A 1,069,633-nucleotide genomic window follows, 5' to 3' on the forward strand; every position below is an offset into this window, starting at 1 on the left:
AGCTCTCCATGCTCTGCTTCCATTCCTGGAGTTACGTGGATGCCATGGAATGGAGACAGAACAGTCACACTGCTTGTTTCATGTTTTGTTTTGGTCAGAGACATGGAGATCCTTCACAAACATTTACCAATCCTCAAAACCATCCTAACAAAAGGTTGACAGCAGTGTAGAAAACATATTCATCATCTCTCAGAATCAGCCGCCTCATAAAGCAGAGTGCAGTTGTCACTTTAACATTGTACAGAAACTGCAGAGGGTTTCATAAAGGATGTTTAAGAAATAACAGAAGTATTTGAAACTACAAGAGCAGTTTATTTTGGCACAACAAAACCAGCTGATTTGGAATGTGACCAGAACATTTGGTTAACACCCTGCTTTGAACCAAGGACTCTGGTTTTACAGCTTGTTGAAAGGAACTCACTTAAGCAAGGAACAATTCCACAGGGTGGACAGGTTTCCCTTTCTACCATTGTAAATCCTTTCCAGCTCATGTCCTTTGGTGGCAAAACCAACCACCAACCTAAAACCTTCTCTGTGGGTCAGGTAGGCAGCTTGAGCCATCCCATTCTCAGCAGGAATGTGCCTTTGGAAAAAATTTACTAGAATCTGCCAACAAACCCATTGAGAAAACAAACCTAGAAATTTAATGCTGTGATGCATCCCACCCATCCAGGCAGTATTTGTACTCCAGCAGTGTTAATGAACCAGAAGGTCAACATATTCATAATTAAATTTGTGTGCCAGGAGGGCTGTAGATCACATTTATGCATTTCCTGGAAAGCTGAACTGCTTCAGAACAGCTACAAATGCTTACACAGGAAGAGCAGTGCATATCAAAAGCAGTGCTATTGCTATGGATACTGAAAGGCCTCAGTGAAAAGCACTTTTAAATAAAAACTTGAAGAGGGTAGAGTGGCAACAAGTTCAGATTGGAGTTTCATCTCTCATTTGGAATGGTTTTAAATTATTTTTAATATCACCCTTCCCTTGCTGTTGTTTAACACTGACCTGGGGGATTTTCAGCATGCTGCTGACTTTTCATGCTTTGAATCAAGTAGTAGCCAGTCTTCTGCTCCATTCTGTGAGTGTTAATCCCATTCCAGATGCAGACAGTTATGCATTGAGATATATAGGGACATTTTTCAAATTGTGAGCAGCTCAGTTGCTTCCTGATATTTCACAGAATGAACATTTTAAGCAGCGAAGTTCTTGAAATTGTAAAGGGATTATTATTTTACAGTGTGATCTACAACATCAACATTATTGTGTGAGCAATTGAATCACAGAATTCATGGTATAGGTTTCTCCTTTCTGTAGGAGCTCTGCTGACCCATGCACCTGTGTCCTTGCTACCTTAACAAAATGTCCAGAGCAAAAAATAGTTGCCACAGTTGAAGTTAAGCAGTTTGTGGGACAAGAACAAGATTCCTCACTGTTCTTCACAGCCTCAGAAAAGCTGAAGCAGAGGAAGCATGTAGAGGAATCTTGCTCATGGGTATCTGGAATTTTCCATTACTTGCTTCCTTTGTCTCATATCCACTGGATTTCCTGGAGGCAGGGAATGGACCTAAACAGAAATGATGTGCTGGGGGTAAGAGGATTCCACTGGTTGGAACTGGGGGGACAAGTTCCAAGCCCTGTTCACTGATTGGTTTTTGAATCTCTAAGTGACCTGGAATTAATCATTCCCCTTTTGTGTCTCAGTTTCTTCTGCCCTAAGAAAGGAACACATTAATTTAGTTGCTCTGTCTCCAAGGGCTGTTGTGATACATAATTAATCTTTATAAATCATTTACTGATCTTTGAAGTAAAGGGTCTGTATTTATTTAAGAGTACCAAGCAGCAGTAACAGAATAAAAAAGGAACATAGAAAAAATATTAGTTAATGCCTAACAATAGACTCTATTCCTGTGTCACCTGTTAGGGCACTGCTGCATCTTTTGACATTACATAACAGCTCCTTTTTTTCTGTGTCACAGCAATTGAGGTATGGCTGCTCAGCCAGAAGAATCAGCCCAGTCTGCAGATCTACAAAATCCTGAACTTGGACATAAGGATGGGACTGCAACAGAGATGCAAAGCAATCAGGGGGGTCATGAACTGCCACATCCTCATCACTACATTTCCTGGAAAGAGTGTTTTCATGAAAAGGTACAGCAGAGGTGTCTGAGTCTGCAGGAGACACAGATGAGATTGGTTCAAGCACAAAAGGCAGAAGAGGCAAAGGTGAGGAGGAGAGAACCTGGGGACAGCCTGGCCAGAGATTGGTACAATGAGGAGGAGAAGACACTCGACACTCGCCTCTATTTGCTCGACAACCTCCTCCCTACATTAATCCCAGGAGCAGAAAACTTGTTAATGGCAGTGGAAAGAAACCATGTGCTTGTATCAGACCAAGACCCAAGCAGATTTAAGCCCACTAATTATCTTGCAGAATACCTGATGAGGCACAACCCTCAGTACAGTGCTCCTACAAAACCAGGCCCATACCTGAGAGAAATGGAGGCGGTCTCGGAGGAGCTCAAATCTTTGAGGCAAGGTACAACATCACAGAGGTGAGAGCACTGACAGGGTGGCTGGGCACAAGGCCACAGCTGGTGTCTTGGTCTCTGTTTTACAAAGGAATGGTGTCCCTGCAGCCTGGCTGGCAGAATCTTGAGCAAAACACACCTTGTGGGGTGCAGTGCCAGGAATTTATTTGTCTCATAAAACTTTGAGAAGCAGGACAAATACCAGAACGTGGCACACAAAATGAAACACTAGTTATTCCTGTTTAAGGCAATATTCTGCCCTTCACAAGGATATCATTCCTCCTTAGCCTCTATCTTAATAACACATGAGCAATGCAAACTGCTTCCAAACTGGTCTAGCTTAGTGACAGCAGCTCTTTGGGACAGGTGTTAGTATAAAAGGTCTGGAGACTCTTCAGATAGTTTCTTCTCTAGTCTTCCAAACTTAATAAAAACACAACCTTTTTTTCCTCCTTCAGGATGATTTCTCTTGACCAAGCCAACAATATTGTCCTGGCATATTGTAGAAACTCCTTCACCCAGGTTTACATTAGATGAACAATAATTTATTTCCATTGCTCTGTTCAGGAAAATATAGATGTGAACTTTTCAGTTCATAGAAGATCCAGAGGTGATTGTGATTAATGTCAAAATTACTCATTCACTACTAGATCACTTTATTCTGTATCTGTGTTTGTAGAATAATGACTTCTGTTTGAATGACTCTCTATTTGCATAAATAGTGCATACACCTTGAAAATTGGTTTCAGTGTCAGGAATTAGGGAAGTAAAATGTTGACATGTCTTATGCAAAAACCCTAAATGAAGATAATTAAAGTTCCCAGTATTATAATGCTTAAAAGGATATGTTAAGTCTCTCTATCTGAGCTTCTGTCTCCACATTTCCATTAAACATACTGCTGCAGTTTGTAGGAACATGCCTGATGTGAGTACAACAAAGCAGTGTGAGAAGTGAATTTCATACAGTCACTGATAAAAGAATTTCAGTTTCATTTTCTATTTTTTAAATGTTGGTCCACTATAACAAATGAGCTGGGGAAATATGTCTTTCAGTGAGTTTTCACTCGAGCACAGGCTGTTCTGGGGGGATGTTTAGGATGTCAGCCTTGCCACGCCTTTGCTTTGGGAACAGTTTTATCATTCCTGTTGCTTCACAGAGGGACACCTGGATATCTCTCTTTTATTTTGAAAAAGTAATTGAACTAAAATGCATAAAATCTCCTGGGGTTTTGGAGTGGGCTTTTGTTGAATACAAAGTGTTGGCTACCCATGACCTGTTATCTTGACCTTGGCTGTTAAGCCCATTTTTACATTTGGAGACAGGTTCTGCATTTGTAGCTCTCAGAACTGAGTCAAAGGAAGTGACTGTCAAGACTTACAGAAATAAATATCTCCATAGACAGCATTGCCAGGGGGGTTCTGTAATCATGGCTGTAGCAGGTTTTGCATATCCACTGGTAGTAGTACCACGGGATTTGCATTCACAGCAGCTCAGGATTTACATATTTGTGATGACTGTATTGTGGGATTTGCATGGGATTCTTAAATCACAGCAACACAGGATTTTAACAGCACCACACAGCAGTGAGACTCCTCATGTGAGTCACTGGATTTAAACAGGCTGGAATTGTTACAAGAGCAATGCCAGTCTGTGCTTAACACCTCTCACATAAGCAGCAGAAAGGTGAGGAATGAAATTCTGGCCCCAATGAAGGTCCTGGGAGCCTTGGCATTATCTTCAGGCAAGGCAAGATTCATCACAGGTTCCCATCTAACACTTTTCCATCCTCTCTGAGCTCTCTTGGATTTCCTCCAGTTTCTCCTTAGCTGCCACCTGACTGGGAGTCAAGGCAGGAAGGAGAACAGATGGAAGAAATTCCTTATGCACATGGACTGATACCTGAAGCAGAGCCTTTGTCCAGGGATGGGAGTCCTTCAGGCTGAGTCACCCAGCCCTGTGTGGGAGGCAGGCAGCTCTCTTCCTGAGGAAACATGTTTGGTTCTGCAGGGAGAAGTCACCTCGCTGCCATCTCATCTTTTCTGGAAATGTCTGATCCAAAATGAGCTCACTTTGCAATGGGTGGTGCCTGCTACTGTTACCCCTGTTTTGCCATTTTTGTCTGGGAGACACCAGGCAGAGGATGCAGCTGCCCAGTTTTAGGACCCTAGAAATGAATGCAGAACTGCAGCCCAGTGCAGGGGCAGCACAGGATGTAACTTGTGCTGGACACTGCCCAAATTAATCACCAGAGCACCTGGGCAGCCCTGGGCACAGCCCAGGCTCTGCCTCCAGTTTGCAGACAGAGGAGGATCTACCTCTTCAAATGGTCTGGTTTTCTCTTTCTGCTGCATTGGAGAAAAATCTGTTTGTCCACTTAAGTTGGTACCTGCTGCATTCCTTCTCTTCTCCAGCTCTGGGAGGGAGTCAGAAGTTGGGAAAATATTTTACCCTTCCCCTGCTATCAAAGTGCCCAAGGCTGAGCTGCCTCAGCAGCACTTGTGCAATGCCCACCATGGATTAAGGAACCAAATGATTCATTAAGAAACCTCTGTGATAAATGGCCATGAAGAACAAGGACCTTGTGATAAAACTGACTGTGATCAAAGTGTATTGCTGTGACATGTAAAACAGGTCTTTATGTTCATTACAGAAAATATTGATGGGTTGTAATTTGTAGGATGACCCCAGAGGAAAGGAAAAGGGCAGGGAGAGGATCAGCCCATTTCACAGCATGTGACACACAGGGGGAAGAAGGGAGCAGGAATCCTTAGCTAAAATGTAGTTTTTGGAGTTGTCAGGTACAAAAGAGGAGCAATTCCCCTTTCTCTGAATAGCTACAGAGGGTGTGAAGGCCATGAAGAGGAGCAGCTGCCTCAGTGCAGAGAGATTCCAGCAGCCTCCATGAACAGGAGCTGTTCTCTCCATATGAACTGATCATCTGGCTTTAAGCATTTTGACCTTCCTAAAGGGTTTTTTCCCCATTTCATAAATTAACAAAGTCGAAATCAAAGCAGATGAGTTCAAGATCAATTTTATTCACTTCTTTTGTTGTGTGAAATGGAGGATTGGGAAAAAAATATGGCTAGGTGTTTAGAGAAGCAAAGAAAACAGAAGCAGGAAGAAAGGGAGCTGACTGCTCCAAACCTGCAAACTCCATGTGTTGAAAATGATGGAGAGGCTGAGGTATTATCCCTGTCCTAAGGCAGTGAGGGCTCTATTGTGTGAGGCTGATTCAGAAATTTTATTGAACATTGTTCTTTGCCAGTGAAGTGCTTGTGTGAAAAGGTACTTGAGTTTGGAGACAATGAAGACTGATGCAATTTTGTTGGTAAATCAAGCATAGCAAAATTATGCACCTGTCTCCCTGCTAGAATTGAAAGGAAATTGAAGGACATCTACACAATAAACGATGAATGTCATTATAAATGTGAAGGTAAAATGTGTCACTGTTGAAATGACACAAAACTAGGAGAGCTGCACAGATGATTTTCCATTAAATGTCTTCCACATAGACAGGAATTTCAGCAAAGAGTTGCTTCCTTTTGTTTTGTTCTTTAGGGTAGGCTTAATCACTCTTAAGTATGCCTGTGATGGTCTCTTTCTAATCCATGTTCCCATGTCCTACAGGCTGGTCCAGATGAGGGCTGAGGCAAAGAAGATGTATGAGGAAAGGGAGGAGGTGGAAAGACAGAAGGCTGAGGAGACAGCAAGGAGAAAGGAGGTGTTGGCAGCTCTGTTGAAGGAGTGGACAGTGGATGCCCATGAAAGAATCCCAGGAGCCCTGGTAACTGGGAGAGATCCTGCTCTGGTTGTTGCAGACAGGATGAAAAGGACATTTGTGCTGGTGCCATGTGCCCTGGCATGGCAGCATGGGGCACAAGTATGGGTGATGGCTCTGCCACCACAGGATCAGGGGACAGAGCATTGTTCACAAATCTTATCTATGTGTAAGACCCATGACTGGCCCATATATCTGATTATTCTGGGTGATTTATTTTAGTAATTGTCTACTGTTGTCTGCATGACACAGGCTATTACCTTGATTTTTAGGTTCAGAGTGCCTTGAGGTTTTTTCCAGATGTCACTGATTCTATTCCTGAAGATATGAGAAAAGGCAAGTTTTCAATGTGTCTTCCTTAGTTTTATTGCTGTGATCTGAATTCTGATGTGAACTATGAGCGAACAGCAAATGGATTTGATAACAGAGAAAGGATCTCCAAGGGTAGTTACATCAGGATGTCAAATCTTCAGATCGATTGGAAAGAGACTGAACCACCATGTAATTCATTAATATGATCTTGAAAAGTATGGAAAAATGTTTAAAAAATCTTTCAGGGAGATAGAAAGACCAGATGCAGACCTTCTCCATTTACATCCTCTATTAGCCACACATTGCCATTTGCTTACTGCTCTTTTTAAGAGTCACTGTACCAACCTCCTCCTTTTTGAGTTTGTCTCATGGGAGGTCTTGGAAATACTGGCACACTGGGAGATATGGAACAAAGGTGGGATCAACAAACTGACAGTGTTGTTACCTGTGATGGTTTCAGGGGAGTTGCTGAGTTTTACCTCATGCTCCACCCAATAGCTCATCTCAGCAGCCCTTCCCTTGGCCAGTCCCTGGCATCCAGTGACACCCAGCCCAGGGCCTCTGTACCAGAGCACTCAGCTCAGAAAGATTTCCATAATTCCTGTCCACTTTATACAGCTCACACTTGACCTCCCCAGATGATGATAATTGAATAGAACCAGGAACACTGAAGTGGCAACAGGAGCCTGCTGCCAGCCCTTTACACTGAGCGCCTGTAATGATCATCAACATAACAAATGTGTCTTTGCTGATCTGGGATGATAAACAGGACACTGCAGAGTGTTTCTGTGGCTGCTGGATCACCTCTGCCTGGAGCTCACCCTGTCTGTATTACAGAATTGTTCCTCTGAGTAATCATCCAGTGTTGGTAGGATGTTGTGTGGCTGCCAAACAAAGCCCCTGTGCTCCTGCTGTGGAGCTGTGGTTCCCCAGTGCAAACAGACCCTGGGACATGAGATTGTGAAGGAATTTCCTGCCCAGATATTTGCTCACCAGATGCTGGGGGTGCTCCCTGTACTATTTCTCTAATAGTCTCCATTTCTTAATTTATTTCACTTAATAGCATTCAATGTACATTAACAGAACATTACACTCTGTTTTATAGTTCAATAAAGATAATGTACAGTTTAGGAACATATCAACCAACAAGAGATAAATGCATTCTATGATGAATTTTCTCATTATTACTGATATATTTAGAAGAAAGAACAGAAAAATAATGCCAACAGAAATAGCATGTCTGTTCTCAAAGAACTCATTCAGAAACCTATATAGATGTTTGATGTCTCTTGTCAGTTCCATTATAGCAACCCAGAGGCTGACCAAAACATACTTTTGAATATCATCATCAGTTAAAATATTCCCATATTCTTGAGAAAATTACTATGATTTTCAGATTCTTCTCTTGCAAAGCAGAATCCATGTCTCCAGAGTTCTAAGGCAGTTTTATCTGTTTGTTAAATCAAAAATCATTTCCTCCCTCACATAATTAGTTGTAAGTACTGTTAAAATCATTGCAATTTGCACCAACTTATGTCAAGAATAAATATGACTCTACAGTTTGAATAGCTAAATGGAGATTCTCAGCAAGAGAAATGCAAGCAGATTTAGATGCTCTGTATACAGTCAGATGGTTCAGCTACTGTGGGATAACCTCAAATAAATGTCATCCAACACGAGAAGAAAATTAATGTAACAGCACATCCTGCAAAAATATGTGTACAATATGCAAAATCACAACTGTTGCTTTCTAAACCAATATCCCTTCATTTTTTTACCAGCAATCCATGACAGGAAGATGAAAATCTTGAACACATTGGAAAAACCAGTATACCTAGATAAGTTCACAAAGGTGAGAAATGAAATAAGTGCATTTGGTTCAGAATGTGGCATTTATCACAGAGTGTCAGCATTTCCCTGGGGACAGCCTGGAGGAGTCAGTGAAGGGCTTCCCTTCTCCAGCAACCCAGGTAACTGGCTGTGTCTGGACATTTCACATTCCATCTCCATCCTCTCCCCACCCCTCCATTCTGGCCAGCTGGAGGGAACTGCTTTGCTTTCCTCAGAGCTGCAGCCTTGCTGCTCTTTGGGAGGTTACTCCTGGAGCAGTGGTTTTTAGGACACCCTTCCCCATCCCTTTCTAAAATGTCAAAGCCCTGAATCACTTGGGAATTCAGACTCACAGGAGGTTTGGTGTCCCACTGCAACCATTAGCCTGGGGTAATTAGTAACATCCTCACAGTATTGTTATTTCTGACTAAGTTCCATTAACCAGGATGAACCAAGACATGAAGATCTGGGATGAGAAGCCTTGTCCTGAACTATCACTGGTCTGAGCCATAACCAAACTGAAACAAGTCTCATAAATATTCCTGAAGCATAACCAAGTAGTTTTAAACTCAAAAACTGTCATTGGGAAACACCAGAAGTGTGGTTTCAACTCATCAAAATCATAAATGTAGTTGGAAGTTTCACCCCATTACTCTGCTGTTCCTCAAGCTGAAAACAACCAAATTGTTTCAAACTCTATTTATTGAAAACTGTCCAGGCCAAGGCTTTGCCAGCAATTTTTACCTGAAACAGAGCTGGATTTTATGGCTGGGTAATGAGACCTGTAAAAAAGGGGGGTTTAGAATAGGAATAATGGCAGACCCTCATTGCAGCAGTGCTAGTGGGTACTGTTGTAATAATTAAAAACAGAGTATAAAGCAGCTGTGCAGAGACTAATTCCAAGCAACCATGTGTGATTTTTTGTGCCTTCTTCCCTCTCAGGAGACTCACATGTTTGGTATTTTGCACAGAGATGCATTTTTATGGTAACTTGTTGAAGGATTTTTTAAGCATGAAATGAGATATTTTTGAATTTAACCTCAGAATTATTGCATCTAATTAAGAAGACTATTGTGGATAATGAGAGCCCAGAGAATTGCTTTTGTCACTGCAATGAAGCATCAGTCCATAACCCCTATGGTACATATATATAATCACTGAATGAATTCATGCTCCATTAGCATTAGAAAACTGTTTAAAATGTACTTTGTGTACTCTTTATTTTAACTCAATTAAAGATATGACAACAGAGATCAGAAGCACGAAAGACATGGATTGTCAGGCTGTGTGATTTGCCAGGAATGTTCTCTCAGAACATATTCTCTGATTCTTTTTCCAGTCTGGTTTTAATTGAATCAATTGATGAGGCTTTCATCACTTCCCTTGGGGACTGTTCCATCATCAGGACAGGGCTGCTTCTAATCCTCAGCTACAATTTACCTTTGTTCACCCCTTTCCATCATCCACCAAACCCAGAAAGAGATGATCTTCCTCCACGCTGGTCACGGCCCTTTCCCATGTGGAAAGCATTGCTTTTAATGGACCTTAAAATTAAAAAGCACATTTTTTTTTTCTTCCTTGAATTTAGTGCAGTTTTGGGTTACTTAAAAGCTGTTAGAAACTCAGTAGAGAGACCTCACACATCATTGTTTTTCAGGTTTGGAGGTTTTTTTCAGAAATGCAGAACTGTGGCTGTTGTATTCTTACATCCTTTGTGACAACCTCGTGGGGTCTTTTATATGAAAAGCATTTAAATCCCAAGGACCAGCCCTTAATGGTTTATTTCACAAGCTTTGTGCTCTAACACACAGAACCCCCAGCAGTCTGGCACAAAGCTATTGACACCAAGGGAAATGCTCACATTGTCTTTGCAGGGTCAGAATCAGGCTTTAAAGGTGAGATTATTTTCCACGATTGTATGAGGCTTTCTCCATTTCTGGTGAGATCAGCAGGAACAAGAACAGATCCATTGTTTTCGATGATAATGTGGTCACAAACTACACCAAGGACTCTGTGTAGCAAGGAGGAGGCGTGCCAGCTTTCTTTGGAGAGGTGTCAAAATCTCTCAGTTAATAACAAATTAATGTATGTTAATTATGTGTACAGTAATTTACACATCAGCCAAGCAAGGCTTAAGCCTGTGATGGTGCCCACATGGTGCTTGTAAACAGTGTCCTGTGAAGCTGTTAGACAGTATTAGTGCAGGAGCCTTTGGATGTGTCATCAAGGTGACATTCAGAATAACAAACTGCTTGTCCAACCTGCCTGACCCCAACAGCCTCACCTTTAATGTTCCTCTGTCACAGGGCTCTGGGTTCTAGTAACCCCAAGAAGCTGGTGGATACTCATAGCCCCAGATGTGCCACCTCCTCTCCAATCTACATCCTTTTTTATGCTGAAATGAAGAAAAAACCCACATTGCATTGGGAGCTCTTCTTTCCTACCAGCCATCCCTCAGGCCATTGCTTTTTTTCTGTTCTTCCTCTCTTCTCCACTTGTCCCATATATTTGGAAATTGCACAATATAGACATGAATAATAATAACACATATTAATATTTCAGCTGGTTATTGCCTGTGTGGCATTTCAACAAGCCCAAGATATTTTAGCACTTATGTCAGGTATCCATACTCTCAAAATGGAATAATGGGAAACATTCTGTGCTTTGGAAATTCCTCCTTTTAACTGTATGAGCTCCCTGTTAGTGTGGCTGGCTCAAGAAACCTACTGTAATAATTCAGCCCAGGCTCTGGGATTGTGGTTTGTTCTGATGGCCATTATTATTTATGTCATGCACACCACATTTTTAGAACCATATTGCTTTTGCTCATAAAAGCCACATGGCTATAAATCCAAAGTGTTAAGGTGTCTCCAAGGCTGGAACATAAAATCAATCTCAAGTCAGGAGTATTCCCAGTGTCAGAGGACTTGGGTGACAGTAGGCTCATTTTCAAAAGGATCTTCCTTTTTTTTTATTGTATCCAACTGCTTCTCTAAACACTGAAATTGTAGGCAATGCTCCTTTTGTGGCATTTGAGAGTTGAGTGACTGTCACTCCTGCAGAATGTAATGGCTCAAAATGCCTCCTCGGGGGTGAAGTCAAGAATACTAAATGCTGCAGAAAACCATGGAGAACTTAAATCCTCCACAAGAAAATTACTTTTCATAGGGGGGATCTGATCCAGCATCTCTGCTTGAGCTTGATAAGTGACCTCTGGACCAGGACAGGAACTGTTCAGGGTACATTTCTGCAGTGTGCCAGGCTTGTTTGGAGAATATTGTTTCTTCTGAAGGGGAGAATGAAGTAGGCACCAAGTCTGTGTCGTGTTGGCAGATTAAATGACAAATTCCCAAATACTTGATTGCATGTAATAGATTTTTAGGAGTTCAGCTAAAGGTGAAAATGCTTGAAGAAAGATAACCATGTCCACTGCTGCTTTCTCTCTGTAGCTTATCTTTTCCTATGCTGAACATGTTTCAAGTGCCAAGTTCCAAGAAATTGTGGAATATCTCCATAAGTGTGCTGAGGACTTCAGAGAAGCAACAAGACTTGATGCACGGAGGCAATTTTTTATTGACCTATTCCAAGTTTGTGATCGTGGCAAGGTAGGCAAAGCAGCTCAGCCTAATTTCAATGTGGGCAAGCTCCCAGTTTGGTATTTCTCTGGGTCACTGCTTGCTTTTTCTTTTCCTCAACTCTAGATCCTCTCTTTGTGCTTACTCAGCAGTATTTTAGAGAACAATAGCTGCTGCACTGTTGTTAAATTCATAGTTCTTAGACACAGAAACATCCAGCAGCCTATTAACTGATGGCTAATTATAGACTGAATTACCTAAACTGATGACTTGGGACTGAAGTTTGGTGATTCTGGAGAAAAAATTAACCATGGCCTTTAATTCTAAAAAATTACCTGCTTCCACAGCACGTTCAGAATATTTGAGTGCTAATTTATCTATTCAGCCACATTTCAGCAAAGCTAATCTGACGTAGATTGACTTTAACAAATGTGCACATTACTTCAATAATTACATATATTGCATTAATTATGTTGCATTACTTTGTAGATCAGAAGGGCTTCTATCAATAAATCTCATAGTTAAAATTTAAAATGCAAAATAATCCACCTTTACAGCCTCTCTGAGAACAGTACTGTGAACTTCAGCCACAGTTTATGGACAGGAAATTAAAATATAGTAAGTCAGTTACAGAGCTGGAACTGAAACTCAAAAGCCATAATTTGGTTTTCAGCAGCTTTAAACTCTATCTATCATCCTCTCAGTACACCTGCACCTCCATTAAAAAGCAAACAAAAAATGTGCTAGACTCATTAGAAAACCAGTAAATAGTAAGAACTGAAGAATCAATGGCATAAACTGTTGCTAAAACCTTGGGCTTCATCCAAAAAGTGTGGTACTTGTTATGAGTACCCTCAGTTTGGCAGTTGCTGCCTGCTACAGAGCAAGCAGTTGCCCTAACCTCAGTTTTCTCCCCAACATAAATTTTATATTCCACCCAGCACTCCTCCAGCTATGCTTGCAGAGCCTACCCAGAGTGAACTGTGCTTTACAATGTCATGCTAATAATGTCATTACTGCCAAGAGAAAGGAATTACAGGGCTCATTTCAACACCAATAGTGTGTTGTAGAGAATAGCAGGCAAGCTGCTGTTTCAGGGATGAGGGAAGAAATGTGTCTGCTTCCCAGCTAGGAGACATTTGACTTTCCTAAGGCTCTGTCAAGAAGGGCTGGGATGGATCCTCCTGGCTACAAGGATATAGAAACCTGAGTCCTGTCTTTGCCACGGATTTCCAAAGGATCCCTTCTTTCCTTTCATGTTTTAAAGTGACTTTCTTCCTATTATTTCTGTGGCAGTAATCACCATCTCCATGCTGCTAATCCCAGTGGAATCTCAGGGGCAAAGAGCCAAAAGCACTAACACAACAGGAGTGAGCAGCTATCAGCAATGACGCCACTGCTGCCGAAAAAAACCTGATCAGAGCACAGAGCTGTGGTTTCCAGGCTCCGAGGTAGCCCTGCCCTGCAAATTGAGTTCACTCAAGTGTCGTGTGGGCCACGCAGCTCTTTTAAACATGGCCTGGTTTCTTTTGTAAAGTTCTACTGTACCCACAGGAGAGATAAAATGCAAAGTAACCCAAGGACTTCTACCACTTGAATGTGATCCATTACCTGTAGAGCCCATTCTGCAAAGCACAGCAAAGCAGTTGTTTCAGTTCCTAATTTCCATTTGTTTGGTAGCAGGCAGTTATTCCAGTCTGCATGGTGAGTGTGGCTGGCTGCCTCAATGAGCTGCAATTAGGGCCAGGGAGCTGAGAAAGCAGTGTTTAAATTACAGTCAAATTAGAAGGTATCCACATGATCATTATTATGATTTCAAATGCATGCATCCAGAAGGATGGCAGCTCAGAAGGACAGCCTGGACTATCCACTGCAGCAGAAAATTCCCAAGACAATCCCAGAACACAATTGGATCACTGCTATAATACCCCAAAAGGCAATGGCTCTGTGAATTTTTAACTTATTGTCCCTGTGCTCACTTGTATCAGTTTATTTTATAACTCTTCATTAATTTCCAAGGATGTTTTAAACAAGGGATTTTAAAATTAAATTTAATTTAGTCAGAGATTAGTTTTCAAGCCAATGTAGTTTGAGACACCCCTGATTATCTTTCTTGCCATACAGCAACAACAAAGTCTGCTTTCTCATGACCTTTTCTAAGTGTCTGTTCTACCCTCTTGCTCCCTAACAAGCTCATTGTAGGGTTCAGGATACACACATCACATTTCCAGAAAAACAATCAAATGGTTAAACACTGACCTATCCCTGATTAAATGGCAAGTCTGGTTTAGTCTGTGTTGCCAAAGGAATTACTCACAGGTCACAGAACATTGCTGAAAACAGCTGAGAATCATCACCTGCCAATATCTAGGTGACAAAAAATTAGGTCAGCATGTTTCAATTCCCTGGGCACTAAAGCTGCCCCGAGTTTTGGGCAGCTGTACAAACACAGATGGATTTCTGCTGTGGACAGGAGAGGCTGTACCTGCCCTGCTCACAAGGTGCAGCACCAAGGGCAGCTGGGCAGGAATCTGTCATCAGCCTCCTTAGTCACACACCAAGTGCAAAGGAAAGTCACCTTTTCTACTAAATTTAGGAACTGGGAAAAATAGCACAGCTGGGGAGAGGAGTTGGAAATGGTTCCTTGTTGTAGTGCTCCTCTCTTCTATAGGTGGCTGTACTGTGACATTTTCCTCCCAGGGTAAGTTGTAAGGAAAAGTGTCCTGAAATAACAGGAACCCCTGCTAAAATGGCAAATCTGTGTAAATTGGAAATGTTTAAATAATTAACTAAATCCCTATTAATATTTGACAGTTTCAGCTGTTTTATCTATTTTTATATAAAAATAATTTTTTTTGATCCAAAGAACAAAAAACCCTTCAAGAATTTGAGTTATCTAAATCCTCCAATTATATAATTTTAATATGACAAAAAGGTAACTGAATCCCAAAACAACATCCTTATTTTCTTTTTAATAGTACTTCATTCATCTATTCCCATTTTAATGAAGTAAAATTATGCACTACTACTGCAAAGTTCAGGGCAACCAGCAGATGATTGTGACGAGTAACAGCTGAGGAAATTTGAATGGAAAATTAAGTGTGTGTAATGGAAATACTGAATGGAGGACCCAAATATTCCACAGTGATCTGGGAACACCTTTAAAACATTGTGTGTTTGTGCATCTCCTGAATGGATCAGAGCATGATCTATTTAACTGAAAGACAAATAACAAGAAGAAATATTTGCACAGGGGTGTGCAAGGTATCTGTATGTTAATGTCAAGATGCTGGGAATGAGGACCTACATCTTGTAAGGTTAGGGACAGAATTCTGTGATGATATTTGTTGTTCCAAACCCACCCATAGCTGAAATTCAACCCTGACTTCCAGCATTATTTTTACCAGCTGGAATTAAATTACCAGATACTGAAGCACTAAAATTGTACCAGATGGCTTCTTACATTTCAGTTCTGGTCCTTTCTGCAGAACTGGCAAAACCCCTTCCTTGTAGAGGAAGGTGCTGCTGTACCAGCAAATGTGATGTGTTCACTTAGCTCCAGAATTAACTTCACCAGTGGGTGAGATGTGTATCTCTGGGTTGTTTCCATATCCTCTGTTTTTAACTATTGCTGCCAATAATTACAGTTTCAGGTTATAAACAATGCAGTCATCTTGAGCTAATTTCCAGAAAAGAACAGCAAACTTCTTCCTTTATTTCTTCAGTCTAAGGGCAGGCAAAGTTCACAAGGAATTAAAAGCCTGGTGAAATTTACATTTTGCAGTTTTTAATCTAAGAACAAAATGTGAAAAGGAAATCAATAATTCAGATGGAAAGCTATTCACTACAAATAATGAACTTAAGTAAATCTGTTTCCTAGTTAGCTACTTTATTTCACTAATGGGAGGGAGATTACAAAGGTGACAGGATTTAAATAATGACAATGGGAATACATAATAAAATGGAAAACTTGCAATCATTTAGTTTGCTTTACTTTTTAAACCCCACAATTTCCTGATTGGAAATGACCCATTTCATTGCCTTTTCCTGGGTTTATCATCTGTGTACACTCACCCTGAGCAACAAGGATTTAATAAACTCTGCACTTTCCTCTGTACTGGAACTGCTGATGCCTCTCTCACCTCTCTGGTCAAATGTCTATGAATTTTTAAAGGAAATTAGGGAGGTTGTCATAATAGCTCAGATTTTTGGACTAATTATGTTTCCAGGCCAATACATCACACTTCAAAGGAGATGAAGGGGCACAAAACCAAACTCCAATGTGCAGTCACTAAGGTAACACAGCACAGCCCATAATAGATGGAAATTCTTCCATGGTACTGTCAGGCAATCAATATCTGTCCTGAGAGTATGAAGTGTTGAAGCTTTGATCTTTACACCAAGAACTCCTTTGGCAGAACAGTTACAATTATCTCACTGTAATTTGTCAAGGACATGGAAAAGGAAGAGCCTGCAAAGTAATATGTGTGGAGAGTTCCAGCTCAGCCCAGAAGAAATTTTTGCCTCTATGAAATAAATGAACTTCTTTGGAATTTGTAGTGATGTTCTGGTAATGGATAATTATCAGCCACGGGTAATTCTTGGCTTATGGTGCCTTTGTAGTGCTGCAAATGTTGATGTAAGTCAAAGAACCAAGGAAAAACCCAATAATTGTAATCTTTTTGCCTAGGTTGGTGTCTTGAATAGAAAAAAAATACTGTCCCTGCTGAGACACTTCTATGACAGAAGGTCCACGAGTCATAAGTTGCAACTCTGGAACCCCAGAGAATGTGAGCACATGGAATGTTTCAGTTGTGGTTAAAACACTGGGAGTCCACACAAGGCTGGATGGTTCAGATATGTTTTATAAGTGTTACCAGATGTGAACAGAGCCCAAAAACAGGACCAAAATGACTTCTATGATCTACACACCAGAATTTGCAAGCACATTTGGCAAACTGTGATGCAATGTTCAGAAATGCTTCAGCATCCAAAAGTTTTCCTTGCTACAAAATTCTGAAGTACTTTTTGGGAAATAGAATTAAAGAAAGACTCTTTCTGAAATGATTATTAGAAGTTAATTTTGGGTTTGCACTAAAATACCTCCAGAAAGAAAAAACGGAGGGAATCATCTGCATGAAAGTAAAATATTTTAAAGATATTGGACATTTATTAATTGCTGAGATCAAATGCAAGGTGAATTACATCCCTCCTTCTAAGTGTAGAGAATGATTAAATATTTATTTCAAAGGAAAAGTGGTGTAATACTTAGCCAGAAGAGTAGATCTCTGCAGGCAAAGACATTATTCTGAAGTTTTGTATTCCTGAGATGTGTCTTTGCAGAAGACACTTTCTGGTAGTTTGTATTTACTTGGCATTACCTTTTTTCTTTAAATTTTCTTATGCAATACTAGAGAAGATAAAACCAGTAGACACTATCAGCTTACACACATTTTTTCTGTTTTAGGGCCAATAATTGAGCTGCAAGATATTAATCTTATTGATTTCTGGGGAAGCCTTGATGGCCAGGAAGTTTGTGAGGAAGCCAGTGTAAGTTTGATCTGGTCTGAAACGGAAATTTCTGAGACAGAGAATTTAGAATATGAATCTGTAGATGATGATAGGCAAGAGACTGACAGAATGAGCACCAGTGTTACAGAAGGAGCTGTTGAAGAAAAGGACATGAGTGAAACTGAGACTGGAGGAATTTCCAAGGAGGAAAATGAAGCAGCAGAGCCAAGTGTTCCTGAAGTGAGCAAGGAAGGTGAGGATGCCATTTCAGCAGTGGACAGCACTGGCCTTGAAGCTGCTGATTTGGATGGAGAGCCTGGATCTGGAAAATCAGAGGAAGCCATCCTGGGTAGTGAGCCTGAGACAGAAACGAAAGCAGAAGAAGGTTATACCTCAGACAGGGAACCTGGATCAGAAGGGCACGTGAGTCGAGAGGGCAGTGGAGTTACAGGAGCGTCACATGAAGGTACAAGCACAGGAGCCTCAGGAGAGGGAGCTGTGACAGACACAGATGCCACTGATTCCCAACAGGCTATGAAAGAAACCTCTGCAAGCGAGAGCCAGTCTGACCAACAGACAACCTCAGAGACAAGACTGCATGACCAGGGTAAAGTATTTTCTTTTTTCTGATAGACTTTAATCAGATTCTATGTATATGTTTAGATTGGTTTAACTACAGGATGTTTTAAATCCATTTCAAAACCATGTGAGTGATTTTTGAGTAGAGAAGACCATAAGCTTTGCATGGTGTTTTCTGCCAAGGTTTCAGAGCTTATTCCTCTCACAGGAGGCAGGTGAGTCACTTTGCTGGTGATCTGTATTCAAGACCCTGAGCAGACACTTTAATTCAAGTAGGGACATTGTGAAGCAGCAGCATTTTTATAATAAGGAGAAACTTTATGTTCTGTTTCACTCTGTAATATTACCATAGCAAGACAGGAACCTGAGCACTTTAAATCTAGAAATTACTTAAATAACTTTTAGACTGTAACTGCCTACAGGGAGATGAGCTATGAGATCATCTAGCAGGAACCTTTTATTTTAATCTCTCACTGTGTTTCCAAAGGATGATCCTACTTCATTGTCTACAAAGGCCTTTGTTCTAGGAAGGCTGTGATCAGACAACTGTGTTTCAAAGAGATATTTTCTTAAACATCCTAGAAGGGCCAACCTCCTTGCTAGCACTCTGTGAACACTCTTGTGTCTCACATTTAGAACACTGCAAGAACTGGGCCTGCATTGTCTGAACAACCCAGTGACAGGTTCATCATGTAAAGCTGATGGTACAGCCCCCTGGGACCTACAGCTTTCTGTGGTAGCTTCCAGTGCTCAGCACCACCCTGTCCTTCAGTCAGTCCTTGGGTGTGCATCCTGTCTGTCTGGGACAGCAGTCCCTTTGTCTCAGACAGCCCCCTGCTGAGTAACAGCCACTCCAGCTCACCTGCAGTCAGGGTTTGACCTGGCTGCAGGATGGCATCCATGCCAGACTGGGTCTGCAGAGCTGCTATTAGAGCAGTATAAGCAGATTAAGGCCTTTACTCAGCATGGAGTCAGTCTGTATTCAGCTGTAATTTCCCTGGATAGGAAGTGCAGGATTGAGGGCTGTGTTGATAGCTGCCACGTGGTTGGCTTTAGGGCAGCATTTGGCTTCCTGTGACACACTGTGCTTTCTGCCTTTCAGACTCAGCTTCCAGTGTGGCAGAGATTCAGGACCATCAGGATCCTTGCAGCTTTGCTGCAAGCTGCCTCACCCTGCCACAGTTTGTACAGCTCATGGACAATTTTGTTGGTGAAGACATTTCTCTGCATACTTTGAAGAGGCTTATTGCATTTATGAAAAGAGAATTCAAACAGACAGCAGAGGAAAAAATTAAACAACGAGAAAAAGTAAATATATAAAAGTGATAAGTTTTTTATAAATATATAAAAGTGATAAGTTTTGCCGATCTCATGTCCAAACAAAAACCAAGCAAATGCCCACAAACACTTTGCAAAGTCAACTGTTAATCTGATGCCGGCAGAGCTCTCCACTTGCAGCCTTGCATCCCCTGCTCCTTCAGGAGACCTTTTACCCCTTTGTCTTGATAGAGATGCTCCCTCCCTAGCCCTCAGCTCTGGAAGTGATGACAGACTCATCCTGTTAGAGGTTGTCTGTCTGTCCTAGAGCTGGACTCAGTGAGACAACAGTTGATAGTTAATTGTGAAAGAGCCCAAAACATTCCATTCTGCTTATTCACCTTTATAATAGCCAAGAACCTGATCTCTGACCGACTGCGCTGGCATGTACATAGAAGGTTGTGGATGTTTGGGGAGGATGTTAAAACAAGTGTGTTTGGGTTTGTTATGTGCATGGCTGGATGTGAATGGGCACAGGCTTATTTGGTTTTAAGTTACAACGTGCTCTTGCCATGTGTTGTAAAAAAAATATTCTCCTTCCTCATGCCCAGCATCAGTGTGCCTCATATCACTTCAGGTCTGTTTTGTGGTGCATTTCTCTAGCTGTGTTTTCCCCAGACCTCCTTCTGGTTTCCCTCTGTGCTGCTGACCTAATTTGAATGAGATATTGGATCTGACGGCTCCATAGTCCTCACTGAACACAGCACACACTGCCAGGATTTTGGCCTTTGAGAGAATTCCACTCCAGCCAGTTATCCCTCCATGCTGGGTTTAGAGGACAAATGGTAACATGTGTTTGCTTGGAGCCCACACACTTCAGGGCAGCACCAGCAACATAACAGTGTACAGAAATATGAACTGTCACATCTCTGATGTCACTGACAAGGCTGTGGTTAGCTCTTGCTGGGGAGACATTTGTGTTCTGGGAAACTTGCACTTACCTGAGCTGACATCACCTTAAATCCTACCTGGTAAACTGAACTGTCACCTGTGTTTAGTGTTTCTAAGTTATCTCCCAGGTTTAATGATTCATCTCTTAAGTTTGAGCCCTGTATGTACAGATTTGGCCTGGCCCATAGGAATGATGTGATTGGCACAACCACTGCAGAATTTTGAATTTTTACACTTGTGTAGTGTCCCCATTTGTGTAGTGTCCAGCACCAGTGTCCAGGAGTTACCAGCTGTTCCTCTGTTGCAGATTCACCGCTTCTCTCACGTGGCCCAAAGGAAACATCTTTTGGAGGCACTGTTTGAAAAGTGGGACAGTAAAGCATGTGGGTCCCTGGACCTGGAAGAGGTGATTACTGTTCTGAGCACATTCAAGGGACACAAGGGAAAAGAGGCCTTGATGGAGGGTAAGGAAAAATCTCTGCTCTGTCAGAACAACACAGGAGGCTTCAGCCATTCAGTGACAGGGCTAATGAGGCTGCTGCAAGCACCAGTTTGGTTTTGCAAGCAGTCATAAGCATACTCAGTATGAGGTGTAAAATGGGAAGGAACAGTTACCCAGACCTATTTGTTAATGCATTGCTCCATCCCCTCCTCCTGTGCAAGATTCCCAGGTAGATAACTAGCCCAATGTTTTAATGACCTGGGATGAGTTGAAAAATTATTTCAGCTGTAACATGCAATGTATACATGTGATATGGCAGTGAAAAAGCACACATAAAGCCTGAGGATGTGTTTGCACTTTTAGTCCAGTCCATCTGTGTAATCCAGCTATTTTTAATTGATACATTTTGCTGTGCTTCCAGCAGGAATGTACCTCACAGGAGAGAACAGCTTTCCTTATAGATCTCAAATAGCCTGTAGTTATTCACACTGTCACACAGCTCTTATGAATTACAGAGCAGCTTTGAGTATCACTTCTCTGTTGGTTATTTCACTGCATTAACTTAGCACATTTGGTCCTTGACAGAAAAGACTTTAGTCCAGCAGAAATGCTGCAGGTTCACCTGAACCTGTCTGGCAGCCTCGTGCATATTAACATGTGGGCATAAGGTGCTCTGAAACACTGTATTAGCAATTAAGAACATCTCTGCATGTGTGCTTGGGTGGGCAGGTCTGGTTTTTTCATCTCCATGCTCATCTTCATGTTGCTTGTTCTGCTGCAAATCACTAAAAATGGCTCACTTTGGCAACCACCAAAATCTCTTTATCCTTTAGCTCACTGAAGGCAGCTGGTGGGGTGGGGAGCACACCAGTATGTCACTGTAAATAATCTCCAGGTTGTCCAGCCAGGAGAAACTGGCAGCTCACTGCTCTCTTGTATTCAAAGCATGCCAGAACATACCATGGAAATATGGAAGGACACAGTCCCTTCCATGAAGGGCTCATAAACTAAAGGACAAATAAATAGAAAGGGAGAATAGCAAAATCAATACCACCTAGCAGCAGCATGAATTATTTCTAGCAGCCTCAACCTAATGTCTCAAGGGTGTGGGACAAGCAGGTTTGGGGGAAGGGTTCACAAATATTGCACTTCTCCTGGATGGAAACACAGAGTAAAAAGTGAGTAGAGTTATTTGATTGCCCTTGCAAGTGAAAAGTGTAACATTGGATATAAAGGGGAAAATAATTCATTATGCTGTGGCTCAGTAGTGGAAGAAGTAATCATAGCACATTCAACTTCATGTCTATTTTTTTCTGTATCCCTTTCTTCAAAGTGAGGAGAAAGTGGAGGTAAAAATCCAAATGTTTTATATGATCAAAAAATTCTCCATCCTAGTTCTGTCAGAAAATCAGAAATTAAATTAGAATACTGAATGTTCCTTAGATGATGGGCTGGATAAGACAGCATTAAGCATCATGGCCCCACCGTAATTGAGGCCAAGTTAGTACTTGCTGCTTCTTCAGCTAAAATCTGTGGCGATGATAAAATGGTTTGGATTGGAAGGCACCTGTAAAGATCATCTATTCCAACACCCTGCCATGAGCAGGGACATCTTCGGGTCCAACAGAATTTGAAAACAGGATGCAGAAAGGACGCTGGAAGCATCAGTCACAGAGACAGCATGAATCCCGTTCTCCCGGAGCCAGGCAGCGCCTGCACATTGCTCAGGCTGTGCAAGAGCACCCCCGTGAGCCCAGAGCCGGGCTGGGCAGAGCCTGCCCGCGCTGGGACAGCTCTGACACACCCGCTGGAGACTTAAAACCAGGGCTGTGCGGGATTCTTTGTCATAGGAGGGAAGCAGGCATCTAGAGAAAAGGATGCGTCCAGTCTGGAAACTGGAGATTACCTGCTAGTGTGCCCACTTCCATGTAGGAGTCGGCTAAAAGGAGCCTAGAAGGATGGGCTGCATAGACTCCACCCAAAGCCTGTTTAAGTCTTGTTTGTTTCCTATTTTGCAAAACTGATTAATCAACTAAATTTTCCCTCTTATTTTCTGTTTTTCTTCTTTTCTACTAGCAAAGGAAGAGATTTGCTCCCGATACCCACAGCTCAGTAAAGTGGGGAAGATAACCCCAAAGGCATTCCAGATTTTCCTTGAATTAATTGCTTCCAAGTTCACTGGCAATGAGGATGAAACTATGGATAACTTGGTGAGTTTCCTGACCACAAGTGTGGAACAAAGTCACATCAAGAGCTTACAAAGCTCAGCCAGGAGGAAATGGCTGCAGGATATCCAGAAAGCGGCTGAGACCAGCGGAACAAACATGGAACCAGTGTACAAAGCAGTGATCAAGGCCCTGTACCAGGTAGGCATCCTTGCTCTCCCAGTGCTGAAGGAATCTCAGGGATAATTTTGTCTCACTTATGGAAGAGCTGATTCAGGGCAGATCTGGAAATCCATAGTTGTAGTTTTGGAGCTTCTGAGATGAAACACACCAGAGTCAGTTTGGGAAAAGATGGTTAATTTGTAGTGGAAATAGTTTCATTTTTAGTTTATAGCTGCAACTTTAGCTGTTTTTCTCAACATTAAAGCCCTCCTCAAAGCCAAACTTCTCTCAGTGTAGCTGAAGTGTTCTTGCAGTATTGTCTAGGTTTGTAAATGTGGCAACTCTGGTACTTGTTTGTTTTTTTCTTAACGAAATCTCCTATTGGAGAAGAAATCCATAGGACTTTTTCTTAGGCACAGATTATAGTTAGGGATTATTTTTCTATTTACTCCTTCCATTAGCAACAGGAAGAAGGAAATCAGTTTCCCTTGCCAATCAAAATACCAAGTGTTTGTGCTTGTCACAGAGACACAGCCACGTCATGGGGTTGGTGACACACAAACTCGGTGACCCAGAGCAGCATCTCAGCAAAAATTAAACAATTGCTAAGTGCATTAATTAAGTGCCAGTGGCTAATGTACAGGCTGTAATGGGGAACATTTGGTTGCTAGGACATGGAAGCCCACGGGAATAACAAGACAATCAGTGCATACATTGCCCTTTTGGAGGAGAACCAGCTCTCCCCAGAGCAGGGCCAGGTTCTCCTGCGCTACATGGCCTGCACCGCAGACAATGCTCCCTACATCCTCAACAGAGTACTGCACAGAGAGATGAAAGGAATCAGGTAAGAAAAGCTGCAGATACCTGTTCCTTTTCCTCTAAACTGCTTGGAATGGATAGGGCAGTGTTTGGGATGCTCTGGAAACTGAGGTTGATGGAGTACTCCAGAGAGGAAATCTCCCAAGAGACTGTTGTGGAATGATTCAATATCCTATACATATTCCACATGGTCTGCTTAGAACTGCTCTGTTTGGGATTTCACTCCTTTCCTTGGGGAGATTACCTCACAGTCTAATAAATCTCATCCTTTAGCAAATGTCTGTGGCATCGGGCCTACATTTTCTTCTTTAAAAATTAATTCCCTTATGCCATTTTATATCCACAGGATATTTTTGAGAACAACGCCTTTCCTTCCCTAGTGTTTATGCTATAAACAGCTTTCATGCTTCTTCATTTGTCATTTCCAAAAGCCAGATGTATTTGTCTCTTTAAACATTGCTGCCTCTAACCTATTAAATGTAACTGCTGCTTGCTTCTGTATTCCTTCTCATTCCATTCATTAGCTGATGTTTTTAAAATGTCCTAAGGATGAAAAGTGCCTCTTTATTACCACTGCCTTTGGGATGCAAGTGGTAAATGTGGTATTGCTGAGTATGGTCAGGGTATGGAGCTCACACCTTCCTTCTTTGATGCCAGAAAACAGGGAGAGATCAAAGCTGCAGTATTTACTGTTTCACTAAAGGTTTTCTGCTCCTCCTGACAAACTCGTCATAAATTTATATTTCAGCTTTGCAGTGATTGACCAGGGAAAGCCAATCTATGTTCCAAGAGTTCAGCACCACGGAAACATCCACTTCTGGAGCTCTGATGACCCTGAGGAGGAGAAGAAAGGTTCCCTCCTGGTGCTGCCCCTGCATGATACTCATTGGAGAGTTTTTGGCATTCTAGGACTTGACACTCTTTGGGACCAGACTCATACATCCATCTTTCTGACCCATGAGATCACTTTCTATGAGGTGGGCACCATCAGAAAGCAGTTTGTTACTCCAGCCTGCAAAAAAACTTGTGAATTTTACATGTTTGTTCTGAGTAAATGTAAGATGTACAACTAAAAACATATCTGTGGGTCCCCTTCTGCAGTATAAGGTAAAAGGAGAGCACCTTATCAGTATCCTCCTGATTAGCATCTTATCTGAAATTTATTATGAGGTATCACTTCATCAATAATTTATTTCATCTTCTCCTGACTAGGATGTTAATTGACCTGTTGTCCAAAGGTAGAAGCTTTTATTTCCTCAAGCTCTCGATCTCATATTTGTGTTCGTTTCTATAAAATGACACAAAACCTTACTTTTTACGTGGTGGAATAATTAAAAGTGACAGCTCCCCGGATTTCTTTGGGATGCTCTTTGGGATCAGCCTCGCTGTGGATGCATCATCTGGGCAGCAGGGAGCGCAGCAAGCCAACCTTAGCGGCCCATTTGGCTATTTCCACTAAAAATCAGCTCTGTCTGGTTAAGGACTTGGCCGTGACTGGGTACTGAGCACTTCAGGGCATCATTTGATAAGGGACATTTCACAGTCACTTTTCCACTTTACAAATTCTGACTAAAGCAATTTGTTACAACATGAACATTTCCCCAGCTTTTTTCTCCAAAATTGTGTGAAATTGTCTGGCTCACTTGGAGGATTCTGCTTTCACAGGGAGTTTGCCATGCATTCAGCAAAGCCTACCACCACATCTGCATGAGGGAACATGTCCTCCAAGTGGCTGTCACTGCTCTGGACTGGCTGTATCCCAGGACACCCAGCATCCACTCTGTCACCATCTATCTGGTGGAACCTGGCACAGACAAGGTACTGCAGAGAAAAGCTCTGGAATCATCAGGGGCTCAAAGGCTGCTTTAGAGAGGAAATGCCATCTCCAGCTGCCTGTGTTTTTCCAGTGGTTTTATCATTAAAGCTGAAGCCTGCACAAGATTCTTGTGCCTGCTCATGCAACAAAAGGGCTACAAAGGTAGATGGAAGGTTCCCTCTGTAAAGGAGATCCCTCTTCATTCTTTTCATCCTTCCATGTAAAAGAATTCAAGAGCACTGCTAGTATAACCCTTTCTCCATATGAAAAGGGAGTATTCTCCTACTTCACTGCTCGCTGCTGCATAGCAACCAATAGAGCAGAACCCTACATCCATCCATCCATCCACCCCTCCATCCATCCATCCATCCATAGCTTTGCTGTCTGGGACTTCCACTAGGGAAAATGCTTCTCTCTGGAGATCCTGTGCATGTCAAAATTATGGTATTTTATAGGGACAAGAGAATGTTCCAGCTAATATATTAGCTTTTTCTCCTGAACTTATGTCAGCAGCCAAGATATAAATACAGCTCAGGAAGTGACTGGTTCCCAATTAGCCAGCTTATAAAGGCAGCCCCACTCCATGCAGGTCATATTCCAGTTGTTCTGCAGGCACTCAGGCCCTGGGAAGCTTGTCACTTCATGTACCAGTGAGTTAAGAACACAAAAAGTATATGCAATATTTAGGACTGATCCCGTGTCATCCCAAAGTCTGTATGACATCTGCTGCAGTCATAATTCAGCTGCTTCCTCTGATAAGCATGGTTTATGTTGGCAGTGTCCTGTTGTCATTCCAGGCTCAGCACTGTTCCCTTGTTAGCTGCCTGATAGCCAGGTCACTCAGCCCCCTCTGTGCTTTCCATGTGTCAAGACACACTGACACAAACATGACATGAGAGAGGACTCAAGAGGATGGCAAAAAGAATGGAAACCTCTAGGCCTGTGGGTGTTCCTCAGTGTAGAGCCTGGGGTGGATTAAATAGTCTGGCTGAGGGAAGTCCAGGGCACATTCTTCACCCATCTCTGGGAATAAAACTTAGCAGTGTTGGGAGATGTCTTTAAACAATGCCATTGCTCTTGAATGTACATGTGAGTTTCCTATAAGAAATCATTTCCTCCCTCTCCAAGCTTCAAAATGTCTGTTCCTTTTTTGGATACAGCTAAACATTTCTTTTGTCCCTGGCAGAACTATGTTCTGTGCAAGATGATCACTACAGATAACACAGGACAAAAGGAAATCCACAAGTCTCCCGTTGTTCTCCTCAGAGAGGAAAACATCCTCAGGTAGGCTCCAGCACCTGCAATGGGGCTGCTCCCCTCTGCTCCTTGACCAGCCTGCACCAGGCTGACCCACATTACCTGAAGCCCCTGGTACAGCAGCCCTGAGCATCTCAGAGGCTGCAGCTCTCTCACTATCAAGGCTTCTGGTGTGTATGCACAGGGCACTGAACTGTGAAGGGCTGAGGAGTATTTTCTCTTTGACTGAAGGCTGCAAAAACTCCTGATTTAATGTTTACCAGCTCAGCTGCCAAGGTTTGCAGGATTGCAGCTTACACTGAACCATTTTGCTCTTTAGAATAATCTGTATTTTTTCCTGGCCATATTAGTGTCATTTCCTTCAATTCTCTGCTTCCTTCCACTGCCAAGATCCTCAGACTTGTCTTTTAAGTGTATCATCCTTGTTGTCAAAGTTGCCTGAACAGCCATTTGCAGTTCCAGCAGCTGTTTTTACTTTTTATAAAACTGTCTAGAACAAACGTCAATGCAGTTAGAAACAGCAAACTGCTTTTAAAGCAAGATTTGTTAAATTCTCATGATTTTCAGCAATCACCTTGACTAAGTCATATCATGTTCCCAATGCTATTTTTTCCTTTCTGTACATGCCTTGAATGATACTTAGAGCTGTGCAAATTCCAGTTCAAGCAAACAAACTATAATTTAGTAATGTAATACCTTTATTTTAACAACAAGAGACGAATGGCATCTTATATACACTAAGTGAATCACCAAAAGAAACCAGGATTGTAAACTCTAGCACATTTCATTTCAGAGGTTACCTGTTCAAGTGCACAGACAGTTCAGAGGTCACTCTCACTTCTATCTATGGAGAACACCACATTGCAGTACCCCTCCATGACCTAGCAAGACACACTCTCGGCATATTTGATATCAGCATCGGCGAGAACAAGAAATTGCCACCTCAGGAACAGAAAGACCTGCAGAAAATGCTAAAGATGGCCCAAGCTGCCTGCTCAGAGATCCTGCAGAGGTTTCTAGAGGAAAGAGAACCAACACAAGTGCTGGGTATTGTGCATACAGATGTGAGATAGTTTTTTGGGGTGAAATTTAGGAATCTCAGTAAAACTATATTAAAAGTATCCTTCCTACAAGTATGAAAAGACAAATACAAATCCTTGGTATATATAAACTACTCCTGAGCAAGCCTCAGAGCTTAGCAGAGTGGATTTAGAGAGAATGGGCAGATTTTAACTCTGGCTCACAGGGTACTTGGCGCTGAAATCAGAGGTGTGAAGCAGACACCTTGTTGCCCTCAGGGATCTAGCACAGTGACTGTCAGTCAGTAGTGTAAGTCCTCAGTAGCAGATGTTTCTGAGATGTTTCTGAGCAGCTTCTCGGGAGGTTTGTTTTTGATTGCAGAGGCAGAACATGTGACAAATGTGAGGCACGCAGGGATTCTGTTCCACCGGTTCATGCTGCAGGATCTGCGTGAGTGTGTCCTGAAACTCGGTGCTGAGAGCTTTGATGGAATAAAGAGCTGGGCAGAACCCCCAGCTCTGGTATACGAGGTGCTTAAGGCAGTGCTGCTGCTTTTGCATCCAGACTGGAAGGGCTCACAGGACACTGAGTGCTGGACTCACTGTAAAATGGTGAGAATTCAAATTCTTTAGAGTTTGCTTTCTATTATTCCCCCTCCAGGAAGACGCAGTGGAATTTGCCAAGGGGGAAATGGCAGTGAAATAATTAATTGCCTATAGATTTCCTATATGTTTCTCATCTATCTTTTATTCTGTAAGCTTTTCACAAACACCCTAATCTTTTTGTTCTCTGCATTGCAGAAACTCGATGACAATTTGATTCAGGAGATTTATTGCTTTGATCCAACTGCTTCATCTGTGCAAGTTGAAGCAGAGCTGCTGCTGGACCTCATCACTGGTAAATATCATAAAATCATTGGGAGGTTACCAGGCACAGTTCAATAACGAAACTGTGTCAATGGCAACATTCAGCTGAATGCTTTTATGGGCCTTACTTCAGAAATTAACTTTGATTTCACAACAGATTAAACAACAGGTAACGGGTCCTCAATATCAGCAGTGTTTTTTGGTCAATAGAAATCAACCTGTTAAATTTAGATTCAAAATTCACTGCCTTCAGGAAAGAGGAGCAGATCAGCTTTGAAACCTTCCAGAACAAGTGATCTCATTGTAAAGCTCCCGATAAGCATGAAGAATGAGGGTTCTTTTGGCAAGCAGCATGTAAAGACATATGAGGAATGATAGTTCTTTTGGCAAGCAAGTCTGCTTCAGACCTCTGTGCCCTGCCCTGGGGACTGACCCATCTCCAAACAGGAACACACAGTGTGAGCCCTCCTCTTCATAAACACCATCTGCCAAGTGCTCAGTGTACTCACGGGCCATAGACAGGAGCTCTTTGTCAGTCTCTCTTTTTCTCCTTTAATGAACGTGAGCTTTTTTGGTGCCAGAGCAGTCAAGAGGCTGTTATTGTTATTTGCAATATCTCTGTAAGAGAAATTACTTGTTCTCATTGAGATCTCTCTCTTTGTGATCTAATACCAGTCTGAGAGGCCTGTTAAAAGCCAAACGTGGACAAGAGTTATTGCTTTAGCCGGGGATATTTATCAACAGTACCCTGCCTGCTGATAAAGAGTAAACACTTGAGGCAGTGATAGTTCCTTTTCATGTGTTCTCCTCATATATATTAAACTAATTCACTGGAAAGAACAAAACAGGCCTAGAGCATCTGGTTTTCCGACAGTTAGGGATGCTGATGTAATTAGATTAAAGAATGTAGCTTTGGGAACTGCAGATGTGCTAGGAGAGGTTGGTTTCCCAGGATGGAACCTATTCTGAGAGAGCAGTGTCAGATCAGGGGTGTGAATGCAGAGTTATGGGAATTCCTTTAAAATGAACATCAGGTGATGTCCATATATCTCAAATATAAGTGCTGGTTTAGCATGAAAATATAGCAGTCCACCCACCACAAAATAAGATAATTTATAGTGGAAAGTCAGCACTTGACAGGTCACTGTCACAATATAGCTGTGTGCTTTTCAAAGCATCTCCATTCCTGGAATTACTGGATTGAGGGTACTCTGCTGAGGGGATGACTTTCTGTTCTTGTGGCAACACTGCTCGTGGTTTTGACTTTCCCTGTTGTATTTCCAGCTGGTTTTTTGTTCCAGGTTTCCCTCAAGCAGCAGAGTGGCAGCAGTTCTCTCTTCCAACCCAATACCTGTACCAGTGGCTTCACACCTGCCTGGCGCTCATGGAGATCACAAAGACCCAACACGCTGAACAAAACCATCCTTAGCCCCTTTTGGTATCTACAGTGCCTCCAATTAAATCTCTTAATTTCTCATCTAACCCTTGTGATTCTGGTGTTTCACATCTTTTATTAAATTAACTGTTGATATTTTTTTATTTTTTATGCATAGGCACTAGTATTTGTTGTTAAAATGGCTTAAATCTGTTAGGGATTATTAGTTAAGATGGTAGGGAGTCTGTTAAGGATTACCAAGAAAAAGCAATAAAAACATTAAAGGGAAGAATTTTGCCAGCATAGCTACCGAATTTTAAAGGCTTAATAAAAGTTTTACAGGTTTTTAAATTAATTCTGATGGGAAAACGAGAAGAAGGGACATCTTTATGGGCCCCAAGTTACAAGGCTCATAAATGATACAGCATTAATTTTCAAGGTTCAGTCTCCTTAAAGGACCTTTTAGGAATAATTTTAAATAAAGCTTGTTAATCAGCATTTTGTAACGTTCTTCTGAACACGTTGCAGAAAAGCCTAACACTTAATAAAACACAAAAAGCTTTCTTATTGGGATAAAGCTTGAGATTACAGCAACTGCACTGTCTACAGTGAGATTTAATCTTTCCAATAACGTCCCTTTTGGCAGAATCACTTTTTTAATAACATTTTGGGAAATTAAACTCCTCTTTCAGTCTTTAGCGGGAAACAAGCGACAAGTCGGTGATGGAGGGGAGGAACCAGCGCGGCTCCTCAGCCTCGGCCCCAGGAGCGTCTCGGGGGCTTTTCCCCCTCAGGGCTTCTCCCTCCTCAGAGCCTTTCCCGCCGCTGCCCTCAGACGCCCCCGGCTCCCTCAGGCAGCGCCCGCCATCTCCCTTCCCTGATCAGCACTTTCGCCCCTGGAAAACGAGCTGTTAAAAAAAAAATCCCCCGCCGCCTCCAGCCCCCTCCGCAGGCTCTTCGCTTCCCTCCCGGAGCGGGACCGCGGCACGGTGCCGTGAGGGTCTCCGGGGCGGGCGGGGAAAGTGCGTGGGGAGCACTCGGCCGTGAGGAATCTGCGGCCGCGGAACGGCAGCGGCTGTGAGGGGGAGGCGGCCCGACAAGATGGCGGCGCTGGGAAAGCAGTGAGTGCCGGCAGGGCCGGGGCGGACGGGCCCCGCTCAGCCGGGCTGGGGGCAGCGCTTGGGGGGGATTCGGGGCCGGCACTGAGGGCAGGGGCGAGCGCTGGAGAACTCTTGCCCAGGGACTGCTTGTCCCAGGTGTCCGCCCTGAGGCCTCGCTGTGTTGGCCTGACTTTAAAACTGTGTTTATTAAAAACAAGCAGAACTCGAGCAGGCGCTTGAGGGTGCGGGGGTGTTGCCCGGGGGTGTTTTTCACTCTTACGGAGGTGAACTCCTCAATGTTCCCTCACAACTCCCACCCTCGGGCACAGCCGGGGCTGCTGCTGGGCCTCCGCGGCCGGGTCAAACGGAGCTGAGGGCGGGCTCAGGGAAGCGAACAGTGCTCACAGGAATTGTGTGGTACCCCCAAAATGTTGAGGTGTACCCATGTATGGTACCCCAGAATGTTGGGGTGTACCCATGTGTGGTACAGAATGAGGGAGTGTTCCATTCGGTTCAGCCTTACACCCTGTGGCGAGCTATTGGCTCAGTGATGGACTCAGGGAAAGGCAGCTTTACCCAGTGTATGTTCCTGCGAATCGGGCGAGAAACCCCCGATTCAGAGGTTGCTCAGCACCGAAGGGAAGTGGTTTTAGCATAGAGATGGACTTTGTCAGCAGAAGGGTTGTTTGTGTAGTTAATTAATTGCAGCGCGACACAATCTGACTGTAAATCTTGTCCTTTGCCATAGCACCTGTGGTTACATTGCCAGCAAAACATGAAACTACAGCACTGCAAACATAGGCATGGAATAGTGCTTGGTATAGTCTAAGACTAAATCTTTTCAGATTAAACAGTAGTTTGCATTAAAAAAAAGTTCTTACTTCTCTGAGAGAAAAAAGAAAATTACTTGGAGAGCTCTGGACAGGAGGGATTTGTGTCCTAATTTAGGACAATTATTGCATCCAGAAACTTTGCATGGGAAGCTGGCTGGTGTGCCCTGCTGCAAAGGCTGCTCACATATAACTTCCATACATTATGTTGATGCTGACCTTTTACTTCTCAAATGATAAATGGCAAATTTTTGGTTTGTTGCTGTGTTGTAAGTGATGCTAAAGGTAACTTTTTTTCTCTCTCTCTAGATATGGGCTTATTATGCCCAAAAAGTTGCCACAGAAAAATCTTGCTTCAAAGAAGCTCTCGGTGTTTGCAGATGAGTCAGATGACGAGGTCAGTTCAACAATTTTCTTCTGAAATTTGCCCTGTATTCTGCAAATTTATTTGTGTCCAACCCTTAATGGCTGCATCAGGTTTTGGCAGTCATTAGGATATGTGTCATCATTTTGGATTTGAGTGTGAAATATGATCTGTATTTTCTTTAGTACACATTACATGGAAGTGATGATTTTTTGTTACTTTCTGTCAACTCTTCCAGAAATTCAGCACATGTGACAATCTGTTTGCCAGAGTTAACTGTAGCTTGTAAAGAGATTTGTTTGCTGTCACTGGTGAATACCTGCAAATAGAAAGACCAGTAGTAATCAACAGGTCTCACTCAAATACTGAGTGTGGTAGTTGTGTGTGTTTTATCCTTTAGCCCATTCCACCCAAATTTGATGTAATTGATTTTATGACGTTCATAGTGGGAGCAAATCAAAGCTGTACAACCCAAAAGTTCTACAGCAAGAGAAGGTGTATGATAATTGTGTGAGGGTGTTCATTTCTATCATCTTTAATTTTTAGTTTCTTTAATAGTATGAGATTCAAAATACTCTGTCTGTACCTGCCCCAGCAGAGGGCACTGTGTGCTGTGTAAATCCCACCTGGATGTGCTGCTGGAAGCAGAAGTGCCCAGGACAGGCTGGGATATGGCCACGTACAGAACCCTGTGCTACAAACACGTTCTTGCCTCCCTAGAGCTTCACTCCATGTGGTCGAGAAAAACAATGCTAATAAAGCATCAAATAATTTTGGTCGATTTCTGACTCGCCAAAATATTTACTTTTAAAATCTGTTTTTATTTTAATGAACTAGCAGTTGTTAATTTTATGCCACAGAAGGCCTGAATTCAGCAATTCCCAGCCTGTGTGTACCTGGTTCCATTAGAAAATCTGCAATGTTGCTGTTGAAGGTGTCTGAGCTCACGATTTACAGGGCAGGAGAGGGCTGAGGAGCTTTCTAGTGATGAAAGCCTCAACATGAAGCTGCCTCAGTGCAGCTTACAGGACACAAATGTGTTTTAAATCCCATCTCTTCCCTCACTTAGCTGTGATGCTCAGAGGTGCATCCCTGTAAAGAGAGGCTTTCCTTTAGGTTCACCTGCTGGAGGTGCTAATGGAGCACTTCCCCTCTTAGATGGGGTTTGGTGTCTTTCTCTGCATCAAAAATCTGACCCCACATTTTCCAGATCCCAGGAATAAATTTCATTTAATCTGTTGTCATTAAATGTTGTGTGGTAGGTTTGGGAACCTCCCTAGGGGATGTCTTGTATTTTTTCACTTCTTCATTTTTTTCTTAATATCTAAAGATTGAAACAAAAGAATGAATGTTAATAATTCTAGTAAAAATAATAGATGATGCTGTCTGCCAGCTTTTAGCTTAACATCTCAAGTATCCTCCCTTTCAGAAAAACTGACAGATTCACTGTCAAAGTCTGTTATAAAACCTCTTAAAAGTTGTTGTGCTCATCAGTATGGTACATACCCAGCAAAAAGTAATAATCTCATAACTGCCTTTATCAAAGAAGATTGTTTTTTTTTAAAAAATCAGAATTACTTTATTAGTTCAGTAATGATTTCAGAGCTTTTCAAGATAAGGAGCAGCATCTGGGAGGGGTTTCATTTCCTGTCTGCTACTTTATCAGTCAGAACTACATCTCAAATGTCTGGAGATTATGTATTTTTAACTGAACTCTAATAAAGTTTGTGCTGGGAAATCTGCAGACCTGACTTGTCTGTGATTATATATTAGATACCAAACTTCTGCTCCTTTTTTTTTTAGCGTTACTATGCATTTTTCACTCAGATTTTGCCTCTACTCTTGCTGAAGGAATTTGGATTTTTTTTTCCCTTCTGGTTAAGTGCATTAATGGCTGTTAGTTGCTGAAGATGGTCTTTGTGTTAGTTCATAAGAAACAGAGCATCTGGGATGGGAATTTTCTGGAAATACAGTGTTGAATGGAAGAAGTTGGCTTGTCAGTCTGTGTGGTGTTCATTGTTCCTTTTTATCTTTGGAGTTTAATTGAAATTATCTCTGTGGTACAGCAAATAAAATTTCTGGTTTGTGATTTACATACACAGAATTACCCAGTGTATGTTCCTGTACTGTACCAATCTTTCAAAACTGATTTGTTAATAAAGGATGAAAAAAATAACTGCAAATAGACCTCAGTAGGTGCTAAATTTGGGAGGGAAGTTGTGGAGCCAGTGTGAACAGTTCTGTGAATGTATCAGCTGGATTTGGTGGGTGTTTAGTGACCACCTACAAGATAAATGGAGTGTTTAAGCAGGCAGAAGCTGAAAATAAGCAGAAAACTCTATATTCTTGTAGGCTCAGATTTTTGGTTTTGCTAATGGATATTTCCATTCCTTTGCAACTTTTCAAAGGAAAAGTCTGACTGTAAGGATTTGCTGAGTAATTGATGTTGGTGCTGACCAGAGTTTTTGCAACAGTTTGCATGCAAAATAAGATTGGGTAAAGGGGCTCCTAGAAAAGAGTTTTCTGAGAAGGAGAAAGTGGAAAAGAACCAAGATGATGTATGTAAAATCAAGAATAATTCAGAGAAGTGAGGTGATGTTGCCATTTCTCATAATATGAACACTGGGTTGTGTTATGGAATCACCAAGTAACTGGTTTAATCTAACAAAAGGAAATTGTGTAGTTAAGGTGTGGAACCCCTTGCCACAGGATACTGTGGCATGGCCAGAAATAGAAATGGATTGAGAAATGGATTAGTCAATTAAGGGATGCTCTTGGTGTCAGACAATGGTTCAGGTCCATCCTTCAGTTCAGGAAGTCCTTGGTCTGGTTTCTGGAAACCAGGATGGAGTGCTGAGAAAGCTAATTCTGTGTACCTGACTTGTTTTTCATGTTCATTCTCTTGATCTTCTGCTAGTAGCCATGGCTCATACTGTCTGTGAATTGAGAGGAATCTGTTGCCTGGTGTGATTTTTGGTTTTTAACTCCATGAAGGCTGGAGTCTCATGTGCAGGTTGTGCTTGCATTGTACAGTTCTCTGTGAGGGATTCACTCCTAAATCCTTGTACATGAGGGTGTAAGTGGCTCATTTTAGAGTGAGAAGGAGCTGAAAAATGGAGAGAACCATGAGAAATGTTAGCAGATTGGTGCAATTCATTGTTTGATTTTTTTAATAACTTTCACTTGTGTACAAGCTGTCTCCCATGGTCTGGTAGCAGTGCTGGACTGGAGAGCCTCATTTCTCAGAGTTCCTTGATTTGCATGGATTCTGTGTCCTTTCACAGGATAGGGTTAAAATGTTTTCTCCTTTCAGAAAATATTGAACTATAAGCTTTGTGCTCCAGAAGAATAGCTTGACTAGAGGGAGGGAAAAAGTATGAGACAGATTGCTGAGCTTACAGGGCCTTTAATAAATGGGCAGTTGATAAGTAAAACAATACAAAAGGACGGGAAGTTCTCATCTGTCAGAGCTCACAGCACAACAGGAAATTGTCCACCATAAACCATTGGGGAAGGTGTTTGTTTTCTGTAAACTTACTGCCAGTCTGGAGAAATGGCAGATGGGCTTCTTTACCATCATGTGTCCAATAATGAGGATTATGTATTATGTTAGTGTTTACCTAATCTTTGTAGATCAGTGCATTTATTACCTGTAGGCAGACAAGGAAAACATTCTAAGCGGGTTTTCAGATATTTTGGTGGAATAGAGCTTATTCTGTAAATGTAACTCAGAATCTGTTTTGTTTTTCACTGAGCCCCTGCTTTCTGGAATAGTGCAGGGGAGATTCTTCACTGCTGAGGGACCTTTTTGTTAAAGCAGTGTAAGAGTTTCCCACAGAGGAAACCTTCAGGGTGCCCCTCAGTGTGTCAAACAAAGGAGCATCTTCTTTCTCAAGAACCTGGAGGAAATGGAGGTTTTCTGTGTAATGCTGATGTGTGCTCTATGCTAATTTAAAATGGCTGTTTATGGTTTATCCTGACTCATTTATAGCCTTTTCAAAAGATGTGTGTTATAAAATTAACTACAGCATTGTAAATTATTTCTGAACATTAGTTCTTCAGAACTTCATAGTTTTTCAGTGTTGAAAGCAGAGGTAAACATGAAATGAATGAAGCCAGGATTCTTGTAGGTTTTAAACTAAATAATCCACTATCTACTTCCCCCAGTCAACCAACCATCCAACCAACCAACCAGCTACATAAATAAATGACTGTATCCAATTCTAGTCCAAATAATCAGCAACCACAAATTACAGAATCCCTTTGCCTTTTTTAAATGTGACACAAAGCATGTATTAGTCAAAGTTGCAAAACTTGGGAAGTTGCCAAAATGCAAAAGGATTTTTCCTTCCTATTTCTGCTTTTTAAGATTAAGAGATATTTAATTACATAAACAAGGATACAAGTCCTGCCATTATAGTGGATCTGTTTAATAAACATTATCTATTATCTATTGGTTGAGGAAAGATAGATATGTAGTTTAGGTCAAAACTAATTAAAAGCAAAAAAGTAAATAAAATGCAAAGCATTTTTGTTGGACAATATGATTAGAAAACATATTTTCAATAGAGATCTGTTTCTTCTTAGGAAAGATTAGAATGGCTGTTTTGTAGCATGCTTATCTTGAGAAATGAAACAGTAACACTTGAAGTACATGCTGTTTAGCTGTGTTCTTATTTCTGAAAATACACAACTGATGATACAAATGAGACTTGAAATAAATACCAAATCCTTGCAGAATTTTTATTTAACTGTGAATACAGATTTTCTTTTTTCATGTGATTGTCAGTATCTCTGCTTGTTACTGCTGACATGCAGGAAGAATTCAATATTTTCTGTATCACACCTGTCTGTAATTGGACTATTATATAGTTGTTCATTAGAATGGTACAAAAAGAACCTGTGTTAATGTAATTAATTTTGTTTCTGCAATGTGTCCTTCCTACAGCCAACTGTTGGGGAAAGTCTTCAAAAAGAGGCATTGAAAAAGCAAGCAATGAAACAGGTAAGGGACTATTTTTAATTTACTCCCAATGTTCTGATGGGTGAGTTTATACTATAGATATGTTTAAATTATAATATAGGAATCAAATATTTGAAAATAGTAAAGATTTCATTATTATTATTTTGACATCTTTTCTTCTCCTCCTCCCTGTTTTTGTTTTAGACTAAACTGGAGATTCAGAAGGCTTTAGAAGAAGATGCTACAGTGTATGAATATGACAGCATTTATGATGAAATGCAGCAGAAGAAGAAAGAAAGCAGTGCCAAATTGCTGGCTGGAAGTGATGACAAAAAGGTCAGTACCTGAGGATGTATCCTGTCTGTTGGACTCTGTCTGCTTGGGGTGACATCAGTGGTTACTTTGTAAGCTTCAAAGCAGTGCTGGATTATCCTGGCCAGTGACACTTTCATTGTTATTTATTCTAGTGCATTTCAAGGCTCTTGTAAGGTTCTGGATCAAAGGAAGCCTCCCAGTCCTTAAAAGAAAGGCAAGGCTGTTACAGCTAGGAAGACATAGGGATGAAAAATCAAAAAAACCATTTATTTTCATTTAGAGTAAAAATCCTCCTAGTCAAAGATGGGATGACTGTTTTGAATGAATACAGCAGCCTCTCTTGGAACTGGGAAACCTGCTGTGTTAGGGGTCTGAGAGGAATGGCAGCTTGTTTTGGACAGCTGTCAGTCAGAGGGGGAACATTAGAGCAGCCCCTGACAGTTTTCTTCCATTACCAACTTAATTCAACATCTCCATCAATCCCAATTTGTGTTTTCTCAGCCACCTCAATTACCTCTCAGCATGGTAACTTTTTTCCCTTCTACCTCAGCCCAGATACATCCACAATATCCTCAAAGCAGCTGAGATTAGGAAGAAGGAACAAGAAAGACGAATGGAAAGAAAAATTCAGAAAGAGCGTGAAATGGAAGGAGGAGAGTTTGCACACAAAGAGGCTTTTGTGACTTCAGCCTATAAGAAGAAGCTGCAAGAAAGAGCTGAGGAGGAGGAGAGGGAAAGAAGAGAATCAGCTCTCGAGGGTGAGATTCATAGTGAAGTAATTGTCCTGAAAAAGAAGTAGGGCCTTGTACATGATATACAATATATTCCTCTGGTGGTCTCTATGTGAGAGTTGATAACTAAAATCAAAGAGAACCAGATTAGCAGATCCTGAATCAGATCAACCTTGGTCTGTTACTTTCCTTTGTATGTGTTACACATGGAACAGAGGAAGCTCCTCTGTTTGTGTGTCAGCTCTGTTTGGGTTGGTGATTTATTTTTTGAGGGAGGGTCAGTTGTTGAGGGAAAACTCATTAGCCTGGGGTACAGTGCTGCTTCCAGTCCTTACCTCAGACATTCTGGTCAGCATCAGGAGTAGGTGGGAAGCACAGGATGTGGGATCATTAGCTAGTTTGGGCTGGAGTGGACCTCTGAATGTCACCTGTTCCAGCTGCCTGCTCCAAGCTTGGTCTGCTGTGAGACCAGATCAGGTTACTCTGATTTTTCCATTTTCTGGTTTTTCCATTTTGAATTTCAAAACCTCCAGGGTGGAAATTGCAGTTGTGAGTTGTGTGTGACGAGTATTTGTGACACAGTGAATCCAACCTCCCTTTCTGTCTCTCAGCATACCTGGATGTGACCAAACAGAGGGATCTCAGTGGATTCTACAGACATCTTTTAAACCAGCGTGTGGGGGAAGAAGAGATGCCAAAATGCAGCTTCCGTGAAGCCAGGTAGGATGTGATTCCAGCAGGGTTTCAGGTATGAAAACCAGCACTGGCTGTTTGTGATTCTGTATTCACTGGAAGATTAGACAGAGCACTAAAACTGTGGTAAGGTAAACTGGTAATTTTACAGCTGATTAACTGAATTATTTGGTAAATAACTAATGATCATCATCAGTGACACAGAAATGAAACAAACAGGACAGGGACGCTGTCTGAAAGGTATCAAGAGGACAGTTATGGTTGTAATCCTGCTTGGTATTATTATAACCTACATTTTCTTTGGTTTACATAATGTTTAGCAATCTGTGTAAGTTACACATTTTGAATCATGAGGAAGACAAGAGGTAAAATAGTGAGCATAGCAGTAAGTCATAGGAAATGAATATGCTGTGAATTTCCTGTAAAGAATGTTCTCTTCACTTTGTACTTACTCCACATTTAGTTGCATAAAAACTAAATTGAGTGTTGATACTGTGGTGAAAGGAAATGAATCAAATATATAGGAAATCCAGTGGGAGTATTTTGAAATCTGAATATGTGCACATTCCAAAGCAAAGTAATGAGATGAGACTGAATTATTTAGGTGTTTAAATGGTAACATTCTGCCCTGTGGATACGTGTGATGAAGGGGATATTTTTTGTATGCAGCAATTGATAATTTGAGACAATTAACTCAGGTAAAACTTCATTTGATAGATCTTTAAAGCATGGATGTCACTAGTTAAGTGTTTGCTATCACAAATAAAATGCAGCTTTCATCAAGAGATCTTCTAGGTCTGAGATTGTATTGTTAGAATGTAAACTCTTAGCCCAGGTGGAGAAAATGATCACTGAAGTTTCTCAGCTGCCTGAAGGAAGGGAGTTCTCCATTAAGTGTTCAGGATGATGTGGTTTTGTATTGTATAGAGAGCATTTGAAATTATGTTTTTTAGTCTTACAAATTAAGGAAATTTCCTTTAGTGGCACATACAATTAATTCAGAGGAAACAAATTGTCCTGTAGATGGTTTTTCCAGCAAGGCTTTCAAATAAACTCAGGTGTATATTTTAATTTCATTCTTATTCATGGTGATACAGCAGGATACAGAGAGAAAACAGCTCCATTTGTAGATCTCAGAAGTGTCCCTAAAGTGAGCCCCACCTTTGAGTTGGATTACTAAGTAAATTACCAAACTTTTCAGTGTAATTTTCAGTTGTTGTTGATAGGCTGTCCATGCCTTCAAGCACTCAGCAGACACAGAATGTCACTGGTGGTGTGCTGACTCACGAGAGAGCCCCACAGGCTGTTCCTGGAGCTGTGTGGTTAAATGGAAGAGACGTGGTTTGTGTGAGGGAACATGGATTTCCTCATCAGCCAGAGGAGAATGGCAAAGCACAACCCCCTCAGCTTTTTGAGTCAGCATTTTGCATGTAAGAATATTTGAGCTGTAAAAAGTTACTAATTTCTGTCCAGCCACAAGTGAGATCTTCAGAAATATTGGATCAAAAAAAACCCACGTTCCTCTCTCTGTCCACAAAACACACAACCTGCTTCTTCTCTGGATAATTATTTGATGTGACTAGAGGACCAAACACATAGGAAAACCTGTAACTTGCCAGCAGGCTTACACAGGAACACAAGTTAATGTTGTTTTCCTTAGATGGAGGCTGCACATACTTTACCACAGTCATACTCTTTTAGATAAATTCCTCAGCTCACATTCACCAGTGAGACAGATATGGACACTTTGTGCTGGAATCCTGGAACCTGAGCCACAGACAGATTTGCTTTCTTAGACTTTTCAGCAGCATCTTTTGCCTAAGTCCTGACCAGCAGTCAGTTTGTAGAAAAGTCCAGAAGTTCAGGCTTTTTAATTTTGTTATTCTTTTCTAATGTAAAAAATGTAGGATAAAGGAAGAAAAACCTGACACTGAGGAAGAACCCAACGAAAGGAGCAAAAGCCCTTCAGAAAGACAAAGATTGAAGCCCTCTAAGAAAGAAAATGATCCAGATGCTGATACCGACCTAGAAACTGATAGTAGTGATGATGACAAGAGACACAAGCACAGTAAAGTAAACTTGAAAAAGAAGAAAAGAAGGGAGAACTCTGTGAGCAGTGAAGAGGAGGTGAAACATCACAAAAGCCAGAGGCATTCCAGGTCACCAAGCTCGTCCAGTGTGGAGGAAGAACCACGCACCAAAGCCCAAACAAGTCACCAGAGGGGAGAGAGCAGGCCAAGCAAAAGGGGAAGTGATGAACAGTACAGGGAAAAGGATTATGAGAGAAGCAGGACCCATGAAAAGGATCACCAGAGGGAAAGGGAAGAGCGGCACAGGCATGGGGATCACACTAATAGAGATCACCACAGGAGGAGGGAAGATCAAGATGATAAACAAAGGGGGAAGGAAAGAAAAGAGAGGGAGGGGCATGGCAGAGAATGGAGGAGGGCAAAGGAGAGAGAGGAGAGGGGCTCAGAGAAGGAACGAGAGAAAGAAAGAAGCAGAAATGATAAAGATAGATATAATGACAGAGAGAAGGAGAGAGGAGAGAAATACAGAGAAAGGGAAGATCATGCAAAGGAGAAGAGAGAGAAATATGGCAGTGAGGAAAAGAAATACAGAGAGAGGAGAGAAGGTACTCCTACATCTTTGGAAAAAGATGGAGAGAGTGATCTGGGAAAAGAGAGAAAGGGAAAAGACAGAGAGGTGGATGAGAAGGGAAGCTCCAGCTCCAGAACGTCTGAGCAGAAACGTAAAGCTGGAGAAGAAAGGGAGAAGGATGAGAAGGAGCAAGCACAGAAAGCACCTGAGACCCTGAGCAAGTTTGCCAAAAGGAGCAATGAGGAGACGGTGATGTCGGCACGGGACCGGTACCTGGCCCGGCAGATGGCCCGGGTCAGCAGCAAACCCTACATCGAGAAGGAGGAGGATTGATTGAGGGCTGGGCACAAACACCTGGGCTGGCAGCCAGGAGCAAAGGCCACTGCTGTGCAGATCCTTGTGCAGAAAAGGTTATCCTACCTGTTATTCCTGGCTTTCCTTTGAGAAGTTGTGTGTCCCTTAAGAGAACAACTTTTGGGGTGGATCAGTGGGTGTCTTGACACACCCCCTTAGTGTGTCTGTACAGGTGAAATGTTAAATGTGGCTGGCTGTCCACCCTGCCCTTCAGTAGCATGTCCTTGGTACAGAAGATTTTGGACAGACCTGGGAGTGTTAAGCAGTGTAAGGTGAGAATGCATCCCCCTGCTCCTTTCAGCAGCCAAAACAGTGAGCTCTGCTGAAACAAAGGTGTTCTCAGCCCTTAGGAGGGCTCACTGCCCACTACTGCTCTCAAAAATGAGCAGCAAACCTGTAAAAGTGGGTGAAAAAGCAAGAAAACCAGCCTGAGTAATGATCTAGGAGATTTCTGTATGTAGAGTGGAGTTCTGTAAGATATATGCATATTGAGGTATGAATTTTGTATTATGTGTGGGTTTTGGTCTGGGGACCTGATGTACAGAAACAGTTAATAAAGTGTAAGATATACATTGGATCAAATGTATGGGTCTTTTTTCATGTGTAGGTTATTTTACTGCATTTTTTTTTTTGCATGGAATAAGGTAGGTGAGTCTGTTTTCATGTATTACAGTTGTATCAGTTTGTTAAGTGATATTTTAGATTTCAAAGGTTCATATTCAAGAATAAAATTATCTTCCTACTAGGTAAGTAGGATGTCTGACAGTGGGTCATATCTTTTAGAATACATTTTCAACACTTTTATAATTGTTTCTTTGTTTTGTTGTAAGTTTATCACTTTTATGCTAGAGTAAGTTGTACTTCTATATTTAGAAAAAAAGATTTTGAGATTGGTGTTTCCCTAATGATTTTTTCAGCAGACTGAGAATGATACAAAGTGTGAGTAAAATTAAATGCAAATGCAGCCACTTTATAAAGGCTTGGAATGAGTTTTATATGTCAGCTAATCAAGTAGTTAAGCACATACTCCAGTGTGGAACAGTTTGGTTTTGCTGTTCTGTGTAAACAGCTCTAATGAGCTTTGGTTCTTCTGTTGGAATGCAGGGGTCAAACACTGAGGGAAATCCTCTGCTTTTTGTCAGAGGCCTTGCTGGACTAGATATTCTGCTGTTACTTAGAATTGAGATTTTTATCTTTGCTCTTCCCAGAAGAGAGAGGCACAAGAGACATCTGCAGATGGTTTATGAATATTAAATTTATTACAGTAACAGTTTACAGTACAAGGCACATACTGATGACTTACAATCAGCTTGCAACACTTGTAACTAAACAGCTGCATAAATTAATACAGGTGCATCATGTACAAGTTGGAGGGAATACTTAGTTCTGTACAGCTAAAACTCCAGTTTAATTCTCTTTAAAAGGCAAAGATGGTCCTAATTTACCATTTTCATGACTCCCTTTTCACTGTTCAGAACAGAGGGTAGGATATACTCATGGTAGATGGAAGGTGAGCTGAAGAGAAGGAATTTTTTTTGCCTCAAAACACTTTGTAACTGCAGTGCAGTTCATTTGGTATCAATAGAAGCAGTTTTTGTACAAAACCAGTGTTTAAGGTATGGCTGCTTGCTGAGCTACCTGATAAATATTGGTTGCTTTACATGTTATCAGATGGGTATGTTAAAAAAAAGAATTGTATAAATAAATAAATTTCTCAATATTTCAACCACTCAGCTAAATAGAAATACTAAAAAATGAACTTACCATAATAAGGTATTTGAACCAGTACAGCATGTAACAAAAAGGTAATGAGGACTAAACTGCCTTTCAAGTTCAGCATTTATAGCATGAAAACATGGATGCATTTTATCTTTGTATTATTCAGGAAAGGAAAAGCCTTTTTAATCTACATTGCTTTTTGTATCTTCAAATAGTTCTAAGAGTTTTCATCCTCTCTCAGTATCTCGGGACTCAGAGCACATTGGTCTCACATTTCAGCTGCTGCAGGGCTTGTGTTACTGTCAGGGCTTCCTGGCTGACTTAATTCACTGGAAAATGTGATATTTCTTGGGAAATCTCTCTGAAACCTCCCAGCAAGCCAGTGTCTATCCTATGTCTTAAAAATTACAATTTTTTTGTTAGCTGAACCCCTGTCTGAAGAGGAAAGAAATGGGGTAGGGTTTTGTCCTTTATTTCCCACGCTTTGCTGTTGGATGTGTGCAAATACCTCATTTGTCTTACATTGACATTTCATGTGTGTGTTTTTTCAGTTAATGAGCTCAGAAAATTTAACTCTTGGAAGTGGGTTTCAAATACACTTGAGGCATAAGCTACAAAACTTTCACATGAGTAACTGTCCAGTAAGACAGATTTATTGTGTTTTTCTAGTGGCAATTAAAGAACATATTCCCTTTTATAAATAGTTCAGGAGTCTAGTTCTGAAAGAACAGTCCTTGTCCCTCTTCAGTTATTTCCTCATTGGAAGCTGGGAGTGAGACTTAGATTAATTGAAAACTCATTATCCAGAGTGGAAGAGGAAGTGGAAGAGGCGTTTCTCCAGGTACACAGAGGGAGAAAACTTTGGCAGAGGTGGTGGAAATGTTTTCAGAATGCAAACACAGCATCCCTGCTTCCCTCTCCTCTGGCAAGTGCTTCATTCCCAGGTCAGCTCCCACAGGTTCCTTGATGCCCCAGCTCTGGCTGCACAGGGAACCATGGCAACTTTATAAGGGATACAAAAGAGACTTTTATCCTCTATTTTATTTTACTTTCATCATAATCTGTGTGCCAGAGTAAAAATACAGTGCAGGTTAGTACAGGAATGATGCTTTCCTGCGTTGGTCTGCACTCCCACTGCAGCACAGCTCGTGTCCTGCAGGGGCCAGGGCAGCTGCATTTGGGGAGCACCTGTGTGCATGCCATGGAAAGAGCTTTGGATGGACATGGGGGTTCATTTGTGTGTCAGTGCCTTGAAATTTAATATAAATGCTCTGATGAGAATCAATCCTGCTGAACTCTACTCAGCTTCTTGCTAAGAAAAAAAAATTCCTCTCTTTTTCTTCTTCAGCTTTAAAACCCAATGGAGTCACATCTGAGTATGAGCTACTAACGCTTCAGAGTAGGTTTGGATAGTTGTAAATGTACTTTTGTCAGCCAGCCAAAAGGATTATTCTAAATGTTACTTCTGTACTAGGAAAGAGGAGGAAAACCCCACAGGCTGGCTCCAGCAAATTTTAGGTGTGAAATTAACTGTTAAAAAAAGGGAAGTGAAACAGAGAAAGAGATTTTTAAGATTGTACTTTTGGGCATCAGAACTCAAAAAGATTCATTGTTGGTCTTTAGTTTCTGTAGCTCTGCCAGGACAATGATTGGTTATGGAAACAGTACAGTAAGTGCTGGCAGCTTAAGTGGCTTGTCAAGTAACTCATGATGAGTTTTTGTGGCTTGATTGGGTCTAAAGGAAAGTGAAGCCTCAAACATCACAAAAAATTATTTTTTATAATTTTTTTATGCAAGAAACAATAGAAATTGTTACCACCTACAAACCAGAGGAAATGAACGTGAGGCCGGTGCTACCAGCTGTGTGTGCTGATGTGTGCAGAGCTGTGCTGCTCAGCATTTTTCCTCTCCCTCTGTCTACTCCACCACAAACCTAGGGAACTTCCTAATTTTGTTTTCCTAGTGTATAAACCCCTGCGTTACTCGAGTAATGTATGGCTATCAGAAATATTTGTGCATTTTCCCACGTAGTTGAAGCAAGTAGAGAACCTTAGAAGCGAATACGACACTGCCCGGTACGAACGATCACACGGAGGGAGGAGCTACAGGAGCACTGCCACACACTGGGGGTCTACACCTGATCCTGCCGTGCCTCGCTCGTCCTGGAGGGGCTGCTGCAGGCGCTCGGTGCCGCTCCCGGAGCAGGGCTGTTCCCTCGTGCTCCTCAGTGAGTGCTCAGTTCAGTAAATGTCCTTGAATTGCTTGGATCAATGTGCTGGAGGCATCACCTTTCCCAATGGTGCCAGTGGTGCAGCCTCCCTGGAAAACTCTGTTTGTTGTCTCGGCTGGAAAGGAGGTTCTTTGGGGGAAGAGGGGGAAAAGTGACATTTTGTGCTCCTCTTCCTCCCCCAGAAGCAGGGCAGCTTATACTGCGTTCATGCGGATGTCTCCAAAGGGAATTTCTGTGGCTGTTTCTGGAGTGATGCTTTTCAGAATACGCTATTGGAAAGAAATCAGAAATGGATTGATTTTAGAGGCAGTACAAATCATCTACCCAGGGAGGTGGTAGAGTCACCATCCCTCGAAGAGTTTAAAAAAAGACTGGATGTGGCACTTGGTGCCATGATCTAGTTGAGGTGTTAGAACATGGGTTGGACTCGATGATCTCAAAGGTCTCTTCCAACCTAGAATTTCTGTGATTCTGTGATCTCAGCCATTTAGAAAGAGATCAATAATAAAGTATAACTTTGAGTTACACCTCTGGAGCTACTTAAGTGTTGCCAGCCTCTGTTAGCACTATGAAGATGGAAAGTGCTATAGAAGTACACAGCAGGATTTTAAAAATTATTTGTAACATAATTGGAATCAAAGCTTGACAGATCATATTAATGCTTTAGGACTTTGCAGTTTACTTGGATACCCTGAGCCTACTAAATATTTTCTTATGAACTGGTATTTATTTAAACTTAGAAGAAATCTCAGTATTGTCATTAGATTTATGGCATTTACTAAATGTGTGAAAGAAAAACAAGCTTTTCTTACAGATACACCCCAGGAAATCAGCCTTTCACTACCTCATTTGCTTGACTGGGGGATTTTGAGTGTCTGGGGTGAATTTTAGGAAGTCTCCAGTTCATCAGAGCTTAAAAATTACTTGATGTAACATTTTATAAGAAATTGTCAGCAGCCTCAGTAAGAACTGGGGAGATTTGTGAGAATCTGGGAACAGAACAGCCAGTCATGATATTTTTTTAGGGATCACCTCCTTCCTAACAGTGAAACAGAAGCAAGAGAGCATCAGGGATACCTCCTTGAGTGTCCCTGGGGTGATGACCAGGCGATAGATCATGTAGATGGGAATGAAGATGATGGAGGAGGTTCCTATGCAGTACCCCACAACTGTGGTCCAGTAGGGATAATCATAATCAAAGAGCCTCAGCTCAGGAGGGCTGGAGAGAAAGCTGCAAGTGACAAACTGAAAGAGAAAAAGAGCAAAGTGTGAATATGTGGATTTTCATGGCACGCACTTTGGGGAACTCTGTTGACACTGAAAAAGAATCCTAAATTACATGAGTGTAGATTTAAAACAAATCAACAACAAATCATGAAACAAACACCGAGAGGATCCTTCCCAAAACAGATGCTCTCCACTCTACACTGCTCTCTGTCAGAACAGGAAAAGGAAAAATGTCAGCTCAGTTACTGCTGTTGGATCATCTTCCTGAGCATATCATTCATGACTGAAAAATTCCTTAGGAAACAACAAACACTTCTAGTTTTAGGAATATTACAGGAATAATATTTGTGACTGTCCCAGGAAGGATCTCTGACTGTTTTTTCCAGAGTATCATCAGAAGCTCAAGATTTACCAGCAAAACTTCTATACAGAAATGACATCCTTACATCCTGAGCTTTCCTGATTTTAGGTGGGTTTCCACAGGGAATACAAATAGCTCTGCCTGGTAACCACATCCCCAGAGCTCTGTGCCTCTCCATTTTGCTGGTTTAGGATTACAAAGGGGACAGAAATGTAAAAATTACTGTGGTGTGACATTTTAATTTGTAGATTTCTCTTTCTAGGGGTAATAAAATCAAGGTCTGATAATTATGCCTTGATCATTCCAAGTGTTTTGAATTCACTCTGTAGGTCTTAAATCTACATTCTGTGCTTCATAAACTCCATCTTGACCTGCTCTGCTCCCACTAAGGTCAGTCAGAATAAAAGATAGCATGGACTAATTTTGAATCAGGAAATGAACACTTTATGTTCAAATGTTATTAATAACACTGCCAAGCCAAACACTGGGACAGTATTTCCAATTCTGAGCTATAGATTTATAATGGTTCCAATTAACTGCTGGAAATTTTAAGTGGAATATTCTAAAGTTGTCCATCAGCAGTTGCTGAGACAGTGTATTTACTTATCTTGGTTTTCCTCCACTGACAGTATGTTTCATCAGCTTTTATTGCTACATTTTGCTGAGGTAAACATAAGGCAGCAAAACAAAGTAAATTTGTTTAGCAGAGGGCAGGGGGGGAGTTATTCAGAATCCAGACTTATTCCACTAATTAAAAAATCCTTAAAACTGTGATTTGGTAATAAGACCTTGCAGCATTGTATTGGGTTTTTCACTAATTGAGCCTATTTTGTTTAACAAAAAATGTTACTAAAGAACTTCAGGAGAGAATTCTGGAATTAAGCTTTTAGAAGGAGCTGCGTTGTTCAGTGGTGATTTTTTTGGTGCTGGAAAGAAAAAGCTCTAAAGAAAACTCACCAGAAGGAAAAGTGGACTAATTGCAACCCAGCAAACCCGCCAGTACCAGCCTGGGGCAGAGCCCAGCATTTCTTTCACATCGTTGCAAAACTGGGTGATGCCTGTGGACACAAGTGGGAGGAGAGGGATGACAGCAGGTCTAAGATTTTCTTCAGTAGATTCTCAACACTTTTTTATGCCCAGCAAGTAAATTCAGAATCTATCCTAGAAGACCATTTTGTTCCTATAATTCTTAATTTTACTAAATCCTTAATTATTCTGAATTATACCCCCTGTTACTTTTAGCTATCAGAGAGCAATTAACACTAATTCTCACTGCTTTAGTTATCAGTGAGTCTGTAAAAAGCTTTTGTAAGCTTTTTTCTGGGGAATGGGTGATGTTGTCTGCAGAAACTGAGGCCATGCTGAGCTGCAGGAGCTCAGAGGGTGGGGTGGGGTGTTTGGAGGTACCATAGAACCAGGACACAGCCACCGCCTCCAGGAACACGACGGTCAGGACAGCTGGACCCGTGGCATATTCCTCAAACAGCTTCACCACATATGCTCCTCCCTGGAAAAGAGACCAAGCTGTCAGTGTGCCCAGGATGCTGCCCTGCAGAACGTTCACAAGTGGGGAATTCACCCAGTTCTGTCCCTTGGTGGCCGTTCCTGCCAGGGAAACCCTGGGGAGCTGCTCACCCTCTGTGGCCACCCCTCACCCGGGGGTGCCATGAAGAGAAGCTAAAATCTAATGGCACTTCTGGCTGGATTTTAGTGAAAAAAGGGGATTTTACAGCATGGCTTTGTGCATGCCCTCCTCTCCACCAGGGATCATGGCTACTGAACAGCAAATAAATAAAGTGTTGCTTTGCTTTCTTTCCATTTGGGATCTAGAACCACGAAGGAGGAGACCTCTTGCAGAGGAACTCAGCATCCTTGTACAGCAAACACTTCATATAAGAAGGAAGTTACACATAAATGAGCAAGTGGAGTGAAACATGACAGGAAAGCCAAGTATTTCTTTCTATTTCCCTTGTGATCATTACACTCATTATTCAAAAATTGCTTGTTGTGAGAATGAAATCCACAAGCTCCATGGGAACAATTTGATGTGACTAATGGTGATTTCTGCCTTGAAACAGTGAGGAAGATCCAGGAAATTCATTACTAGATCTTTTTTTAAATTCAAAATACATTTTACACATTGTGAAGATTATAATAACTATTCATGTTATTTTTAAACACAGAGCTTTGGGGAATAAGAAATAAACCACATAAAAATGTGGCTGGTTGTCTGCTGACTGATGAGCAGCACCATTTATGATGTGTAGCACATAATGAATTGCAGTATGATCATTTTGCAACATATTTCCTAGTGAAATCTAATTCACATTTATTCCAAGTAATAGATTTCTAATGCATAGAGAAAACAGCCTGGAGGTTCAATCTGATTTCTTGAAACTCTCTTCAAAAAATTACTGCCCTGTCCAAGGTGTTATTGGCAGGAAGCTGCCAGTGAGGGAGGCTGAGGTGAAATACTCACAAATGTCAGGGTTGCCAGCGACCCCAAAAAGCAAAGGATGGTCAGACCAAGCACAAACAATTCCCTGCGTTTGCCCCAGACGTGGGGGAATTCATCCAGGACTCCAGTAATCACTCCCTCTAGTCCTGCAAACTGAAAAGCATGGAAAAGTCACTGGGAAATAGAGGGCAGTGTAACCTGCTCAAAAGTATGTTCGAGTGCTTAAAGGAGCATTGAAACCTTGGTGCTTTATTCTGCTCTAGAGTTGGTGTGGGGTTTTAGACAAGTCTTTCCTCCTAACTTTTTAAAACTCTTTAGGGTGGGGATTTAGTGTTCAGGTGTCTGTGGGGATGCACTGTCATCCAAAGGCACCAGGATGTGGAGAAATGAGAGGTGGCTCAGTAGGATGAAGACTCTGAAATCAGCTGAGTTCAGCCCTGCTGGAAGGAGCTGATTCTCCACCTGTAAAACCAGACTCACATGACAATTTCTTATTGTATCTCCAGTTCCCACCTTTTAAATCCAAATTATGTGAAAAAACTCCAGATTTTCATAGTTGCTTTGTAAGTTTACAAGCAAGAAAGGAGACTGGAAGACTGCACTCAGCTAGGAATGTATAAATCAAGTTGCTTGTATTTCAGGGTCTCATTAATTGTCACAGCATGACAGCGATGAGTAATTGATTATATTCAAACCTTTTCAGATAAAAATTGGAGTAACAGTTGCTGTCTTACAGAAGGCAGCTGGCACTGCAAACCCCTCAGTGGCAGTGCAGTGTTTGTAATTCTGTTTCTGTGGTGTCTGAGGGGGCCAGGCTGTGTCCCCTGCTGGCCACTCACCGTGCTGTCCAGGCCCAGCGTGAGCAGCATGAGGAAGAAGATGATGGCAAAGAAGGTGGAAGCTGGCATGTTGGCAATGGCCTCTGCGTAGGTGATGAAGAGCAGGCTGGGTCCTGGAGCAGAGATGGGATCACTGTCAGGACATGGTGTCTCCCAGGGGAAAACTTCTCCCCCCAGGCTGCTTTGCCATGTCTGTGAAACTGCAAATCTGAAATCTGCCTTTTATATGTGATATTTATAGGCTAATTTTTTTAGCTGTAACAGTGCCCAATAAAGTCAGCATCCTGAATAATATATTAAATATTTCTCATCACTTGGGCTGCTCTCGATCTAGAAGTACATATACAAATCTATTCAAATCAGAAGCAATTTGAGATGTGTATGAAATGTTTACCTACCTGTGTCTTTGGCAACCTCTGAGACATCTTCATTCCTCATCTCAGCCATGTAGCCCAGCACGGTGAAGATGACAAACCCAGACACAAAGCTGGTCAGGCAGTTCACGGTGCTGGTGACCAGAGCATCTCTGCAACAGAAGACCTAACTCTCATCAGGGACCTGACTCATTTGCACCTGCTAGAAAGGGTTTACAACCTCTTGATCCACAATCTAGACACACTCCTAGAAAAACTAGGGCAATACAAGGAAAAAATGAGCAGCAGATTTGAAAGAAAGAGGAAAAAACCCCAACAACCCATGACTACTTTTTCTTCTCAAATCCATACAGGTGCAGTAACATCAGTCTGCCACTGGATTGGATGCTGGCTGCATCCTGCTGTTTTAAAAGAATAGGAATTACTACATGAATATTAAAGAATTGAGAGTTTTATTTTAGAAGCTAGAAATAGATTTTTTTTCAGGTAACAAGGAAAAAACATAAATTGCCTTTCTGCTTGAGACAATGAAGTTATTTTTTAACTGACTACTGAGATTAAATAGCTACAATGTGATGGTTTGGCAGGGGTTTAGTCCATTTTGTTGTGGCAGGTTTCTACATTTTAGACCTCTTGCTGTAAAATTAGTAAAAATCATCTTACTTTAAGTGGGCAACAGAGGAGAAATGCTTGAGATTGCAGGTTCTCTGTTACTTCTGATTTCTATGTACACAGGTCTGACAATTTAGTGCCTTTCACCAACACCCTGTTTCTTTTTCATAAATAACCAGTTATATTTTTAACTCGATTTTACTTATGGAATAAGGTAGAACTCACTGGTAGCAGTTGTTGTGGAATTTGTTGTAGCTGGAATAAGCCAACAGGACCCCAAAACCTGGTCCCAGGGAGAAAAAAATCTGAGCTGCTGCATCCACCCAAACCTGAAAAATATTGAAGGCCAAGAAGAAAAATGCCATGAAACAGATTGAATGAGTTTGGCATATCCAGAATATCACTTAAATCACAAAAGGGCATTTCACTGTTCTGCCTATGTCCTAGTCCTGGTCTAACAGACACTCTGTTGAGAGAGATGTTGAAATATGAATGTTTGTTTAGAGCTGTTGTGGCTGTTGCACTTCTGCCAGCATCTTAGATTAATTCAGTCAATTGCCTGTAATCAATTTAACACAAGTTTTGCAGTGTATGGAGAACTTTATACCCATGATTTTGAAGTCTTCCAAATGTTCCACCAAACTGTGCTGTTCAATAGCTCTGTGCTTGGCAATGTGTCCTCCAGGCTATGTAGACTTTTCCTGGATTTATGGAAATCCATTTGGCTGTGTGGATGCAGTTCTGGTTCTTGGGGCTCAATTCAGCTTTGTTGTAGCTGTGACAGATGCAAGTGTGATGATCTTGTTATGAAAAGCTTGTTGTACTTGAAAAGTGGCCAGAGCCCTAATGAGTAATGTTCTAAAGTACAATATCAGCTCTCTTTCTGAAGGTGAAAGTCCTCATTCATTTATTCTCTTTTGACTGAAACATGGAGTTCATTACAACTCATTTCTAATATTCTCTGCCATCGTGTGAGGCCATCCTGTATCACCCAGACAGAGCTCTGTCATCACCCAGCACACAGATTGCAATCTGCTGTCCTCACTCCAGATACATCCAATACAATATCAATGCCCTTTATTGCTTTTTCAGAAGATGTGGTTCCTTATTGGAGATGCTGCTTTATCAGGGACTGGTGTCTTTTCATTTCCTCTTCATTCAAAACTCTCCATATCAGCTGGGCAGCAGCAGACTTGCAAACATTGGAAATTTTTAATCTTTGTGTTTGTAGTATTTATTGCACTGGGTTTTTTTCTATCACCCTCCTCACCAGACACTTTCACAGGCAGTGAAGTGAGCACAGCCTTGAGCCTGATGGATTGCTTGTCATCCACAGAGTGCAAGGCTGGATCAGACACTGGAGGGCCTGGGCTTTGTTGGTTAGCTCAGTTTGTCCTCATTCCTGCTTTCCTGTCAAATTTTGGTGGTGCATGCAGGCCTGACTGATTTATTCCTCCTCCACAGGCACTTACATGAGTTACTGGGCCAGGGTTTAGTTGGTGTCTGTGGGCTCCTCTGCCAAAGCTTGTTACAGGATGGAGACAGAAGTTTCTGCTCCAGTAACCTGCACTATTTAAATAGGGACAGCTGTGGATTCTGTAGGGCTGTACTTGTCCCCTTAAGCCAAAAATCTGCAGTTCCATCACTTGTTAGGCTTTAATAAATTCACTTTTCTCAGTGTGACTCTCAGAGGGGAAGGATTTTGTTGCAGTGTAGGAGCACTCACAGCTTCTCACTCAGTGTCAGCCTGGTCAGCATTTTCCTGGTGAAAAAGTGTTTGGTCACTTGTTTCTTCTAATCAGATCACTCATTCTGTTCAGCCACTGTATGGGAACTCTGCCTGTAGTTCAAGCTAAACTGAGGGTAGACTCTAGCCTTTAAAATTCTTTATAATTATGGAAAGAGCATGGGCTCAGGCTGAGACATTTGTTCAGTCATGCTCTATGCATCTATGGTGATACACACACAGATAGGCTGAAAGCAAATCTCCCTTTTATAAAGTTCTTTACCTCAGTGGCCAGGAGTTTCTGCCAGTCAGGTTTCAGGTAGTAGAGGACACCTCTCCAAGCCCCAGGCAAAGTTGCACCTCTCACGAGCAGGATGAAGAGGATGATGTAAGGGAACGTGGCAGTCACCCAAACCACCTGTGGGGGAACGTGGTGAGAGCGTTTGCCATGGGGAGAAAGGTAGCAGGGATAATAAAAGTTAGTTAATCATATTATATGTCTTAGCATTTATAGCATCTTCACATGAGCTTCTCTGCAGGTCTGTAAAGAGGCAGTTTGCACATCTGAACCCTCTCCCTGGCAGGGCTGGTCCTGCTCAGAGAGCAGTGGTGTCACTTATTTGATTTTGCTGCTTAGAGTAGCAGTCACTGTACAGCAAGTGCTCCCCCAGCACCTCAGCCCATAATCCTGTCATGAAAACAACCTGAGCTGATCCCCTGACAATTAATTGGCTCAGGTAGAACTGCCTCTAGACAAGCTGTTGTGTCTTGCTTTTGCATTCACCTTGCCAGATGTTTTGACCCCTTTCCAGATGCTGAAGTACACAATGGTGAAGATGAGCAGCAGGCAGAGGGTCAGCTGCCAGCTAATGCCCCCCAGGTCATCCAGCCCATTGGACCTGTGCACCTGCAGAACCTGGCGGCTGCAAGGGGAAAGAGAAACACAGCAGAGATATTTTCTAAACAAATCCTTACATTAAATGTGCATTTAACAGTCCCATACTGTGATCTGAGCATTACAAGGAATCTTGAGATCTTGTTAAGCAGCCTTCAAAGTCATGACATTTTGGATTCATTTTATTTTACTTAAAAGTTTGATATTAACAGCACACCAGTGATGATAAGTGACAGCAGACAGCAACTGGGGAGCTCCTAAAGCACAGAGCACCCCCCATGCACCCTAAGCTTACACCCCCTCCAAAAATCCAGTGATTTGAAGAGTTTGCCATCAACAATCAGCCCTGCTGCCCTGAGGAAAACCTTGCTGGTGTTCCAGCAGTCTGGCTACCACCACCATCCTCACTTACATGCACTTACGTATAAAATTCTTCTGCAGGAGAGATGGAGTGCAGGGACCAGCTGACATTGTCCTTGCTGAAGTAGTTGGTGCAGTTTCCTGTGTTCCAGGGGTTTGTGCAGCTGGTCCAGGGCAGCTCCGCCGTGAAGGAGGAGATGAGGTAGTAAAAAGCCCAAGCCATGATGGTGTTGTAGTAGGAGGCTACGTAAAGATCTATGATACAGATGGCAAAGCCAATTCCTGGAGAGGCAGGAAAGAATTGCATTCAGTCAGTGTAAGTTTTAGGCAAAAAAAAAAAAAAAGAGAAAAATCTAAGGCAGCTCTGCAGGAGGAACACACACCTTCCCAAGTGTTTACAACATTAGGATTTCTTGTGACTTCAGAAATACTCTGATTCCAGCAAAGCATCCTTAATCAAGACAGAACATTCTTATAAAGAGATATTTTCTATGTATTCCTGAATTTCTACAATTTAGAAATAGGCATCTTGCAGTCTCAGTAAATATAAAGAGAGGATCAGAGCTACAGCACTGGGAGCAAGAGTAAGTGAGGATATAGAACAGTTCCTTTTATTCTTTATCATTTTAGGCTTGGTCAGCCTCTCTCTAATCAATTTGAGTTGCAAAGTGTATGTGTATACAAGAGTACACGCACGTGTGCAGGTGTACCTGGAGTTATGGGAAAGCTTTCTTTGTAAAGCCAAATCTTGTGTAGAACAAGTCTTACTTGGCTTTATGAGATTTTCTTCCCCCCCCCACCTTTATAGGAAAATTTTCCAGTTATTCAGAAAGTTCCATTTCCCTTTGTTACCTTTGAATATAGGACATATTTTTCTCCAAATGGAAATACAGCCATTCCTGTGGTACTGTCCTAGTGCTAATTCCATATAGAAGAGAGGGATCCCTCCAAAGAGGGCCATGATTGTGTAAGGAATGAGGAATGCTCCTGCAAGAGAGAAAGCAGATGATTGTAACTCTTCACAGACTTCTCTTTCAACATTACCAGCGCTCCATAAACAGGAGTTCCTTTTATCTCACAGGGAAAATGCACATCCCCTCCCTAGCCAGCACACCTCTGAATTACTGTGGGGTTTCTCATGACAGTAACTCCTCAGCAGTGTGAACAGGAAGCAACACCCAGCCCAAACTTCTCACATTTCTGCAACACAGGATTCACCAAGGCTCCACTGACTCTCACAGCAGTGAGATGGGCTACAGATAAAATTATTATTTTCTCCAATAAAATTCCTTTGTTACATCAGAGAGACGAAAGTCCTTTCTAAGATCTCTTTGATTAGATTTTAGATTTGTATTTTGTCTCTTATGGCAGTGAGTCAAAGACCCAGCCTTCCTCATGAGTTGGTTTAGACATGTTGGTTTATCAGATTTTAAAATGCTCCTTGGGAAAGGGATTGAGGTGTTGGAGTGTGGGTCTGCACCTACCTGGTTCTCAGCTTCTGGTTGTGCTGTGCTAAACAGCTTTTCTGTGATTATCCTATCCCAATATTTAGGTTTTTCAGTGAATAATTTCTCCTTGATCATTTGTTACACATGATATTCTAAAAGCCACTAAATCATCCCTTTATAAACCAAGAAATTCAGCATTAAGGAACAACAAGTGGGCACTGACCTCCTCCATTCTGATAGCAGATATAAGGAAATCTCCACACATTTCCCAGATCCACTGCGTATCCAATGACGGAGAGGAGAAAGTCAATTTTTTTACTCCAGGTCTCCCTGTCCTCCAGCTCCATCAGCTGCTGCTGAGCCTCAGCCCCGCAGGTGGTGGACGTGGTGGTGGTGGTGGTGGTGGCTGCTGGGGCCGTGCCCTGGCCATCCTCCCCCTCTCCATCGCAGGGCGCCGAGCTCTGAACCCCTGAGTAGCCATTGGAGATCTGCGCTGCCTCCCCTTTGTCCCCCCGGCTCGCGTGGGCTTTGGTGCCGTCCTCCACCAGCCGCAGGGCAGGTTTGGGGTTCCTGACCACAAGTCCGTTCTCTTTGCAATCTTCTCCTTTGCTACAGTCTGAGGTGTCTTTCTTGGAAGTCAGGGGCTCTGTCTCATTGCTTGTGGTCTTTTTTTCCATTTTTGCTGAGATTTGTTCTGGTCACTTGCAGACAGGCAGCACCACAGGGCCCCTTTGGGGTTTATCTTCCTTTATTCCCAGCTCTTTTAGAATTCCTCTTCCATACTTAAATCCATCAGATTGAAGGCACAAGCACCATCTAAGAAATTAAAAAGAGTTGAAAAATCCATTACAAGCTTTACTGGCGCTGGTAATTTTCAAGTTACAGCCAGCAGATTCTGTGATTAAAATACAGAGGTAATTAACCATCACAGCATGCAGTGTGGATCACAGAATAGATAATCTGGGATTTTGTTCAGAGGAAGGCAGGAAGAAATCATCCTCTTTGACAGCAGAACCTGGTGTACCTGGATCACACCCTCTCAGGAGGATCTGCTGGACTTTGTGCATTGCTGGACACCTCACACCCAGTCACAGTCCTGCTGTCCTCTGGCATCACCTTCTCCTCTGAGCACTGCTGGACTCTCAGCTTGCAAACTGAGGGCAGAGCTTAGTGGGACTTTTATTGACATTTTCCTAAGTTCATCCTGCAACTCATCCACTCATCTCGTGGCAATTTCTAGATTCACCCGGTACGAAGGGAAAAGAATTCATTAAACAAATATGAGATAACTAAGGATATAAAAATTACATTTCACAACCACCTTTCTTGAGAAATCCCAGTGTCTGCTTTGTTTAGCAGCAGATGTGGAAGGCTTAAATGAAACTTTGGAAAAATATTTAAATCTCAGTGGTTTTGCATCAACTAACTTTTGAGGCTCAGTCAACACCTATAAGAAAAAGAAGTCGTAGACTTCAATTTGATTCTTCTCATTGAGAACTGACATGTGAGTCTAAAGGACAAAACTTGTCCCCGGTTTTATCTGACTCCCTGGGCAAATAAAAGCATCTTTCACTCAGTTTGGATCTGTGGTGCCAGCCCTGGGAAGGGTGGTGGGCACAGCTCCTGCACTGGGAGGATCCCTGGCTGCTCTGCCCTCTTCTGGTGTGTAAAAACAGAATCCAAGGGAAATAAACCATCCTGAAATAAAGTACAGCACAATTAACTTTTCCTGCAGAACAAAGATAACAGAGAAGGAGTTGTGATTCTGGGAGCAGGTCATGTTTTGTTTTCTGCTGATTTGTTCAGGTAAACACCCAGCTGCCTTTACCCAAGAAAACCTTGGAACAGGAGCTGTAAATTCCCCAGGGCAGTAACCCTGCTTTATTGCTAGCAAAGAGTCACACAAGCTACACCGTGCCAAGATTAAATTGTTACATCTAATTTTTCCCTTTCAAAACATTTTATCATGGTAGTAAATGTCATTGTCACATCCTAGCAGAAAAATAAGCATTATTTCACTTAGAACTAACTGCAGGAAAAAACTAAAGCAGAGAAGGGATATCACTTGCTTATTTCTAGAATTTGCTGATTATCAGAGCTATTAAAACTCAAGTTTTGCCCAGCTTTCCACCTTTTACAAAGACAGTTTGCTAAACCTTTTCTAAACATTTCTCAGTGCAAGCAGAAAGAGAAGGAAAGTTATTGAGCTGCAGAGCAAACAGGAGGATGGCTTTGAGATAAAATTCACTTGAAAATATTGCTTATAACTTTCAGAAATATTTAGTTCTTCAGGTTTACATTCTATCTCTACTCAAATACTCTCTTTTTTGTCATACAGCAAGCAGTGCATCATTAATGTGAATTCTTACAAGAGCAAGTGCTTTGCCGCTATTAATTAATTATCCACAAAGATTGAAACATCTTCAAGTTCCAGAGAAAAACACCAGGGCAAAGAACAGGAGGTTCTCTTTTACCTGCAGGACTATAAAACCTGAATGCCTTTGGAGTCCAAAACCTTCCAAATGTCCCAAAAGAGGTTCTGGAGATGGAAACAGCCCTGGTGGCCACAGAGGAATCCAAGGGAAGGCCACAGCCAATCCTCCCCTTGTACAGAGCATGGTAAATACCAGGTGGGAATGTGGAAAAGTAACCTGAGCCCTTCTGAACTTTACACCTCTCACTCATAAATGGGAACACAGTAAAGGATGTTGATTTAACTGCATTATCTCATGGGACTGATTTTTTCATATCTGAGGCTTAAACTCTCACTGTGTTTGTAAAACTCTTTATTTCTGCACATTTTTAGTGCTTTCTTTACTAAGGGGTGGTCAAGGAGTTATTGTTGATATCCAAGATTTGTGACAACCAGGATTGTTACCCATCCAGACCTAAACTCCTCCTCCTGCACACCACAGGAAAAAAAATCACATTATTTGAAATACTTTGGTTGAATTATCAGTAGTTCGAGCCTCAAATATGCAAAATTACTTGTGAATTTTCAGGGGCTCCAGCTGAAATCAGAACTATTTCTTTCTGAAAAAGGAATTTCAGCTTGTCAGCTGTCCTGGGAAATCTCTGCAGTGATGGAGTCCACGGCTGCACAGTGGAATTCACAGGGCATAGTTGGCACATGCAAGCAGAACGGTTTCAGATTATTTCATTACACCATAAAAAATTGTGGGAGAGTGTACATTTTTCTTTGCTTTGCTACACATCAAGGAAAAAAAAAATAGGAGGCACTGTGAACACTACAAAGAGTGTAAAGAGCTGCAGAGAAAATTGGAGTGGGAAATATGCTCGGACACAGGGAAGATATCCAGGGGAAAATGATCCCAATTTTGCCCATCTCAGCCTCCATCACTTCTCTGCACAGATCCCCAATTCAGGTGAATGAATGATGGCAGCAGTGATTTTAGAAATAAGTTTATTACCTGTTTTCAATCCGAGCTGTGGCAAAGGTTGCTGTTACATAACTGCACCTTGGCTCCTTATCAGCCCTAATTAGCAGCAGGAGAAAAAGAGATAAAAAAGGGAAGAAGACGGAGCCGTGTGCTTTCGTTTCCCTTGGATCTGTGCTTGGCAGACTTGGTGACTTTGCTGCTCTGGGAGCCTGAGCTGGGGCTGTTCCCTCCAGGAGCACGTGGAAGGTGCCAGCCCTGGCAGTGTCACCTCCCTGAGCAAAGAGTGACTCAGGAGGAGGGACCCTGCACAGCTGTCCCAGCTTTGCTGAGAACATTGGGGTGATAACTGAGGACATGTGTTCCCACACGTGCTGCTGCAGCCGCCAACGCAGTTCACATCAGTCGGACATTAATTAAATTATATTTACTTATCTCCCTCACGGAGATGAGCTTGAGCACTGCAGAATTAAAATCCCTGCATATTCCTTGATGCACAAATCCGGCTCTTTAGCCTGTACCAGAGCAATCCTCGAGGAGCATCCCTGGCCTGGAGCCCGGTTCAAGTTTTAAGTGTTGGAGCATCTCCTGTTTATTTCTGGAGGCTCGCAGTGACCTCTCCTGGCAGTGCCGGAATCCCTCGCCTTTCATGCTCTGCCCCAGAGTAAACAACTCTTCCCAGCACCACAACAACGGGATTTTCCTGCTCTCGGCACTTTTTAAAGGAGGAATTGGCTTTTAATGTGCCTGGGAGAGCAAAGCGATGGGGCAGAGGAGCAGCAAAGAGCAGATGCTGCAAGGGAGGCAGATCCGGAGTCACCGGGAATTGCAATTTGAGGTGGGGCTGCAGAGCCCTCACCCACCCCCTGTGCCTCCCATTTTAACCCTCACAGCTGCAAAAATGATAGATTTGTACAAATATAACTTCACACCAATGATGTTCTTATTTCATGCGCCAATTCCGGGGCAGTGGGGAAGCAGCACTCGCTGGGCTGAAGGAAAACTCAGGTCCCACCTTCCCTCCCCTGCTCCTCCATCCTCCAGCCCTTCACATGCAGGGAATTGAGGCTTTGAACCTCAGGAAGAGTCAGCCCAGGGTGCTGGCAAACAGAATGAAACCCTGGGATGATTGCTGTTAACTTGACCTAAATCTCACATTTATCACAGAGAATTTGAGATGGTTGAAGTTACAGCTGCCTGACTCACCTGACACCGTGCAGCTCACCCAGGCCGTTGTGCAGAAATGGAAGGAGTCCAAGGACATTACTTTTATCTCAAATATCAAGCAAGAAGCTTGTGTGACAAGATAGAATCACTCACCCCAGGCAGGAGAGGGCTGTGCTGTTTGCCTGGACCTGTTCTCACCTCTGAGCCACAAATGAGCCAGAGAGGTTTCATGATTTTCCTCTGAGTTTGCACAGGTCAGGAACAACCCTTAAATCAAAGTATCATGGAATAGATGTCCCCATGCTGTGAGGATTTGTTAAAAAATTTAAAATTTCAGCCAATTAAATTGCATTGCTCTCAATTATGGTGAATTTTGCCTGCTGTGTGTCATACACAAGTCATATTTAGTAATGCTAAAAAGAATTTGGTGCCTTTTGATGTTGAATGTGTTCACTTTTACTGATTTCTTTAAAAAATGAGTACCCAGAATGTCCTTTCCTGTTGGCTCATTAGCAAGTGTGACAGTCTGTATTTCAGATTTCAAAACCTGATAATCAAAACTGCTTGGGAGCCACAGAATTGGGGCATTAGGTGGAAAGCAGATCTAAGCTGATATCTAGACCATTCCTCCATAACTGAAAATTGATTTATTCAGGGGATTTTATTTTTTAGAAATTCTTTTCTAGTTTAAGAGAATCAAAATAAAGAGTGATCAAACCCCACTGGAATTAATGGTCCAGTGAATTGTAACAGGTTTGTGCCAATGATTTTAAATGTTGCAAAAGCTGGGTACTGTGGCACAGCACTGTGACCTGGGAGTGTTTTAAGAGGAATCTTTGAGCATGCAGGTGACAAAATGGACAAAATATCCTTTGTGTGGATATTTGCAGGGCTCCAAGGGCTCCCTCAAGTTCCTGCTGGAGCAGAGTGAGCTCAGCAAGCCCTGCTGGTGGGACAATGGCCCTGAAAGCCCTCGAAGGCTGCTTCCCAAGGAGAGGCACAAGGAGAGGTTAACTCCTGTGTTCCCAATAAGGCTGCACACGGGTGGGATGGGAAAAGGATTCCTCTGAAAGCAGCACTTTGGGGGAAATACAGACCTGCACTGGGAGTTTTACATCACAATCTTGTCCCCGTCTCAGGCTGAAATTAAAAAGTCATCAGGAAAGAGAGATTTTTACCTTTACAATTGTGTAGAGAAGACAGGCACTGCACTGTAGTGGGAATGCTGCCAAGCTGGTGTCAGTCATGTAAAGAACAGGCAGGAGGGGAAATGCTTTTTTTTGGCTTGAGAGTGTCTGTGTGTAGTGCAAGGAAACAGATAAGCTTGGAGGGGATGATATTGCTTTTGTATTCTTCCTCCAGTTATTTATATAAACTTGAAGGAAGGGTCATAACACAGCAAGCTAAATACTAAATAAATGGGGCTCCATCCCTTGGTAACAGATGATGTTTCTCTGAAGGGGATTTGTTAATGGCTATTCCAAATTACAGCCCTGAATTCAGGCTCCAAGTTCCACTCAAGTTCTGGATGGAACATTTACCCCACAGGCAGGGCTCATTGTGTTCTGTCAGTTCTGTAAAATACAGAGCTGCAAACACACAGGCTGGGAAAAGACTTCAAACATGGGCATCAGGAAGGAGATCGAGACACAGAATTAATATTTCTTTAGGCTGTTACTAATGAAAACTCAGCAATTTATATTTCCATGGAGGAAAGCAGGAAGGAACTTTAACACACTGCACGTTTCTATGTGTGGGAATAATTTTGTGTTGTTATTAAATTCTAGTTTTGGGGCAGTTTTTCTTAATTTAAGCTGAAATTCATCACACCCTGTCCAATTAGAAAATGGTCACAACAGTCATTTGCTATATGAGAAGTTTGCAAAGTATTCTCCAAGAAAATTATGGTTAATTCACCATCAAAATCACCAGAAGATGCAGCCCAAGTGTTTGAGCCCTTCCCTGGTAAATGTCTGACAACCCACATTAAAAAATGCCACAACATTTTCAAGAATCCAAATCCATTAAATGCCTGATCCCTTTTCCCCCAGGCTTTCTCAACATATCAAAACATGTTTTCCTTGCCTATTTATATATTCAGTTGCATTGCATTCCTTAATTAAACTCCATATTTCTTATGAACTAACCCAGCAAGCCAGTTGGCTTCAGTAAACGTGATTGACTATAAATATATGTAGGACATACACTTCAGATTTATTACTTGCAATAAATCTGTCCCATTGAGTTCAATAATTTACTGTGCTGGAACCATTTACCTTTTAAAATACAACTTAATATAGTTAATAAAGCTCACTTCACCCTTTCAGAATAAATAACAGCCTAAATTGCCTATTTTTTTCTTCTTTTTCCTTCAGATTCTGCTGCTTTCCTTCATTTTTCCTTATAGATTAATGCTTTTTTGTAAGCTTTAAATAACTTTACATCTGTAATGCAGTTATGTGGACTGCCAAAACTCTGAAGTTTAGATTGTCAGAACATGTTCTGCTACAGGCATTTGACTCCCAACATTCATAACTGCTGGACAAGTGCCTGAACACAACAGAGCAGAGCATGGAACAGCAGGAAAGAAATAAAAAGCACTAAAAGTTTTAAAAACTCAAGGAAAACTCAAACTAAAATCAACGTATCTCTGTTTGCCCCCAAAGCTTTGTTAGATGAAAAATGTTTTAGAAATTGTCAAAGCCCTTAAAGCTGATTTAAAAACAGCAAAACCCAGAGTACAGATTTTAGCCTGTCACTCGTATTTCAGATTTTATAACTGAAATGCAACGAGGAGGGAAAGTTAATGAAACTCTGCTGCTGCTGCAGGGGGGCAGCTCTGAGGAGCAGCTCTCTCTGTGCCTGCTGAATTTCATAAAAGTGTGAAAGTGCCCGAGGCACGGCTGTGTAGAGGCAAAAGGATCAGGTACCTGTGTGCGGGCTGGGTCCCAGGCGCTGCCCTCGCGGAGATCCGAGCTCGAGTCCCCTTCAGCCACATTGACCTCAGCCTGTGGCCACCTCAGCATCCCGGGCAGCTTTTTGTACCCCAGTCCCCCTCACATGGTCTGATTGCCAGATAATCTGCTGCCAAAGAGCTCTTTAAGAATTTTTGCGTCACTTTAGTCAAATAAACTTTATGTTTCACCAGGGCTGCGGCTCAGTTTTCCTCCTAGAGGTGGGTGGCTACATTTGCCTGCTCTGATCTGTGCTGGCGAGCAGGATCCAATGAAGGCAGAGGCAGAAGGAAGGGGAGCTTTCCTGGGAAGGGACAGCTTTGCTGGGTGTTCTTATAAATATAAATAACAGGATGGGGATGAGGATGGGCACAACGGAGTCAGTGAATGATAAATTTGTGTAGATTACAGGGGGATAGGAAGGACTGGGATATTATCACAATAAAAGGGCTTGAAAAGAATAATTTCAATTCTCTTAAATTCTTGAAAAGAATAATTTCTTTTCAATTATCCCGAATAGCTACATTATTTTAATAAAGAAATAAGGTTTAGTTTGGTTCTAAAGCTTGAAGCACAAATTCTTTACAAGCGTTTTGCTGCCTCAATAAGCTCAACAAGTAATTTCCTTTCTTCCTACCACTACTTCAAATACCTCACTCCACTTCTAACACGTTTTTTTCTCCAGTGTTTTTCATCCAGGATTTCTTCATTCCTGCACTCCACGGCTTGTTTATAAAAGGTCATAATCACAGGTCAATGCCATAGTTTAGGGGGCAGATTTAGGGGAAAATAAAGGTGGAAAAGCAGAATAGGGGCAATAAGTAGGAGTAGCTGATTGTTAGAGCAGCAGCAGCTTTGCTGTAAGCAGTTGCCAGTTTTCAGAGACTTCTTCCAAACAATTGAAAATAAAATAAACGGGAAACTGAAGGCTGCAATTTGCACTGTGCTGTCCCCGGTCCCTGGCGGAGCTGTGGGCAGGCAGGGCGAGGCTCCTGCACCATCTCAAGGAGAGCTCGGGCACTGCAGCTCCGCACACGGGGAGCGCGCTGAAATCAGCTTTGTTTCCCATTTACCGCCCTGGGCACTGCCTTAAGGCCGTTTCGTTAAATTGAGCTTTCTTCATTTGCTGTAGAAATTCATTGATCTTTTCGTGCAAACAGCAGCACTCACCTGCTGTCTGCTGGGCTGGATTTCCCTCCTGTGTCCTGCTTTCCAAAATCATCAGGATTGGCGCTCACCTCCCTTGGCTGCAGGCAGGAACCCCCCAGTTCGTGTCCTTGCCTCTGATATTCCTCCTCTGTTTTGTGCTATTCCAGACGGATTGCGAGGACGGATCCTGCCCTGCCTCACCCAGCAAACCTTTCTGGAGGTCACAGCACAGTGTTCAATGTGCAAATATCCAGCTGTGGGTCAGAACCCGGGCTCTGAAGAGCAGAATTTTTGTTTCTTGGGAGGATGAGTGGCACAAGGAATCTGCACCTTTACTTTCCAAACAGATTTCCAGTTCATCACTGCTGGGAGACTGGAAGGGGTTTTCCAAATTCACTTTTTCTATCTGCTTACAAGAAATGAATTCTCGCTGCTGAAAACCCTTCTGCTCATTACATAATTATATCTTGGGTTTTAAAAAACTTTAGAGGGATTGTGACCTTTGCCTGATGTTTTTCTCCATCTCAGTCTCTGCTCAGAGTAGGTTCTTTTATGCCTTACCCAGGCCTTTTGGTTCAGGTGTTTTTTTCATTATCTGCTGCAGCAGTTAGTGGGTTTAGTTTTGTTGTGCTGGGTTTTTTCATTTTGAATTTCTTGCCAAACAGTCTGGAGCCTTTGGGACATAATAGAAATAACAGACTGGAGATGTCAGGCAAAACCCCTTAACCTTGTAACACCTTATTTATCTCAGAAGTGAAAAACTTCCAGGGGCTGTGACTGAGCCATATCCGGACTCTCATGAAATCTGGGCATTGCTGGGTGAAATTCTGATGGCTTAGGGAAAGTATGAAAAAAAAGAGAAAGAAAATGGACTTTGCACAAGACACACAGATAAAGCAGCTGCAGATTCCAGCACAAGGATGGGAATCATCATTTAAATGACCTCATAAAAGTAGTACCAACTGTTCTGTGAGATCAGCAATGGCTCTGCAAGTGGCTCTGATTCACTGCCAATAAAAGGGTTGGAATAATTTTCCAAATAACACAAACCAAACAAATCCTGCAATATTTGTTTGTTCCTATCTTTCCTTAGTTAGCAATCAGACTACATTTAGAAGCTATTACAATTGGCTTTGGGAGAAAAGAAATTCTGATTGCCTTTCCCTGCTATTTTCCACACTGCTGGGACGCACATCTGGCAGCGGGATGAGTTTTGGAGAGGTTTTGTTATTTCCACTACAACTGCTTTAAGAGCACATTCCAGTGGGGAAATCTGATTCCTAGAACCCACAAAGCACCACTACACAACCTCTCCTCAGTTCCCTCATTAGGAATTGTTGTTATTTTCTGCCACTCTATTAAATCTGAAAGAGTTGACTTTCATAATATTATCTGTCAATATTTACCACCTGTCAGGGGAACTGTCTTTGAATTCTCACATGAAAACTGCATGGTTTTGTTGACAAACTGGAAAAGGAAACTATTAAGTCAGCTGGTTCCTCAGCAATCTAAAGATCAAGCTTAGCAAAGGATAAATATAATGTATAAACTAAGGGAGGAATCAGCATTGAAATACAGTGGGCATTAAATTTTTTTATTCTAACCAAAGCATCTTTTTAGTATGTTAACTTTTTCATAGTCTGGATTTACAGTTCAGGGAGCTTTCTTTGCTGAGTGACAACAAAGCAGCAAGCCAGGCTTATTCCCACATTGTTTCCATTCCAACCTTTGGAAAGCTTAATTTTTTATCAACTCTGAACCATCTCCTGTGTACTGAGAGGGGTTAAGTGGCTTGGTTCCTCCAGCACACCCTCTGGAGAAGTGCTGGGACAATTCACTGGGAGCAATCCCTGGCTGTGAAGTCTCTCCCACACACCTGGGAGAGGCTGAGGCTCTCCTTGGATCCAGCTGTGCCTTGTGCTGTGCAGGACCCTGAGAATTCCTCAGGCAGCTCCATCATCACCCAGCTGCCTCCTGCCTTAGCTCAGGGCTGCTGGTCTCATCTGTGAGCTCTCCCTCAGGACAGAAGGGCAGAGTGACCACTGAAAGTCACATCAGCAGGGAATCACTTCATGGGGAATCATTTCACCCACAGATTTTACCCACGTTTCAAACCACAGGTTAAAAGCAGCCACCTGGAAGGTGTTTATGGATAAAGAGCCTGCAGGCACCAATCCTTACCAAAGTTTCCATGGCTGTCTCCCACAGGCAGAGGAATGTCCTTGACTTGGTGGCACCAGCACAAACCTCAAAACCTCTTTGTTCAACTGTCCCCAGAGGAAAAACCACAGCTCTCACCTTGGCATCTGCATTTCCCCCTTCCCCTTCCCAATTCCACCATGGAAAGAACTTACAAAAATCACAGGGCATGAAGGCAAAGTGCTGCTGCCAGATTGGCTTCGTTCCCCATAATGTGTTTCAGCCATGTGGATTTTCTGTGCTTATTTGAAGGAAAGGAAAAAAAATCACAGCACTATTGTATAAAGTGTACAGGGAAATATCTGGGCAAGAACTGGGGAGATAAGCACAGGCTGGACAATACCTTAAAACACTGAAACCAACAAAAACTGGCTTGGAATCAGTTTTGAGTTTATCTAGCTCAATCCTCATCGGTGCTAGCACCAGCAACAAAAATGTCAGTTAAACTCTGGAGAAAAAGTTAATTCTCCTTGGCTGATATCACACTCATAGATAGCACAGAGGAAACAGAAGAACTGGTGTTAAAGTCATGAGTAGAAAGATCTTGAAGGACTAAAATTACTGACCTTTTGGAGGAGGAAAAAGCCCCCAAAACAGCCCATGCATTAGTCATAATGAAAATATTGTGCATACACAGCTTTCCAAGAGATCTGGCTCCGTGTCAGATCCACCAGGGAGTACAAGAACTGTTTGCTTGCCTTCACTCAAGTGACAGCACAAAGTGGAGATTGCATGAGACCCCAAATGTGTCCCTGGAGGATGATCTGCCCATCCCCCTGCCCAAAGGAGGATCAGCTCCACCAGTGCCATTTCTGTCATTTCTGTACCCATTTCTGCACCAGGTCTGTGATGGAGGCACCACACCCTCATTGCAGCTCACCAACATTTTCCCATTCCATCAGCTCCATGCACTTCTTTAAAAAAAGAAACCAGAACTGTCCCAGTCACTTTACAAAGTGTTTATTCAAAAGCTTCATAGCACCATCTTGTTTTTTAAAACAACCAAATAAAATGCAGCAATTAAAACGTTGGTTTTTCTGTTGAGCATGACACTAACTCCACCTGTGAACATATTTATGGTTGTTCTTGCTAAAATAACTGAAAAATAGCGCTCCTGTGCACACAGACATAGCACTGGCCCCTGGGGGGGTTATCCAGTCCCGGCTCAATAATGGAAGAATAAAACCAAGTGGAACTGGATACCTCAAGGAAACCATTCCCCTTCCCAATTCTGCTGGAAGAGAAAGTTTTCTAAAGGTCATTTTTAGCAGTTTCAATTCATACATCCCCTCCAAAACTTCAGCAAAACTAAAACTGTAAATATATAAAATATTTTTGGGGAGTTTTTATAGGACAAGCCAGACCATAATTGGTTAATTATCTCAATATGTTTGCTCTAACAATCACCTAACTATTAATTCTAAAGGGCCTTTAATGCCCATTTTTCCTAGGGAAAACATCAGTCAAGATAATTCTACTACATTACTACGCTGATTCGCATTAAAAATTTCAGGTAAAATCAAACTGCCATTGACAGCACTTATCATCTGCTTTCATTGTGAGGTTTTTTTCCTTTTCCCTTGTGAGTTTTGGAGCAGCCTGTCTGAGAGCTGGGATCAGTGAAGCGCTATTTCCCAAGGATCCTTAACTTACATTTCAGGAATAGGGACCAGGCCGAGGGCTCGGTCTCGTTATCGTTTGGCTATGGCTTCCGACCACTGGAATTCTCTATTGCAGCTACTTCTGATGGCCATGGCGAGGCAAATGCTCCCCTGCTTCACTTGGCCAAGGCCCCCATGGGGTCCCAGGCTGGCAGCACGATGGGCTCCTGCTGCATCACGGCCAGGATCTCCTCGGGCACGTGCTTCTTGTCCACCACCACCTCGTACACGTACTCGGAGAACCAGTCGTCGGTCATGATCAGGTAACCTGGGGGAAAAGAGCAGCACAGCTCAGAGGCACTGCAGGAAAGCAGCCACAGACAAGCCTCACCTGTGAGTGAGGCATTAAACAGGGCCTGGTCATGCTGGTTATCTCTCAAAACACAGCAAAAAATATCTCGAGGAAGTTAACATACAGGATGTACTTTGTGTGCACCTCAAGGTCAGGCAAGAAGGCCACCAGGAAAAACAAGAGCCAGAACATCCATAATTTATGTTTTCTCTGTTAAAATGGGCATTGAGAATACTCAAGGGAATTACAAAACCTTTAAGACAGAATATGACATTTTAATCTATTTGAGGCTTTAGAATTTTTCAGGTGAATATCAACCTGTTCTAAGAAAACTTTCTTAGTTTTGTTTTTGCAGTAAGAGGTAGCCACTGCTTTCCTCAAAACCATTTAAATCACACTTAGGCTGAAGCAAGTCCTAATTGTCTCCCTTAATATAAAAATAACAGTGAACACCCTTGAACTGGGAGTGAGGGAAGTCACTTCAGAGGTTTTAGCAGAGAACTGCCTCTGGAAACAAGGTATTCCAGGTGAAATGGGAATAAGAGTGGCTGTGAGAAAGGAAACATTTAGGAGAGAGATGAGAAGGCTTTATGTAATAAAGTTCCTCGTGTCCTTATATTGTATCATCCACAATCAAATGAAACAAGAAAATGTCCAAAGAATATGGACAATAAATGCATCTATCTCCACCATCTTGTTTCTAAAGCAAGAGATCAGATAATCCCATAAATTAAAACCCCTATCAACTGTAACCCGAGCTAGAAGCCATTTTGGAAACACTGCCAAAGGGAGCTGCCTTGATTATCCTCTCTTCAGGATATGAGTTCTTGGGACACACAAAAACCTCTCACTCCCAAGAGCCAACAAGTAATTGCACCCTGAGAGGATTAATGAACTCTGCCTCTGACGTCCTGTCCCTCGCGGCCGATTGGGATCGCGGCGTCTGAGCGGGAGGAAGCGCCGAGCACGACTGCAGAACGTGCAGAAAACTCAGCTCTGGGGAGGCCTGGGCACTGCAGACCCACACCCACACACCCTGCACACACCTGGGAACCCCCTGAAAGCCCCCAAAGGGCCTTGGAGCCGGAACTCCTGCCCAGGGACAGCAAACAAACAGCATCTCTGTCCCAGGGCACTTTTGGGATGAGAGATGCACACACAGACACGGGGTGTCTGTTCCTGCAGGGGAGCAACAGCCAATGCAAGACATGAAAAGCCCAAAGGCTGCTGACTTCTTGCTGGAGATGCAGCCTAAAAAAGCTCCTCTCATGCCAAAACAAACAGATGGACCCCTCTCCACAGTGTGATTTAGTACTCTCCTCTTCCTTGCTTTTAAAAACAGATATCCGATGGGATAAGCTGGGTTCAAAATTAGGTAATAACTTCCTGTGTGTCTCCAGAACAAAGGACTACTCAGAATACTTCAACTTGCCTGTGTGGCTGAAAAAGAGCCAGTAAAACAGAAAGGAAATATTTGATTGGGAAGTGATTTTTTACCTCAGAAAACAAACCATGTTTGTCAGCAGCTGTGTTCATTCCTTGAGAAAAAACACACAGGGTTCCAGAAACACTTATACAACAGATATAAATGTAATTACTAAATATTTAGGAGAGGCAAAGCTGGGCTGGTTCACAGGGGTTCCCTTTCTCCAGGACAAGCCACAAGATTCCATTGTGGAGTGTGAGCATAGAACTGACACCATCCCATAATTCCCAAACCTTTCCAGTCTTGCACCATTCCTGTCAGGGGAAACAGGTGGCACCTGGCACCCTGGACTGTACTTGGGAAAACAGGGAACCCCACATGAAAAAAGCCTGCTCTTTCCTCACAAAAAAATCATTTCTTTGCTCATTGTTCAATGACTCCAGTGCAGTCCCTGGTGCTCTGTTGCAGGCTGGACCCTTGGGCACCCTGTCCAAGAAACCCTGGGAGCTGGGGCTCACTCCCATCCCCACACCCAGCCGGGCCCCAGCTGGGATGTGCCAAGTTCAGCATCATTCTTGGCTGACTCTTCACTGATGTGGACTCTGGTTTCTTGTGCTGGACTTACCCAAGCACAGCTTCCCAATTCCTTAACAAGGCAGATAAGATAAAAATCTTGACTTTTATCACAGTGAGACACAGACTCAGTGGCACTAAAAGACAGCTCAGGCAAACTCTGAGTCCTCACCCTCCTACACAGCTACTCCTGGACACTGCAGAGTGGAAAATCAGGGTAGGAAGGAGAAGAAGCCCCATCAAGTTGAGTCACAGTCCCTGAAGGGATTTAAATGATGTGTAGATGTGACATTTGGGGACCATGGTTCAGTGGGGACTTGGCAGTGCTGGGTGAACAGTTGGACTCTTTTGGACCTTAAAAGGGCTTTTCCACATCCTAAATGGTTCTGTGACTCTCAGTTGCCTCTCCCAGGGTTTGGGAAGCAGCCCTGCAGGACACATCCGATTGTCCGATTGCCTCTTGCTCCTGAGCAGCTCATTTGGTCATACCCAAGAAAATCATTCAGGGATTCAGTTCCCTGGAAAAAAAAGCACTCTGAAATAGAGGCAAGCATCCTAATTCTGATGGGATTTTCTGTCAAGGCTCTTTTCCAGGGAACTCCCAGAGCAACACAAAGCACAGTCAGGGAGCAAGACTTTCCAGAGAGCAGGGTGTCCCCTGGTACATGAGGCACATAAGGGACAGTGACTCACCCTGCAAAGCCACACAGATGCCATGGGGACAAGATAGGGCAGGGTTATTCAAGTCACTCTGGGCTCCTATTTTATTTATTCTATTTCAAAGGAACAACCAGCTCCTCTTCACAGCTCTAAAGGTCATTCTGGAGAGGTGAGTGTGGGTTTGGGTGCTGCAGCACAGCAGTGCCACAGCTCAGTCCCAGCCCAGCAGGCACCACCTGGAGCAGTGTCAGGGCTCAGCTGCTGCCCTGAGCCATTGATGTTACCCCTCAGCATTGATTTGGCTTCTTCACTTCATCCAACATTCCAAAGAACATTTCACTGCTGTCATATTGCTGAGCCTTGAAGGCTGAATGTCAACAGTTTCATTGTTTTGTGAAGTCTGAAGATTTTATTGGAATACTTTGCTGTGAATGGATACAGTTAACTCAGAACAGAAACTACTGCAAGACCAAGAGGGCACAACATAAATTAAGACACTTCCTAGAATATTCTATGTTTTCCTCTGAGTTGTTCATGTTATTGAAAAGCTTATAAATAAAACCACATCCTAAAACAGAGTTCTCCAAAAATAGTCTATTCCCAGAAGAAAGCCAAGACATCCTGGGAAAGTTCTGCCACACCAAATCTTACAAGCACAACATTTGGGATTAATGTGCAGCAGAAAAACGTGGCCAGCAGTGACTTATTCCTGGGGACACAGAGTCTGGCCTGGCACACTCACCACTGAGGCTGTGCCATGGCTGAGCCCACATCTGGCCTTCTCACTCAGGAGATAATAAAAACCATGGAGTTCCCCTCCACTCCACGTAGGAAAAGCTGCCTCACTGTCCTTGCCACATCCTTATTTCCAAACATTCAGCTTTCTGCTCTCATGACTATAAATTACCTTTATTGCCACGGTCTTCACCCCAGGAGTTTTCCACTCTCCATTTTTCAAATGCATCTTCTTGCCCATCCTGTACCAAAACAAGGCCATGACAGTCAGTGGTGAAGGAGAGGCCACACCTGAGCAGGCAACCCCTTCCAAACCCAGCACCAGGAACACACAGAGCTCCACTCCCAGAGTCCCAATTCTTGCTAATGCCATTTTATAAAATACTCATCTACCTACTTAGATAAAATGTGGTGAAGAAGAGAGTCTGCAATCAATATTTATTTCATCAGGCAGCAGAAATTTAAATTCTAGTTTGGACTTAACTGACTCACAGATTTTCAGCTGCTGTCCCTGTCTCCCATCAGGGAGTGAGGGAAATTAAACACAGGATGCACAACTTGCCTGAACTGGGAATCAGAGGGAAGGAACAAGGAACTGTCAGAATGCAGAACAGCATTGGTAAGAGCAAGTGCAAACCCTTGAAGAATCCAGCTGAAGGACACAGCTCCAAGTCTGGTGCTGTGCAATTAAAATATTTTAATACAAAAAACTAGCCTGAAAATCACCCCATAAATCCATTTTTAATATTGAATGGATTATTGCTGTACTGCTTCTATTCTCCCTTGAAAAGAGAACACTCCTTAAGGTGGGACACTTGAGAGCTCCCAGACCAAGGATGTCAACTCTGGATGCTCTCAGAAATTGGGAAGAGCACATTCATGTACAGTAACTTTTTAACAAAAAGGTGTATTTAATCCACATCAATTTTTGATGATGTAAAAATGTAATTTTTTTTTAAATCTTCAAAGCCTTTTAATAAAAAAGTAAGTAAATCCAAAATATTACATTTTACAACTCAGATTCTCAAAGCACCTTCAGGTTAAGGTTTTTAAGCATCACCTACAAAATTTTCCTTGTTTTTCAGTTAGATATTTACAGAGGTGTTTGTGCAATCTGATACATGGTGGAAACATTAAGAGCTCAGAATGCAGAAAACAGGAAAAAATTGAGCTGTAAAAAGTAACTTGGAACATTCTTATGACTCAGCAGTTCCACCTCAAGTCTCAAAACTCCACAGCTCAGGCAAACTCGCTCAGTGCTGTGCAAGCTGCTGTTTCTCAAGCCAAGGTCAAGCTGGACAGGAAGAGATCACTTCAAAGCAACTTTAATAATGACAGCTTCTGGAAATAAATGGAAACATCAACCCTGCAGATAACCCCAAGTTGTAAGTTTTTGAATGCTTCTTTTTACTTCATTATGTGCTTTGTTATGGTGCCAGGAGCAGATCTAGCTGTGGATTCATCTCAGCCTGCTGTTTGCCACAGAGCTATGCTGGACACCATTTCCCCTCCCTAATTAGAGGTCAGAGATCACATGCCAGGGAGCTGCAGGGGATTAACCCTGCTGCAAATGCCTCCTGCCAGCATCTGAACAGCAGCTTCAGGCTCTAAACCAGACTGGACTAACCATGCAGTGGTTGTCCAATCCAAGTTTGTGGGTAAAAGGAAAAAAAAGTTCTTTGAGATGTCTAAAATTCTTCCCTCCTTGTTAAATATTTATAGTTCTGAACAGTCAGACACAAACAACACAAAGGGAATAAACAACCAGCCTTGTGCACCAGGGGGTTGTGGCACACTCTGAGTGAGCCCAGGACACAAAGAAGCTCCCAGGATATTCCAACACATCCCTGCCAGCACCAGAACTGCAGCAGGGAGACTCTACCTTCTCAGTGACAGCTGTCAGGACCATGGCATGGGTCATCAGGGACTCCCCAAAGATCAGTCGTTCTGCTTTGTTCATGTTCTTGATGGAGACACCAAACACCAGCTCATGATTAAATCTAGCAGGAAGACAAATAAGCCAGTCTGAAATAAGCAGACAAATAAGGAGTCTGAAATAGAGGCAAGCTTCCTAACTCTGATGGGATTTTCTGTCAAGGCACTTTTCCAGGGAACTCCCAGAGCAAAACAAAGCACAGTCAGGGAGGAAGACTTTCCAGAGAGCAAGGTGTCCCCTGGTGAGAGAGATGAGAAAGGATGCAGGGGGAGTTCTGACAAAGTCAGGGGATAAGGAGACTGCCCTGTGCCAGGAGCATACGAGTTCAACCAATTTTAATGTCAGAATAAATGCAAAACCCGATCCCTTTAGGAGTTTCTCTCACCATATATTAGACATTTAAATAAGTAAGAATATTTACAGCTACTCATAGTGCATCTTTATAGGATTCAGACTAAACTAACAAGTAAAAAAAAATTCTTCTGCTGCTGAATTACTTAAACATACTCTTTTGGGGTTTATAATCCAAAGTAGAAAGAACTAAAGCACTGTTCACATCCTCACTGAGGATCCCAAATGACAGCCTGGTTTGATTCTCTACTCACATATTCAGGTCATTGATTCCCAGCTTGCCATAGAAGTGCTTTGCCACATCACAGCCAAACCACACAGCCTGCAAAGAGAAGGAAGGGTCATGTCTGGGCCAAATCCCAGGAGCTTTACATGCCATGGGCTGCACTGTGCCACCCACAAAGAGAAACCAAACCCACCTCGCCATCCTTAATAGAAGCTGCAGCCAATTTCTTCAGGACCTCCACAGGCTGGTTGTTGTAGAGAGTTTTCCTCCCTCCAGCCATGTTGCCCAGGTACTCCACTGTGTAAAGCCTGTTGTAGGGGTTCTGGGGTCGAGGATCATTCACTAGACAAATCTGCCAAAAAAACAAGATGCCATAAAATAAGGTGGAGCATAACTGAAATCCTTGAAGATTGAACCTAGAAGGACTTCAGGGAATGGCTTTTGTCCCAGCCAGCTGTCTGCCCCATTAGCAAACAAGCCACTTGGCTGAAATAAGAGGTTTCTTAAGGCTGTGCTTGTTGGCTTTTTTTTGCTTTGTTTCACAAGTTCACCTCATAACTGTGGCAGAGCAGCTCTCTGTGTTATTCCTTCTCTAATGCCTGCCTTATGACCTATTACAACTGATTAGATCACTGCATATTTTATCATTACAAAACCCTTGTGGACTGCAACACAAGATCCCAGATAATTGAGGGGTAGAGCACAAACAGCACAACAGGGAGAATAAACACACTGACTTGGGCAAGCTGTGCCCATCCCAGGTGCTGCAGACACTGGCAACAGTGGAAAACAAATGGCTTAGCAGCAAAACAAAAAGCCTTGGAAAGTTTTCAGCATGCCCAACCTTGTCCTCCATGTTGAAGTAAGGCTTCACATGCTCGTTGTAGAACTGCACCGGGGTCATGGGGCCGTACTTGTGGTAATTCTTCTCCTTGTCGCGGAACTCCCAGCAGAAAGTCTCCGGAGGGCTGCCCAGGCAAGTGCTCACTATTCTGAATACCTGCCCAGAGAAGCAAACAGCTGTGAGCCTGCTGGGACATGCAGCTGTGCCCCTCCTACCACAGCAATGCCTCTGCAGCGGGGATTTCTCCATGTGAGAACCAGTGAGATCTTAACGGTCACCTTTGAACACACACACATCAATATCTGCATTCAGCTCCTGAAATCTTGGTGGTTCAGCAGTTCAAAACCAATCTGAAAGGCCTCAGGAAAATCAACAGAGCTTCTTTCTCCACCCTCACACTCCATATTTCAGGTAAAACCGAAGCTGACTGATTCCAGGTTATCCTAGGAATGCAGCAGCCCAAAGCAAAAACATGACACTTCCCAGCCTTGTTACAACATTTCATCAGTAATTCTGAAGCTCCTCCAACACTGCCAGAGAAACTTAATCAAATTGATTCTCTAAAGGCTTGATCATTCAGCATCACCTGCTCCACCAGCTGGTTTGCCCCATGCAGAGACAAACCAGACCTTTTAACGTGGGCATTTTATCCCAGTGTTTCCCTTTACTAATTTATTTTTTATTGTAATGTTCATTTGGATTTCAAAGATGGGCCTTTGCTTATTTTCAAAACCCCAGAATAATCTCCTCATCTCTTTTAATACATTTAGCATCTGTTTAGGGCTGAGCTGGCAGGTTATGCAATTTAATTCCATCTCCCTGCCTGTGCCTGTGACATCCTTTGCAGCTGGCAGCTATCTTTGGATTTTTAGCACAAAAAGCTGACCAGATTTCAAGTCATCAGCCTCCCTGAACATCAGAATATAAAGCAGCACTTCAGAACCACTACTGTACTTTCTCACAGGGCTTGTCAGAAAATGTGCCAACACTGGCAGTGTAACCACATGAGTGTCTTTAAAGATACAGGGCAGGACCTGCCACAGGTACTCTGGGGACAGGGAATTCAATCACAGTTAAACAGGTTTGAATCTGTTTTATTTCAGCTGATGCTGATCTTCAGCTCTGTCCATGTCTGAGCACAAGCCTCTTCCTTGCAAGGAACCTTCAGGTTATTTTAAATAAGAGGAGAGGGAGTCAAATCTCAGCTGCACCTTCTGCACTGGGATCCAGCTCCTGTGGTCTGTGCCAGCCTGCCCAGCCTGGCAATCTTCACACCTCCACAGCAGAACAGACACAATACCTTCCCAAAGCTGATTTAACTCTTTCTGGAGCTGAAATAAGTTCAGCTTAGGAACTGGTTGTATGTTAATGTGCTCTTTGTGCTGGCAGCAAAAGGAGTGCAATGCTCCTGCTAAATAAAGGTGTTCTTGCTCCGAGCAATTTAAGAAAACAAGTGAAAAGATTAATTACAGGTTGAAACCAGGGTGTGGGCATAAGGCTTCTACTGCAGGAACTCACACATTTCTCAATAAATATGGTAAAGAGCAAATATAAACCCCTGAACTACTATAAATATTTAATTTTGCACAGACTGCACAAAAGGCACCATTTGCTGTGGCTACACCCACATTACCTCAGATAACTGCAAGCACTGAGAGATGAGGCCGTGAACACAAAATAAGCAAGAAAATGCCTGAAAGGAGAGCAGCAACCAAGCCAGAGGAAGGAAAATGATGGAGACAGAAGTCTCCAGTGAACAGAGGCACTGGAGCCTGGAATGGCCTCCCTCAATTGTTTTGCCACCACACCCAACATAGGCCCTCTCTTCATATCTCACAAGCTTCCTCTGCCAATAAATAAAATAAGCATATTTAAACTAAAAGGTGACTTACATTGCCCTAGTGACAACTAGAAGCAAGATAAGGCAAAGATAGAGTGGCTTGTGCTAAACCCCAAAACAAATGAGGAGGGGAAAAGGAGGACACTCCTGATAAGGAAGAGTCTACAAAGAGAACAGCAAAGGAAGAAAAATTCTGTTGCATGAACTGCACTGATTTCAGCTTCTGACCCACTGTGCACTGGTTTGATAAGAATGTTTATACAGTTCTGGAGTGAATATTTAATCCCATGTTCACAACAATTGCCCCATTTCAGCTCGAGTGCTGCTCCCAGCAGGAGCAAACCAAGGTTTGCTATGCAAATAGAACCTCCCAGAACAAAACCAAGCTCTGCTTTGCCACACAAATACAGAGGCAACACCACTCATACACATCCAAACACATGCAAACCACCCCTACTACTGCAGGAGAAAAGGCTGTGCTGACCTCAGGGAATGAAGCACAACCATTTACAGAACAGACAAACCGCAATCAGTTCAGAACCTTTCATGGCAGCTCCAGCACCTCTTGTCAGAGGGCAAGAAGCTCTAAATAAATGAGGAAATATTTAGCAGTGAACTGTGTGTCCATGCCCTAAGAATGACCATCTCTAGGAAGCTTTTGATGTTTGCTGCAGAATCCCCAAGGGCTTTTGGACACACACTGCATGTAAATTATGTTAATTCACCTTTGAACCAAGTGCAGATTGGCAACATGCTGGGGTAGGCTCAAAGCACAGCATTCTTAAGGCATGAAATTCACAACAGTTTTGATGAAACCCAAGGAACACAAATCAGTTTTCTTCTTTTACCTTAACCTTAAAATTAGATAAAAAGAAGCTACATAATTTTACATGAGGTGCAAAGATGAATTTTCAAAACCTAAACCAACACATTACTATGGAACTAAAACTCTACAGAGAAAGCCCAAGGTAGGTTCTGCTGAACAGTGATCTTCAGTGGATTGCAGAAAAAGCTAACACCCAACACAAAAACATTTGATTTCTTGACTCATCCAAAGACATACATTAACCACTGGGTCACTTGGCAGTGTATGTTTGAGAAACAAATTAAATACATATTTTTTTAAAATGTGTGGACTCAGTCACACTAAAACAGCCCCAAGTTTAAGTTATTTTTGGCAGCTTAAGAATCAAGTATGAGCAGCACAGGATGAGAAAAATGATGCGGGTTTGTGTGAGCAGGGGGAGGTTGAGGCACTGCAGGCACTGACAGGGATGGAGTGAGCTCACAGCCAAAGCCACGCTGCAATTCATTGCTCTGCTGCCCCCCAGGACCAGCCCTCAGCTGGGCTCAGCCCTGGGCAGGCACCTCCCTTTTGTGGTTCTTTTCTGCTCTCTTGTGGGGAATCCTTGCACAACACTTGTGCTACAAGATTTGCATTCAAAGCCATCAGAATGCAAATTTCAACCTTTCCTGTTATTTCTAAGAGCCAGACAGGGCAACCTTTTTATCTCTCAAGAGACAAAATGCTGCTTTTCCTACAGCAAAGGGCAAATGGCTGTAAAATATCATCATTCTGAAACCTATGGATTGAAAATCTTTGTCTGGAAGAATTGGAAAACTCAGGATGAAGTAAGCAATAAGCCACTGCAAAACAAATTCACTTGAACAGCTCCAAAAACACTTTGTTAAGCAAAAAGAGGCACTTGCTTTGGCTACACAATGAAAGTAAGGAATCTCATCCATTCCAGCCCTGTGTTCCAAGATTCATGTCACACCACTTTATTTACCTCTTCTATCATCATGTCCATGGCAGCACAAAGTTCTCCTTTGCTTCCTCCACTTTCCACCATATTTCTTAGCCTCAAACAGTATTCTCTCATCTGTTTAAAGAGAAAGTAACTTTGTTACAAAGGGTGTGAAAGGTGTCACCTGACCACTTTCAGGACTTCCTATCTGCTTGTTTCCAGCACCTATTTTACTCTTCACATGTTTTCAGAATGAAAAGACCTTTCAGAAGCATCATTACAAGATAATTGAATGCTGTTGAAGTAAAATACAACTAAAAAATTAACAAATAGTCACAATTCAATCACCATTTCCAACCACTGATGTGAGGCTTGCAGCCATTAAGCTCTCAAAGCTTGATTTCCCTCAGTCCCACAAGTGATGCCACAACATCCACACACACCAGCACGTCTGTGACTCACAGAACACACTTTCCTCATCCTGTCACATTTATTTTGCAATTCTAATGCATAATTGATCTCCTGGCTGATGAAAAGAAAGGGGCATTTCCCCACTGCAGTCAAAGCAGCACAAGCTTCCCATTAGTGTCACCATCCATAAGGCCAGGAACAGTGATGGGGCTCCCTCAGGAGCAGCTGCTTTGCCATGCTCAGGATTAGAACAACACTGACAACATTTAAAATGTCCAAGCTCATTCCACCACGTATTTTGCATTTTTTATGTGGATTTCAGCAGGCAGTTTTCCCTGAGCATGCAGCATATGAACTGGAAAAAATGTTTTAATTGCCTTTTTCATCTAGCTACCTACACCAGCCTCTTCCCAGGCTAATTCATTTCTGCAGTTCAGGGCGGGAGTTAACACCTTCCTTCAGACAAAGCTGTGCACTTCTATACTGAAAGCTGATTTTGAACATGCAGTGTTTTTAAAATACATTTTTTTCCTCCATCTTTTTCACCACATTTGGCAGTCATCTCTAGAAACCCTGGCACACAGGGAGATGAGATACTGAAAGGGTGGGAAAGAGACACTTAGACACCATGTGCTGGCTTTGCAGAAAGAGATTTTAGCAGCCACATGTCAGGAAATCTTTGGAAATCTGAGGATTAGGAATAACTGCTACTAAAACCACAAAAGGTACTTTCAAGGTACTGAAGCCTGACAATGGACTTCTCCCATGATCTCACCTTCCTGCTCCATGTTTCAAGATTAACATCAGACTTTGCTGAGACTTTAGGCTGCTTGTAAATAAATTTAAGTTGCTGAATGCACTTAACACTTTGGCCAGTAAGGATAAGGTGGTTAGGAACATTTGGAGCAGGTTCATTCCCATCCCCTCCCCTAAATTTTATGATCTAAATCAATTTTACCTTATGATTCAAGATCTCATTCATCCTTCTGGTAGCCTCTGTGGTGTGAGACTCTGGGAAGTATTTCTTGGGGACAACACCATACTTCTCTAAAAGAAATAAAACTACAGGTTAACAATTGGCTTTTTCACACAGTAGATGCTCCTACTGCTCATACCTATATGAATGATAAAGAGTCTGGGTTTGTGCAGAGATTATAACAGAAAGGCTCTTGATTAAAGGTTACAAGTACCCAAAGTTTACTTTTTAATTTGTGACTGAATCTTGACCTCTGAGCTGCATTCCACAGGGATCCCAGTAAGTGGAATCCCTGAACTACTCAGTATTATTTAACTCAACAGTTAAAAGTTCTGAATTAATTAGTGCTTTAAGAAGTCCTGTTCACCAGGAAAAAAAAAAAACACACAACAAAAAACCTTGATTGCTTTAAAATTAATCTCCTGAAATACCTTCTAAAGAACTGGGCCTCCTGTGAATCACTCCATGTAAATTATCTAAGGTTAAAACTGACTTCCCAGTCTCCTTTCCTGCCCAACATTTATAAAACACCAGCAGCAGCTCATGGCTTCCTACATTAGAGCACCACTCACAGATCTCACCATGCAAGGCTCTGGATGTAACAGCAGCAGCCAAAATCTCTGCCCTGATTAAGTATTTATAGCAATGGGAAGAGGAAAAAAGGAACCTCCAGGCTTCAAAGAAACAAATTCCTTTTGTGATTCTAAATTTGTATTATTGCCTTGTTGATTTACAAAGGTGTCACATTGTTTCACAACACAAATGAGAGCAAGTGCTGCTGTAATTAAGTATCTCCAGCAGCGTGGGTTCCTCCTGGAGCTCTGTAGGACCAGCAGTGCCACATTCCACATCAATTCCTTCTCACTGATCTTGACACCAACTTCAGGCTGCAAATCCAAGTAGTTTTGTTTTGTAAACACACCTGGGTCCAGCAGGGGCTTTTCCCTTACCATGTGCCCTAAAGACTGTGCATGGCTATAAATAAATGAGGTTGAGTGGATGGCTGCAGGAAAAGGGTGTTGAACCCTTTTATTAAACTGAAAGTCAAGGCTATCTAATTATTTGTTGATCATCTGAGCTTTTATCATCAACAGGACTATGCAAAAGTGATGCCAGACAAGATTTAAGCCCAATACTTATAATCTGGCCCCAAAAAAAGTCTTTGATTAAAAAAAATACAGTGGTTAATGGCATCATGTTCCTTAGCCAATTCCCAGGTCTCAAGCTCAATCTTTTACTCTATTCCATCCCCCATTTCTCAAAGCAGGCTGCAGTTTCAGGAAGGGCTCCCTGTGAGCAGTTCTCTCACCAATAATGTTGACCAGCATATCCCACTGTCCACCATCATTGGTGGGGTTGGAGAGCAGGAACTGCACCAGTCTCCCTTCCACTGGCTCCTTCTTCTGAGCTGTTTCCACAAAGGCATTTAAAAAGTAGTAACAACGCTCCACCTGAAACACACAGATAAACAACCCCAACCCTTTAAAGTCTGATATATTATGCACTAATTAATTGCTGAGTATTCAGTTCTTTGCAAGCACAGAATACATGAAGCAACTTTCTGCTCATCCAATGAAATCCTCATTTTCCTCTCCATCATTCCAGGGGCTACCCTATAAAGTTCTTTGTTAGAGCAAATATTTAGGAGTGACTTCACACAGAGCTTGAGGACAGGGGAACAGGAAATGGGGAGCAGAAGTTATGCAATGAAGCCTGACCCAAACTAGCACTAGATTTGCTTAATTTTCCTAGGGGGAGGAGCAGGCACACAGCTCACGAGCACAACTGAAACCTCAGAGCTACAGTCATGTTTCCCCTGAACTACCAACAAGTAACTGCTAAAATATACAGAACTCTTGACAAAAAAGACTTCTGCTACTCCGAAACATCAACATCTTGACAACTTTCTTCTCAAGCTGAAAGTCCCACTGTGCTCGACCACCTGCATTTAAAACACATTTTGAAGGAACTTTTGAAGTTTCTTCTCATACATGCTAAAACAATGCAGCCTAAAAGAAGCTCTGTCCCAACACTAACACCTGATTGCATAAGCAATCCTACAACAACCTACACGACTGTACCTTATCCCAGAAAAAGAGATAGGACTGGCTGAACTCAAACTCTTCAATGTTGTACTTCTTCATGAAAGGAAGACGCATTGCGTTGAGGCAGGAAAAGATCCAGCATCTCCCTGAGAGATCAAAGGAACAGGAATTAAACTGGAACACCTGTGCTCAGAAGCTGCACAACAATTCCTTTTGCCACGAGATTCATGACACAGTTCTGCCTCGAGCCTTTGGCAACACCAAAGAGCTCTGAGGGTGTTCTGAAATCTTTCATTGCAAGCACATCTCCCAGTTACACCATGCAGGAGGGAAAGGAGGCAAACGCTGCGGGTCTAACGTGTGTTATTAACTCAAGGGGATGCTGCAGGAATTCGACTTTTCCCCGAAGCCCGGACAAAGGGCTCTGGAGCACAATCAGCATTAGGAGTCATCCCCCAAACACCGCCCCCGGCCCCGAGCGCCCTCACCGGAGTTCTTCTGGTTGGTGACGGGCTTGCCCTCGTTGGGCACGGCGTGCTGGAACACCTGCACCGTGTCCTGCACCACCTGCCGCTGCAGGCACACCTCCAGCGGGTCGTTGCATGTGGCCACGTTCTGGGCCAGCAGGAACTGCGGCTCGGCCCGCAGCCGCCGAGTGAAGGCCACGGCCTTCTCCGTGCTCAGCCCTGCGGGACAGCGGGGCAGGGTCAGCGCCGGGGCACCGGCACCGCACCCGGTAACACACACACACCCCCACCGCTGATAACGGAGAGCCTCCGGTCCCGCAACAATGGGCACGTTATCCCTGCCCACAGCCCCGGTAAGGTCCCGGAATGCCTCGCTGCCCCCGGTAATTCCCCCCCTTCCCCCGCCCGACTTATTGCTGAGGTATCCATGAGTCTCCCACCCGCCGGTAATGGCCGGTAATCTCCTCGCTACCCCAGGAATTTCCGTTCCCTGACTCGCTGTATCGTACTTGTACCGATGAGCCCCCCCAACCCCCATCCCCGCCATGGACAAAATCCCCCCTCCCCGGTAACCGCCCGCTATCGCTGAGGTGCCGCTGTGCCCCCTCCGCTCGCACCCGCCCCTCACAGACGGACCCCCGGCCCCCCCTCACCGCGGGCGTTCATGGCGGCACCGGCAGCACGGTTCCGAGGCGGAAGCGGCTCTTATAGCGCCGGCACCGGAAGCCGGAAGAGGGGCCCGGGGCCGCGGCCGGGGGCGAGGGGGGGAGCGGCGGCGGGAGGGCGGACGGCGAGAGGCGAGGGACACGTTTAGGGCCGGTGGGGCGGCCCCTCACAGAGACCCCTCAAGCCGGCGCCTGATATCGGTGCATGGCGGCGATCCCTGACAGCGACCCCTCACACGGACCCTGGCAGCGATCCCTGACAACGACCCCTCACACGGACCCCTCTCGGCGGCCCCTCACAGCGAGGCCCTCACAGGGACCCTCACACAGATCGCTCACACCGGCCCCTCACAGGGACCCCTCAAATGGACCCCTCGCAAAGATCGCCCACACTGTCCCCTCACATGGATCCCTCACAGGGGCCCCTCGCACAGATTCTCACACTGGCCCCTCACAGGGAGCCCTCACACCGACCCCTTACATGGACCCCTCACACGGGTCCCTCACAGGGACCCCTCACACCCACACAGCCCCGGCTCCAGAACCTTCCACGCTTCCTGCAGTCCATGATCTCCCCGACCCACAGAGGGCCAGTGCTGGGGGCTGTTTGTGGCACAATCTCATGTCAGTGCCAGGGGCACAGACTGGGCACACTGTGTCAACAGAAAGGTTTGGGACGGCTCTCCACAGCTCGTGGTGTTGAGGCCAAGAGCCCAGAAACATGAGATGGCACTGCTGTGGCACCTTGAGGGACCTCCCTGAGCACTGGTGAGTCAAGGACAGGCTCTGGATCACACTCCAGATCAAGCTGCTGAATTTTCCTCTTGAGGAACTGCCTGCTCCTCTGAGAAGAATGCTGGTGCTTCACTGTCTCGAATTGATTTACAGCATGCAGTGTTTATTGACAGTATTAGTAATGGACTATTCCAAGGCATGATGAGGCCTCAACAGCTTGCCAGGACCTTGAGAAAAGTGCTTGAGTGGCACATTTGTTGGGGGAAGGGATGGATGGAGATGTTTTCCACCCATCGTGGCGCTGGAGCAATCACACTGTAACTTCACTGTGTGTCATGGAGCACTTGGGGCTGCCCCAAGCCCAGGTGATCCACAGAGACATGAGGTGTAGCAGCAGTGCTGAGTGCCAGGCAGCTTTTGCCCTGGCAAGAGAAGCTGAGATGCCCACAGGATCATTGGGAAGGGGCAGAGAGTTGGGTGGCCATCACCCCAAGTCCCTGTGGAACAGCACTGAAGGACAGAGAGCAGCTGTCAGCACAACACCTCACTTAATTGTGTGCATCACAATGCAGTAGAGATTGCTCTGCAGACTGATCCACAACCCACGTGCCTGTCTGCACATGCATTCCTTGTTGGAATAAGCTTGGAGGGCAAGAGCTGGCATCACCTCATGAATGGTGCTCCAAGGAAAGGTTCCCAGTGACCAGTTCTAACAGTTCTGACCCACTAAGCAGCAGCTTAGAATCAACAGATGCAAAGAACCACTTATATTTAAAAAAAAACATATAAACTTGATCCCAAAAAACCAGTTTCAGTGCTTTATCTCATCATCTCACACAATGGCTTTGCTTGACCACTAGAAATGATGTTTTCTGGGTGTTCTTTACCTGCAGCAAAATGAACAGAAGAAATGAAAAATCACCTCCTAGAAAAAAATAAAAAACACAAGTAAGTTGAATTCATCTGGGCTGTGTTCACCTCCAGAAAGTTGCCAGCAGGCTGATATTAGGGATTTTTCTCTTCCAGTGGTTACACACAGAAAAGGGCAGGATTTTTGTGTGTCCTGTCATGTTCCCAGGGACCCCTCTCTGCTGGGACAGGGCTGATGTTCACCAGCCAGAGCAAGAGCTGAGTGGGTTTATTATACTTAATTTTAAAGAAGGAATTCATTTGGAATAAGTGTGAATAAGCAGTGAAATACTTACAGAGCTGTTTCTTTTGGTTTCTTGAAGCACTGAAAAGAAAAGAAAAAAAAGCAGCCCTGTTATCATTCACGTTTCCTGGCCGTGGGAATATTGTTACAAATGTTGCAAGTACATAATGCCTTCCACATGAAATATCTAATGCTTGGTTTATCTACTGGTAATTCTAAAGCAGGAGGTAGTTTGTAGCAGTTTTCTAACTGTGAAAAGCAACATTATGAAATAGAATAGAAAAGGTAGAAAAAAAACAGGGCACTGCAGCAAAACTATACTATTTTTTTTCTATGAAATTAGAGCTTTCCATACCTTAAGAAATTTTTCTATTCGAGCCACAATTCCAAAAAGTATTGTGATTGTAACAACCACGACAGCAGCAATAACAGCCTCCTTGGGAAAAACAGGTTTTTTATCTGTCAGGAAAGAAGTAGTTGGATATGTGAGAAATTTGTGCAGTCACATAACCCAGAACACTTCACAGGACTGTGGAAAGACATTTCCCACAGCTGTCACTGCTGAGTTAACTGTTGCTCTCCCTGCTGTCCACAGACTGACTCTGTGTGTTAGTCCCCTGGAGAGGAGGGAGCTGAGCCTGTGTTTTAGTGAACTGAAGAAGGATTGAAACATCAGCTCCTGAAGAAGATCCCCCAGGCAGTGTTATGCTCAGGAATAAGGCAGCCCAGAGGTACCACTGACACAGGTAACATTGCTTCCCTCCCTGTGCCAGGAGGACAGAAATGAAAGAGGTCTGGACTGAGGTGATTTAGTGTCACCAGTCTGAGCCCTGAGCACCCAGCCCCTGGAGTCACCTCTGGAGCACAACTTCTCTTGCCTTCAGCAGCTCTTTGGGCATGACAGAACCCTGTGGTTCACAAGACCTGAGGTGCTTTAACCCACACTTGAGTGTGCCCTGTCAGCGTGGGAAGAGCAGCAGTGGGATGAGCCTGCCCCAGGTCACACTTGCCAAATGCTTTTGAACAACAGGTAGGGCAGGAGAGGCCCTTCCTGTGCTGTGGTCCCAGGCACAGGAGCAGGGAGAGCTCCTTGCTGTTGCTGTGCCCTCAGAAATCCACACAGGGAATTTTCACACACTCCACTTACACTGCACAATATTGTTGTCATTATAAAAGAGAACAGAGAGTCATTTGTAAAGCTTATTAATCAGCAGCAGCCTTGCTACCTTCAACTATGAGGTGGAAATCCCTTGTCCCATTTCCCAGGCGTGATTCCACCAGGCAGGTGTAGGTCCCATTGTCAGATTTCTGCACTTTGCTGATGGAGAGCTGAAAGATCTCACTGGTCTGGTACAGCTTGTGCCGACTTTGCTGCAGGGTCAGGCTCTGGCTGTCCTTTAACCAGGTGCTTTGGCCTTGAGGGTTGGATTTGGAGTTGCAGGTCAGAGTAACATCTTTCTCTTCTTCCACGTGCAGGGTCTCCTCTCCACTCAGATGGGGAGGGACTGTTCACAGGAATGCAGTTCAACAGGTCGTTAGTAATGCTGCTCATAGAACCACAGAACCATTTAGGCTGGAAAAGCCTCTTCAAATTGAGTTCAGCTCTTAACCCAGCACTGCCAGGGCCACCACAAAACCATGTCCTCTTGTGCCACATCTACACATCTTTTAAATCCCTGCAGGGATGGTGTCTGCACTGCTGCTCTGGGCAGCCTGTGCCAGGACTTGCTGACCCTTTCAGTAAAGGAATTTTCCTTAATACCCAATCTGAGCCTCCTCTGGCACAATTTGAGGCTATTTCCTCTTATCACTTTTTACCTGGGAGAAGAGACTGACCCCACCTTGCTCCAGCCTCATAGAATGCCCACATTTAACACAAAATAAGTTCCTTTCTCACATCCCTCATGCTCCTTGTTCAGTAGTCTAACAGATCACAGTATTGCAGCCTTTCCTGATCCCTGGGAACGAGGAGGGCAGTCAGTGGCAGAGACTTTCACTCCAGTATTTCCTCTGCCCTGACTTGTATCCTTGGGAAATAACCTAGGTGGAGGCAGGGACATATCCAGAGTATCTTTCTTAAGGTACCCACCCACTCCTATAAAAGAGCCCTTAGATCAGCCATAAGCACCAGTGCAGGAAGGGAGTGCCTTATCACGTGAGTTATCTCCTCCTAAACACATTTTTTCTCGGTGAAGACAGCGTACAAGGGTGCAAAACACCGCCCAGACAGAGCTGCTGTGCCCAGGACTCCATCCCACCCCAGCCCTTCCACACAGGAATCAACTCACACTGCACATCCAGGGTCACAGACACCTGCACAGCCCCAGACAGAGCTGCTGTGCCCAGGACTCCATCCCACCCCAGCCATTCCACACAGGAACACACCACAGCAACTCACACTGCACATCCAGGGTCACAGACACCTGCACAGCCTTGTCCCGTGCCAGCCTGCATGTGAAGGTGACCCCATTGTCAGACTCGTTGACTGGGGAGATGCAGATGTTGCTGATGTTCACTTTATTCCCATCCTTCAGATCCACTTGCCCATTCCCGCGGTACCAGAGCAGCTCCTCGGCCTGGCTGCTGTTGTGCACAAGGCAGGAGAGGGAGATGGCAGGGCTGAGCCCTGTGGACAGGGTGAAGTCAGCAGCCTGGTTATTTACAGACAGCTCCACACCTGCAGAAGAAGGAGGACAAGGACATTTAAGCATCCTGAGCCATACTCTTCCCACAAAAGCTGCCATGCTCACATCTCCATGCCTCAACCTTGGAGGAGGGATGAGACTTTCAGGTTTCAATCTGTTTTCAGGTGGAATGTTAGTTTTTGAGACAAGAAGCTGTTTTCATCTCAAAGCTCCCTCAGTTATTTAAAACAAAAATCAGCCTTTTGCAGCTGACTGCCAGAACAAGGCCTGACCTGTGACAACAAAATGTCTGAAGCCAGGACTTGTGACACCCAGCAAAAGGTCATTCCCATCCCATCACCCTCCTGCTGCCAATCACTGCTGCAGCATCACTGTGCTCACTGTTTGATACTCTCGTTTTTCAGTTGGAGCAGGATGCCATTGGGAGTGTAAATGAGTTCATCAGCCCCTCAGCTTTTTCCTGGCTGCAATTTGTCAAAGGTACAAACCTCAGGACATCCTAAATGAACAACCAGTATGGGAAATAAATTATTGTAATGGGATGAAACTCACCACTGCAGCCTGGGCCATAGAATAATAAATTAAAAATATAGCTCAGATTATAAAGGTATTAAGGTCCTGTGAATATAAAGAAGCCTGAAGGTCCCTGTCTGAAGGTGTTCCCAGGTGGCCAAACCTATCACACTTATCACTGCTTAGAGCAGGTTTGGAAACTGTGGCTTCATCATCCTGCTGCAATAATGCTGGAGAACACTGACATTTCCCCATTCCCTGCTCTGCTACTCTCAAATCAGAGGTCAGTTTTCAGACAGTCCTCTGGGGATGATCTCCAGAACACCAAAATGCTGCTGTGGCACATCACCCAGCCCTGGGCAGTTTCAGTAATTGGTGTGATGGGGCCTGGACAAAGGCAGGATGGATTTTCCATTGCTTACCTGTGGCCACCCATGCCAGGAAGGAAACAGCCAGGACGGGCACTCCATGGGAGGTGCTCAGGCTGCGTCTCTGCACCATCTCGGAGCAGAGCTGGCTCTGTTGGAGAGAGAACCACAGCACTGCTGCCTCTGCCCAGGGCTCGCAGGGGTTAATCCCTGCAGCCACCAGAACCCCGGGGAGAGCCCCACAGCAGGCACAGGGTCACCAGGGAATGAACTGAGTCCATTGTTGCAGGGCATTTTCCAGTTCAGAGCAGATTCAAGGGGTTTTATGTCTCTAATCTCCATTACATGAGTTTGTTGTCCCTGATCACCTGTCAGGCAGGGGAACCCGTCTCTGGATCAGGTAGCACTGGACTTACCTTGGGAAGAGTCTCTGGAGAGGCTGCTTCTGCTGGGAAATGCACAGTGCTTTCCCCTCCTTATTTATAAGGTCTGAATTTTAATATTTTATGATCGTTCAGTAAGAAGTGAGTCTATAAAATGGGTTCAAGGCCTCGTTCAGTTCCTGGATTTCTGAGCTCCCACAAGACTGAAGTATTTGCTGGGCTCTGCTGGCTGTTTTATGAGACTTTCTGAGGCAATGAGTAACTAATGAGAGAGTTCCTGCATCAGCCATAAAGACTTTCAGCCAAAAATAATACCTTTTTCCCCCCAGCTTTCTGTGTGCTCACAGCACTATTTCAAGCCACAGGGATTTTATTCTAGATTATTCTAGAGCAGGAGTAGACTCCGATTTGTCCCTTTCTGCCCAAAGCTCCATTGCCATGTTCTCCTTTGAGTGGAAAATGAGAAAATTCACTGATTCAGACTTTGAACTGCATGTTGGCAGAGGAGAGAGCAGACACTGTCCTGCTCACCAGTGTGTACCCCCAGGCTGCTTTTGTGCTTGGCTGAGCCCTGGGCACCCCCAGCCCAGAGCAGGGGGGTCTGTCCCTGCTGTCCCCTCTGCTGGGCCAGCTGTGCCTGGGCTGTGTGTCCAGGGCACAGCTGAAGCACTTGGCTATGTGGAAATCTGTCTGAGGTTGCTGTTTGCACCCCAGCAGGGTGATGGTGACATGGGCACAAAGCACGGGGTCCTCACAGCCTCCAAATGCGTTGTCACTGCTGCCAGTGTCCTTGCAGGCACATCACTCATCAGGAATGGGCTCAGCAGAGCCATAAAATGCATTTCATGAGCAGGAGGAGCCTGGGATGTGTCCTTGGTGTTTTCTTGGCCTGTGGACGCCGTGTCCCAGCTCAGTGACACAGAAATGGGCAGGGAGGGCTCCTGCTCTGGGGCTGCTGCCTGCACACACAGCACAGGAGAACACAGCACTGCTTATTTGTGGGGCTGCTGCAAACAAGGGTCACCTTTGAGTGTTTCTTAAAAGAATTCTTCCTCTGTTTATGGGTTTACCCTTAAAACCTACAGGGAATCAGTCTTGGTTAAGAAAGTATATGTGTACAAAAGTCCCTTGAAGAGAGAGCTCTCAGTCCCCTTTCTAAAAAAACTGTCCTGTCCTTGTAGAATTCAACTAAATGTTGGCTTATGATTCAGTACAAATTTTAATCCAAATGCTCTTCTAGGAGTAAAGTGATCCCTGTGGTTTAGAATTAAGCTGAATTGAAATAGAGAGGGATTCAAAGGAATGGACTGGGAAATGGCTCGTGTGCTCCCACCACAAGGTGAACCAAAGGCAGGAAAGTGAAGTTTGTGCTCCCTCTGGTCACTGCACTGATTGAGACTCTGGAGAAGAAGGAGGTGGTTTGGAGTAAGTGAGGATGTATAGAAGGAAAGGGTGGAGTTTGGGAGTTTTAATGTAGAAATGACAGTAGGGGAAAAGATTTCCAGACCACAGCTGTTCTGGGGGGGTTTGTTATGATGTGAGACCCAGCACCAGCTGGGACCGGGGTCAGATTCTGTCCCAGCAGGTCCATGACAGGCACTGAGGTGAGCTGAGGTTTGTCTGGAGCAATGGCACTGTCCTCATCTGCAATGGGCTCAGGATCTGCTGAAGGAAGAGGGACTAGAAAATCAAGGTGTTACCTGGCCAGAGGCACTGGAAGGCAGCTGTTTAGGCCAGGTAAGAATTACTTTCGCAATGGCTTTTTACACTTTTCTTTTCATACAGGGTGTAATTAATCTTGTGGGTGTCTAATTACTGAGCTCTAGAGTTTTGTGGGTTGCATTCTCCACCTTTCCATTACGTTTTTTGGAGGGACACAAACCTCATGTTCCAGAATGCAAAGCTGCCACTAATGACTCAGACTGGGAGGAACATCTTCAAGGAGGCAAGAACTCCATAACTCTGCACAGCAAAGGGTCCAACCCTCACATTTGGGGTACTTGGATCTGCACAGCCAAGGCTGGATTAGACAGACCATGGGCTACAGTCAGTAATCCACCACACCAGTTCCTGCTCATCATCCTTATGGCAACGCTGCACCAACAAACCCAGAACAAGACTGTTGTTAAATATGACTCTGAACAGCCTCAAAGGAATTAATTAATAAGCACCAGTCTATTCCTGGGTGTAATCCAAGCCTTAGAAACCTGAGCAGAGAAGATTTAGAACATGATAGAGATTGAGCAGAAGTTTTTTTTTCCATCAGGTCTCTTAACCTCCAACTCCAAACTTCCCAGCAGCTGGTTCAGTGTGGATCTCCTCAGTGCCTGCAGGAGCAGGAAGCACAATTCCTAATCCTCCACACTCTCACTGGCAGGTGAGATCTTGATTTATCCTCAGCAGTTGTGGGGGTTGATGGTTGCTCCTGGAGTCAGGGGCATGGCAGGAGCTGCACAGACGTGTGGAAACCCAGGGTTGTATCTATGGTTTTGTCAAGCAAACAAAGGCTGGAACGTGGCTGTAATCCTGCTCCAGAAAACGTTTCTGCAATAGTGCCTGAGGCTCTGCTCTAAGGCTGTTCCTGCCTTCCTACTCTTTGTGGTTCCCCACTTCTAATCCCATCTTAATATGTGGTGATACATATTTTGCAACATTTCCATTGTTGGAGGATGACTGTAACACCAAATCCAGGGCCTCTCCTTGCCAGATAACTGGGCTGGAAACTGAGGCTGTCCGGGAATGCTGCTTGAACTTACTCAGCACTCCTGTTCCCTCCCACAAACCTATATTCCCAATGTTTTTTAAAAACATTATGGAGGTGTGATGTGCCCTGATTTCTCCCAGCCTAGATCCAGCATATTTCTCACTAGTGAGATGGACAGATCTCAAGTATGTTTATCATAAATTTGATAGTAAATCTATTTCCTGATGATCTTTAAATAAAGGTTCACTTGCCATGCCACTGAACACAGAGGAATTATGAGTAAACTTTTTGGGAAGGAATAGGAGTAACTAAAGAAATACTAAATCAGTGAATATTTTGAAGTTTTGAAAAAAAAAATCAAATGGAAAATAGGCATTAATGAAAAAACAGATCCTGGGATCCATAAAGTGGAAGAGAAGCCCTCAGAGAGGTGAGGCTCCAGCACAAGTGTTGGACGTGGATGCCACCTGCTGGGTACCCACCCACGGAAGGGAAGCAAAATCACCTGGGAGTGCTGGAAACCAGCTGAGATCCCTGGGATCACCTTGGCAGGAGCTCAAAGGCAGGAAATCCTGTAGAAAGCTGAAGCCACACTCATGACTGGGGAGGCTGCTAAACCTGGTGCCTGCTTCATGCTGATGGCAAGTACAGGACATTCCTGAGCAGAATTCCCAGAGCTGCTTCTCTTTCAACACCCTGTTCTGCTGTGGCTCTACAGCCTGGACCTCGGATATTTTTGTGTACCTAGGAACTTTCATCACCAGTGGGATTTCTTGGAAGTGCTCTCTGCTGGAAAACCAAGTGGTGATTTGATCTTGTGAAGTGCTGCCAAACAATATTAGCAGCTTTAACTTCCCTGCTGTGGGGTCATCCCTCGCTCCCTCTGTGAGGAATCTGCCAGGACTGAGCTGCTCCATCTTTCCAGTTCATGGGGGACCATTTGCTGCTGATCTCCAGGAGAAAATCACATTCCTGCTCCATGGTTGGAAGCGCTGTGGAGTGTGGTGAGGCAAAAGCCCCAGCTCCTGAGTAACCACCTTTTGAGTGCCACAGCACTGGCACAAGGCAGAGATGAGGAGGAGGAGGGAGAGGAAGAGGAAAGGGAGGAGGAAGAGAAAGAGAAGGCAGATCCTGCATATTTGCTCACTCAGGGATGTGGAAGTCTTGGGCTGGCCCAAGGAAATGTGGAGAGTTTGCTGTTACTGGCTGCTGAGCAAATGAGCTGGTGACTCATCAGCCTCTGCCACATGTTGCTTTTACAATTGGCCTGCAGGAGTTCCAGACAACTGGGCTTTTATCAGCTAAAAAGGGAAATGAGCTCAGTTACTCTGGGTAAATCCAGAGCAATCCATTTGTAGACTGAGGACTTAAATATATATCATGGTGATCACTTCCAAGAGAGCCACGTTCTCTCTTGGCATTCATTCTCCTTTTTGGTTTAAGCACATCCTGCTGACCAAGGTCTTTTGGCTTTTCCAGTTTAATTTTATCTGGGGTATCTTTTTGATGGATAACCCCTGTTTCCTGCTTGTTGCTCTCCTAATGATTGTGCAGACCAGATGAGCTCCAAGAAAGCAAAGCCAATTTACTCTCCCTTTCCTGGGAGCCCTTCTGACGCTGTACCATGCTTGGCTCACACATGAGTTTGCATCATCTGATCTCCTGCACAAAGGATGCTGGAATGCCATGAGATGAAGAAGTCACACCACTGATGGTTCCCCTGAAAATCAGTTTTATGTGCTAGACTTGGGGCTGGTGTCTCCTACAGGAAATGCCAGAGCTGGGAAGCAGATGTGTACATGAGATACTACTGAAAAGTTAAACAGCAATTGGCAGGAAACTGCTGTTGGAGATGGGCACTTCCATTGTTTTATGGACTGCAAAGTGATGCTAGCAGAGTAAGCTGTCTTGCCTTTAGTCCTTATCATCTCACCTGCCTCTCAAAGGGAATTTGATGGAGGAGGCCCCAAAGTACTGCTTATATCTCCTCTGAGGCTCATGGCTGTGCAGTCACAGCCACATGCAATGCAAACATCGCACTGTTAGAATGTCTTTAATCCCCAGAGGTCCGATCTGAGCAGGCAGCTCGCTCTGGGCTGGGAGGCACCAGCAGCAACACCTTGTGCCCGTGACCCACAACTTGTCACCGTGCCCAGGCAATGTCCCGTCCTTCCTCCCCCGCCCCTGGCTTGTGTTCCAGCTTTATCCGCTGGAGACGTGGGGCCTGTCGTGACCCCTCCGAGGCACCGGGGCATCGCCCGGTGCTGCTGTTTGTGCAGCACTAACTCCGTGCTGGCTGATCCGCCTCTCCCGCAGCGGTGAGCGCCGTGGAACCGCTCATGCAGGGGCGTTCGTGGGGGCAAACAGCGAGGGCGAAGAGCGAGAGGCCGCACTGTCCTGAGGGAGGGCAGAACCCCCGTGCCCTGGGAGCCCCTCGGAGCCCGAGTGACCCCGCTCCGCTCCCGCTGAGCCCCGCACCGGGGCCGGCCCGGGGCCCGCAGGGGGCGCCGCAGAGCACGGTAACACCCACCCCGTGACGTAACGCCCGTACCGCCTCTCATTGGTCCCTCACCGCCCCGCCCAGACGGCTCCTCCCCCGTAGCTGCCGCTGATTGGTGAACACGGGGATAGGTCCCGCCCCCCGGGGCAGCGCCACCGCCCCCCTCGGCCCGAACCCGGAGCGGCGCCGCGGGACCGGGGCGTGCGCGGGGCCATGGCGAGCGTGGCGCGGGGGCTGCGGGCGATGCCGCGGCTGCTGCCGCTCCTCTGGGCGCTGCTGCTGCCGCCCTCGCTGCAGAGCCCGGCCCGCTCCCCCCACATTAAGAAAGCGGAGGCGGCGGCGGCGGCGCCCGGCGAGGCGCTGCGGTACCTGCACTCGGCCGAGCTGGGCGAGGCGCTGCGGGCGCTGGAGGCCACGGCCCCGCCGGGCCTGGTGCGGCTCTTCAGCATCGGGCAGTCGGTGGAGAAGCGGCCGCTGTGGGTGCTGCGCCTCACGGCCGGGCTGGGCCCCGAGCGGCCCGACGAGCCGGCCGGCGGCGCGGCCCTGCCCGGGCGGCCGCAGGTGAAGCTCGTGGGGAACATGCACGGGGACGAGCCGCTGGCACGGCCGCTGCTGCTGCGCCTGGCCTGGGAGCTGGTGCTGGGCTGGGCCGGCGGCGACGAGCGCATCGTCCGCCTGCTCAACACCACCGACCTGTACCTGCTGCCCAGCCTCAACCCCGACGGCTTCGAGCGCGCCCGGGAGGGCGATTGCCGCGGCGGCGGCGCCGAGAGCGGGCGGGAGAACAGCCGCGGCCGCGACCTCAACCGCAGCTTCCCCGACCAGTTCGGGGACGCCGAGCCCAACCTGGAGCCCGTGCCCGAGGTGAAGGCGCTCATCGACTGGATGCGCCGCAACAGGTGAGCGCTGCCCGGCCCCCTCTGCCCCGTCCCCTGTGCCCGTTTCCCCTCGGATTCACTCCCCGACGGTGTCTTCCAGCTTCCAGCCCTTCCCGGTGCTTCCCAGCAAAGCCTGGGGAGAAAAGGAGAAGTAATTTCCCCACCTGTTTATCCCCCTGTTTATCCCCAGCCTGCCTCCCAGCAGCCAGGACCATCCTGCACTGGGGGAGCATTTGGTGGCCCCAGGTTTTGTGCAGCCCCGCGGGGCACAGCCCGTGTGCCCTGCACACACACCCAGGTGTTCCGGCCTCCATGGCCATCTGCAGGTCTCCCATCTCGCCGAGTTTGTGGCTGGAAACTTCTCACCTGCTTCGTTGTGAGCTTGTCAGTGGGTCTTGCTCTTAGGGCCGATAATGCTTACTCCACAAGCTGTGGGATGCTGGAAATATTTGGGGTTAAGCATCTATGTATGACCATGTTAACAAATTGTGTTGGACAGGGCTTCTTCCCCTCATCTTTGTGTTGCATGGGAGATTCCCTGGATTTAGCAATAATGCTCTGTGCAGCAGCATTGCCAAAGACAGGCCCTGTTTCTACAGCCACCTTCCCCAGGAGTTCAGTTGAAGCACTGAGCCTCAAGCATCCCTGCTGACCCCTTGGTCTCTCCTCAGTCTAAGGGGTAGCCCAGGGGGAAGCTGCTGTACCTGGAGTGCAGCAGCCCAGGAGAGGAGATGGTGCCTTTAAAGCCCAGCTCTGGTGTGGGGATCTGAGGCAGCCCCAGAAAATGCAGTGGCCAAGCTGGGCACTGATCCTTCACTTGCCATGTGTTCTTCAGGGAGCTCTGTAAGGTCCAGACTACAAAGGTCAATGCAGCCAACTGTGGGAAATTGTGCAGAGAAAGCAGCAATGTGCTGCAGCAAACTGTGGCCCTCTTCCCAAAGTAGGGATAGAAAGAGGTGAAGAGGGGGATGACAGTGCACTCCAACCAGCACAAAAAGCATTCAGCATCCCGCAGTGTTTGCTCATGTTTAGGAAACAAGATTTATGTCAACAAATGATTTTCATTAACCCTTGGTGGATGGCAGTGCCCATGGGGATGGTGCTGCAGAGGAATTGCAGAAACTTCAGAAGTAACTCTTGTCCTGAGAATCCTTTAGGACAGCTCTGGTGCAGCACTTTGCACTAAAATCCCTCCAGAGTTGGTTCAGCACAAAATTAGCTACTGGGGAAACTCATGTGCATTCTTTATATAATTTTGGAAACTCCTTGAACTTTTTTTATTTTTTTCTCTTAGTGTGTGAGGTGGGATTTGCTCTCCCACCTATATTTGCTATCAGTCTCAGCCAGGGTGCAACAGGAAGAACATGGTGCTTTGTGTGTCCCTCTGCCTGGCAGCACCAGCTAATACTGGTGTAATTGTTAGGCTAACATAACTGCTGATAGAAAAATGAATGGGTAAACAGAACTGTTTGATTAAAAAGGGAGATAGTGGGTGTAATGCAATTTGTGTGCACTATTTTAAGCAAGGTGGAGGTATTGGTCACATTACCTCTGCTTGGAAACCAAATCCCATTTGAGCAAATGCACAGGGGAGCTTTTTCCCTCAGTGCTGTGTTTGGTGGGAAGAGAAGAACAGAGAAAATTACCTTTGGGATTCACTGAAATGCTTGTGCAGCCTGTGATCAGACAGAAGGGAAATGTGGGCCATGCCCTGTTATGTTTTATGACTTGAGGTTTTAGCAACTCTGTTTCACATCCAGATTTTATTTGTGAGTTAATTCTGCTGCACATACCAGGTGTCCTCAGAGCTTGACAAGAGTGCATTGCTGTGTCTGTCGCCAAGTCTGGGGCCTTGGCCTTAGGCTGCAGAAAAAAACCTGTTCAGAACTGATTCCACTCCCAGTGTGTGCATTTTGCCTCATTAATCCAAACCAGACTTTGGGGGCTCCAGAGAGTGTGATTTAGGTGGGGAAGCAGCAGAATAACTGGTTGGGTGGCTGTAGCCAACTTCCTGTTGCAATATTTCCAGTCTGACTTTTTGTCCCTTCCCTTTCCTCCCCAACCCCAGGTTTCTGCTCTCTGGCAATCTCCACGGGGGCTCTGTGGTGGCAAGCTACCCCTACGATGACTCACCCACGCACAGGCTCACAGGAGTTTACAGTAAATCAGCTGATGATGAAGTCTTCAAATATCTGGCAAAAGCTTATGCTTCACACCACCCCATCATGAGAACTGGCAAACCCAACTGCCCTGGAGAGGAGGGAGAGACCTTCCCAGATGGCATCACAAATGGTGCCCAGTGGTATGACGTGGAAGGTAAGCTGTGCTCACCTCAGAGCTCCCATCCACACCAGTGGTGATTATCACAGAGGAAAGCACTGGGGGTTAAGTGATATTTTTGGCTTTGAATGTGTTCTAGCAGCTTGAAATGGAGAGAGGTGGCATTGTGGGAACACCAGCTGATGAGTAACAGCCTGGGAGGTGTTTGTAGGGAAGAGATCACAGCAAACTGAAGGGTTCTTTCTGACCCTATTATGTAGTGGAGAGTTGTCCTGCACGTGGGAGGCTTCATGTGCCAAATGAATTCTTGTAGGTCTCTTGACAGTTGCTAAATTTTGATACAGGAAAGAGGAAATGATTCCTAACGGTATTAAACCAATACCAATGTTCTGTGAGCTCTTTTAACCTCTGAGCTTGTAATTTTGTGATTCTAGAATAACCTGCTGTAAAACTGTGTGAAATTTAGATGTGTTTTGAGCTAACCAAGGAGTTCTTGGCAGCTTTTCCATGGGCTGCTCTGCTCGTAGACCTGTGTGGGAGGTGACAGCCTGCATGACCTGTGTGGGAGATCTAGAAGGGATCTGAGATTTGCCCTGCAGGGGCCTCTAGGAGAGCTCCTGATCCCTCCATGGTGCAGCTGCCCATGGAAATGAGCTGAACAGGAGCAAATGACCTCCTGGTGCCACCACTCTGCTGTGCAGGTGGAGGTTACAGGCCTGGCTCAGCCACACAGTTGCTCTGTGTGTGTTGGTTTGGTTGAAAATTTAAATAATAATTCATGTGAGGAGGAGCTCTCATGGAAGAGAGAGCTCCCAGGTTACCCCATTGCTGCGGCTCCTTGGTGGATGTTGTACAGACAGGGCAGGAACTTCTGTGGTGAGAACACAGCAAAAAAGTTGCAGAAATGATCTCAGAAGTTGTGTTGCTGTGCTGCTCTGGTTTTTTCCCTTCTGCTGTGGCTGAGGGATGATGGCAGAAGTGCTGAGCAGGCAGTGACAGGCAATGCTGTTTATCCTTCAGAGCTTGCAGCTTAATGATTTCTGGTAAGACAGTGTGTTTCTGGAACATGGCTTTGCAGCAGAGTCCTGTGTTAATTCTGCATCCAGCTTGCCTGGGGAGGCTGGAGAGGGATCCATTACAGGGCCTGAACACATCATCTCAGCTGGAAGAGGAAGGCTTGAATTTTAGCAGTGGTTGAGTCATCCCCCAGGGTTTCACTGGGCAAATAAGATGTTGTGTTCAAATAAGATGTGGTTTGATCTCTTTCTCTACCAGCTGTCTCCTTCCCTCTACCCTGCTGTTTGCAGGCTCAAGGTTCATTCTGCTGCTGTGAGAAGTCCAGCAGGAGGAAAGTTTGTGTAATCTGGTGACTTGGCTTGTGAGGGAACAGGATATCCTGGATGATCTGGGCTGCCTTGTTGTGGTGGCTGTTCTGGGCAAACACCTTGGATGGGAAGTTTCTTTGCTGCAGCTCTGTCCTCGTAATGAAGTGGGGTGGGTGTGCTCTCAAAGCAAAGTTATTCCAGAGCTTTGGGTCTGTGTTCTCCTGACCCCAAAGAGCTGCATTTTTCACTGCAGGGATGAGTTTTTCATCCTCCTGTTTGGCTCTGAGGCTGGTTGGTGGCTGTGGCACTGATGTGTGAACCTTGCAGGCTGCCTTTGCTTTGCCATCAGTACAGAGAATTGGTATCATTTTCTTTTCACAGGAAATAAAAGGTGTGAACTGCAGACCAGATTGCTCTGTGCTGCTGTCACTGTGATTTACATCTATCCAATAGCCTCCAGCACCCAGCCTCTGCAGAAATAAACCCTGTCTCTGTGACAAACCACAGGCTGGGGCTCAGCACTGATGGCTGCAGGGCACTCAGGGGCAGAGATTGCAGGGAGGATGCACTGACTGCACTCTGAGAGTGGAACATTGCTCAGGCTGACAGCAGAGTTCCCCCAGAGCCAAGGGATTCATGTAACATGTAACCTAGGGAGAGCATGGGTGAGCTGACCAATACCATGCATGTAATTTGATGTTGTGTCAGTTCACCCCTTTGGGGCTGTAGGTTTTAATGTTTATTTTTAGTAGTGGACACAGAGCAGGCAGAGGGGAGTCAGTTGTAAGTGCTGTGACAGAAGCACCAAAACCATCAGAGGCTGTTTTGAGTCATCTGAGTTGCTGAGCTCTGTGCCAAGGACTGCAGAGGCTCGTGCTTGGATCAGGAGGCCTTTCCCAGGGATTGCAGCATTGAAATGTGTGGTGAAGTGAGGCTGGGGAAACCCCAGTCCCTGAGCTGAGCTCTGGAGGTGGATAACCAGAGCTCCTGGTTCTGTGAGCTGTGCAGGGCACCTGCTCAAGGCCTCCTGATCAGGTTGTGCCAGGAGAGATTCCTGCAGGCTCCAAGTGAACCAAAGCCAGGAAAAACAAAGAAATGGGAACACAGTGTTTCAACAGGTGGAAATTTTCCTGCCACATTTTATCATGTGAAATCAAACATGCTGGAGAGCAAACTGCCACGGGATTCATTGTCCCACAGTTACCAGCTCAGTTTTATGCTGGTGCCAGGCTCCATTAACTTCCATTTGAGTTTGCAAACAGCCTCTTACATGTGTCAGACCGAGGTGGCAAGTACAAACCATGGGAGTAATTGCTGAGGTCAAGTGTGCACAGAGGAAGATGGATCTCTGCCAGACAGCTGAATTTGGCTCCTGCATTCCAGCTGCTGTAGATAAGCACATTGGTGACTGGGATGCTTTTGGAGGCTATCTCTTGCATGCTCTTTCTCTTCCTTTTTAACCTCTGAGGGTTTTAACTACCAAGTGGCTGGTTCAGATCAAGGGAATACATGCAGAGTTGGGCTGGAGTATGGAGAGCAGTTGAGAAACCACTCTGAGCTGTGGGCAGGATGTGCTTTGCCTTTGTGTTGTTCAGAGATCCAGATCAGAAACTAAATTCAGCATTGAGCATATTTTGTGGGCAGCCTTGGAAGGTTTGTTTTTACATGTAGTCCCTTCCTAAAATACATTTTCTTGCTGGTTTGTCCCTCTGATGTCCAGGTGTTTGAGGTGTTTCTGGTGTCTACTGAGAGGCACTTCTCAGGCTGAAAGTGGGTTTTGGTTACCTGTGTGCTTACTGGGTTGTTTTGATTGTGGTTACCAGCCACACTGAGCTTCCAACCAGCTTTTGGGGGCATCCAGCTCAGTGCAGTTAAAACAACTGCTGAGAACAGTGTGGCATCACTGTAGTGGCCTCTGTTTCCTGGGCATGGCAGAGGGCACTCACACTGAGTGAGCTCTTGCAGAAGCTCTCAGCCATGTCTTTCTGCACAATTTGCTGCACTTATGTGCTTGTATTTTCATGAAAGTCTTGCTGCAGTTAGTTTTCTTCTAGAGAGAAGTATTGGCTTGGTGGGGTGAATGTCTGAAGGCCTCTTTTCACACCTGTCATGAGCTGCTGGGCAGGGCTGTGCTGGTGCAGCTCCTGGGGAGAATCTGCTCTGGGTCATGCAGCTGCTGCAGTTGGAGGCCCAAACCTCACCTCCTCTGAGTTTAATGATTGCAGACTAATGGACCAGAACTTTCTTCTGCCTGCTTGGTGCTGCTGCTGGTGCTCACTCAGTCCCATGCTATGAGAAAATCAGTTCTGAGCAGAGTCAGCAACTTGTGCCATGTATTGAGTCATGTCTCCAGCTTGCTTGGTGCCATCTGCTCTCTCTGCAGAGCAGACATCATTGTTTCCCTGCTTTAACTTAGCTGCAGGTTCCTGATCTGCTGGTGTCTGTTCCAGTGAGAGCTGGAATCAGTTTTCTGCATAGTGCAGTTTGAAAATAGAGCCCTTCTTGGCTGGCCTGGCAGGCTTCTCCTGGCACGTGGAGTATTTATGGTATCTGGATCCTCAGGCTTGACTCTGGAGAGCTGCATTCTGCTGGTTTGAGCTTGGCAGGGAGCAGAGGCCCCCCTGTCAGCGTGAGCTCTGCAGTGTTTGTGCTGCTGGAGCCTGGGATCCCTGCCTGAAGCGCAGCCCTGATGCTCAGGGAGTGGGTCAGAGCAGGGGAGAGGTTTGTTCTGAGCATTTCTGTGATCTGCTGCCAGCCAGGGGCTGACTTGCTGTGCCACTAAGCTGCTCACTGGTAAAAAGGGCAGTGGTGCTTCATGGGGAGGCTGAAACTTTTCACAGTGTGGGCTAAAAGACACCCCGTGGTTAAAATGCTGAAGTAAATCCAAGGGGTTATCCCAGACATTACGCAAACAGAGTAGAAGCACGATAGCCTGGCAGTTTTTTCCCCTCAGGTGTGTATTTTCTGCTCTGCTCCATGAATGCAGTGCCCTGCTCATGGCAGGCTGAGTACAGAGCTCTCTTTACCCCTCTGGGTCTCTGCATAGTCAGGGGAGGCTGTGCAGATGGTATGTGGGAAAATACGTAATTCCACATGCTGTAAAAATAACTGTCCTGCTCTGCAACAGAGCTGTGTGAAGGCCAAATATGTGCAGTGGATACAATCCAAATTTTCAAGAATGCAGTGTACTACTTTCTCCAAGAGACAGTTTTACCAGAACTGATGTAGCAAGCTCTAATTTTGTCCGTTGCTGCTCTATTATGGGTGAGCATCTGTCCTAAATTTGCTTGAATGGCAGATGAAGCACTAAATATGTTTCATAATGGCTCTGGTTTACGTTTTTGGGTGTTTTCAAGTGCATTAACGTCCTGCTAGGAGCAGATGGTTATGGGCTGGCAAATCATTTGGCTCGGCGTGGTGTTTACTGGTGAGAGAGCAGCCTGCTGTGCCTGCCTGCTCTGAGCCTGCTTACAGGAGCTGAATGAAGCTGAGGGTGGATCAGACCCACAGCCCTTGTTTCTCTAACCCCTTGAACTGAGTCTGAGAGTTAGAAAGTCCTCCAGCACGTTGTGACCCCCTGTGCTGGACAGGAAAGTCTCTTTCCTGTTTTGATGTCAGCACAAGCTGCAGTGCTCTTCTGGCTGCGAGGGACATTTGGTTTGTTACAATAAAAGCTCCATGTTCCCTTAGCTGCACACTCCCAGGAGAACTGAAAGGAACTGGGACATCTTTGTGGTCCCATCCCACACATCTGCCCAGGGGCCTGTTCTAAATCCTACTTTATGGTGTTAGTCCTGCTTTACCCAGCTGCAGTGGGGCTGTTGAATTCAGGGCTGTGGACTGTGACCTTCTGGGCCAACACCTCTGCTAGAAACCTCCTCTGCTTGGTCAGGTGCTGCTGGTTTTCAGCTGTTCCTGCCCAGGCATTAACACAGCCCCTGCCAGTGCCAGGCAGTGCATTTGCATCAGGATATTGATCCTTTCTGGCTGGTTGATTGGCCAGTGCCATGGAGGGCCCCTCACTTCAAGGGGCTTGTGGATGATTAGGAAACTGCTCTAAGGAAATGAGGTCTATTGGCAGAGCACTGATGCAGTGTTTCAGTGGGCCAAGCAAAGGATGGGTGCACAAAATCTGCATTTCTAACAGACCTTCCTGCTGGGGCTCTGCAAATCTGCCACAGCTCTCTGCTTTCTTTCTCCTGGACTTGACATCTGCCTTCTGTGCAGAAAATGCATTGCTGTTCTCTGAGAGAGGGACTTCTGAGGGTCACTTCAACTCCCTCAGCTCATGCAGAAGAGCCTGTGGGCCTCTGTGTCCAGGTGACCCTTGTAGGAGTCTCTCTGTTGGTGTGGAGGCTGCAGGTGCTGCTGAACAGGTTGGGTTGGAGCTGTCTAAGAAGTGGTGGCCAAGGCTGTGAGCCACCAATCTGTCTGTGTTATAACCAAATAAGTTTGTGTAAGCCAGAAGAGTTTGTCAGCATGCAGTAAACAGTGTGGTGTCTTTCTTACTGACACAACTGCCTGGTTGGGTGGTGGGAGCAATCCTTTCATGTGGTCATCTGGCTGCTGTCTTGTGGGGGGGTTTAGCAGGGTGATTCTGACACCTGTTTCACAGACTTGTGGTTTTGCTAAGAGGCTTTTGGGAGAACAGTTGGCCTTGAAACTGATTCCAGTGTGCAGATTTGAGCTGCCAGCTCCCAAGTTGATAGTCTGCTATTCTTTTCTATCAAAGGCCTCAAACTCATTTTGAGTGAAGTAACCTCTCTTGCAGGCAGACCTCACAAATCCTGAGGTAGCTTAGAATGCTCAGGGAAGGACTTGGCAGCTGGGATGCTCAGAATCTGGTGTGCCTGCCCTGGCACACGGGGTTTGTCATGTCTGGAAATGTAAAATGAACCTGTGTGAATTCCCAAGAGCTGTGCTGATGAGTTCAGCTGGTGGAGCAGTGGGACAAAAGGACTGTCACTTTGAGCTGCCTGTGGCTGATTTGAATGGCCCAGTGTTCCAGTTACAGCACAGGGTGTCATCATAATGTGACCTGACTTTTCTCCTTAGGCTGCTCACTCTGGAGCAGGGGCAGCATCCTGGGGAGGTGCTGTGTGGGGCTGAAGGACAAGGAGAAAGAGCATCCTGAGGTGGGACGTGTGTGCATTGCTCTTGGGACATCTCTGCCTCCTTTCCTCAGGTGGGATGCAGGATTACAACTACGTGTGGGCCAACTGCTTTGAGATCACATTGGAGCTGTCCTGCTGCAAATACCCACCGACCTCTGAGCTTCCAAAGGAGTGGGAGAACAACAGGGAGTCTCTCCTGGCTTTCATTGAGAAGGTAGTGAGGGCTGGGCTGGGTGTGGGGTGGCAGCTGTGAAACCTGTGCAGCCCATCCTGGGCTGGGAGCTCCATGTTCAGGTGCCCTCATGGCTTTGTTTGCTGTGTGAGGTAACACAGGTGCTGCAGCTTTGTTTGGAGGTCAGTGGCTACAAAGCTGCTGTGTTTCTCTGTGGCTCTGCCACAGCTCCCACATGCCCCACAATGACAGAGCTTTGCTCTTGTGGGGTGCAGCATTAGAGGGACTGATTGGTGCAGGTCTCCATAAGTCATGCAAAGTCCTGGCTGGTCTCAGTGCCATGAATCTCCAGTGATGTTCACAAGCATCCACACTGCTCAGAGCCTGGCTTGCAGAGCCCTCTGCCAGGCTGTCTCCAGATGCTGTATGTATGAGTTGAGTAGGTGACAGATCAGAGGGATCAGAGGCAGCTGAATTTGGCCTGTAACCCTGCTGTGTTCATATTGCAGTTTCCCAATGTTGATGAATTAGAGTTTGTTAGGGAGGGTGAATTCTGAGATCCTGCTGCCTTCCCAGTCCATGCTGGAATTCCTGTCTGGCTGAGCATTGAGTCCTGAGCAGCTGCCCTGCTCTGCTGCATTTGGGGAAGGGTGAGGGGGTATTGCTGCTTTAGGACATTCTCTTTCAGATTCCCCTGATGTTGCCTGTCTTCAGCCAGGCCCTGTCATTGTTTTCCTCAGGTGCACATTGGTGTGAAGGGCTTTGTGAGGGATGCAGTCACAGGAGCTGGCCTGGAAAATGCCACCATTGCTGTTGCTGGTATTGCTCACAACATCACAGCAGGGAGGTTTGGTGATTACCACCGGCTGCTGGTGCCTGGGACCTACAACGTGACTGCTTTTGTGATGGGGTAATGTCTCTGTGGCAGCCTGTGCCCACACTGCCAACTGCTCCTATTTCTTCTCTTGATTTCCCTCCCCCAAAACACCCTATGTATATAAGGGGCTTGGCTGGAAGCTGCAGCAGTAAATGGTTCCAGCTCAGAGCTGCAGCTGCGTTTGCTCCTGCAGCAGGGTGCTGTTGAGTGCACAGAATTCCTGTCAACTTCTGTTTGACTGCTTGTATCAAATTGCAACTTCTGTGCAAAGGGAAGTGGAGTAGGGTTACCCCAACAGGAGTTTGTGTTGTCCCAAGCCTGGGTGTGGATGTGTAACTTGCCTTCTGAGATAGACCTGGGGCTTTTTCCCTGCTGAGCCTGTGGACTCTTGCAAGGACAGCAGTGGAGCTGGGTTTGGTGGCAGAGGGTGAGTCCCTGTGACTCTCTGTCATTAACATCCCAGTGCATTTGGGCTGCGGGGATCAGGCTGGAGGGAAAGCAGGGAGTTTTGGCCTCTGCTCTGCAGAGCCTCCTTGCTGAAACCAGTTGTTTATTCCACAGCTACACACCAGTGACCAAAGAGAACATCGAGGTGAAGGAGGGAGATGCAGCAGAAGTGAACTTCTCCTTGCAGCCCACTGCGATGCCACCAGCTCCTAACGTCACCCAGCTGACAGCAGCTCCTGCCCCTGTCACTGCCATCACCCCCACCCCTGTGCAGGCTGAGGCCCCAAACCCAACCCCTGCCCACGAGCCCATCCAGCCCGTGGACTTCAGGCACCACCACTTCTCAGACATGGAGATCTTCCTGCGGCGCTACGCCAACGAGTACCCGGGCATCACCCGCCTCTACTCCGTGGGCAAGTCCGTGGAGCTCAGGGAGCTCTACGTCATGGAGATCTCTGACAACCCTGGTGTCCACGAAGCAGGTGATGTGGGAAATCCTCCTGAGCAAGGCACAAGTGTGTGATGGGGTTTTAGGATGAGGGAAGAGACGAGGATCTGACTCCATGTTTCAGAAGGCTTGATTTATTATTTTATGATATATGTTACGTTAAAACTATACTAAAAGAATAGAAGAAAGGATTTCATCAGAAGGCTAGCTAAGAATAGAAAAAAAAGGAATGATAACAAAGGCTTGTGTCTCAGGCTCTCTGTCCGAGCCAGGTCACTTTGACTGGCCATTAATTAGAAACAACTCTATGAGACCAATTACAGATCCACCTGTTGCATTCCACAGCAGCAGATAATCATTGTTTGCATTTTGTTCCTGAGGCCTCTCAGCTTCTCAGGAGGAAAACTCCTAAGGAAAGGATTTTTCATAATAGATGTCTGTGGCACAAGTGCAAGTGACCCTTGGGAGAGGCAGAGCTGGCGCCTCTCCTGAGAGACTGAGCTGCTCCTTTTGGTATCCTTTATTAAAGTGTGAGTGCAGGGGTGTTAGAGCATGGCTGGGGACATCTTTTCTGATCATGGAGCTCTGGGGAAGAAGGACAAAGACTTCCATGAGACATTGTTCTTTTTGGGGTTGTGGGAGCAGAAATGTGAGTTTTAGGTAAATGCCCTCCAGCTAAGCTTGCAAGAGCAATGCTCAGGGTGGTGAGGTGGCTCCAAGCTGTAACATAGTGGCTATAATTGTTTCTGTGGTGTAACCATGTGTCTGCAGGTGAGCCAGAGTTCAAGTACATCGGTAACATGCACGGGAATGAAGTTGTGGGGCGAGAGCTTCTCCTGAACCTCATCGAGTACCTCTGCAAGAACTTTGGCACAGATCCTGAGGTGACTGACTTGGTGCAGAGCACACGGATCCACATCATGCCATCCATGAACCCTGATGGCTATGAGAAGTCCCAGGAAGGTACTGCTGTCTGTGCCAAAATCTGTGGGGTTCCTAGCTTTCAGAACAAGCCTTTGGGTTCATGGAGTCCCTGGGAAATCTGGAAGCCTTGCTTGGAGCAGGAGTGCTCTCCACACAGGGAGGCTGGGAAGGGAATTGGTGTGTGCTGTGGGATGAGTGGGTGGATCCTGATTGATGGATGCTGGAAGCTGTTGGGGAGAGCTCTTATACTTCAGCTGTTCTGTGAGCTGCCCCTGTTTGGGTCCCCTGATGGTTTGTGGCAAATCCAGGGCTTTTTTTAAAAAAAGACATTTCTTTGACACAGCTCTTGCTTGCTCTGCTCTGGTCCATTCTCTTAGTAAATGCAGTGTGGGAGCCAGGCTGTCTGCAGAGCCCTTGTCCAAGGATAACACAGACTTTCACCATGAGGTTGAAACTGGCAAAAACATCCTTCAGGGAAGTCTTAGAGCTGCGTGGCTCTTGCAGATTGGCAGAACAGCCTTTCCAGAATCACATTCTGGAAGCAGAGCTCTGCTTGGGTTTAACAAAGAACTTGTCTGGCTGGTTTGAGAAGGTGAGCTCTGAGGTTTCTGTGGTCGTGACATCCGGCTGCAGAGATTGTTCATGGTTCAGTGCCTTGCTGCTGGTCTGGCTGCCCTGAGAGCCTGAGCAAACACCCTCTGGAAGGGCCCCCAGGCATTGCTGCACAGAGCAGGCCACTTGCTGGGCAGGGCCTGGGTGCAGGGGGCCAGCACTGCTGTGCTCTCTGCTCTCTTCACCAACAACTACTTGTAAACTCTGTAATAAGAGGTTGACACCTCTTCACAGGGCTTGAACTTGTGTTTCATTTTCAGGAGACAAAGGAGGCACCGTTGGCAGAAACAACAGCAACAACTATGACCTGAACAGGAACTTTCCAGACCAGTTTTTCCATGTGACAGACCCTCCCCAGCCAGAAACTCGTGCTGTCATGGCCTGGCTCCAGTCTTACCCCTTTGTGCTCTCAGCAAATCTGCACGGAGGTACCACATCCAAACCAAGCTCCTTCCTCTGAGCTGGGCTCTGTGGGAGTTGCAGGGAGGTCTCCAGGGTGTTCTAGGTGTGCACTGGGGAGCTCTCATGCTGCAAGATGGAGCAGAAACAGGAAACAGAGGGTGAAAATTGTGTCCCCAGACATGTTTGTAGGGAGTTGAGGTGGCTGCTGGGAAGATCCTAACCACTTCTCTGAAGGGAGCATCTGGGAGATGGGGATGGACTTTCTTGTCAGCAATTGCTCAGCAGATGGTCTGGGAAAGGGATATAGAGCTGTGGCTGTTAAGGGCTTTGCAGCATTTATGGAGTGAATGCAGTTCCTGAAGGTTCCCTGCCTTGAATCGCATGGCGGAACTATGAAATTTGCAGTAATTAAATTATCCTTTTGTAGTGTTCTAAATTAAATCTCTGTGTATTATAGTTTACTCCCTAGACAGTTTGTCTGCTGGCTTGTAGCTGTGGTAACTTGCAGGTGGATGTTTTGTTGCCATTGTGTTTGGTTTGTAGAGCAGAAGTGTCATGTGTGGGTGTGAGGGGGCTGGCAGGTCTCCAGCTGCAGTGGTGTCTGGGGTTTTGTGGTGCTATTAGTACAGCTTCCTTGGGGAAACCTTCAGCAATAAACTCCAGAAAGCTGAAAAACTGCATCATTTGGGTCAAAAGCACCATGCATGTTCTGGGAAATTCTTCCCCTTGCTTCCACTTTTCTGTGAAAGCAATTATTATATGGTTGTGTTCAGCCCTGCTTCATGTAAGAGCCAAAGCTTTGATGTTGTTGTGGCTTTGGTTCTCCTTCCTGACTAGGTGTGGTGTTATCTCTTCCTGTGCTTCTGTCTCTGCTATCCACTGGGCTTAATGCTTTGTTTAATGCCAAGTCTTGAGAAACAGAAGGCTTGGCACTTGCTGAAGAAAAATTTCCACTGTTATGCTAAGGGATCACTGGGCAAGCACCCAAGTATGAGCCAAAGCTTGCTTTGCCTGCAGGTTCCCTGGTGGTTAATTACCCCTTCGATGATGATGAACAAGGAATAGCCATATATAGTAAATCCCCAGATGATGCTGTGTTCCAGAAGCTGGCACTTGCCTACTCCAAGGTAAAGCTCTAACAGGAAAACGGGCACATCCTGCTGGGTTGACTTCTGGGAAACTCCTTTCCAGCTCCCAGGGAGCCTCCTGAGCAGCTGATGGAGGTGGGTGCAGGCACTGTGGGTGAGGGAGGATCCTACAGGAGGCTCCCATTCCATGAGTGATGCCCAGCTTGCTCTGTCTGCAGGCACTGAGGGAGGAGAGCTCTGTGCAAGCTCTTTAAAGGGTGGTGGAAAATGCTGCTCATGGGCTGGGAGGAGAGAGCAAGGATATCTGGGCTGGGATTGGGTGTGGGAGCAGCCAGTGCTGCAGTGATAGACACACATCTGTGTTTGGTAACCCTGAATGTGTGACTAAGGGTACAACAAGAGTGCCTGTGGCTGTGGAGTGCAGGCTCACCTTCTAATGTTGCATCTTGTTTTATAGGAAAATGCAAAGATGTACCAAGGAAGCCCTTGTAAGGATATGTACCCCACTGAGTACTTCCCACATGGCATCACAAATGGGGCTCAGTGGTACAATGTTCCAGGTAAAGCACACCTGAAATCTCCTCACTGTTTGTCTTCAACTTAATGCATGTGCAGCTTAAATAATTTAGTCTGCTCAGTCAAGAACTCTGCACTGGTCAGCTCAGATTAATGGGACTCAGGTTTCTTTTATAACCTCCTAAATAATGTACCCTAATAAAGTTATTCTCAGGGGAAGGAATTTATAGTGTAGTTTCTCTGCCTATTAGCAAAACAGCTTCATAAAATTTTACAGCACTTTATTAGCATGAAAGGTATTTACAAGAAGGAAGGTTATTTGTCTGCTCTTTTGGCATCCCTTTGAAGCTTGAATCCTGCCCTGTGTAAAAGCCTTTTCCCTTCAAGTCTGTGCTTCATCTTTCTCTGATATCTGATTTTTTTTTTTTTGAGCTGTGGTACTTCAGAAGTCAAAGCTTTTGCATTCTTGTTGTAGGTGGGATGCAAGACTGGAATTACTTACATACAAACTGCTTTGAAGTGACCATTGAGCTGGGCTGTGTGAAATACCCCAAGGCTGAGGAGCTGCCCAAGTACTGGGCACAGAACCGGCGCTCACTGCTGCAGTTCATCAAGCAGGTGAGGTGCCCTGACCTCAGGCCAGCTCCCTCTGGGTTTGCTTTAGACAAGTCAGAATGAACAGGGTGATCTGGCCAGCTCTCCTGGCTGCTTCCTGGCCAGCCTGGCTACCTGCTCTACAGAAATCACCCCCATCAGAACCTATCTTAACTACTCTCTCTTCTCAACATACTAAAAATCTGTATGGGAATAGCATCCACATGATGCAAGTGGGGGCTTTTTATGTAGCACTACCTTGAGTTTCCTGAGGCTGGAAGGTCCCTCATATTCTATTCCTATCTAAGTGGGGCTGGTGCTGCACACCTGGGGTGTGCAAACAAAGGTGTGGAGCAGAGAGTGCCATGCTGATACCCTGAGCCAAACAATTGCTCATTGTACTCATCAGGTGATCCTTGTCCACACCAGCTGCTGGCCAGTCCAACCTGAGCCCTTTTGGAACATCTGGCTCCTCTGGGAATGCTGAAAATGTGAGGGATGGGAGGCAGAGCTGGGGCTGGCACTCAGCAGAGCTCCTTTGTGCAGGTTCACCAGGGTGTCTGGGGCTTTGTGCTGGATGCTGTGGACAAGAGGGGCATCCTCAACGCCACCATCAGCGTGGCTGACATCAACCACCCCGTGACCACCTACAAGGATGGAGACTTCTGGCGCCTGCTGGTCCCAGGGACGTACAAAATCACAGCGTCTGCCCGAGGGTGAGCAAGCCCCAGAGGAGGAGCAAACTGCTGCATGACTGACTTCCCACTCAGGAGTATTCCAGCACCTCTGCCTGCCTACAGCACACGTAGGCATGGGTGTTCCTCCTGCCCCCTGGCCTGTGCAGAGATAGCAGTGTGAGATTCCTGTGGTGTCAGACTGCTCACCTGGCACTGGGCAACAATCCCAATCCTCCCTTGTTAGGAGTGGATAACTTGGTGTCTTTGGGGGGAATCCCTTTCCAGGCAGCTGCCCACAGAAGTGACTTGATCACTTCAGTGCTGCCAAAATTCTGTGTTAAAGCAGCCTGACTTGTTGTCTTGCCAGTCTGCCATGTAACCCTGAACACCTGAGCCAAAAGCAGCTCAATGCCATGTTGGGGTCTGAGTTGTTCCCTGTCCTCCTGCCATTCCCACATCCCTTTGAGCTGTTCTTGCTCCTCATTTCTGTGCCTCTCACTGTGGGCAGGGAAGCAGTAGCAATCCCATGTGGGTGTGTAGTCAGGAACAGGACTGGCTTGTTGTCCAAGGTTTCAAATGCCTGATGTTTTCTTGTGCCTTCTCTTCCCTGGGCAGGTATGATCCACTCAGTAAGGTGGTGGAAGTTGACAGCAAAGGTGGGGTGCAGGTCAACTTCACCCTTTCACGGACAGACAGCAAAGTGGAAGAGGGGAAAGGGCTGGTCTTGAACACTCCAGACACCAGCAACCCCAACGAGAAGGAGTTTGAGACCCTGATCAAGGATCTCTCTGCTGAGAATGGTCTGGAGCGGCTCCTGCTCACCTCCTCCAGGGATGTGACTCCCTACAGATACCGGCCCTACAAGGACCTCTCCGAGTTCCTCCGGGGCCTCTACCTCAACTACCCCCACATCACAAACCTCACCAGGTGAACACAGAGCAGCAGCCTGGGCTGGGGATGTTGGGGAGTTGTTAGTCATGAGCACAGTGCTGAGATGGGGGGCTCACCCCTCCCTTCCCTGTGCTCTCTGAGGAGGGGGGAGCCCCATGTGTAAGGACATGGTAGCAGAGCAATGGCTGCAGGGCCTCACAGGTGCATCCATGTGCTGTTCCCTGACTTAGTTCCCCAGGGATGCTTGGGACTGGTGATATTCCCAGCACTGATATCCCAGATTTTTGTTCCTTACTATTTTGTCTGTTCTTTAAATCCTTTCTGACATCCACCCTGCTGCAGAGTCCCCAGCAAAAATGACCAGCTTTGACTTACAAATCTCAGATGGCCTTTTTTTCATTGTCTGCCTCCAGATTTTATTTCACTAGTGCAAGACACTTTTGTGTGAGTTTGCCCTGGGCCAAGGTCTGTGCCCTCCTGCAGAAGACCAGCTGCTGCCATCCTCTGCTTTCCTTTGTGACCTGTAACGCTCACCCTCTGTCAGCTTTAGAAAGCACAAATCCCTTTGTCCCAGGGCCTCATTTGCTTGTTGTAACCAGGCACAATGTGCTCATGTGCTGTCCCTGCTGGTGCCAAGGCTGCTTTGCTGATCTGTAGCCTCTATTGTCCCTGCAGTTGCATCAGCCCTGAGCCTGTTCCCTGCTTTCCCTGCACTCAGTTTGCCAACTTAGCAGCATGGCTGTAGCAACAGCTCCTGCATTACTGGGAACAGGCCTCTTTTGTCCTGCTTTGTAAATTAGTTTGATGTCCAAATGTGTCCTGCTCTGAAGGGAAAAAAGAAACAGAACAAAACCCACCACTGGCAGCACAGAGGATCCAGCAGTTCCACATTTATCATGATCTCATAGGCTGTATGGAGATGTATGGAGCATTGGATATTGTGTGCATCTGAACCTGGATACACCCTTACCCAGATGCTGGTGCTCAAACTGATGTTCAGGGTGAATTCTGTTCAGTGCTGCTGCAAATCTGCCCCCCTGATCTGGTTGTATTTCTCTTGCTTTTGTGGCCTCCCGCTGGAGGCTGGCAGCACTTCCTTTCCACACTAGGATTTCTCCATGGGGTCAGGCTGGAGCTGCAGCTCTCTTGCTGAGCTGACACTCCCATTTCCCATCTCTTGGCAGCTTGGGGCAGAGTGTGGAGTTCCGCCAGATCTGGTCCCTTGAAATCTCCAACAAGCCCAACGAGTCCGAGCCTGAGGAGCCCAAGATCCGCTTTGTTGCTGGGATTCACGGGAACGCTCCCGTTGGGACAGAGCTGCTCCTGACACTGGCAGAATTTCTTTGCATGAACTACAAGAAGAATGATGCTATCACAAAGGTGAGAGGCCAATTCAAAAACATCCTTGGAGCCTTCCAGCTCTAGCCTGAGATGACAGTGCTCACTGGGGGAGACTCCTGCCTTTGTGTGGGGCTTGTGGTGGTTCTCTGTGTAATGGGGAGGTGTGTAATCCATAGGATGAGAAGCTCAAACTGCAACTCCTAGCTTAAGATGCAGGGAAATGAACGCTCCTAATTACACTTTGTGCTGTTTCTCCTTTTGCTCAGCTGATAGACCGGACCCGGATTGTGATTGTGCCTTCCCTGAACCCCGACGGGCGTGAGATCGCGCAGGAGAGAGGCTGCACCTCCAAGATCGGCCAGACCAACGCTCATGGCAGAGATCTGGACACAGATTTCACAAGTAAATAACTGCCCCATGGCTGGCTGGAGTCCTTGGGTTACAGGGTCTGCCTGTAAACAAGGCAGTGCTCCAGCCAGCACAGCTGCTGGGAGGCTTCCAGAGCTTGGATCTTCTTTACAGACAGCAATTTGCAGTCTCTTATGTGCAAGAGACAAAGCAGAGTTATTTAGGAATAGGAGAGGTCAGATAATACCTGATGTATTCTTACTCTTAATGGATTTCTTTCATCTCTGAAAAAATGCCCTCTGTTCATGCTGCCCAGAAAGAGTCTCCTTTTTCCATGTTTTTCTGGTTTCCATGTAACTGTATCCATAGCACTGTATCAGCCCACCCTTCCTGAGCAGGAAATGTTCTCTGCTCAGGTTTGGCTGGGATCATCCTAACTCCTTCCTTAAGAAAATGTCAATTGTGTGACATTGTTGTGAGCAAACACACATGAAATACCTTCTGCAACACAAAGGAAAATAGCTTGGGGAATTTGTGGTGCTGCATGTTTGTTTAGCTTTGCAGATGAATCCCCCCATGCATAGAGTAGGCTGGGTGCTTTACTTGATTGGTCACTTCATCTGCAGAGATCTAACAAAGGCCTTTTCATACCTGCAGCAGACCTAATTTCTGACATAAAGGATGTACTTCTGGCTTCTCAAACAGCAGAGGAAACTGTTCTTAGTTCCTTTTTCTATTTGTTATTCTGATTTATAGGCAATTACACCCGGTACTCGGCGGCGCGGGAGCCTGAGACTAAAGCCATCGTGGAGAACTTGATCCTGAAGCATGATTTCAGCCTCTCCGTTGCTCTGGATGGAGGATCTCTGCTTGTCACTTACCCCTATGACAAGCCAACACAGTCAGGTGTGACCAACTGCCTGGTTCCCCTCAGGCTGGCTCTGCAGAGGTTCATGTGACCACGTGCTGTAAGGGCTTTTTGTGCTCGTGGTGTTCTGTAGCCTCCTTTGTGTTCAGCCCTTTGTGTGTGCAGTTGACAGTCTGTAAGTAAATCTATAAAACCTCACAGGGTTCAGCTAGGGATCAGAACATTTACAATTTCTATGCCTACAGCAGTATTTCAACTTTTCCTTTGCCAGAACTAGTATAAAACCTGCTTTTGATACTGCCCCTTATTGTTAGGGATAATAGGAATGCTCCTGAAACATTGTGTCTCTGTTTAGTACAGGATCATGGGGTTAAAATGGGAATATTCCCCATGCAGGGAACGAGAGTTGCATGCTCAAAGTCTCTCTTTTCCTGTTGCAGTGGAGAACAAAGAAACACTAAAGCATTTGGCATCTGTGTATGCAAACAACCACCCAGTGATGCATTTGGGCCAGCCAGGCTGTCCAAATAAGTCAGGTATGTTTGGCTGAATCCTTTAACCCCCTGTCAGCTTGTGGCAGACTCTGCTGGGCAGGCTCTGGCTGACAGCTGTGGTTTTGCTCTTATAGATGAGAATATTCCTGGTGGAGTGATCCGTGGCTCAGAGTGGCACAGTCACCTGGGAAGTATGAAGGTACTGCTGCATGGCACAGGGCTTCTCATCTCTGCTAATAAAAGAGCATGTTTGTCCTGATGTCTGGGCAAAGCTTCTCCCCCTCTAGCTGCACTTTGCAAAGCTTTTTTTGTTACCTCTTTCCTTGTAACTGTGGTTTTGTTTTGTGCAGGATTTCAGCGTGACGTTTGGTCAGTGTCCTGAGATCACTGTTTATACCGGCTGCTGCTACTTCCCCAGTGCTGGACAGCTTCCTAGCCTGTGGGCAGACCACAGGAAATCTCTCCTTAGCATGCTTGTGGAGGTGAGCTGCAGGCTGTGGGAGGAAATTCTGGCAGGGACTGAAGTGGTGGGGAGGGGGAAAGGAAGAGAACAGCATGGGGAGTTTGTGGTTTGGTTGGTGCTGTGTAATTACAGATGTTCATGGCTTAGGCTGTGTGAGGAAGGCAGCAAGTGACCAGGGCACAAGATTTAAACATCTGTGCTGTTGCCTTGCGCTGTTATTTATTGTGAGGGTTGGGGATGGTGACTGGGCTGTATTTTAGAGATCTCATTTTAGTTACAAAAGCACTGTAAGCTTGGATCTGAATGTGAAGTGTTTGAAATGCTTTGTTTCAGGTCCACAAGGGAGTGCATGGCATTGTCCAAGACAAGAGTGGCAGGGCAATTGCTAAAGCTGCCATTGTTCTGAATGAAGGCCTGAGGGTGTACACTAAGGAAGGTGGCTATTTCCACGTGCTCCTGGCTCCAGGTTTTCACAGCATTGATGCAACAGCCAGTGGGTACCAACAGAAACATGTCAAGGTATGTGAATGTTCATGTTGGAGATGTTTCCCCATTCCCTGTCACATAAAATCTTCCCTGTTTGGGCTCTGCCTGGCTGTGCCTGTGTTTAGCTGCTGATTAGGTGCCATCAGGAGCTGTTTTCTGCCTTGACAGAATGGATGGAGAATGACTTTCCAGCACAGCAGGGTGGTTTTGGGAGTGCCTTTTCTTTGCATGGCACTTTGATCAGGGCAGGACCAGGCAGATGACAAATGTCTCTCTTGTCTGGATCCCCAATGATGATCTTACCTCTCATGTCTTTCTGCAGGTCTTTGTACGTGATGATGCACCCAGCTCTGTGTTCATTGTGTTTGACACAGAAAACAGGATTTTTGGGCTGCCAAGAGAGCTGGTTATAACTGTGGCAGGTACAGTGACATTTTTTTATCAAAGCTTGGAGCTTTGCTTTCTGTACCAGCTCATGCTGACAGAGACTCTCCACTGAACTGGGAAAGCAGCCTGCAGGCTTAAGCCATCTCCTGCTTTCCCTTCTGAACACACTCTTGTCCTTGCAAACTCATCAAACAGCCCTTGGTTCTGCTTGGTAGGAGGGAGGGAGGAAATAAAATGTTTTGCAGGGATTTGGAGGGTCCAAAATGTACTTTGAGATCTCTGGAATAGGGAGAGCTTGTGTGCATAGGAGATCTTGCTTCTTCAAGGCTTTTTTAGGTGACATCAGGTAAGCATGAAGAGATTATTTTATTTTCTCAAGGTGGCAGCTGCTGGGGAGAGGTGTGTGGGAGTTTAGACCCAGAGGTCTGTAGTGCAGCTTGGTGATAATCTCCTAGATGTCAAACAGAGAAAATGGAGTGTGTCCTGTTCTGGGAGCAGCTCTCCTGTCCTCCATGGCCTAGGAGGAAGGAGCAGGGTCACAATGAAGTGAAGGAAGTGGTTGTGACTGCAGGAGGGAGGAGAGATGCTGGCCAGCCTGGGAGCCTCTGGCCTGGTATTGTAATTAAAGAGCCCTGATGAAGGCAGGAATGATGCATCTGACTCCATGTTCTCTGAAGGCTAATTTATTACTTTATTAAACTGTATTATATTAAAGAATACTATATAAAGAATACAGAAAAGATACTGAATGCTAAAAAGATAATAATGAAACTCGTGACTTTTTCTAGACACAGCTTGGCCATAATTGGCCAATGAGTTAAAACAACTCACACTGGAATCTAATCAGGCAATCACCTTTGGGTAAATAATTTCTAAACACATTTTACATGAGCACAACACAGGAGAAGCAAATGAGATAAGAATTGTTTTCCTTTTCTCTGAGGCCTCTCTTGCTGCCTTTCAGCTTCTCAGGAGAAAAACCCTGGGCAAAGGAATTTATCAGAGAATGTGAATGCTACAGGAAGGGGGAAGGTGGCATTAACTTTGGTGTCCTCTCTCTGGCAGGTGCCAGCATGTCTGCCCTGGTGCTCACAGCCTGCATCATCTGGTGTGTGTGCTCCATCAAGTCCAACAGGCACAAGGATGGCTTCCACCGCCTCCGGCAGCACCACGACGACTACGAGGACGAGATCCGCATGATGTCCACTGGCTCCAAGAAATCCCTCCTGAGCCACGAGTTCCAGGATGAAACAGACACTGAGGAAGAAACACTGTACTCCAGCAAACACTGACACCTCCAGGGCAGGAGAGGAGGTTCCCATGGACCGGACCTGGTGGTGGGGGGCGATCCCTGTGGGTCAGTTTTGAAATGTTAGCTTCAGGATGTGTCCTCCAGAGGGGTGGGTGGCAGCTGCCAGCTTCCCTCTGTTTGCTCTGTTCCTATGTGCAGGCACTCAGTGGGTGTTGGAGGCTGTTTCTGAGGTAGGGATGTGGTTTGTTACATTTTTGGGTCAAGATCTGGAGGTTTGTATGATGTGGTTTGAAAGGCAGCTTTAATAGGGCGGCCAGCAGAGCTCTTGGCATTTCCCCAACATCTCAGCACAGGGAGCAGATGGTGGGGAAGTGCCCCAAGACCTGCACAGGGTCGTGGTCATAACACTCCAAAAAAGATCTCTCTACCTGTTTTGATTTCATGTTTTCCACTACATGCTTGGGGGAGCCCAGGTCCTTCACGTGACTCTACATTCTGCAGAGCAGCCCTCAGAAAAAGCCCCAAAAAACAAAAAATCCTTTGATTCTCAGCTGTTCTCTTGGAGCTTTTCCCACCATGGGTTGCTGTGGCCTGCAGTGGTTGTGGAGCACCTCTAATGTGTCACTACTTTCCCCCTCCTGAAGGCTGGGGGAGATGACATTGCTCTTGATGTGAGCTGGAGAGAGTCAGAGCTCCAGTGAGCCCTGACAGAGCTCCCCTGCCTGCCAGCTCTGCCATGCTGCTGTTCCTCACTTCTGGGGAGCAAAGAAACTTTATCCCCATCACCCTGGTTGTGTTTTGTTTGTGTCATAGGCTTGGCTTTGGGGTCTCATGTTCATCTTCCAATAGCTCAGTGCCTGAGAGAGCAGCTGGAAGGTTGTTCTAAGCAAATTGATTCACTGATCTGTAGAAAACCTGATCAATTTTGCTCAAATCCACCACTATTCAGGAGGAAACAGTGAAATCTGACCACTGCTTTATATTTGAGCATTACTGCAGCAGCAGGGAGAGGTCATGGGAGTATCCATGGCCCAACTTTGGTGCTAAATTCTGAAGAAAACCTGCACCATTTGCTACTGTCCACCTAATCACCAGGCTCTGGTGATGGCAGGCAGCAGATTTTCTGCTGGCTTGGCTCTGTCCTGCTCCTGGAGTGTGGAGCAGGAGCTCCATCTGTGTGTGTGGCTGCAGCTGTGGTGCAGGGAGTGAGGAAGGGCTGAACTGTGCAGAGGGAGAAGGGAAAAGCAGCCAAATCCTCTTGTGTAGCAGGAGCTTGGAAAGAGGAGCTGCAGCACACATCCCCAACACACACGTGGGATTTGTGGGGAATAGAAGAGGTGTCCAGAAAAAAAGAATGGTTGAAATGTTTGATTTCCAAAGCCTTTCTGTATCTCTGATGTTCCTGTGTTTTCTGCAGAAGCAGAAGGCTGGGGTTAGATAGGCACTTACTTTCTTGCTCATTTTCTTTTTTAATTCTTGCCCCACTGACCTGGTTTCTGAGATACAGGAGCCTTAGGCCTTGAGTTTGCCCTGAGCTGCTCTGGGGCTGTCCATGGGTGAAACCTGCACGTGGTGTCTGTGGGTGGAGGGGTTGCACCCAAAACTCTAATGGGGTCTGCAGGCTCTGCAGGGCTCTGACTGATCTCCTCTGGGGGAACAGCCCCACTGCAGTCCCCTGGGCTGTGTCACCTGGGGCAGAAGCTGTTCTTGTCCCCTACCTGTGGAAATGCCCTTCCAGAGCCACGTGGCTGCAGCTGTGCTGTGTCATCATCTCATCTGGTTCTGGGCAGGGACAGAGAGAACCCTGAGATAGCAGTGCACCTCATTCCCTGTTCCACAGGGAATTCCATTGCAGGGAACACAAGGTGTGGCTGGGGAGGTGTTCTGGGAACAGGGAGATGATGATGCTGAGCACTCCCCTGCTCCTGTCCCACATCTGCTGTGACAGGACTGCTCTGGTTGCCTTGTGCAGGAGCCATGAACATCTCTGTGCTGAGCAAGGAATGGGGTTTGGTCCTTTTTTGTCCCTTTTCCACCTGAAATGGGCTGCAGGACACCAGCACACAGTAGCATTAATCCTGCCTCATCTCTGAGCTGTTTCTCCTTTAACCAGAGACACAGTAGGTTTTATTTAAAGTCGAGTTTGCAAATGGCTCTTGGGGCTGTGTTTGGGCTTTCTTTGCTCTGGCAGCAGGAAATGGACAGAGCTGGCCCTGCTTTGTCCCTGTAGCAATAAGTCCTGTTAGGAACTGGCCCTTTCCCTCAGAATGCATTCAGAATTAGCTGTGGGATATAGTTGTGTATATTTAAGGTGAGTGGATTTGAGATATTTTGCAAACGTGTGAGACTTTTCTACGCAGCAGGACCGAGGGAGGTGCCTGGCTCTGGCTCCAGATCCGCGTTTGGAGCTTGGCCGGCCCTGGGGCTGTTCCCGGGCGCTTCGGGAAGGCAGGAGCGGCTCCCGTGCCCTCGGTCCGTCCGTCTGTCCGTCCATGCAGCCGTGCCCCGGGCCGAGAGGAGCCGGTCCCCGCGGGCACCGTCCCTGTCGCTGTGGCTCCGTGCACTTGTGCCTTCAGATAAATAAATGTAATTTTCAAAGGGACTTGAATCGCCGTTCCGGGCAGCGGGAGGGGAGGGGGCGGCGCGGGGCTGGGCCTGGCTCTGCCCTCGGCCGCCGCCGCCTGTTTTTTACCTGTATTCCGAGATCAATAATCTGTATAAAACTATTTTGATGTCCACGTGCGTTCTCTCGTTCTTCCTTTACAACGGGGGGGCGGGATTGGGATGGGGATCGGGGCTGGAGGAGCAGGATTTTGGTGGGGATAGGGGCTGGAGGAACGGGATTGGGATGGGGATCGCGGCCGGGGTCGTGGGTGGGGGAGCGGAACTGGGATCGGGGCTGGAGGAGGGAGATTGGAATGAGGATCGCGGTCGGGGCTGGAGGAGAGGCACTGGGATGGGGATCGGGGCTGGAAGAACGGGATTGGGACGGGGACCGGTAGCGGTATTTCCCCGCCCGGCCGCTGCGCGGCGCTGCCGCGGGAGGCCCGCCCGGCCCGGCTCGCCCCTCTCTCCCCGGCCGCTCTGCCCCGCCCGGCCCGCGCTGACGTTGGACAACAAAGATGGCGGCGGGGAGCAGCAACTACTGGGAAGGCGAGTGGGGCGGGGGGCGGCGGGCACGGGGCGGCTGCGGGGCCACCGGAGCACGGCCTGGGCACGGCAGGGCGGGGCCGCCACCGAGACCCCTCTGCTCTCTCCGGGGCGGGCGCGGGCGGTGCCGGCCTGTCAGCCATGAGGCGCCGGTGCTCGCTGAATGAAGCCCGCGGCCCCGCCGGACCCTCCCGGGCTGCGGGTGAGGGGCTGCGGGTGCCCAGCCGCGCCTCCCATCGGCGTGAGGGCTGCCCCGGCCTCGAGGGTCCCCTGTCCCCTGTGGGTTTCTTTACGGGAGCGCGGAGGTGCGGGGTCCCCGGGCTGGTCCGTGACTGTCCCCGGGCCCTGCAGATCTCAGGAAGCAGGCGAGGCAGCTGGAGAACGAGCTGGACCTGAAGCTGGTCTCCTTCAGCAAGCTCTGCACCAGCTACAGCAGCTCCCGAGACGGAAGACGCGACAGGTATAGGTACTAGCCCGTTTCTTTATGTTTCTTTTATGTTTTGAACGCTGCCTGTGGTGCTTGGTGCGGTTTTATCGTTTGCTGAGTGCTGGTCCCACCTGTGGCTCTCAAGGCTTGGATTCCTGGGGAGCTTTCAGCGCTTCTCGCTGCTGGTGCTGCTCTGGATGTGATGTTGGTGTGTGAGTCAGGCTGTGGGTGACAGGTCACTGGGGAAAGCTGGATTTTGGCCTGTGTGTGCTCAGTGAGCTTTTTAATGCTTGTTACACTGGCTTAATTCTGAGTTTTTCTTGTATTAAACTAACAGGAGGTTTTCAGGGAGTTCAGTATTAGGGGAATTTAGCTTTACACCTCCCAGGTGTGCTGGTGTAATCCCAGTTTTAAGGGAACTGGAGCACTGAGCAGCTGTGCAGGGAACAAGCCCTCTCTTCAAAACCAGTGCCTGTTTCTTCCTGTCGTTCTGCTGAGGTGAGTAATAATCACAGAACAGCTTGGGTTGGAAGGGATCTCAAAGATCATTTTGTTCCAACCCCTCTGCCATGGACACGTCAGTGTTAATGAGAATAATAAGAGCTGCACATGTGTTTTTAGATGTGTGTATATACACGTGGTCTCTGTGTATATACAGAGGTAGTTTCTGTTTGCTTTAATTACATTTAGAAGAATTAATGTGGTAAAACTCTTCAGGTGTATCTTGTGAGCCAGAGGTGAGCTCTTCCTTGCAGTTCCACAGCAGGAATTATCGACCTCTCTGTCCATTCTTTCCTTATTAAATGTATCAGTTGTGTGTGTTGCTGCTTTAGGTATGTGTGCTGATATTTTTCTATTTTATTTAATAACTGAATCAATTTTGTACCTCTCCCTCAATTTACAGTTTTGGAAGCCTGAGAGCATCTCAGCAATGATAATTTTGAACAGTTTTAGTTTCACTTTTGTTTCTGCCTCTGTGCTGTTACTTCCCATGTTATCCAATTGTTTCATTATTTTTGCTGTCCTGTGCCAAACCTACTTCTCTCACTCAAGGCAGATTACCAGAGCCATGAGTAATCTCTGAGGGGTATTATCACAGATCTGCAGGCTGGTCTGGGATGTGACTTTTCCTTGTGGTTTCAGTTTACAAGCAAGCAGGGAAGGTGTGTGAAACTAATTGTGATAAATGGTGCGGTGTGTGTTGCTCTGCGGGGACAGTGATTGCTTAATAGGTCACAGGTTGTCCTAACACTGTTACTAAGCTGTGATTGTGTTGCTGGAGTAACATGCTAAGAGTGCAGTGCTCTCTCCTGCCAGTAAATAAATAAATCAAGATTAAAAGCTGGGGGAAGGAGGACACTGGTACAGACAGGTGTCAGGCATTTCTTTCTAGGAGAGGTGGTATTTATTTCCTGCAGGTCATACTGTGTTATCTGTTCAGGTAGGAGTTAAAGCCATGCAGAATAAGAAAATGTAATTTTTCAGAGCTTATTTGATCTCTAGCAGACCTGGGTATAGTGGAGCTTTCCAAACCCCTGTCACTGGTGGTTCCTTATTTCTGGCACTCATGAAATGATGCAACTTTGCAGTAACTGCTCCTCCTCCTCTCCTTAGCTCTGACACAACTCCTCTACTAAATGGATCAAGCCAGGACAGAATGTTTGAGACCATGGCTGTGGAAATTGAGCAACTTCTGGGAAAGGTAACTCGAGTTACTTTGGGTTGATTTCAGCGTTTAGGCAGTATCACAATCCAGATTCTGTGACGGATATTAGGAAATCCCAGTGTGGGTATTAAACAAGCTGTGCACGTCTAGCTGCTTCCTTCAGCTTGTGCATTGTAGTTTTCTTGCAAGAACAAGCCATTTCTCATTTTCTGGGTGCTTTTCCTCCTGCAGCTGACTGGGATAAATGACAAGATGGCAGAGTACACCAACAGCGCGGGCGTGCCGTCGCTGAACGCGGCGCTGATGCACACGCTGCAGCGCCACAGGGACATCCTGCAGGTAACCAAGGGCCTCCTCCCTGCCTTTCTGCTCTTTCTTTGGCTAAAATTATTATTGTTATTATCTCTGCTGGTATCACAGAGTGTCTCGCCAGGAGGTGTGAATGCCACTGATTCCATCTCGCTTCTCTCCAGGCACCCGCTGAACTCTGAGTTGAAGAAAATTGTGCTTTTTATGTCATGTTGGTGACTGGAACTTAGCTGAGAGAGAACAATAAAGGGTGCTGCCTTGTGTGGGTGGGTTTTATATAGCAAAAGGGGAAATGTAATGAATTACCTTGTCTGTGTGGCTTGTCATGTAACAGTGTGCGAGGGAATGTCACACTTCAGAAAACATGATTGTAAAAGCTCCTAAGCTTCTCAAGGGAGATGAAGGAAATGTGATGGTTAAAGCTACCAGTCAGTGCTATAAATTAACCATGTTTTCATGGTGTAGTAGTCTTCAAATGCATATTTTATTTGGCTGGTTGTGTACAGTTTGATTTCTGTTTGGTATCTGTGCAATCCATACACAGTGTGAAAAGCAATAGCATTTGTATGAATGGTTACAGTGGTTTAGGTGCACTCCAGCTGCCAGTTAAATTGTGTTTTGAGAAGTACCACCTGCCTGAAATGGTTTGAAATGTAAAATTGCATCTTAAAAATAGCAGTCATCTTTATTTTTTTATTAATCTGGTATAACAACAGAATAAACTCAAGAACGTCTTCACCACACCAAAGAAGTAGGTTTTGTTAGGGCTTCTGATGGGAAATTTCAACACACACCAATTCATCAGGAAGGTGAGGATATCTGAAACTGGGAGAAGGAATTGCAGTGGATTTCCCTCCACAGCTGTGACTGCAGCCATCAAATTTAGCAACTACTCTAAGAGCAGTGATTTTAAGAATACTTTGGATTAACTTCCAGCATTTTTGCTGTTAAATTCCTGAATTGGTCTTGCATTTTGTATTCGAGAACAACTGACAATTTTAAAGGTGGCTGGATCTCCTGTGGGTGTGTTGTGTTGCTCAGTTGACCTCAGGACCCTAATTTTGGGATAACTGTTTGTCATTACAGGATTACACACACGAATTCCACAAAACCAAAGCAAACTTCTTGGCAATACGAGAAAGGGAGAACCTGTTGGGATCAGTACGGAAAGACATCGAGTAAGTTGTGTTGGTACAGCAAAGGTGTGGGACTGTCCTCAGGGGGGGAATGTGCAGAGAGTGCTTGGCATAGCTCATGTGTCTGTGCTCTGAATAAAGCAGAAGTTCCTTGAAGTCACAATTCTCAGTGAGGTTCTGTCCTGTTGGATTTCAGGTCCTATAAAAGCGGCTCTGGCGTGAACAACAGGAGGACAGAGCTGTTCCTGAAGGAGCACGAGCACCTCCGCAAGTAGGTGTTGTTTCCTCTTTGCTGCCTGACTTCTCTGAATTTCACTCAGCTGGTTAAATGTTCATGGCTTGGCAGTGTCAGTGATTGGGGCTTTAGGATCCTGTCAGTGCCAGTTTTGTGTTGTCTTCAGGGGCTTTTGCAAGTCACTTGTGACTCAGACCTCCTCCTCCCAAGGGAGTGCATGCCTTTCATTCTGACTGGGGTAAAGCTTAAGAAACTAAATAGAAACTCTCATGATTTGGCTGGTTTTTCCCTCTCCTTTTTTTTTTTTTTGTCAGTCAGACAGAGAAAAACCTTTTCTCCTTTTGTCTCTAGACAAAAAGCGATGGAAGAGATTAATTCCTGAATTACCTATGCACTTAAATATTTGCAAATTGATTCTAGGTTAGCAGATGAGCCAAATAGAAAGCACTTTGTTTTTATTCCTGTTGCAGAGAGGGCATTAAGTTATGAGTAGCTGCTTTGTGTGTCCTTGTTCAGCAAAAACAGCACAGGTGAGAGCAAAGAGCTGGAGGGTTTGTGGTTTTTAGAGAGTCAGGAGACAGTTCAGGTCTTCCTGCCTCTCTCCTTGCCTGTAGTTGTGCTAAATCTCAGGCTCACACGAGAGGGCAGGCTTGCATTTAAAAAAACAAATAAATAAATAATTACATGTGGCTTTCTTATGTTTAAGTTTATAGCCAAAACAGCACAAGAAACATCTACAGGAAATTAAATCAAATTTTTTTTCAGTTGTGGCTTATCACCAATTCATCCTCAGTTTTCTGTAATGTATTTAAAACTTAATTGACTGAAAGCTTGAATTAGGACTTCTGTTAAGCATGATCTTGAAATAGAATGGTTAAATATTTCTGGAGTTGTAAAATACCCTTTTAAGAAACTGATATTGCCCTGAGTCCATTGCTTTGAAAAGTTTGCAAAAATTAAGAGCAGAAAAGTTACAGCATTTTCTAAACATTTTCTGGCAGATATCTTCAGAATTTGAGTCTAACATTTATTGAAGCATTGATGATTTGGTTTTTTAAATATACTAAACTCTGCAGTATGTTTACAGGATTAAAATGCACGAAAAATAAAGTTAAGGCAGTTTTAGAAATAGTTTAAAACCTTCTGGGTCATTATTTGAAAATGTTAAGACTTGAAAAAAACCCACCATAACACTGAGGAAAAGAAAACCAGAAATAACTGTGAGTTGAGGGTCTTTAGTAAACAGGGCCAAATTAATCATGGAATACTCTGCAAGGTGGAGATAACTGTAAGGGCTGTGAAGAAATCCAGTGTAAAAGGAGAAGACAACATTGGCAGGAAATCAAAGCTTGCAAAACTTTTGAATTAAGAATCAGTAAGCCTAGAAAAAGATACTGGCAGAGGAAATTATTAGAGAGTTTTAACATATTTGTCTTCAGAGGAAGCAGTTAATGAGCTATTCATGCCAAAAAGCTAAGAAAAGGTCCCAAGAATTCACCAGGAGCTGGCAAATTACACCAAACATGCTCCTAGGATAAATTGACAGGCTTTGTGTGAGTCATGATGCTGAATATTTGTAGTGCAGTAAATCCTGGTGCCAGACTAATTGACAGAAGTAGATGATGAATATATTTACATGAAGAGACAGGAGTAAAAATCCAAATGTTTTCAGTGGAGTGAAATCGATGAAAAGAGCTTGAAAAACAGACACAGGAATATAAACTTTGCAATGTATTATTATTATATTCTCTAAAGCACTGTAGTGATGCCACAGGAATTACATATTCATGTCAGATATTGGAGAATTCACTTGTTCTTGACCCTGCCTAATTTATTATATTAAGTATTTCAACCTATTACATATTTATTGCATGATCTGATAACAGAATGTGTGAGCTGCTGCCCCAGTGCTGAGTGCCAGATATTCTGTCAGCCTTTCCCTTCATGCACAACATGTGAGACAGGATAAACACAAACTGGGCTTTGCCCTGGGCTGTGTTTTCCATGAATTCCCTTCAAAAAGCTGCAGGCTGGGATTGTTTGTGGGGTGTCTCACTGGGGAGCAACAGGAGAGACAAGAAACTTCTGCTTTTTGCCTAAATCTGCCTCTTTCATTTTTTTGTCACATTGTGAGCACCACAAAGAAGATCCTCTTAATGCTACACATGTAGGTAATCCTAAAAAAGGAGAGGAAGTGAAAGATCTGTGAGTACCAGATGCTGATGAATCAAAGGTTCCAGCACACATTAGGCAGCAGGGAATGGCAAAAAGCACTGAGGAAACCCTGCCAGTGCCTGGCTCTCCATTAAGCCATGAGGATCCTGGGTGCATTTGGCCTCCCTTTGCCAGGGAGGGGCTGGCTGCTGTGTCAGTGCTGCTGGCAGCTGTGCCATTTCCAGCCTGGAATCCCCTGGAGCTGGGGCACAGGGGGCCCTGTGCTCTGCTCCCCACACCAGGGAGGGTGACACAAAACACATCATGTTCTCCTCCCTTCAAAAGCTTCAATGCTGCTCAGTCCATTGTGTAAATCAGCTTTTTGTTGGGAAAGGAGACTTGTTTCTCCTTTCCAGAAAAAGTTCTGCTGGCTGTGGATAGGAGGCATGAAGTGTCCAAGTCACTCAGTTTCTGAGTTCTAGACAGGTAATAGCTTTACCAACCACTGGAGATATGAACAATAACACCTAATTTTTTAAATAAAAAATTAACTCCTGTTAATATAAATAAGGTTGGCAGACAGATGTTGGTGAGTACTGATACCCTAATAGTAATACATTTTTTTGATATTTTTACCTGATACCTCAGATTTCTTGGCATGTCAGATGCTTAAAGAAATACCCAATCTATCATGGTCATGTTTGCTGATCATTTTTGAAATCCTGTTTTTTTGGGTCTGTGCCATTCCCTGAAGGTATTTCATCTTCTCTGTTTGTGTGCTTTTGGCCAGGGGTACAAACAAGTCATCCTTTTTCCTCTAATGCTGTTTTCCATCTAAAGAGAACAATTTTGATGAATAGATCTAGCTTAGCATTTTAAAACTGCTCTGGAAAGTGCTGCCTCAGAGGAAACAATTCTGTTAACTTAGAGTCTGCCCTGAGAAATTCTGCAGTTATTGATGAGTTATAGTCTAAGTCAGCAAAGAAGGAATTAATGTCCTTGATTAAATTTGCAATATTGTGTGTGTATGCAAGTGAAAATCTCCCTTGTGTTGTAGGTGAGTGATAGCAGGGGGTGATGAGTTTGTGTAAAAATTGATGAAATCTTCAGAAGTTTAGCTTGAAATTACAGGTGTTACTACCCATAATGAATTCCTTGTAAAACTGGGTGAAAACACACCAGTTCTGTCATTGTGGGGCAAGTCTGTGATTATTGCTTTATTACTCAGCATCAGCACTCAGAAATTAGTCATTTATCCCTTTCTAAAAGCAGTGGCTGGTGGTGAAGCAGGTGCCTGTGTGGTGCAGATCTCATTAGCTGTGGTTTTAATTGTTGTCAGGTGACTGCATGTTTCTGCTGAGTGTTGCTATGCAGCCTGTGAGTCTATCCAGTAAAAATTTTTATAAATCCTCTTAGTTGAAGTGAATCTATACAATAAAAATTTTTATAAATCCTCTTAGTTGGAGTCTCATGTGTGAATGGTGCAGGTAGATGAGGTGAACCTGCTGCAAGAGTTCAGACACCCCTGTGTGTCTTAAAATATTCAAAACTGGCACAGAGAGGGTCAAAGTGCCAGAGTAGGTGGGTGAGGAACTTTTTTTGAAGGAGGAAAAAGAGGAGAGCAAACAAATCAGAGGGGACTTGTGCTGCATGGGAAAGAGAAAAGAGGAATAAGAGGAGTGAGCAAAAGAAATAACAGGAACCTGCAGCAGTTGTGTAATGGTGCTGATTAATAATACATACCTGAGATGATGAGGAGAAATTAATGTTTGTGCAGTGCTTCATGTATGTGGAGTACTCTGGAGTAGTAAACATTTTTATTGCTTTCATTATGGGATTTTGTTATCAGCAGAGCTATTTGAAATTTCCTGCTGTTGTTTGGGCAGAAATGGGCACATTGAGTAGAGAATAATCACCAGGAAAACTGCTTCCATACTTTGGTGGTGGTACAGGCAAGATCTTTATGGAGGGAGTGCCTTAGTGACTGTTTTTCCTCGAAATATTGTCTTTCCTGACAAATTTTCACTTCAGCCCTGATTTGCAGAGAGAAATCAGCTCAACAAAATGCAGAGACACCTTGCAGGGTTTTTGATTACAGGTGATTTGATCTTTTGGGAGGAAGCTGCCAGTTTCCTACCTTAATAGAATTTATTTTTCTTTTGTTGTCCCTGTTCTCTGCTCTGCATGCCCTGATTTCCATTCACTGTGCTGTTGCTGCTCAGCTTCCTGTGGATTTCAGTGGAACTTCAGGGTTGGATTCAGACCAGAGAGCTGTGCTTGCCTCCCTTCCCATCCCCTCCCCAATTTCCAGTTGCAGAGCACACACAGTGACTGCTCCAGCTGGGACTCAGATCAGTCCTTCATCTCCTTCATCTCCTCTTGGAAACAGAGAGTTCAGGAGAACCAGCTCATTCACCAACTCCTTTTTCCATCCCAAGGTGCTTGGAGAAGCAGCAGGGAGGGAGGAATGTGATCAGCCCTTCCCTGGGAGCTGCTGCCTGCCTGCTCTGCAGCCTCAGAACTGCTGAGCTCCACTTTCGTCAGCCCTAGGAAGGGTTTTATTTTTTTTTTTTAATTACCAAACTTGCCTCTTAATTAAACTGATTTTTTGTTCATGTCAGAGCAGAATGCAGTGCTCTTGTGGTTCCATTCTCTTAATTTGAATGCAGATTTTAACTGAAGCAGCAATTGGTGAATGAATAATCTTTGCTCTGTTATGAAAAAGACCCAACCAGCTCTGCCCTGGGAGGACAGAGGAGCTCTGCATGGCCCTCATTTGGAGGGTTTGGATCTGGGGCTGCAGCACTCTGCCCATTGAACTGGAATTTACAGTGCAAGGAGGGATGGGGAATCTAGGTTAAAGCATCTCTCTGCTGGCCATTAATTGCAAGAGCTCAGGCAATGGTGTGCTGCTGTTTTCCCAAACACTCTTGGCTTGTTTTCTTTGTTTCTGGAAGAAGTTTGAGAAATTGCTGCATTAAAAGCGCGTGCCAGCGCCGTTTGGCTGTGGTAATCACCTCCCTGCCTTAGCACTGAATAACTCAGCTCTGGGGCAGGGCTCTGTGCTCTGTCTGAGCAGCAGCACAAAGAAAATGCTTTGCAAAGAAGGGATTTGAGCAAAGGAGGATTTTTGGTGTTGCAAAGGCTTACTTAAGGATGCACAACAGCTTGTCCTGTAATCCTGTTTCAAAATACAATTCCAGTCTGTCTTTCTGCTCTGTCTCCTATTCTGTGGCTGCAGAGTTTTCTTGATTGCATCAGTGATTCTTTGCTTTAGCCTTATCTGTGTCTGGGCTTGAATGGGTTTTATCTCCCAGGCTGCTGGCAGAACCTCTGTCTCCTGAAAACTCCTGGCACTCTGGAAGTGGCTGGATCAGCTTCCCCTGTCACAGTCCAGACTGAAAATGGCATTTGGGCACATCATCTGCTCAACTGCTGGCCCAGACTGAGAATAATTTGCTGTTTTCTTATTTAATAGTAAATAATGTTCAGAGAGGGAGACAATTTGTGTCTTCTGGGAAAGGAGAAACTTCACTATATATAATTATGTGACTGTATGAGCAAGTTATTGAAGTAGTTTAATGAGAATTTGGGGAGGTTCAAAGCTTCCAGGCAATGAAGGAAGATGCTCTCTTGGGTATTATTATTATTTATAAATAACTTAATAAAAGATCATGAAAATCAGCCAAGCAGTTCAGGATTTAAGAGGTTTTTTTCTTCTAAAAATAGTTTGAGCTTCATTAAGGTAAAATCAACTATTTCTTTTAATCTTCCTGTGCTGTATTTAGGACTTAGAAAAAACCTCTACCCCAAACCACTAAACCAAAGCCTCTGTGTCTCAGTGTTTATTTGCATGCTTTCCTGATAGTTGGATTGCTTTAACAATCAGCAATCAGTAATTTCCCTGGCACTGATGACTGTTGTGACATTTTTATACCTCAATATGTCTAAAGTGATTGGGACACAAAATGAAAAAAAACCATCAAACCCACCAGATACAGCATAAAACTTAGTTTGGGAATTTCCTGTGCAACTCCCAGTACAAAACTGAATTTTATTATTATCCAGGTGGCAAAGGATGTAACCACATTGACATTAAGAGCTTCAAGCTCATTGTTTGCTTTTCATCTGTATAAAAAGTGAAGGTTTATGGATGAAATTCCATGTACCCAGGGAAAGTGGCTGTGGAAACTCTTGTAGGTGTTTATGAATGTCTGCAGGAGCTAAAGAGCAAACCCTCACAGAGTGAAAGATTGCCTGAATATATAATGGAAAAAAAAAAGTGTCTGGGAAAAAACTCTGCTCTGGTTCTTGATTCTGGGCTTCCCCTTAGAGACAGCACTTTGGTCTTAATCTGGGGAAAGGGAAGGATATAAAACCACACTTCAAACTTCAGGGCTCTGTGGTTTCTTCTGAAGTTTTTTTGTTCCTTTCAGAAATAAACAAGTCACTGATGCATGTTTTATTTGTTTTTAGCTTTCTTTTCAACGTTGTTTCTTAACTAGGACAGCTTCCCCCCTCGAAGGTCTGTATTGAAATTAGGGCTTTCAGGAGTGCTGAAATCCTTCCTGCATGGTTCTGAAAAGCAGGTGCAGCTTTTCAACAGAATCAACAATTGTGGAGTTTTATAGAATTCCTTTTGTGCAATCTCAGAATCACTTTTATATTCTAATGCAGCATGTCATTTTTTTGTCAGTGTGGCTGTGCACTTCATTATTCCTTAGGGCCAGAAGTGCTTGCTCATTATTTGCTATTGGATCCTCCAGTAAAAACAAGCTGTTGAACTCAATTTGATGTGTATGGATATGTTAAATAGTGATTATTTCCATTTTCTCATATGCAGAGTGTATCTCTGGAAAGTTACCACACTGCTGCATAAATGTCATTCTTGAGTTTTTATTTAATTTCAACCTCTCCTAATGCATCAGAATTAGGTTCTCATTCTTGGCTGCTGAATGATTGCTGTGCAGATTCCTTTGTGTTCCATCAAACCCATGATGCTAAGCAGAACTAGATCCAAATTACCCTTAAAGCATCCCTATTTTATCCTAATAATAGAGTTCTGTTTAGAACTTTTCAAGGACTTCAGTCCTGTTGTAATTTGAAAGATGCAGAGTGTTTTCCTCTCACTTGAGAGCCTTGTTTATATCAAGTCTAGTTGCACTTCTGGAAGAATGCATCTTGTTCAGTCTCAGATAAAAAGCCCTGAGAACCCTGGGAAATTGGGTCAGAAGAAAAATGCTGAGATCTTTACCCATTAATGAATTGCATCCTGGGTTTGGCTTGTGGATGGTTGAAATGTTGTGTGCACTTTACATTTTGAACCACAAGTGTTTGTTATGCTGCATAGTTAACTCTGCAGCTTTAATTAACAGGCAGGTAGAGAGTTGTAAATCAGGTACCTCAGCCAAGCCCTGCATGAAAGCCACAGAGCTTCTCCCAAAAACCCCTCAAACCCACAGCACTGAAAATGCAGTTAGGGAGCAGAGCACGTGTCTGTCAGTGAGGATTTTAGGGTTTCATACTACATTGAAGTTGGGCTGTCATCCTAAGGATAAATCTCACTTCATTTCTGTGTTAGCTGGGCTGGGAATTAAAAAGATATTAATTATGGAGGTTTTTATGTGATGGGTCTCTTGCAGAAGACATTCCACCTTGTGTTTTTCTTTTACTTAGGAATGTGTGAATAGTAGCATGGCTCTTTAGCCTTGCCAAGCTTTAGTCAAAAAACACTGAGCTAGAAAAGTGATCCCATCTATTTTGTTACAGCACAGATTACAAACAGCTTGTGTTTGCTGTAAGCTGAGCATCTCCTGTGTGTGTGTGCCCAACAAATCAGCCGTGCCAGGTTATCCTGGGAGAGCTCCACTGCACTCAGGTCATGGCAGACAGCAGAGCCTGAACTGCTTCCTTTGGAGGGGTTTTCCCTTTGGTTCAAGATCCCATCCAAATTCCATGTTTGAAACCAGGGGAGTGGTGCAGGCAGCCCTGCCCTGGCTGCTGGCAGAGCGTGCAGATGTAAAATTTGAGGAAATGCCGATGGAGTCCATTAGGAAGTTACTGGAATTGTTCTGACAGTTGTGGTTGCTGATAATGACTTACAGTAAGGCCTGCCCTGCTCACTTCATTTCACTTTGTTCCTATGGGTAATATGGAGCAATTATAGGGGAGGGTCAGGCTCTCCAAGAACTTCTCCCACCACCCTGGTGGTGCCACCCTGGCACTGCTTTGTGCCCTTCATGTGCAGAGCAGGAGCTGCCCTCATTTTTAAAGTTTTTACCTGACTTCTTTGGGTAAACTGAACCCTGCAGGTTATTGAGAAGCTCTTACTCCCTTATAGATTTGCTCTAAGGGAAGGAGTATTGCTGCTGCTCACCCTCTTGGGGCTCTCAGGCACTTTCCCAGTCGTCTGCATGCCAAAGAGCTTTCTTGGCTAACTCCTCTTTTAGAGAAACAGTTCTTCCACTCTGACCATTCCCACTCCATGCAGTTCAGGGGAGGTGCAGGCTATACCCTTTGGAAATCCAGGAGAAACAGATGTTGTGAAGGTGGATCCCTGTTTTAAGGGAGAAAATCCCTTGGTACCTGTTTGCCTCCTTTAAACTGAGTTGGAACAACTAATCTTTTTATTGCTTATGTGTTTACAGGTGTTAGCTGCAAAGAAAGTGCTTTTCTTAGTGTATCTAAACTCCAAATGGCTGGAACTGATGAGCTGGTGAGGTATTTACTCAGTGATGTAGCTAGAAGTTGGATTTTTAGCTGAATTTGTGTTACAGGGTTGCAGTTGGAGGAGGTTTCACCAGATTATTTTCCTGGAAATCCTTTGGCAGATTTTTCCCTGCAGTGAAAAGAGATGCCTTCTGTGTATTTTTTGCCCTCATGTACGATTTCTTTCCATCTGGAAAGAAATTCAGCACCAGCCAATGTTGGTTTACTCTTGCCTAGAGCAATGGATTCTGTTCCAGTGCCTTTCATTCTAGATTTAACAAACTGCTTGCATTGATGAAAAGCAACGTGATATTTTGCTTTTCTCTTTTCCAATTTTGCAACTATTCCTCATTCTTACTGAAAGTGATTTCTGAGATGTGCAGAAATAAGCTCACTGAGGTGTTCAGAGATTGTAGGTGTGATGATGTTGAGCAAATTTATACATTGATTAATGCTCACATTTGTGCTGGGTTTTGTGTTTGATTGTTGCCTTCTGCAACAGACAGTGTGACAAAATTGCATTTCTTAAGCATCCTGATTTGTGCTTGAATTAGCACTCAAAGAAAACCAACAAAAAAGAGCAGTTTGGGTCAGTATTGGAACCTTTCTTTGCTTTTGGAGTGGTTTCTGTGGGGAAAGTGTTCATCCCTGAAAATGCCTCATGCCTTTGGTTTTGGCCAGCCAGGTTTTCTCATGCTGGAAGTGGAAGAAGTGTGCTTCATGGTCAGATATATTGCTCTTAATAAATAAGTACACTTTACACCAATTCTTGTCTTCTTTAGCAACTTTGAAACTAAATTGAATCAAACTTGGGACAAGTCTTACAAAATCTGGAATATCACAGGGAGGGAAAAAAAAAAAGTGTTCTGCTTTACATTCTTCTACTTAAGTTTTTAAAGAGCTTAATGACTTTATGAATTTTTAATATGATAAGGAATGTTGATGGCAAGCAGAAAAAATGAGTTGGAAATGTGGTTTTTTTTTGTGTGTGTGTGTGTGCACCGTGGTTTTTTCATTATTATTCTGTTATTATGATGATGGAAATAACTGAGTGTATAAATCAGATTTGCCTCATACCTGTAGATTTATATTAGAATGTGTTTTGTAGGATTTGCATTCCTGGAAGCTCCACATTGCCTGGTGATCCAGGAGTGTGAAAATCTGAAAGATTTATTGGAAGCACTTTGAGAGAGCAGAGACTTAGTGATTTATCTTGCTGTTAGAGAAAGAACAAAGTAAAATTATTATTTCTGTAGTTATTCTTTCTGAAAGGAAGAAAATAGTTATTAAGTGCTATATTAGTTTATTCTACAGGGTTTTCCCTATCCCTTTTAAATTATTCTATGTGATAATATTGCCCTTAATTTCATCTGAAGGGTTTAAAGCATCTTGTGAGATGAGTTGTGTGCAGATGAGTTTTACTCAGCTAAGTATTCATCTCTATTAATGAATTTTATTGAAGTACAGACACACAGATTTGCCTTACAAACAACATAAAATGCTTTCTTTTAATTCTCAAAGCCTGATATTGTGAGCAGGACTCTTTTCTATCATGGGGAGCATATTTCACTTAATTTCTCCTTCAGATTAATTTACCTGTGTGCATATTTAAGGGACAAGCTGTGCCACCCTCTGCAGACAGCAGTTGCACAGAGGCCTGGCTGTTCCATCTGCATGGCTCTGCTGGGCTTGTGCCATTCCTACAGGAGCTGATTGCCTCAGCAGCTTCCAGCCTTTCTTTCCTGTAGGATTTTTAAAAAGCTTTGTCTGTCTGGACAGGTGAAAATGCAGAGTTTATTGAAACAGATGGCAAGTCAGATTAATAATGCCCAGAACCATTTTTTGCTTGGGTGTTCATGAGGAAATGTCCACTGGGTTTGTTGTCTTTGCTTGGACAGCAGAAGAACAAAGTCAATAGATTTTCATTTAAGAGCTTCTTTTTGTAGTGTTTTGAATATGTAAGTTAAGCACAATTGCCTTGTTCTATGTTAGTTTTTTATTCTGGGAAATGAACATTATTTTTAATTGTGAGAACAGCTTCTATTTGTGGAGAGCAGGTTATTAATAGTCAGAGATCTGCAAACTTCCCTTGTGTCTCTGGGCCCTGTTGTACTTTGTGTTCCTGATCTTCCTTAAATCTGACTTATTTTTATGGTTATGAGCTGTGAAATGAATGAAACAGATGCTTCTGTTTGGGTGTCACTGTGAGTGAACTTTACAATCTGCATTTGCCAAGCAATCCAAACCTGCAGAGCAGAATCCCTGCCATGTTCCTGCTCTCTGTGCCTGCCTTTACCAGGGAGTGCCATGGCCATTCCTGTGGGGTTTGTTCACATGGCAGGGAGGGATGAGTTTGGAAATCCTCTCAAGAGCTGATTGTTCTTGTGCTGGGAGGAACACTCTGAAAGCTGTGCTAATAAATCTGTGCTTCCTTGAGTCTGCCCTCACCTACACATCTTCATGCTGAAGAAAACTCCTGTGCACCTCATCCTTTTAAATATTTGGGGTCACTCCACATCAATTGAGACACATTTGATCCTGAGGTTTCAGATGCCTGCTAAATGCCCTCTGTTGGCATTTGCAGCTCATGCCTGTTTGTGCTGGTGCTCAAAACTGGTTTTTACATTTTTATGACTTCCTATCATCATTTTACAGGTAACCACATTCCCAGAGTTAATTTTTGTGTGTGTATGAACATACATACACATGGAAAAATAAAGCAGTGTCATGCAATCTGAAGCTTTTAAGTCAGTTTTTGTGTTTATGTGTCTGACTAAGGAATAAAACTGCCCATCTACAGCTTTCCCTAGCATAAAAAGCAGTGAGTGTCCCTGCTGCACACTGGCAAGCCTAATTTGGGTGTTCTAAAAGCCTTGGAGGACATCCTGGTTCACTTGAGGTCTGTAAAAGTGTTCAGCTTCTCTGTCATCTTCAGTTCATCAGCATAAAAATTCTATCATTTCATCAGTTAAATGGACAAAGAGCTGGTAATGATTTTTCTAAGGGAGGTTTTTTAATAGGGCTGTTGTAACGTTTTCTTCCACAGAATTTTTTTAAGTGTAACCTGTTACCAGCAAGGATTTAATACCTTTTCATTGATATTTTTTAAAAAGAATTGAACCTTTTCTAAAATGATTCATTCTTGTGCACTGCTCTTGCTGTTTTCTAATGGTTTTGCAGTTTATTCTGATTATGCCCTGCCCACATAACACACTAGTCTGTTAGAGACTATCTATGAAAGGCACATTCTCAGCTGGATTGTGTCTCTGGGAGTCTCAGTGATTACAGAAATCTTTAATGCATTGCTTTCCTGTTCTGCCTGCCTTGGGGACATGGGGAGATGCTGTGAGACTGCTCTGTGTACACAGCCAGGGTGTTTCCCTTCCCTGTGCCAGTGGAATAAACACCACACTGTGAATAAAACTGATTTTATTTGCTTAAACCAACGTGCTCACAGCTGATGTGAATCTTAGAGTGCAGCTCTGTTTGCTGCCCCAGTCAAGTCCCTGGCAGCTTAAAATTGAGCAAAATATTTTTAGTGCTCTGTTCTGTGTCTGTATTTCTAACCATGGGCAGCCTGAAATAGCAACCTTGGTGTTTTGAGTTCTCTGCACAGAGGAATAAAGTCATTGTGTTTGCCTGTCCCCCTCCCCAGCAGGTCACACACGTGGCCCAGCACGTTCCTCCAGCTGGAGCTGTGGGGGGATCTCCAGAATTCCTGTGGGAAGGAGAAAAGTTCCAAATCAGGCAGCTCAGGCTGAGTCAGAGGCAGAGCTGTGCTGCTCTGGGGGCTGGCAAAACACTTGGGATGAGGAGGGTGCAGGATGGAGGTGGCCATGCCCTGCTGGCATCTTGGAGTTTGGAAGCAATCAGTTCTGATTTACTACTGGAAGCAGTAGCCAGTACAACATCACACTGCTTTTCTGTCAGGCTGATTTCCTCCTCAAACTGCAAACTGAATTTTTTTTACCATTTTCCTCCAAGAATTTGTGTGAATCTGTGGGATAAACAGAGCAGTTGTAGGGGTGCACTGTGGGAATGATGCAGGCACCTGTTCCATGGCAGGGTTACATTGCAGATATTGATTGCTGTGACAAGAGGGTTTTTTTTGTGACATTTCACAACTGCCTGCAAAGCAGTGATGAAAACCCTGTGTGAAAGCTGAGCACAGAAAAGGGGAAATAGCTGCACTCCTCCAAGGCTCTTGTTACTCTCTTTAATGATGTGTGTTGGGTTTTTAAATGAAATGTCCTCTCTGTGCTGTGCTTGGGGCTGCCCTTTCTGCACAGGGCTGGATCAATGTGTGACAGGCAGGACAGGGCCACTGTCACCAGGGCTGTGTGTGACACATGGGCTGGGCTGAGTTCCATCAGCCCAGCTCTCATCCAGCTGCTGTTCCACAGGAGGATTCTGCCAGCATGAACCAGGCTCTGGGGAGCTCATCCTGAGCAGGGTCTGGGATGGACCCAATCTCAGCTTTTTCATCATTAATGATATTTTTGAAGGGGTGGGCAGGATTAAAAAGCAATAAAATTAGCTGCTCCTCTCTCTAATACTCCTTTCCAAACAGACCTCCATAAATCTCAGAGCTATTTCCCCTTTTCTTGTTTTCTCAGTGTTTTGTGTTCTCCTGAGCAGCTGCTCTTGCTACACTTAGGAAGTGCTCCTCTGTCACAGACATCTTTTATGAAAAATTGAAAAATCTTTTATGAAAAAGGATTTTTCCTCCTGAGAAGCTGAGAGGCCTCAGGAACAAAATGTAAACAATGATTATCTGCTGCTGTGGAATGCAACAGGTACATCTGTGATTGGCCCCATGTGGTTGTTTCTAATTAATGGCCAATCACAGCCAGCTGGCTTGGACAGAGAGTCCGAGCCACAAACCTTTGTTATCATTCCTTATTATTCTGTTCTTAGCCAGCCTTCTGATGAAATCCTTTCTTCTATTCTTTTAGTATAGTTTTAATATAATATATATAATAAAATAATAAACCAGCCTTCTGAAACATGGAGTCAGATCCTCGTCTCTTCCCTCATCCTCAGACCCCTGTGAACACCATGACATTCCTCCAGTGCATCTTCTCCAAACTCTGTATAAACCAAACCCGTGTAGCAGCAAAATATGACAACATCCAGAAATAAAACATTCTAAGAGCAAATTTATTAGGATGATGATTGGGATCATTGATTAGTGATCTAAAGTAGTACTTAGTGCTTGTTACTTTCTTTAACTTGTTTTTTTCCTTTTGGCTTTCAGCTCAGATCGACTGATAGAAGAAACAATAAGGTAGGAATGAATGTAAAAATTTTCATTATTTTCCATACAATCAGCATTTCCATTAAATTGTGTCTAAATATATCAGTCCCTATATTTATACAGTAACTGTATTGTTTCCAGCTCCTTGGCAGTACTACAATGAATTGCTGCTGGGTTTGGTTTGGGTTTTTTCTATTCAATATTGACATAGGAATGTTGCTTAAATATTTTATTCACCCTAGCTTAGACAATTTGGGTGAATCACCTTTGGAGCAGAGTGAATCCCAGGCTGAGCTGCTGAGGGCTATTCCTGTAGGGAAGATGTTCCTTCTCACAGTGACACTCCTGTAAAACCTGATTTCTGTGCCTTCCAATGTATTCAGAATATTCAGCACCCAGTGTGCAGCTGATAGAGGTGAGGGCTTTTACCACAACTGCTTGAGAGGTTATTGCTGTTGTACATTTATTTATCTTTTCTTACATTGTTTGGATACTTAAATGATACCTTCTCTAACTAATCTAGACATTATGGAACTGCAGCAACACAAATTTTATTATCTGTGCCCTTTCCAAGCCAACCTTTTGCAGACCAATAACTCAAACTGTAATAATGCCCAATTTAATGGCTTTAAATTTTAGATTATTGCTTTAAAACAAAAGAGAAGAAAAAAAAGGTAAGAAGCCAAGTAAGATACGCTTTCAGACAATGCATGTAGTGACATAAATGATCAAGAAGAATAATTAGAGCTGCAGCAGGGCTGTGTCCATTAAGGGCTGGTTTAAGTGCACACAGTGGGCTCAGGATAATTAACATGGAGGAAGAATGTGTTAAACCTCATCAGTGTGCAGGGATGAGCCAGATCAGTGCAATAATACCTGAAAATGTGGTGCAATTTTACCACAGCCTCACAGAAATATTTCTCCAGCTTAGCCCAGCTGTATTTGTTTTGGGTTCTAGTCCTTTCCTCTCCTTTATTGCCCTGCTTGTAACCCTATTTTTCCATCTCAGAAATGCTCAGTGTTGGGTGAATTTCTTTTTTGCTGCCACTCCAAGTAAGCAGAACATTAAGCAGCATATGGTGATTTATTACTCTTAATATCCTGCAAAATTACATGTAATTACTGGTAATTATGTCATTGGCCTGGCTTCTGGATTCTGTGTCATCAGAGGAGCTCAGAGCTCTCAACCTTGCACAGTTTGTTATCTGGAGTAAATTCTTGCTTGAGTTGTTGCCAGAAATGTTTTACAGTTTTTTGGTACAAAAAGAGCTTGTTTGGTAACGACATGGAGTAGGAAATGTAATTCCACTTATATCTGAGTTGAATTCTGCCTCTGTTAAAACCAGGGTGAATTTTTTGTTGAATTTTTTTTTCCTTGTGGTCCCAGTAATGGCAAATGTTTGGGTGTGACATTAATTGATGGCAAATCCTGCTGCCTCCCAAGTGAATTTACCAGATGGGAGTTTACCCAACTCACCAATTGTTTTATCTATTGTAACCCAAATAAAAGAGGGAATTGTGCAGAAGAAGCTGTTTGAGGACAGATTCCTTGAGATGTAATTAGCTTATTCTGGCTACTGCTCTGTCTTCAAGGTTTACATCTGCTGCAGTTCATTACTCATTTTTTAATTAAGCCAGTCAGGAAATCACGTTTTATTTCCTTCACACTTTTATTTCCTTAGGCTTTGTTACTAAGCACTGATTCCAAACATTGAGAAGCACATTTTGGTGTGTGCAGAGGCTTTTGTTGACGAGCTGCAGGCACTAATTGTGAGCCCTTGCTCTGATTTTCTGTCATTAGGAGAAGTGAGGAGTCTGACTCTGGCTCTCCACGGAGCCAACATCCGTGCCAGGGCGTGCATGGGCACCTGAGCTGAAATGATTCAGTAACCACAGCACTGAGCAGGGCTGTCGCTCCAGATGTGTCATTATTACTAAACTTTTAATCAATTTTTAAATGAATTACATGCCATGGGTTCTTACTGCAGCATATTTCTCTCCAGAAGCGAGTGGGATGTGATACTTTGTACTGCAGTTCTTTTGGAACAGCCTTCACTTCTCTTGGCCAGATTTAAATATAAGCAGAGATTTTGCTTAATATGTTTGGAGTTCTCAGGTTTTCATTTTCAAACATTTTCACTCCTCCAAAATAGCAGACCATTTATTTCTTGTTTTCTAACAATTTCTGTTTTTATGTTGGCTCAGTTGGAATATTTTTTATAGTTTTGTCTGTACAGTGTGACAAGTTCTCAGCATTTTATTGTAATTCTGTTTCTGAGACCTGATCCATCAATGTTTGTATATTGGCAGATTGGACTGAAGCCAAACCAAAGCCATAAATTCTATTTTTTTAAATGGTCTCCTCATGTATTTGGTCTATCTCTTTAGGTAGTAATTAGGATTTAATAAAAGGGAAAAGCTCAGCTGCACTGAGTGTTGACTTTTTAAAGACATGAGCCACGTTTGGAAGAATTCTCTCATTTCACAACCACCTTGCCAGAGTGTCCAGGCAAAATCACTTGTATTCCTGGGGAAATGTTTCTTCTGTTCTCATCTTAGGCTTCATTAAAGGAAACAATGGAATAAATAAAGGAATAAAGGAATTTGCCAGGCTGTGAGTGTAGGTATGCATTGATGCACACACATATGTGTATATTTAGAGATACAAAGATAGAAATGTATCTCCAGACAAAGAATAAGTGATGCAATCAGAATTTTTACCAATTTAAACCTAGAGCTTTCATTTCTATGCACAGTCACAGAGTCCATTCCCTAATCATAGACCTTGTCATGAATTTCAATGAGCAAGTATGATTCATGGCATGCAAAATGAAGCAGGAGTTCCAGTAATACGTGAATTATTTGATTTTTAATAACACAACTTCTTTCTTTAGAGTTTTGTTTCAGTTCTCCAGCAGTGTAGATTTGACTGATGTGTCTCAATGGGTGAAGCCAGGAGTTGATTTTTTTGCTACATTTCCCTCAGTGGCCCTGGATGGATGTGGCTGCAGCGTGGGGTGAAATAACAGCTTAAACATTAATTTAACTCAAAACTCTTTGCTTCCAGCTCAGGCAGCATTAAAAGTGTATTTCTGCATGTTAGACTTGTCCATCTGGGATAATGCCTGGAAGTGTTTATTACCCTGAGGGTTTGATGCCAGTGAAAAGAGCAGACTGAGTACAAATATCAGTTGGGTTTGCTTTGGAGGGAGGTTTGGCTGCTCTCATACCCACGGCACTGCTGAACAATCAAGGGCAAACTTGGAATGTGGCAGAACTTTTGAGGGAAATATGACTGCAAGCACAGGAATTTGAGCTTCTCCTGCTGCTCTGGGGAGGAGATAGGTGGGGTTTTTATGGCTGTGACCTTGGGCTTAGCTGGGAGAGGTTTCTCCAGTAGTGCAGCAATGCTGAGCATTGTGCTTGAGCAGGGCTTTAATATTAAATATAGAGAGCAGGCCAGATACCATCTGGTTTTAGAAACTTGGTTTACACCCAGCTCTGGTAGTTCCAGCCAGTGCAGCACTGAGAATAGTTCCTGCTGGCTTCCAAGTGAAATGTGGAATTGGGGTCATCCCTGTTCCAGTAAGAAATGTTTCATCTTGTGATGGGAAAGGTCCACACGAGTTCTGGAGCAGCAGAACCAGGTCCTGAGATCTGGGCTTGGGCTGGGAGTGACTAAATGGGGCCAATCCTGTGAATGGCAAGGATGGGATTCCTTTTTTAAAATCTGCATTTGTCAGTGAGGCAATGGCAGCAGCGAGTCAATGAACATATGTCAGGGATGGGAATGGAACCAAAACTGTCTGATGGAGGATATGAGGAATCTGCAGTGCTCAAGATGCAGAACCAATCTCTGGACTGGTCCCCAGGAACTCTGATTTCTGCTGCTTCTTAGATTTAATAATCTCCTTTACAGATCTGAAGGCTTAGATAAACCAGCTCAAGGGTTGAATAATCAAATTATACGTGAACAACATTGCTTTTTGCTTGAATTTTGATTTGTTAATAGTAGCTGGAATCCAGTTAAGCTCTTGTTCATGAATATCACAATTACATTTCATTACTAGACCATATCATATTAAAAATTATAATTACCCCAGGTTTTTTTCCTTCAGAGCTCTCCAGTAAAACCCAGCCCTTTGAGCTAAATTCTTGAAAATACTGGATAAAAAAAAAATTAAATTGGTTTCAATCTCTTAACCCTTTACATGCTGCCTTTTTATATGAAATGGACAGTTTCACTCCCCAGATGTTAAAGCAGGAACCTTGTGTTCCCTGAATAATTATTTCTAAAGGCATTTTGGAGGTGGCTCAGGAGCACTTTATATACTGGAAATCATTTTGTGTTTTCACTTCTGTAAATGAATGGATGTTTTAATGAGTCATTGGATGCATCTTACAAAAATATGGGACTTAATTCAGAAGTGCTTTGAGAGACACTGTATTAAAAACTCATCTGGACAAATATCAAGTCAGTGTGGGGGTGGGAGATGGGAATCTGTAGGTTACTGAACAAACTTTCCTGTGTGCAGATAGGATTTTTTTTTTCCTAACTCGATTCTTAGTAATTCAAAATTCCCTGAGTGCTCTTCTTAACAGCAAATTTTTAGTGGTTTTGTGAGTTGGTTGTTTTTTTACTTTAGAGGACTAAAATACCTGCATTGAAAAATTGTATGTTTGTATCAGGTAAAAGCAGCATTTCACATTTTCCTCCCTCTGAAATGACAGCTTTAGTTTCCTTTTCTATTTTTCTGTAGTGTTTTTCCACTTAACTTTTACTCCTCCAGAACATTTCCCCTCCATATTTAAGGCTCTTACACTCATCCAAGGACTTATTTTAATCATTGTTATTCCTGTAGATGAAGTCAACAGCAGCAGAGGTGACTTTTCTGAGTTATTATGAAGCCTTGTTGTATTTCTGTCCTGCTTTATGTATTTTTGAAACACATGCCAGCAAGGAGAGCAGTATTTGCCATATTTTTCTTTCTCAGGCACTGTGTCTTCAAGCTTTGTCAACTGAACAGTTCTTTATAATCTTCATTTAATATCTTGTTTTTAAGAGCAGAGTTGCTTTTTTTCTGACCTTCAAAACATTTTAAATTTGAAATGGGAAATTCATTTTTGTATTGGTAAAGAAACAAAGAAAATGAAAACTTATATACCATGGGGGATATTCTTAATTAGGACCAGATCTCAGAAACTGATTTTTTTCTGTGCTGTGATGGAAGCATCATTTGGGATGAAACAAACTTCTAAATTTAAAGCTTAAGCCATGAGAGCATAATTCTTATGTTGCTTGTAAGGTAATACCAGTTTTCATTTGGGCTGGAGGAGAAAAGTCAAACCCTGCCTGTTTCAAGAAATCTCAGAGTTTCATACTGTTAACAGTTCACATAAAACTGAAATCATTTAACTGTAAAAGAGAGAGATTAATGGGAAAATTGTGGTTTCATTCATGTTGCTTCACCCCATTCATTGGCCTCTGCAGAAGCATTCCCTGCTTGTTCTCCTCTTGTGGGAGCTGTGGATTATTCTTAGCACCAACAACTTGATCCTCTTTCTTTCCCCAGCATTGCCATGGCAACAAAAGAAAATATGACTTCTCAGAGAGGGATGTTGAAGTCAATACAAAGCAAGATGAATACCTTGGCAAGTATCCTTTTCCCTAAGTATTGGTGCTGCCTGTGCCTCAGGAGAGTTGTGGCACAATATTTCACTCTGTCATCAGCAGTGACAAACAGGTCAGCTTTTTATCAGGCTCACCTGATAACTTGACTGAAGCATCTTAATGGGAAATGTGGTGAATAAGTTGGTTTTGGTCAAATTTCAGCACTGCATATAAATGAACAGGATTTATTTTCAGGTAGAGGCCTGCAACAGCGTTTCATGGCCTTCCTTCCATGCTGTATGCTGTTCTAGAAGTACAATTTCATTTCAGGTCCTGCTTTTTGCTTTCAAAACAGCTGAAGCTTGGTGTTCCTCACTGCTTGCTGTGGTTTACAGCTTAGAGAAGTGAGGGCCTGAGCATCCTCTTGTCTGTCACACTTTTGTGAGATTTTGGCTTGTTGGTTTCTGTGCATGTTCTGTCTCAGGGCTGAAGATTGTGCCACGTTGTCAAGTCAGGCACGTTTGTGGTTTTCCCACTAATTCCTTCCCTTCTTCAATAGACAATGTCAGCACTGTTTGGTCAGACACATGACATCCTGGAAAGATGCATCTTGGTAACCCAGAAATTTCATTACAGTTCTTAGCAGCTGGCAAGAACATTCCAATAAAATCTCAGTAAGCTTTGGCCTTAAAAAGATTCTCGATTCCAAAGACACGAAGCTCGGATTGTCTTGTTGGCAGTTGTATTTTGTACATTAAGAGATAGATTTACACCCTGGTGGTTTTACAGAGCTTGCACAGTGTGTGGGTCATGCAATGTGCAGGATTTTCTCAGTCAAATGCCTTTGGTTGTTCTCTTCACCAGTAGCAGAATCCCATTGAAGAAATTCCTTTGGTTGTTCTCTTTACCAGTAACAGAATCTCATTGAAGAAATTCCACAGATGTTTTATGTAACCACCCCATTTTTTTTATTATTCTCATTTAAACACAATTAATAAAAGTAACTAAGCCTCACATAGTGGAGATTAAAATGCTGGTGATTGAGGTTGCTGCTATAGGGCATGAAACAACATGAGCACACACTGCTGCTCTCAAGGTGGAGAAAAGGGAAGTTTATTTTCTGACTCCAACATTTTTAGTTTTCCAAAAGTGACAGTGGATTGGAGGGTGAAAGTGCCACCTCTCCAATGACACTGGACAAACCAACAGTCCATCAAATTTCTCCTCCTCCATAAAAGAATGCAAACCAATGAGTTATTTACAGAAAGTGTGTGAGAAAGTTTGCTACAAGAATGTAAACATCAGAAGGCTTGGAAAATCTTAAAAAATCAGGGTGACAGAGGTGGTCAGGTGGTGAATTGTGTGTAACTGTGAGCTCTGGGCTGTTCCCTTTCTCTGCTGGTCTGCAGTCAGTGGAGTGCAGTTGTAATTCTGCTCCCTGTCCAGCAGCCTTTGCTGCTCCTGCTTCCCCCAGCTTGGGAATGGTCCCAGTGTTGGCATTTCCCCATCCAGCCTTTGGGGCTTGTTGGTGAATCCCTGTTTGTGCTGTGCCCTTGACTCAGAGCCCTCCCAGACCGTTTTCCAGCAGTGAACAGCCTGATCCAAAGGATCAACCTGCGCAAGCGCCGCGATTCCCTCATCCTGGGCGGCGTCATCGGCGTCTGCACCATCCTGCTGCTCCTCTACGCCTTCCATTGATGGCTGCTCCCCCCTGGACTCTGCCAAACCTCAGCACACCCTTCCCTCCTCCCAGCCAAGGAAAAGGGACTTGGGGGAAGCATCAGACTCGCACAGCCTGCTCCTGGCTGGGGCTGTCAGCATGGGTGTCTGGAGCTTCTGATGCTACACACTGACACTGGGCTTGGGCTGAAGCCGCAGTGTTTCTCCTCCCCTGCTGTTCACCTTCCTTTGGGTTAAATTTGGTGGGATTTGTTTGTCTTTAATTCCCTTTCTCACTGCAAGGTAAGTGCCCATGGGATGCTTAACCAGGACTGGGGGAGCAGTTCCAGTGCTCAGCAGTGCTGGGGAGGTTTGGTGCTGGCTGGGGAGTGGGAGAGGATTAAGTTTGCCTTGTATGGAAGCTCAGCAGGAAGGCTTTTCCCTCTAATCCCAGCCCAGTACTGAATTTCACCCTGAGAGATGAATATTGCAGCTTTAAGCCTTCAGGTTGCTTTACTACTAAATACATGTTCTGTAATTCTTTTTAACTCCTGGTTGAGATTCTAGTTATTTCTGCATAATTCATGCTGTGAAAACTGTGCTTCACACAAATCCCTCAAAGTTAACAAAAAAAAGGGGGTTTGTGTTCACTTTTTGCACAGAACATGAATATGAAAGTAGCCTCAGAGGGAGATCATAAGATTTTTTGTGGCTTTAAAGGGACTGACAAAGTCCCACTGTGTAAAAAGGGAGCACAGTGTCCCAGCAGCTGTTTACTCAAGTGTTCAGTCATCTGAAAAGTGACCAAACATGAGTTCACCTGAAGGAATCTTTTGGGTGCAAATACTTTCATTTTGGCTGGCATCATAAAAGATCTTTATAAAGACACAATAAGCAGTTTACAAAGCCTATACTGTAATTTAGGTGAAGTTATTCTGATAGTGCAGGTAAGAAGGATATGATCTAAACTGTTGATTGGAAATGAAAATGATGATGGTTATAGCAAAGGTTTTGGACATAACTCCTCCTAGCAAAGAGCTGTATGAATAGTGAAACAAGTGTTATTTACCATTATCTGGGGGGGAAAAACTTTTTCTTGGTCTGGACAGGCAAAAAGAACCCTGTTGTTTGTCTGTAAACAAAGCTGACCTCTGCAGCTTCCCAGATCACAGCTTTTTCTGCTCTTTCAACAACACTTTTCCATCTGTCATATCAGAACCCAATAAATTCAAGCCTTGGCACTGAAATACCTTTCTAAGAACTTGATTAACTCTTTTCACAATCCACTTAGAGTGCTCCTAACAGATTCCATGTGTTCCATCACCCACAAATGTCACACAGTCCCCAGGTTCTCCTCTGGAGCAGAGTCCAGCGGGATGGACACAATTTTTTACTTCATTTTATAGTGCCTGTGAGCTGGAGGGAATGGAGACTTGTGTAGTGTGCAAACCCACACTGTTACACCCAAAATGTCTGGATTTAAAGGCTTCTTTGCAGACTTAATAACCCTGTGCTAAAAAGTCAACAAGGGCTTCTAATCAGCCATCCTGCCATTGGGATTTGGAAGCATTTGGAATTAAGATGTGTAAAACTGTGGGGCTTGAATTTGAAATAAAGGGTGATTATTTGGTTGATTTGGGAATGTTCCCATTTGGAGATGAAGTGTTTATTAAGGGGGTTTATGAAAAAGCTTGATGGATAAAGGAGGGTTATTAATGGATCTGTGTGTTGGGAGATCAAACTCTCCCTGTTGCCTTTTTTTTGATTCCTCCTCCACCCTAAGGGACCCTGATCAGCACTTGTGCATCTGTTTAGGATTTGTAGGATTTGGTTGCTCTATAGTTGGCAATATAAGATCTTCAGTACCATAAATAAATTCATTTATTTAATCTTATAACAAGTCTTTTTATTGGACTTAACTGATTATTTGGTGCATATATTTAATCTTATTGTGAAAAAGCTGCTATGGAAAATATGTAGATTATAATAAATATGTAAACATAATTGATTTTTCATGTTATGAAAATGTTCTGGAGGAACTGATATATTTTAGTATAAAATAATGGAAATATGCTGAATTATCTCTGATAAAGCTTTACTGGAAACGGTTTCAGTGTTGGCAGCCCCTCCATGGTTTCTGTTTGTGCTGGTTTTGAGTCAGTTTTGTGTTGAAAAATACATTTAATTATCTTTGGAGTTTTCCCTTCATCATCATCTGGCAGAGCGAGCGGGTGTTGTGCTGTGCTCCCTGGAGGGATGTGTTTGCATCTGGCCCAGGGAAAGGCTTCCAAATTCAGGAGAAATTCCAAATTCAGCCTCATAATTCATCTCTAACAGCCTGGACCTGTGGTCACATCAATGGACTGGAAAATGAACACAGTGGATTGGTAGCATTCTGCCTCAAATCCCAAAATACAGGTTTGTGTGTCTCCTGTTGCTAAATGTGTTCTTGGAGTTTTTCATTCTGTGTGGTTCCTCCTGCTCTGAGGAGAAAAGATGTGGTTAAAGAATCCTCATTCCTGCAATTCCTGCCAAAGTGGCGGTTTCCTAACTCAACCCAGCAGAAGTGTGCTAAGAAAATCATTGCTGAGCACTGGATTGAAGGGGGGAAATCCAGGGTATTTTACAGGATGTGTTTCACACACACAGACACTCTTTTTCAATTTCTGCTTCATTCTTCCCAGCAGATAAGCAGCTTCTCCAAACCTGGCCAGGCACTGGAGCACAAAGGATGGTGTTGGTAATGTTGATGCCACACTTCACATGGGTGGGAATATTTTTATCCCTGTTCTTTAGATTATTTTTTAGCTGTTCATCAGATCCTCAGTCTCTGGTGCTGCAGCAGAGCAATGGCATTTGGGCAACACCCAGAACTGTGCCCACAGCTGTGGCTTCTCCCCAGGGCACTGCCAGGGCTTTGACTCTCCTGGGTAATACTTTTTTCTTAACCAGTATTGATTTCAGGAGTTTTGCATGTCAAAGTGAGGTATAAATTACTGCTGGATTACTGAGTAATCAACAAGAATTTTCATTGGTAGCTCACAAGTCCTTTTGTTGCGTTGTCTTAAGATAAATGTGAGAAGAGTCAGTTCCTTGCTGGATGTTGGAAATGAAAGGGCAGAAGTAGATTTTTAGGTGATGTGCAAGTGTCAGGTGCAATGTTCACTGCTGTCCTGCTGTGTCCCCTGAGGTGCTGCTTTCCCAGAACTGCACAGGGAGCTGGGGCTGCTCCACCCCTTCTGATGGTGCAGCTCATTTAGCCACGACTAAATGAGAGTTTTAACTCTCTAAATGTAGCAACTTGTTTCCCAAGATCACCTGAGGCATAACCTTTTCCTATTTTTACTGGTTTTGTCCCAAAGCTTTCATTTGAGACAGGAAGGAGAGGGTAACAGCTGTCAGTGCTGAAGGAGGAAATTCTGGAAGTCCTGAAATTCCTTATAGCAGAATGGGATTGTGGAATGTGCAGGACAGGAGAATGCAGTGGGAGGCACAGTGAGCCACAGCTGAGCCAGGTCACATCTCCAGTGCCCCCTGTGCCCTGCACCTCTCCTGGCACTGCACATTTGAGTGGGGATGTTTTAATTCTGAGTACAGAAGCAGCTGTTGGTCAGTGTGGTACTGAGTGAGGAAAGCAGTTCAATAAACACTCTACACCCAAAACAAAGCCCTTTCTCACAAAACATCCCATACCTTGTAAATGAGTTTCTGATTGCACTTTCTGATTATTTTTTTTTCTTTTTCACACACGTTCTTGAAACTTCTATTGTAACTGTAATTATTTTTGTTCTCACCTATTGTGCATTCTCTGTATGTATTAAATTTAAAAAAAGGCTTTGATATGTAATTTAATAATAAATTAGAATTCTAAGCAAGGTGCTTGCTTCTTTCTCCCCTTGACAAATCTCTGCCTACCTGAACTTGAGGGAAGATGCAGAGGGGATTCATCCCACCCCTTTGGAATTGTCTCTGGACATACAAATCAGTGTGTTCTGATACAAAACCTGTGTTCTCAGGTTTTATATCAAATATCAGATGTGATGGAACCTTTCCTGACCCAAAATGGTTTGAGGGCTGTGTTTCTCCTGCCTGGGAGGGGGCTGGTTATACTCGTGGTGGTTTTCCCTGGATTTATTTTTTTGGTTTCTTCACCAGCTGGAGCAGGGATGCTTTCCTTTAGAGGTAAGTGTTAAAAGGAAGATCTCTCTCTGTGGCTTTCTGTTTTCAGGGCAGAGGGGACTCTGTTACCCTGAGGTTTTCCAGCCCCACTGTGCTCTGGTCTATCTCCCTCATTGTTCCAGCCAGGCAGCATTGTGCCTGAGGGATCCACCTGTGCCTGATGCTTTTGCAATCAATGCTAAATCTTTCAGTGCCACTCCAGATCTGTATTCTCAGAGCAGCAGAGCTGCCTGCTGTTGTGGTACCTGGGAGTGAAGAGAGGGATTTCTCCTTGCAGAGCTGTCGTGCTGTGCCTGTAAACGCTGCCTTAAAGCAGGGATGCATCTCTGTATCCTTAATGCCTGCTAAATATTCAGGAGTGACCAGATGCTCTCCCAAGGGAAGGCTTTGACTGCATGGCTCAAGCTAAAGGGAGAAACTTCAAAAAAACTTCTGAAAATGGAAAGGCAGTTCTGGTTCCAGACAGTGAGAGTGCAGTGAGTTTTTCCAGTTGCGGCGCTGGTAATAAGTGGTGCATAAAATTCCATCTTCGTTTGGATTAGAAAGTAAATTATTAATGGCACTGAATCCTTTTTTCCTGCTCCCTGTACAGTCAATAATTTATAGTGGCACAGGCATAGGATATATATTTTTAACCATCCCCCTCCCAGAGCAGCGTTGCTGGCGTTGGGAGCGCTGTCCTCGCTGTCAGCCTGGGCGCAGTGGCTGTTCTGCATTATGGATGAGCCTTTCCCCAGCAGCTTCCCTGCTGAAAGGGAGCCGAGCCCTCCATTAGAAATTCACACCAGTGCCTTTGTTTCCTCCCTTTCACCGAACGTGGGCGGTGTACAGCGCCGTGAACTCGATTTTGGAGCGTTTTAATAGAAAACCTCAATGTTTACAGTTGGTGTTGCCGTTTCCCGAATGCCAGCCTTTCATCCACCATCTCCAGGTAGAAAATCCGTGCTGCCAGCGCCGTGCCTTGGCAGCTGGGCTGTGCTCATTAACACTGGAGCCTGCTGTCGCCTTCATCTTCCCCTGGCTGCAGCTCTGCCCCGCTCCATCCGCAGCCCTTCCCCTGTTCTTTGTTCCTAATGGGACCCTGAGGCTTTGCTAACCCAGATTCCAGAGCCAGGCGGGAGGAGCCTGGCTGGAAATCAGAGCCCCTGCACCCCTGGAGCAGCGTTTGCCATCCTCTCCTCGCGGGTTGTGCTCTGGTTCTCTGGGTTTTGGCACCCGGTGGGTTTGGAGAGGTCTCCTGCCATCGGGGCTGTTCACATCTTACATCTTGTGCTGCTTTGTCTGCACTGCCCGTCCAATTCTCCCTTCATTCCTGTTCAGACATTTCAAACACGTGGATTTTTTTTTTTTTTTTGGTTTCATAATTTTTGTTTCTTTCTTAAAAATGCATCCTTTTGAACTCCAGAAGGGTTGTCCAGGGTGATTGGAGCTTATCAATCAAAGGCAAACCTGAAGGAAATTCACTGATAACCCCTGAGGTGCACAAGCCCAGCATGGGGCTCTCCCACAAATGCTGAAACAGGGATGGTTTCAATGTTTTATTTCTTTTCTTATCTCCCTTGCCCATACCCCTCCGTCTGATGCAGGGTTCTTGGAAGTGGGGACAATATTCTTCATCCTTTGTGTTTCTAAAGCTGCACTGAAAATAGAAGCTGCTCTCTGCAGGTTGCAAAGCCCCATTGAGCTGCCAGCTGTACAGTGGAAACTTCCCCAAGATGTTCGTGGTGCCTGTGCCTGGGCATGTCATCTGCTACAGAGCCTCCTGCTCCAAGCTGTGCTGAGCTGGCTCCTTCGGGGTGAAATGCTGCTGAAACCTCAGCTTTTTAAAGGGAACTTTTCTAAAGATGCTGCAGGATGCTCAGGAATGTTGCAGGTGTAAAAAGAAATCGTGAGTAGCTGGGAAAGTGCTGATCGGGTGGCCCTGGCAGGTCCAGCTTTAACACACAAACCACAATTTATCACTTTAAAAAGTGACAGGACCCTGCAAGGACCTTGTCCCCATTGGAAATTGGTGGGATCCTTTGTGTGTGCCCCAATTTCAGTGTCAGGGGAGGCTGGAGTGACCCTGGGGCTTGGTCAGCCTTGATGTGGGACAACACCCGAGTGCAGGAGGGGGCACATGGGGATATTTCCCTGCTGTGCTGGAAATGCAGCTCCCTCTAGGTCAGGCATGTATCACCAGGGCTAAATTTACTTCAAAATATTACTGAGGTGGGGAGGTTTGTGACTCAGGCCTATAAAAGCATGCAGTGCTTATGTAAAGAAATAAGTTTGGAAGGAGGCAGGAGGGGTTCAGGCTCCAGCAGGGACCATTCCTGGTGTGTGTCTGCCCTCTCTGCACAAATAAATCTTTGTACTGGCAGCAACTGCACCTCCAGGCTGTGTGTTCCTTACAGCAGGATCTGCTGGCCTGCTCTTCCTGTGTTTGCAAACATTTCAGCAAATGTAAATAATTCCCAAGCCTACGCTCTGGCTTAGGTGAAATTGTTTTAAAATGAAAACCGACAAACACAGTGGGATGAGAAGTTATTGTAATAGTTCAGGGTGATTTCAGATCGAGCTGTGCCACCCTGGGAGGGCAGAGGAGGGATTCTGCTGTGGGGATTTTGGAATTTGGATCTTTTCCATTCACTCAGGTGTGTGTTTGGTCTTGGAAAACCTGAGTTCCTGCAGTCGGCTTTGCCATGGCAGGCAGGGTTGGCCATCCTGCAGTCCCAGCAGCATCCTCAGGTCTGACCACAGCCTCATCCCAGGGGAATGAGCCTGTCCCACTCCTCCTGAGGCAATGGGGCTCCTTAACCCAGCAGCCCCTGGGAGGGGAGTGCTGCTGGGCTGGGGGTCTGGGCAAAGGAAGAAGAGCTGTTAACTCCTTTTTTAGGACAATTCAGCTGTTAACTCATTTTTAGGACAATTCAGCTTATACCTACTCTATTTTGCAGTCAAAAATCAAAGTAGAAATAGAGCATTGCTTTAAAGACAGGAGCTCCTTTTGTTTCCCTGCTGTTTGCTGCATACCTGGGCCAGCTGCTCCAGACCAGGGAGGAATTACAGCACAGGGTGTCAGGGACTGGCTTATTTTCCTGCCCATCTGGAGCTGATGAAATGATCCGTCTGCATTGATCCTTGCTGGGAAGGAGGATAAAGCAAGGGTTTTATGAAATTATACCTGAGATCAAATAATTGGAAGAAAAGGCTTTGGAATCCTCAGGCTGTAATTAAAGATTTCCAGGAGGCAGCGAGGTGCAGTGAGCTCAGCAGAAGGAGCGTTTTGCTGGGAAGTCTTTGCTTTGCTTCATGCTGTGTGCTATTAAAGCAAACAACTTCACAAGCTTCAGAAGCACTGGCAGCTCTTGACCAAGAATAGCATCTCACATCACAGCAAAGCTGGAGACAATGAGGGCCAGCAGTTGTCGGTTGGTTGGGCTTTTTTAGCCCATAAACGAGGTAGCTGAGCTCATGGAGAAATCCCCATTTCTCTATTTTAGGTGTTCTGAGATGTTTCACCTTCTGAAGGATCCAACACTAAAGCAAAAGTCCTGATTTAAAGCAGATCTGCTGCTGCAATTCCCACTCACCTGGGCACGCCAGGCTCTCCTCCAACACACAAACCCCAAATCCTCACCGCCTAACCCAGGCTTGTGCAAAGTCTACCAAACTTGTCAATTCCTAAAGAATTCCTCTGAGATGTGACAGAAACAGCCACCATGTGGGATCTTGTGGAATCCCCATCCCTGGGAGGCTCAGAGGCACAAGGAGGTGGCACCTGGGGACGTGGTGGCACCTGGGGACATGGTGAGCATGGCAGGGCTGGGCTGGAGGATCTCAGAGGGGTTGGTTGGGTTGGAGGATCTCAGAGGGGTTGGATGATCCCAGAGTGGTTTGATGATCTCAGAGGGGTTAGATGGTCTCAGAGGGTTTGGATGAAGTTGGATTATCTCAGAGGGGTTGGGTTGGAGGATCTCAGAGGGGTTGGATGATCCCAGAAGGGTTGGATGATCTCAGAGGAGTTTTTTTCCAGCCCCACTGATTCCATGCTGAGCTGGTCCAAGGGCTCTGTGGGGATGTGGAGCTGTGGCTGTGTCACTCCCACTGTGTTTGCAGGGACAGCTTTGGACTGGGTGCAAAGTGCAGAGCTGCAGAGCAGCTCCTGTCTGCAGAGGGGAGGCTGGATCTGGGTAGGGAAATGGGGAGATGGAGCCTTTCAGCACCCTCACAAAGACAAATTCATTTTTTTCTCTGCTCTTTTGTTGTTGTTTACCAGGAGTGTGTTTGGTGAGCTGCTTCAAATACCGAAGATGTCCACAATACACCCAAATTTAATCTTTTTTTTTTTCAAATCTCTGCAGCTAAGAAGCTGCTCTGTGAGCAGGGAGAATTTGGGGTGCAATTTTTCATTTTGGGCCATGCTGGGGATTTCTCCTCTGCACACCAGGGCCAGGATGTTCATGTGCTGCTCATCTCTGCAGCCCAGGGCTCCATCACCTCCCCAGTGACTCCTGAGAGGCTTTGGAGAGCCCAAGGAGTCCCTGAGCTGCTCATCCTCAACAGCAGCCAGCATTAGGAGCCAGAGAGAAAATGGAAATGTTCTCCCTGGGTCTTTAATTCCTGGCTGGAACAAAGTCATGGAAACCAGTTGAGGAGCTGGTGGCCAATTTTCTGTCCTCTGCCTGAACCCCAAATTCATTCAAATTTATCAGAGAAGAGAAACCCAGGGAGGGGAAGGGAGAGCCCAGAGTGCTCAGCAGAGAACGTGGAACGTGGAAATTGGACATGAACCTCCTGCTGTTCCTGTGTGGATCTATTATACATGAGCCCATCAGAGCAGGGTATTAATAAAACAGGAGCTGAAGAACTCAGCCCTGCCTTGTTCCAGGGAAACATCAGAGCCTGGGCTGCCCTTTGATGTCTGGGGCTGCAGCTGGTGACATGGTCAGGGTGGGAATCTCAGCACTGGAGGGGAATCTCTGCACAGCCTGGGGAGTTCTGTGGGATTCAAATCCTCCAGGACAAAGCCATTCTTTTTTTTTTCATTTTTCTTTTTTCTTTTTCTTTTTTTTTTTTTTTCTGCTCAGTCTTCTGGCTTGCTGAATGCTTTCAGCAATGCACAAAGAAGGCTGAAGATGGTTTAAAGCAGCCTCAGACTCAGCATCTGTTCCTTCAAAGCTCTCCCCACCAAGAGCCCTCTGTGCCTTTTGTTGCCCACAGGTGCCACCACCCCAAACCCTCTTGGCTTTGCTGAATCATGGGGAGTAACTCACACTGGGCTTTCTAAATATCTACATTTTGTGTCCCCACCAGGACAGATGAATGTGGCTCTGCAGCCCCAGCTGTGCCCACAGTGCTGCCTCTGCGTGGGGAGATGCTGGGCTGAGCAGCAGAGGCTTTGTGCAAAGCCAGCCCTGTGTAAAGCAGGAGTAGCTGCAGTGTGGTGTGAGCCTGGACCTGCCTGGGTGAGTAATGAACTTAGGGGAGGTTTGAGCAGCTCCTGGGCTGTGAAGCTGAGCATCAAGAGCATTTTTAGGTTTAGGGGCTGTTACAAGGGGAGGATGTTTGCCTTTACATATTATTTGCAACCCACTGCACCCAAAGCACCAACTGGTTGCTCTCAGAGTGTGAAGCAATCACTGAATGAATTGGATTATTTTTTTTTTAGCTTAGATTATTTTTTTTTCTCCTCATTTAGACAGAAGAAACCAGTGCAGCTTTGACCATGCATGTTACATTTTAATTTTTTTTTTTCTCATGCCAAGAAATACAAAGAAAGTATATAAGATATACCATACCATCCTGCAGAAAAAGAAACATTTGTCAGCAAAGAGAAGCACCCAGCTGCAATTCCTGGTGTGTTCATGCTGTGTGTGAGCTGTGGCTCTCCCAGTGGGGGGATGGACCCTGCAATTCCGTGCCAAGGACCAAACCCTGGCACCTTCCAAGGGCTCCCAGGTGGTGCCAGGGCTGCCTTGGTGAGTCCTGCACACGTTCCCTTTCTGATGTTTCTTATCCTGGATGGGTGTTTATAGCTTGGGATTTTTTGCTACCTACTGGTGTCAGCAAATGCTTTACAAATATTCCCACTTTGAAAAGGCTGCTATCCCCCCACACCCCCTGGGACTGGGCCCAAGCAGGGGAGTTCTTCTGTCCAAACCTAACTGTTTTTTTGCCAAAAATTAAAGGCTGTGTACTGAAAGGAGAACGAGCTTAAATCGGAATAATTTCATTTAGAAGGGCAACCCTGGCTGTGGTAACACAGCAGGGCAAGGGTGGGTGCAGCCTCTCCCTGGGCTTGGAGGGAACAGAAATTGAGATTCCATTTTATAGAACAGGCAGGATCTGCTCCCCTTGTCTGCATGGAGAAATCTGTGTGGGCTGGAGGGGGTCAGAGCTCCCTGAGCCCAGAGATGAACCCAGAGATGGGATCCCATTGCAGCAGGACCTGTCCCAGTGACAGCAGGGGCAGAGGGGGCAGGAAGGGCTGAGGGGCTCAGGAGAGCTCTGGGATGGGGATGCTGAGGGGACAGGGTGGTAAAACCAGCAAAGAGCAGGTAGAGAGGGGAAAATTGGAACAGGGTGAAACAGCTGCCAGAAAAAGCAAATCCATCCTTAACACAGCAAATTTGGGGGTGGGATGCTGAGGGGACAGTGTGATAAAACCAGCAAAGAGCAGGAAACTGGAACAGGGTGAAATGCCAGCCAGAAAAAGCAAATCCATCCAACTTTGAAGTGCTTTGGTGGCTTTGTTTCCCCTGCTGGGGCTCAGATCCCTTTGGTGCTGCTGTGACCCCACTGGCTGGGGCCAGACCTTCCCTGACCCTGGGTCACTGGGGCTGCTACAAAACCAAGAAAAGTTTATTGCTGGTTCAGCTTAAAGCTTCAACCCAGCCTTGATGCAGCCAGGAGCCCTTCTGTGGCACCCCATGAGCCCAGCTCTGCCCCAAATCCTGGCACAGAAACCCGGGGACAGCAGTGCCAGGGAGGTGCCAGCAGCCCCAGCTCCATTTTTTCCAATCCTTCCCCTGGATTTCCATTTTTCCCAATCCTTCCCCTGGATCTCCATTTTTTCCAGTCCTTCCCCTGGATCTCCATTTTTTCCAACCCTTGCCCTGGATTTCCATCCCACCAGGAGCTGACACTCGCTGGTGGCTCCCACTCCAGCTCACATTTAGAGACATTTCCCTCCTTCTCCATCCCCTCAGAGCTCTCCTCCTACCAGCTCAGCTGCCCTGGGCTGGGTTGTCACCCTGCTCTCACCTTTCCTTCACCAGGGGGGAGGATTTGGCCAGGATTTTGTGCCTGTTTCAGCTGTAACCCTGCTCAGGTGAGTGCTGAGGGCTGGGGGCTCTGCAGGCTCCTCCTTCACCAAAATGAGCAAATTCCACCCAAAAAGAGCCAAAGAGGGAGCTGGACTGGGATAAAACCATGGAGATAGGGAGAGCAAAGTGGCAAAACTTTGCAAAACAGGCTGCAAAATGTGTTTAGAATGTGGTGGGGGAGCAGGGAAAGGGACTTTGGGGTGTTCTGGAGAGTTTGTTCCTCCAGCACTGCAGAGGCAGGTTACAAACAGAGTAAATATTTTGTCAGGGGGCTTTCCTCTGGATTTAAATGCAGGATAAGAAGAAGGGAAAAAAAGCTGAGTTCAAGGGTGTAGTACAATTGTATCTATTCAGGAAGATTTTAGAATGAAAGGGATTTAAGTGTCATAGTTCTTCTCTTTTGTTAGACTTGACAGTGAGGTGAGAAGCATCACCTGAGCTGTCCAACGGGACAGGAGGCACAAACAAATCATCACCCTGGGGTTTTTGGGGAAATCTTCTGCCTCCTCCTGCATCCAGGGGAATCCTGGTGCCTCCAATGCTCTGTGCTGCCCTGGCCTGGGATTGTCCTGGCAAGGAGCAGCTGCCTCCCAAACCCCTGCAGGGATCCCATTTGGAACCACATTTGTTTGGATCCCACTGAAAAAGAAAACCCAGATTCCAAGGAAATCTGTGCTCAGAGATGGTTCTGCTAAGGAGGAGGATGAAAAGAGAAGAAAATGGGGTTGGTTTGGGAGCAGCTCAGAGCCTGAGCTTCTGCCATCCCTGCAATTAGAGCAGTAATGTGAACCCCCCTCGTGGGGGGTGCCAGGGTTTGATCCTTTGGATGCAGGGAAGCACTTTAGATGAAAGGCTTTATAAAATGATAAAAGAGCATTTAAATCCTTACTTAATAAACGCTCAGCGCTCTCAAGTCCTAGAACTGCCTCCAGCACTTTTCCCTGAAAAAAGGGCCCTTCCTGCTTCCTGGGCTCTTCCCATCAGCTGAATCCCAGCAGCTCCAGGGGCAGAGGGCAGGGAATCAGGGACAGGCAGCACTGCCCTTATGTAGCTCCAAAAATATCCTACATGTTCCCCATCAAGCAGCTTTTGAGTCCAAGAGTTAAAGGAGGAAATATTTGGGGGTTTGATGGGGTTTCAATAGCCATAAAACGAATTTTGACCATCCAAAGGAGGGTTTCTGAAGGGCTCAGGAGGAAAAGAGGCAGTTCCTGGGCAGAGGATGGAGGAGGGAGCTCCCACCCAGCAATGCTCAGCACTCCCCGTTTGCTGAACTCACAAAAGATAAATTGCACAAGAAGAAGTTGCAGATTTGGTCCATTTTAGGTGCCAGCATTTTGTGATGGAGTGCTGGCAAAGGGGTGGATGGGAATGGAGCCCAAGAAGGTGCTGTAGTGATGTGCTATTGCTGTGAGCCCCTGGCATCCCTTCCAGTGGAGAGGAAAACGTTGACAGCGTGTCTGGGGGATTTGGCTTCCTCACCCCCTGGATTCAAACAACATCTAGAGGGAAAAAACCATTTGAAAGAGGAGCAATCAAAAAAGGTGACAGGAGAATTTTCACAGAGATGCAGTGGCTTTGCACATTAGTTACTACAGAGTAACTACAGCGTGGATTTACATCCACCCCTGCCCTGTGCTAAGCCAGGTGCCCACTCAGAGCCCAGGGCAGGAGGCAGTGCCAAGCAGTTTCCATGTTGGGAGGTTTCTTTTGGTGGATTCTCCATGTAGACAAGCCAGGGAAGCATTGAATTTGGTTTAAATTTGGGGTGTTAGGGAGCAGAAATGCCCTGCAGGACATCAATTCTGAGTCAGTCCATGCTCTCAGGCTGTGACACAACAGAAGGGTCAGGCAGTGCAGCTCTTGGTGGTGTGTCCCCAAAGTTTGGATCAAAGAGCCTCAGGGAGCCAATGGACGTGGCCAGAAGTCACAAAGCCTGGCTGAAACAACAGGCAATGGAGCTTTGCATAGTCTGGGTGGGTGGGTGGGTAGAGAAACAACCCCAGGGAGGCCCCACAGCAGTGAGGAGAAGGGCTGGGGCTGGATGGAGCCTCCAGGGGCATTGGGTGCCACAGGGATGGGCTGGGGGAGCCAGGGGCTGTGGAAGACATGGCAGGGCCTGTGGTGCCTGCAGACAGAGTGGGAGGAGCAGAGTCTGTTTTCTTGTTGTGGTAAATACAAAACATTAAAAAATAATACAACGACTCCTGGAACTGCCCCCAGGCAGCTCCCGGGGCGCCGGAGATTTTCAGAGCTGTGTGAGAAACGCTGTGTGAGGGGTGCAAGGAGAGGAGCAGGAGTCTAAAACTCCTCCATGCCCCTGGAAATCTCCTGGAAGGCCCTAAGCTGAAGCCCCAGAGGGTTTGGGGGTGAGCACTGGCAGTGCTGGGGGCTGGATCACGCTGAAGCCTCTGCGTGCCGTGGCATCGGGGGGTGAGTGGGTGGAAGGGGCTCTCCATGCCCTGGTGCTGCTGCTGGGCATCAACCAGGCTCTTGTCTCATTGTCTCAGTGCCAGGGGTGCCAACCTCCCTCTGGGTGCACAGAGAAATGGGGGGGTTCACAGGGAACGCCTGATTTTGCCTTCCTTTAAAAAGCCCACCTTGGGATGGGGGTGAGGAGGAGTCCGGGGTTCTCATGCAGCAACATCCTCCTCTGCCAGCTCTGAGATCTGCCCTAAGTGATAAAAGAGCTCGTAGGAACAGACATGGAGAACATTCCCAAAGGCATGCAAATGGTCATTGTCTCTTTTTTTTTCTTTTTTTTTTCTTTTTTTTTTTCATCAAAAATACAAAAGCACCCACCACATCCTCCAGCTTTGGCGGCTGCGTTTCGCTTGGAGCAGAGCCGTGGTCCTGCTGCAGCTCTGCTCTCCCTCCTCCTCCTCCCTGGAACAGCTCTCAGCTCCTGATGGCAGTTTGAGCTTTGTTTTTTGTTGTTTTGTTTTGTTTTGTAGAGACAGAGAATTTGACGATTTAAAAACCAACAACCCCCCAAAAAATCCAGTGACTTGTGCCAGAATTCTCAGGAGGACTCCTCAGAAACGTCCCGTTCTCGCCTTGTGTTTTCCTTCCACAACCAGCTTCCTTCTGGAGACTCTCTCCTCCTCTTGCACGAATGAGGTAGTGGATTTCCCCCTTCTCCTCTCCTCTCCTCAGTGGCCTCTCCCATTGCTCCTCAGGGTGATTTTTATCCCGTCCCTGGCCCAGGCTCATTCCCAGGAGGCGGTGAATTGACGCATGCGTTCCTTCCAACGGCGCTCCAGAGCAGACTGTCTAGGGCTGCCCACCTACACTGTGACAATTTTTGTTTTGTTTTGTTGCAAGGCTGAAAGTAAAAACCCCAAAAGGAAAGTTGTCTTCCTCCTCTTCAAGGTATTTGCATGCTGAAACGTCTTCTAGGAAGCTGCAAAAGAAAAAGCGGCTTAGGGCAGCTCCCAGCAGGCAGCAGATGCTCCCCTTACTCTCCTTTTGGGTGGTTCTGAGGTCCCCGTTTGCCTGAGCTGTGCTGATTTTGGGAGATTCCCAAGATATTTTGGGATTGTATTTTTGGGCAGGTTGATTTGTGTCCTGAAACCTTTCTGTTTTTACAGCACTCCACTCTTCCAAACCCAACCACGGGCTTTGCCTTTCACCAGGGAGAGCTTGTGTGGTCACCAGGGCACTTTGGACAGCAGAGAAAGGCTTTCCATGCTGGCCATTTGGGCAAAAATCCTACTGGGCAATTTTTCCAGTAGAAAAGTGTGTTCCTACTGGAAGGAGCCCATTCTCTGAGGTGTTTTTAAGGTGTTTGAGCAGCTGGTGATGGCCAAACCAAGCTGGAGTCAGCGCCCTCCCACTGCACTGAGCTGGGCATGAGGGGCAGATCTATCCTATGCCCTGGAGCTTGAGCCAGGTGAGGCTCCTGCAGGAGCTGGGCTGAGGGGAGGAGAGGGCAGGGTTACCTCCGATGCTGAGTGAAATGTAGAGCACGATGATGATGGTCCCCAGCACGATGGAGACGATGCTGAGCAGCCTGGCCATGCGTCCCAGCCGCCGGGCGCCGTCCGTGTCCCCCTGCTGGCCGCTGTTCCTCGACTGGGGAGACACAAAAAGAGTCCCTTGAGAGGGGCAGCAGCTCCAGGGGTGACTCCCTGCCTGTAGAACCCCCAAACTGAGCCCCATTTTCTATCCTGCTCCTTAATTGGAGATCACTTGGTTCCTAAGTAAAAAATGAGGATTCCTGGTGAGGGAGCAGCATCACTGCTGGGGACAGGTCCTCCTGATCCTGGTCCTGCTGGAAAGGATCTCCTGGGCATCCTGCCCTTGGCTGGGGCAGCACCCAGCACTCAGCACGGGGCAGCTGTGAGAGGGTTTGTGGCGGAATTACTCACCGTGCGTCAGCATTTGCTGCCAGCCCGGCCCGTGGCACCAAAAATCCTCCCTGGATTTGTGCAGCACCCTTGTGCCACCCCCAAAACCCATTGGGAAGGGGGTTTGGAGGCAGGAAAAGTGGGTGAGGGGGTTTAAGGCCTCTTGGCGACATTTTCACCTGGTTGGGAAAGCGTGGAGTGAGGGGAAAGGGAAGCAAGGTGGGATAGGGGGAGAAGGGAGCCCAGCATCCCTGATGCAGTGGAGGAGTTGGGAAAAATACCCCTAAACTTCACTGGGAGTGGGGTTTTATTGATGATTTAACTGCTTTGAAGCAGATATTCCTAATTTGGAGTTGCATTAATGTATTCAACACTTTGATATGGGTTAAAGGCTTCCCCTGGCCCATCCATCCCCAGCCAAGCTGCCTTGGAGGAGAACAGAGGGGTCTGGGGCAAACTGTGGGGCAGCAGCCCCCAAAGCCCTGTGCTGTGTGACAGCTCCTCCCTTTGGAGCATGGCTGCTAAAACTGGGGAAATTCTCAGTGTAAAAAAAACGAGTGTACTAGATAAAATGAGTTAAAGGTGGAAGTGGATTAAAGCAACTCCAGTTTCCTTTCAAAAACTGTGTATCAGAAATAGCTGTGATGGAAAGGATCCCCTGCCTCATGTTAAAAAAAAAAAAAATAATAAGAGCAGGGAGGTCTTGGTCAGCTCTAGCAATAATAATGAAACATCACAGAGACTCTGAACCAATAATTGATGTTATTGTCCCATTTCCCATTCACCCTGCTTTAATTCCTCTGCCTCTTGGCAGCACCAAAACATCCCAGGCTGTGCATGGGCAGCTGCTCCGTAGGAAAAGCACAGCTTTGGAGGTTTCCATGTGCTCCTTCGAGTTTGTATCACCACGAAAATAACCCAGCAGAGCCCCAAACAGGGGGTGGCTGCTGCCTCTGCCCCCTGCCCACGTCCTGCCCCGCTCAGGAGCCTGCCTGGGCATGGCTGTCCCCAGCAGGGACACGGGAGTGCTCAGGACCCCGCTGCTCCTGCTCTCACCAGCAGCTCTGCCAGACCCACTCTGAAAGCAAAGGGATGCAGCCAAGAGCTATTTTCATCCCAGAACAGGAGGTGACAAAATGAAGCCTCATGGGTTGGTGGTGAGAGATGGGGAGGATGCAGGAGCCCGGGGATCCACAGGATCCCTGCCCTGCTCACTGACAGCTCCAGCTCTGGGGATTTCAATTTTCAGGCTCTGGTTTTTGTAACAAATTTTGCAACAATATTTTGGCGGGGTGTGGGTTAGATTGCAGAGAAATATGCAGTTTTAGCTGTCTTCCAGGCAAAATTCAATATATTTATTTATCACTACAGCTTCTGGAAGTGTTTACTGCTCATTTATCCTCCACAGTTATGAGAAACACATCAGCATTGGCATGGGGTGTTTAGCAAGAACTTGGTACTGTACATATATTATTAATCAGAGTGGAACAGTTTGATTATAGCTCTCTAGTACCACTAATCCCCTGTTTTGCTTTCCACATAAAAACATTAACATCTTGTTTATTAATCGAGGCTCACCAAGGCAGAACATCTCCAAAAAGCTCGAGGGCTCTGGGGGAGTGAGTCACTGTGAGAGTGCCAGGGGACTCCCTGCTCCAGGAAATCTGCAGGGCCTGGGCTGTGGGTGCTGTTCTGCAGCCCCATGGGCCAGGTGAGCCTGGGTGACTCAGGGATTATTAATTTTACCTCTTTCCCGCTGCTGTCTGCTCCTCTTACTGCCCAAAATGGGTTTTTCCCCTAAGTGGCCTTGTGTAAATGAAGGCAATTACTTTGCTGTGCTGGTCCCAGGGATGGGGAAGACAAATCATCCCATCCTCTTCCCTGCAATCCCTCCCAGCTGATGAACTGGCTTTGGATGCTCTCTGCTGCCGTCCACCAATTACCCAGAATAAATCATTAATCCTGGACACTTGGGGTTTTTGTTGAGGGAAACATTCCAAGAGAGGCATCAGTCAACCCCAGAGTGAGGCAGATGATGGGTGAGGGCAGCCTGACTTCTCCCACATCTTCTGGCAATGACAGAATTTATTTTGGATACCAAGTGCCGTGCAGAAGTGCCCTTGATGTTACTACGTGGTGCTTCTGGATGGATTTTAAAATTTTCCTTCATTTATTTGGAGTTTTGGGCTCTGGGATGTGGCTGCTCTGCACTTTGGTGGGAAGAGGAAAGGATTCAGAGCAGGAATGCAGGGTGGGTGTGTGGTAGCCAGCCCTGCCTGCACTCCTAGGAGATGGAACATCCTTGTCCACCAGTCCCTCTCTTGGGGAGTGACCTGAACCCTCCAGAACAGCCAGATCACCTCTTGGTGACAAAAACACATCCAAGAGTCCGTGGAGAAGCCTCCAGGTAATTAATTTCTATGAAATCAGTGTTAGCAGGAATGGGCTGGGGATGGCTAGAGCAGGGTTTTTTCCACCTCTGGCCATAGGCCCTGTTGGGATCTGAGAGCAGCTTTTGAAAAATGATTTATGAGACACTAAGCTCAAAAGCATTCATTTACTTTCCTCTCTGGACGCTGCTTATTACCCAGGAAGAAAAAAAAAAGCTTTCATGTGCAAAAGCTTTGACTGAGGAAAGAAAAGCACAATTGCAGAACCAAAGGAATGTCAGCACATTGTGGAAAGGTGCTCCTGGTTCCCCAGGCGATGGGAATCACAAAAACCTGGTTCCTGCTCAGACCTGGGCATGATCAGGCACACCTGGGCTGTGCTCTGAGAGAAAAGCTGAGCCTGGGGGGGCTCTGGGAGCTCAGTCCCTCCCTGCTGTGGGCAGGTGAAACATCAACCCCTGCCCTGGGAGCTGCTCCAGATGTTCCCTGGCTCCTCAGGGAGAGAAGGGGGATGGATGGATGGATGGATGGATGGATGGATGGATGGATGGATGGATGGATGGATCGCTTCTCATCCTCAGCCAGGTCCCTGGCTGCCAGGTGGGTGTGTGGAGGAGGTGATGGTGCAGGACTACAGAGAGCTGGAATCATTAATTAAAGCACAGGACAGAGAGTGCAGGGGTGGCTGTGCAGGGGCCAGAGGATGTGCACTGGCTGCTGGAGTGCTGCGGGTGCCATGAGCCTTGTCCTCAGCTGAATTCACCTTCTGCCTCCCTTCCCCAGCTCCGGCTGAGCCCTGGGCAGGGCTGCCTTGGAACAGAGGGCAGCCCAATAATCTCATTGCCTTGCCGCTCCTGCCTCCCCGGGCTGTGACAGCCACCACACCCTCTCAGCCTGGCAGGAGAACCAGCTCCTGCTCTTTTCCCACTGTTAACTCTCCTCCTGGTGTGGCCCAAGGCACATCCCCACGCCTGCAAGGGACAGCGTGAGGATCTGTTCTGCATGGAGGCCAATGTGGCTGGCAAATCCCCGTGAGAGCCCTTGTTTATTACCATGGATATGCAACACCCAGCTGCTTTCCCTCTCCTTGCAGTGCAAAGCCAGACAAGGCTGGCTGGCTTCCCTGGCTGCTGCCTAAACAGGCTGTGCCACACAACTGTACTACGCAGATGACAGCTGGCACTGGCAGGAACGATGATTCCTCCTCAAAATGGAAATTGGTCTCCCTGGAGGGCTTTTTGTGGCAAGTGCCCGTGCCTGCCTTCAAGTTGTTGGTGGTTTTTGGGGGGAAGTGCTGGCTGCGTGTGCCCCTCGGTGTATTTCTGTGTGGTGAGCAGGTAACGGAGCTGATTGTCAAAGAAAAGGTTTGCCTTTGTTGCAAATCAAAGGCATGGGAGGTGCTGGGTGTGTACAAGAGAGCAGCATCTGCTGGGGAAGGGGGTGGCTCTGCTTGTAGGGCTGTGCTGGCTGAGCCACCTGTACCCGAGATGGGTGGGAGGCCGGGCTGCCTTCATCTCCCCTGCTCGGCTCTTGGTGTATTTGCTGAGCTCCGGGGGATGTTTAATGGAGGAAAATTGCTTTTCCAGGGCGCTAAAGCAGCTGCAGGTGCAGCCTGTCCCTTTGAAGTGCCTGAGGCCAGGCAGGAGCCTCCAGCCAGGGTCTCCCCGGTGCTGCAGGGCTGGGCTGGGCTCGGAGGGAGGTCCCTGGTCAGCGCTTTGCCCGCAGCTCCTTCCCGGGGAATCCCGCCGAGTCCTGGAGCGCTGCCGGGGGACGGGGACCGCGCTTCCCGGAGCCTGCCCTGGAATCCCACCCCCTCTGCATCTCCATCCCGCCGCCTCCTTCTCCATCTCCATCTCCTTTTCCATCTCCATCTCCATCCCGCCGCCTCCCCGAGCGCTGCCCCGGGCTCGCCGCCGCTCCCCGCCCGCCTCCGCCCGCCCGCGCCCCCCGGCCCCGCACCGGAGCGCGCTGCGGGAGCCGAGCGGGGCGGCCCAGCCCGGCCGAGCGCTGCGGGAGCCGAGCGGCTCCTCCCGGGGCTGCAGCACCGCGGACAGCTCCGGGGCGCCCGTCGGGGCGGGGGAAGCCGGAGCGAACCGGGCGGGTCCGAGCGCGCCCGGCGGGTCCCGCACTCACCATGATGGAGAAGACGAGGGCCACGATGTTGATGGGCCAGACGGGGCAGAAGCAGGAGAAGATGGCGAGCACCAGGTAGTCCCGAGGGCGGCCCTGCTCCGGCGCCGCCGTGCTGGTGGCCGTGGACGAGGCTCTGCCCAGGCTCAGCCGGGACGGCGACAGCGGCGGCGCCTCCAGGTGCCCGACCGACACCGACTTGTAGCCGAGCCCGTGCCCGTTGCGCTCCGTCTCGCCGGGCAGGGCTGCCGTGAAGGATTTGGAGCCGCGGAGGCCCTTCTCCTCCCGGCCCTCCGTCGCCGACAGCAGCTTCTCCGTCTCCTGGAAGCGGGTGGGCAGCGCCGTGCCCGAGCCCGGGCCCGGGCCCCCGGGCGCGGAGCCGGTGCTGGCCATGGCCCGGCGGAGCGGAGCGGGCTCGGGCAGCGCCCCGCCGCCGCCGCCGCTCTGCGCTCGGGGCCCGCCGCCCCGCGGGAGGCCGAGCCGGGCTGGCCCCTCCTCCGGCTCGGCCCCCGGGGCAGGATCGGGGCCGCGCACCGCCCCCGGGGTGTCCCCGGCCCCCCCTGCCCGCGCCGCCTTCCCGCGCTCGGCCCCCGCCCGCCCCGGTGCGTGCGGCCCCCGGGGATGCGGCGGGGCGGAGCCGGGGAGTCCCCGCCGCCTTCAGCCCAGCCCGGCCCAGCCCCACCGACCCCCGGCTCGTCCCAGGGGCTCGCACGGGCTCTGCTCCGCTGCAGCGGGACGTGAGAGCCCAGCCCGAGCCGGCTCCGCCCGTGCCCGCGGGGCTCGGGGCCGCCTCCAGCCCCGGAGGCGCGGGGGATGCCGAAGGCAGCGCACACACAGCCCCTCTGCCCCCGCTGCCCCTTCTGTCCCCGCTGTCCCTGCTGTCCCCGCTGGCTGCCAGCCTTTCCCCAGGCAGGTGGGGGACACGCGACACGGAGCAGAGCCACGAGCCCCTCATCGCTGCAGAGAGAGGCTGGAGCTGCCCTGGGCAGGGTGTGGGAGCCCTCGGGCTCCAGCCGCTCTGGGAAAACATCGCCCCCGGGCACAGGGTTGGGAGAGGCTCTGGGCACCCCGTGCTGAGCTCGCCCTGCCCTCGCTGTGTGTGGGTGACCGTGGCGACACCACAGCTGGGGACAGGGACACCAGATCAGTGCCACACCACGGCCCTACACAGGACGTACAGAGCAGAAAGGGTGCTGGTGCAGTGTGAGTAACTCTTCTCCATCCATGGGAGCAGGGATGATGTGAGGGACAGGAGGGAGGGCTAAAACAACCCTCAGAGCCTGGATGCCTGGAAAAAATTGATGTTTTCCATCCATTGTGCATTATGCTTCAGTTCCAAATTTGCCAGGGGTTTCCCTGGCAGTGAGTGCCATCTACGGGGCACACCCAGCACCTTCTGCCTCCCCGAGAGGTGCCCAAGAGCCTCCTGCCATTCGGGACCTGCTGCCCACCCCTCCCCGGAGCCTTTTCCCATCCCACAGCCTCCAAACAGAATGAGGAGCTGCAGTTTGTGAGTGTGGATCTGAGAGCAGTGGGCTGACCCTGCTCGGGGGGTTTTCACGGGGTTTTGGTTCCCTTCCACTCCTGCCTCTGGGACCATCTGTTTCCATCTGCCTCCCTTGGGCTGACCACCAAAGCTGGGGTGGGAGAAACAGGGAGATGCAAATTCGGGAGGAGGGTTCCTTCCTGAGCTAGGGAGTCACTGAAACATTCTTTGCATGCTGCTCTTGCTGGGCTCTCACTCCCCGTGTGAAGGCTGCTGGCAGGGCAGGGCAGGGCCATGGAAGAGCCCGAGCAGGGAGATTCACCCAGATCTGCAGGGAGAAGCAGGATTCCTTCAGGGATGTGGCTGCAGGCCTTCTTCTGGCCAGGGGAGCACCTGTCAGAACCAGGATGCCTCACACCATCAGCACTTCAAAGAGGCTCCTTTGCTGAGCAAAGAGCTCTCTCTCCTGGCTGCCACCAGTTTTCCTCTGCTCCCGGACCAGCTCCCCTGTCCCACCAGGGATTAGGGAAGGAGGAGGAGATCCAGGTACTCAGCAGCAGGAGGTTGGGGTGGTTGTTCCAGCACAGGTCCCCGGGCAGGGAGAGAGCTCAGGCTGCCCCTGGAATGGTGGGAGCAGAGGGGCTGAGGGAGCTCTGCAGGGCTCAGCACTGTGGGAATCCCACGGTGCAAAATGTCCTGCCCAAAACGCTGCCAGCTGTGGTGTGTGTGGCTGTAAATCCCTGCCTGATTCCTGCAGCAACTCCAGTTTGCTGAGCCTCGGGCAGGAGGGAGCCCTCGCAGCTGCTCCAAGCTCTCCAAGCCAGAGGAATGGGACAAAAGGGACCTTTTCAGTAAAATTCCCCCTTCTCCCCTCCACCCTGCTGTTGGCCCGTCCCAACAGAGCCACTTCCCTGGCATCAGAAGGAAACCCCAGTTGGATGGGTGGGTTTATGAAAGCCGACATCTGTCTCCCCTCCCGGCCTCGCAAATCTGCCAGGCACAAACGTCTGTACCAATGAGCTTAGCGTCAAAAGTGGCGGGAGGGCAGTAACCTCTGCCTGCTCCTGCTCCCCTCCTTCACCGGCGGCAGCAGAGCCACCGCCAGCCGGGGCTTTAGCGTCATCCCACGGCCCATCTGTCCATCCCACACACATTAACAGCCGCTGCCCTGCTGCCGGGTTTGCAACTCGTGTTTTCTCGCAGAGCAAGCCACAGGGAATAAATAACAGCGGCGATCAGCAGCAGTGAGACCTCGCTGTAAGGAACACAAAGCCGGCACTTCCAGAGGAATTCCCACCTTCCCGCAGAGGGGAGACACACAGCAGGGTCCTGTACAGCGTGTGGGCGCTCTCTGAGCCCTCCAGCTGGGCTGCACATCCAGCAGCTCACCTGCTGGATATGCATCATATTCCCTCCCTCACCCTGCAGTCCCTCCCGCTCCCCCCAAGTGTCCCAAGGCTCCGTTACCAATCCGGGCACGGCCCTGCGGGTCAGTGCGAGGGGAGGCGCCGCTGCTGTCCCCAGCCCTGGCAGTAGCCCGGCTGCCAGGGGACATTCCCGGCCTGGGGCTCTTGCAGGCTGCCCTGAATCTCTGAGCCCGTGAATCGCTGCTGGCCGGGCTGCGGGATCCCGCCGGAGCCACAGGCGCGATTCTCCTTGGGGCTCTCGTAGTGATGGAGCTGCCGCTGAGGGGTGAACGTCGTGCTGAGAGGGGACGGAGGGCAGCGTGTCCCGGCAGGAACGGGCTCCCAGGGGCGGCTGCCCCTCGGCCCCGGCTCCTGCGCGGGGACCCCGGCCCGGGCGCGGCACTCGGGGTGGGCGCAGGGCCAGCAGCAGCCGGCGCCGCGCAGGGACAGCGACAGAGCCGCGATCCGGTTGATGGCCCGCCGGAGGGTCGCGATTTTGGAGAGCCTTTTGCCGCCGAGGTCGTGCTTGAGGGCCAGCCGCAGGGCGTTGAAGGCTTGGTTGTAGTCCAGGATCCTCTTACGCTCCCTGACGTTGGCAGCCATCCTCCTGGCCTTGGAGCGCACCGGCCGGCTCCTCTTCCTCACTTTCATCCCGTCCGTGTCCCCCGGGCTGGCGTCTGCTCCCCTGCCTTGGGACACCCACAAACCCGGCCTGTAGCACGCCTGGGGTGCGTCCCTCCCGTCCAGCTCCTCCTCGGAGCTCTCGGGCCCCCCTTTCCCCGCGGCTGCTCCGGCCATGGCAGCGGCCAGGGCAGCGGGAGAGGCGCTGCTGTGCTGCTGCCTCCCGAGGGTGTGGGTGACACCTGCAGGGACAGGAATCCGCCTCTAAAGCCTTCAGCGGGCTCGTCACGTGTCTGCCCCGACCCTCCTCACCTGCCGCAGGTGAGGCACAGGGAGAGATGAGGCACCAGCGTTGGGGTGGTGGGATGCTCACGGGTCTCTGGGAAAGCACCTCCACTAAACACACGCTGCTTTAGTGTCTGCTGATAATTTGGGCACTGCAGGAGCTCCCCCGTGCTGCTCTGCCCTCTCCTCTGCTGGCCAGAGATGGCTCACCCTGGCACAGGCCATGCCAGGGTTCTCATGGTGCTGTGAGGCAGAGAGAGCCCTGAGGGGCATCACCAGCCTGGCTCTGCCTTCCCCCTGCTCACGGGTCTGAGCGCCTCTGGTATTTCTCAGCTGAGGGGAACTGAAGCACGAAATGGTGCCATTGCTGAGGAAAGCAGCAAGTCTTGTGCTTGGTACAGAAGACACAGGAAAGGAGCAAGTCTTGTGCTTGGGTAGAGATCACAGTGCTGGTGAGCTGGGAGCATCCCTGGGGACAGGGGGAGGTGGGCCCGGAGCAGGAGGTCTGAGGTGGGTCCTGAGCAGGATTAGAGAAGGTCTGAGGTGGGTCCTGAGCAGGAGCAGGAGCTCTGAGGTGGGTCCTGAGCAGGAGCAGACCCCCGCAGGAATGTGCAGGGCCTGGCACGCCTCTGCCCCGCGGAGCAGGAAGCAGGAATGTGGCAGGGGGATCATCGGGGCAGGTGATAAAAGAGCTGAAGTGCTGCCTCCTCCGGAGCCTCCCTGTCCCTTCCCGCAGCCTGGGGGCAGAGCTGTCTGGCGCTCCCGGGCCTGCCCGGTGCTTAACTTGGGGATGGCGCTGCTGAAAGCAGCTCCTTGTTTCCTCATCCCTAGCTGGTGGGATGAGGGGCTGGCCAGGTGCAGCAGGTCCGGAGGCCATGGGCAGGGCCGGGTCCCCAACCCCTGAGCAGTGGGGGACAGCCACGTGTGTTTGCACATCATCCCATTAGCCAGCAGTTGTTAAATGCCTTCCTGTGCCAGGGGTAATGTTTGAAAAATGGCCCGGGAGTGTTTCTGACAAATTGTTGGGGTGTCTGGTGCAAAAGCAGAGCCCTGGGAGAACGTGCCCCTCCCTCCTTGATCCATCTCTTCCTATCTGATCATCCCAGCTCATGTTTGATCAATAGCCACCATTAGTGGGGGGTTATTTGTCTATTGCCCTTCTCCTCTCCTGGCTCTTTGAAGCTGGAGCTGATTTAGGTGCCTCTGCTTCAGGAACCCAATAAATCAGGAGCCAGGGCCTCGGGGACAGGGGAGGATGAGGCAGCAGGACTTCAAAGGCAGGTGAAGCTTGCAAATATCTTTGAGCACTCACCTGTGCTCACTGTGGCCCCTTGTTCTCCCCAGCATCCCTCTCTGCCAGGCTTGGAGGCTCCCCAAGCACTGATTTACCCAGAGAGCTCAGCTCAGGAGCCAGGGGGTGTTTGGAAAGCTTGAGTGCCAGCAGGACATGGATGTCAGAGCCATCTAGAGATGTGCCTGTCTAAAACCCAGCTGAGCAGGACAGATCCCTGCCATGGGGGTGTTTTTGCTGGTGTTGCTGGTTTGTTTGAGGTCAGGAGTTGCAGTCCAGAGCAGACACAGAGCTGGCTGAGCTGGCACAAAACCAGTCCCAAAGCTGTCCCCATCCCACCCACAGCCCCTGGGAGCTCCTTGGGAAGCACTGCCAGGCTTTATGGCTCTCTGGGCAGCCCTGGCTGCAGGGATGCAGCCCCAGCTCTCAGAAGGAGGCAAGGCCAGACCATAAATCACAGGAAGTCTGATGCCACCTGTAATTAGCACATCCCTGGGCCATCCCCACCTCGTCCTGGGCGCTTCCGACCCAGGTGCCCATTCCAGGCTGGGAGGTCAGCAGGAACGCCCCCCAGCCCTGCTCCTCCGGCCCCTGCTGATTTATCACCGTGTGCTGCAGAGATTTATGGGCTGAGATGGGGAGCAGAAATGTGTTGTGCGGCTCTGCCGGGCCCATCTGCCTGACAGATGATGAAAGAGCAGTAATTATCTGTCGCCACACGTAGATCAGGCCATTCATGGCCCTCCCCAGCCTCCAAGAAGGGGTTTGGCCCTCGGGGACTCCCCAGCTCCCAGCCTGTGTCACTCTGGATGGAGCACTGCTGAGTGCTGGGCACCTGCCCGTTGTCACAGCTCAAAAGGTGTGTTTGGGGTGTGCATCCCTAACATTGCTGCTGAGCTCCTGCAAGGAGCCCTGGGCTGGCTGCTACATCCACCCAGCACCCCCAAACTGCTGATGCTTCCAGGTGGGAGCTGCTGGAGTCACCTGGGAGCACTGGAGGTCACACCCTGATGGGCTGGGGGGCTGCCCAGCTCCCGGCACTGTCCCAGCACCCTCCATCCTCCTTGGGAAGGCTGCACCAGCAGGAATGGATGTGCCAGAGCAAAGCACGGGAGGGATGAGAGGCGGGGCAGGCAGGGAGGTGCCCATTCCTGGTGACAGGGGAAGGAGGAGGCGGCTCTTGCGACACTGCCCGCGGGCAGATAAATAGGGTGCTTTGTTCCTGCTGGGGCACGGCCAGGTGGCACACGGGACACGGGCTGGTGACTCATCCACAGCCAGGCAGCCACACTGCAGGGCCTGGAGGCGCCTGTGGGTGAGATCCCTGCGCCAGCACCAGGGAACAGCCCTGGCACAGGGCAGAGAGCCACATCCTGTGGGGCAGGAGTGAGCCATGGGCACGTGCTTAAACACATGTGGCAAAAGGATTCACAGAATCCCAAAGCCATTCCAGGTGGAAAAGCCCTTTAATCAAACCCAAATGTTAACCCAGCACTGCCTTGTTACCATTAAACCCCTAAATGCCACATCCATGTTTTTTGAACATTTCCATCACTTTCCTGAGCAGCCTGTTCCAAAGTCTGACCATCCACTTTTCCCAACATCCAATTTAAGCCTTGAGGCCATTTCCTCTTGTCCTGTCCCCGGTTCCTTGGGAGCAGAGATAAACCCCCACCAGGTTTCACACTCCTTTCAGGGAGTTGGAGGCCTTCATTGCCCACCACAGGAGCCTGTGCCTGCTGCTCCATGTTCCAGGAATGGCTCATCCATCCTGACACCAGCAGGCCTGGCACAGTTTCCCTGGCCAGAGGATGAGGATGGGACACACAGAGCTCTGCAGTGAAGGCCAGGACACGTGGAAGGCAGCTGCGGAAGGCACAGGAGCCACTCCGTGCCACAGGAACATTTAAGGCTCGGTCTTTCCTAGCTCGGGGATCTCCTGGAGCACGTGGGATGGGTTCTGGCATTAATTATCGCCTCGTTACTGCCCTGAGCTGCCGGCACCGGGCATTCCCTCACCCGCAGCTCCTCGGGGAGACCCGGAGAGCGCACTGGGAGTGTGCGAGCTGCAGGAGCGCAGCACCCGCGCCCCGCTGGTGTCCCCATGGTGTCCCCACCCCATCGCCATCCCCTCCCCGCCCGCTCCCGCAGCCGGGGCCGAGCCGGGGGGCGGTGGCAGCGCTGCCCCCGCCCCGGCGGGGCCGTGCCGAGCCGAGCCGAGGCGGGGCGGGCCGGGGGCGGGCACCGACGTCAGGCCCCGCGGCGGCGGCGGCGGCTCCGGGGGGCGGAAGGCGGCGGTGCCGGGGGTGGGTGGGGGGAAGCCCGGCTCGGGGCGGGGGATGGCGGCGGGCGAGGCGGCCCGGGCGGACTTCGCTCGGCACTGGCAGGCGCAGTTCCCGGGGGAGCCGGCGCCCCGCATGGAGCTGGGCTCGGTGCGGGCCATGGAGCGGGAGCTGGAGCGCTGCCGCCGCCACCTGCGCCGCCTGCAGCGGGCGCTGGCCGAGGAGCGCTTCAAGGTGGGCTACCTGGAGGCGGCGCTGGCCCGGGCCCCTCCGCCCCCCGCCGCCCCCCGGCCCGCGGGCAGCTCCCCGGAGGGCGGCAGCGCCGGCAGCTCGGACGCGGAGGACGCTTCCTCGGCAGGTGGGTGAGGGGGAGCCGTCCCCAGCCCAGCGTGTCCCCAGCGTGTCCCCAGCCGGCCCCGCCGCACGCTCAAGGGCGAATGTGCACGGCCGAGGGCATCCCCGCTCCTGCGCTCCTCCCGTGCCGAGCGTGCCAGGCTAAAGGCAATCCCAAGCCCCTGTGCCATCCGTGCCACCCGGCTGGTGCGGCCCGTGCTGTGACTCGGCACGGGAGCCCCAGCGTGTCCCAGGAGCACCCCATGCCGAAACGTAGTAGAGGATGCCCGAGCTCCTTCTGCCATCCCCATGGAACAGATAATGCCAGCCCTTGTGCGGTCCCTGACCAGCCACTAAGGTCACCCCAAGCCCCTGCTCCTCCCTGTCCCGCTCCCAGGGACATCCCATGCCAAGGCCCCGTCCTTGGGTGTGCCAGGAGGGAGGGTGGCTCTGGCCCGTCCCCTGCAGCTCCCGATGGTGGCCCAGTGTCCCACGAGCCACCTCTGGGGCTGGCACATTGCTCAGGAGTCATTTCCTGGCTCAGGGAACACCTCTGCTCAGGTGACACCCTGTGACCTCCCGCGGGAAAATCCTGGAGGCTCCAAAGCAGAGCCTTGCCGGGGTGGTGACATGTCCCGGGGCGTTTTTCCAGGTGGATTGAGGACAATGCTGTTTCACAAGTGCCTGGCTGTGTGGTGGCACTGGAGGCACTGTCAGCCGTCACACTGTCCTACTTCCCGCGGCCTGGAAGTTGTTATTGCATCAGCATTAAACCCGGTTCAAACACAGTCCTGGCAGCTAGGGAATGTCACTTTTAATGCTGCTAATTCCACAGCTGACTTGAGTTAATTTTGTTCTCGCTCGATTGTGTGGGGTGGTGGTTTCCCCCCGAGGCCGTATCGTGCTGGTTTGAGATTGCCTGGAGAGCAAGTCCTCTGATGTCAAATTATGCTTAATATTTAGTTCATTTATATTTATTGCATTAGTCTGCAGTGCTGGAGGAAGTTTCCACTTCACCTTCCTGAGCTGCCTGGAGGTGAAATGTCCAAAGTATGTGGCTGCTCTCGGTGTTGTCACCGTGCTGTGCGTGTGTGAGTGTTTGTCCTGCTCTCCAGTCAGCCGTGGGAGCCTGTGCCCAGGAACAAGGACCTTGGGAATGCTGCCTCCAAAGGGCTGCTCCAAGCCCCTCTCCCAGCAGCAGGCACGGGCTGTGGTTCTTGGGGAGCTGCTCTGTGGCTGAAGTGGCTCGAGTGCATCAGAGCGACCAAGCACAAATCTCTGATTTACACTCAGACCTGTGTTTTGTTATGTCTGGGTTATGCTCCTGGATGTTTCCAAAGCCAGGATGGTGCAAGGCTGCTCTCAGGTTAAAGAGGCTTCCCTGAAGCACAGCACAAGCCCCTGAGGGTCCTGGCTTCACCGCTTGGAGGGGTCCAGCCCTTTGCAGTCTTTTGGCAAGAGTTTGAAGTCCTAAGTTGCATCAGCTGTGGTTGAATGACGCCTTTTCCTCCTCCTCCTCTTCCTCCTCCCGTAAATGGATCTTCCTCAGGGTCAGCAGCTCCAGCACTCATCAGAGGAGGAAGCATCCCCCTGCCCCGTGACAGGGCTGAGCTCAGCCCTCCCCAGCCTGTCCTGAGCCTGTCCTGGGCCTTTCCCAGGCATCAGCATTTTCTTTGTTGGGCGTTCTAAGGGGCCCCGTGTGCTCTGCCTGGGCTGACATTTAAGAGCAGAGTTTGAGAGTGCAGTAGAGGTGTGCAGTCATTGCCTGGATCCCCCTTTCATGGACAGTTGGTTAACCCAGTGCTCCTGTTGTTTTCTTCTCACTTCTCTATGTTTCAGATGCAATTGAAAATTCATGATTGTGGTGCTGTTTGCTTTTCCTGCCAGCACTCTGGTGGTGTGTAACCCGGTTAGTGCTGCTCTGCCTGGGTCCCTCAGTATTTTAATGTGAATTTTGGAGCTCAGTGCTGCTGTGGCTGTGGCTGAACGCGGTCAGTCCCCAGCTGTATCAGCCTTGGGAAGCACCCTCTGGACAGCCAGTGAAGGAGTGTTGAATATCATCTTTATGGGAATTACCAGGGAAACGCAGTGCTTTCCTTTAAGTAGCTTGTGATTAATCTGATTTAAAGGGAGGAAATCTGCAAGATGCCCGTCTGGGGCTATCGCACCAGAGCGGCGCGTGCGACAGCCAGATACACCATCCTGGCATCTGAGATAGCGCCTGTGCCAGCTCTCCTGGGACCAGCAAAATCTGAGCCTCAGCGAGCAGATGGCTCAGAATGAGGCGTGGAAAGGGCTGAAATTCCCCCTGTCTTGGCCGTCACCTGTCCCTGTGGCTGAGCACACAGCTGAGTGTGCAGTGCGGGCTCGGGCTGGCTGCTGCTCCCATCTCCTGTTTGCCACGGAGGGATGGAGGTCTGTGGGGTGGTGGCAGCCTGGAGAGGGTGGGCTGAGCAGGAGGAGGTGCTGGTGGCCCAGAGGAGGATGAGGTGATGCTCAGTGGAGATGCTTTGTGCCCACAGCCAGGTAGTGCAGAGGTGGGAGTGACTTGGTGCTGGGTTTCCTCACTTTGTCCTTGGGAAGCAGAGAAAGAGGCTGGCTTTGCCATGGAGCTGAAGCTCCTCTGGAAGGCTGTGGGGTTTAGGAGCCCCTGAGCTGCCCTGTGCAATGCTCTACACCCCACAGATATGAGCTGTAGGGTGGGGAGCGTTGGCATAGCTGGAATAGTCCGTGATGGCGTGAGCTGGTGGATCTGGTTACAGCAGGATGCTGAGGCTGTGAGATGTGCTGTAAGTGAATCCCCAGCCCTCTGTTTAGCTGGAATTACAGTTTCTCTCAAGGAAAGATTCTGGAGTCACGTGGGCTCTTCTCCCCACTCTGCTGCACTGCCTTCACTGGGACCTTGGGAAGGGCAAGGGAGCTGCCAGCAGCAGCAGGTCCTGCCTTGGAGGGTGGTGAGCACAGAAAGGGGGAAAGGGGCATCTGGAGTTCCTGTGGCATTGGAATGCCCAGATGGGGGCTGGATTGGCATGGGTGTCATGCTGGGGGCTCCTGACATTATTTGAGTAAAGTCAGGGCTTGTTCTTGTCACTCCCTTCTGCTGCTGCTGCAAAAGTGGCACCTCTGTCTGTCCCAGAAAAACTCCCTGCAGCTGTGGAGGTGATGGGGCAGCTCTGTCCTGCTGTCCCAAGCTGCACTTAGACCCTGCTTGTTCCTCATCCCTTTCTTGGAATATTCTGCAGAAGCAGAATGGAAAATAGTGAGCAAAGTCCAGGGTTTGTCCTGGTGCATCTCATTCTGCCTGGGGCAGGTGATGGTGTGCAGGAGGGAAGGAATGTTGATTCCACAGCCCAAGGAAGGTGAAATGTTGCATGGTCTGTGCATCCACCTCCCCTCCTTTAGCACCTGGATGGGATCTTGGCACCAAATCAGGGAGGTGCAGTGGGGGCAGCTGTGTCTCCTCAAGAGCCCACCTCTGTGTCCTCGTATTTAGTTTGTAAATTTTTACTTTGTTATATTTCCCCATTGTTAGAAAGTGTTTGTTTGGCTCTGAAGAGGCTGAGAGTTCTTCCTCTGGCCAGGGCAGGGCAGGCAGAGTCTCAGTGTTTAATTTTAGCTGCTCAGGCAAGGACAAAACCACAGAGTGTCTGTGTGTGTGTGTCTGTGTGTGCGTGTCTGTGCCTGCTGGGGACCTTTGAACTGTCTCCATCTGCTCTGGGGCCCGGCAGCATTTGGGGAGGTGATTTCTGCCCACAGCCCCCCTGGTGGCATTGTGACAGCAGCCCCTGAGTGCTGGCAGGCTGAGAGTGGTGCTGCCTGAGATGGGGACTGCAGGGTTAACTCTGGAACACACTGTCACTGTTAAAGAAGATCATAAATAAATGTAAAGTTTATGAGGCTGAAAAGCCTTTGAGTAGAAGAGTTGAAGTTTAAAGCTTTAAGTGAGAGCAGCAAGTGCTGCTTGGGCAAATAGTGAGGGGTTTGTAAAGGAGCTGCAAAGGGGAGATCTGTGATCAGCTCTGCCCATGGGCACCACCATGGCAGCAGCTGCATCTCCTGGCTGGGGGAGCTGCCCTTCCAGGTGCCAGGCCCTGCAGAGGAGCAGGAAGGGTGCACAGAGGGCTGGGGTTCCCTGTCTGTCTCATTGGTACTCCCCTAGCATTGCAGTGGTTCTCTCATTATCACAGAGATGCCAACATCCCTCCTGGAGGAGCTGGGTCTGGATGCAGCACCCCTGTGCATCCCTGTGTTCTGCCAGCTGGGCACAGCCCCACTGAATGGGTTTTGGCCCCCAGAATTTGGGGCAGAGCCCTGAGCTCCCCCAGCTTGGCAGCACTCAGGGCTGGGTGATGATGCTTGGGATGGGGTTTGCCCTTCAGTGCCAGCAGTGCCACGGGCTGTGCCCACCATGGGCAGCACAGAGATGGCGCCAGGCTCACAGGGGCTGGCTGTGGGTGATCAGCAGCCCCAGGAAGAAGCAATGGCAGCAGCAGGGCAGGCAAGAAATCCTCATTAGGTGGCTGGATAGAGCCAGAAGTGCCCTGCGGGGCCTGCATACATTTGCATTGTAAGGCCATTGAAATCTGGTTGGGGTTTGTTTTCTTTCTGTTTCCCTGGGAAGACACTTCTGTGCGTGGAGGCTCTTTGTTCCCCGGGTTCCTCCTCCCCTCCTGCCCACAGTTGGGATCCCAGAGGATGCTCTGCTCTTGTCTTCTGCTGTGGCACTGATCACAGGGAGAAGCTCTGCTCTGTGCTGCCAGGGAATTCATGTTCTCTTGGGTTAGAGAAAGGAGCGTGGGCTGGCCAGGGCAGCTCACTGAGTGTCCATCCAGCCCAGCAAGTGGCACCTGAGCCCCCTTGGTTGGTGGCATTGCTGGATTTTCCTCCCACTGAGGTCACCTGGAGCAGTGGTGGGAGCCAGCCCGAGGGAACACAGAGAACTCAGCCCATCCCCAAGGGACACCTTGGAGCAGGCTTGGCTGTCCCACACCAAATGGCTTGGTCAGAGTTTGCTGAGCAGGATAGCTGCTCTGTGTGAATCAGGAGCAGGATAACTGCTGTGGATCAGGATAACTGCTGTGTGTGGATCAGGAGCAGGATAACTGCTGTGTGTGGATCAGGAGCAGCAGCCCCTCTTGGCTCCCTTGGCTGTACCTGACTCCCTGGCCAGCCCAAGCAGAATCCCAGAGGATTCTCCTGCAGATCTGCCCCCAGATAAATCCCAGCTGTAAAGTTCAGGGATTGTTTGGAGATCTGGCAGATAGAGAGACCTTTGTGCTGGGATGGGGCTCTCTGCCATGGACAGCTTTTGTTCCATGGGTGATTTTTGTTCCGTGGCTGTGAACCAACACCTCCTCCTCCTCTTCCTCCACAGCTCCTGTGCTGGGGAGCAAACCTGGCCCAGCCAGCTCAGCACCAGGGCTGGGGGCAGAGGAGCAGCTGGGGATTTTGGCAGACACAGCCACAGCTGCCTCCCTCTCAGTGCAATAGCCAGCCCAGGCCTTCACCTGAACTAAAAGGTTTTTTCTGACCAGCCACCACCTTTCATTCCTTGTCCATCTGGTATTTTGGGAGGCTGGGGCTGTGTTTCTGCCCTCCTCCCCATGCTTGCTTGGCCCTGGCACCCTGCCTGGCACTGCCCTGAGGGCAGGATGCTCCAAGTGACCTCCCTGCTTCCCAGGCACCTCTCAGCTGTGCCCCGGTGAGCGCAGACCTCAGGGTTTCAATTCCACTGGGAAGTGATGCAGGAAGAGAAGCTCAGTGCTGGACTGAGGGCCTGCTGTGCTCCTTGGCAGGGAGGCTGGAAACATTTCCATTTATTCCTCTCTGCAGCCTCTGGCAAGGGGAGAGCTGCAGGGTGAGCCTGGACCTGCTGGGAGCCCAGCAGAGCAGCACTGGGGGAGCCAGGCTGTGCTCTGGCATCTCCTGGAGCCTGCCTGTGCTCCTGCCATGGCGCCAGCACACAGAGGTTCTCCCTCTCCCAGACCAAAGCACTCTGGCTGCTCTTCCAGTCCTTCTTTAGCCACTTTAGCTCCCCAACCTCACTCTCCCATTCCGCTCTTCCTGTGGGAAAACACCCCCAGTGCTGGAGGCGTTTGTAAATTTTTATTTTATTATATTTCTCCATTGTTAGAAGGTGTTTGTTTGGTTCTGAAGAGGCTGGGAGTTCCTCCTCAGGCCGGGGCAGGCCAGGCGGAGTCTCAGTGTTTAATTTTGACTGCTCGGGCAAGGACAAAACCACAGAGAGTGTCTGTGTGTCTGTGTGTGTGGCTCCAGGTGGCTCTGGAGCTGCTCTCTGGGTGCCCAGCAGCAGCCCTGGTGCCCAGCAGCAGCCCTGGTGCCCAGCTCTGGGCCAGCCCTGGGGCTCCTGCAGCTCCCGTGGCTGTGACTGGAGGGCTCTTGCACAAGAGCCCAGGAATAGCGCGGCGTGGGCAGGCGGGCAGGGGCTGGGCAGATGCCAGGCAGACAGCCAGACACCAGGCAGGCTGTGCAGGGCTGGCTGCTGCTGGGGAGGGATGCTGGAGCTCTGCTTCTCCCGGCTCTTGCCGCAGGGATGCTCCCAGCTGGAGCTGGGGGCGGTGGCGGGGGCTGAGAACAGGGATGGCAGCATCTCCTCACCCAGAGCCCAGGATGGGCTCTGTCACCCAGGGCTGGGGGCTGAGAACAGGGTTGGCAGCATCTCCTCACCAGGACTAAACTCTGTCCCCCAGGCCTGGTGGGTGCCAGGCTGGGGTGGGTGCTCCCCCCAAGCCACAGGGCAAGGAGGGAGGTTCAGCTGCTTTGCAGGTTTTGAGGTTTTGTTGTTGTTGTTGTTTTTGCAAAGGTGAAAAGAATATGAAATTAAAATACAGCCCAGGAGTTTGTTGTGGGCTGTGCAAGGCCACCTGGCTGGGTCATAATTATTTCTTTTTTTCTATCTCCCAAAGTGAATGTATAATCCACTTCTTTCTGATGGGATTGTTGATGTATTTGAGCCTTCCTATTTGGTATGAAGACAGCATGCTTGGCTTTCTCCAAAGACACTTCCCAGGACACTCACCCAGCTGTGGGGAATTGCCTGCCTGGTCCTCCTGGCCCTGGCACTGCCAGGACCTACTGGGTGATGCCAGGCTGGGGGTTGCCAGCCTGGGGAGGGCTCCAGGAGCTCTGGCAGCTCATCCAAGTGCTCACTGATGACCTGTGTTGGATAGAGGAGCAGATGTGCAAAGGGGGCATGGAGAGGTGGGCAGGAGTGGCCAGGAAATGTGTCTGGCTGAGGGAGAAATGTGGAAAAGCCCCTCCCTGCCTGTGTGCAGGGAAAAGCAGCTGCCCCCACGGCTCTGCAGCCATCGTGCTGAGGATGAGCAGCTGCATCTGGTGCTGGTGCTGCTGCAGGGCTCCCCAGGGCACCAGCGGACTGTGTGGTTTCCTGCCATGAGCAAGGTTGATGCTCTCAGCTGAACCACCACCACCTTCCTGGCTGAGCCTCGGGCTCTGGGGGTGCAGGGCTGGGTGTGGGGTTTGCTGTGGAGTGTGCAGGAAGCTCTCCATCCATTCAGGGGCAAAGTGAGGACGTGCTCAGCTTGAGCCAAAGCAGGAGTGAGTGGGGGAGTTGCTGGGGGATGGACAGCAGCAAAGGCTGTCACATCCTGGCCACCCTTGGGCACTGCCTGTGCCAATGCCTTGGGGACAAGGGAGTCTCAGCTCCCCAGAGCAGCTGGGATGGGGCAGGGGAAGGCAAATGGCAGCTGTAGGGTTGCACCCTGACCCACAGCCCGTGGGTGCAGCAGGCTCGGGCTGTCCTTGCCATGCCAGGGCTGGATGCAGCCCCCGGGCAGGCAGGGCTGTGCTGGGGCAGCAGTGCCTCCTCATCCTGGATGCCGGGTGCCAGTGGCTCCCTGTGCTCCAGCCATGCTGAGCCACAGCTCTGGCATTGCTGTGCTCCCCCAAAATGCTGCACCGAGCCTGCCGTGGACATCCCCGGCAGTGGCAATCAGGCGGTGGCAGTGCAGGGTCCCCTCAGGTGTCCCCCCTGCGTCCTGGCACTTCACGCTCCGCCTTCCCCGTGTGCCCGGCAGAGCATTGTCCCTCCTGCCCGGCTCCATCTGGCCGCTCCGGGTCCGTGCCCACCCCGAGCCCCGCGGGCAGGACGGGCCGGGGATGGTGCCCGAGGTTGGCACCATGGTGCCCGGGGGTGGTGCCCACCCTGCCGGGCACAGCCTGAACCAGGGCAGTCTTTGCACTTGAACGCTTGGCTGGCGCCCTGACATATTGGGGTTGATGACTCTGGCACTCCGTGTTTCCTTTGGCTACACGCGCCCGGGGAGGGCGGTTTAACCCCTGCCTGCCCACGTCCCGCTCTGGCAGCCCCAGGTGTGTGGGGCAGGGCTGCTCCCGGCTCCTGCAGGCCCTGGTTGCCAGAGCCAGCGGAGCAGGGCTGGGAAGAGCCTATGTCCTTCAGCCTCAGGTATTTGAGGCGAGGTTTTGCTGTGAATTTGGCCCAGCATCCCCAGGTCACAGCGAGGAGGTGAGGCTGTGCTGGAAGGGGTGATGGAGCCAGCTCCCCCTTTCGCCCCCGCTCTCCTTGGGGGTGCAGCCGCACACGCCGCTGTGCCACCCCCATCCCCTCCTCATCCTCCTCCTCCTCCTGGCCGGTGCCCAGACCCCTGCGGAGGGTCGGCGCGGCTGCTGCGTGCGGGGGGACGCCGAGCTCGGCTCCCCCCGGCGAGGCGAGGCAGGGGCGGGAGGCGGGACGCGCTGCCATTGCCAGGCGGCACCTCCTTCGCCGGGCACCCTTGGCAGGAGCGCGGCCGTGTGCCCGTGCCCGGCTCTGCCACCCTCAGCCCCCGCCCGGGCCCGCGGCCCCCGCCTCCCGCCCGCCGCCTTTGTTGTGCGATGCGAGCGGGCTGAGGCGGCGCAGCGCTGGGAGGATGGAGCCGCTGAGCCACCGCGGCCTGCCGCGCCTCTCCTGGATCGACACCCTCTACAGCAGTACGTGCCCGGGGCGGCCGGGGGGGCGCGGGGGGCCGGGGGCTGCCTGCCCGCTACCTGTTGTGTAACGCTGCGGCGCCTGGGCAGCGATGCTGCTGCGCTGTCCCGGGCGGAGCCGAGCCGGGCCATGGGGCTGGTGATGCTGGCTGGGGGTTCTGCTCCGCTCCGCGAGCATCCCGCATGTCCTGGGGGTCTGGCCGGGGTCTGCCCGGCGTCCCCCAGGCTCTGGGGGCTGCATGGGCAGGGTGGGTGGCGGTGGTCGCGGCTCGGGGGTCGCTGAGGTTGGAGCGGGTTATTCCCCACAGCCGGCACTGCCCGCGGGGGTTTGGGGATGGGGATGGTTTTTGGCCGCAGGTGCCATCGCGGCGGTGGGAGGGCACCTCTCCCTCTCTCCCTGCATCCCTCCCTGCCTCCCTCAGCCGCGGCGCTCGCAGCGAGCTCCAGGCGCGGTGCCGGTGCTGTGGCAACGCGCTGTCGGTACCGGGGGCTGGCAGCCGGCGGGGCCGGGGGCGTCCTGCAGCATCCCGGGGGTGCGAACCCCCCCGATCCCATCGCATCCCATCTCACGGCCGGGCGGCAGGGAGGAGGGAGCCCCGGAGCCGGTCCTGGTCTCAGGGCTGATCCAGGGGATCAGGGGCTCGGTCACAGGGTCCCCGTGTTTTTTTGGGGGCTGCGGGGGCACCCCGGGGTGGGGTTTGGGGCGCAGTGCTGGGCTCGGAGCCTGGCGCTGCTGGGGCAGCGGGGTTTGGCCGGGTGCGTGGGAAGGTGGGATGCTCTGGAGCATGCTCCATGCATGGAGCTGGCATCTGCCATGCCCTGGAGGGAGCAGGGCCGCCAAGGGGCACGGTGGGCAGGGCTGAGCCCCCTCCCCAGGTTTGCCAGCCCAAAACATCTGATGTCCACAGCCAGGGGCCACATCCAGCAGCTCCGGGGGCTGGGGTGGCTGTGCAGGGGTTTGGGCTGGAGCCCTGGGGCCACCTGGGTCAATTTTCATCCAGCCCCAGCCTCTGTATCCTCCTTCCCAGCCACCCATGGCACTCTCCTTCCCACGGCTCTGCATCCCAAATCCTGCTCCAGCCACCCTCCCCAAGGCCTGGGGGAGGCTGCTTGGCATGCCCATGTTTTGGGGGATGCAGGGGAGGGTCCAGCCTTCATCATCATCACACTGGGCAAGGCAGTGGTGGTGTGGAGGAGATGCTGTTGTATTGAGCCACGCTTCAGCAGAGGCCCAGGTCCAAAGGCAGCTAACACATCTGTGTTGTCATGGTGAATTTTCACCCAGGCACAGGCAAACCGTGGCGTTCCCCCAAAATCTCACAGGCTCTGTGTGGATGTTGGGCTTTTCTTGGAAGTGGGATGGATTGGGGAAGCGTTGGGCTGTGCCCACACGCTGACAGAGTGTCAGGGAACAGCTGGGAGTGCCACCCTGAGCTGCTGTGGCTGTGCTCTGTCCGGGCTGGGCAGGAGCAGCTGCTGCCCTGGGCTGAGCTCCCTCATGGGGAACATCCTGCTGCCAGCAGCCTGGGAAGATGTGGCAGAGCAAAAACATTTCCCTGGGGAAAATAATCCCTCATGGGGATGTGTTCCTGGCCCTGTCACCCTGCTGGCACCATGTGCCAGCTCACAGGGCCTCTGCCCTGATGGTGTCAGCATCCCTTGGTGCAGCTCAGGGCCCTGGGGCTGTCTGTGGGCTTGGGGCCACAGGGCTGTTTCAGATCAGGGTGTCCTTGTTCCCCAGAGTGGCTCCCCTGGGCCAGGCTCCCTCCCTGCCCTCCATCTCCATGCCTGGGGTGCAGCAGGAGGATTTCCACTGCTGCTAAAAATCAGGAGCAAAAATAACTCTGGGTTTTGGCACAGGCACAGAACAGGCTGCAGGGGCAATGCAGCTGTGGGGGAGGAGGGAGGGAGATGCTGGGTTTGGGTGCCTGGGTGCCACAAGCACCCCAGGGGACAACCCCTCTGTGTCCCCTCGCCCATCAGTGTCTCCCTTGCCTGTCCTGGATGGTTGGTGGTGCTTGGTCCCCTCCCTGTAGCAGCTTCTGGGGTTGCTGGGGGGGTTCCTGTGCCGTGGCTCCCCACGTGAGGCCCCTCAAATTCTGCACAGCCTCGGGTGGCACAGCTGGAGCCTTGGGGACATGGCTGTGTCCTGGGGACAGCTCAGGGTCCCTCTCAGTGTGTGCCTGTTGGGCACTGCCTGTAGATCCCATCCCCAGCTCTGGTCTGGGATGTAGATCAGCTCCAACAGCTACCAGCAGAGCCAGGACATTCCTGCATCCCTGCAGGCCCTTCCTTCTCCATGGCACCTCCTTCCCTGCACTGCTGCAGGTGTCACCTCCCAGGTCCCCAGCTGCCTCGTTAACGCTCTGTTCCTCATTACTTGGATGCTGATGAGCCCCACCTGGGCTGCCAGCACTGCCTCGGTGACAGTGCCACTCTGGGTGTCCCTGTGGTGCAGCCTGGAGCTGCAGACCTTGGCTGTGGTGGAGGGAAGGTGGTGGCACCTGATGGTGACCATCAGCTTTGTCCCCTCTCTGCTGCCTTGGCTCCCCCTTAGGAAAGGAGCTTGGGGGAGAGTTTTGGGTTGCTCTGGGGCATTCCCAGCCTGGGGACAGTCCCTGGGTGAGGGCAGCTCTGAGGGGTGGTGTCCTGGGGAGTGACCATCATGGGAGACACCAGTGCTGGTGAGCCTTATGCTGCTGTGCTCCTGGATGGTGCTGGAAGCATCACAGCTGGGACTGTCCAGGACAGGAGATGATGAACAGCCCACCATGAGGAGGCAGAGCAGGTTAGAGCCAGGGATCCTTTTTTCCTGGAAGCTGAGGACCAGTGGGGTGCAATCCACTCCGCTCCTGGGTTGAAGATGGGCTGTGGTGGCCCACTGAGGGATTGTCATCAGCAGATTGCTAGAGAAATAAGGTCTGAGAGGGCTGTGGTGTGCTGGCAGAGATGGGGTGCATCTGGCCCATGTCACAGCTCTCCTCCAACCCCTCTCAGGTGCAGGATGGGACTCCCCATCCATCCCTCCCCACTGGCACTGGCTCCTGGCCTGAGCACACTTTGATTTAAAGATTTATCCACTTTCCCCAGGAAGCAGGATGTAATATTAATGTGCTGAGTGGTGTTGGTGGGAGCCAGGGGAGTCCTTGTCCAGGATGGCCCTGGGGACATGGAGTGGCAGCAGTGTGGGGTTTGGTCTGGGCTGGCTGCTCTGACCCCAGCGCACCCCGTTGTGCCCAGGTTATCAGCTGGGCTCTTATCTGGGCTCTCCCCAGTGTCTGTGCCCAGGAACCCTGTGGGGATGTGGCTTCCAGGGATCCGTGGGGGTGGTGTTGGACGAGCCCCCTCCCTCTCTGGGGGCTGCCGAGGGGCTCCTGGCCGCTGCCTTGGGGTGGGGGGTGCCGGGTGCACCCCCGGCCGGCCCTGCCGCAGCCGGGCTCCCTTCCCCCTCCCCTTTGTAGGCATCTCGGGGCTGCTGCAGCCGCCACCGAGCCGCTGCCGTTCCCATGGAAACGGGTTCGGATGTACCCCGGGCCCCGCTGCGCCCCTGGCCCCTCTGCAGACCCCCCCCCGCCTCCCCCTTGGGGCTCTGTGTCCCCCAAATTCCTTCCCCCAGGCCTTGGGTGATGGGGCACTGTGGGGCAGTGTGGGGCACCCACAAATGGGTGCTGTTCTGGCGGGGGGGGCTCATTCCCAGTGCAGGATTCATTCCCCCCTCTCTGTCCCCCATCGGGGAGGGAATGCCCAATTCACCCCGCGGGGGTGGCACTGCCCCCCGAGCTGGGTATCCTGGCATTTCCAGCTCCGAGGAGTGTGGGCACGGACAGGCGAGGAGGACGCGGCCGTGGGTGCGAGCCCAGCTCGTCTGTCCCGGGGGGTGGCACAGGGATGGCACAGGGATGTGGCCGGCGGGCAGGCAGGGCACAGCCACTTGCACGGGGCCGCAGCGTCTGGCAGAGCAGCTGTCCCTGCGCAGACGGGGCCGCCGGGCCTCTCGGTTCCGTTAATTATTCAAATATAGGGAAGTGTGTCGAGCAGAGGATGCCTGCGGGGCCGGGGATGCTCGCTGTGATCTCTGATGTCTCCGTGCCCGCTTGGCTGAGCAGGCAGCGGGGCTGGCCCGGGCTGGCCCTGAGCGGCGCTGGGACGCGGGGTCAGCTGCCCGCGGGTGAGCACGGGCTGGGCTGGGTGGCCGCGGTGCCACCCGGTGTCCCCGAGCCGTGCCCGGTACTCACGGCCACCCTCTCTCACCCCGGCAGACTTCAACTATGGCGCGGACGAGTACGACGCCGAGGGCAACGAGGAGCCCAAGGCGCTGCCGGAGGGCTCGGAAACCATGCCCTACATCGATGAGTCGCCCACCATGTCCCCCCAGCTCAGCGCCCGCGGCCAGGACAGCGGGGACGGTGTGTCACCCACGCCCGCCGATGGCCTCGGCACAGGGGTAGGTGCTGGGGGCGCGGGGGTCTCGGTGCCAGCGGTGTTTGTGCTGCTCTGACCTGGGGACTGTGCCTGGCAGCCCAATTTTCTGCCGGCCGCGGCAGTCTGGGCTCCGGGGAGCAGCAGTTCGGGGGATGCTGTGCCCGTGGGACACGATGTGTCCCTGTCCCGCAGTGCCACGCGGTGACAGAGCCAGGAGAGTATGGGCTGGCCGGGCAGCGGGTCCCGGGGCGGGCGTGCTGGAAATGGGGAGTGCCGGGTCCCCATCTCCGGGAGCCCTTGGGGACAGGGCACAGGAATTGCCGGGTCCCTATCCCTAGGAGCCCTTGGGGACAGGAATTGCCGGGTCCCCATCTCCGGGAGCCCTTGGGGACAGGGTACAGGAATTGCCGGGTCTCCATCTCCCGGAGCCCTTGGGGACAGGAATTGCCGGGTCCCCATCTCCCGGAGCCCTTGGGGACAGGAATTGCCGGGTCCCCATCTCCCGGAGCCCTTGGGGACAGGAATTGCCGGGTCCCCATCTCCGGCAGCCCTTGGGGACAGGAATTGCCGGGTCCCCATCCCCCGGAGCCCTTGGGGACAGGAATTGCCGGGTCCCCATCTCCCGGAGCCCTTGGGGACAGGGCCAGCGGCTCCGCCGGGCTGCCGGCTCCATCTAGTGGCACTCGGGGACCAGGCGCCAGCAGGGCTGGGGACACAAGGTGCCCCCCCTCGCTGTGCACGGTTTAAATGTAACTCCTGCTGTTCGCGGCGCATCCTCGGGAAGCGCTCTGGTTTTCCGAAAGAGGAGGAATGCCCGGAGAGCTGCGCGGGGCGGGATCCAAAGGGAAAAAAGTGGGGATTTTTCCAGAATGAAAGTTTCCATAAGGCCCGGGAGCGGTGGGTCCAGGCAGGAGCTTTGGCCCCTCGGGGTTAATGCGGGGAGCAACCGCACGGCCCCGGGCTGGGGGATCCCCCGGCGCTGCCGCTGCTCGGGCTGGGAAAAGTGAAGTTTTATTTTTGTCATGGAAAGAGTTAAGCTCCTGACCCGGATGCTGAGGCAGAAGAGGGAGAGGTGTGGCTTCCTCCCCAGGGTCGCCCTGCGCAGCATCGCCGTCCCAGGGCCCCTGGGGAGGGAGAGGAGGGTGCTGCCCTCTGCCACCGCCTCCGGGGCTGGCTCTGAACCACTCGGGCTCCTTGAACCCCCAGCACAGCCCTTCACCCCACCCTGGCACTCGGCGCTGGGCTCTGGCCCCGAGGCGGGCAGGGACAGCAGAGGGTGGCTCTGGGGACAGGGCTGGGGGGAGATGCTGCAGACGGGTGTCCTTGAGGGCACGGTGGGTTTGGGCACAGGCAGGGACATTGACATGGTTGTGACAAACAGGATTGGGAAGTGTTGGAGCCCGGTGCCAGCTCTGCCTCCCTCTCTTTATCTGGAGCTGCTTGTGCTGGGGCTTGGCAGAGCTCCCTCCAATGCCAGCACAGTGTGTGCAGCCCTGCGAGGGGCACAGGCTTGTGCTTGGGTGGCACAGGGTGCCAGGTTCGGCCCACTGCTCTCCTGCAGGGAGGCAGGACTGGTGGCACTGCCTTTGTGAGAGCTGGTTTGAGGAGGTTTCTGCTGGGGCATCTCGTCGTGCAGGCTCCTGGGGCAGCTGTAACCATGTCTGCGGCCTGTGACTGCTGCGTGCAGACACATCTTAACCCTCCCCATCCCACCGTGGGATGTGGTTGTGGTGTGGAGTCGGTGTCGCACCCCTGCTTGGGTGCTGCTGGGTTTGGCACTGTGGGCAGCATTCCCCTGGACAGGGACCATTCCCCACTCTGCCATGCTGGGCAGGGTTGTGGTGCAAAGGCTGAGCTGTGGCATGGACACAGGGCTGGACACAGGCTCTGGAAAGTCCCTGTGTCCCCACATCTCACAGCAGGAGTTTGTTGCAGGCTCAGATGGGTGCAGGGAGAAGAGATGGCTCCTGTGGGCAGAGCACATGCAGCCACTGGTTCCCCTTTTGCTTCTCAGGAGCCCGGGGGAAACTGCTGAAGCAGCTCTTGCATGAGTGTCCCCTCCTCCAGCCTGCTCTTGCCTTGTTTGCCGAGGCCTTCAGTGTCCCTCACAAGCGTCACAGCCGCGCTGCTGTCCCCATGTCCCGCTGCTGTCCCCATGTCCCGCTGCCCCGGGGCTCAGCGCTGAGGTGCCAGCCGGTGTGGCAGCTCTGTGTGAGCACACCCGGCTCGGTTCGGTGACACTGCCCCGAGTCCCCTCTGGGGCACGGAGAGCTCTGGTCCCTTCTGGGGGTGCCCAGCCGGGTCCCCGTGTGGCACTGGGTGATGCTGCTGCCCTCCAAGCTCACTTCTCGCTGGCGGCGAGGTTCTGCTGCTCCTTCCCACGGGACTCGGGGCTCCAGAGGGCTACAACAGAGGGGATGCTCTCCCTCTGCCGGGGTGGGGCTGGCAGCGGTCCCCTCCCCGCGGCTCCTGCCGGAGCCACCTTGGCGGAGCCCACGGGGACGGCTCAGCGCTCGCCCCAGCCTTGCCCACGGGGCGGCGGAGCGGCCCCACCTCCGTAGCCGGGAGAGCATTTCCTGTAGGAGCGCAGGGCGGAGCGGCGGGGCCGGCTGGGGCTGGGGCTCTGGGGCTGGGGCAGCGGCCCCTGCAGCGCCCGCGGCCCCGGGGCCGAGCGGAGCCGAGCCGAGAGCGGGGCCGGCCCTGCGCTCGCAGCGCTGCCGAGCCCGGAGCCGCCGCCGGGAGCGCCCGGGCCGGCGGGGACTGGACGGGGAGGCCGGAGCTGGGTCAGGCTGGAGCAGCACCGGGGATCCCATAATGGCTCCTTTCATCCCGCGCTGGTGGCCGGCGTCCAGGGCTGAGTCAGGCTGGGACAGCCCGGCCGCCTGAGCGCCTTGCCCGGAGCCTTGTGGGGTGCCCTGTGCGCCCCGCTGTCCGGCCGGCCATGGAGGAGGAAGAGGAGGCCATAGGGTACCTGGATAAAGTGCTGGAGGATGAAGATGACTCTGAGCCAGGAACCCCCACCAGCCCCGTGTCTCCGTTTTCGGCCGGCGACAAGGTGGGCAGCGGGGGGACCCTGCCCGTGCTGGGCAGTGGGTGTGGGGACGAGGGGCATCTGGCTGGTGCTGGTGATGCCTGGGTGTTGGAACAGTCCTGGGGCGATGCGGTGGGAGCTGGCGGGGGGCAGAGCTGGCAGCGGCGGGAGCATCACTGCGGCCCCACCGCAGCCCCAGGGCTGCCTGTGCCAGGGCACGGGGCACGGCTGTGCCAGGCTCCAGGTGTGGTGGGCTCAGCGTGGGGTTGAGCACCCAGCTGTGCTTCCAGGGGGAGCAGAGCCACACGTGCTGCGGGGTGGGAGCTGAGGGGCTCAGCAGAGCGGCACCGGATGCTCAGGAAGGGGCTGGTTTTACACTCTGACCGCTGCTCGGCTATTGGCCGATTCCCACACTCGGCCACCAGAAACCCCTAAACAGCCCCAAAACAGAGCTGAGGGGCGACCCCTGTGCTGGCAGGTGCAGCTCAGCATCCCTCTCATGCCCACCCTCATGCCAGGGTGCCTGGGTGCTGGAAGAGGGCCCTGGCCCTGCTCTTCCTGGGGTCTCCTGCATGGGGCAGCCACAAGGCCCTGGCTTGTGTCACTGCTCTGGGTCACGGGGGTTGTCATTGTCCCCGTGGGGTGCGTGGGCCCCGAGCGTGGGAGGGCCCCTTATCTGCTGAGCTCCTGCGCAGGGCCCAGGCTGGGGAAGCAGGAAGAGCCCGTGACTAATCTGTGGCAAAGAGCCCACGAGCTCCTGGTGAATAAAAGTGGCCCCCCCGCTCACCCTCCTGCTGCTCTGTCACCGTGGCCCAGCCTGAATGGCCCAGCCTGGCAGGGGGGACACTCTGTTGTCACAGCAGCCCCCAGGGCTTGCTGATGGGCACTGGAGTGGGGCAGAGAGATGCTGATCCTGATCCATGCCCACCTCGGGGCTGTGCACAAGAGCCAGGGCTGGCATGGGCAAAGGTGAGACACAACCAATGTGCCCCCCAAACCATCCTGAATGGCCCAGAGTGACGCCCCCATGGCTCTGCTTGGCCCCTGTCTGGGAGGCAAAGCCTGGTCTCAAGTGTGATTTTTAAGAGGAGATGCCAAGGTGTGACCAAGGATGGTCCAGGGGCTGGGGTGTCCATGCCTGGGCACTGGCAGAGCCTCGCTGAGGGTCCCAGAGCCCCCCCAGCCCTGCCATGAGGGTCACACCACAGGAACATCAGTGCTGCAGCAGACCTGGGTGCTGGGCCATGCCCTGGTGCCACTGGGCAGTGCCTGCTGGGGTGGCACTTCCCAAGGGAAACCTCAGCTGAGGGAAAGGGTGGTGCCCCGTCACGTGGGAGCCCATCCAGCGCCAAGCATGATTTCACTGGGCGTCTCTGGACTCTGCCCTGGGAGAGTCCTGCCATGCTGTGCGCCATCCTGGAGCGCTGCCAGTGGCACCGGGCCCGTGGCCAGCCCGGAGCAGGGAGGGGACAGCAGCCAGCACAGCTCGTGGCTTTCCCAGCTGGCTCCAGACGGGCTCTGCTGCCCACCGGGCACAGCCCAGGCCTTGCCACGGAGCTCCCCCGGCACTGGCAGGGATTTGTGCCCAACCTGGTGGGATGAGGGGTCTCCTCCTGTGCCACTTGCTGGCTCAGCCAGGCTCCTTGCTGTGTTCTGCAGGGCGAGCGGGACGCTGGCAAAGGCCTGGAGATGCGGAAGTTGGTGCTCTCCGGTTTCCTGGCCAGCGAGGAGATCTACATCAACCAGCTGGAGGCCCTCTTGTTGGTGAGCATAGCCCCTCCAGGGATGGATGGATGGATGGATGGAGTCATTTTTTCCTGGGTGCCTTCCCCTAGCCACATCAGCCTGAGTGGGAGCAAAGCTCCAGGAGCCACACCAGGGCCAGCTTTGCTCTGTCTACCCCCATCTCACCTCCCCTGCTGCCCATGTCCCTTTTGGGGACATATTTGTCACCCTGTTTCCTTCTGTGGCCTTGCTGACCTTCATGGCGAGACGCTGTTGCACAACACGGGGTCACTGCCGCTGCGGGGAAGCCCGAGGATGCACCAGCCTGGAGTGCCCCATGTCCAGCTGCCAGCCTTGGTCCATCTGTCCTGGGCAGCCCTCGCTGCCAGCTCAGATCCTCCTCACCCCCAGTGTTCTCCTCTTAGCCCTCATCTCAGGCTCTCCCTCCTTTGGCAGCCCATGAAGCCACTGAAGGCCACGGCCACCACGTCGCAGCCTGTCCTCACCCTCCAGCAGATCGAGACCATTTTCTACAAGATCCAGGATATCTATGAGATCCACAAGGAGTTCTACGACAGCCTGTGCCCGAAGGTGCAGCAGTGGGACAGCAATGTCACCATGGGCCACCTCTTCCAGAAGCTGGTACGCACCTTCCCTGGGTCTTGCTCCACTTGGAAGAGGAGCAGGGCTGGAGTTGTGATGCCCACAGGGGCTGTGCCCATGGATGCCATGACCGTGCCGGGGAGAGGAGAAGGAGAGGCCAGGTTGAAGGGCTGTAGCTTCAGCTTCTGCTGTCCAGGCACTTGTTATCTCTCTGCTGGATTTTGGAGGTTTTTGGAGGCACAGGCTGGGCAGGAGCTCCACCATCCTGCCCTGAGCAGGAGCCAAGCTGGCTGAGTGTCCTGCCAGGAGGGGACAGCTCTGGGCAGTGTCACCTCAAGGGCTGCCTTGGGTGCTGTGGGGGGCTTCAGCACCCTGCTGGTGCCTGGCTAACCCCCACTCCCCACAGGCCAGCCAGCTGGGCGTCTACAAGGCCTTTGTGGATAACTACAAAATCGCTTTGGAGACGGCAGAGAAGTGCAGCCAGAGCAACTACCAGTTCCAGAAGATCTCAGAGGTAAGCTGGGATGGGGCTGTGCCAGTGGGACAGGGCTGTGTCCCTGCACAGGGCAGAGAACACTGTCCTTGTGGCTGAGCTGACTGTGTTTGCCCCGTGGAGATGCTCTCCCTGCCCTGGGGACTTGCAGGGACTGTCCCCAAGGGCTGGGCCACTGGGGCTCTGCTGGAGGGCCGTGCTCTTTTGGGCATTGCAGGAGGTTGTCCCCACCTTGTGCAGGCTCAGGTTGGGCTCAGCCTGTGCTGTCATCAGTGCTGAGCACCTGTGGCTCATTCCTGCTGCCTGGAGCTCCGTGCCTGGATCCTCTTTAGAAATTGGGACCTCCATGGCTACAACCTGGGCTCCCTGCTCCTGTTCAGCTCCGTGGCATCACCACCATGTCCCAGCCACTGGGCACAGCCTGAGCTGCTCCCAGCCAGGCAGGAACCCACCCTCCTTCACCCAGCACCCGTGTGTGCCCTCCAGCACGGCCGGGCTGGGGCCAGGGGGTGCGGGAGCGGTTGGGGGGTCCCCATGACCTTGAGCCACGACCTTCCCCCCACCCCAGCTCCCACGGGCTGTGCTGATGGGGCTTTCCCTCCCTAGGAGCTGAAGGTGAAGGGCCCCAAGGACTCCAAGGAGAGCCACACGTCCGTCACCATGGAGGGTACGGGGGACGCGGGGAGAGGGACGCGGGGAAAGGGATTCGGGGAGGGGTTCGCATCCTTTTGTGTGCGGGGCTGAATTACCGAGCCCTTTGTGTGCCTGGAGCCGGCGGGAAGGGGAAGGGGAAGGGGGGGTCACAGGCGGCTCTTTGGGATGCGGGGGGCGTGCGGCAGCCCCCAGCCCCTGCCCAGCGCTCCTCCCCGTGCGGAGCGGCCGGAGCGGTGCCGCAGCCGGGCTGAGCTGCTGCGATGGCTGCGCGGGGCCGGGGCTGCCATGGAAATCCTCCTCATTGTCCGGCTCTGCTGTAACTGCACCTACGGTGAGGCCAGGGGGGCGGCTCCGCTTTTGGGGGGCCGGCAGGGAGCGGTGCCGCCGGGGGGTGGAGGCTGCGGTCGTGCTCTGCAGGATGAAGTTGGGAGCGTCTTTGTTCCAGGCTCGGTTGAATCATCTTGGCTCCGGCACACGCAGCCACGCGCTCGCTGTCCCCGCCGGGCATGGATATGGATGGTGCCGCTGATGGGACACAGGGAGCTGCGGTGGGCAGGGGGTGCTGGGCTGGGGGAGCCGCCCCCCGTGCCGGGCTGTGCTGTGGGGATGGTGATGGGGAGGGGTCCCCGTTTGCCCCGGCATCGTGGGGATGGAATGTCCAGCTCTCCGTGGTTGGGAGGAGAGGCACCGGGCATCCCTGCCTCTGCTGCCTGTGGGTCCCAGGCTGGCAGGGCTGTGGGCACAGGGAGCTCCTTGCTCCTCTGCTGTGCTGGGACCACCCCTCCAGGGGCTCCCCGGAGCTTTGCATGTTCCTGTAGTGATGGCAGCAGGAGGGTCCATCCTTCCTCATGGTGGAAAAGGGGGGGACATCCTGCCTGTCACCTCTATCCCAGAGCAGGGTTCTGGCTGGCTGTCACAGGGAGCAGGGCTCTTGTTTTACCCTCTGGCATGGAGCTGCGGGGTGCAGCCTCTGGATGTCTGCCCGTGGAGGATACAGGGCTTAGGGATGTCCCTGCAGGGGCCTGGGGGATTTGGGTGTCACTGCAGGCACTGTGCTTGCTGTGGCAAAGGCTGCCTTGGGGATAGCCAGGGGTTCAGCCTGGCATTGTCACCTCCTGAACAGAGACCCCCTGCCCACCCTGTCTCAGGGCTGGGGGCCATGAGCCAGCCCCCTCTGGGTTCACAGGGATGGGAGCCCCCCATGAGTCAGCCCAGGCTGAGGAGGTGGCAGCTTTCCCTCCTCTGCCATGGCCCAAATCTGTCTGCTCTCAGCCCTGGCAGTTTGGGGAAGTGCTCCAAAGTGAAGGGAAACCCCAGAGGCATCAGCAGCCTGGGGAGACGTGAATGTGGCCAGGCACAGGGAGCAGCACTGTGAGTGGGCTCTGTGCCTTTGCCTGCCCAGAGAGGTGGGCAGGAGGAGAAGGGTCTGTCTGCTTCCACTGAAATGTGCCCCTGAGGAGCCTCTGGGGCTGTTTCCTGTTGGGAGGGCGTGTGGCAGGAGAAAGGGGGTGTCTGTACCCCCTGTGTGTGTTGTGTGGTTGTGTGTGAGGCAGCTCTGCCCTGGATGGAGCCCCACAGGCAGTCAGGGGGGCTGCAGGCAGGGACATGGGGCAGGGCTGTGGGGCTGAAGCCTCGGTATTCTCTGTAGTTGGGGATTTTGCTGCTGCTGGAGCAGCCTGGGCCCCCTTTGCACCCAGGGCTGCCTGGGGTGGTGCAGAGGGGTGGGTACAGGGTGTCCCATGGCGTGGCAGAGCTTGGTGAGAGACGGGACCCAGCGCTGAGCAAAAAGGGAAACTGAAAAAGCTGCTGAGGGTGAGGAACGGCTCTTCCGCTCCTCAGCCACAGCACAGCAAGTGTGGGTGCAGCCCTCCGGGGAGGCCCTGCCCTCAGAGGGCTGTGCCAGCCCTGTGCTGCCACAGGTGGGGTGGGACATCCTGAACCCACTGCCCAGGACTGCACACCGGCCTGGCTGGGGCTCCTGGTGTCCCCAGAACTGCAGGACATGGGGCTGTGGCAGTGCCAGGACACGGCGCTGTGGCAGTGCTGGCTCCCCCCTGCTCCTGCCACTACCACCATTGTGCAGGACAGAGATCAGATGCTTGCCCTGGGCACCTGGGCTCCCCTCCTTGCCCCTGTGCTCTCTGTGACAGTTGGGAGAGGGGCCAGGGCTCCTCTGTGTGTCACAGGTGGCTGCTGACGCTTTGTCTCTCCCCTCAGCGCTGCTGTACAAACCCATCGACCGGGTGACACGGAGCACCCTCGTCCTGCACGTGAGTGTGACACCAGAGCCACCACGGGGATGGTGGTGGCCTCTGTCTTTGCTGCTCCTGGGGAGTGCTGATGAGGGCACTCCAGGTTGGGTGATTTCGAGCTGCTCACCTGTGCCTGTCTCCTTCCAGGACCTCCTCAAGCACACCCCAGCTGACCACCCTGACTACCCGCTGCTGCAGGACGCCCTCCGCATCTCCCAGAACTTCCTCTCCAGCATCAATGAGGACATCGACCCCCGGAGGACAGCGGTCACCACCCCCAAGGGCGAGGTGAGCCTGTGGGGTGGGCAGTGCCCGGGCACAGGGTGAGGGCTGAGCCCTCTGCCAGCCCCCTGCCCCGAAGAGCTCCTTAGTACCTGTGTAGGAGTTGGAGGGGCTCCTCCAGATACAGTTCCAGGTACAAGGTTAGGCCTCTACCTGGTCCTTGCTGCTTGCTGGACATAGAGGACATGGACCTTTCCATGCTCCTGGTGGCTGAGCCACAGAGAGGGACAGGATTGTCAGCCTTTCCCCATGGATTGCTGCCCTTTGCTCCCTGCCTGCTCTCATGGCAGCCCCTCTGTCCCGCAGACCCGGCAGCTTGTCAAGGATGGCTTCCTGGTGGAGCTGTCAGAGGGCTCGAGGAAGCTGCGGCATGTCTTCCTCTTCACCGACGTGCTGCTCTGTGCCAAGCTGAAGAAGACAGCAGTGGGGTAAGGAGGGCGCTGGGCGCTCTGCCACAACTCCCTGTCCCTCAGTGGGGTGGGAGGTGTGCCAGGGAGGGGTCAGGCGTCAGTCAGCACCGTGCCCTGGCTGCAGGAAGCACCAGCAGTACGACTGCAAGTGGTACGTGCCCCTGGCCGACCTGGTGTTCCCCTCGCCGGAGGAGTCGGAGCACTGCCCGCAGGTGCACGTCATCCCCGACCACGAGCTGGAGGACATGAAGATGAAGATCTCAGCCATCAAGAGCGAGGTGCAGAAGGAGGTGAGAGAAGGGTGTGTGTGACGGTGTTCACAGGGGTCCGAGGGTGAGGGAAGAGACGAGGATCTGACTCCATGTTACAGAAGGCTGGTTTATTATTTTATGATATATATTATAGTAAAACTGCACTAAAAGAATAGAAGAAAGGATTTCATCAGAAGGCTAGCTAAGAATAGGAAAAGAAGGAATGATAACAAAGGCTTGTGGCTCGGGTTCTCTGTCTGAGCCAGCTGACTGTGATTGCCCATTAATTAGAAACAACCACATGAGACCAATCACAGATGTACCTGTTGCATTCCACAGCAACAGATAACCATTGTTTACATTTTGTTCCTGAGGCCTCTCAGCTTCTCAGGAGGAAAAATCCTCGGGAAAGGATTTTTCATAAAAGATGTCTGTGACAGGTGTGGGACTTGTTCTTGGGGTGGGTGCCTTGTTCTGGGTCAGGGATGGGTCCTGGGGGACAGGGGCACCTCTGGAAGGTCCCCTCTGCTCCCCGTCTGCAGAAAGCCAACAAGGGGCAGAGCCGCGCCATCGAGCGCCTCAAGAAGAAGATGTTTGAGAACGAATTCTGGCTGCTGCTCAACTCCCCTGCCATTCCCTTCCGCATCCACAACCGCAACGGGAAGGTGAGGAGGGCGGGCTGGGGCTGGGGCTGGGGCTGGGCTCAGCCCTGCCTGCACACAGCCTGCCACATCTCTCTTACAGAGCTACCTCTTCCTGCTCTCCTCTGACTACGAGCGGTCTGAGTGGAGGGAGGCCATCCAGAGACTGCAGAAAAAGGGTGAGTTTGGGGCTGCTGACACCCTCCTGGGGCTCCTGGTCACCCCAGAAACCCTATAGGATCCCAGCCTGGTGCTCTGCAGTCTCTGTGACCAGCACTGGCTGTGTCCCTCTGAAGTTTCTGTCCTCTCCCAGACCTCCAGGCCTTTGTCCTGAGCTCAGTGGAGCTGCAGGTGCTCACAGGATCCTGCTTCAAGCTGCGCACCGTCCACAACATCCCAGTCACCAGCAACAAGGACGGTGAGTGGCCACTGGGTCCTGCTGTGCTCGGGGTGGTGCTGGCAGCACTGCGGGGTCCCTGGGCTGGAGCAGGGACTCTGCTGTGCAGGGGACAGCTTCCCACCAGGTGGCACTGCTGGAGCAGCGTCGGGCTCCCAGGCTGAGCAATCCCGGCTGCAGCATGGGGCTGATTTCGGGCTCTCGCCATCCCACACCGTGGGCTGGGCAGGAGCAGTGTGCCCAGGGTGAGACCCAGCCAGCCACACTGAGAACATCCCCAGGGCTGTCCAGCAGCAGGAGAGCTTGGGATGTGTGTCAGTCTCGGATACAGGACTTAGGGATGTCCCTGCAGGGGCTTGTGGGGGTTGGGTGTCACTGCAGGTACTGATTGCTGTGGCAAAGGCTGCCTTGGGGATGACCAGCCTCAGGCCCTGACAAAACTTCTGTTCTGCTCTCCTGCCACAGATGACGAGTCCCCAGGGCTTTATGGGTTCCTGCACGTCATCGTCCACTCTGCCAAGGGCTTCAAGCAGTCAGCCAGTAAGTGTGGTGCCCACCCAGCCTGGAGGGGCTCAGAAGAGTTGGGATCCAGCACGTGGCCCTGCTCTGCCCACCGTGGTGCCCTGGGAGATGGTGAGGGTGTTCTAGGGTGCTGAGCCATGTCTGCTCCCCCAGATCTCTACTGCACACTGGAGGTGGACTCCTTTGGCTACTTTGTCAGCAAAGCCAAGACCAGGGTGTTCCGGGACACCACGGAGCCGCAGTGGAACGAGGTGAGGGAGGGTGGCCTGCAGGGAGGGGCTGTGCTCCCCATTTCCCCAGTTCTGGAGCTGCTCTGGGGTGCTGGGGTTGAGCCACCCTCCCTCCACACCCCAGGAGTTTGAGATTGAGCTGGAGGGCTCCCAGTCCCTGCGCATCCTCTGCTACGAGAAGTGCTACGACAAGACCAAACTCAACAAGGACAACAACGAAATTGTGGACAAGATCATGGGCAAGGGGCAGATCCAGGTATGCTCTGGGGCTTTTGGGCATCCTCTCACCCAAAGAGGGACTCCTTTAGGGCCTGGCACCTGGGCTGGGAGGGTTGTCCTGGGGTGATGCCTTGGCATGGGCAGCTCTGCTCTTGGGAGCGGGGTACAGCAATTGTGGGGTTGAAGGCAGTGAGGTGGGTGGGCATCAGGCATAGGGGTGATGGTCCTGGGGCACAGTGGCTGCAGGAGAAGGTGGGAAAAAGTGAGAGGGGCCTTTGTGGAGGTGGCAGAGGTGCATCCAGCCCCAGCTGGGCTGGAATTGTTTCTGTTCTGCTGCTCTCTGTGCTGTGGCCCCGGGGGGCTGCAGGGAGGGGTTGGCAGCTGCCCTGGGGAGGGCTCTGCATGTGCAGCCCCCTGTCCCTCCTGTGTCCCCCTCTGCCACCATCTGTCTTGCCTGTGCCTCCATCAGCTGCTGTTATGGCAACGGGGGTTTCCAGGGCAATGGCTGAGCTCCTCTGATTGGTGGTTGCCAGGCAGGCAGGATGGAGGCCTGGGCTGCCCTGAGATGCTCCCAGGTGAGCAGGACCAGGAGCATGGAGTGGAAGGCAGGCAGACCCCCAGCCCTCCCATTCCCCCTGCAGCCACCTTGGCCAGGCTGCAGGGAAGCTCAGGGCAGGGGAGCACAGTTGGGGCTGGGGGTGTCTCTGTGTGTTCCTGGCTGTGCTTGGGACAGGATCACGCCTGGGACACTTCAAAGGGCCCCTCAGGGCTGCCTGCTCCGTGGGAAAGCAGCTGAGGGCAGGTCCCAGGGGAGCAGAGAGCAGCAGGGAGATGCTGCAGGGAATGGAGATGCTGTGGGGAAACAGCACTGGAGGGGGCACAATGTGGGAAGAGGAGGCTCAGCCCCACCAGTGGCTTGTCCATACCTGAGATCAGCCCTCTGTTGCCCTCTCCCCCAGGCAGCAGCGCTGTGGGGGTGGCACTGGGCCAAGGGGGACGGCCAGGGCAGGGAAGGGGCTCGGTGTCCCGCGGGGATCAGTCCAGCTGCGCTCTCGGAAATAGCCTGGATCAACAAACATGAGTCATGCTGGGAGATGCGGGGGTCGGGACAGGGACAGCACAGCCCGTACCCGCTGTGCAAGAGCGCTGGGGGAAGAGCAGGAAAGAGAGAAGGCCCTGGGGCTGCTTATCCCAAGCAGGATCTGGATGGGTGGATGGAAGAGCGACAGGGTTGGGGCTGTCCTGGTGTCACCCGAGCCACAGGGGTGGGCTTGGTGGCAGGGCAGGACAGCTGTGAGTGGGATGGGCAGTGCTGCTGCTGGGGCTCTGGGCTGTAGTCAAGCCCCAGGGCTGCCCCCCTGCCCTGTCCCTGAGGCATTCAGGCAGAGATGCTGCCCTGAATGTTCCTCACCCTGGCTGGTCCCTGGGCTCATCATGGGCTGCTGCTGGTTCCACATAGCAGCGCTGGCTGCTCAGTGGGAAGCTGTGACTCCTGGCTGGCACTAACCCTGTTTTGTTGTTATTAACCCCATTTTCCAAAGCTGGAATATGCTGTGGTCGGGATGGGGCTGCCCTGTTTGGCTCGTGTCCCCATGAGGGTCCTGTGTCCCCTGCAGCCCTGCTCTGAGCCGTCCCAGTTGCTCCCAGCAGCTGGGCTGTGTGTGCTGGGTGCTGGCAGGGGTGTGTGCTGCTGTGCCAGGATGGCAGCGGGTGTTGTGGTGGGCAAAGCAGGCTGTGAGTGCTCGTGCCCACATTGCAGGGGACAGAGGCTGGATGTGCCCCCCATGCCCTGGAGGAGAAGGCAGTGGGTGCATAAGGGGGGCTCAGGACCCCCTTCCTCAGCCCATTTGATGCACGGAGAGATTTGGCTGCTGGAGCAGAGCCTGTGTTGTCATGGGCACGGTGCCTGCTGTGCCCTCAGGGAATAGCTGCCTGTCTGTCTGTCTGTCTGTCCTCTTCCCTGGGCTGGCGGAGTCTCTGGCAGGGGAGATTTGTGATGCTGAGGCACCCCTGACCTGCAGGGACCCATAGTGACCTGAAGGGACCCCAGGGGCTGCTGAGGGATGGACTGGAGGACACTCAAATCCCCCCAAGCTGCACCTCAGCCTGTCCCTCAGCAGACAGGGACCCTCCAGGGCTTCCCTGCCCTGCTGGCAGTGGGGCTGACAAGGGCCAGGGTACACAGAGGGAGGACATGGGGGTACCCAGGCATGACAACAGACCCCAAAAGCCTCAGCAAGGGCAGCAGAGCCAGCCTGGCTCCTGCGGGGAGCCGGGAATGCTGCAGCCGCCAGCGGCCGTGCCTCGGGGGCCGCGGCTGCCGCTGGGGCTGCGGGGCGGAGAACGAGAGAGGGAGAACGGCAGGGGGATAACGGGAAGGGACAAAAACAGCGGATACCGGCGGCGGGGAGCCCGGGCAGCAAAGGGAGAACGGCAAGGGGATAACGGGAAGGGATAACAACAGCGGATAACGGCAGAGGGATAAAAACAGCGGATAACGGCAGGGGGATAACAGCAGCGGATAACAGCGGATCCCGGCGGCGGTGCCCGGGCAGCCCCCCCAGCGCTCCCGAGCGGCAGGGCGAGGGTTAAACGCGTGGGGGCCGCCGGGGGGGGGCTGCCTTTGAGTCACTTCCTCGCAAGGGGAGGGAGAGAGAGAGAGGGAGGGAGGTTTTGGGGCTGCCTCGCCAGCCCGGCGCGCAGCCTGAGGATGAGCCCCGGCCGCTCGCCGCCCCAGCCGGGCTCCCCTGGCCCGGCCCCGCTGACCGCTCGGATGCCGATGCTGCGCTGAGCCAGCCGCGGGCACCCTCGTGTCGCCTGCCCGGAGCCGAAGCGATGACGGAGGTGTTGGTGCAGCCCGAGGGAAGCCCCGGTATCAGCCCCGGTACCGGTACCGGGGGCGAACGCGGCGTGGAGGAGCCCGAGGGGAAGCGAACCCCGAACACGGGCGCCCGGCTCTGGGGCAGGGTGCGCAGCAAGCTGCTCCGGCAGAAGGTGCTCCGGGTGCGGGGGGCAGTGCTGGGCGCTGGGGTGGCTCTGCCGGGCTCTGCTCTGTGCTGTGGCCGCTGGGTTTGTGGGGTGGGGGGCGCTGATATGGGGGGCTGTGTTGTTTGTGTGCAGAGTGAGCGTTGCGGGGTCTGTGCGCGGAGCAGGGAGATGTTTGGGTGCTTTGGGAGCTCTCGGATGCACTTGGCAGCCTGTGAGGTGTTTGTTTTGCTCTTCCCTCTCCCTATGTGTGCTGGCGGGCTCCCACAGGCTGAGCTGCTTGCACCGGGGGTTCTGCAGAGCCCCAGGGAGCCCATGCTCGGCCCTGGAGCTTTTCCAGGGGGCAGCGATGCTCCTGGGCGGGCTGGGGACACTGCCTGCGTCCCCTTCTTGCAACCCGGGTCCATCCAGGCTTTCCCAGCTGTGTCGCAGCCACATCCGCCAGAAACACAGAGTGCGGGGATGTGCGACAGAGGAGGGGGACAGCGCCCTTGCAGGCTGTCCCAAAAGCCCCACGGGGCACTCTGGGGGTTTCCCTCGGCGCAGTCCCCCTGCCCAGCCTGGTTTGGCTGTGTGTGTGTGTGACGCAGCTGCATTAACCTCGATTCAGTGCCGAGCCCAGGGGATTAAGGGGCAGCAGGGCTCTCTGGGGAGGCTGCCCGGCGGCTGCTGCTGGCTCACAGCATGGAGGGGTTTCATTTCCCGTGCTGGCTCTGGCTTCCCTGGGGCTGCAGGGCTGGATGTGGCCCCGGGGTCCTGCTGGGTTGTGGGTGCTGCTGCTGCTCCTCGGGTCACTATCAGTCAGGGCTGTGGATTGCTGATTTTTTGGCTGTGCTTGGCCACTAATTCACAGTAGGGGCTGTGAATTACTGATTTTTTGGCTGTGCTTGGCCACGGGCAGCATTTGCTGGTGTGGGGGGCTGCTCTGTCCCACGGTGCTGGGGGCTCAGGGACTGTCTGTAGGTCTGCTGAGGGATCTGCTTGCCAGGGCAGCCATGGAAAGCCAGGCTGGTGAAGCTGTGGGTGCCACGCTGATGGGAAGCAGCGCTGGCTGCAGTGGCTCCTCTGAGATCCCACTTCCCAGGGCCCTGGCAGAGATGACCTCAAAGGCTGAGTCACAGGTTTGCTCCCAATTGCTTCACCCCAGGCTGAGATGGGGTGACCTCATGGGCCTGGGATGTGAGGAGGGGACATGCCCAGCCTGACAGTCCCTGCCCCACCACAGCATCCCTGGGGAACCACCCTGAGGATTTGGAGCCCTGCTCCTCACCTTGGAGCTCTGTGCACTGGGTCTGTCACAGTGCCACGACCTGGAGGTGTCTTGAGGACAAAATTCCAGGATGTGGCCTCATCACCTCAAGTCTGGAGCTGTCCCATGGACAAGACAAGCAGAAGGAGGGGAGGGTCAGCACCAGCAGGACCTCTCCAGAACACAGAGAGTGCTGCAGGACTGCCTGGACTGCTCATTGTCTGTTCCTCCCCAACTTGGGGCCTTGTCCTACAAACAAACAGCTTTGGATAATTTGGGAAGCCAGGATGATGGCAACAAACAGAGAGTGTTTCACTTTGCCATGGATGAGAGCAGCACCACAGTGGATGCTGACCTGGGCATGGATACCACCATGGCTGGGAGTCCCTGGGATGCAGGATGGAGCAGCCTGGAGACGTGCTAGTGACCTGGCTGAGGTGTTTCCCCAGGCACAGAGGGGTGTTTGAAGCCATCTGATCTTCCACAGAGGAGCTGACATCTCATCCTGCCCACTGCTGGCTGTTCCCCAGGAGTTCCCCACTGACCTGGGATGTCCCTGATCCTGCTGGAGCAAGGCAGATCCCTTCAGAGGACAGGGAGATGGTGCTGGGAGCTGGACAGAATGTTTGCCAGTGCTGTGTGGGCAGGAGCTGCCTCTGGCTCTGTGGGTGGATGCTCCTGTCCATCCTCCCACGCCTGGAAATGAAGGGTTGGACATGGCTTTGCTTAAACTGGAGAGTGGCAGCATTGTGTGCTGCTGCTGCAGGAGGGTAATAGAGCACCAGGGCCAGGCCACTGCAGTGCACAGGGACCTACCCTTGCTGCAGGGGGGCTCAGGCCCATGGTGCTAGCAGAATTGAACCAAATTTGGACCCTGCTGGCTGTTGTGGGTTGATTGTGCCCATGCAGGGGCTGCAGGGGAGTGATGTGCTCAGGGTAAGGTCTGCAGCACTGGCAGCAGCCAACCTGGCTTTAATAAAAGCTTTCTTCAGAGCTCTGCTAAAGCCCTTCCAGATGTGAGCTGCCAGGGCCATCGGGGCCAGAGGGACCTGAGGGCTGGGGAAGGGAAGGCAGGCATGGTGGCTGCAGATAAAATTGTGTTGCAGAGCAGGGAGGCTCCTGACCTGGCAGGGGGATGAAGGGGCTTCACTGCCATGAGTGGGGAAAGGGTAGAAGTGCCTGGGACATGGTGTTGGCTGTGGTGGCTCCATGGCAGTGCCGTGGGGGATACAGCCCTGCAGGGGAGCACAGAGGAGCTGGGGCAGCAGGGCTGGGCTTGGCTGTGCTCTGGCTGCAGTCTCGTGATCCCAGTGTCCAGACCTGCTGCAGGGTCCCATGGGAGCCCAGGGCAGCTGCAGCTTTCTCCTCCTCCTCCTACTGCTCCCCAGCAGCCGCAGGGCTGGCACAGAGGGAGCAGCGTGGCTCTCTCTGGGCTCTTCCATGTGCTGGGCTGGAGCAGGAATGTCAGGAACCATTCCTGGGCCATGCTGGGGACAGCAGCATTTCTGCCTTGCTGGGGAATCACATTTTTCCCATGGCTAAGGAGCTGTTTGGGCTCACAGGGCTGGGCATGTGGCAATGCCAGTGTGCTGGGTCTGTGCCAAGAGCCAGGGCAGCTCGATCCTCTTTGGGACTGTGACGATTTGGTGTGCAAGAAGGGACATGAGGGACCCCACAGTGCCCCCCATCATGACATGCAGTGAGTTTATGGGCAGGGGAGCAGCAGCTCCGTGGCTGGAGCAGCAGCTCTGAACATCTTGACACTTGCCCAGAGCATCTCCTGACCCAGCAGCTGCAGGGAGCTCCCGTGTCCTTGCAGGGTGACCCCACGTGCCTGGTGCCAGTGTGGCCTGGCAGCTGCGTGTCCCCAGCCCTGGGAGCCCCCCCCAGCTCCCAGATCCCATCCCCTTCCCCAAGGGGACATTAGGGCCAGGCTGCCCGCCCCGTGCATTACAGGGATCGATGGGGCTGGATCAATACCACCAGCTGGGGACCAAAGAGCCCCAAAAGGCAACTGCACCCAGCTCTGCACAGCCCTGGGGCCTGGAAGCCACCAGGGCACGTGCCAGGGCCTTGGGAATGCCAGCACCTCTCACTGCACCCGGGGCAGCGTCACCGAGTCCCCCGCTAGCCCCAAAGCCAGAAATAGCAGAGCCTGTCATTCCCAGGGGTTAAAAATAGCCTTGGCTATGGGGAGATGTTGTTTTTCTGCATGGAAAACGCTGCCCTAGTTCTGTTTCATCAATCTGCCGCCAGAAATAGTCCTAATTTCTTGGAAGTTTCTTGCTTCGTGGGTGTGGGTTATAGCACTGCCTTGCAGGGGCTCTGGGGAGAGGGCAGGACAGGGGGGCTGAGCCCACCTGGCTTCAGGGCACGGCCAGAGGGACCCCAGAGCCCAAAGGGATGGGAACCTCTCCATCCTCTGGTCTTGTTGCACAGGAAAAGCATGTCCTGTGCCCTACCCCATCTGCAGATCAGGGGCTTTGGGGCCACCAGGTTGGGATGGCAGCAGGGCTGTCACGAGGCTGTGTCCCCACAGAATTCACAGAGCTTCTCTCCCCACAGCTGGACCCACAGGCCGTGCAGACCAAGAACTGGCACATGGATGTGATTGAGATGAACGGAGTAAGTGGGGTGGGGGACCCACAGCCCCTCGCTGTGAATGCAGCCCCTTCTTGCCTTCAGGGCAGCCAGCACTCACCCCCTGTCTCCCACAGATCAAGGTGGAGTTCTCCATGAAGTTCACAAGCAGGGACATGAGCCTGAAGAGGACCCCGTCCAAAAAGCAGACTGGTGTCTTCGGGGTGAAAATCAGTGTTGTGACAAAGTAAATGATGCAGGGCTGTGGGGCTGATCTGCTCTGGGTGTGGGGCTGCCCTGCGTCCCCTTGCTCCCACCAGCACTGGGGAGCTCGGCCTTTGCTCTCTGCTGGGGATTTTCCTGTTCCCTCTGCCATTCCCATCCTTCCCTCGTGCATGCAGGGCTGGGCGCTGGGTTGGCAGAGCTGGGCGCTGGGTTGGCAGGGCTGGGCTGGCTGCCAGGGTTCCCCTGGGAGTCTCTGGTGACAGCTGTGCCTCCCGAGCCAGGCGCGAGCGCTCCAAGGTGCCTTACATCGTGCGCCAGTGCGTGGAGGAGGTGGAGAAGAGGGGCATTGAAGAGGTTGGCATCTACAGGATCTCTGGAGTGGCCACTGACATCCAGGCATTGAAAGCTGTCTTTGATGCAAGTGAGTGTCCTGGGGGAGCCCTCTGCAAGGCTGGGTTTGGTTATTGCGCTGCACTTGTGCCACATGTGCCATTCTGCACAGGAAGGGGCTGGGGGTGAGGAGGGACAAAAACACCCAGGGATCCCAGCCTGTTTGTGCCTCTGAGCTGGCTCCTGGCAGACACTGAGTCAGGGAAATGTTACAAATGGATTTGCACAAATCGTTGTGTGTCCTGTTGCCCAGCCAGGCGGGAACCACTGGGCTTTTCCCAGGCTCAGCCTGGCTGATGGGGCTGTGAACCCAGCAGTGCTGTCCCTGCCCTGCAGCTGGCAGCCTGTCTGGCTGGCTGCAGTGACACAGAAGGGATCAGGAGGGCAGGAGTCACATGTGGGTGCTCTCTGGACAGATAACAAGGACATCCTGGTGATGCTGAGTGACATGGACATCAATGCTATCGCTGGCACGCTGAAGCTGTACTTCCGAGAGCTGCCCGAGCCCCTCCTCACTGACAGGCTCTACCCTGCCTTCATGGAGGGCATCGGTAAGGGATGGGATGGGAAGGGGATGATGCACAAACTCTGTTTGGCATTGCTTGCTCTGGGATGGGGCACTCCCAAGGGTCGTTCCCACTTGGTCCTGGCTGTTTTTACTGGTTCCAGGCCAGCTCTGCTCCCCAGTGCTCACACAGTGGCTGCTGGGAGGTGTCTGGCTGTGGTGGGTCCTGCTGCTGCAGCAGACCCTGTCCTGAGCCCTCTCCCTCTGTGCCTCCAGCTCTCTCAGATCCTGCTGCCAAGGAGAACTGCATGATGCACCTTCTCCGCTCGCTGCCTGACCCCAACCTCATCACCTTCCTCTTCCTGCTGGAGCACTTGAAAAGGTAAAGGCTCAGGGGCTACCTGGGATGGGTGGGAGGTGCAGGATGGGTCTGTCCAACTGCTTTGCTGTGGGGATGGGACATGAACAGAGTCAGAGCTGCTGTTTGGTTCCTGTAGTGCCTGCACGGCTCCAGGCTGATCTGGAGGCTGTGCTGGTGCAGAGCAGGGCAGCAGCCAGGGCCAGCAACAGCAGCTTGGGTCAGGCATGGAGGAGTCCTTTCCCAGCCCTTCCAAGAGGGTACAGCTCCAGGTGTGCCCCACCTGCCCCATCTCTCTGGGCTCTGGAGTATTCCCCAGGCTGCAGCTTGCTCAGACCCTTCTTTGATATCAGTGTTGGCTTTCCACATCTCTCCTTGGGCCCTGTAGGATGCTGGGGGGTCCTGGGGCTGTTCTGCCCCTCCAGAGCAGCCCTGGTGTCCCAGGACCACCGGCTGTGGTGCCATCAGGGTCTGGGCTGTGCCTGGCCAGTGATCCAGGTCAGCTCTGCAGGGAGCACACGGCCTCTGCAAACAAGGAACACTTGGCTGCTGCAGCCGGCGTGCAGCTGCTTGGATGAGCTCTGCAGGGAGCAGCTGGCCTCAGCACAGGGCAGGAGTCAGTTGGGAGCTCTGCAGTGTCCCCCTTAGCAGGAAAACAGCTCTGTGTCCCTTCCCACCAGTCCAGCAGTAGTCCTTGCAAAACAAGATGCAGCAATCCCTGTCACCTGTCAGCAGCGGGTGGCCAAGAACCAAGGACACTCAGCTCTGTGGAAATGTCCCAGAACTGCAGGTGACACCTCATATCAGCTATCCCAGGGTGAGTGCAGCAGTTTGTGGTTTCACAGGCTTTTCTTGGCCCAGATGAGGTGCATCCAAACCTGGGGACACAGGGACTGGGGGTCCCTAGGACCCCAAAACCCAGGGAAGGTACAGGGCTGTGGAAGGGCAGCAGAGCAGAACACAGAGCCTGGCCAGAGCTGGGGCTCATGGCTCATGTTACTTGCATCATTAAATTTTTTTTTTTGTTCCTCTGGTTTGGCTAAAACCAAACTGAAAAAGTGATTGATGCTGGGGGATGGAGAAGGAAAAATCCATTTCCATCCTGAGAACCGGGCACAGCCAGTTCCCACATCTGCTCCCCTGGCCGGGGCTCAAGCGAGCAGCCTGTGCCGGGGAGCACAGCTGCCTCCTAACATGGCAATGTTGTGGTCCTGCTTCCCTCCGTGCTGGCAGGGCTCCCACAGGGCTGTTGGGGCAGGGAGCCTCGAGGGGAGTGGGTGCAGGGGGCAGGGGCTGTGCAGGGCTCCCATGCCCTGCGGGCTCAGGAAGGGTGGAGGCCCCGCAGTGCAGGAGTCAGGGCTTGGTTGCTGCCACATCACACCCAGGGCTCCCAGCCAGGCCCAGCAGCTCCAGCAGAGGCCGTGAAGGGGGCAGAGCTCCCTGCCCTGCACCTGGCTTTTCTGAGGGCTGCAGAGGGCAGTGGAAAGCTGGAGGTGCCCCACTGCTGCTGGGAGAAGGGAGAGCAGCCCTCGGCCTCCTCATCACCCCATGGATCCCCACTCCTGAGCATCGTTAGGGGCTGACACTGCCTCTCTCCTGTACCCCACAGGGTGGCTGAAAAGGAACCTATCAACAAAATGTCTCTCCACAATCTGGCCACGGTTTTTGGGCCAACACTTCTGAGACCCTCAGAGGGGGAAAGCAAGGCGCACCTCACCTTGGCCTCTGACATCTGGTCCCACGATGTGATGGCCCAGGTAAGAGCTGGGGACTGGAGGGGTTCACCTGCCTGTCTGGGTAGATTTGTTACTTTTTGCTGGATGGGACAAGCTGGGAGGTGGCAGCTCTTTCCCCTTCTGTAGTAACACCCCCCATTTACCTTCTACAGGTCCAGGTCCTTCTCTACTACCTGCAGCATCCTCCCATCTCCTTCAGCGAGCTCAAACGCAACACACTTTACTTCTCCACGGACGTGTAGCCTGCAGGCAGAAGGCACCAGCTGCAAACACTCCAGCTCCCTGCTGGGGGACACGGACTGGACCACAGCCCCCAAGGGAGACCAGCCCAGACCCAGGACGGTGCTGCCTGCAGCTCCTGTACAATCATGTTCCAGTGGCCCGGTCCCAGCAGGTGCCAGGCCCTCTCTGTAAAGTAGTCGTGTCTTATGTCCCTTCTTGTGTTCAAGGATTGTTTTTATGTATATTTGCTCAACGGAAGAGGTAGTGACTGACAAGGGCTGTGGACACAGGCTTCCCCCTTGGCTAGTTTTCTCCTGGACTCCTTCCCGCCCGCTCACTCCTACAGGCACCCCCTGCCTGAAGCCTGCAGTGCCCCACGAGTGCCTGTTTGCTGCCCAGCTCCCTGCCCACGCCTGCATGTGCAGCACTGGCTCGCTCCGAGGCCGGGAGCTCACGGGCCTCCCTCCCTCCCTCCCTGGTGACGGTGACACCAGCCCCGCTTTGGCTTCGCTGCCTGCGCAAACGTCGGACCCTGTGCCTGGATCCTGCTCCGCTCTGAGCAAACTGCGACCCCGAGGGCAGAGGAGCAGGGTGCTGCTTCTTCCCTGCCACAGCTCCTCTGGGTGTTTCAGGCCAGTCCCCTCTCCAGCCCTGTGCTTTGCCTGTGTGTGTGTGGCGTGGCGGTTCCTCCCCTCGCTGGATTTCGCCTCTGAGTAGTTATGGGGTAACCCCTCACACAAGGCTGGAGCCAGAGGTGCTGGGCTGGTCTGGATCCACAGCAGGCTGAAAGGATGGCCAGCCAGAGGCAGGTTTGCTTTCTGCACCATGGGCTGACCCCACGTCTGCTCTGGCACTGATGTGGTCGCAAATTTCCCCAATTTGGAAGTTTGGTGGGGAGCAGGGTATCTGCTGTACAGTTCTGTCTGCCATAGTGAGGCACTCACGCCCCTGCCAGCCCAGCACTGCCATGAGCACTGCATGCACCCCGTGGCACAGCATCCCTCCCGTGGCCACGGGGACAAGGAGATGTTTTATCCCTTCCTTGGCCTTCCCTGCTGCACTGAGCACATGGCAGCACATGGCCCTGCCTCGGTGGCAGCCTGGCTGCCAGAGGCAAGTGCTCTGCAGCAGCTGGATGGTCACCCAGCCTGGGAACCAGCACAGAAGGATGGGAGGAGGAAAGCCTTCATGGCCTTGTGACTGAAGGCAGAAGTGCTTTGTTCTGTCTTTCTCCCAAAGTGGTTGCTGCTGGATTAGCCGTGCCCAGCCAGCTCAGGTTTGTTTGTTAGTGGCTCCAGTGAGCCCTCCCTCCCAAGCTGATGGCTGGAGCTGTCAGGCCATGTCCCAGGGCAGGACAGGCTGCCCCAGTGCCTGGCTCCTGGGATGTCCCCCACGCTCCCACCTCCCAGGTAGGTGTTGGTACCTGTTGGGACACAAAACCTTTCGCTCTATGAGCTGAGTCCGTGTTCTTGTGGGAAAAGCCCCCCCATGTCCCCGACTGCGTTGGCCCTGTGCTCTCTCCTGTGCCAAATGGAGATGGATGAGAAGTGACCAAGCCTGTCCCCCACAGCAGCGTTGCCTTTACCCTCCCAGCTATTGGACTGTTCCAGGTAGAGCCCAGCCACCGATGCACCAGGTATGTCCTCAGCCCCCTCCCTGGGGAAGGCAGCACCTGCCAGCCCTGCACCAGCAAAGCAACCAAGGAGGGGAGGTCTCAGTCCCCCTCCAAAGGGCTCACACTCCAGACCCTGCTCCTCCTGACTACCAGCTCAACAGAAGGGAAACAGCATTGCAGAAAATAACCAGGCGTCTGTCTTGGCCCTGGACCCAGTAAGGAGGCCGAGCTTTAGATCTGACTGCACAACAGATCCCTGTGTGTGTCTGATTTGTTACATGTGTCCAAGTCTCTGTCCACTCTCTGTCATTCCAGATGGAGACTCTGTACAGCCAAATCTCCCCCTGTGACAGTGGCTGGAGGCCCGGTCCCCACAGCCCAGCACAACAGGCTGTGGCTGTCCCCACGACTGGCTTTTGCTTGTCCCTACAGGAAGGAAAAGAGGGGGGTGGAGTCTTGCAGCTACAGGTAGAATAGAACTGTTAATTAATATTTGACTTTCAAAAGTTGTTAAGGATATATTTTTGTTTGTGTTCTGTTTCAATTTCTGTAGATTATAAACTTTAAATGGCTGTAAAACCTCGTGAGGAGAAAAAAAATGTTAATAAAAATGCAAAGCCCCGATATTTGCACAAAAGAAGCCCTGTGGTGTTGCTGTTTGCACTAACTGATCACTTTGGCATCACAGCTTCTTCATTCTGTCATGGAATTCTTGCTAGTTGCACTTCAAGCCAGTGGTATAAGCACAGGCATTGTGCCAGGCAATCTTTGAAGAGACTTCTTATGGTTTGGGCTACATCCTTGCATTTTGGAGGAAAAAACCCTGGACTGTCTGGAGCCAGGCTGTTTAATCAGCCTAGAATTACTCAAGCTTAAAATTCAGCTGACTTGCACAGCTTCTGGCCTGAGGATATTGAACAGGCACAGCAAGGAACATCAGGAGATCTGGAAACCTCATCTGATAGATCACATGGTGCTTGCTGTCTCCCCACTTCTTTCCATGTGGGAATGGGAGCCAATGAGCCTCCAAACTGACCACTGACCACTGTATCAGACAAAACACACTGCTAGTGCTGCTCTTCCAGGTCAACAAGGGCTGTCACTGTTCTGGGATGTCCAACTGTGGATGCAAAGGAGGGGAGGTGAGTGGGAGGATCTCTATTAGTTGTGTGCACTGCATCTGAAATGCCACTGCCTCAAAAAGATTAGAGGGAGTGTTTGCCTTTATGGAGCGGCTCAATGAAGATTAAAAATGACCCTCTGAGGTCTGAGAACAGAGCTTGGTTAGAAGAGCAGGAGGGCAGAGAGAACACCAATCAGGGAGGCAGCAGCTCCTTGAGCTAACAAACATATGTTTTGATTTCAGCACCAATTTTGGGCTCAGAAAAAACTGAGCTGAGAAAAACCACTCACTTCTCCCTGTGTAAGTAACACTGGGGCACTTGGAGGTGGCACAGGGATGTGATGGGAAGCAGGCTGTGTGCTGAGTGAGTGCCCAGTTATCTGTCAAACACTGGTTTATTCTCACAGCTCTGCTTTCTAAGTCTCACCATCAAACTGCTGGAACTAATGGGGTGAGCCTGGGGCAATTAAAGCAGTAGCAAGATTGCACTCCCACAGTGAGGTTAAATCAGGCTGGCCAAGTGGCTACAGAGAATTATACTTCAGCAACAACCTCTTTTTTTCCCTTAAACTGTTCTGTTCATCTGCCAGTAACCACAGCTCTAAGGGTAAGGATTCCTTTCTGCTTTTCCCTTTAAAACATGGTAAAGAAATCTGGCGCTCATCTCTGTACTTGAAATAACACAAGTTGTACAGATGGTGGTTTGTCTTCAGATGATATTTTAAGAAAAGCCTGGAACAAGCTTATTTCTCCACAGGATCTTACCTCTCCCCAACAGAGTAGCAAGCTGCAAACTGGTGACTGTTAAAACACTTGCAGCACCTTCAAATATGTGACAACCTAAATCGCCGCATTTCTCATCAAAGATTGTCCTCCTGCCTTCTTTTGATGCCAACAACAGACTTAATCAAAATCAGCCCCAAAGGATCGAAAGAGCTCAGAGTCCAGGCATGTTTCCTGGAAACTGACAGTCAGCTGATGTGTCCTGGAGATGCTGCTCTGTGCCTGGCTCCATGCTCCCCTGCTCCCGCAAGCCTGCCTGCAGCAGCTCGCCAGGGCTCGCAGCCAGGTTGCTGTTAGTCATTCACACAGTGGCCAGCGCCACCCCGACTCCAGAGGCAGTGGAAAGGTAAGCCTGGTGCTTGTGCCGTGGTGCAGGCTCTCAGCAGCAGCACTGGACAGGGACTGTTGCTCCTGGCTGTTACCGCAGGTAGTAATCGACTGCGGCGGAGAAAGCGGCGAATCCTCCGCAGCCGATCACGCCGGCCTTCAGCCCCGCTGCAAGGCAAGGGTGGGAAACCATGAGACAAAGCAGGGGAAATATTCTTATGCCCAGTAACTTGTGCTGGCTCAGAGCTCACAGCAGCAGGAACCTGGCAGTGCCCTCCTGGGAGACAGTGACACTGCCACTGCCTGATGTACAAACCCTCCCGTGGCCACTGCTGACTTTACTGTGCTCTCATCTGAGCCCTGCAAGTGGCTTGGTGGGGTTAGGAGGGAGAGGAAGAGCAGCCACTGCTCTGACAGCTCTAAGAGGATTAGGTCTAGGACAAACACAACTTAACAAGCTCAATTAGAAGCACTTTCAAGAGCTTTCTTTTCGTTTATGCTTGTTAAAACAGGACTGGTTTTTTTCTTAAGGAGAGTGAGAGAAGTTTGATATTTCTGATGAGCAGAGCAGCTCTCTCCTACTTGGGCATTTTCCCAGATGTTACCACTAAAGGAAAATCTCCACTAGTGCTGCTGGACTAAAACCCCACTCCTCATTCACATGTAAGTAGAATTGTCTGTTTGAACTGATACATGAGAAAGGAGAAAAGCATTTTACACATGGTACAAAAGAAGAGAGCTCTTTAGTTCTAATTTCAAAGAAGAGTAGCAGAGACAGTGAAATGGCAGATGTGTAAAGCTCAGTTAACAGCTTCTGTTTGTATTTTTGGCTCTCTCCCATGATACCACAGAAGAGTGTGGACAGCCACCACCACCTCCTGACTTTTCTTTCAAGTGAATTTTGTTGATTTTCCTCTATGACCAACCCTTCCTTATCCACACTTATTCTTGGAGCTGGCAGCTCTGCCACTCCGGAGCACACTCTCACGCTGGCCTCACCACATCCCCATGCAAGGAGGTTTGTGGTGTGTGTGCTGCACTGAGAACATCGTGTGCTGCTTAGCCAAATCCAATCTTATCACAGAAACAGCTCCCAGCAGGCACCACCAACCTCTGAAGCCGATGGCTCCTCCCGTGATGCAGCCGCTGATAACGCTGTTCTTCCAGTCCGACTTCCCACGATACTGTGGAGTTACAAATCACAGCCAACAAGGAAATATGGAATAACACTCAGCATCTGTGCTAACAGCAAGAAAGGTTAAATGCCCTTCCATCCCCTTCTCAGCTGAGGGTGTTCTTCCCTCTGCTCTCAGCAGATGGCCCTGCACTCCCAGACTCGCAGGGCAGGGAAGGGAGGAAGGAGAAGGGAACTGGCAGAGGTGAGACAAATCCATGTGGTGCAATGCAGTGCTGTGGGAAGGATCCTCAGGTGAGGCAGGACAGAACACAGCCCTGAGTCTAAAAGTGCAACAGCCACATGAGAGCAGCCCTGAGCCTGGCCATGCAGCTGCTCCTTGGCACAGTGAGAGTCACAGCACTTGCTGACAAAGATGGACTATTTCCATAGCCAGGACATGCTGGATTTTCACCAGTCCAGAGATCTCTCTGCTCTGCAAGCAGATTCACTTTTCTTCTAGATGAGTTACACTTCTTAACTCATTGTGCCTTTCAATTAAAAGGCAGGACTCAAAATCATAACAGGGTAATTTTTCTATTAAAAAAAAACAGATGACAGATTTACCACTGAGCTGCAAAAGGTAATTTCTGACTGTAAGAGCCAGATGAAAATGGGCCTGTTACTCAAGAACTTTCATTAAATGATCCCTTTCTGCATATGGAATTTTTAGACACTCAAATTACCATCTTGCAACTCACAGTTTGACATTTTACACAAGCACTTGTAGCTAGGGTTTTAAAAAGTAATGCCTATGCTTGCCAATACATTTAGGACTTAAAAATGAAAAGGACTTTGCTACTGCAGAAGAGTTCTTCATTCTGTCAGAGAACAGCAGCTCTGAAGACAGATCTCAAAGCTGAAAAGCTTTGCTGGCCAAGAAAGAACAAAGCAGCCTACTCCACTGCCCTATTACAAAGAGGATATATGTACTTATTTGGATCTAGTAGAGGATTCTAAAGGGTACCAGAAAACATTTCTTAATGGTTGAGAGGCTCTTACTCACAGATTCCACCACGCATTCCGTGCAGGAGAACATGGCCCCCACGATGGCGAAGTTCTTGGCGTAGGAGATGCCTCGCTGCCCCATGTCCTTGAGCACCTCTTTGGCCGTGGGCGTGCGGTAGGGATCCTTGGGATCAAACCCCACGTTGGTGTCGATGCCAGCTGTGAAGATACCGAACGCACCTCCCAGAACAAACCCTGTGAGAGATAAACAATGAAATTAACTTGGCTGGGCTGGAGCAGCGCATTCCCCGCAGGCAATGAAGCGGCTCTGCCCCGCTGTCTGTGACAGGGCAGGAATCCCTCGGTGCTGTGGACACCTGTGACAGCCCGTGCTGTGTGAGGAAAGGCCACGAGCACCTCCAAGGAAGGCAGACACAGATCGCTGCCTGCGACATGCGACAGGCACTGGAGGAGGCTTAGGAGGGAAATTAAACTCGGGGACTGCAGCCTCTTCTCCATCCGCCCCTCTCCCGACGCCACAGGGACGCCCGAACAACCCCACAGCCGCCGCACCTCCTACACAAGCCAGCGCCGCCTTGAAGGGGCAGCTCTCCATGACCCGCTCCACCATCTTCTGCTCCTCGCTCTTGGGCGGGCAGGGGATTCCGCCGAAGACGGCGGGGTCCCAGACGCGGGGCTGCCGCTTGTCGCCCACGAGGTGCTGCAGCAGGAGGCTGTACTGCAGCGGCTGCGGCGGCGGCGGCGGCGCCGGCTCTCCCGACGCTGAGGGCGGCGGGGCCGCCATGATGGCCATGCACACCCACGGCCGCTCGGCGCCGCGTCCGGGCCCGCTCGAGCCACCGCAGCGGGGGCGCACGGGAGTTGTAGTTCCACAGCTGGGAGAAGCCGCTGCGCACCACAGCTTTTTGACTACATCTCCCAGTCTGCCCCGCGCCGACGCCTCAGGGAAGAACTACCACTCCCGGCACGCTCCGCGGCGCTCAGCGGGGATGGGCCGTCCCAGGCAGCCAGGGGACTACATTACCCGGCATGCCGCAGGCCAGCCCCCTGGTGGCCGGTGCGGCCGGTGCAGGTGAGGTGAGGGCTCCTGCTGCGGAGCATCCCCGAGCGCGGCGGCGGCTGCAGGTGAGCGCGGGGAGGTGCGGGCAGCGCGGGGGCACCGGCTGGGCTGGACAGAACAGGCAGCCTCGCGCCGGGCATCCCGCTGCTGGGGGAGCGCTGAGGTGCCGCAGTGCGGGACGACTGTGCCCTCAGTGGCTGAGGTGCGGGCAGCCGGTGAGGTGTCGCGGTGTCGCCGCCGTGTCCCTGCATCCTCCCCGCCGCTGACTCCGGCCCCGCGCCGGTTTCTGAGGGCAACAGGTCCCGCACGGGGCGGGCGCTGTTCGTGCCCGCAGCGTCCCGCCGGAGCCCAGCCGGGGCTCTGAGGGTAGCGGGGTTCCTGCAGCCCCCGGGGGACTCTGAGGACAGCGGGGCACGGAGGGCAGCGGGGCTCTCGCAGCTCAGGCAGGGCTCTGAGGGGCAGCGGGGCTGCCGCATCCCCCCGGGGGGCTCTGAGGGGCAGCGGCGCTCCCGCAGCTCCGGCGGGGCTTGGGGGGCAGAGCGGCTCCTGCAGCCCATGAGGGGCTCGGAGGACAGCGGAGCTCCCGCAGCTCCGGCGAGGCTCGGAAGGGCATCGGGGCTCCCTCATGGCACGGCCCGAGGCACCCGAGCCTGGCAAAGGTGTCCTCGCTGTGCCACGGAGCACCGGGACATCCCCGGCTGCTCCCGGGGACAGCTGGGTCCCCTCTGGCGTGGGGCAGCGGTGTTGCTTCAGGACATGTAGCTCAAAAAGGCTCTGAGAATATCCACAATATTCCGTCGCAAAATGCAAACTGGGCTGGTGTCAAATAATGCACGAACCTTAGCTCTGGGGAGGTGTTCTGTTTGGTGATAAGGTGAGAATGTTGCTTTTCCTTTTGGTAAATAAGAAGCTTTTTTTTTTTTTTTTAAATCTATGTTTCCTGCTTGTGTTGCTTTTTCTTCACCTGTTTTACTTTCTTGTTGATTAGAACCTGTTTTCATCTTCACAAGTAACAATATGTGTGCCTTAAAAATACCGTTCTTCTTATTTGATATTTTTCTATTTCAAGTTACCCATAGGTCTTAAAACCTATGAGAAATAGTTGTCTTGGTTTCAATAAGATGCATGGAATTATTGTATTTCAGTAATTGAAAATTACTTTCAAAATTAAGTAAATGATGCATTGGTATGAAATCTTCCTACCCTGAAACACGACTTTTTAGAGGTCTTAAAGTAATAAAATTTCGTTTCTATTTTGGTTCTTTTTTTCTCTATCCTGCCTATGTCTTAGTGTAGGTAGGTTCCAATAACGATTTAAATGGATAATTTTCTTATCTTCAAATACTTCATTAGACGAAGTTCAACAACTTTCCTCTAAATCCCACCGCCCTCTACTGGCTGCACCACCTGCCCGCTGCTATTCCCTCTTTTTCTTTTTTTTTTTTTTTTGTCCTTGGGTTTTTTTAAAATACGGTTTTTTTGTTGTTTGTTTGGGAATTTTGCTTGTTTGCTGGGGGTATTTCCCCCGCTTCTTTTCATTTTTAAGGTCAAATCGCATGCAAAAGCACGTGGTTAAAATCTACTACAGCAGGATCTTGAGGTTGCTGGCAGGATGGTCTCCCTAAGGAACATTCAACTTAAGATTTCAATCTTCTTGAACCAAAATAACCTTGCTGGGCTGAAGTCTCACAGCAAAGCCTAATTTCTAAAGGCCTAAAGGGAAAAAACATATATGTTGGATTGGGAATTTCAGCACTAAGAGTTTAATGTATAGTTGAAATATTGCTTTGACTTTCTTTCCTCTTTCCCTGAGTTTAAGAGAAAATGCTAGGTTACTATTTGTTTGTAAATAAAATATTTAAGCAAGAATTTTGTAAATATGATCCTATAAAATATACTTATTTATGGATATTAATGAGTAATTAGATTTTTTTTTTCCTTAGATATTTAATAGTTTTCTCCTCTCCCCATTCTGTTCCACATACGAACAAATTCCAGTGCCTGGGTATTTGAATAATCTCATCTGCCTGAACAGATTTTTCGTGTGGGTGAAATCAGATGGAGGATTAGGGATTTGAGAGGGACTATGAGGGTTCAACATCTTTGATAAACAAGATGTTTAAATGAAACTTTCAGCTGTTTCTTATTTCCAAGCCTGTGAACCTGTGCATCCGACCCTGTTCTTGTTCCATCCACTCCTTTATCCTGGAGCTGTTCAGTCCAATGCAAGAGCTCGGGTTATTTTTATTTCATGTATTTCACGGTCCCAGGAAATGAAACATTGTGAATTCGGGTGAGTGTGACGGCAGCAGCGGGCACAGATGATCCCGAGCTCCTGTGCTGCTCCGAGGAGCTCGGTGGCTGTTTCAGCAGAGGGCAGCACACGGTGACACCGAATCCTCGCGTCTCACTTGACCTTTGCAGTGACTCAGTGACTCCCACGCTTCAGGCTTCTCCAGACAGGATAAATCTTGGAAATAATGAGAGGTTTGTCAGAAATCCTGGTTTTGCATATGTGTCTTGGTTGTAGGGTTCCCAGGTTTTGAAGAGACTCTAGCAATGCTATTAAAAAATTAAAATAAGTTTTCACAGTTTTTAGTTCTATTTTGTCAAAATGCCAGTTCCAGAGTGTTTTCTGAAGTTGTTCAGCTGGGCAATAAGTGACTGAAGGTGGAACTCAACAAGAATTAGATCAAATCCATTCTTTTTCACTCATTGGGCACTTTCTTTTCCTTATCAGAACTGTCCTGATGTAGGGGTGAATGAGGAGGAGATAAATCAATGAGTATTTTAATGAAAAAAGGAAAAGCTTTTAATCAGCATAAGCAGAAGAAAGTGGGGCTGCTTTGCAGGTGGTCACACGCTGATCTCACCTGTTGGGAACAAAGAGCTTTCCAGTGGCTGCAAAAGGGAAGGTGCTGGGACCTGCTGGGCTTTGTTTCCACCCTGTGGTGTTCTCATCTATAGATTAAATTTAATCCTTTCCTACCTCTCATTGACCTTGTGAATGTAGGTTAAAGTGTTTTGGCTTTTTTTTCCTTAAAAGACTTTTGGTTGGAAGGGGCGCTGGAGAAGTGAAGTGCTTTGTGAAATAGATCTCATTTCAATGAAGGAAAGCTGCTTCAGCTTCTGTACTTTCCATGGCTTTATGAGTTTAGCAAATTTATTTGGTTGAGAGTGCAGCTGAGTTGGTTTTTTTTTCTTTTAAAGTAGCTCTCAGTGTTGGAGAATACTGTGTCACTACCATGGCAAACAGCTAAAGTACTAAGAAAAAGGTTAGATTATAGATAGGTGGCAGGTATATTGGAGTTAAAACTCAAAAAGTATCCTGACTCACTGATTTTCCATTTTTTTTTTTTCTTTAAGTCAATATAAAATAGGCTGCAGAGAGAGATCTTGGACTAAAATCTCCTTTTAGGATCAGCAGACTCGTTCCTTGTGACTGAGCTCTGTAACTCAGAGAGAAGGAACAGGATGTGGCTTTTCAAGATGAGTCTTTGATCCTGTCTGCTCTCCCTAACGTTTTAGATCTCAAAGTCTGCATCCCTTTTGAAAATAAGGTGGTTTCTTTGTGTTTGTTCCACTTCAGCAAGGTACTCCTTCTCCTCTTCCCAGTTTGCCCAATATTACACAGATTTTTGTTTTTACCTATAAAATTTAAAACACACTTGCGTGGTCTAAAAAAAGTTCCAGGCATCATTATCTCCCAGGGCTTTCAGCTGTTGCTATAGAAGCCTGAATTCTCTTTGAGAGACCTTTCCAAGAGAAAGAAGTTGATACTGCAGGAAAGTTGTCATGGAAATATGCAGCAAAAAGAGAAAGGAAACCTCAGTTTGATGACTGTTACACAGGCTCAGCCCGCCTGGAGAGGTGGCTCCCTACCTGGAGATCAGCTTCTGCAGATTCTCTGGGTTGTGTCCCAGTGGGTTGGAAAGCTGTGGGCTCAAACCTAAAGAAATAAATTATTTAACATTTCTATAACCAAACATATCTCTTCAACTCAGAGAGCTTTATCCAGATTGGAGTTTCCAGGTGATGGCAGACCAGGAGATTCCCAGCAGCCTGGCCCTAATGGGAGATGGAGCTGTGGCACAGCTATTTCTTGTATTTCTGGTAATGCCCACTCTGAAAGGATTAATGGAAGTACCACCATTGAAATGAGGCTTTCAGAACCAATTTTTTAATTGACAAACTAAAAATAGTTTATTCTGCAAGCTTCAATGCCATTCTAGATTTGGACAGGAGCCCCTTGTGTCCAGCTAAATGATGGGATAAGCAGATCCCTCCCCAGAAATTTCTTACACCATCACCAAGCCTGGTTGGCTCCCTGGTTTCAAGCTTTTTGTGCCTTTCTTACTAAAGCCTCCTGATATCTAATGAATGTGATTATGAGTGAGCTGCCTTTAAATATCTATTACCAGAGTCGCCATGGTAACTGCTGGAAGAATTTCTTGCTGGTAAAAGGTTTCCAGCTCCCCGAGATACGGCAGGGCAAAATGCTTAGGCTGTTGTTTTCACGGTTTGAATGAGATCAAAGGGGACAGAATAACATATTCCTGATTTCTGATAGCAGTGGATGGCAGTGGAACTGAAAGGAATAAGATTTATTCTGGAGCCTGCCCTCAGATCAGGGAATAGAGGGCAGTTCCAGAGGCAGGGACAGCCCAGGCTTTCCTTGGGCAGCAGGCTCCTGCAGGAATGGAAGATGTCACTCCCTCTGGCTGAGCCAACACTTGGCCTTTCTTTCAGCACTGTCAGCAAATGAACTAATTAACCCTAATGAAGGATGCAAAATGGTGATATTCCACCTGCCACAGGAGCAGGAAGGGCTGCTGAGTGATTCAGTGGGGAGTAGAAAGAATTGACCTGGCTCATGTGTTCTCTGTTCATTTCATGGTGTTCTCAAACTGCTCCATTTTCCTCTTGGCCTTCAGTTGCTCTGTACCAGGGCAGTGGTGTTAGCTGGGCAATATTCAGAGTGACTTCCCTGCTGTCCTCATTTCCAAACCTTCCTCTTCCCTTCTTTCACATCTGCTTTCTCTCCCGAGTTCCTGTTGTGTGGCAAATCAATCCCTTGCTCTGTAATGACAGTTGTTTCTATAGGCTTCCACATGACAGAGTCACTAATGTCCCTCATGCAAACTGTCACCTCAGGGGCTTGTTTTGCTTTCATTTATTTATTTACTTATGGTAAACAGGTCACAAACTCCATAGGGCACTTCTTCCTTTTCATGCAATCTGTTCTCTTGCTTCATTGCCCTCCTACTATAGGATCTGCTGGAGATTTTAAATTATCACTTGCTTTTATAGAAACATGGAAAACTGAGCACCTAATCCTGCTGCTTTCCCTGTGCCTCCTGCTTCTGGGCATTTAGGGCTTTTGGTAAGGGGGGTTCTGCCCTGGTGTGAGCTGTTTGGTGCATGAGAAAATGAGACCTTGAGGAGAGGAGCAGTTTGCTTCCACTCTGTGTGGGGGGAACTCTGGCACAGCAGAGCCAGCACGAGTGGCTCTGAGCACGTTTGATGGGAAGATTGTGCCTGCAGGATGAGCTCATGCTGGTGAAGTGTTGATATTTGTCCTTACCTGCCCTGGAGGCAACGTGAGCCACATGCCAAGATCTTTTTTGCTGAGTTTAAGGATGCTTCTAATTCATTTTAGTTATGAGGTTTATTGAGTGCCAGATTTGCACCGAGAGTTTAAAATCTGAAGGGATTATGATCACCAACCAAGAGATCCAAGGAAATAGTGTTGTGAGAAGCCTTGAAAGCAGAACCTGGCTCTCAGAATGGAATTTGCCTGCATTATACCACTACTTGTTTTTTAATGGTTCCTCTGTAGCGTTGTGGTTAATGCTGGGAGGGTCTCAGCATTTGGGCACTTCAGATTTCAGCTGCTTGGTTCCATTTCTCAAGGCTGCTAAGCTGATTTAAAAGTTTAAGCAGTAGCAAACATGTTTGTTCCTACAAGCTGTCTAGAAGAAAGGAATTATTGAACTTTAATTTAGATACTCTCTTTTTTCTGTATTTGATTACATCAGCATAGAAATTTGACTTTGGTGAATTTCTGGGCGCCTCTGTGTGCATGTCTGTCAAAACTGCTGATGTAGATGGGAGCTAAAATCGATGAGCACTGTAGACCATTGCTAAATTGTGATATTTATTCAGTAATTTAGGTGCTTTCATTTGCTGACCTGTAAAATAGATGAGTTATTAAGCTACTGCAATGATGAACTAACACTGATCGGGTGTCTGTAAAAGATGCAGAGAGGAAACCCGAGGTGGGCACTCCAGGGCGTTGCTGTGTGGGGAATCAGATCTTGGCAGGAGCCTTTTTTCTGTAATTCTGATCTGCATTAGAGGGCTCGTTCCTCTCCTGGGGCCTGAGCTCCTGGTGCTTCCTGAGTTCCTCTGTGGGTTTGTCCTGGTTCGGTTCCCCCGATGCTCCCGTGGGTCGGGGGGATCCCAGAGCCCCTCTCCCGTTCCGGCTGTCGGCACTTCCAGCGGGAATCCCTCCGGGACAAAGCCGACACCTCCCATCTCTCATTTGCATCCCCTGAAAAGCACCGAGAAGTTCAAAGCAGTGGGACTTTGCTCCAAAATCGCGTCGGGGTTTTTAATTCCAAGGCAGCCTCCAGCACGCATCTCCAGAGCTTCGTGTTGCTGCTCAGCTCTGCATTGTCAGGGATTTAATGGAATGTTTTTCTGTTCCGGGCTCCTTGGAGTTTCCAACCTGTTGGAATTCCTCTCCCGTTAGGTGACAGAATGCCAGCTCTTCCAGCACGAGATCCCTCTGGGACAATAAGTAAAGGCAGCAAGCAGGGCTGTGCAGGATTTTGCCTGGGTAGGTAGTGAAAACTTGCTGTGCTACTTGAATATGGTAATTCTCTATGAATTGTTAATGAGTGCCACATTATAACCTATATAGCAGAAAACTAACAGCGAGGAATAATAAAATAGAAAGTTAGTCCCTTTCCCTTAAGCCTTTCTTGCTTTTAATCACTGAAATTAAAAAGAAAATCAGTTAGTAAAAAAGAACAGGATAAGTCTTATGGTCCTCTTTCAGGGATGAGCACTCAGTGTTGCCTTTTTTGCATGTTCAGATTTATCCACATTTTGAATAACAGAGTGACTGCAGGAAAGCTGTCCTTGGTTGTAGATGATGCCTAAGGAAGTAGAGACGTTTGAAAATTGCAAAGAATAATAAACTTTGCATAAATGTGTGCAAAAGTGATCAGCAATTTTAATTTTAAGTATATGAAATATGATGAGTGTTTCTTTGCTACATAGATTTCCTTTCTCATTTTGACTTTTTCTGTGGGTTGGCTTTTTTTTTTTTAGTAGATAAAACACTCAAGTGTTAACTCTTGAGTGTTCTACTTGGAAATTACAGAAATACTGAAAAATGCTGGCACATCTTACAGAGTTACTTTTGAAACAGGCAGTTTCCTAATTCTATTCTTGACTGACTCAGTGGCTGTTCCCTTGGAAATTCTCAAGTTGTTGTCTGGTCTTTTGAAATTTTGGCAATAGGCACCAGAGGAAGCTGTTTTTCTTGTCTCCTGTAGCACTCCATGTTCCATAAGACATTATCTGCCTTTTTTCACCCAAATTGAATTATTCTAGTCTCTCCCAGCTACAAACATTTTCTCCACTTGCAGGTCAAAGCTGGTAACCACAGGCTGAGACCTTCAGGTGTTGGGTAGGAACACGAAACTGTGAGTAGTCCCTTAAGAATAGGGAAGGAAAAATAAATCCCAGTTCTCCAAGGCAGCTCACACAGCTTTCTTGTGCTGGTGGAGCCTTTTTGGCAGCAGTTGCAGGAGTTCCATGCACCCATTTGGTCAGCAGCATCTTGTTGACTGAGCAGCAGTTGTTTTTGTCAAAATGGAAAGTGGTGCCCCATGATTCACTCTGCAAACGTCCAGCAGCAGCGTGAACTTCCTGACATCTGCACTGCAACTGAGAAAATAAAGGAGTTTGGATCAGTTATGTCCAAAAGGGAAAAAGCAGGGAGTAAATGCTGTCCCAGAGCCATGGCCTGGCTCCACTAATATCCACTGTCTGATGCAGGCCTGCCTTTGTAATTGCTTTTGGTTTTCCAACTCCAGACAGCAACGTCCTGAGCCTTGCATCCGAATTAGAGACTTGCTTTAAAAAGACATTGTTATTGACATAATAGCCTTGTTTATGGAATTTCTCTCCTTTGTAATTAAGATTGTTTCATGCACAAAAGCAGTTAAATATGGCATAAATATCTGTAAATGCAAAGATATTTTAAACCTTGTTGCTTATGTGAGCCTTTTTTCCGCACTATGCATTTGCTTCTCAAATGAGCTGTGCCACCCAAAATTCTGCCCTTTGCCCATTTCATTAAGTTCTCATCCACACTTGTTCTTGAGGAATTGTACCATTAATGCAGCATAAAACCTTAAAATTCCTCAAATGCAGTATTTTTAAGGTGTATTAATGGTGAGATTTGATCTTATTCTCTCATACCTTGTAGGGAAGTTGTGGGAACAAGTGCATTGAGCAGAATGCAGGCAATATGTTCAGTGTTATTTTGTCTGTCAACCAATTTTACCAGCTGGGTGAGAACCTGGCAGATACTTGAAAAAAGTTTATATTGCTACTTGAAATTGTTTTCTCACCCTGGCTGTGTGAAAGTAATTATGGTTAAGGCCCTGGCTTTCTTTCAGCCTGGCCAGCTCATTTGAGCTGTTTGTTTCTGGGCTGTTTTTTCATTTAACAGAAAGGCAATTTATCAATTCAGAAAGTTTTGTGCTGAATAACTCTTTGGTCTAAGTAAAGAGATCAGGTAATTATAGCCATAAAGGCTACCAGAAAACCTCTAAATAAACAAATATACTGTCTGGTCTCCTTGGGTTTGGGGAAATTCTCCACCACTGTCCCAGGCTGTCTCCCCAAGCTGAAGTATGTAAATGTTGTGACTGTCTCCTTACAGCCAAGTGTTTCATTTTTAGGTTTTGGTCAAGTTATATTTATCAAATGCATCCCAAAGATATTTGAGAGTGCAATACAGGAGCTCATCTTGCCTCCCCACTCCCTCATCTCAGTTCTGTATTTCTCTTGGCTGGAGGATAGGAAAACCTCTCAAGCTGCCAACACTGCTCTCCCTCTGAGCCCAAACAAACTCATCAGCAGTGGCAGAGGGGCAGAATGCTGCTCTCCAAAAAGGGTTGGGTTTCTTCAGCCAAAGAATCTTCTCAGCAAGGTGTCTGCACCTGATGTCCCCCTCACTGGTGAGCTCAGGGTCCCTGCAGCTCTTTGCCCTGGGCTGGTATGTTCAGTTGTGAAGGTGCTCCATGAGCAGGGGGATGAGCTGCAGCCCCTCCCCTGGGTACCAGGTGACCTCATTGCCTGTGCCTGCATCACATGTGGGGTCACTTCCTCGGGGAGGAGGAACTCTGCACTCAGACCAAGTATCTACAGCAACTTCCTCCTTATCTGAGCTGTGAATCATCTCAAGAGCTCTGAATGTGCTGTGAAAATACAGAATGGGTAAGTTCTACCCGTGCTCACACAGCCTGACCTTGGGCATTGAAGGAACTGTCGAAATGGCCTGGTAGAAGGATTGGTACATTGTGGATGTTGGCAAAGCTGGAACAGCACCTGCCTGAATGTAGGGACTTAGAACTAATGTCTGCTTGAGACCTGCCAAGCATGGAGCCTTATCCTGTGCCAAATAAGTCATGGTGTGCTCTTTTGTCTTGTTCTGGCATTTTAAGATAAGGCAAGAGCTTGTTACTCAAGAATATCAGAAAATTGGATCCCAAATCCATAATCTTCAGAGGAGATTTGGCTTGACTCAATCTGTTTTTAGGGTTTGGTTACTCTATGATAGCAGTAGTGCTGCCAACACTGAGCTAAAACATAAATTTACTCTTGGCATAACATCAGCTTCCTTCAGGCCCCTTTGGCACCTCGAGTAAGGAGGGTGCAACAAGGTTGGAGTATTCAGATCCATCAACATCTACTAGAAATATCTACTGTAGTATCAACATTACTTAAATACCAGCTTCACACTGTTGAGAGGGAGAATTCCTGATCTGTAGGAATTCTTTGGTCAGGGAGACCAGAGGGTGATCAGACCCTCTCTAGACAGAATTGGACAAAAAGCCCTGTTTAAAACATGTTAGTTTTCTGTTTGAAATTTGGATTTGATGTCTTTTCATCCTCTCTGTCTCCTTCAACTTGATACTATCTCTGCTTGCTGTAACTCTGTTAAGACCTCCGGCCTTTTTCTTCCTGTTTTCAATCATGAAATTCTTTTCAAAAATCTTAAGGAAGAGGTTAACGTTCTCAAGCATTTGTTCGCTCTTGTCCTTTATTTGCTCTTTTCTAAATAAAGAACAGATTGACCCTTCTTGGGCAGCTCAAGTCACTCAGGACTGATTCTGGTTACTTTTGTAAAAGCTTCTGTCTTAGTGCACCTTCCTTCCCTACACCCATTTTTCCACTTTGTTGAAGCAATGATGGAGGCAAGGGAAATGCCATCAGGTGTTCTGGCTGTGATTGCTGGCACTCTGGGGGATGTATTCTTGTGGAATAGAAAAGCTTCTGAAAGCTGCTTCTGTGTTTTCCTCTGAAAATGCCTTTTTCTGTGCCACCTCCTTGCCCTTTCTCTGTGCTATGTGCTGCATGTTTTTGCTTAATTGGATCATCCAGACCAGTTTGTGGTTTGTGCTCTGCCCAGTGTCCAGTCCTGCAGCTGGGGCTGATGGGACCCTGAAAGAAACTCTGAGTCTGCTTTAAGGATTGAAGCATCTCACTGCTCTGGACCTAGGCTTCAAATTGCTTTCTTGCATAAATCCTCCTTGCTTTGATGAAAATATAATATTTGTCATTCCCCTGAGTAAGCGAGTGCTGTGTGTGTGCTGAATGCCGAGGCGCCGGTGGAGCCAGCTCGCTTCCGTGTGTGAATCATTTCTCAAGCAGCTCTCTGTGTCTCTCTGCAATGTGGTTTTCCTCTCAGGGAAGCACTCAAGCCCTGAATTTTCAGTCTGGTTTGCACATGCTGTCAGAAGCTAGTGGGAGACACTTTTCTTTTTAACGCAGAAAAGAGGACGAGCTTTTACTGTAAGTATTTTATTATCTTTTATTTCTTTTATGATGGGAACTGTATTATCTCTAGAAGGATTCTTGGGCCAGTAATGTATTTGTAGAGTGAATGACCCGGCTTTGCTCAACAACACTTTTTTCATAGCATCTCAATGTAAAACTAAATTGAATTAATCAAAAATAGGGTAAACACAGCTGTGTTAGCTGAAAATGGGCTGGGGGTGGTTGAAAAGCCATTACAACCACAGAAAAAAAATCCCCTCAGGAGAGCTGGCTACTGTATTTTCCTCCTGCTCAGCCACATTGATTTAGTGACAGAAGGGGTGAAGCTGTTTCTGTTCCTGCTTTTTCCTCTGGCAATTTACGGTTCTTCCCCGACAGTGAATCGAAGCAGGAGCACAGCAGAGTTTCCTCTGCTGCTGCATGTGCACACAGTCCAGTGAAGGAAGGGCAGAAGGGAAGGGGCTGCTGAGCCAGGAGCTTTGGCAGTTTGTCTGTGGGAGCAGGGAGAGTGCTGGGCACTCCAGCAGGCACCTCTGGCAGCCAGGGCTGCTCAGGTTCTCAGCAGGACCCTTTCATTACTGCACCCCCAGTGTTGTCTTTAAAATTGTGCTGGGGATGAAGATTGGTCATAGAAACAATTGCAATAATAACAGCATTTATAGAGCAGGTAATATGGCAAAGTTGTAGAGATGTTAATTAAGCCCTGTGTGTGTAGCAGTAAAGGATTAGTGGTAGAACTGGTTTGAAAACAGGGATTCTCTACCTTTTTCTCTTCTGTACAGTTCTAGAAATCCCCTACTGATCCTTTCTGGCTTGCATGTTTCTTTCTAAATTCAAGTGTTCTTTGCTGCTGTAACCTTGGCAGGAGGGAGAATACCTCATTTGCTCAGTGTTTTTTCTGCAGAATTTCTGTAACTACCACAGAAATTCCTCATCCTAACATGCACTTGGCTATGTGCTACCCCTTCCATTTCTTGTGCAGCTCTAAACCAATTTAATTTCATTGTCAAGCCCACCAAGGTGGCTCATCCAGTCCATCAGTGGCCCTCAGTCACAGCTGCAAACTGCTGCTTAGGTCTGTTCTGTTCCTGTTCGTTATGAATATTTTTAAAATGCAGAAGTCCTCTGGTGTCTCCTGCAGCTTTGGAGTTATGTCCCCATCTTTGCAAGGAGCCCTTTCTGTCAGAAGTTAAAACTGTCTCCCATAAACGCTCAGAAGTTCCCAGTTTATGAACTTCAAGTGAGCTATTTTGCTCTTTAATGGGAGATAAATATCTCCTTAAGGGATAGCTTCCAGATCTCAATTATTTCTCTGCACTGTGATGGATGGAAAACGGGAGTCAGGGAAACATCCCAGCATGTGGCAATCTGTGAGGCTGCTCGCTTGCGTGCTGTGTGACAGATGTTGATTTATCTAATTTTTGCTTTTTTTTTCTGTGGGATTCCTTTCCAAGGCAAACGAATGAGTCCATCTTCATAAATATCCTATTTAGTGAGCAGTTATTTTACAAATGGAAAAACTAAGGCATGGGAAGATTGCATGGCTGAGGGGGTATGATGATTCTGTGCTGAAGCTGAGGATGGAACCAGGTGGAATTCCATGGAATGCATTGCCTCTGGTATCATCCTTCCATGCTCAGAGGGGGCAGGGAAGCTGCCACTCTCTGTTCCAGTCAGGATGACCATGTAGCCACATGCTGTCCATCTCTGCTGTTCCAAAAAATCATCATTCCTTTTCTTTCTTGTAGTTGTGTTTACCTTCTATGCTACCGAAAAACGTAATGGCAGGTAATTATCAGGCAAACCACTTGTAATTATTCTTAATTTCTTCAGCAATTATATAGCTCTTGCTCTATCTGAAATGAAACCTTCTTCTCTTCCTTCTTGTGGGTTGGCAAAACATGAAGTGGCCGAATGTGTCACTTGCTTTGTGCTGTATTCACTGGGACAGCAGTTGAAAGAACGTGGATTAATGAGCAATAGCTGCCTTGAAATGACTCTAAAACATTTTTGTTCTCAACCTGAATGTATTGAACATGAATTAAACCCATCTATTCAGGACAGAGTCATATTGGGGAAAGCCCAGAGTGACCTAATTCCTCACGATTATAACATGGTTGTAACTTCAAAAAGGGAGTTTGGAGTCAATGCATCATTTTTAGCCTTTCTGAATCTTCCTGTGCATCCTTCAGTAACGTGGTGTTTGTGATTCAGAATTGCCACATCATGTAGAAAATTACAGCTGGGTTGGGAGTTTTGTTTTTATCCTCTCATTTATAAGATCAGGGGTCATAGGGAGGTAGCAGCATTTCTCTCCTGAGCTGTGTAATGGTGACTGGTTAGATAATCAGTGTGAGGAAGGAGGAGGGGATGGAGAATCCATGGACAAACAGTGTGATTCAAATACAGGACAGGCATGTTCCCAGGCATCTCCCAGTACAGCCTTGGCTCAGTTTGCCAGCATCAATCACTGTGCTGGATGACAGCAAAGATCTCTGCATTTTCCTGTCTCATAAATGGCCAGCAGCATGGAACAAGGACAAGGGAAATGCAGCTGAACCAATTCCTTGTCCACATGAGGATTTTGTTGTGATTTCTGCATTTTTCTCATGTGATCTAAGGATGAGTGAAAGGCTGACAAATCCAAAACTCCAGGGAGAGCTTCTGTGGAGGAGGGTGGGCAGAAGGTTTTGCAGTGCTCTCCATGCCTGAAAAAGTCATCAATGACTCTAAAGGCTGCTGTGGGAAGAGGATTTTATTTTGAATGATGCTGACATGAAGTTTTGCTGTTGCTGGCCTGGCCTCTGGCAGCCTTTTGGGGATGGTTTTGGAGGCTGAGTTGATGGCTGGAAATCTGTCACATGTGGCGGCCTGGACCTGTCCTTGCCTGGGCCATCTCTGATCTTTGGACATCCTTGGAACCCTTCAGTACATTTGTGTGCTACTCAATAAACACCAATTGTAGGGAATTCTTGGAAAGACACTAAGGAAATAAGCAAGAAAAGCCAAACACAAAAATGTGAGCTGCTCCCTTACCACTGTGACCACAGATAAACTTTGTCTTTTGGAAGTTGAAGGGATTTTCCATTATCTGTTTGCATCTCTTCTTTCAGAGCTGGTTCTTTCATAAAACTTTATTTCTAGAATTCTAGGGGTTTTTTTGGTTTTTTTTTTCCAGTTTGAATCCTGGTAGGATGTTTTAGGCAGCTGCATTTTAATCTTTAGCATTAATCACCTTTGCGACAGCCGCGCTTTACGGCACCTTTTACGACAGTTGCGCTTTACGGCACCTTTTTCCGACAGCCATGCTTTACAGCACCTTTTACGGCACTTTTACAACAGACGCATTTTACGGCACTTATTGCGACAGTTGCACTTTATGGCACCTTTTACGACACTTTACGACAGTCGCACATTTACAGTGCTCTCCATGCCTAAAAACGTCATCAATGACTCTAAAGGCTGCTGTGGGAAGAGGATTTTATTTTGAATGATGCTGACATGAAGTTTTGCTGTTGCTGGCCTGGCCTCTGGCAGCCTTTTGGGGATGGTTTTGGAGGCTGAGTTGATGGCTGGAAATCTGTCACATGTGGCGGCCTGGACCTGTCCTTGCCTGGGCCATCTCTGATCTTTGGACATCCTTGGAACCCTTCAGTACATTTGTGTGCTACTCAATAAACACCAATTGTAGGGAATTCTTGAGAACACACAAAGGAAATAAGCAAGAAAAGCCAAACACAAAAATGTGAGCTGCTCCCTTACCACTGTGACCACAGATAAACTTTGTCTTTTGGAAGTTGAAGGGATTTTCCATTATCTGTTTGCATCTCTTCTTTCAGAGCTGGTTCTTTCATAAAACTTTATTTCTAGAATTCTAGGGGGTTTTTTGGTTTTGTTTTTTTTTTTTGTTTGTTTGTTTGTTTTTTCCAGTTTGAATCCTGGTAGGATGTTTTAGGCAGCTGCATTTTAATCTTTAGCATTAATCACCTTTGCGACAGCCGCGCTTTACGGCACCTTTTATAACAGCCGTGCTCTACGACACTTTTACGACAGTCACGCTTTATGACACTTTACGACAGTTGCGCTTTACGGCACCTTTTATGACACTTTACGACAGTCACGCTTTATGACACTTTACGACAGCCGCGCTTTACGGCACCTTTTTCCGACAGCCATGCTTTACGGCACCCTTTAAGACTGTGGCGCTTTACGACACCTTTTACGGCACTTTTACAACAGACGCGTTTTACGGCACTTATTGCGACAGTTGCGCTTTATGGCACCTTTTACAACACTTTACGACAGTCGCACATTTACAGTGCTCTCCATGCCTAAACACGTCATCAATGACTCTAAAGGCTGCTGTGGGAAGAGGATTTTATTTTGAATGATGCTGACATGAAGTTTTGCAGTTGCTGGCCTGACCTCTGGGCAGCCTTTGGAGGCTGAGTTGATGCCTGGAAATCTGTCACATGTGGCGGCCAGGACCTGTCCTTGCCTGGGCCATCTCTGATCTTTGGACATCCTTGAACGGTACAGCGTTTTACGACAGTCGCGCTTTACGGCACTTTTACGACACTTTATGACAGTTGCACATTTACAGTGCTCTCCATGCCTAAAAACGTCATCAATGCCTCTAAAGGCTGCTGTGGGAAGAGGATTTTATTTTGAATGATGCTGAGACATGAAGTGTTGTAGTTGCTGGTCTGGCCTCTGGCAGCATTTTGGGGATGGTTTTGGAGGCTGAGTTGATGGCTGGAAATCTGTCACATGTGGCTGCCTGGACCTGTCCTTGCCTGGGCCATCTCTGATCTTTGGACATCCTTGGAACCCTTCAGTACATTTGTGTGCTACTCAATAAACACCAATTGTAGGGAATTCTTGGAAAGACACTAAGGAAATAAGCAAGAAAAGCCAAACACAAAAATGTGAGCTGCTCCCTTACCACTGTGACCACAGATAAACTTTGTCTTTGGGAAGCTGAAGGGATTTTCCATTATCTGTTTGCATCTGACACCATGGGGGGAAGGAAAGCAACTGGCTCTGCAATAGTTGCTTCTAGAGGAGAGGTAGAGCTGTATCCTCTGAAAAGAAAATTCTCATCTGATGCCACATTGAAAGTGCTCTTTTGATGTTGAAGAGTTCTACAGAAGAATCATTAAGCAAAAATGCAAAGCAAGCTTCAACCCAAGAGTGACTAAATGGGTCACCTTGGCAATGTCTGTATCCTCATTTCTGTGTAGTTCTGTGGCTAAAATTTAACAGCATTTTTAACTCCTTGCAAGATCATTTCAATTCTACAGCTGCCTTGCTGTTTTTATTATAGTACAATCTTCTTCATTGTTTAAAGTTGAAAAATAATAATAGCACTAAAACCATCTTTCTTGAGGCATGAATAAAACCAGCAGAATTTGCCCTGCTGTCTGGACATGAAAATTTCCAAGTGATGTCTTGTCTCCTGGTCCTCTACCAGCAAACCACGAAAATTCAGCTGCAAATGAGATTGGAAGGAGAGTCTGCTGAGGTAGACCAGAGGAAACTGTGAAGTGTCTGGGGTGGGGTTTATAATTGATTCTTTTTGGACAGCAAAAGCAAGAGGAGCATTAGAGATGAGGTTTTGGGAAGTGGGTATTTTTTTTTTGTCTGAATTGTGTTTGGGTGGAAGCAAGTGGTCTGGCTTGGTGGTTTTTTGGTTTTTTTTGTTTTTTTTTTTTTTTTTTGCTGGGCTTTTTCATCCAATCCTAATTAAAGCTAAGCTTTGTACAAGCAAGAGTCCAGCAAGTGACTGCTTGGAGGAATGATGGAGGAAGGTTGCACTGAGAGCCTCAAATACACCAAAACCAAGGTAATAGGAGTTAAAGCAAAGAGAGACTGGATAGATACAGAAATTCTGCTGAGGTTAAAGGAGCAGATGCCTGAGGAAATCTGTTAAAGGTGACCAAAGGACTAACAGTTTGTTTTTATTTTTTAGCCTGATCTTATTTCTAAATGGAGTTTTCTCTATGCCATCTATCTCCACATTACCAATTACTGTATTTGGACTATCAGCTTCCCTGGTTTGATTCCTAATATCAGTTAAGAAATCAAGATGAGTCATATGGAAGCATCTGTCAAGCCTAAAAATTGTTGTTTAAAGTTAATTGATGTGAAAGGCAGAAAAGAATTCTATTTTAGCCCAGCTGTCTATCCTGCCATGCAGCTTCCTACGTGCCACTAGAAAATGCTTTACAGTTTACTGAACTTGTTAGATATTGCTATGTTCCAGTTGATAGTTTCTCTGAAAATAGCAGAAGTTGATTAGAGGGAAAATAGTAGAAGCATGATGCAGATTTTACAAAAAAAAAAAGAAAATCGTGCTTTGAATTCATGAGTGTGTGTTACAAAGCTTCTGGAATAGTCTGACCTTGGGATGAAATGAAAAGTAACTGAATTACAGGAAAATGGCACTGGGGACTGTGGGGTTTGACCCACCAAAGTCACACCTGTGTCCTTTGAGGGCCTCAGGTGCAGAGTTGGGACTTTGGCCTCATCCTTCAGGACTGCTGGGCATTCCCAGGTCCTGGTGAAGCTGCCATCTGGCACATTCCTCTCCAGATTCAGTAATGAGCTTTCATAATTCTTTATTTCTTTCCTTTTCCCAAAGCAACTTGTGCATGACTCTGCTTTAATTTGAGTGTCCTGCTGAGTCCTGACACACAGACATGTGCACCAAAACCTAAATTGTATATCAATTATATGTGGGGTACAGATGCTTTCCATCCCCCAACAGGGATTTTCCTGGGTAATTTAATTTCTACAGATATGCTAATAATTTTTATATATTTACTAGTGCAAATCCTAGGTTTCTTGACTGTGAAATAATATTGCTTATCACTCAAATCAACCTATCTATTTTCTTTCAGAAAAAAAAATAGCCTTTAATAGTCAGCAGAATGTGTGTCCTAGAAGTTTATTCCCCAGAACTGGTGAACTCCTCTTTTGATCCACAGCCAAGTCTAAAGATCCTGGAGCCCTGGTGTTGCTTCTGCTGATGCTGACTGCCTGTGAGTTAGGATAAATTCTTAATCCAGTTTTTCTAGCCATAAAATGGGAATCATTCTAGGCTAGTTCTAAAGACTTTTATTAATAAATGCATGTAGACTGACTAATAAAGAAATGTCTGTGTTCTCAGCCTTTAATAAAACAGTAAAATTTCAAGTAAAATGGACTGCAGAACTTCTGCCAACTGCCAAAATAGTCCTCATCAACATATTGCAAACATCCTTTAAAATACCAGTAAAAAAGGATGAACTGTATAGCATGGCCTGAATTTTTAAAGGCTGATGCCTGTAGGGAATTCTGAGGATTACTGAGACAAGCAGCTCTGTCAGGACCAGCTTTACATTTTTGGTAAACCTGATTATCATTTGCAGTACCTGTTGCAGAGGAGGAGTGTATTCAGACACCACTTTTGGGTGTAAAAGATTTTTAAAAACCCAACCCCAAGCCCCTGCAGTCTGGAAGTGCCTGGCAATAGAACCAATTTTGCTGAAGTTACATCTTGCTGAGTCCTCATTTATTTCAGCATGGGGTTGTTTCCTCATTTTCAGAGTCCAGCTCCAAGCAGGGCATGCTACAGGGATTTAGTCTGGCCAGCTGAGTGCCCTGCTCTGGCTGATGCCCAAGAAGGAGTTTGAATTTCAGGCTGGCAGTAATTCTGTTTGCTTCCTAAGAAAAATTCCCTGTGAAAGGTGCAAAAATGAAAACTAAAACCACAGAGCTTGAGGCATTGCTTAAAGCAAGTCATTTTCCCATGAGAATCAGCTCTCATTTGAAATGTATTGACACAGAATGGATGTAAAACAGGTGATTTTTGTCCCTGTGTTTGCAGGAACAGCTTGGTTGTGTCTCTTGTGGAAAGCTCCTTCTCTTTAAAGTCTCCCTGGGGGTAGCCTAGAGATCAAATCTGTCTCTCTGGGGTCCTTGTGGAAGGCTGATATTTAGTGAAAATACAGCAGAGTTACTTCTAACTGTAGGTGAGAGCTGGATTTGATGTTTTTAATAAATGTGCTGTTTTTACACCAGGATAAGAGAGACCTCCTTGTCAGTGCTGGGTGTCCTGATTGCTGCCCTGCTGCAGACACTGGGGGTAGCTGAGTTAATATTTGGGTTCACTGAGTTAAATTTTGGGTTCAGCTACCATAAGTTTCTTCCATGAGCAATTTCATGATGCTGAACTCCAGGGTTTTCCATTGTCCCCACTGCTCACACCTTCCATGGAGCTTTTTATTTTGCTTGTTTCATTGTAATGCAATAAATTGCATTTGGAGGAGGGAGAAAGCTGATGGTGACTCTGAGAATGGATTTTCTGCTCTCATCAAAGAACAGCAGGACTTTTTTTTTTCCACTTTTTTTTTAAGTACTTTTATTTTGCACTACTGAAGCAGTACTTCTAATAACTCAAATATGTGTCACCTACTTAGGAATGAAAGCAGCTTAGGATGTGCAACCTGGCTTGATGCTTTGAAGTACATATAAGGCTTGTGGAAAGTCCTGGAATCCCACTTCAGAGATGGAAATCTTTATCTACAAGGCAAACTCAGGTTAGCCAAATACCTGAGAAGTCTTAACTCCATCTTTTACAAATGCCAGTTCTCCTATAAATACATGGGAAAACTAATAATAAACACTAATAAATCCAGGTATTTCTTCTCAATTTTAGTTTCATCTGCTTGGTGCAGTAAAATGTTATTGAATCCACATGGCAAATAATTCAGCTCTCTTTACATGAAGAAGCCAGTTTGCCTTAGGCTACTGACTGGATTTCTTGAATTGTGGTTTGGGTTTTTCTTTCTTTAAGTACCTCTTCCTTCTACTCCTAACATCATGCTCTAATGAGCATATCACTCCACTGCAACTTGAAAATGTCATGGATGACTCAAAATTAAATTCCTTTGGATATCAGGAAAGCATCTGTACAGCTTAAGGCAGGAAAATATGAGGTACAGTTATGAAGAAAACCAGAGGGTATAATAAAGCAGTGTATGTGCAACCACTGGATCTGCAAAAAACCTAAATCTGCATAATTTGGAGTTGTAATCAGCAAGAGAGTTTGCATGTGTAGTTGCCTGTTCACCCATATAAATACAGTGAATGTTAAAAGGATTAAGAGCCTGTAAAAAGATAAGTTTTTAAATATTGTAAGCACCAAAGCTTGCTAAGGTGGACCATGAGCTGTGGGAATGCTAAATTATATCATCTATTGTAATATAGTTTACATATCTGTCAGGGCTTTAAACCAGTGATCAGCATAATCATCACCAAAGGCTCTTAATGAGATCAGTGGATGGCTCCTCACTGGATGTGTGAAGAATTTTAATGGGTTAATGCCTGTACTTAGCAACAACTACTAACTTTTTAATTCCTTTATTTAGGAGCTGATAGGGAAGTGCTGTGGAGAGAGCAGACAGCCCCCCTGCAAGAGGCAGCAAGGACAAATAGAGGGAATGTCACTTGCTGGCTTTGTTCTCTGTGAGCTGCAGCTGAGCACTTGACATTCCTTCACCTCCGTGCAGAAGCACTCCCTGAACAGACCGAGGTGGCACCTGCAAGGTGCTGTCACTGTCACATCCACCCTGGGCCCTGACAGAGCTGAGTCCTGGGAGTTCACTGAATGCTCTCATTTATGAATGTGAAATCAGGTGCAAAGCAAATTATGAGATGTAAAATGTGACCAGAGCCCCTCCTGACTCAGCCAGGAATAAATTGCTTCAGTGTCTCTGTCAAGGTGTTGCTGCCCAAGCTCACTGTCCCTCTGAGCACCTTGCCAGGCACTGGGCACTCTGTGGGTGAGGGAATTGCCTAAACTTTGAATATGAAGAAAAACAAATGGCAAATTTTTAGTTTAGCTGATAGTTACACATGTAAAGAAATTCAAAGAGATTTATTAATGAATTTCCAGCGTTCCATCCTGTGCCTGTGGATATTCTGGTTACCTGCTTAACAGACAAGTTACCCTCTGCCTACACAAGGCTGAGCCACAGCTACATCCTGTGTCTATTTTGGAAAATGAAGAAAAATGTTGCTCATACGCAGTGGGGGAGGACAGGAGATATCAGGCCACCTCCCCTCCCTCACATTCCCAGCCCAGCAGGCTGGTGGGACTTGGAAAAAACATCCAAATAATTCTTTTATTCTGCTCGTGGTGTGGATTGGGCAGTGGCTGGTGGAAGTGAATGGGTTCAGATCTCCAGGAGTGCAGGGAGCTGTTTAACTGGCAGCTGTCAGCCTGCTGAGGGAAACAGGCTGCTTGTTCCTGCTGGCAGCTGAAACGTCTTCAGCTACATCCAAAAAAAGGAAATCATGTCTGTTTGCTGGTTCCTGGCAGGATTTCTCTCTTGCATAAGCTTATCTCTGAGGAATAGTGGATCTGAATCTTTGTTTGCAAAGAAGTTGGGGTTTTTTTCACTATGTTTTGTGAGTCGTGGCATTGTGGAACGTATTTTTATCACTGTGGCAACATCAACTGCTGCTCCTCTAGAAGACTCTGATAAGGTAAAGATATATTTTCCACCCATCTGAGGAAACTTGCTTCTCATGTGACTTTCTAAAAGTGAATGTTATTTCAGTTGAAGATGCTGGACCTAATGGTAAAATAAGTATTCTTCCTTTTATCCCAAGGTTGCTTTAAACTGCTGTGGGCTTCAATGTTCTCAGTTGCTCTTCCATTGTGCTTCAGTATTCACAGGTGTTCTGCTGTGCCTGAGGGAGATTTTGGGACTTAAATAGTCCCCCAAAAAGTTAATGTTCCTTCTGTGGTTGGTATGAAAAGTAAAAGTGGCTGTGGCCTGCTCTGAAGGTTTCTCTAGGCTCAGTGTTGATGTTTGTGAGAGAGGGAATCAAGTACAGCATGGCCTTTTCAGCCCTTTAAACTCATGCCAGATATCACTCTTGCCTTTCAGGTCACATAAAGATAAGTTATATTTTTGTATGAGTGCATAAATACATATAAACTTTTTATTTTTTTTTTTTTTAGAGTCTGTAGACTGAATTACTTGGGAAGAAAATGAAGAGTAGTGCCAGGCCTTGGAGTGCAATAGCAAAGCAAGGGAGCCATGGAATTGACAGAGGGAAACCTCTTCCCACCACCTCCACAGGAATGAAGACATCAAAGTCCTCCACTTCCCTGGCCTTTGAATCCCGGCTCAGCAAGGTACAAATCCTTGGAGACTGTTCAAGCATTCCAGTCTTGATCCAGGTTAAAGCTTTGGTTTAGTCCTCCAACTACCACACCCACTGTGTTAAGTGCAGGGAGATTTAAATTTTGTTGTATATTAAATTAATACACATTTCTCAAAGTATTTTGCATGTACTGAATCTGTACACTCTGTGTGTGAGGGAATTGGCTAAACTTTGAAGTTGGGGAAAAACAAATGGCAAATTTCTAGTTCAGCTGATAGTTACACGTGTAAAGAAATTCAAAGAGATTTATTAATGAATTTCCAGCATTCCTAAAAACCTGTGCCTCTCCCTTCAAGGCAAAATATCTTAACAGAAGACATTGCAATGTAACAAATGCATTTTATAAATCCTATTTTTTTATACAGATATGTTTTAAAAAATAACAGAAACTTCTGTCCAAGTAATGTTTTTAAGAAAATGGAGTAATACACCTGAAATGCTGCTGCATCTGCACCCTTGCAGCCAGCAAACAGAAATAACCTGGTCACCCAAACCCAGGCCAAGGTTGTAACTTTCCAGTAATAAAGTTTAATGAACAGTACATAGCAGGGTACAGTGTTTAGATCTTCTCTTGATTAAAACTTCATTAATTGTCACAGTTTTTCAAGGAAAGGATTAATTTATTGAACTTGCTGTGCAGACTCCAAGATGCAGTTACCAATAGGGTACTTCAGTGCTCCAGGCAGGTTCTGCTGTGTGGTTGAGGCAGCATCTCTGAAGGAATGCTACTGAGGACACTAATCAGGGAATCTGATACGATTGATTTGTTAAATTTAGTGTTAATTGTGGAGAGATTTCTTCCTAATGACAGCTAATGACTTCAAATTGTATCCAGCTGCAAATGCAAAATCATCAAAGTGGCTTGCTTGAAGAAAGGGAGTTGAAAAGGCGCTGCAGTTGCTGCTGTAGGGAAGAACACATTGAAGGAATTACTTCAGAGAGACTGCAGAACTCTCTGAAGGTCAGAAAGTCAGGTTGTTCCATTCTCCTCCTGAGAGTGAGCTGACAAAACCTCTGCCAGAAGGAAAAATGTTCGTTGTTTGGTATCCTGGAGCACCATCAACACTTGAGCTATTGAAACTTATGGGCTCACAGGGTCCAGGAAACCACAGGCTCTGAGTCAGAGGAGGAGATTAAAGGGAGAAGGAATTAGAGTTGAAAGATTTCATTTTGCTTAAATATTTCACATTCAGGAACTACTAAATAGGGGCAGTGCTTGTTGTGTGCTCTCTTTTGTCTTAACCCAGGAGTGGGGTTCAGCCTGAGCTTCAGGGACCCCCAGTGGCACTGGACAACTTCAAAGGAAGTGGATTTTCATTTGAGAAAACACTTTTGGTGCCCACAAACTCAAAAGTATAGGAAAACTACTGCTCTAGGGAGATTCTCCAAAGCTTTGGTCTTAAAATACTTGAAGTATTTTTCCTGAAATTAATTAGAAACTGTTACTAGAGGTACACGAATGGGAAATCAGCTGACCAAAGTTCTGAGATAAACTGTAACTCCTGCTTGCTGAAGCAAGATAATTTCAGTGTTTCTCTTTGAATCTTACCTTGTGCTTGTGTTCCATGGGTTTCTTGAGTTGGCACTTAGAGCAGACTTGTGTCACCAGATTCCCTCCCAAAAAGTTGCCAGTAGACCACTCCTGTAAACTGTTTTCTCCTTGCCTTTTAATTATTTTCCTTTTTGAACAGTCTTTCCCATTTTCATTCCTCATTGTTGGAACAGTGCTTTATCCCTTAACCCACTTCACAAAAACCTGGAATGGAATGCAAATACAAAAATAATATACTCCAGTAATCAAGGCAATATTCCCATGGGGCTACTTTATGGAAATGTTAACTTTTTCCCCAAGAAATCTTGCATGTTGAACTAACTAAGGGGAATATTCAGGGTCCTGACCTGTCCCCCCTCTGTGTCACAGCTGAAGCGGGCGAGCAGCGAGGACACGCTCACCAAACCCGGGCCAGCAGCAGCTGCGGGAGTGTCCAGGCTGAAGAAGACAATCACAGCAGGAGCCATCTCAGAGCTTGCCGAGAGCCGGCTGAAGCCCAGCACAGGTAGGCACCAAGACGCTGTGAGCGTCACTCGCTTTGCCAAGGTCCCAGCAGTGTCCCCTGTCCCCCTTGCAGCGCAGCCGTGTGGCAGTCGCAGGACGCTGTGCTTCGCATCCCGCACCCCCCGAGTATTGGAATATGAATCCCAATATAACCAGTTAGATTGTGCCTGGGTCAGTGTGACCCTCGCTGCTGAGCCAAAGGCGGCTTCTGTGGTGCTTTACCCCAGAGATACCTTGGCTGCTGGAGATTGCAGCAGGGCACTGAGCAAGTCCAGGCTTGTCAGGGACTCCGTTTACCTCAGGAGAGAGAGCTTCTGGCGATGGTGAAGAGAAAAAAGGAGAGGATTCTGCTGGAGGGTTATATCCAGATGTTTATTCCATGGTTACAGAGGTCTGAACCGGGGCAACTGCTCCAACCAGAATGGAGGCCACATGGTCTCATTAACCTTTTAAGCTCAGGACAGGGGAAGGGGAGGGGACAGGTGAGCTACCAACCAGGTGAAAGGGGCAGGGTCTCAAGGGACTGGGGACACCTATCCAATGTCCCCCAGGCCTGAGGAGCATCCTTTGAAATCAACCAATCACAGACTGCCTTGCTGGTTTGTTAGCCTGATTGACAGGGCACACTCAGCAAGGGGCGAGGGGGAAGGGAGAAGGGAATATTGGCACACCTGAGGAAGGGACCCGGAAGCTAAAAACACACCACAACACCCGAGCCAGGGATACGGAGTGAAAAGGGACGCACTGGGTGGGTTTAGGAGCCGGGGCAGCCCCAGCAGCCGGGCGGTGGCGCCGGTGCCCCGCGGCTCCGGGCAGGATGGACTCAGCCCCCGGCTCCAGGGCAGGACAGCATCGCTGTCTGAAGGTTTCCCCATTTATCAATAGCAATCTCTCTTCTCTCTCTACCGAGTGAGCAGAGCTGCTTCCCCGCTGCTCCTGGGACTCGGCAGAGGTGTGAGAACAAAGAGCAGCCCTGGGCATCCTCTGTGCAGCCTGTGCTGCTCCTGAGCTAGCCCGGGGCACGCTCTCCCCAGCAGCCTCAGCCCCATCCGCTTGTTCCCATAGGTTTCAAACCTAAGCCTGTTTCCAAAGGCAGCGACACCATCTGCATACCAAGGGCTCTGCTTTCCCCCAGGAGCTCAGCAAATGCTTGCTTTTGTCTGCTCCCTGGTGGCATTTCCAAGGGAATGTGAGCCCTTATTAAATTTGACCATGACCTCCCTATTTGTCACAGCCTCTGCAGGTTTTGACTGTGTGACAGAACAATGTTACTAACCAGAGAGAGATTTCTGTTCAAAAAAAATGAAATATCAAAACCTTTATATACCCTTGGAAGAAAATGATGTGCCTTGTAACAGCACAAATGTTTCATAGTAACCCAAAGACAGATCCAATTCTGCTGTTAATCAGTGTGTAAATCCTCAAATTTAATAGTGACTAGCTGCATCCAGAGGAATTTGGGATTCACAAGCCAATAAAGAGGCATGATGCTTGGGAGGAGCCAGGCAGGGAGATGAAAACCTGTACAGATGATGCAGCACAGGATCCTGGGAATGCAGCCAGGGAAACAGCACTGCAGGGAGTCCAGAGTGGAATATGTCTGTCAGACACCAAAACACAAGCATGGAATAGAGAGCCCTCTTCTGCATGCAGCTATAATAACTGCCACTGGAGGAGGGAGATTTATGATGAGGACTGCTTTAAATACAAAGGCTGGAATGGTTTATGGAGGTCAGGTTACATCTGGGTATTGCTTTACCACTTTAAATCACATCATTGGATATAACCTCATATATTGCTTTGCATCTGCATTTGTAGAAGCATGAATGGGAATATTAATGCTAAATGAAAAGAGAACAAGTGTATAGATAAACACTAAGAATGTATGTGTTACCACTCTAAAATGGTTTTTAACCTAGAGAGAACTGTCTTCTTACATGTCTGTTTTTACAGTGGTTCCATAATCTGAAAGAGTGTTTGAAAACCCAGCTGTATGCTGAGGTGTCATTGTCAGGGCCACTGGAAGGTGCTTGATCTTATTGAGCAAGATTAAAGAGCTGAATGCTTTGTCACACTGAAAAGGAAAATACCAATAGTCCCACTAAAATGGTGCATTGTTGCTGAGAGAACTGACAGTGAGCATGGCAGAGGGCACAGCATGTTCTAGGAACAGAAGCAGGAAAGGAGAGAACGTTTTCAGCTGCTGTGTTTTATTGCAATGGCTTCCCAAAGAGTCTGATTGTGATCAAGATGCAAAGCTGACTGTGGAGCTAATCCAAGTGAGAAGGTTCCAGTAGCTGGGGAATGCTGATGTTTGTGTAGGTAGCCAAATGTGTAAATCTAGAAATTTATTCCAAAATCACTTTCTTTTGTTTATTTGATGGCCTTCATCTGTTCTGTGTTTTCCTTTAATGTCTTGACTGTAGGCATTATCTCTCCCCCTTGTTTGGGCTTTTTTGTCTGTTACTCAAGTGAGTGATTTGAGTATTTTACTGAAATGATATTCTGTTAGCTCCAGCCACACTCTGATGGTACACAGTTGGTATAATAGTCCTGTGTGAGAGAATTTAAAGTGAAAAAGGAATGGAAATACAAAAGCTTAGGTTTCTTTCCTCTTTGGGTGTGACTGTCCACCATTTGTGTGTTGACCTTGAGCAGGAAGACATGTTCCAAATGCTGCAGATGATAAATAATTGACCTAAAGGTTGGTTGTTTAAATAAGGTTGTTTCTGTGCTGCCCTTGGTGGAGTTTCAGTTATTTATTCCAGCCTTTTATTGATGGAACTACCCCTGCTTGCCCTGCTGGGAGCTGACACAGTAAATCATAAACAACTTAAAGGGGGATGAGGCCAAGCCCATGGATCCATCCTTGGCAAGTGCAGTTGAGCAAATGGAGCTGGAGAGTGATTCTGGCTGGAAGTTCTGAGCTGTGCTGTTTGGTTTTGTAACTCCTTGGCAGTTTTGAAATCCCAGGCAGTGGGAAATGACACATAGAGAAAAAGAAATGTCTTGTATTCCTTATCCACAGTGTGATGTCTTCCCATGTGCTGTCCTGAAGTGGCTGTTTGGGTTTGTTCAAGCCAGGCTTACAGAACTCTGGCATTGTTTTTAATGTCTCAGTAGATGAAAAAGAGCAGGGAAATTGTAAAACATGAGCAAGAGTGCACTAATCTTGGAATATATTAATGTTAATGCATGTACTTATAAAGCCATCCAGTCTTTGAAGCCACATAGCAAAGAAATGATTGTAAAATATATTAATAGAGAAGTTTGTGTATTCATGAGAAACTAGGACTGTCTTCCCCTAAGGTTCAGGATTGTAGGAAATCAATGACTTCAGATTCTGCTCCTTTGAGGTCTGCAAGCCAAATAACCTTAGAAAAGCAATTTCACAGAGAATTTCAAAGCTTCTTATGTGATCACATACCTCTCAGGAAGGGCATTGCGTGGCAGGACTGGTATGCAAATAAAAAATTTGAGGTTCAGGCAGATGAAATTACTTTCTCAATGGAGCCTGGAAGTCATTCCAAATCCTTGCTCTGAGTTCTGTCATTCAGTCCACACAAACTCCCAGTTCAAGCACTTTCTGAGGACTTTCCTGGAGGCTGTCTGGGTTAATCATGTTCCTGTGCTGCTTTGATGTGATTTCAGTGGCAGCTGCTATTATCTGTCAGCTTGGACAGGAACCAAAAAGAGTCTGGACATAGCCAGGATGTGGGCATGGCACAGTCCAGTCACACATCATCCAAAAGCACTCAGACCATTTCAGCCCTTCCCATTTCTCACAAATATATTGATTTTTATATCAAGTGCTGCCAGCTCCAATATGAGATATCAGTTATTCCTGAAATGTAATTAAGAATAGCTCGACTTTTTCTCAGGCTGCTTCATCAGCTTATTTTTTATAGCTAAATAAAGGCTAAATCTCTTTAGACATGATTTGCCTCAGAAACAATAGGAAACTGTCAATAACAATGTTATTATCACCTACCTTGGCATTTATAGAAATTCTGGCTATTTTACTGACAAGCTCAGGTTCTCTCTAAAGGCCAAAGCAGGAGACAGGTGCTACATCTTTGGGGGCATCAGAAGCCAAGATGCCAGCAGGACTGTGAGGGGTGGCCTGCTGTGTCACCCCCTGCTCCATCAGAAATTACCATTCATTATTATGCATAAAATGGGAAAGTCAATACTTGGCCTGAATTTTCAGCCCAAATAACAAAAACCTGTTGCTTTCTGTGTGTTCCTGCTGAGTTGATTCACATCCAAGGCTGGAGATGGTGCCAATCCAGGAGCACAGAGGAGGGAAGCTCAAAGATATTGAGAGTTTCAATTATCTCCTCAGCATCTCATGTCGAGGCTCTGAACTCTGCAGGTTACCTGGACAAAAGCTGCTAATCCCAGAATGGAACATTGCCAGCACTGGAAATGAAGCTGCTCTGCAACACAGGCTGTTGTAATAAACCCAGCAAATTAAATAGGGAAACAAAAATACCAAGAGATTTGGCATAATCAGGGAAAACTGTAGAAGCACCTGAGGCTTATATTTTGTTGTGGCACAGTTTGGGTTGAACAATCTTCAGCTCCAGTAAGGAGGGGCTTTGTTTTGATGAGTTTTTCTGTGATTTGTCATTCACATTCCTGCCAGTTAATGTCCCAGTGACTAAATGTGATACCTGTGTATCTTCAATTCCTTCCTAGTGCTGGTAGAGCACATACCATTCCTCCATTTGTCCATCATTGTTTTTTCATGTAGTTTATGTGAAAAGAAAAGTCTTGATTTCTCTCTGAAACAGCTGCTTGCAGCTTTTCTGTGTAGATAGTGCTGGTATTCAGAAAAGAAAGCTTTTAACTAAATGAGGCCAACTGGTCCCTGCCAGCTCTGGTGTTAGTGCTGGGAAAGCTTAAATATCACTGGTGAGACTTGTTCACCTGTGGCTGATTCCAGAGGGGAGGCTGGTGTGTGGTTTTATTGCACATAGCACTCATTAGATATGCTTCTTTCCCAGCAAAATTGAAAATGTGCCATGCTACAGATTTCAGAGATTCCTGCATGTTCAGAGAATTGTAATTTTCAGCTTGCTATTTGATATTAATATAGGGACTCTATCAAATTTATTGTCTTCTCTCAGCCAACTTCTCTGCTTGTGATGTGGGGTAAAAATTTAGGTTAATGTGAAGCTAATCCAGACCAGAAGCTTTCCCTCCATGGTCAGAATATTCAAGGAAGTATCTTTTTATTTAAAAGCTTTCTTTAAAAAAGAAAAAATCCTTGTGAAAAAAAAATAATCTGACAATTTAGCAGTTCATAAGATGCTAATGCACCCCAATTAGGACAGGAAAAAGGAAAGTGATTTCTATTGAAGGACAGCTCTCTGACCTTGGGGCCCTTTTACTCTGCCATACATCAGCTTTTGACAGCGCCTGCTTTTTGTGATCTGCCACATCAAAGCACTGCTATAGGTTTGGGAGAGGTGGCTGCACTTTGCATTCAGGCTCGTTACTGTCTCGTTTTCCTTGTGAACGATGGTGCCAAGTGTGAGGGACACTAATGAGATCGGTATGTTCTGTTCCACCAGGCTCCCCTGCAAATGGCTGAGCTCATCTGGGCTTTCCCAGGAGCTCTAAATATGCCTCAAAACCTCATCTGGAAAGCCCACTTGCATTTTGCTCCCCCTTCCAGGTACAAGACACAGCTCTTGCATAATTATTCTATCTCCAAAAGTGGTATAAAAAGGAAAAGAGGACTCAGGATATTGCTTTGTTAGGCTGTGATTCAAATTGGCAAGAAGTGCTGCAGGAATTTAGCATGCAAAGCAGTGGGAATGTGTCTGCATTTACATCCAGAGCTCTACATGCAGCTGGCTGTGCATATTGACATCTACACACATCTATAAATATCTGCAAGTATGTTTAACATATTGCTACAACCATGAACCTGAGCCTCCCTGGCATTCCTTAGCAAAATGTTTCCTCTGTGTGTGATTTCCCCAGGTGTCAAGTAGTCAGACTGAGTTTCAGAACCAGTTTAGAAGATTTCACCCACTGTCCTCTGAAGGGAAAGCTCAAGATTTGAAGTGGATCAAATTTGGCATTCCAGATTTAGGTTATGGCTGCTACTTGTCAAGTTTCTCTTACTTCTTCTTACAAGGATTTTTTTTCTTGGCACAGCCTGCAAATACAGTTGTTGATTGCTGATGCCTTTGCTGAAAATATTCTTGTATTATTTTTATTGCTGTGTTGTTTTTCATGTTCTTTGGAGCTTTGCTCTTTCCCTCTGTAAGCCATGGGCAGTTGTGCATCCTGGAATGGCTGGGAATGGGGCTGCTTCACATGACTGCTCTCCAGGCCTCTTTTTCCTCTTTGATAACTGGCAGTATAGTGAGACCAATGCATTTAGAGGCTGTCTGGTAGGATTTCTGATACCTGATCCTGTTATGGATAACAGGCTTTTTGAGAGGCATTCACAGGCTGGCTGCAGTCATCTTGCATTATTAAACAAGTAGGAATTAACTTCTGCTGACAACACTGTCTGCAGAATGTACCTTTTTCAAGCTTTCTTGCTGTCCTAATCTACTGCAGAATTTACATGTCCTGTGCTGGATCTCTGTTAACACATTCTGAGATTCTGCATTCAGCCTCTTGTTAAAACCACCTGTGGAAGAGCCCCTTTTCTGGGCTGTTCCCTGAGAATGACTTTGTTGGCACACGTGAGCCCCTCTGGGAGCTGAGCCAGCTCAGAGGATTCAGTGTGTGGTAGGGACACTGAAATGCTGAGTCCTGAAGGCTGCAATGACTTAACTCATTAAATTGTTGACAGTTAATTGGCTCAAGGCAACATGTATAGGGAGGATTCATTACAGCTGTAAGGGAACTGTGGTGATCCCAAAAGCTTTTCTGGGGACACCTGAACAGAGAGGGGAGCATGCCTGGATGCTCCAGGAATAGCACCAATTTAGGATCTCCCAGCTTGTTTTCATTTCTTTCCAGGCTTCTTTACTGAAGTTGTTCAGCAAAGTCAACACAACCCTGCTCTGACTACCTGCCCTGGGTTAATTATCAGCTTTCCTTCAGCTGGTTTGAAGAGAAATGATCCTTAACACAAATTCTCTGGGCCTCAATCTATTGCAGCCAGAATGCCTTGGCACAGGGCCATTGTGTTTGCACTTAAGGAATGGGAGGGAGAAGGAAAGGAACGCAAAGCTGGCCTGGTCTGACAAGTATGCAGATCAGGGGAGGGCTTGGCATTCCTTGTAGTATTTTTTCCCCTGTTTTTTTTTTTTCAGCAGGTTTTGGCTTATATTAGATTTTAGTAGTGTAGAACAAGAGGGGAGGGATTGACAGCTCCATCTCAGGTGGGTTCCTGGAAGGCTGTGCTTCTGTGCCATGAACTGTGACCTCACCAATTATCTTTATTACAAAAAAAAATGTGTTTCTAGCATGGTTTAAAAAAGCTTTTGTTCATCTGGGGTTCAGCTCTAGATGTTATATTTCTAATCCTTTGAGGTCCACTATTGGGAATGATGCACAGATTCTGAAGATTTATTTTCCCTGCTACTTATGTACTCGGTGCTTGTAAAATCTTCAGCATTAATAGAAGAGAAGAGTGTAATAGTGTGAACTCTGATGGTTATGATGTCCACGCTTAGGGCCCATTCAGTTTAATATCTGTAACTTAGAATTCAGCCTTCTGGAGAGACTGTCACCTACCTGGCCACTGCAAATCTCAGATTTGGTCGCATCTTCACACTCGTTCTCATGAGCATGGATTACAATTTCAACAGAAATTCCACTCATTCATTTGCTGTGCTGTGAGTAGGATGCAAAGAAAGTTATGCCTGGCAAGCAAGTCCTGTCATTTGACTAAGGAGTTGAAAGAGTTATGTACATCACACCTTCAATAATTAATTCCCATTCTCACTATATAGGAAAGGAGTGTTTGTGAAGTTTTGTTGGCATTTCTACAAAGAGCAAGGGGGATGAGTCAAGCTTCATGCTTAGGAAGAGACTTTGTAGAGTTGAAATGCATTCATTTGTTTTTATACCTTTATTACTGAAGAGAGAGGGAGGTAATGTAAAATGTTCAGATAACGAATAGTTGCCTAAAGATGCATCTGTTCTGATTTGTTACCTGGTCCCCATGTCATGCTTGCTGCTACTCCTTTTTCCTCAGCTTGAGCTGCAAGCTCCATAAGCAGTAATCTCTTATCTACACCTCCTGCTCAGGCTGTAGCTGTATTTAAAAATTTGTGCTTTACCTTTCATTTTGGACCTGGGCTAGAAGTCTTTGGCCTGACATCATTCTCCTTATCATGGTGTTTGAATGTTCTGATTTATATTTCATGCCACTGTCAAAAATAACAGATTGGTTCTTCCAGTCCTGACTCTCCTCCAGTGCTCAGATTTCAGGTGTGTGTGCTCTGAGTCAGTGATTACATTTTATAATTGCTCCAGGCTTGCACCAGCGCTGCACTGGGACCTTGTTATGCTGTTCCCTTTTGTGATTACAGAAATAGAAAGCAGGTGATGAAGTAATAAATGCTCAGCTTCAGGATTTATCAGCCCAACAGACTCTCACAGCTCATGCAGCCCCTCAGGTGAGTCCTGTTGAAGGAAAGCAGACGTCACTCCTTGGTCTATAGTGGAAGAAAATCTCTGTGGGAGATACATTCTAACTGCATTTGGAGGAAGATTGCATCTGTACCTTGGAAAGGGCAGGCTGAGTACCCACCACAGTAAGATACCAGACTTAAGAGATCATAAGATGACTTTTAGAGAAAGAATGTACTGTCACTGATTCCTTTTTGATGGCTTATTCATTAAACAAAGCGTTTTGTGTTTGACATGTCATGAGGCAGAGGTAGGCTGGAGTTGTTTAATGTCATCCAGATAAAGACAGCTGTATGAAAACTTTTCACTTCATCTATAAAGTGTCAGAGGAAGAACAATGGAAAGATGAAGACTGACAATGAAGTCATCCTATTGTACTGAAATATTAGCAAAATTCTGCTTCTATTATATTGAATGGTCTCCAGATACTTTATCTGAAGTGATGGATTCACAACTAGATAGATTAATTCTCCATGTTTTATTTTTCAGGCTGTTTTGAGCCTAGGAGACACACTAGTTTATTATTTCTGAATTTGTTTTTAACCCTCTTGTTGAAACCAACACTCAAGAGGATTCTGTTAATTATCCACGTAATGGAAACTGATCACTGGAGTCATTCAGTATCCTTGTTTCCCATGTACATCAGGGTTCCATGACTGTGGAGCATCTTGATTTTTTGGAAAGATGTGCTGTTGGTGAGCCTCTGGGTGAGCCTGTCCTATGCAGCTGCTCTTGCAGTGCCAGTCACAGGCAAAATTATTGATGATAGAGATATGGTGTGAAATCTGCTCCTGTTTGTGGCTGCAGGTCTAGATGTGCTAGTGGCTGTCAGGTTTGATTGTTGTTTTATTGGCGTAAGGGGAAAATTGGAAATCACTGTAATAGACTTTTAGGAATAAAATACCACATCCTTACATCAATAAAGAGAAATAGATTTCAATGGTATTCATTGAATGCTGTATATTGTTTAATATAATAGGGATGTGAGCCTGCTGTGCTGTTATCAGCACCAGTGGAGGCTGAGAGCAGCTGGGGGTGTTTGGCTGACCCAGGAATAGCCCCAGAGGATTTCAGAGCAGATCTGATGGATGGGACTTGTCAGAAAGGGCTCATGCTCACAACCACGGTCAGGTTTTCAGAGGAGCCTGGTCTCCATTTCAGCATCCCTTGGGTATCTCTGTTTTCACAAGATGCTGAGCATCTCTGAAATTGGGTCCTCTCATTTTTATGACAGTTTGGAGCTGCCCTTGCCCAGACATGTCAGTGCTGTGCTCAGCAGTGTACTTAGATCTGTGGGCAGGCTCTGTTTGCTCCATGCTAAGCATGGTGGAACTGGCTAAAAATTAATGTTGGCTTTGCTTTGGAGACATGTGGCTCCTCAGGTCTCTGCTGAGGGTCCCTCTGCCCTCCTTCACCTTCAGCCGCGTTTCGCTTAGAAACACCGATACGGGACGGGCTCCATGGTGTTCCCCTTTCCGCCACGGCTGATCCAGGACAGGGAGGCTCCGCTCCAGGCGGTGCTGGGGGAGCATCGAGGCGGGTGCTGGGGAGCATCGAGGCGGTGCTCCAGCATCTCTCCCTCCCGGAGCCGCGGCCCGGCCGGAGCTGCAGCTCCCCCGGCGGCCGCTGGGTGTCCCCCGGCGCTGCCCCGCTCGCTGCCGCCCAGCCCGGCCCGGAGCGGGGCCGGCTGAGGGAGGAGGCGGCGCCGCAGCCGCCTCGGCGGGGCCGCAGCGCGGCTCGGCCGCCAGCAGCAGCTCGGGACGCGCTCCCCGCCGGGGCTGCCTGAGCCGGGCACGGCCAGAGGCGGCTCCGCGCCCGCACCGGGCATGAGCGGGGCTGCGGCGGCCTGAGGGGGCTCGGGAGGAGCCGGGCGGCCGGAGGAGATGGGGAACCAGCCGGGCAGGGCGGAGGAGCACGAGCAAGGTGTGTGCGGGCGGCGGGGCGGCGGCACCGCGGGGATGGCGTTTTGTTCTCGGGGGCTGAGGCGGCTCGGGGCTGTTGTCACAGCAAATGCCGGTGGCTTCCAACCTGCCGGGGACACTGCTGCTGTTTGCCTTGTAGATGCGCTTTATTGGCGTTCCATACCTGAGATCACAGCACCGTCCTCACGGGAGCTTTTCTGAAAGGAATCCTTTGGAGCAGAATGCCTGCAAGGGTGGAACCCTGTTCGCTGACAGATTTTTTTCTTTTTCTTGGCATGGTCTGCATGATGCAGCTAAAAAGTTCCAAAGCCAATGTAGTGATGTGCATAGAACTTGTCAGGATCTGCAGCTTGGCTGTGTTAGCCTTCACCATTGTTCGTGGCCTGAGGCCTGAAATTTTCCAGGCCTTAGAATTTAAAATGATGCCTTTGTGGAAGGTCTCCCACCATTGTCCTTTCAGAAGTGTAGTGCTCTGCATGTTAATCAGGAGCAGATTTCATAGAAAGCTGAGAGCTGGTATCAGGTAGATCGCATTCCCGTGTGCCAAATGTCTGCACCGTACACCAGAACCGCTGCTAATTTGTTCCTGATGCCGTAGAGCTGCTTCGCTCCCCTTCTGATTTATTTTGCTTGTTCCTCAAATGCTGAGTGAGGGGGGAAACCCGGAGGTCCACTATTCTCTGCTGCTGATTTCTCAGTTTCTTTCCAAATTTAGAACCCTCTAACACACATAAAACCACAATCAGTTGTATTTCCTAGCACTCTGTTTCTTGCTGTTGCCATGGGAATTTCATTCACAAAATCCCATTAAAGTTGTTATTGCTTGAGCAGGGGTTTCTATGACTTCGGGTCGATATGTAGGTATTGTTCTAAGAGCAAACACAAATGTACCTGATCTCTGCATTGCTGCTCGGGGATCTCACGACAGATCTGCCAGCGAGTGCTGGAACAGCGGCGAGGTGTAGTGAGAACTCTCTAGCACTATGGTAATCACCGGGCTAATGAAGAACACAAAAGCTGCCAGTACCCAGTCACCAGAAGAAATGCTGCCCTAAGGGAAAGTTAAACTTTAGGCTGGAGAATGTGGCTGCCGACATCCCCAGCCCCTGAAATCCTCTGGCTGCTGCCAGCCAGCGAAGTTTTGCTGGAGCTAAAAGTGTTATTTAAGAGGGGTTGTACTGATAATAAACTAAGGGAGAGCTGGATAATGGCCCGGGGAGACACACTGCTGACTTCTGATCAGCTGGAGCAAACGGACTCTGATTTTGCAGGGCCATTTTGAACAGCTTATTGCTGTTAACACAGATGATAAATGAGTGTTCAGACCCCTTGTGGGTTTGAAAAATCTCTTTCATCCTTTGTTTTCTCTTGATTTATTTTTTTATTGAAGAGGAAAGAGTTATGCTTGTGTTGCACCTAAGCAGTTTTTAAACTATTCTCAGTTTTTAAGTGTAGGCTGTACTAGGTCTTGTTTGAAAGTCCTCACTGTACATAAGGTATGAGTAAAGCTGAAAACCAGTGTTTTGTATTGAACTGTGTTTTCAAAACTCAATGTTTAACCATGAAAAAGAGTCAGGAACATTCCTGCTGACAAAAAGAAAAAAATCTGACAACGTAGTCCTTACTGTGTGTGAGAGCTCTGGCTTTGGAGCTCAGAGTTTGTGTTTTTGACAGCTGGATGCAAAACCTGCTTCTCACATCAGAATGTGATACTTGTAGTATCTCTGAGTTCTGTTTCTGCTTGAGTGAACTTAGCTCAGCTCTCATTCAGGAGCACCAACTCCTTGAACAACTGTGGTACTTGTAAGCTTGTGTTTGGAACAACCAGACTAAACCCCAGGAATGGATTTCTTTATTGATCTAGCTCATGAGCCAGCTTTAGTGACAGACAACCCATTTGACTGTTCCCTGAGCACGACATTCAGGGTTACCTTGTCTACCTTCTTAGGAAACTTTATGGACATCTTATGGCTCATCTCTAAGTCTTTCACCCCAAACTTCCCATCTTGGGGTGCTGGGGGCAGCTCTGTTCCTGCTCTTGGTGTCAGTGGGCACTGAAACCTTTAAAAATCTGAGCCTGTTATGATATAGGTTGTCATTTCAAGTAAAATACTGATTTTCACATATTTACAAGAGTATTATGTACCTTAATGTGTCTTCCTATTAAGTGTAAATTCTGGGTGGGCTGTTCAGTGCTGTCCAGGAACAGGAAGGAGATTATTGCCTCCAAGCTGAGCAGTTGAAGGTTAACACATTAATGCAGGAAAATCAAAGAGCTGGGACTGACAGGGCAAGGGACTGTGGTGAGGAGAAGACAGGAAAGGAATCCAGTGCTGGTGTCTGATGGGAATGTTTGGAACAGAAGACAAGACCCTAACAGCCCAGTGTCATCTCAAATTAATCCCCATCTTCCTAAGAGTGTCTAACAAGGATTTGAGAGGATTGCTTGTAATAACATTAAATTCTATAGGCTTTTCCTAGCTTCTAATTTAAAATTTACTTTAAACAGCTTTTACAATCATTTGTGAGAACTTTGTGGTGAGTGACCCAAGTTTGCATCACTTCTTTGCCAAAACTCTGCTCCTTGCAAGTCACTGGTTTCCCCAGTGCTCTGAATATTCATATTTTTTAAGCCAGTGGAGGTTTTAGAATGAAAACACCTATAAAATAGTACAGAAAATTATGTGAAAGGCGAGTGAATATTGCAGCACTTTGTCAGCAGAATCAGTTTTCTGCTTTTGAAACTGACTGCCCAAGCTAAAGGAAACAGTGTATACAAACAGAGGCCAGAGCACCTGTGGAATAGCTGGAACATTTCCTGGGAGCTATGGAAGAATCCAGAATTATCCAGTGCACAGTATTTGTTGGGAGAAAGCTTTTCAAACATAGTTTGCCTTGGAAACAGGGAGGCCTCCTGTTATTCTGAACAGGAGCACTGATGTTCTTTGACGCTGGTTGACACGGTGATGGGGGGGTTGTTTATCCTCCAAACATCTGCAGGTGATGGATGATGAATATCTTTGGGAAGAGGTGGAAAAAAATGACTCAATACCCACAAAAACTCAATACCCACAAAAAAGAATCGCTGGAATGGGAAATGTTAACTTCTCTTGTTGGAACAAGGTGACGGGTGGGGTTATCCAAGGGTTAGGCTTTTTTTGGGATTGTGTTTATTTGTAAAACATGCTTACATGGCTTGGATGAGAATATCAAGTGTCAGTGCGTGCACTGAGTCAGTATTGATCTGTTTTCTTATGTCTGTTCTGTCCTGGCTCAGGCGTGGCTTCATTTGAGTTTGAGGAAGGGATTTTTCAGTGTAAAACATAGGAGACTTTCAAGATAAATGCTTTTGTAGGAATACATGTTCTTGTCATTTCTGTTCCTTGTTTCCAGGGTGTGTAGTCAGATCTTTCCTGGGTGCTCTCTTTAGTCTCCCTCCTTTTTCTCCCAAACATGGGAGCCGTTCATTTTAACTCTGCTGGATCTCAGAACACCATTTCTGCCAAGCAAGAGCTCGAGAGACCAGATGAGTTTAATGATGGTGTGGGGGGAAGGGAGGGAGGGGAGAGGGGCCAGCAAAGCTAATGAATCACATAACAGCTTTCATGGAAATACCGACTGCAAGTCATGTCCTCTTGCAGCTCGGGCAGCCAGCCACAGACCTTTTGTTCCCAGTGGAGCCAACAAACCACAATTTGCTCTCCACTGGATAGTTTAATTCCTTAGTCACCTCTTCCTCCCACAAGTCATTCTTGCATGGGGGGTTTGCAAATGCTCTCATTTTTCAGAGTAGTAACACACTGCTGATTAAACTGGTATTGAAGAACTTTATTTCCCCCTGGAGAGCAATTTTTACTTGACTTCAGCTTTTCTTCAAGGCCAGTGAGGGCCAGCTCTGTTGATGGGTCTCGTGAGGTGACTTGACAGGGCTGACATGATGAAATCATTTCAGGAGGACTGACAGACACATCACCAGTGGCAGTGTCCCCTCTGCTCCCAGAGCAGTGAAATGGGAGCAGCCACTGCCACAGTCTGGAGTGGCCTCCTAGAGGAATTTAGTCATGAGTGTGAGTAACTTACCTCTGGAATTATCTGAGGCACTGCTCAGTGATAATCTGAGGCCCCCTGATTCCAAGTTGAAGGGCTAATGAGAGCTAAATTAGTGCAAAAGATCATCAATAAGCTCTCCTACACAACAGGGCCTTCCCAGCACTTTTCTGCCCTGCCTGGGAGGATGTCTGAGTGGGAGTGCTTTCTCCATGGACAGCTTTTACAAGAAGAACTTTTAGGGCATGGCAGGCAGCAGGATGTGGTTTATGCATTTTGTGTCAGATTAATTTCCATCAGCAAAACAAAGCCATTTTTGGATAAAGGAGGGAGTTTCTGGGAATCCTGTTGAATGAGCTGGTCAGCAAGAACTTGTCCTGTGGGTCCAGAGCTCTGCATTGTGTTTTTGCCCCACTGCTGGTGGTGATTTAGGACCTACCAGTGATAGATCTAACATGATAATAAATGGAAAAGCTAATTTTCTTGATGATTGTTTCATTAGTTTAGTTAATGTGCTTGACAGCTGCAGAGTGACAAGGGAACAGCCAGGGGATGGCTGTGGCTCTGACACAGCATTAAATTACCTGAAAGAGGGAAAAGGGTGGAAGGAGAAAGGAATCATGCTGGCCTTGGAGAAAGAGAAGTTTACTTCTTTTTCTTTGGGATATGTTTGGCTCCTCAAGTTCTTGAAGTTGTAAAGCTGGCCAAAGAAACCTGAGCATGTATTGCCCCTCTGTCTTCCCACTGAGAGCTGCCAGAGCCCTGGAGGTACTGAGGGATTTATTTGGAAGCAGTCCTGTGTTCTACCAGCATTTCAGCAAAGTAATCTGTCTTATTTTTTTCTCTTTTCAATTCCTCCCCAATTTTACTAATTTACTCTTCATAAAATCTGATTTCCACAGGGAATGTAGCTTTCAAAACAACATGAGATTCTAAAACTGAGGCAAGAGTACTTCTCTGATTTTGTTTGTACTGCACTGCTTGAGGAGAATTTAATTTGATTTTTCTGTGATTCTCACAGACTGACAGTAGAAGATAGACAAATATTGATATTTTCATTATTTTCTATTACTTTCCCATCTCCAAGCAATTTGAGCATGATGATTGAAGATGATCTAAAACTGAGATCTATGATGATGGTAATAGACACTGTTAGATTTTCCATGCATCAACTCTTTTCTTCCTGTAATCCAAAGCAGGCTTGTGTTCACAGATCTCTTTGGAATGTTCCATCTATTATATTTCATGAATTGTTTTTCCACAAGCATCAATAGGTATGGATTGCATGTTCTGAGGCAGAGCACTCTGCCCTTGTGTGCTGGGTGCTCATGGGTTGGTTCTGTCAGGCTGTGAATTACATCAGAGCTGCAGCTTCTGCCCTTCTCATCAGGCTCTGGAGCACACAGCTAACAAGCTCTGTATTTTTATCAGCAGCAAAATTTACATTTGAAGTTCTTACAGGCAAATTTCATATTCATCACTGGAAAAATGCACTGTTGGGAAAGCAAAGGGCTGACATGAGTTTTCAGGGTTTAGTTCTGAGCATGTGTAAGGGATGTGTTGGCTGAAATAAGGACATATATTTTCCATTTGTTACCAGCTCTGTAGGTTTTGTATCTTGGGTGGAATTTATTCAGTTGCTTAGGAAAAATGTTAGGAGCAAGGGAAATGTGTCCACATCCCATGAGCAGAGTTCTGTTCCTCTCACATTCCTGCCCTGATGGATGATTTGGTGCTAAGTGTTAAAAATCATTGCTACTCAGGCAATAAGAATTTTACCATATTTATGAAATCATATTTATTAATGTATGGAATGAAAGTGGCTTTAGGGGCAGGGTGCAGTTAATCCTCTGACACATTTTACTTACGTTGGATGACTTTTCTTTCTTCCCCAACTGAATTAAGAAATCCCATCCTGTACTAAGGATAGAAATCTGTTTTAATTACTCTGAAATGTGCAGAATGCAAAGGTGGCTTCTTCCCTGCATCTGGAGGATATTCTTTTGTATTTTTCACACCCTAAAGGTCTTCTGCATTTTGCCATTGCAGCATTTATACTGAAGATGTAGAAATCCTTGTGATACCAAATAATTACGTTCATATAATCCCTTTTATAGGAGTTGTTTCCACAAGGGTGTGGATAATGATAAATTTATTGGCAGGAACTGAGTTCTCTGCAATACAGGAAAGACCTTCAAAAGTATAACAGAATACTTATTCTCATAGACAAAAATGCTTATGATTCCTGAAATAAAACAGAGGTAATTCCCTGTGCTTGTGCAGAACAGAACCACCTCAGCATGAGGTTCATTAGTCATAATTAACAGCTGGTAAGAGGGGATGAGGTTCCATGAACAGGAGTCATTCCAGGACTGGTAATTCTCTGCTGGGAAAGCTCCCTCAGAGAGCAATAGCTCTGGTGTTGTCTCTGCAATAATGTGAAATAGTTGCTGAATTGCAGCCTCTAGAAAACCTTGCATTTTTTTCTTATTTAAGGCTAAATTGTCAAAATTCCGAGGATTTTTTCAGAAAAGAAAAAGCATTTAAAATTCTTTGACCAAAGGGAAGTGGTTCAAAGTCTTGTTCCCCAGAGCCTGTGGTGTCAGCTGTAATGCTGGGAGGGGAGAAGGTGGTGGTGTCATGTCCATCCCAGTCTGGAAACATTCCTTGGATGGAAAGAGTGTTCCAGAAAAGTGGTGCAGTTCATTTAAACCTTCAAAGGCTTTTAGTCCTCTGTCTAATGAAGGCTGGGTGCTCACACAGCCTCAGTTTTCAGCTGGCTAGAGCAATGCACAGAAATATTTCAAGCCAGGCCTCCTAAAGTCCATGGCAGTAACTTTGCTTAACCCAAAGCCATGGGTCCTAAAATTATATTTTGCCACAAAGTGAGAGGCACAGAGCTCTAAATATGTTTTTCAAGGCTTTTCAGGGCAAAAGCTGATCAGGATGGAGGAGTCAGAAGGGAAGAGCCTCTCTTTGAGGGGCTGAGGATATTTCCACAATCCTTCTCTTCTAGGTCTTGAGAAATGCTTTCATAAAACCTTGTTGAGTTTGAAGAATGGACTAATCATGTTAAGAATTACTCTCAGCCTCCTCCACACATAGTTTCTTTGAGGCTGCTTGACTGTGGAAAATCTTTGACTGATCTTTTAATTAAAAGCTCTTTTTTAAAAAAACCAAGGAGTTCAAGCTCTTCCCGCTTTGAAGTGGGCAGTGTTTTATAGATAAATATCTCATTATGTTATGAGCTTTCTCCTCTCCCCTTGTGTCTCATTTCTTTTCCTGATGTGTCTCATCCTGTGTTGATAGTTCTGATGATTTCAGCCCAGCTCCCAGGATTGGCTGTTCTTAGCTCTGTGCTGGGCTCAGCTAAAGCTCTGGATGAGCTGTGGAGACTAAACTGGAGTCCTTTCCCCACCCCCTCACAGAAGCAGGCTGGAAATGACAATAAAACTGGGTTTATTATGTGGCCATCACATTTCAGTAAACAAAAGGCAGTTGTAACACCAGTGCAATGCAAACTGGTTATTAAGCATTAAGCAAACAATTTTAAAAATAAGCTTCTGGCTTTTAAGTTCTGCCCATTGAGGGAAGGAAAAGGAACCTCCTTTCATGTTTCCATTTGTGATCCCTTTCCCCCCTGTCTTTCTGGATTAGCAGGGTTTGGGAATTCATGAGGACAGAAGTTCTTTTGGCCGAGTGTGGGGCAGCATTCCTGAGCTGGAGGGTTGGGATCATGGATTCCTGACCCCACTGCTTGGAGAGGCATTTTCAGCTGCTTTTCCTCTGTGATGGCTCTGCTCAACGGGAAGGACAAGGAATTAGAGCATTCTTTACAAAGGAGAAGGGTGATGAAACCCCGTGCAGGTATCTCTGTCAGTTCCAGCTTCAGTCCATAGCGTGGTCTCCTGAACAATTAAACAGGCTGAGTAAATTACCCTGCTAATTGTGAAAGTGTTGGATATTAAACATTTCCCCTCTTACAATGTTTGGTTATCCTTTGTGCTTGTGGAGAAATATCAGATTTTGATGGTCAGAGGGATCCACAGCACCTGACTTGTCTGGGAGGAGCAGGAGCAGGGTTCTCACTGTTCCTTCCAGCTGGATTCTTGGTCCAGGAGGTTTTAGGAAAGTCCTTCATGAACTGGAGCCACAGATCACATTCAGTTGTGACAACCACTGTGCATGGAGGAGCACAAGTACTGACAGCCACTGCTAAGTGAGTTGGCATGGTTGGATTTAGGGCTGGTTAGTTTTGTTTGCTTTTTAATTTCCTGTACTTCTCAAAACACTCAGCACTGGTATTTTATCCGTTATAATTGTATTTTCCAGAAATGGAAGAACAGCTGTTTTATCACCATGTTAACCCAGCAATGGCTGAGTGAAGGACTTCTGGGCCAGATTAGCTGGAAGCTGCTTCCTGAGCTGAGGAGAATTATCTCCTTGTCTGCAAGCTAGAATCAAGGAAAACCCTGGGATTCTTAGTGTAGCCAATGGTCATTTATCTCAGGAATATTCCTAGTACAGCCATAAGAATTGAAAAATTATTTCTCTGCTTTAACTTCAAGAAAATCCCTGCTTTTTCTGAGCACCACATTCTGGGGGATGTGTTATTAACTCCAAGGATGTTCCCCACAACATTTGTTATAAAAATCTTCTGGAAAGCAGAAGCCTCAGATCTAACAGGTAGGAAAACAAAGGAAACTCCAGTCTTACCAACCATATCAAACAAAAAATCCTTTGTTTCAGTGAATTCAGTGATTTGTCCCTCTTCAAAAAATAAATCATATTTATGGATTTTCTTTTTTAACAGCTGTCTAAAAAACTACCAGAATAGAGTTTGGCTTAAAATTGATTTAGCTGTAGATATGAGATGATTATACCTGATCCTATCTTGTTTTTACAGGTGCATAGGCAGGAAATGTTCCAGAACAAACAAAATCAGGAAGTGTCATAGTACACAGAAATCCCAATAATTTTGGTGCTTATGTCACAGGTACATAGAGTCAAGTCCCCCTTAAGGAATATAAAAATTATGTATTTTTTTAAATAATGAGCTATGATGGTTGTGGAAATTACAAATTCGCATTAAAACCAGCAAGTAGGGGTACTTCATTTTAAAAAGGGAGAATTCTCCATTTCTGTAACTTTCACCAGATTAATTTTGAGATAGTGCTACACATTAATTGAAGGTTTTACTCATTCTTTTGTGGGGGTTAGACAAGGGGTATAACTTGGAGGTGACTGAAGTTTTTGGCAGTCCCAGTGGTATTAACAGCTCCAAAAAAAGTAGTGTTGAGTTTACCATAGGGATATTCCAGCAAGTGCAGGATATAGAATTTCCCTGAACATTTGCTTTGGATGGCTCAGTGTTTGTTATGCCAGGTTGCTGGGTACTCCAGAAATCCAAAGCAGCTCCGGGGTAGATTCCATTTGTGTTATTGCCCACTGGTGTTGGTAATTCCATGGGGTTTGTGTCCCTCATTTTGGGGTGAGCACAGCAGCACCTCGTGATTCTCTTGGTGCCAGAGCAGTGGAGCCCCTTGGGTGCTCCTTGACTCTTGAGCAGATCAGAAAGAGAAGTTTGTGTTTGTGGCAGCAAAGACTGGGCATGCACAGAGCAGTTCTTGTCCCTCAGCTCAGCCAATTCACTTTTCTGATGGATCTCTGGGAGGAAAAGTGGCCTCTTACAGTAGAGCCTGCGCTGCTTTTGTATTTCTGTACTTTAACTCAAAACAGGGATATCCAAGCTTGAGTTTTCATTTTCAGCTTAAAAACTTTCAGGAGACTCAAGTAAACAGCATCAGAAATGTTCAGAGGGACTCTTTTGTTGGTTACTGGCAAGTCGCTCAGGGTAAAGAGATTTTAACTACTCTTGCTGTTTTTCAGAGAGGAATTGTCTGTGAACAGGCCCATAAAGAGCAGAAAAAGTCAGCTGAAATTCACAATGAGACTTTTGTGAACAGGGTTTTGATCAGATCTCCTCTCATTTACCTTCTGAATGCGACCTTGTTTCCACTGTAATAGAATTGAGATGCGACAAAGTGAAATTGAAATTCAGTTCTTGTGGCTGTGCTGAGCTTGGAACCACCAGATACTGACTAGAGTTGATCTTTTTCTGTTTTCATTTTAACACTTTTCTGGAAGAATTAAATGTGACTTTCTCTGCAAGGAGAAAAAGACAGAGCTATTGATCAGGGGAATCCAACAAGCTGAAAATAAAATGTGTGTGATCATTCCTTAATTGTGCAGCAGACATTTTTCTCTTTTAAAACCACTTTAAAACTTACTGGGACCTTTTCTGGATTCTTAGTACTTGTTTAGATGCTAAAATTTGAACTAAATGGTGATGTTCAACTATAAGGTCATCTCTACTATTGGGTTACATTCCTGCCATGGGAGAGTCTCTGGTGGTGGCCACCCTTGGAAAGAATGTCCTACCAATAGTTGATCTGCAGATTTAAACCACTGGCAAGTAGTTGTGTCATGGCTTTGTCTTTAAATTACCAAAAGTGCTTTTTCTTGGGTGCTTTTTGCACTCTAGATCTCTAGACTAGTATTTCTAACAAAAAAAAATCAGCCAATCTTTACCAAGTGTTCAGCTTAAATGTCAGGGGTCTGTAGTCTTAAATTAGGAATTACTCAGATCAAGATGCTTGTTGCTGCTTTTTCTTTTCTAGTGTAGCTTTTTCAGTACAGACATCTGTTGTTCCCTAGTACTTTGTAATTTTTATTTCTCTTTGGTCTTACTCTTATCCTCCATCTCAAATATTAGTACCTGAGTTGCTTTCCTACGCTCTCCACCATGATTACATAGATGAAAATCTTTGCATTAAGCCTTTTAGCTCTTTCCTCCTGTTGCATATTGTGCCTGTTCCACAGACAATGCAATCAGGGAGGCCAGACAGTCCAACAGGCCATTAAATGATTCAGGAAAAAAGCTAATGTTTTAATTACTCCTAGTCTGCATTTGCTAAGTGAGTAAAAGGCCTTATTGGAGCTGAAGCTTCAATATTTAATTAATGCTGGATTATCAAAACCACATTTGTTGTTCTGGAGCCATCTCCTTGTGTTTTTGTAAAGCTAGGTGGAGTACAAATGAACCTTCCCAAGGAGGTGCTGGCCTGTGAAGGTGTTGGCTCTGTGACTAACACTCTGCAAACAGACTGATTAATTCAGAAAAGCCACGACTGGCCAAGCCTTGCTTTGCTTTGTTTGCTGCTGCATAAAGAGCAGGTAGCAGAGAGCACTGTTTTTCTCTAGGACTACCCTGGAGGAGATGGAAAGTGGTGTGCTCCTCTGAGTTTTTGAGAGTTATTCAAAGGAGTATCCAGTGCTGTTGTTATGGAATAATGGGACCCCTTCAGCTCATTCCCTTTGTGTACCAAGCAGATCAAGCCATGATACTTTGCACAGTACAATAGTGCCATTCTTTATCCTGACTTTTGCCTAAGCTGGTGGTGGAGCAGAAGTTTCAGCCATTTCACTCTCAAATATGAAGTTTTAATCAGCTCAAGCCGTTTTGAAAATATCAGTAAGTGCTGGGTGGTGTCTCTTGCCACCTGCATCTCTTTGAAATTCCAGCCTTTTGCATCCCACTCACATTTCAGCTCTCAAGAAGATTCAAATCTTCCTCATGGCTTGATGTACTTGTGTGCATCCCTTCAGTATTTGTTACCAAGCTGTCCTACCGTTCCCAGAGGTTTAGGGGTAGGGGGATTAAGCAGTGGGGCAGAATGTGCAGGGATTTTGTCTCTGTAGGTGTTGGATGATGTAGCCCAGCAGTGCAGGTAAAGGATGCTGTTCTATCTGCCCTACTTCTCAATGTTTGCCTTTCCTCATGCCACTGTGAAATGTGTCAGTGCTGCTTCCTGTTAATTTGGATATCAGAAGATCTCTGGTCAGCAGGGAAGTTGTTTTTTAACTGTTTCATTTGCTTTAAACAAAGGAGGGGGGGAAAGGCAGGAAAAAATAGGGTGATTCAATGAAACAGATGTGTACTGAAACCTTTTAATGAAAAAGTACTTTAAAGGAGTCAAGTGTACAGCAATCCTTCCTCTGTGCTGTACAGCCTCCATTTCCCCAAGGACATCCCTCACTGGCTCTTAACCAGTCTCAGGATCAATCTCAGGATCAATGCTGGGACAGGGTGAAAGGGATCTGCCAACTCCCCTGGGCTTTCACTTAAGCCTTGAGGTCTTAGTGGCTTATCTGCTTTTGAAAAATGGATTTTGAGCACCAAGTTAATTAGGTTCTTTAAAACTTTACTCTGAGTTGACAAAAGAAGTCAGAGAACACGTCCAGGCTCCCTGTAACATGTGCTGCTTTATCACAGTGAGTCAGCCCAGAGTGTGGTTGGTGACTCCAAGCTAATGCCATCTTTTGTGACTTGGCTGTGACTAAATTCACATTGATGATGTCATGAATCCCATATTAATCCATTGTGTTAAAGCATTCATTGTGTAGCTGGAAATTAGCTAAAGGTGGTTACTAGGGTGCTGGAGGAATTCTGAACGTAAAAAAAAAGCTGCTGTTATCTGCCTTCTAACATTGTTTGTATATCTGTGAAGAAAGTCTGACTGTTCAGTTCAATGTCTGGTGGCACTTCAGGTGTCTTCAGACATCCCAGTTCCTCTGTCTGCCTCTGGAGCAAGGGACAAGTCTCCTACAGGTGCTGCCAAACCTTGGAGTGCAGTGAAGGTATTGTAAAAATACCTAAAGGTCATCTGGAATGGCACTAGGCAGCTGTGTTTTGGTGTCATAAACCAGGTGAAATGAAGATGCTCCTGTGAGGCAGGTTTGTTTTACTGAGAAACTGCAAGTGGAGCCAGGACCTTTCCCAGGGTACCTGCCTGCCTTGCCTGGCTGTTGCTGTGTGTTCCTGGTGCTGCTCTGGATCCTCAGCACATCCTGGCAAAGCCTCAGGAAGGGCTCTCTGAAGTCACAGCCAGAGGATGAGCTGAAAGCCAGAATTGATAAGAAGGACATATTTCAGCTAAACCACAAGTGCTAGAGCACAGTAAAATTGTGTGGGGTGGTTTAATAATTCTTTTTATTTGGTGTACAAGTGTGGGCTGTTAATATTCCCTTTACTCAGCCATGGTGCTAAATGCTTCCAGCCCATTTGATTTATACTGACCTTTCCCTCAAGGAACCTTTTCTATCTGAGGCTCAGGAGTTCTGTTCAGATGGGAAATTTTATTAAAACATCCTGGCATGTGAGGACAGAATTCCAGAATGACAGAGCCACCTCTGTCTTCTGCTTCCAGGGAGGCTTTGAGTAGTTAGTCCTTAATTTCTTTTTGTAATCTCTTGTTGCACTGTCCTTTCTGAGGAGGATTTAGGGATGACAGACACGGGACAGCGAAATTGCTGATCTGTTGCAAAAGCAGGAGCTGGAATGAGAGAGCTTTACCATCCCTCGTGAGAGGACAAACTTGTCTGCAGGCAACAGTTTGCCTTTCTGAAATGTATGACTGGAACATTGCAGCGTGCTATGAATAGCTTTCTTTTAGTTCTTGTTGGTTATCCTGCCCTTGCAATTCAAATAAGGTATCCATTGTTTCAAAACATCACACCAAAGCTGCATCTGTCTCCGTGCTTTAGCCTTACATGACTGAAATGCTTTGTGGGTGATCAGTGCTTAAATTACATCCATGGTGCAGGAGGCTTGGTACCTACTGCAACCATGGAACAGTGAATTACTGACGTGGAATTTTGAATATGTTGAAGGAAACAATGTGTTTTTATTGTTGTTTGCTTAAGAGATGACAGGATTAAAATCGAGGAATAAGGTAGTAAATGGAACATTCCCAGTTAACTCCACTGTGGAACAGCAGAAGGCCATGGCATTAACCTTTGGGTTATTAATATGTTGATGGAGGGGAGGATTAAGAAAAGGGCAGGTTGTGGGACACAAATGGGACAAAAGCCAGAGGCAAATAATTTTGTATTGACTCCAGTTCTATAAAATAGATTCAAGGCAGAAATTAGAACATTTTCAAAGGTGTTTAGTAGTAAAATGCTGTCACTTCCCAAGTGAGATTATTCCTCTGCTCTGGGACTGGGGAAGCAGGTGTTTGAACTGGTAGTATAATTAAGGGTCAAGTAAAATAAATGTAAATTCAAGGGTAGTGCTTTACTGCGGTGATATGTGTTATCTCAGAGCACATGAAATGTAAAACCAGATAAATGTATTGAATCTTCATTCCATAATGTCACATGTGTCTCCCTGTGACTGGTAAAATGTTTGCTTCTACTTCCCCTTACCCTGCTAGCAGTGTAATTACATTGGATGTTACCTCTGAGCAACAATCCTGTGTGCCTCACCTTGGAGGATTGGGAAATGTTTTCCTCCATTCCATAGTCCATTTTCTCCTGGTTATGGATGTCCCTGTGGAAGCTGCTGAGAGCTCAGATCAGAAATGGATCATGATGTGGAAAAAACTGAGCAGTAATCCTGATGCTTCTGTGAGAAACATTGTAGTTGTGTTGAGAATGGGATTAAAAAGCCAAAAGATCATCTCAAGGGGTCAACTTTTATCTCATTAAAGTGATACTTTGGCTTTTGACACCGGTGGGAAGTCAGGGAGTGCTCCCTGGCAGCAAGTGGTGCATGGAAAGCTGCACAGCAGGGTACAAACCCTGGTCCTGATCCTGATTTAGTGTGACCTTGGGTGAGGTGTCTCATTTCTCTCTGCTTCCCTGTCCTGTAGCTTAAATTTAATTATGTGTTTTAGAGGATTTGAGTTCAATAGCTGGTAATTTTAAAGCACTTGGGGCATTATAAGCTCTGTGTATTGTCATGGGTTAATGCCTCACGACTGAAAATGGAGAAGTTGTGACTGGGCACCCAGGTGAGGAGCACGGTGTGAGGTGACCTCCGCTGAGATTCAGGGCTGGGTGTTTTTCTGTCCCCTGCTCAAAACCAGCAGCACTGGCCAGGCACTGAAGTTGTGTGTGATTCCTGCCCCTGAAAGCAGCAGCATAAATCAGGGCTGTGTTGGGTGCAGCAGTGGGAGGCACGTGTCTGTCTGGAGTGTCCCACAGCCCATCACAGACTGGGGGCCACTCAACCAGGTCACCAGGGGGACTTGCACACCCTCAGTGCAGCTCCTGCCTCTGGAGCCTCGGGCTGTGGCTTGGCAGTCATTGGCAACCACTGCTCTGCTCAATTCCAAGGTCATTCACAGGGGGCTTGTCCATAAAATAGACTTTAAAGTGGTGTTTATACTTGATTTGGTGTTTTGTGATCAACATATGCACTTAGAACTTTTGTTTTGGAGGCTCCTTGTGACTTTTTAGCGTGGTGCCTGTGGGGAGTGGAATGAGGAAAGTATGTAAGTCTTTCTATGTTAAAAAAACCAAGTTGGTTAATGGTTATTGATGGATAGCAAATGCCTTGTGATTTATGACAGAACGAGTCAGCAGAGCGTGGAGTCTTGCAAAACACAGGAGGCACATTGGGTAAGCTCAAAGCCTGCACAGGTTGGCAAGCTGGTGGAGTACAGATAATCCCAGTTAAATATCATTAATTGTTATCCTCATGTATATGTCTTCCACTGCTCAGGATCATGTTGCAGTTGTCATCTGGTGGTGATTAGAAACACGCTGGCATCACTACAGGTGCAGCACATCTCCTAGGAAAAGGTGGTTTCCTTAGTGCCAAGCAATTTGTACTAATGTGTAATTGCCTCATTATTTATTGCAATGTACAGAATACCACCCACTATTTATGGAATACTGCTTAGTCATGTACTGACCAGTTGACAGTCATGTTATTGAACTGGTTTGGGCATTAAAAAAGTTTTTCAGAGCACTTGATTTTGTCATAAAATTTTGTGTGAAAGGTAGAAAACCCTTTCAGATTGAATAAAAGCCCAAGACACACAGAAGGCCTTAAATCACCCCTTAGGCTCCATTCAAGGACATCTCTGATTATTTGTAATGTGGATTTTAAATCATAAAACTGTAGTATGGTTGCAGCTTGGATGAAAACTGAGAAGGACATTTGTTCTTCTCAATGGTCAGGATGCATTCAAATGTTTCCCACCTGGGGTTCACCTGTGCCTGTGTCTGAGCAGGGAGGGGCTGTGCTGAGCTGGGATTTCTCTGCTGGCAGTCACATCACATCATGGTCCTTTCACTTTCCCTCCTGTCCTTCATCTCCTGGTGCTGGCTGCATGGACACCACGAGCTTTGCTCATGTGCTGAGCTCCCTCTGAGTAGGTTTTATGGGTGCCAGGTCCTGGTGGTTGGGAATGGGATGATCCATGAGCCGGGGCTCTGACAAGGAGAATTCCCAGCTCTGCTTTCCACCGGAGACCCCGGAGCTGTGCTGTCCCCTCCAGCTGTAGGTGACTGAATGAAGCTGTGTGGGCCTGGCTGTCCCTGTATCTCTTCCCAAAAACACTGGAGCCTTTGTGTCTGGCCTCACCGTGCCCCTGCCGTGACAGAGGCTCTCTGTGCTCTCCTGCCAGCGCTGCGCCGGCTTCAGGGGGCTTTTCTTCAGCTGCTCTTTGTCTGGGGTGTTTATTGTGCTGCTGCTGCTGCAGAGTGTGTGTGTTTGGGGGGGAGAGGAGGGGCTCCTGTTTGTGTGGGCTTTATAAACCCAGTGCATTCTTCAAAAGAGATGCTGAGCAAACGGGGTGGTGTTAATGTTAACCCTTCCGTGCCCTGCTCTGCTGTGGGAGGGTGATGAGGTTGCAGGGTAAGGAAGGGAGTCTGCTCCCCTTTGCTCCTAATGCTCTTTGATTTTCTGTGGATGCTGCACATGTGTGTCAGCAAAGAGCCTCCCAAATGTGGGGAGATGGAATTCATTCTAGGATTTCCCCCCAGAGTCCTTCTGGAAGTTGTTTTTATTGCAAACACTGGCTCTGGCCCTTTCTGTTTGCATAACTCGTTCTTGCATCCTGTTTATGTGGCTACATTGGACAACATCTCCTCATTGTGCCCTATCCCCACACTTCATGGTCCTGTACTTTAGGGCTTTTCCTTTTGAATAAGGTCCTGAATTTTCAGCAGGATTTTCTTAAGTTCACAGTGTTTCAGTTACAGTGCCATGTCATACCTGCCCTTTGAACCAGCTTCTTTTCTTTAACCAGCTTGTTACAACTTCCATGGTTCAGATGGCTCTTATTGTTTCTTCAGTGCCTGGGGTCCTGTATTTCAAGAGAGCTTTGAAAGATGAAAATCAGCAACTCATAAACTTCATTTCCCTTGTAGTCACATAATGCTTTGCATTGTTGGTTGGTGGGGAAAAAACCCAACCAACAACTGAACAGAACAGCATCAACTCTCTAAGCTCCTTTTACTCTTCTTCCATAAGAGGATGGGAATTTAGAACATGGAAAATCTCTCATCCATCTCTGCAAGAAGCTGGAGCCACACAATTGTCTTAGTGTTGGAAGTGCCAGAAGAGTTTTATATTTCACTGAATCTGTACTTAGCATAAGTGTTTCAGTTCTTCTTTTGTGATGATCTGCTTAAATAGAGTATAATGCAAATAGTTTTATGTGTGATAAAAATACATTTTTATCTTTTCTTAAGTTACTGAACGTTTCCTCAGAAATTATTAGGATTAGATCCAGCATTTTACATTAAGATTAGATGCAGCATTTACACTATTTTACAGTAGTGTGAAGAACTTTTACTTTTGAATAATTAATATCCTTATATCTTTACATCAGTACAGTTAATAGGGGTTGTGGCTCACGTATTGCAGCATTTACATATTATATTACCACACTGGGGAAAAGTTTACCAGGCTGTGTTCCTTTGCAGGGGATGGGAAAGGAAGAAATGCGGAATAATACAAGCCTTTGAAACATGAATCCACACAGTCAGTCATGACTAAACCTATTCAAACACTCAGGTGTTTTTTCCCAGGGCTGCTCTAGATTCCAGCATTGTTGTTGTGAAACTTGTTTTCTCCATGCACTAACTCCAAATTCCTCCATCCCTCGTTCCTCAAGGAGCGGTTTCGGCTGCGAAGCGCACGGGGATCCCGGCGCCCCGGGAATTGTCCTCGTCCGTGTCCAGGGAGAGAGCTGTGCTGCGAGCTCAGGCCAACCCCAGGAAAACACAGCCCAGCCCCACCTCTTCTGCTGCACCAACTCCCACCAAACACGTGCGCCCCACCAGCAAGTCCAAGCAAGAGAATGAAGCTGGTGACAAGGCTGTTCTGGAATCTCAGGTTAAAGAGCTACTGGCAGAAGCAAAGACGAAAGATTCGGAAATTACCAAACTTCGTTGTGAGTTGAAGAAATGCAAAGAGAAAGGGTCACTCAATGCTGAAGGAATGGGGGCTTCCAACCAAAATTTAGAAACAGTATCACCTGTTGACATAGATCCATTAATAAGAACCCTTCAGGAGAAAAACAGGACTTTCCAAAAAGAGCTTGCTAGCCTGGGAGAAGAAAACCGTGCTTTGAAAGAGAAATTGCTTTACCTGGAGAACTCCCCTCTCTCAGACACAACCACAAGCAGTGGAGGCGACAGCAGCCTCCCAACCCCAACCACCCAAGAGTCCAGTTTTGGAAGCCCATCCAAGAGTGTGTCCAGGGGTGAGGCAGAGGAGCACAGGCAGCACCTGAACGGGGCTGCCCTGCGCAATTCCGGCTCCTCCAGCAGCGATGTCACCAAGGCCTCCCTGTCCCCTGATGCCTCTGACTTCGAGCACATTGCAGATGTGCCTTCCAGGCCAGCATCTGCCAGCAGCAACCACTTCAAAGGCTCCAAGTGCTCCACTGCAGGAAGTTCTCCAAACAATATTAGCGACCTCTCTGTGGCGTCTCTTACAGAGAGAATACAAAAGATGGAGGAGAATCACCACAGCACTGCAGAAGAGCTGCAGGCCACTTTGCAGGAGCTGTCTGATCAGCAGCAAATGGTGCAGGAGCTGACAACAGAAAATGAGAAGCTGGTGGAAGAGAAAGCTCTCCTGGAGACCTCCTTCCGTCAGCACAGAGACAGAGCTGAGCAGCTGAGCCAGGAAAATGAGAAGCTCATGACTCTCCTCCAAGAGCGATCCAAGAATGAAGCTCAAGAGGAGAAGGTCCTTGAACTGGAACAGAAATGTGCAGAAGTTCTTGAAAAAGCACAATTTGAAAGGGAGAAATTGCTCAACATTCAGCAACAGTTAACCAGCAGCCTGAGAAGCTTAGAAAGGGAGCATCAGGATGCCCAGCAGGTGATAAAAAGCCTGAGAGAAGAAAATGAGAAGTTGCTTAAACTTCTAGAAGTGGAACAGCAGAGCAACAGCACAGTGACAAAAAATCTGGAGGACTGCAAAATTGCCTTGGAAGGTCTGAAAATTGAGAATGGCTCTCTCAAAACTCAGCTGGAGAATGAGAAACAAAAGGCTGCAGAAATCAACGTGATGGGCTGCACCTCTGACAACTCTGAGGTGCAGGAGATGCTCAAAGTAGCCCATGCAGAAAAGGCCCAGTTCGAAGCCTCTTGCACTGAGCTGAAACAAGAGCTGCTGAAGGCAAACAGTGAACTGAAGCACATTCAGGGGCTGCTGTCTAAGGTAAAACAGGAACAGCTCTAAAACAAAGTGGTTGGTTCTGTCCTTTCACAAATAGGTTGATCTTTACATTAATTGTAAGTTTCCAGGATTTAAATTGTATGATTAACTCTTAGTAGAAGCTGGGATTATATGATATTTTCTCAATTTCTGCTGCACTACCCATATTTTCTCAGAAATAACTATTGGCATATCTGTATTTATAAATTGATAACTATTTTGTCCTAATACTTTGTATAGAATTTACTCTTTCAGCAAATAGAATTGTGCCTGTCAGAATTGGAGCAAAGAGCAGATCAATAAAAAAGCACTTTGATATGGTGTGAACAAATAGCGGAAATCACTTGCTAATCAGATGAAGAGAAGGGCATAAATAGTTAGCTGTGAATATTAAATTCTGCATAATGAATCACAATTAATTAGCAGTGAAGTATAGGTGTCATTGGTCATGAGAACACAAGGACATGAATTAATGCTCAGGGAAGCTGATAGGGGCAGCAACAAGTCACAGCACAGTCAAGCTCCAGATGAGATAATTTTCATAAAACAAATGTTTTTACAGAAAAAAAAAAATTCTCTGTTTTGAGATAGGTAAAGTAACATAAAAAAATATTTTTAGAACAATTTACCTCATTAGTGAGTTCACAGCTTTGCTCCAAACAAGGTTAAGCAAGTTAGTGTCCCTGTGTTCTGTGTGATCCTGGCTGCTCAGAGGAGCTGCAGCGTGAGCCATCGTTCAGCAAGTGTTAATAAAGCACAAGCAGTGATTGTGTCCCAGTGCTGCAGGAGGAGTGAAAGTGTGCAGCCTTTCCTGTATGGGGAAGGGAGCATGAGGAGAATGATAAAATTGGCTGCAGGGGAAGAGAGCATTGCCAAAAAGCACCTCCATGGTTTGAGTGATTTAGAAAATCCAGATGTCCTTTCAGCTAAAGTAGGTGACCACAGCAAATGGAGTTAGTAGAGGAAGCTTTCCTCCACTTTTCCCAAGTGCTTTCTGGAGCTGCAGGTCATGAAGAATAAATGAAAAACTGCTGAGTGCTCAGACTCTGTACCAAACTTTTTATTGCTTGGTTTGGAAACCACAGATTTCCCTCTTTTTACTCTTCCCTTCCCTCGAATTAAGCTGTTTTGAATCATTGGCTATTTGTGACACCCAAGCAAGACCACAGGCTGCTGTAAGGCTGCCCTGCAGTGGGGCTGTGCCAGTGCTGCTCACTGAATTGGCAGCCTGCACCTTTTCCATAACTTGTTCCCAGTCAGAGAGCTCCCCCCAAACCTGGAAGCATTGATCAGTGGGCTGAGCCAGCAAACTGAAGTGCAGCAGATTCCCCCTTCAGTAATTCCAGATGTCCCATATTCAGAAATACACTTATCTGCAGTAGCTGGCTCTGCTGTGTGTGTTTTCACAGCCCATTGAAAATGCACATGGTAAAAGCAGCAAATTGTTAATGTGGATGAGCTGATCATCAGCCTGGCCCTAAGGCAGTGATATCACTTTCATAATGTTCTACAGAAATAGAAGTGGAGATTTCTGGGAATATAATTCCTCTCCATTCATTAACTGCAGAGACTGGTTTGGAATTGTGGTCATCATATAGAAAATGTCATTTCCTTTGCAGCATCTTGTATTATGTTTATTGCCAGGAAAGAAAACTGACATTCATCTCTCATCTCTGCTTCCTGAGACTTTCATTTTCATTGAAAACTGGGTATACACAATGTTTAAATCCACAAGTGAAGTCTCTAATGAGTGAGATCTCCTAAGAAATAAGGACAAACTTTCAGCTTTTTTCTTCCCTCCCAGGCTGAGATTGAGTATGGTCAGCTGAAGGAGATGTGTGACAGACAAGCTGAGCAACTGAGCAGAACCAGCCAGAAGCTGCAGGAGAAGACATCAGAGAATGAAGCAGATATCAAAAACCTGAAGGAGACCATTTTTGAGTTGGAAGACCAGGTGGAACAGCATCGTGCTATAAAACTGCACAATAACCAGCTCATCAGTGACCTGGAAAGTAGGTGGAGCTGGAAAAAAGGATTGAAGTGAGCTTATGTGGGGGGCTCAGTTAGGGCTGCAACAGGGAGGGGGAGATCTGATCTTTGCAAATATTCCAGTTTTGGATATTCTATTCATGCATAAAAGTACTATTTTAACAGAGAGTGCTGTAGATGGGACATTAGAGGCAGTTTCCAAGCCTCATTCTTCAGTGAAGGAAGTATTACCCATTCCAGAATTGGGATTTCTGGATTTCTATTAAAGAGTTTTTAGGGCAGAGCACTGGGAAGAGCAGTGAAGTCGAGGTTGCTGAAGATGAGGAGCTGCCACCTGGTGGAAGCAGTGGCTGTTCCTCACATCAGTGATCCCCGGGGATCTGTGTGCTGAGCAAGGGAATCCACGGGGGATTGCTTAAATTTCAGTCTGGTTTAATACCTGAAAATAATGACATATTTTAGAGATATTTGAGTACCAGATCTACTGTTGGTTCCATTCCTGATCATTGGCAGTGCCTTAATTCAGTTTAGTCTATTTTAGTGGCATTACCAGAAGCAAAATCAAATCAGCTGCTCTGCCCTCACTTTCACTGTTGCCCTTATCTGTTTAACGAACTTTTCACGTTTTTTATCATTCCTAGGTAAAGCAATGAAGCTGGAAGAACAAAAGCAAGATACAGAGAGGCAGCTGAAAGCTCTGACTAAGCAGATGAAGGTAAGGTTTAAGCTCCAAGACAAAGCTAAGCTGAGCTTTTATTGCAATACTGGCACTGTGTTTTCCTGGAACAAAAGCAGAAATGTTTTCTGCACCTTTAAGCCCTCATTCTCTTCACTTTGGACTTCTTGGCAATATTGGAGTGGAAAGCTTAGCATGAGTTTCTTTGGCAATAATTTTAGTAACATAAAGAGGTGAGTGTTCAGTTTGACCCAGCACCACCTTAAAATTGGGGAGAAAATCCTGGTTGCTTGTGATCACTGCAATAGAGATCAATAACTCAGTGCTCAGCTCGAGTGGGTGCATTTTCACAGCAGTTTGGGGTTCTCATTGCTCTTGGCAGGAGGACACAGAGGAGTGGAGGCGTTTCCAGGCTGACCTGCAGACTGCAGTGGTTGTGGCCAATGACATTAAGTGTGAAGCTCAGCAGGAGCTCCGTGTGGTGAAGAGGAAGCTGCAGGAGGAGGAGGAGAAGAGTGCCAGACTGCAGAAGGAGCTGGATGAAGTGAAGGGCAGCAACAGGTTGGTTGTTTTCCATTCCCCAAGGCCAGGACTTGCTCTGTGTGCCTGCTAACACGCATGCAAACAGTGCTTTGTCAGTAACTATCTGCTGGCTTGGATGTGCATCTCTTCTGTTTGTAACTCTTCTGGCAGATTTTGTTGTCTCTTATTCTAAGATGTTTCTGTTCTTTTTCTTTTTGGCAGTCTAGTTCTGTCAACTAAGCCATGAAGGTTTTAATAAGCAAATATTAAGTAGTAACAATTGTCAATATCTTCTGATAGCTTTGCTCTCAATATAGTCATGCCTTTATAATTGTGCAGCTGTATTAAACCATCTGTGGAAGGATTGGCTGGGTACAGATATTCCAGAAGACAAATTCTTAACCTGAGGGAAGTGAATGAAGGGAGACAAAGTAACACAAGCAGTCATCTGTTCATCAGAAATATGTGTAAATTAATTTTACTCCTCTAGATTTTGCCTTTTAATCTCTCTCCTGGTAAATTCATGGCCATTGGCAGAATGGCCACAAGAACAGGGTGAATGCTGTCATTTCTTTCAGGTGAAGTAACAGTCCAGCTCTACATTGCACTTATTTACTCACTGGTTTCCATTCAGGAGTTTCCACAGCAGCTGTACAGTAGGTGGGACTGAAAACATGGGAGAGCTTTTTTGTGGAGGTGTAGGATCAGAATGCCTGGATTGAACAAACAGAAAAACTTCTTTTCAGAAAATAAAGGAATGTTTTTAGGCTCCAGTTTCATTAGCAGAGTCCCAAGTGGATGCAAAGAAAAGCTGTTACAGACCATGTACTCAGACAAAATGATTACCAGACAGTACTTAAGGTTCTGGGCTCTGTTTCCATTTCTAATTTGTTCTTAATGAAATTTCTCTTGTTGAAAGCAGAGTTCCTATATGAGGGTGGGGAATCATATTCTCATAGTTTCCCCTCTGTATTATTTTGGCTTTTATGATATATTTGATAGTACTTCACATGAATAGAAGATGACCTGCTAATTTGCAAACTGGAATATTTTTCTTCCATCTATAAGGAACATGATCAGCTCCTACAAATGCTCCTTTTAAATTGGAACTCCAGAATCCATACAGCTGTAGTTCCAGGAGGAATTGTTCAGACATGTATTTAATGAAGTCACTTTTGGCTTTTGTGTCTCCCTCTGTGTCACACACACATGGATGTCTGTCTCTGTGTCATGTTCACTCTGTGTAGCTTGCTTTGAGTACTGCCTTGGTCATGGAGCCAGATGTGCTGTCTGCAGTGGGCAATATTGATTCTCTTTCAAAGACAGGTAATGAAACCAAATTTTGCATCTGTCAGGATAATTAATTTGACTCTCAGAGTGTCAAAATGTGTGTACTGAGTGGTATGGGGAACCTAGTGAAGCCTATGGAAATCCCTGTTTAAACACACCAAGGATCAGCATCTAAACACTGCAACTTTAAAGCTCTACTGACCTATGAAACAAATTCCTGAAGCTGCCAAAGCTCCTGCTGAGAGCCAGTTCTACACTTCCAGATATTTTCCCATTCCTGAGGTCTCTGTCTCCCTCAGCACCTTGGCTTCTTTCACCCAGGAAGTTCTGGGGGTATTCTCATCATCACTTTGTCAGCTTTCACAAAGCCACTGCTCAGAATCAGCAGTGGATTCTGGGGCCTGTGGAGATTTTGATGTGTGCTCAGCACTGGTGGAAGCAGTTTGTAGCATGATACTTTAACAGAGCCTATAAAATATTCCTCATGTTTGCTAATGCTGAGCAGCTGCACGCTCAGCTGAATGTCTGACAGTCCCTAGTGAAAGTTTCTTGTCTGATTTTTAAGCTCTTATTGGAAAATGTACCTTCCAAAGAGCTTGCTACTCAAAGGTTTTTGGCAAAATCTCAGCCATCTCTTGAGGGTCATTAGACTCCACCTCATAAATTCATCTTGAAGCCAATTTATCTCCTACGACATCCTGCCATTTTAATGTTTGCCTGTGGCTGCCTGAGTTCCTGCCTCCAAGTTTGATTTCGCCGTTACGTTCTTCTAATCAGACAAAAAGTCATTTTTGGTTTAGGAACAGCCCAAGAACTTGCAGAAAAAAATCCTGATGAGGTCATCAGAGTTCAACTGAATGAAGGTAAGAGCCTCCCAAGGGCATCTTTAACACAGATTAAATGTCTAATTCTATGACTGAGAATGTTGGGGGGGAGGTTGGACAAGCATCAACCAAATGGAATAAGGGAAAAAGGAGCTAACATGTCCCAAGTTAGTACTGGTGAAACTACAAAATTATTAACCCGTGCTTCAGGCATTCTTCTATGATATTTTACATCCTAATTAATGTTATTTCTCTGCAGTAAAATGCAGAAACTTACAATCCATTGTTGTGGAGCTGTCTCCTCACAGGTAGTGGAAATGGAAGTTAAATATTCTCCATCCTTGGAGGTTTTCAAGGCCAGGCAGGATAAGATCCTGACTAAAACTTTCAAGGTTTTGCTTTGACTCTTTGGCTTCAAATTGTCAAAATTATTTTGGCACTGAAGCATTTTGTGCCTCGAACTAAGAACATGGAGGGAAGACAGTTGGGCCAGCAGTAGTACTTAGAGAACTTAAATCTGTAATTAAACGAGCAACTTTGTAGAATAATAAAAAAATTAACCAGATCTGCAAACGGAAGCCTAAACTGAAGATTGTGATGCATCCCACTAATTTGCTTCTGGTTTTCCTCCTAAAGTCTCCAATGCCACAGCATGGCAGTGTCACATGCTTTTCTCCTGGAAATGAGCTTGTAGTGTGTGTATTAAACCCTGCTGTCAGTCTGTATGTGCTGATGTGCTGCTCATTTGTGCCTGTGTTTGCAGCTGTTCTGTCTCAGAGCTTTGAGAGCTCACTCTGCTCTCACAGCAAGCAAAGGAGGATGGCAGAGCAGGGCTCTCAAAGCAGTGTTTGTGTGCTCCTCAGAGTTGTTTGGGGTAAGGGTTTGGGTTTGGTAGGGAGTTCCTGGTGGGTGTTTTTTACTTTGGATGAGGTTATTCCATCCCCTCGAGTGCAACTCTGGCTGAGGTAGAGCAGCTCAGCTGCCTGGCTGGGTCCCTGTACCCCTTTTGAATAAATATTCTGAAATGAGCTGAGGAGAGGAAGGCCAGGAACCATCCCTGTCCTACATTGATTCCCTGGCTGTAAATAATTAATTTCTTCCTATCTGAGCAACACAGATTTATTCTGTGTTTTGTACTGTTGTTGTTCATCATGTCTCAAAGCCAAATTAGTGGAGTGTTAAGGTGCTCCTTTGCCTGTCCCAGCCACCCCACTGGTGTTTCCCTGGCTCCCCCTAATTTAGAAATTATGGGATTGTGTAAAATAGAGAGCTGTACCTCAGGGTGGGCGTGGTGTGGCTTTCCATAACCTCCCCAACTGCTGTGTGTCTCTCCACAGGTGCCTGATCTCTGCCAGCTAACACAGCCCTGAAAGGAGGCACAGCCAGGCCTGTGAGACACTGCAGGACTTGCCTTCAACTCCCAGCTGGAAAAGGGAAGTTTCAATACAAGAAAGCACCTCTGGTTTTTTTTTATTACCCTGCAAAATTCAAGTGTATTGCAAAGTGTGAATGCTCAGGTCCACCTCTTCCCCATGGGCAAGAGCTTCTCTCTTTGTTTCAGAAGGCTTCTCTCTTCAGAAGACACCAGGAGGCAGAAGAAGTTCTGAAATACTCTAAAGCCAGCTAAGCCATAAGAAGTAATCACAGAGATCTGGGGATCTGAAATAACTGAAAGCTTTTTTTTGGAGGGATAAGGCTATTTTCCTCAAAACAGGCATTCAAACATACCATTTTAACCTTAAGCAAAAATTACACTGAGTGTGTATGTCTGATTTGTAAAATTTAATGACATATACATAAATACTAATATTGTATTCTGTGATCTATCTCTGTGTGTCTAAATACATGTAAGAGAGCAGATGGTTTATACAGACACACAGACGTGGGTTTAGGTCACTGAAATCCAGCAGCAAACACGGATTTAGTCATTCTCAGCTGCTCTGCTGGTTTGATTTCCACCCCTGCATTGACGAGGCACTCACCACTGGGTGGCACGGCCGACCCGGTGCTGCTGGGAGGGGACAACCACGAGCGTGTCCTGCTGTGACCTTCCCGGGGACAGTTCCCTGCGAGCTTTGTCCTCCTGCAAGAACTGCAGATGGAGAGAGCAGAAGGAACAGAAACGAACATATCAAGCCCCTTGTAAACACCCTCTCAGAAAGGAGTTGTTCTCATGCCTTTAACTCAGGTGAAGCATTTGATGATCAGGGAGAACTTGAAGTTCAGCTCTGCAGCCGGAGACACCTGGAGAGAGCTTTCCATGGATGCTGAGGAAAAACTCAGAGATCACCACCTCTACCAGGAGATTCTCACTCTTTGTTCCAGAACTGGAATTCTGTGTTTTGGCTCTGGGATTTCTGTCCTTTTCTTCTGGATGTGAAGACCTAGCAAGGGCCTGGTGTGGGAGCAGGCTGAGCTAGTGGAGAATTCCACAGGATGTCCTGGCTTTGGCATGGCCCCACCTTTGTGCCGTGCTACTGGAGTGTTTGCCTATATGCACACTTGTGTTGCCTTTCTCTGCTGTGCTGGCAGCTGTTGAATGTTGGTTTTTATGTTTAAGAAATATACATTGAAGTGCCAAATAAATGTTTAAGTGTTTGGAATTGTCTGCTGCCTGCCTTTGGCCTCTCTTCTGTTCTGTGCAGCAGTAGCTCTGTGTCTCTTCTTGGTGTGCATTGGAGTTCAGGATGAGTCACAATGACAGGAACTGTGTCAAAGATGAGGTTGGGGAGTCATCATTTCTGAAAATATGGTCCTGTGGTCTTAGGCCTCCTGTAAGAGTCATCAGAGCAGATTAGAAATGTTACAACCATGAGAAGGCTGAGTTTGCCAAAAATCTGAAAGACTTGCACCTTGTTACCAGTCAGTTATCCACCTAGAAACCAAGGAGGCTCACTCTTGCTGTTAGAGAAAAGCTCTCTGCATCTATTTCTCTCACCAGTGAATGAATGAAACTCAGCAGTGGTTTTGTGAAAGGGACTGCACGTTTTAATTCCTTTGTGGCTCCAGTGCTCTGCTTCCTCCTGGAGCTGCTCCACTTCAGCCAGCTGCACGTGCAGCATTTATCTGTGTGAGCCATTCATTCATTCCTGTTCCCAGGAAAGCATACTGCACTTGGTGACATTTTGTTCAGATCCCTCATTTTTGTAGCAGAACTTGTGTAGTCTCTTGGATGGCCTAAGATGTGCTAAGCTGAAGAAATTCTGTGCATGAGGAGGAGTCATTTTGGGTTTGAAGTTGTGGCTGATTATTAATCTTTCTAGTTTGTGCTCTCTGCTGTTGTCCTGAATTAGCTACTGCAAGTTAAGCTCTTGCTGTTCTGCTTCTCTCTTAAGAAACCCATCTCTGTACACACATCCCCCTATCATACAGATTTTTCTTTTTAAGGTTAAGTGCTCACCAGTTTCATCTCTCCATTGCTTGTTGGCTGGCATGTGTTGTTTTAGTTGAAGCAAGTGGCTCTCAGGACTGTTGTTCTTACCTTTTATGCCAAGGTTTGCAGCAAGGGAGGCCTTGGTTTTCTGTTGTGATTGTGTTTAATCAAGGAGGTTGTTTCAGGCTGCCTATTACAAATATACAGATGGAAGATTACAGGAAACATCCTAAAAAAAAAAAAAAGGAACTAGTTGTAACTGCAGCACTTGAATCCTCATAATGACAGAATAATGGCACCTAAATTCTCAATTGGCTCTTCTGTGGCACAGGGGCTGGTCTAGATACTCTGTTTAACATGTTTGCATCCTTCTGCAGTCAAAGGCCAGACTGAAAGTGAAATAGATTGCACTGGGTGGTTTGGGGTCTTGAGGCAGAAATTTGTCCTTCCTCCACACTTTGCAGGGCTCTTTCAGCTTTTGTGGTTTGTGTAACTCAGGTGCAGATGCTGTCACGTGCTGATTTGTTGCTCATGCTTTATGAACCACAGAACAAGAAGTCAAGGCTGGAACTTAAGGCTAGCAAAACACTGGCTCCCTCAGAGCTCAGTGAATCTCATCCAATCTGCCTTTCCTCCTTATTGGATTAAAGGAGAATGGAACTGAAATGGCTTTTTCTCCAGCCATCTGCCTCTGCAGGCTCCCCTGGCACACAAGGAGCTTCAAGGAATTAAAGAAATAGCAAAGTCTGCTTAAAGACAGCACCTCCTTAAGCCCTGCCAGAAATAGAAACTTGAGTCACTCTTATTCTCTTATTCACTGACACCCTTTAGCCTTTTTCATTTTCTGATGGCTAAAGGGAAAGGCTCTGACTTCTATTTTTGGCTCACAGAAGTTGTTCAGCCCCATAGGCACTTTCTGGATGGAGTCCTCCAGGAACCTTATGAAATAATTTCTGGTTTTGTGTTCATGTGTGTATCAAGCACTGTAAATACAGGGAGGAGTGGTGGCAGCTCAGGACCTGCTGCTCAGCAACTCATGTGCAGGTTCTGAGCAGGTAGGAGAGGTACAAATAATCTCTTTTTACATTGCTAGACTTTATTTGCTTGCAGCTTTCCTAAACTAAAGCTAGATAATTGCACTCCAAGTCTACCTGAGAAATACAGGTAAGTCACTGAGCAATATAATGTAAAATACTTGACTAGAAGCAACTTTCACTGTGGGATTATATTTGATGTTTAACACAGCACTGGGCCTTCCTGTATGAACTCCTGTAAGTCCAGCCCCTGATCTTGACTTCAGAATTTCTTTTCAAAGAGTAACTTCTTTATCCTTCCTGTTGAAACATGAAACATCTTCTATTTGCTTTGTCTGTCTTCATTCTAGCCATTGGATTTTGGCCATCCTGTGTCTGCTAGGATGAAGCACTTAAGAGTTTATTCCCTGTATAAGTGCTTATTAATTGTGATTAAGAGTTCATTTATTTAGCAGATGTCTCTGTTGATAAGTTTAAAGTGTTGAGTTTTTACTTTAAAGAGTATTTGCCTTTTGGTTATTTCCTCACTATAAACTGAGAGCCACAGCAGCCCCTCTGCTGTATTGAAAGCCCATCTTCAGGTAATTATTGATAATTACTTAAAAATCTCATCAAACTGCTTTGTTTTTCCTATGAAAATCCTCCTTCCTGTGTGAGGCTTGGGAATGGGGATGAAATGGTTAACAATGCAGAAAAGTTTGTTAGACTCAGTGATTTAGTGTTTGCTGGGCATTGCAAGAAAAGTGCCTGAATATTCTAAGAGTGCTCCATGTTCTGGGCGATGCAGTAAAACCTGCTCATTGTTGGATTTCCCTCACTATCAGTGAAGACCTGTAATCTGTGCTTGCACTCCCTGACTTTGCCTGGTTTGTGCCTTGCAGGCTGGCAGCTGACGAGGTGGATTCTGTGGAGTCAGACACAGCCAGCCGCTGGCAGGGCGTCTGCCTCAGCAGAGCATCTCCCACGCCTCCAGAGTCTGCAGCCACTGTGAAGTCACTGATAAAGTCCTTTGACTTGGGATGCTCAGGTATTTGGACATTGTACTTTGCAGTAAAAATATTTCTAGCAGTGAGCAGGATCTGCTTCTTGCTTCTGGATGGGTGTTTTCTGTCAGTGGTGCATAAAGATGGAATGTCACTTGAGTTTGAAATCCAGATGTTTCCATGGTTTTTCCTTGCAGGTAGCAGTGGACAAAATATCCCAGTTCACAAGGTGCCCAGGAGCCCTCTCAGTGGAATTCCAGTGAGGACAGCCCCAGCAGCTGCAGTTTCCCCAATGCAGGTACAAGGAGCTCTTCTATCCTTGGAGATTGAAAAGAGGTGGACACAGTGCTGGCTCCAGCATCTGCTGACAGGGGGAAGGGGAAACTCATCTGTTTGTTTGCTGTGGAACATCAAATGCTGTGGTCACAACAAAAAGGATCAAAGTGAGTTTGTCTGGACTTGGGCTTAGAGGTCTTGGTGGACGGATGTGAACTCTGGAAGTTCTGAGCTTTTATCACCATGGACCAGAAAAGAGGTTTCAGTTATTGGGAGTGAGATAGGAGAAACATCACACTGAACTAGGGAGCTGGCACATGAGCTGGGACACAAGGGATTGAAGTTTCCAAGATGTGTGCTCCCAGTTATCCAGTGAGGTCTGGGAATTTGTATTAATGCCTGGTGATGGGGTGTTCATTGAAAACTGCTGCTGGGGCTGCAAGAATCCTCCTGACATATGGCCCAGGGTGTTGGGAGCTGAATCAGGTTGAGAACATCCTTACTTTTGGTTTGTGACTCTAAATTGTGTTTGGCAAGAGAAAAATCATACAAATAGAAGTGTGAAATAGTTGAGAAACCAATGTATTACCAGATAAAATATGGTTGCTTTGTCCTTCTATTTTTCACAGTTACTCACCCAACTCTAGGTGCAGCTGATACCACTGAAATGTTTCTGTATCCCTCTACATGCTTTGTGCTCTTAAAATAGCAGAAACTTCTTTTTGCTCACCTATGTAAGCATGATGGCCAATACTTCTTCAGTTACCTTTTGCACCTTTGTTTGACAGAGACATTCTGTGTACAACAATGCCAAGCCAGCCAGCAAGGGCATTGCCAGACATGCAGACCTGTCAGACCTCCCTCTGGCAGGTAAGTTGTGATCAATGCACAGACATTGCCTCTTTCTGTTAACTGAACTTGTTATTAACTGTTGGCCTCAGCCTGAGCCATTTTTCCTCTTCTTACATGGTCAAAGGAAACCTGGGAAGTGCCTCCAATATCTTTGTTTTACAGAGCTTATTAATTTTGTTGTGCTTCTATTCCCATCTTGATTATAACTAAAAAATAGCTGATTTATTGTGGTTTGCCAACACAAACTCCCCTTCTTTGTTCTGAAGGATCCATGGCACCTCTCTAATCCACACTGTGGAACTGGAGAGGGCTGGATTTTGTTCAACATGTATGTCTCTGGAATTAGCCCAAAGCACTGTCTTCTGAGGGTTTATTTGTTTTTAAATTGAGCTTCATTTGAAATACATCAAACATTTCAGATACTGATGTGACTGTTTTAGGAGCAGTCATATTTGGGCTGGAAATAGTTTGTTTTGAGAGTTCTCAAGAGATGAGTTTGTTTTCATTTCACACTTTGCTTTTGTTCTCTTGTCATTTAATATTCTTTCCTACCAGTGTTTGTTTCTCATTTTCTCTAGGGCCTTTATTTTGATTATCTGGTCCTGAATGTAGTTGTTGCATTGTAATCAAAGTTAGTAACAACAGATTCTTGAATTTTTAAGATGAAATGTTATATTCCTGTAGTGAAACTGCAGGAAGGGACAAAAAAAGCCCCAACAATCAGTCACAAGTTCTTGATGGCTAGACTGGATTTTCTGCAATAGTTTGCTAATACAGAAGAGAAATTAGAGCATGGCTAAGCAAGCAGAAGTGTCTGCTTCTGTCTGACAGGGTTTATTTACTTGTATCACTTGGTTTCCAGGAAGTCTTGCATGAGTGTGTAGATCCCAAACACAATGTAAGACCTTTTTAATCTCTACCAGTTTACTGTAGAGTGAAATAATCTATCAGCTATGTAATATGATGCCAGTCCTTAAAAATAAATATCCCACTCTGGGCAATGGATAATTTCTGTTATTACCCATAGACAGTTCTGTGAAAATCTGTTAAAATCAACAGATATTTTATAAGCCATTGTATGGTAAAAATTTATGGTTGCTTATCTAGCAAGTTCCTATATTTACAGCTTCTCTTTGTACCTGGATTTAATTTAGTTCCAATAATCCATAGCAAAGGCTTACTCACTGTAAAGTTGTAACAGCTCTGGTTCCAATCTAAATAATCCTAGAAGGCAGTTGATCCTATGCAAACAACACTGAATCAAAAATCATCCCCAAGGAAATTCAGAGTGAAGTAGTCTCCATAATAAAAATCTTCTGGCTGATTCCATCTGACCAGTGTCACAGCAGGGCTCTGTGATGTCCCTAATGTGACCCAAATGTTGCATAGTTGGAGAGGAGCATTGTTTACTTCACTCAGAGCTGGTTTTGGCTGTGATCTTTGAGAGTCAGAGATTTCCTGGCTCCATCTGGACTTTCAAGCACCCAGAAATAAGTTATAGGGAGCTGAAGCTGAGATAAGAAGGAATTCACACCTCAGTGATTGGCATTAATTGGTAATTATCATAGGGATGGAACTGAAAAGGAGGTAGAAAAGTTGAGTTCCATATCCAGTGATTTCTGATAACATGATGTGCAGTCCTAGCTTGTTACATCACTATTTATTATTATTATTATTATTATTATTATTATTATTATTATTATTATTATTATTATTATTATTATTATTATTATTATTTTATTTAATATATATTGATATGCAGTGATTTTCTTTTGACTATATAACTATATATATATAACAAATGCATTATATAAATTACATAATATGTGTAAGAAAAATACAGATGCATCTGCTGTGAATATATTGAGCCTTCTCCAAGTTATGTCAGAGTGGATGTCAGACATCATGAGGAGTGAGAAGTGCCTTTCCCTGGCTGTGTTCAGGACACAAGAGGCTTTCTTGCTACAAATCTGCTAATGGCAGAAAAGAAATCCTTGTACTAGGGCTGCTCAGTCATCTGGTGAAGATATCTGTGCTCAGCTTTTGAACCTTGGAGACTGTAGATGTTGGTATTTCCCTTCATTCACCTGAGGCCCCTACCCCCCAGCAGGAGTATCAATCACAGGAAACCAGGCAGCCTGTACTGTTGAAATCATCAAAGCCATTCCTTGCTGTGGTCACCTCTAATCTGCCCAAGGTTTCCTAGCCCCATGTGTGTTTAATGAACAAATGAGTACATTTGTTTAGAATCAAAACAACAGACTGCATATTGTGTGCTGGGGTGGCAGGACAGTGATTAATCAAATTCTTCAGGCTGCAAACTTGACAGCTTTTTGTGAATTCCCACAGACCTTCTGAAGGGGAGGAATGAAGAGCTGAAACCAGACCATTACCTCCGCAAAAGCCCCTCCCTGGAGTCCCTGAGCAAACCCCCCATGGCCTTCAGCAGCAGGATGCTTTCCTCCACCCCCAGCTGCTTGAAACCCCAAAGCAAACTCAGGTATCAGCCCAATTTCCTGGGAAAAACAGGGCAGCCCAACAGCATCACCGGAACCAAGATAAATATTTTAATCTGGAGGATTTAATCTGGAGGATTTCTTGTCTCCAGAGCAGACTCTGCTGGCTGGTCTTTGGGAATTACCAGGCTCTGTTAGATCCAGATATGAAAATTCAGATTGTAATGATCTTTAAAAAGGGAAATGAGGATAGCAACATTTCAGGAGCCACTGAGTTGTGCACAAGAATTCCATCATGTATACATGTGGTCAGCCCTCTTTATCTTACTGTCATTTTCCGTGTTGTGGTGAGCTAAAAGCCAGAGGCTCTGAGGGCTGAAGGAAATTGGACACATAATTTTCTTCACTCTTGAGAAAAAACATACATTTTCCTCTGATCTCCACTGTTATTTCCACCAGTAGAAGCTGTAGAGTGGAGACAATGTGGGTGTTTTGATTGCTGGCCTTTAAATGTCCTCAGCTTTCACACTTTTCATTTTATTCAAGAACTTGTTTTGCAGCACCTCAGCTGGGTGTGAATTTACTGTTACAGATTGTTTAAGCAGTTTTTTTCCATTTTACATCTAAATCCTAGTTTTCAATATATAAAATAAAGAGATTACTTGAAAATTGTACAAGCAAAGCTGATGACAGTAGTAGCAGAAATGTTTGGTTAACACACACCACTGCCTATCCACAGGTTCTGTTTTTACAGCTCTTCATGTGCAGTGACACCACCTTGTGTAAAGGAAAACACTTATTGCAAGCTCCAAAACCTAATTCAGTTTGGTTTATGTTCATGTTCTCTGCTGCCAATCTTTATCATACAGATATTTAAAAAGAGATGAAAAAATTAAAAATTAAAGAGATTTCAAGAGTATTTATTGTCTTCTCCCTTCTTCCCTGTTTCAGTGTGGAGAGGAAGGACCCCCTGGCAGCCCTGGCCCGGGAGTATGGGGGTTCCAAGAGGAATGCTTTGTTGAAATGGTGCCAAAAGAAGACTGAAGGTTACCAGGTAAGAGAGTAGGTACCTTTTTACTTTAATCACATTCCTAAAGTATGCAGTAAGCAGTCACTTCAAAGAAATGTGAATAATATTGTATGTTGATTTTTGCATGTTTACTTTTATGGGCTGTTTCCATTCTCTTCAATCAGATTCTCCTGTCAGTGTTGCCCTTTTCACTGTTAGAAGTGTTCTCTGAGCATCAGCCTGTAGATTTCTTTCTCTGATTTACACCCAAGTTGAACTAAATATACTGATTTTAGAAAAAAGGATGTGGCTTTGCAAATATAGAGGCCTGTGTGAGATCTCAGGGTAGATATTAAAGTCAGAAGAACCAAAGCTCAATCACAATATTGATTTATGGTGAGAATTTTGCTTCTCTATCTTCACTGCTTTGTTTAGAGGAATTCTCTCTTGGACATTCTTCCTCAGCCTCTCATTCCCATTGCACTCTCTGCTGTGCATTCTCTAACTCATCCTGAACTTGCTTTTCCCAGCCCCTTGCACTCCCATGGTAAGGCTGATGTTGAGCTCCACAGGGAGTTTTTATCATTCTTGAGTACAAGAAATGGAGTGAAGAACGTCATCCTCCTTCCTGCCTCAGCCTCTGCAAGGGTGGGATGAGGTAATGAGCTCCTCAGAGCAGAGCCCTGGTGACTTCTTTTCCAGAGATAACAGCCCTGTCTGTGAGGCATCATCTGTGCAAATTCCAGGGTGATCTGTCATGTCATTCCTCACATGGAGCCAGAACCAGGGGGAAGTTGGGATGCAAACTCTTTTCCTGTGACACAGCAGAATGAGAGCATTAAAAACTTGCTGCTTGGCTGCCCAACTTCTCTTTTTGGTGGCAAAATGTATGATAGCAATTCCTCATCTGAGCTGGGGGAGGAAGAGGGGATTCCTTTCTGTTTAAATTAGGATTTCATTAAGCAGTATGAGCAAAATGGATTAGAATAATTGATATTCTCAGTAGCAGCTACTCCCCATGTCCCAGATTCCCTGAGGAAAGCTGGATGAGTGACCTAGGAAGGTATCTGGGGATGAGACCTAGGGACCAGCACACAGGATTCTACTTTTTAAATGCTTTAATTCATACAAAACTTATGTTAGAGATAGAAATTTTCATCCTGCTCCTGGCAAATATAGACTCACTTAGTTTAATTTAGTTTAAGATCAAGTCCAGCCATAAACTCTCCTTGCATGGACTACAGTGGGAACATTCCCTGGCCTTGAACTTCAGCATGTTCCCCAGGAGGCAATCTCATAAAATAAACCAGGGACACCAAGGGGAGTTGGGGGAAGTGCAACACAAATTAGCAGTGGCCTGGAGGGTTTTGTTTGCTTTTTAAAAAAAGAAATTGCATGAGTTTACAGTAACTGAAGGGAAGCATGAAAGCATCTATGTTTCTGTAATTGGCTATGTCAATTCTAAGATCCTTATTTAAACAGTGATTTGATATCAGAAAGATATGCATACTGAGAAAAAATATTGAGAACATGAAAACAGAATCACTGGAGTGAAAATAAAGTGGGAGTTCAGTTTAAGGACTAGGAGAAAAGCATATGAAAATGGGATTGCATAAACTGTGGCATGATAGATCATGTTATTTCAATTGTCATGTTTTGGTGCCCAGATGAATGCTATGTGGCATTTTGGCCATTGATTCTGAATAACTATGCAGGGGAGGTGCAAAAAATCTCAGTAGGAGCAAGAATTGTGGTGAAATCAGGCTTTAGACTCAGTGTCTTTGTGCTAAACTTTGGTGAAAAATCTCCACCTTAAAAACCAAATCTAGTGTATGGTTCCCTATAGGAACTGTGCAGTCAGATACACAATTCTGTGTTCCTTCTGCCTTTCCAAGTTTCGTTGACATCATGGTGTGTAATGCAGGGCCATGAGGTGACCAGGCTTGAGAAATGCTTTTGTGGCTCTGAAACTCATTTACCACAAATACTTTAAACCACAAAGCCTGCTGAGAGTAAGCTATTTGTGTTAAAATAGCTTTTTCTCTGTTGTCTTGTGGCTTTTTTCCATCTATTTAAAAAGATGATGCATCCTAGCAGCATTGTGAAGCAGGAACTGGGTGCCTCTTCTCTAACAGGCTGGGTTCCTGTGAGCTGGAACTCCTGGAAGCTGCTGAGAGTCATTCTTGTTGCATTATCACCTCCCATAATCATGTCATTAGTGACTGTGGTGTCATTTAAGTTCCCTGATTCTCTTTGCTCTCTGTGGAGACCATTTGTCAAGGGGCCAAACCTCTCTAAAGTCTATTGCTATTCACAGATGTATTGTGAAAACACAGAACTTTAAGAGGCACTTAACCCATGATCATTAGAATTGAGGATTATTGTTTCTGCCACACATGCTCTCTCCAGAGAGGAGAAGGAACTGCCATCATGTTAATGAATATGGAACTATTTTCATGCTCTTTTCAACCACTACACACCCTTCCTGTGGCCCAGAGGAAAAGAGGATCTGAGAGTGGCTCTTTCCTCCAATACATTTTCATGGTTATTCTTTGTTCCAAGTGATGTTGGGTTTAACAGGACCTATTTTACACCCACCACTTGTTGAAGATCCACCATCTCTTACAGTAAAGCTCTATGGTTGTTTTAAACAGAAAAATGCTAAATAGGAGCAGACAGGGAATGTCCTAGAAGTGATAAAGGGAAGTGGCAGCTGTACCTCTGGAAATGTGTGTATTTCATGTATTCTTGATCTGTGTTTCAAGACATTGAATGGGATCACGTCCCTATGGCAGTGTCAGTGCATCAGCTGTGGATCAAGGCAGCTCTTCATGGAGCAGAGATACAAAAGCTTAGGGAGAAAAATAAAGCTGTTGCAGTATTTGCTGTTTGTCAAGTAATCATAGCAAGAGACTGCTCTGCTGGTGGTTTGGCAGTGGATGTAATATAAAGCTCTTTATCCTTTGTGTTCAGTTGAAACTCAGACTAATACCAGCTTTTTGTTTACGAATTTGTGGCTTTCTTTTTCTCACAGGAATTTGCATTTCTTTTCTCATCGTGCTAGGCAGTATTTCCTCCAAATCCTCCTTGTTCTCAAGCCCTATGCCATGCTGTTAGCCCCTGCTCTTTCTGATGCTTTTTTTTTGCCTGTTTTGCTGTCTGGATGAGATCCAGCATGGATTAAGTGTGACCCAAAGATGCACAAAGATGGACATGACATATTCCCTTTGGTGAGATGGTCTTGGGATCATTCTCCTTTGGGAGAGGGACTCTGCTGGGACACAGTGCCAGGATGGCATTTTTGGGCTGCTGATGCATCAACCAGGTGCATTCCTGGGGTTACCCTTTGTGAGGATCTGCTTTATAAGACATCCCAAAGCTCCTTCATGGCCAGTTGTACTTTTAACACATCCATGTTTGAAAGTTTCTTCTTCTTTATTCTGGAAAATAAGGGCTATTTTTAGAAACAGGAAGTCTGTTACTTCTTTGTATGTCATTAGTGTGAGTAGTTGGCATTTTCTGTCTACTGAAGCATTAATCTTTTCTAATTGTCAGCTGAGCACTTTACCTCACTGGCATAATCTGGGACTGCAGAGCTGTGTAAATAATGTTAAAAAATATATATATATAAAATATAAATGCTGCCACAGTCCTCAGGGTTGGTACTCAAGCTGGCAGTTCCAGCAGAGCTGATTCTTAGTTTTAAAGCCTTGAGGATCCCAGCACAGCTGTGCCTTGTCCTGAGGAAATACAGGAGAGAACCCAGTGGTTTCTTAATGACCAGATGTGCCCTGCCCAGACCCAGGATTGGTGTCTGGAATTAAAATGCAGTAGCCAAATCACGGCATGTGAGGAATAACCAGGTTGATTACAAATGTAATCACTCCTTCTCAATAATGCCACTGCACAAATGTGCTTCCCCAGTGGAACCAAATAACTTGAGCCAAGCTCTACCTTTTTTCACATAGAGGGCTTTATGCTTTAAACAAACACAAGTCTCTTGATTGGAGGGATAAAATAAATGCAGCTCTCTCAAGCGTAGCTTTCTATCCTGCTGGGTCATTTTAAAAATAGCATTTACATTCTGTCCATCCCAAAGTCCAAGACACTTCCCTTGTGTTGCCTGGATGCACTGACAATCAGTGAAAACACTGAATTGATTGGTCACCAGCTGGAGCAGCTCCAAACTGGGAGTTGAACTGGGAGGGAGCTGGGCCCTGCTGCTGGTCCACCAGTGACCTTTGCTGGTGGGACCTCTGCCCACCTTGTTTCCATGCTCCACCCTGAGCCTGCTGCAGTCTGCAGCCTGCCCCTCCACCCAGGAATTCCAGGGCATGCCTAATCTCTGGATGCTCAATACAGATAATTAGAAAGAGCTGTGTGAGCAGCCAGTGTGGTCATTAGCAATTCTGCACCAGGGCTCCAGGCAGGAAGGAGCTGTGCTGCTGTCTTGGACACAGAGTGGAGCTCGTTCCTCCCCTCCTCTCTCCCTCCCTCCTCCCCAGAGTATCTGTGTGGTCCCTGAGCTGTGCTGCTGCATCCTCACTGCTGCAGCCTTGGGAATGGAGGGACCCAGCCCAGTCTGCTTCTCCTCTGTGGCATTCAGCCCTGGTGCCATTTGTGGGAGCTGCTGATGGAAGTGGCAGTTGTGTGGCCAGCAGGGAGTTGCCTTTCAGCAAGGGAGCCTAACAAGGGGAATTCAGGCTGAAAAGAGACATGCAGAGCAAAACTCAGGACTGATCAATGTCTAATTGGATTATTACAAGAGGGAGAACTCCTTAGTCCCTGCTTTTGGTGTGTAATCTACCTCTGCAGACAGAAGTGACTCCTGCTCTGCCTTCTCACGGAGTGTGACTGGTGGAAATTACAGAAATACCACTCACACTTGATAAATACCTCCTGTCACCATTACCTCATCTCTGAAATGACCCAGACACATCCATAAAATTGCTTCTGCCTAGACCAGCTCTCATTTGGTCCTCTGTGTTTAACAACCCACCAGCTCCTTGTGAACTTGGTTTTATACATTTTCTGTCTCTCTTGTGCATAGCAATAAATTAAGACCCAAACTGAGGAATATGTACAAACTCCTGTAACTTTACTAACCTTTGAAGTAGGTGACTTTTAGTAATGAGGATGCTGTCATGGGGTTATTTGCATTCAAAACAACTCAGATTATTTGCTAGGAAAGGTTCAAATTCATCCACTGTGTGTTATAAGCTGTGCCAGCAGCTACTCTAGCCTGTGTTCATTAGAACTTGTTTTCTTTATAAAATCTCAGTCTTTATGTATAAAAATGCAAACAAAAGGAGCAGTAAAAGGCACCAGCAGAGCTGTTTGGCTCCTCAGGCAGCTTGGTTGCTCATTGCATGGTTGCAGGGATGGTTTCAGTGTCAGTAGAATCTTGCCTTGCAAGCAAAGGAAATAGGAGGCTACATAATTACTTTATTACCTTAGCTGTCTCCCATTTGCTACAACTTTCATTTTTTATTGTCATGAAAACTTCAGCCATTTCAGCACCACCTCTCCCTTGTAACCACAGTATCAGAACTAAGCTGCCTTGAAGAGGTCCTGAACCACAGGAGCAAAGAGCTGAGTCTGAAGAGTGCAGGATTGTTTTAGAATGGCTTTAGAATTTACTCTGAACAATGTCTGTAGGACAAATCCTGTCCGGATGAGCTTGTTTTAAACACAGAATTTTAGACAGCACCATTCCACCTATTCTTGCCAGTCTGCCATGGGTAGGAAAGTTAATATAAGAAAATTGGATCTGCCTGACTTTTTGGTATCTTCTCTGGGTTTTGAGATGGAAATAGTTGGGAGCTGAAACATCTTTGTGTAGGATGCATAATATCCTTTTTAAATTTCCTCTGTTTAAATGTCTCTGCTCTATGTAAATTCTATAGCAAATTGGTGTTTGATGCTTTTACAAAAAAAAAAAAATACAGCCATAAATCCTCTAATATCTTATCTTTGCTAAAGAGCTCATTAATTCACAGTTACTGAAGCAAATGATAAATGGTAAACCCAAAGCAGCACCTGTGGCAGCAGTGGAGAAAAGAGCAAACAGAACCTAAAAATGTGATGGGAAGCAGGGATTCTTTATAAAAAGAAATGCAGTAAATGGCATGACTTTTAAAGAGCTGGCATCAGTTCCTTTTCATTTCATAGTGCTGCTATGGCATGATTTAACTGCATTTTCAGAGAGCATTTTGTGATCTGAGCTCTGCTCTTCCATGCATGTGTAATCAGCAATAAGATACATGACTAACTGACATGCTGAGAGAAGCTTTAGAAATATGGATTATGGGATAAAAACACAACATTTTAAAGAAATTTAAAGCAATTCTTTTGGAGACTGCAGTTGGCTGGGCCATTTGAAGCAGGGATATTAATACAGGCTGGAGGATAGGAGGTCACCTGGCTTCCTTCCCAGCCCTGGCTACTCACTTAATCTCTGTGCAATACATTGCTGGTTTGATTTCTTTTAATCACAAGGCATTACTTCATTTTGGATTCCATTTAAGAGAAAAAGATTGGTGAGAGAATTGAGAAAGCTTCCTGGTAGTAGATGGACTAAATGTGATGTACAAATCACTTCAGACTTGCAGCTCCCCATTGAAAATAGCTGTGTGCAGTTGTCATCTGGGTGTACCCTGCAATTACAGAAGAATCCAGGCAGCCTCTCATTTCAGGCATTCATGCCTTTCATCCCTGTTAACTGGACCTGACCACACTTCTCATTCACCCATAGTTCCAGTAGATTGCCCAGATGTTCCATATCTTTGCTGGAGCATTTCAGATGAACTGGAGTGTTTTGTTTGTTTGGAAGGCTGAAAGGAGCCATCCTTTCCTCATATTGATTCTTAGGAACTGTTCAAAACTTGCCCAGTGAGAGCCTGAAGATTCCTTTGAATAAAATCTCTTTGGCTGAACCCTGTTAACCTGGCCCAGCCAGTTAGGGTGTAATAAATCAAATTAGAGCTGCAGTTTTGTGCAGCTGTTGTTAAAGATGGGTAGGTTTGGGTCCTCTTTGGAAGTTGCCTGTTGAGGTACCTTGATCCATTTTGCTTTAGAAAGGTCAGAGTTCAGATGTGCAGAGCTGTGGCTTCTGTTCAGACCTGTGTTTAAATATATCCAATAAAACCACTGAGCTGTTCAGGAGGAGCTGTGGGGGCCTGGGTAGTGATGAGCCACTTGAGGGAAGCTGCTATTAAAAACAAGGCAATTGAATAGATTCAATAAATTGAATCTATTTACTCAGTAGATTTATTTTCAGGTATTTAATTTTATATTCTGCATGGGCTGCACCTCCATGATCAGCCACTCTGGCAGGTTCCTTGTGTGCCATTCCATCCCAATAACTTGGGAGAGGCAGGAAGGGATGCTGGATGGAATAATGATGCTCAGCTTGTATTTCTTGCAGGCCTTCTTCCTCAGATTCCAGGCTAGATTCAAGCTGATTCATGTCTGTAATTGATAATTCTGGCTCTCAGGGAGAAAATTATGACTCAGAGCCATTGCTGTGGGCACAGTAACACGTGCATAGTGGGAATATCTTGTATCAGGATTTTAACCTACTCAGACTGTACTGAAGAGTGCATGATGTCATTGTTGCTTTTTGCTTGGAGTCAGAGATCGAGTGAAATCTAATGGGGTGGTGGTTTTTTCCTCAGACAAACAAAGAATTGTTTTTAGTGAGAACAGATCACACAGATTTCCCTGGGTGTCTCTAGCAGGGCTCTCCAAGGGCTCTGTTATCTGCAGGAAAGGTCCTGTTCCTGGAATGGGGGCTAAGGTCAATCACTTCCAGGTGGTTTGTGTCTTTTAGGCTTGACCTGACACTGATATCCTAGATTGTACATTTGTTATCCAAATAGCATTGCCTGGATATTTCTCTTTTTTCAAATTTTGCTTTAATGTTCATAAAAATAGGTCTTTCTGGACACTTTGGTACTTTGATAGCTGTGCTCCCTGGTGTGCTTCCAGATCCCAGTGTCTGAACATTCCCAGTGATGTAGAGGAGTTCACTTGTGAGCTTGAAGAGAATTTAGTGTTTCCACTGATTGGTGACCCTGCAGGAGTGCTGAGGACAGAGCCTGGGCTGCCACTGACCACAGGATGTGCTGTGGCCATTTGACAGCAAATTTTTCCTCCTTTCCTGATAAATGCTGCAACTCAGTTTGATCTGAATCCCTGCTCCATTTTCCCATTTCTCCCTGCACTCATTGTGATGGCTCAGAGTGTTGCCATCCTTTCTGGGTGTCTCATGAGAAGCCACATGCAGCTTTTCAGAGCTCGGGGTGTCCAGAAATGGGACATAGAAATGCAGCTTGGGGTTGTGCATGAACAACCAGCATGGACACAAATAGCTCCCATATATTCAGGGACTGAGCAGGGAGAGAGGTGTGGCAGCAAGACTGAGACAGGCTCTGCTGCCAAAATAATCAAGAGAAGGGAATAGTTTCCGAGGTGTTCATTCCCTAAATTGTTTTCTTTTTTTTTTTAATTTTTTTTTAATGGCTTCAGGGGAGCCAGAGATCTTCCGAGAAATCAGAGTTGTCTCTATTTTGACTTAATTCCTCTTGGTGTGGTGGAGTGGGGAGTTACTACAAATAAAGCTGCAGTGTAGCAAAACACAGATCACTTTTCATTTACCATGTCCTTATATCCCAAACTGAAAAGTATCTAACACAGAAGCCAAGATGAAGTGCCAGGGAGAGGAGTTTGTACTGTGTATGAAATGGAAATGCATTTGTTTAGAGAAAAGAAACCAAAATTCATTGATTCATGTTAGATGTAAAAATGGAACTAGGTGACCTTGAGTATGCCTAGGTATTTTTTATTGTACTGTGAACTGAACGGTTGAGCTGAACCTTTGAATGTTCTTTTTGGGGTTGCATTTAGGACAAAAATTCAGAATTGAGTTCGTTTTGGCCGTTGATTGTGGCAAACCACTTTGCAGCAAATTTCATCTGTGGTTCAGAAATGGTCAGCAGAATCCCATCCTTGAACTTTTGCTTGTTTGTAAGACTTAGATCCAAAAGTTACTGAGCATGACTGGCTGGACAATGCTGTTGGGGAGGTGAGGAGTTTTGAACCTAGTTTTGGTAGACATGAGCACTTCTTATGTGTAGATATTGTGATTTGGGAAAAGGAGAAGAGCTTTAGGTGTGTTTAAAATTGCAAAGGTAAGTAAAATTATTGAACTGATTTTGGGATAGTGAAATACTGTGTGAAGGAGCAGTTTTGTATCTCACATAGTAGCATCATGAAAACAAGGATAGATACAACGTTCCTACACAAACAAGCTTTCCCTTTTTGTCTGGTCCTGTTGCATAACTAAGGCTCTGTTTGTTCCTGTTTCCATGGCCTTTGGGAAAGAGGAGGAACAACCTCCATTTTCCATTTCCATCCTACAGTATAAAATGAGAATATTGGCATTTGCTGATAAGCTATTTGCTGATAAAACATATTGGCCTCAGTAAAAACACTTCTGTAACTTGGCAGTCACTCCTTTCCCACTAACTGCAGATTGATAAATAGAAAGGAACTTGTTTGTCTGAAACTTCAAGAAAGCAGAATAATCCAGCTCAGCCAATTCCATACACACAAAGTTGGACTTACAACTGAAAACTTGCAACTTTATGGAAAAGGCAATGCCAAGGCAGCTTTCAAAGCAAATTTTTTTTTTTTGTGATGGTGTTCAGCCAGTGCCTCATTTTTGTATTGTCTTCACTGACAGATGTTAATAGAGCCCTGCAACGTGGTGGCTGGGGCAGTGTGGGGATGTCAGCTGCTCTCTGAGCTCATTAGAGTTGTAGATTTATTACAAAGTATTTTAACCTGAGATATTCACTACTGCTTCAATTTGAGTCATGTTTGGTTATGGACATTTATTACTAACTGGAAATTTTGTCTGACTGGACCAGGTCCAGGTTGGATAACTAATCAGTGAGGTATCAGGAGCAAGGAGCACATGCTGAAATAATTCCTGTCTGGGTTTTAGTGTCTGCATCAGCTGTTGTATGAGAGATGTAGTAAAAGCCTTGTCTTTGGGGGAGTCTTGAAAGAAACCAGAAAACAGCTAACTAAAGAGAATGCAGGGGTGGGGAGTGTGAACTGCAGCTGAGCACAGAGGAGGATGTGGCTGCTGAGGGGGTTGGAGGTGACTCCACACCTGCAGGAGTGTGGGAGAGGGTGCAGCTCCACCGTGCCCCAGAGCCCCCTGCCCCAGCAGCTCTTGCTCTGGAGCAGTTCACTGCTCTGTTTTTAGCTGCAAGACTTGGCCATGGGAATTCCTGAGTGTGCTGGTGTGGCCAGGCAGTGCAGACAGGAGCATCAGAAAGGTCACCTTGTTCACAGGGGCAGAACTGGGCCATGGGGCTGTTTTAACTGCAGCTGTGCCTCGTGAGAGCACCCAGGGAGGAACCCCCAGTGCACTCTGTATCCCCAGAATTCCTGTGGTTTAAAGGAGCTCTCTGCAGATGGGCTGACTTCAAAATACCATTTTCTGTTTCTGTAGTCACTGCAACCCCCATGGTTCTGGACCTCAGCTGTCATGAACAGGGAAACTGGGCTTGCTCTGTGCACCTGGGTGCAGCCTTGTAGTAAGAGGCTGGCACAGAACAATCCAAGTGTCTAGAAACAAGGGAAGGAAGTTTATATTTGTCCTTATAAACTCCCAGCTCTATTAGACTATTTCTTTCTAAATTTTTCTTCTTCACCTCCCTCCTTTTGGAGGTGACAGTGGTGGGAATGTCACCACAGATATTTCTAGCTCAGCTCTGGGGTTTTGTTCAATGGCTGCATAAAAACTATTGTTTGGAGATTCTTTTTGTTGTTGTGTAGCACTGTTCAAGGATGACTCATGTTTTCTCTTACAGAATATTGATATTACCAACTTCAGCAGCAGCTGGAGTGATGGGCTGGCCTTCTGTGCTCTCCTGCACACATATTTGCCTGCACATATTCCTTACCAGGAGCTCAACAGCCAGGACAAAGTAAGTTGTGTTGTACATTTGCAGAATTCACAGTGAACAGAATGGATGAAAAGGGGAAGGAAACCAACGGTGAACTCCCAGAGAGAAATGCAGGGACTGCTGGGTGATGAAACAGTGACAAGTTGGCTAAATCCAGCAGGTGCTGCAAATAAACACAAGGACAGTATCTATCATAGTAAGAATTATACTATCTACAAAAATGCCTTATATTAATTAAAGCCTCTGCAGAAGCCTTTCACTCATAGTAAAGACAGAACTTCAGTGGTTTTTTTTCCCAGTTGTAAGCAGTTTCACAACAACCTATTTGTCGAAAACAGAGGGTGTCACTCAGGCAGAAGTAGATGAGCTGTTCAAAGACAAAGAACTTGTGAGTGAGAAAGATCAAAAAAGAGTGAGACTCAAAAAAGTCTGCAGGCAAGTATGGAGTCCAGGGGTTTAGTTTTCAAATACACCTGCTCATTTAAACTTACTGGGTAACCAGATGCAAGGAAAGGTTCAGGAGCAGTGCTTTGATGTTAATCCTTTTGAACTTTATTTTTACAGAAGAGAAATCTGCTGTTGGCATTTCAAGCTGCTGAAAGTGTGGGCATCAAACCCAGTCTGGTGAGTAACCTTTGAGCAAGGGGACATTTGCTGCAAACACCATTCCAACACCTTTCCTTGTTGCCACGTGGCCAGTCAGTGACCTTGCACTCAAAGTGTCACACAGTGCTGGGGAGGGCTGCACCACCATCAGGATGCTGTTAGGAGAACTTCCAGAAAGAATTTGTAGAAGCACAGAATAAATATAATTTGGAGAAGCTGCTGAAAGTCATCCAGTATTGAAATGAGGGAATGGATTATGTTCTTATTTTAGATGCCAGCTGCAGATTATTCATAATTTTATGGACAGACTTGCCATATTACACCATTACATTAATGGTTGCACCATTTTGTTTCCTGTTGTTTTAGTGCTTTAAGAAACAGAAAGACATTAAACTGTTCAAAAAAACTTTTCCAAAATTAACTATATGACAAGGGAGATATAAGTTTAATATGAAGGGAAAACTATTATGGGGTTCATGAGCTAGATTCAGAAGCAAAGGAGCATCAGCTTAAATGAAGTTGTATAGAGAACTGATCTTTGATTGCAGATGGCAGAAATATTTTAGGTTGTAGAATGCATGAAGAGATTTCAGAATTGCACTTGGCCAGTGGATCATTGCAGTGGTCCTGATGGCTGTGGGGGGCTCAGGAGTGGGAGCAGAGGTGCTGAGGGGCTCAGGGAGCCGTGTGGGGCTGCCTGAGCGTGGTGCTGTGTCCGGCAGGAGCTCAGCGAGATGCTGTACACGGACCGGCCCGACTGGCAGAGCGTCATGCAGTACGTGGCCCAGATCTACAAATACTTTGAGACCTGAGCTGCAGAGCAAGAGGTGGACACGAGTGGGGAAGAGAACAAAGAATGCTACAGATGCACTCGATCACTTTAAAAGCCTGCTTGCTCCTCTTCCACAACCAACTGAAGCTCTTAGTGTGAAAGGAGGCTCTTCCGTAGATTTGATTCCATCTGGGACTGCAACCAAATAATTCCCTGTTGTCCACCTTTGCAAACCAAATCCATTGGTAAGTTTGCTCCCACATGGAAATTGCAAAGCGTTCTCAAGCACACATGGGATATTTCTGAAGAGGATCCCTTGGGCTAACAACGTTTGCCTTGACAGGAGACCTGCTACACAATGAAGTTTGAAGTCAATGTGGACTATGCTGGCACTCAAGGGAGGCTGGGAGATTAATGTTCATACAAAAGCTCACAAAAATGCTCTTCTTGCCAAAAGATGCTTAATTCATCCCAAGTACATGTTGTTTTCTTGCCTCCATGTATTTTATAAAACACCTTTGACAGATGCACTTAAGTTGTAGAACCTTAACATGAGTTACTCTTGCAGATCTCACCCAATAACTGCACTAATTTACTCATAGCAGAACCAGCAGGATGGTAACAGGATCATTTGTAACTCAGAAACCACCTTCTGTTCATCACCAGCTAGTGAAATAAGTCTGAAAGGTCCTGTTAGGTGCTGGGACTTCATTTCATCTCAAACAGAAATAATGTCTTTGAGGAAAAATAGGTTTATTACTCCAGTTTCATTACTTGGTTACTCCGGGAAGCCAGAGCTTGGTTTCCTGGCTGACTGTGCAGGCACAGTTATCACAGGAACATTGCAAATGCAATTTAACAGCTTTAGCTTGAAAGGTGCCAGTAATCAGGTGAGCAATACAGTGACATCTCATATTTTTTGTGGATTGAGTGGAGTAACTTCTTCCCTATGTGTTGCTCCTGTCTGGTCAGCACAGCTGTGTCATTGCTGCCTGGAGGCAGGAATCTGGAGACAGCCTGTGCCCTGTGCCATGAAATACAGCCCATGGGGCACTGGGACATGCTTGGAAGTGATGTCATGCTGTGAAGGAACAGTCATATATCAGCACCAATGGAAGGTGCAGCTTTGCTCCACAGATGACAAACAGTGTAACTGGAACCTGTCTGTGCCAGGGAGATCGGGCGCCAGGGAGCAGCTTCCCACCAGAAACACTGTTAGGAAAATGCCTGACAGACACTGTGAAGTGTCCATTATTCTGTGTCTCTCATTTCACCTGATGAAATTAATTTTTGTGTTTGTCTCCAAGGATGGAAGCATCCAACAGGCTGCTGGATTTGTTCTAGGAGCATGTAAAGGCATGCTGGTAGGAGAAAGTTGGTGTTTAGTTACTGTGCTTAACCCTGATGCTTTGTGGACATTAGTCCTAGGGAGCTAGGCATCATTTCTCTCTTGCAAAAATTACTAGTGCTCACTGCTCCTGCCTCCTGGAAAAAGGCTCCTGAAATGGAAACAAGAGATTTCACAGAACAAAATTGGTTTCAGGCTTTCAAGGGCTTTGCAGGTGGCTGATCTCAGCCTCTGATTCCCCATAGTGCTTTGTTGTTTGATTTGATTTTACTTTGTAATGCTATTTAATTAATAAACAATGTATTTCAGACTTGGTGTTCTCACAGCAGAATACAGGATTCAGGAATAGATGGAAAAGCCCAGGGCTGGGGAGTGGTTTGAACAAAGAGGATGCTGGAGGAAGGCAATGCCTGTTCTGGGGGAGGACAAAATCATCTCTTGCTCTTGGTTTTAGTCTGAAATTAATTCTAATCCATTGCCTCTGGGAAAGGCCAGTTGCAGTCTTTGGAGAGGCTGTGTGGTAAAAATGGCCAGGGGAGAGCACAGGCAGATCCTGCCCTGTGAGCAAGCAGCTGAGTGCTGCCAAGGCAGCTCCTTGCAGGGGATCCCTTTCTTGGTGGAATTCACTCTGGAACTTCTCAGCACACCCTGCTGTCCATGGAGAACCCAAGATGAGTTACGCTAAAATACAGGATGAGATGGAAGAGGAAAACTGTGCTGAGCAGAGTTCCTTGAGGCATTTGCACTGCAGGGCCCTGTTGCCTGTGGATCAGCAGCTCTTTTCCCTGGAGGTGTCCCCTGGCAGGGATCCCAATTCTCTCCAACGGGCTGGAGTTCAAAGCTGGAGTGAAGTCAGCACAGAAAATTCCATATTCCTCAGTGGGCTTTGGATTGGGCACTTGCAGGGATGAGAAAAACACTTTTAATTCCCAGTGTGTGGTAAACATCTCAAAGTCAGAGTAAATGATGTAAAAAAAGGGAATTTTAACCCTGTGGTCACTGGAAGGGTTTGCAGTGTCCATGGGGTGTGTGTCACCTCCTGTGTGAGAATCCTCTGCTCCCAGGGCTCTTCTGACACTGCTCTGGCCACCAAGGCTCACTTTACCCTTGCAGACCATTCTGTGGGGTCCAGCTGCTTTTTCTTTTTTTTTTTTCCCCCAAATGATTTGTGCAAAGCAATGTTTGTCATCTCTTTGCTGCTTCCTCTCCTATGCTCCTCCCAGCAGCATAGTCCAAACACTAATTCTACCCAATTCTAGTGGTGTATTCCTAATTTTTTTACTTAGGTAGGAATTACAACACAGAGTTGTAGTAGGGAAGAAGACACTTGATTTTATCTTTTCTTCAATGTTACTGTTCTGTCCTCAAACCTGCAAAACATCTTATTTTGATACTTGGAGAGATGGTTTTCCAGATTATTTTTTAAAATTAAGAATATTGTTTATTTGTTCATTTAACTGTTACAATATTGGGGGGTTTCTTCCTTTTAAACATTGCACAGTTACATTTCTAGACTTTGATTTTCACAAGTTGCTCTTGTTTTTTCACGCTGCCTTAAAATTTCAATATGAATTTAAATTTATCCTATATGAGATGCTGCAGGCCTGGTTTTCAGAGACTCTTCAGGCCCTTGTGAGACATCTTAGATTGGAGCTGCAAAATTTAAGTTCCAGCTGCCTTTAAAGTTAGGGAATTTAATTAAGTTAAGCAAGAGAGCATGTGGGTAGTCTTTATAGATGTTCTGAGAATTCTCTGAAAATGTCCTGAATGTGATGATGTGACAGGGATGGTGTTGAGCAGGAGCTTTGCCTGAACCTCCTAAATCCTTTCTGACTTTGCCTCTTAGGAGTAATGGCTCTTTCCCTGGTGTGCAGGCAGATAAATCTTGTCTTGTCCCTTGCTCCTTGAATTGTCACTCACAGGCACCACCTGGGGAGTCTGGGGCTGCAGGGGAGCCAACAGCTGGTTTGGGATGAGCAGGTGAGCAGAAGGGTTGGAAGGGGGTGCCAGGGACATTGCAGGCAGGGATGGTGGTGTGTTGTGCTGCAGTGGAGGAGAGGAAAGGAGATTGGAGTGTGGGAGCTGCAGTCCTGCTCCTGGGAGTTCAGGTGAGACAGAGAAGGTACAAATTGTTTCATGGCTTGGGAAGGTACAGAGGAGTGAGGAGTGAGCCCAGAGTCAGCCCTGTGAGGAGCTTTTCCAGAAGGGCTGAGGAGCTTTTCCTGAAAGTTCCTGGTGAGGCTGAGGGAGGGCCCAGAGTGTGAGGAGAGGGACAGGGCACAGACACACCTGGGGCTCTTTGTCACAAAGGACATCAGAGGGTCTGTGTGGGCTGTCAGCTGGAGGGGCATTCCTCCTAAGAGAGCAGCCAGGGGGTCTCAGCAGGTGAGGAGAGGACCCAGCACAGCTGGCTGCCCTTGCCAGGCTCCCCTTCCCCTGCCAGTCCTGGTAACACAAAGGGGACAGAGACTTTTGTTCTTCCTGCTCTGCAGCAGGGCAGCTGTGCTAAGCAGAGGGATTTGGGGCTCATGCAGAGTCCCTTTGAGGTCTGGCAGTTTTCTTTCTGTGATTGGAAGTTGGTTTTGACAGGTTTTCTCTCTTGTTTTGTACGTGCAACCAGTTCTGTGCAAGTTTTCTGACCAAACCAAGTGCACACAGGCAGAATGATTGGTTCTTCCCAGTTTGATTCCTGACCTGGAACTCTTCAAAAATCCACCTTTTGGCTTCCCTGACTTTCCCCCTTCCTTGGCAGTGACCACACGAGCTTGGGCTTGTTGGTTTGTTCATACCTCCCTCATCCTGCTGTGCTGGGGGTACCAGCAGCGAGGATCTGACCAGGCCAGCTCTTGGCAAAGCTGAGCCTTGTGCATCTGATCACAGGCAGGGGCTGTATGGGATGAGATTATGCATTTTCCTGTCACAAGAGGGCTTTTTGCCTAAAAAGACTCAGGGCATGGAGCATTAAGACATTTTTAAACCCAGCAATAAGTTCTACTATGCTCAGCTGTGTTGGTTTGTACCAACTGCAGTGCCATCGACGCTCGCTCACCGACACGGTGCAGAAGCAGCTTCTCACTGAACTGCAAGTAACTTTATTTTCTCAGCTGATGGTCTCTCCATTTTTGACTTGCACGTGTGCCAAGTCCCATTGGGCAGTGCTGGACACAATGTTTTTATTGACTGTTGGTCCAGGCTTGAGTTTGTCATATGGGATGATCACCTCGGACAGTTTTAGCTTTCCCTGTTGGGTACAGATGTTCCATCGTAATCTAATTTATACAAAGAGCACATTAGAATGTACATACTAAGCATTGCAGATTTGGACATGCTAATATTTAAATATTAACATTATTAAAATGTATGATGCAAAATCTGTGTAATATTTCTAATAAATCTTTTTCTGTTTCTGAGGTTTGTTGAAATGTTTCAGTTACCTACATACAATACAAAATCCAAAGTATCCCTGGAAGTGTTCAAGGCCAGTTTGGAGGCAGTCTGGAAGGTGAGATGACAGATCCCAGAGTTAGAAGCACCTGGGAGGCAGTGCCAGAACATTGCAGAGGGTGAGCAGTGTGTGCACAGTGCCAGAAACATCCCTTGGAGTCTTCTGCAGCCACCACCCCCTCCACCCACAGAGCTTTCAGAGGTGCTGAAATCAAATTCCAGAACAATTTCACAGAGGCTGCTTTTGTCTCACCAAGGCGGTGACAGCAGTACCAGAACAATCCAGCTGCCAAGTAAGCCAAGAAAACTGAGATGATAAAAGAAATGGGCATTTAAAGCTCTTCAGGCCTCTCAGGTGTGTTTGTGTCCAGCTGGGCAGGTGAAACCCTGTGGGAAAAGTTGTCATTTACATAACCCAAGCTACTTTGCTTTTCCCCACCTAAGTATTGTGTTTCAGCCCTGGGTTTTTATTGCTGGGCCTTAAGTGATGCTCCCAGGCTCTGCTGTCTCTTCAGAGTACACTCCTGGTGCTTTGATTCATTTGTGGGGAAAGCTGGATTTTCTGTGGGCATGGCCAGTGAGGGAGGGCCATGGACAGGTTTGGTTCAGCAAGAGACTGAAATCCAAAGCCAATAATTTCCTGGGGGGATTTGTGGGTGGTTGTAGGTGAGGTGGGAGGACAAGATCCAGGGCTGCTCAGTGTGCTTTCAGTGACTCCTGGTGCTTGGAGAACATGGATTGGCGTGGAAAGAAGAATTCCCTTCCTGACTGGTGAAAGATGGAAGCCAGAGCAGATGGGAGAGAAGCATAAGAAATGTGAGTAGAATAAAGAGTCTTCCAGATGGGCTGCAAAGGTCAGAAGCAGGTGGTTGAAGCCTCACAGAATTATAAAGTTTAATACTGGAGGGCTCTGGAGTAAATGTCACCCAGGAGAGTCAGGTGCTGGGGGAGTCACTGGTTTTATTGAGCTTAACAGGAAGAAAATGAGGCTGTAAAATGTCAGCGTGGGTAAATATTATTCACACATCCAGAAAGTGAGCTGCTTTCCCCTCTTAAAACACAGCAATGACCGAGGCTTCATCCTCAGACCCTCAGCAAGAGTTTAAGCTGGTTAAAGAGAAAGTAACAAGATTAAGAGAATTAACGTGGGAGCAAATGCCTTTCTTAACCTGCTCCTCACAGCTGCACACCTTCTGTGCAAAGCCCCGTTAAAACTTCTCTTGGCTTAACAAAAAAAGAATTTACAGCAGTTCAAACCTTTGTTCCACCTTGATGTGCTGTAACTTTTGCCTGCTCTGTCAGCTCATCCTTTGTCTCACAGGAAGCCACTCCCAGGCTCTAATCATGGAGACAAAGGAGCACCCCAGGTGAGCGATTCCTCAGGACATTCCCAACATTCTCCCAACAGGATGAAATTCCTGGGAAGTGAGGCTGCAACCATGACTTGGGTTTTTTTCAGTTATGGAACATTTGTTACTTTCCTTACCCATATTTGAGCTACAACCAGGACAGGCCAAGTGAAAGCAATGAATGAAAGTGTTCAGCCCAGGCAACCCGAATGTGTCTGAACAAAAATAATTTATTCATAAATAATAATCTCTGCACAGCTCAGCCCTGGAGAGCCCTTCTGGGAAGGGAGAGTTCTGTCTGAGGCTTGCAGAGGGGTTAATAATATTAATAATAAATAATGTGCCATGGGATAGTGCAGGGCAGTTCTCCCTTTCAGCTGTGATTGGACATTGCTTTCAGAGGGTTTCTGGTGGAGTCCTGCAAGGATGGAATCCACATTAACCAAATTCTTGGGCTTTAACAGCACCAGGTTTCCTTTTGCCAGTGGTTGGAGCGTGGATGGAACAAAACCCTCATCTCTGATGGAGCAATCCAGCAGGGGCTGTGCAATACCGACCTTGGGGCTCAGACAGGCTTTGGGGGCAGATTCAGCTGCCTGTGCACAGGAAGGTTGGTCCTGCCCCTGCATTTGCTCATTTGTATTTCTGTGTGTACTCTGCAGCTTCCCTTTGCCACAGCTGAGCTGCTCTGTAACCCCTGGGTGCCCTGCCTGGCCCTGCCTGTGAAAGGAGCCTGATTTTTGGGGATCAGAAGTGGTTTTCAGAGCTCTGGCTGGGACATTGAACAACAGAGGTTTCTAAGTCCTCTGACAGCCACAGATAATCTCAATAATAATAATAACAGACACTTATAAATCATGAGCTCATCTTGCAGAGAAAGCCAGCTGAGGGATTTGAACTAAATCTTGCTTTTCTCTAGTATTTGAGCATAATTCCATATTCAGAGCTGTTGTGTTGCACCCGTTCAAGACCTTTCACTGCATTCATTTGGAGCTCCAAATGCCACATCTGTACATGAACCTGAATTGCTTTAAAGGCTGGGGCTGAGGACTCATTTCCCTGATGTCAGGGAGCAGAACCACTTCTGCTTTTGCTGTGCAGTGTTGATTGGGAGTGAAGAGGACGCTCAGCAAGCTCTGGGCGTAGGAACTCGTGAAGGTTCTGCCCAGGAAGCAGCTCAGCTCTGAATGAGGCAATCACAGGTTGTTTGAATTGCAGAGGGCATCAGTGCCTGTCCAGCTTCTCCGGAGCTGATGTGGGCCTGGGAACACAACGCTTCCCATGGATTTCTCGGGGAGATTGGCTGGACCAGCTCCACCAGCACAGAGGGGACACTGGGCCCGGTACCCGCTGGGAGCCCCGGGCAGGGCTCAGCACCGTGGGCATTGAGCAGCAGCTTTGCTTCACAAATCCTGCTGGAACAGGCACTTGGCTTTCCACCCCAGAAGCTGGTTAGTAAACAAAACCGAACACAGAGAAAAAAAAATGAAAAGTTTTTTCAAAATTATGTTCTCATACCTTGGACTCCGCTCAGCCAAAATCCTTCCTTTTTAATTCAACCCCTTTGGTGGAGCCGTTTATGGTTTATTTTTTTTTTTCAGTCCTGTGGTGACTTCTTTGTTTTCTAATGAAACAATTTCTAAAGAATTCACACACCTGCATTGTTGTGAGATGAGTTCTTGCAGATAATTGAAAGCATCAGTTTGAGATTCCAGGATAATACACATTTATTATCTGGCAATGACCCTGGGGACTAGGAAAATCCAAGTTTGTTCATCCACAGTTTACGATCTTAACCAAGTTTTTCTGTTTGGTTTTCCAAGGCTTTTGCCGAACGATTGAAATCTCCAGTATGGAAATAGCTTTCCCTGGAATTTCACTCTTTGTTTTCCATCTCTTCCAGCAAAATGCCTGCAGCCCTACAGTTACCAACCTCACCTTGGGCCATTCCTCTCCTCATCATTTAATTCAGGGCTCATCAGGAGCCTTTGATGTGCTAATGCTCAACACAATGTGGGCAATAAACTTGCAGAGGTGCCTGCAAGTTATCCAACCCCATCCATTCCTTTCAGCTGGCTCGGGCAGACCGGGCAGTTCAGCCTGACGCTGGCAGCTCCATTTCAAAGGCGGTTTTGGTACCTGCTCTGCGTTTAGGGGTTGCGTTGTGCCTTGGGAATCCTTTCTTGGAGTCAGGCTCAGGACAGGCTCTGTCTTGTCCAGGAAAACAGCTCAGAAGAACCAGTGGAGGCTTGAGTGGGGGTGGGGATGGGTTTGGGTGGCAATGCCAGGCTGGTGGCAGTGCCAGGCTGGTGGCAGTGTCTCTGTCTCTCCATTCCCCCGTGTCGCAGCAGTTTTGGGGTGGAGCTGTCCTCCACGGGAAGGGAAGGGTGGCAGCTCCTCTGCTTGCACAGCCACCAGTGCTGGGTTTGATGCCCTGCACACCCCAGAGGCAGCTCTGCCCACTGCTGCAGCACTCACAGGTCGGTGCAGGACTGCCAAAGCCACTGTGATGATGTGCCTAAATCAGCAATCAGAAGGATTTCTTATATGGCATCCACCTTTATTTGATAGCCAGACAATATCTGTGTCCCTTTGCAGCAGAGATTCTCCCACTTCGGTGTTTGTTCTTCAACTCTGTGGGCTTAGAGAGGAAAATTTGTTGCCGAGGTTGCTGAGGAGTGTCTGAGCTGGCAGATCTGGCTGCGGGACCAGCAAGAACATCTCAGCTGTCCCTGGCTCGGGAGTTTCTTGGTGCTCGGAGCCGTGTCCCCGGGCCGGGTGTGTGTGCAGGGATGTGTTACTGGGGCTCCTCCCCAGCTCTTTGTGCCTGGGCCAGCAGCGCTGGAGGTGCGAAGGCACCGCTCGCTCGGGAAGCCCTCGGAGCCTGCTCAGGAGAGATCACAGGGGCTGCAGGAAGAGCTCGGCCTGCGAAGCGGCAGCTCCGCTCCCCCGGGGCGCCAGCGACAGAGGGAACAGCACGTACGAGGCTGGAGGGCTCCTGCCGAGGCCGGGACAGCGGCCCCAGGGCGCCGCTCGCTTCTCCCAGCGCAGCTCCAGCACAACGTGCGATCCCTTTCAATCGGCTTCCCTCGAACAAAGGAGCCCGGGCAGCTCTTGCACTTGAAAGCAGCAGATCGGGGCTGCTGCTGTTCCCTACGTGAGGGTTGGGAGGCCAATCCCTGGAGGGAAGTGGAATCCAGGAAAATAATAGCAGTGGTGATTCATCTGCGTCTGACATCGGAGCATCCAGCGGGGCTCCGGGGCTGCCGTGGTGCTGCTGCACTCCGATTCTTGAATGGGTTCATCACCCATCGGGCTGCCGGCTCTGGGCTGGGTTTGCCTGATGGTTCTGTGGTTTCCTTGCTCCTTTACAGATTCCAGAAGATCAATTTGCAGCCTCTCACCTGTGGAGCCCCCGGGAGCTGCAGGGTTTCTCAGTGCTCAGCTCGTTCTCCAAGGGCAGCAGAGTTCAGTTGGTGTTTCATGCAGGGTTTGTGGTGCCAGGTATTTAAAGGGGGCTCAAAGAGCACAGCTGGAGGGCAGGATCTGGGGCTCATCCTGGTTTTCCTGCCAGCAGGATTTACCCAGGTTTGGTGGAACAGAGCTGAGCACACTTGTCCTTGGCTCCCCTTGCAGGAGTTGTATTGGGAGCCAGCTCAGTTGCACCAGTTACTGCCAGAATAAACCACTGGACCTTGGCACAGCTTCTGCTGCTTTGGAGAGCCATGAATCTCCCTGTAATGCAAAATCCACAATTTTCACTGCCTCACTACCTGCCTCACAGAGACCTTGCCCAAACAGCCTATTCATCAGAACCTGAAATAATGGTTTTTCTGTTCATGTCTGACTTGACAAACCACAATTTCCCTGGGCTTAGTCTGTAATAAGTGCTTCCATGATCACAAAAGCAGATCTTTCTCTAATAAAATGTGTCCAGTGCAGAAAGTTAATTCTGGTTTTGCTGAGGTGCTGTAAAGCAGCAGAAGGTGGCTGTTGGCACATGTTCCTGCACTAGGAAAACAATGTGTGTAAAAACCCTCATGTAAATCCATCCCTCTGGGGGGAAAAGTACTTCTCTGTGATAGTTCACATGGTTATAACAGGCTCTGAACGAGGGAAGCTGCACTCATCCCAAAATAATAAATAAACCAAACCAGTGTGGGCAAGTTCAGGATCCAGCCAGCTCTGATGGAGCAGCCAGAGCTGGGGCTGTGAACCTTGAGCTCACCTCAAACTGCTGCTCCTTTCAGGGCACTTCAGGCAAAAACTGAGGTTTGAATCCTGGGATTTTGGGGCTTCCCTGTTAATGCCATCGTGGTTTGGTTCTTTCCTGTGACAGCAGAGTGCCTGAATGCAAAGGTCCAGGTGGGAGTGCAAGGGGCAGCAATGCTCCTGTGTGCAGATCCTTCTGTGTGTCCCCATCAAATGAAATGTACCCTGGCACAGCTTTCTTTCAGCATCTGGAGATGTCCAACTTGATAAAAATTACTTTGTTCAATATAAATTAAGAGTCCCCCTTTGTATCTGTCTGACCCAAAGTGTTGCTGGTCAACAGGAGTGTTTCCATTTGCACTACACCCAAAGGAATAGTTTCAGTCTATTTTTCCCATATGTTTTTTGCTCTGATTTAACTCTGGATCCTCAGAAAACATTCCCTTCCACAGGACTTAGTATACAACTTTGTTAAAAAAAAAAAAAAAAAGGAAATCAATGTCAATATCTTACTTTCTGTTTGCTACAGGAAGGTTTATTTTCTTTAATTGTTTGAATTTTTTCCCACTTTCTACCCTGAGCTATTCAGTGCTGCTGGATGCCTCAGCAGTGGTGTGAAGTTCAATCCCTGTTCTGTGTTTTGATGGTGAACACAATATAAAGCATGAAACCTGCAATGAAAAGGTAACCAGTTATTAAATTACCTTCACCTCCCCTGCTGGTTTAATATCCACCAGAGTATACAACCCCTTCAGGTAGAACTTTTTTTAAGCTCCTTAGACTGAAACTCAACCACTTCAGCCCTGTGAGTAACAGCATTTGCTAATCCGTGCTATTTTGCCATTTCTTACATCAGGAAATGCCCCGCTGTGCCACAACCATACAGAGACCGAGCGCTGCCAGGATTTTGTGAAATCTCCTACTTTGGGTCAGCGCTCTGCTGGTGGCCAATTTTATTTTCGGTGCTGCAACTCCGCTCTCCCGGAGCAGCAGCAGCAGCAGCCGGAGTCCTCGAGTTTGGGGACAGCGAGGGCAACTTTTTATTCCGAATTGTGCAAAGCGGTGCCCAAAACCTCGGGGGAGCCTCACACCGAGGCCGGGGGTGCGGGAACGGGGTCGGGGTGCAGGAGCGGGGCCGGGGGAGCAGGACCGGGGCCGGGGGAGCCGTGCCGGTGTCGGGGGCTCAGGAGCGGGGCCGGGCGCTGCGGGGGCGCGGTGCCGGTGCCGCCGGGTCCCGGCCAATGGCTCCGCGCCGCGCACTCCCCGCCCCGCTCGCCCCGAGCAGAAATAGCCCCGCCGCCCCGGCAGCGGCTTTTCCGCGGGCAGCAGCGGCAGCGGCGGAGCATCCCGGGCAGAGGGAGCATCCCGGGCGGAGCAGCCCCGATGGCCCCGCGGGTGGCGGCGGCTGCGGGCGGGCGCTGAGCGGACCCGCGGATGCCGGGCGGGGGCCGGGCGGTGCGGGCAGCGGGCGGCCGCCACCCGGGGCTCGCCGCGCCCCTCCGGCCCCCCAGGGCCGCGGGGAGCCCGGACATGGGCGTTCGGCTGCCCCGGGGCGTGCTGGTGCCTGCGGGAGGGCGCCCGGAGGAAAGTCCCTTCTTCCCATGAGCAGCGCCTGCTCCCGGCGCGGGGCGCTCGCCATGGACACTGTGAAAACCACCTACATCGTGCTGGAGCTCATCATCGCCGTGCTCTCCATCGCGGGCAACGTGCTGGTCTGCTGGGCCGTGGCCATCAACAGCACCTTGAAGAACGCCACCAACTATTTCCTGGTGTCGCTGGCCGTGGCCGATATCGCCGTGGGGTTGTTGGCCATCCCCTTCGCCATCATCATCAGCATCGGCTTCCAGGTGGATTTTCACAGCTGCCTCTTCTTCGCCTGCTTCGTGCTGGTGCTGACCCAGAGCTCCATTTTCAGCCTGCTGGCGGTGGCCATCGACAGGTACCTGGCTATCAAGATCCCCCTGAGGTAAGAGCTGGAGTGGGAGCGGGCAGCGGCATTCCCCGACAGCCCGGGGCTGATATTCCTGCTCTTAGCGCTTCTAATCCCTGGTGCTGCCCCGAAAGTTTCACTGCTGGCAGGTGGTGGAAATAGCAGAGGTTTGTCTCTCGCTCGCTGCAGGAATGGGATCAGTGTCCCACTTTTGCTTCGGAACACACCTGGAGGTTCAGTTTCTTGAGGATGTTTGCCTTGGGAGGGTCAGAGGTTTCCGGGCGGGCCCGCAGCGGTGTAAGGCTGTGTTTGGGATGGTTGTGGCTCATCTGCGCAGGTATTTATTTATACAGGCCCTTTATTGCGGTGTCCAGGCATCTCTCAGGTGATTAAATAGATTAAATAGAGGAGCAGTCACTCTTTCTCCTATTTCCTACTGTGAAAGGAAAAAAGGGGAGCAGAAAGGTTCACAGGGCAGATTTTAAGTTTTACAGTTCAGTCTCATCCAAGACATGAATTGTTTTCCTTCTAATTCATGGGAATTGAATTAAAATGGAGGGAAATGTATGGAATAGAAGTTACAGGCGCCTCTCCAGTGGGCTGGTGCAGCAGCTTCCTTAAGCTGAAGCGCACCAAACCCCGGCTTTGCATTGTGTTTGTTCATCTCGGTCTCCTCCGTGTCTCGGTTGTCCTTCCCTGGGAACTGGACATGGATGGAGCCCCCGGGAGTGCAGGACAGCTCCAGGGGCTGTGGGGAAGGAGGGCAGATGTGGAGCAGGGACCTCAGCTGAACCCCGCAAAGCCGCAGCTTCCCCGGACTCCGCTCGTCCCCGTGCACGGCAATGAAGTCACCCTGAAACGGCTTCAAAAGAGAGAAAACCCTTTCACCCTGTTCTGGCACCCTGCATCTGACACCTCGCAGAGTTGAGCAAATATGAATTAGTCATCGGGCCGAGGAGGAGAAGCACAGCCGTGTGTCTGTGTGTCCGTGTGTCATGCGAGCGCGGCACACGGAAATCCCGGGGGATGTCGCGCAGGCGGGAGCGGACCTGCAGCACACAGGGACGGGGACAGGTGGTTTCCAGCATCCCTGACCCTGTTTCTGACCCTCACAGAGCCACCCCGGCCCCGGAAAACGCTGCCGTGTCTTTTCCGTCGCTCGCTCGGGGTTTCCCCGGGCTGCTGGGGCAGCGGCAGCTACAGAAGCAGGTCAGATTTTTGAGTTTCAGTTTAATCACACCCCTGGGCACAAGCTGTCAGGCAATAACTCTGTTTTTGTTCCACAAGCACTTTCTGCAGCTGAGGAAATGTGGTGAGGGGTCTGTGCTCTGCTGGAGCCGGGGGGAGGCAGAGGATCAGAAATGCCCTGAGGGATCGTTCCTGTGCTCGCAGAGGAAAGTGCCTTTGCCAGCTGGTGAAACTGCCAATATTTCCTGCGCTCCTTTTCCCCCGGTCCTGCTCTCGAGCAGGTTTGCTCCACTCTCCATCAGGGCAGTTCATCCCAGGGCAGTTTTGCCTTGCTTCGGGATTCTTTCCCAGCTTTGCTTTCCTCACCCCTTCTGCCGCCAAATCTTTTTTTCCTTTTGCACAAAATCTTTATTCCTATGAGTCCTTTCAGGCTGGACACAAGTGGAGACCAAGGAGTCCCATCCTGGGCTGGCTAAAGTGTGAAATTTGGATTTAACTCCATCTTGGCATTGAGGCCTCTTTCAGTGCTCTCAGGAGGGACCAGCAAGCAAAAAACTCCTTCCAAAGGAGGGAGGCTCTCCCTGTGAGGAGCAGGACAATGGACAGGAGATTTAGGGACTGATACTGAAAGGCTTTTTTTAGTTGTGCACCAAGATCAAAAGGGGACAGAGGAGGTTATAAACCTCCACAGGCAAAACCCTTCTGGACTGCAGCAGGGCTTTCCCAGCAAGGCTTGGTTGGAGTTTTCTCTTCAGCATCATTATTCCACAGTGCTGCTGGCAGGGAGGGGGGAGGAAACTCTCCCACCACCCTCTCTGGGCAGGAGCATGTGCCATTTCTGGGCTGTGCTGTGGGAATGGGAAGCTGATCATCAGTTTCTAGGAATGGAGACTGTAGGAAAAGCTTTTCTCATTTAAACACCAGTTCTGGAGGCCAGTGCAGAGGCTGAGACCAGGCCATGAAGTATTAAATGTTTAAGAAAATGATTTGTGCCCAGCCCTGCCCAGCGATTACCATAAATAATGTGGTTGTTGCAGAGCAGATGAGTGTCCTTGTCACATCCAGTGCTCCATCAGCTCCCTGTGGGAAGCTCAGCAGGGACATTAAGGACTGGCTGTGCCACATTATTTAATACCCTTTCAGAGCTGCTTGAGAGGCTGGGCAGGCCTGTGGGCTGGGGTGCACAGCAGAACTTTGCATTACAGCCAGGCTAATAATGGATTTTTCAGCTCTGTGGCTGAACCAAGAAATCCCATGGGGAAGAGGAAAATTGTTTCAGTGAAACTGGAACAGGGATGTTGGGAGGTTTCAGTGAAGCAAAGTGATCCTGACCAACCTGGCAGATTTTGGGCTCAGTTGCCCAACCCTTCCGATGTGGCTGTGCTGCTTTTTGAGGTCAGGACCTCCTCACTGGGGAAGGAACTGACAACTTCTCATCTGGAGAACTACAGAACAAACAAATCTTATTTTAAAAATGGTGGTTTGGAGCCCTCCCTCTTCTGGCTAAAAATATTTGCTGAATTTGACCCAAAGCCATGAATTCTTTGTGTCCCTCGAAACTCATATTTCGCTTGTTTGCTTTTGATGAATTTTCTGTTTGTGGAGAAGCCCCCACCCACATTGCCCATTCTGTGCAGCTGCAGCTCCCAGCCCTTCCCTTGGCCATCCCAGGATGCAGCTCCTTGTCCTTGTCCCCTTTTCCTGCCCCCTCCTGGCTGCTGCCAGCCCTGAGTGCCCATCCCTGTGCCCAGCTCCATCCCAGCCAGGGAATCCAGCATCTCTCAGCAGCAGCAAATCCATCCTGCACACAGCACTTGGCACAGAGGCTTTTTTTGCTCTCTGGCTTCCTCCAGGGCTGGATTTCACCCCACAGTCCCGTAGCCGGGAGCCAAAGAAGATTTGTAGGTGGAATAAACCAGTTTCCTTTTATTTGCATTAACCCAAATCCTTTGGCATGGAGAAGAATTGTAGGTAGGGACGGATGCCTGGAACAAACGTGTCAGGAATTAGGGAGGGAGAAGAGAATCTGTATTTAGAGAGCCAAAGGAGAGTGAAGCCCTGAGCAGCAGCCCAGTGTGTGCCCCTGTGCACGGGTACCTCCTGCAGGACAGTGACTGTGCTGCTGCCTGGCAAACCCCAGCTGGGACCTGCCCTGGGAAAATCATCCCCAGTTCCTTGGGATTTGAGCTGATCTGCTCCTTGTCCTGGGTTCGGTTCTGCCCCATCTTCAGCTTCACCCCCTGCAGATGTGCAGGGCTGATGTTCCAGGGAAGCTTTGCTATGAACTGGAATCCCAGCCACATCCTCTCCCTTTCTGCACATCTTTGAGCCTTGCTGCCCCTCCTGCAGCCAGAGGATGCTCCCGTGGATTCCCAGTCAGTTAATGGGATCAGGATCTGTTAATGGTGCTGCCCTGACCTGCCTCTGCTCTGCCAGTGTCCCACAGGAGCTGCTGCTCCCTTGGCTCTGACATAGGAAGGCAGGAGTGCAGCTCCTTCCTTGTGGGACAGATTCAATTTGGGTTCTGCTGTTTTTCCCTCATCCTTTCCAGAGGTGGCCTGGCTGATGCTGAGGCTCTGTGCTGCAGAGGAGAGGCTCACTCTGAAGTGTTCCTCTGCAGGGATCTGTTCCCAGATCCCTGTCAGATCCCAGCTTTGCTCAGCAAAGCAAACTGCTGGGGTTTGATGTCAGGTGGGACTGGAGCCACTGGGGGAGCAGAGAAAATCCTCCTGGTGTTCACCTGGCACCCTGTGAGTGCCACCAGCACACAGAGCTGCTCTTCCTCCCCATGCCCTGTGCCCTTGCCTCATTTCCCTCTGTCCTTGCCCTGCCCTTCACCTGAACCCTGGTGAGTTCTGCTGCTCCCCTGTGGCTCCTGTGCTGTGCCCACTCCTGAGCATCCCAATTCCGCTGCCAGAGCTGCTGTGCCTGGCCTTGGTTATCCCTGAGTTACAAACTGCAGTGCCACAAACCCAGCAGGGGCAGGAGGGCTGGGGTGTTCCCTTGAGCAACCTTGAGGGAACTTTGTGGCTGCCGAGATGGGCCCAGGGGGTTGTGAGGCTGCTCCAGCCTCTGGGTGCAGCCAAAACACAACAACAAGATCAGGAATAATCACACGTGCCCTCGTGGCAATAAAGTAGAGAGGGGAAATCACAGCTATTTTTAGCTGTGAGCAGCTTGGTTTCCTTAAAATGCACATCCCAGATTTTTATATCTTTTCCGCACCTCCGAGGCCACTTCCCAAAAAAACAAAAGTCCTGACAGGAAAAGGAATTGGGGCCTCTTTGGGACCTCTGCCCCCTCTGCAGCAGCTGGGGGACAGCAGGGATGCCAGGGAGCATCGGGGGTGTCAGGGCTGGCTCCAGGCTCTTGGCTGAGGGCACTGATCTCCAGTGGATTGAGTCAGAACCCAGATTTTTGAATTTAGAAGGTTTTTATTCTGTTTTGGCCAGCTCAATCTGTTAAAAAAATACAGGTTAATTTTAAGATTTTTTTTTAAAAAGGAACTTTTGAAATCCAGCAGAATTTTGCTCCAGAAGATCTTTTGACCTCTCCCTGCAAAAAGTACACGAAACCAAAATGTTTTGGCAGAAACTGTTTTATCTTGAAGTTGCAAGTTTTTGCTTTGTTAGTTATCAAGCTGCTGCTTGGGATTTTTATGAAATTTGCTGTTTGCCAGAGCAATGAGAGTCTGCCCTGGCCCTGGGCTGCCCCAGGCAGTGACCACGCGGGGCTTGGGGACTCCTCTTACTGTATTTGATCCACAAGATGCCAGGAATTGGTGACTCCAGCTGTGCCTACAGATGTGTCAGTCCTCAGGCTCTCAGGCTTGCAGAAGGGACCGAATTTAGGGAATTTGTGCAATCCAAGGAGAGGATTAACTCCTAATCCAATGGATGACATCAGGCCTGGGCAGGAGCCACAAATAACCTGGGAGTGCCTCAGTGGGGGTGTGTCCCTGTGGGTGTCCCTGCCCTGCCACCCTGCAGTGCCCTCTGGGCACAGGTGTCACTGGGACAGGGGACAGAGCACAGTCCCTGCAGGAGCAGCTCTTGGCCATGTCCCCCTTCTGCTCAAACCTTGCATGGGATTGTGCCCCTTGTGCTGGCACAGGCTGGGGGCTCTGTCCAGCCTGGCAGTGCCCAGGCAGGGAGGAGAGGATGAGGATGGGCTGGGGGCTCTGTCCAGGCAGGGAGGAAGGACTGGATGGGCTCCTGGAGCTGCTGGGATGAGGCTGGGAGGGCTCGGGGCTGACCCTGCCCCATGTCCCAGCCTGGGCTCTGCAGCCAGGGCAGTTGAGCAGCAGCTCGGTGGGGCCGCTGGGGGGAAAGGCAGAACTTTGGGATGAGGGTTCCTCCCCTTTCATTGCAGAAGGAGGGTCCAGCAGGGATCTGCCATCCCCCTTATCTGCTATCGCTTGAGCCGGCGCTGGGAGGGGCAGCTGCCCCTGACCCAGCCCCTATCTCACCTCTGCCAGGCACCTTAAACTCTGCACAGCCAGGCCTGGCCCTCGGGGAGCCTCGGGAGGACAGAAACCCCCAGCAGGCTGATAGAGCTGATAAGGCTGGGCTGCAGAGCCCGGGGTGCAGAGGAGGAGCTCAGGCCTTAAACGGGGGAGAACTGCGGGGCTGTGCTATAGGGCTGACCCGGGAACAGAGAGCACCGGGATCATACTGGTTCCACACCAGGATCACACCAGTATCACACTGATTGCACACCGGTATCATACCAGTATCACACGCTGATTCCACACCAGTATCACACCAGGATCATGCTGATTCCTCACCAGGATCACACCGATCCCTCACCACTACCACACAAGTATCACACCAGTACACACACTGGTTCCACCCCAGTATCACCCCAGTATCACACACTTGTTCCACAGTCCCGCTCTCCCCTGCAGGCACGGCACCGTTTTGGGGCAGCTGCTGCTGTTTGGCTGCCGGGGGCTGCTGGAGCGTGGGAGCAGCGAGCAGGGCGAGGGGCTGAGCTCATTTCCTTCCTGTGCTCCGGGGCTCTTTGGCCTCCGTTTGCCCCAGCCCCGCTTGGCCCAGCCCGCTGACACCCCCGGTGTCTGAGCTCGGCTTTCAGCCGCTTTTTCTCACCCTGCCGAGCAGCGAACGCGGGCAGCTCTCACCTGCAAGCCCCGAGAGACGAGAGGCGCCTGCCCGGCCCTGCGAGCCCCCGCAATCCCCGGCTGCAGATCCCGTGTGAACCCCCCGATTCCCAGCCATGTGCCATTTGCGGGTTTTATATCTCTCGTGTTCCTGCCTCCCACATCGCTGCACAGCCCCGTGGCTGTCCCCTGTCCCTCTCCCGGCTCTGTCACCACCCAGGCAGGGAGGGCTCGCAGCAGGGATGAGGGCATGGATGAGAATGTCCTGGGCAGGTTTTAAACCTGCAGGTGTCTGACAGCCCCGGCTCGTGGCTGGGGACACGGGGACCAGGGAGGGGACACTGCCTTCCACCCGGGAGGGCTGGGGGTGCCCGTTCTGTTCCTCTGGGGGTGCCCCCTCCTCTGCTCCTCCTGCTCCTGACCCCTGAGCTCACCTGAGCCGGGCTGGCAGGTGACAGACACTGTGACAGTGTGGCAGTGTGACTGTGACACTGTGACACTGACACTGTAACAGTGTGACTGTGACACTGTGAGACTGTGACACTGTGACTGTGGCACTGTGACACTGTGACTGTGACACTGTGAGACTGTGACAGTGTGACTGTGAGACTGTGACACTGTGACTGTGACACTGTGACACTGACACTGTGACAGTGTGACACTGTGACAGTGTGGCAGTGTGACTGTGACACTGTGACCGTGTGACTGTGATATTGTGACACTGTGATTGTGACACTGTGACACTGACACTGTAACAGTGTGACTGTGACACTGTGACACTGACACTGTGACAGTGTGATTGTGACACTGTGGCAGTGTGACTGTGACACTGTGATGTGACACTGTGGCAGTGGCAGTGGCAGTCCCGCCCAGCGGAAGGCCGGCAGTGCTGCTGCTGTCCCTCACAATGGGGACAGATGCAGGAGGAAGTGATTTGTCTGCCCAGGACAGGGACACTCGCAGATGTCCCACTTCCCCAGCTGACAGCGTCACCACTGAGCACAGCTCTGGCCGCCAACTCCTTCCTGCCTCAACAGAACAGCTTTTTCTTTTCATTTTTTTTTCCTTTTTCTTTCTTTTTCTTTCCTTTTCTTTTTCTTCACCCCCCTCCTCTCTAAGGTGCAATTTATGATTCATTTAAAATGTCCTGCCAGGACATTTCAGCTGCTGTGTGATCTCCATTTCGTGGCTGTGCATGGAGCACAGAGGCAGAGAAGGTGCTCATTTTGTTATAGCTAAAAAAAAAATTAAATCAATTAAAAAAAGAGCAAGATGCAAAGTACAGCTGTGAGGAGGTGACAAGGACACAATGCTTGGCAGCCGAGCTGCTCTCACCCCTTGTGGATGGAGGTGTCTGTGCATTTCCCTTCACACTTAAAATAGAAATATATGCTAGAGCACCTGCCTGGTCCCAGCCCTGCAAATTCCATCTGCTCCTCTCCTGCACCCAGCAGCCTGGGCAGGGGCAGGGTGGGGAGGGAGCTGGGGAGCACAAACCATGGGTGGGTTTGGGGTTGAAGCTCTGGAATTGTTCATTGGGGACTGATCCTGCTCTGGAGGCAGTGGGAGAGCCCAAAGTCCCTGAGCAGCCTCTGCTGTGACCCAGGGCCAGCAGGGACAGGCCAGGGCTGTGTGGCACCCCCAGGCTGTGATGTGGGACAGGCAGGGCTCTCCTGCTCTCTGACATAAACCATGTGCCCATAACCCCCTTCCAGAGTGTTTCCTCCAGCTGCCCCAAGTCCATCACCCCAAAATCTGAATTTCTCCTGCTGTGCTTTCCTTGTCTGACCGAGCCCAGGGGCAGCAGGGCTGGGCTGGGCTCCCCAGGGTCCAGCAGGGGCTGGTGGCAGCTGCCAGGGACGTGCAGGACATGACTCAGTTCCTGCCAGGCCGGGCTGGCAGCGTGTCCTGCTCTGTGCCAGCTGTGCTCAGCACCAGCCTGGGCACCTTGGCTGCTCCCCAGCCCCAGGAAGTGGCAGCAGAAATGCAAAACCCCCAACCCCAACCATCCTCCAACACACAGAGCGAGAGTTCTGACCAGAATTCACTCCTTTGGTGTTTGCTGTGAGCTCCTCCAGGAAAGCCCTGGGGTTTGGAGGGGCCATGGGGACGCTGCTGTGGGAGGGCCACCAGGAGCAGGGGACACCTCGTGGAGCCCTGGCTGTGTGGGTGAGGGCACAGCAGGGACAGCCCCAGCTGCCCAGGGGACACTGCAGGGCTGAGCTGTCCCTCAGGCAGCCCCTTGTCCTCCTGCAGTGACACTGTGGCCAATGCTCAGCCTCTGCCTCAGGACAGGAGCCTGAGCCACCCCACCATGGCCTCGGGGTGGGAGCTGGGGTCATTAAAGCCTTCATGCTGATTGCACCAGCAAAGAGACTTCAGAAGGAACTAACACATTGCCAGGTTATTTAATTCCAATAAATCATTTGAGAATATTCAGCTGTTATTTACATTAAGGCAACATTTGATGCCTCCGGGGGAAGCACAGAGGTGATTCAATATTTGTTATACATTAGTTGAGCAGACTTAGGTGAGTAAATTTACTTTAATGGGCCTTTTTTGTCTAATAATATTAAGCCTAAAGAGAATGAAGGTTTGCTGGAGAATTCTGAGCTGTGGAAATCTGTGGGTTCCTCACTGTCTGACCCTGTTTTGTGGAGCTTAGGGAAGAGCTTGGGAGACTCCTCATACCTGGATCTGGTGACATTCATTAATTTAATTTTTTAAGCTTGTGCTTAACTTGTGTTGACTTAAGGGCAATACAGGCAGGGTCCCACCAAATAAGTGTATTAAGGTAATTAATTAACAACTCTAGGACATCAGGCTATTCTCAGTTTCACCTTGGGCTCTTTGGGCTGCCCACAGCAGTGACCACCAGCTGGATGCAGAGATGGTGGGAGGGCTTTGCCATGCAAATGCTGGGGAAATGAAGAGCTAATCTGAGCAGGGCAGTTGTGCCCTGTGAAAAAACATCTCCACCTCTGTCCTGGGCCTCCAGCCCTCCCCACTGCTCAGCTCTGGCTCCTCAGCCCGGGATGTTTTCACATCTTCCCTCGGGGGATATAAAAACGCACGTGCCATGGTCCCTGTGCAGCTCTGCTGGGAGGAGCCAGCAGCTCCAAAATAAACAGGACACCAGGACAGCCCCTGGAACACCAAGTGGCTCCTTGACTGGTCGTGTGAACCTTCAAGCCAAGCCTTATCTTAGCAGAAGAGTTCAGGAGAAGAACAGATGGAAGAAGCCTTTTTTGGGGCCAAGTGTTTCCAGCAAGAGGCACCAAATGTCACCACCCTGGGACCTCAGCATGGCCAAGGTGGCTCCTCCTGCTCCTGAGCACACAAACCCCTCCATTCCTTCAGTTTCTGATTCTAAACAATGGCCCTTTGGCATTTTCCAGTCTCGCCATGGTAGGTTTTGGGATGGAGCACCTGGAGAGTGCCAGAGTTCCCTTCCCACAGCAGAGCCGAGGGAGCAGCAGCTCCTGGTGCCTCTGCAGCACTGACTGAGCTGGGCCAGGGCTGCAGCTCAAGACTCAGACTTTGCCAAGAGATTGGATTTCTGTCAACTTCTCAAATCTCAATGATTTCAGGTCCCACAAGCCCAGACCAGCTCCAGCTTCTGAAAACTTAATGTGGGGTCTCAAAGCAACAGGCTTGGCCTCACTGATGGCCTGTTTGAGAACTTCTCATCTTCTAAGTATTGGAACTTATTAATAATGAGAGAAAAATGCAGGAGAAGCCCCTCAGTGACTGGATCTACCCTTCAGACACCAACCCATGGTCTGTGTCCACAATTCAGCAGCACCTAAATGTGGCTGCTGCTCCTGCATCCTCCCAGCCAGCCCAGCCTGAGGGAGCTGGGGGCTCCCCCAGCCCCTCTTGGACCCCCAGCGTCCCCCATCCTTGCAGAGGAGCAGGAGCTCACTCACACAGTGATTCACAGCACAGCTGCAGTTCTGTGGGAATAAAACCCTCCCCTGTTCACGGCCGGAAGAAAATCAGAACAAACGTTCTTAGGGAAGGAGGAGCAGGGCAGCCCAGCCAGAGTAAACAAGCACTGAGAGAAGGGTGTGGGAAGGAGGGGACGTGTGGCAGCCAGCAGGCTCTGCCTGGCTCTGGAGAGGACAGCAATGGGTTTCTCATGTTCTCTTCTGGCACCTGCAGGTTCTTCCTATCTCCAGACAGGGATCTGACGGATGCTTTGATTTTGGCAGCTGCTCTGGGTGCTCCCAAAGCAGACTTTTGACTTTTGCTGCTTCAGGTTCCAGCTCTGCTTGTGTGTCTGAGCATCTGAGGGCTGGAGGGGCCACGAAGGGACTCAATGGGATGAGGAAGGTGTGGGGCAGCACCAGGCTCAGCTCTGCACCAAACTGTCCCTGGGCCACAGCAGAGCTTCTTCATAACCCAGGCGGGACTGCAATGGAGAGCTGGGCACCAGCACTGCCCCAGCTGGACGGGGTCAGCCCAGGAACTGCCCAGCAGCTGCCCCAGCGTGCCCAGCAGGGGCTGCTCAGAGCCAGAGAGCGCCAAGGAGCCTCCCTGTCCGTGCCCTGCTGGCCGTTGGTGCTTTAGGATCACGCAATGATAAAGGTTTTTTTAAGCCTCCGAGTCCCTTCCCTCCCCTTGCAGGGGGTTTGTGGGCTGGGGCAGTGCTGGCGCCTCTCAGGAATAGTAAATGAGTCACGTCCCGAACCACGGCGGGTGGGTGGAGACACAGGTGAGAGGTTTTGCCCCTCGGGCGATCAGAGAGGTGAGGCCCCCTCGTGGGTGTGGTTTTTGTCTCATTAACCAAAACACGATGCCTTTAACTGCAGGGAAGTCACCAGTGCTGGTTTATGTAACATTTGCTGTGGTTTTGTCCCGGGGGCTGCAGGTACAACAGCCTGGTGACCGGCAAGCGGGCGAGGGGACTCATCGCAGTGCTGTGGCTGCTGTCCTTTGGGATTGGACTGACCCCTCTGATGGGCTGGCACAAAGCCATGAGCAGCTGTTCCAACGCCACCAACGAGACAGGGACGGAGCCCCGGGGCTGCTTCATCTCGTGCCTCTTTGAGAACGTGGTGACCATGAGCTACATGGTCTACTTCAACTTCTTCGGCTGCGTGCTGCTCCCGCTCGTCATCATGCTGGGGATCTACATCAAGATATTCATGGTGGCCTGCAAGCAGCTGCACCAGATCGAGCTGATGGGCAACTCCAGGACCACCCTGCAGAAGGAGGTGCACGCAGCCAAGTCTCTGGCCATCATCGTGGGCCTTTTTGCCTTCTGCTGGCTGCCCCTGCACATCCTGAACTGCATCACGCACTTCCACGAGGGCTTCTCGCGCTCCAAGCCCGAGTGGGTGATGTACGTGGCCATCATCCTGTCCCACGCCAACTCCGTCATCAACCCCATCATCTACGCCTACAGGATCCGGGAATTCCGCTGCACCTTCCGCAAGATCCTCTCCAAGATCCTCTGCAAGGCCCAGGAGCTCCCCAAGTGTCCCTCAGAGCACAACCAGCACCTGACTGCCATCAACATCAGCTCTCCTGCAGCCTCAGTGACCGTGTGAGCCCGGCCCTGCTGCCCTGGCACTGCCCTGGCACTGCCCTGGCACTGCCAGAGGGCTCAGACATGACCACGATGGACTCGTGCAGCTCTGGGTTTATTTTGATTTTTATTTTTGTAATTAACGTCGTGCCTGGTGGAGGAGTGACCTGAGCAGGGACACTGAGTGCGGCTCGCCCTCCTCTGTAGCCCCTGGGCTGTGATCCCGTTGTGTTTCCCTTCCAGGTGTTCCCTTTCCACATTGGACACTGACTGGGGAAGACTCACCTGCTGGGGGGGTGTTTCCCCAATTGTGCTGCTCATGTCAAGTCATAGGATCTTTATTTTAATTATTATTATTTTTTAATATTTGGATTCATTTAGGAGTAATAATTTTGTGTCTGTTTTTTGAGTTGTTCTCCAAGTTCATACTTGACAGCACTTTGGTAATACCCTAATTATTCCATCAATTGTTTGATGCAGCTTGTATTCTCTGATGGGAAAAAGTCTTACTTAGCCCAGTTGCTGGTGTGAAACTCAATCTGTGTTCCAGGCACTGAGGGGAGGGACTGTGAGGATGGGAAAACCAGGTCAGGACTGGCCAGCCCAGCATGGAAACCCCATTTACTGAAAGATTTGAGAAAAGACTTGACCAAGGTTTTAGCGCAGAGGTTTTACTGCCTTGAAACCACTCTGGTTCACAGGGCTGACAGCCCAGGTTTGCTTCCCGATGTGTTTGCAGCTATCAAAGTGCAGGAAGTGCCCCAATGGTCCTGGCTGCTCTGAACCAGAGCCACCAAGGCCAGTGTCCCTCTGCCTTGGGGACACGAGCCCCACAGGTGGGTTTTTGCTCTGCCAGCCTTGCAGAGCCTCCACAAGGGCAGGTTGTAGCTGTGAGAGGTGGATGCTGCAGCTTGGTCAGGCTGGGACACCCCTGCAGCTCTGTAACCCCCAGAAGATGTGAATTCTTCCCCCACCCCAGTAATTTTCATATTTTTATCCCTGAAAAATTGTACTTGAATCACACAGAAACCAACTCTATATTTTTTAAAATTCTGTTGCACTAAAAGTGGGGTACAAGACCCCAAGAGTTTCATTTCTCTGCCATATATAATGACAAATATGGTGTAAAATCAATTGATAAGCTGAAGAAATCTTGTTCCTGCAGCATCTCCTGTGCCAGCTGGCAAGAGCTGCAGGAATAACTCTGAGCCCACCATGCACAGGGAATGGTTCCCTGGGAGTGCTGGATTTCACTGCCACTGGAGCAGCTCAGCCCCAGAGCTGGGTGAAATCACCAGAGAGCTCTGAATGGCTTTGTAATGTCCAGTCCCTGTCCCAGGTGCTCCCCCTTTACCAGCCCCACTCAGCTTTGCTGGGCCCAGCTGAGCCAGGGCCACCTCCTGCCATCAGGGCAGGGCCTGGCTGTCCTCCCTCCATCCCTTCTCTTCCCTCCTCTGTTATCTTTGGCCCTGTTCCTCCTGTTCAGGGCTGGAAAGCAGCAGGGTTTCACCTGCAGCCCTGGCAGGGTTGCCAAGTGGTTGCAAGCCACATTTATCCTCACAACAAAGGATGGAATCTCTGCCTTTGGCTGCCTGAAACCAACCCAAACTCTCCCAGCAGCAGCAGAGTGAAACTCTCAGTGCTGTAACACCCAGAGAGGTCCCAGAACATTTGTGCACATGTCAGAGCTTCCAGTGCAGCTCAGCACCCACCAGTGCTCCCTTCCCATGAGCCAGAATTCCTGCAGCTGGATTGGAGCTTCCTTAGTCCAGCTGTGCCTTTGGGCTGTCAGGCAGGAACTCTGGCCCAGGCCATGGTCCCTGGGCACAGGAAGTGCCTTTGTGGATCTGAGCCAAACATATTTCCAGGCAAAATAAAAATAGGACACCTCCCTTGCCCTCCTCAGTAAAAAGCTCATTTCTCATGAAAATGTGAAGGAAAAACAGCAGAGGAACTTTTGTAGCCAGTGCAGCTGTGGCCATTGAGCTGTCCCTGCTCTGCTGTACATGGTTGAAGTGTTCTCATGTTGCTGAGATGCTGTATTTGCAGGAACTGTTATTTTCATCCCAAATGCTTCATTTACCACCCACAGCACCTGGCTCAGCCTGTGCCCCATTATTTCTGGTGGCTGATGCAGCAGGAGAGGCCACACTGCCCTCAGGGAGCACAGAGCATGGACAGGGAATCCCAGCTGGCTCCCAGGGCAGCAGCCTTGAGCTGCTCAGTGTGTCTGAAAATTTATTTAAGGCACAGCAACCACATAGATACTTCCAAAGATCCTGTTCCAGTGGAGGCACAGAGTTTCAGGGTGTTGAGGGGTCCCCCTGGACCAGGTTTGCCACTGCAAAATCAGAAATTGCTCTGAGCTGCCACCTGCAAAGAGCCACAGCAGCTCTTTAATCTGTGCATCACTGAGACCTGCAGGACTGTTTGCATCCTCACATCACAATCATTGCAGATTAGCTTAAACATCTTCAGAAATCCCAAAACCAGCATAAATAAATAAAACTGAAGTCAACACAGGCCTAATTAATTAATTTATCAGTGCCAGGCTGCTAATTAATGTCACACTTGGCTGCAGCACAGGAAGAAATCTGCCAGCCTCAATGAGCATTTGACAGCTTTACAGATATTAAAAATGCCAGTAACACATCCAGGAGTGATCCAAATTCTTCCTCCTTCATCCTTCATCCTCTTCCTCAGCCAGGAGGATGTTTGTGAGCTGCTCCTCAGACACAGGCAGCTCCTGGCAGGCTCCCAAGGCCTGGCTGAGGTAGACAGCCAGGATGTGTTTGCACTGCAAAGTTAAGGGCAGGAGCAAGGCTGGGGTGCCAGGCTCAGGAATCCATCCTGGCCAAAATGTGTTCAGTGCAGGGCTGAGCCCCCCAGGAACGTGGTTCCCTCCTGGCACAGGTGGGGCTCAGTGTCCCCTGCTCTGCCACCAGCACAGTGCCATGCAGGGAGCTGGCACACAGCCCCTGGCACCCTCCCCACCTCAGATGACCACCAAAAGCCCTCTCTGCACCCAGCACCCAAAATCTGGGGCTCCCAGAGGCCACCCAGGGGTCAGGCTCAGCCTGCATGGCCAGCTCCACTCGTGTTTGGGGGAAATTTGGGGTTCAAGGGGCAGGGCAGAGCCTTGTCCCTCCCCATGGCAGCCCCAGGCTGAGGCACAGAACTCACCAGAAGGCTCTCACTCTTCTGCAGCACAGAAAAGCCAAAGGCAGGGCAGGTGCAGAAGTGGCAGGAGCTGTAGCAGGTGTAGAGTTTGCCTGAGCTGCCAAGGACCTGAAACAGAGGCAGAGGAGGAGTCAGGGCAGGATTCACTTGAATTTCTGTGACTCAGGCTGGGTGTGCACTGCCCCAGCAGAGAGGGGAGATGTCACAGCACAGAAGTGTCCCCAAGCACTTGAAGCTCCTCAGGTTTCTCAGGGTCTCCCAAGCTCCTCTCCCTGCAGGTGAGGCTGTCCTGTAGCTGTGCCTGCAGCAGATCCCAGCCCCAGGGACCAGGACAGGGGTGGTGGCTCCACTCCCTGAGCTGCCACCGAGTCCCAGCCCCTCCTGTGAGCTCCCCCAGCCCTGCAGGCTCCCAGGTGGAAACGAGAGGGACTCTTGTCACAGGTGTGAGCCCAGGGCCACCACGGGCTGGGGACAGGAGGGAGCAGCACTGAGCCCTTGCAGGGAGGCCTCTCTTTCCCAGCCACTGAAGCTGTTCTGCTCTCAGAACCAGCTGCAGCTCCTGGAATCCAGATCTGCCTGAATAAACAAAGCTGAAGTCTCCAGAGAAGCTCCCTGCTCCATCTCTGCTTTGGGAACAGCACTGCCTGCTTTTCCCACATGCTGCTCCCTGCAAGGCTGCTGCTGAGGCACCAGGCTGAGCTAACAGGTGAGGGAAGCATTTTTTCCAGCATGGAGCAATCTGTGAGCTGCTGGAGCTGACTGCAGGATATAGAAAAACCAGCCTGGGGATTATTATTTCTCTTTTGGTCTCCTCAAGAATGGAAAATATCTTTTAGGAAATGACTTTAAGGGCCCAACCTATGGGAAGGGAAGGATCTGCAGGAGCAGAACACACTTGCCCAGGGCCCAGCCCTCTCCATCTGCCTGGGTTTGTGGCACACACACCCCCAAATCCAAAGATAAACCCAAAAAGTGAAAAGGCAGAGGAGCTCTGCAGAGTGCTGCTCCCCTCCAGGACAGCCCTGGCATCCCAAGCCCCTCCAGGGGAACATTGTCCCTCCTGTCCAAAGCTGCACTTCCAAGGGGAGCCTTCCCCTGTCCCTGGAGCTCCCCCTGCACCCTCTGCCCAACAGGGAACACCCAGAAATGCCAAGGCCTCAAAGTGCCCCTCACTCCCAGCAGACCCAGGACACAGAACTCACATTTCCATTTCAGAGCAAACCTTTTTTTTTCTTTTCTTTTTCAGTCTGGCCTTTACCCTGGGTCCTCCTTTTACAGCAGGCTGAGTTTGTTTCACTTGTGATAAGTTTGTTTTCCTGCAGCCCCTTTGATTGCTTTTTCCAAGATGAAGGATTCTGATGGTGCCTTTCCTTCAGAAGTGTTTTCCTTTGGGGAGGGGGGGAGCCACAGACAGACAGACAGAGCCAGATTTGGGCTGAGCTCAGCGTTCCCAGTGCTGACCTAGATGGCAGGAACACAGTCTCTGCCTAATAAAGCAAAATCTACAATCCAAAGACAGAGAAAAAGGTGCCTCTGTTCCTGGCCAGCTGCAGCCCTGCCAAGCACTGGGTGCTCCCCTGGCCCTGAGCTGAGATTTCCCTCTGCTGTCCTCATCCCTGGGCCTCAAGGAGGAAAAATCCCCCTGGAGGTGTCCCTGCCAGTGTGGGGGGCACAGGAGGCTCAGCTGAGGCACCAGCACAGGGACAGACAGACAGACAGACAGACAGCACCACAGCCTGTGCCAGGGCCTGCTGCTCAAACCCTTCACCGTGGGGCATCTGCCACACAGTTCTGGGAAACGGATGAAAAAAGACAAAATAAAAAAGAAGTGAAAGTGCAGGATGTGAGCAGGGCAGGTGCCAGCTGGCAGGGCTGAAGCTCTGCCCTCCTCCACTGCCACAGCTCAGCATCTCTGCCCCAAATGCTGCCAGGCCAGCACAGCTCCAGCACCATCCCTGCAGCAGGTGGGATTTACCCTGAGCTCCCAGGGCAGGGATTTACCCTGAGCTCATCAGGGCAGGTGCCATCCAAGGGCAGGGATTTACCCTGAGCTCCCAGGGCAGGGATTTACCCTGAGCTCCCAGGGCAGGGATTTACCCTGAGCTCATCAGGGCAGGTGCCATCCAAGCTCTCCTGGGATGATTTCAGCTCTGAGGCACCCAGCCCTGGGACCCTCCATCAGAAGGGCATTAAGGGACACATCACAGCTCTCATTTGACTGAGGGCTCCTCCTTCTCCCATCTCAGCTCCTCAGGGCAAGGGCTGCCCACACCCCAGGGCCTGTCTGAGCAGAGCCTTCCTCCCCTGAGGCAGGACCTGAGATGTGCTGGCTGATAGGGAATTATCAGCAGCTCAGATTTGGCTGTAATGACCCAGAGGAGTTTCACAACAGAACCAGCCCATGGCCTCAAAGAGCTCTCCAAGGCAGCTGCAAGTGGAAGCAGCACCTCACATTCCAGCTGAACCACATCTGGGTGCCAGTGGCAGGGGGATAATAGCAGGGATGGCTGTGCAGTGTCCAAGGATCTCCCTCTCTCCAGGAGACATTCCCACACATTCCTGCCCAGGAATGAAGAGCCAGTGGCTGCAGTGCCCTGTCCCACCCAGGGCTGGGTTTCTATGACCCCAGATGTGTTCCTGTCACTGCTCCAGCCCCAGGGCAGACTCTGCTCTTTGTTGCTGCATCTCAGACAGCTGTGATGAGGGAGAATTTCACAATGGCACCAACCTCACACCCCCAGAGAAAATATCTCTTCAGATTCCTCTGTTAATGAACTCATCAGCGTGGCCTTAATCAGCAATCAAGCTCCACAGAGGAGGAATGCAGCTGGAGGCACACAGGAATCTCCTTCCTGGAGCTTTGTCCTGCATTAACCCTCCTGGCCAGGGCTTCCTTCTCCAAGGGAAACCAGAGGCTCCCTCTCCCTGCAGAGGCAGGAGAGCAGTTCTGACACTTGTTCCTTTTCACTGTGCACCAACTGAGCCCTTCATTAATATCAGATTAATAATTGATGCCCAGCAAAGCTCTGCCTGAGCCTGCAGGGCCTGACAAAGGGAGTGTGACCATTCTCTGCCCAGTGGCATTTCCAGACAAGCAGCAGTAAAAAAGGGAAAGGCTTTGAGCATTCAGTTAATCAGGAAGGCAGCTGCTGTCTAAGGGTGTCTAAGGGAAGCTTCCTAGGCTTTACCAAACATCCACAGGCAAGCCCTCAGCTGCAATCCAAGGCTGTGCTGGAGCCCTGGTTATGATTCATGTCCCTCTGGAGGGGCTGTGTCCTCTCCATGGCCCCACAAATGATAAAGGCTCCACGTGCAAACCAAGCAGGGCAAGCTCTGAACACGTGGGAAGGGTTTGTGCCAGCACCAGGCCTGACTTCACAGCCCTTTCTCACCCTACAGGACCCCAAAGCACCTCCAGGGGAGGGGAAAAGGTCCTTGGCAGAGGGGGCACTTGGAAATGTTCCTCTTGGGTGCTGCAGCACTGAGCAAAGACATTTCCCTTTCTCTGGTGTGTGAACAGCACAGAACCAGGCCCAGCTGTGCTACCTGAGGGTTGGGAGTGCTGAGGAGAAGGAATTGGTGCTTTTTGACCAAAATCTTTGGGACACAGGGTTCTAATGCTCAGCCATGGGCTGGATGCAGCTGGTCAATGGCTCACAGCATGGACAGATTGTCCCAAAAGAGACACCACCAGTGCTGGGGACCACAGAACAAGGAAGTGTGCACAGTACAGGAAGGTGAGAATGAAGCACCAATGGCTCCTCACCTCACTCCCACCCTGTGCTGAAACTGATCTCAGGGCTGAGGTGAGCTCTTCTCCCCAAAATGCCATTTCATGGGATTTTCTGTGATTCACAGCCTTGGCCACTCTGAACCAGAGTGAAACCCACAGGTTTGGCCAGCACTGCTCCCTCCCAGGCAGCAGAGATCTCCTGCCAAGCAGAGGTCATGACAGGAAAGAAACAGAGTGAAGGCAGATAATGATGAGTTGTGTACAACTGGTCAAGAGGAAGAACTTCCTCTGCTGGATAGGATGGGAGTAATAAAGCAAAATTAGCAATCCCTGGAAAACTTCCTCCTGACTGTGATGCCCACAAACACATAAATTGTCTCTGGCTGGCTGGGAGCCACAGAGAAAATGGTTCTGAACTGTGCTGCTCTAATTCCAGCCTGTGGCTGCTGCTCTGCAGTGTCACCTCAGGAGTTTGTAAAGCACTGGTGTCCTCCCTGTGTTTATCCATGCTCTGCAAGTCAGGAAAACACTGTCTCAGAGGGCAGCTGGAAACCATCAGAAAGGAAAAGCAAAGAGAAGCTGTACCTGGTAGAGAATCCTCCCACTGGGGGACCTGAGCCGGGTGACAGAACGCTGATCCACCAAATCCAGAGCTGGCACTGCAGATGGGCCAAAAATGAACTTCAGCCTGGAAGAGAAGTGTCTCTGGTTAGGTCAGAGCACAAAGGGAGAGCCCCTGGCTCAGCTCAGGGACAGAGGCAGCCCTGAAGGAGCCCATTGCAAAGGAAAGACTTTTTTCCTGCCCTGGATTGATCAGTTGGTCCTGGATCCCACCTCCAGGCATGGAGCACACATGGAGCTCCCTGGAGAAGGGGCAGTGCAAGGATGATCCACAGCTCCTGGAGCAGCAGGAACTGGGGCTCCTTCCTCATCCCCTGGAGATCAGTTCAAACCCTGGGAATGAGTGAATCATTTTGTAGTGATCACATCTCCTCCATCACAGTCACAACTGAGGGGTAAATGATCCTTTCTCTACCCACCAAACTGCATCAGGAGGAAGCTGGAGAATATCAGGGAATTACTCAAGACACTCCATGTTTATGGAGACACCAGATAGCATCAGTTTTACATCTGTGACCCAGCTAGGGGCAGTGCTCAGAGACAGCCAAGTTATTCCAGATAAACACCCAGGGGCAGCACGTGCCTGCTGTCCCTTCACTCTCCCTAAAACCCCTTTCCCTTTCAGGGATGCACAGCATTTATGGGATGAGGATCACTGTACATCCCAAAGGGGGGTTTTGGATAAGGTGTGTGTTAAATATGGACACCTGCACCTTCAGCCCACTGTCCAGACAGCTCAGGGGCTCCAAAGTCCTTCTAGACCAGTAAATCCAGCTGCTCTGAGTGTTTCCAAAGAGCTCAGGGGCAACTCAGTTAACTTCACAGACCTTTCACCAGCTGAGAAAAATCTGTGTAGTCTAGATTGGTTCCAAGGGTAAACAACAAGGAAATCAGCAGTGATGAAGAGATAGCACCAAACACGAGCAGGAGCCCACGAGAAAGGGGAAAGTTTCCAAGTGCAGGGAGGACAGAGCAAGGCAGAGCCCCAGCAAGGCTGAGTCAAGCTGACTGATAAGCAGCCAAGCAGACAGACAGATTCCAGGAAGACCAAAACTTGCACAAACTCAAGGCAAGAAGGGCTGGCTCCATCTGAGGAGGTGGGTGGGGAACATTTAAGTAAGACATTCCTTCATGATTAGGTTTGGGACTAGAAGGGGGCTGAGTTCAGTGAGTTTCAGGAACTCTTTTCAAATCTAGGGAATTCTTTTCTTGTGTATATAATTTGATCACTTCAACAGGAAATGCCCACAGGAAATTCGAGGACTTTGTAGATTTGGAAGAGATTGGGAAATTAAATCAGAACACTTCTGAGCTGCTGGATGCAGGGAATTGATGGAAATCTGGCTGCCAGGAGTTACCACCATTATTAAACTTAACAAGGGAATTTCTCTTTTATTTTCTGAGGAGAAGGAAACAAAAGCTTTCAAATCTGATCCCACCTTTCAAAGGCCACTGTGGTCCCAGGAGAGGGAGGCAGCACACCTGTCACAGGTGGTGTGTGATAACTTGATGTTAAAGATAACTTTAACACAAAGGCACCAAGGCCTGGAGGGTTCCTGGTGATCTCATCCCCCAGCAGGCAGGAACACATTTTTTTTCAGATTAATCTGAAAAGTTTCTTTCACTGTGACAATGCCCCTTCTCCACCTTCAGCACCAACTGGGGAGGGCTGAAGTTGTGAAACTTGGATCTCTTAGGTCACTGCTGGGAATGATTAAAGCATTCACAGGGTGACAAAGCTGACCTGAGACCGCCCCCAAACAGAAGAAAACTCTCAGTCTCCAAGTCAGCATTTCCCTGGAGCAGGGTGATGCTCAGGACACCTCTCCCTCTCCACCACACGTGCCCATGACTCAAAGAGCAGCAGTGAGCTCAGGGGGCTCACAGGGGCAGGAAGGCAGAGGGATGAATCACCCTGGAACACTCCCAGAGCAAACTCCTTCCAGAGCTGAGGCTGGACCCAGAGCTCAGGTTAAATATTCTGGGTTTAAATTACAGCAAGTAATCACAGGAGATGCAGTGATACAGAGATAATTTTGTGAATCTCTGGGAAAAACCCTTCAGAACCTTCATTTTCAGTACCACCAAAGGCACCAGCATTTCTGTGTTTCAGCAGCACTGGGAAAACCAGGATGAGAGCTGAGCTGACCACCAGCTGCCCTTCAGCAGGACAGGGGCAGGAACTGGAGCAGAAGACACTCACCCCAGCAGCAGGTCATCAGGGACTGCAACAGAAAGAAAAGGAAACGTGATTTTGCAGAATTTCACATCACAGGGGGGTCACTGTCCCCCCAAGGTACCCCCAGAGGCCACACAGGACTGCAGAGCTCTCAACACCCTCTCTAGCCACCAAAAAAGCAACAAGGAGCAGGGAAATGATCCATGATGGCAGTGCTGAGGCACAGCAATCACAACCAGAGAGATTAATTTTAAAAAGAAAAGCAGAAGCCCAAATGCACTTTCTTTTATGACATCCTATTTTAAAAGCACCCAGGAGGCCTCAGCATCTTACTCTGTCACTTTAAGAAGCTGGTTAAAAAAAATATATATTGTTTTCCCTGAAAGTCTCCTGGCATGAGTTGAGAGCTCAGGCCTCACAACTTTAGAAATGTTGTTCCTTTCCCAGCACGGTCTTGCAGGGCGCCACTGGTTTATGGCTTTTACTGCAGCCCACTGAAACATTGTGTCTCCATTTATTGGAACTTCTCCTTAAGATGGAAAGTTACACTCCAGCAAATTGTGTTTGTTGGAGCTGACAGCTCGGGCTCTGCTTGTCCACTCTGATCTTTCTGTTATCACCCAGGGGACACAGCGTACTCTGTCTCCATATCCCACTGGAAGATCTGGATTTTTGATTTTAAAATAATTCTCTTCTGACAATTCAAAACACTCTCTCTATGAGCTGCACTGTTGGTTTGAATTTTCCAGCTTTATTTGAGTTTAATCCTGCAAAGGGATCAATCAGTTTGTCCCCATAGCCCTGTCTCCATGTGTGCTCCAGTACCACTCTGCTGCTGTAAGAAGGACATTTTTAAAGGGATGTGAACTTCTTTTTTTGCTTAGTTTACAACAGGATTTATAAAGCATTTAGAAAGTCCCATGAAGATTTTGGATGTACCCTAACCTGACAGGAGCCATAGTACAAGTGTGCCAAAAAGCTGTCACTGGGGTCACTCTGACAGTTTAGACACGAAGTCTCTGCCCATTCCTCACTCCCACGTAGTGCTCAAGACAGATTTATCTGAATTCTTATTTGTTTGGGTTTTGTGCAGTTAAAAATATTCCTTCAGCACATCCTTTCCTTGGGAAGAGCCATTCTGTGCAGCTCATCCAGCAAACACAAACGCTGATATTCTCTCAGCACAGATCCAGCAAAGGTAATTATCCTTAACTAGCTGCTGGAATTGGCCGGGATTTCAGCGCTGGCGGGTGCTCCTCGCACTGAAGCGCTGGGAAGTTGTTCCTGGCCCTGGGAGCAGCAGCACACTCCCTCTGCCGGTCAGCCAGGACACGGCTTTGGGAAATTCCCCTTCCCAAGCCCAGTTTTGGGATTGGTGAGTCTGTAGAACCAGCAGAGCAGAGGCACAGCAGAATTCCTGCCCGGAGCATTAATTTATCATCCCTCAGGTGTGACCACGGGCACCAGGAGCTCTAAGAAGCAGCAGAACCCATAAGTCACATTATAAAGAGTTCAAACTGGAGTGATTTTTGAATTTGACTTGGAGGAGGGGCTGCTCCTCATTATCTGTGCTTCTGTTGTCACAAAAAGGGACATCGAGGTCCCTGAGACAGCAGGGTCAGGTGGGAAAGGGGAGGCACAGGGCTCTTATCAGCACTGTGTGAGGTGTGGGCGCTGTGTGATTAGTTTAAAATAAAAAAGTTTTATTCTGCATGTTTTCTAGCTTATATACTCTTAAAAAAGCATAATTTTAAGTTATTAACTACATTAATAACTTATAATTTTCATTAGTGCAAAGTAATTACTGTTAATATAATTACCAAAAGTTTTACAGAAATTTAATAAGGCACATATACACATTTACTTATGCTAACGTAGGTTAGCTTACAAAAATTTAAATCTGTTTTTATACTAATGGCTTTGTCTTCTTTTTTGTTATTGATATACTCGAAAATCACCAATTGTTATTCCTTCTATTAACAGTTATTTCTTCTATTGCAGGCCAGCTGTGAGGCCCGGGGTGTGACAGTGCCTGGCCCCTCCTGCTGGCATCCCCCACATACCCTGCGAGGTCTCCTGAAAAGCCTTTCTGATCTCTCTCAGGAGCTCTTCTGCCACTGCGGGCAAGGTGCTGCCGTCCATCCCTCAGGCACGGGCTCATCCCTGCAAACCAGACAGTGGGAAATCCTTGGGGTCACCATGGACACTGAGCATCAGGGGGTTAGCTGGGCACCCCATCCCGACCAAGGAATGGCATCCTTTAAGATGCTTTAAAACAACTCCTAAGATGTTTTTTTTACACGTTCTGGGAAGGGGGTTCCCCACAGACACACGGGTGTCTCCGGGATGTCCCCACACGGACAGGTCCCGTGGGAAGCACGGCTCGCTGCCCACAGGATGTTCCTCACGTTCCTCGGGACGAGCAGAGCGCGGTGCAGGCCCCGGCACCGTCCGCAGGCATTCACACACACGGATCAGATCCGCTTCTGCCCCCCGGCTCCCTCAGCCCTTCCCGGGGGCTCCTCCCGCCCCTTCCCCATCTTTGTGCCCCGCTCCGTGTCCTGAGGAGCCCGGCATGGCGGGGGCGCTGCTCACCAGGGCGGGCAGAGCGGCGGGATCCGCTCCCGCCCCGCTCCCGGGGCTGTTCCCGGGCACGGCCCGATCCCGATCCCGCTCCAGCTCCAGTTCCAGTTCCCGCTCCGGGAGTGACGTCATGACACCGCCCCGTGCCCTTGCTGACGTCACGCGCGCTCTTAAAGGGCCCGCAGGGGATGGCGGCGGTGGCGGGCGCGCTGCCGCGGGCGCTGTCCCGGCTGTGCCCCCGGCGCCGCCCCGCCCTGCCCCGGCCCCCCTGGACAGCGGCACACCGGGGACACCGCGGGGACAGCGGGACCGGCACCGCGGGGCGGGCGCGGCCGCGATGGGCACGGCCGGCCGGCGCTGCGCTGGCCTTCCTGGGAGGTGAGCTGGGCGGCGGGCACGGGCGCCGCGGAACCGGCACCGGGCACCCACCGCGCTGTCCCCGCAGGGTTCTCCCTGTTCCCGCGGGACGCCGAGGAGGACGGCGAGGATGCCATCATCCTGCTGCTGAAGAGAGCCAAGGTGAGGTGCGGGCACTGTGCGGGCACTGCCGGCTCTGCTGGCAATGTGCGGGCACTGTGCGGGCTCTGCGGGCACTGTGCGGGCACTGCCGGCTCTGCTGGCAATGTGCGGGCACTGTGCGGGCTCTGCGGGCGCTGTACGGGCGCTGCGGGCTCTGTGCGGGCTCTATAGACGCTGTGCGGGCTCTGCGGGCGCTGTGCGGGCGCTGCGGGCACTGTGGGCTCTGCCGGCTCTGCGGGCGCTACCGGCGCTGACCGATCCCGCTGCCCCCGCAGCTCAGCACCATGAAGGGGGAGCTGGCCGAGGCCGAGCATCTCCTGCACCAGGCCCTGCGGCAGGCACACCAGCAGGAGAACAGGCAGGCCATCATCTACACCTACAGCATGGTGAGAGCCGGGCTCGGGGCACAGAAGGAAAAGCGGCTGAGGCTCGTCCGCATCACCTCGGTAGAGCTTGAGCATTGTCTGTCTCTTCCAGATGGGGAACGTGGCCTACATGCAGGGACAGCTGGACAATGTGAGCAACTCTGGGTTTTCCCAATGAATTTTTAGATGTTGACATCTTATGCATGATGTCAAAGGTGTGGGGTGCTGGCACAAGCTGCAGACTCGGAGCTGTGGGGCAGAGATGTCCCAGTGCAAAGCAGAGTGATCTAACTCAGGACTGCTGTCCCATGAGCACAGCAGGTTAAGAAAGATGCTCTCACAGGTAAATGCTGAGCTCCAACACGGTGTGCAGGAGAAGGAATGCTTCTTTCTGTGAAATGCTGCAGTTGAGCACTGCAGTTGAAACTGAAAGGAGCCACTGGTTCAGTCCCACTGGGCTCTGGTCAGCCTTTCTCTCCAAACTGCTCTTGGTGTAGTGTAAATGCAACAAGTTTGAGCCAGGTCCCTCTATGCAGTTTGCCTCTGTTTTGTCTTAAATGCCATCATTTCTCAGTATCCTCTTCAAAACTCTTGTTGCAGGCAGAAAAGCTCTACAAAGCAACGATGAGCTACATGCTTGCAGGGGACACAAAGGAGGTATGTTCTGAGACAGGCTCCCAGTGGTGCCCTTCTCTTTGCCTTATTTCTTATGCTGTAATTCCTCTTACTGGAAATTGGCAGTATTTATTGGATGGTAGCACTGGAGGCAACAAGATGGGGATTTTTGAGGTCTAAACTCTCTGACAAAGTAATGTTTCTGTTGAGGAGGTACAAGAAGAGTAACAGTTGCATTGTGTGTTCTCCTGGCAGGATGACAACGCCGTCCTTGAGGTGTCCCTCAAGCTTGCCAGTATCTACGCTGCTCAGAAACAGTGAGTTCCCACCTGGAGGTGTCACCTCAGCCTTGCAGAGCTGGTGGGGAGGCCAAGCAGAGCCTCTTCAATGAGGGATCCTTCAGGAACAGAAGGAGCTTTGCTTTGCACTTTGCAGGCACAAATTAGCTGTGGCTGGCTACCAGTTCTGCATCCTGACCTTAGAGGAGAAGATTGCCAAGCAGAAGGACTTGCCTGAGGATGTCTTATCAGGTGGGCAGCCTTGTCTGCCAAAGGTTTCTCATCTTTTCTCCATTTCCCTGTCGCTGATGTTATTTCTGTATTCCTAAACACCATCTTCATGTCAATCCATTCTCTTCCCACTGCCTGAGTTTGTGCTGTGGTAGGATGGATGCTGGATCCTGAGGCAGTGCTCACCTCACTCCTCTCTGTTTGCAGCTGAAGAAAAGGCCAACACCCAGCTCCTGCTTGGGATGAGCCTGGACTCCTATGGCCGCTACCTCCTGAACATCAACGAGCTCCCAGCAGCACAGAAAATGTATGAGAAGGCTCTGCAGATATCCAGTGATGTTCAGGGAGAGACTCATCCACAGGTGATTTGTACAGCAGTAGGGCTCCAGGGAAGGAAAGGCTGATCTGCAGGGAATGAGGCAGCCTTGGAGCAGCTCTGCTGCCATCAGACATCAGCACTACCTGAGGCTGTTTTCCTGCCAGGAAGGAGCATGCAAATACAGAAATAACAGGACACTTCCTTACTGAACGCTTCTCTGGGAAATACTTCTTTAACTGGTGTGGCAGGGGATGAATGTGGTGCTTGTGCTGCCCCAGAGTGCTCCACAAGCTTCCCTTTTCCCTCCTGGTGCAGAGTGTGGTGCTGCTGAGTGACCTGGCCACTGTGCTGGACGCTCAGGGATGCTACGAGGAGGCGCTGGCCCTCAGCAGGAGGGCAGCACAGCTGGCACGGGACACACAGCACCCCGAGGAGCACATGGTGCTCAGCAACCTGGCAGCAATCCTCATGCACAAAGGTCAGTGAATAACGCCCAGCCTGGCACTGAGCTGGTGCTGGCTGCAGAGATCTGGATCTGGGTTGTAGGGCTGAGCTACAGTGCTGGTTTGGGGTAGTTAGTTTTGGCTTAAGCAGTAGGTCTGACTTTGAATTGATTTCAAAACTGACCCAAAAGGTTGCCAGGAGGTCTTGTTTCCCATGTCCTTTGTGTCCAGTAACTTTTCCAAAAGGACAGAAGACATGCATACGAGATTTGTTTCTGTGACAGTTTAAGCAGCACCAGGTCCCATCATCACTGCTGCTCTCCAGCTCTCAGAGTTGGCAACCTGGCAGGATGGTTTCTGAGCCTCCCTAGATCTTGATGTCTTCCAAGCAGTCCTTGTCCTTTGCATGTGATCAGCATGAGGAGGGGGCTCTGAAAATGGCTGATGGAACTGGGTAGCCAAGCCTCTTTTCCCTCTTGCTACAGAAGATTTCCTGCAAGCAAAACAAGTGTACAAAGAAGCTCTCAAGCAGGCACAGCAGAAGGGAGATGCTGCTTCTGTCCAGCATATCCAGGAGGAACTAGCTGAGCTGGCCAAGAGGAGAAAGGGCTCCAAATAGGTTTGGGCACAGAGTCCAGCCTTGAGGTGACTGAAGGCAGCGAGGGTTGCTCAGCACAGGCAGCCTGGGAGCAGCTCGGTGCAATTCTCCAGAGAAACAGCAATGAGGAGTTTCAGGACTGTGTAAGAGGAAGGGCTGCCACTGCCTAACAGCCCAAAATAAAGGTGTGAAATCTTAACTGTGTGAATTTGTGGTGTAGTCTGTGGTTTGACTGACCTCCTGTGCTAAGTGATTTAATTTTGGCTGCCTAAGTGCAAGTTTGGTCTGGTATTAACAGTGTGTTAAAGTCAGTTTGCTACTCCTGCCTGCCCACACAAGTGTTCAGGTTCAAAACATGGCTGTCCTAGAGCAAGTCTTGAAAAGGAACAGGCAGGAATTGTCTCACTCTTTACATGTTGCACAGCACAGCAGGGCAGTACTTTTCTCAGTGCTGCAGTTCAGCCTGTTTGAATTGCAGCAGAGCATCTCCCAGGCTGCACCTGTCCTGCAACAGAGCTGCAGCTCCTTGTCCTGGGCCAACAGCTTGCCTGAAGATCAACATATTTCTTCATTTCTTTTCATTTCTTCTTTTATCCAAAGATAGAAGTTGTCTTCTCAGAGGAGGGGTGAGGCTGTTAGCACACAGAGCTGCTGTCAGAAATAAAACACTTGGCTGCAGTGGAGAGCACATGGAGTGCCAGAGTTGTCTTCTCCCTTGGATAGGTCAGTGCTTGAATGCTGATGGTTCCTGTTGGAAAAGATGCTGTGTACAAACCCAGCTTTGTCAGCTACTGCCTTCATGTGAATCAAGTATCAACAGCTGCTTGAGACAACAGAATTTCTCAGTTCTGCCCTGCCAGGAAGCCTGATGTTAAAGAAAGAGGAGAATTAAACCAGAAATCACCAAATCCTTATTTAGTTAGGATAGTATAACTAATTCTGTCACTGTTTTAACCTCTCAGCTGTCAGAACTGCAGCTGGTTGGTACAACCCTCAATGTAATTACATCATTATTAATTTACTTACAGTAGCAGCTTCACCTCTGGACTCTGAGCTAAGAGGAGGAAGCACACAGGTTTTCTAGAGCAGAAGTTCATGGAAGCTGGAAAACTTCAGTCACATACAGGGCTTTGTTCTCAGCAAGCTAGGAAATAAAAACAGGGCTGTACTGACAGAAAGGCCCTGGCACATTAGAGCCAACCTTCCCTCAAGTGCTGGGTTTGGGGTTTGAAGCAGCAGAGCTTGGGGGGCAGCAGTGTCACCTGGAACCCTGCAGCACCCTGGGAGCAGGGTCTTGCCTGATGCTGCAAAACAAAAGGGAGACACAGGAAAAGCAAGTGGAGAACTGATCCCCTTTATTGATTGGTCTGAATCCAGAAGTCACTGTCTAGTGAAGACATTGTGTGGAAATTATGATGCATGGGTTTTTCAAGTCTTAAATGATTTCATATCAGAATCACGAACCATATCAAGATGAAAGCATTGTGAAAGCGCTGATCAGAAATCAGGTAAAAATTTGTAGTAAACTACACTTTGTAAACATGACTTACAAACACCTTCCTGTCTGAAACAGGGCAGATGTAATTCCATACTTGAAGATTACTGGAATTGTGGTAAACCCTAACTTAGGCTCTGGAGAGGTTTTTACACTGGAGAAGTTAAAACTCGGATAACAAACAAAAAAAAGCAGCAACATTTTATGTGCAAATGCCACTCAAACTGTATCTTAGGAGATTGTGACTATCCTACTTTGGATATCTTGCTGCTGCTGCAGCAGTAACATGAAGCTTTGCAATGAACATGCTATACTTACTGTACAGGTAGCAAAGACATTTGTCTGTACATGCCTCTTTCACATTATATTTGTTACACTAAGAAAGTGAGAACAAGTGAGTTTAAGAATGGAACTTAACTCTCCACTCCAAATTTAAATCTACAAAAAGGGCAGATCATTTTCCAGTATATGTTGCTGTGGGAACCAAAAAAGAAAGTTAAAATAAGAGCACAGGTCTACAAACAGGATGAAAACTTCACTGCTTCAAGCCAGAAGGGTAAAGGAAGGGAGGATGAGAGAAATCTTTCTCAGAGAAAGACTGCAAGGAGATTTAAGACTGCCAACAGATCTATTATGATGCAGTGTTTACAAAAAGTAGCAAAATAGTTCTGTATTTTCAACAGTGTCAAGTTTCCAAATGAGTTCCTTTGGAATTTTGTTTCCCACACTTGGGGCAAAAAGGCTTTCCTTAAAGGACTGAAAATAAATTTGCTATTGATAAATAGTTCTGTGCTTCTTCCTGTTTGTAAGTGGACCACGGCAGTCCCTGGGCTGCAGAGCTCACAGGACTCGAGGTTACACACTGCATTACACCTTCCAACAACGCATCACAAATACAGCAAATCCCAAAATATTTCTCACTGGAAATAACTCCAAGGCAAAGACCCTGTTGATGAATGAGATGCAAAAGCAGTTTGGAATCTGACAGACCACGCCCCCTCCCAGCTCAGTGCTATCTGTCAATCAGTCCTTCTACCCCAGAAGATGTGAATTCACTTCCTGAGGTCAGTGCAGCGTAAAATGAAGATGCTTTTGGAGATGGATGTCAGGACAGCCTGTGCCATCACTGCCCAGATGGATGGATGTGTACATGAGCTACAAGCACATCATAGCAAGCATTGATAGATGAACGATTCAGGAGACTCTCCTAGTACCATATACAATTTAAAAATAAAAATCACCCTAACAAGTATTGCACACTTCAGGAGTTAAGCCAAGCATTTGTAAGGACTTCCACCAAAGGCTTGCTTAGAGGGACAGGGACTGGGACGCAGACTTCAAAATAATTATTACATAAAGATTTTAAAATCAGATTGGAGGAAGGAAAAAATCACAGTACCTATTTCAAACTGGTTGTAACAGAAGCCAAGTAGTTGACTCGTGTGTTGCTCAATTATTCTATAAAAGCACTTTGTTTTATTTAAACTTGGGATGTGGAGCTTTTTCTTCTTAAAGGATTTATCAACCCACCCAGAGCCTCTGTTCAGAAAAGCCATTTGCTGTGGTTAAATATGACAGTAAAATTTAGTAGCCTGTTTTGACTGCATACAATGCAGAAACAGAGAACACTAAGAATAGGCTTTTAGGGCACAGTTAAAATTCCCAGTGTGCATAACAGTGAGGTATGCCTCCAGAAGCTGTTCTTTTTTTGTTTCTTTAACCTTTTAAAAATGAACCATAACATACCCATGCAATAATATTTCTGCAGTGTTGCTAAATAAAACCAACTGCACCAAAAATTTACAATGTGGCAGAATTTCAAATTCCAAAGAAATATATCATCTTATTCCAGCGAACTGGAGTTATGTTAATGTACAGAATTCACTAAGGGGTCAGTCTTAAAAATCAACATTTTCACAAGAGCTTGAACACCACTGAGAAAGTGTGTCTAGGGAAAAAAAAATTATATAAAAGCACAATGCCTGCAGGAAGTGGCACGGCATTAAATGGGCAATGATGGTTGGGAGATTGGGGTTCTGGTTAGGTTAGGCTGAGAGGGAGGCTAGGGTTATGAAGAGTATTCTACACTGGAGAAAATGCTTAAAAAAAATTACAAAATGACCCCCAAAGTTTAGGCAATGATTTGAACATAAGTACACCAGATACTATAGCAAGGGAAAAAACACTGCAAAAAGTACTCTCTATTTACAGAAGAATGATTTAAAAGACATTATGGTTTTCTTTACAAATAGATGTAGAGCAGGAATAGTCCACATTTTTAAAAACTCTTTACATATTTATCTTTAGTAAGTCAACCTTCTCGACCACAATCCTCCAACACACACAGCCTGTGCAGAAGGCATTTCACGGACTCTCCAGCAATTCTTCATTGTGTGGCCCTTGCTCTCTTGGAAAGTCTCTGTGGGCACAAGTCAAAAATAGATTTCTTTTTTTTGACCCGCAAATTAAAAAAAAAAAAAAAATAATCTGCATAGTTCAGTCATCACTGTCAGACAGAGTCTCATATTGTGCTGAAAGCAGTGGTGCAGGCTCTCGCTCCCAGATCCTGTTCTGTGGGTGAGTGGTTGCTTGGCTCATGGACGGGGGGGCACAGGCGATGGAGGTCGGGGGGGTGCTGCTCAGCATCCTCATGGTCAGAGGGTTGTATGGAAACTGGGTGGAACCTGCAGCAAAAGGCAAAAACATGAGCTGTTCTGAGAGATGTGGGTTGGCCTGGGTTGTGGCAATTAGCAGAAAATCCACTGCAGAAAACCCCCATTGCTGGGAGCTTCTGGCCAATATCCAGCGTTACAGTGCAACATCTGAGACTGCAAACACCTCTGAAAGAAGCCCCTTCCTCACCTGTTGATGAAGGCCTGTCTTCCCAGGCCCACACTGGAGTCTGTCTGTGGTAGTCCCCTTCTGAATGTACAGATGAGACAGAAGAAGGTCTTTCAGTTCCCAAATATCCCTGCCCAGGAATTGGAGATTTTGACTTCCGACTGTTTGACTTGCCGATGAGCTTCTGCTTGCTGACTGCCCCACCTGGCAACACAAGGGACAGATTTCACCAACCACATTTTAGCCTCTGTGTGTTTGTTTCTAGAAATTATCAGGTAGCACTGAGAAGCTTTAGGTATCCAATACAGCCTGTTCTTCTTTTCCTGTTCCATCAGTGTTGTTGGAAAAGCCAGAACAATAAATGCAAACACCACCTCTGCCAGTTACAGAGGAAAGAGTGATTTTTCAGTGATATCACGTTATTCAAACCCTTGATTTATTTATTTTCTTTGAGGCCCTGGGATATGTGGGAGCTGCAATACCTGAATTTGGAGATGGATTGGCTTCTTCCCTCCGTGTCTCGTTAGTCGGCGGCACCGCGGCGCCGGAGCTGCCCGGGGCCACGGCGAGAGGCTGGGACATGACCACCCCGTGCTCCTCACTCTTGTCATCAAAGTTCCCCATCAGTGCTTTCCTAATGATGTCCTCCAGACCCAGATTACTGGCAGGATCTGCAAAGGAGTGACCCCTCGAACTGACTGCACCTGGGAGAGAAGAGAAAACACAGGGAAAGGTGGGAAGGGAGGCAGAAAGTGTATCTCGGAGAAATTACAAAGGGGTGTGGGGAAAGATTTGGTCATTTTGCTTTTCCTTATGGTGCAAGAGATAAGTTTTCATGTAGAATATTAGCTTTTAATTTCCTCTTTTACTGGACTCCCCAAAGAGTATAAATTCAAAGTATTAAAGACATTACATTTTTCTGGAACATAAGTTGTTTCTTTCATTGAAGAACTTACCTGAGGTAGTGACTGCTGGCAAATTGAATATTTCAGTCCCTGGCTGAGCAGTTGCTGCAATTAAAACAAAACATTTCACTGAATTTTTCAGTAGTGATGATCACTAAGTGATCAGCAGTAGCCCTACTGCACAAAAAAAAAGCAAAAAATAGTTCTAGTATCATATTCCATAATGTCAGTGTTCATTACTGGAATTATATTAAAATGCTGTTTAAAAGACATAATCATAAGGGCTAAGAAAACACAAACTATTTCATTTCAAGACACCTTTCCAAATAGGAAAAGGTGTAGGTATTGATACAAAGCAAATTACAGACACAGTTAGTTAGAATAATGTCAGGTTTTGACAACTCTCTCATTAATTATGTGGTTTGCACCTCTTAAGTATTAAAATGATGTGACAGTCCTACATACAACAGTATATTAAAAAAATCTAACCTTCTAGTTCTATGGTCATAAATTATTATATGTGTTTTATATTAATAGATTTCTATTAATTTGTATAATTTGATCATATTCAGGTCAGGACATCTGCAGGTGAAAGTCACATGAAGCTTAAGCTGGAAAAATTGAGTGAAAAGGCAAGTCCTGCATACCCATGTCAGAGTCACCTCCACCAGATGAGTTCAGCTTTCGAAATATCTCCTGTTTCTTGGATTTGACCATTGGTGAAGTGTTCTCAAGTTTGGTGAAAAACGAAGGCAGGTAACTGATACTGCCTGGAGAGCGAGAGTCAGTCCTGCCAAGACCAACACGTGTCAAAGAGACAGAACTTGTAAGATGCACATTTAAATCTTCCCCAAAGTACTCAGCCAGAAACCACCAACAGTCATCTGAACACTGGGGGGCCCAATAATAAATGAGTGTGCTTAAGCAGCAGCAATCTGACAAATAAGCTTCAATTAAAAAACCAAACTACTTGTACGTAAATTAAAAAATAATCTAAAAATGAAGTAAAAAATAATCTACATCTCCTAGCCCAACATCCTTACATTTCTAAAAAGTGCAATATCCCCTGCCATGTTTCTGGAAATCCCTTTGCATCTACCTAACATCCATCATGGACTGTGACAGCCCTGCAGCAACTGCAGAGTTGAAAATGAGAAAATGAGAATCAGTTTCACCAGCATGAGGCTTAAATCAGTACTTTGGGTGCTCTTCCTTGCTCAGCAGGGCAAATACAGGAGCTCCCACTCCAGTGTGCATCTCCCACATGTTTGCAGACACCAGCACTGCCAGGGAGCCCATGAAGGTTCTGTGCAATTTTGGGGTGCAGATCTGACAGACTGGGACAGGGCTGCCCATGCATGGACACCCCACTTCACTTCTCCTAGAACCTCCTTAGCTGAGTGATATTTCAAGTGGTTCCTCCCCTCTCCACCAGGACAGTAACCAGGAATCCAACCAGGCAGGAGAAGAGTGAATGATTTAATAAAATCAGTGACCTTTCTCAAAACTCACTTCAGTTTTACAGAACTGGCAACCACGAGGAGTTTCACTCTAACATTCTCTCAGATGTGACACAGAACACTCTGCTTGCACCAAGAAACTTAAGACAGAGCACCAACATGTGACCTTTCCCTCAGCCTTCCCACAGCACCTCCCAAATTGCAAGTTTTGGATGTTAGTGCAGAAGGATTGACAGTGATTAACAACCTGCCTGTGGCACCAGAGGAAGGTCAGTTGAATTGCTCTTTAATAAAGGCACAGTTTGCAGCACAAATATTCAGAATTATGTCTTTAAAAGTCAGTTTTACACCTACCTCTGTTCAGTAGGCTCAGTTCTTTGGGAAAGCAAAAGAACATTTTCCTGTTTCTCGTGTACAACCGGGACCTGAGGTGGCGAGATTGGCTCGTAGGGCTCTGAGGGGACATGACTCCTCTCTGGAGATTTTCCAGGCCTACATCCACGATTCAGAGACAGGTAATTACTCCCAATGCATGTACAGCAGTAGTTAACTCATGTAATTTTACAGTTCCTACATAACTGCTTATGTGTAGTTACATGTTACATGCTTTAGTGAGCTTAAAAGGATGACAATGCATTGTCCATAACAACTCTGGTAAATTTTAAGTTATTACATGTTTTCAGCTGTCTAAAGACTGGAAATTAGGAGAAGTAGCAAAGGGAAAACAGCTATAAGTTATGTTATGGAGCCAAGCAATTGGTGAAAGAGTAGGAGACAGACTTTGCCTAAAAGAAAGATCAAAAGGCACCTTTACTTCCAATCTCCACCAAGATTACTGCACTATATCATATCTGGGCATCAATTAAAGTTGCAGTTAGACTGAATCCCTGGATTACCTTCCCCTGGCCTTGTCAGAGAGGTTCTCAGGGGACACTCTGGCCCCTGGCCGCTGGTGGTGCACGGGCTGGGGCTGCGCCTCGGGGCTGTAGCGGCTCGAGGTCTTTGCCCGGCCAGAAGCAGGAGTTGGAGCAGGGCTGGAATTCTGGAATGTAGTGGTGGGAGGCTGCAAAGAGGCCTGAGAAGCTGCTTGGTTTCTAGCAAAGTCTTGTGTGATAATTTGCTGGATGTCACCAAAAGAAATAGAAAAGAGATTTTGATTAGACACTGGCCACAGTTTAGGTATTCATGAACTAGACAAGCCTGATGGCAGTGAATGAGGTTATAAATTCAGATACAATATTTTGTAATACTCTCAAATAAAAGCCATAATTATAAAACCTACACAGATGTGATCAGCAAGGGTGATGAGCCGATGGGTCCTGGGCACGTGGGCCATCCCCTCTGCCTGGGAAGAGGGAGGTGGAGGTTGCTGGGGTGAGGGGGGCTCCTGCTGTGTCCTGTAGCGGTGAATGGGGCCCTCGTAGGGCCTGCTGGGGTCAGCTGCTTGGAACAGAAAAGGTCACTCTGTTAAGCCTCAAGGTTTGAAACTTCTGTGCTTACAAATCTAAGAAAGGTGACTGTGAGAATATTTCCATGTAGATGAACTTACTCTCTGCCTGGCTTGGTTTGGGTGTCTCTTGTTGATAGGACTGCAGCTTTTCTTGAGCAGGTACAGGTGAATTTGCAGGGCTGATCACCTCAATGGCATCTCCAGGAGCTTCATACCGGTGTGAGGACACTGAATATCAAGCAAAGGTTGTGGAATAAGATGTAAATATGACAGAAAATTTTTGTTGCCTATACTTAGCAACACCAGTAAAATGGCACCAGTGAATGAAAGTCAAAACACTGTTGCCTTCTCATGATAACCATGGTGATACAAATACTTCCATGAAACAGTGTTCCAACATAAACAAAGTAATTTTCAGTTTCCTGAATTCTGAAAATGTTACTGTTATGATCCTGCATTCCTGCTGTAGCATGGAATCTGAATAAAGCAAACAACTCTGATTTTGCAAGAGTAACTACATGCAAAAACTGTATTAGTCTATCAAGTGTTTCTGCTTTGCAGAGCTGAATATTTTATCATTAAACATCTGAATCATTTCACATCATTTCCCTAAAGGCTAAGACAGACAGCAAAGAAGTAGAGAGTTACTAAGATACGTACAACTACTGGAAGAATCTGAACTTTGAGAGCCCCTATCTCGAGCATCCTTGTCTGAAGCAATCTGGCGAGTGATGATCACATCTATGAAGTTAGCAGCAGTAATTGTGGTCTTTCCTCGAGTTCTCAGCTCTTCCTCGTACCTGGATTTAGGAGGAGGTCCTTTCTCTTTACCAGCCTCTGAATAGACTACTGATGAAGTCTGTCCCTGGGACTTGCCACCAGAGTAATTGGCAGAGGTATAGGGGCACTGCACAGGCCTCTTTTCTACCTCCAGGGTCTTCTGCTCCATCTGCTGCTGCTCAGTCACCACAGCTGACCTGCGGCCCATGTTCTCCTCTATCCTGGTTCCTTCGTGCTTGCTCTCCTTTGCTTTGGCAACTTCCATCTGAGGAGCAGAGGCTGCAGCATCCACGAGGGCTGCCAGGGCATCAGCAGCAGTGTTGTAACGGGAAGCTGGCAAGCCTTGAGTGATAGAGGGAGCTCCAGGGGTGAGCTGCCTGTGGGCAAACATTGAATAGCCTCAATTACATCACATGGAAAGAACTAGAGCCATGAACACAATAAAGCGAAGCTTTTCTGACACTAATTTCTACCCAAAATGCACTGATGAAAATGCTTTGATATATCCAATAATCCACTATATTTCATATAGTGAAATACATTTAACCCTAAATGCACTTTTTAATAAGCTGAAATATTAGAATATATATCTGTGCCACATTAACTTCTAACACATACATGATACGTAGCTGAGCAGCAGGATCCAAAGGTGTGATTACACTTGTCCCATTGGTTCCTTGGAATATACTTGGCCTTTGCTGCAGAATGTTTTCCTGGCTTCTGACAGAGGGGGATGGGGACCGGACGTATCCGTGACTGCCGGGTCTGCCAGGCTGCTCTGCACCTGCAGGACAGAGCGGAGGGGAACAAACCAAAAGAAAGGATTACTCTTACAGCAGTGTAGCACTGTGAATCAATGCTCCCACATCCCTTCCCAGCTGTCTCCACCACTCTGGATACTCATAACAATGCAGGACTATGTATCAATGCTGCCTCCTCCACATCCCTTCCCAGCTGTCTCCACCACTCTGGATGTGATTTAAATCAGTTCACAGTGCTCTAAATGACATGCAAGCTGTGCCAGTGACAATGAGGATTCACTCCTCTTTGGGTGCTACATTGCTTTGAGAGAAAGTTGCAGAAGTTGCAATTATGACCAGAACTGCTGGGCAACAGGAACCTGCCTAAAGTGCAGAGTAAAAGCAAACTGTAAATAGTATTTGCTAACAATAACTGCAGAAAATGAGCAGTTACAGTGTACAAGACAAGTGATCCAAGAGTATCCAAGTGCCCTCACCTGGTCGGAGATAAAGTTCAGCAGGGACTGAGGTGATTCTCTCCCTCTCTCGTTCCCGTTCTCTTTCCCGCTCTCGTTCACGTTCCCTCTCTCTTTCCCGCTCCTTCTCCCTCTCCCTTTCCCGTTCCCTTTCAGCATTTGCAGCTGCAGAAGCTGCCAGGTGTGTGGGGTGTCCTGGAAGGTCCACAGGGTAAAATGAAGGAGCAAAGAAATTTACTTAAGTGAAGCATGGCAATGTAAACCTTGCCTATGTATTTTGCCATACGCTTACAGCAAAATTTCCCAAATACATTTTAATTCCACTCAAGACTATTCACTTATCTAGGAAGACAAAAGCTTAACACACAGTGACAGTGGAAGGCTCAAAAGCCTTTTACTAAAGTGGTTCTATAAAGTTACAGCTTCTAGACCCCAATTCTACCCTTCAACACATGTAGAGTGGGGTTAGTGAATTATAATCAAATTACTACAAATAAAGACCTGACAGAATGAGGCAAATTCACAATTTGACAGTGCTTCTACTGCAACTACACAGGATATCATGAAAACCCCTTTGCTATCCAAGTGAGAGGTGCATGCAAAAAGCATCTCCTGAGAAAACATCAAAAGATGGCATTAATGAAAGGTGAATAAAGATGGTCAATTCCCTCAGCATGTCAGACAATGAAAGTCATCACCAAGCCATGAGAGCTCTTACCTGGTGACAGAGAAGCAGGGTTGTAAGGCCTGGGAGGGAAGGTGAGCTGGGTGCCAGGGATGTACGTGATTCTCTCCATGGGTGGGGTGCTGGTTCCTCCAGGATGAGGCACTAAGATCGTGGGGGCCATATTGTTCAGGTCAATGATTCCTGTCAGGACATGACACACGTGAGAATGGCCACTCCAGGACATGGTCTACACAGTCAGCAGTGAATGTTTGGTGGAGAAAATACAACAATAAGGCAAGTGTAGAGCTATATTCCAGCTGGTTATACTCTCTTAGATCTGCCAATCAGCAATTTAGGAACACAAAATATCAGAATTTGCATTTGTAGCACTCCCTTTAATTGCCCTTTGGGAAAATGCACTTTACTTCCACTCAATAATCTCATCTTTTAGCAATTTTGGGTATTACCCAAAAAATAAAACAATCAGCATTGTTATCACAAACATTACACTTCTGGCTGTTGCCTTTATATTCCTTTTGAATAAGTTATCATTTTGATATAATTCTATTTTCTGAAGTTTGATGGTGAGCTAAATATGGTTCTGATCATCAGTATATATGAGTAGAAAACAATCTGGTTCTTGAACACCAGTAACTCTCAGAGACTTCTCCTTAAAAATATTGATTATAGAGGTGCTTTTCCTTTCCACAAAAGGCAGTTTCCAAATGAGCTGTGAGACATCCATGATCACAAACACATTTATACACACAGCCTTACATGAGTGCATCCAAACCACAGGTGGCACAGCCAAACCACACTTTTGACAGGATTACAGAAAGAGAGGCAGGCCCACCTCGTGCTCCTGCATAAGGGAGTGCCAGAGTTTGCTCCCTGGGGGACAAGCCCCTGGTGACATCGGGCCGCAGGTTGACCTGCATCTGCTGGGAGGTGATGTAGTCGTTGAGGATGGTCTGGCGCGTGTTCTCCATGGCGTACAGCTGGTACTGGCTGGGGTACCCCGGCGTGGGGGACAGCTGCCTTTGGAACAGGTAAGCAGCAGCAGCTGAGGGTGACAGAGGGAAAAAGGGGCATTTAGGAAGCAGGATGATGCTGGATTGAATAAAACGTTCAGCTGTTGTCACGGATGTATTTTATGAAAATCCTTTCATTAGGATCTTTTCTCCTGAGAAGCTGAGAGGCCTCAGAAAGGAAATGTAAGCAATGGTTATCTGCTGCTGTGGAATGCAACAGGTGCATCTGAGATTGGTCTCATGTGGTTGTTTTTAATTAATGGCCAATCACAGTCCAGCTGTCTCTGACTCCCTGGTCAGTCACAAGATTTTATCATCATTCCTTGTCTATCCTTGCTGGCCTTCTGATGAAATCCTTTCTTCTATTATTTTAGCATAGTTTTAATATATAATTTTCTTTTAATATAATATATATCATAAAATAATAAATCAGCCTTCTGAAACATGGAGCCAAGATTCTCATCTCTTCCCTTGTCCTGAGACCCCTGTGAACACCACCACAAGGTGTCTGTAAAGCTTCCATAGAGGTGCTATTAAGCCTCTCTAGTTGGTGGCAAATGAGTGAAAATAGTGTTTTAATACTGGTGTTTTACTGAATTTCTGAACTGCATGCACACTGAAAGTGCTAAACAATCCAGATTAGAGAGATGACTTTAATAGAACTATAAATCCTGAAATTCTGAAAATGTAAAAGGCTGAAATAGCTAAAGAACTTGGAAAATACCTCACATAAGTAAACTGAGGGATAGGTTAAAAGGAAGTCACTGTATTTAATATCACCTGATAATCCTCCAGTGAAAATAATCAGTCTTGAACAGAGGACTTATATAGAATATATAAGTCTATATATAATTATATAGAATTACACTTTAATTCTCTAGCCTCTTCCACATCCTTCTTTGTAAAGCTTTCCTGAAGGCTTTTAATAAAAGCATTCCATGAATGCTTTTCTATAAATACTGTGAACTTTTAAACCAAACAGAAGTAAGTTGGCAGCTCTGAAGGGAAGTTACAACATTATAAAATACTAATTTAGGTATCTTGGTTAGATATTAAATCACCACTAAACTGATATCAAATCACAGCAGTAAATACTTGTATCTTTATAAATGATATCTGGCCATTAACAACTGCCTTATAAAGGTATCCTTTCTGTATATCAAAGCTCACAGTATTTTTAAAACTAAAAAAAGCCAACACAAATGTATTTACCAGGATCCAGAGCCCTGTGAAATGGCATAGCAGGATCTAAATGGGGAGGGAGGTGACCCCTGTAGACTTCAGGAGTTGCTCCTCTGTGGTGAGGGTCAAAAGGGCTGTGAGCCACTACAGGATCAACCCCTGGCACTGGAGATTTTGCTGGCACACTCTCCCTCTGTGTTGGAGTGAGTGTGTTCTTCCTTTCATGATTTGTTGACTTCCCAGAAGATACTCCAGCTAAAAGCAATGAAAAATCCAAGTTAATAAAATGCTTATTTCTCTATTGAAAATTTAACTGTAAAAATACACTGGTTCCCAAGGAACATTTTCAATTACTGCAATACAACAAAGCACAGAGAATATTTTATATCACAAAAGACTTCTGCTGAAAGAATTGTACTTTAAAACTAAGATTGTTTACACTTCACTAAAACATCTTCCTCATCTAGCTATTTTAAAATCAGGAATAGCTTCTGCCCTTAAAACATTATCCTTATAGATACAACTTTCAGTGTGATCCATAATCAAATGCAAATTGAGACTGAATTCCATTCCCACTTCCCTCTTCTATTATGGCAGATTTTCATTTCCTTATTTCAATTAACAGCTTACAGCTTTCTAAAATTCATTCTAGCCAACTTCCAAATTAAGACAAGCCACTAGAATAAAATAAAGAAGAATGGAGTAAATAAAACAATCAAATAATAAAACCATTTGTCTGACTGTGGACAGGAATGACATACCCTCACTAACTCTATTCATCATGGGTGAACTCCTGGACATGGGACTCTGATAGTTCACAGGTGTCCTCCGAGCATTTGTATCATCATAAATCCCAGGGCTCAGCTGTGATTTGGGAGTTTCATGAAGGGTTGACCTGAGAACAGAGGGACCAGAGCTGACTACGGACGTGTGACGGGACCGCACGGCATCCCCGGTCTTCACATCTTCGTATTTTCCTCGCTCCACCACCTTCACGTTTTCTGGCACCATTTCCAGCTGAGGCATTCCCCGGGGCAGCTTGCTTGGTCCAGTGATTAAAGATTTTACATTGTGTTTGATGGCAGACTGGCCAGAGTTGCTTTCATATTTTATGGGTGTGCCCTGAAGAGGAGGAAAAGTTCAGGTTAAGGTGATGTTGTGGAATAATCTCACACAGCCTGAGCTGATTGACTCCTGTGTGTGTAACAGTGTTTTCTGTATTTACCTGAGATATGGAGCCTTCTATGATTGGCCTGCTTGTCTGCACCATTTCAGGAGTTTTGCGACTCTCTTGGCTTAGGAGGTCCTGCCTGGGGATCTCGTGGATGGAGCGACCCATCTCCTTTATGGTGGTGACCCCATCGTAGGGCTTGCCCTTGGTGATGGCTCCTTCAAACGTCCTGATGGGAGGTGACTCCCTCTTGATCTGCTTGGGGTACTTCAAACCTTCTTCAAAACTTTCAGCTGTTGCCCTTGGTGTGCCTTTTATAGAAAGAAAAAGTCACATGAATGGTAATAATAGCTGCTAAGTTTTTTTCTTCATAAGCAGAGTAATTAATTATATATAACAGTGAAGCTTTGGTTTGCTGTAGTCTGTGGTAAGATACTCAAAGTCTACAAAAATCATCACAAAAATAATACTGAAAAATATACTACAGAAAACCTCCTGTTATTTCAGGTGCTGAAACAAAAGAAATAAATCTGTTCATTTTTTCAAAAGTGCTGATTACCAAGTATTCATATTAAAAAGTCTATTTTCCAATAAGAAATAAAATCTATGTTTACACACTAGCTTTGAACACAGCATATCAAAAAGCTGCTGATTTATGCTCTGAAAACTTTTCATAAAATAAGCTCCACCTTTAACACAGTTCCCACAGTTAATAAGAGCTTTAAGGTTCAGAAATCCAGATTTTTGAGGATTAATTAATGCTCCCCTTTCTTAGCCTGCAATACCTCACCTTGCATTATAGAGCCAGACAAAACTGTTCTCTCCTTTAGTTCAGCGTGTGGGCTCCCCCGAGGCAGCGCTCGGCAGATTAAACCTAAAATTAAAATGAAAATAATTTAGGGAATTAAACAAGTGTTAAAAAAAACCCCAACCTCCAAACCAACAAACCCCCTCCTTCTCACACATGAGAGATGGTATCTGTACACCCTGGCAGTGCCCAGAGGGCCAAGCCTCAGTATGCCAGGCATTGCTGCAACATGTTATAAACACCTCCTGCCCTAAAAAAATAATCTTTCAGTTCAAATATTTGTGCTGTTGCATAGTTGCAAGTTTTAACATATTTAGAAAACAGGAGGTGTTTTTTATAATTAAGCTTAACCTTTGTTTCAAAAGCAGTCACTGCTTTTCTCACACTCCACTTTCCCTGCCTAGAAAGAAAGGTGCTCATGGTGGGAAGTGGAACCAAGAGAAAAAAATTCCAAAATATGCCTCAGCGTGCTCCAAATTATCAAAGTTCATACTGAATCATTGGGGAAGAGATGAATTTACTGTGCCTACAGCAAGAATCTAAAAGTGCTTAAAACACTCAAAATTTTTCAGTTTGAAAACAGAAAATGTGTAACTGATGAGACAAAGCATGGAAGTACCAGAGCAGCAACTTAGAGGCAACACTGGATTTCTGTGTGCAGCCTACAAACCTCACATTCACCTTGTTCCATTGGATGGACATGTCCACAAAATAGTCTCCAAGGGCTATCCAAAAAAATGGGACAAAATGTTTAAGGAGCCAGGCTCCATGGTTGAGGTAGAAAACATTTTCTTGTGTTTGTATTTTCACAAAACAATCTGAAAAGTTATATAAATGACCTGCCTTGGCCTCTGCAGGCTTTGTTTGATTACAGTTTATTAAAACACCACAGCACTAGGGATGCCCTGAAGCAGGATCCTGCAGTTCAAAGAGGTTTTTTGCAGGAATGCAAAAGGTCAGGGCAGTGTGATATTAATATTTAACCAAAGGGTGTGGCAGAGGCTGTGCTGGTGTGACCCAGTGTTTGAGCTCCACAGGACCCCTGGGATTGTGCAGAGCCAGGGACATCTGTCAGATGTGCTGAGAGCAGGAAATGCCACCTGCAGTAGCAGCAGCTGTGGTAAAACAGAAAAGAAAACTGGGATCTACTCCAGTCCTGTTTCCAGCATGCTCTAACTGCAGTGCTATTGCATGGATTTGGTCATTAGTGTGATTTAAATTTAACTTCCCTGTTAGCCTGCACCCTAAGAAAACTCTAAATGCTCTTACATCAACGGATAAAAGATAAAACATCTTGCAAGCAGCTGTTTTTACCTTCCAGTGGTGCAGACCCTGGAGACTCCCTCAGAGACATCCCCTGCTTTATATTTCCTTCCATTGTATCATAGGTTCTCTTTAAACCAATTTCATGAGCAGTTCTGGGACTCCTTGTTCCTTCACGGACATTTTTAATAGCTGGCAAAATGTACAAGAGTGTGGTCAGGAAATGTGGACAACAAAAAGGACACATGAATATTACATTAATGAGACCACAGGTCATTAATATTTAAACAACACATCTTCAATATAATATTATAACATTAAATATCAATCTTAGAAAGATGCTTTATAGTTTGTCAAAAAGGTACTTGTTAAGTTATTCATTTATCAATATTTCATTGAAGTTTAAAGTTATGTGATACATTTAGTTTTATTTTAATAAGGGTAATTTTATTTACCCTTTCACAATATAATTTAATGACAGATAGGAAATAAATGGCAAAGGAGGAGCTGAACTATATTTTAAACACGCATCTGCTTGGAAGCAGAAACACTTCAGCTATGGGTTGTCAAAGCAGAACCTGTGATCAAGTAGAATACACAAAGACTCACCATCATAAGACAGAATATGCCCACTTTTGCCTTCATAAATGACATGGCCCTTGGCTGAGGCCTCCTCCCTGCACTTCTCGGGGCTGCTGTCCTCGGTGGCCAGGCGGGTGATGGTTCCCTTCAGCAGCGCGTCGGCGGCGATGCCGGGCTGGGCCAGAGCTGGGGTACCCTGAGAGCAAAGCCAGCACAGCAATCAATTCACAGCCTCTGAGGCTTCACAGAACAGGGGGAGTGAAGGGGAAATACAACAAAACAAAAAAAAATTATTGGGTCTATAATACCAACTAACTTATCAAGTATGGCTTAAACTTCTGCTTCTGTTATAGACACTTAGCAGAAATAATCTCACTCATATTTAGGTTATCTTGTTAAACAATATTACCTGTGTATTTACAACCTAGAACATTTAACCTATAAATACCATCTGGGGGGAAGATAACATATACCACATGGTGCCATTAGGTTTTATTTCTGTCCAAAGCAATGAAACCTCCTCCTCTCATCTCAAAGCAGATTGTTCTCTGTACAGGGATGCCAAACCAACCAAAACAGCAGCATTGAAAATGGTAGGAACAAAAAGCCTGATTTTCCCTTCTTGGATTTAAATAGAATCTACACGAGACTGGTTACAAAGGGATGCCAAACCAATCAAAACAACAGCATTTGAAATAAGACAAAAGGCCTGAATTTCCCTTCTTGGATTTAAAAGAATCTGCACAAGACTGGTTACATTTGGTTTGAATATTTGAACTCAGGTGTGATGCAATTTTCAGGAAAGTTGCCCTCAGTTAGGTTTATCAAAGGCTCTGGTATTATTTATTTGAAAACTCATATATATGAAGATGAAATCATGGTAATGCTGACTTCAGCAGTAGTGGGGTCTGAACATCTGATTGGATTGGAAGCTCCTTTCCCAAGGCAGTTCTTATCCTGTGATAATAATTTACTTTTTCAGACATGCAAATACATTCACAGTGATAGTCTGAAGATGATGATCTGTTTTGCTACAGCCTTCCCAGCAGTGGAAGGTAAAATACCTGAGTTATGGAGCCTCTCAAAGAAGGAATGGTCTCAACTGAAACTTTATTGGTTGGAGTTCCTCGTGTTATGCTCCCCTCCTGTATTGTTGTGGTACCTGATTTGAAATAAAGACATCCTGATAAATCAGAGAATAAAAAAATATCCACTCAATTTGAAATAATCAAAAATTCTATTGAGAACTGTTAGTTTACATTAAAATACAGGGGAAATTTCAATTTAACAGCTGGCAAATGAGGCAGTTAGGTTATTTCCTCTTTTAACATAGCCTTTTACAGACTGTAAGTATTTTATAGCATTAACTTACAGCAGTTGATTTATTTTCTTTTGATGAATTCGCTGTAGTGAGCAGTTTTACTTCAAAACTGGCATGGCTCATAACAAATATTTTGAAGTGAGCAATGCAGACAGGAGGAGCCAGCTACAAATACACATGTATTGGAAAACAGGGAACAAATTAACCCTGTAGTCTTATGATTCTTATATAATCATAGAATACTTTAAAATAACACTTCAGCAGTTAATTCTCTTGGTTTTCTCAGGCTCTGACAAGAGTTTTTTAATCTGTGTGACTTTCTTTACCTCTCACCACACTTTCATGCTGTGCCCTGACCAGGAGTCCCTCAGGTTGGGAATTCTGGCTTCTGGGTGAGAATTCTTCTTGCTTGATATAGGGCAGAGAAGCTATTGAGGAGAAGAAAGAGAAAAAGGTTGAGGTTTTTAAATTTTCTTTAATTATGGATCATTAAATAGTCTGTATAAAACATGTCAGCTTTTCTTTCCTTACCAGATTTGGCTGACTCTTGCTGCCTTGGCAGCCCAAGGGATATTGAACCCACTGATGGCTTTGCAGTTTCTTGGGCGTAGGAAGCTTGACTGTGGGATGTTAAATAAGTGCCAGGTGTTCCCTGAAACAACAAATAGATGTTAATTCTTGTTTCTGGAATGAGGAGTCACATCTCTCTTTAAAGGAGAATGCTAAAACTACTGTGATCCTATCTGGAAATGCTACAGTGCCCCACTGCCATGTCCCAAAGCACAGAGCAGCAGGAGTGGAGTGCCACTGGTAGTTTGGAGATGCAGGTCACCTAAACTGGATATCCATGCCCTTAAATGTGGGTAAATGTTCCATTTCTAAAGCTCCTTTGGACTTTTAGAATGATATGTACAGGTAGGTCTTAAGGGTTAATGCTGTGACTCCATAAATGAGTACAAAAAGCTGAAGATTGGAGAAAGGGCAAAAAAAATTAATATAAGACAGATTTTCAAATAGTAATTCTCTTACTTGTGAGATTGAGCCTCCCATGATGAAGGAAGGTTTTTCTGATGGCACACTGGTTTTGGAGGATGGAATGAGAGGTGGTGGAGGTCTGGTGGGTCTGGTTGTGGGCAGGCGAACTCCTTCAGGAATATTGGTTATCACCTGGTGAGGGGCTGGCTGGAGAACTTGAGGGGAAAAATTGTACATTAAACACTGCAGTGTGAACAGAAATAACACAGTACAGCCTCACTGGGCTAGAAAAACACTGAGCACCTATTCACATGCACACAGAAAATTATCTTCCTTCTATTAACTCCAAGTGTTTAGAGAATAATTTGGTGCTCCAGATCTTTACCTGGAGGGACACTGTAGCGAGCTGCATTCATCTCGGGCTGGGGAGAGGCTTTATTGACTTCTCTTGGAGATAACCTGTAGGGTGATGCTGACCTTGTGGCTGCATTTTGCACTTGTGCTTCCTGTTCTATTCTCTTGACCTCAGCATAAGGCATATAGGCCACTGGTTTTCCTGGGAGGGTTGAAGCAATCAGAAAGAGAAGAACCCTGGGTTAGAAACTGGAGTCAAAAGGTCCAATTCACAGCACAGTTTTAGAGAAGGGACTACTCCAATGCCAGACACACCCATCAGCTACAAACAGTGCAATTAAAAAGAAGTATTAATGTGTTCCAGCAAACTTTTGTGTCCATGCATGAGCACAGTTAAGATGAATGTTTTACTGCATGGAGTACATTCTCCCACCTACACCTTAAGCTTCTGGAAAGGCCTCCCCTAGAACAGAATCATCTGCTCTTCTCACCCTCATGCTCCATCTTTCTCTGTAGGAACAACTCATTTTTGGGTTTGACCCAACTGGAACAAGTTTTCTGCCTTAACATAAAGGGGCAACAAGGCAGCTGTTCAACAGTAAGTGCAGCAGAGGGGGCAGGTCCCTTCCAGCAAGTTCATTATCAGTTCCTTATCACACTAAACTGCCACTCTCCAACGAGCAGCAGTGTAACACACAGACACAAAGCACAGCTGAGGGAACACCAACCTTCCCACTCCACACTGGGGCTCTTGGAGGTGCCACAGGGGCTCACAGCACTCCGATATTCCATGTCCAGCTGCTCCTGGCGCTGCCGCTGCTCCTCCAGCAGGGCTGACTCGTGCATGGCCTTGATGTGCCTCTGGTACAGGGCATAACCACTGACTGGGGTGCCCACAGGGACAGAGCAGGGGCTGCAGGAAACCTGGGGACAGCAAGGGGACAATGCCAGGGACACCCTCAGAGGCACTGCCTGGAGGAGCTGTGGAGCTCAGCCACCCCCTGCAGTCTGGGTGTTTCAAAAGGTTCATAATGGTTTTAAGCTACTTGGTTGTACTTAACCTACCTTCCCCCTGAAAAATACAATAATAAAGCAAATCCTATCTTTCTTCATTTGTTTAACATTTTTCTTCCTGACTAGATTAAGGGGTAACAAACACTCTTTCAAACAGCACTGAAAAATGCCCATACCATAGGTGGGATGACAGCAGCTCGGTGGTGAAGCTGTTGCAGGTCCATCTGCCCTTGCTTTATTGTGGATGATACCAGGATTGACCCAGTGGGATTTAACAGTGAGGGCTTTGACTCCCTGCTGAAGATACTGGAAAAAGAGATAGAAGGGAAAAATATTACCAAAAGTAGCAAGACTATACATCTTAAAAAATGTACAGCCACAACTCTTAAATTCAAAAAACCAACACAATTATCAAACTGGACCAAGAGCTGGAAAGTCAGAATCATGTTGTGTTTTGTCCCACAGCACATATGGTAGAAGACGCAACAGATGCTGCTACATTTTCATAATACACAGAAATACCAAAATATGAGCTCAGAATCTCCCACATCAGAAATTTATGTGTGCAGTACTTACATCAATGCAACCTTCTTTCTAGAGAGTGCTTTGGAAAAACACCAAGGGTAGGAAGGACTACATGTATTTAGTGCACAGAAAATAAACCGTAGCCTACAATAAAATGATTTCCCATGGAGGGCTAAGACATTTGTGGAAAGATGATGTTTGAAGAGGCAAGGGAGTGCACAAACACCATCACCTGCACTCTTCCAAAGCCCACATGCACTCCATGACACTGGATACTTTTGACATTTAAACATCTATCCCTGGCACTGTGTGTATATTAAACCACTGAGAGGGAGGGGGGCACTGGCTCCAGTGCCACAGGAACTGCACCAACAGAACACTGAAAGGACTTCAAATACCCTCAGTGGTGTCAGCCACTCCCAAAAGAGAACCAGCTCCAGAGATTGTCCATCCAAAGCTCTACTCACCCCTGCCTGTCAGGTTCTCCATCAACTTCCTCATCAGCACTGCAGGTGGCACTGGAGTCATTATCTGAATGGGACTCTGGTCTGGCTGCAGTCACTGGCTGGGACAGGCTGTAGTCCATTTCCTCCGGTTCTGACTTTTCCTTGGGTTTCTCCATCTCTCTCTCTTTGGTATCACTCTCTATTTTCACTTGAATATTCTCTGGTAGCCTCATTTCAGTCTCTACAGGTTCTACTTTGGTATGAACTGGAAGAGTAATCACGGGCTTAGCTTCAGCTGAATGGCTCCTACTGTCCACCTCCATAGGCTCCTCAGCCTCAGGGTTTATTTCTTCCTTGACCTGGGGCTCGGGGTTCTGAGTTTCAGCTGCTGTTACACTTTGGGCTGGTAAGGAGGGAGATGTGCTGGCTGCAGGTTTAATGGCAGATTCCTGCTCTGCTGGGGCCTCAGTGGTTACTTTTGGAGCAGCAGGCTCAGATGGAGTTTCTTCAGTTGGTTTAGCAGGTTCTGCTGGAGTTGGAGATGGAGCACTTTCTGTATCAGAACTATTTTCAGCACCTGGGGAAAAAATGTTTTGCCATGGAAGGTTGAATTAATGAATTCTGAAAAACTGGGTGCAGTAAGGATCCATCAATTTTAACCAATCCGTCTGCAACAACAATTTTGACTTATTATAGAAATGGACAATTGGCTGAATTACAGAAACACTGCAACTAAAAAATACCAACTACTCAAAACCAACACTTAGTCATCTTCTCTCATTCATTGTTTATGAATTCTATTGCCTTTTGCTCTACAAAAGACCAGCCAAGATTGACTGATGTTGAGTGTCTATAAATAAGCAGTTGCAACCAAAAAATATATATTAAAAAAACCACAACAACAACAACAAAAAAACCCACTTGAATTTGCTTGTCTGAAGCTTTACTGAGATTACCGACTACCAAAGGTTACATTTATTTGATTCAACTTGTTTCAGCACTCCAGATGACAGCATAATCAAAGCATCTCAAAATACTAAGCAGTAAACATCTTTAGGCTGCTAAATTCTAAAAATGCTGCATCCCCTTGAGTGAGTTCAAGTCGCTGAAACTCAACTGAAAGAGCATTTGAACAACAACAACACCACCATGAAGTGGAACACAGCTTTCTGAGCATATGATTAGCACAAACCATGGGCTCCTTTCTGTGCACACACCAGTTCCCTCCCCAGAAAAGTTACCTTCACTGTCTTCTGGGTTCTCTTCTTCATTCGATGCTTCAATGTCCTCATCCTCCTGAGCTGACACAGTGGAAGCCACGCTCTCACACTGGGACACATCTCGCTCCTCTCGGGGCCTTCGCGAAGACTGAGGAAGACACAGCATTGACAATGTACTGAAAATTCACAATTATTGCCTTTTACACATTCCCATTTACCAATCTGAGGTGGAAATGAAGGACAGAGAGTCTCTATTTAGCACAGTCATTCACAAGGGGACACTTTTCCAACTTCAGGCCAACTTTTGCTGCTCCTGACCAAAACCAAGCTTGGGAACCAGCCATGGTCTCACACAGCAAGTTTGGGGGAGAACAGAACAATTGCAGCAAACAGACCCTGATGTTCTTCACCTCAGTGAGAGAAGACCAAGGCAGCACTGCAGCTTAGAGGATTCCAACACACAACATTCTACTTTCAATGCCCCCAAACCTTCAGTTCCTGGACTTCTGCCACCTGTCCTGCCCTGGTTGGTAAGGTCAGTGCCTGCTGTGTCTCAAGGAGCTGTTGTACAGCTACAGCTGCTCGTGCACTGGTGAGGAACGTGGCTTCCAGAGCACTGAAGAACTCTTCAGCCTCAAGTGTTTTACCCAGTACAAAACCTTCTCTTGCATTTTAAAGCAAGATGTGGTTACTGTCACAGGTCAGTGAGCCTTGGCCACCCTTTGTAGGAGATTTATGTCACAACATAAAAACAAGTAGAAAAGGAAATCAGTGGAGATTGCAAAACAGCCTTAGTGAAGTGTGATGCATCGCTTCAGAAATAACCCAAGTTTTCTTCTCAATGTCCACAGCACTCACCTTCTGTTTGTGCTGCTGGAGGAGACTGTCCAGGTTGTGTCTCCTTTTGTAGTTGAAGTAGAAGTTCTTACACTGAGCTTCACTTTTCGTCCCAACCATTTTGGCAATCGCTGCCCAGTTTCGCCCGTGTTCCACCAAACCTGGTCAGACATAAAAGAACCAATATTTACTGTGATCAATAACTCAGCTATCCAAGCCTCAATAAATGGAACAACAATGCCTATGGGAAGGCAAGATAGAGAAATACTGCTGTCCAAACAGTTCTAAGTAACCCACAGGAAAAGAGTCAACAAACGATGATTTTGTCTGTTAAACCTGCTTGCTTTTTCTTTTTTTACAAAAAAACCAACAGCAATTTTCAAATCAGCATATGTTGGCAAAAGTCACAGCAAATATATTCAGTGATTCAGTGAATCCTTGAAATTTTGTAAATGCAAGTATCCAGAAGGAAATCAAAGGCTTTACAAGGGTTACCTTTCTTAGCAACCTCCATTTCTTCTTCTGTCCAGCGGGATGTCTCCACAGGCTCTGTAGAAGCTGAAGGAGAAACAAAGACACTGAGCAGAGAAAAGACCAGGATTCATTATCATGGCACCAATTATGCATCCCATAGTCCAGAAATCTATTTACATTATGGCTTGCTCAGGCCACTGGGGAAAGCTCTCTTGTCAGAGGGAAGCACTCAATCTCCATTAAACCAAGTCAGAGATACACAAGGAACCACCAAAAGCTCAGCTGAGAAAACTCTTCAAAACTATTCTGCCTACAAAACTGAGATTAATTCTCTGTCAAGGAAGATTTGTAAGTAACTTAGATGCATTTATCACTAAAATTGTATTTAAAATGTCAGTAATTACCATCAGCTACTAAAATCAGCAATCCAACATGCTCTAAGCTAGTTCAGTGCTGTCTCACTGCTGGAATGGTTATTTATTGGTTAGTGGCTGTCATAAAATCTACTGTTCCTGTATCAACTGAGTCTCCAACTGGATAAATGGACAAAAAGAAAAGAAAACAAAAAACCCCAGTAAAAGTAAGCAGGAAACATGAGTATGATTCAATACAAAGTGCTTTTAGTGCTTTTCATTCACTCCTCTGGATTTTGTATCATTCTGTTTAAATTTCTGAACAGCACTGAGCTGCACCAGCCTCCATTTCCTCTCTATAAAATCTGCCATTACACACAGCATGTAACAAAGACCCTGCAACAGCTTCCATTAACAAACCACAAAAATAGGATACTGTAAAGTATCTGATCCACTGAAAAACTATTCTAGGTTTTTCAGAAAACCCTGCAAAAATGGTTTAAAAATAAAACAAAAGCAAAACTCACTATTGCTTCAGACTTATAAAACCTCACTGTATCAATGGAGCAAGAATGTTTCTCACAATCTCTGTTGTTTACAGTTATACAAGACCTGATGAACTCACTTTGTTCTTTATAGGCAGAACATCTGAGTAACAGAAGAGTAGTTACAAGCTCTAGAATAGCAGCTGCCTGTAACTACCCAACTGAAGCATGAGGAGCAACAAATTTTGCCACTGCAGAGCACCACAAGAAAAAACCACAACATGCCCTGCCATCCTGGATAATTATTTACCAGCCACAAGATATTCTGGTATTTCTGCATCAACACAAAGTAGGTCAGCCTTTTCCAAAATACACTCAGAGACTGCGTCGTCTTTTTTAATCACAGCAGCCAAGAAAGTAACATTTCATTTTAAAAAAGCCTCTTGCCATCTAATGCAGAAACAACAACTTGCCAAGATCTATTTCAGCTTATGAAACTCCCTGAAGTGCTCAAATATCAGGGCAATTATTTAACAGCATCCTCAGTGAGCTGCAGCCTGTAAGTGAATCTGTGTCACCTGGATCTCTGCAGCCCCATCATGAACCTGCCCAGGGAGACAAGGTGTTACCACACAAGGGCTGAGCTGCCTTTTCTCCCCTCACATCATTCCAACAGTCAGCTGATTGCACATGCACTATTCATGAAGTTACACTCGGGAAGTTCAGCAGTTCCACACAGTCACAAAATTATAAGCAGGGCTAAGAATAAAGCTGAAATATTAACCAGGAAAACAGAAGTGCACTGCAGTGTCAGTGAGGAGCCTGCAGCAGCTGGGAGTGCTGGAAATGCTACTCACAAGGTTCTGGTGGGGGTGGCAGAGGTGGTGGTGGCTCTTCAGTGGCTGCAGCTGCAGCAGCATTTGCCTGTGCAGCCTCATTTGTCATTGACCTGGTGATTCTGCCCTTACGCCGCCCTTGGCTGTTGGCGGTTTTTCGGCCCCGAGGAGCTGCCTGCTCCCTCTCCTCTGTTTCCTCTGCTGCAGCTTCAGTTTTGTCCTTTTCTTTGGTATTCTCTCTGGGAATAGGTAAAATAGAATTCAGTCACATTCAGAGAGCCATTGTGAGCAGATATTCCTGATTATCAACGGACACAAACAAAACTCCATAAACCCAAAGGATGCCTTTAGTGAAACAGAATTCACTTATTGCCCACAACTTCCAGCTGCCAGACAGTGACACAGATTTTGTCAAGTTCAAAGAAAAGATGAATACTCCATGTGTGATAGAATATATGAGAAAAGCCCAAATCAACAAGACATGGAAATTATGACATGTGTAAAATAATAATTCCATTACTTTTTCCACTGATCTGATGAGCTCAACAAGACAGAGAAATTTGTATGTCCAAAAAAATTGTTTCATACACAAAAGGAATAGTTTTCAGTTCAGATTTCACTGGCAGGCAATGCAAATCCTATTCTGATCCTTGCCAAAACCTGCAGTCTAGGGTCAATTCATGCATTTCAGCACATACACACTTACTTAGATTCTTCCTTCTCATCCTTCTCCTCCTCATCTTTCTTTTCCTCCTCTTTTTTTTCTGATTTGTCTGATTTTTCCTCTTCTACTTTTTCTTCTACCTTTTCTTCTTGAGAAGGACGAGCAATCTGTTGCTGAAATGAAATAAGATTTAGATGAACATTTGATCACACATAGGTGCAGCATCTTGTCCTCAGAGCAGCACAAAAACTGCCTTACTTCCCACTTGATAATATTTTAAGTTACTGGCACTGCACAGTGGTCAGCATAAGAACAGAATAACTCTGCTTTGTATCATATAAATCCCATGGAAGTACAGGAGGTTTCTGCAGCATGAGCATGGAGGTGGTTGTGTACAACCACACACTGGCTGCTGTGTGTCCCACTAAAAATGAACAGCTGAATTTAAAAGTGCTTAGGGAGATTTGACCCATGTAGTGAGGGTGTTGCTCCTCTCAAGTTTTATTTTTAACTTTGTGCATTTTATAGTGAAACATGATCTTACAACTGGGGAGCAGAAGGTCTTGGAGCACGAAAGTTATCAGGCTTTGTCAGAACTGTCGTTAATATTTAAGACATATAATTGTTTAAAAAATTGGCTTGGGAATTTTTAGACTTACATTTCTAGTGAGTTTACAGAAAGAATTATTAAAAGAATCAACAAAAGCTCTTTTCTCTGCTGAGATGACAGTTTTACAAGCACTGTGCTTGTCTCAAACAGATACCCAGAGTACATTTGGCAATTCATGGAAACACAAGGACAGAGAATTACAAGATTGCTGTTCTAGCACTTCATGAACTCAGATTTTACAGTCTACTAAAAAATTCCCCAAAATAGCTTTTCTTTTTCACAGAGGAAGCAACTTCCCTATGAGTGCAGCAGCAGGTGTCACTGTTTCACTAACTAAACTGAGGCTAGAAATAGTCACAAACTGACTTGGTTTTGACATTTTATAATGTGAACTGGAGCAGAAACCCTAAACACTAACCACTATCATCTTGCTGCAAATTATTAGCAATTAAGGTGCTGGTTATTGATTATGCAAAGACTTCCTTCAAGAAAGATGTCAGAGACATGCTAAGATAAATTATTTCCACCTTGCTAGACAGACTGACCTGAAAACAAGGAGTTAAAACTGCATTTAAAAAAATTAAAGAAAATTATTTTACATATAATCTATTTAGAAAATAGTTGTTGACAATCCTGTTCTTAGTAGGACAAGTTAACATCACTTGGTTGGTTCTCTGTTACCCATAACTTTATTTAAGCTGCAGAATCAATGCATAAACACAAACCTTGAAGGAGTCGAAGCCTCGGTCAGCGACGTTCCTGCACATTCATCTGCTGATTGAAACTTTTACTGTCCACACAAGGGGATGGGCTTGAGCTCAGGGCACGGCTCAAAAGGGCAAAACCCACCCAGCAGCACCATCCCAGAGCTCCTTAGCAGAGGCTGCCTGACCCAGCAACGTGTTTATTCCAGGAAATGGTGTCATTCTGCCACTTAAGCTCCTGCAGCAGCGCTGCCCCTCTCACACAGCACCTTCTAATCTGCCCGGAGTCACCAGAGGTGATCCCCGTCACACACAGCCTGAATTTCTGGCTGCTCACATCACTGCCTCCCACCTGCTGCCAGCCACACACCCTGCAGGGACACAGCCAGCCCTGAGTGCTGCTGGGCCACCACAGTCACTTAAAACTTCACTCAAAGAAACCTTCTTTCAATGAGGTGTTTAAGGAATTCTCTGGAATCACAGAATCATAGGGTGGTTTGGGTTTCAAGGGACCTTAAAGATCATCCAATTCCAAACCCCCTGCCATGGGCAGGGACATCTCTCAGCAGACCAGGCTGCTCCAAGTCCTGAACATTTCCAGGGATAGGCAATTTAAAACACCATGCAGCCATGGCTTTCTCTCAATTCTATGTTAAAAACTTACTCTACATTTGACAAGCTTTGGTTTAAGACACATTTGTTCAGTTGCCCCTGTGACACTCTAGAACAGTTCTAGAAAGAACTGTTTTATAATATATAAACTGTTTTATATAATTTTATAAAAAGCCCTTTCCAGACCTATTTGAGGACAAACACACATCAGAATTTTATTAGCCTTCTTCACATCCTTGATCCAGCACTCAGTTTCTGTCATGTGGAACCCCCACACTGAAACCTGAGCCAAGCTGTGCTCACTGCATTCTCTGAAGGACTTCCACGTCCTTACCATGATTAATATCTCCTCCACTGCAATATTCCACTTGCTCGCCTTCTAATTTACAAAAATATATGAACTATTAAGAGTTTAAGCTGAAGCACCTGTTATTGGCCTAAGCCCATCCTGGAGCACCTCATAAATCTTACATGACTTGTGTTTGCCAATCAGCAAGAAAGTTTCAAGTTGCTACTGAGAGATATGAAAAATATCAGCTTCAAACAAAGCTGGGGCACGGGAGGGGGAAGGGGTGAGCTGCTTTCTGCAACTGGAAGATAAAGTTCTGGCAAGCCAGGCAGTTCAACCCTCTCAAGTTCTTTTTACTAGCTGTTATAGATGTTGCTAATTAATCATTAATAAAATTATAATTTTTTTTTTGTACCATGTAGTTCTTTACTATTCACATGCTAACTGCAATACTTCTGAATTCAAACTTCCAGAAATGGTAAAATTTCCCTTTGAGAGTGCTGAGAGTATTTCCTTGAGTTGGCAAGTCCAGCTCAACCCTCTCCAGAGCTAAAATCCTGGCACTTTCTTGCATCCCTCCCAGAGCACACATGAAGCCTGGCCAGCCTTGCCCAAAGTTTAGGGATCTGCTGCAGCACTTGGATCAACAACCAGCAATTACAGAGTACAACTCTGCCTCAATTCCAAGAGCAAGTAATCTGAGCTGAACAAACCCTCAGTGCTCCAGCTGATGTATTCAGTTACTCACATATAAATCAGCACTCACAGGAGCAGGCACAAAGTCAGGCAGAGCACCTTGGGCTGAGCTCACCAAGCAAATCCATGCCCTTGTGTCTAAAGCTGGAATTAAAATCTTTCTGTTCTATATACATTATCCAAGGTAAGCAAGCATTTATGGATAGAAAAGTCCATCCAAATTTTGAATTCTAACATTTCCAATATTCTGAAGTTTAACAATGTGGAAAAGACATTTAAATATACAGTAACGACTTTCTAAATATCTCAGAATCTCCAGTTCCACTGCACTGGGCTGAGCCAGTTCTGTCTCCTCACCCCTCAGAAGAGCACCCAGCAAAGGCACCCTCGCCATGTGACACTTCCATGGCCACACCAACCTCATCTCACAGTGGCACAGGGAGCTGAGCCACTCCAAAAGGCAGCACTGCCTCTACACAGTGACTGTCCACTCTGATTTCCATCTTCTTTTCATTTGCCACACACCCAGACTTCAACTGCAATCCTTCCCCAGTCACTACTCCAACAGCAATAACCCTTCCTATTAAAAAGGATTATAAGACACAGAAATTCTAACAGAAGTCCTGGCAAAATTTGTTGGAGATTTTTTCAGAGATGGCCTAGAAGGCAGCTGTGAGGAGCAAGTTCTCACAGCCTGTTTCTGTGAACAGCAGAAGTTCTCAAGTTATTTTTAATTACAGGTAAAAGTGACAAACATGAAGGCCTTGAGAGCCTTGCACATCAGAGTTCTCAGGCAGCTTTCTCATAACAAGTAGATGTTCTATCTTTGGCTGTTTTGGGAAAGCAAGAATAATTTTGAGAACCCAAATCTTGGTATTGGAAACATAAGGAGGGGTTAGTGTGTTATCTCTGACCTGTTGTGAGCTCAGATTTTGCAATATGCATGAAGTGAATTAACACTGTTATAAAAGGTGCCTGATTGATGAATAAAGTAGAGTCGATGGCTGACCAACGCAAGGTGGGTCGTCTCCCCTCTAACTTCAATAAAAACTGAAATGATTTCCAGTGATTTCTCCCATCAGAGCAGAAGCTCTGTGAAATCCTGTGCACAATGACAATGCCCTTATCCTAAGCACTCCATCATTTGTGGGGTGCAGCCAAGGTGCTCTGCCATGACAGGACTCCCCTGGCAGAACACCAGCCCATCATTCCAAAGGTTCAAGTACAAAAGCACCACAGAAGCACGAGCCCATGGCTGTTTCTACTGAACAGGATCCACTCCTCAGCTGAAGCTGTTTGCAACAATTTTATATCAAAAATATCCTTTTGCTGGGACTCCTAGAGAACGTTCATTGTGTATTTCAGTGCAATATTTACTGGCTTGCAGAGCAGAGCTGTGCAGTCCCAGAGTTTCAGGGTTATTTTTTTCAGGTTTCCCAATACCCACATTAACCCTGCTAGCCCAGCACATGTATTTAGAAGCTTTTGGTACATAAAATGCTGTTCTTTTCATCTCTGAAGACTTCCAAAAGGACACTTCCTGAATCAGCAGGATTTTTTATTCACATGCATTAAATTGGTCTCTTCTGGCTCTGAAGTTCCACTTTGACTTTCAGCCTGACCACCAAATAAAGACCACTATTAATTTCTGCTTTTTGACAAACACTGACATTATGAACTGATTATATATTTTCCACTGCAAGTCACATGCTAAACCTAATTTCTCTTGGCTCCAACATAGGATTTAGGGATGGATTCAACCTCAATATCTGTGGCAGACGCCTCAAAGAAAATGAAATGTCATATTAAACCAAGTAAGAAATGTGCAAAGGAAGAAGATATTTCAGAGAATTAAAACCAAACTAATCAACAACACCCTTGAGGTCAGGATCACTTAAATTTTACAAGGGCAACAATACAATAAAGGAAAAATAATTATTTCCCCTCAATGGTTAAAATATGTTGCTATCTCAGATAATGAAACAGTTGTAAATATGAAGCAATAAAATAACAATACCCAAGTGATGAATAAATTCAATGTACCTGGTTTCTTCCTCTGCGTTTGCCATAATTCCTTCGCACAAGGGCTTTATAATTTTCATTTTTCTTGGTCAAATAATAATATAATACACAGTCAGGAACATTCTAAAGTGAAAAAAGCAGGAGAAAGTAGGGTTTACTCCTAATGAAAAGATTTGAGTTTTTAATTTCTCCAAACACTTAAAACTATTCAGCCCCCAGACTAAAGTAGAAAAGTTTCTATATATTATATATATCCAATATAATTTATTATTATATTGGAAAGTTAGGGATCTCATCCTAAGTTATGTTTATATCAAAAAATGCCTTACCTTTCGTTCCAAGTAGGAAGCAATTAGACCAAAGTTCTTGGGATGTTGGACAAACCTTTAAGAAATCAGAAATTATTTCAGTTTAACAACACAATCCATCATCCAACAAGCAAAACAATCTAGCAAACAATCTGTTCCATCAGCAAGCCCTTCATTTACACAAATGAAATTAGCCTAAAAAGCCCAGTTTTCAGATTGTGCAAATTTAGAACTGAGCACTGAAAATGATAAAATGAAATTCCTTATCTACAGTTCTCATTTTAATCTTAGCACAGAACTAAAGAACTTTTGAGAAAATTTTGCATTTAAGGACTAAATGCATGTGAGCACACCCAGATGAAAAATAGTCTAAAACTTTTGCAATGTTCATGACAGCCAATGAAGAACATTTTCAAATATTATTGCACAAAGGCTTCAGCATTCCTGATTTAGCTTTATGGGGTTGGACATTTAACTGTTATTCTGTCATTTCAATGCCATAAAAAGAACAGATAAGAAAGGCCATTACTTTTCCTTAAAAATCTCCTTCTCATGGTCTGTCCAGACATTCATGAACTGCCTGTCCTTATAAACCTTCATGGGATCCTCCATGAGCCCGTTCATGTTGATGAACTTCACCCTTCTCTGCTCGGCATCGAACATCATGGGAGGGATGACAGAGAGCTGCCGCATCTGCTTCTCATTATTCTGCAGAACAAAAGGCAAAGTAAAGAACACCCAAAATGCTGCTACTGATGTTTACAGTTCTTGAATTACACAGCTCTTCAAGCTCCACGTTCACAGGCAGCTTGGAAGTTCTCTTGCAGAAGTTGTCACTATTGCAATGAACGCTTCTGGGCAGCTAAAGGAAATAGTGTCACAACTGGTGAAACACCAAAATAATGGAGGGTTTGAGAAAAGGAAGAGTTTTCACATGTTTGTTACAGCTGTAAAAAACTAGGTTGCAGCAAGCCTGCAATGAACAGCCACAAGAGAAAAATCTAGGGCAGATACAATTAGAAAGCAAAACCCTCAAAAGAAAAGTGTTGGTAAGATCTGCTTCAAGCCACACTTCACACAGATTCTCTTCAAGAGAGAAGAGCTTTCTCTTCTCAATGAAACAAACCCTCTACAAAACACCTTGCACTGCCAGTGAAAGGAGATTTATTGGCTGTGCTTCTCCAGCAAAGCACAGCACCAGGCTCACCTCCTGCTCAGAGAGCCCATCGATGATTTCTGAAATCTCGTGCTCACTTCTGGCAATGGTTGCTGAAAGGCCAGCCCCTCTTTGGCCAACTCTGAAACAACAGGAAAAAAGATAAAGTGGAAATCACCTCTATCTGCAGCTTTTGTACACCACAACAACCTCCAAAATGCTTTACAATGCTGTTAGCAGTCTCCCAAATCAGCTAGGGCTGGTCTTTCTTAAGGAGAGTCAGAGCACAAACTCTGTCATGTCCTGCTTGGCTTCACAGAGAGTTTGCAAAGCTCAGCAGAAAGGGAACAAAAAAAGCGTCACCACCAACTGCACTGCAAAGTAGGTGCTGCAGATAAATGAATTTGCTTCTGCTGAGCACGAGAAATGTTCATCAGTGGCACAGAAATATCCCCTTAATTAGTACAACTGATACACCTTGAAAGAGAAATCTTTTTTGTTTTTTTAAGGAAACCACACTAAATTTGCCTTTTATCAATTTGGTCAAGTTACTAATACAGCATTGAGATTTGTTACAACAAAACAAAATTTTCCACCTGTGAATTGATGGGGAGGAGAGCTGTAATTTGGAAGAATTTTTCACCTTGTGATCTTTACCCTTAGGAATTAAAAATACATACTACAGCATGTGGGTCAAAAAGCACTTCAGAGGTAAAAATCACTACTAAATGGAGAGATAAAATACCTCAAAGATTTTACTGAATTCATCCATTTGCACAAAATCTGAGGAAAAAACCCTTCATTTTTACATGGCTTAGAGCACAGCTATAGACAGAGAGGCCATTATTTTACAGATGTAAATATAATGTAAAGAGATGACCCTTCCCCAAGTAGTTTGCAATTACAAAGACATGAAATATTCTTGAAGTGAAACTTCTTAGGTATGAGTGCTGTTCCCATTCTAACAGTTTACTTTCTTTTCTTGATTCCAAAAAATTGTGCAGCCTTCACAGTGTATTGCAAAGTCTCTTCTTTCCCCATGTTTTATGACAAAAAGGTGATGCAGACAGATGGTTACAAGAGATGAGATTAAATCTTTATGGGGCTTGAACTCTCCAAGGTGTATTGAAATGATTTTGAACATCAGATAAACAGATTTCAACACAACTGAATCAAACTTGACCTAATTCTAATTTAAATCCTATCTCTCTACCTGCAGCACTGCAAGGTGAACTCTCAAGTGAAGTGCATTTCATTCCTTTGAAGATTCCTTGTAGTTTCCATCTTACAAATGTCTGATAGATTAAAATTAAATAATAGGGCCTTAATTGTCACACCTTGAATATTTTAAAATGCAAAACTGTCTGGAATAAAATTACCTGGCAAGTACAATAAAAGATCAGTCAAACTGTTAATTAAGAAGATAAATGGTTTTTAAGTGTGGAGGCTAATGAATACAGGGATTATGAAACAGAGGAGTAACACAGACAGTGATAGAAAAATACCAGTGTAAATTGGGGTGTGTGCCCAAAATGAGCAGGCTGATGGGAAGCTGATGCTCCAGCTGCCTTCAGAACTCCACAAAACTCTTTTTGAGCAGCTCAACTCTCCTCATCTCACTGACACCACGACCTCAGCAGCCTCTGCTAACTGGCCCTTTGCCTGTGTTCCTTTTGGAAAATGTGGGGTTTGACAGCAGGTGTGCAAAGGGCCATGGGAAAGGAGCCCTGTGCCATCACCCCAGCCTGAGACACCAGGGATGAGGCTGCACTGCAGGGGAGGGACAGCAAAGGGGACATTTGTGACAGTGGACAGATAAAGTCATGGACATCCTTAGGATGGGAAGTGAAACTTGAGCTCAATGCCAAGGAAACACAGTGAACAAAGGGAAGAACATTTCACTTTATACTCCGTGACACAAAGCAATAAAGTCATGAACATAAAACTTAACCATTAAATTAACTAATTTTATTATAAATAATTGTAAAACTTAAGGCTGAAGAGATATTTTGCAGGAATATTTCAAATCTCCAGGAATACCTTTGGAATCTTTCTTGCTGTTCTCTCTGCTTCCTGATTTCTGGGAATTGTTTCTCATAGTACTCCCGTGTTTTGCTCTCCTTGGCTTTCCTGCGTGGATTATTTTCTATCCTGTCCACTTTCTTCTCCCACGCCTCCATCAGCTGATCATAACGTTGGCAGATTTTCTGTTCCTGTTAAATTCCAAAAGCAAACCTTGAACTAAGCAAAACACACCAAGTGATCAGTACCTCTCTCATGGGCAGGCTTCTGGACTGCACAGATTTTTCCTGCTCCAGTCCCTGCCATGCTAAAGATGACTTATGCCAAATTTCCAGCACAGAGAAGGTGAGGAAATGGATACAAAAATTGAGATTTTTAATATTATTCACTATTTCTCTGCTTTACACATCCTAGTGGTATTTGGTAATTGTCATTACTGCCTTCCAGAAATATCCCACACTTGTTTTAGCTTAAGGTCTTATTTTCCTAATTAGTATATTTGCAAATGTAAAACAAGGGTCCAGACAGAAAACCAGCCACATGCTCCTTTTAGAAAACCATGGTGCTCTTACCCGTTGTTTTCTTGCATGGTTCCTTCTTTTAAAGAACAGGATCAGCTTTTTCCTCATCACCTGGTTTCTGGAGAACAAAATTAGGGGAAAAAAAGTGAACTATATAAAAGCCATCACTTCAAAACTACTCAGCAAAACCCATCTCAATTCCAGGTGCCAGATCTTTATTATGAATAACAGTTTCAGGGTAAAAAATAGGAAAAATTCCCAATGAAGTTAAGATACCTAAATCACCTAATACTCTATTATTTCAGAGAGGAGATTCTTGAAGATGGCTGGAACAAGCAATTGAGACACAAAATGTTCCAATTTCAAGGCAGGTGCTTTCTTTAACCACAAGAGAAATAATATGTTAAAATGAAAAAAAATTGGTTTAAGCTATTATGCTTTTATGGGGGAAAAGTCTTTGCAATTCAGCCCTAAAGCTAAATTTTCCAATATATTATTCAAGAAATAAGTACTTTGGAAGTGCTATACAAATCTATTTGATAAAGTGGAGCAAGAATTACTTTTTTTAAGAGAAGTTTTTAAAGGACAGCCAACTTAATATTTATTATTTATTTTTGTCTTTCAATGAAGATGGAAAGCCAGAGCTTCCCTCTGCCTTCAGCACATACAATGCACACCTTGCAGAAATGTTTTACAACAAAGAAATCAGAAAGTCACATGGACTGGAAGCTTTTAATTATGGTTTAACCTCACACATCCCACAGCAATGAAAAATGTCAGGGAATGTTCAAGTCCAGACCCCCAGAATGGGACAATGAGAGGGAATTAAAGCACTCACGTTTTGATGTTTTCATGGTAGACCTTGGTGTCTGAGGGTTGGTTGTAAAGTGGCTGCAATTTGGGATGAGAAAGGAACACTCAGCACTTGGCAATGCATGGAACTGTAAATGTGTATGCACCACATTTAACAATATTTTAGTATTCTGAGAACAGTGCACTCAATGATCTGAGATGCAGCAGAGCTGAAGGGACTACAAGATATTCAGCAGAAAGCACAAATTTCATTATTTAAAATTGGATTATAACTACTTGGGTATATAACAGTACTTCATTTCTTCATACTTCAAACTGTTCTCTCAAATAGATTAAAATCTACTTTAAAAATCACACTTACATGGCAAATGAACTCACTCAAGCCCCAATCCACCAATGCATTCAGACACACATTTCTTCTATACATACAGAACCACAGCTGTTCAGCACAACAGAATTAGAGCAACTGGCACCACAGAAAATAGTACAAAAGAAAAAAAAATGAATTCCACAACTTACCAATTCAACTTTTGGACCAAGACCTTCAAAAATCTTGTGAGCTTCTTCTGCTTTTTTCTGCAAATAAGATTTTTTTGGTATAGTCTGAGTAAATCCTCTGAAGTTCATGTCAAATGTGGATCTGAACTCTATGTTCTCTGCTAAACCCCTGCCTGAACACACAAGATCCTTCTTAACCTACTTCTGCAATGTTGCCTCAGCAAATAAAGAAACCTGTACCTGAATTGTTTAGTAGTGACTCTGATCTCCCAGGCTGGAAGCTGATAGAGCATAAAAGCAGAAACTGACCTCTGCATTTCATAATACAGCAAATAATTATAAAAAGGAATAAAGGTGTCCAGTAAAATAAAGTACACTTAGTTTTGAAAAATGGAATTAAGAGACTAAAATTCTCCAATTGCCAAATCAGGGAGTGTGAATCCATGAGTACATAAACACACAAAGTGTGTCAAAGGTCCTTCATTCAAACCAAGTGAAAACCACAAAATAATTCTGACCCCTCCTTTCATGCTTGAATTCTTGGGACACAGTTGTACTGTACAAAATCTAGCATTGTTATGCCTAAAAAAACCTCCAACCTATTGTAATAGAAGTTAGCTGTTCCTCTAAACTACAGAACAAAATTGGGAAATTAAACAAACATATACCACTCACAGAAGATCACAATACTTACAAAACCCCCAGATATCTGACTCCCTAATCTCAAACTACCATGGGAAAAAAAGGCAGGAAGCATTTTTGCTGTTACTGTTGGCAATATTACTGAGCTCCTGAACTTTTCTCACCACTTAAACAACACAAGCTCATAATTCACCCACATATTACTACTTAAGATTTGGATAAATGAACAGATACGAAGTGCCAGAAGTCAGAGTTTATAAAGAAGGCACAAAATCCTCCAACATATGCAGTTTTTTCTCTTCAGCTCATTTAAAAGTAGAGTCTTCAGCCAAGTTTGCCAGCTCATGTGAGGAATTCCAGATGAATTTCTGAGGCATTCTTCATATCACACAGAGGATATATATGTGTGGATATATAAGAGGGTACACATATCACACAGAGGATATATATGTGTGGATATATAAGAGGATACACATATCACTTCAGAGGATATATATGTGTGGATATATAAGAGGATACACATATCACTTCAGAGGATATATATGTGTGGATATATAAGAGGGTACACATATCACTTCAGAGGATATATATGTGTGGATATATAAGAGGGTACACATATCACTTCAGAGGATATATATGTGTGGATATATAAGAGGGTACACATATCACACAGAGGATATATATGTGTGGATATATAAGAGGGTACACATATCACACAGAGGATATATATGTGTGGATATATAAGAGGATACACATATCACACAGAGGATATATATGTGTGGATATATAAGAGGGTACACATATCACACAGAGGATATATATGTGTGGATATATAAGAGGGTACACATATCACACAGAGGATATATATGTGTGGATATATAAGAGGATACACATATCACACAGAGGATATATATGTGTGGATATATAAGAGGATACACATATCACTTCAGAGGATATATATGTGTGGATATATAAGAGGATACACATATCACACAGAGGATATATATGTGTGGATATATAAGAGGATACACATATCACTTCAGAGGATATATATGTGTGGATATATAAGAGGGTACACATATCACACAGAGGATATATATGTGTGGATATATAAGAGGATACACATATCACACAGAGGATATATATGTGTGGATATATAAGGGATACACATATCACTTCAGAGGATATATATGTGTGGATATATAAGAGGATACACATATCACACATAGGATATATATGTGTGGATATATAAGAGGATACACATATCACACAGAGGATATATATGTGTGGATATATAAGAGGATACACATATCACACAGAGGATATATATGTGTGGATATATAAGAGGATACACATATCACACAGAGGATATATATGTGTGGATATATAAGAGGGTACACATATCACTTCAGAGGATATATATGTGTGGATATATAAGAGGATACACATATCACACAGAGGATATATATGTGTGGATATATAAGAGGATATATAATTCATGCATCTCAGCACAAGGATGAGACCCAAGGAAGATTCCCTCAAGAATAAAAATGTCATTAAAATGTCTTTCATTTAAAGAAGGCAACAAATAGCCAAAGAGGGGTGGGTAAATCAGTAAAACAGAGAGATTTGCTCCATGGGAGTACATGACACCTAATGAATGTGAGCTGAGAGGCAGAGGAGGCCTGGGGGAGGGGCGGGGACTCACGCGGTTCTCATCGTAAATGATCTGGACGATGCTGCGGTGCTTCTGCTCCACGGGAGGGGGGGACAGCGGCCGCTCCGGCTCCGGAGGCTTCGCAGCTTCCTCTTCAAGTTGTTGCTAAGAGACCAAAGAAAGCAAATCAGCCATCCATGTTCCCCCCACCAGTAATTAGTCACCAGAGATAAAATACGCAGCTGATCAGTCAGCACTGCCTCTTGGTTCGTTTTGCACGGACAAGGAATGAATGAAATGGTTTTAATGCCCTCAGGGACAATAACAAGACTATTTTTTGGACTATTGGTAACTCAAATTACCTGTACAGACTCACCTGCCTTGAATCAGACTTGTTTCAGCTTGACAGTTAAAGCCACTGTCACTTTGTAATTTATCATTATTTAACTTTGGAGAACAGTTACATCAGAGCTGCCTTCTCACAGTGGAAATAAACCACAGAGCTGCCTTTCTGCACTGTAGATGTTCAAGTGTCACCATAACTGCTGTCTTATGGCTTCAAAAGGTACAAAAGTCCTTCTAACACGCCACAGAGAACATCATTCTAAAGGTACTTCACAGCAAAAATAAACCACTCCACATGCATTAAAGTTCCAGGACTGTTACAATACCAAACAAGCAAAGAAAAAAACCAAAAGCAAAAAACCCACCCTGTACTCCTTTCTTAGCTAACTACTACCTTTCCTACTAAATCTACTGCTGTGATTTACTTTTACATCAAATAAATCTGGTTCAGTGACATCTTCATTTTTAAAATATCCTTCACCTGTGCCTGCCACAAATCTACAGCAAAGAGCAGCAGGGATCTATCCTGCTTTACAGTCCTGGCTAGAATGTGCTACATTGCTGTGCAAGAATTCCCTAAAATTTGAGCAGAATGCCCTAAGACCTGGGCTCAATTATTTCAACATCAAGTTTGTGGTTTTTTTAAGTCAAATCACAGACAAATGTGCACAAATGACCCTTCATAGATGAGTTGCACAGCACTTGCTGATTTTGTGGAAAAGTGCACAGAGAGATAAGCATTATTACCACACAAACAGGTACTCAGTGACATCCTTTTTTGTTTTTCTGCTGGAGGTCACTTTACAGCTCATTAAAATTCAGACATAATTAAACACTTCCAGACCATAAATTGTCTGTTTGTTATCCTGGACCTATAAGTTAACAAATCCTACAAAGTAATTCTCATTTCCTCCAGAGTTCCAACTAGAAAAGTAAAGCTGGCACTTTTTCTATCTGGATCTTTGAAAGTCAGAAAAGGAAAAGGAAAAGGACTTTGTTTTTGTCAATGACTAACAGATGCCTCGATTGAAGGGTGGGTTTGCTTGGCCACAACAGCTCCTGGGAAAGCAACAACTTCTGCCAGCAAACACTTCCTTTGCTTCCAGTGGCTGAAGTGCAGATCTCTGATGCAAAGCATGGCCAGGGCCATACAAAAACAAAGTGATATTTCCTTTTTTATTTCTCTGCTCTCTGTGTTTGTTTGCACCTCTCCTACTGCACTTTCCCCCAAGGCTGGCCTTGGCTCCAGATGTGAGGATCTCTTGCCCTTAGGGAAGCAGATGATCAGGGGCTTTTGTACAAGCTCTGGTTTTGGAGATGCATGCAAGGGATTCTCCCCTTGCACAGACTGCAAAAGAAGAAAGATGATCCTCCCCTCAGCCAGCAGGCAGCTCTGAAGCTGAAATTACAGTCACAGTGCCCTTGTTTCACAGCAGTTTCAAATATAAACCCATCTACTGCTGCTCTTCCTACGTGGCTTTCTGCTGCTTTCAAAAATGTTTAGAACTGTGTGCCATCCAACTTATTTAAAACAAAATCACACATATAACCCTTCCTTTTCAACTTCTTCATCTGATTCATTGTCGGATCTCAGGATCTCAGTCCTGAGGTGCTGAGCCACCGAGACCACCTTGGGGGGCTCGGGAGTCCTGGAATGTTCCAGAAGTGTCTGGTGGCTGGACTTTGATCCTACACAGGAGACGACAAGGATGAGGGCTTCACCAGGGTGAATGGTGAAGGGATTAGTTAATTAGAGGGTGAGACACAAAGTTTAAGATTTATGTACAGGGGGGTTTAGAGAAGTAAGATGGAAGAATTAGGATGTGTCCTGTCCTTCTTCTTCTTCTTCTTCTCCTCCATCTTCTTTAGCCATGGTGGCACTTTTAGATTAGTTATTACTAAAAGTGCACCCAGCAATAAGAATAAATAGTATTGAAGAAAAATGATAAATATTGTACACGTAACAATGAGTATAAAGATACGTGGCTACCCCGGAGGGCAGCACAGTGTGCTCATGGCTGACTGCTGAGCAGATCTCTGTTCAGCTGAAAGAACATCTTTTAGATAAACAATTAATAAACATAAAAACCGAAAAAAGAACTGAAGCCTCTTCTCGTCCTTCGATACGCGGGCTGTCCCAAAGCCACCCCGGGCCTTTCTAAGCCCCTCAAACAGCCGAGAAAACCCGACAATTCATATAACCAAAAAATTCACCATCACCAAATGAGGTTTTTCCACACCTCTTTCACTGGCAGAAAACAAGAGCAGTGCCTGCTGTGCTTACTTGCTTTTTCTTCAGTTTCAGGATCTGCTGCTCCACTTTGGCGATTTCGCGATCCACGCGGTCCATGCTCTGGATCAATTCTTCCTTTGACAGCTTGGAAGGTGAAGCATTTTGGTCCTCCCCACAAGGCTGACCAGAAATTGGAGAAGATGGTCCCTCATGCTTTCCTCCAAAAGCTGGGTCCTTCCATGGGGACAGGAGATGGGGGGAGATAGAGAGGAAATCAGTCAGAATTTGGGAATGAGTGCCCAGTAACCAAACACCCAGGAATTAACAACAATTTCCAATTATCTATATCTCTGTTGAGAGATCAATAAAGTTTTCATAATGCTCTAAATCTTTTATGATACTGTAATTTCAAAGTTTTATTTTAAAAAACACCACACTGCAATATTTACCTTGAATACAAAATAAGACCCAAACACCTTCCTTTTAGAATACATCTTCATAAATGTAAATAGTAACTTTGATTTTTAAAGGGAGGGTTACTTGAGAGCCACACCTCAATACTCTGCACCCATACTGAAGAGGATATTCTTGAAGATAATCATGACCAGCCTGATAAAGCATATCTGGAGTTAGTCATGGTTATAAATGTGAAGTTCTCTTGAATTTAGCTCTAATATTCAATATCTAAAATAGAAAATACCCACCCCAAACTAGATTGTCCTAGATTTAGCCAAAATGAGACAGTGACAAGTATAATTAGTGTTATGTAAATAAGCAGATTCATTTCAAATGCTTAGAAAGGAGAAGGGGGTGGAAGGAAGTACTTTGACTATTCAGTCTCATGTTAATTACAGGAAAAAATGGACTTGCATGGATTTGCCAGCAGCTTTCAGCTGAAAAGCAGAAATATTTCATGCACTATGCTACAATCATTTTACAACTGAGGTTTGAGTGACTTAAGAGAGTAGTGGCAACTCAGAATTCCAGTCTATTTACTGTGTTTGAGTCAGACTGTGTAAGAGAGTAACACTGACTCATGATCACAGCTTCTGATAATGTGTAAATTTTTGGGATTAAAGAAAAATGTAAACAAACAAAAAAATTACCTAAGAGAAAAACTCTGATTAGCAACACAGAAAGTTAGACCTTCAGCACTGTGACAGCAAATGGCTTTACCTTCTTAATATCTGCAGACCTCAACCCTTCCTGCAGAGGATGCACTAAAGGCAAGACAGTGGCTGCACTGACACGCTGGAAATGGGAATCAGACACTTGCTCAAGACGTGGTCGCTTGGACTCCAGAGAATCATGATCAGTCTGAGATGGACCTGGATGGAACTGCTGTTCATATCCAGTTCTCCTTTCCTGAGGCCTAAACAGGAGAGATTCACTGTTAAAATATACATTTTTGATATGAGAAGAATCTTCAATGCTTTTTAATTTTAAAGGAGATGTCATTTGGTGAAGCTCCTTCTAAACAGTAAAGCAGATAAATGTTTTTAAATATGACTTCAAAAATACAGCAGTTAAAATCCATTAGAAAATAGGAAGTGAACTTGAATCTCAAATTAAAGGCACTCCTATCATTAAACAACCTTAAAGAAACTCAGCTCTGCTACAAGGATATTGTTCAAATCAAAGATCCGATTCAAAGTATAAACCCACCAAAAATCCATGAGAAAAACACAGTACTATATTTCACTGAAGATCACCACAACAGCTCCATTATTGAATTTTTGCAGCCAAATAATTTTTAAATATACACAGAACACTTGAGATGAGCCATGAGTCTGTTTGGAATTTGATCTCTACTAAAATGCTGCTCTGTGACAGAAGCAGTCATTGATTCAATCCATGAGTCATTTGAAGACTCCTCCTTCTCAGAAAAATGCCCAACAGTTATCACTTGGTGCTCCCAGAGCAGTGCACAGGATGCCCATAAAAGACTCTCATATGCTTCAACATCTTCCTATGAAGTGCCACTGAAGAGATGACAGCAGCAGTTTCCTGCAGTTTGCCAGAGCTACCAAATAAGCTTTTACAAATTTACAGTCTGGGGGGGGGTATGATTTACTACTGCTATAAACTCAATTTTGAGAACTTTTAAAAGCTGCTGTGATTCTCAGCACTAAAACAGAGCCTTACTGACATTTTGCTGACACGAGATGAAGGCAATATGGGAGCCCCAGATTTCACTATCATCAAGTTATTTCTGGGAATATCCTAATGAGATTTTAAGCCAGAGCAGTATTTACATAACATTCATCATGGGTATTTGTTCAGAAGCAGATCGGTCAGTTACAGCCAAAATAAACCTCCAGCAGTAATCCTGCATATAAAGTTGCTCCTAGCAGATATACTCACTAAGAGTCCAAGGCAAAGGAAGGTTTGTACAAGCAGTAAGTGCAAGAAAAGAAGAGGCTGTTACAGGCCCTAACACTTACTTATGACTGTACACCAGCAGCCTAACACACTAAAGAATTGAGGGCACAAATCATATTTTAATCTCTTCCCTAAAGAGAAGCATGTTCCTGCTAATTTATCACAATCTAGTTAATATTATTCTGATCTGCAGTGGGATTTTAATCTCCGAATTTGATGTTCAGGGAACATTCAGTGGTCTTCCAATGAATGCTTGACATTGGAAACCTTCTTGAACCTCCCAGCAGTGCAGCAATGATGATGCACATTGACCATCCCTCAGCATCCCCCATGCACTGACCCGTTTCCCTGGGAAGGAAGATATTGGCAAAGTGAAAGTAAACTCCAGCATCTGATTCCCTGCTGCTGCCCACTCTGTGTCCTCAGGTAACCCCAGAGCAGCTGCAGGGATGATGTCGGATCTCAAGATTTCAGTCCTGAGATGCCGGGCCATCGAGAGCACCCTTGGGGGGGCTCGGGACTCCTGGAATGTTGCCAGAAGTGTCTGGTGGCTGGACTTTGACCCTACACAGGATGAGGATAGGAGGACTTCACCAGGGTGAATGGTGAAGGGATTAGTTAATTAGAGGGTGAGACACAGGGTTTAGGATTTATGTACAGGGGGGTTTAGAGGAGTAAGATGGAGGAATTGGGGTGTGTCCTGTCCTTCTTCTTCTTCCTCTTCTCCTCCATCTTCTTTGGCCACGGTGGCACCTTTGGATTGGTTATTACTGAGAGTGCACCGAGTTATAAGAATAAATGGTATTGGGGAAAAATGATAAATATTGTACACGTAACAATGGGTATAAAGATACGTGGCTGCCCCGGAGGGCAGTCAGTGTGCTCATGGCTGGCTGCTGAGCAGATCTCTGTTCGGCTGAAAGAACATCTTTTAGATAAACAATTAATAAACACAGAGACCGAGAAAAGAACTGAAGCCTCTTCTCGTCCTTCGATACGCGGGCTGCCCCAAGGCCACCCCGGGCCTTTCCAGGCCCCTCAAACAGCCGAGAAAACCGGACAGGATGAGATTGGAGCTCCCACCCCTCCAGATCAGCCTCCTCACCTGTCAGAGCCCGGGTGGAACTCGGAGAGCAGCGAGGGCCGGCGCCGGAGCTGCTGCTGCTGCTGCTGCTGCAGGAGCTGCGTGGCCTGGCTGACCTCCAGGTGAGAGGAGCGATAGTCGGGAACGGCAAATTCCTGAGGGGAACACCTCTGGTGTTAGCAGGAACAAAGGCATCCACTGACCATCATTTCCAAAGATATTGAATACAGAGTGACTCCAGATTGAGAAAGTCTTATTCCGGCTCAAAAAAATGTTTGCGAATGGCAGTTCTGAGGTTTAAATAAACTTTAAAGAGACTAAATATTTATACTGGGAATTCCACCTCATTTATTAGCAACTTCTAACAAAACATGGATGAGTCAGCAGCAAGCAGATGAATAGCCTTTCAAAAACATCCTTTAAAATCAGTCTTGCACATCCAACTGCAAAGTGGTAAAATGAGAGCAACCTCGAGGCAATTTCTTTTGTTACCACCTCAAGACATTTTTATATCAGACATTATTAATCAGGACTAAGAGCCACACAAGATGCATCTTCCAATTGCTACAATTTACAAGCAAAGTGAAGAACAAGATTATTTATTTGTATTTTTGTGTGATCAACTACTTGCTTTTAAAAATTACATGCAGCTGGCACTGACTGAAGAGAAGCTCTACAAGACATGTAATAGATCATTACCCATGAGATGCAGTTTTCATAAATTATCTAAAAATAAACACAGAGCAAACCAAAAAGCTTCAGTTTTTGAATTTCTTTTTGATAACATGGAAGGAGAAGAAAGTATCATCCAAAGAAAGTATCATCCAAAGTATCTGCAGCAAGAGGAGAATGTAATGAAAATGAGGGAAACCTGAACTGTTGTAAAGCCAACAGCTGGTCCTGCACAGCACAGAGCACAGGATGGCAGAATAAAAGCTTGGCAGAAATGAGCAAGTAGGATATCCTTAGAAATCCTTTACTCCCATCCTGGCCAGCAGAACTCAGCTGGCAGCACTTCAGAAAAAAAAATCAGTGTAACACGAGTTTTTACACATTCTCCACCTTGCACACAATGTTGACAAGTACCACACTAAACTTACAGAGATTCCAGCCCAATACTGCAACAGAAGTTTAGGAACACAACTCTTGCTGAATTTATTCAAACCATGAGAAAGCAATGATAAAACCAGGATGTTTATATTAATAAAGGGCAAAGTAAAACAGCAGAAGCCACCCCACCAGTGTTTAACAGAGCAGCTCTCCCAACAGGGCACACTGATGTGTTTTCAGACGTGGAGGAGTTGTGTTATCTCGGTATAAAAAGCAGAATGAATCCCTTTTTTGGCAGGGCAAGGCCTTGCAGAGCAGGCTGGCCCAGGCCAGCTGGGTGTCCTTACCTGCTGGTGGCGGCTGCTGGGGAAGCTGTACTGCACCGAGTGCGGCGGGAACCGGCTCTGCTCCGTGCTGAAAGCTCCTTGGTTCGGAGGGTAGCCTGAACTTGACATTATCAGGGAAGGAGTCTCCACAAAGCTGCGAGATCAAGACCAGCAAGCAATCATGTTTCTAGGAAACCGCCTAAAGGGAAAAAGATCGCTGATAAGCACTGAAGTACCAGATGTACTCACAATACATTACAGCCATAGTCACCTAAGCAAAACAACCATTACCAGTAAAAGCTTTTTCCTGATGTATTTATTTAATAGGTTACTCCAGTCTGAAACATGTTAACGGGTCTTAAATGGGCTCAAAATGAGACGTGTCAGCATTGTCTACACAAAGATTTGAGGATTATATTGTCGGAATACATCCTTTTAGCAGTTGACTTCGAATTTGATAAGAAAAGTAGGTCACTTTAAATAAATTTTAAAGAGCTTATAAGTCTATAGCTGGATTCTGCATTTACAGTAAATTTCCTTAGCACAACATGAAGTTCACTTTTGTTTCTTCTGCAAAGTTTTTGGGTTCCATGAAGTGTTGGTGACTTTCAGATCCAGGTAGTGTTAGGGCTGCACTCAGTGTCACTTACAGTTCAATAAATCCCAGTGCTTTAGCCAGGCCCTGAATGCCATCACCAACCATCCAACAGCAGCTTAACTCAAGCAGGCAGGAAAAAAAGGCACTCACAGAGCAGAGAACCAGCTCTGCTTCAAATGCCAGCATAGTTTGGCTCCTACAGGATGCCAAAAACTGAATATTACTACAAAGCCTGAAAACAATCCTGCTTAGTTGACAATCAATGGCTACTCTGCCTCTGCTGCATTCTCCAGCTGCAGATGGAGAGCAAACACTGATTGGGGAAAGATTTTAAATACTGCAGATTTTAAATACTGCAGCAATCCAGACAAGTTCCCTAGCAAAGTCTGAGCATGCCTGAGGCTGGGTATAGCTCCAGCTGCTGAAGATCCAAATAAACTCAAATAAACTGATTCAATCCTGCTCCCCCATCAGTGTTTTGAGTGGGTAAATTATGGCTCTAAGCAAAAAAGTGGGACATAAATATATTTTAAACAGAAAATATTTTTCTCTGATAGTTCAAAAGATGCAGTTCCAGGAGCCTGTGTATTAAATCCAGAATTCTATCCAATGTGGAGCAAATTCTCAACCTGTTGCCCAGAGCCAGCAGACACATCAGACCTTCAAATAAACTGTTGATCTCTGCCTCAGTGGCTGCATTTCACAGCACATTAATCCACAGCATTTCACAGACATCACCTATAAACTGCATTTTCCATTATCAGTCAATAGGCAAAACCAGCTCAGCAAAGAGCAAGCTATACAAACAGATCTTACAGTATATCTGTAATATTTTATCATTTCCGTTCTGGTCAGGGATTTTTCCTCCTTAACTCTCCATCAAACAAAGCTTTACATGTTAGACTACCAAAATAATGAGACAAATTTACATTTACCTCTTAAACCTGATTTTCAGCTATGAAAAATCAAAGAAAAAGACAACAGTTTCTCTCTCAAAGCAATACTACATCACTAGTAGTGTGCTTTATAGTACACTATGGTGGCTATACACCTATTTATAGTAGCTATACATCTATTATAGTACCTATAATTCATAGCCAAGTGACAAGCTGTAACAGAATGCTGCACCATTAACATTTATTATCCCTCATCATTCACACTGCATTCATTGGAGCACAGCTTTACCTGCTATGTGATGCTCTAATGGCTCTGAGTCATTTGATTTCCATTTAATCAAGGCCCAGAGTCACAAAGGCAGCAGGTTCAGCTGCACATGTGAGAGCAGAGAGCTGTCCCTGAGCCCCCCACAGCCCCCTAAACCAGAGCCAAAATAAAACCTCTGGTTTGCCTTTCTTGCATGGAGTTTCACAGGAATGAAAGTGTGGGATCTCAGCACCTCAGGACTGAGGTGTCACCGAGAGCACCCTTGGGGGGCTCGGGAGTCCTGGAATGTTCCAGAAGTGTCTGGTGGCTGGACTTTGATCCTACACAGGAGACGACACCTGTATGAGGACAGGAGGGTTTCACCGGGGTGAATGGTGAAGGGATTGGTTAATTAGAGAGTGAAACACAGGGTTTAGGATTTCTGTACAGGGGGGTTTAGAGAAGTAAAATGGAGGAATTGGGGCGTGTCTTGTCTTTCTTCTTCTTCTTCTTCTCCTCCATCTTCTGTGGTGATGGTGGCACTTTGGGATTGGTCATTACTAAAAGTGCACTGGTCAATAAGGGTGAAAGGTATTGGGGAAAAATGATAAATATTGTACACGTAACTTTGGGTATAAAGATAGGTGACTGTCCGGAGGGCAGCACAGTGTGCTCATGGCTGGCTGCTGAGCAGAGCTCTGTCGGGCCGAGAGAAAATCTTTTAGATAAACAATTAATAAACACCGAGACCGAGAAAAGAACTGAAGCCTCTTCTGTTCCTTTGAAACGCGGCTGCCCCAAGGCCACCCCGGGCCTTTCCAGGCCATCCAAACAGCCGAAACCGGACATGAAAGCTCTGGCACAGAGCTGCCAGCTCCATCCAATGCTTGCTGATGGGATAACTCCTCCTGTCCCAGGCTGGGGCACGTTCATCAATAATGAACCGGCTCCATGGTATAAAGATGCTCAAACTCTTTAAGGTTATGGAAATACAAATCTCAGTTTGATGAGTTGCTGAAGCCCCAGCCTGTGCTCCCTCAGCAGTTTCATGTGCAGAGAGCTGAACAATCTGGGGATGCAGAGGGGATCAGGAAAAGTCACACACAAATATAGGTCAACCACTGCAGGATTCAAGGTCCTTCCCAGTTTCTCTCTATCCAGTCACATCTGCTCCTTATTCCCACAATATTCAGTCAACCCCCAAGTTGATCATTAACTCAGGTGCTGAAAGTTCAAGCCAGGCTCACTTTCTATGATGCTGTAAAAGCCATTTCTCCACTCACAGGGACTTCAGTGGACACAGAGTTAGGTTGGGGTTATCTTGAAATCTTTCACAAGCAACTGCAATGAGAGGGCCTGAGCATCTCTCCAGATTCTGCACTGGACATGGAAAGATGAGAGAGAGGGCATGGAGTACAAGAATGAGCATCCTGCATCCATCCAAAAATGTCAACCTAAACCCCCTGATAACTGCAAGTTTTACATAATAAATAGGACAACATTGAATCTGATGACTTTCCTATTGAAAACTGCAAGTGTGATCATGTTCATAGTGGAATTTTTTAAAAAGGGGAATAAATGAAAGCTGCCAGCAGAGGAAGGCAACAAGGAGCATTAGAGATTACAATCATGGTAAATATGAGAGGTGAGAACCACAGAGAGGAGAAAAAAGAAAACATGAAGTTATCAGAGGTGGGGGACCATTCCTCCTGCTCCCTGAGGGAACTGGCAAAGCAGCAGCAGAGATAAGGGGGTAACAGCACAGGAAAACGTGGCCACATATTGGCAATTCCAAGGTGGGGAGGGAGCTGAAGGATGGGGATCCTGCATGGGATCTCATTTCTTTCAAGATAAAATCAACCCCGGAGTACAACCACGTAAAATGACACTGAAGTACAACATTCCCTCCCTCTAAGCCTCCTTTTCCTGCTAGACACATCCACATGCCTGCACACTCTCCTGATCTGACCCCTCATCTCCCAGGCTCCTACAGCATGAGCTTGTTTATCCTCTCTGCTGGGAGGGGAGGGAATTTTCCCCAATTTTGCCAGCAGAATTACCACTGATATTCTGCTCATTTCTCCCTGGCTGCAGTTGGGGATGGAGGTGCTTGACTTCCACTCCTATTTCTCTGCAGGCAACCTCTGACCTGGCAGCCAAAAGCATCTGCCTCTCTCCCTCCAGCATCTGCTCACACATTTGCAGCAGACACAGATTATTCTTCATCAATCCAGTTCCTGGGCAGGGAGGGCAGTGCCAGCTTCCTGCTGTAACCTCTCCAATTTCCATACATCCAGATTATGTTTAAATACAGCCATCCTTTTGCATAAAACTGTGACTGTGTGTGCAGACTGTAAACAACCCCATCCGGGCTTTCCTCCCTGCTGTATCCTTTCATTAGTCATGACAAACCTCCTCTGGCTCTACCCAAAGCCAACCAGAATCCTCCTGGAAAGTTCTCACTGTTTATTAACTCTCTCTGCCTCTCTGGTCCTTGCACTGCTTTCCTCTCCCCTGCCAGAACAGAGGCTGCTCATCTTCATTTTCAGCACCCCTGATAAATTACAACACCAGAAATCAGCTTCCAACCCTGCTCAATGACAGCAAGATTCTATTTTTCAGATCAGTATTTTTCATATTATTCTGCAAATTTCAGAGGTTAAATATATAAACGTTTAAAAGAGCTGTTACAGACTCTGGAATTCTGCCTCATGTCTCACAAAGATAAAGTTGGGTCATGAATATTTTCATACAGCTGCCAACCAGGCTGGCAAATTGTCTGTCTCATCAAATATTGACAATTAGAAGGGGCAGAAAGAAATATTTCTTGTTTTGCAGTTCAGAAGCCAGAAATTGTGCTATAATGTCCCATTTCACTGACACTCCCAGACTCTACAGCAAAACAGGAAACCCAGTAGCATCAAATGGATAATATTCAAAAAAATAAAAATTACAGCACACATAGGAGCAAAGAATCAAAAAAGAAGCAGCTAAGGGAAGATACCCAGGGGAGAAAAAGCAATGACAAGAGTAATGGACTCAGGAACAGTGAAGAGATGCTTGGCCTTGTGTTAATTTGAGCTTCTCGGGCAAGGAAATGATTTAACAATGTTTATTTCTAAAGGTATGATGATATTTCTGTCTTTGGCCAGCTCAAACTACTGAACAGATCCTATTCAGAATTCCCTTAAAAGCTGCTGTTCACACTTCCATTCACCATATGCAGGGAATTTAGAGTAAGTTGGAAATAATTTGGAACTGAATATTTTAATGGCAACAATCACGGCGTAATTTCAGCCTGATCTCCAGAACTCAAAATGCTTCAGAAGCAGAAGTACAAACTATCTTCAGCAGACATGTGGGAAAATGAGTCACAGAAAGGTTAAAAAATCTATCAAAGACTCCCCAGGAAATAGTCAAAGCCTGAATCAGAAATAAGACTGGATTCTTGCAGCACTTTGAAGGCGCTGCCTGAGTGAAGCAGTTCTCACTTGGAAAAACACAGCAGGTTCAAAACTGGACTATTTTTAGCAGGGCAGTTCCCCAAAGCCTTCACTGTGTGGCCACACAGACCTGGGAGCAGCTGGCCCAGGGCAGGGCAGGCACCTGCTCCACTCGCTGGCACATCCTGGCTCCAACCCTCACCTTCATGGACAAGGACCAGCCTCATGGGGAAACTCAGCTTCCAAAACAAGCTGACATTTCTGCATTCAGAGTCATTTTTGTGCCATCTTGAAGTGCTTAACCAACATTTGCTAATTAAATTTCACATCCTTTCGGGAATTTTCCTCATCTTGTTTTTGAGTAAACTAAGTGTGATATAAAGAGTGCAAAGAATGAGATTACAGTCTAACCCCAGTTGGGGGATTTTGGTTTGAAATCAGCAGCTTTAGTAAATGGAGCTCTGATGTAACGAAGCCATGGCACAGCAAGGGAGGCTCTGCCTTGCACAGGGATCTGCAATCAATCACCAAATGAATTCAGGGATATTTATTCAAAGTTTACTCTGGCTGGAGAATGAAGGGTGAAGGGAGTGTTTTAGCAGTTAGGCCTTATCCAAGGCATGACAACATTATTGTGAATAATTATTTCTGTGATTTCATTTCATCAAAAGGTAATGAAACTACCTCATGGAAAAAACCAAAATCAGGCTGTATTTATGGACCAGCCTATTGAATCACACTGAGCAGACTTCAGGAATTACAGACCCTTCAAGACACAATGCTTCAAATGGCATAAAAAAATCAAAATTACAAGTCAAGAGTCACATAAGCAAAATCCTTCAGTGTATTGCTAGCTTTGCAAAACAAATCTTCTCATTAATATTTTGTTTTACCAGGCAATCATTAACCTGTTCAGACACCCAAATAAAAATATCAACTCTGCATCCTGGGGATATGTCACACACCAGAAAACACTCATGTGCCCATTCAAGACAGATTATTAAAAATAGCTCAGTGGGTCCAATTCCACATAAAAGTTATTTCTTTGAATTGCTGGTCACAGTACAAGGCTGAGTATCATCTCCCAAACATCACCAGTAGGGCTGCAAGCTCACACTGCCTGAAGAGTCTAGAAAATCTTCCCTAAAAACATCACCAAACACTGCCTGAGCACTCAGCAGTGCTTCAGTCACCCCTCAGTGCCCACTCATCAGCAAAGCCAAATGCCATTTATTCAGATGGTGAAATTCAGTGACAAAGTAAAGAAGTTAAGGTTCAAACTGATCTGTGTCAACCCTGAAGCCTGACTACAAAATTCTGCAAAGTGGGGTGGGATGGGATGGGTGGGATGGATGGGATGGGATGGGATGGGTGGGATGGGGTGGGATGGGGTGGGATGGGGTGGGATGGGGTGGGATGGGGTGGGATGGGGTGGGATGGGGTGGGATGGGGTGGGATGGGGTGGGATGGGGTGGGATGGGGTGGGATGGGGTGGGATGGGATGGGGTGGGATGGGATGGGATGGGGTGGGATGGGGTGGGGTGGGGTGGGGTGGGGTGGGATGGGGTGGGATGGGAAGTGAGCTCCAAGATCAACAGGACAATCCTGAAAGGTAGAAGGTTTTCATTCAAGAACTCACCAGAAGGTTGATGTCTGAGCAGATTTAAGATAATTCTGTGCTTTAAAACTGAAGGACCTGAATTCCAGCTACAATGGCCAAGCTTACAGATGAGATGAAGTGCAAAGTATAAAAATCTGCTGGGCATACCCTTTAAAAGATGAAAAATTCGTTGTGTGCTACAAGCAAGAAAAAATGTTCAAAGGTCAAAACTAAAATTAAAGACAACTTGAGTAATGGTCATTTAAATATGCCCCGAGTCCTGTGCTTCCCATTTCTGCAGAACACAGGCGCAACCCCAAAGCTCAGGGCCTCTTCCACACTTTTTCTAATCTTTCTTTCACTCCTTTTTCACTCAATTTTATGCTGCAGAATTCTCAAAAGCTTGTAGTCAAAGCACAAGGACATATGCTATTGGAATGAACAGAAACAATGAATGTATTTTCTCCAAGTTGAGAACAACTCAGTGCTGAATTCTCCAAGACAATTCCACATGTGCAAATGCCTTTTCTTCTTCTGTGACAGACAGAACCATAAATTCCCCAATACACCATAAATTCCCAAGAACTTTAATCTCATTCAGTTGTACTCACAAAGTTATTGATGGAAAAATCATTATTTCTATCCCTGCTAGAAATACAGTACAAAAGTTACAGATTTAAGGCTGTGTTTTACTACCAGCACTGAACAACATTCTCCCCATTAATTATTAACATCATATAAATCAACCAACAGGAGTATTTGAAAAGTAGATGCTAAGAAAAGTCCAAAAATCTGAATTCAACTCTTTTCACACTCTGAAATTTCCATTAATGTACAATATAATCTGATTTCTGAACACCCAAAGCTCTGCAGTGCCTGACATATTCTCCATGACACATGGTAAACTTTAATTTAGCCAATTACACAAGTTAAGGAGCATTACAGCTGTCAATTCAAGATGTCACACTGACTCTGCACTAGGAGACTTTTCCATCTCCATCAAGGGAGCCAAAACAATTAAAATAGGTTTTTATACTCCAGATTTTAATAGGAGAAGATTCCCCATTCACAGGTAACCAGCTGCTTAAAATACTTCAAGTAATAATTTTTGAAGACTAAATATTAAATAAATATTTAAGAGTCATTCAAAGCAATTTTTGTTGCCATTCCCAAAGGTGAAAATTGGGAATTTACATGTAATTTAGATCCAAACTCTTGCCAGATTTCAGGATCACATTGTTATACTTCATCTTAAATAACAGGTTTTTTCTTTCTCTCCTGCTACAAATACAAACAGAATTTCTGCTTATCAAAATGGGGTTGATCAAATTCAGCTGACAAGATACTCCTCTCCTGGAAATTCTATTTTAATCCCTCCTGTAATTTATGATTCAAAGAAAAGTTGCTAATAGATGATTTCAGGTCCCAGGCCATACACAAGTTTGCTGCATTATAGAGGGGAAATAACAGGAAAACCTGAGATCACATCAACATCTTTGGAAGTTTCTGATCAATTACTCACTTGCCTACCAAAAAATAAAATAAAATAGAGGGAAGCTGAGCACATCCACTTCCAGATCTCCAGCATCCACCCAGCAGTTACCACACAACGCCCTGGGATGCAGAGAACCCCTGAGGGAGGAAAGCTCCTCCTGGATTTCCATGGAGGAACAGCTCTCACACCCTGCCATGGAGCTTATCCAGATCTCTTCTGCCAAGGAGGGTCACAAGAACACCAAAACCAGCCAAAAGAGGTAGGAGGAAGTCCTCCCTTCAGAAATGGAAATTAAGGATGTAGACATTTCCTTGACTAAAAATACCACAGAGCGATGACTTAAAACTGAGAAGGGTACAAACATTACAGGGTTTTCTTGTTTAAAAGTATGTCATAGAAACAAAGATAGCTTCTTTCCTAAAATCATTTTCCAAGGAACACCAGATTCCTCTGCTTGTCCCAATATGGTAAATGGCACACAGTTAATGCACACCATGAAAAACTTTCGTGAGCCAAAGAACCCAAATCTCCAGACCTGAATGTGCAAAGCAAACCCCACAGAGCCCAAGCACTGCTCAGGGAAGGACTCACCTTCCCAGGAGGAAACAGCTTTTGTCTGAGGTGACTCTGTGGGGGCCTGAATATATGTTGTATTGTAAGACCTGTGTGGGTCTGAGTTGCTCCAAACGAGCTGCAGCTGCAGGGTCCTTAGTTGGGCAGCAGCTGTAGCTCGTGAAGGTAACTGAAATAAATAGGGGTGGGTCAAGAGCCCAAGAGGAGCCCCTGAGAAGATAGAAAGGACTGTGCTGCAGAGAATGGAGAAGAGCCCCAGCAGAGAGGCAAGAACAACACTGCAGCGAAGGTTACAACATGACTCCAGCATTCCCAAACCCCAGACATCTCCCTCACCCCTTCTGAAGGGCCCTATCCCTGCCAGGGTAATTCCACTGGTTCTGAAACACCAACTGGAGCGTTCAAACCTCACCCTGAAAATGTGAAACAGAAACCAGCCCAGGCATCCTCCAGTGCAGCAGGCAAGAGACTCAAGAGGTGCTACACAAACCACAGAGACAAGAACTGCAAAAAGCCTTCCTCAGCAACTCATCCTCACTCACAAGTGTCCAACAACCCACTGAGGTTTGCTCCATTTCACCTCTCTCCTCACGTGTCACCGATGACAGAAACAGCCATACCTCAAACTTCATGTGCATCACACACTGTGCATAAAATATTCTCTCAGAACAACCATTTTTCTTCTCCTTTTTTGGTCTGAAAGTGTAGACAGCTCAAGAACAGCTCCTACACATGAATTTATTCCTTCACTGTTAATCCACCTGCAGGTAAAATTCCTTCTGACATCACCTAACAGCCAAGAAATTCTGTGGTCACAGTTTCGAGTTTCCAGGATCTTCTTGTAGCTCACTGATTATCCAAAGTGGATCTGCAGTGACAGCTTTTAAAAGCAGCTTTGGTTTGGAAAAGGAAATATAACCTGACTAGTCCATACTGACTAAATCCACAAACTATGATGGATTGTAAGAAAAAACACTTCTAAAGAAAGGGTCAGGGCAAACCAAGTGTCAGCCTCATAATTCCCCTCAGCTGACTGGGTTCAGATAAAATCAAGTCTAGATTTTAACTAAAAAGTACAGAAAGGCTAAAATAACATTTTTTTAACTGTATCTAAGAACAATGACTTGGTCAATTCTGATACTCCACAGGAAATGCACCAGGGCCTTCTGGAAACAAAGTTTGTTGCTACTACATTTAGGATTACATTTAAGATACTCTTTTCACAGGAAATGCAACAATATATAAAGATAGAACTCCACCTGGGATTGGTACAACTGCCTCCAAGTCACAGAAAAAGGCAGGGAATTAAAGAGATCTTGAACTATGAGTGGTATCAATAAATAATCCTTTAGATCTGGGGTAACAAAACCCAAAACCAAGCCAGAACTTCAGGGTTCTGGATATGCTTAAATCTGATCTTTGAGGCCATAGAGAAACATCAGCACCTATATAAATAATGGCTAAAATGGAACAATTAAGTGACATTTATTATTCCAGGTTCTGGATACAACATTCCAAGACAGCTAAACCATGAAGTTGCAATGATTATATGGGATTTAATTGCCACTTTGCAAACACCCCTTCTCTGCAAATCCAGCATTTCAGACAGAATTAGAACAAGAGTTGAAAAATAGGAACCTGATGAGACAACACTCTATAGGGTATCCACAATTTTTTGACTTACACTAATTCATCATTTTGCCCCAAAATACTGTTAATGAGGTGAAAAGCAGCAGATCTGAAATCATACACCTGCCTCACCTGCTGAGCAGCACTTGAACTTGTCATGAACTTGTGTGTTAACTCTGTACCACTGACAAACAGGGCAGGAATCAGTCGGGTTTGCAGCTGATTTATATTCACATTTGTTAGCTGTGCTCCCTGAAACGTGAACACATTTTAATCCCTCCAGGAGAGCATTTGCTCCTGCAGGCAGCCCCGGGCTGTGCCCAGCAGAGCTTCAGGGGAGCTCTGTGCCCCAGAGCCAGGGAATGCTCTGGGCTTGTGCAGCTCCCACAGCACCAGAGCTCTCTGGCATGGTGAGGGCACAAAGGAGAATCAGCCAAATGTCCTTTCCCTGCAGCACACAAGCAAGGTAAAGCACATTTTACACTGAACATCATCCCTTCTCATTTATAGGTGTCCTTTTCCCCAACACCTTTGTGACTGTATTTTCATTTTCAGTTTTACCCAAGAGCAGTCACTCAACATGCAGAGAATTTTTAAATCCTGCCCAACAGTTTGTCCAGGTAATCCATCTGCATGAAACATTCATTTCTACATTTTTTTTACTGCTGAAAGTTATGAACAACAGGATTTTTCAGAGAGGGCTGATGCATCTTTGTACCTTCAATTTTGCAATAACCTTTGCAATCCTAAGGAGGTAAAGTTGCTGACTTCAAAACCACATAGACCAACATCTTCCTCGAGCCTGAAGAAAAAAAGAAGGTTTATCAAGACAGTCTGGGAGGGACAACACCATGAATGGTTTAGATGTAGAGCTGGGCAAGAACATGGGAATATCTCTTAGGATAATGGGAAGAAACACAGCTCCAAGGTAAGGCTGAGCCCTCTGTCTCACACAGCTCACTGAGCAGAGCCCAGCAGGCCCAGGCTGGATTCAACGGGGGCTGGGAGAGCACTGAAGGGGCATGGAAGGGAAAGGAACCTCAGAGAAGGAGCATGGAAAGGGAAAGGAACCTCAGAGAAGGAGCATGGAAAGGAATTCAAAGAAATTCATTCCTAGAGGGAGAATCACTGAAGGAGAGAGACTCTGAAATGGAAGATACATTCAGCACTGCCCTGGTTATTTGCATGATTTAGAAGTATCACAAAGTAAATATTTACAGACAGCAGTGCTGCATAGGTCAGAATTTTTATCTGGACCAGTTGCAGGAGGGAGGGAAGGTACCACGTTCAGTTAATAGCCCAACACTGAAACACTGATTCAGATTTGACTAAAGAACATAAATGACTTGAAGAGCTCAAGCCTGGCATCCAGGAAACGTTTGCTTGCATTATGAAACCACTGTCTGGTTACAGGTCTGTTCTGGAGATTGTTCTGTGCTGCACCTGCACGAGGAACAGACCCCTTCCAGCTCCACAATTGTTAAAATCTTCAATATAAGTCACTACACACACCAGAACTCTAAACAGTATTTTCAATCAGCCAAGAAAGCCTTCATTTAAATCATTTCGTAGGCAAAAGGCCATATTGAGGAATAAAACCTTTCACCAGAACTTTTGCAGAGAGCTTTGAAAGAGCATAAATTCCTTATTTATAAGAAATATTGTTCTCTACTACAGACAAATTTTTTTCAGTTGCTTTCATGCATTTAACAGCAGCTGAAGCAGAGGCAGCTTCCCTTCCCTGTGAGCATCTCTCATTCATGCTACAACTGAGAAATGAAACAACTCAGAAGATGCAGCCAGAGGAGCACAGGGGCTGTGGAAAGGGACTGGAGGGAGGAATTGGGAAGGAGCTTTAGGGTCTGTCCCTACTTCTACCACAGCTTTTGAGGGAGTTTTGTAGATCCTTTCAGATCACAATGGAAAACACGTCTGCCCTGACAGAGCAACTAAAATGAGTGGTTGTAGGAGACAAAGTGTATTCAAAACAAAACAGCAGCAGCACAATGTAGCAAAATGAATATATTCTGATTCTGTGCATGTCATTTCAGTCTGGAGAGCTGCTTTTAATTGATGGCTGCAATGATTAAGAAGCTAGAGAGAAGCAGCACATGTGGAAGCAAACACTTGTAACATCCTCTCCACACGTTAAAAAGCACACATTATAACTCCTAGAAAGAAGATCCCAAAACCCTGCTCTTCCCCACATCTCAGCAACAAGTTTGGGTATTTTAGTGGCCAACATCAAACAGTGTATTTCAAACAAATTACCCTGCACATGAATCACAAAAGAGCTCTCTTTCTTCAGCAGCCCATACCATATCACAAAGAAAAGCGACGTAAAGAAAAAATTAACCACGCTTTCACAAAAAGGGTCACTGCAGTTGGCTCCTTTCCCCTGAACTTTTGAATCCCTGAGCTAGGCACGAAGCTCTTTCATCCCCCAACACAAGACACCACATTTCAGCTAACTAGAAATCCACTTCAAATATTCCAGACTTCCTTTCCAAATGTCAAGGTTGTTTAGTTAATCAGGAATTACAACAACATGCTGCAGAATAAAATTCCAGTGCAAAACTGCAACAGAGCTGCACAGTCCTTGTGTGCAGTGACATAACTGTGACCACTTCTTCAGGCACTTACACTGTGCCATCCCACTTACCAACACCAGCTTTTGTTATGATTGCTCTGGATTTTACCTCTCAAATCATCCTGCCTAGGATAAAAATCCCTATCTGAGCTCAAACAGTTCATAACTATAGAAAATTAATAAAAGAATACTGCCATAAAAATCAAGTATTCAAGACTAGACACCTCCACTGTAATAAGTTGTCCCAGGTTACACCAATATTTAGAATCATGAAAAGGTAACAGACTTGTTAAAACCACATCTGTGAAACAAGAAGAAGCAGATTTTGGACAACAGATTGTTCACAATATCTACTTGCTTATTGGAGCCTGTCTGCCACTGACAGTTCATACATCCACCTCGAATCCTGCCTAACTGCAACCAACTTGATACACACAGCTTTTCTAAGCACAGAAAAATCAGCAAGCACGAAGTTCTTTACCATCAAGTCAGAATAATTCTAGCAAAAGCCACTTCCATTGTGCCCTGCAGCAGCCCGGAGATGACAGAAGCCGGGGATGTTTACAGGTCCCATATGAATAATTCAGCGTCAGCATCAGCAACAACTCCCCGGCACTGACAGCGATGCTCGCCCGACACGGAGCTGCGGCCGCAGCACATCCTCAGCAACCACCGCGCTCCTGGCCGAGCCTCCGAGGGGACGATTTTGAAGAACTGACCCTTCTTTTCATTTTTTTCTCCTTTTTTAACTTGCACTCCTCCTGCTCACAGCGCAAGGATGAACGCCCAGCACGGAGATGCTCTGGGATTTCTGCACAAACTTCCCAGCGAGGGCCAGCGCTCGGTGCCCCGCCATCCCCGCGCACCCTCAGCGTCAATGGGGGAGAGCCCCGCGGGCACCGGGCACCCCCCGGCGCTGAACCGCCAACCCCCCGCACCCCCGGCGGCTGCCCCACGGGCACCCCCGGCTCCAGCGCCCTCCCCCCGGAGACCACAGGGCTCCGTCCCCGTGAGGAGGGAGGAGGACGGGATGGCCGGGCCCCCGCCTCTTCCCCCTCCTCCCCCTCCTCCTTCTCCTCCTCCTCCTCACAGCGGAGGCGCTCAGCCCGCTGCCCCCGCGCCGCCCCGCCGGGCTCCCCGCGCTTACCGAGGCGCGGCGCGGGGGCGGCCCGGGCGGCGGGTGCCGGCGGGTCCCGGCGGGGCTGGGCGGGCGCGGCGTCTCACCTCACCCTCAGCGCCGCCGCCGCCGCCATCTTGCCTCCCCTCCCCCGGCCCCGCGCGCTCCGCCCCCTCCCGCCAGGTCCTGCCAGATACAGAACAAACCGCGGCACCTTTCACGGGTACCTTTCACCGGTCACGGTGGCTCCCCCCTTCCTCAGGCTGTGCCGCTGTGTGGTGAAGCACAGGCAGTAAAATGCCTAGAAAAGCCACCGGAGAGCGCGGCGGTGGGAGGGCGGGGTGCTATGCCTCTTCCAGGACCGCTGGCCGGTGCGGCGGGGAGGGGCTCCTTCCCCCTCCCGCTGAGGGCCGGGGGGGGCGCGGCCGCCATGAGGCGAACGGGGCCGGGCCCGTGAGGGGCTCCCGGGGCTCGGACCGCCAGGGAGCCGCAGCGCCCCGCTGGCCCCCGCCGGATCGGTGGAAATTGATAATAACCCATAAGGGGCCCGGGCCGCGGCCGTGCCGATTAACGCGGCCTCACGGGAGCATCGCCCGGAGCCCGTCCGGTCCCGCAGGGCTCTTCCCGCCCCGTCCGCGGTGCTTCCCGCGCTGTCCCTGAGCTCAGGCCCGAGTCCCGGCGACGAATGACTTCCGAAGATGTGAGAGAGGTTTAAATCTCGTTAAATGTCTGATCATTCCTCCCCCGGAATGAGGAGTGTGTAACTCGTTCCCTGCGTTCTCAGGAGTTTCAAATCTGCACGGCGTCGTACGTGCAAATGTGCAACTCAGGATGCGCTAAAATCGCAAATTAGTCTCTAATCAGGTTTACTATGGGAAAGACAGCATTAGGCAAGTTTAGATTACTTCATGGTCACAATTTCCATTAAATGGAGAAGTCGTGCCCACATTTGCAGGATGGGTGCCCACACAATTACTGGTTCAGACTGAAAAAGCTGGGGCTCACCCTGTGGCGAGCAGGATCGCTCAGCAAACACGTGTTGTACCAAGGGTTGGGTTATTACCGTGGTTAAAAGTGCCACGCTATAGTGACACGGCACATCTCCAGGCTGATGTTCACAGTCTCTAATCCCAACACCAGCCAATGATTCTCACTTGGAATCACTTGGAAGTTAAAGGTGTCCAAATAAGAGCCAGGGGAGACCAGTCAGGCATACACCTGCTGAGGTCTGAGCTGCTCCTTAGAACTCTAATAAATTGTATTCACCTTTTATGCTTTAACCCACCCAGCTCCCACACTCCACCATTGCTCTGTACACTTGTCTTCCATCTTGCCTCTTAGGAAAAGCAAAGTACCCACGCCATCGTGCATCTGCCTGACTGTTTCATGTTTATTTTAATGCTTCCTGTCTCCTTCTGCTCTGTAGCTTTCTCCAGTGGTTGACTTCTCTTCTAAACCATACCCAAAAGTTTCCCCCGTGTGCAGCCACATTGGGGATAGCCCACAGAACGTATCTGAAGACAAGCTCCTCCTGCCCTGTTTTTGAGCTTCCCCTTAACCCACGTCTGTTCCACAGCAGGAATAAAAGGTACCACACGCTGAACAGCTCGACTTTTTCACTGTTAATCACTGTGGAGGCACCGATAGGGTCAATACGGCTTTTGCTCAGGGGCACAGCCGGTGTTCAGCGCACACCCTCGGGCCTGGCCAGCGCAGGGTCCCGCTCCTCACGGAGCAGCAGGAGCGGGACACGTTTCCCTAGAGTGGCGCGGCCCGGGCCCCGTTTCCGCGGCAGCGGCCGAGCGGCCCCGCCCCGAGGCGGGGACGGGAGGGCCCTGGGGAGGGTGGGACCCTTTGGTGCGGCGGAACCTTCGCGCGGCGGCCGGCGTTTCCCGGCGGCGCGGCGTTGGCGCGGGGCGGTCGCCATGGCAGCGGGCCCGTGGGGCTGGGGGCCGCCGGCGGCGCTCTCGGTGCTGCTGCCGCCGCTGCTGCTGCTGCTGCTGCTGCTGCTGCTCGGGGGCGCGCGCCGCCTGCGCCGGGGCCGCGCGGGGTGCCGCGGGGGCGCGCGGGGCGGGCGCGCGCTGCTGCTGACGGCGCACCCCGATGACGAGGCCATGTTCTTCGCCCCCGCCCTGCTCGGCCTGCGCAGCGCCGGGGCCGCCCCCGCCGTGCTCTGCTGCTCCGCAGGTGAGCGGGGACCACCCACGCACCCGCACCCCCGTCCATCCCCGCCACCCCCCGGGGCACGGGGAGGCCGCCGCGATGGCTCCCCGCGTGTGTGGCCTCTCGCTGTGACGCTGTGGGGAAACTGAGGCACGGTGCGGCCATCGCCCGCCCTTCCCCGGCCCTCGCCCCCCTCTCCTCTGCAAGAGCGTGGCGTGAGGGAGCAGAGGGGAACGTGCTCAAATTGAAAGCTGCGATGCTGAGGCCCTTTCAGGCTGCGGGGCGGTGTCATTGGGCTGTCAGAGGTGCTGCTCAGCGCGGCCTTTTGGCATCTCCCTGTGATTCTGTTGTCTTGCTCAAGACTTGTTGGGATGGTCCAGTTTTAATGTCCACTGTAACACACCTAAAGCAGCACTTGCGTTACAATCCGATCATGGAGCAATAGCCCGGAAGGGAATGCGAGGTCGGGCTGTCCATCAGTGCTGACCTGCAAGCAGCAGCGATGTGTCTTCATTTGCTGCAGACAAATGTTTGTTCTCCAGGATGTCCGGGGAGGTGCCTCAGCCTGTGGGGTCTGTGTCGGTGCTGCTTTAGCTTTCCCTCAAATCACTTTTCCCTGAGTCACTGGTGTAATTTAAGCTTGTTTGTTTATTTTTTCATGCCTGGCAGGAACATAGAAATCAGAGTATCCCTTTGTAACAGCCTCTTACATATTTTAGGACTGTTATCTGCCTCTTCTGCCTTATCTTCTCCAGACTAAACAACCTGATTACTTGCAGTCTTCCCTCATAGATCATGTTTTCTAAACCTCTAATCATTTTCATCACTCTCCCTTGGACTCTTCCTTTGGTTCATGTAATTTTTGGAAGGGCAGTGATGACAAACTGGAAGCAGCACTGCAGCTGGGGCTGAATAGAGAGGAGAGATTCTTACAGGCTCCGCTATTTGCCCAGAACAAGAACTTTCCACAGCACACAACACTTTTGTGTTTATCTTATGATCTGCTGAAGCTCCAGATTGTTCTGCAGAACTGACACCCGAGCAGTTATTGCATTGTTCAGGTTTCTGTGCATGAGAAACAACCTGGTTTGGGTTGATCTTTCAGACCACATTGCAGTACCAGAATTCTTACAGGAATGGGACACGTTCTGAGATCTGCTTAGCTTTGGGAGAGAGCCCCCTGTGCCTTTGGCAGCTCCAGCCAGTTCAGTGCCAACATTTCTGTCATTTCCAAAGCTTCCTGTCCTGGCAGACCTTCAGGTGAGAAGACAGGGACTTAACTATTGAAACCCAGTGGTTTTACTGATGCCTCTGCACCTCCCATTCAAGATTTAGTGCAGAGCTTTCATTGTCTCTGCTGAGGGACAGAGGTCTGTGCATCTCCACAGCTGTGGGGAGATTACTGAAGTGCAACTCTGCCATTTCAGTTTTGGGGACTAATTCACTGCTGCTGGTAGAGAACTTTCCAAAGAATGTTGTGTTTCTGTTTATTTTGTTGAATTTTCTTTTCTCTTTACTCCTGATTCAGTGGCATGACACATTCAGGGTGTTTGCTGTTTCCTTCTAGGTACTTTCTCACTTGTAAGGAAATGTAGGGGAGAGCACCTTTATGAGCTAAGAGATTTTTATTTTAAAAGCCTCTGATTAGTCTTGTGGGTGATTCAGATGGTTCATCCCCTCATTGTTTGAGTGATTGATGATGACAAGTGAGTTGATCAAAGGCACTGCAAATTGTTAATACCGAGACAAAATCATTACTTAAAAACCATTGTACTTGCAGTTTTCAGTTATCAATCAATTTGACTTAGAAATGAGTTAGAATTACAGCACTGGGAAAAAGAAATCAGTCTTTGACACACTGAATAATCTTAGATTGAATTAATAACTCAGTCTAAATGTGCTTTGCTCTCTGTAGTAGCTGGCTCTGTTGTGAGAGCTCCATGGATGAGGTCCAGCAGCATCAGCTATTCAGCTGGGCTTGCTCTCAGCAGCTGCCCATTCTTGCTGGTGAGCCCTGACACACTCCTGATGTCCTGACACATTTCTGCAGCTGTGGAGCTGTTTGAGTTCAGCACAAGTCAGGGGTTTTGGGAGCAGTGGGAGTGTTTGGATAAAGCATCACCTGCATTCTGCTGTGACACTGCACTGCAGCAAAAGCTGTTTATTCCCAGCCCTGTGTTGGTAATGGCCTGGTAAAAACCACTCTGAAATGAACTCTCTTGTACTCCCTCAGTGATTCCAGACAGGCTGCACCCTTCAGTTCCCTCTGCTGCAGCTGGAGCTGCAATCCAAGGTGCATCCCACTGTCAGTCTCCCAAAGTCATTCAGTCACAGCTGTGGGAAGAGGATTTTTCCTTCTAGTTACTCTTTCTCTCTTTGAAAATTGTACAAAGCTAGAGATGGCTCAGATTGCAACACTGCTCCAGAGAAATGCTAGATTTAGATGACTCACACCCACAACAATAAAAAGTTCTGCTGTAATTCAAGACAGCTGACTACAGACTTGAATCACACATTAATACTCAACTGTATTTTTTTCATTTTATTACTTCAAAGTTAAAATTGAGTTGCAAGTATTGCCCTGCATAGAGCAACGTTTTGGAAGGGGCATCACAGCTCTGGCAGGGACTTTGCATGGCTGATGCCAAGAAAAAATAAGGGAATGTCAGGGCAAGATGAGAAGAAAATAATTCAGTGAAGAGGGAGCCAATGTTTTAAGATGATGAATCCCATTTCCCTGTTAGTTGTTGATCTCTGTTACAACTTTTCCCAGCTGCCTTTATCTTGATGAGGTTTTCTCTCTTCTTTTGCCTCTCTAAGTTTCTGCAGTCTTGCCATGTCAGTTCTGCCTTAATTTCCTCTGTGAATGGAACAAGGAAGAAGATGCTGAGCTGTTTGGACCCCTTGATCTGAACCTAAAGTGAGTTAGCTGGTGTTGCTGTGTTTGCTGTTTTCAGGAAATTATTACAATCAAGGAGAGATTCGTAAGAAAGAGCTGGAGCAGAGTTGTTGTGTCCTGGGCATTCCTGCTTCTGATGTCACAGTCATTGATCACAGGTAACTGGGTTTCCTTTCCAGTAGAATTCCAGTTTTAAAGGGGGTTGAACTTCACTTTAACATTCAGGAGAGCTGACTGTGTTGTTCTAAAAAGCCTTGAGGAATCTCAAGAAAGACAATATCAGATATTTTTGTTAATTCTTCTCATAAATCTAATTAATGCAGAAGACAATTCTTTTGCATGATGGGGATCACAGTTCCTGGGTGAAGCTCTGTTCATACAGCATTTGGAATAATGGTAACCACACTTGCTGGCATCTGGCACCCTGTCTGGGCAGCATGATCACATTTTGTTGTGTAACAACTGTAGACAGACAGAAATTCTCTGGATTGCCTGGGGCAGGTTTGTCTGTAGGTGGTCTTTTCAAGGTTAGTGTGGAATTCTATCATATTTACAATCTGCTTTAGTCCTGGCTAAAGACAAAAGTGAAGTGCAGAACTAAAGACAGTCCACAGTAACATGACAGTGAGATTCTTCAAAATTAAGCCATGCAAGATCTGTTTTCCTAAGGTGTGGTGTTGTTTCAGCTGTGTGTAGCTGCAGAGGGTGGCAAAGCTGACACTTCTCTGTGCAGGAGCTCTCCTCTGGGAGGGTGATTTAACACTTTGAATCAGTGAAACTTGGAGCTAATGTTGTAAAAGCCTCTCAGATTGCCCAATCACTGTCTGTGTTTAAGATCTGAATGAGACACTGATTGCTAGGAAACATGATACAAGTGGTTGTTTCACTTGTAAACAGCTATCACACAGCCCATAAAGAATATTTCTGTTTATGAAGAAATAATATCAACATATTGATTTAAAGCCACTCCAACTAGAACAGCCAGAGTTGGAAAAAACTCTGGCTCCAGGCAGGCCCTTTTCCCATGAACATATTTTCCCTTGAGCTAAGGCAGCAGAAACCACAGTCCAGAATATGAATCTTTTTGAGTTCTTTGCTTTTTTTAGCTTTAGGTTTCTCTCCAAGTTTTCAGCTTGCTGAGGAAAACAGCATAAAAGTTGTTTTTCCTTTGGAATGGAAAGAGATGTTTCCGTTCACTTCTCATGAGCTGGCTCTGGGTAACTGCAAGTTCTGTACTACAAGCATATGACAATGCCCAAAACATTCTGGGGAGGAATAAGGAAAAAGCTGCTCAGCTTTGCTAAGCAGAAAGTCTGCTCAATGAACCATCTTTGACATTAAAGCCCTGAAGCCACTTGGCCTTTTATCCTCTGAAGCAGTGTGAGCTTGGCTGGTGAGTGATGCAAGTCCTGATGCTGCTCAGTCACCCCACACACAGCCCAGGGAGCTGCTTGGTGTAAATCAGTCTTTGGAAGGTGAGGCCTTTTCAGAGAAATCTCCTGGCTGATGCCTCTTACTTTATTTATTTATTATTATTGCACACATTTCTGTCCTGATCCGTGCTCCCCCTGTGAAGGCAGTGCCTGAGGTGACAGAGCCATCCCATTGCCCAGAGCTGGGCTGGAATGTTCATCATTGCTCCAAGAAACAGGTTTGGATTTGAGGTCTTTACCTCTGAGTTAGATTGCTGTGAGATAACCATCAAACCCTTCAACTTTGTTGTGCACTCAGGGAGTAAATGAAGTGAAGTTCTTGATGAATTTTGCTCCGAGCTTGTTTACACAGCAAAGTTAAATGTGTTTACAGTGCATTATTTACTGTGCCATCACTCACCATGTGGATGCTCTTTATGAAAAACATCTGTGGATCAGGTGTTAGCAAACTGGTAGAGGATCAGGTTTAATCTCTAGACCACACTGAATTTCTAGTGTAGCTGATTTTTAGATACTGTTTTCCAGTGGTTTAGACAAAAGACTGGGACTCAGGGTTCTTGAAACTTTCTCCAAGTTCTGGGATTCACTAAAGTCAGTAGTTTTCCTGGGTGTCTTGAGACTTATGTAATCTGCAGATTATACAAAAATATTTGCTGGTATGGCATTGTGTGGAACTTGCTAAAGTAATTCATTATTTACCACTAGATTTCAGTGTAAATTCATGCCTACAGAATACAGCTCAGAGGCTGTTGCTCCTTAGCATTTTAACATCAGAGCCCTTTGGCTCTTTGTTCCTTGCTGAACTCTCGAGAAGATGATTTGCTATCAATGTAAAGGAGGAGCACATTGCTCTGGGAGAGCTGCTGGCCTGCTGCCCATCTCCCATTGCTTACACAAACACTGCATGCTTTACATTAGCCAAGCTGCAGCTTTGTGTTTTGGTAAGGAAAGCCCAAAGGATTGCAAGGTCTGGATCTGCTCCAGCCATTGTAGTGTGCAGCTGAGTCATGCTGCTTCCTCTTTCTTTGTGTGATCTACAAGTGAGTGAGTAGAATTTGCAAGATGTAAAAGGGGAAATAGATTTTCAAAGCCAGGTGATTGACTTGCTCTGTCATCTCTCTGGGCAGGCAGGTATAAAACCAACATGACTTTTGGGACTGTGTGTGAACTTGTGAAGAGAAAGCTTCAGTCAGCCTATGATGAAATCTGTGCTAAACACCAAATCCTTCTTAAGCAGTGCCTTGCCTTAAACAATGCCTGTCTCAATTCTATCCAGGAATCCCAGCAGGACCAGCTCAGTCTCTATCACACAACTGCTCTGCCTGGATCCTTCAGGAGCCATTGTGTTTGTTATCTCACTTAAAGACAACTCAAATCTGCACAAGTATGGCCCCAAACTGTTCCCACATTTCAGCCCCAGAGGTCTGAGATCACCACACATTTCCTGCAGGAAAGTTCTTTTCTCTGTGGGACATGTCCAGCAGTGGGAAGGGCAGGGGTGTCTGGGCATGCACACATATTCCAGACTAATTTAGATTTCAGCTCTGGACTCTTCCAGCTTGTGACTAGTACAGGTCAGGCACCAGATCTGCAGAGGTGTTCCCTGAGCTGCCATGTCATTATCACAGCTCCCACACTACACCAACCAGCTGCATTTAGGGGACAAAAGTTTCACAATCCACTTTTGTTACCATTCCCACACAAAGCTTAACACTTGGAGCAGCCCAGCTCAGAACTTGGGCTTGTCTTGTTCAAAATTAATTTCTGGACTGTCACAATTATTCCTGCTGCTGGGTAAGGGAGGAGTAGCAAGAGAGTGAGTTCTGAAATTCATGTAAGATAAAAGTCACTTCATTAATTTTATAAATGTGAATGTAAACTCTGTGCTTTTGGTGTATTTTTATCATCTTATGTGTTTCAACAGCAGATTTTCCTGTGAGTTAAGCTCCCATTTACAGTGGGCACATCTGCCAATGCTCTGGCTGTCTATTAGTCTGAAACATTGCACATAAAGAGGAGATGATTTCTGATCTGCCTTCTCTTTCTGAAGAGAAGCAGATAAAAGGAAGCCCAAATTATTCTTTTTGCTAATGTGTGTTTTGGGCTCATGGAAGGATAAATATCAGATGTTTTACTGTGGATTCTGAAGCTTTTGTGCACAGTTGTTCTGGACAGAAAGTAAAACTGAATATTAGCATCTTTAATATGACAGAAAATATTTGGCCCAAGTTTGCACTGCAAAGAAAATAATAGCTGGGATCTGTGTAAACTGGAAAATTTTCCATTCACAGTCGGACGCTTACGGCAAACAATGTTACATCTCTTTCCAAGTTTCCATGGAAATTGCACTCCCTTTGCTGTTTTATTATTATTGTTTCACTGAAGTCCAAAAGGGCTCTGATCAGACAGAGAGGACATCTGCCCATGCACTATCACTGGCTATTTTTATGAGGCTGCAGAGAGGCTCAAAATCTTTTATTTTTTTCATTTTTTTATGTAATAATTCTGTGCTGTTTGACTCATTTTTTCCTCCTATAAGATAAATAGGCTTTATTGCACTTCCTCATATTTGACTTCTAACAAACTTCCTTCCATGACCTCTCCATGACAGAGAAATGAGTCTGTAAGGTCATGGGAAAAATATATCCTTAAATAAATAGTGTGTGTGCCTGCTTGTGGTGATCACAGAGATACAAAAACACTCAGGCCCTTCAGAGAACAAAATAAATCACTGGAAATCTGAGCCTTTTTTAAAATTAGAATTTAGAAGCACAATCATTAAGTCCATCCCATTGATCCAGTTTGGATTTGCTGTCCTTGGGTTTATTGATGGGGGGTGCTGAGGGCACAGAACTGTGAGATTCTAAAAAATGTGTTCATCTTACTTATTATGTGTTTCTGTCACAAAGGTGATATTATTCCCTAATATTTCTTCTTTCCTGTTCTATTGTTTCATATTTTGGGATCAGTAGTTAATAGTTTTAATTCTGCTGGAGTAATTGTGGTAATGAGTTACATTTTGTCTTCCTAAGTTCCCCATGGTATCATAATTTGACATTTTATTTTATTGCTAATTCTAAAAAGCTGATCTGTATGCTGATTAAAATTGCTGCCATGCTTTATTCTGGAAGAGCTGCATATTTCAGGAGTGAGTGATGGGATTTTCTTAATCTTCCTTATCCCAGCAATGCTGTAAAGGCCTTTTTTTTTTTTTTTTTCTTGTTCAGAATTTTCTGTAATTAAGAACGACATCTGTGGGACCAGAAATCTGACATGTAAATTGATCACATGCTCAGTGTGTGTTGCAGGGAAATCAGCCTACATCCCTTGAATCAGCCAAACACACTCCAAATCATCCTCAACACTAACAAGCTTCATCATGACAAGAGGGCACTTTGTCAGTCAGGTGGGGATCTTGGTATTTATCAATCTGTAGCCAAATTTCATTTCTGTTTAGGGTAATTCTGGAAATGTAAATGGTTTTCTTTCTGAGAAGACAATAAAAGATTTGGCCACCTATTTCTATTTACATCTCTAAATTGATAATTTTTTCAAAGTGCTTTCCTACGTGGCAATTCCTGCTGGCATTTTAGGACCTCAGAACACTTTATAAAAAGGATTATATCAAAGTCTGCCTTCAGGCATCTGCTTTTATAAGTGTTGCTCTATGCAATAATTTAAGAGGAAATTCTTCTGGGGGTTGAGCTGTCTCACAGCCCTCCAGGAAAGCTGCTTTCTGAAACAAAGCTTTGTATTTCACTAAGTGAGGTTTAGCTATTTTGTCCTGAGTTAGATATTTTTGTCAATAAGGAAATCTGCCCCTTTTTTCCCCTCTGGAGCTGCATGAACCAGGTCCTTCCTCAGCTTTCCAGCAAAAGGAACTTTCTTGCTGTCCACCAAGGGAAAGGTGGACAAAGGAAAAAGGCCCTGGCTTCCCTCAGCAATGGTACCTTTGGAAACACTGAGGATTCTCCCTCAGATGCCAACAGGGACCTGTCCCAGCCCATCACTGAAACCACAGCAGGGATTAAATGAGGGGAACAGCCTGGCCAGAGAGGCTCAGAATAAATGCAGGGGGAAATGAAGGAGCACAGCTAAAGGACAAAGTGGTTTATGGAAATCAAATCAAAATATACTCTGCACTGAAATTTATACTTTTAGTTCTCGAGATGATTTTAGCAGAATAAAAACTATGAAATACTGATCTCAAAACATGAAAGATGAGAAGAGGGATCCCAGCCATCCCCTGAAGCTGATGAAAGTTTGATTTGACTGAAAAACCATCAGCATTGCTAAGCTTATGGTAAGAAAAAAATAAAGCTGTGCATAATGGCAGCATTTCAGGAGTCTGGGGCTGAAGATAGGGACATGCAGAGAACAGGAAAATCCATTACAAGGATTTTTTTTCTTTTGTTCATGCTTAGTTCATTCAGAGCTGCCTTTTTCTGTTCTTTCATGAATGATTTTTAAATGTCCTCCACATACATTAAAGACAGGCATCATCTTCAGAGCAAAGAGAGCTCCAAGGAGCCATCCTGGATTTGCAGATGGTTCTTGTCCCAGCTCTGCTGTCTCCTGGGAACACAGATTTCCTGGCTGGGAGCCATTCTGTCACTAGAACACTTGTGTCCAAGCAGAAGGAAGTGTCTTTGAGTTTGCTGATTTCCTGTTAAAACATTTTGAGTGGACTTTCTTCATGCTTGCAGGAAGCTATAGAAAGATACAGCCTTTAGATTAAAGCTATTTTCAACAGTTATACCCAGGAGTCCCTTTTTAAGCACAGCAAACTACAACAACCTCTTTATTTTGCTGGTTACATGTAGAACAATTCAGTGTATTTTGCCAACACTGACCCTGAGGAACTAATGGAGAATGACAGGCACTTTTCCTTTTGCTTCTGAAGGTTCCCTGCTTTGATACCCAGCAACTTCTCTGTTAGTCCCTCATTTGAACCTGCAGCTGTTAATTAAAGGCAGACACAGGTCTTTTTTCAGAGAAATGCTTAACTCTTACCCTTAAAAAGTAACAATTATGTCAAATAATCACAGCAATTTAAAAATGAGGAACAAACAGAAAAAAATCTAGTGGGGATTCTGCTTAAGCTTTTGAATCTCTGCATTCCTCCAAGCTTACTCAGGGAAAATATATTCCTGTTTCTGCTGGGAATGCTCTTAAAAGCCTTCTCACAATAATGGATCAGACATTAACACCTTGATCACAAGAACTGTGTGGTTTCTTTGTGCATTCTCATCATCTTATTTTAATTGTAGCTACAGCAGAAAATGTAAGTACCTCAGTTAAAGTAAATCTGTGAGAGCTGTGACATGCTTTGGAAACATCATCCTTTGCATCTGCAATGGACTTGCATTTCTGCAGGTAATTACTGTATTGGAAAGCAGAGGAAGGGATTTGCAATCTCTCTTGAGCAAACTCCTCCTTGGGATCCAGTCTAAAGAATTTCAGTTCCATCAATTCCAGTGAGAGTTGGCCATTGACTCCAGCACACCCAGGAATTGTCACTGAAAAAGTCAACAAGAGAAGACAAAGTCTTATTTAAAAAAAAAATGTTGGTATGGGGAAAGTTGGAAAGGGAACTGTACAATGGGTGTTGTGTAAAATGTGTTTTCTCTTAATGACCTTCCAGTTCAGATTGGCTCTGTTTACATACAAATCAAAAACTGGTTTGTCTCCCTGCCAGCACAGCAAAGCTCAGTCTGGGCTCTGAGTTTCCAGCTGTGTCTTTGCCTCTGACATCCTCCCAGTAATAAAAGTTGTGTGGCTGGGATTTGGCTGGAATTGCAGATGATGTGTGAGCCAGAACTGAGTTCAGCCTTCTCTTCCTCTGCAAGACAATAGAAGTTAAAGCTTGTTTGTGTCAATAAAAAAAGCATGTACAACTCCTAAGCCCTCAGGGAGCAGATATGATGAATAAGATGCTCTTTTTCCATCATCATGTTTCTAACCCTGACCAATGTTAGTAGTAAGTCTGTGGGAACTCAGGCTTTTGTCTTCCTCATTTCCAAGGTGGAGCAGAAGCTGTTGTGGAGTTCACCTGAGAAGATGCAGCATCCAGAGAGCAGATATAGTTACAACAACCTTTCAGTGTTCCCTAATCCAGGTTTTCTGTTCTTCACTTCAAACTCCCTGGAGGGCACAGTGTATTAAGTGCTGTCTTTACTCTGTAAGCCTTAACAGCTTCCCTGCAGAGAGTGACAAAGTGGCAGAGACAGGAACCTCTCCTCAGGTGAAGTGGCATTGCTGACATGCCTTGTAGTTGTCACTTTCCTGTTTCCTTCTGTTTTCAAAAGCTGTTGTAGGAAACTCTGGAGTCATTCCAGGTCCTGGGTTCTGTCTGGATGTGGGCAAAGCTCTCTCAGTTCATCCAGGAGCAGCAAGTGATTGAATTATTCAGTGCAGGGTCTTTCTTACAGCAACTGAAAACTCTGGCTTCAGTCAGCAATTCCGCTTGCAGGTTGCACATTGGTCACCTCGTTGTAAAACACCCATTTGTAATGCTCTATAGCAGTTGTTAATCTCCACTCTTGTGTTAATTAAACCCTCTTTGACACATGACTGGAAACTCCTCCAGTTGACAGTGTCAGTGGGAGCCAGCAAAGGTGCTCTCAGCACTCTGGAATCTCCCCAGCTGCTCCTACCTGACTGCAGTGGGTTCTGCTCTGCAGCAAGATCCAGAGCTGCCTTTGAAGCATCCTACAGCCAAAGAATTCCCATTCCTACGTCCTTGGCTGAGTTTGTTGGGACATGCCCTGTTATTTTTGCATTCTGGGTGCATTGTGCAGCTCCCCCAGGCATCCCTTCAAATGAAACATTGCATCACTGAGGAAGTGAAGCCATTACAAGGGAGCACTTTCCCCAGACACACAATCAGCTCTCATCTTCCAGAAAAGGACTTGCAAGTTGACATTGCAAAATTTGGGAAGAACAATGGTCCTTTCTTGAGTGGCTTGATGCAGTTTTTAAAAAGGCAGAGCTGTGCTGTTGGTTTTTTGCCACATGAACATAATGAACAAAGGTTTTATATCTGGGTAGAAGAAATGTTACAAACAAAGCAGTTGGAACTTCAAAATCCTTTGGAAGGAAGAGAATAAGTTCTCTGCTGAAGTCTGCTGAGGTCTCTGACCTTCTCTGGGGCTTATTTCATCCTGCAATAACCCTCCCTGTTTGCAGAGCTGTGGGCATGGAGCATTTGTTATTGCCATGCTATTCTCATGGTGTGAGATGCTGAGGATCAATATTAGAGTTTTCCTTGCTAGTCAAAGGGTTAATTTCGAGATCTGATTTAGGTTTGGCACAGGAGGAGGGGAGACAGAGGATTTTGTTGTGCAGGAAACTAGGTCAGCAGGTTTTTATTATCGTGCTCCACAGCCAATGTGGTTTGCATTTAGGAATGAACTGGGCTGATGTCAGGGATGGTCGTGGATGGTTTTCCCCTTCCCAGGACTCAGCCTCAGCCACTGCTGCATGCACTGCAGCTTTCCCAAATGGAATCAAAGGGAATACTCAGCTGAGGAAGCTCAGGCCATTGTGAGTTTGTCAGTTATCCTTTCAGAGCTGTCTGTCAGAGTGCTCAGGAACACAGGATGAGGCCCAAGATGTTTTGGAGAGGAAGAACAATAGCACTGGAATATTTTCAGTCACTGAAGGGCATTGGAATCACAGAGGTCTCCATTGCCTGCACACCCCATGGACTGCTGATTGTTCTTAGAGCCTGTGGCATTGTTTGGTTTTTGTTTGGATCTGGTCAGATTCTGGTCTTGGTCCTGACAGTGTAAATTTGCAGTAATTCCCTTATTTTCTGTGCAGATCCTGCTGTGTGTGGCTGAGATCACTGTGTGGTCCTGCAGATAACCCTTTGGTGTGGGGAGTTTTCCATTGTAGCTTTTGGATCAACATGACTGATGGAAGATTTGGATAATGCAGAATCTTTGTCACATCTCCCAGCTTTCTTGGCTGTATCTCCTGTTGTGTATTCTCTTCCCAGGTAACTGAGAATACCTGTCTGTTCTTTACCTCTGCCTGTTGAAGACCAAATTGTGGCAGCCATCACCTATATTGGACAATTCAGGCTGCCTTGCTTTACAGATTATTTTCACTTTACTGAATTATGAGAATCCAAGTGGTTACAACTTCAAAAAATATTCCACATTGTTTTTATTGTAAAGATCAGATGAGGGTGGTGGAGCTTAAAAAGATTTAAGGTGGATCTTAAAAAGACATTACCAAAAAGATTGGTAATGCCTTGGAAAATTTCTGAGTAATAGGATTTAAGGCTGAGCATCTATTTCCAGTTTTATGCTCTTGTTGTTTTGCAGACTTTCATGTGAGTTAATGGCTTTTCAGCATAATAAAACCATCTAATTCTGTCCTGTTCTACTCTTTATTCAGTTCTGGCATCAAGAAACCCAGACATTTTTGCAAACCAAGTTTGGCTTTTAAGGCTGAACAAGGAAAATACAGGCAATACTGAGAAGAGCAGACAGCAGTAGGTTTGCCAGCAGTTCCTGGAAATAATGGAGTTTCACAACCATTGCCTGCAGATTGGACATTTAAGGAGGAAAAAAATCCTTGTGGCTTGCATGGCTAGAATAATGAGAATGCAAAGTCTGTTGAGAAAGTTTATTATGGTAAAAATTCAGATGCCATTTTTGGGTTTAAACCAAAGAGTAGCATATCAAATGCCTCAGAATGATGACAGCATAGAAATAACACAGGTCAGAAAATTGCATGTGGTCTCTCCTGGATTGCAATTCATGCTGTGGTGGGCTATGCATTTTTATTGTCCAATTTTGAATCTCTATGAAACAGTTTCAGCTGCAAGAAATGTGCTCACAGAATAATCTTTAAAATGTGAATATGTTAAAAAGGGATGAAGGAAGGAAGGAGGAGTTTCTGCAATACCCTTGTGCTCTTCCCCTGCTGTGACTGAGCCAAGAAAACGCCAGCGTGTGTCAGAGTGAGAGGCAGTGACAGCACTTGTAGCAGGCAGACACGTCCACACAATAAACAGCAGAGCTGAGGCAGCATTCTCAAAATTGCCTCCTGCATAATGAAACAGAGGAGTTGTGGCAGAATCTCCACAGCTTCATTCAGAGTTGGCAAATTATTTCATTCAAATTTGCAGCAGCTCGGGAAATGTCATTGTGCTGCTGGAAGGCTTGGGTTGTGTTTCCTATTCCTAAATTGAACTAAGTTCAATTGAGCTCTCGGCACAAGAAATGAGAGATGAAAAGCCTCTCTCTCCCCTGCAGTGGCTCTCCAGAATGTATATTATATCTCTTGAGGCTGTCAGCCATGTGAAGCCTTCAGGATGTGACTCATAGGATAAATAAGTTTGGTCATTCTTGCTGTGAATAGAAAAAGGTAAAATCTTGTATTTTTATAAAAGCTTTTTCTTCCCTACATGAATTCAGAAAACATCCCAAGTTGTTAACATGCTGGAGCTGTCACTGAAAATCCAGTGGCTTCAGGGTTGAGCAGAGCTGTTAATAGAGCTCAGTGATGCCATGTGTGTGAAATGTGTGCTGCTGAATATTTGTGCTCTGTCAAATGGATGAACTCGAGTTCCCAGCCTGCAGACGAGGGTGATGATGCAGAGGAGCAGCTCCTGTGTGTCAGCAGGGGAGCAGATGCTGCCAGGAGAGCGGGGGATCAGCAGATGCCCGGGGATGCTGTGGAGGGAAGGAGCAGTTTGTGCTCTTTGGGAGCCCTGCTGCAGGGAGGATGCAGCCTGCACATTTAAGTAGGTTATGATGTTCTCCCCTATGGCCGGGCTGGAGGCACAGCCAGTTAACTGCAGAGTGTCACTTTGTGGTGCAAACATCAAAAAATCATCTTTCAGAGAGCAATGGCTTCAAATGGGTGCGTTCCTTTTTTGTTTTTAAATGTAACCCTATCTTTACCAATTAAAGTAACTATTCAATGGTTAGAATATGATCTCTGAGCTATGAGCACAGATCTTGTTTATCCCTTTTGTGGGATAAAATATATTTAGCCTTGCTGGATTTGTAGTTACTATTCCTTCTGTGTTTTACGTGGCAGTTAACCCTCTCCTTTGGTGGCTGTTTACAGCTGGGAGCAGGATGACAAGAATGGTGCTCTTTGTTCTGCTGGAGCAGGGAGCTGTGCCAGGTATCCTGTATCTGTGTCCCAAACTCAGGTAACCTTCTCCTGGGGAATCCCAGTACCAGGAGAGAGGGAACAGCAGTATTCTTTAACATGGCTGCTCACTGCCAATCTTTTCAGAGAATGGAATCAGCTGATTAATTTTATTGACAACTTATTGCAAGCAAAAGGTGCCAGGCTGGATGCTCTGGTGACTGGGAAAGGCTCCTCACAGTAACCCTCACACCAGGATGTGTTTGTGCTCTTCATCATTCCTGCAGGTTGATTGCTTGTATCTGCAAGGAGATTACTGCCCACTGCAATGCAACTTCTGGCCTCTTTCCTTGGATGCCAACAAGAAGATTAATTAGAACTGGGCTAAAAATCTATTAGTATTTAAGGGAGATATATTTCTCCTCTGCTGCCTCATCTCTTATTCCACCCCAGTCCATTACATGTTGTGCTCAGGGTCCTGATGCAGTTCTGCTGTGTAGTGCCCTCTGTACCTGCAGGGAGGTGAGGAAGGACCTTCTGTCTCCATCCTCAAACTCCTTATTCCAGGAGAATGTGTGAGCCCTGGCAGGAGCAGTCTGGAGCCAGCACAGGATGTTGGACACAGGACACCCTCACCACCCCTCCCTGTGGGGCCAGCACCCAGCTCACCGGTGCTCTCTGCTCCCACAGCAGCTCTGAGGCTGAACTCATTTCCATCCAGGCTTGGCAGTTGGACTTTCCCAGTGATCTCTATAAACCAGAAGTGTCTTGGGAGGTTTCCCAGTTGCACCATGCTGCTTTTGGTGTTTACAGCTACAGTAACCAACTTCTGACATTTATCCCCAGCTGGTGCTCTGCTTGCTGAGCTGGTGCCTGTTTGCACATGGGGCCTTCTGATAAGGCAGGCATTTGACCTTTCTATTCTTAACCCATTAACATTTAGAAGAGTTGCTCCCCTCACCTCTGGGGCTGTGTTCCTCCCCCCAACCCCCCTGTTCCTGCCAGATAAGATTACTCCTGGGTTATGTATTGATCTAAAAGCAGAGTGCCAAATGCAGCCCACACCAGTTCAAGGGCAAACACTGAACTCACTGAGTCCCTGTGCTCAGCTCACTGTGGGAAGGAGGTGACCAGAGGCTCTTTTTGCCCACTCAGCAGAACCTGGGGACAAGCACAGGGCTCTCAGTTCTGTTCTGTGACCAGCCCAGTTTGCTGAGGCTGCACCTTGGTGCTCTTCCCTCTCCTCCCTTTGCCTGTGGACAGAGGAATGGGTTGGAGGTGTCCATCACACACTCATTATTATTTTACAGGATTATCACACACTCATCTGCTGGAGGCAGAGTATTCAGGAATCTGAGTGTGCAAATTACAGCCAGTCCTTTGTTTGGGGCCAGGCCCAGCCCAAGGAGTGCTGCCCTGTGTCCCCTCACCTGTGCATTTGTTTTTCCCAGTTTTTGAATATCAGACAGGAATAAGCTGTTATTGCATCTTCAGGTGTTGTTTGAGATTCTCTTGTTCTAGTTCAATATCTTGGTGTAAAATACTTGGAAAACTGCCACCAGAATGATGAGAGAAGTGGAAACCAGGCCTAATAATGGATGTTTAAAATGCTTGAGCTGTTTGCTTTATCCATGAGATGACTTGATGGTCGTGCAGGAAGAGCAACATCAGGAAGAGATTTGGTGGGTGGGGTCTGTTGAGCTGTTCCACACATTTTGTATGAGAATAATGACCATAGTGGTCCTGCTGGCTGTAAAAGCCTATGGCACTGTTAATAACTACAGTCAGTCACAAAAATTAATTAGCTGACAAGCCTGATTATGCCCTGTAAAACCAAAAGCCACTGGAGCAGCATGGATCAAAATTTATTGCAATTATTAATATTTTATTATGTTAAATTAAATGGTTTAAAATAAAACATTGTGATTTAATGTGCATTTATGACCATCTGTTCTAAGAACTGAGATTCATGTATTCTTAACATGATAACTTACATGAAATTTAAGAGGCAGGCACTGTGCCTTTTCCTGCCACTGTTTAAGAGAAAGTAAAAGCACAGAATGGATGGAGCCCTCTCTCTTAGCTCTAGACTATTTCAGAGTGAGAGACTCCTTTTGAGTTGTCTTATCAGACACTCAGTAATTCAGAGTTGAGAAGCTCATTCAAAACTGAAGGAGGAAATCCTTTTTCATCTTGTGGTCTGTGAATAAAAATAGATGTGAAAGCCTGTTCTAATTTTTTAGATGCCTCAACAGCATGTGTGATCCAAAACCAACTGCTTTATCTCCTTAACTACAGTTAATATTATCTTTGTTTACTGCATGTGTTAGTTTTTAATACTGTGTTTTGATAAGCTTTTCCATTATTTCTAAAATTCTGATATAATTTACCCAGTTGTTTGGAAACAATTATAAAATACTGTTATGATTTGGAGCTCCAGCTTCCATCTCAACTCAAAATTGCACAAACCATGACTAAAAGTTAATTTAGTGAGGAGAAATGCATCATTCCATCCCTATTAATACAACAAACTGGAGAAATTAAATTTTATCCTTAGTGAGAGAGTTGTTTTAGAAAGAACTAAATGACTTTTTTAGTGAATGGGTTGACACCCACCTGTCCTGGGCTGCAGGAAGAGGTGGGCAGGAATTTTGCTGGCTTGGTTTGAATTTTCTGTGTGGCACTGTCACTGTTGTGGTGTCCCCAACACCCCCTGCCCTTGGAGCAGCTGAACTGGCAGGGACAGGGCCCAAGGTTGGGAATGCTCCTGCCAGTTCTTTGAGTCCTGTTTTACAGGCCTGTTTTCTTTTTCTTTTTTTTTTTTTTTTTTTTTCCCATTTCAAATGTTCCATGAAGTAAATTTTATATCAGTGACTCAGAGCAAAAGAAAAGTTCAGATTTTTATGATAAAATACTTGATGTCTGGGCAAGCCTTCAACTGAAAATGATTTTTTGGCTTATCTAGCATACTGTACTTGCTGAGATGGGAGTGTGTGAGCCTCTAGTTATGATTAAAACACCAAAAGCATGAACTTAGGAAGCAATAAAGTATTATGTAGGAGAAGATTGATCATTTTTGTGACTTTGTTTAAAGAAAGCCCAGATGTGGGAGCAGATACCTACTGAATCAATCATTTTCTAAGCCACAGATGACCAGAAAATTAATTAAACAGAAAGAAGAGGTATTAGAAAAATAAACCTGCAGAACTTAATGTTTAAACACTGTTGCCCAAGGTCTTAGGGTGATGTGCATGAACAGTAATTGTAATTTATTTGGGGATGTTTAACCCTCAGGATGTGCATTCAGGAGATTGTTCAGTGTTTCAGGGACTGGATTGCTCCAGTTTGCTCCTGCTGCAGAGTTTGTGTCAGGAAAAAGAATTTCTGCCTTTGACTGCAGCTCTGCCAGGGTTTTCCTGAGGGTATGGGGTGGGTGAGGGTGTGGGGAGGATGAAGATGTGGGGGATGGATTGAATGATTGGATGGGATGGATGGATGGATGAGATGTGGATGGAGTGGGGATGGGGGATGAGTGGTGTGAAGAGTTGTCAGTGTGCTGATACAGCAAGACTGCTTTTCTCACAAGAGCCAATAATGCCATTACAGTGCAGATCTCTGCACCTCCCTTCTCTGTGAGCTTTATACATATTCTGTGTGGTCTTGTGTGTCTGAAACATGCTCAGAAAATGTTCATTTTTATGTTGTATTAGCAACAGGTGACCAGAGAAATGAAATTCTTCACAATACTCGGACTTGCAGAACAGCACCAGGGTCAAGGTATTTCCTAAGAGCTCAATAGAATCTCCTTTAGTAATACCTAATAAACTTCCCTGGCTTCCTGGCCTCTTTCCAGTCCTTGTCCTTAGCCCTAATCCGTGTCAGAAGTTGTGTTTCCATTTTGACTCAGGGATTGCCCAGCAGGACATTTGTCTCAGCACACAGGGACAGCTGTGTTGACAGTCTCAGTGGCCTCGGGGCATTACAGGCTCTCTGTAATCAGATGAGACCTGAGCATGCTTCAGTGCCTTCCAGTGAACTGAAACAACCCTGCTCTGCTTGGGATGATGGAGGAAGTGACCACATTTAGGGGTTTGGCTGTTGTTTTATGAGACTTTCTGAAGGATACATAAACTGCAAAAGCAAGTGAAGGTCCAGGAGTCAGTGAACTGCAGCAGTTCATCAGGCAGCATGAAAAAAGGATGGTTAATGTTGGAGAAATACATACAAGAAATGCAGAGGATTCAAACTTAACTTGTAATTACGTCAAGTAATTTTTTATGTAATATCTGTCCCCTAGATCCCTATCCAGTGTTAGCCATTGCACATAGCTATTTTCCAAAATGTTTCCTTTTCTTCCCTTGTACTGTGTGGCAGAGATAAATATGCAACTCTTTCTATTTGAGGAATCCTAGGAGTTACTGGCAACAACAGCAGGTAAAAGGCAGAAATGGCATTTTTCAACTGCTGGCACACCATTTAACATGCACTTTGCATAGCATAACAATGACCAAATAAATCCCTGTTGAACACTGGCCAAGAAAATCCATCAGCATGTTTTATTCATGTGGTGTGACAGTGCAGTTAAGTCTGTATTGATTCTGTTTATTTCAATTTAGAGAACATCTCCACTGAGCATTCCATGTAATTATTATACAGACAAGGAGCAACATCTAGAGCTGACAGCCAAGCATAGAAATACAAATCTTTTGCAAAACATTCTGTCATGCTGGTTCTGCAAGGAGAACAGGTCCGACTTAAACAGAAGCAGATTCTGCTGTCGAGATTTTTGCTGAAATTGCCTTTCCTCCAGCTATGTTATGATTATATCAGGGCACCATTTGTTTTAGTCTCCCAGATGATCTCCACAGCTGCATTACTGTACAGAGAGAGAGAAAAACAGCTTAAACCCACTGAGTGGGTAAAACATGCACTTTACATTGTAACTAACAGTAAAATCCTCTATATTGACACAGTGTAAATAGGAGTTTATAACCTGCTGCTTCCTGAGCCCCCAGGGAGTGTGTGGGTGTGAACAGACACAGAGCCATGGTACAGTGCTGCAGGTGACTCGTGCTTGGCCCAGGGAGGGGCACAATCACAACTGGTTGAATGCCGAGGCAGGCCAAAGGTTGTGAACGTGAGGCACGGGCTTGAGGAAGTCCATTCAGGGAGGGAACCTACAGTAATTAGCTCTCCACTTGTTGCAGTTGTTTCCTTCTTAGGATGATTAAGTCACACTGATCTGGTCAGCCCAGGTCAGCCACAACGTTTCCAAGACAACAAAGTAAACTGGCCCCTGCCCTTGGGGCTTGCACAGCTCCTGAAGTGGCTCACAGATCCCTGCTCCTGATGATGGAAAGGTGATGTGGTGGGACACAGCCTCAGCTCCTTGTACAAACAAACTCTGATACAGCTGGAGTGTTGTTCAGGCTCCTCAGCAATGGGTGAGATACTCAAAACTGAACTGGACACACTCCATCCATAACAGTGCCCCATTGAAACATCCCTCTGTAACAGTCCCAGTTCCTGCCTGCCAAGAATTTGCTCAACATCTACTGTTAGACTGGAAGGGGTGGGGGAAGGAGAGCCCTTGCTATCATTAAAAAGGGAAAAGAAAAAAAAGTCTAATCAAATAAATCCCTGTAGTTCATTTCCTCTTACGAGCTCTGTGCTCTGTAATTATATTACCAAAGAAGTCTTTCTTCTCTGAGCTCACGTGAAACCTTAATGGTTTTATTCCCCTTGGCCCCAGTTCAATCAGCATACATAAAATGACAAAGTTTTTCAGTTCCAGTATAAAATTGAATTAGAAGGTGGTGGGTGTGGTACTTCAGATTAGAGCAAACTGTTAAAAAGAATCAATTCCTTGAAGGACATTTGCTAGGTTGGGAGTACATTTAACATAACCCCACTACCAAGTAGGAATTTTGTTTAAGAGAACCCAGCTCTACAAACAAAGAGTGCCAGCAATGCAGAATGCCCAACACACAGCAACTGTGAATAGAATAAGATATTCTGTTAGCAGGTAGGTGATGCTGGCAAATGGTTAAACACTTCCAGATATTTTCATATAATGAGCAAAAGAGTGTAAAAGATATTCAGTATCTCAAAGAATTCAATGAATTTTACTTGTTTGCTTATGGAGTTTTACTGTTGCTGTTGGTGGAGATACTGAAGCCAGTTTTGAAGACTTTAGATAATTTGTTATGAAGGAAATGCTGTTCAGGTGATGCAACACCAGCTTTTTTAAAAGAGAAAACAGAACTTGATGAAGCAAGTAGGGAGTGAATGTTTTCATTTGTTGCACATCCACCTTTTTGCTAATGTGCACTAGATTAGCAAATGTGGGTGGTGTTTTATGATTTCAGTTTTATTGCATCAGAAGAAGGGAAATGAACTCTGTGCTGGACATCATTGAGCATCTTTGACTCTTGTAGCTTCTTAAACCCATTTTAGTTAAAATGAAAAAAGTATTTATACTGCAGTGCAGGGAACTGAAATGCCTTTTTAGCAAGTGAAATGGGATTTGGGGTGAATATTTTGTTACTTGATCCTTCTATGCCAAGTGAAGCATTAAATGGAAACATTTTGATTACAGCTCCATGCCAAGTCATGCCCCCTCTTCTAACCAGTCACATATTAACTCAATCTCATTGTAGCTGCAGACTGCTTGTACAGTAATTTCAGGGTTTCTCATTTCAGCATTGCAGTCTGTTTCTCTGCAATTGCCATTTGCACTGAAATAATTCATTTCTCATCCTCCCCTCCATGCACATACATTCTACATTCTTTATATGTGACTGTAAGCATAACGAATTTGTCTGAGTTCCATGCCATTTTCTCATCTTTAATTGTTAATAATTAACTGAATTTTGTTAAAGGTAGAAGTGCTCAGTCTCTTTTAGGATGAAGGATGGATGTTTTCCTATCAATCAGTTTTTAAATCTGAGCACTGAAAAGTCTGACAAACAATGCTTGAAAGAAGCAAATGTTGTTCCTATTTTGGGGTACAAAATGGCAGGTGATAAAAAGAGGCAATTCAGAATTGAAGTTGATTGAATTCTTCATTAAGTCCATTCTACTTCTTGTCATTACATTGCTTCAGCAAGATTTAAACCCTTCATTTTGGAGAAGGGTCACATCTGTAATAAATTATGGTCTCCATTATTTAAACAGTAGCATTGTTATAAATATTTTCTTCCTGTATTTCTGTCTCATAAGCCAAATACTCAGCATTTCTCTTCTTCTTGTAAGTAGCCACACGATGGGCTGCCAAGGCTGGTTTATCATTTGCCTTGGGAAAGGCACTGTATAATATTGCAGGATAAAAACATTTGCAGGCAGAGGTTTGACCCGTGGGGGAGAGAGGTGAGGGCTTTGCAGGATTGGTGCCAGGAGACTGAGGCTTGGAGAACTCCCACAGCTGCTGTCACCAGTGAGGGTCAGAGAGCTGCAGCAGCCTCTTCCTGCAGAAATGAGACTGAGCCTCTGATTCAAACTGAAATTTGGGAGTGGCAAGATTTTTAGCCAGATGTAACAAATTTCCTGTCTATTTTTTCTAATGCAACTTTTATATTTGGATGTAGGGATAACTGGGTGAACATGTGAAAGGCAGTTCTGGTGTCAAGGCACTGCTTTTCAGAGCTGGATCTGCAGGGCCCATTCTTGTGACAAGGAACTTGTCATCATAGCAAAGAAGAGAAATCCACACAAACTCTTACTGAGAGCAATGAGGTTTTACTGGAGAATACAGTATTTTAGGACAAGATGTGAGTTTTTTCCTAAAAGGAAGAGCAGCCAAGAGTATTGACACAAGGAGTCACCCAGGGCTGTGCCATACAGAGCACAATTAGGTGATGCAGAGGTCACACTTTGGCCCCTGGCAAGTTTTGGGGATATGTTTAAGCAGCTCCTTTGATGTTGGTGGTAGTGGTGGATCATTTGCAACTGTAAATGTGTTTTCTGCTCAGTCCAAGTGCCCAGGAGTACAGGAGGCTCTGCAGAGCACGGGGAGAGAGAGGCCTGTTGAGGATTGGGTTTTTGTTTGCCCCAGGCAGTGCAGGATATTCCTGGAGTGTGTGTGGGTGCTGCAGCCCAGGCTCTGCCCCTGACTCAGCTCTGCTGCCTCGGGCTCTCCAGGGAGAGTTACCTGAGCTCTTAATTCTCTCATTAGAAAATGGGGAGGTTATTATTCACTCACTTCCCCATACCAGCCTCACAGGGGTGTGAGTTAATGAACATCTGCTAACGTGTGGAAATAAATACTGTGGAAGTGCCGGAGCAGTGGCAGCGCTCACACAGTGCATTGGGAATCTGCAGCTTTTTCCTGTGGGATTGTGCTGTAAGACTGAATCACCACTTTAGCAGGCACCTGTGGAGCACAGCACCCCTATCTCCAAATCCTCTCTGTGCTCTGGTGAGTGCTCCCAAGCCAGGGCTGGGACAGCTCTGTGCCACTCTGGGAGCTCTGTGCAGCCTCGTGTAACCCAGGTACGTGCAGCTCTTGACCAGTGCCCAGCTCCAGTTCATTATCTCACTCATCTGCCACTCATTAAGGAAAGAAAAAAGATACTGTTGTCTGCAAAAATCAGATTTGTTACCCGGTGTGCAGCAAGCCAATAATGGCACACTCGAGACAGACGTTGATTATTTATTTCAGAGCTGCCAAGCCTGGGTGTGCCAGGTGGAACTCCACAAATCAACCAACAGAACTTTTTACTATTTATACATTTAAGCAAGCAAAGGGATTTTTACATATTCCACACTTTGCAACAATGCAGTTCCCTTCTTTAAAGCTTCATGATGTTAGGAAAATTAATCCACAAACACTAGAGATTTATGTCCAAAAAGCAGACAGAGGAGTCCTTTTTGGCTTTATTCCAATAAAGGGAGAGGCCATGGGGCATTCCACTGGGATCTCTCGAATTTTTGGAGGATGCAGCCTCCTTTATATCCCGATTTCCCAGCCTCATTTCCCTCCTCTCTTCCCCCATTGGCTGAGGTACTTGAGAGATACAGACTCACCAATACGCCTAATACCAAAGATTTCCCTCTAATGTATAACCCTCCCTTTCAATTCTTAGGGAATTTAGGAGTTTTTCTTCCCCATTGTTTCTTTCATCTTTCAATGTCTAATTTAGTTTATCAGCAAACCTAAAGTTTATTTGTAAAAGCAAATCTCTTTTTCCATTCATCAATCAGTGGAATCCTTCCCATTATTTCTTTTATCTCCCAGTGCTAGTTTTATCTTCCAGCAGACCCACTGTAGCCATGATATTTTCTGAAAAATCCTTTCCTTAGGATTTTTTCTCCTGAGAAGCCGAGAAGCCTCAGGAACAAAATGTAAACAATGGTTATCTGCTGCTGTGGAATGCAACAGGTGCATCTGTGATTGGTCTCATGTGGTTGTTTCTAATTAATGGCCAATCACAGTCCAGCTGTCCGGACTGTCTCAGTCACTCACAAGCCTTTGTTATAATTTTTTTCCTATTCTTAGCCAGCCTTCTGATGGAATCCTTTCTTCTCTTCTAATTGCAGTTTTGCCTACACAGTGTGGTGTGTTTATCATTCCAAGAGCAAACAGATTTAATATTAAGGTTGTGCTGAAGGGTCACCAGGTTTATTTGGCATATGAAGGTTGTGGCCTTTCATTCATTTGCATTTGAAAGATTTTGCTGGCTGCTGTGAGAGACTTTTTGTTCCTTCCCCTTGGGTTTGTACCTTTTCCCCTGTGAGGTCCTGGGCATGTTAGGATGCATGTGTGGCAGAACTGCAGAGCAAACCTAGCTAAGAGCAGCAGGGTATTGCCTTCTACCTATGCTCTTACAGCTCTTCTGCCAGGACAGTGAGACCATTCTTTTACAATAGTTTTAATATAATATATATCATAAAATAATAAATCAAGCCTTCTGAAACATGGAGTCAACATTCTCGTCTCTTCTCTCATCCTGAGACCCCTGCAAACACCATCACAGTGTCCTGGCTGTCAGAGTTCAACTGATCATTGTTCTAAGATCTTCTTTGATGAGGAGGCCTTATTGGCATCTTGGGCTTGTCACAGCTCAGTTGCTTTTTAGTCTTAGCTACTTGGATAACATGTACACTCCTTGTTTGTAAAGACAGACCCACAGCTTGTTTGGAAAGACCAATCTGCTGTTCCTCTCGCTGATTTCCCTCTTCCCTCGCTGGATGCTCAGTGTGGATGTCGGGAGGACCGAGCCCCGCTCGCTGCCCGGTGCCCTTCCCTTCTCCGGGGCTCAAGATCGAATGGCTGCCAGCCTTTGGCAGTGCTGGCCGGTCCTGGAAACGCGGCTGGTGCTGGAGCGGCTGCCAGGAGCCTCCCTTGGCCGCGATGTGAGCAGTGTAAACACCGGGCCGCGGAGTGGGGCAGAGTTCAGAGCCTGCGGCGGGGTTACTGCCGAGCGCCCGCGTTGCCATAGCGAGCATTGCATAACGCTGGCAGCGGCCCCGGCCACAAAGGGCCCCGCGTTCCTTCTGCTCGGCTTGTTCATTGTTGCCCAGGCCCGCTCTGCTGTCGCAAATGGAGTTCCAGGCATAGTTCCTGGCCGGGCTGATGTGGGAGGTTTCAGAGGGAGCAGGGAGAGAGGAGATTGCTGATGGAGCCCTGGAACTTGGGCACTCTCAGTGCCTGCAGGGGACACTTGGTTCTGTTTGCATGAGCAGAGACTTTGCATGCTGGTAAAATTTGTGGGAGTAAGAGAGGGGTTTGACTTCCTGATACATTGTCTTCTAAAAGGAAGTTATTTAGTGTAGGACTCAAATTTGAAATTTCCCAGATAGCCCAGGGCATCAGAACATCAGCATTTATGGGTACAGCATGACTGCAAGAATTAATGCTGCCATATCATTGCATTGATCACATGGATTGCAGGAGATGGGAATTGGTGGGAGGCTGAGAAGTCAGGAAACTTTTTTTGGATAGAATTGGTAGAGGGAAGTTGGAACGTTGCAACATGGGAAGCTGCACTTGGAATCAGGCCATCATCCTCTGGAGAGCTCTGCTGAAGTTGCATCTGCATTTACATAAGTTTTGGCATAAGAAATCAATGTCCATGAAGCGACTATTCTGTGCTTTCCCTTTCCAGATGATTAATTAAAGTGGCTGAGGGATTGATTTGGCTACAAGCTGTCTCCTGAGGTTTCTGACTGTAGTATTTTTGTTATGTGGGATAGACCAAGATCTATCTCTTTGGCTGGAGTGATTATGTTTTTGGCTCTCCTGCTTTTTGAGGGTCTGGCCATTGAGTCAGTGGCAAAGTCCTGTTTGATTTCCATGGGCCAGGATCAGAACTGCAGTTTTGCCTACGCAGTGTGGGGTGTTTATCATTCCAAGAGCAAACAGATTTAATATTAAGGTTGTGCTGAAGGGTCACCAGGTTTATTTGGCGTATGAAGGTTGTGGCATATCAGTCATTTGCCTCTGAAGGATTTTGCTGGCTGCTGTGAGAGACTTTTTGTTCCTTCCCCTTGGGTTTGTACCTTTTCCAGTGTGAGGTCCTGGGCATGTTAGGATGCATGTGTGACCTTTTGTGTGGCAGAACTGCAGAGCAAACCTAGCTAAGAACAACAGGGTATTACCTTCTCCCTGTGCTCTTACAGCTCTTCTGCCAGGACAGTGGGACCTCCTGGCCCAGATTAGAACTGGAATCTGTTCTTGAGCCAGTGGTGCCAGGACATGGCTTCTCGGTGAATGGCTTAACACACCCTGTCCCAAGCTCGGCCCCACTGAGCTGTTCCTTTCTTCAAGCATTTTACAAAACAAAATAAACTAAGGGAGGAGTGAAGTCCTGTGGTCTGCTCCTCAGAGGCTCCTGGTTTTGCTGGTGATTTGTGTTTCAGTTTAAAAACATCAGTGGTGACTGTGGGATTGCTGGGCTTTTTGTTCTCACTCAGGGCAACTTAGACTGTCAGGGCCCAGATGAATTCTGAGGCTCTGTGGCAAAGCCAACAGCAATAATGAGGAATGATCTGGGAGCTATTCTGGACATTCCTGATCACTTCATCTGGGGCTGGTGGTGCTCATTCCTCACAGTGCTGATGGTGCTTTGTGCTGTGACTGTCTGAAATACCAGAGTGACCAGAGACATCCCAAAGGGTACATCATGGAGCCCAGGGAGTTTGCAGAGACCACTCCACCTTTTTTGGGCTCAGGTCAGTCTGTCCCTCCCCTGGGAGCTGCCACAGACAAGAGCAGATGGTTCTGAGAGTGTGCTCTGCAATTCCCAAAGGCCACCAGCTGCTGCAATCCATGTCTGCTGTCCAGGCTTTCCCCTGAGCATTTCCATCCACCTTGCTGGCCTCAGGAGGGAGCTGAGCTGAACTGAAATGCTGCTTTGCCCAGGAGCTGTCCCTCCTGGAAGTGGTGTCCCTCATTGTGAGGTGACACCTACGTGACCAAAGCAAGGTGCCCAGTGGTGACACACCCAGCCCCTGTCACATGCTTTGGCACACAGGGTCTCCATTGTTGGGATGACATTTGGCCCAGAGGTCTCAGCTTTCTTATCTGAGAGCCTGGGGAATTTTGGACTTTAAATATGACTGTGTTTTCTGCCATAAAGGACAGGTTCCCAGGAGCATTCCTGGTGTTTGCAGTAGAAATCAAAGCAGTTTGTGAGTACTTGATTTGAGAGCCCGTTCAGTGTTTGGCACCAGCCTCTAAGGAAGTCCTGACTGCTTGAAATGTTATCATTGTTGCAGAGCTCCTCGGCTCCAAATGGACAGAACTGTTCACCATACTATTAATTTTGGAGTTTTATGCAGTATTTTGTATATTTTGGGTTAGACCTTCAAGTCAAGACCAAGATGTTGAACTTGATTCAATACCCCATGGGAAGACACTACAAGGAGTAAAGGACAGGTTTGTGAGGTTCCCAGTACCTGGGTCTGCTGAGACACATCTTAGATTTCCATCTAGAAATCAGAGAACAGACAGAACACTTTCCTTAGAAGGATCCCAAACTTCTTTACATAGGGGTAAACACATAATTATTTCCATTTCACTGGTGTGAAGAGCAGAAGATAAAAATACTGTGACTAAATACCAATTCAGAAATAATTGAGTTGAATTTTATTTCCTGTCTTACACAGCAGGGCCTGATGCCCTCTCCAAACTATTTTTTTAAAGTTACTTTTTAAAATTAGCTTTAGCCATCATAGCTTCTATGTATTTCTGGTCTTGAAAGGAACCATCAATTGTTTTTGTTTGAAGACATTGAATATGAACTTGTTCCTGCAGAGCTTTGTGCTGTAATTTATCAACAAGGCACTGAGGCACAGACGTCAAATGAATACCAGATTTCAAATTATGATAAGCAATTGTGTCATCCCTGTGAATAGACATCAGTCTCTGCTGAGAAATCATCAATAATTCATTAAAAAAAATAAATCAGTTCAGGGCCATTTGGATAGGTCTTTGCAAACAACCAGTCCTGTGCTCTGTCATAATTCCTGTGAATTTAAACCCAAAGGATGCTTATTTTTTAAAGAGAAACACATGGTCATGCCCAAGTCAAAAAAATGTGTTCCCTCAGGACCTAATTACCTTTGTCTTTGGGGAGGGATGGAGGGAGCTGGAGTGTCACCTGTCAGAGCCATGGGTTTGGCCATGGCTCAGTGGGAACATGCAGAGCTCTCCCAGAGTATTTTACTGTTAAAATTCCAGTCATTACATCTTCCCCACTTCCTTTACCCTCTACCTACACCAAACCCTAAAATTATTATTTCCAATCTTAGAATACAACTCTCAGAATAATCAGTATTTCTTTACTATGAGGAGAGGGAGGATGGTGCTGGTTTAAAAATTTCTTGAGCTTCCCTGTCGTAGGTGGCTTTTCATTTGACAGTTGGCATCCTGCTCCAGTCCATTTCTCTCCCAAATTGGAGGTTGTTACATTCCAATAAGCACACAGCATCTGTTCTCTGTAGAACATGATGTTGCAAGATGCTGATCATTTATCTAAGTGGGCTATTTTCAATTGAATCAGAGATGTACATGCAGCCTAACAGCAATAATTCCCTCCTGTCTGTAATTGCCCATTATAGGAAGAAGAATTTATAAATAGTTATAAAAGTCAGGATTTAGAGGCTGTGCTTCAAGACCTAGGGCTAGCCAGTCTTAGCTTATCTTAGCATAATCTCAAAAATAAAATTCTCCTCTACTTTGGAGAGAAATAATTTCTGTTTACACATTTTTTTCAATTACTTTGAAGCTGTGATATAAAGGTCACTGATTGCCTCTAGTCATCACATGGCTTTTTCACTAATTGTGCACTCACCTCATTCTGTTCTGTGGGATCTTTTGCTTCTTGATCCACTTTCATTGCCCAGATGTTCATTTCAGACAGTTATAACTTTATACAAAGGGCATCCTCTGTTCCAACAAACACTTTGTGGTTGTTGTTCCTGGCTGGGAGCCTCGTGCACAGCAGCTCACCTGCTTCCACCATCAGCCCACTGACCTTTGGGCTGATTTAATGGAAAATCAGGCACTGGGGATAAGGAGAAGTCATGCCAAAAAGTTTCCTGGTCCCTAGCCTTGGACTGATTAAAGTTGAGCAGGATAAAAAGGCAATAAGAAATGGGAAAGCTCTTTCATGCTGACCCTTTTGGTGTGTAGTGGGATGGAAAATCACATGGGCACCTTGAAAGTTTGGCACTGGTGTCTTGGAATGTGGAAATGGAGACCTTAACATCTCCAAGAAGTCACTCTATTGCCTGCTCCCTGTAAAAGCCACCCACAAAGGTTTCATGTCAGGGCAGAGAGGTCCCTGCTGTCCCATGGCGTGACTCTGGGGCCTGGGCATTTCCCAGCTCACAGAGGGTCAGGTCTCAAGGTTATCCCACAGCCCATTTGCTGTGTGTGGAGCCACGTGGCCATCACACAGACCAGCTGCTGGCTTCAACTTAACCTTTAGAGCAGTCATGAGAGCTTAGTTCATGAGCAGAATAAATTACATGGAAGGCTTCAAGAGAGGATTGTCCATCTGAACGCCCTGGCTGCTGCTGAAAGCTCTGTGGAAGGGGAGCAGTGGAAAATTGGACAGGGACTGAGCCATCTGTCATGTAAGGAGGGTATAACTTGGCAATATGTATCTGTGAGGGCTTTGAAATCTCTACCTTGGCCAAAAGTGACCTCCCAAATGACAGGAATCTGGTCATCTTGAGCACAAATGTTCCTAGAAAGATGAGCCTACAAAGCTGTGCTGGCTGCTGGCAGGGCCAGCAGGGCTGGCAAGGTGCAGAGTGTTCCAGGCTGGGGTGGGAGAGCAGCTCCAGCCCAGGACAGGCAGAGGAGAGCCCTGGGGAGGAGCTGGCACCAGGCAGAAATGATTGATGATGATTTTGGACATCTCTCATTCTCAGGCTGCTGGGCCAAGCCTGCACAAGGTGGGATGGTGCCTCATGCTGATGTGATTTGCTGTGGGCACTCCCAAGGGAGCTGCAGGACATCCAGGACATTCACTGCCTCCTTCCTGGGCCAGCCTTGGGAAGGGCAGCTGCACATGCCAGTGTCTGCTCTGCTCAGCTTGGCAGGGAGGTGGAGAAGCCAGGGCTCCTGTCTGGTTCTTGCCACCAGTGGATGGGTACAGAGGAAGATGCAGGATTTTGTTTTCTGAGCATGCTGAAATCAGTGAGCAGAGACAGATCCTTCTCCACACTGCAGCATAATTCTCCATTTCCCTCTCCTGAGGCTGCAGATCCCTTGGCACAGCTGTAAATTCCCTGTACAGTGCACAGCATGAGTTTCACTGAAAATTCCTGGGAAAACAACTCTTCTGGTGCCTTATTCCATTAAAAATATTTTTTTCCTCCTATTCATCTCCCCATTTTTCCCTGCATCCAAGCAGCCACCTGCATTCAATATCACACACGTGGAATCCCATAAACATCCCTTCCAGACCATAATAGTTTGATGGAAATATGGCCAAGTGCCCAAAGCCCTGTGCCCTTCCCACAGCCCCCTCAGGATTTATGTCTTGGTGTGTGGCAGTGACTGACAGCAGCAGCGAGGAGCTCTGTGGGGCAGAGGACAGGGAGGGGAACGGTGTCTGCTGGGACCAGCTCCAGTCTGCTCCAGGGAATGTGCTAATTTTCACTCCTTTATAGTCCTTTATCTCAGCCCTTCGACCTTGAGCTCAGAGGCATTATCAGCCTTAGCCAGAAAGGCAGCGTGCAGTTAACCACTGAAATGCTGAATGTTTCTCATACAAGGTCCTGAAGGTGAAAGCAATGAGTGCAGCTCATTTTAATAGTGCAGCACCTCGGGGGACTGTGCAGGTTTGGGCAGAACCTATTTATGATATTAGGAAAAATATTTTTTTCATGTATGATTTTATGAGCAGTTTTTGAGGTTTGATGTCCCTTCAGAGTTCCCTGGGCATGTGGAGACCTCGTGTAATCCTGTCCTGTGTGCCAGGCTGTGGATGAACTCAGTTTTCTTCATCACCTTTTCATCCTTATTGTACCCAGTTACTGATATCCAGAGCACAGGCAGAAAATTACAGCTCTCATGTTTTCTGTGGGTCCCTTGCTATCATGGGAACACATTTCCAACTTCATAAAGTATTTTACAAACTCTTACAATGAAAGAAGTCACTTCCTGGAGCAGTCTAGATGAATGTATTTATTGCTGAATGAATGTAGTTCTGCTGACTTCCCTGGGTGCCTCTGGCTTTGTCAGTTAGCTGTGTGTGAGTTTTTGTGTTTGCAGAATGAGCTGGGAATGCTTCCATGGGCCATCGTGGCTATTAATGAGTCAGGAATGTGCTTCTGTGCATGTGTCTCTTGTTTGGCAAGATCAGCTTCTCTTCTGTACCTGACAAATGTGATGCAAGAAGAATATTTGCTTTTCCTTGCTGGCAGTAAATGGTCTCTCTATGACCAGCAGCAACTGGGTAGAAGCAGAATTTTGGGTAGAATATTCCTGCTCAATCAGTTCAGTGTTGATGGAGTTAATTTGCTCATGCCTTCAGATTGTTTTGTTTCCAGGGATTCTAAACCGTTGCCTCCAGCTGTTCATTTCCATTGACGAGGATGATCTTTATCTGTCTAAACTAGTTAAAACCTGCTCCACTACCCAGCAGCCTTTTTGGAAACAGCCCAATAAAGCTGAGTGCAGTGGCTATGACACCAAAGCCTCCTGGACATCATAAATTCCAAGCCCTACTTTTTTTTCCTGACCTCTCACTGTTGGAGCACCCTTCCTGTTTTAATAGGACTCTTCACTTCCTCCATTTAAGCCCTGTCCAAAAACAGGAATGATATTTGCACTGCAAGTGATCAGTGGAAGAATCCCTGTTGGATAATTTGCTGCTTTAATATTATCAGGTTAAGGCTTGACAGACCTGGAAGGAATCATTCAAACAACTGAAGCCCTGTCACACTTGCACTTGGACTCAGTGTGGCTGTTTCTTGAGATGTTTTAGGTGAATCATATTTATAAATGTGCTCAGGTTAAAGCTTGTTGTGACATGCTGGGACTGCTCATACCTTCAGAGTCACCTGGGCCACTTCCTCCTCAAGCAGGAGGTGTGAAGGTTGGTGTGAAAGATGCAGGTTTGTGAAGCTGCTGAGGCAGCCACCAGATGCACCAGGGCTGAAATTCAGGTGTCTGGTGTCCATCACCAGAGGTGCTGTCTGTCCCACAGGGAATTGCCAACAACACAAAACTTCCTGTTGCTGTAGTGCTGCTAGAGGGACCTGAGCTGGATGTGCAGCCTGGTGCAGGAACTCCTTCCCTTGTGCTGGGGTTTCTAATTCACATTATTTGAGCCTGAGTTGAACAGGAACATGTAACACAACAGAAAATCTAATGGTCAGTTTGGACATAAAGTTGTTCCTTCCACTCCAACTACTGTTAACAGCAGTGGGAAAATCTGTGGCCAGAAGATCTCTCCTGGAGACCCAGGCTGAGGTTTATTTTGGAGTGTGCCAAGGAGACTTTCCCTGTAGTTTTGTTGCAGATGTTGCTGTCCCTGCAGCAGGGAGGGAGCAAGGCCTGAGCAGGGCTGGGATGTGGCTGCAAACAGCTGGAGAGGTTCAGCTGCAGCCCCTGGCTCTGTGGGGGAATGCTGTGCTGTCATTTTGCTGCTGAACCACCTCACAGTGATTATCAGACTTCCAGAGCAGGGAAAAGGTCTGAGAACAAGCCCAGTTAAACATGTCATTATTGGGTTTTAGCAGCTGTGTGTTATCCTATTGTTACTAATAACCTTTGCAACTTTGTGAGCAATGTTTTCTTGGCATCATTCAAACATAATGACTGGGGGGTCACATTCAGCTCTCAGTTGTGTAAATATGGAATGTTCTCTTGGCTGTCTGGTGCTATTTTGCATTTGGCTCATGGTCCCTGCCCCTAGAGTCCTGCAATCCAAAATACCCAGGCAGGGAGTTCAGTCACAGTGTGCTCTGCATACCAGCTGGGTATGCAGAGCACAAAATAAACACATGAACAGCTACTATCAAATCCAAGCCCTATAATTACAACTCTGCTGTCCTCTGGTTGTGGTTAGTGGATTATTCCTGAATAAATGACAGCAGGAGTTTGCTTGGTACCTTCCCAATGTAATTCACCAGTAGATTATGATTGGGAAGTCTTTCAGAAAAATGTGTTTTTAAAGGGGTTTTAAATTTGATTGGGATAAATCAAGAAAAAGAATTTACAAAATAGATATTGCTTGAAGTAAAGTAGTCACAAAGTCTGCCTTGATGGTAAGAGGAAAGGGAGACCTTGACAAATCCATGAGGAGGGTGTTGGAACTGCTCTTCCTCTTTGAACCCTCCAGTATCCAAGCTTGTAAGACTCTTAAGCTGGTTTTATATTGTAAATAAATAGATCTTGATTTCATTCTGTGATTAAGATGATCCCTCTGTTCCAGAGTGGTCTTTACAAAGTTCTCAGCAGTGAAGTGACTGATGGCCCTTCTCATTTCCAGGGATTTTCCTGATGATCCTGCTGTGGAGTGGGACACTCAGCTCCTGGCCACCCTTGTCCTGGAGCACATAGAAGCCAAGAACATCAACCTGGTAATGTGACACTTTCTGCAGCACTGGCAATTGCCACATTGCTCCTGAGCCAGTGTTCTGGGCTTTGCCTTTCCCTCTGGAAGCTTTCTGTGGAGTCTCTGAGGTTAGGATGTATCTTCTCTCTCAGGAGAGCTTTCTTTGCTTCCCACTGAAAAACAAACAGTGGAGGAATTTCACTTTTCTAACTCTTCAAATGGTTTCTGTATTTTAAAGTAACCATGTGAAGGAGAGAGCCAAATTGGGCTTTAGACTTTGGTTTAGGCTTAGATTTGAAGCCCATTGGCAGATGTGTGTTAGAGAGGTTGATTAGCAGGGTTATAGGTCAGGATTGAAGGATATTAAACTGGAGACATTTCCTGGCACTGGAATAGTTTGGGGTTTTTTCCCACAGAACAGGAATAAGGGCATAAGCATGGAAAGGGTTGTGTTCTGTTCTTCTCTGTTGAACCCTGCTTTGATCAGGCATGGCACTGTCACACACTGATTAGCAGCAAAATCACCAAACTCTCAAAGCCTTTCAGCACTTCACAAAACAAGAAACCACATCTCCTGCAGCATGAAAGCCCCACGAGCACAAAACCAGCATCATGCATCCAACTTTGTATTGATTCTGAGGCTAATTTTCCATGAAATTCATTGCTGTGCACAGAGACAAATGCACTTTTCCTGGACTCCTTTTGTGCCTTTTGGCCCCCTGAATAGATAGTTTTTAATCTAATCTGAAAGCTGCAAACACAGGCAGATTTGTACTGCATGTTTGTGACTCTCAGGGGCGCAGGGACAAGTGCACCAAAACCCCAGAAGAAATTCTGAAAACACCAGAGCTCCTCTGGATGGTTAGGAAGGATTAGATCTCTGCCTGGGGGAAAATTAAACTCCAGCTGTTTGTGCTGGGGGAGCCTGGGGTGTGCCACTGACAGGGCTGAGCTGGGCAGAGAATGTGGGGTTTGCAGAGCAGGAAATGTGGGGTTTGCAGAGTAGGGAATGTGGGGTTTGCAGAGTGGGAAATGTGGGGTTTGTAGAATAGGGAATGTGGGGTTTGCAGAGCAGGGAATGTGGGGTTTGCAGAGCAGGAAATGTGGGGTTTGCAGAGCAGGGAATGTGGGGTTTGCAGAGAAGGAAATGTGGGGTTTGCAGAGCAGGGAATGTGGGGTTTGCAGAGCAGGAAATGTGGGGTTTGCAGAGAAGGAAATGTGGGGTTTGCAGAGTGGGAAATGTGGGGTTTGCAGAGTGGGAAATGTGGGGTTTGCAGAGTGGGAAGCATTCCTGGGCTTGGTGCTGGCCCTGCCAGGATGGGAGTCCCTGCATTGCCATCAGCTCTTCCCTGAGCACTGAGCACAAATCACTGCAGCAGGACACAGCAGCAGCAGGGGCAGCTGGTAATGAACTGCTCTGGAAATGTTCATTATTTGAAGTGTCCCAAGCAATCACACAGGTCTCAGCTGTTTGCTGTAATACCATTCATTTAGGAGCAGACTGAATTTGCCAACAACAGTGAGAGAAGTACCTAAGTACCTTTGTTAAACATTGTGCAATTTAAAACTTCAGAGCTTGCTCTCTGTGATGTCTCTGCTGTTCTAACCCAACAGCCTTGCCTTGAAAGGTAAACTGAGTCCATTTATCAGTAATGTTGAAATTGATAGAATTGGCTGAGCATGTTAAAAGAGCCTTGAAAAAACCAAAAACTAACAGAGTTTCAGACCAGCTCAGTGCAGTCAGCATGACTGGAGGGTGTGTATTGTTGTATCTATCCCAGTGGGAAAACTTTCCCCAGTTCCCCCAGTAGTCACAGCATGGACAGTGGTATCTTTATTATCTTTATTTCCAGAACATGCTGTGTGCCATCTGGCAGTGGAGCAGGGGCTGCAGTTCCAGCATGTCTGAAAGGAAGGATTGCAAGGCAAGGAGTCCCTCATGTTCTGTGTAGTTTCCTTCCATTACATGGTTACTCATTTGTTCAATTGCCCTGGAAGTCCAGGAGTAGCTCAATCATTTTGGGAGCTACAGGGACATATTTCATCCAAGCTCTACATTAAATAGTGCAGACACAGAAATTAATGATGTACTCAAAGCCAAAACTAATTTATAGACTTTGGGAATTATTTCCTGCCTGCTGGATTTCCAAGCAAAAGCCAGTATTGCAGGGAGAGGCAGCCAAGGCTGCTCTGTCTTGATCCAGATTAGAAAGTGTTTGGTGTGGAAAAAAAGAAGTTACACAGTATTGTGTGAGCTCCAGGCAGGCTCTTGTTGGTCCTAAATCAAACACAAAAGACATCTCCAAACTCAGAAGGGACTCAGAGGGAGTTTGTGCCTCCCTGGGCTCTGGGAATGCAAGGAGAGATGCTCAGGGAAGGCCATGAGAAGGGGAATTGCTTGCTGTGGCATTTTAAGGGATGGTTCTTGTTAAAAAGGAGAGACCTTTGAACAGATGTCTGCTGTGTTTGAATCACTATGTGACACCAGAGAGAGGAGGAGAACCTGAGCTTTGAGGTGTGAGGAGGGATCATGGACTCCAGGGCTCTCAGGAGTTTTCTCTTCTGCTGGTAATTGAGTAATTTCCTCTGTGCTCTCCCCTCTCCGGAAGGGATTTCTGGACCTGTTTGTCTTGGCTGCTGCTCTGGCTTCCACCAGTGAAAGCTCCATTTCCTGAATACCAAGGTCACCCAGAAGAAAAACCAGCAAGAGCAGCAGCTCCCATTTCAGAACAGGTGTGGGGAGGGAACTCCCTCTTGCCCTAAAGATTTCATTGAGCAATAATTTCCACATGAAGTATATTTACTATCCCAGCCTTTCGCTCCCAGAACTGGCTAAGCCTGTTTTTAAGCCAGACACTTTCAAGATGTTCAGGTTTTCTCATCCTGTCCTGATTATTTGCTTGATTTCATCATCAGCCTGGTTCAGGTTGGGAGTTAAAAGGCAGCACAGCAGGAGCTGCACCGTGTGGAAGGAGCAAATGCTCCCGTGTGAAAATATCTTCAGCATGTGAGAAAGAAATTCAAATTCCTTATCAATGAAATGAATCCCTGAAGCCAGAGGGATTGATTTACATGTGATTGCTGCCTGCTTCAAGTCATGAACAGCACAGTGGTGCTGTGGAATCAGAGCCCTGATTACTTATATAGATATTTAGATGATATATGGTATATTTAAGGTGGGAGATCCCTGCTGTCCCAGAGCCAGATGTGTGCTGAGAGGGATCACACACAGCAATGCCACCTTGGCCAAGTCACTGTGCAGATACCTTGGGAATTGAACTTAAAAATCCCTTTATTTGAAGAGACAGGCAATTCAGTAAACTATAACAGTAAACTGGACTACAGCAAGTGAAAATGGGCTCTCTGTAATCTCTTCAGCTGCTTCAGATGTTACATAAGCTCAGCAGCTTCTGTTTCAAAACAGATGTGGAGAAGGAAAACCTCCAAAGGTGTTTCTGAACAGATAATTCCCATGTCAAGAATATTTCCTAGCCCAGCCTTGTTGCTCCCACAGTTGGCCCGAGCCAGTTTTGTAAAAACAATGATTAGTTTATTTAGTCTGCTCACTGAAATCTCTTATCTCAGTCCTCTGGTTTGTTCTCTTGTAACCTCCACAGAAGAAAAAATGTGTGTTTTGGCTTGTCTGGGGTTTTTAGTTTGGTTTCCTAAGGAAACAGGAATAATGCAATTGTATTTATATGTATGTGCACATGCATGTTTCAAAAGCCTTTAGAGCCCATTGGCTAATTTCAACCACGTTTGACAGCAGGGTGCTGCTCTTAAAAATGTTCTGTTTGTACAAATTACATGAAAATCAGGGAGCAGGCAGAAGAGACAAACCCTCCCTCTGTCCCCATTGAGTGAAAAGCTGTAGTGCAAGTCCAGCCCTTATCAGAATCACACTGTTATTCACCTGAATAGGAATTTATTCTGCATGCAGTGAGTGGGGGATGTTGTCATCTCAGGGAAGTACCACTCTAAGTAGCAGTGACTCCAGAGTGTGTTTTTTTCTTATCTGTAAAGTCCAGGGTGCTGTGCTCACCCTGAGCTGTGCTGAATTTCATGATGAGCTCCTCCACAAGCTGATGTCCACAAGGAGGGCTCAGCCCCATGGCCTGCAGAGCTCTCTGCCAGTGCTGATGTGCAGCAGCAGCCAAGGTTAAACACATCCTTCTTCTCCTTATAAAATAGAGAACAAAAAATGCTTTTTTGTATGTGAATGAAACCAATTTTGGTCCCACCAGCTCCTGCCAGCAAAAAGCAACCTGGGGCTTGCTGGTCACTGGGCAAAGTCTGACTGTGGGTGGGTGGGTTTGTAAGCAGGCTTGTGTGAAGTTTGTGGGGTTTGAAGTATTTCTCATCACTGCCTTTGTGTTTCCTCTCCCTCCTGACTCAATATCCCCTGGCTGGGAGGGCCTCTCCTGCTGGAGGAGCAGGTTGCAGGATGGGCTCGGTGGCTTTGATCTTCCCCTGATCTCTCACCCAGTGCTCCAGGCCCTGCATATAAAATAGATTTTGGGAAGGGAGGTGCTGTGAGTGAGCAGGGCTGCAGCATTTCCTTCCCTGAAGAGAGAACAAGCTGGCAAGGAAGCAAACATTGCCTGAAACGTGGGAGTGGATGATTTCTTCCTGCTCCCAGAGAAGGGAGCTGTGGAGAGCTCTGCTGCTGGGCCTCTCCCAGGGCAAGCACTGAGCTTTGCACTGCCCAGGGACTGGCACTGTCACTCCCTGCAAAGAGCATGGCACATTCTCTGTCCTTTCCACACTCTGTGCTGCCACTTCGGCTGCCTGGTTGGCACTGGGAGCCTTTGAGTGCCCATTGCACAGAGGGAGGGCTCCCAGGGTGATGCCTCAGCCTGGCACACTGTGGGTGGGTCTGAGGGCAGGGAGCCAGGGCTGTTCTGGGCTCTGGGCAATGCTCTGTGCACACATTACTTCTGCATTTTGGAGTTCCCATTTCTCCCTGCAGAGAAGCAATTAACAATACAATCTAACTCAGTGAAAAGCCTGATTTGGTTGTACAAAAGTGCATTCAGATTGTTTAAAAAGGCTGCTTCTCCTGTCAGAGCCAGGACAGTCATACATGCTTGTGTGGCTCGTGTTGCAGCAATGTCCTGATTGAACCATGGCTTCCCCCTGCCATCCACAGGCACTGGAGGATGTTCTCAGGTCCAGGGGAGAGTGATTCATAGAGCTGGACCTCTCGGGTCAGGAACACATTTGCAACAGATCACTCTGAAAGTGACCTTTTGCCCTGGTAATAAGTAACAAGTGCATCCTGCCAGTGGGGACACGATCTTTGTCATCTCTCTGTTGTTCAGGCTGCTGGGCTGTGCACTCATCTGCTTCCAGAGTGCCTTGTTTGTTTGCTTGTGTTTCTGTGGCATGAGGAGTTCACACACAAGGCCTCATTGTGCAACACATAAACAGCTCGTTAGACACAACGGGCTGGGGCAGGGCTTGGATGTCAAATTTGGGAACTGCTCAGGCTCCTCCTCCTGCTCCTAAATGCTTCTTGTTGTGTGTTTGTTGCAGGTGGTGACGTTTGATGCAGGAGGAGTGAGTGGCCATGCCAACCACATCTCCCTCTACAAGGCTGTCAGGTACAATGTCTGCACACTTCTCTGGGCTGGGCTGGTGCTGCTGAGGAAACAGAACCAGGGCAGTGTTCACTTCACTGTTCCCACTCAGAGCCAGGCTGTGGGACGTGACACTGGCTGGAGAAACTGCCACAGCTCTGGAAATGACCTACAGCATCTTTAGTGTTCCATCAGCTGGGGCCTTGCCAGTCTCCCTTTCACTGGGCCCTCTTTGCTCTTCCCGTCCTTGATCCCACTAAAATATGCCACAGATCACTTTGCACTCTGCTTTGAGGAGTGTGGGAATACCTGATGCCTGAGCTGGTGGCTTTTGGAAAGTTCTTCACCAGAGGATGTTGCCATCTTGTCCAGGTGCCTGAATTTACCTCTCTGCCCAAGAACATTGCTCTTTCAGTGGCGCTGTCCCTACTCCCTTTTAGGAATAGTCTGTTAGTTCCTTCACCATTTTATCCCTTACATTTTGAGACCCTGTGTCTCCATATTGTGATGGTGAGGTTAATATACAGAAATCCCTTTATTAAAATCACTCAGATTTTGCTGGCAACACAGCCACTGTGTTTTACTTTAACCCTCTGCTCATTCAGACCTTTCTGTGTCCTAGAGAGATTTCCTCCAGAGCTGCCCCTGCCTTTCCCAGGCATGAGAAGAACTCTTTGCAAGTACAGCTTTGTATTTATAGCACCCATTTGTTTTCTGAATCATCTGTGCAATTCAAATAAACAAATTCTTCTGGCTGTCCTTGCTGACAACATCACAGTGATTTTCCTTCCTCACTTGCCTAGAGAAAGCTGCAGTGCCACAGAACTCATACTGGGACCTCTAGCTCCTCTGGGAAGATGCTGAGAGCTTTTGATGGCTGGAATTCAGTGTTAGAGAGGGATCGTGGCTTTTCCCAGCAACTTCTGGAATTGCCTAACAGAGGAGAGGGGGTGGGGTTAAAGCAAGCAGTGCTGTGTTAGGGCTGGGTGGGGAGGTGGGTTCAGGCACAGCTTGAGAAGTGAGCAGAGGTTGGGCAGAAGCTGAACACTGAGAGCAGAGGTTGGGCAGAGGCTGAACACTGAGAAGAGAGGTTGATGACTGAAGAGCAGAGGTTGGGGAGAAACTGAACACTGAGAGCAGAGGTTGATGACCAATGCTCACACCATTGGCACAGAGGGCCTAAAGAGCTTCCAGCTGCCTGCAGCTCTGTTTGCTCACTCAACTGCTCTATGACAAAGAGGAATGAAAGGCAGGTTGTTAGGTGTCCTCCTCCACCCTGAAGTGATCATGGGAAAACAAGTTAGCAGCTGAGTTATATATGAAAATTTTAAGGAAAATTCTTGATTTTGACCCCAGTTCTACTCTTGTCTTACTTTGTGGCTGTGCAGAAATCACTTTCCCACCTTCATGCTTTGTGTTTCCTGTGTGTGCAGTGAGGATCTAACCCTCCTCTTGTCTCAGAGCATGTTACCAGGAAATGCTCATTGTCTACAATTCCCTTGAAGCCAGAGCTTTGCATTGGTGCTCAGCTGGAGCAGAACACTCTGGGCTGATGAGATCCATGCTGATAGGGACACCAGAGCACGAGCAATTCTCATTAACTCAGGGCTGCTTTGTGTCTTGTCTCCCTTCCAGTCCTGAATCAGCAGAATTAATCATGGTAGCCCCATCATCTGCATGTGGCAGGAGTGATGCCGTGGCTGCTGAAAGGTTAAGTTTATTTTTAGTGGCTTGCTTGCCCTCATTATTTTTCAGTTTGTGTTATGGAGGAAGTAGAGCGTGACTGTATCACTCCTGACTCTCAGTGCCCTGATGAGTTCTCACATGTTGGCCAGTCCAGGCAGCTCTGGGAGCACAAACTGAGGCTTCTCCTGTGCCCCTGTGCCAGCAGAGCTCTGCAGAGCAGCAGTGGCTGCCCCTGGGGCCCCAGGGCTGCATGGCAAGGGAAAGGCAAACGACCTCTCCCCTCCAGGTATCATCTGCAATGTATTTATTAACCTTCTTTAAACAAGTCCTGCAGGGCTCTGCCTCCACTGTGAAAACTGGAGGAAAGGATGAAGCTGGTGCAGTGATCCTCAGCTCTTTTGGATGCTCCCAGTCTCTGGGGGACAGGCTTGTGCCCACTTCCATGAGATTAATTTCTGCAAGAGCAGGGCTGGAATGGGCTCTGTGACCCTCCTCACTTCAGGAGGTGCAAATTATTGAAGAGCTTCAAAAGGAATAAAGCAGTTCAGGAAATGGTCATAGTGAGCAGATGCTCAGTATTGTCTGCTAAGGGCATAAATATTCTTTCCAGCGTCTGGAACAGAGGTTATGTTCAAAGGAGCAGGAGCTGCTCAGAAGAAATGAGCTCTTTCCCTTGCAGCAGCCTTCCTCCTGACAGCTTGCAGGAGTCCAGCTGCTGCTGTGTGCCCGCCTGGCCTTCAGATCTGGGAGGAACTGGGAAATGCCAGGGTTCAAGGATGGATTTGTTCTTCTGCAAGGGAAAAAAAAGAAAAAACAGGATGGGAGAGAAACACAAATTACTATTTGACTTCAGTCTCCCCTGGGAGTATTTCAGTTCTGGCTTCCAAGCAGAAAAAAAAACCCAACCCAAACCCAAGAAAAACCCACTGCAGCAAAGCAGAGAGGACTGGAAGCAATCTCCTGTAGCTTGATTTGGCAACATCATCCTCTTTTATCCCCCAAAACAGGAGCTTTCCCTGTTGCCATGGGAGGTTGGATCCTTTACACTCATCCTCAAGGAAGAGCAGGTTTTGAGTGACACCCAGGTCACTCTATCCCTTAAGCATTTGGGCAGTCACAAGGCACTGTGTAATGAGCTTGGTAAATACTGTGTGGCAGGAACGTTGGAGAACCTCTCTTTGCTGCACTCTGAAATGGCAGTGCCTGCTCTGAGCTCACATGTAACATCAAGGTGGTTTAGTTTTGCATGAGTCACTGTGCATTTTGATTTTAAACAGCCCCTCTTGCCCAGGAGCCTGGCAAATGGGGGGCTGTTGGGTTTGTTGTTTGCTTGCTTAGGATGGAGAGGAATCATCTTTGTGAGGAGGAGGAGGGAGGACTGTACCACTTGTTTTTATTAGTGAGCTTTCAAATCCATTTTATCCCAGCTAGAACAGAAAAGAATAGTCTTGTCTGCTTAGGGCAGAGCAAACTGAGTGGAAAATAGGAGCTGCTATATTTAACCACTGTGCATTATGTTGTTATAGCAACTGCATCCATAAAACTTCTATCAATGATGCCATATAAAAAGCTACATCAAGGAATCATTAGCTGAGCCTATTCTCGTCAGTTCCATTTGGAAAAACACCTCCCAGTCCTGCAGGATGTTTGTGAACATTCACCAGCTCTGTGGCAGGTTGTAAATGAGGCTGTGCAGAGATGATATTTGGGAGCTTTATCACTCAGCAGTGGATTGAGATGCAGCCTGAGTGCCACCAATGCCTCATGGCACTGCCATGTCCCAGCCTGGCCACTGAAAGCCCCACTCCTGAATTGCCAATGCCAGGGACATTGTGCAGAGGGCTGCACTGAGCCTCCTGGAAGGGGAGGGTTGGGTAAATGCCAGCTGCAAATCCATGGAAACAAAGAGGAGCAGTGTCCAGCCAGTCCCACTGGGTGGGAGCCATTCTCAGAGGCCACCAACTGCATCCCACCCCAACAAAGCTCAGTTCTGCTGCAAGCTCTTGTGGAATTTCCAAGGCCATGTCAGGGAGGAAGCTGGGTTTGGGTGATTAGCTTAATAAAAGTGAAGGATATCCCATTTACCATTTTTATTTGGTGCCTTCTTACAGTGGGGGGCTGGAAGATCTCTCTCTCCTTTCAGCAGCTACAGCCTGTGCATTTCTCACTTGTTTTACTGATATTAAAAGTCCTGGGGGAGCTTATGAGTGATGGCTGTGGTTGCAGCCAGACTGTCCCCATAAGGCTGAGACAGAATTGTACTCTGCTGTCTATCCCTGAGACTTCCCTCAAAGCTCTCTGCCCTGGCATTTATCCCATAGCTGGGTGTGGAGTTCTAGATTTTATCTCTTTCCTTTATCCCTTTCCCTCATTCCTTCGTTTGACCAAGTTCATTCATCCCAGTGCCCTTCCATGACACTGTTGAGAACCATCAGGATTAAAGCTGAACATGGAGCACCAGCACAGAAGGGATTCCCCCTAAAGAAGGTTTTTTCCCAAAGAAGCAGCCTCAGGGGGTGTCCTTCTCTGTGTCACAGTGAGGGGAGCAGTGACACTGCACATTCCTCTCCCAGACAGTGCAAGGCCCAAAGCACAGAGCCAGGACAGCTCTGGCAGCTGGAACATCTGGATTGTCACTGGCAGAACCATCTTTTGCCACTGCCCCACGTGTGAGCACAGAGAGCCTGAGCAGTGTTGTACAGAGTGCTCCTCCATGGTGTAGTTCAGGGTGCATGGAAATGGGGCCAGAAAATCCAGCTAGGGAGGGAGGAGGCATTCCAGAGAGCAAACATCCAACATCTGGCAAGGATATCCTTCTAATGTCTCTGTGATTCCTAGGAGACTGCCTGTTCTTCCTCCTTCACATCTGTTTCATCAGATTAATTGGGCAGATTAGAGGTTGGGATCTGAAATGGAGCCCCAATGCAGCTTTAAGACATCCATTCTTTGCCATGCTCTTCAAAACTCTATTTCCCCAGTGCTCCACAGCAGCCAGCAGTCAGTTCAGTGAAGGGTTTTGCCTCTGGCTTGGGAAACTGTTTGGAGAGTGAAGTCATTGAATTCAATGAAAACTTCTCATCAAACAGAAAATCACCCAAACTGTAACACACCCTCGTGGACATGAGCCCCAGAGGAGTTCTGTGCTCTCCAGCACTGAAGTTTCAGCTCCATCTGGACTTGTTCCTTCTTGGGAGGTTTCACTGCTCAGTGCCACAGAGGAGCTGACCCACTCACGCCTTTCCTGAGCATGCCTGAGTGAAGACAGGGAATTTGGGAGCCAGCTCAGTCCTGCAGTTTGGGCCATTTCAGTGTTTCTGCTGAACAGATGGAGCTGGTGGCTGCAGAGCCTTCAAAGCAAGGCCTTGAGGGAGGAGCTGGGGCTGAGATCTTGCAGGGCAGAAATGGTTGGAGCCTTGGGATGTCTCATGGTCTTCCCAAATTCTCCACTGCAGAGGGTCTCACACTGAACCTGAACCCACCACAGGCATTGCAGGAGAGGTGCCCTGTGACCACCAGGCTCTGGCACCTGGGCACTGGGTGGGACTGAGCCACCTTAGGTCACTTTGTGTTTAAAAAAGATTATAAAAAGTCTCTCCGGGAAGAAAAAACAAAACACCCACATGGAAAAATCTCCTGAAAAAGAGCCTGTGTTTTACTTTTTGAGATTTTATGCCAAACTCTTTCATTTCGACCAAACCACAGCAAGTCCAGTCTGTAAAACAACATTCCCAAAATGGCAACAACTGAGAGCTGCAACCTCTCCTCTACTTGGAAGTGTCCCATGGATACTCTCCAGCAGGGTGGAGATGGGAGTGAGAAGATGGATTTGGGAGAGGATTGGCTCATTTTGTGAACGTGTGCAGGAGGTAGAGCTTCGTGTTTCTCTCTCTCTGCAACCACAGAGAAATACAAATGAGCAAGGCTGCAGTTCCTCTGCACACAGAGCTGGGTGGAGCCTGTTCCCAGGGCTCTGCACTGAGCCTTGCTGAGAATTGAAGCACTTGGATTGGGACAAAAAGGATGAGGAGCGATGCAGTTTCTTCGTGCCTGTTCCTCCAGATGAGTGACAGATCTGCTGGCAGCAGCTTTGAGGAGCTTTCAGTAACCAAACACAGTTTGTGTCTCCCTGAACTTTACACAAGCACAAACTCCTTCATTTACTGCTGAATCACATTTTTCTTCCCTGCTGAAGATGCTCCCTGCTCTTCTGAATCGTTTCCACTTGAGCTGGATCTCTCACTCCTGTTTCCAGTGACAGGATGGTTATTATTGGTTCCCTCCTGGAGTAGCTCAGGGCTTTGAAGGTGCCTCCATGGCAGAGCAGCACACCCAGAACAGACACTGGGCTTTCAGAGTTTGCCAATTTTCACAACCACTCACTGCTTTATCTCTCCAAGCTTATTCTAAAAGTTTCCCACCCTACTAACTGAACCAAGTGCTGAATCATTTCTTTGGGGGCCAGATTCCATTTGTGGGGGAAGAAACCTCTGGCAGAAGAGCAGAGCAGATATTAATGGAGATATTTAAATTTCAAGGCAACATTTTACAGTCTTTGTCAGAGTAAGGCTTGAGTGGTGGGCCAGGAGGTGGCCAAGTCACTGTTCCAAGGCCATTGTTTAGCAGGAAATGGCATTGCTCTGGCTCTGGAGCAGAGGACACCACTGGCAGGAGAATCTGTTTAAATATGTTTTCTGGTTGCTGTTTGAGTTCTGTCATGACCTGCATTTCTGGCTTGACTTCTGCTTTGTATTGCATTGGGTATTCATCACTCCGTGCTTCCTATTTTGTCTAGGCCTGTGTAGCTAATCCTTTTCCTTGAACTTAACCAACAGCCAGAGATAATCCTAGTTTGAAAGTGACTGGAGAAACACAGCAGTTTACATATAATGCATGTTTTATCCTGGCTGATTTACACATGAACTGGCACATTGTCCTTTGTCAGATACACCACTATTAGGTGATAACAATCTCTTTAAATATTACACAGGGTTAAATAACTTTTTTTTTATTATTATTTCCTTTCTCCTTTTGGCAAATGTTCCATTGTTTGGATGTCTTTTTCTCCTGGAAGAGCAGGGCTGGGTGTGGGACAGCCCTGAGTGCCATCTGCTGGAGACCTGCTGCTTCCCAGCCCTGCCGTGGGCCAAATCCAGGATGGCTCCAAAGCCATGAGCAGGGAAAACAAGAGAATTAAGAAAGGAATTGAAATGAACACCCCCTGATGTCCTCACCATCCCAGGGCCATTTGCTTACACTTCCTGATGGAAGTGCCACCACCATTCTCATCTCCCATCCTTGGTCCTCCTGTTCTGTTTTGCTGCAGAGACTTCCCAGGACAAAGTCATGAAGGGATCAAAGTCTTGGTGAGCAAAAAGCCAGAGCTGCTACTCAGATGTCCCAGGGCCAGCCTGGGTTAGAAACAAAGAGCTGGTGCCCAAAGAAGAGCAGCCACTGAGACAATTCCCATGGCCAGCAGAGCCAGAGGTGCTTCCAGGGCTGAACAGCCTTTGGCAGCCTCTTGGGTTTCCCTTGGGAAGTCTGAGAGTGAATTTGATTTATGGAGCTAATTTGTGGTGTGTCCCAGCAGGCAGGATGAGGGAAGGAGTGGCAGAATAGTGTGGGGAATGAGGCTTAGCCCTGCCTGAGGTGCAGCCAGTGTGGGCTCTTGGAGTTTCTCACAAGTTTGGCCGTTGTCACTGGGTGTTCAGTGAAAAGTCGTGGTTTAATGTGCAGGTTTTATTCCTGTTAAATCAGAGGTTGAGTCATTCCACTCAAATGTTGACCCCTTGTATCTCTTCTTTCACAGGTACCTGCATTCAGAGGGGAAGTTACCTGAAGGTAGGAGTCCATCACCGCCCCTCCACCCCACATCCCCACCCTGCAGTCCTTGACATCCCTGCTGTGTCCAGGTTCCAGCTGCCCAACTCACCCCTGCACTGCAGATGAAACCCACAGCTAAACTTTTGTCTTCCTGCAATTTTTACCAGTTCAGGCTTCTCTACAGTCACTTTTCAGTCCCTTGGGGTTGTCCTGTCCTGGTGTGATGCAGTGTCTGGCCTGTGCCTCTTGGGTGAATTTGAGTGCTCTCTCCAGGTCCCTCAGCTTAGTCACAGAGTTTTTGGTCACATCCTGCTTACAAACCTTTTTCCTTTTCTGTGACACAAGCTTCAGAAATGATTGCCCACTTAGCCAAAAATATTTGCATGTAGCAAGTTAAGCCTCCACCAAACTCAGAAAGGAATCTGAAATCTGCAGTGGCACAACAAACTGTAGTGGCTTCTTCCACCTGTGAGCAAGAATCTGAGAAATTCTCTGTACAAGCAGGGAAAGGAAAGAAACAAAGTACAGAAGGAGGTTGCTCCTTTTCTACAGCAGAGTTGCAGCTCTTATATCCAGCAAACAGTGCCTGCCCAGGGACAAATGTGTGGGACCTTTTTGAGCACAGAGCTGTCACTCAGCTGTTTGGACAGAGCATAGGAAGGTGGCTCAGCCAGGCCCACCCAGTCATTCTCCTGCTCCCTCAGCAGCCATCCAGGCTGTGTTCCTTTAATGCTAATTCCCAAATCATTGTAGGATTTGAATGAGTCACAGCAAATCAGTTTTAATTCTCTGCTAGCAGGAAGTTGCAGGCCTAATGAGACAGCATGAGCCAAGATGGCAGAATGCCCTTAAGCTGAGCTCTGACTCCAGTCCCTTCATTCCCCAGTTCATGAAAGAGGAGTGTTAGTGCCAGCTTCATTCCTGGGACCTTTCCTTTGTTCAGCCTTGGGCTGCAGCACAGCTCTGTGTGCAGCACAAAGGACAAGGGGCTGCAGTGGCTGATGTCACTGCTGGCTGTCAGGCTCCATCCACACTGAGCCACTTTCATGTGCTGCTCATGCAGGTTTCACTCTGGTCCTGAATATGGGCTGTGCCTCAAATCCATTCAGGTTTGACACAGACCCACATACAGAGAACATTTCCATTTCTCCAGCAGCATCAAGAGGCTGCTGGAGCTCTGTGCAAGCCTTGCTGCTCTGATTACATCACATCTGACATGACCTACAAACACCAAAGGAACGGGGAGCTCCCATGCTGCTGCTTATGCTAAGCCTTTCCAAATATAGTTCCAGTCTCATTGAAATTCCCAGTATTTATAATTTGATCTGGCAGGCGTGCAGGGCTGTGCACCAGAGGGGCTTAATGAAACAAGGGTGATGTGGGATTGAGGCTGTCTGGATGGAGCTGAAAGGCATGTTCAGGCCATGCAAAAGTGCTGTGCTGCTCTTGGGAAGAGGGAGCTGTTTGTGGGTGAGCCTGTGTAAGCCCATGTGATCAGGGAATCCACAGAAAATCTCCCTGCAAATGCAAAAGCCAGCTAAGCCTTGCCTTGCCTCAGTGATATGCAAATGAGCACCCTAAATATCCTGCTCTGCTTTCTAATGCCTTCAGCCAGCACAAACACAACAGGCTTTTTATAATCTGTAACCGAGTTCTCCAGCCCAGGCACAAGCAGTTGTTTCAAGGAGCCAAGAGAATGCTGGATGTGCTCCCACCCTGCCACTGGCCCTTCCAGCTACACCCAGTGCTCTTCCAGAAGAGCCTGTGCCTCCTTCCATCAGGAGCAGTGCAGGCCTGCAGCACACACAGTGCTCACTCAGGAGCTCATTCTAGGCATCCTTGCTGCCTGAGTGATTTGGAAGTGGAAAGCCAAGCTGAGCAGGCTGCAGGCTTCACTCACTTCTATTCTCAGCCTAATCCATGAGCTATATTGATCCTGCCCTTTCTGCCAACCTGGAGAGGTTGCATTACACTGCTAATCCCATCCTGCCCAGGTCACAGGCACAGCAGGCTCTGCAAAGCTTCACCTGCTGGTGTCACAGGACTCCTCAATGGCAGCACTGCTCTCACCCTGCTTGGCAGGGAGCAGCCTGTCCCTCTGAACCCTTTTCCATCTCTCCCTGGACTGTACATTCCTTCCCTGCTTCATTTCATCTCACATTGCCATGCAGAGCAGGCTTTGCTGTCAGCACATGGAAATCCTGCTTGGATCAGTGTCACAGAGGGCTCTCACAGTGCCCTTCTTTTTGGGGAGCTGGATGCCACCACTTCACCTGATCTGACCGAGGAGGGCCCAGCAGGTCAGAGCCATCCACACTGAAATCACTTGCCATGGTTTTGAGTCCTTATTGCTTATTGAGTCCTTATTGAGCTTTGGGCAATGAAAGGGTGCAATTGCTGCATGAATTAATATTTTTCAGGGGAAAAAATTGAGGAAAGGGAGAGCACATTTGGTTAACAGAGCAGCCCAAGCTTCAGAGAGTGGTGCTAGGCCTCTCTTCCCATCACTGTGAGTAGGAATTGGTGTGGCATTGCCAGAGTCCATTAAAGCCATCCAGGGTAGGAAAGATGTTTGAAAAGCAAACAGGTGCCCCTGAGAATGCTGACAGCAGCACTGTGCTAATTTTTCCTCTGAAGCTACCCCAGCAGCAGCCCAGAGGATCTCTGCAGAGCAAGGGGAAGAACGGTTCCCCCACTCACAGCACATCACAGGTTTCCTTCCACGTTTGCTGTTTGCAAACAAGAAATTCTCCAAGTGGGATTAAAGGAGTGTCAGGGCCCTTCTGTGAGCGACTGCAGCACTTGTGCCTGCAGAGCATCCCGGGGAGAGCAGCTGGGGCCGGTGGCAGCCCTGCCTGTGCCGTCTGTGCCTGTGCCGTGTCCCGGCGGGCTGGGAGCGGGACGGGGGCTCCGCTGGAGCTCAGGAAGTGCCCGGGCCGTGCCGCTCCCAATCCCCGCATTCCCGCACGTCCCAGCGCTGCTCCGTGACCCTGCAGAGCGCTGGGGACACGGCTCTGGGGACAGGAGGGGCTGAGGGCAGCGCTCCAAGGGATGCGGGTCCCGCTCCGGGTCCCTCCCGGCCGGCGGACGCCGCCACCTCCCGGCGGCTCCCGAGCAGCGCCCGCCGCTCCCAGCGCGGATCCTCCGCAGCGGATTGTCCTGAATGCTCAATCCCTGCCCCACGGCAGGAGGAATCACTGCTGTGATGCTCTGTGTCACCTGCTGGGAGCCAGCTCCCCCCGTGTCCCCTCGATGGACAGCCCTCTGCGGTGCTGAAATCAAGAGTTAGCCAGGTAACTTTGGAGAGGCTGTTGAAAAGTTGGAACAACACCCCTGGAGAAAAGAAAAGAAAGAAAGGAATTGAAAGATGCTGGTGATGTGCCAGAGGGGATCCATGAGAGCTTTGTTCTGTCTCTACTGTGTAATTTCACTGTTTCAGGGCTCACTGGAGGAAATCTCATTGCAAATCGAATTGCATCTCTGCCCACCTGTGTAAACTGTGACTTTGGCCTCTTCTGTCAAACTTTAATACAATGTGGGAGGTGTGGAACATAATCACAGCAGCTGCCAAGCCAAGGAAATCCCAAAGCAGCTCCCTTGAGAGCTGCAGGCTCTTAACAGGACCATCAGTAGCTCTGAACTCATCAGTGAAGACAATTTAGCCATGGTAAAAAAAAAAAAGCAATTAACTTTTGAGTTCAGAGGGATCTTTGAAACAGAAAAAAAAAACCCTACAACATCAGCAGAATCTTGAACCATGTTACCTTCATCTGCTTCATCACAAACATCTGAACAATGAATTCAGGAACTCTGTTAAAGTGTTACTGCCTGCCTGAGTTAATATTTTATTCCTGAGGCTTGTAAATACTTCTGTAGCTAAGAACTGGAGTAGAAAGATGGAATTTCATTTTGGTAGCTGAACCAGAAACTACTGTTTTAAAATTCTATTATATGATACAGTGTCAGCATTCAGAGAATCATCTACACCTATTTTTTTGAGCCTAATTATGCAGGAAGAATTTAAAACCACCCAGTTTTTGGGATATTCAAAGCTAGCTTTGCTTTCCACAGGCTATTACAGAACAAGAACCGGTACAAAGGGTCACATACAGAATAACAAGCAATACAAATGGTCATAGATGTGCACTGGGCACAAAAAATCCTGGTGGGAGCATCAGAAGTTGTTCCCCTTTACACAAAAAGGATTCCCAAGGCCAGCAGCACAGGGAAGCTACAAAGAACTGCTGAGCCTGGAGAAAAGGGCACCTTACAAGAATTGCTGCTGGTTTGAAATATTTATCCTTTTCTCTGTGTAGGGTGCCGTGTGCTCGTGCTGGAATCAGTAAATCTCTTCAGGAAATACATTTCCTTCCTGGATGTCCTCATTTCCTGCCTCCTGCCTAGGGATGAACTCTTCATCCTCACAGAGGAGGAGACTGAACAAGCCAAGGTGAGATGAGTGGCACCTGCCTGACCTGTTTGAGTGGCTCATCCTCATTGTGAGCACTTTAGTCACATTCCCAGGGGGTGCCAGTAGTGTCATCCATGGGTTAGAAATGTCACTGAGGAATGTCTGCAGTGATTTTAGAGACATGGAAAAGCCAGGTTACCTCATGTCCTGTGTGACAGGACAGGGCTGAGCAGATTTGCAGCTCAGATAACCACAGGGCACTGAGTTTTGCACTCCCCAGGATGTAGGATGCATTTCAAAGGAAACTGGATCCAACACAGTATTCTGAACATGTGAGTGGCCTGTGAAAGCCTGGCATGACTGCATGCCAGGAACAGCATCCTTGATCACTAAAGATGGAGACAGCCTGTGAACTTGTGGCCCAAAGCTCTTCACAAGTTCCTTTACTGTACATTTTTAAACTATTTTGCTGCATAGGATCTCACACATTTACTCCACAGTTCCCTATATCAGAATCTGATTAGCAGCATGAAAATATTTACCCAGCAAGCAGTGCTGTTAATTCACAAATTACAGACTTTTCCTGCTTCTGAGGATGTTAAAAGATAAGAGTTACTTATGGAAACAGCTTGGATAAAGGTGGTGTTCATTATTCCCATGTATTTTTGTTCCTGAAATCCGACCTTTCCAGGCTGGTGCACTATAAATAGGCTCAGATGCAGCTGGCAGTGTGTGGTCAGAAGGAGCAGAGATGTTCCCAGACACACTTACCAGGTTCCTGCTTCCCAACATGTGAACACTTCCCCAGGCCTGAGCTCACGTGGGGAGGAGGAGTTAGAAGTGACAGAAGTGACACATGAAGTGTCCTTTGGAGCAGGACCCTCTGAGCGTCAGGCAACACAACAGCCTCGGGGCAGGCCCAGAGCTCAGGCAGCCTGCCCTGCCTCTCCCTGCTCACTGAAAACAGGCTGTGCTGTACATGGGCACTGAGCCCCACAGCAGGAGCAGGAAGTGCCCCCACAGCAGCTCTGGAAGGTTCTGTCATGCTCTGTGCCCTGTCTCTCCTCCTCCTAGAGAGCCATGCGGTGCCATCGCAGCCAGCTCCTCGGGTACCGCCAGCTCTACCTGCTCTTCTCACGGTACCTGGTGCTCAACTCCCTGCGCCTGCTCTGACAGGAACCGCCCCAGGATGAGCAAAGGATGAGCAAACCCAGCACTGCCCCAGGCCCAGGACTCGGGAAAGCTCCTGTGTTAGGCATTTAACAGGATGGGGTGCTCCTTGTGTGGCGTTATCCACGCTACAAAACCCAGGCTGGGTGAGCCTCCTTCTGAGCACCTTGTTGCCTGATACACTGAAAACAGGGTTAAAGCCTGGGAACAGGCTGTAGCTACTCTATATTCTCATCATAGAAGCTTAAATAAGATGAGAAATTTGGATTAATTTTAATTGGGAGCCAAGCTCCAGAGGATTCTGCATTGGAGAAGATATGGCACGAACTGTTTCCCCAACTGCAAGGACTGCTTGGCAACTCTCCCTAGGTGCTTTTGTTAGATCCAGCTATTGGGAGTAACTTTTCAAAGCTCATGCTATCTCCACAGATACCACAACCATAACATCTTTGTTATTCAGTCAGAACTTTAAAAATCTAAAGCTATTGAATAAAACACCAGAAATCATGCAATTTTTTCTAATTGCACTGATGTTTGCTGTTGCTTCTTTTATACACATTGTGTTGCGGGCTCCACCTTCACTTTTACCTCCTGAAATATGAGCTTTTCTTCGTGATTCAGAACAGGGCTCAAGGTCAACTCACAAGAGTCTCAGCAGGACACAGAAATGAGGTGCAAGTGATTCTAATGAAGTCTTTTGTATTGTGATTTAAACTTTAACACAGCTAAAGGCAAAGTGCCAAACCAGCAACCCTGGAGTGGTTTACAGAGCAGAGGCAGTCTGAAAACTGAAGGTCACAAAGGAATGAGACAATCAGCATAGAAAGATTTATTTAAGAAACAGAGAACAGGTAACAATAATTAGAGATTGATTTCACCAACCATCACCCAGGAAAGCCCAGACTGCAGTTCCATGGCAGTGCTCCCAAGGCTGCTGGGAGGGTGTGTCAGGGTTTTGACATATCTCTGATGGTCTTATGTTCCCTCACTGCTTTCTCCCACTCCTTGCCATTGATATCCTCTGTGATAATGGTCTGCACAGTGCCATCATCCAGGCAGTGGGGAGCGATTCCTGAAGAAAAACAGAGACACAGAAACCTACTTTTCATAAAATGTGGGAGATGCCTGCTCCACTCCATGGCTGAGGCATCTCAGGGAATTGAAAGTGCTATTGCTGTAAGGCTGAGGAACCTGGATGAGAATCCTGTCACAGGAAGAAGCCCACACATTATAGGTAAGATTGTTTTTTTGGAGAAACTACAGGTTCAGACTGCATTTCCTTTAGGAACAAACTCTTAGGACACATGCTGCTCACTGCTGTCATGTCAGCATCCAGTGGAATCTTTATCCAAGGTTTATTTGGTGGTTAACTCTGGTTAGCACAGAGTTTTGTACCTACCATAACCATCAGGGTTGGAACGAGGAGTATAAAAGCTCTGAACACCACAGGTCTTGCAGAACGTGTGCTGGGCACGGTGTGTGTTGAAGGTGTAAGTTGTCAAGTTGTCAGCACCCTAAGGAAAGGAAAAGCACTGTAAATTTTCCATGGAAATAGATGGATTCATTACTTTGGAAAGATTCAATGTAGAAATGTACAATTTAAAATGCCACCTTCCTGTCTTTATTTGAGATACAGAGCTGTGCATTCCTGCTCCTTTCCTGAACCCCTGTGCTTTGTAAGGACACGTGTCCGTAACAGTCAGGCCTGGCAACTGCAAGAGCTCTAAACTAGATGCACTAACACAACCACCCCAGACAGCTTAAAATGCAGCCATTTCACCCAAATAGCCAAACTTAGGGCAGAAAACTGCTTGTTCTTGGCTCTGTGAGGGTAACAGTGCTCGTGCTCATGGCCATGCTCTTACTGAGTTCTTACTCTACCTTGAGCAGCTTGAAACGCGACGCTGGCACGATGAAGTGTCGGTTCTGTTTCTTTGTGCAAATGCTGCAGCTGTAAAAGGAAAAACAGACCTTTTCTAGAAGTGGGCAGGTTGTAGAGCAGCAGTCTGAGCTCTTGACAACAGAAATCCCACTGACAGCTAGAATGGCTCAGAGGAAAGTGGCAAAAGTGGATTTGTGGTGTCAGTGGTGTTTGTGAAGCACACCCATGAACAGACTGGCCCTCACAGGTACCCCAATAAGATATCCTCACACACAACTCCTGAGGACAAAGTCTAGCCCTGAGAAAGCCACTTAATGGTTCAGAGCATGCTTGGGCAATTCTGCCAACGTTCATTACCTGGCAAACAAGAAAGTAAAGTCCAAAAGTTCACCCATGAACTGGAAGCAAACGAGTTGCAGGCAAAGAGGGGTCACTACTGAAACCAGAGAGTGTTTTAGTTTGAGGCACATGTGGTCAGGGCTGTAATGTCACTTGAGAAGAACAAGTTAAAAAAAGACCACTGTGCTTTGAGCCCCCTGCATGAGAGGAAACAGAAAGCAGATGGCTGAGCACCTGGACTCATTAGATGTCTCCTGACACTTTCTGTGTGAGCCTGGCTGAGACACGAAGTCCTGCCCAAAGCAGCACCTGAAATCACCAACACTGATCTCATAGTGGATCAGGACATAATTAGGGGTAAATCCTGTGGAAACAGCTCAGAGGGTGTTCTGCAGCTGTCTCATCTTTAGCTCTAAGGTTGGAAAAGCAGAGAGCTGACATTTATCTCTGGGAATAGGGAACAAACCAACTCACTTGCAGTTGAACACGTGCAGATCTGCTGAAGCCCAGACCTCGAAGCGGACGGCTCCACAGTGACAGCCTCCAGTGTGCTTCACCAAACCCCTGTATTCACTGCAGAGACACACAACAGAGCTTTTGGGATCCTCCTCTCTTGGTTTCTGACCAAGAGAACAATAAGGCTATACATGACATTCATGTATTCATTATTCAGTTCTGTCTTGAGCTGTTGCAGAACACCAAGAAATATATCCACTCAAATGTATTTAATAACATGTGTCAGAATGAGGTGGAGGATGGGTTTTGTCCTCTGCAGCAATTGCTTTTGGGGTTTAATTAAAATGGTGACAAGGAAAGAACAGCACCACTTTGAGGACTCTGTACAACCCAGCTCCCCACCACACTCCAGTGCTGACCCTAGCGCTGTGTCCACACAAACCCTGCACAGAAACCAGGGCTATCACCTCAAAACAAACTGCTTGGAACTGAGAACTGAATTTCCCCACAATTTTCCCCACAGTTCCTCCAACACCATTAATATTCCTCCATTTAAGAGCTGGGGAAAGCAGAGATTTGTGGGTTCTACATAATATTTGAAATGTCTTTTATTTTGGGTTGTAATTGCAAAGGAACTTTATGACCAAGGAATTTCTGAGCCTGTGCTTCTCCCCCTCCCCGAGCCGCCTCCACAGCAGCTGGGCAGTCACCGTGCAGGTCAATCGCTAAATGCAAAAGAAAAAAACATTTTCCTTCCAGATTTTGCCTCCCACGGACGGCTCTGATGTGCACGGAGCGAGCACAGGAAATGGGTGGAGATTTAGCAGCTGAGCCTGGCGGAGCCCCCAAGGGCATTTTCGATGGGGAGCCGTAAAACACGGGCAGCTTTAGCACAGAAAGCCGCTTTTATTCCGTGGTGCGTGCGCCCCGTCCCCATCCCACCCCGGGGCCCGTTCTGGGCAGCTCTCGGGACCGCGGTGCAGAGAACGCTCCGGTGAGCGGGACTCGGGTGGGAGCGCCGGGCCCCGGCCCCGTTACTCACTACGCGTCCAGCAGCAGCCGCGCCGCCTCCTCGCAGCTCAGCCGGTGCCGCTCCTGGAAGGCGGCCCAGCGCCCGCTCTGCGTCCCCAGATCGATGACGGCGGGCCCGGGGGGCTCCGTCTTGGCCCCGGCCGGGCTTCCCCCCGCATTCCTGTTCCGGGCCCGGCGCGTCCCGCCCGCGGCCACGCTGGCCCGCCGGGAGCGCCGCGTGCCGCCCGCCGCGCCGCGTCCCATGCGCCACCTCCGCCTGCGCCACCGGAGGGCGCCCCCGCGACGCGCACGGCCCGGGGGGCGGAACGGCGGCACCGGGGGGACGGGCGGGCTGAGGGGACACGGGAGGGGGCTGAGGGGACAAAGGAGACGGAACAGGAGGGGCTGAGGGGACACGGGAGGGGGAGAACGGGAGCGACTGAGGGGACCGGAAGGGGAAACAGGACGGGCTGAGGGGACACCAGAGGGGCTGAAGGGATACGGGCGGGGCGAGAACGGGAGGGGCTGAGGGGACACAGGGCGACCGGGAGGGGCTGAGGAGACACGAGGGTGCTGAGGGATTACGGGAGGGACTGAGGGAACACGGCGGAAACGGGAGGAGCCGAGACACGGCGGCACTGGAGGGTACCGGGCGCCACTGGGACACAGCGGCACCGGGAGGGGCTAGGGTACAACGAGGCAGTGAAGAAACCTTTTCCTCATATCCATCCTAAAACTCTCCTGGCACTCATATCCTCTCATCCTTCCTTGTTACAGGGGAAGAGAGCGATCCTGTCAGGGGGCTGTAGAGAGGGAGAAGGTCCCCCTGAGCCCCTTTGCTCCAGGCTGAGCCCCTTTCCCAGCTCCCTCAGCCCCTTCAGCCCCTTCCCAGCTCCGTTCCCTTCTCTGGACACGCTCCATCCCCTCAGTGTCTCTCGTGCTGAGCTCAAAACTGACCCCAGGATTCGAGGTTGGCAGTGCCCAGCACAGGGACAGTCACTGCCCTGGCTCTGCTGCCATTGGAACAGGCTGCCCACGGAAGTGCTCCAGAAACTGCTGGATGTGGCACTCGGGGACAGCGGTGGCCTTGGGGACAGTGGTTCAGTGCTTGGCAGTGCTGGTTAACAGCTACACTTGATGATCTTCAAAGCTTTTCCCAGCCTGAAGGATTTGATGATTTTCTGATTCCAGAGCTGAGGCCAGGCATGCCAGTTATCCACAAGCATGAGCCCGAGGTTTCCCCTCATTCTGAGCATGGTGCCTCACATGTTCATGGATGGAAGGTGCTCAGCAGAGCCGAGGTGCTGCTGGAATTGTGGTGTTTCATTTCTCTGCTATGAACAGCCCGCATTTAGACACAGCATTGCTGTGACAGCACAGGATGTGTTCAGGCCTTCCTGAGGTTTGAAGTCATTGTGGCAGCTTTGCAGAGAAATGGCTTCTAACAGGATTCCCACTTAGCTTTTCACTAATTCTGTTACCAAAGTCATGAAAATAAGAGAGTACATACCTTAAAAAGCAAAAAAAACCCAACCCAACCAAAAAAAACCAAAACCAAAACAATCAAGCAAATAACAGCAGCAACAAAATAGGAAAATGTGAAATCACCCCTTTGGTGGTAAATGTCTTACAAAAGGTTATTCTTGAACACTGAAATCCAGTGCTGTTTCTCAGGTAAAACTATCAATGCTGGGAAAAGCACAAAACTTGGAGATGTCCAAGTCACACTCAGTTGGGGAAAATAATAGTCACTCCAAACACAAACCTTTGTGTCCAGTATTGCAAGACTGGAAACTTCTTTTGTTTGACATATAATCAAGAATTTGTAGTCAACAGAACTTAATGTCTTGTTCTTTCCAAGAAGGGGAAAGATGTAAACAAGTGAGCTGAGTCCTGAGAGGCAAAGGGTCCTGTGGCAGCCAGGAACATGGCAAAGCAGGAGGACAGTAATGAATAAACATTCATCAGCACTGTCTGGAAAAGAGCTTTAAAAACATGTGACTCTGTGTTCAGGCTGCCTCCTGAGATGGCACATGCCAGGATTTGCTGAAGAATCCTGTGGCTCAGCAGCTCTTGATGATAGGAAAGGGCACTGAGTTACAGTTTCCTGTTATCCCTTATGTGAGCCTCTGCTCTGGTTACTCACTAGATACACCCTGTGTGACAAATTCACATGGAGCTGCTGATCTGAGCCCCTCCCAGACCTTTGCTCCAACCAGATTACATGTCAGTCACCTCGTGTTTTGGGAGGAAAAAGTCACTGAGGTGAAACTGGGGAGGCACCGAAACGGAGCCCGTGCTGGCTGCAGCAGGGATTCACCTCCCCTCGGGCATGGCCAGCACAACTCATGGTCTGTCCTGTCCCAAAAACACTGAGCTCAGCACACTGACAGCCAGAGGGAAATTTTGGTAGCTCATTTTAGGGGCTCGTTATGTCAATTCACACAAACGACCCTCTGTAAGACAGGAGCCACCAGCACTTTAAAAAGCAGCTCCAGGAGAAAACTGGAGTGAGTTCTATGTAATATCTGCAAATCTGTCACTCTCCGTGTGTCTCCACAATTAGTTCACTTTATTTTAAATGCAGAAGCTGTTTTGAGAAGCTAAATTCTGTTCCCTTGTGATATCTCAGAATAAAGAAGCAGAGGACAAAAATGGAAGTGCAAAATGCCATAGTAAATAAATTTCTCTTTTTTCATTCGTTCCGTATTTCATCACAAAGGACTCAGAACACAAAACTGAGTCTCACATAAATAATCAATTCCAGAGCTTTACAGTGGAACTTGGGATGATGATAAATGTCACAGATATTCTGAGCTGAAAGCCCTAAATTTCAGTCAATTTCAGTCAAATTTCAGTCAAATGTTGTTTTGTCAGTGTACCTGGGCAGCACCTGGGCAGTGCCCAGAGTTACCAGCTCTCATTTCACTGCTTCCAGAGCTGATGCAATGTTTGCCAGGCTTTAGGAGAGACCAACAGCCTGATGAAAAATCCATTTGCTGTTAAGCTTGAGAGGCAAAATGGAAAAGGAAGAAATATCCAGACAGATGACAGCGTGGATGAGAGGAAAAGTCCAGTAAATTACAGTTGGTTCTGTGTGGGTGTCTTGTGATGCTGAGAGGCCAGCAGGGGCTGACGTGTTCGGTGCTAAAGTACAAAGGGGCTTTTCTGTGCCATCCCAGCTCTGCTTGTATAACAATGACTCAGCTCTGCAGCCCTGGCTCGCAGCCAGCGTTGAAATTCTGCCTGCCAGAGCATTTTTATCCCCAAAGCAGCACTGAAAGCAGCTACATGTTTGTGGGCGAAAGAGAATTAGGAACTGTGGATGTTTTTTTATATCTCATAAGCAGGGAACTAGGAGTTCTGTACAGCTGACAGCACACTTTAAAAAACGGAGGTGGTTCAAAGTACGTGGTTTGTTCAGGGGGGAAAATGGCTGTGCTTGGGTTTTAGTCTCCCTGTGGTGGAGGGGGAAACATTCCAGACGTTTTCCTCACCATCAAAGGACCAAGCTGGATCTGAAAACAAAATGCAGGAGGTGACACCCCCGGCTGCTCAGAACGGCCTTGGCGGTGTTTGTTTTTGTTCACTGTTACAGAGCTTCTGTTGAACATACTAACAATGATTAACAGTGGTTTAGGACTGTTTCTTCTGCATGTTTCTTTGGCCATTTCTTCTTCTGTCTGCCTGTTTCCCAAGGAACCTCTCTGTTGTTTTGCTGGAAAACCTCGCCCCAGAAAGCTGAACGTGCTCAGAGGCAGCAGAGGAGGTGAACAAAGCAGCTCCCTCCCTGCACTGCAGCTTGGATGGGATCCAAACCATCCCCGGGCAGGAGGGAGATGCAGACAAGGAGCTGCAGAACAGACCCAGTTATTAGTTAGAGCTGTTGCTTTCACTGGCACACCACGCCGGCACAAACCTGTGATTTCAGCCCTTTGCAAAATCCCCTTTGGACGTCTCCTGCCAGCAGAGCTGTCACATGTCCCTCTGGGTCACCCAGAGCTGCCCAAGCCTGTTTATGGTGGCAGCACAGATCTGAAAGCTGAATCCCATGTGTCCTACAAAGCTAAAATACCCTTTAGACAGACAGGGGGACAGAGGAGTATCACTAATTTTCATCCTTTTACTGCCAATCTATTTGTTTTTCTTAATATCTATTTTTCTTCTTTCAGCTCCTCAAGTCGGTGGCTTCTTAAAAACTTTGTTTGGTGAATTTATTTTTAGCATAAAGCTATAAAAACAAAACCGAGGGAGTTGTCTTTTTTTGGTAATCTCAGAATATCACAGTCGATCTCACAGTACTTTGAATTCTGACTCAGTGTTTGTGTAACCCTCCAGGCTGGCAGCTTGGGGACAAGCAGTGACATGCCACGGGTCTGTTTGTCTCGTGGCTGGAACCTGAGCCAAGCCTGGACCTTCCTGCACTGCTACAGGGAGACAATATTTATCTCCACAGCTGTAAATATAATTAAACTGCATCATACACCGTGAGAGGCAGGTGTGAGTAATGTTATGAGATAGGAATATGTATATGTATATAAATATTTTTTTTTCCCTGTGGCAAGCAGTCCTATTTTTGTCTGAACAAAGAACAGTAACTGGACTTGCCACACACCCTGTGATGGCCTGGCTGGCTGTCCCAAGCTAAACCTGGTAGCTAAAGATAAACAGATTGCCTCATGTAAAAGTGATACCTCGTTGCTAGGACATTAGCCTACATAAAAACCAGACCCAGCTTGTGTTCCAGAATGTACAGATTCCTTGGAAACATTTCCCTGACCTCAGATTCTTCTCTCCTGAAAGTAGGTTGCTCTGTACCACTGCCCAGTGACCCACTTCTGAAAAGAAATGTCTGTTCCCAACTGCAGGCCCCGTGGCCTGGCAAAGGCTGCAGCCACCTGTGGTCACAGCAGTCACAAGATAGAGATTTCTGGGGTTTTCAGCTTTGCATTTATTTATATACAGTTCACAGTCAGCTGCTCAATGGTTTTTATTCACCAAGAGCTACCAGAGGCAGAGTGGAATGTTTGTTAAATGCACGTGCTTTGTACACCCACACCATAGATACAGCCATATTTAGGAAAAAAAAAATACAAGGGAGGGCTCCTGTGCTTTCTGGTTTACACAGAAAGGAAAGAAAAATTACAGAAATTCCTCCTTCTCCATTTAGAGCAATGTTAAAAAGAGAAATATGCACCCTAAAATTCTTAATAAATACGTGATGTGCTTTAACACTGCCCAGGCTTTACATTAATCTCCAGCTTTACAGATGTGGCCTTTCATATTTGTAAATATTAGTCACTCGTGGCCTTTCCTCTGGGAAGAGTGCCTGGGATGTGCAGCAAGCCCAGGCCAAACCTTCAGCCACCTTGGCACTCCCAAACAAAACCCATGCTGGAGACACTGAGCAGAGCTGGCAGCACAAAGCAAACCTAAGGACATTGCCCAACTCTGCCTTTTGTCCTAAATTTATGTAGCCAAAATAATATTTCCAAGGTTGGTTATTGTTATGGAGCTGTCCGAACTTTCCAGTTACCATGTTTCCCTCTTCCTGTTCCTGCATTTTTGAGTAATTACTGGTAGGATTACTTATTTCCTTTTTACTGTAAATCAGGAGGTGCAAGAAACCCTGTTAGGAGAAAGGAAAGCAAAAGGATTTTGTTATTGGGGTTTGTTTTTTTTTTTTTTTTTTTTTGTGGTTTTGTATTTTTGTCTGGGTTTGAGGTGTTTTTAGGGGGGAACAGAGCAGCTCTGTAGTGAATCTGGGCAGTCAGACACGTGCTGATGCTTTGTGAGTGGAGGATTTAACAAGGTCATCTGCCCTCACTGAAGGAGCAGCAGAAAAAAACACAAAAAAACCACAAAACCCATCTTGTTTTTTGCTGAAAAAACACAAAACCCATCTTGGATTTTGTGCACTCCATCTTTAATACGACACAAAATTAGTTCAGAGCCAGTCTGAAAGGTATAATGAAGTTTAATTAACCCCAGGCACGTTTCCACATCACTTCACAGACAGTGGCTGCTTCATAACCGATCAAAGCTTCCTGTTCTGGAGGCGAGTAAACAACCATTTGAATTTCAAATGTCAGCATTTCATCGCAGGGCTTGTTTTGCAGGCTCACATCAAGAGCATTACCTGCTCAGCCAGCTCCAGCCCGTTCCAGGGCAGCGCTGGAGCTGGGCCGCGTGAGGGGACGGCTCGTGTCACACCCAGAGCCTCCTGTTTGTCATAATCCTCCTGGATTAAGCTGTTTTTCCAACCCTGCTAACTCAGTTCTGCTTTTTCTCATAGATTTATAGGCCAGCATCAGACCTACAACCCGTCCTGGGCTTTTCCATGGAGAAAAAGCCGTTTTTTCTTCCATCCTGGGCAAAGGGCTGGCCAGAGGCTGCAGTGGGTCACAAACCACAGGCACTAAGGGTCACCCCCCTTTTTTAGGGCACTTCTCCTCCAAGTCTGTGCCAGGTTGTTCCTTGAGCACTGCAGGAGCTAAAGAAGCCCCAGTATTGTTCCTATCACCGTCATTAATCCCAATCCCCATCCTAATCCCCCTCGCTGTCCCCTCACGGCCTCTGCTCCCCCCCCCGGCCGAAATCTGCCCCGCTGAGCAGCTCCCCCTCAGCAACAGCGTGACCTCACCGCGGACCAATCAGCGCCGAGCAGCGCCGAACCTTCCAGAGCTTTCCCTGCCTCCGCCGCCCCCGCCCTTCGCCAACTGCCCCTGCCCGAGCAGCCAATCAGCGCCCCCCCTGCAGCCAGGCCCACCAATCACCGCCAGACTTCCCGGTCTTCCCACCAACGCATGGTCGCAGCGCCAGGGCGAAAAACGGTCCCAGATCCATCCGCGCCCTCAGAAATTTGCCGGTTTTTTAGGGTCTGATCCCCCTCGCTGAAACTCTGGGACCCCTTTGCCTGCGGAAGAGGGATTGGAGCGGGGAAAAGGCGAGTGCGCGCCACAACAGGGAACTTTGCGTGGGGACTACTTTGGGAGGCGGAGGGACACATCGGTTTTGGTGGGCGGGGCCTGCGTGTACAGCAGCCCTATAAATAAGGGCGAGTGTGCGTCACTCGGCAGATTCCAGGATTCGCACCGCTGGAAACATTATAGAGATTTATCGCTCAGGGCCGCAGACGTGAGTGTGCTGAGGGGAATGGGGGATACGGGGAGGGGGACGCGGGCCCGGTGCTCTGGGCGGGACCGCGCCGGGCGCTGCCGGGCGGTTTGCGGCAGGGTAACGGAGGGAGCCGCTGGCGGAGTTTCGCAGCTTTTGTGTAGCGCGCTGGGCCGGCCGTGAGGGGAGCGGGGGGGGGGGGGGATCAGGCTGAGGCTTGTACGGGGAGGAGGCCGCGCTGCGGGGAAGATGGCGCGGGCTGGGCCGCCCGTGCCGGAAGGCGGCTGTGAGTCACTACCGGGGCGGGGGAGCGGCGGCGCTGCCGCAGGGCGGGTCCGCGGGGCGGGCCGGGCCCTCCCTCGGTGCCGCAGTGCGGGCGGTCGGGGCTGCGCTGCCGCAGCCCTGCCCTCGGGCGGGCCCTGGGGGTGCGGTGCGGCCCTGCCGGGGTGAGGGGGATTCAGAGGCTCCGGTGCTGCTTTGCTGCACTGCGGGCATGAAGGAGGGGCGGCCTGGCGGTCCTGTAATGAGAGTTATCTGATTAAAAACCTTAGCGGACTTTTTCTCAAGCCAGGTTTAGTCAGTCAAAATGGAAAAGGGTTTTTTAATTTCACGTTTCCTACAATCAAAATAAAAAATTCAAACTGATGGGAAATAGCAACGTTAATATCTTTGTTTAGGATTTACTGAAGGCTTTATTTGATTAAGTGGCTATAGCTGAAGCATGTGTATGTGTTGCAGGTCAACATGCAGATCTTTGTGAAGACCCTGACTGGCAAGACCATCACCCTTGAGGTGGAGCCCAGTGACACCATTGAGAACGTGAAGGCCAAGATCCAGGACAAGGAGGGCATTCCCCCAGACCAGCAGAGGCTGATCTTCGCTGGCAAGCAGCTGGAAGACGGGCGCACCCTCTCTGACTACAACATCCAGAAGGAATCCACCCTGCACCTGGTGCTGCGTCTGAGAGGTGGGATGCAGATCTTTGTGAAGACCCTGACTGGCAAGACCATCACTCTCGAGGTGGAGCCCAGTGACACCATCGAGAATGTGAAAGCCAAGATCCAGGACAAGGAGGGCATTCCCCCAGACCAGCAGAGGCTGATCTTCGCTGGCAAGCAGCTGGAAGATGGTCGTACTCTGTCCGATTATAACATCCAGAAAGAGTCAACTCTGCACCTTGTCCTGCGCCTCAGGGGTGGGATGCAGATCTTCGTGAAGACCCTGACCGGCAAGACCATCACCCTGGAAGTCGAGCCCAGTGACACCATTGAGAATGTGAAGGCCAAGATCCAGGACAAGGAAGGGATCCCTCCTGACCAGCAGAGGCTGATCTTTGCTGGCAAGCAGCTCGAGGATGGTCGTACCCTGTCTGACTACAACATCCAGAAGGAATCCACCCTGCACCTGGTGCTGCGTCTGAGAGGTGGGATGCAGATCTTTGTCAAGACCCTGACTGGAAAAACCATCACCCTGGAAGTCGAGCCCAGTGACACCATCGAGAATGTGAAAGCCAAGATCCAGGATAAGGAAGGGATCCCTCCTGACCAGCAGAGGCTGATCTTCGCTGGCAAGCAGCTGGAAGATGGTCGTACTCTGTCCGATTACAACATCCAGAAAGAGTCAACTCTGCACCTTGTCCTGCGTCTCAGGGGTGGGATGCAGATCTTCGTGAAGACCCTGACCGGCAAGACCATCACTCTCGAGGTTGAGCCCAGTGACACCATTGAGAACGTGAAGGCCAAGATCCAGGACAAGGAGGGCATTCCCCCAGACCAGCAGAGGCTGATCTTCGCTGGCAAGCAGCTTGAGGATGGTCGTACCCTGTCTGACTACAACATCCAGAAGGAATCCACCCTGCACCTTGTCCTGCGCCTCAGGGGTGGGATGCAGATCTTCGTGAAGACCCTGACTGGCAAGACCATCACTCTCGAGGTTGAGCCCAGTGACACCATTGAGAATGTGAAGGCCAAGATCCAGGACAAGGAGGGATCCCCCCAGACCAGCAGAGGCTGATCTTTGCTGGCAAGCAGCTTGAGGATGGTCGTACCCTGTCTGACTACAACATCCAGAAGGAATCCACCCTGCACCTGGTGCTGCGTCTGAGAGGTGGGATGCAGATCTTTGTGAAGACCCTGACTGGCAAGACCATCACTCTCGAGGTGGAGCCCAGTGACACCATTGAGAACGTGAAGGCCAAGATCCAGGACAAGGAAGGGATCCCTCCTGACCAGCAGAGGCTGATCTTTGCTGGCAAGCAGCTGGAAGACGGGCGCACCCTGTCCGACTACAACATCCAGAAGGAATCCACCCTGCACCTGGTGCTGCGCCTCAGGGGGGGCTGTTAAGTTCTTGTGCATCTTGCTTGACACCAGGGTTGCCAGTGGCACTTGTGTTTGCACTGTAGTTCTTCAATGTCTTAATATTGAGTTAATGCAAGGTTAATGCAAGCTTGAGTAACTGCTGAACAACTGTCTGTTGAAATGCTAATAAAGTTTTCTGTTGCACATTACACCCTGTAGTTTGTCTCAGTTCAAGCAGGTCAAACGTGTATTCAGTGAAATGCTTTGGCTTCTTACCATGGCAGTTTAAGCCTCTGTGCATGTATGATGAGGACCAACCTTGTGGTTAAAATGGATCTGGATTAAAATCTTAATGAAGTGCTAATAATACCCTGTTGTTTTTTTGTTCCTAGAGTTTAGCAGTACTCTGCTCCCAGGTGGGATACAAGGACCCCACTAAATGGTGGGGTGGCCACTGCACGGGGTGGGTTTTGCTGCAGGTCTTGGGTTTGGGGTTTGTTTGCTGGTCCTGGGGGTGGATGTGAGGGACGCCAGTGCCTGGCACTGCCCTGAGGGGACTCTGGGGTGGACTGGCCACAGTGGGAGTTGTGTGCTGGGTGGGGAGGTGATACCTGAGATGGCGGTGGGTGACAGAGCAGTGTAAACTGCCTGGTTTGGTGAGTTCTACACCAGGGAGGGGGCTCCCAATGAAGTCTGGGTTGGCTGAGTTCGGGTTTGTTTTTTATGGGGTGGGTTAAGGGCACTCAGACATGAGGGGTTGGGCTGGGTTGGTTCAGCTGCAGCGGTGGGTGTTTCAAAGGGGATGCAATACCCACCTGCCCTTCCCCAAAATGCCCCTGGGCTGGGGGTGGTGTCACTGTGTCACCTGCTGGGTTCTGGCAGCTGCTCACCCTGCGAAGGGGCACAGCCTGTGCTGCCCTGCCCTGCCCTGCCCCCAAAACCGTGTCAGGAACCACCTTGATCCACTCTTACCCTGGAGTGCTGCTCTGGAAGCTGGTTTGTTCCCTCTGGATTTCATCACTGAGCATCTCTGGTAAGTGCTGCACTTCATGGGAAATTAAACCAAAAATTGCTGTTTTCATAGAGAACTGCACACTGCAGGTTCAGTGTGGGTTTGAGGGTAACATCCATTATTAGATTTTTTTCTTTTATTTTTAGGAGCTGGGCTTGCTTTTCTGCCTGCTGAGCTAGCAGAAATACAAAGTTAAATAAACATTTACTGTCTCTGCCACAGGAGACTTCTCTTAGTTTGAATTTCCTTGTAATTGCTTTTTTGATTTTTGCAGTTTAACCCCCTGGCAGGGTGCCCAGAGAGGCTGTGCAGGCATTTCCTGTGAGGGACTGAAAGGCCATAAGGGAAATAATTTGTGGCAGCCACCTCAGGGTGACCTCCAAATGTCCCTTCCAGCCCCAGCCATTCCTGGCCTGGGCGTTTTCAGCCCTGCCTGGAGTCCCTGAGCAGTTCACAGCCCCACAGGAATAAAGCACTGAATAAACATGAATAAAGTGATTTTCCTGCTGGGGTTTGGGGTGGGCACCGAATAAGCTGACATTCTGTGGGAAATAGAATTGTAGAAAATTATTTTAAAATTTGATGAAAGGTTTGTATAGCATGTAACATCTGTATTGTCTCACCCTTCTAAATGAGACTTAGAATAAGAGTTTTTTAAATGCCTCTCAGTTGCCCCATTTCCAAGTCCCTCTGCTCTGGTTTTTGGCCTGAGCCAAGCTGGTGTTGAACTGTGGCCCCCTCTGGTACCTGGGGTGCTGCAGGAAATGACTGCAAAGATTTCTTCATTAATAAGAAAAGAATCCCTGCAATTTAAGTAAATTAAGAAAATGGATATGAATCACAAGGAAATGTGAATATGAATTTGTATAATATGCAGTGTTTACACCAAAGTTATTAGCATAAAGCAAAGTAAGGTGCCAGGCAATACAAATGACATTATTTAAATACTTTTTTTTTTTTTTTTTTTTACTCCTACAGAATGGTGGTACCTCCAAAGTTTGCTTAGAGACATCTATTCATAACTAAAATAATAATTCAATATGTTTTAGCCAGAATCTCTATGCTATTAGAATTATCTTAATGCTCCCATATTTACAACAAATTCTGGTAACATCTTTTAATCCAGCTGTAATCTGAGTTTTAGGACTGGCCTTTGAGGTTTTTTCTTATTGCTTAAGGTAATTTCTAGTCTGTTCTCCCTTTAAAAAAAATTAAAACCCCAAAAAGACAAAAAACAAAAACCAGCCAAGATTTTGGGGTTTTGTCTTTTGTGCTTTAAAAAAATTACTTATACCTATAAAAAGAGAAATTAAATAACCCATTATACTGGGTTTGGGTACATTTGGGGTTTTCTCCTTTCTCAGCTGCCCCACAACATAATCCTATAGGATTGGGAATATTGGAATAATTCCCTCAGTATTTCTGCAGCCTTGCCCACAGTAGCCAGGGGTGTTTTTTAAGATTTTGCCCAATTTGGCTGTTTGAAAAGCAGCAGGAATTCGGCTCCTCGGTGGCCACAGGATGTCACTGTTCCTCCACAAACCGGATTTTTCCATCTGGATTTTCCTCTGCTGCTTTGATTGTCAGCAGAGCATTCCTGCAGGCTCTGATCCTACAGAATGGGATACATCAAGTAGAAAGAAATTTCCATTTTAGGGATGAGAGCTGGATGGGCCCCTCACAGAATATAGATTGGGGCTGTAAATGTTATGGTGTGGAGCTTGCAGTTCCAAAAATGCTCTTGTGTGATTAATTGGGTTCCCTGGGCTATCAGACAAGTTCTGACAAGGGATTACATTTAGGAATATTTATGTTCAGATTGGGCACTGGCCGAGGTACTCATTTCCATCTGTAACTAAGAAATGGAGCTGCTCACATTCATCATTTCAGTGTGGCTTTTACATAACAGTTACACGGAAAAATAAAATGGGCCTTGCAAAAATACTTGATGCTTTCCCAGGTGTGAAAATACAACTTTAAAAGAAATTATGTTTTCTTTTGCTGGCTGTCCTGTTGTATTTTTATTCTCCACCCTTGCATGTTGTAATTGCAGGTTTTCCTCCTCCTGTGAAGATGATTTTGAGCTGCTACACCTGTGTGGCCACAGATGAATCCTGTAACTAAATTACAAGTGACTTTGAACTTCTATTTACAGCATACTGAAAACATGGTATCAGTCACGGGACTATTATGTTTTTCAGTATTTGGTAAAAATGGAAACTTTAGTGAACACAGAATATATATTTCAGGAAATATTTTTGTTTGCATCTTTTCCAACCACTACCATGATCCTCATGCTTCCTTTAGCTTAAGCAGGTTTCAGTCATTGCTTTTTCTGCTGTGATTTACTCATCTATAATTATAATATAGATAAGATATTTTAAATATTATATATTAATATATATTAATATTTATTATATATACTATATAATATATAATATATATTATATATATAATATACAATATATACTATATATTACAGTATATATATATACTATATATATAATATATATAATACGTATATATTATGTATTATATTTGCATATAATATATACTATATTGTATATAATATAGTATATATTAGATATTATATGATACATAATATATAATAAAGCATACAGTATATTATATTTTATAATATATAACATATTATCTATAATTATATCTATTATATATTAATAGATATAATAGAATAAATTATATAATATATAAATTTTAATATATATCAGTATATTGATTAGTGTATGATATTGTTAATATTATATTTTAATATATAATTATATATTATATACAATTATATTTATATATAGTATATATTATATAAATATTATATTAATATATATTATAAAGATTATCTATTAATACATTTTATTATATTTATTATTAATGAAAAAAATTATAATATTATATAATTTGAATTAATAACACTTGACTTGAAATTTCACTTGGAGGTTTGATTTCTCCCTTCCCAGATTTCCACAGGACGTGCCTCTCCTGTCAGGAGAAACCCAGACACATTTCATGGGTAAAATTAGCAATTGTGGGATTCCCACAAAAGCCTCAGAAAACAAGAGGTGGAGTTAAATTGCTGCGTTTCTCCTGGCTGCTCTGTGTCCCCCTGGCTCTGTTTGCCTGGGTGAGCTCCCAGCTGGCCGGGATTCCTTTCCCAGCTCATTCCCTCCGTCCCTGCAGGATGTGGCAGCAGCTGTGCAGGCAGAGCTGTCCTGGTGCTCTCCTGAGGGCTGAGCTCATCCTTGGCTCCAGGGCGGGGATCCCTCCCAGGACAGCTGGAGAAGGAGCCCAAAAGGAATTAAACCCAAAAGTGTGAGCTGAACTCATTTTAGTGTCAGAGCAAATAAAGTGGGCTGGGGGGACATCCACTTAGATTTCACAGAATATTCTAAGTTGGAAGGGAACTCCAAGGATCATCAAGCCCAACTCCTCATCCCTGCTCTCAGGGGAAGCCTCTGTTGGTCTTTTCTCCTCTGGAGCACACCCAGGCCCTGGAGCAGAGGGAGTGAGCAGTGCCCTGAGAGCCTGGGGCTGCTCTGGGCACTGCCCTGAGCCCTGAGCAGCAGCTGGCACTGCCTGGTGGCACATCAGTCCATGTCCCTGGGGCTCTGCACAGCTGCCTTCCCACACCAAGCTCGACCCAGCTGTTCCAGGCACTTCTGCTCCTGGGCAGCTTTGGGGGGCTCAGGGGGAGGCCGAGGCTCTGTGCATGCAGGGGTTAAACATTCTGAATTTGCAGTAGGCAGCAGCTTTCCCATATAAGAGCACTGCACTCATTGGCTCTCCCCTTCAGTGAGAAACCCAGCCAGTCATTTCCTGTGCAAGCCTCCTTCACTCTGCAAAAAGCCACACGTTGGGTGAACCACAGGGTGGTTCTGGGGCTGCTCCTTCCCTCAGGGTTCTTCTGGGGCTGCTCCTTCCCTCAGGATCCCTGGATTCCCTCATGGACCAGCCCGGAGCTCCACGCTGTGCCTCTGCCAGATGAGCATGGGCTTCCCTGCACGGCTTCTCACCCATGGATGGGAATAATTTTGGGTCTGCCTTGATGCCAATTGACACCTCTTGGTGCCTGACTCGGTTTCTGCTGGGAGGTTTTTCCCCTCTGAAGGACCCGTGGGGATCAGATCAGCTTTGGGTGGAGCTTGCAGCAACTTCTGGTAAGTGCTGAGCTCTTCTGACAGCAGGGCTTGGGGAGGCTCAGGAGCAAGAACTCAGCTCTTGGCAAGTGCCAGTGGAGCTGGGGAGCAGGGAGAGCCCCCAGGGATGCACAGAGAGGGGGGATCCCTCTCAGGGTCCTGGTTTATGGGACCATTTTGCTCTTGGTTTTAACCCAGAGGCTCTGTCTGTGCAAGACTGGCAGTAAATAACTCTCCTGAGCGCTGTGAAGGGATGGAAACTGCAGCTGAGGAATGATTTTTGGGGAGAGGAAGACAGAAAAGCACGAGCAAACTGTTTTGGAAGTGCAAATTTCCTCCTAAAGGATTCGGCAGATGCACCAGTAAGTGTTTGGGGAGGGAAGCAGGGCTGAGAGGATTAAAGGGTGTGTGCAGAGGAATGTTTGTCACTAGAGCCAGACTAAACGGAGTGTCTGCATTATCACCAGGGTTTGACTCCAAACCAGCCCTGGGGTTTCTTGCTATGAGCTGCATGAGGATGTTTGCTGGCTGTTTTCTGCCCAGATCTGTGTTTTTTCACAGCCTAAATGCTGATGCTGTGTCCATTTACCTCTTTGCTGGTGCAGGCTATGGAGTCAGGCTGTAGCAAGGGAGATTTCTCCTCAGAGCAGACCTGTTAACCCTTTGAGGGAGTGCCTGGCAATGAGGAGGAGCTGCTGAGCTGAGCTCTGCTGCAGGTGGGTGCCTGTGGATGTTCAATTTCTGCCTCTCAAACCCTGTGAGACGCTGACCTGGGCTCTGTGCCCTGGGTGTGGTCTGAGCTGTGCCCACAGGATGTGGAGAGATGTCCCCAAAGAGCCAAAACAGCTCAGGAAACTCTGTTTGACTCTTCAAAGCAGAATATCCTCTTCAGATGAGAGAGGGGCTGGCTGGGGGCTCTGCTGGTGCTCCTGGGCAGAGCTGTGCTTGTGCAGCTCCCAGGGCTGGGAATGTGCTTGCCTTGCAGCTGGGAGCTCCAATTCCATCCTCACATGGACAACCAGCAGCTCCAAATATCCAGGAGATCATTTTGCCCATCAAGGATAAAATGCCAGGCACTTTGTGCAGGTGTTTTTCCCTGTAAACCTCCCCAGCAGGGACTGTGGGCAAACCCATCCCTGTTCCAAGGAGGGCCCCCAGTGAACCTTTATCTTTCTGGCCACTTGGTGAGCAGCCTGTGCCTGTGCTGGCTGCACTGAGACAAGAACCACGATCTCACACTCCTTTCCTTGCCTTTTATGTCAGGAGCCTGTGCTGCTGCCAACAGGTGAGGTCATCCCACACAGGGGGCTCAGATGTGCTGCACACGAGTTGCCTGTGCCTCATGAACTGCTCCTAAACCTCTCCTCCACTGCAACCCCACTTGGGACCCTGATCCTTTATTCAAATCCTCCTCCTCCATGCAGAGTTTTACCAAATCTCCCTCTCAAGGGACCCATGGTCAACCTGGGAATCTCTTTGAGTCCAAACACCTTTGGGGTTGGTGAAGAAATTGTGTTAATTGTCCCCATCCCTTGCAGGTTTAGTGCCCCACAGGGAAGCTCTTTGTGACCTGCAGGACCATCTCTCCTGGCAATGGATAAATTCACAAATGGGCAGCCAGGCCCAGCTCAGAGGAACAGGCTCATAGGGCTGCTGGAAACAGATGACAGCCCCCAGGAGGAGAAACCTGCCCCGAGCAAAAAGGAGGAAAGGTCAGGGCCTGGGAGGAAAGGAGAGCCACAGCCCTTGGAGACACCTTACCAGAAGGAGAGCAGTGACTTTGCCCCTAAAATCAAGATTAATCTGAATTATCGGCCAGGACTCGTCAGCAAGTGAGTAACTGGGAGGTGTTTAATCAATTTGGGTTGATCCAGGTGATCCACACTGACCCTATGGATTTTCCCAAGTCTGCACTGAAAGAATCCATACTAAATCCCACTAAATATAAAATAAATCCCCCCAGGGATGGGCCTGACCCTGGTCCTGGGCTCCTCTCTCTGCTCTGGGTTCCTGCCAAGGCTGCACATCAGCCTGGCTCTGGGAACAGCTCCAGCTGATGGAAAGAGCAGCCACTTAGCAGAATTCTGGGAAATAACTGTCTCTATTTTTCCCTTGACTCAAAAATAAAACATTTATGTGGGTTTTTTTCTCCCCCCAACAAAATATCATCCATCCCCCTCCTTCCTTCCACTGTCCCACTGGAGCTTGTGGCACTTTCCTGTCCCTGCTCTCCAGACCTTCCTGTGAAAAATGTGTAATTTATAATTGGCTTTTAGCAAATATTAAAAGTAATATTATATGTGTTACGTTAGAAAGTTATGCTGTATTAATTTTTTTTAAAGTAGTGTATTCAATATAGTTTTAGGTTATAACAAAATGTTAAAATAGTAACTATGTATGTGGGATACTTTTTTAAAAAAAGGAATTAAGTATTCACACTCGATAGCAGCCACAGGACTCCTAAATATTTCAGAGAAAGATAATAATAATAATAATAATTCCTTTATTATATTAAAATTATATTTAATTATTATATTATAATTATATTATAGTTGTATTTAAATTATATAAAATTATACACTTCTTCCAACTTTCTTCAGCCCTGAAGATGCTGTCAAAATTAAGAAGCTGACACTGACCAGACAGAATTCTTTGTTTAAATAGAATTTATGCATCATGTATGAAGTGTATTAGATATGCAACAAGCTATTGTTTTTAAAAGTTAATCCTCTGTTAACATGGGTCCTTTTTTTGGGTTTATTTTGCCCGGAAAAGCCATCCATAACTCTGTTTTTATTGCCTTGTATTGTGCTAAATCCCAATTATCCAAACTTTTATCACTCTAATTCCATTACTATATTTATAACTATTTTATTGCTATTAAGCTATTTTAAATTTTTTAAAAAATTTAAACCAATACTTGGCGTTTTCCCCCCGAATCCCTGACTGTTGGCCGCCTCTGTCCCGCAGCCAGAAGGACCCGAATCGCTTTGACAGGGAGCGGCTGTTCAGCGCCGTGGTCAGGGGCAGCCCGCAGGCTCTGGAGGGGCTGCTGGAGTATTTAAGGAGGAACTCCAAATTCCTCACCAACTCCGAGTACACAGGTAAATCCCCGCTCCTGGGATGGTTTATTCACAGGGAATGAGCTCCTGGTTCTTTGCTTTCCCTTTGCTTTCTCTCTGCCCTCTGTCTTCTTTTGTTTTCCTCGTATTCACCCCAAGGTGGAAAATAGTCGCTGACGTATTTTATGAAAAATCCTTTTGCTAAGATTTTTCTCCTGAGAAGAATCAGAAAGAAAATGTAAAAAAATAATTATCTGCTGCTGTGGAATGCAACAGGTGCATCTTTGGTTGGTCTCATGTGATTGGTTTTAATTAATGACCAGTCAAAGTCCAGCTGTCTCTGGTCAGTCACAAGATTTTATTATCATTCCTTTCTAACCTCCTGATGAAATCCTTTCTCTTTCTTTAGTATCGTTTTAATATATCATTTTCTTTTAACATGATATATATCATAAAATAATAAATCAGCCTTCTGAAAAATGGAGTCAAGATTCTCACCTCTTCCCTCATCCTGGGAAACAAACACCACCACAGAGAATGCCATTAATTGAATAAATCCTAAGGTTTTTGCCTTAGGACTGCTAAAAATACTGATAAAAGCCTTGAAAATGGAGATTGTATTTGATCTCTGAATCAAGCACCACAGCTGTGTGCAAAGCACACCCACAGCCCATTCAATCCTCTCTCCCTGCCAGATGCAAAGACTGGGAAGACCTGCTTAATGAAAGCCCTGCTGAACTTGAAAAATGGGAGGAATGACACCATCCCAGTCTTGCTGGAAATCGACCAAAAGACACAGAACCCCAGGCCCCTTGTCAACGTGTCCTGCTCTGACTGTTTCTACAGAGGTAAGGAAGGATTCCTGTGACATGAGCAGGAAAAGGGAAAAGAGGGGACCAGGAGCTCCTGCAGCCCCAGGCTCTGTGTGTCATACACAGCACATTCACCCTTTATTTCTGATTCTGCTGCTGCATCTCCTCCAGCCTTGAGTTATACCCTCCTTGGTCTGTAAAACAGAAATGATACATGCTTTTAATAACCCAAGAAGAGAGATTATTTACTTGGGAAAGTATAAAAAGCACTTGTAAAAGTGAAGTGGTCTGTGCTTGTTGAATGAGTTTGTTTGGCTGTTTGGGACCTCAGTGCCAGGCAGGGGGAATTGCCTGCCCTGGTATTGAATTCCTGATGGTTTGAGGATCATGGAAAGCTCTCAGCCCTGCCCACCCTGAGGCTGTGCCATCCCTGCTGTCCCCTGGGGTGGCACGGTGACAGGGTTGCTGTGCCCCAGGCCAGACTGCCCTGCACATCGCCATCGAGAAAAGGAGCCTGGAGATGGTGAAGCTGCTGGTGGAGAACGGAGCCGATGTCCACGCCAGGGCCCACGGGGAGTTCTTCAGGAAGAAGAAAGAAGGAGTTTACTTTTATTTTGGTGAGTCACTGTGGAACATGTTCCTTTGGGGGTTTTATTGCCACGCTGTGTGTGATGCCACTAATTCTGGATGGGTTCGCCCCTCTGGTGCCATCTTCAGTGCCCTTTAATCAAGCCCTTGACTTATTTAAAAAGCAGATTCCTTTCATATCTGGGGTGTTCGCTGTGCATTTCCATCATCCTTGGGTTTATGTGTTTAATCCTGTCTGAGTGGCTTCAGACAGCAATACTTGGCTGGTTCACATTTGAGAGATCAGTTTGAGATGTAGGAAAGTGTTTCAGTTGCCCCAGAAACAGAGTAATTGTTTATTGTAAAACCCTTTCAGAATCCAGAGACACTGAGGCAGAACCTGTTCTGTGTTTTAGTGATAAAACACGGGGATATTTTTGTAGATTTTAAACATATTTAATATATTATTTTAATATATTTAATATATTATTTTAATATATTTAATATATTATCTAATATATTTTATACATTATTTTAATATGTTTTAATACAATTTTATAAATTTAAAATTTATTTCTATATTTATATATATTTTATATTTTAATATACTTAATATATTATTTTAATATATAATTTTAACATATTTTAATATATTTATGTACTTAACAGATTTACATTTTTATATTTTATATTCTATATTTTAATATATAATAAGTAATAAATTTTAATATATTTTATATTTCAATATATGTTTATATATTTCTATATATTACTTTAATATATTTTTATACATTATTTTAATATATTTTATACATTTTAATAAATTTTCTATTTTTATATATTTTTATATATTTAACATATTTTATACATTTTAATAAATTTTCTATTTTTATATATTTAACATATTTTTCCAGGATTGCTTTCCCCCCTTTCTTTGATCCTCTTTCACTCCTTCCTGCTTTCCCTCCAAATGCTGTGTCCTGATCTCCTCAGGTGAGCTCCCCCTCTCCTTGGCTGCCTGCACCAACCAGCTGGACGTGGTGGATTATCTTCTGAACAACCCCCACCAGAAGGCCAGGCTGCAGGAGCAGGACACCCAGGGCAACACGGTGCTGCACGCCCTGGTGATGATTGCAGATGACACCGAGGAGAACACCAAGTTTGTCAGCAGCACCTACGTGGAGATCCTCAAGGCGGGCGTCAAGCTGGACCCCACCTGCAAACTGGAGGAGATTGTCAACTATGATGGCTTGAATCCCCTGCAGCTTGCTGCCAAGACAGGCAAAGTGGAGGTGGGGACAGCCAGAGGGGTGCTGAGGAGCAGGGATGGTGGGATTTGCACCTTTGGTTGGTGAGGAGCAGGGATGGTGGGATTTGCACCTTTGGTTGGTGAGGAGCAGGGATGGTGGGATTTGCACCTTTGGTTGGTGTCCAGTGAGGTTTGGGGTTGGAGCTTCTCGCACCCAACCTGTGCTGATGCTGCTGGCAGGGACAATGCCACAGGTGACCACAAAGGAGGGCACCTCTGAGCCACCCAGCTGTGTCCTGCAGAGCCTCAGCTGTCCCTGCTGTCCCTGCCCTGTCCCTGCTGTCCCTGCCCTGTCCCTGCTCCAAAACAACCAAACAGATTTGGTTGTTTCCCTGCTTTTAGCCAGACCCAGCTGCTGGATGATCCCCAGCCCCATCTGTGCTGCTCTGGGTGTCCTCCTGCAGCTGCAGCACAGGAACAGGGTTGTGTTTGTGTCAGATCTTCAGGCACATCATCCAGAGGGAGATCCAGGAGCCCCCGTACCGGCACCTGTCCCGCAAGTTCACCGAGTGGACCTACGGCCCCATCCACGTGTCCCTCTACGACCTGTCCTCCCTGGACAGCTTCGAGGAGAACTCTGTGCTGGAGATCCTGGCCTACAGCAGTGACACCCCGGTGAGCCTCTCACTCAGCTCCAGGACAGGCTTTTCCTCTCCTTTTTCACAGTGGGGAGCCAGCGGGGTATTTATGGTGGCATTAATTTGAAATTGTGGCATTTCAAGTTCAGGTGGGCTTTCTGGTGATGGTTTCTCTGAAGAAGGAGTGATTAGTGGAGATGTTTGCAGATTTTGTTGTTTGGAGGCTGCTTGGCATGGCTCTGACCATCCATAATTTGAGAGAAATTTTGATCCTTTGGCTGTCTTAAGCCTTGGTCTATTCAAACACTTCGATGAAGTGACTTCTATGCAATATTTGTTATCTTTCACACTGAATAACCCCTTAATGACTCCCCAGTTGAATCCACACAGCTCCACCCTTTAAAAAGACCATCCCCGGGAGAATTCCCATTCCTGGGGCCACACAGGTGCACTTTGGTTCCCTCTTTCCCCACAGAACCGGTACAAGATGGTGGTTTTGGAGCCGCTGAACAAACTGCTTCAGCAAAAATGGGAAACCTTTGCTTCCAAGAGGTTCTACTTCAGCTTTGCCTGCTACCTGTCATTCATGATCATCTTCACAGCCATTGCATACTATCAGCCCTTGAGGGTAAAGGTAGGTCCAGCCTTTTTGTCTGGATGGATGGAGCAGATTTAAAAGTAGTGGGTGGTTGGCATCACTGTCCCTGCCCGTCTCCACTGCTTTGGGTGGTTCTGGTTTTGTCTTGCAGCCTTCCTTCCCAGTGGAGTTCACAGCTGGAGGCTTCCTGTGGGTCTCTGGACTGATCATTATCCTGTTGGGAGGCATTTATCTGATCTTTGCTCAGGTAGGGGGATCTCTTGTCTGGTTCCATGGTAAAACAGGGGGAAAAAAGGAACAGCATGGAGCATCAGGATCTGTTCTCCTGACACCAGGATGTGCAGGAGGGAATCCTGCTCTGGGACCCTCACTGTGACCTGGCAGTGGCAGGGGCAGCACAAGCCAGGTTGCTGGGCAAGGGGGATCACAGTTCCACAACAGCAAATAATTCTGAGAGACTTCTGTGATTTATGGCATTAAAATGCATCCCTGGCATTTAATGCAGGCTATTAATAAAGGCATTGGGCTGAGGCATGATTCAGCCCTTGTTTATCTTTGCCCTTTATAAATGAGGGCCTTTTATCATCTGAGAGGGATGAAACTGGGGATCTTGGAGATGAAAGGAGGAGCACATGGAGCAGAGCCTTGCCTGGGGCAGGGCAGGGCAGGGCTGCCTCCCTCACATGGCCTGGCTCTGATGAATGCTGCATTGATTTTGCTCCCCAGAGCCTGTACCTGAGGAGGAGGCGCCAGTCCCTGAAGACCATGTGCTCTGACAGCTGCATCGAGATCCTCATGTGAGTCCTGGGCTCTGCCACAGCCTGGAGCTGCTGCTTTGTGCACTGAGCTGCCCCAGCACTGCCACAGAGCAGGAAAAGCAGATTCTCTTCCCCTCTCTTTGCACCCCTGCTGCTGCCTCTTGTCCTGAGCCTGGTTTTGTTGCTGGGTGGGCTCTGTGTGCTCCTCTCAGCCTCCCCAAACATCTTTCATTGCAGAGCAAATCTGCAAGGGCCATTTTTGCTGAGATGAGCCACTGCCAATTCAGATTTTTCTTTCCCTTCCAGCTTCATCCAGGCCTTCTCCCTGCTGCTGTCAGCAGTGCTGTATGGAGCCAGCTCAGAGAACTACGTGGCAGTGATGGTGTTCTCCCTGCTGCTGGGCTGGGTGAACACCCTCTACTACACCCGCGGCTTCCAGCGCACCGGCATCTACAGCGTCATGATCCAGAAGGTATCCAAAAAACCCTGCAGATCCAGCAGGTATCAAAAAAAGCCCTGCAGGGAGAGGCTCTGGGCTGGTGTTGCCACAAAAAATTCAAGATGTCTTTTTTTTTGGTTCCTGAGTAACGAGAATTCGTCATGATCCAGAAGGTCAGAGCTGCCCAAAAAACCCTGCAGGGAGAGGCTCTGGGCTGGTGTTGCCACCAAAATTTCAAGATGTGTTTTTTGGTTCCTGAGTAATGAGAATTGGTCCTCAGGAACCAAAAAAACACATCTTGAAATTTCGTTTTTTGTGCAGTTGGTAAATGAACAGAGAGTTGACAGAAACACTGGTATTGGAACAAATTGTGTTTAGAGGATGCCTAGAGGCAACTGTTCATCCTACAGGAGGATTTCATCAGAGGATGAAAGAGAGCATTTAATCATGGAGTTTGGAATGAAGGGGAAGTAGATAGGGATCAATACAGCTATTAACACCTATTAAAAACAACAGTCATTTTGCTTCATTGCTCTGCCTACCTGCAAAATTTCAGTTACTTTGCCTGCAGTGTTTGCAGTGGTCACAGTAAAATTAGCACATGCAAAAAGGAATTAGCTGGGATTGGTGTCCTTGGAAGCACAGGTGCTGCAGAATGAGGCTGGGTCAGTGTCTTCATCTGCAGCTGCAGCAAATCACTCGTTTGGCACTGCTGAACATCCCAGGTGGCAGCAGCTGACACCTGTGTGCCAAAATCCAGCTCCAAACACCACTGAAAACCAATTTGGGCTCCCTGGAGCTGCTCAGCTCAGCCTGAGAGGTGTTTCCAGATCCACAGAGGAACCTGGGACTGGAAAGGCAGAGCAGGGGTGAAAGGAGGTGCCAAGGAAGAATTCTGGTCACCATTTGTGTAAAGCAAATGGAGGTGGAAAGGAGAGGGGGATATGTTGAAACAATTTGGAAACAGCCATAGTGGGAGCTAATAGGATATTTATTTGTTCATACTAACAAAGCAACAAAGAAGTTCATAGCACTGTCAGATTAACCCGCCAGTGATATTATTTACCTGTAGAAGTAATTTAGCACACATTAGCAGCTTTTTACACTGGATAAAAGGTGGAAACCTTGCTGTCAGAGTTCCTGAGGGCTGGTTTGTGATGTGTGAGATCATCCTGGTGATTTCATGTGAGATAAATCCCAGCGCTTCCCCTGGTTTGTGTTTCAGACCATCATGAGGGACCTGCTGCGTTTCCTCCTGGTCTACATGATCTTCCTCTTTGGCTTTGCTGCAGGTGAGCCCTCTGTGGGTGATCTGTGTGGGCTGGGCTGCACAAATCCCTTCCCTGAGGGCTCAGGTTGTGTTTTCCCCCAGCCCTGGTGACGCTGATGGGCGATGCCCCCTCGGTGTCCCACAACAAGTCCCTGGCTCCCCTGGAGAGCTCGGGCAGCCACGCCATGTACGGGGGGCTGCTCAGCGTCTCCCTGGAGCTCTTCAAGATCACCATCGGCATGGGCGACCTGGACTTCCAGGAGCACGCCAGGTTCAGGTACTTTGTCATGCTGCTGCTGCTGCTCTTTGTGATCCTCACCTACATCCTGCTGCTCAACATGCTGATCGCCCTCATGAGCGAGACCGTCACGGACATTTCTGGCTACAGCAAGAGCGTCTGGAAGCTGCAGGTGAGGCCCCAAAACCCAGCTCAGAGAGGCCCCAAAAACCCAGCTCAGAGAGGCCCAAACCCTGCTCAGAGAGGCCCCAAAACCCAGTTCAGAGAGGCCCCAAAACCCAGCTCAGAGAGGCCCCAAAAACCCAGCTCAGAGAGGCCCAAAAAAACCAGCTCAGAGAGGCCCCAAAAAACCCAGCTCAGAGAGGCCCCAAAAACCCTGCAGGTGAGGCCCAGAGTCACAGGTGCCACTGCCTTCCTCACAGAACAGCATTTACTTCTTTGGTAACACAGAGACATGAAATTGGTGCTGCCTTGGTACCTCTGCCAGCTCTTACCCTGCTGCAAGTCCTGAGGAGAACCCTTCATCCCCTTCCCTCACCCTCCTCACAGCCACAGCCAGGGAGCCTGGGATGTGTCCCCACCCTGGTTTCCCAGCTGGGAACTCCTTGCAGCCACAGGAAAACACATATTAACTAAAGCTAAATATATAATACTGAATATAGAATACTAAACTGTACTATGATATGGAATACTAAACTAAACCATACCAAAGAATACAGAAAGGATACTTACAGAAGGCTAATATAATGATAATATGAAATAATGAATAAATAAATAAGATAATAATGAAAACTCGTGAGTCTTTCCAGAGCCCTGACATAGCTTGACCCTAATTGGCCAATAAGTCAAAATAATTCACAGCAGAATCTAATTAAACAATCACCTGTGGGTAAACAATCTCCAAACACATCCCAAAGGAGCAAAGCACAGGAGAAGCAAATGAGATAATTATTGTTTTCCTTCTTCTCTTAGGCTTCTCAGCTTCCCAGGAGAAAAAGCCTGGGTTAAGGGATTTTTTCCCAGAAAATATGAATGCCACATGTCTGTCCAAAGCTCAGCTATTATTGTGCCTTTTGTATAAAGTTGTCACCCTGGGAGCGCATTTTTAGGTGTATTTACAGCTGAATTTTAGGTGCATTTTTGGGTGTATTTACAGCTCTCTGCAGGGGTAACCTGGGGCAGTACTCCAGGAGCATTTTGGGGTTGGTTTCCCTGGGGGTTCTCCAAGCCCAAGGAGTTTCTGAGTGGGGAAAGGCTGGGTTGGGCTCTGTGCCCTGGTTTCTCTCTGATTTTGTGCATTTTGTTCTCTCAGAGGGCAATTGCCATCCTGGAGATAGAGAAGGCCTGGCTGTGGCGCCAGGGGGGGAAGAGGAGATCTGGCTGCTTCATGTCCGTGGGGCTCAATAAGAAGGATGAGAGGTGGTGCTTCAGGTAAGGCAGAGTCACCATTCCCCCCTCACACTGCAGCTCCAGTGGGGTCACACCCTGGGGCAGCACAGGGAATTTCAGCTACATCCAAATTTTTTGGTGATTGCCAAGCTAGATGTCTGAGAATTAATTGTTCCTCCAGCATTGCCACCTTTGTATTAAGAACATTCCCTGAGCTGGAGAATTTTAAACCAACCAGACCAGTGGACAATATGCAGGGGGAAAAGATAATTTACCTCATGGAGCTTTGATTATGGAAGATCTTTGCTCAAATAAAAAAGCTCTGTAAGGTGCTGCTGCTGCAGGCAGACCATCAGGGTGGTGTTGGCAGGGTGAGCTGGGCTGGGAGGCTGCAGAAAAAGGAGATTTGCCTTGAGATGCTGCATTCCAGGCATCAGTGTCTTGTGTCATTTTGTCTCTCCAGAGTAGAGGAAATTAAATGGACAGATTGGGCAAAGGATGTGGGAGTTCTGAAGGAAGAACCTGGGAGCACCAATGATTCAGAGCTAAATCCAGAAGGTAAATTTAATCATGAGGAAAGGTCTGCAGTTCCCTTTCAGCTTCCTGCTCAGCAAACTGCTCTTGGCATGATGTTGTGTCTTTGGCATTCCAGGCAGGCTGACTTGAAACAGAGAAAATAAAGATTTAGTGTAGGTCTGGGGCTGGCCAGAGTTTGGGAACAAACTGAGGCTGAAGGAGATGCCATTCCTATTCAGCTCTGGGAGAAATGGGCAGGAAATGCTGCTGAGGAAAAGCAAGGGCTGCTCTTGTTTTTGGCTCAGTAGCCCAAATATGTGATGCTTTTCCTAGGAAAGGTAAAATTCAGGCTCATTAATCCTGCAGATGTTAAAATCACAGGGCAGGGCTTTCAGAGCCTGAATCTGGACATTAACTCTGGCAATGGTGTCAGATTCTGCCTGAGATCTTTGTGTGCTTCCCTTGGTAGAGCTGGGAAGGAGCTCTGTGGAAATCAGAGCTGTTTCCCTGTTAGAAATCAGAGCTGTGGAAAACAGAGCTGTTTCCCTGTTAGAAAAATCTTGTTCAGCCTGGCAGAGCCTGGCCAGGAGCTCCAGTGGATTTGTAGTAGATTCCCCCTGGGTGCCAGTTTGCCAGAACTGGGGGGGTTGCAGTGCTTAGGGGATTCTCTGTGTGTGTTGGGTGTTCCCTGAGCCTTCACCCTTCTAAAGCTGGGTCCCTTTGTCAGCTTCCTGCTGACGAGGGGCTGCTCTGTGTCCCTGCTGCAGACACCTGGAGACCAGCCCAGAAACCACCCCGAGCAGCTGCCCCCGAGGAGCTGGCCCTGCTGCAGCCCCAGGCCCCTGGCACAGAGATGGTTCCTCTGCACAGACAGCCCAGAGAGCTCTGACAGCTCCCCTGAATCTGCCTCCATCTCCAGAGGAGCTGCTGGGAGAGCTGAAGGCACTGTCAGCAGCAAAGTGCATTTTTTCGTGGAGGATTGTGGCTCAGCCTGTGGCTTTCAGTGTTGTCATGCACTTTAATGATTCATTTCCTCTGAAGAAACTGTTTTTACTCGACTTTTCTCTGCCTGACACTTTCTTATTATTATTCCTAAAGATCCAGTGTGGGAGTGAACTGCTGGGGCAGTGGGAGAGGCAGAGCTCTCTGACCTGTGCAGGGATAATGCTCATGAAATAAAGTGGATGATGCTCATGGATAATGCCCATGGACGATGCTCATGGATAGTGCCCAAGGAATCACCTGGCTGAGGATGGCCCAGCCTGTTCTCCTGTCACAAGAGACTGCACTGAAGTGCTTTGGAATAAAAACTGTTGTAGACTCCTAAAAGCTGCAGAGGGTGGAGTTGTCTCTCTGCTGGCGTGAGATGTGAGTGGACAAACCCTCACCCTGTGCAGCACCTGCAGGGCTCTGTGGTTAATTCACATCAGGATCCCCATTTCACACTTGCAGAGTGAAATTCTTTGCCTAAAAGAAAAGTGAAGTGGATTGTGGAAGTGGTGTGGATTTCCTGGACCTGAAACTTCACTGGTGGATTTCTGGGACTTGTGTTTTTCATGGGTTGCTTTGTCTCTGTAATAAACAGCAGCAGAATCCTGCTCGTGGCCCCTGAGAGACTGATGGGCCAACATTTGTGTGTGGTTTTTGCTTCCTCTTACTCATGTTGGCCATCCTGTCTTGCTGCAAATGTCTGCAAGGACTTTGTTCCTTTTTGTGACTTGCAGCCTGCTGTAAACTCTGTGGGAAAAGAGATAACAATGAGCTGTCTCACTTTTCACCCTGTTCAACAGTAATAACATGTAAAATTTCTGTAAACAATACAGCAAGTGTACTTAACTGAAAAAATGTTCATTTTTGGATGCACTTTTAGAGCTTTGCCTTTCTCAGCAAGGGAGAGGAGGTGTTATCGGTGTGGACTGTAGGTTCTTATCAGATTCCTGATTGCTGCTGTGGGAGTTAACTCTTGTTTTTCACAGCCTCCTGTCAGTTTGTGCAGCCACATCTGAGCCTGGAGCAGCTGGGGCTGCCCTGGATGGCCCTCCCTATCCAGGGGAATGTTGGTGAGAATCCCAGGAAAGGTTTATCTCACCTTCCCTTCAGTGAGATAAACCATGCAACCTGAGATGTCTCAGTTCCACTCTGAGTGAGCCTTGGAGGTTTTCCTTTTGGACACCATCACCTTAATCCTCACTGCATGCATGTGGAAGGCAGCAAAATTTTGTTTTAAAACTCATTCCCTGCACTTCAATGGGTTCTTCCCCCTGTGCTGGGCAATGCCCCCTCCAGCCTCACTGCTCTGGGACTCTGAGTGGGAACTGACTTTTCTTGCTCCACCTTCTGTTGTTTTCTTGCTTTGTGAAGCCTTCAGCTGCTTTTTCCATCTATGGCTTTGTCCTAAGTGTTCCCAAGATCTGGCAAGGTGCTCATCAGGACTATGATAAATCTATTGCTGTGCTGGGTGCTTTGCTGTGGCAGGGGCACTTGGGGATTGTAAAGAAAGGCAGGATCAGATCTGCCATCCCTGGCTGGACTCTCAATAAATAACCTTGCTGGTGGTTTGGGGAGGCTGTGGGCACTGACAGCTTTCAGCATCACCTTCCTCTTCTGCCCTTCCTTGGACCTGCTTCTCTTTTAAAGCTTGGCAGTGCTCATTTGTCTTTTGATCTGCACCAGGAATGTTCTGCTGTGAGGCAGGGCTTTGGCATCCCCAGAGCTTCCCAGTCCCACCCCAGCCCAGCACTCATGGATGAAGGATGGTGGTTCAGAGGCCCCAGAGAATTTTGGGGTCCACTCTTAACAGATGTTTTGTCAGGAAACCCTTCAGTCATTAACACAAGAACTTCTCCACAGGTGAGCTGTCCTCTCCCTCTCTCCCTGGCAGGTAAACCCCACTGAGAATTTTCTGTGCACAGGGGAGGTTTTGCAGGGCTCTGACTAAACAATAAAACCTCTCACAAGTGGCAGTGGAGGAGCAGCTGCAGTTTCCCTGCTCTGCCTGAAGCACAGAGGCTCTGGGGGCCCAGCCCCGCCATGGGGAGGCACCAACAGCTCCCAGTGCAGCTCCAAGGCTGTCCAAACCCTCTGGGTGTGCTTTGGTCAGAGTTCCTCAGCTCTTGGCAGGTGAGAGATGAACCTTGGGCACCCAAACCCCTCCTTTACCCCAGCACACTCTGCCTGCTCCTTGCTCCCTCTGTGGAAGGCTCTGAGTTCTCTGCAATTTTCCTAAAAAAACCCCCCATCTCTGCTCTGTTCCTAATTCCCTATTTTCCTCAGGAGCAGAGATGGAATCAAACCTTCCTTGTTCTTCAGATGCTTTGCACACTTTGGTGAGTTTCCCCCCCTGTTTTTCCAAAGGCTGCTCTGAAGCTGGAGCCAGCACTGGGAGCTGGATCCACGAGCTGGTTCCTCCCTCTCCATCTCCCTGTGACCCCACTTGCAACTGAGCATATTTTCCATTGCCTCTGGAGCTCGCAGAGGGAGCCTTTGAAATGTGACAGCCGCGGGGCTGGGACAAAGAGCAGATGCTTTCTCTAAGTCCCAGGAGCTGCCCAGGGCTGGGGCTGAAGGGCTGCAGCTGGTGGAGTTTGCAGCTGGACTCCTCCTGGGGCTGCCTCTCACTTTTTGGGCTTTGCTGTACTCAAGAAATTTCATTTCTTGCTCTGGGATTAAAAGAAAAATTACAATGGGAGAAAAAAATAATTTGAAAAGAAAACTTGCACTTTGCAACCTCACTTCTGCTTCTGCAGCACAAAAAACCCCAAACTTGGGGCTAGACAGCAGCAGGCAAAGTCTCAGAAAATGTGGCTGTGGCTGCCTTGGGGGTGGAACAGAACTCTCACTAAATCTGAGTGCAAAGGGGTTTTTCTTGCTTCCTCTTTTGCCATAATATTTTCTTTTTTTTTTTCAGCTGAGATTTGTGGTATGCGGGGTGTTACAGCATTTCTGGTCTGTGAGGATGTTTGTCAAAAGTTGAACACACAGAGAGGAAAATGTCCATGGAGTTTGTTGCTCTCTTTCCTCAGAATCCTTGGAAAATTTAGATTTTCTGGGCAAAGAGAACCATGTCTGTATTTCACTGGGCAGCAGAGCCATCCCCAGCTGGCAGTGTTGGTTTTGTTGCTGTTCACATCTCCAACACTGAAGTCAGGGACTCCATCATTGCAGAGAAAATAATTCTGCTATTTTGGAATCCTCTGGATGAAAACCTTCATCCATTAGGACAAGAATGAATCTGCTGAGTGCCAGAACCATTTCCCTTTGTTCATCCCAAGCTTGCAGTGCTTTTACCTCTGCAGCAAATACATTGGAAGGAATCATGGAATTTGGAAAAAGAGTGGGAAAAAGTTCAGCTAACTGGGCTGTGCTGTATTTCTGTTCCACTCTCATGGGTCACAGGGAGGGAGGTTGCCAGCTGTGCTATTCCCTTTTCTGCTGTCAGATTGTTGAATAATGATTTTGCTGCTGCTAAACTGGTTACAGGATCCGTCCCTGAGGATGGCTGGAATAAAATAAATAATAAGAACTGATCCACATATAAGTAGATATGTGATGTTTTGTTCTAAAAATTGCCCTTCCTGCTGCAAAGGACGCTAATTCTCCAAAGCTATATATAGAGAATTCCAGGGAAAGGGCTGCTTGTCTGCTTCTGGAGCACAGGTTGGGTTTTGTTTGGGGTCTGAGCTGTGCCCATGGGTGTGCAGCCTGCTGGGCTGACTGATGCTCTCCTTGCTGGAGCTTTGGGAGCTGCTGGGTGCAGGTTGAGGGAAGAGGGGAGGGTTCACTCCATCGCCTGGAGACAGAGGTGCAAACACTGGCAGCGTAAACACTCCCTGCTGGGGATTTTCCAACCATGCCTGAGCAGTGACAAATAAAACATTCCTGCTTTGTGCTCCCTGCTGCATGTGCTCTCCCTGTATGGTAGAGGACTGCAGAGCTCCTGGCTTGCTCAGTAGAAAATAGGGGAGAAATAAAGAAATAAAGTTATTCTGTCCCTTTTTGTCCCAGTGAGGTAAAATTCTGATTTTTGCCTATGTGCAGGGATTTGTTGGTGCAGCCCTTGGCAACACAAATGCGCTTGGGGAGTTTTCTGCATGTCACCTTTGCTTCTAGGGCCAGGCAGAAAACAAAAGATCCTACAGGATCCCTGACATTATCCAGGATTAAAGTGAATTGTGTCACAAAGGAAACCCTTTGGTGCCCTGCTGGAGTTTGCTCGGGTGCTTGGGAGCAGAAAGCAGCAGCCTGGGCACAGCAGGGCTCACACAACGGGCACCCTCTCGTGGCTTTGTTTGTCACAGGGTGAGGACAGGGATGGGTCCAGCTCTGGAGCAGGCTGGGAACCCCCTCAGCTCCTGCTCTTTTCAGAAAACACCATGCAGTACAATTTATTTTATATTTTTAAATGCAAGAGTTCTATGTTTGTTATAAATCCTTCTCTGATGTTTTCTAGGCTGGTTCATCCACCTTGAAAAGCCACTTCAAGATGCAGGTTTGGACCTCTGCTTGGGACAATCTTTGATTTTCCTGATGGTCTCCAGGACTTTGCAGGATCTCTGGAGGACGTGATTGCGCTCTGGTAGGTAATAAATGTTGTTTTTTAGTGTGCTGGGGAAATGCTTCAAAGACAAATATAGAATCTGTGTTCCATGCAATGTGTCATTATTCTATTTTTAATTCAGCATCAGAGGGGCATTAAAAAAAAATCTTTCCCAGTGATAGAAATTATCTAAAATATAAACCCTTCAGTCCAAGTTACAAAGGGTTTTGCCTTGTATGTCTAAAGATTTGGACAAGCACGAGATAGTGAACATGAATTAACTCAGATGAAGGTCTGAGAAGACCTTGATGTCTGCAGTTCAGCACTGATAATTTAGCTTATTTATACAAAATTTAATTTATTTACATACTGTCCCTCGTTCTCAATCAGACCCCTGTCAGCTGAGTGACCTGTGGAGCTCACACAGACAGAGGCAGAGCAGATGGGTTTGATTTTCTCTTTGCATTTTGGATTTGAAAACAAACTCCAGATAAAGGATTGGAACTGCTAGATAATGTGTTTATCTAATGGAAACATAAATACCACGTTTAATCCTGAAGCTCTGCCCATAGTGGTGTATTTTGGCTGTCTGCTCCTTCAGGCTCTTGGGATTTTGTGTGTTCTGAACATTCCCAGCAGAAACTGGAACTTCTGTAAATAGGCCAGCCTGCTCCAGGTGACACAGCATGGAAACACTGAGCAGTTCTTGTTCTTGCTGCCAGGCTTCCTTAAAACGTTTTTCCTGGAATATTTCAGCTCCAAATTTATATTTGATTCTGTTCCTGATCTGCTCTTCACTGACTAACTCAAGACCAGCTGTCCCCTGTCTCACCAGCATGAGATTCAACCCTGAGAGAATCCTCATTTTCCAAAACAGCAAAACTGTGTTTTGATACAATAATCTCAGTATTACAGTGCCTTGGCAAGGCAAAAACTGGGAATTCTGGTCAAGTTGAGATGTGTTGCTGCTTTAGTAGCAATTAGGAGTCCTTGCCACAATTAAATATTTAATTAGGTGTTCATAAAGCAGAGGACACAGAAGTGGGGACAGCATTCAGTAATGAACACTAATGACTGTGGCTGCAGTGCCCTCAGGGATTCTGATGTTGTTGTACATTTATTTCCTAAGAATAATTCATGAGATTCTGGAGTGTTGGTCAGCATTGCTGAGTACCTCTGCACACAACATCTAATTGTTAATTATCATTGAACTTCTCCAGGAACATCAGCCACAGACAGGAGATATTTATTGGTGAGTAGAAAAAGGAATAAATCTCATCTGTGCCCCTCAGCTTGAATATTTAATCAAGAAAAACTTCTCATCACTGGGGAAAAAATAATATTATTGTCCTGTGGCAATCCAGGGGTAAAGAACTGGAGTTTATTTACCAAGACCTTGTCCATGGTGAAGATTATTTTTTATATTGTTGCTTATAAACCTTTTCCTGGGAGCTGAACTCATCACTAGAGAATCTTTTAGTTTTAATTCTCCATTGAGGTGTTGGGAATTTTGTTTGTGTGCATGTAAAGACATTCTGAACGTGCTCCCTTAGGAAATGAGGATGGTTTGATGTGAGCTGATCTGTGTTTGCTCTCAGTGCCCTCCCAGGGGCTGCAGCCACAATCCCACCTGCACTGCTCATCTCCCTTGGACTCACAGGAGTTGCACTCTCCAGATTTTGCATTTAGAGTTTATATAAAACATCCTCTTTGTGCAAAAAGTGTTTTCTTCAATCCCTCAGTGGTGTTTTTTGACTTTCCCTGCAATTCATCCTTCAATAACCTCCCATTCATAGAGTGCCTCATCTCTGGGGCTGTCCCAGGAGATCCCAGAGCACAGGCTGAGGTTTAAACAACAAGAATCATCCAAAAATCCCAATTCTGGCATTTCATTAGGAGCAGATGAACAGCAGAGCACTGCAGCAAAGAGCTGCTCAGCTTGCATTTGACAGAAGGCAAATGTTCATGGTGAAAATCCACCCTGGAGATTGGCTGAGGAGCTGAACAAGTGCAACAGTGCTTAAAGTCACCCCTGAATGATAAAATGTCACACAAAGCATGGAGTGGTCTCCTTTGAGATTGAACAGGAACCATTTTCCTACAGACCCTAAAGAATATTGAATAATTAATTGGGCTGTTGCATTGTCCTGTGTGTGAATTTGGAAGGAATAATTCCCCCAAATTCCAAGCAGGATGCTGCAGGCCTCTCATTAAATAAACTCCATTTTCTGTCTGCTCCTAGGAAGGATCAGTGGGGGCCACACTGAAGTGACCATGAAAGTAACAGTGACAGTGGAGATGACTCAGTGTGACAACTCTGCTCCCAAACTACCCCAAAAATCTGCATTTTAGGTGAGCTTGTAGAACAGCCCCAGAGCTCCCAGCAAAGCGCTGAGAGGAAACCCAGCCCAGCCACCAAGTGATTTACTACCCAAACAAAGCTTGCAAGGAGCTCCAGGGAGGGCAAGGAGCATTTCACTTGTTAGGAGGAGAGCCTAAATACTGGATTTATCTGATTCAAGAGTCCCAAGCTTTTATTGGGCTATTTGTACCTAATTTGTTTTATGGGAGCAGTCCCAGGCCGAGTTGAATTTCCCAGTGTTGTTATTCAGCTCTAAGGAGAATTCCTTCTCCCTTGGCAGCCTCCTCTCCTCCTGGGCACCAGCACCACCATTAACTGCTGCAGTCTGGAACTGCAGAATTGGGCAGAAATTACAATTTTCCCTTTTTTCCTGCCTCTGAATGATATTCTGAGCAGCTGCTCTTCATTCTCTTCACACTGAGGCCAGAGCTGCTCTTCCTTCTCATTCAGCTTCTCAAGGCAAGAGATCATTTTCATATTCCTGCACTTCATGTCTGGTTTTTCCAGAAGGGAATGAGCAAAAAAATACAGGTTTTAACAGCAGCCTGGTGAGTTACAGAGTATTCACAGGTAATTAATATTTTATCTGTCTTCTCCATCAAAATAGTAAAATTTTCAGAGATTTGGCACTTGGATGAAAGCATATTCCAAGTGAGGGTCGCTGGTTTCACCACAAAATCCACTTTACCTGGAAACACCAGAATTCCTACTGGAATCCATCTGATTTACCAATCACACAAAACCAGGCTTGGTCTTTTCACTCTCCTAAAGCCTCTGGATCCATGTGAAAAATCTTTCCCTCCCTTGGGATAATTTAACTTTGCTCAAACTTCAGTAAAGGCTCTGATTTCAGTGCAGTATGTATTAAAAAAGTTGTGTTTTCTGAAGGGGCAAACTGGGTTCTGGAATCCTCTTTCCTCAACAGGGAGAGCAGATCTCTAAAATATTTAATCCAGCTCTGTTCCAAGTAAAGCTTTCACTCAGATGAAAACATGTTCAGGGCATTTAACTTGATTAGGGGAAATTTACTATTCCAATTCCTTTTTTGTCACCATCCTCCCATTAAAATTTATGAGGGCTGATTAGTACATGATATTTTTTTCTGTGTTTTTTTTTAATCAGAGAGCATCTTTAAAAAAAGAAATGAGGGCTCAGCTCTGGCAGCTGCACTTCCTTGCAGGCACAGTTTAAAGGAATGGTTTCTAAATGAATTTAATGTCCAGTTTTGGGGGGAGGTAGAAGCTTTACATTTTGATTAATGAAAATTACTACATGCTCACAAATCAGCAAATTGGTTTGCAGGGAAACATTCTGAGGTTTCAGCTTTCAGAATCTCCAAATTCCTGCACCAGGGGCTGTCACCTCTCCTGGCATTAATTCCTGCCAAAGCCCCATCCCTCCTGTACAGCCAAAATCAGTTCTCAAATCAGAAACAAAGCACCAAGGCAGGCAAAAAATAACGTGGTTTCATCCATCCTTTTTTTTTCTTTTAAAGCATAAATGAAATTAGCACCATTGTGACTGAGGAACACTCCTTGATGTCAGATAAGCATTCACTGCAGGCCTTACCAAGTGGGTTGTAAGACCATTCAATTACAGTGCATGATTTTATTTAATTAGAGAGGGGGAAAAAAAAGGTTGAGAGGATGCCTGGGAACATTCCAGCACAATTTCCATCTTAATAATTTGCAGCACTGCAGATTGTCAGGTCACTTTCTGCAGTGTCTGGAAGCCAGAACAATAAAACCACCCCAGGGTCTCCTTGTTGGGTTTGTAAAAAGGAGACTCCAAGAGAGGGTCCAAGATGAATCTCTGAGATGCACAAATTCAACATTTATTCACTGGACTGCATGGAGAGCACTGCAGTTATAATGAATTTGATGATGCTGCCTCTTAATTTCTTAATGCATCTGTGTCATTGGATCAGAATGTAATTCAATTTTCACTTCACTTTGATTTATTGTTCTCTTTAGCCCAATTTCTTTAATAAAGAGGAATGTTAGCAAAGGACTTCTTGAAAACAGGGAATTGGCATTTAAATTAGGAGCCTCCAGTTTGGGCACCTGATCCACCAGCAGTCAGGGCTTAAGGACATTTATTACCTTGGGCATTTTCTTCTGTGGATAAAGGAAGAAATTCCTTCAGTGCTACCACCAGGTTACAGATTTGAGTTCCTATCAGTGCACAAGACCACAACATTATAACCATTAAAAATCAGGAACACAGGTACCTCTTCCTTGGTCCTTAAGAGAGGGGGAAAGAAAGAACAGATAAGTGCAGATTAGTGGGTTTAAAACCCTTTACAGAAATGTCACATATTTACATTTTATACTTTCATTCCAAGTATAAATTTAGCCAAAATTAAATCAAAGGATGGATTTTCCCTTCTGTCTCCAGTGAGCCAATGATATTCAACCCTTGTCCTTGCTGTCCAGACCTGAAGAGCTTTTACCTTTAAAAAAAGAATCTGTAAAAAAGACAATACAGTAAAAAAAGAACTTTTAATAATCTAAGGCTAAAATGGTAAGAAAATGTATGTGAAATTCAGAGCATTAACTGTGTCTGAATTAGTCTGTTTTCCCCTCCTTTCTCCAAAGTCAGCTCTGTTGTCTCCCCTCAAAACCAGCAGGTATGGAAATATCTTGGAGCAGAAGACATTGGAGGGGATTTTTTAGGATATTTTTGATAATGTATTAAAAAATATTTGGAACTAATCAAAACACATCATTGTGCCAACACATACAAAAAGCAGAGAGGCAGCACCAGTGGCTCAGTCCTTGGACCCCTGCTCACTGGAAGAGGCTGCTGTGGTGCAGAACATCAAGGGCAGACTCAAAGGTCAGCACTTCCTTGTGGAACTTGCTGAGCTGCATCTTGATTTTCTTCAGGGCAGGAGTTGTTGCCTTCCTCTTGTAGCACATGGCTTTCAGAAGCTTATCAGCCAGGTAGTGCAGCCAGAGGACGTTGCTGTGGGGGTGGTAGTCAGTCCAGCTGTTGGAGTTCTCCTCCTTCATCTGCCTGTAGATGTCAAACTGGGGGTCCCCAGCGCCCTGGAAGAGCACCAGGTCCGTGGAGAGGTCGCAGAAGACGGTGAGCCCGTCCTTCTCCAGGCGGGACAGGGTGTAGTCGATGATGTTGACGTGGAGGCCCGCGGTGGGGATGGAGCGTGTCTGTCCATCCAGCACGTACTGCAGCTCCCTCAGCTCTGTGCTCCTGACCAGCACGTTCCCCCAGTGCAGGTCCCTGTGCTCGAAATGCAGCTCCTGCTCTGCCACCGCCAGGGATGCAGTGACCTGGTGCAGGATGCTCCTGGCTGATGCCACCGAGGAGAAGCTGCTCCTCATGCGCTCCAGGTCCCGGCCCCCAAACTCAAACTCCAGCACCATGAACAGCTGCTGGGCCCCAAAAAAGTCTGGCCGGTCGTTTTCCGAGCCTGTTTCTTCGTGGAATTTGTCCCAGGCTTGCAGGAGATACCTGGGATAGGCCCCCTGGACACAGTGCACAGAGTAGAGGCTGATGAAGCCCACAGTTCTGTTCACAGAGCCCTCAGACAGGAGACTGAGCTCTTTAGAAATGATTACCTCAGGCAGAATCTCCCCAAAGCTCTTCTGAGCTTCACCATTTACTTTTTCAGTCCCCTCAATGGGAATTATTTTTAAGGCCACAGGTCCTCTCTCGCTGTCAATCTGGAACACCTCTCCAAACACCCCTTCTCCAATTTTCTTGCAGTCTTTCATTTTATTTAAAGGAATGCAGTCCTCAAAAGCAATAGGGCCCTCCTGGTTGCATTCTCCAAACACTTTCTCAGCATCTGTAAGGAGCAGCTCCAGGACAGAGGAGGAATCCCTGGGAGCCAGCAGGACCATGGAGGAAGCAAACCAGGAGCAGCCCTGAGCTTTGCCAGCAGACAGGCTGGCTTGGTACCCCGAAAGCTGGGATTTCCCTGAGGGGGTGCAGAGGCTGCTGCTGCAGAAACTCTCATCTGTGGTCACTTTCTTCTTTTTATGGAAGGACAGAGACGCTCGAACTCTAGCCCAGGAATAAGAGTTATTGAGGAGCGAAGAGTCATTGTCTCTGACACCTACAGACATCTCCAGAGCTCTCCTCCGAGTTAGTTTTTGCCTTGTCTGGAGTCTGAAAAGGGAATTATTGGGCTGCTGCTGCCTCTTGTTCTTGCGCCTCCAGGGCCGGAGGTGGGTGTGCCTGCCCCAGCGGCTGGCACTGAAGCCACTGATACAAGCTTTCCTGCAGGTGCTGCCCTCCCCAGGGATTTCCTTGGTCCTTTTGTGCTTGTTCTCCAAGATCCCCTGGCGGCCCACGGGAGATCCTGTCTGCAGGCAGGCAGGTTGAACATCAGCCTGGTTGTTGAGTTTCATGCTCTTCAACCTCATTGGCACTTCCAGGGGGTCCAGGACCACCACTGGCACAAGCTGGTACTTCTTAGCCAGGTCTCTCTGACAGCTCGAGCTTATTTTTGCCGAATCTCTTGTGAGATGAGATGGGACCTCAGAGGGCTCCTCACGAGTGCCACTGTCACAGGACACAAGGCGCTGTGGCTCCCCCTCCAGGGGCGGGGAAGTGCTTGGGGCTTTTAGCGGGGTCGGGACAGCCTGGGCCGGGCAGGGTCCGCGCACCGCCGACCTCAGAACACGGCGGGACCCGCGCAGCCCGGGCTGGGGCTCACAGCTCCGAGCCGAGCCTTGCGCTCGGAACCACTCCGGCACCTCCTCGCCAGCGCTCAGCAGCGACGGCCGCTGCCCGGAGCCCCGCTCGGGGGAACCGCGGTGCTGCGAGCGGGGCTCGCCCAGCGCCGAGCCGCCCTCGATGGTGGTGCTGAGCAGGAGCGAGCTGAGGCGCAGGGGCGAGCGGCGGCGGCGGGGCACGGGGCTGTCCCCGGGGGCCGAGGCGCTGTCGGCGGTGGAGCTGAGCAGCAGCGGGGCCCATTGCGGGGTGCTGCACAGCAGCGGCGGCCGCGCCGCGCACAGCGGGCCCTGCCGGCGGCGCCGCGAACCGCGCGGCGGGGACGGGGACGGTGACGGGCACGGGGAGGGCGAGGACAGCGACGGCGGCGAGCGCCGGGGCTCCTCTCTGCGCCCGCGGGGCTCTTTGCTGTGGCTCCGCTTCTTCTTCCCCGGCGGCTCCCGGTTCTCCTTTCCCCGGCCCCGCGTCTCCCGCCCCCGGTTCTCCGGCTTCCGGTTCTCCTTCCCGGCCGGTTCTCGGTTCTCCTTCCCAGCCGGGCCCCGGTTCTCCTTCCTGCGGGTCCGCAGCCGCCGGGCCCAGGCGGGGAGCTTACCGAAGGCCTGCAGAGGCCGCTTGCCGGGCGGCGAGAAGTCGGGGTCGTCCGAGGGGGTGGAGGCGGCGCTGGAAGCGGAGAGGGCGCTGGAGGCGGCGCTGGAGGCGGCGGAGGTCGAGCTGAAGAGGCGTTTGCGGTCCTGCGGCGGCGAGATCCATCGGTCGGGCTGCGGCAGCGGGCGCAGGTAGCCGGCGCGCCGCGAGTAGGTGCGGAGCAGCCGCGGCTGCTGCGGCATGGCGGGGCCGGGCGGGCCGGGCCCTCGCAGGGAGTCCGCCCGCCGCCCGTTCGAACGGGTATCGCGAGAGCGCGCGAGAGCGGGGCCAACGGTCAGGACACGCCCCCGGGGCACGCCCCCGGACACGCCCCCCGGTGTTCTGCTGTCGTTCCCGGGACCTCTCCCGGTGTCCCGGTGCTGCTCCCGGTGTCCCGCCGTGTCCCGGCGCTCCGCAGCGTTTCCGTGGCGTTTCAGGACCCCCGGGATGATCGGTGCCGGCTCTGCTCCATCCACACTCTGAGACGCGTGGCAGCGACGGCAGAATTAATTAATAATTAATTAATTAACCTGTATTGTACACCTCTGCACGGAATACACTTGTATATGTGTGTGTTACACCCATATACGCTCCAGCGGGAGCCTCGGGGACACCGGCGGGTTTCCCGGGGAGGATGTGGGTGCCCCAACCCAAAGCCAGGTTGGACAAATCCTTGAGCAGCCTGGGATAACGGGACGTGTCCCTGCACATGGCAGAGAGCTCGGGAATACACGATCTTTAAGGTGCCTTCCCACCCCGGCATTCCATAATTCTGTGTGTGAAAATAGGATTTATTTCAGGTATTCCCACCGCAGGGAGGCTCCAGGGCGCGCTGAGCTGCCGTGCCCGGGGTCAGGGTGTGCCCTGCCCTGCCCTGCAGGACCACGGGTGATGCTTTTCCTTATATCCATCTTTTATCCATCTTTTTTCCATGTTGTATCCATGTTTTATCCACGCCCGGCTCTCCCAGGGCTCAGCAGCGATGCTGCAGCTCGATGTGGCACCAGGGCTCCACCAGGAGCCTATATAGACCCTTTTATTAAAGCAACATGTTCCTTTATAATTTTACAGGATATTTACATTTGCTTAACAAACACATACACTGCCCATCGGGCATGAAAAAGAAACAAAACTCTCAATAGGTAAAAGGAGCCACTGTGACCCAATTTTAGTTCATATATTTTTATTTTCTCTCTTTCTTCACATTGCCATAGTGACAGCCTTGTTACCTTCCTCGAGAGAGGAACTTTCCTTATCTTCAGAAAGCCTTCTCTGGCTCACAAGAACAGCACAAAAATGTCTTTCCTGCAGCTCTCCTGCTCCCTCCAGCCGCTGTTTGACCCTTCCAGCCCTGCAGGTTTTGGTGTCGCTGTCGCAGCTGTCGCTCGGGTTGGGGACAGGGACGCAGCTTGGTGGCAGCACAGCACTGGGATCCTGCAGCTGAGCATGACTGGAAAGCTGCTGATGGTTGGTTCCTTTCGTTTCTGTTTTCTGCTGTTCTTAAAAAGCTTAAAGAGCTGTGCTGCTGATCCCTGGGGGAAAAAACAACACAAAAAAACACCCCACCAAACAAACAAACAAAAAAAACCCAGAAAAACCAACCAAAATCCCCCCAAAAACCTCAAAAAACAAAACAAAAAACCCCCCAAGCAAAACAAAACAAAAACAAACAAACAAAAAAACCAGGGGGAAATAATCTCCAACAAAGAGCTCCCCCTGCAAGAGGAGATCCTGTCACACATGCAGCCTGGACCTTCCCTTGGGACAGCAACAAGTGGAACACCCAGAGGGGTTTGCTGGGCACAGAGAAGCAATCAAGCCCCAGAGTTAAATTCTGCCCCTTTTGTTCTGTTTAGTGAAATCAGGTTTTGGCTGTGGGGCAGAAGCAGAGGGAGGATGTTTGTCATTGCAGAGCAGAGAATATTCAGGGTTCTGTGTGGAACTCTTGTACTGATGCAGATAAAGCAGAGGGCTCCTGTTCTTTTAGCAATTTTTATCCTGAATGCTCCCCTTTCCCCACTGAACACAGGGAAATCTTTAATTCTGTAATCTGAGAGACTGACTCTGGTGATTTATCAGCTGTAGGTCATCAGTAATTGCAATTTGGAGGGTTTGGAGAAAGAAGATGCCTGGCCAGGCCTTGTGCTCTCCTAGTGAAATGATCTCAGTTCCCCCTTTGTGGATTCCAAAGTCAAGGATGGACACTTGGTAATGTTCCTCTCTCTGTCTCCTATTCTTGTGGTTGTTTTATTTATTTCTGTCCTCTTTGGTTGACCATAAACCTCACAGACCTAATGTGAGTTTGTAGACAGCAGCAGAATAAACAAAGATTTCTCATTCAGACCTTCAGAAGACAAAAGGGCTCCTGTCTCCTTTGGCCTAACCAATATTGCCTGGTGCAAAAAGAACAAACAATCCTTCTCTCCTTTATTTTTCCAGTTTCTTCTCTGAATTAATCTTCCTTCATTACTTGGATGCCTTTTGTTGTCCCTCATGGCTCTCAAGGAGGTCAGCTCTTGCAGTGGGTAATGCTATTTTCCTTTTTAGATGTTTTTTCTCCTAAATGCATTACAGGGCTTCGTGATTGTAATTTCCGGCGAGTTCCATCGACCATTTAATTCTTTGCCATCACTGCAGCAGATGCCAAACACATTTGCAGTAATTGGATGGCACTTAAGGGATTAGCCAAGAGTGCCAAGACCCACCTCATCCAAACCACAGCTGCCTTTTTGTGAGTTTCCATGGGAGCCTGGCTGTGTCTGCTGCTAAATTTATTTACAATCCACATTTTGAATAAAGTGCCCTGTGCAGGAGCCTGCCTGACTTTGTGGCACGGTTGTGGCGTCTCCCTGAGGGACAGAAAATTGGCAAATTTTCAGAAAATTGGCAAATTCAGGGTGAGGAGCACTGTGTCCCCAGGCAGGTGAAGGAGCAGGCAGCACCTTGGGGCCAGGTGTGGTGGCAGAGCAGCTGCTGCAGATGTCCCAGAGCAGCCTTGGGGCTGCCAGCATGGTTCATGACCTCTCCTTCTGCCTCATGCAAAGGTGGCAGAGGGTTTGCAGAGCCACAATTTCCTGCTTTCATCTCTGTGGGCCCCCTCATTTATCCAGCTTTGCATTTCTTCACAGTTTTGTGCCTCCCAGAGGAGGACAGGACGTGTTTTGTGATGCTGCTTCATTTGGGGGTGACACCAGCTGCTGGTGGCTTTGTCGCACAGCAGGAACATCCCCAAACTCTGGGTTTCCTCAGTGTGCTCAGGAGCTGCCAGGTTTGTGGGCAGAGCTGGGCAATGCAGTGGACCTGAGTGTTTGCAGGGAAAAGGGAGCTCAGATCAGCAGGAGAAAGCCATCAGTACTTCAAATAAAGCACATGGCACTGGCATTGATGCCTCAGGTTTTATATTTTATATTTATTTTATATTTTATATTTTATATTTTATATTTTATATTTTATATTTTATATTTTATATTTTATATTTTATATTTTATATTTTATATTTTATATTTATTTTCCAGATTCTCTGCTGCTTTAGTGTGTAGTTCTTAGTTTCATATCAGGGCATGGTGAGCTCTCTGCACAGAGCAGGGAGACAAAACAATTCCTGCTCCAGCTGGGGACCAAGGACAAATGATCCAAACCTCAGGCCCAAGAACACAAACACCGTGGGCTGGAGAGAGAAAAGAAGGATGGGACTTCCTAACCTAAAGCTGGAACTGGACAATTAACTCCAAGATGCAAATGGAGCAGAACTTAATAAAGGTGAGAGACCCTGTGAGCGGTCGTGCATTTTGTGCCCATTTTGGTTCATCTTGGATTCATTTTGTGCCCATTTTGGTTCACCTTGGATTCATTTTGTGCCCATTTTGGTTCACCTTGGGTGCAGCCCTGGCTGGCTCTTCTGCTGCCCAAGGTGGATCCATCAAGGAGATCCTTTTAATAAATCTTTATTTTATTCCTTAGCTCTGTCCAGCCTCTGTTCTAGGCCGGCCTTCACAAGGCACCAGGGTAAGGGCATCAGAGAGGAGCCATGCAGAGCTTTGCTGGGCTCCAGGGCCTGCTGGGGCAGCTTTGTTTGCAGGGTAATTGAATTGCAGCTCTAAAGAGACCTTTCCTGTGCTCATTGCAGCAGGCTGAAGAGCTGAGTGAGGCTGCAGTGCCACAGACAGATTGCTTGGGCTCCCCCAGGCCCAGCTTGGCTAAGCTGGGCCCAGCTGGTCTGGGAACACCTGGTTACAGCACCAGGGCCAGGCTCAGAGCACACCTGAGGGGAGCTCAGGGGCCAGGCTGACACTTTTTCCTCTGGGGGGTCAGGTGTGAGCAGCTCCTGTGTTTTCCTGTGGCTGCAAGGAGCTCCCAGCTGGGAAACCAGGGTGGAGACACATCCCAGGCTCCCTGGCTGTGGCTGTGAGGAGGGTGAGGGAAGGGGATGAAGGGTTCTCCTCAGGACTTCCATGAAGGAAGGGCATGAAGGGTTCTTCCTCCTCAGGACTTGCAGCAAGCCAGCACCAATTTCACGTCTCTGTGTTACCAAAGAAGTAAATGCTGCTCTGTTGGGTGTATTCAAGAGCAGGGTTTCACCTTTAAATCAGTGGTTAATGTGAATACACTTTTTATTAAACCCCTTCAGCTTTCAGGGCTTGATTCAACACTCTTTTATTTCCCAGTGATGCTTTTATTTTCTGACCTTAGGAGGTGAATTCAGGGCAACACAGCACAGCTCTCCTTGCACTCAGTCTCCCAGCAGTGTTTTATGTGCACTTTTATTAATTTCTCTTACCTGATCCAGTGCCAGCTCCCTCACAGAACAGGGCATGATGGCTTGGTTTCATTAGATGTGCACTATTTTTCCTTCTCCTCTGATCCTCTTCCTCAAGAACTTTCCCTCCTTGGGTAGGGGGAGAGCAGTGGGTGAATGTCCCAGCTAATAATAACAACATTCCTGCACTCTGAATGGGAGATTCAGCACTTGGGGAGGAACATGGAGCACATTCAAAGGCTGAAAATGGCTCTCCTGGAAATGGAGAATCTGTTCTGCAATGTCAGCACTCTCCCCTTTCCTACAGGCAGCTCTGTGGACTGGGACAGAAGCTCTCCCCTCAATTCCATTTCCATTAGGGCTGGGTGTGCAGCTGTGCTGATTGACCCAGCCAAAGATTACCAGAGGAGCTGAACAGAGCATTTTTCTCCATGGGCTCCACACATTTCATTTCTCTGTTCTTGCCTCCAAACCCCTCACCTTCAGAGAGCAGCTCCTGCCTGGTATTGCTGATATCTGTGGCCACAAGCTGAGGTTTGAAGAAACTTCCTCTCCCAACTTTGATTCCCCACCTTGTTTTTCTGCAGATATTTGCTTACAAGCGTGACAAGAGCTAAATGACTGATGTAGAGAGCTGACCTCTGCCTTTTCTCTGTTCATTTCCTTGCCAAATCCCCTCTTTCCTTCCTCTCCGTCTCTGCTATTTCAGGCTCTGCTCTGGCGCCTGTTTCTGACACAAGATGGATCTGCACCACTCAAACGTTTGCTGCAGGAAATTTTCAGTGCTGGAGGAACATCTCAGCATTTCTGAGTCAGGGTGGGGATCAGTGGGTGCCTGCAGGGAGCATTTGGCACTGGGAATGACCAGGATGAGTGCCCAAAAACCCAAACCCAGCCCTGGTGAATCACAATGTCCTTCCCAGGGCTGTCTGCCACTGCCTGCAAAGCACAGGCTCTGTTTGGGTGTAATTTCAAGATATTATTGGGCTGATTTTCAAATCTTTCCAGGGTCAGATGTGTCCTTGCAGCGTTTCAAATGTCCCTGGGTCAGGGCAGAGGTTGAAAGTTTGATTTTCACAGTCCCTGCAGGTGGCATTTAGAGGCTGAGATCAGCTCTGGGGCAGCTGAGCAGTGACAGGTGGAGGAGAAGGAGATGAGGAGCAGCCTGAGCAGGCAGGGATGTGCATCCTGTGAGAATTTGTGAATTATGAGGAGGCAATCACTGTCAGCAGTGTGAGGAATTAAATACAGGTGTGACATGGCAGGAATTGAAGGGGGGAAAAAAGAGAACGGAGAAGTTTCGGTTGTGGAGGAGAAATCCTCCCTGGGAGAATTCCCAGGCTGAGAAAACAGCCCTCTTGGGAATGGAGGTTTTTGGGGTTTTTTGGTTTTTTTATGGGAAATTCAAGATGTGGAAGTCAAAAAGGGAAATGCCTTGCACAGAAAATTCAGCCTCTGTCCCTTGAGAAGAACTGAGAGATTCTACATTATTTGCATCTTTACCTGGTGACAATTAGCCTTTGGGTTATTTAGTCCCTTGCTATGAACAAAGCTGCTTTTGTTTGAACATCCACAAATTCTTTGACAAACCCAGCAGTAGAATTGATTTCCAGGTCAGGGAAAAAGCCCTGAAACTCAAGGTTGTGAAAACCAAGTGACAAAAGCAACACCCAAGAATGTGCCACAAAGTCCCAGCTAAATTGTTTTTGCAGCTCAGTACAAGTTAAACTTCTGCAGCAACAGCATTGTCGGCAAAAATGGAGCTTGTGCTGAGCCGTGTTCTGAGGCACATTTGACACAAATAGAAACTTTTAATTCCAAAACAGCTATTCCACCTGTGCCTCTGCTGGTGCCTCCAAAACCACAAGAAAATTTCAGTTTTGCATTCTAATTTTATTTTCATTTCAGTGATCAAACGTGGTTTACACCTTCAGGCCTCGCCTAGAGCAGAACATTTCTCACTCTAGGGATTTTTTTTTAAAACCTGTTTCAGATTAATTGACCTGGAAAATAACTGCAAAGGCTCCGGGCAGCCACCAGGTTTCAAGGAGGCCACAGGCAGGTCTGTGTTCTAATTTTGCAGAGAACAAAGAGAGAGAAGAGAAAGGTTTCTTTCCCTTTGCAGGGAGAAGGTTTCTGGTGAAAAGTTTCTTTCCCTTTGCAGAGGAACTCCAGGGATGGCTCTGGGATGAGGGATAAAAGGAGTTCTTCATTCCTTATGATGCTGGTTGCGATTCTCTTGTGATTTGGAGTAACTTCATTAAAAACCAGAACCCTCTGCTCAAATTTGATATGGAATTTAAGGAGGATGAAGGATTAACAATTTCATAAAGTCTGAGATCTTCTTAAGAATGATTTTCCCAAGGAAGGGATTTGTGCAGTTTCTTCATTTTTCTGCCTAATAGAAATAACAGGAGATACAGGAGCACAGTAATTGTTATTGGCAAACAGAGGTCAATTACAGGAAATTATGTTTCTTGAAATGAGTTTAGCAGTTGCTGGCTCCCTGTGTAATTCATTCTGCAGGGAGCAGAGGCAGCTGCTGTGTCACTGCCCCTGCCCTGCTGCTGCTCCTCATGGCCCAGGGTGGAATTGGGGCAGCTCAGAAGCCTCATGGAACTGAGATCTGGAGCTTTTCCTGCTCCGTTTGGGGCAAGGTGAGACAGGCTTGGCTGGGAGCTCTTGCCCGCGTTTTATCCTGAGACAAACCCAGGTTTCTCACCCTCTGTGCTTGTTTCCTCATGTCCAGTTCCTGAAAAGCACTGATTTATCCTAAAGCACCTGGAGAGTTTATTAATGAGTTACTCAAGTTGGGGTTTGGTGGGAAGGAGTGGGAACCAGGCAGGTTCTCAAGGACTCTGCCTCCCATTGCTCCTGCAAACGTTTCAGCCATCAAAAATGTACCCCAATGTGTTATCCTGTAAGGGCTGAATAAAGGCTTTAATCACTGAGAAATGGTGAGAGGCTGTCCCTGTGTCCCCTGGGTGCTGCAGAGCTCTGGTGACAGTGACAGCACCCAGGGAAGGGCTGCAGCTGGGTCAGGGTGGATCAGGAAAATGCTGAGCATCCTCTGCTCTGCCAGGCTCCACAGCCTGCCAGGGCTCCAGGAGTGTTTGCAAACACTGGGTGGGATTTTTGGGCTGTCTGTGCAGGGCTGAGGGCTGGGCTGGCTGGTTCCTGTGGGTCCCTTCCAGCCCAGCCCATTCTGTGCCTGTGGGAGCATTGTGACACAGGCTTTGTGCTATTTAATTCCAAACATTTCCCGGGGGGCAGAAAATGAAACCTGGAGGGGGCCAGGGGCTATCCCCAGGGATGAATCAGCTGGAAAGCAGCTCAGGAAGGATGTGACAGTGCAGCTGCTGGCTCCTCACCGAGCTGCTGCCGGAGAGCAGCTGAGGGAGGAGGAAGAGGAGGAGGAGGAGGAGAGCAGGGCTGCTGTCTCAGGTTTCCATGCACTGCACGTGTGGGTGGTGCGAGCTGAGCCTGCTCCAGCCACCGAGCGAGCGGGGAGCATGGGGCAGGTGGCTTGGAAGGCTTTATTTCTGTCTCTCTTCGATTATAAAACCGAGAAATACGTCATTGCCAAGAACAAGAAGGTTGGGGTCCTCTACCGAGTGGTGCAGCTCTCCATCCTGGCTTACCTGGTGGGGTAAGGATCACACTCTGCTTCGTGTTTTGCTGTGGTAAAGGTGGATTTTGCTGTGATATGGATGGGTTTTGCTGTGATAAGGATGGGTTTTGCTGTGATAAAGATAAATTAGGACACTCTGCACACAGTGACAGCCTGATTTCAGTGCAGTTAATCAGACAGGTTTATACAGCTGCATTTTGTAGTGTCTAATAGGTCGTGTCTGATTTTTCACCTGCTAGGGATGGCTAGATTCAGCTCTACCCTTCAGATTAAGGTTGGGTTAAAAATAGACCCAGTGTCTATGGCTTTGTGCTGCATTATTTATGCCTTTATTTCTATATTTTGTGGGAGTGGTGCCAAACCCTGCTGTGTGACTCCTCAGCACAAAGGAGCATTATCAGCCCTGGTGCTGAGCCTTGGGGCACACCTGTGCTCTCTGCACAGCACCAGGACCTGCTCAGGTGCAGATGGGAGGGAAAAGCAGAAAATGGGGGATTTCTGTGCTGGCCTGGGCTGCAGCAGCCAGGCTGTGGGGGCTGAGGCAGCAGCAGCAATGTCAGCTGCTTTGCATTCATTTCAGAGCAGGGCATTGGCTCAGGGACAGCCTGGGAAAGGCCCAGTTCTGCAGCACACTGGGCACACTGGTGTGTGACCCGTCCCTGCAGGCTCACACTTGGAATTACCCACCCTGTGCTGTTGATTCCTGAGTTTCTGAGGCTTTTTAGATGGTGACACCTCACTGTCTGTGCTCCTGGTCCCGTCACCTTTCCCACACCTCGTGTTTCCACTGATTAAATATAGCAGAGTCGTTTTTAGGTGCTGGGGGTATTTATAGAAAGCTGTGCAGTCCCAGGGAGCAGAGCAGCTCCCCAGCACGGGCTGGCAGGAGGAGGAATCCTGTGCAGAGCATTGCTGAAGGAGATACAGCATGGACAGGGCAGGGCTCTGCTCCTCCTCTGGCATCTGTGGCTCCTGCAAACCCCTGGCAGTGTCACTGATGGTCCCTGCAGTGACCCCTCCGTGCCTGGGGCTTGCAGGAACACGTCCCTGTTCACAGCCTGGCTTGGGGTGGGGATCAGCAAACCCTTCTGGGCTATTTCTAGCATGCAGCTGCCATTGATTCATTGATTCGCTGCAGAAAATGCAAGGATCTGCTTTTGAGCCCTCCTGGGAGAGGAGAAATCAGTGTTCTTGGGAAAAGGGGAGAGTAGGAAACTCCCCAGGGTGGGTGTGAAAAACAGAGTTGACTCTCCTGTGAAAATGTAAAAGTTTAATAACGGACAATAGGAAACAAAGTCAATAAAGAAATTGGTTTAACGGCCAGGTGCCTCTTGGCATTCCACCAAGAGCACCCGGGCCATTTCAGAGCCAGCCTTTATGTACCATTCCTATTGCATCAGCCTGTTGCATGTTCATAAACAATTAGGATATGTTAATAAACAATTAGGCATATTGAAACTTTCTCCCAAACCAGTTAACATGTTCCAAGGATTGTTGAGCAGGGCTCATCCTCAGGGCTGCCTTTTCAGAGCATCTCTATTCCTTGGTTGTGGTTTTATCATTCTTATCATCACCTCCAGTTTGGGCTTTGGGCCATATTTTCTGTTGATGGGAAGTGCTGACTTCAGCAATATCAATAGCAGGGGTCTTCTTGTGTTCATTGAATGTTATCCCAGCACAAAAATACTTCTATCAGCTACTTCACCACTCTAACAGAAATATAAACTATATCTTTATAGCAAAGTTACTTTGACATTATACATATAGCATCCATTTCAATATTTGTGAAAAGCCAATATGATAATATGTGTTTATAACAGTGGGGAGTGTTCATGTGCAGGTTTGTCACACGTGGCAGGTGAAGGGCTGGGTACCACCAGTGCTGCTCAGCCCCTGTGGGCAGGAGAGCCTGAAAAGGGGAGCTGTGCCACAGATTCAGCCTCTCTCCCTCTCCCAACCTGCCCCAGCACCTTCAGCTTCATCAAGGGTGATTTACTGTCCTGACAGGTGATTTATTGTCCTGGCAGGTGATTTTAGCAGTGTTGTTGGGGAGCTGGAAGTGTTTCATTTGAGCCAGAGGTTTTCACCCAGGGCAATGGAATTCCTGCTGCTTCCAGAGGAGAGGAGGGAGCGAAGCTTTCCTGGATGTCTCAGCAAGGCACCAGCTGTCCCAGGGTGCAGCCAGGCTGTTCCCATCTCCCTGCTCACAAAGGAGCTGGGTCCAGCTGGGAACATCCCTGCAGGCTCCTGCCAGCTCAGCTGAGGGGTTCCCTGTCCCAGCCTGGTGTGCGGCTCAGGCTCTGTGTGCTGAAGTGAGAGTTCTGCCCTTGTGAACCTGCAAAAGCCTCTCTTGTTTTTCCTCCTGAGAAAGGCACAGCCCTGCTCCTCCTTTCCCTTTCTGAGGCTGCTGAGTGTAGCACAGATGGAGACTTTGGTTTCTTACCTCATGACCTGTTATTACACATTCCTCCACTGTTGGCAAGCACAGCTCGTGTCCAGGACTTTATCCTTTATTAGCAGTGTCAGAGGGTTTGGTGTCATTGGCGTGTTTTGATTTGACCTCGGTGTGAATTTCTCTGTCTGACTCATTCCCTAACGCTGCTGTGTTCACACAGGTGGGTGTTTGTGGTCAAGAAAGGCTACCAGGACACAGACACGTCCCTGCAGAGCTCTGTCATCACCAAGCTGAAAGGGGTGGCCTTCACCAACACCTCGGAGCTGGGGGAGAGGATTTGGGATGTTGCAGACTATGTCATCCCTCCCCAGGTTGGCAAAACCCCCTGTGGGTGCTGAAGGGATCGATCCAGCTCTTCCCTGTGAATTAGCAGGAGCTGGGATACAGGAAAGCGATGCTGGAAGGGGTTTTCTGCTGTGAGTTTTTTATTGGAGATGCTGGGGGTGCTCTGCCTCCCCCCAGGACCGTGGGCTGGCTCTCATGATTGTGTTTGCACCCACAGTGTGAGGGAATTCATCCAAATACCCCCACAAAGGGTGGTGTTGTATCTCAGCCTGAAAAGCCATGGGGAGAAGGGGTTGCTCTCTTCTGAAGAGAGCTTCATGCTCCTTATTTACAAGTATTTTGAGAGTAAACCAAGTTTTCTGACTCTTTTTTTATTGCAGGGTGAAAGTGTCTTCTTTGTCATGACAAATCTGATTGTGACCCCAAACCAGAGACAAGCCACGTGTGCTGAGGTAGGAAGAACTGAGCCCCTTGACCCCCAGACCCCTGCAAAACCGGGGCTAAGAGCTGACAGAGGACACTTCTGGAGCCACAAAGAAAGGAAGGATGAAAGACAAGTATTTTTTCCTGTAGTGTAAAAGCTAATCTGGGAAAGTACTGTAAATCTGGGAGGCTCAGCTGTCTTAACTTCCAGAGGCATTGATCATGCAGAGACTTCCTGACTTTAGGTGGTGTTGAATTTCTGCCCAGCTGGAGATGAGACCAGGCAGTGATTGCTCAGGGTTAGAAAAGGCCCTGGGAAAACAAATTTGATGTGACTTGTGGTAATTATGGGGAGAGGAGACTTTTTAAGAGCCCCATCCTGGAAAGTGCTGAACATTCAGGCTCTGGTTTCCTCCCAGACACGGGGTGGCTGCTCAGCACCTTCCAGAACACGCCAAAGGCATGAGGTGCTTGTGGAATATCCTCTGTGGGCATGTTTGGAGTGGGTTGGAGCCCAGTGTGTGGCTGTGCAGGGAGTGCTGTGCATGGAGCAGATGGATTTTTGTCCATGGAGCAGATGGATTTTCCATGTCACACCAGGAGCACAGCTGGCTTGGTCAGGGCACTGCTGTCCTCTGGTGGCCAGGACAGGGGCACATTGGGCCAGAGAATTTTGTGGCTTAGATCCAAGGTAGGGTTACCTTAAAGCAAAGAGGCCTCCTGCCTGGTTTTGGTGAGTCCTGATGTTGGCTTTTCCAGACTGAGCAGAACCCAAAACTGGGAGGGTGTGGCTGAGTGCTGGCGCTCCTGGTGGTGGGATATCTGTGCATGACCCCCAGTTACCACTTCAGCTGTGTGGTTTTAGTGCCCTCACAGAACCCACCTCACTTTCTGTGTCTCTGGTGCCCTGTCACACTGTCACCTGTGTCCTTTCCCCTCTGCAGAGTGCCAGCATTCCTGATGCTCGGTGTGACAGGGACACGGACTGCCTGGAAGGGGAAGCAGTGGTGGCTGGCAATGGTAAGGGACATGTCCCTGTCTGAGCTGTGTCTGGTGTCCTTCAGAGCCCTCAGCCTGGGTACACCCCCAGATCTCTGACTGCAGAGAGCATCAAGGCCTTTCCTTTTGTTTCCCCCTTTCCCTTTTCCCCCTTTCCCTTTTCCCCCTTTCCCTTTTCCCCCTTTCCCTTTTCCCCCTTTTCCCTTTTCCCCCTTTCCCTTTTCCCCCTTTCCTTTCCCCTCTCTTTTATTGAGATCCCTGCCTTGCTCACAGCTCTGTGCTGGCTGGGCCAGGGATCCCCAGGCTGCTGAGAGGCACAACAAGAGGGTGTTTGTTCCAGCTGAGAGGCCCTTTCACAACAGGGAGGAGAGGGAAAATCCTGAATTCTCACATGCCCTGTGGGCAAGGAGAGGAGGTGCCTGCTGTGTGACCTTTTCTGTGCTGTCTGCTCACAGGGGTTAAGACTGGCCGTTGTTTGAAAGACAGGGGCAGCACCACAGGGACTTGTGAGATACTGGCCTGGTGCCCAGTGGAGAAAAGATCCAAGCCCAAGTACGTGTCTGCTTTCCAAGCTTGAGTGCTTGGCTTGTGTGTCACCCAGGGCAGTTCCTGCGTCCCCTCTGCTTGGGTGCTTGCTGGAATGTTGGCTGCTCAGTGCAGGAGGGGGCTCTGCAAGGCTCCCCCTGGCAGGACTGGCCCTCTGCTCCCCCTGCTTCTCTCCCTGGCTGCTCCCAGCTCTGGGGGTGTCCTCTGGATCTGCATGTCCTCACCAACCCCTTGCTGGCACTGTGGGGGAAGTGGCACAGCTGGCCTGGTGCCATCCAGCCTACTGGATAAAGCTGCTTCTGAAATGGCAATTGAAGATTTCACATGTGGGCAGGGGACAAAGACAGAGAACAAACCCTTCTCTTGCAGGAAACCACTTCTGGGCAGTGCAGAAAACTTCACTGTTTACATCAAGAACTCCATTCGCTTCCCCAAGTTTAAGTTCTCCAAGTAAGTGCCACAGCTTCCTGAGCTGCTCCTGCTCAATAGACATTCCCCCTCCTCCAGAAAAATAAAGTGCCTGGACAAGGCTGGCAAAAAATGCAAATTTAAAAAATATTAGTTTGCTGATGCAATGTGAACAAACTAAAGCAGTGTAGAAATGTGCATGTTCTGGCTCTGGTCCTGGGCTCAGATAGGCATTTATAGAATCTTATTGTTTTCCCTTGAGAAAAACAGGTCACCCTGGAGCAGTCTGGCAATCTGTTCTGTGTGAGTCCTTTCTTGAGCCCAGATTCAGCTGGCCAGGAGATCATTTTTGGGGGACAGGCTGCTTTCCCCAGCAGCAGGGACACCCTCAGGGTGCACAGAGGGTGTTGGAGAAGCCTCTTGTCTCTGCAGTGCTTCTGCAGGCTCTGAAGGCAAGGAAAGGGGGAGCCAAGGTGGATTTCCGTTTCCAATGTGCAGGATGAACGTGCTGGCCACTGACAACGAGTCCTACCTGAAGAGCTGTCGGTACAGCCAGGAGCATCCCTACTGCCCCATCTTCGTGCTGGGCAACATCGTCCGCTGGGCTGGGGGCGACTTCCAGGAAATGGCCTTGCAGGTAGGAGTGCCCGGGGCTCCTGGGTGTTCCCAGCTGGATCACTGCTCACCAGGAGGCTCTGAGAGTCACTGCCCTGCGAGCTGCCTCCTGCACTGCACTGCACTGCACAGGTGCCTAAAGTCAAGCTGGTCTCATTTCTCCTGTCCCCAGGGAATGAGGGTTCTCTAAAACAGCTGGTTGTGTCAGTTATCTCCTATTCAGAGTTGCTTCTATTCAAACTGCTGCTCTGCCAGCAAGGATTCTTTGTTTAATTTCAATATTACTACAGTGCTGGTTTAAACCCAGAACTCTGGAAATCCATCCCTGCATAAAAGATCATCTTCCCCACTGAAGTGTGGAATGGAATTAAATCAATGTCCTGGGATGAGAAACCTCAGGGAGAAGTGGGGTTGTAGAGTGATACTGGGATTAATGTCACACACCTGAACTCAGCCCAGGCAGGAGTGTGTCCCCCTTGTTTGACCAGAAGTGCAGCTGCTTCTTGCCCCTGGGGAAAACCTGCCCAAGGGTCTGACAAACTTGAAGACACTTTAACTGAACTAAGCTTAAACAACTCCCCCTGTCTCTCTCTTTTAAGGGTGGTGTGATAGGAATTCAGATTGAATGGAACTGTGATCTTGATAAAGCCCCTTCTGAATGTAATCCTCACTATTCTTTTAGCCGGCTGGATAACAAGTCTGCAGAAACCTCCATCTCTTCTGGCTACAACTTCAGGTGGGTACAGAGGAGGGCACAATGCAGTGCCACACCTGGGCTGGGCTGTTTGAGCTTGCAGGTGCTGGAGGTTGGCAGTGGAGTGGCACCAGCCTGTGCCAGGCCCTGCTGCAGCCGAGCACAGAGCGCTGCAGAGGAGGGAGGGAGGTAGAAATTGCTCCTGGCAGGCTAAAGCTGGCTTTGATAAGGGAACAGATCTCTTTGGAAGGATGAAAGGCTTCAGATGGGCAGGTGGAATTAAATCCAGCATTGCTGTATTCCAGGTTTGCCAAGTATTACCGGGATGCTGAGGGGGTCGACTACCGGACGCTCATTAAAGCCTACGGAATCCGCTTCGATGTGATGGTGAATGGCAAGGTGAGGGCCAGGCCAGGGTGGGCCAGAGCCTGCAGAGAAAGGAAAGAAGTGGGGGGAGGCAGCTCTGAGGTGAGGACAGCCTCTCTGGCTTGCTGTAGAAAGGGTTTTTCCCATCCATCCATGTGAGCCAATCCTCATGTAAGAGAGATGACCTGCAGTGCAGCTGGGCCTGCACCTCCTCTACTTAAAACCAGGCTCATGTCAAGCCCAACAGAAATAAATGTGCCCCAGAGACTTGTTTTCCATGTGCAAGCACTGCAGAGAGAAAAGGAGCCTAATCCAGGGATGATGCAAGCTCAGAAACGCAGCCAGGGACAGTCAGACCTAAGACACACAGACCTTCAGCCTCCAAGATTGCTCAGTGCAAATCCCCCCTGGTTGTGCCTGGGAACAAAACACACCCAGGGGCAGCAGCAGCTTCCCCAGGGCAGTGCCACACCCTTGGGTTTGTTTTGTGGGTTGTTCTCTCAGTGGTGACTTCATGACCTTTGTTCTTCCAGGCAGGGAAATTTAACATCATCCCCACCATTATCAATATCAGCTCGGGGCTGGCACTCATGGGAGCTGTAAGTGAATGTTTTGTGTTAAAGTAATCCCAGGGGACCCAGATTCCAAATGGGATGAGAATGGGATGGGGGATTTAAACCTTCTCCAGCAGAATCTTTACTACTCGGATTACTCAGCCAGGTGTGTGTCTGTGTCCTATCTTAAAACCATTTGTTAATAAACCTGGTAGTCTAAACATCCACACAGGCTATATATTATATATACATACCCTGGAGAATGAAGGAAAACACTGCTTCTACAGTGTTCATAAATTATTATTTCATTAATGTTTATTTCTAATGACATCAAGAACACTTCCTCTTTTGTTTCAAAGATTAAACAAAAGTTTTATCCCTTTGCAGGGAGCTTTCTTTTGTGACCTGGTGCTGATATACCTGATCAAGAAGAGTAACTTTTATCGAGGCAAAAAGTATGAGGAAGTCAAGTAAGTAAGCCTGGCTTTGTGTTAAAAATCATGGTTTTTTGTTAAGAGAGATAGAAAAGAGGAGATACAGGAGCACAGTTCCAGAGAAATATATTCTTCCAAATGATTTTGGCCAAGTTCTTGGCTTCCTCTGTAATTCCTTGCTGCAGTGAGCTGGGGATCACAGGCAGCTGCTGTGTCATGGTTGGACTGGCAATGGCCTCGTGCTGTTGGTCCCTCATGACCGAGGGTGGAACTGGGGCAGCTCCAGGAGCCTCGTGAAACTGCAGTGTGGAGGGGCCTTTGGGTAAGGTGAGACAGGCCTGGCTGGGAACATTTTTGCCTCCTGAAACAATCCCAGGCTGCTCATCCTGTCCCTGTGCCTGTTTCCCCAGGTCCAACTCCAGGAAATCCTTGTCGAGCCCTACGCTGAACGGGAATCAGAGCCCGGAGCAGCTCGATGGGCTCTAGGCACAGCAGAGGCTCTGCCAGCTCCAGGAAACCCACACAGGTGTGGCACCACACCAGCACTGGGAGGTGGACATAGCCCAGATCGGGCCTGCTATGATCAGGATTCCCAGAGGAAAAAGCCTTCTCTAAAGACTGCCTTTCTTCCCTGAGATCTCTCTGGGATCCTGAGCTCGCAACACGTGTCGTCACTATGGATTTATAAAAGGATTTTTATAAAAGGAAAAAGAAGGCACCAAATGAATGTTTTTATATCCACTGGTAGATATATCTGTACTTATACCAATAGCCAGCGTTGTCCTGTGGCTGTGCTTTGCTTCCATGTGGAGAAAGGCTGTGATGGGAGCACTTTGGGAAGGGCTGAAGCTGAAACCCAACTGTGGCAGCCACCGCCTCCAGCTCCTGCCTGGGTGATGCTGTGACATCAGGCGTGAAGCAGCAGGACTGCTGTGCTCAGGAGAGGCAGGGAAATGTGGCACTGGAGCTGGGGCTGTGCTCCTGCAGGGCCTGAGGCAGAGGGGACAGTCACTGAGCAGCAATGTGGAACCCCTGCACAGTTCCTGCCTCCTGTGCCTGCTGTCATTTGCTGGGACTGTCCTCGCTGCACCACTGCCTGATTTCTCATGCTGGGCAGGTCTGGATGGGCACTCAGTGCCTCTGTTCCTAACAGACTAGAGGGGCAGCTCTGCCAGGGCCACAGGCTGAGCCAGCCTCCTCCAAATGCACCAACAGCAAGGAAAGTTAGGACATATCTGCCTGCTACTGCAACACCAGTGACCTCCAGGAAACACAAGTGCTTGTCTCTCAGCAGAATCACTCTCCCTGCAGCCCATTTTGTCCATTTATCTCATGTGAGGATGTAACCAATCTCAGAAAAGGGCTTAAGGAATTTCATTGTGTTCTGTACATGCTGCCCCATCACCACAGACTGGGAGCTGTCCTGATGAAGATTAAATGTTTCTGTGCATGCTTTGAATACCAAAAGTTAAAGATGCTCCTGCTGCAGCATCTGAGGGTGGCATCAGGGAGCTGCTGCCATTGAGTGTCTGCACAAATGGCACCAGCAGCTGCACCCACCTCTGCTTCAGCTTCTTTAAGGTTGTTACTCTGAGGTACAGGTTCATCCTAAATTAAAATTCACCTGTTAGTGGCAAACTCTGAACCCAGTCACTGACAGCAAACCCCACCCAGTCTAGTTCCCTCTGCTTCTGTGTAGTGAGCCAAAAATGGGACTAGAAAATAGAATTAAACACTGGAGTTCATTTAGGATAAGCTGTGTACCTTTGGTGCTCTGATCTCACCCAAAACCTTCTCTCCATGTCAGAAGTCTCTCCTCAAGGCAAACAAGAGTCACCACATAAGAAACTGCACAGGAGCTCCCACCAGGCTTTTGACTGCCAGGGTTTAATTGGAGTTGAGCAATTTCTAGATGGTGAAACACAGAGTGAACCCCCTGTGTGACATCAGGGCCTGGCACAACTCCTGGCATGCAAGCAGCTCCTCCTGACGTGCAAAGCTGACTGTGCTCTGCTGAAACCATTGTTTTAACTTGCCAAAACATCCTCCTGTGAGAGGACCAAAGCTATTTCCTGAATCTAAGTCTCCAGGCCTCCCAGATCCCCTAGAATGTTTCCTTTCTTTAGGCTGTGTAACACAACTCCTACAACCCCTGCTGTTAATAAAACATAACCAGATTCCTTCTCAGGAGCTGTCTCTTGACTTTGACTCTTTTTTTTTCTCCTTGTGTTTCATGTTCAGCAATAAAATGTGTCACTTTAGGCCAGTGCTCCCTGGGAGTGTTCTGGAAGTGTTTTTTCAGGTCAAACCACCTGGTGTGGTGATAGTGATGTGAGCAAATCAATGAGTCACTTATTTTGGCAGGAACAGGGCTAGAGGAAAGGCATTACCTGGATGGTGGGTGATGGATTTATTCCCTTTTGTGGCTTTTCTGGAGACCAGTAACAAGCACCTGTGCCAGTGCCATTTACTGATGGCAGTCAGGGAAGAGAACATTTGCATGTATGTTTCTGTACCAAACCTTTACATCAACTTAATTATTTTCTTGTGTCAGTGGAATTATTTTAAAATAATTTGGTTATTTCAGAATGCTGTGTTACTACTCCAATATTTGTGTGTAGCACATCCAGAGGGGATTGTAATTGGTGTGTGTATCCAAACCACAAAGGATACAAGGGACTATATCAATCAAACCCCACAGCTATGCCTGTTTCTAGGGACAGAAATTATCCTTTAAAAAGAAAACAAATACAGGAGGCATCCAAACGGTGCTTCACATTCAGTTTAATTAGAACAGTGCTACTGATTAATTCGTACTTGGACATAATTTACCAACAGCATTAACGACACGAGCCACGGACAACAGTTGGGAAAGTGAGCTGGCCTATGGTGTAGTGACTTTTGGCAAGAGTCCTGCAGCTCCGGCAGCGGCGAACATTCCGTGCATCAGTACACGTGAACCATTCCGTACAGGAAAGTCCAGAACAGGACGTAGGTGAAGAGCCCTCCCACGAGCCCCCCCGTGAACAGCGGCCTCCGCGACTTGAAGTACTTGTTCCACCGCCGGCCGGCCTTCAGCACCAGCAGCACGGACAGGAGGACGGAGGCCAGGAAGTAGAAGATGAAGCCGTGCAGGCCGGTGAGGCCGAGGATCCCGGCCGTGGCTCCCGACAGCGCGGACACCGAGGTGCGGCAATAGTCCAGGATGGCCGCGTTGCCCCGCACCGCCGCCTCGCTGATGAACTGCGGCCCCTCGCGCTTGGCCACCACGGCGGCCATGGCTCCGCGCCGGGCTCGGGCAGCTCCTCGCTCGCACCGACACTGAGGTGAAGCAAACACGCGCTGTACGAGCCCGCCCGGCCTCCCTCAGGCCGCCGGGAGAGCCCCGCGGGCCCTCCCGCCCGTCCTCCCCTTCCTCTTCTTCCTCCATACCTCTCATCCACGGCGGCGCGCAGCCCCGCCGCTCCGTCAGGCCTCGCAGCGCGCCGAGGGTCCCCGCACAGCGCCCGTCACCGCGGGCCGCCCGCCGGGCCCGGCCCGCCCCAACCGCGCCGCCGCCACCGCCCGGCCGCCATCTTGGCCAGGGGAACGACGGGATGCGGCAGAGCGGGCGGTGCGCCGTGGGCGGGGCGGCTCCGGATTGGCTGGCGGGGAGAGAGGGGCGGGGCCGGATTGGCTGGCGGGGAGCGAGGGGCGGGGCCGGGTGAGGCGCTTTTGTTCGGACGGCGGCGGCGACGGCGCGGACATGGCGTTCGTACCGGGACAGCCGGTCACCGCCGTAGTGGTGAGCGGGCACGGGAGGGGCGGGCACCGCTATTCGGGGGATGCCGTGCCGGGGGCTGCTGGCGGGGATGGGGAGGGTTTGGGGAGGGGAATGCCGGTGGTGCCCGGGGGCCGCTGTCGGGGATGGAGCGGGGGATGCCGGTGGTGCCTGGGCGCTGTCAGCGGGCGGAGGTGCCGCCCCGGGGCAGCTCCGGTTCGCGGGTATGTGGAAGGAGCGGGCGAAGGGCGCAGGTCAGGACGGGGACACGGTGTCGGTACCGGTGGCGGCCGGCAGCGCCCTGCGGGCTGTGGGAGGGCGGAGGTGCCCGGGCTGCCCCGGTCCGCCGGCGAAGGGCGCGGCCGCTCCGTCCGCAGCCCTGCCCGGCCCGGTGGCCGCTCCCCGCTGTCAGATTGTCCGTCCGCGATACCGGGTGGGAGAACGGAGGGGAAACTCCGTCAGGCGGAGGGACCGAGGCTGCTCGAGAGAAGAGGGAGCGAACCCGGCGAGACGCGCGTCCTCCCGGTACCGGGACCGTGCGGATCCCCCTCTGAGGGCAGGATAAGCACCTGCGTGTCTGGGTGGGGTTTAGGAAGCAGAGCTTCACAGTGAGATAATGGCTTTAATCAGCGCGCAGTGCGAGGGAGGGATTCTGTGCTTTCCCCTGGCTGTGCCTGCGTGGGTGCTCCCGCTGAGGACGCGGATGTTTGGAATCCAGGGAGTTTGGAATTCAGCGGGGCAGTTCAAGGTCTGTGTGACAGGGCTGTGAGAGGAGCATCACTGGATGGTTTGGGTTAGAAGGCACCCGTGAAGGTCATCACATCCACCCCGCTGGAACGAGCAGGAACATCTTCCGTTAGATAGGGTGGAAGCACCTTTTGAGAGGTTTTTGTGTCAGTTAAGACCGTGGCTTTTCACCCTGGCTCAGGAATTGCAGCAGCTGGCATTTCTACAGTGCTGACATAGTGCACAAAGCTGCTCAGATGCCTTTGTGCATCGGGCAGTGAGGAACCTGCCCCGGGTTACAAAAGTTATCCTGAAAAAGAACCATCCTAATAATAGGTTGTTATTTCTGCTGATAGGACTAGCAGGAACATAAGGCATGTGGGTAATGAGCAAGATGAGGCTGGGCATGAGTGACTGCTGCTTATCAAGGCATGAGTCATGTTTACAGAGATCTGCTCTGGTTTTAGTGTTGTTCCTTTCTATTTCTGGGCAGGCAGGACAGCTCTGAGTAATTGAGGGGCTGGGCTGTGTTGTGGGATATCTGTGAAAAACAATCTGACTGGATCTGAAGTACCAGTGTTTGAAATGCACTTGAAATTTCTTCCACTTGTCACAATGCTCAGCTATTTGATCTCTTTCTCTTTCCAGCAAAGAATTGAAATACACAAGCTTCGTGATGGTGACAATTTGATTCTGGGATTCAGCATTGGGGGTGGCATTGATCAGGACCCTACTCAGAATCCTTTCTCTGAAGACAAGACTGACAAGGTCAGACAATCTTTTTCTGTAGCAATTCCCTCTCCCAAAGGCTGAGGTGCCCAAATCATCATCTGCCCTTTGCCACAGCTGCTCTCTGCCCCATTATCACTTGCAGCCTGAGTTATTTAAGTGACTTCTCCACCTTTTCTATTTTCCAGCATTGCACTGCCTGTTTTTAACTAAAATCTCATAATACACTATGGAGTTTTTTTGTGTTGTCAGTCAAATGGCTCTTGAGTACTGAATCCTCCCACATTTAGTAAATGAACTCTCCATTTTTTTTCAGGGTATTTATGTAACAAGAGTGACAGCAGGAGGCCCGGCAGAAGTTGCAGGACTCCAGGTTGGAGATAAGATCATGCAGGTACACACCAAAATAAGACAGTACTGCTGTAGTACCAGCTGCACAGTGCAGAGAAACATCTGCTGGGGAAAATAATCTTCTGGTCACTTCCCAGGACAGTTTGTGGGGTTTATAAATAAACTGAGCTGTGGCATAACCATAACCACTACGTGGTTCTGACAGAACAGTCACAGGACACCTGTGAGTCCCTGCACCTGCCTTATTTTATGGTTTTTTTCCAGGTGAATGGCTGGGATATGACAATGGTGACCCATGACCAGGCCAGGAAGAGGCTGACCAAAAGGAATGAGGAGGTGGTCAGGCTGCTGGTGACCAGGCAGTCCCTGCAGAAGGCTGTGCAGCAATCCATGATGTCCTAATCCATCATCCAGCTGGGGAGGGGGTGGGAGGGAGATCTTTAGACTGGTATCAAAGAAAGAAGCAACTATTAGACTGGAACAGGTTGTGTGGAAGGAGTGCATGTTCCTACCTGTGGTAAACACTACTTTTTTTTAATTTTAACTTCTTCTGGTGTAACTGGCAGTAGTAAAACAATACTCCCCTCAGCAGAGTGCTTCTCCAAAGTCTGCCCTGCAGGTACATGGCAAGACTTTTGTAGTCATGGCTTTCAGGACAGGACAGACCCAAGTTATCTAAGAGCAATTGGAAAAGCCTTAACTTGGACAGGATTCTTCTGTAGCACAAAAGCCTCCTATTTTAGGAGGAAATGTGGTTTCTGCTATGGGAGACCCGAGGGTTTGCTGTGCCTAAGCTTTTAGAAGGGAGCTGTCCTGTCCCTCACAGTGTTACCAAATTGAAATGCCAGAGTTGAGAGCTGCACAGTGCTGTGGGGAGGAGCACTGTACTAATCAATCACTGTGTGCAAGATAGAGAGTGGCTGGAGGGTTTGGGGCATTGCAGTTTCCTGCAAATATTCCCTGGATAAAGCAGCCTCTTCAGGCAAGGAACAACTGAGGAACACACAAGTGTTAGCTCAATGCCAGTGAAATACACTACAACTTCATGGTCACTACAGTTCAACCTCACTGCCAGGCTAAAACCTGGATTCTTGTTCCCAATTTATACCATCAGATGAATTGAGTTTAATTTAAGGGAATATGGAGCAGGAAACAAAACAATGTTCCTGAACTTACCAGAAATGCTGCTTGTAACTGTAGAGTTTTCAGTCCTTCATTCCACTTCTATCAGATTTGAAATGGGAGGGATTTTGGTTTGTCTTTTAGAAGACTTTGCTTAAATCAGTGATTTATTATAAATTAGGATGGAAGGGATAAATATGCCAGTAATTTTGCAGAAGTGCCTCTTGACCAAATTTAAACTTCTAGTGGGACACTAAGTGGTTTAAATCAACATGCCACAGGGCTGAAGATCCTTGCTGCAACACTAAGTCCATGATCTAGCATCCTGTGGTTTGTTAGCCAGTCAGCTTTACAGTTACCCAAAACCTGGAGTTTTTAATCCTCTTCAGTTGATCTAGACATATCTATAGTTTCCTTAAGCAGCCTTGGGGTAAGCTGTTGTAAATAGAGCACGAGGAGGTGGCAGACTAATTTATTCAGTACCTGACTGCTGTGCCATGGACCTTGTGATTGATGCATCTCAGACTGTTCTGTGCACACCAGCAGATGCCTACTTACCAATTTTGTATCTCTGGAATTACTACAATCCTGCTTTGGAATTTTGTTACTTAAGAATTCAGTAGTAAATTATAAGTCTTTCGAGTTGGAGTTATTTTTGTTACTATAAAGATACACTGCTATTTGTACTGCTTTTTTTCACTTGATTTTACACAATAAAACAAAGTTGGTTTTCCTGAGCTGTTTCTCCTTTTATTTAAGAGTGCCACATCACTTGGGTGCCTCTAGCTGTGACCATTTTTGGCTCAAGGGTAGATTTTGGAATTACTGAGGTTGGTAAAGTCTGGTTTCACTGGTGGGAAGCTGTCAAACCTCACTTGGGATCTAGAAAGATTGCATTAGGTTCTAAGCATTCAAGTATAAATGCACAGATTCCCTTCTAATTACTTGTCTTAGCACCTTTGAAAGAGCTTTCAGTGAAAGAAGAATACAACTTCTGGTTTTTAGAAATTTTTTTAATAAAGAGTTCAAATTGTAGTATTTGTGCATTTAATACCAACTCCATTATTGTGATGTACCACTGTGGCCAGCCTGAGTGGTGGTGGAGTGTGAGCTGTCTGGGAAAGGTCAGCAGCAGCACTTGGATCCACAGTCAGTCTTCAGTCATTACTTAAAAATATGAAGTGGTTGCTTAAACATCATCTCAGATTTTTGGAAGACAGAACTGCTCTTTGTGCTTCACCTCCAATCAGAAAGACATCACTTTGGTCTTTCTCTTCCCTGTGGTTGGTGAAAAAAGAGCCATGTGTTGCTTGGACAGCTCCCTCTGAGCTGTGTGTGCAGCTCCAACAGGCACGAGTCCCCCGTGTGCAGCTGAGGGCTTGCTGTCCTTAAGGCACCTGGCAGCCAGTGCTTGGCAAGGCAACAGTTTGTGTTTGTGTTCCAGCCCAGAGAGGATCAGGTCACAGACATCAGAATCAGCATTTCTGGTAACTGGCAGCAAGAATCTTGAAAGCCCTCAGAGAGGGCAGGGCCAAGTTCAGTGTAAAGTTTGAGTCCCCACAAGGGATGTTTGTTATTCACAAGGTTCATACCCTCGGCTCCTGTACAGGCAGTAGTGCTGGGCCATGAAAACAATGTCAAAGATGATGGAGAAGACACCCAGGCCAAACTTGGTTGGATCTCCAAAGATTAACCTCCACTCATCTGTCAAACACAAAATCAGAGTTAACTCTGACTCCTCAAGTGTAGTCTTGTCTTAAGACCCTTTAGAGAAGTTCATGTCTATTTTCTGGACTGCTCAGACAAACCCAAGACTGACTGCAGTGCACTTCTTATGCAAAGCTAATTAATAACTGTGGTTTCTTCAGGATGGCTACTTCATTTTATATCTTGAGGGAATATGAACAGATCCTTTATCCTTCCTGTAAGAACAGCTCCCCACAACACAGCACAAACATCATTCTTCTGAGACAATCTGCTTTGTAGTGGGACTTCCCACCCCATTAGGACAGGCTCCAGCACCTCAGTTCCAGGCTTACCATTGTTGTAAGACTGCAGAAACATCTGGAGAAGGCTGAAGCTTCCCCCAGTGAAGTCCAGTAACACATTTCCAATACTCCATCCCTCAGTGCTCTTCCGACGGAAATTCATGTAGGCCTGGGGGTGTGACAAGCAGTCAGAGTGTCATGTCAGCATTTAGGATTGACTTTCAAGCAATTTTCAGTACAACTCTACTGGTTTGTCACTATTAATAAATAATCATTGGTGGTTTAGTCTCTTCAGACTTTCAAGAGCACACACTGCAGGCTTAGGGTGGCAGGGATGTGGAATGCAAGCAGAATAATTCAGATTTACCTGTGGGAAGTATTTGATCAGTGTGACTGCTAACTTAATGTAGGAGAAGCAGAACAAGAACTGCAGCCATGTCATCACCTCAGCTGCAGCCAGGAACAGCGTGGTGAAGGTGAAGATCCATGCAAGTGCCAGGAGTCCAACAACAACTTTGGATACTTTCTGACCTGCTCTCTGAAACACAAACACAGATACATTTTGGCCAGGTCACACATCCCCAGACACAAAGATACAGTTTGCTCAGGACCCTGCAGCACTACACTCCAAACCTGTTTTACCAGTCAGGCTGGTACCACAAGGAGAACTTTAAAATTAAGCAAGGGTTACAGCAAGCAGCTGGAGGTTTGCAAGAGCTGATGAGAAATATTCATATCAATCATTTAAAACACTGCTGTCCCTGAGCAAGGGGGAACAGTATTCTGGAGTATTTATGGTGCATAATCTGTAACAAAGCTCCAAAATTCAATCTGATGAGATCATGAGTTCCTGTATGTGCAAAAGGCTGATAATATCATTATGGTAAAAGATTTATGGTTGCTTTCTAATTCTTCACTAGAAAATTCTGTAGTAATTCTGTCATCAATGATGACAGATGGGCTGTTACAGTTTTAGATTTAGCATGACCAGAAGAAGAACCCAAACAGAGAAAAAGTTACCATCTAGAGAAAATTGGCCTGTTCAGATGAGAGGTTTTTACAATGAAAATCAAACAAAGAACCACCTGACTGGAACAATCAATGGGATTAAGTAAGAATCACTTGACTGTAACCATTAGTGTCACTTGAAAAGGTGTGAATTATGAAAGGGCATTTACAGCTGTTTTAGGAAAACAGCTGAAAAAAATGTGTTTGAATTGCAGGGAGTATCTAAAGTCCTATCACAGCTTGAAGAATGCTCCAAAGAAACAGCAAAGCATTTGTGCTGTGAAGAGCTGTAATCTGTGTGCTGGCTAGAGATCTGTTTGGGAACTTTATGAACCTGGCTGTTTGCCTCAGTTATTTTGAGTCCCTAAGGAGTTTACTTATAAGCTCAGAACATCCATGAGGCTGAAGTAGATAAGGTTAGTGGAGGTGCTCCTAGCTCAGGAAAGCTGAAGGCAGCTGGGCTGTGCAGGGAATTTGGGATTTTGGAGCCCAAATGGAGCAGGAGGTGCCCGGCAGAGGGAGCTCTGGCAGAGCCCACAGGTGAGCCCAGCACCCGCACCCACCTCGTAGATGCAGCACTGAATGATGGTGAGGAGGGTCAGGGCCACTGCGTGGAGACTGAAGAAAACATCATTGATGGCCACAGGGTTCACCCCGCTGGGATAACTGACCAGGAACTCCTCCTAAAGGTAAGAGAAAGCAAAACCAGGCACGAGATTTAACTCCTTTCTGCACATACCCAGCCCCCAGCATGTGTTAAGAGAGAATCATGCTCACCTTAATCAGGGGAATCCAGAAGAGCCCAACATTAAACACACTGTATGCTATAAAGCCAGTAAGGTTTAATGCTATGAAGTCAAAGCTTAGTCCAACAACACTAAAGAAGGGGGGATAAAATGAGAAACATGCATTAGAGAGTTACAGGGACAAATTGACCCTGGAATGTATTGATTTATAACAGTTTCTGGTGTAAGCAAAAGCTTCAGGCATTGTGACCACACAATGCTGTGAGTTCATCAGGAAGCTGGGTGAAATACCAGAGCTCTCATGGACCAATTTGTGTCTCTGCTCTTTAACTGCACCCTTCCATGAGCTCAGCCTGTCTGATAAAGCCCTTCCAGCCTGAATCCATAAAGCACAAGTGCATCATTGCCAGATCAAATGGTTTCACTCTCATATATGATAATGCTCCTACTCAGAGTCACTTGGCTCAAGGGGAGCTGGCCTAATGTGACACTACAAGGAGGTGTCTGAGAAACAGCTCTCAAGGCTGGGAATCTTTGACAGGGATCATCACAGCTGCCTCAGCCAGGTGATTTACAACATGGCACCAAAAGGAATGGGGAAGTCTCCTCTATCACAAATTCACACTGGATGCCAAATCTTAGGATCAGGCGTTTGTAGGATGCACTTGGTTTCCCTCCAACCTGCATGTATAAAATCTCACTGGGGCTGCAATTATTCAGACCCTCCCTTTGCCTTTTCCCCATCTTTCCATGGATAATTCCCAATTACCAAGACAGATGTAGCTGAAGCTATGAACACAATTTGCAGAAGTGTTTTAGTGACTTGCAAACACATCTCTTTACCTTTTCCTTCGCCAGTTCTCAAAGAGTTGAGGATAAAAGGAGATGGACCAGGCAACGAAATAGATCCAGCCAATCACCTCATCAGCATATCTCACTATGATGCTGTGAATCACTTGAAATTGAATCCTAGGCCTGATGGTTAATGCAAGAAGAATCAGTCAATTCAAGCTTTTTTCACAAGACTTTATTTTGTTCTGCTCTGAGAGAGGAAATAGAGTCAACACTGAGACAAGACAATAAAGATTCGGTTGGGTTCAGCTGAGTTGCTCCCCTTTTCATCTGTGACCTTGTTATGTTTGGGACACCTCCCACTCCCTGAGTCTTTCCTTTCCATCCTTTTGCCCTGGGAATGCTCCCAAAGGTGACCATGTGCCTGTGGCTTCCCCTCTCTCAGCACAGGGTCTGTTGGGCAAGAGCAGAGCTGCATCCTCACCCTCGTGATGGTGCTGCCCTGCGAGCATTCCACGTGCTCGCCTCTGCCTCGAGTTTCAAAAGCAGAAGCAAAACAAGGAAGTAAAACAGGAGCACTCTGCTGCTCAGTAATATCTGAGCCACAAGCAAGTACAGTCCAGCTTTTTCCATCTGGCTGGGCTCTTCCCAGGAGGGAGAACTGGCATCTGTGAGGAGAGGGCTCCCCTAACTGACCCACCCCAGGAACTCCAGAACAAATCCTGCACAGCAAGAGCAGCATCCCACTGGACACTGGCAGCCAAATGCTCCCCAGAGCAGAAAAGCTGCCATGTGATCTTCATACTTTTGGGAGGCACTATTAAAACCAGACTAAGGAGCCGTGAGAACTCAGTTATCTTGTAATTAAATCTAAGACACCACTCTGCTTCTGTGCCCTCTATTTATCTGAGCACTTGGGGATTTGCTGCAGGGTTACCAATCTCCTTAACTGCATCCCACCCCTGTCCCAATTAACTCCTAGGAATAGTTACCCCAACTTTTAGGAAGCTACAGGATAGTAAGTAGAACAAACAAACAAGTTTCTCACCCAGTTAAGTTGGAATTATTGGGATAAAGGTAAACTGTTACTTGTCCCACATCATCTGCTTTCACTTGGAACTCTGCTTTAGTGTGACCTGCAGGGAACTGTACCTGTAAGGCAGAGCAGAGGGAACAGAGAGGAGTTGCACCAGAATAGCAGGAGCTTTTTGCATATGGTTACAAGTCTGTGCTCTCACTCACCTCATCAGGAAGTTCAACAATGGTGCTGTGCTTTGAGGAGTGTGTAATATTAAGAGTTATCACCAGTGTCTCGTTTAGTGGAGCCCTGAGAAGGCAGAAAAAACAAGTTAGGCTGGTACCTGAGCTCAGGGGTTGCTTTGGGGCTGCAGGGGAGCATCTGCTCATTCCTTTCAATGAGCAGCCCACACTCAACAGAAGCTGCCTCACATTCAGAGGAACCAGCACCAAACTGGGGGATATTGCACTGGTTCTTTTATCTGATCCAGTGATGGCCACACTGTACCTCCCTCTTCTCAACACAAATGGCAAAGTCACCAAAAGACCCTGTCCTGTCCTGGTGCTCATTACCCTTTGCTGAAACAAGGCACATGTACTTGGGGTCATGAAATTACAGCAGAAAGACAAAACAGAACAAACAAAACCTTTCCAAGTGACACAGCCCTGCACAGCTTTCTAAAGAACTCCACTGAGCATCCGTCCAGGATGTGATCCTTCTAGGAAATTCAAGTTTCTCTTAAGCATCAATTTTTAGAAAGGGAGGAACTGTAAATTCACATATGGAGGGCAGCCCATGTTCCAAAGGGAAAGTAAAGCTGCAATAATAATTTTACCTCAGAGAAATAGTGACGTTTGTTGAACTTCCACTTTCTAGAGAAACCACTTCAGGGACTGACAACACAATGGCTCCATCTGTGGGGGGGGAGAAAAACACCCACACAAATCTCAATTACTATGAACAGCTCCTTGAGAAGAACAACCTACTTTTTTGTGCCATAAACATTTTACCCATTGGTCTCTGCAGTATCAGATCAATCAGATAAGTTCATACAAGAAAAAGCAAAGGGGGAAACCAAGCAACTTAAAAAGAGAAGTATATAACTGTCACTTGAATGTGTTGCAAGGAAGTAATTTAAATGCTTGAAGTGTAACAAAAGTTCATGCCAAGGGAAGGTTAAAAGGTACTGCAAACCCACCCTGGTTCTTTATGTGATCCTGGTGATCTAGGAGTCATAAATGCCCCAAATTTAATAGAAAATTGTTTCTTAGGCCACAAATTCAATCCAAGTACCCAGATGTGCAAGAGAATGTACATTTACAGAAACAGAGAGAGACACAGGTTGCACAGGTTGGCCTGGACACTTTTTTTTTCTGTTGCCACACAGTGTTTGTAAGAAGTTATGAGCAGAGGAGCTCCCAGTTTATCACTGACTGCAGCCCTGGCACTCTTCAATCTGCAGAAGTGATTATGGAGCACGAGGTGCACAACCTCAGCACAGTGTAGGAGCACAAGAACCCGAGGTAAGGAATGAGAGCAGAGCTGATGTGAAGTGTGGCACGGGTATCCCGGTAAGATGTAATGGGATAACTAAAGAGCTGCCCTTTTCCATCTCTTACTGATCCGGAGCCCTGTGGGCCCAAGCTGCGCTGACCAAACACTCACCGCCAGGCCCCAGCAGCGCCAGCGAGAGGCTCAGCAGAGCGGGGAGCACGTACCGCGTCCTCATGGTGGAAAAGCTGCGGAAAAAGCAAGGGAGAAGCTTTCCTCAGCACCCACACGGCCACACAGCCCATCCCCTCCGCTGGGAGCCGCGGCAAGCAGCTCCCTCCGCAGCACCACGGCCCCCAGCCCGGCCGAGGGACCCTCAGCTCCACTCGGAGGGCACCGCTCTCCCCGTCCCGGCCACATCTTTACCTCAGCGCTGCTGCCGTGACGGACCCGCCCCACCCCAACGCGCGGGACTACAAATCTCGGCAGCCCCCGCGCCCCCGCCAGACCCTCACCGCTGGCGGCGCGCCGCGGTGCACTCTGGGACTTGTAGTCCTGCCGCCCTTCCTCTGGCTCTCCGGCGGAGCGGGGTGCGCGGTGCTTTGGATTGCGCCGCTGCCGAGGCGGCGGTACCGGGGAGCGGGTGGTAACCCACCCCCTTCAGTGCCCCGCGCCGTCCCGGTTCTTCCTTTTTCAGCTCTCACGTGAGGCGATCGCCTGTGGACTCCCCGCCCAGCGCCCACCGCGTCGCTGCGGCCGCCCCCGGGGGCCATCTTGGGTGTGGCGGAGCGGGTTCATGAGGGGGGCAGAGCCGTGAGCGGGGGGATAGGGCGGGCTGCGTGCCGTGGTGGTTTGGTTTGGATAAAAAGCGTGGTTTAAAGCAGCGCAGGTTAGCTGGGGGAGGGGCACTTTATCACTGTCACAGTGTAAAGGTAGCGACCAAGGAGCGCTGAGGGCAGGGAGCACCTCCAGTGTGAGGGCGAAGTCCAGGTCGCGCTCCTGGACTTTCAGGTTCCATCCCTGGGAGTCCTCAGGGCGGCACGGGAGCCGTGAGGGGCTCAGCTTGGTGGGTGTTGTTCCGCCTGTGACAAGGTGACAGCCATCCATCCCCTCATGGCCGCGGCGGGCGGGCCCGGGCCCACCTGTGTGCTGGGCATTGACCTGGGCACGACGTCGGTGAAGGCAGCGCTGGTGACAGGGACAGAGCGAGGGCTGGCGCTGGCACAGAGCTGCTCCAGGGAGACGCAGGCATACAGCGATAGCCCCGGAGCTGCAGCGCAGGTAAGGGCTCAATTGTCCTGCAGTTTCCCTCAGGGAGTGCTGAGGGACATTGCAGGACACCGGCCTTGCCTTGCAGTGCTTGGGTTGTTTGGTTCATTGGGCAGAGTGCAGTGGATTGTTTCCTGGATTGTTTTGGTGCCCAGATTGGCAGCATGTCTCTGGGTATCAAAAAGCAGAATTAAAACACCCTCTGCTCACCGTTCAAGTAAGTCAAGCAGAGCTGCTTGACTTAAGAAGGACCCAGGTTTTGAAAAATTGCCTAAAACACTATAAAACTATTCTCCCATGAGCCACCACCTTATCTTTGACACTCCCAGTAAGCAAACAGCAACCATTTGCCAACTGGAAGGGAATTTTATTTTACACTTCAGTGTGAGGTGGAATTATAACTGGAAACTCCCTGTGGAAATAACCAGGAAGAAGTGTTCCTGTTAAAGCTCTTTACATCCATTGTGCTGGTCAATCTAAAAAAAGGATTAATCAGAATCATAAAATACGTGCACTGTTTCTGATACCAAGGATACCAAACAGGCCAACCCTCCTCCTGCCAGTTTATGCTGCCTAAAGTACCTATGCACAAAGTTCACATTTATTTGTAGACTCTGTTGCAATAGTCTTGTAAACATCACACTAATCCGTCACAAAGTAACCTGAACCTTTGAAAGTGTGAAAGCTTCTGGGGAACTGATGGGTCAGTTTGCTGGGTGGTTCTAGGAATAGAATATCCAGAAATTGAATATCAGCATCATCAAAATCATCAGTGAGTAAACAGGGAGGAGCTTTAGGAAGAGGCAGGGGAGACTGCACACCTGCCAGAACACATGGATTTGTCTCTTTGTTAGGAAAATGAAGAGCAATAGATAAGGTGAAATAATGAAAACTTGTAGTCAGTGGTCATGGATTTTTATAAGGTTAAGGTTGAGTGTAGTTATTTAGGAAATTAAAAATCATTTGGCCTTCAGTTTAAGAGGCTCAACTTGGTAGTATTGATTTTTAGTTTTTGTGGGTTTGTGGGATTTTTTTTCAATTTTTCTTCTCTTTTTTTGTTAGAGTTTAGTAACATAATAAATATTATATCTAATAAATGCTATTAAACTAAATGAATTCTGTCCTTCACTTCTGACTAAAGCAGCCTTGTTTAATAAATACACTGAGTGAATCCTAATGGCTTCATGCTCAGGATAATGCTTTGTGATTGCAGGGAATGGAGCAGGATGTCCAGAAAATCATAAGAGCACTGAATGAATGCCTTGCTGCTCTGCCTCAGCAGCAGCTTCAGCAAGTCACCCACATTGGGATCTCTGGACAAATGCACGGGGTTGTGTTTTGGAAAAGTGATAAAGGTAACATTCATTCTTTAACATTCCTGCTCACTGTATTACAATGCAGAAAATCAAATTAACAGGGAAGTGATTCTGTGATTAAATTATTGCATCACATCTTCTCTAAACCAGAATTAACAGAAGAGCTCTTATGGGAATTTTGCTTTTTTAACTGAAATTTTAGCTACTCACTATTGTTAAAGGATTTAGCCTAATGACATCCCTGCAGATTCAGCACAATTGTTAATATAAAGGAGGAATAGCATATTTGTGCCTTGTTAATTGTTTCTCCATCACATGCTATCTGCTGCCCTTTGAAAGAACTTCTGCATCCCATGAATAACTTGCAGGGGGATTTTATTCACCTCACAAACCCCTTACCTAGATGCTGTCCAGCATCTCAATAACTCTGGTTTTTCCCAAAATCCCAAGACTTTTTTTTCCTAGCAAGTCATGCATTAATGTCACGTTGCATTCATTTTGTTGCTTATGCTTCTGTCAGTAGGAGCTGGGAAGGACTGTGGTCAGGATTGTGGATGCTCAGCTGCTTGCCAAGGCCTCAGAGACAAAGTCAGCTGCAGTGAGGTAGTCATGTGGGGCTTGGTTGTGCAAATACCCAGATAATCCTTGTGATAGGGAGGAGATTTGAAGAATCCAGGCCTTGGACTGCCAGCCCTGTGAGATAGGGATGGATTATCTTCTTGGCTAATGCCTTATAGACCAACCAAAGTCTAAGGCTTCCAGAGAGTGGGTCCATTTCTTCTTTTCACTTAACCCTGTAATCTGCTCATTTGGACAATTATACAAGTCTAATTAACAGGAGTTATGCAGATGAAGTAAAGATGTATTGTAAACCACAGAGCAGATTTCCCAAAAGTGCTGGTCACTGCCTCTCAGAAGTTGTCAGGATCTTAATTGCTTGAAGAGGCACTGTCCTATTCATTACTGGCTGTAATTTTACATTAAATACTAAAAATGATTAGAAAGAAAGAAGTCCAAGGGCTGATGGACTGGAGGAGCTGTTGTTGCTTTCCAGCTGTCCCAGGAGCTGCATAACAAAGCCTTGTGTATTCACAGGCACAGATTCTTATGTCATGTTGGTAAATATTTTATGTCCTAAAGCCACATGCCACTTTAGTTTCATTTCTATCAAGTGAAAGAGGGTGTTTGCTCTCATTTGTTTTGAGTGGACTAAGTGAATCCAGGACCTTTGGGACACAAATAAAAATTTTAATAGCGTCCTTTAGGGTTAGATTATGACTAATAATATTTCTTAGAATCCATTTAAAATGAGAAAAGCAAGCCAATTGGAAATTCAGTTCAAACATATTTGATAGAACAGGGAATTGAGGAAACAAGAAAAAGTATGTATTTTATTTTGCATGTTTCTCATGGCACCTCCCAGCCTCCAGGGCTGCTTTTTGCTGTGTGAGTTCCAAGCCCTGTATCCAACCCAAGAATTAAATTTTTAGCTATACTTGTGTGAGTCAGGAAGCTGAGTATTTTCTCTTGACTCTCTGCTCTGTGGCCAAAACCCAGAGTTTGCCTCAGCTGCAGAGTGAGTGACCTGTGCTGTCCCTGATGGCCTGGGAGGGGTCAGAGCTGGGCCCTGGAATGTGCAGGCAAACAGAGCTTGAGCCCAGCTCTCCTCTTCAATGGAAGAGTGGGAAGGTTTCCTCAAAGGTGTGGTGTTCTCTGCTCAGGAATGGGCTGGGCTGGGAAACTGAATTAAACCCTGAATTAAACCCTATCCTACCCTTGTTGTGTAGTACATGAGGATTTTGCTCTTAGTGCACTGCTAAATACTCTCAGATGCAGGTTTCTTGTTGCTTGGGCTCCAGAGGTGATGCAGCTTTGTGCTGCCCATCCTGGGCAGTCCATTACTGAGGCAGCATTCTCCAGGTGGTGATTTAAAGAAAAAGACCCAGCTGAGGTTTTTATGTGAGACCTCACCTCCCATAGCAGGCTGTGGTTGGGTTTTTTTGAGGCTCACCTGGTGTTTAAGTTGTATCCTTAATATCTCTCTTCAGGAGAAGGAAGGCTTTGGATACCATTCTCTGTGCTACAAAGGATAATTTGCATTATGATGTTATCTAGGGCTGGAAACTAAGACTAATTTCATTACAGTCTCTACTGGCTCTGTTTGTGATATATTTAACAAATTCTCAGGTGTGTCCAGAAGTGAGGAATGCCAGGCAGGCTGTGCTGCAGGAGTCACTGGATTTCTTGGATTCTGTTGTGTTTTCAGGGTGCAGGTGGTCAGAGGGTGGCCCAGGCCCTGCCTTTGAGGCAGACAGGGTCAGCAACCTGGTCACGTGGCAGGATGGGCGCTGCAGCCCCGCCTTCCTCTCCTCCCTTCCTCTGCCTCAGTCACACGTCAGCCTGGCTACAGGATTTGGATGTCCCACAATCTTCTGGTACTCAAAGAACAGGTACATTGCTGCTCCAAAGGCTGCTCTCATCTTGAGTTGATGTGACAATTAGTATTCTTGTAACATGTTAGTGCTGCTACAGCTGAGGGCTGTGCTTCTCTGTAATCATAATCTTAATTAAGTAGTCAAAGAATATTTAAAATGGCAGTATTTAATATAAACTACATGCAATTAAGCATGCAAGAGTCTCTGACCTCATAAAAATACTACAGATCACTAATAAAAGGGTAAGCTTTTCACCATATAGGAATAGAAGCTTTAAAGTATCATAGAATAATTCTGGTCTGGACCATGGCTCAGAGCAGCTCTGCTAGTGCAGTTTGACCATTGTCATTTTGCCTTGTGCTGCTTTGTGGAAAGTACAGACATGCCTAAAACAGTAACAGAGCTGCTTGGTCTGGTTGCTGCCAGATGCCAAAACAGAGTCTCTAAATGAATTTCAGTTCCTTCCTTCCTCAGACACTGAGACAGATCCTCATGGGGTGACACAAGTGCTCTGCTTTGTTGTGGTGTGTTTGCAGAGGATATAATTTTTCACTTATGATTTGGCATCAGCAAGATTTGCTCTTCAGTTTCATATTTCTCCAAGAGCCAGTCTCTTCCTTTGCAATGAGTTCAGGTTCAATAAATGGGGAAATTTTATTAGATCTTGGTTTTTTTCACTGTGTGCCCAGCAAATCTATAGAACATGGTGTGATCTTTAGAGTTGCATAAGTCATGAGCCCAGCTGCTTTGTTTTACTTCACATTTGATACATTTCCATCAATGTGATTTGTGGATCCCAGAGCAAGTGGGAATTTGCCTATTTTTCAATAATACTCTGGGATCAACAAAGTATTATTTATTTCACACAAACAATTACTACTTTCCTGCTAATTTTTTCCGTGCTGTGCTTTTGAACTTTGACAACCCCTTCCTTAAAGCTGCCCTCTCTCCATCTTCCATCTGCAGATAAGTGTTGCTGCAGCTTGGATAACAAATTCCATTTAGAAAAACCAAACCAAACCAATAAAATTCAGGTTGATCACTGAGGTGGCTGTTTGATATTTTAATGGACCCACATGTCTGAAGTTCCCCCTAACAATGAAAATTGTCTTCTCTCACTGTCTTAAAGCAAAAACCCCTCTTTTAAATTTTTTTTTCAAACATCTTGTTTAAAAGTCCAGATTTTCTGAAGGCTTATGATGCAGCTGGCACCATCCAGGACTATGTGGTGGCCATGCTGTGTGACCTGAAGAAGCCCCTGATGTCTGTCCAGAATGCTGCCAGCTGGGGATATTTTAACTGCAGGAACAAGAGCTGGAATACTGATATGTAAGTGCTGAGCCATTCAGGGGGGTTTGTGCACTGCTCATGTCAGCAGTGTGAGCCCCTCTTTGGGCCCTGACTGTTGATGTGCTGCAGATAAAAAGGGATTGAAAGTTATTCCTAATTAATTGTGGCCTGTACTGAGGAGCTATTGAGAATTTGCTCTATTTAATCTGATAAAATCTGGCCCAAAATCTACACACAGCAGAGCTGAGAGATTTATCAGGGATTCCAAGCTGTTCTCTCCCTTTCTGTGGTGGGGTGGGATGGACAAGTGCAGCCACAGTGTTACCTGTGCCATGGTAAAGAGTTACCACTCTAGTTCTTTGAGTTGAGCTTCATAATTTCTAAGATTTATTTATGATAATACTTAAGAGCTATTAAGCTACAGAAAATCTTAGAAAGAATCAGTTTATTTATTTACTTATTTATTTTAATGATTTGCTCTTTCAGGGCTGAGTGCTAAGGCCTTATATATTGCAGGGCTTAGGTTAGGCCAGGACTCCAAGGTGAAAGATCTTCTCATCAAGGTATGAAAGAGTGACAGAAATTTGCATTTTGCTGGCTGAACTGAACTGTTACTAATGTGGTGGTGTTGCTGCAGCACCTGCAGCTGATTATGTAAGGAGTTTGTTGGACTTAACTCTTCGTGATTTTGTTGTGAACTACTAATTGCATGACAACTGAAGTTTTGACATTTAGCTGCATTTTTTGCTGGTTTTGTCCCTTTACTCTGGACCTGCTTGTCCATATGACATCAGTAGGTTAAACTGAAGATGCAGTGTATAATCTGAGGTGCTCAGATTGCATAGAAAGGAAAACAGTTTATTCTTCCAGACTGGTTTACCCAGCCCACTGGACTGGAATGCTGCCCCTGTCCAAGACCAAGCTTTCTAAACTGGTGAAAGCATCCATAAATGCAGCAGCCACAAATGTGTGGCCAGGTTCATCTGTGACTTCAAAGAGTTTTTTGTAGCAATGCCTCACATTCCCCAACTGCTTTATTCCAATAATGTTGTTCTACTTCCAGACTGAAAAAATCTGGCTTTCCTGTGCACTTGCTTCCAGAGGTGGGAGACCCTGGCAGTGTTGCAGGCAGGACAACCTGTGCATGGCATGGAATACCCAAAGGAGCAAAAGTGGGAATTGCCCTGGCAGATTTCCAGTGCTCTGTTTATTCCTGTCTGACTGAGAGGACTGATGCAGGTATGGTCATTTTGGTATCTGATTTGTTTTTCCCATTGTTCTCCTTTGGGGTAGCTTAGTAAAACACTGATTGTTTTCTTTTTTCCTCTTTTTTTTTGGGTGTGTTTCAGTTCTTAATATCAGCACCTCTGCTCAGCTGACCATCTCAATGCCCCTGGGTTTCCAGCCTCCAGAGGCACCAGATCCTTCCTCAGCTGTCACTTATTTTCCCTACTTCAATGGTGACTACTTGGCAGTGGCAGCATCACTCAACGGAGGCAATGTGCTTGCAACATTTGTGGGAATGGTGGCACAGTGGGCACAAGAGCTGGGTGAGTCATTTCAAGGAGAGTTGAAGCACAAAACTGGGGTTGATCATCAAGGTAAAAGGAAGCTGAAGCAAAGGGACAAGCCTGGAGCTGTTCCATCATGCCATAAAGGGAACAAGGATGGAATTCCTGGGTCATGCTTCCCAGATCTCTGGAATTTCCTGCTGAAGCTTTTGAACATGCTGAGACAGTCATGCTTGGACTCCACATTCATATTCCCTCTAGGCCTTCTTTTGTTTCAAGCACAGAGTTATTTTGTGCCAGTTGATTTTCAAAAGGCAAGGCTGGCAGATTTGAGGACTGCAGCCTGTAATTTGGTGTGACTGCAGTCCAAAGGAGTCCTCTTGGTGCATATTTTGCAGCACTAATGGATTTTAAGACTCAAACTCATGGAATATCTTTAAAGTGCTTTAAGCATGGCATTGACAGGTTTTTTAATAATCTCTTGGGTTTTGCACTACAGAAATCAGCTCTGAAATTGTTCTTTCAGTTAGTTCTCAAGGTGAATGTTGCATTCACGTGGAATCCAGGCACTGAAGCTGAACCCTGCTGCCAGTCCCTTTAAAGACATTGTTTTGTGGGACAGTACAGGCAATGAGGAGTAGCTGTTGTTGTCAGGACAGGCAGTTGGGTAATCAGAAAAAGGTTTCTGCTATTGCACACTCTGGGTTCAATTGGATGGGAGAATTATGGTTCATAATCTTGGGCACACAATTACCTTTGAAAAAGATATCCAATATTTTGCTAAACAGGTGCATCAGTGTCTGTCCGGTTATCTCGGCTGTTTGAGGGGCCTGGAAAGGCCCGAGGTGGCCTTGGGGCAGCCCGCGTATCGAAGGACGAGAAGAGGCTTCAGTTCTTCTTTCGGTTTTTATGTTTATTAATTGTTTATCTAAAAGATGTTCTTTCAGCCGAACAGAGCTCTGCTCAGCAGTCAGCCATGGGCACACTGTGCCGTCCTCCGGACCGCCACGTATCTTTATACCCATTGTTACGTGTACAATATTTATCATTTTTCCCCAATACCATTTATTCTCATTGCTGGGTGCACTCTCAGTAATAACCAATCCAAAAGTGCCACCATGGCCAAAGAAAATGGAGGAGAAGAGGAAGAAGAAGGAGGACAGGACACACCCAATTCCTCCATCTTACTCCTCTAAACCCCCCTGTACATAAATCCTAAACCCTGTGTCTCACCCTCTAATTATCTAATCTCTTCACCATTCACCCCGGTGAAACCCTCCTGTCCTCATACAGGTGTCGTCTCCCGTGTAGGGTCAAAGTCCTGCCACCAGACACTTCTGGCAACATTCCAGGACTCCCAGGCCCCCCAAGGGTGCTCTCGGAGGCCTGGCATCTCAGGACTCAGATCCTGAGATCCCACAAGTGTCTGTTGTAACTGTCCACATGTGAGATACACCAGACCCTTTCAGACTGATAACAAAATATTTCCCATCTGCAGGATTTCAGGTTCAGGAATCTGCCATCTACCCAAGGATAATCCAAGCAGCCTTGGCTCAAAAACACAGCAAGCTCTCAATCCACCCAACCATCTTTGGAGAGAGACACCTTCCTGAGCTGCTGGCATCAGTGAGCAGCATTGGTGCCTCTGAGCTGTCCCTGGGCCATGTCAGCAGAGCCCTGTGCCGTGGCCTCGTGGAGAACCTGAGCTCCATGTTCCCTGTGCAGCACCTGCAGGAGCTGGGGGTCACCAGGGTCCTGGGCAGTGGCACTGCCCTTGCCAGGAACGAGGTGCTGAGGCAGGAAGTGGAGAGGATTTTTCCATTCCCTGTGGTTTATGGGAAGGATGTGGATGCTGCTGTGGGGGCAGCTATGGTGATGTTCCATAGGAAATAAAGTCATTATTTGGAATGGCCTGATGCAGCTTTCTGGTTTTTTCCTGACACACTAATGTTTGTTTTTTTGGTTTTTTTTTTTAACTTTATTCCACATGCACTCTCACTGCTTCTCCTGGGTCTGCACATTTTGTTGCTCTGTCATTCCCATTTGTGAAATGAGGAGTAATTATCACATTAAATTTATCTGAGTGACTGGGAAAGATCCATTAACTTTCTGCATAAAAAGACACTTCTTGTGAGGCTCATTTTCCTGGTAGGAAATATGTTGGAAAGGGCTGGGAGAGATGAGCTACTGTCTGTAACTTGGTCTGATGCTTTTGTGCACTCCCTTAAAATTTCCAAGTTTTATCCCCTATCTTATGCTCTTAGAAATTATTTCTTCTCCTAGTCTTTATTTTAATGTTAAAATATTTATACTTTCTGTCTACATGTACATTGCATTATTATAAATATATTTTTATCAACAGGTCTGCTTTCATTTTTATTGAATAACAGGCAAGAGCTGATGATGCTGTTGCATCAAAAACCTTTGCAGCATTTTGGATGCTGCTGAGGAGCTGCCTGTTGGTAATCTATATTTATGCATTAATAAAGAGCCTTGTTACTCTGAGTACCACAGATATGAGGAGTTTAATTAGTTTGCTATTAAATAGGTAAATACATAATTCTTTTATATATTCAAGGCAAGACCAGAGAGACAGCCACTTTTTACAAAACAAAAGGCTGATAATTTCATTGAATAATTTCATATTCTACTCAAAATCTCAGGAAGTTGGGGGGTTGCTCCCAGCCTAACAGCCTCTGGAAGAGCTGTTTCTTCAGCTCAGTTTCTGTCAAAAAAATCTTATGTAAATTATATATTTAGCAATATATGACACAGCTCTGAATTTTTGAGAGTGTTAGATCCATCCAGGGTTAGATAAGTTGGGGTTTTTTCCCTCATAACAGTAATATTTAGAGGCTGACTCTTACATACATATATATATACAATTCAAATAAAACCTAGGAGAAGCATGAAATAATAAAAAGAACTTTGGACTTACTGGCTCTTCCTCAACTTTGTTCTGAATCAGCTTATTGTTAAAATGTTTATCTTTAAATCAGCCACACTTTACAAACATTTTACAAACTTTTGTAAATGGAATTGAAATTCAAGAATTGAAACTGTGACCCCCCCAGAAACAGTTGCTGTCTGGTGGTTTGGATGCTTTTTTTCTTTTTTTTTTTTGGTCTTTTTTGCAAACTTGAGTGTATTTACGAAGAGGAAATCTGGAGAAGAATATCCATTACTAAATGCAATTAAAGGGGAGGGAAAAACAACAGCAGCTTACTGCAATTCTTGTAAAGCGCTTTGCTAAACCTCTGGGAATAGAAGCCACTGATGCTTCTGGTTCCAGAATTGTTCTTAATTATCTTATTGCTCTATTCTCTGTTTTTCCAGTGAACTTCCCTTGGTTCTAAAAATCATCACATTTTGCAGACAAATGAAGTGGAGAAGCAAACTCTGAGGGCTTTGCAGTCCAGGCACCTTGGAGGAGGAATATCTGGCACCAAATTCCTGTAGATCAGGGGGTGTTCACTGAGCCTGGACCATTTCTCAGAAGAGAGGATTTCTGTCAATATTTGTAAGTTCTGCATGTATGTTTGAATAGCATGGCTGGTTATTTTTAAACTCTGTTATTTGTGATGTGGCAAGGCATTCTAGCCAAAATATTTCCTTGTTCATTGTATCAAACTTCTGTGTACATGGGTTTCAAGGAGATCAAGTATGTTGTGTATTTTTTGAACTAGATAATGCTTATTGGGGTTTTTTGATAATCCTTCCACAGATTTGTGAAGGTTATTTCCCTTGCAAATTCCTACTCATGAGGAAATGCAGCTTTGTCTTCATTATCAAATATATTACCAGGCTTTAGAAAGGAAAGCATGTATAATGTAGGTTTGAGCAATTGCCAGGGAGACGAGATTGAACCTATTCTGCACATTTATATTTATTTTGTGGAAAATAATTGATTGTGTGTTCTGTAGCCACACACTGTTTGGCTCAATCCACATGAGTTTAAATAGACAAAAAATTAAAATTATACATTACTATATTCCCACTGTATTTTTCTATATTTTATAGAACTGGTTTTATTCCTTTTTCACTGTAGTAATAGTTCTTCTGTAATTTTAGTATCTTGTTCCAAATAGAAATATTTTTACTTCTTATTTATAGGACAATTCAGTTAATAAGATATTATGTTATTTTTTCAGAGTGATTCTAAGGAGACAAAGGACTTGAAAGGTGAGCAATTTAAATTGCAGTCATTAGCATTTTATCTGTGCTAAGACAGATTGTTTCCAGTAACCCTAAAGGTGCAAGTTTGCAAATTGATGTTTTATTTATGTGTATATTGTACAAAATGATAGAAAATGCAAATGACAAAATTTTCTTCCCTGTCCTGCTTTCACAGAAAAATGTGATTCTTGATATAAACATGAATTATTCCTACAGAACTGAAAATCCAGCTTCAATGCAGGTTTGCACACAACCCTCAGAATGTTTCTCTTCAGAAGAGAAACAACCTTGAAGTGTGTTCGTGTTGTTTTCACCCTGACTGTACAGAGAAAATTACTGACCACCCTAATGTGGTTTATTATTTGAGGCTTTTTAAAGATTCAGTGACATTCCTGTGCTCAAAGCTGTAGGATTTCCAAGCACTGTGGGGTTTCAGAGCATGTCTCAAGCCAGCTGTGCAGCAGCTCAGATCTGTGTTCCTGTCTCCACTGCTGGAATTCCAGGCTATTTTCCATTCAGTGGCAGGAGGACAATATTTGTCTGATTAAAATATGTTGATAAGGAACCAAACAAAGAAAAGGCAACTTGTTTTACCTTCAGCAGTGTGTTATCTGTGAGGGTGGGGAGGCACAGGCTGCCCACAGCAGCTGGGGCTGCCTCTGGATCCCTGGGAGTGTCCAAGGCCAGGCTGGACAGGGTTCGGAGCAACCTTGGATAGTGGAAGGTGTCCCTGGCCATGGCAGAGGGGTGGAATGAGATGAGCTTTAAGGTCTCTCCCCACCCAAAGCATTCTCTGATTGTGTACTTGTTGCTTGTGTCAGGTTCTGTGTGGTTGTGAATCAGACAAGATCAGCTGTGGTTGTTCTTATCAGTGCTAAGCTCTCCTCTGTGTTTCCGTGCCTCATGGCTGGGGTGACAGTCACCTCTCAAGGATCACACACTTCAGTTTCCATCAGGCACTGCCACAACTCTGGCAAAGCCCTTAAGGATCATTTTCCTGGGTGCAGGAAGCCCTCTGTGCTCAGCACCCCAGAGATCAGGTTATGGCACAAGCAGGGATTTTTTCACATCCCTGATAGAATCATGAGAATGGTTTGTGGCACAAACCAGTCAGAAAGTAGAGAAGAAAAGCAGAGATTTTGGGGGTTTGAGGCTGTTCAGGGTTTAGCAAGGACTGGAGGATGAGGCAGTGGTTTTAGGCAGAGGTAGCTGAGGCTTAGCTCTGCAGGGAAATGGGCAGGAAGCTCTGGGGTGCTCTGGTTTGCTTTCTGCATTCTGGAATGGGTGAGGGCAGTGGGAACAGGAACAAATGGAATAAAGACCCTACTAAACTCTTCTGGCTGTGGGCACAGTGAGAACGTGTCCATCTGCCTCATTTCTGGGATGAGAGCAACCAATCCACTCCCTGCTGCTTGTGGAAAACATTCCTGGCCAAAAGGGGACTCATGGCCCTGTACGTGCTCACCTGAGGTGTTTGTGTCCTTCCTCACAGCCCGCTGGCTCATCATGTCCTCCATCCTTGGGAAAATGAAGAAGTTTGGCAGTTTTGACATGGAGGAATCTGAAGTGACAGATGAACACACAGATGGGGAGGACTCTGTCCAGGAAGCCCCTGACAACCCCCAGGGCCCCCTCAGCTCCAGGGTGCACCCACCCAAAAGCAACATTTTTGCAAGACGGGGCCGCTTTGTGATGGGGGACAGTGACAAGGACATGGCTCCCATGGACTCCTTCTGCCAGATGGATCACCTGATGGCACCTTCTGTCATCAAATTCCACGTGAATTTGGAGAGGGGCAAACTTCACAAGTAAGTCTGCCTGGTGAGATTTGGTTGTAATGAATCGTTTGACAGCTGCAGGCCATGGTTCTTAGAGCAGCATTTGTTCTCTCCACTTGAGCATGACCATTTTTTCAGTTTCACTGTTTTCTATGCCAAATTAAGGAGTGTTGCAAATGAAAGTGACAATAACTGTTGTCTCTTGGCATCTCTAAAAATCTCAATCTCCATGGATATTATGCCCAAAATTGGCAGTGGGCCTCAGTTCACTTGCTCGAGGCTGCTCAGTGAATGGACCTGGTTCAGAGTGAGAACAAGGGATTGCCTGGCTCCAGGCTTGCAGTTACACTGCCAAGCTTCAATGCCTCTTTGATCACTTGTTCTCAGCTTTTCAGCAACAGAATTGTAATTTTATCAGGAGAGTTGCTTGCAGACTTTGTTCCTTTAGTCTTTGCAGAGGTACCTATTCTGATCTGCAGCATTTACTACTTCACCTGAGCAAATGAAGAGCAGTTCTGGTAGTTGATAAAAAGCCTGCTAAATATCTGACTTTAGGTAACTGACATTTCCCCTTGTTAGGCTCCTGTCTACAGATTCCATCACAGGCTGCTCAGAAAAAGCTTTCAGATTTTATGACCGCAGAAGGATCTTTGATGCTGTAGCCCAAGGCAACACAAAGGACCTCAGTGACCTGCTACTCTACCTTAACAGAACCTTCAAGCATCTCACAGATGAGGAGTTCAAAGGTACCTTTTAGTGTCACATACCTTGAGTTGCCTTCTTCTTCTCCCAGTAGTGCTCCTGAGATGAAAATAAAAAAGATAATTATGTTCCATGTCTGCAGGAGGTCCTTTAATAGCCCTATTGATTGGGCAACCCATTGATTGGAAGGTTACAGGAGCTGAAATTTTCTGTGAAACACTAAATGACGTTTCTTGTCTTTTGAAAAGAACCTCATTAATTCCTGCTTGCCTGAGTATAGATGGTGGGTTTGTAATCACTTCTTATACCTGCAATTTTTTGTTTTACAGAGCCTGAAACTGGCAAAACCTGTTTACTGAAAGCCATGCTGAATCTACATGATGGGAAAAACGATACCATTCCCTTGCTGCTGGATATTGCAAGGAAAACTGGAACTCTGAAGGAGTTTGTTAATGCAGAATATACTGACAACTACTACAAGGGTAAGGGAAGCAGCTGCTGCAGTGAATGCTTAGGGTGCTGAGACTGAAATGGGGTCAGGCAGGGCTCTCAAAGCCTTGTGCATGAGGCCTTGTGCACCCCAAAGTTCTGGTGTGTTACTGACAATCTGTGTATTTGTGCTGGGGCTGTGCCCTGTTAGGTGCAATATTCTGCCTTTTTTGATATACAGTGATTTAATGACTTGCATTTGCTGTGTGTGTGGTTTTTTTCCTGTTCAGTTGTAGAGCTTTTTAGCCTGCAGAGCTCTCAGTTCCAGCATCTTACATGGAGCTGAGGGAATTGCAGTGCTGAAAGCTCTCAGTCTGTACTAAATGCTGAGGATTTCTGTCTGATGGGTGTCTCTGCAGGCCAGACTGCTCTTCACATTGCCATCGAGAGGAGGAACATGTACCTGGTGAAGCTCCTGGTCCAGAATGGAGCAGATGTTCATGCCAGAGCCTGTGGGGAGTTCTTCAGGAAAATCAAAGGGAAATCTGGCTTTTATTTTGGTAGGACTGAGCACAGTATGGTCTTTATTGATGGAGTTGTCCTAGCAGCATCCCAAGTGCAAGCTGTTAAATAATCCTGTTTATGTGGGACTGGAGGCTCAGAAGTACCAGATGGGCTGTTCCACCTTTAGGCCAAAATTTCCTCCCAAAGACTGAGCTTATAAAGAAACACAGTTGGTAGCTGTGTTCAGTGTGAGCCTGGTGTCAGCTTTCCTTTGTTCTCTGGGCACTGTATCATTTGTAACCTGCTCCTGTCCTGGCAGGGCTTTTTAAGCAGCTGTGTTTCTGTGATGTAGTTAAACTAAAGAAAACCTATTTTAACAGCTATCACAAGAATTGATGCTGTTCCAGACAGAGAAATTAATCTTTTCTCATGGTGAAAGATGAAAACAATGTGATGTTTCTGCTTATGCACCTCTGATACTGGGCTTTCTGACCACTCCTTCCCATTTCTTGCCATAGGAGAGCTGCCTTTGTCCCTGGCTGCCTGCACCAACCAGCTCTGCATTGTGAAATTCCTCCTGGAGAATCCCTACCAGGCAGCCAACATTGCTGCTGAGGACTCCATGGGCAACATGGTCCTGCACACACTGGTGGAGATTGCAGATAACACCAAGGATAACACCAAGTTTGTGACCAAGATGTACAATAACATATTGATCCTTGGTGCCAAAATTAATCCCATCCTCAAGCTGGAAGAACTCACCAACAAGAAAGGGCTGACTCCTTTAACTCTGGCAGCCAAAACAGGGAAGATAGGGGTAGGTGAACAAAGGTGTTTGACTGTCCCATTGCTGTGTCACATTATAGAGAGAACATGTAAAACATTTATGCAGAATGGATTTTAGAACTTCATTATTGAGGTCTTTTAGTTAAGAGGAACTGATGCTGCTGTTTAACTGCACAGCCCTCAAAGGCTACAAAGGGTGAGTGTGTCTGTGCCCAGCTGGTTTATTCACACCCCACTGGTATGCAAGGCAGCCCCAGAGGAAACACAGTGAGTCTCTGATATCATCTGAACCACTGGAGCTCTTTTATTTCACACTGGCTGATGTAACTCATCTTCTGGCAGTCCCCATTCAAAGTGACTGCTCAGAGATGTGTAACATCTCTGCTTTTCTCTTGCAGTTTTGAAACAGATAATTCCAAGTTGTAAGAGGTGTTTGTATTTCCCATCTGCTATCACACAGTGAGAAAATTACTGTGTTTATTTCAGACTGTGATCTCTGCAGTGCTCCAGTGGTTGGCTTCAGCTCAGTTGAATAGGGAGAAATGACCTTTCCTGTGTTGTGGAGAGGCTGAGGAATGACAAGTCCATTTAGCACTGAAACCTTGGTTGTATTGTTCTTTTGCAATTAGATTTTCGCTTACATCCTCAGACGGGAGATCAAAGACCCCGAGTGCAGACACTTGTCCAGGAAGTTCACTGAATGGGCCTATGGACCTGTCCACTCCTCTCTTTATGACCTGTCCTGTATAGACACCTGTGAGAAAAATTCAGTGCTGGAGATCCTTGCCTACAGCAGTGAGACACCAGTGAGTACTGCACCTCCTTGCCTGGGGAGAGCTTCATGTTCCACACAGAGCAGCTTTTCCCTCATTTCCATAAAACACCAACATCCACCCTGAGCTTAAGGGAACTAGAGGGATCATTTGCTGAAGATTTATAGAATATGGTTTTTTTCAAAGTCCAGTATATTCTGGTCCTAGCAAAATTCTCGTTTTGCTCCTGCACAGAACCGTCACGAGATGCTGCTGGTGGAGCCCCTTAACAGGCTGCTGCAGGACAAGTGGGACCGCTTTGTCAAGCACTTGTTCTACTTCAACTTCTTTGTCTACACCATGCACATCACCATCCTCACTGCAGCTGCTTACTACAGACCTGTACAGAAGAATGAAAAGGTACATCATCCTGTCCTGTGTCAGGGGAACCACCCACTGCACGATATCCCAATTTGAATGCCTGCCCTTAGCATCCAAATTTTCCCCTTTCCTAAAAGTGGGAGAGAGATTTGACCCTGCTTGCTTCCCAGTCTTGCCCCCTTGCTGCAGCACATTGAGACACTTAACCACTCCCTGTTCCCCCAGAAATGGAGTTGTTTCCAGCAAGGCCAGCAGTTCTGCTGAACATTTCTGTTTTTCTGTCTTCTACAGCCTCCCTTCACCTTTGGTTACAGCACTGGGGAATATTTTCGAGTAACTGGAGAGATCCTGAGTGTACTGGGAGGCCTCTATTTTTTTTTCAGAGGGGTAAGATATTTGAAAATTTTCCTTTTGCTGTTTGGGTAGGTGTAGGAGAGAATCAAACAAGCTTTTCCTATTAGTGAGCATTGGCTGCTTAGATAATCCATGTTTTAGTCAAGAGGTACAAATCATTTTCCTTGACTTGATGTTATTGGAAGAGTCCTCCCTAGATCTTACACCAGTGTTGGTTTTGAGGTGTTTTATGGGTACCAACTCCCTGATACAGGGGTCAGTGCTTAGTTAATTAATTCACAGGGGATATTAATATTTCCTTGATGCAAACCTGTCCTTTGTTCCCTTTTCAGATCCAGTATTTCGTGCAGAGGCGCCCATCACTGAGGACCCTGATAGTTGATGGCTACAGTGAGGTTCTTTTGTAAGCTCCAATATCTTTGATTGCATCTCAGTGTGTGGGATCTGTGATAGGAGCTTTGCTATAATTCCCTGGGTCTTTAGAGTTGCCTGTGGATATCCTTGAACAGATGGGTCTGGGTCAGTGACCTCCAGTGGAGGTAAAGCAAATTAAGTGTCTGAATGTTCAGTGTGTCATGCAGGAGTTAGGAATAGATCTCCAAGTGGGATTTACACGTTGTTTATGCAGAAATCCTCCCATTGCTAAGGGAGCTTTGCCTCTCCTAGGCCCTTTCTCTTCCCAGCTGGACAATCCCTTGTTCTGTTCTCTCCCCCATGGGGCTGCTCTGTTCCCAGCACCTGTGGCCAGCTCAGCCCTCTGCACTCACACCACTCTTGTCTTCCAGCTTTGTCCACTCCCTGCTCCTGCTGAGCTCTGTGGTGCTCTACTTCTGTGGCCAGGAGCTCTACGTGGCTTCCATGGTGTTCTCCCTGGCCCTGGGCTGGGCCAACATGCTCTACTACACGCGGGGCTTCCAGCAGATGGGGATTTACTCGGTCATGATCGCCAAGGTCAGTGCAGGGAGCGCCTGAGGGGGCAGCAGAGCCTCACCCGAGCTTCTGCAGCAGCCCCACTTCCAGGCCATGCCTGCCTCTCATATGACTCTGCTGGCCTTTGTTATTATTTTCTGAGTGAAGTGATAAAATGTGATAAAAAAAACCCCCTCTGCTCTTCACCCATATGTTTTATAGCAGTCTTGATAGGATGATGATGATTATTATTATTTTTATTACCTGCCATGCTTCAAAATAACTATAATTGGGTAGGCATGGATGCAAGGAGACTGAGAACAGCCTCACCAGTCTCTCCAGGCTGCTCTGGTGGGAGACGGCCCAGCTTTCTACCAGCTGGAAATTTCTCCAGGTATAAATAAAATGTTGCCAGAGCAATTAGCAAAGAGGCAGTAGCTGGCTAATAAACCTCTCTGTGATGTAGCCAGCCAGCCCAAGAGGGAAGAGAGATGGAACTGCCTTTATGTGGTTTGTGCTCACAAAGAGGAAACTGTTCCCATGTGTATGTGTTGCATTTGGGTGTAAATTGTTGCATGGAGAAGAGAAAAATGTTTTCTGTATTAAAGTTTATTATCTCAGCTGGATAATAATGCTTAATGCATGAACAGCCAGTTCAGAGCAAATGCATTCTTGAGCCAAAGTAGTATTTTCTACCAGTTTTTGTTGCAGTTTACATTCAAGTTTTAAAATCTTTTCATCTGTTTCCTTGCTACAGATGATCCTTAGGGATTTATGTCGCTTCATGTTTGTCTATCTTGTATTCCTCTTGGGATTTTCCACAGGTAATATTCTACTTGCAGTTACTTTTTTTAAGCTAAAAGAATCTCAGAAAATTTTATTTTTTAAGTTGCTTAGATATTTTTGTTCACAACTAAAAACGAACAAATGAACCTAATTAAAAAAATGTAAAAAACCAAATCTCTTCAGAATAACGATTGTTTGTAGTAATTTCATACAGCTTTTCAAAGTTGCAAAGCTGAATAGAAAACCAGTCATCCTTTCCTATGTGGAGAAAACTGAGGCAGCACCTGCTAAGAGGGTGTCAGCTCTGGGGAATATTTTATAGGGCAATTTCCCTGGGGTCAATGTGCCGTGCAGGGAACGTGTGTTACCTCTCTGCTCCTTTGCACTGCTGGCTATGAAGTTATGATCTCAAACTGTGTTTCCACTGTGTGAATTCTCTTTTGGCCACAGCTGTGGTGACTTTGATTGAAGATGACAACGAGGGGCAGGAAACAAATATCTCTGACTATGCCAAGTGCTGCCACTTGAAACGAGGCCGCACCTCCTACAACAGCCTCTACTACACCTGCCTGGAGCTCTTCAAATTCACCATTGGCATGGGGGACCTGGAGTTCACAGAGAATTACAGGTTCAAGTCTGTGTTTGTCATCCTGCTGGTGCTCTATGTCATCCTCACCTACATCCTCCTGCTCAACATGCTCATTGCACTGATGGGGGAAACTGTCAACAAAATTGCACAGGAGAGCAAGAGCATCTGGAAACTCCAGGTGTGTTGGTTCTGTCAGGCTGCTGTCCAAAAAAAAGGTGTGGGGAATCAGAAGAGATTTCAGAAAGAATCCTTAGGAGATGACATCTAAATAGCAGGTCATTGCTTCTTCCTGATTCACCTGAACAGCTCCTAAAAAAAGTGTATTAGCTCCTTTTCCATGTATATTTGATGTTTTGACCAAGCAGATGTTGCCAGTGCTCTACAGATTTTCATAATGTAAGAAAAGAAGTATTTTTGTAATTGGATTAAATTATTGGGCTTTGTATGATGGAAAATCCTGATCAGACTATGAAGAGAGAGATTTTGCAAGGGGAAAACCAATCTTTACCAGAATCAGTTTTTGTTGGAGGTAAGAAAGGAACTTCAGTTTTATTCTCAGGGCAGTAATTCAGCATTTTCAGTGACGTATTAACAAAGGGTGATGCTGCAGAGTTACAGTGTCTGCTCTAAGATATTGATAATAATAAGATATCAGGGTTTTTAAAACAAAGAAAGAATTCAGGATTTGTCTGACTTTGACCAGCAGCCCCTCAGTGCTCTGCTTTCTTTTACCTGGCAGAGAGCCATCACAATCCTGGACATTGAGAACAGCTACTTGAACTGTCTGAGGCACTCGTTCCGCTCTGGGAAGCAAGTCCTGGTGGGGATCACCCCTGATGGCCAAGATGATTACAGATGGTGCTTCAGGTAACCTCTGTGTTTGTGTATCAAGCCAACAAGCTTTTGTAGACAAACAGCTTCAAGTATCCAGTGGTGGGAAGCAGAACATTCCCCCTGGAGCACTCTGAGGAATAGTGCACTAATAGTGTCTGCAATGGTCAGTTTAATCTGGGCTTTGGGTCAGATCTCAGGCTTGAGAGGGGACATTTTGTGGTATAAACTGATTCTTAGAATAGATCATGGGTTTGTTGTTGCCTCCCCAGGGTTGATGAAGTGAACTGGTCCACGTGGAACACTAATCTGGGCATCATCAACGAAGACCCTGGGTACTCTGGGGACCTCAGACGAAATCTCAGTTTCTCCATTAAGCCTGGCAGAGGTGAGGCTTTCAGGGACCCAAATCCTGCACTCTGGTGAAAGCAGCAGCATGGAGGGCAGTCAGTGCTTTGCACTTAGTGATAATGCAGTGGCTGAGCTGATGGCATTTTCAGCCAGCACAAAAAGCAAAGGATGAAATGGGCTCACTTCTCACAGTTAGACTCTCTGGAGTAAAAGAGACTCAAAGCCCCAGCCCCAGAGTTTGGGAGCTCAGCATCCAGCACCAAAGCATTTCACTGTGCAGTCAGTACTTACCACCTGAAATATGGAAAACTTGTGGAACAGGATGGGGAAGAAAACCACAAAGTCATTTCTTCCTGTTTCTTTCTTCTTCTTTCAGCAGCTTCCTGTTCAAACCACTTGAATATTTTATTCTGTTTCTCTGGAGGGAAAAAAATTAACCATTCCTTTGCTTTTTAGTTTCAGGGAAGCACTGGAAAACATTGGTTCCACTTCTAAAAGATGGAGAGAAGAGGAGAGAAGAGCCTCACAAGCCACCAGAAGAAGTCAAATTAAAACCTGTTTTGGAGCCTTATTTTGAGGCAGAAGATTCTGAGGAGTTGAAAGAGTCAATTCCAAAGTCAGCCTAATTCTGATTGCTTGTGCTGGTCCTCACAAAAGGGACAATAGAGCACTTCATTTACAGGAACAGGGACTTCTGGAAAAAGGTCAGAGACTTAGGGAATTTCCATGTGCAAGGATTTATTTATTACACTAACTGTGCTAAATAAACTATTTGTTGTTTAATCTCATGTCTTCATGGTTATTTTTTAATACAACCTTCTGTCTGTTTTTAGAGTCTCTTGTATTAAAAAAAATCTTTTTTGTGAGCATGCACAGGCCCTGATTTTGTGGCTTTGCTGCCTCAAAAACCAACCAACCAAATTATTATGACAGTGGAAAAGCACTCATAAAAGAGCAATAAAAGTCACCAAGATGTTCCTGTGGGGAAACTTTCTTGGAAAGCAGATAAATAAATGGGGACATGGAAAGAATACAAAATCATTTTCTCATAACACAAGAACAAATACACTCTGAAATTTTAAAGGTTGAATAGTCAAAATCAATGAAATAAATGTTTCTTTTACATTGTCTGAGTAAACTCCAGAAATTCACAGTTATTTTACTGAAGCTAAAAGCTTAACAAGATCCCAAATTTGACATTTATTTAGATAACAGATGAACTTTGCACAAAGTAAGAGATTGTGGTTGTAGACAATATATGTTTCAAAGGTCAGATGTATAACAATGTACAACAATAATAAGCTTGAAATTAGAAAGTTTTTCTTCTTGATTTTGACAGCAACAGGGAAAAATCTGGTGCTGAAAATCCATCTGGCTGGATCTATAAAGAGAACGAGGAAAAATATCAGAGGGAAAATAGACAGATGTTCTGAAAATACAGATGGGAGCCTTGGAAAGAGAGGAAAGAATAAGAGGAACTTTGGCATCTTCTTTAAAAGTGAGTGGGCATAGAGGAGCTAAGGACAAGAAAATTTGTTTTATTGACAGCTGGCCCCATATTTCAGTGCTGGGCCACAGTGCAGCTGTGCTGGGCAAGAAAAGATAAATGGTTTTACCTTCTTTCCTTATATCCCTAAAGCACTTGGAGTAAACAGCCTTTAACAGAGAGCACACCCAACTCCCTGAGTCAGCCAGGTGTTAAACCAGGGCCTGCAGCTGTTCCTGGGCTTTCACTGAAGTGCAGATCATTTTCATCAGTAAATCTTGTCATTTTGCTGCATTTACTAAATCCTGGGACATCCACTGCTTTGAAAGAGAAGCAGCCAATGTGTTTGTGCACAGGCTGCCCTGTGAGATGAAATTTTGGGTTGTGTGACATCACTTCTTTTACTGGAGTCAGGATTTCTCACCATGGTCCTTTCTCATGGGGCACTACAGAATATATTTCAAGGAAATCTCTAAACATCCAGCTGCTTTATTTGAAATAGTAGCACCATCTAGAGGACTAATAATTCTTGTTTCTTTGGTTAACAGCACTCAGGACAAATGTAATTTTATTTTCACAGAGTCATAGGTATAAACAGAGAAAACTGACAAAGGATTTGAAAGAATTGCTTGAAGGAAGTCAGAATTTGAACTGGAAATAATCAGAATTCAGTGTCTGGTGGACAAGGAAGCCACAGAAGATGTTTAAAGTAGGTGTGTTCAGTTTCCTATCTCTAAACCCTTGGTAGCAGTCTCTAGGTGCCACTCAAGGCTTCATTATACTCCACTCTGAGCATGGCAAGAGACAATGCACATGTAAAACAAGCACAGCTGAGTAGGCCAGACAAGCTGAGACAGTGAAATTATTTATTATTTAAACTACTAAGAATAAACATAGAAAGGAGCTGACCAGAAAAACACGGTTGGTTGTCTCCATGCTTTGTATGCACAGCAAATTTATGCTTGGAGGGACACCAGGATTATGATATAGCTGGAAAGTATTCATGAAATTTCTGTTTTCCCTGGGAGGAATCCATTTTTCATAATTATCAGCCTGGGTAGAGACCTAATTCACTGCTTCCAATCCACCCTGATTTCCATGAAGAGCCAGTCCAGAAGGGGTTGGTCACTGCCCTGGGTGAGCTGAGCACATCCTGCACCTCTGCCTTCCTGTCCTTCCTGCTCCAAAAGATCACCAAGACTGCAAAGGACTTCTGACAACCAGAAAGGCTGAAATTCAGCCTGAAAACATCAGAATGATGCTGCGGTTCAGAATGTAAATGCCCTATATTTGTGGGATAAGAATGTAAATGCCCTATATTTGTGGGATAGGGTGGTGCTGGTGGGGTTTTTGGTTGCATTTCTAAAATCCCTAATCTTCTCTGGGAAGCAAACAAAGTTATCCCACTTTTCTAGAGGGAGTTATTACCAAGCTCTCAGAATTTCCAGCTAAATCATCACTTCAGTTCCTGCAGTGGGCACAGATTTATGTTTATTTCCCACAGATGGGGAGGTTCAGCTTGGCAGTGACTCCAGTTCAGGAAGAGTTTGTCCTTTAGGACCAGCACCTTTCTGTTCCCACTGCTGACACCTCCACTGAGGAGCAGCATGGCCCTGCAATAAATGATCTTTATTTGGGCTCTTCTGTGGAGGTTCTGCTCACCTTTAGCTTAAAGTTTGTGCAATTATTTCACACTGAACAGGGTTAGAAGAAGCACATGGCTCCTGTGTTGTTTTTGAGGCTTGCAGGGGTAAAAGTCTGTCTTCTCACGGTTATTAATTACATTAATTTGTGTCTACACTTAATAGGAGATGATCAGGTTGGACAGCTGTATATAAATATATATATATATAACCCCCAGCTCCCAATAACCACAGTGGAACTGGAGCAAAAGAAATGGAGGCTGTTGATGGGTTCCCCTCCCATCAGAGGGTGGCAGCTGTAATGAACAATGGCTGCAAATGTGTGGGGATGGAGATGGCAGGAAGGGGTGAGCTGGGCTCAGCTTCCCTGGGAGGTGAGGAGGGATCCATGAACATGTGGAAAAACAAAACACAATCTCAGTATTGTCAGCATTCCCATCCCTGAGATGCAAATGGTCGAGTCAGCCATGAAAACTGAGCTGCTTTTCAAACTCCAGTAATTATTTTGTTTTCTCCTGAATTATTGAGAAAAACACACCCTGCCTGGAAACCTTGGAGCCACACATCCTGTTGTTCATGTGGCCTCTGCCACATTCACTGGAGTGTGAATATCCGAATTAAACACCAATGTTAATCCCTTCTGAGGCAGCTTTTAGTGGGATCTGTGGCAGGGCAGAGCCCACAGAGGGGGTCCCACACCATGGGTGAGGCTGCTGCTGTCCCCCTGGCCCCAGGACAGCCCCTCTCCCTCTGATGCCACTGCCCTGCTTTGCTGCTCCGCTCAAATTCATGGCACACAATCAGATTTTATTTTTGTAAATAAATTTGTCACATGCTAGCTCATTCTGTCACTCTTCTGTGGCCTGGATATCAGACTCACTCAAGGATCTTTGATCTTTGCTTTCAATACTCAAATATTCAATACTCAATACTCAACACTCAAAACCCCACAAGGTGTGTGCTCAGCAGGTGCTGCTGTGCTACAAAACACAGGGGATCTGCCAAGCCCAGCTTTAAGGGATAAAGCCAGTGCTCTCAGCTTCTGAGGCTTCAAGTGTTCAGAATCACACCAACAGGAATTTTATTCCTATTGTTTCTGTTCAAAACTATGTGGTAAATCTTCCAATTTCAAAAAAATTGCATTAAAAATGCCAGGCAAGCTGAAGATCAGACTTTTGATTTTGATCAGGCTGATTTGAGAACCCTCTTCCAGTTAAAAATGCTTCCTACAAGTCTCCCTGTCTGCTCCACTGGGCACAGGCATGGATTTACCAGGCCTGGGGAGGAAGAGGATTCCATTGATGCTGCCAGAGTCAGCACAGACACCCTGGCTCTCCTTGATGTGGTTCTAGGGCTCTGAAGTTCTTCCCATCAGCCCCACCATGCAGGCTGGGATTCCTTCTCACCCTGGAATAGCTTCCACAGAGGAAATATGGATCCAGTTTCTCCCACAGCAGATGTTAATCTCCTAAACACATGGTGGGGAGCATTTATTTCTCTGGGAAGGAGGAGAAATCATCCAGCTGAGCTCACTGGACTGCTCTCCTCCTGCTGTGCTGGTGATGCTGTGGCTCCATCTCCATCTGAAACATTCCCTGTTCCTGTGGGCAGGGCAGGAGACGCCAACACTCACAGCATCATCAAAGTTTGTCAGGCTCCATCATCACCCAGAGCTGTGTTCCTCACTCATTGCTGTAATCAGCCTCTAAAATCAACATTTTACTCACCTGGATGTTGGGATGGAAGGGGGAATTGCCGTGTCAGGCAGCAGGAGCAGCTCCCAGTTCCAGGAACTGGAGGAAGTGTCTGAGTCACTGGGCAGACAGAGCAGTTTCCAGCCATGCCACCTCTCTCCAAGCTGACAGAGGAGGTTCAACCCAGGCAGTTCCCCTTTTTCCAAAGGAGAATGCAGATAATGACCCACCCAGGAAAAAGGGAGCTCCTGTCAGAGGGGGAAAGCCTGGAGGGCTTTAGGGGCAAAGAGGAACACACAAGGAGCACAACATTCCTCATTTCAGGAGTTTAGGGCTGGAAAAAGGTGAAGTTTTCTCTAGAGGATGATTGCAGGGACTGAGAAACAGCTGGTTTTGAAATATGCACAGAATAACTGAAAACTGGCAGAGGAGATGATTTGCATAATGAAAGAGGTTTTAATTAGAATAATGGGCTGAAACTGAGGCAGGGAAAATGTATTCTGGAAAGATGCTGGGGCACATATGATACATGTCTGCCCAAAGAATTCCCTTTGGAATCACTGGAAGTTTCAAACACCAGATTTGTCCAGTGCCCTCCTGACTGCAGCAAGGAGGGATCTGCAGGATTTGGAGCTCTTGTTTTGGGCCCCCAAAGCATCTGAAGGTTTATTTCAACTGGAAGATGTTCACCTTCAATTCTTCATTTATTTATTTATTCTTCAGAAAGAACTTGACAAAAAGTGGAAGGGGCCTGCAGGGACTTCAGTTTGTCACAGCTCCTGAGCTGCAGCTGATACAAAGCTTAGCTCTCAGTTTAAGGCCTGTGAATTTTTCTTCCCCTCCTGTGTTTTACAGGTCTAAACAGATCTTAGGAGAGGGAATGGAAATGAACCATTCCCCAGATTTAGATGGATGAGACAGATAAAAATATCCCCATAAACCTCTTAAGAAGGAAGGTTTGATGTTTTAAAAAATCAAATGACTAAACCATTATTTCAACCTGAATTTCTTAGAACATGAAAAAGTTCCTCCCCAGTTTTGGTGCTCACCCTCCAAAAACTACTTGAGTCAAGCAGTGGCAGCACAAACCTGAGCCAAAAAAAATGCAGCATTTAGGTGGGGCCCTGCTTTCCTCACTGTGCATTCCTTGAGGCATTTTCATGTTGCCTCATTCCCCAGCGCTGCCCAGCGTTACCAGAAACTCTGCACCACAACTGAGGAGTCCCAAACTCAGCCTGAAACAGCTGCAGAACAGCCTGACCTAGTTGGGAGAGTGAGACTCAGCAGCCAAGAGAGGTCTGTGCCCTGGGAGACCTCTCTGAGCTGGGATGTGTCACACAGGAGGCCTGGCTCCCTCAGCCAAAAGGCAATTGTAGGAAAATCACCTCTCTCCTGCTCCTAAAACTGGTTTTATTTTTTCCTCCAAAGGTTTTATGGCCTGGTGAGCCTCCCCTCTGTGTGCCCAGGCTGTGACCCACAGCACCAGCAGCAGGACATGCTCACAGGACAGGGACAAGAGGAGCAGCCACCACCCTGCACATCTGGACCTGCACATCTGCCCAGTGAGGGCTGGCAGAGGAATCTGTAGGTTTGGGCTGTTGGGTTTTGCCTCAGGAGTGGCAGGGGACACTGAGAACAGCACAAATGCAGGAAAACACACTGGGAAAAAAAATAACAAATCCATTCTTGCCATTGCTTATCATGATCTCATGCTTAGGTGGCCCTGACACTTTGCCAGGAGAAGGGAGAACTGTGGCCTGAAGTCAAATATTGATGCCACTAACATCAAGTGGGGTTTTACTGCACTTATCTCAACTTAATCATTACTGAGCCCATGCCTGCACAGGGAATTGGCCACAGATGTGGGAATCAGCTGCAGGTGGGAGTGAGAGCTCTGTCAGGTGGGAGAGGGTATAATAAGGGGGAAGGGAGGGTATAATAAGGGAGGCAGTTTTGGGGGTTTTTGGCTGGAGGGAGCTGGTAGAGGTTGAGATAGAGGCTCTTTGATCTTGCTGCAGGGCAGTGCTGAAATGCAGAATAAAAATGTTCATTTTCTCTGCTGCAGAAAGGAAGAAACCAGCAGGGACAGACTGAGGAGTGCCATGAGTGGAGCTCTCCCTGTGCTGAGCAGGACTCTCAGAGCAGCAGCTGCAATTGGGTCCAGGATGTGTAGTGTGGAAGAAAAATAGAAAATAATTGGGATAACAATTTTTTTTTGCCCAAGCAGAAAGGATAAACAACACAGTGCCACAGTTGCAGGGAATATATTTGTGATGGAGGCTACAGCAAACCCTCTCCATCCCCTTGTGCATGGGGCTGTTCTTTTCTGGCAGGGATCTCTGGGAATCAGATCTCCAGTGCAGAAATCCATCCCAGCATTGCTAAAGAGGCTGACTTGTCCCTGCAGCCAGACTGCACCAACTGGTAAGTGATATCCCTGGAATGGATTTTCCTGGAATGACTTCCCACAAGGCTGTCTCCTGGTAGGTGACAGTCACACACTTGCAGGCTAATTCATTTTCCTGTTGCTCAGCTGCATAAAGCAGCCTCTTATCTTGCAATTTATGAGCATCATGTATAAATATTTGCAAGTGCTACTCAGTTGTCTGGAGAGGTGTGAAAAGCTCTTTGTGTAGCAGCACACAGAGGTGATCCCAGGACAAGTTTAACTCTGAGGGGAGGGGTGAGAACAGCACAGTGAAAAATCATGGGAGACTCCTGTAAATCAATTAAACACTATGCTATGGGAAGTGGGATGCTACTGGTATGCTCAATGTTTTACTTCTCATATTTTGGATTATTTTTAAGGAGCTTGGTGAATGGAATGATGGCAACAAGTAATTTACAATTATTCTTGATGTTACCCAAGGTCAAAAATGCATTTAGAGAGAGGCTTTTCCCCTAAGTGACTCTGTTGGGTACTGAAAATCACAGAATTAAATATAAAATCTGAATAACTTCTAATGTGAGTTTTCCTGGGATGGTGTCCTGTATCAGCAGAAGAGCAAATGCTGCTCTGACTCGCTGATGTCAGATGGAAGATCTCCAAATGTTCGTTCCCTCCCATCTGGGCTTTCCTTCATCTTGTTCATTTTGGTTTCTACTGAGTCTAACACTTGCTAGGAAAACAAAATAATGCCACATAGGGCTTCTGCTGCTTATTTGTGCTGCACAGACTGTCTAAAGCTGGAATTTTAAAGTAATTTTTAATAGGAGATGCATGTTAATAATCTTCTTGGCCCTTCTGGCATCTCTTCAGTAGCTGGAGCAGCTGGTGACTGCTGTAAAACTCTATAAAATAGTCATGACAGATCCTCTTGCAAAACCCTCCATGGCTCCTGAAAAATGCTGCCCTTGTCAGAAACATCAGGGTGGAGCAGGGAACAAAAAGGCTGAGCAGGTTAATGATTAAAACTGGAAGAAAATGTTTGCACAGATGTGACTGGCTGCAGCTCTGCCTCTCATTTCCTGCCCCTCAAGTCTGCCCAGCTCAGGCTCACAGCACCCCAAAATTCTGTTTGCAGGGAGATCAGCCAGAGCCAGGCAGGGCTGCTGCTCCCCAAATCTGAGAGGAAAGGCCACACTGGGGTTCAGGGGGTCCAGGCTGCCCTGCCAGCACAAGGAGCAGCTGCTCCCAGGAGGATGGAGAGGAGCTGCTGTGAGCTGCTCCCAGCTCCTGCAGTCCCTGCGCCTTTCCTGGGCAGCTTGGGAGCAGGGCTCTGCCTCTCCTGCTGCAGCTTGTCCTGGTTTTTCCTCTCTGGATGACTGCCACAACATTATAAATAGACCTTGCTGCTAGGTGCTGTGTTCTGCTAAACCCCACAGATCTGGGGGCTTTCAGATATAGCTGCTTTCCGAATTCAAACTCCTGCTTGCTGCCAAACTCATTTCCCCTCCTTAGCAGAAGGATTTCTGTTACTGTGGTTGATCAGAGGTAAAGCAAGAGTCCTCAAATGCACCTTCACCCAGATTTCGTGTGGCTTTGCCTATTTCCACCCTCAGAGTGATTTCAATTAAACAGTTCTTTGCAGTTTGTGTTGAGAACCAAGCTGGTGCAGTCCCAGGCAGGAGGGAATGGCAGGATCCCATCCTTATTCCAGGTTCTTACACTAAAAGGCCATCAAGGCATCTGCCCCTGGGTTGTCACAGCTGAGCTCAGGCATTTGGCAAGGTGTGAACAAATCTCCTGGCACAGGGTTTGGAGCAGAGCAGGAATTTTCAGGCAGAGCTGGATGGGTGCTCAGCCCCTCCAAGCAAAGGGATCCCTGGTGCCAAAGCCAACCAGCCCAGGCACAGCCCTTTCCCCACGCAGCTCCTGGGAGCTGATTGATGAGCAGGAGCTGTGCAGTGCTCCTGGCATTTCACACCAGGTCTGAGGCAAATGTAACACCCAGCAGACCTGGTTTTAAAGATAATTTATGATCAGGAGGAGCTTACCTTAAGTGTGTAGATTAATGCCATAGTCTTTGGATTAAAATGTCTGTGTTGTAGTATCCAAAAGTTTTGCTTCCAAATTTTTACCTACCTCCTATCAAAACTCCTCCACCCAAACTTGACTTTTTTTTGCCCTTGTGTAGACAAGCTGAAAAAAGATTCCTGTTTTGCTGCCTACATAGTTATGCCTAAACTCCTATCTAATAATTAACTCAAGACCAGCAGCTGTAAATACACCTTGCAGATCTGACTGCAGAGACATGAGAGTTTTTCACACCCTATTTCTGGTGACAATGCAAAGATTCTATAAAAAGAGCAGAGGAACTCCTGGTCACTCTTCTGGTATGTCCCAGGCAAGAATTCTGCATTCACCATTGCTCAACAGCTCCAAAGTAGAAAAGCTGAGAAAAGCCATCCTGTGACAGGGATGTGAAACCCACCTGGTTGTGTTCCCACAGCCCCTCTGGGGACAAACTCATTAAAAACTTTTACAGGTAGGGAAAAATTTAAATCCACCCACCACCTTTTCCCTGACAGCATTGTGCAATTACAAGATTTTCTAACATAGTTTGTAAAACTTTGAAGTAACAGCAAAAATTTTTGCTTGCTGGAGCACTTAGGATCATTTCCTTGTTTTTGCTTTCTGCCTCTTGAGTAGGTCCATGCTATGTAATAAACTGAGCATGACATAAAGGTGTCATTTACAACCCAAATGCAGCTGCACAACCATTTTCCTTTGCAAACAGCGTGTAAACTGCAGAGCAGCAATCACCTGAGATACTCCACTGCTCCATGAAGTCACCTGTGAGCAACCCAGCTTTAGTAACACCCCGGTGTGTAATTACTGCCTGTGTGTCATCCCACTTTAGCAGCTCTGAAGTCAGGAGTTGTTGCCTGGCCAGTTTCTCCCTGTTCCCTAATTTCAGATGGAGCAAACTCGGCGCGGCCGCGGCTCCTCGGTGCTGTCCCGGCTCTGCTCCCCAGCCGAGCACACCAGATGCCTGGAGCAGGGAGCTTCTGTGTTTTTGGGGTAGTCTGGAGCCTGAGTGTGGCTTTGCTCCTTTGGCAGATGAGTTTTGGATGTTGTCAGCGGGGCCTTGGTTTGGTTTTCGCCGCCCGGATCCGACCACGCCGACATGGAGGTGCTGTGAGCAGGGTGAGTGCTCCGGGGGTGTTTGGGGTGAAATCTTCCAGAGACAGAGACAGAACCCATCCTTCACACTGACAATGTGTTTCTGTTGGGCTTCTTTCTGTTCTTCTGGTCTGTAAATGGCTCTGCTGAGCTGGGCTGTTTCCTTGGGCATTCAGGAGTGAAGAAGGACAGGCCTGATTTAATTTGTGTTTGTCGGCCTGGAACACTGTGGCACTTCCTAAGTCCTGTGCCAAGGGGATCTAAAATGTAATATCAGGACTTTATACATTCATCATCTTTCACCAAAACTTTCAGCTACTGTAGTGACCACTGAAAGTCAAATATATATGAGGTGTAGAATAAGTTATTTCAACTCAGAATCCCCCCTGCCCCTTTTTTTAATTTCAGAAATAGGCAGGTAAATAATCTCAAATCATTTTTCCTCAGGGGAAAAAATGTTGCTTTTTAGAGTTTTTTTAAATTTCTGTTAGGAAGAACCTTCATAGGAAAGTGAAAATTTCTCACCAAGAAGAGCTTTCTTGGTATCACCTGAAGTCTATGAATGACCCTCAAAAGTTTAAAAAGCTTACAGGAAGATGAAGCTCTTCCTACCAAGTATAACTTTCTGCTGATATGATTGATCATAAATAATGCAGAAAAGTCAGAATGAAGCTTTATCAGCTTTCCCCTCGGGGAGGGGATTTATTTTTTATGGGCCAGTAGGAATTGGTTTGTAGTGCCATGGTCTGTTCTGAGCAGCCTGTGAATGAAACAGCTCTTGGAAGTCACTTCCCCTCCTCTGCCCCCAGGGAAGGGGAGACCTTTGTGCCACATCACAGCTGAGTGTAGGATTCTCTCTTTAGCCACGTCCTATGAACTGTTACTGAGCTATAAAGGTACAGATATTTGTGATTTTTCTTGTTCCAGATAAGCAGAAGGTGACTCTGTGATAATGTGTAGCAATGGCAGAATGCCATTCGCCATCACTGACAAATTCCCTTTTCTTACCCCGAGCACACTGGAGGTCAGACACCAACTTCTCAGATCCTTTCAGAGTAATTCTTGATACTATAAATCAATGCAGGGCTTTTGTCTTGCTGGCCACTTCAAATAAGCCACTTCTCTGGTGGCCTGGAAGTGACAATTAAGGAGATAATGGGAGTAGAAAATAGTTACAACCAAACACAACACTCTGTATCAGGTTACATAAGCTACACTGCTCAGATCTGACACTTTTCAGGCTGCTGCACTATTTTTCTCTTTCTGTCAGAGATTCCAGAAAATGATAGTGCCCTGGAAGCTGCTGCTGAGAGCCCAGCTTAGCTTTCATCTCAGCACACAATTAATTGTGATTAAAAATGAGGCAGACGCTGCCTCAGCACTGTACAAGGTACTTCTGCTCTGGTGCCTGCAGTTATTTACTTGGCAGGCTGATTAAAATCTCATTTTAAATAGACTTTTTGGCTGGGATACAGTCACATCTCCGTGCTTTTGAAAGTGTAGTCCCTCTGTACTTAAGGAAATCTGTCCTCTTTTTCCTTCCCAGTCTGCTTCCTTACCTCACTGGTGCTTCAGCAGTCCCTCACCATCCAACACAACTCCAGGGCTAAGTTTGGTTATTTCCCACCTCTCCTCAGAGGTGCAGCCTGTTCTCGAGTCACTGCTAAAATCTCTGTGCTGAAAACCAACTGCAAATGGGGCTTGGAGCTGCTGCCCTTGCAGGGAGGTGTTGCCATCTCTGAGCAGCTCCAGCATCACTCACAAACAGGAGGAATTTAGGAATTTAATCTTCATTCCTCCAGCTCTTCATTCTGCTCTCTCACCCCTCTGACTTCACACCCCACCCAGCCGAGCCCTTCTCAAATTGGCAACTCCTTTTGTTGGCTTTTGGACTTTTAAAATCTGTTCCCAACTGTTCTCCTCCTTTAAAGTCACTTATTTTGTTAGGCTATTTAATGTCCATCCCCACCGTGGTCCCCTTTTATTTGATTTATGTCAAGAATCCCATTTTCCTCTTCCTCAGGATGGGAGATGTCTTTGCCTCACTCTGCTGTGTATTCTTTAAGTACTTGTAAGAAGTAAATAGCAGAATTATTTATGAACTAAGCAGGACAGTCATTTGTTTTAACTGTGTTTAGAGTAAATGTTTATCAGTGTGTTCAGTGACACAACATGTCCTGGGGACTCTGTGAGTGGCATTTCCAGTGGCACAGACCAACCCCCTCTTCCCAGCTCCCCTGTGCCATCTCCAAACTCAGCTCTTCTCTGCATTTACTAGAAGCTGTGCTGTACTTTGTATGCAAGTAAAAATATTTTTCCCTTTATAAATTATTTCTATGAAAGCTGTGACATGAATTCTTAGGGTACTCATCCAAGCTAGGAATGTTTCCTAGTGTGAACACACCTGCCAATGGGAGAAAACACAATAAAAATTTATTTTCATGCCTGTTTCTTCAGCCAGCCTTTGGAAGGTAAGGAGTCCTTTCCAATATTTCAAGTTCCTATTCCACAGAGTGCCAAGAGATTACAGCTGCACTTAGGAGTGTTTGGACCCTGTAAATTCTCAGCTCTCTGTACTTGGGATTGAAAATTGCCATAATTAAACATTTGTTGTTTATGCATTAATAGACTTTCACTCCAATACCAGTGTATTTGATATTCTTGGCTCCTCTCTCACACCAGGTGTCATGTCTTTTCAAACACACTGAACAATCTGCTTTCTGTATCTTGATATTCCCAGAATGAAGGGATCCTGGTGCTAAGGCACAGTGACAGCACTGTGACAGGAGCAGAAAATTTGTGTGTGTACATTTGTCACATCAAGGAAAGTGGAGTAGGAGGGGGAAAAATGTGTGGTTCAAACTTTGCAGGCAAATTATTTTTACCATTTGTCCTTGGGTATGGAGGCCACTCCCCTGATTTCCTTGGGAATGGATCCCTGACCTCATAAATCTTCCTGGGTGTACCTTCAGTGAATTTTAATGTATCCTGAATTCACCTTCTTGCTTTCAAATTATCCTGGGCCATTTAAAATGATGCCCTTGAGTAGTAGATTGAGAAACAGGGAGATAGTTATTCATTATTCCTTACAGAATTCATGCTGTGGGTGTTCCTAGGCAGGTAACTGCACCAAGATCCTTTTGTGTCATGTGCTGGTGGTCATTCCCTCCAGCAGAATCAAGGGGATTTTTTTTTTTTCTTGAGGACCTGTTGGGAAATCACCAGGACACAAATCCTGGATGTTATCCATGTGATAATTTAGCTAAGCTCACCTTGGGCATCATTTTCAATCTGCTGCTTCTGCTGTTCCAATGCAGTAGAAACTTTCAGGGATTTTTCTTTGTTCTTTTCACATCTGGAACCTTCCTTTATGTGTTTACTGTTGCACAGACCTTCCTGGGATTTACCACATTTCTGAAATGATCTTGGTCAAGAGCAGACTGCTCAGATAACTGAAAAGATGCCCAATTTTAAGGCTGCTTATAAAAGTAATATTTTTTTCCCTCTAAATAACACACACTGTTACTGGGACTGACAGGCTCCTTTCAGTTTAATTTAGGCACAGGCTTGAATTTATGGTTGTCCTGGTACCACTTTTAATGGCACTTGTCATAGACTGAAATTTAATGAGTCATGTGTGGAACCCTCCAGATTTGACACATGAAATGGTGGAGGTGTGTCCTTAACGGCTGAAAAATGAGAAACTTGGGGGAAAAAAGAATGAATATGTCAATATTTGTGTGTTTACATGTGAAGAAACTGTAAACAGGTAATTTGGTCACCACACTTCCTTCAAAGGAACAGGAATCAAGTAACTGATGTCTCTCTACTGCAGAAACATGATTAAAGATAACAACGAAATTCTTCCACTAATGGGCAAGAAAACAAACCCACCTGGAAATCCCCCTGCAAACCAGCAAGAGAAAAAGGTGACTGAAGGCACTCCCACCAAGAAAAGGTAGGACTCAGCTCAGTCTGAACCACTAAAATTCCCTGTTTAGCTCCTTTGGGGCATCTTTGCACTGAAATACCACCAATATCTTTGTTCTGTGTAACCTCACAAAAATCTGATCTAATGATGGTTAATGTTTGGTATAAAGTGATCTTTTTTTTCAGAGATCACGTGGAAGAACACACCAAGTTTTATGTAAGAGATGCTGGCCTGAAAAAAGGGAGCATTTCAAACTTAATCTGTCACATTTCCATGTGAGGCTATGGAGAGACAGAGGGCAGGGAGAGCAGGATTGAAAAATTCCATCACAAACAGAAACCTAAATTCACTCTCTTTTTCATTAGTCTGGTTAATGAGACTTTTTTGCTGTTTTATAAAATATTCACTTTCATTCATAATTGATATTAGAGAATTAATAAAGGGATTGAGGGTTTGTATTTAATATGAATGGGGAAATATGAGCTGTAATTCCTGCCTGATACTATGGAGTCAACTAAGTTACTGTAGAGTGAGGATGAATTTTTATTCATAAACTTTTCATTCTGAATAATTACTGGTTATTATGGCAATTTCTGAAACTCTGAAGGCCTGGCCAATTGTGGCTGTTCTGACATTTATAATTCTCAATAATCAGAGGAATCACTTTTCACAGGAATGGTGCCATTAGTTATTTGAGATCCACTGACTGGGTGGTCCAATTTCTCTTTTTGCCATTAAATTCAAGTAGAGAAGCTCTTTGGTGGCATATGGGGGGAGACAAAGTGTCTGAACAGCTCATGATCCACCCAGCACTTCAAACAGGGGCAATTCCCTGGCAGATTGTGGAGTTATGGGAACACTGCCAAAGCCAAGCCCTCAATCACTGAGCCCCAATCTCTCACTGCTCGTGGCCTCAGGAACAGGAACCCTGGGGTTTCTCCCACCTCTCAAACCAGAGCTCAGGGTGTGGCTGGCAGCATTCCTGCAACACACAGCACCCACATCACGTGGATTTTAATGAGGGCTTTAACATATCCTATTAATTAAATGTTCCAACGCTGCTCCGTGCTGTTCCTTCAAAACTCCCTCCCCTACCCCAGCAGAGCTGCTGCACTCCCAGAGTGGCATTTCTCACTCTCAATATTCACTTTCTGACAGACAGTGGCATTCCCTGCTGGAATCCCCTGGAACTGGGGTGCTCTGGGGCTGGAATTGAGCACAGGAAATGCGAGGGGAGGGTGGGGAGGAGGCTGCTGATGGCTGTGGGCAGAGCCACGTCAGCACTGGGCTATTTGATGGCACCCTGCTTTGCACAGTGGCTTTGGGGTGTCATTTCCCTCCCATGACATGCCCAGGTAAGCCCCAAGGCAGGAGAGGTGAGATCTGTCAGCCCCAAGAGCAGGGTGCCCTTGCCAGCTGCTGCACAGATGTTGGGTGCCAGAATTAACACCTGGATCATCGAGCCATTGGAGAAGGAGGTGAACTAGATAGATACTGTTATTTGGAACTAATAGATACTGCTATTTGGAATTAATAGATACTGCTATTATGAACTAATAGATACTGCTGGTTTTAGCAAATAGCAGGTTATTCACTCGTGGCCTAATAATGCCATTTTTAATAACACCTTTTTATTTTTGCATTTTCCCATCAATGCAACTGCTTCATCTTCCCCAAAACATCTTGTTGGAAGTGCAGTTAGGTAATAAATGCCCTATGGACAAACCCATAAATATTAGGTGAATTGGAAAGGTTTTCCAGGTGACTACTGCAACATTTTAGAAATGTATGGCAGTTTGTGAACAACAGCCCCTGTGGGAGTTGCTGCTTCCACCCCTGAAACTCCTCAGTCTGTGGCAGCTGTAGCAATGTTTTACTGAGATCCACTAAAACCAAACCATTGATTTTTGCCTATCAACTCTGCAGGCTTTTAAAAGGTGAAATCTTTCTTTTCATATCACTTTGTCTGTGTTGTTCCAAATTTTATTTCTTTTCACTACAAATATTTATATATTTATAGGGAAAGCAATTAAATGTCATCCAGGGAAGGGGACACACTCAGCCCTGGCTGGTGGAAGTGCCTGATGTCACTCAACGTGTGACCTTTCAAACTTTCTGATTTAATCACTATCAATGTTTGAAATGATCCATCCTGATGGCTCCTGGCTGGAAGAGCAAGGACTGGGATTTTAAAAAAACATTTTTGTGTGGCTGGGCAGTGACAGGAACTGGGTGCAGGGCTGGTTTAGAGATTGCTGCTCACACATGTCAGGATCTGATGCCATGTGTTCCAAAAATACCTTGGGAATTTTGCCCATCTGCCAGCCTGGCAGAGCTGGGCACAGGCTGGGATCCCCTCAGGGAAGGCAGATAAGCCTCAGCTTTAATGCCAGGAGAGATAAATGATCAAGCTTGCCCTTGGTAGTTCTTTTCTTGGTTTAAGGTTGGGCTTGCCTTTTATCACTGATGTTTCTTTAAATGCACTGTCTTCAACAGTTCCCACTTTTTCCTGGAGATTGATGGTTTTGAAAGCAATGCCAGTCCCAATAACACCTCTCCCCCTGTGTTTTCCAAACCCATGGATTCCAATATTCGCCCCTGGTAAGTTCCAGATGCACAAGCAATGATCCTGCTGCAAATAAATCTATTTTCTTCCAGCACCTTCCCCTCAATTCTCCTTGGGCCTCAGTGCCAGGATTTTACATGACTTTTTACAGCTTTTGGTCACTTCAAAGACAGAACTTCACTGGAGATTTATCTTTGGTTTTATCTACTGCTGTTGTTTCTATGGAATAAATCAGGCCTCAGATCTGAATAAATTTAAAATCAGGGTTTTTTTTTAATCTTAGCTTCTTATTAGAACAAACTCCATGCTCTCATTGGGTGTTTTCTGCAGTGTGAAGACCACAGCCTAATTTAGCTGTTCCCAGCTGGCTGCTGACGTCTTCCCTCCATTGCTCATTAACAATCAAACGTGGAAATGCTGAATCTGAAATATTTAAAGCAGCCATTTATGCTGAATGAATAGAGAAAAATTATGACTGGGATGAATACATTTAATTTTAAAAAATATGTGAGGTGCTAACAACCAATAATTATGAATAAGTGAAATGTGTCACAAATCAGGCACAGGCCCAGAATGGCCAAAGGTTTTTGTGGCTGAGGGTGCCTGGTCAGCTTTTAGGAATTGGCTGACAGGCTGATTTTGGTTTCAGAGGAGAGGTGCCCAAATTTCCCCCTGTCATTGAGGAAGTGACCTGCACATGTGCTTTGTCACCACATTACTCAGCTTTCTGCAGAGGAGACAGATGGAAGGAGAATGGACTCAGAGCTCCCAGATTTATTTCAAAGACAAGGGAATACCTGCACAGCAGTGCTGTCCATGCATCTCTTTTGCCAATAATTAATAGCTCAGGTTCCCTAAATTATTAACCTGAGGTAGTTCATCCAATCTGAACCTCAGAGAAACAAAAATACAAGTAAGAAACTCATTTATCTTAATTTTTCAAAGTCAGATCTGCTTTTAGGACCGTGTGGAAATTATGTACAGCAATTACAAAATATCAATGCCATTGAAAATCCTTTAAATATATCACCTACACATCTATTTAGGGCCCAGTCCTCAATTTCTTTCATTCAAGTCAGCCACAAAACACTCCTGAATTGCCTCCAGTGTTCTGTGTAGTAAATCTTTAGGTAAATCTTTCATTGTGGGCTTGCAACCCCCTCACTGCTACTGATTTAGCACTTGTTTTGTGCCAGATGACAAATTAAGCATGTGAAAAGGGAGAATGCAAGCTTCAAGCATTCAGGGTGAAGCATAAAAAGCAGTGATCATTAAAAAGAAAAAAAAGGAAAAAGTTCCCACGGTTTTCAGGATCTGTAGTGAAATAATAAAACACAAAGCAGATTGCTTTCCTAATGTGGTCTTTTTTTAAAATATAATAAAATCCTGTGAGTCTCTTCATTTTTATCACTCACTTTAAAATCCATGTGGGAGATAAAATGATAGAATTAAAAGGCCAATGTCAAATTGGACTAATTTAAGCTCTAGTGCAGATACTCTAACCTGCCATTGACTGGTTCTTTGTGCAATTTGCCAAAATACCTGCTAATACTTGGTACATTTGCTTTTCTTTCTCTGCAGTGCATCTGCAAATGGGGAAGACATGGATTCCCCCCAGTCTCTTCAGGATGATGCCACTGAATACAGCCCCAACGTGGACAGCTGTGGGTGAGTGGAGATACAAATATTTCTCAGCACATTTTCAGCTGATTCAATCTGTCATAGGATAGATAAAACCTATTTTTCCTGCCATGTTTTAGAAAAAAAAGATCATGTTTGTACATGCCTTTTTAATCCTTCAATAATTAAATGTCAAAAGAAGCAACTCTAATATTTCAATTTTCATATTTAATGTGAGGATTCTTTATATAAAATGGGTATTTTTTAGATGGCAACACAGGGCCCACACACCACAACCAGGCATGGAGTATTTCTGCCTGGGGGAAATATGAAATCATTCTTTTTCCAGAATAAAGGATGATCAGAAAATGGTGTAAGATGTGAGATTAAGAACTCTGTTCTGCTGTGAGAGCAGCCCCAGGTAACCTCAGCACTGCAGTCAGTGTGGCAGAGCAAAGAAGTGTTCCTTAGCCTTTATTCTAGAAGAATGGATAAACTGAATAAAACACAAAATACTTGAAAAATGAGCTGTTTATAATAAAGCAGCCTCTCAACAGCCCACTTAGCTGCAGATAAGCAATGGGAGAAATCTTCTGCGCTATCCATGGCAGCAGGGCAAGTTCATCCAGTCTGGGCTCAACAATTATATTTGGATTTACTCTTCTTAAAAATAAAATAAACCAGGATAAGTTGCAGCAGCTGTTTCATGAATAAAGGATGATCAGAAAGTGGTGTAAGATGTGAGGTTAAGAACTCTGTTCTGCTGTGAGAGCAGCCCCAGGTAACCTCAGCACTGCAGTCAGTGTGGCAGAGCAAAGAAGTGTTCCTTAGCCTGTATTCCAGAAGAATGGATAAACTGAATAAAACCCACAAAATACTTGAAAAATGGGCTGTTTATAATGAAGCAGCCTCTCAACAGCCCACTTAGCTGCAGATAAGCAATGGGAGAAATGTTCTGAGCTATCCATGGCAGCAGGGCAAGTTCATCCAGTCTAGGGCCAACAATTATATTTGGTTTTACTCTTCTTAAAAAAAATAAAATAAACCAGCATAAACCACACCAGCAATTTCATGATGATTTCTTACAATCCAGTGCTACCACATGCCAAGGGCCTGAGCTGAGGAGTGCCAGGAAGAAGCTGAAGAGGAACCTGTTCCGGGCAGTGTCCGAGGGGAACGTGGAGGAGCTGCAGCGGCTGCTGGCCGAGCTCAGGGAGCGCTCGGGCGCCTGCACCTCCCTGCCCGTGCCAGGTGAGCCCTGCAGGCACCTGGCTGGTGCCTCAGCTGGGAGATTTTGTGGTTTGTAGGTTCTCTACTGCTTTCGTGTGCAGTTCTGAGCTTCTTATTAGGGGGTGGTGAGCTCTGCACAGAGCAGGGAGACAAAACAGTTCCTTCTCCAGCTGGGGACCAAGGACAGATGATCCAAATCTCAGCCCAAGAGTACAAACAGTGTGGGCTGGGGAGAGAAAAACAGGAAGGATGGGACTGCATGGGCTAAAGCTGGAATTGGACAATTAACTCCAAGATGCAAATGGCACAGAACTTATAAAAGTGAGAGACCCCGTGAGCAGCCATGCATTTTGGGACCATTTTGGTTCATCTTGGGTTCATTTTGTGCCCATTTTGGTTCATCCTGGGTTCATTTGTCACTATTTTGGTTCATCTTGGGTGCAGCCCTGGCTGGGCTCTTGTGCTGCCCAAGGTGGATCCATTGAGGAGATCCTTTTAATAAATCCCTGCTTTATTCTTTAATTCCATCTAGACTCTGTTCTAGGTCAGCCTTCACAAGGCATCAGGGGAGACCTGCCAGCTCTTCTGGCAGCTCAGGGGCAGCCTAAACCTGGGAATGGTCTTTAATTCCCTATGAATGGTCCTTATTTCCCTGGGAATGATTTTTATTTCCCTGAGACTTTAGGAGTTATGGCACCAGGATGTCCAAGAGGAACACCAAGGTTGCCTTGGTGCTCAAGAACAAAGTGAACAGGATGGAGTCATGGTTTGGGAAATGGTTTGTGTTCATCTATATCCATCAGGTTTCACCCCTAATGAACAGAAGTTTAATAAATTAAAAAGATTTAATCTCAAAATTCACTCTTGTAGATTACCTGATGAAGAAGTTCACGGCTTCAGACACTGGCAAAACTTGTCTGATGAAAGCTCTGCTGAACATCAACCAGAACACAAACGAGATAGTGAACATGCTCCTGTCCTTTGCAGAGGAAAATGGCATTTTGGAGAGATTTATCAATGCAGCATACACAGAAGAGGCATATAAAGGTATTGCCATCTGATAGCACCTTCAGGTATATGGTTAAACATAACCTATATAAAATAATAAATCCCTTGAACCAACTTTTACTCATTGTTACTGGTGCAATATTTTGTGAAACATCATTAATGTTTCAGAGTGTGCTTGAGAGACTCAGCCCTAAATTCCTGTGTCTGCTTTTCCAGGCCAGACAGCTCTAAACATTGCCATTGAGAGGAGACAGTATGAAATCACCCAGAGCCTCATAGAGAAAGGAGCTGATGTCAATGCTCGTGCCCAGGGAATTTTCTTTAATCCCAAACACAAGCATGAAGGCTTTTATTTTGGTAAGTGGAATTGAGATATTTCTGGAAAAGTTAAGAAGAAATACCCAAACTTCCATAAATCAAGAGCTTATTCCAGTACAATCAATATATAAATGTGCTTTCATATATTAAGGTGGTTAACACAATATTTTCTGTTCTGATGAAATAAACCATGACCACTTGTTGCATTTTGTGATGCTGCAGGTGAGACTGCACTGGCTTTGGCAGCATGTACCAACCAGCCAGACATAATTGAGCTGTTAATGGACAATGCCAGGACCAACATTTCCTCTCAGGATTCCAGAGGAAACAACATCCTCCATGCATTAGTGACCGTGGCAGAGGACTCCAAAACACAGAATGACTTTGTGATGAGAATGTATGACATGATCCTGCTGAAAAGCAAAGACAGAAATCTGGAAACAACCAAGAATAAGGAGGGTTTGACACCGCTGCAATTAGCTGCAAAAACTGGGAAATTAGAGGTGGGTGTGATTTCAGCAGCATCCAAGAGAAACTTGTGCTCTGACACATCTCTTTCCAGGCTGGTTTGTATCAGTATTAGTGAGCTAATTTTGTTCAAAACACAAATATTTCCATTGCAGTGTTGTTTTAATGCTTCCAGGTTTCTCTGTAACTCCCTCCCTCTGTACAAACCACACAAGCTGTTTAGAACCGGCCTTCTGTTGTAGAGAAATTCTGCATTTACCACCAAACAATTTCAGAAGACTGCATAAATCAACTGCAGTGTAAAGAATTGGCAATGGGATGATTTAGAAAGTAATTAAGTTCAAGGAAGGCATAAATGAACACATGGAAAATTGTGCTTTCATCCTTTAGAAAAATATCTCTGACAGAAAATCAGAAGGCATTAAAAACACTGAACTTATTTCTTAGAGGTTTTTCACCTCCAGCACCCCTCACTGAATAACAAAATTACAAGTACATTAAATTGAGCAACTGCACAAATTGTTACAGATAAAAGGTGGGAGTTTGGGCAAGTGTATTCTTGTGTTTCTCCTTTCCCTGGACAGCACAGCTGCTGACAAATCATCTGTTCATGTTTTAGATTCTGAAGTACATCCTGAGCAGAGAGATCAGAGAGAAGCCAAACAGGAGCCTGTCCAGAAAATTCACAGACTGGGCTTATGGTCCTGTTCAGTCTTCTCTGTATGACCTGACAGAGCTGGACACCACTGCTGACAACTCAGTGCTGGAAATCATTGTCTATAACACAAATATTGGGGTAAGCTGCCTATTCTTATATAAAATAGAATTTTATATTATTAAAACATAAGAAAACCATTCTTGTAATAAAATTATTAAATATATAAGAATACTATAATATAATAACTAATAATCAACTATTATAATTTTTTTGAATATAATTTTTTCACTAGCACTATCCCCATATTAGAATTGTGAGCCTTGCAAACAACTGAATTACTTGTGAACAGTAATTTTTGGTTCTCAGTTATTCTATCAGGAGCAAGATAAATTTTATCTGCTGCTGCATAATGTCACCTGTAAGTAAATCTGCATTCAGCTCCTGCACCACATGTCAGTTATTTTGGGAGAGTCTTTTCCATCCCAGGGAGATCTGGCACATCCCTGAGCACAGAGGTGTTTCTAGAACAGCAAGGATAGCATGGAATGAAATACACAAAATTCACACCTAAAATTCAGTTTCCTTACAGGCAGTGAGTTGAAATATTTAACTTTTTTTTTCTTTTTTTTTTCTCCTCAGAATCGTCATGAGATGCTGACATTGGAGCCTCTGAACTCACTGCTGAGGATGAAATGGAAGAAGTTTGCAAGGCACATGTTTTTCATGTCCTGCTGCTTTTATTTCCTGTACAATGTGACATTAACATTGGTTTCCTACCACAGGCCTAATGAAAATGAAGTGAGTACAGCAGCTGAACCTCACTAAATTTTACTGACTTAAAAGGCAATAGCATTTCCTGAATTGTGTTTAAAATGCTAAAACAAGGCCAGATATTGGAATATCTGTGTGTAGAGAGACCACGTTCTCCCACATCAGTGTGGGAGCATCAGATCTGCATTTTCTGGAAGTGACTTAAAATACAAATAAATGATACAAAGACTGTGAAATTTCTGAAGGTGGGAAGAGAGTATTTGGAGTTTTTTAAGAAAGAAATTTCTGATATTTCAAACATCACTCTTAGAGGGTTGATTGTGTAAATACATCAAGAAAATTCTCCCTGGAAGGGGAGAAATTGAGAACCCAGAGAGTTACAGGTGGGAGGGTTTCTGCTGCTTTTCCTTTCACCCTTCAGGGATGGAACTGAGATTTTCCTTCTGGATTTGCTCTGCAGGCTCCTCCTTATCCACTGGCTCTGACCCGAGGAGTGGGGTGGATGCAGCTGTCAGGACAGGTGATGGTTATGTTAGGAGCAATATTTTTAGCCATAAAAGAGGTAAGATTTTAATTTTTTTTTTAGAAACAAATATACAGCTAATTTGTGAAGAGCTTCTCTAAATTTATAAACATGCTGCTGCTGATATTGGCAATACACATGGAGTGTCTTTGATATGTATAACTTTCAAATCATTGACACAATCACTTATTCAGAATGACCCTGGTTATACAGTTGATTACAACTGTGAAATAAATATAAGGATATTTGCTTTTCAAACTGATCTGATATTTGTATAATATCAGTTTTGTCAAATTATTTGCTTTAAGGACAAAAGAATTTCAAGTTGTAATGAAAAAGAAATCCCATGGTATAACTTTGCCATGTAAGTAATTAAAAACAGTAACTTAAATTGTGCCAGAGATGACAGAATTTTAACCTTTGAACTTACAGATATTAAAAGTATCTGTAATATAAATTACAGAATTTACAGAGCCCTATAAAAAATTAATTCTAGAAGTTACTATGTCTTATCAGTAGATGGATTAGTTAAGAATACCAGTTAAATTATTTTGAAAAACATATTTTGAGGTCTGTTTTCTCTTCACCATGCCTGCATTTTTTGTTTCTGCCTGCACAGAGTGTGGCCATCTTCCTGCTCAGGCCCTCAGACCTGCAGTCCATTCTCTCTGATGCCTGGTTCCACTTTGCATTGTAAGTCTGTCATATATATTTTTTTTTTCTACTGTATATCAAATTCTCTATCTCATGGTCACAGAGAATGTGCTCCTGTAGATATTCACTTTTTCCCCCTCAAAATTATCAGTTTTAGAGGGATGGATGTAAGTTTGCCTGCAGCTATTCCCTAACACAAACTCTTGGCTGCACTGTCAGTAACAATACCAGGGTTGATGTGCATGGAGTGGATTTTTCCCACTTGCCAGTGGAAAATCTCTAATAATTCTGTCAATTCATTAAGCTAAAGCTACAATTAAATGTCTTCTAAGATATCGTAAGGATTCTTACAATTCTGTCAGCATTATCTGCATTGAGCAGCTCTTTTGGGGAGAATAGTTTACCTAAATTAAATTTAATAAATATAATCCTTATATGTTAATATACTTATACTGCTTGCACTGACCTATTTTATCATTAAACTATAATGCCAATTTCATGGGGAGAATAAAAAAGCAGCCTGAAATTACAAATTAAGCCTAAAGAGCAGAGAAATCTTGTTTTCGTATTTTGCCATTCTGTTGTTGGTTTTGTGCTAGTAATTTCTCTTTTACGTATATGTTTGTTTTTTAACAGTTTTATACAAGCTTTGCTTGTGATCTTCTCTGTCTTTTTGTACTTGTTTTCCTACAAAGAACACCTGGTGTGTCTTGTTTTGGCAATGGCCCTTGGCTGGGCCAATATGCTCTATTTCACCAGAGGCTTCCAGTCCATGGGCATTTACAGTGTGATGATTCAAAAGGCAAGTTTTTCTTTTCTTTTACCTGCCTGATGATACTCCATAGTTCTATAATCTAAATTAAGTATATTTAGCAATTATATGTATTTTATAGTTTGTTTTTTAATTCCTTATTTCCAGTTTTTATGCATTATTTCAGCAGAACACAATATTTCTTCTTCTTCAACAGCAGGAACTAGTTTGTACCTTAATATTGACATTTTTATTACATTAAATATATGAGTAGCTTGTGTTTTTTCCAGCTAATGTAGTTCTGCAATTTAATAGCATCATAATCTGCAATGTCTGTATTGTACAGAATTAGTCACTCTCAGAGAGCACAGCAGGCTTGAGATAAAAAATCAGACCTTTGGGTTTGTTTGCTCAAGGAGAGCAGTCTGTGTTTCAGTCTGTGCCTCACCTGTGTCCCTGCAGAATTCAAAAGCACAAAGCTAGTTCTGAATTTTCATTTCTGTCAACTGTTCCATTTCATTTTCAGGTCATCCTGCAAGATGTGATCAAGTTTTTGGTTGTGTACATCGTGTTTCTGCTGGGATTTGGCGTAGGTAAATATTACCGGAGAAAAGCACTGATGCTCTGTGTGGGTAAAAATTTCAGCATTATTATGAATAAGAACCCTGTTTGCATGAGAGCTCATGTTGGGGTTTATTCTGGATGTTAAGTTTAGGTGTGAATAGATTTGCCTTGGTCTCAAATCCCTGGAATCTCATTTGGATGTGGGCTCTGTCTGCTGGAGCTGTCACCTGGCTGCTCTGTGTGGCTGGGCAGCTCTGGCTCTCATCTGCAGTTTGAATTCTTTGGGATGAAATCCCTGTATTCCTAAATAATGCTTCTGTATTCCTGAATAATGATTGTGAGTGAAACTTCCTTGTGCTTCCTTCCCAGCTCTGGCTGCCCTGATTGAGACGTGCCAGGAGGGTGGTGAGTGCCACTCCAACAGCAGCCTGGGGCCTGTCCTGATGGATCTGTTCAAGCTCACCCTGGGGCTGGGTGACCTGGAGATCCAGCAGAACTCCAAGTACCCCGTGCTCTTCCTCCTGCTCCTCATCACTTTCGTTGTGCTGACTTTTGTTCTTCTCTTGAACATGCTGATTGCATTAATGGGAGAAACTGTGGAGGATATTTCTAAGGAGAGTGAGCACATCTGGAAACTCCAGGTTTGTTTGGGAGGTGCCAGGGCTAAAACCCTCATGCTGACACGGCAGGTTAAGTGTTAAAGATAATCCTCATTTGGTTTTGTGTGTGAATAATAGACATAAATAGGTCCAGTATTAGAGAATTGTAGGAAGTTTGGAATTAACAATCCTAAAGGTTTGGATTTCCAAGTCATGCACTGTCATGACTTTCATGTGGATATGTCACAGGAAGATGTGTTTCATGATTTTTCCAGGACTCTGAATCCCTTTTTGCACAAATTCAGTGATTTTGATGGTTTTGGTGTTGGCTGTGGGTGGAGGCTTGACCTGTTACACACTGCATGCTGTGAAATCAGACCACAGCTAACCATTCTCATTTTACTATTTACTGCCAACAGAGAGCCAGGACTATTCTGGAATTTGAAAAATTCTTACCAAAATGCCTGAGGAAAAAATTCCAGCTGGGAGAACGGTGTAAAGTGGCTGAAAATGACACCAGGGTGTGTTTAAGGTAAAGCAAAGCTGGAATCATGTGCTATCAATTCTGCTCTCTTTATGCTGCTTCAAGGTTATTTCTCCTCAAAACCCTCTTTAAAATATTTCTATTATCTCTACAAATTATGCACAAAAATATAATTCTTTTTTTTTCAGTTGTAACCAGTTGTTTAAATAGGAAAAATGTATAAATTTTTATGTAGGCAATCTTTTGATGAGAAAAGATTTTCATCTTCATATGTTTTGACTGTAGAAGCATCAAATCTGTTTGCAGTAAATGTCACTTTATCATAATCTCCTTTGAATGTCAGCTTAAAAGCAATCACAGTTAAGTTGATTGGTAATTGATGATTACCATATTAAAGAACTGTGCTGTTTAATGAAAAATACTTAAATATTTCAAGGCTGTACTAACAATGTGTGAAATTATGAAGTAGTCTTGATGTAATTCTCACCTTCATATAGTGCAAAAGACATTCAGGCTTTAGTGCCAGCAAAGCAGGTGGTCAAGTGTGACAATCCCAGGAAGGAATCAAGGGGGAAGGTCAGGGATGTAGCTGGGGGATAATTCATGCTGATAACACAATTTATGTAAATGTAAACAGGATTAATGAAGTGAAATGGACCGAGTGGAAAACCCATGTTTCATTTATTAATGAAGATCCAGGGCCAACAGGTACAGTGGAATTTCACGACACCCTATTTGAGAATCTTTTTTTAGAAATGCTTTTTGATCCAATTTTATACCTTTAAAAATATAAACTCTTATATTAAACCACATATTATTGTTAGAGAAACTAATGTTTAATATGGCAGTGGTGTTAAATTATTTTTATAAACTTGGAGAGAGGGTTGGTGACAAACAAGTTTTGTAACACATACAGTGGATGAGATAAATGTTGGCCAGGAAATCCAAGATATCCATCTGCTGCCAGAGCAGGAGTGTCCTGGAGAAATGGAGAAATTTTTCTCCCTCTGAGGTGAAAAATTTCTGTAGAAGATATGGTAGCAAACTGAGAGCTTGCTGTTTAAATAAATACATGTTTTTAACAATAACAACAAAAAAAAAAATAGGTGCAAAACTCTGATCTTGCCTATGCAGTTTCTACCATATCCTGTTTTGTTTACAATGCATTTTTTTGCAGATCCAAGCAAAATTCAAGATGATAATTCAAGAACTAATAGCAAAAACACCCTGAATACGTTTGAAGAAATGGATGATTTGCCTGAAACCTCTGTTTAGTTGTGCTGGGCTTGACGTGTGGCTCTTCTGAAGGTTAAAGCATCAGCAGTGGATGCTGAAAGTTTTGTGGCTCTTCTGGACAGCTGTAGCCAGCTGGAACACAAACTTTCAGTCACACAGTCTGATGGCTTGCACCCATTTATTCAGAGCAGCTGAGCTGAAATAAATGGGATTATTTCACAGGGTCAGTTCTGAGCCTCTCAAACTGTTGCTGTCCAAGTTTGCCTGATGCTCCTCAAACTTGGCCTGAGATGTTTAACTGGATAAAAAAAGATCAAATGTGAGATATTTCTTCTTTTTGTGGAAAATTAAGGTCATTGTGATCCCAATCTGCTGCTTTTTGGAATGCCTAACTCATGAGAAACTCATTTTGTGCACTGAAACAAAAAAGTTCTTGTTGTGGAGCAAAGCAAAGCATTTCAGCTCTGAAGATGACTAAATGAAGTATGTCATTTTGAAGTCACAAGGTTCTGGGTACATTTGCAGCTTTTGCATTGACTGTCAGTGTTACTGGGGGCTTGGGCCCATGAGTTGGAAAATCAGATCCCAGTGGCTTTGCCTGATCTGTTTTCCTCTGTGCAGTCCCCAGGGTGTAACTGGAGTTTATTGCTGTTTATTTATTTTATTATTGTGTGTCTGTGCCTCCCCATGAAATAACAGGGCAGGAATAGAATTCCTGATGGAGGATTTTTGCTCCAGTCACAACATTACTTTTCCTCCTTGACCCTTTTATGCTGTTGCATCTTCCTACATAAAGAGTTACCACAGTGGAAGTTCTTCTGAATTAATTTTTGCATTTAACCACTTCAGAAAAATCAGAAGTCAATTTCTTCCCCAGGTGAACAAAATTAGTTCAGTGCAATGCAATTCCAAACTTTTTTATTCAGAGGACTCTGTAATGCATTTCTGTAGCTTTTATTTAATTACCTGTGATGACCAAGTGCTATGAATTATATTATTAGTTTTCTAATAATATAATTCATAGTATTATGAATTTTATTATTTATATTTTTAGTTTTCTATTTTATGTGTGTATATATAAGGAGAAACATTTGTTCTGTGTGCTTTTAAATTTCAATTAACATGTGTCTCCAGTGTCATGGCTTTTCATCAGAATTATTCATGTGGTGCCTGTTTTAAAGGTGCTATTTTAGGTGAGACTCAGGGGAACTCAGTTCTGTGTTTGAATGATAATAAGAATTGCATTGGATTTTGCAGCTGTGGGCAAAATGATCCAAAAGACTTTCTTAAGACAGAAGAGAGCATGAGGGAAGCCTGCAGTGGGAAGGAAAATGCAAAATATTTACAGGGATGGTGCGAGAGGGTCCTGCTGCCCAGCCTGCCCCTGACAGACACCGTGCCCTGAGATTCCAGCCTAGCCTGCAGGGATGGATGGGATCCACAGGAGCCCTGGGCTGTGTTCTGGGCACAGGAATTGGAGGGAAGGACATTTGTGTACCCACAGACCTCGTCACACCCCAGCACTGCTTGGCTTCCTCAGCAGGAAATGTGAGGATGAGAAGTTCCTGTGGTCTCGGGATCTTGGATTGTTGATTTTGCACCAAGGCTGCCAAGGAAGGACATTGCCTCAGCACTGCTCAGCTCTGCTTGGATCCTTTCTGTGCCAGTTTTGTACAAAGGGAAAAAAAAAAAATACCTCTTCACACACACTCAGGAACTAGCCTGGGCCGTGAGGCCACTGGAAACACAACGAGGCCTCTGCGCTGTGCTGAGGCTGCTCTGGGCTGTGAAAAAAGCAATAAAATCCCTACAAGAAACAAAAAAAACCCCTATAAGAATGTGCTGTGCCTCTGCCCAGGCACAAACCTGTGGGTGAACTCAGCATCCAGCTGGAGTCTGCTCCTAAAAAACTCTCACTGAGGAAATCCCTCCTTGTGTGGCCACAGAGCTTGGCCGCCTCACACCAACCACGTGCTGTCTCCAGATACTCTGAATAATGACTAGAGCAGGTAATTTTATGCTTTTTATACCATGTTTATTTAAGTTAAGGAAATAAAACTTGTCAATCAACATTGTCCTTTGTTTTTTTTTTTTATTTTATTGCCAGAGGAGTTGTAAAAAGGCAAGGAAAAAATAGGCCTGCCCACATTTCCTTATTTGGGTTTTGCCTGCCACATTCCTATTGCTTAGCCCCCACATTCCTTATTGGGTTTTGCCTGCCCACATGTCCTTATTTGGGTTTAGCCCTGCCCACATTTCCTTATTTGGGTTTAGCCCTGCCCACATGTCCTTATTTGGGTTTAGCCCTGCCCACAATTCCTTATTTGGGTTTAGTCCTGCCCACATTTCCTTATTTGGGTTTAGCCCTGCCCACATTTCCTTATTTGGGTTTAGCCCTGCCCACATTTCCTTATTTGGGTTTAGTCCTGCCCACATTTCCTTATTTGGGTTTAGCCCTGCCCACATGTCCTTATTTGGGTTTAGCCCCCTCCCACATGTCCTTATTTGGGTTTAGCCCATTCCCACATTTCCTTATTTAGGTTTAGCCATGCCCACATTCCTTTATTTGGTTTTTAGACCCACCCATATTTCCTTATTGGATTCAGCCCTGCCCACATGTCCTTATTTGGTTTAGCCCTGCCCACATTTCCTTATTTGTTTTAAGCCCTCCCACATTTCCTTATTTAGGTTTAGCCATGCCCACATTCCTTTATTTGGTTTTTAGACCCACCCATATTTCCTTATTGGATTCAGCCCTGCCCACATGTCCTTATTTGGGTTTAGCCCCTCCCACATTTCCTTATTTGGGTTTAGTCACTCTCATTTACTATTAAATTTAATAGTAAATGAGGGTGACATCACATTTCAAAGGTAGAATATAGGAGTTATCTGGACAATTAATCTTTCAGTAAATAATTAATGTGTCTTTTTTTAAAATTCTTAATGTTTATTACCTATTTGTCAAATGTGTAAAAAACAACTTTAGAAAATTAATTAAACCCCCATTTTTTAATCTTTTTAAGACGTTGACAGGCTTTGTCTCCACAGATACAGAACAAGTCTCTCCATGTGGAATTCTTCTTAATTTCCATTCTGGAATACTCAGGTATGGTTTGTGCATTGCTCTTCATCAAAACAAAATAACTGTCTAAATCTTGCCTTAAATCAGAAGCAGCTTGAATTTATTCTGAAATACACTAAAGTGAAATGTAAAGCTTTTTAGAGTATATTTCTCTGAAATCCTGTTTTAGCTTCTTTTAATGTTTGTAAGTATAAAAACAAAATAAGCCCCAAGGCTTCCACTTCAGCACAGTGGGGGTCAGTCACATATGCAGATAACATCATTTATTATACACACCCTCCTCCCATTTCTCTCTGCCCAGCTTCTCCTTTGTCTCACATTTTGTGTGTTTACCTGAGGAATTAATTTAAAGGATTAACCCATTGTAAAAAGTGTTGGTTATTGAGGGTTGGGGTTATGAAGTAGAAAAGCTGTAATTTTTGTATATAATGTAGTACTGTGGAGGAGCTTCTTCATAAAAACTTCACAAAATATTTATAAATTCTTTGCATCTATAGGAGTCTATTAGAACAATAAACAGTCATAATCAGCATTATGACAATAGATCTCGAAGTGCTCAGCAAGGTTAATTAAATAACAATTTAAAATTAGATTCTGCATTTATGTATCCCACAAGTAACTACTGAATGACCCTGGACTTCATAAGGAAACTCACTTTTTATATGAAAAAAAGCTCTTAAGAAGTGCTCTGCTCTGAGACTGACAACCTGAGGTGTTTTGCAGTGAGTTTGATTTTCTCTGTTTTTACAAAAGCTTGTTTCTTTTCATAATATGCAGCTTCATTAATAAATGTTGGATAGACTGTACAGTTGCCCTGATATGGAATTACTTCTCCATCAAGAGTCAAAAATTGAGGATCACCATTCTTCAGTGGCTGCCAGTCTTGATCCTTAGGGAAAGAAAATAAATGGAATATATTTACTTTCAGGTTTTTGTATATTTTATGTGATTCTTGAGTTAATGCTAATTATGCAAATTTCTGCAGTTTATGGCAAAAGCTTTTAAAGTAATTGTTTAATCTTAATACCTCATTTTGTGTGTCTGGCCCTCATTTTCAGAATTCACTGGTAAAGTGAACTAGAAGGAAACTGCAGATGCTCACAATTGATTGAAAATTGAAAACAGACACTCGTTTTAGAATTAAAAATCAGATTTATATTTTAAAATATAAGCTGTCCTATTGGCTTTTTCTTTGTAGTGATTTTAGATTCAGTGATTCCCAAGACAGTTCCTGAAATAATGAATGTATGACCTTAGTGAGAGAACTTAACCCTAGGGGAGGTCTAAAATATTCAATAAAATCCTTGACAATATTGGCATTTTAAATATTTATTACTAAAATATACAACAATATAGCAGAAGCAACACAGGAATAAGTAGAAAATGTCACAAAAGGAAACTATTCTAGAAATTACCTGTAGTTTAGGATGAATTATTGCAATAATTTCACCATTCTTATTCCTGGGATAATCTACTTTCTCCATTATTTTAAAAACCTCGATTGTGCATGGTGGAAATTCTTTGCCTAGAAAGAATAAATGCAATTTAATGTCAAGATGAAAAACTGCCTGTTAAAAAGAACATTGCATTATTTATTCTCTGCAGAATGGCTCAAATCATCAGGTTGTCCCCTCAAAGCCAAGCTGGAGAAAGATGGCCCAGTCACGTATTGGGGCATATGAAGTTCAAATCTAAATTTGTTACTGAAATGTTACTTTTCACATAAAAAGATCTATTTTGTAGATGGGGAAATCAATGAAAGGTCTGTTTACTAGTGTTGCACAGCACAGAGTAATATCAATGGTATTTAATCTTTACTATTCCAGCGCAATAATGGAAATTCTGACATGCATAACTGTATTATTTTCTTTCTACTTCAAAAAAAAACCCAACCTACTGACAAAATATACTCTGAAATAATGAAAACCACTTATTTTGTCAGAGTGTGTTTTAGGTAGTGCACAGGTCTGACTTTAATTTTTTAATTCTCCCCCACCTATAAAGTGTCATTTTTAAAAATACTCTCCAAAAAATAGTCCCTGACATGACACAGGATGTTGTGACCTCTCATACCTTCATTAAAAAGTTGCACAAAATCAAGGCCATGTTTGACAATCTTCCTCATTTTGTCCAAAACATCAGCTCTAGCAACACCTTGTGGCTGGGGCCCCACCTCGACACCTGTTTGGAGATGAGGGAGATCATTAATGTCACTTAATGTCACCATCACTCATCACATGCACAGCAAAAATAAATGTCTGCTGGGCCAGTATTTCATGTTTAAGAGGGATTGTAAGGCACAGAATTATGTGGGGTTTTAAGGCAAGCAAGTCCTTGTCTTTTATAAAAATATATATTATAAATATATGGAGGTTTTTAAATAAAAAATATAAATATTTTCTGCAGAAAGTGGGTTGAGTTTAAGGATTTCTGTGTTATGTAATGATTGTGTAAATCAGAGCTCTTCAGAAGAATGGATAATCACATCCATTCATTTTGGTAAATATTGCCAGACAAGCAGCTCCTGGTGCTCAGAGCACTCTGTGAGCACACCTGAAAACAGCCACATTTCCAACTCACTGCTGCTGGGTTGAAAGAGCCTTTAGGTTTGATATTTACCAACAGGATGTTTTGCCACAGAGCGAGTTGTTGCATATTTCAGGCTGGGATGTTCAATCAGCAGAGCAGGACAAGGTTCTGGAGCCAAAGCGTTCTGTGGAGATGGTTTAAAAACCTTTGTCATGCAAAAGGGTTTCAAATGTTGTGCCACAAAAGATTACTGATGCAGAAGTGATTTACACAATGTCTTCAATATGTTGCCTTTATTTCAGGGCCCTCGAGGAAGTAGGACATCTTTAGAAAATGCACAAAGCTGTGTTTGTTGGTGTCTGTCCCATTAAGTGATGCCAGGCAGCTCCACTGAACCAGAACTGAGCACAGCTCTAGCCTGGAACTGCCAGCAGAGGAAAAAATCTCCTCAGCATGGCTCCAAAAGGGAGAACTGAAATGCCATAAAGCAGATTTCAACTCTTTTTTATTTGGAGTTAGACTATAGTTCTCTTATGGGGGCACAAATTGTGAATTAAGCCTCGTTTTAATCTTTATTGGCATTTTTGCTACTTGAGGTTTCTTTCTTGATGCCTGCCCATCATTACTCTTCATATAATTTTTGTCAAAAGCTTTTTTTCATGTATTTTTATAACCATTTAAAAATAATGTGTGTAATAAGAAAAAAAAGTTTGAAAATACCTTATTTCTAAGGAAAAAAACAACATTAAAATCCCACACCATTGGCCCAACTGGATTCCATCAGTCACTATCCAGGCCACAAGAATTCAAGCAAATTATGCTTAAAGCATCACTTCTGCAAACCTCTAGCAAAACTTCTCAGCTTTAGGAACAGCAGAATCAAACAGCTTCTAAAGACACATCACTGATAAGGAAACGTTGTCAGTACCTACTTCCATTATTTGTTACATCTCTTTATTTAATGAAATTAATGTTTAACTATTTAGCATGTCTAACCCAAATTTATCCAAGTTCTTGACAGATCAGTGTGAAAGCAGATTAAACTACATTAATTTTCATAGATGTTATTCTAAGTATTCCTCTTTGCCCATCAGTCTTATTAATGCTCATTTTAATACATGAAGATATGATGAGTTTAAATCTGAATTACCTGATATTATAATCAAATTAATAGTTGCCTCTAATTAAAAAAATTCATCATATGAGTAATGAAATATTTTAAACACTTTTGCAGAAGAAAAAAATAGTATATTTAAAGAAACTACAAAATAATATATAGTAATACAACATTACAACTAATAATGTATTTTAATAGTTCATTAAAATTAGTTTTACCTTGATATAATGAACCATTTGAATTGTAAAGTCATCCCTGGAGTTTTCAAGAATAATGGTACCACCCATGTTAGAAGTGGTGTTGTGAAGGTCAAAAATAAGGTCATAGGCATCATCACTACCTTTGGGACCAAATATATGATTGATTTCCTGAGCCCTCCTCACTTCATATGGAATATCTTCCACCACTGGCCTGCTGTTAATATCAGCACAAAGAAATTAGTGAGCTCATTCCATGGCTTTACAGTCAACAAAATATGTATTAGCCTTTTCTTTTTACTTTCAATCCAAAACTGACTGGAATTGAAATCACCTGTTTAATTACCAAACTTAAAATTGACTGAATTTGTTGAAGAAATCAAGTAGGATTGTCTAGTAATTGATTTATTATTCTGAGTCTTGTGCAGAAGGGTATTAGAATTATTTAATCAATGTTTGGTTGGAAAATATTTCTTCTTACATCCCAAAATTTCCCCCTATGCATAAAACTAACTAAAATTTTGCAAAAACATAGAGCACTTCCAAGATTGGATCCCCTTCTGTTGGAGACCATATTGAGACATCAGTCCATGATGTTTTGCCTTGGACATCACCCTCAAGAGTTTTTCTAACTTGTTTTATTTCTTCTCATGATCTGACCACACTTTTACAATCTATTCCTTAAGGATCTTTAAAGCTCAGTGAAGATTTTGCTGCTTCAAACCTGTTCCTCAAAGTTTTAATTCCTGGAATTTCAGGAGACTCTGTGTATCACATAATCCACCTTTCTGTTCTTTAGCTCTGCCTTTGAAGTTCAACATTTCTTCACATAAAGCTGTTAATTAATACTTTTTATTGAAGTTAATGAGGTTTACACCATTGCTTTCAGTAGCATTAAAATTTCACTCTCCTTTTTCTTATTTTGTAAAATAATTTATGATTTTGAATGTTCTACACTTAAGGGAGCAGGGTCAGGTACTTCAAACACTCAGTAGAGCTGAAATAGGACCAGTCAAATTCATAGTATTTACTGAGAAATAGTAGCTAAATATGAAGGAAACCTGCAGGTGTCTTATTCTTGTGTTTTTTCAAGTGTTCTGTGTTCAAAGCAGCTGGAACCAAACAAAACTACCTTTTTTTAAAATGGTTTTCCAAAATAAACAATTATAAGAATGGCCTCAATACTTATGTGCTAACATCTGCTTATCTTAGATGTAATAATCAACAACAAAATCCTAAGATGAAAAGCCAGATGGAAAGAAGTGTAGGTTAAGAATAACTGCCTGAAAAATATATACAGTAAGTATTCCTTTCTGTGATATTCACCTTTGCCATTAAAACTTTTCTGAAACAAAATTACCTGGTGAGCAAATATACTAAGAATGTTTATATAGCAAAGTAAACCTCTGGAAAGATGTCTCAAAAGCACAGAAACATCAAATCCTATTAAAAATGTAAAATCAGTTACTATTTTACAGTAATTATAGACTATTTATTTTAAAGTCACAAGTCAGTTAAATTATTCAGGTTTTTGGCTGTGCTTTTGCCTTAGAATAGATTATTTCCAGCTTCAAGTTTTTCTAATTTTAAGTTTTCACCTTTTGCTGTATATAACTGGAATTAAACACACTTCTCTGATTTCTGTGCCATTCTTTCAGATACTCAGATGTCCATGTTAAATTGCTTTTATCTGCTATTTCTTGGAAATATAATTGTATTCAGAAGAGCTCCCAAACTGAATTGCACAAGACATGAGCAATGATGACTGACTCAGAACAGTGGTACTCCAATTCACACAAATGCAGCTCATCTAAAGCCAATTTAAAATTATGTTTAAGATAATGTGTTGGTTTGAGACTGATTCTACCAGCAATAGGAGTGAGTCTGTTAACACATGCAATTTGTTCTTTTTTTTGGGTTAAAGGTCAGTAATTTCAGTTATGTGACTGCACTGTTAAAGTAGTAGGGGAACTTGTGTTCAACATTTTAATCAGGAAAGAATTTTAAAACCCCAGAAAAAGCAGAACAACAGAAAGCACAGCTGCTCTTACCCAAGGCTCTCGGGGTCAAAAACGCGGTTGAGATCACAGTCAATGTACCTGGTGCACCTCTCCACAGCCCTGGGGTTGGTGAGGAATGGTTTCACCTGCACTCCTGCCCTCTGGATCTCGGCTCCATCCTGCTGCCAGTGCCTGACCAGCAGCACCCCCGATAATTCATTGCCGTGAGTGCCCCCGAAGAGCCCGACCCGCCTCACCCGGGCACACGGGCAGCTCATGCTCCAGCAAAACTTTTCTCTCTGAGGGGGGGAAAAAATAAAATAAATTCTTTCCAGTAGGAGAGCCTTTCTTCTGGTTAGGTCAGACGCAAAAGAAAGTGAGTGGATTTCTCCCAACAGTTCTCAACTCAGTTTTGAGGCGGGATTTTCCAGCCTCCCTCCCCAAGGAGCCTCCCCTTCGGTTTCTGTATTTAGTAACATCTCCGAGGCTGTTAATGGCACTGTTCCACAGTCCAAAAGTTAACTCTGGGCACTCTTTATAATGTAGGATCTATAGGGAAATCCTGTGCTAAAGAACAGTGGAAAACACTGGTTTTACACTTAAATATCAGGCATTTTTGCACTGCAAATCGGTGTAACAGGTATTTTCATCTATGTTTGAAGTTACATAAGGATCATATTATATAAGGGCAGATTGATTTAAAATGAGGAAAATAAGAATTGTATCTTGGCTCTGGTCCAGCACACAATGCTGAAACATCAAGTATTTTCATCTAAAAAAAGCCAAAGAACAGCTAAGTTCCTCAATGCACGTCGTGGCTTGTACGACCTTTTTTGTTTTAGAAATCCTACAAACAGTGATTAGAAGGAACATGAGCTGAAATTACAGTGCAATTTATCCACGACTGACTTGCCCAGAGTTCTGGCTCCAGTTCTACCTCGGGATCTGCTAACACAGACCTCTAACACATTGAAACAACTGTGCCAGGGACAACCCTCTAACTTTTTCAGTCTTATTAAAAAGGAAACAGATCTAGACCACGATGGGACAATAGTTCTGTTCTCTACCCCAAAAAACTTTAGTCAGCAACTTTTCTTCCATTTCCAAAAGCATTCAGAAAGGCTTCTGAAGCTTAAGCCAAAGACCAGCTGTAACTTCCATCCTGAGAATCAAAACATTTAGAATAAAAGGACTATTAATAGAAAAATAAGCTTTATTGCTGTAAACGACAGAAGTATTTGCAATTGGTATATGACTCATGATATAAACATAACAAATATTAGATTGCAAGAGAATAAAGAATGTTTATTGAACAATTCCTTTTTATTAGAATTATACTCCAGTGACTGAGAGAATATTTGGCTGAAAGGCTTTATATCCCAGGCTGACAGACTGTAGGTCTAGGAAAAGCTGAGCACAGGATTTATCTAGAATAGTTCTGCCAGGAATATAATTTCTACAGAAGTTTCTCTCTATGTTTCGGTTCACGCGTTCAGATTTTGCTGAAGCTTAAAGTGAGTTAATACAGATAGACTGTTTGCTTAAATATTCAACTGTATTGCTCTGTACTTAGGAGCTGTCAGATATTTAATCAGAATAAGTAATTTATTAAACAAAGCAGTAAAGTTGCATTTTACAGCACTGGACAGTGTGTACTGTCCTTTGACCCCTATCTCTCTTCAGTGATGGTGCCAGAATGGGGAGTGACAACACCCAAAAACACAACTCACACCCTGAATCTGGCTTTGTTGAATTTAAACACAGCACAAGTTTGAAGAGTAAACAGCAAAATGCAAACATGCAGGGCTGGAACATTTAGTTTATCTTTTATTCCTGCTGGCATTGTAATGGTTGTAATTCCTTCCAAAGCACTGAATGAAACACAGAGATGTCTGTGCACTTAATTAACATGCAAGAAGTTTGTCTCCTAAGAGAGTTTTTAGGACAGAGACAGTGAATTTCCAAACATGAGTTTAGGAAATAAACCCATGGAAGCTTCTTTTATCCTCTTAAAGGAGTTCGCATCCAAACACTTTAACTCCTGGTGTCCCAGGACCTGCCCATTTGGGAATTAGTGGAAATTCACATGGAAAGTTTTCACTTTTCAGGGTTAAACACTGGGACCCATCCCTTATTCCTGTGCTTTGCCAATACTCACACTCTTAAAAAGGAGTGGGATATTTAGTTTAGTAAGAATCCAGATTGGTTTCATGTTCTACATACAGATATTTGGGAGTGCTTCTGAAGGAAAAGGTTTATTAAAACAGGACAAGATCCAGTCGTGCCAAGCACTCAGAGTTCAGACAGGATCTAGCCATGTGTAAAAGCTGAAGAGACAAACAGGGTGAAGAATGCTTTTACTTTTATTTACAGCCACTTTTGTGTTCACACACTTCTGCAGACTCAGCTCCTACCCCGGGCTTTCTGAGGATGACACTACACCGGTTCCTCGGGGGCGGGGATAATTCATGAAATCCCACCGGGGGTTGATTAAAGGGTTCTTGTGTCTCCCGGCCGGGCACGGCCGCTCCCGCCGTGCCCTCAGCGGCTGGGAACGGAGCTTCGCCTTCCCGCCATTTCCGCACCGCCTGAGGCGCGAGCGCGTGGACCAGTGACCGTTATTTTTGGCGGGCTTCGCCTGAGGGCTTCGCCTGAGGGCTGACCCTCAGCCCCGTCCCTCGCGGCTGCGCCGTCAGGGCTGACCCTCAGCCTCGTCTCAGCGCTGACCTTCAGGACTGACCCTCAGCCCCGTCCCTCACGGCTGAACTGTCAGGGCTGACCCTCAGCCCCGAACCGTCAGGGCTGAACCGTCAGGACCGGCCCCCAGCCCCGTCCCTCAGGGCTCAACCCTCGGGGTGACCCTCAACCCCGTCCCTGAGGTCTCTCCCTCAGTTGGGTAAGTGCTGACTCTCAACATGGCCCTGACCCTCAGCCCCACTCCCTCAGAGCAGTTGCATCTTAGGCGTGCACCTGTGGATCTTCTAAATTCAATACAGCTGGTTCTGTGTTTTAGGGCTTGTGTTTGAAATTATGCCAATCACTGCTGCTGCAGTGTTAAGAGGAACTGCCATAAAATCATGTGAAATTTGGATGTGTTTGCAGCACTAATTATTTTGCTTTGTTTATCCGACTTTCATACAGCAAATTTGGAAAAATCATTCCATTGCTGCCTGTTAAGATTCAGCAAAGAAATGAAAAGGAGTTTAGCTGATACTCCAGCTCGGAGCACAGCAGGTACCAGCCCTTCTTATGTGCCCTCCTGTTCACACCCCATTATGCTTTTATAGAGACATAAAATACATTTATGTATGTAGTATTCATAGAGGATATTCAGTATTTAGCCCTAAATCCCCATTTCCTAAGTGGACTTGCATGGGTTACTTGTTTATTGCAGCACAGGGCAAGATTTTAGATGGATTCAGGGAACTGGTTTCTGAGGGAAAGGTTTCATTAATGGGATTATGTGCAGGACAGAGGGCTGGGAGCATAAATTCTGTGAGGGAATGGCCTTTTATGTGTTTATGAAATGTAATTCCTATTTGTAATGTAAAAAAATGAAGAATTATTTACTTGTTTTAAGTATGGGTTATGTATAATTTTGCTATTAATATAGCATTACTTAAATTTTAATTTTAGGTTGTCTGCCTGTACCATTGTTCAATCAGAAAAAAAGAACTAGACAGCCCCTCACTTCAAATCCACTTAAAAACGAACCAGACACTGGTTCTGGGACTCATAGTTATGACTTCTCTCCCTCATCATTCGGTAAATAAGACATTTTATTCTTTTTTTACTGCCTCTAAATGCAAATCAATCTTATCTTACTGATCGTACTCCATGCAATCAGACATTGTCTTTATCAAGAACTATATGCATCCTTTATATCTAATTCTGAAAAGTTCATTATGTAAAAATTGTCCTCCAGGAAATTTCTTTCTCCTCTGTACAATTGAGCTTTTTATACTTCTTGCCTAGAGGGAGTTTGACTCTTTGTGTGATGGAGAATGAAGTAGCACTGGCATTTAAATAGAGTCTCTTGAAACTGACCTTTTGTTTTCAGTTGATTTCAATCAACATTCAAGTCCTGTGTTACAAGAAGAAACATTTGTAAGATGTCGTTCTTGTAGTTCAGAAAGGAACTTCTGTTCTTCAAATTGGGCTTGGAAAGAATGGTGCAGAACTCCGCTTTTAGTGCTTTCATTATGTTTTATTTGTAATAAAGTTTCAAAGTTTTCTCACAATAAAATCTCTGTTGCTAATAAGTCTAATGTTTGTAACTGAACTGTTGTCTAGAGAAGCAACCTACTTGTTAGAAGTTGTCTTATAATTACAAATATCAAAGGATCACATTCCCCTTATTTCTTTTTTCTTCCTCCTTCCTATGTGAGCCTGTTTGTGGGAATTAAGCAGAATTGTAAGCCTACAAAGACTTACTAACTTTCAGTCTTTTTCATTTTTACCAATATTCCATCCTTTGTCTTTTGAAAATTAGGCTGGGGAGCTGCAAACCCAGAAGCGGATGAACTGCAGAAGGCAGCAAACAGTGGGTATGTAAAAAGCAAGTTATTTGTTGCTTTTTTGATTTTTATTTGGATGTTGTTTCCTGAACAATCCATGTGTGTGTTACAATAAAGCTGCTGCTGTGTCACTGATACTTTAACCTTGTCTTTGAAAGCCAAGCAGAACATCCGATGGCTCCTTCCCTTATGAAACCACCAAATGCATCAAAGTTTAATTTAGCAAATGCTGGAAAAAACGTGTCTGCCTGCAGGTTGGTGAAGCCTTTAATGTCTATTACCCTTCCTTTTTGTTCTTATGTGAAAATGCATCTCACATTTTCCCATATGCCTGTAGCAGTCAAAGAAACCCTTTTAATCTCACACTCAGAGGAAACCTTGTTTGTTTTATTTTAGAGTTATGAAAATATGTGAATTTTGGGTCAGGAAAGATCCCTTACCCAGGGCAGGACAATAACTGAGCAGGTTTTTGAGGCCTGTTGAACTCAGATGGATTTATACACAGGTGCAATCACTGCCCTGTATATGGATAAATTTGGTGAAAACTCAAATGAGTTTGGAGATATTGAAAGCTAAAACAACAATTTATGCATTGCTTTTATATTCTTTAATCACATAGCTCAGTGTTGAGAAGAGGTACTGTGATACTGAACTGTTGTATTGCAGGAACAGAAATGAATATACTCCTTTAGGTAAAACAGCAAATTCAAGATCTAATAATGGAACTTCTCAGAAGTTTGAGAACTTTCCAAGCAGTTTGAAAACTGTCCAGCAGCAAAAGCACCCTGACAGTCGTAACCCATCCCAGCTCATCAAAACAGACACACCCAAAGGAAAGTGGCCAGTGAAACCCAACACTGTGGCAAGAAATCTGCAGGATCAGAGTCCAGCATATAAATTTAACTACAAAACTCAGCAAAATAAAATGAATGAAAACCAATTTGGTGGTGTCCCAGAAGATAAAAGTCAGGTAAAACTTATGGGCAGGGTTAATAGGAAAGACAGAATGAAGAAAGTAGTAAAGAAAGAAAACTGGTGGAAGATGAGGTTTTCATCAGCTCAAGCTGCCTAAGTAAAACCTGGAGTTTCTGGAAATTTAGAATTGGGATTTTCATACTGCAATCATCTATAACCCTCAGTAAAGTGGCAGGGAGTTGTTTGTATATTCTGAACAAATGCCCTAATTTTAATATAATTATTGCATATTTAACCTAATAAATAAATAATAAATAAATGCCTATGTGCCCTTTGAAATTGCAAGTGTGCATATCTAACTTAAGCTTTTGTCTTCATCTGAAAGGAAATTTCATCATCTCAAGTGAAAACTAAAATAAAAAAGAATTCTTTGCGAATCCTGTCTGCAGTCATTCAGAGTGTGAGGCACTGGAGCCAGTATGCCTATAAAACTGCACTGCTGTTTGAAGTTTTAGGTAAGCATCATAGATTATAATAATATAATCTGATAATAATGCTAGGGCAACACAAAATGAGAATTTTTCAATGGCTGAAATACTTAAACCCACAAAATACTGACATGAACACCATCTAATTTCCCTTCCATTCAGCTATCAAAGGTGACTGAAACAGGTACAAAATTTACACTTCATAAAAAACCATAAAATTTTTCTATCCTGTTTCTTTCCTTGTTTTTAGAATAAATTTTCCTTTTTAGTAGGAATCTTCTGTAAAGTGATACAGTTTTACAATATTTTAAAATATAATTAGTCCTGGAATGATTAATTTTTGCTTAATGGGACAGGCACACTGGATTCTGCAGTCACACCTGGAGCATATGGAGCAAAGAACTTTCTTCTGAGAGATGGAAAGGAGACCCTGCCTTGTGTGTTTTATGAAATTGTGAGTATTCTGTGGCCACACATAACAGTCACCACTGGCTCCAATCCTTTTCAAAGAAAACATAAATTTACAGTGCAAAGGGCAGTGGGAATGTTTTTATCATATTGTTCCCAATTTAGAGCAATAGTCACTACTTAGGCATCCTCAGACTTCTGTTTCAGAAAAACAGGTGAGACTTTGAGTTTAGTTTTTAAGTAGCTGATAGGAACAAAGGTGATGTCGAGGTTTTCTGTTTGATGTAGCCCTCAGAAGCAGCCGTGTGGAAAGGTTCTTTGTGAGGTGATGTAATTGTTTTGTGTGTTTATTGTGCTTTGATGAAGGACCGTGAGCTTCCGCGACTCATTAGAGGTCGAGTGCACAGGTGCATGGGAACCTATGATGCAAAAAAGAACATTTTCAAGTGCGTCTCTGTAAGACCAGCAACTGCTCAAGAACAGGACACTTTCCAAGACTTTGTTAAAGTTGCAGATGTTGAGATGACAGCATATGTGAAAACTATGAATGAAATGTAAAAGTCAAAATGGTTGTCCAAATCCCAGTTTTAACTAATTGTTACCCATAAAGGCTGGACATGCTACAACATTTACCAAAATTACCAGTGAAAATCTGGTTAAACATTTGAAAATATCACTGTGCTGTGTTATCCAGCAAATGCTGTGTTGTGTTCATTGGGTTGCCATTTATGTGTTACCTGATTGATGTTTTTTTGAAAAAATGAATTATCAGTATAATACCTGTATAAAATAACAGACCCCAAGGCTGTGGGAAGTTTCCCAAGGACACAGAGGAAGTAGAAAGGAAAGAATTATTAGAACACAGAACTTCCTTGCCTTTGCCATGGAAATGTCTTTCATGACAGATGGGCCATGTACATGTTTATGTGCCTTGGCCTTCAGACATTACCTTTCATAGGTTGTTCCTGCTGTTCCTATTTCCCTTTCCTCTACTTCAGAAGCTTTGTAGCAGATCTCTTGGGAATTGCAAAACAAAAGAGTTGTCAAGAAAACAGCAAACAATATGGGGATTTTTTTTATTATTTTATTATACAGTGTTGGCAATTGGAAATTTCACATTTAAAATAATTGAAATATTGTATCCAACAAGTCAAATACAGAAAACAGTTAATATTCTAAAAAGGAGCCAGCTAGTCAACGCAGAAACACATTAATGGAAAATACAGCTTTTAGTTACACTTAAAAAATTATATATTTAGAATAAAACTTGAACCTGGTCCAGCAAATTGTAACAGGAAAACGCTTTTACACAGTTTAACGCGTGGACAGTCTTTATTTCAAAAAGTGATCTGTCAGTGTGAGCACAGGCAGTGCCAGCAGCAGGTGAGATCTGAAGGATGTGCTTTACCAACTGCTGCAGGGATCACTGGAATTATCACCACACCTGCAGAGTGAGGTGGGCTCAGAGCATGGGTGCTTCAAGGAGGGTTTTGCCACTTGCAGAGGTCATGTACACGTGTTGGATTTATTTAAATATTATAAAAATGTTATAAAATGTTAAAGGAAGCTCCTAATGGAAGCATTAGCTTGACTCATAAAAGGTGCAGAATTTTGCAGGATGCAGAGGTTGATGATTTGCACAAGAGAAGTTGAGCTTTAAGAAGTAAAGGAATTGGTACAGGAGTGTTGTGAATTGTGAGGCTCTGCTGTAACAGTAATTTAAAACAGCTTCCAGTTAAGTGATTGATGCTTCCAGTTTTGCACATGTGAAACTTAGGTTAATAAGTAATGACAGGAATAGGTCCTTTGTCTACTAGGTATGTTATGGCTGTTAATAAAAATCTAAATTAATTTTTCTTTTCGGGAAGTGTTTAGATCTTTGCAAAAGAAGTTTCTATTTGACACTAACAAATCACTTTTTCTAGTGAAACATTAAGTGAACAGTCGTAAACATTACACAAAACAGAAAAAACCCTACTCAATACAGTTTATACACACTACTCAACATTTTTCAGTTGTTGGGTGATTTTTTTTCTTGACCATATTGATCCTGTCTTGTATAATGGTTCTAGTGTAAAGGCACAGGTTGGTTAGGAAAGAAAAGCCTGCATCTCTGTCTTTCTACTATGTGGTGATTCTTTTCTTTTTTGCATGTTGTTTGTTATTCCTCACTTTTCTGACTCTCACATGAAAATTATCAATCTCAGCCATTCTTTAAAAAAAGTGTAAGACATCACTGAAAAGCACATTAATATACAAAGTGACTGAAATTTATTCTTCTTACTTTAGGGCATTACTTCAGCCTATTTTGTTAAATATGTGGAAGATTTAATTTCTCAGTCCCTGTGAGCAGAGGTGCAGAGCACTCCTGCTCTCTTTCTCAGTGTACTCAATTCTGCATTGGAATCTGCATTTTCAAAGAACTTGCTGAGTTTCTGTGCAGAAATTGCTTTTAGAGTGCATGGAACTGTAAGAACAGGACAATTATTTTGGAAAACAATGCAATGTTCCATTGAAGTTTAGAAGGGTGAGGAATGTAAACAAGACTGCAGAAGTCTTTGATGTATATTGAAATAACACAGTGATTGTTCTGTTTGCATTTTCTTATACATCCTCAACATGTCTCTGTCTGTCCCTTCATGTACACCTTCCATTAAAAAAAATAAAAATTCAGGAACCAGTTGGACTCAGCTAAGTGAAGAATAATAAATTTGATCACCTGGTTTGTGCCAAAATACAAAACTAAGAATTACACCTCTGAATTAAATATAATCTATGTGATTTTTCTTTTTAATAAATAATAGAAAATAAAAGATGAGAATAGAATTAGAATTAAAATTTTATTTTAAACGAAAAAACACAACAGTGGTGTGAGATTAGAACCCAATGTTTCTTTTGCTTAAGGCAATCAAGTGCACTTATTTCAATGCTTGATAATGAATTCAGTGCTGTTGTGGAAATCAGAGCTCACAAAATTCCATACAGACTAATGAAATATGGCCATTGGTGCTTCTGACACAGCAGCAGATTTTTGCTGGTCATGTTCAATAGCATTTCACTTCACTTTTTTGTTTTACAATCTGGACTCTCAATTGCAATGGAAATACTGGAATTAGTTCATTCTGGCTTGTGTTATCACTACAGATAAGGGCCTTTGGGCACAGACATTTTTGTAAACTGAGATTTTTTCTTTTCAGCCTTAAACAACAAAACCCAAAGTCTATCGCTGTCATATTTCAAAACATTTTGTTAAAGTCCACTTAGAATTATCATTTAGGAAATACTGAGAACAAATTCTTAGGGATTTTTTTTCCTGTTGTTAAAGTCTTAAATCATCATGAAGCCTTTGGAAGTAGTTGAAGTTCTCAGAAAAAAAGAAATTTCAATTTTACCCAGGACTTCATGAAGATGTCTCTATATCTTGGCAATTGGAGCAGAAGTAAAAACTGTGCCCAGAATTTACAATATGCAGGTGCTGCTAATATATATAAATTAGGAAGAAACTTTTCTTGAATACAGTTTTTTTAGCTATCAGTCTTAATTTTAGGCTGTGGGTACTCGTAGGTGCTTTTTCACTAATCAAAATAATTGTAACAAAATATCATTATTGATTTTCAAGTCACTGGGTTCATAAAAGTTCTGACATTTCACAATATATCAAAAGTGAATTGAAGCTTTTAAAACTCACAATTTTGAGACACAAAAGAAACTGGGAGGTAGACAGATGTTTTGAGGATAAACTGATTATTTTTTTGTCTAAGGCAGTATGCCATGGTGTGGTTAGAGCAGGGTGAAGGCTGCTGATTAATCCTATTTCAATTCCAGAGCGTTCGCTGCTCGTGCTTACGGAAGACTTTCAATGCACTTTTGGTCTTTGTCAATGTGACCTTCTCTTCCCCATCTCCTCTCCTCTCTTTAGCAACACAGCCAACTGGAAGTGCTTCAAGAATTTCTGCCCCTTAGTGTAGACAGGAATGTTCTGTTCTTAAACAGGAATAAAATACTATAAAATAGTAGGTATTGGAGTTGGAGATATGTGCTCTTTTGGTGCATATTTTGCAAAGAATGGTAAAAAGACAGACAACATGACCCCAACAATTGCCAGCATGTACCCCCATCCAATCTGGCAGTCTCCTGCATAGTAGATGTCTGAGTTCTCACAGAATCTCTTCACAGTAGCAGAGTTGAAACCAAAAGGGTAAACCAAAAGCCCAGAAGCCATTATGAACACTAGAGAGGAGAAAAAAAAGAAATCACACCAGTTATTATCAAGCATTAATTCCTTTGGAAGAAAAAATCCTAATTTTAGAAAGGCAAATATCTGTTATATTAAAATCAATGGGAAAAGGCATAGCTTATAAAACCCCCTTGTGATTGGCAGATTATCCTCCTTTTCATAATTACCTCTTGTGAACAGCAGTGGTGTGACAAGGCAGCAAGTTGGGATTTTTTTCATGAGAACTCTTGCCATTAAATAACTTCAGAAACGCTGTGATCCAAATTATGTAGCCATGTAAAAAGTAACGTGGTTCAGATATAATGGAATCCAGAGGAGAAGAATTCCTAAGTTGGCAGATTCCAAACCAGCTTCACTTTCTTCTCAGCAGCATTTTTGTGCTTGAGACAAACAATTACTTTGTTCTGCCAAATAGAAACTTTCAATGAAAGAGTTCAAATACAATTTTTAGATTCTGCTGGTGAGGTTCTGATAATGTGAGATTCATTAGTACCGACTCAAATTGTTTAAAACATCCTGCATTTGAACAACTGATGAAAAACAACACCATCTATCTTCTTTTTATTTATTTATTTTATGTCTCTTGCCATTGGAAAGCCAGGCTTGCCTCCTGCAATAACCCTGCATTACCCATTGGCTTTTAATAGAACTTCACAGGTTTTAGTCTTCAAGGAATCCATGTCATATTCAAATATCAATTTATGCAGGTAATTGAATCAACAGCAGAACCACTTTTGCAACTTTGAAAATAAGACTGCCCAAGGAATAACTCATGAGTGAGATAAAGCTGCATGAAAATCCCCCAGGGACAACTCTTGGAAGCTGATTCTGCCCAGTGTGGAGCTGGAGAGGGGCTGAGCCAGCCTGGGGAGAGGGGTTACAGCTCCTTTTGTCTCAGACAGCACTGAGAAACCACATTTTCTTCTCCATCCCTTCTGCTAATCAATTACCACTGTATTTAAAATCCCTACTCCATTTTAAAAGGCTTTATTTTATGTACTAAAAGGATACCATGGAGCAGTCCCTTTTCCTCTCTTCCCCTTTTCCAGGGCAGTGATTTGTTCAAATTCAGGGAAGTGATTCAAGCAGCACCCAGAATTAACAGTTATGTTTGAGCTGATAGATAATTCATAACCAGCAAACATCTAATGAAACATTAGGAGTATAAAACAAACACTGTGTGCTGTTCTCTGTGTTTGTGATTGCCTTTCAGGTAGGGCATGTGCATATTACTCCAATTATAATATTGGAGAGGCTTAATCTAAAAAATATCCACTAAAAAAAGGGCAATCACTCATTAATCTTTTTTAATTAAAAAACACTTTAATTAGCTGGGGGCTAGATGAAGTCCAAAAATTTAACTCACAGCCTGTTGAGTCTCTGAATAATCTGAATTAAACCTTTGCTTCTAGTCCAAATGGAACTGCTGAGTTAATCCCTTGTTGAAAACAGTAAGGTGAAGAAAATGGAAATTAAAAGGAGAGAAAGTGGAGCAGCAGCAAAGTCTTGTTTCCCTCTGGGTATCTCACACACGGGTACAAAGAGAAGCTGCCTGCCAAGAGGGGGAACTGTGAGCACCAAGTGTTCCCCTGCTCCAGCAGCCGCCCTCCTTCCTTCAGACCTCAGGGACAATTCTGCAGTGGTTGCTGTGGCCTTTTCCTCTTTCCACCTCCCCACAAAGGGGGTGCAAGGTGCTGCGATGCTGTGGTGTGTTCTTAAGTTCGTTAGTTTGCTCCCCCCATTTTCTGTATTACTTCCTGCTGCTACCCTGCCAGTTATGTTGCTATGGAAATGAAACTGCTCCTCCCTTGGTTTCTCTTATAAAGTGAAAGTTGTTTCCTCCTTGGGGTCAGTCAATCACTCTTTTTCTCCTCCCAGGTTTCGAGAATTTTCCTTTCTCTGGGAGGTATGGTTGGCTGTAGCCCCGGAGCCCCTCCTATGATTTATAACAGTTGGTTACTTTAGTATATCAGTTATGTTTCGTACCTCCAAATATGTATTTCTATTGGATAGCCAGGTTTCCCTGCCTTCTTCCCTCCTTTTCCCTTAAAACCCTCTCCTGCCCCTTGTTCGGGGCCATTTGCTGGGTGTTTCCCCTCCTTTGTTGGTTCTTCTGTAATAAACCGACAGTTTACCCCCAGTAAGTGGTCGCCTCCTAATTCGTCTCTCACCGCGCTGCTCCGAGCTCTCCCCCAGCTCAGCCCAAGGCCAAGATGCCGAGGGGGGCTGGCTTTGGATGCACAGGGGCCCTGGCCTTCCCCCTCACCAGATAGCCGGATTCCAGGGCCGTTCACGCCCCCGCGCACTGCTGCAAGAGCCAGAAAGGGAAAAGTCCTTCCCAGCACAGGCAGCACCCTGAGCCAGGCTCACAATTGCTGATCCTCCACCCTCCTGGGGGTGCCCAGGGCAGGGGGAGCTCCTGGAGCTGGGATTTCAGCAGCTGTCCCTGATTTTGGGGCCTGATAATCACCATCCATGCTGCACCTGAACACAGAGAAGTTGTGTTATGCAGATCTCCCTAACTGCTCATCTGTGACACCCCTAAAAACAATATAAATGAAAATACAGTAAAAATGAGGCCAAACCAGATAAGGACAAGGGGTGATGGTTTTAAATTAAAACAGGGTGAACTCTGAGTAGATAGAAGGAAGAAATCTTTCATGATGAGTGTGGTAAAACACCAGCACAGGCTGCCCAGAGGTGGTGGATGCCCCATCCCTGGAAGCACCCAAGCTCAGGTTGGACAGCTCTGAGCAATCTTGTCTGGTTGAAGACATCCCTGTTTGCTCCAGGAGAACATTTACAGGTCACTTCCAACCCAAACTATTCCATGATTCTGTCATCTTGTTCAGTAAAGGTCACTGAGCTTTCCCAAAAGAGCTGAGGGGCCAGCCCAGCCTGAGAGCCACATGCCACTCTTGCACACCCAAGAACATTCCAGAACATCTCCTCTGGGGGCAGAAACATGGGAAATATCTCCAGAAAATGAGATTTTTCCTACTGCTGTTTACAAGAGTGTTAAACCATAACCTAAACCTGTTAATCCCTGGGCCTGTGCAGTTGTAGGTTCACAGCTGGGATGTGGAACAGGGGCTGCCCAGAGCCTGTGGTGCCCAGGGGGTGCCCAGCACAGCCCCCCTGCAACCCAGGCTGCTCCACTGCACCAGGAATCTTGAAATAGCCCGGGGTGCAAAGCTTTCTGTGAAATGTTGGGAAAGTGAGCCAGTTTTACAAGAAACAGCCACTGCTCTAAGCAAGAAGCAGGTCTAAAATTAAAATTTCAGTTTGTTCATCTTTTCAAAGCCAAAATAGCATCTCATTCGATGAAGGAAAAAAAAGCAGCAGAATTGGAAACAATCCTTTCAGCGATAAAATCCTTTCCTAACTGTTAAATTTCACTGTTTTTCTGACACTGTCTCAACCCCTTGCTCTGTTTCACATATCTGTTCCATATATGTTGTCTTTTTGATTGGGTTCCCCAGAATTGTTTTGAAGGCTGTGTTTTACAGTGTTTTGATTACCACTTGGTGCTGATGTTGCGTGGTGTGATTTAATGGAAGCAGCTTTATTTTTTTCCCAAGGCTAGAAATAATCTGTCACAGCTGAACGTATACATTCACATATCAAACGAGCTAAAAAGTTACCCATGGTTTCATATCCTCAGGCATGTCACTGAATGACCTCATTATTCTCATTTAGGTGCCCTCTTTCTTACAAAGGCTCCAAATATTGAATAGCCCCGTTATTAGCGCAGAAGCCGAGCTTTCAGGCGTGGTGCTAATGACGGCTTAATGGTGCTGTCTGTCAGCAGCACAGCGAGCTGGGACAGCGCACAAAGGAACACCGGGGCTCCATTTAAGCTCCTCGTGTAACGCTCACGCCTCTGCACGGCTTTCCAACAACAAACATCACTTTCAAAGGTGTCAGAACCCAGCAGCGAGTGCATCTCACCGTTCTGCGTGCTGTAATCGTGCTGTCACACGAGGTGATGAGGCCACACAACATATTAGGGTCTGTTCTGCAGCATAAACCTCTGGGCTGTGAGAGGACTTGCTGGTAAAATATATAGTTTTATACTTTAACTCAAGTATAGTTGAGTTATTTTTTAACGTGGTTTGATAATTTGATTAATCTCCCATCAGCTATGGATGGCTAAACGGTTTTACTGGTTAAAAAGTGCTCTCTGTTTTGTTCATCATGGGCCACACAGGTGTTTGTTATATGTTGGTGATGAGGCCACGCAACATATTAGGGTCTGTTCTGCAGTATGAAACCTCTGGGCTGTGAGAGGACTTGCTGGTAAAATATATAGTTTTATACTTTAACTCAAGTATAGTTGAGTTATTTTTTAACGTGATTTGATTAATCTCCCATCAGCTATGGATGGTTAAATGGTTTCACTGGTTAAAAAGTGCTCTTTGTTTTGTTTATGTGCCACACAGGTGTTTGTTATATTTTGGTGATGAGGCCACACAACATATTGGGATCTGTTCTACAGCATAAACCTCTGGGCTGTGAGAGGACTTGCTGGTAAAATATATAGTTTTATACTTTAACTCAAGTATACTTGAGTTATGTGGTTTTATAATTTGATTAATCTCCCATCAGCTATGGATGCTTAAATGGTTACACTGGTTAAAAAGTGTTCTTTCCTTTTTTGGTTTATCATGTGCCACACAGGTGTTTGTTATATTGGTTACACTTAAAAATGGTTAAAAAGTGCTCCTTCTTTTGTTTATCATGGGCCACACAGGTGTTATATGTTGGTGATGAGGCCAAACAACTTATTGGGGTCTGTTCTGCAGTATGAAACCTCTGGGCTGTGAGAGGACTTGCTGGTAAAATATATAGTTTTATACTTTAACTCAAGTATACTTGAGTTATGTGGTTTTATAATTTGATTAATCTCCCATCAACCATGGATGGTTAAATGGTTACACTGGTTAAAAAGTGCTCTTTGTTTTGTTTATGTGCCACACAGGTGTTTGTTATATGTTGGTGATGAGGCCACACAACTTATTGGGGTCTGTTCTGCAGCATAAACCTCTGGGCTGTGAGAGGACTTGCTGGTAAAATATATAGTTTTATACTTTAACTCAAGTATAGTTGAGTTATTTTTTAACGTGGTTTGATAATTTGATTAATCTCCCATCAACCATGGATGGTTAAATGGTTACACTGGTTAAAAAGTGCTCTTTCTTTTGTTTATCATGGGCCACACAGGTGTTATATGTTGGTGATGAGGCCAAACAACTTATTGGGGTCTGTTCGGCAGCATAAGTGAGAGGACTTGCTGGTAAAATATATAGTTTTATACTTTAACTCAAGTATAGTTGAGTTATTTTTTAACGTGATTTGATAACTTGATTAATCTCCCATCAGCTATGGACGGTTAAATGGCTACACTGGTTAAAAAGTGTTCTTTCCTTTTTTGGTTTATCATGTGCCACACAGGTGTTTGTTATATTTTGGTGATGAGGCCACACAACATATTGGGATCTGTTCTACAGCATGAAACCTCTGGGCTGTGAGAGGACTTGCTGGTAAAATACATAGTTTTATACTTAAACTGAAGTATATTTGAGTTATTTTTTAACGTGGTTTGATAATTTGATTAATCTCCCATCAGCTATGGATGGTTAAATGGTTTCACTGGTTAAAAAGGGCTCTTTGTTTATCATGTGCCACACAGGTGTTTGTTATTGCTGGGTTCTCCCCACCTGAGCCCTCTGCAGTAACTCACAGCCTCTGCTGATGGCAGCCCAGAGACAAGGCCAAGCACGCTGCTCCCACAGTAAGTCAGATTTTATTTCTACTTTCTAATCCCAAACAGTTACAGTCTCATCCTCTTTGCTTCCCTGGTGTCCTACAGGCAGATGGTAAATGGCATTTTCTCCTCTGAAGGGTTTGCCAGCCAAAACCTGGTTTTATTTTAAGAAGTATATTTCTGAATTGCTTGCTTTTTAAATAACTTTAATAGGAATAAAGTATTATTTGAAAGGAGGATACTTCTCTTTAGGGAAAACAGGGCTTTTTGTAGGAAAAGATTGTAAATTGTTGGTGAAAATACTGAATCAATGACACTTCTAGTTTGGAAAAATAGCATTTTCTGCTATTTTGAAATTAATAATATATAACTCTTTGTCATTGCAATGGTTTATTCATTTCATTAAGTCCCTGTACAAGTGTTTAATTATTTAAATCTCTCACACCATTTTCAAGTTGATTTTAAACCAAAGCAAAGCAATGCAGTTCTCTGGAGTGTGTGCAGAGGGCACCAATGTACAACACTCTCAGATACCATGACAGAACAGGCTGTTTCCATTCCCCTTCTTTTGGCAAGACTGATGGAGTTTCCAACATCTGAAACACAATAATTGAATCGTTTTCTGTATAGTGAAGCAGGAATGTTTAAACTGGACTAAGATTGTGTTTATCTTCCATACTAATGATGAAATGGATGGAAATCCAAAGGTGGCTCACAAACAGAGAGAACAGAAAAACCTATTTTATTTTGTTGTGTTTGTTGATGTGTTTATGTGATGTGTAGTAGTGAAATATGCTGTGTGCATGAGTTCTCTTCCTGAAATTACCTGCTGTAGGATTAGTTTGTCTTAGAAATTTAATTTGCTTACTTTAGGAGTGTATTATATTGCTGATACTTATGACAATGATGGATTAATTGCAAGCTTGTGGGACATATCAGATAATCATTGGAATTGGGGTTGAATCATAGGCAGGCATGGGTATTATTCCAACCCTATTACAGATTGTCACAGTCTTGTGTCTTCTTGGAAGATTTCTATTGACAGAGCTTAATCTACCAAAGCAATTTTCACTCATCTCATCAAGAAGTTTCCCCTTACACATAATCCATTACCTTCCTTATTAAACCTGGCAGTTCTTCATATGCACAATCAGTTGACTTGGAATAACACATTTCCTCTCAGGTTCATACATTTTATTCACCTAATAATTTTATTAGCTGCCCTCCAGCTTTTCATTACTTACATGATCTTAAATGAGAAAGCAGGTGCTGATCCAAAGCCACAGACAGCTTAACACCAAGCAGAAACACAGGTAACAGGGAAAACCTGGCAGCCAAACCAGCCAGGCATCTTCAAAAATCACCTCTTGTCCTGCTGCCCTGCCTGCCCTACACTCAATCCTTCCCAGCACTCTTCACAATCAAATGTTTTTGTATCATTTCTACATTTGGGGTATTTTGGATAAATTCCCTTGTACAAAAAGGAGGTACCTATATTTCTTTTCCATATCTGTCCCTTGAAGACAGTGCTAAGTAAGATCCAAGGTTTTTGTCAGTAATAGCTGCACATCAGTGTACAAATAGAAACAAGATGGAATTCTGGGCTTATCTGAAAATCAGTGATTTAATTTTGACTACTTCAGGAAAGGAGGGATTACCCAGAGTAATTTGGGGAGAGCTGAAATATATCTAAAATCAGCAGGCATAGTTTAAAATGACTATTACATATAAATAAAACAAACAGGAAAGTGACCTCTCAAGATAAACCAGACTAAAATCCTACTTGTTACAACAGCTGAACTTTGGAGGGTGAGGCAAACAGGGACTGTGAAATGCCATTCTGCTCTGCTGAACTCCTGGCAGGTGCATGTCAGGTACCTGGAGTTCAAACTCTGGGAAGCAGCCCTAGCAATTATTCCCTCCAAGGAAACCAAAAGGAAGAGCAGGAAAAAGGGATAATAATGCCCATATATTGGTGTAAAGATGGAGCTGCCTTCCTTTGTAACTGAATAAAGAGCTGGAACTCCTAATAATGGCCCAGCCACTTCTAACATATCACACTTTAGCTCTTCTTTGTAAAGAATTATTCCAATGGCATCATTTCAGTCAAACATGTTGTGATTTGAGGAGCTTCTATCAGTGCTGGACTGGTGCCAAAGGAGTAGATTATAGCAGCTCCTTTTCTGGCTTTTCTAAATGGTGCAACTCACAAGTTAGCACTTAGCAGCTGTAATAGAAATGTAGTTATAGCAAGAGCTGTGCAGCTTGTCAAAGCCCTTTGTAGCTAACAAAGGGAATGAGTTCATTTGTGCAATGTCTCCAAACTCTGTGTTTAAGGAAATGCTGAGTCTGTGGCTCCAGCTCACAAGCTAAGGAGCTGCATCAGATACAGTAGGTTGTATTTTCATGTATGTACATACATGCAAAATTATGGGGAAATATGTGTGTATCAAAAGCTGGGCAATGTTTTCAATTTTAATTTATTTGGATTTAGCTGAGGTAGAATAGAAACACATTATTTTGAATAAAGTTAGCACTGAAATAAGGGTGTCCATGCACCTTTTTTACACAAATATTTTTAGTGCCACTAACACACCCCACCCAGGTTCTGTTGGCACAGCTCCCTCATTCTACAAATAGCCTGTTTCAGAAATGTCTTAACAATTGTAGGAATAGCTGAATCTATCTTACTTATTAACTGAAGGGAGTGGAACCTGACTATCTAGACTTTGAAAAAGAAATTCTCTGAAGCCATCACAGAGGTAATTGGGCTTGGTAATTACTGCATTAGCTGCAAGTTTATTAAGGGCCACAAAAGGAAATGCCATCCTGGTGACCTTTGAGGCTGCATTTCACAGCATGTTTTCTACATGAGAACAAATGATGAAACTTGACTATTTCTGCCAAGTGAGTGGTGGCTCTGGTGAAGATTTATAGCTGTAATCTGGTAATCTATGGGCCTAATCACACAGTTATAGAGCTGCGTGTCATTGACTCGGAAAGCCTGAAATGATCTAGCTCTGTGTGGACTGTGCTGAAGGAGTGCATTTTGTCATCTGCAAGGTTAGGAGAAATACAGCCTCTTTAGCAGACTGTAAAAGAGAGACAAGAGCTAATGTTTCTCAAAATAGCAGCCTGTTACACGAAATTTTACAAGAGTCAGAGAGCTAAGAAATGGGGACTGTCAGATTGGAAACCATTATGATTTTCCTCTTTTGTACTGCTTCAATAATTACATAGATTTTCTATTTATTTTTTCTGGAAATTATTTAAGTCATGCTCACTTCATCTCTCTCAGAACAGCAAACACAGAAGCAGACTAATAATGTAATATTGACATATTTAAGTGTTGGATTCTTCAGCTGAGAGCAGCATGTTCAGAATGTATCATGCCTGTAATGTGCCTGTGTTCCCTTATCTTTGTGTCACATTTTATTCAACAGTCAAGAAGTGCTAATAAAAAGTGCATATTTCAGTTGTTCTATTTTAGGTAAACATAACATGGTACACATTTTCTAAGCAATGCACATTTCTACAAATAGAAATCAGGGTGGCAAACGCTTTGCTTCTCCTCTTAATTAACCTATCCTTGCCAAAACTGCTATGTTCTTCAGCATGAGCAAGGAATGAAACTGATGACTGAAAATTTAAATTAATGCTTTTTCTTGTGATCTTTTGGCTGAGAACAAGAGCAGCTTCCACCTGCCATCTGATGCATTCCCTAGCAAAAGAAGCAATGTCAGCCTGGGTCCAAAATTCTCTTTCATGTGAGAAAAGCATCAGTGGAGAGCCTTCCACGAGCCTTGTGCAGCTGCAGGGGGTGAGGGAACAGCCACATTTATTTGCCTTTGCTTTGGAGCCAGCTCACCTGGGAAGGGGAGATGCTGCCCAGCCTGCAGCAGGTCTTGGCTCCTGCTCTGCCTGTCAAATCCAAGCTCTTAAATAGCTATTTAGAGCAGGGGCTGAGGTCCAAAAGACAGGCAGTGATGTGTAGATCACCTGAAATGTCATGATTCCACATGACACATTTGCTCCCTTCTCCTCCCCACCTGCTCAGCCCACAGGTCTGTTTTAAATCAATCTTTTCACCTCTCCCAAGACTCACAATTTAAGCAGAGCAGACGCTGACGAAAACAGATTTATAATGAAGCTGGTGGCCATTAAATACCAGCCTTCCACCAGAGGTGACCTTATTGTAAAATGTTGTACAGTGAATTTATTTTGACTTTGCCCATTCTCTACCTCATCTTGCACACTGGCAGCCAAGGCAGTGGTGGTGGGAGGTCTCAGAATAATGCCCATGTCTCCCTTCATTACAGCTGCACTTCACATCCCAGCAGCCTCCCAGCCTCAGGGATACCACATTCATTACCTCTTTTCAGAGACATGTATTTTACATATATGGCTGAAAGGTGATTAGAATCCCTGACACAACAGTGCTTTATCTGGAATGCAACCATGAAAAATACATGCCTAAAACAAAAAAAGACATCCTACATCCTTCTCCTAATTGATTTAAGCTACAAAGACCAGCTGCACTTTTCCCAGGGCACAGGAACTACCAGGAAGACACAAATTGCATGTTTTCAAATCTCCTCAGAAAAACTGCTTGACAGGGGGTTGAAAGCAGAGTTTTCTGTTTCTCAGATGTCCTAGTCCTGTGAATGTCATCAGTCAGCAGAAGCTCACGTGCCACCCCCTGATCATAAAGAACAGTTCTGTAACAACCCTCATTTCATGCTGCTGATTCCAGCCCACCATAAATCAGCCACACCAGGAGTAATGTTGGAAATAATTGTCTGCTCCAGAGCTCCTCTCTCCTGGCCCAGGTGCCACACAGCTGCAGCCACAGGCAGCCCTGTCCTGCTGAAGTGGGTTAGAGCAGCTCCTCCAGCAGTGATGCTCCCTGAGTGCTTCAAAGATCTTTCATGCTGCACACTGGAACAGTGCAGTGGTTTTAAAAACATTATAAATGGAGTCAGCTCTGCCTTGAGCCAGATGCTCTCTGCAGATGGAAAATGGGATAGCAACTGCTACTTCACTGAAAGCTGCCTGGAAATGCAGCAGGTGATCCAGCACTGATCCTCAGATGCTCAATGCACTCTGACCCTTTCTCTCCCACCCTCTTTCTAATATCCAGCTTTAATATCCAGGGTTTGCTGTCCCTGATGGCTGGTTGTGCAAATGAATCAGCACAGCACATCTGATGCTCTGACTTCAGCCTTGTTTGACCCCTGTGTTCCTCAGCCAGGTCTTACACAGCAATTTTCAATAATGTCCTCTTAAAACCTGTGGTCAAAACTGTCCTGGGCTGCTTGTGCTGCTCCAGCCACCCTCAGTTAACAGCAGACAAATCAGCCTTAGAGAACCCCAGCCACATCTCACACAGGAGCTTCATTCAGTCCAGAGCTGCTAGAAGGAAATAGTAAAACAAAACAAAAAGAAAAATACAGTTGTGTTCTGATGCAGAGCTACCTAGATTAGAAAAATCATGTTGAAATCCAGAGTAGTGATAGAAATGTCCCAAATTCCCAGCTAAATGAAAGTGTTTTGGGATATCTGATCCTTCTTATCAGGTTGGCCCAGCTGCACAATTTCCCAACTCCAATTATACCAAAAGGCTCACACTTCCTCCTTCATTAATGCTTTTGAAGGATTTAATGAGTTACTTCATCAGGTTAATAAATCCCTTCAATAATTTTATTACACTTTGATACAGTTATTCAAGAGGTGCAGCTAACAAATGATCATCATTTATATTTCTTTGACAGAATAACTTAGTTCATAAATTTGGCCCGTGAAATTCAGAATTCATAAATAAACTATGGGGAAAATGGAATGTCTGTGTGGAGGAGGGGTTTTTCCTATTTCTGGTTAAGGTTCTGTTGGAAATCCTCTGTCTGTGTGCAATAACTCCAGGCTAAGGAGAGCTGCAGGAGGTTGGTGCCTTTTGGCAATGTTCTGTTTCCCACTGAGTGCTGAGGGGAGCCCAGCTGCTGCAGCACCTGTGCCACGGGACATAACCCACATTCATTTGCTCCAGCACTCCCTCAGCTTTAAAATCCAGCTTCATAAAGGCTGCTCCATCCTTGAGGCAAAGCTCCTTAGCTGATTTTCACCAGGTGCAGTGACACTGTCAGAAATAAGCATTCTATTCTGGAAATTATTTTAAAACTGAATTGAATTGGTTGCCATGCCATTTTTTTTTTCCTGTGGCGTTATAGTAAATGACATCATCAACAAAATAACCTTAGGGGCAAGGGTGTTTTCAGAATCTTAACCTCTGGATGGCCAGCAGTATTACAGCTTCCTATTACCAGATTAATAATATTTATGGTAGGTAGACTGCAAGAGTGGGATCATACTATTTATTTACTTACTGTTGAAAGCCACCTCTGGCAAGAACAAATTTCCCATTAATCACCACCTTATCTCTGTAAGAAAGAGTTACTCTCAAGGACATCTGTATTATTCCCATTGTTTTATTAATACAAGAATAGCTCTGCTGTGGATTTTTTGACACTGGACTTTATTTATTTTCTAGATTTTCTTTTTAAAGGGGAGCTGAAATGCTTAAATAAACATTGAACTTTCTTAATAAATGAACTACTTAAGACTGCAACTGTAGTGATAAGATCCCAGTATTTCCCTGAATATATTTTTATGCAAAGAAATTGCAAATCAGTATTTTTTCTTCTTCTTTTTTTATTCAACTGAAACTCCAGTTATGAATTTTGAGTTTCTTCTGGGAGTGCAGATGACCTTGTTAAGCTGTGAGAGTGCCAGAAAAGTGGTGCCCTCCAATCCAGGGTGTCAGAGAAGTGAAACCAATTTCTAAGCTCAGGTCTTGTAATAAAAAATGCATATTTCTCTCTCCTTTCACATAGACTTTAGCCAGCATTTGAAACATTACTTACTGGACTGTGGGATGATTTGTTTTTCTAATTTTTCCAGAGCACTACATCATATATTTTCAACTTTAAAAAGAAATCATTGTAGACCCAGCAGAGGACAATATCAAAATTCTCTTTCATGTGAGAAAAGCATGAGCTTTTGCAGTACCAGAATGAGGTGGTTGTGCCAGTAGAAGGGGTAGCAATTAATGTTAATTTGCTGTTTAATTAGGTGTCCAGTACAGAACAATGGTGAGAGACCTGTGTGGGTGGGAGGAGCCCCAGACTGTCAGGGGGACAGAGCCACTCCTGCCCCCCAGACTCGGGCACTGCTCCCACAGCAGTGACTGCAGCCTGTCTGGGGTGCTTTAGGCAGTCATGTGTTTGCAGAGTGAAAGGTGTGCTTGCAAACACAGCAAAGGCCTCTGTCCCCTGTCCTGCTGCTCAGCCCAGACTGTGGGGTGTGAGGATGCTGTGGGAGCAGTGCCAGCCCTGCAGCTGGGTTTGTGTGGCTCCAGCAGCCAGCCCTGCTCAGCTGTGCCCTGCTGAGGGCTGGGACCCCCCTTGCCAAACCCACCCAGCAGTGAGAAACACCCCAGGGACAGTGCCAAAAAACCCCACAGCATTTCCATCCTCCTGCATTTAAATGTTTGACTTAATAACATCTATGGGGCAGCATGGGAAGATGAACTTAAATACATCATTTGTCCACTCAGGATACTGAATTACACCATTACTGAAAGGGATACAGAGAAATGTGTCCAATAAACAGAGCACAGTTTGCACAATTTGTTTTGCATTTCCCACATCCTGCAACAAGAACAGGGCAGTCAGGCTCCTTAATGATCATAATGTATGTACAGAAAGAGCAGCTCCCTGAGGGCTCCTGATTAATCAGGAAAATGCTCATTTGTTCTGGCAGAAGTGATGTGCATCTAGGCAGGGCAAATGATGAACCCTAAGTGCACACATCAGCCATCAAGGCCCCAAAGTTTCCATTCACTGAACTCATTTTCCCTCCAAGAAATAACACTCCACATCTCAGCACTGGTTCTTGTCCCAGTTCCATTAGGGTTTGGTCTGACAAAGGCAGAAAGAGGCCCCACATCCATTTCTGGATGAGGCTCTGAATGCATTGAGCTCCCAAATGAAGACATTTCTGCTGCTTGCTCTGATCCCCCATTCAGGGGAGGACAGGAGACCCCAGCTGCTCTATCTGATCACTCTGCAAGAGACTTGGGAACAAGTTGGAAGATTTAAAGGATTTTTCAGCAGCTGATCTAAATCCCTGCCTGTTTTGTAGTCCCCAAGAAGCTGCCCACTGATTGCAATCCTTCCTCCACTCCATCACAGCCATATTAATTCTGTGGTTTGGCACAGCTGTTGCCATCTAGAAGTTTGCAGTGTGGCATTTGAAATCTTTATTTCAGATTTTATTTTCTATTCTGAGTTGGAAGTTTGCTAGTAATGAGGTGAATCCTCTGTGCCTGACACGTATTTCCCTTGGTGTTCATTTTTAAATTAGCCACAGAAAGGACAAACTAAAAGCAGATGTGTCATATTTTTCCTCTCTGTGTTTGGAAGCTCACTCATGGAAATATCTTTGTCAGATAAATGAATTCCAGGTTACTGGGATAAATAGATGCAATAAAATACTCATGTGTAGGAGAAACCCTTACAAAAATGTGATCCAACAACTCTTCAAGGAAATTGCCATGTAAGAGATCCAGCTTTGAGGCTTACCTCAGGCTTTTGCATAACATGATAGTTTGTACTTTAAACTGGAGAAAATGTGATGGGATCTTTTGATATTTTTCCTCTTGCTTTTGCAATTTCATGGGATCAGCAGAAAGGGAAGGGAACCAATGCTGTGCTTTTGCCTCCACCACTGCCTGAGCACATGGCTGAGAATCTGCCACCCTTCTTATGGGCATCTCACAACTGCCAGAAAATGTGGATTTTGGACTTGTTTTCAGCATAACATGAGAAAGAGGAGGACCAGAAATAAATGTGAAGGCTGAAATATAATCAAAAACCAGTAGTTATTTAGTTTGGCTACTGATTTATTAATGTATTACAGTTAAGCACTGAGGAATAAACCCACACTTAAAAATGTTCCTCAGCTCTAGGCAGGATTATTTACAGGAAATAAAAACAGTTAAAGAATTAGAATGAAATCCTGCACGTACTGAGTCAACAGAAACGTTGCCACCGACCTCATTAGGCCAAATTTTAGCCCCAGATATCTACAAGGAACCACAATTCTCTTGCAGTGTGAGTGGCAGATTAATATCTGACAACACCAGTTTATCTTTCCCTACAGAATCCTTAATTTTTATGCAGCCAGCCTAAAAACTTTACTCCACAAGTTTGTGTTTCATTGCAAACCAATGTTCCCTGCTCCTTTCTGGCTGTTTGCTCACTGTCATCATTCCCATTTGGCTTAAGCACCTCCTGAAATTATTATTTTGCCTCCATGTCCCTTACAAGAATATTTTTCCTCTGAGGTATCTGCTTTCTCAGCAGCAATTTTAAGGCATTTCAGGCTACAGAAGAAATATAAAATAAACCCTGTGCTCATCTATATCATGAAGAACATGATCCTTTAACCCTGTCCTTGGAAAACCCATCAGCATTTGCTGTACTTCAGTGATTCTCCATATGCTTTTGCAAGGAACATTTTGCACCTGCCAGCACAACACAGGACAAGCAGCAGCATTGCAGGAGGAAACATTAACTAATTTACACAAAGCCTTAGGTGGTCCATTAGCCCTTCATAAAAACAGGAATGTGTAATTACTGCATCCACGGACAGAATTAAATTTGATGGACTACAAAGAAGCAATGAGTGAAACAATTTACAACAAAGGCTGAGTAAACTGCTCTGATGGGGAGCCCTGGCCTGGCTGGATGGGTCTGGCAGCTCAGGTTTCCCTCTGCTGTTCCCAGGGACGTGCCCACCCCAAACTTTTCACTCAGTGCAGACAGGTGAGCTCCCGTCAGAGTCACTGCACCTGCTGATCTATTGCAGGTCGTGTAAGATACAGCCAACAGCCAAACAACCTGCTCAGCACAGGAGTACCCTTCTAGCATCATTAATTCCATCAATCCGTTCTTTCTCCTGTGTCTCTGGACAAATGGTTGCTCCTCCAAGCCTGATGCCGTTTTTAGGAGGATGCAGCTCAGTGGAGCACCACTGCCAAGGGGGCAATGCAGCAGATGCTGTCCCAAAAGCCTGATGGAATAGTGTCCGATTTTCGGCTGTTTAGATGGTTTGGAAAGGCCCGGTGTGGCCTTGGGCAGCCTGCACTTCAAAAGACGAGAAGAGGCTTCAGTTCTTTTCTCGGTCTCGGTGTTTATTAATTGTTTATCTAAAAGATTTTCTCTCGGCCCGACAGAGCTCTGCTCAGCAGCCAGCCATGAGCACACTCCCTGCCCTCCGGGCGGTCACCTATCTTTATACCCAAAGTTACGTGTACAATATTTATCATTTTTCCCCAATACCTTTCACCCTTATTGCCCAGTGCACTTTTAGTAATAACCAATCCCAAAGTGCCACCATCACCACAGAAGATGGAGGAGAAGAAGAAGAAGAAGAAGAAGAAGAAGGACAGGACACGCCCCAATTCCTCCATCTTACTTCTCTAAACCCCCCTGTACAGAAATCCTAAACCCTGTGTTTCACTCTCTAATTAACCAATCCCTTCACCATTCACCCCGGTGAAACCCTCCTATCCTCATACAGGTGTCGTCTCCTGTGTAGGATCAAAGTCCAGCCACCAGACACTTCTGGAACATTCCAGGACTCCCGAGCCCCCCAAGGGTGCTCTCGGTGACTCGGCACCTCAGTCCTGAGGTGCTGAGATCCCACAGAATAGCTGCTCCACAGGCTTCAGTTCATTAAGGTAATTGCCACTGCTCTGTGGCACAGTGCACAGTTACATTTGGGATGGCAAAATCCATCCAAAAGAAAAGCATCTCCCCTCTGCACTCTCCAGGCAGGCAGGTTAATTGTGAGTACTTTGCAGTGCCTGTGGTGAGGCAGGAGCCTGGGGGCTCTGTCACAGCTTCCGTCCACAATTTGATTTAATGCCCTCCATGAACAATTGCATCTCAGTGCTTGTAATAAGGAAATGTCATAAAGGTACCTGCTGCCTGCTCCAACATCTTTTGGCTTTGACAGGTCAAATTTACAGCTTTAATTCAGCAGCCTGGAAGCTTGGTATTCTGTACACACACAGGGAAGGGCTGACAGAACAATATTTTATAAAAGTTCACCTGTGTTCAGCAACTCATGGAGGATATAACCCCTTGGACCTTGTGAAATGACTTGCAGACAAATTCCCACTCCAGATTGTCCAGGGGCAAATTACAAAGTTCTAATCAAACCCCAGTGGGCCTGGATGTATTCACTGGAATGTTTTGCTTCTGTAGCATAGAGAGTTGAACTTTCAGCAGCTTGAACAAGTTCTCAGTGGGGTTCTCTCAGCTGTGAGCATCCCCAGCAGGAGGAGGAAAGAGCCCTTCAAAGCAAGTCTGATCTCCCTGCTCCTGATACCCAGGTGAGATAAACCCCCCAAAGCAGCACAGCTGAAACACAGAACTGAATGTGTCCCTGTGGGAGACTCTGGACAAGCCAGCTGTGGGATTTCTGTGCTGTGCCAGTGGCTGCCATGCCCAGACAATGCTGAGCACAGCAGGTGGGCAGGAGCTGTGCAAGGGAGGAGACCCCCAGGCCCTGCCCAAGCTGCTCTTTGACACTCTGCTCCTTTTCCATCCCCTGCTCTGCTCCTGCTGTTCCCAGGGGTCACGTTGGGGAATGTCACAAACTGCAGGCACTGCAAACGTCCCCAGACTGGGCAGGAGATGCAGCTGTTTAATGAGCTCTGCTGTCATTACAGCAAAATGACTCAAGGACTTCCTTAAAAAAGCCTCTTATTTGTAGTATCATAGATTACCTTAATGTCTTTTAACTGGGAATACTGCATTAATACTACAAGATAGTCCTGAAATGACACACTTTGAAATACTGCACAAATATTACAAGATAGTCCTGAAATAATGGGAATTTAAACAGATTCTAACAAGGGAAACATAAATATTGGATGGAAAGAGAAAAAGCATTGGTTTAAATCTTTGGCAAAAGGAATATTCTTAGGTAAAGGAGTTTCACAGCACATCTTGCACACAGGAGTCAGTGCAAGTGTGTGCTCTGGCACAACTTTTGCATTGTACCAGTCTTTATTTTATGGCATTAGTTTTTGTGCTTTAATCTGTAGTGGAGAGATGGGAAATTTGGTTTGTACCAACCTCTGTGTGTGTCAGTTCAGGCTTTCTTGTGCTAGATAAACATGGTCTAAAAGAACTACAGCTTACACATCCCTGTTTGAACAAGAAAAATATTTGAAGTGGTGAATAAAGGAGGTATCTGAGGTATGCTGATTTAAACCTGGCCAGGTCCTTGTGTTCCTACAGGGGATAATTATAGGTGAAATCTTCAACAGATTAATCAGAGTGGGATCATCTGCCAGTGCCCTTCCCGTCAAAACTCAACCAGCAGCAAGGAAATGAAGCAGTAATGACAGGGCTTCCATTTAGCCACTAAATATCTTTTCTTAGGTATCCATATTTTAATCAGATTTGCGTGCTTTTTAAAGTAGGAGACGTTTTGATGATCTTAGATAGTCTCTAATTAAAGATTCTGTAATTAACCATGGTTTATCTATGTCAAATGCCAAGGAATTTGAGCAAGCCAGGTTAAGCCCTGCTTTAAGACATTCAGGGAAGCCAGTGTCTAACACCAGGTTTGTAAAGCAGGACAGAAGGATGTCCCTGCAGCAGAGATCCCTGCTCTGTGGAGCACAGCAAGGGAAGCCCAGGCTGGTGGTGCTGTGTCAGGGCTGGAGGGCTGGATGTGCTTCCCCTGGCTTGCTTGGAAATTCTTGCCTGTCTTGACTCATTCAATTTTTCCCCAACCTTTGATGAGATTCCCATATGGGATGTGGCATCTGTGAGCCACAGATTACTTTAATCTGAAAAGAATGGTTTGGAAAACATACAGACAACATAAATATACTGAGTTTTGAATGTCTTCATTCTCACATGACAATGTATAACGTTGCATCCCAGAAAAATGCATTTAAAATAATAATTGTAATGAATTTGTAGAGGGTCTGGCTCCTGTTTCACAGACAGATCTATGCCATATTCTCCCTTGCTACATCTGTGAAACATCCTTTATTTTTCCATGGTGTAAATGATCTCATTTCTGTTGCTTTCCCTGCAACACAATGCCACGTTCATTCCTCCTTCGAAAATTTCAGGAAGAGAAGCAATTTGTAAGAATGACAGGAAAATGGCTTCTCATCTGTGTACACCACAGCAATCTGACACACAGAAAGAGGCTCTGGTGACTTACACAAATCCTAATTCCCACTGAGTTTCAAGCAGTCCAGATTTAAAAAGAAAAAAAAAAAATCCAAACTGACATCAACCAATTTGATCATAAAGATTCTAATTCAGCACAGGTTAATTGAGAAGTCAGATTTGCTGCTATCACTTCTGGAGAGGAGGGAGATAAGGGAACACAATGACTCTTTATCAACAATATGGGACTTCATTTAAAGAGAGAGCATTAGGTTACAGGCTGGAAGATTAGTAGCAATCAGGCTGCTCTCAGAAAAGAAAATGCACTGGGTGATAAAGATAGAAGGCAGGAAGCTGGGTGCATAGAAATGAGGTTTGATGCCAAATATTCCTGGTCAGATCTGAGCTATCTGTCAAGCTGGCCCTGATCATTGCTGATGCACAATTATTATTACTCACCTGTGATCAGGTCATTTACCACTACCAAGCCAATGGCTCCTCCCACCCATTTCATTTGTTAATGGCATTTTAATGAAAAAAACTCCATCTAATATCTCTTTGAGATGACTAACCATTGTGTAATAGTACATAATGGTATATGAAATACATTTTCTTTTTCCCAATCACCCATAAAAGATATCAGCTGTTATTCTGTTCCTTAGCCACAACCCCATAAATCTGAGTGCAGTTCTGCCTTTAGAGGTGGCAGGCTTATTTTTCCTTTTTCTTTGTGTGCCATGTGTTTTCCATACCAAAAGTGCCTGTTTTGTTGCAAGTGACAGAAGGAGAATTTAAAGGGATGCTGGAGGATCATAAAGACTCCTCTCTATCCAATCCCAAGCATGCATTCACCTTACTGTTCTGCTGACTAAAGAATTAGAAACTATTAATATTGTCTCTGCTGGCAGGTCAGAAAAATACTTATTCTGTAGTAGAGCAGATTAATCCAGAGGGGAAAATAACCCTGCAAAGCCCTGCAAAAGCTGCTGTCTAACCAATCCACTTTCCAAAGCCAGATGTTTCCAATCTGTTTCAGTGTTAATCTCATGATATGTCTTTTTATGCCCACTGAAATGATTTCAGCATGTATTGAGCTATTAGAGAATTCATATAATTAGGGCAGCTCTTTTTTTTATGGAGGAGCTTTTTGGATGAAGCCCTGTCAGTGTTTGTGAGCTTTGTGCTCCTGTTCATTATTGAGGCACGTTGGGACCTCTCCCCATGAGGTTTTTGCTGGGCTCTGGATTCTGCCCAGCTTTGGGTACTCTTATAAAGACACTCCTGGTGAATTCAGAGGCAGGATAACAGTGGGGAAGTGGACTGAGGTTGAGGTCAGAGGTGCAGTTTTTTAGGACCTGAGATGGGTATGGAAAGCAGCTTTGCAAATGAAGGCACTGCAAGCCAGGCTGACCATGAAAGGTGGTTATAACTACCCTGCAAACCAGGGTAACCATGAAAGGAGGTTATAGTTACCCAGTGGTCCTGAAAACTGGAGGGATTTTTTTCCTTCTCACACACACACACCTCCTTAGATCTTTTCCTGGCCTGACTTTGGTCCCCCCCTCTGATAAAGAGCTGGTTTGAAATACAGCAGCCAGACTGTGAGTTCTTAGCCAAGAGCCCTTCCCTGGCAGGTGCTGATGGGCTCTGCTGTGGAGAATAATGGCTTGTGAGAGGAAGGTCACAGGAAGGGTCAGGAGGCAGCTCAGAAAACCTTGCATTTCATGTCAAGGATCTTAAAGGGTCTGGGAGGGCTGCAAAAACTTTCCTCTGGGGCTGCTCACTGACAGATCAGTGTCTTGGTTATAAACTGATTTTGATAAATCATGTTGATCTGCTGTTTGCATGTGGCTTTATGAGAGCAGGTGGTGAGCCATGCATTCCTGTGGCATCCTAGAGGAAATCCATAGGGAAAAAGTGGATTATGCCTTGCTCTGTGTCCTGCTGGCACACAGGGCAGGGGAACAGAACCATCTGAGAGCATCACCCCCACACCAGGAGCTGCCCAGCCTTCCAGTGCCACTCTCTCTTCCCATTTTGTGAATCTCCACAGACATCCCAGCTCCCCAAGGGCCATTTAACCCCTGAATCCTTCAGCAGAGCCTCTCTGCCTAACAAGCAGGCAGCAGATTCTGTCTGTGGGAACTGGCTGGCACAGAATACGTGCAGTATTCTGCATCTGTGCTTCCCCACACAGGGTGAGGAGTTTATCGTGGGGCTTAAGGATGATTCCTTTCTAAGTGTGGTATGAGATGAGGAAAAGGAATCAGTTTGAAATTAAAATGAGGATTTTTCTACTTGTCCTTAATATTTATAAGGCTCCTTTTGCCTTACAGACAAAATCCTCAAGGAGAAGATGGAAAGCTGTTCATCCTTATTTCTTGTGCCTTTAGTTCAGCTTCTCATTGTTTATATTATTCTAAGCAAAATAACAGTTCTGGAAATGCAGTCATTTACAAAATCCAGTCTACTAAGCCTTAAACAGCAGAGACATGTCCTGCTATGTTTGTCCCTTTGTTGTTGCTATGGCATTACCACACATTTTTCCATGTAGGAAAGGAAATCCCGTGGAGACCAGATAATAAAGGCTTGGATTTCCAGGGCACAGTGTCCCTCTCGCCTCTTGACCTGTTTGACACCCTCTTTCACCAAACCTGCATTCACTGAATCCAAATAAACAGCCAGCCATCAAAGGAAATACTTAAAAAGGATTGTTCATGGTTAGCCTTGATGAAATATACATTGGAAAACCTGCATTTTAATCACGTTTGGAGTTCTGCATTTCAAAAATGGTTTTGTTTAACTACATCAGACTTGTCATTCAGGGAAGTTTCCTTCCGTAGGATGCCTGCATTTAAAATTCAAGTTAACCAAACCCAAACAAATTTCCCAGGAGGCTGCAACAAACCAGACAAGCGTCTCACACACTCAGCTCTGACCTCTGTGCTGTACCAGGTGTATCCCTGCTCTCTGCAAGCCTCCAAGATGCTGCATGTTTATCCAACATCCCCAGTTCTCAACAGGGTGTCGTGAGGATTCATCAAAATCCCTGCACGTCACTTGTTGGAACAAGCTGTGGCTGGAACTCCCCCCTTGCAAAGATTAATCCTGTGCCCCAGTCAGCCTGTCCTGCCCTGATCATCCTGGCCTGCACAGAATTGTTGTGCCTTGTTTTATCTCAGACATGACTATTGCATGGTGTTACCTGAGATTATCCTTTGCATGTAAGGTAGAATTGATGCATGAATATGAGTTTGTTAAATGCTCCAGGACATTTATCCTGGGTGAATTTTTCAGTACTATCATCTTCAGCTTACTTTAATGAAGATCTAGCTATAATCTGAGCAAAGTGTCACCTGTTGATGCAGTAATTAGGGAAAAATGTGCACTTCAGGACTGACTAAAGAGCACATATCCCAGACAGAATTGTTTGATGCAAAATGATGAGGTTATTTTGGGCCAAACTTCTTGGGCATCATTTGGTGTGTCTCCCACTGCTGTCATTTTTGTGTGACACAGTTCAAAGGCACAGTAGATTGAAAGGGCCTTGTATCCTCTCATCTCTTGGAGCCACACATCCCTGTGGCACACAGGATATTGCAGCCAGAGCACACATCTCAGGCAACATGCAGCTTGTGGCCTTCCAAATTCTTCAGCCAGCACAGGAAAACAAACAGCAGCCTTACAGACTTAATGGACTTCTAATGCATTTGATGGATTCTGCATCAGCAGTTTCTAATGGAACATCTAAAGAGGGAAAATTCCCTTTCCATGGAGATTCTGAGGAGAAAATGAACTGACAGTGCAAAGGGTTCTCTTTGCAGCGTTGGATGCTGTGCAGGAGAACTCAGGGGTCAGACCCAGAGTGTTCATCTCTTCTGAAACATCCCTGAGTTCTCCAGGTCAGAACTGAGCTGTGTCTGAGGCACAGGCTGCTCATGTAGCACAGCATTGGCAGAGGCAAAGGGCAGCAGGAAACTGTGACCTCCTTGGGCAGGAGCACTGAACTCAGCTCCCCAGAGCTGGTGAGGAGGAGGCTCAGAAACTGGGGCTGGAAATCTGAAATCTGCTCCCATGGCAGCTGTGCCTTTAGACAGAGTTCTGCAGTTATCAGGAGGAAGACAAAGCTTTCAATTCCTTTGTTGAATCCATATAGGCAGCAGTGTGACACATTCCTCCTGGTCACATATCCTTGACTTTCTTACTTTTGCATAATCTTTGAACTTCAGCTATTGATAAATAAATTGGTTTACAAAGCAGAGTAAATCACCATTCAGTGCTGAGCTGCTATTGTGCCACTCATTTGTAAGGCAGCTTTCAGGCTTTTTTTAAAAATCAGTTTGGCTTGACATTTTGTTTTCCTACTATTATTTATGAGCTCTATCTTATGAATGGATTATGTAAAATAGTTTAATTCCAGTTGTTGCCATTTCTCAGATGTCATCACACAAAAGCTTGCTTTGAGTAGAACACTCAGGTCCAGATTTTGTTCTCAGCTGTGCTGATAACAAATTAGACCATCATCCACAGGGATCAGAAGGGTTTTCCTCAGATTTACAACTATTATGAGCTTTTTAGGAAAAACATTTGAGCAATGCTCTGCTCAGAGAAAGCAAAGGCACATTGCTGCCTTTCAGCAATGTTCTGCAGGCAGGGCCAACCCACTGAGCCACTGTCCTCAGCTCAGAAACTGCACCTGGGGATTCTTCCTGCAGGGAATTATGAGCTGCATTCAGCTGTGACTTGACTGCTTTTGTTGTAATGGCAGAAATGGGGATGGGTGGATTTTAGAACAGTTGCTTTCTAAGATTTTTGGATGCACTCAGTCACTTCAAAGCAACTAAAACCTCAGCAGCTATTTAAAGCAAAGCACTTCAGTCCCCTTTTGATGGCAAGTGTTAGCTCTTCTCTGAGACAGCAGGCGACTGCTGGAGTGAACCAACAGCTCTTAAGCCTTTGCAGATGACAAAAATTGTGCCAATTATTACTCTCCATTTCACAGGTTTCTCTGATCTCTCAGCATCTGACTTTGCACCTGAGTGTGGAGCAGAGCCCATGTAAAAATGAGTAAAACCTCTCCTTTTGTTGCTAAGGAGCATTTGGGATGTACTTTTGCTATTTATTTCCCTACACGAAATGCTCCTTCATTTCCTGAGGTGAAAAATGTGATGTGGCCTGCAGCAGGTGCAGATGAGGTGAAGGATCATGCAAAGCAGAGAGAAAGGAGAGTAACTACAAATTTCTGCTTTGTGTGGCTTGCTCAGGCTGTTGCTCTGTGCTTGCCTGGACTCAGCCAGGGCTCAGCTCCTGCACTCAGTGTTTGATTGGAGCCCAGCCTGGCATCTGAGCAGGAGCTGTGAAGCCTCACAAGGAGCCAAACAGGTGACATTTGTCATCCCAGCACACAGAACTGGGCATGGCTCATTTCTGTGACATCCTTGTGACAGCACAGAGCCATGAAGATGACAGATGTCACCCAAAGCATTACAGGGCAGTTTTTCAATGGCTGCAGACACAGAGCAAGGCAATAGACACCCAGTTCTGAATGTGTAAATGAAGCAACTCCAACCAGAGGCAAGGAGACTGCACCTTTCAATCAGCTCCCTTGGCAGCCCTTCCCAGGTGTGCCTGACTTTGCATCCAGGCAGGGAGAGCAGGCAGGACCTGATGGCCCAGGCTGGTGCCTGAGGCCTCACCCCTGTGGCCAACGAGTTTTGCTGCTGCTCTGCTGCACCCAGCACAGCTCTTCCCTCTCTGGACCACAGAGGGCCCAAAGACCTGTTCTGGAGCTGGGAGTAATCCTGCACAAGCCCTTTAAGAGTAATTCATCCTTATTTAGACAGGCATGTTATTCTAATGTCATCCCATGCCAAGCATGATACAGTTTAAATGTTCCTCACTGGTTACAAATGTGACCTTCATTAACTCGTCTTTGTGCACGGAGTTCTACAGGAACAGCTCATTGCATTTTCAATTTAATTTAATTTGAATGATAATTTAAAAGTTGTTTGATGCAAATGCGACCATCTGCATGCTCGCAGCTGACACAGTTTTTAAAGATGGGTTTGTCAGCAGGGGTGGGGGGAGCTTGATGGGGAAGAGCCACGAGCTCCCAGGAGCAAACTGGGAGTGCCTGGAGGGGAGAGGAGCTGAGTCAAGCAATTGCTGGTTATCAAACTTGTAGGTGACTATTAAAGTCTGGAGTGGTGATCACAAGTCATCAGACCATGGCAGCTCATGGCACTGCTTGTCTGAGCCCAGGTATGTGCTGATCAGACCTGCTGGGACACAAAACACAGGAAATTCAGCGGCCAGGAGGGGCTGAGCCAGGCTCAGCCCTGTGCACAGAGACCTGTGCCTCTTGTTATGGCTTTAATTACTGTCAGGGACAAGGCTGTCCCCAAACTGAGAGCTCACAGTGACTGTGATGGAGGGAGGGAGGTGAGATGCACAGAGAAGCTTTTGTTTTGCTGTGACTAAATCTAAGCAGCAGGTTCCTGAGGGCAAGTGCCAGCCTGTTCCTCCCCCCTGCAGTACTGCATGCTTGAGGGCAGTAAATAATAATAATAACAACAGTGTTAATGGCTGTTTGTTCACACTTGCTACTTGGCTGCCAAACTTTGGACTTTTCTAGAACTTGGTCTAGGCTGACTGCTGATTTCATCCTAAGTAATGTGATAAAATGGGCTCTGTCCATTCCAGGCTTTTGAAAAAGAGCCAGAGGAAACATTTTGCACCTAATGCTTCCCTGCTGGCAGCCTTGGTCAGGCTGGATGGAAAGGAGCTCCTTGCTGAGTCCTCACTGTGCAGCAGCAGTGCTCCCACCCCAGGGAGCCCTGCTGGGAGCCTGGGCATCCCAGGGGGCTCCAACAACCCCACCTGAACTCTGAACCCTGGAAATCTCCTGTATTTCAAAGAATGATTGCTTTGGTACCTGGGTGCTCTACAGTGGTGTGCTGGAAATGTGGCTGAAAGCTTTGAGCTGAATTTGGAAGCAACAACCCCTTTGCCAGTGTGAGTGTGAATGAGGGAAATGAGAAAAATTACTTTTCCTAGTATGGGCTGACACTGTCTGTGGCTTGGGAGGTCTGGTTTGAATTCTTCATCTGACCCTGTGCTCCTGAGAGCTGAATTCTCTCCTGATTTCCAGTGGAACTCAAACTGCTCCTGCACAGCAGCCCTGGCACTCCCAAGGCAGATCCCTTATTAAGATGAGTGTGCAGAGTTTATTGTTTCACACCCAGGAGCTGCATGAAATACTGTTAGAAAAACAACACTTTCTGTTGCAGACACTTAACTACTGGTGCATTAATCTAACACTTCTCACCCTTCATGTAAAACCATGTTTTCTGCTATTTCTCTTGTGTCTCTGAACTGGGACATGAGAGATCACAACATCTTTAACAGCAATTGCCTAAAAGTCCCCACAGGGCTCAGGTGTTTTATTTTGTGGTGTTTCAGGTGCCCCTGAGAGTGTGTTAGCAGTCACTCAGGAACACCAAAGCCTGGGGACACTTGTGTGCCTGCATCTTGGGGAGAAGGATGAACAAATGACTCTGTTAAAACTTGGTCCCATTTGAAGTTCACCTGACAAGCAGCCTGGTTCTCTGTCTGACAGCAGAAAACTAAATGTAGCAACCTGATTTTTAATGGATGGCTTTTTCTGCAGATAATATTTTACCTGTATTTATGGGCATTAAAATATTATTTAAGTCAGTTTTTGGGAGCAAGCATGAGAGATCAGACTGAGTGGATAAGATGAACCAAGCTGAGAAGCAAGTTGGAAACAGGAGCTTTACATTACCTCTGCAAGGCTGATTTCTGCTCCTTCTGCTCTGTGTCAGTGCTGCTTCTCTCCAAGCCCATTAGAGAAACACTTAACAGAAAAAGGCAACCCCTTGAGAGAGCCTTCCACCTCCTGGAGAGATTTGGAGGAGAGCTTGCATCTCTACCCATTAGAGAAAAAGTACTTTTAGCTTTTAAGTTCAAATGATGGATCCAAACAACATATGCTAGGAGTGAACACAGTCTTGCTGGGAGAGGCCTTGCCAAATCTAAGGCTGCTCTAGCAATAAATAATAATCCTAATTAGGCTCCTTCCCTCAGGAGCACCCAATTCTGTGATATTGATACAACATGGCATTGGAGCCTCTCATCTTAACAGCTACTCAGAACACCACTGAAGTGTTAAAAAAACCCCACCACACACAGAAAAACACTTTTCTTGAAAACAGACACTTAGAGAAAGTCGCATTACTTGTGACTGTATTTTCCTATCGCTGTGTATCAGCTACTCCTGAAAATTAAGGGGAGAATGAAACAGCAGCTGGTCTCACTGCTGCATTGCTATGCAAGGCAGGGAAAGCAGCTATTTTACAGGAATACTGATTGCAGTGGGAGAAAACCATGGACACTTTCATTTTCTCACAAGACTCAGTTTCCTGGTATCACACATCTCTGCAATAGAAACCTTATAGTTTGGCTTTCAAGAGGCTAAATCTCCTTAGAAGAGATCTCTGGTGTGTTAGAGGGACTGCAGATTTCATCTGTCACTGAAAATCCTTCTCTGCTTCCTCTACAAACATACAAACATCAAATGGTGGAGCCCATCCAAGGCTGTCAGCTCAAATATCCTTTCCTGGCCTGGAAGATGCTTAGGAAGGGAAGTTTCAGAAACAGATGAGAAAACTCCAGTCCCAACTTCTCCATGCTTGTTACAGAAACTCCCACTACATGCACTGCCCCTTGCTGCTGCTTCAGCTGCAAGGCTGGGAACTCATCTCTTTCTTCCCTCTGGATGTCTGAGCTTTGGCTCTCTGCTCCAGATGAACCTGGAAAGGAGTGAGAGGGAATAAATGGTGCTTTTCCAGCAGCAGTTCTGCCAAGGCCAGCCAGGAAGCCACGGCTGACACGCCATGAACAGCCAGCAGTGCTGCAGCAAGGGGGCTGGTAGTGCCTTTGTTGTAGAGAATTTCAGCCCTGCTGGGGTAGGAACACCCCAACAGCTTGGTAACTGAGCCTTCACCCCCTTGTGTCCTCATAAATGAAACATAAAGCAGCTCCTGCCGACAGCAGTGCTCTAATAAATCATGTAAATAGGCTGGGAGATTCACTGCCCTTTATCCCACTGGAGTCCTGTAACTCAGCTGTTAATTGGATCTGGGATAAAAGCTGGTTTACTGCAAGCAGGATTCTGTAAAGTTCTTTCCAGACTCACAACCCATAGCCTGCCTGCTTTGTTTCGCTCCTGCCCAGCACAAGGAGGAGAGCAGGAAAGCAGCACAGCCAAACTCAAGAGAATTTTCCTTGTGGCTCTCCCAGGCTGTTCCTGTTTGCCCTGGGAGTGTCCCAGGAATGGCTCATCCTGGTTTTTGCAGCCCCACAGCTGCTGACACAGGGCTGCTTCTGCCTCCAGTCCCAAAGCAGTGGTTCCCAAAGGGCCTGGCAAAGTGAAACCCCTTTGGAGCAATTATCCAAGGCTGTTCTAACCAGCAAATATTTTATCCTAATAGTCTTTCAGAAAGGTCTTGGAAAATTCTGGTGGTTTAATTGACATGATGCACCTTTTCAGCTGGCAGTTTCAGCAGTGAAACAGATGTGGGATGTACAACAAAAAAGGCATTTGAAGGGGTTTTTTTCCCTTAGGAAGGTGAACCCCAGATCTGTTTGTTCCTTGGCTTCCACTAATTGCATCACAGAAGAAATTTGAGGCTTTTTAAGGACAGCTGGTTAAGGAAATGACTAAAACCTGTACCTATGGAACTGAGGAAAGATCAGGTGGTTTTTTTTTTTTTTCCAGTGTTTTCCCTCAAAACACAAATCCTAAAAATTTTAGGAAGAAGGTTTGCTGTGAGGTCTCTTGTCTAGAGGTTGTCACCTCCCTGGTCCTGTCCTGTTCTGTGTGTGTGGCATCAGCTCAGGATGTGGCTCCTGTTCCCTGGCAGCATCTGCTCTGTGCACAGAAAGCACCCAGGGCACTGCCTGGCTTCATTGTTTACACACCTAACCTGAACCAGTATCTAGGAGCAACAGCAACATAATTAGCTTTAGCAATTAACACTGCTTAACTGAAGCTGCTGTAGGACCAAAGGCACTTTTTTAGTCTGCAAAAGCAGCAATTAGCATTTCATTAAGGTAACAAGCCTGGCTAAGACTCCTGAGCCTGCTGGGGTCTGCTGATGTAATTTTGGGATCCATCGATAAGCCCTGGGGACATTAAAGTGAGATGCATCAAGGCTTTCACCAGCAGCAGGCTGGAAAAGGTGACTGCAAAGGGCTGGGAAGGTTTTGTCCCTTCTGGCTTGGTTAACAGGGTGGCTGTGAGGTGTCACTGGGCAGCTCTGGAAAGCACACAGTGCAGCCCAAACACTGAAACTGGGGCCTCAAGGGACCCCAGGAAGCACAGCTGGCTCAGGGAGGCTCTTCCATCTCCAGCTTTCAGGTTTTACCTCCAATTCCCTGTCTTATCCCTATCCCCAAGCATCCTTTTTGTTCATTTTCTGAGGGAGGATCTATTTCTGCACCAGTTTCACATTCAGTTTTTGGCTGGCTTGGTTTGAAACATTACACATGTGTTGGGAGAGACACATCTTTATTTTTGGTGGCTTGTGGGGTTTTTTAAGGCTTGCCTGCAGCTGTGGCCTGGTGGTTTGTTCACCTTAAATGTGAGGTCAGGGAAAGGGGCTGGTGCTGTGGGTCAGAGTGAGCAGGAACAGGCACTGCTGCTCTGCCCTGGACATGGGGAGTTGGGATGCTGGGCATGCATCACATGCACTCACAGCTTTAGAGCACCAGGTTTCAAAAACCAGGGGCTGTAATACAGTGCACATCCCTCCCTCCCATCATTCATGCACATTAAACTCCAGCAAACAGTGTTTAGTGGTTTTTCCAGGAAATACCACCACAGAATCAGCAGAAAATACCTTTTTTTTAACTGCTCTTTGGAACAACATGGGACTAAACCCATCAGTAAATTCCAGTAATCTGGAGGTTTGCTAAAAAAGTAGACACAGACCTGTACTTCTGTGAAAGAGACTGATAGGATAAAGTCAGGAACTTTCTAAACAGCATTTTCATTGGAAAGTGTTTCTGTAGCAACAAGCAGGGCTTTGGTGTCTCTCTTCTGAATCAAAGCTGTTAGATTTTGGAGAAACTTTGCTATAGGATATGGACTTTGCATTTCCATAAGGGCTTTCTCAAAACAGTTTCTGGACTTGCAAGGAAAGTACAAATCCTTTCCTGTTTCCTGAAAACTTACCAAGGAGGACAAAGTGTGTTCCTCTATTCACTCTTTACTTTGATTACATGCAAAGTTTTATTTTATGTCTGGCTATATTTTGGGATTTTTGAGGGGGAAGAATAAGACAAAGGTCTCTGACCTGGCTTCCAGGGAGTTTCTGCCTCTGAGCTGCATGCAGGAGAAGGAGCCTGGCAGTGGGACACCATTCCCAAACTGGGGACAGGCTCCCTCCTTGTGATGTTGGTGTTCAAGGCCCTCTAAAACTCTGTGACCCCTGGTCAGCAGTGTTTGTCACAGCTCATTACACAGCAGGAATGTGGAAGCTCAGTGACCTTTCCCAGAGGGACAGGCAGAAAAGCAACAGCACGAAAGAGGGAGGAAAATGTTGTACACTTTGGAAGATAAATAACTGAATGTTATTGTGATGGAAAACACTGGGCTGACAATGAGCAGGGACAAAAATGTTCCTTTAAGGGTGTTGGTTCTGGGTTTGGAGTTCTATTTGTTCAACTGGGTGCAGCTTCCCCTGCTGCCCTGCTTGGCTATCAGGGAATTTCAGCAGGCTGGGGAATGACTCTCAGGTCCAAGTTAAAGTGGGATGTGGGGAATCTGAGCTCTTTGGTGATGCTCAGGAACTGGGGATGTCTTTCCTGGCCTCCTTCTGCCAGGCAAAGGAAGGAAGAGGCCCAGAGTGACATTTTTAAACCTATTAAAAAGTCAAGGCAAACTTTCAGCCTTTGTTCTCAAAGCTCTCCAGCCTCTGCAGTGGGGGAGTGGAGCCCCTGGGACTGCTCCCAGCTGTGACTCCAGAGTTTCTCCTTCAAACAGGTCCAGCTTTCCAACCATCTTGTTCCCCCTTTCATTTTACTTCCAGTTTTTATTTAATCTGACTTCTCCACTCTCCTGAGACAAACTGATTAATTCTTTTCCCCTTCGTAGTCCCCTGAGTCCCTTGTTCAATCTTTCCTGCCTCAGTGAGATCTTAATAAATGCTGCCTGTGGCTGGAAGTGGGATTGGGTCTTGGCACTGTAATTAATTCTTTACTTCCTCCATGGCTTCAATATGCTATTTACAGCTGTCAGCCCCTGCAGGAGCAGAGCTTTGCAGACTGCCTCCAACTTTTCCCTCTGATTAATGTGTTTTATCCCCCTTGCCTTCTCCTTGCTCTTTTGCATCTCTTGCTTTGCCCTGTATCCAGTTTGGTGTTGACACAGGAAAACACTGATGGACTTCCAGGCAAAATGCAGTCTTGGAGACAACAATTGCCAGGCTTTTCTGTTTGCTTATGCTCTGTTATTTGAAAGCCTCTTAGTCCAGGCTGCCTGCTTGTGACAGGACACCCAGACCCCTGCAGCAGCATGACTGTAATCTCCCTAATTGCTTTCTGTAGCCTCCAGAAGCAGCTTGGGGGATTTTAACCAGCACAGGGACTGTCAGGCTGGATGGAAGCAGCTTGGAGGGAGGTGGGTGAGACACAGAAATGAGCTGGAGGACTGGAAGGTCTGAATGAGGGAAGGGTTTGTGGCTGTTGGCAGATCAGCACAGGGGAGCACAGTGAATGCTTGAAGCCTGCAAATACTACAGAATTAAGTAGGCTGATACCACAAAATATAAATAGGAGTGGATTGAAATTAATCTGGGGATAATTGGGTGGAGTGGGGGAGCTGCTCCTTGCTGGCTGTGGGAGGCTCCTCCAGCAGGGAGGGAAGCCCCAGTGCTGGCCCTGTGTTACCCTGAGGGAAATGCCTCAGCCTGGGACCTGCCCAGGCCTTCAGCACTGAACTGGAAAGCTGCATTCAATATGCCAGTGAGAAAGCAAATGCAAATTTCCTCCTTCTCTCTCTTTTGGGTGAGATTTATGCCACCTCCACATGCACAGCCTCCTGGCAGCAATAAATCACAGAGGGGGAGGGAATGCTGCAAGGAAAGGGATACCCTGCAGTCTCTGTGTGCAGGGCAGGGAGAAGGGATGTGTGGGGATCAGCAGCTGCTTCCAGGCATCCCAAACCTGGTGCAGCACAGCTCCCCCTCCTTCCCAGCACTGCCCTGGAGACCACCCACCAGAACCTGGGCATTTACTTTCTAGTCATCCCTTCCCTCCCTCCTGTGCCAGGGCTGTGTGTGCCCAGTCTGGGATGGAGCCACCAACCTCATCTTGGCACAGGGGTCTGTTAGAGATGAGCCCTTCCCCTGCTCCATGCCAGAGTTCTCTCCAGCATCTGATGGATCCCCCAGGCTCCCAGGCCTGGGCTGCATTGCAGACCTGAGCTAAGGGTGTATCCCCAGCCCCCTCACCCACTGGAAAATACACCTGGTGGTGGCTGGGTTCAGCCCAGGGAAAGCACAAGAGCCACACAAACAAAACAAGCAAATGCATCCTAGGAATATTTCTCATTTGAGGGAGCTCCAGCAGCCCCCTCTCCTCAGCACTGTCAGTGGTGTTGGCAGCTGTGCTCAGCTCTGCCCTGCAGAAAAAGGCCGGGCAAAGCCAGGGACGGGCACTGCAGGGCAGCAGCTCAGTGCTCTGCTCCTTTGCACTCCTGAAGTGCCCAAGAAGCTGAGAAATCTCCCTGCCTTCCCCCAGCAGCCTCAGCCACCTCCTGGCCTTACCTTGCAGCTCCTGGGCTCTGCTGGGCAGCTCTCAGCTCTGGAGGAGCTGCTGCATCCCCTCAGCTGCCACCAGCAGCAAGGACAGCAGGGCACAAGAGGAACAGGTCCCCAGCAGTGCCCAGCACTCCTGCAGCTCAGCCAGGGCAATGAGCCCTGCTCCGGGGAGCTTCAACCTCTGGGAGAGGCATTTGGCTGCTGCCTGCAAGCACCTGACCATGGTTTAATCCCCTTTCAGTGCAGAGCTCTGACAGCCCCCAGCAGAACTAGGACAGCTAAAAATACTCAAGAGCACAAAGGAAGCAGTAATTTGGGTAGGAGTGAACTGAACTGATTGATCTCAAATCAAAAGGTTCAAGAGGTGCAAAATGTGGTCTCATCAGGACAAGCATCAGAAAAGGAGCAAAGATGTGGCTCAGCCACAGAGCTCAAGAAAAGCAGCAAAACCAAAAGATTTTGCTGAAGTTCACAGCAACAGCAGCAGAGCCTGTAGCAGCAGTGCAGGGAGGTGCCTGCTGATTCCCCACCATATGCTGACTTTACCTTTACTGTCAGTCTAAATTCTGCCAATTATTAAATTATCCAACTTGCAGCAGGAATGCAGTTAGATGTGATCCAAATGGTGTCACTACAATTATGGTAATTATCTGAAAACAAGCCAATTACCTCCCTCCTCCTCGTGCCAGTTGGTACCAAGATAGCAGCTGTTCCAGGCAAATTTGTTATCACGTTACTGTACATTTGTTAAAGGTTGAGGTTATAGATTCTAGCCTTTTAAATATTAAAGATGCTATAAAGTCATGCAGTGTATAACATATTAGGATTTTTTTTAAATGTCGGGAAGGGAGAAATTTCTTTTATATGCCAGGAGAACCAGTGGGAAAGTGATTTACTCATGGTGGCTGAGTGGAAATGTGTGCTTTGCAATCAGCATACAGCCAAGCTATAAATTAACCTGTGTCAGCTTGTTACCTCTACCCATACAAAATGAACTAAATGGAGAAGTTTTCTGAGAGTCTTTTACATTTTACACCTTTCTTCAGAATTGGCATTCAGGATGTTCCACACATCCAGAGGCATCTTGCAGGCTTGGCCCCTCTGCTGGGTGCATTTTCAGCAGTTTGTTCAGTTTGTCAGGTGTTTTGGCTCATTTAATTTTGTGAAAAGCAGCACCACTCCCTCAGGGGGGCTGAAGGCAAAGCAGGGCCCAGCTGTGCCCCAGGCAGAGAGAGTTGGGCCAACGTCGGGCAGAGCCATGGGAAACCCTTCACCCCTGTGAGAGCCTTCTGAAAAGTCATGTTATCAAGGCATCTTCCATTTTTTAACCTGTTCATATTAAGGACAGCCTTGCTTGAATTGCTGAAGGTGTCAGACACACAAAGGCCACCACTTGCAGCCCCTGCCAGGTGCAAATGAAGCACCCTCAGAGCACAGGCCTCTTGTTTTGCACAGACTTTCCTTGTGAAAACCAGAGTCTTTCATCTCATGTCAGCCACCATAACCTCACTTGGACTGACCTTAAGTTTTTTTCCATGTGATGTTTTGAAATCTTTGCCTTTGATGTGGGTAAAATACTTCTTTCAATAAATGTCAAGAGCAGATTAAAGAAAATTAAATGGCAGAAAGAAGAGATTCTGCCTTTTGGCTGGAACAGCATTTTCATGACAACTGAATGAACAGGCTATGAAAAATGTGAATTTTCCTCCCTGTGCTCCAGGTAGATGCCAGTGGGATCTGTTTATATCCATGAGCTTTACACACACTCCCATGCATCTGTAATTCCCTGCAGCCACAGAGCCAAGGCAGAGGGCAGAGCTCAGTCCCTGGGAGCAGGTTAGTGGCATTAGCCTGATGCTGTGCTTGAAATAATTAGCCATGCTCACAGATGACCTTCTCAGCAAGCCCTAAAGGCTGACAGATTTGGGTTATACTGGAGCAGTGAGGGAAGCACATTGCAGAGAGCTCCTCCTGCAGAAATCCAGGAGCTGCAGTGGGCACTGCAGCCCCCACACACCTGCAGTCAGGGGTTTCTCCCTCCCACAGACAATGGATGCAGCCACTGGGCTCCATCATTTCCCTGGACATCCCTGGTACCTTCCACTCTTCTTAACTGATGCCATCTGCTTTGCTTTTCCTTTCCCAGAAAGTTCCTGTGGCTGTCAGAGCAATGTGCCAGGACTCTCTGAATTTGGAGTTGTATCCAGTCCCTACTCCCTTGGCAGCACATGAAATACACCTCACACAGGACAGCACAGGTTTTCTATTCTCTCCTGATCACCACTTGATTCTTCTTTGGTGGCATTTAAGACGTACTTATTACCTTTATCCTTTTCTTCACATCATTTTCATGTTTGTTACATGTTAAAACTGCCTAGTTCAGATTTCTCCCAGTTAAGCAGCAAAACATTCAGCCAACAAGGATTACATTGGATAATGTTAAAAAAAAAAAAAGAAATTAAAAAAATAATCTAGGCAGCTGCCTGTCCAGTTGGAGCATTAGATGAGAGTGAGTGTGTAAACAGGTTTCTGCTTATCAGTCCTGCTGCTATCTGCTGCACACAAACTGCTCAGCCCCACAAAATCCAATTTCCAAGAGGTTAGAGGAGGGAACTGTTTGCAGAAACACAGCAATAGAAATCTCCAAAGCCACAGCCCTCATTACACTGACACTGAAGAAAGAAATGATGCTTGACGACTCCTGGCACCCAAAACTGACATTTACTTTTGTGGCTTTGATTGGAATCGGCCCAGCTTTGCCATGGGATTGTTTCCTCTTGTTTTTCCCTGCTTGTGTGGTGGGTGGCAGAGAGCAGCTGAGCAGGCTCTGAGCTTGGGGGGTCTGCAGTGCACCCTGGCCCTGCAGCACACCCATCACCTTCTGTTTCCCCATGAAAAGCTTGGGAACACGCTGGCAGGAGGGACAGGGACACAGCTGCTGCCTCCTGTGGGGTGCCTGTAGCAGGCATGGAGGGCCAGGGCCAGGCTGTGTGTCCAAGGTACAATTTGGAGCCTTTTCCCAAGACCTGGGTGTGGACAGAGGCTGCAGCTCAGTCCTGGAGGAGCTGAGCTCTCCCTGGCACTGGGGAGGAAGGAGCACAGCACTGGGGATGCTGTGGGCTGGACACTCTGTGGGTGACTGCAGGAAGGATGCAGCAGCATCCAGGGGCAGGAGGGAGGTGAGATGAGGAAGGAAAATGTCCCTGAGCCCCTGTGACAGGCAGGAGCTCTTTGTTTATTCCCAGATAGAGTGATCAGGAGCAGCCCACCCACCTCCCCTCCCACACCTCCTGCCCAGAAGTTCACTGCTTCAGTAAAACTGCAAACTGTGAGCTGATTAGATATTCATAGATACTCTTTCTTGATTAGCTCACCATTAATATTTCAATGGCAGGACTGGATGCATGGTGCCTCTCTGCTCTCTTCCTTCCTGCTTAATTAATTTTGACCATCGCCAGCAACAGCCTCCGACAGATAGCAGAAATTGAAGTGGGCTGTTCTGGGATTTTGCTTGCTGTAAACAGCTATTTGCAATTCCTTTTCATACATCACCCACCCGTGACAAAGAGATCACAGCAGCAGAAAATGAGTCTCCCTCATAAGGACTTCAGAGCTCTGAGAGAACATTTGCTTATTCAATAAAAATAATCAAATAGACAATGCAGTAAGCACAGCTCAGCAACACGATTGGTGTCTCACCTAGTAATCAGCTGGCTGTTCTGCTATTAAATAAAAAGAAAGGGAGAGAATTGTTAATTTATCTTTAAAAAGAAAGGGCCTTTGATGTAGGGTAGCTCATAAAAGCTGTGGTGTGGCCCAGCTGTGAGGAGATGTGATAATCACTGCAGCCCCAGCAGTGGTAGGAGCAGCACTTCATAAAATGCAGGTTGCACGATGCCCATCCATGGCTGATAACAGGACGTGCTGCTAATAGTCTGTTTGATTTTATTGATGTGCTCAAGATACACGGGGGCAGGAGGAGCAGTGAGGCAGAAATGATACAGCTGTGTTTGCTCCCCAGCCCAGGGGACTGTCTGCCTTCATCCATCCCTCCTCCCCCTGGGCCTGCAGGGATGGGGAGCTTTCCTGTGTGACACAGGGACAGTTGTCACCTCCCAGCTCCACAGGCTCCTGACAGTGCACTGGGATTGCTGTCAAGATGTGCCTACCTGGCCCAAAGCAGTACTGGATTGACAGAAATAACATTTTTGCATTTCTGTTCTGCCAGTTGAGCTACAAAACAAGCCCTCTGCTGCTTCTCTCTCCATCCATTGCTGCAAACCATCTTGTCCCAGCACCAGCCTCTCCTTTCCCGGAGAATACCCCAGGATGGGACCCAAAGCAAGCAGGAAGGCAGGAGCAGCAGGTTGGAGCTCAGCTCCATCCCCTCCATGCCATAACTCAGGCTGTTAAATGCCTGGCCAGAGCTTGCCATCTGCTTCCAGTCTTCTAGGAATAACCACTGAGTAATTCAATCAAAAAGGAGAAGATTCTTGTTTCACTGAATCGTAAGTCACTCCTCAAGTAATTATAATTTTATACCCCTATCAGGAGCAACAGGGGCTGTGCACTTTATGGGCTTTAGCAGCCAGAGCTCTGCTTCTGCCAAGGTTACAGCTGGGAGGAGAACCCAATTTCACATTTTCTCAGCCATCCAAGGCTTATCCATGTTTTTAGCTTTTTGGTTAGGCAAGTGAATCAAGCCCTGCAGGACCAAGCCTTTGTTCAGGAGTGCTGTTAGTGTAGAACATAGAAAATGTGCTGGTTTGGAGCAGCAGAGCTGACCAAACCATCATGAACCTGATTCCACTGGTGTGAACATGCCCTGTCCTCCCAGGGTTCTTGCAGCACAGCAATAGCTGCAACCAGGGAGGAAAATCCTGCTCATCCCTCCCAGGAGCTGGAGGATGTGGGGCTGCATCCCTCACATGCTGCCCTGGAGAAGGCAGATGAGGTTAGTCCTCACAGGGCTCAGAAAACTCTGAAGTCTTAAAAAGATCCATAAAGGAGCCTCTTCTCCTTTCTGTTATGCTCTTTGGGGTAATTTCTCCACTTAATTGTGCCGTTTGTGCCCTCTGCTTTAGTCCCACTGTCCTTTCTGGGGTTCTTGCTCCACCTGCTCTTTCACTGCCCCAGATGCCCAGCCTTTTAAACAGATTCATTCCCTTGACTTTGGAAAGGGCTCCACCACGTTTCCATCTGTGTTTACACTCGGTGCAGGGTAAATTTCTCCTCTGAGCAGATCTGTTCCTTACCAGCAAAGGAACCCAGCTCAGCACAGGCTCAGACAGGAAGGCAGAGCAAAACATTTCCGAAGCAGAGCTCGCCTGGGAGCTGTGCTACGTGCCCACAGGAGGACAGAGACCTCTGCCAGACTCCCTGCATTGTCAGCCTGTGCAGAAAGGAAGTGGGGCTGGCCCAGAGCCACTGCTCCTGTGGCTGTTCCCAGGGCTGCCTCCCCAGCTCAGCCAGCAGCACCTCCCATTATCCAGGACACTGAAACCAAATCAGAGCAAGCAAAGTGGGACTGGAAGTGCCACCAAAAGGTCTGTGCCACAGTCAGCAGGATTGTAGGAGGTGGAAAGACCCATTTGTCAGATTTTCATTGCTCCTTTCTCAGGGAAATCTTCTCTGTGCACCCCTGCTCCTAAAGCCAGGCTGTGGTGCACAGATGCAGAGTTTTTAACTGCCTGGGCAATCTGTGACACGGAAACCAGCAAGCAGCTGCCACCCAGATTTATCACTGAGTTCACCAAGGCTGGGCCAGCCAGGGCCTGTAGTGACCTCCAAGGAGGATCCACAAATAGCATGAGCTTCATCTAATCCCAGCAAAACAGTTTTTGTAGGCATTGAGGGGCTCACTGCTGCACCCTAAATTTGATGTCAGCCTTTAGGTTTTGGGGCAGCATGTTGGTGATGGCAGACAGGATGGCTTCTCTATAAACTGCCCTGCTCTGTGTCCTGACAGGTCCTTGTCCCCACTTTCAGATGCCTTTTCAATTACAGCCAGCATCCAACCAGCAGGCCAAAAACTTCAGCATTTCCAGAGCCAGGCTGGGCACTGGGGCTGACCTAAAATCCCTGAAATGCATCCCTGGGCAGACTGAAGTGCAGAATGCACCTGACAGTGCTGAGCTCCTGCCAGCATCAGAGGGGACAGGGAAGGTTTTTTCTCAGCATTACACCCTGCACTCAGTGCAGATGGATGAGCCAATAAAGATGATGTGGTGTCTACACAATTGCTTCAGGATGCATGAAATTCAGCTCTGAGCTCTCTCTCCACAGCAAGGCAGGACATTCAGGTGGCCTTGGAGAGGGTTGCAGGGTTGTCTCCAACAAACATGAGCTAAGCAAGGAGGAGGAATGGGAGAAGTCAAATTGTTTGTGAAAAGAACCCTCAGCTGAACACATAATTACACAGCAAGGAGATAAGAGGACGTGATCCTGCTCAGCACTGTGGGCATGCAACAAGCAGGCTGGGCAGCCACTAATGACAGCTGTGAAATGATAAATGCTCTCAAGCTTTTCAGGATCTGGTTTATTACACAACCTGAACTTGCATGGGAAGGGGGACCCTCTCCTGCTGTTGGTCTCTGCTGCAACAACCAACAAGATCAATTAAACTTCATGAAAGACAAGTAATTATCAAGGCCATCCCTCACCAAAAATTCAAGAAGGAGCCTGCTTGGAGAGATTGAGGAGCCTTCTGGTAACACCCACAAGCTCCACCCTGGTGCCTTGAAAATGTGAGAATCCAGGTAAATGTTCTGCCTTATAAAGGAACAACTGCCTGTGAACTGAAGGGAGAGTCACAGACAGAGGGAATCAGGTGAAATATGGATTTTCCCATCTGAAACACGTGACTCTGGCACAGTGCTGGGCTCCTTGGGGCCTGTATTTCCTCAGGGGCAGCAGTGCTGGAGTCCCAGTGGCACTTGTTATTTGTAGTTTCCATTTATTACAAAGCACTGTTATTATTTACAGAATCTACTGTTTTATGGACTGTTACTGCATCCAAGTGCAATAACTGGTCTGAGCTCAAATCCCTGGGAGAACTGTTGAAAGAGAAGCAATTCAGACACATATTAATATGACAAGGATTTCCCCAGGTTTAAGGAAATAAAAAATATGTTTTGTACAAGTGAAATAGTTCTTTCTTGCAGTATAAAGCTGCTCTTTTCTGATGATAGCAATGAAAGAATATTGCTTCTGTCACTGATGCCACTGGAAATGTATTGCCCCTCTCCAAGAAGCCAATGAAAGGACATGGCTGGTTTATTCTCTAAATGAGGCTGCTGAGAAATGCTGTGCTCCTGGCATTAGCCCAGCACACTGCTGCTGCTGGGACCTGGCCTGAAGGGAGGGCAAAGGCACCAAGTGCCAAACTGCACCACCCACCCTGGAGAGAATCACAGCACACCGTGAGAAGTGAGCAGAGGAAATAAATCTGTCCAAATGTCAGATGGAAATGAAGCTCTGTCATCTGTCACTGGAGTGGAGCAGGGCTCAGCTGCTCCACAGCACAGCCAGGTCTGGCCCCTGCTCCTTCACAGCTCTGCACCTTGTGTGAGACAAGCTGGAGCCTCGGCAAGGATGATCTGCACTTAACCTGTGGCAGGGAGCCTGGCTGTGAGCAGAGCTGCCAGCCCCTCCCCTGGCACTGCTGTGTGTAATGGCCTGCCTCTCCAATGGAGATTTTGGGGTTTGGAAGTGAAATCATGAAATTGTTCTCAAACCAAGATGATCTGTCACTGGAATGTATGCACTGGAGTGAGCACAGAGAAATTACTGTTTCAGCAGAAGTAAAAATTTCCTGAAAGGCTGAAGTTGATGTTTGTGGTTCCACTTTCATGCCTGTCAATCTGCAGATCTGACAAGTTCATTTTCCCCCTGCAACATCCTCCCAGACAGCACCTCCCAGCTGGGAGGGAAATGGAAAAGAAGTCAGTTGGTGCTTCTAACACAGGAGTTCATCAAATTCTTAAGCACACAGAGACTGATGGAATAACAACACCTGGGCTTGGTGCTGGTGCCCAGCATCTCCACAGGGCTCAGGGCAGTCCCTGCTCCAGGACAAACCAGCACAAGGCTCAGGATGGTTGTGGCTTTTACTGAGCTGAATTCTGGAGGAAATTAGCAAAATTGTAACAGAAGAGGAGTTGCATCAGTGCAAGTGAACAAAATGAGAGCACAGAAAAGTCAGGCATGAGCAACACTGACCCTGAAATGAGCAGTGGGGCTGGGCTGTGACCGAGCCCCTCTCCAGCTCCTGGCAGTGAGCTCCCACCTCAGATATTTATTGGTTGTGTCAGGAATTAGTGAGAGTTCACTGACTGAATAATAACGTGCCAAAGGCAGTTTTTGACTTTGCTAATGTAATTAAAGAAAGCAGGGGGAAAAGCCTTACACCAGGGGCAGAATCAGGGCTTCCAACAGTGTGAGTGCTGTCTGTGGCAAGGACAGGATGGGAAATGTGAGGGGAGAGGATGAGGATGGCAGTGAGGACCTGAGCACTGAGGAGGATCATGCAGCTGCTCCCAGCTTTGCTCTTTCCAGAGAAAGACAATCAATCTGCCCTTGCAGTTCAGAGCAGGACACATCTCCAGGCTCAGGTTTTATGCTGCTGTTTTGCTTTTGCACCTTGCAGGAAGACTGGACTTTGCTTATTTTGGGAGCTTCTCTTGCAGATCTGAGGAACCTTTCCTAAGTGGGGAAACAGCTTTATGGCAGCATTTCCTTAATGCTGCTCTGATGATTGAGCACATCCAGCAGTGTCAGTGCATCAGGACTGAGCATGTTTTTCTGCCACGAGAAGAGGGACGGCGTGGGCTCTGTGATAAAAGCCAAGCTGCTATTTTTAAACAGGGATGGGGGAAGCTTTGGGTGATTTGAAATCAAATCAATGCCTGGACAGCAGGGCGCTGCTTCCCCCTGCCTCCACTGCCAAGTTCCTCTTCCGAATGCCAAGGATGTTTGTGACAAACAACCCTCGGGCAGCAGGACGGGGCTCGGGGCTGCCGCAGCCACAAGAGCACTGCTGGGTGCGGGCTGGGAGCGCCCCCAGCCTCGAGCCTTGGCCCTTCCTGAAGCCTTTTAGTTAATTCCCCTGCTTAGAGAGGGGCCTGCCCCAGTTCTGTCCCCTCAGAGCCGTGCTGGGACACTGAACCCAGCAGCAGAGCCTGTCCCCACTGCCTGGTGGCCTCTGCACCATCCTTGGTGCTGCTCTCCGGCATCCCCACAAGTGCATCGGGCAGGGATGCTTGGCAGGGTGTCTCCCTCATGCCATTGTTCCAATGGGGATGTCTGGGAGAGGGGCAGGATGGGAGGGACCCCAAAGGCAAGGGAAGAGTTTCAGTGACTCAGTGACCAGGCAGCCACCAGCCCTCTGTTTGCTGCTCCATGGACTCACTGGCCTGGCAGCTCCCTCCTGGTGCTGTTTTTATCTAAGTTACTAATTACACATTACCTATGTGTCACCAGGCTGATGGATGGGAGCCTGAGGGATCAATAGTGATGCAGATGATGGTGCTGTTTGCCATGCAGAGCCTGCACAGGCTGGGACAAACAGGGCACCATCGATCCCAGAGGTGGGCTGGGATGCAGGGAGGTGCAATGAGGGAGAAGGATCATGTGCTGCCTTCCTAAATAGCATTGTGACACTGGGACAGTGTCCTGGCCAGGGACTGCTGGGGCCCTGCTGCCCCAAACCTCCCACCCATCCTGCTGCTCTCCCTTGGGAATGGCACAAAGCATTCTAATCTGGGTTGGTTTTCAGTCCTTGGGAATTGATACATTTAGAAGGTTCACACTGATCTGAAAGTGAACAATTCTCCCTCTTTCTGTGTTCTTACTGAATGATCAGTGTCTAAAGAACAAACAAAGGTATTTTGCTCTGCTGCTTAACTGACCAAAAGTTGAGGCCATCTCTGTAATGCCACCGTGCTGCTGCCAGTAAGAGAGATTTTGGCTGCAGAATGCAATCACATTTTCCAGGAAAAAGCTCCTGGGACTACCATGAAACCTGGGATTACAGTGTGGCTAAATTGCATAACTGAGGGTTTCTGCCTGTCTTGCTGGAGCCTTGTGACTGCTCTGATTCTGTCATGGCAATGCTGGGAAATTGCTCTTTAAAACCAGAAGAGCCTTAGAAAGGCACAGGCAGGTCAGGATCATTTCCCCCAGCACTGGGTTTGAGCAGTGAGTTGATGGTGGTAGGATGGGACAGAGAGCAGTGTGGGGTGAAAGCAAAGCTCTCCCTGAAGGCTTCTTGTGCTCTGTGCCTCAGAGAGGTCCCAAGCTCTGCAGCTCCTCCTGGAGCCCCAGAGAGCAGGGGAAGGAGCAGCAGCCATGGGGCCACTGCAGGTTGGATCAGCCACCCCTGCCAGCAAAGCAGGAGCCCTTTGACTCAACAGCACACAGGGAAAAGCTTCCCAAAATCAGCATAATCCTGCCTTTATTGAGGCTTTTAGGGATGAGGGGGGCTCATCCTGCCTGTGAGGGCTCATTCCTCAGCAGCAGATGGAAGCAGCTCCAGTGCTGGAGCATGGTCACCTATAGTCCTTCCCTTAGTACCACGAGCCCCAGAGCAGAAATCTGCCCAGATTTCCTGTTTGATGGGGTTTACTGAGTGGCAGTCTCAATTGTCACCAGCCTCACTGCCCTGGGAGGGCCATTCCCATGGGGGTGGGGATGCTCTGGAGCACGGTCCCTGCTGGAAATCTGTCACAGGCTGCTCTCAGCTCCCCCAGGCTCAGGACACTCCTGTGAGGCATTTGCTGGGGCTGTGTGGGCTGTGACAGCTCAGAGCAGAGCCCTGGGGCTCCCCAGGGCATCACCCACAGGTGCCATGGGTGAAGGCACTGCCTGACACACTGGGATGGCCCCGAGCTCCTTCCAGCAGCTTCCCCCTGCCAGTCACTGAAAATCTGCTCTGAGAGCCTTGCAGGGCCCTGAGCAGCACCTGGCAGCCCCCAGAGAGGTTGCACAGCCACAATCAGCCCTGGAGAACATTCCCTGGGCTTCCCTTTCAGCCCCACACAGCAGGAGACATTTCTTCCTGGAATTAACTCCTGTTTTTAAAGCCCAGCAAAGAGGCTTTTGCTGAAGGACAACTGGCAGGGTTTCAGCTGTGCCCCCATTTGCCCTCCCTGTTCCTGGGCTCAGCCCCAGGACTCTTCTCCAACCAAGCAATGGGTTGCAGCTGAGGACTGGGCCACCCCACAAATAAAACCCAGCTTGACTCCCTCAGCCTCTTTGGAGGTGCTGCCTCCAAAGGTTTGGGAGGAAGGATCCCCCAGAAATTCCATTTCAGTGAGCTGACACCACGAGCAGGGGGTGAGCCTCATCTCTAATCTCTCAGAGGCAGCTTTGACTTTGTAGGGTGTGAGAGCTGAGCAAATGTTCCTTTATCCTCCTTCCTCCCCCTGTTGCTCATTAACTCTTTCATTAGGGACCATCCTCTTGTCTGTTGTGTGGATATGTTGGGTTTTTCCTAAGGATGGATGCCAGGCATCAGGACTCCTGTTCTCAAAGCATGGTGGCAATTAGCCCGGCTCTGAACCCTGGTGGCCTGTCTGCATCTGCAATTAGAGCTCTGCTCTGTCTGCCTGAGGTTTTTATCTTCCTCCTTTCTGGGCTCCAAAGGCACAACTTGGCTCTCCAAATGTACAGCAGGAAAGTGTTAAAGCTGTAGCTTGAGCCTGGCTGTGGGGCTGCTCTCAGGATTGGTTCCTGTTTGGTTCAGGGATCAATCCTTGGCCTCTGCACCTGGATTTATGTGAGTGCAGCTCAGGGCATCCTTCTGAGACAGTGCAGAGCCTGTGGGGGCTGATTCTGGCTCTGCTGGTGCCTCTGCTCCTCACTTCTGGCATGTTCCATGCTCCTGGCTCAGTGCACCTGGCTCTTTATCAGCATACTGGATTCCTGATTCAGTGTTTCATAGAATTGAGCTGATTTATTCATACCTTTGGTGCTCTAAAAGAATACCTGAAGTTGGCTTTGTGAAATGGGAAAAGGAGAGCAAAATTTGGATTTCAGTGGGAAAATGTCTGGTCAGACAGAGGAAAGGTGACTTTAGGACCTGGAAACCTGGGATTTGAGAGAAACAACTCTCACTGCTCTGCCAGCATCTCAGGGGGTCCCCCAGCAGAGCTGCCCCCCATCAGAAAGCTTCTGTACCAAACCTCCAGGCTTGCTCTGCTTTCCTTCCCTCCCCCATAATTCCATCTATCCTGAAATCCCTGTTTTTCTCTGAGATAATGTGATTTTTGGGGAGGAGTTTCTGTCCCTGTCACCTCGCTGCAGCTGATTTCTATTGAAAAGCTTCTTCCTAGGGAGGGAGGGGGGAACAAGGAGAGAAATTATGGAGGGGCAGCATTTCTGAATCCAAATACATTAAACCATTTAATTCTGTTGACTCAGGGCTGCCTGGCTCTGAATGGGAATTAATCCACAGTGCACAAAATTAAAAAGCACAAGACAAAATGCTTAGCAGGCAATGCCAGGGTTTAAAGCAACCCATTAGCTTGCTCAAACGTCCCCAGTAAATTTTCATTTGTCAATAACGCTTAGAGCCTACAGTTTATTTACAGCCTGTTCAATATTACCAGAACCCCTGGCAGCTCCTCATTTGTATTTATCTGCCACAGTCAGTTTCCTTTCCAGGGACTCTTCCTAATCCTTTGCTTGGTATCTGCTCCAGACACAGCAGGGATGTGCCACCCTCCAGGCAAAGGTAATGTGGGGTTACCCTTTTCCACCCCAGTTATCCCCTGCAAGGGACCATCCCTGGAGCTGGATCTGCCATGGAGCTCCTCCAGCCTCTGTCCCACCCCCAGGGGACACACTGGCCAGCAGCCAGCAGAGCTGGGAATCTCCAGACTGGGAGAAGGGGATGTGTGTGGCCCCACAGCCTGGCTGAGCTGGAGCAGCATGGCTGAAATCTGTCCTGCTCCATCTGTCCCAGATCAGATCCCAGGGGATGAGCCCTGCAGAGGAGAGCGTGTAACAGGATTTCCCCCCAGAGCAGCTTGAATGCTTCCAGGCAGAGAACAAAGCCTGGCTGGCCCTGAGAATTTCTCCAAGCAAAGGAGTTTATTCTTGGGCACAGACACGAAGGGGCATTAATCTCCTGTGGTGGCTCATGGCCAGCTGGGGAGGTTTGGTCCAACCCTCAGGGACGTGGCTCCCTGCAGGGGTGACAGTTCTCCAGTGGGGTTTGTCCCTCCCCAGCTTCCTCCCCTCTCTCTCTGCACTCCCCCAAGGCAGAAGCACAGGAGATTGCAAAGGAATTTTAAGTGGATGCAGCATCACCAGGGCTGCCTGGGGAGATACAGGACAGGCTGGGCAGCCCCTGTGTCAGGTGTAAAGCTCAGAGAGGGAAATCCCTCCAGGGGCTTAACCACAAAGATGGATCTGGACACTTCAACAGAGGCAATCACTGAACTGAAGGGACACTTGCTTTTCTCCCACCCTTGCTTAGGGTTTGCGATCTCCTCATGCTGCTGAGCCCAAGATGGCACAACAGGACACCCCACCTCCCCCCAAAGAGCAGAGCCCCATCACTTGCCTGCTGCTGTCTGCATGTAGCCAGCCAGGGTGCAGAGTCGGCGCTCGCAGGCTCCGCCGGGCAGCAGCACGGCCACGATGGCCAGCAGGGAGCTGAGGGCCAGCAGGGCACAGCCGCCCGCACACAGCACTGCACTCGTCTGCAAGGACACAGGGGCTGTCAGAGAGGTCACCCCACACCACACACACCCCAGAATCCCCCTCTGCGAGTGGGCAGTGCAGCCCTGTCATGGGCGGCTCTCCCACCTTTTCCCTTCCACCTTTTGTTGCTTCACCACCCGAGGTTCAGCCATGCCCTGCTCCCAGGGCTCACTGGGGCTGCAGTGACAATTGTGCTAAACCAGTGCCACTAGATGTGTGTGCTGTGTCAGTGCCCCTCCTGAGCACTGAAATGGGCCCATGGCAGCCCTGCCCCAGCAGGCCTGGCAATGAGCAGGCATTTTGGGGATCCCACTGCAGCTCTGCTGACATGGCAGGCTGCTCCCACCCCCAGCAGCCTAAAAACAGAGAAAAGCATTAATTCATGACAAAACAGCTCGCCCTTGGGTACAGGTGTTCAATCACTGCACTGCTGCTGTTTCTGTCCCCATTGCAGGTGACAGCGGGTGGCACTGGCAGTGAGGTGGCCTCTTCCAGCAGGGACATGCCAGCCCAGCCAGGGGCACAGAGGGGACCTTCCTGCTCCAGCACCCAGCTGGTGACAGCGCTCAAGCAGCGTGAGGACACCTCAGGCCCAGCTCTGCATCAGCCACGGCAGCTCCTGTCCCTTCCAGCACATTCCAGGAATGCTGCTGGCTCTGGTGAGTCCCCCTGCAGTGACACCTGCCTCAGCTCCTGGAGCAGCACAGCTCCCACCTCCCTGGAAAGCCTGGCTTCTATAACCTGTGTGGGAGCTGCTCTGAGGGGGTCAGGTCCCACTGCCACCCTTGTCCAGCCCTCTTGTCCTGGTGGGACATTCTGGTTAGCAGAGCACAGTTTGCCTTTTTCATCTTGCCCCCTCTACCTGAGCTTTTAGGGGAAACAACCCCAATACAGTTTCCATTTACCTCCCCAAAGAGGTCACAAACAAGCTGCTACTGTTTGGAATAATATCATTATAATAATAATAATGTAAATTATTCTGCAGGAACCCCAGGCAGGCTGAGCAGGAGAAGAGGAATTGGATTTACCCTGGGATGCCCATGGGGGGTCCCAACAGCTCAAAACCCCCTCCCATGAGTGCTGCTGTCCCACAGGTCTGGCACTGCCCCACACCCACCCCTGTTCCTGACTGCTGAGCTGCACTGGCTGGTGCTGGGTGACACAGCCACTGCCAGCTGTGCCCCAGCAGCTGCCACTGCTCCAAGGGACACCCTGGTGCTGGAGAGGGACAGGCCAGGCACACCTGACACCCTGGTGTGAGTGCTTCTCCTGGGGCTGTGCAGTGATTGGAAATCAGCATCTTATTTATAGCCTATTTATGCACTGAGCAATGCAAATGCTGTCCCAGCAATAAATGAATTCCTGACATGCAATGCAAAAGGAACAGCAGTGCAAAAACTACCCAGGGAAATGGAGAGGCTGCTCCAGCAGGGAAATCTGCTCCTCTCCAGAGCCTGCCAAGGCACTGAGAGCTGGACAGACAAGAGCTGCTCCAGGGCTTAAGGTACAAGGTTGGGACACCCCCAGCAGGGCCCCCTGCCCTGTCCCTACACCAGGAGGGACCCATGGGATTTGGGATGGGATGGGATGGGATGGGATGGGATGGGATGGGATGGGATGGGATGGGATGGATGTCCCCACTGCACAGACACTCCCCCAGCCACATGGGGAAAGCAGCCCCAGCCCTGCTCCCCAGCTGCTCCCAGGGCAGCAGCATGGCCAGGAAATCTGGATTCATAACAAAAATAAAAGGATTACTCTGCCTGGCGTCTGCATTTCACCTTCTGCCCAGCAAAACCATCCTCCTTTGCAAGGACCATTAATTATTTAGAGCAATGAATTTTTCAGCAGAAAGGGGTCTTGTGAAGCAGGCTGGCTCTTCTCTTGTGTGAAGCATATTATTTTTAATGATCTAGGTTCTCCTTAATTGTGGTGGCTCAAATCTCCTAAAAACTCACAGTTCCTGCTGGAAACAAGTGATGAGCTGCTCCGACTGTTAATCCCTGTGGAGAAGTGTGAAGGTCTTTTTCAGGACAAAATGACAGGGAAAAGGCACAAACAGGCTGGGTGCAGGTGAGTTAAAATGACAGGGAAAAGGCACAAACAGGCTGGGTGCAGGTGAGTTAAAATGACAGGAAAAAGGCACAAACAGGCTGGGTGCAGGTGAGTTAAAATAAGAAAAAGGCACAAACAGGCTGGGTGCAGGTGGGTTACACTGGCAGAAGTGCTGCTCTGCTTTGGGAGCTGCCATCAGGGTTTGGCAACAAGACTGAGGGGTCTCAGGGCTGGCAGCACCCTGATGTGCACAGGGGTGCCCAAAACCCTCCCAAATCCAGCCAGGCCCTGGCAAAGGGAACAAAGATCTTGTTGGATAAATGGGAGAAGATTCAATGAAGGTGATGGTGAGGTTTGGGTTCTGCCATGTGGGCCAGGAATGCTGAGCCACCCAAGAGCTGCCAGGCAGCTCCTGGGGACAGAAGGGGTGGCAGGGGCACAGCTGCCCCCAAAACCAGGTGACAGTAGAAGAGGGCACACACTGCTCTTGGCCTGGCTGTGTGCTGACATTACCTGCCAAAACACTGCATGTGCTCTTGGGAAACAGAAATTTTGCTTTTGTCATAACCTTTCCATGGCCCCAGCTGGGAATTTCTCAAGTGCTCCTGCCCTGTACTGGGCAGTTGCTCCTGCACAGATCAAAAAGCTGCTTTCAAAGGGAAATAATAAGGTTTAAGTTTGAAGAAGTCCATGGAGCAAAGGCATAGCAGTTGAAATTCTCTACTTCCCACTGTGCAGCACCTCCCTCTCTCCTCCCTGTTTGTGCCTGTTGCATCTTGAGCAGAAAGGAGAGGATGCAGGAAACAGATGCAAGGGCTGAAACCCAAAAATAGACAGGGTGGGGAGGAACAGCAGGGATGCAGGAGGCTGCCTGTGAGAGCCCAGCTCAGGCAGGGCAGGAAAAAACCCATTTATCCCAGGAAAGAGCAGAGCTCCCAGTGCAAACCCTGCCAGGCTGCCCAGCCCTGGGCATTGCTGACCCCTGGCAGTGCCAGGAGATGCCCCAGGGAGGCTGTGAGCAATCCTGCCTCTGCCATGCTGGGAAGAGACATAAAACCATGTCAGATTTTCTGCTCCCACTCCCAGGGAGATTAATTGTTTATCCCCAAACAAATTAATCGTCCCCTGGTGGGACTGTAAATATGCCTTTATGTGGCGTAATAAATTCTGATTAACAACAATCCCCTGCCTGATTTTTAGTGTTTTACAGGTCTGACACATGCCATGGCTGGGCCATTCACTTAGCAATAAATCTGCTGAAGGTGTTGTTTCATTCACCAGAAAAATCAAAATTAAAATGCCACATAATGGCTGTCCTGGGAAGAATTCCTTAATTTCCCTAATGAAAACTTTTGTAAAGTTAGCTCATCTTTGAAAGCCAGCTTTAAAACAGGAAAGGAGAAGGGAAACCACTCTCCAGTCCAGTTTTTAGTGCTGAGAAACAGTACCTGGTGTTTGGTTCAGCAGAGATAAACCAAGCTGGCAAAGCTCCTGCCATCACTATGAACTGGGTCAGGATGCACATTAGTTTATTAATGCAATTTATTAATTGGCACTTGACCATCCCCAACAGCTGCCATCCTGGATGGGGCCTGTGGTAGCCAGGGCAGCAGGCTGAGGGCCAGGTTACAGACTGCTGGGCTGTCCAGCCCTGCTCAGATCCCTCAGCATCTTTGGAAGTGGGGGCAGAAAATAAATGCCCTAAAAAACTGGGAAACAAAGCCACAGGCTCAGTGAGAAAAAGGTGAAAGTCACAGTGTGTCTGGCTTTTGGGGGTATCTGTTGAGAGAAAATATCTAAGAAACCCCAAATGAGATCAAGAAGAGCTGTAAAGTCAACTGTAAGAGAAGAGGTGGCAAAATCAATCCTGCTTTTGCAGTAAATTCAGCACCACCTCCACTAAAACAAAGCTCAGCCAGTCCTGGCCTTCCAGGCAACTTTTCCAATTCCCAGCTCAGCAGCATGTTCAACAGAACACCAGAGGGGTTAATGCCCAAACTGATTCAAATGGGGGGAGAGGCATTTTTTTAATTAGAGAGAAAATAAGGGACAGATAATACGTCTGATGAATTATGGCTGTCTCTGTTTCGCTGCCATTGCATCTGGGGATGCTGCAAAGCAGTTCCTAATGGCACTGCTTTATCTAAGAGGATGATGGATAGTAGTGAAAGGCAGAAAAAAAGGGGAAAAGTAAGACATTAGCACATCAATGGTGTGCCTGTGACCTCCATCAAGGGATTCGAACCAACTTAATGAAATTTTAATTAGGCAGCAAGCAGTGCACGGTGCTGGGTACCAGATCAGCCCTGCTTCCCCTCGCTGTCATTATCCTTCCCTGGGATCGGCCCTTTCCTGGCGCTGGCAGCCGAGCCCTGGCCAGGGAATGCCCGCGGGTCACCCCCGGAGGAGGAGCCCGGGCAGAGCGGGATCTGCAGCCTCAGGAGGAGCAGGGAATGTCCCTCTGTCAGAATGTCCCTGCCAGACTCTGCTCTGGGCCCTGCAGAAGGGAAACGCAACATCAGAGTGGCTCTGCTGAGCCCTTCCCGAGTGCAGGGTCAGGATTTGCCTTTGAGGAGGGGGCAGGCGACCCCTGTGACCTGACCATCCCTGCCAGGAGTGGCCAAGCAGCTTCCCTGAACCTCTGAGGGCAGGGACAGAACTAATCCTGAGAGCAGCCTGGCTGCATTTTCCATCAACCTGACCTCCCAGGGCCCACCCTTAAACCGGGCCTGCCTCAGCTCCCCTTCCAGCCCAGCTTAGCTGAGAGCAGGTTGGTGAGTGCCAGTGGTGGTTTGTGACTTGGGCACTCAAATGTGGGACCACAGCCCAGGAATTACAGGTTCCCTCACCACCCTTCCTGTTAATGTAGGTCAGAAAAGTCTGGGTGGCTGATGAAAGCAGATAAATCTGCTCCGGGGTAATGTGCAGGAAGGTGGTGATGTCAGGAATTCCTCACATTCAGCGCTCACAACTCTGGCCAAGGTTGTGTAAGTGCAATTAAAAATCAAATGGACTGGCAGGCAGAGTCTGCACTCTTGGGAAGTTCTTAGGATGAGGAGCTAAAAGTTGATTTCCTGATAATCCCAAGTTAATGTGCTGGCCTGGTACAGGACTCTGGAGGCAGAGCAGACGCTGCCTGAGGGGCAGCACACACCGAGTCCCTGCTGGGGTCTCTCTGCATCTCTCCCTAATTCCAGAGCCTGTGCTAGAAAAGGAGGGACAGATTTCCACAGAGTGACAGATTTCTTATCTCCATGAGGACCCCATCAGGGCTGCTGATCTGCAAACCTGTCCCAATGGGCAAACCCCAGATGGCATCAGGGACCCAGGGCTGACCTGGTGCAGTGAGAAACCAGCACTGAAGATTTAATGCAAAGGGTGAGCAGGTTTATTGTACATTTTCACTAAGCTTTGCTGAATCTTTTCAAGTCCTGCTTTAAAGCCCAGGAAAAACCCACTCAAGGAACTGCTGGGGTTGGGCAAAGCCCCCCCCATCCTGAGCAGGTTATTTTGGGCTCTGCTCCAGCATGGCATCACTGGCTCCATAGGCAAATGGCCCATGTGGCTTTAACCTGAATATCATGGGCTGATCAGCTTCTTTGTTATTTTAGATTACATGCTTGGCAAAGCCTGAAAATAATTGGAGACTATCTGGAAAAATAAAAATAGAAATCTGAAATGTGGCAGCAGCAGCTTCCGAAGTGCAGCACTGAGACAGGAACCCATGAGCCAAATGCTCCCACTGAAAGAGAAAATAAATTAGCTGAGGATGAAGCACTATTTTGCACATACACAGTGATCTGGCACCAGGGAAAAGAAAAGAGAAGTCATCAGAGGCAATGAAACCACTCAGAGCTCAAAAATTCACCTGTTTTTTTTTTATTTGGCCTCCCAAGAGCAATCTCCTCTCCCCAGGGTATGTGCACACCTTGGGATGTCCCTCTGCAGCCCTCACAGCTCCAAGTCATCCCACAACAGATCCTAAGGGCCTCACTCACAAATTGGGCAATATCACCATCACCATCCTTTCTCCTCTCTGGCTCCAGCCAAATCCTCTCCAGTTTCCATCAGCTCCTGCAAGGTCTCAGCCTGTCCACAACGTCTGCAGCCACCAGGGATATTTTATTATATTCCACCCCATCAAATAACCATCATGATGCTGAGCTCAGTGCCAAGCCCCAGCAGCACTGACAGGGTTAAATTAAAGGTACCCATGATATTAGAGAGCTGCAAAGTAATTATGAAAGGAAGCAGAAAAAAGCCAGCAACTCCAAGCAGAGATGAAGGCCCTCTTAAGAGAAGAAAGGCATGTTAATTAACCTCCAGACATGATTCAAAGCATCATTTGTAGCACGATTAACATAATCCCCCAAGTGCATACACAACTGGCATTAACGATCATTGCAGGACTGAGCGCTCCCCCACCCTTGAACAAATCGGCACAAGGGAGCGGGGAAACACCGGAACGGCAGCGAGACAAAAAACCCCCGTGTTCCCCAGGGATGGGCATCCCTGCTGCGGGTGGGCATCCTTCTAGCTGTGCTCAGCATCCTCCCAGTGTGCTCAGCATCCTCAGGTGTGCTCAGCACCCTCCCAGTGTGCTCAGCATCCCCAGATGTGCTCAGCACCCTCAGATGTGCTCAGCATCCTCAGGTGTGCTCAGCATCCACCCAGGTGTGCTCAGCATCCTCCCAGTGTGCTCAGCATCCACCCAGTGTGCTCAGCATCCTCCCAGGTGTGCTCAGCATCCCCAGGTGTGCTCAGCATCCACCCAAGTGTGCTCAGCATCCTCCCAGTGTGCTCAGCATCCTTCTAGGTGTGCTCAGCATCCACCCAGTGTGCTCAGCATCCACCCAGGTGTGCTCAGCATCCTCCCAGGTGTGCTCAGCACCCTCCCAGTGTGCTCAGCATCCTCCCAGTGTGCTCAGCATCCACCCAGTGTGCTCAGCATCCTCCCAGGTGTGCTCAGCATCCTCAGGTGTGCTCAGCATCCACCCAGGTGTGCTCAGCATCCTTCCAGTGTGCTCAGCATCCCCAGGTGTGCTCAGCACCCTCCCAGATGTGCTCAGCATCCTCAGGTGTGCTCAGCATCCCCAGGTGTGCTCAGCATCCACCCAGGTGTGCTCAGCATCCACCCAGTGCTCTCAGCATCCACCCAGGTGTGCTCAGCATCCTTCTAGGTGTGCTCAGCACCCTCCCAGATGTGTTCAGCATCCCCAGATATGCTCAGCATCCCCAGATGTGCTCAGCACCATCCCAGATGTGCTCAGCATCCCCAGCTGTGCCACCAGCTCCACTCTAGAAGAGCTTCTGAGCCCCACATCAGCTTTGGCCCCTCTGCCCCTGGCATCCCCAGCTCCCACCCTCCTGCAGCAAACTCCACTGGAGCAAACACTCGAGGCTCTTTTCAGGAGCTCCCAGATTCCTGTCCATGTTCGGCTTTCATTTAAAGAGAGAGCTGCCCATCAGATCGCTGAAAGATTGGAAATGAACGTCACGGCTCTGAAAGCAAAGAAAAAAGAGCCACGATTTCCCCATCTCTCCAGAACGGAGAGAAATCTCCTGCTTGAACCCGTGGATGGGGTTCGGAGCCGTGCTGAGCACCGAGGCGTGCGGGCTCCGGGCTGCTCATGCAGGAAAGCCAAAGCTGTCGCCTGCCTCAGCAAAGCTGTCAGGACTATTTTATTGCATTCCAGCCCATCAAATAACCATCACAACAGGTATTCTCCCCCTCCTCACGGCAGAAAGATGGTGAGGGAGCACTTCCCTCTGAAAGCGTCTGCACTGGCTGCTGTTCATTAATTATTTGGGTGGTATTAACAGAGGTGACACGGACATGTCACCCAAATGCCCTGCAAACTGCCTTCGGTGCTGTGATTATTCATCTCTCCCTCAGCCCGAGCTCAGGAACTCAGAGACTTGTGCTACATCATGTTCTGGATCTCAGTGTTTTATATTCTGGATCTCAGTGTTTTCAGAGGCTGAGGCTTGTTCAAATGAGTCACTGCTGAGCTTCCTTCTTATCTTTAAAGTTTGTTATTACTTGGAATTGTTTATCTGCATCACATTTGCAAAAACATCTGAACAAAGGCCAGCCCATGGAAACAAGAGCATTTTTGCACCTTTTTATGTAAATAGTTAGGAGTTTATACAGCTGGTTCTTTTCTTTGCAATTCACAATATTTGTCTCTAATGCCAATTTTAAGGATCGCGATGGGATTTAAGCAATCACACGCAGCCCTGGTGTCCTGGCAGAGATAACAGCGCAGCTCCATGGCAGGCTGAGCAATCCAGCAGCTGACAGCCCCCCTTTGTGCCCGGCACGGCCCCGAGCTCCGGGGATGCTGCCCCGGCTTGGGGACCCTGCCACAGCGTGACCTGGAGCGGCTCCAGGCTCGCGTGTTCCGAGCAGAGGCGGGGATTTCACACTCACAGCCTCGGGGTAAGGACGGAGGGAGAGGAGGGAGGAAGGACGGGGCCAAGCGGGCGCTGGGATGCCGGGGCCGGGCTTTGTGCGCTCCCTGCACACACCCAGTGTGACCGGCGGCTCTTTGTCACCCCGGGACACCACAGCAGCCCCATGGGGCGTCTGGGCCTCCTGCCTTCCCAAACCCTGGCACGGGCATCGCCAGGGCAGCCACGATCCCCCACATCCAGGCTCGATTTCTGCATCCACGTGTCCCAGGAGCAGCAGTTTCAGCACCTCCCCGCTCCCTCCTGCACAGCAAACTCAGCCGGGAGCGATGCTCAGCCCCGCTGGAGGCACAGAAACCTCTGCAGCTTCCCCGAGTCCCTCCCGCACACCCCTGGAGCCTGCCCGGGCCGGGCGGGGGATCTGGGGCTCCGGCAGGGCGGGGTGGCCGGGTCAGCCCCGCGGCGCTGCCGGGACCGGCACCCGGGGCTGCACTGCCCACCACGCTGGCACCGGGGTTCAGGCAGCACCCCGAGAACAGCCCAGCATCCCAGAGAGGGACGAGACCCCACAGGGATCCCGGGACACCCAAGGGGTGCTGAGGAGATGCTCGGAGGCATCGGGTGGGATGCAGAGGAGGGAAGGGATGCTGGAGAGTGCACGAGGAGATGCCGAGGATGCTCGAGGGGGATGCAGGGGATGCCTGCGATGATCCGGGCAGGATCGGGATGCTGGAGCAGCTCTGGAAGACAGGACGAGGGAAGCTGGGGTGATGACAGGAGGACCTGAGGGACGTGAGGAGGACAGAGAGATAGCAGAGAGCCTGGAGCAGGTCTGGGGGGAGGCCAGGAGGTGATGGGGTGACGCCGGGGAGCCGAAAGCAGGCAAGGGGAGGATGCCGGGGAGGCGATGAGGGATGCTGGAGAGCCAGAAGCAGACACGGGTGATGCCGGGGAGGTGACGGGAGCTGCCGGGGAGTGCAGGGAAGGGCAGGCGGGATGTCGGGCAGCTGCCGGGAGATTCCCGGGAGCCCGGGGGAGGCGGTGGGGGTGCCGCGGCGGGGAGGCGCTCACCTGCCAGGAACCGGAGGGGATGTCTCCGAAGCCGCCGGGGCCGGCGGAGCCGTGGCAGCCGCGGGGCGGCCCCGCGCAGCGCCAGAGCAAGCCGAAGCCGGCGGCGGCGCGGCCGGGCGGCAGCAGCCAGGCCGGCGAGAGGAAGGCGGCGGCGCAGGCGGCCAGGAGGCCGGCGGAGAGCAGCGCCCAGAAGCAGCCGACGCCGCTGCACATGGTGCGCCGGCGGGGCAGGGAGCCCGCGCCCCGCGCCGCCCCCGCGCCCGCCACCGGCACCGGCACCGACAGCATCGGCGGCGCGGGGCGGCCGGCGGGGCCGGGCGCGGGGCCGGCAGCGCTGCCCGCGCCCCTGCGCGCTCCCTGCGCGTTCCCTGCGCGCTCCCTGCGCCGCCCCCCCCGCGGGGCGCGGCTGAGCACGGGCGCGGTTGCGACACCCGCGGCGGGCGGGGGAGCCGGGGCGGGGGAGCGCGGTCACCTGCGCGCTCCCTCCTGGGCTGTCACGGCGATTCTCCGCCCGCTGCCGGAGAAAGGGTCGGGCTGTGCCTGCCGTGAATTACCGGCGGTGCTTTTAACCCTCCCTCCGTGCCCGCGCACGGCGATGCTGCCGCTCCGCTCCTGCAGCTCTCCCGGACGGGGACACTCGTGGAGAACGCGGGTGCGGGAATTCCGCGGTGGCACCGTGCGGGGGATCGAAACCCGCCGGGGCAGGGAGGTTTAGATTGAAACCCGCCGTGTCAAGGAGGTTTAGATTGAAACCCGAGGTTTAGATTGAAACCCGCCGTGCAGGGAGGTCTCGGGCTCGGGGTCCGCTCGGGGCTCGGGCTGTGTTATCCTCTCATCCCGCAGGTTTCTCCAAGATGCTGGAGGCACAGCGGCTGCCCGGGAGCCTGCGCTTGTTTGAGGTGTAAAAGCTGCGCCTCCCAGTGCAGATGGATTTTTATAACAGTCATTCTAAAAACTTCACGGATCGGGTTTTATTCCTGCTAAACCTCACGGCGCAGCACGGATTGATGGTTTATGTTTGTGCCTCGCAGATCTTACGGGTTTTCTCGGTCTCCTGGAGCTCAGCTGTTCCCCCGAGCGGTCCCACGTCCATCAGCCGCATAAAGAACCAGATCCTTTTTAAAATGTAGCAAAAAATGTCTTTATCCTGCGCTAATGTCCTCGGGCGGGTTTCGGGCACTTACTGCCGATAGCGCTGAAACAGGTAAAGACATTTGGGCAGCTTTGGTCAAAAAAAGAGTTTTTCCTTTAGATCCAGGGCGCGTTGGTTGGTGTTTAAAGCGCAGCGCTAGGAGAGGGCTCCGAGCCCTGGGAAGCGCAGATCCCGCAGCACAAGCCGGGGGCTTGGCACCCTCTCCTGGTGCGCGCCCGGAGTGCTGCGGCAGCGACGGCAAATCCTCAGCTCCCACAGCTGAATGAATGCACGGGCAAAGCCCCGGAACGCTGCGGTTCTGTCCTCATGCAGCCTTTGGGCTCCACGGGGTGTGTCTGTGTCCTGCTTTTAGAAATGCTGCTCGTCCTGGGACCTCGGGAAATTTCTGAAGGGATAAAATCCCTTGTTTTACCCCTATATCCCTGGCTTAGAGAAATACCCGACTGCTGTCATGTGCTGCATCGCTTCTTGTACTCCTTGAGGGATCTAGAAAAGCAAAAGGTGGAGGAAAAAAGAACGGAGAAACAGAAGATGGTGTTAAAATAAATTATTATTTTCCAAGTATTTATGATGCCATAGAATGGCAAGAACTGTGGATTGGAGGAAGGTCATCTGAGGTGAGTCCCAGAGAGCGCTGGCGGTGCCATCTGGGCAGGGTGGAGGTGCCAGCGAGCCCCTTTGCCTTCCCTGATCCAGAACAATTCCTGAGCGGCTCCAGCCCTGCAGGAAAGGTTCCGTCCCTGCAGGAGCAGCCACGGCAGGGCTGGGAAGAGCTCATGACGTGGAGAGGGAGATTTTCTGCTTTTGCTGCTCAGTGCTGCTTCAGAGCTCTGTCCAGCACACCTGCAGGTCACCAAGCAGCTCTTCCTGCTGGGAGTGAACCTTTTTTGTACCTTTTTACCCCATTTTACACTTCAGACCTCCAGTTTTAACTCACCCACTGGGAGTCAGGCAGAGACTCTTCACCCCTTGCTTGAACAAACCTCCCTCCTGGGAATGTGCCCCGTGGAAGGAAGCAGGGAGGAATTGCAGTGTTCTAATAAAAGCAGTTAATTTTCACCAGGCTGGGACGTGGGAGAGTTCCCTGCTTTGAAATGCTCAGCACAGGTACCAACCCTCCTGTTCCCATGAGGTTCATGGACTGAGGTCAGCCACAGCCAAACCTGCCAGGAATTCTGTGTGTGCATGCAGACACTTGTTTTCTCATTTTAAAAAAAAAAAGAAGATTAGGAGTAAAATACAAGTCTCTAATTGAAGGTGCTGTGAGTTTCTGTGCAAAGACAGAAACTTTGACTCCTGATGTGTTTAGGACATTATTATTTATTCCAGAGTAAGATTTCAACTGTTAAAGTCCTTTCTCACATAATTTTTAGTATTTGTGTTCCCAAAATAGTAAGAATTCTCTATATGAGAGAATATCAACATCATGGGAATAAATGGACTGTCCCAAAGATGGGAGATATGGGAATGGCCTCTAATGTGTGTTAGATTTGTGTTTTTGTGCTGTAATTGAGCAGAGCAGTGCCCTGTGATTAATTATCAAAGACTTGTTCTGTTTTATTATATCTGTCCAAACATGATTATTCAATTCAGATCTTTTCAGATATTAAAGTTTACTTCTTTTTCTAGCTGTGGAGAGGAAAAAATCAAGCACTGAGACAGCCTTTTTTTTTTTTATTTTAATTTGAATATTTTCATTGAGGGAGGAGTCCCTCAGCTTCTCTGACGTTGGCCAACCCATGTCCTGAAGTCATATTTAACTGATTGCTCAGATAATTAAACTGTCATGTTCTGTTAAATGCTCCAGCACCTGCTGTCACTCACACTTCCCATTCAGATCCAGGTCCAAGGCTGAGGGAGCAGCTCTGGATTGGAGCTTCAGCCCTTCTGAATTCCCAAAAATGAGAGAAAATTTCGGTCCAGGGAAGGTAATTCATGTCAAACTCTTGTGTCAATCATTGCATCTTTCTTCAGCCCCCCTGTATACCCTGAAACCCAAGAGGATTGGGTGCAAAGTTTTGGCAGAATATGTTAATTTAGCGTTCCCTGAGTCATCCCATTCTTTCCAGTTTGCTCATCTTCAGAATGTTTTAGTCTATTAGCAGTCTCTGAGGTTATGTGCCAATTAAATAATTCCATTCATTATGCAGAAACCATATAGAATAGTTCATTATGCTTCAGCCAGCCTCTGGGCATGTGTACAAAACTGTATCAAAGAGCACCAGTTAACAAAAATAATATCAAAAGAGAAAATGCAATTGCTACAGGGTGTTGATCAGCGGCACCATCCCGCCCAGGAGACGGCTCCATCCCAGCCCTGGAAGATCCCCGTGTACCTTTTATGCCATTTACAATTTATGAGTCTTAATTACTGAGTGTTTGTAAAGAGCGTTGGAATGCTCGGATGAAAGGAGGCGCAGAAACTCAGGCAATGATTATTAATTACATCACTTTGGCAGGGCTCAGGCAGCAAGGGCAGGACAGTTACACGGCACAGGGTGACACTGCATCGATCCGGGGTGACACGGCCATGGCAGAGCTGCCCTCTGGCTCCGTGCCTCAGTTTCTCACACACTCACTAACCAGAATTTATAATAACAGTCATTACAAAGTGTTTGCAAAGTTTTTAGAAAGAGATCTCAGAGATCAACCTGAGGAGTGTCTTCTCAGAGATCAACCTAAGGGCCGTGTGACGGTGACAAACGTCCCGGGCAGGTGAGGAAAGAGCGGATTTGCCTCGGGAGGATGATTAAGAGGATTTTTGTGGCAGGATTCGGGGCGCAGACGGAACTGACTTATGGGACAGCGATTCCGCAGGTGGAGAGCGGCCTGGCAGGGATTTCTGGCTGTGCTGGACTCGGGCTGCCGTGGGATGAGGGAAGGAGCCGCCGTGGGATGAGGGAGCGGCCGTGGGATGCGGGAAGGAGCCGCCGCATTCCGGCACCGGCCGCGGCCCCGCGTGTCCCGCACAGACAGAGCCCACAGGGCTGCAGGACTGGGACCGGCTCTGCAGAGCCCTCACACGCCGGGCGGGGCTGTCCGTGTGTCCGTCTGTCTGTCTGCCCCTCTGTGCGGCCCCCAGGGCTGAAGGGGACATTTGAGGACACGTCCCTGAGGTCTCTCTCCAGGACGCCTCGGCTCTCACGGCCCTGCACGGCGCCCGCCCGTCATCCCCTGATTTCGGGAATCTGTCCCCTCCTTTCAGGGCTCTGTCCCCTGCCCTCGGGCTCTCTGTCCCCTCCTTTCGGGGCTCTGTCCCCTCCTTTCAGGGCTCTGTCCCCTGCCCTCGGCGCCCTGCTGCCCCTCCCCGGGTCTCTGTCCCTCCTCAGGGCGACCGTCCCCCCCGCCCGGGCCCTGTCCCCTGACTAGGCCCCTCTTTCGGGTCTCCCCCCCCCCCCCCGTCCCCCCCCCCCCCCCCCCCCGGCCCCGCCCCTCCCCGGACCCCCGCGGGCTCTTTGCCCTCACCCAACATGGCGGCCCCGCCCGGCCCCATTGGCGGACGGGCGCGATGCCGGGGCGGCCATGTTGAGTGCGGCCGCATCCCGCCGTGCCGCGCGGGCGGCGCTGCCGGAAGCGGGCGCGGGGCCGTTGTTGACAACATGGCGGCCGCGGGCGCCGCCGCGGGAGGAAGAGGCGGAGGGAGCGGCGGCGGCGGGCGGGCGCAGCAGCCTCATTCATAGGACCCGGCGCGCTGCCTTCCCTCCCTCCCGCCTTCCCCCGCCCCGGCGGCCGCCTCGCCCCCTCCCCGGCGCTATGTCCTTCTTCAGGCGGAAAGGTAGGGGGGCGGCGGGCGGGCGGCCGCCCGGCTCGTCCCCCGCGCGGCTGCCGGGCCCCGGCCCTGCCCCTCCGGGCACCGGCACCGCCGCCGCGCCCCGCGAGGACGCGCGGGCCCTGAGGAGCGGCGTCCCCGCCAATGACGGTCAGTGCCGGCGCCGCGTCCTCTCCTCCCGCGGGGCTGGGAGGGCTCGGGGGGCCGGGGCCGGGCGGGGCTCGGCCGCCTTCGGGGCTCTCCGGTCAGCGGCAGCGACCGCCGGGGCTCTCCGGTCAGCGACCGCCGGCTGCGGGCCCCGGCTGCCCGCGGCTCCGGACGGTGACCGGGGCGGGAGGGGGCTGGGGCGCCTCCCACGCTTCGTGCAGGGTTGGAGCCTCTGAGCCCTTGCCGGATGGTTTTTCACAACGCTGACATAGCCGGCTTTGTATAAATTATAATGAGAATGTACAGCAGCAGCTGAAAATGTCAGTGAAAAAGGGACCTCATGGCACCGAGCTCTCCGAGAAAGCCAGAGCAGTCCTTGGCTGTTTATTCTGCAATGGATTTGGTAGGGAGCACAAGCTGGGAAATTGAGGGCTGCTGAAATATTTATAATACTCCAGCAGCACAAATGGGCGCAGTTTAAGTGTTCTCTGGGAGTGCAGCGTTCTGAAGCACTTTGTGCTCGTGCTGCAGGCAGGGCTCTGCACTCTCAGCCTGCCCAGCTGTGGTTTGGGTGGTTTTTGTTGAAAGTGGCACCTTTTAGGAAGGGCCCTTGGGAAAGTTCTGTTTCCTCGTGATGCTGCAGCTCGAGCAATGCAACCATTGATCTCCTGATGCAGCGCTGTCCTAAAGCCTCTCTGGGTTGCTGAACCCAAAATGCACATCCTGGGAGGCAGGGACCTGGTGCCTGGGCTGATGGAGATGCTCTTGGCTCTCACATCCTCTGGATCTTGCTCAGCCAAAGCAGCAGCACTGAAAATGTCACTCGTTGGGGAGGTTAGTGCAGCAGTTGTGCAAGAAATGAATCTAAACTTAGCAGATCTGAAGAGTCTGGAAGGCACTGAGGGCTTTGCAAGTGCCATAATCCTTTTTGGGGTGTTTATATACAAATGTTGAGCTGCAGAATAAAACTTTGATAGTGGTTATGAGGTCTTCAAAAGGAGCTCCTGCTGCTTCATTGAGAATTGTGGAGCTGAGGTTTTATCCTGACGTGGGATCACAGGGACAAGGTCAGCCTGTGAGGAAACTTTCTCAGGGAGAAAACCATGAAAGCTCTGATTATCTGAGAAGTGTAATTGAGGATCTGTGTTTCTTTGATTAAAGGATCTTTGGTCAGAGAGGCAAATCAGCACTAAATGCCCGAGAGAGAGACGCTGTGAAGGAGAGGAGAAAAGCAACCTTTCATCAGGGCTGTGCATGAAGCACTGCTCGGTGTGATCTCCGTTTTAGGTGTGGCTTTTAGAGAACATTTGAGCTGGAGCTGTGAGAAAAGCACATTAAGGGTTAGGATAAAACTCTGGCCACGTGCAGGCCACAATCCTACAAACACCAATGTTCCTGGGGTGAGCTGTTGTTGTTTATGAGGATATTGCAGTGGGTAAAAATTAAAATTAATTTTAAATTAAACCATAGCAAGGATCATAAAGCAACTGACCTGTAGAAAAATCAAAACCAGGGGTGAAGTGTTTTTATAGCCTGGGCCTTAAAATAAAGGTCTGGCAGACTGAGGGTGGATAATGGGTTGAGAAATCAAAGTATAGCAGGTGAGCTGGGTGCTTGAGGGCAGGTTATGAAACTGCTGCCAGTGGAACAGCTCATCCCTGGGGATATCTTGGGAATAACGTGCAGTGCCACAGCCTGGCTGACCTCAGCAGGATCTCCCTGCTTTTTGTGTGCTGTTGATGCACTGTGAACGCTTTTTGAGTTTGTTCAGAGCATTTCTAGATGTGAATTGAAGCTCTGGAATGTCACGTGCTGCTTTGGCACCCTTTGGAATGGGATTGGCCACGGGAAATGTCACCCTCAGCCCTTGTCCTGTGGTTCCTTCTGGTTTCACACTGGCACCACGCAGCATCCGCTCTCTGGGGGAAGTGAAAGTGAATTCTTGTAGTGAAACTTCACCCTCTGAAATTCGGGCTTGTCCTGGATCAGAGCTGGGTTTGTCCCCTCCTGTCACTGGTGTCGCTTGGTCGTGCTCAGAGCTGCTGGGGACAGAAGCAGCCTGTGTGGGAAGGGTTGGGACACGAGCCTGGAGTTGGTATTTCCAGTTGTAAGTAGGTATTTAGGGAGGAACTGAGGTATTTAAACTGAAAATAGGCTTATGGAGGGCAGCTGTGTGAAACCCAGGAATTGCTGCCGGCAGCTAGGAACTGGTTTGGTGAAATATTGGAGTGATTTGGGAAGGATGAGAGCTCACAGAGGTTGATTTCCCTCCTGTCCATCAGCTCAGTTATGTAAAGGCTGGTTACCCTCCTGCTGCATCGGTGCAGGTCAGCGTGGGGAGGGAGAATCCTCCTCGTTTGATGTCCCCTGAGCGCTGTCACACGCAGCGAGCGCTCCTGCAGCCGCAGCTCCCCGCCATGTGCGGCCCTGCAGCGCTGGGGCTCGCAGGGGAGCCCGGGGCAATTATGTAACCCGAGACCGGAGCGCTCCTCTGAAATATTTCCCGTGCCCAGGTCGGGCTGGGAGCGCTTCGGGTGGGTTTTGGGATGTGTTTTGTGATGTGAATGCGGGATTGTGCTGGGCTGTGCCCTGTGCTTACCTCAGGGATGACCTATTTGTAGTAATAATCCTTGCCTGGAGCAGCCTCCCTGGTAGATCACATTCTCCAATTTGTTTCTCTGCCATCCTGTTTATGTGCTGCTTGGGTTTATTTTTGTTTTGAACAGATCTCCTCCTTCACTTCCTTTAGGAGCTTCCTTTAACAAATAGTAATATTTTAAAAAAATAAATCCTCAGGGCGCTTTTCCATCACAACTTTTTACACTGTTATCTCCCATCAGTTGTTCACCCGGGGTTTCATGATGATTAAGCAAGAATATTTGTGAGAGAATTAACTGTTTGCAGGGAGTTTCCAGAGCATTTCTGTGGTGCCCATCGTGTGCATGGAAGCAGCTCCATGGAGCCAGAGCCAGCCCACATCTCCTCAGTGTTGGGTGTTCCTGGAACACAAGGGAAATGTTGTTTTTAGGTGATTTTTGGTTCACAGAGAGCACCTGCCAGTGCTCTACACTTAAAACACACCTTTCCCACTCTTCCCAGTTCATGCTGTTTAATAAAGTCACCCTGAATGTGGCTTTAATCTATAGACAGCAAACATCTTCCTCCATGGAAATGTAACAGACTGTATTTCATGGAACTTAATTAATGGATGATGAGGTTTTGCTTTTGAAAGTCAACAGAAAAGCTTTGAAAGCCTCTGTCAGTTACTAGATGTGCAATTTAAATGAGAAATCAGCTTTAACAAAATTATAGTTTCTGTCTGCCTCTGATACTTGCTGATGTTGGGGATTCTCTGTCCATTCTCAGGTGAATGCCATTAGTTACCCAAAATAGCATTAACATTTTCCCTTGTGTTTTACAGTGAAAGGCAAAGAACAAGAAAAGACCACAGATGTGAAAGCAATTAAAAGTAAGATCAAACTTTTGTCTGTAAATTCAGATCTCTGCCATCATCCACCATTTTTATCTTCCCCATCAGGATCATTCCTTACTCCTGAGCACAGATCTGACCTGTGCATCAAACCCACAACTTAATTCTGTTTCTGGCTATTTATAGTATCTAATCTTTCCTCCTCCTCTTGCTGAATCTGTAGGTGCAGGAGGTTATTAAGTTATGTCAGGCATGAGCTTTAATGCAAAGTGATCAGGCACTCCAGTCACCTTGCAGTGCTTGTTCCTTATCCAGCAGTTCCTTGCTCAGGTGCAGTGTCCTTTGGAGTTTGCAAAGTGCAGCTTCTCTGTGGCTGATTTGCAGAAGAAGCTGGAGATTTAACTTTGGGGTTTGTGAAGCTGAGGATCCCAATCCTGAAGGAGCCATTCCTTGCTGCTTTGTGGGGTGCAGAGGTCTTGCTCCTAAATCTCTTAGGAAAGGAGAAAAGATCTTGGTGAAATAGAGATTTATAAACTGTAGGAAAACAAGTTTGCTGATCCTTTCAGATTTTCTTGCAGTACTGAAAGGAGATGAGGTAAATGCCAGAATCTGATTTGTTACTTTTATACCCTCTGACAAAATCTTGTTTCTGTGCTGGTAATGTGTTATCTGCACATCAGGAGAAAATGACAGGCTTTTTTCACCTTGGTGGTCTGTCTTTCAAATCAAATGCAGGAAACAGTGAGTTGCATCCATTTCATAGCCACACCTCACCTGTCAGTGCAATTACTGGTATGGTCACCCTGAAAATAAAAATAAACTTGAAAATTTATAGTACTGCATGTTATGAGCTGCTGCAGCACAGAGCACCTTTGTTTGACCCTTCGAGAAAATAGAACATTTTTTTCTCAAATGTCTAAAATATAAAATTAAATTTAAATCTAATAGCCTGTAGCATTATGAGGAATGTGACTCTGGCTCTACACAAGTGACCTCCACCAAATTTTCCCACTGCTGCCATCCCTTGGCCTTGGAAAAAAGATATTTTCTCTATTATTGCTGGTATGAAACACCCAGGGGCTTTGTAAGAAGCAGCAAGTGGTGTCTTGATGTCCAATCCTGCAGCTGCACAAGCACTGGGCAATAATTTAAATGTTTCCATTGCTCCTGAGGTATCTGTGACATCTAAGTGTGAAATTGTCAACTGCTGTCATAAAATTGGGAATAAAAAGAAAGTGATGCAGCATGGAAGTCATGAAGCCCAAGGTGCTGACACCTTGATGGGACACATCCCTGGAAGTGTGGGATCAGCTCACCTGATGTGCTTTATTTTTGAGTCAGAGGTGTGAGATGTCCCTGCACGACATCCTTGTCCAACACAGCTTCCTGAGAGCTTTGGAATCTGCTGTCAGCATGGTTGGGGTTTTTTCCAGCTCTGTCATCAATTAACAATTAGCAGAGTTCTGTGTGAGGAAGTTCTTGTTTGTTCTTTTTTGTGTCCTGAAACAGCCAGAGGGGGTTAAGTTTATAACCTGGGTTTCATCACAGGTATTTCCTTATTGCTTTTTTTTTTTCTCTGGCAACCAAGCAGAAGCAACAAAAATATTTTTGAGAAATAACTCTTACTAAACCTCACAGATAGCTTTGTAGCTCAGGATTTTTTAACACATTTTAGCTTTCAAACAGGCATGAAAATGGATTGGCAGGAGCATTGGAACTAAATTAAACTGTTGACAGAGTATAAAGTTGTTACAGTAGTGGTTATCAAGGAAGCAGGAAGATTCAGGAGTATTTCATGTGTAAACTTGGACGTGGCATCTCTTGATTTGCTGCTGAATAAGGAAAATAGAGGTGGGTGGGAATGAATTTATTCTTGCAATAATAAAACTCGTGGTCTTTAATCAGACCCTTGATCAAAGATGACACCCAGTGGTACAGTGAGGTTCTAATGAGACTGACCCTTGCCAGCTCCCTGGTGTATTTTGGGGTGCTCAGCATTGGGCAATGTTTAGAAGAGGTCTTGGGGTCCTTGTGCTTTACCAGTTCCTGTCCTGATTGCAGCTCCAGTCCCAGTACATTCCCCCCAGAGAAGCACCAGGAATCATGCCTTGCTGGAGGCTGCAGGACCAAGCCATGTGGCCATCAATGCCATCTCTGCCAACATGGACTCCTTCTCCAGCAGCCGCACAGCTGCCCTCAAGAAGCAGCCAAGTCACATGGAAGCTGCTCACTTTGGAGACTTAGGTAAGGCTCTAAGAATGCCAACTTTTCTTTTTATTTTGTGTATTTATTTTGTGGTGGTGTGCACTCACCATCCCTTGGTTTTCAGGTAAACAAATAGGTAATAAAAGTGTGGCTGCTGTTATAACAGCATCTGTGTTACCCTGGGAGGGAATTGAAGGGAACACACTTTAATTCCTGTGTTTTGGCATTGTGTTGGAATTGCCTGACAGTTGCATTACAGGACACTTTTGTATCCCACCCCCACATCTGTGGTACAATATGGACTCACTCCCTTTCATGTTTTCCTTTAGGCAGATCGTGTCTGAACTACCAGGCTCAAGAGACCAAATCAAGCCTTTCCAAGACCCTTGAACAAGTCCTGCAGGACAGTGTAGCCCTCCCTTACTTCATCCAGTTCATGGAGCTGCGCAGGATGGAGCACCTGGTGAAATTCTGGCTGGAGGCCGAGAGCTTCCACTCCACCACGTGGTCCCGCATCCGCGCCCACAGCCTGAACACGGTGAAGCAGAGCTCGCTGGCAGAGCCAGTGTCCCCCTGCAAGCAGCAGGAATTGGGCTCCTCTCCCCCTGCTGCCAGCCTGGAGGAGAGGCTGGAGCTCTCCAAGCCCCACAGAACTGCCAGCAGCCAGAACCATGCAGGGCTGCTGGGGCAGGACAGCCACGGCACCAGGGCTCTGCCCCGGGGCACAGCAGAGCCTGGGACTCCCCCTCTTCCAGATGATCAGCAAGAATCTTCCAAGCTTTCAGTATCAAATAGAAACAGCCCCTCCTCTGCACTAAAGGACTTGTCAGGAAAACTCATGAAAAGTAAGTGCTGTGTGTTCCCTTTGCTTGGAAAGGTGGGAAATGAAGGTTTTTGTGCAGGGAGCTGCCTCAGTTCTCAGGCTCTTAGCAAGCCTGATGTTGCAAGGAAGAAAGTTTTATGTATTATTGATGTTAACTGATGCTGGTCAGTTTGAGCTGTGTATTGTTTGACTTGTTGAAAAATAAAAAAGCTGCTGAAGAGACTTCAAAATTATTGTGTATTCAATGAGCTTAGGTTGGTTCTGTTCTTCCATGTGTAATCATAAGAAATTGAGTGAACATTGCTATGTCCAGTTCTTCCCTCACCCATCCATCTCACCTTAAAAGAATTGCAGAAGGTTTGGATGGTGGGGCTGGGAATGGATAATTCATTTGTCATGGAAGGTAAATATCCTGTATTACATAAAGTGACATAAGTAGTGGTTGCAAGAGACTTGTGGAGATTTATGTGTGGAATGTACTGTTTTTGTTCTTGGATTTATTTGATAGAGTTCCTTCCCTTGTAACTGATTTGTTGTCATTTGGATTCCACCTCTTCAGAGGCTGCTGGAAGTAAGGATGAAATTAAATATTTCCTTTTGGTAGTGAGCTACATGCACAGTAACATGTTTCTCTACTTTGCATCTACTCAGTCCTCCCTCATTTGTGCAAGTCTGCAGCCAGAAAGGAAACACTTCTTTCTTCATATTGGTTCCTTTTGTTTGCCCAACTGTTTCCTTGTGTTGCATCCCTTTCTCTTGCTGTTTGTCTTTCTCATGTAGTTATTTGTCATGTGCCTCCACAATACATAACCTCAGCCCCAAAGCCACTTAAACAGGGAAAATGATGTTTTCATCATCAAAGCATCTCTGCTTTCTGATGTCTAAAAAGAATTTGAAAACACAGGGTCCTTATTGAGAACTCTGAAAAGAATTTGAGTGTAAATTTTTGCAGAGTCCCAAGTCTCAAAAGATGATGTGAAAAGAACACAACTTGTTTGAGGCATATCATTTTAAGATTTTTTTTTTCTAGTAATTCCTGTATAATGCAAGTGATTTCTCTGTGATGAGAGCTAAAAATTGGGAATTTCACTTGCCTGAAAGCTGTTGCTTCTGGGACTGTGGTGTGCAGCTGAGGAAGTGGGTTCTGCCTTGTGTGCTGGTAGGGAAAATTTGGAGCTGTGTTGTTTTATTCCCTCTCAGTCCATGCTGGGTTTGTTGTGACCTGACTGGAGATCACACAGTCCCTGCAGCTGGTCAGGGGCAGAATATGAATATCCTGCAGTGGAAACATCACTGAGAATTAGACAGCTGCTTTTCTGAAGAGCCAATATTTGTTACTCACTCACTCCAAGGAATTCCAAGTTTAATTCTGTGTTTCTTCCCTGCAGGTATAGAACGGGATGCAGTTAGTACTTTTACCAAATATATTTCTCCAGATGCTGCTAAACCAATCCCTATTACAGAAGCAATGAGAAATGACATAGTTGGTAAGAATTAATAATTGTTTCCTCATTTCAGAGCTGCTCTGTCCCCATAAAAATGTGTCTTTAATATGTCACATATTTGCCTTTATCTTTATTTTTATGAATTTTAAAGGCAGCCTTAAAAGGGTAGGAGATTACAAGTGTCAGTGGATCTGACCTTCAGCAGTGCTGTGAATATCCTCATGAAAACTTTCAGAGATTTTGTTTAAATTAGGGAAGGAATTCTTGGTGATTATGGAGGGGATCCAGATGAGTCTCAATCAAATACTTTAGCCATGTTATTATTATTTGGCCAGCCTTGAAAGCTCTTTGCTCAGTCAGAACCAGCAGATTCTGGTGGATATGAACTGCAGTCTTTCATTAACCAGTCCTTGCTCTGCCTTCCAGCTCCATCAGCCAAATCCATGTTAAAATTAACCTGCTCTTTCTTTGCAGCAAAGATCTGTGGGGAGGATGGCCAGGTGGATCCCAACTGCTTTGTTACAGCCCAGTCCATAGTGTTCAATGCAATGGAACAAGAGTAAGTTGATGCCATGGTTTGGGTTCTTGTGTCTCTTGTCCTAAAGGTTCTGTTAAGAATGTTTATGGAGACATGACCATATCAGCACTTTCTGTGCTGTATTTTATATTTGAAACTGCTCAGATCCCTTCTCCAAATCCATTCTTGCTGAACTTGGCTGTTCACACTCTTGTGTTCTTTATCTCCTTCTTGTGCCATTTACAAACCTGCCCTGTTTCTTGCTTGTTTGGCTTTTATCCATCCAAAAGTATCAGAGTTCTGGGCAAGGGCTGATGGGTTCTGAGGGTGCCTTGGGTGCTGCTGACCCTGTTTAGTGACTGTCCCTTGTCTGTGCAGGCACTTTAGTGAATTCCTGCGGAGTCACCATTTCTGTAAATACCAGATTGAGGTGCTGACCAGTGGGACTGTGTATCTGGCTGACATTCTGTTCTGTGAGTCAGCCCTGTTCTACTTCTCTGAGGTGAGTGGCAATGTTTGGGTTTGCTTTTAGATCCCTTTCTAGCAGATGGAACAAATCTGTTCATTCCTGATGGCTTTGGGTTGGATTTGGGCAGGAATTGTTCCCTGGCACAGGGTGCCCAGAGCAACTGTGGCTGCCCTGGATCCCTGGAAGTGTCCAGAGCCAGGCTGGATGAAGCTTGGAGCAGCCTGGGATAGTGGAAGGTGTCCCTGCCATGGAACTGGATCATTTTTAAGGTTCCATTCCACCCAAACAATTCTGTAATTCTATGATTCTAAATACAATAAAAAGCCCAAGGTGTATTTTTTTCTGAGAGAAAATTCACTGAACTTTTTCCTGCCCTCACATAGAACTAATTCTAATGTTCAAACCTGTCCATTGTGTTGTGGAATGAGTAGTTGTGATTTCCTCTCAGTTAGTGAGTGCTTCTCAGAGTCCCTTTGCTTTGTAGAAGCTTTGACATTATCTTGATCTTCACCTTGTAGTGACTGTAAAAGCCTGGATTGCAGATAACAAATCATAAACAGTGCTATGGGGAGAGGGCACCTTTAGTGATGTGATAGGTTAAATAAAAGATATCACAGTTTCAGGCTCCTGCACCTTTAAGGAGTCAGCTCTTGACACGCTTGTCCTGACAGTCTGACAAGCTGATGTAGTTTGAAACTGCAGCTTGGGAAGCTGAGACAATGTGCTGAGCTCAGTGTAAGCTAAATGCAGCATGAAAATGGTGCTTCCTGTCCTAGGACAAGACAAATAGTTTTTGGAAACTAAGTGTAAAAATAAGTACAGAAAAGAAATGTCAGAAGTTCTCTTTTCTCTTTTTTTCCCCCCCAAGCAAGCTAAATCTGTCTGAAACAGAAATTCAAAATACTGGGCCCAATTTTGCATCGCTAATATATGGCCTATGTTTCTTCTTCTAAATGGGAAGAAGGAAGTTAAAAAAAATCATTAAAAGTTTCTTGCTAAGACTTCTTTAATTTCCTCTTTTTGTGCTTTCCCTTGCAGTACATGGAGAAGGAAGATGCAGTTAATGTACTGCAGTTCTGGTTGGCAGCAGATAACTTCCAGTCTCAGCTTGCTGCCAAAGAAGGCCAGTATGATGGGCAAGAAGCACAGAATGATGCCATGATTTTGTATGACAAGTGAGGGAGCTCAACAATCCTTTCTTTCTGTACTTGTGGTTTTGTGTTTGCTGTGCAAAAGGAACTTCTCTGCATTCTTGGGCTGGTCTGCTGAGATGCATTTTATCAAGGTGGCTTTTGATGTGTTTGCACACATGAACTGATTTTTTTTGACATACATGAGGAGAAATCCTTACAAGGATTCCATTCTTAAACATAATTCAGGATTTTCAGGACTTGATTGCTTGGTTTTGTTTGGTTGGGAAGTATCAAAGCTGATGGGTTGATGTTTGAAAATGGAAGGGGTTTAAGCCTAGCAGCAGGAAAACCTTAATGTTCAGATACTGTTATCCATATAAAGTAGGCTGTAGAAACTCTTCTCACATGTAATAAAAGCCAACTACTGCTTGTTGTTAGTGTTGTGAAATATTTCCTTTTTTAAGGAAGCAATCAGGTCCTTTTTAACATCAGACTTTCAGGAGAGGAACTTTCTTCCTGCACTTTGTGCTTCACTTTAGCAATAAGACAGCTGGGAGACAGACAGCACAACTGCTTCCAGGAAATGTTTGTTCTTAAGCTGAAGTGTGAGGCTCTACCACAGCTTATTATCCAAGGAAGAAATAATAATTGGAGAGGAAGCAAATGCTTCACTCAGAGGTTCATCAGTCATTCCCCCATCCTTACACTCAGTTTGCAAGGATGTGAGCAGCAGTGAGCAGCAGTAGAGCCAAAGCTGCTTTGGAGTTCTGGGTGTTTCCTGCTCCATTCCTGTTTCCCATTCTCTGTTTTTCATCTGTGTTTCAGGGCAGGGCTCTCAGACTGTTTCTGTCTCACCTGTAGTAGTGAGGACAGTGTGTTTGCAGTGTCTGGGGTGGGCACTGAGCACTGCAGAGATTTGCAAATCCTGTTTGTGTTGTTTCCTTGCCCTGCCCAGGTACTTCTCGCTGCAGGCCACGCACCCTCTGGGCTTTGATGACTCTGTCAGGCTGGAGATTGAATCCAACATCTGCAGGGAGGGGGGGCCTCTCCCCAACTGCTTCACCACTCCCTTGAGGCAGGCCTGGACAACCATGGAGACGGTGAGAGATCCTCCAGAGTGGGCTGGGGTTGATCCCCCTTCAGAATGGGGTTCACACTCAGTGAGGGTGGTGGGGGCTCCACAGTGTGCCCTGATTTGTGCTGTTCCTTTACTGATTTCCTGTTTACCTGGATAATAGAACAGCTTCAGGAGAATCTGCCAGACTCTTCCCCTGCCTGATTTGAAGATACCACCCACTGCTGCTGTTAATGCTCTGTTTGTCTCATTGGGTGATTATTGCAGTTTAATGGAAGTAACAGAATTTCCTCCCATGTGAATTGCTATCAACAGCTTATTTTGTATCTTTGGAAAATTTTCCTTCCTCTTAGTAGGAGTTGTTTGCGAGTCTAATACAAGTGCTGTGGTTAATAATGTAACTCTGGGATACCCAGATACCAGAGATGAATTATTTGATTCTGGAGCTGCAGAGAATTGTGCACAGTGGAACAGAATAACTGTAAAGCCTGTTGGGCTGTCAAGCTTAAGTTTCTAGAGGAGGAAAAAAGCCCTGAACTTCAGTTCCATTTTCTGGGGGATTTCATTAATAGGCAGTTGGGTTTGTTCATTTTGCAGTGTAGGATTAAAACTTGAAGCAATGTTGTTGCTAATCCACAGTAATTCCATGCATGGATGCTTTTACTTGTGTTCCATCTACACAAGGACTGAGATGTTTGTGTGCTCTTCTCTAACTATGCAGACCAGCCTTAATTAAAGAAGACTTTTCCCATCTCTCAGGTTTTCCTACCTGGATTCTTGTCCAGCAACCTTTACTACAAATACTTGAATGACCTCATCCATTCAGTACGAGGAGATGAATTCCCAGGAGGGAACATTGCACTGAGTATCCATGGCCCTGGCAGCTCTCCTGACAGTGATTCCATAGGGAGCACGGATGGCTCTGCCTCCCAGGTACCACCTTGGGTTTCCTGTGTCAATATCCAAGGAAAAAACATTCCACTTTCATTGAAAACCTGTGCTGTGTTAGGGTGTGTTTAATCTACCTGCAGCTCAGTTCTGTCAGAAGTGTCTCTGCTATTTGTTGTACCCACAGCCTTGTGCTGCTGTTACTTCTTTACATCAGTGATGTCTTTATTAAGTTGCTGCTTTACCAAAGACTTTTTATGATGCCATAATACCTAAGAATGCTTGCTACTAGAAATAACATTATTTTGTCAATGCCATAGTTAAAAACTTCAGGTAAAAATTGACACTTGTGAATATGCTATCAAATTTAAATATAAATATGCTAGTTTTGTGTGCTCAGTTCTTTTAAAGCGCCAAATCTTCTGTCCTGAAGAGTAAACTCATTTCCAGGGCTGAAGGCATCAATCTGCTCAAACACAGAGCAGATTCTGGCTAACCTGTAACCAGGACAGCTTGGAAACTGCAAGCCCAGCTGAGAGCAGAGGAGCCAAGCGACTGCTGCTTTTATTGAACTCTGCAGGGCAGCCCTGAGCTTCAAACCCAGCATCCACACCACTGTTAGTCATGTCCTGGCTTTCCAGCAACTTGGAAGCTGTACCACCTGCTTGTGCTATTTTTAAACCTCCTAATTTGCAAGGAGGGAATATTCCTCCCCTAGCTGTGAAGTGAGGAATAAAATCTGTGTTCTTGCAGCCTCCTGCTGCTTGAACCTCTGAGCAGGAGGAACTGCTGGTAATTGGCTGGGCAATTTAGGAGATGAGGTGCTGCTTTCTGTGTGAGCATTCCTGCTTGTGTGAACAGGAGAATCTCGGGCTCTCTGCATATTTTTGCATAAAGAGCAGCAGGAGAGGAGCTGCCATTGGTGTTCCTGTTCCGTGCTGAGGCGATAATGGAGTGCTGTGTGTTGTGCCCTCCCTGCTGTTGCTCTGATGTTTCCTTGGCTTTTTATTCATAATCTTATATAAATACTCCAGGCCAGAAGATAAATAATTTGTTCTCTGTGCATGGGGGAGGCATCTGTGTTTGGGAATTGCTTAGCAAGAGCAGGAGGGATGTTCCAGACTCACAACAAATGATTTGTGAGCACACACGGATCTGCTGAGCTGATAACTGAGCAGCGTGTGCTGACCTGAGCTTTGTGTCTTTGGCTCTGTCCACAGAATTTTATCATCCTCTGCTAACAACAATGTCCTGTGAGTTGGGAATTCAAGGCTGTGTGGACACACTGATTCTTTTATGCTCTTGCTTAGAGACTTGATGGAGGTTTATCTGTGTTAAAAGCACTAAAATTGCAGGTTTTTGTTAAGAAGCTGGTAGTTATCTGCATTGGGCACTAATACTTAGAATTTTTATTTGTAGTCCAATGTCAAAAAGGCTAATGTTAAAATCCTGAAAAATTTTGATGAAGCAATAATTGTAGATGCTGCAAGTCTGGATCCAGAATCTTTGTATCAACGAACATATGCAGGGTAAGGTTCATTTTGGTGTATTGTTTCCTTTCTGGTTACATGTTTCACCTCTGTTTCATTTTTGCTGTGTCCTCCTGCATGGAGAGTAGGCCTAAATACAAGATCTTAGTCCATGTCTTAATATTTGACAGTAACTTTATTTCAATAGTGTGATTTAACACCCAGTGAATGTTTCTTTGACCAAAATGGCAGACAGAAATATTTTTCTAATTGATTTTTCTCTTCCTCTTAGTTATTGTTCCTCTTTATTCCAAAATGTAGCCAATATATAGCCAAATACAGCTTTCCATAATGCCAGAGTTCTTTTGATCACCCACATGGTTCTTCACTCCTCTCCTCAGGAAGATGACGTTTGGAAGAGTCAGTGACCTGGGGCAGTTCATCAGAGAATCTGAACCAGAGCCCGATGTCAAAAAATCAAAAGGTTTGCTTTGCTCTTTCTCTCCATTTCTGCAAACATCTGCAGAGCTGCTCTCTTCCCTGCTGGAGTTAAGATAGGCAAAGTGTTTGACTCTTTCCAGATCTGTTTTAAGCTAAATAGAAATTCTGTGGGGATTGGCCTGTAGTGAGGCAAAACCCATCTCTGGCCCAGTTTCCTACCCAAATTCTGCTTTTCTGGTCCAGCTGGACTCCAGGGAGGATGAGCAGCCTGTGGGAGTTGGAGCTGTCGGTGGAACCTGGCAGGGATGGAAGTGTCAGCAGCTGAGCTGGTGATCAAACCCTCCAAGCTTTGGTCTTGAGATGAAAAAGAGCTGCAGCTCTCCACAAGCTTCCCACCCAGGCTGGGAGCTGCTGCTGGTGCTGCTGTTGAGCTCTGGGGAAGGCTCAGGCAGTCCCTTGTCCTTCCTGCCACCCCTCCATGTCCTGAATGGCAGCAGAGCAAACCTCAGAAGGGTGACAGCAATCAGCTTTGTGCCTCACTTTGCTGACATACCTTGCTTGCTGTTTTTATCTCAACCAGGGTCCATGTTTTCACAAGCAATGAAGAAATGGGTTCAAGGAAATACAGATGAGGTATGTCCCCTTTCATGTTCTTCTTGTGACTTCATACTTCAGAGAAATAAAGCATTGATGTTCTTAATCCTGCCTGTTATCTCTGAGTATCTTTTTGCTGCACCAAGAACAGGGAGACTCTTTGTGCTAAAGATAATTTGATTGCATGTATGTGTGAAACTGGTTTGCTCTTTGCCAGTGCTTGTTGGTTGAACTAATTAAGTGTGTGCTTGCAGTCAGGGTTTTTCTTGTTGTGGTTTTATTTATCTGTAAGTAGGGGTGGAAGTGCTGTTTGAGTGACCACTGTACATGGATTCCAGGCTGCATTTTTCCCCTCTGATGGGCTTGGATAAATCTAAAATCTCCACTAGCTCTCTTGGAAATTGCATCAAGCCTTAGGTACAATAATTGAAATTAACACTTGGAAGCCAGGTGCATTTCCATTGAGGGAGGATATGTTCATACAGTTATGGAGTTGTGAATGTTTCCCTGACTCCAAGGCTGTGCTGAGAGCACTGTTTGTCTTTGAAGAACCTGAGGCTATCTGTGTTTTGGGCTGTGTTTTTCAGGCTCAAGAAGAGATGGCTTGGAGGATAGCAAAGATGATTGTCAACGACGTGATGCAGCAGGCGCAGTGTGAGCAGCCCTTGGAGAAGGTCACCAAGGTAGGGGGTGGAGAGGCTGCTGCCTTCATCTGGCTCCAGCCAGGCTGTGGGAGGAGCAGAGCTCTCTCTTGCCTTCCTCCTGTGGCTGAAACCCACGCTGGAAAATGTTCAAACCAGCAGAGCATGAGAGGAAGAAACAAAGGTTGTGTTTGGGCCTATGTGTGATGTAGGAATTTCTTAGCAGATGCCTGTGGTGGTTCTCCTGTGCAAGCATTAAACTTATCTTGGTTTGAGTCTCCAAACTGCCTAATTAGTTAAAAGGGTGATCTGTGCTGCAGGATGAAGTGTGATTCCTGCCTTGAGCTCACATTTGCTGTGTCCTCTTAGTCAGTAGTGGCATTTCTGCTTGAAGTTCAGTAAAAATTAGCAGCTGTGAATTTCTCATTGGTGCTCTCATTTGCACACTTCTGTCTCCAGACTTTCACCCTGTGCATGGTTTCTGTGTTGTTGCTTAGTGGCTGTTGTTGTACAGCTCATGTGTTCTCTGTGTAAAAACCCCAGTTCTGAAGCAGCAGTTGGATTTTGTGAAATATTGGTGACAGCAGGTTACCAAGTTAATGTCTGGTACTTCTGACTTTCAGGCATGTAAGTTTGTAAAAATTAACTTGCATTATTTTCAGTTACTGAAAGTGCACATGTGCCAAAGCCCAGATTTTGGGTCCAAATGGGTGGATCCATAGTTTCACTGGGAGTGAACACTGATTATTTTCTTTCTAATAGAGCAGTAACATTTAAATAACTTGTACAATGACTTTACTTGATAGCTTGGCTGCAGTGATACAATTCCAGTTTGCCTGGATGAAAAGGTCACTCAGCACAGTATTTAGAATTCTCAAATGACTGCAGATGCTCTGGATTCAATTAAGCAAGTAATCAAAAGGCTGAGTGTGTTTGGATTAGGTTTGGAGCTTTTTTCTCCCTGAAACTCAAACAAACCTGGCTTCAATGTTTTTAAGCACAAAATGTCTTTCTATTGAACAGTTACCTTGCATGTTTTAGGGTAAAATTAACTGGTTTTCCCTTTTCCAGCTATGATTTTAGAAACTCCAGGACAGGAAATCTGGTTTTCCACTTTGAGAACGAGTGAACTTTCCCTATTGGTGGATTCTTTAACACAGCCAATAAAAACAAAGCACTGTTACTCCAACCACTGGAATCCCTCTCATTTCTGAGGAAGAATGAAGAAGAAGCAATCCTGGACCTCCACTGTAGAGAGTGAAGAAACACTTCTGCCTGGTGTATGTGGCATTCACAGAAATGATGGTTCTGAGATGAAGATGCAGTTTACAAATGTGTCACTGAGGAACTGTCATTGACTTCACAAATACTTGACCCTGTCTCAAAAAAAGACTTTCAAGCAAAATATCTGCAATGGGACACAGAGGCCATAACAGAGGGGAAGGTTTTGCTGTAGTTTCTGGTTCTACTGCTTGTAATTTTTAAACACAGAGTTGGAAGGGCTGTGGGGCAAATCCATGGGCAGTGAATGACCTGGGAAGTTCAAGTTTAATTTTCCGTTACTTGAAATAGATGAGTATTCAAGTGTAAGATAAATGTATTTTACTTCATAACTGCATTAACTCTGAAGGCAGTGTAGAAGGGTCAGGAACTCCTCCTTGTTGAGCTCCTACACCTGCACACACACACATCTCCCCTGCTTCCACCTCGGGGCAGAGCCAAGGCTGGTCCTGCAGCCCCTCTGCTCCCACCTTGGACCCTGCAGTGCTCCACTCCTGTCCTCACCATCCACGAGCAAGGAAAAAAGGAATTGCTGCCACTCTCCGTCGCTTGTTGTCCTCCACCCAACGTAGGATCTAATTCCAGATGTTTGGTTTACAAAGATAAACAGTTTTTAATGACCTCTGGCCTTCTTCCTGACACTGTCCACACTTACCATGTTACACAGCACCTCCTTTTTTCCCCCCAGCAAATCGATTTTGCAGGGTAGCAGAAGTACTCAGTGTCTCACCCTTATGTTACTGCTGCATTTTTAGTATACAACACTTTTATTTTGGGTCTTTTTTTTAACTCTAATGATTGCTTTTCTCCTCAAACTTGTGCAAAGAAATCACTATGCGAAGAACTCAAATCATTTCCAATGTTCAGAATATCTTGATTGACTAGAAAGTGTTATTCTGTTGCAATATTTGATTGTATAGAGACACACTGTATTGTTATGAAAAAGCAAAAAAGGCTGTGTATAGGTTTTTGGTACTATGTACCACCTCTTATTTCTCTCATACCCAAGCATTCATGTACTTAAAACATACTATATTTAATTGTGTTTTGATTTAAAATATATAAATATTAAAATTTGTGTTGATTTTCTGTTTTCATGGGGTTTGAAGTTACATGGGATGCGTTTTTTAATGTAAGTTTTAGGGGAAATTTTGCCCTCATTTCTTAATAGATTATGTTAATGGCAGTGTGGTGAATAAGATTAAATCTTATTTAAATAGTAAATAAGTTGTTCAATCACAGGACATGGCAGAAGTTGGGCTGGGAAAGGTGTAAAGGGGCAGAGGTTGGTCCTGAAGTATTGAACCACACTAAACTTACCTATTTTAGTGCACCTCTGCCTCAGTTTCCTCCTTGGGCAGGATCCCAACTAATCCTGGGCATGTTCAGGGATTACAGCTCCCAGATTTGGATATGGATATTGCTCAGGGCTGCGTTTCCTTAAACTCTGGGCCAGATTGGATGTGAGAGGCTCGGCCCATCTTGAGTCGTTTTGGCACCAAACCCCCCCGAGATTTTGGGAAATTTTGGACCCGCGGGAGTTGTCCCTACCCGGTCTCGAACCCGCGGCCCCAGGGCAGCGCCGCGCTCACCGCCGGCCGCCAGGGGGCAGCAGCGCCGCGCTCGGCGCTCCCCGCCCGCTTCCGGCGCACGTGGGGCGGGCGCGCACATGGCCGCGGTGAGCGGGACCGGGGTGGCCGGGGCCGGGATGGGCAGCGCCGGGAAGCTGCAGGGGTGGGAGTGCTGCGGTGCTCCGGGGGCTCCTCGCCCTCTCCTGGGGTTCCCCCGCGCGGCTCCTGCTCGGTGCGGGCTGTTTCTCCCTCCCGCGGGGTCCCCCTGTAGAGGTTCAGAGGTTCCCTGTCCCCGGGCGGGGATCGCTGCCGGGGTGGGAGCTGTGCCCGCCGCCCGCTGGGGTTCCCGGAGCTGAGCCCGCTGTCCCGCAGAACATGTCGCCGGACGAGGAGGATGTGCAGCGGCTCCTGATCCAGTTCCGCGATGAGGCAGGGGAGTGCCTGGGCTCCCCTTTCGACGTGCCGGTCACCATCACTCCGGACAAGCTGCAGCTGGTCTGCAACGCCCTCCTGCAGAAGGTGAGACCCTCCCGAGCTCCCCGGCACCCCCAGCCCGACCCGGCGCCGCCCTCGCCACCTCACCTGCCTTCCCTCCCGCAGGATGAGCCGGTGCCTCTGGCCTTCTTTGTGCACGATGCCGAGATCGTGGCGTCGCTGGAGAAGACCCTGGCAGGGCAGAGCGTGGAGACAGAGAAGGTCCTGGACATCATCTACCAGCCGCAGGCGGTGTTCAGGGTGCGGGCGGTCACACGCTGCACCAGCTCCCTGGAGGGACACACCGAGGCCGTCATCTCGGTGGCTTTCAGCCCCACGGGAAAGTACGAGGCTGTGGCTGCAGGCGGGGATCAGGGCAAGGCGGCAGCTGCCATTGTCCTGTCCTGGGGACACTGTGCTGAGCTGTTCCCCCTCTCCCAGGTACCTGGCGAGCGGCTCTGGAGACACCACTGTCCGCTTCTGGGACCTGAGCACGGAAACGCCGCAGTTCACGGCCAAAGGTGGGCGCTGGGGAGTGCCAGAAAGGCAACCTGTGACCCCTTCCCTCATGGACCCCTGTGTGCCTGGGGGACAAGCAGGGCAGAGCCTGCTGCTGTCTGAGCTGGGAGGGAGTAACTCTCTTTGGCAAAGTGGAGAAAGAGGGGCTGGCCAGGAGGAGCACAGAGTGGCTTCCTGCTGGGACACCAGGGACACTCCCAGCTCTCCACTCACACCCTCTGTGCTCTCTCTCTCTGCCAGGTCACCGGCACTGGGTGCTCAGCATTGCTTGGTCACCTGATGGCAAGAAACTGGCCTCGGGCTGCAAGAACAGCCAGGTACACCTGGGCTCCCTCAGCATGGGGCTGGGGGGGGATTAGGGGTGTTCCTTGTTTCTTCAGGGGTGTGTCCCATTGTTTGGAGCAGGATTCCCATTCTCCAGAGGAGCTCTGTGTGTGGATGTGTCACGGTGTTGTGAGAAGCCTCTCTGTGCCAGGCAGTGCTCTGGCATTGTCACCTTGGGGAGCTCTTGCTGCTGAGTCCTGGTGTCTCGTGGCAGACGCTTTTCCCTCTGTCCAGGAAAGAGTCCAGGCTTTGGATGTGGTCCTTGGCAGGCAGCTCCATCACGAGGGAGGTGTCTGGAGTGAGGACGGGTCAGGGCTGCTGTTGGCGTGATCCAGCCGTGCTGCAGCAGCAGCCTGGTCACAGTGTTCCCACACAGACACGGCCAAATTCCCAAATTACACAAATGTGAAAGGAGTTCAGCCCTCCTGTGAGGCAAAACTGGTGTGCCTGAAGTGCAGAAATGCCTGGGAAATCAGGAGTGTGTGGTTAAATGGGAGCTGAGTTCCTGAGGGGCAGTTTCTCTCTCTGACCTTTGAATGGTCTGGGAGCAATGACAGCACTCACAGAGCTGCCAAAGTTGTGATGCCAATCCCAAGGAAATGTCCTGGGCCAGGGCGGTTCAGCCATGGTTTGGTGCTGGTCTGCCTTTAATTGAACCCAGAGAGCTGCTTGTCCTCCTTTTCCCTATTTCTCCTCGGTTCTTAAGTAGGAGATGACTAATGCCTTGGCTCTTAAGATGAACATTTATGTAGAGAGAGAATCAACAAGAGAAAACCAGCATGTGTCCCACCCACAGCATCCGATAATCAGCAGCGTTTAGCTGTGGCTTTCACTGTGCTCTGCAAACACTCCCTGAGTTTCTGGCACGGGTGGCTCTTGGGGGACTGTATCCTTTTTGGGTTGAGTCAGATAACTTTGTAGCAGCAGTGCTGCAGGCAGACAGGAGGGCAATCAGGTCTCATTCTTTTGGGTGTCAGCTGATTGCTGCAGGGATTTGGAAAGGCATCCAGCCCCCTTCCCCTGCTGCTGCCTGCGAGTGCAAACACGGTCCCAAGGACACCTCTGCTTTCTAAATGGAGCTCCAACGTCTGTGGGATTCACATGATGTCTGTGGCCTGACGTGACCCTCGTGCTTCCTCTCTTGCCCAGATCTTCCTCTGGGACCCGGCCACTGGCAGCCAGATCGGCCGGGTGCTCTCTGGCCACTCCAAATGGATCACATGGCTGTGCTGGGAACCGCTCCACAGGTGAGTGAAGGGCCAGCTCAGCCCTTCCCCTCTGCTCCTGTGGAAAAGAGCAGCCTGACCTGAAGGGCATTGCTCCTGTTTGCCTTGCTCCTGTTACGGTGAAAAGCCCACGTAGAGCAACTCCCAAGGTGAGCTGGGAAAAATCTGGGAGCCAGGAGTCCCAGGTGCTGCTCACAGACCCTGGGAGTTGCTGGGGAATCACTGCCAGGCTGTGTCTCTTTTCCCCTGGGAATAAAGACACACCTGCTTCTGTGGTGCTGGACAAACCCTGATGTGCTGAGGTGGGAGCAGGGAAGCCTGGTGGTGTCCAAGGGCAGAGCTCTCCCTTCTGCTCTCCTGACCCTGCTGGCCTCTGTCATGCTGTTTGTTTATCATCAGGGATGATTAACTGTACAATCCCCTTATCCCTTCGATCAGCTAAAGCTCCCTCTGGGAGAGGTGGGTGGAAGGGGGACAGTTGTAGCCATTAATCCAAGATGTTACAGAAATAAATAAAAAAAGAAAGAAAAAGGGCCCCTTCAGAGCAGAGCCCTGCAAATTGAATTTGCCAGTAGGAAGCTCCAGCTATTTGCAGACAATTAACTGGATTAGCAAAAAAATGATTGTAAGGAAGATGAGGAAATGGGGAGGAGAGACATGACCCTGCCAGGACTGCAGTTCTCCTTCTTCAGCCAGTTCCAGTGCAATGGGAGGGGCTGTGCTCTTCCTCACTGCTGGTGCCACCATGCAGAGTGATAAAGACGTGCAAAGAACAGAGGGCTGTGGCTGCACTGTCCTTGCTGGGTTGTGGCCAGCTGCTTCCAGATGTGTTCAGTTTGTCCCCTGAGCCCCAATGGATGTGGATGGACAGTTTTCCTTTCAGCTCTGTCCACAGGCTGGAGGTGAAGCATGGCAGAGGCAGGGGAACATCCAACACATTCCCAATGCCATGGATCTGTGCTCTCTGTGTGAGGCTGATCCCCTGCCCAGGGCTCTCTCCAGCCTGTGCCCAGGGAAGGTGCCAGTTTGTGGTGACCTTGTTAGCCAGTGGGTTAAAGTTGTGCAAGCAAGGTCACTGCCAAGGCCTCAGCTGCCAGGTTTACCCTGGATTGATTTCTCCAATGTGCAGCCCAGGAGTTGGTTTGGAGGAAGCATTTGTCTGCCTCTCCCCTGCCTTGTGAGACCTTGTTCCCTGTAGGTCAGTGCTCTGCCCCTGTCTGGCCTCTCTCTGATCTTGAGGCAAAAGAAAGTTGCATTTTATTGCTTGCTGAACCCTCTGGGGCTGGTGGGAGGGTGCTCAGGGGAGCTGCACAAATGGATTTGATCTCTTTGCCAGAAACCCAGAGTGCCGTTACCTGGCCAGTGCCTCCAAGGACTGCAGCATCCGCATCTGGGACACGCTGATGGGCAGGTGTGACAAAATCCTCACGAGCCACACACAGTCCGTGACCTGTGTGAAGTGGGGGGGTGATGGCTTGCTCTACTCCTCCTCCCAGGACAGGACCATCAAAGTCTGGAGGAGCCAGGATGTAAGTGAGGGACTGCCCTTGGGCTGCTGGGCACACTGTGGGGTAGCTTTGTTTGCTCTTCCTGGCACAGCTTGTGCCCTGAAAAACAGAGCTGCTCTATCTTCCTGACCTGTCAGACCTGTTGCTTGGCACCATTTGCAAGGGGTATCTGTTGTGAGATGTTTTCATCCTTAAGAGCATTAAATGGGGCTAAAAGCTGGAAACATCCCTGCAGCAACCTGAGCTGGTGGGTGTTGTGCAAGGGAAACTGATTCCTGAAGCTCAACAGCGTTCTGCCTTCCCTGCTTACTGAACCTGCCTGCAGCAGGTTTGGAAAGTGTGGGGTGTATCCCTGCAGCCTGGTGGCTGTGTCCTGTCCCTGTGTGAGGGTGGCTCTGTCCCCAGGGTGTGCTGTGCCGCACGCTGCAGGGCCACGCTCACTGGGTGAACACCATGGCCCTGAGCACCGACTACGTTCTCCGCACCGGCGCCTTCGAGCCGGCCGAGGCCACCATCAACCCCCAGGATGTCAAAGGCTCCTGTGAGTGCAGCACCCACCTTGGAGGCTGGGGGAGGGCTGGTCATGCTGGAAGTCAAGATTTTTCTTGTCCATGCCAGGGTGGAGCAGTCTGGGGGATTGGGAGGTCACTTTGGCAAATTGAGTGGTGACAAATGCTCCTGCTAAACCTGCAGAGCCAGGACTGGACTTGGCATGACAAGGTTATAAAATTTCTTTTCATCTAAAGATTGCCAATATCTCTTTCACCCTCCTTTTCCCTTTTTCAGTGTCAGAACTGAAAGAGAGGGCACTGCAGAGGTACAACCAAGTCCGGGTAAGTCCCTGCTGTCACTTCTAATGCTGTCACTGATGAAAGCAGTGGACACCCCAACACCGGTGTGCTTCCAAGCTTTCCACACCTGGCTTGTACAAAACTTGGGCTCTTTCACCTCTTTTTCAGGGCCAGGAACCAGAAAGGCTTGTCTCGGGGTCAGATGATTTCACCCTGTTTCTTTGGAGACCAGCAGAGGACAAGAAGCCACTGGAGAGAATGACAGGCCACCAGGCATTGATTAACCAAGTCCTGTTCTCACCAGACACCCGGACCATCGCTAGTGCTTCCTTTGACAAGTCCATAAAGCTCTGGGATGGTAGGACAGGAAAGTGAGTTGGTTTGTTCTGTTAGAGATGGTGCTGCTATGGAGTCTGTGTGTAATGCTGTGGGCACACAGGGCTGGGCCCAGTTCATTGCCAGCAGCTCCCTGGTGTGTTCAGCATCTCTATGGCCTCAACTCATACAAAGTGACTCTGCTGCCTCTGCATTTTTCTGCCCTTGAGAAGTCTCTTGTCTGGCTTTTCTTGTGTCAGGGTGTCTGTGCTTGTCTCTGAGTGTGCAGCCCCACTGTGACTCAGCCACAGCACTGCCTGGCACCTGTTTGCACACCCTGTTGCTGCAGGGTCAGTTCTGCGGGGCGGGCGCAGCTGTGGTGGGATGGGATGTTCCACTCCAGTGATCTCCTGAAGATGTGTGTGTTGGGAACTGGAGACTGACCCAGTTTAAACAGCTCTTGTGCCAGAGAACAGCTTGTTCTGGATGATGCAAATTCTTGTAGTTACAAGTAGTGCTGTTGGTGTTTGGATGCTCCTGTAATCCAGCTTTTAACTTTCAGCTGCAGTACTGGTGAGCTCTTGGAGGCAGCAAACCAACCTTAATGCTCATGAGCTTGGCTTTCATGTCAGTGATTTTAATGGTCCTGTTAAATCTGGGCTACTCAGCCAGAGAGGGAAGGACACACCTGTGCAGGTCACATCACACCTGAGGGCTGAAGTGTTGCCTGCTGGATAAAGGTCTCTTGTCTGAGGGCCTGGGATGGGGAGACATCCTCTAGAAGGTTCTGAGCCCACTTGGGAGAGTTTTTGGATAGACTCCGTCTAGCGATTGACTGCTTGGAGTGTGCTGGGCATCCTGTGACTGCTGCTGGAGAAGAAACATGAATGCAAGGGCAGGTTAGGAACAAAGCCTGCTGCTCTGACAGCCTGTCCTTGTCCCAGGTACCTGACGTCGCTGCGGGGCCACGTCTCGGCCGTGTACCAGATCTCCTGGTCAGCCGACAGCCGCTTGCTGGTGAGCGGCAGCAGCGACAGCACCCTCAAGGTCTGGGACGCCAAGACAAAGAAATTGGCCATCGATCTGCCCGGCCATGCAGATGAGGTGAGCTGCCTGCTGGGGCTGGGGGCTTTGGGAGGCAGCAGTGACCCCTCCTCCCAGCACAGCTGGCTGATTTCCATCACACCAGGTGTATGCAGCGGATTGGAGCCCAGATGGACAGAGGGTGGCGAGCGGAGGGAAGGACAAGTGTTTGCGGATGTGAGTAACCTGTTTGTCCACGAGGGTGTTGTAGCTACTCCCTGTGTCCCTCAGAGCCACAGTGCCCTTGCAGAGACCTGTGTGGTTAGAGCATGATCTCCTTGCAGAGAGCACTGTGTCACATCCCAGCTGGGGCACTGACTTCTCTCAGGGCAGGAACTGTAGCTGGGAGATAACTAGAAAGCAGAGCCCCTCCAGCCAAGGGGGCTGGAATTTGACTCAGGATGAAATTTGACTCAGATATTTTGACTCCTGGAGAGGGAAAGGAACAGTTGCACCAGCTGGTCAGGTCTTCCTTTCTGACCTTCTTCCCTCTCCCAGTTATGCAGACAAATTCCTGGGAGCTGGCTGCCTTTTGCCTGTGGCTGGTGACCCCAGTCCCTGTGGTGCTGCTGTTGCCTGGTGCCTGCTGGGCAGAGCTGTGCCCCACCACAGGGAACAGGGACACAGCAGCTCTTTCCCTTTGCAGATGGCGTCGATAGGAGCAGTGACATGGAGCTGGTCCTGCCCTCAGCACAGTCCTGGGACATCTCCACGGTGATGGATGAAGAGATTGACCCAAACCCGGCTCCGTGTTCCCGTTGGCAACTCTCCCTCATGGACTCTTTCCTTATATTTATTTAAGGAAATTTTAATTTTAGTTCTTATTAAGAGCTGTGCATTGTAGGATGATTTCCTCTGAACATCACAGGAGGGATATCTCATCTGCCTCCATCTCAACTGGCTTTTTATTGGAATTTCAGCCTCACAGTAGCCATTGTCCTGAAAGGGGCAAGCAGAGGGTGGAGATTGCTCGTGCCCTTTCCTGCTCTGTGAAGAATCCTGTGGAGAAGAGGGTTTTAGTGGGAACACAGAGGGTTGTCCTTTTGTGGCCTTCAGAGAGAGAGAAAAATGGGAAAATTCAGCACATCATTCCATTGCAGAATTGTGCTTGGCTGCACAATGTCACAATGTCTGGGACAAAGATCTGCTGAGAATGAGGACTTGGGGCTTCTCATTATTCCAGTAAGGTTTTGCCTTTCCACACAGCCCCATTTCCCTGTGGGCTGTGCTGAGCATTATCTGCCAGTGATCCTCTGCATCCACAGCAGATCACTCCTTGGCTAATCTGTTCAGGTGCAACAGGCCTGGACTTCAAATTATTGCTGGAGCTGTGCTTAGTTTTCAGATTTCAGGAGCTCTTGGGAATGGGAAAATGAGACTCTGAACAGGGGAGAGAGTGTCCATTTCCCATCCACCACTGGCTCAGGGGGAGGAAGGATAGGGGGGGAAGAATGGAGCAGGAATTCTGTGTGCCACTTGTCCCTTGCCCTGGATACGTGCTGACAGCAAGGCTGGGACAGACACAGAAAATAGCAATGCTTCCATTGCACAGGGCTGGCTCCTTCTGGAATTTCTCAAATGCATTTTCTTGCCCAGTGGGTGAGAGGGATTCACACTGTCAGCTGGGTATTTGTAAGTTTGCTTATGAGCCCTTTTATCAGTCAGTTCAGGCTTCCAGCCACCATGAGGTGAATAGACCTGGACGAAGTGTTTATTTCCAGGATGCTTACGAAACAGAGAAAATCAAGATGTGATTAATAAGGAGCAGAAGTGATACTGTCAGATTTAGTTGCACTGGGTTAGCATGAAGATCAAAACATTCTCCATAGCCCTCATATGCAGTGATTACTACAACTCAGAACAGGAGTTTGGGTCTCAGATGCTTCCCAGCTGCAGAAGATGCATTTTAGGACTTTATCTCTGCTTTGGAGGATTAAGATGGTGCAGTAATGGCCTTTTGTTTGTCTGCAAGTGTTCAGGTGAGCCACAGACCAGAACTAAGGGTTAAATGTTTAATATGATTGAGAAGGCAATTTGTAGTTCCTGTGAGTGTCTCCTCCTGCCAGCCAAGCCAGCAGGGATCTATCTCTATGGGATCTTTTGGGAAGAGCTCAGTATCCCATAGCTGCTCTTTCATTAGGTGCTTCCTCCAGCTGGTTCCTCCTGACAGTGAAGGCCAGGTTGCATCCATCTGCATAAACAAAACCTTTTGTAATTCCCTGAGGTAAATGTGGGATAGGGTGGTTTAAAACCAGCTGATCAGTCTGCCCCTGGGGAGAAGAGGAGCAGGTCACTACTAACAGCCAAGAAGCCTGCCTGGTTTCCAAGCCTTTTGGCGTGCTTGTGCTAAAGGAAATGACCCACCCTTGGAAGCTCAGCTCTGTCCCCAAGTCTGACTTGCTGCAAGCAGCTGCTCCTGGTTGCAAGTGGCTCTTCCTGAGTGAAGAATCATTCTCTGCTCCTCCCCTGGAGTTCTGCTCAGGGTCACTGTGCCCTGTCAATCCATGGTGTGTGTTGTGTTGGAGGCAGGGATGTATCAGAGCTCAGGGACACGATCCTGCCTGTGGGAACTAGGCCTGGCTGTGCATGTGTAGGTGTACCTAAAATATCAGTGTACCTTGCCCACTGATTTCCAAACCAAAGCAATCACTGTGCCCTTTGACCATGCTCTTGTCATCCCTCCACACTCTGCTTCTGTGACATAAGGCCTGATTGGAACTCACCTTTCTAATGCTGAGCAGAAAGGTTTTCCAAGGGGAAGTGAGACCTCCTGAAGAAAGAGAGGGCCTTGCAACAAAGTTCACACCAAAATAAGCTCTCAGGTTTAATCTTCCTGTGATCTGATAGCAGGTAGATTTTTGAGCCATGCTCTGTGATGGCTTTGCATGTAAACCAAATTGTATTTTCTTATCTAAGCATCTATCTGCTGCTATTTTTACCATTCATGCAGCAGCAGGCTCCATGCATACTAAGAGCTGGCCCTGCTCCAGCTGGATTCCTTAGCAATTCCTGCCACTCCTCCTCCCAGTTTGATTTGAATGCAGCATTTCCCGGGCCTGGCTGCAGTCAGAGCCTGCTCAGGCTCTGGGGAAGGAAGGAAGGAAGGAAGAGCTGCTGCCCTTCCCTCCCGAGCTGCCTCTGCCTGGCAGGAGCTGCAGGAGCTCGTGACCTCCCTGCTCCACCACACTGGGGATGGGAGCTTTAATGAGCTAATTTGGGCAATTGCAGATGCAAATTTGGGTTGATGGTGTTATTAATGGGGGAGATGTTACTTTGTGTTAAAGGACAAAGCTAGGAGGCAGGCTGGAGCTTTGTGATTGCATTTCTGGGATCAGCAGCCCCAACCTTACTGAAAAGCCTGAGCTTTCCCAGTGCTGTTTGATTGGAATCCTGGGATCTGCTTCCACGTTTCAGTCCTGAGTTACTCATTAAGCATCCCACACAGGTTTTCCTACCACAAGGGTGTTATTTTTCACTGGTAAAACAAGAATCATTTTAAGCATAGCCAGAAACTGTCCTGCAGAGCCCTCTGACACTTTCTCCTTTAAAAGCCCAGCTGATGCCACCATTAATTTTGTTACAAATCCCAATGGTGATAAGGACTGGGAAGTGTGCCAGTCCTCTGAGGAAGGGTTACCTGTCTAATGAAATGCTGAGTATGATGGAGGGAGGGAAGGAAGGATATGGTAAGAACACCTGGAATGCAGTAGATCGCTCTGAGGTGAGCAGGATGCTGTCAGACTCCTACCTTTGGGAGCTGATTTAGATAAGGGAGGCCTTAAAATCCATGTGAAAACTCTTACTTGGGGCTGTGTCCTGCTTATCCATGCAAGTGGAGTGTGTGTTGTGTTCCCTGGGTCCTTGGAGCCACATGTTCCTGTCCTGTTCAACTCAGATGATCTCTTGAATATTTTCCCAGATCTGTAATTTAATTTCCATGTGCAAGTTTATAGCCTGGGGAGAGAGAGAGAGAGAGAGACAAGAAAAATCTTTCAATGAATAGGAAGAAAATGAACTTCATTCATTGTTCTGCATGAAAAGTAGGAAAAGCAGCCTTGTTCTGTTTTTTTTTTTGGGTCAGCCCAAGCATTATTCAGGTGATGTTTCTACCTCAGGGCTGCATTTTGGTGGTGTGGTATGGCAGAAAACAGCTTGCTGTAAGTCCATTAGTAGTTTTGAGGATGAAAGGTGTTAAAAAAAAACTCAGGGCCGTGATGTCTGTGTTCTGTGGAGCTGCTACCAGATGAAAGCATCCTTCTCTGCACTCAGACAAGCAACCTGGAATTTGCTAATTCCTTCCTTGATGTGTTGCCCTTGTGATCAGAAATGCTGGCTCACAACTGAGGGACTAATTTGAATCAGGGTGGTGCAGCTGGGAAGGAGCCCCAGAGCCATCTCCAGCACTGCTGTCCTGTTTCCTTCCCTCTCTGAATTCTGTGAATTGCACACCTGTGGGTTGGGGGTGGTCTCTCAGTGGGCTGCAGCTCCTGCAGAGTGGGATGCTAAAAATGAACCAACCCAGGACAGAGTGCTCTGTGGTTTTGAAGGATCCCTGGGGTGGATCAGGAAGGGGCACTGGGTGTTTTGGTGCATGGTTGGAGCAGAGCAGCCCCGGGTGCTGCAGGATACAGGTAAATGCTGGATTTAAGGTGGTTTTGAAGGATCACTGGGGTGGATCAGGCAGTTGCATTGGGTGTTTTGGTGCATGGATAGGGCAGAGCAGCCCCGGGTGCTGCAGGATACAGGTAAATGCTGGATATAGGTGGTTTGAAGATCACTGGTGGATCAGAAGGGCACTGGTGTTTGGGCTTGGATAGGGCAGAGCAGCCCCGGGTGCTGCAGGATACAGGTAAATGCTGGATATCCGTGTGTGGGAGCAGCAGGAGCCCCATGGGGTTATCCTGCACCCTCTCCCAGCATCTCCAGCACCGAGGCTCCCTTGGGAAAGGTGAATCCAGCCCGTTCTGCCTCTGAACTCCTCCAGCACCCAAAGCCAGTGACGGTGCTGTCTGTAGGTTCTTTGTGGTGTGGATGCCGGAGTTACCGACTCGCAGCCACTCACGGCCCCAGCTGGGAGGAGTGACCCGCATGCAAATCCCGCAGCCTGCAGCCCTCGGGTGCCGCTCGCCGCGATCCCAGCGCGGGGTGTTTTGTTATTCCGGTCAAACCTCGCTGCCGCTCCTGCCTGCTTGTCCTTGCTGTGCCCAAACAAACCTGCTCCAGGGCTCCAGCCCCATTAGGAGGACAAAAAGGACGTGAGGCAGCGCTGCTGCCCAAGGGAAATGTGTCGGGAAATGTGTCTCGGTTCGCAAGTGTGATGCAGATTGGGTGGCTTAGTCATGGCTGTGGTGACTTTTACCTGCTCAAAAGGCATCTTCTGAATGAATTTGTTTTTCAGCTTCCCTAGAATGTGGCTTGTGACATTGATTTTGGGGTGAGGATACACGCTGACGCTGAGAGGATTAATACTGAAGTGAGAATTGGTGGATGGCAATAAACAACCGGTTCTGAGGGAAATTATTTTTATGAATCAGAATATTTAACACATGGAGGCTTGTGGGCTTTTTCCTGGTTTAAAGGGACACTGTGAAGCATATCACAAAGTGTCTGTTACTACCAACACTTCAATTTATGATTAACTTGGAATATTTTTACATCTCATTTATTCTTTCCAGAGGGGTGTTCTGAGCTGTTGAAATTATTGTCAACGCCACTTTCTTGGTGCTGTTTGTTAGGGTAGTGCCATGGGTGGGTGGATTTTAGATGGGAGCTCAAAACTTCACCAGATAAAGGGGGGGGATTCAGTTTTGAGGGGTTTTAAAGCCCTCACAAAAGAAATTTCTTAGGATTCCTCTGATAGCTTAAAATGCCCTTCATAAAACTGTCAATCCTTAAGAATCTCTTGCTGGATATTTTTTACATCTAAGTTCATTGTCTGTGGAGAAGTCTTTAGCTGAGGAGGTCCTGACATGGTGCACAGCTCCTGGTTTGGAGTGTTGGAAAGCCAAGGGAGATAAGTGAGGAATGGGGAGAGGCCCAGCTGCAGAGCTATTCGCTCAGTCTCTATTTTGATCTGGTGACACTGAAAGCAGAGCCTGGGTCACGCCAGGGAAGGGACAGCACAGCTGTGTGGGGTCACACCCTGCATCCACTGGGGATATTGGGGAAGCCTGAAAGGGTCTGGGACTGGGATGTGGAGGTGGTGTGATGGAGAACATGGGAAGAGAGCAGTGAGGAATGAACACAGAGGAAAGGAGCATAATTATGTGGACCTGGAGGTGAAGGTCAAAGGCTTCATGTGACTGTTGTTCGGTGGCTGGTTGGGTTTTTTTAAATGTTTGTACGTGCTGTAAACAGCTCCAGGCTGATCTAAAAGTGCTGGGAGGCAGGGGCTGTAAATTACAGGCGTTGTTCTCCTTATAAAGGGAGCAAACAACTCTTAAGTGTTTTGGCTCACAGCACTTTGCATGCCTGTTCCTCCATTGCTTCTCCATCCATTGAAACTCCTTGTTTCAGGTTTGAGGGAGAGTCTTGTTCACTACTGGAGCAGGGACAGGACCGAGGGTGTGTGACCTGGAGCAGGGACAGGGCTGACAGTGTCTGACCTGGAGGTGCTATGCAAGCAGTGCCACTGCCTTGGAAACCTGGGATGATCCCATACCTGACTGTCCCAGCTCTTGTCCTGTGCAATTCCGGTCCTCGCTCTTCCCCTGGTGGCCCCTCAGCGTTGTCCTCACCGCCGGGGGCGCCTGAGGCGGCCGAGGGAAGGGCTGAGGTGATGGCCGGGCGTGAGGGCTGAGTTTGGCCTCTCTGCCCCGGCGTGAGGGCAAGGGTGGGCCCAGGGGCTTGGATCACCGTCCTCACTGAGAAAACGACCACACCGACCCCCGGAGCCCTGACGGGACGGGTGCGGGGAGGGCTCAACGGGGTCCCTGGAGAGCTGAGGGCAACGGCCCCGCTCTGAGGCGCTGGCGGCGGAGGGACCGCCAGGTTACCCGGGGTGAGGCACTCTTTGGCCGCCGGCGGAAGCACCCGAGCGCCCGGGCCTGCGCACTGCGGCCTATAAGAGCCGCGGGGCGGTGCAGAGGGCCGGGCACTCGCAGCCGGGGCTGGCCGAGTGCGGGTCTCTGTGGAGGAAGTGGTGGAACGGCAGGAGCCCCGGGAGGCGCTGGCGGCCTGAGAGACCCCCGTCCGCACCCTCATTGCTTCCTCCTCTCTCGCGAGGGCTGCGGCGGCGACAGCGACAGCCATCCCCGGAGCCGTGGGCCGCGCCTCTCCCCGCTTCGCTGGATGCTCTGGGGTTCGGTCCCTGAGCGGGGCCGCGGCGCTGGCAGCCCCCGCTGTGGCGGGGCCATGGGGCCGGGCAGCGGCAGGGCACGGAGCCCCCTTCCCCACTGAGAAGGCCCCTCGTCCCGGCGCCGATGCCGCGCTATCCCCTCACAACCGACCCTTGAGATTCCCCTCTTTCCCCTCCCCATGCCCGACGGAGCCCCTCGCCTCGGTGACGCCCTGCAGCAGCCCCGCCGGCCCGGGGGTCTGCGGCGCTATGAGAGGAGCTGCCCCCGCCGCCGGGGGCAGCCAGGACCGGGGCAGGCTCCCACCCCGCCGCCGGTTGCCGTGAGGCGGCTGTAGCTGCAGGAAGAGCCCCTTTGTTTTCCCTCCGTCCTTCCCGGGGGCTTCATGCCCCGCTGAGGGATGATGGAGGTGGTGGGGGACTTTGAGTACAGCAAGAAGGACCTGATAGGACACGGAGCCTTTGCTGTGGTCTTCAAAGGTCGCCACCGCAAGGTAAACAGCGACGGAGCGGGGCTGGTTACACAACCTGGGGCCCACAGGAGCCCCTCGGGTGGGTGACAGCTGCGGTGGTGGTGGGAGGGTTGTGTCCTCTGCGGAGTTTTGACGTGGTTTGGGAGAAAAAAGAGCCGAAGGGAGATGCGGGCTGGGCTGCGGCCCGCGGCTGCCCCGCGGCCCTGAGCCGGTATCCGGCCCCGGCACCCATAAAATCTTTATTTTTTCCTTTCCCTCAGCCCCACCGGCCTGTCCGCGCTCCCACCGCTCCTCCCCTGTCCCTGCCATAGCGGCGAGGGGAGAGTTGCAGCTGTAGGGGAGGCTGAGCCCTTTGTTTGTCGGGAGGGTCATGTTTATCTCGCTGGATAACGAGGGATCTAATGGAAAATTGTCTCCTTTGGGATTGGCTGAAGATTTCTTAAATTCAGAGGTGTCTGGTTTCCTGGCGTGACTTGCTCATCGCCCCGGATATTCATAGTTACGTTATGGTTTCTTGATGCTGGGAGTTTATTCTGGTGCCTAAAGAGCTTTGCTTTCCAGAAAACAGCCCTTGAGATTTAGCATTTTGGAGGATTAACAGTGCTCGGGGCTTGGAGAGGCACAGTGCAGTGATTTTGGGGTTAAAAAAAAAAGAGAAATGGAGACAGAAACTTTAAAGGCCAATGGAGGTGCTCCCACCTCAGAAATAAATAATATAATATATATTATAGGATAATATATAAATAGACAATATATAAACTTGCTTAAAACAGAGGGGGTTCTGTGCAGTTTTCATCTGCAGAGTATAGAAAAGCTGAAAATGAGAAGTCCTTAAAAAGGACAGTGAAAGTAACTTCATCATTGTGAGAAGTCTAAAAAAGCAGATACATAGCACTGCTACCAAAAAATAAATGGAATATGATTACTTAGGTTTTACTTTGTTTTGTTTTTAATGCATTGGAATCCATTAAAATGCAGTGTAGCCAAAGCTGGATTTTAATAGCTGTGGAATTAAATACTTCTTGATGGTGTCATGTGATGTAGTAATAACTGGTGGGTAGAAGGGGTGATCTTGCAACTTTTTTCTCTGTGTTTTCCTAGATAGTTGTTAGAGAATAAAGTTTAAAAAAAAAAGTAAACTAACAGTACTTTTTTTGTTCACTTCCAGAAAACTGATTGGGAAGTAGCCATAAAGAGTATTAACAAAAAGAACTTGTCAAAGTCACAAATCCTACTTGGAAAAGAAATAAAAATCTTAAAGGTATGTTAATTTGCAGTGATTTTTAAAGCTGCTTTGCTTGAAAAGGAAAAGAGACTTCTGACCTAGTTCATTCCAGGTCATGGGTGGTGTCACAGTAATTGCTGCTGTGATGTTTCTTTGTTAGGGATCCAGAAATAAAAATACTAAGAAAAACAGAAAACAAATTCAATCTTTAGTTCTGGAAATGTCTCAGAGCAGGTGGTGAACATGATTTTGCAGTTAAAAGTAGCAAATTGTTGTGGAAGCAGTGTCTGGGCTCTGCTTATTGCACACGTGGAAGAGTTTGTCCTTCAGGATGGCCAATGGGGCTCCTTTTCCCGGCAGATCACAGCTGAGTGAAGCATCACTCTTTGATCTTTCTTCATCTTTTTTGCTCAAAGCTGCCTTGAAAGCTGTAACCGGTGAGCTGACTTTAATTCCTGAAGCAGCTGCCCACTTCTGACTTGTGATAATTACCTTAAATGTGCAGTGTGGCTCTAGCAGAGGAAATGCAATGGAGCATCTTTCAGCTTTTCAGTGTTATTTTATGGAAACTTCTCCTTGGGTGGTCATTTAGCATTCCCTGCTCTCTGGATTTCACATCTCATTTCACACAGCTTTGCAGTAATACTGAGTGCTGCTTTCTTCCCATGTTTCTGAGCTTCTTGAGATACATCACTGCTTTATATACTATTATATTATATTATACATCACTACTTTATATTCTATTATATACATATTCTCATTTATTTATTATATACCAGAATTAGTGTTGGGTGTATTAGTGTGCTGCAAGTACTTAACAAACAAAAGTTTTTTGAGCAACTACAAATAATTCATGAGGTGTCCTGTGAGTTTTATTTAATGTTATTTGGTTTGATTTTCTTTGTATTAGAAAAGTAAGGTTGATTTGAACATGGTTGAGTTGGTTACTTCACTAAGCAAGGAATTATGTAAGAGTAGGAAATTAAATCTTGTCAGTTTTCAGTGCTCATTAGAGGATCTTGTGCTCTGGTACTTTCTGTAACAAGTCATTGACATAAAGTTCTGGAACCAAATGTTTTTATGACCTCTCAAGATATTGCCTAACTTCCTTATCCTTTAAAAATTGTCTAAACAACTGGGATTTCCTCTAAATTCCATCTGATCATCTTAAACAGATTCTCTTTGATTATCACCAAATCAGTATTATCAGCAAATTTAATTGATAATAATAGTAGTAATAGTAATGCTAGTAACTTTTTTCCATAATACAAATATTTTGTTTTACAGGAACTTCAGCACGAGAACATTGTAGCTCTTTATGATGTCCAGGTAAAATAAATTTTGATGCCTTTTTAAAATGTAATTTATGAAAATATAATGGATATATTTCATGTATGCCAAGTGGAAGATTTTGAATGGATTTATTTTGAATGGATCTGTTTTGTTGCTGTCATCAGTTTGCAATTCAGCAGAAACAAGCAAGAGCAGCATCTTGGGGATCTGTGTGACCGAAATGTGGTGTTCAGCCCTGTGTCAGTGAGGAGGAACTGAAGAAAGCAGAAAACCACAGTCACATGTATCTGTTGTCTGTGTGTCCAGAAGGGCAGGATACAGAGAAAAAAGCCAAGCAGACACTTGGATCTTTTCAATTAAATTCCTTCAGGTTGTTTTCCTGCCTTTATTGCCTGGTGAGGTGGAGGAGTTGCTCTGCAGCCTGGTTAGGGGAGTGTGCTCTGCTTAGGAAGGGAATTTTTGTATCCTAAGGCCTGGCAGAGTGGAGCAAAGCTAAATAAGACATGAGGCAGCTTGTGCAGCCATTTGTTCTGCTGGAATAAGATCTATACATTTATCTCCTGGGCTCAGGCCTGATTTTAAATACAGAGTTACACTGTTAAAAAAAATAAATTATTGAGAAGCACCTTTGGGGCATTGCATAGTCAAAGCAGCACAAAATAGAGATTGTGACATTCAGTCCTTCCTGTCTTTACACATTCACATGCTAAAAGCTTTCAGTTTGTGTGGATTTGTATCTTTTGCTGTAGAAATCTGTGTTCATGTGACATAAATTAGGTGAGCTCAGGATTTCTAGGGCTGTAGTACTCAAGTCCTATTCACTTTTGAGTCCTACTTACTCAAAAGTAATTTTCAATTACTTTTGGTACCAAGCTGAGGTGTTCATGTAGCAACTGAGTGTGCATCAAAACTTCTAGGTTCAATCTAGAGACTGTTTGTTTGTTTTTCCTAGATCTTGACTTCAAAATTCTTAATTTTGAGTGATGTTGTCTGCTCTGAGAGGGAAAGTATTGTCTGCTGTGCTTCTTGATGAGACCAGGCTTTCCTGAGCATTGCTAAGTGGAAATCATCTCTCAGCTCCTAAATTTAGTATGTCCAGACATCTCAAAAGCAACTGGAATTGTTGACTGAGGGTGTTGGTGTGTGAGTAAGCAGCTGAATTTCAGATTTATCATTTACAGTTGTTTGTACATGGAGGTTCCTTAGTCAGCTCTGCAGCTCAGTGTGGGGGTAGTGGAATAGTTGGGTGTTCTGATGGTTTAACATCTGAGCTTTGGAGAAACTTTGTTTTTTTGATTTATGCACAAGGAAAGAGACTCCAGAATCCTACAGTTGTCTATGGTTTCTTTAATAACTTTTTGACTTTTTTGTTCTGCCCCAGGAAGGGGTGACAGAATTTCTTGTATGATCAGTGCTGCTCCATTTGAGAGGGAGATGTTGCTGCTTGTCACCAATTATTGTGTTTAAATAAAGTGAGCAGTTAAAGCAAAGAGAAAGGCAAACCTGTGTCCTGTACTCTGATATTTCAAATACATTCATGGCAAACACAAAGCTTGGCAGCAGGAATTGCTTTGCAAAATAAAATATAAAGAGTGTGCCACTTGCACAAATGAGCTTTTCCCTTTCTGCTCTTTGTGAAGTGGCAGACATCATTAACTTCTGTGATTACATTTAATTTATAACCCAGCAAGAATGAACACTATGCAAGGCATTCACATGTCTAGTAGGCTGTTCCACCTACTAATTTTGTGTAGCATTTCATGTTCTAGCATGTGTGCCCTTTTTGTTTGCCAGGCTGTTGTGAACATGCTGATATAGTCCAGCAGATAAGACTTTAGGATTTCAAGCTATTTCTAAGTTTACAAAAGATTTTTTTTTCCCTCAGTGCTGGAGCCAGTGGAGTCTGTGTCACAGTAGGAAGTTCTCAGTGTGAATGGGAGTCTGTTTTATTTTTGCAGTTCTGTTGGGCTGAAGCTTTTCTTAACCTTAGACAGTTTGAAATAAGAAAATGCTCCTGTTTCAGTTGCAGTTTGACAGATCGTGTAACTGAATATGCCAAGAGCTGATTGTTGCTTTGAGTTTTCAGATAGAAAAGATGGAAGTGGCAAAACTAAGTGAAAAAAGTGTAAATTGATTGTGATCAAGGATGAATACTTTCACTCTCATAATAATAAATTAATGGCAGTACTTTAGATGAAAGCATAGCAATTTGGAATGCATCTTTTGAGAATAAATGTACAATTATTATTTTATATATTGCAAAAAGCTTCATTTGGATTGATTCTCAGGAAGTTGTCAGATTCCCTCTCCTCCATGTCTCTTCATTTCTGGTTGTGTTTTTGTTGCATGACCACTCACACCAGTCAGCATAATAGAGACAGATACACCATGGAGGTTTTAATGAAATCCAAGCAGAACTCATGGGCCATTCTGCTGATTGTGCATGAACATTTTCAGCCCTTGTCCAGTGCTCATCCTGCATCTCCTGGGAGCACCATTGGATGTGTTGTCAGTGTGTCTGCACTTCAATTACTAGAAGTGCCCGTTTGTCTGGGGCCACACCCCGGTGAACTGCTGTGTGTTAATGGTGGTTAAAAATGTTTTGTTCTGCAGGCAGCAGGATAATTGCCCTTGATTTCCATGAGGTGGACGTGCAGCTCTGGCAGGTTTGAGCTGCAGATAAGCATTTTATGTAAGCAGGGCACTGCACTGCTCTTGGTGCCACCTCCCAGGGCTGGCAGCTGCACACACCAGGGTGTGGAGGCCTTGGTGCTGAGGCTGAGGAAACTTGTACAGATATTTCAATAAAAACCCTCCATCTGGGAGAGACAAATGTTTTTCAGCAGTAGGGCTCTGGAAAATAGCTCATCCCTACAAGTGAAATGATTTTTTTTTTAAAAATCCTTAAAGAAACTCAGATATGATAGATGGATAGCAAGAGACACTTCTCACTTATCTTCTTGGGCAAGTGTTTGATTGTCTGTCATTCAAGAATAATCTCCCAAATCTCTAAAATGGTTTAAGGATGCAACTGTTTTCCCATGGTGGTGCTGTGGGATGTCATTCATCCTGCAAAAGAAAATCAGTCTTGGATCCTGTTAATTGGAGCAGTGGAGCCACTGTTTCTCAAAAGTAAAAGGAGTCTAAAATAGCTTCTAATTTACCAGTGTGAAATACACTGAGATGCTTGGATAAAGTATTCCACTGAAGTGGAATGAAGGTATCAGTGAGTTATTTGGAATGTTCTATATTTAGGACATGAGTTTACAGTTTTGTGCAGTTCATGATCCCAAGTGTGTGCTGAGTAGAACTAAACTCTTCCACAGTGCCAGACAGTGCCTGTTTTAGCAAATAATTTAATTCAAAACCTCTCTAGAATGTCAGCTCTCAGAGTGAAAGCCTGTAATGTATCTTGGAGATAGCATTTTAGGAGAGTGAATTAATGTCCTCACTGTATGGAGTCTGAAGTTTGCTATTTGAACAGTAGTTTAGGGAGAACTAATTTCCAGAGTGTTATTGGAGAAACAGTATCTGGATAAAAATGGTTTCTTGTCTTAGCTTGTTGCTGCAGAGCAGACAAAAAACCTGCAGCTGCTTCTGCTGTGCTTGGAAGCAGAGAAAGCCAGAGGGAATGGAGCCAGAAATCCTTGTGGGACCTTCAGCTCAGCTTTGTTGTACACACAGAGCCCAGGAGTTCTTAGCAGGGGTGCTGAGGGGAGGAACCGTTGTTTTAGCAGCAGGAATTAAATACTTCTGGTTCACCCAAGGCCTCCAGTTGGTCTGGTGCTGTTGCATGTGTTTCTTGAGATATTTGCTGCAGGCATCCTGTGTGTGCTCCTGATCTCAGTGTCTCACAGCTTTCATTGCCTGCACACTCCCAGCAGAACAGAGAGTGTCTCAATATCTTTATTTTTGTTCCCTCAGCTCCTTGCTTAAGGCCTTTGTGTTTGTCAATATCCATCCCCTGTGTCTGTGTGGAAATAATCATAGGAGAACATGCTGTTCAGATAAAAGAAAAATCCTGCCCTGTAGCAAGTGTAAAGGTTTTGAAATGTTACCTGGCAGCTGATGCCAGCTCAAGGTTGGTTATGACAGTGCAGGAATGATGCCAGAGTAAATGCTGGAGACAACCAGGATTAGAATTTGTTGTGACCCACAGAACCAGAGCTGGAGTTACTCCACAGGCCTTGCTTACCTGCTGTGCCTAAATCCTGTAATTTGAATTTCAGAACTGTTTCAGAAGAGTTTCTACACAGTCTTTTGCTTACCTGCTGTGCCTGGATGCTGTAATTTGAATTTCAGAACTGTTTCACATGATTTTTTTAGTACAAAACTGTGCTGAACCTTGGTGCTGGGAGCAGAGCAGCCTCTTTCCCCACCTCCCATACATTGGTTAAATCCAGCACTTCACTAACAGCAAATGGATGATCCAGTTCTTGTGCATTTCTCCATGGCTGATTGCTCTTTTTTATGTGAATAATTGGCAGCATGCACCCTGTTTGAATCCTACAGGCACATGTCAAGTGACATTTAGTCTGAGATTTAATATTTTGTCAGAATTAACAAAATGTTCAGTCCTTGGGGTGATAGGAGCTGAACACAGAAGTTGCTGCTGTGTTGCACTCCCAAAGTAAACCAAGAATGTCCAATACAGAGAGAAACAGCCTTTAAAAGATCTGGACCTGTCCTTTTCCACTCTATCATTAGAATTTTTGCCAAATGTATTTAAAGCCAAAAAAAGTGTGTTCCTGGCCAAAAAATGATATCCAATCTAGCACAAATAAACACAGCAGAAAATGAATCAGCTAACAGCAGTGCACAAGCTGTCAGGTTAACTCTCCTGCTTTGGGGACTCCCATCATCAACTGCAATGAAAGAAAATCTGCAGACCTGAAGTGAAAAGAGAGGAACTGTTTGTCACAGCTGCTGCTTTGGGAGCTCACTCAGCTCCTTGCAGACCTTCAGCTTGTTCTGAAGGAGGATTTGTGAACCAGAATGAAATCCAGGGAGTGTTTCTGCCAGTACCCCAGGGATCTAGCAACAGCTCTGGGAAGTAACCATGGATGTTTTGACTTCTTTTTCAATTAATGTTTTTTTAAATGGAACTACTTTGCTGAGACTGTGATTCAAGTTGGATTTTGCATCCCCCAAGACAACTGGTAGAAGCCTTGGATTAAAACACAGCAAGTTTTGGCAAATATGTTACCTCTTAACCTCTTTCCCTTAGGTTTATCTGTTTACCTTTCAGAATTGTTAATTGGTTTCCAATTTGCCTTTGCTTGCAAGTGAAACTTAGATTCAGAATAAAAAGGAGCAAAAGTAGGTTTTTATCAAGAAAACTTTCAGTGTGTTGCTGGGCAGAACTGCTAATTGTTGCAACACCAGCAGATGTTTGTTGTACTTATTTATCTAGGTAGAGGTGTAGGTCAGAACAACTCCAGCTGCACTAATTTTGTGATCTGTACATCAATACAAATTGCTGAAAGCTTTGTTATCTGTTTCAAGAGGCAGTTTAGAATAACTTGCTAGGTCAGCTTTATTCCTGAATGTTAGATGTGAAACATGCTGCTTTTCTAATCTTTCCTTTTTGAGCACTTTGCTCTGCAGAGCCAGTCAACAGAAATCACCAGTCTGGGGAATGCTGATAGGGAGAGCTTTGTTGTTCAGCAAAATCATTTAGAAGGGCAAAATATATCTCCAGAACTGTCTTGTCTGCTCTGAATTATTCCCCAAATGGAGATCACATTCCCAGTCAGGCTGGCCAAGAACTGGAAGGCAAAATTTGAGCAGATCTGAAGGGTTGAACAAGTTCAGCTGTTTTGAAGTAAAGCTTGTGTTGGTGGGATATTGAAAAGTGTTTGTGAGTTCAACTTGGGACAAGTTGTGGTTGGGGAGGTTGGTATCAGTTCTGTGCAAGCCATTACTTCCTCACTATGAGCTGGAGAGGACTTTTGAGTCTGGGAAAATGTCTTTGTGAAATCTCTAATCTGCTCTGCTGATTCATTAAAAAAGGATTTTCTAAGCTACATTAAGGAATCATGCTCTACTTCTTACTGGGACTTTACTTGGTGACTTGATTTGTTATTTTTCATCAAGAACATAATTTTTTAAAAAGGAGTGATTCTCTTTGAGGGCAATCCAGTATGATCTGCAGCAATTACCTTCCAAACAGGTGAAGGCTGGTACAACAGGGCAAATCATCAGCTCAGTGTTTCTGAAGAGAGCAGTTCATTGAGAGGACTTTGTTTCCAAGGGAATCCAGCACACACATCCTCTCAGTTCTGTGATGAATAAATGTAATAAATGTCAGTCATGAGCTGAGCATTACCTGCTGCCCTGAGCTGCTGCTTTGTGCACTGGAGGCTCTGACACTGTGGAACATCTTTGTGATTCCTGGCATTGCAAAGCTGGGCTGGAAATCCAGGAGCTGAGCTGCTTTCTTGTCACTGGAGAATGGAGTTCCTTTAGCTGGGTTCTTCTGCTCCACATCACAGCTATCCTTTAAGTGAAGTGATCCTCACTTGGCAGAATTTTCAATTTGATAAATTGGGATCTCAGATTCCTAAAAGACAGCTTCTGTCTTGGAAGGTGTTGTTGCAAAGGAACAATGAAGAAAGGAACAATTATATATTTCCAGTAATTTGCAAAGCAAGTAATTACTAATGGGTTTTTTTTTTGCTTTGCTGTATGCACTGAGGTTTTGAGGTGTTTGTAGGAATGTAAATTATGGTTCATGTTGGCCACAGCTATTGCAGAAGCATTGAACAATTGAGGCTTCCTGAAATGTGATCTGCTGCTGCTTTAATATTCTATATTGCTTGGAGTTTGCCTGCCATTCCCAACAGATTTGACTCATATTCCTAGAAACTTGCTTTCTTCGAAGCTAATTTCCAAATGTAAACAAATCTGCAAAATGTACTTGATGTTTTGGGCTGGAAAGAACCTCAGATGCATTTCTGTAACACAGACATGAGTGACTAAATTCTTCCCAAAAGTGAAGCAGGCTAATACAGCCTTGAATTAACCTCAAACCATCCAGTTCATCTTGAACTGTAATTATTTCTGTTATTTGGAGTTGCCTGGGTGTCGGTGTCTGTGATGGGCTGTGTTTAGGGGTCATTGGTTTCTCTAGCCCAGGCCTATTTTTGCTTTTATTTCTCTTTTTCAAGCTTTCTAACATAAGTGAGCCCTTGCCAATGGCACCCTGGTGGCAATTCTTGCCAGAGTGGTCAAATGGAGCATCTGCTGAAGTGGCAGTGCAAGCACAGGGGAAGGTGCCTGAGTTCACAGCATTTGTTTTGCTGTGCAATTTTGCTGTCCCTTTTGCCTTCCTGGTGACACTTCAGCAGGATTGAGTCAGACTGTCTGCAGCCCCACTTCCCACTGGGGCCTGTGCCTGCCCTTGTCTGGTGCCATCTCACTTTTTTTCCTTCAACTGCCTTAAAAAACCATATTTTCCCTCAATCTGTCAGCCCTTGTTTAAGTTTATTTTTAAAGGGAAAGGGAGGTAACACACTGTGTAACTAAAAGCATCATCCTGTTTACTGTACACTTCCTTTAGTTTCCTTCCAGTTCTCTTTGTGTTCTTTCCTTTCAATATTAATCAGCTCAGAGAGAGGAAAAAATACTTTTGCTTTATAAAAACTCTCAGAATCTTCAATTTTGTAGGACCAACAGAAGTGTCTCATGCAGGAGACTGTGGAAAACAATGTTGATTATTAGCACAGACAGATCAGGCCTTTCTTCCCTCACACAAAATAAATATTTGGAAACAGGATGAATGTTTTTGTTACAGTCAGCTTTAAGCAGGGATTTATTTTTGTAACTGCATTTGTGAAGGGTGTAGGTAATTTACAGTAGAAGTTGGGCAATCTGCCTTTCAGGAACTTTTCCCCAGTTCCAAGAGAGGGAATTCAGGTTGCAGGGAGGTCATGGGAGGTGAATGCTCTGGAAAATGTGAGGAGGATGGACAGAGCCCTGAGGAGCAGGGCAGGGATTGCTGCTGCCAAGGGAGCACTGCATGGAAGTATTGCCTGCTGGTTTTATGGTTTTGCATATGAAAATATGATTGGAAATGTAAAATATCTCATAGTGGAAAATCTACACTTTTGCTATGCTCTGAATCAGTGACTTTAAGGTGTCTCAGTGATGGGAAAATCCCATGTTGCATTTGGTTAATGCACTTTGTATTCTCACATTCTTAAATCATTTTTCTTCTCTTTTAGGAAATGCCCAATTCTGTCTTTTTGGTCATGGAGGTATGTGTTAACATGTATGTTTCTGGTTGTTTTAAAGACTTCTAGACAAAACTGTTCCTTTGCACAGCTGCAAATAACCATGGCTTGCTAAAACAAACTCTTTTGAAAAGTAAATGATGAATTTCCTATGCCCCATTAAATTTATCAGCACTGTTTGTTTCATAAATTATTCAGTTTCATGTTATACTGTAAGTATTGATAAAGGGTGGAAATCAAATTATTAATTACAAATAATTGACAAAATTTTAAGGCAAACAGCTGAAAGGGATCTAATTTTCATTAACAATTACACAGTAGCAATGATGTAGCAGGTGTTTTAGTGCTTGTATTTTAAATATTTTAAATAAAACCCTTTGTTTTTTTTAACAGTACTGCAATGGTGGGGACTTGGCAGATTACTTACAAGGTAATTGATTCCTGTATTTCCCTATTATTTTGCTTTATGTGTTTATTTTCTGTCTTCCTCACATCCATTGGTGTTTCTGTGGGATTTTTTGGCTTGTGCTTTAAATGTGGGTAAATGAATGTGGTAATTCACAGACAGAAAATGCTTTTTTATTTTTTGCCACAGCTGAATGTTACATTCCCTTATTTGTCAATGAGGGAGAAGCTGTAGTTAACCATCAGCAGCATGCTGAAAAGATGTGTGGGTTTCTATTTCTAAAACTACATTTTGGGGGTTGTTCCCAGTGTTTTGATTCCACCTGTTTTTCTTTTCCAAGATGAGAACTTAAAACCACTGATTTAATTATATAATAATGCTCTGAAAAAGAGGCAGTGCTGGCTTAGGAGAGATTTTCCATGGCTCTGCCCAAAGTGAGGACAGAATTTCTAAATCATGACAAATGGATTCTTATTCCAACCAAAATTTTGAGCAGAGATGTTAATCTTCACATTTTTCATGATGAAAATCTTCTACTTGCCCTTGTATGTCAGCCTGTTGAAGGAATCTTTTTATGCACAGCTATTGTTATGGTAACTGTGTGTATTAAAAGCCTAATTCACTTGCCATTAAAACCTTTGGAAAGACTCAGACAGTGAAATCCAGCTCCTGTGTTCGGTGCTTTTTTTGGGCTGCAGAATGAGGTAATACCTTCAGAAGAGACTTTTGAAAGTACATCTCATTTTTTTTCCTTTCAAAATAAGTTTTGTCATGGATGAAATTTCGGAGCAGAGTGGTTCTCAGCATCTCCATAAAGAACAATGATTTTTGGTTATACTTAATGTGAAGTTCTTTTATTTTCTTGCTTCCTTTGCCTTTTTTATTTCAAAGTTTAGGATTTCAAAGAATTACTGGGTTGGAAGAGACCTTAAAGATCATGGAGTCCAACCCAGCCCCAAGACCTCACCCAAACCCTGGCACCCAGTGCCAGTCCAGGCTTTGTTGAACACACCCAGGGGTGGGGACTCCACACTCCCTGGGCAGAACATTCCAGAACTTTATCACCCTTTCTGTGAAAAACTTTTTCCCAATATCCAACCTAAATTTCCCTTGACACAGCTTGAGACTTAATGAGATTTAATTTGAGATTTAATGGCAATTGAGAAGTTTTATAATTACGATGCTACCGAGTTGAATAAACCACTGGAAAAACAGATTATTTAGAGTTCTGTAGCTGCTGTAAAACTATGGTGATGTCAATATTGTTGAAAATATTTACATTTGTAGAAAAACACAGGAGACTGGATTGTAATTCATGATGATTAGATTATAACTCACTATGTTTGCAGCTGATCACCATGAAGTTGATTGCTTTTAGCTGAAGTTATTGGTATTTATTCTCCCCCCTGCTCCTGTGTGTGTCACTGGCAGCTAAGGGGACTCTGAGTGAGGACACCATCCGGGTGTTCCTGCAGCAGATTGCAGCAGCCATGAGGATCCTGCACAGCAAAGGCATCATCCACAGGGACCTGAAGCCCCAGAACATCCTGCTGTCCTACGCCAGCCGCCGCAAATCCAGCGTCAGCGGCATCCGCATCAAAATAGGTACAGCTCCCTCTGTGCGAGGGAAATCTGCTCTCTGTCCGGTTTTCGGCTGTTTGGATGGCCTGGAAAGGCCCGGGGTGGCCTTGGGGCAGCCGCGTTTCAAAGGAACAGAAGAGGCTTCAGTTCTTTTCTCGGTCTCGGTGTTTATTAATTGTTTATCTAAAAGATTTTCTCTCGGCCTGACAGAGCTCTGCTCAGCAGCCAGCCATGAGCACACTGTGCTGCCCTCCTATCTTTATACCCAAAGTTACGTGTACAATATTTATCATTTTCCCCCAATACCTTTCACCCTTATTGCCCAGTGCACTTTTAGTAATGACCAATCCCAAAGTGCCACCATCACCACAGAAGATGGAGGAAAAAGAAGAAGAAGAAGGGCAGGACACACCCCAATTCCTCCATCTTACTTCTCTAAACCCCCCTGTACAGAAATCCTAAACCCTGTGTTTCACTCTCTAATTAACTAATCCCTTCACCATTCACCCCGGTGAAACCCTCCTGTCCTCATACAGGTGTCGTCTCCTGTGTAGGATCAAAGTCCAGCCACCAGACACTTCTGGAACATTCCAGGACTCCCGAGCCCCCCAAGGGTGCTCTCGGTGACACCTCAGTCCTGAGGTGCTGAGATCCCACAGCACTCCTGGGCTGTTTCCCCCCTCAGAAATGGCTCTCCAGTTCAAGTCCTGCATGTGGAGTGTGTTCAATTGATGCAAATCAGACAGCAAGTCAAGAATGATGAGCTTCATGCTGTGCTGTGCTCTCAGGATGAAAAAGGATTGAATCATAAAGACCTGTTTGATTAAATCTGCAGGACAAATCTATTTAGCTGATGTTTCTAGTACTGAACTATTTTAATTATGTATAAATCTAACTTTTGAAACTTGGAGTAGCCTTTAACCCATTTCAAAACTCTGTGTATGCAAGACTCCAAATGCATTTCCAGCTGTTTTCTTTTGTAGTGGTAGATCCTCCTAAGGGTGATTTGAGAGGTTTAGAAATGAAGGTTATGACCTGGTTTTGGCATGGCAGAAGGGAGGTTTGGCCTGGTAACAGGGGAGAGATGTCAAATATTCATGATACTACCAAACTCCTCTGCAGAGGCCACTTCAGGAGTTTTAATCACTCCTTGTTATCTGTTAAGTGTCTATTTTAAGCTGCTTTGTTTTAAACAAGTTCATTCCTGTGCTTTTGCTCAAAAACTGCACAGGGGAGATCAAACTTCTTCCTTGCTGTCCTTACTTGATAGCTTCTGATGCTTTTACCTGCATGGAAAATTCAGGCACCTGAAACTTGACTTCTTCAGCTTGTACCTGATGTGATTTCACTGCAGGCAGATTGTATATTCATCACTCTTAATGAGCCATTTATATTTAGCCAGTGACTTTAATCCTTTCCTGCTGATGCCAGACAGGCTGTTCTGCAGCTGGGGAGGTGCCTGAGCAGCAGTTTGTGTAAATGATGTCACTGCTGCTTCTTGGCTTGCTCATTTGAAAGATAATCCATTATTCTTTCAGCATGACAAGGATTCTAGTATTCCATGTAGCTGGCTAGATATTAAACCTGTATTTTTTTTAATCTTTCTGTTAATTGTAGCAGATTTCAGTCAGAGACAGGTGATTTCTAGACTGTAAAAATTTGAAAATGATCTTTCTCTTCATTGACCAAGGTTGTTCTTTACACAGCTGACTTTGGGTTTGCTCGTTATCTGCACAGCAACATGATGGCTGCAACTCTCTGTGGTTCCCCTATGTACATGGTAAGGGATATTTCACATTTTCTTGCTTGTCTCAAACATTCTCCTGCCAAAACAAAATAATTGACTGCTTGCAGATTGGCAAATGCCTCGTGTTGCTTTACAAGGATCAGGGACAGAGTGCAGTTCCCCTTTCCATGGTTTTACTACCTTTTTTTTATTTCCTTGGGATTTGGAGACCATGATTGTTATAATCAGAGAGACATCAATCATTTCTTAGTGGTTCTTTGTCCAGGAGAAGAACTGCAGAAGCCAAGTAAATAACATGTCCCTCTTCTTGCCAGGCATGCCAAATGCTGGATGCTTTCTTCAGAACATCAGCATTTCAAATTTCTTTGTGATTTTGAAACTCAGCTTTCATTTTAGATGGAGCTGGTAGCTCTCAAGGCATGTGATGCACATGAAAATGTTAATTTTCTCTTACAGTGAAGTGGTCTCAGTTAATACTGCTCTGACAGTAGATTTGTATTGCTGTGGCTTTCCTGTTGTTGTTTCCTCTTCTGAGAATTTGCTGTTCTTTCCAGGCCCCTGAAGTGATTATGTCTCAACACTATGATGCTAAAGCAGACCTGTGGAGCATAGGAACTGTGATTTATCAGTGTCTTGTTGGAAAACCACCTTTTCAGGTAATTCCTTTCCTTTTCCCCCTTCTCAGTGTGAAGGACACTCCTGGGGCTCTTGCTTCTGGTCAGGAAAGCAGAAGCAAGTGATGTCTGAGTGTTGGGGCTGCACAGGCTTGGGAATGCCAAGGGAGAAGTTGTTTGTGCTTAGTGTGCATGATGAGTGTGTTCAATCCAGAGGAAATACATAAATAAGGAGCCTCAGTGCTCTGCCTGGTGTTTTCTCCTTTAATGCCCATATGCAAAAGTCTCCTTTTTGTGTATGTGTGCTTAGGAACAAAAGCCATTTCCTCCATGAAACCGAGCTTTAATTAATGTACATTTTTATTTGACAGGCCAATAGTCCTCAAGATTTGAGAATGTTTTATGAAAAGAACAGGAATTTGATTCCTAGGTATGTCACCATGGCCTTTCCTGTCACTTACACTTGTTGATTGAACACTTTTTCATCTTGGGGAGTGCCTGGGATTCATAAAAATATTTGCTGTTGCTATCTTTGCAAGGATGTAGTGTGATACCTGTGAATCATGTTGCACCTTGCTTTGTACCCAGCTGAAACTAAATGGACTGAGGCTGTAAAGCACAGATAGTGATGACTTAGGGGTGTGGCAGAATGCTGCTTTCCTGAAATTCAATGTGCTATGCATTATTCAATGCATGCATTACATTTAATGCATGTTTTACTTCCTCTTGTGTGCAGCATTCCCAGGGAAACATCAGCTTACCTGGCTGACCTGCTCTTGGGTTTGCTCCAGAGAAACCAAAAGGACAGAATGGACTTTGGTATGTATTTCTTTTTTCCTTTCTCTTGCTCTTTTGACTTTCCTTGTTAGTTGTATTCATGTGACCAGAAAAATTATCTTGACCTTTTGTCCACAACCAATTACATGAGAAGTGAAGTGGTTTTTTTTTTCTCTGTTTTCATAAAGAAAGCAGAGTAGCTAAAACAAATCACTGGATAACTACTGTCAGTATTAAGTGATGCACATAAATCACTTTGGTTTTGAGTAGTGAAATATAAATCACTTTAATTCTTTCATTTGTGCCCTTTCCTTCAAGGATTTACTGCTATACCTTAAATTTCATGTTGAAATCTTATTTCTGTTACTTTAAGTGATGTTTTAGCATCAGCCTGGGAGGAAACATTTCTGATTTCTTTATTTCTGTTACTTTGACTGCTGTTTTAGCACCAGAATAGGAGCAAACATTTCTGATTTCTTTATTTCTGTTACTTTAACTGGTGTTTTACCATCAGACTGGGAGCAAACATTTCTGATTTCTTTATTTCTGTTACTTTAACTGCTGTCTTATTTCTGTTACTTTAACTGCTGTTTTACCACCAGAATAGGAGCAAACATTTCTGATTTCCATGTACTGGAAGAACCCCCTTTGGAAAAACATTATTGAACAGTATCTTGATTAATTCTTCTTAGCTGCATCTTGTATGTCATGATATTCATGCTGCTTATTTAAATTTTATAGCACTACTTGTTAATGCAGTTTTATCATAGCTGCCAGGAAATGTTAATCTTAAAATTTTAGTTCAGATCTGGAAAAAGCTCACAATAATTGGGTAAAATGTCACAAATTATATTGGTCAGTATATAAATCTCTCCATGTAGGAGAAATAATACCTCACAAACATGGACTGTGAGTAATTGATTCCACTCTGGGTGTGCTGATCCCTACAGTTTTTTCAAACATGGGAAATTCACTGTATCACTTGTGGTGGTGGGAGAAAGCGTTTGTGCTTCGAAAGAAAAATAGAAAGCAGAGTGGCAGTGCTGAAAGTCGTGTTTTCCTTGGCTGAGCCACTTCAAGGGCCTCAAAGGGGCTGCTCTGGAATGTGCTTAGCAAAGGGAGTGAAAGGGAGGGTTTCTAGCAGAGCCCTGTTGTTAAAGTAAAAATAGCCCTGGAAATGTTGTTGAGCTTCCAGCAATATGAAGTAGAGCAGCAGGTGTTGGACCAAAGCTGGAGAGCACCTGATCCCTGTGTGTAAGTGAAGAATTGCATTGTTCAGGCGTTGCAGCTGGATTCCTTCCCTTATCAGGTCATGGGCAAAGTGTTGCTGAAGGAAGGGACATAACTCCAGGCCTCAGATTCTTTCTCTTTTTTTTTTTCTTGTTATTTGCTTATGTCTGAGGCACAGCATTGTTTTTCCTCCAGTGTTAGGACATTAACGTTCACCCAGCTCAGCAGCTGGCTCCCACCAACCCTCAAATTCCCTGAACCAGCTGAACACTGCTCCTTGCAGAACAAAACTTTCCATGGAACTTAGTGGCCAACTGGTTATGCTCAATTAAAAGTGCCTCAGCATATCCATTTACAACAAAAGCAAAATATTTCTAATGGAACAACAGTGAGTTCACTGAGGAAATTTTTAAAGAAGTGGTGTCTAATTCTGCTTTATGCCATGAATTGTTGTGTTCTGCTGTTGGGAAGTGGAAAGGAGAATGGCTCTACTGTGATTTTCTTTTTTGCCACCTAAGGTGTAGCTTTAATGGCTTCAAAAAGAAATGTCAATCCTTGGGAAAGGCAGAGCTGAAAATACTTTCAGTGTCTGGTGTGAAAAATGCTCCTTGTTTTGAAGAGCAGACTAAAACTGAATTACCACCACAGAAAACATAATTTCCTCAGCAGTGTAGGGAGGTTTCTTGTGTACATGGCTTTAAGTGCAGTCACAAGATTTCTTCCAGTGATTCAGTCTGATTTGCCTTGCTGACTGATGTTTGAAGTTATTAAATTGATTCTTGTTTCCTTTCCAAACTCTATAGCAGCACATACCATAGACAGCTTTAATCTTTTATAAGCTCTTCACCCTCTGGCTCTGCAGTGTTGATTCTGGGAATGCAACCATTTATCACCATCTGCATTACAGCCTGTAAATTCTGTCATTTGTACATCTACTCACAATGCTGGTTGTTTCTTGTTCTACAGAAGCATTTTTCAACCACCCTTTCCTGGATCACATTTCAACAGTGAAAAAATGTAAGTAGTTAGTTGGAATTTTGATTTTTTTTTTTTTTTCACTTATTTGTGTGAATGATGAATGTTGCAGGCTGGGAGGGAGAAAGATCTGCCAAATATCACACTAAGTGTTTATGAGACATTTTCCTCAGCCTGCCTGTTGTTGTGAGCCTGAGTGTTGAATCCTTTCTTGTATTATGCCAGAGTGAAATGTGATACTTATTTACTTGTTCTTTTGACGTTTGCACTGAACTGAAATACCCTCGTGTGATTGAGGATGTGCTGTTCTTATAAGCTGTGTAAGGGCTTATGAATGAGAAGCAGTGAGGAAATTTGTTTGAAATTCAGCCTTTTGAAGTCTTACTCACTTTTTTTTTCCCCCCCTCTGGGTTTTTCTCTTCTAGCTTGTCCTGTACCAGTGCCCACATACCCAGGCTCAGTCTCTGGCAGTTCCTGTGGTAGCTCTCCTTGTCGCTTTGCTTCTCCTCCAGTAAGTTCTGTGTTACACAACAATCTCCAGAAAATATTTTCTGTAATGTTTAGCCAAGAATTCATGAATTTTTAAAATCTTTTAATACTTGAACACTGTAAAGTGTCATGTTTAGGAGCAAAGAGCAATGAACACCCCTGTCTTTTCCTTAAATGCCATTAACACTTTGGTGCTCTCTTGTTCCTTGTGTTGTATCTTGTAGGGGTTTTGTTGTTCTTTTTGCTTAAGGTAAAAAAAACCCCATACAAATATCAAATGCTAGAGCAGCAAATCTTTAGATATTTTAATATGGTTTGCAATGTAATGACTGTTACAGATTTACAGATAAATTTTGAATTGGCCCTTTTGGCTAAGGCCCCTTATTACAAACCAGTGACTTCAATTCTATGTGACATTTGGAGCAGGTACATCTGCATCACCAGGAATAATTGAATAAACCCCAATTGTTTAAACTCACAGCCTGATCAGTATAGAACTGTCTAAACTGACACTACAGAGTTCTCCAGTATTTGAAATGTCATAGTTCAAAAGCATTTCTGCTTTGTGAATCACTGGATTTACAGTGGGTTTTTGTAACTTTTTTCTTCTTCCCACCACCCCCCTCCAGTCTCTGCCAGACATGCAGCACATTCAAGAAGAAAATTTGTCTTCCCCTCCACTGGGCCCTCCTAACTATCTTCAAGTCTCTAAAGACTCTGCCAGTACCAGTAGCAAGAACTCCTCTTGTGACACAGATGACTTTGTTCTTGTCCCACACAATATCTCTTCAGACCATTCATGTAAGAAATTTTCTTATTTTTACATCTCAACTCAATTTTCATTCATAACACACTTCTACCTCCTGTTGTTCTTTGGCTGTCTGTGCTCTAAATGTGTCAAAATTCAAATTAAAATTAATTTATGTAGTTTGATTCCTCTTTGGAAGGAAACTCTTGGGTACTGCATTTCTATCTGGGACATTTTTATCTTCATTGAGCAGCCAAATAGGGGTGGGTTAAAGTCATGGAAAACAGTGGGGCTTGGCAGTAGAAGAAGAGATTCAGTTGTAAACAACTGCTGATGAAAGACCCAAAGATTCTCTTGGAGTTCTTTGTTTCCTCCAGACTCACTGAACATTTATAGCTCATGCTCTAGAGCTTTAAATAACAGATGTGGGTAAACATAAAACACTTCTAACATGAAAGGTAAAACATCACCCTGGGCTTATAGAAAGGAGAAACTTGGATGTGGCTCATTTATGACATGGTCCCAACCTGAATTGCACAAAGTCAGCTGATTTCTGGATGATGCCACCAGTTGTGGTAAATATTTGACTAAATGACTGCCCTGAAGGGTTTCTGCCATCCACTGTTGTAAACAGCCCAGTGCTGATACCTTGTGCTCCTACCCAGTGGAGTTTATTTCAAAATTATGATATGGCAACAACCCACAAACAAACAATATAATTTTTATATTTATATATAAAAATTATATATATAATATATTTATATATAAATATTATAAATATAATATTTATATTTATAATATAAAAATAATTTTGTAAAGAGCTTCCTTCCCCAGTTCCATTTTTGTTGGGGGCCACATTTGAGATATTTTCCTACACAAAACCTTTTGTGGGAAGTTTTCATATATTCACAGAAATGTTTTTCTCTATGACAGCAATATGGAAGGTCTGATTTTTTTTCTGATTCTGCTTGCTGATGTGGGTTTTCCATGTGTTCCTCCTGCAGATGATATGCCTTTGGGAGCAGCTGGCAGGAGGGCTTCCAGTGAGTTCTTGATGTGTGGAGGGTAGGTGTGCTGAGCTTCTTCCAAAAGAAACCTCCTCTTCTAAAATTGGTGCTGCAGCTGCACAAGGGGGTTCTGGGCTTTTGGGTTGTCATAGCTCTGTGGACTTTCTGAAAGATAAACAAGAATTCAATTTGAGTATCTTAAACAGCTTGAATTCAGGAAGTTTTGCTGCCAAGTGGAGTTTCTCTGGTGTGAGAACCTGTCTTTTGACAGTGGTTTTTTGTTTCCACAGGCAGTCACCATTAACTATTTCTGGAAGCTCAGGAACTGTACAGAAACCATCCACAGCCTCTTCTCGAAGTGCTGCCTCTGGTACAGCCAACAGGTGTGTGATGTGGCCTTAGATTCTCTGCTTTTGGCTTTATTTACTTCTTTTTTTAATTGTGAAACTGGACTAAAATAGAAGCAAGACTTCTTTTCTCCAGGCTCTCTACCCTTCGTGGCTTCTCTGGTGCACCCCCAAAAGATTTCCTTAAGGAGTTGAGAGCATTCTTTGTTTAAATTTTGAGCTGTTTAAAACCAGAAATTTAGGGACATAACAGCCTTGTCTTTTTTGGTGTTGGGAAGCACAGCACAACCTTCATGGAGAGAGTAAAGATGTTGACTGCAGATACATTTTACGAAGTGGTTGTGAGGGAAGAGGAACTTTGAAAGCCCAGATTGCAGTGGGTTTGTGTCTCGTGGCTGCCTTGGTTTGTCTGGTCACTGGGTGTGGCTGTGTGCAAGTGATTATTGTGAATTTCATGGTTGTGTCTCACGAGATGCCAAAGTCACATGAAGGAGCTAAACATGTATTGCAGGTTTTCCATCAGCAGGACTGGTAATTAGGCCCCTTTCTTCCTCATGGCTGTAGGGTTCAGTTTCTGCTGCCTTAAAATAGAACTGATTTTCATCAGTGGGGCCTGAAATCTTTCCTGTGTTACTTTGGAAAATATAAAGATTAGTTGTGGTATTTAACTACTCATGGAATATCTAAGCAGAATTTGTTCAAGTGATGAATTTCATGATGTTTTCAGTACAAACACAAAGAGGATGAGTGGCTAACTGGGGAATACAGCTATTATGTTGGGTGCATTTTTGGCTTGTGCCAGTGCTAGAGGGCTGCAAGTCAGCATTATTTGTTTAGAAATGCTTGTCACAAGAAAAGTTTGTTACTTTGTGCTGATCTTTGTGCAGTTGGGGAAATGTGCTGACAGGGGCTGTCAATACAGCTTTTAGCCTCATGGTTTATGTTTAAGGGCAGATAATGGGGATGCTTTGCCTGTAGAGACCCATCTGCAATGTTGTATAAATACACTGTTCTTTCCTTTTTAAAGTTGTGTCAGGCAGGGTTTTTAGAGTTAGAAATGTTATGAAAATGTGCCAGTTGTGTTATCTGTACATTACTAAGAACTAAATGTTCATGTGATTAGAAACAGGTGATTACTGTTCACACTCTGTACTATAATAGTTTAATTACTGGCTGAGTTAATTCATTAACTGCATTTGGGGCTGCATGGGGCATGGTCTGAAGAAAGCAGAGTGTGTGTCTGATATTCTAAAAGATTCTGGTTTTGGTTTGGGGTTTGGTTTTTTATTTCCTGGCAAATGTTCGTTCATTGTTTGTAGGTTGTTTCACTTTGTTTTTTTGGTGTTTTACAAAAGGTTATGCCCTGTGAAACAGTGAATCTTTCTGATTAACTGATGAAACTGAATTAATTTTGCCCATAGTTATGCTGCTTTCTGCTGTGTGTCTTCACAGTCAGTCTCCAGCCAGAATGGGCAGTTTAGGTGGAGGTGGTTCACTCTGCTGTGGTTTATTATCAGTTTTATCCTCTGGATCTCAGAGAAACAAGATTTGCATGCAGCTCTGCACACATCTGTGTTGCATTTTCTCTGACTGGTAACAAACCACATCAGCCTGGCCTGAGCTGGGGAGCCCTGATGGGGCTGTGCCTCTGCACCCACTCACCAGCTCTGCTGCTCTGTCAGCTCACAGCTCAGGAGCTGCCTGGATTTACCTGCAGAGCTGTGTGAGAGCAGGGAAAGGCATTTTCTGTGCTGAGTTCTTTAAAAGCTGATGTGCCTTCGTGGTCTCCTGAGTGTCAGTGCCACAGTTTGAGTAACATCTGCTTCCCTCTCCTGGGGAGAGGCTCCCTGTGCTCCCTGAGTGTGCTGTGTAGTCATGGCAGGCTGCCCACAGCCTTCCTGTGCTTTCCACATGGGAGTCCTTCTCCCTGCCTGGAGGTTTTCAGGCTTTCTGCTGACTCTGTGTCCACAGCCAACTTCCAAATTACTCTGTGGGATCCAGAAACTGGGTGGCAACAGCAGGACCAACTTAATTTCTTTTGCTAAGGAAGTTCTGTGCCTATTAGGAAGTAATATTTCATTCTAAGTGGTAGCAAAGAGAATAGGACAATTACAGTAAAAAACCCCAGATTTCTGTTCAGCTGGAGCCAGGCAGTGAGTCTTGTAACTGCCTGTCTTCTAGGGAATTTTTTTTCACATTTCTTCTAGGAATTTGTAATCTTTCTTTAAAGACATGGTCAATAAAGGACCAGATAGCAAAATTATTATCTTCTACACAGCCCATTTGTTTGAAATTCTTTCAGTTGAATTCTGTTTTCCTTTAAAAGTGTTGGTTACTGATTACAAGCAGTGGTTGTTTGAGTCCTTTGTCAGGAACCACCCTGAGGCAGGTCACTGACACTCCAGCTGAACTTGGGCAATCTGCGCTTGCAATCTGTGGATTAATGTTCAGGTGTGTGGTTTGGCTCCCCCTGCCAGGGCTTGGATCTTACATTACATAACATGTTTTCCTGCTGCAAGTTCATGATGTCTCTGGGGATATCTCTGCCTGTGCTTTGGTGGCTTTTGTCCACATTCCAGCCCTGCTCTGAACTTCCTGTCCCTGGGTTTTCCTAGAACACTATTTTCAAGTGTGGTAAACACAGCAGGGCGGCTTGGCAGGGAGTCAGAGGGATCTGGAGATCTCAGTGATGTGTGACCAAGGGCTAAATCCCAGCTCTGTGTGATCCCAGGCAGAGCAGGGAAGGCAGGGAGAGCTGAACAGTTCCTGATCCTCCTCCGTGCAGCGTTGGAGCCGCGTTAGGACAAGCAGAGACCTCAGCAGGGAGCACAGCAGAAATTCATTTACCTGCTTCCTAGATTTCCTCCAAATCCCTACAGTACAATTCTGACAGAGTGAGACCTGCCTGCCTGTATTCATCTCCTGTTTCCATCTCCTGTCTCCACACCTTCCATCTCCAGGCACTGTCAGCCTTCCGTGTCCCCCCGCAGCGAGACGGCGCCGATCCCGGTTCCCACCCAGCTGCGCAACTACCAGCGCATAGAGCAGCACCTCTCGTCCACTGCCAGCCCCGTGGCCAACCCCCACGGCTCACCCAGGTGAGGATGGGCTTTTCAGCTCCTTTCTCTTGGCTCTGGTTGGTGTTTGTACCCTGGAAGATGTCTCTGCTTTCTTGTTAATGTCATTTTTTTCCTGCGCTAAAGAGACGTTTCGATGATAACAAATAAAAGCCCTTCACAATCTCAAGATTGTTGGATGGGCAATTGAAATATTTCATGAAAACAAATTGAGCTTGTTCTTTCACTCAAAATGCAGCCCAAGAAGGTAAAAAGATGAAGTCTTGCTTTTTTTGCTGCTCTTTGTGTATTGCATGGCATTACATCATGAACTGAAATGTCAGTAATAAGTTCTGGTTTGTTTTCACACATGTAGTGATGAGATGAATGCTTTGTTCTGTAGAATATCAAGGGAACAATTTTTGGCATGCCAGTTAACCAGCTTGTCTCATTACAGAGCTCTAGTGAGCCAGGCTTATTCTCTGCCTTGTGCTCTACAAGATCAGGCTGGTGAAGGTCAAAGACTCATAAATAGACTACTCAGAACTCTGGAGATCTTTACAAAAACAAAACCCAGGGTTTCTTACACATTTTTTCCAGGATCCCTGATTTGATTATAGCTGCTACATGCAGGGAAATGACTTTCCCTTAAATAATCTGTTTTCAGTTATCTGTATTCCAGACACAATATGAAAATTTTATGAGAATCTTTGCTGCTTAAAAAATGGGAATTTAAGCAATACTTGTATTGTAAAAGCAGTGCACCCCTGACAAAGGGGAGAAAATGATGCATCTGACTCTATGGATATCAGATATCATTAATTACTTTATTGTACTATATTATTCTGTATTATACTATATTACACTGAATCTGCACAAGAACTCAACTGCCTAGAATCTTGTGACTGTCAGCTGACAGTCCTGACACACACACATGGATTCAATTGGTTAATGAATCAAAACACTCACACCAGAATCCAATCAAGCAAATTCTTTCAGGTAAATCATCTTTCTCAATGCATTCTGCTCGTTCCAAAACACAGCAGCAGTAAATGAGAGAAGAATTGTTTTTTTCTTTCTCTGAGGTTCAGAGAATGTGAATCCCAGAAAATCTTTGGGTAGTTGTGCTTTGCTTTTTTCTGTGAAGAGAAATGTGGCCACATACTTGGTTGGGAAATAAAAGAAATTGATGACCAACTAAAGGAAGTCTGTTTTAGTGTTTTCCAGTTAACAGACTATTATGGCATTCAACATTTAAAAATGTGGTAACAAAGGGAATTAAACCTTGATTATTGTCATTATGGAAAGCTTAACTTCTTAGCTGAAACAGCAGCATTTCCTTTAAGTGATCAGACTCCTCAGGGGGATTCTGGAGCTTGTCTCAAGGAGAGCAGAGTGTGTGTGAGCCCTGTTTTCCCTGCAGGGCCGGGGTGGTGAGGCGCTCCAACACCAGCCCCATGGGCTTCATGAAGATGGGCTCGTGCTCTCCTGTGCCAGCTGACCCTGCCCAGGCCGTGGGGCGCAGGCTGTCCACAGGATCTTCCAGACCATACTCTCCTTCACCACTAGGTAAGCACAGAAATGCTCAGCAATTTGTAAAGCTTTATCTGCAGTCGTTCAGAACTCTGATTCTTGCTTGAGATTAATCTTAAATCACAACCTGCCCAGCCAGGTCATGTGTGCAGAAATAATTTCTGTTAAATGGCTCACAGAAGTAAACTAACTAGGTTGTGAATTGTTTTAGCTTTGTAAGTGAAGTAGAAAGTGTAAATCCACATTTTGGTTTTGTTTGCATAGTTGGAACCATACCTGAGCAGCTTGGGCACTGCTGTTGTGGACAACTCCAAGGACACGAATCAAGGAGTAGAAACTTCTCAGGTGAGTGACTTTGGACTGTCGCAAACATTTTTTCATAGAAATCTTTTCTTTCACATTTGTCCATCTTCTAGAAAACAGAACCCCAGAAGAAGAATGTAAACAATTGTTATCAGCTGCTGTGAAATGTAGCAGGTGCCCCTGTGATTGGCTCATCTTCCATGTGTACCATTAAAGGCCAATCACAGGAGCAGCTCAGGGACAGATTCCCTGCACACAGAACTTTGTTATTCATTCCTTCTATTCTATTCTTAGCTTAGCAGCCTCTGCAACTTCTCTTCTTATTCTTTTTAGTGTAGTTATAATGTATTATATATCTTATATCAATAAATCAAGCCTTCTGATCAAGAAACAAAATTCTCGTCCTTCTCTCACCACAGTGACCGTCTAAAGTCACTGTAATATTGGACAGTGCAATCTGCATTATTTTGGTAGAGCTTCTAGAGCATTTTGTGAAGGGGTGGGAGAGCCAACACACAGTAGAATGGGTTAATAGGAGACACTGAGTTTTTGTGGAAACAGCCCATTTGTGGCCTGGTGACACCTTTACCCATAACTAATTCCCTACACAATAAGACAGCGACTGAAATTTCTTCTTCTCAAGATGGAAAAACAACTGTGATGAAACTGTCCTTAACCAGGGCTGGTTTATAATGAATGGTAGTAACATGCTTCTGAGAATCTGGTTTTGATAGACCAGCTCTGTCATGCCAGTTCTCAGAAAGGGAGGCAGAGCTGCCAGTGCACAGCGTGCAACACGTTTTCGTCATTCCCTTGGGAAATCGTTGGGATCTGATGTTGCTGTTGCTAAGCAGTCAGCAAGCTTTGCAAGTCATAAATCATCATGGCATGCCAGCAGGCAAAAAAAAGAAGATCAAGAAGAAATAGGACTTGAAGATGTTCTGAGACTGTTAAAGATGGGATTGCACTGTAATGCCAGAAGGGTTTGGTGTAAGAAAATGCAATTCAGCAACTTGTTCTTCTGCTCTGTGCACATTTTGGGTGCATTTTCTTCTCTAGCTAAACTACCAGTTACACTTTTTATTTTGACTTTCTGTGATGTGATAATGAAACTGCATTGTGAGTTTTTCTCCTGTTTAAACACTTGTCCAAAACCATCTGGGCATGGTGGAACCTTCACTTCTTTCAGTAGACATGTCTGGGAATGGTTTCATCCATATGGAATAACTTCTATGATGTGTCTCAAAAATTGCCTTGATAATTGCTGTGCCTTTGGCTGGCTCAACAAAAGGAATGAGTGAATCCTTAGATATAAAATGGTGTCTTATAAAGTGAGAAGGGGTGTGGGTGAAGAGAATACAAAGCACCGTGTTTGCTTTTCTTGTTGCAACTTTACTTTGGATAGAGTTTTGTCAGGCTGTTGGTTTAGTGCCTTTTGCCAGTATCAAACTAACTTGCAACACACCACAGCAGTGTTTTTGTGGCTGGCAGGGGTTTTAATGTTTCATTCTTCATATGTTTTCTGCATTCTTTTTTTTTTCCTTCTTAGTTTCACTTCTTAATTTGAAATGACTGCAGTGGTATTTTTGTTTGTACAATACCACAAATTGCAGCAAGTCTGTCTCTCAGCATTTTAATGGCTGTGGGAAGCAGTTTTTTGCTTTGGGTGAGGTGAGGTCATCTGAACTGAGATTTTTCTAAGGACTGAAGATGTCTTTCGTAATGGAGCTCCTGAACTAATTGAGCTGTTCTTGCTGCCAGTGGCAGCAGAGGACACACTTTTAATTCAGGAGCTTTCCCTGGGGTGCCAACAACACTGGAACAGTAACCAGTGAGATTTCAGACTGATCTAAAACTACAGGTGAAGACTTCCCAGTGCTGTGAGACAGACAAGCAGAGGGATTTCAGGCAAGCACATTCTTGGCTGGAAAATTAATGAGAAATAGACTTGATCCCTCTGCTGGAGCTGCAGGCAGACAGAGTGTTCTGAAACATGCTGCCTAATGGAGGGGAATGAAATCAAGATGAAGTAGCTCATATTCAAAATCCAACTAGCAAAAACATGGACTTAAGAAGGCTGAAAGATGTGTTGTAACAGCTGGGCACTTTACTGAGCAAACTGCAAGAAGTTTGGGGTGGTTTTTTTGAGCAGACATTTATTAAATGAAGCATTTCAGAAGATTCTCGTGGCCAGCTTTAAAAAACCTCAAGTTGTATGGTTCAGTTTTTCCCTCTTTCTTTTTTTTTTCCTTAAAACATGAGTGAACCTCACTTCAGTGTCAGTTCTTGGAGGTTGCAGGCAGGCATTTTCTCTGGGAAGCTGTGGCCACAATGCTGAAGTGTGATGTGTTGTTTGTAACTTGCACAGTTCCTTATCATGAGACATAAAAACATACACGAGGAACAGAACATTTCATCAAATTTCAGGCCTCATTTTGAAAGAGGAGAGTCATCTTTAAGTAGGTGAGGTGTTGATAAATACAGTTATTTCCCCAAAGCTCTCTGTTTAAATGATAACTTAGAGCTCTCCCATTTGCTTTAGGAGAAGCTGCACTCGTACCTAAGTGTGGACTTCCTCTGTCAGCTTTGAAACAAGATTCACTCTGACAGACTAAAAAGTAAACAACTGCTCAAAGTCATGTCCCCAAACTGTTCCATCTGAATAATTTGGTTCTTTTTAGTTCCTGGTTTTCTTGCAGGAGCATGAGCTGCCTTTGTCTGTAAATGAAGCCATTGCACACAAAACAAGTCATTAACATGCAATGTCCCATTCACACTCTTGTTTGCAAGAAAATCATTCCAGGCCTTGAGAACCTCTATTCAGCTTTGGGTTTCAGTGCTGGTTGTGCCATTCCTGCTGAATCCAACCACTTTATTTGTCTTGGTGCAGGTTGCCAGATGTTGTGCAGCTGCCAGAACAGCTGTCAGCCTGAAATTGTGCCCATTTGGCAGCTTGGAGGTCTCATCAGTGTGGTGTAGCAATAGTTCAAATAATCCATGGGCCAAATCCATTCTCCTTGCTGTCTAGTGAGCTAATGATCAAACACATCTCAATATTTGCAGTTTAATGTTGTTCTCTGGAATTTTGAGCTTTATCAATATATTTTGCAAGCGCTGCAAGTAGAATTTTACCTTTTTGTTTATCTCCACAGGTTCTCCTGTGCCACCATCTCAGTCCCCACAGTCCCTTCTGATGGGAGCCAGGTTGCAGAGTGCTCCTACTCTCACAGATATCTACCAGAACAAGCAGAAGCTCAGAAAGCAGCATTCAGACCCAGTTTGCCCATCCTATGCTGGCTATGGGTACAGTCATTCTCCACAGCCAAGCAGGCCAGGCAGCCTGGGGACATCCCCCACCAAGCACATGGGATCCTCTCCCAGGAGCTCAGACTGGCTCTTCAAAACCCCCCTGCCCACCATCATCGGCTCTCCCACCAAGGTTTGTTCCATTTCCAATCCCCAGCCACACACTGCCTGAAAACAAGAATATTTCAGGGCTCTCACTTTGATTTTTTTTGTGTGTTTTCTTGCTTTTGATTCTTAAAGGCAACAGCTCCTTTTAAAATCCCTAAAACTCAAGCATCCTCCAACTTGCTGGCTCTGGCAAACCGCCAGGGCTTGGCTGAAACGCCGCTGCAGCCTAAAGATCTCACTGAGCCAAGGGACTTCAGCCACTTCCACTCCAGCCAGGCAGCTGACAAACAGGCAGGAGAGCAGCACAGCAAAACCACCTTTGGCAGGTAGGCACTGCCAGGAACAGAGCATTCATCAAATTTCAGGCTGAATTTTGAAAGAGGAAAAGATAGCTTTGAGTAAATGAGGTGTTTATACAAGATATATCGCCAAAACTCTCTGTTAAAATGATATTTTAGAGCTCTCCCATTTGCTTTAGGAGAAACTTTGCATCCCTGGGCAGCTGAACTGCACACAGCAACTCTCAGAGGGTGAAAAAGCTGTGAGGGGATGCTGAGGTTTGGTGTGAGCAACAGAAACATTTTGTACTGGCTATAAATATAGCAGAGACTTCCTGGAGCACTTTGTGTTGCTGTCTAGTTCCCTTTTGTTTTGATTAGCTGAATCTGGAATTTCATTGCCTCTGTAAAGCCTGTAGAATTTTTCCTTGAAAATATCTATGGCAAAATTTGCAATATAAATTTTTCAAGAGGAAAAGGTCTCTTTATTTTTATGGTTTGCTCTATTTTAGAAGATCCATGGTAACAAGCAAAATTTCAATACTTGTTGAAAAATTCTCTGTAGTAAATACCAAGAATCTTAGTTATCCTTAGTTGCAAGTTGGATGATATTCCTGAATAACCTTTTTTTTTTGGGAATTTGTGTTTTCCTGTCCAGGTCTGTTAGTACTGGGAAGTTGTCAGATCAACAGGTAAAAACCACCCTTGGGGGCCAGTTGTACCAAGGCAGCACAGACAGCCTCAACACAGAGAGGCCAATGGATACAGGTGAGGATCAGAGTGATGAATCCAAGCTGTTTCCCTGTGCCTGGGTTTTTATGGAATGCCAGCTGGATCACAGCTCTGCTTCCAGCTGGCAGGATTGGTTCTGACAATTTTTAGCCTCAGCACAGAAGGCTTTTTTTAATGTTTAAGGGGATCTGTTCCATTTCTTTAGCATAGCTTTAAAAATAAGTGAGACAGGAAAATACTCATTTCTGTGCTAAACACAGAAATATCTGACTGCCTGTGCTGGCTGGAGGGGTTTGGGATTTTCTGGTTTGGTTTTATTTTTAATTTAGCATTTGTGGCTTTTCATTTTCCACCTTGATTTCATATGAAAGCAAATTTATGTAACTCTGGGTGTTTGGTTGGGTTTTTTCTCCTCCTCCCTGAGTTTGTCCCTTGCCACCACCAGAAGTTCTCCCTTCTGAGCAGGTGGAAGGAGCTCTGCACACAGGGCTGGTCTTTAGCCTCCAGACCTGGCACAATCTGCCTTTAGAATTTTTCTGCTTTATCCTTTGCTGCAAAACTGAAATCTTCAGCTCTCAGGGAGTCTCTGTTGCTCTTTTCTGGGTGAGAGTAGAACACTGAGGTATTGAAAGTAAAAATGTACATTAAGTGCACCTTGACTGTCTGTGTCTCACCAAGACTGTCCACTCAGCTTCTTTTATTTCCTGTGAGAACTTCTAACTTAGTCCAGGGCTTGGATCTGCATCAAAGCACATTGTGTTGCAGTGCTCCAATTTGCTGCATGTAATTACTTCTTGGTGTGATTACATGGAATAAGGACTGACTTGCTGAAATGTTCTCTCCCAGCTCCAGCAGGAGCCTATGGAATTGCAATGGCAACTCCATCCATGGCGAGTGGGGCGAGTTCTCGGGCTGTCATGTTCACTGTGGGGTCCCCTCCAAGCAGTGCCACCCCTCCCACCTGCACCCACATGGTGCTCAGAACCAGAACCACCTCAGGTAAGGCTTTCCTGGCATTTGTGTGGACAGTTCTCAAAGGCAGCACTTGGGCTTGTCTAATTCTGGGGCTTGATAGCTACCCTGGAAAGTAGAGATTAATACAGATGGTTTCTGCCTTTTTCCCCCAAAGAGAGTCAGAGGCACAGATTTACAATCCAGCAGTGAGTAACCTCCTGTGTACACAGCTTTACTCCCTCACTGGGAGTGTGATCTCTGTGGCAAAGGTGGAGAGGCAAAGTCAGAATTCTGATTTTTGCCTGCTGCCATGCTTTGTCCCAGAAGCAGCACACCATGGGTGGGAGCTGCCTGCAGTTTGGCAAGATCCAAATGTCAAATATCAAAGAGCTCAGGGTGAAGGGTTCAGGTGGGCAGTGCAGTCCTTGTCAGCCATGAATCCAGAGCTTTAGGAATTGTCACTGTTGTTATATTTCACCCTCTGCACTCCCTGCAGGGCCATGCAGGATAGTGAGGAGAGACTCCATGGGGTCTCTGTGCTGGCTCCTCCTGTGTCCCTCGCTGTCACCCCCAGCCCCAGGGCTGGATCAGACTGAATTTGTGTGTTATTTTTCTTGCAGTGGGATCCAACAGCTCTGGAGGGTCCCTGTGCTCCACCAGTGGCCGTGTGTACATGGGCTCTCCTCCTGGCATTTACATGGGCTCCTCTCCCCCGGGGGCTGAGGCAGCTCCCAGTCTGAAGTACATCCCCTATGGCACATCCCCTCCCAGCCTAGAGGGATTTATCACTTTTGAAGCTCCTGAATTGCCTGAGGAAACTTTAATGGAGGTATAGAATCAATCATTTCATGTTTTCTAATGTGTGATGTTGCTGGTACAGATGTGGTAAATCAGGGTTGCTCCATGTGCTTTGTAGTTTCCTCTGTGCTGTCTCACTTGTTGGTTTTTATGTTTAGTATCTTGGAAATATTGCTGGATCAGTAGTTGCCAGTTTCTCTTAGGTAGTTATTGCTGGCATTTGATGTGTTTGAATTGGTAACCAGAGGAACATGTTTGCTTTTGTCCCCCAGAGCCTCCCAGAGAGGGCTCTGTTCATGCCAGTGGCTGTGGGTGCTGACAGTAACAAACCCCTCTGGGCATTTCATTCCTGCCTCAGTCAGGGAATGACTTCAATCCCACTTGTGGGAAGACTGTCCTATATTTTTTTAGGATGTGTGGGGGAGTGACACTTTAAAAACACAAATTGGGGTGGTCTTTCACCAGAATGCTATTCTTGGAGTGTACATTTCTCCAGACAGATTGCTGTTCTGGTTTCTCATTCACATCTTGCTGGAAGGTGTTTGGGTCCCTATTGAATATCTCTTATAACATGAATGCTTACCAGTACACTCTATTCTTCCCACAGATAGAATTTTAAATGCATTTAGACCTGTATTATTAATTAAAATATTATAAACATTGCTAAGATATGTTTGATTCATTTTGGAGGCTTCTTTTTGAGGAGGAACTCTGCATGTGTTCTGTGTGTTTTACTGACAGAGCAGCACTGAGTTGTTCACTCCAATTGAAAATTTTAGTCTAAAGTGTAAACTTTGATAACAGCCACCTTTTAACACAATTTAATTCCAGAACCAAGTGTAAATTAGAGTGAGGCAGATCAGTTCTTTTGTAGGTATTAAGTCTATTACATAATAAAAGCCAAATGTTACTCCTGGCTCTTCACAAAAGTGCCAAGCATACTTTTGTGTTGCTGATAATAAAATAAGTAATTTGTCCAACTTGTGATTCCTTTAGTTCCTCAGGTTTCAACACAGAACTCCATGTACCAATTCCTTTGGCTTTGTTGAAAGACTCTTTAAGTATAAGCTACAATATCTTGAATTCATTAACAAAGAACAAGTTCAGATCTGTTGGGGCCCATTTGGTTCTGTCATCCCTAATGCTGCCTCTAGCACAATGTGATTCCTGCACAGAACTGACATAACAAGAAATCTTGAAGTGATTAACAAGAGTTTTAAACATGGCTGATGGCTCAGAGTGGTTAAATTGCTGTCATCTCTCCCTCTGCCAGAGAGAGCACACAGACACCCTGCGCCACCTGAACATGATGCTGACATTTACTGAGTGTGTCCTGGATCTGACAGCAGTGAGAGGGGGCAACCCAGAGCTGTGCACTTCTGCTGTGTCACTGTACCAGATCCAGGAGAGCATCGTTGTGGATCAGATCAGCCAGCTCAGCAAGGAATGGGGGTGAGTTTGCAGTCAGAGAGAGAATTAGTCAACATCCAACACTTAAAATGTATTGAAACTCTGCCCTTGTTGCTGGGAGTGATTGTTTTCCTGTAGAGAATCTTTATAGGACTTTTTTAACACTAAAGACAGATCAGAAAGAGCAAAGATAAAATATTATTTTCTGTTCTGCCACTTTTCTGGGGAAAGTGTTGAGCTCAGGCTTGAGGTCAGCAGTTCATTTCTGAGCAAGGAAAATTATGTACCAGCTTCTTGCAGATCTGAGCCCTCATCCCTTCCTGTTGTCTGAAGGCTTGAGGTGGAGTTTGGGAGGGGAGAAGAAGTGTCCAAATTTGGATTCACTGGAAAAAACAGTCAGCCCTAATACAAAATCAAAAGCAAGGAAAAATATGAGAAGTTTGAAGTGGTGGGAAAGGGCAGTTCTACTTCCTGCCTTCTTCCTGAAGTAATAAAAACCCAACAGAAAACCCCTGTCAAGTGTTTGCCTTTCCCAACTGAGAATTCCAGGGGGATAGGAAATGAAAAGTACACCCTGTCCCTTGTGGTGAGACACTGACCTCGGGCAGAGTCCCCACAAATAAGTGCTCCTTTCTCAAATGTCTGCATTTAAAGCAGTTTGTCTTTGCTGCTGCAGCTCCTCAATGAGCAGATGTCCCCTCACCCCATGACAGAGTGTTTGTGAAGGCAAGGGAGGGGTGGAGCTGCATTTTAAACATCTGTCTGCCTTTTCTGCTGTTGCTGGCTCCTGTGGGGTGTTGTGATTAAAAAGTGATGTCTGCTCCTGGCTTGAATGCATTCAAAAAAGATATTTTGATGCATAAATTACTTTTTTTTTCCCTTTTCTCCCTAGACAAGTGGAGCAGCTGGTGTTGTATATGAAAGCTGCCCAGTTACTGGCATCTTCTCTGCATCTTGCCAAAGCACAGGTCAAATCTGGCAAACTGAACCCATCCACTGCTGTTAAGCAAGGTAAATGCAACATCATCTAATTTGCTTTGCTTGTGAATTTTCTTTGCTGATACATCACTCAGAAAGCTGAAGTTGCAACCTTTGTTTTGTTTTTCTTCTCTGCAGGAGAACTGTAGATATGTAGAATTGCACAACTCTCATAGTAAACAGCCAGAAACAGTTAGGAAATGGGTGTTCATTAACTTGAAATGGAAATTATGTGATAGATACTCGAGTCATAGAAGTGGTGGAGTAAATAAACACTAAAACTACAAGTTTAAACAAGTTTACTTTGCAAAGTTGAACTTAGGCTAAATTGTTTAGATTTTTTTTTTTTTTTAATTTCTTCTTACCTTTCTCCCAGTTGTGAAAAGCCTCAATGAGAGATACAAATTCTGTATTGGAATGTGCAAAAAATTGACAGAAAAGTTGAATCGTTTCTTCTCAGACAAGCAAAGGTTCATTGATGAAATCAACAGTGTGACTGCAGAGAAACTCATCTACAACTGTGCTGTGGAAATGGTGAGTCCCTCCTCTTCCCTGAACTCAGGAATTGCTGCCTTCTCTCACAAATCTCTTCTACATAGCCAGAAAATGGAATTGATCTTTTCAGTGACCACAAAGGAAAGTGAACTGCTTTAGTGATGAGAGGGAATTCTTGTGTCACACAAAAGATTCTGACAGATGTTGTGCTTAACCCTGATAATGGTGGTGCTGTGTACAATTAATTCATTTCTTTACAAGAGAATGCAGGTGTTAGAATGAGCATATTTATTCATATCAAAAAGTGCTTTCATAGATTTTTTTTGTGCAGAATATTCTCACAATTCATTTCTTTACAAGAGAATGCAGGAGGAAGAATGAGCATATTTATTCGTATAAAAATGCTTTTATGAATTTTTTTTGTGCAGAATATTCTCACAGAACAGGTGCTGTTAGAATCTGTGTCAGATTCTGGGTCAGAATCACAGAATGGTTTGGAAGAGACCTTAAAGATCATCCAGTTCCACCTTTGTTTTGTTGTCTTAATTACAACAACACATCAGCTAAATCAAAGCTGAAAAATAGTTTCTAAATGACACTTTTAGGGGATTAATTCTGAATTTTTCATTTTGCTGCCTGCCTAATGGAGTTTGTGGCACTGTCTGACTGATTGCAGGTGCAGTCAGCAGCTCTGGATGAGATGTTCCAGCAAACTGAGGATATCACATATCGATACCACAAGGCAGCCCTGCTGCTGGAGGGACTGACTAAAATACTGCAAGACCCTGCAGATATAGAAAATGTACACAAGTGTAAGTTCAGCTGAATCATGAAAATCACATGGAATGAATTCATTGTAAAATAAGTCTGGTGATCACCTGTGTTGTGCCTCTCTCTGCAGATAAATCCAGCATTGAGCGAAGGCTTTCTGCACTCTGCTACAGCACAGTGGCTGTGTATGAGCAGTAGGAATATCCTGAGGACCAGATGGTGTGAACATAAGGGACCACATCAGTGATACTGCACTTTTTTCACTACAGCTTCATTGTTGTCCTTGTTCTGCCCCATGTGGAAGATGATTCTTACATTTCTGTGGTGACTACCAAAGAAACAGCAGCGTATTCAAAGAGGAGAAATTCCAAAAGTACACTTGCCTTACCAATCCAGCAGCTCCTTTTCCTTCCTAGCAACAGAATTTAAAAGAATCTCTCTTCACATTTCAAACTGATCCTTGTACGTGTGCTTTGAACTTGAATGATCAGGGGTTGTTGTTTTTCCCTCGTGAGGTTTTCAGAGAGCGGATCCTTCTGCATCAGGTACAAACAAAGACATTTCCCTCAGAAGATTCCCTCAAGAGTTTTTAAAGCTGTTGAGTAAAATGTGGCTGAGTGAATTTGGGAAACCCTAACCATGTGCAAGTGCTGCTTGAAGCTTTTTGGGGCTCAGCTGCCTTGTCTGGAGCTCACCTGTTGTACACATGGCTCAGGTTGTCATATGAAGGGATGGCAAACACGCTCTTACCCAGGGGAAAAGTGGGGATGGAAAAAATTCCCTCCATCTGTGCAAAATCCCCAGGGGGTTTTCAGCTGATGTGGATACTATTTGATGATCTTCTTCCAAAATATTTTGTTTTGCACTAATTTACTAAAGCAACTGTATATTCATTTTTGAAGAACTATATTAAAAAAAAAATCTAGAGAAAGAAGGCACAATGGACTTGGCTGAATTTCATTTCAGTGTACATAAAATTCTTTTCAGAATTTCAAATGTAGCTTCTAGAAGACTTTCAAACAAACTGTGTAAAAACTTGTATTCATGTGAACCTTTCCATTTTATACCTATTTGTCTAATACTTGAGTAACTACTGCTCTGGACTTTCTCAGTAATAGCAATGTTGAGTTGCTGGTTGTTTGCTTTTTCTATAGATTTGGTTGCATCTTTTGTTGTGCATGCAATATGTGCATTAATGCCTGCAGTCTTTAGGGGTGTAATGACAGTTCTCTGTAGTTTGTTTCTTGGGCAGTATTACAATAAATACTGTAAACTGAAAGGTTCTGCAAGGAACCATGCAAAAAAAAAAAAACCTTTTTAAAAAAAACAAACCAGAAAATAATGTTGTGGTTTGAGATGCTGATAAAATGATGTAGGATCTCTACAAATAGAGTGTGTGAAAAATCAGGATTATTTTGTGTGCATTTTGGGGGAGAGGTGGGAAGCTTCATTTAGCCTTATAGGCATTGTCATTTCAAGCATCCCATGAGATCATCAGGACAGCGATTTGCAAAGTATTTGGGCAGATCAGCTTCTCTGGAAATGGTTCCTATACTTTGTTTTTGGGACTTTTTTTGTTACTCAACTGCTTGAATACTTGAATAAACCATTCTCCAGGACAAAATCATTTTAATCCTCTTAAACACAGTGGTCTGAACTATTTGACAAAGTTGTACAGGGCTTACACATCAAAATATTGTTTCAGTGTTGGGATAACCATGTGTTTCCTTTACTTTGACAGAGTAATGTACTTTTTACCTTATTTATCTGTATGAAATTCCAACAGTTAATTTGAAAGTGTTTGTTTATATAATGTTTGTATTTTTAGGTCTTTAATACGGTGTTTCTACCTCTCCTTTGTAATTGCATGCATTATTCTTGGAACTAGGTAATAACTCACGGAACTGTTGCGTAATAGCCTTTTTATTATGGCCTGTATAAATGTATATTAAGGTAAAAATAAATACTGACACTAGAAGTGTTTCTATGGTACAACTGAGTTTCTGTGTCTCTGTGACCAGAGGTGTTAAATTTAGGAAAAAATCTTTACTTGCCTGGCTAAAGAAGCTGCTGAACATTTGCTGAATGTTCCCCCCAGCAGGGCAGGATGGGGCAGCATCCTTGAGTTCTTTATCTCTGGATAGCTCAGGCACAAATTGTCCCTGAGTTTGTTTTTCTCTGGCTTTTGCAAGACAATTTACCCTGCTGCTTTTTTTTTTTATTTCAATTTTTTTTAAACTTGGATTGGAAGACAAAAATGCTAAGTAGGATCCTGGGTAACAGCTGTATGATCTCTCAACAAGGTGCTTATTTGTTGCCTCTAGCAAAGGGGAGCTGTTGGGGCTGCCAGAACAGCAAATACAGAGCTAATTGACAAAAGCTGGCAGGAAGTTACAATTTCTATCCAAAGTTGACAGAAAATGGGCTTTGTTCACCTCACAGCCTGTGCCCTCTGCCCAGCTGAGATATGCTGTGTGGATATTGTATTTTTGAGCTGTGCTATCAAATCTTCCCCAATTTATTATTAAAAACCTCTCCACTTGTGAGTGGCACATAAAGAGGATGAGGAAGGAGTGAGCTGGGAATGCTAATGATATGTCTGAGCCTGAACAGGAACAAAGCAACAGCTTTAATGCACAAGTCTAGGAGATAGGCTGCTTTTCTCAGGAACTCACTGGGTTTTGTTGGTTTTCTTTCTTTCCTTTCAGGATTCAAGCTCATTCTCCTTCCCCTCTTGCCAGCAAGGCTACAGCTGCACAAACAGGAGGAGAAGAAAAGGGCTATTCTTGCTGGCTGTTTTCAGGAGGAGGAGGAGACCAATGTCCATGGCCTGTCTTTCTGCATAAACTCATTCCACAAAGATCCTGAAGCTGTCCTCTGTCTTTGGCTCTCCGTGCTCAACAGCAGGTGCTAGTTTTTAAAAAATACTTTTTTCCCCCCTTAGCCTTTGAAAGATAGAACTTGAAAGGAGAGATTTGCTGGGCTTTTCTAGCTCAGCTCTCCAGCATCTCCTTGAGTGTTCTGCTCTTGCTCCACTCTGTCCATTTTATAAAATGTCAGCTGAAAAATCTAAACCACTTTTTGATTCTGACATTTGCTGCTTTTCATAAGCAATAAGTTGAACTCTCAACCCTTCCTCTGACACAGAGGAGGAAATCCTGTTAATTTAACTTGCAACTTAAGATGCTACAAGTTATTCCCATGAGCATTTTGAGGAGGGAGGTGTTGCTGGGACTGCCTGGGTTTTGCATAGTTCTTGCTGTTATCTTGTACAGCTACATCAAATTATTATCCCATCACCTCAGGGTTCAGAGGCAATAACTTGTGATTCCTCCATGTCCCAGTGCTGTGCCCAGCTACACCAAAAAGGGAAACTTGCTTTTCATCTGGAGCAGGGAAAGCTGGATCCTGCTGCTTCCAAAGCTTGTTGAGGCTTTGAAATTCAGATAGGCTGGCTTGTGACCTGACTTGTGACCCACCTCCTTTTGGATTCCTGCTTCCTGTCATATTTTGGGAGACTTTTTATTTAAATTTTGATCTTTTGGCTGCTCTGAGCTCTGCTTGCCACTATCTTTTTTGACAGTCCAGGGTGCCTTTTAAGTCTTTAAGCAAATCTCTGTTCACCCTGAACTTCCCCATCCGACCTGAGCTGTGCTCCTGGCTGTGGCTTTTCCCAGAGGCCCCCACAGCTCCTCCTTTTTGCAGAGGAGTGGAGTCCATCAGGGTCACCCCTCTCCTGAGGTCTCCAAGTCAGCTGGAGCCCAGCTGAAGGAAGCCTTGGCACTGCTCCTTGGGACAAACACCTTTTCAAAAGGCTTTTGTGCAGGGCAGGCTCCCCCCTCCTGGCTGCCTGCAAGCCAGCCGAGTGCCAGTGGGGCTGTTGAGTCTTGTTGCAGCCCTTGTGCCAATCATTCCCATTGTTTGTTTGTGTCCCTTTCACATTTTCCATGGCCTGAACTCTGTCCACAATGCAGCCCACAGACCAGGGCTGTGTGTCACACAGTATCTCCTTCTGGCAAATGTGAGATCAGCCCCAGCTTTCAAAACAAGTGATGCCACGAATGAACTGAGCTGCATTATTCCTGTAGGTTCCTCAAAAACCTCTCCCTGTTGTTCATCTTCTGCACCATGTTTATGGTCGAGTGCTGTTTGGGTTTGGGATCTGGCTGGGTTATGTGACTTCCAGAAAACATTTGGAATTTGGGACTAGGCAGACATTTAAGCAGAGACGAAGGATTGTACTGAAAACTTGAAGTTCTGTGAGTGTGGTGTGTCAGCTAAAAGGACATTTATTGATCAGCTGTGTTATGTGGTGGACTCTTGAAACCAAATACTGCACAGTTTATCTTCCAAACCAAAGTCCTCCTCTCCCAGGCTCTGCTGGGTGCTTTTGGAAGCACAAAGGGCTGCTCCCCAGGGCAGGGCAGCCTGTCTGATTGCTGTTAATTGACTCCAAAGGGGGGTGAGGGCTACAAGGAGTGAGGGTAGGGGGGGAATCTTGAGCTCAGCTTCTCAATAAAACACCTCTTGATGCTGTAACTACAGATTAGAGCTCCCCCAGCACTGCTCACCTCCCAGTTCCTCTGGAGTTCCATTGCTTTCCCATAAATAGCTCCCTTTATTGTTTCTTAGTGATTGAATTAAAATAGCAAACACTGCCAGCTCCCAGGCGTGGGGAGCACGGGGTATTCCTCTGTCTCACTCAAGATCCCACACTTCCCTGAAATCCTCCTGTCTCACCCAGCTGAGACTCTGCAATGCTAAAAAAGCCTCTCAGCCTTGTTCCCTGTCCCCAGCTGGCCAAAAGATGTCCCTGACAAGGACCAAAAGGGACTCTCTGCCAGGATGCTGCCTCATTTCTGCAAAGGTTTATCCCCACAGACCACTGGGATAACTGGGAGCTGGGATATTTGCTTCCAGCCTGTGCTGCCAAGTACAAGCAGCACTGTTGTGACATGAAAACCCCTCTGGGCTGATGGGTGAGAATTTTACAAGCTCTGGAGAATCCATCCACCTCCCTGCTCGTGCTGCCAGCCTGGGTGGGTGCAGTGCAGCACCGTTGCCCCAGGCGCAGTGTAATGCTCCATGCTGACAGCTCAGGCTTCTACTCAGATTTCAGCACCACTAATCCTCATACAAATTCCCTTGAGCCTGCACAGAGCTCCAACCCCCTGTGCCTGCAAGGATGCTGACAGGATAACGGGGAGCATTTCCATCAGACAACGGTCCTGTGAGGAACATTCCTGCTTCCACCCATGGTTTCTTTAATGCAAACTCAGCTTTTCTCCTTACACCACCGGGAAGGGCCCTGTCAAGGCCAGCCTGTTTTTCCTTCTCATGTTGCCTCCTGCACACAAGTTTTAGCAGTTGCTCATGTCATTCTTCTCCACAGCAGGGTGTTTACTGCTGAGATTTGTGCTGCAGCTTGTGAAATGCTGAGCCACAGCCCAGGAGGTGTTAGTGAAGCCAGCTGACCACAAAAGCCAACCTTGGTGTTTGGGGGGATTGGTGGTTCTGCACAATCTGAGGCCAAAAGGCACTCCCAGCTTCAGAGGGCTGTGTTGATACGGGAAAATGGGATTAAACTTTGCAGAAGGGGTGCTCTGTGCTGGGAGCCCACATCACCTGGGTAGGAAGACCCAGGTGCCAGCCCTGTGTGCTAAGGAGGTGCAGCAGGCACGGATTTAGTGGGGTACAGCTGCAGCAGCAAAGGTGCTGGGTACATCGAGTCACGAGAGGCAGCGTGTAACAACCTGCACACAATTTTAAATAATCACCGTGCTTTTCCTAGAACAAGTTGTGGCAGGTCTATTTTTAACCGGAATGTGCCCAACCTTGCCCGGGCTCCTTTCTCCGCGTTTTTTCTGGCTCGCTTCCCACAACACGACTGTATCAAGGTTAATTGGACCCGAACAGCACCTGCCCGGCTTCGCTGCCCCTCAGCGACAGGAGGCCGCTGGCACGGCACGGCAGGGCCAGCCCCGCTCTTTCCCCGCTGCCTGCCCCGATAAGGCTCCGCAGGGACTCTGCCCTCCGCCCCCAGGGCAGCCCCACGCCCCGGCAGCGTTTCACAACCGGCCCGGCAGCGCCACAGCCGCTTCCACCCGCGGAGCCCACGGAGGGACTGCGGCAGGAGGGAGCATCCCCGAGCCAAGGTAGCGGCGGCACCGCGGGGACAGGCACATCCTTCACCCCGCTCCGCTTCCTCATCCTCCTCCTCCTCTCTCCCACCGGGACCACCGGGCAGGGAGGGGGAGCGGCTGCCCCGCGGCCTCGCCCGTTCCGCTTCCGTCATGTGAGCGGAAAGAGGAAGCGGCGGCGGCGGCGGCGACCCCGGTGGGCGGCGGGGCTGCGGGGGCGGAGGGTCCTGCCCGGGGCTGGGGGCAGCGGCCGGGGGGAGAAGCAGCGGCTCGCAGCCACCGTGCCGCAGTGTCACTGCCGCCCCAGCGCCGGCGCCGCTCGGGGGTCCCCGCGGTTCCTCGGGGGGTGAGGGGGGTCCCCATCCCGCCGTGTCCTCGCCGGGTGTCGCTCGGTACCGCGCTGCGCTCCGCCCCGCCGGGAGCAGCCCCGGCTTCCTCGGTGACATCCCCACGCTGCCACCAACGCCCTGCGCTGCTTCTCAAACTTTTCTAACTCGGGAGTTATGTAAGGCTTCGGAGAGATGCGGCGGGGTGAGGGACGAACGGCTGCCTGGAGATGGGCCGGGGGGAGCGGCTGGAGGGTGGGAGAGCGCCCGGTGCTGCTGGGGGCGAGCCGGGCTGGGCGGCCTCCATGGCCCTGTGCTGAGCTGGAGGTGGCCGGTGTCTCCTCAGTGCCCAGCAGCCATGGAGAAGATGCAGCAGGTCGTGAGCCGGGCCAGGGCCGCCTTCAGGTCGGGCCGGAGCCGCCCGCTGGAGTTCAGGATTCAGCAGCTGAAGGCTCTGGAGAGGATGGTGCAGGAGAAGGAGAAGGAGATCCTGGCAGCTCTCAAGGCCGATCTGAACAAGGTCTGGGTCGGGGAGTTTCTGATGTCTGTGCATCAGCTGTGCATGGACAGTGGTCGGCCCTGAAGGGGAAGTGGGAAGGCCAAGAGCTGCCTTTGCTGTGCTAAATGGTTTTTGTTCTTGTCCCCTTGCCCTTTGTGCCACTGTGGCCTGCAAAGGTCTGCTGTCACCATTTCTGAGAAGGAATTAGTCTAAGGCAGAACTGCTAAGGCAGTCCTGGCTGTCAGGTTTGGGGTTCTGCCTCACACACCCATCTCTGGCCAGGGATCCTTTGTCACTGCTAGTGGCAGACACTTGGAAGCAGCAGGGCTGAGATGGTGGCTGTGGGAGCTGGGTGCCTTTTCCATCCCTTCCCCAAACTCCCTGTTGTTGCAGTGTGGGTACAACGCCTACAGCCATGAAATCCTGGGTGTGCTGGGGGAGCTGGCCCTCACCATAGAGAAGCTGCCATCCTGGGCAGCCCCTCAGCCCGTGAAGAAGAACCTGCTGACCATGAGGGACGAGGCCTACATCGGCTACGAGCCCCTGGGCGTGGTGCTGGTCATCGGGGCCTGGAACTACCCCTTTGTGCTGGTCATGCAGCCCCTGATTGGGGCCATCGCTGCAGGTGGGGATCCAGAGCAGCCTTGGTGGGGTCCTGGTTGTGTGTGGGGAGAGGACTGAGGGCTCATGACCGTGCTGTGTGTGCCCTGCAGGCAACGCTGTGGTGGTGAAGCCGTCAGAGGTCAGCGAGAACACAGCTCGGCTGGTGGCTGAGCTGCTGCCACAGTACCTGGACAAGGTGAGTGTGGCCTCACATCTGACATGAGTGTCTTGATCTGTCCTGTTTTCAAAGGGCTCCTGCAGGTTTGAGCCAAATGCATTGCCTGCTCCCTTCAAAGGAGCACAAGCAGGAGGCACAGGAAGGGTTGAGTTACTGTTAGAGTCCAAAGGTGCATTGACAAATTCTCCCTGTGTTTGTGTATGAGCTTACATAACGCTGCTGCAGTGTGACAGCCTTTTTGACACCCGTGACCGTATGGAGAGCTGTGTGTGCACTTTTCACTGCAGGAGCTGCTCTTTTGGAGCTGTGTTGGGGATGCCCTTAGGCCCCACACAGGTTGTGTGGGATGCTGGCAGAGCCTGGCTCTTTCTGAGAATTGAGCACTGGGTGTTCCATGGCATCATGGCCTGGGTTTTCATGTCCTGCTGAACTGCACTTGCAGGAGGAGGTGTTGTTCCTCCTCCTCTTGCCTGGCAGTTCTGTCATCCCTTGCACTGTCACAGAGATAGGCTGTTGCTGTCACTGCACAGGGCCCTGTGGAGTTTCCTCCAGGGTGTTAGCGCCTTCTCTGGGTGGGAGGCAGGAGCAGGGGAAGGAGGCAGCCCTTGGGAGAGCCTGGCAGTCATATGTGCCCTGATTCTTCCTGTGTGGGAGCAGCTCCACAGCCAGACTCAGCCCTGGCCTCAGCCTTCATTTCTTTTAGTTCATGTGGCACAAAATGGGACACAAATCTTCATTTGAGGGGAAGGAGCAGGGCATATCTGTGCTACCATTATATTTTGTCCCTGTCATGTATTAGGCACAAACAAGCCTGCCCTCTGCCTTGATGTGAGTGCTTTGAATCAAGGTAACTCTCAGGCTCTTGTTTGCCCTGCAGGAGCTGTACCCTGTGGTCACTGGAGGAGTTCCTGAGACAACAGAGCTGCTGACCCAGAGATTTGATCACATCCTCTACACTGGCAACACTGCAGTGGGCAAAATTGTGATGGCAGCAGCTGCCAAGCACCTGACCCCTGTCACCCTGGAGCTGGGGGGGAAGAGCCCCTGCTACATCGACAAGGACTGTGACCTGGCTGTGGCCTGCAGGTCAGCTTCTTGCAGCCTTGAGGGGCCCTCAGCACTGGGGCAGGGGAGCATCTCTGGGCCAGCATGCCCAGCTCAGGTGCTGGGGTGGGGAAGGGACTGAGCATGGAGCAAGCATGTCCCCTTCTGCCTTGCCACAGGCGGATAACGTGGGGCAAGTACATGAACTGTGGGCAAACCTGCATTGCCCCAGACTACATCCTGTGTGACCCATCCATCCAGAGCAAGGTGGTGGAGAACATCAAGGCCACTCTGAAGGTGAGGGAGGAGTCCCTTGTGCTGTGGAGATTGTCCCAGCTGTGATTTCCTGAAGCTGTGCTGTTGGAAGGTGTGCTGAGCACTTTTGTTTCTGCTGTTCCCTTTGTCAGGAATTCTATGGGGAGGACGTGAAGTCATCTCCAGACTATGAAAGGATCGTCAACCAGCGTCACTTCAAGAGGGTCAAGAGCCTGCTGGAAGGGCAGAAGATTGCTCATGGGGGAGAGACTGATGAGGCCTCCTGCTTCATAGGTGCTGTGGAGGGGAGGTGGCAGTGGGTGCTATTTGTCCGTGCCTTTGTTGACCCAGGTGCTGTGATGGGCCAGGTCTGTGTCCTGCTCATGCTGTTCTCTCATTCTCCCATTTGCCTCAGCTCCAACCATCCTCACGGATGTTTCCCCGGACTCAAAGGTGATGGAGGAGGAAATCTTTGGGCCAGTGCTGCCCATTGTGCCTGTGAAGAGCGTGGAGGAAGCCATTGAGTTGATCAACGGTCGGGAGAAGCCCCTTGCCCTTTATGTCTTCTCCAACAACAAGCAGGTGGGTCAGGGCTTTGCCAGAGGAGATGAACGTTGTTGAAATGTAGCTCCCTTCCCAGTTACATGGTCTGGTGTCTTTTTTGAGCCTTTTTAATCTTTTGTTTTTGTTTTTTTTTCTTTTTCTAGTTAATCAAGAGAGTCATCTCGGAAACCTCCAGTGGTGGTGTGACTGGAAATGATGTCATTATGCATTTCTTCCTCTCAACTTTGCCTTTTGGTGGTGTTGGTAAGTTACTGGAGCTCCTTAGGAGTTGGGACTTAATACACAGTGTGTCCCAGGGAACAGCAACCCATGGTTTGTGTCTGGGTATCCCTGTGCCTCCTACAGCTCAAGACTCTCTGTGCAGCAGGTCTTGATAATAATTATAAGTTCTGGGAGTTCATTAGCTTGGGGGCCAGGAGGGAAAAACCTTTGGGTGTATTTTTGGAAAGACTGAAGCATTTAGTGCAGCCTGCTGGGAAAGGTGCATTAAAACCATTATCTGCAATGAGAATGGCTGGTGTAAATGAGGTGAGGAAGAAGAGGGTTGGGGTACAATGTACATCATAGAGACTGAGAAGTGCTGCAGGGGAAGGCTCAGTTGTCCTCAGGTGGGCAGAGTTGAGGCTGGCTGAGGCTGAGGAGTGCCCTGCCTGGCTGTGTTCCTCAGGGCACAGTGGGATGGGCGCCTACCACGGCAAGCACAGCTTCGAGACCTTCTCCCACCGCCGCGCCTGCCTCATCAAGGACCTGAAGATGGAGAGCGCCAACAAGATGCGGTACCCACCTGGCAGCCAGAAGAAGGTGGACTGGGCCAAGTTCTTCCTGCTCAAGAGGTTTAACAAGGCCAGAATCGGGCTCTTTGTCCTGGCCCTGCTGGGGGTGGTGGCAGCGGTGATGATCAAGGTGAGTTTTGGGTCTTTGCTGTCTATGGCAGTGCACGTACAATTTACCTGACCCCTTCTTTGCAACTGCAGCCCTTTTGTAAAGCCTGGCCTCTTTTTCTGTCTTGAGATTTATCTGTCCCACCTTAAATTCTTACCTTCTCACTCTTGCAAGCTGTCTGTAGAATAGGAATATCCCCGGAGAGATCTCCAGGCTGCTGTACTCCCTGTTGCTCCTCCCTGGTAGGTGACACCCGTGGGATGCTCCCTCCAGAGGCAGAGGTTGGTAGTTTTGGACTGCTCAGGCGTGGCTTCCATCCCAGAGCTTCCTTCAGCAGCGTTTGAGCTGCCTCACAGCCCAGAGAGCTGCAGTCTGTGCCATGGCACCCTGGGGAGGGAAGCTGTGTCCCAAAGCTGGGGTCTGTGACAAACTCATGTTTTCCTCGCCTATTGCAGCCCCTGTCTGACCTCAGCTCAATTATTCCCATTTCCTCCCGTGTTTCCAGCTGGGCAGTGCGGAAGGGTGGGATGTCCTCTCCTCTCTGCAGGAGGCAGAGGCTTGCAGGAGGCTCAGGATGCCTCCTGAGGTGGAGGAGCAAGATCTGAATCTCTAAGCCAAGTCACTGCTGGTTCTCCATGTCTGACAAACCAGACACTTCATGTGCCCTCACTGCCTGCTCTGTGGGGATTACTGAGCTCAAGGGAGCAGCTCCTGAGGGCACAGGAGGAGGCAGGGTGGATCAGAACTCTGCCCTTCAGTCTGCATAGTTGCTGCTGCAAGGAGACCAGCATCCCAGGGGAAAAAACCTGCTCACATAACCCAGGAGGAGATTTAAGAGCCAAGAACTGGCTCAGGCCTCGAGGCAGCAGCCAGGGAGGCAGGCCCTGTGCAGGGCAATAAGAGGGGGGAATCTCACGGCATCTTGAAATCATTTGGGTTTCTCAGAGCCACCAGTCTGTGCTGAAGAGAAAAGCCCTGTTGGTTGTGCTGGCTGTGCAGAGGCTGGGCTGGCCCAGTGGGTGGTAAGGAGGAGCAGGTTTCAGAGCACTGCTGTGGCTGCCACAGTGAGGTAGGAGCCTTTTTCTTCTCCTGTGTGTAGACCTAGTTTGAGATTGGGAAAAGCTTTGTAGATGAGGGAATGTGGGGCTGAGCCAGAGCACGATGTTTTCCCTGGCATCTGAGATAACCAGTGCATGCTGAGGGGCAGGAGAGCTGCACGTTGGGGAACCCCTGCCTGAAGAAGGGGCTTTGCTTCAGGCTGTTCTAGAATGGGAACTGGTTTTGTGTCAGCCGATCCTTCACGGGGTGTTGCTGTTGTGTTTTGCTTTCACAGGTGCTTAACTGATGAAGAGAGGAGAAGGCACCATGTGCTCATCATACTCTGGGTGCTGGCTTTGTGTCTGTTTCCTTAAGCTGGGAAGTCATTCTTTTCTTTTGTTCTGGGTGATTTCAGTGAGCTGTCGAGCACACAGAGTAGCCTTAGAGAGGCACTAACCACGAGAAGGCTCAGATTCCTGTTTACTTAAAAGCCATGCTGGAACAGAGGGACCACTGGGGACAAGCTCTCCGAAGGAGGACTGCAGAGCAAGAAATTCCAGTCCCTGCCTGCACCTTGTGCCATGCAGAGCTTCCAGGGACACACAGTGTCCTGCACCAAACCACTCACCTTCCTTCACTGACCAAAAGGAGCTGAAATTTCAGCAGCCCTTGAGCTGAGAGTGTTTTCCCTGCAGTTTTGGGGATGTTCTGAACACCCACCCTCCTGGTGACAAGCCTGGGACAGGCTGTGCTGCCCGATGCATTTGGCTGTGAATAAACCCAGTGAGGTTCCCCTTGCCATTTAATTGAGGTGAAACCTTCTCACATCTCTGCAATCCAGAATCATCCACAGCTGCTTGCTGGGTTCTGTGTTTCATCATGTGCCTTTAACAGTTATTTAGCAGTTAGAAAATTCCAAAGGTGATGCCTGTGCTGCCTGTGTTGTGCTGAGTGTCTCATGCTAGAGCAAAAGAATTTTCAGGCCTGTTCAGAGAAGTGGGAATGACAAATACCTTGTGGATTAGCCCAGCCCCACGCAGCCACTTGCTTTTTTTCCTCTGTGGGATGGGGAAGAGAATTGGAAGAAAGTGAGAAAACTTGTATGTTGAGATAAAAATTGTTTAATGAAGTGAAAACTGGGCTTGCAGGCAGATCAAAGCAAATTAAGGAATTTGTTCATTAATCCCCCTCATCAGGCAGGTGTTCAGCCATCCCCAGGAGAGCAGGGCATCATCACACCTGGTGGTGACTTGGGAAGACAAACACCAGAACTCCCAATGTCACAAACCCAAAACAGCGCCATCCTTCTACAAAGAAACTTAGTGTCTAGCACAAAAATTGACTTCATCCCAGTACAAAGCTGTTCCTGGTCAGGTTCCTCCAAGGGAAAACAATTACTGGAAGAGTGTGTGTGTTCCTTCGTGTTTGAGCTTCTCAGGATTCTGTAATCTTGCACTGGGGGATTATGTGGGGCTTGTTCTAGCTTGGGGGAAGGATGCTGAAGGAATTGAAGGTGAAAGAGCCTTAGAACTATTATTGTTAAAGCAAACTGAAAAAAATATTACTAAATGCAATTACTATAGAGTAGAAAATTATATTTACTGTGCAATAAGTGGGATTTCTTCATGTCTGGTGAAAATCCATGTGCTAAGCCTTTTTGATGATACATTTTGCAAGGCACTAAATAAACACTGAGAATTTAAATAATCAACTGAGTGTGGTAATTCCTTGCAGTCTCCTGAGGAATCCTGCTCTGCTAGTCCCAGCTCTGGCCATGGCTTGGCTGAGTGGCTCACAGGTGTTGTGATGTGTCCCTGGCACCCTGGCAAGGATCCCCCAGAGCTCTGTTGGAGCCAGCAGGGAGCGGGGTGAGCCAGCAGAGGAGCCGGCCTGTTTCCCCCTCTCAGATCCATGCTGGATTGCCTGGTTGGAGTTTTTTACATCCTGAGCGCTGTAGCTGTGGCACGTGGGCAAAGGCACGTGGGCTGTGCCATCCCACACCAGGGCTGAGTCACTGCCCTGCCTGGAGCAGCCACCCAGGGCTGGACAGGGTTGGGTAAAGGGCATCTCATGATGCCCAGCAAGAGCCCTGGGCCGGGGCCAGCTCTCCCGTGGGAGGAGGGATCGCCCCCAGCCATGGCAGGGGAAGGGCTTGTGCCTGCTTGCAGTCGCCACAGGAGGCTGGTGGAGAGAGAAGCTCCTCTGAAGGTAACTTGCTGTTTTTCCTTCGTTTTTTAATGAGTCACTTTGCTTTCTCGGGTTGTGTCATGCAGCTGTGGCAGTGGGTTGGAAAGGGCAGGATTTAATCGTTGTAAGGGGATCTTGGTGTGTTGGTTGGTTGTGTAGGGAAGCAGGACCAGATCTCTGGTCCTGACTAAAGTGAAATTAATAATAGTTTCACCTGCTCCTTTGAAGCAGGTGAAATCTCTGCAGTGTTTCTGTGAAGATGTGTGAGGGCCTCAGGGTTATGGGGAAGATGGGTGCAGGCTGGCTCCAGGCAGACAGCTCTGTTCCCAGCTGGCTGCCCACCCTGGCCATGGTCATCTCTGTTCTTTGGCACCTTGGGAACATCCCTGTGAGCAGAGGGTGGAGTGGCTGGTGGGTTTGAGGCTTGGAGAAAACACTCTCAGAACAGAATCAATCAGCAAAGCCCAGATTGCTCTGGAGGTGCCCCGTGCAGGTGGAATGGGGCTTGGGTGCTGAGGGCCCTCAGACTCAGCTTGAGAGAGGGAATGCCTCACGAGAAGGACAACATCTCCCAGCCTTGCTCGGGGTGGGACACTCCTGGAGGTGTTCCCAGGGCTAGGCGGCCTCCATGGCCCTGTGCTGAGCTGGGGGTGGCCGGTGTCTCCTCAGTGCCCAGCAGCCATGGAGAAGATGCAGCAGGTCGTGAGCCGGGCCAGGGCCGCCTTCAGGTCGGGCCGGAGCCGCCCGCTGGAGTTCAGGATTCAGCAGCTGAAGGCCCTGCAGAGGATGGTGCAGGAGAAGGAGAAGGAGATCATGAGAGCCCTCAAGGCTGATCTGAACAAGGTCTGTGCTGTCAGGGAGTCCCTCTCTTTTGCTGTGCATGGACAGTGGGTAACCTGAGCAAAGCAGGAAGGCCAAAGGCTGCCTGTGTAGTGTCAAATGGTTTTTGTCATGTCCCCCACCATGGAACTGGATGACTCTGACTCCCCAGGGTAGCTGTGGGAGCTGGGTGCCTTTTCCATCCCTTCCCCAAACTCCCTGTTGTTACAGAGTGGGCCCAATACCTTCACCCAAGAGATCCTGGGCGTGCTGGGGGCGCTGGCCCTCACCATAGAGAAGCTGCCATCATGGGCAGCCCCTCATCATGTCAAAAAGGACCTGCTGACCCTGAGGGACGACGCCTACATCAGCTATGAGCCGCTGGGCGTGGTGCTGGTCATCGGGGCCTGGAATTACCCCTTTGCCCTGGTCATGCAGCCCCTGATTGGGGCCATCGCTGCAGGTGGGGATCCAGAGCAGCCTTGGTGGGGTGGGGATCCAGCAGGGCCCTGGTGGGGTGGCTGGGTGTGGGCAGAGGATTGAGGGCTCATGACCGTGCTGTGTGTGCCCTGCAGGCAATGCTGTGGTGGTGAAGCCGTCAGAGGTCAGCGAGAACACGGCTCAGCTGGTGGCTGAACTGCTCCCACTGTACTTAGACAAGGTGAGTGTGGCCCTGTGTTGGTCCCCTGGTTTCTCTGTGTCACAGTGATGAGCTGGGTTGGGGTGACCCTGACACCCCTGCCCTGCAGGATCTCTATGCTGTGGTCACTGGAGGAGTTCCTGAGACAACAGAGCTGCTGACCCAGAGATTTGATCACATCTTCTACACTGGCAACTCCAATGTGGGCAGAATTGTGATGGCAGCAGCTGCCAAGCACCTGACCCCTGTCACCCTGGAGCTGGGGGGGAAGAGCCCCTGCTACATCGACAAGGACTGTGACCTGGCTGTGGCCTGCAGGTCAGCTTCTTGCAGCCTTGGTGGGCCCTCAGCACTGGGGCAGGGGAGCATCTCTGGGCCAACATGCCCAGCTCAGGTGCTGGGGTGGGGAAGGGACTGAGCATGGAGCAAGCATGTCCCCTTCTGCCTTGCCACAGGCGGATAACGTGGGGCAAGTACATGAACTGTGGGCAAACCTGCATTGCCCCAGACTACATCCTGTGTGACCCATCCATCCAGAGCAAGGTGGTGGAGAACATCAAGGCCACTCTGAAGGTGAGGGAGGAGTCCCTTGTGCTCTGGAGATTGTCCCAGCTGTGATTTCCTGGAGCTGTTTTGTTTCTGCTGTTCCCTTTTGTCAGGAATTCTATGGGGAGGACGTGAAGTCATCTCCAGACTATGAAAGGATCGTCAACCAGCGTCACTTCAAGAGGATCCTGGGCTTGATGGAAGGGCAGAAGATTGCTCTTGGGGGAGAGACTGATGAGGCGTCCCGCTTCATAGGTGCTGTGGAGGGGAGGTGGTAGTGGGTGCTTTGTGGGGTCTCTGTTTGTCTGTGCCTTACTTGGGTTATGTTGAACAGCCCAAGGTGCTGTGATGGGCCAGGTCTGTGTCCTGCTCATGCTGTTCTCTCATTCTCCCATTTGCCTCAGCTCCAACCATCCTCACGGATGTTTCCCCGGAGTCAAAGGTGATGGAGGAGGAAATCTTTGGGCCAGTGCTGCCCATTGTGACTGTGATGAGCGTGGAGGAAGCCATTGAGTTCATCAACCTTCGAGAGAAGCCCCTTGCCCTTTATGTCTTCTCCAACAACAAGCAGGTGGGTCAGGGCTGTGCTCCCTCCTGGAAGTGTCTCTGCACTGCTGGATCCTGACCATGGCTGATCCAAGACACAGAGTTCTGCAGGGTCTGTGACAGTTGCTTTTCCATAAAGGAAATTTATGGAAATTGCAGCTTTTGGGGGGCATGAGAGTCCCCAGAGCTGCTGGAAGCTCCCAATCTCCTGCTGAAGGGCTCTAGGTTTGTACATCTCTACCCACACAGGTGGGTGCTGCTTCCTGCCCTGTCTCCTGCTCCCATTTCCTGGCTCTGTTGTGCCAGCTCAGGAATCCAGGTCAGGGCTTTGCCCTGGAACAACAGCCTCAGTGTGGGTGGGAGGGCTGAGGAGCACCTTGGGCTGAAGCCTTTTCATTTGGTGGCTGTTCCAGCTGGGCAGATCCTGTGCTTTAGTGGTGTAAACTGGCCTCTCTCATGGAACAAGGCACAGCCTGTGCCCCCCACAAAGGGGATTGGAAACACCACCTCAAACCCTCCCTGCTGCTGTGGTACATGGTGTTTGTCCCCTCCTGATTTGTTGTGTGTTCTCTCCCATTGTGGGCAGCTGATCAGACGGGTGATAGCAGAGACCTCCAGCGGTGGCATGACAGCCAACGATGTCATCATGCACTCGGTGCTCCCAGAGCTGCCCTTCGGCGGTGTGGGTGAGTCCCTGCCCCTGCCCACGCACCTGCATTGATCAGCAGCAGCCTCTGGCCCCACCCAGGAGCTCTCTGCCCGTTTGGCAATTCAGGAGTTCAGCTGCATTTCCCGTTAGTGTTATTTTCTGGGCTGGGTTGTTGTGTAAAAAGGCTCGTTTGTGTTTTGGTTGTTGGGCCTCTCAGTGAGGGAAGAAAGCCCCCTGGCACACGAGTGAGCTCTGGTTCTCCTGTGCTGGGGTGTGGGATGGATTTGTCAGTGGCCTGGTTGAGTTTCCAGGGTCCTATGGCAGAGCTCACCTGGCTGTGGGCACAGGGCTGAGCTCTTGGGTGTTTACTGTGTCCTCCTCATGTCCCACTCCTTAAAATCATGGCCCCAGCTCCTCCTGTCCCCAGCCCCTGTGAGAATTCTGTGAGAAAAGCAAGGCTGGCCCTGGGAGGAGATAATTGGTGTCATTAACCTTTTAAGGGTGGGTTCACACAAGCAGCACCTCAAGGCAGTGAGCAGGTCCTCGCTGATTGCTGCTAAGTTCAAAAAGCTGCTCTTTGCCCCTCTGCCCTGAGGAGGAGGAGCATGACCAAGCTTTCCCTGTGTCCTGGGGGCTGCCAAAGTGAGTTTGAGGAATGCAGATGTCGCTGTGTGAGCCTGGTGTGAGCTGCCTGGCTGTGTCCCTCAGGGCACAGCGGGATGGGCGCCTACCACGGCCGGTTCAGCTTCGAGACCTTCTCCCACCGCCGCTCCTGCCTCATCAAGGACTTCAAGTGGGATGTTGCCAACAGGCTGAGGTACCCACCTGGCAGCGAGGAGCTGATGCAGTTGGCCAAGCTCTTCCTGCTGAAGCAGTGTACCAGAAGCAGGGTGGGACATTTCATCTCGGCCCTGCTGATGGCTGTGAAAGCCGTGCTGGCAAAGGTGAGTTTGGGTCTCTGGGTGCTCCCAGCTGTGTCCCCTGAGCCCTCCTAACCCTTCATCACCCCGTTCCTTTGAGCTCTGCTCTCTCCCTGGAGGGCTCATCCCTGTTTCTGTGCCTTTCCAGGTGTTGTGCCCCCATTGAGAGGGGTGATGGGCAGCCAGCCCTTGGACCCGCTGCTCGCTCCCTGCATTCCTACTGCTGAACTTTTCTTTGCTGCAATTTCATTTCTCACAAGGCAACCAGTGCACTGAAGAGGTAGAAGACAAAAAAATGCACCCCAAGTTAAAGGCTCCAGCTCCTACTGAAACAGGAATCTATCCAGACCTAGTCTGTGGATCATGCCTGAGCAGTGAGTGGCGGAGGGAAGGAAGCAGCATCCACCCTGCTTTGTAAACAGCAGCTCCTCTAAAAACTCCTGGGAACGTGGGAGTGTTTGTCACAAGGGTATCTAGACAAAGCCAGTCGTTACTGAGCCTGTTATCTCTGTAACACCTCACCTGATCCCCAGAGGAAGCTGCTCATCGCAGCGATAAGCCTGGGAAATGAGGGTCTCACTGCAGGGGACAGTCCAGGCTGGCTGTCCCCAGAGCAGAGGGAAAGGAGCCTTGAAGAACCTGCAGCATCTCATCCTTGAAGGGCCTCATGACTGAATGGATGATTCTCCTTGCAGGGAAACCACCTTTAGCCTTCCAAGGTGTGGCAAAAGCCACCTGAGCTGTGCCCATGCTGTCCTAAGGACTTGAGAAGTGCCCGGGACTGTTGTGCTGCTGTTTTGGGGGCTACTGGGGCAAAGACAGGGGCACTGCTGCAACTGGAGTCCCAGGTCTCAGGCATCCTTGCCAGAGTGGCAGAGCAGCCACAGCCACCTCCTCTGTAACTGAATTTCAGGGGTTTATGAGTTTATGGATAGGCTTTTACCTCCAGACTTGTTACTGAGAGCTGCCCTCGATCCTTGCTGAATAAAACCTTTATTTTACTGCAAAGGCCGCCTGGGGCAGGGTGAGATCCATGTGTGGACGTTCCCTGCTCTGTCCCCAGGCTGCACCCCAAGGAGCCAGTCCCACTCCAGCTGGGTTTATTCTTTATTGGCCATTTGTCACGGAGCAGCAGGGGGAGCTGGGCTGAACTCAGCTCCACTGGGTGGTGATAGCATGGGCTGGGGGATCCCCCACACACTGTGTGTGCCAGGCAGCTCAGAGCAGCATTTTGGGTGTCAGAGCAGCCTCAGGGCCCATTCCCAACTGGAATCTGCACAGACACTGCTGAACACTGACAGAGGCTCCTGCGGGACAGGCGTGCACTCCACCTTCTCTCTGGCTCGTCCATTCCTGCTACACCTGTCCCTCAGGAAAGGCTTTCACCCCAAAATCGAGTCCCCACAGTCCTTGGTGGGAGTCAGGGCGTGCTGACAATCATCTTCACGGCGATGCCGAGGGCCAGTGTGGTGATGGCCATGACCAGGGCCAGCGCACGGCGGAGCAGCAGCTGGTTGGTGACCACGGGGGTGGCCGGGGAGGAGGCGGCTTCCCTCAGCTCCAGCTGGTACGTGGGGCCCTCTGTCCTGGTGATTCTCGTGAGCACAATGTCGCTCTGTGGTTCTAACCCCGCTGCAAGGAGAACAGGGTTTGGAGGGGTTTCTCAGGAGGGTTTTGTCACAGGGCTGAAGGCACCTTAGGAGCAGTGATCTCAGATCTTGACCAGGTGAGGACTGCCCACAGGTTGTCCCTCTGCCAACCTCTGTCACCCTCCCGAGGCCACACTTGTCATTACTGCTCTCCCAGCAGCTGAGGGTGTCACCAGCATGACACTCCCCCATTTTGACACTCCCCCATTTTGACACTCCCCCATTTTATGGGCTCGTTCCTGAACCTTTCAGGACCCTTCCTGCCCCAAACCCTCCCCTGCACGCAGCACCCAGCTGCTGCCATACCGACAGACCCCAGCACAGCCCTGGCAGGGAGGAAAGTGTGGGGCTGGGGGACTGCTGCCATATCCAGGTCCTTGTAGGAGCCTTCAGTGCACAGGCTCGGCAGCCTCTGTGGGGTCACTCCTGCGCGGCGCTGAGCCTGCCAAGGGAATGTGCTGGGGTTAGTTGGGAATTCCCACCTGGCAAAGCTGTGCTGCCTCTCCTGGGGCCTCCCTGGAGGTGTTGAGGCACAAGGTGATGCTCAGGGATGAGGTAGCCCAGGTCACCCGATGTGCTCTGAGCTTTGCGTCCCCAAAAGAGGCGCAGGGGGAAAGCTTGAAGCCACTGAGTGCTTGTGCAGGGGGAAGCTGAATTCAGGTATGTCATGGCAGTGCTGGGTTTTGCTCTGGAGCACTGGACATGAGATTGAGCCTGTCTCATCCCAGCAGGGCACTGGGGACCTTCCCAGTGCAGGGATGTGCTGTCAGTGCCTGGATTACCTTCTTGGCTGCCTTCTCCCAGTCCACACGGGAGATGAAGGTGATGAAGCTGCTGCAGAGGATGAAGACGGCGACGAGCAACCCGACCCACAGGCCTGCAGAGGGCACACAGCATCAGCCAGAGCCAACCCAGCATCCCAGGACAGCAGGTCCAGAAAGGGAATGTCACCCAGGCCAGTGGGAACACGGGGTGCTCATGGCTCCCTGCTTTGGCGTTATTTTTCCCAGTAAAAGTTCCCAGCAGCTGCAGGAGCCATCCCAGTCCAGCCCAGTGTATGGGCCGGTCAGCAGAGGGACAGAGCCAGGCACGAGGGCTGTGGTGAGCCCCGAGTGGAGCTGCTGCTGCCCGTGGGGGGTTTGGGGGTGCAGTGCCCTGGGGTCAGTACCCATGACGCCGATCCTGGCCACGAAGAGCAGCACAGCTGCCAGGGGCAAGCCCACACCGTAGTAAGCCACAGCATTGAGGATGGCACCAAACTTCTGCTTCCCGATGCCTCTGAGCACCCCACTGCAGGCACACTGCCAGGAGAGGGAGAGGGGCTGGGGCAGGGAGCAGCACCCTGGCCCAGCTCAGGAGATGACCCAGCTCCCTGCCCCTGCCCGTTATTTCTATGTCCCTGCCCAGTCCTGTGGGTCACCATCATTTTATGCACTCAACATTTTCTAAGGGATGGTCCCAGGAGTTCTGCAGGGTCCTGGTGTGGGCACTGGTGCTCAGCTGCAGCCTGAGGGACCCTCAGCTGCCTGATCCATGGCACTGCTGCTGAACACCAAGGTTCCCCGTGGAAAATAGAAGCATTCCCTGGGACTTACAGCCATGGCTTCAAACACGTGGAAGACAACGTAGACAGGAATGATCCATGCCACCAAGTCAATGATTTCCCTGGGCATGGAGGAAAGCCAAGGATCACTTTTGGGAACTGACCTCCCCACACCAAGGCCAGGAGCTGGGGGCACTCACTTATCTGTGGTGAAGATGTATCCCAGCACATTCCTTGAGGCAACTAAAATGGACACCACAATCACAGCGAACACCCCTGAAAACAGAGCACAGAGCTGAGCCCAGCCTGTGGGAGAAGAGGCAGGCAGAGGACTGCAAACACTCCCTGCTCCATGGGAATGATGCCAGGAAGAGCCTTCCCAGGCTGTTGTGGACTGACCTGTGCAGATCAGGCTGGTGTGGGAGGATCTCTTGGCCATGTTGGCGTTGCCGGCGCCCAGCGCGTTGCCCACCTGCACGCTGGCAGCTGTGCCCAGCCCCAGGGGGATCTGCAAGCACAGGGCTCACATGTGCCTGGCAATGGGGCTGGCACAGTGACAGGGGGATACCCCCCCAGCAGAGAGCAGGGTGGAGCTCAGGATTTGATTTAAAGCATCTCTGTAAGGAGGGAGAGGCAGGAGCAGGGAGAGATTCGAGTGCAGAGGGGAAGATGGGGGTTTGCTGGAGCAGATTTTTGCTGTGTGCCCTCACGGAGCCCTGGTGTGCAGTGATAAGCCAGCCCTTACCATGAAACAGACAACAGACACCTCATAGATGATGGACTGGACAGAGAGCTCCACAACGCTCAGCAGGCCTGTGGGACAGGAGGGGTCAGTGCTGGCTGGGGGTGCTGCTCTGGGTCAAGCCTGGCTGTGTCCTGGCAGCTCCCTCCTCCACTCACCTATCAAGAAGCTCCCAATCTCGTAGGTCCACCACTCGATGCACATCATGAGCATGCTGGGGATGGCCAGGGAGGTGAAGCTGTCCCACTCCAGCAGGCACTCGCTGGACCAGCCTGTTGAGAAGAGAAACACCTGATGGATGACCAGCCTGGCCAAGTGCTACATCCTGAACAGCACCATTCCTGTTCTCAGAGCCTCCACAGGATCTCCAGCAGCTCAGTGTCCACCTACAACCTCTCTGCTGCTGCCCCATGGACCACAGAACAGCACAACCCTCAGCCCATCTCTCCTGGAGCTGTGTCCAAGGACAACCTCCTGCTTACGTCTGTGCTCATCCAGCTTTGGGGCTGAACCTCCCAAAGCCTCAGCAGGAAGTTTCATTTCTGCAGAATTAATGTTTAGTGCTGATCACAGAGCTCTGCCAGTGCTGGTGCGTGACGAGTGCCACTGAAGCAGCACCGTGGGCTGGGGTTAATGTTTCACCATCAGGATGAGCAGAATTCCTCTTCTACCAAGAACACCTGATAGAAGTTTGTGGACACTTCTGGGTAAAGCAGGAAGCAGAGGGAGCAGTGGAGATGTCCTTACCTCCCCAGGTGTTCACATGGAGCTTCCTGCATATGATGTACAGGAACAAGAAAATGGCTTGTGAATACTGAGCGATGGTGTTGGCCCAGCCAGAGCCCCTGCAGAGGAAGTGAGAAAGGTCATTGGCATCCTGCTTATGCCTCCCTCAGGGTGGAAAGAGACATCCTGCCGTACCCCTGGGAGCTCAGTGTTCCCTGGCCAGTGCCAGGTGCCCTGTTTTGCCCTCCAGGGGACACAGGTGCCACTCACATGACGCCCAGGTGGAACTCGAAGAGCAGCACGTAGTTTGCAGCCACGTTGATGATGTTGCCAATGACCCCACTCAGCACCAAGGGCCACATGATCATCTGCAAAGAGGAGGACATGGAGGGGTCTTCCCAAAGGTTTTGGGAGGGAGCTGTGAAGCTCCCACCAGCCCCACTCTCAGTGCCTTACCTAAAAAAACCCCAAATTCCAGTGATGTCTCCTGCTTGGAAAATGAGTGTGATGGAGGTAAATCCCTGGTGTGGGGGAGTATGAAGGGAGGTGGATGGGTACAGCTGGCTGTGGAATGGGGTGGTCTACAGAGTCAGAGCTGGTTTGGGGTACCTGGGCACCTTGTGAGCACGGAAACCCTGGATGCACTGTGAAAGGGAGCCCTGAGCCAGGGTGGGTGTGAGGATTTCAGGACCCACCTGGTTCTGCAGGTATCTTGCCTCCAGGTTATACATGAAAACCGCCTGCAGAGGAAATTTTGGATGAGATGAACCAGTGAGAAAAAAATTTTGGATGAGATGAGCTGTGGGATGGGGACAGCCTGTCCCCATGTGCAGGTGGCACTCACCGGGAGGGCAGGGAGAAACGCATCCACGTAGCGCTGGGTCAGCCTGGGGGCACAGAGAGGGCTCAGGGAGGGCCATGGCCATGGCCACCACCCTCCTCTCAGCCCCTGCACACACCAGGGAGGGATGAGGGGACCACCCAACCTGGAGACATCGGGGTCCTGCCGTATGAGCAGCATCAGCGGCTCCACGTTGAGAAGGACGGCGCAGCAGGGGAAGCAGCAGAGGAGGATGATGATGGTGGCACGCTGCAGGATCACCCCCACACGCAGCAGGTTCTTGCTGCCATAGGTCTGCAGGGTGAGAGGGCAGCGGTGAAATCAGCTGGTGCTGGGGGAAAAGAGGCCCTGGAGAGCTTGGAGCAGCCCTGACCACCCTGAAAAGCTCCTGGGAAGGATTTGGAGCGCAGATCTCCTTGTCATGGGATTGTTACCTGAGCAGAAGCTTCCCCAGCTCACAGGAGCAGCCAGGGTCTGTGTGGTGCCTGGGCACCATCAGCTGTTGCTGGAAAGCCCCCGTGTCCCCAGGACAAACCAGCATGTCCTACCCACCTGTGATATCAAGGTGTCACACGCTGAAGTCAAACCGTACCCTACAGAGATGGCGGTGACATTTATAACCTGGGAGTTAAAAAAGCAAGGAGTGGAGGTGAGCATTTTATACTTTCAGGTAGGGAGAGGGGGGCTGAAAGGAAAAGTGGGAGTGTGAAATCTCCTCTTTTTCCCCCGCCATATCTCATCCCCGTGTCAGCAGGGAGGGAGCTGCTGCCCGGCCCCGGGAATGAATGCTTACAGCGATGGCCAGCGTGACAGAAGCCAGCTCAACCTTGCCCAGGTGGCCACAGAATATGGAGCTGACCAGGTGGATCAGGAAGATGAGCAGCTGGATCAGGATCTAAGCACGGAGCAGAGGCGGAGGTTAAGGTTGGAGGCGAGCAGGGCTGGCTGTGCCGGGGGCAGTCTCTTACCAGCGGCCCCGCCAGCACCAGCAGCTGCCTCGCGTCCTCCCAGAAGTTCTCCGGAATCCAGCGGCGTTTCTTCTGGCAGCTCTCGGCTGTGAGGTCTCCCTGGCCGGCCGCCCTTCCCTCCCCGAGGCCATTCTCCTCGGGGAAGCTCTCCGGCTTCATGGTGCCCTGCCGGGGGAGTGCAGCGAGCCCCTTCCTCCGCGCTCTGTTAAACCGCGCCGGGCCCAGCAATGTGTAACCACGGCGGGCTGAACTTCAGCCGGGGCCGGCGTGCTGGGCTGCCCCGGGGAACGGTGGGCACGGGGCACGGCAGGGCACGGGGCGGCGGAGCCCGGCAAGGTCCTGGCACCGCAAAGGAGCCCGGACACGCCGTGTCAGGTGTTTGCTGCCTGTCCTGAGCCAGCCTTAGGGCTGAGCCGTCCTAAACCCACCCTGTGAGCCCTCCTACCTCTCCTGCTTCACCACAGCAATGGGGCAGGAGCCCAGGAGGGTCCTGGCAGTGCAGGGCAGCGAAAGGAACCCGGACACCGTGCCAGGCCTGTCCTGAGCCAGCGGTAGGGCTGAGCCATCCTAAACCCACCCTGCGACCCCTCCTACCTGTCCTGCTTGACCCCAGCTCCCCCGGGCAGCGCTGGAGGCTGCTCCGGCTCCAGCAGCGGCGGGCAGAGCTGTGGGCTCTGAGGCTGGGCTGAGCTCTGCCGGCACTGGCGGGGCTGTGTCTCACTCACTCCCATCACGGGGGCCAAGACAAGCCGGCCCCTTGGCTCCTGCTCTCCTGGCACAGCCCCGCCGGGTCAGGTTTCACTGGCACCGCTCCCCCGAGCCCGAATGGGGATGGAGATGCTGCCAGTGCAGCCCCCAGCTGCACGGAGTGGGCTGGGGTAACTGGTGGCACACAGGGAGACCCATTCCTGCTCTGCCCTCGCTGCCATCCCAAACCTACCGGGGCTCCGAGCAGGGCAGGGGCTGCCCCGTCCTCCCGCTGCTGCTGGGGGTGCTGGCACCTTCAAACTTGGTGTCACATTTTTTCATTCGCAGGTCACCAGCAGCACCAGGAGAGCTGTGGGGTGACAGGGAGGTGCCACACGTGCGTGTGAGGTATTGAGCTGCCAGGGCCCAGCAGCTGACATGTCACAGTCACCCAGGGGCAGGTGAGAGCCCGGGACAGGGACTGAGGGCTGGGCTGGCTGCATTGTGACATGGGGCAGCTCTTTGATGGTTGAGCAACACATCCTCCCTCTTCCAGTGCTCAATTGTTAGAGCTCGGTGCATCCCTCTGGGTGTCCAGAGTTGTTGAGGATCCCAACGGGGGGCTTGGAGACCCTGGCATGTAGCCCAAAACACCTGGGGATTCGATTTTGACCCCTGGAGCAAGTTGCCAGCTTTGCATGAGGACCGGAAAGTCACAGAGGTTTGAATAGTGTAATAATAAAATTATCACAGGGTAAAAAATGTAGATTTTAGGATTTTTGGTATGGGGGTTATGGGGACAAGGCGGAGGAACTTGGGCGTGTCCAGCCTTCCTTCTTCTTCTTGTTCTCCATTTTCTGCACTGATGTTGGCATTTTGGGATTGGTTTAGAATAGGAGTTCACTGTCTAACATAGGTGATAGGTATTGGGAATTAAGTGTAAATATAAGTAGTTTGTAGTATAAAAGGACAACAGAGTGCTTGTGGCTGCTCTGCTGAGCAGATCTTGGCTGGGCAGAAAGAAAATTTTATAGATAAGAATTGATAAACAACTTCAAGACTGAAAACTGAAGAGTCCAGACTCGTTCTTCAGATGCATGGGCTGAAGCAGAGACATCCTGCACATCTTGGGGCTGCAATTAACAACAGAACCCGAGACTCAACAATCCTGACAACAACAAATCTTGCTTTTGTACCCAAGGGGAAGAGTGAAAACAGTGTCTGGAGCCAGCCCCAAACCTCAGGGCCAGGAGCAGACCCACAATCTTCTCTCTCAACAGCACAGTCCTGCCAATGACCAGGGTCATGCTCACACCATATTAAACAGCCCAACGTTTACTCAGAAAACTTTATTGTATCAAAATCCCACCTTACAAAAGTGCAAAGAAGAGTTGCTTTAGGCCCTGTGCCGGCCCTGCAGAGGGAGAGCAGGGTCAGGGCCAGCAGCCAGCACCCAAGAGCAGAGTCTGACATCTTCCAGCAAAATCCATTTTGTTCCACAGCGGCTGCAAGTGGCATTTGCCACCCCAAGATGCTGGGACAGGCTGGTGTGTGTAAGGAAATGTGCTGTGGGCAGCAGGAGCCTCTGCCATGAGCAAATGACACGGTCCAGTGTCCCCAGAGAGCAGGACAGCAGCACCAGGACCCTGTCTGCTCTCATCCACCTCTGATGAGTGACATCCCAGCGCAGAGCAGGAGAGGAGCCAGCTCTCCAGCGTGTGGGATCAAACGTTGTGAGCTAACCAGAAACCATGCAAAGGGACTTTTTGTAAGGCACTGTGGGGGAATCCCTCTCCCTCCCCATCCTCTGGGACATTGCCCTGTGCCCTCCTGCTCTGTGCAGAGTTCCTCAGTTCCCTGGGTTTATCCATTGCCAGTCAGGAGCCGGACCAGGATCCCCACCAGCAGCACAGCGATGGCAGCAGCAGCAGCCAGCCCTCGGCGGAGCATCACAGCCCTCCATGGCATGGGGGCAAGGACAGGGAGCACAGCAGGCTCCTCCTGAGGGCTGAGCTCCTGCCCAGGCTCCCTCTCCCCCATCGCCATGCTCTCAGGTAGCACCGTGGTGTCCCCGGTGTCTGGGTCAAGGGAGGTGTAACCTGTGGGACAGACAGAGCTGCAGGGAGGCTGCACCAGCACCTGTGACAGCGCTCAGGGTCCCTTCCCAAGGCTTGGGGACACTGGGACACAGCTGCCAGCTGTATCTTGTACCCCGTTGCTCAGTGCAGGAGAAGTGCCACTGGCCCAGGGCCAGCAGCAGGCACTGTGCTCCTTCCAGGCATTTGAGCCTCCAGGACAGACATGGCTGCCACAATTGGGAAGGAAAGGAAGGGGTTGGGTGGGGGATTTGGGCTCCCTGCCTGGTGTCAGGCCTGGCTGCATACCCATAGCAGATGTTTTGATAGCAGCTGTGCCATTGGAGTTCACTTCTTCCACTTGTTCTTTCGTTCCAGCTCGGACTTGAGCCTGAAAACACAGGGAAGAGTTGCTCTCTCAGGGCAAGGGTGTCCTGCCCAGCCCAGAAAACCCTCCACTCTCCCAAGAAAAGCATTCTCAGCACCAAGCTGCTCCTCTGCTACAGGAGAAGGACAGACCCCAGTTCACTTCTGCTGTAGTGTTGTACTGAAGCAGGAATTAACTCAGCACCTTTCAAGAACCACCAGAGAAAAGCACAATTCTCACCTCCTCTGCAGCTTTCCTCCAATCCATTCGGATGACAAAAGCCAAGAAGGAAAGGGCTTGCACGGAGATGCAAATGATCATCCCAACCCACAGACCTGCAGCAGTGGGAAATTACTTCAGGGAGGGCTGGAGGAAAACCTGCCTTTGGAAAAGCTTGAGGAAAACCTGCCTTTGCCAGTTATTGCCAGAATGCCCAAGGACTTCAGCCCAAGAACTTTCAAGGGAACAGCTCCTGGGGAAGCTGGGAGTAAGCCTGGATTTACTGGGACCAGCTCAGTGCCCGCCCCAACCACAGCAATGTACAGTCCAGCCCCGCTGACCCAACAAAGATCCAGGCACAAATTCCAGGGCTCAGCCTTTGCTCAGCACAGCTCAAACCACACCAGCTGGAGGGCACACGTACCTAAGACCCCCATCTTGGCTGCAAACATCAGGGAGATGCCGATGGGGAAGCCCAGGGTGTAATATCCCACGGCGTTGGCAATGGCGCCCAGCTTCTGGCGGCCCGAGCCCCGCAGCACCCCGCCACACGTGGCCTGAAAGGAGGGACACAGTGTCACTGCCAGGGGACTCCAGGGCATGGCACAGCCCTGGGGACAGGGAAACCACAGCCCTGCCCCACCAAGCCAAGAGGAGCAAAGCCGCTTTCTGGAGCATGCGGTGTGGGGCTCCTCTCGCAGACATGGAGCAGATCCCAAAGAGATCCCCAAGGTGCCTCCCCCAGGATATGACAGGAGGAATCAGGCCAGAATTGCTGTCTGTCGAGTATCCCAGTGTGCTTGGAGAGCCTGGTGCTCACTTGTGTTGCTTTGATAAACCAGAAAAAAGCTGGAGCTGTGGCCAGGGGAAAAAGAGGAGGAATGCCAAGGGGCAGCCACAGGCACAGAGGTGGTACAGGTAACACAAGCAGCTGCTCTGACAGTTTTTCAGGTTGCTTCTCTGGATCATTTTAAGAGGTCCAGAGTGGGTTTCAGGCAGCTCTGCAGCCCAAGCTGCAGGGAGGAGTCACTGCACGAGCTGCAATACTCACTGCTGTGGCATCCAGCAAGTGGAACGGAGCAAAGATGAGCATCACTCTGGACACCAAGGTGACAATCTCCCTGTTGGGAAGAGGGATGGATGGACTGATCAGGGGAAGCAGCACCACCTGGTCACTGGTTCTCACGTATCTTCCTCAATCAACCACAAAGGCTGATCCCAGTTTTCTGATCCCAGCCTGTCCCAGGGTTAGAAGCAGCTCTGCTGCCCAGGGATGCTCAGAAATGGGGAGGAACCTTTGAGGAACCTTTGCCAGATAGGGGTTTATGAACTCTTATCTGTCAGCAGCTTCTGGGGTATAAATAACACCCTCCAGGAAGGCAATAGTACTTAAAAAAAAGCTGTTAACCCACGTGTCATTGGTGAAGATGTATCCCACCACGTTCCTTAAGCTCCCCAGTAATGCTGAAACCAGCACAGCAAAAACTCCTGAAAGAAAAAGGAACAGTCAAATTGCTTCAAGGGCAGCACATCCTGCTCCTGACCCAGACCCCAGGGGCTCCATGTGGCGAGGACTGGACTTCAGTGACCTCAAATGATGCTGCAGCAGAGGACAAGTCTGTTCCTCTCACTTTCCCAGATATTCCCTATTCCCTCTGGAGTGTGAGGACAGAACACTAAGCTGCATTTTTAAGTATCAAAGCCTTTGCACGAGGCTCATAACAGAAAAGATGAATCAGGGTCTTGCCTTGCCCAAAGGGTCCAGACAAGTGGGACTGGGATCCTATGGGAGGTCCCCAGCCTTGGGGAGGGAAACTGAAGCCTTTGCTGATAACTGCCCTTTATTCTGCTCTGCAGGACTGCACTGACCTGTGCACAGCAGTGCAGTGATGCAGGAGGTCTTGGCTTGCTCCACATTCCCTGCTCCCAGGGCATTCCCCACCCTGACACTCGCAGCCACGCTGATGCCCAGAGGCACCTGAGAAGCAGAGACAGGAGGAGGTGAGTGACAGAGCCTGCAGGGATTTTCTTCTTCCCCACTGAGGAACTGGGGACAAACTGGGATTGCAGCAGTGAAGGGATTTCCCATCTGCAGCACACCCTGGAGGGGCATCACCTGCCTGCTACCAAGCCCTGCTCTGATCCCCAGGGCCCCAGTTTTGGGGTTCCTCCCAGGCTGTTTAGGGTTTCCCCAGCCCTTACCATGTACGCCACACAGGCGAGCTCGTAGATGACAGATTGCGCTCCCAGCTCCACCACGCTGATCAGCCCTGGAAAAGATTTGCCACCTCCTTCAGTGGCTGGAAAGGAGGCACCTGTGCCCATGGGATGGAGGGGAACACCTGCAGTGTCCTGCAGACCCAGCCCTGCAGGTGAGGAGGCTGCTGGCAGGGCCAGGGGGGCTCTGGGGACACCCTCAAGCAGCAGCCACCAGGAACCAGAGGGAAAAGAGGGTTTGGACTCACCAGCCAAGAAGCTCCCAATCTCAAAGGTCCACCACTCAATGCACATCATGACCATGCCAGGCACTGCCAGCCAGATGAAGGAGCCCCAGTCCACGAGGCACTCCCTGCTCCAGCCTGACAGCAGGAGGTGAGGCAGGATGAACATGTGTTTTCCATGTGCTATCCTAAAGGGGAGCCACATCCCCTCTCTGAGGACAACCCCCCCTGCAGCTCACAGGACATCAGCCCAGGATTGCTGCTGTGCCATTCCTAAGTAGGGATATTTGGCAAGAATGTGTTTGGAGCTACAGTAAAGGCCTTGAGGACATGGCCACAGCACCTTCCCACTGTGAGGGATGGCAATCCCTTTGTCACCTGCTGGTGACAATGCCAAAGACACTGCTGCTCTGAAGGGTTAGGGTAGAACAGTACCTCCCCAGGTCTTCACATGGATCTTCCTCCACCACACGTAAAGGACGAGGAGGATGGCCTGGGTGTACTGAGAAACCATGTTAGCCCAGGCAGAGCCCCTGGGGAGAGACAGGCAGGTTACAAGGGACATCCTTGCCCACAAGTGACCTCCTCAGCCGGAACAGAGCTGAGGGCCCCCACAGCAACCCTGCTGCAGATATGGGACAGACCCTTCCAGCCTCAGCTTTGCTGGGGTCTGGAGGGAGGGGTGGCAGAACTGGGCACTCAGGGAAGTCTCTCATGCCCCGAGCAAAGTCCTGCACCCAGGGAGAGCCCAGCCCTGCTCACACTTACACCATGCCCAGCTTCAGAGCATAGAGCAGGAAGGCGTTCATGGCTGCATTGAGGATGTTGGCTGCAATCCCTGTCACCACCTGAGGCATAATGATCTCCTGGAAGCCAAGGAGGAACTTTGGAGTTTGCTTTCCCAAAAGGCAGCCCAAGCCCCATCCAGTGAGCATGAGGGACCTCCAGCAGTGCCCAAGGGGAAAGCCAAGAAGGCAGCTCGTGTTCCAGGTGAGGCTGGGCTGTGTGAGATGTGCAGGAGGTGACAAGCAGAGCTCAGGAGCTGGTGCAGCCCATGAAACACAGAGTTGGGAAGTAGGAGATGGAGCCAGCTAAGGGTGGTTCCCCCGAGCTCAGCTAGGGCTGGCTCATCTCACATTGCCCAGCCCTCCCTGGAACACGGTGAGCTGAGATCCCCAAGTTTATCCATGTTTGGGAATACCTGGATTCCATGGCCAGTGATACAATACCTGACTCAGTAAATATCTTGTCAGCAGCTGGTACAGAAACGCCGCCTGCAAAATCAGGATTCAGTTCATGACCACACTGGGACCTCTGCACACTGACAGATCAATGCCCCTCCACCTCCCTCCAAACCCCTGGGCTCCAGCTGAAGCACTGCCAGCACCCAAAACCAGGAGAGACAAAAAGCACATCCCATTCCCATTGGGAAGACAGATCAGCCTCCGAATGGGAAATCTCCAATGCTTCCTCATCAGCGTGAGAAAGCCTGGAAAGCTTGGAAGGATAAACCTACAGACCCTTATCCCACTGGGGTTCTGCTCCCTGCCTCACAGGAGCCAGCTGTGAGTGTGGGAACAGCTCCAGCCTTTATCCTGGGGCTAAGAGTGAGCCTGGAGGCCCTGGCTCCAATGCCCATCACAATTTTGTGGCCACAGCAAAAGGCATTGCACAGGAGGATGAGAGAGCCCCTGTTTGCTGCTGGCCCGTGCACATCCTGTAAGGCACAAGGGTTGTACAGCCCTAAAGCTGCCCTGTGAGGCACACAGCAAAGGCCTTCCCCCCTCTCCCTGGTGCTCCTAAGGTACTCAGAGCTTCTAACAGCTTTAGCAGAGACTTACAGGAAGGGCTGGAATAAAGATCATCACGTAGAGCTGAGTTAACCTGGAAAGAGAGTTGTTTCCCCAGTTAATGATCCAGCAAAGCAAGAGCCAAGCCAAACAGCGCTGCACTCGGGCTCCAGAGAGCCTTGATTTCAACACTCCATGGCAAAAGCCTGATCCAGAAGGGCTGGATCTCACCCCTGACCTGGAGACCTCGGGGTCCTGCCGGATGAGCAGGAGGATCCTCTCGGTGTTGATGAAGAGGGCCCAGCAGGGGAAGCAGAAGAGCAGCAGGATGAGGATGCCCCGCTGCAGGATGGTGCCCACCTGCTTCAGGTTCTTGCTGCCGTAGGTCTGGGTCAGGAGAGAGCATCAAGGTGGGCATCACAGGGAGCCAAAGGGGCTGGGATGAGCCAAATGCCTTCCCCATGCCTTGCAGCTGCAGATACCAGGCTGGCTGGGTGCAACTTGCAGATTGCAAACCCTTTGGCACCCAGGCATGACCCAAGGCTCCTTGGGGAAGGAGCAGGCTCCAGCCAGAGCATTCCCAACCCTGTTCTGTCTGGAAGCTGCCACTGCCCTGCCCTTTGTGCTCAGATCACGCTGCACAGGAGGTGAGACACCCCCAGCAAACAGTCCCAGGCACAGGAAAGGGGGAGCTGCACTCACCTGGGTCATCAGAGTGTCACATGCTGAGGCCAAGCCAGCACCGATGGAGATCCCTGTCACGTTGATAACCTGGGGGAGAGACAGGGCAAGCTGGCCCACAGCACTGCCTCCCTCCCAGCTGGGTGGGGAGACAGCTCTGCTGCAAGTTTCTGGGAAGTTTTCCAGTCCTTCTCTATTTCTCAGAATAACACAGTCTGGTTAACCAAAGGATCTTCTAGCAAGGGGTGAAGATCTAAAGCACCACAACAAACAGTGCTGCTCCTGGCTACGTGCCCAGGTCTGCCAGAGGCTCTCAGGTGCTGGCCTTGCACTGGCACTGCTCAGCTCCCCTCTCCTGCCTGTGCTCAGGGCAAAAAAACCCCAGGGCCCTCACATAAACATTTCTACATATCTGGGTTTTTGGTTCTTCATTTTTGGTGACACATAATTCACGTGTTTTAAATCCAAGGGGAACTGGAGCAATACATACAGACACAGCCAGGGTCACAGCATCCAGCTCAGCTTTCCCCAGGTGGCCACAGAAGATGGAGCTGACCACGCTGATCAGGAACCCCAGCAGCTGGGCAAAGAACTAGGATGGGAGGAGAAGGAGATGGTGAGATGAGGACCTGTTGGGGCTTGTGGAACACCAGCCCTGCCCCAGGAGATGGGCTGTGAACACTCAGGTTTCCTTGTGCTTCTGTCCATGCCTTGAGGCCAGGGCTCTGCTGGGCAGGGAGGCAGCTCCAGGACTCCAGCAGGCTCTCAGGAGCTTTGTCTTTCAAAGCCAACATCTACCTGCCCCGTGGTATTTTGGTGTTACAATCTGCCAGATGACCCCATTTAAGAGAGGCTTAAGGGCTTCACTAGAAATCCTCTTTTCCAGGATGAAGGCTGCATAGAGAAGGGAAAATAAAACATCCCAGTGCTTTTGCACATTTGCGTGCATCTGTGGAAAACTATTCTCCAAAACCACAACATCCTCTCCTCCTGGAGGGACACCAAGGTCAGTCTGTGAGCTCCTTGCCAGCAGTGTGCAACAATGCTGCAGCAGAGATTGCACTCCAGAGCTCATTTTCCCTTGGCAAGAGGATGTCTCCCTTGCAGGCATCCAGGGCACGGAGTCATGGCACAGCTTGAAACAGATGGCAGGAGTTAGGGACATTTATACCCACTGAGGGGTGGGCACAGCTGGAAACCATGCCCAGGAGCTGTTCATGCTCACTTGGCAAGACAAGACCCCAGAGCTGCTGGAAAACCAGCTCTGAGGGGTCAGAGGAAGAGCAGAACAATCCCTTCTCCTCTCAGACCTCCCAGTGCTGCCTGCAGATGCTGCAGGCCCAGGCGTGCTCGACCCTCTGCTGTGAGTAATCCCCACAGGAGGGGTCTGGACCTCCAGCATCACCCCAGCACAGCGTTTATCATGGGATGATCATCAAACAGCAGCTGTAGTTTGGGTTGGAGGTGTCTGTGCACGTGGAGGAGCAGGCTGTGCTGCAGGCAGGACGGTTGAGGGGACTGAGAGGGCTTGATGTGCTCATCTACAGAAACTGAAACTAGTCCAGGCTTCTTCTGCTGACTGAACACAGCAGGTCAGGGATTTGATGTCAGGGATGGTGCCTCTGAGATGTTTAACAGTTGGCACTTATTTACCAGATATGGCAGAAGACTAAAAGCACAAAGTTACACACACGAGCGATCAGGATCGGAACCAGGGCTGTGGTGCGTGGTTCCCCTCTGCAGAAGCCTTTGCAAAACGTGCTCAGCACTGTCTGTGCCAGCTGCCAAAGGGTCATTTCTCTCCAGAGAGTCCAGACAAATGGAAAAAGGCATTTTCAGCTCAGGGAGGATTTCAGGACAGCGAGCACAGGGCACCACTGGAAGCGCCAGATATGGAGCTGGCACTAAGCAAAGTGCCACTTGTCACCCAAGGGGTGAGTGGCAGTGCCAGGGCTCCGGCCTGGTTTCACAGAGCAGTTTAACAGCTTAGTCCCCCGCCCCGAGCCCACCAGCGCTGTTCCACAGCCGAGCTGCGGGGAAGCAGGGACCACGCTGGGCAGCAGCAAGAGCGCCTGGGGCAAGGAATAAGGATCGGGGCGGCAACCAGGCTCGGAGAGTGGCCGAGGGACCGCGGTCGCAGAGCCGTGCCCGGAGGCTGTAGGCAGCTGAAACCCGGCGGGACAGGACCAGCAGTGCCTGAAATCTCCCTCCTGAGCATCCCGGAGCGCCGGGGGATGCGGGCAGCCCAGCCCCGCCGCGATCCCCATGCCAGGAGGGCACCGTGTCCCCCGCGTATCCCCCGTGTGTCCCCCGCGTGTCCCCCGTGTCCCGCCCGCCTCTCCCCGCCCAGGCTCTCACCACGGGCCCCGCCAGCCGGGCCAGCTCCCAGCACTCGCTCCGTGCGCCCGCGGGCAGGAGGCGCCGGGCGCTCCGCAGGCACCGCGCTGCCGCCATCGCCGCCGCTGCCGCCACCCCGGCCACCCCGCCCGCCTTATGGGCACGGCACGGCACGGCCGCCTCCGCCCCCGGGGCCGCGGGGCTGTGGGCGGGGCGGCACGGCTCGGTACAGAACGGCACGGCAGCTCCGTGCTCCGCGCTGGCAGCGGGAGCAGCACGGCCGAGTGTGAGCAGCCGCGCAGTCCCCGCACACACGTGTTGGAGCCCAGGGGCCGCCGCGGGGATTTTGGGGGTTGGGGATCCCCTGCTGGCGATGGTGGTTTGGGGATCTGCTGTGCAAAGGGCAGGGGATCCACGGGTTTGCTCAGCGGCATCTGGAGCTCTCCTGCTCGCCGGCTCTGGGATGGGATGCCCTGAGGAGACACGGGTTGATCAGGGGTCACCAGAGGTCCAGAGACCCCCGGGTGGTGGTTATGGACTGGGGGAACTCCTTGTGGGATGATGGTTTGGACCCCCAAGGTGTCTCCTCCCTAACACGGGAGCTGGCAAAGGCGGGAATGGGACATCTGAGCAAAGGAATGTCCCCTCTGCCACCAGCGTCATGGAAACAGCCGGCTCTGGGCAGCCTCCCCTTCTCCTCCGTCCACTCACCAACACCTGGTGGGCAGGGATTGTCCCTGATCCAGGGATTGCTGCCCAGCAGCGCCCAGCGATGCAGGGTGAGGAGGTTGGAATGGCTGTGTTCGCCCAGCACCTGGCAAAAAGGAGATTTGGTTTGGGTCAGAGGCTGGATTGTTACAGGAGTGAAATTTTACCTAAGGGCAGGTACTCGTAACCAAGTAGCTGTAACCAAACCTATTGCTAACGCATGGAAAATTGCAGTGGAAAGTGGGTCTCGGTTTTCCAGCTGTTTAAATGCTGCCCTGGTGCCTTATAGCTGTGGTGTCACCAGCCTGAAATATAATGTCTCGTTAATGTTTCACTTATCACCTTGTCCCTTCAGGTATGATGTGACATCATGAAAAATCGCACAATAGTGGTGATGAGTCACAGCCATTCTGATTTTATGTGCCCTGATAAAATCAGGGTATTTCCGGACAAAAGAGTGCTCCTCTCAATGATCTTTCCCTCCTGTCCTGAGGCCAGTGGGTGCAGGCTGGTGCTGCAGGGGCAGCTCTGAAGACACAGAAATGGTTATGGGAAAAGGTGATAACTGGTGGTGTGTGACTGTCACCAGCCTGGCTGCGGGATGGCCGGAGGGCTCCTGCCGTGCCTTATCTCCCGTGGAGGCAGAGGGGAAATGATAAGGCTCAGATGGTGCCATTCATGGTCCTAAACGAGCAGCGCAAGTGTGAGGCCCTTTGAAGTTTACTGGTGACCCTGCTGAGATCAATACCCCGGGCTGGTGAAGAGCAGGGAGAGAATCGGGCAGAAACCTGGCGGGAAAGGGCTTTGAAAATAAAAAGGGTCATCTTTAAAAGCTTGGGGAGAAAAATTCCCTCCCAGCTCCAGGAGCCAGAGCCTGGACTATCCCCCAGAGAGCCAAATACACACAGAAGGGTAGTGGTTGAAATCAGTTTCCTTGTGTTTTGCTGATGTTTGAAATCAACTCTGGTCACTCTCAGAAGCGCTGTTTTGGGTTTCTGTGGTTACACGTGGATCCCAGTCCTGCTGGAAAGTGGCACAATGAACATTCCAGGACCTGGCTGGATGAGCAGGGGTGCCCTCAGGCCTCCCCACCACAGGCACAACAGACCTGGCACTGCCTCTGTCTCTGTGACAGGGACAAGGACCTTGCCAGCAGCTGGATTCAGCAGGACTCATCTTCTGACGAGGAGGGTCAAAGGTACCACGAGCTGCCCTCAGCAATCCGGATGTTAACGGGATTGCAACACAGCCGCAGGAATTTGAAGGGTCAAACTCCGTGCGGTGGTTTCAGACCCCCAGTGGATCCATAGCAGCGTTTTGGGAGGCTGATACCTGAACACAGAGCAGTTCGGAGGAGTTAATGTGTGACCAGGCAGGCAGGCTGTCCTGCTGGAGCTGGTTTCAGCAGCCAGGACACTGTGCCGTCCTCAGCAATGCTGATGTGACTGCTGAAGAAAAAACTGAGAGGAGAAGGATTGCAGTTGGCTTGCATCATGTGCAGAGCAGAATTAGCTCTTGATTTCCCTGCAGATTCCCGACAGGATGGCTACCCCAGGCTTTCTCTGGATATGGATGTGCATAATCTGAAACACAGCCAACATCTTGCTGCTAAAACGCACCCACAGATGTGCTCGTGATTGAGAGCTGCCCAATGAGGAGAATGTCAGGACACAATGGGTTCACGTCAAGCACTGAACTGTTTGGAGCGTGTCCCTTTCCTCTAAGGCACCTTGCTGCTGGCTGATGTCCACACAACGTGGATGATCCACTGCCCTCACTGCAACGTGGAGCTCAGAATGCAGCTGAATTAAAAACTGAGGAGCCTTTTGCAATCAAATTAAGGTTTTATATATGTCTCCTACCATAGATCAGATGATCAGAGCCATCAGTGGATCCTTCAAGGTAACTCTGCTGTTTCAGTGCCGCATCCAGACGGTTTTTGAACACTTCCAGGGATGATGACTCCACCACCACCCTGGGCATCCTCTTCCAGGGCTCGCCACCCTTTTGGTGACGAATCTTCCCCAGATATCCATCCTGTTTCATCTGTGGAGCTCCATGAAATCCCTTCGAGCCTCCTTTTTTCCCGGCCGCGCTGTCCCCGTTGCCTGCCCGGTGCCGGTCCCCGCTTGCCGTGCGCGCTGTTCCCGGCAGATGGCACCGGAGCCCCGCGCTCCCTCCGCAGCACCGGGAGGGAACCGGGGCACACGGATCCCCTTTTCCTGTTAAACATGCAGGGAAATCCCAAAATGTGCCGATCATTAGCCAAATGTACGCCAAATATTTTTGGAAAAAAACCCTTGGTAAATATGGTTGAAAAAAATATATATTTGAAATAATATACGTAAAATAAAAAATAAAATAAATACAAACTATAAATCACAAACTATAAATCACAAATATAAATATAATTCATAAACATACCTATAAATATAAATATAAATATAAATATAAATATAAATATAAATAGAAATAGAAATAGAAATAGAAATAGAAATAGAAATAGAAATACAATATGTAAGTATATAAGTATATAATTATATAATAATTAATAATATATAAACAATACATTTATATTTAAAATAAATACATTTTACTTTTAAATAAACTAAATATAATAAGCTAATATATATATTATATGGTAGATATAATATAATATAATATAATATAATATAATATAATATAATATAATATAATATAATATAATATAATATAATATAATAAATGTATTCGAAAAAATACTTGCTAAATACTTAAGTGAAAAATATAGTATGTACTAATCAGCTAAGGTGTAATATAAAAAAAAACCCCAACACTACTTACGAAAAATAAACAGGAGTTTTAGAAAAATGCAGAAAGGCACTGGCTCTATATGGACAAGAAACTGCTTGTTAAAAACCTTGGGATGCTGTCCTGACTCTTTAATTCCAGTGTCTCAAGCTGGTTCTCAAATGGGCATCCTGAATCTGTGATTCTGCTGCAGAACCAGCACCTCACCCACCACATTTTAAGCTCTCTCATGGTGTAACTTCAGTCACACTCACCTTGTGATTTTTTTTCATTAAGAACAGTTGTTTCCTCATTTTATTTTATTGTTCCTTAAGAGAGAAATGATTTTGACTTTTTCTGTGTTTTAGAGCATCTTCCTCCTGCTTTGTTCACTAAAAGCAGGGCCAGACGTATTAACTGCAGCCATAAATATTATTTTTACAGCAGAATATTTATCTTGCTGCATGGGTTGGTTGAGCTCAGGGTTGCAGACTTAAAAAACAGCTTCCCTGCCCTGAAGAACCCAGATACTTAATTAAGGCAGATAAGGAAGGACAAATAAAAAACAAGACAAAACTTCTCCTGCTTTGAACCACCTCTAGGGAGCAGGTCTTGGCAAAAGAAAAGAGAGATTGTAAAGCTGTAATAATAATAATAATGATAAATAATTGTATTTATAAAGCATCCCCTAATGGCTTTGGATGCTACACGACGATTTTAAATACAATTGAAATCAACAACAGTAACGAGAAACCAAATAAGGAAGGGTTGTAAAAATAAAGGTGTTTATTGCAGTAGATAGTAAGATTTCAGTGAGCTGTTTTGGGGCTCTTCTGCAGCATGGACATCAGTCGGGAGCAGCTGAGGATCCCGCAGTGAATTCTGCAGGCTTGCAGATTGCAGACTTTGATTACACAAAGAGCAAATACATTTTACAGCCTGGTTTGCATGTCAGTGTCTCTGCTTTATTTCCTTTCTGTATCCCAGCCAGACAGACAGTGTAACTCAACGCAGCCCAATTTATGTTTATGCTTCTGGATTGGCTTTCAGGTTTTTCTGCCTGCATTTGATAGGGGTAAATATGTATTTATGGTCGATTTTGGGAACAAAGAAGGGAATAAATCTGTGGGCTTTGGGGAGGCTGGATCTACCCTCATGGGGGAGTCACAGAATGGTTTGGGTTGGAAGGGAGCTTATGGAAGGAGCGGCTGAGGGAGTTGGGGATGTTTAGCCCGGAGAAAAGGAGGCTCAGGGGTGACTTTATAATTCTCTATTAATTGATGAAAGGAGGTTGTGGCCAGGTGAGGGTGGCACTCAGGTGAAGGGTCTGAGCCTCTGCTCCAGGTAACAGCGACAGGACAAGAGGACGGTCTTGCATCAGGGGAGGTTTAGGCTAGGCATTAGGAATATGTTCTTTACAGAAAAAGCGACTGGGCTCTGGAATGGGCTGCCCAGGGAGGTGGCGGAGTCACCATCCCTGGATATTAAAGGAAGGCTGGATGAGCACTCAGTGCCATGGGCTGTTAGACAAGGCAGTGTTCTGTCACAGCTTGGACTCAAAGGTCTTTTCTCACCCTAGTTGGTTCTGTGCGACCCTGCGTGTGCCACCACAGGTGTCCCACAGGCTGGCAGACCTTCCTTGCACCGGAGCGGGCTGCTGGGAACCACATCCAGCCTGGCCTCGGACGCTCCAGGGACGGGACACCCGCAGTTCTCCGAGCAACCCGCGCCGGCTCTTACTCTCTCAGCGAAGAACTTCCCCCCAACACCCACCTAACCGTGCTCTGTGTCAGCGTGCAGCCCTGCCAGCCCTGCGCCGCTGCTCCGTGCCCGGGCTGGGCCGGCCGCGGCTCTGAGGGGCCGGGCCGGGGCGGCGCTGCCCGGGGCGGGGGCGGGCGCGGGGCCGCGCGGCGCGGCAGCGCCCCCTGGCGGGGCGGGGCGGGGCGTGCGCGGCCGGCGGGCGCGGAGCGGAGCGGGCGCGCAGCGGGAGCGGAGCGGGATGGCGGGCGCGCTCACCGACCTGCTGGGAGAGGTGCTGGTGGCCGCCGACGGCGAGGAGGTGGCCGTGTCGGCGCTGGCCGCCCGCGGGGTCTCCTTGGTGGGGCTCTACTTCGGCTGCAGCCTCGGCGGCCCCTGCGCGCAGCTCGGCGCCAGCCTGGCCGCCTTCTACGGGCGCTTCAGGGGGGAGGCGGCGGCGGCCGGCGGGCAGCGCCTCGAGATCGTCTTCGTGTCGGCGGAGCAGGAGCAGCAGCAGTGGCAGGAGGCGGTGCGGGCCATGCCCTGGCTGGCGCTGCCCTTCGCCGACAAGCACCGCAAGGTGAGTGAGCCCCGCAGCCGCGGCCGGGCGGGGGGCGGCGGGGCGCGCCCCGGGCTTTGTCTGGGGGCCGCGGGGCTCGGCCGGGGCCGGGCGCCTTCCAGAAAGTTCCCCGGGGAGCCGGAGAAGCGGCGGGGAGGTGGCGGCTGCTGTCCCGCGGGGCGACGCCGGCTCCTGCGGGGCCTGGGAGCCGCTGTGCCGGTACGAGGGCAGCCCTGGGCTGGGCACCGTGGGCACCGCGGGGGAGCGGGGCTGCAGGTGAGGTGTGAGGGGAGCAGCTGCTCCTGGCACCCCGTCACTCCGGTGGGCACCCGGGGAAGGCAGACATTGCCCTGGCAGCGGACACGGTGCCCGTGGGCTCCTGCGAGGGTTTGGGCACCGAAAGGAGCCCCCGGCAGCCGTGGGAGGACACGCGGTGCTGGAGGAGCGGGTGAGCCCGGCTCGGCTGGCGAGGCTGCCCGGCCAGGCTGTTTGATGGGGTTTGTTCCTCTCGTTTGGTGCGTTCGGTACTCTGCGAGTTACAGCGTCTCATCCGTAGAGTTTAATCTGAAAGATAATGGACAGAAAGCACGCTAAGATGCAGACAGAGCAGGCTGTGAGGAAAAGAAAGGTACATGCTGAGCCTCCACTTCCCAACGAGCTTGCAACGCTTAAAAGGAAAGAAAAAGAAACCTCTTTAGAAATCTAATCTCTGGAAGCAATTGAGTAAGAATTGAAAAGATGGTGCCCCACAGTGCCATTTCTAAACGTTTTTTTGGCGAGTGGCTGAGGCAGCAGCGGGTGTGGGAGCAGCGGGCAGAGTCTGGCTCAGCCTTGGCTGGGATTGGGATAACGCTGGTACCTGCAGGGCCGGGCTGGCTGAGCCCCCCAGGCATCCCCTGTGTCCGGACACCAGAGACTGTGTTGGGAGGAAGGGATGAGACGGATGACATCTTCCAGGATGGGTCTCTGAGCCCTGCTCTGCTCCTTAGGTAAAGGAATTGTTTAAGGAATAGTCGGCTGTTGTCTGGCAGCGCCGTGTGATGTCCCTGCTGCTGAGAAGAGATGTAGCTTTGAAACATGGATTTGCCTCTTTTTCCCTCATTTGCTGCCTTTTTTTGCCACTAAGCCCCCACTTCTGCAAAAACTCTCGTGTGTTTAATGCCGTGCACCTGGATGATAATGCTGCCCAAGGCCCCCAGTTTGGCCCTTTGAAGTGCAGACACTTCTAGCTGGGAGCTCACCCAAGTGCTCGGGATCTGAGCAGTTCCATTAATCAGAGGAGCTGCAACCTTCAGAGAAACTACAGTTTAACTCAGGTTTCTTTTAAACCAAACCCTCTTCCTACAGGGATGTGAAAACACTGTGGTTCCAATTAGTAGCTGACCATTTCCCTACAGAACATTTCAGATTATTTAGATGGTGGGACTTCTGCTTGCCGTATTTGCTTTAAAAATTCCACTGCAATGTAGTTAAATGGTTGGGAAATCACAGAAGTGGAAGGTGGCATTAATTTTACATGCTGGCCAATGCTTCCATCTATTAGATTGCAAGAAAACATGAAATAAAAAGATTATGGGGTCTTAAACTCTTATTCCAAGAAGCCCTGAGTTAAATTCAGGATTATTTTTGTGTGGAGTGTAAAGTAATTGAAGCTCGTGCTGTATATTTTCAAAACTAAGCAGATGTGATGTGGCTTTGGAGGAAGCTTAATCTACGGATAACAGAGAACCTATTTGTAAGTTGTAAGGGCAATTATGTCAGGATATCAGATTTCTAAACAGGAGATTTATAACCTGTAGCTCAGGCAGTTGGAAGTTTCCTTGTGTAATAGGCTGATTTTTTAAATAGTCGGGTTAATGACCTGACTCCCCAGAAAAGCACAAACTTTGTATTTTTCAAAAACATGCCAGCAGAGAGCTGGGGATGTCGAGCATATGTTCAGTACCTCACGGGCTTAATTTGTTTTAAAACAAAAGCATTAGAGGAATGTAGGCAGTGCTTTTGAGTTATGGTTCCTTTGCACTAAGGGATACTCCTAAACCCCAGCGAATTATATAGATTTATGGGAAGAAAGGGATATTGTAGATACAGGGTAGAGACAGCAAGAGGGATGAGAACACTGAGAGCTCTGTCCCTGAGCTCTCAGCTCCCCATCCTTGCTGGTTTCAGGGCTTGTCTGGGTGAAGCTCTGCCCAGCAGGGTTGAATGTGGGTGATGACCAGGCTCAGAGTCCTCCAGAAGTCCTTTCAAGCCAACTCTTCCCATTGTGGGTTCATTACTTTATTTACTGAGGCCATGAAAGCTTTGTGGAGATATGATGGCTTCCTGTCCTATAGAAAAGCATAACTTTTTTTGCTCAGTGTTACTAAAAATTATGACTTTTAAGGTCCATCATCATTGTCCTTCTCTGCCTTCTCTGGTGTATTTTGCATTTTTCTACATCTCTCCTTCTTCCAAACCCTGGGCACCAGATGTTGATAGATCTTAAAACCCAGGCTGCTTTCTGGGTTTGCAGTACAATTCCCACAGTCCTAAAAGTAAATTAGCATCTTGCTCTGATGGTTATTGGGAAAAGTAGATGGAATTGTCAAAGCAAACAGCCACTCTTTGCTGAATTCCTCAGTAACTCAATAATGCCGGGGTGCAGTTACCAGGGACAACCAGCTCAATTGGAGTAACTTCAGCACACAGCAGTTTTTGCCTCCAAACCAGTAATAAAAGAAAGCAGTACAAGTCAGCAAACATCTGGCCACGGGGAAAGCCTTTGATTAATGAGGAGGATGGCATTATGCCTCTGTCTGAGCCGCAGCCAGACCTATTATTGGGTGGGTTTTTTTCAAGGACAAAACCAGAATGAGCCAAATGAGATCGGAGGCCTTTAGCTCGTGGTGCACGTCCCTCAGTTAAGTTGTTCAGGCCTGGATTTGGGCAGCCACAGGTAAATTTTGGTGATTGATTTGTCTTCTGATAATACCTGGCTGAGCAGAGGGGAGAAGATGTTGCTCCGTGTCTTCGTTTTGGTTGTGGTTTTGGTTTAACATCACCCCGTTGTTGTCTGTTTGCGTGGACATCTGCTCCAGTTCTGGAGGGCTGATTTAATAACAGCTTCAATGTCTGGTTGCTGCTGAGAGCCCCAGCAGTGTAAACAGCCCCCATCTGCCTGCATGCCCTGGTGTCCCCCTGCACCCACAGGGAGGTCTCTCCTTCCTGCTGTAGGAAGGATCCCAGGCTTGTCCTGGTGAGCTCCACACCATCCCTGCTGCACACTCAGGGGGAATTTGGGTGCTTTTCAAGGCCTTGTGGCACACGGGCTGTTGGAGGAGTGCTGCCCTGCTGTGGGACATCTTGGTCATCTCTGCTAAAAAATGCTGAACCATCCACATTCTCCATTGAGTAGATCCTCTCCCATGGTTCCACATAGGAGTGGGAGAAAGGAGAGTGCTGGAAAAGAAAAGGCTCCACAGTGAGGGAGCAGCAGTTTATCTTTTGCTGTTGTTTATTTGCCTTTGCTTTTGTTTTTACTTGTTAGTTTCTTGGCCCCGTCGTCTTCCTCATTCTTTTTCATCTTGAAATTTCTCCTGACATTTCCTTGGTGCATCCACGCAGTGCTGCAGTGGCTCTTGGGGCTGTGCTTTGCCTCCCTCGTGTTTTGTGTTTTTCTGCTGTATTTATGCATCTGGTTGAGCGTTGTACAGATTCTTCTTGGGAAGGCTGAGATGCTTCTGTTCTGGATTTAAACAAATGCAAAACATGTTGATTGTTTTTCTGTGATTATTCAGTCAAGTATCTGAAAACAATTTGAGGATCTCCCTTTGCTCACGCTGGTAAATTTCCTTTGGTTGTGAGTGTTTTCCCTTTATCTGAAAAGATCATCTGCCGTGGGAGCCTCTCCTAATAAGACACCAGGTACTAATTTTGTGTGTAGACTTTGTACAAGAAATGATGGGGAGGAGATAGCAATGTCATTAAATTAGACTGTCCACAATTTTTTTTTTTTGTGGAGGTAAAATCTTCAAACCCTTGATTACAGTTTAAGGTACACCCTGATTTTCAGGGATTCAGAACTTTTCTGTTTGAAATTGCCATCTGCTGAGATCTGGGAGGCAAGTGGTCAGCACAGATGTGGGATTTGTCTTACAGAAGATTTTGTAAATCACTTGAAGCAGCTTTTGAATTTCATCATATAAAAATATCTAAGTAATCACTTTCAGCTGTATTCCTGACTCTATATTTCTGGGGTGGGAATGTATATGAACTCTTTGGCTCACGGAGCTGTAGATTTGAAAAATATGGTCTTTTCATGACATCAGGCTATTGAGTAAGAAGCGAGGCATTAACAGCACCAACTGATTCTTTGTTTGCTTTGAAACTTCCCTGGTTCTGAAATGTAAGAATGGGAGATGTATGAAGGGAGCAGAGGGAAGCCTGTGTGCTGTTTTTCATTGTGGCATCTTAATCCAGATGTTGAAATGAAAACGTTCCTTTAAAAACGCACGCTTGACAATTTCATTCGTTACTCTCAGGTTGCAGGACCGAGCAAAGGAACTTTACTTTGTAAAGTAATCAGTGCATAGTTCTTCTCCAAAAATGCATTCTTTAGAGGCTGAACACGTAACAGCTTTACAAAAGAAAGTGCAGAACAATGGAGCGTTTTTCCCTGCGATTTTGGAGACGTTCAACAGTGAACTCCAATTATTCACTATTTCCACATTGTGCAGATGACATCGAAGCCAAAACATTTTGACTTCTCCTTGTTTTTGTTGATGCCTTTTTTCCAAATTATTTCTCTGTGTGTTTTACACAGCTTTGCAGTCACCCTCCATGCAATTAGCAGTCCTGTCTCATGCCAAGACCCTAATCCTTGTGTGAAATCCCCATCAGCGTCAGGAGGCTGCAAGTCTGGGGGCTGTGTCCTGCTCCTGGTCCTGCAGGAGTTGCAGAAACACCACTGACGTCCGTGGAGGTTGGATTTCCCCCCATATCCAAACTGCTGCCTGCCTGAGCACTTTCCCTGGGGGAGAATTAGTATTTTAAAAGTCTTGCTGACGTGTAGTCTGCTGTGGTGTTTATTACATCCTTCAGTGGGTAATTGCCCACGTTTTAGGACCTGCTCTGAAAGTCTCGGGCATCTTTCCATTATCAAATCCTCCTGGCTCCAGGGTGGGGACAAGCAGTTTGCCGATCACAGCATTGGTTCTTGAACAGGGCTCTATACACATCCCATCCCAAAATCTGACATCAGGTTTGCCTGGCCTTTGCATGGCGTGGTTCAAATACATTTTAGTATGAAATTTACACCATCAAGTGGTTCAATAACATTTTAATTTGAAATGCAGTAGCTGCCTCCTTGTTCACTGCTCAATCCTTTTGTATCGTTGCCCACAAGTATTGCTTAGTACTAGAAAGTTTGGGTGAAATTCTTGATGAGTTCATTGCTGGCAGGTTCAGGTTTTGGAAGAGTCCAGGGTGGTTTGGAGTTTTTTGATCCTTTCTCATGGACAAACTTTTCGTGTTTCAGAGCAGAACTTGGTGGGGTGACTGTGTGGGACTGGGGTAAGGTTTCACTTCTGAATTGCATTTGGGTAGAGCTCTCTGTTTTGCATTCCTGTTTTTTTCAGCCGTGCTCCCAGCATGGAAGTTGGGGCATGGTTTTAATCTAAGTCAAATCAGAAAATATTGCAGTTTTTAGTGACCACACCATGGGGATTCTTGTCCCAACCCTCCTCCCCAACAATCCAGATTCAACGTAGTGATTGCCTTCTCCTTATTGTGGAGTTTGATGTGAAATGTCAGGATCTAGGGAAACCAAGAGGGCATGGGAGGCTGTTGTACAGCAAGCTGAACTCTGAATTCAGCAAAACAAATTTGAGCAGGGCTTGCCTGAGCATTTGTTTGATGAGAAGCTTATTGGTGTGCGTGGATTGCTTCCTCCTCCTTCCCCTCCCCATTGTTTTTATCAGGGAAACAAGTTCCAAGCAAAATATTCCAAAGTGATATTTAATTACTCTTTAAAATGCAACTATTTGTCTTATCAGCCATGTGGATTTCTATTTGCTGCTTTGATTTGACAGTTAGTAGTTTGTAATTTTTGAAAAGCTTACACGCTCCAGGAATCTGTGATTTTTATGCTTTTGAAAGTGGAGATGTTGAATTAACTGCAGCTTTGAACTATTCACGGATAATTTCAGGCCCCCCGCTTTCAGCAGCTACAGGCTGACTCCTGAGCTTTCAGGCTGGGTTGAATACTGAATAATCACAACTTTATAGCTGCATGTGCTCTCTAAACTGCTTCCATGGCACATCACAGTGTAATGCACGATAGGTTTGAAATGTTTTTGTAGACAGATCACTTTGTGCCATCTCCAGATAGTAACGGCTGGGAAAGGAGGGAGTGCTGCCAGCCTGGGGAGGGAGCTTGGATTCACTCCAGCCTGGGATTTGGGCATGGTAATTCCTCTCTGTTCTTGAGGTGGGAGCCCAGATGGGGGACTGGGGGTGTTCTGGGGAGGGGGCTTTCTCCAGCACTGCCTTGATGTCCCTCTGCAGAGCAGCCTCCTCTGCTGCTTCTCAGATGATGCTCTGTAGGCAAAAAACCACAATCAGAGTTAAATCTGTAGGTTGTAAATTAAAGACAGGGTCAATGGAGAAGCTGGGAGTGGGATGAGTTGACAAGTAAGCAGATAGACCTGTTAAATTCTCTCATGGGAAAGTGAATTATTTGAGTATTTCAGATTACAACATGTGTGCCTTGTCTCATAGCTGATCACATTTTCATCATCTCAGTTTTCCAGGGAAAATGCAGTCTCTTATTGATTTGGCATGGAGTACACACAACTAATGGAAGGGTGGAACTAAAGAGATGCAGGAATGTTTTCTGCATATTCTCACGTCCGTCTGTCAGCACTGAGAACAATTGCAACCAACAATTAATATGTAAAGAATTTGCAGTCTTTATTTAGTGTGAGTGAGTGGCTGAGTGCTCGGTTGCATCAGGGCAGTAGCTGAGCATCTGCAATCTGATCAAACCCATGCTGGGGCTCAGCAAGCCCCTGTGGCCTGAAAACAAAGGGATGGGAGCCCTCAACAAGGCACAGGGCAATGTAGGGGTGCAGGGTCCCTGCCTGTGTAGAGGGAGCCCAAAAACCAGAGAATCTGGTTCCCAAAGGATGCATTCCTAGTGATGGCTGCTGCTCCAGCTGTGGCAGCAGGAATGGTGCACGGGAGGGGAGCAAACCCTCAGCACAGCTTGTGATGAGGAAGGCAGCAGGGATACCCTGGCACAATTCTTGGGTGCATCACCCTGTAGCAGCAGGGTGGTGTGAGACATTCATTGCTGGGTGGTTTTTGCAGCATTGGAATCTGCCCTGCCCAGCCAAGGAGGGAAGCTCCAGGGTCCTCCTGCTATATTTTGTCTGTCTTTGCAACTGTGGCTGAATTCAGCCTGACTTTAAAATATTTTAATGGAGAAAAGGTGCAAAAGTCCCTATTTAAAATGAATTTGGCAGGAGTAACCAGATTTTAGTTTCATGTTTGAGGTCTGAAAAATGTCTGGTGGCATCCTCAGCTGTGGGCTGAGACCCCAGGAAATGGGTGGCAGCTGGCACAAGGAGACAGAGCCCACCAGGAGGGATCTCAGCAAGGCTGGGCTTTGACAGCTGAGAAGGAAACATTATTTTACATTTCAGGGCTAGGATTTAAGAATCTGGGTGAGAATTAAGTAATGTTTGCAGAAGAGAGAGAATAAGGCGACTGAAACAAATTGCAACTGCGTGAGCGAGCCGGAGAGAGAAATTCTAGTTCTCCCTTGTTCCCAGGAGATTCCCACTGGAGAGATGAAGTCATAGCTATGACTTCATCAGTGTTAGCTCAGGATGCTGACAAACGAGCCCCTTTGATTTGTGTCAGGCTGGCTGGGACACTGCCCTGGCTCTCTCCCCATGCCCTGGCAGTCGCTGCCCTTGCCATGGCAGTGGCAGAAGCGGGCACTGCTTCCCCAGCCAAGCTGATCCAGCTCAGCATTTGCTTTTGAATTGCCACTGCTTCATCTGAGCTGGCTTTGATGAATCCTGCTGGGCAGAGGGCAGCAGCCCAGGGATGGGCGAGCAGCAGCCAAAACATCTCCATCAACACCCGAGCCTGTGCCTGGTGTGGGGGGCATTAATGGTACCCAGCAGTTCCAGCCTGGCTTCCAGAGCAAGCAGAGGGGTGCAGGATCTCACCCTTGTGACTCTCAGCATTGCTGTAGGAGTCCCTTTTGGAAAAAGTGTGAAATTTATTGTAATACACACTGAGGATCTTATGGCGGATCTGAGCTGCTAAATCCTCTAAACCTGAGCCTGCAATTTCATTGACAGGGCCTCTCACTTCACTCAGCTCCAAGCTTATGGTTTCACTGCTCCAATATTTTTCCATACATGGAAGCATTCCTGCCCCAGCCTGGGCTAATCCTGACATGCCACTGCATCTGGATGTTAGCTCATTTCTCGCAGCTGACACTGTGCAAAGGCAGATGTCTGACCTTACTTTTGTTTAAATAGATGTAATTCAGCCAGCTAAAGTCTCACTCCTTAGGTGAGCATGGGGGGAAAAAAAAGAAAGGAAAAAAGGTGTTTTTCCATTTTATGAAGCTCCCAGGGCTGTTGGATGGATGAATTGGTCAGGAGGAATGCCATACTTTGGAAATGTGTAGTTTAATTTGCAGAGGGGTGACAAAACACGGATTCGTTGCTGTGGCTCTGAGAGGGGCCCCTCCCCATCCCATCAGAGGATGCTCCTGGTCACTGTGCTGTGCCCTGCTGCCTCTCCAGGGTCTCTGGGCTGTTTGATGTGTGTTTAGCAGCTCAGTGGGGCTGGGACTGCTGCACCCCTGCAGTGAGCCCAACGCCTCGGCCATCCCACAGAAAGAGATGCTTGTGCTGCTGAGCTGGGGGCCTGTTTATAATCCCTTCCTCACCGGGGCAGGCTGTAGGATTTAATTAAATGTCTGTGAGGTGCTCTGCGAGCCTGTGCTGAAAGGCCCTGCGTGAGGGCAGTGCCTTTGAATAAAAGCTAGAGACCTTCCCCAGCCACCGGGACAGAGCTGGAGCTGAAGCAGGGAGAGCCAAGCTGTTGAATCTGAACAGATGTTGGTTCTCCCCCACTTGGGTAGTTCAAAAGGATTATCCTGCCTCTCCCAAAATAAAGGAGAAGCACAGGGATTGTAGTGGTGTTGCCAGGGATCTCAGCTCCATCCCTCGTGCTCGCTGCTGGTTGAAAGGTTGCACGCTGGGCTGGGGGTGTGTGTGGGGTGTTTTGGTTGTGGGCTGTGCCCCGTGTTTGCAGTTCAGCATCCACTTGCCCGTTCAGCCTCCACTTCCCCCTCACTGGGGTCCCAGTTTGTCCTCTCTTTGCTTGGCTGCTGCTGTGGTGTGCAGGAGTAAGACAAGCTGAACTGTGCCAGGATAAAACAGGTTTCAAATGAACCAAGCTGTGTGATGGCGTGGGAAGGAGATGACAATTTCCAGATCTGCTGTCAGATCTCTCAAGCAGTTGAAACTTCCCTTGTGTGACTGTTTCAGCCCCTGAGAACCAAGTGAGTCCAAGAGCTGTTGGGGTCTGTGGTGTCCCCAGCCCCACTGGGGGCTGCTGTCCTTCTGTCTGTCCTTCCAGTGCAGCTCAGGGTCTGAGCAGCAGCAGCGCCCCAGTCCTTGTGCACAGTCCTGGCTCTGGTGGGATTTTCAGCATCAGATGGATCACCAGGACATCAGAAATGTTCTTCCCCTTCATGTTTTTCTGACTGCTGTTCTGTCACTCTCAGAGCAAATCAAAGAGCACCAGGCTACAAATCCTGCCTTGCAAGTACTGCCTGGCTGTTTGGCTTGCAGGATTGCTCCTCTTTTATCAGCTGATATCTGGTGTTTTAAGAGGGCAGGGAGCTGTGCTTATTTGCTTCTGAGAGGCTGATGACTCTACGAGCTGATTTTTTAGGATGCTCCCTTTTTGATTCAGGTTTGTGGCCATAGAACAGAGGCCACTGTGCTGTTACATTACAGACTGCTTCTAATGAGCTCTTCCCTTTAATCTCTGCTTGGAAATTTGGAAATTGCTGCGTGCTTAGGGAAATCCTGCTGGCAAGGAAGCAGAGGTGAGAAGGGGCTGGAGGAGTGACCAGAGTGGGGCTGTGCCTCTGCCAGAGCTGGGATTTCAGGTCCCAGCACTCCAGCCTCCCAGGAAAGCCCCATCTCACATGGACATGACCCCGAGATTGAGCTCTGCTTCCCTCAGCCATTGCCCCCTGCTGCTGCTTCCAAAATCGCTTCGTTCCACGGTTAGAAAAATCCCATTTTTGTGTCCTAAAGCCCTGGATTTCACAGATAGAGAAGGGGCAAGGTCTTAAAGCCTGCAGCTTGATCTGCTAATCTGAAAGCATGGGAAGTTGTTCCTAGGGAGATTTGCTGCCCGGCTTTCTCAATGCAACTTTGCACAAATGGGGTTTGTTCCTACAATGAGCTGGAGCAGCTGGATGCCTCCCACCAAGATTGCTGATATTTAGGCCTTTGATTTTGGCGGAGACACACAGCAATAAATTAAATGAGATGGGGAGTTTCAGAGAGTTGTACAGATGGTGGGAAACTGAGGACAGGGACTACTTAAGTGCTAACGTATGGCACAGCTTCCACTCCTTTCTTTCTTAAAGGAATGGAAAATCCTATGGGCTGCTGTTCCAGGGATTTTGCCTCCTCCTTGTCTTTGGAGACGTGCAGACCACCTCTCTTACAGTGTTTTCTTCATGATCAAGAAAGGAGTGTCCTGTGTGTGCACAGCAATGCCCTCTGTGCCTGTCTTCCTCCCTGCCTGATCCTGCTTTGCTGCATACTGGGTTTTCTGCTTTTCTCTCTGGGAACAGCAACTGTTAAATAATATTTCTTCTATCTTTTGCTTTCTTCCTCAATAGGTCTGGCCTGGTTTTGCTTTTGTTAAGTTGTGAGGATTCAAGTGAAACTCTTTCATTCCTTTGTCCCCCTCTGTCTGCTTTAATTCGCTGTGTCCCGACTGATGGTTTAATTATTGTGTGTGACAGGAGCATCCAGGGCATCGATTGGTGTTTATGTCTTAGGTGCTGCACAAAATAGATGTTTGTCACCCTGGTGGCTCCCAGGATGAGTTTTTGCCTAGAGAGGCAGTTTTCAAACCAGTTAATTGCTGCCTTGTAAAGCAGAAGAGTAGGTGGCTGTCCCTGCCTTTCCCTGCAGGCATGTCCCTGCTGGCTGTGTGGGACTAGTGGCTTTTCAGGTGGAAAGAAGGGGATGTGTTAGGCTGGGGGGAGCCTCCGAGGTTGGGAAGAGATGTTTTGGAGTGTGGGAGCAGCAGGTGGATGGAGGGAGGCATGAGGACCAGGCTGGAGCAAGGAGTGACGCCTCACCCGAAAAGTCTCTTTGCTTCAGACAGCCCAGATTTGAGTTGCAGGGTTCACTCAATTTTAAAGCTTAAACTCCCTCTGAGCTCTGCATGTTTTGTGTTGCTCTTTTGGCTCTGGCTGACCGAGCAGTGGCCTTGTGTTGAGCCACATCCAGATCCTGGTTTGATGTTTGTCCCCACGAGGATTTGCTGCAGGCTTTGCTGCTGCAAAAGTGGAGTCATCTGCATAAACCCCAGTAAGTCTCTGGGTTAAGAGGCCACCAAATACCACCTCTGTGTGCTGCCATCCCTCTAATTATGAAAATAATAACCTCAGGCAGAGCTAATGGCCCTGCTGGTGGCTCAGGGTCTGTTGTGCTGGGCTCTGTTCAGAAAATTGCATTTGAAGGAGATGATCCTTCCCCTACACTTGGTTATGTAGGGCTGTGTTACCTCTCCCCTACAGTGACAGGCCAGGCTTGATGCCTCCTGCCCTGTGGACACACAGGTTTGGGATCTGGAAGGGGAAGTGCAGACTTCCCTCCCCTCCCTTCTGTCTTCATGGTGCCTCCTTCTCCAGCCTTGAAGCTAGAAATGGGATTTACACCTGGCAGGTGGCTGGGCCATAATAAATTCCCTAAAAGTGGTGGCTGCCATCTCTTGCTGAGTGCATCTTCATCTGTTTCCTCCCCTCCTGAGAGCCTGAGCAGGGATTATCCAGAACAAATCCTGTTACCCAGCTGCCTCCTCAGTGAAGGAGTCCCAGGACATAAATCTGTTAGCAGATGACATCACAGGTGAAGGCTTTTAGGGTTTCTTTGCCAGAAAGTGGCAGTGTTGATTGCCAGGCTTAGTAGTGAAGAATTTGAAGTTGTGATTCATCCCTCAATCCTTGTCTTAAGTATGTAGTGGTAAAGCTTAGGAAAATCTGTGTATGAATTAAGTGTTTCCTCTTAGGGAGCTGAGAACCCCTTAGGTGCAGCAATTACTATTTTATTAATTGGGATTGAAATACCAAACGTTCAGAACATGCCAGCTCGTGTCTGTTGTGGGGAGAACTCAATTGCTCAAGAGAAAGGGCTTTTCATCCTGTCTGGATGCAAATCTATTGGAAAGAAAAATACCTGACATTTTTTGGTCATCTGCTCAAACATCTGTCTGGGCCCATGGAGGTGGTTCTTGGTGGGGAAAGTCAGCTCCCAGAAAGGAAAAGGGTTCTTTGCTCATTCTCAGACTTGTGGTATTCAGTTTGGTATTTTACTTTGTAATTACTCCACCAATTAGCTTAGCTACAGATTTTGCCTTCCCTTTGCTGCTCTGTGTGCATCTCACACAGCATTTGCTGGCCCTGAGGATAAACTGCCTTGTGCAAAAGCACAGGCTGGCCCTGGAGAGGCTTTGGTGAATTTAAGAGAATCAGGATCCATGTGGATGTTGGCTCTGTCCCTCTGCAGTCAATGAGATTGTGCCTGGCCTGAGCTGCTCCTGCACAAGTCAGTGCTTTGCCTGTGTCCACCTACAGCTGCTCAAAATGAGTGAAAAAAAAAGAAAATTAAAAAAAATGTCCTCAAAAATGAGGGGCAAACAAGCTGTACCTGTCTTTTCCTTCAGCTGTTAAATACTTCCAGTCATCCGTGCAGTAGCTGAAGGTGCATCAGGGTTGGTGCTGTGGATCCATGGCCAGAGCAATGCTGAGAACATGAACCTGTAAAAAGAATTAAACTTCTTCTGTAGCTCAGCAGATTGGACATTGTGTCACAGAGATAGAAAAGTCCTGCCTGACATGAGCTTGGGCAAACACTTTCCATGCCATTCTGTGGGGTTTTTTCCTCCACCATTACTCACAGCATTTGCTTTGTTCAGAGCTTCAAGCTCCAGGAACCGGTGTGTAATTGCCCTGGAGGGTTCATCACACTGACACAGAGCTGCCAGACACCTTCTGATTTCAAAGTGCCACTCACTCACACGTTTTCAGTGTTTCTTGTTTGTGCTGGTGAAGGCAGCTCCCGACAGGGAAATGGATATTGGTGTGAGCAGCTCCTGCTGCTGTGCTGAGCCTGCTCAGCTCCTCGGGGGAATGAACAGCCTCATTCCAGCTTCCCTGGGAAAAACCACTGCAGGACACCACAGGCTGCTTCCCCACTTAGCTAAATGTTCCTAAAGAAAATAAGTTGATAATCAAGTCCTGACCTTTTTGCAGGAGTTGCTGTGCTTTTCTCCCACCCTGCTCTCCTTCCCCTGTTGTGTTGGAAGAGCCTTGTTGGCTTGGTGGGGTTCAAACATCCTGCAGTGACCATCCAAAGAAAAATGCAAAATCCCAGTGGTCAGGTTGCTGTCCCTCCGCTCTCCTGCCTGTAATCAGCCCATCTGAGCCCATTTTCTGCTCAGTTATGAGCTCTTCTTCATTCTGTTTATGCTCTACTTACCAAAAGATGTTGGAGCCAGAGGATTTTCCTGCAGAGGATTTAATTTCATTGGAGAGAAGTGACAGTTTGTAAAACAGACCATGGGATTAGTGTCACCTCAGCTCCTACATGATATTCCCACCCCCTTCTTGAGTATTATTTCTTTGAAAGCTGAAATTTCCATTGCTCTTGATGCCCTGCCAGGCACTCCAGCAGGGCATACTTTCCCTTGGATGCAGCTCAAGAAACCATCATTCCTTTTCTCTTATTGTTTCTCATCAAAAGAGAGGAGCACCTTCCCTGCTCTGCCCAAAGTAGCCATGGATGTTCATACTGGAGATGTGAAAAGGAAATAATTTTGGTGGCATGGAAGCTAAAGCATTCATGTCCTCAAGAAAATAGACTTCAGCATTTAAAAATGTGTACTGGCAGAGGTCTTGATTAAAACCTGTGCATGTCATTGGAGTATCTTTAATTTTGGGGCTGTATCATTTAAGTAGGCTATGTTGGGTGAACTGGTGTGTGTCTGCATCCTGTGTGTCCACCTGATTTACCTGATGTCTCCTTATCCCAATCCTGATTTATCATAATGAAACGACAACATTTGTGTTGCTGGGGGAAAACCCCTTTTCCTCGAGAGAATACAGAGGTTCTGTGGATTTTCAGAGAAAATAAAATGTATGAGCTTCACTGGCAGGGGAACCAGCTGGGCAAGTCAGCAGTGGATTTGAGATGTTGGTTTTGTGGCTTTTGTCTAGCAGAGCCCGAGCAGCATTTGATATGTAGACATGTTTTCAGACATTTTGTATGGAGAAGGTGTTGGCAGGTCTGTTGTTAACACCCTCCCCTTTAGGCCAAACTATTGAAAATTCAAGTTCAGCTTGAATCTCATTTCAATGGCTTGGAAGGCTGCAATCTGATGGGCTGAAAAAAAATCTCATCCAATTCCAGCCCTTATTAGGAGCTTAATCTGAAGTGCAGCCAAAGCCCAATAAGGGAGAGGGCAAAAAAAAAAAAAAAAAAAGCAGTAAAATGGAACAAGAAATGTGCATCCAATTTACAGTATTCCTCTGCAACCTTAATTCATCCCCCTGTATACATTACAATGCCATTTCTAATTATGGGATCACGTAGGGGATTTTTCCATGGCACCCCTGCCCTTGCTGCTCCTGGAGGGCAGCTGAGGCAGCCCAGTGAAGGATGGGGCTCCATGTGTAGGACCTCAGCTCTTCACAGGCTTGGAGGCAAGGGAGTGAGGTATGTGATGGAAAAAGAGAGGATAAAGTGCTGCTTAAGGAGATGGGAATTCCTGCTCTGCTGCTGCTGCAGGGCTCGGGGATGGTGCTGGGTAAATTGCTTTTCATGCACAAGGAGGGACTTGATTTCCCAGGTCCCCAGGGTGAGGGCTGAGCTGCAGAAGTGCCGAGTGCTCCTGCTGCAGATGATCTCATGGGAAGTTGTACGTCAAACATTTAAAATGCCTCTCCGTGCTATTTATTTTTTAAAAGGGAGCTGGAGGCTGATTCTGGAACTGGGTGCCCAGAGCTTCTCTGTAACTCTTTTCTTCATCTGTAAACCCGAGGCGTTGTGAACGTAGTTCTCTAGGATTTTATGAAAATAAATTCAGAATCCTTTGAGGAGAATCCCAGTCTGTAGTGGCAAGACGCCTTCATTTTTGCCTTGGAGCAGCACATGAAAAGTGTGAAGTGAAGAGAGCTGAGTGCTGTGCATGCACAACCAGCTGAAACCCAGAGCTGAGTAATTCCCCTCTAGTTGAGCATCTATTCTTGGTTCTGACTGCGTCAGGACTGTGTGCACACATGGTCTCTGGCCATGCTGTAAGACCCCTGCAAGTGGGCTGGATTAAAGCTACAGAGACAGCACATTTCCTGCACATCCCTGCTCCTCAGGGCTTGGCAGCTGTGCTGTGTTCTTAATGCAGCTCTTTGGGTGCAGCACGGGATAAATGACAGCACTGGGTGAACCAGGAGGGCACAGGCATCACTCTGCAGCAAACAGCAACAAGGAGGAGGCTGAACATGGTAATTCCTTTGCATTTCTGACCTGTAGCATAAAGTGGGAGGTTTTTGGGTCATCCAGGAAGTGTGTAGTTTAGGCTGCTAATGCCAGATGTCTGCTTTTGGCTTATCTCTGAACCTGGCTTGTGTTTGATCTTTAGTCTGGAGACCAGTGTTGTGTGTTGGAGCTTTGCTTGCAGAATAACTCCTGTGTCCATTGAAGGAGGAGGTGGAGGGAGTTATTTTCTCCTGTGGTTTTATGGAACTCTACACCGTTGTCTGTGTCCAAGGAAGATGTGACGCACGATGGCTTTGCAGCTATGCAGCTGATGGAGAGAGAGGCACATAACTGTGGGTGCTGCCTCAGGGATGCTCCAGCAAGGGGCTTGGAGAGCCAAGAGGCAGCCAGCATTCTGCTGCAGCACCCTTTGGACTTTGTCCCAGCTTATTTCCTTCCCCCCAAAACTCTCTGCAAAGCTTTCTGCAGGAGGAGCAGCAAGAAGAGCCCCATGAGAGGTGGTGTTGGGAGGAAGGGCAGCGCTCAGCCCTGCTCCTCCAGGGCTCTGCAAGGGTTTGAGCAGAGCTCCCTTCCATCAGCAGATGTTGTCAGGCGTGCACAGGCAAAACCTTGCTCTAATTCAGTAATTATAAAAATTCCTGGCAGAAGCTGCGTGTGACTCAGCTGCAGAAAAATTACTTAAGGGAAAAAGAAAAGTTTACAGAATCAGGCTGACTGTAGCACACAAGGAGGGAAGCTGGGGCTTTCTGTAAATCCTTGTCCAGCTTTAGCCCACCATGTCTCTTCCTGGAGAGAGATGAGACGGGAGAAGCAAGCCCAGGAGCTCGTCCTCCCCTGGCCACAGCTCCCTGATGGAAGAGGATGGATGGATGGATGGATGGATGGATGGATGGATGGATGGATGGATGGATGGATGGATGGATGGATGGATGGATGGATGGAGAATTCCCTTCACTGCCCCTCAGAGCCAGTGCCAGCCCCGAGGATGGGAGGAGGCAGCTGCTGCCTGCTCAGCATTTGGCTTTGCCTTTTCCCTGTCTGCACACACTGGCACAGGAACCCGAGGAAGCCTCAGACAGGTCTTGACTTATCTGCAAAGGGTGTTTGCAGCACTGTCTCCTAGGGAAGCTGCCTTTTTTTTTTCCCTTTGTAAACATTGGATTTAATTTTATTTTTGTTAAAACCCACATAACTAATTTCCCTTGGAATCTTTTGCAGGCGTCTGCTCTCAGTGTGTTTTGGCCTGGCTGCCCAGTGCTGGTTTTGAATCCCAGTCCCAGTGGTGGGAAGTTTTTAGAATGAATGCCAGTTGTATTTTTTTCTTCAATAGAATCACAGTGTCCGCCTGTGGGTTTTGAACAAATATCCTCGGTTTTATGTTTTGCAAGTAGCCAGGATCCAAAGGGTGTGTAGGCAACCACAGAGATTCAGCAGGGATGCAGCACTTCCCCTTTATCAAAAATGACTGCATTTTCCTTTTTTTATTTTGCACCTCCCAGCCCCTGCTGCTGTGCCTGGCTGTTCATCTGTGCCTTTGTACAGGCACCCAAGGGAGGTGTGTGACAGCCCCAGCAGTGAGTAATTTAAAATCACACCTGGGGAGTGTGGAGCAGGAAATAATCCTGCCTGGTCCCTCTGGGAGTGGATGTGTCTTCACTGCCTTGAGTTTTCAGGTGGGAAAAATATATTTGCTTGAATTTGGTGCTGAATTTTCTGCCTCCACTGATTCTCTCTGGTCAGCCCCTCACAGCCACACATGTGTGTTACACTGGCTTTGTTGTCCAGGTGCTTTTCAGCATTTCCATACAAAATCTAGTTGCAATAGCACCAAGTACTCTGCAAAGCTGCTGTTATTTGGGTTTTTTGTTTTATTTTTTTTTAAACACCATTCGCTGAGGAACTTCTAAGAACACACAGCTCCCTGGTGTCTCCAGTGAAGCAGTAAAACTGTAGCATTCATCAGCTGTACTTTTTATAGTTCCTTTAGTCTGCAGTTTCCTTAGTTCTTTTCCCTTTGATGTTGGTCACTGTCAGAAAAAGAAGTTTGAAGCTGGCTGGATAGGTAATAGCTGATAGATGTTATAAAGTATTAGTAAAGAAATGGGAAGTGACTGTGTGGTGGTGGTTTCAGCAAGAACACCCAGTGAGAACAGTTGATTTTGGTGTTGGGGAAAATCAGTATAAACTTGTCTTTTGCCTAGTATGGGAGAGGGAAGCCGAAATCCTGCAAACAAGTTTGTATCTGCATGAAGCTTCCATGACTGAGGAGCTGTCTATATCCTAGGAGAGGTTTTATTTATTCCTTGGAATCCTGAGTTTCCAGAGCATGTGTTGGCCATGCAAACTCTCAGCTTTGTCATAAATCTTTGTTTTGGCAGTGCTTGTCCAAATGCCATATTATCCAGAAAGGAGTAGATAGGGGATTAGAGCAGAATCCTTTGCTATTTATGGACTCCCTTGGGGAACACATTGTAATATTCTTTTGAATGGGCTAAAAGGTAACCACAACAACCCGAAGCTGCAGGTGCTAAATCTTCCCTGTGGCCCTCCTGTAGATCTGCAGGGGGGATGGAGGGGGATATTTCAGCTTGCAGATCTGAAATAACCTTGTTCTGGCTTTGACCATCTGCCACCTGCTGACTCCCTGAGATTCAGAACAGAATCTGGGACTCGTGCTTATTTATTTCTTTATTTAATAATGTTTACAAACACCCTAACTTTGGAGCTTTAAATCTCGCCTTCCCTAAGCTAGCACAGAGGTGAAAAATCATTAATTTTGTACAATCTGTGGAAGAATCTGTCCTGTAGAAGTTGCTCATCCTTTCCCCTCGGAGCTGCCGTACCAAGGCAGGTCCTGCGTATCCGCGTGTCCCTGTTGGCACGGAAAAGGAGGAGCAGGCTGGGTGCCAGGCTGCCAGACTGTTTCCAGGCTGTCTGGAAATGTTCAGCAAAGCTGCTGGCTCAGGCTGTCCTGATGCCCTTCAGCAAACTGAGCAGCAGGAGCTTACTTACCGGAGAAGGGCTTTTCTGGTCCTTTTGAAGTTGTCAGTAATCCAAAGTGCCGCCAGTTCTGTGCCCAGAATTTAATGTGTCAGGCTCCAGCTCTGCCCAGTGCAGGGAGGAGCTGCTCAGACTTCTTGGAGAAGGCACAAAAGACCCAATCCAACTGTGTTAGAGCTAGTCTAAGAGGTTATGTGTAGGTAGACTCTGTCTTTGCTTCCTGGCCTAACTGGGCACCTGGACCCTCAGTCACCCCTTCCTTTTCCCACCACCTTAAAAACCACATGTGTAGTTTATAATGTGCAGAGAAAATGCCATAAACTTCATAACTTGAAGACAGAACTCCTCTGTGGGGTTGCAGCCTTAGAGACCTGCTGGCTCTGGTTTGGTGTCTCAGAGTTTGGGAATTCCCTGGGTTTGGGGGTTTATCCCAGCTGCCAGTCCCTGGGGCATTGTGTCTGCAAGGGGACCAAGGTGTGCTCCTTTCTCACTCAGTGGTGGGGGAGAGCAGTGCACAGGCTGTGAAGAGCAGGTTTCTTCTGCAGAACTCTTGGTTTTTATTAGGAGCAGCAGGTTTGTTCTTGCAGAAGGGAGCATCTGCCCATTTTTGTGTGTGCTCGCTGAGAAACAACAAAAATCAGGAGCAAACTCATGGCCAGGGCTGCCTTCTCCTTTATGTGCCTGTTTAACTGAATAACAGGCATGGCTCTGCCTTTGTGTTTACCTTAGGGTTTGTTATGACACTGAAGATGGATTTTTCCTGGCTCTTGCACACACAGCATGTAAAACCAACACAGCTCAGTACACAGTCAGTGTGTGAAGCCTGGTTCAACCTGGGGACTCAGGCTGTACTTGGATGCACCCCACTGACAGCAGCTTTGATGATGCTGGTGGGTCCCTTCCAGCTCAGGCTATTCCATGATTCTGTTCTGTGATTCATTCTCAGACTGGGAAGCTCATCTCTTCTCATGCTTGTAGCCACTTGCACTGCTTGTCAAACACAGGGGATTGTTTCAGATTGGTTTTTCTGGAAATAAAGATATTTGGGAGAAGAGAGACCTTTGAGGTATTTCTGTGTTCAGCGGTGGATCTGTTGAGTTCTTGGTAGCCATGAGGAAGGAGCGTGTCTGCATCTACAGCTGGTTTTGCTGTCTCCTTTTAGTACAAAAAAGTTGCCTTCTAATCTTGAGATGATTTTTGTACAGACTTTTTCCTTCAGTTCTCAGTTTCTGAGCCCTTAGTTCTTACCTAGGGAATTGGAGGGTTTTTTTTTCCTCCTGTGCATCATAATTCCTGGGAGATTATGTAATTTATCCATGCTGGCTTGTCAGGAGAGACTTGAAATAAAAGCCTTTGTAGTGAGCTGCTTAGCTGGCTGTATAAACATGAAAGCACCAGGTTTTTAACTGGCTTGCTCACATGGCTTTCCTCGGCAAAGCTTTAGCCAAAACACTCCCAGATAAAAGGATACTGAGAAAGTCCAGGTCAGGCAGAGTTTTCCTGAGAAGGGCTATAACATTGATCTTTGGTTTAGTTTTGTTTCTTGTAACCTCTCAGTAAGGGCAGGGAATGAGGATAAATTGTTTTCATCTCTCAGTGGTCAAAGATTAAGACAGATGAGGCCGTGGCTTGCCTGGAAGAAGCTGTTAAGTGAGAGCCTGGCTGTGACTCCTCTCTCTTGGATCTTGGATGGAGCTGACTTTGTGCTTCCTGCTTCCCAGGCACACTTCCCCACTCTCCTCCTCAAATATCCGAGCTGCTGAGTGATTGCCTTGAGTTTTCTGAGCTCTTTGAACTAAAATAAACGAGAAGGGCTCTGGGAATGAGGCCTCCCATCGGTCACTTGCCTTTCACCTCAAGCACAGGGGTTTCCATCAGGTGTGGTTTGGTGCCCCTAAGGTCACATCCAGCCAAGCCTCTCATGGGGGACTGGGAGGCTCCTGGCACCTTTGCAATGCTCTCTTGATATTCTCATTTTGTTAAAAAGCATCTGAAAAGGTGCTGGTTGGATCTGGATGGGGTTACAGGTCTGGGATGGTCCCTCGTGTTCTGTTCTGAACGCTCAAACACTGATGGGGAAGGAATATTGGAGAAATACCCAAGTTTTGGGGCTCCCTGAGGTGCTGCAGTAGCTGGAGTTTTTAAGCCCCAAAAGAATTCCCTACAAAACACATGGCTGCTGTTTGCTGCTGTTGGAGCAGACAGCCCCTGATTGGCATCGTGATGCTGTCACTAAGTGGGGACTGAAGCTTGAAGAGGCATTTTTACCCTCTGTACCCCAAGGCAAGGGTTTGGGGAGGGGAACTGGTGGATGCTGCTCAGGCAGGACCCTGGGCTCTGGTGCATGGCAGGGTGGCTGCCTTCCTTCTCTTCCTGCCCTTTGATGTGCTGTGGGATATGTAATGAGCATCTGCCCTCTAAGAGAAAACAGATTTGAGTTCTGAAGTTGGAAAAAGAGGGAGCAATTTTGTTTAATCATTTTCACACAGATCCACAGGCTGTAAGAGTGAGCAGCATCTGGTTCAAGGGCAGCCTTGGCTGCTTTGAGCTCTCCTGCAGCTTCTGCAGTCTCAGGCAGAGATTGATGTTCCAGATGCTATTCTCAGCAATCAGATCAATGATGTGCTTATTTAGACTTTTCATTTTTTAAGGGAAAAGAAGAAGAAGTAGATTATACTTTTTAAGATCATCTGAAGTATCAGAGATCTGTGAGAGGTTTTTGTTTTGTTTGTTTCCCAGATCAGGGACATGCAAATTCTTTCCCTGGTTATGAACACCAGTCAGAAAGCAGGAGGTGAGCTGCCTGCCTTGGTACCTGGGTATATTTGCCCATTCTTTCCCTTCAGCTTCTAGTCACTGCAAGAAATACAGGGGTTTATTATTCCAAACACAGAGTATTTGTTTTAAGGAGAAAGTACTAAATGCAGTAATGCCCTGTGCCCTGCAAGCTGCACTGGCTGTCCTGGTGTGTGCTTTGAGCTGTCTCCAGACTTGTTTGTGTGTGTGAGAAAATCACTGAGTGGCAGGGAAAGTGCTGGAAAGCTTTGGGGATTTGATTTAAGTCTGATGAAAATCAAGGCTGCTGCCTGTTCTCCCATGCCAGCACCCATTGGGGTGGCTGTAAAAACGGCTGCTGTGAGTTTGTTGCTGTGGTTTTCCAAACCCAGGCTTGTTATTTACCCATTTCCATCCATCCAGCATCAGTGTTGCCCTCCCAGAGCCCTGTGGTGGTCAGTCTGTTGCTTTGGAGGATGTAGCTTGGAAAAGTGCTTGGATTTGGCAGGAGCACTCCAGGAGTCCCATGGGAATGAGAGTCCTGAACCACTGTCCCAGCCTTTATCTGCTGCCTTTAATTAAGGAGATCACAAAAGCTGTGGTTGCTTGGGAGGCTGAGGCAATGTTTGGCTGCTGGCATGCCCTGGGGCTGCCCTGGATGGAAGTCTCTGATGGTGAGCAGTGAAAGCTGCTCCTCACCAACAGCAGCCAGCAGCATCTTGTCCTTCTCAGGACCAGTTTGGCTGCTGGGATGGGCCCTGAATCCACACTTGGCTTTTGCTGACAGGAGGAAAAGCTTGAGCAGACCTGAGGTCTAGGTGTCACATGTTAATTTTTGCCCCTTCAGGTTCTCCTCACAGCGTGAGATACAGAAAAAAAATCCCACAAAGTAAGCCGGAATTAAGCCGCGGGTTTTGTTCTCATTAGTGTAAAATCAGAAAATCTGGTGTTTCTGATGCCTCTGAGGAGAGAAGGAGAATTAACTCCCGGTGAATGTAAGCAGAGGATACTTAAAAGGCAAATTGTTCACATACTTTCTTTAAAATTTGCATGAGTGTAGCAAAAGGTCATCACAACTGCAGTCTCCTCCTCAGATCCTGCCTGCCGGTGGCTGATTGCAAGAGCCTGTTGCTAAGTGTTCCTGGAAACAGAATAAAGATGAAGCAAGATAATTGAGGGAGAGGAGGGAGAGGGAGAGGAGGGGGAAGGCTTGGAGCTCGCAGTGGAACCGCAGAGCTGCCAAACGAGATGAGTGTGTTGGAGTTTGACTCGGTGGCTGCATTCAATCAGTTCTGACCCAGGGGTGGGGAAGGGGTGACTGAGCCTGAAACTTCGTGGCAGATCCTTGGAAAAAGGCACTTGGACACAAGTGGATGATTTGCTTGCATTTCCTGTGGCTCATCCAACTCCAAACAAGTTCCTTCCTTGCACTGAGGCTGGAGTGGGGATGGGAAGATAGACTGTGCTCCCACGGTGCTTTTCCTGGATAAAATCTCTGTTCTTGCAGCATGGAGTTAGTTACCCTGGGATCATCTTCTGGACAATTCAATAATCATGGAAAGCAGCAGGATAAAACAAGAATGCAAGGAGACAAATCCAGAGCTTGACTAAGGCAGAAAGCCTTCAACTCCAGGTGATTTGAGGGGTGTTATCTGTCCATTTCAAGTCAGGCTGCTCTCTGAGGAAACAACTGATGGTGGTTTTGTATGTTGCAGAATCAAATAAACCCCAGCACAGCTCCTTTTTATTGCTGAAAAGACAAGGAAGCAAAACTTGCTGCTTATCTTTGGTCTTTCTCTAGTAGAAGCTCTTGTAAAAACACCAGGCTTTCTCTAACTCTGTGACTCTATTTCCTGGAAGCAGTTTTAGTAACTGTTTCTGGAGTGATTTTTATCATCCCAGAGCATTTTACAAACTGAATATAGTAACAGCTGAAATACAGCCCCATCTGAGGAGGGTCGCTGCCAGCGCACAGAAGTTTTCGGTATGTTATAAAAGAACACACAATTTGCTTTTTCTTAGCACAGAATCTCCTTTATTCTCACCAAAAACATGAGATAGCCCTCCTCCACCCATCCCTCTGTGTCACCTGCTTTGCTCTTGACTCAGGCTCAGTGGCAGAGCTGGTGTTGGGTATCTTGGCTCTCTGAATCCTGCAGTCTCTGAGCCTCCCCCTCCAGCTGGGGCTGGCTGTCAGCAGAGGGATTGAATACTGTGCATCTTATCTGACATTCTGAACACCCCCGTGGGATTCACATTTCACCAGTTCCTGGCAGCAGCTCCTTGTTTCTGCATGGCTGTCTGTGCCATGCCCGTGGTGGCAGGAGGGACACGGTGGCCAAGGCTCTCTCTTCCTCCATATGCTGCCTACAGGCTCTTGGCTCCTTGGGAAACTTTTTATTTTCTGACTCTCATCAGTGGAGCTTTTGACTTGCTACTAATTTTTCACTGTCCATGCTCGTCTTCTTAGCTGGTTTGGCTGTTGCACAGTGCCTTAAAATGAAGAAGAGGAATTGCAGGCTGCTGTCCCATTCCTCCCTGCTCGGTGGCTCTGGAGCCAGGGGCCTCTTGTGGCTCGGTGCTGGGTTTCAGGGACAGATCGGGTTCCCTCTCTGGCCCTGCACCTGCCCTCCATGTGTGTGTGTCACCAAGCCCTCAGCCCTGGCTGCTGGCCCCATACTGGTTGTCCCTCCCCTTCCTCTGTGCCCAGCCCATACCATGACTCTGCTCCTTTCTCTGTCCCTCCCTTCCCTGTTCCCCAGCTTTGCTGGAGCACTGTGTGATGGAAAAGCTGCTCTGCAGAAGGAATGGGTGAAGAAATGGCTTCTCCAACTTCCCACCTGCTGGTTTGTGCTGCAGTTGAGGTGTTGGTGCATCTGAGCAGCTTTGTTCTGCCCTGGTTTTTCATATGTGCAGGTGATTAATTGCAAACGTGGGACTCCCAGTGGCATTTTCCCATTGGCTGGGGCAGGTTTGCATTTCCAGCCTTTCTGCTGAGGGGCTGAGTGTCACTTTGGGGAGCAGGAGGGAGAGCAGTGCTCAGCAGAAGAGCATTTTCCAGCAGCCTGTGTTACATCTGTCCTGCCCATGTCACACCTCATTTGAATGCTGTTCCCCGCAGGGCACCCAGTGCTGGCTCAGGCCAGCACAGCTCTGGGGTTCAGCTGTGCTGGTGAAGTGTGAAAGGAGGGCACAGAGGCCCTGAAAACACATCATCATCATCATCATGAGGGGTTTGCCCAGAGCAGTTTTGGTGGTGTGATGTTTGCTCAGGATGGACTTGGGGCTCCAAAGGAGAAGTCCCCATGAGCACTGTGGCTGCTCCAAGCTGGCACAGGCTCCACACTGAGAAGAGGAGGAGCAGGACTACTCAGAGCTGTCACTGGCAGGGATTGCTCTTTCCAGCTGGAGCTTGAGAGCACCTGGCTCTGGTTAGTTGCTGGCATATTTGGATCTGTGGTTACAGAGTGAATCCCTTGAGCTGGGAGCAGAGCCTGTTGCATGCAAAGCCCAGAGCTGCCCCCGCAGCCAGGGCTGTGGTTGTGGCCTTTGTAGCTCTGCAGCTGTGTAACCTTTGCATGAAAATCCTCCTTGGGTTGCAAACCAGGAGTGCTGCCAGATGAGGTTCAATGCTGTCGGCTCTGAGACACTGGGATGGATGCAGCTGTAGGGAGGATCAGACCAACCCCAGCCAGTGCATCCTGAGATCAGCTGCTTTCAAACAGTCTGAGTGTCTGCAGTGATGCAAGAGCTGTGTTGAGTGGAGGAAGCATCACTGTGATGTGATGGATGAGCTTTTGCATTTCAAAAGGTGCTGTGGAAAAGCAAATTTGCCATCCACCCAGTGGGTACCTCAGCAGTGGGCACAAGGGGGTATCTGTGGTATCTTGGTGGTTTTGCAGGAATCTTTTGTGTAGCTGATCTGGAGGATGTCCTGGTGCTGCCTTGTCACTGCTTGGGAGGCTCCTGGCTGCCTCACTCCCCAGGGTGTGTTACAGTGCTAACAAATGCTCCATTGTTTTCCAGGATTTTGTTGGTCTGATTGTGTAAGGTTCCCTCTCGGATTAACCACTGAAAACAAAACAGAAACCTCACTAATACCTCATTGTGTGCATTAAACAAAACAAAACAAAAAAACAAATCCCGATTTCCCTGCTGATTTCAAAGGCTTTTGTGTTTGGTGGGAACTCTGTTTTAACTCAAGGCTTTTCAGGAGTGTTTGTTTCTTAATGATCCGGGATTGCAAGGTGTTTGACCTTGAGATTACTGCCAGCACTCAAGTGAACAGTAGCAGCAAAGGCAGTGGGTAGGAAACCCATGTTCTGGCAACTGTCCCACTTCCAGTGACAGATGAGACATGGGACCAAGAGAGGCCCTGAACTCCAGTTCAGCATCCCAGACTCCCACCCCACCCCTCGCCTTTCCTATAAACAGATGGAAAAATATCCCTTTCCCATAGACAGAAATTATTATTTTTTCTTATTGCCTCTATGTTTACATAGCTATTTCTTACTCAGTGTTAGTCATTTGGGGGAGTAATTTATAGGGGCCATGGATGATATACTTCTACATGTGTCTTAAATTTTTCCCACATACATTTTAACTCCCACTGCCCTCACTGCTTTTTGTGTTTTTGCAGAAAGAAAAATGTTTATTAAATAGCTTGCTTATGTGCAAGCCCCCTTTTAAGAGGTAAAGCATGATGTGCACATGGAGGGAAAAAACTTCATTTATTGGATGTACATGGAGGTGTATTTCCTAATCCTGAGTGCAATGCTGCATCCTTCAATTCTGCATTCTTTGGGCTGTTGAATACAATTTGAGGAACACTTGAAAAAAATGTATTTATGAAAACCATCCTCATAGTGTAGATAGACCAGCCTGTCTGGTGGCATCCTCCCAGCTTGATTTCCTGCCTGTGTTGTTATCTGTGTGTTTAGTCAAATGCTGCTTCCTCCTGATCCTGAGATCAAATCAAGCTGCCATCCCAGCACCTCTTTGAAACCTGCAATGTAAAACAACCAGGCCAGCTCCCGTGTCTGCTGAGGGCCCTGGGGCTTTGCTCTCCATACATCATGTTAACTGCTCTTCAGCTCTGCTCAAATTAAATGTTTTCCTATCAGCTGTGGGCTGCGGAGGATCCAGCCTGTCAGGCTGTGTGTGTGTCAGGGGGAGAGCAGGCAGCCTGTGCTCAGAGCCAGCCTCGCTGCCTTGCCCTCAAACAAAACCCTCAGCTCTCCATCCCTGGCATGGCACAGCCTGGGAAATTGCAAAGAGAGCAGCCAGTGTGGGGAAGAGGATGGGAGGAAACGCCAGGACATGAGGCTGGGCTGGCCCAGGTTCCTCATCGCAGGTTTTGGCTGTGGAGCTCCTCAGGGAACAAAGAGCAGCTCTCTGGCCATGCCAGAAACCCACAGAGAGGGTTTCCTTCTGCTTCACCTCCAAACCTGCTGCTGCTGTGCTCCCTGTCAGGAGGAACAAAAGCCCAGGGTGTGCCCTGTCCCCCCAGCAGCTGTGGGGCGATGTGGGCAGCCACAAGCTGGACTGTGCTGTGCCAGTCTCCCACCATGGAGAGGGTGGAAGTGACAAGCAGAACTTTTGGGTTGATTTTTTTAGGTTTTTTCTTGCACTGAGTCATATTGCTGGAATGTCCCCAGCAGGTGCTGCAAGGCTGAGTGCCAGGGGACAGTGTTTGGGTTTCGCTGGGCTTTCAGCCATTGCAGGCAGTGTGCACACAGAGGGGAGCAATGGGGTCTGCATGGACCCACAGCCCCTGTGCCCTGTGCTGTCTGTCTCAGCTGTTCACATCAATCTCGTTTATTACAATTCCAAATCCTCCCTCCTCAGCTCATTAACGCTCCCGGAGCAGACATCTCTGTCACCATTGTGTTTTGTAATTAGATTTTGATTTACTTTCAGAGAGGAGCAAGAGCACAATGGACATTAATTTATCCCAAGCCTCGCTCGGTCTCCTCCGTGTCACAGGGTCAGACCTTGGCGTGCACCATCTGGTCTCCCCCCTCTGCTTGGCTCTGTGTTGCTCCCTCACCGTGTTCTCCTTCTGCTCAGGGGCTTCCCTGATGGAAAAGGAAAAGGAGCAGTGAGGGAGGGCTGCAAGAGCAGCTTTTGTCCAAGCTGAGCTTGAGTCGTAAGGACAGGCGTGAAGTAGATTTAAATCGACAGGGAGAGGAGCAGCCTGTTGTCTGCAGAGCCTGGGTGGCCCCTGGTGCTTGTAAACCCTTTAAGGCACGATGTAAAAGCTGCAGTTTAACACTGTCAGTGGGCCAGGACAGAGGGGTTCCCGCAGCGCTGGAGCACTGGGAATGGCCATGGATATCTCAGCCTGGAGCTGCTCTGGGTGGCAGAGCTGGACATTGAGCTCTGCTGGTCCCTGCAGCCCTGGACCAAGGGCACTTTCCCATCTGAGTGCTGCTCATGTGTTCCTCAGACAGATTTAATATTTCAGCCTTTGGCTCTTGAATGAGAGACCAGCAAGAAACCCCTCTGTGCTCCCACATGGTCACTCATGGGGCTGTGGGAAGCTGAGATCTTTCCAATGCCTCACCAGAATTCTCCATTGCATCTAAGAGTGAATTTTGAGAAAAGTGGCTTTACATTTGTGCTCGTATAAAGCAGCAGCCATCCACAGCAGGAATATGTTAATTTATTGCTGCCTTTGAGTATTTTAACTGCCTTTGTCTTCTGTCACTGGTCAGGGTGGAAGTGTGGGTTGCAAGATGAGTAGAGGCATCCCTGGGCAGAGTCAGCTCCATATGCAATGGAAGAGGGAAGTGTGAGAGCTTTTCTGGTCCAGTTTCACACAGCAGCAGAGAAATGCAGCCCCCAAGGAGGGTGGGAGCACCACTTTCCCAGCAGCCAGGGCTCAGTGCACTGCAGGCAGTTGTGCTTTATCTCTGCCAGCATTCACTGCTGCAGCTCAGGATTTATGTGAGCCAGTGAATGCGAGCAGGACTGATAAATCAATCAGCACAACCAAAAATAGCACCTGGCAGCTGTTGGAAGTGGGGGATCCCTTCCCCAGCAGAAGGAGCAGAGCAGGAGGGGATTTCATCCATCCCGGCCAGGTGCCAGCCCCGCACAGAAACAGCCGTGGCTGCTGGGGAGACCTCTTGTCTGACACCTTTATCTGGAAAAATTACTGTGGCTGTCTGCAAATGTCTCCCCAGCCTCTCAGCCAGGAATTCCCAATCTTCAGGATGAGGGGAATAATGGAGCCTGTACTGGTGGGGAGAGCAGCCTTGTGCTGCTGCATGATCAATGTCTGGGGATCAATGTCTGGAGATCAGCCCTCAGATCATGAGTGATCTCTGGAAGCCTCTCCCAGCTGGCTGTGGATGGAGCCCCCAGGGTTTGTGGTTTCCAGGATGTCGTGGTGATGCTTTTGTGCAGGGATAAAGTTTCCAGAGGAATCTGGTGACTCTGGTTTTTCCACTGGACGGCTGCACTAAACCACCTGCACAGGAGCCAGGGAAGTTTCTGTAAGGCTGCTCAGCCTGCACAGAGCCTTGTGAGGGGCTGTATTGCCTCACTCCTTCTCCAGTGGGTGTCCTGGGGTGAGCAGTGACTGGAGCAGGCCTGAACCAGGAGAGAAGAGCACTGCAGGAGGATCAGCTGCTTTCAGGCTGAATAGTCCGTAGATTATTTCCACATCTGTGTTAGCTTTGGCTTGATCCCACAGATTTGCAACAGCTGTTGGGAAGCAGAGCAGAGATCCCCTCTTTAAATGGATGATCAAATCCTTAGAGTGTGTGGAGTATGTTATTTCTATGTCATCCTCTTCACAGCAGGAAAAACAGCTTTTCAGAGTTGCTGAGGCAGCACTCTGCCCTGCTGCCTGAGCTATCATCCCATCAGCCACAGTCTCACAGCAAGTTGTAATTTGCTTTCTGCATCCCACACCCAGCCTGACACAGAATCCTTTGTGAAGTGTGTGGTTGTGCAGGTACCCATACCAGGGATGCCTTGTTTCTCCTGGATTTCCCTTTCTGCATGGACCACAACCAGTGGGTGGAAGCTGAGCCTGTCCCCTTTGCAGAACCTTCCCATGTGCAAATCCCTGGCATTTTACCCTGAGAAAAGCTAACAAGCACAATGGTTTGCCACAGGACAGGTTGGGTCATCCCAGTGGTTTTAGGTGGGGATCAGATGTCCTTGCTGGGAGCTGTAGTTTGGGTGCAAAATAATGGCACAGCGTGGGAATCCCATGGGGAGCTTTCTTCAGCTTGGCTAAAATGAAGCAGCCCATTTCCTATCAAGGTTCTGCTCTTTCAGGTCAGACCTGCAGTAAAAGGAGCCATCAGGCTTCCTTCCCAAATGTCTGACAGGCTCTGGAAAGGCTGGAATCTGGCAGATGAGGGCCAGGGTGGTGGGAATTGTGGTAGATCCTGGCGCTCCTCCTGCGGCGCGTGCGTTTCTCATTCCCCATCAGCTTTCCTGGCGCACAGGGGACTCATCAAAGCAAACTGCTCCCACTTTAAACAGCACATTCCTGGATGGAATTAATATGGTTAGTGCAGCAAGACCACTAGCTTCAATTCAGGGCTTTTATAGAGGGCTTCAAATGACGGCCCAGTTCCAGTTGCTTTATGTGCAGTTGTTGTGTTTGTTCACTGGTGTTGTGTGATGTGTTTCAGTGATAACCCAGGCAGCAAATCTCTTAAAAATAGGAAGTGCTGCTCAGCCTGTGTGAAGCTCTGAAACTTGGTTTGGTGTTACCTGGGCTGGTGGGCTGTGTCTGGGAGCTTTTACAAACCTTTCCATTTGAATTGTTTTCCTCACTCACCCAAGGTGTGACTGAGCCTGACATGATATTCTTCAGGTTCAGGTCTCAGAGCTCAGTGATGGATGTGCTCCCCCAGCAACAGGAGATGTCACATTGACCTCTTTTGATGCTTTTTGACCCTTTTAACACACACCTGGCTTGATGCTTGCTTGAGGCATTTTCCTTTGGACCCTCACTGATGAGTGAGAAGTGGCAACTCCTGATTTCATGGGGACAGAGTGTCTGGATTGCAGATTGCCTGTGCCATCCATGTCTGGGATGTGCCTGCAGATTGTGTCCAGTGGGGCCTGATGGTTTACAGATCCTGAGAAGACACATGACCAACTGTTGGCAAGAGTTGCCACATGTGCTGGACCTCATAGACTGACTGGAGCCAGCCATGCCACGCTTGCTGCAGTGCTTTGGGCAGGTTTGGTTTGCTGTTATCCCCTTCTCTCTGAGCACAGCGAGTCCTTGCAGCCTCTTGGCTCCAAAGTGCAGACCCTGCTCCTTCCCCAGCCAAGCAAAACTGCCAGGACCCACCGTGATGCCCCGGGGGAGCTGCTTCTGTATACAAAGGACTTGGCAAAATGAAGTGTAATGTAAGCAACTATTTAAAGAGAACGATCCGATTGCTAGTTGTAATTTCCTTATTGTTTGCAGCACCCTGTTAAATGCCTGTGATCCTTATAAAGAGCTTTCCCCCACCCTTTAAACTTCACAGAAGTGGATTTTACCTTCTGTGGTTTGAGCACAGTCATTGTGAGGGGGCTGGTATGCACCGAGTACAGTTTCTTTATTCTTTTCATGCCCAGGGCCATTTGGTTTGTGAATCCATTAATATGTCTGTTGGAAATGGAAGGCTGGGGGGTAGGACACAAAACTTTACCTCTCTTTAGGTCTCCAGATCATTCCCATCTCGGGAAATGGGATTGCCTCTCTTTGCAGATCAGGGGCAGCCATCTGCAGAGTTGTTCCTCTGGGAACATGTGGGTGCAGTTTCTCTGTGAGATACTGGGGGAAGCAGCAGCACATGATGGTTTCTCTGGCTCTTGCACTGGTGGGCCCCCTCTGTGCTGCTCCAGTGCCTGGGTTTTATTCTCCAGACAGGAGCACGTTGTAAACACACAGAGCCTGAGGGGCTTTGCAGAGCAGAGCTTGATGTTAGAGGAAGGTGGAGATTAGTTTCCTTCCCCATTTGGCTCTTGGTTATGGTTTGGCTTTAGTTTGAGAGTTTGATAATTCAGCACTGGGCTGTTTGGGTTGAAATGCTTGGAGAAATGAAGGAGAACGAGGTGATGGCAGCAGCTCCTCCGTGCATGGTGGGGAGAGCAGCTCTGCCAGCCCACACCTGCAGGCTGGGCTGTGCCAGCAGCTGCTGCTCCTGTTCCTCCTCATCCCAGCCAGCTTCTGTGCATGAATTAAGCTCTAAATGAACCTGTGCCAGCAGCATATCCTGGGGAACGTGAGCCCAGCAGTGTGTGACACCCAGAGGGCTCTGTCACCGATGCTGTGCAGAGCTGAGCTCGCTGCAGTGACCAGCACACAGCCCCATCCAGACTGGGATGCCCAAAATGTGGCCATCAGCCTGCAAAGCTGGCACTGCAGGATGGATGAGCTGGGCCCCCAGGCTGATGTCAAAGCCCTTCATCAGCTCCTGGGAACAAACCCGGGAAGCCCCAGTTACAGAAAAATAATTTTTTTTGTGTGTTGGCCTTGTGCTCAGCCTGGCTGTGTCTTGGCACAGGTTTCTGGTTTGTTTAATGAACATGGAAATGGGAGGGGAGGAAACAGCCAGGGAAGCATTACAAATTGCTTCAGAGCAGTGGCATTAAAAGTATTTGTGCTTACCATGTCTTCTAAACAAAGAGCTCAAAGCATGGCAAGTATTATCCCCATTTTACTTGCAAAGAGGTAAAAGCAGGAGGAGGAGAAGCTTTGCCTCTGCTCATGGGCAAGCCCACAGAAGGTGGGAGAAACACAGGGGTCTCACCTGAGATCCTGAGGGGATGGTGGTGATGGTGAGGGTCTCTCTGGGCCCTCACCATCCTCACATTCCTTCACACTCATCCCTGGAGCACCAGCTCTGTTTCTTTGTTCACCTCTGACTTCTGCTCTGAAAGATGCTAATGCTCCAAAATCTTCCTCTTCACGCAGCCAAGTTTACCTTCCTTATCTCCCTTTCCAATCTCTTTTGCAGCTGAAGCTGTGGAACAAGTACAGAGTCTCCAACATTCCTTCCCTAATATTTATCGATGCCTCCTCTGGGAAGGTGGTGTGCAGGAACGGCCTCCTGGTCATCAGAGATGACCCTGAAGGTAAGACCTGCAGTCCCCTGTGCCACAGAAACATGGACACACAGCTGCCTTTTCATCTCAGTTCATTCTGAATGGCCTGGGGGGAAAAGGGAACAAAGAACTATTGTCATAATTAACTATTCAAAGCACTGTGCTATTTTCGGCGTAAAATTTTCTGCATCATTCCTGCCAGATCTTGTGTTTTGGTTTTGCTTACTGAAAAGAACAAAGAATTTCCCTCTAGGATTTTTGTCTGGAGTGCTAATGAGGAAAAGGTTAGGCTAACTGAAACATGAAGTTTGGATTTTTCCCTAATGGAGGCACATGGACAGACAGAATGAGAGCCCAGACCTTCCATACCTTGGGAGCAGAATCCTTCCAGAATACTGAGTGGGACTTTTATCACTGACATCACACTCAGGTTAATGCATTTCCCATTATTTAGAAATTAAACAGAAAGATATTACTATTCTCCCTTGCTGAGGTTTGCTGTGCTGGGAGTTGGTGTTAAATCACATCTTCCTCCAATTTGGGAAAAAACCAAATGAGCCAAATTGGGGAAAAAAAAAAAAACCAGCTACCCAAATGTGCCCTTACTCACAGACCCTGCAGACCCATCAGTCATGTTGCTGTAGTTTTCCATCCATTTCTTTTATTACTGGCTGATTGTTTCTTGGTGCAGTAAATCCTGACAGAGTCTTTAATTCAGTGGCAGGAGCTGTGCAGCAGGAACATGTTGTGGCCTGAGCCATCTGTGATGTTTCCTCCTCTCTGGCTGAGCACATGGATTGATTGCTCTGGGAGCTGGCAGCAGATGATACAGAGCATGTTTTTGTGTACACACACAGCTTGCTTTGGGGTGCAGAGGGTTAGTGTGATATATATATAGAGATATATGGATATAAACACACCATCTTTTACATATATATAAAGCTAAGGTTTGCAAATAAAGACATGTATGGATATGTGTAAAAATATATGGTTAGTGTCAACATAAGGGACACATTCTGACTGCATTCCTGAGCACGTACCACCTTGCCCTCTCTTGCTAAAATAAACACTGTTGATAAGGAAAAGGTGTCTCATCAGGCACAAAACCAGAGCAGGTTTGAAGGTGCTGTGACTTGGGTGAGAGTGACCCTGGCTGCAGTGCAGAGCTTGGCTGTGCTGGTGCCTGACAGCTGAGGTGTTCTGCATCCCCCTTGGGTGGGAATAAACCCCAGCAGGGTTCCTCAGGCAGGATTCCCTGTATCCTCAAGATGGGATGTTTTGAATCTGAAGAAGTTGGATGCACATGTTACCATCTTTTGTCTTCTTTCCACCCCTTCCCAGGTCTGGAGTTCCCCTGGGGCCCAAAACCCTTCAGTGAAGTCGTTGCAGGGCCTCTGCTAAGGAACAATGGGCAGACACTGGACAGCAGTGCCTTGGAGGGCTCTCACGTCGGCGTCTATTTCTCTGCACACTGGGTGAGTAGCAGGTGCTGGGCAGAGCAGCTGGACTGGGCTCAGGGAGAGTAAAGACCCCAGGCTGGTTGGTGCTGAAAAATTTAAAAACTTAAGAAGAATTTGGATGCTTTGATCATCAGCATTGCAGTGGCCTGTCATCCTCAGGGAAAGAGTGGTCAGATTTTAAAAATGGAAGAGGTTTTGTTGGTAAATTACAGACCATAAACCCCAGGCACCTTCAGGCACTGCAGCAAAGATGAGGTCACAGCAGTTCATGGTCACTGGGTCACCTGGCCCTGCTGGCTGTGGGGCTGGTCCTGAGCAGGAGACAATTCCTCCTTATGCTTGTGTCTTGCAGTGCCCGCCGTGCCGAAGCCTCACGAGGGTGCTGGTGGAGTCCTACAGGAAAATCAAGGAGGCAGGCCAGAAATTTGAGATCCTCTTCGTCAGTGCAGACAGGTGAGGCAGCCCTGACACTCTGTGCAGGCAGAGCAGGTTGGCTCTGGCACCAGGAATCTGCCTGAGTCCTTTCCCTCTGCCCAGTGGGGAATTGCACAATGGGGTCAGCCAGAGCAGGTCTGTGCTTCACTTTGTGGCTCTGGGCTCTGAGGGATGCTTGAACTGCTGCTGTCACCATGGGTTAACATTCAGATGCCCTGGAGAATTTGAAATATTTTACTGGGGTAAAATACATCGTGGACTTCTTAATATCTAACTGGGGAAAAATACACCATGGACTTCTTCATGAAGGGCTGGGGGCTTTAAGTTTGGTGTAACTCTTTCCCAGCTGATGGGTTTTGGTGGGAGGGATAAAGGGCTTTGCAAGGCAGGTTTTTAGTGAGGAAGGAGCCTGGCCAGTGGAGGGCTGTGCCTGCCATGCCCTGTTCCCCTGGCACAGGTCAGAGGACTCCTTCAAGCAGTACTTCAGCGAGATGCCCTGGCTGGCCGTGCCCTACGCGGACGAGGCCAGACGGTCGCGCCTGAACCGACTCTACGGCATCCAAGGTAGGAAAGGCCTCACTGAGCACTGATCTCCTTCTCCCCCCTCCTTTTCCTGAGCATTTGTAATGTCTCCTCTTGTTTAACTAAACCAAGAAAACAGCAAAGCAAAGCACAGTGCCCCAGGCAGAGCAGCTTCATGTTTCTGCTCTCCACAAACTCACATTCCTACCACCTGCCAGGCAGGCTGTTAGTTGAAACAGGACTTCCATAAACAACCTAATTCTTCCTGGAAACTTGGAAGCTGTTTTTGGCTTGGATGTTTTTTGTCTAATTACTGATTTATTTATTTTTTGCTGTTTCTTGAAGGTTTAAATTTCATTTTCTTGCTGGTTTATGTAATACAAAGGCAGGCCATGTTCTGTGAAGGGGCTGAGGAAGATGGCATCTGGTTTATGTTAGTGACATGAATTACAAAGGAGAGAGTGTTTGATGTAAACCATGGCTTTGCTTTTACTGTACATGCCAGTGCCAGAATTCCAGCAGCCCTGGCTGCTCACAGGGGCAGGGAGAGACTCTGTGTGTCTGGGTGGCTTCAAAGAATCTCAAAGATGATAAAAGCTCACGGCAGCCATCCTGGGGGCTGGCACCTCGTTCCTGCAGGGGACAAACTGCAGCACAGAGAGGTGCCAGGTGACTGGCTGGTGAGGAGATCTCATGTATGTACAAATAGATTCTCCCTGTGGTTAAAGGGTCTTGCTGCAATGTGGCTGTTGTTCCTCTGTTTCTGTGTGATGTCACAGAATCAGGATATGCTGAGTTGGAAGGGACCCATCAGGATCATTGATCCAACTCCTGGCCCTATGTAGGACACCCAACAACCCAACCCTGTGCCTCAGAGCTTTGTCCCAGTGCTGCTTGAGCTCAGACAGGTTTGGTGCTGTGAACACTTCCCTGGGGAGTCTCCTTCAGTGCTCAACCATCCTCTGGGTGAAAACATTTTTTTCCTGATACCCAACCTAAACCTCCCCTGCCTCAGCCTTGTGCTGTCCAGGTGTGTGCAGGCTGGCAGAATGTTCTTGTGATCTGCAGGGAAGGAGGAGTTTTGCCAAAGGAGGCCGAAGGCTTTTGGGAAGAGTGACAGGAGAAATAATCCCTCCTTGAAGTCCTCTCCAAACTCCCCTTCTGGTGTGAGCTCAGGTGCTGCCACTCAGCCCTGTCCCCTGACCTTAGCCCAAGAATAACCATCAGCCTGCTTTAAATAGCCATCAGTTCACTGCTTAATGACCTTCCCATGAGGCAGGAGCTTTCCAAATTCATCCCTCTTTTCCCAGCCCACTCACAACCCTCTCCAGTGCTGGTTTCAGCCCAGTGCTGCAGGACTGCTGCCAGTTTCACTGGGACTTTCTGTAAATAAGGTGTCCAGACATGGATACTTGAGCACCAGGCATGCTGTAGCCAGGGAAACACTTACAACAGCTTTCCCTCCAACTCCAACCTTCTTAAAGGTATCCCTCTTTGTTGTGTGCCAACCTGAAAATGTAAATATTGGCTGTAATACGTAAATATTCCCCTGCACCCCAATCCCCTTCTCTGCCCAGGTAGCTCCCATGTCATCCCCGAATCTCAGCTCCATGCAGGTTTGGGGCTGCCTGCCTGTTTGCAGTCAGGCTTTTCACACCAGCTGGGACAAAACCTTCCTGCAAACAGAGCTGGATGTCATGGGCTCTGCTCATCACCACACCTGGTTATTCCACCCAAATGAAAAATTAGATCTGTGTAACCACATCTGCATTTCCCACACTCATGGTTCTGATGTTGCCTCTCTGAAAGGAGCTGCACCTATGATCAGTGAGTGTCCAGGTTACCATCCTGGTGCTTGGGTTGTGAGCACAACATGAGGAGGTTTCCCTCTGTTTTTTGAAGCCTGGGTACTGAAACAACACAAGAGTTTGTCTTCCCTGTCTGCTTTAAGTTCCTGAGTGGTGGAAAGTAGCAAGAGAGTCAAATCTCTTGTTGTTTTAGTCCCGTGTTGGCCCCTACAACTTTTAAAAACTCAGTATAAAATGCAAGTTGAGTTATAGGCCTTTATTTGGGTTTACTTTGAATGCCTCTATTCATAACTCATGCACACTCAGAGGCTGTGCCCTACCACCTCTAGTAAATTGCTTCTGGGCGCAGGGCTGTTCTGAGAAAGAGCCATGGCTTGTGTTGTGGCTGCTTAGAAATAATTCCCCTTTGTGCAGCAGCTCCCAGTCCTGCCTTGGGTGAAATCCCCTGCCCTTAGCTCTCCTTCCAGTGGGATGGGGAGCAGTGATAAATTTTGTGCTTTGATAGGAAACACCCCTTGTTGTTGTGTTCCCCAATATTCCCCCTGGACTCTGTGGTGTCTCTTTGGGATTTGCAATGCCTTCCAAAAACTGATTCCCTCTTCCCCCATGCTTTAGCTCAGGTCACCCTCACAGCCTGGAAATCAGTGCTACAGGAGATTTCTGGAGCTTTCTTCTGAAAAAGTGAAAAAACAACAATAAAATGCACCACCTGTGCTGTGGTTGGTGTGGGGTTTGCTTCACTTACATTGTGATTGCTCACCCAACAGACTTCATGCAGATGAGATTTCAATATCAGGTCTGGGGTTTAATGTATAAATATGTAAATGCCTTGCCAGGTTCGGTAACAAACCATTTGGCCCCTATGTTTTCATAAAATGCTGCCCCCGTGGGAGCCAAATCCATTTTCTAGTGCATAAAATCCAACCAAGGCTGTCTATGCTAATTCTCATCCAAGCTTATACAATATTCATTGCAGTGTCTGATCGCTGATTCTTCTTGATAAGTAAATTCTGGTGTTATGACTTAAGGCAATTACCAAATCCCCCAAAAGGCACTAAAATAACAAATAGTGGCTGGGACGAGTGGGGAGGGGGAATGATTTGGGTTAGCAGGTGTGGATAGCATTAAAGATGGTTTTCCTGGTCCTGCAGGTCTGTGTCCCATGGAAACAGGGTGTGTTTTTTAGGGGAGTAATCACAAAGGTCACCTGAGAAGATGAGGATGTGAATTATCTTTAAAAATATTCTATATTTTGTATTTGCAGTTGGAGGTTCAGTGGCTGGGTATGGGGGGGGTAATCTGCATATAGAAATTAGGTGAAGTCTAAAGGAATGCATGAGTAGTGGATGAAATCCTTGATAGCTGCAGAATCACGGCGATCTGTGTCTAAATTGAGCCCTTCATTTTCTCAGATCAGCACAGCTCGTTTGAAAGCTCTGCCCGGGAGTGCTGCTCAGGCTGACTGATGCCCTGGGCAGCCTGTCCCTCATGTGTAAAGGATGGAAAGCGGTTTGGGGTGGGGCTGGCAATCCTAAAAGGACCAAGATCCGAACCCTGCGTGCTGCTGAGCACCGAGTGCTTCTCCTGGTGTCAGTAGCACTTTGTGCCTCTAAGGGCAGGGCCAGCGTGAGATTTCCCAATTCCTTCCAGTCTGTTTAACCCATCCCTGCCCTGGGGCTACACTGAATTACCAGCAGGTAATGAATAAGCCTTTTTGTGATACAAAATGGTTTTCTTGGCGTACCCTAAGGATCTGCAAGCTCAGCCATTGGGCGGGTTCCTGCACTGCTGCTTAGCACCAGCCCCGGCGCAGGCAGGAATGCGCCGGGCTGGAATGCCGGGAATGCGGCCGCTGCCTGGACCTGCAGGCAGGCTGGGACACACAGATGGCCGAGTATTTCCTCGAGAAACGCCTCCGATTCAGAGGGCTTGTGAGTAACCCACTGTTGGGCAAACACGGGAGTGCACGGTGCCAGCAGCCTGGCAGGGGCACACACACTGTGAAGGGAAGGGCTCTGCAGGGGATTTCTGAGGAATGAGCTTTAAAATGAACCTTGGGGTGAAGGGCAGGAGTGTTTCAGCTTGCCAGAGGTGTTGCTGGGTGAAGGAGATGCTGCAGAGGGAGCAGAGCAAAGCCCAGGTGATGAGCAGTGACAGCAGCACTTGGCACTAACGTTGGTCATTTCATTTGTCCCTTGGGGCCTGATCCCCCTGTCCCCTCTTCCTTCCTGGTGGGATGTTTCTTTGTCTCCCTGATGACAGAGGAATGGTGTGCTTTCCAGATGAAGTCACCAACGTGAGCCACTCCTGCTGACCCACCCGTGGCTGTTTTGTGGCAGGAAAGCCGGTGCTTTATCAGATGGGCTGGTCACCAGCTGGTGTCCAACCTGCCCCGCTGCAGTGACATTTGATTTGTGACCTGTGCTGTGTCTCTGCTGCAACTCTGCTCACCTCCTGTACAAAGCTTCTCCTTTATGTATAAACTTTTCAGCCCCATAGATCAGGGTAAAATGTTGCTTTTTCCCAAGGGCCAGACCATCACTGGATATTCCCTGAGCCACATCCTGCCAGGCTCCTGTAGACCTGGACATTCCTGCAAGCTTTGTTAGTCTCCAGAGGGATGTGCTGTGGAAATGGCTGGGCCATTAGTGCAGAGTGCTGGAGGGCTGTGGGGGCAATAATACACAGTGTTCTTCTGGGAAGGAACACACCCTGCTTCCTGGCCACTGCTGTCTGCAGGCCTCGTGAGTGAGGTCCTGGGAATTGGGCTCTTCCAGAGGCAGCCACATCTGGGCACTGGGATGGTGGTGCAAGAGGGAGGGTCTCTGGATGGTACAGTGGGATTTGCACCCGTGGGCACCAGATTGCAGCTGGCAGGGAGAGGCAGGCAATGCCAGAGCTGTCTGTCAGCTTCCTGCTCTGGCTCCTGACTCACAGTGCTCTGCTAGGATGGAAACAGGATCCAGAGAGCCTGAGCCCTGTGGGAATCCACAAAATCAGAGGGTTTTGGGAAAGCTGCAAAAGGCAGGCCTCAGAGGCAGTAGAACTGTGATTAGAGCTAAGCAGTAGCCATAAGATTGGTCAGCAGAAAAATTATTTAAAAAGTAGAAAAGCAAGGACAAATAGAACAATGGTCTGTGTATTAATGCTTGTCTAGAATAACTCTCTAAGCTACAGAAAAGTTTATCTAGCAAGATATTAGGAAGTTTGAAGCTTAATAATGGAGCTCTGTGCATTGTGTTTTAAGGCTTACAAGTAGATATTGTATTCAAAATAAGCAAGCATTGTTTTAACCAAAGGTAAGTATGCTTATAGTGGTTGGGCAGAACTACTGTCAGTGTGCTTTTGCTTTGTGTGATTGGTCAGAAAACTTATGAAGTGAGTTGTAACATTAAGTTCTTTGTCTGCTGCCTGAGATGTGAGCTGGTGGCATCTTCCCATTGCCATAACCATGTAATGAGACTGATGCTGGAAAAGGAAACAGCTCAAGGCATGTTCCCAGCAGCCCTGTCCTGTTTGTGGTTTGTGCACAGCCCCCGGCTGGTGATAGATCCCCACTGGGTGAGCTGCACGGGGCAGGAGGCTCGCTGGGCTCCTGCCACATAGGAAAAAGCCTTTCTCCCCACACCCAGTGTCTGGCCATTCATGTTTGGCTGTTTTTCCCACTGCAGGCATCCCCACTCTGATTGTGCTGGACGCCAAGGGAGAGGTGATCACGCGGCAGGGCCGGGTGGAGGTGCTCAACGACGTCGAGTGCCGCGAGTTCCCCTGGCACCCCAAGCCCGTGCTGGAGCTGACGGACTCCAACGCCGTGCAGCTCAACGAGGGGCCCTGCCTCGTTCTCTTTGTAGGTATGGATGGAGCATCCCTGCTCTGGCAGCAGAGCCTGTGCTGGGGAAGGGGGCTGGGGACCTGAGAGCTTGGCTAGAGCTGCCCACGGGGCTGGGGACGGCCTCTGGTGATGACAAGAAGGGATATCACTTCCATTTCCATTTTCCATCACTGTGTGCTCACACAAAGGCCTGTGGAAGCCCCTTAGCCCCTTTCCTGTACCACAGCAGCTCACAGGGGTTTGCCAGAGCCTGCTGTACCCATGGGGCTCCTGCAGCTCCCACACACCCCCCTGGGATGCTGGAGCAGCGATTGGCAGCACAGAGGAGCTGTCATAACAAAGGTGTGGTGGTGGCTGTGGATAGGAATGCTGATGAGCTGTTGGGAGTGTGGGAAATACACTGTCACAGCTGGTGGTGGTGGAGATGGGAAAAGCCTTTCTGGGGCAGGGACTTGAGGCACACGTGATGTAACAGAGGGGTCAGAGGAAGTGTGTGTGCAAGGGATTAGAGATCTGTGCTGGAAACCACAGCAAACCTGAACAGGGCAGTGACAATTAGAGCAGTCTTTCATCCTCTGCTGGTCCTTGGTTTCCCCAATTCCCCTGGCTGCAGGACAGGGCAAGGTTTTCCCCAAAGTTCCTGTCCTTTCACTGCTAACCCACACATGAAGCTTCCCTGCAGTTAGAAACAGGCCTAGGGCTACACATGGCTCATTCTTCATCGCTTCCCTGCCAGCAATGGACACAATAGCTCAGGAAAGGGCATGGCTGGGATGAGCTGTACTGCAGGCTGAGCCCTGGGGTGGACACAGCATCCCAGGCAGGGAATTGAGGGGTTGTGGGCTCTTGAGGGGGGTACAGCTGTCCCCTGTGTGCTGTGTGGAGTTTGGGGGTGTGCTTCTTCAGCCCCCCTTGCTTTGCTGTGCTGTGCCTGGCCCAGGGCAGGGCTCCTGTCCCGCTTCCCTGTGTGCCCTTTGTGAGCAGCACACACACCTCTGCAGCTCTGATAACATGGCCCTCGCTCCTTTCCTTCTTCCCTTTCAGATTTCCTTTTGACCCTGGTTATTTATTCAGCAGAGCCCAGCAGGGGATGTGAGCACAGAGCCAAAAATCCTCTCCTGACGCAGGAAGGGCCGGCTGGCCACGCCAAGCCTGATGGATTAGGGCTGGCCCTGCAGGCCTCTGCAAAGAATTATTTTTATCTTGCAAAGTTTTTCTATCACCTTGCTGCAAACAGCTCATCAGGGGAACAGCTGGGGCTCTTGCTCGCTGCTTTTGGGGGTGGATGGTCTTGATGAAACCCACCAGTGATGTGCTGGGGCAGAGATGCAGCTGGTGCAGGGAATGGGGGCTCCTGGCCAGCTTTGTCCTGCTGGGAGACCCCCCAGCAGAGCAGTGCCTGCACTGCACAGGCAGCAGCACCCCCAGGAGAGGGCAGCTTAGCAAGTGCTGGTGCTGAATAAATGCTGACTGATGCACCTCCTTCCCCAGAGGGGTTAGGGCTGGGTTAGCCAGAGTGTGCAGGGCTGCCTGGAGCACTGCCAGCAGCTGATGTTTGTAGGAAGAGCAATCCCTGCAGACACCCCCTAGTCAGTGTATTTATCACTGCCCTGCACGCAGGACAGACCCTGAAATCCAGTGTGCAGCATCTCTGGAATCTTCTGCTTTGCTTGGACAGGAGGACAGGGATGTGTGAAACAAGGGCAGAGAGTTTTCCTGGCATGGGCATGGCTTGTCCCAGCTGGGGCTGGACCTGTCATGGTGGTTACATCAGGGACCATGAGGGGAGACATGCCTTCTTCTTCTTCTGCCTTCTTCCTTTAATGCCTAAAAGTTGTCCCCAGATTGGAATCTTTTAATCTCCACGCTTCCCAAGGATGCAGACTCTCCTCTTTCCAGCTCACTATTTGAACTGCAGTGGTGGCTGGCATTTGATTGATGCTGCCATCTCTTTCTGCCCTACCTCTGTCAAATCAAAGCTGCCTTCCCAGCGCTGAGACTGGAGCAGTAAAGCTGCAGCTCAGCCATCCTGAGGCACAGGGACGGTGGGTGGCGGGCAGGGGTGGCAGCAGCCTCAGATCAGCGCCTTTGTTTGGTCTTCAAAAACACTCTCAAACCACAAAGCAGCTTTTTTGTGCCTGTTTGTCCCTGCACCAGGGAGTGAGCAGTGGAGTATTTGGGGAGCAGGAGTTGCTCTTCAGTTCGGTGTTTCCCTGTAGTGCATTTCCCTGGTTCCTCCAGAGCTCTGTGCCTTTGAAGTCCGTGCGGCGCATCCGGGCTCCGGCTTCCTGCCTGGTGGTGCTGTGGGACAGAGCTGCCAGCTCCTGGCCCGTTTGCATCCTTTGATGCTAACCTCCTTTTCTTGCCCTGCCTCTTTTTGTTTTGTCTCCACCACCCCGTGCCCTGCAGATTCAGAGGACGATGGGGAGTCGGAGGCGGCGAAACAACTGATTCAGCCCATAGCTGAAAAAATCATAGCCAAGTACAAAGCCAAAGAGGAGGAGGCACCGTTGCTCTTCTTCGTGGCGGGGGAGGTAAGTGAGAGGAGAGCACAGGGCTGTGTCCTGCTGGGTACAGGGACTGAGCTGAGTTGGGTACTGCTGTTGTTGTTGTTCAGGGGTAAACTGAGGCACGGAGCTACTGCAGCTGTCAGGCAGCACAGAGCAAAGCCAGACTTGAGGCCTGGCTCAGTCTGTGCTCTCCTTGCTGGATATTACTTCTAGCAAAGGATTTGCTCAGAGATGGAAAAGCCTGAAGGAGGGAGAGGGACAGGCAGAGTGGGGCAGTGGGAGGGAGTGGAGCTGCCATGCTGGGACTGTTGCCTGCTCAACCCTGAGGCTGTGCAGGCAGGAAAGTGGCTGGGCAGGGGAAGAGGAGCAGGGTTTGGGTTTCAGCCTGGCCCATTTAGTGAAATTTTGGCCGTTTCTCTGAGCTGACCATGTTTTTCTTGGCTGGGATGGTATTTGAGGCATGTGCAGGCTGCAGTGCTCCAAGTCAAAGATCTGCTGGAGACAATGGGAAGCGGGAAAACTGGAGGACTCCTGGCCTCCCTTGCATAGACACTTTGCCTTGCTGCAGTCTGGCAAACGAAGGTTTTGTGTCAAAAAAGCTCCCAGCACCCCCAGGCCTGCAGTTCCCCTCCCACATCCCTGCTCAGGGCCTGGGCAGGTGGCAGCGGCTGCGCCTGCTCCGTCCCCGCACGCCCACGTCACACTGCAGTGCTCCATGCGCGGAGCCCTCCGGAGCCGCCCTGCGACAAAAGGGTCCCCAGTGCCACACCCAGGCCCCCCCAGCCAGCCAGGCCCCCACTGCCACCTCCCACAGCCCCTTGGGCCCCCTCCGTGCAGCCGCTCCCGCTCCCACCGGCGTAACGGGTCTCTGAGCATCCCAGCTCAGCCCCGCACCCTTGAATAAGTCCCTTGTTGGAAAGGGCTATTTTGGGAGGGTCCGGGACCTTCCCCCCTCCCCCAGAGCCTGGCTTGCCGGCTGTAGTGAAACATTGCTGCTATTCATGCAGCTCCCGACGGCCCTGCAGCAGCCAGCCCGAAGAATGGGGAGCGTCCGGCACATCCCATTCATCCGTCACCTCAATAGCCGGGAGCGCTGGCCCCGGGGCTCCGCTGGCCCCCACGCACAAAGCAGCCCGGCCATGGCCGGAGCAGGCGCCTCCCATCGCTCTCCCAGCACCGTCTGCACCGATTTTGCATTGATTAAAAAATATTCCTCGGTGCCTTTGTAAATAAAGGACGAGGCGTCCCGACACCTGGGTGGGGGGCGGTTGAGGCGACGAGCCCAGCCCTGCTGGCCCTTCCAGCCACGTGGTCCAGCTGCGCCAGAAACCCCTGCAAAGGAAGGGGAGGCGCGAGCGGAGCTCCCCAGCACTGCAGAGCCCCGGCCGCCAACCAGGTGGATGGAATCCAGATTCCAGATTCCATTCCTGCCCCTCGGAAGGGGCGCGCAGGAACGCCCCGCTGCGGGTGAGGCGCAGCCTGGGCTCGGGGATGAATCGCGCCAGCGCCGGCTCTTTGCATCCCACAGCCTTGGGAGGGATAAATCACTGCCTTTGCCCAGAGCCGAGCCTTGTCCAGAGAGGGGAGAGCAGCCCTCTCTCCCTCTGCAAGCAGCCTGCTGCTCCTGTGTGTGCCCAGACACTGGGACCTGCTGGTGGGATCTCATTGTTGGCTCAAAGTCTCCATCCCATTCCCGTTCTTTGTTTAGCTCTGGGCGTGCACTTGGGTCCCTTTGGTACCACCCTTGGTGAGCAGCAAGGCCATGGCTGTGCTGGCAGAGAGCTGGCAGTCCCCACATTCAGCACTTGTCCCCAGTTCCTTGAGCTGTGGGTGTCCCAGAGGCTCTGGGGTGGCTGGGGCAGCAGGTCAGTCTGGGAGCAATGCCTCTGGCTTGGAGGAGTGTGTGTCCCCTTCCAGCCTGGGATAAACCAACCCAGTTTGGTTCTGACACAAACCACAAGCAGGGCAGGCACCAGGATGGATGTTGCCTGCTAGTGCTGGTGCAAGGCCCAGCCTCTTGGGCTACACTGTGGCGGCAGCAAACTGCTCCTGGTCTCCTGGCTCTGCTCTTGACTCCTCTGTCCTTCTTCTGGCCTCCAGGACGACATGACCGACTCCCTGCGGGATTACACCAACCTGCCCGAGGCTGCCCCCCTGCTCACCATCCTGGACATGTCAGCCAGGGCCAAGTATGTGATGGATGTGGAGGAGATCACACCTGAAATTGTGGAAGCTTTTGTCAGCGACTTTCTAGCAGACAAGCTAAAACCCGAGCCCATCTAAGGGCCCTGTGCCAACAGACGTTATTTAAAACCAGGTCTCTCTTCCGCCGCTTGTGGATTCTCCAGCGTGTCCTCACGCCCGACCCAGTATCCAACCTTCTTGTGGTGCCTTGTTTTACGCAGTGAATCCTTCTCCTAAGCAAACTCCTTGAGATGCACTTTCAGCAGGGAGTTGTTGGCGTTTGGAGACTTCGCTTGTGCTTCATGGTGATATATTCTCTAATAACCAGGCCAGAACTGTTACAGTATCATTATTTTATACACGGCACTAGCTAGCAGGCAAATCTTTTTGCATGGTGTTCTTCCCAACGTATGCATCAGGCAGTGGGTGGGGTTCTTGGGGCTCTTTTCTTTCTCCTCCCCCTCCCTTCTTTCCTTTCTCACCACCCCTGCTGACTAAATGACTTCCAGGAAGCAATAAGGAAACTGTCCCCATCGCCCCTGGCCAGTTCTTTCTCTCCCACGAAAGTGCCCTGACAAGGCCAAGACAAAGTCTTAACTGCTGACAACCTCTGAAAGACCACGGCACAGCCAAGCTCTTCCTCCTGGGGGTGAGACCTTCCCTTGTGGGTTTGCCACCCCCCACTCCAAGCACCGACAGCCTTAGGCAGCGCTGGCTGTTGTGTCAGGGTCCATCCCCCTGCCATGGGTGGGTATTCCCTCTGTCCCTCCCACTCTGAGCCAGGAGGAGGATCACCACCGGGCTGCCCTCACCTCTCGTCTCTTCCTTGTGCTCTCCCTGTCCCCTCTCGTCCCTCTCTCTGGTATGAATTGTCCTCTCTCCTCTGTGTTAGTTGATTGAGCTGTTTTTTGTAGGTGTGTCCCAAACTCAACGTTAATGGTGCTGTTCTTTAAAAAAAATAACCAAAAAAAAACCCCTTCCCAAACCCTAAGAAAAAAAACAACCCTCCCTCCCTAACCCAAGCAGCACAGCCGAGCCCTTGAAAAGTGACATTGTAAAAACTGTACATGGTGATTGGAACTTTGTAATAAAACTGTTACAATGACCTCCTCCCTGAGGTGCCATTGCTGTGTCCTGCTGTCACAGAGAGGAAACGTGTGGGGGACAGGAGCCCACAGCCTGTCCCCATGGATGGGGGGCTCCAGGGACTGTGTGTCCCCCTGGGCTCACAGCCCCTGCCTGTGCTGCTTTGCTGGCACTGCTCAGAGCTCCCCAGGAGGGAGGGAGCCCTTTGGCAGCCACTGGGGCGTTCCCAGCCTGAATAGCCCGTGTTGTGCAAGCCACTGCTTCTCCCTTTCAGCTCATTAGTCAGCCATGGCAGGATTAGGGCCTCCCCTTTTATCCTGCTGCAGCTTCCCGCCCTGCCAGGAGCTGGGAAGGGCTGCCAGCTCAGCCTGCATAAACCCAGCCTGTGGTTTGCACGTTTCAGGGGTTCCCCTGTTCAGCAGTGATGAAGTGACTGGGGAGCAGCTCCAGGAGCAGCCCAGCACCTCCCAGCAGTGTGGGCAGGAGTACTGGGACACCCCACAGCACAGCCATGGCCATGGCAGGGTTGGGAATGATTGTTGGAGCACAGGATCTGGGTAAGCACAGGCAGGACCCATTCAGGCAGCAGCAATGTGGTCTTTGTGACCCAAAACCACAGCCAGGCTGGGAAGGACACACACTGTCAGCAGCAGCTGGGCTGGGTCTTCATGGATTTCCTGGATAAAAGAGCTGGAGCAGGGGGGAACCCGCCGAGGTGAGGCCAGGGCTGCTACCCAGCCCTTCCCTTCTCTCTAGCATCACCGTGTGGCCACCACATCCACTGGGAGCCACACGTTCAACCCAGCACTCTCCAGCCTTAAATACTCATTTACTACAAACCAAACAGCCCGAGCTGCTCTTTTATTAACCCTCAAGGAACCAAATGCAAGAGGTGCTCCTTCAGCACCCAAACCACAGTTCAGCCTGGCACAGGCAGCTTGTGCCTGCCATCCTCCTGCTTGTGCCTGCACAGCAGCTGCCTCCTGCCCTCGAAGAGCAGGATGCCAGCAGCAATAGCAGAGTTGAGGCTGTCCACGCCTGGCACCACGGGGATGAGCAGCCTCCTGCCCCCCGTGCTGGCTGCCAGCCCCAGTGCAGCCGGGCTCAGGCCCTGGGTCTCCCCTCCCACCACCACAGCCACTGGTGCCTTTGCCCAGTCCTCGTAGTAATGCTGCACTGGGATTGCTGCTCCCTCCTCATCCTCGTGCTCAGGAGCAGCCCTGGGGCTGGATTTCACAGGAGCTGTGGGGCTGGCAGGAGCAGAGGCAGCCCCTCCGGGCAGGGATGTGCTGCTGGGGGCGTTGTTGTCGGCCACGCAGACCTGGGTGCCCGCAGGGAGGTTGGTGGGGAGAGAGTCCCAGTCCAGGCTGGCAATGATGGGCACACGGAAATGAGCCCCCATTCCTGCACGGAGCACCTTTGGCTCCCACGGATCCACACAGCCTGGGAAGGAACGGGGAGAAACAGTGACAGCACAGGGATCCACACCAAGGTGGGATTCACACCACAGCCAACCATGTCAACCACTCCTTACAAACTCTGAGAAACATCTCCAAGCACCTCATTCCCCCCCTTACCCCCAAACTTTTCTCTTACCTTTGGTGAGCAGCACTTTTTCACAGCCTGCTCCTGCTGCAGATCTCAGAATGGTGCCCAGGTTTCCTGGGTCTCGGATGTTGTCGCAGATGAGGAGCAGGGGCAGGGAGTTGGCGAGCTGAGCTGCAGGGTAGGACATCTTGGCAGGGTCAGGCTTGGAAAAAATGCCTGAGGAAATGGAGTGTGACAGGTTTACGAGTGACCCACCCCAAAGAGAGGCCTGCTCTGAAAGAGTTGGTCCAAATCTCACTAAAGATGTGCTGGAGGAAGAGTTAGGAAAAGCACCACCTAAAGGAAGTTTGAGCAAAGTTTGTCACTTGGCAAGGAAAACTAATTTTCCAGCAGTGCTATGTCTAAGGAAAGATGATTAAGAGAGTCATTATCCTAAATATGAAAAGTTTCCCTTTGGGCAGTGTTGCAACTGTTTCAGAGGCAACTTACCAAGAAGCCCCTGAGGAGTTACGAGGTCAGACCAGGTCTTGATGTCTTCAAATTTCACCTTAACCAAGCTGGCTCGTTTTATCTCAGCCTCAGGCAGCAGCTTCAGGTGCCTCACGGTGCTGAAGAAGAGTGTCTGTGGCACAGCCCCTGCCTCCAGAGCATCCTTGATCAGCCTGTGCCCCTCCAGCAGAACCTTCCCGTGATTATCCCGAAACTTCTTTGACTTGGCGATAGTCACCACTTTTCTGTGGAGAAATCATTCAGGGAATGTGGCTGTGATGCTCACAACACCTTCAGTCACAACACCAGCCCCTCAGAGCTCCTCTGGGAGGTCACAAAGGTGATCTGAGGGATGGAGCACCTGTCCTAGGAGGAAAGGCTGGGTGAGGTGGCTCTGGGGTGACCTTAGAGCACCTTTCAGTACCGGAAAGAGAGGTGGTGAAGGACTGCCACAAGGGCCTGGAGTGCCAGGACAATGGGGAACGGCTTTAAACTGCCAGAGGGCAGGATTAGATGGGATATTGGGACGGAATTGTTCCTGTGAGGGTGATGAGGCCGTGGCACAGGTTACCCAGAGCAGCTGTGGCTGTCCCCGAATCCCTGGCAGTGCCCAAGGCCAGGGTGGATAATGCTTGGAGCTCTGTGGGAAGGTGTCCCTGCCCACGGTAAGGGATGGAACGGGACGGGCTTTGAGCTCCCTTCCACCCCAACCATTCCCCGGTACCTCCAGCCCGGCAGCGCCTGTCAGACCCTCCTTTCCCCGGTGGGCTTCGAGCTCCCTTCAACCATTCCCCGGTACCTCCCGGTACCCTCAGCCCCGTAGCGCCTTTCAGACCCCCGTCCCTCCCACGGGCAGCCCTTCCCTCCAGCCCAGCGGGGCTCTGAGGGGCAGCACGGCCGGGCCCGCTCCCCGCGCTCACCCCAGCCTGCGGTCCCCGGCCGCCGCCTTCTCGTACCACAGCCCCGGCGCGGCCGCGCTGCGCTCCACAGCGGGCGGCGGAGGCGGCGGAGGCGGCGGCGGCGGCTCCTCCCGGGGGCTCTGCGGCTGCAGCACCCGCACGGGGCTCCGCCGCAGCGCCCGCACCCCGCGCCGCCCGCCCGGTTCCGCCCGCGGCCCGCGGGGCCTCAGCAGCGCCCGCCACAGAGGCGGCCACGGCGCCGCCATGACAGCGCCCCGTGACGTCACCGCGGCACCGCGCAGCGCCCCGTGACGTCACGGCCGCCGCCGCCATGGCCGCCCGCAGGGCGCTGCACTTCGTCTTCAAAGTGGGAGACCGGGCCCGAACGGCGCGGTTCTACCGGGAGCTGCTCGGCATGAGGGTCAGCGGCGGGGATCGCTGGGCTCGGGGAGTGGCGGCTGCGGCCGGGAACGGGCGGTTCTGCGCCCTCCGTGTGCCCGGAGTGCGGCCCTGGGGACGGGGACGGTGAACGGGGATGGGGAGAGGAACGGGGATAGGAATGGCATGGGGATAAAATGGGAATGGGGATGAGGACGGGGATGGGGATGGGGTGGGAATGGGGTCGGTGATGGAGACGGTGACAGGGAAGGAATAGGGATAGGAATGGGATGAGAATGGATTAGAAATGGGATGGAATGGGATGGGGATGGGGTGGGAGCCATTTCCTGCCCGCTCCCTCCCGCTTCCCCGGGCCTGGGGAAGGCGCTTCAGGTTGGAACGAGGGGCTGGATCCCCGAGGTCCCCTCCCAACCCAGCCCCTGGTGTGGCTCTGCAGGTGCTGCGGCACGAGGAGTTCGAGGAGGGCTGCAAGGCCACCTGCAACGGGTGAGTGCCCCGAGCTGTTATTCACACCAAAGTAAGGGTTAGCTTATCTTTTATTCAATTTCTTCCCTTGGAACATACAGCCCCCCCACTCTGCAAGTGTGGTGTTATATTGAACATAAATACCACATCTATAAATTTGTTCTTAACTGAATTATTTCTCAGCTTACCAGGAATTACATCCAGTTCCCACTGATTGTTTATATAAGCATGGCACTATCAGGGTTCTTGAGTTAAAAATCCCTCCTGTTAGCCCCAAAGGCTTTTGTAAAGAAAAAGGAATGAAAAAAAGAAGAAAGGAACACATTTTATTCTGAAGTGGAAGGAATCTTACAGTTTGGTGCCCTTTCGTATTTAGCAATAAGGAAGTGATTATGCAATTGCAGCTAATGAGCAGCCTGTGCCCTTAAAGCACTGTTAATGAGGTGGAATTGCTTTTATCATATGGGCATGAATGACAGCCCGGGGTCAAATCTGCCATGATCTCACTCTAGAAGTGCAACTCCCCCTTGAAACACAAATACTTGCAGCTCTTGATGGTTCTTTTCAATACTGATGACATTAAAATATGGGTAATATTTATATTGCAGCCCTTATGATGGAAAATGGAGCAAGACCATGGTGGGCTATGGACCAGAGGACAATCACTTTGTGGTGGAGCTGACTTACAATTATGGCATTGGGGAATATCGCCTGGGCAACGACTTCCTGGTGAGTTCCACTGCAAGCAGCCAACCCTTCTCATGATAAACTGATTTACCTTAATAATTAGAAGCTCATTTGTTGTATGGGTTGTACCAGCTGGCGTTTTTTTAATGCTATTTGTCCCTTAAACACTTCAGTGCTGCTTTTGTGGTTGTCTGCAAGATGGAAGAGCAGATTTGTGCTCACTTAAACATTTCTGGAGCTCTGCCTCTGCTCTGCTGTTTGCTGCCAGATCCACCATGGAATGCTGAGCTAGGAAGGACTTGCTGCAGGAAAACACTTTCATATTTATTATTTTAATAATTTTTTTGTGATTTAGTGGCTGGCAGCAGATGGAGCTCTTGTGTTTGCTGTGTGAAAAGAGGTGATGTCTCTGCATCCACCCCATGGATTTTGTTGTGTCCTCTCTAGGGCATCACTCTGGTGTCCAGCCAGGCTGTGAGCAATGCCAAGAAGATGGGCTGGCCCCTCAAAGAGGTCACCTCTGGTGTCTTTGAAACTGAAGCCCCAGGAGGATACAAATTCTACCTGGAAGACAAGGAAAAGCTCAAGCAAGGTGAAATATTAACCCCTATTGGTGTCCAGCAGAGATTTAGCAGTGGAGTATCAGAGTGTGTTTATTTTGATGGCATTTTGTAAAGCAGAACACTTTTTTTATCATTTCTCTGTTAATTCTCAAGAATACCCATGACATTAACTGTGGGTTTTAACTTATAATATGTTTGTAGCTAACTTGAAATTGTTGCAATCCTAAAGATCCCGTGTGGAAGGTAACCCTGGGTGTCTCAAACCTGCAGAAGTCTGTGAGCTACTGGTCTGGCTTGCTTGGGATGAAAATATATGAGAAGGATGAGGAGAAACAAAGAGCTTTGTTGGGCTATGCTGATGACCAGGTCAGTCCTTGGAAAAACCACAAATTTCCTGAGAACAGAATCTTAAAAGGAAAAAGTTCTTAATTAAAGCAACTATGCCCTTAATTAGGAGTGTTTTAATTGAAGGTGTGTTGAATTGAAGCTTTTAAGAAAAGCCGAGCTGTGGTTTGCTCTGTCTTGGTGGGAAAGGCGTGGATGGGGGATTTTGGAATCACCAGATCCTGGAGGAAAAGCTGCAGCCTGGAGAGCAGTGAGCAGTGTCCCTGCAGGCCAGGCTGTGTTTTGTGTTTTTCCCTGCAAGCCAGGCTGCTTTTCTGTTGCAGTGCAAGCTGGAGCTGAGGGCTGTAGGAGGGGCAGTGGATCATGGGACAGCGTTCGGCCGCGTCGCCTTCTCCTGTGCCAAGGACGAGGTACCAGCCCCCCTTCCCTCAGCCCTTTCCCATTTTTAGTATTAACAAAACAAACCTTGTTTATCTTCCTGGCATTGAGGTGATTTGAGTTTGTTTTCTGTTTTCAGCTGCCAGGCATTGAAGCCCTGATGAAAAAGGAGAATCAGAAGATTCTGACCCCTCTGGTCAGCTTGGACACACCTGGCAAGGCCACGGTGCAGGTGGTGATTCTGGCTGATCCTGTGAGTGAAACTGGGAACAGGGGTTAAACTGGGGTTAAATTGTCCTGGCCATTGGTTATAACTGAGCTGCTTCCTTCCAGGATGGACATGAAGTCTGTTTTGTGGGAGATGAAGCATTCAGAGAGCTGTCCCAGGTGGACCCTAATGGTGACAAGCTGCTGGATGATGTAAGTGACTGCATGGTCATTTTCTTCCTGATCAGAGATACATGTAATTTTTCTCATAAAAATAATTGTATTATTTTAAAATATTTTTATTAATTTTTATTATTTTTATATGTTTATTTTTCTTTTATTTTTATATTCTGTTATATATTTTAATTTTCATTTATCCATAATTTTATTTTATTATTTTAATTATATTTTAGTATATATTTTATATCTTAATCTTATTTATATTTTTATGTTATTATTTTAATTATTATATTATTTCTTATTTTATTTATCTATATAATTATTATATTTTATTATTTTCATTTTCAGTTTTATTTATCTATGTTTTTTATTTTACTATTATATTTTAGTATATATTTTTATTTTTAATCTTATTTATTTTGTTATTTTTATTATATTCCAGTATATATTTTTATTTGTATTTATTTTGAAAATTTTCACATTTTATTTTATTAGTTTTATTATATTTTATAATAAATATCCATATTTTTATCATAAATATCCATATTTTTATTATACATTTCCATGTTTTTATTAGTTTTATAATTTTAAATTTATTTTAAAAATCTAATTTTTTTACTCATAAAAATTTGAGTTTTTCCTAGAAGCAGGTTACCCAGGCTTGGTAAGGAAAATAAATCAATTTTTAAAGCTCTCTTGCTGCCCTGGTTGGACTTGTCCAGCCTCACTCTTGGGGCATGATCACATTGTTTGCCGTGGCACAGAACATTGGTTTTCAGTGTCAATTCTCCTTATTAAAGGCTAAAAAATAATTAATCCCTCCAGAGAGGGAGGGGTAAATTATTCCTGCTGTTCTGATCCCTTCCCCCTGTCTTTGTGCAGGCCATGGCTGCAGACAAGAGTGACAAGTGGTTTGCTGAGCACAACAGGAAGAAAGTTTCAGCTTAGCTGAGGAATGGCCTGGGCTGCTCCTCCGTGCCTTGGAGCCCTTCCAAGAAAATCCCAATCCTGTTCAAGAGCTGCCTTCCCAGTCAGAGGGTGCTGGGATGTCCCATGGTGGATTTTTGGGTTGATTTGAGCTGATCTCTGCCTTTCACATCTCCTCCTTCCCAAAACTGGGGCTGTGCAGCAAAGGAGCAGCTGAGCCCTTGCCTTCAAAACCAGGGATCATCAGTCAAGAAAACCTCACATTTCTGTGGTGTTTGAAAAGAAAGGTGAATAGATTCGTTATTTTCTGATTAATTAATTTTCTGATCAATTTGCTTTAGTTGTCCTTTATTTGCAGGCTAGAGAGGAGATTTTGAGGTAGCCGTGGCTACTCCCTCTCTCAATTGGGGTGTGGGGTTCATCCCTTTATTGGGAACAAGGAAATTATCTGTGTGAATGCTCCATCCTTGTTTCATTCCAAGGTGTTTCCCCAAATTCTGGGGGGGAATTTCACTCGAGAGCCCCTGGGGTGTTTCTCACTGGGATCCTGCTGTTAATGGGATGGTTCTCACCCCTTCTCCTGGAGATTTCCACGAGCTGAGGCTGTGCTTTGGGGTTTGCAGCTGCACTGTCTGCTGAGGTGCCAGGGGCAGCTTGAAATAAGTTTGCAGTTAGGTTTTGGTGAGAAATTTTGGACATAACAGTTCAGAGTTTGTTCTGTTGGAATGAAGTCACTCTGCTGGGAATGCAGGGAGTCATTCCTGGCATTGTTTGTGCTGCCTGACTGCTCGTTTTCCTAATGAAAACCTTAAATAAAATACCTTAAATCTGATTTTCATTATGAAACTGAAATGAATTTCATGGAGAGGATCAGGCGGTGTTGGCACTTCTGAGCTGGAACAGGAAAAATTCCTGCTGCGATTTTGTCTGAGCTTTTCAATTCACTTTCAATTACTGTTTTGAATCCTACTGGTCAAATTAAACATGTTGATATTGGAGCATGGCAATTAATTAATTAATTAAGCCTGATTAAATTAGTTTTAATGACTGTTTTGAATACTATTTGTCAAATTAAACATGTTGATATTTGGACATAGAATTTATGAATGAATTAATTAATTAAGCCCACTTCAATTTGTTTAAATGACAGTTTTGAATCCTATTAATCAAATTAAACACGTTGATATTGGAGCGTGGCAATGAATGAATGAATAATTAATTAATTAAATGCAGGTTTTAAACCCTATTGGTCAAATCAAACATGTTGATACTGGAGCGTGGCAATTAATTAATTAATTTAATATCAGCTTTGAATCCTATTGGTCGAATTAAACACGTTGATACTGGAGCGTGGCAATTAATGAGTGAATGAATTATGCCAAAATAAATTCATTTTAATCACAGTTTTGAATCCTATTCATCAAATGAAACACGTTGATATTGGAGCGTGGAAATGAATGAATGAATAAATTAATTGAATTAATTAATTTAATGAATGAACTAATTAAATTTAGTTTTAATCCTATTGGTCAAATTAAACACGTTGATATTGGAGCACAGCAATTAATGAATGAATGAAGCCCACTTCAATTCGTTTTAATGTCGATTTGGAATACTATTGGTCAAATTAAACACGTTGATACGGAAACGCAGCAATTAATGAATGAATTAATTAATTAATTCAGCCCACCTCCACTCCGCCAGGGGGCGCTGCGGGCGGGGGGGCGCGGCTTGCGGCCTGACGTCAGCGCATTGCCGCGGTGACGTCATCTCGCGGCGCCGCCGCCGCCGCCATGGAGCCGTCGGAGCGCGGGGCCGCGATGGCACCGGGCTGCCCCGGGGGCCCGTGGGCCGTGGGCGAGGAGACGGCGATCCTGCACGGCGGCTTCCTGCTGGCCGCCCGCCTGCTGCAGCCGCGGCCGCTGCGGGAGCTGCGCAAGGCCGACTGGCCCCGCGCCGGGGTGCCCATCACGGACGCGCTGCGCGAGATCGGCGAGCGCTGCCCCTCGCCGCGGGGCCGCTGGAAGGAGGAGGCCGTGGCCATCGTGTGGGCCAAGATCCTGCTGCCCGCCCCTCCCGCCGCCGCCGCGGCGCTGGAGTGGGGCTGGAAGGAGGACGGGTTCTTCTCGGTGGGGGCGATGATCCCCGATGTGAACCACACCGCGCTCTTCGAGCTGGTGAAGGCGCTGGGCGCGCCCCGGCTCTTCGTGCAGCTGCTGCTGGCGCTGCCCCCCGGCGTGTGCCGGGCACAGCTGGAGAGCTTGGTGCAGTACATCTCCAGCGACACATCCCCGTCCGACGTCAGCTTCTTCCTGGACGTGTGGTGGGAGGTGCTGAAGCACAGGGAGGGACAGGAGGATGCCACGGTGGCGGCGTTCGGCGCTCTCATCCATCAGCACGGCGGGGAGCCCCCGCTGGAGGATGGGCTGCAGCCCCCGAAGAGGTTCAAGGGTGACCCCGCTGCCCCCGGGCTGCCGGCGGTGCTGCTGCAGGGGTTGAAGCAGATCCGAGGCTGCATCGCCCAGCCCCGCCTGAGGTGCCACGCCCTGGCCAACCTGGCCGAGCTGCTGTGCCTGTCCTCGGCGCTGGGGCCAGGGGACAGCCCCCTGCCCATCGCAGAGCACCTGGCCAAGCTCAGTGCCATGGTCAGGCTCTGGAGCAGTGACACTGACAGCCAGTACCACCCCTGTGGGCTGGCAGAGAAGGTGAGGGAGGCACAGAGGAGCATGAGCCTGCTGTGCCTGACCAGACCCTCTCGTGAGGAGCTCTTTGCTGGCTTGGACTTGCTCTGCAGCTTGTTGCAGGCCTGGGGAGAGGAGCTGCAGGACACTCTGAGGGCAGCTGAGGAGCTGAGCTTTGAGAGCTACAGGCTGCTGGAGGCTCTGACCAGCCTTGGGAAGAGCCTGGATTCCCTCTCAGAGACCACAGACCTGGGGGAGAGTGAGACACATGTGGTGTCAGAGCTGGCACAGCTCACCAAGGACTTCCTGAGGGACACCAGGGCTGTCCTGGAGGATCTGGACACCAGCCTGGTGTCTTCAGTTGCCATGGCCATCATTGCACAGAGGCTGGACCGCCACCTGGACACCTGCTCTGTTTTTGCATCTGAAAAGACCTGGGCTTGTTCAAAGGCCTGGGTTGAGTGCCTGGTGGAAAACAAAGCTCTGTTCCAGACCCCTGAGCTGGTTCTGAAACTGCTGGAGACGCTGGTGAGCTTTGCCACATCCCACCATGACAAGGAGGCCCAAGAGCTGCAGATGCAAGTGACCAAAGCCATCGTGGAGTGTTACACTGAGCTCTCACTGAGTGACAAGAACAAAGTGATCTCAGGTGTCCTGGCGTCCTGGGGTGGCCCAGGTGTGTCCCAGAACGTGCAGGTTGTCAGGGAGGGGTTCCAGGAGGACCTGAATGTGACTTTGAACCAGATCACAGAGAGTGTGTCTGATGAAGGCCTGGCCAGGGCTGTGGCTTCCGTGGCCAGGCTGACACTGCTGTCCCCAGAGGCCACAGTGAAGCAGGTTTGTCACCTTGCTGTGGTCAACCTTGGAGCACACCAGTTCCTTGCCCAAATCCTCTGCTCCTTCCCAGCACTGAGCTTCCAGGAGAGCCATGAGGAGGCAGGGAGGCCACACAGCCTGGTGCTGAGGTGTCTGCAGGAGGCAGTGTGGGGGAAGCTTTCCACAGCAAGGGAAGAGGAGCAGTTCCTTCAGTTCCTGGCCTTTCTCATGCAGCCAGGCTCAGCCACCCCGCTTGTGTCACCTGCAGAAGTGACCAAAGCCTTTGTCCTTCCCTGTCTGAAGTCAGACTCTGCTCAGATTGAGCTGAGCCTGCAGATCCTCAGTAAGGTTTTGGGAACACCGTCCTGCTCAGAAGAGCACTGGATCAAATCCTGCCACCCATTCCCGCTTCTCCTCAGCCTCTGCAAACTTCTGGATGGTTACACCAAGTACTGGCATCAGCCTAGGGAGCAGCTCTTCCCTTCCCTGGAGACCAAAGACCTGATTCTGAGCATCCTCTGCCAGCTCTGTGAGCTGCTGGGACCAGAGATTTTCCCCTCCTCGGAGCTGTGGGTGCAGTCTCTGGCCTGGCTCCACAGGAAGGTGGCATCCCTGGACTGGACCGTGGGGCTTCGTCTGAAGAACCTTTATGGGGACCACTTCAAGAACGAGGTCCCAGCAACGCTGTTTGAGATCTGCAGGCTCCCTGAGGACGAGTGGACATCCCAGTCCTGGCCAGCCTACGGGCCGGGCAGCGGGCTGCTGGCATGGATGGAGTGCTGCTGCGTGTCCCCAGCGCTCAGGGACACCATGCTGGCACTGCTCTCCGTCAACGTGGACAACCCTGAGGAGGTGAATCTCTTCAGCAAAGGCTTCCTGGTGGCTCTAATCCAGGTGCTGCCCTGGTGCAGCCAGGGGGAGTGGAAGAGGCTGGTGCCCGTGGTGGAGCAGCTGCTGCACAGGCAGGTGCTGCACGTGCCCTACACGCTGGAGTACGTGCAGCACCTGCCCCTGCTCAACCTCCGCCCCTTCTCCTGCCACCTGCAGCTCTCCGTGCTCCTCCTCAGGGGCTTCCAGCTCCTCTGCAGCTCCAGCTGCTCCAGCTGGCTGCCCCCAGAGGCCTGGCTGCACCTGGTGCAGCTCTACTGCTCCAGCCTCACTGAGGTGCTGGCCTCCCTGCAGGCCACGGCGGGAGCCGCGGCCCAGCCCTGCGCGCAGGAGGTGTCCTTCACCTGCATCCAGCTCTTCTGCCACCTGCTGCACGTGGCTGCCATGCTGCCAGCTGCGGGCTGCGAGGAGCCCCTGCTGGTGGTGGCCCTGGAGGTGCTGTCCCAGTATGAGGTGTCCAGCAGGGCTGATGTGTCGCCGTGCGCCGCGCTGCGCAGAGCCAACGAGGGGCACTTCCTGCAGTCCGTCACCCACAGCCTGGAGCACCAGGAGCTGCGCTGCACCCTCCTGCAGAAGCTCAGCAAGCTGGGAGCACGCTCAGAGCACTGAGCTGGACCTTGTGAGATGTGTAATAAACCCTTGTTTTTCATTTTTGAGTTTGTTCCCTCCCTGCTGTGTTCTCCCACTAAGCAGTGGAAGCAGGAGTATAAAGATGGGTAGGAGGAGACGCTTTGGTTTTCCATTGGAATAACTGGGCACAGCTGTTCCTGGGCCAAGCTGCCAGTTCTGTGGCTGCAGCCTTGCCTGCTGGCTCTCTGCATTTACACAGCAGCCTCCAGCATCGAGGAAATAGCTTCCCTCTGGCTGCTTTGCCACCAGCCCTCTCCTAGTCCCGGGAGAATTGCTGGTTTTGCCACGTGCTGCCTGAGGCTGGAAAGCAAGTTGGAGGCTGGGAATCGAGTTGGGTGAGTTCAGGACAGGCAGGAACCTTTGGAAATCCATGTGTGCTGCTTCTGCCCCGAGGTGGGGGTGCAGCAGCAACCCCACATGTAACGCTCCCACCCAGCAATGAACAGCACGTGGAAGAGCCAGCCAGTGGTGTGACTCAGAGAGGAAATCTTTATTGGTCTCCTGATAGTAAATAGGGCAGTGTTAGTGCAAACTGAGGTGCCTCATTGGCTGGGGTTTTTTTTGGTCCTTACATAAGGCACGTTATTCGCAATGAAAACAGTGAGATACAACATCTGTAAGGAGTTGCAGGAGTTTGTAACATCAGCTGGTCTCGGTGGTTACTGTGACTGTGGAGTCTCTGCAACAACAGCCACAGGTCGGAAGAGGCCCTTTTTGTTTTTTTACACTGTATCCAGAACGGCAGCTGTGGTTGGGATGAGATCCAACACCCACAAGATCCAGGTTCCGCAGAGCTTGCCTGCTGGTTTCAGACAGAATGAAAGGCACAGAGTGGTCACAGGTCTGTGGGCATGGGGGCTGTGCCAGTGCAGTTCCCTGCCTGGAGCAGGCACAGGAGGCTGCAGGAGGGGGTGGCTGTCCTGGCTGCAGGGGATGAACTCAGCTGTGGTCTGATTGCACACATCCTGTGGTGCAGGGCAGGCGGGAGAGCCTGTACCCATATTGCTGTGACTAAAAGTGGAAATGGGCTGAGCTGGTCGAGGACCATCTCAGCATCCTGCTCTGGGGTTGCTGGTTCCTTCTGTGCAGCCCCAGTTGTGTCCCTGGCAGCCTCACGGGGGTGGGATGGGGCTGCAGGGATGGCCTGTGCGGGTGTTTGCAGGGTGTGGTGGTGCCAGCTGCAGGGCAGAGCAGGGCAGGGCGTGCCAGGTGGTGTTAAATACCTGCTGAGGGGTTGCAGGCCAGGTAAAAGCAGCTGTGGTTAGGTGAGGGGAAATTGCACCCCTTGCCAAGGAGGGGCTCTGCACGGTGCTCTGTGTGTTGGTGGTGAGACAAGGTGGGTTCCTGTCCCCATGCTGCCCTGAGACAGCAGAACCATTCTCCTGTCCTGGCATGAGCTTCTGCCCTGCTGGGAGCACAGGAGTCCCCCAGGACCGTCACAGGTTTGTAGTGAAAAGCACCCAGAAGCACCGGGTGGGTTGAGTGGGGCTGGAGCCCAGCAGCAGCAGGAGGAGGTGAGGTGCAGCTGGGAGGTCGGAACAGGGCTGTAGTGTAGAGCTGAGGTCAGCAAAGGTCGGGAAGGGCTCTGCAGAGCTGTGCTGCAGCTCCAGGCCTGCCTGGGGCCGCGGCAGGTCCGGCACAGGCTCCTCGTGGCCGGGGCTGGGCCCGCTCCAGCATCGCCGCGCCGGTGTCCGGTATCAGCGCCGGGGGGGGGGGCTGGAACAAACCCCTCTCGTGTAACCCTCGGGCCGCAGAGCCGCATCCCAGCGGGAATGTCGCTGCTTCCAGGCCGGTTCCCCTCGGCAGGGGGACACGAGCAAAGCCCTCCCAGCCCCGGCTGTGCTGCCCGGGAGGCGCTTCCAGCGGAGCCGCCGCTCCCGAGGGACGCTGCCCCGTGCCAGCCCCGCCGTTATCAGCTCCGTTATCTGCTCCGGTGCGCGGCAGAGCTGCGGTAGAGCCGGGCGGCCTTGCGGCAGATGAGCGTGAACCAGTAGAGCTGGGGGGCGATGAGGGACGCGTTGGCGATGTTGCAGTGCAGGGGGATGCGGAACGGCACCAGGTACGCCGGGATCCCCACCTGGCGGCCGTACGCCGCGTACATGAACGGGAACAGGAGGATGCGGCACAAGAAGAAGGTCACCAGGACGATGATCCCGTTCACCTTGTGCAGGAGAGTGTCCTGCATTTTGAGCTGGGGAGGAAGGAGGTGAATGTGGGGTGAGCAGCATCCCAAAGCTCCGGGGCACTGGGAGCATCCAGGAGGGCTGGAGGAAGGGGAGTGGGAAGGGATGGAGGAGGGCAGAGGGCAGGGGTGGGAATGAACGTGGTGCAGGAGAGGGCAGCACCAGCCCACGGCACAGCCCCCAGCTCTGGGATGCCACTGGGCTTCCTGATGGGAGAAAGGGAGGAAGGCAACACTGCCATGGAGATTTGTGCTACAGCTGTGGGGCTGCCCCTCTCTGAGACACCCCCAGCTCAGCCATGCCTGGAGAGGGGCACAGGGAAAGGGAATGAACTGCAGCTGGGGGATTCCCAGCCCTGAGCCCCGTCCCTCCTGACCTACCTGCATGAGGATCTTGCCCAGTGAAACAAAAGGCGTGCTCAGCTCTGCTGTGAAGATGCAGCCCACGAAGAAGTCCCCCAGCTCTCCCCTGAAGTGCTGTAAAGAAAGGCAGCGCTGAGCACAGGGCCCTGCAGACACCCAGCACGTCCAGGGCGTCCTGGACTCCTGCAGCAGCCCTTACCTGGGTGATGGGGGTGAGCACGATGAGGATGAAGAGGTGGTGGGTCACCATCAGCCTCTCCTGCAGGAGGAAGCTCCACACGCTGGCCAGCGAGTGCTTCTTCTCCAGGATCCCCTTCTCCTGGCTCTTGTGCCAGTGGCACAGGTACATGACATAGATGTCATAGGTCATGTAGGGAACCAGCACCCAGACATACTCCACAGCCAGCCAGTGCCTGGGGAGGAGCAGCACACACACAGAGGCATCACAACAGCTCCCAGCACTCACTCTGGGAGATAGAAGAGTCTTTAGGACTGAAATGGCAGCATTTCAATGGATTTTGAAGCTGAATTTTAACTCTGTTTGGCTCAGGCTGAGCCAGAGAAAAGGTGCCTGGTACGTGTGGAGGAAGGATCTCAGTGCTGACCCTGCTGCTGCTGGGCTGTGCCAGGCACTGAGCTCAGCCTGGCCAAGCACAAACACAGCACTAGGGATGGATCCTGATTAGCCCCACAGCCAGGTGGTTGCTACACAGAGGCACAGCATTTTTTGGGATCCAGCACCAAGCCAACACCTTTGCACAGGTCATCTCCTCCTCCCTAAGCCCTCAGACCCCCAGAGCTGGTGCTTGGTGGTGGAAACCCCCAATCCTGGGTCTCTCCTGCCTGTCACACTGTACCAGCTGGCTGCCTAACCCAGGGAATGCTCGGGAAGCACGTGGAGAGCTCAGAGTTAACAGAGATGGCTGGCCTGGAGTTTGGAGAGTGAAGCACAAAATATCCAATATAGGCAATAAACCCCCAAGAGGCGTTTGTCAGTTGGGAAATAATTGCAGGCAGCTGCCTGTTCCCAAAGCATGTTGGAATCCTGGTTGCACAATCTGGGCAGCAGCAAGCCCTGCTCTGCAGGGACACCAGCCTCCTTAAAAAGTCCTGCATGAAATCACACTGATTAAAAAAAAAAAAAAATTAGACAAAACCACCCTTTGCTGTTGCTTGGAGAAATGTAGCTTGGGGCTCAAATCTCTTTTTTGCTCTCTTGCCATCCAAAGAAAAAAAAATTGTTGTGGCAGTTCTGCTCCAGATGGGAAGATGTGAGTGGTGTGAAGCACGGGTGGCAAGTGATTGTGTTTGCTAAACTTGCCCAGGGCTTTGGAGGGCAATTACAGCACCAGCAATATAACGATTGTCTGCCTCTGTAAATAAACTGGCAAATTTTACTGCAACCTTTGTGATGCTTCCTGGCTCGCTGTCTTGCTGTCATCCTCCCTGCTGAGCACTGGGCTCAGTTTCCTCCAGATTCAAAGAAAATCTAGGTCTCTGCCCACAAAGTGTTTGCACAGAGCCCTTGGCCTCGAGTACACCCAGGCAGGGAGACAGCTCCGGGGGAAGGAGGGCTGCTGGCAGCACCTTCTGTCTGTGTGGCTTTGGGATCCGTCATCTGCCTTATCTCTACAGCAGAAATTTTATTTCAGAACAAAAAGATAACTCATAGATTGCCTGGGTTAAGCAGGTGTGAGGATCTGGGTAGATATCACTACCTAGAGCAAGGCAAGATAATTCATATCTGTGTGTTAAAGACAGGTGTGCTCTGGCCAAGGTGGCAGCCCTTCCTAAAATTCACCCTAAAATCGGTGTGTGACGGTCCAATTCCAGCTCAGCATAATTATATTCTTCCCTCCTGCAATCTTCTCTGCTAGTCTGGATAATAGCTCTGTTTTTAAGCCTTCTGACCCAGATTACACTATCACTCCTCCTGAGAGCCACTTCTGGCCAGTTTATCTCAGAGCACAGAGGAAATGGCAGCAGGATTTTCCTTCAGAGCAAACTCCATCCCAACTTTACCATTTCTGGACTCTTTCAGCATCTTTTTGGATACACCTCTAAAATCAGTTCTCACCAGGTCTGCTTGACTCTGTAGAATTTCAGTTTCCAGCAAGGAGGTTCCCTACCCCTTCAGAGGTTTGATATCTGTATTTTTCTCATATACAGCCCCTTTTCCAGCCCATGTTCCAGCCCATCCTTTGAGGGCACTGTGCTGGCAGAGCACCCCCAGGGCAGAGCAAGCTGCTGCTGTTTCAGGGGCTGTACAGCCAGCACATTGCCCAACCCGAGTGGGGCAAAGAGGAGCACGAAGCCGATTTTCCTCTCCCCTTTGTACAATGTACAATGCAAGCCTTTGGCAGAGCACACCCCCGGCACATCCCCAGGGGGCTCTGCCTTACCTGTCGTGCACCACGTTCTTGCAGCTGAGCATAACCGTGATCCCCGACACCGTTGCCATCGCGGCTTGGACCGTTGATACCAGCCTGAAACGGACGGAGAGGAAAGGGCTCACCCCAAAAGGGACCCCAAACGGGCCGGGGCTCGGGGCTGCCGCCAGGAGAGCGGGTGGCACCGGGATGCCCGCTCCGTGCACACCCCAGCGCCTCGTCATGGCGAGGACGTGTCGGGGTGGCTGTGCCAGGGGGAACCGTGCCAGCTCCCGTCCCTTCCACCCCCGTGGGCCGGTGGAAACGCTGCCGGTTCCCCGTGGGCAGAGGGAGGGAGGGAGAGCTGCAGCGGAGCATCCCCGCCCCGACAGCGGTACCGCGGTGCGGGTCCGGCCGGGCAGGGATGCCGGTGCTCGGGGGGATGCTCTCACTCGGGGGGATGCCCGTTCTCCGATGGGATGCCCACGCTCGGAGGGATGCCCGCACTCGGGGTGCTGCTCCTGCTCCCGGTCCTTGCTCCCCCCGTTCGGGCCAGCCAAGGACCGTCCCCCGGAGCGTCGCGGCATCCCCGAGTCCAGGCTCACGGCCGGCGCGACTCGGTGCTCGTGGCCCGCCCGGATCGCTCCCGGTCCCCATCCCGGTCCCCATCCCAGTCCCGCCGCTGCCGCCCGTACCTGCCGCTGAGGAGGATGCGGTCCTTAAGGCTCAGTGCCGGGGCGGCCCAGCGCAGCAACCGGATGCAGAGGATGAAGAGCCCCGGGAAGAAGGCGGAGGCGAGGGCCAGCGTCCGCCACATGGGGACGAGCGCGCTGTCTCCCGCCGCCGCTTGTCAACAGCCGGCCGGGCGGCGGGAGAGCCCGGCTCGGCTCGGCTCGGCTCGGTCCGGCTCTGCTGCCCAGGCTCGGCTCGGCTCGGCTCGGCTCGGTCCGGACCAGCCCCGCCACTCCCGCCGCTGCCGCCGGGACGCGCCCCGCTCCGCCGGGCGGAGGCTCCGCCCCCGTCCGGTTAAACCCCGCCCACTCAACGAAACCACGCCCATCCCGGCACCTCCCCGGTGCCCAGAGCCCCGCCCCCCGGCAGCCCCGCCCCTCCCGCGCGCTGCCGGCGGAAGCGGCGCCGCCATGGAGGAGGACGAGCCGGAGCTGGAGGCCGGGCTGGAGGCGGCGCTGGAGCTGGCGCCCGCCGTGCAGGCCGCCATCGAGCAGGTGCGCCGGGCGGGTCCCTCCGCGCAGGGGACAGGTGCGGGCACGGCCCGGGGCCGCTCGGTGAGAGCCCGCGGCCGGCTCCGAGCCCCTCCCGCCGGCTCCGGGCCTTCCGCTGCTGGGCCCGGGGAGCCCCGGGCTGGCCGAGCCCCGTCAACCCCTGTGAGCTCCAACCCGCCGGGCCCGCGTCGGGGGCTGAGCGTGGCTCGTGGTGTTCCCGTCGCTGTTGCAGACGCGGTCCGTGTGTGCAGAGCACCCCCGTGCAGCCCGGTGCCCGTGGCTCGGCTGGAATTGGGATAATGGGAATGTCCTGGTTTGGTTTGTGGTTAAACACACACGGGGTTTGCATCCAGAGGGTGCGGGCACTGCCCAGGATCCCCAGGGAATGGGAATGGGCACGGCCTCGAGGCTGCCAGGGCTCCATGGATGCCCAGGGTGGGGTTGTTGGGGCTCTGTGCAGGGCCAGGGCTGGGCTGGATAATCCTTGTGGGTCCCCCATAACTCAGGGCATTCTGTGTTCCCTGAAACCCTTCGTGGCACCTGGAGCTCATCCAGGGGTCAAACCATGGCTCTTGTCCTCTTTGAGCCTGCCCTGCCCTGCCTGCAGTGACTCTTCCATCCCAAGGGCTCTTCCTGGAGCAGAAGTCTGGGCAGCAGCAGTGTCTGTCTCACAAAGCAGCACTCAAATTTAAGTTTTTGCACTTTCTTGAGTGTTGAGGCTTGTGGGTCACTTTTGGTGGCCTTCCTGGAAGAGCAAGGGGTGACCTGGGAACTGATAAATGAAATGGCAACTTCTAAAGGGGGCCTGGAGCTTGTCCAGAGGAAGAATCCTCTGCATTTGTAGACATGAGTTTTTGAGCAGTGGAGAACCCACCACATGCCTGGCTGAATTATTTTAACAAAGACTAAAGCTGTAGGGAAATATTCGCAATATTCACTGGGAGATGCTGAGGATGACACCACCTGCTGCTTTCCATTTTCCTCTCTAGCACCTCTCAATAACCCTGTTGTTCCTGTCAGTGCTCCTGAACCAGTTTTGGGGCAGAAGCTGCCCATTTCTGGTTAAATGAGCAGAGCAGGCTCAGCTGCCGTGCCGGAAGCGGGGTGGGGAGCACAGGCAGGGCTGGTGCCCCACCAAAGCCAGGCCAGCACTTCTGATTAATGGGTTGTGACAGATTGCTGGGAGTGACAGCTCCTGCAGCTGCTCCAGCTGCCTGCAGCGCTGATCCCTATCTGCACTCGGAGTGGGGCTCCTGAGCAGCCTTTATCTCCCATCTCACCTCTTGTTTCATCTGCTCTCAATACCTGTGGAGATTTGGGGTTTGTGGGGATTGGTTGAGTTTGAGTTGGGAGCAGGATGGGCTGGGTGTGACGCTGCAGTTTGCTCTTACCATGGGGTGATGTCAGATTCTCTTCCCTCACCACGGCCTTGTGCAGGTTTGACAGCTGCCTGCTTCTCCTGGGCCACAGGAGTCACTGGGAAGGCTTCCCAGGAAGGCTGGTTCTGGCAGAATTTGCTTTAATCTCACAAAATCACTGATTTCACAGTGCAAAATGCGTAAAACATTGTGTTTCATGTGCCCAGCTGTGAAGGCTTTCGGTGAGCAGGGGGATGCTGTGGGATCAGCTCTGCTTTTGCCAGAGGTTGGCCATGATGGCTCTGTAAATGTGGGACAAATAGCAGAGTCATGGAATACTTAGGGCTGGAAGGGACCTTAAATACCATCTCATTCCTTCCAGCATCCCAGGCTGATCCAAACCTCATCCAGACTGACCCTGAACCCTTCCAGTGATGGCACATCCACAGCTTCAGTGTGCTGGCAGAGAAGGGAAAGCACCACACTCCACTCTGTGGGGACAAAAAGCAAATCCTGGCAGTTGTGTTTGTGTTGTTTGAGCTGCTGAGGAGAGATGAGATCTGTTTGCACCAGAGCTGCTCTTTCCCCCTGCCCAAATCATTCAGCAGATTGTGTTTCTCTTGTGTGGAAAGTGGCAAACCCAGGTCTCCAGAGAGCTTGTACAGCCACTCCTTAATTCATCACATTTCTTATTCCAGGGCTGTGGAAAGCAAACCCTCTAAAAAGAGCAGGGCAGAGCCTCAGTTTGTTCAACAAAAGCATCAGCATGGTTTGGGACACAGAGCTCATGTGTCCTGGGAATTCCTGGATGGATGGCTTGTGCCAGGGCTGTGTGTGTGAGTTATCTGTGTTTATCCAGGCTGATAGCCACAGGAATTTTGGGAGGTCACAGCCCTGCAGAGCATGTGGATGCTCTGCTCCTGGCCACTTGTTAGAGAAATGCTGTGAAACACAGCTGGAAGTGGATGCTGAGGGAATTAAAAGTTGTAGAAGCTGTGTAAAGTTACAGAAATCACTGATATTGGTTGATTGTGTTTGTTTTCCTCCCTCTTTCCAGGTATTTCCCAGCCAAGATCCACTGGACAGAGCAGATTTCAATGCTGTGGAGTATATTAATGCTCTCTTTCCCACTGAGCAAGTAAGTAATGCTCCAAATACTCTCAGGCTTCACTTCCACACTTTTTACTATCAGATTTTAGTTGCACCCTTTACTATCAGGGTAACCTGATAGCAAGTGACCAAAGCAGTGTTTAAACCTGTACCCAAACCTTTCATTATAAACAGTAGCACAGGAAATAAAGCTTTAACAATAATCACTTCTTAAATTTGCAGCTCACAGTGTTACTGTCATTATGTGGTGCTTGCTGCAGTTAAAGTCCTGTTTTGATTTGTAGAAATAAATTAATTTTCTATGTGGGTGGAGTAAATGTCATAACTTGCCACATATCAATCATTGGTGAGTTCCTGGGGTTTTCAGCCAAATCAGGCAGGTCTTGCCTGTACATTATCACAGGAGAGTTTGAATCCAAGTGTTTATTTTGAGATTTAAAGAATGAGATCGCTGTGAGCCCACATCCCTGCTTTGTATTCCCAACTTCAGCCCCAGGGGAGTTTTGGATTAACCTCTTGCCAAACAGAGATGTTTCTACAGGTGAATTCTGTGTCTTGAGGCTGCTCCAACATCTCTCATGGCTGAGATCCTTTGCAGCACCGTGGTTTTTGCCTTGCAGCTTTCTCCAGTGCTGTGGCTTGGCTTTTTTCCCCTTTGCCAGCAGGGAGGAGCTGTTTCCCCAGCAGTGCCTCCTCTGCATCCCTTCCCAGGCTGTTTTCTGTGGCTCTGGGCTCTGCAGGGGGGTCTGAGCCCCAGGGCTCTGTGCCCATGCCCAGTGCCCACTGGAGGTCACTGTCACACCGTTGTGCTGGCAGAGCTGGCACAGCTCAGGGATGGGGGAGCCTGACCTGCCTTTTTCTGCTCTTTGGGATGTGACAGAGAAGCAGCTGAGTTGTTGTCTCAGTTCCTCCATCTGTAAAACAAAACCATTGCTCTCCTCTTCCCCAAAACCCCTGTGTGATGGAGTGTTTGGGATCACAAATTCCTCTGTAAAACATTCACCTTTGGGATCACAAATTCCTCTGTAAAAACATTCACCAGTTCACATCTCGCTGATATTTTTTTTTCTATTCCAGTCTTTGGCAAACATTGATGAAGTCGTGAACAAGATCAGGTTGAAAATAAGGTAAATATTTATATTTCTGCATTTCATTGCATCTCAGGTCTGATTGTCACTAAAAGTGCTTCAGCTGGCAGGATTTAGTTTGTTTAAAAGGCATGGATAGGACCAGCTTTGAGTCTAATAGTGGCACAGAAACAATTATAATTTTTATATTTCACTTCTATTATGTGTTCTTCAGACTGTTTAAACTGATTTGTTGCAAAGAGCAGCTTTGAAAAACAACTAAGAACCAAAAAATACCAAATTTTAGTGCAGTTTGAAGGCTGAGTGAGCAAACTACCCAAAAGACTCAGTTGCTAAAAATTCATTGTTTTTAGGGTTGGAATATAAATTATAAAAACTCTCACTCTGTATTTTTAAATTGTCATTATTGGTCCTAAAAGTACAAAATAAGCACAAGTGTGCATGAAATAATTAAATTTTCTGTGCTGGTTGATATTGCCAACATGAAATGATTGAGACAGCACTTTCACATGTGGGAAGCTGAAATGCAGACAGACAAGGGAGAGCTGACAATATTGCTTAAGGGAACAGGAATGCAAGAAACTCTGGGCAAATTAGGAAATGGATTTTTATTTTTGCAACAAGACTTTGAAATTGTGCAAGATAGTGCCATTGAACAGGGAGGGAGGGGGGAAATAATGAATTTAGCATTGATAAAAGCAGGTTTTTTTGTTTTAAATTGGTTGTGTAGCTCTCAGGACTCCCCCATTTGTTTGGGCCAGGCTCCCAGCGCTGGGTTTGACACTCTGGGGTTTTTCCTGCAGGAGGTTGGATGACAACATCAGAACTGTGGTGAGGGGCCAGACCAACGTGGGACAGGATGGCAGGCAGGTATGTGCAGTGCCAGGGCCTCTCAGCTTGGCATCTCACTCTGAGGAAAGGCTCTGGCAGGCAGAACTCCACTGCTGCTGTTCTGAGGTGCTCCTGTGCCTCTTACACTGATGAGCTGCTCACTCAGCAGCTGCTGTGCCCTGCCTCACCCTCTGAAGGGAAGGGAATGAGGAATTGATTTAAAGATCCAAAGCAGGAGGCCTGTGTGCCACTCTGGAGCTGATAGAAAACAAGCAGCACTGAGCAGGTAAAGTACATTTGATACTCCTGGGTGGGGATCAATCCAAGGCTGTTTGTCCTTTTCACTGAGCTGTTTGCTGGGGTGTCCCAAGTTCTGTCACTGTGCTGATCACTGCTGCCCCTTCCCCTTGCAGCTCCTCAGGTTTTCACTTGTTTTTTGCCTGGCAGAGGTGTTTGCTGGGGGTTCAGCACTGCTGAGCCATGTCTGCAGGGGCTGTGGGTGCTCAGCTGATTTTGGGCTGTCACCTGCTTTGGCTCTATTTCCTGTCCTGTTTTAGAGGACATTGAACCTTGAACCATCAGTCAGGGTTCCTCAGTGACTTCTTAATACCAGCTTTAACACTGGCATGGGGTAATGCCCCTCTCTATTTCCCACTCCTTGCTACCACAACATTTGGTATCTATTTCTAATCTTATTTCTGCCACAGAGCCCTCAAGGGAATTATTTAAGCTGCCTATATTTTTGTCATGCTTTAGAAAAACATGGGAGATGCTGACCTGTCCTGGCAGAATTAGTTGAATCATGGATGTCTCAGCAGTGCTGTTAAACTGGGGATGTGCTTGGGATGAGGCTTACCTGGGAGTGGTGCTGCTGTAATTATTGTGCAGGATTGAGATCAGCAGTCAGGTGGGGTGGTAATTACAGAAATTGAGGAGGGAGTGGAAACTGGTGCAGTGCTTGGAGAGTTTGGCTGTGGTTGGAAAGCTGGACCTGCTGTAGCCTTTTGGGCCCATCTGAGAGGATAAATTCTATGAAAGGCCACAAAGGAGTGGGGTTGAGAAGAGTTGTGGGTGAGAATTGCTTGGAGAAAAGGATAAACACAAGCAGTGCCATGATCAGTGCCTGGGGGATAACAGGAGCATTTCTGTGCTGTGGAGATGGGCCAGCTTTGCTCAGAGCTCTGTCCTGCCTCTGTTCTTTCTCACTCTTCCATCCCTTTGAAGTTCTCCAGGGCATGCACAGAGGGACCTGTCCTGCTCTGAAGCACCAGGAAGGCAAAGCTGTCTGTGCTGCCCTTCCTTCAGTGGGGTTGTACAGGAACCAGTAAAAATCCTGATTAACTAAAAACCTTCAAGTGTTCACTTGGGTGTCCTTGCAGGACGTGTCAAGTGGCCTGGAGCTCCAGTTAACCACAAATATTGCTGTATTTAGCTGTGGATTTTCCTGTTTTCCCTCATTTTGCTGCTTTGCAAAGTAGAAGCAAATTTTAAGACAGATTCCAGAGCTTGCAGTGCATGGGCTGAGGCCAGACAATCTCCCAGGAGCACAGCTGTTGTTTCTTCTTTGAAATCCTAACTAATACTGAAACCATTCAATTATTTAAAGTGATACTTCTCTGGGAAGGAAAATAGATTGATTCTGAATTGCTGTGAGCTTTTTCTTTCTATGTTTCTAGTACAACCCCATTGTTTCACACCTGGATTTGCATTTTTTGTGTGAATTGCTGGAACCAGACTGTTGGAGTGGCAGGACTTGGCTGGGTCTTGAAGTTCAGAGCAGTGAAGGAGCATCAGCAAGCTCAGATTTTGGAAATCACAGGGACCTGCAGCAAAGGAGGTCTGGGGAACTCCTGGATGGCATTTCAGTTTGAGATGGAATTTTATATTTGTTACCCCAAAATCAGAGAAAACCGAGAAGGAGCATTTCTTTTTGTTGTCACCCCTGCCCTGTGTCCCCTGAGTGTCCTGGGTGCTGTGTGGGGGAGTGAGGCACAGCCCTTTTCACATGACCACCCTGCTGAGAGCACATTGTGGGGGTGCAAACCTTGTTTTCCAGCTTCAGCTGCCTGCTCCTATGCTGAAAAGTGCCTTTGTTTTACCAGCATATTCACAGGGGGAATCAAGGACACTTGGAAATGTTTTTATACAGTAAGAGGCCTGACTGCTCCCACTTGGAGAGGAAGGGTTTTATTTTCCATGCAAGAAGTTGTTTTGAAACAACTGAAAACAAGGTGTTGTTAAGGCAGGTCAGTTGTGTGCTTGGAAGGGAGTTGCTGTTTTCCTTATTTAGTTTTCCTGATAATTTGGTCCCACAGCAAAATTAAGTTCTTGTTTCTACTCATCTATTCTTACTGAATTTGTAGGAAACTTGTATCCTCAAGCCCAGTATTTCCCTGCAAAATTGGATTGACACATCCCCATGGACAGACAGTGTCATCCTGTGAGCCTCACCCTCAGGCAGCCCAGGATGAAGATCATTATTGCATTTTATCATCATAACCACAACTGCAAACCACCCTTGATCAGGAAGGAAACAGTTGGCAACCAGCTTTTGCAAGAGGTTTGAGACAAAGCTCAAAGGCAGCCACATCAGTAAATTCAATCTCTAATCTTCTTCCATTTGTAACTCTTACCATCAGAGGTGTCTCCTGCCTGTAGTGCACAGAACTTGGCTTTTGGAAAAGTCAGAAATTTTTGGAAAATTCCTGTATTTTGATTTCCATCGCTTGGCACGCTGAGATCCAAGGGGAGCACTGCAGTCCATCATCCCTTTGAAAGCATGTGCCATAAATAAAAATGCATCTGAACTCTGATTTTGTAGCTGCTTGGATTTCAGTGGGAGCTCAGGATCTTGTGTATTTAACTGCAGGATTGGGCCTGAAAGGTGTTTTTCAAAAATATCTTCCCTTCAGTTATTCTCTCCTAACAAGCCCTGATGCTGTGGCCAGTGTTTGCCAGCATTGCCTGACTGTGTTGTGTTGGAGATGTCCTTGTCTGAGGGGTAAATAAGAGTTTGAATAAACATCCTTTCAGTCTCTGACTTCCTTCCAAGGGAAGCACAAACCCTGGATGCAGTGACAGAAGGAAAAACAAGTTGTTTAAGTTCTAGCAAGCCAGGAGGGGATTCTTTGCTGAGTCCCTGCCCCTGTGCTGGTCCATCCCATGTCCTGGCAGGTGAGGGAGCTCAGCCTTGGCTTTCCCATCTCCTGTCAGCCAGAACTGCCCAAAAATGCTTGAGAATCTTGTGCTGGCACTTAATCCAATGCTGCTTGAATTACTGGGGTTTATCACCAACCTGCCCACTCCCTTTTTTAGACACCAGTGATCCAGGTTCCTAGAAGACAAACTGAGCTTATCAGCCTTGCCAGTCTGTTTTGTTTTTTTTTTTTTTTTTTTTTTGGAGGAGAATGAGTTATTTACCCACTGAGGCCAGCAAGGAGCTTTCCAAAGCTGTCTTGTGGAGCTGCACCTTCCCAGCTGTCCAGGAGAGGGGAGCCCAGCCTTGGTTTTGAGAGCAGGATAACGTTTCCAGAGGAATCTAAATCCCAGTCTGTGCCACTGGGGAATATGGAGTGTGCAGCTATGGAAATGTGCTCTCTGTGCTCCTTAAAGGAAAGGAGACCTCAGGGATGGGAAGTCCAAAATGCTGATTGCAGATCCAGCTGCTCCAGCTGTGCTGGAGTCTCCTGTCCTGTCTGGCTGGGATGATGGTTGGGATTTCTGTGCCCCCCTGCCTACTGAGCAGGGCTTTGAGCTGAGTTGTGGCTATGAGAAGGCATTTCAGTAAGAAATTTTCATGTGAAAATAGCTTTTTTTTTAAATCTATAACCTTTTAAACTGTTCCCCAAACATTCTTGCTCGTGTGTGGATAAATTAGCAAGGAGGTGTTTGAAAAACCAGATTCTGAGTCTAAAAATAAAGGCCATCACATAGATGTGGCCCCAAAAGAGTTATTTCAGCAGCTCTGAAGGCAGGAATGCTCCCTTCCCCACAAAGCATAACGTTCCCCAGTTCAAAGCATCTGCCTTCTTGAAATTTTGCCCTAGAATTTCCTCCAAATGCAAAAAGCCTTAAAATAGTCTGGCTCATTTGGCTTCCCCTTCCTGGTGCGATATTTCAGTGAAATCTGCAGACAATGCCCCGAACCTCAGAAATTATCTCCCTAATGATCCTTTTATGGGAGGAAACAACAGCCGTGGGTGGAACATTCCTCTGCAGGGTGTAACAGAATTTTCCTTGGGAGTCCCAGACTTGGACTATTTTGGATGCCTTGGGAGAGGCTGGGAATGCAGGAGCTGCTGTGCTTCACTTGTAGCAGTTTCTAGGGAGCCAGTGCTGCGCAGATTTTTCCTCTGGAAGGTTTTTTTTCCTCTCAGAGCTGCTGTTGGTGAACTGGAGTGTGGGCTGACCTTGCTGAGAGCTGCAGCCCAGTTGTGGCATCATTTCCTCAGCGCCCTAGGGTGCAGTAGAAAAAGTTCCCATAGATTTTTCCAGGGAGCGTTGAGCGCTCTCCCTATGGTTTGATGTGTCACTCCTCAGTTGTGTTTATTGCTGGAGCTTCTGCATGGGCTGGCTGTAATTTTTCTGACAGTTGCTGACATGCCTTTGCTGGTTGTTTGGCTGAAGCTGCTTCACCTATCAGGCTTTTGTCCTTGTAATAAGTAGCCTCTGAATTTACTGGTGGTTTAACCCTTGGCAGTGTCTGTGCAAGCAGGGTGAGTAAAGGTGAGGTGGATTCAGCTGAAATCCATTTTAGAGAGTCAAGAGCCCCAGAGGAGTCCCAAGATCCCAAATGGATTTGTGATTTGTTAGTTTGAATCTAAATAAAACCCAACAAACTTTTCTGTTATCTCTGGTCCATCTTTCCCTTCCTGCCCTGTGTAAGTGACTGAAGTTGCATCAAACAAAGACTGTTTTTCAAAGAAAAATGTGGTTTATTGCTTAATGTGTCTGATTCTGTTAGGGTCTGGCTCAGTTAGTGCTAGAACAAAATTAAGTGTTAACCAGAAGTGCAAATGGATGTGCCTGGGCTGGGAAAAGCTTTGGATGTTTCTCATGGCTGAAGATACTGGCTGATAACTTGGATTGCTTTGCTTGGCTCCTCCTGTGTTTTGCTCCATGAAAACAGTGATATAGATTTTCTTTCTCATAACTCCAGCAGTACAAGCAAAGGGATGGCAGCTGCTGTGGTCAAATAATAGGAATATTTCCTTGCTGCCCAGACAGTTCACTTGGCCATCCCATCCTTTGGTCAGCCAGGGCTGTCCTCTCTCCTGGCATGTAAAACTGAACATCTGGGCTCTGCAGCTGTGGGGAGGCTGTGCCTGCCCTGCCCTGGGTGTGCTGCAGTGTCTGGCAGGGTTTGAGCCTGTGGGAGGAGGAGGAGGCTGTGTCTGGCAGAGAAAAATGCCCACAGGTTGTGGGTTTGACAAGGTCATGGCTGGAAATATGTGAAATACTCCCTTGGTTTTTCTTGTCTTTAAACAGAGATCGGGAAACACTTTGCAGAATCAATAGAGGCAGGAAGGAGGAGATGAAGGTGGAGAGTGAGCAGAGAGGAGAGGGATGCAGTTGCAGCACAGGGCAGTGGGTGTGTGGTGTTCACAGGGGTCTGAGGGTGAGGGAACAGATGAGGATCTGACTCCATGCTTCAGAAGGCTTTATTTATTATTTTATGATATATATTATATTAAAACTATACTAAAAGAGTAGAAGAAAGGATTTCATCAGAAGGCTAGCTAAGAATAGAAAAGAAAGAAAGATAACAAAGCTTGTGTCTCAGACAGAGAGTCCGAGCCAGCTGACTGTGATTGGCCATTAATTAGAAACAACCACATGAGACCAATCACAGATCCACCTGTTGCATTCCCCAGCAGCAGATAACCATTGTTTACATTTTGTTCCTGAGGCCTCGCAGCTTCTCAGAAGGAAAAATCCTAAGGAAAGAATTTTCCATAAAAGATGTCTGTGACATTCTGCTGCTTTTCTGAGCAGTGTCCTGAGCCCCAGGGCAGCTGCTGGGTGGTGTCACCAGAGTCACCTCCAGCTCTGTGAGGGCTGGCTGCAGGAGAGTCAGCCTGGCAGGCAGGGAGGTGCTTTTGTGCTCTGTGTGTGCAAACCTGCTTAAGAAGCTGCTCTGTTGCTTCAGCCTCCCTCCTTCACCTGCACCTCCTTTCTGACTGCAGGTTGTGTTTCCTGATGAACTGAGGCACCCAGTGCCTGCACATCTCCTACCCCAGGCACTTCCCTGCCATTTATTTGTTTATTTAAACACTTCCAGCCATCAAATTCCAGTGCTGCTTCCCTGGCCCCAGTGCCCAGGTTTGGCTCACATGGCAGGTGTTGATGTGTCCCTGCTGCTGGGACAGCGCTGGCTGTCATAATCTCTTAATAAATAATTAAACCTAAGTCTCTGAAATGTTTGGGAGCTATTTTGTGTCACAATCCCTGGTGTTGTAAGCACCATCTCTCAGTTGTATTCATTCTCTCCTGCCTGGCTAAGCTTTATCACCTGGATTTTTATGAATGGGTCATTATTCTGAAATGTGAGCATATGAAATATGATTAGTGTTAGATTTCAATACCTTTTTAAGATAGTGAATGGATTGGGGTTAAATATGGGGTTTTAAGCTGTGTGACTTCATATATTTTATAAAAAGTCATGCCACAGATCCTGTAAGGCTCCAGCTGAGTGATTAAAGTCCCATAATGTTCTTTTGTAACCCATGAATAATAAGCAGGAGCTGAGCTGCCAAAATGAATCAAAAGTGAGTTTCATTCAGAGTCATTTCCCTAGTGAATTGTGACAGCTGGACAATGTCCTTCCCTTGTAGTGACACCGAGCTTTTTCTAGCCCAGAACACGTTCAGTGAACAAGGTTTCAGGTGAGTGGCATGCCAGGAAGAGCTGCTGCTGTTCATTCTCATGCTGGCACAACTTTTGCCATCTGCTGCAAGGCAGGAGCAGGTCCGAGCTCGACCTTGCCTTGTGCTTGAGCTCAGGGCTGTTCCTGCCCTGCAGCCTGAGCCCTGGGATGGGGTTTGTGCTGCCAAGAGAAGGTGCTGGTGCTGTGGGAGGCACTGCAAGCTGCAAACTGTGACCAGTCCTGAGTGGCTTTGATGCCAACAAAACAAGAAACCCGGCCTGAAAATAGAATTCCAGACAGGCAGGAGGTTGTGTCTTATTGTGGATATTTAAAATTGGTTTTTCCCCCCTTTTCCCCCCCTACCCACAATATTAATTTTTTTTTTAATATTGTGGATATTTAAAATTCTTTTTTTCCCCCCTTTTTTGTTGTTGTTGCCTTGCGTTTTTGGTGTGTGTTCATGTTTATTCCATCTGTGTTGCATCCATGCTTATAGCAGGTAAACTGACAGGAATTCCACTTGGAAATCCCTCCTTGCAGAGTTCCTGGTGTGCCTGTCCTTTCCCCCCATTTAAACTCTTCACCTGTGCTGGTTTTGACTGGGGCAGAGAAAGAGCCCCATACTTGTGATGAAAATTAGAAAATTAGCTCTTTCCCAACCCAAACCAGCACATGAACCTGGATAAGAATTCATCTTGCAAAACCTGATGTGACCTGAGTGGTTGCTAAACTTACCCTCCACAGAAGTCAAGCTCTGATAATGCAGATGTGGCTCTGATAATGCAGATGTGGCTCTGATATTGCAGATGTGGCTCTGATATTGCAGATGTAGCCCTGAAATTACAAAAATCACCAATTGCAGTGTGCAAACACCTCAGAACCCAAATCAGCTGGAACCCCTCAGTCATTTACAGCCTTCCCAAATAAATTGTGTTTTCCCTCTGCTCAAGCAGACACAGGATGGATGGAGGGTGAGGAGCATTTCCAGGGTCCCTGGGTTCTCCAAGGCGTGTGCTGGGCACGGGGAGGTGCAGCAAACCCTGCAATCAGGGTGTCAACAGCAACAGGAGGGAGGGCAGAGCCTCACCTTGGCTATCCTGACACAGATAAGGAGAATAATGAGTGGCTGCAGAGATTTTCTGCATGATAATAGTGTTTAATTTTGGGTGTGGGCAAGGCTGTGGCTGCTCACCTGCCACGTGAGGAAGCTGTAGTAACCTGCCATGAGGTGATGGTAAAGCTGTAGTAGCCTGCCATGAAGTTATATACATTTTTATAAATACTTATAAGTACATTTATAGTATTTATAATAAATTTTTAGTATTTTATAGTATTTATATAATATTTTTATATTATTTATACTATATTGGGCCAAGAAGCCCCCAGTGCTCCGGTGTAAAACCATTTTTTCCCAAATCCTTGCCATCCCCCAAATTCAAAAGCTGCACCACCAGCATCAACCTTTCTTTTTTTATTTTTAAATTTTTATTTTTTAACCTTTTTGTTTTCAGTTCTTATTATAAATATTACCATGAGGTAATGATGAAACTGTAGTAACCCACCATGAGGTGATGGTGAAGCTGCAGTAACCTGCCATGAGGTTATATATATTTTTATAAATACTTATAAGTATTAATAATATATATATAATACATATATTATATATATATAATACATATATAGTATTTATAATACATTTATAGTATTTTATGGTATTTATATAATACTATACTGTAGTTATGTAATACATTTATAGTATTAATGCTGTATTGGGCCAAGAAGCCCCCAGTGCTCTGGTTTAAAACCATTTCTTCCCAAATCCTTGTTATCTCCCAAATTCAAAAGCTGCACCACCAGCATCAACCTTTCTTTTTTTATTTTTAAATTTTTATTTTTTAACTTTTTTATTTTCAGTTCTCATATAAATATTACCATGAGGTAATGATGAATCTCCAAGTTTTTGGCCAGAACTACCTGGAAATCAGCTGTCACTTCACCCCCTGTGTCTGTCAGTGTTTGTGCAGCTGTGGAGAACGTGGGGTTTGATTTCTCAGCACGATTTGGGGTTAAGTGAAGGGGCAGCTCCAGCAATTTTAAGCTTTGTGCAGTGTTGGGCGTAATGTGCTGATGGAAAGTGTCCTGTGCAGCCTGAGTGGTTGGGATTGGAGCTGATGACACAAAACTCTCTTCTTCAGTGACAATTGTGGTAGTTATGTTCTATTTGCTGACCTGCCAGGGTGGAAATGTGCTCAGATCAAACCCCAGGGTGACGAGCCCTTCAGGTTTGCCTGCTCAGGGAAATCAGCTGGGCCCTGTCCTGTGCTGAGACGAGCCCAAGATTCAGCTTGCAGTGCTTAAAACTTGAGGGTTTTCTCTCAAATGAAATCAGTCTGAGAATCAAAGTAAAATTTCCACCCTTCCCCAATCTGGAGGGACTCGTTTGTGTGAGGTTTCAGCAGCAGAAAATGTGAGGCTGGTTCCAGTGTGAGAGGGTTGCTTTGAAATCTCCACAGCTGAGGCTCCTCAGAGAATTTGGGGATGGGAACTTTATTTTTAGTCGTGGTCTAGATTTTCATTGATCTGGGCTGGAAGTGTGGCAGCAAATGAAAGAAGCATTAACACTCAGAATTCAAGAGCAGGGACCAGGCCAGGAGCATTAAATTCTCAGCATCATGACCACAGCCCTATTTGTAACATTAAAAATACATTTGGATGCTGTGAATTTGGCAGATGTCAAGTGTCTATAAAACACTTGGTAGAGGGCAGCTTTCTGATGTGAATAACAACATTCAATTGAACTATATATTGGCTAGAATCAAATAAAAATAACATGTTTCTAGCACAACACCAGCAAGCAAATAGAAACCATGGAGGTATTTTAACCATTACTGAGGGAAAAAAAAAAAACAGTGTTAGTTCAGTTAATCCCCAAGCAAGGAAACTTCATCTGAAAATTTGCCTTTTCTCCCACTTCACTTTACATTTTCTAGTAACACACAAACCTCTTAATTCCTATTTGCATATTTCCTGGTACTGAAGGTATTTTCTTGCACAAGATTCCTGATGGGATGCGTAAAGAGGTATTTAGAAATTAACATACCCACTAATGAGCTGCTGGTTGATGGGGTGATGTGACAGCTCTGTACCTGGCTGGAGGAGGAGGAGGCTGTGTCCATCTGCAGCACTGCAGGGATTCGGAGAGACTGACTGTAATTCACTGGGCTGGTTTATTTTGGCTGCAATAATTGTTGCTAACAGTGTTTTTTTGTCAGCCTGGTACTGTAAGTCACTGGAACATAACCTTTTAAAGAATGCATCACTTCCAAATTTAACAAACAAGTCACAGTCTGGTCCCACCTCTCGCTTGGGTTATTTTCTTCTCTCCTTTTGCTGCTTGGAAGGTCTGGTGTGAGGAGGTGACACAAGGAATGATGTGTGGTCTGACCTCAGGAGCTGCTTGGGACAGTGCCAAGGAAAGCAATTTTTGAGGCAGTCTCTCAGTGATTCATGGTTTACCTCTGCTCCCCATTGTTTTACACCGCTGCCTTTGGAGTCTTTTGCTGTCACATCTCAAGGTGAAGGAGGTTGCAGAGCTGTGGCTGATTCATGGGCTGTGTTCTTCCCTCCAGCTTTGGCGAATTTGGCAACCAGCAGAGCTGCTCGCTGGCTGCCCAGCTCACCTGGGCTCAGGCTGTGAGCTGGGGTTGAGTTTTCCACCTGCTGTGTGTGGTGTGAGCACAGCAGCTCCCATTGCATCAATCCTGCCTGAAAAACAGGGATGGCTGGAAAAACACAGTGGCCTTAAACTGGGGAGTTTAACACCCTTGTGTGTTCCTATCCATGAATTATTTTGGGGACTCACTTCTGGAAGCAGCACAGGCCACATCCCCTCCTTCCCTCCTGCACCCAGGATGTGTCAGACACACTAAACCACAGAGGAGGAATGTGATCCCTGGCTTGTACCAAGCACTCTGTGCCTGGAGCCACGCCCCCCATGGCTGGTCCTGCCAAATTTACTAATTTAGCTGGTCTTTGCTGAATTTACACTGCTCAGGGCAGTTGGGAAGTCAAACATTAGGGAAAAAGTTTGGACATTGCTGGCTGTGTCTCCCAGCCCAGCCCTCTCCATCCCCACCATGGTTCTCAGCTGTGCTGGCACTCAGAGGTTGCACAAAATAGAATAAATAATTCAACTGGTCCTGCCAAATTTACTAATTTAGCTGGTTTTTGCTAAATTTACACTGCTCAGGGCAGTTGGGAAGGCTGGGTCAAACATCAGGGAAAAAGTTTGGACACCCCTGGCTCTGCCTCCCAGCCGAGCCCTCTCCATCCCCACCATGATTCTCAGCTGTGCTGGCACTCAGAGGTTGCACAAAATAGAATAATTAATTCAACTGCTCCTGCCAAATTTACTAATTTAGCTGATTTTTGCTAAATTTACACTGCTCAGGGCAGTTGGGAAGGCTGGGGTCAAACATCAGGGAAAAAACTCGGACACCGCTGGCTGTGCCTCCCAGCCGAGCTCTCTCCATCCCCACCATGGTTCTCAGCTGGTGCTGGCACTCAGAGGTTGCACAAAATAGAATAATTAATTCAACTGCTCCTGCCAAATTTACTAATTTAGCTGGTCTTTGCTAAATTTACACTGCTCAAAGCAGTTGGGAAGGCTGGGGTCAAACCTTAGAGAAAAAACTCGGACATTGCTGGCTGTGCCTCTCCATCCCCACCATGATTCTCAGCTGTGCTGGCACTCAGAGGTTGCACAAAGTTGAATAAATAATTCTGATGGGTTAATTGTAGCTTGCAGGCTCAGCTGTTGATTGGAGTCATATGGTGTTTTTCCAGTGTGTCACAACCTTGTTTTCAACATCCTCGTTTCGTACAACCACAACAGATGATGTCTCCAGCCTCTTTATTTCTTCCTGCTCCTCTGCCCCCAGAATGAACTGCAGGAAATGCAATAACTTCACTCCTGGTTGCTGTTTGGGGTGTGTGCATTTCCCAGTTTCCCAGTTGCACTGATGAGGAAAGCAATAAATGAGTGAGGCAAGGTGCTGGGGCACAGCTGGGAGAGCACTGCCTCTCATCCATCATGGCAATAAAAGCAATTCCTGGCCTCTTGATACTGCTTTTCCCTAGAATTTCTGTCCAAAAGAAACCTATTAATAAAATAGTAACAAAAGCAGGAAGAAAATGCTTTTAAAATTCATGATTCACCCTTGTAGCAGGAGCAGAGTGTGAAGGGAAATGCATTTTTTGCCTTCAACGTGGCTGTGGTTTCCCCTCTCTTTTTACAGCTGAAAGAGCAGTCATTAGTTACATTAATAAACTTCTGCATTGCACCTTGAGCAATTAGACCTAATTTCATGCCCTAGATGTTGTTTTCTTATCCCCTAATAACACTATTTATTAAAGATGAGGTGTTTTCTTATATTTGAAATTTGTTTTTCTATTTGCTTTACTCTGTCTTTATAGTAATTGGGAAGGTGATGGTTTTCTTTCATTAGTGGTAAATTTTCTTTATTTGTTTATTGGTTAATTTTCTTTATTTGTTAGTTAATTTTCTTTATTATTGGTTAATTTTCCTTATTTGTTTCCTCTACACACAGTATTTTACTCTCAGATGCTATGGTTAGAGTGTACAGCAAAAAAAAAGTTTAATTGATTTCTTTTAACTGTCTTTTATCACAATTATTAAATATCACCATTGGAGAAATAGGTTCTTTTGAAGAAGCTCTGAATTCCTGGGATTGTGCAGAAAAATCAGCATTTGCTGTTAGTGCTGAAGCAAAGGGAGACAAGCAATTGGCATCTGTGAAGAATTTCAGGCTGAATCTTGAATTTTATCCAGACCATACAAAACAGTTGCTGCTTGCTTAATAATTTAATTATTAATTATTAATTACATTACAGAGTAATGTGCTGCAGGCCTGAGCACAGAGACAGAGCTAAATATGTTGAAAAGAGCATTCTTTGCTCCTTTGCTTTGCACTTAATCCACAAGCCTTTAAATGGAGGAGAAAATTTAATTCTCAGAAGAATTGGAGAGGCTGCTGGGGGCTGTCCAGCCCTCACACATTTTTGTGTGTTCATGTCCCTCAGTGAACATCTGTGACACCAATGCATAAAGTGTTAACTTCCACATGATTCAGAACATTTTTCAGAGGAGACTTTCCTTCCCCCCCCCCCACCCCCTCTGGAAAATGAATTATAAACCATCTCCAGCTTTTTCTACTTTTATTATAACCCAGCTATATTCCAGCAAAAGCTCCTGGCAGATAGTTTCCTCATCCATTTCCAAATGAAGATGTGTTAAATTTATTTGCTGAAGGAACTTGTAGCTTGTGCTGTAACCTTGGTCATGGGACTGGATATAAAAGCAGAGGGATAGAAGCCCACTGAACAGCAGGGAACAAAGTGGAGCTGGAAATGTTATCAGGCTGGGCAGGCAGAACGTGTAGAATTACTGCAGAAGGCAGATTTTGGCCATGTGATTTTGGATTTTGGATTTTGGACATGTGGCTTCCTTCACTGCATCCACGTGTGCTTCACACTGCTGTGCCATGGTTGGGTAAATAAAAGGGACCAGGTGCCCCAAGAAAATAGCACTTAAATCCTATTTTAAATATTAAAAATGTTTTTTAATCCTATCAAATGGTGAGAGCCATTTCCTGGGCTCCACCTCTTTACCTGTGCTTAGAAAGGGCCAATCCTGCTGCAGGTGTGTGGGAGGCTGAGGTGCCCATTCCAAAGGAATCAGCCTCATGTTTTCCACCAGGATAATGTCCTGTTAATTCAGCAAGGGGTTTGGGCAAGCACTCAGTGTTCTATATGTGTGTTATTTATTTATAATTAATGATGAGCATTGAGTTCTTGTGGAGGTTTCATTTTTCTGCTCTAAATATCTGTTGATCAGGAGTAAGTTCTACCTACTTAGTATGTCAAAATATATTCCAGTAACCTTAAAGAGGTTTATGCTTTCATAAAATATCTTGATGAAATTTTGCCAAATCATTATTGTAAAGTGGATACTGAAACCCTGGCCCACTCAGGTTCAATATTCCAACGGGGTACATTGACTTTTGTTGTGCTGCTGGTATTTTCTTTGTGAGAAAGCTGCTCCCCTCCAGTGCCCCAGCCCCAGGGAGTGTCAAGAGCAACTGTGCATTTCTTAGAAAGGTGAAAACTGAATGCAGATTTTCTTTCCACTCTGACCTTGTTTCTTTTCCAGGCCCTGGAAGAAGCCCAGAAAGCCATTCAACAGCTCTTTGGTAAAATTAAGGATATTAAAGACAAGGCTGAAAAATCTGAACAAATGGTGAGCAGCACTTTCTTTCTGGCCTTTGAAAGGGAGGGGACACTGACTTTTCCTGGCAGTGACATTTTTGTCCTTGGTGCTGGCTGGTTGGGAATTTCCTGTGTTGAACCCGCGGTGCCCACAGGGCTGCTGAGCTGACAGTCCTAAAGAGGAGAGAGTGGCTGCTTATCTCCTGAAAATTCCATTGCTGAGGCTTGATTTTCAACCAGAATCCTTTTCCATTCCCCAGGTGAAGGAAATCACCAGGGACATCAAGCAGCTGGACCATGCCAAGCGTCACCTGACCACCTCCATCACCACCCTCAACCACCTGCACATGCTGGCAGGAGGGGTGGATTCTCTGGAGTAAGTCTGGGAATTCTTGATATGAAGTTTATGCAGTGTTCTCTATGGGTTTGGCACAGCCTGCCTGGTTTTTTGGAGGGAATTTTGCTCCCAAATCTGGATTTCTGCTGGCAGGTCTGTGTTGCTCTGAGTGACCCCCAGCCTGGGTTGTTGTGTTTAATAATTTGCAGCATTGATTGCTTGTATTGCTCTGTTGGTTCTTGGTGATAAGGAATGAGTCTGACTTCATTAAGGAATCCTCATTAGGGATGTACTCTTGGGAGGATTTTTGTCACTCTTGTATCTAAAACTGCAATGAGTTTTGGTAAAGGTCAACTCTAATTTTTATGAGTTTAAGGAAACCTTGCGGCTTTTACCATGTGTAAATTGGGGGTTAAATATTTCCAATAATCCTTTTTGCTTTTTTTAATATGCTTGAGGAACACAAAACCTAGGAAAACACAGTTTTTTTACAGGTTGCATCTGTGAAGTTGCACAGCCTGTTCTTGGTTTGTAGCAAATCCTGCACGAACGCCGGGTCATGAAATGCTGAGAATTAAATTTTACTCAGCCTGCTGTCTCCACTGGAATGATCCTAAAGGATGATATAAAAATAAATTAACTTGATTTTCTTTTTTTTTTTTCCCTGTCAGTTCCCTGTGAAAGTTATTAACAGAGAAGTCAAGGCTAATGGCTTTTCAGCATCCTTCTCCTCCAGAGAAGCTTTAACTCACACTTTGTGTGTGATGACGAATGGCTTCACTCGGGTCATTACAGTGAAATAACATTTACTGCCTCCAGACCCATACTGGGAAGTGGATGCATTCAGTAGTTTACATGTTCCTTGCCAAGTGTTGCTTTGACATTTATGGGTTTTTTTGAGGCATTGTTAGATTTGTGCCAGATTGGTTTATTTTAGCGTCGCTTAAGTGAAATTTTAATGCAGCGTTGGAATGTTAATGAAGAGCTCTGTGTTTTAGAAAAATAAATGTCAGTAGGGACCATTGTGACCCAGTGGGGATGAAGTAACCTGTGGAATTACCACCCAGGACTTTCATTGAATCTGCCTTTGTAAATCTTTAATTTCCTCTGCAGGGCTATGACCAGGAGGAGACAATATGGGGAGGTTGCCAACCTTCTGCAAGGTGTGGTGAATGTGTTGGAGCACTTCAACAAATACATGGGGATCCCTCAGATTCGACAGCTCTCTGAAAGGTAAAAGGTTCAAACCCTGAGCACTCCCTTTCCTGCTGGGGAGGAGGGGTAGGAAATGTCTTAGGCAGGTTCAGAGTCTCAAGGAGGTGAAGGTTTGATTTTCTGAACTGGAGTTACAATAATTTGGTGAGGTTTGGTGTGAGTCCCCACCACCCTCAGCAGTGGCAGGTGAAGGCTCAGTGGTCACTAAGCCACCATTTCTCCTCAGTCTTGGCTTCATTTGGGATGTGACAGCTGGGATTTGAGGGAACAAGGTGCTCCCTGTGCTGGGGGACAGTGCTGTCCCTGCCTGAGGTGACTTTGATCATTACTGGGGTACTCAAAGGAGTCTCCCAGGCACAGTCATTAATTTTTTGTGGTGCCTCCCTTTGCTAAGACAGCAGCTGGCTCCCTGTGTTGTTTAGTGATGGAAACAGAGTTTGAATGATTTGTTTGTAATGTTTTCATGTAAATCTGTTGGACTTTCTTTATGGCACAGACACCTCTTCCAGAAAACACAGATGGAATCCATGAAGCAGAGCAGAAGAAAAATCCACTCTAAATCTAGAGAAGGGATGGGGCCTTGTTTAACAAAGCATTTGACCATAAGCATTTGCTTAAATGAACATGAACATCAAGGAAATGTAAACATATGTCAGTGCTTTTCTGAGCCGAGGCTGTTGTCTATTCCAACCTTGTGCTCAGAGATTGCTTGCAGTGGTAATGCCCTTTGGGCAGAAACCTGCTGTCATTGGCCATTTTAAGGCCAAACATAATTTAAGCCTTGCTCTAGAATTCTGGCTGGTTTTCCCTTTCTGCTGGATGATTATTTAATACTTTTGTAGTTTGCTGATTGTTACAGAAACCAATTCAGGCTCCTGCTAAAAGTCAGGGTGGTTTCGAGTCAGGCCAGCAAGACTGGCAAGGACATGGAGGAAAACTTCTTTTGTTTTATTCTCCCTTCAAGATAAGAATCTGAAAAGCTCAAGAAAGTCTGTTCCTCCTATTTTTAGCATTGCCTCGGCAGGGTTTTCCTCCCAGTGTTTATACAGGGAGAGCTGCACCATCTGGTAGTGATAGAGGAGGCTGCTGTGGGGTGAAAGGAGCTGCTCTGGGGGCTCCTCACTGCTCCACATCCAGGCAGAAAATTCCTGCAGGGAGGGTCCAAGGCACCATCATTCTGCTTTTGGAGTTTGACTCCATGGCTGTGTGTCAGGGCCTGGTTTGGAGTTAACTTTTCTCTCTCTTTTGCTTGGAGATCCTTTTGTGATTCATGAAACATCAGAGGAAGTTTGCCTGGGTTGAAGGAAACCTTGCAGCTTGTACTGTGTGTATAAATTGGGGGTTAAATATTTCCAATAATCCTTTTTGGTTTTTTTAATATGCTTGAGGAGCACACAATTTAGGAAAATACAGGGTTTTTACATGTTGCATCTGTGAAGTTGCACAGCCTGTTCTTGGTTTGTAGCAAATCCTGCACGAACACCGTGTCGTGAAATGCTGAGAATTAAATTTTACTCAGCCTGCTGTCTCCACTGGAATGATCCTAAAGGATGATATAAAAATAAATTAACTTGATTTTCCACATCCAGGCAGAAAATTCCTGCAGGGAGGTCCATGGCACCATCATTCTGCTTTTGGAGTTTGACTCCGTGGCTGTGTGTTAGGGCCTGGTTTGGAGTTGACTTTTCTCTCTCTTTTGCTTGGAAATCCTTTTGTGATTCATGAAACATCAGAGGAAGTTTGCTTGGGTGGAAGGAAACCTTGCAGCTTGTACTGTGTGTGTAAATTGGGGGTTAAATATTTCCAATAATCCTTTTTGGTTTTTTTAATATGCTTGAGGAGCACACAATTTAGGAAAATACAGGGTTTTTACATGTTGCATCTGTGAAGTTGCACAGCCTGTTCTTGGTTTGTAGCAAATCCTGCACGAACACCGTGTCGTGAAATGCTGAGAATTAAATTTTACTCAGCCTGCTGTCTCCACTGGAATGATCCTAAAGGATGATATAAAAATAAATTAACTTGATTTTCCACATCCAGGCAGAAAATTCCTGCAGGGAGGTCCATGGCACCATCATTCTGCTTTTGGAGTTTGACTCCGTGGCTGTGTGTTAGGGCCTGGTTTGGAGTTGACTTTTCTCTCTCTTTTGCTTGGAAATCCTTTTGTGATTCATGAAACATCAGAGGAAGTTTGCCTGGCTTCTTGCAGGGGTATTTTTAGACTGTGAAATTGCTGGGGTTTGATAGCTCATGGATTTGTTTTAATGGTACAAGTGGAGCCTCTAGGATGGTGGGGAAGGCAAGAAATGCTTTAGTAGATGTTGGCACAGACCTGTGACATAACCAATGTCTGTTATATACAATAACCCCTTTATGTGCACTGCTCAAGGAGCAGATTCTGTTGCTTTCTGAAATAAAAAGCCTCTTTTTTTCCTGGTGTGAATGGAGTGAAGCCAAGTATGAATGGGAAACCATGGGAAGGAGAAGTGCCTGCTTGGTGCTGTTGGATGTGCTCTTTGTCATGGGGTATCCAATTTAGGCTGCTGCTCCTGGATGCTGTGAGAAGCAATGATGTGTTTTTAATGTTGTTTTCCACCTGTTCTGTCCCTTTGAAAACAACCAAGCCAAAATCCCACTGTAAGGATTCATTGGAAACCTGGACTGAACTCTCAATTAGTTGGCTTCTTGTGCTGGTCCTGTTGAGTATTGATGTAAAAATGTCACAGTTCAGAGCCAGATGTAAATATTTTCCTAAGAGCGTTCCTAAAGCAATTTCTAAGGCAGTGCATTGGTAGCTGTTGTAGTAAACAGGAATATTTCCTTATCTCTCCATGCTCTGCTGTTTTCTATCTTTGGAGGGAGGTACAATTAGTGGTCCCAAACCCACCCAGAAAAAATGATTTGCAGGCCTAGCAGATAGTGGAAAAAAGCCTGGAAAGTATTTAGGGGAAAGATAATTATAAGTTTGCCACAGGAAAACAGGCTGGCTCAGCCTCTTTTTATCTCAGCAAGCTGCCAGGCTTGGTTTAAGATTTCTGGTAGCTTTGGCTAAAGGAATTGTGGTTTCCAGTAATTGAATGTCATTTGAAACATAGCAGTGGCTTTTGTTGTTTTTATTTTTTAAAGGCAGGGGAAACAGAGAACAAAAGCCACTAATAATAAAACAGAAGTCAGAGGAACAGAAATCATTAATAGCTGGATAACCAGAGGGTTTGGCAGCCCCAGGAAAAGGCAATTCCCTGCTGTGTGGGATGGCTGCTGGGATATCCCAGGTTCTGGGGGAACCTACCCAGGGAAAGAGACCCTTATCAAACCCCCTGAGGCTCTGAGGGATCCTAAATCTCTTATCTGGGCTTGCTGAGCCAGCTCACCTGGTGCAGGGTTGAACGTCCAGGCTTTTATGGCTGCACTTTCCACTGCATGGAGAATATTCTGAATTATTGCTGACAGCTTTCCACAGGGGCAGTAATCTCCAGTGGCTGAAGGAGGTGCCCCCCTTTTCTCTGCCTAAGGCAGGTGAGCTCTGAAGAGGTGGCAGAAAGGTTTTCTTGCTTCTGGCTGTGTGTTCATAATTGAGAAAATAATTGAGTGTTTCTCTGTGTGTGTGGTTGTATGAAAAGTGAATTTTACTGGGAGGGCACTGGGGCTCCCTGTCCTTGCCCACACCTCAACTTTGGTTCTGCTCTGTCCCTCTCTTAGAAAATATGAAGGAAAAAAAAAAAAAGAGATTCAAACTTGTTCTCCCTGCCTGCTTTTGAGAGATTTTTACACAGGACCTATTTTTAAAAAATACATATTTTTAACATCCCACTTGAGCAAGGCATTCCTACGAGTTTCTTAATTTAAGGATACGAGAATCCCCATTAAGATTATCCTTAAGTACTTTCCTGAATCAGAGCCTAAACCAACAAAGCTTGTGGACAGGGCTTTTAACTGCTTGACAGAGGCTCTTTTAAATGTGTTGAGTCTTGAGGAATCTGGCTGCTGCTCTTTTCAGTGCCTCCACTGTGCTGCACTGCAGCTGTTGTCAAACAGAAAGGTCCCCACAGCCACTCAGAGGGAAAGAAGTATCACTGCTAATGGCTTCCAGTTGTTCATACACACTCACTAATTTCTGTGACTCCTAATTCCACACACTTCTTGTTTCTGGATTATTTAAAAGATAAAAAATTTCTTTTTTTTTCCCCCCCACTTCTTTTCCTGGAGAATGAAAGATTTCTTTCTGTGATTCTCACATGAGCTACAAGTGCTTTCTTGTAGAATTTAAGCAGGAGTAAACCTGTAGCTGTGGCTTCCTCCTTACTGATTAAATTCCCCACTCCTATTTCAACATATTGAATTAGATTTCAACATTTTCTTTCCCACTTATGAAGTTGTTAACTGGATGTCTTTACCTGGAAGAGTAGAGGAGTCTCTGAACATTCCTGTGAAGCCGAGAGCTTAAGTGAGAATTATTTTTGACACTGCAGGCAGGAAGCTTTTCCAGCAAAATCCCCATAAATAAATCCTGAGGAAGGCAGGTCGTACATCCAGTTAAATCACAGATATAAATTTATATTTCAGCCATCAATTTTAAAGGACTGGAATTTTCTGCATTTGGCACCAGGAAAGAATCCAGCATTGTCAGATCATCTTGTGGATTTTTTTTTTCTTTAATGGAACTCAAATGGGAAGATTAAAGAAGCAGATCATTCCTTGATAAGGTCGAGGAGTCTTAAACAAGCACAAAAAAAATTCCCAAGTCTTCTCCCCACAGTCTGAACAAACATTTTCACAACAGTAAATGTCGCCAGTCTTGCTAAAGTATCAATCTCAGTGGAAAAATCCAGTGTGTGAGTGATCAGCTCAGACCTTTCCAGTATAATAAAAACTGATGGAAGAATTCAAGGGCTGCAGAGGGATAGAAGTGCCTCACTGTTTGCTTTGGCACTTTCTAGTGTGTGTAGGCATTTCCATTTCCCTAGAAGTATCAATTAAGCTGTATTGACTTTTATTTCTGGAAATTGGAAGCTTTATTCTCTCAGCCAAATAAAGAGCAAGGTCGTGGTTTATTCTACTCCCATTTCATACCTTTTGCTCTTTTGTGCTTCTCTGAGACACTGAGGATTTATGGGATAAAGCTGCTGCCAGCTGTATTCATTTAGAAGTGGATCAGCACACCTGGAGCTGTGAAAGGCTCATGGTGGAGATTGAGACATTGTGAAGCTTTTTGCATGTTGGAAACATATTTCTGTTGAAATGTGGGCAACAGAAATGAATTTCAGTGTAGATCACACTGGCATTAAAGGCCTTTCAAAGAGCTGATTAAGTGGCTCTTATTGAAATATTAAATGGCAGCAGGACAGGAGAACCCAGGACATGTTCTGCTGCAGCGGAGGGCTCAGGAATTGCCATTCAGGGAGCAAAAAGTCTCCCAGTTTTGACACAGAGACCTTCTGGGTGTGGATATTTTCTCTTCAGCATCCTTTTGATCCCTTACAAACCTTCCTGCACCTTGCAGGGAGGTTTTTGAGGTCCCCCCAAAGCCTTTCCTGTGTCCCCTCAGGGTGAAGGCAGCACAGAACGAGTTGGGGCAGCAGATCCTGGCTGACTTCGAGGAAGCCTTTCCTTCCCAAGGTACAAAGGTAAAGTTCTCACTTTCCCTCTTCCTCCCATTGAAAAGTGTCACTGAAAACTCTTCAGGATGATTGTGTTGTTGGATTTAGTCTCATTTTTCCTCTAGGTTTGGTCTCTGCCTGTTTCAGGAGTTTCTTTAGAAAGCAGAGGGTGATTTCTGCCACCCTTCCCTTCACCCTGCACCCAGCTCCTGCAAGAGGGCTGCAGCCAGGCAGGGAATGCCCAAAAATTCATCTCTGGGGTTTCCTTGGGGTCTCACCCAGTCCCTGGTGATTGGTTTGTCACAAAAATCAGTGTTTTGTTCAGGGGAAGCCAAGCACAGGCTGGCTGCTGACACTGTGCCACCGAGTTTGTGTCTGGTTTGCTCAGCACAGATGCAAATCTGGGCTGGGGCTAAAGCACCAACTGTGCTTCCCCAGCACTGTGCATCCAAACATTTGCAAACAGTAAGGGGAGTAGGTGTGAATTTGAATTTACTTCCAAGAAAACACCAGTTCTGTCTTTCACAGTACCAGCTCTGCTGGTTTCTTCATACAAGTGCAGAAATGAGGAGACTCTTTGTGAAGGGCAAATCTGTGTCTGTGAGAAGCAGCACCAAAGCAGCTTTTTTTTTAAAAAAAAAGTTTCTAAATTTTCTGCCTTTACCATGAAACAGCTTCATGGTCAGTGAAATGGAAGCAGCTCAGTTTTCATGCAGCCATAAATAAAGAGTAGCAGCAGAAAAGAGAATAATAGGAAAGGATAAACTTGGATGCATTTACAATCACCCATTGAACTTATTTAACCTGAAATAATTTTCTTCCTGTTTATTTTGACAGAGGACTGGTGGGCCCAGCAATGTCCTACGTGATGCCTGCCTGGTAGCCAACGTCCTGGACCCCAGGATCAAACAGGAAATCATCAAGAAATTCATTAAACAACACCTCTCAGAGTATCTGGTCCTTTTCCAGGAAAATCAAGATGTAAGGGAAGCTTTGCAAGCTCCATTTGGATTTCACATTTTGCTCTGCTGGCATTCCCAAAGTTCTCACTTCCACAGGTTCCTGTGGTGAAAAGTTTTTATCCCAAGGGCTTGGAAACTGATTCTGGGTGTGATTTGGAGTGGCTGATGAACTGGGAGTTATCTCTGCCAGGATCCTCCCACCTTAGACCTCAGTTTCTCAGATCATCACTAGAAATGTTTTCTCCCACATATAGAAAATAAATTTGTGTTAGTTTTATTTCAACCCTGCAAAAGGTTGAAAAATGAAACTGAAAATTGAAATCTCAACACCACCCCCCAAACAATCAAGCAACACCCCAAAATGCTTGGGAAGCTGAGAGGGAGTGATTTCTAGAAAGTGAATTATCTTTATAGCTATTTTTTAAACTTCCTCTCCTGATACTAACAGCTTTGTAAAACTTTACCATAACCTTCTTGAATTTGGAAAAAAACCCCACACAGACCAGAATCACCCTTAGATCAAAATGTATTTTATTAATTTCAAATATTTGACATCAGCAGTTTAGCCTTTCTCTGTTTTAAGTTTAAATAACATTTTTCCATCAAAGTTTTCTGGATTAATCTTTCTACTTTTTGACCAGAAAACACAATTATTGAGGGGGAAAAATCCCATCCTGCTCAGCTTGTAAGAATTTTAGTTGGAATTTAAATGTGAGCTGAATGTAAGAATCCAGGAATTGCTGCTCTCTCATCCCACTCACTTTAACCTCTCTGTCTGAAACAAAGAGGGTGGGATCAAATGAAATATTATTGGATTGAGTTTTCAATAATCTCTGCATGATTTAGGAGCACTGTTATCCTCATTTTCAACAGAACTTGCTCTCTTAATTCGCACAAGATAGGATTTTCAGTCTGGCGTGTGTTTAAGCACTTGGAATCCCAGAATCATTGAGGTTGGAAAAGACTTTTCAGATCCTTGATTGCAGCCCTTGCCAAGCCCACTGCTAAACCCTGTCCCTAAGTGCCACATCCACACAACTTTTCAATCCCTCCTGGGATGTGAGGCAATTCCCTGGGCAGCCTGTTCCAGTGCTTGATAACCCTTTCAGTAAAGACATTTTTCCTAATATCCAAGTGGGGTTGATATTCTCTGAACCTGAGAGAAGCAAAGAATGATCAAAACAATTCTTATCTCAGTTACTGCTCCTGTGTTGTTGACAAGTGGAATGCATTGTGGAACATTGTTTACCTGAAGGGAATTGGTGATTGGATTTTGGTGTGAGTGTTTTGATTCACTGCCCAATTGAATCCAGGTGTGTGTGCAGTGGAGATGAGTGCTTGGCAGATTCAGTTTAGATGTAATGTAATATAATATAGAATAATATAGTATAATCAAGTAATTAATTAACCTTCTGATAGGATGGAGTCCTCATCATTTCTCTCGGACATCGGGCAAAAATATCACCAATAATCCAAAGCATTCAGAGGACGTTAATCAATGTAAAATCATGAGACAGAGCAGAGCTGCAGCAGCAGCACAAGTCTGAATATTTGCTAAAGATGCTGATGGTGCTAAAAAGTCATTTTCTCTGGGGTTCAGGTGGCCTGGCTGGACAAGATTGACCGGCGCTATGCCTGGATCAAGATCAATGTAAAATAATCAATGTAAAATCAGCTCTGATTGAGAGAGAGCAAAACTGCAGCAGCAGCACAGCTCTGAATATTTGCTAAAATTGTTGGTGGTGTTAAAAAGTCTTTGTCCCTGGGGTTCAGGTGGCCTGGCTGGACAAGATTGACCGGCGCTATGTGTGGGTCAAGATGTTAATCAGTGTAAAATCACCTCTGATTGAGAGAGAGCAGAGCTGCAGCAGCACAGCTCTGAATATTTGCAATATTTGCTTCTGCTAAAGTTGTTGGTAGTGCTAAAAAGTCTTTGTCCTTGGGGTTCAGGTGGCCTGGCTGGACAAGATTGACCGGCGCTATGTGTGGGTCAAGATGTTAATCAGTGTAAAATCACCTCTGATTGAGAGAGAGCAGAACTGCGCAGCAGCAAGCTCTGATATTCGCTAAATGTAGTGGTGTTAAAAGTCTTTGTCCTGGGTTCAGGTGCCTGGTGGACAAGATTGCCCGCGCTATGCTGATCAAAGGCAGCTGGTGGGTTATGGAGAAGTAGCGCATGTTCCCGCAAGTGGTGCAGACGAGCGCTCCAGTGGACTTCTGCCACATCACCAGGTGAGCCCCTCCTGGGGAGCTACACATCTTTAACAGACACAGAACTGCCCCAGGATTCTGCCACATCACCAGGTGAGCCCCTCTGGGTTTTACACATCTCTGACAGACACAGAACTGCCCAAGGATTCTGCCACATCACCAGGTGAGCCCCTCCTGGGTAATCACACATCTTTAACAGACACAGAACTGCCCCAGGATTCTGCCACACCACCAGGTGAGCTCTACCTGGGTACCACACATCTCTGACAGACACAGAACTGCCCCAGGATTCTGCCACACCACCAGGTGAGCCCCTCTTGGGTACCACACATCTCTGAACAGACAGACACAGAACTGCCCCAGGGTTTTCTGTAAGAAGCTGTGAGACAGCTCAGAGAATTAAAACAATTATTATCTCTCTTTCTATTATTTACAGATAAGATTCTCCAGAGTGTACTATTCATAGTTCACCAGTAGTGTAAAGAAGATTCTTAAAGTGTTGCTCTGATTTTTTAAAGATTTTTTAAGCTTTCTGATGTTTACATTCTTGTAACGAACTTTCTCACACACTTTATGTAAATAACTTATTGTTTTGCATTCTTTTATGGAGGAGGAGGAATTTAATAGACAGTTTGTCCAGTGTCATTGGAGAGGTGGCACTTTCACCCTCCAATCCATTGTCACTTTTGGAAATCTATAAATATTAGAGTCAGAAAAATAAAAGTCCCTTTTTTACCTTAGAAAGAACAGTGAGTCTGCATTGTGTTGTTTCATATCCTATAGTGACACTAAAGGGCAATCAGGTCTTAAGTCCACCATTGTTTCTGTAAAAACTGAATAATAATAATAATAATAATAATAATAATAATAATAATAATAATAATAATAATAATAATAATAATTTCTATTAAGAGTAAATAAATACAAAATTAATAAAATAATAAAAATAATAAATAATACAATAATATAAATATAATTATATATTATATAATATAAATATAAACATATAATGAAAATATAATATAATAAGAATATTAAAAATATAAAAATAATAAAAATATAATAATAATAATTTTAAAACCCCTGTAAATTCCTATGATAATAAAGGGCCTTTTCATGCCTTCTGATGATAGAGTCTCTGTATCACCTTTGTCTATCCCAGTACCCCTTTGGTGATACCATGCAGCTCCTGCTGCCTCCCAGCTTCCCGAAAATAAAAGTTTGGCTTGGCTCTTACCATGAAGGTCAGTGTCTAAAGGCAGGGGTGAAAATGTCTCTGTGGAATTGTCTGTGGTTAAAAGGAAGTGAGGAGTGAAAAGGCTGAGAAGCGTTGCTAAAACAATGAGAAATTGAAGTGATGTGAAAATCAATTTTCAGCGTAACAGAGGTAAAAATCAGCAATATTTCAAGCCAAGTGGGATGGCATGAGCTGACTGTGGTGACCAGGCTCTTTGCCAGCCAGAGACAGGGAACAGAGGAAGGTGCCAGTGGAGTCCCAGTAGCACCATTGGCTTTATTCTGGGTTCCAGTGGGAATCCCTGAGCTTCCCAAGCTTGGACCCTCAGGGCTTTCCCAACAGGAGATGGGGTCCTGTTACCCACAGAGCTCCCAACAACCGTGGCTGTGTTTGAAATGGGATCTGCAGAGCAGTTTTATGTTAGAGAGCCTCTTAGGAATCAGCCTGAATTCTGTGATGAAAGTCTCTCTGGGGAACAGAATGAGTTCCAGTGTTGGGTTTCAGACCTTTATAGGAAACCACATTTGTTTTTTCTATCTCCCCTCTCTCTTGCAGGGCAGAGCTCTCCAAGATCATGCGCACCAGGGCCAAGGAGATTGAGGTGAAATTGCTTCTGTTTGCAATTCAGAGAACAACCAACTTTGAGGGGCTCCTGGCCAAACGCTTCTCAGGCTGCACCCTTGCTGATGGCACAGGGGTAAGGGCATTTCTGAAGAGCTCTCTTTACTCAGCAGCTTGCTCAGGAGGAAAAAACCTCCTCACACATAGCTCAGGTGGTGGAGAATTTAAGAGGGTGTCACCTGCAGCCTCTCCTTGCTCAGGGTGTTCAGTGTGACTCTGCTCAGTGGCCTGTACTGGAAAAGTGATTATTTTTTAGTTGGAAAAGTGATTATTTTTTAGTTGGAAAAATGATTTTTTAGTTGTGTGGACTATGGAGAAGATAGCACAATGGTAATTCTGAAGAGCTCTCTTTATTCAGCAGCTTGCTCAGGAGGGAAAAAACCCTCACACATAGCTCAGGTGGTGGAGAATTTAGAAGGTGTCACCTGCAGCCTCCCCTTGCTCAGGGTGTTCAGTGTGACTCTGCTGAGTGGCCTGTGTTGGAAAAATGATTTTTTAGTTGGAAAAATGATTTTTTAGTTGTGTAGACTATGGAGAAGATGGCACAGTGGTAATTATGGAGAAGGAGCTTTGTCAGGAGGAAAAAAATCCCCTCACACATAGTTCAGGTGGAAACTGCAAAAGGTGTCACCTGCAGCCTCCCCTTGCTCAGTGTGACTCTACTCAGTATCACTTTTTTTCCTGTATTGGAAAAATGATTTTTTAGTTGGGTAGACTGTAGAGAAGATGGCACAGGGCTCACAAGAATAAAGAATGCACTGCTTGTGTGTGCTTTTTTTGTTCTCCTGGGGCCCTGTGCTGTTTGAAGCCACAGAGTGATTATGGTGTGGTTAAATGCCTTGTAATGTTTGTTCTCTACATGTCAGTGACACATTATAACTAAAAGTCTCCTCTTGTCCTCATTTCTGGGTATCACACATTGACCACAGGGTACCAGCTTTCAATCCCACATTGTTGGGTCACTCTGGCTTGCAGGGACATTGGCAGCTTCTGCTTTGTCTCTTTTGGTAGATTGTAAAGGCAGAACCAAGAGAAAAAGCTCAGGGAATATCTCTGGAGCCATCTCTGAGCTTTTCCTGCCTGGAATCTCAGCCCAGAGCTCTGCCAGCCAGATGCACACACAGAGCATGTGTGCTTGGCTTCTCTGTCCAGCCTGGATGTGAAAATTCAGCCTCCAAGGAAAGCCTGCTGCACCCACTGGTCATTTGCTAATTAAAAGAGGAAGTCCTGCAAGGTTTTCCTCCTGGCTGAATTTAGATCTCTCAGGAATATGGCTTTATTTATTCTGACAAGTTTCATAGAAAATTTGCAGCTTTAATTAAACTGACTTCTCTGGGTTGTTGTGAGAAAAGCAGAAGGGAAGGGTGTGGTTTCAAATGACAGAAAATCCTGTGTTTCCCCATTTTTGACATGTCCAGAGGCTGTGACACTCTGGCTCTGTTTTGTACCCAAAATGAAGGCCACCATTATAAATAGCTGGCTGAGGGGAGGGGGACAAACAGTGGGAGCAGCAATTTGGGGTTTATTTCAGGGCAGAGTTTTGGAGCTGCTGTTGTGGTTTATCCCAGTGGAGACCACACACTTTGGAGTGGAAATGTCCCACTGGATCAAATGTCACACTTCCAAGGAGGATTCAGGCAGCATGGAGGGGTGGAGAGGGAGCCAGGATCTGGGGAGAAGGGAAATTTCTGGGCAGTGCTTTGAAGGGCTCAGGAAAGCAAAATGTGGGTGCAGCTGTGTGCCAGAGGGCACAAAACTGGCTGTTCTCTGAAGAGCTCCCTCTTTTCCAAACAGAAGAAACCAGAGGTGCCACCTCCCTCCACCAACCCCTTTCTGGAGGATGAAACTGGGCCAGAGACAGATGAGATTGTGATGGAGAAAAGTGATACAGACAAAGTAAGTCTTTGAAGTTCCCACTTCTCAGCCTCTGTCAGAATCTCCAGTGGGGCCTCAGCTTTTCCCATCCCATTGATTTGAAAAGTTTGTTTTCACAGCAATTAATTTAGTGCAGTTTTGATCCTTTGTGCAGCATTCAGGCTCCCAGTACGACCGTGCTTTGCTCTGGCTCACTTCACTGAAACCAAAGCAATCTTTATTCCAGTTAATAGTGCAGAGACAATCCTGCCACGTGAGAGTGAGCTGGATTCTGTTCCAGCCTCTACAGCAACAGCCCAGATGTAACTGCAGCATTTCTGTCAGAGGGAGATGAAATAGCTATTTGGGTTTTCAGATCCCCAAAGAAACTCCTCTACAAACAGTTGCAATTCATATTTTGCCCTGTCAGCCAAGCAAACTGTCTGGAGTCACCAGGCAAGTCATTGAACTTTCAAGTGTCAGCTTTAGATTTTCACCCCAGATAAATCACTTGTGGGATTTTTATCTTTCCAGTGCTTTTTATCCATTACCTCTGCAAAGCAGGCAGCACCTCACTGCTTGTACAAGCACAGGGCTTCCAAAGCTCTCTGCTAACATTAAAGGTTGAATGGTAAATGCAATTGTTTCAATTGGCACCAATATCAAAGCCTGTAATTTTTTTTATACAGCAGATGGATGTTTTCTAAATGTTCAATTGTGGGTTACTTGAGGCTGGTGCTCTCCTCTTATTTAGGGGATTTACAGCCCTGTAAATGGGCCATGTGCAGGTGTATCCTGATGGGTGACCAGGGCCTCAGCACCTGCTCAAATCCATGGCCCTGGGGAGAGCAGGAGGTGGGAGCTCTCTGCCTTCATCTATTACAAACATTTTTTATGAAAAACCTTTTCTTTAGGATTTTTCCTCTTGAGAAGCTGAGAGGCTTCAAAAACAAAATGTACACAATGGTTATCTGCTGCTGTGGAATGCAACAGGTAGATTTTTGATTGGCCCATGTTGGTTGTTTCTAATTAATGGCCAATCACAGAGAGTTCAAGCCACAAGCTTTTGTTATCATTCTTTTTTTATTCTATTCTTAGCTAGCTTTCTGATGAAATATTTTTTAATTATTCTTTTATTATAGTTTTAATATAATATATATAATAAAATACTAAATCAAGCCTTCTGAAACACGGAGTCAGATCCTCGTCTCTTCCCTCATCCTCAGACCCCTGTGAACACAGTCAAATTCAAAGTCCTGAAACAGAATGATTTAAGCAAGGTTTTGCTCTTTCCATCAAAATCCAGCTTGGACAGTTGGTATTGTGTGGATTTTATCAGTGAGGCAGAGATTGGGAAGCTGGGGACACACCTCTGATGCATTTTTTGGGAAGAGTTTGCTTTCCAGTAGCTCATGACTGGACTGTTGGCTGGGATGTGCAGTGCTGAGATGAGAGCACATCCTTGGAGAAGCCAAGGTGTTAGCAGGCAGGTGCAGAGATAATTACAGCAATTAGGGCTGGGTTTATTGAACAGCAGAATGCAGCAGTTCTGGAGCTTCTGAGAGAGGAGCTGCTGTGTTCTTTTTACCTTGTGAAGCCATCCATGGAGAGGAGTCATCCCTGGAAGTGCAGGCTGCCCTTTCCCTGTAGGAAACAGCAGCTGCATCCTTTAACCTAATAATTTTCAAGTTAGATAGTAGTGATTGTATGTTTGTCAGAATATTTTTAGGGTAAAGGTTTTCCTCCTTTGGTTTTAGTTGATCAATATTTTGTGTGTTGCCCTTTTGCAGTGTGGATTAACCCCAATTCATATTTAGAGAATAAAAACCTCTGCCGTTTTATTTGTGAAATTCCTTTTTGTCTGCAGAAATATTTAAAAGAGCTTTAGAAGTTAGAAAAGCTGTGAACACTGTTGAACACAGCCCCAGATTTCCCCCCAATTTTTATGTAATTTTAATGTTTTAATACAGTCATGTGTGGCAGATATTTTCATAATTCCCATGAGCAGATAACCACTAACCTGTGGGTAGGAGTTAACTTTGATGCAGCTCTTGGTCTCTTTTGGGCTCTGCTGCCCTGCAGCCCCCTGGGTGCCAGGTGGGCTCCAACATTTCAGTGTCCCAGTGCCAGCAGCTGCTGGTTCATGCTGGGAGTGCTGAAAATCTCATTTTTCCTGTCACTGCATGAAGAACAGAAGGGACACAAAGAGAAGATGAAGGGTTTTCAGTTAAAGAGCCCTTCCAAGACACCACTCCTGAAAATTCAAGACACTTGGGAATCTAAAAGGGAGCACAAGAATTTTTTTGGGGGGAAATCCATGCTAAAAAAGCACCTCTTTTGGTAATCCTAGCAGTTCCATTTAATCTGTTTACTTTGGATAGTAATGAAAGGAAACTGGGCCAGCTGCAGACCTCCTTGCTGTGACAACAGTAACCTTTTATTATTTCCATCAAACTCAAGGAGGAAATAGCTTAAACATCTGCAGCTTTTGGACAGGGGTGCACACTCAGAAATACAGCTTCAGTGCTACTGGTAAAAGATTTAATATTGCTTCCACCAGACATGCTGGGAGCAGCGTGGGGCAGAGACACAGAGAGCCAGGCCTGCTGCAGGAGCTGAGTGCTGAACTTGGTGAATTTGCAGCTTTGTGCAGGCACTGCCATAGGAGTTTTTTGTGATTCCCAACTATTTTTTAACTCCCAGCTCCATTGAGTGAGTGCATCCTGCATTGGGTGGAGGATGCCTGGTCATGGTTCTCTCCCAAGGCTCTTCAATTCTTCATTCAAGGCTCACTGAGGTGGTCTGGCCTCCATAAAACCAGTTCCTCACTTTAGGTTTGCAGCCATAAGTTGGGATTCATCATTTGGGGCTGAATTGTTGCTGAGGAAAGTTTGCCTTGTCACACTCTGATAGTTCTGCCAAATTCTTAGTGCCACCTCCTGTGTTGTTTAGGAGAGAAAATCCTTTAGGCTTTGCTTCTTTTGTTTGGCTTTTCCTGCATTAAAAAAAAAAAAAAAAATCAGCTGGAAAAATTCATATCTTCGTTGGCTGGGAGCTGATCTTGGCTTTTTGTGGAGAGAGAAGCAAGAATTCCATTCCAGAGTCACTGCAGCTCTCTTTGCAGCCAGGGAAAAGCTGCTGCTCTGCTGGGAAGCACCAAGAGAAATTATCTATTAGTAAAAAAGAATAATAACAATCTAGCTGTAGGGCAAAAAAGAACTTAAAGGTCCTGCCTAGCCTGGTATTTAAACATGCACAAATTTAAATGTGTGAGTAGTCCCAGGGCTGTGCTGGGCCATGGTTAATGCAGCACTAAACTCAAATGAGGGTAAACAGGATGGCTCCCACATGGCACCTGTGCTTAATGCTCTAAATGGGATTTAAAAATAGAAATCTTTGCATCCCCAGAAATGTGTTTCACAGTGAAAGCAGGCCTGTATAATTCTGGCTCCTGCTGTAATTACATGCTGTTTATCTAAATAAAATTCATTCAGATGGAGCCTGTAGCTTTGAGTTATTGCCCTTGATACTCTGAAATGTAAGGATTCTTTAATCTTGCTTCCAAATAACTGCTACATTTGATTTCAGAGGGGACTAGGGGAGCCTTGTTACTGCTTGAAGGATTCAGGGAGATTTTATTTGCAAACTGCATTAAGGTTCTTCAGCTGAAATCTGTTAGCGTGGAGCAGCCTTCTCTTTAAGGCTAAGAATATTTTACAAGTGGAAAGATAATTCCTTGGATTGCTAACAGCTCTCTAAGAAGGAGGGAAGACTTGGATATAATAACATTTATATGCTTTGATGATTTGACAGCAAATTTCTGTGTTACAATGTCTGTAAAGATTTATATCCTCCTGTGCTGTTGCATTGCTGTTCCTTCAAGGCAGGTTTGAACCAACATTTTAAATTTTCCCTTGCAGCCAAAGAAGCCAAAGGTCCCTGACAATCCTTTCCATGGCATTGTTTCCAAGTGCTTTGAGCCTCACCTTTATGTGTACATTGAGTCCCAGGACAAGTGAGTAACCAGCCTGAATTTCAGGGTTTGTTTGTGCTGGGTTGTGTTGGATTCTGTACTCAAGCTGCAGAAAATGAATATATTGCACCTCTGCTGCCTGATTTCAACAGGAGCAGTGGTTGTGGTTCAGGAAACTTTGAGTGGGGCCTTTGCTTGGACAAAATGAGTGTTCAGAGGGTTGTGGAGTTGGGTTTGTGTGTGATTGCAGAGGGCTCTGGAGTTGGGTTTGTGTGTGATTGCAGAGGGCTCTGGAGTTGGGTTTGTGTGTGATTGCAGAGGGCTCTGCTCATTGGGTTTGTGTGTGCAAGTGTTTGGAGCTATGTTTGTGTAATTGAGTCAGGCGTGGTACGCCTGAATTTCGCATGTTTGTGCGGGTTTGTTGGATTCTGTTATGCAGAATGATATTTGTGTGTGATTTCACAGAGCAGGTTGGTTCAGTTGAGTGGGCTTTGTGGCAATGATTGCAGAGGGCCGTGGAGTTGGGTTTGTGTGTGATTGCAGAGGGCTCTGGAGTTGGGTTTGTGTGTGATTGCAGAGGGCTCTGGAGTTGGGTTTGTGTGTGATTGCAGAGGGCTGCAGGTTTGGTGCCTGCTGCCTTTCTCTGGAAGAGGCTCAGAGTTCCTGAAATTGCTTCTGTTCCTCTGCAATTCCCACTGCAGACGTGTGTCTTTCTTTCATCTCATGTCTTCCACAAATAACAGGGTTGGGTTTTCTGTAAAACACACACGTGGCTTTGTGGCAGAGGAGCTGCAGGATTTGCTTTGTAGGAATAAGTTATTTGAGATCCTAAGATGAAAGCTGGTTGTAAGATAACATTATCATTGCTCACAGATTGGGGCTTTGTCAGGGGCTTTAATCCCTGGCACCCTTCCTCATCTTCCTCTTTGACTTGCAGCTAAAAACCTTCAATGAAAGGAGCTTTCAGCTTTGAGCTCTGGGAAGTTTTCAGGGCTCTCACCACATTTCCTTGTGCACCTCCATTCACTTAAATAACATCTCAGTAACAACTGCAGTGCTACCTGGGAGAGGAACTAGCTGAAAAAGGTTCAATTTGGTCTTTTAGCACAGATTAGTGGCTGGAAATGAGGAGGTTCTTACTTGATGTATCTCGTCTGTGTGTGCTTTTGTATCTTCCAATGAGACAATTCTAACTCAAGGCTTGTACTGTCCTGATTTTATCCAAACTCCATGAAAAACATCTTGGAAAAGCTTTTCCATGTCCCATCAACTTTTTATGCTTAAAGAAATCATTAAAATAGCTGAAACCTTGCACAGTGCTGTGTCCTGCTGGGTTTAGGTTCTGCTCTGCAATATCACAAAGGGAAACTGATATTTCCCCCCTGCCCTCAGCCAACTGAGCACAGACTTCTTTGAGTATTTCTTCCCTTCTCACTGGGGGCCATTTTAATCCCCATTTTGGTAATTCTACCCCACTGTGCTCCTAACCCCTTCAGTTGCCTTTTTTTTATCTTTTTCTTCTCCTTTTCCTTTACAATCATGAGATGTTTTATATTATCTTTATAGCCACAAGCTGCAGGGAGTTCAAAGAAAAACTGCCACAGTATTCCCCATGCTGCCCTGACTGCCAAAAATTGCTTTTCTTCACTATTTTCTCTCTTCTTCCTCCTTTGATTGAACTTTTGAGGAATCTGTTGCCATTGTCTGAAAATGAGATGTTGCTTAGATCATTAATTGTATATTTGAGCTCTGAATAGTGAGAGCAATAGTTTTGTTCATCATTTTTCTGCCACATTAAATCTGTGGGCATTTTCTGCCGAAAAATTGGTTCCATACCCATTTATAGAAACACAGTGCCAAAATCTGTAGCAGTTTAAGAGGAGACACCTGAAAGAAGGAGCTTAAAGATGCTGCTCTCCACCCTCAGCTGCAGAGTAAATATCAGATTCATTCCTGCCCCTTTGGGATGTGCATCTTTAGCTGTCCTTTGGGGTCAGCTGGAGCACACAGATGTGAGCTGAGCTGTTCTGGGAGAGGAGGAAGAGCTCTGTCAGGGCTGAGAGTGTGCAGAGCCCTCCTTAAATCTGCTCAGAGATTGCACATCTGAGTCCAGAGAGCTTGGAAAGCTGGCACTTTGTGCTGTGTGTTTGCTTCCAGAATGCCCAGGGCATGGAAAACGCTCTGCAGTGCTCCAGGTGTGGCAGTGCCACTGCTCTGCTCACACCCAGTTTCCTGAGCATCCTCTTCTCCTCTCCTGCTCCTTGTGAATTCCTGGTTCTTCTCCTGATTGCCAGAACAACCCTGAATAGGTTGACTGAAAGAAAAAAAAAAAAAAACGAAAACCAAAGAAAGAAGAATGCAGGAATGAAAAGAAGCAGAATAGAATTCCCTTTATGTGATTTCATCCCATTCTTTCTCTTGGTTAGATTTGGCGAGTTCTCACTGCCAATAAATGTGCTACTGTTAGGAAATACCACATCTGCACTACCAGAGACTTTTCTTGGAGCTTTTCCTTTTTTGCAGAGTCTGTGCAGAAAACGCTCATTTTCTTGCAGCTCTCCTGCCCTCTGAATGTTTCATCTCCCAGCAGCTTTTTCTGCCAGGCTCTCTGTGCTCCCATTGCACCACACAAAGATTTGTGGCCTTGGTGTCATGTCACAGACATCTTTTCATGAAAATCCTTTCCTTAGGATGTTTTTCCTCCTGAGAAGCTGTGAGGCCTCAGGAACAAAGTGTAAACAATGGTTATCTGCTGCTGTGGAATGCAACAGGTGCATCTGGGATTGGTCTCATGTGGATGTTTGGAATTAATGGCGAATCACAGCCCAGCTGTGATTAACCTTTGTTATTCATTCCATTCTATTCTTAGCTTAGCTAGCCTTCTGAAAAGAACCTTTTCTTCTATTCTTTTAGTGTAGTTTTAATGTAATATATAACATAAAATAATAAATCAAGCCTTCTGAAACATGGAGTCAGATGCTCATCTCTTCCCTCATCCTGGGACCCTGTGAACACCATCACAGTATCACATTTGGGACAAGCTGAGGCTCATGTGAAGCTTTGCCATCAGCCAAAGTGTGCATTAATGATGAATTAGTTGTTTTAGAGCACAATATCGTGATGTTTTGCTGTCATCAGTGCCATTCTGACGTGGGAGCAGTCCCACAGCCTGGTTTGATGGCAGCTTTCTCCAGGCTGGGATCAGAACAAGCCTGAAGCCCCAGCCCTGCTCTCCCAGCCCTGCTGAGCAGCTGCATTTTCTCCTGCATCCCACTTGACAAGACCTTGTAGGGGGGGCAGGAAAACTCAGATCCATTTCACTTCGCCTCAGAGAAGAGGAGAACATGTGGGCTAAACATAAAGAAACAAAAGCCATCGACATTCCTGACCGTGCCTTGAGACTGAGAGAAGGCGAAAAATAAAAAAAATAAACCCAAGTGACTGGTGAGTGCTAAGAAAGCTCCACTTTGCTGCCCAGCTGGAGGCCAGCACAGATGCAGAGGTGGGGATGCAGCTGTTGGGTCTGACAAGGAGTGAGGCACGTCCTCTTTGCTTGAGGAGCTGCAGGGATGTGCAGGCTGCAGCCCTCCTGCAGCAGCCATCTGTTTGGCTCTGCCACAGCTACAGAGGGAGGTAAATTCTGCTTCTCTGTGGCCCAACACAATCAGTGCTTCACTTCAGCCTCCAATTGCTGCTGCCAGCATGGAGATTTATCACATCAGTGGAGCAGCCTGATGTTTTTACAGTGCTTGTAACACAGCTGAGGAGCTGGGAGTGTGCAATCAGAGCTGTGTGCAGGGTTTGAGCCATAGGCATGGAAAAAGGGGCTGCTGGTCTTTGCAACAGCCTGGCTCCATGATGGAGATCCTGATATTCCAGGAACGTCTCTGGAGATAAGTTTGGCCCAGCAGATCACCCCTGGTAGGAGCTCATCCATGCTGAGGCAGCAGCCTCTGAGTTTATCAGGGAAGAGATTTGTGGGTTCTGTGGATTCTCTGACTTGTGGGTTCTCTCATTCCCTGAATTTTCTGACTTCTGGGTTCTCTGATTCTCTCAATTCTCTGATTTGTGGGTTCTGTGAATTCTCTCAATTCTCTGACTTGTGGATTCTCTCAGTTCTCTGATTTGTGGGTTCTCTGTTTCTCTGAATTCTCTGACTTGTGTCTCTCAATTCTCTGACTTGTGGGTTCCCTGATTCTCTGAATTCTCTGACTTGTGGTTTCTCTGAATCTTTGGAATTTTCTCTCTCACACGAGGGAAAGCAAAAAGTGATAAAAACCAGGGGAAAGTTGGTGGTGATGGGTGTTTCCCCTTTCACTGGTAGAGGTCTCAGCCTTTCTCCTGAGGATTTGGTTTTCTCCTCAGGAACTCTGTTTCATGGCACAGCCCAACCATTGCACCCTCAGAGGTGTAGATTGTGCCATGGCAAGGGGAGAGCTGCAGGAAAACCATATTAAAAAAAAAGAATATAAAATACAGGAACTCCTGGTCAGCAGAGTACCTCTCTCATCTGAAAGGCCTATCTGTTTCCCAAAATCCAAGCTTCCTTGAGGAGGGCTGTGTGAATTTACCATGGAGCTGGGCTGGACATGGATGTGCTGTCTCTGGAGGGGCAGGAGCAGAGGAACTCCCCAAGATCAGAAGATTCTCTGGTCCTGTGTTGTTGGCTCTGGCTCTCTGCCATGCTCAAAAGCCTTTTTGTCCTGGTGAAAGGATGGAGTGAAGTTTATTATTGCCTAAAGACTGAAATATTAGAGTAAGGACCAGGCTGTAATGAATCACTGGAGACAATGAGAGGGCTTTTTGTGCTTTTAAAAAGGGTCTGAGTAGGAAGTGCACTTTGTGCTCATGCTAAATAAAACTTCTTTAAAGGATGTGTGAAGTTGTGCAAAAGCAGGTGGTATCCAAATGGGACCAAGCAATGGCAAATGGGACTCACCATTTTGAGCACATCCCTTCAAAATCCAAATTCCCTGGGCTCTGCTGGGATGGGAGGCCTGGCTGCTCCTTTTCCTGGTGCCAGGAATGAAACTTGAGCACAGGCTTAATGCACTTGCATCAAATGTGCTGAACTGAGCCCTGGCAGACCTGGGAGCTTTTATGTGTGGCTGGAGAAGAGATTTGAAGCTGCCACTAAAACTCCTGAGCACAAAAAGGTTTGGGCTGTGGAATTGTGTGAGCTTTGTGCTCAGAGTGTGGAGATAAGAAAGGGCTGGGAATACCCAGCTGCTAAACCTGAACTCGCTGCTGTCACAAGACAGAGCATCTCATTGTGAGCATTATTCTCTCTTTTCACTCCCAATTCCTCCCTCAACTGACTCAAATATGTTTCTATTCCCCACCCCAGGAATCTGGGGGAGCTGATTGACAGATTTGTGGCTGACTTCAAGGCTCAGGGTCCCCCCAAGCCCAACGTGGATGAAGGGGGAGCTGTGCTGCCCAGCTGTGCTGACCTCTTTGTGTACTACAAGAAGTGCATGGTGCAGTGCTCCCAGCTCAGCACTGGGGAGCCCATGATAGCCCTGACCACCATCTTCCAGAAGTACCTGCGGGAATACGCCTGGAAAATCCTCTCTGGAAACCTGCCCAAGTGAGTCTGGCACCCCCAGTGCTGCACACATCCACCTGCGCTGAGGAGATGATGCTCTGTAAAGATAATTCATGAATACACTCATTTCTCTGTCAAACAGCCCAGGTAGCAGCAGGATCACTCCATTTACTTCATGGTTTTCTCCAAAATACAGTTTTTTGCACAGAGGGAAAAGCAGGAAAGCAAATGTGCGGTCACACATTGTTTTTCTTTTAAGGGCCTCTGGAGAATAGCTTCGTATTTGGCTTTGATTCACAGTCAGATTTGCAGTTTCTTGAAGTTCCTTTTGAAATGCCAGCCCAAGTCTCTTCAGAGGGTCCTGGCTTTCAGAATTGCTGCTTGGGTAACCAGCTCATCCTGGGATTCTCAGCTGCCTTAGCCCAACACCATCTATATGGTAATTTATAATGAAGGTGGTTTATTTCTGAGATGCTGAAGTGCTTCCCTGTGCCTCCCTCTGCTCTGGAACATTTTATCTCTGTATAAATAAGATCTGGAGATGTAAATCCAGTGAAAGGAAAGGAAATCATAATGAGATTGCACCAACATGGATCAGTGTACAGGCTAAAGGTGCTCCTGAGATGTTGCCAAAACTCCACTGCAGATAATTTTATTTGCCATTTAACATCTTCAGCTTGTTTCCTTTGTAAACCTGGGAGCAGCAGAATGACTTTCTGAAACCAGTAAAACCTTTCACAGATGGAAGGGGAGAGGGTTCCATCCAGACAAGTGGAAAGATAAATTTAATGTGTGTTCTCCAGCAGACCTCAGTTGCATTCTTTATCCACGTTTTTTTGAGTGCTCCATTTTTGCTGTCCAAGATAAATATCACTGTCCTATTTTTTTTTTTAATGGATTTGGATTATAAAGAGTTGAGAGGTAGGGAATTTCCTGCCTCTAAACTGCTCTGTCTTTGTTGATCCATGAACCTTGCTCACTGGAAGACAGTGAAGGGGAGGGCACACCTTCCATAATTTACTTTGTTGATACCATCAGCTTTTAAACCAGGTTGCCAAAGTCTCAGATGCATGTGGGCAGCTGTTTAGTGCTGCAGAGATAAATATGACAAGTTTCCTGATAGTTCTGAGATCCTCCTGCAATCTTTAATTAGATTTTGGCTAAGTGGCAGTGAAGGTGAAGCTACCTGGGGAAGGCTGTGTTCCACTTGCATCCTAATCTGTTTTCTTGTCAGTGAGTGAGTTGTCCTTTGCTTTAAGACTTGATATAAAGCTCTTTGTAAAAGAAATTCCTTCAGCAAAATAGCAGTTGTGGGTTTGATGTCCTGTATTGCACAGGGTTTAGGGTTGTGGTCATAAAGCCTTTTTATGGCTTTAAAATCCAGCAGTAATTTTGCACTTTGAGTGTCAAAAACCTCACAGGTTTTATCTGATTTGTTTTTGATTTCTTCCCCAGGACAACCAGCAGCAGTGGTGGGCTCACCATCACAAGTTTGCTGAAAGAAAAGGAAGGCTCTGAAGTGGCCAAGTTTACTTTAGAAGAGCTCTGCCTCATTTGCAGCATCCTGAGCACTGCAGAATATTGCCTGGCCACCACCCAGCAGGTCAGCTTTCCTCTGAGGGGACACCAGCCCCTGTTCTGTGTTGCTGTGGAGGCTGGGACAGCCAAAAGTACTAAAAACATCCATTGATTATTGAGCTCTACATTATTCATTCTGTATTTCAAAGAAAGAAAAGTATTGATTTTCTGAGAAAAGTAATTTGCTTGTAATCCTGCTTTGCAGCATCAGTTTTGGGGTCAATCCTTTTCTGCTTGTTACGTAATTTGTTTTGGCTTGGGGACCAAATTTTTTAAAAAAATAATTCTCTGTTCATTATCTCCCCTTCATAAAAACAAGCACAACAATAATTTTGGGAAAATACTTGCGTGAAATACTGGGGCAGTGTGGAGTGGAGAGAGGAGGAATTTATGCTGATGTGATTTGCAGCCACTGCACTCATTACATTCAGGTGCTTCCAAAATGCCATGGGTCAGCAATGAGCTGTGATGTTTGGCTCTCTCCAGGCCTCTCCACCACTAGGTCTGGCAATCCTCCTCCTCCTCTGCAGTTTGGGCACAGGCAGAGTGTTGAGAAACATCTTCATTAGCAGGACAGATGCCACAGTGTTAAGCTAGCACGGTAGCATGTCATGCTAGAGTTACATATTTGACCTTGGAGCTTTCATTCTTTGAGCACATGGAGCCACCATGGCCCATCCTGCCAAACCAACAGGTCTGGGACGCCAGGAAGGAAAGATTTCAGTGTCACTAGATGGGTTTTGGATATGGTTTGGTCACAGATGAAGTTTGAAGAAGCTGACCTTTCCAGGGCATAAGTTTTGAAGAGCGATTATTTCGAGGTGGAAACCTGATCTCCCTGTTGCTTGTTTTGTTTCCCAACAGTTGGAAGAGAAGCTCAAAGAAAAAGTGGACACAAGCCTAATGGAGAGAATCAACCTGACAGGAGAGATGGACACTTTCAGCATGTATGTCCAGCACATATTTTTTTTCCTAAACATCCCCTTTTGTCAGCCAGATGGTGCTGGAGTAAAATCAACCCTGAGGTCCCGGTGTGACAGGATGGGCACAGGCATTTCCCTGCTCAGGAATGGTTTCCTCTGGCTGAGCACTAGCTCAGGCTTTAGCTGCTCCCCATGGCCCAAGCCAAAGGAACAAGAGCACTGGAAAAGGGAGAGGAAATAGTGAGTTTCCATTTGAAACATGGTTTGCATCTTGGCAGCCCTGCGAGGTGGCTGTTACATTTCAAGAAAAGGAAGCTATTTCAGTACATTCCTTCCTGCTTTAACTTCCCCCTGGTAATCAGCAGCCTTGTCAGTATGATCAAACCCCATTTCAGATGACATAAAAGACTGATCCAATCTTATATTTGGGGATTATAATTGAGAGAAGATTATCATTCATTAAAATAACTTTTCATGTAGCGGTGCTAAAAATATTCTGCTCTAACATCCTTTCCTCTCCACCCCTGACAGACAGATTGAATGTATTTTTTGAGACAAGAAAATTGAGGCAAAAGTTGTTTTGCCTCTTATCAGACAAAAGAATATCTTGGCAAGGCTGGGAAAATAATCCCTGTCACCAGCTCCTCCTCTCCCTAAAACAAAGATTCAGCCCAGATAGCAGTAAGATAATTTTTTCAGAAGACTTCCTTCCTGTGATTCCTCCTTTTCTGCTGCAGTGGACAGGATCCCAGTGAATCTCCATCCAGCTCTTTCACATGGTCCCAGGCTCCATTCCAGGCTGCACAGACTCCCTTCCCTTCCCTCCAGGCTCTTCTCAGACCTTTTTAGGAGTGAATCCCTGCCTGAAATTCAGGGCTGCTGTGTCCACTCAGCCAAAGCAAGCAAGGTAGCAGGGAAGGAGAAGTAAAATGTGCCATAAGATGGGGTTTTCTGAGCATGGACAGGTGAGTTTTGCCAGCAGGAAGCAGCAACCTCAGGTGGCTGCTGGATTTCCACAGTGGCTGCCTCAGACAGCCCATGTGAAGTGTTTTGGAAGTTGTTTAATGTACAGCTCACATTTGCTGCTTTGGACAGGTTTAAAGTCCAACTGACAGGGCTGATGTATCTTGTAACAAAGGCTTTTAATTGACTTTCATTCTGTTCCAGCTGAGGGCTTTGTCCAGCCTTCTGTCAGTGAAGTCTGAGCTATAAACCTTGCTGGCTCATTCAACATCAAACAAGGGGTTTCTTCTGGGATTTGATGTCTTGTTAGGCAGTCGTAAAATAAGTGATAAAATGCTGTTTGTGCACCCTGGGAAGTGTTTCTTCTTTCAGAGAAAGGAGGGTGCAGAACCACCCCAAATGTGTGGAAAAGGAGGAGTTTATCCTTGGGGTGGCAAAGCAGTTTCTTAAGGAAAGTTGGAGAAATTATGGGAACTTCTTGATATTCCACAAAAGAAAAGTTACTGTTATGCAAATCCAGAAATGCATAATTTCCCTGTTTTGTGGAATGATGGGCAGCACTCAGAGAACCCCTGAAGTGTTGGGCTCAGTGTGGTTGCTGCTGCTCCTTCATGGCCTCAGCTCCTGATCCATCCCTCTGTGCATGCCAGGACTGTGTGAGGAGTCACCCACTGCTGCCTGCTGAGGATTGGAAGGGTTTTCCTGCAGAACCAGGCTCCAAACCCTCTCATCCAGCACAGTGTGATCCTTTGTGTTCCCAGCACACCCCTCCACAGCAGGAGTTTGTTCTGAAGTGCAGACAAATGAATTTCTCTCCCTCTTTTGTGGTTTTCAGGTGAGAGCCTGCACTTCTGACAGACTCCTGAGCGTGGACACAAATGGTGGGAGCATTTTCCACCCACTCAGAGCTTGGTGCTGCTCCTTGGTGCTGAATTCATCTCCTCCCTGCCAGGCAGTGGCAGCAGTGCCCTGCAGGGTGATTATTTCAGTCTGGCCTGGGGGAATCCTCCAGGGAGGGGATTCTGGAGTGCCCAGCAGCAGCAGAAACAGGCACAGGCTTTTTTTTTTTATCCCAATGCAAGTTTTAGATGGTGTAACTTGAAGCCTGTAGTCGCTTCACCTCCCATGTTAATTTTTCCAACTTGTTTTGGATGAGTTTGCCTTTACAAACAAATGGATTGCTTTGAAGGAAGTGTTTTAATTTGCATCTTGTTCCAGACTTTGTGCTGGAGGTGTAGGAAAGGGAACAGGCAACTTTTCTGGGTTGTGATGAGGAATAAAACCCATGTGGGTGACACCATATCTCAGTGAGGTGGACACTTCAGATATTTTGAACAGTGAACCCCAGATTAGTGTCCAGAACTTCACAAAGACAATGAGGGGGAGGAAAGATGGTTTGAGGAAGCCATCTTTCTGGTTTCTGGTTTAAAAACTCTAAATTGCTCAGATTTCTCACAGCCCTGTGATTCTCATCTGTGCCACCACCATGAGAAAGAGCAAAAGTAAAATCCACTTCTTACAAATATAATCCTGAGGTTGTAAACACGCATCTGTGGCAGATTTAAAGTTGACACTGTTTTTAAAAGCTGTGCTTAGTGAAACAGAATGAGCTCTTGTTCTTAGCAGAGGCTGCTGCAGGCAGAGTTTCTTGGCTGCTGTTTTAGGATCAGCTGCACCTCTGTGCACATCATAACATGATGGCATTAAATATGTCTCAAAGCAATATCATGCTGTTCAAAATTTAAAAAAAAAAGTGGGGGGGAAGGGAGGGAAATGTGTTTGACTAATGTGTCCTTTAGTCTGGTATATGTCTCAGGAACTCAAACAATGGATGGCAGCAGTCCTAGACATAGTGTAAATAAGACATCTGCCTTCATCTTCACACGTGGGAGACACAGAACTCATGCAGATGTCATTTTTAAAATGCTCTGTGCGAGATCCTGTGAGCAGTAGAATATTGGCTGTGCATAAATGGAGAGCTGATAAAATGTTGGTGTTACACAGCCTGGATTAAATGTGATGCTGAATCCCAGGCTGGGTTTGATGCTTGGGGATTTCTCCTCTTCATCTGCCACCTTTGATCCCCAGCCCCTTATTTGTGTTAAAACAGAGAAAGGTCAGCTGTAAAAGCATCCTGTCTCCCACTCTGAGCATTGTGCAGCTCCCTGCAGGGTTTCCCAGCTCCTCCTCAGCACAAGCTGTGGCTGTGAGCACTCACATCACAGAGCTGCTGTCAGCCAGTGGAGGATTTTCCTCCTCTCACAGTCAAAGGCTCCAGTTCTGGCACTCTGTTACTCGGTGTGATTCTGAAACTCATGCTTGGTTCTTTTTTTTTTTTCCCTTTTTTTCAGTGTGATCTCCAACAGCATCCAGCTGTTAGTGCAGGACCTGGATGCAGCCTGTGACCCTGCCCTGACTGCTATGAGCAAGGTAGGGGTGGATTTTCAGAAGAGCTCACCTTAAGATCCATGTGGAGTTCTATGATTGCTTGATTTCAGTACTGATACATTCTTTTTACTCTGATTTTTTTTTCTTACTTTTTACAACAGAAATTTATAAATCCATCCCTCACTTCAAACCCTCTTATTATTCAGATTAGAGCTTCCAGGCTTTTTGCACCACATTAAAACCTACAAACAATGAAATACATTCAGTCAGTACTCAAGGCTTTCTCTTTCCACTCCCAACGCCAGTGAGAGCATTTCAAACTTGGAAAAACTTTTGTCAGCGTGAAATTCCAAATACACCTTCAGGTTTTGCTCTCCCCTTTGTCTCCTTTGGCAGGGAGTTTTACCAGGCTGCTTGTTTGGGGCTCTGCAATGGAGGCAGTGCACTGGAGGTGATGTGGGATTGGGATTGAGCCTCATTGCCTCTGTGATCCTCCCAAGGACATGTGGAGCCATTCCTGGAGAGGCCCCCAGGACTGAGCTTAAGGATTTTGTTGCAGTTACACTGCTGGCTTTTATATGTTTGAAATGCAGAGCTGCCTTTCCTTGCCAAAGCATTGTGAAAACCCAGACTTGCTTTAGACAGAGGTGAAGACAACAAAAGTGGATTGAACTATATATTTTTTTTTCCCTTTTAATTAGAAATATTAAACATAGAGCTCGGTTTTTGTAGGATCAACACACTGTCTGGCTGCCATGAATTTTAATAGCTTTCTGCTTTATGATGTATTCCAGCTGTAACCAGCCCCACCACCACCCCCCAGCTAATATTTGAAGTAGAATGCAGCTGGTAATAGAGCTTGTACAGGTTCCAAATGGAAAGAGGATTTTTTTGCCCAGTCAAATAACACCACTAGGAAGGGCTCAGCACTTCAGGTGTTGCCTGTGTGCTGTGGCAGCCCCTCAGATCTCCTGAGCCTGCAGAGCACAGGAATATTTAAATCACTTAGCTCTCCCTGTTTATACCCAAGTAAACCACAACCTTGAGAAAGCAGCAGCTGGTAGGCCATTTATTTTTGTCTTTGGAACACTGGTAAAATGCAGCACATGTGATGGGACTGATGAGATATAAACAAGTTTAAGTGTTATGAAATTAGCTAAATAAATACTTGTCACTTGTGCACACACTGCTCTGTTTGCATCAGACAGAGTTGCTTTTATGTGATTTTATTAGACCTGGATTTGGTGCAAGAGGTTTTTTCCCTTCACCTTCCTCCTCCCTTTCCTTCAGGGCTGGGTTGTTACTCTGACACTTCAATAAGAAATGCATGTAATTATTTAAACACAGAGGTAGTATTTGGAAATGTAAAATTTCAGCCTGTATTAAAGAAATAAAGATTGTGTGGCTGATCCATTCCAATTTTGCTCTCTCAAGTTCCATGCTCCATTAGGGCTCTTCCTTTGTTTAATTTCTTTTCATTTACCTCGCTCTGGTGTCCTCCAGGATTGAATATTCCCATTCCTTTGTTGGAGTCTGGCTTTGGGTTTTTTTTTTTCCTTTGCAAAAATGTTCAGGAACTACAGAGGTAAATTATGAAATGGTTAAACCTCTCAATCCACTTTGGCTGCAGGCCACGTTGAGAGATTTAACACAGAAAACAGCATCAGGAATATTGCTTTCAGCTGGGAATGCTGCTTGGTTTCCGTGATTCTTTACTTGGTGTGTTCTGAAGAAAATGGTAAATGCTGAGAAGGTCCCATATTATGAAATTTGTAGGTGATAATCCTTACTCAGACTTTGCAGCAAGTGTAGGATGATTAACCAGGACTGCAGGACAGGGAGCTGGGATGTGGGTGGGAGGAGAATTTGCCCTAAACCCCCCTGTTGTGATATTGTGGATAACTAAGAGCTGTTAATGTGTCTGTACTGATCTGTAGCAGGCTCTCACATTGCCTGGTGTGCTTCCTTTTTAATTTCTGGGATGAGGGAGCTGCTAATCTGCACGGGATGTTTTCGCCCCAATTAAATTTATGGATTGCACTGGCTAAGGCTTGATTTACATGCTGAATTAAGCATCAATTTATATGCAAAACTGTGCCTGCAACTGGGGCTGGGGGACATTTTAGTGCCTCACATCAACCTCTTGCTGGCTTTTTACATTTTCCTAAACCCTTTTGGCCCAGCTGCAATTCCCTGTGCCCTCACAGCCGAGTGGACAGAGCGGGGCTTTCATCGTTTCTGCACTCCACACACAGAAAAACCCTGAGAGCAGAGCAAGCAGAGCTGCAGCTGCTAATTAAGAGCTCTCAGGAGAGTGTGTGAGCCTGGAATATGTGCAGGGTGTGACAGGGCAGGGCCCAATTTGTGTCCCCAAATTTGGGGCCAGCAGCGCTCCCTGCTCCCATGCCAGCCCCTCTGCTGGTGCCCAGGCTGGAGCCTGCAGGGAGAAGCTGGCACTGGGATGCTGCTGGCAACAGGGAGAGTTGAAAGTTCATTTATCCTCTTCTCAATCCCAAAGCAGCTCCTTTGGGACACAGGGAGGGAGCTGGTGGCTCTTTGGGGACACAGCACCGTGAACAGGGAGAATTGAAGGTTCATTCATTGTCTGCTCCATCACAAACCCCTTTTCTGGAGGGCTGGACACAGGGAGGGACCTGGTGGCTCTTTGGGGACACCGTGCCACCCTTGAGCTCTGCCCTTCCCTGGGTTCCCCATTTCTGCTCAGGGTTTCTCTGTGACGGTGCTCACAGGGGTCTGAGGGAAGAGATGAGGATCTGACTCCATGTTTCAGAAGGCTTGATTTAGTATTTTATGATATATATTACATTAAAACTATACTAAAAGAATAGAAGAAAGGATTTCATCAGAAAGCTAGCTAAGAATAGAAAAAGAATTAATGAATAACAAAAGCTTGTGTCTCAGAGAGTCTGAGCCAGCTGACTGTGATTGGCCATTAATTAGAAACAACCACATGAGACCAATCCCAGATGCACCTGTTGCATTCCCCAGCAGCAGATAACCATTGTTTGCATTTTGTTCCTGAGGCCTCTCAGCTTCTCAGGAGGAAAAATCTTAAGGAAAGGATTTTTCAGACAATATCATGGCTACATTTCTCTTTTCTCCTGCCTGTTTTAATCCCATCCCTGTGTTTGGTTGTGAGAAGCTCCTCCAGCCCTTGTGTGTCCTCCCAGCCCTGCAGGTGCCTTTGGGCTTCTCCCTGCAGTGAAATCTCCCTGCTCCTGCTCCTTGCACTCATTTCCAGCCTGTGGATGTAAACTCTGTGGATATCCCAAGAAAAACACAGGACAAGGGAAAAAGAGGAATAAATTTAAAAGGACAGGAACAAAGCTTTACCAGCAGAGTTGGGCTCATATTTCTTCTGATGACTTTTCAGTATGTGTGCTATTCCTTTCTCTGCAGCTACTGGGTGGGTTTTTTTTGGGTGAAACACACCCACAATGCACACACACACACACAAAAGGGCTATTTTTACTGTTCATGCTTTAAAGGTTTGGTTGTAAAGTATTGCTTTTGGAATGATGACCAACAAAATGAAAAAGCTACTGTTTCTTTGTTGGTGCAATAATTCAGCTCAGCAGTCCCTTCCCACTTTCTGGCTGTTTCCCATTCTGTAGGGATGGTGTGTTGGGTGAGGATTGCTCTGTCAAGAAGGGAAAAGTGTGAATCCATCAGGGAGAAAGGCACAGAATATTCTGTTTTGGTGTGATCAGCACCACGAGGAGCAGAAAAGCAGGAAACCAGTGACAGGACTTGAGGGAATGGCTGGAGCTGTGAGGTTTAGGTTGGATTTTAGGGGAAGGATTTTCCCCAGAGGATGCTGAGGTTCCCCAGGGAATGGTCACAACACCAGAGCTCCAGGAGTGTTTGGACAATCCCAAACACAGGTTGGGATTTTTGGGGTGTCTGAGTTGAAGTTGGTGCTCCTTGTGTGTCCCTTCCAGCTCAGGATGCTCTGTGAAAACCTGTGGAGCAGGTGATGGGAGAGAAATCCCTTCCAGCCACCCAGCTGATGTGAGAGCAGCAGGCTGGGCTTGGTTTGTTTGGTTTCAATAAAAGCAGCTTTAGTGGCACATGTGTAGACTCAGACACTGTGGTTTTGCAAAGAATTTGGCTTTTTTTTTCCCACTAAGTCACTTAGGCAGGGATTGTTTGGATGGAGTTGAGTCAGCTGAGTTGCAGGGGGGCAAAGTAGCCATATTAAATTAAATAAAATTAAAACCAGGAGTAAAAAACTTTATATGCAGAATCCAGAGCTTGGGAAAACAAGTTTGAGGACAAACAGCTCCTCAAAGGAAAAAGCTCATCTTCCATATGTGCCCAGTTTCCTCTCCTGATTTCCTATGAGTTTTCCTCCTGTCTCATCTCCAGCACGAGGAACAGATCTCCAAAGAGTTTTTGGGAGGACACTGCAGAGTTCTGAGCAGCAGCAGAACTGAGTGTGCTTTTCTGGGTGCTTGTGTTCCTCAGTGAGACTCTGGTACATACACAAGGCCAGGCCAGACCCAATAATCTCTTTTTTTGTTGTTGTTTTTCCACTTGTTTGAAATTGGGAGTACCCTGTGTACTGCAAACCAGGCTCAGAGAAAATCAAGAGAGCCACACATCTGGCTCACAGGGGCTGTTCTCCTGCAGTTGTGCTGAGAATAAATGAAAACAAAATGGGAGGTTGAGTAACTCCTCTTGTTTTGTACTTTTTACATGCATTTGGAAGAGCTGGACTTGGGCATCCTGGCTTGTGCACCAGCAGTGTTTTCAGTGAGCTACACTGGTGCAGAGTGCTTTGGACTTTAAGACTTTTTACCTCTTCCATCTATCTGTCATCAGTCTCACCAGTATTAAAGCCTTGGCTGCCATACAGGAATCCAGACTTTGCAAGCTTGCAGATATTTTCTCAAATGCCTGTAATCAGGATTTATATGGGCACTTCATCCCAGCAAACTGGAAACTGTTAAATATTAAAGCAGCCTGGTGTGCTCCAAAGGCTTTTTTGATCCTAGTGGTCCCCATTTGTGTGGGTTACTGGTCACAGTCTCTGCTCTGGCTTTTCTTTGGGTCTTCTTGTGAAATGGTTTTGCCCAATCACTTTAATGATGAAGGACTTGACCTTGGTGGTGAATTGCAGAGGCAGTCTCTGAATTATTCCTTAGAGATCCCCTGGCAGGAAGTTTGTACGGTTTCCCTTAGTTGTTACTTGAATGTTGATGAATTAACCAGTCATTTTTGGTTGTTTTTTCCCCTCTGTGCAGATGCAGTGGCAGAACGTGGAGCATGTTGGTGACCAGAGTCCTTATGTCACCTCAGTGATCCTGCACATCAAGCAGAATGTCCCCATCATCCGTGACAACCTGGCCTCCACCAGGAAGTATTTCACTCAGTTCTGCATAAAATTTGCAAAGTAAGTTCCCAACACAGACACTTCATTCAGCTCATCCCATAAAACTGTGATGATCACTGGGTGGTGTTTGCCAAGTGCAGAAATTTTGGGTTGGGCACCTTTAAAAGACCTTGAATATCTGACTTTAGATGTGACTCTTGCTGTGGGAAAATCTACTTTTCTTCCATGGGGCTTCCAGGTCCTGAGAAATTGCCTCAAAATAACATTGCCCTGTAAGGAGGGCATGTGTGAGAAGTATATTTTACCTTCACAACCTGAAAGCTGCTTTTCTGTGCAAAAATAGCTCAGAAGGGAAAAATAGGAGGGGAAATTCACATTTAAATGTTGTGGGGTATTAAAGCATCTTCCTGACAAACCACCTAAAATTGAGCAGCGTGACAGAAGTGGCAGATGAGACAGAAATGCCCCTTGCTGCTGGATGCAGGGTGGACATCCAGACTTTGTCTGAAACACAAATTGAGCTCTTTGGGAGGATACTTTGAGCTCTTCCCTGCTTGCCTGTGGCCAGCTGAGCTCCACATGGCAAAGCCCCAGGAAAAGCCCTTGGGAGGGCAGTGCCAGTTGTAGCTGCTGCTTTTGGTGGCACATGTGACCCTGCTGGTGGCCTGCAGGGCAGTGGCGTGCGTGTCATGTGTCACTCTGAAATACCTTAATGTTTCATTCATCTCTGATAAGGTAATCAGCCTGAAATAAGCTCTGTGGCCTGGCAGGGGCTGTGTGGGTTGGAGATTTGAGCTGCAGCTCCCGCCTCAGCAGGGTGGGATGCAGCAGAGCTATCCTGGGAGCTTTCACAGCAGGGAGGCTCAACCTGAGAGCTTCATCCCCCTCTGTGTCTCAGGGTGCTCATGAGTTTGCTTTAAGGAGGAGTTCCTGATAAATCATGTTGTGCTGTTGCCCATAATCACTGTTTGAAACGCTGTCTCAGGGAGAATTTATTGTATGAAAACCTTCTGTGCGGTTACACTTGAATTTTATGTGATAAATAAAACCCCCCATTTATTCAGCTGTTCACAGCACACTCTTAATACCTCAGCTTAGTTGCCTCCCTTTTAACTTTATTGCTGGGCACATACCAAGTAAACTCCAGATGAAACAGCTCTGAGATTTGAGGGAAGTTCCCATCTAAGCTGAGTGTCCTCATCCATGAGCACAGAAGCCCAAAGCATTTTTTTAGGACAACTGCAGCTCTGATCTGCAGCACATTTAAATTAAGACACAATTCTGAGGTCACTGTGGCATGGATCAGATGTAGAAGGGTAAAATGATTTCCTGAAGGTTGATTTTGCTGCATCTGTGCAACTTGGTGCTAAGGAGAATCAGCCCAGTGGTAAGGGTGATCTTAATCTCCTTAAAATGCTTTTTAATACCTATAAATATTTGTGTTTTTCAAGCTCTGCATTTTAATGGAATATTCTGGCTGGGCCAATATAAATACCTGGCCTTTTGTGTGCCCCACAATGCTGAAAATCCTTTTAACAGGCCTTGTGCTTCTCCACATGTTAATGCCTGTGTCTTTGTGAGCTGCCACTTCTCAGCTCTAATGGATTGTATAAAGCGTGAGTGTTGAGTTACAGGACCACAGGGGAGAAGGCAGCTAAAGTCACTAAATTTAAACCAGCAGGATCTGAGCCACGTCTGGAGAGAAGAAAAATGGCCATCAGAAATTGCATCAATCCTTGAAGCTAATTTGTCATTTTTGCTTTGTTTTGACCGAGGTGCGAGGCTGCCGGGCAGGGTGGGGGGCTCAGCTCTCCCTGCACCTTCTGCTTTGAAACCAAACCCCACAGCAGCCAGGCTGCTCTGCTGGGATGTGTTTGGGAAGTCTGTGACCTGACCTCAGTGAGGAAGAGATTAGAGCAGAGAGACAGGAAAAACAAGCAGCTCTCCCCCGGCCGGGGCCGCGGCTCCTCCGTGAGCAGCAGCCAGGCCTGGTGGGTGCTGGGTCCTTCCAGGTGCTCCAGGGAAAAACTGAGAGGAGGAAGGTTGGGATGTGGAGGGTTCAGGGCTGAGCTCAGCCTGGGTAAGGGCTGGTCACCAGCTCAGAGGGTGGTGTAGAGCAAAACCCTGCTGGGCTGCAGTGACTCAGTGACACCAGAACCTTTGGGGGATGTCCTGCAGGAGCTCAGGCTGTCAGACAGACAGACAGACAGACTGTGGTTGCAAGTCTGTCTGTGCCTCTCTCAGCAAGGCATTGTGTTTGATGCATCATCAGTGCAGGGGATTGGGAAAACACAGCTCTGGCAGAGCCACACTCGTGTTGGATGGGAGGCTCTCAGTGCTGTGGTTTCTGTGCTTCAGGTTCCTCATCTGTCCTGCACTGCTTTATTGTTACACTGGGGACTTTTCTGCTTCTAGTGGGGGGTTTCTGGGTTCAGTTTTAGAGCTGAAGCTGTAAATGAATTCTGGCACCCAATCTGGCTGTGATTGTGCAGGGACTAAAGGCATTCAGAGCACAGAGCCCCTGAACATGCACATATTACTCACATCAGGATTGCCTGCTGCACTCTGAGCACACCAGGCACTGAGTCCAGCCTAGGCAAGAGGCACTTTCTGTTAAGTGCAACTGCTCTTGATGGTCTCTGCTAGTCCAGGAAAAAAATAAAAACCAAAGGGGAAAAAAAAATTCCAGAGCAGCCCTTGGCTCTGACAGTTTGTCTTGTCTGTCCTGCTGGAGTGGGGAAGCTGTTTCCAATAAGGCAGCGTGAAATAAGAGGCATGTGGGGATGGAAGGTCACTTTCCCCCTCTGCACTGATGGTGGGTGGCCATCAGAGGGGCCTGGGAATTGTTTCATGCAGGACAGAATGCTGTCTATGGGAGATGGTGTGGTTATATAGAAAAGGAGATTAAAACCAACAGGGGAGGGGGTCCCTGGGCTGCCAGTGTGCCGCCCTGCAGCAGAAAAGGCTCACCCTGTTTTCCATACACAGCATGAGCTTTAGCTCCATGCCTGACCTTGCAGACGGAGGGACACTTGGATTTACCTGCACTATCAAAGGCACAATTAATTTCTTGTACTGTTCTGCCAGCAGTGTGAGCTGCTGCATCCAGAGCTGCTGCCAATTTATCATTTTCTAGGATCACCTCAGCTCCAGCTGTGCTCATCACTCCCTAATTGCCCTCTGGGAATTAGTTATAGCCCTGAAAAATGGACTTTTAAACCAGATAGGTTAAATCTCCACTGTAATGCTTTTGTGCAGGAGGAGTCAGGGCTGCTTTTCCTCCTCCTCTTTCTGTTGTGTTGCCAAGGTTGTTTCTCTGGTGGCCAAATTCAAAACTACTCAGGGCAGCCCAGTAGCTGCTTCTCAACAGTAGCTTGAAATTGTTCTCCTTGACACCTCTCCAGGAGAAAATGATTCACTGAGAGAGGTAGGGACTGTGTCTGAGGGAAGGAATCTTTGCTTTTGAGGGCTCTCCTGAGCCATTCCTTTGGGTTTGCTCAGCAGCTTGGCTTGCTCCGAGCCTGAGCTGCACTTTTGTCACTTTTCCATGAGAAAGGATGAGAAATGAATGTCCTGCCTTGGAAAACAGGTGGCAGGACAAACAAGCTGCTGTTGTGCTCCTTGCTTTGTGGGGAGGGAACAAAAAGCTTAGCAGATGCAAGGAGGAAACCACGCTGAATTTAGATCATCATCATCATCATGGACAGCCCCAGTCCAGAGCACAGCCCCTGACTGAGTCAGGACAGAGCCATAAAAACCCAGGAGCTGCCACCAGGTCATGGGCAAGTCCTGGAAATGTGAGCCCTGCAGGCACTCAGCCAGAGGAGGACATGGGGAAGGAGCAGAGTACATTAAAAACAAGGCAGTGAGAGGAAGACTTGGTCAAGTGTTGGGCCCTGACAGAATTTGTGGCTCCTGAGCTTTCCTGGTGCTGCTCTTTGCTGGAGCAGGGGCAGGAGCTCGTCCTGCAGGTGCCCAACCAGTGCTTTTGCAATGAAACTGCTTCAAAGCCTCAGATCAAGAGGCAAAAACCAGCTGAACCCAAAGCTGATGCTCTGAAGTGGTGAATATTGGGCTTCCATCCTCACCAAGCTCTCTCTCTGGCTGGGCACTCATTTTTCTGAGTCTGAAACCCATGACAGTAAAATATGGTAATGGTGTTTTCCTTTTCACAAAACTTTTTCTTGTCTTGATTGTGTTGGCCAGGAGCTTTCTGGAAAGGTGCCCCAATGTGAGTGTCCAGGGCCCAGCCTTGGCTGGACCTCAAGTTCAGTGTGTAATATGCATGTTATGGAATTACTTGTGTGCAGGAAAATGTAGGTTCTGGATACAGTCAAGATACATCCACTCATGAGCAGTGAGGCTAATCCTGATAAATAAAATTGTTTGTTTGCTGACCTTTTACTGCAATACTTCATATTTAGTTTATAGCAATTTATTTACCTCTAGAGTGAGTGTGTGCAGCTTCTCAATAAACTTTGAGATCAGGAGGGATGAAAGCAAAAGAACTGTGCCTAAGGGTTGGGATTTTTTTTTTATTTAGTATATTTAACATGTCTGGAATCACTTTGGGATGCTGGCACTGGGAGTGTCTTTGTGGAAGCCATCCTGGTTTGGTTCTGCATGCTTTGTCACCACACAAGACTGTCTGACTGCAAATATTCTTATGTAATTGTATCATTTTGTACCTCTCCTGCAGCTCCTTCATTCCCAAGTTCATTAACCATCTCTTCAAGTGCAAACCTATCAGCATGGTGGGTGCAGAACAGGTAAGAAGCAATAGGTGCATTGGCCGTCATATTTGATGGATTTTGGGTTCAAGAAATTGAGGCATCTCCCACTCTGCCATGGGCTGGACCCTGCTGCTCTGTGAGGATGGGATTTGGGAGAGGCAGGATTTCATCTGTCCCCTGCATATAGAGATTATTACTCCTGTGGGCTCATAAAAAAAAGAAAAAGCAAAAAAAGCAGAATCATCCCTAATGGGACTGCTGTGAACTTCAAATGGGTTCCTTCAAAGCTGCTTGGGTTTTAGGCATCAAAGATGGTTCTGAGCAGTGTCTGCAAAAGGAAACAGGAGCTTTACATCAAAACCTTAATGGAAAGCAAATGAGTGAAGCTCAGTGCCTGTTTGTCTTGTGTGATGAGCAATAACCTGAGAGTGATTAAAGGGAGTCTTTTTAAAATAAGCTTCTCAAGTGATTAACCAGCAGTGGGCTTGTGTCTAATGTTAAAAGCTTTCAATATTCCTGTATGGGAATCACAGGCCCAATTTGCTGCTTTAAAGCAGGCTGGGAAGGTTTTTATTAGGCTGATTCCCAGTGAATCCATGCCATTGGAAGTGGGACACACATCCCTGGGGTTAAGGGTACAGAGGGCTCAGGAGCTGATCTATCTCTGCAGCAATTCCCTTAAAATCTTTTGAACCCCCCTGGTCACCCAGCAGCATCTTTCCATGCCACCATCTCCTCCCTGGTGCCAGTGTGGCTGGGGAATGCATTTTCCTGGCCTTTCTGGTTCCACACACAGCTTTTCCTGCTGTTTGCTGATAATTACAGTTGGAATATGAATGCTGGGGTGATATTTGTGGAGGTATTCAGTGTAGGGAACAGGACCTGTGGGGTTTTGCTTTCTGTGTTTTCCTCTCTGACTTAACAACTCTGCACCCCAGCAAGCTTTGGCAGTGAGTTAGCAATGCCAGGGGCCTGGGATGGAAAATGGGCTGAGGGGACAGAGTCTGCAGGAGCTGCTCTTTCCTCTGCTTTGATTTCAGATTTCTGTTCTTCACTGGTCTTGTCTCCTCAGACATACTTTGTGCAATCAGAGGAGTGTGGTATTCAGGATAATTTTGCTCTAAGGAGCCCTGACCCACAGCATTTTATCATGAGACAGTGCTGTCTGTCTGGGCTCAATTTCATGGCTGCTGCTTATTTATTTGCTGGGGTAATAACAAACAACATCCAGTCTGTGGGCAGTTCTCAGTGTTGCTGAATTGTGTGACAGATTTTAAGGAAAGAAACCCCAATCAACGGGTTGGGTGAATGCAGAAAACCTGACTGTGTGTGTGGCTGGTGTTAGTTCATTTGACCTCAGTATCAAACCATGGTGCAGCTCCAGGTAACCAAGATTATTTCCCTTCATACTTTTTTGGGGGGAAGGACTGGACATCTGTGCCTGATGTGCCAGATGTTGGGCTGCCATAAGTCATTTCCAGCCAGCAGAGCAGTGCTGTGTTAAAATCAACCACCATGCTGATCTGTAGCCATGGGGGTGATCCTCTCTCCTGGAAGTGTCACTACATGGCTCAGTCCCTCCTGTTGTGCAGCCAAATTACCAGGACTTCTTCCAGTGTGGGAAGTGTTAAACTTTGAAGGATGTTAAACTTTTGGGGATGTTAAACTTTGAAGGATGTTAAACTTTTTAGGATGTTAAACTTTGAAGGATGTTGGGTTACACAGCTGATGGATTTTGGTGTAGAAGGAGCCTGAGTAACAGAGTGTGGTTAACCCTTGCAGCTGCTGCTGGACACTCACTCTCTGAAGATGGTTCTCCTGGATCTGCCCTCCATTGGGTCCCAAGTGGTGAGGAAGGCTCCTGCCAGCTACACAAAGATAGTGGTGAAAGGCATGACTCGGGCTGAAATGATCCTGAAGGTAACTCAAGCCTGTTGGTACCCTGCCAGCCAGACTGCTGGCCTGGGAATCACAGCAGTGAATTCCAGGGGGCCCTTCCTCTGAATGCAGCAATCTGCAATTGCACATGAGCTTTGTGAGCCTGCCTGGGGGCTCTGCCAGCTGCTCTGCAGACCTGGCTCACTCCCCTTGGGTTTGCCCCCACTCTCTCCTAATACCACCAAGGAGTTTTCACCCTCACTTTTCAAGGCAACCAAAGGCTCAGGTTTGGAGAGTTGGGGCAGCAGGTTTTCCCTCAGGAGCTTGTGGAAATCGGAGTTTGCATCCCTGAGGGTCTGCTGTGGTTCAGGTTACTCCAGGCTTTGTGCAGACTCCTCACTCAGGGGAGCCAAGCTGTGCTTGAGTCACCTGTTTACTGTCTAGTGCAACAGCCAGTGCAAACATGTCTGGCTTACTGTACTCACCAGAGCCCTTTTTCATTTTCCAGACCTGGTGCCTGGAAAATGACCCAAAAGCAGAGTGTTGTCTTCATGAAAAGCAGCAAGCAAAGCAATCTGCCCTTCCCAGTTTGAAGCCAGGTTGGATCCCAGGAGGAGCAGTGGCAGCTGCACAGTTGTGCCCTGCTGGGTGCTGGGATTGTCCCCTGCTGGCCAGCAATGCTGGAGGGCATTCCTGGGAGGGAATCAGTGGGACCTGGGGTCAGGCAGGACGGGCAGCTGCCAGCCAGAGCCTCCTGTGAGCACAGCCAGGGCCAGGGGGGTGAGGAGCCTGAGCTGTCCCTGCTCAGCTGCTGCTCAGGGTGGCTCTGCTCCCATCCCAGGGCAATGTCACAGCTCAGTGTGTGCTCTGGATTCAGACATCAGCCCTCCAGCTCCCTGCTTTTGGACTGGGGTGACTGAAATGTTAATGAATTGTAGTCTAAATTTTCCTAGAAATGACCTGAATAAAAATGTTCCTGCTTTGTGCTAACGGGAGCAGGGAAGATTGGTGCCTGTTGTGTGCAGAGCAGGTCTTTCCTTGGAGCTTGTGTGTGAATCACAAGAGTAATGGAGTTAATTTGTGTACCCTTAGCACCACATTGGAGAGGAAGGCAGCACATGGAGAGCTGCAGGTCCCCAGGCTGTGCAGCAGCAGTGGCACTGCTGTGTCACACAGCCCATGCTGTGTGCAGAACTGCAGATCAAACAGCCACAGGCTGACAGCACTGGGAGCTGCAGTCTGTGTTCCCAGGCTTGTTCTGGGGCAGGTAATTCAGGAAGACAAACTTTGGGCCCATGGGCAGCACAAACAAGTCCATTGAGCTGAGCCCCACAGATGGGAGTGGGGAGGAGGGCCCTGGGCCATGCACACCCTGCTGAGCTCTTCCCCTTCTCCTCTGGCCACGCTCTCTGAGGCTCCAGCTTTTCATCTTGGCACAGGATTTTTACAAGGGCTGTAAATTAAGGATTTATAAGTGTATACATGGCTATGATGTTTCAGTGGTCTGAAGTGCAGGGAAAGAAAGAAATGTCTTGGTGACAGAATGCAGTGTGGGGTGAGCTGGGTCAGTGCAAACATATGGAAATGGTTTTGGAGACAGGGAATGGTCTGGTGCTGTTTCTGCCCATTTACACACACTCAGACAAACACAGACACACTCTTCCCCAGAAAGAAGGTTTGGCTGCCCAGCATTATCAAAAGATGTGTTCTCTGTGGAGTTTGCTGCTTATGTAAGAAAAGCCCATCAGTGAGGGATCATCTTACCAGCTTTGATGCTATTTTGATTTTTTTCCCTGTTTTTTATGATTGCTCCTGGGCAGATGTTGGTGGGGGTTCCCATCCTTCATCCCTCCCCTCCAGAGGGGTGTCCAAGAGGAGCTGCAGCCCAAGGACAGAGTGGCTGTGTGTGGCCATGTCAGGAGAGCTGCAGAGCAGAGAGCTCTGGCCCCCGCTGTCCTGGGCACTGAGGGGGTGACCAGAGTGTTGTCACATTCCCCTGTGACACGCTGTGTGTCCTGGAGGGAGCAGGAGGGACACACAGCCAAGCTGAGGGTCTGGACTGTGTCCAGGCTGCCTGATCTCCTGGGACTTTGTGAGTGCCACCACCACTGCCAGCACTGTCCCCTGAGCAGCTCCCCAGCTTGTCTTCCCCCTGCAGCTTGATAAAATCTTGAGCTTTAACAATGCCCCAGTGCCTGCCAGCCCACAGGCCACAGACAAGTCCTGCTGCCCTTTGAAACAGGATGCAGAGCCCATGAGCAGCACTGCTGTGCTGAAAGAGACCCAACTTCCTCCCTGTCCTTTCTCTGCTTCTCTTCACTCACCTTTACCCCTCTCATATCCAGCCTCTTTCTTGTTCCTTAAACATTTTATTTTAGGAGCCAGCCCTGCTGTCACTCCTGTGCCAAAGCTGACTGAGCACTGCCTTTAATTCCTGTTATTTGTCTGATCTCTTTTTCCTTGTCTTGGCAGGTGGTGATGGCTCCACACGAGCCCCCAGTTGTGTTTGTGGACAATTACATCAAGCTCCTTGCTGACTGCAGCACTGACACATTCCAGAAAATCCTCGACATGAAGGTGAGAGGATGGGAATCTGCTCATCCTCTAGTGCTGCTTGGGGATTGCTGGGGACTTTAATTCAGTGTGAATTCTGAGGGGCTTGGGGGGTGAGAGAAGCACTGTAAGTTTATCTTTTCTTTGAAAGTAGAGTTGCTGCTGGAGAAAAGGTTTTGAGTTTGTTTCACATTTTGATACCTGCTCTGCTCGGGGTTGTTCAGGGGGTGGTCTTTGAGGTGGAGTTGAAAGGCAGTTCTTGAGGTGGAGGTTTGAAATGGGCGTCTTGGTGGGTGAGTCTTTGAGTGGAGTTGAATGGCTCGCTGCAGCTGGCAGGTCAGTGAGTGCTGTCCTTTGCTCCCCAGGGCCTGAAGAGGAGCGAGCAGAGCAGCATGCTGGACCTGTTCCGCCTGCGCCTCCCCTCTCCTCCCCCCGGCGGCGACGGCTCCGGCTCGCTCTCGCTGAGCGCTCCCACGCCCGAGCAGGAATCCTCCCGCATCCGCAAACTGGAGAAGCTCATCAAGAAGAGACTCTGAGGGAGCACTGGGAGCTCCCTGCCCCGGGGCTGCTGAGCTGGGCAGGCTGTGATTTACACCCTGTGCTGTCCCTCCCAGCCCCGTGATCTCTCAGCCATCGGCGCTTTCAGACCGAGGAGGAATCTGAGCAAGGTGTTGCCCTCAGCTTAGCAGGAGTGAAACCCAGGGCATTGCCAGGTCCATGTGGTGGAGAAAATAGAGGCACCTGGAAGGCAGCAGTACAGAAAGCATTCAGGTGGATTCAGAGGCTGTCTGGCTGTGATACACTTGGTGTCACAGCTTTTACCCTGGCTGAGCTCCTGCTGCAGCACTGAGGGTTTTGCCTCAGTTCTCACTCCCTGCTGCAGAGCTGTTCCTCTGATTCATTATTTATTCTGGGGTGGGGGGAACCAACCCCATCACCACCATGAAAACCCCAACCCTTTATCAGCTGGGATCCAGGCACCTGCAGCTCCACTGGATCAATGAGATGCTCAGGAGGGAACCCCAGGGCAGATTTCTCCCCTGCTCCCAGGACAGGCATGCACAAAGCACCATGAAACAAAAAGGCAAATCCTTGGCACCTCTGCTGGCCTGCAGGGAGAGGTGCTGGAAATGCTGGCTCTGTCAGGGAGCCAGGGTCACTTGGTGCCACAGGAGGCTTTCAGCAGCCTCAGGCTTCAAGGCCCTCCTCCTCCTCCTGTTCCTCTGAGCCTCAGCTTGCAGCAGTGCAGAGGGGAGGAGAAGCAGCAGTGGAATATTTTGGATAACCCAGCCCCTCTTCCCATGGGCCAGCTCCTGGCCCCCAGGCACAGAGCCAGCGTGGAGCAGGGCTGGGATCAGTGGATGCTTCTCCAAGGAGTCTCCATGCACTGAGGCCTCACCTTTTTATTAGCACTGCTGGATTTCTTCCCAAACTCCTCTGTGCCCTTTCTGGGAGACTTTGAAGGCGTATCCCCAACCATGAGTGCATCCCACTGGGTGTAGGGCAGATCAGCCAGTCGTGCCTGTGTTATTTAACTCAAGCTTCACTTGCATGTGCAGCAAAGGGAAATCCTTTACCAGTGTGGCAGGTGAGGAACAACCACACTGTCAGATGCCTTCCTGGGAGGGTTGTGCTCCCCACCAGGGCAAGTTTGGGCCTTAGGACTGTATTTATTTAGGGGCTGTACTCACAGGGATTGTAAAAATCACTGCTGCACATCAGGGAGGGCAGATCAGGCTCCAGGAACATGAGTTCCATCCACCCAGAGCTTCACTGGGATGGGAAGGAAAGAGCAGCAATGACAACACCTGTGGGAAGGGACAGCAGTTTCTCATCACTCCAGTTTTAGAAATCTGCTGTTGCCTCCTGATTCCCTGTTAGGTGACAGAGGAAGGAATGGTTGAAAGCACATTGGGATTCTGAGCAGCCATTCCCCAAGGACAGATTATCTCAAGGTGCATGTGCAGGATGGCTCACGAGATGCCACACTGCAGAGCTGGAGAGGAGGGAACATGGATTTGCAGAGATTCATTATTCCCATGAGGGGATGAATAATTTATTTTAGATGAATTTTTCTTTGCTTTGTCTAAGGCTAAGTCTCTCACTAAATTATGAATAGCTGAAGACGATGTTGAAGTTATCATAGTGTGTCTTACCCAAAGGCTTCCCCCATTTCATTCTCTGCATTTCATTCTGTAGATAAGAGGAAATAAAATGAGAAATGAATTTTTAGTTTCAGCCTTTGAAGAACGCTACAGGGCTGAGTGTTTGGAGTTCCATTTTCAGAGAACAAATCCACAGTTTCCTACTTCTGGTGTAAGAGTTTTGTGCCCCTGGCTATTGGGTGTTTATTAGATTTGGCAGGTCTCTATTTGTGCATTAGCTCTTTGGAGTTTACAGCTTTGGGGAATAAAGGATGATTACGTGTTTTCTGTACAAAATGCCACTTTTTATGGTTTTAGACTGGGGTGTAATCCTGGCTGTACGTGGGGTGTGACACTAACGTGAATTAAATGGTAACTGATGCTCATTGCTGGGTGTTTCTGTACGGCTGCAAATCCCAGTGGCCGGGATGGACCTCACCCAAACTGTGCTGGACCCAGCACTCCCTGCTGTCCATCTGCTCCTGCAGCTCCTCTCTGCCTTTTCCACATCCCCATCCACAGCAGCTCCCTGCCCCGCCTGGGTGGCTCAACGCTCCCGACCTTGCGCCCCTAAATAATCACATCAGTTCTGCTGTCTGCCACTGCGGGAGCGATTTCTGGGAGATCCGAATTTTTCCTTTGCGATTAATTAAGGGGTAGTGCCTTTTTCCACGCTCTGCATGACGCTGGAGCAGCTCCTTTCACTCAGAGCATTAATGACTCATTTGCTTTTCTCCTGGCCGTCCTGCCCCCTCCGCCCTTGGGCAGGAGCAGCGCCGGGCGCTGGGTGTTCCTCTCTTCCCCCGGGTTTACAGCCAGGACTCTCAGCATCCCAGTGACGATGGCCAAGCCTCCACGAGCCTTTGCTTGGCTCCACGAGGGCGGTGGCAGCAGGGCTGTAAAAGCTGATGAAACCTCGGCAGCTTCAGCCACGTGCTGTCAGCGCTCGTCTCTGCCATCCATGCTGGGTGAGCACAGCTTCTCTGTGGCACAGCCTGGCACTTCCCATCCTTTGGAAATAACTTTTCAAAGTTGTTATTACTATAATTTCCAAAGTTTTATCATTTTCAGATATCACAGGATGCTTTAGGTTTGCCTCTCCCAGCAATGGGGCTGTCGCGTGGCATTGCCTGTGGTTCCATTGCTGATTAAGCCGAGCACGCCCAGCCTCGTGGAAAGTCCTTTATGGAAGGAGGATCTTGATAAGAGACTTTTATCTGCCCCATCCTGCCTGTGTGTGGGCAGTTAAAGAGTAAATAATGTGGACAAACAGGCAGGGGAAAAGATTTCCAATGGCATCAGGGATGGCATGGGTTGGTACAGTTTGAGACTTAAAACCAGTCAGACTTTCCGAGGGGGCAGAGTACACGTCCTGAAAAAGCTGAGCCCCTGTACACAGTGACTCAACAGTATTTGAGTTATTGAACAGTTAAAATTCTGCTTAAATGCTTCCTTTTCATCCTAGCAGGCAGAATTGCAGGTCTGGATGCTGCAGGAGACCCTCGGGTGGGCTGCAAAGCACAGGAATGAGAACCTGGAAGGGCAGAAAAAGTTACCCTTTGTGTCAAGCCATACCAGAATGGGAGGTTTTTTTTGCTGGTAAATAAGGAGCAGAAAGGTTTCCATGAGTTCTGCCTATCCCAGGCACTGAGATCTCTCTGTCTTGGACCCTGGTCCCCATGGGAGTGGCTGTGGGAGCACCCACAGCTCTCAGAGGTGACTGCTGGGATGTGCCACAAGTTTCCCCCTCCTGAACTGCACTGAGTGGGTTGTTGGCAGCGTGGGTTTCCACCCAGGAGCTGCACAGCAGCTCTGAAATGATGATTGTGTTCATCTGGAAACTGCTCCAGTGCCTTCCAAGGCATCTGATTTCATAAAGGGCTTTTATGGGAGATTTTGGAGCGAGGACTGATCAGTTTTCCTATTGCTTGCAGAGACCAGCATCTCTTTTTTTTGGGGGGGGGGGGGGGAATACACTTAAATTAGAAAGAAGAAAACACCTGTCCAGCACATTTGCTCAGACCCCAAAGATTTCAGTCAAAATTCTTAATGTTCCTTTTCTTTCCATCTGCATTTTTCAGCAAACAGCCTCATAGTATTTCTTCAAAGGAATGTAAATTCCTTGAGGAAGTCTCCGGAGTTCCCAGCACTGCATAGCTGCAAACCACAGACGCCTACGGCTGAAAGTTCTGCTCTGCTTTTAATTTTGGGGCAGGGAAGGAATTTTTTTCAGAGGTTTGGGTTCACTTGTGCTGGGCCCATCAGCCCAGACTGCTGCTTTCTGTGCAGGGGAGTGTTGACTTTGGCCGGCTGCAGGGTTGCTTTCCCTCCACAAGAGTATTCCCCCACCAAATCTGATGACATGGCGCAATTATTTCATTAGGATTTTCCAAAAAAGGTTCCCTCGCTCTCCTGTAGTGCTAGAATGACCGTTTCCTTCTGTTCTCTTGTTTCAGCTTCGGCAGCTTTGCCTGAAAAATGCAATTAAGGGCAGCAGCGCTGCTGCCTTAACCCGAATGCTTGGGAATGGGGAGGGAGAAGGAGCAGCCTCGAGGGCAAACTTGGGGGGCTTAACCAGCTGCCAAAATCCCTGTTCTTGGGGAAAGCACCACTGGAGGTGGGGGCAGCCCAGCAGGATCTGGCAGCTCTTTCAGTGCTCCCCAGAATCCGTGCTGGCAGCACATTGGGATGGTGCACTGTGGGTTGGAGCAGGATGTGTGGAGGGAAGTTTCCATCGGGCACGGTTCCGCAGAATCCCAGAATCGTTTAGGTTGGAAAAGAGCTCCGGGATCATCGAGTCCAACCCGGGAGCCATCCCCACCTTGTAGCCCCACCAGAGCACTGAGGCCGGCCTGTCCTTACCCAGGGACGGTGACTCTGCCACCGCCACCTTCCAATGGCAAATTCCGAGCGACGGGACAGGAGTGGGATCAGCAGGAGGGCAGGGACTGCGGGAAAACGGCGAGCACCGGCAGGACGGGGACAACCCGGGGAACGGGGACACCGGTGGGATAAAGGGACATGGATGGGACATAGGGAGACGGGTGGGACAGGGGGACACGGGTGGGGTACAGAGACACGGGCGGGACACAGGGACACCAGTGGGATATAGAGACACGGGTGGGACATAGGGACGCGGGTGGGATACAGGGACACCAGTGGGACACGGCTGGGACACAGAGACACGGGTAGGACACGGGGATACGGGTGGGGTACAGAGACACGGATGGGACATGGGTTAAACACAGGGACACGGGTGGGGTACGGAGACACGGGTGGGACACGGACACACGGGTGGGACCCAGGGACACCGGTGGGACCCGGGCCCGCCCCGCCCCCGTGTGGCCCCTCCCCGGGCCGCCCCGCCCCGCCCGCCGCCGCCGCCCGGGCGCAGGCGGCGCAGGGAGCGCAGCGCGGGCAGGGGCCGGGCCGGGGCAGGCGGCGGCGGCTCGGCCATGGTGGGGCGGCTCAGCCTGCGGGAGGTGCCCGACCTCCCGGACATGAGGAAGCGGGGCGACTCCGGCCTCGACAGCCCCGACTCCGGGCTGCCGCCCAGCCCCGGCCCGGCCCCGCCGCCCTGGCTGCTCTCCTCGGGCAGCCCCGACCGCGCCGCCGCCAACGGGCTCCCGGAGCCCGAGCCGCCCGCGCCCTCCGCCGCGGTGAGTACCGGCCCCTCCCCGCTCTGCCCGCACCCTCCGGAGCCCCCGGGACCGGCAGCCCCGCTCCCCGGTGCCCCCGGTGCCGCCGCGGCAGGTGCGGGGTCCCGGCGGAGCCGCTGCCCTCCGGAGCTCCCCGCGCTGCTCCGCGCATCCCGCGGGGAAAGGAGGGAGGAACCGGGTCTGGCCGCCCTGGGATGGGCTGGAAGAACCGCCCGCTGTTTTTCTCCGTTTTAACCGAGCCCTCCGGCCGCTGTCGTGTCCCGGAATAGGTTTGCACCGGGAGGGAAGGGTCCCGCCGGGAAGCGGGGTGGCCGGGGCTTTTCACAAAGCTCTGGCTGCAAGGGAAGCTCCTGTCCCTCCTGGCATCGCAGCACGTCTTTGGAAATCCCTGTGGAAAGTGAGCTCCCGTTATTCCCGAGTGACCCGGAGCAGTAACTTTATCGTGCATAAAGTGCGGTTTCAGTTAATTTGGTTTTTCACCAAATAGTTTTTGGATGTGGAGCTGCTGGTGCAAATACTTTGGAAACTGCAGATTTAGAGGGAAAATCCGTTTTCTACAGGGTTGCTGCTGTGGAATTGGAAAAAGCCATAGGAGGGAAAGATGCTCACAGCCCCCCAGCCCCTCGATAGCGAACACACGTGCAGAGGTGGCTCCAGAAGCACACACGGGTTGGGTTCCATCTTCCAGGGCTGCTTTGGTTTCCTCGGGCTGTGGGATTCAGTGTCAGCTCGTGGTGCTGGGTGTCAGAGCAGCACAGGGACAGGCAGTGAATCACCCACCCCTCGGCGGGAATGAGTTAATCCTTCCCGACGCTTGGTGTGTGAATTAGGTTGGATTTAATGCCTTCAAACGGGGGCCAGGGCGTAGCTGTGGAGCAGGGAGGCGGCTCATGGTGAGGTGCCCTGTGGTAATTTCCTCTGTGGTCTGTCCGTGGGGGTATGGGGTGAATTCAGCCAGGAGGGAACCCTCAGACACCAAAAAATGTTGGTTATAACTTGATTGTGTGTTCATGTAGGGAACAGACCACACTGCACAGAGGGGTTGCAGTCCTCTCTCATTTCCCAGAGTGGCTCCTCTGCATTAAGCTGCTGAAGTAGGGACCTTGTCTTCAAAAAATGCTCCTGGCCACCTCTAGGATGCTTTAGATCAGTGTGGAGTCAGGCCTAAGGGATGCACCTGTAGCACATCTTGGTGCAGCAGATCCTCCTGCACGTAAATGTGAACCTCAACATCTCCCTACCAAGGGATAAATAAATCTGTTTTCCTGAGAATGTGCTGCACTGTAACATAAATGTGCCACAGTATGGTAACATAAACCATTTTGCATTTCTTTTGCAGAGTTCCGTGTTCTCCCCCAGCCCCATTCTCTCCAGCTGCCCTCCAAGATTGTGTCCTTTATCCTTTGGTGAAGGAGTTGAGTTTGACCCTTTACCAGCCAAGGAAATAAGGTAAATATTGTCTTACAGTCATCTCCTTTGGAGGGAGTTAGAGGAGTTAGCCTGTAAAGGAGCAGTTAGGCCTTATCAGTGCCTGTGAGTCAAGTTAATTTATTTGCAGAGCCATTGTTCACTGCAGCTGTACATTCCTGGACCTGGACATTTGTACAGGCTAAAGGAGTGTTCAGCCTCTTTTAATCCCACCCATATGGTTGTTTGGTTGGTTATTTTTCCAGGAAGACTTTCTTACATTTTATTCTCCTGCTTTTCCTTCCTTGCACTGCTCCAAAACGTTGCCCTTGAGCTGATTAACCAGGAGGCAATCATGAGGGAAGACCTTCAAAGATCTTTCTAGGGCTGTTTCATTAAGGGAAAGAAATGTTGCTCTTTCAACCTCCTGGTTTTATAATAAGCACTTTCTATCTTAACAGCTGGGGCTGGTTGTGTGAACTGAAAGAAATGTTAACATTCAGAGGAGTGCATAATTCTTTTTTTTTTTTTTTTTTAATGCACTGCATCACTTCACAGCCTGTGAATTATTCCTTTGAACACCATGATTTGCAGTAATGAGAAAAGAAGGCTCCCAGTTGATGACTGTGCAATTAGAGGGAGGCTGATAAAATCAAATGGAAGCCTAATGCAGGGGAGGGTAGGGAGAATTATGTCCTGGTGTGGGGAAGGAGCTGTGCTGTGGCTGGAATTGGAGGCAGTTAACTCCTTCATTAGTGGAAAAGCCAACTGAGTTGTCTCAGTGTGAAGGAGATTAAAACTTTCTTTTGCAACCCAGGCTCAGAGGGTTTGGGTGTGCAAGCTGGAGTGTTTTCCTGCCAGCTGAACCTTGAGGAGTTTGTCTTCAGAGAGTGCCCCGTGCCAGGGGTGATAGCAGAGCACTCCTGGGTGATTCCTGGCAGAGAAAAGCTGAGGAGATAACGTGTGCTTCCCAGCCCAGAGGAGTTGGGATGTTTGTGTGCCAAGCCTAAATGTGGATCAAGGCCTCCGGGTTTGGGAGTTTGCAGGAGGTTTGTGCATTCAGAGCTCAGGGCTGACAGGAAGTTTTGGTAGTGCTGGCAGCTGAGCTAGGCGGTGATAATCCTGGGAATGCTGCTAACATAAGGCTCTTTTCTCATCCTGTGAATGTGTAAGACGCCAGCAGATGGTTCTGTGTGAGGTGGGATGAGGAGCCACTCCAGTACCTGACAGCCCCTCTTGCCACAAACCCATGAGCAGAGCTCACAAATCCCCTGCAGCAACCCATCCTCAGCCCTGCTTCATCCACCTCAGATGTCCCATCAGTCATGCTGATGCCAGAGCACATTCATGCAAATATGAATCCTTGTCCTTTAAAGAATCACTGGCCTGAGACTACACAGAGTTATTTCTATGGATGAGGTCAACAATGTTTAAACGTTGTGTTTCTGTGACTGGAGCTTGTCTCCAACAGAAATGCTCTCCTAGCTACCAGCTACAATTGCACTGCTGTAGTTATTAGTAATTCTAATTATATTAATGATCTAATTAGTAATTCTAATTATATTAGAATTATTTCTTCCTCCCTGTAATTGCTTTTTGTGCCCCTCAGTTTGGGAAGGACGTTGAGATGCTTGATAGTCCAGAGGAGGCAACGAGGCTGGTGAGGGGCTTGAAACACAAACCCCGTGAGGAACAACTGAGGGGGCTGGGGGTGTTCAGCCTGGAGAAGAGGAGACTCAGAAGTGACCTTATCACTCTCTACAACTCCCTGTAAAGTGGTTGCAGTCAGGTGGGGTTGGTCTCTTTCTCCAAGCAGCAGCTGACAGAATGAAAGGATATTGTCTCAAGCTGCACCAAAGGAAATATAAGTTGGATATTAGGAAAAAGTTTTTTACAGAAAGGGTGATGAAATATTGGAATGAGGTGCCCAGGGAGGTGGTGGAGTCACCATCCCTGGATGTGTTTAAAACAAGACTGGATGTGGCACTTGGTTTAGCTGAGGTGTTGGGGCTGGGTTGAACTCGATGATCGTAAAGATCTCTTTCAACCCAATGATTTTACCTGATTATTCCAGAATAAACACAGGCTTTTCTGTCACAGGTACACCTCCTCGGTGAGGTACGACTCGGAGAAGCACTTCATCGCCGATGTGTACCTGCCCGTGGGGCTGAGCGTGGCCTCGTGCAGCCAGACCATCGTCTGCGTGCCCAACTGCTCGTGGCGCAGCTACAAGGCCGAGGTGCGCTTCGAGCCGCGCCACAGGCCCCGCCGCTTCACCAGCACCACCATCATCTACCCCAAGCACGCCAAGACTGTCTACACCACCACGCTGGACTACAACTGCCGCAAGGCCACGCGCAGGTTCCTCTCCAGCGTGGAGCTGGAGACCTCGGAGTGCCTCAGCGCCGAGTGCGGCCTGGACGGCTGCTGACCGCGGCCTGCACGGCTGCTGAGGGCGGCCGCCCCTCTCGCTCCCATCCGCCCCTCACAAACTGTGCTGACTCCACTTGCTAAAAGCAGGCACAGACCCTCTCTCTCAGCTCTTAATTCCTGCTTTTAAAGCCTCACGGCGGCCCGAGCGTGGTTTTCTGTGGGAAAGTAACTTAGCGCGAGGGGCTTGGCTCTTCGCCTCCCGAAAGCCGCGGGTTCCCTCCCCTTCCCCGCTGTAATCAGGTGAAAATAACAACGGGAAGTGATTTCCCCCAGAGGAAAAGGTGACAGGTAAGGAGGAGTGTGGGGTAGTGGTTGGTAGGTGGAGATCCATTTGGTGCTTTGGTGATGTGCAGAAAGTAAGGGCAGTTCGCTCTCTTGCAGAGGATCCGCCACATCGTGTAGTCACACATATTGCTGTCAGCCATTTCAGTTTAGATCGTGTTTTCTCCAGAAAAACCATCCCCTGGAAATTGCTGGAAAAGGCTAACAGAGAAAACCCCAGAACTCTGCTTTTAACACATACAAAAATGTTAACGTGGCATTCACATTTTGTGTGAAGGTGTAAATTGGGAAGAAGAGGAGTTCTGAGCAAAGCAGGGGACGAACTGCTTCTGCAGCTCCAGGCAGCAGAGACAGGATTGTGTGATTCCAATTCTTGGGGTAATGAGGAGCCCTTGTTCTGTGTGACACACAAGTGTTTCTGTGCCTGCAGCAGGGCTTGTAACAGAGAATACCAGGCCAGAAATTATCCCTGTGTTGTTGGATCTTGGTGATGTGGAGGTAGAAAACCACAAGTACCTTGTTTTTGCCCACACAAGCTGCATGCACTAAAGGAGCTGTAAACCAAAGCAAGATTCAGATAAAGTGCTGGACAGAGAGACCCAGAATGGCCAAGGAGGTGCTGGATTGGCTGTGAGACACTGTTGTGGTGGGGTTGGGAGGAGGTAAAAGTAGCAAGGGACAGGCAGGTTTGTGGCGCATAACAAAATCCACAGCTGTAGCTCTGCTTCCCAGCTGAGCTTGTCATGGCACAAATCCGTGTCCTGGGGATTGGGGATGTCACTGGGATGGGGCAGCCTCTGCCTGTCTGCAGGCTGCTGAAAAACCTCTCCTGAGTGTGTGATGAGTTTGGGGACCAAAGGGAATAGCTTCAGATATTATGAAAGTCTGTCTGGCTGTTACGTGCGTTTGTTTATCGTGTGCCTTGATGAAAATAAGACAGAGAGGTTTCCTTGTTTTCCCAGATTTTTTTTTCCTGTGTTGACAGAGCGTAGTGTGGAGAGCATCTGCTTTGGGGAGTGTGGGTTGTGCTGGTTTTTTGTGTGGTGTAGTCTCTCAGAAACACCTGATAGACCTGTCTGAGCTGGACACCCACGTGTTCCAAAACTCCCCCGAGGTGTGGGTGTGCAGCACCAGTCCTGGAGCAGCTTTTAAAGAGGACTTGGCAGTGCACAGCCCCAGGGGTGAGTTTTGTCAGTGGCAGCCTCGGGAGGCTGTTCTTGAGCTGTGCTTAACGTGTGTTTGTGCAAGTGTGATGGATGGTGTGGAAGTGAATCCCAGGGAACTGAAAGGAGTCAGGAGATGAAGAGTGCAGCAGGAAGGAAACCTTGAGTTTGTATGGTTTGGGGTTTTTTTATCATTGTTGTTGGGGTTTTTTTACTTATTTATTAGCTCAGCAAAGAACATCCTTCACCTTTGGTACTCGCCTCAGAGAGGCAGCTCCCAAAACAATCCCAGGATGAGAGAGGACACGGCCGGGCAGGCAGCGCTCCGGAGCTCAGAGCGTCACCCTTGAACACTTTGGTCTCAGGCTGCAAGAGTGGGGAGATGTGTCTTAAACAGATGATGCAATTGTGCCCTAAGTGTGCCCCAGGATGTGCTGGTGGTGTAACAGAAGGCCCAGCTCACCCCACAGCCCGTGGGGTTTCACACTCTGCTCGCTGGGTTGCTCCATCCATCCCTCGCTCCCCGCAGTTTGCTCCTGCTGCTGCTGCTGGGCACAGGGCTCTGGGAGAACACAGACCCTGGATTGCTCCCACAAATGCTCTCCCAAGGAATCCACTTGGAGCACATCTAAGAGGAGGTTGTTTTAAGTTGTAGCCATTAGCTGTTCCTAGTTAGAAGCGAAATAACCCACAAAATGCCCCTCATGCTCTGGTTTTAGGATAAAGCACCTGATTTTTATAAAGCAAGCAAACTTAATGTGTGCCTCTTAAGGATATTTTAATTGGTAGAGATACCTTTTAAATTATTTATGTTCCAACATTTGCAAAGCTCTGATTAGCTCTGTGCAAGTGTTCTGGTGTCTGTGATGTTTCCCACCCCCTCCTTCTGATTTTCAGTTTGTCTTTTACTTTATTGGTAATAAATGATCTGAAAACCATGCTGCAGGGAAGTCTCTTTATTTCTCATTCAAATCTTTTCAGTGTTTATTGTGGTAGTTACTTAGAAATAAATACATAATATTTCCTGCCAATCCCAGCTCCCCTCCTTTCTCTTCTATTTTTGTTTGCATATTCTAGGAGGGTGTTTCCTATATAAAACTGTCTATATTAAAAACCAAACCAACACCAAATGTTGTGGATTTGTCAGTTTAGTAAGACATTGAAAAAGTTCTTTAAAGACAGCTGAAAATCCTCTCCTTAATGTGTTTGAATTGTTCATCTGGTACAGCTTTATTTTTAAAGAGAGTTTCTGGTATGAATTTCAGCATATCCTACAAGTGAAGAACTAATCCCTTTCAAATATAACATGTATTTAACCAGGCAGGAATTTATTTTTAAAATGTAGATGCTCAAATGCTGCATTAGTAAACACAGCATAAATATAAGATTAGAGTGTGTTATGCATTAAACTTTATAAAACCAAAAGAGATGATTATAAGCTATTGTGTTGAGAGAAATGCTCTGGTGGTTTTCTGGATGCTTAATCTGTTCTTTTAACCTTTCCACATTTTGCAGGCGTGCTGATTTTGTTAGTGACTCTGGCAGAGCAGGAATGGATGTAATTGAACATCAGTTAATTAATTCCTAATGGGATTTTTTGCTTACTTTTTTATTGTTCATCTGGTTATGTGCTTGTGGAAGCTCTAGAGTTGCATGTAATGACATTATTGGGGTCTGGGGAGCCGTGGAGCTGCTGCAAAGCTGCTGCTTCCAGCAAAAGGCTCTCAGAGCTTTTGGGTATCCTGGAGTTTTGAAGTATTAAACAGGAGAAAAGCCACTTATAAACGTCAATTCTGTATAAAAGGGTCGATTTAAAAAGTCATTAAGAAAAAACTTGAGAAGTCAGCACAGTGTCTTTCAGGGGAGTTCGGGGAGACTTTCAGATGTCACCTAACTTTCAAATCTTTCTGCAGTGAGGGCTGGGCTGTTCTCCTTAGATATTGTCATGACACTCTGTATGAAAAACATTTTTTTACTATAAAAATTTGAAGTTGGGGAGTACAAGGCTGTTCCATGTGATTTTTAAATCATATTGGCCCAATGAACTTCTAATTAGCGTTAGAAGGAAGCCCTGTTGTTCTGGATGTGCTGTTTCCCTTTCACATGTGCTTCTCCAGAATGTCACACCTGAGGGTCTGAGATAATGAATTTTTATTACAAAAATAAAGCAACAATTGGATCAAAAGCCAGGAGGTGAGGGCTGGATTCCCACCCTGACTTTGCAGCTCACTCAGTTTCAAGGAAGGTAAGTTCATGTGCCTGGAAATCATTTCAGCCTCTAAACAAGGTGTCTGATCCTTCATCTGCTTACAAATCTGCAGTGTACAACGTGAATAGCTGGAAAGTTTAGCAGTGTTATTTGTAAATAAACCAACAGCAATAATTAGCACAAACGCAGTGTAGAAAGGAGCACTTTAATTGTTGATGCAGTCTGAGTTGCAGCCATATTTTACCAGGTTGGTTTGTTTTGTAAAATATAAATGTCCTTTTCTCCACACAGACATTGAGGAACCACTGTTAGGATACAGAAATTATTGGGATTTTGGGTGACACCCCTGGTGCAGCTCAGAGGCTCCTTCAGCATTCAGTTCACAGCAACTCCTCAATCAGCATTCGGGCACAGCAATTTTTGCTCTTCCAAATAATCACTGCAGGAATCTCCTTTACCTGCTGCTGCTGCCGTGGAAGGGTGGGGAATTCCTGGCAGCTGGGAAGTGCTCCTGGATATACAATTCATACCTTTTCCTCCTGTTCATCCTATAAACCTGCAGCCTTTCCCTCTCTGCCTGGGGATCCTCCAGAACCCCATCCCAGCGGAGGCTTTGGCTCAGCTGAGCACTGAGACCTTCCCCTGCCCCATCAGAACCCAAAATGCTGCCAGCTGGTGCTACAGCCTCGTTTATTTTTGCATCCTCCTCATTCCCCTGTGCAGAGCTTTGGGCTGAGTCAGGGTTCCTCCCAGGAGCTGGGATTTGAAGCACTGGAGGGGAGTGGGCCCGCTGCTTTCTGCTCTTTTGGTGCTGTTCTGCTGTTGAAATGATAAATGCTGTTAGCAAAAAGGTAAGTGTTGCCTCTGAACTTCCCTGATTATTTCATAAAACAAAAAAAAAAAAAAAAAAGAGGCAATGGCTTGCTGTGCCTTAATAAAACCCCAAATCTACGGGAAAAGTAGTAATGGGCCAAAAATCTTATTTTTAAGTAGGAAATAGATATTTTTCCGATTGGCCAGCATAGGGATTGTCACACCTGTAAAAATGTATTTATTGAAGCTGTTAATGCATTAATAGCACTTCTGCACTGGCATCAAGTTCACTGTGTTTGCCTGACTCAGTTTTAGCAGGAAATCGTTCTGAGTTGTTGGGGATTTTTTTTAAGCTGCCATCCATTAATAAAGTGAGCCATATGATTTTAATTTTTTAATAGTACAATTTCTGGAAACTTTCAGGCACTTTTTGTACTAACATAGTGGAAATGAATGGAATTATTCCTTTACACAGAAAATTTTTGGGAATTACCTTTCCTTTTCTGTAGTTTTACCAACCACTCAACCCCCACTGATAGTTCAGTGCTGTAACCCACTGCAAGGGTGAATATTTAATTATCCCCTAAATATGAACAGCATCCCAAATCCCGGGCAGTTTGTGGAATTCTCAACTCCCTTCTGCCTCCTACTGCTTATTCGGTGTAGTTACATGTGCTCCATCTCTGGGATCAATTTGTAGCCAGAGAAGAAAATCTGGGTATAAACAGAGGGCAGGAGAATGTTTTAAATCACCACGGGTGGTTCCCTGGGAAAAGCAGATTTTTCTCACCTGCCCTGGTGCTGGCGGTGGTGGCACTGGTGGCACTCCTGCCTGGTGGCTTCGTGCCCGCTGCTGGAGGGGGTCCCGGCTCCCTCCTCCTCCTCCTGCCCGCATCCCTCTGCTGCCCAACAGCCCTGGAATGGCCTGCAGGGAGCAGGGGGAGGAAATTCAGCTGCCCCAGCGTGGCCTCCCTCCTGCCTGTGACCCCTCTGCAGCTTCCTCCCCTCCGAGCCTTCCCCTCCTCCTCCTCCTCACCTTGTCCCTTCCCCTCTCCTCCCTCCATGCCAGCGCCTTCCCTCGCTCCCGGCAGGGTGACACAGGGACAAGCCTGGACTCGCCTTTTTGTCACCAGGAGCAGCTCCCTGCCCTTGTCCCCTGTGTGAGCAGGTGCTGGGCTGTGCTTGTCCTCTGTCCCTTGTCCTTGTTCCTTTTCCCTGTCCCAGCCCCGAGGTGCTGCAGGATTGGCAGGGGAAGCGCCGAACCCCAAATCACCCCATCCCTTTGTGTGAGCAGGTGCTGGGCTGTGCCTGTCCCTTGTCCCCTGTCCTCCCTTGTCCCCTGTCCCTTGTCCTTGTCCCAGCCCCGAGGTGCTGCAGGATTGGCAGGGGAAGCACCGAACCCCAAATCACCCCATGCCTTCACACACCTCAGCCCTCTAAATCAGGGTGCTGAGGGAAACTCGTCTTTCCCTTCCTTCCTCTCCCCGTTTCCCTTCCTCTTGCCCAGTTTGCCTTCTCCTTTCCCTCCCTCTCCACCTTTACTCCCACCAGAGTAGTGCAAGCTCAGTTTCTGGGGCAGCAGCATCTCTCTGAGGTTTTTGGGGCTGCTGCAGCCCTGCCCTTGCTGCTGCGGGGTTGGTGGGAAGAGCTGTGAGACCCTGGCAGGCTCCAGAGGTGAAAATCCTTCCTCACAACTCCAGGAACAGCTGCTGAAGCCATGCTCCTCTTACAGGTCGTCTCCAGGTGGTTTAATCCTTTCTGGGTGCTTTTTCCTCCTCCTCCCTTCTTCTTTTCTCCTGGTGTGTTCAGATGTGACACTGGGACAGGAGGTGGCATCAGGCTCCTGCTCCCACCGATGCTCTCATGCCCAATGCTGATGCTGGACAGCAGCCAGAAGGTCCCCAGAGCTGCCTGTGGATAAAAGGGACAGTGACACAGGGCAGAAGAGAAGGAAAACGGCAGCAGCAGTGATGGGGTGTAAGTAATTCATCCATACCAGTGTGGTATTTTTGGCAGGGGATTACTTGTTGCTAATGACAAGTGGTGGATGTTGTTAATTTTATTATGATAAAACCTGACTCGCCAGCCAAAATTAGAGCCCAGTGGGAGCTGCTGGCCTGAGCTGCCTATAAAGAAAATCATCTTCTGACAGCTTTTCCCTGGATGCCAGGACAGGTAGGAGCAGCTTTCTCCTGCTGATCTGCCCCTCCTGCTGCTGCAGGGCTGCGAGCTGGAGTCCCCCTGGCAGCAGATTGGGTTATCCTGGAAGGGCAAAATCCCCAGGCAAACCCTGCTGCCCTTTTTGACTTTGGATACAACTACACTGAGAAATTTCTCTAAATTTCCCAGTGTATTCCCAAATGTGCATCATTTTCCTGTGCCACAGAGGCACAGAATTTGTGTATGGATGTACCAAGGAAGCCTTGTGAAATGATCTTGTGGGAGCTGCAGCTCAATGTGAACAAGGAAAGGAGATTTAGACCAGAGCCTTGCCATGCAAGCAAAATGTGGATCAGAATTGGGAATTTTTCTTTAAAACAGGTTAAAAAAGAAGCAGATTTTGCTGTGAAGTATCAGTATTCTTCCAGCATTTGCTTTGTCTTGTACACCCTTGAGCAGGTGTGCTCTGTAAACAAGACCTTTTTGGTTCAGATTAGGGACAGAATCGTTGACATTTTATTCAGGAGAGGTAATTAGAGGGATGAACACAAATTGAATCAGAGGATTGCAATCAGAGCAACAGCTTGGAGAAAAGCCCTGGACTTGTTGCTGTGAATTGTGAAGCAGCTGAGCTGAGCTGGGGCAGTCAGGCAGGAGGGGAAGCAGTGCCAGACAGCTCCTTGCTCCAGTTTTCCTGGGAAATTGCTGTTCAGAAATAAAGATCCAGCCAGTCTGACCTGCTGGTGTTCACCAGCCCGGTGTCCAAACTGTGAGCTCTCCAGGATTCTCCCAGCTTGGACCATTCTAAAGCTGCTTTTAAACACCCACGGTTCCTCCGCAGGACCAAGTTTAACCTCTCCAAAAAGCTGCTGCTCCTTCTTTGCCATTCCTTGAGGAGCATCCCAGCCTGAGGTGACACAGGAGAAGAGAAGGGATCAGCTGAGGGCAGGCACGGTGCCACTGCCAGCAGCACTGGGAGCCTGCAGGAGGAGGTTGTTATCCCTCATTGTCCTTGTCACGGGGATATTTAAAATCTCTGGCAGCTGTGATCTGGTGAATAATTCAGCAAAACCCATCATTGATAAAAGAGAGACTTTGAAGGGTTCTTTGGGTGGAACTGGAAGTGCCTGGCTTCTGAGAAACGAGTCTATTAAAAATTGACTCTGTGCTATCAAAGATAAAACCTTGTATTTAGCCTTTAAAATTTTTTAATGTAACATCATATTTATTCTCTGTGGCACCCAGCTGCCAAGGCCCAGCCTTGCACACTCTGGAGCAACTGTGGGGATCCTGACAAGAAAAATTCAACAGCAGGATGGATGCAGGCTCTGAGATGTGTGTCATTTCCCTGCCAGCACAGCTGGTTAAATAAGGTAATTTATCTTCTTCCTGAAGTTGGCTGAACCGTGTGTTTAATTTATTTATATTATTGACTGTGTGGAAGAACTACCCTGGTGCGAAATGTCATCGTCAAGTGTTTTCTTCCACGGAGCTGCAGGCTCTGTGCTCATGCAAAATGCTCCCTCTGATGTATTTTTCAACAGTTGCCTGAACCAAAAAGAAAAATATCTGCTTAGACTTGAGCTTGATTCAGGGGCAAGGGGGCTGAGGGTCCCTGAGCTGACCCTGGTGGATGTAGAGGTGAAAGGTTTTGCAGAAGCTCCAGATTTGTCAACAACCAGCTCTGAAAGGGCAATAGAAACACAATTTATTTTCCCTTTCTTTCTCTTTTCGCTCCCTCATTCCCCCCCATCCCTTCCTGTCACATGGCAAATTTACTCACAGCATCAAGTGGACATTTAGACAGTGAGGAGCCCAAGTTCCTGTGTTCTGGTGCAAAGCAATAATTGTGTTCCTGTGATCTGCTGCTGACTCACCACAGGATCCCAGGCTGTCCCTCCATAAACCCAAATTTTGCTGCTATTACCAGCACATGTCTGTAATTGGGATTGCTCAGGAGGTTTGGGCCCTTAAGTTTTAAAGGGTCTGAGCCCCCTGTGCTTGTCCCAGGCCTGGCAGGTGCCTTGTTCTGTTCTTGGTGTGAACATATTTTTAAACCCTGCAAAATTCCTTTTTTATTGGGGTTGGGTTTTTGTTTTTCGTTTCTTGTGTGGATTTTGCGTTGGTTTGGTTTTTGGGGTTTTTTTTTTCTTCTTTTTCTGGTTCTTGGAGGGTTTGTTCTGTTTGTGTGGGTTTGTGGTTTGTTTGGTTGGGTAGCTTTGTTTGTTTTGTTTCTGTTTTGGGCGGGTTTTTTTGTTGTTATTGTTTGGGGAAACTTTTTGTTTGGTCTTTTTCAGGGTTTGTTTTGGTACCACCTTTCCTTGTTTACGGTTTGGTGCATTTTTCCCGTGGGCTCTTGCTCTGTTTTGGGATGCACATCTGGCAGTGCCCAGAGCCCAGAAAAGGTTCTGGGGCACATCTGGCTGTACCCACATCCCCCTTAGCCTCACCTGGATCACATCTGGCAGTGCCAACAGCCCTGTTCTGCTGCTGGTGAACATCTGGCAGTGCCTGGAGCCTCACACAGGTCTGGGGCACATCTGGCTGTGCCCACATCCCTCCACATCCTCCCTATCCACATCTGGCTGCAGCCACATCCCCTCCAGACCCTCCCAGGTGACATCTGGCTGTGCCCACATCCCTCCAGCTTTTCCCAATGCACTTCTGGTTGTGCTCACATCCTCTCCAGCCTCTTCCAGGACACATCTGGCTGTGCCCACGTCCCTCCAGGCCCTCTCTATCCACATCTGGCAGTGCCCACACCCCCTCCAGCCTCTCCCAGCACGTGTGGCAGTGCCCACATCCCCTCCAGCCTTTCCCAGTGCACATCTGGCTGTGCCCACATCCCTCCAGCTTTTCCCATTGCACATCTGACTGTACCCAAATCCCCTCCAGATCCTCCCTATCCACATCTGGCTGTACCCACATCCCTCCAGACCCTTCCAGGTCACATCTGGCAGTGCCCACATCTCTCCAGCTTTTCCCAACACACATCTGGCTGTACCCACATCCCTCCAGCCTCTACCATCACACATCTGGCTGTATCCACATCCCTCCAGCCTCTCCCAGCCCATGTGGCGGTGCCGGGGCCGCTCGGGGCCGCTCGGTGGCCGCTCCGGACACCAGCAGGGGACGCGCGGAGGGCGGGCGGGGGCGGGCGCAGGTGCGGCTCCGTTGGCGGCTCCGTTTCCGCCTCGTCCCGCCGGGGCAGCGGCTCCGGGAGCGGCCGCCGGTGAGGCCGGAGCGCAGGTGGGTGCGGGGGGAGCGGCTCAGCCCGGCTTAACTCGGCTCAGCCCAACTCGGCTCGGTTTGGGCGGAGTTTGAGCCGGGTTTCAGTGCCCGGCACCGGGAGGAAAAGCGGCGTGCACGGGGTTTGTGGCTTTGGGAATGGGAACGGCTTGGAGGGGCTCAGAGCCGGGGGAGAGGTCCCTGAAAGGCTCCGGGAGCAGCTGGGAGATGGCCGGGATGTGTCCTGTGAGCCTGACCTGGGGCTGGGCTGGAGGAGCTCCGCAGGTGCCTTCCCACCCCCAGCCCTTCTGGGAATTCGGGTGGGATTCAGGCTCTGAAGGGAATTAACTGTGAGTGGTAAAGATGTGCAGGGAAACGAGTAAAAAGTGAAAGCGATGTGTGGAGAAGTCACCAGCACGTCCTGCTTTTGGGAGGTGGGAGAAGCCACCTGTGGGAGGGTGCATTGTCCTGGGTTTTAGGTGATATCACACCAATAGTGTGACAGAGAAGAAGGTGACTGAGTAGAAGTCTCTTTTTGAGCTGATGGGAATTTGGAAGTTTTTTCCTTCTCAGAAGAAGTTAGGCTTTCTGTTTTGAGTAAATGTAGGTTGTTATGGGGATTAAGCTGATTAGGCAGGAGGTTCTGGCTGTGCTTGTGATGGTGGTAGGGGTGTTCTGGAGATTGTTAGAACTGGGAATAGGATGGGGGTGGGGAGGGTTATTAAGGTTGGATGTGCAGGTGCTGTGCCCACCCTCGGGGTTTTTGGGGTGCTGCAGGTTGGCTCAGGTGCTCTCCAGCACCTGGTCAAAGTCCACGGCTTTCCTTCTGCTCCTAGCAACGATGCCAGGGTGATAAAAACCTCTCAGTGGCCGTGCTTGTGGTGCTGTTTAAGGGTGCCTAAAACCAGTTTTATACCTTAAGGATGCCAAGAAAATCTGTTCCATCCCCCAGATGTGCCAGCAGGCTGGAGGACAGGGAGTTTTTGGGAAGGCCTGGCTGCTCAGCAGAGTTTCTCCACGGCCAGGAGCTGCTCTTTTCCTGGTTCACTGGAGTTTACCGTGGAACAGCCTGGCATGATGCACGGATTCCTGGACAAAGCTGGGCTGTGCTCAGCGCTTCCCTCTGTCCCATTCTTTCTAAGAAACCTGATGCTTCTGGGAGGTGCCACACTGCCAGCCTCCAGCCTGAGCTTCTTAGCATATCAGAATAGTGAAATGAGTTTCTCTAATTGGCCATTTAGATGCTAATTTGCTTCTCCCATGCCAGATCAACCTGCCCTGAACGCGAGTCAGAAAGAGCCTGCTGTCTTCATGAATTATTCACTTTGCATAAGGCACCTGCCTGGCTGGGGATCAGGAGGAAATGGGTCCAAAGTCTGATAAATAAAGATACACCTTGGCAGGTGCAACAGTGCTGGCTTTCCTCCCCGGCATCAGGGGGTGCTGGGGCGCCTGGAGGCTGCTTTGGCAAAACCTGTTTGGTTTTGTTTTTTGAGGGTTTTTTTTTGTTTGTTTTTTGCAGCTCACCATATCGCAGGTAGCCACACTACCAAGTGCCTCTCGTTAATAAAGAATTGTTGCTGCTGGATGTCAGCTTTCCTGTCGAGCTGATTTTATCTTCCCACTCACAGGACTGGCATGGACCTCCAGGGCATTGTATTTTAAAAACTCTTTATAAGCTGCATCTTAAAAAAGCACTTTGGCTTCTTGCTGCTGCTGCTGGGATTGGGAAGCAGCTGTGGTGGGGAGGAAACTTCTTGGTTTTCCCCCCAAACCTCATCCTCACCCATTTCTTTACCAGCTTGGCATTTCACCATAAGGACACCTCCCAGCTGGTTTTGATTTGGGCTGGGCCAGCCAGAATGAGGATCTGAATGAGGTTGTCCCCATTTTGCTGGCACTGATGCTGCTTAGATGGAGCTTTCATGGGGAAAAGTCTGTTTGATGGGGACCTTAAGTTGTTGTGCCCAAGCTTGGCAAAGCTTTGTGGTGTTTATTTGGGCAGTGTTTTGGCCCAAGCTGCAAGTCAGGTCTGATCCCATTAAATACCTGTGTCAGCTCTGATCCCATTGTGTTCCCTGTGTCTCCTGGCTCTCCATCTGCTGCTGGGGGTTTTTAAGGAATGCCAAAACGCTGCTCCTCAGCCATGCCCAGGTGTGTCTCTGCCTCAGAGAGCTGCTGGGGATCTCCTGACTCTGCTTAACCCTTATAAAATCATTTTCCAGCATTTATTGGTGCCCACAGCAGGCTCCTGATGAAGGAGCTGTGGAACTGCTGGATGTGGGTGTGAATGAGCAGCTCAGAGCGCTTCAGGTGTGAGAAAAACTTCTCCAAACCCTGATTCAGCCTTGCTCTGGCTCCCAAGCCAACTTTGCCTTTCCTACAGCCCCGAGAGTTCTTTTAGCTCCTCAAACCAGCTCTGAAATTCAGCTGGGGGCCTTTAAAGCACAGGGCAAGAGTGGTGGCTGCAGCAATAACCTTCCTGCTGGTGGGCTGGGTTCACCTTATCAATCCCTGCCCCTCATTTGTGTCATGGCAACACCAGCAAACACTCCTGGGTTGCCAAGGTTTCCCTGGGATAATGGGGTCTGGCTGCAGAGCAGGAGGTGATTTCACTGGGAAAAATGTGCATTATGTGATTGGCTTTTTGCAAACATTAACATGGATATTGTATGGGTTGTGTTAGGAAGTTATGCTGTGTTAATCCTTTTCAGTAGTGAGTTAAATATAGTTTTAGGTTATAACAAAATATTAAAATAGAAGCTGTGTGATGTAAGATACTTTTCTAACCAGCTCAAGGAATGGATAAGATAATCAAGAGATTCTTCATACAGAGATAACAGCAACAACAAGACACTAAAATCCCAAGGAGAAAAATTATTACCTCCTTACTGAGAAGAACCAAACTCCTACCTCCTTTCAGACTCCAGAGCCAAATTATAATTTATAAAATGAAAGGGGAAGAGTTGACATTAAACAAAAAACTCCCTAGTTTATAAACAATGTTTACATAATATATAAAATATATGAATATACAACAAATTATTACTTTTAAAAGTTAATTCATTGTTAGCAGGCATGCTTTTTTGAAGAAAACATCCAAATATTCATAATTCTTTACTTTTTATTGTCCTAACTCTGATTGTCCAAATTCTTATTGCTCTAATTTTTATTACTATTTTTATACTATAGTATAAAAATATAGTATAATATATACATGTAGTATATAAATCTACTATAAAAATATAGTAATATATAAAAATATACTATAAAATACTATAAAATACATTAAAATATACTAAAATATAATATATACATATAGTATATATATATACTGTATGTGTATACCATATATACTTTTAAAATTTTAACACAAGTAATTAGCATTTTTCACACCACTGATTTCTTGGAGGGAAAACCTGGGAATCCTGGGAGAGGTGATGCCCTGGGAGCAGGTGAGATAATTACAAAGCTTAGGAATTGGGAGCTTGGCTCCAGCCAACTGCCTCATTTTGATTTTTGTAAAATGAAATATTAAAAAAAAAAAAAGTAGTCTAATTAATTTGCTATGAAAACAAATTAATCTAGACACGAGCTGCTCAGCTGAAATAGGCAGGCAAATGGAAGCTGGCTGGAGGCCTCCTCGTGGGTCTGGGTAGGATTTTTTTGTCTCTGTAGGGTTCTGAGGAGTTGATGCTTGGTGGGCCCAGCTGCAGGAGGGCTGGGGCAGGCTGTGCTGTCACTGCATGAGGGGGTTTTTGTGCCATGTCAGTAAAACCCTTCAGTTTTAACTTTGGTGAAGTCAAAATGTCTGAGGTGGAGGAGATGGGAAGGGTTTTGATGCTGGAAAAGCAAGCTGGTAAAATTTGGGACAGGGAAATGTTGAGGGTGTTAAACAGAGCTGCAGGCTGGGTCGGGCAGGGCGTGATCCAGGGATCCCTGCAGGCTGGGAGGGTGTTCTGGGGAAGGATTGCTGCCTTGTGCTGTTATATTCTGTTCTATTCCTGTTATATTCTTCCTTGAGCACCTGCTCTGGCAGCTGGTGAGGTGGCAGGTACAACCTGCTGTGGCTGTGCTGTTATTGAGGTAAAATTCACAATGCTCATGTTGATGTTCTGCTGAGAAAACCTGGATTCCTTCTCAGGAATCCTTTGAAGAGCATCATGTCCGAGGGCTGTGTCTGCCAGCCACTGCTTCCCTCACTGGAAGGTTTCTCCCTCCCAGATTGAAATCATATTCTGGTTTCTGGTTGCCAGAGTACAACTCTTATCATGGAGGCAGCAGAGACAGAGCCACAGCAGAGCTGCAGGCAGGGATGTGCTCAGCTCTGCATCCTCCTGGATGCCCCTGGCCCCACAGGAAAGGGCAGCCCTGCAGGGCACTGCTGTGCCAAGGGCAGCCAGGTGCACCCAGATTTAATGAGGTTTTGTCTCACATGACTTCCTCCATCACAGGAAAGGAATGAGCAGGTGGAGTGGCTTTAAAGCAGGTCACAGAATATTGTTAATAGCTTCTCCTTTTAATTCTGAATTTAGGTAAAAAGCAAAGCCTGGAGTGGGAGGTTTTTCTGTACCATGAAATGCTCAAGCTTTGCTGTCACCCTGTGAGCAGGGCCAGGAGCTGTGGGTTTCTCCAGTAGACTGCTTCAACCCTTTGTTAGTTTGTGGAGAGGAGAGGAGAACAGGGAGGGGATGGCTTGGAGTATTTTTGAGAGAAAATGCAAGACTGCAGGAGGGGGATATTTCACCACAGCCCATGGAAACGACTCCCCACGCTGGCGTGGTTTTGCTATCTGGGTGTTTCTGATTTCCCTGCACTTCTCGTCCTGTACTGAGATAAGAGAGAAGATGCTCCACGGCTTCCACTCCTCTGGCATCATTCCCACACCCATGAGAGACAAACCTTTCCCTCCAGCCCTGCTTTTCCCCCTGCAGTCCCATTCCTGTTTCCTTCCTCGAGCTGTGTCCCCACCAGGCTTTTTCCAGAGGCAAAAGTGGAAAACCAGCAATTCCCATCAGAGGAGATGGCACATCCTGTAAATATTTCAGGGAATAATCTCTCTGAAGACTCTTTTGGGGACCTGGTGGCTCTTTAGGCTGTGTTTTGTTTGCCTTTTCTCTTTGCAGATGCTGCTCAGGGAAGGGGGAGGACGGGGAGCTTGTGCTGAGTAACAAGAGGCAGAGGACCATGACATTGCTTGTTTTTGTTCAGTCAGGCTGAGCAAAGCTCACTGTGCTCTGAGGCTGGAGAATGCCTTTAAGCCTCTCCTGAGAGAAATGCTCGGCTCATGTGCTGTGTTCTGACTCGCCTCCAGCTCTGGTGGAGCAGATAAAGCTCAGCTGAGGAGGGGCAGATGCTTCCAGCACAGCTTCCCACCCTGAGAGCTGCTGGCAAAGCCAACTCCCCTGCCCTGGCTCTGCTCTGGAGCTCATCTCCAGCTCCAGATTTTATTCCAAAGACCCCCACAGGTACCCCCACACCCTGCATGGACACAGAGTGTGGGCTGTGCTGTTCTTCAGGTGCTCACGAGTGGGAGGGAGGAATTCATGGTGCAGCTGAGGAATAATTTAATATATGCATTTGTGTGGGGGGCTACATATGCATATAATCCTGTAACCACACATCACAGGCTTGGGAAATCTCTGGAAAAATCCCAGGTCAGCCATTCTGTGTGCAATTGTAGCTTTTCTCTGCTTGTAACTCAGGCCTGAGGGTGGGAGCCTCTGTGTTCTGGTGCTGTTCATGCCAGATTGCTCCCCTGGGTGTGAGCACTGTGGGATGGCAGTGGGGAAGGTGTTCTTGGTGTTCTCTGCTGGCTGGAGATTGTCAGGAAGATTAAAAGAGCAGGAGGTGTTCTGGGGCTGGATGGGAATGCAAACCCAGCGTGTGGTGCTGAGCAGGGTGGGGAGAGCAGCAGTGCCAGGGTTCAAGGGTTTCTTCTCTTCAAAAGCCATCACTTTGACTAATTTAAAAAATCCTGTGTGACATTTCTGTCTGTCCTTCCTGCCGCAGCCCTGCTTCCTGCAGCCTTCCCATCTCCCCCATGCCTCAGACTCTGCTGAGCCTCCACCTTTCTTTACACACATTTCCCCTTGCACTGAAAGAAATCTGTGTGGGATTTCCCCTCTTCCCTCCTGCCTGTTGCAAGCACTGCATTTTCAGGCTCTCCCCATAAACTGGGACGGCCAGGGAGAGGAGGGAACTGCTTCATTTTGGCTCTGGGGGCTGAGGTGGGGTTAGGCAGGAGGGAGCTGGCAGTTCTCTGGTGTTTCTGTGCTGCGTGAGCTCAGCACGGCAGGGAGGGTTTGATGTGCACAAGCTCTGTGAGAGGGGGCCAAGGCCACCAGGCACAGCACCCAGAGCTCGGTGTGGCAGCAGCAGATAGCAGGGGTGGCTGCAGCACTGCTGGGGAGAGTGAGGCTGGAAAAAGCAGAGTTTGCTTGGGAACTCCAGCTCGGCTGGCAGGTGATACACCTGGCCTGCCATTGGGTCTGATTCCTGCTTGCCAACCAGCATTAAACACCTTATCTCTGCCCAGCAGGTGTGGTTTCAAAGCTGGCAAGTGTCTGTGCTGGGGACAAGCATTAATACCTGGGAATTTATGCATTAGGGCTTGTGAGACACTCGCTCTGCTGGAGAGCAAATCCAGCTGGTTAAAAGCTCAGTACATCAAGCCTAGTTCAGCATCCATTGAAATCCTTTGGCTGTGCCTGTCCCTTGGTGCTTTCCATTCATCTGAGCTGCTGGTGGGACTCAGAACTGCTCAGCTGCAGAGTCTCTTTGGGGGATGTTGCTCCCACGGGCATCTGGAAGTTGGTTCTTGCTGCTGATCAGTTCTTGCTGCCTCTCCTGATCAGTTCAGAGGAATTTTCACTGAGCACTGGTGTGACCATGCAGGAGATCTGCTGCAAGAGGTGCTGTCTTGAGCATCAGAGGATGCAAACAAGCTGCTATTGTAGGCTGGAGTTATAAATATCAGGCTATTATGGAGGCAGTTTTAATGAAGGAAATGACTTGCCACTATTCATGCTGATTGTTGCGTGGGTTTTTGTTTGTTACCCCATTAAGAGGTTAAAAAAAAGGCAACTGTAGCTTCTTTGTGTCCTTTGGAGTGGCTTTCTCTGTCAGAACTGCAGTGCTAGGGCTCTGGAGGTGGGGAGGCAGGGATTATTTTTACAGACAACGCTTTTCTCTAGTTTGAAATGAAAAATCAGGACTGACAAAGAGTGTCTGGCTTTTTTTTTTTTTTTTTCCAGAGTATACCATAAAATCTAAACATCCAGCCTTGCCTTCAAGGTATCTGAAAGTATTTATTAGCTTCTATTTTATGAGGGTGATGGGATGTTTTTATCACTGTCTGTGGGTGAGAGTCTGGCTGCTCCCAGTGTGTGTGGTGCTGGCAGATCAGCTCTGTTTGCTTCTTCCAGGTGTGACTCCTGCCACCCCACCCCTGCCCAGGCTGGGGCCATGGCTGACATGATTTTTGGCAGTGGTTCGGGCCCCTGGGTTTGCCCCAACGACCGGCAGCTGGCCCTGAGAGCCAAGTGAGTCCTTTTCCCTTTTCCTTTTCCCTTTTCCCTTTTCCTTTTCCCTTTTCCTTTTCCCTTTTCCCTTTCCCTTTTCCCTTTCCACCCTCAGCTCTGCCCTCACAGCTTTCCTGGTGTCTCTGGGCTCTTGGCCTCATCCTGCACTCCTGGAGTCCATCCCACAGCCCTCCCCTGGGTGAAAGGAAGGGTTGAAGCACCCTAAATAAAATTGATGGCATCCCCCAGCTGCCAGCACCCTTTTGCTTTAGGAACTTGTCATTAGTTCTCGTTTTCCCTCAAAGTTAAAATTACTGCACAACCTAAGGACTGAAAGGATGGGGATGAGTCAGGCTCTAGAAGTGCATTTTTCTTGGGTGTTTTCATTCCCTGGCAGCTGGGACTGTGCCACCTCTGCTTTTTCCTGAGCCCCTGGGCTCAGCTGCTGCTGCAGAGTGTTAGAAAATAGGGGGACACCCCATGGTTTGAGGGGGCTGCCTGGCTGAGCACCCCACTGCCTCCTCCCCAGCCTGCAGAAACCTTCAGCAAGGCAGTGGTGCCCAGCAGTGCATCCTCCTGGCAGCCATAAGTGTATCCAGTGACCTCCAAACCCCTCCTGGATGGTAATTAATTAATTGAGCTGTGAAAGCTCCTGCCTGTTGCCAAGTGAGCCAAGGAGAGGCATCAGCTGCTGCATGGGAGGCACAGGGGGTTTGCTGGAGTCCTCATGTGAACCTGGGCCAGACCAAGGGAGGATGGTGCCAAATTTGTATTTCTAGGCATGCCCAGAGGTTTGTGTGCTTGAACTGAGGGCATGAGGGATGTGGGAGCCCCTGTGTCTGGCATTTGTGGTGCCTGGCACCAGCAGCCATCCCTGTGAGGGGATCCCCAGGACAGGCAGCCCCACGGTGCTGCTGCTTTATGGAGAGACAGGAACAGGGGCTCAGAAAAACACAAACTGGAGCAGAAAGGGAGGGCAGAGGGCAGGGAGAGGCAGCACAGCACTCAGTGCTGCTGTGGAAATGTGCTCAGTGAGAGGAGCTTTGGGATTTAGGCATGGAGCAGACATCCCTGATGGGAGGCTGCTGTGGGTCTGCGTGCCTGGGCTGTGGGGCAGGAAAGATGAAACTGGAAAGCCTTAGAAATATGATTGTCTGGCAAAAGATTTTGAGAATATAGAAACTGATGGAAATATAGAAATGAGATTTTGAGAATATAGAAACAAGATGGAAATGAAAGCAAGCTTTGAGATACCTCAGTTACTGAGCAACTGGAAATCAATGGCGTGGCCAGCTGAAGGTAATCCCCTTTTGCTGAAACAACACCCTCTGCTTGCAGACAGGTCCAAGGGTCCGAGTGGACCCTACTGGTTTGGCAGAAGGGGTGTAAAGAGGAGGTTTTAGGATTTAAAACTACTGCAAAGAGTAGTTTTTAGGGCTTCCAAAGAGTAGTTTTTAGGCTTGGCAGAAGGGGCCCAAAGAGGAGTTTTTAAGGTTTAAAATGTAACACAGTATGGTAATGTAATGATTCTTATAGGCTGTATGTAAATGCTATAGGATTTGTATCTTGTATTAGATTGGTTAGTGAAAATTAGAATATTTAGCACAGAAGAATATTTATGGTATTGGAACGGGAACCTCACTCTCTCATTTTCTCTTTACCACACCCTTGCCTTTTCTCTCTTTACCTCTCTCTCCCTCTTTGGGGCCTGCTCTGAGCTGGCAGCTCCCAGCAGTGCCCTGCACTTGGCCCTTTGCAATAAACCCCAATTTCCACCACCTGCCTCCAGATTTCTCTGCTCTCCATCCATCCCAACCATCCTCCAGGGCAGGGCTGGGGCTTTGTGCTTCCCTCCCCAGCTGAGTGCTGCCCTCCACGCCCTCCCACAGGCTCCAGACGGGCTGGTCAGTGCACACATTCCAGACTGAGAAGCAGAGGAAGATGCAGGCTCTGAGCCCCCAGGAGCTTGAGCTCATCCTGGGAGTGATCCGCAAGGCAGAGCAGCTGGACGTGGCGGAGCAGCAGCGCGTCGGGTACGGCCACGTTCCTGTCCCTTCCATCCCCAGAAAAGGCCAGCACAGGCAGGAGTGCCTCTCCCAGCTGCCTGAGCTCAGCCTCCATCTCTCACTGCATCCCTTAGGCCAGTGATTTTCCCCTCCTGTGACAGTGTTCACAGGGCTCTTGGATTGGGAAAGAGGGGAAAATCTGACTCCATGTTTCAGAAGGCTTGATTTATTATTTTATGATATATATTACATTAAAACTATACTAAAAGAACAGAAGAAAAGGTTTCATCAGAAGGCTTAGCTAAGAATATAAAAGAAAAGAATGATAACAAAGCTTCTGTCTCGGACAGAGAGTCTGAGCCAGCTGACTGTGATTGCCCATTAATCACAAACAAACCAACATGAGCCAATCACAGATCCACCTCTTGCATTCCACAGCAGCAGATAACCAGTGTTTACATTTTGTTCCTGAGGCCTCTCAGCTTCTCAGGAGGAAAAATCCTAGGGAAAGGATTTTTCATGAAAAGATGTCTGTGACACCCTCCCAAGCTGCTTGTTTGGAGGTGATGACCGCTGGGGGAGGGCATCGTGTTTTCCTACTGAAGTATTTTCATGCTTTGAGCCTTGGGGGTTGCTGAGGGTGCAGCCCTGACACATTGGAAATGCAGGTGGTGCTGGGTGAGGCAGGGGCTCAGGGAAAGGCTGGGCAGTGCCCAGGGCATGGATGGCTCAGGATCACTGCTGGCAATGCAATCAGGTTTTCCCTTGTCCTTGCCAGGCCCCTGGGATTTTGCCTGGAGCACAGAATGAGTTTATGTTCTAGTTGGCTGAGCCCTCAGGATGGGGTTTGCTAGCTTGAATTATTTAATTTACAGGCATCCTTTTGCTGCTGCAGGTTCCCATTTGCTCTCAGTCCTGCTGGAAGCCTGGCCTGAGCTCTGTGTGTGATCATCCTGCCTTCAGAGGCAGGGAGCTGGGCAGCCCTGCAGCATTTCCCAGCAGTGTTTGTGTTCATGAGACACAATCCCAGGGACCCCCAGCCCCTGTCCAGCAGGCCCTGCTTCCCTGTGCTCGTTAGTGAGGGCTAATGAGAAGTGGCAGTGATGTTTTTGTGATAAATGGGAGCCCCCAGCAGCAGCCAGTGACCCTGAGGGCCTGCCTGCTCCTGTGTGCTTCCTGCTGGAGCTGCAGCAAGTGCTCCCCTCGCAGCTCCTGCGGTCAGGCATCCTCTGAAATGCCTTTTGTTCACTCCCAGGAGCTCTTTTGTGCCAGAGTCCAAGTCGAGGATCATAAATCCACTAATGATGGCTCTCTCTGGCTGTGCAGCCTGACCTCCCCACCACGGCAGCCCCTCGTTCAAACAGTCCTTGCCTTGCTCTCCTGGTGCATGGGACATTAGCGCTAATGAGAGTGGGATTCATGGATGGCAGGATCACTGCCTCCTGCTGCTGGTGCTGATGAATGGCCTGGCTGCTGCAGATGGCCTGATGGCCAAGCAGTGATCTCATGGCAGAGCAGCCTTGCTCTGCATGCTCCCCACACCCTGCATCCTCATTGCCTGTCCCGCCTTCCTGCCCTCTCCCAGCCCTGCTGCTGCAGACATTGAGCTTGCATATGTGCTTCTTGTCTTCCAAATGGGCTCTGCGAGGGAGCAGGGAGCAGTCCCTGCCATTCCTGTGCCACAGCCAGGCTCGTTTTGGTCTGATGGCTTCAGTCTGGCTCATTTTGGCCTTCAGCCTGGTCTTCCTGCTCCTAATGGGATGTCAGTGCCTGCCCTGCTGCTTTCAGGGAGATGGGAAATAGAGCTTGGCAGGTTTAGCTCCTTTGCCCTTTTCCCAGTGCTTTTTGACTTGGCCTGGTGTGAGGGCAAGACAATGCATCAAACTTATACATTCACAGAAATAGATGTGTGCTATTTTGATGTCCCCACTGAAGTATATTGTGTAAAGATCTTCTCCAGCTACATTGAAATATAAGATTTCAAGACCCATATACAAGCTTTGGGTGCTGTAGAATACTATGGATCATATTGACTCCCCTTGGGGAAGGTATGCAAAACAATTTCATTCAGGTAGCAATATTTTTACTGCTATTTTTTAGATTAGAAGTGTTCTTGTATTTTTTCAACTAGTTCAATTCATTCAAATTTAGATTTTCCTCACAAGAAATAATAACTGCAAACTTTTCTGAAATGTCCTTTTAGCATGCCAAATGTCAATAATGAAGGAAATAAATGGGTATGGGCTGGGAGCTTTCCCTGCAGTGCTGTGACCGTGCTGTGCCTCCTGCCCGCAGGCGCCTGGTGGAGAGGCTGGAGAACATGAGGAGGAACGCCATGGGGAACGGCCTCTCGCAGTGCCTGCTCTGTGGGGAGATGCTGGGGCTGCTGGGCAGCTCCTCTGTCTTCTGCCAGGACTGCAAAAAGGTGGGTTTGCTCACACGAGCCTGTTCCTGGCAGCAGGACTCTCCAGGAAACACCAGCAGGCCCTTGGAGAGCTCTGCAGGGTGATTTTATTGTCACTGGTGCTGTCAGACCATCGAGTTTGCTGTGGCAGCCTGGTGATGACAAGAGTTCTGGTCCTGTAACAGATTCTCGGTGGTGATAAAAATTTTAAAAGATTCCCAGGATTCTCTGGTGATAACAAGAGGTTCCTCAGGATCCTGGTGATAATAAAAGATTCAGGATCCTGGTGATAACAAGAGGTTTCTCAGGATCCTGGTGATAGCAAGAGATTCTTCAAGATCCTGGTGATGATAAGAGATTCAGGATCCTGTTGATAACAAGAGGTTTCTCAGGATCCTGGTGATGATAAGAGATTCAGGATCCTGGTGATAGTAAGAGGTTCCTCAGGATCCCAAAGTGCCTGAGCTGCCCTCATAGCTGGGATGGGCTGTGCCAGCCTCCTCTGCATCTTCCAGCTGGGATTTTTGGGGTTTGCAGCGTGGGACAAGGGGCAGGAATGTGCAGCCACCAGAGACAGCACACAACAGATTCTGTGAGCTTTGCTGACCCTCACTGCAAGGTCTCACTTCCAGGAGGACCCAAGTCCATCCTCAAGCTCCAAACCAGTGCAAGATTTCCATCCCTGAGCCTAAGGAGTGCCTGTGTTGTGGGAGTTGCTGCTCTCCAGCACCCCAGGGATGGCTCCTGCTGCTCTTGGCTCCACAGCTGAGGGGTTCACCTGTATTTCTGTGGAGATTATGATCTCCAAGGCAACCTGCCTCTGCTGGGAGGCTGCTTTTCCTGCTCTTGAAGCCCACCTTCCCTGGGGAATCACCTCTGGGGGTTCCTTCACGTCTGCTGTGGCAAGGTGAGGGCACCTGCTGGGTGCTGCAGTGGTTCTGCTGAGTTAAACCTGCTGATTTAACTTTTTTTTTAGTAAGAACTCCCATGGACTGGTGGTTGAACTGTGGGGGACCAACCTTCTGTGGCCCTGCTGGCTTTTGTGGGACACAGCCCTCGTGCAGAGCAGGTTCCTCCAGTGGAGGACACAGAAATCACTGGGATTGTGCAGAAAATTCCTTCCAAGGCAGTGCCTGGGGAAGGAAACACAAATCTTAGAGCCCCTCATTCCTAAACCATGGGGAAAGCAGCTTTTAGGGAAGGGAGGTGGGAGGAAGCAGCGGTGGGGAGTGAAAGGTTGGGTTTGGATGGGAGCAGCGTGGTCTCTGTGCACTGTGGAGAGTAAAGGGTGGGTGACAGGCAGGAGATTCTTGGCTGTTTCCTGCGTTTCAGGCATGTGGAATAACAGGATGTGCTCTGTTCCTGCCTCCTTCCCCTGGCAGTTCTGCCCTCACCTTGTCAGGAGCCAGCTAAGTCACGTTGCCATGGGGCTTTTTAACCAATTTCCTGTGAACCCTGAATGCTATTGAGGGGGCAGGGGCTGCTTCAGACACTTTCCAGCCCTGTCCCCTTGCAGGAATGACCCTCAGCTGTCCCTCAGGAGGGCTGTGACCAGAAAACCCCAGAGAAAAGCTGGATTTTTTTTTCTTTTTCTTTTTTTCTGTCTTTTTTCTTTCTCTTTTTCTTTTCCTTTTTTTCTTTTTCTTTTTTATTTTTCTTTTTTTCTTTTTTTTCAACTTTCTTTTTTCTTTTCCTTTTTTTCCCTTTTTTTCTTGTCCTTTTTTTTCTTTTCCTTTTTTCTTTTCCTTTTTTTCTTTTCCTTTTTTTTTCTTTTCCTTTTCCTTTTTTTTCTTTTCTTTTTCTTCTTTTCCTTTTTTTTTCTTTTCCTTTTCCTTTTTTTTCTTTTCTTTTTCTTCTTTTCTTTTGTCTGGAGTCTGTTGGGCAGCTCAGCAGCATTCACATCCACGTTGATTTAAGTGAGCCCCAACTTTTCCAGGGTGCATTTTGCAGCTGCTTTCAACCTGGCTGCACTTTTCAGCTCTGTGCTAGCCCAAGGCAATTCTGCCTGGGGGCCCTGGGCTTGTCCCCCTTCTGCTTTTTAATGTTGTGAACTCAGGGAACAGCCAACCCTTCAGCAGAGCACAGAGTGAACTGCTTGTTCCCTCTTGTCCAGGGATATCCATCACTCATGGAGTGCTGTGTGCAATAAGCAATTTGTCAGGGAATTACGGATTTTTTAAAGTTCATATTTTTCTGGCAGGCACTGCTCTGGTACCGTGTCATTGCAGCACATTTAATTCAGTGCCAGGAATTGTAATGATGCACCTGAAACACAGCAAAGAATTTACCTTCAGCAAATCCCTGCTGCTGAACAGAGCTTCTGCACTTCTGATGGATCTTCTAAGTGCCACGTTCTGATTTGGAAAGAATTCTCTTAATATTGGTTTTTATTATCTGGGAAATAATAATTGTGGCAAGACAAAGGTGTGTGCAAAGCCAGATGTGTTAACAACAGCAGGAGTGAGACAAAGCCCAGGCTGCTTTGCCATGCAGAGGGGATTGATGTCATGAGTAAAAAGGTGAAGGATGAGTGGGAGAGGAAAGTGCTTTGTCTTGTGTTTAATGAGAAATGGGGCTGCATTTAATGCCCTTGATTTTTATGTCTTCTTCCGAGGGGTTCTGAGTGATGCTCGATTTCCCAGCTACTCTGCAGAGGTGGGGAGGAGGAGGAAAACACCGTTTTAATGTTGGGATTGTTCAGAATTCGTGGCTGGGAGTAAAACCGGTTGGGAATTTCCACTAGAGGGAGCGTTTGAATGTGCTATCTGTGAGGGGATTGGGATTTTGGAGGGTGTTCCAGGCTGAGCTGCTCCCTCAGGAGGGAGGGAGAGTTTGGGGTGTTTCGGGTGGGGTCTGTGACGGAATCTGCCAATCCCCTTGGCTTGGGGAGCTCCATGCTGAGGGGTGATGCTCCAGGTTCAACAGGCTGCTCATTATTTCTCTGGGAGGATGAGGATGAGGGCAGGATTAAATAATTACTCAGAAGAGCACTTGTGTGGCCTGGCAGGGGATGGGGCTGGAGGAACCCACCCAGATCTCCATTCTGATCCCTCCCACAACATTCCTCTTTTCTCACTCATTCTTTCAGCAGGTACAATCTAGGAATTCAATCTTCTTCATCAGAATGACCAAATTTTAAATTCGATGGGGTGGGGAAGTGGGATGGGGAAGATGAGACCTTCATCCCTGGGAACAGGAGCAGCCTGGTGTGGGCGATGTGTGACTCTGGGGACATCCAATCCTCATGGATATCTCAGCAAGCTCTTGCTCTCCTCTTGTGAGTGGCTGCTCCTCTGTGAGGATCAAAGGATTCATCCCATTTCTCATTCAGGCTGCGCTGCCAGGGCTGATAGGCATCAGCTTCATTATGTAATGTTGGGTGATTCAGGTTGTAAATGGCTCGGGATGCCAGCAGAGACAGCAGAAAGGGCTGTGCAGAGCCACAGACACTCAGGAAATGTGTGTAACCATGGCCATGGCTAAACAGCCCCAGAGCAAGGAGAGAGTGCTGAGATGGAAGGGAAAATGAGAAAGAGAGGAGGAAGGAGAACACTCCCAACCTTGCACTTGTGTCTGCTTACAGCTGCTTTCCACACCACAGAGATTGGGGGATTCAGGGGAATAAAAAAGCAGCTCTGCAGATTCACCTGTGTGTGCTGGGGTTTGGTTTGCCCTGCCCAGTTCTCTCCTCTCCCTGGGGTCAAGGACTGTGCTGTGGGTTTGCCTTTCTCTCCTGTCCTCACAGCCCTGCAGCACCTTCCTGCAGGCAGCGCTTCTCCAGGAAAAACAGGGAATTTGTGCCATGCTTTGGGTTTTTCAGGAGAGCAAAACAGAGCTGTTCTTCTCAACTTTCTGTCCCCCAAGGGCTGTGGGGAGCTGCTAACACCACCTCTCTTTTTTTGTCTTTTCTTCCTTTTTTTTTCTCTCTCCTTGTTTCAGAAAGTGTGCACCAAGTGTGGGATAGAAGCTGTTGGAGCCCAGAAGCGTCCCCTGTGGCTGTGCAAGATCTGCAGTGAGCAGAGAGAGGTAAAACCCAGCTGTGGGGAGCTGGGGCCCAGCAGCACCCACCTGCCCGGCCCAAATTGTGCACAGCACCTGTGGGCTCTTCCCTGGGCATTGCAAGGCAGAAAATGGGATTTGGGAGGCCAGGCAGGCTCAAATGCACACACAGTGGTGACAACTTTGTTTTATGAGGGGGTGAAGGGTAAAAATCCCACTGACTTTGTGGGATTTTTCTAGCTCTGGCCATAAAGTTGTTCCCTTACACCCTTTCCCTCCTCACTCTGTGGGAAATAAACTTGGCTAACTGTTTTTTTTTAATACAGCTTGAGAGATGTAGAGCATAACTGCAATATTTGCCCCACTAAAAATAACTAGAATTGCAGCCTTTAAATCTGTTTTCCTCCCTGCCTGCAGAATCCCATAACTTGCCAGTGTGTGAGGCTTCTAATGCAGGTCTCTAAATTTTTATATCCTTCATCCTTGACTTTACACTGCAAAAAAAAAAAAGAAAAAGTAATGGTCTGCCTCAATTCTTGTCTGCCAGCCAGCATCCCCCAACATCAGGGCTCTGAAGTGAAGTCTGTGAATTTGTTCTGTGATTACAGATGGATTTTCGCTTGTTCCCATCAATTTATTCTGGGCTTTGGCTTGTGGTCCTTGAGCATCAATCCAGTCCAGCTATTTCAGACCAAGCTGTACCCAGCTGCGTAACCTGGGTGCTCTGCTAAATCAATTTTTGAAGTGTAGGGAGAGTGTTTGTGCAGCTTTTGGAGGTGCTGAATTTTTTTCTTTAATTAGTTGTGGAAACTTTGCATTGCTTAGGGTTTTGGTTTTTTGTTTTTTTTTTTTTTTTTTTTTTGTGTGGGAGCACCCACAAAATCCATGTTCAGGTAAAATGAAGGGTACGTGGATGGTGATAATTTAAATTATCAGCAGCAGTGTGGGTAGGGCAGGAAGAGAGCATTCCAGCTCCCTGGATTTTGATAACAATTTGATACACTGAATCATCTGGATGTTTTGAATTCCAGATAGAGATCCCAAAATAGAGACTGAGGCAGGTGCAGGTATTCTCTGTGCTCTGCAGGGAAACGCAGGGACTAAAATTTGCTTTATTTCCTTTATTCTCTTGGGGTTTTTTTCAATCTCTCTGTACCACTGTGGGTTTTTTTCCTATTTCTTAAAAAATAATAAGTAACCTGGTCAGTGGGCAGAGAATATTGATGTGTCCAGCATGTGTTATGTGTGGCCAGAGTGTGAGGGTGTGATAACCTCCAGCACTCACTCACTCTGTGAGCCCTGAGATACAGCCAAAGTGCATCCCTGAGGAAAATGGATGGACCTTTCCTTCTTAGACTAAATCACAGCCTCAACTTGCCTCTCAACTCTTAGCTTCTGCTTTATTTTCCACTTCCCTTTAAGAAGGTGGGTTCAAGCCTGTCTCCTTTTTTATTTATGCTGCTGCTGGTGCCCTGCACAGGAGAAGGTTGTGGGAGGGTCACAGTGAGGGCACACAGACATCAAATCATCCATCCCCTGTGTCTTCCTACATGCCCTGCCTTGATTTTGGGGGTTTTATGCCCTGCCTTGATTTTGGGGGGTTTGGGAGCTGAGAATTAGAGAAACCTTGGCCAAGGAATTTGAGGTAAATCAGAATAAATGTGGCCCAGCAGGATCTGAGGCTGCTGGGGTTGGGCATCCCATGCACCCCAGCCCTTTAACTCTCTGCACAGTCTTATTTTGACTGGTAGTGCCAGATTCTGCAGAGCACCTTCCTCAATTACCCCTTACACATATATTTTTATATATCTATATATCCATAATTAGCAATGCTATCATTGTAATTAAATCCTCTTGGAAGCGTTTGTGCACATTTACATTTGAATTGACACATCCAGAATTGGTAGGGATAATGAAAGCAGTTTCAGTGGGGTGGGGGGAAGCTTTATTTTTTTAAAACTGCCTTGAATATGAAAGAGAGTGTCAGCTACCTGGGACCTGTTAAAAGTTTTAATTTGCCCTCTCTGCTTCACTTTCCTTTTCATTCCTTCTCCATTTTCAAGGCTGGCTGCATTTCTCAGTTTATCACACAAAGATTTTTGTGCTGTAGGAGCAGTGTCATCCCCTCCTCTTTTGCCCCCGGGGCTTCCCTTTTCAAATATCCACTCCTACCGCTTGGAACACTGTAAAGCAGCATAGCTTGGGGTTATTCCTGCCTGGCATGACGATTTCCTGGCAAAACACCCCAGGAATGGAGAGGGGTGTTTATTTTGGGTGACTCTGGATTGAATAGGAGCGATGTGCACCTGTTTGCAATTGAAAGAACTCATCAGTAGCCTCTGCCATATTATTTTGGGGGTGGCAGCGAGTAGTTAGACTCAAAATAGTGTCCTCTAGAATAGAGGGGGGAAAAAAAGAGGCCTGATTGAAAGGGGGATGATAAATGGTTGAAGGCTGGCAGGCACTGCAGCTCGAGAAACGTCGGGGTCAGGGGGGCGATGGATTTTGCTGTTCCAGAAACAAAGCTGGGAATGGTAATTCCACTGCCTTTTAATTTCCTTCATCCTCAAGTGCCCAACGTGGGAGTCGGCAGCAGCTTGCTGTAAATAATGTAATTGGAAATCTCTGTGTTATGGAAAAGCAGATGAATGCAAATAACGAGGCTGAGGAGCTCTGGCTCTCCCTCTCTCCGTGCTGCCAGCGGTGTTTGCAGGGCTGGGACAGAGGAGATGTGTGGGGCTGTGCTGCAGGCAGGACACTTTTCCTTACTGTGACCCACAGAAAGCTCCTTCCTCACCTTTGGGTATTGCTGGTGTCTGCATGGCAGGGTAAAAGTGGGTGGATTTCCTCTCACCAAGCCCAGGTTGCTGTGAGGGAAAGGCTGCAGGGTGCTGTGATGGTGTTCACAGGGTTCTCAGGCTGAGGGAAGAGATGAGGATCTGACTCCATGTTTCAGAAGGCTGATTTATTATTTTATTATATTTATTACTTTAAAACTATACTAAAAGAATAGAAGAAAGGATTTCATCAGAAGGCTAGCTAAGAATAGAATAGCAAAAATGATAACAAAGGCTTCTGTCTCGGACTCTGTCTGAGCCAGCTGACTGTGATTGGCCATTAATTAGATACAACCACATGAGACCAATCACAGATGCACCTGTTGCATTCCACAGCAGCAGATAACCATTGTTTACACTTTGTTCCTGAGGCCTCTCAGCTTCTCAGGAGGAAAAATCCTAAGGAAAGGATTTTTCATAAAAGATTTCTCTGACAGGGTGGGAACACTGCATGGCACGAGCAGGAGCTGGTGGAGCAAAATGTGGCTTTGCAGCAAAGATCTTTTCTAAGTGCCAGAACTCAGAACATCCCTCTGGGTGCCCAGAGTTGCCAAGGGGCTCAGAGACCCTTGCCAGAGCACCTGTGGGTTTGATTATGACCAGTGGAACAAGTTGCTAGTTTTGTATGAGGACCTGAAAGTCCCAGAAGTTTAAATAGTATAACAATAAAATTATCACAGTGTGAAAATGTAGATTTTAGAATTTTTGGCATGGGGGTTTTGGAGACAAGATGGTGGAACTTGGGCATGTCCAGCCTTTCTCCTTCTTCTTCTTGGTCTCCATTTTTCTGCTGTGATGTTGGCACTTTGGGATTGGTTTAGAATAGAAGTGCACTGTCTAACATAGGTGATAGGTATTGGAATGTAATTGTAAATATGTTATATAGAGATGATAGGTATTGGAAAGTAATTGTAAATATGATATATGTAGTTTGTAGTATAAAAAGACAACACCGCCCCAGGGGCAGTCAGAGTGCCTTTGGCTGCCCTGCTGAGCAGATCTTGGATGGGCAGAGAGAAAATTTTATAGATAAGAATTAATAAACAACCTCAAGAAAACTGAAAGAGCTCTGGCTCGATCTAAGCAGGGGTTTGGTGAGGAGGACTCTGGGGAGGCTGCGAGTGTTTGTTGTGATTCCCCAAGCTGTGATCCACCTCTTTATCAGCAAGCCCTAGTGTTTTCCCTGCTCAGGAGCTTGTTTTAGCACTTGTGTGCTCAGAGCAGCAACATGAGTCTCAGCAGGGCCCAGTGATTCTGTGTCAGGTCCCATTTCCAGGCTGCTCCTGAAAATGCTCGATAAAATCCCCATCTGCTTCTGCGTGTGTCACTCCATAGCTGCAGTGATGGCTTGATGCAGCTTTAATGGGAATATTATCAGGGTTATAAAAGGCATTTATCTGCCATGGCCACGGCTGTCCCTCTCCCTGGTGACGTTCCAGCTCCACTCAAACTCAGACTGCTGTGGGGAACAAATTCCACCTTAATGTGAACTGGTGGGAGCAGCATCCTCCTTTCCTTGGCAAGGGTAAACTCCTGCTGAGAAATAAGAATTTTATTTTCAAGGCTCTGTTACAGATGGATTAATCTAAAATCAAGCAAGGACTTTGCTGTCAGGCCACTCTGGCCATCAATCAAATGCCATCAATAGCAGTCAACAACATCAACCATGGATCAAAACGTGGAGTTTTGATCCAAGGATGCTCAGAGTGCAGAGCAGGATGAGATCCCTGGTCCTTTGGGATGGGCTGTGCTGCAAACCTGCAGGGGCAGAGGGACTGAATCCATCCAGGGCAGAGCATCTTGCTGCAGTTATTTCAGAGCTGATTTCAAAACAATTTCACTGCTGCCATAATAGGACCAAACTCTATTAGAAGCACCAATTTAAAGGGAATATGTATGCAGAGAATCGATTTTATAGTAGTAGTAGCACATCAGAGCTGGGTGTGTTGTGTCATTAACTCTTTCTGTAACGACTTGCTTTGGGGTAGTGAGGAACCTGGGGGTGCCCAGCCTTTGTTCCAGCCACCCATGCTGTGTCTGATTGGTTTTATGGTGTGTCTAAATTGGAGCTAGCCTGAAGATAATAGGTCTCTCCAGTGCTTCAAATTAAATTACAGATGTTGCAAGGTCTGTTCAGAGAGTGACTGTACCAGAGAGCTGTTTCCTCCCCAGCAGCTCATCCAGGGAAGGTGTGTGTGTGCACACCAGATCCCCAGCACGTGTCAGGGATGCACAATCCCAACCCTGTCCCTGTTCTCCTGCTGCTCCCAAAACCTCCAGCCCTCCTCAGGGAGCCCTGGGCTTGCCCAGCCTGCAGCTCCACGTGTACCTGTGGATCTGTGCAGGGATGTCTGTCCCACACTTTAAAATCTGTTGAATTTCTTGATTCTCAGCAAGCAGAGCCCGTTCCTGCAGGGTCCCTGTGCCCATGTGCTGTTTGACACACTGCTCCGACTGCTGGGAGTCCCCACGTGCCAGCAGCAGGGACAGAAGGAGCTGTGTCAGCCTGTGCCTTGCCTGGCTGGGTCACTTTGGCTGAGCTGTCCTGCCTGCCAAACCCCCTCTGCAGAACTACAAATTGCAGTTTCTCGGGGAAATTGGCTCCCCAGCTCTTTTCCCGGGTGGCAGACTCACCCTCCTGCTGGGTGGTTATTCCTGCAGGGTGGTTTCCCAGCAGGAGAACGTTGGTGGAGCTGTGGGATGCTCTCACCTGCTGCTTTGCAGACCCTGCTGTGATGCACGAGCCTCTCCCCATTGCACATGTGCTGGGTCACAGCACTGCTCTGCTTTCTTATAGGTGGATTTCTTTAAAAACCACATTCCCAGCTCCCCCTCTGCGTTCACATCACCTGCACTTGGCTTTCAGCACCCCAAACACAGAGATTGGAGCTCTCTTGGTGGCTCTGGGAGCCAGGCAACCATCAGTGTGGTGCTGCTGCTGCTGTCGTGCTTTTTGAATGTCAGATTTTGTCACTACAGGTGTCCTCCTCGGTGTCAGCTTTTGTCACTGCCCTCTGCTTTTATTAAGCTCTAAAGGCAAGTTGCAAATGTATTGCTGCAATTAGGGGTGTCTGCGTTTGCACCCACTGCCATCATGATGAAACTGTGTGTGAAGTGCTTTGGGAACTTGGAGTGGGAGCACTGATGATCTCCTTCATTCTGAGCAGAAGTGCAAGAAGTAAAAAATGATATTTTTACTATATTAACTTATTTTTGCCCTGGCTGTGTCATTAGCTCATTATCAGGCTGCTGGAAGGCACACAAGAATTAGCTTTGCAAGAGGCCATTTCTCCTTGTCTGAGCTGCCACCCTTCTCCCTCCCCCTGGCTTACAGCAGCCTCTATATTAAATATACCTAATAGAGTGCCTTCATCATAAGCTGCATTAAAGCTAAATTGGAGAGGAGAGGCTGTTCTTACAGCAGATATTACAGTTTGGTGCTCGAGGTCCATTTCCTGCTGCAGGTTCTGGTTATTTGAGAGGAGTTCTTGTTCTTTTCAAGCTCGTTACATGACCTGGCTTGGCCTGAATTGCTCTGTGGGATGAACACTGGGGTTGTGCTGTGGGTCCAGCATGAGGCAGCACTGCCATCACCTTCTGCTCCCCCTTCCATCTGCTGCTTCCTCCCAGCTGGGATTTTTCAGCTGTGGAAGGAGGACAGAGATGAATCCGGGCAGGAATTTGGGATCAGAGCGAGCAGCTTGGCAGGGGGAGCTCATTCTGGCGTAAAAACCCAGCTTAAAGTGTCCTGTCTGTGTCTCTGGCAGGTGTGGAAGAGGTCTGGGGCGTGGTTCTACAAAGGGCTGCCCAAGTACATCACCCCTCTGAAGAGCAGCAGCAGCAGCAGAGCCCTGGAGATGCAGGGCCAGCCCTGGCAGGAGCCCGAGAGCGTCGGGAGCAGCCGCTCCTTCACCTGGGCCAGGGGAAAAGGTTGGTTGTGCCACCCAAAAAACAGGAGGGAGAAGGAGCTGCCTTCTCCTCTTGCTTCCCAGCAGTCAGGGGAGTTGTCTGTTAGAGGTGTGGTGTGTTCCCCATATGGATATTGGAGTTTTGTGGTTTTTGGAGGATTTGCTGATGTTGAAGTGCACGTTGGTGGCTGAGATTAGTCCCAGTCTGTGACGGTGTTCACAGGGGTCCCAGGTTGAGGGAAGAGATGAGGATCTGCCTCCATGTTTCAGAAGGCTTGATTTATTATTTTATGGTATATATTACATTAAAACCATACTAAAAGAATAGAAGAAAAGGTTTCATCAGAAGGCTGGCTAAGCTAAGAATAGAAAGGAATGATAACAAAGGCTCTGCCTCTGATTCTCTGTCTGAGCCAGCTGGGCTGTGAATCCCCATTAGTTATAAACATCCAAGATAGACCAATCACAGATGCACCTGTTGCATTCCACAGCAGCAGATAATCATTGTTTACATTTTGTTCCTGAGGCTTCTCAGGAGGAAAAATCCTATGGAAAGGATTTTTCATAAAAAGATGTCTGCGACACCAGTCCTCCTGGAGCGCCTGTCCTTCAGTCCAGCCCTGCTTTCCTCCATTCCTTGCAGCCCTCACCCCAGTTTTTCATAGCCAGGGCTGACCCAAAACTGGGCTCATTCCCTCCCTCCTTGCTCCTAATTCCTGCTGCTCTGCTGGGCAGATTCCTCAAGTCACTGTGAGCTGGGTTAGGAGTTGCTCTGCCAGCATGTGAGTGCTGCAGAATCAGAGCTGCTGCCAGTTCTGCTTTGATTTCCTTTCTCTCTGTGTGGATTAGCAGAGCTGTCTGGCCTCTCCCCTTCTGTTTTTTGCTGTTAGATCCCTTCAGCTGGAGGAGACCTCTCCAGTGAAGCAGCTGCATTCTCTCCTCCACTCAGCAGAAGTGCAGGGGGAAATAACCTTTTAATAAAGAAACCTCAGGAGCCCTGGGTTTACAAACCTGCTCTTCAGGGCCCAGCTAAGAAAGCACTCCCAGCCCTGCTGTAACTTTTGTAATTAAAGACAAATTAGATCAACAGTAGATGGTTGTGTTGCCCTCCAGGAGATGCTTGGAAGGAGTTAGCAGAGGGACTGATTGATGAGGTTTTTTGTTCACATGATAGAAATAACATTAAGAGTCGAAGCTGTTGAGCCCTGGCCTGGCCTGCTGCTTAGTTCAGCTTTTCAGTTCTGTTTTTTTGGAGAAGGCTTCCCCATAAATACAGGCAGGAGCAGGGGGAGGACAGCAAAGTGACCTTTGGTGAGCTTTGATGTGGGTGGTGAGCTGCCTCTGTCCCTGCCCTCTGATGTCTGCCTGGCTGCTGCTTTATGGGTTGGGTAATATTAATTTATGGCTTTATTTTCTGGTGCTTTCTTTCCCCGTTGCCCTGCCTGTCCTCTGGCCAGCTTTCAGTGGGCACTGCAGGCTGTAATTCATCTCTGGAGCTGGGAGCTCGTGCATCTCCCCCCTCCTTTCACCTCCTTTGAAGCTGCCAGTGCTGGGGATCCTGCTGTTCACCATCCCCCAAATGGGGCAGGGCAGCTCCTTCCCCCGTGGAAATGTGGATCCGTGACATTGCCAGGGTGAACCTGCAGCTGGAGCTGGGCTGGGCTGGTTCCCTGGGCCTGGCAGAGAGCATTTGTCAGCTCACACCTTGTGCAGGCTCCCCCAGACACGTCCTTGCAGCTGGCTTGGCAGGATGTTGCTGGGAGTGAGCTCTGGCATTTAACACACTGACAGGCTGCTCTCCCTGGGCTTTCCATCATCCTGGCCAGCCCTGCCCAGCCCCTCTGCTGGTCCCTGAGGTGCTGAAGGAGCCAGCTCTGAGCTCTAAAGGGATTCAAGGCAGGTGGGGCCAGCCCAGTCCTGCTACACCCTCCATGCCAGGAGAGATGGGACAAACCTCAAATGTCCCTTTTTCCCCCTCAAAACTGAGGCATCAGTGCCAGAACCTGGGGATTTGCTCCCACTGCAGGAGGGTGGAAGGCAGAACCCACCAGGCAGAAGTTTTATTTTTTGCACCCCCAGTATTTCCCCTGTGCTCGCTGCCGCTGGGATTTGCTGGTGCCTTTGGTTTTTCTGCTATAAACAAGCAGTTGCCATGGGAACCCTGCTATTAATTAAGGCACAAATGTATTGTCAGGAGGAGAATGGCAGCAATATTTCTTCTGCTGGGCAGCAGCTCTGCTGCATGTGCTGGAATGTGGGTGGGATTCTCAGCTGGGTCAGGAGGAGGGAGCGAGAGCAGCAAGGGTTTTCCTGATCCAGGCTCTGAGCTGTGCAGGAAAAAGGTGGAAATCAAACAGAAGCGTGACCCCTGAGCTGCTGCACTGTTTGGCAGGAGGGCTGCCAAAATCCTGGGGGATTTTCCTGTTCCATCCCTGTTGCCAGGCAATGGGATGTGCCAGAGGCAGGGGAGCAGCACTGGGCAGGGGGATGCAGGGGGATGGAGCAGACAGGGATGTCCTGGGGAGTGGCTGCAGGCCACCCAACCTGCCAACTTTGCAGTGGCAAAGCTGCAACTTGTGCTGCTCCTGAAAGGGACAAGGGCTGGCTCCAGTCACCTTTTCCTTCTTGGGGTGTGATGTGGCACTGGGACCCTGGGCAGTAAAAATCCTCATTTTCTCTCACTCCCCCACCTGCACTGACCAGGAGCTGTCGCCCTCCCTGCTCCCTGTGCTTGCCAAAAATCTGCAGGGCTGTGCTCACCCTGGGGCTGTGATTCCCACGTGCTTTTGCTGTTTCTGACAGCTGCAGGAGGTGCCAGGGGCTCTGTGTGTGTGTGCCAGGCTGGGCCTGCCCTGAGCTGGCAGCACCAGGGAGCTGGCATGGCTCTAAAATCACACATTTAACACCAGATCCCAGCCCCAGCCAAGTGCTCCTTCCCCTTGGCCTCAGCACAGCCTCCCCACGTCCTGATTTGCCTCTGGGGACAGGAACAGCCAGAATTGTCCTTCCCCATCCCCTGAGTGCCCCTGGCTTGGGGATTGAGGCACGTGGGCTCTGCCAGCAGCTGCAGGGCTCCAGGCTCCCACTGAGTGACCCATTCCCTGTGGAAATATTGCTTTTCCAGCAAGTTTTATCTCAGCAGATTTTCTTTTATGAGCTTTTTTTTTTTTTTTTCCCCAGTCAGCTGGAGATAGGGATAAATCTGTTCCATCCTCTGAAAGAACAGCTGTCCAACATCTCCTATTGATATATCAGCAGCTGCTGGAACACCAGATTTAATACTTCTGGGCTCTGGAAAGTGCCAGCAGAAGGTTTGGATGAAGGATTACCTGAAAGGGAGACTTTGGTGCAGTGAGTAGAAGGGAATCTTATTGGCAGCAGAGGAAATGAGAGCAGACAGGGCTGGTCCTGTGGTGAGAGTGCCTTGCAGTCATTAATATTTTCTTCCTCTTGTGCTGCTTCTCTCTGAGCTGCTGAATGGCAGCAGGGACAGGCAGCTAAAGTCACCTCCACTGATTCACTGGGGCCTTCTCCAAATAAATCCTGGCTCCCAGCATTTCCAGAGGATTCATGGAGGAAGGGGCTGTGCTGAGGAAATGGATTTTATGAATCCAGGAGAGCAAAAAAAGAAAAAGAAAAAATAAAAAAAATGATGACCAAGTGGAACAGGACTTCATTTTCTGAGAGATTTGAGCAATAAGATGGTCAGAATGAGCCTTGCAGCTGAGATTTGGATTATATAGGAAAAATAAAAACCTATATAAAAAAACCTATACACTCTGGTATGTATGGATTGTTTTTAGCAGCGTTTATATAGAACTCCCCACCACTCCCAGGGAGTTCTGAAGATGTTGTTCCTGAACCTGACGCTCCCAGGTAGTAATGGAGATATTTTTTAGACAAACCTTTGCTTTGAGGACTCTTGGCCAGCATTGCAGCCCCCCAGCTTTTAAAAAGAGCTTTTTTCCCTGCAGGGAAAGGCAGAATGTGTGTGAGGAGCTGCCTGCCAGGCCAACTTCAATAATGCCTTGCAATAACACTGCCTGCCAGCTTTAATATCCTCAGAGATGTTAGCATTACTTTAGGTATTCATTCCTCTTTTTTTTTTAAATGAAATACTTTGTGTAGCACAGATCCTTGAGTACAGGCGTGTCTGCAGAGGTGCTTGGCAGGAATATTTGACAGCTCCTGCCCTGTGCAAGGGGAGGGATTCCCATCCTGCTGCCCTGGGGAGTGCTGGGGGGTTTGGGCTGGCACAGAGGGATGAGCTGACAGCTCTGTGTTACCCCGTGGCTGTCACCTTGTTCCCCTGCACCCACGTCCCCGCAGAGAAAATCACTTCTCACAGCTGTGTGAGCTTCTGGAGATGTCCTGGTGGGTCTAAAACTCATCCTTGGGGCTTCCTTTTCCCTCAGGAGAGGCTGCAGGTTGCAGTGTTACCTGCTTTACATCCCTCATGGGCTGGTTTTGTACTTTTCTCCAGGAGCTGTGACCTGCTGTTTGAAGTGGCTGCCAGGAGAGCTGGTATCTGCCTGCTCAGATGGAGAAGTGCAATCCCTCAAACAAAAAAACACATTTTTTTTTCCCATTACTTTCCTCCTCAGCCCCACCATTTCTCTTCTGAGATCAAACCACCACGAAAATCCAGGAATTGGGAAAAAACATTATTTTAATTTTACCCAGAGCAGCTGGCAGCCGAGTTATCTTTTACACCAGTGTAAGCAGGAGAGGTGTTTGCATAATTGCATGGAAAAGTGGGAAGAACCTGCCAGTTTGGGAAGCTGTGTCTGGCAAAATGAGGCTCCTCCAGCTCTTTTGGAAAATATGGGGAGTGGAAAGCAGCAGGAGGAGAGCCAGGATTCAGGGGGAAGAAAAACACAGAGGGGATAAAAAGGGAGAGCAGAGCCTGGAGCAGCAGAGAGTGGCACAGGAGCACCCCAATGTCACCATGATACTTTCTGAAAAATCCTCTTTGCCCAGGATTTTCTCCTGGGAAGCTGAGAAGCCTCAGAGAGCAATGAAAACAATAATTATCTAATTGCTGCTCCTATGTTTGCTGCTTTGGAAATGTGGCTTGGATATTTTTTGCCAACAGGTTTGATTGGTTCCACGTGAATTGTTTTAATTTAATGACCAATCATGGTCCAGCTGTGTTGAGGCTCTGAGCAGTCACAGGTTTTTATTATTCATTCTTGTTAAAGCCTTCTGATGTGTCCTTTCTCTTTCTTTAGTATAGTTTTAGTATATACTATATTATATTATATTATATTATATTATATTATATTATATTATATTATATTATATTATATTATATTATATTATAATTATATTATTATTTATATAATATATTAATTTATAATATATAATATATTATATATATATATATAATATAATTATATTATAATATAATATAATATAATATAATATAATATAATATAATATAATATAATATAATATAATATAATATAATATCAGCCTTCTGATAACATGGAGCCAAATTCTCATCTCTCACCTCATCTTGGGGACCCCACAACCACCACATCCCCGTGGTCCCAGCCAGCTTTAGGAGAGAAGCACTGGTGGGGTGTCTGCACCTTCTAGAGTTCTAAATCATCTGCAAAGAGTAAAACCACCTCTTGCTGTGGGGAAGCAGCAGGTAAGGTCTCCTTTGGGGAGGGAGAACGTGAGCAGGGAGTCAGAGTTTGTTCCTGTTTCCTTTGCACCCATCTGGCAGCTCTTTGGGGAGCGTTGTGAGCGTTGTGGATGAACGTCTGTGTCCTCTCCTGCAGGGGTTTCCAGTGACAGCGAGAGCGACTCAGAGCTCAGTTCCTCCAGCCTGGATGACAAACCCGTCCCCATGGGATCAAAAGGCTCCCAAGGGAGAAAGCTCCAAGCAGGAATGGGTGAGGAGCTGCACTTCCCTGTGGCTGGAGGGTGGGAGGTGTGAAGTGGTTCAGTGTTTGGCTCTTGGCTGTGCTGGGTGAGGGTCTGAGCCTTTCTCCCTGGGATTTCTCCCTGGCTCCTCTGCAGCATTCCAGGAGCTGGGAGCGGCTCCTCATTGTATTTGTGAGGTGCCCTTGTGGCAGGGAGGAATGATAAACCTGACTCCATGTTCTCAGAATATGAATTTATTGTTTTATGATACTATATTATATTAAAGAATGCTAAACTAAACTATACTAAAGACTATAGAAGGGATACTTACAGAAGGCTGAAAAGATAATAATGAAAAATCGTGACTCCTTCCAAAATCCTGATACAGCTTGGCACTGATTGGCCAATGAGTGAAAATAATTCACAGCAGAATCCAATGAAACAATCACTTGTGGGTAAACAAACTCCAAACACATTCCACATGAGCAAAACACAGGAGAAGCAAATCAGACAATTATTGTTTTGCTTTTTCTCTGAGGCTTCTCATCTTTCCAGGAGAAAATTCCTGGGTGAAGGGATTTTTCAGAGAATGTGAATGTGGCAGCTCCTGGCACCACATCCCTGGCCAGCTCCTCACTCCTGGAATCACTGGGATCGCTGGTGTTTCCTGGGAGCAGAGCACAAGAACTGGGGCTGACCCTGCTCCTGAGGGCTCCTGGCTGGAGCTGGGATGTTCCTGCTTCTGTAGGACCCAGCTCAGTATCCACATCCTGTGGATTCTGAATTCACATTGTCTGGAAAATTCTGCATTCACATTATCTGGAAAAATCCCTTCACTCAGGATTTTTCTCCTGGGAAGCTGAGAAGCCTTAGAGAAAAAGGAAAACAATAATTGTCTGATTTGCTTCTCCTGTGTTTTGCTTCTTTGGGATGTGTTTGGAGATTGTTTACCCACAGGTGATTGTTTCATTGGATTCTGCAGTGAGTTGTTTTCACTCAATGCCAACTGGGGCCAAGCTGTGTTGGGACTCTGGAGAGAGTAATGAGTTTTCATTATTATCTTATTTATTAATTAATTATTTCATATTATCATTATATTAGCCTTCTGTAAGTATCCTTTCTGTATTCTTTAGTACAGTTTAGTTTAGCATTCTTTAATATAATATAGTGTAATAAAATAATAAATCAACCCTCTGAGAACATGGAGCCAGACTCATCACTCGTTCCCATAAATACAACAACACCCCCTTTGATGCCCTCAGCTCATCTCTGTCTTGCAGCCCCCACCAGGGGACCCAGCCCGGGCAGGAGCAGAGCCCTGGAGCCCCCGCAGTGTCCCCAGCAGTGGGGCAGCCACAGCAGCCTGGGCAGTGAGCAGGGGGCCGAGCTCAGCCCCACGGAGAGTGACCACCCCTCGGGCAGGCGCCCCAGCGACACTGGCACCCCTGGTAAGCTGCACCCCTCTCTGGGCACATCCCTGCTTCTTGGGGCTGAACCCCCTGAAAGCACAGCTTCCCCAGAGGCTTTGTGTGCTTCCCCAAAAGCTCGGTGTGCTTTTACACTTTATTTTGGGAGGGGAGGGAGGGCAGTGCTTCCCCGGTCAGAGCCGTCTGTGGCCGGAGTGATTGGGTGACCAGCTGGTGTTTGGGTGTGAAAAACGCCAATCACAAAATTTTAAAAGTCTAATAGTAATAAAATAGTTGTAAAAATAGTAGTACAATTAGAGTAATAATAATCGGGACAGTTTAAATTGCCAGAGGCACACAAAGCTGTGGCCCCAGGATCACTTTTCTCTGTGTCGTGGTTTGAGAGGAAGTGAGTTTTTTGGGATACTGGTGTCAAGAGGTCTCAACTGTGTTTCTATGGCACAAGAGGGACTCCTCACCCCTTGATGAACTGAGAATTGATTATCTAAAGGGTGGTGATGGACTGAGAGTTGGTGATCTGAGGGATGTATTGGAAATTTGGTGGGGGGGAGGAGGAAATGTTTTTGGAAGGTTTTCATTCTTTCTGTATGAAAATTCTATTCTTTTTTTCTTTCTAACTATAATTTTACATATAGTTGTAAGTTAATAAAGCTTTCTCTTCTTTATTTCTAAGTGGGAGCCTGCTTTGCTCTATTCCTGGTCACATCTCACAGCAGACACCAGGGAGAATGTATTTTCACGGGGGCACTGGCATTGTGCCACTCTGCTTCTTTTTCTTTGTATTAGCAGATGCTGTCACAGTGTCACACACCTTCTCCCCTGAATGCAAAAGCTTTTCTGCAACATGAGTAATGGTCTGGGGTGGGAGCTGCCTACACCCACGGCCAGCAGCACTCAGAGCCTGGGGCTGTGGCCCTGCAGAGCTGCTCTGTGTCCTGCAGAGCCAGCAGAACAGATTGAGCTTCTCCTGAAGCAAAGCAAAGCCCAGCAGCTTTATGAGAGCGAGGAACATTTTTTCCTGGAGGGAGGTTGCTCTTGAAGCCAAGCATGGCTCTTCCCAGAACTCTGCAGTGCAGAAGAAAGACACTTTTTCCCCCTCAAAAACCTCAGAACAATTAAGTGACTGGGAAAGCAGAGGCTGCTATCACACCTGAAGCAGCTGAAAGAGATGCAAATGTGTTCTCTCTGCAGTTCCCACTAATTTAGTCACTAACCCCTCAAGTTATCATCCAGCCCCGCTCCCTCCTCAGCATCCCTGCCCTCTGAACTGCCTCTGCTGTTCTTCCTGAGCCTGCTTGGTGCTGGCCATGTTGAGGCATAAATTGGATTAGAGAGAGCAGGTTCATCCTTCAGTGCACCAGGGAGCCGTGGTCCCCCTCCCTCCCTGCTCTTCCTGCTAGAAACAGGCAGCACAAAATTGTTCCTCTGCTCTTCCCTCCCTCCCCAGCTCCCAGGCACTGTTTTCCTTTAGTTTTTCACCAGACAAACCAAACAAGTGATTCTTCTGCTCTGTCCTTCCTCCCCCTGGATTAGAGCCTGCCCTGGCTTTATTTTAAGCTCCTGTTGTGCAGGATTACAGAGAATGGATTCCAGAGGAGCTGCAGGTTGTCCTTGGGGTTGGAATGGGTGTTGGTGGACACCAGGTGACCCTTTGGGTGCTGTCTCTGATGGATGGATGGATCCACTCCTGGACAATGTGTTTGTACTCAGTGTTCTGTAGCTTCTCTGCTGCTCTTTGAGCCAGCTGCTGCCTGGCCATGACAGTGCAAACTCTATTTCAGAGCCTAAAAAAAAGAAAAAAAAACATTTTTCATGCTAAAAACTCCATATGCAAAGCTTGGCACAAGGGGTCACATCTTTCCAGAGGGATCTCCTTGTGAAGATGGGGGAGAGGTGAAGTGACAGGCAGCACGGGCTGATATTTAAAAAAAGGAAAACTGCAGCAATCTCCTGAGCCCAGTTAAAGCTGGCCCTGAGATGTAGAGAAGATCCTGCTAGGGAAAAGGTTAAGCCAGGTTGGCTGCCTAGGGAGTTTCTGTGAAGATCTTTATGTCTGGGGTCATTTATTTCTCAGTGTTCCTGCAGAAGGGGCTGCTTTGTTCAGAGCCCAGGTACAGGGGCTCTGTACCCCCAAATCCAGGCAGGGAGGCAGGAAATCAGCACTTGGGGTGCCTCTCTTTGCCAACAAACAGAGGCTGCTCTTGCTGTTGATATCTTTAAATTGTGCTGGATTTCAGGGTTCCCAGCCTCTCCCTGCCTTTTGGACATTCCCTGAGCTCTGCCCTGCCGCAAGAGCAGAGCAAGGGGCAAAGATCCTTCCTCATCTCAGCTGCAGGATGCGGCTGTTAAAAGCTGATTTTCTGCACCTTTACAACACCCTGTCAGGAGCAATTTTTGCTCCATATTATCACCTCAGGTGTTGTTCTTTCTTTGCACTTCTTTTCTCACCTCTGCTCTAACTCTGCTCTCAAGTGCGACTTGGCAGAGCATCCTGAGATCCCAGGCCACCTCCAGAGCAGGAACTGGGGACAGGTGCTGCAAAAGCAGCTGCTCTCGCTGTCCTGGACTCTTCCAGCCCGAATGCCAAGCCAGCAGCAGGGTTTTGGCCAGGGGAGGACAAGGAGCTCTTAAGGAGAAGTTGGAGGTTTCCAGCGCGCCGCTCCAGCTCCGCCTGGGCTTTGCTGGGGCTGATAATGAAGCCTGGGGTTTGTCATAAAATGACTCATTGTCAGAGCTGCATTGGGATTGAGGCAACCTCAGCCCATGAGCCAAAGTTTCAGAAGAGTGGTGAGTTGAGAGGCTGCCAGTTTTATTATTTTTTAAATTTTTTTTTACCACCTGCTCTCAAAGCCTTTCAAAAGCCCCATTTTCTGAGGGGCTGCTGCTCCTTCTGCTTCTGCAGCTCCAGCTCCTGGATGTGCCTGCTCTAACCTGATAGCTTTCAAGAGGAAGGTCACACACTCATTGTCCTGAAGAAGGTTTTATCCTAAAGAAAATTAAATTTGCACATATGGAAAAAGAACAGTTTTCCTTTTCCCCTCTTGCTCCCAGCTAGGGCAGGTGACTCACCTTGTTCTGGCTGCACAGCTGATGCTGAGAGATGCCTTAAAAAAAGAGCAAAATCCTCACTTGTGTTGATTATGATGTTTTTATTAAGGAAGGGGAATATTAAACAGAGTGAAACAAAAACAATCAGTATCTTACAGTGGTTTTCATTAGCCCAGGGAGAGCTTTTAATGGAGATAAGAAATCCGAGCTTGGGCCTGCTGCAGGGGGTAAATGAAACCAAAGCCATCTCCCCTCAGATCAGCAGCAGGTTCTGCACTGATGGGTGCCAGCTGATGGGCTTCTCAGCATCCCCTGAGGAATCTGCCCCAGAAATGGTGAATCCTGCTGGCTGCTCCACGAGCAGCTGGCTGCTGGGGAGTGGGGAACCAGCCTGGCAGGGGCTGTGGGGCTGCAGAAGCTCTGATTCCTGCTGGAATCAGCTCTGAGAGGCAGCCAGGAGAGAAGCTCTAATGAGTGAGTGCAAATCACAGCCTCCCCATCTCTGCCTGCTTGCCAATGTGTTGTCTAAATCATTAATACTTAAAGAGTGGTGCAGCAGCTGGCACTTCAACAGAGGCACGTTGAGCGGAGCTGAGACAAGGCTGGCACTGCCTGCTGAGGGTCAGAAATGCTCTGGGTGTGCAGGAATGGGGTGAGACCTGCTGCAAAGGTCCCCAGGTGTCACCAGGTCCAGCCTGAACCCTCCTCCTGCATCTCCTTTATGCTGGGAGATGGACAGGGAGTGCTGCTCCCAGCTCTCTTAATTTGGGCAGATTTACGCCCTGTCTTTCAGGAATTGACTGGATTTAGGAATGAGGTGCTGTCTCTCTGTGGGCTCCCTGGCTGGGTTAGGCATCCACTTTTTGCTCATAAATATTCAAGCTGTTAATACATGAGCCAGGCAGAGCCATCCGGCATTATTGTTGTGGCAGGAAATTCTCTGGGCATCTTTGAAGTTAAAGCATTAACTTCTATTTTCACTTCCATTCTTCTTCTCAGATGTCTGCTTTGCTCCCTCAGGGACCATGAGGAGGTGGCATTTTGCTTCAGTGGGTCTGACTACTCCATTCCATGTGGGAAGGAAAAAAAAAATAAAATGTCCTAACAGTAATTAGGCTCCAAATGAGGTAGTAATTTCTTTAATTACTTGCTTCGTGGCAGTCTTTGGGGAGTTGACTTTTGTTTTCCTGTGCTTGGTGAGAAAGTTGCTGAGATGTTTTCAGGCTTGTTCCTTGTTTGTGTGGATTTCCAGGGCTGGTTTTGCAGCAGGCTGGAAGAGGTGGGAAATCCCTGCTTTAGGGCACAGTTTGGGAAGGACAGAGGGATCAGATATGAAGGAAAGACCCTCACCCACACCCATGAAGCCCCTGCTCCCTTCATTGGCTGCCTCATCCCATTTTTCCTCCTCTTTATCCCCTTTTGCTCACAGGGATTGAGTTTTCCTGCTGCCAAGGAGGAGGATAAGTTGTCTGTCTTCCCCCAAAGTGAAAAAAATTGAATTGTGCCTTCATGGCTGAGGAGCTTTGAGCTGTCTCTGCCTCCTCAGATGCACAGAGCACCGAGTGGTCCTGCTGTACTTATAAATAAAACATAGCTTTGGGTAGTGGCAGCATTAGGAAATGATTCAAGGTTTGCATTCCAGATACAATGCATTTGTAAATATGAACCTCAGGAGAAGCCTGTGCCCCCTTTCCATGTTTTGAGGGAATTAAAATATTTTCATCCTCGAGTGGAAGAAGCAAAACATTTCCAGCTCTTTCAAGCCCGCCTTGGAGTTAAGCGAATAAAGGCTCAAGTAACTAAAAAATAAATTACTTTCACTACTCCTGTAATTCTTTATGGAGTTTTAAATTGAAGGCTTCTTCCTTCAAAATAGAGGGATGACAAAGATTCATTCTCTCAGCTCTTCCACTCAATCTATCAGGAAACAAGCCTGCTGCTGAGGATGAAACTCCTATTTTTGTGCCTTCTTTCCCACTGCAGAGGTTTGTGCTTTGCTCTGTGATCAAACAGCCTGTCTGGCCTCCTGTCCCCACCTCCTCAGGCTCATCCTCTGCCCTGTGCACTGCATTCACTCCAACTTCCCATTCAGCATTTTGCACAAAGCACCGGGGGCAGGAGCTGATGGCAGCTTCGCAAACAAAGCAGGAAGGGAAGAGCAGGGGAAGTCAGCGAGACAGAAGCGAAAAGTGGATTTTGGAGTCTTTGTAAACACACAGAGAGAGGTTCTGTGGTTATCTTTTAGCAGGGATGTCAGGCAGCAGCTGCTGGCAGGAATTTGCTTTGGGACTCCTGGTGCCTTGAACAATTGACATTGAATGCTGTGGTTCCCCTGTCCTTTCCCAAAGAGGAGCTGCAGTGTGTCCCAGCACAGCCTGAGCTTGGCCAGGGCACTGAAGGGATCAGCTCAGGGTTGTTCAGTCAACAGGAGCCCTGTGAAAAACGCCAATCGCTTGTTTTTAAATTTTAAAAGTTTAATAGCAATAAAATGGTTATAAAAATTGTAATACAGTTACAGTAATAATAATTTGGACAGTTTGGATTAGGAAGATATGAGACAATAGAGACAAAGAGTTAGAGATGTCTGGGTACCTTTTCTGTGTAAAATAAGCCCAGAAAAGGACCCACGTTAACAGAGGATTAACCCTTAAATACAGTAACCTGTTGCATATTCATACACCTCATACATGATGCATAAATTCCATTCAAACACAGGATTTTGTCTGGTCAGTGCCAGCTTCTTCCTCTGGATCCTAACAGCACCTTCGAGATGGGAAGTTCATTTCTCCTGATAATGGAGCAATAAATTCTCTTTCTCTGAAGGATTCAGGTGTCCTGTGGCTGCTATCTCGCTGCCAGTCCTTTCTTTAAAAAAAGTATCCTACATAGCATCGTTTCTATTTCAACATTTTGTCATAACCTAAAACTATATTTAACACACTACTTAAGAGAATTAATACAGCATTACTTTCTAACACAACACATATAATGTTCATTTGAATATTTGCGAAAAGCCAATCACAAAATGCATGCATTTTTCCCAGGCCCAAATCTGGAGCAGAGCAGGGCTGTGCCCATCCCCAGCTGTGGCTGATGTCCATGGCTTAGAGCAGGAGAGCAGGAATGTCTCATGGACCAGTCCTAGCAGCACAACTCCTCATTTCTCCTCCTCTCCACATTTCCCTCCCCTGGCTTTTCTTCCTTTAATCGAGTCTAATGGGCTCTGACTGCTGGACTAATGATGCATAGATGTTCTCTTTATTATTTTTAGGGAGCTCTCAAAATGGCACTGAGCACACAAAAGCAACGTGAAATAACTCCGCGGAGCCTCTCCCCCTCGCTGCTTTCCAAACAAAAACTTTTATTCTTTTTTTTTTTTTTTTTTTTGTTGTTTTTTGAAGGCAAGCGAGGAGCCCACACCAGAACACGGCTCTGATTCTGAAGGGGGTGAAGATGGAGCTGCTTTGTCCTGGATCCAGCACTGCCATTCCTCATAACCCACCCCAGACAGGAGCTGCTGCCTGTGGTGATGCTGTGATGGCAGCAGAGGGGCTGGGGCTGGGATTTGCTGCCATCCTTGTGTTTGTTGGTGTTTTGTTCTGTTTGGAGTGAGTTTGGAGGGGGCAGCAGGAACAGAAGCTCCTGATGAACCTGGTGAATCTCCTGTTCCCTCCCTCCCTCTCTGCTCAGGGTAAAGGAACACTCCAAGGAATTTGCTGGACTGATGGGTGCCACCTGATGGGGTTTTTCACTCCCCTTGGAGTGAATTTTTCACTCCCCTTGTGCTCATGGGAGGGTGGGGGTCTGGGGAGATGTGTTTGCTGCAGCACACCCCCAAACCCCAGCCCAGCTGCCCAAATGGGATAAAAGCTTTCAAGTGACTTTTATCCTGTAAAGCTCTGCAGATTCCCCTCCCACGTGCACCCACCTTCTTTTGCCTTTTTTCCTGGAAGTCTGGAGCATCTGGCTGGCTCTGGTGGTGTCATCATGAGTCAGGCTCCTGAAAACTGCATGCCCTGGTCCTGCTTATCCTCCAGAACGGACAATTTCCCTCTGAGGCCTGACAGATGAGAAAAATCAAATTACCTCACGTCTCTGGAGCAATTAGATCTTTGAAGGCCTGAACAAAACCCACACTGGGAGTCTGTGTATTTTATTAAATGCTTTGGAGCTGACCTGTCTATTATGAAGAAACAAAGGATTCCAAAAAGTTCCCTCTGAAATCACGGAGTTAAAGGCAATTTGTGCCCATTAATGTCAGCCTTTCCCCTGGTTATTTCTCTTTTGTTCTGCTTCCCTTTGCTCTGGGCACTCTGTGTGCATGTAGTGTGTGTTCTTACAAACGGCTGCAGGATGAAGATAAATGAGATTGGGTGCTGGAACACTCTGGCAGGAGATGGGAAATCAATCCCTGGCTTGCTTTGCAGATGAGCCTGGCCCAACAGAGGCCGTTCCCTCACTGCTCCCCAGGTCAGTGCTGTGGCAGCTTGCTGGTGGAATGCTTCCAGCCCTCCCTCTGGGATCTGCTCCTGCCCTTTTGCAAATGGGAACAAAACCTTTGGGCTCCCTGAGACGACAGAAAAAGAGATCCCTGAGTGTGAGGGGCGCACCATCAGTGCTGGAGAGAGCAAGGGGTGAGGTTGTTCTCCTCTGAGGGATGTTTTATGGCATGGTCTGTTGTTAACCTGGCCATTAGCAGCATCTGTGCAATGGGAGATGCCAAAACCATCAGCTGCAGCTGAAAAAGGAGCTCCAGCTGAAATACTGGTGTGGTTTCAGGGCTGTAGGGCCTTCAGTTTTCAATGTGTGTAGGCACCAAAGAGAGTTCTGTTGTGCCTTGAAGCTTTTGACAATCCAAGTGATTCTTGTCTGGCTCATTAGTGCAGTGCCTCAGCCAGCCTGGCCTGCCAGGCAAAGTTAATTCCACAGCAGAAGGAGAAGGGAAAAGACTTTTAGGAATTGACTCTGTTTTCTTTAAACCCGCTCAGCTCCGCACTGAGTTGGAAAGAGCTTTTGAAATCTCGAGTGTCATTCCTAGCTCTCCTTGTGTCCCTTGTGCTTCTCTCCAGGGCAGTGCAGGCAGGTCCCTGGTGTCCCCATTCCCACCCTCATTTCCCACCCCATGGGATCCCAGCTCTGCTCAGGAGCCTGGGAGTCCTTGCTGTGCCACTGTGGGGCATCAGCTTGGTTTTTAACTGAGGCCAGATTTTATAAAACACCCTCAGAGATAAATTTGACATTGCTCTGGTGCTAGCGAGACTGGAAACTTTTCTTGCTTATTTTAACTTTATTTATCTTTTCTTTCTTACCTGTGTATTTTAACTCCATGGGGTAATTCCACCTGAGTTTGAACCAGAACTGTTCAATCAGCTGTGGAAAGACTCCTCTTGGATTGAGGGAAGGATCTGGTCCTGGACAATGTGATCCAGGCACAACTGAATGTGATAGAGGAATATCTGCAGCTCTGGGCACTATTTTATTTTGAAGACCACTTTTCCCTTTGTGGTGATTGTCTTGGTTGTGTTTTGTGGCTTTTGTTGGAATATTATCCTGAACCTGTACCTGTCTTTTGAGCCAGCTCAATGTGGGCAAGAAGAGCTCAGTGAATGTTTTCAGTCTGCTCTGGTCATTTGTGTTTATTATTTTCTTGTTCTCACCTCCATCCCTCACAACTTTTATGTGGTGTTTTACTACTGGAAACAATAAAGCTTTTGCTCAGTAACAGCTCCTTGCCATTCCTGAAACAGTAAAAAAAGTGGGTTTTTTGTAGATACTCTCCAAATCCTCCAGCAAGGCAAGACAATAACCCAGCCAGTGGAAATGGGATTGGTGTGGCTGGACTTTAATTGAATCCTGCACTTGAAAGTCACCTTTTGTCTTGTCCCCTCCTCTGTGCCTGGTGCTGGCAGGGGCACAGATCAGCTCCTCAGCCCCTCCCTGGAGGTTTTCCACACTGCAACCAAGACCCAAAGCAGCAGCAATTGTCCCCACAGCCTCTGTGACAAGCAGGGCCACCAAGAAGTGCCTCTGTGTCTCCCCATTGTGAGCTGAGCTCACACAGCCCTGGCTCTCCTGTTCCCTCAGCATTCAGCCTCAAGGTTTCAAATAGCTTTTTAATCTGTTTTTTCTTTGCTTTGCCCTGCTCTAAAAGCTCCTCGGTAATTGCAGTTGGGATTGTTGTGCTGGGGAGCTGCCGTCAGGCCAAGGATGGAGCGTGTCAAGGACTGAGCAGCTCCGGGGCTGCTGCTTCCCCTCCCTGCTTGCCATGACAACAGCCAGCAGATGGGAGAGGCGGCTGTGGGATCTCTGCGAGCCACAAACGCTGCCTGGGCACTGCCAAGCGCCCCTGGTTGGTTTTTATATTTTATTTTGGGATAGGGAGGGAGGGCAGTGGTTCCCCTGTTAGAGTCGTCTGTGGCCAGAGCGATTGGGTGAGCAGCTGGTGTTGGGGTGTGAAAAATACCAATTTGTTTTTAAAATTTTAAAAGTTTAATAGTAATAGAATGGTTGTAAAAATAGTAGTACAATTGGAGTAATAATAATTTGGACAATTTAAATTAGGATTATATGAGACAATAGAAACAATGAGTTATGGACAGCCCGGGTACCTTTTTTGGGCAAAATAAGCCTGAAAAAGGACCCACATTAACAGAGGATTAACTCTTAAAAACAACAGCCTGTTGCATATTCACACAGCTCATACATGATGCATAAATTCCATTCAAACACAGGATTCTGCCTGGTCAGTGTCAGCTTCTTCCTCTGGATCCTAACGGCGCTTTCAAGCCTGAGCAAGGTGGGAAGAAGTTCATTTCTCCTGATAATGGGGCATTAATTCTTTTTCTCTGAAAGATTCAGGTGTCCCTTGGCTGCTATCTCAGTGTGAATCCTGTCTTTAGATAAAAAAGTATCCTACATAGCACAGTTTCTATTTTAATGTTTTGTTATAACCTAAAACTATATTTAACACACTACTTAAGAGAATTAATACAGCATTACTGTCTAACACAACACATATAATATTCATTTTAATTAGCAGCAAGCCTGGTGACTTGCTGCTAATCAGAGCCTTATCAGGAGAGGGCTGCTGGCAGAGACACCTCCTCCCCTGAGTGTGACTGACCTGTGATTCCCGAGCTGACAAATCCCCACAGCGCCGTGCCTGCTTTTAGTTATTTGCAATTACACAAACTTCTGTTCCAGCAAACTTCTGCTGTGAGCAGAACAGGGGTGTGGGAGCTGCCCTGGTCTCTGGTTTTTGGGGCTGGATTTGGGGAGATCACACCAGCTCTGAGACTGGGCCTGACAACCCTGCTGGGTATTTCAGAGACTCATCCCCTAAAGAATCCCCTGATCCATTCCCAGCCCCTGGGACAGCAGCTGGGTCATCCAGAGCAGCTGATTCCAGCATTCTTTATTTCCCAGCTGGTGAAACCAAGCCCAGGAGACCAAGAGAAGCTCAGTGACCATCCAAGCAGGGGCAGGAGGAGCAGCCCTGGAGCTGCTGACAGGACAGCCCTTCATCTCCAAAAGTCACCCGTGCCAAATCCAACCCCTCCAAGCAATCACACTGTGGCCCTTCAAATGGTGCCTTGGAGGGAAGAAAAACAAACTGAGAGATGGAAATGAGGGATGTAAATCTTCCAGGCTATGTCTGGGAGGGACCTGGTTAATCAGCATCACTGAGCAGCCTTGCTGTGGTAAGTGCTGAGGAGGAATTCTGCCAAATTCCCCGGGTTTGGAAAGCAGGTGAGCTGTGTTCTGTTTGAATCCCCACCTCGGGATTGTTTTTCTGTACTTCCAGAGTTGCTGTGCTGCCTGTAACACGAGCAATTGGCTCCTGTGTCCTGGGCGTCTTGGCATGGGATTTATTAATGTCATAAATAAGAATATCCCTGTGAGGGTGTGGGGTATTCTGGGCTGGGGAGTTCCTGAGCCTTTGTTTCTCCCTCAGCCTTGCCTGTCCCAGTGCTCTGGTGCTAATTGGTGCCACGTGGGTATTTTCAACACTGATAATGTTTGGGAGCTGCCTGGGGATTGCAGGTGAGGCTTTCCCCGAGGTGCTGCCTTGCCAGGTTTGCATCGTGCTGTGTCACAGATCCCTGTTCCTGACCTGTCACCGTGGGAGATGCTGGGATTAGGGTGATGGAGTGCTTGGAGAGGATAAACAATAATGATGCTGCACCCAAACAATGCCTTTCACTTCTCCCTCCTTTCTTTTCCTGTCGCTTCCCCATTCAGGCTTAATAAGATCAGTGCAGATAATTTCTGTGTTCGTGCAAAACATCATTTTCCCTCCTGTGCTTTGCCAGCTGCACTGCAGTGGGGAAGGAAAATTCCCACTTTCTTCTGCTTGGTTGTGGATGGGTGCATCTCTTCCTCGAAGATAGGGAAAGGAGGGTGAGAGGGCTGGAAGGGTGGAGGAGAAATCAGATGCAGCCAGGTGCATTACCTCTGTGCAAGGGGGAAGCCTGCAGGAGTCTGATTTTTGCAGCACAGTCTCAGTCCTGATGGATTTTGAGATAACATAAAATTCTCCATGGCTTTTTCCTTGGAAACAGCCTGAGCCCTAGGCTGGGTTTAGTGCCTAGGGTTAGGGTTTGGAAAACCACAAAGCCCAGAGCTCCAGGCACACTGCAGCTGCAAAATGGGATCCCAAGGACAACAAAAAGCTGCCACAAAATGCCTTCCTCCAAAACTTTTTCCTTGGAAACAGCCTTAAACCTAGGCTGGGTTTATTTCCAATGTTAGGGTTCCAGCTAGGTTTAGGGTTTTTAAACCACAAAGCCCAGAGCTCCAGGCAAACTGCAGCTGCAAAATGGGATCCCAAGGACAACAAAAAGCTGCCACAAAATGCCTTCCTCCACAACTTTTTCCTTGGGACCACCCCTAACCCTAGGCTGATTTACCTGCCCAGGGTCAGGGTTAGGGTTCCAGTTAGGATTAAGGTTTTTAAACCACAAAGCCCAGAGCTCCAGGCACTCTGCAGCTGCAAAATGGATCCCAAGGGGAACACAAAACTGGGGTTTTGCTTAGTGGGACAGCACAGCCACCCCACAGGTGCCTTCCTCACCTTCCTCAGAACAGAGCTGGGCTCTGAACCCAATCCCGCAAGCTTGGATTCACCCAGGTGAGCAGATCCTAATTCTCCTTTTCTTTCCAGCCTCTCCAGGAGGGGAAGCAGCAGCTGTGGCTTGGTTTGGGTGAGCAGACCCTGCAAACACCATCTGAGCTTTCATTGCTGTGGCAGCATCCTCGTGTGCACCAGAAAAGGGGACAGAGGGCTCACAGCATCCCAGGAAAACCTCCCCAGCAGGAATCTCTGCTCCTGATGGGTTCAGGTAGGTTTAATCCCAAAGGCACTTTGGGGTTTTTAGCTCTTCTCATCTTGCAGGCCAGCACTCAGAGATAAACCCCTGTAATTTGCAGATTTGTGGTTACCCCGAGCCTGGGTGGAAATGGTTTGGACAGCCCTGGGCTGGCCCTGCTGTCAGTTTTTATGGCAGCCTTTGGAAGGAGCCAGCAGCGATTTTGGGGGGCTGGAGATGCCTGGGAGTGAATGTGCAGCTCCTGATCCCTCCCAAATCACAATTCCCGGGGTTGTGGAGGGATGTGGTGACTCCCTGAGCAGCTCTGCCCTAGGGAAGCACTCAGGGACGCACAGCCAGTAATTTTCAATTGAAAAAAAAAATTAATTTTCAGTAATTTTTAATCTCACCCTGTAATTTTGTGGGTGGGCTGCAGGACTTGGTGCTCAGATATTCCTGCACTCCTTTCATGCTGGGGCAGGTTCTGCTGAGGAGCCCAGGAGGGGAAACTGCTGATTTCTTACAGCCCCATAAACCTGATGTTGCCACCAAACTGCTGTGATGCTGCTTTGAAGGGATTTTTTTGCCTTTCTGTAGTTGCAGAATTTCTGTGGTTTCCGTGTTTCTGTGCTAAGAAATCAAGAACCAAATAATTGAATCTCCCTCCCCCTTTCCTATAAAATCAAGTAATCGAATCAAAGAGCGCATGATTTGAAGAGACAGAGAAAGGAGTTCATTTTGGCCTCCCTTTATTGGCCTCTTAAATTCCGAGCTTTGCAGCCTGCTGGGAGTGTTTTATGGATCCCTTTTCACAGCTGTGAGTGGGATGGACTCACCTGCTCCTTTTCCTGGGATTTGGGAGGCAGCAGGAGCTTGGGGGAGCTGGGAAGGACAAATTTAGCCTGGGTGACCCCAGTGCTGAGGCTGGGGATGGATAAGGGGCATAATGAGGTCCAACCTGTGTGAGGAACACCTCGAGGAGGGGAAATTTTGCTTTTTGTGGGCACCTGAGTGGTTTGGGATGTCCCTGACAGCAGGAAATGTCTCCGAGGTGGAGGTGCCAGTGGCCTGTGACTGGTCAGGATGCAAATGAGATGTAAATTCATGTAAACATATGTCCCCGTGCAGGTAGCAGCTCATGCCCAAATTATGCAAATGGGATCCAAATTGGAACCAGAAGGAGAGGTGGCATTCCTCAAAACACAAACTTTAAAATGAAATTATCACCATTGAGGGGGGCACCTCCCAGGTCATTAGAGGAGTCACTTTGCCCCAGTGCTGAAGCTGGGGATGGATAAGAGGTATAATGAGCTCCAATCTGTGTGAAGAACACCTTGAGGAGGGAAAATTTTGCTGGTTTTTGGCACCTGAGTGGTTTGGGATGTCCCTGATAGCAGGAAATGCCCCCTGGGTGTAGGTGCCAATGGCCTGTGCCTGGTCAGGATGCAGCTTGATGGGGATGCAAATGGGATGTAAATTCATGTAAACATATGTCCCCGTGCAGGTAGCAGCTCGTGCCCAAATTATGCAAATGTGCTAATCCAATAACGCTAATGCCATGATTATCCAGCAGCACGGGGTTCATTAATATGGTTCCCTGGCTCTTACACCCATCACTGTCAACATCACTGTGCTGAGCCCTCCAGCATCCCTGGCACGTGGGGCCGCTCTCGGGGAGGGCAGAGGGCACCCAGGGCATGGGGGCACCAGGAAGGGCCCCTCACCTGCCACCTGTCCTGGCCAAGGGGCCACGCTCTCCTCGAGGCCCTTCCTGGCAGGAGCAGACCTGGAGCAGCTTTCCCAGCTCCTGCAGAGCAGCCAGGGCAGCATTTCTCCATATCCGTGCTGAGATCAGATGAACAGGGCTAGCAGGGCCATCTAGTGACTCCTCTGGCTGCTAAATGACCTGGGAGGTGCCCCCCTCAACGCTGATCATGTTAAACTTTGTGTTTTGAGGAATGCCACCTCTCCTTCTGGCTCCTGTTTTTTTCAGCTGGGTTTTCTTTGCTCCAAAGTTTTCTTTTCCCTGGATCACCACAGAGCTGGGAAATGCTCCTGCAGTGGAGAGGAGCTTTGTGCTGAGTGGGGTGACGTGAGGTCAGGCAGTGAACAGCCCCCGGGTCTGAGAGCATCCTGCAGGCTGGCCTGGCTGCCCAGCCCTGCCAGGATTGCTGCTCTGCAGGCAGGAATCTGCTTGTCTGGGCTGTGGCCTCAATTCCTTCCCTGCTGCCCCGCAGGTGCTGCTGTGAGTTTGTTTTTGTGGTGCACGTGTGAGCAGCCCTGCCTGCTTCAGGAAATTTGGGGTTGTTTGGCTCTCCAGCAGCCTGATCCCATTGTGGATCTGTGGGGTCTTTCCTCCTTCTTGTTCCTCTTCCTTCTTTCCCCTCTTCCTTCTTGTTCCTCTTTCTTCTTTCCCCTCTTCTTGCTCCTCTTCTTTCCCCTCTCCCTTTTTGCTCCTCTCCCTTTTTGCTCCTCTTTCTTCTTGTTCTTCTTCCTTTTTGCTCCTCTCCCTTTTTGCTCCTCTCCCTTTTTGCTCCTCTTTCTTCTTGTTCTTCTTCCTTTTTGCTCCCCTTTTTGCTCTTCTTTTTGCTCCTTTTCTTGCTCCTCATCTTGCTCTTCCATTTCTGTTGTTTTTTCATGTTGGCGCAATGCTGGGATTCGTGGATGGAGCCAGGAGAACGCCCTGGCACCCAGGATGGGTGATTCCCTCACATCTCATGGTTCAGCCTCATGCTCCAGGGGTGGACAGGACATCTCCCAGCCCAGGGAGGAGCAGCAGGCAGGACAGAGCTGCCCCAGAGCCGTGCCAGGTACTGCACAGAGGGGTTTGTGTGGATTGCTTCTGACAGGATGTCATTAGCCTGACGTGGATGTGGGAGAGGAGCAGCTCTAAAGCTCTCTTAGTGCAGCCAAATTGCTCTTTAATACTGCAAACCCAAGATGTTATTTTGTGAATCCCTGGAGCTCGCTCTGCTGCTGGTTATTGGTGGCGTTTTCCCCTCTGCTTGCAGCCAGCTCTGAATCCCTGGAGCGTGGGGTGGGAGCAGTTTCCCCTCTGGTGCCTCTGTGGAGCTCTGCTGCTTTCTGCCCTCACTTGGCTCCTCCTGTGCTCACTCTGGGAGCTGCTGTGACTCCTGAAATGCCTCTTCCCACCAAAATGTGAGCAGAAAGTCTATCCATTTCCATGGCAACGGGGCCGGGCCCTCACTGCTGATGGGGACTCTGTTCCTGGACATTCATGGAGTGGGAAGGGCCCAGCCCCAGCTCAGCTCTCCAGGCCAGCATTGGTGTCCCAGCCACCACAGCATCAGCTCTGCTGCAAAATGAGCACCAGGCTTTGCTCCTTGAGCAGGGATGGGATGCTGTCATCCTCCTGCAGCTGGGAGACAGCCGGGAAGAGGTGAAAGCAGGGTGGAACTCCTGAGACAAGTCAGCTGGATAATCTCAGAGGACGTTGACTCCAGCTTGGGGAGGCTCTGAGAGCAGATAAAATTAGTCTAATAGGAGTTGATGCTGCACAGAAGTCTCCCCTCCCTTGATTGCAAGGGTCTGCGTTTGTCTCACAACAATCAGAGCCAGCCGTGTGAGAGGGTGGCTCTGGTGGTGGCAAACCCATGGAGTTCAGAGGGACACACAGATCAGGAGAGAAATCTGAGGGAAAAAACCCAAAAAGGTTCATCCCCAAGAAAACCCCCCTGAGGACTGAGCCCAGAGAAATCTGAGGAAAAAACCCAAAAAAGGTTCATCCCCAAGAAAACCCTGAGGACTGAGGCCTTGGCAGTGCTGTGCCCCAAGACTGGATGTCACCCCAGTCCTGGGCACTGCTGGGGTGGATTTTCCTGCTGTGCACAGCCCCACCCTGGGTGGGTTTATGCCCTGCTCCACAGAACTGGGATTTACAGAGCTGTTTGTCCCCTCTGCTGGGCTGGCAGTGCCTGGGTGTTGGCACAGGGGTGTCAGGGTGCAGAGCAGGGCAGGCCCCCTCACCAACAGGAGGGCTCAGGATGCTCCTCAGGACTCCAAAAAACCCTCAGGACATGGAAATTACAAAAGAAAACACCAACTATTTTGGGATTCCCATGGAAATGGCAACATATGCTGAACGTTAAACATCAGCCCCTACCAAAAGTATAAAAGCTATTCTGGGCCCATCCTGAGGATGCAGGGAGAGCTGATGCCTCCCTCCCTCCCTCCTCCTTTCCAGCTCCTTTCCAGGTCCTTCTGCAGGTACCAAAATGCTGGCCAGGAGGATTCCATCCACCTTTTCCACTGGTTGGGTGTCTCATAAAGTCCCTGGGAACCTTAAGGAATATTTTGAGGGGAGAGGGCCCTTCCCTGCTGGCATTTGGCCCTTGCCTGGCTCAGTGCAAGGGTTTGTTTGTGTCTGTGTTGTGAAAAGGGATGTGGGCTGTATTCCACCACAGCGATTTTGCTCACAGCTAGTAATTGCTGGTTAAATCTGGTCAAATAATGGTTGTTAGCAGGGCCTGTTGGAGCACAGATAACTTCAGATATTATCCAAGCAGAGGAGCAGTGGGGGCCGGGGTGCGCTGGGATATCAGCACTGATGGGGAGCCTCAATCAGCACAGCCTGGAATAAGCTCCTTAGGATTATTTTGGCCAAGTTTCCCAGTTATCACCATTATTATTATTGCTTTACTTAGCAAATGCAAAGGCTGTTTGACCAGGTAAGGAGTGCAATGGGCTCAGCCAGGGCAGGGAACTTGGAGGGGAGCTGAGCATCAGCCAGGAGACAGAGCCAGCCAAGGAGCCAGGCACAGGTTGCTTTTCAATTAATCCCCCTCCCATGCACACAGCCATGCTGCAGCTCAGTGGAAAAAAATAAAAAATATGTTTCATAGCTCCCAATCAGGGGAGCTGAAGGCAGGGTCAGAGCTGAGGGATGGAGGGGTCTCTTGCAGCAGAGTTGGCATCCCCTGGCAGTGTTAAACCCCCCAGCTCTGCCCCTGCAGCCAGATTGAGCTGCTGGTGCCTGCTGGCACCTTCTCCTGCCTTACAGCTGTGGGGACTTTCAGGCTTAAAAATGGTTGGGAAAAGCAAAATTCCAGCTGGGGCTGGTGTTGCCTGTGTCACCTCCCTGTCCCACCTCTCCGAGGTCAGGGATGAGATCCAGAGGTGGTGAAGGCTTTGATTTGGCATCTTTGTGCTCTCTCCAGCAGAGCAGGGGGCTCAGAGAGATTTTGAGTTGACAAAGAAATAAATAAAGAACCAGTGGGTGAACCCCTGGAAAGCAATGGGATGTGCCAGCCTGCTGCTGTGCTCTCCATTTGGAAATGAATTGATCAGACTGGAATCAGCCCCTGCTCTCATGGATTTAAAGCTGGAGCAGCAGAACTTGGTGCTCAGCATTTGTAAGAGAATTGGTTGAAGTGTGTCCTGAGGACAGACAGTGGGTTTGGGTGTGTGTTTAATCTGTGTTGTGAATTTTTGGGGGCTGTAGGAACATTCCTTCTGTTTCCCCATTTCCAGAGGAGGAATCTGGGCTGTGGCACAGGGAGAGTGAGTGCCACAGGCGTTTTGTGGATGTATTTAAACCTGTGCTTGTGCCCCTGTTCAGGGCAACATTTAAAGTAAAACCTTGGAGTTGTCAGAGCCTGGACTGGAGTTGGAGTGACAGTTCCTGCATCCCACAGCCCAAGCACAATGTCACAGGTGCTGGGCTCAGTATCTTGGGAGAAAACATGGGTTTTGACAGAGAAAATTGCTCTTCTCCTCATCCCATCCCTGCTTGGATGGGGGCTCTGTGATATCCACCTCTCCCTCCCTATGCCCTGACAGAGTGGCTCTGCTCCTGCCAGGCAGAGCTGTGAGTTCAAATTGCCATTTTAACATTCAAACTCTCTCTTTTCCTCCCAGGGGGCTGCTGGGGAAATCAAACTCCCCCTCCCAGGGCAGCAGAGGCCACGGGCGTGGGCAGAGCAGCCCCAGCAGAGCCAGGGATCAAATCAAGTCACATTCCAGGGCATTAGACAGACGGTGGGAATTAAGAGCTTTACCTGGAAACTGGCTTTGTATCTGCCAGCCCTGCTTTTGTCTTCCAGCCCAACTTTCTATTTTTGTCCCTTTCTCCTTCTGTGTTGCTTTGTGTGACATGTTTGGGGAGCCCTGGGTACGTGTGGGGCTGTGCAGCCCAGGAGGGAACACTCAGGTAGGAAAAATGTGGTTTATCAAGACCAAGCTGCTTTGGGGCTCATTAAAGGCTGAGAAAATGCTCCAGCTGTTTTCTGCAGGCTTGGGATCAAGCAGGGACCACAATGTCCCACCTGGGCTGTGAGCAGTGAGTTTTGGTTTGGGTTTATCAGTCTGTAGGGCTGGTGATGGGGTCTCCATCAGGGGCCACACCTGCCCTGCTTCAGGGAGTTTTTCTGCTTCAATTCTGCCTTTTTTTGTCCCCTTGTTGCTCTTCTGGGTGAGCTGAGCCTCTCCCATTTGGTGCTGCTGGATCCTGATTCCAGCTGTGGATGCAGGAGGAAGAAGAGTCCAGAGGTTCACCTTAATTCCCAGAGCCTTGATTTTCAGCCCTATAAAACAGGAGGAAGAAGAGTCCAGAGGTTCAGTTTAATTCCCAAAGCCTTGATTTTCAGCCCTATAAAACAATCTTTGCCCATTTGGGTCTTTGAGGAAGCGTTTGAAGCGATGACGCTTTTGTAATGGCAGTAACGGCATTAGGCTCTCGCATGTAACTTGATTTTATTTATTTATTTATCTGCCCTTTCTCAGAGGAAATTGCTGCTATTTTCTGGGCATCAGGCCCAATTTCTGCTTCACTCTGTCTGAGTCCACACCACATCCTGCGTGCTGCACCCGAAGATGGAGCCTGTGTGGATGAACACACCCAAACCCAGAGGTACCTCCTTGTGCTTGCTGGGATCTTCCCACCCATAATCAGCCCACCTGTGAGGTTTTCAGCCTCTGAGTGGCATTTCCCTCTGAATTAACGTCCTGGGAGTCCTTGGATGTGGGAAGGGGGTTAAACTGAGGCTGGATCTGCTGTCAGACCTGCAACAGGCAGGAGCCACCTCGGAGGGAAAACACAGCAGGGACACAAAGGAGCAGAGAAAACACAGGGACACAAAGGAGCAGTGAGCTGCCTCCTGCTCTCCCAGGTCATTAGATCATCCTCAGACGTGCCTCGTGTCTGGGTGCAGAGCAGTGACAAGTTTGGATGCTTCAGGAGAGAAACATTCACTTGCCTGTGAGGAGTGAATGAGGTTGGTTTGCCTGGTGTCAGTGTGTTATGACTCAAAGACTTGCATTAACATTTACCAAAATCTGAATGAAAGCTGAACTCTCTGCTGCAGACAGACAGGTTGGGTGTCATTTTGTTGGGATTTGGGGGAAATCCTCTGAAGAGAGCAGAGCTTTGTTTTTAATAATCACCTGCCTGCCAGGAGCCTGCAGCTCTGAGTGCATGGCTAAGGGATGTGCCAGGATACCTGGTGGGCAGCTGGGCATGGTGGTGGGTGAGCAGAGCATGCCAAGTGTCCCAGCCTCACACCAGAACCCCCCAGAGCTGAGGCTGCTCCTCTGAAATACTTCAGGCACATTTTCCTGGGCAGGGTGAGTAACTTGGGCAGGATTTTGCATCATTTTCCCGCAGTGTTTCTCTTCTGGCGCTCCTTGCTGAAAAGTCCACTTCCAGCAGCTTGTGAGGCCACAGATTTATTGATTTGGACACAGGGGGGAATGAGTAAAACCAGCAGTTTGAGACAACTCCCTGAGCAAAGCACAGCTCAGCATTTTCCAGGGAGCCTGTGCAGGAGCCTGTCCCTGTCCTGGTTGTGCTGGGGCCCTGGCCATGCCCAGGAGGGTGCTGAGCATGGCCACAGTGTCACTGAGCCCTGTCCCAGCCCATCCCTGGCCCCTCTGTGGTGCTGAACCAGCCCCATGGCACAGCCACACACCAGCTGGCAGGGGCTGTGCCACCCTGAGCAGGGCACACGTGTTGCTTCAATCCCCGGTGTGTCCCCAGCTCCAGAAGCTCATCCAGCCGGTGCTGAGCTCTGGAAGGGACATTGCTGTGGGCTGGGGCAGCAGGGATCCGTGTCAGGGCTGTCCCTGTCCCTTGGGGTGCAGGGAGTGGGCAGTGATGCCATCCATGCTCCAGGCTGGGGATGTGGCACAGCATCGCCCTGGCACAGCATCGCCCTGGCACAGCATCGCCCTGGTACAGCATCGCCCTGGCGCTGCCTGCAGGGCTGTCAGGGTCCCTGGGCTCTGTCCCTGTCTCAGGGGGCTTTCCCTGTCCCTAGAGGCTGTCAGGGTCCCCCGAGGGCTGTCCCTGTCCCTGGGAGCTGTCCCTGTCCCTCTCCACACCACCCCAGATGTGACACACCAGCACTCTGGCTCCTAACCCTGCCCGGTGACCTCAGGAAGGGTCCGGCAGGGACCAGCCCCGCTTTGCCAGGGCGATGAATCCAAGCCCACCTCCCTCACCCCATCACCCCAGCTCCTGGGGCAGGGACGGGGTCCGGGGCAGGGTCAGGGTGGGCTGCCCACGCCGCCGGCCGCGTGCCCGGGGCGCCAGGCCGGCCACAGCCCTCATTCCTCCGCTGCTGGGCACCGCTTTGTTGCTAGCTGGTGACATCACCCGAGAGCCCACCCCCTGCCTCTTATCCGTCTCTCTGTCTCGCTCATTTATTCCCCGGCAGCGCTGGCAGGATCAGGGGCCGTGCGAGCGCCGGGGCTGGCAGCGATAGCAGCGACAGGAGCAGCGACAGCAGCAGCAATAGGAGCAGCATGCGTGCGGCCACCGAGGCTCAGGGCGCCACAACCACCTAAGGAACCCTCCGGAGCCTCCTCCTCCTCATCTGCCCCCGGCTGAAACTTCCCTCTCCGGGCTTCCCCGGGGCTGGGGGCAGCTCGGCAGCCACAGCCGCATGCATGACACTCCGCAAAGGAGAGAAAATGACCATAAGTATCCAGGAGCACATGGCCATTGACGTCTGCCCCGGCCCCATCAAACCCATCAAGCAGATCTCCGATTACTTCCCCCGCTTCCCCCGCGGGCTCCCCGCCGCCGTCGGCCGCAGCAGCAGCGGCGCCCCTCGCCCCGCGCCCAGCCAGACCTCGGGCAGCCCCTCCGAGCATCCCCGCGACGATGAGGAGGATGTGGACCAGCTCTTCGGAGCGCACGGAGCGACGCCCGCCGAGCAGCCGGCCAGGAGCCAAGCGCCCGAGGAGCTGGTGGACCCCGAGGGCTACGAGTCGGACGATTGCAGTGAGTTGCTAAGTTTCCGTGGGAGTTTGCCCCGGTGTTGGGGATGTGGGTGGGTGTTTAGGGCCGGTTGTCCATGCTGGGGAACCTGGGATGGCAGTGCAGCGCTGAGGAGCCTCCAGGTGATGCTCGGGGGCCCTGGGAGTGTCCGTGCCGCAGCCAGGCTGGATGCTGAACCCAAAGTAGGGAAGTCTCCCAAGAGCCACCAGTTGCTGTCGTGCTTGGTGTGCACTCCTCTGCCTCCGTCCCTGCTCGGCTCCGTGCCTGCAGCCCTCCGGCTGGGCTCAGAGCCTTTCAACCCGGCTGGATTGGGCGGTGCGGGCTGCTCCAGCCACGCTGCGATGAGCTGGCCGTGGGCTCCGGCATCGCCCGGCTCCACAGCGGGGAGATGCGTCGGGAATGAGAGCTCTGGCCAACTCCGGCCGTGTCATGGCTCCATTCCCCACCGAGAGCCAGGGGGGCCTTGGGAGCAGAAGGCTCTGGCCGTGGTGGATGCAGGTGTTTGCAGCAAGGGTTAACCCCTCCCCACCCAAATCGTCCTTCCCAGCCGGCGCCTGGAGCTGCACGGCAGCGCTGCCCGGCCCTGGGCCCCCGGGATGGCCCGATTTCCCTCGCTGTCACAGAAACGCCAAGGGCTCGGTTCATCCCAGCCTTCGGGGACAGATCCTGCGAGGGGATGCAAAGTTTGGAGCCGGGAGATGCCGGCGAGAAGGGAAGGGAGGAAGGGAGCGGGTGCTGCGTGCTGGTGCTGGGGGAAGGGGAGGCTGAGCCGCGCAGGGCCCCGCGCCCTGGTGGCTTTGCCCTGGCACAATGTCACAGCCCCGGTGGCTTTGCCTTGGCACAATGTCACAGCCCTGCCTCGGCATCGCTGCCGGCCGCGGGGCTGCTGCTATTTATCCCATTTACACCCCAGAGTGTGACCCCAAGGAGGGCTGTGCTGCCCCAGGGTGGCACGGCTGTCCCCGTGTCCCCCTCTGTGACAGAGAGGCTGGCGCTGGGTGCCAGCCCCAGACTGGCACACTCTCTCTGTGCCCGTGCTGGTGTCGGGGTCACGGCTCCATGGAGAGGCGGCAGCCCTGGCACTGCCAGGCAGAACATCTCTGCTAAGCCGCGTTTGTCCCAGCCGGGCACTTCACGGGGACTTTAACCGGCTTTGGGTCATTAGCTGCTCTAATTATCCCATCGTGTTTGACAGTGGGAACGGGAGAAACCCGGGCTGCAGGGCCAGGGGGGAGCGTGGCACTGGGGGCCCAGAGTGCAGCGTTTTCTTGGGGTGACTTGTAAATTGCCCAGGGCTCAGCATTCTGTATTTATCCCTGGGCAGTGCTGGATGCTGGAAGCTGGGTGTTGGGTGCTGGATGTTGGGTGCTGGATTGTGGATGCTGGGTGCTGGATTTTGAGTGCAAGCTGGATCCTGGGTGCTGGATGTTGGATTTTGAGTGCTGCAAGCTGGGTGCTGGATGCTGAATCCTGGGTGCTGGATTTTGAGTGCTGCAGGCTGGATGCCGGGTGCTGGATGCTGAATCCTGAGTGCTGGGATCTGGATTCTGGGTGCTGGATGCTGAATCCTGGGTGCTGGATGCTGGATTTTGAGTGCTGGATCCTGGATTCTGGGTGCTGGATGCTGGATCCTGGGTGCTGGAAGCAGCCTGGCTCCGTGCCGGGGCCGGCGGGTGTTTCTCTCACCCAGGCTGGTGTTAGGAAGTGTTTCCCGCAGCGTAACAGGTGTCAGGCAAAGCTGCTGAGGCTGTTTTGCCAGAGGTGTGGTGGGGTTTTGGCTGGCAGAGGCACGGCGGCGCCAGGAGCAGAGCAGGGAGGCGGCAGCGCTGGTGTCACAGCGCTGGGGACAGCACGGGGTGGCACAGACACCCTGAGGACACTGGCTGGCACGAGTGTGCAGGGTGGGACTGGCACTCCCCCGTGTTCAGCAGCCGAGTTGTAAATGCAGAAAAGAGCCGGGAGCAGGGAGGGGATCCTGCAGCCTGACTGGAGCCATCAGCCACGCTGGGGAGTGTGTGGAGCTCCCCCACATCTCTGGAGGGTGATTCAGGGCTCTGCATTAGTCACCTGCACTAAATTTCCCCTGGAGAACCTGTCTGTGCCTGCGCTGAGGTGTCAGTGGTGTCAGTGCCCTTGGGGGCTCAGGAGGTCTCTGGAGCTGTCAGAGCTGGGTGCAGCACCCATAAATCGAGATTTTGCCAGGCGCATCCTCAGAAGTGCTCCCAGCCCCAGAGAGGTGCAGAAGGAGGGATTCTGGTGGCAGGATCCATGAGGAGGAGGAGGATTGAAGGGCTCCCCTCTGTTTGTCTCACCTGCCTGTGGGTTTCCCTCCTCCGGTGCCAGGGTGGGAGGAGGAGAGCTGCCCCTGCCTGGAGAAATGCAGCGATTGTCTGGCTTTCCCCAAGCTCCTTCCCACCTGGAGTTACTGCTCCAGCCTGGGTGCTCTGGGGTTTTTCCAGCAGCACCTGAGCTGCCATCCCAGCCCGAATTCCAGAACCCCAGCAGGGCAGGGTGGGTCCTGCCTGGCCCTGGGCTGGCTGGCTGCACCCTGCTCTTTAATCCTGTGCTGAGTTGTGCTCCAGACCCCACCAGCAAAGCCTGTAGAGCCTGTGGGAGCTGCAGTGCCTGCTGCCATCCAGGCAGGGTGGCCTGACCAGGTGTGGCACCTGCAGGGATGTGGCATTGGAAAACTGGGAACCCCCAGGCTGAGGGAAGCAGGTGGAACCCTCCCAGAGATGGGCAGGGATCTGGCTGAGGTGGGAGAACACCTGGGGACAGCCATGGCAGGCTCAGGTTTGTGGGTCTGGACACCTCTCCAGCAGCCTGTTGAATGCAGGGAGCAGGCAGGGAACCAGCACAGCAGAAAATGAGTGGAGACATCTGGGCTGGCTCTGGGATCACTGGGAATTTCATGGAGCCAGCTCTTCCCTGCCAGCAGTGCTGCTGTGAGGGTTTGCAGGGTCTGGTGGGCACCCTTGGGAGACCCTGGCACAGGGACCCAGCACTGCCCTGGCAGTGTTCCTGCAGTGGGTTTGTCCCCAGCAGAGCTGCTGAGGAGGTGGAAGGAATGAGGCAGGAGAGGAGGGAAATGTGTATTTGCTGCAGAAGGATGGTTTGATGCTGTTGGACCAGGCAGGAGGCTGGGAGGGGAAATTGGCTCCTGCTCCTCTCACACCTGGCTGTCACCTCATTGCTGGCTCCCCTGTGACAGCAGCAGCTCCCCAGCCACCAGGGATGCTCCCCACCCAGCCGGGCAGCACAGTGCCAGGGAAACTCGGGTTGCAGGGAAAATAAGCAAATGCCAGCTAGATGGCAATGTGCCACCTGTGAGGAGCTGCTCTCGCCTCCCATCTCCACCGATTCCACCCAAATGCTGCTGCCCCTCCACTGCCTGCATCTCCACAGCACCAGCAGGAATTTGTACCTGGGGGATTTTTAAAGGAATTCCTGGATGAGCAGAGGTAGGGACAGGCCCTGAGAGGGGGCACTGCCAGGGGATAGCCCTGCAGGGAGCAGCCATCCTCCTTTAACAAGCAATCAAGTTTCCAACCCTTGGAGAAATCTCCTGTTCCCTGAGCTGCTGTTTGGCTTTGGAAAGAGGCTCTGGCCACACTGGAATTCCTTCCCTCCTCCAAATGTGTTTGGCTTTGGGTTTCCAGGTGAGGAGAGAGCCAGGGAGCCACGAGCTGCAGCGGGAGCCGCTATCCCTGCAAATGCTGCTCCATCCTGCTCCTGTGTGCACAAACCCATCCCATTCCACCTCTTGGCCAGTTTTATCCATGGAAGAGCATCCTCTGAGCTCTGGAGCTGCTGCAGCAGCAGCATGGAGAGCACTTCTCCAAAGTGCAGCTGAGAGGCCAGTCCTGGTGCGCGGCGGCTCGTGACGCCTGCAGCGCCACACGAGTTATTTAGGAAGACTCTTATTTTGAGCAAAGAAGATAATTAGGCAGGCAAAGCCATCATGGGGATATTAATTACTGTCTGCTTGAAGATGTAAAGAAGGAGGAAGGTCTGAAGGGGTGCAGGGTGTGCAAGTCACCTGTCAGTGATTGTGGCCAGACAGGGGGAGGCAGAGGAGACGGCGAGGAACGAGCAGGGTATTTACTTCTGAAGCACAGCTCCTTAGCATATGCTGCAACTGCTATTTATAAGCTTTGAATCGTCTTTTCAATCCAGATAAGGCCAAAAGAAGTCTTTTTCTCGCTCAGGAAACCAAACAAACCACCAGAGATTTCAGCAGAGCACGGCTTTGCCAAGCAGAGCACAGCCCGAGAAACGTGAGCAGGGACTGGGCAGTGCCACCGAGGTGTCCCAGGGGTAACTCTGGATCAGCTCCTCTCTGCTTTCCTGTGGGATATTTGGGATCTCTCACACCTTCCTGCTGGCCATCCCAGCAGTGACATCCCGGTGCAGGCTGCACATCCTGGTCCTCCAAGGAGCTTTGCTCTTCCCAGGGATTGCCCACGGGCAGGGACACCCCAAAGTGAACACCAGGAGAGGAAAGCACAGCAGGGTGAGCAGGGTCTGCCTGGGCATCCCTGCTCAGCATCCAGGCCAGCAGCATAAGGGCTGTGGCCTCTGGCACCTCTGCTAATGAAGGAGCCACAGCTGCTGCATAACGAGGGTCCCTCCTCCCACAGCCTGCCCAGCCCTCACCTTCCCCACTTCCAGAGTGCAGGAGGACAGACAGAGAGACAGACAGACACCCCTTGTTCCCAGGGGGTTCCCTGATCTCTCCTCTTTGTATTTAACACTGAAGGCAGTTTTGGGGGGTTGTTAATTGCAGTGCTGTACTTCATTAAAGGAGGAGAGCGGGAGGGATTTGAAGGCCATCTCTAAACTGAAATTGCTGAAAGTCTAATTGCTGCTGACATCAGGGACCATTTAGTGCTGTAAAACATAATTGCATCTCTGAACTGTTCCGAGCAGATAAGTGTTCCTCTGAACACTCCTCCTGGAGAAGACAGAAGAGCTGATGAGCATCCATCAACCAACCCCATGAAGAAGCAGCTCCCTGCTCCAGAGCTTACCAGGGGCTGGCTCCATGTCTCCAAAATGAAGAAATATTCATTGCTGCAAATTTTAAGTGAGAAACCCACGGCCAGGCAGGGAACATTGCAAGAGAGAAAAGTTGGGTGTGTTCCTTGCTCCTGGTCCCACTGAGTTCAGCTGAGGAGGGAAGGTCTCCTCCTGTGTGCTGGATCTGCTCCCTGCTGGGGTTGTTTGTAGATTTGGGAATGTCCTGCCCTGCTGGCAGCGCATCAGAGTCACAGAATCACAGAGTGATGAGCTTGGAAGAGACCTCTAAGATCAACCTGTGCCCTAACACCTCATCTAGACTACAGCACCCAGTGCCATGGCCAGGCTTTTTTAAACACATCCAAAGATGGTGATTCCACCACCTCCCTGAAGAAGGGAAGAGCATTCCAGTACTTTATTATTCTTTATTATTCTTTATTATTCTTTATTATTCTTTATTATTCTTTATTATTCTTTATTATTCTTTATTATTCTTTATTATTCTTTATTATTCTTTGTTATTCTTTGTTATTCTTTATTATTCTTTATTATTCTTTACTATTCTTTATTATTCTTTATTATTCTTTATTATTCTTTATTATCCTTTATTATTCTTTCAGTGAAATTTTTTTTTCCTAATATCCAACTTGTACCTTCCCTGACACAGCTGGAGACTGTGATCTCTTGATTCCTGTGGTGCTGACGGGGATGTTCATGCCCCAATGTGCTGTGCTGCCCCTGGGACGTGCCCCAGAACCTCCCAGAGGATCTGCTTTCATGGCATGGCTGATGGTGATGGCAGATTTCAGTCGTGCCCTGCTCCAGCTGCCTCCACCACAGCGGATCCTGTGGCAATGCCAAGGCTGGAGCTCCATGCCAGAGGTCAGTGCTGCCCCCAGGGACACCTGGCTGTGCTCAGCTCCTCTGGGATCCATCCCTGACTGCCCAGCAGCATCCTGAGTGGGTCAGTGCCCAGGTGGAATGCTGAGGGAGCTCAGCCCCAGCTGCAGGAATTGATGGTGCTGTTTTCCAGGAGAATCCTGAAGGTTTTCCAGGAGAATCCTGAAGGTTTTCCAGGCTCATGGAGCCAGTCCTCAAGTCCCCATTGTGTGCCACTGGATGTGCTCAGGATGCCAGGAGGGCAGGAGCACACCCACCAAAATGTTCTTCAGCAGCCAGGCTTGGAAATGGCAGGAGGTGATAATTTCTGTTCCTCCTGAGGAGTCATTTGCCAACATTTTATATGGGGCTGTAAGAGCACAGAATTACTTGCTGCCTTTCAGGACCTTTAAAATTATCTCCATTGCAAGGGAAAATTAAAGCAATGGAAGAATAGGGACCTATCTTTTATAGTGCATTAAAAAATACCCAGTCTGAAGGTTACTGAACCTGTGCTTTCTGTAAGGGAGAGCTAATCCAGACAATCCCCAGCAGTCTTTTTACTGCTCCACTCTGATCTCCCTGGCACAAAATCCGTGAGCAGATTATCTTGGGAGCAGCAATGCTGATAAGCAGAGGGACTTAAGGCTTTTTGGACTCCTTTTTAATTAGTTCTATAGTGGGGTTTTTGTGTGCACACCTCAACTTCTCCTGCTGCGGAGCTCTGCTGGGCTCTCTAAGGCAGTCACACCTGCCTTGGGAGAGTCAGGAGTGTGCTCCATCATCACCTCCAGGCTTTGCTGAAGCTTTTTCTGGGAGTGTCAGTGGCTTTTCCACATCTTGGGATGTGAAATTCTTTTCTTTGGAGCATCCCAGGCTATGGAGAGGGCGGCTCTGCCACCAAGGGCAGGGGCTGGGCAAGGGAGCAGAGCTCAGATCCATCACCACATTTTTTTTGCCTCTCATCCCACAGGTATAAATAGAAGCTCCTTCAGCCTGGCCTCACCCTGGGCTCAGCCAGGAAATGTCAGCAATGAACAATAAATTCCTGCTGACTTGGGGACACATCTGCTGCTCCTGCTGTCCCCCAATCACCCCCTGGCCCCCTGAATTAATCAAAACACCCAAAAGTGGGTTTTTTTCCCCCAAAGGTCAGTGGGAGAAGAGGCCACCTTGCCGTGCAAGTGGGATCTATTTTTCCTTTTAGAGGCTGTGTTAAAAGGCAAGCCCTGGCCAGAGCCTTCCCATCAATCTCTCCCAGCTCGTGGGGAGGAAAGAGGGTCAGAACCTGCTAATGAGTTCGGTTTTCCTAATGGTTATTTTATCATTGGAGCAGAATAATTGTAATAATAATGATACATCCTGCCTGCTGTCTGGAGAGCGCCAAGCTGCCTTTGTAAAGCCTGACAAAGGCATTTATTTATATTTTTTATTTGCAGCCTCTGTGATTAGAGGGCAGTGTTCAGAATAGCCCAGTCGAGTTAAATAATCCTGGTAGCAGTGCTTTGAGTCTAATTGCTGCCCTTTTCTTTTTTAGGTACTTGCTCCCCTAATTAAGATCACAATCGAGCTGCATCTCGAGTGGGAGGGGGAAAGCAATTAAAGGAGGGGGATTAGGTTGCTCTGCAGAGGTTTTGGGCCCGATCCTGCCTGCTGGGGATGCAGGATTCCCAGAGCCAGGGCTGGATGTGCTGCTGGGAGCGGGAGCAGTGGGACAGGGCTGGGCTGGTGCTGGTGGTTTGTGCTGAGCCCTGCAGGAGCACAGGGCTAGGATGGGGCTCCTGGGGCTTCACTGGGTGCCCCTGTGGGGTGCAGGGGTGGCTCCTACCCCTGGTGCAGCTGGAGGTGTCCTGCAGCTCCTCAGCCCTGAGCTGGAGCTGCAGCTCTGTCTGTGCTGGGTCCATCCCTGGCTGTGCATTCCCAGGATGTGCCAGAGGGTTTGGGGCTGTCACCCTGTCCTGAACGTGTCCCATGAGCCCTGGGCATCTGGTGGCAGTGCTCACCTCCAGCTCCACAGCAGCACCTTGGCTGCCAAACCCCTTCTTGGCAAACTTCCTCCTCCCCTTTATCAAGCAGCCACATTTTAAGCAATTAGCACGCATTGTGCTGATGTTTCCACATCCCTCTATCCAAGGGCAGACCCTTCCTTGGGAATTGAGACTCACCATCCATAAAATCATCTCTGCTTAGAGGAAAACCCCTCCAGGACAGGAGCAGGGGTGGGAGGGCATTGCCAAGGATGCAGGGCTCCAGCTCCAGGAGCAATGGGAGCTGCTGGGTGTTTGTTTGCTCATGGACATGCAGGGCTCCAGGAGCAATGGGAGCTGCTGGGTGTTTGCTCATGGACAGCCAGGGCTGGGGGCAGGACCTGAGTCCCCACCTGCAGAACAAGCTCCTGCTGCTGTCTGAAGGTGATTTTAGGTTTTTATAGCAGGGCTCCCTGCTGTCCTCGCCCCTGGGCCAGGCTGGGGCTTTGTCAGTGTTTCCTGGCCGAGCTCTTGTTTGCCTGCCAAGCTTTTTAATTTGTTTTATAAATTGCCAAATGCAGCAGGCTGAACCGCGGGCCCCCTTCTGTGATAAAAATAAAATAACAGCTTGAACTCGGAGGGCAGAGCAGTGGGGCTGGCAGGAAATGCTGATTAAAGGGCAGGTGGAAATGATGAGGCTCCGAAACCGGAGCTTTCATCTTCCGCTCTTGAGTGAAAAATGCAGATTTGGGAAGTTTTGCTGACTGGGTTTGTGGAGCCTCCAGCTCCTCACGCTGCCATCCTTGAGCTGCCCAGCACTGAGAGCGCCCAGAGCGCTGCAGAGTGTGCCGGGGCTTTAGCTGGGAATTATTGCTCTGGAAATGCTCATTGGAGCCAGACCCAGAGATGGAGCACGAGGCACAGCAGGGTTGGCCTCACCCCTCATCTTCCCCTGGCAGGTAAAACCCCTCTGATTTGTGCCGTGCCCAGACCAGGAGCTAATGTGCCATGAAATTGCTGCACAACCAGGGGGGTACATTATTCTGGCAGAGCTCTCTCTGGGTATTTACTCTGCTTTGAACTCAAGATATTTGCTTGGGAGAAATGATTTTTTTTCTCTTGCCAGCAGGCAAACCTGTAGCTCCTTTTCCTTTGGGCTGGGAGATCACTGTGAAATTGCAGCAGGATGGTTTTGGTCCCCTGAATATCCTTAAACTCCGTGGGTGCCTTGCTGCTATCAGTGCTGGGGGAAAAAAAGCACTTTATTTTCTCCCATAAAGTTTGTCCGACTCTTCTCCAGTCAGCAAACCCTGCTTTGATATTAAGCAAAACTGTTCTGGTTTTTATTTTGGATGTTTTCTCACGTTCTGAACATGCTAGGAAGGTGCAGTTACCTTGGAAACAGCTGTGGGATGGTGCTTGGTGGCAGGGCAGCACTCAGGCAAAACTCTTTTGGGGAGGTGGGCATGGAGAAGTGGGGTTTGCTGGGTCCAGAGCCACCCTGGAAGCTCCAGGCTGGTGCCAGGTAAAGCTGAGCCAGGGCAGAGGCTGCTCCATGTCCAGGCTTTGGTGTGCAAATCAGGCCTGGCAGCCTTGGAGAAGGTTAAACCACGTTTTTGGGAAAGCCTGTCTTTTTAAGGCTTTGGATTAGTGAGACGTGCTCAGATCATCCAAAGGGAAAGAATTCCTCAAATCAAAAGGGCTTTTGCTGCTGAGGCTCCTCTGGTTTTGTCCTGCTCCTGTGTCCCATCCCAGGAGACGCTGCCACTCCTGGATCCTGAGGATGCCATAAAGGAACACTGAGCTGATTAAAAGCTTGTTGGTGTTTTTCATTTTAACCAGGAAAGTATTTCCATCCTCACTGGGTTTAATTTACAGTTTGCAGCCAGATTGGAGCTGGGAAGGGATCCCACTGGTGGCTCATTTGTTTGAAGGTGTCGCTATACAAATACACGCTCTGGGAATGCCAGCGGCGCTGGAGGGGAGGATGTGCCAACAGCAGCTCTCAGCTGTGTCCCAGCCATTCCCAAAATCTTCCCAGGGGACATCCTTCATCTCCTGGGGGACAGGGAGCTGCTGGATGCAGCCAGGCTGCTGAGGGGTGGGGATAACCCAGGTGAGAGCCCATGGAAGCAAAGCTGTGGCCGCAGAGCTGCACCCACTCATCCTCACTCCTCTCCCAGGGCTGTGCCAACCTGGGAACGGCCACATTTCATAACAGAGCTCCCAGCAGGATGCTTTGTGCTTTAGAATGCCTGCAGCCTGCTCTTTAGCATCTCCTTGGGTGCTCAGAGGGAGAGCAGCCCCGCACTTGCAGGTTAATCACATCTCTCCTCCCTTGCAGCCGCGCTGGGGACGCTGGATTTCAGCTTGCTCTACGACCAGGAGAACAACGCTCTGCACTGCACCATCAACAAAGCCAAGGTAGGGCCCAGCCTGGCTGGGGGGACAGCAGGGACCAGCTGTGCCATGGGCAACGTGACCCATGGCTGTGCCAAGGGAATGTGACCCACGGGAATGTGACCCATGGCTGTGCCAAGGGAATGTGACCCACGGGAATGTGACCCATGGCTGTGCCAAGGGAATCCCACCCATAGGAACCTGACCCATCCCTGTGCCAAGGTCTTAGGAAAATTAATCCACAAACACCAGAGGTTTATGTCCAAAAAGGAGACAGAGGAGTCCCTTTTGGCTTTATTCCAATAAAGGCAGAGGCCATGGGGCATTCCCCTGGGATCTCTTGAATTTTTGGAGGATGCAGCCTCCTTTTTATCCCAATTTCCCAGCCTCATTTCTCTTCTCTCTTCCCCCATTTCTGAGGTACTCGAGAGGTTCAGACTTCCCAAAACACCTGATACCAAAGACTCCCCTCTAATGTATAACACTCCATTTTAATTTTTAATTCTTACAGAATTTAGGAGTTTTTCTTCCCCATTGTTTCTTTCAATGTCTAATTTCGTTTATCAGCAACCCCAAAGTTAATTCGTAAAAGCAAATCTCTTTTTTCCATTCATCAATCAGTGGAACCCTTCCCATTGTTTCTTTTATGTCCCAGTGCTGGTTTTATCTACCAGCAGACCCACAGCTTGTTTGGAAAGACAAATCTGCCATTCCTCTCACAGGGAACCCAAACCATGGTTGTGCCAAGGGAATCTGACCCATGGCTGTGCCAAGGGAAGCCCATCCATGGCTGTACCAAGCATCCCTGGGTTCCACCACCTTCCCAACCCCTCTGCCCTCTCCTTCCCCTCCATCCCTGCCGCTCAGGGCGTTCCCAGGGTCGGGAGCCGGCTGCTCATCCCCCGTGACGAGCAGGGATTGATGGCTGATGCTTTTTCCAGCAGCCCATCCCGATGTTGTTATTTACTGTGACCGGCTGTCGGTTTATAAATGGCTCTTTTAAATGCTGCTAATCACGGCCCCAAAGTGCTGCCGTCTGCGTGATTGAGGCAATTAGGGGCTTTTTTGCGCATTCGGGAGCAGGAACAGGGAGATGAGGTCCTGATGCAGCCTGTGGGAGATGCTGCTGGGTTCCCCTCTGCATCACACAGTGACCATCGGAGAGGGCTCCTGATGGGCTGGGGGGAAACACCTCAATCCCTGCAGATCTTGGGAAGGGATGGGGGTTTGGAGAAGGCAGGAGAAGAGGCTGAGCCCCCCCAGAGGGTCAGACCATGCTATTTACCTCCACAGGATGCTCCTCTCCCCCCTCCTTGGCTCGTTCAGCGGCTCTCCAAGGCTGGAACAGCAGCAGCAAAGCTGGATTTTGGGGATGGGGGTGGAGAGATTTACCCCAGCTCTCCTGGAGCTGCTCCTGGCCAGGGCAGCACCCCCAGGTGCCAGCAGGGCAGGGCTGGGGCAGACTCTGGGCTCTGCTCCCCTCCCTGTCTCCTGTGGATCCGCCGGGTCAGGCTTCCCTCGGCGCACACGGGAGCCGAGCCAAGGAGGAGATTTCTAATTGGGTTTGGAGTGGGTGGAAGGCAGCGAGGAAGGAGAGAGCTCTGGGCAGCCACTGATAAATCTCACATCAGCAATGGCACAGGCAGGGCTGGCACAGGAGAGCCCTGGTCCCTGCCGTGCCCACCCGGGGCTGTGGGGGCACCCCAGCATCACCCCTGCCCCTGGGGAGGGCAGAGCCACCCTGACATTCAAGCTCTCGAGTCCTGTTCATTTCCATTCTGCTCTCATTCTCCCATTTTTCTCTTTTATTTACATTGCCATCTGCTCGCTCTCATTTCATCTCTCGCCTGGGGAAAGCTGCCAAAACTTGACTACAGAAAGGTAAGGGCCAGGACCCCGCTGGCTCCGGGGCTGGGACAGGCAGAGCTGCAGAGGAGGAGATGGGGGAAAAGCCCCAGCAGGGCTGGGATGTGATTTACCCTTGGATTTACCCTCCTGGGTGGCTGTGTCACCCTCCAGGGACATGCTGTGCCCAGCTCCAGCAGCTCCTGGAGCTCTGATTGCTGCCAGCAGCCATTCAAACCTATCCCAGCCACGTGAGACACGTTTTTCTTTCTCTCTGGTAACCCCAAACAACCTCCCTCTCTCCCTTTATTTTACTTCTCTGTATTATTACTTTTTTTTTTTAAATCTCCAGCACTTTTATATCTGCTTCTGTTCCTCACAAGTCCCATTATCACTCCAGCAGGTTCAATCCGACCTGTGGTGCCCCACCAGCCATTCCCTGCTCCAAGGGCTTCACTCCATGTGGGGATTCACCCTGCCTCTGTGCCTGGGAATATTTGGGAGGCGTTTTCTGAGAGGTTTCTGTGGGGTGTAAATTCACAGCAGGATTTGGGAGACTCTGGGAGTCACCAGACAGGTGGCAGCAGGCAGGAGAAGGCAGGAGCAGGCAAAAGTAGATAGGAACAAGGATGAACAGACAGGAGCAGGCAGGAAGAGGCAGGAGAAGCCAGGAAAAGGCAGGAACAGGCAAAACCAGACAGAAACAAGGATGAACAGGCAGGAGAAGCCAGGAAAAGGCAGGAACAAGGAGGAAAAGGCAGGAGCAGGCAAAAGCAGACAGGAACAAGGAGGAACAGGCAGGAGAAGCCAGGAAAAGGCAGGAACAGGCAAACAGGCACCAGACAGAAACAAGGAGGAAGAGGCAGGAGCAGCCAGGAACAGGCAGGAAAAGGCAGGAGCAGCCAGGAAAAGGCAGGAAAAGCAGGAGCAGCAGGAAAGGCAGAGCATTCAGGAGCATCAGGAACAGCCAGGAACAAGGTGGAAAAGGCAGGAAAAGCAGGAGCAGCCAGGAAAAGCAGGAGCAGCCAGGAAAAGCCAGGAGCATTCAGGAGCATCCGGGAACAGGCAGGAACAAGGAGGAAAAGCAGGAGCAGCCAGGCTGGCAGCACCACCTGGCCCCGCTGGCTCTCAGCAGCCCCGCCCGTCGCACTTCAGGCACGGCTGAGCTCAGACACGCTGTGGCTCAGCTCGGATCAATAGCAGAATAAATCAGGGTGTTGTGGAAGCTCATTCCTGGACTGCAGGAGCAGCCAGGCTGGCAGGAGGGCTCTCCCCTGGACAATCCCTGCGATTGTGTGGGTCTCTGCTGTCCTGCGTGGGACAGGGCTGGGGTGTGCTGGGCATCACCCCCTCCTGGAAAATAGGATGGAAAAGGGTTTGGTGAATGTGCAGGCACCTGGTTTGGTGCCCTGCCATGCCATGCCATGGCTTTGCTGAGGATCTCACTTTGTGCTCAGTGCATAGGGGATTTATAGGGGCCTGCAGCAGCACAGACACAGCAGGCTGTGCCATCCTATAGCTCCAGTGTTCTCCTGCTTTTGGGAGAAAGATACCTGGGATGAGCCCAAGGGGGCTGCAGGGCAATGGTGAAGGATGCTCCAGGCAGCTGCTGCCCCTTGGAGCATCCTTGGGCTGCTCTCCCTGCACATCTGACCAGAAAACACCCAGGAGCTTCCACCCCACTGAGCATTTGGCTGCTCCCTCCCTCCCTTCCACCCGAGGTGAGTGCTGGAGGTCTGCACTGAGCATTACTTATGTATTGACTCATAAATATTCATCACTGCAGGGAAATTCCTCCAGCTGCCGGGCTCCTCTGGGCTGGCAGGGTGGAAATGCAGTTTGCCCCCTTTTTCCAGAATGGGATGGCTCAGCCAGGCTGGATTTTGGGCAGGCAGCTGGCTGTGGGGTGAGGGATGGAATGGATCCATCTCCTGCGATTTCTGGCCGCCTCTAGCGTGGCGTTAATCGGCAGCCCCCGATTAGCCCGAGCTGTAATTAAATCCTATTGATTAGCTAAATGTCACTGGCACGGGGAGCAGCTGGCAGAGCCTGGCATGTGCAGGGAGCTGGAGGTCTCTGTGGGATTGCAGCAGAGATTTTTGGGGTTGGGAAGAGGAAGGGAAAAGATGAAACTTGATCTCAGCTCCAAGAAACAGCGCAGCAGCAGCAGGAAGGGTTGGAGGAGCCAGGGATTTGCCCCAGATGGATCTGGGGGTGACTCTGTGCCTTGTCTGCCTCTCATCCCTCTTGTTGAAGCTCCAGGTGGTGGTCCCTGCACCCAGAGGGGGTTCTCCCTTTGTGGGAGGGACCCTTGCAAAGCAGAGCCCTGCTAAATTCAGCTGTTTGTGCCAAACACGTATCCAGTGACACGGGAGGGAGGTAGACGTGACATTAGGAGCCATTTTCCAGGCTCCTGTCACTCCATCTTCCATAGCACATCTATTAAAAAAGCCTTTAATAGCCTCCTCAGAAGGTAATTTAATTGAGCTGAATTGATGGGTGAATTACAGAGCTGCCTGTCATTCTCCATCCATTTTCCTGGGAATCTGCCTGCTCTGTGCTGATCTCATTTGCTGTGCAGCCCGGGCAGGTTGGGCACCTCTGGCCAGGGACAGCACCAGTGGATTGTGCAGACCCTGGGGACAGCCCAGCCCCTTCCTGCCCTGCCTGCCCCATCCCCATCATCTCCTGGCCCAGAGGCACCACCCCAGAGGCTGCACTCAAAGCAGATTCACCTCCGTTTGCTGCTGATATTTTTATCCTTTTGGCTTTGCTGTAGAAGCAAAATCCTCTTTGCTGGGCACCATTTGGCCTCCCTTGCCCCAGGGCAGCAGGTTTGTCTCTGTGGCAGAGCCCTTGCTCCAAGTCAGAGACACTCCCAAGGTCAGGAGCATCCTGGACAAAACTGCAGCTCAGAGAAGGTCCTGTGGTGCTATAGGTCAGGCTGGGTGAGTTAATCCCTACCTGATTATGATTCCCCCAGCATTTCCCTGCTGGATTTGCCCAGATCCTGGATGGCTGCATTCCTTCTGCGCGCAGAATTCCGTACAAATGCTTCCCTGCCCCTGGATCCTGGCAGCTGCACACACACACTCATTATCCAGGCACTCTGCTCCTCACAACAAGGCTGTGAGGACTCTTCAGCATCCCCCTGGAGCCAGGATTGGGTGGTACCTCTGCAGAGAGCCCTGCTCTGATCCAGGCACAGCCCTGCCTTCAGCCAGCCCAGCAGTAATTCCTGCAGGGATCCCACAGCCAGGCTGGAAATAATCCAAGGGCTTCCACCACGGAGCCATTCTCATTTCTACTCAGGGCTGCTGAAAATTAGGCTCCATTTTTCACCCTCCTGACTTGCTTCCCTGCCCTGTGGAGTTGTTTTTCCATGCAGTCTGTGCAGGTGTGGCTTTGAGCTGGGTTTGTGCATCACCCCTGGATCATTTTTGGGGGGTTTAGAACAGAAACAGAGGCACAGCTTGTGCCCTCCCTGATAACAAACCTGATCCACATCATCCTCTAAGAGCTGTGAGGGTCTTGTAGAAAACCCATCAGGGATGGCCACAGGGAGTGTTTCCTTGGATTGGTTCCTCCTGCAACCCCAAATTTACTCCGTGAGCACCACAGCATCTGGCTGGCACCAGCCTCCCACTGGCCTGGAGCTGTTCTTCCTTAATAACCAAGAGTAGGTAGGTGCTATCACACCCTCTGCAAGTGGCACCACAACAGCAGAGGTGTGTGTTTGCTCAGAAGCAATTATTCAATGACAGAACCCTGTAATTTCAAAGCTGGGAAATCACTGCACTGATTCTCTTTCACCCCCAAGTGAATGGTGATGAGGGAGGGAAGGGTGGATGGTGCCATGTGCAGGTGAGGAGCTTCCCACAGCCCCTCAGACTGGAATGCTGAGCCTGGATCCTGCAGAATCCACTCTCCCCTCCTTCCCCAGCCCTGGGGAAGCCACAGCAGCTCCATGGACCCCAGGATGGGCTCAGTGAGCCCCCCAGCATCCCCCTGCCCTCCTGATTCCTGCTTTTTGCTGTTCCCTCCGCAGGGCCTGAAGCCAATGGACCACAATGGTTTGGCTGATCCTTATGTCAAGCTGCACTTGCTCCCCGGGGCCAGCAAGGTGAGAAACCTTTTCATTCTCCTTCCTTTCCTGGGGCTGCACCTTCTCATTGGAAATCAGGCCTGGGAGAAGCTCCTGAGCCAAGGGCTGTGGGCTGCTGCACCCAGAGCTTGAGTTTTTTGAGTGAAAAATGCTCAGAGAGAGCAGGAGGAAAGAATTGGGGTTGAATCCATCCTTACAGGGATGGAAAATGCCTTGCTGGGAAACCGCTGGCTGGCAGCCAGGTGCCAGCCCTGATTGCTTACCTTGGGAGCCCAGCATGGGAATGCTGCATTCCAGGAGCCCCCAGGAGTGAAACATCCTGAGTCATAAACAAATCAGACCTTTTTAATTCCCCTTTTTTTTTTTCCCCACCCTCATCCTTTTGCATTTAAAACCCCTCAGATCATAATAAAACAGAGTATAAATCATAAGGGAAATATTTCCATCTCCTTAGGTTCAGCACTTGCTGGAGAGAAGAGTAATTAAAGATATTGATGTGTGGTGAGAGCTTGGTGTAAGTGACGGGGATGTGGAATTTAAATGCTCGATGTGTGTGTCAGGAATATTAATTGCACTCTTATTCCACACGAAAGGAAAGACCTTTTTTTGGGAGGGAGGGAGGTGTATTTACTTGTTACAGTTCAGTTGGATTAATTCCCAATGCTCAGGGTGGCAGAGGGAGTTTTTAACCACATCCTGAATTTCCGCTGCGCGCGGAGCCGCGAGCGCTCTCAGCAGCAATATCATCATCATCATCATCCCCATGTTTTGCAAATCCATTGATTAGCATTGCTGCTGGAGCTGGGGGAGGCAGGAGAGGCAGGAGGGGAGGGAGCACAGGAGCTGCAGATCCACAGGCCATGGGGAACCCTGTCCTTGCCCCATCTCTGTGCTCTGTTCCAAACAGCGCTGCCCTGGGAGAGGGGACAGCTCTGGGGGATTTGGGATTTGTCCTGGGCTGGTTGTTCCATCCTGAGTCCCTCAGGTGTTTCTGTCCCAGATTTGGGCTCTCAGGCACCTCTGGTTGTGGGAGCAGGGCTGGGTTCATTCCCCATGCAGAGCTGGTGCTGACTCCTGAGTCATCCCAGATGGGAGGAAAAGGCATTCCAGTAGGAAAAGGCATTCCCGTAGCTCAGCTCCTCTGATCTCACTCCTGTCCCTTCCCAGGGCAGCTTTGGCAGCTGGGTGATGTTTGTGTCACCCCACTTTCCTTCCCAGTCCCTGGAGCCCCAGGGATCAGGATCAGGTACCTGCAGACCTGAGCAGGCTGTGGGTGCTTCCCTGCTCTCCTGGTCACTAAAGGCTCCTGAATCCAGGGTGGGGAATGCAGCAGCTCCCCACAAAGATCCACCAGACACCTTGGAGGTATGGATGTGCTGAGAGTTTCCCATGCCCAGCAGCAGCTGAGGCAGGGATTGAGTTGTCTGACACCTCATTAGAGGGAAAATTGCTGCTGTGCCAGGCGGTGCCAGGCTGGGAGCCGGGTGGAGAAGCCCAACCTGCAGCCTCAGCCTCTTCTTTCTGCTGTCCCCAGACACGAGAGGGGCTCAGGGAGCGAGGAGATCCCTGTCCCCTGGGCTGTGTGCCAGGATGTCCCATCCATGCAGGGGACACAAGCCTGGCTGTCCCCATCCTCCTGCTGGTGCTGACAAAACACCTGCCAGGGAACTGGTTTGGAGTCAGGCAGGATCAAGAGCTGTGCTGGGAGCAGGAGTGCAAACAAACAGCCAGAACAGCAAATCAGCATTTTTCTTTAATCCAGAAAGGATTTTTTTTCCCTTCCCTTGCTCTCTCCTACTGCTTAAATGAAATCCTGGTCCGTGCTCTGCCAAGGTTCCCATTTTGCTGGCTGTCTCCAGGATGAGGGGTTGGGATGGTTTGGAAATGAGTGAGTTGCTGTGTCCCTGCCCCTCAGGTTTTTGCTGGATTAGGGATGGATTTGGGCCACCCCAATGAGGGTCCCAGCACTGGGGACAGAACAGTGACAGCACCCATTGTCCCTTCGTCCCCAAACTGGGCTGTGGCATTTGCTGGGTCCCCAGGATAAAGGAGGAATTGAGAATAATATAATATAATATAATATAATATAATATAATATAATATAATATAATATAATATAATATAATATAATATAATATAATATAATATAATATAATATAATATAATATAATATAATATAATATAATATAATATAATATAATATAAATTTATTTTATTTTTATATATACTTTTATATATATTTTTATACATATTTTATTAAATGTTTTATTTTATTATAACAAAATAGAATATATTATATTTTATTCTATTTTATTTTAATTTTTATTTTATTTATATTATAATTTTAATTATTATTATATTATAATTATACTAAAGAATAGAGAAAGGGCCCTTACAGAAGGTTTAACAAGGCATTAATTAAAAACTCGTGACTGACTCCTCAGAGTCCCGACACAGCTTGTACAGTGATTGGTCATTAAGTAAAAACAATTCACATGTTGGATGAACAATCTCCAAACCACATTCCAAAGCAGCAAAACACAAGAGAAACAATCAGATAAAACAATCAGATAAAACCATCAGATAATTATTGTTTTCAGTTTCCTCTGAGGCTTCTCAGCTCCCCAGAAGAAGAAATCCCGGAGAAGGGATTTTCCAGCAAACATGACGGTGACACTGGGCCTCCTCTGCTGCCCAGATGACCAACCCCACTGACCCCACCTGCTCTGCTTTGCCAGGCAAACAAGCTGAGAACCAAAACGCTGAGGAACACCCTGAACCCCACGTGGAACGAGACCCTCACCTACTACGGCATCACCGACGAGGACATGATCCGCAAGACGCTCAGGTGGGTCCCCAGCCTGGGGGGACAACCTCCCTTCCTTCCCCCCAGCACCGTGCCAGCTGTCCCTCCCTGTTGGGAAGATGAAACAGGAAAGCCTTATAAATATGACTGTCTGGCAAAAGATTTTGAGAATATGGAAACTATAAGCGAGATTGAAATGAAAGCAAGCTTTGAGATCCCTCAGTTACTGAACAATTGGAAAACAATGGTGTGGCTGCTGAAGGTGATCCCTTTTTGATGGAACAACAGCCTCTGCTTGCAGGCAGGCCCAAGGTCAGAGCAGACCCTACAGCTTGGCAGAAGGGGTCTAAAGAGGAGTTTTTAGGGTTTAAAATGTAGCACAGTGTGGTAATGTAGTGATTCTTATAGGCTGTATGTAAATGCTGTAGGATTTGTGTCTTGTATTAGATTGGTTAGTGAGAATCAGAATATTCAACACAGAAGATGATTTATGGTATTGTAACGGGAACTTTGCTCTCTTAGCTCTTACCTCTTGTCTCTTATCTCTTGCCTTTTATGCTCTTACCCCTTTTATTCTCTTATGCTTTTACTCAATTACCTTCTCATCCTCTCTGCCCCTCTCTTCTCTCAGGCCTGCTCTGAGCTGTGGCTGCAGCTCCCAGCAGGGCCCTGCCCCCAGGCCCTCTGCAATAAACCCCAAATCCCAGCAGGGCCCTGCCCCCAGGCCCTGTGCAATAAACCCCAAATCCCAGCAGGGCCCTGCACCCAGGCCCTTGCAATAAACCCAAATCCAGCAGGGCCCGCACCCAGGCCTCTGCAATAAACACCAAATCCCAGCAGGGCCCTGCCCCCAGGCCCTCTGCAATAAACCCCAAATCCCAGCAGGGCCCTGCACCCAGGCCCTCTGCAATAAACCCCAAATCCCAGCAGGGCCCTGCACCCAGGCCCTTTGCAATAAACCCCAAATCCCAGCAGGGCCCTGCACCCAGGCCCTCTGCAATAAACCCCAAGTTCCACGACCTGGCCTCGAAGATCTCTCGTCTCCGTCCGTCCTGACCATGCTATCCCCATCAATCCTACACCTCCCCACCCCAGGGACAATCCCACCCATGCCCAGCCCCACAGGAGGTGCTGGAGCTGCTCCCAGCAGAGCAGGGCAGAGTTATCCCCCTCAAACCCAGAGTTGGGGTGTGTGCCCTGCACGCATCCATCACCCCCAGAGCCTCTGACAGCTGATTTACAGGGCTGGGGGAGGCAGTGAGGAGCCTGTTCCTGCTGCATCTTTACCTTCAGAACTCTCTGGTTGGCTCCTGCCTGCCCAGGTGCTGTGGTTTGGGTTTAACCTCTCCATGCCCAGCTCTCACGGGCACGTGTTGAGGCTTTGTGGTCGTGTCTTGCTGAGAAAATCTCCTCAGGGAGCTCTGGGCCCCTTTCAGAGCTGAGCTTTTTGTTGAATTATTGTCCAACCAAACAAAGAATGTAAGTCTTTATTTCATTATTTTGTTTTGCTGGTTCAGTCTGTGCATTGAGCATCTCCCAGGGGCTGGGAGAGACTGTGTGAGGGTGGAAGTGAGCAGGGGCAGAGCTTGGAATGATGCTCTGCAGGGAGCTGACACCTGTGAGTGCAAAGATTTCTCATGTTTTGGCCTCTGCCCCACCTGGATGAGGGCAGGAATTGTGGGCAGCCTCGGGTGCTCCATCACCACACTGATCTGGGGCTGTGCTGCAGGATTTGCTGTAAAATCTGGCAAAGACAGGATTTTACACTGGCAAAGAAGGGATTTTACATCCTTCTGCAAGCACTCAGAGCTTTGCCAGCTCTGTGGCTGCAATCCCACCCTCCTCACCTGCAGATGCCCTGGTTTTTTTGTGATTTTCCCCCTGCCAGGAGCTTAAATCTGCCTGGTGAAAGGTTCTGCTCAGGGTGAGCCAGGGCAGAGCCCACCTGTTGTCTGCAGAGTGCAGGGTGGTGGGAAATTCAGCACCGTGGATTATTATTATTATTTCACTTGGAAAGCATTAGTCATGCTGGAAGTGCTGCAGGCTGGTGGGGCTGGGAAGCCTCCAGTTTGTTGTTATTATTGGTGGGTGTTTTTTTTCACTGCAGGCTTTGAAGTTTGCAGCCTCCTCAAGCGTGGAAATGGGTTTGTAAGGAGATGTTGGCTGAGTTGTTTGCTGGAAGCAGACAGGGAGCAGCAGGGCTCGACCCCCATTCCTCCAGGGCTCTGGGAGCTCATTCTCCCTTGGGAAGGGCTGTTGATCCTGGAGCTGTGAGATGGAGGATGCACCAAAATATGTGCAGGGCTGGATTTGCCTTTTTCCCCACAGAAATCCTGCGCTGCCCCATCCCATTCCTGCCTGACAACCTGTGGAGATCCTTGTGCCCTCCCCAAAGCTCCACACTGTGCAGGGACCCCTGTACCCTACCCAGAATCCCTCAGTCTGCAGGAGAATGTGGCTGGATGGAGTTTAAGGATCATTTCCTTTGGGCAAGGATAGCTCCCACTATCCCAGGCTGCTCCAAGCTCTGTCCAACCTCATCTTGGACACTCCCAGGGATCCAGGGGCAGCCACAGCTGCTCTGGGCACCCTGTGCCAGGGCCTGCCCACCCTCCCAGGGAAGGATTTCTTCCCAATATCCCATCTAAACTGGCCATCTGTCCGTGTTTTGGTGTGGCTGGAGCTGTTTCTCTGCTCTGAGCTGGCCCTTCGCTCCCCACAGGAAACATCTCCATGCACTGGGTGCTCTGCTTCACCCATCCATCTTCTCCTCCAAATATCTCCTTCTCCACGAGGAAAAGCCACCTTCAGAGCCAGCAGGACTCTGATTTTGCCTGTGTTAATCAGGAGAGGCTCCTGCCAGGCAGCTGGTGCTGCTTGAAAGAGCATCAGTGATGCTCCATGGGTCTGGGTGGTGCCCATTCCCTGGGAGCCTCCCTGGTGCTGAGCTGGGCAGGGGATGCAATTCCAGAGTCTCTTTAATGTGAAAATAAAGGCAGAGAGATCAAAGCTGCCTCCCTGCAGCCTGGAGATGTGGCAGGGAAGCTGGAAAAGCACCCAGGAAAAAAAAAAATAATTTTCCCTGCCCACCTGGTGGGACGTGTCCAGCATGGATTGCTGGGGTGGTGCTGGCATGGGGCACCATGACAGGGCCTGCAGCTTTTTGGAGGGGACAAGTGGCATTTGTCAGGACATCCCAGAGGGTTGGGTGTTGGATCTCCTCCTTCCCAAGCCCCCCAGCCCCCTGTTATGGCCAGATTCTCCCTCATCCCTGCATGGCCTTGTCCAAAGTGGTGCAGTGACTTTGCTGTCCCAGCAGGGTTCACCTCCCCGAGGTGAAGGAGAGGTGAAGGCAGCCCAGCTAATTGCTCCGGCAAGCAGGGTTTTGTTAATGAAGCAACCCCCTCAGAAAGCAGCAGATATTTGGGATTTCGTGGAGAGCAGCAGGTGGGAGGATCTCGAAAGGTCTCATCCATTCATTGAATTAAATATCCCTGAGTGTAGCCCAAGGCTTAGCAGGGATGAAGCCACCCACCAGCCTGGGAAAAGGCAGGTTCAGAGCCGTGCAAAACACACTGGAGTGCACAGATGGATGGGATTGGGGACAAATTCCCTGCCTGCAGCAAGGGGGAAATCCCACCCTGGAGCCCCCATTCCCACCACGGGGTACAATGTCAGGGGGAGGCAGAGAAATGCTGCAGGGGAAGCTGGAACAGGCAGGATACAATCTCCCCCAGTTAAATAATAGATGTAATATACAATAAATAAATTGCATTCATAATAAATACCCGAGCTGGCCAGATATTGGATACAATTATTCATATCCAGATATATTGGCGAGCTGATGCATTATTCATGGGCTACTCAGCTAGCCCACGAATGCCAGGAATTCTTTGTTTAATCATGTGTTTGACAAACATCATGACTCATTAAATGTATTATTCAGAAAATAGTATTTGATCAGGACTAATAAGCTGAGTGCAGCCACTTCAAGGTTTGGGGTCCCAAATTGCTTTAGTCTGGATGAATGAGGCTTGCTTGGAATTGCAGGTGCACTTGTAATTACAGCTCATTTCTGCTGTGCTTTCTGTGCTCAGACTTGGAGGCATTTTGTGGTGGAGCCCATGATGGAATCCTCCTTTTGTTTTCTGGAGAACTGGCCTTTCCCAAAGTGTTATTTTGTCTCCTTGCATGGCATTGCCTGTCCTTGAACCAAGCCAGCATCGCCTGCTCCTCACGGGGAGCCTCCCTTGCTGCCATAAGGGATGTTGGGCACAGGGGATGATCTCGGGCTCTGCTCTGGGTGTTTTTATGGAAAAGGGTCCTTGCTGACCCCCATTTCCCCTTTCCACACTGGGAAGGAGCCCGTGTGAGGGAGCAGAAGCCATGAGTCAGCTGCTGGAGCTGCTCAGTGAGTCAGGGCTGGAGCCCAGGAGCCCGGGCTGAGTGGGAGGGAGGAGAAGTTTAATGAGCAGTGATTGTTCATTTGCTGCTTAGTTTCCTTCCAAGGTGCTTTTCACAGCCATTAATGTAAAGATCAGGACCCCACGGTGGGGATATCAAATGGAACACCAGGCTGGAGGGATTTGGGTTAATAAGGAGAGATGAGGAAGGGGTGAAGCTCCAGTTCCAGGCTGGGGATGGAAGGGGAACGAAGCTGCCAGAGGCAACTCGTGCTGTTTGTCATGGGGCTGATTTTGTAACCCAAGGCATGAAAATTCCATCACATGGATCTCTCCTAATGAAATCCAAGCTGGTGTGATTGCAGTATGCCCTTTTCCAAAGGGAGGGATGGGGCTGGAGCTTCCTGCTCGTCTCACTCAAAGCTCACTGCCCTCACTGCTGGGCCAGTGCTGGAAATCCCATTCCAGTGGGGATGAACTGCAGCTGGGAGGAGGAATTGGGGGTGGAATTGAGCCTGAGGCACTGGCAGAGCTGGCACAAAACCCCCTCTGGGCATCACAGCAGATGGGCACAAATGTGGGGACCAGAGGTGCCACAGGAAAAACGGGGCTGAGAAGGACCCGGAGGTGTCTCCAGCTCCACTGTTCATGGCAGGGACAGCTCCCAGTGCCAAAATCCACTTCCCAAGGGCCCTCCCATGTCCCTGAGGGCACTGAAACAGGGCCCAGTGTGACAGATGTGGGAGATGCTCTCTCTGCTACCACCACTGGAGTTTTCCACCTTTCCTTCCTGGGCTTTTGCCCATCCTGAGGCTCCAGAGCTCTCACAGCAAGCAGGACATTGTGTTTGGGATCTTGCTGTGCTTCCCTGGACATTGTCAGGAGAATTGTCACGTTTTTAAGAGGTAAACCATCCCAAACCCTGTCTCCCTGAGTGCTCCTCAGTTGCTGGGTGTAGGCACAGATCCTGGGCTGCCAGCTCCCTGTGTCCCCTCGTGTCCCCTCCACACTCCTGGCAAGTGCAGTGGAGCTCTGGATCTGCTGCTGCTGCTGTTCCTTTGCTGGTTTTGTTCTTTACAAGAAAGGGGAGAGGAAATGGGGAACATTGTGCCTGCATTTGAGATTCTCTTTGAGGATTTCAGCCTTGTGGTGGGGTGGTTTTTGCTGTGGGTATCTATAGTAACGCTGCATCCAGCACACTTTTCTGGAGAGCAGCATTCCCTGTTTTCCTGCTCATATCATTATTTTTTTTTTCCCAAACCCCTTTTCTGTGCTGCTCCCCAGCCCTGATGATCCCTGTGCTGTGGCACTGAGACATCCCCATGGCTTCCTTGCCTCCTTGCTGCTCATTTGTGAGCGTGAGGGTGGTCAAACCATCCTTGGTACGGCACTAAAGCATCCACAGATAAATAATCTATTGATAAATAGATTGATGGGCAGGGATAACCCATCCATGGATAAACCATGCAGATGCTGAGCAGGCCAGAGGTGTGCTGTGCAATTATTTACCCTCAGGTGGGATCACAGGCCGTAATTTATCTTAATTATTGTAGTCCCTGGGGGAAGAAGTGCCACCCATGGGGAGATGGACACCAAAGGGAGTGGGTGTTTTCTTTTTTTTAAGGAGAAAGGATGGAAGGAAAGGGAATATAAATGCCTTTCCTTCATGGGCAGGGAGCCCAGCCAGTCCTGCATGGCTCCAGTGGGGATGCAGGATGCTCCCTAAGGATGGGGGTGGTTTTCCCCATTCCCAGCCCTGCTGCTCCCTCAGGGCACCCTCCTGGCCCTCTGGGATTTGGGGAGCTGCAGGCAGAGGCTCCTGCAAGCACTGACTTTGCTCCTCTGCCAGGAGCAGCACAGGAATGACTCATGAGCTGCCAGCTCGGGGAAAGGCAGTGGTGGCTTTTTCATGGAAAAGCTTTTCCATGGAAAACAGCCTGGGCTCAGCCCAACCTCACTGGGATGCACCCCAGGGTCCCAGCAGGGCTGGGAGAGCTTCACCTGCCCAAGGTGTGACATTTCCCATGCTCGGGGTGTGGGAGTCACTCCTGGCCTTGTCTGTCTGGTGGGGCAGGAGGTGGCAGAGCTGCTCAGTGTCCCAGGCAGGGTCACCCTGGGAGCTGCCAGCTCCAGCAGTGCCTGAGATCCTTGGGAAGGAGCTGTGTGGGAAGCAGGCTTCTCCCAGCCACACAAGGGAGGGGTGAGGAAGAGCCTCCATGGCTGGGCAAAATGCAGCTCCAGCAACTCTGAATAATCTTGCTTCAGTCGCTGATGACTCTGATGTTTTAATGGAAGAGTCATTAGGGTGGTTGCTTGCTTTTCCAGCAGTGCCTGGGCTGGGATGTGCATTTAGGCACAGAGACTCACACCCTGAGCTGCCCTGGCCGGGCTGTGCCTGTTCCATTCCATTCCATTCCATTCCATTCCATTCCATTCCATTCCATTCCATCCCATTCCATTCCATTCCATTCCATTCCATTCCATTCCATTCCATTCCATTCCATTCCATTCCATCCCATCCCATCCCATCCCATCCCATCCCATCCCATCCCATCCCACCCCAGCTGCCATCAGAGGAGCTGCCCTGTCCATGGCCTGGACAAGGGTGACCTCAGCTGCTCCCTCCCTGTGGGGACCCTGCCCTGTCCCCAGTGTCCCTGCTCACCCCGTGCTCTTGCAGGATCTCGGTGTGTGACGAGGACAAGTTCCGGCACAACGAGTTCATCGGCGAGACGCGCATCCCGCTGAAGAAACTGAAACCCAACCAGACCAAAAACTTCAACATCTGCCTGGAGAAGCAGCTGCCGGTGAGTGAGGGGCGTTCAGAGCCTCACCCCACCCTGGAATCACAGGCACAGCAGCCTCTCCCTGTGGCATGTGGGAATGTGGAGCTGTTTGGCCCCTCAGATATAATCAGGGATGTGGGGAAGAGCATCCCTTGGCTGGGGAGTTGTCTGGATGTGGCTGTACCCCAGTGCAGCCCCCAGACTGGGTGCATTCCCTCCCCAGATAGATAAAACAGAGGACAAGTCGCTGGAGGAGCGTGGCAGGATCCTCATCTCCCTCAAGTACAGCTCGCAGAAGCAGGGCCTGCAGGTGGGCATCATGCGCTGCGCCCACCTGGCTGCCATGGATGCCAACGGCTACTCCGACCCCTACGTCAAAATGTATGTCACCACAATTGTGCCACCCTCGAATGGAGTGTCACATCAAAATGTGAGTGCCACCCGCGAATGTAGTGCACCGTCGAAATGTGGTCACCGTCAAAGTGAGTGTCACCCAAATTGAGTTCCTGCAAATGTGAGTGTCACCCGTCAAAATGTGAGTGTCACCCATCAAAATGTGAGTGTCACCCGTCAGAATGTGAGTGTCACCCATTGAAATGTGGTCAAAATGTGAGTGTCACCCATCGAAATGTGAGTGTCACCTGAATCGAGTGTCACCGTCAGATGTAGTGTCACCTCAGAATGAGGTCACCGTCAGATGTGGCAAATGTGGTGTCACCCATTGAAATATGAGTCACCATAATGGTCATCTGTCAAATGTGTCAAATGTGGCCCACCCATCCAAATGTGAGTGCCACCAGTCAAAATATGAGTGTTATCCATCAAAATGTGAGTGTCACCTGCGGCCTTGCTATCCCTTCCCGCCCCTCCCCGCATCGGGAATTAATTGCTCTCATTAGGAGATGCAAATGAGGCCGTCAGGCAGCAGCTTGCCCCTGCCTGGGGCGTTATTCCCTGGCATTGTTTGGCAGAGCTTCCAGGTGAGGTGGGCACAGCACTTGGTGCTGAGGGGATGTCTCTGTCTCACCACAGCTCCTGGTTTTTTTGGGATGGCATTTTTCAAATTCACTCCCTGCCTGTCCCACCTCCTTGTCCCCACTGTGCTGAACTCAAATTTGGGCACTTTTAGGGATGGGATTTGCTAAGGCAGAACCACTGGGAGAAGCCTCACCTGGGAGACCCAGGGATGGAGTTCATCAGCAGCACACTTTCACCTTCTTATTTAATTGGTTTTTAGGGGTGGAGGTGTTTGTATAAAAATCCCCTGGTGCTTTTTTAGATGCCCATGGGAGGCTCAGCCCCTGAGCAGCACAATTGCCATTGCACCCAGCCAGTTTTGGGTGTCCCCTGTGCCATCCTCAGGAGATTGCATCTGCAGGGATCAGAGCAGATAGGGAACTGATGCTTCTCAGTACAAGCCCTAATTTTTTTTAATTATCAGCAAGATCTGGAACGTGTAGCAAGGAAGCAGAACTCATGTTTAAAGGCGCAGCACCAGCACAAAACCACGATGGGTTGGCTTTGGCCTGGCCCCCATTTCAGGTCCCCTCTCTGCCTGATGACACTTTAATCTTGTTTTCTGTCCAGAATATCAGCAGGGAGCTGCTCAAAGCTGCTCAAAGCTGCTCCATTTCCCACCCTGCATGTGGTTCCTGTCTCCTGGAGAGGCTCTGCATGAGCAGACCAGTCACAACCCAGAGTGTGGACAGGTCCTGGGCTGGGAGTGCTGGCTGTGGAGAGCATTTTGTGTGCAGTGCCAGTGTCCCCTAGGGACTGGAGATGGGATAATCGGCGCTCTCTGACGGCAGCTGGCTTGGTTCTAAGGAGGGGAAATGCTGAAATGCTGCCTCCCCCCAGCTGGCTCCAGCATTTGGGCAGGGGAGGAGGATCTGGAGGTTCAGGAGGCTCAGTCACCCGCCCCACCCTGGCTCTGCTCAGGAGCTGCAGCCACTGATGTCCCCACCCGTGTTCTCCTGCCCTCCTCACTGGGACCCACTCTGGTCTCCTTGCAGTTACTTGAAACCAGATGAGGACAAGAAATCCAAGCACAAGACAGCAGTGAAGAAGAAAACGCTGAACCCCGAGTTCAATGAGGTGGGTGTGGTTCTCACCAAGGGGCTCTTCTCAACCTCTGACTTAAAAGATAAAAATTCACCACCTTGGTCACTGTGTGAGGGATTGGGGTTGGGTTCCCCATGGGCAGCAAAGCCTGAGGAGGAGGAGGAGGATGGGCAGCCCCAGCCCCTGGCTCATCCTGGCTCTGCCTTTGCTCTCCACAGGAGTTTTTCTACGAGATAAAGCACGGTGACCTGGCAAAGAAGACCCTGGAAGTCACAGTGTGGGACTATGACATCGGGAAATCCAACGATTTCATAGGTGAGCGGCACACTCCAGAAGGTCTCCTTGGCCTCTTTTTTATTTATCTTTGCTGTCTGTGCCTCTCATTTCTCCTGCACTCCTCCGCCCCCCTGGTTTGTTCTCCATGCCCACATTCATTCTCGCTGGCTTTCTGTTCTGCTTTTATCCCTCTCCTGCACCTGAGCCTCTCACGGAGCATCCAAGCAGGGAGAAAATGCATCTGCCTCTCCCCTTCTGTTTTCAGATGTTTTCCTCCGAGTGCAAAACATGTTTAACGGGGAGGTTTCATTTATCTCTGTTGGATGTCTGGGCTGTTTGTGATTTTGTCTCTGGTCACTGTGATTTATCACTAACAAGTGCCTGGTACCTCTGACAGCCCCTGTGATTGCAGTGAGCCCTTGGCACAGGGGACAGGGGCACTGCCTGGGGCTGGGGCAATGCCTGGGACAGGTCCCACACCACATCCACGAGGGTGTGGGGAATTTGGGCTGGGTTTCACATCAGGTTGGATGCTGTGAGGATGCTGATGAATGCTAATGAAACCTGGCTCCCTCCAGCATCCTCCTCTGTGATGGTGTTCACAGGGGTCTGATGGGGAGGGAAGAGATGAGGATCTGACTCCATGTTTCAGAAGGCTTGATTTATTATTTTATGATATATACATATATATATAAATATATATTCATTATATATTTTTATATATTCTTATATATAATATAACATCTAATATATATTATATATTATATATTATATATTATATATTATATATTATATATTATATTAAAACTATACTAAAAGAATAGAATAAAGGATTTCATCAGAAGGCTAGCTAAGAATAGAAAAAGAAAGAATGATTACAAAAGCCTGTGGCTTGGACTCTCTGTCTGAGCCAGCTGGGCTGTGATTGGCCATTAATTAGAAACAACCACATGAGACCAATCACAGATGCACCTGTTGCACTCCACAGCAGCAGATAACCACGGGTTACATTTTGTTCCTGAGGCCTCTCAGCTTCTCAGGAGGAAAAATCCTAAAGAAAGGATTTTTCAGAGAATATCATGGCTACACCCCTCGGCATCTGTCAGCATCCTTTGCAGAGCTGATGCTCCCCCACACCTCTCCCTCTCTGTCTCCCTCCAAGGCGGAGTCGTGCTGGGGATCAATGCCAAAGGGGAGCGGCTCAAGCACTGGTTCGACTGCCTGAAGAACAAGGACAAGAAGATCGAGCGCTGGCACACGCTGACCAACGAGCTGCCGGGCGCCGTGCTCAGCGACTGAGCCCCGCGGCTCCACAGCCTTGGGCTCCTCCCAGCTTTGGATTTGGGGGATCCCAGGACAGCCAGGACAGCAGGACACCCCCAGCAGGGCCTGGCTGCAGGGAAGCCCTTCCCAGGGAAGAAGGCACAGGTGGTTTGCTCTGGCGTCTCCAGAACGCCTCTTCGCGCCCTGCCGCACTCGCAGCCCCGCTCTGCAGCGTGCACTGCACACCCACACTCACACTCACGCAGGTGTGCGCCCCTGCATGCACTGCAGTCTGGCTCCTCTCCCAAATCCTGCCTCTACTCACAGTTTACCTTCTCGCTGCCTTGCAAGTCAGTGGCAAAAAAAAAAAAAAAAAGAATGCGTCCGTCCGCGTCCGTGTGTCCGGCATCGGCAAAAGGCGTCCCCAAAAAAACACACACACAGAACCCAGAACTGTCTCCCTGGAGGCAGCTTGTGCCATATCTCTGGTGGTTTGTCAGTCTCTGTGGTTTGGGCCTAAACAGTCTTTTCTGCATTTCAAGCTCCTCTGTTGGAATGATTGTGTCCCTGGTGAACCCGGACAGAGTGTTTGCTCTCCTTCCAGGAATGGTGTGCTCGTCCTCTCCAGTGAAACTCACTGCAGGCAGCAGAGCTGTGCAGACCAAGCTTTTCCTCCTCCTGGGATCAGGCAGCTTCACCTTTGGGAGGCAAAATGAAAAAAGCTCCCTGGAACAGCCTGGCTGTTCCTGCTGCCCAGGAAGCAGCTCCTCTCCTAATGAAACCATGCCATGCAGCAGCACGGCTGTTTTTCCAGCAAAGCCAGCTTTCAGGCTGAATTTTTCTATAATTTTTCCCCTTTTTCATCCCTTTCTAATTCATGCATTAAATAATGAAGATGCTGAGCCTTGGAGCTGAGCCGGAATTGTGTTTGTAGCTCGGCATGGCCGTGAGGTTGATTCATTTTCTGCCTCAGCGTCCAAACCAAATAAATTTCTGTGTATGGCACAGTAATATTAATATGGCAAACCAATAATATATTAATATTATAATAATCCCAGCTATCATCCTCTGTGATCCACCTTGGCTGGATCTTCATCCTCATCCCACCAGGCATCCATAAGCTAAAGCTTTCTAGGAAATGCTGCACCATTCCCAAAATGTTTGAAAGCCTTTAAACAATGATTTCTTAGGAAGAGCTGCTCTTTCCCCACAAGTTACCCTCAGCTTCCAAGCCCTGTGCAGGTATTGCCAACTTCTTTTTTTTTTTTCTCTTGGGAAGCAATGGAATCTCTGGAAACCTATGTTTACTTTTCCAAGTGATGATCCTGTTACACCTCCTTTGATATTGGGGTGGGGGGAGGGAGATAAAAGGAAAAAAACCAACATTCGTAGGGGTTTTTTAAATAACTCAATATTTGTAATGCATCCTGCAGATGTGCACGGATTTTATTTGAATACTGGCAGCCTGTCAAGTCGGATGTTCCCACTAATCCTTTCTGGTCCAGCACCTTAAAACCTGGTTGGGATCTGAGCTTCCAGGGAAGCTCCAGGAGCACCAGGTTGGCTGTGCCTCCCTTTTCTGACAAAATTCCTTTCAGTCCATCCTTTTTCCCAGCCTATGAAACTGGTTGATGCCTGAGGTGGAGTAGGACACGTGTGTGTGGGTTCCTTCACTTTGTACCCCAGTCTTTTCTAAGTGGACACTCCGTCCCTCGTCCCAGCTGCATGCAGAGTTGGTGGTTGTCATGCCAGGCCTCGTGAAAATGTTTGATACCAATGTTTTGCTACCATGTGAAGGCTGCAGAAACCGTCCTTACCTGCATCCTGAGAGACTTTTGTATTTCAGTATTACCTATCTGTGTACTTTTGGTCAGATTTGTTAATATTTATAACGAGAACCGAAAATAAAAAGGTTAAAAAATAAAAATTAACAGAAAAAAAAAGAAAGGTTGATGCTGGTGGTGCAGCTTTTGAATTTGGGGGATGGCAAGGATTTGGGAAGAAATGGTTTTAAACCAGAGCACTGGGGGCTTCTTGGCCCAACATAGCATAAATAATATAAATGTACTATATAAATACTATAAAATACTAGAAATGTATTATAAATATTATGTAAGTACTTATAAGTATTTATTAAAATATATATATGGGGATGGGCATATATATATAGATATATATATATATATATATAGGGATATATATATATAGATATATATATATATATATATATATATGGAGAGAGAAAATACATATATATGGCCTAATGAAGTACATATTCTACATGTATATTTTTATTTATTTATGTTTAATATGTATTTAGTAGCCTTGAAGCCCAGCAAACCCAGGGCACAGGGAATGATGTCCAGACCCAGGTGCTCACAGATGGAAAACACAAGGAAAAAAAAAATTTACTCAATTAAATGATGCTCTGTTCAGCCATCAGATTTCTGTTTAAGTCACTCTTTATCCCCTCGGGAATAAAGAGCTGATTATAAAAAGCAGGAGGGGAGGACAAACCCTTCAGATTAAAATAAAGCTTAAGGCATTTGAAAGCCAAGCTGCTCTGGGGCACGTCAGCCCCTCCAGCTCTATAAAGGGGCTCAGCTTTTGGGGGAGCTCACCTGCCCCAGGTGCTGCTGCTCCATGGAGAGCACCCAGGAGCCTCCAAACAGCAGCACCCCGGGGCCCTTTGATGGCCCCCAGTGGCCCCACCAGGCCCCCAGGGCCATGTACGTGGCTGTGGCCGTGCTCATGGGGCTGGTGGTGGCCTCGGCCTCGGTGCTCAATGGCCTGGTCATCGTGGTGTCCATCCGGCACAAGAGGCTGCGCTCGCCCCTCAATTACATCCTGGTGAACCTGGCCGTGGCCAACCTGCTGGTGACGCTCTGCGGCAGCTCCGTCAGCCTCTCCAACAACATCCAGGGCTTCTTCGTGTTTGGGGAGCGCCTCTGCCAGCTGGAGGGCTTCATGGTGTCCCTGACAGGTAAGGACAGCACTCCAGACCTGCCCCTGGGCTGTGGGTGGTGCTTTCGGGTTTGGCAGAGGGGTTTTGGAGATGTTTCTGCACCTAAAGTCAACGCTTTTATGTTGTGGAAGTTGTGTCCTTCAGCTCTTGGTTAGCACAGGGAAGGGTTGGCTGTGCCAGGTCACCACACGTCCAGTCTTGGTCTTGACAGAGTGGGAAATGCCACTTGGGGACATTGGGAATCCTTGTTTGGGATGTATTTCATGGGTGCTGGCTGGTGCCAGGTCACCACACATCCAGTCTTGGTGTTGACAGAGTGGGAAATGCCACTTGGGGACATTGGGAATCCTTGTCTGGGATGTATTTCATGGGTGCTGGCTGTGCACCAGGGGCTGGAAATTGCACAAAACCTCTCCTTGAGGACACTGTGCTGTTGTAACCACGAGGCGTCACAGCCACCCATTGCCAACTTCATCTCTAAGGGCCAAATATCCCAATTGTCCCTGCTGTGAGAGAAGCAGTGCCAAAATCACAGTTTCTAACAGCCAAATATCACAGCTGTCCCTGATGTGAGGAAAAAACATCCGATTTCTTGTTCAAACAATATTTCCCTGAACTAAACCATCACCTACCATGTCCCACACGGGCAGCAGAAGCTGTCCCTGAGACACAACCCCTGCTGTCCCCCCAGGCATCGTGGGGCTGTGGTCCCTGGCCATCCTGGCCTTGGAGAGGTACCTGGTGGTCTGCAGACCCCTGGGAGACTTTCGGTTCCAGCGCCGGCACGCTGCCAGCGGCTGTGCCTTCACCTGGGGCTGGTCCCTGCTCTGGACAACCCCACCACTGCTGGGCTGGAGCAGCTACGTGCCTGAAGGTAGGGCAGATGTGCATCAGACTCCGCTGTGTTGTCTTCTTGTATCTTGTTTCCAAGCCTGGGGTAGCTGGAGGGTGTCTGGGCTGGAGTCTAAAGGGTTAATCTCTCCTGTTAATATCTCCTTGCTCAGCCAATAATCCTCTCCTGGAGGTTGTTCTTTGGAAGTTCCCCACCACAGGACATTCTGCAGCAGTTCTTATTGGAGCTGCTCTGGCTGCTGGAGCATCACCCAGCCCAAACCTGCTCTTGTAGGGGCCTGACACAACTCCATCACAAATCGCATCTGGCCACCCCAAACACCCAGTGGCTGATCTCCAGCCCTTGGGGATGGACACACGAGGTGGCATGGCTGTTTTGGAGCCCATCCTTGAGCCCTCATCCAAGCCCTAAGTGCTTTAGGTTCATTCCCAACCTTTATTCCAGGCCTGAGAACCTCCTGCGGGCCCAACTGGTACACGGGCGGCAGCAACAACAGCAGCTACATCCTGGCCTTGTTTGTCACCTGCTTCGTGGTGCCCCTCAGCCTGATCCTCTTCTCCTACACCAACCTGCTGCTGACGCTGCGGGCGGTGAGTGAGCCCAGCAATTGTTTCATCCCAGAAGGGGTGGGATGCTGTTCCAGGCTGCTGACAGGCCTCTCCTCTCTCCCAAACCCCCACAGGCCGCAGCACAGCAGCAGGAGTCGGACACGACGCAGCAGGCGGAGCGGGAGGTGACACGCATGGTGGTGGCCATGGTGGTGGCCTTCCTCACCTGCTGGCTGCCCTACACCACCTTTGCACTGGTGGTGGCCACCAACAAGGACATTGTCATCCAGCCAGCCCTGGCATCCCTGCCCTCCTACTTCTCCAAGACGGCCACGGTCTACAACCCCATCATCTACGTCTTCATGAACAAACAGGTGAGAGAAAGCTCCAAACAAACACAGCAACCAACAAACCAAGCTGGAGAACAGCTCAAAAATCCTGGAGGAACCATCTATCCTATCTGGAAGTGTGGTCCCAGGCTCGGGGTTGCTGTGTAAGCAGCAAGGATTTGGGAATAAGATGGAAAGGGAGGGAGCAGCCTGCGAGCCCGAACAAGAGCTCATTTTCTGCTTCCATGGTTTTATGGGGTCAGGCAACTTAATGTTGGATCACAAGCTGCTCGTTGAAGGCACAAAGCAAACAGAATGAAACTTTTATTGTCCATAAACCACAAAGAGTTGGGCTGGGAATAGACAGAGATCTTTCCCAAAATACAACCATGGTCCAAGCTGCCGAGTCTCCGGGTGATGCTGGATTTCTGCTGCCACAAATAACCTGTCCCTTCCTTCCTGCCCAGTTCCAGAGCTGCCTGCTGGGAATGCTGTGCTGTGGTTACCACCCCAGGGGCATGGGGAAAACCTCTCCAGCTGCCCCCAGTCCCCAGGTGGCTGCAGAGGGGCTGAGGAACAAGGTGACACCATCCCACCCTGTGTGACAACAGCCACATCCTGCCTGCACCAGTGCCAGCTCCAGGACCTGCCTGTGCCACCCACAGCAGCACAGAGGGCTCGGGTGGAGCTGATGGGGGCTCTCCGAGGCTGGAGAGGTCCCCAACAGCATAAAAAAGACAGGACAGTGTCTTCTTGCAGGTGAGGAGCCATCCCATCATGGGAGACAATGCAGATTTTCACTATGTCCCTCTCCTAAGGAACCCCCTCCCTCCCCTTGGAGCCTTTCAAGAACACCAAATAAAAAATGAACAGTAATTTTCCCTCAGTGCTGTTTGGCCCAGAGTCAGGTGGAACATGGTCTGTCACCATCCCCTGACAGACCAAGCCCTGCCTGCAACGCCTGGTCCTGCTGGGAAGTTCAGGGAGATGCTGCAAACCTGGCATAAATCCAGCAGGAATGTCTGAGAGCCAACTGTGTTAATAAACACTGATAAATACTGAGCAGTTCATCTGTTTTATTGGCTGATGGAAGGTTTGACAGAAAACACATCCCCTCCTGCCACCAGAGCTGGCACATCCCTCGTGGCAAGTGCCACAAACATCCCTACAGACAGCCAGGAAATTAAACAGACACAAAGTTAATTTTCTTTTTTTAGACTTAAGGCAATAAGGAAAGGTCTGAATGCACTGGTTTCCCAGCAAGGGTGAAAACACGAGTGGTAACAGGCCTCAAGGCATAGCAGAGGCCCACCAGGAGCAAACAAAAGATGCCAAAGCCTGAAAGGATAAAATAAAAGATAAAAAACCTCCACGGGCTCCACAGCTTCACACCTCATCTCAAATCTCCAATCCCAGTGTTTATCTACCCCAGCTGCAATCACACTTCTGGTTTTGGAGGCAGATTCTGTCATTCAGGAGCCCAGGAAAGGCTGCTGAAGGTGATATTGAAGGCAGCAAGTCGATGAAACTGGGTTTCACCCAATTCCTCTATCTCTAAAAAAGCCTGCCAGCCTTCAGAGTTGTCTTATAGAGTTCTGATCCTGAACCGCTGAATTGCTTTTAAAATGAGGTGATCCACAGCCAGGCACCCCAGCAATTTGCACTGCCATGGAGGATGATGAGATCTGGGAGACAGAGGGTTTGGTTTTTGGGTTTTTTTCACCACCTGAGATTCTCTGCTTCAAACCAAAAATAAAACAAAAATCCCCAAACCACCCCAGTCCAAAGGAATGAAATACGTTGGAGCAACCTGGGCTAGTGGAAGGTAGCAGACGGGTGGAATTAAATCATATTTATGGCATTTTCCAACTCAAACCATTCCATGACTCCATGACCTGGTGTGGGGGGACAGGACACCCATCCCCACCCCTGCCCCAGCCTCCCTCTCTCCTGCTGTGCAAACAGCTCACAGGGCTCAGAGAGGAATTAGAACAGCTCAGTATCACTGTTTTAATTTAATTAATTGGGCTTTCATTCTCTGGGAAGCTGAAAAGCAGCATTAGATGGGCCCTCTGATCTCCTCTGCTGTCTTGCACTGGTCCTTGTTTAATTGTTCCTGTTAATCACAGCTTTTGTGCCCATGCTTTACGTTATCAGGATGATTCAAGTCCTTGCTGAACTTAAATCTGGGGAAGCACAAGCAGCTGAGAAACTGAAATCTCTGTTGTGTTCTGGCCCCGATAAGGAGATCAGACAGGCCATGGGGCTGCTTGAAAGGCCCTCCACCAACAGAAATAAAAATTCTCCACATTAAGATTAAAAAAAGATAGGGAAACTGTTCACAGTCTGCTCACCATTTGGTCCCACAGATAAAATAGAACAAGAAATGCAGGAAGCTGAGATTTCACATGTTGTTATCCAGCCAGGGATGGATAATTCTGTGCATGTGAAAACGCTCCCGTGCTGCTCTCCACACACTGCTGCAGCCACTTGGCTTTGGCTACTTTTTATTTAATTAAACAAGCCTGAAACCCAACAAAAACACCACCCAAAGTGAGAGGGAATGACCCTCAGTTATGAGTCACAAGCCACCAAGGGCAGGATCACAAAATCCAAATTTACAATTTAACTTTTTGCGCTCTCTGTCCCTGCTGGCGACACAGCCCCGGAGCCATGGGGAGCAGGATCTTGTTCCAGCAGCTCCTAACAGGAATAAAAATCCTCCTGCCTGCAGCACAGGAGTCCCACACAGAGAATCCAGGTTGGAACAAGGCTGGGTTAGAAAATATTAAACATTTTTTTGGCCAGAATTGTGTCACAGCCTGGGGCGAGGCCTGTGCTAGGCCTGAGGCGCCTCTGTCACTGCCACCACAGCACAAACACATAAAAGATTTTTATTTTCTCTTATCTTTCCTCAGAAACATTTTTATTTTCTCTTATCTTTCCTCAGAAACATTTTTATTTGCTCTTATCTTTCCTCCCCCATCCCTGCAGGATCCTCCCTGGAGCAGCTCCATCAGGGCCCAGTTGTATCATGGCCGGATGATGGGAAGCAATGTTAAAAACAAATTACAAACCCCAACAAAACAACCCCCAAAATGAACCTCCAAGCCAGAAAAAGAACCAAAGGCAGCACAATAACCTTGGAAACTTTTATTAATGTTGTTTAACCAAATGAACGGGTAAAGAATTGGAGCATTTCCTTGCAAAAGCAGGAATGAAAATACAAAACTTGGTACTCCCAGATGTGCAAAAGCAGCTCAAAGCCCAGGGAACAGGACAACCTTCACTCCTGCACCTTGAACAGGATTTATCACAAAAAAGTGTTAAATATGAAATAGCTGTGCCTATCAAAATTCTCATCCAAAACTCAATTATGTCCAGAGATCTTGGTGGGTTTTTTTTGGACGAGGCCTACCCAAAATGTGGTTGAATTAAACACCAGGTATCTTCATAACAACCACATTTTTTTCCACATTCTTGTCTGATGCTGGCAGGGAACATATTGCTGCACTTGCAATCTCTGGAGAACACTGCCTTTTCCTCATTAGCTTTTTGCACAGCAATTAATCCCTTTAATCAGTCAAATCAGTTCAACACTAGATCACAAAAGCACTAAGTAAAGAGAAAACAAGAAATTACCTTGTTAAATTTAATGAGCAAGGAAAAACAGACTCTACATGGGCTGCAACACTCCAGCATGGAAACATTTCAGTGCCTGAGCAGCACCAGCAGCCCACAGAATTACAATCATTTTGTCTTTAATCTGAAAACTGCATAATGCAACAGAGCAAGGAATTCTCTAGCTTATGAAAATGTGCACGTGCAGAATAAAAAGCAGTTTCATAAGGATGTGACAGTAAAAAAAAAAACAGCTCACTTCTGCACATTGACACTGCCTGGGCATGCAACAATGGCATCAAACCAGTACAAAACATTTCAGAACACAGAGCACTGGGTTTCCTTCTGAACTTGCTGCTGCTGTTCAAGGAAATCTGAGCTTTACAGGTGTTTATGTGGCCAAAAAGGGCTGTAATTCACACACTAAACACTGTGCAAGCAGCAGCAAGCAGGTGATGTGTAGAATTTATTCACTCTTGTGTTTTAATCACGGAGAGAGCTCTCATCCAAAACAATTTTCCTGCAGGGAACAAAAAAAAAAAAAAGAGGAAAAAATGGTTATGAAGTTGTTTTTTTTCTGTAAAGTACAAGATGAAGGGAATGGGATTTCACAGTGCCTCTTTTTCATGGAAAACAGGAATGCAGCTCATGCCACAAATAAATTTCTGCCACAATTCCAGTTTAAGTCACAGAGTCTCACCTGAAGGGTGGAGCTCGAGCCAGCTGCTGCTGGGGGTGGGATTTCTGATCCTTGATCTCATCTAAAAAACAGGGAAATTCAGCTCAGAACATGAAAGCCATATAGAGACAGCAACTGAATCAAGAGCTGCAGGTTCCTCTGCTTGATTCATTTGGAATCAGAACCCAGCCCCAGCTCTGCTGCATCACCCAGGACCCTCGTGGGGATCAGAAAATCAGAAATAATCCTGATTTCCATCCCTGAAGCCCAGTCCCAGCTCAGCTATGGAGCTCTGACAGCAAACAGGGGCACAGCTGCTGTTGCTGTAACAATTTGTTATTGTAATGCAATAACAAGCACAGGGATGTCACCCCCAGGCTTCTACACTTTAAAATTGCCATCAACATTTCCAAAAGTAACCAGAGATTTGGGACATTTCAAACTTTGGGTGCATCCTGCAGCTTTACAGACCCAGGGCACCTGCTGAAGTCCCTGCACAGATTCCTGGTGCTCTGCCTCCAGCCCAGGCTCCTCTCTGCTCTACTTCATTCTTCCTTCCAGCATCTTCTGGATCCTGCAGGCTGGCAGCCCTTGAATGACAGAATTTTGTGTATCATCCTCATTTTTTTTCTTTTTCAACAGGATTAAATAGAAAATTCTGATGCCAAACATTGTGATGCCAACGAGTTCCTTTGTGAGACAGAAGTTAGGGATACGAGCACTCACTGTGGAGCTGTTCAGAGTTACTGGGCTCTGATCTTTAGTTCCAAGAGGAAAAACAGTTATTTGGGATATGAATATTTTCCTTAAAATGATGTTTAAATGACTTCTGCCATGTTCTTCAAATTTCCTAATATACTGCCATGAAAGCACAACCATTTTCACAAACTCTTCGTTATAAAGAGATTTCATGACTCTGTTTTGTTAATGCACATTTTCTCTGTCTCAAAAAATTCCCCCATTCTGTCAAATTATCTCTGATTTCTGTGAAGACCAAGCACTGCCTTTCAGGGCTGTAGAAGTATTTGCCTTCCACCTACAGGAAGCTGTATTAAATGAAAACATTCTTTTCCATCTCAATTTAGTAGGAGAGTTCACATTCACGTCTCCAGGCAAGTTCCCTGGCACTCTCCACTCCCCAAGGAGTCTCAGCCCATTCTCTGAAAAGTCCTCCACAGATCTGTACACAGCACACAAAATAAACCCTTGAACACAAACAGAAATTATCAGCTCACCCAAGAGTGTGTCCCTGAGGCTCTTCTTGGATCTCCTCATCTCCAGGAACTGCATGGAGCATTCTTTCCAAAACATCATCCAGACTGGAGTGAGCCCTGTTCAATAAAAGATTTCAAAGTGATGGTGACAAGGGTCATGCTGCAAATTTCCAAATAAAACAGTCGCAAGGGGATTTAAAGTTTTCTGTAAGCATTGAATCTTGTTAAAATTCTAAATCTTTGTAACTCAAAACCAGACATGCCTTCCGATCGTTTTTCATACCTTTCTGTATCCTCTGCTAGATTAAATGACTCCTTAGTCCATAAACTCTGATTTGTCTTCTCATTTCTCTCAGATTCTTTTCCTGACTCTCTGCTCTCCATTTTAACTTGATCAAGAGCTATTCACATAAACAGCAAGATTTTAGTATCAAAGGAAGATAAACAAAGACATTAAAATGTTCTTTTCTTTGCTGCACTTGGGCAATTTCCAGTTGCCCACTTCTCAGTCACTCTTTCCTCAGCCAGGCCTGATTTTCTACCAGATGAACAAATTCCCATTATCTGCAGTCAAAGGTGGCCAGCAGCAAGGCCCAGATAAATATTTCACTCCAACACATTTCCAGACTCACAGGACTCCACATTTTGTTTCCCATTGAAATGAAAAATGCATGTGGAAATGAATCTTTAATCCTTCCCCTTCCAATCCCAGATATGGGAGAGAAACCCAAGGGAAACCTGAGGATGGTTTGCCTATTTATCAAAATCCAGTGACTTTCCCTCAAAGCTTTATCAGCAAATTCTGTTCCCCACAGAAACCAGGGTTAGGGTTGGGCTTAGGGCTGAGAAGGGCACCCCATGGTGAATTTTCTCAGCTGGAAATTCATGGTGATGGGGTTAAACTTAGGGGAATATTTCAGCCCCTTCTGCTGGGCTGTGATAAGCAGGAAGCACGAGGCTGCCACAAAAAATGGGAGTCTGAAATAGCTGTGCTTTATGCAAATCCAAGAAAACCACAGTGATTGAGCAGCCAGCAATAGCCTGCTGCAGTCCTCTCCCCCTGAAAACAAGAAGCTCCAATGAACTTCCATCCCTCAGGAAAAGATTTAACAAAGCTGTAGGACAACCAAACATGTGCCAGCATCATTCTCGAGTGACTGTGTTATTTAGCTTTTTACAGACTTAACTCATGTTCTGCCTTTTTCTTTTTTTTTTTCCTTTTGCCTTTTTTTGTCTGCTTTTTTTTTTTTTACTGCTGCTCACTTTGTGACTCACTGGAGGAAGAAAAAAAAGCACAGCCTATAAACATTTAGGTTTTCTGCTCCTCTGACACGACTTGTTGTACATCTAAAAATGATTCCCACTTAGCACCATTTGCATTTGCAGCAGCAGCACAAAGATTCACCACTCTGCTGTCTTTGTAACAGAGCAGGAAATCCAATATTCATTACCCCAGCGGAAGCTATTTTTTTTTCCTCTGTGAAACCAGAGGCATTATTTCATGCTGGAGAATCAGGAACATGAACAGGTGGGGTGCAGTGGCCACTTTGGGAAGTGAATCACCCTCCCTGAATGGATTTGACATCACCTGCCCAGCACCTCTGCTCCCGTGGGTGTTGGCACCTGTGTGTGAGCACAGCACCAGCTCCAGTGGCACAATAAGGGCACAAAATTCATTCTCCTGCCTGGAGCTGCAAACCTCCCCCAGCAGCTCCCCGTGGAGCACACAGGGAAAGGCAGCAAACACTGGTGGGGGCACCAAGCTAAAAATTGCATTTATTGTTCCAGCTGAACAGCCAGTGACGAGGACGCAGAGGCAGTTTGCAGCAAGGAAAAAAGAATTTTCTATTTTTAATCTCCACATTGGGACTGTTAGCAACCAACCATTCACTTGCACTCCGGAGTCTGGCAATCCCATCCCTTCCAAGCCTGGAGTGATGGAATCTTGCTGCTTTAAGTGTTCTGTTAAAAACAGCATTATTTCCATATTGGTCTAGGCTGCCTATACACTAAAATACCATAAAACTTTATCCATCCAACCCTGGAGGAAAACCTGTACATTTACATATTATTTATATATTATATTTTGAATAAATATAATTTAAATAATATATATTATAATATATAATATAATAAATACATTCTATTTATTACAATAATTAAATTACATATAATTGTAAATATTTATATATTTATACAAATTATATAAAATATAAATATATTATTATATTTATATAATATTCATATATTCATCAATATCTATAATTATTATTTATAATTATATTTTACAATAATAAATTATATAATATTATGTATTATAATATGTACTATATTATATATATAATAATATATAATAAATATAATATATACTAAGTTATAAATATTCATATATAAAAATATTATTATATATTTTTATTTTATCAATATTTATAATTACGAATAGTTATAATTATATGTATTACAATAATATAATTATATAATAATATTATGTCTTATAATAAGTACTATATATTATATAAATATAATATATACTAAATATAATATATTATAATATATTAATAAATAGAATAATGTATATATTATAATTTATAATTATTTTATATATTAACCTACAGGCTGCCCCTGACCATCATTAATGGCATCACCTTTGATGCCAATCTCCACAGGTTCTTTTTTTGGTGATTGAGGAAATAAGGTGAGGACTGACAATTTAATTATCTAATGTCTGGTGTTAATTTAGGAAGAGCTTAATGATGGATAAGCAAAGCAAATTTTTCTCCAACACCCTCCAGTGAAAACCACACAGAGGTTTTACATTTTCTGACTGGAGATGAGTGTGAACACAAGTAGAAAATGCAAATCACTGAATTCTGCACAGACACCTGGGGGGTGCAGCTGCCTCCTCTAACAGGGAACACAAATTGCTCCAGGACACCTCTGAAAAATTCAGTGTACACCAAACTCCTCTGTGTGTTAAACTCCACCTGCACTCAGTGTGCTCCCAGCAGCAGCAAGGAAACACTCAGAGAAATGCAGAGGCCCCAAGAACTGCCAGTTATTTAAGCTGCTGATCATTTAAGCTCTTGATCTTCCTCATAATTGACTGCAACTAATTTGGAAGCTCCAGTGTATTTTGGCAGTGAATGGTTTGGGAGGAATCCTGACTGAGCACAGCTGGAAAGCCTCCCACAGTTTGGGGTGAAGTGCCTCTTACCAATTTCATCCAGCAGCTCTTGGGCTGGTGGAGGCAGCTCATCACTGGAGGGGGGAGATGCCTCTGAGAGTGCTGAGACAGAGAAAAAAAATATCCCAGTTAATTAGCAGTGATTAATCCTTAATAAGTGTGACATAGGCTTACACTCTGATAGCATCTTGCTTACATATTTCATTTAACACCCTGCGCAAGCCTGGCTCATTCATATTTTATCAAATTTCCCTCAATAATTCCATAATGGAAAAATCATTTGGAGCCAGACTTGCACATTCAGCTCCCAATGGTGTATCAGAAATCTGAGGCCAGTAATATTTACACTTCAAACAGAGGTTGATTTAGAGGTCAGAGTTCTCAGTGTGCAGGTGCAAACACAAAATCCATAACCTAATTAGCACCAGCAGTACATGGCTGAGTGCTTAGCTATTTATCCCTCTAAAAAGAGACATCCAGGAGCAAAAAAAGAAGGGGGAAAAAAAAAGGAAAAATAATTAATAGACTGCTGAATTTCCTTTCAAATCCATTTCTCTGTTTATTGAACAATTTATTTTGGCTGGGGCTGGGATAAAAGACTTACCAGGTGCCTGCCTGGTGTTCCTCAGGGATGAAGCAACTGGTGGCAACCCAACCTGAGTGAGATCAAACAGAATTAAATACAAGAAGTAAATTGAAAAACTGCTGATCTTCAATCCTTCTCTTCAACATCTTAAATCCAAAATTTAGGTAGAACCTTCAATTAAAGCCTGAGCTGACCATTAAATTTTAAACTAAGCTTTCCAATCAGTCCAGAATATGAAAATAGAGTAAGACTGATGTGTTAAAAATTTTGCTTAGGCTGCTATGCAGTCATAATTTAGCTGTGAGATACCATCAGCTACATAATCTTTATTTCAACACTCTGAACAGATAATTGGATGGAATTTTCTGACTGGACACATCCAAGATTTCCTCAGTTCCCATTCTCTGCTTGGAATCTTTCACTATTAAATCCAGGCACATCTGTTCTTTAGAAGAGCCCCCCCCAAAATTAAAAATTTGTAACCAGAGGCAAATCCTCACTGCCCTCAAAGTGGCAATATGCACTTAATTCTAGAATAAGATTTTGGACATGAAGTGACAGCATCAGCAGAGCCACTCAGGGCTGCAAATGAATTTAATGAATTCCAACTGTTCTGGCACTGGAGCAGCACGACACAGACCTGCCTGTGCCAGGTCAGCTGCACAATGAGCAAACTCTGATTCCAGCTCTGATCCACAGCCCCAGCAGTGGAAATAACAAGGAAGGTGAAAAGGCAACTGTGTTATACAAAACTGTTTCATACAGAACTGTCTGCAAAGGCAATTTGAGATAATGCTGTGGCTCAGGAACACCTTCAGTGCCAAAAGGATCAGTGGAAATGGCTGCAGCGACCCTGGAAACTCTGCACTCCAAAGGGTTTGAACAAAGCCAACGAGATTGGGCACATTTAGTGCGCAGGAAAAGGAGAAAAAAGCTTTGAACAAAGGCTCATTCAAACCCCCTTCTGCAGAGTCCATTCCGGACTCTGGGCAGAATCCAGTCTGGGCTTTCCCTTTCGCCAACTCCATTCCAGACTCTGGTCAGAATCTGGTCCAGGTTTTCCCTTTTGCTGAGTCCAGCCAAAGTCCAGTCCAGGTTTTCCCTTTTGCCAAATCCATTCCAGACTCCGGGTAAAATCCACTCCGTTTTTTTCTTTTGCTGAGTCCACTCCAGACTCCATTGGGAATCTGTTCCAGGCTTTCTAATTTGCTGAGTCCATTCCAGACTCCAGCCAAAATCCGGTCTGGGCAAGTCCATTGTGAAATCCAGTCCGGGTTTTTCCTTTTGCTGAGTCCATTCCGTACTCCAGCCACAATCCAGTCTGTGTTTTCACTTTTTCTGAGTCCATTCCAGACTCCAGGTGAAATCCGGTCTGGGTTTTTCCTTCTGCCGAGCCCATTCCATACTCCAGCCATAATCCAGTCTGGGTATTCCCTTTTGCTGAGTCCATTTCAGTCTCCAGGTGAAATCTGGTCCTGGTTTTCCTTTTTTCCAAGTCCATTCCATACTCTGGGTAAAATCCAGGATTCCAAAGGCTGGGAAGTGGAAATTCCCAACAGCCAGGGAGGGATGGAGGGCAGGGAAGAGCCACTTGGAGAGAGGCCAACATTCCCCAGCAAGGGGAACCCAAATTTTTGTTAATTAATTAATCAGGACTCTTTACTTCATCCACAGAGCCACGATTCCCAAACACTCACAAAGACCTACAAGGATTTCTCTGTTTGCATTTCTTCTTAACAAAAGTGTTGTCAAAAATATTTTTAAGGAATATTAAAAGAATATTTATAGAAACTCCTGGTGTAAGTGATTTTCTGACTTACAGGCTCTTTCGGTCCAAATGGGCAAATTCTTGGAGCCACCACTGGAATTTCCATGCTCCTCTCCCCTTCCCAGGCTGTGGTGAAAGTCTTGAACAGCGTGGAGGAGGTCTCTTGAGAGCCACAAAAGGAAGAATCTGAAGAAAATTCACGGCACTGTTTGTATTTCTCAAAGGCTAATGGAAATTTTTCGTCTAGAATTAAAAAAAAAAAAAAAAAACAGGGGAAAAAAAAAGTGAAGACAGCGAAGCTGGAGAATTATTTTTGGAATTTTTGTATCTTTAAGCCCATTTCAACAGAAGCAGAAAAAAATTTAAAGGGAACAGGCACCTGCATAAGAAACTCTATCTATAAAAGACCAAACTGAGGTTAATAACTCAGGAATTCCACCTCAGACAAAACTTTGCCAACTGAGAAATTCCAGCCTCTGTTTAACACCAAATTAATGAAGCACAAATGTTAATTCATTACTCTTTAGCACTCCAGTTCAACAAACATTTATCATGTCATTTAACTTGTTATAAACTTACTGAGTGCTTATTAAATTGCCTTTAAAATGCTAAAACCCACATGTATCAGTTCAAATTTAAATGACTTAATTTCTGATTTATGAAGGCTGCCAGACACCTTTCAGGCAGTGACTTTTTCAGCTGTGTCCATATAAATTCTCCTTTAATTCTGTGTCTTTGAACAACGAGACTTCCAACAGGAACAACAGCATTTCTTGTGCGAGCCTGACATTCCCGCACAGAGAAACGGAGGTTCACGATTCACCTGGATGATTTTCACATTAAAAAATCCTGGCAGAAAGGCCTGGCTGGCACAGAGAGGAGAAGCAATTCCCTGTGAATCCTCTTTTTCCCCCTCCCTGCATTACCTGAGCCCAGGGGGGTGCTGACACTGGTGGGAGCGTGGCTCGGCCGAGGCGTCCTACACTCCACACCCCTCTGGAAGTTCTGCTCACAGGGGATGCTGGACAAATCCTGAATATCTGCCACTGATCTGAATTATTGAGACACGTTCTGACAGTTAGAATGGCCACTTCCTGCACCTGTGAATCACCAGATCCTGCTATTTTCAGGGTCTTGAAATTTTAATTTCGTGCAGTCTTATCTAGCGCGCTGGAACGGGAGGAGATGTTCCCTTTGAGACTCCCCACAGGAATCTTGGGAGGCCCAAAATCACCATCCTCAGGGAAGTTAAAGAGGCAGAAAAGGTTAATTATTTGCTTCCCCTTCCTCTCCAGGATGTGTTAAATAATCCTCCTACAAAACCAGCTCAGGAAGCTGCTTCCAGAAAGGGCAGGAGCTTCAAATGTGAACCAAAAGGCAGAAAAAAATCCCCAAAGGCAAGGGAAAACCTCAAGGGTTAACAAAAATTAATGAGCCATTAATTAAGACTAAATGTAGGCCTTGGGAGCATTTAAAAGAATGACTCTGATAAACTGAGACTGCTGAAGGCAGTCACACCCCCAAGTGAAAAGACTTAAATCCAAATTGATCAAATTTTGGGGAGATACACTCTGGATTCCATCATCCTCAAAGGCCGTGGAAAGAACAGACACCTCCTGTAAATCAGTAATTTTATGCAAATCTCCATTAGCTGTAAATATAAATTAACCTCATTAGCTGAATCACAAACATACTCTGCTGATTTTTTTTTTTTTTTCCTCCCTGAAAATCACAGGACTATTTCTGTAATAAAATTTATTTGGCTCCACACGAACGATTTGCTCTTTAAAGTGATTTTATTTCCCTGTGCCATATGGAGAGAAGGAGAAACCAGGAATCCTGGTTTGCATGGGAAGAAGCACACCCAGATGAACACCAAGTTAATTACTTCTGAATATGAAAATATTCCCAACTCAGGACAACACTTTTACACCAATCTCACAACTTTTCACAGGAAAATACTCTCTCAATACTCTGGGGAGTTTTCTCTTGGTCTGTCCCACCTCCCTTGACAAAATTTTGTAGTTAATGACCAATTTGCTGAAGTTTTGCTATAAAATGTGGCTCTTACACATCTTTTTCTTGGCATTCTTCCTGTGGCTCCCACAGCATCGCTTCTTGTGCTGCATCCACACTGAAACGAGGGAGGAAAGGTCACATTCACCCTCAGAAAATCATGGAAATTGAGAAATTTGGTTTCCTTTCCTTCAGGAAGTTTAAGCATTACCTTCTCTCTGAGGTAGACTGCAGCTCATAAACACTTTTTACTTAAAACCTGAGAAAGTGGAGACTGGTAGGAGAAAAATGTCATTTTTAAACAGATTTGTTAAAACTTCTAATTGACATTTGCAGCTTCGGAACAAAAGTGAAATTAATAAAATTAGGTGAAATTAATGAATTAATCTGCCTGCTCATCTGGTGCTGGGGACTGGCAGCTCCTCCCTAGGATGTCAGAATGGAACAAAATTATTAACCAAAAATGAAAAAAAGAAATAAAAAAGAGATGTGAAGTGAGTGATCTGAGGCACTGCTGGAATATCAATGAGAGCAGGCAGTGGCACTAATTGTCTGCCAGGAACCCAGAGAAATAATGACATTTAACTGCTCACCTCGTTAAAATTTGGTGAAATGAATAAAATGAAATCAAAGAAATCAAAACCTAGGCATACACACCACTCCATTGTTCCATCATCCCTTGATCTGTCTCAGATTGTGACAAGGTCAAAGAGGATCAGGCAGATGCTCAGAGAGCAACATCCCCTCTGTCCTGCTGCCAAAAGTTCCAAAGTGAAGGGAACAACCAAAAACCTTCTTTTTTTATCCTAAAGCCAAGTGATTTCCACTGCTGGTGCCTCCCTCAGCTCCTGGGTGGGGAGGAGCCCTGGCAGTCACAGCCAACTTCTGGAAAAATTTTACCATGCTGGTAAAATAGAAAATTTTAATAAAATAAATGTAATAGAATAAAATGTAATAATATAAACTTAATATAATAAAATACAAATAAAATAAAAATAAAATAAAATAAAATAAAATAAAATAAAATAAAATAAAATAAAATAAAATAAAATATAAAATTACATAGGGGGGACAAAAAACCCTCCTGTTTTTCAGAGGAGCCAGCCAAACCTCCGAGGTTTCAGAGGCTGCCAAATCTGATGTTACCCCCAGGCAGGATCCAGTGAACATCCCTGGGCTGATCCCATGGGGCTGGGAAAGGCAGGATCTTCATGGCACTTCAGCTCCACAACCAAAATTAAAGCAGATGACTGAAGCTTTAATCTGAATTATCTTTGCTCTGTTTCAGCCTGTGGTTTATCAGGAATTGTGATATGTACATGGCTTTTTTTCCCCCTATTTTAGCTCCCTCATTAAGGCAGAAAAAAACCCCACCAAACTCTGCAAAAGACAAAATCCCTTGAGACCTGTGAAAATCCCTTTTTGTATTTTCTTAGCAAGGAGCTGAGCTGTGTAGATAATCATTAAAAACCACCACTGGCATCTTATTTGAATATTAGATATATAAGCAGAATTAATGAAGAGAGCACACTTTAAAAGCTAATTTATGCCTGAAGGAACAATGAAAATGAGTTTTTCTACCTGGCTCCAGGCATTTGGCTCAGCTGATTCACTCCCAGCTTGTTTCTGCCACTGCTCTGTGGTGTTGTGCTGCAGAAAAGCATTTTTCCTCCTGAATACAAATAACAAATATGTTCCCTGTTATTGGCTTTTGCAAGCACAAAAGAAAACAACCCAACTCATTGAACAGGAAATTGTGATTTTATTAATTTTTTTCTTTTTTTTTTTTTTTTTTTTTGTCTGAGTTCTTGTGACCTTTGCTGTTATGGAGAGACAAATGTGTTTTAAAGATGCATTTTCATAAACATGGCACAGCTGCCAGACAGGCACTGGAGCACTGGGGAATATCACAACATTTAGAGATTTGAGCTAAAAGAGACAACAGAGTAAGGAAACAATGATTCCTGCATTATTCTGCACACACACTCTGTCAGCTCTCACTGGGTTTAAGCCCAAGATCCTCCCAGCAATGAGAATATTAATGTGTAAATACAACTCTAATTCAGTTTCCAGCACCACAGCAAGTTGCATAAAAAGATTAAACTTCGCCCCAGGGTAAAAATAAAAAGGTTTCAAACAAGTTTTTTTGTTTTGGCTTTTTAACTGAAACACAGCAAGTACATAAACACTGCATCTGAAATGATCTCAGGCACTGCAATGCCCAAACCAAAATCCTAAATGGCCTGAACTCTCCCAAAAATAATAATTTTGGAATGAGAGATCAACTGAGCCTGAAGAATGGAGGTGCAGCCTTGTGACAGGAGAGCTGCTGGCAAAAATATCAATGCAACAATTTCTGTGCCCCTGCCTCAGAAATGCTTCTGGAAAAAGGACATTTACCTGGAGCCTGAATTGCTGCATCTGCAGGTGATTTCTGTAAAAATCCTGCACAAACATCTTCAGCTCTGCCCTCAGCATCTGAGGTCTGAAAAGGGGAAAAAGAGAATTTAATTCCATTTTTAACAGAGCAGCTGCAAAGGGCAGGACAACCCTCCCAGGATGATGGGAGTGGAGAGAGAAACTTTCCAGGAGCTCATCAGCAAACAGCCCAGACTGGATTTAACAGTAAAATAGAAAATTTTCTTCCAGAATTCATTTCTTCCAGAAATTAGTGAAAATTAATTTGCTAACTCTTACCCAAATCTTTATTTGCAGGTACTGTTTTGAAAGAAAAGAATAATAATGAAAATAAAAGCTCCCATTTTCCACAGCTCTCTTCAAATCAAATGGGAGCACAATTAAACCACATGTTGTGCAACTCATGTCCAAAAAATGTTATTTTTACCTCTGGTTCTGACCTTCCCTCAAGAGCAGGAGGAAGGAAATAATCAGGAGTGAAGAATTCTTCAGTCCCATCAGGAGGTGAATTAAGAGAACAATGCAATTCCCTTGAATGTCCCTGTAAAAGACATCATCACCTGAGATGATCCCCCTCTCTATTAATAAAAAATACACATTTCAGCCAATAAAAACCACAGAAATTCTGAAATTCTATTTAATTATTCCCTGACTTTCAACCCACCTCCTGCTCCTTGCATTACCTTGGTGGTTTATAAAACAAAATAACGAAAAAGAAGGAGGAATGAGGAGGGGAATTGTTACTCAGATCAGCTCAGGCTAAACTTTTCCATGGACAAGCAGCTCCCTGGATTTCTGTACATACTCTAGAGAGACTCTCAGCTTGCTGAGGAAGGGCTGAGCTCTTGGGAATGGATTTTCCAGACTCTGCCTCCTCCTCTGGTGCTGGGGACTGGCAGCTCCTCCCTAGGATGTCAGAATGGAACAAAATTATTAACCAAAAATAAAGAAATAAATAAAAAAAAAGAGATGTGAAGTGAGTGATCTGAGGCACTGCTGGAATATCAATGAGAGCAGGCAGTGGCACTAATTGTCTGCCAGGAACACGGAGAAATAATGACATTTAACTGCTCACCTCGTTAATTAATCTAAGCAGGGGAACCTTGCCCCTGTTCCTTTGTCCAGAACTTTTTGAAAAGCTTTACCCACTGAGCTGCTGCAGGAAAAGCAGCTGGAAGGTGTTGGAGATTTTTTCAGAAATGGCTTGGAAGGCATTGGGGGACAGGTTCTCACAGCCTGTTTCTGTAAACATCAGAAGTTCTCAGGTTGTTTTTAATTACAAGTAAAATTGGCAAACATGAAGGCCTTGAGAACCTGGCATACCAGGGTTCTCAGGCAGCTTTCTCATCTTTGGCTGTTTTGGGAAAGCAAAAATAATTTTGAGAACCCAAATCTTGGTATTGGAAACATAAGGAGGAGTTGGTGTGTAATCTCTGACCTATTGTGAGCTCGGGTTTGCAATATGCATGAACTTAATTAACACGGTTATAAAAAGTGACTGATTGAGTGAATAAACGGAGTCAGATGCTGAACAAGGAAGTTGGGTCTCTCCCTCCATCTTCAATAGGAAGGAATAAAAGTGTGCCAGCACTCTCAGGGCTCTGAGAGCTTTGGGTTCCTCCTGCTGATAACATTCATCAGCCATGATGAAGGTCTCCACGCTCATCCCCTCCCCCTATTAACACCTAATAATCACCTTATCTCTATGTATGCCCATCAGGGTATTACAGCGACCTTAGACGGTCACTGTGGTGAGAGAAGGACGAGAATCTTGTTCCTTGATCAGAAGGCTTGATTTATTTATATAAGACATATAGTACATTATAACTATACTCAAAAGAAAAGGAAGAGAAGTTGCAGAGAGCTGCTCAGCTAAGAATAGAATAGAAGGAATGAATAACAAAGTTCTGTGTGCAGGGAATCTGTCCCTGAGCTGCTCCTGTGATTGGCCTTTAATGGTACCCATGGAAGATGAGCCAATCACAGGGACACTGCTACATTTCACAGCAGCTGATAACAATTGTTTACATTCTTCTTCTGGGGCTCTGCTTCCCAGAAGATGGACAAATGTGAAAGAAAGGATTTCTATGAAAAAATGTCTGCGACATCAGCGAGTGCCTGACTCGCTCTGAGGGCACGACAAAACGGACAAAAAATTTGTAAAAAACCCCCAGAAGCTGAGATGCGAATGGAAATGGGACAGAAAGAGAGCAGAGCGTTTACCTGCGGTGGGAGCCCTGGGCGCAGGCTCCGGGTCGCTGTCCCCAGAGTCGCTTCTGCCCTCGCTGTCCCAGGGCTCGGCAGCCTCGCCCGGCTGCCACCCCCAGCCCGGCTGGGCTCTGCGGGCTCCAGCAGGGACATCCCGGGGCAGCTCCCTCACGCTCTCAGCTTCGCTCTCAGACGTGCACTCACTGCTGGGCTGGGGACAGCTGAGCCCCAGCTGGCCCGAGGCCACTCTCCTGGCCATCTGCTTCACTTCAACTACACAAAAAAAAACACCCAAAATTACCACTTCACACCCCCGAATCTGGAGCTTCAGAGCATCCCCTGCACTTCACTGTGCCCGCAGTGTGGAAATTTGGAAAACTGGCATTTGGAAACGCAAAGGTTAGAGGTGGCAGCACCACAACCTCTGTCATGAAGTGCTAAACATTTCGTTTTATTTTAAATAAAATAAAGGTTTTTAAATTTTAAAGCCTGCACAAAAATGATATGGACAAGTCTCCACAGGAACGGGTTTTGTTGGCTGGATTCTCCATTATCCATGCCCGTGCTGCCATCCACTGGGCACTGCCATCCCTGCCCCTCCTGAATCCTCACCCTGCCCAAAACCAGGCTGGAAACCCCTCCAGCTCCAGAAACCAAACCACCCCAACGTGCCTGGGATTATTTTGTGCCCAGAATGTGCAAGACACAGGATCCCACTCACCTGGATTCCCTCCAAGAACAACCTCACAGAGCTCCAGCAATTAAAGCACAGAGACCTTTCTTCGTGTGCTGAGTTTAATGCTCTGCACTGCAGCAAGATGTCTGCTATTAATGCTGGTTTAACACTGATTTAACACTGATTTAATATTGATTTAACACTGATTTGACACTGATTTAACATTGATTTGACACTGACTTATTTGACACTGATCTGACACTGATTTGACAGTGACTTAACATTGATTTAACATTGATTTAACACTGATTTAACACTGATTTGACATTGTTTTAACACTGACTTAACACTGATTTAACACTGATTTGACACTGATTTGACACTGATTTGACACTGATTTGACACTGATTTAACATTGATTTAATATTGATTTAACACTGATTTAACATTGATTTAATACTGATTTGACACTGACTTAACATTGATTTAATATTGATTTAACACTGATTTGACACTGATCTGACACTGATTTGACACTGACTTAACATTGATTTAACATTGATTTAACACTGATTTAACACTGATTTAACATTGATTTGACACTGATTTGACACTGATCTGACATTGATTTAACATTGATTTAACATTGATTTGACACTGATTTAACTGATTTAATACGGATTTGACACTGACTTAACACTGACTTAACATTGATTTAATAATGATTTAACACTGATTTGACACTGATTTAACACTGACTTACTGACTTAACATTGATTTAACACTGATTTGACACTGATTTAACACCGATTTAACACCGATTTACTCACTCCTCCATCCTGACTGCACCACCCTCCTCTTCTCGCCGCTTTTTTTGCTGCAGAATTCCACCCTTGGCTTTGAGTGGCACCTGCAAGAAATGATTATGAAATGCACAAACTATTTTAGAGCCTGAGCATATTGTGTCAAGTATTCCCCAGCCAGGAAAAGGCTCCAAGTTGTTTTAACATCAATTAGAGCACGTGTGCCTCTCAGCCTTTTAACAACCCAGCAGAACCAGCAGATTGAGCTGCCAGGAGCTTGGAAAGCACAGATAATAATTATTTAGGTTTATTCCAGATTAACCAGACAAGCTGTACATGTCAGAGCAGAGCTCCAGCATCCAAAAACCACACCATGGGTGATTGTGGGGATTGTTTTATTGAGGGGATCACAATTTCACACCTGGACAGTGATTCTCCAACCAGAGCTCACTCCCTGACCTCCACTGACCATCAAATATTTCTGTTCTGTTCTTTACCAACAGGTTTTTCTGATCCAAAATGGACCATGGATTAATTTAAAACTGCACAGTTTTCCTGATTTGACCTTCCCTGACCATCAAATATTTCTGTTCTAATATTTCTGTTCTAACCTTTTCCAACAGGTTTTTCTGATCCAAATGGATCATGGATTAGTTTAAAAACTGCAGTTTTCCTGATCTGACCTTCCCTGACCATCAAATATTTCTGTTCTAATATTTCTGTTCTGTTCTTTACCAACAGGTTTTTCTGATCCAAAATGGATCATGGATTCATTTAAAACTGCACAGTTTTCCTGATTTGACTTCCCTGACCATGGAATATTTCTGTTCTGTTCTTTACCAACAGGTATTTCTGATCCAAATGGATCATGGATTAGTTTAAAAACTGCAGTTTTCCTGATTTGACTTCCCTGACCATAGAATATTTCCGTTCTGTTCTTTACCAACAGGTATTTCTGATCCAAAATGGACCATGGATTAATTTAAAACTGCAGTTTTCCTGATTTGACCTTCCCTGACCATCAAATATTTCTGTTCTAATATTTCTGTTCTGTTCTTCACCAATAGGTTTTTCTGATCCAAATGGATCATGGATTAATTTTAAAACTGCACAGTTTTCCTGATTTGACCTTACCTAACCATGGAATATTTCTGTTCTAATATTTCTGTTCTGTTCTTTACCAACAGGTATTTCTGATCCAAAATGGATCATGGATTCATTTAAAACTGCTGTAATTTTTTCGGATTTGACCAAACATTGAAAGAAGTGTCTGTCCCCCTCTTTCCAACACGAATCTGCACAAATTTTGCCAGCTAATTTCAACATGTGCTGCTTAAAATCACAGAGAAATGACACTAAAAAGCATTTCTGCTGGGAATTGAAGGAGGCTGTGCCCAGAGAGGAGAACCACCTTCATTAACACCTCCCCACATCGCTCTCCTTAGGCCCTGGTACATTTTGGACCACTGACCTCCATCCCAGAGGCATGTGAAATCATTTTTACCAGCTCTCTTTAGCACAAAGTGCCCTGTCACAGCAGCTCTGCAGCTGACAGTGACTCACAGCAGGCTCCTCTCTGCACAGATGGCTTTTGCCTTCCTGAGGAACATTTAATGCCAGCCTTGATCCTGATGTGCCTCTCTCTCTCTGCAGATGAATCTGTCAGAATTAACTCTTGTACGAATAAGATCAAAACTCACCACTTCTCCCTCCTTGCTGCAGGATGTGAATCAGCTCCTCTCTGGCACTGCAGGTTGAACTTTTGCTGGCTCCTTGCAGACACGTGTGGGAGGAAATGCTGAAAGGAGTCCAACAAGCAGTGATTCAGCACACACTGGGCACTCTGCTAATTACTGCTAATTGCTGCCTGAGCTGGCTGGGATGCAGCCTCAGAACAGGACAGCACCAACTTTAATCCCTGAGTTTTATTTTAGGTTTATTTTAGGATGACAACTCCAGCAGAATATAAATATAAAATATAAATCCAGCTCTGTCCTGCATTTATAGCAGTTTCAGGTGCAGGCAGGCAGTGAAAACATGGAACTTCCAGGGGGATGAGTGGACCTGAATGAGTCAAGATTATCCTGACAGGAGAGATGTAATTGGATTTCTCTCTTTCTCTTTGGTCCATGTATTTAATAATGAAAGTGATCCAGAAGCCCTTCCCAATAACAGCTTAGGCCTCAACACAAACAGAAATATTTCTCCACTGAGAGAAGAGAAGAAAATTTCTCCTTTTCCCTGAGATTCCCATCTCCATTTCAGTGCAGGATTTGGATTCTAACCCCACCCTGAGCCCCTGGATCAGCGCTGTCCTGGGAGGACTGGAGAGAAAGGGGAAATAACACAATTGCACTGCTGAGCTGCCTTCATTCCTGCATTTAAAGCACATTTGAAAGGACAGATTCATCCCTCCTCCTGGACACCACCCATCCCTGCTAAGGATCACAGAAATGATAACCAGGCCCTTGCTCAACACTTTACCTCCTGGTTTGGGCTCCCTTCACCATCCAGCCCCACGCTGCAGCCCGGGTCACGATGGGCGGCTGCAATTTTGCTCTTCCATTTCTCATTCTGCATTGCCTCTCTGTCCTTGGCTGTCTTGGGAACAGCCTGGGAGCTGTCTCTGCCTGGTGCCTGACACGTTACTGGAGGTGGAATGTAATCCCTGGATGGCGGAGCCACAGCCTGGTGTAAAAAAATATCAACTCCGGAAAGAGCCTCGTTGGTGTTGTGGGAAGCAGCACCAGAGCCATCCCAGTGTCTTCCTTTAGAATTTCCCTTGGGGAGCAGATTCATCCTGAGCTCCTGGAGCAGCCTGCTCTGCTTTGCCTGGGCCTTCAGCCTGTCCAGCTCCTGCTCAGTCCTGCTCAGGGAGTGCCCAGCCTGCTGCAGCATGCTCTGCATGATCTTCAGGTTCAGCACGCACTTGCTGATGTGCTGCTCGCTCCGGGAGGAGCTGCTCAGCCTGCTGCCAGCATCTCCCCTCATCTGGGACAGCCCAGGGGCTTCTCTCACCCTTTCCTCTTCCTCCTCCTCCTCATCTTCCTCTCCCTCCTCCTCCTCCTCCTCCTCTCCAGTGAAGCCTGTGCTGGATGCTGAGGACTCCTCTTCCTCCTCAGCCTCCCACTGGCTCTGCTCTTGCTCCTGCTGCCTTTCTGCATCTTTCAGGGCCTGGCCTGACCCAGGTCCTCCTTGCAGGAAATCCTGGGGACCTTCTGGGTAACTGGCCAGGATTTCATTCATCTCAAAGCTGCACAGGCTCTCGTCCACATCACTCTCACTGCAGGGAGAGGCTGCTGGCTGCCCCTCAGAGCAGAGCCTGTCCTGCTCAGGGGGCTCTGCTGCCTCCTGCAGCACCACAGCGCTGCTCTCCTGGGGGAAAGCAGAGTCCTTGGGGGCAGGAAAACCACCTGGAAAATGCAATTGGAAACATGGAATCATTCCTCCAGAAATCCAACACTTTGCAATTCTGCTAAATCGGGAATTCAGAAATCCCACGAGCAGCGTTTGACACCTCTGCTGAAAACTCTGCCTGAGCAAAACAGATTTGGAGTCCTGAGTGTACATAAGTGGCAGCTAAAATCCAAAACCAGCTGCTTCCTATCTTCAACCTGCACCATAAATTCTGTGAGTGCTCCCACTTTAATTGGGATTTCTGTGAGGAACACATGAAGGACATCCTGCCCCAGGAAACTCACCAGCCTTGCTCATCTCTCTCTCCTGGACTTCCACTGTTCTCTTCTGGAAGCTAAAAGCTGATGCCCAGCAGATGTTGACATCTGCAAGAACAGCAGATCTCTGGGCTTTGGCTATTCCACCACTTTCAGATTTAACCAAGTCCTGTAAAACAAAACAAAAAAAAAAGGAATAAAATACAATTGTATTTGACAGTTCTGTGTCTCTGCTTGCTTTTCTGAGAGCGTTGGGTCACCTCCTCTAGATTTAAGCAGAATCTGAATGGACATATCAAAGATGAGAGTGCTGGAAATCACCTTCAGGTCATTTTTGAGGATATATTGAATATCCTGGAGCTTCATGGAGCGGTTCCTCTGCTTGGGCTCCAACCCTGACTTGACAACATCATAATAGAGCAGGGGGAGCCTGACATCTGCCTGCAGCTGCTGCCCTGAAAGGATGAGCTGCTTCACAGCTGAGTCTTCCACACCTTTCCAGGGAGGGCTCTCTGCAAGACACAAGGGCAGATTTTATGTCACCAGCTGCACTTTAATGCTAATTTTTAAAAAATTACATCATTCCCTAATGTAATTAAAAAAAAAAAAAAAGTGGTAAAATAAAATGTAATAAAATAAAAAAATCCCATTTTCCCTGTCCATTCAGTATTTTACAATTAAAAACAAGCACTGGCATCTCCTCCCTGTCTTATTCCAACAGTGGGTGCTTTCAAGGGAGCTGACAGGAATATCCAGAGGAGAGTGACACTGCAAACAGCCCTGCTCTGGATTCTTCACTGGGATTAATTTTTAGGGTAATTGTTTCTCCCATTTTCACTGTCAGAACAGTCAGAGTGAATGCAGAGCAGACATTATCTGTAATAACAGCTACAATAACACAGTAACATTAACTTATCTCCAAGTTATCACACAGATCCAAAACACAAAAGCTGCACAAGCTTGTTTTGAACAGTGAAAAGACTTAATTGAATGTTTTGCTGTGCTGGTAGGAAGAAGAAAAATAAACAGCAGAAAAACACTTTATTTCTACAATAATTTCATCCCTTAGCCACACAATTCTAAGTTTTTTGATCGCATTTTACAGGAGTTCCCAATATTCTTTGTTATTGTCGTTAATATTTGGGGGTTTTGCCTGGTTTATTTTTTTCAGTTTATTTTTGCCTGTTTATTTTTTTAATTTTGCCTGGTTTATTTTTTATCCCAAAGGTGTGCTCTGACCTGTCAGGGCCTCCTGCAGCACTGCACAGAAGCTGTAAACGTCAGATTTGACCGTGCCAGGTTTGCCCAGGACGATTTCAGGGGAGCTCCAGCGGAACAGCTGGGCTGGCACAGGGATTCGGGTCAGGTCACTGTGCTCCCCACTGTCCCTGCTGCAAAAAAAGGGGAAAAATTGGAAATTAGGACATAAAACACACTCAACTGCAAGGGATGTATTTAGGAATTAAACACCTGAGTGTGCTACAGCTTTTAGTTTAATACATCAAAGGTTCGGGGCATTAAAGACATTTACTGCAAATAGAAATGTGCAGTAAATGTATTTTGGCAAAGATTTTCTGGGGAAAGCAACACCTCCTGTAATGACTTTACAATTAAAAAAACCACCTACATTTATTATTATTATTATTACTATTATTATTATTATTATTATTATTATTATTATTATTATTATTGTTATTGTTATTGTTATTATTATTATATGTGTGCAGTAAATGCAAATAGAAATGGGCAGGAAGTGTCTTTTGGCAAAGATTTTCTGGGGAAAGCAAAACCTCCTGTAACGACTTTACAATTAAAAAACCACCTACATTATTTATTATTATTATTATTATTATTATTATTATTATTATTGTTATTGTTATTGTTATTATTATTATATGTGTGCAGTAAATGCAAATAGAAATGGGCAGTAAGTGTCTTTTGGCAAAGATTTTCTGGGGAAAGCAACACCATCTTTAACAACTTTACAATTTTAAAAAACTCCCTAAAATAATAAAAAATTTAAAATAAAATATAAATAAAATATTATAAGAATAATGATAATAATGATAACATAATTATATAGTACTATAATTATTATAATAATGATAATAATAATAATAATATACTACTACTACTACAATTACTACTACTAAAAGTAATAAACCCTAAAAAAAGCAGAATTTTTCCCAACAGGATCTTGCCAAACAACCCTTTACCTCTGACCACGAATAAAACACAGAAAGCCTGTAAAAAACTTTATTTTCCAACGTGTCCAGGGGACAATTTCAGTAATAGTGAGATGAAAAAAAATCCTCTTTATCTGACTGGTGGCACTTAATTCCCATCAGTCTAAGGAGGTGCTGGATGTCCCATCCCCAATTTCAGAGCAAACCTGAGGAAATTTTTTGTGTCCTCCCCCAAGGACACGATCTGGATGGCAAAGGAGGAGAGGGAGCGGTGCAGGAAGCTGAACCCCCATTCTAAAAAACCCCAAAAATCTCTTTTTCACCCCATGACCAATTATTATTCCACTTCAACTCTCTTGACTTGTAATTCCTCATATAAAGTTGGTAATTGCTTTTTCCATGGTGTAAATCAAAGGCACAGGGAGGTCTTGGGCTCTGAGACCCCAGGGCAGCCAGAGCAATTTGCAGAGGAATTTGCAGAGAATTTCCAGAGGAATTTCCTGGGTTCCCACAGCATCCCTGATGGAGTTCCTCACCTCTCTACCATGTGCTCCAGGTTGCAGAGCTTGCCCTCGCCTGAGGACACGATCTGGATGGAGAGGGAGCGGTGCAGGAAGCCTTGATGCCTCCTGAACCCCCATTCTAAAAAACCCCAAAAATCTCTATTTCACCCCGCGACCAACTAGCTTTTATTCTACTTAAACTCTCGACTTGTAAATCCTCAAATAAAGTCGGTAATTTTTTTTTCCATGATGTAAATCAAAGGCACAGGGGGGCCTTGGGCTTTGTGCCAAGGTCTCTGAGCCCCTTGGCGGGATCTCGGGTCCTCCAGGGCAGCCAGAGGAATTTGCAGAGGGATTTCCAGAGGAATTTCCAGAGGAATTTCCAGAGAATTTCCAGAGGGATTTCCAGAAGAATTTCCTGGGTTCCCACAGATTCCCTGAGGAAGTTCCTCACCTCTCGATCATGTGCTCCAGGTTGCAGAGCTTGCCCTCGCCTGAGGACACGATCTGGGGAGAGGGAGAGGTGCAGGAAGCTGAACCCTCATTCTAAAAAACCCCAAAAATCTCTTTTTCACCCCATGACCAATTATTATTCCACTTCAACTCTCTTGACTTGTAATTCCTCATATAAAGTTGGTAATTTTTTTTTTTCCCATGGTGTAAATCAAAGGCACAGGGGGACCTTGGGCTTTGTGCCAAGGTCTCTGAGCCCCTTGGCGGGGTCTCGAGTCCTCCAGGGCAGACAGAGGAATTTCTAGAGGGATTTCTAGAAGGATTTCCAGAGGGATTTCCAGAGGGATTTCCTGGGTTCCCACAGCATCCCTGATGGAGTTCCTCACCTCTCTACCATGTGCTCCAGGTTGCAGAGCTTGCCCTCGCCCGAGGACACGATCTGGATGGCGAAGGAGGAGAGGGAGCAGTGCAGGAAGCTGAACCCCCATTCTAAAAAACCCCAAAAATCTCTATTTCACCCCATGCCCAATTATTATTCCACTTAAACTCACTTAACTTGCAATTCCTCATATAAAGGTTGGTAATGGTTTTTCCAAGAGCTAAATCAAAGGCACAGGGAGGTCTTGGGCTCTGAGACCCCAGGGCAGCCAGAGGAATTTGCAGAGGAATTTCCTGGGTTCTGACACAACCCCAGTTTCAGAGCATCCCTGATGGAGTTCCTCACCTCTCTACCATGTGCTCCAGGTTGCAGAGCTTGCCCTCTCCCGAGGACACGATCTGGATGGCGAGGGAGGACAGGGAGCGGTGCAGGAAGCTGAACCCCCATTCTAAAAAACCCCAAAAAATCTCTTTTTCACCCCATGACCAGCTAACTATTATTCTACTTATTCCACAACTCTTGACTTGTAATTCTTCATATAAAGGTTGGTAATTGTTTTTTCCAAGGGCTAAATCAAAGGCACAGGGAGGTCTTGGGCTTTGTGCTCTGAGACCCCAGTGCAGTCGGAGGAATTTGTAGAGGAATTTCCAGAGGAATTTGCAGAGGGATTTGCAGAGAATTTGCAGAGGAATTTCCTGTGTTCCCACAGCATCCCTGACAGAGTTCCTCACCTCTCGATCATGTGCTCCAGGTTGCAGAGCTTGCCCTCTCCCGAGGACACGATCTGGGGAGAGGGAGAGGTGCAGGAAGCCTCGATGCCTCCTGAACCCCCATTCTAAAAAACCCCAAAAATCTCTTTTTCACCCCATGACCAATTATTATTCCATTTAAACTCTCTTGACTTGTAATTCTTAATATAAAGCTGGTAATTTTTTTTTTCCATGGTGTAAATCAAAGGCACAGGGGGGCCTTGGGCTTTGTGCCAAGGTCTCTGAGCCCCTTGGTGGGGTCTCGAGTCCTCCAGGGCAGCCAGAGGAATTTCTAGAAGGATTTCCAGAGAATTTCCAGAGGGATTTCCAGAGAATTTCCAGAGGGATTTCCAGAAGAATTTCCTGGGTTCCCACAGATTCCCTGAGGAAGTTCCTCACCTCTCGATCATGTGCTCCAGGTTGCAGAGCTTGCCCTCGCCTGAGGACACGATCTGGGGAGAGGGAGAGGTGCAGGAAGCTGAATCCCCATTCTAAAAAACCCCAAAAATCTCTTTTTCACCCCATGCCCAATTATTATTCCACTTAAACTCACTTAACTTGCAATTCCTCATATAAAGGTTGGTAATGGTTTTTCCAAGAGCTAAATCAAAGGCACAGGGGGCCTTGGGCTTTGTGCCAAGGTCTCTGAGTCCCTTGGCGGGGTCTCGAGTCCTCCAGGGCAGACACAGGGATTTCCAGAGGGATTTCCAGAGGGATCTCCAGAGAATTTCCAGAGGAATTCCCTGGGTTCCCACAGATTCCCTGATGGAGTTCCTCACCTCTCTACCATGTGCTCCAGGTTGCAGAGCTTGCCCTCTCCCGAGGACACGATCTGGATGGCGAGGGAGGACAGGGAGCGGTGCAGGAAGCTGAACCCCCATTCTAAAAAACCCCAAAAAATCTCTTTTTCACCCCATGACCAGCTAACTATTATTCTACTTATTCCACAACTCTTGACTTGTAATTCTTCATATAAAGGTTGGTAATTGTTTTTTCCAAGGGCTAAATCAAAGGCACAGGGAGGTCTTGGGCTTTGTGCTCTGAGACCCCAGTGCAGTCGGAGGAATTTGTAGAGGAATTTCCAGAGGAATTTGCAGAGGGATTTGCGAGAGAATTTCCAGAGGAATTTCCTGGGTTCCCACAGTATCCCTGATGGAGTTCCTCACCTCTCGATCATGTGCTCCAGGTTGCAGAGCTTGCCCTCGCCTGAGGACACGATCTGGGGAGAGGGAGAGGTGCAGGAAGCCTCGATGCCTCCTGAACCCCCATTCTAAAAAACCCCAAAAATCTCTTTTTCACCCCATGACCAATTATTATTCCATTTAAACTCTCTTGACTTGTAATTCTTAATATAAAGCTGGTAATTTTTTTTTTCCATGGTGTAAATCAAAGGCATGGGGGCGTCTTGGGCTCTGTGCTCTGAGACCCCAGGGCAGCCAGAGGAATTTGTAGAGGAATTTGCAGAGAATTTACAGAGGAATTCCCTGGGTTCCCACAGCATCCCTGATGGAGTTCCTCACCTCTCTACCATGTGCTCGAGGTTGCAGAGCTTGCCCTCTCCCGAGGACACGATCTGGATGGCGAGGGAGGAGAGGGAGCGGTGCAGGAAGCTGAACCCCCATTCTAAAAAACCCCAAAAATCTCTATTTCCCCCATGACCAGCTAACTATTATTCTACTTATTCTACAACTCTTGACTTGTAAATCCTCAAATAAAGTTGGTAATTGCTTTTTCCAAGGGCTAAATCAAAGGCACAGGGGGGCCTTGGGCTCTGTGCTCTGAGACCTCCAGGGCAGCCAGAGGAATTTGTAGAGGAATTTCCTGGGTTCCCACAGCATCCCTGATGGAGTTCCTCACCTCTCTACCATGTGCTCCAGGTTGCAGAGCTTGCCCTCCCCTGAGGACACGATCTGGGGAGAGGGAGAGGTGCAGGAAGCCTCGATGCCTCCTGAACCCCCATTCTAAAAAACCCCAAAAATCTCTTTTTCACCCCATGCCCAATTATTATTCCACTTAAACTCTCTTGACTTGTGAGTCCTCATATAAAAGTTGGTAATTATTTTTTCCAAGGGCTAAATCAAAGGCACAGGGGGGCCTTGGGCTTTGTGCCAAGGTCTCTGAGCCCCTTGGCGGGGTCTCGAGTCCTCCAGGGCAGCCAGAGGAATTTGCAGAGGAATTTCCAGTGTTCCCACAGATTCCCTGATGGAGTTCCTCACCTCTCTACCATGTGCTCCAGGTTGCAGAGCTTGCCCTCTCCCGAGGACACGATCTGGATGGCGAGGGAGGACAGGGAGCGGTGCAGGAAGCCCCGCGAGTGCAGGAACCTCAGCGCATCCAGGATCTGCAGCAGGATGTGCAGCAGCGTCTCCGTCTGCAGCACTGGGAACTCTGCTCGCTGCAAAAACAACCCCAAAACCACCAAATCTGCAGGGCAGGCGGGAAAACGTGAGCTGAGGGGAAGTCACTGTTGGTTATTGTGGGTATGGTTTGGTGGAGAAGGCAGCAAATGAAATTTATAGGAGGAAAAAGGAAATTTATTTTTTGTTCTCGATGCTAAACCAAGTAACAACATCTTAAAAATAAGAGAAAAATATTAAATGACAACAATAAAGCACAGATTTAATTTTTTTTAAATTGACCAAATTTTTATAAAAATCTATCAAATTTAATTTTTTTTAATTTATTTTTTTAATTTAAATTTAATTTTTTCAGTTTTAAAATAGATTAAAACTTTTTGAACTGATTAAATTTAAATTTTTAAATCTGTTAAAATCTTAATTTTTTTTTCATTTTTAAAAATAGATTAATTTAAAAAATGATTACAGTAAAAATTTTAATTCAAATTTTTAACGTTATATTTTATTTTTCCATTTTTAAAAATGGATTAAATTTTAATTGATTAAATTTTAAAAAAGATTTAAATTTTTAATGGATTAATCTATTTTAAAATATTGATTCCATTTAAATTTTTTTAAAAATTAATTAAAATTTGCAACTGATTTAAAGAATAAGAAAAAGAACCACAAACTCAGATACACACTGAGGATTTTGCCTTCTCAGGGAAAGATGTTAGCCACTAAACTTCTGGTGAATTCTTATTTAAAATCCAAGCACTGCAGTTACCCTTTCATGGAGGATGCTGTAGAGAGAGCCAAAGTGAACCCTCTCATAGACCAGGCGGGTTCTGTCCAGGTCACAGGACAGACAGACAGACATCAGCTGCAGCAGGTGAGGGTGCCGCAGTTTGCTGCGCAGGGAGAGCAAAAATCAAATTTACCAGACAAATCTGAGATGAGAACAAGGAAAATCCTGCCCTGCTGAGTGCTTTTATCAATATGACACGAATGTTGGAATATATTTTAGTGTAAATGTATTTTTTTATACTGAAATATTTGATTTCTGATCTGGGGAAGATGTGCAACCCCAGGGTAACACTGCTGAGAGGTAAATCCTGTTCTTCCCAGGTAAATCCCATTCCCCAAGGTAAATCCCATTCTTCCCTAGGTAACTCCCATTCTTCCCTAGGTAAATCCCATTCCTCCCAGGTAAATCCCGTTCTTCCCAGGTAAATCCCATTCCCACAAGGTAAATTCCATTCCTCCCATGCAAATACCATTCCTCTCAGGTAAATCCCATTCTTCCTTATGTAAATCCCATTGCCCTCAAGGTAAATCCCATTCCCCCCAGGTAAATCCCATTCCCTAAGGTAAATCCCATTCCCCCCAGGTAAATCCCATTTCCCTCAAGGTAAATCCCAATCCCACAAAGTAAACCCCATTCCCCCAAGTAAATCCCATTCCCCTGAGGTAAATCCCATTCTCCCAAGGTAAATCCCATTCCCCCAAGGTAAATCCCATTCCCACAAAGTAAATCCCATTCCTCCCATGCAAATCCCATTCCTCCCTATGTAAATCTCATTCCTCCCAGGTAAATCCCATTCCCCTGAGGTAAATCCCATTCTTCCCTAGGTAAATCCCATTTCCCTCAAGGTAAATCCCATTCCCACAAAGTAAACCCCATTCCCCTGAGGTAAATCCCATTCCCCCAGGATAAATGCCATTCCCCCCAGGTAAATCCCACTCTTCCCAGGTAAATCCCATTTCCCCCAGGTAAATCCCATTCTTCCTTATGTGAATCCCATTCCCCCCAGGTAAATCCCATTCCCCCAAGTAAATCCCATTCCCCTCAGGTAAATCCCATTCTCCCAAGGTAAATCCCATTCCCCCAAGGTAAATTCCATTCTCCCTTATGAAATACCATTCCTCCAGGTAAATCCCCATTCCTCCTTAGTAAATCCCATTCCCCCCAGGTAAATCCCATTCTCCCCCAGGTAAATCCCATTCCCCAGGATAAACCCATTCCCCCCAGGTAAATCCCATTCCTCCCAGGTAAATCCCATTCTTCCTTATGTAAATCCCATTCCCCCAAGGTAAATCCCATTCCCCCCAGGTAAATCCCATTCCCACAAAGTAAATCCCATTCCCATAAGGTAAATTCCATTCCTCCCATGCAAATACCATTCCTCTCAGGTAAATCCCATTCCCCCAAGGTAAATCCCATTCTTCCAAGTAAATCCCATTCTTCCCTAGGTAAATCCCATCCCTCCCAGGTAAATTCCATTTCCCCCAGGTAAATCCCATTCCCATAAGGTAAATTCCATTCCTCCCATGCAAATACCATTCCTCTCAGGTAAATCCCATTCTTCCCAGATAAATCCCATTCCTCCAGGTAAATCCCATTCCCCCCAGGTAAATCCCACTCTTCCCAGGTAAATCCCATTCCCCCACCCCACCTGCTGTGCTGCTGCTCAGCCAGGAGCAGGTCAGCCAGGCGCAGTTTCCAGCTGTTCTGCTGGGGCTGGAAGCTCAGCTCCTTCACTGTCACCCTGCTGCCTCCCCACATCAGGCTGCAAAGAAAAACAGCAATTTGCACCAGGTGTCTCCAGCAGTGTTTCCCCTTTTTTTTTTTTTGTGGTTTTTTTTTTTTTTTGTTTTGTTTTGTTTTGTTTTGTTTTGTTTTTTCCCAGTTACATGGTTATTTTTTGTGGTGCTCTGGTGCTGCCTCCCACTGTCAGGAATTTAAAATTTTGCTCTTTTTAAACTGCCAATAAATAAATAAACTCGTCCTGCTGAAGGCTGATGGAGCAGGAAAGGTTCACTGCCCAAAATTCCACTCCTCCCACAAGGAATTCCCTTCACCAAAGGTGACACAAATCAGAGTTTTGGGGAGATTCAATCACCAATTAAATCAATTGAGAGACAACCACTTCCTTAACACACAGTAATTAGAAAACACCATATTGTTGTAATTATTACCAATAATTACAAGATTTTAAATGACTGCTCAGCCTGCCCTTGCAACTCTCATTTCAGCACAGGTTAGGCAGAGGAAATCCTGGACAAAGATTTACAAGGATGAAATGCTGAACAACACAATCTGTGCAACCCTAAACACATTTCCTACCAGAAAAAAAAGATCAATACTGAACCACTGCCATCAGTAATCAGCCTTAATTGGGTTAATATTGCTTGTGGGCTGCTTTTGGCCTCTGAGCCATCAGTCTGACTCAGATATTAATCAATAAACAGCAGCAAACAAGGAAATAAACACAGAACAAACAGGGGAAATCACCCAAACAAACCGCTGGTACAACAAATTTGCTTTGCAGACACAAAGAGGGGATAAAAAGAAACCTCTTTAATTCCACTTACTTGGTCATGATCATGTAGGGCCCCACGGGGTAGGAAAATGCCGGCTCATCATCAGCCTGGACCACATCCCTGTCCCCAATAATGGGGAGGGAGGCCAGGTAGGCCAGGTGGGCACTGCCTGCCAGGTGGAACTGGAAATGCAGGAAAATAAACCAGCAAAATAAAACAGGAAAATGCAACAGCAAAATGCAACAGTTCCTGCTGGGAAGGATGGAAGTTCCACAAGAAAGCAGATCCAGCCCTCAGGAAATGCCACAGGTGATTTTAACAGGAATTTCTGCTGGTCCAAACCCAACCAGGCACCAAAGGCCTGAATATTTGGGCTCTTCATGGGGATTTTTCCCCCTCATCTTTTCAGCAGAAATAAGAATGCAGTAAAAGTTAAAAAGAAGAATGCGCTAAAAGTTAAAATAAGAATGCATGAAAAGTAAAAATAAAAATGCACTAAAAGTAGGAAAGAAGAATGCACTAAAAGTTAAAAATAAGAATGCACTAAAAGTTAAAAGGCTGAAAATAAGAATGCACTAAAAGTTAAAAAGAAGAATGCACTAAAAGTTAAAAAGAAAAATGCAGTAAAAGTTAAAAAGAAAAATGCAGTAAAAGTTAAAAAGCAAAAAATAAGAATGCATGAAAAGTTAAAAAGCAAAAAATAAGAATGCATGAAAAGTAAAAATAAAAATGCACTAAAAGTAGGAAAGAAGAATGCACTAAAAGTAAAAAATAAGAATGAAGTAAAAGTTAAAACGTTGAAAAGAAGAATGTAGTAAAAGTTAAAAGGTTGAAAATAAGAATGCACTAAAAGTTAAAAAGAAAAATGCAGTAAAAGTTAAAAAGAAGAATGCGCTAAAAGTTAAAAAGCAAAAAATAAGAATGCACTAAAAGTTGAAAAGAAGAATGCACTAAAAGTTAAAAAGCAAAAAATAAGAATGCATGAAAAGTAAAAATAAAAATGCACTAAAAGTAGGAAAGAAGAATGCACTAAAAGTTAAAAGGTTGAAAATAAGAATGCACTAAAAGTTAAAAATAAGAATGCACTAAAAGTAAAAAATAAGAATGCACTAAAAGTTAAAAAGAAAAATGCAGTAAAAGTTAAAAAGAAGAATGTGCTAAAAGTTAAAAAGCAAAAAATAAGAATGCATGAAAAGTAAAAATAAAAATGCACTAAAAGTAGGAAAGAAGAATGCACTAAAAGTAAAAAATAAGAATGAAGGAAAAGTTAAAAGGTTGAAAATAAGAATGCACTAAAAGTTAAAAAGAAAAATGCAGTAAAAGTGAAAAAGAAGAATGCGCTAAAAGTTAAAAAGCAAAAAATAAGAATGCATGAAAAGTAAAAATAAAAATGCACTAAAAGTAGGAAAGAAGAATGCACTAGAAGTTCAAAATAAGAATGCACTAAAAGTTAAAAAGAAAAATGCAGTAAAAGTGAAAAAGAAGAATGCGCTAAAAGTTAAAAAGCAAAAAATAAGAATGCGCTAAAACTTAAAAAGTTGAAAAGAAAAATGCACTAAAAGTTAAAAAAGCTGAGAAGAAGAATGTACTAAAAGTTAAAATTAAGAATTCATTAAAAGTTGAAAAGAAGAATGCACTGAAAGTTAGAAAGTTGAAAAGAAGAATGCACTAAAAGTAAAAATAAGAATGCAGTAAAAGTTAAAAACAAGTATGCATTAAAAGTTAAAAAGCTGAAAATAAGAATGCACTAAAAGTTAAAAAGTTGAAAAGAAGAATGTACTAAAAGTTAGAAAGCTGAAGAGTGCACTAAAAGTAAAAATAAGAATTCATTAAAAGTTAAAAACAAGAATGCAGTAAAAGTTAAAACGTTGAAAATAAGAATGCACTAAAAGCTAAAAAGGTGAAAATAAAAATGCACTAAAAGTTAAAAATAAGAATACACTAAAAGTTAAAAGATTGAAAATAACGGACTACAAATTAAAAATTAGGATGCACTAAAAGCTAAAAAGTTGAAAATAAGAATGCACTAGCAGTTAAAAATAATGCAGTAAAAGCTAAAACATTGAAAATAAGAATGCACTGAAAGTTAAAAATAATGCAGTAAAAGTTAAAACACTGAAAATAAGAACACACTAACAGTTAAAAATAAGAATACACTAGAAGTTAAAAATAAGAATAGATGAAAAATTTAAAATAGCACAGATAATGAGTGTGAGGAAGAGCAGATTCTGGGGAAAATGTTCCAATTTCAGGAGGAAATCCCTCCCACAGCACTCACCTTGCCAAAGCCAAAGCTGAAAATGTTCTTGGCCACGCTGGCTCGTCCCTTCAGCAACTTCCCCAGAGGAGCCTCAGCACTGCTGAACACCAAAACCAAAAATAACAACAGCAATTCATTCACTCCCAGGCTTGGATACAGAGAGAAAAGGGAAAAAAAGCAGAATTTCTGCCAGAACCCTGCATTTGATGGTCCCACAAATACCATGGGGGTGTTAAAATTCTAAATTATTCTGCAGCTCATTAAAACTTTTTATTATATTTATATAATTAAAGGGGTTTTAAAAGTATTTATTTATTTATTTTTTTATTTGAAGCAAGATAACCAATAAATACACATATACACACACTGCATATCCTGCAGTGTGTGTATATGTATATTTATTTTGTATATGTATATATGTATATTTTTATTTTTCCCAACATTATCTGACACAAAAAACTCCTGAAACAGTTGGGAACACCCCCCAAAATCTTTTGCAGTGATCTTAAAAAGTCAAAAACCAAACTTCTTCCTGCTACTACTTTAATGCTACTGAAACCCAGTGCTTTTAATGCTGGTTTCAAGGGTTTAATTAATAAACAGATATATTAATTAATAGATATATTATATATAATATATCATATATTACTTATGACATGTCATATATTACATATTATATACTATATATTATATATTATACATTATATATTATACATTATATATTATATATTACATATTATATGTTATATATTACGTATTATGACATGTAATATATAATATATAATATATAATATATAATATATAATTTATAATATATTATATATTATATATTATATATAATATAATATATATTATATACTATGTATTATGTATTATCTATTATATATTATATATTATATATTACATATTATGTATTATATATTATATATTACATATTATATATTATATATTATATATTATATAATATGTTTATATTATATATTATACATAATACATAAAATATTTTCATTTTTATATATATTTTATTAATATATATATGTTGAATTAATATACAGATATTTACACCTATCAAGTTTCTATTTAGAGCTGTGACAACAGAAATAAAATTAATCACAGTGGACTTAAATTTGCTGTTGTCAGAAAGATATAAGAACCTGCTAATATTAAATAGTAATATATGTAAAAATGTAAATATTTTATATAATATAGAAAAATAAATACACCTATAGATACATATAATATAAAAATAAATATATAAAAGATATAATATTGAAAACTAAATAAATATAAATATAAATATAAATATAAAATAAATATAAATATAAATATAAATATAAATATAAATATAAATATAAATATAAATATATTTCTATATATTTTTATATAGAATATATTTTCATATATATATATAAATATCTTAATTTAAAAATAGCAGAAAATGGAAGTAAAATAATTTTTTACCCTTGGACAAGGCCACCAAACCTCGAGGGGCTGCAGATCAAGGCCTTTGAGGAGCCAAATTTCCTGAGCAGATCAGAGGGAAGGTTCCAAAGGGCAGCCTGCATGTGCAGGGTGCACTGCTGGATAAATTCCAGCATCTGGGCAGGAAAAACAATAAAAATAGAGAGCTTCAGAAGAAAAAGAACCATTTAAAATTCATAAATCTGGATTATTGGAAGAAATAATTGGTTACGTGTAATAACAAAATGGGAATTTTGAGAAAGGCATTAACAGAAATTCAATTTGATGAAAATGGAAGAAAAGCTGACCTCAAACAGGTGACAAAATTTGAAATTTCACCCAGTTGGAATTTGAAATATCACAGAGAAAATGTCAATATAAGACATGAAATATCATGATGGACACAGTGTTGTTTTTAAGGTAAAAAGGGAAGTTTATTTTCTGACTCCAATATTTACAGATTTCCAAAAGTGACAGTGGATTGCAGGGTGAAAGTGCCCCCTCTCCAATGACACTGCACAAAAGAACAAATTTCTATCAAATTTCTCTTCCTCCATAAAAGAGGAATGCAAATGTAAAGTTATGTTAATGTAAAGCAATAAGTTAATAAATATTTAATATAAAACAATAAGTTATTTACAGAAAGTGTGGGAGAAAGTTCGTTACAAGAACATAAACATCAAAAAGCTTAAAAAATCTTTAAAAAATCAGAACAATAATTGTCATTTCAGGTTCCTTTTTAAGAGGAGGGTTGTGATAATGGAGAAGAGGAGTTTGAAATGAATATTGCAGCAAGGAATGAGCATCCACAGCCATACCTGAGTGTGAAAATGGAAAAGAGGAGTTTGAAATCAATATTGCAGCCAAAAATCAGCTTCCACAGCAATACCTGAGTGTTGTGATAAAGGGGAATTAAATTTGAAATTAATATTGCAGCCAAGAATGAGCTTCCACAGCAGTACCTGAGTGTTGTGATAAAGGGGAATTAAATTTGAAATTAATATTGCAGCCAGGAATGAACTTCCATAGCAGTACCTGAGTGTTGTAATAAAGGAAGAGTTAGAAATGAATATTGCAGCCAGGAACGAGCATCCACAGGAATACATGAGTGTTATAATAGTGGGGAAAATGAATTTGAAATTAATATTGCATCCAAGAATGAGCTTCCACAGGAATACCTGGGTGTTGTGATAAAGGAGGAGTTTTAAATTAATATTCCAGGCAAGAATGAGCTTCCACAGAAATACCCGAGTGTGAAAATGGAGGAGTTTGAAATGAATATTGCAGCCAAGAATGAACTTCCACAGGAATACCTGAGTATTGTGATAAAGGGGAAGAGTTTGAAATTTGAAATGAATATTGCAGCCAAGAATGAGCATCCTCAGCAATACCTGAGCATTGTGATAAAGGAGGAGTTAGAAATGAATATTGCAGCCAGGAATTAACTTCCACAGGAATACCTGAGTGTTGTGATAGAGAAGGAGTTTGAAATTAATATTCCAGCCAGGAATGAGCATCCTCAGCAATACCTGAGTATTGCGATAATGGGGAAGAGTTTGAAATGAATATTGCAGCCAAGAATGAACTTCCACAGCAGTACCTGAGTGTTGTAATAAAGGAAGAGTTTGAAATGAACATTCCAGCCAGGAATCAGCTTCCACAGCAATACCTGAGTATTGTGATAAAGGAGGAGTTTGAAATCAATATTGCAGCCAAGAATTAACTTCCACAGCCATACCTGAGTGTTGTGATAGAGGAGTTAGAAATGAATATTCCAGCCAGGAATGAGCATCCACAGCAATACCTGAGCGTTGTGATAATGGGGAAGAGTTTGCAATTAATATTGCAGCCAAAAATCAGCTTCCACAGCAGTACCTGAGTGTTGTGATAAAGGGGAAGAGTTGGAAATTTGAAATGAACATTCCAGCCAGGAATGAACTGCCACAGCCATACCTGAGTGTTGTGATAAAGGGGAAAAGGAGTTTGAAATGAACATTCCAGCCAGGAATGAGCACCCACAGCCATACCTGAGGATTGTGATAACGGGGAAGAGTTTGAAATGAATATTCCAGCCAAGAATGAGCTTCCACAGAAATACCTGAGTGTTGTGATAAAGGGGAAGAGTTTGAAATTTGAAATGAATATTGCAGCCAAGAATGAGCTTCCACAGCAATACCTGAGTGTTGTGATAAAGGAGGAGTTAGAAATGAATATTGCAGCCAAGAATTAACTTCCACAGCCATACCTGAGTGTTATGATAGTGGGGAAGGTGAATTTGAAATTAATATTCCAGCCAAGAATGAGCTTCCACAGCAATACCTGAGTGTGAAAATGGAGGAGTTTGAAATGAATATTGCAGCCAGGAATGAACTTCCACAGGAATACCTGAGTGTTGTGATAAAGGGGAAGAGTTTGAAATTTGAAATGAATATTGCAGCCAAGAATGAGCTTCCACAGCAATACCTGAGTATTGTGATAAAGGAGGAGTTAGAAATGAATATTGAATATTATTGAGCATCCACAGCCACACCTGAGCGTTGTGATAAAGGAGGAGTTAGAAATGAATATTGCAGCCAGGAATTAACTTCCACAGGAATACCTGAGTGTGATAAAGGAGGAGTTTGAAATGAATATTGCAGCCAGGAATGAACTTCCACAGGAATACCTGAGTGTTGTGATAGAGGAGTTTGAAATTAATATTGCAGCCAAGAATGAACTTCCACAGGAATACCTGAGTGTTATAATAGTGGGGAAAATGAATTTGAAATTAATATTGCAGCCAAGAATGAGCTTCCACAGAAATACCTGAGTGTGAAAATGGAGGAGTTTGAAATGAATATTGCAGCCAGGAATGAACTTCCACAGGAATACCTGAGTATTGTGATAAAGGGGAAGAGTTTGAAATTTGAAATGAATATTGCAGCCAGGAATGAACTTGCACAGGAATACCTGAGTGTTTTGATAGAGGAGTTTGAAATGAATATTCCAGGCAGGAACGAGCATCCACAGGAATACCTGAGGATTGTGATAATGGGGAAGAGTTTGAAATGAATATTCCAGCCAAGAATGAGCTTCCACAGCCATACCTGAGTGTTGTGATAAAGGGGAAGAGTTTGAAATTTGAAATTAATATTGCAGCCAAGAATGAGCTTCCACAGCAATACCTGAGTGTTGTGATAAAGGGGAAGAGGAGTTTTAGATGACCATTCCAGCCAGGAACGAGCACCCACAGCCATACCTGAGCATTGTGATAAAGGAGGAGTTTGAAATGAATATTCCAGCCAAGAATGAGCTTCCACAGAAATACCTGAGTGTGAAAATGGAGGAGTTTGAAATGAATATTGCAGCCAGGAATGAACTTCCATAGGAATACCTGAGTGTTGTGATAAAGGAGGAGTTAGAAATGAATATTGAATATTATTGAGCATCCACAGCCACACCTGAGCATTGTGCTAATGGGGAAGAGGAGTTTGAAATGAATATTCCAGCCAGGAACGAGCATCCACAGCCATACCTGAGTATTGTGATAAAGGGGAAGAGTTTGAAATTTGAAATTAATATTGCAGCCAAGAATGAGCACCCACAGCAATACCTGAACATTATGATAAAGGAGGAGTTTGAAATGCCCATTCCAGGCAGGAAGGAGCACCCCCAGCCTCACCTGGGCGCTGCTCTCCTTGCTGCCGGTCAGAGCCCAGAGCTGGGGAGTCCTGCCCTGGCTGTCGTGCACCCGGAGCTCTCCTCCCTCATCCAGCAGCTTGCTGAGAATGCTCGGGCTCCCCGAAAACGCAGCTGCGTGCACTGGGGTGCTCCCGTCATAGCAGCGGCTGGGGAGCAGCAGGGAATGATCAGCAGGGGGAAAACAGCACGAAAACAGCACTAAAACAGCACGAAAACAGCACTAAAACAGCATTCCTGGAGTGCTTGTGTGCCACAAAACAACAGAATAAATATATATATATATATATATAATATATATATATATTATATATATATATATATATATATATATGCTATATATATATATATATATACTATATATATATGCTATATATATATATATATATATATATATATATATATATATATATATATAATATATATAATATAGAAATAAAATTACTTATATATCTACCACTGGAGAGCTTTGGTTAAAATACCATTTTTATGCCCCAAATAACAGAATAAAGCATATATATATATATATATATATATATATATATATATACATATATATACATATATATACATATATACCATATATATAATATATAAAAATATATAAACCATATATATATAATATAGAATAAAATAAAATTACTTATATATTTACCACTGGAGAGCGTTGGTTAAAATACCATTTTTATGCCCCAAATAACAGAATAAAGCATATATATATATATATACACACACCATATATATATAGAGACCACATATACACATATATAAATATATATATATATATGTATAATATAAAATATATAAACCACAATATATATATATAATATAGAAATAAAATAATTTCTCTATTTACCTCTGAGGAGCACAGCATTCCTGGAATGTTTGTGTGCCCCCCAAATAACAGAATAAAATGTTATATATATATATATATATATATATATATACATATATACATATATATACACACATACATATATATACCATATATATAATATATATAAAAACATATAAATATATAATATAGAAATAAAATTACTTATATATTTACCACTGGAGAGCTTAGGTTAAAATACCATTTTTATGCCCCAAATAGCAGAATAAAGCATATGTATATATATATAAAATATATATACCATCTATATATAGAGACCACATATACACATATAAATATATAAATATATATATATATATATAATATAAAATATATAAACCACAACATATGTATATAATATAGAAATAAAATCATTTCTCTATTTACCTCTGAGGAGCACAGCGTTCCTGGAATGTTTGTGTGCCCCCCAAATAACAGAATAAACCACGAAGAAAAAGAAAATTATTTCTATATTTACCTATGAGGAGCTTTGGTTAAAATACCATTTTCATGCCCCAGATAACAGAATAAACCATATGTATAGAGATATACATATATTTGGTTTATTATATATATATATATATACCATATATATACCAAATATAGAAATAAAATTATTTCTATATTTACCACTGAGGAGCTTTGGTTTAAAAACTACATTCCTGGAGTGTTTGTGTGCTCCCCAAATAACAGAATAAACCATGAAAAAAATAAAATTATTTCTATATTTACCTCTGAGGAGGTTTGGCTAAAATACCAACATGCATCTTAAGCATTTCTTCATTTATGCCCAGTGAACATTGTGTTTCAACTTGAAGATTAATTTTAATTTTAAAAAAAGTTTGATACTTAACTGATTGGCATCCGAGCCGTATTCCAGCAGCACATCCACTATTTTACCCAGCCCCAGCAGTGCAGCAGTGAACAGACAGGTCTGGCCCATGGAATTCACAGCATCAACAAAAATTCCTGCAAGGAAACCCAAAATTCCATGGTAATTCAAAAATTGCTCGTTTTAATAAAAGTTGGTGGTTCATCATCACTGCTGTGAGCTGCTGCAGGTACGAAAATCCAGCAGCAGAAATTGAGGGGGGAAAAAAACCAGCAAATTATATTTTTGTGGCTTTCTAAAGGGAAAGAACTGCATGTCCATGAGGATTTTAAATACAGGATGTGTAAGTAACAAATGGTGCTTTTATGAGTTGTGTAAGGAATTATATGTAGTGTTTAAATTAGACAGATGGATATGTAAGTATATATATACATGGAAAAATATATATATATATATATAGATACATATATTGATCATCTGTATAAGTACAAATTATGGATATATAAGTAGAGATGGATGAGCACACATAACAGGACAGAATTAATAAATAAGTAAATTATTCTTTAGTAATTCCCTATTAATAAATAAGTTTACTATTATTATGATTACTATTATTGTATTATTAAATTAGTAAATTATTAGTTAGTAATTACCTATTAGTAAATAAGATTATTATTGTCATCATTATTGTTATGGTCATTATTATAGTGTTAATAAATAAGTAAATTATTCTTTTGTAATTACTTATTAATGAATAAGTTTATTATAATTACTTTTATTATGATTCTTACTACTGCATTAGTAAATAAGTAAATTATTCTTTGAATAATTGCTTATTAATAATAAGTTTATTGTTATTATTGTTGTTGTTGTTATCGTATTAATAAATAAGTAAATTATTCTTTAGTAATTGCTCAGAGCATGGCGCTGATAATGCCAAGGTCGCAGGTTCGATCCCTGCATGGGGCATTTGCTTTAAGCAACAAACCCTGTGATATTGGTGGTTCTATTCCAGTCACAAACCTTTGTGATTCCAATATTCGGTTGCTTTGATTTTATTCAAAATAATTGATTCTCCTCTGAACTTAAATTCCGATCTGGAATAATTTGCAAGGTGATAAGCTAATTAATTCCAGATTTTTTATTAAGGGAAGGTGATGAGCCCGAGCACGACTGGGGGAATGATGGGTCTAAGACCGGAATAAGAACGGAGATCAGGATATTGCTCTATTTTTGAACCATAATAAAAAAGGGCCACAAACCACTCAGCCCGTGTTCTCTCCCTCCCGAGCCCCACACACGGGGCCGGGAACGGTCATCAATGGCGAGCGGCCCCTGCACACGCAGCACCGCCCGCCCGCTTCGCGCTCAGGAGAGAACACCTCGCTCCTCCTCGTGGCTTGTGACGCCGATCAGGGAAGATCACTCTCCTCTAGTGACCAACTACAGAAATGATCCCTGAAAGTATAGTCTTAACCCAACCCTGCCCGCCGCGCCCGCCCCTGCCGCCGCCACCCGCGCCCAGCGCACGGCGAGCCCCGAACCCCCGCCCGGGAGCGGCCGGCGCGGCCCCGCCGAGCCCCCGCGGCCGCGGGAGCGCGCCCCGAGCCCCACGCGAGCGCCCGCGGCCCGAGGAATGGCCGCGCGTGGCGGCGGTGGGGACACGCCCCCCTGATCTGCATCTTGTGCCCCCGATGGCCAATCAGAGGCGCGCCCGTCCGGCTCCGCCCCTGCCCCGCTTTCCCGACCGGGGACGCCGCCGCCGCCGCCGCCGCCGCCGCCGCGCGGGGCCCAGGACGCGTCACGGGAGGCGGAATCGGCACCGGGCCGGGATTCGGGAAAAGTCGCTCGAAAGCTGCATGGAGGAAAAGGACCCTGGCATGCCGCACAAGAGTGGGTGCACAACAGCGGGCAGTGTGCCCAGGGGACCAAGCAGGCCAAGGGAACGTGGCTCGTACCGGCAGTTGTGTGACCAGGACCAGGGCAATGACCGTCCTCTGTACTCGGCAATGGTGAGGCCGCAACTCGAATCCTGCATCCAGTTTTGGCCTCAGCGCAAACAGAAGGACGTTGAGGGGCTGGAGTGGGTCCAGAGAAGGGAAGAGATTTTGGGAAGGGTCACGGATCTGATGAGGGAGCTGGAGTGGCTCAGCCGGCTGAATAAATTCCAGTATGCACTGGAAGGAATTATACAACGTGCTTGTGGCACTTGGGATCAGGATTCGTGTAGCAGCAGCCAGGGGAGCCCAATCTACTTCTCAAAATACATTCTCTTTTTAGACCAAGATAAAAAAAAGGGCCACAAACCACTCAGCCCGTGTTCTCTCCCTCCCGAGCCCCACACTCGGGGCCGGGAACGGTCATCAATGGCGAGCGGCCCCTGCACACGCAGCACCGCCCGCCCGCTTCGCGCTCAGGAGAGAACACCTCGCTCCTCCTCGTGGCTTGTGACGCCGATCAGGGAAGATCACTCTCCTCTAGTGACCAACTACAGAAATGATCCCTGAAAGTATAGTCTTAACCCAACCCTGCCCGCCGCGCCCGCCCCTGCCGCCGCCACCCGCGCCCAGCGCACGGCGAGCCCCGAACCCCCGCCCGGGAGCGGCCGGCGCGGCCCCGCCGAGACCCCGCGGCCGCGGGAGCGCGCCCCGAGCCCCACGCGAGCGCCCGCGGCCCGAGGAACGGCCGCGCGTGGCGGCGGTGGGGACACGCCCCCCTGATCTGCATCTTCTGCCCCCGATGGCCAATCAGAGACGCTCCCCAAGCACGGCGCCGGCGCGGCCCCGCCTCCCCCCTCTCCCCCTTTCCGCACCAGAAGTGACGCTGCCGCCGGAGCTCGGGCTGTCGCAGCTGTCGCGACAGGACACAAGGGACTCTCACCGCCCGTGTGCCGCTGCCCCGGGTCCGCAGAGGAGAACAGCCCCGGTACCGACAGCCCCAGCGCGGCACGGCTGCCGCCGGGGCGATGCGCGGGCTCCCAGCCTCTCCCGACGCTGACAGGGTCGCATTCATGGACCAGTAAGAACAAACTGCGGCCTTTACATCTCTGGGCTCAGCCTGAGCACCACGGACCGACGCTATAAAAAGCACAACACGGAGCAGTTTCTCCCTAAACCCCTCAGAACTTGGAACCTGACCGACACGGACTTCCAAAACTGATGAAATGGAAATCTGGAACAAGCTCCTCTTAAGTCCTGTGTCACACTCTGATCATCACCGTTCATCAGGGGCAGCACTTTAAAGAAGAAAGACTCTTGCCCTGCACTAGGAGATGTGTCGAGAATTCCATTGGTCTCAATACTCTCAATAAAGCCTAAATCCATGTGGCTGCTGGGCCCTTCCTGGGGATGGCACACTGCGGGTCACTGCAGCGAGAGCCTGGCTGACGGCTGAGAGCGAGAGATGGAAATGCCCCTAGACAAGCATTGTTCATCCCCATCTGCTCTCTCCAATTCTTCCTTTAACCACGATAAAAAAGGGCCACAAACCACAAACCCATGTTCTCCCCCTGCCAAGCCCTGAGGGGACGGGGAGGGGGCTCAGCCTGGAGCAAAGGAGCCTCAGAGGGGACTGTCACCCTCCCTGCCACTGCCTGCAAGGAGGATGTAGGCACCTGGGGTCTGTCCCTCCTGCACGGAACAAGAGACAGGGTGAGAGGAACCGGCCTCAGGCCGTCCGAGGGGAGATTGCAGTTTGATATTGGGGAATATTTATTCACTGCAAGGGTTCTCAGGCACGGGCACAGTTGGCCAGGGCAAAGGCTGAGTCGCCATCCCTGGCGGGATAAAACACGTGCTTGTGGCACTTGGGGTTAGGATGCTGGAGGGAGAAGGCAAGTGAAGCAGAACTTCTTTGCGTTTGAAATCTGTTTTTAAACCAGGATAAAAAAGGGCCACAAACCACTCAGCCCGTGTTCTCTCCCTCCCGAGCCCCACACACGGGGCCGGGAACGGTCATCAATGGCGAGCGGCCCCTGCACACGCAGCACCGCCCGCCCGCTTCGCGCTCAGGAGAGAACACCTCGCTCCTCCTCGTGGCTTGTGACGCCGATCAGGGAAGATCACTCTCCTCTAGTGACCAACTACAGAAATGATCCCTGAAAGTATAGTCTTAACCCAACCCTGCCCGCCGCGCCCGCCCCTGCCGCCGCCACCCGCGCCCAGCGCACGGCGAGCCCCGAACCCCCGCCCGGGAGCGGCCGGCGCGGCCCCGCCGAGACCCCGCGGCCGCGGGAGCGCGCCCCGAGCCCCACGCGAGCGCCCGCGGCCCGAGGAACGGCCGCGCGTGGCGGCGGTGGGGACACGCCCCCCTCATCTGCATCTTCTGCCCCCGATGGCCAATCAGAGGCGCGCCCGCCGCCAAGCGCCGGCCCCGCCCTGGGATAGCGCAGTTGTCCATCAGCGCAACCCACCGAGATTTGTGATTCTAAAACAGAAACCAAACTGCACCAAGTATTTGCTTCTATGTACAAAATTCCTTGTTCCTATGTCGCTACAAATCTGGCTGCCAAAATGCTTGAGGTCTAAACCGTACCCCAAGCATTCGGCAATCCGAACTAAAACCCCCATTGAAAGAGAATATTCCTACAGCTGTCTTTCAGAATTTTAGTATAGAATGCCTCAGTCATGTCCTTATGAGGCCTTTACTTATAAAAGATTAGTTTTCTTTTGTACTAACTTGCTTCAATACATTTTTCGATTCAAGAACTATTCCAACTTAACGGAAAAGGCCAGCTATAAATCATTTTGTTAATATATTTCACTCAGAAAGCTGGATTCTACAAGCAGTATGCTGACTATTTTTTACCATAAATAAAAGAATAGAGGAAATAGTAGATCTTTTCTGCTGGTACTTGTCTAAACTTAGCTTTTACCTTTTTTCAGAAGCTTCTTCACTTTCACATAGTTCCCTTCCCTGACATACTCATGCAGGTCAGCTTCCAGGGAGTCTCCTTTTATATGTCCAAGCTTGACTGGGCATGGAAATGGGAGAGGGATGGGATGAGCCATCTTCTTTCCTGAACGCAACTGGGAAAAGGTAGGAAACATCAAGCTGCAAAGCACCTCAACGTAAAGAACTTATTTGTAACTTTAAAACCTGCTAAAAGTTAGCTCTGCTCCCTGCAGAAACATCCAGAGATGGGAGGGGAAATCAGCTTCCCGCCCTTCCTAACAGCGCCCGCTCGGACGGGAGAGGCGACAACCGGGAGATCACAGACCCTGCCAGGAGCAGCGGTGTCGCCGGGGTACACAGGCGGGACACACCCAGCGGCATTCCCGGGTGGGCAATGCCCGCTCCAGCCCCTCCCGGAGCCCCGGACACCCGCGGCCCACGGGGCACCGCTCACCTGCCGCCCGAACGGCCCCGACACGCGGGAACGCCAGCGCGCATGCGCGGAAGCACCGCGCTCCCGCTTCGCGCCCGGGTGGGGCGGGGCCAAACCGTGAGGGGCGGGGCCAGAGGGCGGGGCCGGGAGCGAGCGCTTTCCCGGTACGTGGCCGGACCGTGTCCGAGCCGTGTCCGGAGCGTGTCCGGAGCGATCCGGGCCGTGCCCGGTGCCGGTGGGTCCCGGTGGCGGTGCCCTCATGCAGCGGGAGGTGGGCACGCTGCCGCTGGCCCCCGCCCTGCGCGCACGCCTCGCCGCCGCCGGCTTCCAGACGGCGCAGGAGCTGCTGGACACCGGGCCCTGCGGCCTGAGCAAAGGTACCGGCGGCTTTCGGCCCCGCGGGGCCTCCCCGGGATCTTCCGGGCCCTTCCCCTCTCCGTTCAGGTCCCAGTGAGGCTTCCGGGAAATGAGCACAGTGAATAGTAATAAAAAAAATATAGAGGATTCTGGTAAAAGATCAGCTGACACTGATGGATGGAAATGGGATGCAGGAAAGCAGAGGGATTCTGTTAGGCTCATCCCTCCTCTTTCCCCAGCTTTCCTCTTCTTTTTACTAGGTGATTTAAACAAAATAAGCCTGTTTGAAGTTAGAAAATTGCCTTTTTCCAGGAGTGTGTAGTGATTCCTCCCTGGGAGGGTGGGCAGGCCCTGGCACAGGTGCCCAGAGCAGCTGTGGCTGCCCCTGGATCCCTGGCAGTGCCCAAGGCCAGGCTGGATGATGCTTGGACAACCTGGGACAGTAGAATGTGTCCCTGTCCATGGCAGGATGGAACTGGGTTGTCTTTACAGCCCCTTCCAATCCAAACCAGTCTGGGATTTTGATTATCTATAGTTTCATAATGTATGACAATAACAGTTTGAAAATCTCATCATTAGTGCCAGAGCTGTGTGCATGTTGTCCTAACAGAGTGAACATGGATCATTTTGTGTCATGCTGTCAGTGCTTATAAAATAAAAGTGGTGTTTTGTGCTTTTGGCTTCTCTAGAAATTGGAATCTCCAGGGAAGAGGCGCTGGAAGCGCTGCAGGTGGTGAGGCAGGAATGCCACGGGGACACAGCAAGGACGGCTGGGGGATCAGGTGCCACCAGGAAATGCACAGCCCTGGAGCTCCTGGAAGAAGAGCAAACCCAGGGCTTCATCATCACCTTCTGTTCAGCACTGGACAACATCCTGGGAGGTGGAGTGCAGCTGACAAAAATCACCGAGATCTGCGGGGCACCCGGCGTTGGCAAAACCCAGCTGTGGTATTTCACTGTCCTTGTGTGCAACCAGGAGTCACTTTTTGTTCCACTCAGTTGTGAAATGAGCCCATTTTTCTTGTTGTCTGACTGCAATCTCTGATTCTTCTCCAGCATTATAAATACAATAATGGTTCTGCTGCTCCCTGTGTATTCCTCAGCAGGGATATCACTCCAGGAGTGAGCAGGGACAGCTCTGGCATGCAGAGATTGATCTCTGTTTCTGTTTCCCGTATCAGATCTCTGTTCCTATTTCCCAGGGACAGCTCTGGGATGCAGATATTCATTTCTGTTTCCGTTTCCCCTCTCAGCATGCAGCTGGCAGTGGATGTCCAGATCCCCGAGTGCTTTGGGGGCGTTGCTGGAGAAGCTGTGTTCATTGACACCGAGGGCAGTTTTATGGTGGACAGAGTGGTGGACATTGCAGCTGCCTGTGTGCAGCACTGCCACCTCATTGCTGAGGCTCAGCAAGAAGAGGGTAGGTTGCCAAGTCATTTCTTTTCTGGAGGAGGCAAGGATGGAGTGAAACAAGTGGCTCGTAGGCTGCAGTGTTACTTTTGGAGTGTTTGCTGACAGCTTTTTATTGCCACCTCTGTGGATCAAACCCTGAACTACATCTGTGTCTGGAGCACACTGGGCTGGGCTACCTCAAAAAGAATTAGTTTTCTACATGTTGATTTTGTGAACATTTTGGTCTTGGGGGTTTTAGGCGGCATGTTAGATTTTGATATTTGATCTTCCTCCTTTCCTCTTTTTCTTCCAATTTTTTAGCACCTTAATGATCATATTTGCAGCATCTTTTTGGTCATATTTGCACCTGTTGAGCAAAACTGAGTGTTTTGTTTCAAAACACAGAAGCAGGTAGAGAAAGAAAAGAGGAACAGCAGAATTTTGTGAGGCAATGTTGCTGCTGAAGGCCCTTAGTGTAAAACCATAGCTGGAATTCAGCTCCTCCATAAAGTCAATATAGCCAGGCTGCTTTTAATAACATCTATTCTCTAAGTCATCCGTCTCCTGGGGATAAGGACACAACTTTTGTGTTACTCATGGAGAATTTATGCACCAAACTTCTGTTTGAACTGAGCTAAAGAGACAGTGTATTAAATGAGGTACTGCCTGTATATTAAACAAGGGATGATTAATAGTCCCTGATGTCCTCTGGTGGCGTTCTGGCTTGAAGATGATTTACTGGAGAAGTTCTTGCTTCAGAAATAAATTTTTCATTGTTGGAGGCCTCCCTTGGAGGCTCCAGCGTGTCTGTGTGCAAATGCTGGGATGGCATCTGCTCCCCACCTTGCTGACTTTCAAGCCAGATGGAAAATATGTTTCTACACTCCTTACCTTGCCTGTTCTGTTTCTGGGGGCTTTGCTGTTGCTATGTGTGGAGGGCAGGCTTTGGTGGGATGATGAAAGTAACAATATGCTCGTACCGACTCCTGACTCATTTACTCGTCTGTTTGTTTTGTTCTCAGATCATGGGAAAGCTTTGGAGACTTTCTCTGTGGAAAATATCCTCTCTCACATCTATTGCTTCCGTTGTCGTGACTACACAGAGCTGCTGGCCCAGGTCTACCTCCTGCCAGAATTCCTGGCAGAGCATTCCAAGGTGAGGCTTGTCAGGAGGTGTCACTCATCTTCACACCCAAGAGTTTTTGTCTGCTGTAGTAGCAGGAGTAAACACCTTGGTACCTCGTCAGCTTGGCAGTAAAACATTGGCTGATGGCAGAGTACAAATGTAAAGCCTTCTGCTTGTTTGCCTTTTCGTTCCCATCCCAGTTTCTCTCAAGAGTAATTTGCTTTTGCCATCCTCCTGAATTTCCACTCTGAGCTGAGGACACTGGGTCTGTGCTGCCACATGTTCCATTTCTGGGAGCACTGAGCTGTGAATCAGCACAGAACTGCTCTGCAGAGGAGCCTGCCAGCCAGGGGGGTGTGCTGACCATGAGGGGGGCATCAGAAAGCCTTGGTGCCTCTTTTTTTGCCCTAAAAGATCACTGAGGACCAGAAATATCCTGCACCATCCAAGTGACTCCTCTTTTTAGTGCATCTTCTGTTGCTACAAGCAACCAGAGCCTGCAGCTTGACTCTTGGGTGGACTGCAGCCAGAAAGTTTCTTAGTACCTAATGTCTTAGAGAAATGCTATTGTAAGGCAGATTTTCACCACCTCCCCTCCAGATTTCTGGGTTCTGCACTGCAGATCACTCCCTGTCAGGATCTGGGAAGTATGACTGTGCCTTGTTCCATCAGAGCACGAATCAGTGCTGGATTAGAATGTCTTTTGCACATATTCCAAAATTTTTCATTGATGGGAGCTGTGGTGTTCTGGAAAACACAGATGGGAGCCTCAGTGTAGTCTGGTATTCCCCTTTCCCTGCCAGGTACTAACGGTGCCCTGTTGTGTTTGCTCTTGTGGAAAGTACATGGCTTCATTAGCACAGTTCCACTGGGCTGCAGCTCCCTGGAACCATCTGTGCTGATTATCTGGCCTTGGCCTGCAGCCTGAAGTGCTGAAGGTTGCAGGAGAACCACAAGACCTTCTGCTGATTCCTTGGATGGGCTAGAAGGGATTTGGCAGATTGCTCATTGCAGTCCAGCTCTCATTATTAAAATTAGTCTGGTCCCTCTGGAGCCCAGTCTGGGACCACAGGAAGCCTCCAGATTTCAGGGTTTTTAGGAGAGAGAAAAAGTTGTTCTTAGAGATAAGAAAGATGTAGAGTTAGAGGTCTAAATGTGCCATTTGGAAATATGAATTAGTTTGAGATCTTGTTAATAATATGAGAAAGACTGTTAGCAAATATTCTTGTGGTAAAAAACCTAATTATTTAAGGTCTGCTAGAGCCAAGCTGGCATGGACAAGACAGGTGTTACCAAGCTCTCTTTACACTTTAAATACTTTAGGTTTTCCTGTCTGCTCTCTGAGAGAAATTTAACTAAATTGCATCCTACCTGGACATAATTGTGATAGCCAAGTTATATAACCATCTATACATTCCTGTCTAGCATGAGTCATGTTTATGCTGTTAAACTCATTGTTCTTAAAGAAATGATACATGAGGAGAATGTACAGACTCGTGGAAAAGAATTTGTAGGAAGGAGGGGAAATGAGAATACAATAATGTCTTCTTTTAATCCCAACTATTTAATCTTCTTTTGCAAATTAAGAGGGTTTTTTCAGTTGGAGGCCCAGGACCATTCCACAGTGATGTCAGTGCAGGTTTGTATGTTCCAGTCATAAAGAGGCTTCCCAGTAATTAGTTAAATCAGTAATGCAGAAAATCAGGATTTTTGTGTTGTTTCCACTTTGTTATCTTGTGCAGTAATGCAGGAACTTGTAGACACCAAGGATTTGAGTGACATCTGAATATGCAGGCACTGTTAGACCATCCATCTCCCTCCTGTATTTCATACTTGGGTCATCAAAACAGCCACAACAAATGAAGTTAGAATAAATCAAAATCCCAGACTAATGTTTGTACAGTGTCTTGAGGGTGATGAGCCAGCAGCTGCAGCGTGCTCTGACTTCAGCTAATGATTGCTACAAAAGAAATAATTCAGCAAAGCAAACATCTTGAGGCAAGATAGATCCTCAGCTCCAGTGCAGTGTGCCTGGAATATCTTCAGGCATCTGTTAAACTCTGTGTTTCCAAGGCAGATCACTGATAACAGCTGAGTTATCTCAGCAGTGCCTCCAGAGAGCCTGAATTCTGATTCTGATTTGGATTTCATTTTTGAGGGAGAAGGTGAATTAATTGCTATTTGTGGAGAGCTCACTGAAGAACAGTTCTGCTGTTTAATGATTATTTTCTCCAGCTTCTCCTCTGCAAGGCTTCAAGCCCAGCTTTGCCAGTCGTGTTCACCTAAGGATGAAACAAAACATTCCAGTGCACTTAAAAACAACTCTTGCTGTTTGTTGTCATTTTTTTATAGGATGGTAATGACAGTTTTTGATCTTTTCTGCTGCCTTTAGGTCCGGCTGGTGGTGATTGATGGAATTGCCTTTCCCTTCCGCCACGACTTTGAGGACCTGGCGCTGCGCACGCGGCTGCTGAACGGGCTGGCCCAGCAGCTCATCATCACAGCCAACGAGCACAGGGCAGCTGTGAGTGCAGGGCAGCCCTCCAGCCCAAAATATGATACTATTTTTTATAAAGAATTAAGGAAATGTGTCTCTAAATAGCAGCATCAAACTGCAGTAATGCCCTCTGCAGTAACGGCCTCTGCATTCACTCTTGCCAGTTTAGTTGGTGAATATAGAGGGGTCACAAAGGCAAAACACCTAAAAGGTGGGAAATTCCTAGACTTGCCAAAATAAGTGAAATTTGCATCAATAGCTTCCTTAATTAAGTGTTAGCACAGCATTTCTAATGCCATCATCTCCAGTGATTTGGTTGGACAAGGAATTCTCCTCTGGCGTCTTTACCTACAAAAATACCTGGGAACATTCAGCAGTTCCAACATAACTTTCCACTCTCTGTTTAAAAATAAACATTAGCATTCCTAGGGAGGAAAACCACTTTATCTGCTGGATTGGCATCCATGGAAACCCAGAGGCTCCTTGCTGGGCATTGTTTTACGTCACAGACGGTCTGGAGGCAGCAGAGCCACAGCCAGCAGATGGCACTGGGAAGCTGCAGCTGTTCCAGAAGTTGTTTTGGAAGTCTCTGACAGCTCAGAGAAGCATTGTTCAGGAATTGGAGCTTCCCCAGCCCTCAAAATGGTGCTTGTGTCTCTAACGGTGTCCAGGTGACTCGTGACCTTGTCACCCACAGTTTGTGCTTTTGTTCCGAGCTGCTAAAAATAAAACTCCTCTTGTGCTTCCTCTGGGAGCTGTGGGAGGGGAAGAGCCCAGCATTGCCAAAGTGTCCTGACATGAGCTGTGGAGCTCCTTCCTGCTGCTCTGGGCACCAGGGAGATGATGTTCCAAGGTCTGCTCAGCCTCAGGTTTCCTGAGGGCTTTCCCCCACAGTTTGGTACCTGGTGACCTTGAACAGCAGCTGCTGTCATTGGACAATTTTTTTATTTTGGTCAAGGATAAAATCTATAAATCATTTCTTCTGAACCAGGCAGCACTTTAGTTCAAATATAATAAATAAATAAACTCTTGCTAAAGGAGTCAGAGCTTCAGGATTTGCCCTCTTGTTGGTGGTGTCTGAGTTAGTTCCATGAGCTGTGAGCAGGCTAAATCCAGCCTGCATGCCAGGGATTGCTTGTCAGGCAGCTCTGGATGCTCTAATATGGAAGGAAGTCAGATCCTAAAGCTGGACTTGGAGTCAGGATGCCCAGCCCTTCTCCAGCAGGGGGATGAGGAGCCTATTTGGGGCTGTTACCATGCACTTGGGATGAGTTACTTCTCTGAAATGTGCAATATCCGTGCCGGGCTCTCAGCTGTGGGATGTTCCAGGCTGTGCTCAGTGGAACTCTTTGCTCTCACACACTTTCCTGAACTACTCCAGCAAGAATCCTCTGAGCATGTCAAACAATGGAACTCTCTAGGGTCTTAGATGGGTACAATTTTTCATTTTTAATGAACTTTGTCATTAATATTCCTGGCTCTTTTCTGTCTCAGCCACCCCCTCCTCTGCCAGGGATGTAACCTAGACTGTCTGTGAGCCTCCCACCCGTGATTTGGGCTGCGAAAACACTCCCCCGCTCTGTCTGTTCACTTCCATTCTGCTTTGTCTTGTACCCACTTGTGCATTTTTAGACTACAAGGCACAGGAATTCAGTTAATCACCAGATAATGCACCCTGGGAGCAGCAGCACCAAGTTCATTTACCCAGGGACTGAGGGCTGGCTCCTCATGGAAGGCCAGTGCGAGTCAGCTGCAGCTAAACATAGATCCAAACAGCATTTAGGACAAATGCTGGGGGATAAATAAATTGTGTGGAGCTTGTCTCCCTTGGGGAGGGAGAAACTGAGATTTCTTTAAAGTCTTGAATGAAAGAAATCTCCCATTCAAACCAAAAATACATTTTGCAGGGTACTCTTAATTTGTTTTGAAAAGATGAGGCACCCTTACCGTTTCTCCTCGTTACAGTTGCCAAGAGTTTTGCCTGAGTAACTGCAAAAGCTTTTTTGAAAATTCCCTCTCTTCCCTCCCACCAGTGAGCTGATTTCCAGGAGATTAAATTTTTTTTTTTTTTTTTTGCTTCTGTTTCCTCTTTCAGGTAGTTCTGACAAACCAAATGACAACAAGGATTGGACAAAGCCAGTCCACACTGGTACCTGCTTTAGGTAAGTGTTGAGCTTTGAGTTGAAAATTGATATATGAGTTCCTTTCCTTTGGCTTCATGTACAAAGAGAAATCATCCAAAAATGTACCTGGGAGCTGTAAAGCTCTAGCAGGGATGTGGTGAGGAGAAGGTTAAACCACTCAAAAAAGAACCCAGCTTAATGGTTGCATACCCCAAACTAAGCTGCAATTCCCTAAATTCCCTGAGAACCATTCAGTGCCTCTCCCAAACAGTTTAAATTGTTTATTTGCCCATTACCCTTGAACATGTCCCATTAATTATTTGCAAAGGCATTTCATATTTGCTGTATCACTGGAATTCTCTGCAGTTATGATGTACAGGGAGGTTCTGTGGGGGATCCTCAGGCACAGCCTGCCCTGAGCCAGGTTAAAGATTTTTTTTGCAGGCTGCTCAATTTTGCCCTGTAATGAGCAGATACCTCATCCATGCCTTTCTGCTGCAGTCACAGGGGAAAATAAAACAGTTCTGAAGTGGAGATTTCTACAAATTAAGGAAAGGTTCAGCATTTCAATCTTATTTCAGGCTGTAGCATTGCATTATTTTATGATTCACTTAAAGGGCACAAATTCTTCATTTTCTGTGAGCCAAGTAATGATTCCCTTGCTCTGGAGAGGAGAGGGAAGGGGACAGTACAAAGGCAAAGATGTTCCCAGAGTCTGTAGAGGCACCAAACCATTTGGCAGAGATAGAGGGTAAAATGAACAAACACAGCCCATCTCCTGCAGGAATGTGCAGAATGTGGAATTTGGAGCTGTGCAGGCAGACCCAGCTCCCAGGATCTGACCCTTTTTGTCAGTTTTGCCTCTTGCTCTCTGATGGATTATTTTTGGCAGCCTTTCTGGCTACAAACTCAATTAAAGCTAATAGAGTTCTGTCTTTTTTCACTGGCCAGCATTGTTTGGGAGCTGTTGTGTTTATTGAGTCATGGGGACAGTAAAGAATGTGAAGACATTCAGGGCAGTTTATAATTCCCAGCTATCCTGCCTTGCCTTGTGCATATTTTCTTTCACAAACAATTAATTTGACATGACCTCCTGTGGAGCTGCCTGTGCCTCTCCCCAGCCTGTGTGACCACAGCATTGTTAAACTCAGCAGTGTGAACTCTTCCAAAAATGCAACTTGGTACCAGTTGGGAGAATATTTAACCAAGTGGTTTTGATGCCCTGCTCTGGAAAGATGGTGTTTCAAAAGTCTCATCATAAAGGATAAAGAACCTCCCACTCCTCCATGGTTTGGTGTAGCCAAAACTTGAGGGAGGGGTCAGCAGCAAACCCCCAAGTAAAATCACAAAATTGGGTTTTTCCTGCCATTGACTGCTAAGCCTGAGAAACAGCTTTTCCATGAAAGCATTAATCTCTAAACTCTTATTCAGCTCCTGAGCAGAAGGGAAGATCTTAATTATGAGGGAAAAAAAAAGTAAGAAAAAGCACAGATGCTGCAAGGTATTAATTCAGGAGCTTTATGAAGGGGACAGCTTTCTTTCCCACTTGTGATAGCTAAGCTGGGTGTTCCTAGACATTTCTACTAAATATATTTAGAAAGGAGGTCAAATATTAATCTACAGGCAGTTCAACTCAGAAATATCTCATTTTACAGTAGCATTTTTCACACATATTCAGTGCAGTTGGAAATCTGCTGGTGTGGAATTTGTAGCCATTGTAAAATGTGTTTTGATCTCTGCCTCAGAGCCATCTCTGAGAGAGCCAAAATCTTTAATCTCAACTCAGATGTAGTGGAGCAAGCTCTGGCAAGATGCCTAAAGGGTCTAGGTCTTCATTACAGTGGGATCATTTTATTTTTTCCTTCTCTGTGCTTCAATAAATACCAGAGCACAGGGGGCAGGGAGGGGAGGACAGCAAAGAGCAGGTGGGCAGGGGAGACTTGGCTGGTTTAAAATGCAATCCATCTTTGGAGTGCTGACAGGGATAAACAGAGGAAAAAGCACCCAGTAAAATGTCTGTCCATTGACTTGTGGTCAGGTGTGAGCTGAAACATTGGGACTGAGCCCCTGGAGCAGGATAAAAATCTAAATTTCCTTCTCTCTTTCCACCACACCTCCCTGCTGCTTGCTTTTGGTTATTTTGCATTTTGCTGTCAGAAGCAGAAAACTGCTTCAGGGACCCTTAATGCTTTAATAATGGTTGACTTTCTCCCAAAGCTGGCATCCCAAAGGGACTGATGTTTGCTCATAATTATGCCTGAGAGACAGAATATCACAGTTCTGAAGTAGGATTTAGACCTCCTCACCAGACTTCTTCAGTAGTAATTAGACAAATCTCTTCTTCAAGCTGCCTCTGTTTTCAAGCCTTGTCTAGCACCTGTCCTTTATTGGGCATCCATTAATTTTTTCTATATTTTCATATTTTCTATATTTCTATATTTTCAAATTTTTCATATTTTCTGAAATATGGAAGCATTGCATCAAGATTTCTGTAAAACACACAGACCGCAGAGGTTATTCCTTTTTTAGGTCTATTTGTTGTGAATTCCTTGCAAGTATGAAAAAGATGTGATGCATCACTGCAAGAAAGGCAGATTTTGTTTTAATCATGGGGTGCTTTTGAAGATTAATTTCATTTCAGCTTGCTGATGTTGGTGTTGTGAGATAATGATCTCTGTCATTTTGTGTTCCTCAGGAGAAAGCTGGGGACACGCTGCCACCGTCCGTTTGATCTTCCACTGGGACAACACTCAGAGGTGAGGGAAAATGGGAGGAAAATCCACAAAAATACAAGAATGGCACTGGAGAATGTTTCCAACTGGCCATGGGGGCCAAGCTGAGGTTTGAATTTGGCTCCTGGCCTTGCTCTGCCAGGCTCCTGAGGCTCAGGAGTTGTCTCAGGGAGGGCTGAACTGTCAGGCTCCTTCTCCTCCTCTTGCTGAGTTCTTCCAGACAAGATTTATAATGGTTTATAAATGTGTAACATCCTCATGGCAGTTGTTCAGACACAATAATTTATTTTTCTATCTGCATTTTGCAATATAGGGTTGTAATTTTTTTTTAATAAAACTCTTCTCATTTTAATGTGAATTTTTGCCACAGACTCAGTGCAAGTATTGAGCTGCTGGGTTACAAAGTGATTTTTATGCCCCACTCTGAAGAGGTGCAATTTCAACAGTCTCATTATAAAGAACCTCCCACTCCTCCATGGTTGGTTGTAACCACTATAATTTCTTTGAGAAGAATTTTATTTTGCTTCAGTGTTTCCATCCCCAGTCAGTCCAAAGCCAGAGATGCCAAAGAAAGCTTTAAAGCCACCTGGCCTGTGACCCTCAGGACAGGCTGCTGACCCTGAGCTTCAGGGGCTGAACCTTCCAAAAACCAGGGTGAAATTCTCTTTGTTGCAGAGACCTCCCCTGTTTCCTGGTTCTTTTTCCCCTCTTTATATTGCAAGGTCATTTCTCTTTCCTGGTCAGTTAAATTTGTCCTCTATGCAATATCACCATGCAGCAGCTTGAGATTAAGGAGCTGTGCTGCAATTCCCTAATCTTGTGCAAACAGTGAGCAAAAGTGGTGCTAGAATGTTGTTGTGCAGTGTTTTGCTTGTTGAATTTGAAAGGAAAATGCAGTGACACTTTCTTGGGGAGTTTTGTTTTTCAATTCTAAGTTTGAAGGCAATGCAGGATGATTACAGCAGGCTGTTTAATTTGGAATTAAATTAACATCACTGATTAGTTAACAGTCTTTTTAGGACAAGTTGCATCAACATAATGATTACAGAGTGAACAAAAGTTAATTTTATATATGAAAAGAACTTTTTTTTTCTTCTGCAACAGAGCTGGGAAGGCTGCAGATAGAGGTTCCAGAAAAGAAGCCAAGGAGAGACAAACCTGGCTTTTTTACTGATGTAAATCTGCAGTTAATGTACAGTGGGGCCTGCAGAAACAGCAATTCTGGATACAATTGTAAAAGCAGAAATAGCTCAATGCTGTCTTATTTTTGCACAGGCTGATGCTCCATTGTGATTTTGTTGGTTTTACATCAGGTTATTGAGGCACAAAGATCATTTGAGGATCCATTGCCTTTTTAAAAATAATTTTTAAATGTGCTTTGGCCGCTTTGATACCTGTCTCCTCCTTTCTCTCTACTCCTGAAAATGTCAGAGCTTAATTCTGAGAGTTCTCTTTGCTGGGAGGAAAGATCCTGTTGAGTCAGAGGCTCCAGCTGAGCTCTTGTGAAAGCCTGGCTTCTGCAGCTCCACATTTGGGCAATTTTGTCGAGTATAACCCAGCATTTGAGTGTTCTGAGGAATTCCCTGTGTAGCTAACGTGAAGTGGCAGCGTTCCTCAGGCTGTAATTACGTGCTCTCTAATAGAAAGGCACCTCAGGGAGGAAAAAACCCCCCGAAAATAATTAACAGGATTTTTGGCAGGGTGTCTTGCTACAGAGAGCAGAACACTTTCTGGATTGGCTTATGTAAGTGTGAGTTTTGGGGAGGTGGGCACGGTGCAGCCCTGACAAGGGTTGAAAACCCCTTTCCTTTGAGCTGCTGTGCAATTTTCTCTCTATATTATGCAAGCATTTGCTGTAGAACACAAATCAAGGTGTATTGCTTCGAGTTTAAATGCAGCAAATCAGGGAAGTGTCAGAGGAGAAATAAAAGGGAAATTATTTTCTCAAGGTTGTGCTGTGTGTCAGTGGCAAGGGCAGGCTTAGAAATAGAACATCTCCAGCCTCTGGGTTATATTGACAGGCTTGGGAAATCGCTGCAAAAAGCCTCCCTAGAAGTGCTGGAATTCTTGAAGAATTCTTGAAGGTCTCTCACATCCTTGAGAGGGCAAAGAACAAGTGATTAATGGAGTAGGGAAGAGGTGTGCTCAAAACCTTTTTTGTTTGCATTTTAAGAAAGTGACATTTGGAATTAATTCATGATGAATATTGCTCCAAAAATGTCATCAAATACTGTGATGAAACAAGGCTAATTAATCATTCACTCTTTTTAGTAGGTCTAGATTGTGTTTGAGCTGACAGGTCATGTAAGGATGGGAATCTACAGTTTGAGTGACCTATATGAAAATACATCCCTAAGAATTCCACTGGTACTGTGGGAAAACTTGGGTCTGGTCACTGGGCTATTTGGAATTTTTATTACTGTATTAATTAATGATAATTACCTGGGGTTTGTTTTCCCAGGTTGGCCACGTTGTACAAGTCACCGAGCCAGAAGGAATCCACCATAGCCTATGAGATCACAGTGAGTGTCCCTGTGGGAGGGACATTCCCAGCTGGAATGTCACCTGCAAAGGAATTTCACCCAAATCTCACAGTGGCCTTTGCTTTCTGGCTGTTGCTTTCCAGCTGCCTTCTGAAGGGAGGTGGTTATACTGGGGTAGCTCCAGATTTTGGGGTCATTTGCTCTTTTTCTCTTTGGAAAAGTGACCCAGCGTTTTGTCTACTCACAGTTAAAATACTTCTGATTTCCAGACCAAACTTTCAGGCAGCCTGTCCCCATCTGTTCTGCTGGTGCTGTTTATTTTATCTGCCCCTGAAGTTAACTTTTGCCCTAAGTGCAGTTACCAAGAACAATCTGAGCTTCATTTTGGGACACCTGAACCATTGTCTCTCCCTGCTCAGGTAGGGAGAGGTTTCTCAGGTGGCTTTTTGCATCTGTTCCAGCTGAGTTCATCTTTTTAGGATGAGGATGACCAGAATTAAACCTGATATTCCAGAGCCTCTCCAGTGCTTTGTTCCATGGGTATTTCCCCATCTGTGCTTTCTGTGTGGTGTAACCCACGTTGTGTTTATCCTACACCCAGCCAATATACAGATTTTTCTCTTCTGTCCCTATCATAGAAGGAGCTTCCAGCTTATGGCTGGAGTCCTCCTTCATCCCCAGTTAAATCCTGTGATTATTTCCTATTGTGGAGTGCTTAGATACATATTAATGAGAAGAGATGCTGTCTAAGCTGTATTTAGGTTTAAAAAGACAGCACCACTCAGTTCTTACCTCCTCAAATGTCACATCCATAGGTACAATTCCATCACTGTTGGCTACATGTCCTCATGGAAACACGTTGCCATAGCATTTTCTGCAGATTTTAATGCTGCCATCAGATGAGATCCTCAAACTTTCAAACAGAAATCAGGGTTTTTCCCCCTCACCTATTAATGCATTCACTGCAAATATAAACTTTTATAAAGACTGGAAGGGGAAGTGGGACTGCATGCCAAGGTTGTTTGGATCATGTGATGTGAGTCCTTTTTTCTCCAGCTGACAAACAGATGGATTTTATCTCAGACAGTTTAATTGCCTTTTTCTTTCATTTTTATAAGCACCATAAAACAGCTATGCTCTCTTCTGTGTGAATGCACACTATCTTGAAATAGACTTGAGAGTGAATCCTGATCAAAGATTAGTTAATATTTAAGATTATCCCTGTGGTTTTTTTCCCTTAATCCTGATGAACTCCTTCAGCAGATGATTTCTTTTAGTAAAAAATTGTATTATCTCCATTTCTTTCATGAAATCCAGGTCTGGTAACAGTTTGCTGTTACCATTTCTCATTCCATAGTTAAACTGAAAGATGTCAATACATGTCCAGTGTTTCCAGGTCAGATTTGTGTACAACCAGCAAACAAAAATATATTAAAAAAATAATATTTCCTTAGGATTGTGCAGATGAGGTGCATTGGTATCATTGGCAAAGTGGCTGCTCAGCACCCAGGAGCTGATGAAATGTGTAAATTCATGAGTGAGCTCTGGGCTTTTTTTATCCTGTCCTTCCCAGCACACGGGAGCCAGTCACCACTCTGAGGGGGCTGTGGAACTCCTCTGCCATGAAATCCCTTCTTCCACTGATAAGGATTCATTCTTAAATGCACAGTATAGAAATGGAAATTGATTTATGCACAAGGGAGTAAGTAGCTGGGCTGATTCACCTGAATTTCCCAGGAATGTGACCTGATTATTTCATAGTGAAAGACAGAGACACAAGATCTAAATTCCAAGTAAGAATTGTGTTTCCCTGAGCTCTGGAGGGTCTGCCAGGCCAGCACTGGGAGCAGTGCTCAGGTAATAAACACATCTACCCTTGCCAGTCTGGCTGCAGAGGGTGTAAATCCAGAGGACATTAAGGAACAATTCCAAATGAAAGACTGAGCTTTGTCCTTGGCTCCAGCAGCCACATCCTCACCATCTGAAAGCCACTACCAAACCTCACAAATATCCACAAAATTCTTGTATTTTCAAGGTGCCTGCCTGTAGCCAAGTGCAAAACATCCATCCTGGGCAGGCTGCTTTATGTTCTGGCCTTTCTAACCCTTGGAATGCTTTCACTGGGAGTCAGCATTCTGGATTAAGTGGATACTTGGCTGCAGATCCACCTTTGTGCCTCAGGGAAATGGCAGAGATTAGATGTAGTGAAACATTAAACTTGAAGATTCCCCATTATGCTCTTTAGAATAACACTTGAGTTGCTTATAAATAGCAGAGGGGTTGCACAGATCCTGCCCTTGTAGCAGCTCTTGCTGTTTGTTCCTTTAAAAAGCCCGGGTTGGGTGAGGTGAGGCATTCAGAAATAGAAATACAGGGATGGGAGATTTAAACAAGACATTTTGTTGGGATTTAGGATTGGTCTTGGTGTGGGACACGCTGGCATTTGGGAAGAGTCACCTCTGATGGTAATTCTGCCTGCATTCCTCCTGCACCAACCCAAAATGTCAGCGTGCCTGAAATGCTCTGGTCCCCACATTGTCTCTACCTGAGCATTTTGGATCAGCAGAGCAATTTTGTGTTCTGGTTAATGCCTTTTCCTCTCTAAGGCTGCACTGAGTCTTCACTGAGCTGTCAGCAGTGCTCTCTGCACAGCATTTGTCTGGAGATGGGAATTCAGAGAGTTGCAGGCTTCACACAACACACCATCTCCATCTGCATCCATGGCATGTTTAGCTAACTGCCTTGGAGATCTTTCATATTTTTAAATGGTTAAAAATTAAATTGTGAGCTACAGTAACAGAAAATACAAGTGGTACCAGGCCAGATAGATCACTTCAAGCACTCTCCTGAGTAGCAGCCTGTAGTTTTCACTTCTACATTTAGTTTTTGGCAGTCAAAGGTTTTCATCCCATTGTGTCCCATAAATTACTATGCTGGAACAGTCTTTGCAGTCTAGAGACAGATTCAGCTCTGCTGTTCTCTTACAATGTCTCATTGATGTTTTCAGTTCATTAAGTAGGTACATGGAACAAAAATATCCTAGGTTGTAGAAATTCACAGTTTTGTTTCTGAAAATGACTGAGGCAATTAATCCAGTCATCTCCTTGCTTCTGTGGGAGCTGATGGATTTGTCTTTTGATTTATTTAAATAGGCAACATAAGTTAATTTACAGAGAAGCAGTTTTTCATAGCCATAGGGGTGATAAACAGTAAAATGGAAGTGATAGCCTGGTTGGTGAAAATAAAATATCTTTAAAAAACAAAATGAGCAGACATGAGTTGGCACATGTGTTGTAAAGTTTGCAGCGCTGAGCTTAACCTGGTCTATAAACATTCTGTGGCTGCTCATCCCGAATAAATGGCAGCAAAATCCTTATTCTGATCTTCTGGGAACTGCTTACTCATGCTTTCTATCCCTACAAGCCTTAGCAGACGATTTCCCTTTCATCTTCCAGCCCCATGGCTTCCGAGATGTGCAGCCTCCAGCTGGCACTGCCAGCACAGGAGGGACTGAGCCCAACCCTCGGAAACGGCCCCGGACAGAGGAGGAGAAGCAGCAGTGACCCCAAAGTCACCCCAAAGTCACCCCAAAGTGACCCCAAAGTGACCCCAAAGTCACCCCAAAGTCACCCCAAAGTCACCCCAAAGTGATCCCACAGTGGGGTCAGGTTAAAACCCTGCAGGGAGCAGTGCCAGGGTGAACGTGCAGCCGAAGGCAGCCCGAGAGATTCCCAACTTCAGTTCCTGCTCTGGACTTTATTTTAATATTAAGACTGCAACGTGCACATTTTTGTGGCACAAAATTCCTTTGTGTATGGCATAATTGTACTTTTGTAATAAAAATCTGTGTTTTCTATAAGGAGCAGCTTCAGCTTTGGGGCTGGGGCTTTTTTTGTTTGGGTTTTTTTTGGGGGGGAAGGTGGATGGGGGGCCCACAACTGCATCTTTTCACACTGGGTAAAAAGACAATGAAATGAGAGCCTCTAGCACAGCATATTTAGTGACAGGCATGTGGATCAGTTTGTGTGTACCTGAATTTTAAGGAGCTTGGATGCAGCACTGTGCTCTCCACAGGCTCAGAGCAGGGCACAGGCAGTGCATGCTGGAAGGGAAATGCAGCTTTCAGTGCTACACCAGAGTGGGGCTTCAGCCCTCACCTGCTGCAAAGTCCTTGGTCAAGGACAGTGAAAGCTCTGCTTTGAACTTCTCCTTTATCCTATGGTGCCAACAACAGAGATGAAAGGCTGCATCTGAAGGACAAAGGATTTAATCCAGCACGATAATTTTATGTTCCTGTCTCAGTAAGAGGGAATATTTTACCGTGACTCAGGCTTGAACCAAACTGCTGCACAGCCATGGCTTCCACCTTCTTCATTTCATTTCTTGCTGTGATCAGGATCTCTTTTGTTCATGGCTGTAATAAAGGGGAAACCCAGACTTAGGCACCAGCAATATCAGCAGCTCCAGAGTCTAAACCCAGAGAATGAATCTACACTGAAAGCACAGCAGCTTTTTGTCCTCTTTTTTATTAAGAGAAAACAAATCAAGGAGATTATTAGAGGAGAAGAAAGGTGCTGCACTGCAAAATAGTAATTACTTCAATTATGGGAAGTGTTTGTACACATGCACAGAGATGACCCCTTTTGGCAGAGCACTCGGTAACGTTAGAGCTGAGGAAACTCAGCCAGCAGCTAAATGGAGAATTCAAGTTGTGGGAGTCACTATGTTAAATTTTTTATTTAGTGTACACTAAACTGACTTTCCCTTGAAATTAAATTCGGTGCTGAATCTGAGTCATAAAATCTCCCTATTCAAAAAAAAAGGAAAAAAAAAAGCAGCGGTTTTTGCATCATTATAGGGTTTAGATAAAAATTACATAATAAAATATTAAAGGGAAAAGTATTGAGTTGCCATGCAGCAAACTGGGCTGTGTCAAAATTTAAAAACTGTGAGTCAGGGAGAAGCTGTGAAGCAAGCAGGATGACATAGGGGAAGGGAGGCAGCGGGATCTGTGACTCAGACAAACATTTCAATGCAGGAGACACAGGCAAACAAAAGGATCCTGGCGCTTGTGATGTCAGCAAGCAAACGCTCCCGTTTGGGAATAAAGCCTTCCTACGTCTGGCAGTGCAGGAGGAGGGGGGAGCTGGCACCCAGCTCTTGCCGACGTAGGCATGAGGAAAACCATCCATTAGGAATGTTGGAGCGATATTTTCAGGAGCTCTCCTGGATCCTGGTGATAGCTGCTGTCTGAGGGGTTTGGTAATTATGGAAAAATCCATTTCTCTCAGTGCATTGTGCTGGGATTTAACACCCTCCACACGTCCTTCTGTGTGTGAGCGCAGGAACAGTGTGGCTCCCATATACTATTAATTTCAGCTGACTGGTGGTTTTAATTTTGTTTGTAGTAGAGTAGCATCCAGAAGCCCCAGCTGAGATGCTGATCCTGTTATAACAAGATAAATGGTCTTGGCTGAGTAAATGTTAGAGCTTCCAGTGTTATGGGCATCGTTATTCAAATAAAAAAGATGCACAGTTACTGGTTAACAGTGGGAGTTACAAAATGTCCAGAGGAAACATTGGAGGCTCTCTGTGCTGAGATTTTTTAATTTTTCACTCTTTTTTTCCTATTGAAGCTATTATAAAAATCAGCTCTGCAGACCAGAACTGAGAGAAGGATCTGTTGGCGGAGACAAAATTAGATTAAATGAGCCAGATTTCGTTCTCATCTGCTGGAGACAAGGAAGCTGTTCCAGGCTCAGAATTGCAGAGAAAGAAAAAATTTGACCGTTGCCTCACCAGTAAATCTTCCATGGCAAGTTGATTTTTTCCCATATGTGCCTGGAATTCTCATGCATGTCACAGCATCAGTGCCCAACAGTGAGGGGCAGAAGAGAATTCTATTACTGCACAAAAAGTGAGATTCTAAGTAGCCAACCTCATGGCACTGCATCAAAAAGAAAATGGGTTGTTTGATTTGCTGCTTAAGTCCCAGTTTGCTGAAAGCCAAGGGCTTTAACTGTCATGCTGAGTTTGAAATTATTCCATTTTGTGGGGACGGCATTTACTTGTGGTGGAGGAACTTATTTTGTCACCACAAGAAGAATGCAGATCCCACCACAGGCCTTGGCAACAGGCAAACACTGCGGTCACGGGAGGATTCTCAAACCCTGAGTCCTGCTTTGAAACTCTTTAGTTTGGACAGGGAAAATAACAATTTATTTGTTCCTGTTTTGATGTGTTCTGCACCTTTTCCATTATGAAGTGCTGAGGAACCAGCAAGCCTCTACTTAGAGTAAATTGAAGAAAACATGGAGAAGAAATGGCTTAACTGGAGGTACAAAGGTGCAGCCAAGGTTCAAGGTAGGAAATCAGTCTCCTCTTGGAGTCAGCCACAAAGTGATTGACTTGTGCAAAGGAGATTTGGCCCCTAACCTGAGTGCTGAATGCAGAGCTGAGAAAAGTACATCTAAATTATAACAACCATTTTCCTGATCAATTTCAGTTGCTGTTCCTTCAGTTATTTTACAGGGGGACTAAATTTAGGATCAGATTTATTCTCAGGTATTTAATGGATTAACAACAAAGGTGAAGTCCTTTGAACTCCACCCTTGTCCTGAACAAAAGGAGACAGAGAAGTTGGAAGGGCAAGTCATTGTGCTCCAGCTTCTTCAAAGAGATTGTCTGATCATGCTCAGGATAATAATTCTTTAGAAAGGCACTTTAGGATGTGTAGTACTGTTTTAGCACCTGATAATTCTATAATAAATATATGTTGTCACAGACATCTTTTCATAAAAATCCTTTCTTTAGGATTTTTCTCTCTTCTGGAAGGCTGAGGCCCCAGAAGGAGAATGTAAACAATGGTTATCTGCTGCTGTGGAATGCAACAGGTGCACCTGTGGTTGGCCCATGTTCCATGCTTACAATTAAGGGCCAATCAGGGACCAAGCTCTCTCTGGGACAGATCCGAGAGAGCTCTTTTGTTTATTCATTCCTTTTCTATTCTTAGCATAGCAAGCTTCTGAACTTTTCTTTCTATTCCTTTTAGTATAGTCTTAATGTATTATATATCATAAATTACTAAATCCAGCCTTCTGATCATGAAGTCAAGATTCTCGTCTATCTCTTCACCCCTCAAGAACCCTTGCAAGCCCGGCAACGATATGTAGTAAGTTTAGAAGTATGGTTTGATGGTTGAGAGAAATGGAACGAACAGAGCGCTGACATGGCAGCAGCACAACTATTGCAGAAGGGAAATAACAGTGTTTGAAAGGACGGCAAGCAGGGGGTCTGTAGTAAACCCCTCAGGTTTAGCCAGGGCCCCTTAGAGAATAGAATGCTGACACAGCGGCAAAGAAGTTTCCTGTCTCCAGGGACATCCGCCTTGTACCTTATCCCTATAGCCATGTAAGGCAATATTGTGTTAAACCCTACCATTGGTCACTTATGGTCACTCTAACACCTTTGCCATTAGTCAAGATTGGATCCAGGCCAAGGGTATAAAAGTAGCACACTGTACCCCTACTAACTCGGAAGAAGAAGAGCTGAGACCCTTCACGGACCCCTACAATAAAGCCATAGTCGTGGAACAGCCAGCGTCTTCTGCTTCTCCTCTCTCTACCGTCTGCTGGAGCCTTAGGCCAAAGAAAAAGCTACCTAGCAAGCAAAGCTGAAATCACAAGAGCTGCCTAATCACTAAGAGCTGAATATTCCCTGCTTGCTAGGGGCTGACCCGCGGCCTTAGTCTGAGAGCGAGCTGGCTTCTAGCACCCAGTCCCCTGGGGGACTGAGCTCTGGAGCTGTAACAGCTTGCATAGGATACGACCAAGCAAGACTCATTTAGGGGTCAGCCTGTGTTCCCAGAGCAGCAGGGCCGCGCTGAGAGCCCCGCAGGGAGCCGGGCTGCAGGGGAATGTGGCGCTGGCAGGGGCCGGGAGCGGCCTGGCCGGCGCTGCTGCTCCTCCTCCGCAGCCGCGGGGCTCCGGCAGCCGCTGCCAGCTGCTCCCTGCCCCGGCTTCCCCCGCTGTCCCCGGGCCGGGCCCTCGCTGCCTCGTGGCTGCCGGCCATGCGCTCCTTTGCGATGATTGGGGTCAGGGGAGCTGCCTTCCCCTGGCTGCTGCAAGCTGCCTGCCTGCGTGTTCTCTCCTGAAGAATGAAATCACCGCCAACTGGCCCCTTGCCCAGCACTGAATTTCACCCACAAATGCACCCACTGTTAAACTGTCAGCTCCTGTCTTGCTTCCCACAAGCACGAAATATTCCTACAATATCCACTATCTATCCATGTATTACAGCGACCTTAGACGGTCACTGTGGTGAGAGAAGGATGAGAATCTTGTTTCTTGATCAGAAGGCTTGATTTATTGATATAAGATATATAATACATTATAACTATACTAAAAAGAATAAGAAGAGAAGTTGCAGAGGCTGCTAAGCTAAGAATAGAATAGAAAGAATCAATAACAAAGTTCTGTGTGCAGGGAATCTGTCCCTGAGCTGCTCCTGTGATTGGCCTTTAATGGTACCCATGGAAGATGAGCCAATCACAGGGACACTGCTACATTTCACAGCAGCTGATAACAATTGTTTACATTCTTCTTCTGGGGTTCTGCTTCCCAGAAGATGGACAAATGTGAAAGAAAGGATTTCTATGAAAAAATGTCTGCGACATCCATGAGAGAGCCTGAGCTCGACACAGTTTGAACTCTAGCTGTTGAAATAATAAATGGCATTAAAACCAATAGTCCCATCATCACACAAGCAGTAAAAATGTTAGATTGTGTGCCAAAATAATGCATAGAAAAGTCTGTATTTTAGCAAATTGAACAAAACAGTTCAAACACTGTTATTTCCCTTCTGGAATAGTTGTGCTGCTGCCATGTCAGCGCTCTGTTCATTCCATTTCTCTCAACCATCAAACCATACTTCTAAACTTCAAGAATTATAGCTAATACTGCTCATTTTTGCAAGAATTGCTTGCCATTGATTTAAACAGAGCCAAAGAAGTATTGGGATATTAAAAAATAAATAAATAAAATCACATTGCAGTTTCAAACAACGAGAAGGGGGATTAAAATATTTTAAAATATTTAAAATATTTTATAACATGTATAAAAAAGTAAAAAAGAAACTCCACAGACCTCAATGGATGGTTCTAATTGGCTCTGGATGTTTGTCTCAAAGGCCATGAATTTGCTGTTTGAATGCTTGCTCAGTTTCCATTATTTTGGAGGTTTAAATTTCTGACACATATCCCTCTAATACCCTTAATTTATTTAGCGTGAACTGCTGCAATTTTAGCAACACAGTTACAACTACACTCACTTAGTAATTCTTTTTGTATCATATATGTTACTAAATTAAAATCTTTTGGGCTAAAGAACAAGTTGTCTCCTTAGCAAGAAAATAATGTCTATAAAGTGCAGCGTGTCAATAAGAGATTGTAACACTTTTTTTTTTTCCTAGATAAACTTACTGCTTACTACATTTTGATAGTAAATATGTTACATCACATAAATCTATCTCTTTAAAAGCCATTCATTCATTAGTTTGTGAAATGAGCACAAGGTTCTGTGGCTAATTCACAGGGTTTGAGGCTGTTGAAAGAAGTTAGAATGAGCTGCATCAATGGGGTTTGAGAGGAACACAAATTCAAAGCACACCCTTTCCTGAACTGGGGTCTGAATGGAAGGCTGAAAATGGAATTTTCCTTTGGGATGGGACTGGAAATTTCCATGACAGCTGGAAGTGGGATTCAGGCCTGAAATCCCGTGTTTTGCAATGGATGGGGATATTTCAGAATAATCTTTGACTATTAATCTGGAAAAGCTGACTTGACCTCGAAAACTTAAAAAAAAAAAATAATAAGAGAAAGAAAAAGAGAGAATGACTTTGGTAATTAGAAACACCCTAAAAAGCCTTTTTTATGGTCAAGGAGCCAGTAAAACTGTGGTGACAGAAGTTACTGAGCTCTTCAAAGCTGCAGTTGACCAGGCTGAACCTGAGAAAATGAACTGCAGCTTGATGGATGTTGGCTCTGTCAACAAGAGTCCTCTTGCTGTATTCCTTACAAATTCCTGCTGCCTTCAGTCTTAAGCAATTGGAATTATTAAAACTGAGTAGAGCTGCTAAAATTAATTCAGGTTTACTGCAAAAGCCCTACTTTTTAAAGAAGCCCTACTTTGAAGAGGCATTTACCATTGGATTTTTGCCATTGAACTCAGATCATGTGTCACAGGTATTGTCAAAGCATTCTTCATGAACCCTACCTGTCTTCTGTTTGTCAGCCCACAGAAGCCACTTCCAAGGGTTACAAAGAATTAAAAATCATTTCTTTTTTGCCCTCCATACAATTCAGGTCACCTCCCCAAGGCCTGTTCAAACCCTGCTTATTACTCAACAGCAAATGAGAAAGAGGAAGGCATCGTTTTAAGGCTAAAATGAAACAGATTTCTTCCAAAACAATACTGCAAAATGTTCTTTTTTAGAACAAAAAAACGACGTTATTAAGTTTAAAATGATATAAATACCTGTGTTTCCTTCTCACATCAAGTGCAGGCCTTATTCTCCATATGACTGGAGAATATGGAGACTCAGGATGTTGGGAATTGTGAGTTTCTCCCATCCCACAGGAACCATGCACCCAGCGACACCCAGAGCACAGCCAGCACTCTAAATTTAGCTCCCCGAGTTCCTGAACGCTCCAAACGTTCTGTAACAGCGCCGAGCACACGCTCTGGGGGCTCAGTGGGTGCTCAGAGCTTCCTTTGCTGGGCAGGGTGGCTCCTTCTGGGGGAGCTGGGCACCCCAGTGTCCCCACGGGGCCAGCAGAGCCTCCTGCCTGCCTCTGCCACCACCTGTCCGGTTTTCGGCTGTTTGGAGGGCCTGGAAAGGCCCGGGGTGGCCTTGGGGCAGCCGCGTTTCAAAGGAACAGAAGAGGCTTCAGTTCTTTTCTCGGTCTCGGTGTTTATTAATTGTTTATCTAAAAGATTTTCTCTCGGCCCGACAGAGCTCTGCTCAGCAGCCAGCCATGAGCACACTCCCTGCCCTCCGGGCGGTCACCTATCTTTATACCCATGGTTACGTGTACAATATTTATCATTTTTCCCCAATACCTTTCACCCTTATTGCCCGGTGCACTTTTAGTAATGACCAATCCCAAAGTGCCACCATCACCACAGAAGATGGAGGAGAAGAAGAAGGACAGGACACGCCCCAATTCCTCCATCTTACTTCTCTAAACCCCCCTGTACAGAAATCCTAAACCCTGTGTTTCACTCTCTAATTAACCAATCCCTTCACCATTCACCCCGGTGAAACCCTCCTGTCCTCATACAGGTGTCGTCTCCTGTGTAGGATCAAAGTCCAGCCACCAGACACTTCTGGAACATTCCAGGACTCCCGAGCCCCCCAAGGGTGCTCTCGGTGATCCCACAACCACCCACTGCCACCGGCTGCTCCCCGCTCCAGCTTCCCGGGAACGCTTCCCCACCTTTTCCCTCTCACAAACAAATGCCAGCATGGCTCGGAGCCATCAGCTCGCTGTTTCATACCACAGCAAAACAATCCTGGCTTGACCGCGGTGCCAAAAGTTGACAAAGTGTCCTGAGTGTGGAGTTGGACTCTGTTTCATTTTAATTAGCGTCTTCTGCCACGAGACAAATGATGAAAAGCGCATGGGGACTGCCAAGATGAATCAAGGACATCTGGTAACTTTAACATTTCAACATGGAGCAGAGTAGGTATTGCTCCCAGATACTCTTCTGTGCTCTTTGAAACAACTGAAAAAATATATAAAATTAACAAAAATTACAGGAAAAGGCTGCCTAAGTGCTTTTGAATCTCTTCTTAGATAGTTTTAATTGCTGTTTTTCATAAAACATGAAGCTGATCTTGCATCTGGTTGAATTAGCTGTGAGTTCCCTAAGACATTGTAATAATAGGAATTTTTATAATTCAGAACATATTACATTAAGATTATCTGGATTATAGTTTCTTAGAAACTCCAACTGCCTCTGGATTCTGAGGGAAAAACAACTGATGATGAAGTTGAAACTGCTTTGTGATACTTGCATTGATATACATCCTCCCGGGGCTTGTGACTCACTGATGATGCAGAACACACAAACATAAAAAAAATAAAAAACAAAATCCAGCAACGACATCGTCAGCTGCAACTGGGAGCTCTCTGCTCAAAAAGAACTGCAATGTTTCTTACCCTTCAATGTTTCTTACCTTTCAAACCCACCTGGCATTCACTAAATAAATGAGTGTTAGGTTGAAAATAAAGAAATGGCATAAAGAAAAATATTGCTTAGACATAACCTTCCAGGACAAGTGATGCGATTTTCTGTCACTGTCAGCTGTGAAGGACTAAGACTGACTGTGACAATCACATTTTTAACTCTCAGGGCTTTTACATATTCACAAGATCCCAATATGATCAGTCAATGCAGTTGCTGGAAATATTCTAAAATTAGTTTGGCTCTGAAATAGCTCACCAAACAGAAGACAGATTTACAGGAGCACCCTGACATGCAGAGGTAATTGCTACAAAGCAGAGAACAACAGGTTTCAGCAAGATATTGCCCCTGTTACAATACATAAAAATTTGAGGATATTTTTGCATATGGGGCTCGTGATTTAGCCATTTTTCAAGGTATATCTCACATTAAGGATATCGTTCCCTCCTGTGTGTACAAGCTATTTTAAACGTGTGGCAATTATACCTGTTCATTAATTGTATTTATGGACCTGATAGCTCTGAAAATAGCTTTCCAGAGCAATGAATAAAACAAGCCAAAATGCCTTTCACAAATGAAAG

The 1,069,633-nt window shown here is 47.1% G+C and overlaps 51 protein-coding genes, 2 long non-coding RNA genes and 3 other non-coding genes across 101 annotated transcripts; 34 read left to right on the forward strand and 22 right to left on the reverse strand.

The window, feature by feature from the left end:
- The first annotated feature begins 1,989 nt into the window (after positions 1–1,989).
- LOC135455996 (EF-hand calcium-binding domain-containing protein 5-like) lies at positions 1,990–7,278 on the forward strand. Its single transcript, XM_064729576.1, has 3 exons — positions 1,990–2,555; positions 6,160–6,316; positions 7,261–7,278. The coding sequence occupies exons 1-3, from the start codon at positions 1,990–1,992 to the stop codon at positions 7,276–7,278; spliced, it is 741 nt and encodes a 246-aa protein (XP_064585646.1).
- A 1,129-nt stretch (positions 7,279–8,407) lies between these two features.
- Positions 8,408–30,306, forward strand: LOC135455782 (EF-hand calcium-binding domain-containing protein 5-like). Its single transcript, XM_064729246.1, has 15 exons — positions 8,408–8,474; positions 11,902–12,057; positions 16,718–16,817; positions 17,495–18,145; positions 19,220–19,425; positions 20,633–20,789; positions 22,844–23,133; positions 23,766–23,938; positions 24,662–24,890; positions 25,579–25,731; positions 26,916–27,013; positions 27,780–28,033; positions 28,388–28,617; positions 28,807–28,903; positions 30,174–30,306. Exons 1-15 carry the CDS (start codon positions 8,421–8,423, stop codon positions 30,299–30,301), a joined length of 2,976 nt encoding a protein of 991 aa, XP_064585316.1. The 5' UTR covers positions 8,408–8,420; the 3' UTR covers positions 30,302–30,306.
- A 1,006-nt stretch (positions 30,307–31,312) lies between these two features.
- NSRP1 (nuclear speckle splicing regulatory protein 1) lies at positions 31,313–42,773 on the forward strand. Its single transcript, XM_064729477.1, has 7 exons — positions 31,313–31,368; positions 32,487–32,574; positions 37,490–37,546; positions 37,709–37,840; positions 38,370–38,577; positions 39,162–39,270; positions 41,151–42,773. Exons 1-7 carry the CDS (start codon positions 31,349–31,351, stop codon positions 42,175–42,177), a joined length of 1,641 nt encoding a protein of 546 aa, XP_064585547.1. The 5' UTR covers positions 31,313–31,348; the 3' UTR covers positions 42,178–42,773.
- Positions 42,774–43,441: 668 nt separating this feature from the next.
- Positions 43,442–64,135, reverse strand: SLC6A4 (solute carrier family 6 member 4). Its single transcript, XM_064729334.1, has 14 exons — positions 63,943–64,135; positions 56,671–57,263; positions 55,852–55,986; positions 55,062–55,281; positions 54,529–54,667; positions 54,028–54,162; positions 52,244–52,347; positions 51,431–51,558; positions 51,033–51,145; positions 50,215–50,346; positions 49,143–49,242; positions 48,693–48,793; positions 47,225–47,392; positions 43,442–46,416 (listed from the first exon to the last, which is right to left on the reverse strand). Exons 2-14 carry the CDS (start codon positions 57,122–57,124, stop codon positions 46,342–46,344), a joined length of 2,004 nt encoding a protein of 667 aa, XP_064585404.1. The 5' UTR covers positions 57,125–57,263; positions 63,943–64,135; the 3' UTR covers positions 43,442–46,341.
- A 4,123-nt stretch (positions 64,136–68,258) lies between these two features.
- Positions 68,259–84,279, reverse strand: BLMH (bleomycin hydrolase). Its single transcript, XM_064729461.1, has 12 exons — positions 84,159–84,279; positions 83,527–83,724; positions 83,075–83,184; positions 82,303–82,444; positions 80,976–81,064; positions 79,649–79,741; positions 76,019–76,174; positions 75,368–75,526; positions 75,203–75,270; positions 74,544–74,661; positions 72,834–72,903; positions 68,259–69,243 (listed from the first exon to the last, which is right to left on the reverse strand). Exons 1-12 carry the CDS (start codon positions 84,169–84,171, stop codon positions 69,092–69,094), a joined length of 1,368 nt encoding a protein of 455 aa, XP_064585531.1. The 5' UTR covers positions 84,172–84,279; the 3' UTR covers positions 68,259–69,091.
- A 1,779-nt stretch (positions 84,280–86,058) lies between these two features.
- On the reverse strand, positions 86,059–89,717 carry TMIGD1 (transmembrane and immunoglobulin domain containing 1). Its single transcript, XM_064729060.1, has 5 exons — positions 89,639–89,717; positions 88,457–88,735; positions 87,285–87,563; positions 86,414–86,517; positions 86,059–86,139 (listed from the first exon to the last, which is right to left on the reverse strand). The coding sequence occupies exons 1-5, from the start codon at positions 89,715–89,717 to the stop codon at positions 86,107–86,109; spliced, it is 774 nt and encodes a 257-aa protein (XP_064585130.1). The 3' UTR covers positions 86,059–86,106.
- Positions 89,718–95,347: 5,630 nt separating this feature from the next.
- On the forward strand, positions 95,348–120,793 carry CPD (carboxypeptidase D). Its single transcript, XM_064729059.1, has 21 exons — positions 95,348–96,070; positions 98,118–98,365; positions 104,840–104,982; positions 105,681–105,850; positions 106,379–106,746; positions 107,484–107,675; positions 108,509–108,676; positions 109,668–109,777; positions 110,196–110,298; positions 110,730–110,872; positions 111,395–111,564; positions 112,141–112,452; positions 113,601–113,796; positions 114,024–114,159; positions 114,862–115,011; positions 115,414–115,509; positions 115,602–115,666; positions 115,818–115,949; positions 116,264–116,449; positions 116,739–116,838; positions 117,869–120,793. Exons 1-21 carry the CDS (start codon positions 95,385–95,387, stop codon positions 118,093–118,095), a joined length of 4,101 nt encoding a protein of 1,366 aa, XP_064585129.1. The 5' UTR covers positions 95,348–95,384; the 3' UTR covers positions 118,096–120,793.
- A 369-nt stretch (positions 120,794–121,162) lies between these two features.
- On the forward strand, positions 121,163–148,475 carry GOSR1 (golgi SNAP receptor complex member 1). 5 transcript variants are annotated; one of them, XM_064729354.1, is made up of 9 exons: positions 121,163–121,208; positions 121,557–121,671; positions 123,247–123,334; positions 123,530–123,637; positions 124,694–124,785; positions 124,940–125,014; positions 139,098–139,127; positions 144,671–144,753; positions 146,282–148,475. In XM_064729354.1, exons 1-9 carry the CDS (start codon positions 121,178–121,180, stop codon positions 146,404–146,406), a joined length of 747 nt encoding a protein of 248 aa, XP_064585424.1. In that variant the 5' UTR covers positions 121,163–121,177; the 3' UTR covers positions 146,407–148,475. The 5 variants fall into 5 exon arrangements, with proteins under 5 accessions (XP_064585424.1, XP_064585425.1, XP_064585423.1 ...); XM_064729355.1 differs by having other exon boundaries at positions 121,557–121,665; positions 146,282–146,912; XM_064729353.1 differs by lacking the exon at positions 121,163–121,208 and adding an exon at positions 121,258–121,407 and having other exon boundaries at positions 121,557–121,665; positions 146,282–146,550.
- A 7,774-nt stretch (positions 148,476–156,249) lies between these two features.
- Positions 156,250–167,180, reverse strand: TRARG1 (trafficking regulator of GLUT4 (SLC2A4) 1). The gene is made up of 3 exons (XM_064729223.1): positions 166,729–167,180; positions 161,798–161,930; positions 156,250–161,259 (listed from the first exon to the last, which is right to left on the reverse strand). Exons 1-3 carry the CDS (start codon positions 167,116–167,118, stop codon positions 161,252–161,254), a joined length of 531 nt encoding a protein of 176 aa, XP_064585293.1. The 5' UTR covers positions 167,119–167,180; the 3' UTR covers positions 156,250–161,251.
- A 2,521-nt stretch (positions 167,181–169,701) lies between these two features.
- Positions 169,702–170,437, reverse strand: BHLHA9 (basic helix-loop-helix family member a9). Its single transcript, XM_064728959.1, has one exon. It carries the CDS (start codon positions 170,413–170,415, stop codon positions 169,702–169,704), a length of 714 nt encoding a protein of 237 aa, XP_064585029.1. The 5' UTR covers positions 170,416–170,437.
- A 3,760-nt stretch (positions 170,438–174,197) lies between these two features.
- ABR (ABR activator of RhoGEF and GTPase) lies at positions 174,198–212,017 on the forward strand. 4 transcript variants are annotated; one of them, XM_064729320.1, is made up of 23 exons: positions 174,198–174,454; positions 187,656–187,840; positions 192,509–192,613; positions 193,031–193,216; positions 193,584–193,691; positions 194,277–194,337; positions 196,542–196,594; positions 196,724–196,864; positions 197,165–197,286; positions 197,393–197,558; positions 198,062–198,184; positions 198,264–198,339; positions 198,474–198,578; positions 199,023–199,097; positions 199,233–199,330; positions 199,434–199,565; positions 206,328–206,387; positions 206,480–206,589; positions 206,849–206,988; positions 207,374–207,508; positions 207,739–207,844; positions 209,430–209,577; positions 209,709–212,017. In XM_064729320.1, the coding sequence occupies exons 1-23, from the start codon at positions 174,232–174,234 to the stop codon at positions 209,796–209,798; spliced, it is 2,748 nt and encodes a 915-aa protein (XP_064585390.1). In that variant the 5' UTR covers positions 174,198–174,231; the 3' UTR covers positions 209,799–212,017. The 4 variants fall into 4 exon arrangements, with proteins under 4 accessions (XP_064585390.1, XP_064585391.1, XP_064585392.1 ...); XM_064729321.1 differs by lacking the exon at positions 174,198–174,454 and adding an exon at positions 183,162–183,399; XM_064729322.1 differs by lacking the exons at positions 174,198–174,454; positions 187,656–187,840 and adding an exon at positions 190,580–190,873.
- Positions 212,018–213,212: 1,195 nt separating this feature from the next.
- Positions 213,213–216,596, reverse strand: TIMM22 (translocase of inner mitochondrial membrane 22). Its single transcript, XM_064729325.1, has 4 exons — positions 216,322–216,596; positions 215,807–216,003; positions 214,738–214,810; positions 213,213–213,794 (listed from the first exon to the last, which is right to left on the reverse strand). Exons 1-4 carry the CDS (start codon positions 216,560–216,562, stop codon positions 213,718–213,720), a joined length of 588 nt encoding a protein of 195 aa, XP_064585395.1. The 5' UTR covers positions 216,563–216,596; the 3' UTR covers positions 213,213–213,717.
- Positions 216,597–216,824: 228 nt separating this feature from the next.
- Positions 216,825–303,697, forward strand: SPECC1 (sperm antigen with calponin homology and coiled-coil domains 1). Of its 6 annotated transcripts, none has more exons than XM_064729533.1 (15): positions 216,825–216,894; positions 238,926–239,102; positions 241,053–241,188; positions 269,740–271,298; positions 273,100–273,307; positions 273,926–273,999; positions 274,343–274,521; positions 281,885–282,030; positions 282,184–282,284; positions 283,051–283,132; positions 285,464–285,614; positions 286,522–286,624; positions 297,466–297,582; positions 298,126–298,185; positions 298,890–303,697. In XM_064729533.1, the coding sequence occupies exons 2-15, from the start codon at positions 238,956–238,958 to the stop codon at positions 298,977–298,979; spliced, it is 3,153 nt and encodes a 1,050-aa protein (XP_064585603.1). In that variant the 5' UTR covers positions 216,825–216,894; positions 238,926–238,955; the 3' UTR covers positions 298,980–303,697. The 6 variants fall into 6 exon arrangements, with proteins under 6 accessions (XP_064585603.1, XP_064585607.1, XP_064585602.1 ...); XM_064729532.1 differs by lacking the exon at positions 216,825–216,894 and adding an exon at positions 234,816–234,954; XM_064729534.1 differs by lacking the exons at positions 216,825–216,894; positions 238,926–239,102; positions 241,053–241,188 and adding an exon at positions 251,534–251,720.
- Positions 303,698–310,635: 6,938 nt separating this feature from the next.
- On the forward strand, positions 310,636–323,396 carry ADORA2B (adenosine A2b receptor). Its single transcript, XM_064729140.1, has 2 exons — positions 310,636–311,258; positions 322,403–323,396. The coding sequence occupies exons 1-2, from the start codon at positions 310,894–310,896 to the stop codon at positions 323,082–323,084; spliced, it is 1,047 nt and encodes a 348-aa protein (XP_064585210.1). The 5' UTR covers positions 310,636–310,893; the 3' UTR covers positions 323,085–323,396.
- A 1,423-nt stretch (positions 323,397–324,819) lies between these two features.
- ZSWIM7 (zinc finger SWIM-type containing 7) lies at positions 324,820–335,505 on the reverse strand. Of its 2 annotated transcripts, none has more exons than XM_064729142.1 (6): positions 335,371–335,505; positions 334,839–334,938; positions 332,800–332,821; positions 330,561–330,663; positions 326,246–326,350; positions 324,820–325,403 (listed from the first exon to the last, which is right to left on the reverse strand). In XM_064729142.1, the coding sequence occupies exons 2-6, from the start codon at positions 334,915–334,917 to the stop codon at positions 325,305–325,307; spliced, it is 408 nt and encodes a 135-aa protein (XP_064585212.1). In that variant the 5' UTR covers positions 334,918–334,938; positions 335,371–335,505; the 3' UTR covers positions 324,820–325,304. The 2 variants fall into 2 exon arrangements, with proteins under 2 accessions (XP_064585212.1, XP_064585211.1); XM_064729141.1 differs by lacking the exon at positions 324,820–325,403 and adding an exon at positions 325,583–325,859 and having other exon boundaries at positions 335,371–335,504.
- A 26-nt stretch (positions 335,506–335,531) lies between these two features.
- On the forward strand, positions 335,532–338,930 carry TTC19 (tetratricopeptide repeat domain 19). 2 transcript variants are annotated; one of them, XM_064729138.1, is made up of 10 exons: positions 335,532–335,736; positions 335,804–335,877; positions 336,153–336,263; positions 336,355–336,393; positions 336,843–336,899; positions 337,113–337,174; positions 337,293–337,387; positions 337,574–337,728; positions 338,001–338,163; positions 338,614–338,930. In XM_064729138.1, the coding sequence occupies exons 1-10, from the start codon at positions 335,547–335,549 to the stop codon at positions 338,745–338,747; spliced, it is 1,080 nt and encodes a 359-aa protein (XP_064585208.1). In that variant the 5' UTR covers positions 335,532–335,546; the 3' UTR covers positions 338,748–338,930. The 2 variants fall into 2 exon arrangements, with proteins under 2 accessions (XP_064585208.1, XP_064585209.1); XM_064729139.1 differs by lacking the exon at positions 338,001–338,163 and having other exon boundaries at positions 335,534–335,736.
- A 1,127-nt stretch (positions 338,931–340,057) lies between these two features.
- Positions 340,058–399,380, reverse strand: NCOR1 (nuclear receptor corepressor 1). Of its 4 annotated transcripts, none has more exons than XM_064729136.1 (47): positions 399,270–399,380; positions 385,073–385,250; positions 383,697–383,830; positions 381,386–381,581; positions 380,261–380,443; positions 377,683–377,796; positions 375,354–375,410; positions 374,860–374,912; positions 374,073–374,139; positions 373,519–373,691; positions 371,530–371,620; positions 370,852–371,030; positions 370,344–370,398; positions 370,036–370,137; positions 365,124–365,254; positions 364,439–364,656; positions 362,765–362,827; positions 362,291–362,430; positions 361,454–361,580; positions 360,234–360,789; positions 359,418–359,547; positions 358,956–359,151; positions 358,259–358,429; positions 357,928–358,088; positions 357,430–357,550; positions 357,225–357,326; positions 356,642–356,739; positions 355,605–355,773; positions 355,047–355,187; positions 353,715–353,798; positions 352,979–353,235; positions 352,515–352,875; positions 351,784–352,008; positions 350,394–350,603; positions 349,592–349,741; positions 348,895–349,068; positions 348,276–348,441; positions 347,538–348,034; positions 346,977–347,105; positions 346,710–346,867; positions 346,324–346,547; positions 345,782–345,919; positions 344,615–344,757; positions 344,019–344,072; positions 343,545–343,766; positions 343,084–343,266; positions 340,058–342,905 (listed from the first exon to the last, which is right to left on the reverse strand). In XM_064729136.1, exons 2-47 carry the CDS (start codon positions 385,178–385,180, stop codon positions 342,718–342,720), a joined length of 7,599 nt encoding a protein of 2,532 aa, XP_064585206.1. In that variant the 5' UTR covers positions 385,181–385,250; positions 399,270–399,380; the 3' UTR covers positions 340,058–342,717. The 4 variants fall into 4 exon arrangements, with proteins under 4 accessions (XP_064585206.1, XP_064585203.1, XP_064585205.1 ...); XM_064729133.1 differs by having other exon boundaries at positions 346,710–346,870; XM_064729135.1 differs by having other exon boundaries at positions 346,710–346,870; positions 399,347–399,376.
- A 1,784-nt stretch (positions 399,381–401,164) lies between these two features.
- Positions 401,165–454,062, forward strand: PIGL (phosphatidylinositol glycan anchor biosynthesis class L). The gene is made up of 7 exons (XM_064729431.1): positions 401,165–401,426; positions 404,360–404,459; positions 434,804–434,894; positions 440,405–440,472; positions 447,941–447,972; positions 452,271–452,404; positions 453,440–454,062. Exons 1-7 carry the CDS (start codon positions 401,165–401,167, stop codon positions 453,536–453,538), a joined length of 786 nt encoding a protein of 261 aa, XP_064585501.1. The 3' UTR covers positions 453,539–454,062.
- A 279-nt stretch (positions 454,063–454,341) lies between these two features.
- CENPV (centromere protein V) lies at positions 454,342–457,502 on the reverse strand. Its single transcript, XM_064729154.1, has 5 exons — positions 457,255–457,502; positions 456,231–456,329; positions 455,417–455,486; positions 454,935–455,049; positions 454,342–454,607 (listed from the first exon to the last, which is right to left on the reverse strand). The coding sequence occupies exons 1-5, from the start codon at positions 457,485–457,487 to the stop codon at positions 454,483–454,485; spliced, it is 642 nt and encodes a 213-aa protein (XP_064585224.1). The 5' UTR covers positions 457,488–457,502; the 3' UTR covers positions 454,342–454,482.
- A 6,688-nt stretch (positions 457,503–464,190) lies between these two features.
- Positions 464,191–467,006, forward strand: UBC (ubiquitin C). The gene is given in 3 exon segments (XM_064728967.1): positions 464,191–464,360; positions 465,078–466,326; positions 466,329–467,006. Coding segments are annotated over 2 exon segments (1,599 nt in total). The 5' UTR covers positions 464,191–464,360; positions 465,078–465,083; the 3' UTR covers positions 466,685–467,006.
- A 2,906-nt stretch (positions 467,007–469,912) lies between these two features.
- LOC135455849 (transient receptor potential cation channel subfamily V member 2-like) lies at positions 469,913–487,839 on the forward strand. 3 transcript variants are annotated; one of them, XM_064729360.1, is made up of 20 exons: positions 469,913–469,967; positions 470,624–470,676; positions 471,590–471,820; positions 471,998–472,161; positions 472,405–472,515; positions 473,338–473,631; positions 474,770–474,903; positions 475,557–475,709; positions 476,150–476,290; positions 477,234–477,532; positions 477,988–478,164; positions 478,603–478,761; positions 478,877–478,972; positions 479,452–479,522; positions 479,790–479,955; positions 481,148–481,214; positions 481,295–481,602; positions 482,743–482,861; positions 483,283–483,377; positions 484,103–487,839. In XM_064729360.1, exons 6-20 carry the CDS (start codon positions 473,393–473,395, stop codon positions 484,222–484,224), a joined length of 2,346 nt encoding a protein of 781 aa, XP_064585430.1. In that variant the 5' UTR covers positions 469,913–469,967; positions 470,624–470,676; positions 471,590–471,820; positions 471,998–472,161; positions 472,405–472,515; positions 473,338–473,392; the 3' UTR covers positions 484,225–487,839. The 3 variants fall into 3 exon arrangements, with proteins under 3 accessions (XP_064585430.1, XP_064585432.1, XP_064585431.1); XM_064729362.1 differs by lacking the exons at positions 469,913–469,967; positions 470,624–470,676 and having other exon boundaries at positions 471,472–471,820; positions 484,063–487,839; XM_064729361.1 differs by lacking the exons at positions 469,913–469,967; positions 470,624–470,676; positions 471,998–472,161 and having other exon boundaries at positions 471,472–471,820.
- Positions 487,840–492,475: 4,636 nt separating this feature from the next.
- HASPIN (histone H3 associated protein kinase) lies at positions 492,476–496,796 on the reverse strand. The gene has a single exon (XM_064729177.1). The coding sequence runs from the start codon at positions 496,759–496,761 to the stop codon at positions 494,023–494,025; it is 2,739 nt and encodes a 912-aa protein (XP_064585247.1). The 5' UTR covers positions 496,762–496,796; the 3' UTR covers positions 492,476–494,022.
- A 7,776-nt stretch (positions 496,797–504,572) lies between these two features.
- On the forward strand, positions 504,573–514,912 carry P2RX5 (purinergic receptor P2X 5). Its single transcript, XM_064729284.1, has 12 exons — positions 504,573–504,963; positions 507,561–507,711; positions 508,066–508,137; positions 509,053–509,128; positions 509,563–509,659; positions 510,023–510,103; positions 510,560–510,698; positions 511,276–511,412; positions 511,676–511,769; positions 512,270–512,335; positions 512,678–512,760; positions 513,135–514,912. Exons 1-12 carry the CDS (start codon positions 504,827–504,829, stop codon positions 513,208–513,210), a joined length of 1,209 nt encoding a protein of 402 aa, XP_064585354.1. The 5' UTR covers positions 504,573–504,826; the 3' UTR covers positions 513,211–514,912.
- Positions 514,913–515,488: 576 nt separating this feature from the next.
- EMC6 (ER membrane protein complex subunit 6) lies at positions 515,489–516,297 on the reverse strand. The gene is made up of 2 exons (XM_064729275.1): positions 516,157–516,297; positions 515,489–516,045 (listed from the first exon to the last, which is right to left on the reverse strand). The coding sequence occupies exon 2, from the start codon at positions 516,001–516,003 to the stop codon at positions 515,671–515,673; it is 333 nt and encodes a 110-aa protein (XP_064585345.1). The 5' UTR covers positions 516,004–516,045; positions 516,157–516,297; the 3' UTR covers positions 515,489–515,670.
- Positions 516,298–516,417: 120 nt separating this feature from the next.
- On the forward strand, positions 516,418–520,149 carry TAX1BP3 (Tax1 binding protein 3). The gene is made up of 4 exons (XM_064729559.1): positions 516,418–516,508; positions 517,859–517,978; positions 518,256–518,333; positions 518,555–520,149. Exons 1-4 carry the CDS (start codon positions 516,470–516,472, stop codon positions 518,690–518,692), a joined length of 375 nt encoding a protein of 124 aa, XP_064585629.1. The 5' UTR covers positions 516,418–516,469; the 3' UTR covers positions 518,693–520,149.
- A 255-nt stretch (positions 520,150–520,404) lies between these two features.
- On the reverse strand, positions 520,405–527,176 carry CTNS (cystinosin, lysosomal cystine transporter). Of its 2 annotated transcripts, none has more exons than XM_064729557.1 (11): positions 526,971–527,176; positions 526,630–526,703; positions 525,800–525,878; positions 525,189–525,273; positions 524,995–525,098; positions 523,998–524,129; positions 523,186–523,285; positions 522,972–523,091; positions 521,768–521,938; positions 521,452–521,569; positions 520,405–521,116 (listed from the first exon to the last, which is right to left on the reverse strand). In XM_064729557.1, exons 2-11 carry the CDS (start codon positions 526,691–526,693, stop codon positions 520,986–520,988), a joined length of 1,104 nt encoding a protein of 367 aa, XP_064585627.1. In that variant the 5' UTR covers positions 526,694–526,703; positions 526,971–527,176; the 3' UTR covers positions 520,405–520,985. The 2 variants fall into 2 exon arrangements, with proteins under 2 accessions (XP_064585627.1, XP_064585628.1); XM_064729558.1 differs by having other exon boundaries at positions 526,882–526,979.
- A 50-nt stretch (positions 527,177–527,226) lies between these two features.
- On the forward strand, positions 527,227–537,700 carry SHPK (sedoheptulokinase). Of its 2 annotated transcripts, XM_064729556.1 has the most exons (8): positions 527,235–527,736; positions 528,938–529,079; positions 531,307–531,490; positions 532,652–532,804; positions 533,829–534,004; positions 534,115–534,315; positions 535,775–536,064; positions 537,613–537,700. In XM_064729556.1, exons 1-8 carry the CDS (start codon positions 527,569–527,571, stop codon positions 537,613–537,615), a joined length of 1,317 nt encoding a protein of 438 aa, XP_064585626.1. In that variant the 5' UTR covers positions 527,235–527,568; the 3' UTR covers positions 537,616–537,700. The 2 variants fall into 2 exon arrangements, with proteins under 2 accessions (XP_064585625.1, XP_064585626.1); XM_064729555.1 differs by lacking the exon at positions 537,613–537,700 and having other exon boundaries at positions 527,227–527,736; positions 535,775–536,192.
- Positions 537,701–537,725: 25 nt separating this feature from the next.
- TRPV1 (transient receptor potential cation channel subfamily V member 1) lies at positions 537,726–548,971 on the forward strand. 3 transcript variants are annotated; one of them, XR_010442441.1, is made up of 18 exons: positions 537,726–537,796; positions 538,428–538,458; positions 539,945–540,260; positions 540,810–540,976; positions 541,262–541,414; positions 541,781–541,921; positions 542,384–542,682; positions 543,281–543,457; positions 543,659–543,823; positions 544,076–544,171; positions 544,471–544,541; positions 544,924–545,089; positions 545,805–545,871; positions 546,284–546,600; positions 547,162–547,289; positions 547,526–547,641; positions 548,061–548,308; positions 548,944–548,971. XR_010442441.1 is itself a non-coding variant. In XM_064729554.1 (17 exons), the coding sequence occupies exons 3-17, from the start codon at positions 539,959–539,961 to the stop codon at positions 548,228–548,230; spliced, it is 2,535 nt and encodes an 844-aa protein (XP_064585624.1). In that variant the 5' UTR covers positions 537,726–537,796; positions 538,428–538,458; positions 539,945–539,958; the 3' UTR covers positions 548,231–548,387. The 3 variants fall into 3 exon arrangements, 1 of the variants encoding a protein (XP_064585624.1); XM_064729554.1 differs by lacking the exon at positions 548,944–548,971 and having other exon boundaries at positions 548,061–548,387; XR_010442442.1 differs by lacking the exons at positions 548,061–548,308; positions 548,944–548,971 and having other exon boundaries at positions 546,284–546,461.
- Positions 548,972–554,416: 5,445 nt separating this feature from the next.
- TRPV3 (transient receptor potential cation channel subfamily V member 3) lies at positions 554,417–575,489 on the forward strand. Its single transcript, XM_064729215.1, has 19 exons — positions 554,417–554,851; positions 557,931–558,017; positions 561,829–561,951; positions 564,421–564,525; positions 566,072–566,158; positions 567,204–567,361; positions 568,211–568,387; positions 568,565–568,705; positions 568,889–569,169; positions 569,754–569,930; positions 570,432–570,590; positions 571,024–571,125; positions 571,706–571,779; positions 572,377–572,542; positions 573,018–573,084; positions 573,425–573,696; positions 574,074–574,186; positions 574,776–574,846; positions 575,316–575,489. Exons 3-19 carry the CDS (start codon positions 561,833–561,835, stop codon positions 575,411–575,413), a joined length of 2,367 nt encoding a protein of 788 aa, XP_064585285.1. The 5' UTR covers positions 554,417–554,851; positions 557,931–558,017; positions 561,829–561,832; the 3' UTR covers positions 575,414–575,489.
- A 2,545-nt stretch (positions 575,490–578,034) lies between these two features.
- Positions 578,035–584,684, reverse strand: ASPA (aspartoacylase). 3 transcript variants are annotated; one of them, XM_064729214.1, is made up of 6 exons: positions 584,399–584,684; positions 582,321–582,516; positions 581,076–581,169; positions 580,530–580,637; positions 579,872–579,981; positions 578,035–579,345 (listed from the first exon to the last, which is right to left on the reverse strand). In XM_064729214.1, exons 1-6 carry the CDS (start codon positions 584,575–584,577, stop codon positions 579,133–579,135), a joined length of 900 nt encoding a protein of 299 aa, XP_064585284.1. In that variant the 5' UTR covers positions 584,578–584,684; the 3' UTR covers positions 578,035–579,132. The 3 variants fall into 3 exon arrangements, with proteins under 3 accessions (XP_064585284.1, XP_064585283.1, XP_064585282.1); XM_064729213.1 differs by having other exon boundaries at positions 578,036–579,345; positions 582,321–582,513; positions 584,351–584,684; XM_064729212.1 differs by having other exon boundaries at positions 578,037–579,345; positions 584,351–584,684.
- A 2,157-nt stretch (positions 584,685–586,841) lies between these two features.
- SPATA22 (spermatogenesis associated 22) lies at positions 586,842–593,307 on the forward strand. The gene is made up of 9 exons (XM_064729247.1): positions 586,842–587,195; positions 587,441–587,533; positions 587,936–588,064; positions 588,792–588,846; positions 588,975–589,070; positions 589,483–589,786; positions 590,117–590,246; positions 590,576–590,673; positions 590,994–593,307. The coding sequence occupies exons 2-9, from the start codon at positions 587,491–587,493 to the stop codon at positions 591,183–591,185; spliced, it is 1,047 nt and encodes a 348-aa protein (XP_064585317.1). The 5' UTR covers positions 586,842–587,195; positions 587,441–587,490; the 3' UTR covers positions 591,186–593,307.
- On the reverse strand, positions 591,696–651,426 carry LHFPL7 (LHFPL tetraspan subfamily member 7). The gene is made up of 3 exons (XM_064729248.1): positions 650,982–651,426; positions 641,302–641,440; positions 591,696–594,857 (listed from the first exon to the last, which is right to left on the reverse strand). The coding sequence occupies exons 1-3, from the start codon at positions 651,267–651,269 to the stop codon at positions 594,631–594,633; spliced, it is 654 nt and encodes a 217-aa protein (XP_064585318.1). The 5' UTR covers positions 651,270–651,426; the 3' UTR covers positions 591,696–594,630.
- Positions 600,318–618,266, forward strand: LOC135455805 (uncharacterized). The gene is made up of 3 exons (XR_010442395.1): positions 600,318–600,407; positions 600,557–600,658; positions 616,445–618,266. It is a non-coding gene; the product is annotated as an uncharacterized LOC135455805 (long non-coding RNA).
- Positions 640,334–643,022, forward strand: LOC135455785 (uncharacterized). Its single transcript, XR_010442390.1, has 3 exons — positions 640,334–640,467; positions 641,896–642,100; positions 642,427–643,022. It is a non-coding gene; the product is annotated as an uncharacterized LOC135455785 (long non-coding RNA).
- Positions 651,427–655,731: 4,305 nt separating the features above from the next.
- AKAP10 (A-kinase anchoring protein 10) lies at positions 655,732–673,540 on the forward strand. 2 transcript variants are annotated; one of them, XM_064729238.1, is made up of 15 exons: positions 655,732–656,053; positions 659,472–659,519; positions 661,542–661,724; positions 662,015–662,530; positions 663,897–663,995; positions 664,428–664,512; positions 664,849–664,972; positions 665,978–666,114; positions 667,028–667,172; positions 667,907–668,080; positions 669,455–669,564; positions 669,906–669,988; positions 670,526–670,578; positions 671,127–671,222; positions 672,252–673,540. In XM_064729238.1, the coding sequence occupies exons 1-15, from the start codon at positions 655,888–655,890 to the stop codon at positions 672,255–672,257; spliced, it is 2,025 nt and encodes a 674-aa protein (XP_064585308.1). In that variant the 5' UTR covers positions 655,732–655,887; the 3' UTR covers positions 672,258–673,540. The 2 variants fall into 2 exon arrangements, with proteins under 2 accessions (XP_064585308.1, XP_064585309.1); XM_064729239.1 differs by lacking the exon at positions 659,472–659,519.
- A 552-nt stretch (positions 673,541–674,092) lies between these two features.
- Positions 674,093–681,153, forward strand: NLE1 (notchless homolog 1). 2 transcript variants are annotated; one of them, XM_064729604.1, is made up of 13 exons: positions 674,093–674,139; positions 674,405–674,551; positions 674,633–674,850; positions 674,948–675,027; positions 675,266–675,342; positions 676,499–676,596; positions 677,912–678,104; positions 678,489–678,624; positions 678,870–678,916; positions 679,043–679,245; positions 680,134–680,293; positions 680,379–680,449; positions 680,919–681,153. In XM_064729604.1, exons 1-13 carry the CDS (start codon positions 674,131–674,133, stop codon positions 680,929–680,931), a joined length of 1,452 nt encoding a protein of 483 aa, XP_064585674.1. In that variant the 5' UTR covers positions 674,093–674,130; the 3' UTR covers positions 680,932–681,153. The 2 variants fall into 2 exon arrangements, with proteins under 2 accessions (XP_064585674.1, XP_064585675.1); XM_064729605.1 differs by lacking the exon at positions 674,093–674,139 and adding an exon at positions 674,156–674,264.
- A 6,216-nt stretch (positions 681,154–687,369) lies between these two features.
- ULK2 (unc-51 like autophagy activating kinase 2) lies at positions 687,370–725,433 on the forward strand. The gene is made up of 28 exons (XM_064729603.1): positions 687,370–688,060; positions 689,208–689,300; positions 690,552–690,593; positions 698,783–698,815; positions 699,185–699,221; positions 700,629–700,802; positions 702,485–702,558; positions 703,080–703,181; positions 703,511–703,569; positions 703,876–703,958; positions 706,113–706,163; positions 706,547–706,632; positions 707,240–707,411; positions 708,363–708,423; positions 708,656–708,748; positions 711,673–711,810; positions 713,192–713,337; positions 713,566–713,646; positions 716,757–717,043; positions 717,151–717,344; positions 717,955–718,064; positions 718,875–719,027; positions 719,603–719,811; positions 721,054–721,232; positions 722,083–722,201; positions 722,545–722,702; positions 723,340–723,475; positions 723,565–725,433. Exons 1-28 carry the CDS (start codon positions 687,968–687,970, stop codon positions 723,630–723,632), a joined length of 3,231 nt encoding a protein of 1,076 aa, XP_064585673.1. The 5' UTR covers positions 687,370–687,967; the 3' UTR covers positions 723,633–725,433.
- A 4,026-nt stretch (positions 725,434–729,459) lies between these two features.
- On the forward strand, positions 729,460–736,674 carry LOC135456006 (aldehyde dehydrogenase family 3 member A2-like). Of its 10 annotated transcripts, none has more exons than XM_064729586.1 (12): positions 729,460–729,589; positions 730,247–730,420; positions 730,793–731,024; positions 731,113–731,198; positions 732,058–732,266; positions 732,404–732,521; positions 732,632–732,773; positions 732,895–733,061; positions 733,187–733,286; positions 733,711–733,946; positions 734,871–734,994; positions 735,259–736,674. In XM_064729586.1, the coding sequence occupies exons 2-11, from the start codon at positions 730,259–730,261 to the stop codon at positions 734,949–734,951; spliced, it is 1,533 nt and encodes a 510-aa protein (XP_064585656.1). In that variant the 5' UTR covers positions 729,460–729,589; positions 730,247–730,258; the 3' UTR covers positions 734,952–734,994; positions 735,259–736,674. The 10 variants fall into 10 exon arrangements, with proteins under 10 accessions (XP_064585656.1, XP_064585660.1, XP_064585659.1 ...); XM_064729585.1 differs by lacking the exon at positions 729,460–729,589 and adding an exon at positions 729,699–729,770; XM_064729593.1 differs by lacking the exon at positions 729,460–729,589 and adding an exon at positions 729,816–730,105.
- Positions 736,675–736,945: 271 nt separating this feature from the next.
- On the forward strand, positions 736,946–742,277 carry LOC135456003 (aldehyde dehydrogenase family 3 member A2-like). Its single transcript, XM_064729583.1, has 11 exons — positions 736,946–737,171; positions 737,820–737,993; positions 738,201–738,432; positions 738,545–738,630; positions 738,719–738,927; positions 739,065–739,182; positions 739,269–739,410; positions 739,560–739,726; positions 740,288–740,387; positions 741,059–741,294; positions 741,419–742,277. Exons 1-11 carry the CDS (start codon positions 737,034–737,036, stop codon positions 741,434–741,436), a joined length of 1,620 nt encoding a protein of 539 aa, XP_064585653.1. The 5' UTR covers positions 736,946–737,033; the 3' UTR covers positions 741,437–742,277.
- An 87-nt stretch (positions 742,278–742,364) lies between these two features.
- On the reverse strand, positions 742,365–748,429 carry LOC135456002 (multidrug and toxin extrusion protein 1-like). 2 transcript variants are annotated; one of them, XM_064729581.1, is made up of 18 exons: positions 748,334–748,429; positions 747,740–747,904; positions 747,565–747,666; positions 747,324–747,392; positions 746,917–747,065; positions 746,775–746,817; positions 746,626–746,670; positions 746,201–746,298; positions 745,952–746,049; positions 745,363–745,476; positions 745,208–745,275; positions 744,862–744,970; positions 744,663–744,738; positions 744,515–744,584; positions 744,088–744,220; positions 743,702–743,796; positions 743,226–743,361; positions 742,365–742,902 (listed from the first exon to the last, which is right to left on the reverse strand). In XM_064729581.1, exons 2-18 carry the CDS (start codon positions 747,896–747,898, stop codon positions 742,691–742,693), a joined length of 1,776 nt encoding a protein of 591 aa, XP_064585651.1. In that variant the 5' UTR covers positions 747,899–747,904; positions 748,334–748,429; the 3' UTR covers positions 742,365–742,690. The 2 variants fall into 2 exon arrangements, with proteins under 2 accessions (XP_064585651.1, XP_064585652.1); XM_064729582.1 differs by lacking the exon at positions 748,334–748,429 and adding an exon at positions 748,185–748,218 and having other exon boundaries at positions 742,557–742,902.
- A 1,350-nt stretch (positions 748,430–749,779) lies between these two features.
- On the reverse strand, positions 749,780–758,461 carry LOC135455718 (multidrug and toxin extrusion protein 2-like). Its single transcript, XM_064729150.1, has 17 exons — positions 758,358–758,461; positions 756,490–756,591; positions 756,021–756,089; positions 755,557–755,705; positions 755,370–755,412; positions 754,758–754,802; positions 754,297–754,394; positions 753,964–754,061; positions 753,553–753,666; positions 753,290–753,357; positions 752,957–753,065; positions 752,500–752,575; positions 752,139–752,208; positions 751,512–751,644; positions 751,109–751,203; positions 750,811–750,892; positions 749,780–750,525 (listed from the first exon to the last, which is right to left on the reverse strand). The coding sequence occupies exons 1-17, from the start codon at positions 758,451–758,453 to the stop codon at positions 750,290–750,292; spliced, it is 1,683 nt and encodes a 560-aa protein (XP_064585220.1). The 5' UTR covers positions 758,454–758,461; the 3' UTR covers positions 749,780–750,289.
- A 5,306-nt stretch (positions 758,462–763,767) lies between these two features.
- Positions 763,768–810,628, forward strand: NXN (nucleoredoxin). Its single transcript, XM_064729479.1, has 8 exons — positions 763,768–764,130; positions 796,685–796,802; positions 798,114–798,247; positions 798,585–798,685; positions 799,125–799,231; positions 804,669–804,848; positions 807,239–807,363; positions 809,440–810,628. The coding sequence occupies exons 1-8, from the start codon at positions 763,813–763,815 to the stop codon at positions 809,620–809,622; spliced, it is 1,266 nt and encodes a 421-aa protein (XP_064585549.1). The 5' UTR covers positions 763,768–763,812; the 3' UTR covers positions 809,623–810,628.
- Positions 810,629–811,455: 827 nt separating this feature from the next.
- Positions 811,456–812,778, reverse strand: MRM3 (mitochondrial rRNA methyltransferase 3). The gene is made up of 3 exons (XM_064729482.1): positions 812,647–812,778; positions 812,206–812,373; positions 811,456–812,052 (listed from the first exon to the last, which is right to left on the reverse strand). Exons 2-3 carry the CDS (start codon positions 812,342–812,344, stop codon positions 811,529–811,531), a joined length of 663 nt encoding a protein of 220 aa, XP_064585552.1. The 5' UTR covers positions 812,345–812,373; positions 812,647–812,778; the 3' UTR covers positions 811,456–811,528.
- Positions 812,779–813,835: 1,057 nt separating this feature from the next.
- On the forward strand, positions 813,836–818,896 carry GLOD4 (glyoxalase domain containing 4). The gene is made up of 9 exons (XM_064729480.1): positions 813,836–813,966; positions 814,381–814,430; positions 815,018–815,138; positions 815,544–815,688; positions 815,889–816,025; positions 816,328–816,414; positions 816,522–816,635; positions 816,716–816,802; positions 817,652–818,896. The coding sequence occupies exons 1-9, from the start codon at positions 813,877–813,879 to the stop codon at positions 817,715–817,717; spliced, it is 897 nt and encodes a 298-aa protein (XP_064585550.1). The 5' UTR covers positions 813,836–813,876; the 3' UTR covers positions 817,718–818,896.
- A 582-nt stretch (positions 818,897–819,478) lies between these two features.
- Positions 819,479–822,941, forward strand: GEMIN4 (gem nuclear organelle associated protein 4). Its single transcript, XM_064729478.1, has one exon. It carries the CDS (start codon positions 819,490–819,492, stop codon positions 822,688–822,690), a length of 3,201 nt encoding a protein of 1,066 aa, XP_064585548.1. The 5' UTR covers positions 819,479–819,489; the 3' UTR covers positions 822,691–822,941.
- A 419-nt stretch (positions 822,942–823,360) lies between these two features.
- On the reverse strand, positions 823,361–828,590 carry TLCD3A (TLC domain containing 3A). The gene is made up of 5 exons (XM_064729481.1): positions 828,321–828,590; positions 827,659–827,742; positions 825,456–825,669; positions 825,275–825,370; positions 823,361–824,902 (listed from the first exon to the last, which is right to left on the reverse strand). Exons 1-5 carry the CDS (start codon positions 828,440–828,442, stop codon positions 824,633–824,635), a joined length of 786 nt encoding a protein of 261 aa, XP_064585551.1. The 5' UTR covers positions 828,443–828,590; the 3' UTR covers positions 823,361–824,632.
- Positions 828,591–828,729: 139 nt separating this feature from the next.
- VPS53 (VPS53 subunit of GARP complex) lies at positions 828,730–893,844 on the forward strand. The gene is given in 23 exon segments (XM_064729276.1): positions 828,730–828,851; positions 831,264–831,344; positions 832,394–832,443; positions 833,208–833,274; positions 847,332–847,418; positions 847,648–847,763; positions 848,838–848,957; positions 854,485–854,563; positions 855,374–855,517; positions 857,099–857,200; positions 857,672–857,730; positions 859,502–859,643; positions 861,362–861,463; positions 865,342–865,436; positions 870,742–870,984; positions 872,398–872,545; positions 873,385–873,467; positions 876,758–876,836; positions 882,062–882,210; positions 886,850–886,919; positions 888,666–888,803; positions 891,234–891,338; positions 891,680–893,844. Coding segments are annotated over 23 exon segments (2,514 nt in total). The 5' UTR covers positions 828,730–828,767; the 3' UTR covers positions 891,851–893,844.
- A 3,031-nt stretch (positions 893,845–896,875) lies between these two features.
- Positions 896,876–903,340, forward strand: RFLNB (refilin B). The gene is made up of 3 exons (XM_064729429.1): positions 896,876–897,117; positions 898,457–898,566; positions 900,625–903,340. Exons 1-3 carry the CDS (start codon positions 896,914–896,916, stop codon positions 900,953–900,955), a joined length of 645 nt encoding a protein of 214 aa, XP_064585499.1. The 5' UTR covers positions 896,876–896,913; the 3' UTR covers positions 900,956–903,340.
- A 5,569-nt stretch (positions 903,341–908,909) lies between these two features.
- RPH3AL (rabphilin 3A like (without C2 domains)) lies at positions 908,910–949,537 on the forward strand. Of its 9 annotated transcripts, none has more exons than XM_064729096.1 (10): positions 910,761–910,833; positions 918,069–918,108; positions 918,240–918,356; positions 920,225–920,368; positions 922,637–922,766; positions 926,685–926,771; positions 933,349–933,511; positions 939,279–939,392; positions 940,644–940,811; positions 947,240–949,537. In XM_064729096.1, exons 3-10 carry the CDS (start codon positions 918,280–918,282, stop codon positions 947,272–947,274), a joined length of 918 nt encoding a protein of 305 aa, XP_064585166.1. In that variant the 5' UTR covers positions 910,761–910,833; positions 918,069–918,108; positions 918,240–918,279; the 3' UTR covers positions 947,275–949,537. The 9 variants fall into 9 exon arrangements, with proteins under 9 accessions (XP_064585169.1, XP_064585164.1, XP_064585172.1 ...); XM_064729095.1 differs by lacking the exon at positions 910,761–910,833 and adding an exon at positions 910,881–910,955; XM_064729103.1 differs by lacking the exon at positions 910,761–910,833 and adding an exon at positions 911,067–911,097.
- A 6,302-nt stretch (positions 949,538–955,839) lies between these two features.
- DOC2B (double C2 domain beta) lies at positions 955,840–994,145 on the forward strand. Its single transcript, XM_064729093.1, has 11 exons — positions 955,840–955,956; positions 959,888–960,014; positions 961,819–962,387; positions 972,594–972,673; positions 978,543–978,617; positions 981,338–981,447; positions 988,489–988,615; positions 988,818–988,975; positions 990,607–990,688; positions 990,874–990,970; positions 992,094–994,145. Exons 3-11 carry the CDS (start codon positions 962,051–962,053, stop codon positions 992,228–992,230), a joined length of 1,203 nt encoding a protein of 400 aa, XP_064585163.1. The 5' UTR covers positions 955,840–955,956; positions 959,888–960,014; positions 961,819–962,050; the 3' UTR covers positions 992,231–994,145.
- A 620-nt stretch (positions 994,146–994,765) lies between these two features.
- LOC135455686 (pinopsin) lies at positions 994,766–997,494 on the forward strand. The gene is made up of 5 exons (XM_064729104.1): positions 994,766–995,177; positions 995,851–996,033; positions 996,457–996,602; positions 996,695–996,934; positions 997,357–997,494. The coding sequence occupies exons 1-5, from the start codon at positions 994,838–994,840 to the stop codon at positions 997,492–997,494; spliced, it is 1,047 nt and encodes a 348-aa protein (XP_064585174.1). The 5' UTR covers positions 994,766–994,837.
- A 2,599-nt stretch (positions 997,495–1,000,093) lies between these two features.
- On the reverse strand, positions 1,000,094–1,044,141 carry TEX14 (testis expressed 14, intercellular bridge forming factor). The gene is made up of 32 exons (XM_064729203.1): positions 1,044,119–1,044,141; positions 1,043,645–1,043,798; positions 1,038,794–1,038,908; positions 1,037,049–1,037,214; positions 1,033,388–1,033,524; positions 1,031,945–1,032,026; positions 1,029,718–1,029,848; positions 1,028,799–1,028,912; positions 1,027,130–1,027,253; positions 1,026,223–1,026,401; positions 1,020,976–1,021,127; positions 1,020,058–1,020,248; positions 1,019,764–1,019,905; positions 1,018,547–1,019,475; positions 1,017,763–1,017,860; positions 1,016,090–1,016,169; positions 1,014,599–1,014,856; positions 1,013,181–1,013,281; positions 1,012,803–1,012,916; positions 1,012,358–1,012,442; positions 1,011,539–1,011,629; positions 1,010,013–1,010,075; positions 1,008,868–1,008,992; positions 1,007,994–1,008,184; positions 1,006,192–1,006,243; positions 1,005,618–1,005,689; positions 1,004,288–1,004,365; positions 1,002,687–1,002,804; positions 1,002,425–1,002,520; positions 1,001,661–1,001,779; positions 1,001,211–1,001,271; positions 1,000,094–1,001,030 (listed from the first exon to the last, which is right to left on the reverse strand). Exons 2-32 carry the CDS (start codon positions 1,043,778–1,043,780, stop codon positions 1,000,994–1,000,996), a joined length of 4,437 nt encoding a protein of 1,478 aa, XP_064585273.1. The 5' UTR covers positions 1,043,781–1,043,798; positions 1,044,119–1,044,141; the 3' UTR covers positions 1,000,094–1,000,993.
- On the reverse strand, positions 1,040,032–1,040,245 carry LOC135456016 (small nucleolar RNA U3). Its single transcript, XR_010442447.1, has one exon. It is a non-coding gene; the product is annotated as a small nucleolar RNA U3 (small nucleolar RNA).
- Positions 1,041,077–1,041,290, reverse strand: LOC135456027 (small nucleolar RNA U3). Its single transcript, XR_010442457.1, has one exon. It is a non-coding gene; the product is annotated as a small nucleolar RNA U3 (small nucleolar RNA).
- Positions 1,042,670–1,042,883, reverse strand: LOC135456026 (small nucleolar RNA U3). The gene has a single exon (XR_010442456.1). It is a non-coding gene; the product is annotated as a small nucleolar RNA U3 (small nucleolar RNA).
- Positions 1,044,142–1,044,231: 90 nt separating the features above from the next.
- On the forward strand, positions 1,044,232–1,060,669 carry RAD51C (RAD51 paralog C). The gene is made up of 9 exons (XM_064729202.1): positions 1,044,232–1,044,474; positions 1,045,144–1,045,402; positions 1,045,708–1,045,874; positions 1,046,869–1,047,002; positions 1,049,365–1,049,496; positions 1,051,565–1,051,631; positions 1,054,288–1,054,348; positions 1,056,786–1,056,846; positions 1,060,263–1,060,669. The coding sequence occupies exons 1-9, from the start codon at positions 1,044,357–1,044,359 to the stop codon at positions 1,060,368–1,060,370; spliced, it is 1,107 nt and encodes a 368-aa protein (XP_064585272.1). The 5' UTR covers positions 1,044,232–1,044,356; the 3' UTR covers positions 1,060,371–1,060,669.
- Positions 1,060,670–1,069,633: the final 8,964 nt, after the last annotated feature.

Source organism: Zonotrichia leucophrys, chromosome 19 (assembly GCF_028769735.1).
Source record: "Zonotrichia leucophrys gambelii isolate GWCS_2022_RI chromosome 19, RI_Zleu_2.0, whole genome shotgun sequence".
In the NCBI taxonomy this organism is placed as follows: domain Eukaryota; kingdom Metazoa; phylum Chordata; class Aves; order Passeriformes; family Passerellidae; genus Zonotrichia; species Zonotrichia leucophrys.

Coding starts and splice junctions, on each gene's coding strand:
- LOC135455996 (XM_064729576.1), top strand. CDS start 1,990: ATGGCTGCTCAGCCAGAAGAATCAGCCCAGTCTGCAGATCTACAAAAT. Junction 2,556..6,159: donor CAAGGTACAACATCACAGAG/GTGAGAGCACTG, acceptor CATGTCCTACAG/GCTGGTCCAGATGAGGGCTG.
- LOC135455782 (XM_064729246.1), top strand. CDS start 8,421: ATGAAAATCTTGAACACATTGGAAAAACCAGTATACCTAGATAAGTTC. Junction 16,818..17,494: donor ACTCTGGAACCCCAGAGAAT/GTGAGCACATGG, acceptor TTTCTGTTTTAG/GGCCAATAATTGAGCTGCAA. Junction 23,939..24,661: donor AGAGAGATGAAAGGAATCAG/GTAAGAAAAGCT, acceptor TTTATATTTCAG/CTTTGCAGTGATTGACCAGG.
- NSRP1 (XM_064729477.1), top strand. CDS start 31,349: ATGGCGGCGCTGGGAAAGCA. Junction 31,369..32,486: donor ATGGCGGCGCTGGGAAAGCA/GTGAGTGCCGGC, acceptor CTCTCTCTCTAG/ATATGGGCTTATTATGCCCA. Junction 39,271..41,150: donor TGCAGCTTCCGTGAAGCCAG/GTAGGATGTGAT, acceptor TAAAAAATGTAG/GATAAAGGAAGAAAAACCTG.
- SLC6A4 (XM_064729334.1), bottom strand. CDS start 57,124: ATGGAAAAAAAGACCACAAGCAATGAGACAGAGCCCCTGACTTCCAAG. Junction 49,243..50,214: donor CGCTGGCAACCCTGACATTT/GTGAGTATTTCA, acceptor TCTCTTTTCCAG/GGAGGAGCATATGTGGTGAA. Junction 47,393..48,692: donor TTAGTCCACTTTTCCTTCTG/GTGAGTTTTCTT, acceptor TTTCTCTTTCAG/TTTGTCACTTGCAGCTTTCT.
- BLMH (XM_064729461.1), bottom strand. Junction 74,662..75,202: donor GGAATCAATGACCTGAATAT/GTGAGTAGAGAA, acceptor TCTTCCTGCTAG/ATTTAATCATGAGCTGGTGT. Junction 69,244..72,833: donor TGAAGACCGTGGCAATAAAG/GTAATTTATAGT, acceptor CTTTTCCCCCAG/GTTACCTGATCATGACCGAC.
- TMIGD1 (XM_064729060.1), bottom strand. CDS start 89,717: ATGGTGCAGAGACGCAGCCTGAGCACCTCCCATGGAGTGCCCGTCCTG. Junction 88,736..89,638: donor CCTGGCATGGGTGGCCACAG/GTAAGCAATGGA, acceptor CTTCTTCTGCAG/GTGTGGAGCTGTCTGTAAAT. Junction 87,564..88,456: donor TGTGACCCTGGATGTGCAGT/GTGAGTTGCTGT, acceptor TCCTGTGAACAG/TCCCTCCCCATCTGAGTGGA.
- CPD (XM_064729059.1), top strand. CDS start 95,385: ATGGCGAGCGTGGCGCGGGGGCTGCGGGCGATGCCGCGGCTGCTGCCG. Junction 107,676..108,508: donor CTATGAGAAGTCCCAGGAAG/GTACTGCTGTCT, acceptor TTTCATTTTCAG/GAGACAAAGGAGGCACCGTT. Junction 110,299..110,729: donor TCAGTGGTACAATGTTCCAG/GTAAAGCACACC, acceptor TTCTTGTTGTAG/GTGGGATGCAAGACTGGAAT.
- GOSR1 (XM_064729352.1), top strand. CDS start 121,347: ATGAGGCGCCGGTGCTCGCTGAATGAAGCCCGCGGCCCCGCCGGACCC. Junction 124,786..124,939: donor TCAGTACGGAAAGACATCGA/GTAAGTTGTGTT, acceptor GTTGGATTTCAG/GTCCTATAAAAGCGGCTCTG. Junction 144,754..146,281: donor CAAGATGAATACCTTGGCAA/GTATCCTTTTCC, acceptor GAGCCCTCCCAG/ACCGTTTTCCAGCAGTGAAC.
- TRARG1 (XM_064729223.1), bottom strand. CDS start 167,118: ATGGCCAGCACCGGCTCCGCGCCCGGGGGCCCGGGCCCGGGCTCGGGC. Junction 161,931..166,728: donor CCCTCGTCTTCTCCATCATG/GTGAGTGCGGGA, acceptor GTGTCTCCCCAG/TCGAGGAACAGCGGCCAGCA.
- BHLHA9 (XM_064728959.1), bottom strand. CDS start 170,415: ATGGCCGGAGCAGCCGCGGGGAAAGGGGGGCCCGAGAGCTCCGAGGAG.
- ABR (XM_064729320.1), top strand. CDS start 174,232: ATGGAGCTGGGCTCGGTGCGGGCCATGGAGCGGGAGCTGGAGCGCTGC. Junction 196,595..196,723: donor GGAGCACCCTCGTCCTGCAC/GTGAGTGTGACA, acceptor GTCTCCTTCCAG/GACCTCCTCAAGCACACCCC. Junction 196,865..197,164: donor TCACCACCCCCAAGGGCGAG/GTGAGCCTGTGG, acceptor TCTGTCCCGCAG/ACCCGGCAGCTTGTCAAGGA.
- TIMM22 (XM_064729325.1), bottom strand. CDS start 216,562: ATGGCCATCATGGCGGCCCCGCCGCCCTCAGCGTCGGGAGAGCCGGCG. Junction 216,004..216,321: donor GGCGCTGGCTTGTGTAGGAG/GTGCGGCGGCTG, acceptor TATCTCTCACAG/GGTTTGTTCTGGGAGGTGCG. Junction 214,811..215,806: donor CGGAATGCGTGGTGGAATCT/GTGAGTAAGAGC, acceptor GTAACTCCACAG/TATCGTGGGAAGTCGGACTG.
- SPECC1 (XM_064729533.1), top strand. CDS start 238,956: ATGAAGAGTAGTGCCAGGCCTTGGAGTGCAATAGCAAAGCAAGGGAGC. Junction 282,031..282,183: donor CTTTGACTTGGGATGCTCAG/GTATTTGGACAT, acceptor TTTTCCTTGCAG/GTAGCAGTGGACAAAATATC. Junction 285,615..286,521: donor AAACCCCAAAGCAAACTCAG/GTATCAGCCCAA, acceptor TCCCTGTTTCAG/TGTGGAGAGGAAGGACCCCC.
- ADORA2B (XM_064729140.1), top strand. CDS start 310,894: ATGAGCAGCGCCTGCTCCCGGCGCGGGGCGCTCGCCATGGACACTGTG. Junction 311,259..322,402: donor GCTATCAAGATCCCCCTGAG/GTAAGAGCTGGA, acceptor CGGGGGCTGCAG/GTACAACAGCCTGGTGACCG.
- ZSWIM7 (XM_064729141.1), bottom strand. CDS start 334,917: ATGGACGGCAGCACCTTGCCCGCAGTGGCAGAAGAGCTCCTGAGAGAG. Junction 332,822..334,838: donor TTTTCAGGAGACCTCGCAGG/GTATGTGGGGGA, acceptor TTTCTGTTGCAG/TCCCTGATGACCTGCTGCTG. Junction 326,351..330,560: donor GTGGGAGGATTCTCTACCAG/GTACAGCTTCTC, acceptor CCTCTGTTTCAG/GTCCTTGGCAGCTCAGGCAA.
- TTC19 (XM_064729138.1), top strand. CDS start 335,547: ATGGCGGCGGTGGCGGGCGCGCTGCCGCGGGCGCTGTCCCGGCTGTGC. Junction 335,878..336,152: donor TGCTGCTGAAGAGAGCCAAG/GTGAGGTGCGGG, acceptor CTGCCCCCGCAG/CTCAGCACCATGAAGGGGGA. Junction 337,388..337,573: donor GCCTGAGGATGTCTTATCAG/GTGGGCAGCCTT, acceptor CTCTGTTTGCAG/CTGAAGAAAAGGCCAACACC.
- NCOR1 (XM_064729133.1), bottom strand. CDS start 385,180: ATGTCAAGTTCAGGCTACCCTCCGAACCAAGGAGCTTTCAGCACGGAG. Junction 375,411..377,682: donor TCATTTACGATGAGAACCGC/GTGAGTCCCCGC, acceptor TCTTATTTGCAG/AAAAAAGCAGAAGAAGCTCA. Junction 343,767..344,018: donor GCCAGCAGTCACTACCTCAG/GTAAGTTCTTCA, acceptor CTTCTCTCCCAG/GTGCAGTCAGTTCGAGGGGT.
- PIGL (XM_064729431.1), top strand. CDS start 401,165: ATGGCAGCGGGCCCGTGGGGCTGGGGGCCGCCGGCGGCGCTCTCGGTG. Junction 434,895..440,404: donor AAGCCAAGAACATCAACCTG/GTAATGTGACAC, acceptor TGTTTGTTGCAG/GTGGTGACGTTTGATGCAGG. Junction 452,405..453,439: donor AGGAGACTGAACAAGCCAAG/GTGAGATGAGTG, acceptor TCCTCCTCCTAG/AGAGCCATGCGGTGCCATCG.
- CENPV (XM_064729154.1), bottom strand. CDS start 457,487: ATGGGACGCGGCGCGGCGGGCGGCACGCGGCGCTCCCGGCGGGCCAGC. Junction 455,050..455,416: donor CGCGTTTCAAGCTGCTCAAG/GTAGAGTAAGAA, acceptor TCCTTTCCTTAG/GGTGCTGACAACTTGACAAC. Junction 454,608..454,934: donor TTCCAACCCTGATGGTTATG/GTAGGTACAAAA, acceptor GTTTTTCTTCAG/GAATCGCTCCCCACTGCCTG.
- LOC135455849 (XM_064729360.1), top strand. CDS start 473,393: ATGGATAAATTCACAAATGGGCAGCCAGGCCCAGCTCAGAGGAACAGG. Junction 473,632..474,769: donor CGGCCAGGACTCGTCAGCAA/GTGAGTAACTGG, acceptor TCTGTCCCGCAG/CCAGAAGGACCCGAATCGCT. Junction 479,956..481,147: donor ACAGCGTCATGATCCAGAAG/GTATCCAAAAAA, acceptor TTTGTGTTTCAG/ACCATCATGAGGGACCTGCT.
- HASPIN (XM_064729177.1), bottom strand. CDS start 496,761: ATGCCGCAGCAGCCGCGGCTGCTCCGCACCTACTCGCGGCGCGCCGGC.
- P2RX5 (XM_064729284.1), top strand. CDS start 504,827: ATGGGGCAGGTGGCTTGGAAGGCTTTATTTCTGTCTCTCTTCGATTAT. Junction 511,770..512,269: donor ATGTGATGGTGAATGGCAAG/GTGAGGGCCAGG, acceptor TTGTTCTTCCAG/GCAGGGAAATTTAACATCAT. Junction 512,761..513,134: donor AAAAAGTATGAGGAAGTCAA/GTAAGTAAGCCT, acceptor CTGTTTCCCCAG/GTCCAACTCCAGGAAATCCT.
- EMC6 (XM_064729275.1), bottom strand. CDS start 516,003: ATGGCCGCCGTGGTGGCCAAGCGCGAGGGGCCGCAGTTCATCAGCGAG.
- TAX1BP3 (XM_064729559.1), top strand. CDS start 516,470: ATGGCGTTCGTACCGGGACAGCCGGTCACCGCCGTAGTG. Junction 516,509..517,858: donor AGCCGGTCACCGCCGTAGTG/GTGAGCGGGCAC, acceptor TTCTCTTTCCAG/CAAAGAATTGAAATACACAA. Junction 518,334..518,554: donor TTGGAGATAAGATCATGCAG/GTACACACCAAA, acceptor GTTTTTTTCCAG/GTGAATGGCTGGGATATGAC.
- CTNS (XM_064729557.1), bottom strand. CDS start 526,693: ATGAGGACGCGGTACGTGCTCCCCGCTCTGCTGAGCCTCTCGCTGGCG. Junction 525,879..526,629: donor GGCGCTGCTGGGGCCTGGCG/GTGAGTGTTTGG, acceptor CCCCCCCCACAG/ATGGAGCCATTGTGTTGTCA. Junction 521,570..521,767: donor TGATCAAATACTTCCCACAG/GTAAATCTGAAT, acceptor TCACACCCCCAG/GCCTACATGAATTTCCGTCG.
- SHPK (XM_064729555.1), top strand. CDS start 527,569: ATGGCCGCGGCGGGCGGGCCCGGGCCCACCTGTGTGCTGGGCATTGAC. Junction 527,737..528,937: donor GCCCCGGAGCTGCAGCGCAG/GTAAGGGCTCAA, acceptor TTGTGATTGCAG/GGAATGGAGCAGGATGTCCA. Junction 534,005..534,114: donor GACTGAGAGGACTGATGCAG/GTATGGTCATTT, acceptor GGTGTGTTTCAG/TTCTTAATATCAGCACCTCT.
- TRPV1 (XM_064729554.1), top strand. CDS start 539,959: ATGTCCTCCATCCTTGGGAAAATGAAGAAGTTTGGCAGTTTTGACATG. Junction 545,872..546,283: donor CCTCTTGGGATTTTCCACAG/GTAATATTCTAC, acceptor TTTTGGCCACAG/CTGTGGTGACTTTGATTGAA. Junction 547,642..548,060: donor CTCCATTAAGCCTGGCAGAG/GTGAGGCTTTCA, acceptor TTTGCTTTTTAG/TTTCAGGGAAGCACTGGAAA.
- TRPV3 (XM_064729215.1), top strand. CDS start 561,833: ATGATTAAAGATAACAACGAAATTCTTCCACTAATGGGCAAGAAAACA. Junction 568,388..568,564: donor CACAGAAGAGGCATATAAAG/GTATTGCCATCT, acceptor CTGCTTTTCCAG/GCCAGACAGCTCTAAACATT. Junction 573,697..574,073: donor AGCACATCTGGAAACTCCAG/GTTTGTTTGGGA, acceptor TACTGCCAACAG/AGAGCCAGGACTATTCTGGA.
- ASPA (XM_064729212.1), bottom strand. CDS start 584,577: ATGAGCTGCCCGTGTGCCCGGGTGAGGCGGGTCGGGCTCTTCGGGGGC. Junction 582,517..584,350: donor TTTGACCCCGAGAGCCTTGG/GTAAGAGCAGCT, acceptor TGATATTAACAG/CAGGCCAGTGGTGGAAGATA. Junction 581,170..582,320: donor AAATGGTTCATTATATCAAG/GTAAAACTAATT, acceptor CCATCTCCACAG/AACGCTTTGGCTCCAGAACC.
- SPATA22 (XM_064729247.1), top strand. CDS start 587,491: ATGAAAAGGAGTTTAGCTGATACTCCAGCTCGGAGCACAGCAG. Junction 589,787..590,116: donor TCCCAGAAGATAAAAGTCAG/GTAAAACTTATG, acceptor TTCATCTGAAAG/GAAATTTCATCATCTCAAGT. Junction 590,674..590,993: donor CTTGTGTGTTTTATGAAATT/GTGAGTATTCTG, acceptor GCTTTGATGAAG/GACCGTGAGCTTCCGCGACT.
- LHFPL7 (XM_064729248.1), bottom strand. CDS start 651,269: ATGCTGTCGGTGCCGGTGCCGGTGGCGGGCGCGGGGGCGGCGCGGGGC. Junction 641,441..650,981: donor TCCCCTCCGGTTCCTGGCAG/GTGAGCGCCTCC, acceptor GTGTCCTTGCAG/ACGAGTGCAGTGCTGTGTGC. Junction 594,858..641,301: donor CTACATGCAGACAGCAGCAG/GCAAGTGATGGG, acceptor TCTCCTCTCTAG/TGTTCATAATGGCTTCTGGG.
- AKAP10 (XM_064729238.1), top strand. CDS start 655,888: ATGTCCTTCTTCAGGCGGAAAGGTAGGGGGGCGGCGGGCGGGCGGCCG. Junction 662,531..663,896: donor GTCAGGAAAACTCATGAAAA/GTAAGTGCTGTG, acceptor TCTTCCCTGCAG/GTATAGAACGGGATGCAGTT. Junction 664,973..665,977: donor CCCTGTTCTACTTCTCTGAG/GTGAGTGGCAAT, acceptor TTTCCCTTGCAG/TACATGGAGAAGGAAGATGC.
- NLE1 (XM_064729604.1), top strand. Junction 674,552..674,632: donor GCAACGCCCTCCTGCAGAAG/GTGAGACCCTCC, acceptor TCCCTCCCGCAG/GATGAGCCGGTGCCTCTGGC. Junction 678,105..678,488: donor AAGTCTGGAGGAGCCAGGAT/GTAAGTGAGGGA, acceptor CTCTGTCCCCAG/GGTGTGCTGTGCCGCACGCT.
- ULK2 (XM_064729603.1), top strand. CDS start 687,968: ATGATGGAGGTGGTGGGGGACTTTGAGTACAGCAAGAAGGACCTGATA. Junction 713,338..713,565: donor ATACTCTCCTTCACCACTAG/GTAAGCACAGAA, acceptor TTGTTTGCATAG/TTGGAACCATACCTGAGCAG. Junction 713,647..716,756: donor AAGGAGTAGAAACTTCTCAG/GTGAGTGACTTT, acceptor TTATCTCCACAG/GTTCTCCTGTGCCACCATCT.
- LOC135456006 (XM_064729586.1), top strand. CDS start 730,259: ATGGAGAAGATGCAGCAGGTCGTGAGCCGGGCCAGGGCCGCCTTCAGG. Junction 731,199..732,057: donor TGCCACAGTACCTGGACAAG/GTGAGTGTGGCC, acceptor TTTGCCCTGCAG/GAGCTGTACCCTGTGGTCAC. Junction 732,267..732,403: donor GACCTGGCTGTGGCCTGCAG/GTCAGCTTCTTG, acceptor GCCTTGCCACAG/GCGGATAACGTGGGGCAAGT.
- LOC135456003 (XM_064729583.1), top strand. CDS start 737,034: ATGATGCCCAGCAAGAGCCCTGGGCCGGGGCCAGCTCTCCCGTGGGAG. Junction 738,433..738,544: donor GATTGGGGCCATCGCTGCAG/GTGGGGATCCAG, acceptor TGTGCCCTGCAG/GCAATGCTGTGGTGGTGAAG. Junction 739,411..739,559: donor TGAGGCGTCCCGCTTCATAG/GTGCTGTGGAGG, acceptor CATTTGCCTCAG/CTCCAACCATCCTCACGGAT.
- LOC135456002 (XM_064729581.1), bottom strand. CDS start 747,898: ATGAAGCCGGAGAGCTTCCCCGAGGAGAATGGCCTCGGGGAGGGAAGG. Junction 745,477..745,951: donor CCATGTGAACACCTGGGGAG/GTAAGGACATCT, acceptor TCTTCTCAACAG/GCTGGTCCAGCGAGTGCCTG. Junction 744,585..744,662: donor TACATCTTCACCACAGATAA/GTGAGTGCCCCC, acceptor CTCCATGCCCAG/GGAAATCATTGACTTGGTGG.
- LOC135455718 (XM_064729150.1), bottom strand. CDS start 758,453: ATGGCGGCAGCGCGGTGCCTGCGGAGCGCCCGGCGCCTCCTGCCCGCG. Junction 754,395..754,757: donor CAAGATATTTACTGAGTCAG/GTATTGTATCAC, acceptor CTTGGCTTCCAG/GAGATCATTATGCCTCAGGT. Junction 752,209..752,499: donor TACATCTTCACCAATGACAC/GTGGGTTAACAG, acceptor TCTTCCCAACAG/GGAGATTGTCACCTTGGTGT.
- NXN (XM_064729479.1), top strand. CDS start 763,813: ATGGCGGGCGCGCTCACCGACCTGCTGGGAGAGGTGCTGGTGGCCGCC. Junction 804,849..807,238: donor CTGCCTCGTTCTCTTTGTAG/GTATGGATGGAG, acceptor CGTGCCCTGCAG/ATTCAGAGGACGATGGGGAG. Junction 807,364..809,439: donor TCTTCTTCGTGGCGGGGGAG/GTAAGTGAGAGG, acceptor TCTGGCCTCCAG/GACGACATGACCGACTCCCT.
- MRM3 (XM_064729482.1), bottom strand. CDS start 812,344: ATGTCCTACCCTGCAGCTCAGCTCGCCAACTCCCTGCCCCTGCTCCTC. Junction 812,053..812,205: donor AAAAGTGCTGCTCACCAAAG/GTAAGAGAAAAG, acceptor GTTCCTTCCCAG/GCTGTGTGGATCCGTGGGAG.
- GLOD4 (XM_064729480.1), top strand. CDS start 813,877: ATGGCCGCCCGCAGGGCGCTGCACTTCGTCTTCAAAGTGGGAGACCGG. Junction 816,026..816,327: donor TGGGCTATGCTGATGACCAG/GTCAGTCCTTGG, acceptor TTTCTGTTGCAG/TGCAAGCTGGAGCTGAGGGC. Junction 816,803..817,651: donor GTGACAAGCTGCTGGATGAT/GTAAGTGACTGC, acceptor GTCTTTGTGCAG/GCCATGGCTGCAGACAAGAG.
- GEMIN4 (XM_064729478.1), top strand. CDS start 819,490: ATGGAGCCGTCGGAGCGCGGGGCCGCGATGGCACCGGGCTGCCCCGGG.
- TLCD3A (XM_064729481.1), bottom strand. CDS start 828,442: ATGTGGCGGACGCTGGCCCTCGCCTCCGCCTTCTTCCCGGGGCTCTTC. Junction 825,371..825,455: donor TGCTCACCCCCATCACCCAG/GTAAGGGCTGCT, acceptor CTTTCTTTACAG/CACTTCAGGGGAGAGCTGGG. Junction 824,903..825,274: donor TGGGCAAGATCCTCATGCAG/GTAGGTCAGGAG, acceptor CTTCCTCCCCAG/CTCAAAATGCAGGACACTCT.
- RFLNB (XM_064729429.1), top strand. CDS start 896,914: ATGGTGGGGCGGCTCAGCCTGCGGGAGGTGCCCGACCTCCCGGACATG. Junction 897,118..898,456: donor CGCCCGCGCCCTCCGCCGCG/GTGAGTACCGGC, acceptor TTTCTTTTGCAG/AGTTCCGTGTTCTCCCCCAG. Junction 898,567..900,624: donor TTACCAGCCAAGGAAATAAG/GTAAATATTGTC, acceptor TTTCTGTCACAG/GTACACCTCCTCGGTGAGGT.
- RPH3AL (XM_064729099.1), top strand. CDS start 918,280: ATGGCTGACATGATTTTTGGCAGTGGTTCGGGCCCCTGGGTTTGCCCC. Junction 926,772..933,348: donor TCTGCAGTGAGCAGAGAGAG/GTAAAACCCAGC, acceptor TGTCTCTGGCAG/GTGTGGAAGAGGTCTGGGGC. Junction 940,812..947,239: donor CAGCGACACTGGCACCCCTG/GTAAGCTGCACC, acceptor TGTTTTTTGAAG/GCAAGCGAGGAGCCCACACC.
- DOC2B (XM_064729093.1), top strand. CDS start 962,051: ATGACACTCCGCAAAGGAGAGAAAATGACCATAAGTATCCAGGAGCAC. Junction 978,618..981,337: donor TGCTCCCCGGGGCCAGCAAG/GTGAGAAACCTT, acceptor CTGCTTTGCCAG/GCAAACAAGCTGAGAACCAA. Junction 990,689..990,873: donor TGAACCCCGAGTTCAATGAG/GTGGGTGTGGTT, acceptor TGCTCTCCACAG/GAGTTTTTCTACGAGATAAA.
- LOC135455686 (XM_064729104.1), top strand. CDS start 994,838: ATGGAGAGCACCCAGGAGCCTCCAAACAGCAGCACCCCGGGGCCCTTT. Junction 995,178..995,850: donor CTTCATGGTGTCCCTGACAG/GTAAGGACAGCA, acceptor CTGTCCCCCCAG/GCATCGTGGGGCTGTGGTCC. Junction 996,034..996,456: donor GAGCAGCTACGTGCCTGAAG/GTAGGGCAGATG, acceptor CCTTTATTCCAG/GCCTGAGAACCTCCTGCGGG.
- TEX14 (XM_064729203.1), bottom strand. CDS start 1,043,780: ATGGCTCATCCCATCCCTCTCCCATTTCCATGCCCAGTCAAGCTTGGA. Junction 1,037,215..1,038,793: donor TACGGCTCGGATGCCAATCA/GTTAAGTATCAA, acceptor GCTGCTCCCCAG/CCGCTGCTATGACGGGAGCA. Junction 1,017,861..1,018,546: donor AAGGGAGCCCAAACCAGGAG/GTAAAGTGTTGA, acceptor GACTCCTTTCAG/CATTTCCTCCCACACGTGTC.
- RAD51C (XM_064729202.1), top strand. CDS start 1,044,357: ATGCAGCGGGAGGTGGGCACGCTGCCGCTGGCCCCCGCCCTGCGCGCA. Junction 1,045,875..1,046,868: donor TGAGGCTCAGCAAGAAGAGG/GTAGGTTGCCAA, acceptor TTTTGTTCTCAG/ATCATGGGAAAGCTTTGGAG. Junction 1,056,847..1,060,262: donor CCATAGCCTATGAGATCACA/GTGAGTGTCCCT, acceptor TTCATCTTCCAG/CCCCATGGCTTCCGAGATGT.